At 37.6% G+C, this 1,153,433-nt stretch overlaps 1 protein-coding gene across 2 annotated transcripts; it reads left to right on the top strand.

The window, feature by feature from the left end:
- Nucleotides 1-535,194: 535,194 nt before the first annotated feature.
- LOC150089314 (lachesin-like) lies at nt 535,195-1,098,924 on the top strand. Of its 2 annotated transcripts, XM_090368491.1 has the most exons (10): nt 535,195-535,488; nt 937,194-937,306; nt 951,032-951,239; nt 993,147-993,317; nt 1,002,838-1,002,966; nt 1,023,299-1,023,586; nt 1,025,607-1,025,672; nt 1,042,007-1,042,096; nt 1,084,005-1,084,097; nt 1,098,070-1,098,924. In XM_090368491.1, the coding sequence occupies exons 1-10, from the start codon at nt 535,407-535,409 to the stop codon at nt 1,098,168-1,098,170; spliced, it is 1,341 nt and encodes a 446-aa protein (XP_090224617.1). In that variant the 5' UTR covers nt 535,195-535,406; the 3' UTR covers nt 1,098,171-1,098,924. The 2 variants fall into 2 exon arrangements, with proteins under 2 accessions (XP_090224617.1, XP_090224618.1); XM_090368492.1 differs by lacking the exon at nt 1,042,007-1,042,096.
- Nucleotides 1,098,925-1,153,433: the final 54,509 nt, after the last annotated feature.

Below are 1,153,433 nucleotides of genomic sequence, written 5' to 3'. Positions count from 1 at the left end.
TCCAGACCCATCGATGAAGGAAAGCAGTTTAATTAAATAATAGATGAAAGACTATAGATCATTTTACGTACTTTCAATTTAATGATTATAAAATAGTATAATGCGAAAGCATTTTTCCATTAGCAAACATTGAGGTGTACAATGGAAACGGTTCCCTCCTGAGCCCTTAATACTGTAATCATAATTTCAGGATTATAGCAGTAGACAGTCAAGAAACACGATTCATATCTTTGAAACGTCTGAAATTCCATGGAACCTCTTTTGTTTCTTGTGACTGTCTATATTCCTGCAATAAGATTACTTGGGAGATTGGCTAATGCAGTAGCATACACTCCAAAAACTATTATATTTCTATATTTTTCGTCTATTTAATGTTTATGTGTATTATGTTTATTTTATTTATACAAAATTTTCTAAATGTATACCTGTATTGCGATATAATTATTTGCAAGTTTTACATTATATTAAAGAATTTTATTATGGAAACATGCCTGAGTGTCGCTTGTCCTTCAAGGAACCGTTCATCACGCTACCCTTACCTCACTGTGAAATTAGGCTTGGTAGCTGCTAGACTTCTATCACGTTGTCTGGACTAGACTCGTTTATGGATGTGCACAGATCCATGAATTTCGACACCTGCTGTGTCAATTCGAATAGTCTATCCTACTTGCTTTGTGACAAAGCCTGTATCATACAGTTGTACTAATAACTAATGTGTTATGAAGCAGTCAACAGTTTTTGGATTAATTTGGAAAACTCCTCGACTCAGCCCAGATTCTCAATATTAATTCGTTTTAATATTTCGGGGCTGTTTTGGAAGAGATCTGAAAGTCATTGCACCCCAGCTATGTTAAGTAACTAGCCCAATGCCTTCGGACATATGAATGAAGAACGTTACGTCTTTAAAGCCCCCAGGGGAGGACAAATATGTTAAATTCTAGTTTATTAAGCTATTTGCTATTTATCAAGATATTATTTTCCCAGGTATCTCTAAGACTTAACAATCCTCGAGAAAAATGTGGTAATCAACAACCGGTAGCACAGGATGCAGTCACCTCCTTGCTTTATTCTATCTTAAAAATTTTAAATGGAATTCATGGTCAGAAAATTCAATTTTGAAACACCTTGTTGATATCCAAAAATCTGTCTTTTAGAACAACTTAAAGGAACAGGGGAACCAAAAAATAAATTAATTAATAAACACTTTACTGAATAAAAATGGAAAAGAAAAAGGTGTATTGGGAAGTATTCTGGTCACCTCTAGGTAAGGGAGCGCCCTTGATTAGCAACCCCTGCAGTAACGGAATTAGCTGAGTCTGGCGCCCGAAATGATGTAATTATTATTTTGAACACTATTCTATAAATTACACGATTGTATTCACTTTTCCCCAAGAAAAATCGGTACCTGTGCTAAATGTTTATTAAGCGCTTACAGCATTTCACTTGACAATGAATGATGAGTGTTTACAAAATGAATCAGCAACTTTGAAATACAGTATAAGCCAATGCCAATGTTAGTTTGTCATAGTTATAGTAATTTTGAGCTTTTCTCCCTCCCCTACCTAAATAATACAGTCCACCACAACGTCCACTTGTCCAATTTGTTTAAATCCACTGCTCTGATAGTAACTAAAATATAAATTGGCATTCATTAAAACATGGAAAGGGTTGCTTAGAAATTTAACGAGTTTAATCTTACGAATACGTTCTCATTTACTGATGTCAGAACGTATTCCCACATCGCTAAGTATGAACTGTCAAATTAATCCTCGAATAAGGTTTAACTTAAACAGGATGGTGTAGAAATGATTTTGCTAAAAGATTTAGAGAACACAAAACGATCTGCATACAAGTTGTAATCAGGTCACATTCAAATACTGTATTACGAAGCTGAACTGTTGAACTTTGTACTCAAATCTTTTTAATTTCATTTTGTCTGTGAATAACCTCACAAAATATCCATACAATAGTAAAGCACATCGTTTGTTAATGCTATTAGATTTATTTTTTGGAATGTTGATATTATCTAATAGGGAAATGTAAAGCATAATAAAGAAAGAGTACTGCTACAGTTGTGTGATCTTAAGAACCTAATGACCGTTGCTTTAATCTCTGGGTACAATAATAGCGGTAAGTGAGCAAATTTTCTAAATGACACTTCGAACTAACGATAATGACTTGGGAATGGACGTTTTCCCAGAGGCGAAACTAACTCAGTAAATAGCTTAAGTGTTTAGTCTACATCTGTGTCTGGTATAAGTTTAGGAACTTCATTTACCGCGAAAGTATCGTCTGGGCTATAGAATTCATCTGCAAATTGAGCGTGTTGTAGACTTTTATGAACGTAAAATAAATTTTATAAAATATTTGTATCTTTATTCAGGTCGGGTGTCAGGATTACTTTGACATATAGAGAAGATAAATTTTTCACATAATGACCAATAGATCATTATTGATCATTGAAATACTGAAAACAGATTGAATCGTGGAACTCTTCTTCAATTGCTCTTTATTATGAAATGGTAGGTTAAAGAAGAGCACATGTGCTAGTTTGGGTTATTTTTAGACAAAATTCCGAGAACATCTAAGGCGATGATACATCAAAATTTTGCCTGTAAATCCTGTATATCATATAGCTGGTTTGCCAGTTTACTGCATGAAATACAAGTTCTCAGGAAAAATGCGCCTCTGGCACGAGAATGACTAACTCAGCCACGATGGAGGAAAAGCCCGTAAGTTCTATTCATGGTGACGGAATTCAAACCCAAGCCTTGTCTCTGAAGTGTGGAAGAGCGATGATAGCAATCACTGTGCTACTCAGAGTGATCACTCAAAATTAACTCGGGAGGCCTTCAGAAAAGCCTAGTGCTTCCAACTAATCTTGGAAGCACTAGGCCTTTCATACCTAAATCTTGAACAATATTTCTTTGAAATATTGTTCAAGATTTAGGCCTAAATGGATGTCAGATGAACTAATGAGGCTCGTTGTAGAAAAGAAAAAAAATTATCGGATGCATATAAAGTATCAGGTGACACAGAAGCCTATTACAGATATAAGCTAGTAGTCTGTAATCAAGTCACAAAGGAGGTTAGACAAGCGAAGGCTGATTATGAGAAATTCTTAGCAAAGGATGCAAAGAAAAACAACAAAGACTTCTTTATTTATGTAAACTCTAGAAGGAAGAGGATGAATCGATTGGTCCACTTGATGATGATGGTTCGAATGTTGATGATTCTGCTCAGATAGCTGACAAACTGAATGAGTATTTTGCATCAACATTCACTCATGAGGAATACTGTAAGGAAGCGGAGGACAGACGTTTACTAAACTCTTAACAGGGAGCTAAATGATTTTGTAATAACGGAAAGCAAAGTGGAGGAGAAATTGTTGAAGTTAAACATAAAAAAAGGCACCTGGGGCAGATGGAATCTATTCAGTTATATTGAAGGAAGGAGCAAGGAAAATAAGCAAACCCTTAGCCATAATTATGAGAGCATCCTTAGATTCAGGGGAGGTCCCTATGAACTGGAGATGTGCAAATGTATCCGCAATTCATAAAGAGGGTTCAAAGGGTGACGCAAATAATTATAAACCTGTTACTTTAACTTCTGTTCCTGGGGAAATAATGGGGTCATTGGCGTATAAAGGCGACTCCGTAGCCAGGTGGGAAGGAGCAGCAGTGCATAGCACACGCTTCTTGATTAGACCGGGGTTCGAGCCCGTCACCACCAAATACGGAGGATGCGGAAAGGTCAGGGAATGACCATCGCATATCCCGGAGCAATATGGCCTTAGTTGCTAATGCTCCTAATAACAAACAAACAAACAACAACTTGCGTATAAGTTAGTGAAATTGCATCATTTCTGTACGTAGCCAACTACTTAAGTAGTTATAAATTGGCTTTATGAGGCTTTAGCCCTAAACTAATCTGGAGTCACTTTAAAGAAGTGATGCATGATCACCTAGACAACACTGCAGTAATAGTTCAGACACAGCATGGGTTTGTAAAGGGGAAGTCTTGTCTGACCAATTTGATTGGATACTATGATGTGGTCACAAAGGAACTGGATGCAAAAAATAATTTTGATATCATATACTTGGATTTCAGGAAAACTTTTGATACTGTTGCATATGGAAGACTGCTGTACAAATTGGAGCGGTATGGCATTAAGGGCAAGTTACTGCACTGGATAAAGGGATGGTTGAGTGGCAGACGGCAGAGAGTAGTAATAAACGGACACTGCTCTACGTGACCATTGCTCCACTAATAAATGCTATTAGTGGAGTCCCCCGGGGTTCGGTGCTGGGCCCATTGTTGTTTTGTGTATTTATTAATGATATCGATGAAGGTATACCAGGCTTAATGTCCAAGTTTCCAGATGATACAAAGGTTGGTAGCGTTATTAATGACAATAAAGACAGTATGCTACTGCAGCAGGATCTAGAAAAGTTAAGTAGATGGGCTTAGAAGTGGCAACTGAAGTTTAATATTGACAAATGCAAAGTACTGCATATAAGTAGCAGTAACCCAAGAGAAACGTGCCAACTATGTGGTACTTCACTCAGGGAGGTGGAGAATGAAAAAGACCTGGGGGTAATTGTACAGTCGGATATGAAGTTCTCTGAGCAGTGCAGACGAGCTGCTAGAGCACGTCATGGCGTTTTGTCAATGATATATAGGAATTTTGCTAGCAGAGACAAGGTGATTATCCCTTTATATAAGGCAATGGTTAGGCCACACCTTGAGTACTGTGTACAGGTCGGGAAGCCTCATTTTAGGAAGGATGTAGAGTTGCTAGAACGAGTACAGAGAAGGGCAACAAGATTGGTGAGAGGAACAAAGGGGTTCTCTTACGAGGAGAGGCGTAACTTCTGTAAGTTGCAGCATCTGGACACTAGGCACCTGCGAGGTGATCTGATTGAGGTGTACAAGGGCTTGAGTGGTTTGAGCAGGCTCAATACTGATGGGATACTTCCACTTTCTGAGATTAAGAACCTGAGGGGGCATAGATTTAAATTGAGGAAAGACAGTTGTGGAATGGATGTGCTAAAGTTTGCCTTTAGCCAGCGTGTAGTTGATTGCTGGAACATACTTCTATCTGTTTGGATGGAAGTTGATAGCTTAAATAAATTTAATGCTGAACTGAACAAACCTTTGGAGTTTTTTTTTTTTTTTTTTGATTTGGTAGTTGTTGGCGCATCGGCTTCTGTGGCCATATTGCACCTCCCAAGGTTTTTGCAGTACTTTGATCCAAGCCCGAGGCGAGAATCGAACCCGCGACCTTTGGGTTGCCGGGCAGGTACGTTACCCACTCGGCTAGCCCGGTCGGCTACCTTTGGAGTAATCGGATGGGTGAAATGGGAATGTTTTTTTTTTTGGCTGATGCTCTATAAGATTGCTAGCTTGAATCATATGCCTCAACTAATGCTAACATCGTACCGGGCAATTCATCCAGAGCTTCTTTTCTCGCATGTTATGTTTTGGCGTACGTTTGAAAGAAATGTTGCTTTCTTAGATCAGCTAACGTATCTGGTAACCTTATACCAGATACTATATGCAACTTATAAGAAGAAAATTTAGCCAGATATTTATTAAACCTGAAGCAACACTGAACACATTAACACCCGTTCAATATTATCATTTCTTAATACAATAACATAAACGAATAATGCCAGGTCCGTGGCACACATGCATGTGACGCTAATTCGATCTATGTCCAAAACTAGGGAAAACTTTAGACTTAATTATTTCATTGTAACTTATTGACTGGCAGTGTTGTTAAAGATTTGGGTGGTACTGCTTAATACAATAAATAATATAAAAATAAAGAAATGATACTCATCAGCCAAGATTTCCAGAATACGTGGAAGTTAATCTTTTCGCATTGTATATTTATAACTTACCTTTATGAGGTTTTTTTTTTTTTTTTTGATTTAGAAATATTAAGTACTATCCTTTTTTTTTCTCTGAGTTGAATTAAGTAATTTAATTCAGGAAAAAAATTATTAATTATAATCGATGTAATATAAGTTACAGTTCATCATAACTGGAGCAAAAATAATCGAATTATAACTTCACCTAGATTTACAGTGACCAGTATTTCACTCCATAATCTACTTTGTTTTAGGTGATTTGATTTTTGCATGCCAAATTTGAATAATAATGCATTAATTTTGTTATCATGACTAATCACTTGTGAAGACTTTTCACACATATGTAACCTTAAAATGAAAATTACTAATATTTAACACTCAGTACAAAATTGTTGATACTAATATTATAATGAACAGTTAATCCACGAACAGGTTAGAAGATCAGATTGAGATCAAATAGTGGTATCGTAACTGCCGAGTTGTACAGATGAGCAATATTGCAATAGCATAGTTTTTATTATTAATTGATAAAAATTTTGCTCAAATAAAATTTAAATAGCAAAAATTAGCAATTTAATCAAATTAGTTTTCAGTTATTGTAGGATCCATGAAACCTTTGACGAAATTGAAGTATTTTTGGCTTGCATTTCATATAAAGGACTTGTGTTACTTCTGTTCTCTATCCGTGAAATCCCAAAAGAGTACGAATTGTGGGTCAGGTGCGTTCACCAGTGTCCCCATATAAAGAAAATCATGTTATATCTGGTCTATAAACTTCTAAACAAAACCAAGAAGAAATTACTCCATCAACTTTTATCAATTTTTTGGGTCGCCTTCCGACAATGAAGATTTACAGGAATATTTGCTTCTTGAAAGAGTGACTTCACAAACCAATCAAAAGTAAGATGATTTATTAATGTAATTTCATTTGCGGATCCTACACTCATGGAATTCAAAACATTTTACATATGAGTAGATTTTTAATATTGAAATTAATGGATTGAAGAATAATAATGACAAATTAATTACAGCAATAAGGATATTTCAATAAAATTCAAGCACTGATATCCAGTTTGCATGTAATGTAAGAAGAAATTGTGCAAAGTAAAAAAAGGAACAGGTAACACTAACACTTCCGGAACGCGAATGCAGTTTTATGCCGGTGTTATCGCACGGGAGATTAGCATTAGTTGAGGCATACGATGCAAGAAAGCAAGCTTATGCAGCATCAGCCAAAAAAAAAAAAACCCTCCCATTTCACCTCTCCATTTGTTCCAAATGCCTCTCCAGCTCAGCCTTAAATTTATTTAGGCTATCAACTTCCCCAACAAAAGACTGAAGTCTGTTTTATCTTTGGTTTAAATAGAGAAAACCAGAGTACAACGTCAAAAACTTGTAGATCGTCACCAAAAATACGGTATGAGGAACTTTAAAATGCTCAAACTGATTTGAGTGAATAAAATGCTACTAAAGTTAACAATACAGCTGTATCGAATATTGTGGTAAAATTCGATAGGAAATCAGCTGCAACCCAGTTTTCGGTAGGTGTGCAATTGGAGGATACCCCCAAAACCATTAAGAGCCCTCCACTCTCTGCAGTCTGTGGCGTGGATACTCAGGATAGGTGACAGATTCCTGATGGATGTGGACTACAAAAAGTTCATAGAGGACAAATCCTACAGAAGAAGCATCATGAAGGAACAGCTTTCGTCTTCAGCTGAGTGACTGCCATCGTTTTTTCATTGCACTGTGTGTAGCAGGAGGAAAAATGAATGTTTTTTCATTTCCCATGTTAATATATAATTTTATATGTAATTATACCTTTTATGTTTAATGTATGTTTTATGTAATTTTTTCCTGTATTGGTTAATTAGGTCCTTGAGGTTGTCACAGACATTCTCTCAGATATGCCAGACAAGCTGTACTTGCTACCTGGGAGTCTAAAACGCTGATGGAACTGATATTCGGGTGACACTCAAGTCAAGTGGACCCAATTTCGGCGAAGTCCGGACGGTCTGTGACAACCAAATCCTCTGCTTGCACCTTCACGATGGTGGGACTGTTAGTAATCCTGGGTATAACCTCCATGCACAAGCACATGGTGGGTGACCACCCAGGTGTGAACCAACGTAAGCAGGGGTCGAAGTGTGGCGCCCACACCACATGGAGGAATGCCGCCCCTCTATGTTACCAGGCAGTACTAGGTGGTAGATGACTCTCATCAACCGGTGAAATACCACCACTTTGCTTATTGGAGGCTTGAAGTGGTGGAACCCATGTTTAGTCTCTAGAGCTAAGTTCCGGTCAACCCTTCCCTATCTCTTCCATCATGCAGTATGATTGATGACTTTTGAGGTTATGATGAACGTTGTGGCGAGATCCAATATTCCTTACATTTCGAGGGTACAGCTCTAAAACGGTTTTCGCAGGCCGGCCGCTAGTTAGTACACCGGACCGAACCTATTGGTAACTCTCTAGGAGGCTTCCGGATCAGCTAGTGTATAATCTTGCTACCTCTACTCTGCCAGATAGTGACTGGAGGGAGTCCGAGTAGTGTGTATGCGGGGAGCATTGTCGAGGCCACGTTATGTCAAGGATCTGGGTATATTCTTCCCACATGTACGCCATATCCAAAAATTTCATTACTTCATACAGCATGTCCCACCCACTTTTTCTTACTATTGAATACACCATGAATTGTCAAACTAATAGAACAAGCTTATCTGCGAAAAGATCTAAACCTCCCAAGGATTTCCTAATTCATTTCACAAATATACGTGGTCTCAATTCTAATCTCAACGATGTCCATTTCCACTTGCAGTCTGCCAAACCCCATGTACTTTTTCTGACAGAATCTCAGTTATCGGCTGATTCAACTACTGTTCATCTCAGATGCCCAAATTATTCGCTGTATGATTCCTTTCGCCTCAAAGGTGGTACTTGTGCATATGTCCGTTCTGATATTCCCTGTCAGAGACTTGGTAATTTGGAATCTCCTCTCTTTGATCTTCTCTGGCTTAAAATCTCTCTACCTCATTGTGTCAAATTCATCTGTTGTCTCTACCGTTCTCCCAACTCCACTAATCACTTGGAGCTCTTTGACTTCCTCTCGTTGCAACTTGACTTTCTCCAGTCCAACTTTCCTAACAGTGAGGTAATTTTCCTTGGTGATTTTAATGTTCACAACTCCAGCTGGCTTCCGTTTTCTAGTCACACCGACCCAGCAGGTCGAGATGCTGAGGCTTTTGCAATTACTAATGACCTGGCACAGATTGTTCATTTACCTACAAGAATACCAGACAATCCTAATCATACAGCCAATACGCTTGATCTTTTTCTCACAAACAACCCTTCTAAGTACACGGTCGAAGTGAGAGGTCCTTTAGGCACTTCAGATCACAACTTGGTGATTGTCTCTTCTCCAATGGAACCTTTATCTCATGGCTATTCCCAACCTCGTGTTGTTTGGCATTACAAGAATGCAAAATGGGATGACCTGCGAGACTTCTTTTCTTCTTTTCCTTGGTCGGATTACTGTTTCAAAACTCCTGATGTCAACGTTTGCTCAGATCGTGTCAGTGAAATTATTCTTGCAGGAATGGAATCCTTTATCCCACACTCCACTTTAAAATCTCGTCCTTTATCTAAACCTTGGTTTTCCAATAAATGTGCTAAGGCTGTTCAAGAGAAGAATGTTGCATATCGTAATAGGCTTGTTTCTAATTGTTCAGTTTCATTTTCTGCCTACACCAAAGCTCGCAACAATTGTAAAGCAGTTATTAATCAGTCCAAACTAGAGTTTGAACAGGCTAAGAGTAGAAAACTTGCTTCTTGCCCTAATGGTAGCCGAGCATTCTGGTCTCTTGCCAAAGCTATTGGCCGCAACTTTTGCCCATCTCTGCTTCCACCTCTGACCAAACCAGATGGTTCTGTTGTCACTTCAGCCAAGGATAAAGCTGACCTGCTAGCATCCCATTTTTCTTCCAGCTCATGTATTAATGAACTTGGTAAAACACCTCCCACCATTCCCAACACGGTCCATTCAATGCCTCCTGTGGTCTTCCGTCAAAAGGATATCAGAAGGATTTTGATGAATCTTGATGCTAAGAAAGCTCCAGGTCCTGATGGTATTTCTCCACTTGTTCTCAAAATCTGTGCTCCTGAACTTACTCCTATTCTTTGCCGCCTTTTTTCATTTTCTTATTCCAAAGGTGTTTTTCCTTCTGCTTGGAAATTTGCTCATATCCAGCCAGTTCCTAAAAAGGGTGACAAATCCCTCCCATCCAATTATCGTCCCATTGCAATTACTTCTACTCTTTCTAAAGTAATGGAGAAATCAATTAACCGCCAACTCTTAAACTACCTAGAAACCTTCCGTCTGATCAACGATCGCCAGTATGGATTCCGTCGGTGTCGATCCACTGGTGATATTCTGGCTTATGTTACCCATTTATGGACTACTTCAATGGAAAGGTTCGGTGAAACACAAGCAGTTGCTCTTGACATCTCAAAGGCTTTCGATCGTGTTTGGCATAAAGGTCTTCTAAACAAGCTTCCATCTTATGGTTTGCCAACTGTTTTTGGTAATTGGTTATCCAGTTTTCTCTCTGATCGCTCACTGAGGGTGATGGTAGATGGCTCTCTGTCTTCTAACTTCTCCACTAATGCCGGTGTCCCCCAAGGTTCAGTTCTTTCCCCCACTCTTTTCCTCTTGTATATCAATGACCTTCTTCCATTGACTGGAAATCCTATCCATAGTTTTGCCGATGATAGCACATTGCATTCAACTTTCCATTTTGAGAAACCTTGCCCTGCTCAATCAGCTTCAACTTCTCGAAAATCTGCTACCAATTCCTTAAATGCCGATCTTCAGGTAATTCTCCAGTGGGGCAAAGACAACTTAGTTGATTTCAACCCTTCTAAAACTCAGTCTTGTCTTATATCTCGCAAAAAGGATTCTTCTGCTCCTATGCTTATCTTTAGTGACACTCCAATTTCTAGGCAAAAGGATATATCTCTTTTGGGGATTACCTTGACTTCTAATCTCTCTTGGCACAAGCACATTACAAATATTGCTTCCTCTGCATCTAAAAAACTTGGTTTTCTCTTTCGCTCTCGGCGTTACTTTTCTTCCAAACAGCTGCTCACTCTGTATAAATCGCAAATCCGCCCTGCCATGGAATATTGTTCCCACATTTGGGGTGGTGCCCCCAAAACCTCTCTCAGGCTTCTTGATTCCATTCAGAAGAGGGCAGTTAGGTTAATTAATGATTCATCTCTAACAGAGTCTCTCCACTCGCTTTCTCATAGACGTACTGTTTCTGCTGCATGCCTCTTCTACAGATATTTCCATGGGCACTGTTCTTCTGAATTGGCTTCTATAATTCCCGCTCTCTCTTTCAAAACAGTCCGAACACGTGCCGCCACCAGCCAACATCCATTTACTGTCCAACTTCAAACCCACAGAACCAACTTTTCATCTTCCTCATTTATTCATTCAACTGCCGTTTTCTGGAACAACCTTCCTTCATACGTATTTCCTGAAAATTACAATCTACAGAAGTTCAAGTCCAATGTCAACAAATATCTTCTTTCGTCTTCTCAACCTCCAACCCAAGCACGGTACTAAGTACTATAGGTTCTAATACCTCTCGTGTTTGGGGTTCACATAAAAAAAAAAAAAAAAAAAAAAAAAAAAAATTTTATGTTAAACCCATAGAATTGTCGTTGTTATGGCAATTATTCCATCAGGCATCGATGTAACTATTCACTGCTTGCAATAAAGATATTATATTAACCCCCCCTTTTATACTCGGATAATCCTTTGAACATCGGTGGAGCTTTGTATCACAAATTGATATAATCGATGGAAAAGGTAACAAAACAGTTAATGAACACCCGGCGGATGATATCAAATAAACAATTAAGGAACGAAAACGAAATAATACAAACTTGAAAGGGAAGGGAAGGAAATAAATTCTTTATTGACAATAAACGTTTACAAATATACACACAGAAGATAAACACAGAAGATAAACATTCTGACAAGATAATAAATCAGGATTTTAAAGCATTTTCTGATTTGGACAGGCATAGGCCCCAACAGTTATCCTAAGAGGTACATAAAATGCGCCCTCTGCTGAATTTATTCAGAAAGTTGTTTCGAAAATAGTGGAATGAACACTATTTGCAAAAACTAAGTATGTGGTTAATCAGAGTATCACCCGACTATTATTGAAATTATTATTAATTAATTCGGAAGCCGGACAATTAGTTCATAAATTTAAAACTATATATTTCTTTTTCTTGCCGATAACATAAAAATTGTAGCTAGAATGGTGTCTTAAGTAATAAAGGAAAATAGTATAAAATATTGAACTGATAAGTTATAAATTAGTTTTTCAATTATCAGTTCAGTATTTTATTTCCGGACTTCCAATTAAAAAAAGAATAGTCATAATATCATTTAGGATGTAGTTTCCCCACACAGACATTCTTACAGGCATTGCATCGACTTCTGTTTGAAGGGGTGAGTCTCATGAAAAACTTTCATTGTGGTATCAGCTAAGAGACGAAGTTTGGATACCTTGAATTCCCTGAACAGATACTTTGCGAATTCAGTCCAGTTCCTAGCGCTGATAGCGCACACTGAATTGCAGTCAGATGAAGGAGCCAGAGTGAAGGAATATCGGCTTGGGGGAGGGGGAAGTTTTGTCTTTCTGTAGATCCAACTATTGGCAAATTTTGAGATCGGCATGTAATGCTGCCACATTTTGGTTAGCGTGATGTAGACAGTTCTGAAAGGAATAGAAATACAGGCTTAGGGACGGCTCTGAGAGCAATAGATGGGATTCCCGGGTGTAGAAATAAGGCCTTGTTCATGTAAACTGAATAAGTTCACGCAGTCTTTTTATGAACAGACCGTGAGTAGAAATTGTCCTGAACTGAAATGGGAACATTTTTTATAGACTACTTATTTTAGGAGCCATAATTCTAACCATAAGTTAATTAATTAAATAATTCTAACCGTAATAACCCTGTTGCAGCATACTGCACATTTGCCAAATATTTTTATAGAACTTTTCGGAACACGGTTCTGCAAAATTAAAAAAAAAATGCAAATTTCCAATGAACACTAAGCATCTAGTAGGCTCTAGAAACCTTCAATGAACGTAAAAAAGCTGTACTTTAATAAATACCTGTATGTATTGAAGCACATTTGAAAGTTGATTACTTTCGATAATATCAGTTCCGAATCTGTTCATGTCATACTAGCTAAGAATTAGCTGCCGTTCGAACTTTTTTTCTTGTATCAAACTCGAATTAATGATGTTCTGTTCAAAATGATCTTGCGAAGGCGGGGTTCATTTTTGATTACAAACTACTGTTTCACACCCAGATTAATTCGGCTGAAAATTCATTCTTCAAAGAGATGTGGTATCTTAGAACGTGATCCACTTCTCAAATTCTGCTATTCAAATAAAGCATATCGTTTGCATCTCCTTTCCGTGATGACGTACGGTGGTCTCTTATTTCACCTTTCAATTCAAGGATCTGCTATCGGTTGAATATTTGATTCTTGGAAACCTGCAATGCGTATATCATTTCACCATATATGGATATCAGATGTATGGGAATGTTACTTGGTTCCTTTATTATAATTACAGGTAAAATCATTGCTGTCTTTCCTAGAACATTAAACAGAAATACATGATGTTACTGTAGTTCAGGATTTACAAACTTCCATAAAGAGATAAAGCAGTAACTCTAACAAATACTGTGGCTACGTGAATTAAATCAAGCGGTACTTGATTATTCAGTATACTAAATCAAAGACTTCGTCATTATTATCGACAAATTTGAATGCAACATAAATAATAATAAACTTCTTTTAATGTTCGAGAGACGTACCGCAGCCGCGAAGCGCGTGCCCTCAGTGATCTGGAATTCTGAAGACGATAAAATCCCAAATATTCAAGTAGCCACTTCACGCTCATCAATGCATCGAACTCAGTTAGTTCTGAAAAAGCCCTCAAAATTTTTCGTATTATTGGCGGGATTCGAATCCCGGTATTTTCCACCAGTTATGAGGAGGATGGTGATTATCCTCCATGGTACTATCCGCGAAGGCTGATTAATAGCGTTAACATCAGCATTGTTAGTCCAAGTTTATATATATTAAAGACTATAACCGTTTCTGTTGATTATGCGTTATTTTAAGATAGCGTTTTCTGATTTGATATTTGACAAAAGGCATACCTTCTGCATACATGCCAACAGTGTACTTGCATAATTCCATTTGAAATATCATTGATCTGTATTAATTACTTGCATTTTGAAACCAGGTACAGTTTTATCATTCTGCTATAACTTTCATCCATCAGTGTATGGAGGCGGGAGAAGGCTTGTGCTGACTTCAAAATATTTCATGTAGTAGGCTAAAAAAAAAACCTTTAATACCAATATAATATAAAATACGACGGAGGTTTATTGATAAATTTTATAACTAATGGCGTGAAACAATTATTTATAATAAATAGTACTAAACGTTATATAACTCGTTATGTTGATTGCACATAAAAATCAGTGGGTCATTTATTTGCACAGCACAAAAAAAAATGAATATACATCTTACCGTACACAGGATTCATTAGACACATAATTTATATCTGTGTGCTAAATATTTAGGCTCTAAAATTAAAATAACAGTTTAATAGTTAGCGCGTTCGAAGAATACAGAAGATTAGATTATGCAGCGGCTAATGCTATGTGAAAGGAGTGTAAATTTGAAATACAAGAAAAGAACGGATATTTTAAAACGTAAGAAATGTATTCATTGGGGGTTTAAGAATGTGCGAATCAGCATGAAAATATGTTTATGGTTAGGAAACGTTGCATGCTTTACGGTTTGGGAGAAAATTATTTTAAAATATATTCGACATAATTAATTGGAAATACTGTATTGGACATTAATTAGACATCGAAGAAGGAAGAAGAGGAATAATAGCGTCACCTTATGAATAAATTCATTGACTGAAGGTATAATAACTACTTGTGCGAATCTAATGAATAATATATATCCGTTTATATACATAGAGGACCTCTGGAAACCAGGCGAAAACCAGTTGTAATGAGTCTTCTGCAATAACGGGGCTCTGCTATAGTCACCTTTACTCTTCAAAAGCATCTCGCGGGATGCATGATGACTCTTCCTACTAATCCGGCCCCTTTCAAAAACCGGCGTGTGGTAGGCAATGGCATACCACCACATTATCTGATGCCACAGAGACCATAACAAAACTAACTCCAAAAACTTCTGTTGAAGGAAGACCTGCAACTAGGTCGAAGGATGGGATCCGTGAACATATACACATTTTGGCGCTCGTATAGCACATGGTCGATGCAGTTGGAGGAATTTGTTAGTGGCCACAATAGCTCCTCAGGATTTTATGTGACTGGAAGAAGAAGACATAAAAATAATTTTAAGTCAATAACCTGTGTGGATACACGTATGTATAACGTTCCTAAATTATTACTTTCATCGAATGGAAGTTTTGCAGCCAAACTATAACTAAAAGAACATATCAAGCTTTAAGTTTACTCAAGAAATCCATGTAGCTAAGACAGTCTCTCTCTCTCCCTCTCAATGACCATTATATATGGCTGGCGATTTCCATCTTCAAATAAGCTACAGTTAATAGTTTTCGACGCGACGTCCGAAACATCAATTAAGAAATTTGAAAAGACCTAAACTGAAATAATTGTTGATCTTAGATAAAGATATAAGGATTATTAATATATGTAATATCTGGTTACATATAAAATTGAAACGCTGGGCAAAATAAAATAAAATAGCTGCATCTTTCTATCACAAAGTGTTAACAAATGGAATTATTTCACCCGTGCAAGGGAACGCAAACGAAATAAGCCTTTCTTTTATACATTTAAAGCAAATGCGGTTATGTAATACTTATTAAAAACAATTAATTTGATTAGTGAATTGGATATGGTCCCTCTTTAGAGTTACATGATTTTATTATGAATTTTAGAAGTCAAGACAATGAATGATGACAATGACATGTGATGACAATGAATTATTACATTGATATCATGAATTTTGTTCTCATTTTTTGTGATGTTCAGCTTTGGTAATATATTAAAGTAATAAGCAGATGGCGTAATTGAAGTATATCTGCTTTACAGATTTGCTTATTCGCGTGATTATATTATCTTCATGTATGAAACAGGTTGCATGTTTTTTTGTTATGCGATACTAAATAGTCCGATTATTAATGCTTGTGACATATGACTAGACTATATTATATATATTTTTTTCACTATATTGCACCCGATCTACATAAATAAATAATCTGCAATAAAACTGAACATGCGTTTTTCTAGTTTAGAGCGAATAAAACCAAGACACCCTTCGTCTTTTTTATTTTCTCTTTTCTCTCTCGTTCTTCGGAGGTGTCTGCATAATATATTGCCGCCTTTGGTTTGCCACTCTGTCGTCAATTCCGAAAAGTCTCAAAAGTTAGTTTAAGCTCGCGGCTTTACTCCTAGCCTACGTTTCCGTATTACTTTTATCTTAGGTGACAGGTAGCACTTGTAGTTCATTTTATTGTTATTATGATTCTTCCCTGGTCGAAATACTTGGCCAATTTTCTGGAAGGATAAGAAGGTTTAAACAGCGTTCTCCCTTCTAAAGTTTGCCGACCATGTTGCTTTTACATGCAAAGTTCTCATTTACATTTGAATTCTGATGCGGAATAATAAACGATCTTCTGTATCTTGCAGCAGTGGTTTGCCGGTTGAGCTCCTTAAGAAATAGAGAGGCTCTTCTTTTTATAAACATTCGACTGCTGCTCAGAATTTCTTCAGGCACTGACTTATCTTACTAAAGATGCTCACTGGGCGTTCAGAATGTTTGATGAAGATTAATGAATCTGGTTGCTGTTTCGTTGGCAGCGTTGCTTCGATTCTTGCGGTGGGAGCAAAGATGTCTCTGCAAATTTTTCAAAAGGAATTGTGACTGGGACTTTCAAAGAAATCTACGAGAAGACAGGTTTCCTTCAGGTTTGGTCTGTATAATTCTCCAGAAATTTCGCACAACCTGAGATTTTTTCCGATCTTTTATTTTGGTGTTTTATGTTATTTGAGACTGTTTTGTTCAAGCAGTTGAATGATGGAAAACGATTCGTCTCGTTTAGCAGTCCCACCATCTCGCGTGCAGCTGGGAGCATAAAATGAACGCGAAGTGAGCGTTGCCTATCCCCTGCGGACTTCAGCGCCTTTGTCAACATTCAGTGAGCTTGCCACTGAATTGAAGACGTCATCGAAAGAATGCGGGAATGCGGAAAGAGACGGCCTGAAGTAAAATCTTTCCTTACACCTAGCTATGCTATTTGGAACTTTTTTATTTGCCAATGGAAAAATACGAAAATAAAAATGTAGTTATGCAAACCTTCAAACGACATTTTTTTGTTAGACTAGTGAAAAAAATTTAATTTGAGCAAAGTAGTTATACAAATCTTGGAGAAAGGTTAACTGTGGTTATATTGGGAATATGCCATGCTAAATGAAACGCTCTGTTCTTGCAATTGCAGTGAACATGTTTCTGAATATCGAGTAAACAAAAATTTCGAAAGAACTTTGGAAATGTTAGTACAGAATACATGAATGACATTATTAAACATATGCACAGAACAGTGAAATATAAAAACCAAACATTATTCGAGTTTTCCAGGAAAATATTATATTTATATTTCGAAAAATTTATCATTAAAATTGAATTCAAGATTTCTTAATTGTCGAAAAAAGAACATTTTCTTCATAAAAGAACTAGATAGGAACTTCTTTCAATTCAGGAATGTTAAAAGTATTGAAATATGTACAAAAATATTGAGATACACGAGTATTACACCAAAACCGATGACTAAGTTTTTATAAGAATTTATTTATATATATTTTTTCAAATTTGAATTATGGGTAATCATAAGTGCAAATTAGAGATTGGTTGCAATGCTACCGCTGAACAATATGAGGAAGTAAAAAGCGTCAGCAGAAATAATATGGCGTTCCAAGCTAGTGTTTCTAAAATGTTTCTAAAATGGTGAAAAGCAGTGTTTTTCATTTTCTTATGGTGGATGACGTTTCTTCAGCATTAAAAAGGTGAACTTTACAACTGTATGTTACTCCCATGAGTGTACGAATTTGCAAATCATTGCCATACAGAAATTAAAATATAGAGAATGACTCTATCCTAGGAAATTTATTTATTTATCTGTTTCGGTCTAGCAGGGAAAACCCAGAGCTTAATACATACAGATATCATAATACGGAAGTCGTTTTCTTTCGACAGTCACTGTGAATAAGGCTTAACCGATCGGGCTGGAATTGGTCTCAAATTGAAGATATTTCTTTCTAGGTGTGCACAAATTTGTTAAAATTTAAAAATTCCAAATAGTTTTGTTTTACGGAACAGGCCAGATTTTTAGTACAAACGAGAATACTTCTCGTTTGTTGTCTAAACAAACAGTTGTCTAATTTGATAAAGCATTTTTTTTCTGATTAACAATTTGCACGTTCGCATAATCGTATCCGTTGTTCGCGAAATTTTCGCCATGGGTACGCTGTAGCCGTTGCGCATGATAGGCCTAACTGTTTGATTACAAACTGAAGACATTTCTTCCTACGTGTGCAGAAAAATGTGAAAATATAAAATTACTGAATAGTTTTATTTTACAGAACGGGCCAAATTTCTCTACTAGCACTGCCTACTTTAAAAGAAAGAATAGTTTTATTTTACAGAAATGAGAAAGGATTCGACGCATACTGGCTTAAACACGGGCTACATTTCTTTAAGACAACTAGAGAAAAACTCTGCTACCAATTGCGAAATTTTCGCAAGGGGTACTGTAGTATAGGCAGATATTACTAAGCACATTGTTATTGATGAGTAATTGGCACATTGTTATTGATGAGTAATTGGCACATTGTTATTGATGAGTAATTGGCACATTGAGCCTATACAACAGCAGCACAACGAAAATAAACTGTATCCCGACTATACCTGCCTCCTGGAGATGGCCAATTTGCGCAACTTTGTTCTGACAAGTTATGTACTGTGCAATAAAATTAATCCCACCGTGTGATACCGTGGCACACGGTCAGTTATTAGAAGGAATATAAGAAAATAGAGGAACATATAAAAAACATCAATAGCTATTAAGATCCATGGTTCAGTTCTGCAGTTAAGAAGGTCGATAAAGGGAGTTGCTATTTTTTTTTTTTTTTTTTTTTGTTAATCGGTTTTTAGGAGCATTAGCAACTAAGGCCATATTGCAAGGGAGTTGCAAACTATAAGCAAGAACAGTCGCATCCATCTGGGAAAGTCAGCAGACTCCCCTGAAAAGCCAAAAGAGTCTGGCCAGGACAAGCTCACACAGTTGTCATATTAAAAAATTTTGTCTTGTCGTAAGGGTGGGTCAGTGTCCTTACAGCTGATGTGGCCAACGAGCTGTACATGAAAAATGTTGTCTACATAATTGCCTATGGCACACTGCCATACAGAAAAGTCTATGCGAAATGGGTTTTCCAAGTATCTCAACGACGAACAGAGACTTTCGCAAATTGGTTTTGTCTGCAATAACAGGCGATATGAAGAGGAAGGAAAAAATTACCCTTCTGACCAAGCAATGACCCTAGATGAGACACGATGCAATAGTACTTTGAACCAGACAACAAGCGACGTAGTGTATAGTGCAAACAGCTATCTCCACTACAAAAGATTTTAAAACCTTTTCGAAACCATGGGGAAGGTTACAATATTGCCGTTATTCCACTTACAGGGATGTTGCTGTGCCACTTCAATATACAGAAAGGAAACAGTCAACTTATAAAAAACTATGCCGAAATTCGGACTTAGAAGTTTTTTACCGAAAATCTCATTTTGTCAAACGATAGTAATGCGTGGGAACACCACATGGCTCAGCATGCTATAAACATTCGACTCTGCAGTGGAAAGCAGTTGAGCATTCTACGTACAGCCCGAACTTGCCTTGCTTTTTTCATGTTTTCGAAACACCGAAAATGATATGGTAGGATGTTTATTCCACACGGACGGTGAAATGAAGGAATCTGTCAAACAGTGGGATCAACAGTAATAAAGGCTTTTATCAGAAAATTTCAATTGAATTTTCACAGTTACTCACGTATATGAGTAAAGTGAGTTATAAAAATATCTGTACGCTTATCTTAAATAATAAATAAACAACTTCTTACTTTCCATTACATTCCACACGTGAGCATTGCATTCATGTTTTTTTTTACCAACTTATTAAACCGAACTTAAAATACCCCGCTGTAAGCTATGATATAATTTTTAGGGATCGAAAGCTCTAAAAATATGAATTTATATGAAAACTAGGAGACAAAATTGCTTGAATGCACGAATATCAGGAACTTTTCATGATTTTCTTAATTAAAATAGATCGTAATCTCTACAAAAGCAATCTCTACAAGAAAATGATTATAAAATGTATTTTTAAATCAGATAGCGTAGCTTATGTAATTGGCACATCAAAATTAAGCGCTTTTTTTCGCAACGGATTTTTTGTACTATGCATTCAGCTCGCTCTCTCTCTTAGCCCGTGTGTCGTCGGTTAATTCCCCTTGTCTCCGGAAATAAAAGCTTTTCTTCTATGTCTGTGGTTGTTTTTCTTTCAACTTACAAGTAAGAGGAGGAAATGAAAACACAACTAGGAAAGTGACTTTGGGGTCTTTCCCTGTTCTCTGGAGGCGTATCATTTCTCAAAGAGTTTCTGCTCCACTTACATGTCGGAGATACTGACAACTTAATAGGCATTAATAGGTTTTCGCTGAACGCGACGACTTAATTAAACTGTTTGGAGGGAGCTTCCAGGAGGCCCGAATATATCCTGTAAAATGGCAGTACATTGGGGAAACGTTTTCTTCATGAATATTACTTTATTCCTTGGAATTGTCAACCGGGACAGAGTGGAAAAAATGTCGATTTTCGTGACTTTTTTTTTACTTCGAATTTTCTTTTTAAAAAAAAATGGATTAATGAAGCGCGTTACGTTGTCAAGCTTCTCCACGAATTTATTAAAACCACGTTACTATTAGGTGATATCGTTAAGTAATAGTTTACCTTATTTTTTAAAATAAAACTGTTATTCTTTCCTGTAGCATTTCATTAAGGTTTGCATTAGAACAGCATAGATTCGCTGTTGAAATACGAAGTGGTTTTATTGTTCTTTTTTATCAACAGAACTTCCATGACCAATTATTTTGCCATATTTTATCTATCAGTGGGCCGTACTCTAGCTATCTCCCTATCTGTTTTAAACCGTACCATATAGAAAATGTTTTACGGTAGCTTTCATTTGATCGGAAACATTTTGACTCCCAAAATTTTATCATGGAATGTTTACGAAAGATCTGCTTGTTAGAGATACAGAGACACTCGACTATTTGGAATAACGTGCTTTCTTTTAGTGTTTTGCCTCTCATAAAATCCCGGCAAACACTGATCTACAGGGAGAGATAAAAAAGAATCCATCATTCCTGCAGCCGCTGTAGAATTGAGAAGTATTTTCGTCCAACAATGCCATTGTTGTCTTTTTCCTAGTTTCTTTTGTGTTTTGACCGGGATTTATAGCGGTTTTCTTCACATCACCAAGTACCGTAGTCCGTGCATGCCAAACAGTGGATCGATTGTCTGCAAACGATGTTTCTCTGGAGTCAGGAACTTGTCGGTTTGTTTTTGTACCTCGGCTTCTTTTTGTGTTTACTGGCTGTTAGGGACGATGCCAAGCGTATGAATGGGGCAGAAAGAGAATTTTAATGGTCTGCTGTACTTCGAAGTAATACACGTCAAAATGTATTATACTGGCATTTGAGACGGTTGTAATATAAAACTGTATGTATTCGTTATGTCCTTTAATAAAAATGTATCAGAAATACATTTTTAAAACAAAAATGTATTAGAAATAATGCGTAATTTAGAGAATGCTACTATAAAGGTATGCACTACAGCAGTCACGTGCACACTCTGATATCAGATCGAACTACAATCGGATATTTTTATATTCATATAAAATCTTATGATTCTCCCTATAACTCTTACTCTTTGCTATTGTTTTATTGCTCTTACGACCACTGGCAAGCCCATGTGGGTAGCATAGTTTGAACGATCGCCGCCCTCTCCCACAACGTGTAGAAAAGACCCGAGTTAGTTCGAATCCCTTCGATGACGAAGAATTTTTATGGGTCTTTTTCACGACGTGGCTAGGTTAGCATGGCTTTTTCTCCCGGAAAATCGGGTTTTTCGTCCAGCAAATAGAACAATGTGGTCTTAGTCGCCGATGCTACTAAAACCCAATAACAAAAACCACCACTATCAGTGCAGTGTACCTTTATTAGTATCATTCGCACGGTTTCCCTCATACGACTCTTTTAGTTCGTTAGGCCCGTAGGTCCCAGAGTAAAAATTATTACTTCTGTAACAGGTTTTGCTCGTTGCTATTGGTGCGAACGATTTCAAGGTATTGATATTTTGGAATGCTATACCTTTGGTGGATAAAGATAATTAAAAATTTATTTCTTTATCCGTTTTCTTGCTAACACCGATTTCCTACCTGTAAACATCCTTTGCATAATACAGAATTTCATTTGATTATTATTGATACTAATCAGCCTGTCAGAGGCGGTGAGGTGATATCTATTCAGAAGTGCAAATATTGATATAACTAACTGTCTTCAAACTGCTCCACCATTTCTGCAAAATAAAATTAAAAGATACGTCGGATGCTCGACAACATCAGTGATAACAAAGGCTCTGAGTTAGAGAAATTACGAAGTTAATTATAGAGCAATTATTGCGTGTCTGTGCATTGCCTTAGTCAAATTCCAGTCGGCTTTTCAGGGTTATTCATTGCCTGTTGAATTAATAATGCTAATAGCATTATTGTTTAAGGTTTATATAATTAAATGAAGAGAGAAAAAGAGTGAAGAGAGACAAAATTTCTTTCAGAAAAGTATTGTATATCTTATTACCATTTATCAATTCGATAGATCGAATTTAAACTGAGTGAATAAATCATCTTTCCAGTCTACCTAAGCAAGGTCTGACAATAACCAGACTAATTCTGTTATTCTGTAAAAAGTGTTTAACATCCACCTTATTAGCCTGATCTTTCCTCATGTGATTTTTTTATATTTAAAACCAGAAAAATTCCTCGAAATTATATTCTGAAAGAATGTCATTTTTCAGAGCAGGGGAATCTCATTTTAAGTTCCGTCGAAGATTGGGCAGAAGTAGTAGGGTTTCTCCAATGAGTTATTCCGTATTTCTTCGTTCTTACAGCGAACACACAATCCGCATGGATTGCAGTAACATATCTAAATAAGCAGTAAGAAAGGCCATAACTAACTGCGTATAGTTATGGCCTAAGTAGTCAATGGTTCTAAAAATTCCCAAGAACAAGTCCCCCCACGCACACAATAAAACCAGCTCCAATAAATGTGAAATTGTTTTATTATATCATTAGCATACTTCAAAATCTTAAGTTAAAATAATTATAAGGTCCGTGACGTAATCTGTTACATTGGTGGCTGCAATCCGCTCGTCCAAAATTTATTTGGAATCTTTTGATTTGTGACATAGCGAGCTCTTTTGGATTTAACAGATGTGCTCGTTACATCGGAGGACGAGCTTTTGAAACAATGTCACGAAGGACTTTTGTAGGCCCTCAGTGTATTTTTCCCACTTCACCACTGTACTAGATAGTGTCAGGACTTTTGTAACCTTGCAACTCTGGTATTGAACGGTTGGCTGCAAGCTGGCATGATAAATAAATCTTTAATTTAATCCCAGTATGCGCTGGTATGCAATGTCCACCGCTACCGGAGACCAAGGGTTAACAATAAAAAAAAATAAAAAAAAGATAAGGCACATACTCTAGAAATAAATAAACAAATGCAACATATGTCCATGTTGCAGTTTTCTGTTCTCACTGTTGAAGACTGATGAAGAAGGAACGTTATCAGGATTCCACGTCGATATTCCATGTTTCCATGTTGTGTTCCTAACTTTCTCCCGATACTCCTGTTGTGAGAAAATGGCTGCTAATAATAAATGGCATAGTTAATAAAATATGTGGTTGGTAATGCCTACTACTCCTCCAGTGGAGTCAATTAAGGGTGATGTGAGCTGTTCTTTTTTTTTTCCTCATTTTTAGAAGTTATTGAATGATTTTTGGTGACTTATGCAAATAACTTTCCATTTATTTTATTTCAAAGTATATTCATTGTTTCCAATCACACCTTATTTCACCGAATTTTAAATGAACCACGACACTGCAATTTTTAGAAATGTTCATTGATAACCCCGATTACATGAACATGAGAATGCTTATAACTCTCGGTCAACGAACACGAAAAAAAATATTATTAATTTATTAGTATTTTATGCATTCTTATTTATGTAGATTCTTGAAAATATAGTATGTCCACGTAACTTCATAATTTAATTATTTGATTATAAATTGGTTCGGATCTGATCTGAAACAATTCGATCAATTTTAAGGTTAAATTACTGGCTACCAGATCAAATATTCAGCATATCCAAGACAAAAGAAAATGAAAAGTAATCAGAAGGAAATATCTGGAGAATAAGTTCTGGGGTTGAAGATATGCTTGCTATGTGGCAGATGGTAGCCTGGATAACTCATGTTACAGGATTATTTTTATTATGCATTTAGTAATAACACAATAAGTAAATACTTGTATAAGGGAGGGACTGACTCGGCTTTGTGAGGACAACCATTCTTATCAAATGTCAGATTTATACGATATCATAGGTTGTGTCTAAGTTATGAAAATCTTAATTTCGGATATTACTGACATTCGTAAGAAATTGTTTTTTTTTCACCGAAACTGACCAAGTCAGAAAAAAGTTTATTATTTTTATCAACTTGTACGCAAAGACTTGAGGAAAAATAAAAATTATATTTTCGGTTCGAAGTCTGAGTTCATTTACTTTCGAAATACATCAGAGGCGGACATTTTTCGGATAGCAGAGACGTGGTGTCACACAGATATAAGGAATGCAGAATTGGAATTTGTGGAGTACAATATGTACAGAAAGGATAGACATGGTAGGAAGGGCGGAGGGGTTAATGTGTTAAAGGGCGGAGGAATTAATATGTTAATTAAGAAAAACAAAATCAAAAGAAGTGCAACCAGTTGAGATAATGAACAGTGCACTGTTGAGTCAGTTTGGTGTGACATAAGCACCAAAATAAGAGGAAAGCAAAAATAAGAGGAGTGTGTTATAGGCCTTAATGACTCGAATGAGTACAATGAACAATTGTGGGCTAGTAAATCAGAATGTCTTATAATGGGGGATTTTAACTTCCCAGATATTGACAGGAATTTGTGGTTTGGTCACTCGCACTCTAGCAAGACTTTTGTGGATTTATTGGATGATTGTTTTCTGCTTCAGCACGTTCGAGAGGCAACCAGAGAGAGTAATACTCTTGATCTGGTTATCGGCAGTGATCATTCGTGTATTAAGAATTTGCAGATAAAGGAACCACTAGGTGACAGTGATCACAGTGTACTGATGTGGGATTTACTTAAAGATATAATTACCATCAGGGGTAAAGGAAAGGGTTTTTGCTTTCGCAAAGGTGAGTACAGTGGTCTCAGAAAGTTTTTAAATTCTGTACAGTGGGATCAACTGACGATGTTACCAACAGTGAATTCTAAGTGGGAAGCATTCAAGGAATTAATCGTGGAAGCTACTAAAAGTTTCATACCTATTAAGAAATATTGTTCAAGGTTTAGGCCTAAATGGTTATCATGAGACCTAATGAGAGCCTAATAAGACTCCTGACAGAGAAGAAAAATGCATGGGATGCATATAAATTATCAAGCGACTCAGAAGCCTATGGCAGATATAAGCTAATCTGTAATCAGATCACAAAGGAGGTTAGGCAGGCGAAGGCAGATTACGAGAAATCTTTGGCAAAGGATGCTAAGAAAAACAGCAAGGATTTCTTTACTTATATAAACTCTAAAATGAAGGGAATAAATCTGATTGGTCCACTTGATATCGATGGTTCGACTGTTGATTATCTTGCTCAGATAGCAAACAAACTGAATGAGTATTTTGCATCTACATCCACACATGAGGAGTTAAGGTTTGAAAATGAGATGTACAAATGTATCCCCAATTCACAAAGGGGGATCGAAGGGTGACACGAGTAATTACAGACCAGTTAGTTTAACTTCTGGTCTGCGTAAAATAATGGAGCCACTGGTTAAAGACGCATTGCAGGATCATCTAGACAAGACTGCAGCAATAATTCAGACAACATGGGTTTGTTAAGGAAAAGTCTTGTCTGACAAATTTTATTGGTTATTATGACGTGGTTACAAAGGAACTGGATGCAAAAAATAATTTTGATATCATATATTTGGATTTGAGGAAAGCTTTTGACACTGTTGCGAAAGGAAGACTACTGTACAAATTGGAGCAGAATGGTATTAAGGGTAAGTTGCTACAATGCATAAAAGGATGGTTAAGTGGGAGAAGACAGAGGGTGGTAATCAATGGGTGCTGATCTTCGTGGACTAATGTTATTAGTGGAGTCCCACAGGGTTCGGTGTTGGGTCCACTGTTGTGTTGCATATTTATCAATGATATTGATGAAGGTATATCAGGCTTAGTGTCGAAGTTTGCAGACGATACAAAGGTTGGCAGGGTTGTTAATGACACTGTGCTACTGCAACAGGATCTAGAAAATTTGGGAAGATGGGCTGAGAAGTGGCAACTGAAGTTTAACCTTGACAAATGCAAAGTGCTGCATATGGGTAGAAGTAACCCCAGAGGAACGTGCCAACTGTGTGGTACTACACTTAAGGTGGTAGAAAATGAAAAAAAAAAGACCTTTTTCTGAGCAATGCGGACAGGCTGCCAGGTCAGGTCATGGGGTTTTTGTCAATGATATATAGGTGCCTCCGTAGCCAGGTGGGAAGGAGCAGCAGTGCGTAGCACACGCTTTTTGATTAAACCGGGGTTCGAGCACGTCACCACCAACGGAGGATGCGGAAAGGTCAGGGAATGACCACCGCATATCCCGAAGCAATATGGCCTTAGTTGCTAATGCTCCTAAAACCAAATAACAAACAAACAACAAACAATGATATATAGGAATTTTGCTAGCAAGGAAAAGTAGGTGATTGTCCCTCTATATAAGGCAATTGTCAGGCCACGCCTTGAGTTCTGCGTACAAGGTCTGGAGGCCTCATTTTAGGAAGGATGTAAAGTTGCTAGAGCGAGTACAGAGAAGAGCAACAAGATTGGTGAGGGGAATGAAGGGATTCTCTTACCAAGAGAGGCTTAAGTTCTGCAAATTGCAATGGCTGGAGACTAGGCACCTGCGCGGTGACCTCATTGAGATGTATAAGGTCTTGAATGGGTTGAGCACGCTGAATTCTGATGAGATTCTTCCACTTGTTCAGATTGCGAACCTAAGCGGGCATAAATTCAAATTAAGGAAAGACAGATGTAGAATAGATGTGCGGAAATTTGCCTTTAGCCAGCTGGTGGTTAATTGCTGGAACAAACTTCCATCTGTCGTTGTGGAAGTTGATAGGTTAAATAAATTTAAGGAGGAACTGGACAAACATTTAGAGGGAATAGTTGTGTAATTTTTTTTTTTTTTTTTTTTTTGGCTGATGCAGCATAAGCTCATACACTTGCTTTCTTGCATCACGTGCTATTTCTACTACTACTACAACAATATTAATATTTGCATATCGCTTCCAGTAGAGCCAACAGTGCAAAACAAGATTTAAAATTTAAAAGTGTCGGGGAATTGTCAAGAAACTTGATTGTTTGATGTCATATCAACTATTTGTCATTCATGTGAGAGCTGAGTTAGTAGTAACTGTTATAGTGAAGTTATAGAAAACCAAGGGGAGATAAGTATGCAAAAACGGTAAGGTAGGCAAAAAAAAAAAAAAAAAAAAAAACTGACTTGACATCAATCGCCAATCAAAAAAAAAAAAAAAAAAAAAAATTTGGTAAAACAGAACAAAACAAAACAAAATATTTCGTAAATGTTGCGTTTGAGCTCAGCATGCTCACTCACTGGATTGTCCTCAGGGAGCTGGACAACGAGGGCTTCGATGGAAAAACATATAAAATACTGCACATCACACTACCGTTCGTTGGTATGTTGTGGCAATGCTTATTAGCAGCTTTTCGTAGTGATACCAAACCTACCGTTCTGGCTGGTCAACTGGCCGGCGTTTTTTGGAATATAAAAGGGTAATTTGGAAGGACGAATCGCGTTATGTAGACTTTGGATCAGATGATCGACTGTAGTAGTGGAAAATACCTTGTGAGATAACAATTTAGCCCATCGAATTCAGAGTAAAATTCGTTGGAATGATCCTCAGCTGGAACTTGGGCGTATTCAGTACCATCACCCGAAACTCCTAGAGTTTCGGGTGATGGTACCGAATTTTACCTCTTAAGAACTCGAACCCAAGCTGACACCTATTCATTCGTAATGATTAGGTGTCAGCTTGGGTTTCAGTTCTTAGGTATGAACTGAGTTCCGTTGCATCTTAATTCATATAGGAATTATGGAGTCTTAAATTCTAGGCTCTAACTGTGGAGAGATAACCGGTCTTACTTCTCACATACCACTCCCAAGCAGCTTGTGTACAAACGTACGCTAACCTAGCTTCCAGCATAAGTCGCTTCCAAAAATTAACGCCATTTCTCAACATCTAGGCATATGGTATACTGTTAGCTGGAAAATACCATAATGAAACCGTTAAAATACATTTGATAAATGCTCTGACCTTCAGTAATTCATTAGTCTCAAAAGAGATTTCCCAATGTCAGTCTGAATACTGTAAACTACTTTCAACCTTTTACCATTCCAAAGTAACAGAACGCTCGCAATGGTAAAATATTGGCGGAATATCAAATCTATATAATTTTTATTTTCATTCACTTTTAACATAAAAAACAGCCTTCATAAGCATTAGGAAAAGAATTCAAATTAATTACGCAACAATTTTGTTGCCTATTGATAGATCTAGAAAAAATTGAAATCTAGATAAATGCGATTGTTGTGTGAATGATTTTGCGGAACACTTAGGACAATGCTCAAAAACACCGGTTGAAAAACGCTACACCAACTATTTAAAAGTTTAGAGTAGCATTTCTGAAAGGTGAACTTAATATGCAAACTATTAACCCAACTACCAGAATTCAATCCTGAGAACCCGAAATAAATGCAGTTAGAGTACTTGTTATGCCTAGCGTTAACGCTGCTTCGGTTAATATGTCATAAGAATTGACCTAACTCGGTTTAACGCGGAGATAAAGTACTGCCTTGTATATTGGTTTACAGTAGGTGCACTGAAAGCAGATTATCCGAAGTTTATTGTGGTCGTAAGAGAAGTTCTTATTAAATATGATGACAAGAAGTTGTTTAAATTATTTCAAATTGTTTTCATATTGCGAATTTGAATATATTTTATATAATTAGGCAGCTAAATTAATATACCAAAATCTGTTCATCATAGAATATCCTAGAATGAACAATCTGCATAATTGAATTTTTTGAAAATATTTCCCATTCTGTCATCCTCTGGCACCGTCGGACAATAATATTGTTAGAAGATGACGTTTTCAAATCATAATTAAAAATATGCAAAGAACCTGAACGAATTGTTTCATGCTATTTTAAGGAATTCAGTCATTGATTTTATTCGCTGAAAAACAAGAAATATTTACTCACCATTATCGAGAAAGTGACTCAATAAAAATGGATCTTACCGAAAACCAAATTCTTCTGTAAAACAAAGTAATAACTGTAAGTGCTTCTTCAGTAAATGGAAGCATTTCTTTTCACTGGAAAAACATTTATTAAATTTTAGATGGCCTTTCTTATGTTAGCGTATAATCTAATTAACTCGCTGCCGCTTTTTTTAAAGATTTTACCTGACACTAAGAAAAAGGCAAATTTTAAATTAAGAACAACGCAAATTTGCACTTTTCCCTTAGGTCTTTATGAAGGATCGAAAAAGAAACGTTGCAATCCCAAGACTTCTTGACGTCCGCATTAGCTTGTGTGATAAATGAAATCAACTTTTCGAACCGTATCATTTTGAAGGCCCAAATTATGGCTCACACTGGGAGAGGGTTCATTGTCTGCCACCTACGATTTATAGATCTATTAGTAGGCACGGAAATGAGCAAATCTTATTGTCGGAGCTCACACAAAAGTTTTGTCCTGGATTCTCATGGACAATTATCAGAAATACAATTAAAGCTAATACTAGTCGAAATTATCCTGAAATATGGACCTGACTTCTCGTTGAATAATTTATGCCCTCTTGGAAAGGGTTTTCGCAGCCTCCTTTACTGCTATCCCTGAAGTGACAAAGCTCTGGATTGTATTCTTTATTATCATTTAACCAATTAGTACATTAATGTAGCTTTGTTCTATAAGTTACAGTTAATCTATAATAAGCAGAGAAGCGCGCAGGTATTAAAATGAATTATGCTATATGCATATGTCTGCAGTGAACACCGAATGCGGTATAATATGTTAATCACTTCGCTTTATTCATTATTCTGTGCTTCCTTGCTTCTTCTGCACTCAGGTAGCAAAGTAACTGTTGCTTTTGTTCACATTTCTATGGTTAATAAAACAGAATATTCTTCTTTAGATATGAAGAATGATTGATAATTGATTATTTAGAATTAACAACAAAGCAGCTAAGACCGTCGGTTCTCACATGTTGGAGGTAAAACCATGAGAAAAAGATGGAAAGAAGTTGAAGACTTTATCCATTCAACTTCTTTCCATCTTTTTCTCATAACATGACACTCGTTTTCTATCTCATTTACTCGTTTTTTTTTTTTTTTTATCTCAAATTCATTTCAGAATATTGATTTTTAAAATAGTTTAACTCGGTATGTAATCCTTTCTTGACGATTTCGAGCCAAAAATGCAGAAAACAACCAACTCTGCAATTCTTCTGCTAGAATAGTAATCAGAAGTCTAAAAATTAAGTAATACTTAAATTACCACCTCTCCTACCTTAGATTCCTGCTCTGATGCACACAAATATCGATGGCATGAAAACAAGGAGGATTACTTAAACAATTTCATATCAGGCCTGAAATATCGGTTTGCACTCAAATTCCTTATTATATTTACTCAATATATCGTGGTTCATTCTAAGTTCTTGCCACATCAGCAACTATTTAACTAACTTCACGTTCTAGAATATGGAATGAGCCTATAATTTACCGCGATACAGATGACACAGCGAAGTCTGGTTCCCCAGTGACTGACATTTTGCACTTCATTAGCTCTTGGCTCATCCATTGTTCGGAATTAAATATTGGATAATACGAGGGCTGTTGGGGGAAGTGTGCTTTTTTCGCTGAGCGTGCTATAACTACTGAGCTCATCAATTTCGCTTACAATCTTGCTTATGATGGAGGAACGGAAATTAAGGTTGCTATGCGTGTTCTTTTGTATATCCGTTCAAACGATCTTCATTTTTAAACTGTTTAATTGAATGGGCAGTCCTGAAGCTTCAGTATCCTGAATGTGTATCACATTGTTATTTTATTTATTTTTATTTTTGTTCTGACGATGAGAGTGGACTTGCGTGTTCTCATTGAAAATTTTCGCTGTAAATTTACTTTCAACAAATAAATTTACAGCGAAAATTTGCACTGTCAAAGAAGAGTGACCCAGGACCCGTCGTTCTCTGCCTTGACAGCGTAATTTTCTTGTCGAGGATTAAAAACTGATATTTATTTGTTTCCTGGAAATTTTATGCCATATTATGTTAGTGCAGTTTATTGAGTTTTTATTATGATGGGCTCTTTATTTTATATTTACTCTTGCTTTCTCATATATAAATAATCCATAAATAATTCTAAAATATTAAAGCAAGGAGTAGTTAAATGAATACCTCTTCTTTGTGTATTTTGCCGAAACAATTAAATAAGTTATTTAATCGTAAATAATTAATGCCTTAACAAAGGTTTACTCTATATATTTGTTTACTCTATAAAGGTTTACTCTATATATAAATGCGATTGTTGTGTGAATGATTTTGCGGAACACTTAGGACAATGCTCAAAAAACACCAAAATATCAAATGGTTATTATTTAACCATTTGATATTTTCATATTTTGAGATGATAAATGTCTGTACAGCGCTGGACTAATTTATGCTTAGATAACACTGTTAAACCATAATTATGAAGGACTGGTCACGATTTTCGACGAGTTTATAAACATTTTGGTTAAAAATTTAGCATACACGAGGGAATAGCAAATTACTGAAGAACAAACGTGAGTTACAACTTGTTGTCTATTTTGCCGAACTCCAGTGTTTGGCAAATTAGACAAGAAGAGGGAAAACTAGAAAAAGTACGAATGGGATACGCTAATGTAAGAAAGAACACGTACGCAGCTCTGAATTTCTAGACAAATGCCCACCACCCCTCAAAAACCCTCACCTACTGACCCAGTACATTGTTAAACGCATTACTCCAATTCCGTTGTTCGCATCTATTATCTGGTCATCAGTCCATAAGAGTAGAATATCAAGGCTTTGATATTCTACTCTTATGGGCTTTTCCTAAACGACGAATACTGACACTTGAAGTGGCAAAATAAAAATAAGATTTTCGGGAAACCGTTTATCATATCAAGTACAGTACTAACTAGGAGATCTCACCTTGGATGCAATTCATAATAACAAAAAAACATTTTAAATCTGGTTCTGTTAATAATCTGGTTCGATTATTAACATACAGACTGTATGCGCCTAAAGTGGGAAGTTGAATAACTCTCCCTCGGGTTACGTGACCGAGAATAAATGATGAAGAACTAAAACTCAAAGTGCATCATGACACAGATGGAAACTCTGGAGAGGTTTCCCCCAGCAAATACTGTTATGTGCTTTTTTTTTCTTTTTTTTTAAATAAGGAGTATTATAATTAAATTTGTAAATTTTGAAATAATATACCACATCCTCTAGCCAAAACACTGCGTATGGTGTCTCGAAAGGGAATAATAATCGATATAGCGGTGCCCAATACTGGCAATCTCCAGAAAATCCACGAGGAAAAGATCACAAAGTACACAAACCTAAGAGTGGCGTTCAAAAAGATATGGAACAAGAAATGTCCATCCCAATCATCGTGTCAACCACCAGCACAGTACCAAAGAGCCTACCAGCAATATATCTCCCAGAGAACACATACAAGGAACTCCAAAAAGTCGCAATCCTGAACATCTGTAAGACAGTCAGAGGTTCATTGACCAGCAATAATAACAGCCGGATATACCAACCACCCTATGCATTGGTACTAGTACCTGTTAAGGGGTGAAAACCTTCCCCCATTATGGAGAAATAATGGGCGTAATTAGCGCAGTGGTTACGATGCCGGACAACTATTGCAATGGATCAGAGTTCGAATTCCATCCCGAAAGTCGCTTCATCGGACCTATCAAGCCAAAGGCCGAAGAGAAACTTGAGACAGGGATTGGTGCTATCTGGAGTCGCACCCTGTAACTACCACCTACCACTGGATGCACAAAAGCCAAAGTAAACAGGTCCATCTCCATAGTTGGATGAAGATGAGAAGTAGAAATACTGAATATACTGCATCGAGTGTGACGTCGGATAAAGTTACTAGCGTTCGTGCCTAAGGCAGAGGGGTAAGCGCAAAACGTTGGAGACTGTCCTGAGTAAGACACTGGAGCAAGTCGGGCTCTCCGCCGTATGACTACAACAAGAGACTGGCAAGACCCTCCAGCCCAACAAACTGGAAGAACTTTTTGCGAAACTGCGCTAGTGACCATCCAGGAAAGAAGAAAGTACCAACACATCAAGTGGAGTAGGGAAATGAATACGTTTATCATAAGAGTATAGTACAAAGTAACACAGCTAAAGACCGATACGATAATATACTAAACATCAAGTGGTTAGAACGATTCCTAGCCGTTTTGGTCACCAAACAGCCAATAGCAGACCAGAGACGGACCATCATCATGAAAAACCTAATAGTTCCTGCAGTCGTGAAAAAATTATACAGGATGTGAGCGACCCAACTACAAAGAATAAAGAATTTATTTAAGTTGGATCACAAAGATGGTACGCTTTATTTAATTCTTACTATTAGCATACATCCAGTTTTTTTAACCTTCATATCAGATTTATTTTACGGTTTATTTAAAAAGCATTCCTGTGTTTTAAATTCTGTTTCTTAATTTCTTTACAATTCTTAATAACGTTTTTAACCTAAAAATATTGCTTTGTTGTGTAAGAAGCTATTTTTCAGTACTGTCTTAATCACTGTAAACTCTGAACATTCATGTATACTGGCAGCTAATCTTTTAGAAGTAGCTGAAAGAACATAAATAAGTAATAACAATACATATACCTATGAAACTATTAATTGCATAAAAAAATAATTAATATTACGCCTTTTGGGTAAATATACAATGAAATAAGTACTTTTCTCCAAAATAATAGCCGATTACTTAGAATAGCAGGTTTCATAGAACAAAAATTCTATGAATTGTATGAAATTCGTTTTTGATTACTTTGCGCATACTGGAACGACAGGCAGCTAAATTCGCTGAATTTTTCAAGTGATACAATATTTTGAGCACGTGTGTGAATAGTGTGCCCAAAAATGTATACAGACTTCGATTGTTAATAACTTCTACGTGTATTTTCATAAATTCAATTTTATAATTTTATAATGAAAAAAAAATGTGAGAAAAAATATGCATTAACGCAAGTGTTCAGATTGTTCTCCATTCTCATCTAGCCATTGTTGACATCGTCGAGAAACTGAATTGCATACATCACCTAATACATCTCTTGATATTGCTGCACATTCTGCTTCAATAGCTTGTCGTAATTCAGAAATTGTTGTTTGGTTTGTGGAATAAACTTTATCTTTGAGGTATCCCCATAAATAAAAATCCAATGACGTTAGATCTGGTGAAAGCGGTGCGAATTCAACACTGCCTCTTCGTCCCATCTGTTTGAGAAAATTTCATCCAGATAAGCCCTAACATCGCGATGAAAATGGTGAGGTGGCCCATCGTGTTGAAAAAAATTCCTCATCCTCAAATAGCTCACGAATGTGTGGGACAATTGATTCCTGAAGCAAGTTGAGGTAAACAGCATCAGTAACAGTTGCATCAAAAAAGAATGGTCCAATCAAACCCAAGGATCCACACCACATTTTAATGCCCGGTGAATTCAAATGTTGTATCTGAGCAACGTGTGGATTCTCGGTTGCCCAGTACGAAAAATTGTGGCGATTAATTGAGCCATTCAACTTGAATGTTGCCTCATCACTCCAAAAGATCTTATTGGCAAACAGAGCGTCCTCTGCAGATTTTCTTAAAAACCACTCGGGAAAATTCAACCATACGATAAGGATCATCTTTGTTCAGGGCCTGCACTAATCTTGGAATACACCTTTTCCATTTTGCACGCTTTAAAATGTTATGCACACTGGATTTGGGGTTTCCTTTTCAAGAGCAGCTTGTCGGACAGATTTCTTTGGTGTTTGTCGGAAAAGTTCCAGCACCTCTTGTGATCTCGTGGATGTGCGAGGTCTTCCTGATCGTTGCCTGTGTACATTTTGCACAGTGCCATGCACTTCAAACTTTTCACGAGTACGTACGCGAAATTATGAGACGCGTTGGTGGTTTAGTACTGTATTCACTCCTAAATTGTCTCTGGACTTCGTTAATATTTTCCGATTTCCAATACCACTTCAACACAAATTTCCGCTGTTCAAATGTAAGTCTGGTCTTCTCCATTATTATGGTCTTCTCCATATATTCTTTTTAACAATTTTTATAATGATTCCACACCCTGTAAATTGCGCTTACCTTCGTTTGATCTCTCATATTAGTTTCTTATAGCACATTAGACCAGCATTTTCTTTGCTGAATGTGTTGGTCATCCATGTTTTCCAATGATATAGTGGAAACCAGTTAGGCCCATTCCTTATAAACATTAATTATATAATCCATATTTATAAACAAATTAAAGAAGTGCTGGATATTTCTCGAAAGTACGGAAGTAAAGTTCAATTATTCCTGCCAAGGAGTCATCATTAAGTACATTCGTTCATCATCTCTGTCTCCAGCTAGATAGCTCCTTCCCAGATGCCTGATGAAAAATTATATCAAAAGGCAATCTTCTTTACAAGAAAAATTACTATTGTTCAAGAAGAAGAATAGCGATGGAGAGTAATTCCAGCAGCTGAGAGCAAATTATCTGATAATTTATCTCTGAGTTATCTGATAACGAGTAAAAGAACATCGGGATAAATACGTCAAAAGACTTATCGTTATATACGAAAAATCGACCTCTGAAATATTGGTCTATCACTTATTTTATAATGTATAAGAAGCTGTTTATTATTTCAAGAATTTCAAATTTTTTTATTTAAAGTTTCATGCTAATAAACGGTTTTTATTCTCGTAAATATACACGGAAACTCCACATATAAAAATATAACTTTAGTCACCAGAATTACAATGAAATATGTATTAACAGTTCAGATTCAGGCTAGCGGTTGGAGTTGAGAATGTTAGTATTCGTTTTTAAATATTTTAAGACCTTATTTTGTCTTTGCTTCAATGGATACAAGCATGTGAATTATCCTCCTTCCTCACTATTCCAGTTTTTGTGGATATTTCATACCTTGTTTTAGGGAGCTCTCTGTGACGTCTTCTATTATATTATAAACAAAATGTAATTAAATTAATACTCGGATAACAATTACTTACAGCACAGCCTTCAGGATATGAGTTCTCTATTTAAATCAGGGCCCACATAACGGTCCGCCGTTATGACTGGTGCAACCCGTTAGAAGCACGTAATATCCCTGATAATTCCCTTTTCTGAAGAAAAGGGAATTATCTGAAGAAACAAAATTTGTTTTAAATCGACAGTTTATCACACATCTGCCCCAATATGTATTAAATAGCCCCTGTTCTGAGCAATGCAGATAGCTTGTCAGAGCAAGCACGTGGTATTGTCAATGATATACAGCAGGGGTGGCCATTTCGATCGCGATCTACCAGTCGATCGCGGCTTTAATTTGGGTCGATCACGACGAATTTTAAATATATATAAAAATATCTCCAGGGGCTCACATCTTACTGGACAGTAAGCTAAATAACAATTCGACACATACACTATGCTCTCCACAATGTAACTGCGTGAATTTTCACTAATTTGATTTAAAATGAATACTAAGAAAAAGAATAAAACGTATCATTTTCATCAAGAGTGGGAACTAGAATACTTTTTGTAATGATAAAAGAAACATGTTTAATTTACAACGCTTTCGTGGCTATACCCAAAAACGGAAATTTATAAAGGCACTTCAAACGCACTCCATGGTAAATATCAATCGGATTTTCCACAACATTTCTTAATGACACCTAATTTACAATCTAAAGCAGTAACTGTAGCATCATTTAAAGTGAGTCATTTTCTTGCAAAAAAAATGCAAACTATTTTCTGATGGTCAATTCATCAAAGACGCATTTTTAGAAATAACAGATTATCTTTTTGGAAATTTTAAGAACAAAAATGAAATTAAAAGTGCTCTTCAAGATCAGCAATTAACTCAAAATACTGTGATGCGACGCATCGAAAAAAAAAGAGTAAAAATGTGAGCGAAAAATTGCGTGTTCATATTGCTAATTGTGTGTGGTTTTCTTTACAACTGGATGAATCTACAGACGTCAGTGATACAGCTCAATTGCTCGTTTTTATTCGTATGGTTTTTCAATGATTCTGCCTTAGAGAAGAACTGTTGGGTATAGTTTCGTTAAAAGAAATAACTAGGGGTCTTGATATGTTTAATGCATTCAAACATTTTGTTGAAAAAATTAAATTACCACTCTTTAAGCTCGTATCAATAACAACAGATGGAGCTAAAGCAATGACAGGGCATCTTAACGGATTCCTCGCATTGTGCCAAAAGGATGATGAATTCCCAGATATTTTGAGTTACCACTGTATCATCCACCAACAAGCGTTAGCCAGCAAAAGGTTAAATACTAAAAGTGTTATGGACATAGCTTTTAAAATCGTGAATTCCAGTCCATCAGAGGACAATCTCTTCAAAGGGGACTTTTCAAAATACAACTCGATGAAAATGAACCAGATGTGAGATGGCTACAGATATTTCGAAATTTGCTGAATGAAATTAAACAAAATTGTTGATCAAACTTTTTGGGGAGATGATTATCAGCAGCTACGAGATACGGAGTGGTTGTGAGCTGGCTTTTTTGGCAGATTTTACCAGTAAATTAAGAGATCTAAATTTGGAATTATAAGGAAAAAATGAAAATGTGGGTGACATGATTCGTAGTATTTCTGCATATAAATATCAATTTTTGGCAATGGCTAAAGATCTAAAAGAAAAAAATTCGATCATTTTGCAAATATGCAAGATCATTTGCAAAAATATCCTGTTTTTAAATTTAATAGTGAGAAATATGTTTCTGAAATTGAGAAAGCTGTGGATGATTTTGAAACCAGAGTCAGTGATATTAAAACAGTTGATGGCATTGTTCAATATAATTCTTATCAATTTAATGTCGACTTAGATACAAAACAAATTGCAGAAAAATTCGCTGAGATTTTCACATGGAGAAAATATTACTTGAAAATGAAATTATTACATTGTGAAATGATATCTTCCTAAAAGTCAGATAATCAGAATAAGATTTTTGGAAATACGTTTGCCGAGAAAAGTACCCAAATGTAAAAAAATGCAGTGAACTTTTAAATTCCTGTTTTGGTTCCACATATCTATATGAATAGTATTTGCATTGGAAACAAACAAAGACGAAGAATCGCTGTTCTCTTACGGACTTACATGCAGAAGATTCTTTACTGTTGCCTTTATCAAATATATCCCCGATTTTGAAAGCTTGGCAGATTAAATGAAGACACAAACTTCACATAAATTAAAAATTTAAATACGTATGAATTTAAAATAAGAATTCTGAATTTCTGAATTGTATTTAATTTTAAAATTTATAAACAACATTTATCAATATGTGTTGATTAACTTTTTTAACCATGTGCAATGAAATTCTTGAGATGGTAGATCGCGGCACATTTTGAAGAAAAAATGCAGATCGCATCACAAATTAAGTTGTCCATCCCTGATATACAGGAATTTTGCTAGCAGGGAAAAGAGGTGATTATTCCTTTGTATAAAGCAATGGTCAGGTCAGGTCACGCCTTGAGTACTGCGTACAGGTCTGGAGGCCTCATTTTAAGAAGGATATAGAGTTGCCAAGCAACTCTACACCCTTCTTAAAGTACAGAGAAGTGCAACAAGATTGGTGAGGGGAACGAAAGGGTCCTCTTACCAAGAGAGGCTTAAGTTCTGCAAATTGCAGCGGCTGGAGACTAGGCACCTGCGAGGTATTCTGAATGAGGTGTATAAGGCCTTGAATGGATTGGGCACGTTGAATTCTGATGGGATTCTTCCGCTTGTTCATATTACGAACCTTACGGGTCATAAATTTAAATTTAGGGAAGGCAGCTGTAGAATAGATATGCGGTAATTTGCCTTTAGCCAGCGGGTGGTTAATTGCTGGAACAAACTTCCATCTGTCGTTGAAAATCAAGGAGGAACTGAACAAACTTTAAGAGGAAATGGTTGTGTGAAATCGTTTTTTTTTTTTTGGCTGATGCTTCATAAGCTCCATACGTTTGCTTTCTTGCATCACATGCCTCTCTTACTATATATGACTTCGCTGATAACATATACCCCTCACCCACTTCAAGTTAACTTGTACTTCTATCTGACTTCATTGTTTACTTCTATCTGACTTCATTGTTTACTTCTATCCATCCACGTACATATACTTCTCTCTCCTAAATCGTGTACCGATTCTCTCCCTGACTGTATTTTCCAACCCCTGTTCCGTAATATAAAAAAATTGTTTAAGAAAAATAAATTTTCCATTAACTAAACTAATGACGAATCAAGCATGTAAGAAAACAAAAAGGAAAGGTCATTAGGTCTGGGTTCAAATCCCGTCAGAAGCAGGGAAAGAATTCTTCCGTGAATTCTGACACTTGTTTACTATTAAGTTGTGCACTTTTTCTCTGAAGGAACAAATATCTTCATTTTCAATATTTACCTTTGCATCTGCGAATCCCCGTACTGCCATAAAATACTGGTTGATTGTTATCGAGTTCAATGAGTGGTTGCTGTAACAACAACCATAAATGTAACATCTTCTTCCTCGTTATGTTTTCTGACTATAACAAAAAAATTAGCAAGAAATATCACAGGTTCGTATATCCATTAAAACTGAAAGACTCATTAGAGGCAAGGAAGGATCTTTTTAGGGCATGTGCTCTGTCAGTAAAAATGTGTTTTAAAATAGCAGCATAAACTAATTGGAGCACTCACTCATGTTTATCAACGAGCGCCTTCTCTCATCTTAGCTTATACAGAGTGCTGGAATACTGGAGGGTGTAAATAATTGTTTGTGTTTGGGCTTACGATGAAAACAATTGAGACTTCATACTGTAGTTAAAAACATCTTTATTAAACTTTAGTATTAAAAATGCGAAAAACGATGCATGGAAAGGAAGGCACCGCCGTAGCTAAGTGGTCAGGCACGCGGGTGCCTAAGTACACTTGCCTTGAGTGACCGTGGTTCAAGCCCGTGACTGCTAAATACGGTGCTGTATGTTGTGTTCTGTCTATTTTGCGAACTTCTCTGACCGGTTGGTCGTCCCAGAGTATAAACAGAAAATTTATTATTATTAACTTCAGTGATCCGTAAGATAATTTTTGTCTGGCCCCGGGTGCAGCATTTATTAGTGCGACCAATTGATTCAAAGCGATCCCTATAGTGTGTGCAAAGCTAAAAGATTCATTTTGGTTTTAAATACAGTTTTTTTTTTTTTTTTTTTTTTTTTGTTTAGTTGTATATAGCGTAGCTCTTTTTCACTGCAGTAAGTAAGCAGATTTCCAGAAGGGAAATTCAACCAACTTTCAGTTTCTTGCTAATAGTATTAACCAAAATAACTCAACCGCTTGGTTACGTTTGTGGGGCTCTTCCTGTCTTCTTGTGGAGGGGTCGGAACCTGGGAAGAAAAGTCAAAAGAAAATGATCAAAAAGGATGATCACTCATGAAATAGAAGACTTATACAGTGCTAAACACCAAAAAAATTGACACTATTAAAAAATGAGCTCCAATGCATCTAGTATTGCACGCTACCCAAGAATGAGTGGGATCTCAGAAGAAGAGTTGAAAATTGAGTTACAAAACCAGTGAATTGTGCATGTAAGATACTTAAACGAGACAATGCTGCTTTAGGCGCCTCCGTAGCCAGGTGGGAAGGAGCAGCAGTGCGTAGCACACGCTTCTTGATTAGACCGGGGTTCGAGCCCGTCACCACCAAATACGGAGGATGCGGAAAGGTCAGGGAATGACGACCGCATATCCCGGAGCAATATGGCCTTAGTTGCTAATGCTCCTAAAAACCAAATAACAAACAAACTACTAAGTTGGTCTGGGACAAAATCCGGAAAATGAAGGGAAAATATACATCCCACAGTTCTTCAATAATAGATTATAATGGATGCACCATTGCAGATCCAACTGCAATAGCCCATTCTTTTGGGGAAACATTCTCAAACATATCTGCGACATCTTCGTATTCCCCAGAGTTCCTGGTCCTGAAACATAAAATCGAAAAACAGGCACTTAATTTTAAGTCTTGAGCCTTTATCCCTACAACGGGCCATTCACTATACAGGAACTGAAAAGAGCTGTCACTCTTTTCAAGGCAAGTGCTGTTGGAACAGATGGCATCCATTATGAAATGATTAAGCATCTTTCACCAAAATCTATGGACCATCTGCTCTTTCTATATAACAGAATCTTTATTGGAGGTCAGTTTCCGGATTCCTGGCGCAAGGCAATCGTTCTTGCCTTTGCTAAGCCAGGAAAGGATCCTGAAGTCAGTACTAATTATCGTCCTATTGCACTGACTAGCTGTCTGTGAAAAATCCTAAAGAGAATGGTTAATTTTCATTTAATGGGGTATTTATAATTAAATGACCTTACATCCAGTGCGGCTTCCGAAGGAACCAGTCCACTCTGGACCATCTTATTAGATTGGAAACATCCATCCGGGATTCTTTCCTAAAATGTGAACATTTGGTGTCTGTATTCTTTGATATGAAGAAAGCGTATGACACAACTTGGAGATTTGGCATCTTAAAAGATTTGCATAGCCTTGGTCTTAGAGGGCGTCTCCCCATTTTTATTAAAAACTTTTTAGCCAATCGATCTTTCCAAGTTCGTGTGGGATTCTCACTCTCTCGTCCTTTCTGTCAAGAGGAGGGAGTACCACAAGGATCAGTATTAAGTGTCACACTTTTCGCCATCAAAGTAAATTCCATCATAGAACAACTTCCTCCAACTCTAAAGAGTGCCCTCTATGTTGATGACTTTAGCATATTTTGTCAGTCATGCAACATGAGGGTTATAGAAACACAACTGCGAAAAGAGCCATTGATCGCCTAAATTCCTGGGCTCTGTCTAATGGATTCAGGTTCTCGCCGCAGAAGACCGTTTGCGTACACTTTTGTCGTAAGCATAATCTTCATCCTGAACCTGAATTAAGGCTTGGACAAAATGCAATTCCAGTAGTGACTGACTCAAAATTTTTGGGAATCGTATTTGATAAAAAGCTGACCTATCTGGATCACATCCATCAACTCCTCACAAAGTGCACAAGAGGCCTGAATATTATGCGCTCTCTCTCCTCTACATCTTGGGGTGTGGACCAATGCACCCTACTACGCATTTACCGTGCGCTTGTACGATGCAGATTAGATTACGGGTCCCTAGTATAAAATTCGGCCAGAGACAGTCTACTTCGATGGCTGGATCCTGTCCATCATCAGGCTCTCCGTGTCGCTATTGGAGCATATCGAACATCTTCTGTCCAGTGCTTATACGTCGAAGCAAACGAACCACCGTTATCGCTTCAACGTAAGCAGTTGTCTTTAAAGTACGCTTTAAAACTGAAATCCTTGCCAGATCATCCTACGTGGCCATTCGTTTTTGAGCCACGATGGGATGATTTGTACAACACCCGTAAGACTTCTAATCGTCCTTTTGGTATTGGTCTCCAAGAGCTACTCAAAGAACTTAAAATCAAGGTAGACAAGGTTGCCCAAACACCAAAGCAACCCCTTCCACCCTGTAATGCTCACGTTCCATCATGTGACTTCCTTAAAAATTGGGGAAAGTCGGACACTCCATCATCTGTCTACCTTCAGCTTTATTCAGCACACCGAGCTGAACATTTTGACTTTGCGCCAGTTTACACAGACGGCTCGAAGTCGGAATCATATGTAGGATCTGCTGCTGTCTTTGTGGACACCACCATATCACAGCAGATTCTTTCCGAATGCAGCATATTTATTGCAGAGCTGCATGTTATAGAGTTAGCCTTGGATCACATTAGTAAATGCCAATACCAACGGTTAATTTTATATCCTGTCTCTCTCAGCGTGTTATAGGCTTTAATAACTGTGCGATATAATCATCATCCAGTTCTGTCTTGTATTCAGCAGAAGATTCACTTTTTCCATGAACGTGAATATGATATCCGCTTCTGCTGGATTTCCAGCCACATTGGGATTAGGGGAAATGATTTGGTTGACACCGCAGCCAAATCAGCAATTCCCAATAATAATCAGACTACAGGCAAATAATACACCAAAAGATATACTCCCAATGGCAGGATTCAAGGAATAGACAGCCTACGAACAAATTATACCATATAAAGCCTGTAATTGAACCGTGGCAGTCTAGTCTGCGCAGGAATCGTAAGGAGGAAGTTGTTCTTGCCCGGACCCGCATAGGACATAGTAATTTAACACATTCGTATTTGCTGAGGGCTGATAATCCTCCTATGTGTGCGTCCTGTACACAATTTTATCAATCAGACACATTTTAATTGACTGTCCAGATTTTAGCAATATGTTTTACCGCTTTTAATCATCTGACCGAGCTGTATACACTCAGTCAGATTTTATCTGATAATGACCATGTGTCTGCTGTTTTCAGCTATTTTAAATCAATAAATGTTTTTACTTGTATTTAAAATTGACATGTTATTGTTCTTGATTGATTTATCTTTTCTACATTTTATATCTTGACATGGCGACCTAACTAATTAGGTCACTGAAAACTTAAATTTTACATATCACCTGGTCTTGGCGCATTATAGCCTTAGTTGCTAATGCGCCAATAAAATCTAAACCAAACCAAACTTCTCTGACAATTGTCGGGTACCCAGAGGCAGCACACCTTTCGAAAGCCAAAGACATCGTGAACAGTCGACTTACTCACGTTGCCTTCTATCTTGCTCGATGAAGGCCTACCCACCCGATGTCGATCTTCAATGTCAACACGGCCCGCTTTAAATTAATTGCACCAAAAACATACCTGCTTCTTTGTCATCACCTTTTCATCATATATACAGCAACCAATTCACGGTGAATGTCACTTGGTGAAGACCTTTTGCTTGCAAAAAGCGAATAACTTCACGAACATCTGTTTTGGACCACACTCGCACAGTAGCCGCCATTTTGCAATTGGAATCGGCTGTGAGGCGACAGTACCGCAACACCGCACTGGCGATCTTTTGAACGTTATTAACGGGTCTATCTGTTCACCGCGTTTCATCTCATTGCCTTTCACCATTATTAAAAATAAAAAATGTGTTACCTTACTTTTCGGAAACCCCTTGTATTAAGAGGTCCTCTAAAACACAAGCTATCTGGAAAAATATTGGTAAAATGTATAATAAATATTCTCCTTCGCATCTATCAATACTGAATATGAATGGGAATGACGTTTCGCTATCTCAAGACACAGTCGACATTCTCGGCGAGTCTTTTGCTCAAAGCACTACCCAGAAATTAAAGTCTCGATCTGGAAAAGAGACTCAAATTTTGACAATGCTACCCATCAATCATACAACTGTCCCTTCACAGTAGTTGTCAATTCATGACTTAATTCTGCTTGACTTGAAGAAATTCACTATTCCATGCTAAAAGAGCTGAGAGAAGACTCATTTCATATTTTAATCCTTCCATATATCCCGATTTTTACAGAAAACGCCTTCCTCATACCTAGTGCCATGCTCACGTCATAGCATTATTAAAACGTGGAAAATACTTAATGAATAAAAAAAATGGTAAACTCTCGCCTCACCTGGTCGCTGATCAAATACAATTTTATTAGCTCATCATAATGTGGATTTCGTACTAGTAGATCAACCTCCTCTGGATTCAAAAAGAAACCCAGATTCTTTACGATAAAGCTTACGAAAAGAACATTTAACTGCAGTTTATTTAGGCTTCGAAAAAGCTTTTGACACAGCTTGACTTAAGGGAGTTCTGAGAGTTATATACACATTAGGCCTAAGGTAACCTTCCAATATTTATACAAAAATTTCTGAAGCAGCAGTCTTTCCACGTTCGCGTTCAGTCAATCCCCTCTCGTAACTTCATCGAAGGGGTAAGTTTTAAGGGATACCTACTTCATTATTAAAATCTACTCAGTAACTTAGACCGTTCCAACCACTGTTTTTACTGCTTTAAGCGTAGATGACTTTAACATATCCTGCCACTCTCAATAGCTGAGAATGAATGAGACACAACTTGGGGATAATAATTTTCACATAACAACTAAAAACATGGTTACAATTCATTTCTGAAGAAGGCATAATCTCCATCCTGTCCCAGTTCTAAAGCTGGGTGACCACCTGTTGTGCATACCTGTTGTGCCTACAGTCTATTTCTTATCTTAACATTAGATAAAAATTGAGCTTTCTTGGCCATATCCAACTTTGACCCGCCTCTTTCACGAAATTAATCATGTTCAGTGTATTATCAGCTACATAATGGGGTGATGACTGCGATACTCTTCTTCACTTCATGCTGTAGTAATATCTCGATTCGATTATGAATCTCCATTTCACAACTCAGCGAAACCCGGCACCTTGAGATAATTAGGTCCTATTCATCACAATGGCCAGCGCATTGCTTGTGGCACTTACCACATATCTCCAATCCAGTCTTTACGATAAAGCTTACGACGCACTGCTCTCTCCCCCCCCCCCCGACAACAAATATTACTATTAAAATTATGCCATCAAAATCAAAGGTCAACCCATGCATCCAGCTTGGAAGTATCTGTTTACTCCGGATCGGGAAAACATGTATGCCATTTATCCATCAATGAATCAGCTGTTTTCGACTGTTGTTTTCACTCATTACTTGATAATCGGCAGCTAGATTTAAATATAGCTATTACAATTTCCACAGTTCTGCTATGAGCTTTCCATCCTCACTACGTGACCTGGCTCTTAAATAATGGGGGGGGGGGAACTGCGCTGCCCCCTTCTTTAAGAATCTTCAACAAGAACCATTATGTCAGAGCTACCATTGTTCTTCCATCCCCCATAATCTCCAGCTAGCTACGTTTAGATTTCAGCTTCTTTATTGCTGAACTGCATGCAATAGAAACGGCCTTGGAATCTATAAAATTGCACCATTTACTGATAATATCATGTACATATCTCTCTCAGAGCTGCTCATTACAACACTTTACAGCAAATACTTACTTGATTATATTCAGAACTTGTTGACGGATCTAGCTAGGGGATGAAAGCAGAAATATTTTGTGTTGTGCAGACCATGTTGGCATATCTTTCAATGAGAGAACTTATCATGCAGCACAATTCACTGTGGAACTAGTTGGCGTCTCCTTTAAAATTCCTTTCAAGACTACAGAAATCTTGTAATTTGTCTGACAAGCTATATAGAAAAATCAAGGAGGCAACAAACTCCTTCAGATTAAACTGAATTTTCAGTCTTGGCCATCCAGCTTCCGCTCTAATCGAAAAGAAGTCACGCTTGCAAGATTAAGATAGGACATTCACATTTTTCTCTTTTCTGGCCGAACTGTCGTACTCAAGTCACAATACAACTTATCATAATTGACTGTCCTCTGTATAACAGAGTGCAGCAAGTGACGTTCTTATCAAGGTATGCAGCTCAACTCACTCCTAATTTGAAACAAATGTTAGATGGCAGTTCTCATATCAATGCAGTTTAAACTTTCTTTAAAAGGATACAATGATATGACAGAATTGGATGCTAAATACCATTAATGTTAATGCACCTGTTAAGTTTCTACCATTGTTTGACAAGTAATGGCCTTTAGTTGCCTTTGACCCATGAAACCTCCAACAACATAAGCTCTGTCTAGAGATCCAATTTTTATATAAAGCTGGAAATAACAATGTGAGAATACATTAAAGCTTTTTCGCAATACTAGACGCATTAGCATAACACACACATTTAATATGCAGTATGCAAAGTCTAAGAAAAGAACCAAGCGAAGCACGTAATATGATGATGACAGACTTATTTCATTATTAGTACCTATATACAGTGTATTCATTTCCTAACTTTTCAAAAGTTGCCGCTCCTTAAAGGTTTCAGTTTCTACCTGAATTGGATACGTAAGAGGGGAAATTAAAATTATGAGAAAAAACTGATATTCCTCGACCGTTCATTAATGGGATTTCCCTTTGGACTACTTTCCTTATTTATTTATTTTCCTTTTTAGTGTGAATATTGTTTTATTTTATGCTGTTATTATTATTTTTTTAAACTTTTTCTCCTTTTATGGTATTTTTTTTTCTGCTATGTGATGGGTACTGGTACCAGATGAATGGGAGAGTTGTTGTGCCGTTACTATTACTTTTAGTGCTGACGGGGAAACACTCTGACTATCGTACAGGTGTTTAGGATCGCGGCTTTTTTGGAATTCCATGTAAGTGTTCTCTGGGAGGCCTTTTGCTGCTAGAGTCTTATGGAGGCTGTATCGCACCATACAGATCGTTGACAAGGTATTTTGGATTGCCGTTACTTGTTCCATATGCCACATATCTTTGCCTTCCTGTCTTAGGTCTGAGTACTTCCTGATCTTTTCCTCGTTTATTTTCTGGAGTTTGCCAATGTTGGACACCGCTGTGTCAATCAGATAGGTAGCCTTTTCCTTCTTGCCGACGTGCTATGTCCAGTCTATTATGCGGGATTGTCTTAAAGCGCAGTCCCAGTACAGTTTATTGGTTAGCGTCTCTATTACAGCCTGCGGTTCATACTTGTAATATGTTATACTTTTTTTGATCAACTGGTATTTCCTCGCTAGCTTCTGATGTATTTATACTGGCGACCTGGTCGTGTCTACTAGTGTACTCCGTCTGGGTGATTACCTTGCATCCTGCGGTGATCTATTAGATCGTTTCTGAAGCCAAGTGCCATTGTCGACATGTGTCATCTGACACTCCGGGCTCCTTGGCGATGTATTTTCTATAGTTCCCGGTGTTAATTACCTGATCTTGGATGGGGAGCAATGGATACTTCGTCTCTGGGAAGAGCGTCCCGCTGGTGAGTCAGGCATTGGAAACCATTTTATCTATGTAGTCTTGATGGAGGTCATTGTAGTGTCTACCATGGAGTGTCTTTTTTTTGCCCGCCTTTCTAGCTTAGTTTGTTCCATTTGGGCGGGAGGGGACTCCTCGTTTAGGTTGAGTAGGGCATGGGGCTTTCTATCTTCCTTGTGGTATGGTAGAGTGCTGCTGTGTTCTTCTGGAAGTAATCTTTCAGGTTAGCTATCGCTATCTTCTGTTGCTCTATGAGATCTATCAGCCCCTTCCTTCATTCCGAACTGTTATGTCTCCCCACGGTTGACTTCTGGTGGCTGTTCTTGGTCGTCATAGTCCTTGTCTTTCTTTTGATATCCGCCAGCTCGGTGTTAATCCAATCTCTGATTCCAAAGGAGTATATTAACACTGGGACTGCATAGGTGTTTATGACTTTAACCAAACTTCCTCCGTTCATCGTTGCTTTCAGCAGGCTTCTGAGTCTCTGATGACATTTTCGATCAGGCAGGAGGCGCCTCCGTAGCCAGGTGGGAAGGAGCAGCAGTGCGTAGCACACGCTTCTTGATTAGACCGGGGTTCGAGCCCGTCACCACCAAATACGGAGGATGCGGAAAGGTCAGGGAATTACCACCGCATATCCCGGAGCAATATGGCCTTAGTTGCTAATGCTCCTAAAAAAAAAATACAAACATAACAAGCATCATCCCCAAGTATTTGTAGGTGCCTCCTTCTGTTAGGGCTTCAGTCTCTTTACCAGTTTGCAGCTGGTAGTTTCGTCCGATTAATTTACCGTGATGCAGTCCACGGGTCTTGCATTTGTCTACACCAAATTCCATTCAGATATCATTGCTGAATCCTTCGGTGATCCGGAGTAGTTTCTGGAGTTGCTTCTCGGTTGCCGCATAGAGCTTGAAGTCATCCATGTACATCAGGTGGGTTAGGGTGTACAGATTTTTCCTTCATTCTTTGAGGTTATATCCATAATTGCTGTTGTGGAGTATGGTGGATACCGGGTTGAGTGCTAGACGAAACCACAGTGGGCTCAGGGGATCTCCCTGAAAGATTTCTCTCCGGATGGGATCGGTCTGAATGCGGTGTTCTTGACCATGATTGTAGTACTCCATTTCGCCACGATTTCTTCTAGGAAGTTTGCCACTGTCAGCTTGACTTTGTAGATCTTCAGCGTCTCTCTCTCTTTGCCAGCTATGAAAAACGGATACGAAGATCTTATGGCAATCAGTGTAGGCCATGTTCAGATTGTGGAGCTTCTTGTAGGTTTGCTCTATAACTGTGGCATCCATGATTAATTGCTCCTTGCATACTTTGCTCATCCGCTTTAATCCTTTCTGCTGTTCAGCCATTATGTTCTTCTTCAAATGGTCAAATATCTTCTTGGTTATGTAGCTAGTCAGGATCTTGTACATCATTGGAAGACAGGTGATTGGCCTTTATTTCGCGGGTTTCTTGTATCTTGGTCTTTAGATATGCGATTCATTGAGTAAGAAACTCTGGGATTGTCGTTGGTGCCTTTTCATTCGGGTGAACTGCTGTGCTAGGAGCATATGTGCGCAAGTGAGAATTTTGTACCAGTAATTTTGGTTGTTATCTATTCCTGTATCTTTATCTATCTATTTATCCATTATTATTATTTATCGATTATTTTTTCACTGACGTGCAGAAAAATCCACTTCATTGCATCATTTGGTCTACTAAATACTAAACTCAGTGGTAATGTTGAACACGTGGTATGCCGTACTTTTTATGACGTTAGTATTGCAAATAATAAATGAATAAAATAAATACCGGATAATAAAACGAAGAAATAAAATGAAATCATTTTTCAGTTCCAAATATTGGCACTAGAATGGCCTTTTCCACCTCCTAATATATTCATATTAGACCGATAAACCCTTCGATAAAAAACTTAGACGAAGTAACATCTTTCGTATAATATATATGTTACTGGAACGACAAAGAGGAGGTTCCACCTTTTAATCATATTCATTTCTGTTATATTAATCGCATATAAATTACGCAGCTGCACAAGCGAACTTGATATCTCACAACAGAGTAATCATGACAAAGGAAATTCTTAATCTGTTCACAAGAAGTTAGATTATTGCTACATCAGTTGTGTAAAACAATTCAGCGTTCTGCCAACTGAGAAGTACTCTAGGCAGGTACTGCTTGCATCGAAACGAAACCTCAGGTTTAACCACTAACTTTGCAAGATAAATGCTCAGACAGCGCAGATCATCAGATGTAAATGTTTTGTGTCTGTAATCGTAAAACCCATGATATGAGTTCTCTGTATCTCGTTTATGTGTGCGGGTGCGCGCGTATTTTAAAAATGTTTTTAGCTGTCATCCGTGAAATTCCGGAAATCCCTGACCCTAAACCCCTCATATCCTACACGAAACGGAATGCCGAGTGAAAACTCTTGGAAAACATTACTCCCGGATGAGAATTCAGTTGTTAAACCGCTATATCCACCAAGGGTTTTTTTTTTTTCTTTTTTGGTGGGGACGTTTGCTGTTTTCGTGAAGCACTTTTTTAACTAAAAAATTTGGACAAACCATCCCACTAATACAGGTATGAGGTGTTTTTTATTTATTTCTATTGTAGTGGCATTTTACATTCCTTGTGATTAAATATAGTGAAGTACATATATTAATTTATAAACGTATGTATATTTATTGCTAAATGTAAGGTCATACCTCTTTATTTGGAATTTTTCTGAAACTTGGTGGGGGAGAAATTTATGAAAAAAATGTAAGGATTCTCAAAATATAAAAGTATGAGAACCTCTGCGTCACAGTGACCTCTCTTTATTTTTTTTTTTAATTAGGACTCCTGTGTGGATTTATGACTTGACTTAAAGCTTTCTCGGACATGTAAAGCAAAAGTACAGGGCCTTCAGTGATTGAGGGCATGTATTTGAGTTATGTACATCCCATTTGTTTGCTTGAAAGTAGGTCTCTGGTCCGGTTTCACGTGTTAGGGATGGTGACCAACTAGTAAAATGTAAAGTGTGGTAGCTGTCCAATGTGTCAGTGGCTGTATAGTAAAGTGTGTTAGCTGTCTAATACACCAGGAGTTTCCTCCCTCTTCGCGTTGTATACTTTGTTCGTGTGACACAGAACTCTGTGGAGGCCAGAGATTTAAAAGTGTATATGGAGAATGGAATGTCGTGTAGTATTGTGTACCGTTCCATCTCTGACCATTTAGCCGTTGGGGCCGTAGTGGGACCGACTATTGCCCACACTTAGCCACGGAGAGGCAGCTCAGGCACCCATTAGATTTTATCTAAGTACTCTGGCAGGCCCTGCCACCTAGTTTCCAAGATTTCAGTGGCAAGGGCCTAAAAATAAACAAACAATATATATATATATATATATATATATATATATATAGCGTTGGCGTTGATTTAATATTATTTGTACATTAATGTAAATAGTGGTGGGGTTGCTGTAAAAGCTGGCTGGAACCGCCTAGTTTAACAAATAGAAAAAAAAAAGGAAAGGGTAACTTTTCAAAAATATTTCGCCGCATTTGTCAAACGATGGTGTTCGCACCAAAGGAGCATAGACTGTAATTGTAAAACCCATGATATGAGTCCTGTATATCATTACAGTGGAAGATAATAACACTGTCCGATGAGCCTGCACATCGTTGTCCACGTCAACGCATTTTAAGGTTTCCTATGCTTCTGAATTCGGTCTCTCTCTGTCGCTCTTGTCCCTAGCAGAAACAGTTCCTGATTAGCTGCGCTATCATAAATAAAAGGCAGCTGTAAGCTAGAAATTGCCATGTTTCTTAGCTATTACAAAATACATCGGTTATGTAGGATTTCGTATTGTCTACTAAAAATGAGCTGGTATAATATTGTTATTCCATTACGCATTTTCCGATTTCTTCTATCTTTAGAATGGATACGATCGAAATACAGTTTACCGGTACCAGCCTGTTGTTCATTGTTCTCGATTATCTTAGCGTTAAATAATTTGATAACTTCCCATTAATCAAACAGCACGTGTCGCTGCCAACTGTTTATGGCACAGTTCATTATATGTCTCAGTACCATACATTCACTAGTGTCAGTGAAGTGGTCGGAGTTATCTAAATGTAGTACAGGCTTCAGTAAAGGTGGTTCGGAATGTTAGCCCTCTCATAATTACAAGTGTAGGCCTATTTAACGCTAAAGTACTTCTATTACTGGTAACCGAATCATTCGTATCTTTTACGTTCATCGTTGTGTTGTAGAATTGCCTATGGTAAATTTTGTCTCATTTCACGAGGATATTCGCTTTATTGTTTGCATTGCTCTCACGTTTCCCAAAATAAAAAAATGACGTCCATTTTCATAAATCATTTTTTTTTTGAAATTTGTTATTTTAAAATGATATTTGCTTTTAAATTATCGCTTTTGTTGTAAAGTTGCCACTCGTGACTACATTCAATTGCGCATTGCCACTTCGAATAAATTCGGTAATAATCAGTCGTCTGCTCCCAGATAGAGAACCAGGGAATTTTTAGCTATGCCATTCTAGCAGCGCATTCATATTTGCCCTATCTGAACACGTTGCAGTCCGTACCCTGATGAACACTTTCTGTTCGATTTTTGTATATACCTATTTAAAGTAATGCCGAAGCCCGTGACTGCTGAATACGGTGCTGTTTCTTGTATTCTGTCTATCTTGTGAACTACTCTGACCGTTTGGTCGTCCAGGAGTATAAACAGAAAATTTATTTATTTATAATTTCAAGTATCTACATACTTGAAATTATGTTATCAAACTAACTTAATATTACAAACTACAACGACAAATTAACTTGATATTATAAAGTTTGCTATTTAATTTGTGATTGGGTAAATTCACGTTTTGTGGTATATAAGCAGACGAATTTAGTTAACTATTATTATTTTTATTACATTCAGTACAATTTTCCCTGACTTCTCGTTTGCTGTGTTTTTTCTCTTTATTCATTAGAGTGTTTCCTACCATGCTAAATGTGTTCCAACTTTTACCGCGTCATTTCCGTTGAAATTAAAGTAGTTAAAAAGTGCCGGAATATGAAATAAAGAGAAAAAAGTACGGTTAAAATTAAAGCAAAAAAGTGTAGGTTATTTATGACTACATTCTGCGAAATAGGCTGCCCATCAAATTCCAGTACAATTCGGTATTCCACACGTCCGTCTAACTTCATTTTGGATTTTGTGTCACAGTTAAACAAGGTTCCAGTACTTCTTTTAGTGACTGCATTTACTGTGTAAGGTTTGAGTAAACCGTTGAAAATTATCAATTTAAAATAACGTGTCTTTTAAATTTCACATTGTTTAGTGTGTTTTGTTTTTTTTTTTTTTTTTTTTTTTTATAAAATAGTAAATTTGATTATGCTGTGTTATGTTACAGAACACGAGTAACAAATGTAATGTCTGTTATTCCTACAAAACGCATGGTTGAGGCTATAATAGTGGCTGTAATAAATTATTTAAAACACCAATAAACGATTTCAAATGAAGTTTTCCATGCTCTTATAAATCCTTTCGTGGACTGACTGAAAATAATTCACTAACAGTCGGAACACGTTATAACTCAATGCAAATTCATTAATCAATAATCATCTTAATAATTCCCGGCTTGTTTAATCGCAACGAATATATTCGAAGTAACTCGAAGTCGAATTTTGAAATTTATTTTATATACCGGTAATATATGTTATTTATAATATACAAAATGAAATACCCCACTTCTAAAATTTGATTCGTACTTCGTTTTAGTAAACACTTGTCTAATAATTTAATACCATAAACTTATAAGATATATTGGAGATGAGCATCCTTTGACCTCTTCCTAAAAATTGAAAACCTAATAAACGTCCTCTTTACACAATATAAAAATCTGCCAGTTATATTTTCTGTTCGCTTTTCTTTTACTCTCAGTGTATTAAGGTTTTAAGATACAAATTTCATATCCAGTAATGTTTCCATATGTAATAAATCAGTTTAATTATCCGTTTCGCACATGTCAAACACCTTGAGCTCTCAAAACTATATGCTTCTACGAGTATCTTAGAATAATGATAAGAATAGGGACACTTCTTTTTCTAGAACACTTCTCGTTCTAGAACTGGCATCACTGTTTATCCGTAATGAAGTTTAATCTCCCTTTTCAGGCGCTTTTTTGCAGTATCCTCAAAAATGGGAAAATAACCAGTTTGAGCCAAACTGTATACCCGAGGATGATTTGAAATCACATTAGAAGAGATGTTAAATGATAGTAATACTGTATTTATATTATAGCCAAAAGAGTCAACTAATTACTGCTAAGAATTTAATTCAATGCAACCTGCAATCAAGGAACTTCCCCTTTCTGACAGAAGATTGTTCATTCTAAACACAGTCTCACTCTTCAAACAGTTGGAATTAATCTCTTTAGTGCACTGTTCAAATAAATGTTTATACACTGTTCTGTTAAAATAAGTTGCTCAACTGCTCGAAGATACCGCGATAAATTACTTTGAATTGGTATTGGGACACTTTGCATGAATTAATCAATCTGTCCAATTTCCCTTCTCCGTTAGCAGTACCATTGTGGTATTGTAAATCCATTCATTAAATATAATCCAACTATAAAATCTTCTCTTTAATTGGAGTGGATATAAATGTAATGTAATTAATTCTGACCTAAGTAATCGGAACATAAATACATCGTGCGGTTATTTTTAATGCGTCTTGATTAGGTAATGAAACAATTCTTGCAATAATTGAAGTCAGGCAGCTGTAACTGTTGAATATTTCATGCTTTATTAGTTTTAGGACATTTGAATTATGTTATTCGCAAGAACTAAAACGAAACTGTAGAAACTCAAATTACTGTTAATTAAATGATTAAATAGTCAAGTAAGATGAAAGCAACGAACCTGTGTCTAATAGAAATGGATATTCATTTTAAATACTGTTTAATTGATAGCATGACGCCTAATGCATCTTGTAAGCAAGGTTTATCTTAAAAAAAAAAAAAAAATCATGCTTTACCATATTCTCATAAATATCTGTATCTTACTTGCGTTCAACTTTTGCTTCGATGATTTACTTCGAACTAAAATGATGCTTTATACTAACTTATTCATCTGTTCTCAAAACTTTAAGAGAGGTAATAAAATATCAGAGAATATAATAAAACGGTGGTTCCTACGGGGACCATGCACAAAACAGAAATGGAATCCATGCTGTCCACATAAAACCATCCGCTCTGTAGGCTAGAGATTATTCTCCCAGTGACTATTTCATTTTCAGAGATCTGAAGAAAAGAAACACCTGCGTTGCCGCAGAGCCGGATAAAGGGTGAAATAGGCCCCCGTCCATATTTAAATTTCAGGCCTATTTAATATACATATGTATATTACACACATACATATAAATGCAAATAATGCATGGGTTTTTATATTTATGTTGTGAATAATGATTCCTTGATAAAAATGTAAACTACGAGGTCAAAAATATTTTGTTTGACTTGAAAAATGAACTGATAATAAAAACAATTTTAATAGAAACTTTTAACTTATTCATTGTACAATAAAAAAGGTATAACAATAAAATTTAAACACTAAAGTTAAGTTTAAAAATTCTTTTATATTACACATTTTCTTGATTTATTATTATTATTATCAGAAATTTTTATCACTACCTTATCAAATATTTACACTGAAAATGAGGCCCCTCTTCGTGTGAGGCCCCGCAGCCATGGTCGATTTGGCCGTAGCGTTAACGCGACCCTGTGTGTAGGCATCAATGTTCAAGTGGTGGCTATTTCCTCTTTCCCTACAAAGTAAAATACATGTATTGATGGTATTTTAACATTAATCCGGAATCTTCAGTGCACATTCCGAACTTTTCAATAGTCCTGTTTTTTTTTTTTTTTAATTTTATTCATTCGATATTTTTATTAGATAATCCAGTAGTACTGATCTTTATAAACTACAGAGAACGACAGTCCCCAAAATTAAGCCAAAATATTAACTCTTACTGCTGGAGCTGTTGAGATGGTAATGCACTTTGCCTAAGAAATAAATATTGCGGTTTCGAATGCTGCCTCCAGTATGGCCGTCGTGATGATACAGCTTTAATATGAGGTATAAATATTGTAATATGATTCAGCTATCGATTCTCCTTAAAAACTAAATACAGTACCTACTATTTTATTTAGTGTATAGTTCACCATTAAGTACTATGCTTGAACCAATATTGGATATCTAGCAGAATGTACTGGATGTCTTGCAAATATAGTAACCGTATATATAATCTATGAAATATGTAAAACAGAAAGAAATTATTTGTAAATTATTAAGGAAGCAATAAGGTAAAAACGAACAACATATGTGCAATAAAATTTGCACATATGTTGTTCGTTTTATGTCCAGTCAACTTATTTTCCCTCTGCCCTCGGAGAAATCATCAGAAAATTTCGTATTTTTGATGTTCTGTAGTATATTGAAAAAAAAACATAATAATAAAATTAAACTGAAATATAGTCCGTGTTGTTTCTTTATTAATTTCTTTAATTTTAAATAGAGCAACAGCCTTATCTGCAGTGTAATTTTCTCGCATTCAAACCTCACTATTGCTGACGTCATTAAAATCAACATGCAGCAGCCATTTTGAACAGAGTTAACGCTGTGCATTCGTAATCACGTCTGCGTATTGTTTTGTTTAGGTGATCGTTAGTGACATGACATTTCGTTAGAACATGACAGGAAACACATACTAACGACTCCCCGCCCATTAACGATATGAGAAATACCTGAAAACACTGACAAAGAAGTGTAGTTGGATTGGTGTATATTTGAAATAACCCAGGCCATGGAGGGATCGTGTTATCGCGTATATGCATTGCCTAAAGAAGAGAATATGTGAAATTAAGCGGGTTATAGAAATTAATGCGCTCGAAATGGGAAACAGGGGACTGCTACATTATTCAGTAGCAAATTCTTTTTCTAAACACTGCATTGGTACTGAAGCATTAAATACGTGGTTGAGCCATAAGTTTTAACTTAATGATAAATAAGGAAAAGTAGGTTTCTTTGTTGTTAGCTGTACGCATCGTATTCCGATCGTAATGTGATCTTTAATTTTAGGAATTCATCACGTAAATTTAGTACAACAATTTTAATTTCATATATCTTTTATTTAATAAGTGACCTTTTATTGTGTTTAGTTTCCTGTATATTAGCAAATCTCCATGGAATCAGTCAAAATCGAACTTAGGCACTACGCAGAATGCTGCGGTGGGTATTGAAATTTATAAATTTCTACCATGTAGTGCGCTATTTTTAAATCAGGTTTAATACACCCTCCGCCAACGACGCAGACAAATTGTGCAATAAAAGTCTTCTAGGGCTGTCGTAGAGTAGATCCAATACCCTAAGAATGTAATTCTGACCGGTATTTTACCCCAAGCAAGCGTGAGAACCATTTTGAACAAACACATTCAACGGACAGCTGCTTGCCACGATCAATACCCGGATGTTAGTTTCCCAGACACTTATAAAACTCCAGTGGAAAGCGAGCGACTGATTCGTCGATCTTGTGACAGGATGACTTCAGCACCCTTGATCGCTTCAGGTATAATCTAGGTAAATGGCAAACCACGTCGTTGATGCAGCAGGCTTCTGCATTAATTCTTTACAATCTTTATGTCACTCCGAAATGCGTTCAACACCTCGTTTCCTCTCCCTTCCCTCGGGGGGGAAATATTCCGAGCCTCTTTTGCGGATTTAGAATGCATTGATAGTCTTATTATTCCGCCACTCCCTGAAAATGGATTTCAACTCGCTCTCCTCTTCCACTAAATCCATCTGGAAAATATTTCGAACATTCGCCGAAACTGCTAAAATGTCCAATGCATTTTTTATTTTGTGCCCTGTCAATTCGGCTTTTGCTTGGCTAAAATTATTGTATAAACATCCGTACATTAGTGTAGGAATGAACAAGGTAACAAGGGGTAGTCAAAAAGTTCTATGAACGGAATATAAAAGACATAGGTAAAAATTCTGTTTTTTTTTTTTTTTTTTTTTTTTTGTGTGTGTTTTTTTTTGTATTTTCCCCGGATTAAACTCTTTTAAAATTAAAAATAATAAGTATATTGAATTTGAAAAGAGTCAATCTTTCAAAACATTCTTCGGGTTTTGAACATCAATCTAGGCTTCCATAAAGATGATGAAGAGCTGCTTTTAGTTCTTCATCATCTTTAAAATGAGTTCCACGAAGATGGGAATTGAGGTTTCTAAACAAATAAGTCACTTAGGGTCAGATCTGAACTGTAGGGGAAATTCAATAGTTTAAATACACATCAATGAATTTTATCCTGTGCTAGCCGGCTTCTGTTGGCTTGCACAGGATAAGTTTCTTTGTGCATGGGTGGATTGTCATGAAGAAGCAAAACTCGATTACCCAAATTTTCTCGTTTTTTTTTTTGCAGAAATGCAGCTTTTAACTTCGACATAATATTGGCCTTATCATTCCACTGCTATTTTTGCCGACACTTTTGGGGTTGAAGATCCCTTGTGCTTCCACTACATACTTTTTAATTGGAATTCAGTACGGGGGAGTATCAAAAGGTTCGTACCCTGACCTAGATAAAACATCAGTAGGAAGATGCCGTTTTTAAAATAAGTTGTCTACATATTCAATAACTAACATGTGAAATTTCATTCCTGTAGGTGATCGAACACCAGAGGTGAAACCGGGAATCTGAGGAAGGACGCTATGGTTGACAAAGTGGAGTATCGAGCAGTGATAAAGTTCCTGCATTTGCAGGGCAAGAGAGCTCAGGAAATTGACGAAGGAGTGAAAGCTGTGTGTGAGCAGAATTATCCATCCTATGACACTGTAAAAAAGTGAAAACAGGAGTTCCAGTTTGGTCGCGCAAGTGTCTTTGACGAGCCAAGACAGGAAGGCCATCAAAATCCATAGATAGTGAGACGGTCGCAGAGGTTGAGCGGCTGGTGCTGAGTGACAGACGTGTGATCATTCACTTTCATTTCATCGCAAATGCAGTGGGAATTAGTTATGGGTCTCCCCACAGCATTTCACATGACCATCTGCACATGTCTAATCTCCGCACGACGGGTTCCAAGATTGCTGACGCCTTTGCAGAAGCAATGTCGAATGCAAACTTCTCACCGACGGTTGGATTTGCGTAATACGGATATTGAGAACTTTTTTTTTGATCGGTTGGTGACAAACGACGAATGCTGGATATACCAGTATGATCCGGAGACTAAAGACATATCAAAGAATGGCTTTGATTCCTCTCAGGGAGTGGAATCGTGAAGTGGAATCAATGAAGTGGAATCGTGGTTTCAGGCAAAAGGTGTGGATTCTATGGTCAAAGCATTAAAGAACTGATCCATAGTGGGTCAAATGTGTTACTACACATGGAGAGTACATAGAAAAGGATTAAAAGTTCCTGTGACGTTTCACCTTTCTAAGGCTATTATTTCTTGGTAAGGGTACGAACATACGGTGCTGTTTCTTGTAATCTGTCTATCTTGTGAACTCCTCTGACCGTTTGGTCGTCCCGGAGTATAAACAGAAAATTTATTATTTTTATTATTTATTTTGATACACCCTCGTATTATAAAATTTCAGTCAAATTTCATAGTATGAATGGAAAGGTTTCTGAGAACTCGTCTTTCACAAACCTTAGACATTCCCAAATGCTAATGTATTATTGTTAAAATGCTTCCATGGAAAATTTTATGTAATTTTTAAGTACTTTTTCTAGTTCAGACACTTTTTTTTTCTTCAACGTTTGCAATTGTTTCAGAATTGATCTTCAGATGGTCGACTCGTGTCCTCTTTTGAACTCTGCCAACATTTTTCAAACGGTGTCATAACTTCATAAGTGGGTGATACTTCCCCAAACACTGTGATCATTTTTAATGATTTGGTTTTAGCATCTATGTGCTATTTTGGCTAAAATTTTTGATTACTGAACGATTGGCGGCATATTCAATATTCTTCTAACTGTCAACATAAATAATTAACTTTAGAAATCTCATAAGACACTGGCATACAATTGTTTTCATATTATTTTATATCACAATGCCACTATTTTATATCACTTTATAATCTATCGAAATTACCTATTCTATAATTTATTAATAAATTATATATATCTTGTTCTCAGAACTCTTAGACCACCCCTTACGTTTTAAAAAACCCTTCAAAAGAACCTGATTTCCAGTATCTCGAGAACATGAAACTATTATGAAAATCACAGCGCTTTCTCTTAAATAAGAAAAGACTTTTTACCTGTGTCCCACTTTTCTTATAATGCAATCTGTACTCCATTTCCATCTTTATGATCTTCCATTCCCTTCCTTCTTGGGCATCCACATGATCAATGGATACTAGGCAAATATGTTTCGATATTGCTTATAATCGCTTTTCATATTGCCAGCTGTTCATTATTTACAGTTGTTGTAACAAGAGCCATCGCCCAGCTAAAAGCAATAATTCTCCTCATTAGTTGAAAATTATTATTAAATCCAAATGCTACATCTTTGGGCTACAACACATAAGATGACACCATCTGCTGCAGGTGCTATCTTCTAGAATCCAGGAAAATGCTTACCATTTACATCGCAGTTTAATTATTTTTATTGTTATCGAGACTTCATATGAACTGGTTAAGTTTACAGTTACTCAGATAAATAAACAAAAGGAAATGCATCTTTACCGACAATAATGGTAGGACATTATGATATTATTATCGATAGTGGCTATGCATTGCGTAACCAATTATTCGTCTTCAGCGAAATTAAATTAAATCAACAAATATCAGTAGATTGCCTTATAATGATATTGAACTTTCTGGACGAATAAATCCAAATAAACGACAAAAGGAATGTACATCTTTAGATTCAGTCATCCAGCAAGCATTCCCTGAAAAATAAACAATATAATGGTTGTGAAACAAGCAAGCTTTTTTACGTCATCTTATGAATTCAGATAAAAGTGCTGGACTTGTTTTGTAAACATGCAGAACATTTCGCATTAATGAAAATTTGTAGAGCAAGCATTTCCTGAAAACGTTTTGTGAAGCATGAAATCTCATGTTCAGTCTATAGTATTCTTAAAGAACTTTTCTTTTTATCAGTCTTCAGTTTATATAGTTCTCCAAGTTTTAATAACTAATGAGGAGGAGAAATCTTTGTTTCATAAAAACGATTCTAACTCTGAGTTAGAGAACCAGACTTAGACTGTTCTATACATGTAGTGTTGAAAGTAAAAGACGCTCGTGTATGTCTCGAATGTTTAGATTTAGTCCGTTTGTTATCCGGATCACGCATCGAAACATTAGCCACGCCGATAGTATGATATTTATTAGAATTGCTAATTTCTACGTTCATACACCTGTCTATGACACGCGTGAAGATTTTTACAGTGAACAGAAAAAATCCGACGATTAATAACTTAAAGTTAAGTTATTTAAAGTAAAGTGGTTCCACGTAAAATCTACCTCCAGAAACTATCCAAAGTTCACAAAGAAATAAAAAACATTTAAGTCAAGATTATAATCAAATCTCATGATTCCCCTCGAAGAATTCCTAATAAAGATGGTTTCTACATGGCCTGTAGAATTTGACGGGATTGCAGCTACCGAATGGTCTTCCTGAAAAGCAGATCGAATTTAGAATTTTATAGAAAATTTTACCATCCAGGAACAAGTTTGGTGGACAGTAAAAATCTTTTATGAATCTTTTATGCCTTCTTCTTCTCTAAAAGAGTTTTACAGAAGAAGAAAATTTTCTTCTCTAAAGGAGTGAAACAGCTTTCAGTTTGAATTCAGTGATTCCATTGAAAACTAGAATATTCTCCAATTCAGGATAAACCTCTTTGAAACCTTATGGTTGATTCTCCCTCATGGAAATGGTGAAAGAGAGAAATAACTAGTACAGCGGTTGTAATCACTGTTCTTCCGTATCGTTAGAAATGGCCCGGATTCAAATTCCCTTAAAAAGAGAGGAATTTCACATTATGCCTAAGTTAGTTGGTCTTGGACAAAGATTTTACGGTATATACCCCAAGAAACTGGAATTTTTCATTTAGTAAAGCAGGCAAAGTGACCATAGAATTAACTCAACGCAATTTACAGACTTACACTGACGCCTCGTGGCCTTAGTTCCTTTTGCGCAAAGAAAAATACAAAACAATTAAGCAACATCAAGAGCAAATGTGCAGGGAAATATAATGAAAGAGAAAACGACAGAGGCAAAATACTGAAGATTTAAATGAAAAGAGAAGAGATTGATTGAAAGTGATGAGTAGTAACATGTACTTAACGAATTAAAAGAGAAGCGTATTTGTGTGTGTGTGTGTGTGTGTGTGCACGCGCTTTATAGAGAGAGGGGGTAGTTAAAGATTGCGAAGAAAAGACAAGAATACGTTTAAATGTATATTCTTTAGAAAGCACTCAAGCGTGAAAAGAATAACTAAGAATACTTAAAAATCTTATTTAGTACCTCATCTAAAAAACTACACATCGTCGAAGTTATCTGGGAAGGTAACGTATGCATCCATTTCCATTTACTGCCACGATCCACCTCCACATGAGTATGCCATCGCTGTGCGTGCATTCAAGACATTCGTAATTACACGTTCACAACAATGCGCTGCAGAATACTCAGAGTCAGTAATTATTGCAAAGTCGCTGACAAGCGCATTGCATGCTATGAAGATTAGGTGTGGAGTGTTCTTTTGCTTTTCTTGGGCAGCGGTAGGCTCTTAATTACAGCAATTATACGAGAGTCCTCCATGATCCTGTAAAATACCGTCGTACCTGCCCTCTCTTCACTCATTGCTCTCTGTCCTGCGGTATGACGTATAAAAATCACCCCATTAATAAGCGCCAGGTCGTTTGATAATGGGCACGAGTCACGAGAATCAAGTGCATTCCTAACAGTAGGTTAGCACCGATTGCCATGTGTTTACCCGTTTAATTTTCCCATCACTGTTGCTAAGTTCTGCTTGGTGGCACCGATACAAGGTTAACTGTGATCTTGCACGAAGATTCTCGTTGTATCTGTATAAGCGGGTTGAATTTAGCGTAGGATTACAATTAAACTGAGGGTAATTATTCAGGAAAACTGCCCCTTGTGGAAATTTATATGTTAGTCCTCGATCTTTACCACTGATGATTCACTTCACAGAAAGCGCATTTTAACTTATAAATCGAGAAAATTAACATTATTTGAAACTACATTATTGATAGCTCTTGCCGATCTTGATCTACAGCCAGAGTGAAACTGTACAAGATTCGTTACTCAGTGCTGCTTTGGAAATCTGTCATTTCAGAGAGAGAGCTCATCACTGTTGAAATCAGAATTATTTTGGCTCGTGGAGAAACCATAAGATGATGCGGAAAGATGGTGTACTTGGGGGACACGTGTCGAAGGAATAGAAATCACCCTCCTGAGTCACCCTCCTAAAACCAGGTTTGTTGTTAAGGTCGAGTTCTGTGGTGAAACGTTCAGAATCCTATTTCATTACCTGAGTTCTTCGAGCACATTTATTATCTCAGCATGGAACCAGAACTCGTCAGAAAGTTGTCCAGTACTAAGTTCACGTGATTCTTAGACTGCTGTCTTTCTTTTACATGCGGATCGTAACGGTGTGTGTGGTACAGTCTTCTATCCATCGTAGCGGTGTGTTGTGCAGTCTTCTGTTCCGCTCAGCATCGTGATTCAAAATAATTGTTATAGTAGAACACGGTTGTACTAATATATTGTTTAGAGCAGAATTCTGATTGTACCGCTCTACGGTCACCCTTATATTCGAAACCAACCGCTCGGTGTCGATTACTCATTTCCGATCACACAATTTCTCCTGATTGCTGTTTCTGGTGTGTGTCCATTTGTCGTACACCCTTGATACTTGTTTTGGGTGAGCGTGCCACCATACCTGTTTTTACCGTGTTACTGGACAATTCACTCTGGACGATCCTAATTTTTTTCGGCGTTCAGATCGATTAGGTCACGGAACTTTGCCCATTTTCTCATCATAAATGTATCTTAAACGATTGCACGAAGTGTGCGCTGCTAGTGGACATGTATGTACATCAACCTAAGAGTGGTATACCTATACCACTCTTAAGTTCGCTTATTAAATGTTGATGGGAGGAGGTTTCTTATAATATTTTTTCTCTACGGAATTGTGAGGTGGAGTTTAAAACTGAGTCCATAGGTTAATAGAAAAAAAAATCAAATCAAACAATATCCAGTTAATCTTAAGCCGTTTAAATTTTCACAATTTATTGTAATGAAGAACTCTTCTGGGGGCGCCTCCGTAGCCAGGTGGGCAGGAGCAGCAGTGCGTAGCACACACTTCTTGATTAGACCGGGTTTCGAGCCCGTGAGCCACCAAATATGCAGGATGCGGAAAGGTCAGGGAATGACCACCGCATATCCCCGGAGCAATATGGCCTTAGTTGCTAATGCTCCTAAAAATAACATAACTCTTCTGGATTGCCGTAATGTACTGCTCCAAAATATACTGAAAGGAGAGAATTCATGGAATACCTGATTAATGGGCAACGCGACGCTATCATCCCTTTCGCTAGTGAACGAATCCATCGTTTGGCAGGTATATAGGCACACTGCATCACTGCTTTCACGTAGACAGTAATTATATATCAGTACGGATAAACGTCGTGAGTTAATTGACTTTGAAAGAGGGATGATAGTGGGTGCCCCACGCATGGGTCACTCTATCGCAGAGGTGGTACAGAAATTAAACTATCCTCGTTTGACAGTATCAAGAGTATAGCGGGAATACGCCATTTGGATAGCGCTGTAGGCGAAAAAATTTGGTGGATGAACGTGGCCGTCGACCTCCGTCTCGCATTGTTTCAGCCAACCGGAGAGCGACAGTGGCACAAATCACTGCCGACTTCAACCAGAGAGATGCCACAAACGTCTCCACCAAGAACATCAGGCGATCATTAGCAGAAATAGGTTATGGGAGCCGCCGACCCACCAGAGTCCCATTGCTAACACCATGACACAGAACTCTACGCCTCAACTGGGCGAAAGATCATCGGCACTGGACCTTGGATGATTGGAGACGGGTCTGCTGGTCCGATGAATCCTGTTTCCAGTTATTTCGAGCAGACGGGAGGGTGCACATCTGACGGAAACCGCACGAAGCTATGCATCCGTCATGTCAACAAGGAAATTTTCAAGCAGGTGGGCGGTCGGTAATAGTCTGAGGCTTGTTCAACTGGCACACGTTGGGACCTCTGGTACGTCTAGACGCGCCTCTGGACGGTCCGAGTTACGTGTCCATTCTTGCAAACCACCTACATCCCTTCATGGTCATCGTGCACCCACAAAGTAATAGACTCTTCTAGTAGGACAATTTGCCTCCACCGCAGAGCCATGGTTGACTAGAACATGGTTCGAAGAGCGTTCTGCAGATTTTATCACCATGGAATGGCCTCCCCGTTCACTGGACATGAATCCTGTGGAGCATCTTTGGGATTCTGTGGAAAAGTCCGTTCGAGCTTTGACTCCTCTGCCAAGAAATGCGACGGAATTCTGACCAGCGGGGCAGCAAGCATGGATGGAAATACCTGTGGAACGCTTTCGTGAACTGTTGGACTCAATGCTTCGCCGTGTGACTGCCCTTATCTGGGAGAAATGTAGGCCTACCGTTCCTAAGCTGGTATCCCATGATTTCTGTCCACTGTGTAATTTAGGAGCCTACGTCACTGTCAGATTGTACTCTTTACAACATCCACTGTTGAAATAAATAAATTATTTCTGGAAAATAACTCGATCTTTAAAATTAATCAAATAAGATTACCAGAATAACCTTTTGATATGTTTTTTTTTTTTTATTTTCATACTTGACATGAATACCAACACGATATTAGGGTTGAGTGACTTAATGCTCTGTTTAAAATGTTTTGCTCGGTGTCCCGAAATTGTTTTTTGAGACGTATAAATTTTTTGGTTTCCTGAAATTATAAAGATAATTTATTAGCAGTTTCATCATCACTGTTTGCACAAATTGTTTTTCAACCACAAACTAGAGCTACCAAATACGTATTTATAAAAAAAAAAGCATTCGCATTTCTTTGAACATTCGATGAGCAAATACACAAAAAAAAAAAAAAAAAAAAAAAAAAAATTGCAAAGAAATTGAAAAAAATGCCATAAGTCACGTGTATCAGACGATTGATATACTGAAATTATGTATTGCAGAAAAATTCTACGCTTGTGAACAGCAAGTGAGAAGAAATTTGTTTCATAATTGTAACTAATCACAATATGGGTTGGTGAAGAAGCGAAATCATTTAAAGACGAAATACTTGAAAAGAATAAAGGAACTTCGTGAATATCTAGAAACATAGCCCGAACCGTTCAATAAAATCAAGTTTATGAAACAGATGATTTTAAAATGTTTATCAGTGTGAGAGGAAGTAAAGAATATGTGAGCAATATTTCTGATATGAAATTTATAACTCACTAAATAAATCCATTATTTAATCAGTTTCTTTGCTTAAAATTTTCATTTAAAAAGAGCTGAAAGAGAAATGATGACTGGCTTAAAATCTCTTATCCTAGTCGCTGGTCACTGTTTTTTTTAAAAAGTGTTTAATCCAAGAATAGACGCCAGAAGCTGAAAAATTGCCGGTTTTTTGTTTGCTTTTTCGCAAATAATGAAAATGTCGAAAGAATATTTTCTCAAATGAGTATTTAATTGTCAGATGAAGCCATGTGGATGTTAAATCCATTAATTTAATTATTATGTAAATTTAACAAAAATTTGAGTGTAAAGATTTTTATGAGATGATCAAAATGCGATTAAGGCGAAAGTTTAGTAAAATATGATTGAGGAAAAACCTTTACTTAATTTTTTTTCAATGTATTAATGTAATTATTTCACGATATTTTATTCATGCTTTCTCTTCCGTAGACATTTGTTTTACATTTTCAGACTATTTCGCAAAGTTTACTATTATCCCTTTTCTTTGTTTCAATTGTTTAGAATTTCATTCTCTAAACTTTTTTTCCCAGACTTTTTTTCTAAACCTTTTTCATGCTATACTAGAGGCAAGGGTTACATTTTAATGAGCCTAAATATTTCAGTTATATTTAACAGAACGCTGCAGTGATGTGACAATTTGACAGGATGCAGCAACTATGACGATACACGACATAATTGCATTCATAGTTAACATTTCGGATAAATTCGTTGTTATCAAAAGTGGATTCCCACTATTTATTGTTAAATTATACAGCCCATACACCACAGATGTCTCTCTGCATACCTTCACCAGGTACAGCCTCGTTTCCTCCCCTAAGATGTGCAAACGGCACAATTCAAAACCAATCGAAAACCTGGAAGAATTATAGATCCATCTCTGTCACGTTGGGATCTTAATGTTGATGTATAAGGGCTAAATGATGCACTGAAGCTCGTCAAAATGGCAGTGGTCATACACCAATGACGCATTTCCTCACAAAAAAATAAAGTTGGCTTGCTGGGTCTTAGTTGGCTTGCTGGGTCTTTTGATTCATATTTAACAATTGCGATTGCATCACAAGATTTTTCCTGCAAATTCTATTTGAAATCATCAATAAATCCTTTTCAACTGAAAATAACTATTTCAAATCAGCTTACATTACCTCATACACAAGAAATAATGTTGGTTTTATGCTTGACGTTATCGTTCTATCACCATTTAAATCAGTATTTCGAAAAATATTCGATACACTTATTCATGAATAAATGGATTCCACCCAGGTGGACATGTAACAACCTGTAGACCTTCTGACAGTTTATTTCAAAGACTGAGAGAGAGAGAGAGAGAGAGAGAGAGAGAGAGAGAGAGAGAGAGTTGCTGGGTGGACGTGGTAAATGCCCATTTATAGAAGTCTTTCGATTTCATAGATCCCAGACTGCTGAAATTCAGTCTTATGGTTTGATGGTTCAACTACTAAACTGATTAATGGACTAAATGTGTGACAGAATTTATCAGATATTTACTCACGGCTACTTTCCAAAAGAGTTTTCTAATCTGTAATTCAGCAGGATTCTTCTTGGGACCTACGCTAATTTAATGTTTATATCAACGATTTAATTCTGCCTTTCACTGAAGAAATTTATTAGCAGTTTATTAAGCTACTGCTGGAAGCAGATGATATAAAATTGTTTTTTAGTCTTTTGATAACCTTATCCATTATAAAAATTTACAAATTACTGCTGCTCTTTTAGTTGTTGCACCGATAACAGTAACATTACCGTAAATTTAAATAATTGTACTTTTGCTACTTACTATGATCCTAAGATATATCATACAATTTCCATATTCCATAAATAATTAATTAATCTGAAGAATCCCGTCAATTCTAGATCTGAGAATCACCTTCACAGATAATAGATTATTTATTACCCAAAGTAAATAATATTGTTTTTACAAGCCTACAGAAACTAGATTGTAAAGCGAGTTTCATCCTCTTTACATACTCCAAGATTATCAAAAGAATTCTCCACTTCGCGGCGCCTCCGTAGCCAGGTGGACAGGAGCAGCAGTGCGTAGCACATGCTTTTTGATTAGTCCGGGGTTCGAGCCCGTGACCACCAAATACGGAGGATGCGGAAAGGTTAGAGAATGACCACCACATATCCCCGAAGCAATGCTCCTGAAAACCAAACATTATATCCACTTATCATTGGACAAGAAATCTTAGAATTTCTTGTCCAATATGTTTGGTATATAGAACTGAGAGGGAAGTTCAGCCCTCTGAATTCTCATCTTTACCTTTCACACTATTATAAGTTAAAATATTTTTACAGATCATCTAAATTTTGTAACATAACTGAATGGCTTACAATTGTGGTAGTTTTGAAATTATTTTTTTTTGTTAATTTGTTTTGAAACTTCTGATTAGTTTTCTAGAGCTAAATACAGTATCATAGTATATTATAAACATTTTATTTCGAATAAATAGTAATTATTTAACTTATACATTTAAATAAATGTCATTTCACTCACTTAGCACACATTATTCATTAATATCATAACACTAAATTCTGTAAAATCTCATTCACTGAAGATGCATTTACAGAATGTACAACTTTTGACTATTGAAACACATTTGATTTTGAGGTTTTGAAATATGCATTATATGGCGATTACTTTTTGATCTGGTTTATTTTTAATTATTTATTTTTGGCACACTACAACTGTGAATTTTTACTTGTAATCTGCTTCCAAGAAATAAATAAGTAGTTAATAATATCAAGTGAGAGTGCCCCTGAGCTGACAAGTTATCGCCCAAATATAAACTGTTTTTTTTTTTCAATTTTATATTTCATATTAGATTTCATTCTGCTCCATTTTGTCACTTCATCGTGTACCTCAATTCTAATATAAAATTCTTTAATAGTGACTTCGTTAATGTTTAAACTCCTTCTGGCTCCAGTGCTCTTCCTGGTGTGTATCCGTGTGTGGGTTAAGCGCCAAAGCAACTGCCATGATATGACAGTATACTGCTTCTGTAAATTGCGTGTATTCTGTGGTCGATTTGCATGCTTGTTGGAGGAAAAACCTGAGTTTTTTGGGAGGGAAAACTATACAACCCTCGCCTAAGATCGACTAAATCCACAATTTAAAAAAGGCGCCGAAATGCTTCGCGTCATTGCTGGAATTTAATGTACACTGCGCTACCCTCTTTGGTTGTTGCCTTATAATTTAATTGCAAGTAAATTAAAAAGTTGCTTTTAGGCAGTTATATATTGCAGTTCTATCAGAAACCTCCTAAGAAGGTCCAAGCAATATGATGCTTCATATGGCACTTAGTACTATCAGATGAAAAAGTTGGTGAGAGTGTTTCACCCTGCTTTTGCTTCAAAAATATTTTAGTTCCTCTCAGATAAAGTGAGTATTTTCCATGGAAACCTTACCAATAATGATATATCTTCTCCAAAAAAAATCGCGACACCTTTTTGGTTTTCTAGTTACTAACCCTGCACTAGAGGCCTAGTTACTAGGCCTCCGTAGCCGAGTGGTCAGAGCGGGAGTGCTGTAGCTCACGCCCTTTGAGTAGACCGGGGTTCAAGCCATGACTGCCAAATATGGTTGATCTGCCAACCCGCACTGGACCAGCTTGGCAGATTATGGTTCATTCCCTCAACAGGAATTGTTGAGGAGGCTTCCATCCTGCAGTGGGTTGATAATGGCTTCGGTTTACCTTTTACCCTGCACTTCCGACTATGAGCATCGCATAGCGTTAATGCCGAGAATATATCCTGTCTGTATTGTATGAAGTCATGCTTCTGCAGAAGTTACTTATTCTGTAGTGTTTCAAACTGGGAATAGGTCGTTATCAGATAAAATTCCTTCAATCAGTGTCAGCAAACGCATTTTCCGATTAAACTAATTATTACCTTTGCACGCCTGTAAGCCCCTTTTGTTCAAAAACTCTTAACTTTGTGGTTCACCGAAAACTTCTAGTTTTCGAATGATGGTTTCAGAAGGCAAGCTTCACTGTAAATAACGCAATAATGAATAGCTCACTTCCTCAGAACTGCATAGAGAGGAAGACACAGCCAGTCCTTGTAACTAACATTTATTCTGTTTCCCTTCAGCATAAAGTTAATAAGTATTTACTTTAATGACTTTGTGGAGAGAATATCAACACTTGTTATCATTTGAAAGAGAATAACGAAACCTTCAGATTCGCTGTTCTTTATGGTTATATTACTCAACACAAAAGCCATCAAACAGTTCATTCCGTCCTCATTTCTAGATAACCACATAGAGCCTAATGAATATCCTCAGGTTAGAATCGGAAATAATTTTCCACAGAATTCTTTTGTGTTTCTTCCCTCCTACCTTATTCACACAAGGCAGAGAAAGATAGTCTAACGGTCAATCTACAGGTTGATAGTAAGTTATACAATGTGCAGTTCTACAGACACAGTTTCGAGTAATGAAAACCAATGACTGAATTTTTATACTTCGCAATTCTAGCAGCAGTAATAAATATCTGAAACATCATTTGAACCAGAGGGCATTGTTATTGTACTTGATTTGACTGCACTAATGTAATTTATACAAGTGTGACAATTCTGGTGTGAATTCCAAACAGTTGGAATGAATACTCAAGCAGATTTCGGTACCACTAAAATTTACACATGAGCAAATGTAGAGAACTTTGTTTGTGAGCATATTTTCTAATCTAAACAAAAGGCCCATAACCACAGCTTAACCACTGTTGGAATAACTATTTCGGATGGCAATGAACAGTAGATTTTACAAATGCAAACATGTATTCAACACTTCCTATAGATTACGCTTTGAGGAATTTCGAAATCATTTACAAATAACTCAAAAGAATCTCTGTTATTTGATTAATTAAAATTGCAGAATATTTACAGAGTTATTTACACACTTGAAATTCCAATTTGTTGGATACCGAAGTATCCTAAATTCAGAAAGATATTAATTTTATAAAAAAATATACTGTACATTTATAAAATATATGTACAATATTATAAATGACTTCTTTGCTTGAGGCAGTTCATCACAGGTTTTTGTCCGTGGTATCTCTTCTTTGCTGTTTATTTCAGCATACACTTCCAGGAGTCTTTTAATATCATAGATACCAAGGGAGGCGATCAGTAATCATTTCATTTTATTTATATTTATCCCGTCATGGGAAGTGTTCCGATTATCTTAAAAGTCACAACGATAGACTTGTATACTTCCATTAGTTTCTGGCGTCTGCATGTATTCGGCTGGCAGAATTTATTAAGGTCGATGGCCAAATTGTTAATCGAATCTATCATGCTTCCTGGAAACATGCGACTCAGGAATTTGAGGTTGTCAGAACTGTTTCTGAGCGGTAGCCTAAGGTATATTTGGCTTCTTCCAGCTTCGAGAGTTTAATCAGATCCGTGATATCAGCTGTGCCCTGTGATTAGTCTGGCTAGTGCAAGAAGGTTAGCTGACACAATCTGTTGTTTCCATGGGGTGACTTCGAGATTGATGTCGAGTTTGACCCTGGAAATAGGGTACTGGTTGCCAGTCCGCTGGTTGAGCCATTTCAGGAACCAATATTCCAGGCTAGGGAACTTGTTGAAATGTGTTGTAGGGGCAGAGAACCTTATAGATGCTGCAAAAAGACATATGGGATCGAGGCATCCGTGGACGTATTTCCTGATCAATTCTGCATCATGAATCCGCTTTAGTTGCTGGAGGATTACCGCATAGGAGAATATATTTTTATTTTTATGTTCAGGAGGTGAGACTGAAATGTCAGCCCCTCATCCCATACTAACTCCAGATCCTTGTGCGTTTTAACCCTTTGAATGGGCGATCTATTGATGGTAACATTGATATCACTGCGTAACTTCTTCCAGGTGAAAGACATTTGAGTTTTCTTAGCCTTGCTAATCTGTAGTCCGATTGAGGACAGTTATTGTTCGACTGGCTGATTTTTTTAAAATTTTCCTGCAGAGTTGTTGTGCTAAGGACCTGATTTTGGTCAGATGGTGGGTTCTAAAGTTTGAGGTCATCAGCGAATGACTGAAAGTCAGTTTGGTATACCAGGAAGGGCTCTAGTGCTGTGACGATGAGGTTTAGGATAGGACTCTCTCCCCTTTGTGGAACACTCCTATTAGAAATTCATATTCTTCGAAACCTGTAATTGTGAAACAATGAGATGTTTTAGCTCCGGGATTGATTTGATTATACTAAGAAGACTGCATGTGACGTTGAAGTAATGATTGAGAATGGAGAATAGAGCTATTATGTTTATAGGCTGCTTTTTTATCAGAGAAAATACATCAAGCTGTGCCTTGTTGTTAAAGGCTCTTTGGATTCTTATAAGGGAGTCCATGAGGTTACTATTAGCAGATCTATCCTTAATCACTATGTAGAGATATGTCCTGTAGTTGAAATAGCGGTCTGTGATGGTTTTTAAATATCTTAAAGGATCCACAGCTGATGGGATCAGGTCTAAAATCTTCCGGCTGCTTGGGGTCTCTGTACTTAGGAACCGGATATACAAAGTAAGCGTTCCAGATCTTTCCATTTTCCTGGATTTTGTTGAAAATATGGACCAGGAAGTCTATAATATATGTACTACAGATTTTTATTGCAAACAGAGGGAAACTGGCTAATTCCACTACGGTTTTCAGTTTATTGACAATCTCTAGATTGCTTCGGTTAATGCTTAGGAGTGCTATTAGAGATTTACCAGGAAGGCCGAAAACTGTAACAGGGAGTCGTGTATGAGGTTGGTCTGCCTGTTGAAAAGTGAGCTCAGCCCATTCTTTAAATGTTCCTTCCTTCCTCCATAGTGATTTGCCCGTGAGCAACCCAAAGGTCGCGGGTTCGAATCCCGCCTCGGGCTTGGATCAAAGTACTACAAAAACCTTGGGAGGTGCATTATGGCCACAGAAGCCGATGCGCCAACAACTGCCAAAAAAAAAAAAAAAAAATTGTTTGTGGCCCTGGTTTTGGAATCTTTTGGACCGTTTCAGCTTATCCAGGGCAAATTGGTTGCAGGGTATTCTTTTCTGTTTTAAAAAGCGAGACATTTCCTTTTTGTAGTAAGTCTTCGGCGTCAGCAGTTTTCTTTCACCGTCGGTAGGTTTTCTGCTTCTTGAAGAGGTTTGTTTGATGGTTCCATTACACCAACCGTTTTCAAGTTAATGCGTATTTATTTTGAAGCTCCCTCTTTGGCCACTCTAAAACCTCTTCGGCTATATAGCTTAGCGCTCCGTCAGGTGAAAAGGCCTCCGTAGCTGAGTGGTCAGGAGCGAGAGTGCAGTAGCACACGCTCTTTGAGTAGACCAGGGTTCAAGCCCCTGACTGCTGAATACGGTCGATCTGCCAACCCGCACTGGACCAGCGTGGCAGATTATGGTCCATTTCCCTCAGCATGAATTGTTGAGGAGGCTTCCATCCTGCAGTGGGTTGATAATGGCTGCACTTTACTTTTTTTTTTTACAGGTGAAAAGGTGTGCCCAGTTCAATTTTCGGAGTCGTCTGAGCATTATGTCTTGGTATTATGAATTTTGTGGAGATGACTAATTTTCTTTCTGGTTGATTTTCATGTCTGGGAAGATCAAGATTATGATTTTCCCGTAAGGAAATTTCACCTGTGATTGGGTTGTGGTGAGAGTATAAAGAGGTGATCACATAGATGCCGTCAAGATTATAGACCTTGTCTGCTGCGGAGAGTATTTAAGTGGTTGCTCTTGGGTAACCAGGAGAATTGTACCTTAATAAATGCCTTGCCCCAGCAACTTTATATTGCTTATTAAAACGTGCTTAAGAGAAAGATGAGATGAGATGATATGTATGACAAGTAGCCACTGTGAGCAGAGAATCCAGACAAATCTGTGGAGAGAACTGTGCTTATTGGTCAGAACGAATTTGTTTAATGCTCACCTAATCTTAATTTCCTTAGGCATTTAAAGAACTCTATATCTTAATTCATAATTTAGATATGTAATTCTTACATAATTTTCGATATCTTCAACAGTTTAATATAAAACATTTAAATCAGACAAGTCTCAAAATGCACATTCTCAGAAACTCTTCATTGTAATGAAAAACGAGAGCTCATGTCGTATAGTAAGGAGAAATTCCTAACTAATCTGCTTTACATATTACTTGCAAAGTCATAAAATCATACAGTGACCGATTTCATACTATATTTATACAGTAGCAAAATATATTTTTTACTAGAAGATTGTAGAATGCCATAAAATAAAAGTTTAGCCATCACAGGATACAGCAATGCCTTTTTTCCAGCTTAACATATAACAAACATTGTTCATAGCAAAGAAATTTCATTCTCCCCTTTTCTTTTCTATTTATATTCATATTCCAATGTACATTTTCCAAATCGGTCAGTTTTTCATTTCTTTTCTTACAATTGTTTTTGAACTTTAATGGATACACTTTATTTTATCATGCCATAGCTCACCTTGGTGGGAGAATAAAAATATTGATTCACCAGATCAGCAAAGAGCTTCTAAGCCGATATTTATTGTTGTTGTTATACAATGTAGAAAGAAGGGGCCCAACTTCTGGAGTTCATATTCTTTGCATATATTTAGAAATTGTGGGTAGGTAAAACTGGAGCAAATATTGATAGTGCCATTTCTGTCGAGTTAAAATTAGAAAAAAAAGCCAATACGACTTATAAAGGAAAAATAAAATCGTTGTTTATTCAAAATGTAAAATTCTAAAATATTTGTAAGAAAGCACCCTACCTAAGTACAGGTGGTTGTGAACGTTTTCTGATTGTGAGCGATGCTCATTTCATGGCAATTTAAGCGTATTAAATTGCCTATTTTCGGATTCTTCCTTGAACAGTTGGAAACTTCTTTTGACTGCGATTCTGTATTGTTGAGGGTTTGCTTAAAGTTTTTTTTTTTTCTCTGTTTTATAATGTATATATGGATCATTGAGAAGGACACAATCGTTATGAATGCTTTTTTTTTTTTGACGAATTGTGCTGTAAATAAAGAATTTCGTGTCATTCAACGCGCAAGACATGGGAGTTTTTATTTTAACAAAAATACTATATTTTCAGTATAGTGACCCTTCAGTCGATGTCTACAAAAAAATAATTCGAAATTAGTGTCTTTTTTAATGACCCTGTATTATTATTAGTAGGGCAAAATGATGCAGGGAAACGGACGTTTTCTGCATCAGCCAAAAATGAATAAAATAATAGTATAATAAAACAGAATATTCTTGCTTTTTTGAATACCACAAGTAACCATCCAATTCCTCTTAGAACTCAGACTGACTACCACTGTAACGTTCGGAAAAAACCAGCTGCCCGTCGGCAAACTTCTTGGAATCCATTCTTCTGTTATTTCCGGTTATTTTACATTTTGCCCATGACTCTTGTCTCTCCTGCAAAGGAGTACAGCCTTCCTCATCCGATTTACTCAACCCTTTCAGTGCCTTTTATACCCCGATCACATCTTACCTTTAGATTTCTGGTTTACACCTTCAAGCCTTTCTTCTTATGCACATTACTTTGCTCTCATCTATTTACCCTTCTCTGAAAATTCTCCAGGATGTTTAGCTGCTCTTTGTTTGGTGCCGTCTGCTGACCCGAATACTATACTGTAAACGTGACCTAACCATTGTCTTGTATAGAGGGAAAATGAGTGGGTCTGCCTACTAGCAAAGGCCCTAAAAATCATAGACAGGAAATGATGCGCCTTCCTAGCCGACAGTTTAAACTGAATAAAATATTTCTTCTCAGATTGAATTGTGACAGCTTTGTCGTTTTTTTTTTGTTTGTTTTGAACCACCAATTGGTACCTTTTCTCTTAGCTTTATCAGTGACCAGAATTTTTATTCTCCAGTTGCATAACCTTATTTTTAGAAGTTTACATTCTGTTTTTATAATTTGTGTATATGTTGTGGAAATCAATAACGATCTCTGCCTCCAGTCCTCATATAACCTTGGCTAAATTAGGTGATTAACAATAATTTAAATAAATGCCACTGACTAAGTGCGGCGACTTTCTCCAGCAGTGTATTTATTAATGCACTACCTTGCACTGTTAATTCGCTTCTCAATAATCACTTCTTCATTTCCTATCTAGTTGCACGGCATACATCATCACATCGCAATTATCGATTTAGTGGTTGGAAGCAGCCCTTGCTAATACATTTGTCGCCTAGATTAAACCTTCAGCTTTCTCTCTCGCATTAATTCCCTCGCATACCATCATATATTAAATTAAGCACTCGTGTATGGCAACTACAATTCATCAACATTAGTTATTACGGAATACTTTTATTATTTTTTGTATACTTGTTAATATATGTATTTCTTATTAAATAAAGTGAACTATTACAATCCATATTATACTATGAAAAGTAAAGTAACCTGTTTTTGTGAAAAGATATTTAATTATAGAACAATGAAACTACAAAATGAAGACACATTAATCTACTGCACTTAGGGTAGAAATAGTCCACATAATTACATTTAGACACTTGGCCAATCATGCCACGAGTGCAGTCATTCTTTTGTCATAAAATTCGAGACTTTTCCACTGAGTCACTTTTCATTTCACCGTTCCTCTCTTCTTATCACTGAATCGGTTTCTTGCTAGATGCGTTTTTTGAAAAACCCGAACAGATGTACAAGCGCCTTTCATCCGGAACGTTGTTTGAACGGTTTGCACCAAAAGTTCGATGACTATTTCTCCCTACATAGCTGGCAGCTTCCAAGGAATTTCTGTGGACTTATTCTTGTTGGCATTCAAAAATCGGATAACTGCGCGCAATTCTTCTATCTACGTTTCAAATAAAACAGTCATTTCTGTTTAGTTTCCTGTCTTGGGGGGGGGGGGGGCACGGTTTTCCCTAATAAATATCTGCTGCCTTACTTTTAAAACAGCACTCGTATTAGATGGATTTAAAATTAATATAATCCAGTTCCATACGAACATGAAACAAGAAAAGATAATGTCATTACCCTCACGGCAATTTTTCTGATAACTAGATGCAGTTCCTTTCGGGAATTTGATTAGCTGGAAAGTATCTCGTTGCAACTCTAGAGTTCATCCGAAATTAGTCCATCGTTCCGCAATATTTTCAAAATGTGACAGTAATTCTTTACTGGAACCAAAAATACTTCTTTGTCCGACGATTATTGATTCATATATGCAGATCGCAGTTTCTAATGAATTTCTGAGGATTTACTCTTTATCTTGATTTCCTCACCCCTCCTTCCCTTTTTTTTTATTATGTAATGGTTTATTTTTGGGTATACTAGTTTGCCATGCTACTGGCACTTGTTTCATTTACTTATATATATATATATATATATATATATATGAAATTACACAAATGTGCAAGTATTCTAAAGTTATTTTGCTGACTTGTGCTATCACATGGATCAAATACTTTACAGGCAATAATAAAAAATGATTATAACTTTTGTTTTTTATATAAATACAGATAGTTCTCGATTTACGAGTTAATTCGTTCCTACCGCGCGCTCGTAAAGCGAAAACAACGTAAAGCGGAAATTATATCCCATAGACATAATGTTAAAAATAGGGGATACGTTCTCAACAATGAAATTAGTTAGCTAATTAATTTATGTTTAAACAATGATTGATTTATCCAAAGAAATTAAAACGTAGTCTGTAAAATCGAGCAAATTATAATAATAACGAAATTATTTATGACTTACAAATTTTAAGGAATGTTTATTCTTCATCGACTAAATGCACGCTCGTTGATCACTTATTATTGGCTCGACACTCGTTGGTTTGTTGCACAAGGAGTCGTCTTCTTCAGAAATGCTTCAAGAGGCGTTTGTTTCCAAGATAATCTTCTATTTTCTTTATAAATTTCTGGCAGCTAGAATTAATTTAGCTAAATCTAGGCTTTCACTACTATAAGTTAATTTTGGATGAGTGGCAAATTAGATATTACCCGATCATTTTGATATTAACGGACAAATTCGAAAATGTCAATGTAATTATAAAGTCATTTTAGATAAGATAAAGATTAAAGGTAGATACAGAAGGGAATAAGAAAGAAACAAGATGTTATCTAGTTAATAACATAAAAGATGTAATATTAATACTAAATTATAATGTCATCCACTGTGCAAGGACTGGTGTAACCTTTCTACAGCTTAACAGTCAACGTATGCCCAGTTGGATAACTATATACCTATATATACATCCTCCCAACAAGATGGTTTTTTCCCCTAACCCTCGCGGGTAGCAGGTGTATGAGGTCATGAGTAGTGTTATATGTTGTGCCCATTGTTTATCCGGCTTATTGGCCGCCAGGCCCCTAATGGGACCCGACGTTGCCCATACCTCGTCACGTGGAGGCTAGCCGGGTGTTACCATTGAGTCAATTGTACTCTGGCAGGTCCTGCCACTTACTTTCCTGGGATTTTAGTGGCTAGGACCTAAAATAAAATTGGAACGACCGCGGTTGATTTTAATTCACTTACATTAAAGCGCTAATATGGGGTTTGACCCCAAAAGGCCTGTTTCTGAAGTGCCTAAAAGGTTGGGCGAAATTTTTTTTTTGGTGTATTTTAAATTTGGACGTGTAGGGCTATACACTATGCAAGAGAAAGTGCTGGGAGGGGAGAGTGAAGGCTGGGGGGGGGTGAAATAGGAAGAAGAGGGTCGATAGGGTAGGTGACCCCCAATTATTCAGTGAGACATGCCCATGCCCCACCAGAGGGAAGGAATGGTGTGGCAGGGAAGAGAGGCGACAGCAAGCCGTCACCTCCCTCCCCTGCCGGGTGTGGGAGTAAAAGAATTGCACTGCACAAGAAAGTGCAGAGCCTTGAGCCAATATGGCTCCGTTGAGGCAGCAACTTGGAATTTCTCTATCTTCGTCGGTCTTCTCTGTCATTGGTAGCGTTTGGTATCCAGATTTGTCCTCAGCTATGAACACTGGTCAAGTCCGTTGTTAGTCTGTTAGCAATGGCTGTGGTTCTCTTCATCATGAGAAGATCCGCATCTCCATGGGGTTATTCTTGCGATCGCTGGTTTTAGATGATTAGTAGTGAGCAGGTTCCTGAGGGAAGTTCTCCTTGAGTCCTCTCCACGCGTGTTCTGTGTCTCTTTTTATTTATTTATTTATTTTATTTTATTATTTTTTTATTTTTATCTTCTTCTGTAGATGGCTATCAGTGTTTTACGCCTACCAAATAGTTTTTGGGCATATTCCTTTAGCTCCCTACCCATACACCCTCACTGGCTAGCCGGGTGGGTAAAGTGCCTGGCATCCCAAAGGTCGCGGGTTCGAATCCCGCCTCGGGCTTGCATCAGAGTAGAAAATGCAAAAACCTTGGGAGGTGCAATATGGCCACAGAAGTCGTTGCGCCAACAACTAACAAAAAAAACCTTACTTTCTTGAAATAACCAACTGAAGACGTTTTAAGTAAGTCTTTAAGACTTACTTAAAACTTAGTTACTTAAAACTTACTTAGTCCTTAAGACTCTTAGTTACTCAGTTCAGTTTTAATTATGTATAACGAACGACCTAAGTAAAGAGAAGTGCGCTCCTTTTTTCTTGAGGCATTTTTAACTTAACTTTCACTTAAATTCCATGTCTTCGAACCATGAGGATTAAGAGGCAAGTACCGTAAAAAAATATAAGCACTTGCTGTAATTTAATGGTATTATGTTAGTCTGTTATTATATACACTCTTCCAGCCATTCTTCCCTGCGTGTAAGGAGTGAACCCTGGTGGTTAATAAAATCGATTTAATAATTTCTCCAATTCTCCACACAACCCTCAACTGGTCGTAAACATTGAGTGAGCTCAACCACCTGCGACGAGCAACAGTCTTTCCTTCTCTGCCTAAACGACAGTGAATGCTTCTTACAGGGGTGGACAGCAACTGTCTCGTAATACTTAACCCTCATAACTCTTCATTATCATCTTAACGTGCGCAATAACGTTTAACGTTTGCGGATAGCAAAATTTCGAGCAAATTTTAAATAATCCGAGTTTCCCAGAAAACAGTCCACTAGAATCTTTTAAAATACGTTATAAAAACTGCACGTGCAGATATTCAAATGCGTAAAGTTTAATTTTCCCCTCTGGCAGAACTTCCCCTTCCCTGCATGTTCCGGAATCGATAGTGGTCTTCAGAAAAGAAATCCTCTCGCTGGAGCGACAGCTTCCGTGACAACCAAGATGGATTATTCGAAACATATACACACTCGCTTCATATTTAGTTTCACATCATTGGCAGATAAAATAGTTTCTCTGCACAGTAAATTACTTCCGCTGAGCTCTTCATTATTCATTGTGGCTATAACTCCCATCGTGACCAAACTTCCATATAAGCTCTCAAAGAAAGTTCATTAAAAATTAGAATTATTGCAATCATTTGTTTTTCCGTTTTTACTTCATTTGTTTAATAATCGGTTGATGAAATAACGATTTACTTTCAACAAGGAGAAATTTATTGTTTTGGAAAGGCAGAAATGCACTTTAAAAGCAGGCCACATACGTATTTCGTAGTTTATTTAAATTAGAGTAAGGAATTAAACCAAAGTTGGACACAAAACCCCGAGGAAAATTTCTAATAAGTAATATAAGAGAACAATGCGCAAAATGAAAATTTACATCATTAAAATACGATTTGTCCTTAGGGTATTTTATTATGAAATTTTATCACTAGTTGTATTTTAATTACAATCCCTTTAAAGAATGCGACTTTCAATATATTCAGGTAATTATTTCGAAGTGAAGAACACTTTCAGAAAAGAAACGGATTATTGCATTTCACTTAAATGCATGTTATGATAAGACGAAACGAATGAGAGTGAGACGCATATTTTTCCCTAAAGTGGCTGAGTTAGGTGGTCTATAGGGAGGGTAGCGGGGTTCTATTATATTTTATTTTATTTTTAAATAAAAAAAAAGAATCAGCCACAGATCGCAGGTAACTTACCGACACGCTACATCGGTTCCTTAATTGCCTTGGAAAAATTTAAAGCACTCAGTCCAACTTGCTTGAGGACAACAACTGCGTAGAACGATTTAGATAAGTGTCTCGTCAGAAAAAAAAAAAAAAAAAACATGAAATTTTAGACATAAGACGAATGATCGATGAATGATTTTATTCTATTCGAATTAAAAGTAAACAGCCTACGGATAGTCTATGGATTTCTACTACATGTATTATCCAATCTCCTTCAACATCACCCGGAATTATTCGAAAGTCATAAATGTATTTGTGCACATAACTAGAGGCATATGTTTTTTTTCCATTGGCATGTGAACAGCATCGCTAGCAACGGTCGTTGAAAAGCAATCTGAATATTCTTTGTCAAAATTCCAGCAAAGCTCTATAGTTGTCCCGAACATATCCCATTTCATACCTACTGACGTAGGTCCCTGTACATATGATTATACGATTATTCCCCTCCATATGATTTTGTTATTTATTTTTTAGTTTAAAAAATAAATAACAAACATTTTCACCCATGAGATGACACACGGGCCATCCCATGTTTGATGTTAGTGTCTGTACGCATTTTAATGGTGAGTATTTCAACCTCTCCATTCTTCTTGATGGCATGAGAGAGGCCGAAGTATATGACATGGAGATCTAGGGGTAAGCATCCAATAAGAACTTGTAGTGCAGCGGTTGACGTGGTCCGACATGCACGAGTCATTTGCATCATCATAAGCCGCTGTACCTGAAGGATCAGGCGTTGCATTCTTACTATCATCATCCTGTTATAACAAACTGCGGCGCCATATGTGACAATGGGAATAAATACAGATGTGTAAAGAAGATGGAAAACCCGTTTGTGGCCCCAGTCTTTGCGGGTGAAGCGTGCCAGCATGGCAATATAGGCTTTAATTTTCTCTTTGATGGAACTTAGGTGGGGAATGAAAGTTCCTTGGTCATCCAGTGTAATACCCAGGTATTTGACAGTGCGTTGGGTTTTGAGTGATTGCCCTTTATAACAGGTGGTCGGAGGCCTCCTCACATCCAACTTTCCTTTCAGTAGAAGGGTTTTGCTCTTTTCAGTAGAGACTGAAAGTTTGTTGTTCTCAGCCCACTCGGAAAGAGCAGACAGTACTGCACTGGCCCTAGTTTCCATTGTAGCTCTCGTCGGTCCTTCAACGATGATGACAAGGTCGTCGGCATGAGGAAGTTTGTGTGACGTTGGGATATATCCTCAGAAGCCAGTCATCCAGGATCATATTCCACACTGCTGGACCAAGGATGGAGCCTTGGGGACAGCCTCTGGTAAGTTGCCGGGTGATGGAATGGAACTGTGTTTTGATGGTGAGACGTCGGTTAGAGAAGTAGCTCTTGATGCAGTTGAACAGATTCTGAGAGCAATCAGTGACCTTGCTCCTCTGTAGGATGGCCGGCCACCAAACGGTGTCAAAGGCGCCCTTAAAATCTATAAAAATTGCAAAGACATAGGTGGCCTCAGAATCTTTTGCAAGTTTCAGAATCGTGGTCAGAGCATCAATTGTAGAACAACTCTTTCCTCCTCATCTCAATTCACTTTGCTGGAGCCTTTGACTCCCTCTGGTGGCCCAGTGTTCTGGCCAGGCTCCGACGGGCTCAAATCCCATCAAGTCTATTTCGCTGCATGAAATCTTACCTGGAAAACCGAAGAACCACTGTCAGCACTCCCTTTACCTCTGTATTCAGACCGGTTTACAAGGGCTGCCCCCAGGGATCCGTCCTGGGGCCGCTCCTGTGGAACCTGGTGCTTGATGAGTTTTTAAATCTGGATATTCCAAATGTCATCACACAGGCATACGCTGATCTGATTATGATGCTTCCAGCAGACAGCAGGGCTCAACTGGAGGCCATAGGCAATCATGCCACACACATGCTACAGGATTGGGCTAAGAGAAATCTTCTAACGATCTCAACCGAAAAAACAAACTCAGTACTCCTCAGGGGTGCTCTTGGCCCAGGTAGACCTCCATTAATCAAAATAAACGGAGCGACCATCAAACTCAAACAGGAACTAAAATACTTAGGAATAATTAATAACTTTATTGCAGGCAGTGAATAATATCTTTATTGCAGGCAGTGATTGGTTACATGATTGCCTGATGCAATAATAACCACAACAGCGACAATGCTAGGGGTTTAACATTAAATAACTTATACAAGAAAAATTACTTAAAACATATATTAAGACATAAAACGTATATTTACATATTTCACATATAAAATTAATATTAACATGTGAAATGAAGACATATGAAAAGCGATGAAAGGACGATGACAGTCACTCGGTTGAAGACGAAAGCTGGTCCCTGATGATGCGTCTTCTGTACGATTTGTCCTCTATGAACTTTTTGTAGTCCACATCTATCTTCTGGATGTTGTGGAGGATCTCCATGGGCAGGAATCTATTCCCTATTCTGAGCCACCACGCCACAGACTGCAGAGAGGGGAGGGCTCTTAAGGGTTTTGGGGGGGGGATCCTCCAATTGCACATCTGCCAAAAAATTGGCGTATTGACTTCACCCGCTATCATTTTAATTGACACAAGCAAGCGGAAGGAAAATATCCGTTTGGAGACTTTTCTCTAATTTAGAAGTTGGGTGATATCTGAAGTATGTTTGAGTGGTGGCAGTTTACGGTTGATAAAGACCCACCGAACAAGCCAGTACTCTTCAGATGCAATGGTTTTTAGCGTGGTTTTCGTTGCCGACGCCCAAATTTCTGACCCATATGTGATGACTGGCTGCAGAAACCGGTATATGTATTGGAGCGTGTACATACTCAGGCTCTGTGACATGAAGGAGGTGTTGTTTGGCAAGCCATCTTGTTCTGCAGACCTTGTTGTGAATGTCTGCAACATGGTGTTTGAAACTGAGTTTAGCGTCGAATTTAACGCCGAGATCTTTGTGCTTGATGACTGGGGTGATGTGGTTTCCGTGGATTTCCAGGTTTAGTTGCGCTGGATTTGATTTGAGGCAAAATACCATTTGTGCAGATTTTTTTGGATTTATCTTAGGAGAGAACTGTGCCAAGTATGTAATCAGATTCTTGAGGCTGTTGATAATGTTTTCAGAAACAGAATCAGATCGGGCGGTCCCGTTGATCCGATAGAGGAGCTTCAAGTCGTCTGCATAACTGATAAATTCTGTTTGCTGACACAGGAATGGGTGGATGGCAGCCTTAAAGAGGAAACCCTGAGAGAACTCCGCCCTGGGGTACACCTACACAAACTTTCCTTGTGAAAGATTTTTTATTCACAGTCAAGTGAAGGACCCTGGTCGTAAGTAGCGACTTCAAGAATTCCAGTATATTGCCTTTTATCTGGTATCCATCCTCACAAAGTTGCAGGAGGGGCTGGATGTCTATGGTGTCGAATGCAGACTGCATATCCAGTGAAACAATTGCCATCTCAGCCCTATCTTGTAGAGCCCCCAGAATGGTGTTGGTGGTTTGCAATAGGTTGGTAATGGTGGACCTGCGTTTCAAGGCATAGTGAATGTATGGTGAATCACATGGCAGAACCTGGTTGGTTAGGATGGGAAGAAAGCACTTCTTCATGACTTTGAGGAGACATGAGGCTTTCATTATTGGCTTGAATTGTGAAATTGATGTCGCTCCTTGTGTTTTGGGTATTGGTTGGACAATATATTGATTCCAGGCTGTTGGGAAACTTTGCGTTGTGAGGATTCCATTGAAGATACCTAGGAGTGCATCAATGATGAAAACACTAACGCTCTTAAGAATGAATTGTGGGATCTCATCATATCCAGTGCAAGACGTTGGTAGGATACCATTGATGGCCTGGATAAGCTCTCTTTTTGTGATGATGATGGAAGCGAGGACATCTCGCTGACAAGTGTTGTGAATGCTCTTAAGGTCTGACGCTGACTTTGGCTTAAATCTTGTGATATAGTCTAGCCATTCAATTGGATTAAGTTGTTGAGGGAATTCATCATGCCTTGCCTTAAACGGTGCCTTCCCGATCTTGATTGTTTTGGCGATGTAGGCTTTAATGGCTTCAGATTTGCTTCTATTGAACTGGGCAGGGGCTCTTGAGTATGCAATTCTGTCTAGTGGGTCTGATTTTGCTTTCAATTTTGCATGTGGTCTTTGTTTATTCTAAATTTAAGGCTGAGATCTTGGGTCCACCATGCTTTGCTTCGACAGGAGATTGAAACTATTTTTGACGCTGAAGTTCCAGAAATAGACTGCAGCTAGCAGGTAAGAAAGTGCAGCTCGAGCTGGGGATCACATTGGTGTAGGGCTTCCCAAGGAAAAATGGATGCTGCGAAGCAGCATTTCCCTGGATTGAGGAGAGAAGGGCTAATCACTGTCTTCTTAACTGGTGCCTGATGTTGCCAGGATGTCCTGGAAGTGATTGGAAGAATGAGGGCTACTGGTAGATGGTCTGACATGAAGGCTGTTTCCGGTTGGCTGTCAACGGTGAGAGTGTATGTTGCAAATATTAGGTCCAACAGGTTAGCGCCTCTGGTAGGGGAAAAATTCTGGAGGGTCAGACTTACTGATGCCAGATTAGAAGATAACAATTTGCGAAGACTATGCTTGAGCTAATATTAAAGCCTGAGCTAATATTAAAGTCTCCACACACTAGTAATGTTGCTATAGGGTTGCATTGATTTATGATCCAGTTAGAGATCTCTTGTAAAGTGTTCTTTACTGTGGGTGGGTAGGGGGATGTAGTCTGTGCACACGTCAAGTTTGTGGCCTTGAATGCTGAGTGAGGCTCTTGCAGCTTCAAACAGTTCTGTTTTTAGAGTGGCTGAGCAAGTCAGTGAGAATTTTTTGTGTTGAAGAGAATGCCTACACCACCACCAGTTGTCCGTTCCCTGGAGGCAAAAATGCCCGAGAAGCAAGTGGCTTGAGAAAATGCGAGGTCTTCATTGGGGGAAAGCCATGTCTCTCTGATACAAATGATGTCATACAACCTTGACAAGAGAAGAATTTCCATTGTCTGAAGTTTATTTCTCAGACTTCTAGTATTTTAATAGAAAATTGTGCACATTAAAGAAGTTTGGATGTATGCCCTTGTTAGGAGCTCTGATGGCCTTCATCAATCGTCTATGGTTCGTTCTGGAGGTAGTTCTCACCTCAATCTTCATATGTCTTCCCTCAGACGTTTGTGGTGGGCGATCATGTCGCTGGAAAGCTTCTGTGAGAGTGTTTGAACCTTTAAGAAGGTCCTGTTCAGTATAACCGGAATGTTCATGCCCAAACTTAGACTTAATGGCGGCTCTGAGTCAGGTTTTCCTTTCATTATTTGTGGTTTCAATACGTTGGGGATACCGCATCCAGGTAGAGGTACGCTTTGTAGTGTAGAAGTGTTTCACTAGTGCCCCTGCAGGCCAAGAAGATGCTACTAGACCAAGAAGATAATACTAGATCGAAACTTGAACTTCACATCTCATCTCTGTTATCTCAGAACGAAAACAAGGACGCTCTCGGCCCTGATAACCAAAATCATCAGGAGTGACTTGGGACTAAAGAAGAGGGCCCTCTCTCTTCTATACAAAGCTCTCTTTATCCCTATCCTTGCCTATGGTGCAGGTGCCTGGTATCAGAAAGCAAACACAGCAGTCAACAAGAAAAAGCTGGAGTCGATCCACCGATCCATACTATTGACAACAATTAGAGCCTGCTGCACAGTGAACACCCATGCGCTCCAGGTCCTGGCGGGCTTCCTTCCCCTGGACCTGTAGATTGTGCGCTGTGGGATGCTACACCGACATTCAAAAGGAAGAACCACAACTTATCTAGACTACAGAAAAGCAAATCCTCAGAAAATAAGAGGTTAACGGAACATCTGCAGTCTATCTGGAAAAATAGATGGAATCTTACCACAAAAGGGCAAGTCACCAAAAAATTTATACTCGATGTCAGTAGGGTATATCCTATCTTCTCGTCCTGGTTTTCCCCTGGCTTGCACACCATCTTCCTTCTTACGGGACACGGCTCCTTCAGAGGGAAACTCCACGAGCTGGGAATCTCCGACAACCCCAGAAGTAACTGCGGTCAGGAGGAAACCTGGGAACATCTTATCCATGACTGTGACAACTACGAGGACCTCAGATGTCTGTTTTCATAGGTTAGTGATGATGTGGCAAGGATCTTTGTCTTTCAAAGAGTTCGCGGGCAACTCCTTGTTAAGAAACCGAGAAGAAATAATATTGCAAGGGCTTTCACCTTCTTTGCCCGCGAACTCTTTGAAAGACAAAGATCCTTGCCACATCATCACTAACCTATGAAAACAGACGTAACTACATGAGATGACTGCGAAACTCTGAACTAGTGACCACCTGAAGTAGATACAACACATGAACGTAACGAACTGGACCCGACTTCTGGACTTGGACCTGCACCGGACTAATGCAAAAACGAAGAATGTAACTTGGACCCGAACACAAAGGTGAAGATTGCATCTTATGATGCCATACAGCCATATGGCGCCCTGACTCTGTCTAGCCTGCTTTTTACTCCTCTTTCCCTAGCATCGGGGACAGCCTGCTGTCTCCTCCCTCTCCTGCACCCCTCTTTTTCCTCTGGCGGCATACCCCACTATTTCAACAGGGGTCATCTTTCCTATTACTTTTAAACTTCCAATTTCCAACCCCCTTACTTCCAATTTCCAACCCCCCAGTCTTCCACCTCCCCTCCCATCTTTCCCCTTACACAGCGCCTGCCCCACACGTACAAATTTAAAACACCAAAATTCATGCCCGACCTATTAGAAAATCTTATCACCTCCAGCACTTATCCCTTATAGCCCTTCTAAGCAGCGTATAATATACCATCTGTGCCTAAAAGAAAAAAAACAATTTATTTTTTTTTATTTTATTTATTTATTTTATTTTTATTTTTTTTTTAGGTCCTAGCTACTGAAATCTCAGGAAAATAGGTGGTAGGACCTGCCAGAGCAAACTTTAAGGGAACACCTGTCTGGCCTCCACGTGGCGGAGTACGTAAACGACAGGTCCCATCTGGGGTTTAGCGGCTAACAAGCCAGAGGAACAAGGGGCACAACATATTACCGAACATATGACCCACACACTTTTAAACCTCTGGCCTTGACAGCGTACTGTCCTCGATACAAAGAACATACGCGGAGATGGGGTAAATCCCTGGTGCCATTAGACCCAAAAATACTCTGTAGAACAACTCGGCCTGAACCCGAACTGGAGGGGAGCTGCATGACCTTTAGCTTCGGCAAAAGTGCTATAGCAAAAGTATTGGCAAAAGTGCTATAGGACGATAAGCCGATGTCCGGCCAGTGGGATCCTTTGGTAGAAGTCTCAGGTTTGCAGGCTTCCAGCGTGATGGAAATATGCCATTTTTCAGGCAGGTGTAGAAAAGCTGGATGATTATAGTAGGAACGACAGTCCAAAGACGTTTGACAGATTCCCCCTCGATGAGGTCCAGACTTGGAGCCTTGCCATTCTTGATCTTGTTGATGGCCATGGCTACTTCCTCTTCAGTAAAAGGATCTTCAATAGCGGTAGGTTAAGTTTTGGTTGTCGATAGTGAATTGATTATGGAAGTCTGTGTTTAGGGCAGCATCATCTTAGTAAATCAAGTCATCCAGAATTTTGTTAATTATGTCCAGCCAATTTGTTGTCTCAGGAGAGCCATTACTGCGTATGGAATTGATTATGTCTGTAGCCCTGATTTTGTTCCTGACAAGTTTATGCACCAGACCCCAAGGGTTTCTCTTCCCTTCTGTCTCTACCAGTGTGCGCCATAAGTTTTGTTTGGCATGGTAAATCCTATTGCAGTATTCTCTGCGAAGGGCTCTGAATCTTTCTTTGTATTGATCAGCAATGTGGGGAGGCTCAGTTCTGCGTTTATGCTGGTATGCTCTACGTGCATGCTTGATCATTCCGTAGGTTAGTAAGATCCTGCGACCACCAGGGGACGGACCTTGGACTTTTAGAAAATTTCTTCATCGATGCTTGTGAGGCTTTCAGGAGCAATGATTGAACAAAATCTGTTATTTGGGTACTATTCATGGAGTGAAACCTATTGAGGGCAGAGGAGCTGCAGGTGGCTTCCTGAATGATCTCATCAAAAATGTCCCAGTTAGCCGATTTTATAGAGAACCTGGAAGTATCATGCATGTAGATTTGGCGAGGAGTAACTTGATCAGTAATACAGTATGTGATAAGGCGGTGATCACTGGTGGTCGCATATTCATGCACCTGCCATTGTTGGAGAGAATTGCTAAAAGTAGGAATTATAAGGGTAACATCCAAGATGGATTCCCCGGTTCCTGAGGACAGCAGAGTTTATAATCGGACCATTTTTCTTTGAATAGTCTACACCTCATTCCCCCCCCTTGTAAGGTGTACGGAAACTAGTGCATGGTATTGCGCTAAGAGATCACATTAATCTCGCTCTGCAAGAAAGGCAATGCTTGGAGAGCTTAGTGTTCATGCAAGTTGGTGCCCATTCCCACATTGGTCGACAAGTGAAGGAACTGCTCCGTTCAACATTCGGAAATGAACGCATCATTTATAGAGACATTATTTCCACAGTTCTGGCCAGCCCTATCAACAGATCTCAATCCCTATGATTTTTGGCTATGGGGACAGCTGAAAGACAGAGTTTACCATGGCGGCATACAGACGCTTGTCGATTTGAAAGCAAGCATTAAACAGCATGTAGCCAACATCCCTAATGAGATGCTACGCAAACTGTGTCGCACGCAGTCCTCCGTTTACAGAATGTCATCCGAAGTGAAAGAACGCACATGGAACAATATCTGTTGATTTCTAAGTTCTGATATTAAAATCTAATCCTAAGTTAAGTATTCCATCTCATGCTTAGAGTGCCAATTTCTCCCCTGGTGGAGGAAATTTTAACTTTTTTTTCTTCTAGAAATCGCTTACCCATACCCTAAATGACATACCTACCGATTTTCACAGCGCTATCTCTAACTGTTTTGATAGTTTGCGCGGTAGCACAGTGGTATCGTCGATTTCCTCCTCCCCACACCGGTTGAAAAAGGCTTGGGTTCGAATCACGTCGATGACGCGAGGAATTCCAGTTTTTTCACTCCGTGGCTGAGTTAGTCGGTCACAGGCGTAGATAGCAAGGTTTTCCCCCCAGAAACTGGGGTTTTTTTCGTCCAGCAAAACAGGCAAATCGACCAGAGAACACACGCAATTTACAGACACAAATATGGATTTATGTAATCAATTAATAATAACCGTTTTGAGACTAGGGTCTCCTGAATAGAGAAACTTATTTTATAACCACTCGGTATGTGCATCTGTCATACCTGACTTATTATCTTTCATTTACTGAAACCATTTCAACTGAATACCTCTTTATCCTATGTAACTTTTTAAACCTTTCTTTTAAGGAGTTACATTTAATATTCATATATATATATATACTGGAGATATTCAAAACCCTGGATAGAGTTGCTGGAAAGTTATGTGAAGATAAGTCATATAAAACACAAATACTAGAGGAAACTTTTCTGTGGAGCTCCACCACTGGACTCTTAGAAGACGACCTTCCCTCCCTGGGTTCTTGGACATATCAATGGGCCTATCAGGATTTTCTTTATGATAATGATTATTTGACGTAATTATGCTTTATCTTAAAATTAAAGTATACTTCCCCAGCCATTTTGCCGCATAGCCGAATGGCTGTAGAGTCGAATAATAACTATGCATATTACCAAAGTAATCTCTTTCATTTCATATTAAATTATTATCAACATTAAGTATTATTATTAATACAGTATTATTATTGTCAGAAGGGAAAAGTCTATTATTATAAAAGGACTAGTATCATAATGTTTCTTTCTTATGTTGCTGACGAGCTAGCTCTCTGGTATCCTGGTGTTTCAGGATGAAGTGTGTATATATATACAATATATCGACGTTTTAGTTCATCTCCATTAAATAATATTTATATGAAACAGGAGTTGGTGTCTGTGTCGCCCGCATCTTAAGAATAACACATTTAGACAGCAATAGAGATTCCCTTTGGAATTATAAGCCAAAAATTATCATATGCAATATGAATGGGAAACCTGTAATCCAGACTTGCATGTCCGACACGCGCTGTATATTGCATATGCAACATTCCCCAGGGTGTTGTTGCTCAACAACGTTATACGTTGTCCATGGAAAGTTTCGTTTACCAGCTAACACAAATTGGCTTATTTTGCTCCTCTCGCTCATGTTTTTTCTCTTTTTTTTTTTGTGTAAGGTGCAAGATGCAACAAAAATAAGAAGATAAGAAGAGTATGCCATTATATATTTAAATATAGCAGTCGCATAGCTGCAGAAAAAAAAAATACTAATTGTAAAATCTTTAGCGCATGCCAACATTAAACATCCGTTTAAAAAGGCGATACTGTTGAAATCCCTAGCAAATATTAGTTTACAGAATACAGTGTATGCCGATCGGGGGCTTCTGGCACAGAAAATCTACACCTGAAGGGCTGGGAAGAATTAAGGAAGTCCCAAAAGACGCATTCGCTTGGTTGCAATACTCCGGCTGATTACACCCAAGAGGTCTAGAAGCGATCGCTCGTAAAATGCTCTATCTTCGATAATGTACAGCATAAGTGTTAAACGAACAGCCAAAGTCAGCAGAACCGAAGGAAACGGGGTAAGCAAAGAGAAATGACGCTGAGTATGGAATTCAATTAATGCAAGCACGTGAACACGAGAAATTAAGAACCACCGAGAACGAAAATCGGTCCATAGTGAAACAGGATGGTCAAAGTAGCGTAAGTTTTCGTATCGAAAATAGGATGCGGTTAATAAGTTCATAAGATGCTTAACAGATTATCCGTGTGATATATGGTAATGAGAAAATAAAAATGTGGATGGGGGTAAACGTCGAGTTGATGAATTTCTCGAACCAGTATCTGCAAGCCCAACCAATATAATAGTTTTCACATTCTGATGAGTAAAGTGAAGCAATACCACGGACCTTTATTGATTTCTGAACTCCCTGTGTGGAATTTTCAGCAAAAAAGTTTGTTAATTAAAGGATAATTCCTTGTGTAGAAGTGTATTAGTTCCAGAAATATGAAATATGAAAGAAAAAAGTATTTAACAACATACAGTATATGCAAGAAATAGGTGAAACTTCGTCTTCAGTAGATGCTTAAAATTAATTGACCTCTCTCCCCCCTTCGGTTCTCACAGCTAGTACAGTGGATACAATTTTTAAATTATACCAATGCACTTGAAAAAATGCAATAGAACGTTCTAGATTTGTGAAATATTTGATACTGTCCATTATTAACATTTAAAAGCTTGTCAATTGGTTTAATTGTCTTTGGTAAAACAAGAACATTGTACAGCAATACCATGATAGCCTATTAGCCGAAAAAGTGACGTTTAGCACTTGAGGTGCATTTGGGTTTTGCAGTTGGTAAAAGGCAAGCAGACAACAGGTCATTTGGAATACCAACCATCCTGCGTGCGCTATAAAAAACTGACACGCAGTGCAGCGAAAGCCCAAAAAGGTCCCAAGGAATTCGACAGTGATATAAGTGCCATCTCTGCCAGAGGGAGATCCATAGTCATCCTTGCCCAAGTCTTCTTAGCTCAGTTTCCGTCTTGTGAAAGAGTTTCTTTGTTTATCGTACTGTGATCGGGCGTTCTTGCTAATATCCCCTAATTTTGGGGGATATTAACAAGTCTCTGACAGTCCTACAATCGATTCCTTTATATGTATATAGATTGTAAGAAATGAGTAGCTTTCATTGATTTGTCTGGTTATTCAAATTATGAGATGTATTTTTCAGTTAGTGTCGCCTCCATTTTGTATGCTGTATCGATGAATCTTAGGATTCGGGAGTGTTTCTTTATTACATATTGCGCCTTTTGCTTTGCATCTTTTTCATTTTTGTTTCCACCAGTTACCGTCGTCCATTAATTTCAGAAATAACTGTATTTGCGGTGTGCAATAAAAAGTGCAACAATAATCTTGAATTTGTCGAAAGTTTTCTTATCTTTCTCCTTATGAAATGCGAACAAGAGAATTCGTTTTGTTTTGTATCAAAGAGACAAAAAAAACGGTTATAACATATCAAAGATATTTAAAGAAATCCTTACTCATTTCATATGCATTGACGCATTTCCGGACTTTCTTTAAAGAATAGTTATGCCATTCGATGGTTCTCAGAAAATTTCATCATAAGTAGGATACAAAAATAAGCGCATATGGGCCACACAGGGTAATATATCAAAATCCATCCGATGACTGGTTTTGTACAGTTGATACTCGCATACATTTGTTATCGGTATGAACATACGAAGAGTGTTTGCGCAGGTACTCAAAAGGGGTTAACCATTTCAAGAAAAAACGGGTTTAGTTAGGCTCAAAGTGACTTCGCTGTTGTTCGTGATAAGTGCAGACTTTCGGCTGTCATCAATATGCACCCTTGACATAATCTGGGATTTTCCACTGCGCCTCCTGCATCGTATTTTGAAAAGTCCGCACTTACAGTAACATTCGCTGTTTCTTTTTGCGAAGGCAAGATTCCTTTTATGTATATTTTTAATGCTAAAGTACTCTAACTCAGAGTTACTGCAAAAGGGAAAGTATTTGTCTTTGTAGTAAATATCACAGAGTTTTAAAGGCATTCTTTTATTAGATAATTAAAATTGTGTTGCAATAGTAAGAATCAAATAATAAGAGAGGCAAATAATAAGATTCCTTGAATCGCTGAAAAGATTAATTTCGATGTTTGGTGTGAAGTAACAGTGTAGAACTAATCCTGGGGAAATATTACCCTTAACACTTTATTTCTTGTGAAACTCAAGTTACACCAAATAATATTCAGATGACAACACTGCTAGATGTGCTGTATATGTTGCGTGCAAATCGAATCTTAATTGCTGAATAAATGATCATCAGTTATCTCACCGCAGAATTTCTAATTTGTACAAAAAACTAAATTTTAAAAGTTAATCCTTTATTTAAATTTGGGCTAAGTTATATAATAATCCGTCCATATAGTATTAACGCTTAAACCACCCATTGCATGGGATATAATCTATATAGGCTTAATCCGCATGTAATGTGATGCAACTGAATAATTCATCTAATGGCCACATATTTATTTTTAAATGACTTCAAACAAAAAACTGTGCAACATACGCTACCAGGAATTTTCTTCACTTACAAAGGAATCATACGTGTTGTACAAAACGTTAATAACGTAAGTTCCCCAAATTTATGTCTGGTTTGGTCTTAGTACCTTTTGTGAAGTGCTTGAAATTTAGTACAGTATGCTACCTTAAATTCCAGTTAAGTTTGATTTAGATAATTCAAAAATAATATATATATATATACATATATATATATATATATATATATAAAAATTAGTATATACACACACACACTGAAAAGACAGAATTCATGGGATACCTGGTTCCTGGGCAACGCGACGATGTCACCTCTGGCTAGTGGACTAACCCACCACTTAACAGGTATATAGGTACACTTCATTACTGCATTCACGTAGACGGTAATTCGATGTAAGTATGGATTAACGTCGTGAGTTAACCGACTTGAAAGAGGGATGACAAAGTGCTAAGTGTGTTAGTTGTCTGATGGCACCAAGGGTTTCATCCATCTCCGCGTTGTGTACTCTGTTTTGTGTAGCACAGAACTCTGTGAAGGCCAGAGATTTTAAAAGTATGTGGGGAGTGGACGGATGTGTACCGTTGTTCTTCTGACCATTTAGCCACTGGGCCCCTGTAGGGACCCACTGTTACCGCACTTGGCCCTGGGGAGGCAGGTCAGGTGCCCAGTAGATTTTATTTTGTACTCTGGCAGACCCTGCCACCTAGTTTCCACAGATTTCAGTGGCAAGGGGCTATGTGAAAAAAAAATAATAATAATAAATAAATAAAAATAGGGGGTTAACGCTAGAATATAAAAGGCCGAGAAAGTTTATGTAAGCGCGGTTTAAATTTGGACGTTATTAATTGATAAATTGTGTAGGGTATACACTGCAAGTTAGGCAGAGTGGGGGGGAGACTGAAGGTTGGGGAGAAAGACAGAGGTATAGGGACGATAGAGAAGGCGATCCCAGAAAATCAGTGAGGCAGGTCCATGCCTCACCAGGAGGAAGAATGGGGCAGCAGGGGGAAGGTGACAGGTACCCGTATCCTCCCGCCAGCCGGGGAGGAGAGTAAAAGAAAACCAGGCTAGAGTGAATAGTTTGATTGTCAATGTGGCTTGTGGCAGAGAAGCTGCTGGTGTCCTCAATTTGAGACGCCAATTAGGTTTGGAGTCAGGTCCCGGTTGATCTTGCCTGCAGATTCACTTGCAGATATCAGCCCGATGGAACTTGGATGAAGGAAGTGAATTTCAGTTCAATTTAGCTTCGATGAGGTTGGCGGTTGATGCTACTGGACAGGGGTGCCCAGAAGCTGTCTCAAGTTATTGGTCTTGGTGGATTAATAGGCTCCTTAATGTTCTTCGTCTATTGAAGACAACCTGTGCAAAAGTGGTGAAGTATTTATAATTGTCATGGGTATGAATTAGTATATGTTCTTGGTCCTTTGGAAAATTAGTAATCTTTGTGATCAGAATAGATCTCAAGTCTTCATAGCCACGACAGTCATACATTATATGGTGCCAAGATTCGTCAGTGCCACAGTGGCAACGTGGGTCGTCTGTGATGCCCAGAGACGATCATTTTTCTTGTATCGACCCATGGCCTGTAAGGTGGTACATTATGTACAGCCCAGGGGAAAACCTGCTTGGGGCTTTGGGAAAGCAAATTTCTTTGTAATTGCTTCCTTAGTGGATGTCGTCCATCTGTTCTCTTAGGCCTGCTGAAGGTTAGCAAGAAGGGGTCTTTCCTCTGTCTTGCGATTGGTTGCTGGATTGGTGGTGAATCCAATGGTCGTAGTGGAGATTCCTTTGGACAGATGACACAACATGCCACATCATTGAAATAATTAAATTATCCCAATTTATTATTATTATTATTATTATTATTATTATTATTATTATTATCATCAGTTTATTTCTCTTAGGAGAACACCCGGTTACAACTACTGGCTAGAGGGTGAAAATACATATACAACTATGTTACAAAAATACATCTATGTTACAATTATAAAATACATGAAATACATAATATCTGATTTATAACTACATTTTATCTGGAAAATACACTATTTGAGTTATTAATTATTCGCAAATACTTTTACTACTTAACTACTGTAAACTGGTAAGAACATACCGTGACAATTGAAGCATACCTTCTGCTTAAACACACACAAGTGGGAGTTTTACCATATTTACATAAACACAAATATTTACAGCAGCCAAAACAACGTACAGCATATGAAACAACACGAATTACCGTGATACGGCAAAATAAAAATTTTAAAGTTCAATTTTCCAGCAGTCGTCTTCTTCTGTGGGGATTAGAGTTGTGTAGGTAGGCCAATCCTTACACATTTAATTATTAATTAATTTAATTTAATTTAATTAATTTAATCATTTAATTAATTTAATTATTTCAAGGTCTAGAGGGAGGACTGGAGGGTGGTTGGCCAACAGTTGGATCACTCTGTCTCTGATGTGGTACAGAAATGGCACTATCCCCGTTCGACAGAATCGAGAGTGTGTCGGGAATAAAGCATTTCCGGAATTACATCTCATCGTGGGCAGCGCTGTGGACGTTAGTTCAGAATACAGTTGAGGAAACAGTACAAAACATGTGTGTGTTCTGGTATCAAGAGTGGCCCCCAGGCATAGCCCATCTCCACCTAGTGGATCTGTATTGAATGTGGGACCTCTGCAAAGGAGCAGCCAACATCTGGGCAGCTGCTGCCTAGTGCCTGTCCCCAGCACGAGTAGACGTGCCTGTTTTTTTTTTTTTTTTAATCCTCTTACATGCCAAAGTACACAAAATCCCGCATCCACTGGATGTAGTGCAATACCAGTGGGGTGTCAGCTATCCCGCTCCCAGGTTGCCCAGGCCTGGGAGCCCGCAAAAAAAAAAAAAAAAAAAACAAGGCTGGAGCTCCAAAAACCCATTGAAGTCACACAGCCAAGACAAATATTTTTAAAGAACTCTGTAGTTTTCAATAGCATTATATGTCAGTTACCCTATTAACTTTAGCATTAACAAGGAAATAAACTGTTAATATTGATTACACTATTATTTATATTCCAGTGAGGTTTACCACTCTCTCTGATCAGTTCTAGCAACAGAATTTGAAAATTATTTACAGTCGTTTTTACATCAATATTAGTTGTTACTTACCAATAGTTACATGCATTTCTGTTTTATACAATTGTAAAGACTGTCCAGTAGTCTAACTGTTCAGGAAATATATAGTCTGATTTAATTTCTTCCCCGGTAGAATCTGAGCTTGTAGAGTAGGGCTATAGAAGTTCCTCAAGGCGATTTCCATGTAGAAAGTTCAGACAGTATTCCTGAGCTTTAAGCTATAGGAAATGAAACCTTAAAGGTTACCGATAAAGCGATTTATGCCATTCTACAAAATTTATACATCGGTGGACTTAGCAGAAGAGGAAGTTCCCAGCATGCACTAAAGCACTCGCAGTAGCACTGAGGGTTCTTGCAGAAGGTTTTCCTATAAGCGTAGCTATAACTATTCAGTCAGAAAGCAGAAATTGGAGTTTTTTGTGTTCTGTTTGGCTTGATGGCATTTCAGATTATTACAGGATTCATCTTATGTAGTGAAGATCTTATTTTATTTTATTTTATATTTTTATTTATTTTTTTTTAAATAAGATTTCATAAGAGAGAAGAGTTTTGGGGTGCACAGAAATACGGATGTTCTCAACTGTATGGTTAAGCAATTATTTACAATTCTCAAGGTTAGATTCCTAATAATTTAGGCACGTTTATACACAAAGCTTCTTTGTGAGCCGTCCAGCATCACTCAGAGGAGAAAGGGACCTACCTTTCATTTCCTGTTGCATTGATGGCTATCTTCCGATATGTTCTTCCCAAAAGTGCGTTAATCTGGATCATTATGACTCCGCAGTAGAGTTTCTAGCCGCAAGTCTTTTCTTGAAAACTGCTGCAGAGAACTGTTGAAATGTAGTGAAGACAGAATTTTCAATGAGCAAATGTACATTATTTTCTGAGAGATTATTTATTTTACTCAGCAGTACCTGTCTTTCATTCAGATATTCATTGCATTCAAAGAGAACGTGCTGCCATGTCTCAGATGCACCTCAATGACAGAAAGGGTCAGGCTCAAGGCCCCATTCAAAAAGTTTAGCCCTGAGCTACCCGTGGCCAGTCATTAAATATGATGTGGTCATGCTGGGCACAAACCATTTTCAGCTGTGGGTAATGATGCGAATTCAACATTTGAAATGTATCTTCGTGTAACTTCACCATGTTCACTTTGAGCCCATCTTTGCTGCCAAACAGCGGTGAGTTCCTTCCAGAGTCTTCGTTTTTCCTCTTTTATTCTGTTCGCAGGGTCTGTTACAACGTTAAAAATATTTACAGAAATTCTTTTTTTGAGATTGTAGCTCATACCCCTGTAGGTGATATAAAGATCCAGAGGCAGGGTTCCTGCTAGAACGTGTAGAGCATTATTCTACACCGTCCTAGGAGCTTGAATAAGAGTAAGCAACACCGAACACTCTAATGAAAGAAGTTTAGTCCTAATCTTAGTTTTTGAGACCCTCCAAAACCAAACACCTGCTGCATACGCAGCAATCGGTAGGAAGATTGTCTTTTAGTATAAAGACAATGTCTTTCTGCTGAGGCCCCATTCTTTTCGGGAAATCCTTGCAATTCCAGCCGTGAAGATTTTAATTTTCTCAGAAATTTTGGATACGTGAGTATGAAAGTTTAGTTTGTCATCGATTGTAAGTCCCAAGTACTTGGTGCCGGATACGTAGGGGATTTGTGAACCATTTAGGATAACTCTGGGAGGTCTGCCATAATTGAATTGCTTTCGAAAAACCATGAAATTAGTTTTTGTAGGGGAAATTTTGAGCTTATTTAGATTGGCCCAGTTGGATAAATCATCCAATATTGTTTGGATCTTTTGTTCCAAAATTGATCTCTACCTTCCAGTAACGCTGACCGCCAAGTCGTCTGCATATGCAATTTTTGACCATTCCCATTTTCCTTTGTCAGCCATTGGTCTAAGACTGCATTTCAGAGGAGAGGCCCAGGATTAAACCCTGCGGGCACCCTCTGGAAGCAGTCATGCTGTAAGTCAGATGTTTGACACAACCTTGATCTGTCTGTCTTGAAAGTATTATCTCATAGTTTGGTAGATATGATTATCACACATGGCTGAACGTAGCGAACCGAGGGCACTCTCCCACCAGAGGGAGTCGAAAGGGCCACCATACATTGTTCATTTGACATTTCTGTTGTTAGTTCTCTCGGCTTTTCGCCCCATCTTCCGGAATTACCTTTCTTCAATGGATGGGATCGCTCAGGATCAAGTCGGCCCTAATTTGATTTTGCAGCCTCTACAAAAGTATTTTTCATCAACGATTGATTTCCTCCACGGGAACCTTCTGGGGAGAATATATGTTGATCAAAACTATCTACCCGACTTTCCGTGCTGGCCGTCTTGGCCTTCAGCCTTTCATTATCTAATATTAGAGACGTTGTTAGTGCCTCCATATCAGCCCAGAGGCTGTGAATGATGTTTGATGCAGTTTTCGTAAGCATACTGGTATCTGCTGACATAAAATCACACCCTTTTGGCACAGAGCCGTCCCGGGGTGACCCAAGATTCCTTGGGAAATAAACTGATTTTAATAATAATAATAATAGATTAAATGTAGATTAAATTAAATTAAATTAGATTAAATGTAGACTAAACATTAACATTACATGAACACAAAAACATTACATGAACACAAAATAAACATTAACATGACAATATGAACATAACTTAACATAACGTAGATTCGTCCTTGGCCTTTGCCCAACTCACCCCACTGTTCTTTACACTAAGGTTGGTGTATTGGTGTCGCACTGTACCGAACCCGTAACTTGTCACCCTACCCTCCTGAACCCACAAATTCTAAAATTTGTTTAACTACTACAACAACTAAAACAGTAATTTCTATATATATCATCATCATCTTCAGCCATTGTCGATCCATTGCATAATAAAAGCCTCCTCAAGACGTTTTCAGAAACTGCGTCCTTGTGCTGTCCGTTTTAATTGTACACCAGCAAATTTCGCAATTTCATTGATCCACTTCATCTATGGTCCTTTTTTTTTTTTTTTTTTTTTTGGTGTTTAGAGTCAAATGGTATCCATTCCAAAATTCATTTGGTCCGTCTATCACCAGTTCTTCTTGATATGTGGCCTGTCCATTTCCATTTTAAGTGCTTTGTTCTTTCAGTGATGTCACAGACTTCGGTTTGTTGGCAAATCCATGCACATGTTTTTCGCTCTCTTTTCGTTATGTTCAAAATTCGGCGCTCCATATTTTTTTGCCACCATCAGTCTTTGTAAAGCTTTGGAATTCAATGCCCATGTTTCACAACCATATGTTAGGACAAGCAGGATATATCGTTCAAAACTTTTCGTTTGAGACAGGGTGGCAACTTTGTCCAAATGCTTGCCATCCCAATTTTATGCGCCGTTCGATTTCCATCATGAAGTTTCCATCTGTTGAAATTTCTTGTAAAGGGTAAACATACCTTTCCACTTCTTCTAGTTCTTGTCCATCGGCCATGATTTTCTTTGAACACAACCTGTTTTCCTGATATTCATTTTCAAACCGACCTTTTTGGTTTCATGATGCAGCTCTTCAATGTTTTACAGCAGCTCTTCCAGATTATTGGCAAAGAGCATGATATCATCTGCAAATCGTAAGTTGCTCAGGTAATCTCCATTTATCTTGAGTTCTTTATTAGCCCAATTTAGTTTGCAAAAAATTTCTTCTGAACGGCAGAAAATAATGCGGAGAGAATGTGTTTCCTTGTTGTTTTCTATGTTGATATGAACTTTATCGTTGTTGACAAGTATTGATGCAGTTGTCTTTTCATAAATTGATTCTAGAATATTGATTTAAACTCTGTCTACACCTTGGTTGATTAGAGCAATGATTATTGCTTGTTTTGTGACTGAGTCGAATGCTTTTTCACAGTCGACAGTGGTTATACATAATGAAATAATATATATTCGTTGTACCATTATATAACTTACTGCATTGTTTTTATGGGATCCATTGTACTAAATCCGTTTCTGAAATCTGCTTGTTCTTTGGGTTGTGTTGCATCATGTATTGTGAACAACAAAGTAAACAACTGGCAACAGGCTCGTTGTCGGAAGTTTTTTAAATCTGCCTTGTCACCTTTTTTTGCGCAGTTGTATAGCCTCTGCATTATTCCATGCTACAGGTGCTTTGTTAAGTAGAAAGCATTTTGAAACAACCTGGATAGAGTTTTACATACCGGCTGCCTTCTGCTTTCAGCATTTCAACAGTGGCTTTATCGGGCCCTGCCGTTTTGCCATTTTTCATTGATTTTAAAGCATCTTCTGCTTATTCTACCAAAATTTCCGGCACAGCGTCAAACCAGATGCAAATTAATTCAAATTAATCTGCATCTGGTGTTTGATCCAACTGTCCTTTATCCTTATAAAGATTTAAATAAAATTCTTCCACTCGTTTTAGTATTTGTTGTTATGCCATCCTCAAGCTTCAAAGCAAAAATTTGTCTCCTATGTGTAATCATTTTCCGTTTTGCTATCTTTAGCCCTTGAGTTTCTTCTAGTGTTCTTCTGATCATATCAACATTCAGCTTGAGCATTTTTTCTTTTACACTCTTTTTTATGGTCTTGCACATTTCTACATATTCTACGAAGATATAATATACAGAAATGTAAGAAAAAAAAAGAAGTTTCTTACGTTACCACTTTGCTTCATTTCTCTCACTCTTTTTAATATTGGGGATTATTTATTTGATTACTGGTTGATTTTTCTTGTTTTACGGTAGGTGCAAGTGCAGTGTCCACAATAGTCTCAGTGACTTTGTTATTATCAGTTGAAATATCTGTGTCAGGAAGATCTTGCAGGACACAAAAACGATTGTACATTTTTAGTTCAAAGTTTTGACGGTTTTTCAATAGTTGGTCAGTGTCGATCTTCACTTGAGTTGATTTGATCAATTTATTTCGTTCTTTCTTGCAATTAATTTTGATTTTTACCTTTAGTAACCGATGGTCGCTTCCAACATTAAACTGATTCGAGACTGAGCAGTCAGGAATATCGGTTTCTTGTTTGTCAGTATGAGGTAAATTTCACTAGTATTTCTATTAGGGCACTTCCACGTCCGTTTTCGTTGGGCCTTTTTTCTTGAAGATGAGTTCATGATGAACAAGTTTTGTTCTCCTGCAAATTCAGTAAGTAGACTGCTTCTATAATCTCTTTTTTCCAGTTCTATATGGGCCGACATATATCTCCCCACTTTAGATTTTGCCAATTCTTGCACTGAAATCTTCCATTACAATTCGAATTAATTGTCATTTTTGTTGTAAATTTGTTATTTTGATTAATTTGTATTTTTCTATATTATTTTCGGAGCATATTCCTTCTGCAGCACTCTTTATCTCGATTTATCCCCTCCCCCTTATTTCTTTTGTTGCTGTAGTTGCGTACTGGTTTACTTTCTATTCCCCGCTTACTTGGCTTGTCGTACGACTGTCGTATTCTTAATTTATATTTAAATTTTATATACGAGTATATGGATGCTTAGTTTAGAAGTTCTTTCATGACTTGCATAAGCTTATTTTGTGTTACTATTCTGCTTATTTTGTTTTATTCATTTAATCTATGAGAATTTAAAGTGGATGATTGCTTCCGCCAGTTGTGACTATATTATCACAGCATTTAGTTATTTTCATTTTCAGATAATATCTTATAGTATTGTGCTTATATTAGGCTACAGGTGTGCGACACAGTACGCGAGCATTGTTCATCATCACCCCTCCAAAAATTTCATTCTCTGAATTGGTAACTGTCGTAATGAATTTCTATTGGTAACGTTGAATTTCCCACTGTATTAAATGCAACGCTGTAATGATGAGTGAATAGAAACGTCATAAATGCGTCTTTGGATAGCTTATACCTCAAGAAAAATTTGATTTATTTGCATATGTGTAATAATTTCTTTGACTTGTATAGTTTTGAACTCTACACATGTTGAAGCTCACATAGCACCAAATTCACGACATAAGTAAAAAATATAAATAAATAAATTAAAAAAAAGTCATCAAATGAAATAAAATAAAATATAAATGGTTGTGTTAACATCGTTTAACGACTAATTAGAACAAAATAAAAGTAATATACACACAAGCTTCCAGACGGATGTTGTCCTTCTTAAGTTGTGATAGATAACCGTTATTGTAAAATACAGAACATCATTTGGGTGCCATGGTGGTCATGCGTATTAAGCATCGCATGCTACAGGTGCGGATATCCAACCAGTGTCTTGGATAGGTGCGACTTGCAGGCCCGTGACCGTATTGCCTGATCCACAGCAATCCGCAGCGCTCCACCACGCATTTATCCCGTACTACTCGAACCTATAGCTACAAATTTCTAGGATCCTACAGGTTCATGGGATAAAGTGTTTACAACTTCAAGGGAGAAAGTTGCAATCCCTTGTCTCGAGGGTTAAAACACCAGTCCCCCTCTTCTAAAACAGAGTGGATTGGTGTACCGTATTTCATGCCGTAGTTGCACTTGCTGCTACGTTGAGGAAACCGGCAGAAGATTCAGCGATCGAGTCCCTGAGTACGAGAAAGCCATCCATTCGGCGAACAGGGATCACTCAGCGATTGCTGAGCTCTTCTGGTTAACCCAGTACTGTACAACATCGATCCACGCAGCGACGTCGAGATCATGGACCGATCCCGCAACTACCGTCGCCGTGTCTTATTGGAATCGCTCCACATTTCATGCTGTAGCGGATCCTTCAACAGGAACAGAGGTTGTCACATCAACCTCGTAACTGAGGGAACCATCCTCTTAGCTAACAAACGTTGGCGGTTGAAGCATTCCCGAGTATTACAACTACAACCACAAGCCTCCACTTCAACCAACTAATTGTTGCAAGCACCTGTAGCACGCGATTCTCACCACGCATGACCACCATGGCACGCACATGTTCTGCATTTTACAGTAACGGTTAATTATCACAACTGAAGCAGGACAACATCCGTCTGAAAGCTTTTGTATGTATATTACTTTTATTTTTATTCTAATTAGTCATTAAACGATTTTAACCCAACTATTAATATTTTATTTAATTTCCTGGTTTCAGCTGTATTATCGTTCTAGCATGAATCCTCGGTACGCGATTCTCACCTTTTTTTCAAACATTCAATGAAAACTGATAAAACTGTACTGCTACCAATTTTTTTTTTTTTTTTTTTTGAGAGAGAATTCAGCAGCAGTAGACTCAAATGACTGCTTTAGGTATATTGATAGCCAGAACCAGAAATTGCCAATAGGTGATACCTGCCAGTGTTCTTCGTTTCCAAACTTTTCTGTTATATTTATATACCTTACTCTTACTTCATTAATATTTTGGTAATCTTTCCTATATTCTAATGATAAAAGGGGCTCTTCTATGGCCTTGGTTCAAAAATAGTTGTATATATGTTGTCATCGGTGACAGCACACTGGTTTCGCACTACTCGTTTGGAGCGAGGAATTCTTAAAGGTCTCTTAAGTCGGTACGTAGATAGTTGATCTCAAGGGTTTCCTTCCCAACCCCCTTCATCTTTTTACTTATAGCTGTTTGCTACATTGATATTATCAACAGGTTCTGCAATGTGCGCTGTATTCGTTAACTATCAACATTTGTTGATAGTTGTCAGTACGGTTCTTCTTTTCATATATAAGATGTTTATGTAAGGGAGGCAAATTGAATGATGAGAATAACTTTGGTATAACAGCCATTTAACTGTATTGTTGCTTCTGATCTCTCTCTCTCTCTCTCTCTCCTGATAACTTTCGAGAGAGAGAGAGATGTTCGTAATGTAGCTCTAATATTTTCATTTGTTGATTGATGCCTTTTGGCTTGTGGTTTAGTCCTTCCTTTAGTCTGGCGATAGTTTGGTGCAGTCCATTTCTTTGCAAATCAGTACATACGGTCTATCTCTTTTCGAACTGTTTTGAAATTGGAAATTATATTAATATCGCATTGTCTTATTACAAACGAATATTGCATCTTCCCGATAAAATAGCATCTATTATCTATTTGTAAGCCTCCCTGAAGTTCAAATTGCCCATTTCTCACGAGTTTCCAAAATTACCTTTCATGATCATCATAATGCACTTATAAAAATCTTTCAGAACCAGACATTACTACTCCCTCTATCGCACAGCTCCCTTTCTTTCTTCATATAAGATCAAAGTCATCAAAAAGAAAGAGCAAAGCGTGCATCTCTAGCCATTTCAGTAAGTACGGTACTTTTAAGACCAATACGTAAAAGAATCAAACATATCGTTTCAAACCTTATCGTTCATTCAGTTTTGATGTTAAAAACGAAAGAAAATACATGCCAAATATGTGTACAAGAGATACATTTAAAAATCAAATTCACTGTTTGAATTATTCACATTATCTCTTTCTCTAATATTTACTGGACATCCATAAAAAGTGAATATTGTGTAGCAAAATTAACTTTGGATTCCTTACTACTAAGAAGACAAATATCGTTATGGCCCCAAGACTATTGCAGAAATAAGAATATCAGTGAATTTATTTGTACAATAGTTTCGGATTCTCTTTGAAAAGATAATAGTTGTAGATAACCTGATAAAGTAAATCAGCCTGCTATTTGAATTGCCAAAAGAAAAGAGACACGAATGCTGTTTTATAATTGCAATTACAGGTTCTACTGAGACACCATATAACAGGGACTCCTTTAACAGAGACTCTCAAAGAAGTACATCGGTGGCACTCACCTTTGTACGAGGTGGGGGAGGGTTTGAAAAGTTTTTAGCCCAATATAGATCGCAAAGATTTTCGTGAAAGACAATATTTCTGATCTGTGCTGTGACTCTTATTTCGTGTTCACATAAAATTTCAGGTTTGTAACTATATTCTTCTCCTTTACAGAGAGTCTTGAAGTGTGGAAGATGAATTAATATGACAACTGCTGAGAGCATTAAGCACAGTGCAATCATTGAGAACCTCATTTAAAAGAACATCGCCGAAATAAATTCATGAAGACTGGCAGTAAACATTAGGGAAATCTTGCCTTTCATACTCATGAAAGACAAGAGTGGATAAGATTGTGGATAAGACAGTTTTGAAGATGCATCCCGCAGTGGAAGGCTTGTTACCGCGACATCTTGAAAAGTGGATACCATTCATTACCTGATCATGAAAGACCACGGCCTAACAGTGAAGCACATTGAGACAATATTCAACATCTCCCATGAGCGAGCTCACGACATTGGGGGGAATGTTTTTGAAATGAAGGTTTCTTTGAGGTGGATCCCTAAAGCACGAATGCAGTTTAGAAGTGAGAGAGAGAGTGAGGTGTTGTTATGAGACTGTGAAGCGCGTTGAAGCTAATGAAGCTTAGTATTAGCGGCGGTATGCCACTATGGACGAAAGGTGAGTGCACCATTTCAACCCAAACAAAAGAACAATCAAACAGTGGAAGCAACCCTCTTCTCCCTGTTCTAAAAGTTTCGAGTGCAGAAGTCAGCTGGGAAATCCATCTGAGAAATCCATCCATCTTCTGCTGGGAAAATCAGCTGGGAAATCCATCAGCTGGGAAATCCATCAGCTGGGAAATCCATCCATCTTCTGCGATGCAGAAGAAGTGATCATGGTTGATTTTTTTTGGAACGAGGTGCCACTATCAATGTCGAGTATTATTATTATTGAGCTTCAATTACTAGCGTTTCCGCCAGTAATTGAAACTCGAGATGCGCGGAAAATTGGCCAAAGGAGTAATTTCGATCAAGGTAATACGCCGGTGCACACAACGTTTGTGACACTGCGTGACTGTGGTTGCGAGCTATTACAGCATCTGCCCTACTCAGCGGATTTGGCTCCATCAGATTATTTTCTATTTCCAAATCTCAAAAAGAACTTGAAAAAGACAGAAATCCGACGGTAACAATGATATGATGGATGCTGTCAACAACTGCTTTGAGTCAAAATCTGAATTTGAGCGGGTTAGGAAAAGTAGTGTATCGTGCCAGAAAGTGTGTTGAAGTCAGGGAGTATATGTTGAGAAATAAATGAGTTTTCACACGAGACTAGAAAGGTTTCATCCTGCCCAAATATTTCGACGAGCTCATCAAGGTCTCTCTGCTCAAGAATATGCTGAGGCATTCTCATGATTGAGGCGATTTTACCCAATTTCACGCCTTTTTAATATAACACTGGACATATACACAGATGGTTGGTTTGTAAGTCTCTCTCTCTCTCTCTCTCTCTCTCTCTCTCTCTCTCACATCCTGATATTTATAAAGTTTATCATTGGAATTATTAAGATAACGGAGTTGAAAGACTATTTCCCAAAATTTCAATTCTTAAAAGATTCAGAACAATGAGTAATATTTTCTTAAAAACAAAAGAAAAAACAAAAAAAAAAAGTCGGGGTGAATCGATCGTGTGAGCTCATTTACTTACCAACTGAAGCGACATCTATAAGCATGAGATTCGGGAGCTAAATTATCTTTACGCGACCTCACATCGTGACGGTTTAGCCTGACGAAATAGTCGTTACGGTCTTGAGAATTACATCACCTGATGGCTTCTTAGAGAAGCAATCTGAATAAATCAAGATAAATGTTGACCGTCTTTGCCTTAATGATGCCTGTTGACGCTCCGTACAGGGCTGTGGTAGTCCGGAGAAGAGTCTAGCACTTTAAAAACTTAGTCGTTCTTACTTGATGCCTCCAGAGTGGCTATAAGTGCCGTCACGGCGGGTATTTAGTCACATTTTGGTAAATATCCAATACAGATTTGGAGGATATGAGCAACTGCACTATTGGAGATATTATGATTTGGGCATTAAGGAATGGAATTGCCTCGAAGTGGCTGAAAAATTGCCCGGCTGAATTTGTTAATGTTACCTCATTACGGAGTGTGATAAACTCTCGGAATACTGATTACAAAGCTTTCTTAGCGGTCATTTATTTTATTGCTTATACAGGATGAAATTCGTCTTTTTCTTTCTTTCTCTTTTCCCGGAAACAATTTTCCTTATAACGCCACTTGCTGGAAGTAATATCACTTTACTTTGGTATTTGTGTTATTGGCTATTATCATATTTAAACAAATTATTTGCGCGTTTGGGTTACTTTCAGTGGCATCGGAATAATGTTGTTTTATATATAAAGCAATTAAATAATATAAGATAATCGAAATATTTCCCCTTCCCCAAAAGCAAATCGATAGAAGATGAGGTACCTAAAACCAGATGCTGCTCCAACTTCGCTAATGTTCAGTTCGTTTCACTGATGATGAATTTGGCATTTCAATGACAAAAATATATAATATGAATAAATAAATAATAAAATAAAATATCTTGTACTTTTAATTGCGAAAATTAGCTGAAAGGAAAATTGCTAATGTCTCGTTTAAATAGTACTGTATTTAAATTAAAAAAAAAAAAAAAAAAAAACTTCAATATCTGGTATCGTTCATCTGAAAAATGATGTTCCGGATTTAAGCTGTTTTTGGCTTATTCCAGAAAAATAGGAATTCCGAAAAACAATTTTCAGTCTATTCTCTTCTGACTTCCATATTTTGATTACCAATGCTGACAAGTGAAGATACCAACAGAATCATCGCAGCCTTTGAGAATAGAGAAGAACTAGCAGCCACCAAGTAGACATCGAATCTCTATTCGATGCCGTGCACATCGCAACTCTCCTAAACCTACAAGAGAACCACTATCAGATAGGTGGTGACATCTTAGCTTTCCTGACATCTCTGCTGCATAACCGCATAGTGAAACTGTCTGTATATAACTCCCAATAGTGCAATGTAATCTCGGTTGGATTCCGGCAAGGGGTAGTACGGTCCGGCCTCCTCTTCACCGCCCTCATTACTCCACTGATAACCTGAGAGCTGAACCCTAAATATATGCCGACGACTAAAGATACTCAGCCAATTAAGGCAAACCAAGACCCTCACCAAATCTCGGAAGAGCTAATATCCAATCTCGCAGCAATATCTACCTACCTCAAGCAATTTGGTCTACGCATCAATCCAGAGAAATCCGAAACCATGGTTTTCTCGCTAAAACAAAACCCAACAAAAATCCATCCAGCACTCAATGGAGCCTCCATTCTGCTTGTTCAGAATCACACTGACCTAAGGATCAGATTCGACCCAAAGCTGTTCAGCCAACAGTTTTTGTGATATGCTTGTCACAGAACCGCTAGACTAAGATGGCTATGCAAGCAGCATCTCCAACATGTGAGAGACAAATCCATCTTTGTCAGATACATTTCAACAATTGTTTATCCCCAACTTCTCAATGCTACAGAGATCTGGGCATCCACATCTCTCTCTACCACCAAACCAGTGTTCTCCTCCGAGTACTGGCTCCTGAAATGGACTTGCCCCAAGCTCAGCCTACCTCCCCAGCTCCGAACCACCGCTATGGCCAACACACTCGACATCCCAAGGCTCACGTGGCTCATTGATGAAAGAAGAATCGTCATTACAGTCAAACTCATGATTGGTCTTATCTCCTCTCCCTCCTTCTGGGATAACTGTGCATGGAAGATCCCAGTGGCGCATCTGCGAGGAAATCCACAGCTATTCTCTCTCTTCAACTCAGGTTTTTTGATCAGGAAACAGAAAATCGACCCCAGAACACTTTGAAAAATTTACAGTCAGGAGACACGGAAAAATATAGCCGTAGTCCCTGATTCTCCTAAACCCTTATTACAAAAACTACGGATACTGGTCGCCCCACCTTCCCTATAAAAGACCGGAAGAAATGCTCCGCTATATAAATAAAATACTCTTAAAATAGGATTAAGAATCTTTATTAATAAACTTCAGTGCGAAGTTGTTTAATAAAGGTTCTTAATCCTATTTTCTCGTGTTTAATTAATTTTAATTTTTAAATGGTAAATCGCTTGTCGCCCTTGTCCCAACTTATTGAATAGTCGTACCCCTAATTTTAAATTCTTTTAACCTCTTTAAAGATGATAGCAGAATATTTTTTTTTTCGAAATTAATTTGCAAAAATACTGCTCTGATAATACATTCACAATTACATTATTCCGTTAATATAGATAATTGCACCTTTTCTATAGTTGAAGTTTTATTCTTTCACAATCTTTCTCTGTTTGTTTTATTTTTGATTTGGATGTTTTCTATATATAACACGTTTTATCTTTATTTTTCAGTGCGATGTATTTCTTCATCACGAAGCACTTCGGTAACATTATGTGAACGTTCTGTACTCCGCCTCTCGATTTGTCCGTTTGGAAGAACTCTGATGAGAAAATGTGTTCTACCTGTCATTTCGGAAGCTCAGCCGGAGCAGACTGCCATCATTCTGTAAGTTTTGAAATTCAGCTAAGAAGGTTTTCGTCGCATTTTTCAGAAAAATGTGTATAACTGTAGTACATAAAAGTAGAAGATATAAAATGTAAATAAGGTCCATATTCTGGCGAACTTGGTTTATTTAGGTAAGTGTGTGATGAAGTACATTTTGAAAAGTAAACACATTTAATCCATATCACTGAAAATATATCCTCACGAAATGTAATTTATTCACATGCGCTTAAACTTCTTATCAGATGCGTGCCAGACTAAAGAAGAAAATCCAGGGTCTTCAGATATTCCATATTGAAAGTTTCCTGAATACGTTAGCAACATATTGGTGCTGTCAAATATATTATTTCTGTACATCAAGATCTTTTAGAAAAATGGAAAGATGGAGTTATTAACAGCGTTTTCGATGATATCCTGTTCTGATTATTTACGGAACCTGTATGCTATTTTAATATATTCCTTGAAGATTCGTCGTGTAGATGAATCCGAAGTACTTTTTCAGCAACATTGAAGATCAACTTGAAAATAAAATATTTCTACATTTTATTCTAGAGAAGGAAGTACAGGGGAACAGAAAATTCTACTTTAAATGTTGTCAGCATACCTCATGGATTCCGCCATCGCCTCCAGTGACCCTGAAAATTTTCTTGGAGGCAGCAACGGAATCGTGCATGCGGCTCTCTGCCTTCAGAAGGAGTGTATTACGACATTACTGCAAGACCTATATAATGTCGTATAAGGATAAAAATCTCGCTTAAAGCGCAAACAGTTCGTGTTGGATAAAAGTAGACTCTCTCTCTCTAAATGTAAAATACACTTATAAAATTACTTCACCAAAGGAAGCGTGAGATCGATAAATCTATTCATGAAAGGGCTTTGTCCACTGAGAAAGTACAATGTACAACTCTGCTACTGCACTGAGATATTGAACCACCATTATCTTATGATACTGACTTTAAATTCAAGGTGGAAAAGTGCCACGGTGTGAATTCATATAAAAATTTCAATGAATATTTTTCTGTTCTCCTTCAGGTTCTTCACAAAGAATAAGTCAACGCTAAATTGCCTTCTGGTATTGCTTTGATCCCTTCCAATACGGGTTCATTCAGGCGAATACCGCTTCATCTTTAGAACAGAGAATGACACAAAGAAAGGGTAGAAATTCTATGCTTTTTCTGTGACCTGCTTCACCATATCTGTAGTAAATAACTGATCCGGTTTTGATAAACTCCGAAGAATACGAACTGCATTTTTATTTTGTATCAGGATCACCAATAAATCTGATATTTATTTGTAAAGGAAAATTGTGTTTATTTTCTCCTTCGGTAATCATATTTCTCTGAAGTAGTCGCATGAAGAGCTACAAAGTTTAATGGGGGTTTCGAAGTATAGCTGTCGAAACTGAAATTTCTAAAGCATTGTAAATAGAAAATCCCTTTAAGGCTGAATAGATATTCATCTAAGGTAAAGCATATCAAGACTATATATAAATAATCCAGGGACATGTATCAGTGACAATTATCATGTTAAAATCAATATAACAATAAGTTCGAAGTATCAAGCCAAATCTTGAGCGATGGCTTTCAAGCTTCAGCTCAATTCGACAACAGGAGGTAATATTGGCACGCCTACGAATAGGTCACACAAATATCACTCATAGTTATCTATTAAGAAGGGAGAACCCCCCACCCCCTAAGTGTCGTCACTGCAACACAGTGCATTCGGTAAAACATATCCTTGTTGGATGCCCAAAATATGCAAGAGTACGCCAGCCATAACAGAAGAGCCTCTTTCACTTACTTCACTTTTAGGCAATAAAACAAATGTCTCAAGCATTTTTACCTTTCTCAAAATGATTAATGTATACAACCTCCTTTAACTAGTTAAAAACTGACTCGCTGGTACTATTTTTTGCAATTATCTCTGTCTGACAGGAAATAGTAAATTCTTTCCATATGTATGGCGCACTATGGCCACAGTTGCCGATGCACCTAATAAATCTCTCAACCAACCAACGAACATTATCTTTCCAGTTAGGAAAGATAAGTGGCCGGTAAGAAAGTGCTGTAGATATCGGAGTCATACAGAAAAGGATTAAATTGGCTTCGACCCTGCAGTAAAGGCAGGAAAGAAATGACTGAAGACACAAGGAGAACAGGAACTGGTTACCAGAATAATTCTTGATTACACCAACCAGGTTTTAGAATAAATTTATTTATTATCAGTAGTATTAGTAGAAGGATATGATGCAAGGAAGCAAGCTTATACAGCATCTCCCAGAAAAAAACAAAAAAACTTCCTATTTCATCCATCCATTCGCTCCAAAAGTTGTCCAGTTCTTCCCTGAATTTATCTACGCTATCAACTTCCTCAACGACAGATGGGAGTTTGTTCCAGCAATCAACCACCACCCGCTGGCTAAAGGCAAATTTCCGCACATCTATTCTACAACTGTCTTTCCTCAATTTGAATTTATGCCTCCTCAAGTGCGTAATCTGAGCAAAAGGAAAAATCCCATCAGCATCGAGCTTGTTCAAACCATAAAAAGTCTTATACACCTCAATCAGTTCCCCTCGCAGGTGCCTAGTCACCCGAAGCTGTAATTTGCAGAACTGAGGCCTTTCTTTATAACAGCACCAATTTGTTCCCCTCAGCAGTCTCGTTCCCTTTCTCTGTACGTTCCAGCAGTTCTACATTCTTCCTAAAATGAGTCCTCCAGACCTGTATACAATACTCAAAGTGTGGCTTGACCGTTGCCTTATATAAAGGGATAATCACCTCCTTATCCCTGCTTATTATTAAAACATACAAATAAAATCTAAATAACTTCGATTAAAATTCTACTGTAAAATGTTTAAAATATACTAAATTAAAAAGATTTAAAACTATAATGAAATAAATTCATAAAATCTAAAAACACAGGAGCTTTCGGCTTTATGTTGTCTTCGAGTAACATTTGTGGGGACCTCGAGTTTAAATACATAAAGACGTAGAAAAGTCACAGAACGAAACTGGAAAGATGAAGGAATGGAATAAAGTAATTGCTGACTATTAGGATCTTAACGTATCCTCCGGGCAATTACCTAAAGGAGAGTGGGATATGGCAGCGAGAAATGAGGAAGGGAGGACATCCATCCAATTCACGCAGCACCACAGATCCAAAATGGGATGTATTCTCTACCTTCATTTCAGTTCATCTGTGTCTAATGCTGCGTATGCGGGCTGTTTCCCGTGAACGCGATCTTGAAATCTCAAGCGCTATCAATAATTGTAAGATCATTTGGTAGGAGGTCATGTCCCTTTGTCAACGGTGCACAGCTATCACTGATTTGCAAAATCAGCATTCTAAGTGAATGTAATGTGATCTTTCAGGTGGTCCTACAGGCATAGAAGCTTCACCGATATAGCTGTTATTGCATTTCGTACATGGTATGCTCTAACCCACTTTTTTGCCTAACTGATTAGAGGATTTTAAAGGGAAATTCTCGGTTTGTAGGGTTTTTATTATACCAGGAACCTGCAGAATTTAATATTATTATTATCAAGTTTATTTCTGGAGAAATTCTCCGTTACAGTTATGCAGCTCTAGAGAGGGAGGCAGGTTATATCATAATGAAAGGAACGTAACACAGCGATAGATACAGAATTAAAATAATATATACACACCGTAAAAGAAGATGGTTGTTAAAACATTTCTACGTGTACTGTAAGAGGTAAATCTACACGCATAATTATAATCTTATCCATTGTGGGATAAGTGGCTTCTGGGCCCAAGAGATTTCGTCTGATGTGAATCGCTCCGAGAACAATAACTTTTAGCCATGGAATGTTTATTAGGTTGATCTGAAGTAAGGCTGTTGTTGGTGGACATCTGATGAATATTTCTTATGACTTGATAAGAAATATTCATCAGATGTCCTTTCTTATGGCTTCAGCATCCATTTCACGGCCTAGATTTTTTTTTTTTATTGCTTAGCTTTTGAGGGACTGTCAATCGATAATTTATTAAATACCTGAATAAAATTAAACGAAAACATGTGACCCAGTGTGGCCATGATTCACTATTACGATATGTTGGGGAGTGGTTTGGTACGGTTTCTTTGCGTTATGAAGATTTGGAAATGAAATTCCCGGAAACAAAATGATATGGTCGTGCCATGGTAACATATTTATATTAGTAAGCAGGAGAAATTTTGAGATTATATTTGGTCAATTGGCAATCCAGGTCAGCCATTTTAGAAGCCAATATTCAAGGGATAAGAATCTGGATTAGTTAGTAGCAGGCACAGAAGACCATATTACTGGGGCATATATATATATATATATATATATATATATATATATATGCCCCAGTATATATATATATATATATATATGCCCCAGTAATATGGTCTTCTGTGCCTGCTACTAACTAATCCAGATTCTTATCCCTTTGACGTCCATGTGATGTAATACAAAAATGTATAAATATATTTAATATTATATCATATTGTTTTAAAATAGTATTGCTACAATTTTTCATCAATAATTGAAATGATTTTTTTAGCAATACGTAACAAGTTGAAAAATCCTGAATGTATAGGCCATGGAAAATTAAGATAACCGAGATTAGGCTAGCTTAAAGACCAGTAATGTATTAACTATAATACCTATGTGTAGAAAATACATGTAATTAAGAAAATACTTGTAATTAAGAAAATGAACAAAAACGGAATAAACCACAATAGAACGATAATACAAAAAGAATAAAATATGTACTCTGTTCGTACCCGTGCATTGCTAAAACAGCTACTGGGACAACAGAAAAAGCTAGAGATAGAAATAAATTAAGTAAAACTACTACAAAAGCATATTAAAAATAAAATACAACATGAATTATCATATTACAAAAGAATAATATATATATATATAATGTAAGGTAAAAGTTAGGCAAAAGTAATAAAAATAAATAAATATGGCTATGTAGCTATCATTAGTCCTCTGTCGATATGGGGCATGATGGTCAGTCTATCATTTTGATATTTTAGTTTTTGGTAGTTTCTTTAACCCTTTTTTGGGTGATATTTCACGTCTTTTGGAACTGGTACCTTCGAGGGGGGTACCGCTAAATTATTTATAATTGGCATTATTTTAAATTTACATCATTGTATTAATTGGGTTTAATGACTTAATTGACTAAATTATACAGGGATTATCGACTACCTTTGTGTTCTATTATCTTTACTTTCCCTTCCCTGTTTGTTTATTTTATATTTTTTTGCGTTTCGTTTCGCTCTGCATTATTGCCGTACTACTGGCTGATGTTTTTATTTTAAATATCATATTTATTTTAATTATCAGATATATATATATATATATAGTATGGGGAAAATATAGAAAGGAAAGCGAGCGTAAAATGTAGAAGGGAATGCTATATACTCAGTTCGTATCCGACGTAAGGTGCATGATGGCAAAAAATCAGAACTCACGTGTTCCTGTATTAAAAGCAACTCCCAGTAATTTAACTTTTGTTCAGGAAAGTCACATCACTTGAGGGCCGTTCTGACTGTCTTTATTTCTTTGTGTCTCTCTGTTTCCGATTGACAATGTGACCATGAGCCCCGTACATGAGTGAGCGAATAGTACTGTTGCGGTAAGGGAGCATGACGTGAACTTTATATATGTAGCATATTGGGCTTCGCATATCGGTTTAAGATATACTGAAGTTGTTAAGCACTAGCCATTACGTCAACGAAAGTAAAGGGCATGGTTGTTCTCAATCTGTATTGTAAAATAAAAAAGTAAGAAAATGGAATATTCATTGTGGTACACTAAAAATTGTTTCAACCTCAGGAAGAGATTTGTGAAAATAACATTTCCATATCTCTTCCATAGGGAAAGGACTTCAAGTTCAGAAGATTATAACCAAATCAGATATTTGTGGACTGATTGACGAATTCATGGCTGAGCCACAGATTTGCTTATAAATGGCATCTTCAAAAATAAATATAGAATTATAGAAATATGTCATCGCTTTTTAAACTTTAAGTGGATCGCACTGAATTTGTCAGCAAATCCGCCCAGGACTTCATAAATTGAAGCCCTATCATTGTGTTTATTCAGAACTAAAGTGTAAATTTTAGAAAATTACAATTTATTTATCAGTAGTAGATTATTTTTTAAGATATAATTTATAAGCCAATCTGTGGCTTAGTCATGGATCGATATAAAATGATTTGTGGCTTATTCTAGTATTTAGGGTATTATATTTTAAAATATAACTTGTTGTGTTCCGCAATTTTTTTTCGTATCCCACTTTATAGCTGTAAATTGATATAAATGAAAAAAATCCCAGTTATACATATTGTAAGATATCTTGATGAAACAAATCGATTTGTACACTTGTGTTTAATCTATGTGATTTTTATTTTTATAATGCTTTCTGCTTTGATCGTGGCACAAATGTATTCTCTGAAGATTGTGGGAACTTTTCGGAACTTTTATAATTTTCCCTAAGCTAAACCCATAATTGTTATCTTTCGAACGCATTTCCAGTTGAACAGTTCGCAAAAAGAGTGTATCCGCTGTCATTAGGCATACCGAGTCTGAATTTGTCAAGCAATCATTACCATCTCGTTCTTTAACAGCAGTTCCAGTTAAACAAACAGCGATGATTCGTCATCGTAGAGGTCGTAATTCCCTACAGTGTCGTTTAGATGTCTAGTCAGCCTCTAATGTTCCTCAATAAGTACTTTCTAAGTCTTTAAACGGTTCAGGCTGGATAAGCATTGTTCTCCTGTTTAGTTGGAAAAGAATTCATTTTTTATTTGTTTGCTTTGTTTTATTTAGCGAAGGATGTCTCAATTCCATATAAACCTACAGACACTAATTTCTTATTAGGAAAAGGGTTGGGTTTGCTAAATACCCTCCTTGATCAGAGCTTTTGAAATAACCAATTACTGTTCTCAGTGGTATAGCCATTCAGAACTTATTTCATTATGAATAATCTGTTTGGTCATTTAAGTTCACTGTAAATTATTCATGGAACTCAATTTACAGAAGGCTTTTCATGTTCTATTAAGAAACATTGCTATCCTTGGTATATTTTTGCACCCTCTCTCTTCTCTCCAACAAATGATAATTCATTATTATTTTTTAAAATAATAATTCATTATTATTTTAAAAGGTTTTAATTGACACGCTTTTCTCAGTTCTCAATTAATATATAACGATGATCCTACATTTTTTCCATATTTTTTTAGACAAACTTGTAAAATACGTAAAGTAAAGCAAGGAAAAAGTAAATATGGCAAGGAAAGTAAGTAAAGACAAAATAAATAAAGTAAAGCAAGTGAGTAAAAAAACAAAGCAAAGCTCGACTAGTAAATGAAAACCATTCCTCTTTAGAATATTTATAACACTAAGAACACTTATGCTGTTTTGTTATTATTATTTTATTTAGGAGTTTATATTATCTAGGCTTTATATATATATGGAAATAAATATATATGTTCCGATATTTTATAGATTTTTGTTATAGTCCTAAAACTTACTCCGTGAATACGATATACATCTGTTGTGCGATTTCAGTGGACTAATTATTGAAGGAGCTTATACCATATATTTAAAATGATCGCACTTTAGACCAACACTGGAGTATAATGGTTCATTCGTTACTCAAAATGAATTTATTATACTTTTTAGTATCTAGTATACATTTAATTTTGAATATTCACGATTGACCATTATCAAAATTAAATTATCTTAAATTCCTTGCTCTGGCGTTTCCCCACTACACACGCGTTTTCAGTTAGCCCCAAAGTCATGTGAGGTGGGGAGGACTCCATGATTCTTTTCCAAAAATGTTCTCTTCGGTAGGCTTCACTGCTTTCGTGATATGCGGTTGTCCACCTTTTTGCATAAAGGTTTCGTTATGCACAGTCTTTATAATTTTTTAGCCACTTTGTATGAGCTTCCAATTGTCCAAAGGGTTCCTACGGCTGAAATAATTTTTCACTGGTCCATAACATGGACATTCGGTAGAGGAATCATCTTTGGATAGAAGCGTAACGCTTTCTGTAGTCTGCATTAGAAAAACCAAGTGCCTACTGACAACTTCCTCAATTATAATTCTTATATAGCATGATATAGAATCTCTGGAAATATAGCATGAGATCTCGTCAATGCTTTTGGTGTAACATACGCATTTTTTTATTTATTTAATTAAAGATTTTATTTATTTAAATTAATTTATTTTGTGCAAAAGCAAATAGTAATATATTATACTCGTATATATACTCTTGATTTATTTATACTCCAGTCCTGCGACTAACCATCATCGAGATATTTGAAGACTTACAACGTGCAAATTTATTTATAAACAACACGCATATTCTTTATAAAGTGTCAGTGCTTGAAAACGAAAACACAGGTATCACAGGTTTCCTCAATGTTACAAAAAAGAGAATCATTAAGTCCACACTTCATTCCCAAACTGAAGCTCATACATCTGGAGAGTGTACCTTGTCTGCAGTAAAGTGCATTCTTTCAATAGCCCATGAAAGTTCCTCCTATCTTTGGTGGGATTCAAATCCACCCATTTACCAGGCGGTGTGGTAGGTCCGTATTCGTAATCACTGTGCTACTCGATAGAGCCCTCAAGGTTACAAGGCTCCTCCGTAGCCAGGTGGAAAGGAGCAGCAGTGCGTAGCACACGCTTCTTGATTAGACCGGGGTTCGAGCCCGTCACCACCAAATACGGAGGATGCGGAAAGGTCAGGGAATAACCACCGCATATCCCGGAGCAATATGGCCTTAGTTGCTAATGCTCCTAAAAACCAAACAACAAACAAACAAACATCAAGGTTACAATAAGAATAAGTTAATTTTATTTAGAGAAAAAGAAGTCCATAAAGATTAAGTGAGGCGTATAATAAAAGACACATTTATTATGAGAAAATAATCACTGGCCTATACAGCAAAATAAAGAGGAGGGCCATCATATTGAAAATAGAAATTAGAAAATCAGAGCTTTCTGTTTACTATTAGATATGATTTTTTTTATGACTGCCTTTTTTTAAAGGACGCGTAGCACCAAACACGTATCCTTGTGCTGTGATTTCCAACAGTGTGGTTGATTTTCAATCATCATAAGATTATCCACAATTATTCATCTTAATATATTCTATAAATTAGAAGCATACCTGAAATCCGACCATACGGTTTTATCCGAAAGGATTGCAATTTCCTGACAACAACTTCCTGCAAAACTGCATTCTTTTTCTGGATCATCTTCTAATAATCGAATTAATTTTGGAAGTTGCTATTTTGAAGATAGGAGATTTGATAATTTCGTTTGAAGATCTGTGTGAAGTTCTTGATGCTTTTCGAATAGACTTTTTAGGCATTAAATAATGGTCTTCGCCACCGTTTTATTTTCTTTGGTTAAAACTGTTACTGACTAGACGTGCTCGTGAACTTTCTCAATTGAAGCCATTCTTCTCAAATTTATTACTAGATAGGATAACTTGTTAATCGACTTCGTCCAGTTATACTAAACTTGGCGTTTAGTATATTCTCCTCCATTTTCTTCTCAGCATGTCCACATTTTCATTTTTCCGGTACTTCTTTAAGAACAATTTTCTTTTCTCAAAATTCTGGCTCCCTTGCTATCATCTGCTGCCAGTAAATACAAAAATAAAATAAAATTACTATTCCATGCCACTTTTGCCTACTTTATACCTACTTTTTGTCACACCATGTACATTCAGCTTTATAAACAAAGAGTTTATGCTGTTGTAAAAGAGAGATAAATAAAATCAATCCCTCTTGCGATCTGTGAAGCGCTGTAACACCCGCAAGCTCACGCACGCACGAACAGTCTCGTTTATTTTTCTCCTTGTCTAGTCATCGTTCCATGACATCAATCACAGACAGCACGAACACTTTTCATTGTCAAATCCCTGACGGTCAGGAATTTATGTTTTTGTTTAAGCGAACATTTCATGGAGTCCAGTGTGGGCAATCGCTCCCATCTCCGGACATTTCTACAGCGAGTTTAGACTGGGCGGACACGATCGAATTCTCTAGAAAATAAATCTCCTCTTAAAATTTAGTAGTTGTAGGCGACATCTCAAGAAAGATACGTAGGAGGAGGGTATACGCATATTTACGAACTGCGTTCAAGAGAGGTTAGATAAATGCACTGCGGTGTGAAGTTCTAATAATGGCCTCAGGATTTATCGAGTTTCTTTCCCTCGTTAAATATTTCATATTTTTCATTTTAGTACGTCTTGTAATGCAGTACGCTACCCTTAAGAGGATCATTACAAAGAGTAATGCCAGAATAACGCTTTCATCATGTACACTACAGTTTGTACAAAACTGAAAGGTCATTTAAACGGTTTCTCAACAACAGACGCCGGTTTCACTGGATTCCGTTAATGAAATAGCAAAAGGAAACTGTTTCGCCATCATTAATAGCGGACCAGACTACGCATTGTGGTACCTTACTTGACGGAACGCTTCTAAGGAACTAAGTATATCCTTCTTCATCAATGTCACAGCAATGATGAAGAGCGATGCGCACTGCTGACGCAACATATCTTCCGGAATCAGTGTTATTAGGCGCTGCTTTCATACTTTTGCGGCGCCAGCGATGACTTATTGAGACATATATGTTTTTCAAGTTGACCAATAAATAAAGTGCTTTCATTGAGTCCGGAGACTGCAATTAGATTCAACTGAATTCCTGCATTGTTTACAACGAATGATTATTCGGAATCTTGAATTACCGTTTTGAATTCGCCAATGAAACTCACTGCATTCGAAACGGTTTGCACTTTTTTTTTTTTTATTTATCAGTGAAACTATACAATTTCAAGAAAGAGCAAGGCGTCAATAAAAGAGTAGGAAAACCATCTTTGATTTATGTCGACGCACTATTGAAACTTAAGATAATTACGAGCGCATTAACGTAAAAAAATATTATCCTTAAGATAAATTAAGTCGTAATAACAGCGTAGCCATCTCTCAGTAACACCCTACAACACGGGAAAAAAGTATTAAATTGCAAAAATATGCAATTTAATATTGGTCCTTTAAGATATTTTCTTGGGTGGGGATGGAAATTAATTTTGTTCGTTTTGCATTAGCTGGATAGTTTACAAAGGTCGTATCATTAACCTTAGTGGACATAGTGTTTTTGTCAAGCGGTTCCTGTGGTTCCCCACAAATCCGCGTTGAGTACTGTTATGTATACAACGTTGCAAGGCCAGTCAGTGTGGGTTATGTGTGAGTAGTGTGTTGTTTGACTGGGCTCTTAGTTACTGGGAGGCACGATCACCATGGAAGGATCCTTTCAGCATCCGTCCACCGGCACGAGGAGCCGGGCCAGGAAGGTAGAAGTAACGCCTGACGGGCTCACTCCCCACTTGCAAAGCTAGAGAGGAGAGAGGCCAAGTTAGAGGAACGGAGTGAGCTGGACAGGAAAGGTAAGAAAACAGAAAGGAAGCGAGGGTAGGCAGAGCGGAAAGCTACCCCAGCAGACGGCCAATCGGCCAGATGATCCCACGCCTGTCAGTTGACCAGCGTCAGCAGAACCCCCTTCGATGAGGATTCCTCAAGGGTGGTTAAACTCCCGCCTGGGGAGTGTCCCAGGCCAGCAAAAGAGCCCGAAAACATCTAATCCCACGCCGATGGAGAGGTGGCGTCAGCAAAGGAGCTTCACGGAGCAGTGGTGAAGGCAGGAATCCCATTGGTTTATTCCCTGCAGAGAGAGAAGTGTCGGCATCGGCAAGAATCTCTGGTGGAAGCTGTGTCAAGGGAAGTTGAAAATCACCCGGTTAAGTCTTCTAGGAGTAGCTGAGAACATGTTGGAGTATTGCAGAGGAAGATGAAGTTACTGTGGATGGACAGGAAAAAATAAATGACGCAGCTCTCGAATGGCCACATAATAGAAACTTGGTGACGTGACTGCAATGGTGCATCCTGTGTAGTAGAGAATCATTACTGGATTTGGTATATCCTTGTGGCTGACAAGTTATTAATTTCTGGTGTGATTGGCAGTGGTAAAGCTAGTCGACAGAATGAGCTGCGGTAGTCATAGGTGTGCCATTTGGTTGTTGTGAGTGATAGCGGCATCTGTTGAAGACCGCGGTGGCATAGGTCGAGAATGCTTTGTAGGCTTCTTCTGATTCCAATATCCTAGCATCTGGATGGATTGTCGGTGCATTGAGGGCCATAAGAAGCTGGTTGCGGTGGTCAAGATAGATCGGACAGGAGTGCATCACGTGGTTCCAGTCCTCTGACCCTCCACGGATGCAAAAAGCATCCTCAGCCAGACCAAAGTCGAGAAGACTCCTTTTAAATGATCCATGACCAGTCAAAATAAAGGACGTGTAGACGTTAGTATCATTAACCTTAGGTGTAAGGTGTATTTAGTGTCAGACGGCACCAGGGGTTTCCCCCATCTCCGTGTTGCTTTCATTGTGGGTGTACCAGCTCACTGGGAAATGCCAGAGATTTAAAAGTGTGTGGGCTTTGTATCTGTATGATGTCGTGTACCGTTGTTCATCTGGTCGTTTAGCCGCTGGACCCCTGCTGAAGCCCAACGTTGCCCCACCTTCGCCCCGTGGAGGCCGACCAGGAACATAGTAGTTTTAGTTTCACTCTGGCAGGTCCTGCCACCTAATTTCCTGAGATTTCAGAGGCTAGAACCTAAAAAAAAAAAAAAAAACGCGCGCGCTCTTTTATATGCACGTACGTACAGACAGATACATATATCCATCATCGTCGGTTTGATGATCGTTAGGTGAGGGGGATAATGCTTGCATAATAAAGGCCGAAAGAATGGGCGAACGGGAATTTTGACATAATTAAGTTTTTGTGTGTGGGACATTCGCTAGCATATAGATAGAGTGGGTGGGAGACTGAAGGCTGGGGGGGGTTAAGGCAGAAATATGGGGATGATAGAGTAGGCAACCCCAGAAGTCAGTGAGGCATGCCCATGCCTCACCAGGAGAAAGTAGGGGGCGCCCGGGGGGAACGTCCCACCACCGGCGCAGGGGAAGGGGTGGAATGGCACCAGGCAAGGGAGCCCGGTGAGCTGAAGAACAGATGTTCTTTGGTTATAATGGTAGTGGGTTGTGGGCTGCGGCCATTTGGTTTCTCCTCGTCCTCCTCCTCGTGAACAATGCCTGTGCGTAATCCGAGAAGGCTTGATACTCCTCCTTCGTGTCTAGGAGGTGATGTTCTTGTCCCTGTGGTAAGTAGTGGATTCTGGTGAGTAAAACACCACGTAGGTCTTCATACAGCCTGCAGTCATACATTAGGTGCTGCCAGCTCTCCAGCCCCCCCCCCCCCCCGCAAGTGCAAGTTTGATCAACCTGAATCCCAAGTAGAGACAGTTTGGCATTAATCGCTCCGTGTCCAGTTAAGAGGTACGTTGCTTGTAGACCTGGGGAGAACCAGTTGGGTGAGGTTGGGTAGTTTTGTTCAATATTGGGTAGAAATTTCTTTGTGATCTCTCCCTTTTGAGAGTTGCACCACCTTTCCTGCCATGCCTGCTGCAAGTGAGTTTGTATCCTCTTCTTTTGCACATTTCTGTTGCTGGTTAGGTCAATAGTGAACCCCAGAAAAGTCTGTGGGGTGCTTTTGTCTAGGTAGTATAGTAGGCTGCGTTGTATGATTTCTAAGTCCAGCGGCAGAGTGCCTTCGAGCACTTGCAGGGCGTGGGTGCTCACCGTGCGGCAAGCGCGAGTGATGGTTAGGAGGTTAGATCTGTGAATTTGGTCCGTGATACGTCTGTTTACTGAAATCATTAACTCTGAATTAACTTTATTAACTAAATCATTAACTCTGAATTAACTTTATTAACTAAATCATTAACTCTGAATTAACTTTATTAACTAAATCATTAACTCTGAAATCTGTTTTTTGAAATCATTAACCTTAGCTTAATCGCTGACCATAAATACTTCGAATGCTATAAACTACGATGGTGGTTCATAACATCCTTTTGTATTTCTTTTACCACGCCGAAGCTAGATGATTCAGTTTCTGGTTAGGATTGCACAAGAAGCTCCATTGTTTTTCTCCAATAAACAGACAAATCAACCCTGGAATACAAGCAATTTACAGACTTATCTTAGTTACCTAGTTATAATCAAGGCAGCTAAGGCCACGAGGCGTCAGTAACAGTGTTGCCGATTGCCGGACGGAAAACCAGTATTTCTGGTAGATAGAAATGCAATATTCTTCCTAAACAGACTTACTCGGCCACAGTAGTCTTGGCATTTAGTTGAACACTTCACATTGAGTACCGAAGTCACTTGGGGTGACTTGCTTCTCAGTATGAGAGATGTATAAGGGTTGACAATTAAGTTACTAGACTGAGAAAATAAAAACATTTAAAAAATGTGCTACCCACAGCCCTCACAGCGGTTATAATAACCATCCCTCCTCCTCACTGGGTGGAAAACACCTGAGTTCCAATCTCGTCAATGAGACGAGGAATTTATGGGACGTTTTTCGCAACTTGACTGAATAACACGGTCTTAGGCGAGGGAAGCGTAATTTCTTCTCCTGAAAAAAACTTCGGTTTTTCGTCCAAAAAAACAGGCACACCGATCAGATAACAAAAGCAATTTATGGAAATAATACACATGGGCGGATGAAGCGGTTCTCCGGTAATCGTACTGTGACAATCTTTTACATGGGAAAAATGCCCCTATAAATTCCAGGAAGTTCAATGTAATTAGAAAAAATATTTTTGTAAAGTTGATCGGAAATTAATCCCGAATTCATTTCATGATCGTAGACTTGAATAATCAGCAGATGGCAAAATAAGCTTTCAGAAGGGAATGATAGTTAAATGCCACATGGGGAAAATGTCTGTGTGCGCAGTAAACGTTCTCAAGCAGGCAATTATCAATATACTCAAAAAAGGAGAGGTTCAGACACGGAGCCTAAAAAAACGACTGGTTAGGCCTGACGTAAGGATCGACAGGAGCCCATTAGAGAGCTATTTACTCCACCTGATAACCAGATTCTAGAGAACCAAAGTTTGGAGATGCGAGCAGCTGCAGTCAAACGGAATGTGTTTCCAAAGAGATGCAAGCCAAGAATTTTCACAGAAGCACTGCAATTTTCAATAACAAAATCTTTTGATAATACCTAAATTTTAATAACAAAAAAAAAAAAAAAAAATGCACACACGCCATTAATTAGCAGAGTGCAAAATACATCGAACTGTATTTCAATGAAAAATCAGTTCTGTGGAGCGATATGTGCGTGTGCTGTTCTGTTTTAAGTGAGTCACCTTATAACAAATTACGCCATTGTATATTATAACTGGCCAAGCGTGTGGCTAAGGGACAATTTGCATGTTGTGTTTGCTGAAAAACCCGGAATAATTCACGGACAAACCCTGCTGTCTCCGTCTTGGATCTGCGAACTACAGTCCCGATTGAAGAGGACTTTAGACATTCCAGTTGTCGACGGGAATCGGACCCAGACATCTAGGTGCAGAGGATGAGTCACGCCACATGTTCTTTCAGTTTGATGGATTATGGAGAATTCCTGGATAACTGTTCCTACCTGAGTGTGGTAGATAACATGACGTTCTTCTTCGCTTGGTTAACTTTCTTCAGGGTTTTACGATGCAACGCTTTAACTTTTAGGCCTCTCTAACTATATGTTTGTGCAAACCTATTTCATCCTTTCACGTTTTCGGCGTTAACTTTGTGATGTTCAACTTGAGAGAAGAAATTATTGATGTTTTATACGGCGAATAAGCCTTTTTGTAATGGCACAAGCTCCTTTACCAGACACTTGGTTGTGTTAGTCTCCTATTGGACCTGTGTTTGCACTTTGCTATTTGGAAGGATGTCTGATTTTTTATTTTTATTTATTTATTTATTTATTTATTTTTTTTTTTTTGTAAGCTATTCTAACCAGTAAAATTACCTAACTTCGCACTGGTTGCATATATCAAAATTACAAAATATAATTTGTGTATAAGTTTTGCAATTATCCTATTTTACTTGGGTATTACAGAACTAAACTTTGAGCTGTTGATATCGCAAACAGATTATGATGTTTTTTCTTAATAATGGTGCCATCATCCGAAAGTTACTAACCTTAATTAAAACTTATAATTTTTAATTATTATTAAAAATAATCAGTAGGTAGCGTTTCCTTATTATACCTAAAGGTTTCAGATTTGTGCGTTTCCACTGTTTTGCAGATGTGGCGCTAACAGCAGGCAGACATGCTCCGTTATTATCATAGATGAAGTAGAAAAGATTGCACGAAGCCAAAAGTATGCAATGATTGTAGTCTAGCTAATTGAATAGAACCCTGAGATTTTAAGTGGCAAGTCCTTTTCGAAAAGATCGCTCTACAAATTCCTCTTCTCATTCTTCAGGAATCGCGTCATACCGGTAATCTATATAAAATACCTTCTCGGCATTGAGACATGAAAATTTAGAAGAACGTAGCTATTTGTGTTAGTGGATGCGTAGATGCCAAGATGTAGATTGTCCCTATGGGACAATCTACATCTTCTCTCTCACCTCCAACCGGAATAAAGGACCATCTAAATGGATAGTTTAGGCTGAACAAATAATGGAAAGTTTGTTCCTGGAATGCAAAGACTTGGACATATAAAGGGTAAAGTATAAACAAAGTTTGGCCGGAGTCTTCAGAACATCTCGCCAATCAAAGTAAACGTCCATCTGTCAAATGCCGGTTGTAATAAAGTGAGTGAGGAAGGAGTACACGCAGCATGCCACTCTTCAAATCGATATCCTGCTTTAATGCTGTATCTTACGGCTCCAAAACTCCTGGAGAACGTGCTTTTACACAATATGACGTTACCACTGGAATTGACGAGGATGAATTTACTGAGCATGCGTTGTCCATAAGCGTGTTGTCAAACCACGCTGGAAATAGCGGGAGAAACCGCAAAGAGCAAACATTTATTATTTCTCAAAATGAGTTTAAAAGACGCATTACACAAAATGAAAGATTGTTCTGTAAAGGAAGTCTTCAAAGTTGAGTTCCATCATTAATATTTCGAAAGTATAAAATAAATAAAATTTCATATCCAGCCTTCTATAAAGAAAAAGGTTCAACAAGTCTATTTGAATAAACTAATCTTAGGATAAAGATGTTTCAGTTACGAATATAATTAAATGATTTGAAAATATTTTTGGTGTATGGCAGTTTATTAATATTTTTAGAAGAAATGCATGGCTTGGAGACTAAAACGTAATGTTTTTTTTAAAAAAAAAGCAATATTAGAAGCAAAGAAGTATAAGTTACAATACCTTTGTTAATACCTCCAGTTATATTTCAAAACTATTTCTGACTAAATTCAAAATATTTCGGATGAATATCATCATATTAAATATGACGCTGTTTTATATCATAATGTAACCTACGTAAAACATTGAAATATATTCTGTTCGTTTAGTTAGATATGCATACGCTACTATTGATGGGTACTTTATATCAGTGAGATATTATTGCTCTGAAATGGTCATAATATCTTTATCTGGTTTATACGTTATTTTGAAGAAAAAGCTATAGATCAAAAGCGCGATTTCGGGTAATCTAAACCACACTAGTACCATTGAATACTAATTTACACAGACAGCTAGTTTGCTTTGATGAAATTTTAGCGATTACTTGGATTTTCAAGGAAAAATTTGGATTTTCAAAGTATGGCAGCCTCATTATGGTCAGAATGAATTTGAATTTTTTTTTTTTTTTTTTGCAAGAGCAATTTGAATAAAAATTTATAACAAATTGTGGAGTAAACTTCAATTAAAAATTCATTAAACCGGGTGATTCAAATAAAGATTCACACGTACTGTGACTGTTCTGATCCACTTGACTCCGTAGTCAGTATTCACACATCTTTCGTGTACAAAGCCATCAAGGTCGGAAAGCGTCTTTATGCCAGACTTTAAGAATTCTATAGGTTGTTATCATAGCCAGTAATGCGTCTCTTCCTTCATGCAATGTTTGGAGAGAAAGCTGACCTCTCTGGTATTCTTTCAAAAGACCTAAAATGATTGTACTCGCATGCAAACAAGTTTATACTGTAGGAAGCTTGCTGCAATACGTTCCATTTGATCTATCTAAATTTATGATAGTAATCCATAACAGCTTCCGAGATAGGAAATATATTATGTTGGAAAAAATGCATGTCTCCTCCCTCTAGATGCTGTTTCCTCCATAATCCTTTGAATAATTTCCAGAACACCACAGGAGTGAGTATCGTTTACTGAGGCACTTGTCTCTTTTCTCCTCAAAAGCTACCTGAATAATGTTCTTACATCTCAAAATAAATTGTATTATACCATAACTTTATGAAAAGGTAATGAACATTATCTAATAATAGACGATAATAATTTTATTTCATCTTTATTAGTCTAAGTAGGGAAGTCCTGCCAAAGTGGTCGGACCGCCTGCCGTTGAGGTATCCTTTCTTAAGATACAGTACTAGCATAAAAAAAAAATATATTGCATAAACAGGGATGAATGATGGCGAAAAGGTAGTTTCAAATTATGTTCTTTTTATAAATGTTAATTATTATGAATGAATAATTTTTTTTGAGGACCAGAAAGCCATAAACTAGGTAAAATTCAAACTATGACATTGTTTGGTGTATTTGCATTATCACTACATAATTGAATTTTAAGACAAACTGAAGTTTGAAATTTAAACATCATTATTACAGTATCACATATTGTGAAGTTCACCACAATGAGATTCCTTCCTCTTCTAATTTGAATAAGTAACACTTTTCCATTAGAGAAATCGGTTATTACTTATTTTCGGTTGAGTACCACTGCCCGGAGGACACTGTTTCAAAGCTATTTGGCTTGTCATCAGTTGTCGGTAGGTAATAACCAGAGCCGACCGGGCTAGCGAGGTGGCTAAAGTGCCTGTCTGGCAACCCAAGGGTCGCGAGATCCCGCCTCGGGCTTGGATCAGAGTAAAATGCAAAAAACTTTGGGAGGTGCATTATGGCCACAGAAGCCCATGCGCTAACAAAAAAAAAAAAAAAAAAAAAAAAGGTTACCAGAGATATAATAATTCCTAACCAGATCGACGCTTATTCCTCTAGTTATCTACATGCCCCCCCCTCAACCTCGTACAACTCTAGCACCTTCAAATTTGAAGGAATTTCTTTACTGATCCAAGTTAAAGATTCTCTGCTTTAAATTTATAGTATTTATATTCCGCCTGAACCTACTGATGACATCATTAATGAAGTAATAACCTGGATCACTATTGTTCATAAGCCTCAAACTAACATCATTATAATGGGCGACTTTAACCTTCCCCTGCCCAAATAAAATTTACAAATTGACGTTGCTGCCGAGCTCATTTTCAGTTATAGCAGCTGAAAAATCAATGTCCCTGTTACAAGAGGTGATCAAGCGCTTAATCTTGTATACTCTAATTTTCCACTTCAAGCAGCAACGATGTATTTAAATCTGACCACAAAAGTATAGAAATGCAACCAACAATTTGCAGCGGGAATCTCGTCCCCCCTGACATCACCAAAAGAATATCATCAATTAAATTCTTTCAGAAAGAAAAGTTTCTGCAGCTCTTAAAACGGGATTCTCTCAAAAATATTCCTATATAGGACGCCACCTTTCTTCTTATAAAATGGCTGAACCAATTGAAAACAGAGTCGGCATCCAAACTTATGAGAATATCTTTACACTCACCAAACCAAACCTTGTTTTAAATCCCACCATACTTTAAAAGTAAGCAAAGATACCACAGACAATGGAATAAATACAGTGGAATAAATAAGCACACACAAAGTATAAAAAGAGCTTTGTTTCAACTCAAAAAACTTCAGTCGTACAAAAATCGTTATGTCCACTCTAAAGCAGAATAAAAGAGCACTCTCTAAAAAAAACAACAGCTACCTTACAGCACGATCTAGTTTTCGAATGGATAAAATGCAATGTGGACACAAGCAATTCTGACATCTGCACTGAAAGTATGCAAAACAGATTTAAAGAATTCAATTCTTATGAACAAGCAGATAGCGTGCCACATGATATGTCTCCCGGTCAAACCCTGCCAATTAACTAATTTGAGAACAAGAATACAGTTCAGCATGCATTTAACCAATTACGCCTTGATTGTAGTTGAAGGCCCTGACGCCATCCCTTGTTTTATTATTAGATCGTCCAGAGCATAGTATATTATTTCCAGGTGCGTTTTCCAGCCATTCCTTCCAAGATAAGGAAAACTTTCAAGATTACGCTGATTCCTAAAAAAAGCTTGCAATAATAACCATACCGGCTATCGACCAATTGCTGTTTCTTCAATAATTACTAAAATTATTGAAAAAAATCATGCTCCCATATCTTCAACATGCAATCTTCGCTAATGCACATGTCAACATGCATTTTGGTCCTACATGGCGCTTCACAACGCTGACACCATTGTGCGCATCCAGACTGCGTTCCAAGATAAGGCACAATGCGATGTATTTTACGTAGAACATCAAAGGTGCTTTCGACAACATACATCTCAAAAAAGCTTTCGAAATACTAACAAAAAAAACATTTTCTTGTTGACACTTTGATAATTCCTATCTTCAGTACAGCCTAAATCCCCGATTTCTCCTCTTTCCCATTAGTACTGACAATATTCTCGTTACAACCTCAACAGGCATTCCGCAAAGAGGTGTTCTCTCCAGTACCATATTTTCAGCATCTCTGCAACCACTTCTTCAAGAAAATAAAAATCTATTGGCATATGCCGATGATTTAAAGTTATTTATAATCTCCAAAGCCAGTGATGATATTCGCAAAATTATCAATGATGCGAATTTACAGATTTTGAAATCATCAAGTGCCTGAAAGATCTCAATCTGACTATAAATGCAAGCAAATCTGCTCAAATTGCTTATTCCGTTCAGAAACAACCCAACCACATAAAAAAAAAAAAAATTGCAGATGTCCCAATCCCAAATGTTTATGCTCACAAAGACTTTGGAGTTGTTTTTGATAAAAATCTTTCCTTTAATGCCCACTATTTATATGTTGATCAAAAAATTCAAAAAGCAAAATGGTTAATCAAACAAGAAACAGCGGCGATTAAAAAAAAAGAAAACAGTCATTAAGCTTGTTCAAAGATTTTTCTTTCCCATTCTGTCCCATGCTTCCGAAATCCGGTCTGGTGCTCCTGAAGTAACCGTCAAGAAATTCCTGGCCCTAGAATATTGATGGCTAGAATATTCTTAGATGGTTCAATAGTAAGCTTCGTTTTCCCCATACAATATCCAGGCAACAGCTTTATGAAAACTTAAAAACAAAGCCTCTGCAACAGATGATCAACGAGTCTGGAGTCATGCTTCTTGCAAAGTTAATCACTTCTGCATGCGATTCACCAAACTTAGCCAATATAATAGCTGCTCCCAAAAGAGAAAATTCAAGAAACGAACAATTCAAATTCAACCTCTCCAGGCTCAAACAAATGGACAGAATGTTCGCCAATTCATTCCTTTACCTCCTAAATCCTAATGTTCGCCAATTCATTCCTTTACCTCCTAAATCATCACAACATTGATTGCGAAAGGTTACTCAACTCTGAAGCCTACAGGAGTCAGATATTCGATAAAAACAACTGCCTGCCTTCAACCCAGTAACTGCAACTGAAAGCCAAATGTGTTGTTCTGCAAAAATATTTATTAATTCATATTCATTGTTAATATTTATATGAAATCTGCTATGCATTCGATTATTTTTTTATTTCCTTTTACCATATTACTGCCCCTAGCCATGTGCTGCGATGGGCTTGCTGTATTTGCAATAAATGAATTTTTATTTATTTATTTATTTAATTATAAAGTGAGAGGCCAAATAGTTTCCAAACAGTGCCATAATGGGGAAGTGTTACTTCTCCAAGCATAAGAGGATGGAAATGTGTTGTGATGGATTTCGGAGTTGAGTTGTTATAATAATGATGCCGCACAGACTTCAGTTTATCTTAAAATTCAACTATGTAGTAATGCATAGCAAAATGCAATTGCATTTTGCTATGCATTTTTATGCCATTGTCATTCTTTACGAATGTTAATGCCATACGAAAGGCTTCAGCGGGAAAGGAGAAACAAGCAAATGACTAAAATATGCCACACTAGCAAACAATCGGTAGAATCGAGTCAGGTTTAAATCAAGTCAGTTTAATTCGGTTCAGTTGGCAAAGAGGTTTTGGTGAGGATGCCCAGTTTGAACCTCAGGTTGGAAGAAAGGTGCAGAGTGAGGAGTGTGGTTTTCTGTGGTCATTATTGTTCGTCTTTGGGTGAAAAGCTTCAGAGTGAAGTTGGTAAAAGCTTCGTAGTACTTGGTTTGTTATGAAAAGGTGCTCTCTGTATCTTGTGGAGAGTTGTGTATATCCGTGATTAGTTGGCTACAAAGGTTGTCGTAGCAAGGGTAGATGTATAATAGGTGATGCCAGTTTTCTATCTAGCCGCAGCGACAGTAAAGATCTGCAGTAATGCCCAGAGATGTTAGCTTTTGGTTGATGTGACTATGTCCTGTTAATAGGAAGGTGGTGTATAGACCCGGAGAGAACAGTATTGGAGGCTTTTTTACAGACAGTTGCTATTTCTGGTATAAACTTCTTTGTGATGGGTCCGTTGGTAGCGTCGGTCCATCGTGCTTGCCAGATTTGGTTCAGTTTGCTAGAGAGATTCTGTTTTTCTTGCTTGATAGTATTTGAAGTGTTAATTGTGTGGCCATAGATGGTTGTGGGGATACCGCGGGAGAGACGGAAGTGATCCCAGCACTACGGATAATCTTCAGATCTAGTAGAACTCCAGTGAGGATCTGAAGGGCTGGAATACTTACTGTCCAGCAGGCCTTTGGGTGATTTATAGTTTTTTTACAGTTTCTGAAAATGATAGTCTTGGGGAACCAAACTGCACTCCATACATTGACTGCAAAAAAAAAAAAAAAAAAAAAAAAAAAATTGCTTTGTAGAGGAGCGATAGGAACGACGATTTAGTCCCCAATCTCTCCTGCTAATGCGAGTGTAACTTCTACCACAGATATGCAATTCTTACTTTAGTAAGCAGATAGGCTAGATGGGAATGGAAATTCAGTTTTGAGTCCACCACAATGCCAAGATGCTTCATTGCTGTAACAAGTTTGATAGTTTTCCCCGACAATTTTGATTTGTAGGGGTCTTGTGGTTTGCAGGATGCCTTCTAAAAGTACCGATTCTGATATTATTATGGAAACTGAGAGCATATGTAGATCAGCCCAGTCCCGAAAGTGTTATAAGACACTCTTTGCTGAGGCTTCGAGTGAAGCCTTGGAGTCAGCAGCGTGGGTCAGGATAAGGTCATCGGCATAAGCTTGTCCTGTGACCAGGCCCAGATCCATGTTGAACAGCTCATCATGTGGACATGTGTATATGTAATGGGCGGCACCTAGAACGTCAGTTCAACTCCGCCTCGTTTCTCTGTGAAGAACAGTATCACTGCAAATGGGCCAGATATGTGAGTGACGTAGGTTTGGGTGTATGAATGGCTGATCAAACACAATGCAAGTGAACTAAGAATGGAAATTTTAGTCTTCTGTTATCGCAATCAGATTTTCACCTCTCCTATTCAATTTTCTTCTCCGACAAAACGGTATCAACATAAAAGCGCAAAAAAATGTATCATATTTCTCTTCTGAAATACGAATAATTAACCTTAGAATGCATATATCGACCCCGCACCAGCTTATTTCTGCCCAAGGGGCGGCTCGTGAATAGAGCAATAAATAGACCTACTACTACTACTACTAATAATAATTAATTAATCAGTCAGTCTCAGATGAGCATTGCATCGTTTTCTCTCCAGGAAACTGGCGTTCTGCGTACAGAAAACCAGGCAAACCGGTGTTGTAGAGGTGGGTAGTTTGAATAAATTCAAGGAAATACAGGACAAACTATTAGAAGTGATGGACAGGTAATATGGGAATTGTTGGCTTTTTTTTTTTTTTTTTTTTTGCTAATGCTGTATAAGCTTGCTTATTGTTTAGCTGCCTGGACAGTTAGCATAGATGGTTACTGTTATAATCTCCCTTTTCCGATATGGAAGCACTTGACGCACAAGCTCCCACAATCATGCCATTTTGAAACTCTTATTTTTACTGCTGATATTTTTACTACGCCCCATAACTGCAACTTTATCACATTGACTTGCACGACCAGATGCAAATTACCACTGCTCTAGCGTACGAAGGTGTTCTGCTTTTTATACTGCGAGTTATGCTGCATAGTCCATTAATCAATGAGTGTAGATAACTCCTAGATTTCTGTTCTACCGCAAGTTTAAATACTATTTGTTATACAACTTGAGAAGAAATTAACAGTGCTGTTGTATAAGCCCTTCACGGTCGAGAAGGCCAAGGGTTCACCATGGTTTCATGAGGAGTCCAAAATGTATCTAGTAAAATTAACATTCTAGTTATCATTAAAATAAAATTTAGACGCATTACAACTTCAAACTGTCATTTTTCAAAGGATTTTGCAAAGGGGCTAAGTCAGTCTGTCGAAAAATACCTGGTTCTGGTCGTTAACCATTCCTCCTGTCTTGAAACTAGGATGGATGATTAACCAAAAGTGGTCTCTGGGGAGATATCCTCCCCCTAGTTGTAGTTGTTCATTACTTCTTTTTCGCGTCCCTGTGGATTGGATCAATGCTTCTACATTAGATTTAGAACGTTCCAGGACGATCACCCTCGGATTGTAATGATGACGAACTCATTAGCATCTGCAACGGGATGATGTGCTCAAATGTAGCGATTTTAGTATAACGGTAAAATTTATATTTTACTTTCTCAGTAGTGTTTCCATTATCCTCTTCTCCAATATTGATATATTTTACGCTGTTTAATTAAAAAAATTCTTTGAATTTGTTTCTTTTCTTAAAATAGGCAAACTTTACTAATTTTGGGTCGAGAAAAACGACTACGATTTGAGAAAAATTTTATTAGCTCTAGTTTTTGAGATACAGTACTTTTACTATTGTCTAAGAATATAGTAATTTGAGTAGTAGTCGGAGTAAAAAGTAATATGAAAATATTTTCTTGATACACCATAAATCACAGTTGTTTTTAATTAAAACTTAAAAAAACAAGAACACAAGAAAACTGCACAGCAACCGAAAGTACTTTCTCAAAATGTGGCCTTTTCACGACCGCGCCTTCTTTTTGCTTGTATTCCGCTTCCGGGGCATCTCTTGTTACTGTGCAACAGTAAAAGCAAGCATAGAAGCATTCCACCTACCCTGATATCTTCTTTCCATTGCTGAAAATCTTGGTGGAATCGCTCACCGTGTTCGTCACTCACTGCATCACAGTTGTCAGGGAAGGGGTTCAGATGAGAGTCGAGAAAGTGGATTTTCAGTGATATGTTTGCAGCCTAATTGGTGATACTTTTCGAGAAGGTTGCTCACAGTCTCAATGGTGCAACAGGAAACGTGATTAATCGAATCAGACGACCTTCTTCCAATCACTCAAAGTCCAGTTTCGATGCTCGCATGTCCATTGTAGGCGCTGTCGCCGGTGAACCATGGTTAGCATGGGCACTCGGAGCGGTCTGCGGCTATGCAGCCCCGTTTTCAGCAGGGTTCGATGTACTGTGTTGTGACACATTACTCCCGTCACTAGCATTCCAATTACCAGCGAGTTCGCCACAGTCGCTCCTCTGTTGCCACGTGCCATCCGGGAGAGCCTTCGCTCACCTCGAGCATCGATGAGCCGTGGTCGTCCAACACCTCACCGGCGGTTCGTGGGTTTTCCCTCCTCGGACCACTTTCGGTAGGTACTAACTATGGCTGACCGTGAGCATCCCACCAGCCATGCCGTTTCGGATATGCTCTGACCCAATCATCTGGCCATTACAATTTGGCCTTTGTCAAACTCGCTTCAGTCTGATGCCTTTCCCATCCGAAGAACAAGAGTAACACTGATTAACGAAGCTCAGTTTCAGGTGTTTTTTATACCGTGTTCCGACCCGCGCACGCGCCATAGTTCACCTGCAGTTGCTTCGATTTGCATAACGACTCGCTGGTCATAATATTTTGGCTCATCGATGTATGGTAGGCAGTTTAAATCTTGCTGGCCGCCGAAACACATGAAATGTAAGAATACAATCCTCTCGACTTCATAAAATATTATAAAGGACAGATAAAATCAGTTATTTTGTAAGTTTGAAGCACTCGCTTTGTATGGTTAATTTAAAAAATAGTGAAGATAAAATATTTGAAGCTTTATACATTTTTATTTTATTTCGTAAAATATCTAAATGAAATACAAATTAAATAGTACACATAATGGAAAATGTTAAAATTTTCTGTGTACTTAAAATCTTTCCAGAGGAAAATCAACACACCATTACGGTGTTGATCGCTCGTCTAGTTTCGGAATGCGTCGTTTGTGAGGCAGAACGTTACATGCCGCTGCATGTAACGTTCTACCTTCGCATGCCGAAACGAAAATGCCTTACGACGCGACATTTCCAACGCACGTCTAGATTGCCGCATGAAAATACGGTGGTTACCTTTCGACATATAAGACACCGCCTATTAAATAAGCGTCGATTTTCACTCTTGTGTAGTATCAAGCTTAATGTTAGTCACGTGATGTTTGTCAGTCTGGCAAAATTTAAGTTGTTATTCTCTTTTTTATTTAAAGCTGCATCTTCGTGAAATAGTCACCAAAATTAGTATTTTGTAACTTTTTAGTGGTGATTTTTTCTGATATTATCCAGAATTTACGAATTAATATTAATTGCGTCTGAAATCTTTGATAAACTGACCATGTTTTCTGCCAATTTAGATTAATTCATATCACCAGTTTAGTCCATTTTAAGTTAATTAGCTGTGATATAAAGCCAAAATCCAAAAAAAAAAAAAAAATAACCCTTTTTAATTCATGTATAACTTTCACAATTACTAAACAGACGGCCCATGTTGCAATATCTCTAAAATACACTTTCGTTGGTTTCAACTGTCCAAAGCGCAAATATTTTCTGTTATTTTACCACTTTTTAATAACTTAATTTTTTTTTTCAATAAGAAAAAAGAAATACCTGAAGATAAATAGCACTTCTCAAAGGTGTCATCAATCACCAAGATCATTAACTCTTTCTTACTTTTATCCTTTTTTGTCTTCCCGTTAATAATGGACTGAATGAAAACTAAGTGATTAGTGTCCAATTGATTAAACTGAGCACTGTTAGTCCAATGAAATTATTCATCAAACAGCTGAAAGACGATTTCATCACGTGTCTATCGATTTAAGTCACAAATACACCCCGCTGTTCCTTTAGATGTTACCCCATCTCGCATCTTCACACCCTATCATCAGTCTTCCCCAACCCTTTTCTGCTGACTCTACAATTGACTACGGAATCCTAAGCAATTCCTGTGAACAAATGAAAGAAGTGGCAAAAAACACTTCTTCAGCCATTCACTCCTCCTCTTCTTCTTCTCCTCGGTCCATGTACTAACCATGGTGAAGTGTAAAACCACGTGCTTGCTACTGTATTGAGTGTAGCGTCATTTTTGCAATCAAATGGAGAAGAAAAAGAGGAAAGAAGAATTAAAGTCATTGTTCCTTCTGTGGTGGAATGATAATTAGGCAATATATATTCAGGATCTGTAAAGACGCTGAATAGCTAGCTCTTGACGGGCGAGCAAAGGACTACAGTTTTCCGTACACTCTTTTATGTGTTCGTTACCGCTTTTCTTCCTTCGATGAAAACGACAGATTTGTGATTAATTACGCATCCTTTAGTTCAACAACAACGAGGCTGGCTGGCTCTCTCTCTCTCTGATGTCATCACGAAGAAAATTTCTTAAGAGATTTTCTTCTCGGTTGTTATTTTAGCGCTTTCCTTATACACATTTTGTGTATCACTGTACTACCCACTACTTGATCTCACTTTTAAAGTGATTTCATGCATGCAGTAGAATGTGGCGAAAACGAAGAGCGGCTTATTTCATTGATTGGTCCTTCAAAAAATAGCGCCGACGTTAGATTTATGATCTTCTTCCACTTCTTCTTTCGGCCGAAAAACAAAAGAACGCCACATTTTGCGGATATAAATGGAAGTCTACAATGAGCGCACATCTGAAACCTTTCAATATCAAAATAATTCCCACTTTGGAGACAATATTCATAGAATAGAGGGAGCGAAAGTGTCATCCTTGATATTTAGAGGGAAAATAAACAATTTTGTTTGTAATTATTTCAAAATAGAAAGCAGAGTTTTAATTAACTGCTGAAAAATTTAGGATCTTATTGGTCTGTCAGTATAAAAATAGTGGTAGCACCTTGAAAAAAAATAACGTCACCAATAATGTAACAAAAGTGGACTAAATTCTATATAAGGCTTTTCTTCACAAATATATTTCTTCTCGTTAATGTTTTATATCCATTTGAAGTTTGAATCGAACTTTAATTTAATTATATTTAAAGTATTTTTTTTAAATTAAATTGTAGTGACATACAAAATAAAATCGTTTAATATTTTATGGAACCCAGCAATCAATTCCGTAATAAAAATACAATAAAATAAACCATTTAATTTTATTACTGATTCTTAATGCACGTTCTGAAGGTGTGTGAATGGTCGCATACTGTGGCAGAATAATAATTATATTCTCAGTAATAATCGTTAAAAGTTGATTAATGCAAAAGAGTTAGAATCCATGATTTAAAAAACAAGGTGAAAAGCATAGCAGCTATGTACTGCAACATTACTAAATTCATGTGATGACATGTGCAGGAGAGGGCTACTCAGCAGCTGCTAAACAGATCATACGAGGATTATAAGACCTATCTTGTGACTGGTAGGTTTTATTATTGTTTTTTCTTTCTTTCGTCATATTTCATTGAGGGTGGGTTGTGTGTGTGTATGTGAAACCAAAATACAAATTTCTTTTTTAAGGTTCAGCCAATGGCAATTTTTCTTTTAATTTATTTGTATTCCTTTTAAGATACTTTGTTCTTAAAAATAAATCAGCGGTGTTATTGAGTGAGGACGCTGATACTCATCTCGACGGCGCCACTATAAAACACACTGAGGTCGATATGTTCTAAATCGCACTGATGAAAGATCAAAAGCGTGCCATGCATCACATAATGCTGATGTATCGTGTAGATCTATGACGTATACAGATGAGCTGTCTACTGCAGAAAACATCATTTTATCGCTTACAAAAAGCCGTCGTTTAAAAAAGAAATCCGAATCATGCAGTCAAAATGGTCAGGAATAGTGCTCGTTTGGAGAATTGTGTGCTAGTGATAAATGGTTATGGTTTGAAAATGGTCGCCTGTTGATGCGGAGCAAGGAAGCCTTTAAGTCGCCTCTCTTTGCCATCGCCATGATAAATACTTCTCCATTTTATAGGGCATCTTGATGTGACACGATAAGGCAAAAGGAAACATACTAAAATTTTAAGGAGTGTGCCATTACAGGCTTTTGAATCTATAGCCAGTTAAGCTGTGCCAATCTTAAACACCCATCACGATATGTATTCTTGCATAAAAATATTTAAGTAAACCACTTTGTAAATAATCGTTTGTTCGGAAGTTTCTTCTCGACATAAAAATATAAAAGGAACTGCTGCCGAACCCTTATGTGAAGTTAGCGAAATGCGGAAAACAAATGTTTTTGGAATTCCCTTCGAAATGCCTCATGTTTTATACAACTACACGATTTTATATTGCCATGCATAATGGAAGCTAAGGTAATTTTCATTTTCTTCACCCATCTGTTGAAAGCATGTGAACTTGTTAGAAAATGGAAAGCAGATACCAAGAATGCATGTGAAATAACACTAGTATGTCATAAAAAATCTCTTTTCGAGTTGCTTTCCTGTATAATATTTAAAACATTGAATACTTGAATTATGAGCGCGTGAGACAGTTGCGGAAGAAAGATTCTTTTAAGTTAACTTCATGTTTTTATACATTCTACACTTTTTGTATATGTATGTGAATATAAATATATTATCTCTGAAATTCCAAAATATTCTCAATAAACAAGATCTGAAGTGATTATTACCATCCTTAAAATTCTCTTCCTCTGAACAATCGAATATTAATAAAAAAAAAAGTTTGTCTTTACTTGAGTGAATAAAACTGGATTAAAGTCAAATAAATCAAATTTCACCCACAATGCTGACCCACAAATTTCTCACTAACGAAGCTTACCGAAAGCAAATAGTCAAACTGATCCAAAACACCTGAAGGCCCATCATTCCAAGCCCTGCCAGATAAATATTAATCACCTCAATCGTAATTTCCAGCGCCAGTCAAGAACATTTCAAGCCTATACCTTTGCCTAAAAGTTCGCTACTTCATATCATCAATTCGCGATCTTTCATTTGTTAATAAAAATTTGCAAAATCAGTGAACTATTCTTGAGAAATACCTAGCTTCAATTGGTCAGAAACTCAACCCGCCTAAACTTGCTCAACTGACTCTAACTAAAAAGAATCGATGAAACAGAATAATGTAAATAAAAACTTATCTTTGTCAAAAAAAAGTCGTATCCTACACCTACATTGGTTTGACGGGGTTGTTACCTTAGAGACCACTTCACTTCCATTTAAACCAACTCATTAGAGATCATGTGGGCAATTGCACAGGAACTGGTTGACATCCATGACTTAAACCTTATAATACAATATATAGAGAGATATACAGAGATGCTTCCTATCTGTTCCTTTAAGTGAATCTGTCATTGGTCCGCTGCAACCCCTGAATTTAAGAAGTTTTGTGGACTCGAGTACTGAAACCTATATTAGGCCAACAGAATGGTTGGAAGACCCTTCACGATTTCAAAAGTAGTTATGTATACCAACCTTCATATGACCTCATGGCTAAAACATACTGATTATAGCGAAGTGCATTGAAAGACTGTCGGTTGATTTCATCATTAAACCAACCCTGAAGAAAGTGAAGAAACCAACTGAACTAGTCTCCTACGTGAAAAAAAGTGAAGAAACCAACTGAACTAGTCTCCTACGTGAAAAAAAGTGAAGAAACCAACTGAACTATTTTACTCAGCGAAAATATATTTCCGCTGAGTAAAATATTTTAATACACATGATATTGATCAACAGTACCGGAACTAAAACAGTTATGAGAACGAAATCTTCGGGAAAGCCACCTAGAATCTGATAAAATACCCGGCGTGTATTTTCTCCACGCCAATTTTTGGAATTTTTGACCCTTGCTTCTCTTCGTATATCCTTCATTTTCTCGTATCACTCACATGAAATTATTTCATTCCCAGTTCCAAACACAATTTTTGAAAAGTCATTGAAAAGCATTACTAACTGACACATTTCCCACAAGGAAAACTAAACTCTACCTTGACATTACCCGAAATAATTTCAATTGGAACAACCTAGAAACGGTAACTACTTCGGACCTAATTCATTGTTTTTCTAATATTAAAATCGCTTCCTGAGTGGTTGGTACAGTATGATTAATGTTCGTTTCGTTAAATTTTACCCACGCATCAGTAACTATGACTATAGTGTGCCATGCTTATGTTATTATTCTCTTAATTGTACTCTGATCTGATGCTATCCTATTCCAAATGTATTACGAGAGCCACCTTTTCCCCGTAATACAGCCTGAATACACCTTGGCATGGACTGTGGTAGGGTGTGGATGCGCTGCACAATGTTTCCAGTAATGACTGCACATTGTCAGGTGGGTGGTCGTATGATCTAATGCCACTTTCCAGTAGGTCCCAAACATGCTTAGTTAGGTCAAGATCAGATGAGCTGGGCGACCGTGGGAGGGCAGAGAATTCATTGTCATGTTCCTGAAACCAGTTATCAACCTACTGGCCCGTGTGCCATGCCATGTTGTCTTGTTGATTGATTGATATTTGATTTTTTTTATTGATATTTATTACTTAAAACGGTCCCAGCCAACCAGTGGCAATCCCGCTGTCAGTTACACATAATCTAGCAGAACTCTTATATACTCCCTCTCCTGTTTGCCCAAGTACAGGGAGGGAAAAAAACCTGCCATGACCAAAAAATATTGATATGAACAAATTGAAAAATAATCAAATTACATAAAAAATAAAATATACATATAATTAAATTTCAGACAAAGTCCAAACTTCATTGGAAAGATCTGCATCTGTTCACAGTCTGTTGGAAAGCCAGAAGCGCTAGGAGCTGCCGAGAAGAGAACTGCCAGCACAAGGAGATGGAGTTGCAGTGGATATAAAGCAGACTCAAGCCTCCACGATTTCACAGAATTCTAGGTAATTCGGCATACAGCATTACAAATCCAAGGCTTCCAGATGCAGAAGAGTCTTCCGCCTAAGAAATATTGCAGTTGAGAACGAAATCTTCGGGAAAGCCACCTAGAACCATTCGAGTTGATAAACAGAATTCGAGTTGATAAACAGGAGAACTTCTTGGCTTGGAAAGCCAAGAAGTTCTCCTGTTTATCAACTCGAATTGTCTCGCAGCCTTCTGCAATAAGATTGAGATTACTAACCCAAGATACCAATTCAATTCGTAGATCGCAGTACTCCTCACAGTTGCACATAATATGTTCTCATTATTCTCTTTCACCGCAATGGAAACTAGATCTTTCATTAATTCCTAAATCATGCAACTTTGCATTAATCGAATCATGACCAGTTAGTAAAAACATAGCTTGTAAGTTTGGGGCAAACCATTTGAATTTTATCGAGGCTGCATTTCTTAAATCGGGGAAACATTTTTGTTTAATCTGCCCTTTATCACAAACACTCCAACGCTCTTGCCAGACTTTTACCAAAGCATCCCAGATTCTTGTCCTTTCCTTCCTGGGATCCGCCAAAATGTCCACCTGTATATTCAGAAAAGAACAGGGAATGCCACGGCGGATGAAGTAAGCCAATGCACAATGTACAATAAATGCAGATCAATAGACAATTTTCCAGTCAAAATCTGCAAAGCTGGGGTCGACACAGATCTGCATGCCATGCACATCCTAAGGAGCATTACTCTTTGAATGGAACTGAGCATTCTAGTAAATACTTTTCCACTTACACGTTCAAACCAAATTGGTGCACCATACTTTACCATGGGGATAAATACACACTCATATAGCAAGTTCAGCGCCTTACCTTTTATTCCCCAGCGAACTCTAGTGATTCGAGTAATCATCTCAATAAATTTCCTCAGCCTTTCTGATAGATAAGTAACATGTGAGTTGAAAGTCAAAGATCCGTCAAACATAATGCCTAGATATTTTAATTGCCTTGCCGATTTTAGGCTCGACCCATTCATTCTAACAACCGGGGGTCTTCTACTCGAAAATTGATCCTTAAAGACCATTGTCCTTGTTTTGGTTCCTGATACAGTCAGTTTATGTAACCTACACCAGTTATTAAGTTCAAACAAAACCTCCTGTAACCTAGTTTCTAGTTGCATCCGTGTATTTCCTTCAATAGGACAACACAAGATCATCGGTATATGTCACCATCTCTGTATGCTCGAAGTCCCTACACAACCAGTCCTCCAAAACTAGGTTCCACATTAGCGGTCCAAAAACCGATCCTTGTGGGCATCCCCTGGTCACCTCTCGTACAATAGAATCAACCGATGACTTAACAGTCACTGTACGGTGCGTGAAGTAGTCCTTTACCACCCTAAAGATCTTAGTTGAACAGCCCACAAGGCTCAACATCATAAGAACGCTGCTCCATTAAATGGAGTCAAAAGCTCCCTAAAAGTCAATAAAGATTCCAAGGACATACTTACTGTTCGAGCCTAATATACAGTTTCGCAATGCCCGAAGCGCATCTTCTGTTCCACGACCTGGAGTAAAACCATATTGTCTGCCAGACCAGCCTAAGTTTTTTTCAGTATAGTTGTCTTGTTGATAGACGCCTCAGTTGTGTGGGTGCGCTATCATCGTGAAGGAGTGTACTTGGTCGGCGACGAGCCATCGATTCACGGTGATTATAGGACTGAAATGCTACAAAAAAACAGTCCCTAAATCATGGAATTGCCGCCTCCAGCCGCAAGAACAGCAACAGTGCATCAAGGTGCCATGGCCTCCATTTGCTTTATCCAAATGTGCGTATCTCTATCGGCATGATATAGTTGGAAAGGGGGGGGGGTCATCAGACCAGGTGACAGATTTCCACATGTCGGTGGTCCGTTGGTGCTAATGTGCCCATGCAAGGTGCAGTTCCGTTCACTGCCATAGTTTACAGTAACTGATGTCCAGCGCATAGTCCATGTGGACATTGGTCTTGCTATTCTGACATTGCTCTTGGGGGTTAGGTGGGCCACTGTGCTGCGTCGCCGCTGCTTTACGAGACAAGATACAGGCGCGTCAATCAATTGAGGCTGTCCCGCGTGTGACATTGGCTCGTTTTTTGACAGCCGTTGAGCCCAGAGTCGGACCAAGGTATTTCAGCGCCCCGGGCAGAATGGCTTTTCGGCGTCCTCTTAATAAGGATGTATATATTTCTTGCCTAATTCTTCTTCTGTGTTTGGCACCCCTTAAAGAATTGAGCCCGGGAAAGGGCTCTGCCAGCCCATGCCTTAATTCGGCAATGGAACATGAGCCAGTCACAATGGTCTCATGACACCACAGCACGGAGCACTTTGTCACAAGCACGGAGCACTTAACCATGTCGGTTCTCTTTCACCCATAATCATTTCACGTTAGAAAGTGCCTGCCTGGCAACCCAAAGGTCGTGTGTTCGAATCCCGCCTCGGGCTTGGATCAAAGTACTGCAAAAACCTTGGGAGGTGCATTATGGCCACAGAAGCCGATGCGCCAACAACTATCACAAAAAAAAAAAAAAAAAAAAAATTCGCGTTAGAAATCTGAAAGATCTAGACATAGACCCGTTATTACTCGCATATAATCATAAAGTGATTGCTATGTCTACGAAATATAATCTGGTATCAGCCGTTCTCTACTTTGAGCCTTCAAATTTACGCACCGGTCCATTCTTATACAAGGAGATGTTGCTAATGCAAAGCGAACTCAGGGTGTGTGCATCACGGGCAATACGCCCCTTACAACGGCTGCCATATAACAGTACATAGTCTTGGTACTGTTTAAACGAAGTTTATATTTTATTATAATTATCATTTTTTTACCAAGTCATTTTATTCAAAGTCGCCATTTTCTCTTTACAAAGGAAAACGGCGATTTGGAAATTGACAATCCTTTGTAGCAACAGGATGGATCGTAGAATAGTAAGTTGACGCCACAGAAAGGTACGTTGAAAGTATATTTCTTGTAGGCAGAGAAGTGAAGTAAGTGAAATTGTTTTAAGTTAAACTGAATTGTTTCCCACAATAAATTGTTAAATGAAACTGTAGTTCTGACAAAAGAGATGGTAAATAAATGTGAGCATGAACGAACGAAACGGAGGCCAAGTTTATTTCCTTTGGATTTGTTGTAAAAGGTTATATTTATTCCATATCTTGCATAGTCCCTACAGTGATATATAATGCGATCGTGAAACCACAGAAAATTGATAAATTTAACCTGAATGAGCTCCATTCCGTTGATGAAGTACTTTTTTTGGAATGGTAACTAGACTACACTGCTGTAATCAAGAATGGACAGTAATAATTGCATGCAGAATTGTATTACAACCTATCGGATGCTCGAGCGAAAGTTGTACTAATCCAAGAGACAGAATCACTCATAGAACGGTATAATTAATGTGGTGGGGTAAATTGAGGTCACTGGAGAAATGTATACCAAGATCTTTGTGGTTGCCCACGTAGAATAAACAGACAGCGCCGACACAGTAAGCGAGTTAAATCCAATGTCTGGAACGCCTATAATACAAGCTGCCGGAAGCACGTCTGTTAACGTTAATGGATATAAGGTTGAAAGTAGGTCATCTCACGTTAGAATATAGACATTATTATAAGCAAATACAATTTCATAAAAATACACAGTCTTTAAGATTTTATGTCGTCTTCAAATAGCATCATTATATTGTCTAAAGATTGTATAATAGTTTTTATAACAGTGTGCGTACACAGAGAGCTTCACATTCAAACATGTGAATTTCCGAAGAGAATTTGAACAGCATTAAACTAAGGGAGCCTGAAATGCTTCTGGCGTAGCATAAAAAGAACTATGCAGTTTAAAAATGAAGTTTTGTCTCTAATGGAAATAACTTAGAATAATTTAAATTAATGTCACACATATCGTAGCATATTATGTTACGAAATGTGTGATATTCCAGGAAACGGAATGCAATTTTAATGTCGTTGCAGAGCCACAAGAGAAGCACTGAATTTCCTTTATTAATATATACGCATATATGCACATTCCACTGAGTTTATTAATATAGAATGCTCGGTTAGCTTTCATAAGTTTTAAAATCAGGATAATCATTTCTGATTATCAAGTGTAGGATCCGCACGCAGTAATTCTATATTTCCTAGTCTGTTAAGTGTCCGACATACTTAGTATGGTATTCCTTGGTTCAATATCCATTATTTAAATTATTGCTTAGGTAAATAACGTACAGCGTTATGGGAACAACGCCTTTAGATAAGGAAATCGCTTAGAGATCAATAGATCCTGAGGCGAAGGCCTACTAAAAATTACAAAACAACACACGCGAGAAAATCTTTCTTATATCAGGATTTTGTTGTCAGTTTTTCAGCCAAACGTTTTTCTCTGTGTGTGTGTGTGATGAGAGAGAGAGAGAGAAAGAGGTGATAAAACATATCTAGAGTAAAAGAAAATCTTAAGGAGAAAACTCTGATTTTTGTAAATAAATGAGACACAAATATACATTTTGGTAAACACAAAAAAGATGCTGGAATGCAATACGTCTCTTAATATTTCTCATCGAAATTATAATTCTTTTATTACAAAAGACAAATCTCGAAGTCAAAATATATTAAGAGACCATTGAAAACACCTGCCAAAGCGCATGCATAAAATATTTTATTATAATAATCTGTAGGCACATCCACTTTCGATTTCAACCAGCTGATAAGAATGGAGGATTGTAGTTAAGAATATTTAAAACTTTTGATATTTTATTTGCGTTCATTATTCATAAACGCCCATTCATTATTCATCAATGCACATTCCACGGACTTGTTTTTTTTTCTCCATCCCTCAGACACACTCTGATTAATTGCCGCGCTGCACACTTTAATTCTGCCAATTGAATGAATCTGCAAGGAAACCAGAGACGTGACAGAGCGACAAATAGGTGAGAAGCTCCGACAAAACCTTTCACGGCACCCATAAATGGGTTCGTTAGAAGTTGCATAAACAAATGAAACAAGTTGTTCCTGAAATACCTTCCGCTTTCTCACACGTGCTACGAGAAATGCTTAGTCATTCACGATGGCTCTTTGAGTCAGCTGAGTTCCTCGCTTCCCTGGAGGACACATAAAAGCTGCCAACAAGATAAAACATTACGGCCATGTCTACAGTAGGGAATATATGCATGAAACTAAAATGGTTATCATAAATTCTGGGAAATGCATGAATATTCTTAGGGGAGCAGTAAGTGTACGTGTGTGGTCTTGAATACGGTGAACTTCGATACATCAGCAGTACACTTGGTAACGCGTTTGTCATTCGGCACGTCGGTAGATTGTGGGGATTTTTGAAACACAGAACGAAGCAGCGACTATCATTTTATGGAGGTGTTGGATTAATCAAGTCACCCGTGTTAGGTCGGCCTGTTATTGTCGACCACGCCCTTCAGCTAATGATAGTCTACAGGTGAAGGCTACATTTGCCAAGGCAAAAGAAGGGAAATATTAATTATTTACTGTTTTTGCCCACAGATAGCTCGTCGTTAAGGCACTTCTAGAATGTGTTCTTGTTGTTCTCGTGACATAATTTTCAGAAAAACACATGCGTATGCATGCACTTTAATTAGGGAAAATCTTCATGTTTGCAGCGGTCTATTATGACAGCGTAATTCTTCATCTGTTTCTGTTATAATAAAAGTCCTTACTATTAATATTGGGACGGCCAAATGGTGAAGGGGCCTGACGTATTTAATACAGTAGTTCACACATTTCAGTTGATTGTGTTTCGAATCCATATGACTCGCCCCTAGCATACAGGAAGAAGTTTGTAGCTTCGAATGAACAAATAAATAAAATGTGGTAATGGCAATATTCTTGCCAAATGCCCAATTCTAAAAAGTCTGGTTTTACGTGGTCTTATCGGAGTATAAACGAAAAGTTCAATTTGGCCATTGATGTTCGTATTTCCTTTTCTATTCAGAAGTTCTTTATTTACTTTCACGCAGTAGTTGCTGGTAACTTTTAAATGGCAAATTGAAAATGTCAAGGTTGAAGTGCTTTTTCAGATATTCTTCACATGAGACGCTGTTCTCACTGTTGTTTCGTTTTAACTTCCTACATGAAGAGGCAAAATGTGCGAGTTTTTTATACTCGCATTTGATTTTCTTTATCGCCATTTTTTCTTTAATATATTCAAATTAGGGAACTCTATATATGTTTCTCTTTTTTTTCTTTATTTCTAATTACGGAGTTTGTTTCTAGCATCACGCAGGATTTTATTATTATTATTGTATTTAGGCGATTCCTGCCAAACTGTAGCAAATCCACTGTATTTAAAATATTTTCAAATAAAAGCTAGTTAAAAGTATCATATAGGATATGACTTTTATTTAGAAGAAGAACTCTTTATTACATACAGAAGGCACAGTGCTTTATACAACTCCCTTCACGGCTATAGGCCAGGGGTTTACATAAAATAAATTATACAACATAATAAACAAAGATGAAAACAAAATCCAGCATTATGACTGCACAAACACTGGAATGATGGATCCATAGCAGTAATGGACAGGTCCTCGGAAGCAGGTTTTAATGTCCTGTGACGTAGTCCTGAGAAGAAAGCCGACCGAGTACTTTCCGCCTATATTTCTTATCGCCTGCGAACTGTAGAAGTCGCCGTCCAAGGAGGGTATGTCCTGCAGCATTTACACGGGTAGGAACCGATCAGATAACTTTAACCGGTTTGGAATTGCCTGAAGGATTGGATTAGCCTAAGGCTTGGGACCGAGATCCTCCATCCGCAGTTAGCCCAGAAATCTGGTACTGAAATAATGCCGACCATTATTTTGGCGGCAAATACGAGTCTTCTCTTGTGAAAGATGGCAGGAAGACGTCTGATGTTGAGAGCTGCCGCCATCTGGGTGGTCCTTGGTGCAGGGGGAAGCCGAAATTTCCATATGGCCAGGCCCACTTCAGTAGGCAGATTGCCCCTCGAAAATCCGTCTAAGATGGGTCGTAGCAGTTGAAGCCCAGACTTCGGCGCCATAGAGTATTACCGGATATACACATTATACTTAATGTATCTGCACTCAATAGCCTGGTCATGGGCGTGCATAAGTTGTTTAATCATCCATCGAAGTCGACAGAACTTTATTTGCAGGTGGTCTATGTGAGGTAGAAAGGAGAGCTTTTTATCAAAAATAACGCTCAGATCTGTATGTTGTTGAACAGCAGAAATCGCGGATTCTCTTAAAATGGGTTGCACAATTGTTGAGAAAGTCAACTGTTTTGACTTCTCAGGATTGATTTGAAGTCCGAAACCGGAGAGAAAGGCCTCAAGGTTCCGGATTTTCTGAAGGATTAAGGCATTGATGTATTCAGCAGTCTTCAGGGCTGATGGGAGGAAACAGTTTTACGTTATCAGCAAAGCAAAAGTGATGATATCAGTTCGACCCGTCACGAACGGCACGAGAACAGCTGAGAAAAAGATTCCGGACAGGACTCCGCCTTGTGGGATTCCAGCTGCAATAGTCCTAGTGTAACACAGAATGCCATCGCGAACAATAATAGTCCTGTTCTCAAGCACTGTCTGAATAAACCAGGGCATGTCTCCACCAATGAGATAATGCTCACGTTGTAGCCTTGCCAACGTGAGCATTACCTCATAGCGGTGGATCTTGACTGGGTAGCATAGTGGATAGCTGTTGTAGCATAATTTTGATGGTTAACATTCTCAGAAGAGATTTCTCAAAGAGCTTTAATAGGCTTGATGCAGAATAAATTGGACGGAAGTGACTTGGCTGAGAAGCAGAGCGTATTTTCGGCAGCGGTCTTACTGCCATTTAAATTGTTTATAACATTGTTTATTATAATTTATAATAAACAATGTTTATAATCTTGTATATTGCATAGGATTGTGAATTTCATATCTTTATAACCATTACTTTTTATTATTATTCATTTTTTTTTTTTTTAAATTGCCGACCTTGCAGCTTACAGAGCGACTACGATCGCTTTTGATCTCGTGTGACAGTATTGAGTTGTCACCACTCGTTTGGGGAGGATTCCTGCCACTGACTGGAGGAATTTCTAAAGACCTCTTAATTTGAGACTATAGATTGCTGATCTGACTGGTGGCGAATGATTTTTCCCTGTCAGGTATTTCGGGTGTTTCAGTCCATCGAATATGCAAATCAGCCTGGAACACACAATGGTACAGATATAATACACAACGTCCCCCAAAACGTTTTGGAGACTTATTTCTTGATATTAATGTAAAGCTATTTTCTGAATTAAATATACGATGCAAACTAATACATAATTTCGCATGGAGATTAATATTATTGCAATAGAAGAAACGTTCGTATATTTTACTTCTAACAGTCGAACTAGAAAAACCTTGTAATGAACCATAATTCCGAACTGGTATTTAATTTGTATGCACCGTAGTTACATGGCCCTGAGTCAGATCCTTAATTAAAAAGCATTAAAAAGCTTACGAATTTTTTTATACGCCACGTGTATTATACGCCACAGCGACTAAGACTGTGAAGTGCCAGTATTGCATCTGCAATAGCGGGTGTTGTTCAGTTGGTTCGCTGTTTGCTGGTGGAAAAAACCTGGATGATAAATACAGATTTTGAGCAGGTAAAGTCATGCAGGGACGACAGTTGACCAACTCACTTCACAAGGTTGTGAAAGAAGTTGATAAAAGCTTCTTCTGTCAAGACGAAATTAGAATACAGACTTTTTCTGTAATGGCTTCAAGTTCTGCCAATATATGTTTTTTTTTTTTTTTTTTTCTTAACAGCATGCTAATGTGGAAACAATATTTTCATTGAACATACACTGCTATACTGAAGGGCGACAATCATCCTCACGTGTAGTACAGTGAATAGAATTGCCGTCTATCACTCCGGTAGAAAATACCTGTGTTCGAACCCCGTCAGTGAAGCAAAGATGGTTTTTTTTTTTTTTTTTTTTTTTCTATGACGTGGCTGAGTCAGGCAGGGAGGACTGCATGCTTTTTTTTTTTGTTTCATCCCAGAAACAAATGGCTCCTAAATAGGCTCTTGTGCAAATATGATAAGGATCACTTTGTACACCGAAAGGACAGAATTCATGGGGTTCCTGGGCAACGCGACGCTGTCATCCCCATCGCTAGTTTCAACCCACGGCTTGGCAGGTATATAGGTATACTGCATTCACGTAGATGGTAATTCGATGTCAGTATGGATAAACATCGTGAGTTAACTGGCTTTGAAAGAGGGATGATAGTGAGTACCCGACGCATGGATCACTCTATCTCGGAGGTGGTACAGAAATCGCACTATTCCTGTTCGACAGTATCAAGAGTATATCGGGATTACGCCATTTCCGGAATAACATCTCATCGTGGACAACGCTGTGGACGGAGAGAGGTGGTGGATGAACGTGGCTGTCGACGTCTGTCTCGCATCGTTTCAGCCAACCGGAGAGCGACAGTGACACACATCACCCCCGACTTCAACGAGAAAGGTGCCAGAAAAGTCTCCACCAAGACCATCAGGCGATCATTAGCCGCAATAGTTATGGGACGGCCGATCCACCAGAGTCCCATTGCTAACACCACGACACAGGACCCTATGCCTCAACTAGGTGAAAGAACATAGGCACTGGGCCTTGAATGATTGAAGACCGGTCTGCTGGTCCAATGAATCCCGTCTCCAGTTATTTCGAGCGGACGAAAGGGTGCTTATCTGGCGAAAACCGCACGAAACTATGCATTCGTCACGTTAACAGGGAACTGTTCAAGCAGGTAGACGGTCGGTAATGGCCTGGGGCCAGTTCAAATGGCACACGTGGTGTTGACCTCTGGTACATCTAGACGCATCTCTGAAGGGTCCAGGTTACGTTGTCCATCCTTGCAGACCATCTGCATCCCTTTGTTGTCATCGTGCACCTACAGGACAACGGACCTTTCCAGCAGGCAATGCGTCTCCCCACAGAGCTGTAGTGACTAGAACATGGTTCTAAGAGCATTCCGCAGATTTTGCCACCATGTAATGGCCTCCCTGTTAACCGGACATGAACCCTGTGGAACATCTTTAGGATGCTGTGCAAAGTCTGTTCGGGCTTTGAATCCTCCACCAAGGAATGCAACGGAATTATGAACAGTGGTGCAGAAAGCATGGATTGAAATACCTATGGAACGCTTTCGTGAACTAATGGACTCAGTGCCTCGCCGTGGGACTGCCCTTATCCGGCGAAAGGTGGGCCTACCTGTTACTAAATAGGCATCCCATGATTTCTGTCCACTCAGTGTAAAACCTTATGTATTCAGTTATTAGGGGATAGCCCAGGCTCTGGAACTCCGTAAAGCAAAGTAGCAATCCTGGATTGATTCAGCTCGATACAGCTAGCATTTTAAAAATACTAGGGAATATAAGAAGTAATGTGCTATTACTTGCATCCACATCCTTTTAAAACTTAAATTTTAATCTTTAAACTCTTCAGTTGAATTTTTACAATTAAATTACTTTAGTTGGTAGAATAACAGACAGCGTAGCTCATTTAGTACCCAGAAAAGCAGTTTTAATCCTACTCTAGTGTAGTTAGTAAAACGCTCGTAGGTTGTTTGTCTGCTACGTTTAATGTTTGCTCACTATCTACTAGAACTATGCAAACTCTTGACCTGTTACGACACTGCCGTAAATAGTTTTAATTTAATAGGTGCTCTCATTTAATTAACTCCATTTCTGTAAATATTATTCGTCCAGAGCAGCCGTATGAAATTACGCCATTTTCTTTAACTTCTCTCTCTCCGCGGCATTTTTATTTCAACTGTACGTTCCTCATTTTACGCTCAACCCACAGAGAACTTGAGTGTCTCTGCATAATTAACGTCTTACAATGCTATTCAAAGACACCTCATTACCTCTCTACACAAGAGTTGCGCGGATCACTGTCTTTAATTAGACAGACCAGAGCTGGTTAATTAATATTTAATTAAGGGATAGAGACTAAGTATTTGTATAATAAACATTGCATTATGACCTTTAGGTACTATTTTTTCCCCCGCAAGAAGACACAAGAGCATACATAAATTTGCTTACGTACACTCATATTCATTTAGAAATTAAAATTTGAACATGTCAGTACTCCGCAGTTGTTGATGAATGGTATACACAAGGAGAAATCGAAATAATAAGCCCGAGGTAAATATTAATTAATAAATTCTTGATTAGGTATATACGTGGTGTGCTACGCAACAGATTGCATTGTGTTTGGAAGCTGAAATTTTAAACGAGCAATTTAATGGAAGATTAACTTTCAATTCATTATTAAAATGGTAATGTAAGAAATATCAAATGTATATTAATTTAAATAACTGAGATAAAACTATTGTTTTGCTGCATGAAGAATAAGCGTAATTCAAGAATATAATTTCCTTAAATTTCTCTTACTGAGATTCATATTTTTCAGACTGAGTAATGCTATGTAAAATTCGACAGCTTCCGAAAATAAATAATAAATTTATGAATAAGTTTTGATGGCAGCATGGATGATATGCATTTTTTCCTCCAGAAAGTGCTGTAGATAAAAGATCATTAGGTGAATAAGGTCCAGAGTGTTTAATGTATGAAAAAGAATGAAATCTGACGCAAATAGAATTTTCAAAACACCACTGACGCTTCTATAATGCTCACAAATACTCCATTTTGTTTTGTTGCATTAGTTGTTCTTAATCCTTTTTTTTTTTTTTTGTATTCAGAGCATGCAATGATGTATGTGGATTTCATTCATACTCAGTATTTAAAGAAGAGATTGACTTTTATGTTGCCTTCCGTTATTTCTCCTGTTTTCAAATAATAAAAATATTAAACGTGAAAACGAAACTTCTCAACATGACGTCAGTGAACAACTCTTTGTGGAAGCTTTAACAGTATTACTTCATATCCAAGCTGGTACAACACAGACCACGCAAAGTAAAAACACACATATATATCAAATATCGTCGGGAATAAAAAAAAATACAGCGTGTCCGAAAACATGTTGAAAGATTTTATTATATTATTCCTAATAATTGGTATCGGGTTTGTTAACCTTTTCTGCTAAAAATATACATTAAGTTTTTTCCAAGCCATATAATTATGATATGCAAAAATTAAGTTATGTTCATGATTCACTTTATTCGTTTTATTATAATTGCCTCTTTTTTGAATGAAACTTTATTCCCTGAAGTAATTTCAGCAGATAAATCTAAATATGATCTCAAACTCCAAAATATACAATTCAAGCGGTATGAAAGCCCGTCCTACAACAGTGCCACTCTTTTCTACTCCGACTTGGGTTTGATTTTCTCTTTGTATAGAGTTTCTCAATCATTCACTTGAATGATTCGGAGCGGCTAATGAATTTTTATGTAATTTCCCACAGGATGGCCCTTCTAACTTACAGCAAGTCCCTTGATTCGTGTCATAACCACGAGGGAGAACAGATTTTCCTCATTCATTTTACTTAATCCCTTCAGTGCCGGTATATCTCAGTTAGATTCCCCTTAATTGTCTAATTGTTAAACTTTACAGCTCACACCTAAGCCGTTCTTCATATGTGCATCGCTGTGCACTCATCATTAATCGTGCCCTGCTCTGAAATATCTTCAGAAGTTCGCAAGTGCGGTCTAATGATCACCTTGTAAAGAGAAATAATGGCGTCCGTCTCCATGCTGGCATATATCATAACACCTAAGCCTTTTTTCGTCTTGAATCACTTTTAGCTCTCCTTTGCACTAGCTTTTACATAACCACAACATTTCTTTGTCCCAAATTCATAACCTTACATTTAGAAGTATTAAATATTAGTTGTCATTTTTCGGACCGTATATAAGATCCGAAAAAGGACAACTGATCCCAATTCTTTTTGAAGCAGCAAGGTCTGTCTCGGTTCTTAACCACCTTCAAATCATCAGAAACCCTGAAAGCTTACGTTGTCTACTCTCATCAATATCATTTATGAAAATTAGAAATAGGGGTATGCAACACGATCCATGCATTTGTTACATTGGGCTCCCCTGAAAATGACCATTTACGATAACTCACTGATCTCCCCTCTTTTAGCCACCTGCAATCCAACGTAAGATATTACCTGTAACTCCAACTTCTTGAAGTTTATATAAACTTTTGTTTCTTTCCGAAAAGTTTCTAAAATCTAGATTTACAATGTGAAAATAATTGTACTTGCATCGATCTGTTTAATGACTACATCATAGTAATTTACAAGATTGGTCAGGCATGAACTACCCTTAATAAATCCATACTGGTGTCTTTTCACGATACCATTCTTGTACAGATGGTCCTGAATCGCAACCATAGATCTGTAATCTTTCCTACCACTAAGTGAAACTCACTGGCCTATAGTTATTTATCCCTTCTTTCAGCACCGTCTTTGTTTAATTGGAGATATTAACACTTCTCCAGTCCAAAGGAATCTTCCCGGAGTCCAGTAACGTTCATATTACGGGAAATGTTTGAAAAGTCGCGTTATGTAGGAGTATAGAATCCCTAATTATATGAATTCACAGATTTATAAAATTATTTTTGGCCGTCGCTTTATGACGGCTTTATACGTTATTTGGGTTACCACAAAAGATTGATAGTACTCCGCTAAGTTTTTATATTTCTTGATAGTTCATACTTCATAGTTGTAATGTAATTTTTTGACATCGGTACATTAAAATGTTTAATTTTAAAATGGATTCTTGTGCCATCGACGCATCCAGATTATAAAGAAATAAAAGTAAAAAGCAACTACTAGCTCGACAAAGTTCTAAGTTAAATAGCTCCGAAATAAAAAACAAATACACATACCTCAGGAATGAATTCATTCCTAACAATTTTATCCCACGGTGCATGTACACTTTTCCATTTTGAAAGCGTTTAGCTCTACTTTTTCTCTCCTGTAACCAGGTTTTGACAAAATCTGGTGATAGACGCCTTCACTTAACACGGAATTCATAACTTTTACGTTTTGTGTATTCACGTGACGTTCGAAATTTCTATAAAATGCTTTAGAATATATTGGTAACGTTAATTTGTGTGCACATTCAACACAGCAACCTTTACTATATCGATGATTTTTTAGAGAAAAAAAGTCTAATGGTGAGAAACCACGTTGAGAAATGAATGCTGTTTGTTAACTCCAAACAAAAAGAGATACCACACCTTATTCTCTGGAAGTTATATTTTTGTTTCTTTCCGATAATTTGATTACACTGGATACAGATAATAGTCACAATAAACAGTGCTATTAATTCTGTAGATTGATTATTAATATGTGTATATACAGGGCCGAATCGATGTACCGAAAAGGTGGGAAAGCTCAGGGCTCCAAAATGTTACGGTACCTTCCGGATTATTTCTTTTTTTTACGCAAACGCAAGTTGTTTGCAGCCACCGATATTGCAAGAAAGATTAAATTCATCAGCGCGATTTTTTCTACTGAAAATGATACTGCTCTGGAGATGGATTTTATTTATCTAGGATACAGTCGAAATAGAGCATTACTGTCCGTATTTTATTTTCGACAGCGAAATATGTCTTAACTAAATATGTTTTCCTAATTTTACCTTTCTGATAATCTAATATCCACATCGATAACAAGGCGGTTTTTTGTGCTGTTTTGTTTTTCTATTTTAATTCATAAATTTATTTTATTATTTTTTTCAACTTGTTAAATTTAATTGAGTTTTATTCCACTAAACTCAACCAATAAATGCATGTATTTATTTGTTGAGTTCAGAATGAACAAAAGATACAAATGCATGCTTTAAGTATTCCGATAAAATTTTCTGATGTGAAGGGAGCCTTAGGAAATACCACAGTAATTATTGGGTGTATTCGTGTGCTGCTGGTGCATTACTACTTCATGAACTACCGGGTGTAGTAGAGTCTGCGATCTCTCTCCTTCCACTCTTATGTAGACGAGGCTTGAGAGGATCTTCAAGCCCGCCTGAGAGGATCTTTTATGATTACTTTTACACCGTGGCTGAGTTAGTTTATTTCTGGCGAGGATTACATGGCTTTTTCCCCTGAAAAAGTCGGAACTTTCATCCAGTAGAGAGCAACTCGATCATAAAATACATGAAAACTATTTAAAAATATTTGATATTTTGACACAGATTTGTCCTCAAATCTGTTACCTTGTCACTTCAAATTTGGCAATCCATATTTATAGGCATTAGCAGAAACCAGTGATTTTACGTGCTTGATATACGAAAGTCCTTTATTTGCATGCACAACTTGTAATGGGGCTAAAAAAGATAAATGACCTCACTAGAACCGCGATATTTCAATGGAAATGTATTTTTATGTGTATTCGTTTCATTTTCAGCCGAGATTGTAATGGAAATGTTTAGTTAAGGACGTTGTTTCATCAGGAACTTCTTTATGTTACAATCCAAAAGTCCTAAATAAATCCATTATGAAACACCATTGAATAGCACCACCTAACAAGTGGCGGATGAATGTGCAGTCCAAAATATTTGACCGACAACATTATATACAGTAAAAATCAACGGCGGCCCAAATCTACGATTGGATATTTATGAAGTTTAATTAAATTTTGCAAAACGCAATTGGGAAATTTTTAATTTACCATTACGTTTTTCGCTGAGAAAGAATGGAGACTCAAATTGAGTTCGACAAGATTGCTTAAACAAAGCATCGTCATTGTTGACAAGATACAGTTAAGTGGAATTAATTACTGTGATCATCTGTATATCGGTTTGTTATGAAGTTCTACAGTATATTGTAGAACTTCATCACACACATATACTGTTACATTAAAGGAAATTAATTGGCCAGCACAACAGCAAAAGCAGTAAGTTTTCTATTTTAACAGAACAAACCATATCAAATTAAACTTCCATCAACCAATAGCATTCAAGTTACAAAAAAATCAAGGAGAGAGAGAGAGGTAACTGTACTAGTCAGACTTAGAATAGATCATAGTTAGATAACACAGTCCCTCCCCTGAGGTAAAATCTCCCTACCTCGATGTAATCCTTGTTACATTGATGTGACGATCTGTCATATGCTAGTGGAACGTTGAATTTTTAGCACTACACGTTGCAACATCCCTGCCAGACGTGCAGTTCTGTATATCGGGGAATGTATGCCGGAACAATCAGCGAATTAATCCGATCTCTATGAGGACATTAATCCGTAATTGAAATTTGGCCAGAACATGAGGTGGATAATCACATTTTTGGATAACTCCGACCGGACTCTTCCATAGAATGTGTTTAGTGTCAAACGGCCCCAGGGGTTTCTCCAACTCTGTCAAACTCAGCTTCCCAATCAGTAATAGAACCACAATGCAAGCGTTCACGTTTTATACTATGCAGATACCCCGGGTCATGTGCAGAATTATAATTTGTAAATTAGCACATTGGTTTTCTATAAACCGAAGTTACTAAACGACAGCCAGCGCATCAAACTAAAACATCTAAAAACGGCAGAGCATTGTCCACCTCCGTCTCCATAGTAAAATCAATATACAGAAATAAAGATTTGAGATACTGGAGGAGCAGTGACTCTGACTCCCGGGAACAACAACAAAGACACATCAAAATACCTATGCCAGAATGAGACGGTAACGGGTAAGCCCGCAAATACGTGCTCTTCAAGATAGTTGCTATGGTGGCACTAATTGGGGTGCCCATAGCAGTGCTCTGAATTTTATTTGGAAAATTAAATGCACTAGGCATAATCCTTATGGGTTTTGATAATTAACTATATAATATCGGTGTAAATACACCATAGTTAACCCATATATTTCAGCTACGATTGTAGCGTAGAAGGCATCGTTTTAAATGTATCTCATAATGTGGTTGCCTTCACAACAAGATAGCTATTGAATTACTTCAAATAAATAACGCTTCTCTAGTAGAGAAGACTACTGTTATTTATTTTCAGCGGTACCACCATCCAGACGATCGTTTCGAAGCTTTTTGGCTTCGTCATCAGTGGGCGGGCAGGTACCCAGGTAATACAACAAGCCATCTCAGTTGCCAAAAAGCTTCGAAACGATCGTCTGGGTGGTGGTACCGCTGAAAATAAATAACAGTAGTCTTCTCTACTAGAGAAGCGTTATTTATTTGAAGTAATTCAATAGCTATCTTGTTGTGAAGGCAACCACATTATGAGATACATTTAAAACGATGCCTTCTACGCTACCATCGTAGCTGAAATATATGGGTTAACTATGGTGTATTTACACCGATATTATATAGTTATCTGAATTTTATATATAAAGAACCGCTAAATTCGAAAGCACAGTTGGACAAACAAATATTCAAGGCCCGACATATATCATCAGTCGAGAGCGAGGCCTGCTCCTCAATGTGAATCCCTGTCCAGCAACTGCTTAACAGAGGTGCCGGCCGGCTGAATATGAATATATGTGAACAGGCAGACCACGTCAAAGGAAACCATGACCTCACGCTTCATAATATTAAATTTCCTAATGACCTCCAAAAAAAAAAAAAAAAAGTGTGCTGAGCTGAGCATGCATAGCGGAAGTTAAGTGAAACTTTTTTAGAATCTTTTGAAACGTTTATTATTTGAATGTTACAGTGGTTTAATATTTTACTATTGTTTTACAAGTTTATTACAAAGTTTTTACCGATCTCCCCTTTGTATTCAATTATAAATTTTTCCGACGAAATTTTTTATGAACTACGGTAGAGAATGACAAAAGAAATACTTTAGTTTTTTAAATTTTAAAATTGGACTGCTAGAAGCTGAGATATGGCCATTTAAAACGTAAACGGGATTTACATCGTGGTCGCGCTATAGGGGTACTGATTGCATCATGCGTCGTTGTTACGAACGGCACCTCATCGCTCGTGCCTGGTACGGAGTGGTACAATGGTCGAGGTGATGAATCATTTCGCTTCACATTTTCGTGGCGAATTTTGTCAATCCACAGACGCAAATTACTCCCATTTGAAAACTGCCTGGGGCGCGTCCGCAAGTTTCACTTCAAAACGAGTACTGCTTTTAACAGTATAGTCTGTGGTACCGAAATATTTGAAGAGTTCATACGTCAGGGTGCCGCAAGAAGAAACAGTGGGTGCAACGGAACGCTTGGTTTATGAATTCTAGGTAATCCATAAAACTAGGTAATCCAAGTGAAAAAGCATCATAAAGTTCCTCTGCCCAGAGGACATGAAACATATCTATTTTATTGGGTAGAAAGCTGAGGGGGAGAACATAGCCACGAATGTTAACCCTCTTCTAAATCGCAATTTAAATATCACTTTCCAGAAATTACCACGTTACAGAGTCCCAGAAAACAGATTATTGGACTAAACTCAGTCCACCTGGAATAAGAGAAATGTATTATGTACAGCTGTATCCACTTAGAAGTAACTATTATTTTTATGGTATTATTTTATGCAATGGCGGTAGTATTTACCAGAGAACTGAAAATACCCCTGTGCTTCCTTATCACGGAAGTGCCTGTCAATGTTAGCAGTTAGCAATCCCTGTAGTGAGCTTGAACCCTTTCAGATGAAGACAAAATCTATTTGACGCTATCCATGCAATTCAGAGTATTAACGTGTCGGTGACTATAACGACGCTTTATGGCCGGGAAACATATTAGGATTGCTCATAACATGACAGGGCATCGCCAGTTCATATTTTTCGTGTGAAGAATAAGTATGCGTGATGCCATGAAGAAAAACAGTTTCGCTACAAGTCATCATGTAATTCAGTCTTTTTTTTTTTTTTTTTAATCTCTCCAGAATTAAATTGTTATAAACTACGACATTGCAGTTAAAAAAAAGAGTTGTTGTTGCTTTTATAGATCTTTGGATCTATGACGCTTTCTTCTAAGATCGTATTAACTAATATTGCATATTAAATTAAACTGGGTTCATTATTTAAAGGAGTATTAACCCTTTATTTGTACGATTTAATGCTTCAACTATAAAAAATAGATTTCTCTCTACTAGTAATTTCATCTTAAGGAAATAAGCTTTAAGAGTATTCTGATAATTCGATTTAAGGCCACTTATTTGAATATCCAAATATTGTCAATAACGGATCCATTTAACAGTTTTTACTTTTTTTGCAAATCGTATTTCTCTGATATTTTGGACTGTTGCCTACTAGTTAGCGTGAGCCCCGCGCGCAATCTGTATAATTGCGCGCGGAGTATAATTCAGAATCCTTATAAAAGCACTTCTGTGACTTCGTTTTAAATTCATTCGAATTCAGAGACCACAGATACTGTCCATTGAGTTTACAACTCACAGACAAGTCATTCAACAGCCTATCTTGCTGTTGTAAATAAACCGCTTTAACCCTGCATGAGTTTCAGATAAAAACGGAAGATTTGTTATTTTACCTAAGTAAATATATTCAAATATTTTATCCAATTTAAAAATTTTACAGCTCACAGTTTGAGAACCAGTGTTTGAACCTGGATCTTTTGAATGCTGTTTGAGTTCGAATTTCATAGCTGGCATATGCTTATATATAATCTGCTTCTGTAATATTACGTTATGTCATATTACCTTTTTTCTTTTTCTTTTTCTTTTTTTTTTTTGTAAACGAAAAAATTCCTCATTTCCTTAGGTTTCTTTATTGCTTTTTCGGTAATTTTACTTACATTAAAGAGTAAAGAGCCTTTTTGCGCATTTTTTTTCGAAAATAAATTTAACTATTCTTTCACTTAAATATAAGTAATTTTCTGGAGTACTTGCAATTTTATAAATGCTGTACTTAACTAGATTTAATCGATTTCTTTGATCTCTCTCGATTCCCAAAGACATAAAATACTGTATTGTTCCATGAATATTAAATACTTCCACTTAAGGGAAAATAGACACGTTTTTAGGGATTGTTATTGTATTTACTTCGTCTGAATACACCTAAACGTTAATTAAAACCAGAGGGATCTCATAAAATACCGATATATGAGGATATTTGTTATAACGATATGTACCGGTAATGCATAAAACAAAAGTTAAAATGATACAAAAGAAGGGGAAAAAAATAGATCTTTTTTTTTTTTTTTTTACAACGATCTTTAAATATACACAACACACTTCTGCTATGAATTGTGAAGTTTTTATTGTTTGTAGTTTGCAATTATATTTTGCTTACAGAAAACAAAAAAAAAATTCCGCTCTTTAGAGCTGCTCTGTACGAGGCAGTCGTAAATACACAAAACTAATAACGGTGGGGAGTTCTTTCTTCCTAAGAAAGAAGGAAGAACACTAAGAAAGAACACTAGCTAACTCATTGAACATTCAACATTCAAGTTTCCACTCAAGGATTGTTTACGTTAACGAAAGCCATTCAAAGCTGATGTGCTCTTGATAAATGATGTTAAATAATTTCTCCTCTCATACTTCTTCCGTTTTCTATTGCTGTTTTGTAAACAGAATCAATCGGGTACAGATTAAATGCAGTTTTATTCTTGTACAAATGTATGCACTTCAGTCTCTTAAAGCACAACTCCTGTTTTTATTTCTTCCTTTTCGATAATGTTGACATTTAAATAACTACTTAAAATGCATTCTGATGGAGAGTAAATACTGATTAACATAGAAAAGTTTGCTAAACGCGAACAGCCAATAGTAATATGTACATATGGTGGGTTAACTAGATGCAAAAAGCAATTGAATTCATGAAAGAAAACTGAGAAATAGCTTTGAACAAATTATATTCTAATAATAAAAGCAAATGTGAGACTGAAAAACAAGTGTTCTGTAAATATAAAGTGCTTGTAAATGCTGCTGTTAAATTCCTGATAAATTACATTTTAACAAAAAAACAAAAGTAGGAAGAAGATTGAAAAATATGTGCTCATCCACAAATGATGTGAACATTAAGGCAACACATTTTTCATTCGGAAATTAGCTGAGTTCATCAAGACAGTCAGTTCTGCACGAATACAAATGCAGGAATTTTTAATATTATTAACAGAAATGCCCCAGAATTATGGTGATTTTCGAAGATACTATAGACACTGTACGCCAAATAGAAAAGGCCTCGTTCGAATCCCGTCTGGAACAGAGTATAATTCATAGACTATAAAATATTGACAGAGTTGCTCCAGCGTGAGAAAGAAAGAGATCAGCATGGATTTTTTTCCCTGAGGCTCTATTGAAATTCTTGCATCTAAGAACTTCAAGAGAACAGCTAAGTTTCATGCGGACGGGTTTCTTCCGTTTGAAAGAAACTTAAGCCAGCTCTACTGACTTACAGATGCAGCTGTCGGAATAAGGTGTTTGAGTTTGCAGTTAAGTAGTGTATGCTACCTATGAATTGCATGTATTCCATGGCCGTCTTGTCTGTTTACCGGACGAAAAACTCGAATTTAAAGGAGATAAAAACATACAGCTGTCGGGAAGAAATAGCTTATCCACTCTCCTCAGGATTTTTTTTTTTTTTTTATATATATACCTCTCAGTCGTTCTTGGCTTTCAGTATCGTTTCTGAACTGATGAATCATTGCCCTTACATTTATTTGAAATGTTGATAATGTTGCTTGCAATTCGTTTTCTAACGGATTGCGATTCCAATCCCTTTGAAACGGAACGGGTCGAATAAATGAGGCGGCATTCGACAGCTGTTTCTTTGAAGCTCCTTAAAACTAAGCACTCACTTATTATACATATTGATTTATTAATACCTAGCGTACACTCACTGGAATACTTCACTATTGGAGCGGTGCCGGAATACTTTTGAAAGTGTAGTGGACAATAATTGCTGCAAGCTACTAAAAGCTACGAAAAAAGTCAGCTGCCGAAGAAATAAACTTACGTAGTGAATTTCCTTTTTATAAAACCCCCCAAAAAGTGCATGATTATTGTAAATCGACAAGAGGACCACTTCATTCCTCTTACTGCCTCCATTCCGACACCCCTATCTTAAATTTAACCATTCATTTAAACAGAAGATGACGAATGAATCCCATTTATATTTCTGTTTTTTTTTTTTTTTTTTTAATCTATGAAAACTTAGCTTTCGAACGAAATGACTTCCAAAAGCCAGTGACCAAGTTATTCAAGATAATAGTTATAATAGTTCATGGCAAACGACTATCGTGCAAACTAATATGCTAATTATGTACTCGTATTTTGCCTTTAATTCTCGAAAACAATACATCACAAAATAAAAATCAAAGCCAGCCAGTGCAGTACACAGTATTTCCATTGAACGTGACATACGATGGAGTAATCTTTTATTTGAATTCTTCCGTTTATTTTATTTTTAAGTCTTACCAGCTTGTGGTTTTAGAAAATAAGAGATTACAGATTTTGTTTAAACTTTTATGTTAAACGAAATCCTCCAAATACCCGTAGTACCACTAATGCCATTGTGAGAAAGTCTTTCACCTCTCCTTCTCAAGAAAACATTCTTGTGCTGCGAGCTACTCGACACCGGAAACGAAAGGGGACAGTGAGAATACGAACTACACCAAGGGGATGATATTATTCATTCACTCTGCTGGCAGTTCGTAAATGCGGTATGTTCTTGTGGCGGAGGAATAACATTCTGACTCTTGAGAAAAATCCTAAAGGAGTTGAAAAGAGCTAATTCTTTAATAATGTTAGTCGGCAAACTTTAAATTGAATGTTTTGGGAAACTTTTATTTTTTATTTCAAAAGATCACAATCCCGCTTTCAAGAAATGCAGTGCAGAAGATGCACCTGAAACCAATACGAAGGTATCGCAAATTAAAACGCAATTAATTAAGAATTTTCATAAAATAACTGTGTTTGAGATTACAAAAGAATTGTCTCATTTGGAACTTTATGCTTCAACCGATACATCGAAACTATGAAAGAAGACTCGATTCATTAATTACAGGAGTGAGTGTATATAATTGAAGCGAATTATTTATGATTTTGAATAGCTTATTTGAGAAACACGAGATAACCGTTTGTCAATGCAATTACCTCCCGTCTATTCACATTTATTGCATTAACTGATTAGCTTTTTGATTCCATTTGACAAAATAATGTTTAGCAAAATATAAAGCTAACCAAACACCCCATTTTAAACTCCTACATCATCCTTTATGTTGCGAACGTATTGCAAACATATATTTAGTAAACTAGAATAAATAAAGACGTACAGAAATAAGAGCATTTTTTTTTTCAAATCTAAACTGGCAGTATTAACCTTATTTATTAACTTCCCTCTTATTAAAACTATTCGTATTGAAGATATTGGCCTTGTAGAAGGTTTTTTTTTACAAGAAAACTGTGCAAAATTAATAAAATAATTCCTAAAACATTTCACCTGCAATTTATTACACCTTGGTAAATCAGTGTTTGGAACGTGGAAGATTCTTCAACGAAGAATAGCCCTTTCTGAAATGAATAACGCTTTCCAGAGGAGTTCACATAGAGAAATGTTTAATCTTGCTAACCACGGTGGATCATCCCCCGCGGTTAGATGGAAAAACAAAAATTTGCCCAATTAAAAAAATAATAATAATAAAAATAAAAATAAATGAAAAAAACTATATATATAAAGGAATAATAAATTTCATTTTCCATAATAATGCTAATTAATATTATTGTATACTAGAAATCTTAAAAGTTGACGAAAAAAGTCCAAAATACGTATCATACCGTATATTGGATGAATTGGCGGGTTATCAACGATTCTGAGTGGATTGAAATTAATATGAACCTAAGTGAATGCACTTTTTTTTTCGAATATATATAATGTATAGTCTGCTATTTATTGTTTTTATTTATTTTATTTCATAGAGATTGTTTTAGTTTTGTATGTTTGTAAGTTACTTTAATGTGACATTAAAAACATTAGTCCGCGCACTATAAAAATCCAGTGTCGAACAGTACAAGGTTCTCTTCAAATCCCATCAATGATATCAGTAATTTTTATTGTTCCTGACTTAGCCATGCTGTAAATTTTATTTTCACAACATAGCTTAGTCAGTCTATCTCAGGTGAGGACTGTTTTTTCCTCTCACCGAAATTGAGGTTTTTTGTACAGTAAACAGCAAGCCGACTAAAAAATACTCGTAATTACAGACACGATACATGACGCCTCATAGTCTTAGTTCCTTTGGTGCTTAACATGTACCTTGTTGCACACTATACCCGCCCAATGCCACGTACGGGATTTGGAAGCAATAATTGTCGTGTTCTTTCGTTTAAGGAGAATGGAGTGAACCCTCTGTGTGTAAAAACAAAACAAAAAAAAAAAAAAAAAAAAAAAAATCGTGAATTCTGTACGTAAACGAAAAAAATCGTAAAATTTTGATATAAAAGTATAAAATCACATTATCTTCGCGGTTGGCGAGGGATTGTCGTATATGTTTTTAACCAATGATTAAATGTTAACTTTCAATTGGTCACTTTTTTTTTTTGTCGAATGGATTTTATAATAGAATTTAAAAAAATTGTTTTCTTAGGATTTAACTCGATTTCAAATAATAACGAACGTGCAGGGTTCTCGTTTTTGTCACACGTGAATTGCACGAGTCAGTCGTTTTACAGCGCTTTTTATAATTCATTCTTCTAATTTCAGTTACAGTATTTTCGAATATTTTAATTAAGAAATGATTTATTAGTGTACGCTTTATAATGACGTAGTATCGATTGCTGAAGAAATCAAGAACAAAAAATAAGAAGAGACTGTATTTGAAAGTAGTATTAATGTAATTATGCAGTAATTTTTCGTCTTTTATATAGTAACAAAATCGATATAATTTTTCTGCAGTCTTAATATTGCATTAATTTGTGAGTTTAATTTTAACTTGGAATGATATACAATCACCGGAATTGTGTTGTTTTCTTGTTCTGTTCTTAACAGCGGCAGAACATACTTAAGAGCGAAGCCTCTTATTGCATAATACAATTGAGGTGTAATAAGACTAATTCATCCGAACTTCATTTTAATACAGTTCTTTACCTTAAAGAGCTTTTAAAGGTGAGCAATTGTTAGGGATAAAAGAGATCTTCGCTCACCTTTAGATTGAGTACTTTAATCCGACTGTAAGTTCTACTTTTATCAGCATCATAATCAGCGTTTCCTTATTAAGAATGGGTGAATTTAAACAAACATCTTCCAAGGAAACTTATGAGATCTGAAATCCATCTTAATCTCTTTGAGATGAGATCGGTTAATTTAATCTCGTAATGGGCAGTACAAATAATTGCGCCACACTTGCAAAGCGATTCCACAGTTAATGAAATGAGACAGCCCAACTTTATCAGACGGTTGTGGTAGCATTTAAAGCAGTATTGATTCTAAAGCCAATTCACACACATAAAAGTCTGTTAATGCGCATTGGGAAAAAGTTATTCCTTTTAATCAGAGATGATATTAAATTGCTTTTTACTGTCGATCGTTTAAAGGTAAATATTATTGCTCCATAATTCAAAGTTTATGGATTGCTTATACTGTACGGTACAGAGAAATCGTTGTTATCCAGGTACAATTCATATGTGAGGCTATTGCGATTATGACAATGATGGAAAACTGCTGGGCACCATAATATCAGCTCACTTCTGCCGATAATGGCCGGGTATTGTGTACTGAACCTCTGCCCAAGTGTGCTATGAAATTAATTACAAAAGTTTATTGCTGCTGTAATTATTCTACTGTTATTAGTCGTTAAGTTTATCTATCGTATCACAGGCTTCACATGATGAATAGTTAGGTACAACTTGAATAGCACTATTTAATGGCAAAGAAACTTGGCTGTTGGGATGATTTAGGGTTACACTCAGGGTATAAACATGTCTAAAATTGTTATTCATTTTGACTAGAAATTAATATCGATTTACAGCTTCTCAAAATTAGTGCCGTTTGGACAAGACAAGATATGTTTATAGTAAAACATTCTTGAGAAATTACATTAAGAAATGTCTGGTTACAGCGGTAAATTATATTCATGGAAAATTTCCTTACTTATTTAATTTTTCCGTGTAAACAATTTTCCTCAATTAAAACATTATTTGGAAGGGCAGTACTAATACAAGAATCATACAAGTTTATTGTTCAAATTGGGGCCCTTGCGCTTCAGTTCATAAAAGAATTGTTTAATGCACTCGTTGATATACTTTTTTTTTCAGCTCATGATTAATTTTAGAAATATTCTAAGCAAAAATGCTTTTAGAATGTAATAAAGATCTAGGTTTATGGCCATACATCTTTTCTTTCAGACAATCTCACAGGGAAAAAAAGCTGCAGGGAGTTACGTTAAGGGACCTTGGAGTATACATAGAGGTTCTGCAACGCCCTATTCATTTGTTGGTAAATTCTTTGTTAGAAAATTATTTTTCACTTAGAGAATACTGTTCTGTGGCACTATCAAATAGAGCCTTTCCCTGCATTTTGACTTTGCTAGGTTCCTAATAACATTGCAAGATAGGTCTGGGAAGTGAGTTTAAAAAATACGATGTCCAAACAGGATATCCTTCCGTTAACCGATCCCACCCTCCCTCCACCCTGTGGTTATCGCAGCTATTCCACGAACATTTCATTGACTTTCAGTTTGTATATATGTGTTGCTATGTGTCCCAATGTGGCTTTAATAGCCTTTGTGTCGTTAAATCCAATACCAACAGCAACAACAACATTGCTGTGTCCAATGAGCACAATTATGATGATTCATATCGCCGTTGAGTTTATCCCTATTCAACATTCAGCTCCTAGAATAGCTCTAAGTGTTCAGAACATCTCCAATGCAAAGTCTGTATGTTGAAGCTTGTGAATCTGTTATAAATATTAGAGAAAGATGTTATTACTGAACTTCGCAACCAAGATCCGAAGCCAGTCGACCCATCTTAATTGGTTAATACTTTATGATCCACAGTTTACGACCTTTTATAGAAACAAACCACAGGCAATTCGGCCTGCTGGTATAAGGTCAAAGGAACTAGAGAAATTTGGAATACACACTTCAATAACGTCCTCCAAGATCTCATAGATCACGACCCTCCATGGTCTGTCATCATGCCGTCTTGTGACGATTATTTCCACCAATGGGGAAAACGCTTTTCAACAGATATTAACATCCAACAGCTACACGTTATTAATACACAATGTTATCCTTACTTCTCTAAAATATATATTGATGAATCGAAGTCCGAGGGGGGATCGGGTGCAGCAGTGGTATTGCATGACACTACCATTTCGGTATCACTTCCCACTGAATAAAGTAGTTACAGAACCGAATTATATGCCATAAAGCTTTCTCTGGAAAATATTTTCCATTTCACCATCCAAATGAGCATCATATACACAGACTTGCAAAGTGCCCTATTAGCCATGCAAAACATTTCCCTACTTACTCATCCGTTACTAAAGCTCATCAGAACAGAGTTTATTCGTCTCAGAGAGCATCCGAAAAAGGTTGACTTCTGCTGAATCCCAGGCCATACTGGAATACCAGGATTTGAAATTGCGGATGATGCTGCCAAGAATTCATCCAGCGCAGCCCCAATGAGTTTTCTTGTACCGTTCAGTGATTACAAAATGCATACGAAATATGTGTAAAGTGTGTAACGGACGATGGGCACTTCAGGAGCAAACACATATACAAAATAAACTCCTTGAAATTAAACCTGTAATGTAGCTATCGGCTTCTAGATTCCGTACAAAGAGACAAGAAGAGGTAGTCCTGGCCAGAGCCCGAATTGGTCACACTCATTTGACCCATTTATTCCTATTCTCTGGTAATGACCCACCACAGTGTACGCAGTGCCACAGGCCACTTACAGTAAATCATATACAGTACTCTTGAAATGCACCTTGTATAACAACGTTTGTCTAATTTCATGTACATCTCGCTTAAACTTACAGCAATTGTCACCTGGCCATATCAGAGGCGAAAAATCAATTCGTTCAGAACTTTTCTCTCTCCTGAAACGAATGGGTTTATATGACCGTTTATAATTGCTTCCATAAAAGCAAACACAAGTAGCATTAATTACAATAATAGGTGCAATATGGCCTAAGTCATTGCACCTTAAAAATCCAAGAACGTTGAAAAATCCAACGTTGAGTTTGTCTCAATATTTCAATTTTATTGTTGCTTTTAGGGTTTAAGCGCATCAGTAACTTGGATCATATTGCGCCGTATATAATATGTCTCTCTAATCTGCGTGCGTTTTGTGGCCGATTTGATGGACAAAAAACCTTGCTACCCTTGCCTGAGAGACTATCTCAGACACATTGTGAAAAAAAAGCCTGTTTCCAGCAGGTGTGGGGAGGACGGTAATTATACCAATTGTGCTACCCACGAGGGCAGATGGAGGTGTAAACTCGATTTTGATTTTTGGCATTGCCTTTCAAGTTAATAGAGGTCAGCATATGTTTGACACATCCTCTGATCTTCTAGTTCTTCTTTTGTTCTATAATCTCGCTGTGGCAACGAACACATCTTACTGAGAAAATAAATATTTCTGAAAAATCTTCATTGAGCTTCGGCACCATGGTAAATTGCAATATATAGACTTTCTCTGAAATAACATAGACCAATGAGTTGATGAATGATTTGCTAAATACAGGCATACCTCGGTTAACGTTACCTCTGATAACGAAGCTTCGATATAACGAAGTCCGCAATTTCAAGCCCCATTTAACATAAAAAAAATATTCCAGTTTAATCACCTGAAATCTAAACAAATTGAAGAAATTACGGAAACCTTTGGGGCTTCTCGTGGTTGGTTCGAGAAATTTAAAAAACGGGCCAGGATTCATAGTGTAAAATTAACAGGAAAAGCTGCAAATAAGTTTCCAGAAAAACTAAAGGAAATAATTGAACGTGAAAATTTTCCACCAAATTTGGTGTTCAGTGTTGACGAAAGCGGTTTGTTCTGGAAACGGCTACCAACAAAAAGCTTCATTTCTATTGAAGAAAAATCAGCTGCTGGGTTCAAAGCAGCTAAAGACCGTTTAACGTTACTCTTTGGATCAAATGCCTCTGGCGATTATAAATTAAAATTGTTATTAGTTTACCATTCAGAAAATCCGAGGGCGTTACAAGGTAACATAAAAATGAATTTACCTGTAATATGGAAAGCAAATAGAAAAGCGTGGGTTACCAAGGAGTTATTTACTGATTGGTTTGTTAACCACTTTTGTCCTGAAGTAAAACGGTAATGTCAAAAAAACAACTTTGAAGAAAAAGCTCTTTTTGTTGTTAGACAATGCTCCGGGACATCCTACTGATCTTAACACGTTGGACACGCATTCCTGTCAAAGTTGTGTTTCTTCCAGCAAACACAACTTCCCTGATTCAACCACTGGATCAGGAAGTAATAGCATCTTTTAAAGCTTATTATCTGCGTCGAACATTAAGCAATTTAACTGAACTAGAGGATAAAGAGGAAATGACAGTTAAAACTTTTTGGAAAAACTACACCATTAAAAACGCAATTGAAAACATTGATAGCTCTTGGAAAGAAGTCACTAAGAAATGCTTAAATGGAATTTGGCGCAAAATATGGCCAGAAGTTGTACTAGAAGAAGAAAATAACATCCAAGAAATTAGAAATGAAGTTATCCAGATGGCTCAATCAATAGGTTTCGAAAATGTCGATGAAGAGGATGTTAGAAATTTATTGAATGCAGAAGATGATGGTTTTTTCAGTGGAAGATTTAGAAAACCTTGTTAGCAACAAAGACAAAGATAATGAAGACGAAGTTAAAGAAGTTCTTGCCGAAAAAGTGTTAACAACCATTTAAAAAGGTGCTTAAATGACACTGAAAAAGTTTTAAATTTTTTTAGTGAAAATGATCCTGATTTAGGAAGAAGTTTTATTGTTAAGCGATCAGTGTTAAATGCAATAACTCCGTATAGGCAATTGTTAAATGAAAGAGAAAAAAAGCATAAGCAATCAACTTTAGACTCCTATTTTAAAATGTGATTTCACTTTGTATGTAAGTTGACTGTTTATTTAATAAAACTTTTCTTTGTTCGAAAAAAAAAGCTTTTCATTTTCTTTAGGTAGGAACGTATCCCTATTCTGGCCATAGTATTTTTACCTCTGAAAACGAAGTTTCGCTTAACGAAGTAATTTCGTGGAACGCATCCTATTCGTTATTCGAGGTATGCCTATACTGGGAGGTGTTTCATTGCCCAAGGGCCTAAAATTGTGAATTTCCTGACATGTTAAAAGTGGCATAATCACAACTAAACAATTCACAGAATTTTCTTTTCAAGCAAACGAGTTTAGGAAATCCCAACAAAAGGTGTACTTGATCTCCTTATCACTAGATGAAAGCATGTTCAACGGTCGAAACCACTCTGGGTTTCGTATGCCTAACTGGACCGGCGAATATGCCGTTTAAGCTCTTCATATAAGGTATAAAAATGGGAGAGAGAGAGAGAGAGAGAGAGAGAGAGTGAGTCTTTTATTGCACCACCTTCAGCTGTGGCAGTTTTTTTATGGCTTCTGTCAGGAAGCTCAGGCAACCCTGGCAGAGGCAGCTAGAGTATAATGGGAAGCCTGGCTCACCTCCCAGTGGTTGTGGCGGGCAACGTGGAGTCCCAGTAGGGGCCCCGCCGCCAAGCAGCCAGACACAACAACAGAACAAAGCACAATATTACATTAACCAGACATTACACTTTTTTTTCTGGCTGTGCAGTAGTCCTGCATTTCATCACAGAGTACATATGGTGCAGATGTGGGAAACCACCGGTGGCGCCTGAACCTAAATACTATGCCACTATGTGACAGTTACATGATTGGATTTCTGCAATGTCCCTTCACGGCCAAAATGCCAGCGGGTAACATTTATAGAGATGATAACAAGCAGATATATTACAGAAATAAATAAATTGCCATTAAGTGATATAGGACATAAAACAAATTGAATGAAATAACATGAAGTGATATAAGACATTAATAAGACGATACAATGACTTCCATAATAGTTTAGGTTACATAAAAATATTAAGATGACATAAAAATTACATTAAATAAATACTGGTGTAACGTAACATTTAGATTAAATTAACAAAATGACACTTGAAAGTCCTAATTTTTGTCTTCGCAGCTCGAACAGACTTCACAGCATGAACAGACGCAGTTGATGCACACACCACTGGCTCCTTTCCCGGTATGCTCAGCAATTAATCGAAGCATTAAAGTGGCGAGTGCCGGGCATGTTGGCTTGGATGCGATGAAGAGAAGGCTTTTCATTTTGCAGACTGTCCGGACAGTCGTTGACTATTCCTTACTGGAGGGAACCTGGGGTGAATTTGCATGTCACTAGATTGCTTCGAGGACGCCCTCTGTCTATGCTGAGTTATTGGAGGGCATGGGATGTGTAGGATCCAGAACTCTTCCTATAGTGTCGGTTAACAGCAAATTTCTCTAAGTCAGCATCGATGCCCTGGATTTTTCCGAGTATCTGGTAGGGTAGAAAGCGATCTGATAAGTGGAAGCGTGAGTGAAGAGGGAAAATTGATGGGGTCGCTCAGAGCTGGGCAGGTGGAATCCTCCACCCACACTATTTAATTAATATGACAAGAAATATGCATTTAGTCAAAGCTTAATAAAGAGACCACAGTCACCTCAATACTCAATAATCCTTTGTGGTTATATGATTCATAAAACAGTATAATCATATAACCACAACGGATTATTGAGGTGAGTGCCGTCTCTTTATTAAGCTTTGACTAAATGCATATTTCTTGTCATGAACTTCGGCATCTTAAGCTTTTGCTAACTCTTATGGTTTTTAATTAATGTTAACTAGTATTCAGTGCATTTACAATTGTATGCCTTAATTTGTGTAGGGTTTCGAATGTTAAATTTTTCTTACCACCTTCAGAAATTTCGTGGCCACGGTCAATATCCAACTGCCCGCCACATTATAGGTTGCTTGCTTTGGGAGATCCTTGCTGCATTGACTACTGTGGTCAATGCAATGAATTCATAGTTGCACTGGTTCCAATTTTCATCAGTTTGAGTTATGTTTGGGCAGGTGAATGTACTGACTTGCATATGTACGGGCTGAAAGACCCGGTATAACTGATGGAGGAAATCCCACTCTCTGCCTCTCCTCCGCCTGTGATCGATTAATTGCGATTACAGCTGGAGAGAACTTTAAGAGTTCCTTCAGACATCGATGGGGTATCCATGCTCCAATATCCTCGCCTAGTGGTAGCTTCACCACCCACTCGCATCATACAGAAAAGAATGTGCTCGAATCCCGTTTAGAACTTTTTTTTTACACAGAGGTCAAGACTATTGTCTTTTTGTGTGTGTGTGTGTGTGTGTGTGTGTGTGTGTGTGTGTGTGTGTGTGTGTGTGTGTGTGTGTGTGTGTGTCATCTCAGGGCCTTGGTTGCCCTTGGCGTTTATTCTGAACAAATCAACCAAACTTTCCCTTCCAATCTACGGTTTGTTATCGACCTATTCATCCCCTTTTTAATATTCTTTTTTCTTTACTCAAACCGTTCACCTTAACAAGAATTTCCAAGATTTTAATATTCCTTTTAAGTGCAACATTAATGTTGATGAAGGAGAATTGTGTATATCAGCTGTACTAAGGGCTAATGCACACCATAACAGATATATGAAAGTAAGCTGTTACACCCTGCCCATCTTCTCAATTTGTACTTTGTAACCCTCATATATTGCTATTATCATCCATCTTTTCCTCATCATATGGAAAGAATACATGCAGTTAGGTGCGTAGTCCAATCTGATCGTTATTTAATTCTGCAACTGTCTTTGCTTTCGTTATCTCTAACAAATTGCATCTGTAAGGCACACTATCAGCATCAACAGAACACAAAGCATTTTGTAGAATTTCAAAAAAGTTTGGGTTTCTGTCCTTAAAATAAACAGTCCCTATTCAAATAATCGATGTTTATAAATCATTAACGCGCATGTTCTATAGAGCTTATGAATAGCTAAGATTTTCTCTGGGTTAATATAGCTTTCTTTTCACCATGCGAAATATTACTAAATGCGGGCTAAATCCCATGAAAAAAATATATGAGAAACGTTTCCTTTTTTGAAGCATCATGTATTCAGTGACCTAGCTAGACAGTAGTCTTGACTCTAAAAGTTCACTTATTCAGTCTGTTAGCGCACCGTTGCCTTTCAGAAATACGGTAACAAGAATCCTATTGCAATTCTGAAGAGTTTAAGAAGTTGGATTGATGGATTACACACCTTTCCTATCGTAGCTAGTACCACTTTTACAGGGACATCTGGACAGCTTTACTCCGCCGGAAGAATGACCGACGTCTGCTATTCCAAATGTTCCTGAGGCTTCTAAGCTGAAGGATATTTTTATTTGACCACTAGAAAAAAGACCATATACTAGTTTAAGCTCTCTCCAAACTTTTATCTTTCTTTCTTCCAGTAAAGGAATTTAGTCGTTTCTTTGAATGCCCTCAGGCTTCCTGAACACCCCCACTTTAGGTGTGCTGCTAACATTTCCACATACGTACGTACAATAATTTTAATAATCTCTGCAGCGGCAAATAACGCGCGAACATTATTCTGCCTCTTTTTTATTAGCCGAATTCGTATATTTGACAGAATTAACAGAGCTTTGTATTATCTCTTAATTACCCTAACTTCAAAGCAGATTTTGTAATGTAAATTACGCTTAATGAAGTTTCTGATGCGTATAACGCAGCCAGAACATTAAGAAGAAAGAATTTAGCCTGCCTGATATTTCTTCATCAGATCTTAATTTCGTGTAGTCAGCCTAAATCAGCAGAGTTAAAAATCAACTGTCTTTTGTTTCACAACTTAGGACAGAACAAACACTTTTCTTTTAGCGTAGTGAACAAACTCCGCGAAAATTTTTTATTAATTATTACAATTAGCTATTATTAAATATTCGCATAAAGGCTCTTTGCATCCTAAGTGGCATTGTTCTATGGTTTACTAATGTTAATATTTTAGATTAAAAGGCAGAGAGCAGACATACAACAAATAATGGATATATTATTATGCCACTTATTTATTTGGTTTTAACCCTGTTTTTTTAATTTAGAGATAATCGTTAAATACTAGTTAACATATTCCTGAGATTTTATTATACCTCACAACAAATCATCCAAGCTTCTAACGTATAAACAGAGAGCAAGAGAGATTAGCCCTTTCGTCCTTCTGTATAAACTATTTTCAGGGGTTTATATGACAGAGAAGGTAATTTGTTCTAATATATACTCAGTGATCACTGAATTATGGCCTCCTCATCCGTAATGGACTGTGCCAAAGAGCTCGCAGTATAAAAAGCCAAACAGCTTCGTACGCTAGAGCAGTTTGCATACAATCTGGTCGGGCAAGTCAAAGTGATAAAGTAGCAGCTATGGGAAGTAGTAAAGTTATCACGGAGTTACAAAAGGGCATGATTGTAGGAGCTCGTGCGACGGGTGCTTCCATATCGGAAACGGCATGTCTTGTTGCTCACGACCAACTCTGGCAAAGGTGTAAAAAGAATGGTGTCTAATGGGTCAAACGCCCTCCCACAGACAGAAATGTAAAGGATTAGGAAAGGTGGATGTTCATGGCCAGCGAAGGCGCGTTGTTCAGGTTGAACGGCAGTTTGCTGTGCGGCAGCTGACGTGGCAATAGAATATCCCAAATGACGATGCGCCGCACACACATATAGAGCCGCACGTATAGAGCTTTCCACACCAAAAACCCAAGAGACACTCTCCTCACCGCTGGTCATCGTCGACGGCGAATGCTGTAGTATCAACAGCAAGCTAGTTGGACACTGGAGGACTGTAAATGAACGTGCTGGTCCGATGAATCCCAATACCAGGTGCAACTCGCCGATGGACATCGTCATGTGTGGTTCAAGTAACACGAGTACATGAACCTTTCGTGCTCGTGCCAACTAAACAGGCATGTGGCGATGGCTACTTAATATGGGGCATGTTTTGTTTTCAAGAACAATGATCCCTGGTGCGTAATGACAGCGCTTCACTGGCGAGGTCCAACGGCAGCTCTTAGGAGATCATGTGCACCCCATCATGTTGCAGTTTTTCCCGAACAGAAATGGGAACTTCCGAGACGATAATGAGCCTTGTCATTGGGCCTACACTGTGCGCGAGTGGTTCGAGAAACACAGTGATGATATCACCCATCTTGATTGCCTCCAAACTGAACACCTATGGTATATTTTGGAATGGTAAGTGAAGCGTATGAACACAACTATCATCTGTTCTAACACTGTGGAAAATCTTTCAGGTGCATGGCTGCAAGACTTTCCACTTCCCTACGGATGTCTTCAGACATCTAGTGGATTTCAAAATACTGTTCCAAGAGGGTGTTGGAATGTGGACAGTATTGAAAGCTGCTTGAAGGTCAAGGTAGGTGATGGCCATCTCAGCGTTATCCTGGAAGACTGGCAGATGTAGCGGAAGCTAGGTTGGTGAAGGTAGATCTGCCAGAAGCTGCTTAATGTATCTGTGAAGGCAAGTGTGGAAGAATTTGGCTTCTTAGGATGGGAAGCAAGACTTTCCTCACAGCATTAAGAGACTTGAAGAGAAAGCTATAGGTCGATATGGCTTTCTATTCAAGACCTAAAACTCAGTCGTGTCTTTTATCTCGCTAAAAAGAAGTTTGCTGCTCCTGTGTTTATATTCGATGACGTTCCGATCTCTAGACTTGATCTCATATCTCTATTAAGGATTAATCTCAGTTAGCATAAGCACATCACCAATATTGCTTCCTCTGCATCTAAAAACTAAATTTTCTCTCTTGTTGTCGGCGTTGCTTTTCTTCTAAATTTCTTACTCTGTACAAATCTCAAATCCTCCTACCATGGAATGTTGTTCCTACATCTGTGATGGTGCACCCAAAACCTCTCCCAGGCTTCCAAACTCCATTCAAAAGAGTGCAGTCAGGTTCATTAGTGACCCATTTCTTAAAAAGTCTCTGCACTGTCTGTCCCATAGACCCTCTGTTTCTGTTGCACACCTTTTGTATAGATACTTTCATGGGAATCGTTCAAACTTCAAAATCAGAACCAGTTTTTTGTCGTCGTCCTCATTTATCTATCCAACTTGTGTTTTCTGGAAAAACTTTCCTTCACACGTATCTCATGAAAATTACAATCTACAGAAATTCCAGTATAATATCAAAAAATATATTCTTTCTTCTCAGCCAACGTACGGTATTAAGTACTATAGGTTTAAATACTGTTTACGTGTGGGATTTTTATAAAAAAAATATATTTGCTTATGCACTTTGTTTATTATAGGGTTTTATTTTCTTCAGCCATATTGCGTGGTATATATTATGTCTAAATGTTAGTGTTCTGTGGTCTATTTGCTAAACGAAAACCCGTGTTTCCGGGAGAAAAAACTATGCAATTCTCTCCTGGATCAACTAACTCAATCACATTGAAAAGACCCATAAAAATTTCCTACGTCATTGACAGGTTTTGAACCCAGATCTTTCCACCCGATGCGAGAAAGACGGCGGTTTTACCAACTGTGCTACTACATGCGAATGATAAAATTATGCTTTTCACTGTTTTGAACATACATATATTCTGTTCTGTTAACAAGTGTTTTTACATCAAATATTTATGAAACGGTCTGCATTGCATTACATTTCAAGCGTGTGTTCAATTATATGATGATATAACTAACGGGTAAAAAAAAAACTGCTATTCTCTAGGGACGAAGCGTTTACCGGAAGATATTCTTGGGATTTATTTTTTATTTTGGGTGTTTTTTAGGAGCATTAGCAACTAAGGCCATATTGCTCCGGGGGTATGCGGTGGTCATTCCCTGACCTTTCCGCATCCTCCGTATTTGGTAGTCACGGTCTCGAACCTCGGTCTAATCAAGAAGCGTGTGCTAATTCTTGGGATGGGTAGCCATAACCTGGTATTTGTGTCACTGTCTTTTTAAAGGTTTCTGGAGAACGAGAATTTTTAGTAGTATTACTCATGTTAATCAAGATAAATTTTGATACAACAATTTGATACCATTCCTGAAATTGACAAGGACGGAGTTGTTATTGTCAGTTTATATTAATATTTCTGTGGGCACGGAAATCGCCGATATGGAGTTGGAATGGGACCTATGACCTTACCACAGATGGACCAACAAAGTATGCGCTGAGAAGTTGACGTTAATCGAGCTTTTCTCTCTCACGTAAGGTTGGAAAACATTTTCATTTATATTCATAAAATTCTGTGCGCGTAGGAGAGTCTAGAATTGGGCTTTAAAATCTGTTTCAAGTTTAAAAATAAATTAATAGAAATTCTTTGTTAACGGTATTTGCACTTGGGGATGTAGTTAGCTGGTTTAAGCGTAAGAAGACTCCAGTTTAATTCACCTACATAGATGCAAACCAGCCTATAATACATAGTTTACAAACGTAATATACCTACGTCTCACAGCTTTAGTTGCCTTTGTGTTTACCATAAGAAGCCCAACCCTTAACAGAGAACACTTGATGCTGCATAGATTACCAGCTATACGTGCTGATATAATTTACTCTCTGGAGTATAACGAAAACAATTAATCTAATCCAGATTATTTTAGTGTCCTTCAATCAGATTAAATTTGCACATCTCGCTTCTACTTTTACGATCTCAAGAGTTCTCTTAAAATTTACGAGGTAGTTTAATTATACCAAGTAATAGAATAACTAAGAAGAGTACTTTAAGGTGATTTCGTTCTACCCTGGGGACTGAACGATATATAGTTATTTTTCTTTTATAACAAGAAATTTTTTGCTCATTAATGTATAAAAACTATTTTTCATGATCCATTATGAAATATTTCTTTCTCATCGAATTCAAAAGATCCCTCTTTTACTAAGTTCCAAGTAATAACTACATTCTCATGATCTCAGTAATAGGCCACCTTCATTTATGAACTTAACTAAAACGCAAAGAACTGGTTGATCACTTAAGTGAGGGGTTAGTCAATCTGCTGCATGTTATATTAATATTTACAGATCCTGTCAAGTAGTGCTTTAACCGAAATATACGTGAAACATTTTTTATTAAATTCATACAAACTTGTTTTTACGTACTCTGTTAAATAGAATAGGGCAGGAGGATGGAGGTGAATAAGTAACTGAAACAGAAAAGGAACAATGAGACACTGTTTTTTGCGACGCAGAAGGACTGTAGGACTTCCGCTATTGAACTGTGAATGCTCCAAGGCATTCCTCTTAAGTGAACATTACATTATGGCCTTTTCCAATACTACCAAAAAGTTGGAGTTGAAAGCAGAGACCGTTCAAACCCAAGTTAACAATAAAGTTAAGGTTAGATACGTGATAGTTTTACAATCACAGGCAGCCTTTAGTGTGCTGAAATCTGTAAGAGAATTTAGGGAAAAAAAACGTACAAAAAGCCCCACTGTATACAAAGAGTGCCGTATGGCTTTCAATGAACAATTCATTTTGTCTTATGTACTAGGTTTCCTTCCTAAGGCTGTTCTCCTGTCTATTTCTCTCTCTTATATTTAAAGTTACAATGGCAAGTTATGTACTCTATAGCAGTTTCCAATATATTTTCTCAGAGAATCGTCAAATCCCTTACTCGCATTCTAAAGGGGAAAAGTAAAATATTTTTCGGCTGGTCTCTCATGCGCATCTTCTGGACGGAGTATTTTTTCATTTTCTTTTATTTTGTTCGTAAGGGCTTTGATTAATATTTCAGAGCCCCGATTGGACTCTGAAATACCAATGGAGGTCCTTATCCTGGCAGAATCTTGGTAAATGTGATAAGGAATTGGAACAGCGAAATTCAGCCGTGTGATAAAAAGACTTTTGTTTATTTATTTATCTCTCGAGAAACGTACTGCAATAGTTTTTCTCTCTTCTGCGAAGGTATCCTAAAAATCCGAAAAGAAATATTCGATTTAAGTGAACACCTGATTACGATTGCATGCCATCATACTTTTCTTGTCCATTTTATAATAGTTTTGGGTGGACTGCGAAATTATTTTCTGAAAAAGGAGAATCATAATTTAAATTACCTTGATTTTATTCTTTATTTTGCATAAAAATATTGTAACATGTATTGTAAAACATATTGGGTACACTTATTTTAATCAACTTTAGCTCTCTACCTGGTTGATTTAATGTTTTTAGCAAATGCATTGGTACACAAAATTAACAGAACAAAATATTCTTCATGAATATTTTTTGTCAACAGTGTCGCCGAAGGAAAATATTTGATATAATAGGCATACTGGCATGGAAATTCCGAGTATCTACTAGAAATCGATCTACCGCCTTACAGAGCCGCTCGTGTGGCTCTGTAAGGTGGTAGATTGATCATTCATGCCTATAAAAACACAGGCTGTGACAATATCACTTCATTCCCGTTTTTTGGCTTGCTCAGTGGGACAGCCACATATCCAGTACTCAGGATGGTAAGTCATCGTCTTTTAGATGATTCTTTGAGATAGCGGCCGTTGTAACTAGAAACCTAACAGTTGCAGGCGAAGGTGGCACGTTGGCTTAATGTGACATGCAGTGTCGTCTTGGCACTATGGAAGCAGTTTCAAGGGACAGGAACCATTAAAAAAGAGATGGCCACGGTCGCCCGTGGTCTGCTCAACCAGAACAGACCTTATCTGGCTCTAACAGTAAGACGGAACCCTACGATTTCCTGCCATCAACTGTCTCTTGAGGTTGCTGCGGCCAGAGGTGAAAACATTTCAACCGGGCTGCGTTAAGAAGGCTCAATTCAAGTGGAGTCTACGCAAGGAAGAACCCAAACCACGGCAGAGCTCGTCGAAACTGGTACCTTGAATATGTAACAGAGAACAGGGGCGCAGTTCTAGACGAAATAACGTCTAGAATCTGCTTCCAAGCAGATTCTAGACGTTATTTCGTCTGGAAACAACGAGGAATGCGGTACCATCCTTCCAACATAAGGCGGTAGATCGATTTCTATTAGATACTCCAACAAGCAGAGTAATGATCAGCGGCCTCACCTCTCATCATTTTATAGGGGTACTGTAACTTCGCAAAGGTACCGAAAACAGATCCTCGAGCCGTTCGACTTTTTAGGGATGCAGTTGGTCCAGATTTTTTTATTATCATTTTTTTTTTCCTGCACGAAAACGCCACTGCACATAAAGCTCAAGTGGTGGAGGAATATCTTGTAATTGAAGATATCCAACGACTGCCATGGCCAGCACGATCACTTGACTTAAATCCAATCAAAGGTGTGTGGGACGCCCTTCAGCGTCGCAGTGCTGCTTCTGCTGTTGTCGTAATGGTGTTTTAGGACCATCATTGACTAAGGTCATACTGCTCCGTGTACATTGACTGTAAATTGCAGGTTTCCTGGAGAAAAAAAACATGATGCTGAAAATAGTAAAATATAAATAAGTACTCAACTTGTTTGAGTGCTGTGAAGCGTCAATGTGATTTGTATGTAAATTGTTTATGCCACTGTCAGTTTGGTGGAGGAAAAACCTTAGCTTCTGTGTGATAAAAATCATGAAACCCTCACACACCTATCTCTACACACACACACACGCACACACACACACACACACACACACACACACACACACACACACACACACACACACACTAGGCACAATATGGCCTTAACAACAGCCCTTGTGCCATTAAATAACTTATCAACCCACTTCTTACTTTGAAACTGAATTTCAACCAATTCTTTTCGTACAGGTATAGAAGAATAGTTACCGAAGTTATTCTGCTGTTTGCGCGGACTGTGGATCAGAGTTGTCCCTTGACTGCAGAAATATTTGGAACGTAGTATGGCGAAAGCAAGTAAACGGTAGTTGGCCGAAGAAGTCCACTACAGATGAAACCATCTTGCATTAAAATTAGAACATCGCAATGATTTCGTGGAATGTAGATAGATTCAGGTTACCAAAGTCAGGTGACGGAGAAGTGCTGGTGCTTAGTGGAACTTTAAGAACTTAAGAGCATCAAGCCAGTAAAGGCACCTTGCACGAATCAGTTTTCCACATAGAAAGTGGAAAACTGATTCGTGCAAGGATCGCCTTTCAAAATCATTCTCGCATGTCCCGCAGTTCTCATTCTGTGTGAAAAAGGTGTTGATTCAATTCCCTTCGGAAGTGGAGAAGGTCTCTTTCCGTGTGTGTGTGTGTGTGTGTGTGTGTGTGTGTGTGTGTGTGTGTGTGTGTGTGTGTGTGTGACCATGCACTTCTTAATTACGGGAAAACATCCCCATATTCTGCATTTTAATTAGCTTTACACATGTAAAGTTAATTAAGATAATACACCTCTTAATTAACACATATATACGTATACCACTACCTCTCTTTCAAATACTCCTGGGATAGAAGAAGTATTTGAAGGAGGACTCGTGGTATATGAAAAAATTGTAGAGAAATGTGTTAGAAGCGGATGCTGTTGTGGTCTCATATGATTCCCCGCAAGGAAGCCTCAAAATATCATTGACTCGATTAACAATCCCTGCTCAGCTCTAGGAAGCTGTTAGAGATGCGCCGCACTAAATCCGAGTTTGGGAAGGACGAATAATTTCATTTTAAAAATTTATGTGTGAGTGTATAACACAAGAGAGAGTTGTCCGCGAAGTATTTGCGTGTTGTCTCTGCGTAATATTTTCTGCTTTCTTGAATAACACGTTACGACACATTTACTATAATAATTATTTTTCATTTTGTTTTTAAAATCGATTGTTTAACTGTATAATTACAGCTGATATTTTTGATGCCAAATATTCACATTATTTTGATTGTATTTAATTAAAAATTACAAAAAACCGAAGATTAAACATTGTAAAATATACTTCCTAATCCTTCCATCATCCACGCAGAGTTATGTTAGACTTTTCTGAGCAAAATATACAGCTGGACCTTATGGCACCCAATGTGATCCCTAGGGCTCCCTCCCTTCACGAGGACTTCAAGTTATAGTTTATCCCTTTTATATGTCTCTTATTTGGACATACATACATTGGGTAGTTTATATTGAATCGTCGTGGCGCCTCTCAGTGTAGCTTCAGCAGATGATTGCGAGTCTCGAATTGTGCCCATTCAGATTTTCTTAAATTTTAAATAATATTTAAAAGGTCCTTTAAAAAAAAAAAAAAAAAAAAAGTCGATTTCTGTATGTTTAGGTATCGTTGAAGATAATCGCAATTAAATGAGTTCAATATAACTATTTTCAAACTTTATAGCCGCCCGTATTTCTCAGAAAAAAATTTCTAAATGTTGTAGAAAGGGATGTTGTATCAATAACATAAAACACGTTTTAAAATGAATGGGTGAACTTTAATTAAAGTTGTCTATATTTATTTCAAAACACTGCTGTAATATTTAAGGTGCAGATTATAGAAAGTGTGGTGTAGAATACAAATAGTTCAAAATAATCGGGTGGCTATTTTTTGCATCTTCTGAATAGTTGGTGTGTGTGTGTGTGTGTGTGTGTGTGTGTGTGTGTGTGTGTGTGTGTGTGTGTGTGTGTGTGTGTTCTTTCAGTGCAGGTTATATTATGTGCAGAATTTAGAGAGATTATACATAAATAAATGAGAAGCGCCGAAAGGAAGGGGAAAAGCAGGCACCTGCTATGTAGGTCGAATCAAGAAAATTTATTGCTATCAGCAACCTTTTGTTTATCTTTCGAGTTTATGCACAATTATTTACTAAAAAAACTACGTCTTCCGCAAAGGCCCACTTATCAGTTTTAATTTTGAAGTCTGAAACAGAGAACAATGTTATTAAACTTTGTTAAAAGAAGAGAAAAGGAAGGTCAATGACTCTCCTTCATTTATTACTGGCGACATGCAATCTAGTCATGTTTTCCATCAAAGGTTTCCTTCTCAATGAGCCCTTTCATTTTCTAATTTAAAAATCTCCACCACCTTAAAATACGGCGATCACACTGTGACATGTCTGTAACCTTAATCTGAGTCTATGCGGTTAATATTAAAACGTGCGGGTAAAAAAATCGGTGGCGTCATTATATTCTAATTGAACAAAGGCGCCTTACCTAATTCCGTGGCTGCAAACAGATTTATTATCCCAAGTCCACTACATTGTGCTAAATATGATCACAGCGGTAATCCCAATTTACAGTTTATTAACAGGCATAAATGAATAGGGAGGCAGCGAGATGCTTAACTTACTCAGCGTCCAGGCTCACGTGCTCTTAGTCATTACCCGTCTAGAGAGAAGACTGTTTCATTATCCATTACCACCCGCTGGTTATTCTTGCATCCCGAGTGAGTGTGTTTTAGATTTTTTTTCTTCATCTTGTTAATTGTACAACCCTTATAAGGAATAAGCTGCGACGCCATTTTTTAAAGAAAAGGGCTGTTTCAATACACGAACAGTACGTCAAGTTATTTCACCAATTGAGAAATCAAATTACGGTACTCAATTCGCTATGCAGTGAACCGATAGTATATTTATATTAAGACAAATTGTTCGGGATTTAAGGGGCTTTTATATAGGACACTCTCTTTATACGTATTATACTGACTTAGCCAAAAGATTTCATTCTTCTTTTTTATTCTTCTCGGCTTTCTTTTTTGCTTAATCTTTTCATTTTTAAGTTGATTTAACGTGTGGAACGTAGTTTTAACAACAAGATATTTTCAAAATTGAAATTCTTGATCACCATTTACTTCATTTACAATTTTTGGAACTGGAATAAGGGAGGGGATGTGGCAGAGAAATATTAGAAGGGAGATGACTGTACAAACACGTTAAGAGCCCCTGATTTAACGAATCGTAAAACCTTATACCAGTAGCATTATAACTGACTATAATGGATCGAATCTTTGTTGGCGTATGGAGAAAAGCTGGATGTCAAGAAATAATCTCAATTTTTTGAATAAAGTGCGAGTATAAAAGCTCTTTATGGTGCCAAAACGTTTTCTTTAATACTATAAACTTGTTAAAAAGTACTAATACTCAATGTCATACACTCTTTCTTTCTTTCCTTCGGAAATTAAAGAAAACCCATAGTTTGTAGAAAAATATCAGAAGACCAGCTTTCAAGTAATCATACCATGATCAAAGTGATAATCTCTGTTCACCGTAACTTTACCAAACGGTGAAGAAGATTAAAGTTGCTTTTTTTCTTTCACGCGACAATCGATTTTTATCTTACAAAAGTTTATCCTGTGCACAAGGATTAGAAGATTTTTGATGTCTTCTTTTTCTAGTGTGCCTGATACGTTTAAAGCTTTAGAATTGATGGATAATCTTTGGTTCCCGTTCTTAGAAAAATGAACCAAACAGAGCAGTGGAAGGGATTAGCAAATCTGTCCAAATAAATGATAAATACATCCTAAGTAATCTTCTGTAAACGAGGTCAAAGCATTAAGTGCGATTTAAGACGGTTATGTCTACATTAGACTGAGATTATATGCGGATATATTAAACCTCTTAAGGCGTTTTAAATCGGTTGCGCAACTATTCAGAAATTTCTGGTTTGCTTGATAGGGGAAAAAGTATGAAAACAGTTTACACAATATCCTTTTTTTTTTTTTTTTAAGTTTGATACATTAGCTTATTTTTATTTGCATTATTTAATTATCCATTCCTGTACTAGCAGAATATTAATCTTGGTTATCATATTGGTGAAAAATTTGTGTACCGTTTTAAACAATCTATTGTAAACTGGAACAGACCGGGTTTTGTAATGAGAGGTTTTTGTATAATTGCTTGTACAAAACGGATTGAACCTTCAGTTATTTGACCTTTAATGTAAATTTTAGTCCTTTTAATATGCTATCCACCTTATTACCCCTCACCCTCAATGTACTTAACTCTGAATGCATCTCTTTTTCAATTTTTCATTTGTTTCGTGGGGTTTCCGACGAAATTTTTCATCCCTGTTTCTCTGCAAAATTCCCACTCATGGAAATGTGAGTGTTGATTCTTGCCTGTTCTCCTTTCTCTAAACTTATTTATTTCTTCCTTATAGAACCCTCCCTTCTATTACACGTTATTAATGGTTGTACCGCTATGATTCAGTACTAAGAGTTGCGAATTACTTTAAGTATTAAATAATTTCTTCGAAGGTATATAGATGTGAATTATGCGGTTCCATTTTAAATACTTTTATTTGCAAAACTTTACAACAAACCACTCGGTTTCAAATGGAAATATCTGTTACTCCTCAGCCACACGCATTTCTCTTATTTGGCGAACGTACACACACGGATACACAAACATACGTACAGATCAGTCCTTGATCACAGTTTATCACATAACTTCAACATCCTGTACTCAACGAATGTATCTAGTGTTTAACCGTAGAGCGAGCCCATGAGACTGTTACTTCTCCTAGAACGCGATATAGGAAATGATCATTACATCCGCCCTCTCATCAGCGATCGAAGGGAGAAGGTAACAGCGGAACAATTTTTACACTTACTGCTTCCAGCACATGTCATAATCCTGTTTATTACATCATTGCTACCCTCGTTAAAACTGATGACATCTTATCTCGCCTTTCATGCGTGCTATCCGTGGCTCAGGCACCGAAAAGGCACCACTTATAGAGAGATAATTACCAGCATCAAGTAGGACATCTGCATTTTACACAACACTAAATTAGGAACATTCGCATCATCGAGTTATTTTATTTGTGGCTCGTTGCCAAACAATGTGCTTCAGAATATCTTTGGTGCTCATAAAAATATGCCATTTTCTCCCCTGTGGACTCTTTCTCCCTTGACTGCTATACTCAACGGATTTTCTACTTTTGGATTTTAATATGCTAGTGTGTGACGACTCTAAAGAAAGTGCTTTAACTGGCTTTCCTGTTCAACAAACGCTTGTCAAGAAAGTCGAAAAAACCTGTCACTTTCATACGAATCATCATACTTATAATAAGAGAAAAATATGACCGAATAAAGAATATTATTTCTTGTATTAGGTAACAACATCGATAACATAAATCGCTATATTAAAATACGTTGGTATCTAAACCGTTTTTTACCTTAGTTTGTCCAAAACTTTATGCATTCCGACAGAATGAATTACACCAGCTGGAAAGACAATTCTTGTTGAAAAATTTATAAAATTCTGCCTACATTCGTACATTATTTTCCAAACAGTGAGTGGATTTGAGCCTTGAGAGAACCATAAATTCTTCAGGTATAAATAAAGCCACTTCGTAAATAAGCTTATTTATGTTACTTTTTCCAGTACGTATGAAAACACTGCACTGCAATTTGAAAATATAAGCCAATTTTAAAGTGTTAAAGGTAGGCTTTCATTACTACTACGATACTAAACAGATGAATTCACCAAGGATACGTGACAAATGAGTACTCTGCGGAATCGAAAGCAAAAATTTATTTATTAACGCTAAGTTTTACACCACTTACATAAAAATACTCCTATTTCCTGAGGAAATTTCGTATTTCGTGAAAACGCACTAAATCAAGACCACACTGTCTTGGTGCAGTGCGTTTTTCTCCAAAATGAAATGAGCTAACTAACAAAAATTAAGTGTTTAAATAGCCAAAAATCACAAAGTACAAGAAGCACAAGAATATTCCAAATAGAATTTTTGCAATGGTGTCAGTAGTTTTACGAGACTTACGTGGCCTGACATTGCTATTCTGCAATAAAACACCTTTACTAAACAAGCACGTCTTTCAGTTCTGATAGCCTAAGCTTTTAACATTTTTCTTTCTTGCGCGCTTCGCCGCACTGTTGCTTCATTCTTCAATAAATGACGAAGATTTTTTTTTTAAATTCTAAAGGTATTTAAAGTATATAAAAAGTCCTTAAGCATCTAAAAAATGAATAACTGGGCGCTGTTCGATCTTGGAGCAATCTCGTAAGGAGGCCTCCATTTTTTAAATAAGTCGCACGGCATAAAAAAAATTAAAACTGTCTATAAAACAGTATTACCAGATGTTTAATTACTGAATTGAAATAAATGCAGTACTTTTTAATCACCATACGCTTCCCTCTTGTAACAACGCTGAGATCTAGCGTTAGTGAAAGCTGAAGCATGGACTCACTCTGGTTGGCTCGCACACAGCTACTTTCATGCGATTTGCCTGCACTGTACTTTTTACATTTTCTCATGAGAAGTGGCAGCACTTCTTGTTGCTTAGTGTAAATACCCCCTGAGAGTGAGTACCAGTTCATGAGGAAGAGAATAAGCCGCACTCCTGAACAAAATCGGTCTTCAGTTCACAGAGATCTCATGTTTGAGGAGAAGGAATATCGCATTAATGTTCTGGAATTAGGACATTGAGACTGCTAGGTTAATCCTTATTATTGAATGCAAGTTTAATAACTCTCCATGGTCTGAGTTCCAAAGGAAGTTCATTATGGGTTGTCATAATATTGTCCAGTTTAATGAGCTTGTCCTACGTGGCAACTTATTCGGGACGACACATCGCCTTTTGCCACTCCTCTTGAGAGATTTGGGTTCGAATTACACCGTTGACTGGAGGAATTCCTGAAGCCCATATTAATCCTGACTGTAATTAACAGTTCTCGGGGAAGGAGAAGGAGGAAATGTGGTTTTTCAGCCGCACAGTATGTAAACCGACCCGTGAATATATATACACACGTCCACAGACAAACAGATAAGGATATGAATGAGAAGCTCATCCATCACTGGAAAAATAATAATTTGAAGACTAATTTAAGTTAAATGAGTTGCATATCCACAACACTTACAAAATAACGAATATACAGTTCGAAGGCCTCAAACCTATTTCTGCATTCTATTCGCTCTTCCGTTCACGAGGATCGTCAGACAGGCCTGTACAACCATTGGTGATAATATCTCTCCCACACCATCATGAATTATGGATTTCACCGATGCGTTCAGATGAACATCCACAGACAACCATTTTGTGTAGTGAATGCATTTGTTGTACTCCATCTGTTGTTCCATTTAAGATGTTATTCGATTCAGTTGGAGCGCCTCTTATTTAGAAGAAAAGAATGTTGAATGGGTAACTTTGCATAAGTTTTTTGAATATTCGTGTGTATATTTTACTTCTAGGCGATCCATGCTATACTAGTTGTAAATTTCAAACCGCTAATTTCCCTGTGGCGGAGTGAATTTAAAATGTCCCTTGGCAGGTCTTCCAGCTATATTTTTCTTTTCCTGCTATTATCTCGAAAGCCTACTTACAATACCGCGATCTTCATTTAGTCAGTTTGGCAACACTGCTGTGGTGTGACTTTCTTATATTCACTCTGTTATCCACTATCTCAGAGAATCCGTAAACAGTGATGCCCAAACATAATCCAATATACTTATTTGATTGGCAGGTTGAACCAGCGAATAAAATATAAGGTCGATTTGAAATCATTTAACTAATCGGTTATGTTGTATAAATTTAAAGTGCATTTATATGTTTCCACAATCTTTATAATAGAATATTTATTATAGAATAGAATATATATATATAGAGATAATAATATAATATATAATAGAATATTTTATTTATAGAAAATTTATTTTAGATATGTTTAAAATGAGTTCTATAACTCGCATTAATCGGTCAGGTAAAAAAGAAATGAAGTGGTCAGGACCGTGAGTGCAGTAACACATGCTCTTCGAGTGGACTGTGGTTCAAGCTCACGTGACTGATAAATACTGTTGCAAACGTGACGTATTGTAAACTTCTGTGACTCGGAGGTCGTTCCGAAGTATGAACAGCGACAAATGGCTCTGTTTGTACACTTTAACAGTTTTAACCCCGAAAAGTGAAAACATAATCGCACAGTAGACATATACTACCTTCAAAAATTGCGTAATCTTTTAAAGACTTAACATCCATGTTAATGACGCAACAGATAAAAATCGCAGGCTTCGGAAGAAAAAAAAAAAAAGAAAAGAAAAAAGAAACATAGCGCACGACGTACGGGAAAATTCTGTTTACGTTGGTAGTATATTCCAATCACAAAAGACTGATTACGTCTCAAATTTTATTTCCTTTTGATAAATAGCAATGAAGAGCAAAGGCATAAAAGTTCAGAAAGCCTGTTCACATAATATTAATTAAATTAACTCAGCGAATGCTGTTATATACTGATTTAATGGGGGTACTTATCGTCTTTTCATATGAATCGATTGCTGTTGTTATTATAATAAGTTTAATAAACCTTTCGGTTTCTTTACAAGCAGCCATCAAGACAAGGAGGGCTTTTCAGCTGATTAAATTACAACGTTTCATTTTTTTCTATACTTAATGATAATTATTTAAGTACTATCTTGTAAATTACGAAAAATTTTGTTGTAGTAATCAACTCAAATTACTTAAATATCTCCCATAGGGTATAATGTACATAATAACATAACAGGTCTCTATTTACGACCTAAGTGTGTATACCCTACCCGCCACGTTATTAGGACAGAACCAGTAGCTAACAGATATTGGACCGTTTGGAAAATTCGTATAAAAAAATATCTTCAATTCCTGGAGTGACCTGCAGAGAATTGAACAGGCCTTTCTGGATTATTAAAAGATTGATATTCGAAGAATGGACTAGCTAGGGCAGTTCTTTGAATCCTCCGTATTCATTCAATTGCGCTTTCACACATTTGGCGCGCGCTGGATGGTTTCACGATAATCTGGAAGTACCCTTACTCGCCATTCGGGATGCCCTCTATCGGCACCACAAGACCAGGAGTATGCCAGAAAAAACATACCAGAAACCATTACACCTCCCGTAATAGCCTTTAATGATGGTACATAACAGGATGGATCCAGTGGTTTCTTCTTCGCGCTATTCCACTGGTGCTGAGCATAGTAAATCGGGATTCATCGGAACATAAGGCTTCTCTCATGTCCTCTCAGGAGGACAGGATAGAGCCTTTGAGATTGTGGCGCCAACAGAGTCGTATTTTCTGCCTGGTGTCAGAGATCAGTAGCTTCCTTAAATGTTTTCTACTCCTATAATACATCCTTTATGGGGACCTTCGCCGATGCCTTATAAAGATTACACTTGATAATCCGTTCCAGCTGTCATTTTGCATATAGTCGAATCCTCCATGCCTCTAATAAAGTGGCCAGGCAGTGTATGTATGTTATACGTATAAATTTATTAATAACAGTTATTTACATTTCCAATAACAGGTTCGTCGTGTCCTCTTATCTGTTAATATCTAGTTCCTTGCAAGCAAGATTCCTTGCGCATACACTGGGTGCTTAATGAAGGACGGTTTCATTAAACAGCTTCTTGTCACTCGCCAGTATCGTAGGAAAATATAATAAATTCATTGCAGTGAGTATACAATAATTACTCCTTGACTGAGAGAAATTAATCAAAATTAACTGCGTGCGGTGGCTCCAGTTGCTAAATTATGGCGCAGTACTGCTATCGAAATCACCGAACAATTGTCACAGATGTTGCAAATATAATTCACGTCGAGTTTCTATTTCATGAATATTTTGGGCCCTCGATAAACAAAATATCTTAAAAGGATCATCGTAATTGAAAAAAATAATATTTATTATGGTAATTCGTATACGAAGTTTCATCCCAATCAATAATGGAAGTTCAAAAATGCCCTATTTTTACATCGAAATACTGTTTCAGCCCATTTCATTCAGCACAATTTACTCCTTCCTTTATTCTTCGCGATATATGTTAAGATTAATATTCTTTCTTATAAAGTTATTTATTCTTTACAGCGTGCAATATTATAACGAGTTAAGAAAAGTTTTTGAGGATTAATTTTCGTGATTGCATTTCATTCAAAGAAAAAGGATGAGTGGCTTAATAGTGATGGTAATAAAGTACAGTAGGGATTGACTTGAAAGAAATTTAATTTTAAATGAATTTATATCAATGAATTAAGCAGAATTAGATTGCTCATTTGATTCTAAATATCGAAGACTACCAGGTAATTATAAGTAATTGTAGTACGTTAAAATAATATTTTCGTTCAAAGAATCCTTGCGCAGTTTGCAAAGTTACAACCACGTCCTCGTTAACAGGAAGTTGGACAGTTGCTATTCTTACAGTCGATGGTCATTCAGTAACTATTATTCGATTTAAATGCGAGGTATTTTGAAACGGGAAAGCTCTTGTGGAGAGCTGTAATGTGTCTTGAATGTATTCATAAATAAATTTTAATTTTCTGTTCTCATAGTTATTAAAGCACGCGCTTTAATAACCAGATAAATAAATGTCATAAGTAGGACTGGAAGTAGGAATCATGAAAGAATAGTACAGTTGGATCCTCAGTGATTTTTGAATAACGGAGATACATAAAGTTGATAATGGACTCGAATGGATTCATATTCCCAGCAGCTGAGGGTGAACATCATCAGTAAGAATCCATTCGCCATACAAAACAACATGCGAACTGCAGAGAAAATACCGAATTTATTTATTTTATTTTACCGGAGAACGAAGAGTGGTTCAAACCCATGGACTGATGACCAATCTCAGACTCATCCCCGAGTGACGGTGTTATCAAACTCTCATGGTAACAGCATACTAAAAAAGCACTCAAGAAACAATCCGACCACATATCATTCGAAATGTGTTCGTTACAAACAGGTATAGCAAGAAATTCTACTCATAATTGATAGTGTAATTTTCGTGCAGGGAAGGATGTGCAGTAATAACTAGCAGAGCATTTCTTTTGGATGTGCATGTGATGAAATGCAAAAACAGAAAGTTAAAAGAAGCAATCAATCAATGCTGCTTGTTATTTTCATTACTGATAAAAAATATAAAAAAACCTGTCATGTTAATATTATCGTAGAACAACTTCAATCACCATTCATGTGTATTCTGTCCATAATTTGCATGTGTTCTCTGATTTTCGAACTTTCCTCGAGAAAAAAAATCTTGCTCCCCACGCATGAGACTAACTTAACCTAACTTAACAACGTAGTTTAAAAAAAAAAAAAAAACAAACAATAAAAGTTTTTTGCATCATTGATGGGATTCAAATCCGGACGTGTTCTACCCAGTGTTGGGAGGATGGGAGATTATAACCACTGTCCTACCTGCGAGGGCATCACAATGGATAAATCAAGGGATATCGTTCATTTCAAGGGAATGGACTTACTGTGATAATGTGTAACCTCGTTCAATATCAGTCAGGTCGAACATCGCCATGCAGACCAAATAAATAAATAATTCTTTATTGTGAAGTACAGAATTACATACAACACAACATCCCATCACGGCAACCAGCACCAGGGGTTCATATGTAGGAGCTTGAGGAAACAATTACAAAATAGAACATACAAAAACAAAATACAGAAAGCAATGAACACATTGAGGATTAAGGAGTCAGAGTAACAGAAGAGTGATGAACATCAGTTTGTTTATGTTCACGGAGCCTGGGGATAGGAAACAGGAGCATCATAATCCTCTTTTAGAAAGTCAGGGATCACGGGCGACGAAGGCCTTGATAAAGTTGAATCTGTCTTTATTGTTTTTCGTGTCAGCGTCTACACAGTTTAAGCGGCGACATCTGCTTGCGGAGGAACATATCAGTGAGTGCAAACCTATTGTGGTGAGCCACTAGTGCAAGTGACGATCTTAGGCTTGGCGGTGGGGTCGTCCGTCTGCGGGGGTAGCACAGTGGTATCGTCAACGTCCTCCCCCAAACCGGGTGGAAAAGGCCCATGTTCGAATCCCGTCGATGACGCAAGGAACGATAGTAAGTTTTTTTTTTTTTTTTCAGACATAATACATAAACGGGTATATGTAAGAAACGGGTGGCCCTAATACAATAATTTGAATTTGTGGGATCGTCCATGAGCAGGCGTTCCAAATGTTAGGAGATGATATCTGGCCAGTGAACAGTTTGGCCACGAAGACTAACCTCTTTTCCATGATCAGAGACTTCAGTCTCTGGATTTTCCAGTGCTTGTAACATCTTCGTAGTTGGAGGCAGACGAAGCTTGATTTTTCAGTAGCCCGTATATAAGCGGTGTACACTCGCTTAAGGTTTGGGGATGCGGCTGAGGCCCATATTTCTGTGCATAGAGAATGGCGGGGTAAATCGTGGAGATGATAAATCTTTTAACAATAAGGGGATGTGGAACGTATAGCAGCTGCTGCTTTGAGATCCAGCGAAGACGAGAAAATTTGGTATTGATTTTGTCGATCTCTTTGAAAAAGGACGTCTTTTGGTCAAATAGAACTCCAAGGTCTGTGTGCGAGAGTACGTTTGATATTATTACCCCTCCTTGTGAAACTTTGAGTAGCGTTGGCACGGATTTCAGAGAAAATATAACCTGAGCTAAACGTCTGTGGGTTGATTTGAAGATTGAAGCTTGCAAGGTACAATTCAAGATCCTTAAGTTGCGAATTGATCCTGTTGCTGAGCTGAGCAAGGTTGTTGCCAGGGTTAACTTGAGTCAACAGTTTCAGGTCATCAGTATAGCATAATAGGCCATTCATGGAAACAATAATGAACACGATAATAGCCATACTCCCGCAGCAATGTCAGAGGATAGGATGTGTTGTTCCCGATAGAGAATAAGTGTTTTGTGACAGAGCAGAGATTCGAGAAAGCATAGCATATCACCTCGAATGTGAAATTTTTCTTTAAGTAGAAGGAGCAAGGCACAGCATCAAAGTTTGCACTTACGTCGAGATATGTAGTTGCAAGCTCGGCTCTTTGTTCGAATGCTGAGAGGATACGTTCGGCGGTAGTTTCCAAATTAGTAATTGATGACTTTCCTCGGATGGCGTAGCCGATGTCAGGTGGTTTCGTCTGGACGATTTGACGAGCAATTGTGGGTAGCAAGGTCTTTTCGAGAGTTTTTAACAGACTGGAGGCAACGGAGATGGAACTAAACTGGCTGCCGTGCTTGGTAAAATTGGTTTTTAGGGATTGGATACACTATTGTACATATTACTTTGGGGTGGGAAATAACTATCAGCGAGGCATGTTGTAAATAGAGATAAGAGGGTCTATAATGAAATTGCTCAAACATTTGATCATAAATTGTGGAATTCCATCCTCCACAGTGGTGGCTGTTGTGGGAAGGGAATTGATGGTCTGTATGAGTTGCTGCTTCGTGATCTGAATAGTTGCTAGAAGATCTGAAGGGTGTTCGTAGTCATGCAAGAGAGCTGTAGACAGGACTGTTGTTGCATTTAAGAATCTGTTGTTTGGGCCTTTTTGAAGGTCAAGCATTTGACTGGCTTCGCATTGTGGAGCAGCATAGAATGCCTTTCCTTTTCTCAGAGTGCGGTCTAAGTTTTCTTGGATTGCTGCAGATTTTTTTCGATTAAAGTGTGCCCTGGTACGAGAAAGGCAATTTTGTCTTTTGACTGTCATTTGAAAGCTTCCATTTCTTATGTAGCAATTGTTTTTCTTTTGAAGCTGTTATTGAGATCGGGGTCCACTACGATCTGGAATGGGGAGTCACTAGTTGCATGGTAGTGTTCGACATGACTGATGATGTTCAACTATATCCATCTCATACCATTTACATGCCCCTCCCCAAACTTCCTTGCGATCAGTTCGATCCCTGAAACTACAGTTATCACTATGAAATTAATTATTATATGAAATTAAATTTGCAATGAGGATGTCGTTCGGGCAGTTTTATTTTATTTTATTTTATTTTTAACATATAATATACACAACAGGCATTCGCCCAGTTAAAGTGTATAACAGAGCAAAGGTTGTACAAAACATAAAAATAAATGGTAGACTAATATACTTTGTACAATGAAAGTTAATTCAAACGGGAAAAGTCCAATTCACAAAAATAAAAAAGATATTCATGACGTCAAGTTCAGCGCTATGTAAACTCGCAGAAAGCAGTTTGCTGCAGGAGACATCATCACACACACACACACGAATAATGAGGACATCTTTAGCCCAGAACTCATCCGTCAATCGGTCAACTTACTCCAAATAGTTCTGTGAAATTGTTTCTTGTTCACAGTCATATCCAAGTCAAACTTGTTCATGAGTGCCAATGTTCTTTTGAAGAAGGAGTTCCTGGATATCTCTAATCTGGAGTTACCGATGTGGAATGTAGTCTTCTGTTTAGTAGCCACCACTGGAGCGTGAAGGTCAATATGGCACAGAAGATCCGGCAGGTAGGTTGAACCAGCGAAGATGTGGTATAACAGTTTTAAATCAAGAACAGTTCGCCGAGTTTCCAGAGATTGAAGCTTGAAGTAGGAACAGAGATTCCGGTAGAAGATTCTGCGGTAAAACATGGGGTTACGTCTGGAAAGATAGTGGATAAATTTCATCTGGAGCGATTCTATTTGCTGTATCAAGTATGCATAATGTGGGTTCCATATAGGAGAAGCAAACTCCACTATAGGAAGTATAGTTGTCTTAAATAGGTGCACAGAGAACTGAGGATCTTGAAATCTGTACGTCTGCCGTTTAATGAAGCCAGTTTGTTTTTTTTTTGTTACAGTCTTATGGCCCCAGTTTCTTCTTAGAAAGTGTCTATTTGCCGATGAGGCATATCATTGTATTATTATTCTAATTATAATTAACATCACTACACTACCATTTTCATGATAATTAATGTAAATCCGTTATCATTCTATAGGCATTAATATCAATGTATGTTTTACACGTACTGTACGCGTCATTCTCGTATTTTTTTTTGCCAAAAAGGAATCAACATAGTAGCTTTGCCTACCCTACAGTGTGGATGCAGATTTTCCTACTGTTTGTTGCCTTTTTCTCTTGTTTTATTATTTCATTCTTCTGCTCTAAACATTAATTCACACTTTACTCAGTGTACACCGCTCTCCTAATTTCACACTATCTTTGAACACCAGTTTTTCTTCCCTGTTCGTGTCTTGTTTCTTATTAGTTCCAAAGAAATTATTAATTGGGCTTTGTAAAGTTATTTATACTATGTCTTTATGTTTTTTGTAGTTGTATTTCCAATACTTTCCAGTCTGCGTCCTTCCCTATGAGAAAGAAACTCGTTATTTTCTATAGTGTCAATAATTTCTCTGTGGATGCAATACATAAATGCTGTTTCTTGTATTCTGTCTATTTGTGAACTCCTCTGACCGTTTGGTCGTCCCGGAGTATAAACAGAAAATTTATTATTTTATTATTATTATTATAAATCTTACTTATAACTCCATTTCACAACTATTTCTTTTCGGTAATATTACAATGATCAGAAATTTTAATAAGTAGAAATTATTGTTTTATTTAATTAAAAGAGTATTCGTAATCATATAATTATATTAGCGATGGCTTATGAACTCCCTGCATTAGATCTGTTTATAAAAATAATGTACCGCATGCGTTTCCCTAATACCTAAAAACGTCAACTTTGTAACAGGAAAAATAAAAATGCGATAAATTCTGCGAAGCAGAACCCCTTCGTAAGTCTCAACTGTCAAATTTTCTGTTGCAGATATCACAAGTAGTGAAACAGAGGTGTTTAATCTCGCTAAGAAATATTAATTGTGAGTACAACGAAACTTATCAGGAGTTACAATCTCTTGTTAGGCTAAATCCTGATTTATTAATATATGTGTTGGTAATAGCACCTGAGGCGAAAGTTTCTGATTACCAGTAGTAATCTGGGAGAGAAATTAGGTACATGAAAGTTGAGAGCTTACCTGATACGCTTGTTTAAGCTTCAAGGAAAGAGAGATTATTTTACTTAATAATCTGTGCACAGTTATTCACTCATGCTAATTACACATTGTGTCATAGAACAAACTAATTATCGTTGATTATAAGGCAACAGATTGTAAAATGAACTGCTTCTCTGTCCTTAAATTATCTATTCTTCCGAAGCCTAATCTCTTGGTTCGATAATGTTGTATTTAATATTTACAGCAGCGTGTTGGAAATACAAGTGGAGGGCAACGCAATGGTATTTGGAAATGACCCGTCAGAATCAAAGATCTGCTCTTAATAAGTTATCTCAATGTCAACGATATTTTGGATTTCTGTTTGTGTGCAGAGAACTGACGCATAAATAACTGCCTGAATAATCTACAAAGCCAGCCGCATTTTCTTTGTTTGGGAATATTTTATAAATCATGAAAAATGTCTAAGGAAAATCGCCTTCTGTGATTGCTATTGTTGATGTGTTTTACAATGTAGCCGTTCTGTTTGACATAGTTTTTCTCAAATATCAAGAATTTCCTTCAGTCACAATACTTATAATTCATTTTCACACTATTCAGATCAACGAATAAGATGGAACTTTTTCTTAGGCACAGATACGCGCTGTAATTAAGATTCTGGTGAATTAATTATAATGAGTTGGCGACCAATTTTTAGAATACCAAACATCATCCGCTAGCCTCGTGGACAGACTAAATTCTTAGTGCTGTAGGCAAACTATCTTTACCTTACTGGTTACTGGTATAGTTTGTATAACTGGGTGGAGCATCTGACTTGGCGAAGGCGTTCCAGAAATCAGTAATGTATACATACTGTCTAAAATACCATACTTCAGGACTGGCTTGCTTGCACCTTCGACAGCACCAAGATTATATAACCTTACCATCGCAGATGACCTTACCATCGTGGTCGTGGTCTCCGGTAAAACAAGATTGTTTTACATGCCTTGATTAAAAATGCCGGGTTGGCATTGAGAACAATGCCAACTAGGTCCTGGCGGACCTCCAATCCTGTACAATTCTGAACAAACTCAAAATAATTCAAAATAAAACGAAGATGATTTGAAAAAAACAAATTGGACCTCAGGAGGCCTCCTGAAGTCAAGATCTCTGGATTTCGACTTCCCATTGCAACACAGGAAAAGTTCTGGGTGTAGTCATTGACCAAAAACTCAGTTTCTTTCCTCCCCTACTGAATTTTAATACCAAGATAAAAAGATTTTCCATCCATCTTAAAGAATGAATGAATGGGGTTGTCTGTAACGAGTCTTCATTAATGAGTGGAGGTTGTCTAAGCGAACACTCTAGCTTTATTATCAGGCAGTTTTTCCCCGATCATCTATTATGCGGCAGGGGTCTGGTTTCACCGTGTTCGACTAGTCAAATTGCGGGACAAGCTCAACTCTATACAGCTGACCATGCTTCCAGCAACTCACAGAATTTGCCGTACTGTCTCTACAGCAGCTATTCAAGTGATTGCTGGTACCCTCCTTCTGGATCTGTACATTGTTTATAGAGGCTTCACCTTTCGCATCAAAAAGAAAATACCGACCACTATCTTCAAACTAGAACTAAACCTAAACAAAGACCCAAAAAACGAAGAAGGCCACTTGTTACAACGAGCTGACAAATATCTAGCAGAGTCGATGAGACATCTCCCCTAAAGGAGCCGTTACAATATAGTTGCTTCCAGATGTAACCTTACCAGAGTTAAAATCAGTCAAATCATCGCTCTCACTAAGTCTAGATGCTTCTTTCCTGGTTACACGACACAGGTCTCTGAACGAGAAGCTATACTACGTTGGTCTCCACCCAACCGAGTTGTGCTCCTGCGGACAAATTAATGAGAATTGGAAACACCTACTCTTTGATTGCATCCTGTACGAGGATTTTTGGCATACACATAGGAACGGCATCCCCATCATTGCAGAGAATCATGTGGACCAGCTCCTCCAGTCACCTGGTAACCTTAGCACACTACAGACCCTTGCAGCCAAAGTCTTTGAGCAAATTAGAAACAGCAACAGAGAAGATAAGAACGCTGAGAACCGTGGCACTAGAGAAACTTAAACATCTATTGTCTGTCTTTATTTATTTTCTCTCTTTTTTATTTGTCTGTTCTTTCCTTTTTTTATATATATACTGATAGATGTCCTCATTCGCTGCAAAACAGCAACTAAAGTTTTTTTTTTTGTTCTTTTTTTTAGTTTTTTTTGTTCTTTTTTTTTAGGTTTTTTTACTAGCACCATTAGATTTTTTTTTTTCGTTTTTCTCTTTTTTTCCTGTAACCTGCACCACTGGTTCCTTTTCTCTCTTTTTTATCTCTCTGGAATAGGCTCCCCCAGAGGATCCCGACCCACCTTCTGGTAACACCAGGCATGTCAGGGCCTCTTTTGAGACTGTACATGCTTTTCTGGACTAGTACTAGCCCACTGTGGTGTGGACAAGTACCCAGAATCATCTGTCCAGGTGACTGATGCTTCTATAACACACTGATTGATTAAGCAATGTTTGAGCACCATAATCAGTGCCATCATAAAGACGAGTAGCTGGAAATACTGTACTGCATGACGTAGACCATCATGCACTCACGATTCACCAAAAGAAAATATTTGTATTTTATTCAAATATTTTCTTTCGGTGCCTTGTGAGTGCTCCGTGTACTGCCATTCTTAAACGTAAAGAAAGTATTGGAAGATCAACAGAACAACGAAAACACACACTTCGGTTAAAGACAAGAGCTAATGTTGTTCAACATTTCCATATGAACATTGCCGAAGTATGTCTGGGGATGTTGGCCCCTGTCAACTTCATGTAAATTGTATGCAACAGCTTAACATTTCATCATATGAAAAATAAATGGCATCTGTTCCGGACTATCCTAAATCGCTTGTCATGTAGAGCAGCAATTTTTCAGCGGGTGCTATTTTCTGCAACCGCTATTGTATAAATATCAGAACGAAATCAAGATATACATTTAAAAAAAAAATTGCTTAGAATTTAATGATTATGTCAAAATAAAATTTAGAAAGGATTTAACAAAATACAATTTTTTGGGGGGGGAGGAGTTGATGACTGTCAAAGATATACTGATGAAGACAATTCTCCAAAATGAGTTGAGATGCTTCCTTATATATCCCTGTAAAGCAAGTTTATTTTCCCAAGTAATATAAGTACCGCTTATTTGTTAGCAAAGCGAGAAGGGAATCTTTCTTAAGATTTTTCCAGAAACAATTTGAAGAAGAAACGCGCACCTTCGTAAGAAATCTATCACTGTGATAGTTTATTATAGTGTCTTGAAGGATTTTGCACTGAAGGATTTTATTGTAACTTTAATCTTATGGCTGTGCGATTATCTTTTTTTTTTTCCTTCCAAATGGTAGATTTTTTCCAGTCAGTATTTAGCCTTTTCGCAAACAGTTGCTGTGACCCTACACTGGCTCTTAAAAGATGAGCAAAAAATCAATCAGATCGGAAGTCCAATTATCAAATTAAAGACGTCGCTGTTTTCATCATTAGAGAACTGAATTCAAGGAAGAAGAACTTTTTTTTTGTTCAATTTATTTCTTCTAATACAGGAACAAAGAGGTTGATGTGACTTCCTTTTTATCGGGGCATGACCAGAAGAACTAATAAGATGAGTCCACTAACTCCTCTATGGAATAAAATTCACATGGCGCAAAATCTAATATGGGGTCTTTCCATTAGCACAGATACTAGTGAGCATGGAAATGCACTCCGAATGTACTGTGTCAACAAAAGATTTGCTGCTATTACATTTGCATTGATCTGAGAACTCTAGTCTTTCGACTCCAAATTACGAAAATTTACATAATTCCAAACAAAAATAAGATAACTGTTGAAGGAGGAGGAGGATACATGAAATGGTGAAATTATAAATGAGAGTCTTGAAGACGAGGCCAAGGAAAAATAAAATAATGCAGAAACTTCAGTCTAGGTTATAAGAAAATACCATAGCTGAAAGGTATACGAAAGTTAAATTATAATCCGAAACGTCTTTGATCACTGCTACCTGGGACAAAAACAAATAAATGAAAATACTGAAATAAGAAAGAAAACTGCCATGCTTTATTGTTTAATTTAATGCAGTAAACTTTCTGAAGATAAAACATTGTTTTTTATCAATAAGATGTTTTATCAATAACAACAAGATGATAAAATTTTATCATCTTATTGTTTTTTTTATAAATTGAGCAGTGCTAGAGAATTAAACATACTTACTCCATTTCTTTCAAATGATATTTTGTTCACATAATAATTTTCTTCACATTTCGTACCTTAATAAAAAAAATATCGCAAAGAAAAGGAAATAAACAGAATTTGGAAAATCTCTTCGTTTGTTCAAAGAACCTAACAAGTAAAAAGCCAAAGACTGTTTTCTCTCTTAGGTCACTTCTCTTTAAATAGATTAATTGCAAAAGAAGAAACTTTAGACTTCTTGAAAAAATGTAATTTTTTGTTATTTAATCATTACTTCCATTTCTGAAAAAAAAAGAAGCTTACTCTTAATAATTCATTTAAAAAAAAAAATCAGCACCTGCCCCAAATAGTGAAGTTGTAAAGAGCAGAAATATCTCCCTAAATAGAAATATTAATGTCTGTTCACTAGGCATCTATCCAAGATCTCCCTTTTAAGTATTACAGTTTTGGTGTTCTTCTAATAATGTATCAGGCCATCTATTGAAATATTAAAACTGATTCTCAGTAAAGAGTCCAAATTATAGGGCCGGGTCCAAACACCTGGTCCAATCACCTATCTTTACACATCAGCGGCCATAAAAATCAGGCTTAAATTACACTACCCTACAAATAACTCAAAGTGTTTGGCAGACAGAAAACATTCAGCTGTCGCCTTTGATATTTTCTATCGCATTTTCATTACCACCAAGCGACGTCGGCTGAGTTGTCATAGATTTATTCAGAACTCTGAAGAGAATGAAAAGAAATATGGGCTATCTGTTTAAAATTCTGTATTAAAATTCTTTTTATCATAATGCTTTGTTGGATATTCTGAAATACGCTATCATTCCAATATTGGGAGAGTGAATGATAAATATAGGGCAGTTATAATGTCCTTTACCACTTTTAAAAATTAAAAGTATACGTGCACGGTTTTTCTCTAACAAGAAGGCTTCGAGACGTTTTTCTCTCTGAGGGCGCGACTTCCTTGCAAAAGTTTATGGAAATCTGTACAGTCATCGTGCAGTTACCAAGTCCAGTACAGATTTCCATATACTTTTGCAAGGAAGTCGCGTGGCTGTAAAGTGCGAGTGAATGTAAGATTCTTGATCGATATATTCCTTAACTTTTGCAAAAGAAATTCGTCCGGACTGCCTTTTAATGCATGTCCTTGTAGAACCTTCGTAGTTAACCTGACCCTTGCGAGTAGTATAGTGGTTATAGTCACCATCTTTCTCCACTGGACAAAAAACACATGAGTTCAAACACGTCAGTGACGCGAGAAATTTGTCGACTTTTTTAACAGCATGTCTGAGTTGGTCGGTCTCATATAAGCAAACAAGAAACTGGCCGAAGAAAACACGCATTTACAGACACAATATACTAACGACTCGTAATCTTAGTTGCTTTGGAGCTTAGCACACATAACCTAAGCTAACCTAACTTAAAAAGTATATATACTGTGGCCGTATGTAATAGCTTTATTCCCAGGGATCACATCCAAAAGAGCATGTTTAGGATGATCTAGAGAACTTGGTGTTTATTATTTTACTTAATTTAAAGTTATCCAATTCCGAAGTGTCTCGAATTATAGGATATTATTTTCTCAAAAGTGCTATAAATTACAAAACCTAGAAATGTACAAAATGTAGAGACATGAGGCAGTCCTTCACCGGTTGTTGCACGTGGTATCTCTTCAATCTTGACTGTCCTAGTGCTCACAGGCAGGCGTCTTTATAGTAGTATATTCTAAGAGAGAGGACCAGTGATGGCTTCACTTTATTTTCCTTTTCACCTATCTTTAACGGGATTCATTGTGGTGGTACTTTCCTTCGTGGTGTCTCATAAGTGTACATTTGCATAAGTGTCCTTTAGCTTCTGTATGTATGTATGCTTGCTCGCAGAATCTATCCAGGCTAGATTAAATTTCTGTTTTATACTCCGGCACGACAACCAAGCCAGTAGAGTTTACAATAAATTGTAAATATAAATATTTGTAGTATTTAGTAATCACGGGCTTGAATCCCAGTTCAAGGAACGCGTGCTATGCACTCTCGCTCCTGACCACTGGGCTACGTCAGACCCAGTGGTCATTTGCTTGTTCATCAAATCTATCGTGTTTCCTGAGAATATGCGTCTCAATCAGGTTGCATCAATCAGGTTCCCTGGGAATATGCGTCTCAGTGCATCTCGTTTCAGGTTGTTCAAACTGATTGTGAGTGGGAGTTTTTATTAGATCAGTAATGGGCGTCGAGGCAAGTGTAAGAAGGTTTGCTGCCACAATCTGTTGTTTCCATGGGGATTGATCCTTAGCATGCCAGTTTAGTATGCGCGTGCGCATGTCCGTTTAAGTATGCGCGTGAGTAAACGGACATGCGTAATACGTAAACGGACATTCACGGCATCCATTTACGGCATGTCCATTTACGGATATTCACGAAGTCCACTTCGTGAATGTCCGTTTAACAAATACCAATGCGCAGATGTCCACAAAACACTGCCATTTTAGTGACCTATGTGCGCTACAAGAATGGGCTATAACATCTCACCTGTTTACATTTATATAACACGTATGCGCGTGCATACGTGTCATATAACAACTAAACAGACATGCGTGCGCATGTCTGTTTAGTATGCGTTTAGTTCAGTGGGTTCCTACTCGCGAGACAAGTAATGGTCATTTTTTAAAATGTATTAACATTGAACTGGTTTGAAGCATTGGGTTCTTTATAACAATTTGCACATGATTGTAAGAAAAAATTGGCATATCACTGTGTCCATAGTGGAACATTGTGGATGTCATATTTTATGCTCTCTTTCATTGCTTCAAGTCGTTATCAGAATAATATTTGTTATCACCTGGACTTATCCCTGACTGCAAAGAACTGAACTGCGAGATATTAAATGAAGGTAGACAAGCGGTAAAAGACAAATTACCCTATATGCATTCCGGCCATCAAGGACATCCCGGACGTGCATACCAGGCATTTTCCATTAAGATCGATCATATAAGAGATTGCAGTTGGCTTTGAGTGCACAGAACCGTAACGGTGACGTCACAACTAGTAATTATGATGACATCAGGAACTTTCATTGTGTGATGCGTTAGCTTAATGACACGGTTCAACTTTAGATTCTCTTCCTTTTTTTTCCTTTTTGTTTATTTTGCTATTCCGCTTATTTTCTTAATTTACTGAAAGCTTTGACAATTTGAAGACAATACCGCGTTGATCAATTCATCAACGATTCATTCATCCTATAGGCGTTCTTCGTAAAACAATATCGAGACGTTTTGGAATGTGTGGGTTCAAACGTTGTATACCATACAGTTTTAGCACTTTTTTCAATATCTCTCTTAGTTTATAAGAAGATGAAAACAGTCGGCTTTTTTTAGTATTTGGGTAAAGCTTTTTTTGGTAACATACGAAAAATTCATATTATTATCGTTCGAAAAATTTATCGTTCGGTAATACTAAGTAACTTTCATTTTGTTGTTGATGATTTGTATTCACAACAATTTAATAATAATAATAAGATTCTTTATTAACATAAATTTTATACACTAGTGATTCCTTACACAGAAAGCCAGAGGAATCTTACAATTAGTTGTTTATACAAGTGATTTTTCACCATTCTACTATCTGTGTCTGCTTATTTTCGACATTTACTTATTATAATATTAATGCAAATTTTCAATTTATCTCGTATAGTACAGTAGGCGGGGCTGACCGTCGATTAAATTGCATCAGAAAGTAGACAAGCGGTAGTTTCACCATCATTCAGTTAAGTGTTTTCGAAATTAATTTCTGCAGTATTAAAAACTCGGACCAAATATCATATTGCGCAAGCGCTATGAGCATTATTTTCATCTGTAGGAGGACTACACATTAGCTTTTCATTTTTTAAGCTTAAGTCAAGAAAGCATGGCTAATATTAGAGAAAGAGTAAATAAAATGAAGTGAATTACCTTTAAATTATACCAGGATTATCAATCATCTAATATCTCTTTTTGTGGATATCTTTTGTCTCTAGTCACGAGTGAAACTCGCTATAGAGGGGGAAGAAGAAGAAGAATTTCATTTTTCTCCCTAAAGAAAATATTACCTTTAATATTTTACTTGTGATGTCCCTGTCCATTTCTCTACTCCATAAAGTAATTAAGTGAAGGTAAGGAAGCCTTCCATGCTCCAGACATCATGAAATCCATATGAAATAATTAGCCTTTTTTTTCTTCCTTTTTCTATTTTACTTTGGTTAGCTAGTGTCCATTGAGCATTTCCTAAAACTGCACAGAAATCAAAATAATTTCTTCAGTTACATCATATACATCCGAATGCAATCGAAGGTGGCTTGGAACTCAACAGTTTCACCATCTTATACCTTTGCTTATCATCGTTTTTCTTACAAATAAGCATTGCTTTTGTAGAATTCTCAAATCTTACAATTTCGAGGTTAAATTACAAAACTTAAAAAGTTTCCTCCTGTCTGTAATTTCATTATACCAGAAATATTCGAAGAAAAGTCACTCCTTGAAGAATTTTTTTTTCTTCTTTACGAGAATGTTCCCACGGCCTTTTCTTTAAACAACACCAATGCGTGCGCTTTCTGAGCAGTAACATCTCTTATTTTCTGTGCATTAAAAATTCCATCATATTTTGATTTTGAACATCATCCTTCTACAATGCCTATATAATATGTTAACAAAACCGATACCTCTCATCTCTTCGTAATAATAGGGATACCGTTAGTAATCCCTATTACTTCAGACAACACACAATGTACAGATTTAATATGATTACAATTTCTTCGCGATTAGAACGATCTCAATTTTTTCACACCGTGTATGAATGAATTCCTCTCATATTGCGAGATGTTTCTGTGCGGTTAAAACAATTATTTGAATTTGGTCCTACACCCGAGCAGAGAAAGGGAAACAAGGCTTTGGGGCCGCGATCCAGTTGACTTAAAAGAGAGAGAGGGAGAGAGAGAGAGAGATATATGTAACTGCATTAGACGGATATTAGACCGCAAAATTCTCCCAAAAATAAAATGGTCGCTACTATAACTTACCGTATGCTCAGCGATGCAATATTCTTTGTAAAAGAAATACATTGTCAGCGTACTGTGATCCATTATTAATATTTGCATTGCTTTCAGAATTCTTTTGGGTTTTTTTCTTCCTCTGGCATTTGGGGAAAGAAGTTTCTGAATATTAAACTATTTATCTGGCTTCAATTCGTTAATTTGAGAATAATTCTCTTTGCGCTGTTCAGACTAATTTTGTAGTTCGAACTGTATTAGCGTGCTATAATATTGAAGTTATTCAAGTAAATGATAATTATAATTTTAATTACTGTTAAAGTAATAAAATTAATGCATGCTACGCGCATATGCCTACTTCTTTTGACCTTGGATTAGGATTATTGCCGTAATGCAAGTTTGTTATGTTTTAATTGAATAACCCATTACTTTATGAAGCTCGATTAAAATGTTATTGTAATAGGTGTTTGATGCAGTTATCAAAGAAAACCGAGTTTTTTCCCAAGCGGTACGCAGCGTTAAAACGGCTACAGTGCAGGAAGAACAGTGTGTGTGTGTGTGTTGTGGCGCTGTAGGTCCAAATCTCCAGTGACTGTAATGACGCAACGGTTTAAACGGTTTCAAGAAACCAGCAATGTTCTGTACCAGAAAGGTGCAGAGGTAGGCCCGGTGTATCTGCAGATAAAAGTTTCGGAAATCCAGGAAGTGTTTATCCGAAGTCAGACCAAATCTATCTTCTGGGCAAGCCTTCAGCTGCGAATACCGCGAGCAACATTGCGCAGGGTGGTTCGCAAGAGATTGAAACTTTATGCTGACAAAGTGCGAATTTAAGCCTCACGACAAACTACAACGAGGGGAATTCGCTGTTCACTTTCTCAACCGTAATGTTTATTTAAGATCGGATATTTCCATTTCCGATCTTAAATAAACATTTGTAATGAATAATGGCAATAAATTTTGTAATTAAGTTTGTAAAGCGCTTAATTTTGTATTGAATGGCGTATCTAAATCACAGTAAACATTCTTCTATCCCATATTCAATGTTTTTCAATTCCTTAATACGTACTTACACTTTCGTAATTACTTGATTTTATAGATGGCGCTGAAAACACTTTTATTGCTTCAGTATAACAACTGCGATGTTTTAATTCCTGTGCAGGCTATTACCCTGACAGTTTTTGTTGCCCGTTCAGTCAGAAACGTAAGCCCACTTGCAGTGTTAATACACAGAACAATGCTTTTCTCCATTCTCCAAACCATTCACACATGCGCTGTTGTTGCTGCTGCCATTTTTGTTACTCCTCTAATATTTCCTTCTTTCTTCCTTCACGGATGGTGCACACAACCGCTGACTCGGGAGGCACGATACTATCACAGGTCCATCCGTCCCCTCCCCCCCCCCTCGGTACGTGATAACGTGCCGAAAGGTAATTAGGCACGACAAGGTCATTAGTCCGTCTTGTTTCTTTGTATCATTTCTTTCCACATGTCTGCCTATATTCTTCAGCAGATGTCTGTTCCTCTAGAATTCTTCTTTCGGATGCTCGACAAGAGAAACTATAATTTTGTTTCTCTTCTTTTTTTTTTAACTCTTTCTTCTTGGTACTTACTCATGTAGCTTTCGGTGCTCGTTAGCCGAAGAGAATGAGAAAAGAAATAGGAAAATTTCTCAACTGGAACTTAACAATTTAAATATCCGGCCAAAGGGATTTCCACAGTGTAAAAATGATGAATAGTTTGCAATGATATTGTTTGAGGTTTTTGTAGAAAGGGCTTTTTTTCTGTTTACTATTTCATAGCGTTTTTCCCTTCCGTGCATTTCTTTTGTTATTATTTATTAAACATCGCAAAGAAAATAAATCAACTCTGATAAAAGAGTAAAAACATATTCGGTAAATCACAGAACACAATATTAAAGTTTGAGAGAGAAGCAACTGACAAAAGTAGGTTAGAATAAACTCTGGCATTCTTAGCTAGTCATGTAAACCGAATCTGCAGGCTACACCTTTAAACTTACAACTGGGGGGGGGGGGGGACGGAAGCAATGACTGTCACCACACAAAATTAAAAAAAAAAAAAAAACATTTTTAAAATTATGCGTAATGAAATAATATAACAGGTTGATTTATTTCGGTATATTTTGGGTAATGTACTGTACTATTTTGTACCTAAAAATACATCATATATCAAAATTAAAGCGTTTTGAATTATTTTTGATTGTGATACAGAAGCACGGGAGTTGCAGAAACAAAGTACGCTGACGCTGCAGGGGACGAAGATCTATGTGACAAACATTTTTGAGTATTACTACTTTGTATAATTTCATTGAACGCAATCCACGAAACTTAACTAAGCCATAAAAATATTTAGGATATTCAAGATATAATCGTTTGCAATACTTGGGATGACTTAGTAAACTGGCTTTTAATAAAGCAGCAGTCAAAATACTATGCATTATAAGTTAATCATTGAAATGAAATCCTTTGACATTCATTCGTCCATCCATTTAGCTTTCAAATTCCCCACATGCATATATGTACACTGAGTGGACAGAAATTATGGGATACCTACCTAGGATAGACCCACCTTTCGCCCGGATTATGGCAGTCACACTGCGAGGCATTGAGTCCACTAGTTCACGAAAGCTTACCACAGGCATTTCCATCCATGCTTGCTGTACCGCTGTCCATAATTCCGTCGCATTCCTAGGTGGGGGATCCAAAGCTCGAACGGACCTTTCCACAGCATTCCAAAGATGCTACACAAGGTTCATGTCCGGTGAACGGGGAGGCCATTCCATGGTGGTAAAATCTGCGTGGTGGCTAGAACATGGTTCTTCGAACCATGTTCTAGTCACCATGGCTCTGTGGGAAGGCGCATTGTCCTGCTGAGAGAGTCCATTGCCCTGTGGGTGCACAATGACCATGAAGGGATGCAGATGGTCTGCAAGGATGGACACGTAACCTAGACCGTTCAGAGATGCGTCTAGACATATCAGAGGTCCCAAAGTGTGCCAGTTGAACACGCCCGAGACCATTATCGACCGTCGCTGCCTGAACAGTTCCCCGCTGACATGACGGATGCATAGCTTCGTGGGGTTTCCGCCAGATACGCATCCTCCCTTCCGCTAGAAATAACTGGAAACTGGACTCATCGGACCAGGAAACCTGTCTCCAATCATCCAAGGTCCAGCGCCAATGTTCTTTCGTCCAATTGAGGCGTAAAGTCCTGTGTCGTGTGTTAGCAATGGGACTCTGGTAGGTCGGCGGCTCCCATAACCTACTGCGGCTAATGATCGAGTGATGGTCTTGATGCAGACGTTTCTGGCACTTCCCTCGTTGAAGTTGCAGTCATTTGTGTCATTGGCCCTTTCCAGTTGGCGGAAACAATGCGAGACTGACGTCTACGGCCACGTTCATCCACCACCTTTCTCCGCCCACAGCGCTGTCCACGATGTGATGTTACTCCGGAAATGGCGTATTCCTATACACTCTTGATACTGTCGAACGGAGACAGAGCAATTTCTGTACCACCTCAGCGTTTGAGTGACCCATGCTTCAGCCACCCACTATCATCTCTCTTTCAAAGTCTGCTAACTCACGACGTTAATCCAGAATGACCGAATTACCGTCTACGTGAATGCAGTGTACCTATATACCTACCAAGTCAACCCTCTCGCTAGTTCGTTCATTAGTGAGAGGGTTGACTGCGTCGCGTTGCCCAGAAACCAGGTATCCCATGAATTCTGTCCTTTCAATGCATGCATATCTTACACAAATATTACAGTTATCCAAGTGCCTTGCATCTTTGGGCGTGAGCAGTTTATTTTTTAGACCATCTCATTATATTTGTCGCGAAATCGCTCCAAGTTTATGAACTACGACGAACTACTTTTCAAGAACTCAAGGTGTTCTTAAATTGGGCCGCCGTTACTATAATATAATATGTAATACTATATTATATTGCAGATATTATACTACCCTGGGTAGGTATCCCATTATTATGCATATGTATATACATAATATAGCATTCATTCATTGTTTACTCAGTAACAAATTGCCTTATTACATAAATAATGTAATGCATGATGGAAATGATGAAACTGTTCTGATTAATTGGAAAGTTGTGTATCGCTCAATGAGTGTAATATAAATGTGCAAAGGAAAATCTTTCATGTAAACTATTCCAAAAATTTAAAATGAGAGCAATGAAAAAGTGAGGCATCCATTTCCTATTCCATTCTGGGCTAGAAACGAATAATTTTAAAGCTTTTATTTTTGATTGGAATGCTCAATAATAAATTATCTTGTTTATTATAATTAATATAATTTAAAAACATTTTTTTTACAATATGAGACATGAATTTAGTATAGAAAAAATAGTATCTATATATTTAGCATTGGTGTTGACTCAGTTTTAAATTATGTTGTAAATATTTGGGCAAGAGTCAATACTTCTAAATTACTTATGATGAATAAAATTATACAAAGGATACTAAAACTAGTTATTGGAAGTGATATATGGAATGACATTAACAGAAGGAAAGGCGTTTTATTACAATTTAACATATATTTATTTTCTATTCAGAAATTATTATTTAATTCGATCTTAAAGAAAACTTTAATGCCATAAAGAGCGCTAGAAATTCTCTAGGAAAAACAAATTATAGTTTACGCCACACAAGGGCTTATATATTCCAACATCCTAAATTATTAAATAAATATGGACCAAGACATCCTTATTACATTATAAATAACAGTTTGTCAAAGTTGGATTTAAGATTAGGGAATCACCCACTCAGATGAAATTATGTTTACGAAGGATTTTAATATTTAATGAGTTACCAGAAGAATTATAATAGCTGCTTGTTCTCTTTCTTGGTTTGGTGGAATCGCCTAAATTTTGATTTTCTCCCCTCTTTCCCCTTCCTTTCTTTCTTTTCTTTATATAATTTCCTGTGTAACTCTTCCTTTTCCCAGTCTTTAATGTAATATAATAATAATAAAACTCATGGCCATGTCGCCGTGATGAGTATTATGGTTCCTAATACTTACCATACTTAGCAGCAATAAAGATACTTTATTTATGCACCGGTTCACAACAATTCTAAATACGGTAGGCGTTGAAAAAGAGGTCGTGACGCCTATGGACGTCTAGTAAAAGGTATCAAATGCTTGGCACAATCTCGAAGGACGAAAAGAAACCAACTGATTTCGTACCTGGGCATAAACTTTTCTGACTGTAACGCAAATAATGAATCCTTTAGCTGGATGTAGAATTTACACGTGGTTGACCAAAAGAGGATTTGAACTGGACTTGTTGGTTTTCGTTTTTATTTGTCATATGACCAATCTTGCTTGAGACCTTCTGGCAATAGATCTCTGAATTACATTTACTACTCTGGTAACTTCGATATCCATATAAAGATCCACAGAAAGTTGTGATAAACTAGACTTATTAAAACACTCTTTCGTGAGTTCACCAAGATTAAATTTACGAATAAATCTGAGTATTCGTGGTCTCCACTGCCCAATTTGCTTGCTCTGTATGGTCTCCATGTACACCAAAGAATATTAAAACCGCTGATTCTGTTGACAGATTGTCACCTTGTAATATTTCATAAACTCTTAACAAGGTCATCATACCCACAACAAATATTTTAGTCAGCACAAAGTGCTGCGGGGACCGCTAGCGAGATGACTAATGGGCACGCGCTTTTATCTGCTGTAAGCAATTGCACTCAAACCGCCAACAGTTTTTCATCTACTGAAATTGATCCAATATAATGTCTCCCAGACCCCATTTTACCACAGAATAGCCACTGCTCTCAAATTTATTAGCTAAGTCCACTATTCATCCCATAAGATCTACTCCAAACGAAAGTCGTACTGTTCTTGACTGTCGGTTGAACATAAGAATTGAAAAGAAGAAGAAGCGCCCTCAAACACCTTGACTTATTCGATTAGTATTAATGAAGAATTAATGCATGTATTGTCAAAGCATTCATTTGATGTATCCCAAAACATATTGCAGTATCAAATAATTTTAGTCATTTGCAGAAACAAATTAAAAATAAATTATTTGGTATATTACAAAAAAAAAAAAAAAAAAAAAAACAATAAACAAATGGAAAATAATTGGAAAATAATCAAAACATCAGAAAGAGAACTGTGGCTGTGATTTAAAAGCAAAAGTTAGTATTAGAAAATTTCATAAATACACAAATTTCCTTGTACACTGAATAGAACCAACACGGTAAGAAGTTTACATCATCTGATATATTTTATTGTAACTGACATCGGTTGTCATTAGTCCGTGAATTTTCTGCAGTATTACAAGTGTGATTTCGCAATGTGCGTACTTCTGTTGATGAGTCTTACCCAAGGACCATAGCCGATCCGATTGAATCAATTCCTTAAAAAAAATTACATATTCAGCAATCTGACTTTCAAATACTTTTATCCATAATTGTCACGAATGGTCCCTGAAGCTGAAAATTACAAATTGAGAATGCTTTTCTTGACGTCTAACCAAATTGCTTCCCCCTTCTTGGTTAGAAAGTAACATTGGCTTAGAACAGTTCGCGGGACAACATTATTTGGAACTATACGTGTTAAAGTTTACAGATTCTGAATATTTATGAGGTCTTAAATAGCATTTATATACAATTTAAGTTGTTTAATTATGAAATTGTTTTAATTTTGCCATACCGCCCTCTTCAGTTATTACCAAGAATAATTTATAATATATTTATTTATTGAAAGAGGTTGTTTATGCACGGGTATGGCACTTCCATCATTCTACTACCCAGGTAGTATGAATGAATCGTTTATTCATATCTCATATTGTGCACACCTTCACAATGAGTTGCCTAGGTATTGCACTACTTCGAATAAGTAACACTTCTCTGGTAGAGAAGTCTACTGTTACTTATTCTCAGATGGGCACCACCACCACCCAGACGGCACCGTTTCGAAGCTAGTTGGCTTCATCATCGGTGGGTGGACAGGTAACCTGTTGCAATAGTGACAACCCAGTTATGAAGTATAACTTCACAATATGAGAGTTGGTGTGCGTGGTTTAATCGAAAATTATTTCTTGACTGATTGTCTAAGAGTATGAAAGAGGTTGTTTATGCATGGGTATGGCACTTCCATCATTTCTACTACCCAGGTAGTTTGAATGCAAGTATTGCTATTCGAAGTAGTGTAATACCTAGGAAACTCGTTGTTAAGGTGTGTTCACAATATGGGATATGAATGAACGATGCATTCATACTACCTGGGGTAGTAGAAACGATGGAAGTGCCATACCCATGCATAAACAACCTCTTTCCTACTCTTAGACATTCAGTCAAGAAATATTTTTCGATATTTATTTATTCTTAGTAAGTCAGCTCTATGTCCCTAGTTCAAAAACACAGGAACGAAGCTTTCTAAAACAAGTTAACCTTACCCTGGCGTTGGATACGGTTTCAAGTATTGCCTGAATTTGGTAATAAATGCTCTTGAAAAGCATTTATTTTCTGTCTTAAGTATACAGTATTTCCTTTTTGTATCTTATTTGTTTCAATTATTTTGTACTTGTTTATATTGTTTTATGATTGAATTTTTTCTTGTCTGCATGTAGTGTTAAGGGCGACACAGAGGTGTTGCCCTGTTTTATATGTAGTAATAATTTTAGAAAGATGTTAAAAATAGTAAATACTATGATTTTGCATTCAGTTTCGCGAGATGGCAAAATATAACTATTATTATAATTTATTTTATATGACTATTGTCTATTTGTTTTGTTTCATTTTTGGCTGATGCAGAAAGTCCATTTCCATCTATCTCTTGGCCTTCCTAATGCTGTACTTCGAACATGTATGCAAAGTAGCCATTTAACTTCGTCTGGAAATATGTCAGGTTCTGTGATGGACTTGTGTGTGGATCTCAGAATATACTGATTTTCAAAGTTTGGTTATTCAATTACATCAATCAGTATTCGTATTTAGTAAGGCTAATTTTTTTTTTGGCAAGAAAACGACCTTTTCTGCATCATCTAAATTAATAAATAAAATCAAACAGAATAATCATATTATTTCCATTTCCACAAGGTAACCAATTCTGCTGTGAATCGAACTAAATTCTCAGCAGAAACAGACAGCGAATTTGTTAATGAATTCATCGCTCACTGTTACGTTGGGAGGAAACTTATTCCAGTATTGACAACCCGTCGCAGCCCATAGGTGAGATTCTTGAGATTCAATCTTCGGGTATATCCTCTGATTTTATATCTGTCTCCTGGTTCTTGTCTCTTCTACAGGAGCGGGGGGGGGGGGTTACAAACCGACTAAATTCATTTTAATTAGCCCATTCTAACTTTGACATCTTTACCTGTCTTTGCATCGATTTGAAATAATCGCTAATTCGGTTGCGCACCTTTGAATCCTCGCCAGTAGTTCTAGATATTATTTTTAAGTGCGTTTTTACAGATCTCAATAAAATATTCCAAATGCAGTCTAATCTTTTAATGAAGTTCTCCTCCATAATAGCAAAAGTACTATAAATCATGGACAGGACATCATGTTCCTTCATAGAAATCTGTTTACAGTGCATGGAAAATTTCATGCCAGGTTGAATTTAAGCACTTGAGCGTCATTCGTCTTGGACCACTTTTAGCTCTTTCCCCTCTCTAGCTCATAAGTGACACCACGATTTCTGTGCTCAATAACCTTAAATTTAGAAGTTAAAACTTTATTTGTCATTTTTACGACCACAAATACCAACCGATCCATGTCTTTTTGAAGTATCATGCCCCGGCTCGAATTGGTAACCCCTTCTCATCTTTAAATCATTAGCAAACTTTGACATCTTCGTTTGGAAATTCTTGTCAATATCATTTATGAAAATCAGAAATAGGAGGAATTCCAAGGGGGAGGAAACCTGATATCCCGCTTGTTGTACTGGTATACCTGAATAATACTAACCATTTATGACAGTCCTCCACATTGAAGGCAGTGGAAGATGATTACAAGTTCTAGTGCGTGCTGACAGTGGCGCCGCTTACTCTGAATAGTCTGAAAGGGTCCATTGTCTCTCAGACACTTGAAGTAGCGTGAATGAAAGCCGCCGTGTGAAAGCTTTGTTACTCTTTAGGTGGTGTGGACAGAAGTTGACTGAGTGAAAGTGTTTATTTTTTAGAGAACTAAAACGGAACCGTGCTGACGTGCTTGAAATAATGGCAATAGACTTTCACACTTTCTTTAGTTTTATATTTATTTATTACCACCATTGTACTATGTACGTTCATGTTATACAGTGCATAATGTGTGTTATGAAAAAGATGTGAGGGTGTGAAGGCCAGGAAAGGTAGATGTATCTTAGCATATCATATATAATTTGAACAATTAGCAAACATCGGGTTTTGTGCAGGTCTGGGAAAATCCCTTTGTCATCAACTTTTTAAATGTTTGACGTTTGTTCATTGGCCATACTGCGATATCTGAATATCCCAGGACATTCGGATTATAGTTTCCTTCTCGTCTCTTGGTGGGGGGAGGGAGCGAGCGAGAGTAGAGAAAACGCTTTATTTGAACGCCTGTCGTAAGAGTTATCAGAAAGGAGTTTACGGTATTCTGTGGTACCAGCATGGAGTTACGTGTTAGAGCCAAGCAAAGGTTGCAGGAGGAAGAGGGGTGGGGGAGAAGTGTAGTTTGAAAGAGATTTTTTTTCCCTCCTTTATTTTCTGAAAGTCAGCTGTGATGCAGAATACAGGTGTGCCGTACTCCTGCATTTTTAAATTCTTGCATTTGCAGAAAGCAGGCGTCGAACTAAACTTTACTCCAAGTTTAATGATTTAGAGGTGTATTTGGGTTAACTTCCAGTAAAGGAAGCGAGATAATACTGATGACGTTACACCGCACTCGTGTTGGTATTATCTCACTTCCTTGTGACTTTCAGGTTAGCTCAAAACGCTTCTAAAGGTGTTAGGGTAAAACGATGACTTTTTCGTGGTTAGTGAGTGCATAGCATTATGTGATTGGTTAATTAAAGCGTTATCTTGACAAGATAAAAGTGTTCGTCACAAGAACCAAACTTCTGCTGTCCAGTTATGTGTATTTTCGAGGCGTAAATTTAAGAGGAACACGAAATAGAAAACCACAGCGTTGATTAGAAAAGGAGTGAGGTAAGTCGTTTCGGTGTATTATGATCGTAAGAGGAAGTAATAATAATAAGAAATGTAATGGCTTAATAATAAGTAATTATATGACAGCAAAAATAAATTGTACAAAAAGCAAAAATGGTATGATTAAAAGGTTGGATAATGAAGAAACAACTAGTTTTCGTCTTTCTTTTTGAGTATACTTGATGAGAAGGTGGCCAATAAAGAGAAAGGGTTCACTGCTCCTGAGTTTTAATCTATGAACTGTAAAATTTGGCAGTTTGTTTTGCGCATATCATACACATAATCTTAGGTTGGATACTTGTGCATTAAATCATTGATTTGACAAAAAGATCGGATTTCTAACGGAAATTACAGGATACACGTGCAAGACAGGATTGAATAATAAAGGACATCAATCAGGAAAAAGTATTATTATTTTTTGTTATTCTTATTTAAGTTTGGTGTGGTTCTGGAGTAACGTAACGTTGGTATGGCACACAGCGAAATCGAGTCCTTATGTTGCTTCGAAGAACGCAACCCATTAACTACTGCATTTGTTTATCTGCATCAGTAAAATGATGAAGTCGTAAACTGCCTAGGCCGTAGTGAGTTTAAAAGAAAGTTATGTATTATTTTGCCCTCTGGGGCTAACTTAAATACCGGTACGATCGTAGCGGGTGGTCACTATACAAGTATGAATATTCTTTAGGTTGGTGTAACATTAGAAATGGGGTCTCCCAAGGATCGGTTCTTGTACAACTGACTGTTGTTTTTAATTTTTATAAACGATATCATAATTTTCGGGCAACGTAAAGATAGGGTTGTGGTTGTTGTAGTAGGGTTTTAGGTGCATCAGCGACTAAAGCCATATCGCTCAACTAAAAAAAAAAAAAAAAAAAAAAAAAGTGGCGGGGTTCATAAGCAATAACACCATTCCGCCTTAATATTGGACTAAATCGGGAATTATGAATAATGAAATCATCGTGCCGTTAGCTCAGGGCGTCAATTTCGTAAGACGGTCCTGGCGATACCGATCTTCAGCTTATCTGCTTAGGCTTGTTTGTATAAAGCACTGACTGAACTTCAAGAAGGTATATTTTAGGTCATAATTGAATTAAGGTTGCCGCTGTATTTCTTTTCGATGGGGGACTCTCCGGTCATTTTGGTGCGATTCGCCAGTCAATTAATCGCTTCGATGCGTGATTTTATTCGTTGAAGTCACTCTAAAGACTTTTTTTGGGAATATCGTGGCTCTAACTTGATATCTTAGCTGCGATAGCTTTTAAGCTACGTTTAGGAAATTTTATAAATAAATTCACAGCGAACACACAAACCAATAGTTTAGCGAAAACATATTTCTCTGTGAACTTATTCCGCAAATTTTTCAAATCTAACCTAAGAATGAATGAAGGAAAACATTCCGAAAGGGTTATTGAACTTCCAAATGAACACTTCTTTCCTGTGAATTAATGTGACATATATTATTAACCAATCGTAAAACTGACAAATGAAATAGTTAGACAGGTTCGGAAGATAGTCCGAGATATGACTATATGGGAAGAGTTATTCACAATTATTTTTAACGCTACGGACACTATCCCGTATTTTAGATGTGACAGGAGCAGGAGAACTACAAGGCCTTCACCCACTTTACCCAGCTGCTGTTTACAAGACGAAGAACCCTTTTACCTCCCTAAAGAAAATGACACATCATAATAGGAGTGGAGAGGCTCATCTTTTGGACCCAAATGCTGGACATGACACTATCAAGTTAACATCTTGCGACGTATAGACGGCCATTTGGCGCGCTCTGCCCCGCACTAGCGAGGTATCTTTTAATCCCTCCCCCGGCGAGGGTAGAGGAACTTGTTACCCATCCCCTGCCTCTCCCATTTTCCTTCTGGTGGGGCACGGGCATGCTCCTGCTAGCAGGGACCATCTATTCTATCGGCCCCTTACTTCCTTTCCTCCCTCCCCAGCCTTCAGTCTCCCTACTCTTCTTTCACTTCACACCGCGTCTGCCCCACACGTCCAAATTTAATTAACACCAAAATTCTTGCCCGACCTATTAGGCCTCAAAGATTGATATTTCCAGCGCATAACCTCATCTAGAGAAATTTCTAAAGGTACTGGCAAAATAGATCGCGTTCCCCTTTTTCTTCTTAGGTTCCTAGCCACTGAAATCTCAGGAAAGTAGGTGGCAGGGCCTGCCAGAGTAGATTTGTCTTAATGGCATAGCCACGGCCTCCCCGTGGCTGGGTATGATAACGTCGGGTTCCACCAGGGGCCCAGCGGCTAACAAACCGGATGAACAATGGGCACAACACACTACATATCACATGATTCAGAGATTTTTAAAATCTCTGGCTTTGACAGGGTGCATAGAATATACGCGGAGATGGAAGAAATCCCAGAAGCCGTTAGACCCTCAACGTATCTATATATATAGTTCTCCTTTTTGTTTCTGAACATCCAGGAGTCTGCTTTTTTGCATCTTTCCTTTTGTAATACTGATACTAAAATATTTTGTTAGTTTCAAAAAATGCCAAATATCCATATTTCAGTTTAATGCTTCTTATTATTGTCAGTTCAGAATCGATAAAGTTTATGATTTTTATTGTTTATTAAATTAAACTTATTTTGTTTTTATTTCCTATTTACTTTTTTTTTTTTTTTTTTTTTGTAACTTTCACCAATATCGACGGCCTGGCATTTAAATACCCTCCATTTTTTTTTATTTATTTTTATTTTTTTTTTATTGATATCTGTCGGAATTGGGTTGTGAAACGTATCTCCCTCGTCATTTATGTATTTCGCGATATTCGTGACCTCATTGCTTAATGGATGCGGTCAATCCATTTCGCTTGAAGGCATGCAAGTAGCCCTAACAATAATCATTGCATGATGTATTGAACGGGCCAGCAATGTCATGTTCGGCAACGTGCATCTGAATGTAAAGAGTTAAATCGTGTCAGGTCACACGGGAGAAATAGATCACATCACAACGGAAATCACTCCGGAAATTCATGTTGCCTAGATGATTACACTGGGCCATTATTCCTCGACAATTATCGATCACATTGTAACCGCACTTGGATTTAAATATTCTATTATTCGAAAAGACACTTTCCATGGTTTAATAAATAGGCAAATTGTCTTTTATATGGCGCTTGGTAAGAAGCTACATTCTTTTTGGGTGATGATCTTTTTCTCTTAAAAAAAAGGATGATATTTTTATTTTAAAATATCATCCTTCTTAAGTCTCTCTAATATTTTGTCCCATCATTTCTTGAAGTTCTAGTAGGTTTCAGTACTAATCTTGGCAACTATGTTTGGAAGGAAACCTTGTAAAGAAACGTCTATGATGTGCAGCCTTAATCTAAGGCTGCAGATCATGGATTCTGCTGTTGAAGTACCTCTGACCTACCTTTCTCTAAGTGTGAATTGCCTTATGAGCAAACAGATTTCTTGAAAAAAAAAGTTAAACCAAAGTATATCCTAGAAGTGAGAGGAATGGAACCTTGTCGATCGCAGAACTTAAGCTCCTGACGATGTCTGAATTCAGCAAATTTAAGTCTTCCGAGACAGTATAGTGGTTTCCTCACTTGTGTGAAGAGGTTTGAGTTCAAGTCTTGTAATAGACTGGATTAATTTCTTAAGACCACTTCAATCGGGGCTGTAGTTAGCTGACTTGAGGCGGAGAGAGAGCAGGGGTTTCCCCTGAGGTATTCTGGGTTTTTCGGTCCGCAAAATATGGAAATCAGCAGGTGAACCCACACTTGTTTGTCTTTATAATAGATTATTAGACCAAGGTTGTTACTCACCTAATCAGATTAGGTTAAGTGCAGTCAACCAGGGAATAACTTACGAATGAAGAAGTGATTAATTAATCAGTCTTTCTGAGGAGTGAATTAATCACTCCTCAGAAGTGATTAATTCATGTGAAAGTAACCAGTGAGCTACATCAGAAAAAGTTTGCTTAAAGTGCTGGAGGATAGTTATATAATACAATTGTTTGAATAGTTAAGTTGGGTTTTCTAGTAATAATGAAATAAAAACTTACTAAAGATTATCAATTACAATTAACACTCATCATTTTTTCAAAGAAATATACAGTACATTTATTTATTATTAGTGGTAGTTGTGGCAAATATGCAAGAAAGCTTATACAGCATCAGCAAAAATAAAATAAACAAGTAGTATCCACCTTATCTGTCAATCCTCATTATATATATTCCTTAAATTTATTCAAATTACTGACTCTCACAACACTAGCTGATAGTTTGTCCAACCAACTGAAAGAAAATTTGAGCACATCTATCCTTCATTTTTTTTAATTTATGTCTCTTTAAGTGTGTTGGCTGAGCAAGAATAAAGATGCCATCAACATTTAGCTTACTCAATCCGTTAAAAACCTTAAACATTTCAATCAGATCTCCTCGCAAGTGTATGGTTTTTAGGCGCTGCAATTTTCAGAACCAATATTTTGTAGTAAGAGTATCCCTTTATGTTCTTGACAAATCTGAGTACTCTTTTTCTGCACCCGTTCCAAGAAATCCACATCTTTCTAAAAATAAGGCTCCCAGACCTGTATGAAGTACTCAAGATGTAGGCTGGCCATTGCCTTATACAATGGGATAATCATCTTCTTTGACCCTCTTGGCGCAATACCTGCATATCATTGACAGAAACACATGAACTATTCTAGCAGCCTGTCTGCTTTACTCAGAGAACTTCATATCGGATTGTGAAACTATCCCTAAGACTCTTTCGTTCTCTGCCACCTTGTAGTAGAGAATGAAAGTTATGCCCATATGCAGAACATTTCTTTTTATTTTTTTAAAGTTAAACTCAATTGCACTTCAGAGACCATCTGCCTAGTATTCCAGGTCTTGCTCAGTACTATGCCATGATTCCTGGCACTAACCAACCTTTCGCCCTCGTGGGATAGTAGAGTTGGTAGAATCGGCGTCCTCTCCGCGCTCTGGTGGAAAAGACCTGAGTTCGAGACCCGTCGATGAGGTGAGGAATTATGGGTCTTTTTCACAACGTGGATGAGTTAGTCGGTCTCGGGCGAGGATAGCAGGCTTTTTCTTCAGCAAACAGAAAATCGACCACAGAACAAGCAATTTACAAACAGTATGCACGGAACAAAATGATCTTAGTGGCTGATACTCTTCAGGTTTATACTAAAGCCCAACAACAACCACCATTCCAACCTTTGTATCATCGGAAAACTTAGACAACGAGCTTGATATGCATTCATGACAGAACTATTATGAACATTAAAGATCATTTGCTGTATATCAATCTATATATTCCCTACGGAGGGTTTTTGTTAATTTGGTTTATTACCATTTTATGTTTTAAATGGGAAAGGGATCGGTATTTCTAATTCATTGCAGGGAAACGTGAATGTAAAGGAGAGAAAGAGTAAAAAAAAAACTCACACACACAATTGTAATGCGCACAAACAAAATAAGAGCAGAACTCCATTTCCAGCCGTTCTCAGAAAGTACCGCGAGTGGACATACTGGGTTATGGCGGCACCGAGATAAACATTTATTGCTGGTGTTACGCTGTCTTTGTAAAGGAGTGGTTTTATTGCTTAAAGGATGGATGCCCCTTTCGTACTGAAGTATTATGAAGCCTTCAGTTTTAAAGTTTCGAGGTTACTCCAACAGGCTTACTTTACGAGAAGGTATCTACAGCAGAATGGATTTTCAAATTTTACAAACTTTTCCCATTTTAGGTCGCTGACTCACAAAAAGGCAGATTAAGCGAGTGACTGATTGGGTTCGAATTCAGGTTTATAAATAAAACATGCCGAAGCGTTTATATTCCATTTTTCAAATCTCATTGTGTTGTTTTGCTCATGAAGTTTTTTTCCACTCTTATTTTTGATCTGTTTACTCAACGCATCAATATTTAATGACGAAACATTTTAATTTGTGGAATCTAAGTTGTAATTTTTTTCGCAAATGCATACGAAGAAAAGTGTTCGACAGACCAGAAGCGCTTAAAATAAAAGACGAATCAAGGTCAGGCCAGTTTGGATTATTGGCTGGCACTATTCTGACAAGTTTCATTTTCTTTTGATAAATATGAGCTATTGTTCTCGTATTGATCAATATGAACACACAATAAAGGCACATGCACAGAGTTCAGAAGAAACACTCCCTCGTGTACTAATGTCCAATATCTGTATGAGGGAGTATTTCAGGACGGAATAAATTTAAAAATATAATTTTTTAAATAATAAATCTGAAATAAAACTAGTTTGTCTACGCAGTTAGAGCCACTAAAAAGAAGTGTAATACCGGTAGTGAAAGAGAAACAACTTTTTCTGAATCTAGAGGATGCGATATTTGCTCCACCAGCGATTAGAACTTGGCCTACTCAAAGGAACGTTCTTGTGAACAAACCTCAGTATTGCTAAAAGTTAAGTACAGTAATGAGTTTGATATTTGAAGTGAACTAATTTATTCAGGCTTAACTGTGTAGTGGAAAAAGTTAAATTTGAAACTAATGGGGGGCAGTTCGAGTAGCTAAAATAAAAAAATTTCTCCTTTATACTTTGAACGCCACCTAGGGTTACAGGATATCACACATTGAGAAATTAGAAGAACATCATCTTATTTATTAGTCACCTGGGCTTGAACTAAACCCGACTACGAGCAGTTGCTTACTCCATATATGGACTGTGCTGAATAATACTTTTATGCAACGAATCTTTCCAACTATCAATGGCATTCTAGTAGTATCAATTGAGTTCTTTCCAACTCTTCCTGTGAATGTCATATTTCAGCAAACGCCTCGAAACCTTTAAGCTGCTTTCGAGATGGTGGTAACACTGCGCAGAAATAACAGCAGAACTTCAAATAAAACAGAATACTCATACTCCTCTCATTCCCACAAGTAACCATTCAATTCTTCTTTAAACTTAGACTCACTTTTTCGACCATGTTGGGAGGCAACGGATTTCAAATGTTCGACATTCCGCTGCTTATAGGCGAACTTCATTAGATCCACTCTCCGTTGTTGCCTGAGATTTTATTTTTGTGCCCCCATGGAGTATGGCTCCCCCACGACAGGGAACCGCCTTTCTCACTTATTTTTATAATCTCTTCGTTGCATTATACACCTCAATCACATCTTCTCTTAAATGTATGGTTGTAAAACTTTTCAAACAATTGCAGAATTTTACAACCATATAAAGTCCTCCGGGTAGCACAGTTAGCAAAGTGGTCGTCCTCCAAACACCGGGTTAAAAAGATCTGAGTCCGAATCCCGTTGATGATGGCAGAAATTTTTATAGGGCTTTTTTCACAACATGGATGAATTCATAGTCTCAAGCGAAGGTAGCATGGATTTTTCTCCCGGAAATTCGAGTTTTTCGTTCAGCAAACAGCAAATCGAACAAGGAACATACCCAATTCGCAGACATAAAATTTACGGCGTAATATGTACTAAGTAGCCCTCCGTAGCCAAATGGTCAGGAGCGGGAGTGCAGTAGCACACGGTCGTTGAATAGACCGGGGTTCAAGCCCCTGACTACAAAATACGTCGATCTGCCAACCCGCACTGGACCGGCCTGACAGATTATTGTCCATTTCCCTCAACATGATTCTTGAGGAGGCTTCCATCCTGCAATGGGTTGATAATGGCTGCAGTTTACCTTTTATGGCCTAAGTGGTTTGTTGCAGAGTTTTTAGGCGCTGATGCGCCTAAAAACACTACAGCAAACTAACAAACAACACCTTGTATATTTCTGCATATTTCATTACTTTGTACTCACTTCAACTTCGTCGTCCTTCTCTGAACCGTTCCCAGGAGCGCTCTCTCTCTCTCTCTCTCTCTTAAGTGCAGTCTCCAGACCTAGACTTGAAATATTCGACAGTAACGCATTAATTGCATTACATTAAACACCTTAAATCCCACCGTTAATGTATTTTATCCGATAATTAATAAATAATTGAACAATAGGACGATAATCGAATGCCAGATGTTTGCCTTCCTGCTTTGGAATTTGGCACTTGTGGGCAGTTCCTATGTTACTAGATAGTGTAAGATTCGACAGTTAATTGAGGATGGGGTTTTGAATTAAGTGGCCAGTTATCTAAAGCCTGAAAATGGCTTTAGTTGACTCATCGCAAAGCCGTCTGAGGCTATGAAAACAGTTAATATTTTAGCCATCGGTGTTTTCCGTCTGTTTACGTCGTATGCAGAATAATTCGATACAATATGCAGCATAACCACCCAACACTGGGCTGTTATGCTGCATGTTAAATCATATCTTTTTCCTTCTGAAAAGGTTGTGATTTTTGATGAGTTTCTTGGTTCATCAACCTAATTTAAATCAGACCTTCCAGTCATGAGTTAGGAACTTAGACGTGGACACGACCAATTTTTTTCTCAATGTAATTTCACCATATATTCACTGAAGGAGACTGTAATCAGATAATTTTCTTACCTTCCACTGTTTATGTAATATTTATTAATTTCTAGGATATAGAATGTTTTATTTTTATTTAAAGAAGAATACTGCAAACTTAAAGATTGTAAGTTCGCAGTATTCATATCGCGTGCATCGAAGTTGCTAATATAGTTGTATGATCGTCTCGATTACATAGAAAAAGCTAACATGTTAATGTTAAAATGTTTCCTCTTTTTTATGTAAAAATTCATGTCCGCCTTTCCCAGACAAAAGGCAATGAAAACTAAGAAGTTTGTTATACGCATTACTTGTTTGACCTTCGAGGTACGTAATCAGTGCAGACTCTCAGGTTTCCTTTTATCAGCCTCCAGAGTCCATTAAGAAATTTGCAACAACGTGATGGAAAAGTTTGCCCTTACAACACTCAGTGCATATTTATCATGTACCTGACAGCAACCTATATTACAGAGGTTAAAACTAATCTTGAGGAGCTAAACATCCTTAAAGTTCTCGATAAGATCGTATATAATTTCTTCCTTACTAAACAGAGAGAGAGAGAGAGGGGACTACACTCGTAGCAAAAGTCAGGAAAAACTATCAAAACTCCGGGTATTAGATGGAATATGATATACTCGCTTGACGGGAATTGGCGGAAGGTCTAAAGCCTATCCCTACTGCATTTATGGCATCCCAGAATCCTTTGCCGTATGATTGATGACGCGTGAGGAAAAGAAATCGCGAATAATCTGAGTTGCAGATTCGAGCTGAAACCTACCTTCACTTCCAAGTTTTATTTTTAACATCTTACAGAGGACGAAACAGCAGTGTTCTGCTACTACGAAGCGCTCAAACGGAGGGAGGAGATCGTTCGTTCTACACGGAACGCGAGCGGCGGAAACATGCTAAAAAAGTTTCGCGAATCTTACTGAATATTTTAGATTCCTCGATACACAAATCCCATACTGTTTAAAGTGGAGTTAGGGAAATGCATCTTCGGCGTCGAGGTTGCGTAATTTTTACTTGGTAATCAATCAATCATAACTTGGGCTAGTTATTAAGTTCTGCTGGCAATGTTCAATTGCACGTCAGACACTTATTTAACAAACGCTTTTGGTATTAAAGGTACAGGGCCATCACTTTATGGACATAATCATCAATCCGCTTCGTGCCTGCCAACGATGCGTCACGGAAGAAAGAAACTGCCGCGTGCTAAAATTTATTACGCATTTGTCGTCATATCTAACGCATGCTAACGTATTTTGTGCAGCGTAGCCTTTGTAGTATCGCGAGTGCTCTAAAAGGTAAATATGACAGAGCAGTTTAAAATAGCTATTCACCGCGTACACTGCTGTCTTGCGCTAATCTGATTTAAATGTTAGAAGAAAATTGGATGAAACATGCTTCGCCATTAGCTAACTTATCTAGGCAAGGAGGTGCATTGCTTCGATTTCCAATTATTGTTTGGGGAGGGAATTTCTGCGCAAAACTGTTGAAACAAAATAATGTCAGTTTAATTTTTTAATTGAAAACATACTTCGCTATTTTTCAGGTACAAGTTTTAAAGCCATGACTCCTGGTCTCTTCAGTGGAACCTATTGTTAGGCGATCTCCAGCGGATTCAGTAGGCACTTTGAGTTTTTCAGGTTTTTTGCACCTCCACAACTGCAATTGATCCGCGAATACGCTTCTACAGACACAACCCGCAATGGCTCGATATGGTCCAAGTCTAACTCGCCCGAAATTAACAATTCTAAAACTCCCATTACTGCTTAGTGAGCAAGCGAGTGTCTACTGTCAGTATTCTGTAATCAGTATCACTCAAAAACTTTGAGAAAATGGTTATTTTACTTATTTCTTTATTGCGAGTCCAGGCTCCTTCGTGGAATAAACATTTTCCTGAATTAAGAAAACTTGTCTAAGGCGTGTAGGATTTATTTCTCCTTGACGGTATAGTGGGTTCATCATTTCTTATTCATTTGGAAAGATCCTTGTAAAAACCTGTCAGTCAGAAAGAATTCCTAACGCCATTTTCAATCGGAGCTATAGTTAGGGGATCCGATGAAGAGGAGTGAATAATGTACCCCAATAGTTATTCTATTTTCAGCCCTTATTAAATCATTGGCAGTTCCTACTAAAAGAGCACATTAATACGGAATGTGTTATTTTTAGCCTCCTTTTTTATTGTGCAGTTTCTCTTTAGGGAAAAAAAAAACACATCGCACTAAACAGGAGGGTTATAGGTGAGCATAGATGAGATACGCCTTCCGTCTGAGTAATCCGACACAATGAGGAATTAAAGTAGTAACACAAATTTCATGTATTGAATCCATTCAAATAAATAATGGATTAATTCAGCACACAAATTAATGAGTACTTTGGTGGCACTCGAATATAACGATTTTGATTAATGACCTTGGATCCTTGTAAATTTCGGATTGCATTAGTTTTGAAGTTTCCCTCTCTAAGTCAAATGGTTTACAAGTTTTTCTTCTGTGTCAGAGAAAGAAAAACTTGTAAATCGGTTTCCTTTCTTTCTTCCTTCTCTCTGTCCAACAACTTCAGTGTTTACTGGCCAATCTAAACCAAGTGAGCCGTCAAGGGAATGGAAGAATCACTAACATGAATATTTTTTTTTATTTCGAACCGCCATTTGAAAACGAGATTGAAACAACGCCCTTATTCACGAAGTTGAAATGGGAGATGCACTCCTTTAGCTATACTCATACGCTCGTGTTTGTTTAATAATGCAGTTCTGCATTCGGAATGCACAGTGTGAAAAGCATTCGTACGGCAGCTGTTAATTTAAACTCGGTAGATTCGAAAGAAAGAATTAATGCACTTTACAGCATTCAGTAATTTTGCGCACTTACGATGAGTTATTATTACCTTAGTAAATTTAACTGAAGTAAAGAGCACATTAATACCGAATGTGTCATTTTTAGCCTCTTTTTTTTTTATTCAGAACGTGTAGAAAGTTAGATTTTAATCGTCATAGAGATAAAAAAGAAATGAAAAATATTTCTGAAATCATTTATTATTTTAAATACAATTTCAAAGTTTATCCCCTCAACGTACTTTCCAGCAGCGGAAGTCTGCTGTTTTATATTCTGGAAATCTAAAAAAAATATAAAGTCCGCCTTTAATTGCTGCGTTGTGTTCTTCTGAATGTCTGCGAGGTTCCGAGAGGCTGGGGTATCAGCTCCAATCTACAAGCTTATGGACAGTTACTTTCAAGACCGGCGCGCAGTAGTCTCCTCAGGCTGTTGCTCAGTTATGCGAAAGATAACAAGAGGATGCCCGCAGGGTTCAGTCCTGGGACCCCTGTGCTGGAATATGGTGCTGGACGGGTGGCTAAATCTACCACATGGAGAGATTATACCCATCGCATACGCGGACGATCTCGCCCTGGTAATCCCAGGAAACTCACGCAAGGAACTCGAGGATAAAACAAACACAATCCTGCAGGAACTTTACACATGGAGCAATACTCATAAGTTGATAATATCAATACCAAAGACCAAGCAAATCCTTCTCAAAGGCCACCTCGACCTCAATAGACCACCAAATATTAAATTAGAAGGTCAAAGAATTGAACTAGTGCGTCAGCATAAATACCTGGGCATCTGGATAGATGACAAGCTATCCTTTCTGCCACACATCAGGCATATCGTCAAATCAATCAGGAAAATAGCAGGATGGCTCATTAACATCACAAAAGCCATATGGGGAATTAAATCCTCCACACTAAGCCTATACTACTCCTGCTTGTACATTCCCATTGTCTGCTATGGAGCCGGGGCCTGGGGTTACAGAGCACTGAACTCGGCTTGCAAAAAATACTTATTGCAGTCACAAAGAGTCTTTCTCCTGGCAACCTGCAGAGCATGCAGGACAATTTCTACTGAGGCCCTCCAGGTACTGTGCGGGAGACCACCCGTATACTTTGATGTAATCTACCACTACCTGGCACACAACCAACGGCTAGGCATACAGGCTACGCTGGGAGGAATTGCCAACGACACCAACCAAAGTATAAAAGAAAACAAAGCAAGAATTTATAGGGACATAGGCACAAAATGGCAGGATATCTGGCAAACAACAACTAAGGGAAGAGACACCTTCACCTTCTTCCCACAAATATATCTGCGAGACAAATCCAGGAACTGGTGGACACCAAGCATGCATACTACTTTTCTAATCACAGGACATGGTAGTCTCAACTCCAAACTCCACAAATTAGGCCTAACTCTCTCCCCCCTTTGTCAATGCGGCGAAGAAGAAACAGTGAAACACCTCATACTTGACTGTTACCTCTACACAGATCTGAGACATCCCCTGCTATTGGGGACTAACGTAACTAACGCTGGAGAATTCCCACAATTGATAGCTGGGGCAGAATCGCTCAAACTTCTTTCAGCTTTTGCAGGAAAATTATTCAGGCGAAGGGCGGCCCTCCAGCAGGAAGCACAGAGAGACAGTAGGTAAATGGGAAAATGAAAAGAAGGAATGAAGTGAAAGGGACTCAACAGAACAAGAAAATAGGAAGTAACGCAGAACGGAAGCACAATTATACTGAACTGAATAAGAAGCAAAAGTAAGGACTCAAGAACAAGACATCCCACAGCTTAGGAGCAGCGGAGCACACATAACTGTGATGTAGCTTCCTTGAAATTAGTGACTAACACTGAACATGCCCTAAAGAACTGGGTCGATGTCATAGGCCACATAGTGTCTTCAGTATGTGCGTTTTTTTTTTTTTTTTTTTATTTATTAGTGAGGACCCTACCTTCATAGGACAGGACCGAGATCTACGAGAAGCTGAGCAATCGAGAATTTCACTTGGTTATAGCCCTACAGGACTGGGTCGAAGCCACTGGCAATAATCATGTTTCCCGTTAACTACCCTGCCACACTGGCTTGTCCGTCCTTCTACTCGCAAAACACACAATGAACTCATCTCCACACACTCTAGGACAGGATTGAGCCCTGCAAGAATGTGTGTCTTGAATGCGGTGCTTCCCCTCAAGATGAAATTAAACCCTGTAGGACGAGCAAAGATAACTGTGAACTGTATAGCTATGATAATTATAAGATATTCTTAACTACCTTAGAACTGTTAAGTTGCTGTTGCGGTAGCGCTGTGGTTAGGGACACTGGTTGTGTCTTCGGCCGTAGTGTTGTTGTGACAGTGGCTGTTTTGCCAAGTATTTATATTGTCAACTGTAAAATTGTAGTAATTACTAACTTAGAAGTGTTCACTTTTGTTCAGGTTTGCTGTGGCTCCGGGGGTGCCGCGGTTGTGGTGCACTGGTTTGTGTCTGTCGCCGCGGCTCCGTCGTGGCTGCCGCAGGTGCATGGAATTGATTGTTACGCCGTGCCCTCTTCTGGCAGGATGGGCCCCTACAAGGGCCAATATTTGGTATAGATCATTGGACAACCTAAACATTGAACATGCTAAACTCACTAGAAACACCCACTACTTTACTGCTCCCCTTAACTAAATCTAAATTCATCCACACGCTATGCTTTAATCTCCTGACGAAACTTAACTTATTTTAAATTATTACCATATTGTATGTAAAACACACTAGAAACATTCACTCCATTAATTGATCCCCACTCAACTAAACCAACTCTATCCACACTTGATGATTTACTCTTTTATTGCTATATTTATCTCTATTTTAATATTATTGTATAAACATATAGAGGTTCAAGAACCTCCTTTTGTGATAACCAGACTCCCTGGAGCGCCTCCACGTAGCTAGGGACGGGAGTCAGGACGCAAGATATATCTGTTCTTGCCTCCTGGCTGCAAAGTCCCCAGGTGCCGGCATACAACACTCAACAAAACAAACACTCAAACAAAAACCTCCCCATACACACACTCGCCGGCTTAAAAAACCTACAAGAATCATTGCGGCAATAGGGGAAACCCTGGAGGCTGCAGTAAACAAAAATACTTTGAATACTTTGTTAAGTCCTCAAATCGTTTTCCTTTGAGGTGGATTTTAATTTCCGGGATCAGATAAGTGTCACGGAGAGCCAGATCATGTGAATAAGGCGGGTGCTCCAATGTTGTTCTTGTTTTTCGTTAAAAACTTTCTCACTGCGAACTATTCGCGGCTCACCTTTCTCATACCCAACCACTCTGTCAATATTGTTCTTACTGTTTCTTTGTCAATGTGCAACTGTTTTAGGATTAGTCGAGTGCTAGTCGGTCTTGGCACACGATCTCTTGACTTTTTTCAACGTTCTCGGCTGTCCTTTAAGTTGGCGGTCTTGTTGTCCTGGACATCTTCCCGTGTCTTTCGTACACATGTGGCTGACTCATAATTTCATCACCGTACACTTTCCGTAATATTGCCAACGTATCTCCACCATTTTTACCGAGTTGCACTAAAAATGCAATAACAATTCTCTGCTCTAAATTACGGCCGCTCATTAATCCGCCGAAGATGTAAAACTTAAATTCACTTAAAGAGGCACAGTTCAATCAAAGCTTAACCAATTACAACGAAACAAAAACTGACCTGTACAAGAAAAAACAAGTTACAACACGATATGAATGTTTTTGACATGCGCAGTAGTAAGGCGTTGCTAAGCAACTGTTCTCGTTTCATTTTAGCCGCACCTTTTACAAATAAAATAAAATGAATGAATAAATAAATAAAAATAATTGACAGATTGTTAGTTCTTGAGCCAAAGGAAAAGCAGAAACGGATATTTCGGGAAAAAAAAAAAAAAAAAAAAACCCATCCAAATTAATCATTCTGCTCTGAACCAAAAACAACACACCAAACATTTATATTATTGGGTTAAAAAACCCAATAATATAAATTGGGTTTTATATCGTAATTAGTAATTATAAGCTACGTAAAAGCCGTTTACTACACGTTAACTACGTATTAACCATCTGAACAGATTCATCAGTGATTGGCTGCAAATTTCATTCAGGACGAGCATGTATTTAAAAAAAAATACAAAATTTATGGCCGACAAATCAATAAGAGAACCAAAGCTTTAATTTTTTTTCTGTTTGTTTATACCTTTTTGTTTAACTTCCACGTGGAGATGAAGACTGTTTCGTGTTTGATTTCGGGAAAATTTAGCCCTAAGTGGTAGCCAATACGAAACTGGTCGATTATGTAGATGAAAATATTATGGAAAATGCCGCTTTTCTTCATACTATATTTGAAGCAGTAAATGCTGGGGCAGGACATACAATAAAGGCTACTAGAAGTTTTCATTAGCGATTTAAAGTTAACTTTTATAAGGTGCATCTAACTTCATTTGTTTTAAGAAGTTTATAAAAATTTCCCAACTAAACTTCGCTGTTATCTTAACGTTTTATACGAACAACCCTTTGATTCTACGAAAGGGACAGTCAGTACGTTTTAAATTTGTTCAAAAAAGTATCGCGTTCATGCGCAGTGGATTTAAATAACTGCACAAGAATATTATATTTGACTTTTTGTATTTTATGGATTGTAATTTTGCATTTTGAATTCTTAATTTTGAGTTGTAAATCTGTACGCAGTCTCTATAATATTTATCCACATACAAACTCTTTTGTTGTTCTTATGAATTTGTGTGTAGGGAACTATAATAAATGCCTTTTAAAAATTTAATTAAAAAAAAATGTTTATTTTGAACTATTTATAAATTTCAAAATAGGCTACTAAAAGCATCGGAAATTTCTTTTTATGATAAAAATTAATCTTTGAAATAGCATCATATTCCATTAATACCAAAATTCTTTATTCTTTGCCTAATTTTTTATTTGGTTATCGCATTCCAGGCCCATTAAATATTGATCCGCAGTTATCGTCAATCATGAAATGTTGATCCTCATTACACCATATCTGGTGCACTGTCACTCTGAGGTAGTCTCGAAGATACAAGTCTTGAATATACAAGTCTTTTCAAGAAATTGGTCTTGAATTTGCATCTACGAAAATAAATATCATTTAAAGTCTTAACCGGGGATCGAGTTTGAGATTAATTAGAATTTAATGAGTTAATTTTTAAATACAAAATTAAGTAATTGATGCGGTTGCGCAAATGCCTAATTGACATTTTAGATAAAGATATTTTAAGTACTCTGCTCACAATTGAATCAGTGATGTCATGGATAAAATTGTTTCATGCCTGTTTTGGTATACGTGATCAGGCGTAGACTTTTTTTTTTTTTTTTTTTGACAGAAAATTGAATGAAGTGAAAGAGATATAAACAGATGAGAAAGAACTTTATTGGGAAGGGAATTTAATGTGTAAATAAACTGAACGTTAAGCTGGAACCTTATTTTTGAACTGTATATTACTCATCTTTAGTTTGGTAATAAAATATTTTTGAAAATTTGACTTCATCGAAAGATGTTTGAAAATGTGTACTGCTATATGTTATTAATTAATACTGTAGTTGTAAGTTATGCATTCCTTATTAAAAAAAAAAAAAATCCATATGCAAGGTGGTACTTTAAATCTTACCCAGTTGTACGTCGGCTTAAGTCAGCGTGTCCGGTGTACATTATCAAAACAGTACTTGAATATATATTGCTTATCTATATCTCACCTTAGGTTCTGCATCTACAAAGACAGCGTTTATCGCTTTTCACGAGGAATCTAGTTTGATATTAATCAAAATCATTTTTAATGTTTCAAAACCGAGGTGGACCGAAGCAGGCTTAAACCGAATTGTTGTAGCTTCGAACCATTCAAATGAACACACATCATGCTCGGGTGCATTATAAATCATTTGAGTCGCTAACAACCTGTCATATTATTCGTTAAATCGAACCCTCTTATCCACTCAGTGGTTGTACGGTTTCATATTTGCACTTATACTGCTTTCTAGAGCCCTTAAGTCTCTTATTTTTGTAAGCTATTTCATGAGCTTGGAAACTCCCATAATTCTTTGGTAACAGTTGCTTTCCCATGCACATCTGGTATACTGGAAAGTTGCTTTCCCATGCACATAGCTTAGCCTGATCCGATTCTAAAATGTCTCTGAGAAGTATGGCCTGTATGGCCATTTTATGAAAGATTGACCTTACCATTCTTCCAGCTGCACAAAAAGAAATAATACAACCTATATTTTGTTATCAATTCATCGTCACTTACTCCAAGGATCCCTCGCTGTTTTATAGCTTTTCTTCCCGGTCGGTTATCCATCTAATTGATTTGACATCTTGAATTCCCAACAAATCCGATTGAACACAGAATTCTTTCCTGGCTTTTATGGGATATTATTTATTCATCTGTCCACCGCAACACAACTGTAATTTATCGGTTAACCTTTCACTGTTTTCTTGCTAGTCACTAAATGAGTCATTCAGTCAATTTTCTGCTCTTTCCGACTCCCCTCCTGCACCCCGTGATAAACAAGTAACGTGCAATTGCTGACAAAGCATGCAACATAATGGAAAATAACTGTTTTTAATGAAACTGAACCTGAAGAATACAGGACAATATTAATACCCGTTGAAAATAAAATGGAAGGTAGAAGATTTCAGTTTTCATATATGACGCTTGCACCAAGTATAAAATGGGAGATCCTCTTTTCTATTTATATATACTGTATATATATATATATTTAATGCACGTTGAAGCAGGAAATAAACTACTTGTGGCTGTCAGTTTCTGAATCCATGAAAATTCCAAATGCAGTTACAAATTCCATAGCTGTATTCAACCTCTTGGGATTACTTGTCTACCGCCATATGCTTCTTCGAGATTAATTTTAGGTTAAAGAAATAACTTCTGTGAGAGGATGCTTCCCTGTGCGAATTCTTATTTTTTACCTCTGATCGTGCCGGTCCTATCTATAAGTCAGTTTCTAGCCTCTGATGCGCCCATTTTTAATGCTCATGATTCCTCTTGGAGTCTAGAGTTTTAAATTACTGGAAATGATTTTTAAATTACTGGAATTTTAATTTTTCGATCTCACATTGAAAGAAAATCAAGAAGAAGCTTCTCGAATGCAATTATTGTTTATTTATAAGGGGGGGGGGGACAAGTGACTGCAAATCATACTCCAGACATATAATCATCTCATATTTAAGGAATTTGCTGGAAATCTTTTACTACACGGCAATTGGCTTCATTCGCTTTCTTATGGACTCCAGTCCCTATTATGCTAAGAATAAAGTTTTCCGGAGCTCTTTCAGCCTGCATTCAGAAAAACCCACGGTTTTTTAGGCCATGCAATTTAGAAACATGATCTACTAGCGTCATGGTCTGTGTTGCCTTAGGGCTAATCTAAACAACTCAACCGCTTTCGAACATTCTCTCAGGATTGTAGGAACTCATTCTTTATTTTCCTTTCTTCGATGTCACTGGTTTACCGGTCACCCAGTGAACAATCCTTTCTGTCCCGATGTTCTCTAAATTTTCTGGACTAGAGGAGCTGATAATTCTTCTGTTAGACGAATATCTTAAGGCGAATGTCTTAAATGCTTTAGATTTTATTTCAGTCTGTTTTCAGCTTCCCTCATAAATAAGGCAATGCTGTTCTTTACGTAAGAAGAATTTTTCTTTACGTAAGAATAGATGTTTTTGAATCACTATCATAAGAATTTTTATTAATTCCTAATGTATAATTTCTTTACCAGAAATCATATTTGATTAGAGCTGATACGTATTATCGAAGTACTGTAATTGTTTCTGTTTCTCCTGATTTAAATATTTCTCTTCTTCCGATCTATTATGATATGGTATCTGCCTAATATGCAGATTTTAATATTGTCAACTGTATAGCTTAAACGTATATTTTTCAAATAATCGCGAAATACTACTACATGAGAAACACTTCTTATTCTTTGACTGTGTAAAGTTTTAATTTTAACATGTGCCACAATCCAATTTTTGCCAACTTAACTTCAGAAACAAATGTTACAATTTTCAGGAATAATTGACATTAACTCGTGAACTTCCAACAAGCAGCTGTTAGTATAACATACTTTAATATACTATTGATAATAATAATTTTATTTGTCAATTTTTATTGCACTTATTGAGGGATAACAGCAAAGAGGGAGGGACAATACATAAACCAACGGCTTTATTTTTTTAAGGATTATTTTTAATATCCAAAGTCACGTGCTTTGGATATTATCCGAATGATAATATCCAAAGCACGTGACTTCCCTTTTCAAGGGGGGAAAACACCAATCCTGTGCCTTTTTAGAACTTTTTTCCTTCAAAAATTATTCGTTAAAATGATTGTATTTATTCTTCTTATCCCTTTTGTCCCGAATATTTTTGGTTAATTTGGAAATAACAATAAAATTTTCCATTGTTTCTACTGAATGAAATTCGTTTAACAGATTTATTATTAAAAGTTTCCGCTAACTTTTAATACCGATAATAAATACCATGACCGGCGTACAGATTCCATAAATAAAGATGGATTAAGGGTTTTAAATCCAGAGAGTGTCGTGAAGAACTCCTTAATCAGAGATTTTACGCTTCCTTGTCACGTCAACCCATTTTAAACGACTGCTCTGTTCACCGCCCAGAGAGGATAGAAAAACCTCCTGGTGCACACAGACGTTTTATGATGTTTAATCTATTTGCAGGTGTCTACTTCCCTTAAATAAACAGTGGCTGCAGCATTATTCGATTGCCCTGACAGTGTCAACAGGGCAGAAAAGACAAGAAAAGAAAACAGCCATTTAAGTTAAAATACTTTTATTGAAGTCTCTGCTTTTCCTACTCTTATGTGATTAGTCTTTTGGTATATTAAACACGTCCTCTTAATTAAGAAGTTCTGGTATAAATTGTGCGTTTCTTCTACTATTTTTTTCCTCTCCTCCCCTTACCCCTTACATTCCACTACCCTTCATTTTCTTGTTTCCGTTTCCATCATTCCGCTCTGTTGGAAAAACATTTGGCAAATGTCCTTCTTCCACTAGATACTCTAGTGACATCTGTTGGCAGATAGTTGAACTAAATTGAATTTATTTCGATATTAAAATTTAACGCTTGGTTCGTTCTTTTTTTTTTTTTTTTTTTTGTTCAAACTTTTCACCACTAAGGACGCCCATCCGGGAATACACTTGCACCGCCTTGCATTCCATACGAGCGCGAAAAATCTAATGCGTATCAAGAAAAAAATATCAAATTTAGAAGCTGAGATGTCTAAGAAAGTTTCGAGGTTAATTTAAAGTTTCTGATACGAAAATTTGAGAAATAAAAGACCTGTTAGAGTGAAAAATACGCAAAAAAATTGAATAATTTACACTGAATTTCAATGATAATTTTTTTTAATATAGATTTACAAACTTCCTTCTTAATCAGACTTCCTTTGATTAAGGAAAAAAAAGTGTCGTATAAATTTGGCACTATTTTTTTTAAAGTCCAGACTTTCCCTCTACTATCGTACAGACGGCTATCGTGAGACAATTATTTAAAATGTTCTGATTTTTGAGGTTTTAATTAATTTAATCTTTGTATGATCGCCATACGATGTACTTCCTGAGTTGATTGTTGAGTTGATCTGTGTTGATTGTTGAGAGTTGATTTGTGTTGATTGTTGAGTTGATCTGTGTTGATTGTTGAGTTCAGTTGATTGTTTTGGCACATCGGCTGCTTTGGTCATGGTGAGTCACCTTACATGCTTTTTATTGGGTATGATGTCAGTACAAATTAGGTTTCATCGGCCTTATTTACTTGTCAAGCGAGCTGAATAAACCCAGATTAACGCACAGAGAATTGCTTTTTTCCACATGTTATTATCTTAAATCTTCTGTAAAGCGATGCCACGTATATATTCATTCTATGTGTGAATACTAAACTGACCACACTCCTATTCTAACTTATACTGCGACCAGTGTCCGAATCTTCCAGTAGAAAATGCGACCCTCATTGATGAAAAATATCGCAGCTCCCTTCATAACCGGGCACGCCTCGTTTCAGTTGCTCTTTGTTACTGTTGTGGGTAATTTTTTTTGTAATTAATTTCATACAGATAATGCAACGGAAGCGGTACAGCGTGTAGTGATTGAATTGGGAACCACTAGAGCTTCTTAACAGAACGTTTTCTGCTTATGGTGAAAGTTTTTACAAAAGAAAAAAAAAACCGCTGTTGTAGAGTGGCCAAGAAAGTTTCCGGTATGCAGTTGAAGCATTCTTAGTCCCCAGGGACGAAAAAATATCCTTCCGAGATTTCTGCAGAAAATTCTGGTAACCGTGGTTGTTTGCCGTTAGACTTTTCTTCAGTCTTTTCTGTTAAAAGTATGGCTGCCATAATGTGGTTGCCGCACCCTAAAGTTCACTCAGGAAGTTCTGAATTCTGAAAGTCAACAGAATATTTTTAAGAAAACTCTCAACGCGAAAGGTATTAGAATCTATAATACTTAGTAATTCTAGTACTAGTGCATGGGTTGGAGTTTGAGAAGAGAAAAAATACTTGACATTTGACTTGAAATTCTGTAGATTGTAATTTTAGCGAAATGCATGTAAAGGAAGGTTGTTAAAGAGAGCAGAATGGATAAATGAAGAAAAGTTAGTTCTGTGAGTTTCAAGTTGGACATTATGTTGACTGGTTGCGGCATTCGTTTGAATTGGTTCATTATTATTATATTAGGATCACCCGTAATCCATTATAAACCTGTCTTTTGTGTCTCTAAATTGTGTGTGTTCTCTGGTCAATTTGCCTGTCTGTTTTGCTGGACGAAAAAAACCTCAGTTTCTGTGAGAAAACCTTGCTATCTACGCCGGAGTCCCACTAACTCAGCCACGGAGTGAAAAACGCCCATTAAAGTTCCTCACGTCATCGACGGCATTCGAACCCGGGCATTTTCCACCCGGTGTGGGGAGGACGGTTATGATACCACTGTACTACCCACGCAGACTTTGAACTGGTTTAGAAGAGGGTGGGGGATTTCTTCTTCCTGTCCCCCTAACGTTGGCTATTACTAAGGAGAGAGAGAGAGAGAGAGAGCATTGCTGTTTACATCTAATCCAAACAGTTCTTCTACATTTCGTATGTCAGTCCATTGTTGGATGTTATCTAGCCAAGACGTTCGCCTCCTACCAATCTCCAGTTTGCCATCAATCTTGCCTTTCATTATTAATTGAGGTAGATGATATTTCCTCTCCTCGTAGAATGTGTCCAAGGTAAGAGATTTTCATACAACTGTAGGTTGATGCTAGTTATATTAATGTTCTGCTCTGCGGAGGACTTCGTTGTTGTTTATTAAGTCCCCCCATGGTATTTGCAACATTCTGCGATGCATCTTCATTTCGAATGCCGTGAAGGAATTACATATGTCAATTCAGAAGAACAGTGCCCATGGAAGTATCTGTAGAAAAGTCATGCAACAGAAACAGAACGCCTATGAGACAGGGAGTGGAGCTACTTTGTGAGGGATGGACCATTAATTAACCTGACGGCCCTCTTTTAAATGGAATTTAGAAGCCTGGAGAGAGGTTTTGGGGGCACCGCCCCAGATGTGGGAACAATATTCCACGGTAGGACGGATTTGCGATTTGTACAGAGTGAGCAGCTGTTTGGAAGAAAAGTAATGGCGAGAGCAAAAAAGAAACCCGAAAAGGCAGTTTTAGTTTTTATGCAGAGATTTAATGGCATGAACACAGTTTTTAATGTGCTCATGCCAAGAGAGATTAGAAGTGAGAGTAATCCCTAATAGAGATATGTGATCTTGTCTAGAAATCTGAATCATCGATGGTGAACATAGGAACAGTAGACATTTTTCTGTGAGAAATAAAACGGGACTGAATTTTAGAAGGGTTGAAGTTAAATAAGTTTTCCTACAGACAGTAATATTTGCCACGCACTATACTAAGACAGCATTAAGCCCAACCCTGCTTTACGCTCTCATAGTCGATACTAAATCATAGCAGATTTAGTATCCCTAAATCTGCGCACAGTTAAGCACGATCCTCCTTAGAAGCCTTTAGAAATGGGCCTAGTCTGCGATTATACATTTGGGCCTCTCGAACTCTGATCTCTCCAAAGGAGCGGCACCATCCAGATATCACAAGTTAGCTTACAAACCTGAGAAGTCAAGGGCGTCAGTCCTGACAGTCAGAAATAGTAAACCGAAAATTGAGCAGAATTTTAGAATAAATACGACAGGGGAGTCAAATCACAACTTTACGTGATTTGACTTCCCTGGCTATTCTTAATATCACGAAGGAAAATCTGATGAAAGTTATCAACGAACTACCAAACAAAGCTACCGCCGGGTCTGTTGTATTTCTCTTGTTTATCATTAAAATAACATGTCTTCAATGTGGGCGCTCTTTTTACATATCTTCAATGAAATTTTGCGAACATCTGCTGTGCCTGAAATTTGGACATACTACTGCGTCAAACCCATTGCAAAGAATTCGAGGCCTGAAACTGTGAATGATTTTCGCCCAATCTTAGTGGGCTCTTCTCTCCTTAATTTTTGAAAAGACAATCCTAGCGCAACTTATTGAACACTGTTTACATCACAGACTTTCAAAACGTTATCCCTGAGAGATCTACTACCACCAATTTCCTTCAAACGTTGTTTCACATACAGGAAGCTTTGAATTCTCGAACGCAGCTCGACGTAATTTATCTTGACATTAAATTTGCACATGATAGGATTTCCATCATATCTTTACTTAACATCATGAAGAATTAATTCAAGATCTCCGATAACCTCCTCTCTGTACTCGAAAAAAAAAAAAAAAAACTTGCAGGAAAAACGACTCCTTGTTGAGTCGTCTTTCCTGAGATCGTGAGAGACCATTGTGGTCTCTCACGATTTACTTTCTTCAGAGGGTGTATAGTATAGTGTGTTTAGGGTCTAACGGCACCAGGGGTTTGCCCCATCTCCGCGTAATATACATTGTGGTGTTATACAGAACACTGTAGAGGCCAGAGGTTTAAAAGTGTGTGGATATTGTGGCGTGTAATATTTTGTACCGTTGTTCATCTGGTCTTTTAGCCGTTGGGTCTCAAATGAGGCCCACCGTTGCCCACACTATACCTCGTGCAGGCAGACCAGGTACACCAGTATTTTAGAAATTTACTATTTACTCTGGCAGGTAGGTCCTGCCACCTAATTTCCTGAAATTTCAGAGGGTTTCCACAGGGTGACTTTTGTCAGCAGCGCTGTTCGCTGCAGCTTTGGAACCTCTACTAGCAAATTTCCAAAACATGACAACATACGCCGACGTTCGGAAGCTTTTCGTTCATTAGGATCAGCCGGAGCAGTGGGCTCTCTATCCTGAGAGCTGCAACAAAACAAATCTCTGAGAGAAGCACCTTTCTTCAATACATTGGTCTTGAACTAAATGCCGAAAAATCTACCCGGATGACGTTTACAAAAAGAGAAGAATAAAATCAATGCATATCTCTATTAATGGATGCCAAATTAAACTTGTCAACTCTCACAAAGACCTTGGCTTCTTCTTGGACAGGTGCTGAATGTGTATTGAGCATTTATGTCGAACATATTCTGTCTTCGCCTTTATATCTTTTATATTACCTAATATAGATATTGTATTGTTATGGTATGGTTGTGTTTGCCCTCCTAGCATTTGATTGCTGTCTAGGGATGAAGGTAACTTTTACTTTAGCTGAATAAAATAAAAATAAAATTAATATTCACCATAAAAACGTGTTCCTTTAAAATACCGAACTTACCAGATCTTATTATTCAATATTAGTTATTTATTATTTTTTAAAAATATTTATTTGTTAGCACTTAACTGAAATTGTTACGTTGTTCTAAAGCTTCGAGTCTGTAAGTTTCGTGTAATACGTGTAAAACGATTTGATGTTGTAACCAAATGTTGATAAAGAACATTTATTTTTAAATGAACTGCAATTATTTATGAATAGTATCTATTTCTGCGTGTAGATGTCGCCAGTGATCCATGAAACTGCAGAGCGGATTTCTCTCAGAATGTCAGGTTTTTGTTCGTCTACTTAAAAGTACTTTCTTGCTGGTGATTTGCGAACTCGCTACGTTAAGGGTAAATTATGGGAAGGAAAAGAGTGCATTCAGAATAGATATTTTAGACATTACAAGGCATTAGCATCCCTAAACACTCACGGCATTATTGGGGTGTTTGATCTCGGTAACCTTGTCAATTTATTTCAGACTCACCGAATATATTATCGTAGTTTCATGGCTAGATTTTAATGACACAGTGAAAACGTTTCTTTCAAATGGACTTAAAGGCCATACATTAGAATTGAAAATCTTTATTTACAGAGTGGCTCTCAACCACATAATTATATAAATTCCAGTCAGGTGAAGACGTTATAAACGTTTCACTAGAGTGCAGTAAAGGGATTATCGTTTCGCGCAGTAATGACGGATTAATTTCCACTCCCCTTCACTTATTTTCCAGCATAAATCTGAATCCAACAGGAAATTTTGGATCCTCCACCCCATCACAACACAATCGATGCTTCAAAACGTCAGACATACAAAATATTAGTGCACATGAGTAATATTAACATAATAAATGTCAAATAACGGTTGATGGATTTCTTGCGCTAGAAGCTTTGGCTCTGAATTTAGTATTAGTAAGGCCAAAAAATCAAGAAAGCAAACTTTTTCTGAATCAGCCAAATGTAACTAAAAAAAAAGTAATAATAAAATAATAAAAATTCAAATAATTCCAATACTGTTACCATTCCCACAAGGTGATCATCAAATTCTGCTTTCAACTTAGCCGGACTCACTGCCTACACCACTTTGGGAGGGGAGCCCGTCACCACCAAATACGGAGGATGCGGAAAGGTCGGGGAATGGCCACCGCATATCACGGAGCAATATGGCCTTAGTTGCTAATGCTCCTAAAAACCAAATAACAAACAAACTTTGGGAGGGAGTTTATTCCAGTGAGCAGCAGATTTTGATAACCTCCTACCCATTGGTGAACTTCATGAGATCGGAATTTCTGTTATTTCGTGAGGTTTTATACTGATGCCCCCTCATTCGTGTTTTACCAACGGGGGATAACAGACCTTCATCATTTCCTCATTCAGTTTACTCAAACCCTTCGGTGTATTATTTAGATGTCTAGTTGTCAAACTCTGCAGTTCACACCTTTAAAGCAGTCTTTATATGTGCATCGCTTGTGCGCTCATCACCAATCTGTTAGCCCGTCTTGGAAGTTCTATGTCTTTGTTTAGGTGCGGTCTCCAGACCTGAATAATATGCGGTCCCAAATCCGGTCTAACCAACGTCTCATTTACGATAACAACGTCCTTCTCCCTACTAGCAAAGTTCCTATGAATCATAAATAGAACACCATGTCAGATTGAATCGCAACAACATAATCTTTTTTTCTCTTTAATCACTTTTAGCTACTCTCGCGTTAGTTTATATGCGACTCCAGAATATGTGGTCCCCAAATGTAACCTTTAAATCATCAAGGGTTTCCTTGAATAATCTTGTTAATATCATTTATGAAACTTAAAAATACGACTAGACCCAACAGCAATCCCTGAAGGACTCCACCTGTTACTCTGGTCTACTCTGGAGACTGAACATTTACAACAACTCGCTGTTTCTCATCTTTTAGCCAACCTATGATCCATCGTAGTATCGTATTAGTAAGTCCAGCTGACCAATTTTCAGTTCCGCATCCCATTCCAAAAGTATTTCATAAGGAAAAGTATATTTCAAAGAAATAAAATATTCGAGTTTTGTCCATTGGTTAGTTGATAGAAAATATCGAAAACCGTTCCATATGGATCTGACATTTAGTGGTTATTCTACAATGACCATTGTAGCGCTTTCCTCATCGTCCCATCTATTTAGTTCAAAAAAATTCAGAAGGCTGCGAGGAATTTATTTCATTAACGGACACAACCGATAAATTTGTATAGCTCAAGATGGAGTTCTTAATTGCCGAATTTTTTTTTTTTCAAAACATTATTGCTTTCAAGAATCACTGCACCAATCAGCTTTCTAGAGAACATGTTATCAAATACCTTGAATTAAGTTTGCCTTCACCCCTGTGTTCTGCGAACGAGTGAAGAAAATTGGCATGAAAACTTAGAGAAACAGAACTTAAATATTTTCTAACGATGAAGTATTTTCTTAATCAAATACTGTTGGCTGTTTCAGAGAAGGCCGATAATTCCTGAAGTGAAGCCTCTGGGTTGCGATAATGCGTAATAACAGAGAAAATAAATGCAGTCGTTATTGTATCGACAAAAGACTGTCGGACAACTGTGTGATGTGTTGAAAATATCGACTTTAACTTAAAGCCAGACCTCATGGTGCGAACAGTATTTCTGTGTTCCTTGTTTCTTGCAAAATCGCGTGTGTTCCTTATTGAGAACAGTGTTCAACAGTGCCATTACCTCATATGACTTCTTCCAGCTACAAACAGTAAAGAAGAGAACTGAGTAAGTACTACTTCCAGATCCAACGGACAGCCATCAAAGTCACTGAGGCGATCTTAAAAGGGGCTATGAAGAAAACAAGAGATGTTTGGATATGTACATTGATTTAAGAGAAAATCCGTTATTATTATTCACTAGAGTAATAAGCACCCGTTCCTACAGTGAATGAAATGCTTCTAGTAATGCACCAAGTTTAAATTTGAGATCGGTACACTTCTTACATTACTTTACAGTTTGAATATGATTTTAGAAATACTTGCTGCGAATACATTATTTTGTTAAAACATTCATTCTTTCTTGAAAAGTCCTCTTACTTTATTAGCATGCATTAACTGCCTGGAGCAGATGAGATATTATTTAATTCTAAATCTGTTTAAATCACTTTCAAAATAAATCACCTAATAGATCTGCACCATAGTTTAAAATGCATCGATGGGTTTAATGTTAATAAACAAGCTCAACATCATTTTTTAAAGGCCATCATTCCTGACTGAAAGTTGACTTCATTAAATTGTGCATTAGGAATGATTTCATATTGAGGATTCTCTGTAGGGCTCAGCCTCACATGGAAAAGAATGATGTTTCTTGTATCATCCATGGGATTCGAATTGTCACTTGCCAAGCTAGCGACTGCTACTGCGACAATCCTTGACCTGAAATATCATAAACTTTGATGTTATTTCATATTACATCGACATACAAGGAGAAATTTGAGTTACATTAAAATTAATTCTGTGGCACGTAAGAGACATGTAACACTGTTTGGTAATGATAACATATTTTTAATTTGTTCAACGAGCAGATGAGATATTAGTAACGAGTAAATCAACACGGAGGAGGGGTTCAGGTGACAGCCATGTTTTTATTTTCGAATTAGTCTCCATTTAATTAGTGAAGGCATTTGAGAAAACGTTTTTCTGTGTCAAGGTGCTTCACGCCATTCTTGAATGCTGTAATACTTTTCTTACATCGGTGTTATACACTGGGGATTATTAGGAACATGAAGATCTGAAAAGTAACTTCAAGTCAGTCAGCAAACAGTGATTGTTGAGTGAATGGCAGCTCATTGCTCTCGTTGGTAGCACAATTGATATAATCATTGTCCTCCCCACACCGGGTGAAAAAAGACCCGAGTTCGAATCCCGTCAATGACGCGAAGAATGTTTTATGGATCTTTTCTCACAACGTGGCTGAATTAGTCGGTCTCGGGCTAGGGTAGCATGGTTTTGCCTTCCAGTAGCTCGGCAATTTTGTTCATCAAACAGTAAATCAACCACAGAACACACACATAGTTTACAGACATATTACATACGGCTCAATATGGCCTAAGTTGCTGATTCGCCTGAAACCCAACAACAACATGAGATTCTCAAGGCAGTTTTCCCTAGCTCTGTAAGATAATTCATAATCAGTGGACGTTTGCCTAATTCGAAAAGTGAGCTTATACCACGTGTAATAGAATCTTATTCAGGATTTTCAGGAAGCGGAGCAGAAATAGACCGAAAATCCACCATTTCTGACAGTTGAAACATATTGGAAATAGAAAGACTCTGTACATTTTCCAATATTCCTCTATGAAAACTAGAAACGAAGGAATGATCGTACAGGGGTAACCACGTTGCCTATAATACGAATAGTAGCCCTTTTACCGCAAAGCTTCGGGAGAGAAAGTCATCTCAGATGCTGTCATAACTGTTAGAGTACCAAATGAGAGCTGCTCTTCAGTTTAAATAGTGGGAGGTTGTGTCATTTTAATTATTTAGGGAAATTTTGTTTCGAATCTTTTTCAGTTTAATAAAATTAAAATCTTTTTGGATTTCGATTGCAATGTTCAGTGTGTGAGAGAGAGATTTGATTGGGATGCATTACCCATGGGAGGGGGTGAGCCGGGCAATTCTTCGTTACAAACAGGAATTATGAAAAGTACATAGTTGTTAATAGTACATATAAAAAAATGTTATTTTTAAAAATGGTTTTTGACTTTTTTCCTTATAATTAATCCAGACGGACCGACATCTATTTTAAGTCACCCTCATTTATTGCAAAATAGGCTCATTTCGTTTTTATTATAGGGAAAGCATCTTCAGCACCATCACGCCTCACCACGAGAATTTATCCAATTATCAACTCCTCATAAAATCTTTCTACTTTCTCTCATTTTCTCTTCGTCAGTAAGTGCTAATAAACGTTCTCGATAAAAACACAGGGGAACTAGAGTTTTTAACCCGAGTGCTATCTGTTCTGTTTAAAAGAAAGTGAACAGTTCTATTTACCCCTTATCTGAATCTTTCCTTGGGGCTATATTGGACAAAACTCATTTAAGAGAAAGACACTTAGAGCCAAGTCATTGGTCTCTTGAGTCGCCATATTGATTGCTCATTTGGAGAAGAGCAATTTGAGTTGGCTTTAGAACTTGAAGTAAAGAGTGACAAAGTTGACGTTAAGGAAACTTTAGGAGGGTCAGCTCGTGTCTGGATCCTCACACACGACGAACTGCAGAGCGGTAACAATATATTATTTTCTTTGCTTTATTGGTTGAGTTTTTGTACAGTGCACGGCTCATTGGTGATACTGAATGGACGAGTGTGGTTTCTGGAATGCCTGAAGTTAGTTCTTTTAGACGTAGTTCAATTTCCATCCAGTGCTGCAACTCGAAAATAAAGTCGGAGGAAAATAAAAGACATCGTGTTTCCGCATTAGATGAATCAGGTGAAATTTCTTACTGTGTAGACATGTGATTTTTTTTTTTTTTTTTTTTTTTTTTTTGAGAACGACAAAATACTTCAGGGGAATTGAGCAGAATGAGAGTATTCAGTAAATAAGACAATCTAAAAGGATAATTCCTAGCGAAAACATATTTCGATTCAATTAAATACTTCCAGCATATGATTTTTTTTTAAATGGCAGAGTAATGGTACAGATGGTAAAATGACTTAATCTCTCATAGTTCATAAGTTAATATCTCTATAAGCGTAATTCATCAGGGGAAAATTTCTAAATATATACTCTAAAGTAGCTAAGCGGTCAGCGCATGGGAAGGTTGGGTTCAGTAATAGATGCCCTTTAAGTTTTTCATTATTAAGCAGTAGTTGAAAGCAATTACATGGTTATTAGTATCAAACTGGCCAAATTATGCAAGGAAGTGGACTTCTTGCATCTGTTAAAAAAATAAAGAAAGAAAGAAAAGAATATTTTCTGTTGCTCATACTTTCCCTTCACTAAAAAGTGACTCCGATTCCTCTTTAAATTTCATCAAACGTTCCGCCTCGTACACTGTGGCAGGCAGTTCATTCCCATCTCCCATGGTCTACAACGTGCTGCCAGAAAGTAAATGTCATGGGCTGCAGCCTTCTGTTTGTTCCCTTGGTTCTTCTTTTCTTTACCAATGCTTCATTCATTTTACTGATTCTAGTCAGGGCTTTGTACAACCCTAACACTCATCCACCTTAAGATGTGCAGTTTTCAAGCTTTGCGGTCAGCTCCTTCACCCGTTCTTCATATGGATATCCATTAGTACCCCTTCACCAGTCTGGTTGCTCTTCTTTGAATCTTTTATAGAAGCTCTATATTCATATCTTTCTTCAAGTGCAGTTTCCAGACCTGAACACAGTTCTTAATATGCACAATATAAAAAAAAAACAAAAAAGACGAAGTATTATTTTCCTGCATATCTTAAACTGGTACAAAAATAGAATGACGTATTACCGTGTATATAAATTCAGAATCTTATACTCAATATTCTAAGAATGGATCTTTTTATTGTTGTTATAGTATTTTACCTGATGAGGTTCCACTCCGTGACAGGTACTGGTACCAAGTGCACAGTATGGTTGTTATGTCTTGTGTTGCTGTTGGTCGAGGTACTCTCTGACTGTCGGCGCCTCCGTAGCCAGGTGGGAAGGAGCAGCAGTGCGTAGCACACGCTTCCTGATTAGACCGGGGTTCGAGCCCGTCACCACCAAATACGGAGGATGCGGAAAGGTCAGGGAATGACCACCGCATATCTCCGGAGCAATATGGCCTTAGTTGCTAATGCTCCTAAAAACCAAATAACAAACAACAACTCTGACTGTCCTACAGGTGTTTAGGATTGCAAGTTTCTGGAGTTCCTTGTAGGTATTTTCTGGAAGACCTATTGTTGCTAGGCTGTTATATAGGGTTTTTGACAGTATACCGGTGGTATGACACGATGATCGTGATGGCCCTGACTTGTTGCGTACTGTATGTCGTATCTCTTTGATCTCCTGTCTGAGGAACGTGTATTTCATGATCTTTTTCTCGTGAGTTTTCTGGTTCTAGCTTGGTTATTTCGTAGTATGTTCGCATGATGAACGTATTCATTTCGATGCTCAACTTCAAACGTTTACGTTTTCTTCCTTCCTGAGTGGTCACTAGCGCGTTTGAGCTGGATAGTCTTGCCCTTCCCTAGTGGTAGCCATACAGGAGACAAAGCCGCTTACCCCACTGTCATCCTCAGGAAACTGTCTCCGACTTTTTGAACTGACTCCTCTGCCTAAGGCTTGAACGCGAGTAGCTTTATCCCGCTCCATACTCGATCCATTACGATTACTACTTATCTTCGGCATCATCATCCATCTCTGGAGGTGGACCTGTTTAGCTTCGTCTAATGATAATGTTATTTCATGTGGGAGAGATTAGATGGCGCCACTATCTACCTCAGTCGTCAATTCGCTCTTGGGGAGATAGATCCGCTGAAGCGACTTTTGCGACATTTATGATTGACTATAACAATTACTTCTTTTCTCGAAAGGGAAATTAATAATCTGAGATAACTTAGTTGGCACCATATCTTGCATATAATATCCACTAGTTTGGAGAGATCTGGGTTCAGTTCCCATCGACTAACAGTAATTTTTAGCGTCCTCTTCGATCGGGATGTAGCTAGCAATCTCAAGAGGGGGTAGGTAGTTTAAATATGAGTTATTCCGTGTTTCGCACAACTCGTATACCAGCCTGCAGACGTACTGATGCCATAAAATTACGAGCGTAGGTTTTTTTTTTCAGGGGTTTCATAAAATATTTTTTATCCCCTTGTACGCTCTGCAATAGTCGAGAAATATTCTTTGTAGAAAACACTATAAAGATGCTTAGTTACCTCAGGACAGAGTCTGATATACTCTACACAAGCAAATCATAAAGAAAAGAAGTCCAAGAACCTACTGATCCAGATGTAAACTGAATAAAGTAAGATCATCGCTATATCTGAAATATCCGGAATGAAGGCATCGTCCCATATTACGTATAGACAGTTACAGAAACGACACTGTTTACTGCATATTATAATCTTCCTTTAAACGTGCATAATATAAACCTAGTGTTACTTATTAATTCATTATTAAATTAAAACCACTCACGGAAAATTTAATCATGAAAATGGTTGTAATTTTGCAGGCAAAATTCATGTAATCATAGAAAAGCATCATGCGTTGTCCTAGCAGTCTGTCTGCACTGTTAAGAGCTTCATGCACGATTGTATAATTATTTCTAAAATGTTTCATTATAAACTACTTTACGTTTGTTGCTTCCCAAGTAATATGACTATTCAGGATTACCTACTGTTAACAAAATTTCCCGCAGTTATCTTCTCGTGGAGAATTTCTCCACTCATCTCTCAGAGCCAAACAAACTCATTTTAAGATATTCATGTATTTGCCAAAAGTATTTGAACACCCGTTGGATTTTGTAAAAATGAATTGTACTCACCATCTACTTGCCAGGTATAGGTGAAAAAGTTCCTGTGTTCATCGTAAAATTAGAGTAGTTTTTACAGGCCTGTGATTTGAGGGTATTGACCAGCAAGGCAGATATGGCAAAATTGGTAGTTAGGTTAAATGAAAAGAGGTTGGTTTCTAATTCAGTTATTTTAATATCGCTGTAGGAAGGGCAGTTCTCAAACAGGGGTAAGGTCTGCTGACACTAAAGAAGACCTTGGTATCAGCAGATATCCACATGGCAAGAATCCCTTGTCGGGGAAAGGTGGGAATCTTTCCAACCTGACAGAGCTGTGCAGAGTCAGTTGGAATGACCCTTGTAATCAGTTTGATGTCGTTGGCATAACTTAAGATATTATTTTTATTACTTGAGAATGGAATATTAATCGGAGTAATACTACTCTTCCTCATCGGGGGAAGCGGTATTACACCGATATCCTCACTGTGACGTTTCATACAGTTTGCAACTTATTTAGTAAGACACCCAAGTCGTGAACTTTGTACTCATTTGATTTAATCTTATTAAGCATATTCTTTTTTTTTTATTAATTTACGTAATCTACTACTTAATCTCTGTTTGCGCTTACCTCGTTATGTATTTCTTTTTTATATGTTAACTGACAGGTTCAGATTGGTTACATTGCCCGCTGCTATTTATACATTCCTAGCCAGAACACAGTTTTTTTTTTTTTAATTTGCTATACATAAATTCGGTTTTCTAGACAGATCAGATTATTAGATTTTCTAGGCGCAAAAATGTTATTTTTTCATGGCATCTCAGTTAGTAACGAGTTAAGGTTGATGACACAATTTTAAAATATTCGCGTTTCCGAAGTTGGGATTTAGGACAGCTCTGCATTTTTAATTTGTAGTTATTTTTATATTCTTTGTGCCATGCGGCTATTGAAGTATCTCTTTAAAATATTCATCAGGGTTCCTAATTTAATTTCTGTATTGGGCGATAACGAAAATCATACTTTATAATATAAATTTTTGAAGACTAAATGCTCAAGGCATAATACGCTATGGGTTGAAATTAACTATATAATATCGGTGTAAATACACCATAGTTTACCTATAACTACTTATGTAGTGTAACGGCATCGTTTAGATTTTATCTCATATTGTGGCTACCTTCACAATGAAATACCAGGTATTGTACTACAAATAAATAACGCTTCTCTAGTAAATGAAACTACTGTTATTTATTCTCAGCGGGCACCACCCAGACGCGGTTCTGAGCTTGTTGGCTCACCCATCGGTGGGCGGGCAGGAGAACCCTGATAATGTAGACATGCCATCACGATTGCGAAGTTAATTCCACAATATGAGAGATGCCAAATAGTCGTCTCCTCTACTAGAGAAGCGTTACTTATTTGAAGTAGTGCAATACCTGTTTCTCGCTGTGAACGAAGTCACAATATGAGATAAAATCTAAACGATGCCGTTACACTACGTATGTAGTTAAACTTATGGGTAAACTATGGAGTATCTACACCGATATTATATAGTTAATTTCAACCCATAACGTATTATGCCTTGAGCATTTTAGTCTTCAAAATATTATCATTATCTTCACCATTTGGCATCTACCATATTGTGGGTATAAATTCGCAACCGTGATGGGATGTCTGCATTATCAGTGTACCTGCCCGCCAATTGATGAGTGAGCCAACAAGCTCCGAAACGCGTCTGGGTGATTGTGCTCACTGAGAATAAATAACAGTAGTCTCCTTTACTAGAGAAGCGTTATTTATTCGAAGTAGTGCAATACCAGCTACCTCGTTGTGAAGGTAGCCACAATATGAGATAAAATCTAAACGATGCCGTTACACTAAGTATGTATTTAAATTTATGGGTAAACTATGGTGTATTACACCGATATCATACAGTTTATAATATAAATTGCATATAAACTCTTAATAAGTATGCAGGTAATAAATAAGTAAATAAATAAGATCTTTATTGTACAGTTCACCGGTACACGCAGGTACCACGACCATACAATACCCTTCACGGCACCATGCCAGGGATACTGATAGCCTACTTTCTACGTAAATATATTTCTTGGCCCCGAATGCCAAGCGATATATAGTACTCTTTCTCAGCCGATTAGTTATATTTATTTTCCAGCGTCTCTATTCTTCCTGTGTTTCATAAGTGAATCTTTATTTAAAAGCTTTGAAGTAAGAATACAGAAAGGAAATTCACCTTTCTTTCCTTGTATATATATCTTTATAATCCGTAGTAACTTAACTAACTTTCTGAACCGCTTGGTAACTGGTGGCACCTCTCCTGCCTCCACGTGGTGGGGCCGGTACCCTGGGAGAAGAAATCACTCTCCCAGGGCTAAAAGGGCAAATATGAACATAAATAGAGACATGTCACTTATGGATCTCACGATCCAGAACTCTCAAACAGAGAGATCTGGATCGTGATCCTAAATGCATATAATGCAAAACGGCAGAAAAAAAGAAGGAAAACCCTGATCCTCTTTTTTTCATATTGCATTTATTGACTAATCATCCTTTGAGTAAGCTCTCCCCATTCTTAATACAGAAATGTCTTGAAAATGTGGCGGGTCCTCCGAAAATGGTTCGGAGATTAAGATCTGGAGACATTCTAGTGGAGATGAGTGAGAATAAGCACTCGGAAAGACTAATAAAAACATCGACTTTTGGTGGAATTCCCACAAAGATTACCCCGACATCCAAAACGCCTCTAAAGGAGTAATAGCATAGTGGGATCTCCTTAATGCATCAGAGGAAGAGATCGCTCAGGAACTAAGCGATCAAAATGCAGTAAATGCCAAAATGATAGTCATTAAGAAGGATGGTGTATTTACTGCTACCCAAATAGTCATTCTTATATTTAAAACACAAATTCTACCAACAACTGTTAAAGCTAGATATTTAAGGTGCAAAATTCGACCTTACATTCCAAACCCAGTCCGGTGTTTTAAATGCCAAAAATTTGGACACTTGCAAGCAGTCTGCAGGGGTGTAAACACCTGTGCCTACTGTGGTTCAAAAGATCATGTTCACACAGACTGAACCACTGAAACGCAATATTGCCCAAACTGTAAGGGATACCATTCAGCATTTACAAAGGAGTGCATCCAGTGGCGGAAAGAAAAGGATATACAAAAGTACAAAGAGTACAAGCTATACCAAGAAGCAAAAAGACAATTTTTCAAATTCTAATAAATTGTCGTCTTATTCTTCAGTTGTAAAAGAGCAACGATACAAAACAGTACAAACAGATTGTTCAGTTCCACCAAGCGTCTCAATTTCTGATTGTACAAGGCCAGTGATTTCTACACTAAAAGAACAGCCTACCCAACAGCAATCAACTCATACGGTGTTGTTGTTGTTATTTGGTGTTTTAGGAGCATTAGCAACTAAGGCCATATTGCTCCTGGGATATGCGGTGGTCATTCCTTGACCTTTCCACATCCTCCGTATTTGGTGGTCACGGGCTCAAATCCCGGTCTAATCAAGAAGCGTGTGCTACGCACTGCTGCTCCTGCCCACCTGAACTCATACGGTAAATACACCATTAACAATACCGCCAGATAAAAAAAACGCTGTACAGCGGCCATTTAAGCAAACAAACTCTGAAAGAGATAATCAAAAATCCAGTACTGATAACATGGACATAGACAGAAATTCACACCAAGATGAACCACTTCTTGAAATTCATGCGGAAGAGGAGGACGTGAACATCAGCAGACCGATTTTCCCAAAACGGGAAAAGACAAGACAGGGGCAAACAAACCACATCCCATTAGCAAGCAGACACACTTTAAAATCCTCAATAATGCATAGAATCATTCAACGGAATTGTCGCGGACTCTGAGCTAACTTAGACGATGTTTATGATTTAATTACCAATAAGCCTGCTGTTCTTTGTCAACAGGAAACAATCATGACACCTAAAATATCTATGAGCATAAAACGTCATATAATATTTAGAAAGGATAGGAACGACTCTAATACAGCACATGGAGGTGTAGTATTGCTAGTCAACTCCAGAACTCCTTTCAGACCTATCTCACTGCAAATAACTTTAGAAGCAATCGTTGCTAGAGTTTGGGACAGCGGTAACAGTTGTTTCCTTATACGTTTGGCCCAATCATTCATACACTTTAGCAGATTTGGATGATTTATTTACTCAGCTGCCACTACCTTTTTGTATCCAGCAAGCAGTCAAAAAACGGAAAGAGCCCGACTACAGACCTACCTCCTTCAGGAGTGGCAGCAAAGATGGACAGAGACGACAAAGGGCGAGATCACTCGTAAATTCTTTCCAGAACTGAACAAAATATACCCAAGGCAACCGGGTTGGTTCTTCCCGGGCTTGCACCTGACCTCGTTACTCACAGGACATGGACCCTTCAACCAGAAACTGTTCAGCTTCTGCCTCGTCGATGACCCAAATTGCACGTGCGGGGAGGTCGAAAGCTGGGACCACCTGCTTTACGACTGCCCACAATACGAAGACCTCAGATGCACCCTCATCACGAAAATCCATTACCTCCCCAAAGGACTTGAACATCACTTCATTGACACGGAAGAGGAGTACCGAGCGTTCTCCCAGTATGCACAGGACCTCTTCACAAGGAGAAGGGTGTTAATTGCCATACATCGAGACTGATAGTACAGTAACATAAATCGCATAAGACAGAGACAATTCCTGGAAAAGAAAACTGTGGAAGAAAAGAAAATGAATGGAAAAGAAAGGAATAAAGAAAAGAAGGAAAAAAGAAGAAGAAAAGAGAATCAACGGAGAAAAAAAAAAAAAAAAAAAGGGGGACAGGGATTGCCTCATGAGTGTCCCAATCTGAATCAAGTGGACAAGAATAGAGACAACAAACAACAAACTGCAGCTTAGCTCCCAAAGCCTCACGGCAGCCTGAAGAGGGCACCCTAGCCCCCTTCACCTTTAAACCCTACTCCCCCGGGGAGACGATTCTCTCGTCGCCCCCCTCCCCTCATTTCCACTCTGGTGGGGCATGGGCATGCCACACTAAACTTGGGGCTGTCTTCCCTATTGGCTCCATATTTCTGTCTTTCTCCCCCCAGTCTTCAGCCTTCCCCCCTCTCTATCTTCACGCTAGCGAAGTCCCACACACCTAAATTTAAATACATCCAAAATATCTTCACCCACGTTCTGGCCCAATTCAAGCGACGTCAACCCCACGATTGACGTTGGTATGTGTATGCACGTTGTGTGTACATATGCGTCCATATATGTGCATATATGTGCATGTGTGTATATATGTACTTGTATGCACGCATATATGCACCCAACTCAAGTGACGTCAACCCCACGATTAACGTTGGCACATGTATGCACGTTGTGTGTGCATATATGTGCTTGTATACATGCATATATGCATGCAATATAAATACATTCTTTTTTTTTTTTTTTCTTATTATCATTTTATTTATTTATCCTTTTATTATTATTTTATTTCTTTATTTATTTTATTTTTTATTTTTATTTTATTTTATTTATTTATTTTTTTTTTATTTATTTATTTTTTTTTTTATTATTATTATTATTATTATTTTTTTTTTTTTTTTTTTTAGGTCCTAGCCACTGAAATCTCAGGAAATTAGGTGGCAGGACCTGCCAGAGTAACTTAAGTCTACTGGGTTCCTGGTCTGCCTCCACGGGGCTAAGGTGGGGCAACGTTGGGCCTCAGCAGGGGTCCAGCGGCTAAACGACCAGATGAACAACGGTACACGGCACTACACATATACAATATCCATACACTTTTAAATCTCTGGCATTTCCAGTGAACTGGTACACCCACAATGAAAACTACGCGGAGATGGGGGAAACCCCTGGTGCCGTCTGACACTAAATACACCTTACACCACCTTACACCTTTTTGTATCTTGGCTGACTGGAATGGGCATCACCACTTTTGCGGTTCCTCGCACCTTGATAAGAGCGGTCAGTTAATTGAAATTTTTCTTGAAAGGCACAAATTAACATTATAAAACAATATGACTCACACATACGTGCATCATTCGTCAAGGTTAACTGCTGAAATTGATCTCTAAATATGCTCGCCAAACTTTTTTCCGCTTATTGATTGGACGATCACTGACAACCTTCATAATAGTGAACACTTTCCAGTAATATGCACACTGTCGACTAACTCTCCTACTGAAACTGAAATAAAAACTGTTTGGAAATTTGGCTAGGCTAACTAGAAGAAATATCAAAAACTGGCACACCTAGATATTCAGACCATTGAGACTCCCACCGTTGACTCTGCGGTAACTTACATAACTGAGCAAATAATAGCAGCTGCAGAAACCGCCATACCCAAATCATCCATGAAAATTTGCTTTCACCCAAAAATATGGTGGAATAAGCCTGTAGCAATGCTAAAACAAGAGAAGAATAGATACTATAACTTATTTCATAAATATCCAACCACAGCTAACCTCATAGGACGCTAGAGCTAAAGCTCGTCGTATTCAACGATTAAGCAAAAAAGAGACATGGTCCCGATATGCCTCCACTATAAACAGAACCATAAACATCACAACGGTTTGGACTAAAGTTTGAAGGATTAATGGAAATTATACTGCTATAATCGCCCCGATATAATACTACTTAAGGGAAAGAAATCCGCAATCCTCTTGAAATCGCTAATTCGTTAGGTAAAACGTTTGAAACTCTCAACTGTAACCGCATATCAGCCAAACTTTCAGTAACAAAGTGCAGGCAGAAAAATATAACCTCAATTTCAATGCTTCACGACAGCTTCCATATAACACCCCTTACCACAACAGAGTTACGCAGTACACTTGCATTATCCAACAATAGTGCTGCTGGCCCTGATGGAGTTTATCATGCCATGATATATCATTTGAGTGATGAATCCCATTCTGCTCTTCTAAAACTATAATAGAACCTTTGATGAAGATTACTACCCTACCAGCTGGTGTCATTCTATTGTATTAGCTTTCCCAAAACCAGGAAAGGACCATTCTGATCCAGTAAATTACCGGCCGATAGCTTTATCAGGACGCACCCTGGTGCGTCCTGATACCCGTCTACGCCGCGAGGAGGCGGGCCACAACTGAGCGCGAATCGCAGCAAACCTCGAGTGTCACATATTGAATGTCGAAATCATTCATATTAAAATTAAATTTAACAATAAATTTTTAAAAAATCAGAAAAATTAAAGATAAAAATAAGTAAAAATAAATAAATAAAATAAAAATAAAATTCAGTAAAAATAAAAATAAGTTATTAAATGGAAAAAAAAGAAAGTAAAAAAAAAAAAATCATCCTGCACCAGTGTAAGGTGGTGCCAGCAGATAAGGACCTCGCCTCAGGACCAGCCTGAGGTTAGCAGGAAATTGAAGTCAAGAAGACAGTGATGTCACTCGGCGTCATACACGTTTGTTAACCAATTGTCCAAGTCGAAGTTGGTGGTGAAGATGGTACTTGAGCTAAAAAAAAAAAAAAAAATAGTGGTAGTGACGATGGTGGTGGTACCACCAGATTGCGATGATAAAGATGCTGGTCTACACTGGAGGTAGGGCTGGAATAGGAGTAGTTCCTGGAATTGGGGCACTACTGATGATTTGTCCACGTCTGGCAAAGGCTTTATGTGCAAAATCTTGCAGAAGATGAAATTTTTCTTTTGAGTCCAAGAGAGAAGACTCATTGCCTGGGGAGAATGGTTGACACAAAGTAAACAGAGGCTGATGAAGATCTAAGTAATATGGACAGGTGAAAAGAACATGCTGCCAGTCTTCTGGGCTGCCTCAGTTACAGAGGGGTGAATCAGACAGGATAAACATAGCAAGTGTAGCACGAAGGGAACCATAACCAGTTAGAATAAAAAGAATGCTGAGACTCGGACTGAACTATTTTAGAATAGACTTTTGTAAGGGAAAGGACACAGATGGAATAAACTTTCTTGTGACCACATCTTTTGAAGAAGAAGACCACCGATCTTGCCAAAGTTGAACCAAGTAGTTCCAGCAACGACATTTTTCGGTTTTAGAATCGCAGTGGATATTAACAGTGAAGTCTAAAAAGTCAACTGCAATGGTATGTCTAAGGTAATAGCAAAAACCTGGATAAGCGATTTGGAGATCCAGAGGTAGATAACCGTTTAAAACCTGGAGCGCAGCTATCAAGACAGAGCGACAGGTACGACTTATCATTAAGAGTATACGGCTTTGGATAGAGGAGAGTTTCTTTTGAATGGTAATCTTCTTAGTATACCAAAACCAGGCGCCAGCGCCATAAATACAAATCGGAACAAACACCACTTTGGACAAAAGACGAAGGGTATGATGGTTATTTCCCAAGGATTGATGCGAAAGAAGGACAAGCATAGATGTATACTTGGCTATTTTATCATGAAGGTGCAAGATATGTTTCTGGAAGTTTAACTTACGATCTAGAATAATATCCAAAAATTTATGCGAGTCAACCAGGTAGAGAGAGAGAGAGAGAGAGAGAGAGAAAACGACCAAAAAGTTTAACAATCGGAGGCCTGAAAATGTTAAGTTTGCCCTTAAGATAAAGAAGCTTAGTCTTGTTAGGAGAAATGATAAGTTTATTAATAGCGGACCAAGAGCACAGATCATTCATAATGCTACTAGCAGTACTTTCCAAAGAAGCACTAGAATTACCAAGGACAAGAAGGTTTAGATAATCGGCATATGCTATTTTAGAAGCATTGGAAGTTGAACGGAGAAGTCACTCATCTAGAACCAAATCCCAGACGAGTGGACCAAGCACCGAACCTTGTGGGCATCCTCGAGAGACAGAACGACTGAGTTGCCGAGTTCCAGAAATGGCTTGTACAGAACGGTGGAGAAATTAGTTGCAGGATAAGTTGCGAGGAGCATCGAGCAGCTCTGAGGCGAGCAAAGAAGCTGTCCCATCAAAGGGAGTCAAAGGCTCCAGAGAAATCTATAAAAATAGCCATAGCATATTGAAAAGTGCAATTGTTTCCTCTGGAGATAAGTTCAACCAAGGCCTCCTCAGATCCACGTCCTGGACGAAAGCCAAACTGGTCAGAGGACTTTAATGAGCGTTCAGTAAATAGACAATCTAGACGGACAGCAATAAGCCGCTCAAGAGTTTTACACAAGTTGGACAATAACGCAATAGGATGATAGGCCTTAGCGGAGATAGGAGTACCAGGTTTGGGAATTAATTTTAACAGTGCCGTCTTCAAAAGGACAGGAAAAGTTGCCTCGTTCAAGTATTTATTATACATTTTGACTTAAATAGATGGATAGAGTTTGTGTAGTCGCTTAATAAAAATGCCCTCGAGGTTATCAATTCCAGGACAGCTATTATTATTGATTTTGAAGATTGCCAAATCAATCTCTGCCTGGCTGAAGCAGGGAGTGGATTCAAAAGTAAGATAGGCACTGTTGAGAGATCTAATTTGTTGGTGAATAGGAAGATCACAGCATGGGTTATCTGTGTGAAGAAGTGCATCAAGTATGGCATTGACAGTGCTAGTCCAAGTCGGAGTTTCATCATTGTGGTAATCAACAGACTGGTTAATTTCTGGAGGGTGAACCTTGTTTCTAGAGTGAGTATATTCAGGGATATTCATTCGTTTTTGAGGCGGATCCCAGGGTTTTCCCCATCAGCCGCTGTTGTCCATCTTGTGTAGAAGCTTACGCCCAAACCAGCCATTTTTATGTAGTGTGTTGGATGTGTAAATGTAGTATTATGGTGTGTTGTTATGTTTTCGGCCGGTGCCTGGCTCTTAGCAGATGGGAAGTAGCAGCACCTGGTCACCACGTCCCACCCCCCATCCCCGCCACGTGGAGACGGCCAGGATCTACTATTATCTGCTGGACTAACCCTGGGCAAAAGACCCGAGAGAGCCGAAATTAGGATGAAATGAAAAGGCTATAGAAGGAGAATTTTGGGAGCTGGAGAGGTAGGAAAGAATAGAAGAGAGGAGGATCAGACAGATGAACCCTCCAATAGTTAGAAGTTAGAAAAAATGAAGCAACACTAAAGGAGATAGAGGTGGAGAAGTGGACCGACTTCTCATGCTATGGGAAATAATCCCATGAAGGATCCCATTTCAGAAGTTAGGATCAGCAAGATTTTTTGAAATATCATTATGTCTAATCTCTTGTAGACATTGCTCCAAGCACTTATATATATATATATATATATATATATATTTTTTTTTTTTTTTTTTTTTTTTACCCCAATCACGCTATAAACAGGTTCCACGTCTTCAGAAGAACACCAAGAATTTACACACACTAGATACAGGAACACGTTCAATGTCTAGCAGGGTATATTTCATTACAATGAGTATCCAATCATCATCAACTTCTGATAAAATTATTCCAAATTAGCGAGTCTAAGCTTCTTTTAAAAGCACGTGAGGCAAAGGTGTCCAGTGCTATAAATGCCGCTTAGATTGGAGAAGCGCAGGTTTATTTCCCATTGTGAAGGTATCCGAAACAAGCTGCAATTCACGTCTGTAGTCTTGATAATATTGACAATCGAAAATAATGTGGTCAACATTCTCTTCCTGTCCACAGAGACAAAGCGGGATAGGAGACAGTCCTAATTTGGACAATTTGCAGGGTACATTTTTAATCACCGGCCACTCCCGTGGCCGGTGATTAAAAATGTACCCTGCAAACCACAAAGATTCTTTCTTCCTGAACTCCTTCACCGATGGTAAAAACTCTCTGGTCATAGCGCCAATTTCCGAAGCTGACCAGTCTCTTTGCCATTTATCTACATAAATAGAACGAAGCCTTCTTTTCTCAGATGTTAAAGAAGCATCTAGATCAAGTTGCTCATCATCCAAAGTGAAAGGTATTGATTTCTTCAGGTGATACGTCATATATCTGTATTGTATTTCATAGTGTAGGGATAATTTTCCCAAAAACACCTGCAAAGACATAGTAGAAGTGGTTCTACAGGCCCGTGACATCATCAGAAGGGCAGCACGCTTGGCCTTTAGAAGCTGTTTCATAATTGCGGACTTGTTGGCCCTATGTCCTCACGCTCCAGCCGCATAACCAATGATAGATAAAAAAAAAACACAATTATAGTATAACCTGAATGAATGGTCTCTCAGGCCCCATTCCTGCCTGATTACCTGTCTCAATCGGGATAAGAAAGACTTACACTTCTCTTTCACATATCTTGCATGGGGTAGAAAACTTAAGGCGTTATCAAGTTGAATACCTAAATATTTTGTTATGGCGGTATATTTAATTGTCTCTCCTCTATACTTTACAAGTGACGGTCGTTCTCTATCTAATTTTCCTTTTTAAAAGCATCTGCGATGTTTTAGTTGTTGAAACTTGCAGTTTGTGAATTTCAGACCAAGTTGAAAAAAGTTCTTGTAAGACGGGTTAGCTATGTCTTCCAGGTTCTTCCTTGAATTTCGGCTGACAAGAATGGTAAGATCGTCTGCATAGGCAATCATCTTTGTCCCTTCAAATTTCTTGGTGAGCAATGAATCAAACACAACATTCCAACACAAGGGGCCAAGAATTGATCCCTGTGGGCAACCCCTTGTAACATGTCTAGAGACCTGTTTAGTACCACTCTTAACTATGATAGAGCGCTGCTAAAATATAGCTAGTAAGTAATTTGAAGATTGGTCTAGGAACCCCAGCCTTCCGGAAACTCTCCAGAGCACTCTGCCACCAAAGGGTGTCAAAGGCCCCTTTGAAGTCCACAAAGAGGCCTAGTAGGTATTTTGTATCAGTTTCCTTTTGCAAAGTAAGGAGCTAGCAATTGCATCCTCAGTCCCCTTGCCACGAGTAAAACCAAATCGATCCTGAGATGATAATGCTTTATTGGTGTGAATAACTAATAGCTGATTAGCGATCACTTTTTCCAGTGATTGAGTATAGAGAGAGAGTGTGTAGACAGAAAATTTATTTTAAATTAGGTGACGCAAGAAAATGGTGGATCATACAAATTATATAAATATATAATAATATCCTTCATCGCCTCAAAACTCAACCCATCATATGGTTAGAAATCAAAGTTGTATTAGAGATTTGGGAGTATTTACATGTTTTTTAAAGTTTTGAAATTTCACGTAATAAAAGGACTTTGAAGAAGATCTTTGCTTCTTTGAAAGCAGTGCATTCCAAAGAGCAGCTATTGTAGCGACGTTCCCATGCTCCATTTCTTTAAAATGATCAAAAGCTTATTCATTTCGTGTCGTCTTCTCCTCGAGGCTTTCCTTACTGACCGTGTAATTAAGAGCTAGAATGAAGTAGCACTTTTTTGGAGTAACATGTGTTTTAATTATCACCTATAATTACTCTTTAATGACAGTGTCATGAGCCAAAAGCAACACCATTAAGCAAGGAAGTGTTCAGAAAGAAAGATAAACTAATTGACGCTGAAATTCTTACTGAATTTCACCAGTAAATAATTCATTTTTATGAATGCCCTACAACGAAATTGTCCCAGGACCTAATAAATAAACTGGAAAATCCATCAGATATCGCGCAAATCTGAGAATAGTTCACCGAGTTTTCAGGTGAATACAGTGAGGTACTGGACAGTGACAATCTGAGTTGGTTATTGAGAGATATCCTCCACTGACCTCGAAGTTCGGGGGAGAGAAGAAGTTTATAGATTTATTTATTGATTGATTATAATTATTCGAATGATTAGCAAAAACATTTTTCAATCTAGTCTCAAAGCTAAGCCTAAATCTAAGCTGCCTTTAATGTATGCTCCTCTTGATTATGTTTGATCTGTGTAACCGCATGGAAATTAACTACAGAAAATCTGGACAGATAAGAATACAATTCTGAGGTCGAACAGCTCAGATTTGTATCGGTTCTATTCTTTCTAGTAACCAACTTCAGCTTAGTTACTAGAAAGACCTCACTGTAGATCTTTCTAGTAACCAACATGTCACGTCTAGAGCACAAAAACTGAAATTTTTAGGTAACAAAAGCTTGATCATGTTGTTTCCATCACTGAAGGTGCTGATCATAGTTTTCTTAAATGTCAATTCCGGAATCTTACTCAAGTCCATACAGGGTTAGACTGATTGTCAGCCTCTTGATATAAAATAATACCTATCTTTCAAACGCACGGATCTGAATATGCAAGTCACATACCAGTGGTCACGTACGCCATAATAGCCAACCTTTATTTGATGTAATATTTCATGGGTCTGATAGCACTGCAACTATTCAGTCGTAAAGGGGATCCTGATAATTTGGTCAAAACTATCCACATCAGTTACAACCTTGTTAGTGCTGACTTAAGGGAACGGTAGAGAAAGCTAATTAGTTCTGTAAGAATCAAGAGGATAAAGATCATATTTAGAAGGCAATTATTCCTGGTAACAGAAGTTTTTAAGAAATCTCTGCGAAGACATCATTAATGTCTTCTGCAATTCTGTTGAACACAAAGAGAACCGAAATTAGAATCGCCATCTATAATTACACCTTCAAAAACAGTATTACTTTAAACTAGGTCTAAGGTAGTGGCATGTTTCGCCTGCCTTCTCAGTAGGCAGTCCAGCTTGTAATCCCATTTCATTGCAATCAAGAAGATAAGGGCGGAAGAATAAATCAAATTACTTCAAAGTGCCTTTTATCTCCCAGAAATTAATTACGCGTCGTTTGTTTCATTAATCTTTTGCAGTAAAGAAAGATGGCGAGCGCGATGGATTGCACTAGCGCCTGGCGGCAGCGTGACAAATTGCATTTACTCTAATGGTGTCGTGCCAGAGAAATACACAAAGGGACAGCAACCGCGAGCAAGCTCACGTGCAGTGCCAGTGTGTCATTCACGTGGTAATTTATATTAGCCGGTTAAACTGTCGCTGCGCTCTACATTAGAAGCACTATTTAGATGTCATCGTTACTGGCCCTATCTTACTTCTTTCGTATCGCCTTAGCAGCGCGTGGCCCATTTCTCCGCGCACACGCTTTCTCTCGAGGAGTACGTCCATCCCAACAACGAAGCGGTGGAGGATACAAACAATTACCGAGGGTTGACAAATAAGAAAATCTGAGATAACAAGTGGAGAAAATTGTGAATAAATTAGACAGTCGACACAATTCGTTTAAATCTCAGTTACAAACAGCCTCGGTTGTTCTAACTGATTGCCTTCATTTAAATGGCTGAAAAATGAAGCCGCAGATAAGGACTTGTTGATTAGTCGTCAGCCAGAAAAAGAAGAGCTCGCTGCACGCGAAGGCTTCATGCCCTTTGAATGGAAGATGTGTGAAAATTTGTCGTAGTAATTCGTTTCCGCTGTAATGTGCCCTTCTCTGATAATGGAGGAGGAGGAGGAGGAGGATAGACAGGAGAAAGAGTAAAGAGTTGTTTCTCTTTTACAGTTGCATATGTTTATGATGTAAAGGGCGTCGCAGAAAAATGTTTTCATACTTTGACGAGCTTCAGTGAAGGTGGACTCCAAACATCCGGCAGTGATCGTACAGTACACTTCCAACTATTCAGTTCATTACTTTAATCGTGCTTTTAATTTCTGTTTTGGATAAATTATTTTTCTATACGCAGAAGCTTTTCAGAAAGTAGGCCGCTCCTAGCTTCCTTTGGCGAGGTCAAAAACTTCGATGGTGAAGTTAACCACCTCTCCCAGGCCTAAAAAGAACTTATTTTCATTCTGAGTTCAACATTCAATGCAGGGATCACATTGAGTCTTTGAGTTCAGCATTGAATGGCGGTATGCAACAAATTTTTGCACCACAATTCGGTGTACCACATAGACTAGAATTTATGAAACCGATGAAGTTAACAGGTTTGGGAAACCCAAGAAACTTTGATCGTATTAGAATAATTCTAATAGCCATGCAAATGCACATGAGCATATTAACTTCAGCATGGCTGTCCGCCCTTATTGTGTAACAACCTAACTTTTTGATAAGGTAATATAGCAGCTTTGTTTTTTGCCCCCAAATTAAGCTGCACCAAATACACACTCGTACAGACATAATACACGATAAATCATGCATTCCAGTACACTATGACTAAAAAAAAAACAATTGACGCTCCAAAAATGACTTTTTTGAACTTTTTTTTTTTTCTTGAATGCAAGACTCATGTAAGGTATGAAACTTAAAATTTCTGTAACGAAAAAAAAAATTATCATGGGGGAGACTATAAATCCCTTTAGTCCCTTATAACGAACCGCCACAATCCGAGCGGCCCAGTTTGCTCCTACTCAGTTTTCTTTATGACCATTTTGCACAGTACCATCATCAGATTTGTCTCGACAATATCATTGTTGGTAAAAACGGTGAATGAGATCTAAACCCATGTGCCTATTCTGTTACACGTCCAACCCTTAACGGACGTGCGTTGTTTCCATTGTTCGACAATGGAAACAAAAACTGTGATGCTGCTCATGATGGTTATTCATGAAAAAAAAAACTTATTCAAAAACTGATGCTGCTCATGATGGTTGGGTAGCCACAGATAGCTAATCTGTGGGCTTTCAGGGGCAGTCTCTTAGAGATGTCAATGTGGTGATATCTTAAAATTGCCCAATGAATAATATCATTATTATAGGACAAAATGTAATTGTTCCCTGTATAATCTAAATTATTGATATTGTGTAATAGTAAGCCCTGTATTGTATGTGAAGAGGAGCATTTATCGTATTAAACGTTTCCTAATGTTTGATGTTCACTCTTAGTTTTAACTCTGCTTCAACTCTATGAAAATTCATGGTATGCAGCTCTATACATATCATAGAAACAGTATTTCTTGTGATTTTCAGTATGTTCAGATCTCTAATCCCAGATTCTGTGGGATCTTGTGGATAGATATCGCTCATCATTTTTATAAATCAAAATATTTTTGTATATTTCTTAATTTACGCACAGAATTCTTCATTCAGATTGGTATTCGTTCACTTTTAGTAGATTATTGTATAAAAGATCCATTTAATACGGATTCTGTATGGAAATAGCAAGCGTACACCAAAAAATGTCGTTTCAAAAGTAGGCTTCAATTGCACAAGAGGAAGAGTGTTGAATATATTAAACGGAAGGAGAAACTCTCCCTTCTCCAATGAAGTTTAGAATTCAACACTTGTGGAAAGGACGCACTTCCATATTTATTTGCAAGCGCCCAGTACGAAATTAAACTTTTGAAATCTTCTATCTTTGTGCTATTTATAGTCCTGTACATTGAACCTTAGTATTTTTCTTACCACAGAACATTTTTCTTCGAAATCATTAGATCCGCCACATTCAAATCTTAACAACAAAAAGCGAATCATATAGACGCAGTCACTGGTTCCTTAATATCGCAGATCAGAGATGTATACTATACATGTGATTGTTTGCTGCATTGTCAACTGAAAGAAACATGAAATGAAAGCCTACAGAGTCAGTTGGGCATATTTGCTTTTAACTGTCGACGTCTTTTCTTTGGTGTCTGCAGAAATCTAATACCAATGTAAGCCTCATCATCTTTCTGCTTTCACATCGTCTTTCTGCTGTTACATTCAGCTAACAAAACGAGTGTTGAATCCAATTCCAAAGTGAATATTATAAAATCCTTTTTTACAATATTCATGTTATTTTTTTTTTTTCTTAGGTTTGTTGATTTATTATGGCTGAGTTACATTTTATTATGATGCTATTGTAATGATAACTTTACAAAATTATTCCCCTGTCAACAAAAGTTTTAAATAACCACCAAAGTTTTGACTTCAGTTATGAACCTACAGTCAGTTATGCGTTATGAAATTTGCATTCATATTTCTTTAACGGCTTATTTCTCTCCTCCAGTCAGCTACGTTTGTTGTAGCTGACTGGATTAATTTTTAGTTGTTTTTATTCAGTTTAGCTAATCGGTCTCAGGAATAGGATTTTTCCAGTGTTAATTTTTTTTCCGTTACAACAAACCAATTTACAGATCATCAATCCGTTTTCCGGATTTTTCTGAACACACAGATGTCAGTAAAGAATATTCATTACAGAAAATACAGTTTTAATTTGGCTGTCAAACAGCCAAGATTCTTAAATCACCTTATCCACTTATTCCAATAAAGTGAGAATTCCAACCTCTGTGGTGTTTACATCCCATCCAGATATTTCAATAATCCCATCGTGATCCGTCATAGAAGAATCTCAACCCTGAAATATTTAAATTGGACCGTCTAACAGACTTTGCAGTCCTTTTCAGTCTCCAAGAAGATCAATATCACCAATCAGTCTCAAAACTGGTAGAACCTCTACCTCATCGAGCGTTCTGGAAGAAATACGCTTTCCATAATCTCGGACGCTATCTGCAGAACCAGCAGCTAAATCGAAGTCTCGCACATTGGCTAAAATATTACAGGTCGCCTTGAAGCTATACTCTTATGTCGGGGATTTTTTGTGATCAGCAAGAGTTTAATCCGTTAATCATTTAGGCTTTGACTCAGGCGATACTACATTACCAATTCTCCTTTAACAACTAGGACACAATCACTGGATTTTTTAATCAAGCTTCAACATATTACAATCCATATATATCATTCGATCTAGGCAGGGACCAATTGCAACCATAACCATTCTCTCCCAGTTAAGTGGACACTAAATGGATACCCTCACATCATCCTGAAACACATTAGAGTATTCATGTTAGACTCATTTTGGAAAAACTAAAATCTCATGATGAAAAAGTACCATTTCCTTGTATCTTGTAACAGCAATATGCTTAGCCCACTTCCAGAAAGCCAATCGATCTCTCAAATAAATGAATGCGGACGAATCTCCTTATTGGCCTATTTTGGTATTCCTAATCCCTTGGAGAATATCATTCTTCCACTCATGGTGGAACAAAGCATGCCCCATTCTTCAAAATGCACTTCGATTCGCTATCGCTTGAAGAGCTGCTCTAACCTTAGCACCCGCGACAAACACCATCTTCCATGCATTCGAGGAGAAAGAGAAAATAGTCGTCATATAGGTAGATGTACAGCTACTTTTGATGCCACTAATATAACATCCCTAATCTACCTTATGAAAATATACTTCTCCATCCTTAGGGATGGCTTTCTTTGCTGAATTTTACCTTGAGAAAATACTAAAGCATAGATTTTTCGAATATATAACAATAGCATTTGACACCTTCCAAGAGTCTGTTCCCTTCATCTTGAATTTAGACTGTTCCCTTCATCTTGAATCTGTCAGATTGCAAACCAGATGAGCTGCTGTTGATAAATCGCCTCGTGGAGTCGTGATTAATTTTTAGTCCAGGTGCTATTGAAGAATTGATGATTACGAATATCTGATCCCACCGAGTTGTTATTGTTGCAGCATTAGGAAGTTTTAGGAGCCTCAGCGACTATGACCATATTGCTCTGTGTATATTGTCTGTAAACTGCATGTGTTCTGAGTTCAATCTTCTGTTTGATGGACAAAAAATTCTGATGACTATCTCAGCCATGTTGTGAAAAAGGCCCTGAAAAATTCCTCCCATCGTCGACTGGACTCGAACTCAAGTCTTTTCCACCCAATTTGAGGAGGACGGCTCATACCACCGAGAAATAGGAGTGCTTTTGAATACTTAGCACCTCTTCCATCAGCATAGTATTGGCCAAAATATTAGTACATCTTATATAGAAGGCAGAAAAAAAATAAATAAAACTTTTGAATGTCCACTGTCCTGCTGTGATGGAAAACGTTTCATTCTCACAGTCTTTCGGTAATTTTAATTGGGTTATCTCGAACTGTTCCCGGAATTGATCACCTGTCCGTGCAGTGCCTCTAATTTTTAGAAACTTTCCCTGGACTGTTACCTCACAAAAACTTCAAAATAGTGTCGTAATTTGAGTCTATTCTTTCTTCAGGTCAGTATTCTGTCATAACAAACTCCCTCCATATAGTCAACGATGATGTACTGGTAGTCGTTTTACGGCAGTTATGTTTAAAATGGCTTTGTGAATAATGAGATGATCTTAATGTCCACATCCCAACAATCTTTGCTTTCACAACGTCTTGCTAAGTTCTACTTAAGACATATTTGTTTCAAAGTAGGACAATTGACTGATTTGGTGATTACAGATTTGGAGAGATTAACCTTTTGCATGTTACATGCAAAAGATTAATCTTCTATTAAGTTATGTCTCAATTTTTAAAAAATGGCAAATTTTACCTTTTGCAGATAGCATTTGTTTTCAAGTCGCGTAGTAGTGGCGCAACTCGTTGGGAAGCAAAGTATCCTCTATTGTGGAATTAGGATTATTCAATTAACTAAGCAGTATAAATCCTTTTGGTTGCAAATAAAGAATGGAAAGACAGAAAATGAGTTTAAAACAGTGCTGTCTCCATATACTGTAATTTAACAATTATCTTATAATTTAATTATTATTATTGCGCTTATATTATTTCTCCTTGATTGGTGCTTCCATCCCGTGACGGGTGGAAGTACCAAGCACACAGGGTGGTTTTTATGTCATGACTTACGGTTGGTCGAAGAACTCTCTGACTGTCCTACAGGTGTTCAGGATGGCGACTTTCTGGAATTACTTGTAGGTGTTATCTGGGATACCTAATGTTGCTATGCTGTTAGTAGGGTCTCCGGCTCCATACCGGTGGCTGACACGATGATCGGGATGGTCGTTATTTGTTGCATAAGCCACATCTTTTTGAAGTCCAGTCTTAGGTTCATGTACTTCCTGATTTTCTCCTCATGGGTTTTCTGGAGATTGACAGTGCTGGGCACCACTATATCAATCAGATAGGTAGACCTTTTCGTCTTGTCGACAAGAATTATGTCCGGTCTGTTGTGCAGGATTGTTTTGTCCGTTATTATTGCGCACTACCAGTATATCTTGTGGGTTGGGGTCTCAACTACTGCCTGGGGTTCGTACTTATAGTACGGTACACTTTCTTCAATCAACTGGTACTTCCTTGCTAGCTTCTGATGTATTATCCTGGCTACTTGGTCGTGTCTATGAGTGTACTCAGTCTGGGTGATCACCTTGCATCCCGCGGTGATGTGTTGGATCGTTTCTGAGGTCAGGTGGCGTCGTCGATATATGTCATTTGACACACGGCTCCTTGGCGATGCATTTTCTGCCTAAGGTACTATACTAAAAAGCGGGGAAGAACGTCCCGCTTTTGAGCCATGCATTGGAAGTGAATTTATCTATGTGATCTTTATGGAGGTTTTTGTAGTGTGTGTGTGTGTGTGTGTGCGCGCGCCATGCCCATCTCTTTTGTCCATCTTTCTAGATTCGTTTGTGCCATCGGTACGGGAGTGGATCCCTCGCTTAGGTTGAGTAGGGGTATACCGCTTGTCTATCTTCCTTATGGCCTGGTAGAGTGCTGCTGTGTGTTTCTGGAAGTAATCATTCAGGTTAGCCATCGCTGTTTTCTGTTGTTCTATCAGGCTCCTTCTTTCCGAGCTTTTGTCAGTCTCTCCACGGCTGACTTCGGGTAGTGTTGGCGGCTCTTGGTCATCATTGTCCTTGTATTTTTCATGATATCCTCTAGCCTGTTGTTAGTCCAATCTATGATCCCGAAGGAGTATGTAGCACCGGGACCGCATAAGTATTTATGGCTTTAACTGTGTTCCATCCGTTCAGCTTTGCTTTCTAACTGCTGAGCCTGCATCATATCATCCCGAGGTACTTGTAGGTCTTTCCTTCTGTCATGGCTTCGATGTCTTTACCAGTCTTCAGCTGGTAGTTTTGGCCGACTAATTTCCCCTGATGCAATCCATGGGTCTTGCATTTATCTAAACCAAATTGTATCCTGATATCATTGCTGAATTCTTCAGTGAGCTGGAGTACTTGCTGGAGTTGCTTCTCGGTTGCCGCGTACAGCTCGATGTCATCTACGTACGAATACATCAGGTGGGTGAGGGTGTATGAATTTTTTCTTTCTTCTTTGATGTTATATCCATGCTTGCTGCTGTTTAACATGCTGGATAGCAGGTTAAGTGCTAGACAGAACCACAATGGGCTCAGGGCATCTCCCTGAAAGATTTCGCTCTTGATGGAGATTGGGCTGGTTCTGATTTTCTCGACCTTTAATGGTGGTACACCATTTCGTCATCATTGCTTGTAGGAAGTCTGTCACTGTCGGATTGACTTTGTAGATCTTCAGCGTGTCTATTAGCCAGCTATGAGGCACAGAGTCGACGGTCTTGCGACAATCGATGTATGCCTCGTACAGGTGACGGAGCTTCTTGTGGGCTTGGACTATAATCGCGGAATCTATGGTTAATTGCTCCTTGCATCCTTTGCTCTTCCACTTGCATCCTTTCTGCTATTTGGCTATTATGTTCTGGCTCTCCCAGTGGTCTGATATCTTCTTAGTTACACGGCTGGTCAGAATCTTGTACATCTTTGGGAGACCGATGACTGACCTGTAATTTTGCTGGTTTTCTTGTATCTTCGTCTTTAGGCTTTAGATATGTGAGTCCTGTTGGCCTATCATCGGTGGGTGGGCAGGCCTTGATAATGCAAACATGCCATCACAGTATCAGGGTACCTGCCCACCCACCGATGGTAGGCCAACAGCTTTGAAACGGTGCCGTGTGGGTGGTGGTGGTATCCACTGAGAATAAATAACAGTAGTCTTCTCTACTAGAGAATCTTTACTTAGTCGAAGTAGTGCAATACCTGGTATCTCGTTGTGAAGGTAGCCATAATATGAGATACAGTTAAAAACAATGCCTTCACAGGTACGTAGTTTAATTTATGGGTAAACTATGGTGTATTTACACCGATGTTATATAGTTGTAGTTCTCTCCAGGAGGCTTGGCTGTTATGCCTTATTTCCCTGCTCCAAATGTTTCCCCAGAACTCCTCAATCGTCTTCTGCTCGTGGTCCATTCCCTCCTTTTCCGTCTTCTCGGAGACTCCTATAGAAGGCTCTTTGGTCCTTATCGAAGACTCGGTTGTTTATTTTCCTCTGGGAGCTCTTTTTATCTGTGTAGTCTCTTGCTGAGTGCGAGGAGGTTCTACTTCAGTGTGTCCAAGTATTCTCCTATTCTGATTTTTAGTCTCGTGTTTTCTGTGGACGCCGACTCTCTTGAGGATGTTCTATACTTTTCCAATCAATTTCTTACTTCTATTCCCCATTGGTACTGGCTAAATTTACCTCTCTTCACTCTTAATTATTTTATCTTCTGTTGAAGCATTCTTTCCCAAGATGGCGGTTACTTCTGTTTTCAGTTCTACTACTGCTGGTCTCTTGTTTCTCTTCCATTAATCCTAGTGGCTGCTATGGCAGCGCAGTATACGGGTGTGTGGATGACCTCCCTCAAGTGTTGCACCATTATTGTCGAGGTAATGTGGTTATTTGCCGATTGAGGTTGCTGAGACTCTCCACATAGTTCTATTGCCCCCCCCCCCCCCTTCGGTATCATGACCTTGTCTCCTTCCACATCAACTGCTGTGTGTTGTATTTCTTCTTGCTCTTCCTCCTCTGGTTCCGTATTGACCATGTTCTTTGTAGTTGATCTCTCACGTCCTGCTTGAATTTTTTTAAAAATTTGCAGGAGCTATCTGATTCTTTGTGTTGATCGTCCTTCTTTGGTCCGGTGTTTGGTGACCTGGATATCCGGGAATAGTTCCAAACACTTGGTATGTAGTTTTGACCTGAACTTTGTCATATCGGTCTCTAGCTTCGTTATTTCGTAGTATGCTCGCATGATGTACGTATTCATTTCGATGCTCCACTCCATGCGTTGGCGTTTTCTTCCTTCCTGGGTGGTCACTAGCGCAGTTGCGCAGGAAGCGCTTCCAGTTGATAGGGCTGGATGGTCTTACCCTTCTCTTGTGGTAGTCATATGGGGGACAGCGCCACTTACTCCACTGTCTTTTTCGAACCGACCCCACTGCCTAAGGTCTGAACGCGAGTGACTTTATTCTGCACCACACTCGATGCAGCATAATTATTTCTCTGACATCATCCATCTATTGAGGTAGACCTGTTTAGCTTCGGCTCGAGTCCAGTGGTAGTTGCAGTTCTTCAGAAAGACATCAGATGGAGCCACTATCTACATCAGCCGCCACTCCGAATTATTATTTATGTATAATAATTAATTTGTATTGTAATATGATTTTAATTTAAGTCGTTTAATTTTTCATTAAATAATTCGAATTTTCATTTATTCCATTGTTATTATTGGCTTAATTCTGTCCCCGGAAATGCTATATAACATCGTCCGGATGTTATATACCGATGTATATAACATCGGGACGATGTTATATACAAATGGAATCATTTTAACCTTGCCCTCGTAGGTATAACGGTTGGTAGGATCGCCGTCCTCCCTACACCGGCGGAAAAGATCTCAGTTAAATTCCTGTCGATGACGGGAGGAATTTTGATGGGTCTTTTTCACAATGTGGCTGAGTCGGTCTCAGGGGAGGGTAGCATGATTTTTTCTCCCCGAAACTCGTGTTTTTCGTCCAGAAAACAGAAAATCGACCTCAAAACACAGGCAATATGCACAGAGCAACGTGGTCTTAGTCGCCGATGCTCCTAAAACCCAATATTAACAACAACAACATGGTAAGCTTATATGGCGCAAATTCTAGGCTCCGCAACACCTGATTCAGTCAAATGAGTATTCATTTCTGAATAACAGCTCCGTTATTAGGTAATTTAGAAATCTCCCATAGGAACAAATCGCAGTTCGAATGGATTCAATATTTGTAGCCTTCATAGATTTCCTCTGGAATTATTAAAAGAGTAAAGGACAATCTTTAAAAGGAATATATTTACCGGAAAATTTTCCAGTAAAACATATTCGTCCAATCCATACACTGCAGCTACCACAAACTTTTTACAAAGGACATCATCAATGAGATCTTGGGGTCGCTCCCCAGTCGATCTAATAGACCCAAAAGCATGCATCGGCAGAAGCAACTGAGTTGATCGACTGACTGATATCCAATTAGGAACGTATATTCTACCAGGCATCTCAGTTGTTCACTGGAATGAGGATGTCTTTCTATCTAGGGATATATTCCACTATGGATAACCTGTTACTGTAAATTCATTTCATTGTTAACTTTGCAGGGTTTCCACAAACCTTTAAATAACTAAAACGTTATTTTGTGAATAGGATGCATGATACCAACCTGAAACCACATCTAAGTGACAGAGGATATCTCAAAGATTTCATTAAAAGTGTTCAAAGCGTGCACCTTCAGTTACTCTTCAGATGTCCCACATGTAATCCAGTTCCTCTCATTTCAGAACAAAATTCCAACCACCACTTGGTTTTTTCGTCGATTTATAGCTTCTCTACGAACTGTAACTTGTATGATTTCATCTTCCGACGGCGAGGTGACGTTGATATGTTAATCTCAAGGCTGGCATGTTGTATGGGTTTCCCTGGGGTTCGCGTAAAACTTTCCATCATCTCCACTGCCTTGGCTAGGATGATTGCTCAAATAGGTTGTTACGTTTTGCCATTTAAAGCAAAGCCAATGTTTTTATACCATGCAAAAGCTAGCTCCTTTCACATGCTGTCATGACGGGTGTCATTAGAAGTGTGATTGATCATTGAATGATTTTATAGTGCCATTGTTCTATATATACTTCTAAAATATACAATAAAGGCCTGAAAATGCATACTTGTCTGATATTATGTTAATCTCACCTACTTCGATAATATCAACCAGCGACAGAAATGCAACACATACTTTCAACCATATTCTTCCTGGTCCAAAACAAGACCAATAAATGGGATTAATCCATCAGAGCATCTCGTTGTCAGAGGCGGACAGAAACGGGCCACTACTTAAAGAAAAGGTTAAATGATCTAGGGAAGACGTAAAAGTGTGCTGATGATTTTAAAGGTAGAAAGGGTGGTTAACTAATAGAACTAGGCGTCTGGTCTTTAACACAAATGATCTGAAAAATGGCAACTGAAGTTTAATGCTTCTAAATGTAAGATTTTTCACCTAGGAAACAGAAGTTACTTACAAGCTCGGGGAAGAGGAGTTAGAAGTAGTCCAGGACAAAAAAGACATACGAGATACGATTCAGTGAGATTTGAAATTTTCTACGCAGTGTAAACAGGAATGCACATGGCGTCTTGTTTATGATGTACAGGACGTTCTCAAGTAAAGAAAAGGATATCGTTGTCCCTTTGTATAAGAACACGGTGAGACCGCAAAATGTTTTGTTCAGGTCAAGAAAGAAAAAATTTCTGAAAGGGATCAGAGAAGGACAACTAGTTATAAAGAACGGCATAGAATGTTTGGCCTACAAAGCTTAGCAACTAGACATTTTGGGGGGGTGGTGCGAACTGATAGAAAATTCCCCGAAGGGAATCAATAAAATGAACGGTGTGCATTTTGGGGATTAAGAAGAGACTGGTCGCATGAAGTTTAACTTTGAGGTGTCGTTGATTTGGAATGAATTGTAATCAGTAGTCGAGGTGGATAGTCCGATGAAGTTCAAAGCAGAACTGGTTAGGCATTTTTGCCAACGGGAAAGGTATGGATGACTGATTTTTTAAAATTTTTATTTATTTATTTTGCCAGATGCAGAAAACGTTTCTTTGAATCATTTAGGCATTATATTCCTAACGGTTTCATCCTCCATAACGGAATCTTGATTCCTCCATTTGTTATTCTTCTGGAGTGGTCTAGATTCAAGGCCAGTTTTGGATCGAAAGAATATCTAAAGACCTGTTCTATCGGAGTTATTGTTAGTTGAGCTGAGACTGACGATATAGTTTTCACTCCTAAGTCATTTCCTGGTTGTCAGCCCATAAAACACATGCACACATACACTTTTAAGGATGCACTGCACATTGGATCAATATTAATGATGCCCATTAAAAATTAAGAACAACAACAATTCAGTTCCATGGATTGCCACGGACATACAAAAACCCTTTTAGGAGTAGCTAAATAAATACGGTTGAAGACTCAACATGTCGAGTCTCAGAATATGTCAAAATACGCTTATCGTCTGTCAAAGTTAAACAAATTAGAACTTTTCGCAGAAAATTCCAACAAAAATTAAGGTTCATAATACAGTACGTTGAAAAAAAAGTCTGTTCAGTACAGTCATTTATAAAACAATAAAAAACAATAAAACGCACAGTGCCTGAAATCGTGAAGTTTTCAAACTGAGGAAAACATTGCCTAGGATTATTCATTTTTAAACTTAGCGAAAGACAATTTATTTCCAGATGATTTGCAACCACGTTGGGGAAAATGACCATCAAGAACCGCACTGCAGTTGGACACACGGAAGTAGATAAATTCTTCCTTAGAGAAAACGTTCATCCTTCTTTTAGACAAAGGAAATTGTGAAAAATTCATATTTCTTCCCAAATAATAACCGTCTCCGTGGAAGCTTCATATTAAGCTCGACTCCCCAACAATTCACCAAACGATGAAATCGTACGTACTTGAATTTCAAATACCACCGACACAACTCACCATGGCGACGAATTTCCTCGCTCGTCGATATTGTTGGGCAAACACTTGATGACAGTAAAATATGAGGTAATCACTCGTTGCTGACGCACCGTGAAAACCTTTGTCGCCCACTCATAAATTAAGTACATTCACTCTCCCATATTACCAGAGGAAAAAACAAGAGATAATTAGAAAAGCCATGAACCGTTAGGTGCAATAAGAACATTCCAGTGGCAAGAATTCCAAGTATGTTTGCGGTGTAAAACTTTTCGTGAAAATTAGTTTAGTACATACTCCAAAGATCTCAGTTATTATAAAATTCTGCACTTTGCACTTTGCGGAAAATAAGAAACAAAATCTTGAGCAAATATGGCGTTTTAATTTGACGAGTTTGGAATATGAGAATAACATTCCTGAACATCACTTGTTGGGGCGCTAGATTCATATGTGGCACAGACACTCAGAAAACCTATTTATGGAATGAATATAATGCTATTAGCTTTGCAGTTTTAAAATTGTAAAGTTGTGATTTCGTTACTTAACATTATTGTATTTTAGAAGTCTTTAAACATTTCTACCAAAATTCGTATGCTTTGTTTTCCTTTTTTTGAATCTTGTATTGTGTTTTATACGGTAACTGTTGCTTAGAGCTGTAGGTTGTGATTAATTTTTAATACTGAAAAGCTGCATTATTTGGAAAAGACTTAAGACGCCATTTTTTAAAGTTCTGGAAATATTATGCTTTTTTGGAAGGTAATATTTGCATCTTCGATTCCTTCTCTATCTACATCCTTGATTGAAGAAGTAGTTGAATTCTTCCACCGTCTTTCAGGATTCGAACCCAAAGTTCTCTAAACGACAATTATGAAGTCGTTATATTGTCACGAAGAATGTTGTGGTGGAACAACTTTTTCTCATTCGCGATCCGATATTTTATATCATGTTTTTTTGAGCTCCAGCTCTTTTGATAGTTTACACATGGTATGTTTATTTTTTAATGATGCTGCAATATTTATACTGGTCCAAGGAGATGGGGGAGATAAAGGTTCGATATACAGACTATCATGATGTTGTAGTTCAACGGGTTGTGTGAAGTAGCTTTATCTGTTTAATTTTTATGACTGGGCTGTAGTATATTCATACGGATATAAATAGTTAATGTTAGTCTACAAAGGCATTGTGCATTAATATTAAATATTAACTGTTCAACTACTTTGACAATATATATCAACTTTTAAGTTCGGCTGATGGAATGTACTTGGCATTTCTGTGAACGTGATGAATAATGAAACTCTTTCTAGTCCTACTTTCAGCGGATGTTTAAAAATATCTTAGTCAGGATTCCTTTACTGAAAAGTTTTTTTTTTTTTTTTTTTTTTTATCCTTGTATCGTAAATTTGTTTGCGACCATAGATGCATGCATATACCAAAATAGAAACAGGTTTAAACGTGTGCGGAATATTTCTACCCTGCGCTGCACACGTTTAAATCTGTCCCGGTTTGTATTTTGTTTTGTTAGATAATGTCAGAATTTGCAATTTACCCTTTGCAGGAGGCAGCCACTCATTTGAACCTTGCAAAGATAAGTTAGATAGCAACTAGCCCATCGTTCTTGGATGGCAGACCAATTGAAAATCCGCCTTATTAAGGAAACAGTTGAATTACACAGTCGTGAAATCACTCACGTGGAAAATGCTTTGGGAGCCCCATCTACCGCGGTGTATTGCGCATACAAAGAAGTTTAGGGAAAATGGGAACACAGTGTGGTGCAGCTTCTCTTGGTTCTGGCTCAGACCGCTTCTCTTGGTTCTGGTTTTGGCTATAAAAATAATTCCTCCAAAAAATAATCGATCTCTGGTTGTACGAGTACACTGATGTGTTGATAAATCCGATAATTTCTCAGGATTCTACTAAAATGAGGCTTTTCCAAACAAGTGATAAGTAGCGAAACAACAGAAATTACCGTTTTGCTGTTTGATTCATGTTAAGGGAGATCTAGGTTCGAATCCTTTCAGAGACTGACGAAATTCCTTAAAAGTCCCTTCAACAGGAGTGTATTTAGTCGATTTCAGAGGAGAACGTAAGGTTTTTTTTATTTCCGTGAATTATTCCCTATTTGTCAGCCCGCACATATATCTTTATTGCATTCAGTGAATAGTTACATAGATGCCTGATGCAATATCTATAACAGCAACAACAAGGTAGGCATATACCTACAAACCAAATCAAGACATGCATAGACATAATACACCAACGCAACATGCGTCGTAAAAACAATAAAAATATAAATATTTTTAAGTCCACAAACTACCGAAAGGAGTCCCCAAACTGGGGACTCCTTTTGGTTGTTTGGTCGGCGAAACAATCAGCCAGCGGATATTTCAATTAGATCGTAAAAACTGTTTATATTAAATCACAATAAAATTTTTGAAAAACACGTTTTACATATTATTTTAACATTCGTCGGTTGATTAATATTGTTGACGCTTAAGTGTCGTCAGCTTAGTCTTGTTATATATTCATTCTGTTATTTCCACTCAAAGCTATTCTTTGAAACATCATTAAAATAATACGTTAACCTTGACCCTGTCATTAAATAGCAATAGGCGTTAGAGACAGTAATTAGGGTTTTCCTACTCCCTTGCTAGCCTGCAAACCAACCCTGATGTACAGAGTATGGGAGCAAAGGTCGCCCTAGGCTTCTATTACACAAGAATCCGGGATAAAACCTGACACCAGCAGCACGGTCTGATGTTTGGTGTCGGAAAGATCCTGAACTAGCATGCACTTGAACCCTGATGGGCAGAGTCTGGGAGCAAGGTAATCCCTGGCTTCTACTATACAAGAACCCCGGATCCAGGATAAAAACATAATGTCCAAACATGAGGCTACTGAGAAGCGCATCCAGTAGGAAGCGATCCGAACTATCCCTCCCCTCTAGAGTCTCAGTAAAAAAAAAAGTAAAGTGCAGCCATTATCAACCACTGCAGGGTGGAAGCCTTCTCAACAATTCATGCTGAGGGAAATGGACCATAATCTGCCACGCTGGTCGGCAAGTCGACTGTATTCAACAGTCAGGGGCTTGAACCCCGGTCTACTCAAAGAGCGTGTGCTACTGCACTCCTGCTCCTGCCCACTCGGCTACGGAGTCTCAGTAGGTTGGAACAAATACTGGGTGTGTTGGCTAAATATTCGAGATAAATTCAAGTTTGAATTTTAATTACTGTCAATCATCACATATATCGCTTCTTCCCTGGATAGGACACACACACTAAATACATATACCTAATCGTAAGTTCTGAATAGCGGATTAACGCGTAGTCTTTTTAGCTCTCAGAGAAGTTTTCAAAGTGGAATCAGACTGATCTACGATAGGAAAAGATCTAATGATGTTAAAATTTATTACAATAAATAACTATGTAATGTTCGCTCGCCAAATTCCCAGTGTTTTCAGTAAAAAAATATTAAACATTCTGATGTCCCAAATAGCAGAAGCGCTTAATGCTGGTTTTATTGCGGAGCATATTTATTCAGGGAAGCAGAAATTTTGATTTACAATTGCTCAGAATTGGCCCCCCCATAGCTAATTAGTATATATTGCAAGATTCTTCCTATTTGTTGTGTTTCCTGCTGAAAAAAGGTGAAGTGGGGAGAGAATTCAATTTTCCAAGCTCCTGTTTAAAGACTAAGCTATTGTTTCTTCTATTTGAACACTTAATCCCTATATTTCTTGTCCTTCTTTATTGAAGAGGCATTTGAGAAATCCTCCAGTCTCTTTCGGGATTCGAACCGATAGCTTTCTAAACGCGTGACAAATACGACACTGTTTTAACATACTGAACTGTCTTTAATGTGTTATTACTTCAATAACTGTTCTGCTCGCAACGAGTCCCACGAGAAGTTTCTTGTGTTCCCATTTTCTGTTTAATTAAACTTAACAGTAATCAAATCTAATTAAGATACTTAAATGTTTAATTAAAACATAATGGCGAGTGCACGAAGATATGATTATAAAAAGCATTATGCACACTACACCGTGTGATTTACAGATATTCCGCAATATTTAAATAAATCTAGAATTCAGGGATTCTTATTAGAAGTGGAATCCCATGGTGATACTGACAACTACTTTGCAAACCTCGCCTTCACTGGAAGTGTTCATGTTTGGTGTAAATAAAGGCGCAAATTGTAGTGAATGCTTAATCTAAATCAATATGGATTATTCGAGGGTTCCCTCGTTGAGCAGCTGCTTTTATACATCAATGGAATAACTGATTTTTCGAATATTTTCCCGCAATATTCAGTAGTTAATGATAAATATGGGGAAAATAAATTCTGTACTCTAGAGAGAGAGAGAGAGATGGGGCGGGTTATTCAAAATGTGGAGCATTATCTTTGGGCTTTGTACTGCAGACTTGGTTGAAATTGGGGAGGCTGTTTATAGTATTCGTGGAAGTGGAGAGGGTCTCATATGTTGTTCCAGCTATATTTAAGTTTGTGTAAGGCTAGTTCAAACTAAGCACCCATGACAGAATTCCTTAAGTGCAATATAAAAACAACAAATGGAAATTAATTTTCATTTTTTCTAAACCAGATTTTTTTAAACCAAAAACAGCAACCAGCTGGCATCTTTTCACTTTTCAGCTCTAAAATCTGGCTGAACTGAATTATATTTTGCTTTATTTGGTCCATCCGTCAATCATTTTGAAAGATGAACCCAACTTCATATGCATTCGTGAACATCTTCACCAGAAAGACAAACTACAACGTTCAGATTTTTTTTTTCTGCACGTACATATTTGTAGACGAATAATAGGAATTTACCTAAATATAATACGTTGAACCTTCTGTTCATAACGAAAGGTTCTACTTGTCATATTATGATAAATTCTTCCTATTCTTCTACAAATATTGAATTACAACGTAGAACTTGTTGAGCATCGTAGCTCTGTTTTATACTAATCATACTCGTGTATATATATATATTTTTGCAAATTACGTGGTTAGTGATTTATAGAAATTGTATCATTACCTTACGGTAAGAGGGGATAACGCACGTTAGTTTTGAACTTGTTTAAAGAGAAGATAGCTATTTCCAAATGAAGAATCGCATTTATAAAGTCCACCACTTTACTTTGGCATGATTAACATCATGCCACACTAACTTGGACTGACATCAAACCCACGCTGGGTGGAAAAAAATCCTAGAAACGACTACACTACTCGAAAAAATTAATAGAACAAAATGTTTTTGATGAATATATTTTTTTATTGTGAACAGGTGTGGTCGAAAGCGAATATTCAATGTAATAGACATACAGGCATGCAAAATCCGAGTATCCATCATAAACCGATCTACCATCTTACAGAGCCGCACATTATGCAAATTATTCATACCTTAAAAAACGTAGATTGAGACTACAACATCACTTCATTCCCGGTTTTTTTTTTTTTTTTTTTTTTTTGCTTGCTCAGTGGGATAGCCACGTCTCCGGTACTCAGGATGGCAGGCCATAGTCGTTTAGATGATTCCTTCAGAAGGCGGCCAGTCGCAGGCGGAGGTAGCACGTTGGTTTAATATGTCACGTACTGTCGTCTCGGCACTGTGGAAGCAGTTTCAGGACACAGGAACCATTACAAGAAGAGAGGGCCAAGGTCGCCCGAGGGCAACGTCAACCAGAACAGACCGCTATCTGGCTCTAAAAACAAGATGGAACCGTACAATGTCCTGTCATCAACTGTCTCTTGAGGTCCTGCGACCACAGGTGAAAACATTTTCAACCGAAGGCTCGATTCAAGTGGAGTCTAAGCAAGGAAAAACCCAAACCACCGCACAGTTCGTCGAAACTGATGCCATGAACATTTTACTTTGAGCCCTGAAAACTGGGTACAGATCTGTTCTCTGATAAGCCCCGTTTTATCCTACAAACAGATTCTAGACGTTATGCCACCTGGAGACAACGAGAAATGCAGAAACATCCCTCCAACATCAGAGAAATGGATACTTACGGTGGAAGCGATGTTCTCGTGTGGGGCTGAATAATGATCAACGGCCGCACCCCTCTTCGTGTCTTTGAATAGGGGTACTGTACCCTAACTGTGCAGGGGTACCGAGAAAAGATCCTCGAACCGTAGGTGCGACTTTTTAGGGGTGCGTTTGGCCAAGATTTTCTTTTCATACACGGCAACGCCGCTGCGCTTAGAACTCAAATAGTGCAGGAATATCTTGAAACTGAAGATATCCAACGATTTCCGTGGCCAGCACCATCACAGACCTAAACCCAATCGAACATGTATAGGACACCCTTGAGTATCGCATTGCCAGCCGACAGCCAACTCCTCGGTCACTTGGTGAGCTAAGATATGCGCTGGTAGAAGAATGGCATTTTGTTTGCCATAGAATCTTATAGATGCGCCTATATTCAGCATGGTTCACGGCTGTCAGGCCTGTTTAGTAATGGCGACATTTTTGTTATTCTTATGACTTCAATAAATGTTCCTTTTACCTCTCAGAAGTTTCTCGCCGTCTCCTCACTTCACTGTTATCCTGTGGTACACCACCGAACCAAATTTTGTCCCGCTTCCTCGCAAGAAGCACGAATTAACCTACGTTTTCTACTTGTTCTTAATTTTGAAGAGCAGTTAATTTCAGTCGCCTGTTGATAATGAAAATTGAAAAGTTGTAAAATGCGTCTTGTTGGAATTGGAAGGACTTTAACTATATATATAATTTTTGCTTTGCTTTCTATAAAACTATAAGAGTTTCGCTACTTTCAGGAAGCTGTAATCAGTCAATACTGGTTTTGTTTGTTATTTGAAATAGTGGTTTATTCATCGAACATGTGTAAAAAGAATGCACAAACATTCTTCTTTATGGACTGAAATCCAACTTGCTGCCAAGGAATTGTCCTTCCCTTTAATATCCCTTCTGCAGCTTTTCCTGCGATAAATCGACGCTCTAAAAACGTTGCGTTTGTCACCGATTTATATCAGAAATTAATATCATACTGATATCAGTATAACCGACTCAGAAATTTTGATTTCGCCGTTAGAAAAATCTGAAGTTCTATCTCAAGTTTTCCATTTATATCTCATTCTGAAAAAAAAGGATTAGTACATATTTACATAATAATAGCTAACTTAATTATTTAATTAGTGGTTGCAGCACCTTATTTCCCTCTGGAATTCAAAATGAACATTACGTTACTGCCGAATAATGAAATAACTATATCTATATTTTTTTTCGCGCTTTACATTCATCTGTTTCTTGACTAATGCCAAGAAATGCGAAGTGTTATGTCGCTGTTTAAATCTTGTGAAATTCTGAGTCCACTAATACCTGATATTAATAACTAAAAGAGCACTTGAGCAAGAAATATTTTGAGCAAACTTAGTTCTTTCGTTAAGTACAAAAAGAGGCTTTTTCATCGCACCTATACATTATTGACAATCCAAAGAATTATACTCAAAACTATAAGTTTTTCCTCTCATTTCTTTCCTAAATACGCTAAAAAATTTTAATTATAAACAAAATTCTTACTTACTTTATCAGCATAGAATCTGTTCCACAAGAATAGGTGGAACAAAGTCACAATTTGACAAAAGCTTGACTGAACGGTCATGTGCAAGGAGACCTGACTGAAGTGTTTAAGGCTTTAAGTGGATTGAGTAAACTAAGTGTTGGTTGCACGCTTACCCTTTCTCGGATGATAGACACAAAGTAATATAAATTTACACTGGAATAAAATGGTTGCAGGATAGACGTTCAAAAATTTGCTTCAGCTAAAGGTGGAGTAGATTAAGAAAAAAAAAAAATAGTTTAAATAAATTTAAGGAACACTTCGACAAATTATTAGAGGACAAATCATGTGGGTGTTTTTTTTTTTTTATTTTTAGCCGATACTGTATAAGCTTGCGTCATTGCATAATTTGACACTACTAACACTGTACTAAATACTAAAAGGAAACCTTTCGGACACCTATGCTGCAATTATAGTCCTTTCAATTTAAATTTATGCGCTTTGTGTATACCACATGATTAAATGCAAAGATGTTGTCGGTATTAAGTGTACTCAACCCTTTTAAATCTTTATACGCGCTGAAGGTCACTCCGTAAAAGGTTTGTAACCATTCGCTTACAGAACACAAGTTCTCTGAGTGTGTGGTTACAAACCTTAGCGAATCTTGTTAATCTTCTCTTAGCCCTTTACAACAGGCCGACGTCTTTCTAAATGGATTTTGTAACCACTGTGTAATTTTTAAAATAAGTTAACCATTGCTTTATAATGGGTTAATTTCTTTGCCTCTACTGGAAAATTCCTCTTTGTGTTGACAGAATTCAATGAGCTGTTCTAGTGGCCGCACCACCCTGTTCAATGAATTTGATATCAAATCTGTAGTTGTTCCAAAGTTCTTTTTATAATCAACTATCCTTTGTTTGGTGCTGCCAAAGTGATATGTTACCCTAGGAGGATTACTCTAATTAGCGCAAGAACTTGAATATAGTAGTGACTGCCCTTGTACAGTTCAGTTGTATATGGAAGAACAAACATCTAAAATTCCTTTTTTTTTTTTTTTTTTAATAAAATCACTTTATTTACTCCTGAAAACACCGGTGACTATTTTAGACCAAACCGACGACAGCAAATAGCTTTCCCATTAACAGGACGTCAAATGATTTATCAAAATTTAAATTTAGATATCTTAAAATCAAAATGGCAACATTTAGTCCAATTTTAGCATTGAATTAAAAAAATTTCAGCGCAATATTACACAAATCTACAAAAAGATTTGTGTAATATTGCGTGGTAGCCTTTCTCCGTGAAAATCACTTGCATCCAGCGTGGCATCGACTCCACAAAGCTAAGAAGTAATGCCTGATTAAGGTACGGGCTAACAGGACAGTCGCCCGGGGCGCCATTGTTACAGGGACAAAAGAAGCTGAAGAGCAAGGGAAGGATATTTTAAACCTTACGCATATTTCTAGGTTATGTAAAGAAGCGTTGAAATAATCTTCCTGCGCGGAGGTCGATTTTCCTTAGTCCGGTCCTTCAGGGAAGGTGTCCTCAGGTAATCTGGAAAGAAGGAAGCGCCGAACTGGCGATGGGATTGCGAATGGAAAGTAAACGTATATAACTTTTACAAACGAAGAAAGAGAAGCGGGAAGAAATAAATCGAGATAAAAGTTGTCGCAGGAGTAATGCGCCCCTAGAATAATTAATAAATAATGGCAATTAATAATATACCAATTAATAATTCCAAATAATATAAATTTACAATTCCAACTGATTCATATTTAGCGACACTCCCTTGATGGCACCAAGTCCAAACTGCGTGAAAGAGACGAAGACCAACCGTAACAACAATTAACCAACAGGATGAAACAAAAATAAAATAGACAAACCATTGTGCCCTATCTCGTCGAAAGGCCGCAAGGCCAAGAGTGGCCGGGAAGTCACCGCATTTCGAACATTTCGAATCTCGATTTATTTCTTCCCATCCCTCTTTCTTCGTTTGCTTCATATTGATTAACTTTCTTTTCTCATTCTCCAATTATTTGGCTTTTCATAAAGACTGCATATTCTTATTTTATATGTTAATTATAATTAAATTAATTATAAACGAAATAAAAATCAAGTGGATTGTGATACCCATTCATAACCCATTACACGTACTATATTTTTAAGATCCCAAGGTTTATGGAAATTTGCCAGAATTTCCATATTTCACGTTGTTAGCTGAATTGCAATTTTGTTAGTCAATTCAATAATCAACTTGGGATCGATTTCGTTTTTATGTTTTGTCAAGATATTTAATGTTTTCTACGCAGTTGACTGTATGGAGGTTGGGTTAGGAACACATTTCTTCTAGGACACTCGATCCTCAATTTGATTCCCTCCCCTTCCTACCTCTTTTGCCCTCTTGGGAAGCACAGTTGATAGAATCGCCGTCTTCCTCACACCGGGTGGAAAAGACCTGTGTTCGAGTCTCGTCGATGTCGGGAGGAATTGTTTATGGGTCTCTATCATAACATGGCCGAGTTAATCGGTCTCAGGCAAGAGTAGAATGGTTATTTTCTCCTGGAAACTCGAGTTTTTCGTCCAGCAAACAGCAAATCGCCCACAGAACACAAGTGATTTACAGACATATTATATATGGGATAATATGGAGTAAATTGCTGATGCGCTTGAAAACCTATAACAACTGTTCTTCTTTTATTCGATACTTAATTACTGGTTTTCTTTCTCTTTTCTTATATCGGCTTACTATTCTGCTAACATATTCTTATTTGCAAATTCTACTTGTGCCAGTCTCGTCTTATCGTGTGAAATGTGAATATTTGTTCATAGTTACATAATAATTTAAAGGAAGAATAATTTTAAAATATAAAAAACTTGAAGGGCGGAAGTACGAATTTCACTTAATAATACGACGGCTGTGTTGCACGAGTCTGAATGCCACGCTACCAATACTTTCAAATATGTCTATTGACTTTAATAACCAGTTCAGGGGAATGTGTAATTTAGGGTAATTAGGCAGCATACAAAAAAGCTTAAAAATGCTTTTTTTTTTTTTTGACAGAAAACGGCGAGCGTAGTCCGTAGTATGAGGATTTCGTAATCGAGGTCGTTAATTTTTTTTTTATTTTTGTTTCTTTAAAATATCAAAATAAATTTTCTCTAAGAAAACGACACTAGAAGCGAATCACTTCCCTATAGGGTCCTTAAAGTACCTTTTGAATTGAATAAATGGCGTTAAAGGGCAGAAAAAGTCACTCTGAAAACCACCGAAGATAGGTCGCTTGGAAAGCGAAAAGATTAATGGTTCCTAGTTTCCAAACCCATCTCAGCCTGCTATTCTTCATCTCCAGTGCCAAGTAAACTTATCCTCTTAGAGTCCCCATTGTACCTTACATTCTATGTAGGCTTATTCTGAGACCCTAGAAAGCTTTGAAAGGACTATCAAGGAAGTCATATCTACACCGTTGCGGCCAGCCGACTTAAAACACCCAGCTTTATCAGATAGACAGTGGAATAAAACCGTTCGGACATGTTCACCTCCCTCTTCCTTGTTTCCTTTTTATTCCAGACTGTGCTTTTTGCTCTTATGGCAAGATGAAAAATGGGCACCGCCGTAAAGACCTCCGGAGTGTGTGTGCGCGCGAGTCGGGGTGTGCGTTCTTTGAGGCTATCTATAGAAGCGTCTGTTAGGTTTGTGTAACAGAGAAGAGCACGAATTAGAGAGTGGTGAAAGGAATGAAAGATGAAGAAGAAAGAAAGGAAAGACAAAGTGTTGCTGAGTGATAAGGAAACGAGAAATGAGTGAAATAAAGATAGGTGGAAATGACAGAGGGGTACGGTGATGGAAAGAATAATGTGGGATATGAAGAAGAGGTCAGAGCGTTGCTACCTAAACAATGGCCAGATGTACAAAGGGCAAACAAAGCCCACGAAAAATTAAGCGATCCAGAAGTAACTTCACAGACCGAATGCTTCTGCATGAAATATCACTTTTTATTAAAGAAAAAATGTCTTTAATACAAATTTATTTAATTTACTGTCATATAACGTTTTTCTTTATTTCGCTGGCAAAAATAAAATAATAATTCCATTAAATATTTGAGTAACAATTTAGCAAAGTTTAATTCGTTTAAATTTATGTTTGATTACTGAATGCTTTGATTTTCTGTAATTCGTTTAAATATTGAAAGACTCATCTGAGGTTAGATATAATAAAAATGGCACAAATTCTGTCAAATACTAGATGAACCGGAGATCTCATGGATGATTAGTATTTATGTTGCTTACTGAAGCTTTGCTTAACATTACCTATACCAGTATGTTTGGCATCCAGAAAGGTTTCGGTCTATAAAGAAAGAATGCACTTGTAAAAAGATGCCAGTAATAATCCGAGTTTTTGTATATTATTTATGTCTGTGTACGAAGTGCGGCAAGGAAGTTCCGGAATGACTTCATAATGACTTCGTTTAGTGCTCAAAGATCCAAACTTTCCAACGAATATTTGGCACTTGGAAAAAAAAAATAAATAAGAATTCGGATAGAACCAAAACCGTGTGAGCGTGGAAGATATTCCATCTGAAGAACCCTATTTTCTCTCAGATATTCTACACCAATAATGCAATATGAGCTGGAGAATTTTTGGTGAAACAATATCTTCCTTAAAAGAAAATCATCCTTCAGTTCGAAAGTCCTCCCTGCTACCAGTTTTAGTTGTAAGGCGGATTTTCAACTCCTAAGTATTAAATCTTTCTACTGCCAAATAACCAATCCCTGCTGAAAGGAAAATATTTTATGTCTTTGCAGGAAGTTCAGCAGCGAACATTGAGGATAGTAAAGTCGATATTACTAAGGAAATTCAAGAAATATTTGTCGTGAACTTATGATCCAGCGTGTTATTCCTAACCTTCGAGCGAGAGGCTGTTTAGTTGAAACTACTTTAATAAAGGATAGGCATCACCCTATATCGTTTGCCCAACGACACTTTTTCAGCAACATTTTCAAGGATCCGTTAATTTATTTCCCTGTTGTTTGTTCAGCGCTGCTGTGACCGTAATCCATGCGACTACTAGCTTTGAGATTATCTCAAACATAGATTTTATTAGGTAAACATTAATATTGCGAAAATTCTTCTTACCTCAGTTTATATATAAATAATAAACATTTTATAACCCTTCATCGTAACGAAGGGTTATAGCATGGTCGATCTGATGGTTCAGGAAGCCTAGGCACGAGATTAATGTTGGCAGAAAATGACAGCAAAGAGGAGTTCTCCTTGCTTGGATTGAGGAAGTCTTTTGTTGGGGGTTTGAAGCAATTTTCAGTCCGGAACCATGGATGTAATGTACCCACTTCACCTCCCTAAGGTCCAGGCCTCGGTTAGAGCAATATGAGATTTTCTGTATCTTATTGCGTTATGCATGGACTTGTTATATAGCAATTGATTTGAATGAACTCACTGAAGAGTAGAAATAGCGCCAATTTCATCCTGGTGTTCCTTTAGTGGTTATTTTTCACTAATTTCATTTCTCTTTGGTCTGGATATTGTTCATTCTAAACTTCAACTGTGAGAATTCCCATCTAGAGGTCTCCATAGTGAAATACGAATTCTTTCCAGTCTGTACCTATTCTCTTACCAGCATGGTATTACCTCAGTAAAAGCTAATGCACTGCGATGTATTTTGGTAGGAACTGCGGTCTAATGCACATTTCTTACTTAACACAAGCTGACGGTTGGAATAACAGCAGAATTCTCTTGTTTACTTGTTCATAGCTACGCGAAGCTGTGATTTAAAACCGTCTGAGCATGTATTTTCTTCTTACTTTACAAATCTATTCTTGCAAGAGACGAATAGAATCTCCATTATATTACATCTAATATTCCGAACTTGTTTCTTTATCATATGATTAAAGTCGTAAACTTGAAATCCTCCATTCTGCAGACAAAATCGACATTCGTTGAGGTATCTATAAAATGTTGAGATGCGTTTACCTTTGATTTGCTTGATTAGTCCTTGTATCGTTCATGGGTAAATGCTCTTCCTTAGCAAATACAATAGTATCAAAAAAGGTAGGCCTTCAACTATAATTTAGATCCGGCTACAAAATAATAAATTGAAGAAGAAAGAAATGCATACTTGGCAGTATTGTTAAGTTCATTAAATCTGCGACTCTTGATGCGATAATTATCATTTTATGATAATTATATTAACATTAAAGTTAACAACATTCACATTAGTGAAAGTTGTGTTAACAGTAGTCATGATCATATGGCTGAAAGTATTTGTGCCGGTGTATCAGCTATGGCAGTCATTTACTTTGCTCACCCCAACAATAATCAAAGGAACAAACAGCTAGTGCTTACGTTTTCTTATTCTTACATGACATGATTGTAGTTTGCGTCACAATAATGATATTTCCCCCGAAATAAACTATAATTAGGTATGTGAAGGCCAGTTTATAACAGCCGATAAGCAGAATTGGGTACCAATAGCAGAATTACCGATGCAGATAAGTTTTAAAGATTTCTACGTGTAGATCAACAATGCTGCATCTTGATATGCTCATAATTGATTTGTTTGTGTTTTTGGAATTACAAAATAGTAAGTTTTACATTCCTCAGTGATAGGAAGATGCCGAATGTAGGTTGAACTGTATGCGCATATCCCATATTCATCTGAATTAACAAACTACAAATTTAAAATTAAGATCGACAGGCACCTTATGAAATCCAACGCATACTTTCAATTGCATTTTACCAAAACAAAATATTACTTAAGAATTTCACTCCTTTGTGCTGCGAAAACAAATTATATATAGGCAAAGCTTTCCCACGTTGTTTCTAGCAAATAGGAATTAAATGATATCTAAAACTTTCCGAGAAGAGAGAGTTAAAAACAATAATAAAAAAAAGCAGTATCCAAAAAAAAAGAAGAAAAGAAACGATAAATCGAACTTAAAAAGTTATAGCGGCATTCATTTTTCACTTTCTGCTACAGAACCCTCAAAGTGACGTCATAAGCATCGATAATGATTACTTTTGCGGAGAAGAAAACCATTAAGAGGCTTCAATTGAAAGGATGCGGGACAAACAAAAAACTTCGTTTTGTGATGACAAATGAGACAAATAATCGCATTCGATCGTACGTTCAAAAGATTCCGCTTATATACCGCTTGTGATGCGCGCGTATATAATTTATACCGCACTTCATTCTTTCAGAACGGTTTCTCTAAATTGTTTTGTGGCATTTGAACTAAATCTTAATTTAAGACGATATTAGGTTATCGCGACAAATGAACTTATAAACTGGCGTGTATCGACAAATAAAAGAAATTGGAGTATTTTCATTATAAATGGTGAAATTGAAAGTGTGTTTATTTCATTCATAAGTTGAGTTTGCGCAAACTTTTTCCTAAACTTTTGATAATGTGTACTTTGCATCACATTAATTTTTCAGCGTTCAGTAAAAATCATGAAACTTATATTCATCATCTCTGCGCTCTCTAGAAAACTTGGACACCCCAAAAAAAGCAACTCATACTCTTTAAAATTGCCCATTTTTTTTTTTTTTTTTTTGAAATTATTATTTAGCGTTTTAAAATAAGATATAAAACCTGCCATTGGGCGGATGGAAACCGATAATAGGTTTTGCCTAGTACCCGTTTATGGCAAACAGCACGCAATATGGATTTACAGGACTCAACTGTGCAGATTAGAAAATTACTGATTCAGAGAACTAGAACAACTAGCAAGAGTTTGTATAAATTAGGTTCAGTTATTGTTAAACACCATTAATAATAAGCTATAGAATTAATTGACTCAAAAAGAGCATCGCAGAACTGTCCTTAGTAAAAGTATGGTCGTCCTAAACTGCTGCGGTATTTTGAGTAAATAATCACGATTCGATTTGAAAATAAGGCTTTCTGCGTGTATAAATGTTTTACCGTTGTGGCCAACACCATTGGATCTTGTGCTTTTCATGTATGCTTGAAGTTAGAGGAGAGCTTTTGAGATCTTTATCAGGACACAAGACTTCTTCGCTCAATAATGCTCGTCGCCACTAGTTTTTCTAAACAATCGGTTTAAAGCTTTCTTGAACATTTTTCCTTTTTCTGATATAATCCACACTGGCTGGAACATATCTACTGATTCCTTTCAGTAACCAAAGCATGGCTGCTTTCAAACAGATATAGCGTTTTAGTGTGCTTGATGCCTCTTTCTCATTGATCAATGAATTTGTAAACCTCGTCTCCATAGCTCTGAACATGGTTTTTTCTCCCTGAAACTCGGGTTCATTGTCCAGCCAATACAAAATCAACTACAGAACACACGCAATGTACAGAAAAAAATATGCGCAATAAGACATTAGTCGCTGACGCATCTAAAACCTTACAACAAAAAACAAACATAGCTCTGAAATGTTCCATAATCAGATTAGTGGATTGTCCGAAGAAGAACTGGCCGATCTTTCCTGTTAGTGGGATTGAATTAATTTCTGAAAATTCAAGTACCATCGGTGATACTTTTATAATGCCATGATTTAGCAAATCATTTGTCAATGATTTTCTAATTGTAATGTTTTATTCCATATTCGTAAATCATATTAATATCCTACACAAATAGGTGCTGCTGCAGTTATTACCTGGCCATCTTGATATAAGATGACTTGAGTGATAGGAGAAGTCCCTTCCAAACAATTATTTTCCTGCATCTTGCATTAGCCGTGACTGCTAGTGAACTGGGTATATAACCTAATGGTATACAGTATATGATTTCAAGTTTTTTGGTGTAAATCCAGCAAGACGTTCTGACAGTAATACTGAAATGATATCAAAACTGAAATGCCAGTTTAGCCTTAGATAACCAACGAGTATGGTATCTAAGGCTAAACTGGCAAAATTGACTACCCTTCAATTGAAAGTGTCCCATAGCCCATAATTGTCTTCTGTTTTAAAAAAAGAAGAAAAAGATTTATTTTTTTTAATAAAAAATTAAAATTAGGCAGTCGTTTGCAATTGTGTGCTTTTAAATAGTTTCTGCTCTTGAGAATATTTAGCTTTCTCGAAAATTTCCTATTCGGTACACTGGATTGGAATCAAGTATTTTTCTTCACTCTTCAAGCACAAATGCTTCATAATTATCAGCTACTGATTATTAATGGTCCCTGTCTTGAGAGCAAGAACTCAATGTGCTATTTATAACAATGTATTTCTAAGTCGTACGGATCAATAAATTAGTGATGTGCAATATGCCCTCCGAGCCGTCTTCTTTTAAAATATTTAAACTGGTTAAGTGAAAGGAGTAATACAGAGCATGCGGTTGTAAAATGACGTGTCTGTAAGTTGAAACAGAGTACAGCACGTTTTAATTCTTTTTCTACTATACTTTGCCACGCTGAGATAGAAAAATTAATCAGGGCGCGCTTTCCTGTTGGTGGTTCACATAGGAATGTCGTAATTAACTATTGATAATGACCTAAACGGTCCACACGAAATTGTAATTAAAATGTGTGTGTTTGAGCTCTCAAACACGCTCCTTGTCTGATAGAGTTGGTACAGTTTGTTCTCATACGGATTAATTGGACAAACAGTTACGTTTTTTAGCAGCGGTATGTCCAAGGAATGTTTGCTTAAGAGGAGCCTGCTGGTAGCGATGATATTGTTCGGTAATTACTTTGCACCTTTAAGTGGCCTCAAACATTTTACTTTTGCAACCAAATGTGGGTATTGATTACTAATCATAATCACCTTTAGATGAATCAAGATTACCTGAATAGGTTATTTTATTGGGTGTTCAGTGAAAACAAAGTAGGAGGGTCAAGCAAAAACAAATGTTGGATTTTAATAGTTTATTTATGGGGTATAGGTTTGATGTTAGAAAAATGAGTTCCATTGCAGGAGTCCACGTGGGTAGCACAGTTGGTAGAATCGCCGCGGTCCTCTCCACATCGGGTGGAAAACACCTGAGTTCGAGTTCCGTCAATGACAGGAGGAATTTTCATGGGCATTTTTAACAACATGGCTGTCTTAGTTGTGCTCAGGCGAGAGTAGCATGTTTTTTCTTCCGGAAACTCCGGTTTTTCGTCCACCAAAACAGAAAACCCTCCTGAGATATACTAACTCGGCCACGTTGTGAAAAAGCTCCATACAAAATTCCTCCTGTCATTGAGGGGATTAGAATCTTTTTCACCCATTGTGTGGGATGACGGTGATTATACTAACTTTGCTACTTAAGAGGACGATGTACAACTGATGTCGCAGTTATCGAATTACCGAGTGGCTCGTGGAGGATGTGGATGGCTGATTTCTTTATCAGGTAACAGTTTCAGTTTCATCAGGCACAGTTTATATCTCAAAATTAGCACCAATTATTGCAGCTGTGCTAATGTCGTCCACTGTGAGAAAATATGACGGTATTTCTTATTGGTAACTATCTTATGCAGATCAATTCAAGTCGCTGAATACCTGTAATTTTTGAAAGATAAAAAACTATCACATAGCTTCAGATGATTGTGTTTCAGGATAAGCGTGGGGTTCGATCTCAAGGATTGCGAAGGGTTGTGCTACTGATAGATTATTATTAGTGGGGGGGGGTTGCGGATTCTAGAGTTCTCCCCCCCATTCTCCGCTTTGTCATCTTGTGGTGAGGTAAGCGCCATCGCCGGCCGTTTGTGTGTAATGTTGGAATATGTGAAGGTGTGATGTTTTTTTTTTTTTTTTTTTTTTTTTTTTGTGTTGAGTGGCCGGTGTCAGGCGATTTAGCAACCAACACGAGTTTGATTGCCCCCTGTCTCATATCTCTAGCTGCGCAAAGGCAGGCCAGATTCATCTTTTAGTTCCTGCTGGGTGTCCCCAGAACAGTCTGTGGACGCCCGCCTATGACAAAATAGATATGGTAGCTATAATCACCATTCTCCAGCATTACTTCGACATCACTGGAAGAACTCTCAGCATCATTAAATCAATTCTGGAGCAGAGATATCTCATCATCTCACATCGCAGCTTCCGGACAACATGCATTACTAATAGGGGTGTCCCACAAGGGGAGTCCTATCATCAACTCTGTTTGCCGAAGCGCTGGAGCCCTTCCTGTCATCTTAAACTGACTTCCAATCATACGCTGATGACCTGAAACTTTACATCACATCTTCTGACCAAACTCTGTTTCTTAGCACTACCTGGGCAGGCAAGTAGAAATATTGATAACCTTCAACAATATCTGGCCTCAATCGGATTACAGATTAATCAAGCAAAGATGGCTCAAATGTCTTTCACCTGGAAGAAGTCACGCAGTGATATCAATCTTATCCTCAATGAATCACCCATTCAGAAAGTTAAAGCACACAAGAATCTCGGATTAGTATGGGATGAGGGGCTGACGTTCCAGGTTCACCTCCTGAACAAAAAAATCCAAAATGTACTCTACTATGTGAGCAATCCGCCAGGAACTAACGGGAATTCATGATGCCGAATTGGTAAAGAAATATTGTCCGATGTCTCTATCCCATACCTCTCTATGCAGCAACCATTTGGTCCTCTGCTCCCACAACACACTTCAACAAGTTCCTCAGCCCGGAATACTGGTTCCTGAAATGGCTCACCTGGCGGACTGGTAACCAGTACACCATTTCTAGGGCCCAACTCTACATAAATCTCGAAGTCACCCCATGTAAACAACAGATTGTGGCACCAAACCTTTTAAACTTGCCAGCCTAACCACAGGAGGATTCGACGCCCCTGACATCACTGATCTGATAAAAACTCCCCGCATTGCCGGAGGAAATCAAGTGGACCCAAGGTTCCCATTCAGAATCAGTTTCAACAGCCTGAAAGGCTTGAGACGCACGTTCCCAGGAAACACGGTATATTTGATTAACAATCTAGCCAACGACCTGGATAAGTTCTGCCAGCAGCATATACACAAACGCCAGAAGCATTGTCCCACGACAATGCTTTCCATGACACGATGAATTTAAAATAAAGTGAAGCCATCACCGGGCCTCTTCTCTTGGCATCTATTGCTCCAAAGACGCCTGGCTGTGAGCACTAGGATAATCAAGATTGAAGAAATACCACGGGCAACAACCGGTGATGGACTGTCTCAATCCTTTATATTTTTGTACATATTTCTCATGTTCTGTAATTTACAGCACTTCTGGTAAAACAATATCCTTTAATTTGGGACACTTCGGTATTGCACAAATTTCAAGTATGTAAAATAATAAACACTAAGTTCTGTACCTTTTCAGGTTAAGCTTACATGTGCTCCATGTAACCCCTGAATTTTTTTTCTTCTTATACGCACAGAGGAAATTAAACTCACAGGGCCTAGGTATTATTTCAGTAAACTGCGCGTATTCCACTAGCAATCTGTGTCTTTGTAAAATGAAATCCCGAATTTCACAGCAGGATGATCCCTACGATTATTTCCTCCAGTGGATATCTCCGTTTGATCAAAAAAGAAAATAGAGAGCAAAAATCGAGAAACACTCAAGTGTTTCGGAAACTACCTATACATCATGAAACGAAATATCCAGTTCTTGAAATTTTATAATTATTCATTGCGAGTACTTAATTTTCATAATCCATTTATATGAAATAAAACAGTATAATACCAATATAGTAGTTGGCCGAGAAACTGCTACATTTGATATTTCCAAAATCAGTTCTGTGGAAACCTACGGTCCACTAAGAGTTTGTTGGCATTCATTGAGATTGAAAGAGGTGATTTCCCGTTGTTTGTTATTTTATTTTTTCGTGAAAGAAAGGGAAATAATGTCTGGGATGACGATACAGAACTTTGTTAAAAAAGGGTTTTTAAAAGTTATCCTCCCGTAATTCAGATTTATTATGGGAGAATAACTTACTTAAGATAGTACAGAATTAGACCTATATAATTTGAAAAAGAAGCTATTATACCTCTAAGTAAACTTAACAAAATATACACTTGCAACCAACAGAACGATTTTGAATTCTATTAATTTTATCCCTTTAAATAAGCCGCTTAACCTGAATTTTATATGTCTTCAGTACTCAAAAACTGCCCTCTGAAGGTTGATAGTAAAGGTAGTGAAAGCCTTGACACCTGCAAGCAAATCCCATCTGAAAACCAGCACTTCTCCATTAGCTCATTTACCGTAGGTGGGACGGGCAGTCTACAATTCTGCCGACATCGTAGAGTTGTCTGAGCTCCTGTCAGGTCAACAGTTGCCTCCTTGAATGATCGATTGCGTTTCTTCACTTCCAAGAACATGCTCCCTCACTTCCCTAGAACTCATGGTTGCGTGCACGCCCTCAAGAGTACACCGGCAGACATGCACGAACCTTCGTGTAGAAGGAGTAGCAGAGAGTTGGAGTTGTACGTCACTTAGAGATGACAGGTATCAATGGTCTCTCGGAGATGATCAAATACAAGAGTTTACAGACTTTTGGAGTTAGCTTTCTCGGCAAAATTAAGACTTCTGCAAGAAAGAAGATAAATGACGGAATAAATCCTCAAGTCTGGTCATCCGATTGGAAAATAAAATACTCCACACCTGAAAATGTTCCATCGTTGTATTACATATAATATATTTTCGAGCTACCGTAAAAAGGAATATCTTGTCTTCAGACTAAACCAAAAAGTTTAGTTTGAGAAATATAAAAGTAGCATCCAGTTAGATAGAAATCCATAACATTGTACTGCATGTGTTGAGGTATCGTGAAACTTAATTTTATCCTCATCTGTTTCAAAACAATTGCAAATTAAATCGAATGATTGTTTTTAAACTTAATCGGAAATGCAATATACAGTTCATTTAAGCACTAGAAGTAGAAATTTAATCAATTTGCATTTATTTGTAAGTACTTATTGTGTCTTATTCATATTGTCATTCAGATTCTTCCTGGGTTTGAAATAAACACTGTCTGCCAACGAAGAGTATGATCCATAACAAGTTCACTATAACGAAGTGCTTTGATACACAGACAATTTAATAACGTTAAAATCTGGAGAAATTGTAGTTAATAAAGTGTGAACAGTGTAAATTTGAAGGTTCTCGATATAACGAGTGATTTAAATCACGGTGATCCAATTTATATATGGAAAATGATTCGTTTTATAACAACAATCCGTATTCTCAAAACCTTTCTCAACCTTTTAGTTTCAATTTAAAAGAGAAGAGTCAAGTTAATTGATGACTGGTCTCTTAAGAACTCTATCCACTTTCTGTCTCATAGATGTTCAGTTTCTGCTGCATACCTTTCTATAGATATTTCCATTCCAAAAACTATTCCAAACCAAACAGCTGGCTCAACTAGTCATCTACATTTCACTGTCCATCTCTTTGCTGGAACGTTCAGAACAGTGTATATATTAGCGATTATTTGAGAGCTACTTAGAGCTGAGTGGTTGCAAGTTAACAAGTGACTCTTGCTAGGGAACAAAAGACCCGCTTGAAGCTTTCTTAGTTTTCGAAAGGAAGGGGGTATCATCTTTTGAAAACGACCAATCATGTTTTGAAAACATTTTTAAAGTGTGCCTTGCAGAATAGCCGTTTGAGTTGATTTCGTTGGTCATGGTATATGGCAATTTTTGATGGTAGCTGTGATACAGGTTACTTTTTTCAGTACGTATTATACGATATATTCATGACTGTAATATCACTGTTTTTTCAATACGTATTATACGATATATTCATGACTGTAATATCACTGTTCATTCATAATAACGCTTGCTTTCTCAGAGAGTTGGAGTTGTACGTCACTTTGATGACATAGCAGCCTTTTATCTATGTAATGGATATATATTTTTTTATTAATCACAACTGCAGCATAAAACTTTTGTGATTTACAATTTGCTTTACAATTATCGCATATACTTATTTTATTTACTTTAGATAATATATGCTTTGCATGATAATATTTGCAAAGCATATATTATCTCCAGTAAATAAAATATTTATAAGGAATTTAAACACAGATATAATAAATAGTACGGTAGTATTAATTAATTGAAAATAATGATATAATACAACGATTAAAAAGAAAAACATTAAAAAATAAAGATAATATTACATCATTATCAATAAGATAAATTTATTTTTTATTTGCTTAAATGATAAATAAAATCTAATAAAAGAAGTGAATTATTATAAACTATAAAAAAATTATAAAATTCATTTTTAATACTGATTTTTCTAAAAATATCTATATTGTTTTCATTTAGAATTGCTGCGGTTCTATTAAAATATTTTAAGATTATTTGTTGTAAATCTGGTGATATGAAATAAATTATATTCCCTCAAAGGCCTAAGTGGACATTTAGAATTAATATAAGGTAAGAACATTGGAGCATCAATTTTACCTCGAACTATAGAGTGTAGAATATTTTTTCTATCTTTCAAGGTACGGAGGTTGAAAATTTTACACCAATCTTTATAATTGTACAAATAAAAGTCTAGATTTGATTTATAAGCTAAAATACTTGATGAGAGGTTTTTGAGTCCTTTCTAACATTTTAATATTATTTTTTTTTCCAAAGGGGATCCACTCCTGTGTTGAATACTCCAGAATTTTAGGAATAAGCCAATTTTGGTATATCACGGCCATAAAATCAAAACACTCTTTTTATTAATCCAAGCATTCTGGATGCTCTGGCTGTTATTTCAGTAATATGAGAGGTATAAGAACCATTCTGGTTCTTAATACCCCTAAATCCAAATTTTATGTATTCTTTTAATGTGTACAGATTCCAAAGGATAATTAGAACAGATAACTAATTGTTTGTGAGAATCATTTATGGTAATGCCACGGCATTTATCAATATTCACAGATAGGTCATGACTTTTAATCCAATTATAAATCAACTGAATGCCCTTTTGTAACTCCTCACAGTCCATAGATTGGTTAATTTCTCTGTACAACTTCATGTCATCAGCTTAGGTAAGGATACTGAACTTGGCTTTCTGTAAACATAAATATATGTCATTCAAGAATATAATAAATAGTAAAGGACCAAGAGGTGAAACTGTGGAACACCCTTCTGTATATTAATGTGGTTCGAATAAAAATCATTAAAACAGATTATGCTTTTACTATGTTTAAAATAGTCTTGAAACCAAGTTTCGAATTGGACCTTTCAAACTTGAGGAGAGAGAAAAATGCAGTTAACCACTGCACTAAAATCAAAATTCAAAGTACTTAACCCCAGTTAGATAATCTGTAACATATATTCATAGATATAAGCTTTCTGATTAATGCTGTTGAGCCTATATCTATGGTGAGTATATGGATAGGAAAGTAGAAAGCTGGTTTATTGGTATAAGAATATAAATAAAACCTAATATATTTTATAGTAATTAAAAGCAAGATATCTGATCCACAAGATCGAGTGTCTTTCTGATATTAAATGGCCCTCATACATAGCTATGCAACACAAGGGAAATCTTCATTACTTGGTGCAGAAAGAAATAAAACTAACAGATTAGGTTCTCTCAGTGTAATTATAAACTACAATAAACACTGTTAAACCAGAGTAAAGTTGGTGACTACAGATCACTTAGTCTGATTTCAGTGGTAGGAAAAATCTTAGAGGTAATGTCGAAAACTGCAATCCAGGGATATTTAGATAGATATGGCATTCTGAAGGACACACATGTTTTTTTTTAATGAAAAACCATGTTTAACGAACTTAGTAGGCGTATTTCTATACGCTTACTCATGAGCTGGATGTAGGAACAATTTCGACATAGTTTATTTGGATTTTAGCAAAGCATTTGACTCGGTCCCTAATGAGAAGTTACAGTATAAGCTTGAACAGGCTGGGATTAGTAAGATTCTAAATTGGTTGCTGGGTGGCTGCAGGCTGTGATTAATGGATATTCTTCAGATTAGTGTAAGGTCAGGAGTGGGGTCCCTCAAGGATCAGTTCTTTGAACACAGTCGTTTCTCATTTTCATAAATGATATCGGCGAAGATCTCGAAATTTGCAGGCGACGACAAGATCTTGCTCAGACTTATGACACGCGGGGAATAGAATCCCCCTGCAAATAAATCATACGCATGGTGGAGTTGAATTAAAAACAGTGGAGGAGGAAAAGGATCTTGGAGTTACGATCCGGACAGATGTGAAGTTTTCTAAAGGGCGTAAACAGGCAGCCAGGAAACCGCGTGTTGTCTTGTCGATGATTTATCGAACGTTACCCTGTAGAGATAGGGAGATCATAATCCCAATCTATACGGCAATTGTAAGACCAGATTTTGAATACTGTGTTAAAGTATGGAGACTTCATCTGAAAAAAAGACATTGAGCTTCTTGAATGGGTCCAAAAACAGGCATCTCGAATGGTGAAATGGTTTTGGTTGACCGTACGAAGAAAAACTCCGATTATGTGGGCTACAGAGCTTTGCAACCATGCACCTCAGAGGTGACCTGATCGAAGTTCATAAGGCTGAGAGGATTAGTAAAATAAATGAAGATGGAATTCTCACTTTTATGATGATTTCCACAACTAGGGGGCCATAAATTCAAATTATAGGGGCTAAGGTTGTAGGAAAATTAGATTGTAGTAAGTTTTCTTTTAGCCAGCGAGTCGTTGATTGCTGGAAAAAATTTTCCCTCGCAGGTAGTTGAGGCTGACAGTTTGAGTAAATTCGAAGGTCAGCCGGATAGTTAGTTGTATGAGGAGGGAAGCATATAATTTTTATTTCCTTATCTATTTGGTGTTTTTTTTTTTTTAAGCCTGTGGTTTTCTTGCACAATATGACGAATATTATTACTATTATGGGGGTCGTTAGTATTCTTGAGTGTTGCATATTAGAGAAAATTTTATTTTTACGTGATGCTGTGCTTACTGGTTTGTACTTTTGGGTATGTGAATTGGCTATTATTGGTAGAGGTACGAGGTATGTCATGTTGGGTGTTCCGGTCAAGTGGGTGAGGGAAGCAGCGAGGGGAGTTGCAAGCAAGAGGAAGGGTTACTGGGAGGATTATTTCCATTACTCAATACGTTCACCGAAAAAGATCTTTCACTCGCGCATTCATTCTTTATTTTATTTTTATTTATTGTTATTATTATTATTATTATTATTTTTTGATAAATATGTGTGCAACATGTAAGTTCAGTTTTTATTCTATATGGCGATACAACCTTGGGGATTCCAACCAAAGACCTCTTAAGCGAGCGGGCGCTGGTATGCACAATTACTGGCTGCGTCATATATTAAAGATTTAGAATTACATTAACCAACTATTAGTAAAGAAAATTAAAACACATGTAAACTAAAGAATAACAAAATTGAATAGTTTTCTTACACAGCAATGCTAATTAGCCTAATTTTATGAAATGGAATTTTTTACTGGTGATTTTTAAATGATTCGATTGATTAGATGTTGGAATCTCTGTAGAATATAAATGTGGGCATGCATATTTCCAGCTTTAACAGCTGAAAGGAAATCTTATTTTTTAAAGATCCTTAATTTCTTAAATACAAATTTGAATAAAGGATAAACATATTAATTACTTTGTTCAAAGAAATATATTCCCTAATCAAAAACTACAATATACAAACTGAGATATGCGATGCTGACAACATCGGATGCCATTAGATATGCTATTAACATCCTTTAGAGACTCCCTCTGTACATACAAAACTTTTAAGTATACAAGACTTTTTTAGTCAACAGTGACAAAAGCAAATTTAAAATGATGGATGAACAAATAATTACAAAAGTCTTGAGGTTATAAAGTTTCTTCTTAGGTAGGCCATCAATCTTCAGGTACTGGGTAAAAAGAAAATCTCTCCAACTTCTTCGAAAGGGAAATCGAAGGTAGGAAACTCGTGCAGGTATTGCATAATAGGAAGACACTAGAAAAGGATGTATCGTGTGAATAATACAGACAAAATACATGCATACAGAATAACTACCTTCTTCTTTTTCCTTATTAGAGCATTCCATTGAACTGACCCTTCCCTCCTTTAACATTCTGTTTGACAAATATTACAGAATGACTTTAACAATAAGGATAAAGGGTGGATGGTACTTAACTCCAAAAGCTTCTTGTCTTTTTTAAAGGAATATAGCAACGGTGAAGGGATCTCTTTGTAAATGTTCACAAGTAAAGTTCCGTAATAAGAGACTTTATCAAAAAAAAAGTGCATTAACTGTTGATGGAATAAGTATACTTAGCACATCATTTCTTATCCACTCTTTAGAGAATTAAAGTCATTGAGGTATTCATAAGGGAGTGATAGAAAGAAAGCATATCCAATGACCCTGGTAACAGATACGCACTATTAATTCATTAGAGGTCATGTTTCTTCTCAAATCCAGCGATGTGGAAATTATCTTTCCTTTGACCTCTGTGAATGTTCTTTTTTTGTTTTTATTTTTATCAAAAATAATAATAATAACAACAACAAGGGGTTCACATTACAATTACTAACCACAGGCAGTACTAGAGACCCCAAAACAAAGTAAGCAAGCACCATATGGATGTGAAAATGCATTAAACTTGGTACCACGTAATTAAAAATGGAAGTGATCCTATTAAATGACGAAAATTGGTCCAACCTCAACGAATATGATGGTTGGAAATGCTATCTGCATGACACTGTTAAGAGCGAAGTGGCAATCTGAACGCAAGAAAAGAAGGTGGCAATATGCATCTCGTGCCATCTGTTGACTCTTCAGAAAGGGGAAAAAAAACCTACCAATATCAACAAAACAGTGCTCCGTTCATAATTCTGCTTTCTCTTTTGAAATATTCTTATCTAATGATATTCCTACCAGCTGTGTTGGACTTAGCCACATTTCTTGTCGAACTTTGAAGTCTCGAAAACACATTATCTACAATTACAGATAATCAACTCCAAAAACTCATTGAATGTTCGCAATTTATGAATATTTAAAATTATTGCGAAGCAAAGTGTTTTATGAATATTAGAAAAAATATATATAATTTACCGTTTTGCTTGTTTTCTTTGTGGAAAAATCTGAAACCATAAACAATGCTGTTTTCACAAGAAATTCTTATATGTTTATTTTTCGGTTCAGTTTCATAATTTATTTTGTTCACAGTAATCCTCTCCAAATTGGGCACCTGTTTCCTGTGACAGTACCTACCAGTAATGCTGCTAGTCTTCCAGATTAGTTCTGTTGCATTCGCAAGGCTAACAGGCCTAGCGAATCTGGCTTGTTTGGAATGTGCTGCAACGCTTGGAAATTCGGAAAGGAGAAATCCAGGTGGTTGAGGAACCCAGCTTTAACGCAATTCTTTGCCCTCTGTTTTGACAAGATGGTGTGCCTGTGATAGTTTCCTCTAGGATTAATCAGCTACTGGTTTGTCTGCAAAGGGCTCATCCGTGTCGATGCTATGCCCCTGCCCTCATGGTCCAAGGAATAAGATTCAGGCTGGCGGAGGTGCATTTGTGGTACTTCGGCAGTACTTGTCTTGACTGAGAGTATTTTTATTATACATGCCTGGGTTCCCCATCTACAACGTCCTTTTGGGCTTCGTGGTAGGTGAGAAATCCACTAGAAAAAGAAATACTGTGACTCATGATAATTTAAATCTTTCTTCTGGACCCCAACATGATCCCTGTTGGAAAATGTTTCTGGACCAGACCGAACCCATATGCTCAGTCAGACCCATACTGGCCAAAAAATACTAGCCTTTCTTAAAATACAATTACAGACAGAAGAAATTCAAATAGATGCAAAGAAAACTGTCACGTGGGGCGATGATGTGTTGCCTCATTGAGTATAAAGGCTGCGCAGGCTGTTCGACTACAGTAATCTGAAGCTAGAATGGGGAAGACGCGTGTTCTGTTAGACTTTGAAAAATGTCCTATCATGGGTGCACTTTTAGCAGGAGCTACAATTCAAGAAACGAAAGACATAATTGGCATCTCAAAAGCATCCATCTCAAATGTTTTTAATGACTGAAAAGCAAGCGGTTCTTCTACATCTCAAAGGCGTAAATATGGCAAAAAACAATACTTCACATCCAGTGAGCAGCAAATAATATCTAAATTCATCCAAACCCAAGAACTGGCCCGTTTAAACCCGTACAATCCACAGGGAATTGAAGAAATTGGGAATTTCAAAGAAAAACAGAAAATATCAAATTCTAGTAGTGCCGAGAACGTCGTGATTGTATAGTAGAACAATAAAAGAACAGTGTGGTCAGACGAGTCTCGATATACTTTGCTTTGCACTGATAGTAGGCAGAGAATGAGGCGAGAACCTTAAGAAGCAGTGTACCCTGCTTGCCTTGTTAAGACACCTAAGCATCTGGAGGTGATAACATAGTATGGAGAATGTTTTTGGCAAGGACTGGGTCCGTTGATACCGGTGGAAGGTCGAATATCATCTAATGAGCGTTTGATGAGTGCACGATTCTGGCACAACGCATTGTGCCAGAATCACGCAAGAATGTTCTGAGAACATGACACGGATTTTCTCCATCTTCTCTGCCCCCTCTCATTCACCCAATCTCTTTCCTATAGAGAATGTGTGGGTTATGCTAGAGAGAGCTATTCAACAAACGAAGTTCTCTTCCTTTCACTTTATTGCAGCTACTGGATATTTTTCTGCAAGAATGGGTACAATTAGACAAAACCACTAAACCACACTAAATAGAATCCATGCCGCAGTACAATTACACCAAAACGCACTAAAACACCTTATAGAATGCATGCCACGCCTCAGACTTGCTGTTATTTAAAAAAAAAGCGGCCCAATTCGATACCGAATAAATGTTCGTGTTTTTATTTAGCCAATGTGATTTTGAAAATGACCATACTTCAGCTGTTTCTAGTTACTTAAAATCATTAAACTCGTTTATATTTATTTAAATATGCTCTTTATGCATATATTCAGGGTTTTTATAAATTATTCACTTGGATTTATTTATTATTGTAATAGGTATTGTAAAACGGTTTGCTGCACTTAATAAAACAACTCAAAGAAATGTTTATGACCACTTCAGTAAACCTCCACATGGGCACCTTTCGTAGCACGCAGAATGTCAAGACGGCAGCTAATTTCATTCCATTTGTTTTGAGGCATCTCTTGAGAAATTGAATGTACTACATGTTTAATCCGGTCCTTTAACTCCGTGACGTTGTTAACTCTTTCGCGTACACCTTGTCCTTTACGTAATCCCAAACAAAGGTATCCATAGGTGATACCCAGGGAATGAGGAGGCCGTGGAATGGACTATCCCGGTTTGGAAAATTTTTATTAATAAAATCCCACATTTGCAAGCTCTACTGTGTGGTACGCCATTCGATGATAGAACACATGTGGCTGCATATCTTACAACTCAGGTGCAGCATACAATTCGATATACCTAGGTATTTACGGAGTTCACAGCGTTTTCGGGAAAGAAAAATAGCCGATTCACCTGGCTGAAGGATAGTGCGCACCACATGTTTACCTTGGGATTGTCACGCTCGTGTTGACTAATTGAGTCGGGATTTTCAGATTCCCATATGCGACAATTGTCTCTCTTAACTTTACCAGACAGGTTGAATGTCGTTTCATCACTGAAAAAGATATTTTCCAACGAATGATCATCTTCGTATATACGGCCGAGAATTCGAACATCGAATTCCTCTCGTCGTGGTTTTTCGTAAGGTTTAATTTCCTGGACGATTTCCACTTTGTGAGCACAAAGGATCAATCTCTTACGAACCACTCTGTGCAATGTTGCTCGCTGTATTTGCAGCTGCTGGCTTGTCCGGCGGATAGATCTTGTAAAAATTCTGTTAAACACATCCTGAATTTCTGAAACTTTATCTGTAGATGCATTAAGCCTACCTTCTCCTTCCTTGTGCAGCACACTGCAGGTTTCTTGAAACTGTTTCTGCAATAATGTCATTGATTGTTCCGTTTTGATAGAAAACACTATAACTTACTAGTTACTGTGCTTGTTAATTTGAAACACACATAACAAACTGTTACGTGTGTTAAATTGTATTAACATGTCATGTCTACTGCGAAACAAATGCGGTTGCTTATGTTTTGTAGGACCTACCGTGACATTTTAATAAAGTATTATTATTATCATCTGTTTATTAACCTTAGATTCACCCCCTGAACAGCCAGTGGGCTAGGAGGGTGTACAAATATATATATTTTAAATACGGCGTACAATTTTATACACATTTTTGATATTTAAAATAATGATATTGTTTAGAAAATTATATTCACTTAATAGCAGTAACTTTAAAATAAAATTTATATTAAATTAATATTGTAATTACAAATACAAGTTGTCCTACATAATTTTTCTGTCGTTACAATTTGCTTTGCTTTATATTTTTCCATTAAATTATTTACATTTTTCATATAAATAAAGCTCGCATTTTATAATAATTCTGGTGATTTGGTCAAGATTTCATCGATAATTTGGCTTCCATATCTTCTATTTTCTCCAAACTCCCATAGATCCAAACTTATTTGGATCTGTGGAGAAGGTATTGAAGTGTTGAATCATATTAACGGGAAAATTCCTTTCAGGGAGTCCAGGATAGTGAGCTTCATCCTAAGTGGACGTTGCCCGCTCTTGTGGTTTCTATTGCTTGCTTTGGGAAATGAGATAATATCCTCTATTGATGGGGCATCAATCTGACGGGTTAGCAGCTTAGAGAATGTGCACAATTTTTTTTTTAAGAACAGAGAGCTTCTAGGGGGTCATTCCTAGATTGACTAGAAGAATAGATTTGAAGATGGTGAGCGGGTTCCCTCCCAAACCGTTCAGCCACCGCAGAATCCAGTATTCCGTCGCCAAGAATCTGTTACGCAGAGAGGCAGGTGCTGAGGACCAGATTTCAGATGCATATAGTGGTATAGGAGTGAGACACCTATCAATGTATTGACAAATCAGATTGATGTTGTGGCAGCCTACGAGCTCCTGGCGGATAGCCCAGAATGCAGCATAGGTCTTCTTCTTTGTCTTCAGGAAGTAATCTTTGAAATTTAAATCTTCATCCCACGTTAACCCTAGGTCAGTATGCGATGATACTTTTGGAATCGTCTCGCCATTAACTGCAACTCGGATGTCATTTCTGAACTTCCTCTTCGTAATTGTCATGTGGGCCGACTTCGCATTGTTTAGTTGGAGTCCAGCTAGCTGCAAATAATCTTAATTGTTGAATTTGATTGGAGGTTTGATTATTAATTTCTTGAATTTGTTTGGGGTCTTTTGAAATAATAAAAAAAAATTAAATCATCGGCGAAGGAGCAGATATTTGTATGTGCAGCAAGGAATGGTTCAAGAAGAATTACAAAGAGGGTGGTCGACATCACTCCACCCTGAGGCATCCCCCTCGTTGCATAAATAGTTTTTTGGTGTGATCCATTTTCTATAATTAACTCTCTTCGGTGTAGTAAAGACTCCAGAATGCTGACTATTTGATTTAATGCTTTGAAATAATCTTTTAGGATGAATAAAAGGGTAGGGATTGACACAGTATCATAAGCAGATTTAATATAAAAAAAAATAATGTCCAGTTGAGTTCTGTCATTCAGGGCCATTTGTGCTCTGAAGAGAGTATCGAGGAGAGTTGAGGTCGTTGTTTGTTTGTTTTTTAGGAGCATTAGCATCTAAGGCCATATTGCTCCGGGAAATCCGGTAGTCATTCCCTGACCTTTCCGCATCCTCCGTATTTGGTGGTGACGGGCTCGAACCCCGGTGTAATGAAGAAGCGTGTGCTACGCACTGCTGCTCCTTCCCACTTGGCTACGGAGGCGCCCCAGTTGAGGTCGTGGACCTGTGGTGTAGGACTGTGTGGAGATAAGGTGGTCGGTGAGAAAAGCAGTGTTGGATGATTACTGGATGTATTAGTTTTTCAAAAACTTTTAATAAAGTACATCCTATGGCAATTGGACGGAAGTCTTTAGCAGTCTTGGGGTTTCCAATTTTAGGGACTGGTTTGACATAATAAGATTTCCAGAGTTCAGGTATGGCGCCTGTCTTTAGAATCTTCCGAAAGATGTTAAGGAGGATTTCCACAGTGTACACCTTGACCATAAACAGTGGAAAGCCGTCAGATCCAGTTGTAGCCTTGTTGGGCAGGCCATTTATCACGTCAATGAGCTGTTGCTTAGTAACTATTATATCATCCATAGCATTTAGGGTTTTTCCAGTTAGACTAGTCAGGATTGCAGTTTTGCATCTGGATGAGACATATACCGAGTGTAGCATATTACACTGGTGTGCAAAATTTAAGGACCAGTCAGGTTTTCACCTGTAGTTTCTCATAGGAGTGACCTGGATATTGTGAAAAGCATACCAAAGGAACCTCATGAGATATAGAAATGATGAAGGAAACAACAACGGAAACAAAACGGTACAGAGGGACTTCATTCAAAAATGCAACATAGCGCTGGCTGCCATGATACAGATGCATCACTGCTAAAGATGGAACAAAGGGAAGAGGTGGTCCTCAGTAGGAGATATGGCCACACCTAATGTCAATGCAGGCTTGGCACCGCCTGTCCATACAACATTGTTTATTAACAATGTTGTTAATAAATTCTTGCGGTAACATCCTCCATTCCTCTGTCAGCGCTGTCATCAGCTGGTGAACATTTTCTGGTAGGTGTGGACGTGCCGATAGGCGTCTCCCCCCACATCGTCCCGTATATGTTCAATGGGATTTAGATCAACGAAACGGGCAGGCCAATCCATACGAACAATGCCTTCACTTTCCAAAAGCATATCAACAGCTGCAGGGGGATGGGGTGTGGTGTTACCATTCATTAACACATCGAGGCCAATGGCACCTCGGAACAGACACACATGGGGAAGGATTACCTCAGTACAGTAGCGTGCACCGGTTACAATACCGCTTTCCAGTATCTGGAGTTGTGTACGTCCATCCAAGATAACGCCTCCCCAGACGAGAACATCTCGACCGCCATATGAAGAATCTTTATTGCAACGCTTAGAATGATAATTTATGATATCAATCCTTTTCAATGATGTTTGCGGGGTGATACCGTGTGCCAACCACTCGCCAGATTAGCTGACGTCCAGAATCGGTGCTGAGACTGAATCTGTTCTCGTCAGTAAAGAATACCGTAAGTAAAGGTTTTGTGGTTGTAACCTTTAGAAGAAATTGTTGGTCCTTAACTTTTACACACGAGTATACTTTCTAGAGGCTCAAGTTGCGAAAAAATCCCCGACCCTTGCTTTCAGATAATGGGATCGTGGGAATAGCAGCTCATCGACTCCTTAATGTGGGCTGCAACTTAGCTTAGCACTGAAGCTACCTTGAGGATTGTGAAATATAAACCTTTAGGATTTGATCTAGAAATGTGTAGGGTGAGTTAACTCGCTTTCTTGCTGAAATTATCTCAAACGGGCGAGGACCAAATTTGTGAAACATGGAGACAAAAGAAAAGTTGAATGAAAGAATCACTTAATAAGCACGTTTTCAAATTTTTAAGAAATTGCTTTTAAAAATCCTATTTCATCTAGTACTCTATAAAATATCATGAATAAATCGTGGTTGACGATTTCATGATTATCTGGTAATGTTCCCACAATAACCCATGTTTGTTTCCGAGTGCCAAGCAGATGTTGTGGCCAAGTGGTCCAGTGCTTTTGATACAATTTTTTTGGCAAAAGCGAATTGCTGTTTGTTTGATTATATATATACTTTCCGAACTTCATTTCTGAAGTTCACTTTTCAAGATACATAAGGCAGCCAATATACTTTTCTTTCTCCTCATAATTCTTTCATTTTTTTGTTTTATTTTATTTTATGTCATGCTATTGTTTCCTCTGTGCATTGGTTTCTACATTCATTAGCTGGAAAAAAGTACGATTCTTTTGTTCCAGCCATAGATTGTAAGACATTTATTGGGTCTCTGTTGTGTGAGATTCGGGTTGAAATACATGCATTGTTCTTCTGATAATGTCGATTTTCTTACTGCTGTACATGAAAACTGGTCTTGATATTCAGACTTTGTAGATGCGATATACTGACAGCTCGTGCGATTGCCTTACAACAGAACCCTTTACTGCCTTGGCGCAAATCAGTGAACAGTTCATCTTGGCAGTATTCGTTTAATTCCTCTGAACGATGCAAATAATCAGTTTCGCTCAAAATAAAACTGACATATTTCTGGTTTATATGTGAAAAAAAATCGAATAATGCTTGCATTTTAGGAATCTTTATTCTGCATAAATCATTCCTTATGACCGAGAGAAAGTCATGTTTTCTTTAAGATTTTCTTCTTTCCCCTGAGAAAAAATTTTCTTTTTCTCCTTCTCTGGGAATAGCCGAAATCAGATGCTTCCGAGCATCACTTCTAGATGATGATAATTGTGTTCCATTACTAAGCTCTAGTCCTCATCCATATTCTATAGTGCGCTGTCTTCCGTATTGCATCTGCTATTTGCAAATTACCATAGTCTGAAAATAATGGAAAAGTGAGCACAAATTCTTGACGTTCAATTTATTCGCTTATTGAATTATTCATAAAAGCTTTATTTGCCAACAACGGAAAACCACTTGGTGCAGAAAGTATGTTTTCACATCTGGCAGAAGTAATTACAATTTTGTTTTTCATTTCTTGAATTATTAACGTCAAGATGCTTAAGGAGATTTCAAGGCAGAAAGAAAAGAATCTAAGAAAATATGCGTAAGAACGAAACAAAAAAAATCTAGGCGACCGAGCAAAATGGCGACTCGTCAACTCCACCTCAATTTCCTTTTGAATTATTTAACACATGCAGCAAAGAAGGTGCCATTTCCATCAAACATGGTTTGATAGTGGGAATTGTGTGGAACCGTACTGAACTTGCAATATGCAAGTATCCTGTTCGGTAGCGTACAGTTATATACTGTATAAATATGTAATTTCTTGATATACAGAAGAAAATGAAATATGGGTTGTTACGAAGCCTCACTCACGCACTGCGTTAAGAAACTGACTTGCACACCGTTCAAATCGGGAACTCTCCTTCGATTACTCAAAACACTGGCGTGTGCAAAGAGCAGGGATGAGATTTACAATCTTTCCATCAGCATATCGGTAATATTATTGAAATTAATGAAAGTAATCACAGGTTGTTAAACTTGGCATGACCATGAACAACACTGATTGACGTGTGACAATTTTCGTGCTGTATGTTTTGTGAAAAATGCAAAATATTAAGTACATATTCTATATATACTTTATTCCATAGTTATTATATATATAATTGACATACAATTATACATTAAAGGTAGCAAGAAATACGTAGAAACAGCAATTCGGGGATAATGGATCGTTCTGTCTTGATTTGCAATGAACAGATTGTATGTCAGCTAAGATAATCTGAAAGAAAAGTTGCACGCCCTCGCTAGTGACGAAGTGGATAACTGCGCTTTCTCTCCCAACTTCAGAAATACTTCCCATTCGGAGTTAAGAAATTTTAGTGGGTGTTTCCTCACACTCGTCGAATTGATTGGTAGGAAAAAGGTGGAATAATTTCTCTCTTACAAAAATTCCAAATTTTTAAACCCTAAAAATTTTTACCTGAGACTGGAAAAATTGTGATAGCAGTTCTTGAAATGTTTACTTCAGACCGGTATCACGAAATACAAAAACAGTTAAGAGGTTAAAAATTGCAGAAAATATCAATCCACTATAGAATGGAAGCCTCCTCAACGATTCACGTTGAGGAAAATGGGCCATAATCTGCCACGGTGGTCCAGTGCGGGTTGGCAGATTGACCGTATTTAGCAGTCAGGGGCTTGAACCGCGGCCTACTCAAAGAGCAAGTGCTACCGCACTCCCGCTTTTGACCACTCGGCTACAGAAGCCTATTAAGAGGATATATAGACGGAAATCATTTGAATTTGTCAAGAAATTCACCATTTCTGAAGAAATGGTGATTTTTCTGATAATGTCCATTTTAATTGTGTTATTCAGATTCTAATGAGGAAGGTGCACTATATTTACTTTGTATTATTTATCATTCCAGTATTAGTTAAGAATAGTTTGGTTTCCTTGGTGGGAAGGAGAATTAATATCACAAACAAATATCAGAGTAGTTTTTGTCATTGTCTGCAATGAATTCTGAATGGAGGTCTATAGTTTGTCGCGTGTGCTTGATTTTTTACTCTATGAACTGGAAGTTCATAGAGTATCATCCGTATCCTTCTCATTCTGCATTTTGAAACCATTAGTGGTACTGTGGGAGAACTTGAAATTATTAGGTCCTTAAAAGTAAGCAGCCAAACTGAAATATTGTTTCCTCTTGTGACCTGTTGAATACCCACGCTTTCAACGCCTATTATAAGAGACGATTCTCTAAACAATATGCTGTGGCATCTGTTAATGGAGAAAATGCTGTGGCTTTCAGATGCCAGTCCTCTCAGTGATATCTAATTTAGAAGAAATAATATCATTAAATAACATCATCATCGTATAGTGTACTCCAACCTTGCGACATGTACAAGATAATTGTTAAATTAATCCTAAGGCGAACTGTTGAGGATTTGGTGTACAAGAGAAGTTTTTTTAAAACTTTCTTTATAGTAAGTTTGGATAGGTAATTTGCGTCGAGTCCAAAAAATATGTTCATTGAGTCATTTGGTGTTCGGGACAAAATTATACAACATATCATCTGTGACTTCTCTTGTTCTGCTATCTTTTATCTTATTAATAATTTTATTTGTTATAGAGGGTATCCATTTTTCTTAATGTTTAAGGTGATGAAGTTTTAATACTGGGCATTGCATAATTTGAGTGACCGTGCAATCCGGTGGACCCCTCTGGTCCAGTGGATTGCATCAAGAACATCAAGTCGGACGAAACTACAAGCTGAAGACCGGTGAAAAGATTGAAGCCATGACAACATCACACTCGAAACTTTCATTTGAAGTATTTTTTTCTTTCATTACACTAACGAATTGGAAAAGATTCTTGTACCTTTTAATCTGATGTAAAAGTTTGCTATTACTTTATAGATACGTGAAGGATAAATAACTATATAAGCATTAGAAACAAGAATTGTGAAGAAATCATTTTAGCCTGTGTTTTAGCAGATTAATTATTTATTGTTGTAGAGAATGGTCATGGGAAAGGTAAGCAGCAGCCATATCCTCAACAGTTCATGTTGAGGGTAATCAAAATATAAAATGCCACGCTGGTCCAGTGTGAATTAGCAAATAGGCCATATTTAGCATACAGAGGCTTGAACCCCAGCCCACTCAAAGAGCTTGTGCTACTGCGTCCCCCCTCTGACTACTCGGCTATAGATATAGTTCTCCGCCAATTACTATATAAGAAAAGTTAATTATTATAGATGTACAGAAATGTTCTGTTTAGTAAGGGTTTTACAATAAGTTTATGTTCATACTCCGACGCGACCACCAGGTCAGTGGAGTTTACAATAAATCAATCAATACAAATCGTATTTAGCAGTCACGGGCTCCAACCCCAGTCCACTCAAAGAGCGTATGCTACTGCACTCGCGCTCCTGATCACTCAGCTACGTCGGGCCACTTTGTATGTTTGTGTGTGTACTGTACGTACATACACAATTGTTGTATTTGTAATTTATGTCAGGGAATCCATCCTACCTCTTTATTAATTCAGCCACAACTGGCGATAACGAACTTAGTTAATCGCCGCAAGGCCTATCGTTCATAGTGTTATGCAAAACGATTGCTATTGCGATAGATAAATTTCTAAATGCTGTGTTAGTCGTAAGACAGTTTATTTCGAATACATTTCTAGTCGGGATCCTTAGATTTGACTTGCTAATAGCACCCAGCCCTAAGGCTGACTAACTCAAGATACTGAGGAGGAAATCGACGACTACTGACAGCAAGTCTCGAACCCTACACACTCCACCCAGTACAGCCTAGCGCTCTTGTTAACATGGCTACCGGGGCCCAGTTATAAGACAATGAAACCGCAGAGGAAAGATCGCGTTCTCACTGACACCATTTGTGTCTCGAATTAGTCAACGGAAGACTGAGAGGAAGAGACTATTACGAGGTTATCTTTAAAAGAAACAATAAAAAAAAATAATAATAATAATACTTCCGGTATAACAATGTTGTTCATCACACTACAATAATTTCTGATTTTTAAACACATAAAAAGCCCATAAAACAATTTTGTTGTTCTATGAAACAAAGAAAATCACGTTTCGTTTCAAATGCATGCTAAAAGTATAACTGTGATGCATCTATTGTGGCGCCATCTTCCGAGAAAGCGACAAACAAATTAAAGTCATTATTATATTTGTACATCAACCTGCTTTCAATTAACCATTTAAATGCTGACAAGATGTTTTGTTTGTTTATAGCATTTGTATTAGCAATTAAAATGAACACATTTGTATTATTAAGCAATATTTTCGTAAGCCTTCATCGATTGTTGTTTATATTGTGCAATACTAAAAATAGAAATTTCCACAATAAAAGGCTTTCGTGCAAATTTAGGCTGTAGTCAGTATTAATACATTATTTAAGGAATTTCCGCATTTAGAAGCGGATGCAGTGCATGCGACAGCTCGTGATTATTTTTATATACATTTTTTTAATCATAAGTGATGTTTTAAAAGTAATTTACTCATCCAGTTACAGAACGTGTTAGGACATATGTACATGTGTATATAATTTATGGAAAAGAAAAGTTAGATTTGTTCCTAACGTGGAATACATATAGTGATCAAATCATGACTCCAAGAATCCTGCTTTTTGTCTTTGGTGTACAAAAGGTTTAAAAAAAATGAAGCAGAAATGCATATGCGTATGCCTTCATTATCGATATATGTATCAATTTCTAGTTTAAACGTCAATTTTATTGCGCAATCATACAGAATTTCTTGGGGCGCCTCCGTAGCCAGGTGGGCAGGAGCAGCAGTGCGTAGCACACGCGTCTTGATTAGACTGGGGTTCGAGTCCGTGACCACCAAATACGGAGGATGCGGAAAGGTCAAGAAATGACCACCGCATATCCCCGGAGCAATATGGCCTTAGTTGCTAATGCTCCTCAAAACCAAATAACAACAACAGAATTTCTTAAATTACATTAGATTGGAATTCTGTAGGCGGTTCAGGATCATTAGTCAACTGTCCACTTCTCTCTCACTTCATATAACTTTCACCCACGTAATTCGTGACTAAGACCCGACTATAGATATTCTCTCGATTATAACGCGCGCGCGAAGGTCACCTATAGTGTGACTTCACCAAATAGGTTCAAACATTATGGACACAGTTTTCTCTTACAAAGTTCTTAGTAACGCTACCTTTAGGCTTAAATTTCGTTTCTGCGCATCCGCCATATTGTCCATTCATTCTTCCAGTCATGGCAACGAACATAAAATTTGAGAACTTAAGTCATTTAATATAAAATTTCGTGAAAATCTATGCACTGAGCGGATGGACGGACAAAAAATAATAATTACGGAATATCTATTAATCCTATTTTAATTCTAATGTCATTAAAATTAGTCCTATTTTAATGAAATTCTGGATGGCTTAACATTTTTTTTCGAAAAGAGCGAAAAATAAAATTTCGTGAAAAGCCATCCAGTAGGAGTCGAGTTATTACATGCTGACGGACGAACAAACCGAAGACAATAGGAACTTCACGCATATATGCTATCTCGCCTAAAAATAATCTGTTATAAGAAAGTTTTATAGATGCTGTACAGTATGTAAAACACTGAGTTAACTTATACATATTCATTCAAGAGGTTATATTTATTCCCAGTTGTAAAGGCTTCATGTATATCGCAAAAGAAATATAGTATGGTGCGTTTGTCCAGTGAAACTCGTACCTATAGTAGGAAGCTAAACAAAGAAGAACTGCAGTCAAACCAAGATTTCAAACGACAGTAGAGAGTATTAATCAATAAACGCAATAGTTAATTGACATTTATCTATATACATATATTATGAGTGAAAAACGGGCGTACACTTCTGCTTTCTGACAATTGATCCTCATAACTGCGTATCATTAAGCGTTTAACGCTATTATACACATAATATAGATTATATCGCCGTTAAAATATGCAAATCATTACGGCAATAAATTATAAATTAACACGCGCTCACCGAGGTGCAGTATGTGTTACTCGTATAAGCTTTTTTTTACCCTTTCTGAGTGGAACGAATATAATTTTAATTAAGCTACATATAAGCTTGTTAATATGTAACTCATTTATAATAAATGCCACTTCTGATTATGCCCCAGAAAATGAAATATATTCGTGACAAGAACAGGTCGACATAAAGAATATTTTAGTGTCTAATATTCTTAACTGACAACCGCAGAATTAATGCTGTCAGTGAGTAAGGGATAGATTGTTCCTTACGTGCCCTGTCGACCTGCTACTCAAGGGAGCGCATGCAATCGTTTCGAGACCTGTTTATTTTTCTACATGTCTGGCTTCATTGCTTTTTTGCCCTCCACCTGTACTATTTGCTGAACAGTGGGAATTCGTGGGTAGTACACACGCAATCCGAGAGCTTCGGTACGTGGGCGGCTCTGCGAATATGCTGTTTTTAACGGTAAGTGGGTTTTTAATAGGAATGAATGGTGCGTCGCCTTCCTATTTTGAATTTATGTAGACGTAACAGCATCACGTGGTGTACCATTCTGGTTTTGGTCATCCACGCAAATGTTTTTCTCCGAATTCGCCATTATTGTACGGGCATTAATGTGATTAATCATATTAATGTGAATTTTTAATCGCAGTTTACTTTCTGAAAATGGGAGGTTGAACCTAGTATGTAAACCTTCGATACCTACAGATTAGTATTATCTCTAAGTTAATGAAAATGTTCTTCGATTAACACGCTAAATTGAATTATTTTTTTATTTTGCTAATTAGAGGAAATAAATAAATCCTTTTGGAAGCTGTTCGAAATATCTTAAGTACACGATGGACTTGACTTCTTTTAATCGGGAATCACCTATTATTTCGTAAGCTGTTTTAATTTCTCTCTGGGGAATGAGAAAGAAAGAAATAAACATAATTACAACGAATTAAAAATGATTACTTTTGTATTTTGAAGGGTTTCATCTTTCTTTCCTTCTTCATATATAACGTACCGAAATAAAACAGACATCTAGTAATACATTTCTGAGTCTGAAAAAAGTAGAGTGCGGTATGAAAAATGTACTTAGATTGTCATAGGGGAATTTTCGGGAAATGCTTTCGAATTTTGCGTTCAGTCGATATTGGGAAGATTTCTGTAGGAAGCCAGAACAACTTTTGCTTTGTTTCGAAAGAGATGCTGCTGCTGTGCGAGGAAGAATAAAACAAATGTGTACGTTTCAAATGCAATAAATAAACAAAAAAAAAAGTTACGATGGAAAAATATCTAAAATTTGATTCCATTAAGATAACTTCTACATTCGCATGTATCCTGGGAAACGTATGACATTTCTTAGTTATTTTAAAGTTGAAGAAACTTTGCTTTATCATTAGAATGAGTTTTCCTCTCATTTTAAGCGGAGAAAATAAATCGTTTTGTGGAGTTCCCCTTAGAATCTGCAAGGCATTCGTTCGAAATCCTCCAGATAAACAGCAACTTGATAACTTAACAGAAATGTTATTTAATTCCGTTGTGTGCTGCCTGAAAGACGAATCAATTCACGAAATTACACTTATTTAGCTCTTGGATATTTTATTCAATCGACGCATACGATGCAGAAGCAAGTCCCTAATGTAAATCGTTATCGTCAATTAACTGTGATGGTACAAAGTAAATTATATTCCGCATGCTAGTGGAAATAAAAAGTATAATACAATGGTAGGAAACAAATAAACAAAAAAAACGAAAATATAAAATTACACACTTGCGAATTTACACTTTTTAAAAGCTTTGGTTTTGACAATGAATTTTCTCATTTCAGCTTTGTTTATTTCGAAATTTTTTTTAGGAATTGAGGAGAAAGGAAGCAAATAGTAAAATAAATGAAATTGTAATAATTTAAGATTATAATTTGATTTATTTAACCCGTGTTCCATAATAGAAAATAATAACAATACAAAGTAACATTCTTATATAAGAGCAAAGTTCATTTTCTGAATGAGTAAGTATCATTTGTATGGTTCATAATACAGTATTTTCTACTGTGTCTATTCGTGGACATTTATTTATTACTGTTTTCTTAAGAACGATCGTTAATCCTTCTAATGTGAATAAATCAGATTGATTCTGGGTAGTATAATGCTCTAACGTCTCGATGGCATTTCGATTCATTTAATGTATCGTTTGAAGGAAATAGTTTGTTAAATATAACTTCTTACTGGTATGTACGTTTTCATGGCTTCTGTGATTTTTGCTTTAAGGTATTCCATAATTCAAGTGTATTCACACTTACTCTGCAATCCGCTCAATTAATAGATGGCACATAGCGCCTTAAATTGTTATAGTCCGCTTTTTTGAAATTAAAACACGTGCCTTTACCTTTAACTACTGCAATATCATTCTTCATCTTCCAACTGACGACTGCGTGATCACTTTCTGCCAATGCTTACTGTACTTTAAGCCCTACGATGTCATCTTATTCGTGAGTAATGATAAGGACAAGAATATTCTCACCTTTTGTATATTTTCTCCAACATTCTGGTTCAAATAATAATCAACTGGTTTATTTGAAAACAAAAATTCCCCACGGTGAGTTTCCCTCCCACTTATTCCAATCGGTCTAGGTGAAATCGAAGTCACCCATAATAAAACGTCCATGTTCCTTGCCCATTCCATCTGCATGTGGAGACTCCCGTCATACACTTCACAATCTTATGGTCTTTATGTTACTTCCGCTCTCATATCTTTGTTTCCAACTAACTCACACCACACGGATTCTATACTGGCAGACGTCACTTCTGACTCAGCAAAAGCTCTTTTCTTACTGGGGCTGCTTTTTCATAAAAAGCCACCACTGCTTCTGTCTTCTCTATCTTTCATAAATACATTATTTAGGAGTTTATTCTCGGTTGCAGCATAGCGTTTGATGTCATCCATGTACATCAGGTTTGTTTCGGATGAGGTAAGGCAACAAACAGCCTTACTGGATGTTAGGTTTCAACACTGCAAGAGGGCGGTGTACATGTAATGTAGAGTGTAGAATGTGTTTAGTGTCAAACGGCACCAGGGATTCCCCCATCTCAGCGTACTATACATTGTGGGTGTGAACCAGAACACTGTCAATGCCAGAGGTTTAAAGGTGTATGAATTTTGTACACGTGTATTGTCGTGTATCGTTGTTCCTCTGGTCATTTAGCCGCTGGGCCCCTAATGGGACCCAACGTTGTCCACACTCCGCTCCATGGAGGCAGACCAGGTACACCACTATTATAGTTATTTACTCTGGCAGGTCCTGTCACCTAATTTCCTGAGATTTCTGTGGCTAGGACCTAAACAAAAAAATCGTTATAGATAGGGGTCAGCCAAAAGGGGTACTATTTATGCGAATTAATGTTAAGTTTTTGGGTGTAGAGCTCAAGCAATTTAACAATGATTCAGATGACCCCCAAATCAGTGGAACAGGTCCATGCCCCACCAGAGGGAAAAGAATGGCGGCGAGGGGGAGACCAGGAGTCACCTCCCCCTCCCGCCTGGGGAGTGGAGGCAAAAGACCACGCAAGGGAGCGTGGCTAGGAAGGCCTAATGGCAGCATCTGAGCTGTGCTGGTGGTTGTGTCACTCCTGGGATGAATCAAGGAGTTGTATGGCACTATTCCCGCGGAGATTTACGGTTGAGGTAAAGTTCGTCGCCTGGCAAAAAGGTCTTGGGCAAACTTGGAAAAGTCGCTGTAGTGTTGCACGTGTTCCAGAAGATGGTTTTCTTGATCCTGCGGAAGGTAATGAATCTATGTAATGAGAATGCGTCGGAGATCTTCGTAAAGCGGGCAGTGGTACATAAGGTGGTCCCAGGTTTACTGGTACATGTGATGTGTAGGAAATGTTTTCTTAGGACACATTCGGTCTGTTGATAACAGTGGATCAACGTATGAATGCCACAGCGAACTTCATCGTTGTTGCCAATCAGGTACAACCCGTGATGGTCGGTTTATCAATCTGGTAGCAGTTACTTCCATGAGGGTAATGTGCCATGCCACAAGGCACGGATAGTTGGAAGTGATAACAGAAAAGTGAGGGCAGCTTGGCCATACTTTATTAGACTTTCACCGGAAGTCAACTTTAATCGGAGAACATCTCAGAGATGAAGTGGAACCAGCTGTTCGCAACATGGATTCGCCGTACTCCAATTTGAGACAAATTTGGAATGCGATCGAATACGTATAGAGAAGCGAGGTACCGTAAAAATTTCTTGTTAAACGCTTTTGGCACCTTATGGAGTCCATGCACAGCACTTTATGTTGTTCTTACTAATGAGTACTTGAAGGTACCTCAGTGTAGAATAAACAGTCAAGTACCCATTACATATTGTTAAAGGAAAGGAAAAACGTCTTTTCCAACATCCATATGATGAAGAAACCGTGGTATCCACATAAATTTTGAAAATAATTTATTTTTATAGAAATTAAATTTATAAAATATATATAATTAAATAACGTAATTTTTTGGCGTTATAGTAAAGGGTAATGTATTCATCGCCAAACCGTAATTGAAAGTTACGTATTGTTAGCACCCAAAGATGGATGCGAACAAACATAACTTTCCTCTTTCGTCACTAGTTCGTAATACTTGTTCTTTCATTTTATTGGGTGCTAAAACAGCGGCGTTCTCATATGCTCTTCTATCCTTGCTGCCTTCTTTTCACCGTCTTATTCGTCAGACTGTGAACCTTGTCGTGATTAGCGCTTCCAGTTTACTAGTTAAACTCTGCGGTCAGTACAACAATTCTTCCTGACTCTTCTCAGCTATATCTTTCTCTAACTTAGCTTGGATCTGGAGAAGTGGCTGTTGACACATCTGCCAGTGAAATATTGCATTCACTTTTCTAAGAAATGCGTACATCTAACTGTGGGAAGAAATAGAAGTACATTCCAGTTTAAATGAAGCTCTAAATTGTTCCTTCAGTTTGGCTCCTTTTTTGGAACCATAAAAGATGATATCACGATCAAAAATTAAGGTGTGACGGCACCCTTTTTTTCCCCTTTTTTCCTCAGGAAGAAAAGTAGAAGTCGAGAGACGGGACGGAACTTGTACCGACATTTAATGCGCATCGTTGTTTTCCAAAGGAGTGAAGTATAAGGCCTATGGAGGTTGTAGAAAAACAATATGCATGCAACCAATTCAACTGCTAATTTTTTTTAAGTGACTTCTAACTGATTTCAATAAATGTTGGTGAAAATATATATAGACCATTATTTATTATTATTTTACTTTATTTTTTTAAACAGTCGTCGTCTATTTTTCCTTACAATTCCTTTTGCATTCTGAATTCCAGCATCTAGATTAGGATATTCATTGATTGTAATAATGTTTTCATTGGAGCTGTTGTTGGCAGCCCTCCAGTTAAACCAGAATATTTCATTATGCGCTTGCAATGGCCAGGCATGTTTCCAAGTAATACAGCTTAACAATTGAGCCGTGTCAACCATAAATACGCTTTGTCTGAATGGGGCTTTAGCCGGTTAAAGAACCTAATGTTCTGTATGTGTTCGTATAACATTTCTTATATCCTTATAAACAGTGCTGTCTTTAACTGATAGCCCTCCGGTGCTTAGAATTTTGGAGTTTCCTAACGTTGCCAGGTAGAAAAAAAATAAAGTCGCCTCTTTGAGGCTCATATACCATCCATGGCCTTGGGCACATGCGAAAAGACAGCCCAACTTTACACGCATGTACAGGTACATTTGAGCACACTTTTCATTTTTGTAATTTAATACATTTCGATTTATAGTCAGCAAGAAGTAAAGAATATTTTTGCATCGCAATCGCTCTGCTGCGCTATTCGTCTTCAGTGGACGATACTGCTAAATTACTGCAGCATGTCAAACAAATTCCAATAATTTAATGTGCTTATGCTTTTCTTTTTTTCTTTCAAGATCCGTCTTGAGCTAAGGAGACCTTTGGCGCAACTTCCGTCACAAATATTGAACGCTTCCACCGACATCTGACACCCAGCTAGTGCAGTACTGGTTAATGACATTTTTACTAGCTACACGCTACGGCTCTGCAAATGACGAGTATGGCCAACCGAGCACTTAAATAGCAATATAAGCTGAAACTTTAGGCACGCGGAATAGGCTCAGGGAAAGAATGAAAGGAAAAACTTTCAATCATGGCATGCTAGAAGTGCTTTCATTTGTGTGAAAAAACGTGCCTCTCAAATGCTGATGTTTTGTACCCATTCGTGGAAAGAAAAGGGAAGAAAATAAAAGACGTCGTTTGTGTCAAAATATAGATATGACCGAGGCGTACGCTAACATTAAAGACGTGACCCACCCCCATTTTCCTGAAGTGTAGTGAATTCGGACAGAGTCTTTAAATATCAAGAGGTTGGGTTAAAGAATATTGCAAAATCTTATTTGTGCTTATACGATCATTGCCTTTTTTGATTTCCATCGTTAATTAGAATGCAGAAATAGTATATGCAGTCACCTGGAGAACTCTTAAGGAGAATCTTAACAATGGGACTCAAGGTGAATACGTTTACTTTCGTGTGAAAATTCACTTCAGCAACTTTGAGCGTGGAGAAATTTTTCATTATTAAATTAATGTATGCATTCCTCAAGATATGATAAATATCAGCTACTTAAAATGATTCCAGAAAAAAAGCGTTTGTTTTTTGCATAGTATGAAGTGCCTTTCAGAGATTATTTAAAATTTGGTGTTCTATTCAGCTCTTGAAATTCAACTCAACATCTTGTTCAGCCCAAAGGCACATCATGTTCTAAATCTTTATGAATAACATTTAAATTATTTTGGAATTATAAACTTTTCGTAAAATGTTTTTTTTTAGTTTTCAACCAAGTATATTCGATGAAAACTTCAACATCATCAAGGAACACTACAGTGTTCCTGGGTATCAACGTAATTCTTGTTGGAGAAGATAGATGAAAATTCAATCAAAATAATTGTTTCCTCATACTTATGAAAGTGATTGCTGGATCAGTTACTAAATATAATGCCCAGTGAGAATCAACTTTAGACACGTATATAGTCATTCACCTTTTAATGCTTGAAAGAGAAAGCAACATGAATTTTTCGTCTCCCTAGAGAAGGCGTGTAAGATGAGGCGTTAGTATGTTTTGTGCACAAAACATACTAACGCCTCATCTTAGTTGTTTCTGCGAAAGTTAAAAAAAAAAAAAACCTAATAAACTGGAAATGAATAGACCTATTTATTGGCACACAATTCATATATACTGCATTGTCAAACCCATCCATATACCCATGAGATTTGTAAGAAATTAACTATACCTGCCACTACGTGCAAGAATAGGAAAATAAGCGGCTACTTTTACGCTATAGGTAAGCATCTCAACAAAATATTATAAATGAGTCCAAATATTGAGCTTAGCCACTCTTCACGAGGAGTCCTCATAGGGTGTCATATGAATGAAATAAGCAAATGGGAGCGCCATGGTGCTAGTGCAGCCGGAAAAGGTTTGGTAGACTATGAAAATTGAAGAAAATAGACCGGAGGACGCTCAGAGAAGTGGTACGCAAACCCCGTCAGTCCTCATCGAATAACTTGTGGCTAGTTTAGAGGTTCGATTGCTCTCAACGACTAGAGAAATTTCTAAAGTCCTATTCAGTCGAGGCTGTATTTAGCTTATCTCAGGAGACGGGAGCAGGTTATATCGTCTGATTTATTCCGAGCTTTTCGGCCCACACAATACGGAAATCGGCTGTGACACCTGTCTTACAGCCAGAAGACAGGATTAGGATGGCGCAATATGATTTAAGACGCTGATGCGCCTAGAATCCCAACGACAACAACGACCTTCCTTGTCCAATGTTATTAACCAGGGGTTAAGGCCAAACGACTTGATATTATTAAAAGGATGACACGTGGGGAGCTGCAAAGCATCAGTTTTTGTTAATAGATGCAGTGCACACAATACAACACATCGCATCGCAGCACGAAATACAAAGCTCCAACTTACATGATGCACAACCCATCGTAATTAGCCCCTTGATTACCGTGCGCAGTTTTTCAGTTGACGGCTGTGTTAGAGCCTGATAGGTGTCAGGAGAATGCCTTTTACCACAAAGCGTGGTTCCATCTCTGAAATTAGCTGGAGTTGCTATTTACCAGATAAAGTTGTTTCTCCTCGTACCGGCTTGGATCATTGTAGTTGTTCCTGGAACAATATGAATGCTATGTGGCATACTGCAATTCTTGGACAACTTCACTCCTCCTGTACTGTGGAAGCATCACGTGGAGCATCCTTTTCTGATTCAGCATGACAACGCATTACATTATACTGCATAGTCTTGTAGTGACTTGGGTTTGAAGTTATGGGCATCCAAATGATTCATTGGTCTGCCCAGAGTCCAGTCGTAACCCCATTTTGGATTGAGTAAATTGGGACGTCGAATTCCGGCCAGGGCAACACGACTGAAATGAGTGCGTAATTGCCGCGGTTTAAGGAAAAATTAACTAAATTGCTGCCTTCCTGTTATCGAACAGTGTCATCCAAAGTTGTTTGAAGTTTTCGAACGAGGATGGAATGTATAATTAAGTAGAAAGACAAACCAACAGATTATTAAGTATTGTATTGGCATCTGCATATTTCAATGTATAGATACCCGTTAACTTTTAGTAATACAGTATATAAATGGTATATTGATCAGAATATTAGAAACCTTGCCGAATTTCAAGATTGGGGAAACCCTATGTTTGCCCTAGTGAGGGCCTAAAACTCTACGATGGCGTTTATAGCTTCTAATTCCGATCCGATCAGAGGTAAAATATTTAATGAGCGCATAGAATAAATTCTGTTTAAGTTCGAGATCTGGTGACTTTGAGAATCAAACGGCACTTCGTTGTCATGTACTTTGAACCGTCTAGCACGATGGAGAGTAATATTGTCTTGAAACTGTTGATGAGTTAAAAAAGGCGCATTCTACAAAGATCTTATTTAGTTACTATATCTGTTGCCTTAAGAACTGTACACTGCCTCTCCGCTCTTTTAAGGCCACAAATTTCCATGGAGTCTGACCATTGACCGAAATTACTACTCCGACATGACAGAGCAGGAAATGAACAAGGTTTTGGAAAGTGAAATGAGAAATGTTGGTCCATCAATGTAGCAAACTATCTTCAGTTCATAAACAGGCCTTTACAGTTCGTCCCATTGTTGGGACTGAGATTCGAAGAATAGGATGACGAGGAGGTATGCCAGAAGTCTTCTTCTTATTCCTGAAACCACTTTTTTGCACGTCCTATGCAGTAGAAGGCTGTATTGTCATTTTGAAAGTAAAACTAAGATACAGACAGTATATCGAGGCAAAACTCCTCGATATACTGTCTGTAAATTACTTTTACTCTTTAGTTTATCTGAATGAAAAACCGGAATATCCTGATTATTTTAATTCGTTTCAAGTTTTATAGAGATGTAAGGCCTATTACCAAATATTTACTAATATGGACAATTGTATTACTCAGTTTCATTGACCAGTATATTTCTATAGTTGAAAATATTTTTTGTCTCGTTCTCGTGCCTTTATTTTTGCTAAGGAACGAAAGTACGAAGTCCTAATTACTGTCGAAGTATAGAACTCTGTGTAGAAGCTTACACAAAGGGAAAGGTTTTGCCATGTCAACTGGCTGACACAGTTATTTTAGAGCAATTCTAAAGGGACAAATATAATGATTGGGAAACTCTTTAAACGTAATTGTCAGAACCTCCACACATCCATAAATGCTGAAACTCTCTTTCTGTGTGCAGTTGGTAAAGGGAAGAACGGTTGTTTTCTACTGCGATGGGACTCATTAGTTACGAAAGAGCCAGTGGTGGTGATGGCAAGAGACTGTAAACGTGAAGTAAACAAAAGTTAACAGCGGCCATCTGGAGCTTCGAACAGTAACTCTTCGAGCGAGAGGGACCTTCCACACCGAGAAGCCACTTAACACGCAAATATACCTTCTGCAATTTAATCCAATAGATAATCCTAGAGTGAAAATGGAATGCACGTTTACTATTATTATTTCATTAATTTATTTATCCAAATTGTTTAGGCAGCAACCCCAATGGTTATGTGATCTTATTAATTGTATGAATTTAATTGGTGTATATCTTTCACGTTCAAGATTGTGTACATTGCATCTTTTGTAACTATTTTATGTCCTGTGTCTAATTGTACGTACCTTTTCCTGTACATCATCCAGTCCCGCTGTTATCGAACGGGTGAATATAATTAAATGAATGGATTGATAATTAATAATAATGCGCATCGAAAATAAAATATTTGCTGGTTGATGAATGTACACAACACCTCTTTGTATTCTAAAACTCATTACAGATTATTAAGGGAAAGTCCCTAAATACAGACTCCTCTTTTATTTCCTGCCAGTAGTGAAAGATGTTGCTGTGATAAAATAAAAGATATTCTAAATTTATAGTGTGCTGTTTTATTTAATGAATCGAACACTGTGTGAAACATTTGTTTTCTTTTATTTTTATTAACATATATACAAACACTTTTCTTATGCAGTCATCCGTTTCTGCAGGGAAACTCCTGATTATAGGCCATCTCATATCAATCCATAAATAACAATAAAACCTTCAAATCGTATTGTTTATAGACTTCTGTAGTTTAGCCAAATGTAAATCACATGTGGTTTGTATGTGCCACCTTAACCGGGCAGCAGCAAAGTGGTACTTATCCTCAGCACAAGGAGGTGGGCCTGTATTAACTTAATTGCCAAAAGGGGGCAGATCCCGCACCCACACTATATGAACCTACAAATCTACACTTACGGGGCATTTTTCTTTCTTTTTTTTTTTTTTTTTTTTTTCTCCTTGTGTGAAGGCGGTCCCGAGCCAGACCATGTCAATGTGGAGATACTGTACTCACCTAACCACTGAAGTGGTGGTGAGCGTTGCTCAGTAGTGCAGTGTTAGAGTTCTGTTGTTTGTGTCAAATGATCAGCCCCCTTAACTCAATGTTGCAAGAATATACAACCCACTGGTTTTCGTTCCTATCTAGGTTGTGGGGCCTTTGGTGGGTTTGACTCTTTGTTGTTTGGATTCCTCAGCGCTTGTGCGTATGCGGGAGTACGCTGTGGAGACTGTGGCGTAGAAGATTCGGTAGAATGCCCAGCACTTTCTCAAGGATGGTAGTTCTGGTCTTAAGTTCCTCGTTAGTGGCTTTTAGTTTCCCGCTGTCGATAAGGAGGGCAGTGGTAATAGATTCAAGGGTGGCCCAGAGTTCCTGAACATAACTTGCCGCTTGTCTGGTGAATCGACTAGTATCTTGATTGAGAAAGGTCACAAGATTCCTATGTAAAGCAGATATTATTTGATGGGTTGGAAAGTCTTCATCTATATATTTGAGTTGTAGGGTATGCGGAAGATGTAGTTGCTGTAACGGCTTGTTTTCTGGACTGGGGGGAGGCCTGATGCCTCAGTCTGATCTACTGCTGTGGGAGGTCCCTCTTGTTGTTTGGCAGAGGAGGTCTTAGGGGGCCCCCTGATGAGGCAAAAAGATTAGCTGATGGTTTGGCTGCAGATACTGTGCTAGGACTCTCGGGTAGTTTGGGGGAGAGTCCTGAAGCTGCCTGGGAAGCAGGAGCACTTAGAGCTGTTCGGGGGGGGGAGAGAGAGAGAGAGAGAGCGAGAGAGAGAGAGAGAGAAGAGAGAGAGAGAGAGAGAGAGAGGTTTGTAATTTCCCAATGGAGGGAGAGCTTGCCTCTGAAGATTGCGGAGTAGGAGAGGCAGGGGCTAGGCGATCTGCTACTGGCGTTGAGGTATTGAATTCAAACTTAGATGAGACCACAGGGTGAGATTCATTAAGAGGCACTTTGTTGAGAAATTCTAGTATGATTTGAGGAGACCGGGGTGTGCTGGGTTTTGCTCTTCTCTTACTTTTCTGTTTCTTTTTCTTGTAGATGTTGATTTTAGGAGGCTGGAGGCAAACCTGGTCTGAATCTTCTGCTACAGAGGATTCAGACTGGCTGAGTTAGTCGGTCTCAGGCGTAGATAGCAAAATTTCCAACATCCCCTCCCAGCAAACAGGCTAATCGACCAGAGAACGCACGCAATTTACAGAAAAAATAAATATGGGTAGATGTAATCATTTACAGAGGACCCTAATATCATAATTTGGTTTTAAATTTTGTTGTATGGTTGGAGTGAAAAACCAATAAAGTTACAGTAAAGCAATTGTAAGAGATTGCTCTTGAGAAAATTTGATTTCTCCTGAAAAGTCTACAGGAGAAAGAATAAAGCTCCTGAATTTTGTAGTTCTGAGGAAATCAGTAAGGGGGGCACTATTTGTCCAGACTTACTAGTATCACGAGTGCCATATGAAAGTGACGTCACAGTGGGCAATATGCACAACACACTTTAAACATATTAATGAAATTATTATAGCGAAAAGTTAAGGATGGAGGAACTATTGCGTCATAATTTCCTAATATTATCACTAATTAATATTCCTCATTTGCATATTATAGATATCGAGACACTTCACTTGAGCAACATCACTGGTAAGCAGGAGTCTTCTCCAGCCAATTAGGCTGATCATGTGACTTGTCACGTGACCACACTCTGGGAACAAACGCCTTTGTTCTCAACACTCAGTAAAGAGGGTATGGTTGCCACCAGGTTACTTAATTATTGTACACAAAAACATAGTAAGCCATAACTCCAAAATAACTAAGCTACACATTTCAAAGATTATATATTTTAAAATCGGTGGTTAAGCTGAAAGTTCAAGGAACAATGTTCATTACCTAAATTTAACTACAAGGAATATATTACCAATAGAAGAAAGAAAAAGAATCCAATAATACACAGCTGCCAAACCTATATGGCATTGCAACGCTAGCGTTCGTGAGAGACAACGACAACAAACAGGAATTTGAAAATAGTCATAATTTCAAAACGCCTTAGAAGTTTGGCAATATAAAGACATCTGGGGCCTCACCATCACCTAGGAAATCCGAAGAATACAATTTAAGTCCCGTTTGAACACTTTGAACTACTTTTTTATTTCGCGAGGGCGTCGCGACCTTTGGTCAGACAGCCGTCTGACCAACGGTCGCAACGCCCTCCCTCGATGATCCTGTTAGTGCTGTCAACATTCACTAAGTTTGGAGAAACAAAATCTGATAGATGAATTTTGGCAGAATATCGAAGCACACTGAAAAAGACCGCCCGCCGAATCTTGAAAAGGATTGTAACCCGAAAACACAAAGCTGATGTCTCAAAAATAACTGCAGAACTTAATGTGAGTCTCAGAAATTCAGTTTCTAGCAAAAAAGTTTGGAGAGAACTTCATAAAATTGAAATTTATGGCAGAGCCGCTATTGCCAAGCCAGTCGTTGCTGATGGTGATGCTAGAAAGAGACGCAATGATGTAAGGAGTATAAAACCTGGACACTTGATGATTGTAAACACGTCATATTTTCAGTAGAATCATCGTTCACACTTTTTCCAGGGAGAATTTAAGCTTGGAGAATGCCAAAGGAAGCGCATCATACCGACTGTCATTTTGCTGAACGTCAAACATGGAGGAGGATCAACAATAGATTGGGTAGCAATATCTTGGTATTCTTTAGGCACCGTCATCACTCTGAAAGAGCGAATTACTGCCACTGATTGATTACCTTGATATTCTGAGTGACGAGGGTCATCCCATGGTGCAAATACTGATTTTCATAAATAATGCCATGTTTCAAGATGATAATGCTCCAATACACATACACAGCCAGACGTGTCCAATCTTGGATTAAGGAGCATTAAACTGAGGCTAAGCATCTTCCATAGCCTGCGGAGTCACTAGACTAAACGTTTTTAAGCCACTGTGGCCATATTTGGAGAGGAGAGTGAGCATGGAAGAGTCACGCTCTTCCATGCACACTTCTTGGCTTTAATGTGGTTTCCACACTCAGCAGTGCAGGTCCTCTTTCTGCTTATTGCACACAACGAAACGTCACTCCAGGAGCCTGTTTTTAATTTTAATTATTTCTAATATGTTTATATGGATTTTCTTGGACTGCGGGTTCGTGGAAGACGATTGAACAAATGGAACCTTTTTTATTCAGCGATGTTGAAGGTCTCCCACATTTCCATTTTTTGATGGAACTGTGGTCATCAACTTCGCACTACAGCTTGTGTGTGTGTGTGGGGTATCGCTGGTCGCTCCTAGGCATTTGCCCATCTCCACCTTGTTCATCTGTGTTGGTGCAGAACCTCTGCAGAGCGGGCCCGGAGAAGTGTTGGCGCTCGTGTGTCAGCCTTATGTGCTGGTTTGGGTCCACTATCACCTGTAGTGCTGAAACGCACAAAATCCCGTACCCACTGGAGTCAGTACAATACCGGTGGGCGCTAGCAATCCCAGGTAGCCCGAACATGGAAGCCAGCAAAAAAAAAAAAAAATAATAAATAAAAATAAATAATAAAGAAATAAAAAAGCTCTGTGTAAATTAACCTATAATTGTTTTACTCAGAAATATTCTGATTTCTACCTTGCTTAAATTTAACTTTAACATATTGCAAGAAAACAAAAACATTTAAAAGGATAGCCGGTGACAAGTAGTCATAATGAGACTACTGCCACAGGAAGCATGTTGATATTCGTCTCTTTTGCTCCAAGATACATAGCAATTAAATACATCTTTACAGTCTTCCACGAAAAGAGGCGTACTAGAAGTAGACGATTCTCTATAAAGCACTGATTCCCATGCAGTCGAATTCTGGAAAATTTGATCAGAATTTAATGGTGATGATGTTTTTTATGAACAGCCATAATGAGACTGTCAAAGGCCATTAATATTAGCTGGACCAAAGAGACGTTGCTCAACTTGAAATATCAACCTTGCAAGAGACCACTGCCACGGAAAAGCATAAATGATCCTTGTCATCCTCCCAGTCAAAGGTACTCAACAATTATAAATCTTGCTTTTAAATCTTCCACTGAAGATACTGGATAAAGATGACAAGAACCTCAAGCGTCAGGAACGAGGTTGTTGTTGTTATTTGGTTTTTAAGAGCATTAGCAACTAAGGCCATATTGCTCTGGGGATATGCGGTGGCCATTCCCTGACCTTTTCCGCATCCTCCGTATTTGGTGGCTCACGGGCTCGAACCCCTGGTCTAATCAGGAAGCATGTGCTACGCACTGCTGCTCCTGCTCACCTGGGTACGGAGGCGCCAGGAATGAGGTAGTAGTAGTAGTACTAGTGGCATGAGATGCAAGAAAGCAAGGTCAACAGCCACAATGAGACTGTGCCTCTACAATACATAGTTTTACAATTCATCACTTCCCATGCAGTGTAGGAAATCTTTTGTTCAGAAAATTACGAATGATGAAAGTTGCTGTGAACAGTCGCAATGAGACTGTCACGGCACGATTTATATTATCTAATCCGAAAGTGGCGTTTTTGAGCATGTAGTTTTAATTTTATATTGAGCTATGTGGTGTTGGATCAGTATGATATCTATTTCCAGGGTCCAGGAAGCAGGAGGTTACAAGATTTTTCCCCCGAAGTATTCCAAGTAGGTCTTCCCTCCTAGTATTGATATCTTTATTATTTACATTGTTTACTTGATATCTGCCTTATTTACAAAAGTGGTATTCCAACGAAACACAGTAGGCTAATTTGTTGATTAAAATGCAACTCATGCAATTTGTACACCAATTTGATATCATTTTAATTAAACAAGCTGATTCCTAAGTTCAGTTCTCTTCTGAAAAACTGACACCGAGAAGCTCTGTAGGGAGGTAAAATTTTGTTCATTTAATGGAAGGATATGAACATTATCCACCGATAGGTTAGGGAGCCTATTTATAAGATGTCTGTTCCGAATACAGTGGACACATTAACAGGATATGTTCCCAATCCTCGTTCTGACCAGAAGTGCAGAACGGATCTGGCTCAAACCCCATCTCATGGAGTTCATCCCTGAGAGAACCGTGACCTGTTAGTAAATATGCTGAAGTCATATAAGGTGCGAACCATGAACAGATTCCCGGAGAAGTCCAAAAGTCACTTGTTGAATGAACTTTTTTGTTGCCAGTCCAGACACAGAATCGTCCCATGTAGACTGCCAAATAGCTGTCTTTTATTTTCTGCTTTAATGTCATTCGCTGGGTCTGATGTTATGCCCAAAAACGTTGTAGATATCCCTTTCTTTAACTTGTAGATTGTGCCTCTGAATAAAATATATAAATCTATGGGCATTTCACCACCAAGAATTTGGAGTGCATTATTTGAAACCGTGCGAGGGATGCAGTGAACAGTGAGAAGAACAGATCTTTGAATTGATGTTAACTTCCTCTTCACAGCAACCTTAATAATATTCTGATGCCAAACGCTTGCAGCGTACGAGATAATAGATAAGAATATCGCCTTGTAATACACTCTCAATGTTTTCTTATTCAGACCCCATTTTTTCTTAAATATTCTTGTTACAGCAGATATAAAATTTCGGATTTTATGTACCAAATTAGTTGCATGTAGCAAAAAGGTCAGTTTGTCATCCAATAATAAGCCGAGATATTTGGTTTGTGAGATATACGGTAGTTGTGAATGGTTCAGATGAATCTTAGGTTGTGAATGGTTCAGATGAATTGAAGTGATTTTTAAAAGTCATGAAGTTGAATTTACTCATAGAGATTTTAAGCTTGTTCAAGATCGTCAAGTAATGGCTGCATTTTCTCTTCTAGTATTTTTTTGAGAACGGCCTTCAATAGCAATCCCAAGATCATCTGCGCAGGCAATCTTTAATACTTCTGGATGTTGGCGTATTAACCACTGGTCCAACACAGCATTCTAGAGGAGCGATCCCAAAAGCCCTGGGACATCCTCTGGAAATCTGGGCCTTGTAAGTAAGATGTTAGGCGCCTCCGTAGCCAGGTGTGCAGGAGCAGCAGTGCGTAGCACATAATTCTTGATTAGACCGGGGTTCTAGCCCGTGACCACCAAATACGGAGGATGCGGAAGGATCAGGGAATGACCACCGCATATCCCCGGAGCAATATGGCCTTAGTTGCTAATGCTCCCAAAAACCAAATAACAAACAATCATAACAAGTAAGACGTTTGGCGCAAACTTTTACAAACCTTTCATCCAAGTAGGATCTAAGAACGCCGTATATGTATTGATCACAGTCAGCAGACCTTAATGACCGGAGGACGCTCTCCCACTGTTAGAACATATTTTGCAGGTGTATTCTGAATGTAATTTATAACACCACACGTTTTTCATGAGTAGTTCGGTTTAGATTTTGATGGAGGCTTGCCACATGTTGTATCTCTTGCGATTTGTTCACACTTCTAAAAGCAACCATTCGGTTAGCCATTTTTTTTACTGAGAAACAACGAAATGACAACTACTGTATTTTGAGTCAGTGGCAGCACTATCATTATTATTCTTCCGTAAATGGCCAGACAACTGGGTCAGAGCATAACCGAAACGGCACGACTGGTGGAATGCTCATGGTCAGCCGTGGTTAGTACCTAGCAAAAGTGGTCCGAGAAGGAGTAATCCATGAACTGCCGGCGAGGTGTTGGACGACCACGGCTCATCGATGCTCTAGGTGAGCGAAGGCTCTCCCGGATGGTACGTGGCAACAGAAGGGCGACTGTGACGCAACTCGCCGATAATTGGAATGCTGGTGACGGGAGTAATGTGTCACAACGCACAGTACATCGAACGCTGCCAAAAATGGGGTTGCGTAGCCGCAGGCCGCCCCAAATATCCATGCGAACCACCATTTACCGGTGACAGCGCCTACAATGGGCACGCGAGCATCGAAACTGGACCTTGAGTGATTGGAAGAAGAAGGTCGCCTGGTCCGATGAATCACATTTCCTGTTACACCATGTGGACGACCGGGTACGTGTGCGTCATTTACCTGGGGTGCTTGGATGCACCATGGGACAAAAACAAGTCGGTGGTGGTGGCGGTGGTATCATGCTTTGGGGGATGTTTTGCTGGGATACTCTAGCCTTGTTCACGAGGGAACTGACAACCAGGAAGACCTATGTCTGAACCAGACAAACTGACACAGGATTTGACATGAACGGGATACAAATTATTCGCACTGGATCACTAGCTGGATGGCTACACCAAATGGCCAACGCACGAACTAAGTGCAGAGGAAAATGATATCACCAGGATCCAAGGCAGCATCCTCGTAACAGGTTACATGACCAACCGTAGGCCGAGACTTGCTTCATGTATAACCTTACGACTGATTTTGACGCCTACGTTGGACATAATCACCAACGAAGATACGGTTCAGATTGCTTGGACTCTTCACGTGCTCGCTAATGGCGGTCTGTACAGGGCTCCCCTTGCCTGGTACCTTTACTCCCTTTTCCCTGGCGGGGAAGAGAGAAAGAGACAGTCTTATCTCCCTCCTCCCATGCAACCCTTATTCTTCTCCTGGTGGGGCACGGTGCCTACCTCACTGAACATCGTGGGGTGACCTTCTCTATCATACTTCTGCTTTTCCTCACAGCCTTCAGTTCCCCCCTACTCTGTGTAATATGCCAGCGTATACCTCACACAACGTGCAAAAACTTAATTTCGTCCAAATTAAACCGCATAAACACTTAACATTTAAGTGTTCAATTCGAACTGAAGAAATTTGAAAAGTATTAATATAATAAATAATACGTTATCCGAAAACCAAGAATCACCCAATCTAAGAATATTATCAGCACAACTTCATTATAATGTCGTTTTGAAAACCAGCAGAAGTTTCTTTGTGCTTTCAGTACGATTCAAAGAAAAGCTCAGTTCTTTGTGTTTAGCTTGGCGAACAATTATACTCGAGATAACCTGCAAAACTAGAAACGACTCTCCTTTTGGGATCTTTTAGCGCCCTGTTCACCTGAACGATTCTCATATTATATTCGGCTGTTCTTTAGGTGCGACAGAACGCGTACTGCATTTGACACACGAGCCTAGCCGAGATTACGAATCAAAAGAATGACAAGGTAATTCAATTTCCTCGTGCACCGCCAGGATCTGTCTAAATTCGTTTATGTTATTATCAATAAATTGCCGTATGTGAGAATGCAATGTTGGGCAGAGATGTTAATTTTTTCATCTTCTGGAGGAGCATGAATTGAGCGGAACACCATAAAAAGAAACTTGGAAATGAAATTGAAGGAATGATTCTTTTACCTTCATTCTTTCTGCTTCTGGCAGACGAGACAAAAAAGCTTCCGTGTAGGCTTTCGCATGTCACATCATTGAGGCAGTGAAACTCACTCCTTATTTTCATAATCTTTTTATGCGTGTGCGACTTTACAGGAGTGAAGGAAAGAATTATTTCATCTCGTGCAATTCTTACGGAAACGCAAAACTTCTAATCAGTGTTCCATATTTTAAAATAATACGTCTCCGTGATTCCAATTTCTCGCAGAATTCAATTCATCCACAAAATGAAGTTCTAAAGCGCATTATCGAATGAAAATGCACTGAGTAACAAAATTAATGGAAACGTTTTTCATGCTTAGTTGAGTATTATTCAGTTGATTCCCAAAATTATTTCAAGAATCGAGTAGCCCGTTATATTTTTGCCATCTGATTTACAGCATCGGTCTGCCTTAAGACAAAACAAAAAAAACTATACGACATTGTGCGCTTGTCTGAATTACGATGCAATAAATAGTTGAAGAAATGATTCAATGGAGGTATGGAAACTTAGATTTCTCCATCGGATTATATGATCACGAATGGCACGACTAATAATGCATCTTCCACGAGACATCGACATATTCCACTGTTAGAGGAAGAAAAGGTGTTCATTTATCTTATTTACTTTTATCCAACATTTATTTTTCGACAGAATTGCAATATCGTTGGAATATAAATGTGCGACTCGTGGGTTGGTAGTTTTCAATGTGAATAATGAGTTTCTCGTTCATGGGAGTTAGCATAAGACTGAGAGAATAATTGAGAGGAATAACAGCGTATAATAAATTAGTATACACGAGATGACGGTATAATTCCCATTTTGTAAAAACAGTTAACTCGATAGCCATTAAATCTCTATCGCGATTTAATGCCCATTGCTTTTACCACACCCTAAATATCAGTATACACTCAGTGATCACTGAATTATGATCACCCCATCCGTAATGCACTGTGCCGCATAGCTCGCAGTTTAAAAATCCGAACAGCTTTGTACTCTAGACCAGTGGTAATTTGTATCTGCTCGTTCAAATCGTAAAGTAGCAGCTATGGGACGTAGTAAAGATATTATGGAGTTTCCAAAGAGCATGATTGTGGGAGCTCGTGCGTCAGATGCTTTCATAACAGAAACGACACGTCTTGTCGGTTGTTCACGGCCCACTGTGGTTAAGGTGTACAAACAATGGTGTCGAACGGGTTGCATAGAGAATTTGTTTTGAATACCAGCTTCCCAAGGTCCCTAGACCTCATTCGTCTAGACTTTGTGCATAAGCATACCTCAAAGATAATTTATATGCGCGTCAGCAACAAATACTGCAGTATTTGTAGATGAGAGTACAACAGGAAGCAGGCGGAGGTACAATCGAGATGTACTGTACGCTGGTATCTGGTAGGAAAGGATACCGTTCCTGAATGCGTAATGGTGGAGTACATTTTGAACATTTCGCACAATTTCAGTTTTTGTAATGAATTTAAAACTCTTCTACATAATTTTGACTCATTTTTCTCATCTTGTATATTTTTTTTGGAGTGATGAAAAGCACTTTTGAAGAAGGATCACAGATTTTTTTTTTTATCCACGTAAGGTGTGATTTCTATGTCTTTTTTTAAGAGCGCAGATTAAGGGATTAATTTATGCTTTTAAAAAGAGCAAAAGGAAATTCTTCGAAGAAACCGAAGGGAGGAAAGGTGTACGTTTCCAAAACATTAAGAAAACTGCAAGTACAATATCTGTTAAGTAATTCTTCAATAATTAGATACTATTATCGAACAGTGATGTCTTGCGCTTTGCAAACTACGGAGACTCAGGCAACATAAGACATCAGAAGAGATAAACTTCTTCGGAATCATAAGTATTCTAAAATCTCTTTGTTTGGCAAAATGAAAGGCCACAGTTCCTTGGTGTAAATTCTCATAAATTGGACCAGATTGACTGGGACCTGTATAAGGCGGCCACATTGTACCCTTTATTGCGTCTTCTCTTTCTTGGCTTTTTTTTTTCTTTTTTTTCTGTTAGCTAGCCCTGTTTTAGGGATTTGATGGTGTCTTCACCTGATGTGAAGAGGAAAGAAGGGCAAAGGGGGTTTGTTTTATTGTTTGTTTATTTCTTTATTTTTGTTATTATTATTTTTATAATTTTCATATCCCTTTTACGAAAGAGGATTTTCTGGCCTCCACTGTTGTGAAATGGGATTTTTTTTCCTGTTGATTTCGCATCATTGATTGGTCCCGAATAATGCGGGATTGCAGGTGCCCAGAGGACTTGAACTGCTACCGATGGGGGCAAGATATATTCCGCTTTTATTATTATTTCATTTATTGTATTAAGCGGTCATTGATAACCGTAGCAATCACACAAAATCGTTCAAATAAAAGCCAATTAAAATAAAAAATCATAGTTTATGATTAGGAATGTATCACCCAGAAGTCCAAGACGCTTCTTGGATATAGTCACTATTGGAGCTCCAGGAGCTACCATTAAGTTTGCACACTGCCACAAAACGAAAGCTTAGAACACTTCCATTACGTTGTAGCATGTAAACAACTTATGAACACAATCTTCGTCTCGACAGCAGCGTCTGTATATATTCATACTGTTAAACACGCGGTTCATTGTGAAGCACGATGAGCTGTTAGCAACTAAAGTCTAAGGAAGTAGTATAGGGCAGCACCATTAAGTGTGGCTCGCCACAACTATTTTCGATTACCAGGACGGCTGCTTTTCAGTAGCCGTGCTGGTGATAGCTTCTTCGTGGTATAAAACAGGCTAGAAACAACTAAACACGCGCACACATTGCACTACACCCGTTTCTGGCCATTTCACAGGATTCTTTGTCATCACAGCGACCACGGTGGAGTTCAGGAAGCGGGTACATTAGACAAAACACATGTCCAATGGACAGGTAAATGACTGTTTACCTCCAGTTGTTGTTTGTTTTAGGGCTTTACGGCGCAAGGACAGCAAAGGCCATAATGCGCCTAACTAGTTTACCTCCAGGTGAATACATTGTACATTTTGCAAGTTTCACCAATTCAGATTACTATCCAGGCAATTCAGTTCGCAAATTACCACTTAACAATACTGATTAATGCACGCCATTGATGACGACAAGGAGATGGGAAAGAACAAGGCACTAAACAATTAAAAATACAAGATGAGTACACGTGCAGAGAGCTTTGATCATTTTGGTTCAGTTTCATACTACCAGGAATGGGATCTTAAGCCATCCCTAAACAGATCGAAATTCCTGTGAATTATTTCAAGCATACGAGTGAAACTTACTTGCACTTTTCACGAAATAGAGCGGAGAGCTGAGTGAATTGACACAATCCACACTCCGTCATAGACAGCCGATATCACACCTAACGAGAGTTAATTGAGCTTATAAAATAACCCTCGCATTAAGTCCTGAAATATTTAACGTTTCAAAAATTTAAATTCACAGAATGTTACCTACTGAATTAACATCCTTCTAAAACGTTTCTTGCATTAACCGGAGGGAGAGGGAGGGTTTCTACTGTAATATAGCAAAAACGTGTTCATACTATCAAACCAGTTTTGAAGTTGACTTCGCAATCTTTGCTAAAAATAAGATGACATCGAAAAATGCCGTTCTGTTTTCAACTCAACAATATTGTCCTTAAAATAAATACTGCATGTACTTTAGAAATATTTGTCTATAACCAATTAACACATTTGGTAAAAATCTAACTCCTATTCACAATTCGCCTAGTAACTACACGCAGTAAGTGGAAACTAACTCGTATCTCATATGTGGAATATTTAAATGAATTTCACGATTCAAAAGTGAATCGAGTTTGGAAATACATTAAAAGAATACAAGAGCGAGATGCGTTATACCGGGAGATGTTTTTTTAGGTCATAAAATCTTTTGTGTAGTGCTATTACGCGTTTTCTTTTAGCGCAATATTATCTTCTCTTAGGGTATTTCACCGAGTCAAACGGACTCGAGTTAAAATATATACCGTGGTGTAATTGCCACCTTCTTGCATTTCCCTCTGGCGTTATCTTTCTCCGAGAGCTTCGGTCGATGTGCGGCCTTTCTCCGACGTTATAACCGATTTCATATTTCTTTCGTTACCATCACTTTGAAACTATCTAAATTACGTCTATCAGACTCGTAGCCCAAGAGGTTGCAGAAAGAATGCGAGACATAAAGGCGGAAATGTTTTTCAAACTTCCTTTCTTTCTCTCCTTCTTCCTCACTCAAAAATTTAAATCGCCAAAGATATTAGTACATTGTTCTTCGATGGGGTGTTATTTTCTATCACCAGTTATAGAACACTTACCATTTTCTCGTGCAGAGAAACTAGGTCGACCTTACAGAGAAGATTTCTGGAGTTCGTATCGTGTATTTGTAAAGGTGAGGTGGAGGAGGAGGTTAGTTTCCAATGAATGTTAATATATATCCTTCTTTCTTTAAAAAGAAGCTTGAGAATTAAAAAACAAAAAATAATAATTAATTAAAATAAAATAATTTTCATGGAAGTTTCATTTTTGAGGGGAAAAAATATATCGAAGAGGGTTATTGCGCAGAGAGAGAGATTCGAAAATGCTTGGCCTAAGTTGATGTGCAATATTTCAAATATATAAATTAATTAAATATTTTATTTACGTTATTCTGTTAAGCAGAATGTTCATTTTCTTTAATGCATATATTATCTTCTGAATTCATAATGAAGTGCTCCTTAAAAATAGAAAATAAATATTCTTGAACAGCACAGCATTTAAATTTAATCGTTCAAGCCACTACGTACCCTTCAGTATGTAAATAAGACCAAATCTATTATTCTGCTCTCCTTCATAAATTATAACTCAGGCTAAAATTAAGCCATGTTGGCGCTAGCCACTTCTTTTTTCTTCGAAGCAAAGGGGGCTCTCACATTTTATTTTTGACTATATATGTGCGTCTAGTTTAAATAGTAGCACTCCGGTAACCTTTAAAAGCAAGAGTACACATCTTGGTATAGCACTATTACTGATCTCAGCACACTGTATCGGATATACTGCAAAATGGATAAGGGAAATATAATGTTTGTTCATTTTTAATGCAGATACAAGGGAAATAACGGAAAAAGGTATCTTCTGGTGATCATCATCAGCCATTTTCAATCCACTGCAGGATGAAGGCCTCTCCAGCAACTTTCCATTTCCTTCTGTTTTGTGCAATGGCCATCCATTTACTACCCACGAACTCGTGATTTTCATCTGTCCATCTCCGTCGTTGTCTTCCAGGTTTTCTTCTAGCTCCTCTTGGGTACCATTCTATTATTTTCTTAATCCATCTGTCATCATGTCTTCGAGCTATGTGTCCTGCCCAAGACCATTAGCATTAGCATTAATAGAGGCATATGATGCAAGAAAGCAAGCTTATTCAGCATCAGCCAAAAAAAAAAAAAAAACAACCACTACTCCCATTTCACCCCTCCGTTCGTTCGAAATACCTGTCCAGCTGAGCCTTAAATTTGTTTAGGCTATCAACTTCAGCAACAAGCGATGGGAGTCTGTTCCACAAACCAACTGCCCGCTGGCTAAAGGCAAATTTCCGCACATCTATCCGACTACCGTCCTTCCTCAATTTGAATTTATGCCCTCTCAGGTGATTATTCTGAGCAAGAGGAAGAATCTCATCGGCATTGAGCATGCTCAAGCCATTCAAAGCCTTATACACCTCTATCAGATCACCTCGCCGATGCCTAGTCTCCAGGCTCTGTAATTTGCAAAACTTAAGCCTTTCTTCGTAAGAGCAACCCTTTGTTCCATTCACTAAAAAAAAACTTGTTACCCTTCTCTGTACTCGTTCCAGCAGCTCTACATCCTTCTTGAAATGAGGCCTCCAGACCTGTATACAGTACTCAAGGTGTGGCCTGACTAATGCCTTATACAAGGGAATAATCATATCCATCCCTGTCCCTGCTAGAAAAATTCCTGTATATCATTGACAAGACACCATGAGCTACTCTTGCAGCTCGTCTGCACTGCTCAGAGAAATTCATATCTGCCTGCACAATTACCCCCAGGTCCTTTTCATTCTCTACCACTGTCAGCGTAGTACCACAGAGTTGATACGTTGATCTGGGGTTACTGTTTCCCATATGTAGTACTTTACATTTGTCAATGTTAAACTTCATTTGCCACCTCTCAGCCCATCTGCTCAACCTTTCCAGATCCTGTTGCAGCAGCAGCATAGTATCAGTAGTGTCCTTAACAACCCTGCCAACCTTTGTATCGTCTGCAAACTTGGACATTAAGCCTGATACACCATCATCAATATCATTTATAAATACAGAAAACAACAATGGACCCAACACTGAACCCTGAGGAACTCCACTAATAACATTAGTCCACGTTGAGCAGTGTCCATTGATTACCACTCTCTGTCTTCTGCCACTCAACCATCCCTTTATCCATAGCAGCAATTTGCCTCCAATGCCACACTTCTCCAATTTGTGCAGCAGTCTTCCATGCGCAACAGTATCAAAAGCCTTTCTAAGATCCAAATATATAATATCAAAGTTATTCCCTGCATCCAGTTCTTTTGTGACTACATCATAGTATCCAATCAAATTGGTCAGACAAGACCTGCCCTTAACAAAACCATGCTGTGTCTGAGCTATAACTGAATTCTTGTCCAGATGATCCTGCAGTGCTTCATTAACCAGTGCCTCCATTAATTTTCCTGGAACCGAAGTTAAACTAACAGGTCTGTAATTACTTGTGTCAGCCTTTGATCCTCCTTTGTGAATTGGGGTTACATTTGCACATCTCCAGTCTATGGGTACCTCCCCTGAGTCCAAAGAAGCTCTCATAATTATGGCTAGGGGTTTGCTTACATCCTTTGCTGCCTCCTTTAATATAACTGGATAGATCCCATCCACCCCGGGTGCCTTTTTTATGTTTATCCTCAACAATTTCTCCTCCACTTTCCTCTCAGTTATTAGAAAATCATCTAGCTCACTGCCAATGTTTACTTCACCTACGACATTCCCCTTCCTGAATAACTCCTCATGTGTGAATGTAGATGCAAAATACTCGTTTAGATTGTTAGCCACCTGAGCTGGATCCTCAACTGTTGAACCATCAACATCCAGTGGACCAATCTGATTCATCCCTTTCCTTCTTGAGTTTAAATAGGTAAAGAACTCTTTTCTGTTTTTCTTTGCATCCTTTGCCAAGGATTTCTCATAATCTTCCTTTGCCTGCCTAATCTCCTTTGTGACTTAGTTACAGACCAACTTATATCTATCATAGGCTTCCATGTCACCCATTAATTTGTATGTATCCCATGCATTTTTCTTCTCTGCCATATGTCTCATTAGTTCATCTGACAACCATTTAGGCCTGAACCTTGAACAATATTTCTTGGTTGGTATGTAAAGCCTGGTAGCTTCCAAGATTAGTTCCTTGAATGCTTCCCATTTTGAATTTGCTGTTGGTAACATCATCAGTTGGTCCCACTGTATAGAATTTAAATACTGTCTCAGACCATCATAGTTGCCTTTACGAAAGCAAAAACCCTTCCCTTTACCTCTGATGGTAGTTACCTCCTTGAGTAAATCCCACTTCAGCACACTGTGATCACTGCCACCCAGTGGTTCCTTTATCTGCAGATTCCTAATGCATGAAGAATCACTACTGATAATCAGATCAAGAGTATTACTCCCTCTAGTTGCCTCCCGAACATGCTGGTGTAGAAAACAATCATCCAATAAATCCACAAAAGCCTTGCTAGTGTGTGAGTGACCAACCCACAAATTCCAGTCAATATCTGGGAAATTAAAATCCCCCATTATAAGACTCTCTTTAGTTTTGATGAGAATGTCCTTTACTTGAGTTTGCTTCCTAATCCATGTGTTTCTCTTCTTATCTAACAGAGTCTGATTCCCAATATAATTCGTTCCATTATTCGCTGTGTAGTTCTCAGCTTCTCTTCCGTTCTTTTGGTGAGTGCCCAAGTTTCACTTCCATAAGTCATGCTGGGGAGTGAATAGGTTAACTGAAATATTAGATTTCATTTAGATATGAATTAATATTTAGATATTAAGCTCTGAATAGAATTTTCTTAGAGTTGTATATCGAGTAAAGTCTGACACCAGAAACACAGAGATTTCCGTTGGTAAAAGAGCTCTAAATATAAACAATAGAAGAAAGTCGTCAGTAAATAAATTCTAAGTAGTTAATAATTAAGATGATTAAAGTAGCAGTGAGGAACAATGCGGATATTAAACATTTTCTTACAGGTTGTTATAGCAGTTGAGGAGTGCAGATGTTTGGTTTTCCCATCGTGGGAGGGATATCGTTTTAAGTTTAGTGTTAATTATTTTGAGAGTTAGTGAGAATCAAATTTGAGTATGTGTTTTATCAGTTTTGAAGCAATTACTACAATTGCATCATTGTGTTTAGGGTCCATATCGAAGATTCATTGCTGATTTCAAGTGGATGCGCCCTAAGCGTTAACCATCGTGACAAAAGTAGAAAGAAGCCGCTACTGTTTATGTTTGTACTGTGAAATAATGAGCTCAATAACCGACAGAATATCCTTTCAGTTGATAAGAATGAAGCAAGTCACTGGACGCATGCACTGCTCCAGACTCAAGTTACGATCTAGCCGATGAAAAGTTCTAAATTAATTTGTGCTGGTCAAAAGTAAATTGCAAGGACAGGTGCCTAAGACAAACTTTTAATAATGCACTGTTTTCCGCATGTCATTCATAAGACTGAGGATTTATTAACAAGTTTCTAGAATATTAAGAAATTAAAAGAAACTGTGTGAGTGGTTGTAGGTCAGTAGTAACACGAAACCTGGGTATCTAGGGTCATATTTAACTCAAAAAAGAAAGAAAGAAAAACTGTGCATAAAATTCGATTATTTGATTCAATGTCAGATAAGAGTGCAATGCCTATATTTTTATTCGTATGTGTGGTCATCTCAGTCCACCCAGTATTGTGATCGGAATTTTTGGTCCCTCAGATTACGCAAGAATCACAATCATGAAATCGTCGTAAAACGCGGCATATTCTCATTAGTGACATATTCCCATTTTGTAAATGCCAAGTTGTTATCGTGTATACTAGATGTTTCCTCAATCTCATTGGAATGGCGCCCATTGCTCTATTCATTACTGGGATAAGAGTTGCGTTCTTCTCCCAGAGATTATGCACTTCACTTTGTAGATCCCGAAATTTTGTGATTTTTCTATTTCTTTTTCTTCAGTTCGCTGTCTCCTAGGATTACCATATCGATCAGTGTAAATTGCTTACTCTCAACCACAGAGATGTCTAGTATATTGTGTCTCAGTTACTTATCAGTTTGTATTGTAAAATACCGCAATATTTTACATCTTTGGGGTCAGCATTTTTTGTCGTAAAATGTGACATTTCATTTCACCATTTTTGTTTTTAGAAATTTATTCCCATTATCATTATTTCTCAGTTAATACATTCTGAGACAGGCTTTGAGTGGGGGTTGGGCTATCATAGACCAAGTAGACACATTAAGAGGCGGTCGTTGTGTGTAGTACGTTGGTGTAATCGCTATCTTCCTTACATCCAGTGGAAAAAGACCTGGGTTTGAATTCCAACGAATTTAAATCCAGGTCTTTTCCTCAAGTTTCAAGTCACCACTTGAGGTTGACTTGAGAAAAAATTCACTTGAGGAATTTTTATGGGCTTTTTTTTTCCTCCATAATGTGGCTGATTTAGTTGGTCTCAGGCGAGGGTAGCATGGTTTACCCCTCCCGGAAACTCAGGTTTTCGTCCAGCAAGCAGGCAAATCGACCGCAGAAAATACGAAATTTACAGTCACGGAATAATATACGGAGCATTATGGCTTAAGTCGCTGATGCGCATAAAAATACAACAAACAAATTAACAGACATGTTAAATGTGTATTTGTATTTGGCTTCACTATTTACATACTTCTGTTCCATAACAGATTATAAACAGATATTTGCAATACTTTTGTCGCAGTGCGAAACAAATAATATATTAGGATGCCATTTACTTTTATAAAATTTACTTATGTGCCTTAGTTAATAAGGTCAAAGCTCTCAAAGCCTTACCGACATTACATCTGCGCGTGTAGGTTAACAATCTGTGGCACCTGCTTTCCGTTAAGCTCATTACTACCAGCTATTTCAGGATAAATAGCTAAATCACAGAAAAAAGTGTCAGTGAGTTTCAGGATTCTTGCCAATTCCTGCTCTCAGCTAATCATTAGAATTCTAGACGTTACATAACACTACAAGATTCACACAGACCCAATCCCTATGAGGATCGTGTTGTGGTGTAATAGTCCTATTATGGGCCTGACGATAGAATTATTCAACAAATCAGACAGGTAGTTAGAATCAGATTTAGTTTTGCATGTGCTTGTTAGATTTACCTGCAGTAAAATTAATTTTTACAAAATTCAGCGGTGTACTTAGCGTTTTCCGTAGATAAACTGAATAAATCTCCACATAACGATGTCCTTTCCAAACTATAAAATCAAAGCGGCTTAGAATAGATTATGTTTTTTTTCTGTTGTGGAATATAAAATGATAATTCATTCGTTGCACATGTAGTAACAAAACGAAATATTTTGAAAATTGCGTTGTTTAGTAATAAGAATTTACAACGCGCGGCAAATCATATATGTTCATAAATGTGACATGCTTTAGCACAACCTATTAATACAACCAAAAAAAAAAATAATAATAATAATAATGATTGATGACCCCAGGAAACTTTGAATATTCATCTAATCCCGATTTTAAGTTGCACAACCAGTTTTATTATTGCTGTAATTTGTTTCCAGTAGTTCCTTTGATCTATTTTAATGCTTGTAATAACAATGATAAGTGTTTGTAGAGCTAAAGCACTGTAGGTATGAAACTTCAAACAAATATCCAAGTAAAATAAAACATTGCAGTCGCATTTAATTTAATGAAACTAGAAAATGTTGAGGAATGTGTATCATCATTAGAGCGAAAATAAGGTAAATTTCGTCTGCGAAAGTTTTAACATAACCGGCAATAATCACGAAATATTCAGTGATTCAGAAGCCGAGCACCGATGATGCATTTTGTTAATATGCTTAAAAATTGCTGCGAGGATTATAACAAATTCCGAAAGTATAATGCTGTGGTAGGGAGCAGAAAATTTATACCGGATGTACAGTTATCGATTGACATCGAAATTCTTTGCGTGTAGCCAGCGCTCAGAGTTCATTAAACGCTTGTAGTTTATTCGTGGGGAAATTATTGCTTGAATTTTTCCAGTTAGGTAAGACTCTGTGGAGGGAAACAATGCCCACTTAAGTTGTCTCGAAATGTTTCAACATTACTTAGGAATGCATAATGTACATTTTAAGAGAGATTTCCAAATGCTGCTATTAAATGTCATTCGATCTGCAAACTTACCACCCAAAGATGCGTCACATGGATTTTTCCCCAGGCCTCTTATCTCAGAATAAGGGAGTGGATGCGTGAATATCTTCATCCCCCCCCCCCTCACTCTTCCCGTCCATCTGAATGTGGCTTTGTGCGTGTGTTTTCACTAAATACCATTTCCGCCAATGAAGCAGAAGACCCTATTAGCTAGGAAAGAGAACTGTCCTTCCTTACTGCCACACGCCATCTATCACTCTATCTATCAATCGACCGCTCTATCTCTCGGCAGTCACTGTTGTTTGCCCACGATATTCGATTTCGGCGGGAGCAGTCCTGTTCATTCAAGCACGTGCAGTCGCTTGGCAATGCGGCAGATCTTGTAGCCGACACAGCTGTTACAGTGATTCAGAGAAAGTTCAGCAAAGCTTTGGCATTAAGCTTACATATTTCAACCGAGACTCGCTATTTAATTAATATGTTTTTCCTGTGTCTTTGCCTTATGCGCATAACTGAAACAACTGCGAGAAGTTTGGTTTTTCTTTAGTTTTCGTGGATTTCCACTGGACAAGAATTCCTGGTCTTTATCCTCTTTCTCAATTTACACTATTTTTCTCTTTCTCTTCCTTTTTTTTATTTTTCATTGTTATATATCATCCCTTACCTGGTAGCTTCTGGTAGCCCTTCCTGCGCATTCTATATCCTCCTTCCCTCCCATTAACTTCGACTATTATCTGTATGTGGATATTTATATCAAGAAATGCATCTATGCCAGAATATATCAGGTTCGCCGCCACTGTCATAGGAACCAACAACACTAGTTGTTTTGCACAAATCCTTACTGTTTCTTCCAATCTAATTCTTGAATTTGTTTCAGATAAAATAAGTAAAACAAAATAAAAACGTGTACCCTACCACAAAAGTTTACTGGCTGAATGCATGTCGTGCATCCCAGATGTGTCTGCACCCGCATGTGGACAGGGAAATTAACTGGCTTCGTTTTTTGTTCAAGGAACAGGCCTGAAAAAATATCTAATTAATGATAGTTAACTTTGCTTATTTTTATATAGGATTTATGAATTTATAACGACCTCAGTTGAAGGTTGAATAGACTGTTCAGAGAACGATGGCTTCATTCAAAAAAAGAAAATAGTCTCTGTAAAACAGCTCTGTGCGTAAAAATGTGGATGTAAACGAAAACCATACAACATGAGATAGAGTTATTACTATAATGAGAGAAGAAAAAGCACTGACGAATGCCAAGGAATCGTAACTGTGTTGTACGTGTTTCTGGCCTGTCTTATAATATGGTCCGAAAAGTGGGAAATTTCTACGCTGTTATCCATGAAGGGTAAGCCATGAAAGCAAATCCTTCCCAGTACTCTGGCTGTTCCATTATCATTGGTAATACATTTTCTTGCACTATTGGAAATTGATATCCGATAGCCAATTAAATGTTTAATGGACCGATGAGGGCACGCATTGAAAATTGGACAGCACAAGTCCCAAAAGCTAGTGATTGCACACGGAATTGCAAAAGTCAAGAAACACAAAATTGTATTTATTCTGAGCAAGTATAGAAGATTTTGTGAAAATTATAAATATAGTATAAAATTGGGTTTAGGAGGTGAAGTGTGTTTAGTTAAGTGATTATCAATAGCAAATAGTAATCTAAGATGATATTGTAGCAGCTTTTCTCTTAGACTTTTCTCAGGAACGGCATATGTAAAAGTTCAACCCAAGGCATTTGCACACAAAGCGCACATCTTGTAAAATTGCGAAATTATTTAGTAAAATAGGAGCCTTATGAGGAAATAGACATGGGAGACCAACTAGCTTCCCTAGATGAAGTATGTAAATTCCCTAGGAATAACTACAGTGATTTCTAGGCACCGTAAGAGCTGGACTATCATAATAATATTACCAAAAGCAGCACATAAATTGAAACTCTCCAGTCCCCTTCAGTACGGTCCCCTTGTTCAAAGAACCAGTTAAAGTTCGCTTATCTCCAGTAGTTTAACCGTCATGTGGCATGAGATTGATATTTTATGCAGATGAAGATTGGTTTCAACTCTGATCATATTAACAACCAAAACGTAAGAGGTATCGCTGCATTCTCTTGACACTGGTGTATATTGTGCGGCATCCCATTGGACTACCTCCTAGTGCACGGAATCTACACCATTAATATCCGGCTATTTGTTTTAAATCCAAGTTTGATGGGCAACTTTGGTCGCCCAGAAGGACGATAACGATATTAGTTAAACTCTTTATATCAGATGAAACTAAATTGCATACAGTCAATGTGACGATGAGAATTTAGAATTTAATAATTGATAATTGAATGTTAATAAAGAGTAATTTATAATTAAAGTCAGTAATGAATAATTTATACTTAAAGTTTATAATTTAATTTAAAACAAGTAAACTAAATGCTATTCGTATACAGTGTAATGCTTTTTATATTAATTCCAAGTTTAGCATTTCACGTTGTTCCTGACTGTTTTAATTAGTCATAAAATTAGCAGAATTAAATTTCACCGAGTAGCTCTGTTCTGCTTTTCTACATCAGTCTTTCCCAGGCTGTGGGTCACAGCACGTTTGTAACGAATTGCGTGAAATTCTATATGAGTAAGTTAAATTAGTGTGGGTTACAAATAATCATAAAAACAGTGAAATATGAAAGTTAAATGAGAGAATCTTGTAGTATATTATTTGGAAGTGTTCTCTGCATTGAATTCATACGGTTTTTTTTTTTTTTTGTTTTTTTTCCCCTTAATTTTGTTAAATAACATGCTTTCCAGCAGTGAATAAAATTAAGGTTTTAGCTTAATTTGCCATTTAAGACTTTAGTCATTAGCTGCATTTCAGTAAATATTATTTACCGATGCAATCTGCGACTCTCCCTTAGTGTTATCTTATTTGTTTTCTTCATAATCTGCATTATCTCTTGCATAGTCAATGCAGGTTACAGTCCAACGTAACTTTCAGGCGTCCCCACAGTTCGCGAATTCGCTAGTAGCAGTATTCTAGTAGCAGAAACTACTTGGCTTTTTCATATAAACTTGGGTAATAAAACCAGGCTCTTTCTTTCACTCATTTTTTTTTTTTCTTCTTCTGTTATTTCTCTGCATTCTAGAAAATTTATTTGCATATTGTTCATACTCCACGCTGTAGGATTTGAAATAGCGAAAATAGTTAAAATCGAATACAAGTACAGACCCTTTTTCAGTAAAATGCATCACCTATTCTACATAAACATGTTCACAAATCATTCCAAATACCACAACTTCATTATAGCGAACCTAAAGCTCGCGTGCTAGAAAATTCTCTTCCAGCGTAGTATGACTTTAAGGGATCAGTTTCTGGCAAAGTTTAGGCAACAGTCACAGCCATTATGTGGCAGACAATACTTTTACCTACAAGCACCGTTGAAACGACTGTAGTAGAACGTTATTCGGTCGCAATGAACGGACTACACAAAAGCTGACTTGGTTTTCCTCTAAATGCAATACACCACACGTGAGAAAGGAGCTATTTGTGAAAGAACACTTCAGTTGAACTCGCTCTGCGGATTGTGCCGAGAAGGGATCATGAAACGAAACAGAGCGCATATAAGTAGAGAGCGATGATGAACAGCTCAGATGCGAACCGGAACTGAAGAACGAGATATGAAGTATAAGAGAAGGAAGTGACACTAAAAGCGAAAAACTGCATATGGAAAGAAATAAAAACAAACAGCCAGAGAGAGAGAATTTTGAACGTAAACAAACAGTAAAACTAGACTCACGGCTTATGTTGCAATATGATAGCAACCCGATCAGTTTGAGGGTTTTTTTTTAAAAGTTGCATCCAGTTAATTACATTCTGTCTTTATTTAAAAATTCATCATGTCTGATGCAATCATGCATCAAGAAATCGTCCATTCCAAGGCTTTTTTAATTGCAAATATCCTACGTATTTTTAACTAAATACGCAAATACATATTTGTAGATAAATACGTAAATGGGGATTTTTAATAGTAACGTAGGACGTTTAAAGATTTCCATATTTAATGAATGTAGTTTATAACTTTCGATTTACATCCAAATCTTTGTCAGTGGGGAACCGGTGCAAAAGGTGACCTCTCATACTGATCTTGGCCTCACCTGGGATGTTGGACTCACTTTTCAGCCTCACTTTGCCAGGATGAGGCAGAAGACGTACGCTGCTCTTTGGGCAGTGCGTCAAGAACTCGTTGGTGTGCATCAGCCAGCGCTGCTTGTTCGGCACATCCTGAGGTGTATTACGCCGATTCCTCTCTATGCTTAAGAAATTTGGTCATCTGCCCCTGCCTCATACCTTCAGAAGTTTCTCAGTTTAGAGTACTGGTTGCTTAGATGGATGAACAGGGTGGTAGGCCACCCCCTAACTATCTCCAGGTCTATCCTACAAGCAAATCTGGGCACCATTCCCTGGAGACATACCATCATGACAAAAAATGTCTTCACGCTCGCACGGCTTCTAACGAGGCGAATTGATGCTCCATCAGTATCCACATTAATCTCTGGCCCGAGGAGGGCAAGGGGGGGAGCACCCCGACTCCTGTCTCCCTCTACGCCTTATGCTGTCAAACATTGATTCCCTGAGGAACATATTTCCAGCCAATTGTCTTCGGATCTTCAATAAATTTAGGATCCACCCTGATAGGTTCTGTGAAGACAAGCCCTACAGGAAGGAAATCCTCAAGAACTGCTACCAGATTATGAAATTATAATACTCACCTGCTCCTGGATGACAGACTGTTTTTTTTTTTATTTTTTTTGTATATTACTGTATATCTTGTATACTATTGTATATTTAATCCTGTAAATGTCTCGGGTCGAGCACGCATGTACTCTTGTTTATTGTGCATGTGTTCCTCGCACCTTAGTCTGTAAACATTCACACCCTTCTGGCACAGAGCCGTCCCAGGGTGACCCAAGGTTTCTTGGGAAATAAACTGATTTAATAATAATAATTGTAATAATAATAATACATTTGCTGAGGCAATTGCTTTTCGCATGTACTTCCTCGACTAACCTGGACTTCCAAAAATTCGCCATCACACATAGACAATAACTTTGCATCTTTTATTAGTGTGCAATTTGGTTGCAAAATATTTCTTTTGCAAAATTCTTTTTTGTATACGAATCAGCACTCATATTTTATATAGTAATCAAGAGAATTTCTGTAGGAGGTTCAAGGTCATTCACTAGCTATTACGAAGAGAACTCGCTTTGCAATTCCACCCCCTTCTCGTCAACAGATAGTTGTCTAAGAAATGCACAGCTTGCGTGAGGCAGTGCGCTTTTTAGACTAGAATTGTGACGTCTATCATTCGCTAAATAAGTAGTGAACGACCTTGAACCGCCTATTGATAATCTCCCGACTGTAATACCTTACGCAACCATTCGATTTAGTTATTATAAAACGCATATTTCCAAAGTTCTGAAAACCTTTACGAATTTTTGACGTGAAACCAGTCATTAAAGTCCTAATCTCCTTTATAATTTCCCATCTAATTCGTAAACACTGCATTGCATTTCTCCAGGATACTATAATCGTTCTGAACATTTCCAGGATAAAATTTATCTTAGAACTCCAAATGTAGGTCAAGGTCCATGCATTCGAGCCCATTCACATTTGAACTGCATTTGTATAAGCCTTTAAAACTACGTTGGAAAAAAAAAATCGATGGTTTATTTTGATCGCACCTTCTTTGGTAACTCGAGTGTCAGCTGCTACTGATATTGATTCCTTTAACTCGAACAAGTGACTCGTTGACGAATTGCATTTCTGTGACTTACCTGTCAAAGTTTTCTTACTTTTTCTTAAATTGAAGTAAATCATATTTGACTGAAATATCTTTAATAGTGAATGATAACTTTTTTTTAAACCTTAAATATATTCGAGAAGTAGATGGAAAACCAAGAGCTGTACAGGATAAAAAGTCAACAAACTAAATCTAGCTTAACGACTTTTAGCTAAATCTTATGTAATTTGTAAATAGACTGAGCACATATCGTCTTCTGATGTAGCATACACTGACGAACAAAAAAAACTGCATCACCTTAAAGTAACATTTGTAGTGAAACGTATAAGATATTGTTTGATTACGTCAGATAACGCTTCTATTGACGCAATAGAAGCGTTATCTGACGCCATATTTATAGAAACGGCTTATGCAATACCTTGCAACGATGCAACGCCGTATTTATAGAAACGGCTGATAATTCACGCTGATGCAATACCTTGCAGTAATTGCAAGGTATTGCATCAGCCGTTTCTATAAATGCGGCGTTGGAAAAGCATACACGCTCATTGGTATCCTGTTTTGTGGAGGTGTAAGCATGGCTCCATATGTTCATAGTGTTAAAACATAGTGTTTTGTGGAAGGCGCCACCGGTGGTTTCCCACATCTGCACCATAGTACTCTGTGAAGGATTTACAGAATCTCTGTAAAAGCCAGAAAAAGTGTGGTGTCTGGTTTGTGACAGAGTTGTGCTGTGGTCTGTTGTTCTGTCTCTGGCTGCTTAGCCGCAAGGCCCCTAAGGGAACCCAAGTTGCCCGCCACCACCTCTGGGAGGTGAGCCAGGCTGCCCATTATACTCTGGCTGGCCTCCGCCAGGGTTGCCTGAGCTTCCTGACGGAGACCAAAAAAAAAAAAAAAAAAAAAATATATATATATATACTGTATAATAATAAAAAAAAAAAAAATATATATATATATATATATATATAAAATAAAAATAAATTAATAAAATAAGTAAAAAAGTAATAGATTAAAAAAAAAAAAAAAAAAAAGGGGAGAGAGAGAGGGGCATAGAAGAATAGAGGATTTGAGGGGGAATGAATTTGGGTGGGTTGACAGTGGAGAATAAATCCACCCTAATTGGGCGAAGTATAGGAAAGAGTGTGGGTTTAAAAAGTCACAGGGGACAGGTGCCCCTGTGTAATTGTCAATGGCATAGTGCCTGTAGATCCCGCACTGAGGTCAGTGCCAGCAATCCCGCACCTAGATCGGTGCCAGCAGTATATCCTACCCATTTCGGGTTTGCGATGACTTAAATCCCGCACTCCAAGGAGTGCCAGCATCCCGCTCCTTGGATGGTGCCTGCAATAGATCCTACCCTATTAGGGTTTGCATGATTATGTCTGCGTTTTCCGGGGGAATAGAGAGTTATCCCACGCCGGTCCGGTTTAGTTCTTGGGCTCTGAGTTCTGCAATCTTAGCTCGCCTAAGAGCAAATGTTTCCTGCGCGTAGGTGGTTAATGCCTTATAGGTATGTTCCTCGAGTAGCAGAGTGGATTCTTGATTACGAGGGTTTCTCTGTATCGTGGTGAGGAATTTAAGCCTAATGTTGTCGTAGCTGGGGCACTCATACATGAGGTGCCCCCAGGACTCCTCTTCGCCGCAGTGGCAACGTGGATCATTCTCGATTCCCATGGCGGTCAGTTTTTGTTGGAAGGATCCATGGCCGGTGATGATAAAGGTCACATGGAGGCCAGGCGAAAACCAGGGTGGAGGTTCTGGGTGAGTTGAGCTTATGGATGGAAGGAATCGTTTTGTGATGGCCCCTTTTGTTGTAGTGTCCCAGTCATGTTGCCATATCTCTTGTAGATGTTGGGTTATCCGTTGTCTTTCCTGCCTGGTGCCGTTTGTGGTGTCAAGTTGAAAATTTAGCAGTTGGGTTGGAACTCCCTTCCTTAAGTGATAAAAAAGTCCTCTTTTAACCACTTCTAAGTATAGTGGCTGACATCCAGTTAATACCTGCAGAGCAGGGGTGCTGACGGTGCGGCACGCCCTGCAAATTGAAAGGAGCATGAATCTCTGGATTGAATCCAGCTTACGTTTATTTCTTGCTAGGATGGCTTTTCGGTACCAGATAGAGGCACCATAACACACAATTGGCACGTATGCCGCTTGGTATATCAGAGTAAGAGCTTTGTGCTTCAGCTCCATATGTTCAGTTGAAACCAAGAAAAAAAGTGTAGCTGTTGCTCTGTCCCAGGAAGGAACAGATCGCTGATAAAATAGGCTGCCACAAGTCAACAGCATCCTGGGTGCTGAAATTAAAGCGTGAAACCGGTGATGTGAAGAGAAGACCTGGATCAGGCCGTAGGAGAGTAACTACGCCTTCCCAACATATTTGAAACGGCTATGCCATCGTAATCACCATGCTAGTGCTCCTGATCTAAAACTGGACTTTGAGATGGCCTCTGGTGTTGAAACAAGTGCACGAACTATCCAAAGTCGGCTTTCGGAATGCATGCCTATCGGCCCAAGAAGAAGCCTTTGTGACTCAACAAATGAGGAAGAAGCGACATGATTGGGCAAAAACGCATGTTTCATAGACAAAAGAGCAATGTGACACCGTCATATTTTCGGACGAATCGAAATTCAACCTGCATGCTCGGATGGGAAGCGATATGTCAGAAGACGAAAATCGAATGTATACCATCCTGACTGCATAACACCGACTGTAAAGTTCTCCGCCGGTCAGATGGTCTGAGGATACATAATAGGCAAAGGGGTGGGACGAATTAAGTTAATTAACGGAACGGTGAATGCAGAAACCTACACTGCTACCTTGGAGGAGTGCCTGAAACCCGTTATTAGGGATCACCATGTGGTCCCTAAAACACAGACATCCAAAACTGCATTTTTCAACAGGACTGAGCACCTTGCCACACAGCAAAATTGGTAAATTTTATGCTATTTGGATTTAATAATGAGTTTGTCTTCTTGTCCCACAAGGCTTAAAACGTACTTACACCAATGTTTTCCCTCGTTTTTCTACCTTAAGATGCGGTCATACCTGAGAAATGTTGACATTACAGTGTTGGACTGGTCGGCAACAGAGCAGATTTGAACATTTACCCCATTGAAAATTTCTGGTACATAATTTCGTCTAAAATTGCTCAGAAGAAGCCAAGAAAGATTCAGCTGCAGGAGAGCGTTGTAATGGTGTGGTACCACGAAATTGGGCAACCGTATATCCAGAAGTTGATTAATAACTCTATGCCAGATCGTTGCAGTGCTGTAATTGCAGGTCGAGGAGGAACAAAAAAATATTGAGGACTTATTTTGCTGATTTACAGTACTATTCCATTAACTTGTCATTTCAGTTTGTACACGTAAATGCAATAAAATGCATGTTGGGTTGTCATGATTGCCATTTGCATGATTTCTCATATTTCCATTAATTACGCATTTTACCCTTTGGGAAGATATTTATGGCAGTTTGATATATCAGGTTGTCTTTTTATTGGCTTTCATTCATAGAGGTATATATCCCATCTAACAAATACATTTCGAACATTTCTGTAACCCATAATGCAAAACACATTATTTGCAAAATTCACAAGTGATGCAGTTTTTTTGTCGGTCACTGTAGCTTCTTGTCTATCGTAGTTAATAATTTAGAGATAATGAAAAATGTTATTAAATTCGGTTTCATTTGGAGCTTAGACTTATTTAGTAACGTTCAGTTGGGTTTAGGGTTATAAATGATCTTTATTATTACGTGCAAAGATACACGTAGGTACCATAACTTTATGAAATCCTTGGCGGCACTTAGCCGGGACTTAAAAAAGGTAGAGGTGCTACCTCTTCGTATTATATAGGTTAACATTTAAAAGTTATAATAAAATAAAATTAAAGAATATAATGTATTCATAAAAATAAAACAGAGTAAATCAACCAAAAAAAAAAAAAGTCCAAGCAATTCCCAACTGCGATATGACAGTTTCCTTGACAAATTCTGCCATACTCTTTGTCATCTACACAGGTCAGCATCCAAAGATTGAGCAAATTAGAGTTTTTGATGAAGCGATCTGTTTAATTTAATCTGAAAGGAAGAGAAAGGAGCTTGGGACTGAGGGGCGAACTGGTTAGGGAATCCTCCAGCACAGGAAGGTGTCCTAAAGGGAAGGTGCACAAGAAGGCGTGCTGAAATTCATATGGCCTTCATTTTAATGTGAAAGTCGGTCTTTTTTCATGCATTAGGTTTGAAAATGTGGTTAAATTCAGTGCTTTGGTCATCGGTGTTGTGTGCTGCTGCTGCAGTGGGAGTGATACTTCTTGGTTGCCCACTTCAAAACCTGTATTCTGTAGTGTAATAGTTTGCTTGTTGTGCTTGCAACGTCGCACACAACTTTGAAAATTATCATTGTCCTGATTGCTGCTACAGGAATGATTGAATTCCATCCATTCCATTGAATTCCATCCATTCCAATTTATTTTAGGTGTTGTTGAGGTCTGGGAGACTTTGCTGTTAGTATATTTTAATCGATATAAATAATCCTAGCTTGAAATAGTATTGTCAACGTTCTTTTGATTAATGCCAAACTTATTCTAGAATCTATACAGGGTGTTTCAGTTAAACGTTTCAGAACTTCTAAGAGGGGTAGGGTACATCCTGACAACTCTATATCATATAGCAATGTGGGGTCGGAAATGCTTTCCTGAAGCGGTGTTGTACACAGAAGCACCATAAAGAAAAGAGACCGTAAGTGAGAAATCGTTTTAATAATACATGAAAAGAAGCAAATGGTACATGGATTAAAGTAAGTGTTCGAAGTTTCTTCCACGGGCTACAATGCACGCCTCACATCTCCGACGCATGGACATCCGAACATTCTGGAATACTCCAGGCGAATTTCGAATTTCTTCGGCAGCTACTGCGATTCTTGCAACCAGCTCCACAGCATTGTCAACAGGGGTGTCATAAACTAGCGATTTCATATGACCCCAGAAATAAAAATCAAGACATGATAGGTCGGGTGACCGAGCAGGCCAACGCACGGGACCACCACGTCCGATCCACTGGTGACCAAATGTGACATCCAGGTAGTTACGAACATCTCCGCTATAATGGGCATGGGCTCCATCGTGTTGGAACCACATTGTCTGTTGCGTCGATGCAGAAATCTGTTCATCTCTCAAAAGTTGTGGCAATACTTGCTGCAGAAAGATCAAGTAGATAGGTCCGGTTAGACGACACGGTAACAGGTAAGGTCCGATGAGGTGATCTCCCATAATACCGGCCCATTCATTGACTGAAAATCGAATCTGTGCTTCACGACGTCGCACGACGACTTCTGTGTACAATACCGCTTCAGGAAAGCATTTCCGACCCCACATTGCTATATGATTTCGAGTTGTCAGGATGTACCCTACCCCTCTTAGAAGTTCTGAAACGTTTAACTGAAACAACCTGTATATAGCAGTAACCATTGATATTGTTTTTTTTATAGGAATAATGGATACTTATATTAATATTAAATATTCTTTAGGATGAACCATTTCTCTTTAAGAACCTCTCTTAATCACGCATCGAGGGCCAATTTTTTGTTGTTGAATTTTTTATTGAAACCAAACGTTGGTGATATTTTAAACGATTGATGTAATGATATTTAAGACGGCAAGTTGACGGGAATTTAAAGAAACGGCCCCTATAATGATACGCTTTCATCTGTTTAGATACTAAAATTCGCCCTTTTATGCGCTGTAAGAACGTTACAGCACGGGGGGAAAGCTACAAGAGTACATTTTGTTGCACGTGATTCGCTTCATATTAAGAAGGGAATATAAATTATGTAATATAATATCACGATTTCCATTTCTGTGTTTCCTCGGACACACGGGGAGATTTAGATCGAACATGAAGCTGTTGCTTGCCATTTGTGGCCGATAAAAGTACTTTAGCTAATCCGTTTTCTGAAATCGAACACACGCCGACATCCAATCATATAAACTGATGTAATGATTATGGAAATAATGCATACGCTTTTCGGAATCAATTGTTTCTACTTCGATTGCTATCAGATATATTGCACCAAATCCGGATGAAAATCTCAAAACTATGCGTACATGTTTCCAAATTTAGATGTTAAATTCATGTCAGCGCCACGCAGCGGTGTTTGTTGTCACTTTAACCGTGTTTGTAAGCGTCTGCAAAATATACCATACATATTTACACGTCATTTAAATCATAGTTTGTGCTTCGCTTGTTTTCCTTTAAAATGCGATTATGCAAATATAACGTCCCTGATGACAAAAGAAGTGACACGACGAACGTTACACAGGAAGATAAAAAAGGGCGGGGGGAAAGAAACAGGAAAAAAACTATTTCCGCATTCTGTCCATTTATTTAAATCTGAATCTGCCTAAAGGTAGAAACAACTGGTGAAGGCGTGTAGTAAGTGTTTTTCTTCCTTAAGTATATCTTACACAACCGCCCCTAGCCTATCCTGGTGTTTATGCTCCTCACGAGCTTTGTCTTTCGCGAGAGCCCGACGGATGTTTTTATTATAATATACTGAATGGACGAAGATATTTCTTGGCAATATGAACGACAGCAAAGTGCAGTAGTTGGTTGATCGCTACGTCATCTATTTGTAGAACACACGCACAATAGAACTTCCTCGCATCATTTAAAGAAATGTGCAGAACAATCCCGATATCATCACTTAACTTCCAGCAACGTGCAGGTATGAAAAAAAAAAAAAAAAAAAAAAAAAAAGTGCCCGCAAACGTCAGCCAGCTGTGGACGTTAAGAAATTCCTTGTCCTATTTTGTATCTTCGTCACTGCATAAACACTAGGAACATTCTTTTTCCTCTTTCCTCACTCGATACTTCCTAACGATGTCTTTGACTTTGTTTCTAAGTGTTGCCCAACACCTTCAAACCTATTGGCAAACGTCGATTATACAGATATGCGCATTTATTTCAATTAAATGAAGTTTTAAATGTTTCTGATACTTTGGCAGATTATCTTACGATGTTTTTTATAGTTTTTCGGAACCAAACCTATTTTTAATGTGCCATAGACAAAAATGAATGCCAATTTTTTCTCATTTTAGTTGCAATAGTATTCTCTACAGAAAATGTTTACGTGAAAAAAAAAACAGGGAAAACATTCCGTTTGATATTTTCGTTCTTTGTTGTCTGTATATATCTTGGTTTCAAGATAGAAATCTTGAAACCAAGCGGTCATCATTTTGAGATAAAAGTGAAGCATAATTATAAGATAGGGGTTATTTCTTTTGCATTTTTCGTCTCCTCCTGAATACAGATTTTTACAGACGGAATTACGCTCCAAATCGCCTGAACTGAAGTACTATAAGAACTAGCACATTGTCTCAGTGATCCATCTGACCAATATTTCTAAAACAAAATCCAGAAATAATAGTTAATAAATAGCATTTTGTGATTTTTTTTTCTTGACTCGAAATGCTTTATTCATTCACGATTTTAAATCAAGATTGAGAGGTATAACTGCCGGGAGGGGGGAACTTTACTTCTTTCCCTTACTACAGCCGGACTTACTACAGCCTCGACTGAAGGCGCCAGACAGTTCCTTCAGTCGCAGACGGGTATCGAATCCAGATCAGGTTTTCACTAGTGGAAGGCAGTGATTAAGCTGTTTACCACTAATGAAAGCTGCCACCCACAGAGGACGGTTGTAAATAATTTCAAATTCCTTTTAGCGCTCGCGCACATCAGCCAAATAAAAATATAATTGCACATTTTTCCATTTAAATCTTGTGGGAGAAATATTTTGCAAATTTTAAATTTGATCGATAAACGACAATGTCATTTTTTAAAAATTATATTGTTGTTTGATTCCTTGATATTTTGTCCATGGAGGTAAAAGTAGTTGAAAAATAAATAATATTAGATTTGTCCAATCGTCACAAATGTGGCTTAGTTGAGCTCAGTTCTTTATCAGTTCTTATCTGTTTCTTGAGAAGACAGATTCTTATTGCAATCAAACTGTTATGGAATTTAATTGAATTATTAAAGCTATAAAGAATAAATGCTCGTGTTATTTCCTATCTTTTTAAAAGTAGATAATTTTCTAAATAATTGAACAGTCTCGGGATTCGTGAATGACTAAAGATGTTGACCGAAGTTTCTACTGATTACTCATAAACTGACCTTAGAAGTATATGAGTATAAAATGAGTTTAAAACTTGTTTTGAGTTTCACTTGTTTAAAAGGGTCTCGGTTCGAATTCTGACTTAAAACAAAGAATTTCTGGCTACTTTTACATTCAGATTTCAGTTAGCTTCTCACAAACGGAACTTCGAAATTTGTCCCGGTGAGTTATTCGGTAATTTTTTTTTTTAAATTTTATTTATTTTCTTTTTCTCCCTGCAAACCGACCTGAACACACCGAACCGCATATAGTCTGTATAATACCCCAGGATTAAGGACCTACCTTCGGGCAAAATATTCACCATCATTACTTTTAATATCTCTCGTTGGTTAGATTATGATTAGATTATGTTATATAATGTTTACTGCTTAGACAAAAACAGTAGCATTCGAATAATGCGTACACCCACAGTGAGGTTCGCACTAATTTGTGCTGTTTTCAAACTACGAAAAGTAGTTTACATATTATTTTGGTTGATATTGGGGTATCTTCTTTGTGTTTTAATGGTAATAAATTAAAGACGAAATTCTTGGCATTTTCCTAGATGGCAAATGCCAAGAAATGTGGTGCCAAAAATGCCAAACCTACTAAATGGCAAAATATGCACATTAATATGAGCAAACAAATCAAACGCGGATAATACAACGCGCTTACATGTATTTCGCATTGCATAACGCCTTTTGTTTTCAACAGTTATATTCTAAATTCTCTAAGAATTTAGAATATAACTGTTGGGGAAGGAGGGAATCTATTTTCAATCTTGTATCTATATGCAAGTTAAGTAGCCTGAAATTGTTTCTAAATATCGGTATTAGTTGTAAAGTTTCTTCACGTAAACAGCCATTGGTGAGTGAATCCGGCGAGATTATTGTCGAGATTCATCTCTTCCTCAAACATACAAAGTTTATAACAGATATATAGAGTAATATGAACATTGAAGTGCATCATTCAGAGAGAATCTTCTTTTGCTAACTTCCATCGAGTGATAGCTGTATCGTTGCGCTCCTGCATTATTTACAGCGTATCTTCGTTTCATTTCGCAAATATTTAAGTAGATTTATTTTATGTAGGTCATGTTTTATTCAAAATGGAGCTTAATTTTCTAAGCATGTGGTTTCAAAGGACGTTACGTAGATCATGTCTTTAATCCGCCATATTTCTTTCTGCTGAAGGCTACAAATATTATTTCCGCGAACGTATTTCCGCGTATGAACAAACTTGCTACACTTCCTATTCGCGATCCGCATATATCTCCTGCCGTCACTGCCATCCTACGAGCATAAATCACCGCACATTCAACAATTATCTTTAGCACCGTATCCATCGTCCAGTTGTTTGAAGCAGGAAACAGTGGAACTAGTGGAGATGAATGCCACAGTTCGTTGTAATTAACCTACCCTTGTCGCAGACCCATTAATAATAATGTTTCCCGGCAGTGGAGAGTTGTGTATACATAAATGTGTGATTACACGTCATTCTGGAATATTATTCGCATTGTGGTTTTAGCATGAACGCTGTTCCTCCAAAATAAAACGACGCGTTATCACAATGAGTCCTTCATTCGGGCCCTGATTGCTGCGTATTGTGTATTATTAGTATTGTACGTTTGTGGAGAACGTTTTACCAAGTGAAAAAAGATATTGCAAACTGGGAGAATTGGGTATAATATTAATGTAGAACGGTTCAGTTGTTATCATCAACGGTTTAATTTCTATCTCTACTATTTTCTTTGTCTCTTTTCTATAAACTACTGCAGTGCATTCAGGTTATTACACTGAAGGCGTTTAAATTTATTTATTTTTAATTAATTGCAGTAAAACGTAATGAAACAAAAATGCATACGATTTGCTTTAATTTCATAAATCCCGAAAGCAAACTCTTCCTGAGAATTATCTAAACGATTCGCTTAGAAATATAAATTCTCAACTGTTGATATCCATCTTCTCAAATACTGAGTCCATCTAGTTTATTAAGTGCTCCATAAAAGCTTTTTTTTTTTTTTAATTTCCAAATGAAGGAATATATGGAAAAGCACTTACACGAAGCGTAACGTAATTGTTAAATATATTTTTAGAGAGACGAATATAAATGTAAAATGGTTTTTACTTGGTGCAGTTTAGAAGTTCATTAATTTTTCAACTGAAGCATTTTAAGAAGCCTGTGTGTTGATACAACGAGAAAATGATTAATATTATCCTTGATGTATTGCTCATGGGACTTGACTATTCATATACGTGTTGGTATCCCAAAAGTAAGGTAAAACGCATGCATAGAAAGCGGAAAATGAAATGGTCGCCAGTGAAATCGTTTAGCGCCCGTTGTTGTTTTAGGGTTAGGGTCACGGTATTTGTTTCAACAACCAGAAGAGCACGCTAAGCTCACGATATAGAGGTGAGAAGTATGATATCATAATACAGAGGTGAGAAGCATGATTCGTTTTCTTTACGCAGAGGGGATCACATTAACTCATATTCATCAGAAGCTTAACATTGTGTATGGAGAATCAGTTATCAATAGTGAAAAGAAAAAGTTTCAGCAGATTTCTACGTGGTGCACTGCATTCCACTTCGGACGACGTGCCGAAACAGTTGAGTGAGCAACGAAATAAAGCCATGCGTACAGACTCTTTTGAACCATTTGAGACAACGAATGGTGAGCAGTCGCTTCACCAATGATGAGACATCATATCCTACTAGAGTCAAAATCTGACTACTGACATTAAAGCACACCACTTGTTCATTAGCAGAAAACAAGTTCAAAACAGGCTCATCTTCGTAAATAATAAGTTCAAAACGTTCAAATCGAACACACTTCCGAAAATAATTTTGATCACAGCCTTCTGGGATGTACAAGGCTCCTGTTGATGGGCATTTTCCTGAGGAACAAGAAAATCCTTGCACTCCGTTACTGTGTTTGAAATAGATCAAGAAAGATGTCAAGTGCCATGACCATGCTCCACAACGTTAATTCACACACAGCCAGGTAGACCCAACAGTGATTCTAGTGGGTCGGAGGTGTACAGAAACTCACGCACAGTTCTAACTTGGTACCCTCGAACAGCACTCATCTGGCCTGCGGTTTTTAAATGATGGAAATAATGTGATTGCGATTCGTTTGTGAAGGGCTACGATGCACTAATTTCGTGTGCGACAAATGACCAAACTGGAGTGGCGATTATGTAGAAAAGCAGTATTATGACATCTGGTTGTGCGTCAGCGGTTGCATCTCTGTGGATAAATGATATGCCGTACTTTTGGAAGATTCGTCATATATAAGCCAGACAAGGTCAGCCGTATATTAGGCTAACATTCTCTGTTTGTTTGCCATGATATATGGTAGAAGACTCTAGAATTAATAAACACACAGACACACATTCTCGTTTTCGTTTATTATGATAATCATGCACTCATTATATTAGTGATTTTAGTAGATAAAATATCAATTATTTCGTTAATCGTTATATTTCATCCTATCGTGTATGGGGGTGTTCATAAATATTCCATCGCCTGTATTTGTTTTCAGAGTCCAAAGATTTGGCATTTACATGAATTTTTCACGTTTTAATTATATTCTGTTAAGAACATATTTAATCCGTGTTAATGGATCACTATTAAGAACAGCAATGTCTTAAGTTCTGAGATATATGCAGCTACAACAGTATGCAGCTGAAAATATTGTCGTTGTTTATTCTCTGTTAATATATGAAGACTGCCGAGTGATCAGAGGCGAGGGTATATTAACTCTGTTTTTTTTAAACATATGACTGCTAAATACGCTGATGTTCTTGTAATTTCTCTATATTTTGAACTTCTCTGCACTTGTGTGGTCGTCCCACAGCATAAGCAGAAAATTTATTTCTATTTTCAGATATATTTATTGGAAATGGAATCCAGCTAAAATGGCATCAACTTGTGTGGGGGGGGGTCTCCACCCCTGATAAATTGCTGTTATAATCCGGGATAAGCTAAATTTAGGGCAGGTGACGAAGCTTCGCAGGTTGGGCAGAGTAAGATCTGATACAAATCCAGATGCACAGTATATATGGGAGGTCTACGATAATTGTAAATTATCGTAGGCGTCATAATAAAAATACTTCCCTTGAGGGGTGTATTTTTATTTCGATCCCACACCTTAAAATAATTTTGAAATTGACACCATTATTCACTGAAAAGAAGCAGACAGTAGGAGTTTAGTGTGTTTTTTTTATTTAACTAAAGGTGTAATGCTTTAAAATTTATTTTATTTTTATGGGTATTAGACCATATTCATTTAAAATAAGAACACGCGACTCATTATATCAAGGATTTCAACAAGACAAAATATCGATTCTTTCGAACTTGTTTTTAGTCCAGGCCTAGTGGGCATTTATGTTGCTGCTCTCTGACCGGACAGAAGGGTGGCCAATAGCAACACGTTCATCAGGTTACCTGCAATAGCACGTCATTCATTTCTACGGCCCATCAATTAAAAGTGTCATTAGTGTTTCAAAACGGAGACCTGAATCTCATCTAATGCCTCGTTTAATATTACATTACCCGAAGCCAAAACATCAATTAACGGCTTTAATTATAACTTAACTAGAAGAAATTTCTGGTGATTAATTAGGTACTTCATTTCCGCATTTTCAAATATAACTGATCATTATCCATACGTTCATAACAATATGAACCCTCATGCCCACTCAAGCACGCGAGCATACATACTTTCCTGGAATCAGTCCGACAGAGTGGGATGAAACAAATTCTAGGAAGGATAAAAATTCTTTCTGTAATGTAACAGTTTTGTTTAAGGTAAAAAGTCCTTCTGAGATTTCGCCCACCAGATAACACCCCGGGCCTAAGTCCAGAAACCTTTTTCTTTTCTTTTTTTTTTTTTTTTTCTGCAATATTTGATCCAGAATCTTTAGAAAACAAACTCGTACAAATTAAGAAGTCCAGGAAAAAAATCGATTTTTTTTTTTCGATTTTACTTTTTTCAGAATTAAAGTTCTATTTTTTTAAACTATTTTCTCTTGTATAAACTTTGTTTCAAAACTAACGATTCTGGTTGAAACATTTTTCATAATAAAATAAAAATGGTCTCATTATCAGTTGGAATCGCTAAATAACTGAAATTGACTCTCAACAAAATTTATTGATGACACTGGACAACAAATTTTAAACATTTGATATTTTTCTCCCGAAAGGTGATACATTCCATGGGTTTTAATGAGCCGAATCGAATCCAATTTTGAACATTGCCTAGCATCTAACGGATTGAGGTTTTCAAGTTACGCTTAACAAAATTTTAATTCCTGTCATAGCGTTTTCGAAATTCTCCATTACATCTAACTTTAGTAAAATATGCTTATTCGATTAAGTAAACCCTGTTCGTTCTAAATTTAATCGTGGCATGAATAAATATACGTCATCAAGTAATAATCCCATTGGTCAATTGTCGAAGTTCCACTGTTTAGCTGAAATTCACTAAGTTAGAGTGAACAGAATATAGTAGCCGATGATTTTTTCTTTCCAGGTAAAAGATCCACGCGGTGTGGACTAAATCTTATTTTCGGAATTAATGGAGTTGACTCGATGGTTCCGCTCGCACAAAAGAGCAACGATATTTTGTATAGCCACTGTTTAGATTTAAAAAGGTCTAGACAACTTTGAAATCTTCGCCATATGCCAATTGTATTTATCGTATACTCTACGTTTTTTAAGAGACGTTCCATGTTCTCATATGATTCTCTCATGTGGACAGCATGCCCAGTTGGTACAGATAGATATGTATATGTTTACATTGTGTAATAACATGACTTTTAGGCTTAATTTTGTAAGAGTCACCTAAAAGCCTCCATTATTCTTGTTTATACATAAGTAAAGAGTTCTTTACTTATGTATAAACTCTAGACGGAAAGGAATGAATCAGATTGGACCACTTAACATAGATGGATTGACTATTGATAATCATGCTCAGGTAGCTGATAAACTGAATGAGTATTTTGCATCTACATTCACACTTGAGGAGTTATTCAATCAGGGGAGTGCCAAAAGTTTATCAAACGCTAACAGGGAGCTAAGTGATTTTGTAATAACTGAGAGCAAAATGGAGGAGAAATTGTTGAAGTTAAACATAAGAAAGGCACCTGGGGTGGACGGGTTCTATCCAGTTATATTAAAGGAAGCAGCAAATGAATTAAGCAAATCCTTAGCCATAATTATGAGAGCTTCCTTGGACTCAGGCAGTTGTGCAAATGTATCACCAATTCACAAAGGGGATTCAAAATGTAACACTTGTGTTCCGGGGAAAATAATGGAATCTCTGGTTAAATAAGCATTGCAGGATCATCTAGACAAGACTGTAGTAATAGTTAAGACACAGCATGGGTTTATTAAAAGGAGGTCTTGTCTAACCAATTTGATTGGATACTATGATGTGGTCACAAAGGAACTGAATGCCAAATATAATTTTGATATCATATACTTGGATTTCAGGAAAGCTTTTGATACTGTTGCACATGAAATACTGCTGAACAAATTGGAGAGGTATGGCATTAAGGGTAAGTTGCTACAATGGATAAAGGGATGGTTGAGTGGGAGACGACAGAGAGCGGTAATCAATGGCCACTGCTCTTCGTGGACAGATATTATTAGTGGAATTCCCCAGGGTTCGGTGTTGGGCCCATTGTTGTTTTTTTATATTTATCAATGATATTGATGAAGGTATATCGGGTTTAATGTCCAAGTTTGCAGATGATGTAAAGTTGGCAGGGTTGTTAACGACATTAAAGACAGTATGCTACTCCAACTGGATCTAGATAAGTTTGGAAAATGGCTGATAAGTGGCAACTGAAGTTTAACATTGGCAAATGCAAAGTACTGCATACGGGTAGCAACAGCCGAAGAGAAACGTACCAACTGCGTGGTACTACACTCAGGGTAGTGGAAAGTGAAAAAGACCTGGGGGTAATTGTGCAGTCAAATATGAAGTAAGCTGAGCAGTGCAGACGGGCTGCCAGGGCAGGTTATGGAGTCTTGTCAATGATATATAGGAATTTTGCTAGCCGAGACAGGGAGGTGATTATCCCGGTATAAAAGGCACCTGGAGTCAGGCCACACCTAGAGTACTGTGTACAGGTCTGGAGGCCTCATTTTAGGAAGGATGTAGAGTTGCTAGAACGAGTACAAAGAAGGGCATCAAGATTGGTGAGGGGAACAAAGGGGTTCTCTTACCAAGAAAGGCTTAAGTTCTGCAAAGTGCGCGTCTCGAGAGTAGGCACCTTCGAGGAGATCTAATTGAGGTGTATAAGGCCTTGAATGGGTTGAGAAAGTTTAATGCTGATGGGATTCTTCCTCTTTCTCAGACTAAGAACCTGAGGGTCACAGTTTCAAATTAAGAAAAGATAGTTGTGGAATAGATGTGCGGAAATTTGCATTTAGCCAGCGAATAGTTAAGTTGATTGGTGGAACAGGCTTCCATCTTCTGTTGTGGAAGTAAATAGGCTAAATAAATTTAAGCTGAGCTGGACAGGCATTTGGAATGAATGGAGGGAATAAATGGGAGGTTTTTTTTTTTTTTTTTTTGGTTGATGCTGCATAAGCTTGCTTTCTTGCATGATATGCCTATCCTAATGCTACTATTCTCTTCAAAGGGCATCAATCCGTTCAACTTCATTAGAGTAGCAAAGTAAATCTTTCTTAGCAAAATATAAAAAAAGCTATTTTTTGTCGAAATATAGATAAAGTAGTATCTCAATAAATTCCATTCCTTCGACCTACACAAAAACAACTCCCTTTGTGCCTTAAATAGGTTTAAATTATGGACAAGATCATTTTGAGTAATAGGAAGAGGCTTCTTTGGTTCAACCTGATTTATGGGCTGGTCGTAGGGAATATTTCCATTGAGTTATCTGAATTTCTCTTTCCTAATGACCAGGTTACATTGGGGACAGGCATAGGTCTTCGGCTGGCTAACTAGTCTATTGGCTGATGGAAATGTTCGGATACTTATTTTTGGTATCTATCTCTCAATTGAATTGACATTACATGATTCTTTAGCTCCCTTCGCGTTTCTCCATAGCACGGAGGAAGCTAAAGAATCATGTCAGTACGTAAAGTATCATTGCCATCAGCGGCTGATGGCAATAATACTTTACGTTTATTATTATTTTTTAATCAGCCTCTGAGATGCCAGGCGCAACTGTTGTTAGCACGTGTGAGGAGCCCACTTCTTGTCCTGATCACCTCATTTGCAGCCAAAATAAAGTTCATATGCTTTCTTTAATAGGAGTGTCTTTGAGATTTAATTGCATGATCACATCATCAAAAGTTACCTGGTACATTAACGCGCCGATGTGACATTTTAAAAGCTTTTTCAGCTGTAATTGATACAAAAAGTTATAAAAATAAATATAATGTAAGTTAAATATAATGTAACTATGTTAATTCACATGGTTATAACTTCAACTTATTAGCCTGTCTGATAGATTTGATTTATATATCCCTCTAGCATGCAGGGAACAAGTGAGAATAGAATAGTCTGAAAGTTTATGGAAACTTCCAGACTATTCTATTCTCACTTATAAAGTTCTGATCTAGTAAAGTCCTGACTCCAGAATTCAAGCAACAGTCTAAGTAACATGAAAAAAATTGAAGAACGTAAAAACTAAAATATGAAATATCTTGCGAAAGTAAGCGTGCTAGAAAAAGACGGGTTGCACATTCGAAATCAGCTTTAAAAATATATTTAATTCACCATATTGCTCTGGAAATTTTTAAATTGTTGTTCATTTTAAGCATAGTACTCTGTGACAGTACAACGGATTCGCTACTTTCCACTTGTTTGGATAGGATTGCGTTCGAATCCCGTTGGAAATTGGAATTCGATGAAACCGGAGTAATCGATGCTGCAATAAACTCCAAATTAGCCAGTCAAGCAAATGAGAAGACTGTCAAGGATTATATAAAATCCCTCTCATTTTGAGACTTAACTGACTTTATTTTTTAGTTGTGATGGGGTTAAAAGTTTGCATGCTAGACCTGTTAAATAAATGAACTCAAGTCAGACTTGGATAATTAGTATCCGAATATATTCCGTTGATTTTTATTTTCAAAATTCTTTGAACGAAGAGGTGTGTGATTTAACTTTTTCCACACTGTTAAAAAAACCTGAACTGGAATTGCAGAGTACGCTTTTAAATTTTAACCACACAAATAACATGAATTATATAATAATTTTGTAATTCTTCCAGTTGAAAAATATAAGCAATAAATAAGGTCGTTTTCTTCATTATTCAGTAGAGCATTTACAATTATAGTAAAGCCTTTACAACTGCATGATTCGTTTTCGAATTATGTGGGAACGAAATTAGACTAGAAATTAGCAGTTATTACGTGCAGTCTAGTTACGCTTGAATTTTTCGAAACGTTTTAATAATTTTTGCTTTGCTTTTTTTTTTTTTTTTTTTTTTGTCTTGAAGATTCACTGCATTTGGTTCTTACTTCTTGTCTGCATTAATTATTTTTTGTCGGTAATCTAATGTTTAGTTTCCTCCATGTTCTACAGTAATGGCCGATACTTATTCTTAGCTTTTAGCTTGGGTTTCTCTAAGTACTAATGTTGTGTCTGTTATTCTCTTTCGAGACTAATCTCATCCAAAGTGCAGTGAAATTGCGGCTGATATATTGTCTGCAATTGGCATTGTACAAATTTGTTTCTGTAATATTCAGAGACCCTGTATATTTTGTAAACAAATAGTGCTAATTTTGCTAATCTTGTTTACCTTCTTATAAATACATCAGAGCTTCTTTTCGCTCTATTCTGTGAGAATTTTATTTAATAATTCAAAATGAGTTATGCCTATTCATTTTTAAATTGAATAGAGTTTTTTGCTCTTAAATTCAGAATTTTTTTTTCTGAATTCAGTAAAGTTGATTAAATATTTTTGAATAAATATTTTATCATAGGACATGTTAAAGGCATGTCCTGTTGAGCTATTAATTGCTTCTATGTCCTGTTTTGTATTGCTGTTAACTCTTCCTCTTGCATTTAAAAATTTCAGAAATCTCTAAATTATGGTGTGACGAAGAACCAATCCGAGTGTTTTCTTTCAGACTTAGAATTTTTTGATTCGTGATTTTAAACTCCCATTCCCTCTGCTTCATTTGGTTGGGATGAAACAATTAAAAATATTAAATGATCTTCTTTTGTGTTAACATTTGTCTGTAACTACATAAATAAATTCTATTTCTTTAATTAATAACAGCTCTCTTAGAGATCTCTAATAGCAGATGTGAGTGAGTCGGCCAGAGTTTTTCAGATTCTTCGCCTAAAATTAAGAATCCCTCTCACCTTAACCACTTCAGATCAGGTTCTCTAACGCACTCTATACTTAAAAAACTATTTCCCCTTCCAAGAAAATATTTCCTAACATTTCTCTCAAATTCACTATAAAAAGAATGGTCATTCCGTAGTGACTAATCCACTACAAATCTCCATGCTTGTATCTGAGATGTTTATTATAAACTGTTTTATTTAGTTTTTTTTTTTTTACCTTGCATTCGCTTTTAAATCTATTACAACTTATTTGCTTTCATTACTATGCGTTTTTTTATCCTTAAAATGAATATAATACGTTTTATTCAGCCCTCTCTTTATAATGGTACAGTGGTCTATCTCCCTCGTGATAAACAGGCTCTATTCAGAACGGTTACCGAGAGATTCCTCAGACTAGTACCCTTTCTTCTCTCTCCTTTGAGTCCTACTATTGTGACACATGACCCCTTTTATTTCTTATGACAATGATTCCAATAGTTTATACATTTCTAAAAACCGGGGGTGGCGCAGTAATCAATAATAATAACAATAATAATAAGCTAAATATATCGCAGAGAAGGGCAAGACCATCCAGCCCCACCAACTGAATGAGCTTCCTGCGCAACTACGCTGGTGACCACCCAAGAATAAGACCCCAACGCATGAAATGGAGCATCGAAATGAATGCACTGGTGTGCAAAATTTAAGGACCAATCTGGTTTTCGCCTGTAGCTTCTCATATGAGTGACGTGGATATGGGAAAAGAATACCAAAGGAACCTGGTGAGGTACAGAAATGATGAAGGAAACAAAACGGTACAGAGGGTCTTTATTCAAAAATGTCAACATAGCACTGGCTGCCATGATACAGATGCATCATAGCCAAAGATGGAACAAAGGGAAGAGGTGATCCTCAGTAGGAGATATGGCCACCCCTAATGTCGATGCGAGCTTTGCGCCGCCTGTCCATACTTAGAACCATGTTGTTGATAAGTTCTTGCGGTAAAATCGTCCATTCCTCTGTCAGAGTCATCTTCAGCTTGTGAAAATTTATGGTGGGTGTGCATGTGCCGCTAGGCGTCTGCCCAGAGCGTCCCATATGTGTTCCATGGGATTTAGATCGGTTGAACGGGCAAGCCAATCCATACGCACAATCTCCTCACTTTCCAAAAGCATATCACAGCTGCAGTGAGATGGGGTGTGACGTTATCATCCATAAACACGAACTTGGGGCCAATGGCACCTCGGAACAAACGCATATGGGGAAGGATTACCTCAGTACAGTAACCTGCACCGGTTACAGTACCGCCTTCCAGTATCTGGAGTTGCATACCTCCATCCAAGATAACGCCTCCCCAGACGAGAACACCTCGACCGCCATATCGATCCCTTTCAGTGACGTTTGCGGAGTGACACCGTGTGCCAACCTCTCGCCATATTAGCTGACGTCCAGAATCGCTGCTGAGACTAAATCTACTCTCATCAGTAAAGAGTGCCTTAAGTAAAGATTTTGGGGTTGTAACCTTTAGAAACAGTGTTGTTCCTTAAGTATTGCACACCAGTGTACGTTCATCGTGCGAGCATACTATGAAATAACCAGTCTAGAGACCGATATGACAATGTACAGGTCGCGAATATATACCATACATACCAAGTGGTTGGTTGGAACGATTCCCAGATATTCAGGTCACCGAACAGCGAATAGCGGACCAAAGAAGGACAATCGTCACGAAGAACCTAATAGCTCCTGCCATCTTGGAAAAAAATCAAGCAGGATGTGAGCGATCAACTAAAAAAAATATGGTCAATATGGAACCGGAGGTTGAACAGCACACTACGGAACCAGAGGAGGAAGAGCAAGAAGAAATACAATCCAGAGTAGCCGAAGTGGAAAGAGACGAAGTCATGATATCCGAAATAGAAGATGAGTGGAAGAAGGCCCTAACAGAATGAATTCGAAGGAATGGACCCCACGTGGTACTTAAGCAGAGGGCAAATAAAATCCTGTCCTGTGGAGAGTAACAGACGACCTCAATCGGCAAATAATACCACATTGCCTTGACAGCAATCGTACAACGCTCGAGGCCATCCACACAGCCGTATACTGTGCTGCCACAGCAGCCACTAGAATTAAGGGAAAAGAAACGAAAGACCAGCAGCAGAAAAACCGAATACAGAAGGAACTGCCAGCTTGGGGAAGAAGAGTTCAGCAGAAGATAGAAGAATTAAGAGTCAAGATAGGTCAGGTGACCTAGTACCAACAGCGTAATAGAAGTAAGACATTTATTGGAAAGGTGATGAGCATCCTCAAGAGTCCACAGCAAACATGAGACCAGAAATCAGAGAATAGGAGAATACCTGGACACACTGAAGCAGAACCTCCTCGCACTCAGCAAGAGACTACGCCGATACAAAGAGAGCTCCCAGAGGAAAATAACCAGCCGAATCTTCGATGTGGACCAAAGAGCCTTCTACAGAAAACTGGGAGAAGATGAGAAAACAGGAAACGGGCCACCCGAGAAGAAGACAATCGAGGAGTTCTGGGGAAATACCTGGAGCAGTGAAGTAAGACATAACAGCCAAACCCCCTGGATAGAAGTAGAATATAAGAAAACCAAGGACGTAGAAGAGATGAGAGAGTGGGAGATTCGAGGAGAAATAAAACAGTCGATCAGAAACACCCACAACTGGCGAACCCCAGGAATTCATAACATCCACAACTACTGGTACGAGAAGCTCACTTTCAAGCATAAGCACATAGCAGAGCGGTTCACTCGAATGATAAGGCACCCGGAGACAATCCCGAAGTTTCTAACTGAAGGAGTCACATATCTGAAGCTCAAAGACGAAGATACAAGAAATCCGGGGAAATACAGATTACATATTCGCTACCAACCGAGATGAATACTAACTACAACAGGTCACCAACAGAAATGAAACAAAAAAGAATAATAAATAATAATAATAAAATAGACTGACCATTGTGTCCCAGGTCGTCGGAGGACCACAAGGACAGCAGTGGTCATGGAATCACTGCATTTTGAACATTAAACAAATAAAAGCATCGCCTAACTGACATATACACACTAATCAACCGAATGCAATAGATTTGAATAATAGTGACTCTTATGCAGTGAATAATTATAACTGATCAGAGCACACTAAGGTGGAAACACCAAACCACTGACACAAATTACAGTTAAATAAGAATTCATCCAAAGAAACTTGAACTACAGGTAGCAGAAAAAGCTGCACTAGTGGTCGAAATGCAATGAGTCCATGACCATCGTTCAACTTGTGGGCCTCCAATTATTTGGGTCACAATGGTTATTTTTATTTCACTGTGTTGTAGCTGGTTTTCGTCTCCGATTACCTTGATGTTTCACACAATTCGGACCCGGTGCCTTCTAGGGGGCTCCGCTAAATTGTAATAATTGGAATTTTTTGTGGTATTTATTATTTTTATTCTAAATTACTTCTGGATTGTTTATCTTTTACAGTATCCCTTAATCTTAATTTATCCCCCCTCTTCTTTTGCTGGTGTAGTTATGTACTGGTTTACACTCTATTCGCTACTTACTTCGCTATGCTACTGTTTTGTGTGGGTGCAGCAAAGGCCTGTGGCTTCCTTGCACTATATGGCCAATACTAATACTTGGCTTGCCATACCACTGGCATATTTTTATTTTATCTTCGAATTATATATACACCATATTCCGACTCACCTCAAATAAGCTTAAATCTTAAATTTAATTTTATTTATAAACATATTGTTTTCGAATATAAAAGCTGTTTTGGTAAACTTTGTAATCAGGCATACCAGTGCCCTTCTCTTTTGTTAAAATTGGACAGGCACATTGTTTCTAAAACCACGAGGAAAAATCGACTTTAGCTGATTTGCGGAAGATACATTTATAGATAGTACGCTTCTTGATATCAATAAAAATATATTAGGTTGATCCTGCTTTGTTTAATGCATCTTTTGAATTGTTCTTGGGAAAGTTACAATAATTGTGATGTGATGCAATGCAACTTCTCTCCACTCATGTACTGTGATAGGTGCCTTTTCGTTGAGTAATGTTGATATGTTATTTTTATTTTATAAGTTCAATGTGAATTTCCATTTTGTTTGAAACAAATGTGTTATTTTTAGGTATGCAAAGTTTGAAGTCTCTAATGTGAGACCCTCTGTTATGTCATCATCCAGGGAATCTACGATTTGAGGTACTTGGCGTATATCTATCTTTATTTGGAATAAATTGATATTTATTTATTTTCTATACTACACGAATTTGAGAAATTAAACAGTTCTTTTCTATCATGTACTTTTTCACGAACATCAGCGAAATATAAACACAGAAGGTTTTATTAATAGAAGGTGTCATACTTCACCATAACTATTTGTGATTCCTGCTACCCTTAGTATAGTGAATGAGGGAGTCGAACTGAGCCTATGATTTGGCAGAGAAACTGTTTTGAACCATATAATTCAAAACTCTTTGTCTATTTAATAAGAATTTTTGTTGAATTTAATACGAAGGCATAGTTCAATTAATGCGTATGGTCTAGTGCAGTAGCCGAACACTATAACAAAAGAAGTGTTACATTATGAAAAAAAAAACACCTTAGTGTCTTAATTATGCATTATCTTTAAGGCATGATAATGCTTTATAAAATGGCAGCTAACAATTCGGTTCCGTGTTTCAGAAGCTTAAGCCCTTTGCGGACTTGTGATAATTTATCTTAAAAGTGTCATGCAGGATATCTTGTTTTGATGCTTTCGCATTTAAGATATTTCTTTAATTATTCGATTATCTGACACCATTCAAGAACTCTAAAATGTACCAACTTTATTTGCTGTTATTAGATTTAATATACATGCCAAAGTGATATCAGATTTTGCACTGTCGAAAGATAACTCGCACAGGACAGCGCATGCGTTCCCTTCTAAGTGAGGCTTTTACACGATCAATAACACCCGCGTTTTGATCACAGCATAGCAGAGCCACTTTAATCCGATTGGTTCAATGACTGATCGTCAGCTACTAATCTCAAACTTAAACCATGCAACGGGCCCTTCTCCCATCCTTAAATCTGCCTGCGTAATTTTCTACGGCCCTTATCTGGAAATAAAAGCACGCGCTACCTTGGCATAGACGCCTGTCGTAACTGTTTGGTTTTCATTAATTGAATTTGATACCTAACCCTAGAATTAACGATATCTTCCCAAGGGCCGAAGCGATAATGCCGCACCCGATTACTGAGGCGAACAAAAGAAGTTTACGTGTGTTTAAAGCATTTTCTGCTTTTATTTTGCTTTTTTTTCCCCTCAAGGGCGGTGAATAAAGCGAGCATCGTATTCTTAGTTGGACGCTGTTGAATGTTATCTAGTCTTTGTACCCTGTTACTATAAGAAGGCTTATTAAGGATTCTAGAACTATTCTTGAAAACAGTACAAAAGCAAAATGAGAATGTCATTGCTCGTTAAGCATTTTAAAAACTGGAAGGTATTTGTGTTTAATCTAAGTGTATAGGGAGGCTTAAAACAAAATAGGTTTGTTACTCAATTCGCCAAAAGCATACCTCAGACCCTTTCGGCAGCTACAGTATATATCATGTTGGATAACGCTTTGGAACGAGATATCCAACATAATAAATCGTTCAAAAGAGTTATCCAACGGGAGGGCTCGTGCTTAGGAATATTTCATTAAGAAAAATCCTTGCTTGACATCTTTAATATTATTGATTTATTTATATTTGATTCATTCATTTTTATTTTATTTTATAATTATTATTTTTTTACCGGTTAAGCAAAAGCCTGTGGCTTCTTTGCACTATATCATCATTATCATTCTACTGTTCAGGTTGGCATGGGTTAAGTCCCTATTAAATATCGTCCTCCATTGTTGTTGATCTCTTGAATCTTGCATCATTTGTTGATAACTCTGAAAGCCTCTGTTTTTCTTCAGGCATTGGAGCCATTCTGTTTTGGGCTATATGGCTAATACTAATGTCTGGTTTCCATCTTATTATTCAATATATATCAGTTTCATTACAAAATTAAATCAGGTAAAATCATAGTTCTTTTTATTATGCCCTTAACTTTACGGATGTCAAACCCGGATAATTTTAATTAATGGTTTCCTCAGCCACCGGTGGAACCACAACCAAAAATTATGATAATACTACAATCAAAGCATCTGGGTTTAAATTATATTAATTGCCTGAAAAACGCAGCCAGTGCTTTTAAGAGTTGAAAGCAATGACAGATCTCGACGACAACTCGAAAATATCGACATTATACTAAAAATGTGAAATTTTATTGACCAGTTAAGATCCAGAATCCAGAATTGACCAATTAAGATCCATAATGATATTTTTTTAATGAAAACCCCAAACACGAGAGGTATTAGAACCTAAAGCATTTAGTACTTACATGGATTGGAGGTTGAGAAGACGAAAGGAGATTTTTGTTGACATTAGACTTGAACTTCTGTAGACTGTGATTTTGAGGATTTTTTCTGTAATTTACAGACAAAATACACGGAACAATATGGTCATAGTCGCTGATGCTCTTAAAACCCTACTGCTACTATTACAACAACCTTAACTCATGCTAATCGAAATATCTTTTGGTTTATTTTAATCGACAGGTATACGTCAAATATCTGCCTTTAGTTCGTTTTTATTCAGCATTTTCTGAGCATGCAGAAATTATAATTATGATGTTTATGAAATACTTCTAACCCAAAACAAAGAATTATTTAAAATTATAAATAAACAATTTCCTCATCGGAAGTTTCTTACCTAACACACACGAGAAGTTCAGACCTCTTTGCCAAGGAAATCATAATACGGACTGGTAACAGTCGGTAATTTCAGATGCTAATGTCATATATAAAAAGCACTTTAAATTTAAGGGTGAAACCTTTTCTTTTGCAATACTCTCTCTCTTGAAATTAAAGATGAGTATTATAAAAAATGAACAGGCTTTACCTTCAAATTTAAATTAACTAAAACAACAGCCTAAAACTTGTCATGTTCTTTGAAAATATGAAAAAAAAATGTATATTTATTGTATTTTAGGCTTCATTTGCTCTATAAATTCATTTTGATGTTATTACTTAGAGAATAATAGAACGTTTTTAAAGTGATTGCCAACTATAAAAATGAGCTAGTGTGTTTAAATTAAATGTATCTTAAAATATAGGACATAAATCAACCCTTGTCTGTTTAATTAAGCTTTCCCTTATGCTTAAATAAAAGTTTCCAAATATTTTATAAAATTACTATTTTTGCGCATTTCAAGAACACCCGACCAAAGTAATCCTCTCAAAGGCAAACCTGAGTTAATTAAGACGATACGCCTTCAAATTGCAGAACGTGGTTGTACTCATTATCTCGATGTTTGATTTAAAATCTTTTGTCATCGTGTTTGCCATTTGTATAATGCAGATTTATTTCAGAGTTTTAATCCTCCAATGTAAGATGCTTGTCTGACCTGACCTGTAGCTAAAATGGCACGGGCTTCGCGGTTGGGCGTAGTTAAGGTTCGTTATAAACATTATGAAATCTTAACATGAAAGAATTCTTGCAGATCGCATCTAGAATTACAATAGCGAGCAATTAAGTTTTACCACGGATTTCAAACATTACCAAATGAAAAGTTCACAGTTATTCTTAGATTAAATTATTCCGTCTTTCTATGATTTAAAGCCATTATGTAATCGTAAAACTTTTGAACGAAGGAAGTGGGTTAAAAGAGGTGCTTAAAGAAATTCCAAGCTTTCATGTGTTCAGTTTATCAAACTACCTTGCTGCACTGTTTTAATAATAGAAGACTTGGACATCTGTGGTAAAAAGAGGTATAGCAAAAACAAACTTTTGATACACCTGAACAGAAAGAATAGGAAAACTGACAGGACCAATTTCTTTTTATTCTGTCTCGCATTGCCATTTGTGAAGAATTTATTCAGTTAATACAAAGTTTCAGAATACTATTTTGAAACATTAAAATCTTTGATAATTATAAATCGATATTTCTTGAAATATACAGTGGTGCAAAAAAACATAACTGAAATGAGGAAACGTATCAGTGACAGAACTCATGAAAATTATTATTAAGCTTGCAATTTAGATGATCGAATTAGCCAGTCTCTGCAGAGAATTAGAACACACAGAATCCAATAGAAGCAATTTACACATTGAGTATATTACACTTGATTGCCACCAAAACCGAAATAATGGATAAGTTTCGAATTTTTAAAAGTAAGTTGCTATTAGATTCTATTAGATTCCATGGCCTTTACACAAATTTTAAAAATAGCGAAACGTCCTTAAACACGCCTTGCAAAAGAAGGATTTTCATAATTGAGAGCATAGAACATTGAGCATGGAAATCAGGCACATTAGACAAGTAATGAAACTAAGAATAAGACAATGATCGCATGTTACGAATTACTACATTTCTCATTTAAGCAGCCTTGCTAAGGGCAACGTTATTGTTATATCCTTTGCCCTCTTAATAAGATCTTCTGTTGGTTTCTAATTTGAAACTAATTTCGCGTAATTTGTTTTCTGAATTTCACTTTCTACATGTATTATAGCCCTCACGTCTAGCACCAGTGTTCTAATATATGCTCTCCTTCCACGCTGTGCCGCCAAGCCTTTTGTAGGCAGTTTGGTGCCAGAATCAAAAATAAAAACATTGCGACTATGCATAGACTAATAGGTAAAAGCGAGTTAGTCTATGAAACAACAGATATTCGGTTATTTCAGGATTCCAGCAACACACTATTTGTTAATGAATTTACGTTATACTTGTACATATCTATTTCATCGATGGATTGATGAATCCGGCAGGGTATAAAATGTTTGGTAAAATATTCTAGACAATTGCACATCGCACTACGGGATTTTGCATTTTCCTTGGAAAAAAAAAAAAAAAAAAAAAAAAAAATGGAATACTCGTGATCATTAGTACGTTGCAGTTGGAATAGGTAGGATCTCAAATTTCTAGTCCTTGGTGCGTTTGAGGGTTAATTTAGCAGTACGAAACCATGTATTTTCTTGTTGCAGGATAAACCTGCTGTTAAGTACCTGTTTGGCTGAAATTTCGGTTCTTCTTCTTCTTCCAGTCACATAGTTCCCTGAGGAGCTGTTGTGGCCACCAACAAATTCCTCCAACTGCATCGATCATGTGCTATACGAGCGGCATCGCAAAATATCATGAACAAACGTTCACTGATTTCTTCCTTCCACCTAGTTGCAGGTCTTCTTTAACAGCAGTTTTTAGAGTTGGTTTTGTTATGGTCTCTGTGGCATAATGTGGTGGTATGCCATTGCCTACCACATGGCCGATTTTTAAAGGGGTGGGCTTTAATCATAGGAAGAGTCATCATTTACCCCGAGATGCTCTTGAAGAGGAAAGGTAACTACAGCAGAGCCCCACTTAGTGCAGAGATTACAACTGGATTCGCCTGGTATCCAGAGGTCGTCTATGTATAAACTGATATATATTATTCATTAGATTCGCACAAGTCAAGTAGTCCCATATCTTCAGTCAATGAATTTATTCATAAGGTGACGCTATTATTGCTCTTCTTCCTTCTTCGATGTCTAATTAATGTCCAATATAGTATTTCCAATTAATTATATCGAATATATTTTAAAATAATTTTCTCCCAGACCATAAAGCGTGCAACGTTTCCTTACCATAAACATATTTTCATACCCCTTTGAATACATTTCTTACGTTTTAAAATATTCGTTCCTGTATTTAAAATTTACACTCCGTTCACATAGCATTAACCGCTGAATAATCTAATCTTCTGTATTCTTCGAACGCGCTAACCGTTAAACTGTTATTTTAATCTTAGAGCCTAAATATTTACCATACAGATATAAATTATGTGTCTAATGAATCCTCTGTACCTCTTCTTCTGTATGGTAAGATGTCTTTTCAGTTTATTATGCTTAAATCCCCAAATTTTAATATAACTGAGAGTACATTTAACACAGCCACTGCACTCAGCGCCACTTGAATATTTCGGTTACTATTCATTTTTTTCACAAATTTCTTATTAGCGGATGCATTTGTCATGCTGATTCGGTTGATCAGCACGTTGAATACATCACAGTATTGTAGATGCGAAAACTCTGAAAGGCAATTCATTTACACCACTTGGAAAACAACCATTTATGAAGAGTTTACGCCATTTGTTTTAGATGATCTTGGTTTTTATCGCTAAAAGTGCGAAATTGATATTGCGAACTGTTAAGTAAAGGATGGTGATAAATAAGGGTAAGCCCGTGTAAAAAGAGATATATAAAATTGACATAAAATGGACACTGAAGTATCAATACTTCAGTGTCCATTTTATGTACATATATTTACATAAATGTCCATTGCAATAAGTAAAATATAATAACGCGTAAAAATGGATGTGTATATCCATTTTCAGATATGTAAAAATAAGATAACATGTCATGAATAGTAGTGATTGGAAAAAATAAATTCATCTTATTTATTGACTCATTCTCTTATAAAATCAAGTATTTGTTTTTTTAGGTTTACTGTTTTTGTACACATTCGCGTAGTATATCTGATTTTCCTATTTTCTTCACTTTGATCGTCCGTCCGCATGTAATAACTTACTCCCAATGACAAATTATGATGTTACGGTTGGCTTTTTTTATATAGCCGAAAGCAGAATGTCAAGTGTCTCAAATTTTGCTAAAAATCGGACGAATAGAAATCGGGCAAGTATTATTTACTTCATATATGTGTGCTTATATATATATATATATATATATATATAGGGTAAGAAGTTGACGTTTTAGCACCTCTTTCATGTTAATTGATGAGCCGAAGTTTCTGTTCAATAGAAAGATCGGTATTCTTCAACGTCCTTTGACTCTATATGATGCTGTTTACTTTTATAAATCACTGTCAGAAAGAAAATAATTTTCCATTTCAACATAATGAACACACAGAAAATCGGAGAATATCAAAATTATCCCTACAGTAGTAAAACTGCAGGACTATGTTGTTGTTATTATTCAAGGAAGTATATAAATCACGAAATATTGCATTTTTATTATGTTAATAGCAGCAGAAACATGAAATACGTGTTATCTTTCATTTTTTATTAAACTCCAAGAGGAAATAAGTAAAGTATATTATAAAAATGTTGACAGCATATTACGATCTGAGATGCATCTTACTATTCATTTATTTTATTAAATGACAGAAGATCCGTGAAATACATGTTAATTCTAATTTTATTCAAAAGCTGGAAGAACTTTACTTTACTTTACTAAGAACTAAACTTTACTTTTATTAAAAATATCAAATGCATTCTAGATTCATTACTGTTATTGTTGGATTTACCAATGACAACTCATTCCAGCTACCTGCTTGCCCGCAAAAGAGACCTTTACATCTAAGTTTTGCTTCACTGTGATAGAAGTAGAAAGGGGAAAAAAATGTTTGCCACTAAAAAATCATGTTTATAATAATGTGTTTTGCAGCTATATCCTCATCTTAGTTTTTTTAGGACATATAAATCAATCACTGGCAGAATTCTATAGAGGATATTCTTTTGTTATCTTTCTAGATGTACAATTTAAACAAATTTAATGCACTTGGGAACAAGTACATAAACTGTACCAGCTCTGCCCATATTTTTTGCATAAGCAGTTATGTTACATCTGTATATTTCATAAACACATACCTCTCATTATAACATTATTGTAATTGACATTTATGGTATAGGCTGGATTTTTCAGTTTATTCTTGGGTATATGAAGTTACATAATTTTGAAATGTTGGAATTCCAACATCAGCAATTTGTTAATGTGTAAAAAATAAGTATTTCATGTTGTCACAAAGGGATTCTGTTTTAATTATCAATAAAACGTTATTTGAAGTTCTTGTTTCAGTGAACACATTCAGCATTGTTCACTTGCATAAGAAATAAATAAAGGATTATATAAAGTTGAGTGAATATTACATTGAGATATCTGCAATGACGTGAAAACAATTACTTTTATATATTATTATTGAATTCATAATAATAGTAATTAACTAAAGAGATAATTAATTATTTACTTTTCAATTTTGTTAATCACAAAAAAAGAAAAAACTCAATTGTTACTTTAAGAAATAAAGATCTAATACGCCTGAGATGCATATTTTTTTTTCTTTATGATATAATATAAGAAGAATATTACTGTAAGAGGAACAGTACTTCCTTACCTTATTCCATAACAAAACCTTTCATATACTAATAAATTTTTTATATATCGGATGTTTTACTTTGGAAGAATGCTAGAGATTCGAGAGCCCTAGAAAATGATATGGACAAGGGTTTGAATACCATTCCATGCCATATTGGTGTACGAGAAATAATTTGTTTACGAGAAATAATTGTCACTGACGAAGTATAAATATTAGGCAGTAAATCACCGGTTATAAAAAGGGTTAAATTATTTAAAATATGTATTTAAGTTCTACTTGGGGACAAAAATATGTATGTTCTTATTTCTGGAAAGCATCCCTTTAGGAGAAAACACATCGATTGATCTCATAGTCGTTATAGAAAGAACGTACATTTAGATACATGTTAATAATTTAGCTCACACGAAGTGTGTGTGAGAGAGAGAGAGAGAGAGAGATCATTTCACGCACTTTCTATAAATGGAATACCTTTCCATTTAGACACCTCAGGAAAAACATACACCCAATAAAGCCTGACTGTAAAGTAGAATATAAATCTTGCTTCATGGGACAAAGTAGGGTAAACGTCGAACGAGCGCTGTTATAAAGACCAAACGGATAGGATGAGGATAAAGAAAATATCCCTTACTGAAATGGGAAACTGTTTTCATGTCTATGTTATTAGTAATTAGGAAAATAAGATGGTCTTTTAAAACTGGCATACAAAATGCCAGAACTAGATGCTTTCGCTGCAGCGTGGTAGCTTTTGCTGTTTCATGTTTTCGACCCCCCATACAATATAATTCGCGGGGCACACTTGAGCGAACCATGTTATAAATATTCAATAACATTGCTTAGAGCAATATCTGGAAGTATTGTTCAAGCATTTCGATAGCAGACGCGGATAGATGACAGTCATACCAGATGCATCCATTGAATTCCATTCTGTATACCGACATATTTATAAATATATTATCAATAATAACAAAGCAAAACCATTTGTTCTTTCTTTCCCGTGATTAAATTTCAAAAGTGTTTTACTATGACTAACGTCCCATCAATGCGTATCTCTGGAATAGTGCTTGCAGACTCGAGTGAGCATGTCATGAATATCAAAATACAATTGGATATACAGGAATTTATTACTGCCGTCCTTGGAGCCATAACAGAATTTCGCTGGTATTTGTATTTAAATTTGGCCATTACATTAGTTAAAAAGGATTAATTTAGTCGTACCACTGTATTAAAATTTAATTCCGAATATTCGAATAAAGTAATCTTTTCTGAACATATCGTTCTCGTAGCAGATTTAGAAATCTATTTCCAATGTTCAATTCCCTTTTCTAAAGTACTGGAGCCTGTTGGCTGGGAAGAATTTAATTTCGTTTCCTGAATTATTCAAATTCCTCTGATCATTTTATCTATTACTGCTATCGAATAGTAGATTATTTATCCGGGAAATCAAAGTCCTTATCGTTTACTTGATGAATAAGATATGCAAATCGTATATTAAAACTATTCGAGAAATGTTTTCAGTTCTAAGAAATTTTTTGTAATGGACCATGTAAATTGCGAATAAGGAAAGGAATTTGTTAAAAATTCTCCTCGATTCTATGTTTACTGCCTCTTCTGTGTCCATTACAGACAGATTTCCATAGTGGTTTTACTATTGACGGAAGACATGAATGTTTAACACGGCATGCCACTGTAGCCTATCGGAAGTTATGGGAAAATATATATATTTACCATAAATTAAACGCAACGTGCAATTATTAATAAATTTGAATACTGGGGTTTTACTACGAAGGCCTTCTTCGACGTGTTCGAATCCAGCGTTCTGTTTCATCTCTATTGAGATTACGTCTTTGTGATGAACACACTTCATCCCAATACTACTGTCCGTAAACCAGTAGTCCATCAAGTAACACATATCCAGCGGAGATGAATTAACGTTCCGGTGCCGTTCGCCATAAGACAAACCAGGAATCTACAAATTGAGCTTGTGACACGGGACACATTTTATTGGAAAGTGTTATGAACGGATCCTATAATATTGCCATTGTGTGAGGTAAACTGTGATATACAAAATATGAAATTCGATCTCTGCATATGCATTTCCATGTACTGAAAATACTAAACTGGGGCCATACTACATGAAATAATATCATATTAACACTGCTAGCTGTGAGCTTCCTAGTTGGGACAGCAAATTCTGATCGAAAACATTCGCCAGGAATTCTCTCAAACCAATCACGCCCATCTAACTGTAACACCTTTCAACATCAGTCGTCACAATTCTGGTTTTCACTAAGGCTCAGTCCAGCTTCGATGCTCCTTGAAGGAAGTCAACCCTAAGTATGCATTGAATTTGTAGATCCAATGCATTAGGGGCTGTAGAAGACTTATAAAATTACATATGGTTCCTTGCATCTCCAAGGTAAACCATATCTAAGTAGCCTGCTGCTTATCAGCTTTTGTAAGCGGCATGGTCCTTCCCCTCACTGTCGATAAAGATTTTGAACATATCCAATAAGAGCACTAGGATCATCTTCACGCAGGATCAAATTACCGTTACAACTGTTACAACCCCTGGGAAGTTCGTTAACGCTTTTCGTAAGGTTCAGCTGTCTGCAGACAAGTGCTAACTAACTGCTACATGGCAGGTACTTGATCACCTTGTAGGTGATCAGCCACATCACCATGTAACTGCTTTGAATATCGGTCGGAAAGCATAGTCTTCTTTTATGTGCCAAAAACTTTAGTGAAGATTGTAGGCATGGTGGAAGGATATGCAAAGCGCAGCGATCCATTTGTTAGTCACTAATGGCCCTTGAGAACCTTTATGCAGTGGAAACTATATCGACTGTGCTTCTGATTAGATTATTGATGACTCGATTCATTCGGCAGAGTCATGGCCACCTAACTGCCATTGCGCTGATATCAACAATCAATATACTATTGCTTCGGTTACAACAACAAAAATGATCAGATCTGAACATCATCATCCAAAGCTTCAAAATTTACGAATATATCCAACTCGTTTCGGCGAAATTTGATCCTGCTGTGGAACGTCTCCTCTAAATGGAAAATCGTCGATCATCAATTATTGTTGAAGTAGAAATGTATTAGACTGCAAAAAAGTATTAGTCTGCGCTGTAGTATCGATAGCACAGTGGTATCGTCACCGTCCTTCCCATACCGGGTGGAAAAGGCCCGGGTTTTAATCCTGTCGAGTCGATGACGTGAGGAACTTTAGTGGGCTTTTTTTCACTCTGTGGCTGAGTTAGTCGGTCTCAGGCATAGATAGTAAGTTTTTTCCCCAGGAAACTGGGGTTTTTTCGTTCAGCAAAACAGGCAAATCGCCAGAGAACACACGCAATTTACAGACAAGAATACGGGTTAATGTAATCATTTACGGGTAACCCTAATATAATAATTTGGTTTTTTTATTTATTATTATTATTTTTTTTTTTTTTTGTATAAAAGTATTGACAATCTCGGCTGAGAAAACCTCCAGCATCCTCCTGAAAGGGCACCTAAGCTAAACCAGACCACCACAGATTAAGATCAATGCTACAACCATCAAGCACCGCACCCAGCTTAAGCACCTTGGTGTAATCCTGGACTCAAAACTGTCCTTCTTCCCACACCTACAGTATATTCAAAAGAAGATAAGAAATTATACAGCATTGGTGGCAAGGGGTCTAAACCGACGTACCCTAGCCATGTTTTACAAAGCAGTCTTTATTCCAGCCATCTCATGTGCTGCAGGGGTCTGGTATAATCGGGCAACTATTGTCACAAATCAGAAGAAATTAGCCACCATTCAAAGAGCAATACTACTTACCATCACCAGAGCCTGCTGCACGGTGAGCACTCCTGCTCTCCAAGTCCTCGCTGAAATAATTAGATGCGGCATGTTGTATCATCTGTCCAAAGGAATTTCCACTACCACCATCGGATTCACCACCAACCCAGCAATCAATCGCAAAACAGAGAAAAGGCGCCTTCTCTCTCACCTGCAGCAAGCCTGGCAGGACAGATGGACGATATCCACTAAGGGAGTAATTACAAAGAAATTCATCCATGAAGTAACGTTCACGTTCCCAAAAGCCCCAAGCTGGTTTTCCCCTGGCTTGTACATAACGTACCTCCTCACAGGCCACGTGTCGATACAAGAAAAATTAACGTCTCTGGGCATCACAGATGATCCACGTGGCACTGCCATTGTGGCACTGACGAATCTTGGCACCGTGTAGTGTATGACTGTCTTCACTATGAAGACTTCAGATCTATTCTGATCACAAAGATTATTAATTTGCCAAAGGACCAAGAACATATACTAATTCATACCCATGACAATTATAAATACTTCACCACTTTTGCACAGGATGTCTTCAACAGATTTTTTTTTAAAACAGATCAGAACATTAAGGAGCCTAAATCACTAAGAGCAATCCCACAACGGATCTCGCAAAGCATCTTCTCGCAAAGATGCTTTGCGAGATCCGTTGTGGGATTTTATATCAGACCATTGTGGGTTTTTAGCGGCTCCTAACCCTGATTTTTCTAAGATGCCCTTTCTAATATGTTTAGGAATTAGGTTAAAGCATTTAATTAATAAACTAATTTTGCATTATACATGTAAAATAGAAGGTGTGACTATTAAACTTGCCAACCAAATGAAATATCTAGGAGTTATCCTAGACAAAAACTTATCCTTTCAACCTCACCTGCAATATATAAGGACGAAGATAAGACGTTACTCGGCACTGGTGGCGAGGGTTACGAGAAAAGACTGGGGATTAAAAAAAACACCACTAATGTTGTATTATAAGGCAACCTTCATCGCTGCGATAACTTATGCTGCTGCAATGTGGTACAGCAAAACAACGCTTGCAGTCAATAGGAGAACTCTGGATATGATACAAAGGACTATTTTATTAACAACCACACGAGCAGCAGAACAGTAAGCACACCAGCGTTGCAGGTGCTTGCTGGAGCGCTTCCCCTCGATTTGGAGACTGTAAAAGCTGGCTTGCTCTTCTTGCATGCCAGGGGGATTGCTGCCACCTTCCAGGATTTCATAATTGACCCAGCGAGTAGTACTAAAACATAAAAAGTCCGATTACAGGCCTACCTACTTCGGGAGTGGCAACAAAGATGGACCGATACAACAAAAGGAGAAATTACAAGAAAATTCCTCCCCGACCTTAGCAAAATATACCCCAAGCAACCGACCTGGTACTTTCAGGGGAAGCACTTGACTTCGCTCCTTACTGGTCATGGCCCCTTTAAGGAGAAGCTCCTCGGGTTCGGCCTTGTTGAGGACCCCAACTGCACGTGTGGGGAGGTCGAGAACTGGAATCACTTGGTCTACGACTGCCCAGAATATGAAGATCTCAGAGGCATCCTGATCACAAAGATACACTATATTCCAAAAGGACTGGAATCCCACTTCATTGACACAGAAGAGGAATACAGAGCACTTTCTCAATATGCCCAGGATCTCTTCGAGAGGAGAAAACTGCTAATTACCATAAATCGTGTCTGACGAAAGACCACCACAAGTTAAACTATATAAGACCATTAAATACCATCCAATGGAGTTACTACAGAGAAAAATCTTGAGGCAAGTTAGTGAAAAACACAAGGACGGGGCTTACCCCATGAGCGACTGGACTGAAATCGACTCGACATTGAGGAAAAGAGACTTAACGCAGCACAGCTGCCAAACGCCATTTGGCGACTTGAAGAGGGCACCCTAGCCTCCTTCATCTTTAATATCCCTATTCCCGGTGGGGGGGAGGAGACGGTCTTACTGTCTCCTCCTCTCCTCGCCATTCCCACTTTTCCTTCTGGTGGGGCATGGGCATGCCCCACTGTGACTTGGGGTTGCCTCTCTCTCGACTCCATACTTCTGTCTTTTCCCCCCAGACTTCAGCCTCCCCACCCACTCTACCTGCACATACGCAAGCGAATGCCCTACACGTCGGAATTGATTTAATCATCTCCAAATTACGTTTTTTACGCCCATACACTCGGCCTTTCAGAAATTTAGCGTTATTCCTCATCGAATTTACCAAAAATATATATTTCTTTTTTTTTAAGGTCCTAGCCGCCGAAATCTCAGGAAATTAAGCGGCAGGACCTGCCAGAGTAAATCTTAGTCCACTGGTGTTTCCTGGTCTGCCTCCACGGGGCGAAAGTGGGGCAACGTTGGGCCTCAGTAGGGGTCCAGCGGCTAAACGACCAGATGAACAACGGTACATGACACTACACATACACAATATCCATACACTTTTAAATCTCTGGCATTTCCCAGCGAACTGGTTCACCACAATGAAAGCAACGCGGAGATGGGGGAAACCCCTGGTGCCGTTTGACCCTAAACACACTTTATACATGTTGCAAAAGAATAGCTCAGTTTAAAATTTAATCTATAAGTAATGACAATATAGTGTCATTTCTAAATTACATTAAATAAAATATAAAAACAGCGATAAGATACAGAAATAAAGTTCATATCACAACGATTTTATATATTTTATACTCAGAGAATATAAAACAAGAAAATAAATGTGAGATGACAAGAGAAATCACTGGCGCCATTCGCAATACGAAGAAAGAATAGAAGTATAATAATACTGGTGACATCCATTTCAACTTTGAAATCTATTCAGGGACAAAAAAGTGCACTATCATCACATTACTGACACCACTTCCCTCGCAATGATGAGAACCTCGGCTTCTTGTTTTTTATTTTTTTTATTTATCTGATATGAACTTTGACATGTTTGGAGACCTGTAGTCGACAGCAATGGCAACAATTTATAAAAGGACAGTCGCATTTCTCGTTCAAGAGGCGTATTCTGACAGTGGAAATGAAAGACAAAATCAGTTTCTTTAACTTGTTTTTCCTCTCTCTCGCAGAACAGCTTCGATTCTATAAACCAGCTCAAATTCAACTGAGATCAGTGATCTCGGTGCAATTTACATTTATTATACGCTACCAAACTCTAATGGCACGGGGAAGGAACTGTCGAAGTATAAATATCTGATACAGTACGAAACTGCAAAAGTAGTTCAAGATCTGTGTATACTTTAGGAAAATAGTGAGTAATGTTAAGGACACCGAAATTTGGTGTGGAAGTAGTAGCAATTGTCACAACGCCGTGTTTCGTTTCTTTTTTTTGACTAAAAGTGCACGAAGAAATTTTAAAATTGAAGATCAGCCAATCTAAATTTATAAAAGATTAGCAACGGCGTTGGAGATTCTGTATGTCACGTGGGGAGTCTAGAAATGGAGAACAGTTTCAGAAATGGCCATGGTTCAGTGACTGATCAGAGCGGACGAAATGTAACCGACTACTGTGATTGAACTTGGTATACGGAACTTTAAATGGTAAATCAAGGCTAATTGGTGCAATGCCATAAGTGACATCCTCTAACAAGGATGCCTCTAAAATTAAGCAAATTAAGAGCAAGTCAGGCGCCGTTTGTGACCATAGGACCCTGTCAAAAGAAGAATAGTAGGTTTTAGTTATTTCCTTTTGTAATTTGAATGATGAATCCCAGAGATAATTAAACATTTCACTTTTCTCCATGAAAAAAATTATAATTTATTAGAAGAGGAAATACTAAAGTATTTTTTTTTTCTTTTTACAATATTTCTAATCATTCACGGTACCTCAACTCCTCCCATCCTGTAATAAAACAACTACATTCTAAATTACTTTCATGTAATGAGTCAAACCAAACTGTGACATTCTGCTGGATCCCTGGGCATTCTGGGATGGCAGGAAATGAAAAAGCAGATCTTGCAGCCAAACAACCAGATACTTCTATTTTACAGACTTGTCAATTTCAATATACCGATTTCAAACCCATCATCCGCAAAGCATGTTACAATAGCTGGTCAATAATCTGTAGAGGTTGTCTAGGAAACAAGCTTTACCGAATAAAACCAGATCCAAAGCTGTGGCTCTCCAGCTTCCGGAAAAGACGAAACTAGTAATTCTAGGAAGGCTGAGAATTGGACATACTCGCCCCACACACCTCTATCTATTAATGAATGACAGCGCTCCTCAATGCACATCATGTCATGTGCAACTGACTATTCGTCGTTTATTGGTGGACTGTCCTCACCTTCTCAATATCCGCTTAAACAGCTTTAAACCATGTGCTAATGCACAGTCTTCACTAACATTAATGCATATTCTTGGAGATGATCCTAATAAAACAGAACTGTTTGCCTTCCTAAATAACATAGTAATATACTATAAAATATAACAGGTATTGCAATAAAGTTAGTATTTCCTATTAACCATTAGAAAGACAATTCGGCCCTAGCAGCCTATGTGTCTTTAAATCCCAACACAACAGAAGCGGCACAATACTAATTTATTTGCGTACACGGTTGGAAAATTTGTGAAAAAATCTTACTTTACTGGCCCAATAAACTATAATTTTTTCCCGCAATAAAGTCGTGTTTAATTATAATATATTTAAAATCCCAAAAGAATTTTATTGTGTATATATTATATTATACATTATATTCTGTCCGAAAAGTCTAGAACCAATGGGATATACACTACATGTGCTTACTCTCATTTACAATATGTGTTCCACGTGTCCACTCTGACTCTCCACACATTTTTCTGTACCATGTTTGGAGTCTTCTCAGCATATTGGGATTTATTCCATCTATATACTTATAGATGGAATAAATGTTTTTGATTTATAGTAGTAGGGTACATCATGAAGAGATGGTACTAGCAAATTGCTTCTTCTGTTATAAGTTATTTGAAATAAACGTGCATGTAAAACCTGGGAGACCCTCGCATTAGTTTTGCTAAAAAATGGTAACAAATTTTTATAGTGTAATTAGAAACATAAACTGATAAAAGAAAATATATGTTACTGAGCATTTTATTGCTGCATGCGTAAGTCTCATTAATAGCAAATAATGAAAGTTAAATATGTTGGCAGTTGTGCTTCAAAAGATAGCAAAAATTTACAACTCTGCAGTATCTTCATCTGTTCTGTGTGAGAGCGAAAGGAAATGGATTGACATTTCTTGAGATGTTGACAACAATTAGAACCGAACTTCTAACAGCTTCAACTCTGAAAAGCCTTTTAGTATGTGAGGAAAGATTGATCACCAGTCTAGTGACAGCCATTTGCTAGAATATGTAAATGAGATCAAGCTCTTTTCTTTGATATGAAAAACGTATTTTGCAAAAATCTACAAGTGGATGTTATTTGTGTAAAAAATTTCTGTTTAAAAAAAAGGGGTAATTTATTTTCACCTTAAGAATCTGCTCAATAAAGTATTTCCTGCCATATCAACACAACATAAAAGAAAATACAGTACACTGTGAGTATAAAATTGGCACCATTGAGAATATTGGGAATTGTCCATACTTGACATATGTCGGATATAATCAACCATAAACTTCGTGTTGCAACAGTTATTTGGTCCACGACTCTACGTGATACGTCCATATTACATAACTAGAGATTATTTATCTAATAGTGACAGAATTGAGGAGTAGATTAGATTCCTTGGGACCTTAGTTTAAGTATCATCCTGAAATACATGTAGCCTTTCTGAGAAAACATCGTTCTAAATCCGCGGAAGACATCGCAAGAACAAGGAGTAAATTATACCACTAGTTTAATGTGAACGATTATCAAAATATAACTCGAAGAAATTGTAAAGAATGGTTCAGTATTTAGGCGAATCTAATTCCCACATATCTCTTTTTTTTCCTTCTTTTTCATAGGGATTTAAAATGTTGCAATATTATACGCTTAGTTGCAGTTTGGTATGTTGGTAAATCACAATAAATGCAGCTCATAGGAAATATTCTACTCACCATATTGTTTTTATTATTAGTCATTTTCGTGCTGCTGAAATACATTATGATGATGTAGAATCACTTCCTCCCTGTGTTTGAGACAGCAGAAGTTTCTCACAGTTTCTTTGCAGTATTTGTGCCGTTTACTACATAACTGTATACCTCGCAGTTATCACAATGGATATAATCACTGTCCTCCCTACACCAGGTGAAAAAGGCCGGAGTTCAATACCAATCAATAATGCGAAGAATTTAGGAATTTTTATGAGCTTTTCATGCAAAGTGGCTGAGATAGCGGGCTAGGATTGCATGGATTTTTCTCCCAACTGGGATTCTTCGTTCAACAACAGGCAAAAGAATACATGCAATTTACAGACACAATATACTGATCCCTCATAGCCCTAGTTTCTTTGGCGTTTAACACAAACAGTAAAATGAACTAAGACTGTGTCATAACCACATGGAAGAGGGGAAAACATTTGATCGTTTTCCTCAATTCCCCAACTCCTCAAAATGATGCCCGAACGTTTCATTCGTATTCGAATGATAATTTCAAACAAAGTATTTTGAAGCTGAGTTACTGTGAAAGGAACAGGAAACGTAAACTGTAATTCCCGTTGGTAGTGATCTTCAGACAGGCAATTCATATGAATATAAAAGAAGGGTAACAGATTGGAAGAATGTTCGAGCTCAGAGCCTGTGTTTAGGATGACGACTTATTGTTTCACCTTTTTAAAGGTTAAGAAGAAAAATTATGAAATCCGATTTGGAAGAACAAGATCCACCGAAAGATTGATTAAAAATCATCCAGAAAAAAACTCTAAACTTCATTTTGACTTTAAGTGCATCTAATCTTGGGTGGTAGTCATTGAATAATGACTGGCTTCAGGATCGAGAGTACTACAGAGAAGTCACGGTGGTATACGCACATCATGGTGAAAAAAATTTACTTCGACTGAAACATATTCCACGTCAAGTACTGTTATGTCAGCTCGCGTGCAGAATTTCATCAATATCTGAGAATTTTGTATTCGTCTTCATAGTGGTCAATTACTTCCTTGATAATTCTCGATATATTTCCCAATCGTAATGTGAAGGATGTCACCTATAATAAGCACCACTGTTTTATCAGTGGAGATTTGACAGAGTTAAATAATATTTGGATTTCAGATTAAAGTGCTAGCGTTGTGTAGTCGGGGAGGGGATGGAGAACTTGTCTCTTACCACAGAAAATATTTGTATTTTTTTATTATTTAAAAGTAATAGAAAGGGTGCACGATGAAATGTGATTAAACATAAATAACAATGAGGATATTTCATTCCGAGAAATAGAACCAAAACGAAAGCGCCTTTGGTTTGAAAATTAATGTGTTTTTGCAACTCATGGTAAAGTATGTTACTTGTAACTAATCTATTTTCAATTAAATATTATGAAACTTCTTTTAAAAGTTCTTTAATGGTATTTCTATTTTAACTTTTCCACTCGTAATGTAAACGCCTTCCGAGGCTGCATAGTTCCGGTATTTCTTTTGCTTCATATATTTTATAATTTATGATGCACGACGTTTTTGGCAATGTGATAGTTTCAATTGAAATTCAACACAACAAATCCAAACGAGATAACGTATTTAAAACGAAACGCCAGATCAGAGTCTTCATGTAGATAGAACCGAACTTGAGAGCTGCATATTACAGGTCATTTGGGTAAGCTACTCAATAATCGCATTGCTATTAGTCTGTTGAAGCGTCCAGGAAAAGAGTCCAAGTAAGTACCGTACAGAAATCGCCATCTTTCTTTAGGGATTAAGGACAGTTTTAAAAGTTCGCTACAACTCCTCTGCAAAAGACGGAGTAGCTAGTTGGCTTCAATCTAAAGGTAGTGGGGGTTTCTGCGTGAATTATTCTGAGTTTGTTTTGTATTGCTGGTTCATGTTGGTATTTGCAGAAACTGTTACATTGACAAAAAGGCTGGCTTGAATAGGCCTGCTCGAATGCAAGAATACGTTAGTCGTGTTTTCAACATCGATGGACCCTTGAGCGAAAACTGCTAATCAACATTTCTGTAAAGTTCTGCAAGTCATGAAAGGTGTGCTTCAAAAATGTCGTGCTGGAGATTATTGCTGACACCTTTCTGAATGTGCGACAATTTTTTCCAAAGAGTAAGATGTTTTTAGAAACCTTTATTTATTGATTTGTTAAAATACAAATAAGTAAATCTGACACTTTACAGCCCGAGCGTAGCGGTTTCACATGGAGTTTGTTTGATGTTATACAACAGATTGCCACTGTCTTCAGTTTACGTCCTTTTATAGATGCAAACCACAGACATCTAGGCCGGCTGGTATTAGATTAAAGGAACTAATAGAAAACTGGAATATACACTTCACTTCAATAAAGTTATCCGAATTACTGCAGATACCCACCCTCCATGGTGATACTGACGATACTTGTAGATACTGACCCTCCAACATGTCGTCTTGTGACAGTTATGTCCAATAATGGGGGAAAGACTCTCTAGCAGATATTAACATCCAACAGCTACACATTACTCATACATAATATTATCCCGACTTTGTTAAAATTTATACTGATAAATCTAAGTCTGAGAGTGGAGCGGGTTGCAGCACTAGTATTATCTGACTACATTTCGGTATCTCTTTCCACAGTATGTAGTGGTTACCAGCATGAAATATATGACATAAAGCTTGCTCTAGAAAATATTTTCCCCCTCTCAATCCAAATGAGCATAATATAAACTTCGAAAAGCGCCTTATTAGCCTTACAAAACACTTCCCCGCCTTCTCATACCTTACTAAAGCTCATCAGAACAGAGCTGATTTCTCACAGAGAAAGTAGACAAAAGGTTGCCTTCTGTTGGATCCCTGGCCATACTGAAATACCAGGAAATGAGATTGCGGATGATGCTGCCAAACATCCATCTCGCACTGCCCACCGAATTTCTTAGTACCTTTCACTGATTAAAAAATGAATATACGAAGTATATGTAAAGGACGATGGACACTTTAATGGCAAGAACAAATTCTTAATAAATTCCTTCAAATTAAACTTGTACCAAAATTATGGACTTCCAGCTTCATTACAAACATACAGGAAGAAGTATTCCTAGCCAGAACCTCATTAAGCCATACTCATTTAACCGCTTGTTTGTTTTGTCAGTAAATGCCACTCCACAGTGTATTCTCTGCCCTACACCACTCACAGTCAAACGTATGCTTCTGTAATGTGCTTTATGTAATAATGCCCGTCTATTGTCATTCAGCTCTCTCGCAAACTTAAAAGGAACCTTTGTCACTTAGCTATATCGTAGGCGAAAACAAATCTTACGGAATATTATTCCTTCCTGAAACTAATAGGATTAAATGACCGGTTCTAACTGTTTCCACTGCAGTTAACACAGATAGTATGAACCAATTTTATAGGTGCAATATAACTAAAGAGCCACTGCACCGTAAACCGCATCAACAACAGCCACTGTTTCTTTTCAACTATCTTATTTTTCAGGAAGACAGAGAAAGCAAGGGAACTAAGTAAAACCAACCACCTTGAAAATCCAGAAGAACTGCCCCAGTATAATGAACCTCCAAGAAACCCCAATTATACTAGTTAAATTTGATCATCTCTAACACATTAAAAAGACTACATTTCTGTAGTCTTTTTAATATTAACGGAATGCTTGTTATTGTTATTTGGTTTTTAGGAGCATTAGCAACTAAGGCCATATTGCTCCGGGGATATGCGGTGGTCATTCTCTGACCTTTCCTCATCCTCCGTATTTGGTGGGCACGGGCTCGAACCCCGGTCTAATCAAGAAGCGTGTGCTACGCGCTGCTGCTCCTGCCCACCCGGCTACGGAGGCGCCTGAACAGAATGCGCAATAGGAATCGATGGATGTGTATTTCCGTTGTGAAGCAACACATCTTTTGTTTGAACCGAATATAAAAAAAAAGAAAGAGACGCTTCTCTTCTGGATTGCTGCCAATATCAATTTCTTCATAATGTCTAATCAGATAAAAACAGTCTCACAGAGATTCTGTAAAAGTGATGCGTAAACGTGCTTAAGGGACATGTATTTTTTTGTATGTGGAAGTCTTGCAGCTGGGATCTAGTGCATTCCCTTCTTTCAAGCGAGGTCTCAAGAACTCTGTCTTGGATTTAGTTAAACCCAAAGCCCTTCACTAAGTCATCCAATTCTTGGTGACTGGAGAAATGTAACGCTTTACTTGAACAGTCTTCTGAGATATTGTCCCAGTTGTCCCATTCATCACATTCATCATCAGATTCGGGACTCTTTCTTATGTGAAGATGAACTTGAAATGGGCAGGTCTTAATTGCATGGCGCCGTAGCAATAAAGGAGGGAATACAGTAAAGCTTTTCGATCAGCTGACTGTTTAAACTTTGGTATATTACCATATATAAGTATCGGTGGTCAAGATGGTTTGTGGGATCTTTGTCTCATTTGAAGAATAGCAAAAGACATAATTACGACTACCATGAAACGATCCACTAATGTTGATCTGCCATTATCCTAGCAGAAATGAGATGCCCATAGCTCACCTTCATCTGCCATAGGCATTCCAAAATTGGCGTCGTGCTCCGCAATACTTAGCGCCACCAACTCATTGCCTACTATATTACTGATAATCCAAAAAACGTTCTCAAAGATTAAGAACTTTTCCATACTAACTTTCCACCACAGCTGAAGTTTTAATTCCAAATTGAATTCATTCCTATACAATAATTTAGGCATAAAGCAAATTAAAACTTCATTGTATTAGAGAATTCTGAGTCTTTGTTTATTACGTCTATAACTATTTTCCAGTCAAGTGGAAAATATGAGACAAAACAAATTTACAATAAAAATAATAGTATTGTTAAAGCCTGTTGCCTAATTAAGCTAAGAATTGAAAAAAATCTGGATATTAAACAACAGAAAACTTAGAATTTAATCTCTTCGGTGTTACATCCACGCGTCGAGAAGACAATGAAGAAAAGTGATAGCACATAAATATGTTTTAATTTCCCTTGAGTACAGGGCATGAATTCATAACATTCTTTGTCAACTTCTCAATAAGCTTTTCTTTAAGCCAAGTTGTCACGAAATTATCCCTATTGCAAAGTTGGTATTAGGAGTAATGAAAGAAATTTGAGTGAGTTGTTTACATAATCATTTTCCACTTTTTTTTACATCCTGCCGAAGGGTGTAACGAAGATATATATAATTCATAAAGAACATCTCACAACACTAGAAAATAAACTTGTTTCACATGGACACAAATACTTAATTAAGTTATTCTAGAAATTCGTATCAAAATGGTTTTTTTTTTTCTATTTTAACTATGTCGTAAAAGTATTTTAATAGAACGTTGTTTTATGATCAATATTGTGAACTTGATTTTAATGGGATTAGTAAACATGCTCGTGGGGCTCATCTTACAGATCAGAGAACCGTTTGGTTTCTTTCGACGTTGGAAACATCGAGAGAAAGAGTAGTATTAAGCTTTATTAAATTCCTTATTTCATAATTTAATATCATAATAAATTGAACATTTTATTAACAGTCAGTAAGAGGAACATTCGAATTGGAAAATTGCTAAAAGTCTGTTAAATACTTGATCAATTTGATGAAGAAATTAAAAAATATATTCTTCAAATATTTCATTACTTCTAGTAAAATATGAAATTTGCGCTGACAAGAATCTCTGGATAAGAAGAATACAATGATTTAGTTTAATGACGAATCCTTTCCACTCGTTTGGAAAGGTCTGGGAAAGCTATTCAGCAATTAGTATATATCAGGCGGAGGTGCATGGTTTCTTCCTGAGGTATTTGAGATTCTTCCTACTGGATATATACACCTTTCCCAAGCATGTAACGTACGTGAGGGCTAATTAAAGAGTATGACTGAATGCATATCTTCGATAAATCTCGTCACTCGAGACACTGCTTTGCTGAGAACCTCGCTTGATATCCAAGTTTTACTGCATCTCCAGGCTCGCTTACAATTCATTTCATTGCTTCAATCGTTCGTACTCAATGTTTTTAGTTGGGGTGTTTTTGTGATGCGTCTCGTTCAGTCGCGTCGGACAGTATAGAGCAATGTGTGTATATTAATTGTTTTCTTTAAAATACGAAAGGTAACCCCCGAAACGTTTTAATTGATGGAACTTACTACAGTTCGGAGATGCAGGATATTTTGAGTGGCTCCTTCGTTTTAAATTGGGATTAGCTTTATCTAAAGCAACGAGCGTTCTGGAACCCCTTCACCTAGTAGAAATGATAAATCGCGCATAATTTATTTCGAACTGATACATGAATTACATGGAAAACATTAAACACTTGAGTCTATTTTAAATGAAAATTTTCGGTTGAGGTGCATCATAGTCGATGTATTGCCCATTCAGTCCAACTGGTGCAGTAGCCTTTAGCTAAAAGGAAGTATTCCACAAGTGATGAAGCTTCCATTCTCTATAGACGTGACACACTGTACTTTTTTTTTCGGATCATAAATGTAAAAAAAAAACTTTGAAAGACAAAATATGTCCAACTATAGAAGTTAACAAAATACAACTGAGAGCAGCTTTTTGTGATTTCAAAAAATGAATTTGAGAGGTGACTTCACCACTCTCAGGAATAGTAGAAAAAGGGTATATGTTATGAAGTTTTCGCAGCAATTTTGACCAGCCCAGATATAATTATATTTGAGTATGCGCGTCTCCTTATGATTAAATAAATATGTACTTCATTTTTTGAGGAAAATGAAGTTCATATTTCTGTTACTAACTGCCGTGGTAAGGGGCAGTTAGCAACAGAAAAGCGAGGGTTAATTACTTTCCAATAGGATGCGCTTTATACAAAGATGATTTACTTGGATAACACACGCATACACTCTTATTCTCGCGTTCAGTTAGACCACGACATTAATTCACATGTTCCGATGATATTTTATTTCCTCGCATTTTCAGTGCAGTGGCCATTTTCAACACAACAAGCCAAATTCCGAACTTTTTAGCGTTTTCGTTCAAGCTACTTTATTTAGGCTATGGTATTCATGAAAGAAAATTCCAAAGTAGATTTCGAATACCCTAAGCTGACGTCAACATAAAAGCTTATACCTTCCTTTTGTCGGTGCAAACCACCGCAAACTGTTCTCCCTTGTAAGTTCAAACGTCAGTCCTTGGGGATCTCTCGTTAGCTTTCTCATCTCCCGTAGAACAAAGAGCTGTGCTGATTCTATAAGGTGACCGATATTCTCGCCCGTGCGGCTTATTCACTTTCCCGCCTCTCTTTCTGCGAGGCGAAATAAATTGAGCAAATCGGAGCGAGGATAACCTAATCATGACAACATTGTTCAAGACATCACTAACAGCATCACGAGCCTCCCCTAGTTGTGTCAGATACTTCACAAACTGCGGCTAGATAATTGGTGAGCGAAGTGAAACAATAGGAAATGATTCTTGTTAATTTTGTCCCTTACGTAAAGGCCGGAGCTTCTCTTATAATAAAAGCATCGGCACCTTGCAACTCTTCTCTTAATCACATACTAAAAATAGAATCTTTCCAATATAAGCACACAGATAACGACATCAGAAGGGAGATGAAGAAATTCTGGCACGAAGATATATCGCAGATATAGAAATTTCGCCATCCTCCGGACGTGAGTAAAGTGACAAACGACTTCTAACTTAATCATAACTAAGAAAATATCGTGGTTGCTTTGTCGATACATCTCAGACAAATTTCCAGCATGATTTGTTGCTTCAAGAAAATTGTAACAGAGGTGAAAAACAAAAGCGCCCTTTGTGTCTTCGTTTTCTCCTTGAGATTTTGTCCATTTTGATTTTGCGAAAAGATAATAAAGAGCACTGTTTTAAGATGATGGATAAATGGATTAAGAATGAAAGAAACACATTTTCAGATTGTCTATGAGAGTTCTTCGCACAGATTACATCTCCGCTTCCTTTCAGAATTTCGGAAAACCGTACTTTGCCTTACGAACTACCTGTCAAATATCGTGAACGTTTTCATTCCAAATAACGCGTTACAAATGGAGAAGAATCCAGGAAGAATGTTTCTTAGTGGTGAGAAATCTGTTTCGAGCAATTTCGATCAGTACCATTAGTCTCTCTTTCGTTTAAGCACCTCCGACGTTTAATACAAATTCAGGGTTATTTATTTTCCATTAACTAATAGCGATGTAGTGCAGTGGTCAAGTTGATTAACAAGTCTGCTAGAGATCAAATGACTATGATTCTTTCTCTAGGTTGTTGAGCGGAGATGGTGTTAATTACGTTGTGACAGACGACATTATCTTAATTTTAATCAACTTGTCAGGTAGTATCAGGAATAGGCTTTCAATAAATGACCCGAGTTTCGATTTTGATTATCTGAACAAAGCCACTAACTCCTTTAGGAAGTACATTTTTAGCTGTCGATTTACATCGAAACGAAACTTTAATATGACTGTGATAAGTGCAGTGTAACTTATCAATACTTTCTCTATTCGAATAATACTCTGACTTGAGTTTTTCTTGAACAAAAAAATTTCATTTTGTTCAGGCATGCTAGAAGTTTTCCGGAGGCTCAATTAGACGGTACTTTTCTTCTGAAAATCGAATCCTCTCCTTTTTTTATACACTAAAATATCCCAAAGCTAATTAATCAGTAATGATTAACTCTAGCACTTTGAGAGACCACGAGACGTGGGAGAACCCGCTAATGAGATGTAGAAAGTATTGTGTTACATTTCATGCATAACTAAAATTCAATATCGTATGAGCGTTAATTTGGTTATGTAGTAAAGTATATTTTATAATAGCCAGCTTTTGTTTTGTGTGGATCTTTTCTAGACCCTCTTTTCCAGTACGAAAAAGAAACCTTAATTTTACTCTGGTCAAGTGAGCTGGGTGCGACATTTAATCTCTTAGTTGACTACATTAATGAAAACTAGCATTTTTTTGGTTCATGGAATCAAACATATACGAATCTATTGCATTCTCCGCGCCCAGTAGTTGTTCAGGCGCATAATGACCTAGGCCATAGTGCCCCCTTATTGTGTAGACTGAAAAACCCAGAATAATTAATCTGGAAAAGCCTACTTCGCCCATCGGGAGCTGCTAACTGCTGTCTCGATTAAACGGAACTTTCAGAAAATCTTCCAGTCACAGACGGGAATCAAACCCTCAATTGCGAAATCACTACACTCATGGAGAACTGCCACCGTAGTGATGTGCGTGGCATTCCTCCAATTAACTTTAAAATGCATTTAAAAACACTTGGCTATACGAGTATTTAATATACAATAGTTATTTGTTTTACTTCATTATAAAAGCCTTTGTGAAGACCCAAAAACAAAACCAATATGCACTTTACAGTTATATATAAAAAAAAAAGGTGCCAGCAGTCCTCTTCAGTGTATTCTGAGATCCGTGAGATCGGGATCGGTACAACGGCCACTTAAAATAAAGGAGGTGTGGGGGTTGGGGTGGGTATTTTTTTTTTTTTTTTGGGGGGTTTGGGTATTATTGTTTTTCTTGGTTGCCCTAATTTTCTTTATATTTTAATTATTATAATTTATCCCCTTTTTTATATGTATATCCCCGTAGTCCAATCCTCCCACTTAGCATCTGACTTGTTTGTTCTCAGAAGATTACCTGACTCGTAGGGGACCTTAATTATTTTAATTATTTCTCCACAGGATTGGCTGAGTTTCGGAATGACAGACTCCAACACATGAATGTAAAATAAAACAATGTTTATTAACACATCATACAGAAATTAGCAATAGTATTTGGTCAAACTATATTTGGCTGGTGACTTGTTAATTCATTAACCTTTATATGTGTAAATATCTTGTTCAAACTCAATTGTTTCACCATCTGATATCCTATTCTAATACACATTATTATTCATTATGACATGGTGTCTCTTCATGTTCTTTACAGGGACTTCAATAAGTCGTGTCATACACTTTACATAGATTCTTCCCACTCTTCTTATGAACAGACTGTATAATAAACCAACAACTACCAGCCAATGAACTGGCTCACAAAAACCTTCAGAGTTCGTGTCTCAATTTGTAAAAAAATTGCATTTATTCAATTAGACACCCTTTCTGCAATCAGGTCAACAGGAAATATTAATCAATTCAATTTAACATTACCCTTCTGAACAGTTAACCCTCTATACCTTTATATATATATCACTTATTAATTAGCCCCTACTCAAAATCAGAAATACTCTCCACAAATCAACTCATAATAAATTGAAAATTCAACCTTCAATTTCATACATATTATAAAAACCTTTCCCAACTTTAAACAATTCTTAGTTATCTATTATACCCTCTCCTTCCAGCAAGTATTAATATGAGGAGCTTCACTTCAGATTATAGGCTACGTCCGTCTTAAATACCTAACACTTTTATTCATATATTCATTACTTAAACCTCCCTCCTTAACCATATATGTCTAGTTATCTTAAAGTCCTCTCCTTAATAAATTAAGTACACCTATGTTGGTAAACTCTCTAGCACTTACGTGTTAGGCCTGGAACTTCCCTCTCTGCTCGGCTTCCTTTCATATCGGTCATTCAGGTACTGGAATGCGGGGGCGCTCATTTGGGGACCTCGGTGATTATGGTGCTTCCCTACCGGGTACTGCACGGCTGGAATCAATCAGTGTCGCATACTCTTTACCGGTCAGCATTTCTTCTTCCGTGGATAGAGGGGTTTTCGAGTAGGTCAATGGTTCGACCACTCATTCGACTGACTTTGCCTATATAATTCTCAGGGTGTGATTCTTCCTTCTTCCTCACTACGGCTTCCATGTTTACAGGTGAACATTCCTACGGGCTGTCGGGATACGCAGAATTTCTATCACTGCTTCCATCTACCTCAGGGCTGCAGCTATCACCCAAATTAGACTACCGCTCTGCTTTGTATCGTTCTCCAACTCATTCAAATCATCCTCCAGACCGCTCCGAAAACTTCTTCCGACTCCTCCGAAGATTTCTTCCGAATCTCACGAAAACTTTTCCAGAATGCCCCGAAAACCTTTTCAGAATCTCCCTCTCAAAATTCCCTCTATTTTCTTCCTGGCCAATAGGAGATCTGCACATCCTTTTTCCTGTGTTCTCATTTGTCTCCTCTCCTCTTCCGTGGGCGGGTCTTCTTTATTCTTTGTGCCCCAACTTCCGTGGACCTCGAACATACCAGAACAATCCAGAAAGAGAAGCGGAAGTTCAGGTCAACTGAGAAGCGTCACAGCTCCTCCCGTGACCTCACGCGCGCACACCTGGTGACGTCGCCTACCTCTAATAGCGTTTCACCGTGAAATCTTTAAGAGGGCCAGCTTAAGCACTCTTGGCCCTTTCTATGGTGCATCTGCCTCTGTCTTAATGGGGGATTTGTCATGGTATATTACTTTCACTCGCTCGTCAAAGAACTTCTATACAAACAAGCTACTACTAAACAGAGAGTGACTGGAAGGTATTTTTGAATTCCAGTGTTTCTTAATCCATGTTGTTTGTACCAGAAAACCACTATTCGTACTACAGTTAAATTCACATAATATTTAACATTTTTATTAATTAATGTAAGGACGGGTCCTTACATAGCATTCCTCTTCCCCTAAAAAAATTTATATTCCTTATATAAATTTTTTTTCTTTTCTGTCCTCAGACGGATATGCCTTTATCCCAGATCCACTTAATCGACAGCCAATCTCCTCTAATTGCCTTTCTATATTTTCTAATTACACTTATATACCAGACATTACTTAAACTTATATTAAGCTTCATTAACTACTCCCATCCCATATTTTCGTCGAATACTGCTCCTAGATACATTTGCTGCATCCTGTTTATTTCCTTCAGTTTGTGTGCCTTCTCCTCACTGGAAGCTTCAGTTCTGTAATTCCCTAATCCTTCGATTCCTTTAATTTCTGTTGCTCCATTTAATTTGCGATCCGTTTCATCACAGCCATTCTCTCCGACTTCATGTGTTTTCTCTCCCGAATGTAAACCGACCCTTTCTCTCGTTTCCAAAATTCCTACGTGTAACACCCTCCCCTTCTCTTGGCACCTTCCCTCATTATTCCTATTTGTTTTGGTGTTCTTATTTAATTCCCATTTGTTTTGTGTAACCAGAACTTTATTATCTGTGCTTGCCTTACACTAATTCTTCTAATTCTTCCCCACTAGCTTCCTTTGGAGTTTCCCCTTTCTCTGGCTCATACTGGGCCCTGCAGCCTGCCTTTCGCCTCCTGTCTACCTTTGGACTCGCCTGGGTATTACTGCCGAAGGTAATGCGGCCATTTCTCACATCTATTTTGGCTCTTAATTTCCTTAGTAGGTCCGTGCCTAGTATTGCGTCGTGTCGACGACTGTTTATTCTGTTTGCCACAAAATATGAATGGGCCACCAAGTTATCACATCCCTGTATTCTTACCTTGTCTCTGACAATATAATCGGTGTGAATTTCTTCAGCACCTACCCCCTCCACAAGAAAATCGCGGCAACATCTTATATCTCCCTTATTCGGCCTTTTGCAGTATCTAATGAGGTAGTCCCACATTAAAATAGACCTCGAGGCTCCTGTGTCCACCAGAAACGTACCTGGTACCCCTCCTAAGCTGCCTCTCACATATAATAGGTCGTTTCTACTGCCATTAGCACTTACCGCACCTAAAGATATGGCCTTTCCTTTGGCGGTGTTTAAGTGTAATGATGGCCTCCCGCAGCGGGCATGTCTAAAAGATCCATGTCTCTTGACTACGGCATTGTTAATGCGCTCTCGTTCATCCCGATACCCCCCTTGTTTTGCGCAATGCCTTTCCTCCCTGTGCTTGTCCATGTTTCTGGGGTTTTTTACGTGTGGGTACCTGTCTCGTTCCCAATACTCTTCCCTTTCCCAGCTTTCTTTAGCACCCTGTTTCACTTTGCAGTAGCGGGTCCAATGGTCTGAGTTCTGGCACTTATAACACCATTTTCGACCGCCGTCCTTGTCTCCCCCCTCGTTTGTTTGTGAAACTGTACCCAATCTTTGTTTCACTTCCGTTTGTTGCTGATTTTCTCTAGCATCATTGCTTAAAGAGAGCCTTTCCATCATCCACTCCATCTTTCTTTCGATGCTATTTAAATGTTTAGCTAACCCTTCGATTTTGCTTCCCCATATGCCCACTTGGTCTTCATGTTCGTCACTGTGGCCCCCAAAATTTTCGCAATCCTCGCCGCGTTTCCTACCCTTTCTTGGCATTTTTATTTTATATCTATTAATCTCTAGCTATCAACTTTAACTAATTAATATGTCTGCCGATTAATCTTTCTACAATTCTTTAACTATATTAGATAATCTAATTCAATTTACCATTAACATTTACCTGCTTGATCAATAATCAATTAGTAAAATTTCAACACCCAATAATTATAAAACTAATTAATTTTTACCTATCTATCCTTGAGATTTCCCTGTCCGGTCTCACTAATTAATTCAATTGTACATAAATAATAATTTCCAGTTCAACGCTAAATCAATACTTGTCTCTAAAATCCACCGTTATTTACCTGTTCCATCTAAATTTCATTCAACAATAATCAACTCAGTAATACATATATAATTCTAACTTACGCTTTCTGGCCCGCCAGCTGAAATTTTTCTATCAGTTTCAGCAACTGGATTGCATGTATATATACATGTAAATATATTTTCCTGTCGTTCTGAACTCAGCCTTCCGTTGTGCAGAATTATCCTGGCTGGCTCGCCAATTGTGGGGGTGGGACTTGTTTATTGTGGGGGTGTGTGGTATTATTGTTTTCTTGGTTGCCCTAATTTTCTTTATATTTTAATTATTATAATTTATCCCCTTTTTTATATGTATATCCCCGTAGTCCAATCCTCCCACTTAGCATCTGACTTGTTTGTTCTCAGAAGATTACCTGACTCGTAGGGGACCTTAATTATTTTAATTATTTCTCCACAGGATTGGCTGAGTTTCGGAATGACAGACTAAACAGAGAGTGACTACTACTAAACAGAGAGTGACTGGAAGGTATTTTTGAATTCCAGTGTTTCTTAATCCATGTTGTTTGTACCAGAAAACCACTATTCGTACTACAGTTAAATTCTCATAATATTTAACATTTTTATTAATTAATGTAAGGACGGGTCCTTACAGAGGCTTATGTTCCTCCGCATTGAGACACCGGTAATTTAGAACTACTCTCACCCAGAACATCGCGGTTATCACACTAGCTTTTGATATCTAAGCCGAGTGATCAACCGGAAGGTGCAACAGTATACGCGTTTGAGTTGATCGTAGTTAGTGCCCACGGGAGTACCGAATACTATAACGTTATTTTATTCTGAACTCTTCTGACTTCGTATGGCCTTCCTAGAACAGAAAACTTGTTTATTTTTATAGTATGGAACATTATCAAAAAAAAAAAAAAAAGACTTAAAATAAAGTGCGTAGCATTTGTGTTGGTGGATAACTTCAATATAGTTTCAAATAAGGCAACTATCTCTGATATAGTCTTTAAGCACTTATTAAGAATAATGTGGCACACAAATTAAGGGCTTGTTTTTATGAGAATGGCATTTAAATAAATATATCTCACTATATGGAAGGAAAGTGGCAGGAGTTAGGATTTCGTATTATTAACTTATATTTCATTTCGTCTGAAAATTGTGTCAATCTGTGCAGATATCCATTTGGGTCAGACGGGAAGAAGGACAACGATCAGTTCTCGTGCAGCACTGTGCTCTTATAAGGCTTGTTGCATTTAACATAACGATAATTCACTTTGAGAGCGAAATGATGTGCGTGTGCGTGGTGTTCCTGTCTGTTTGTGAGAAAACGTCTAAGCTCTCAGGCTACAAAAAAAAATTACTGTTACTGAGACAACTCAAATTACGAATCGGAAACTTCTTTTTGTATTCAAACACTTTTGATTTGCCTTACTGAATAAATAGCAAAAGGATTTTGAGTTCATTTCCATAGTCTATAGATTTCTCTTTAATTTACAGGCCTCGTGGGTAGCACAGTTTGTAGAATCGCCGTCCTCCCACACCGGGTGGAAAAGATCTGAGTTCGATTCCCGTCGGGAGGAACTTTTATGAACCTTTTTCACAACGTGGCCGAATTAGTCGGTCTCAGGCGAGGAGAGCGTGGAAAATATAACGGAGCAATATGGCCTTAGTCGCTAATGCTCCTAAAACTCTATTACAACATCTTTAATTTACAGTAAATTGAAATACAGAGTTTTCTCTTTTTGTGTAATTTTTTTTTCTTCACTCGTCTGATTGGGAAAAGGCGCAGTAGTTGTATGCTGTTTAATTTTTAATGATTGTTGTTTTAAGATATGCGAAAAATTTTAATCCGAAACCTGCTATATTACAATACTGTAGATGGACTGTTGATTTTTTTTTTTTATATTTGGATCCAGGAAGCAGAAATAGAAGGTATAAATTAAAATTAAAATTAGATAAGTGAATCTAAGGTTAAAATATATGTGAATAGAGAATAGTGTTCATACTGATTTGAAAGAAATAAATGAAATTCGAGATGCCAGTTCAGAAGAATAGTGCCTATGAAAATATCTGTAGAAAATGATACCCAGCTGAATTTAAATGTGATAGTAAGTGGAGAATTTGTGAGCAAATAATTAATTTTAACTTGACTTCCCTATTTTGAAAGGGCCCAGGGTTTGCAGTCGCTTCTGTAGATTTTGAAGTGGGGGCGGAACAAATACTATGTGAGGTGCGGATTTTAAACCATTTGTGTAGAATTAACAACTGCTCAAATGAAAAGTAATAGCAACACAAAAAAGAATCTCGTGTTTTGGATACAGAAGAAGACAACCAGACCAAGATGGCTTAAAAATTTAACGATTATTCCAAATAAAGTATCTACTTCGCTTAAGTCCATCTTCAACAAAAGTCTGATACGAAGAAACATCAGTTGTTTCAAATGATCTTGGGAGAAGAGCGTTTCCTTTCTTTTCAATCCTAAAGTTCAATGCAATAAAGATTGGATTGAGATTTATGATTGAAATTATGTACTCGTTTGCAGCCTGGTTTTTCGAAAATATAGTTTACAGTCGTATTTTAATGTCAGCTTTCTGGTTAAATGAAATTACGTCGTACCTGCAAGCGTGTGGCTGACTCATTCGAAAATGTTTCGAAATATTTTATTCCGCTCTGCCTATAGAGATTCAGCGCATTGCGTGATGGAGAACGACTCCGCATGTTCCTCTAAATACAGTTTAACTGATCGTCAACCGCATGACACACACACATCCCTACCTACCTATCTGGAGTAGTTGAGAAGTATCAGAGAGCTCATTTATTATGGCAGAGCTACTAGTAATTTATGTTCTGTCTGGTTATTCTAATTTATAACCCTAATTACATGAGTCATAGTTAATGAAGACGCACAGCGAACATGAAGTCTATCCTGCTGCCTTAAGGACCGTCTGGTCTCAGGTTGTCATGCTAACAAACGTTGAGAATGACTCCTTTCGAGCGAGTGATCTGACTTCCGATACGTACTGAGAAATCGCCAGCAGCGGAGGAATGGTGCGTTGCTCTGAAAAGCAGGACGAGGTTCAGTGAGCATGCTTTGCTTCTTAGTAAGTTAGAGAGAAATTGTTTTCTTCAATTATTCTGGGATTTTAGCTACCTTCAGGTTTCTTTGAAGTCAGTTTTTTTTCTCGTTTTTCAGGTTTTAATTAATCTAAGCTTTTTTAGATATTACAGTTATAAAAGCTAGATTGAATAGAGAACTATTCTGTATTATTGTGCACTTATTTCATGTTAGTAGTTGAGTTATTCATTTTTGCATTTCTGCAGATTTCTTTATTTTAATTCCCTGAAGCAGAAAACCTTAACCCTGTCAATGTTACTGTAAAAATGCCTAATTGTTAACGTTCTTTCTTGGGACCAGTTAAAAATTCATCTTAACTTTGCACATTTGTGATATGCTGTTTAACTGTTTCTTGAAAGCAGCGCTTTTTACATAACTATCCTTTTAGTCTCTTTAAATGAAACTACTGTCAGGTATATCGTTTTCTTTGTTGTTCTCATTACCTTCTTACACGTCGAATTGGCAAAAAATGAGCAGATGACTGAAGCCTTCATTGATTGAGAAAACTCAACTGAATTCAAATCAAGAAAATTAGATTTCAGTGCAACCTAACTACATCCTACATTGGAACAGCCTTTCAAAATGCCTCCAATCTTCGATGAGAACCGAACCCACGGAGTTCATGAAACCACGGAGAACTCCTGTTAGTATATCGTATCTGCATGTGTTGCATGCATTCTTTTTGTCAGGTTTTTGTTTCCGCGTCTAAATTTCTTAGAAATGCTCGCCACCTCCTCTCGGGACTGACTGGCCAGGATGCCATATCAAAATATCTTATTAAAGATAGCTACAGAGGTATCTTTAATAAGATATAAGACTAGTACTTTCCTTATGTGGAGACAGGGTTCGAATCCAGATGGCTCCACTCGCGTGAGAAAGTGATATAATTATTATCGATATGTTGACCAGGTTTGGAAAGCATGGGGTGTAATCGTAAAATATGTTAACATACAGAATCCCATCTTTCTCTTTAAAAAATCTTAACTATACAGCTAGGTGGACCGCCATAAAAAAACAATCGAGGACTACAAAAATTTAGGAATAACATGGGAAATCCATTCACACACATTTCTTTGATGCGATAGAAACATGTTAGTCATTCTGTGGATTATGTATATTTGTGTTCCCTCTCTAGATAATCCAGAGAACTCTTAGCCTTCTGTTTCTCTGCTGGTTGCCAAACTCTGCTTAGCCAGAATTGTGTGTTTTATTACTGACGTGTTTTATGTCGTTGTATTGTATAACTATTTTGAAGAATAAATGCACAAGGCATAATTTATTATTTTTAACTATTGTACAGAATTTTATCAAATAAAGTTTGTTTTAAACTTCAATATTCATAGGTTTAAAAATATGTAAAATTAACAACCGTTTTATCATTTTTGTGAATATCACACATATCTTCCGTATGATCAACTATCGTCAGTATGGTTTCCGTCATTGTAGATTCATTGGTGATATTCTGGCTTATATTACACATTTATAGAAAATTTTAATGGAAAAGTTCGGTGAACCACAAGCAGTTGCTCTTGGCATCTCAAAAGCTTTCGATGGTGTTTGGCATAAACGTCTTCTAAACAAGCTTCCATCTTATAGTTTGCCAACTGCTTTTTGTTATTGGTTATCCAGTTTTCTCTCTAACCGCTCACTGAGGGTGATGGTTGATGGCTCTCTGTCTTCTAACTTCTCCACTAATGCTGGTGTCCCCCAAGGTTCAGTTCTTTCCCCCACACTTTTTCTCTTGTATATTAATGACCTTCTTCCATTGACTGGAAATCCTATCCATAGTTTTGCCAATGATAGGACATTGCATTCCACTTTCCATTTTGAGAAACCTTGTCCTGCTCAATCAGCTTCAACTTCTCGAATATCCGCTACCAATTCCTTAAATGCCGATCTTCAGGTAATTCTCCAGTGGGACAACGACAACTTAGTTGATTTAAATCTTTCTAAAACTCAGTCCTGTTTTATATCTCGAAAAAAGCATTTTTCTGCTCCTATGGTAACACACCTCTTTGGTGACACTCTCCGAGTTCTAGGCAAGATGATATATCTCTTTTGGGGATTACCCTGACTTCTAAACTCTCTTGGCACAAGCACATTACAAATATTGCTTCCTCTGCATCTAAAAAACTTGGTTTTCTCTTTTGCTCTCGGAGTTACTTTTCTTCCAAACAGCTGCTCACTCTGTATAAATTGCAAATCCGCCCTGCCATGGAATATTGTTCCCACATCTGGGGTGGTCCCCCCAAAACTTCTGCCAGGCTTCTCGATTCAATTCAGAAGAGGGCAGTTAGGTTCATTAATGATTCATCTCTAACAGAGTCTCTCCACTCGCTGTCTCAGACATTCTGTTTCTGCTGTATGCCAGTTCTACAGTTACTTCTGTGGGCAGTGTTCTTATGAATTTGTTTCTATAATTCCCGTCCTCTCTTTCAAAACAGTCCGAACACGTGACGCCACCAGCCAACACTTACTGTTCATCTTTAAACTCACTGAACCAACATTTCATCTTCCTCATTTATTCATTCAACTGCTGTTTTCTGGAACAACCTTTCTTCGTTCGTATTTCCTGAAAATTACAGTCTACAGAAGTTCAAGTCCAACGTCAACAAATATTTTCTTTCGTCTTCTCAACCTCCAACCCATGCATCGTATACTAAGTACTGTAGGTTCTAATACTTCTCGTGTTTTAGGTTTTCATAAAAAAAAAAAAAAAAATGTAAATGTAATATAATAGTGATATATAATAGTGATATTATAATAGTGATAAATAATGTTGTCTTATCTGAGAAACATGCATTAGTCTATGACCAATGTGTATATCTATATTTTGTAAACTGCAGTGCTAATTTATGAATTGTCTATAAATGTTTTTTTCGCTGTAAGAAAGTACCCTCTTAAAGTATTTAGCTCTATCCCCGCAATATTTCTTTTTTCAAGAAATTATGGGATCTTGGAGGGCCTTACCTCATAAATTTAGCTTTCATTGGAGTTTAATTATGGATAATTCTCTTATACGCTGTAGGAAAAAATAAAAGTTGCTGGAATTTTTTCATTCCTAATACACTTCCGAGCAGTGTGAACTTTCGTTCCGCAAAGTCCAGTGGACTCGGAGAAGAATTATAACCCATCTGACCTAGTTGTTACTGCTAAGGTTAGAACCATCCAGAATGTACTGCTGGGGATTATAGTAGAAAATATGAATCCCTAGCGACATGCACGACCTCTACCAACAACGCTGGCAAGATATTTACAATTCATCTTCCGCTAGCAATGAACGTTTGGTTGTTTCCATTAAACGACTTTTACACTTAATCCCTCGAATCCCTCGAGAAAAGAGAAAGAGCGTAATGGATGGCTAATGGAAAGATTTGGATATTTATTGGCAGAAAGTGCGGTTCCTGTTTTTAAAGTTTGTACGCTACTTGTAGCACTGCAGAGATTTTATCTCCCTTTTTCCCGCCCATAAGAGAAGAGAATTATTTTATATTTTTTGTAATATATGTTTTTGTTAGATTAATTGTACTGCGCTGTGCATTGTGATTCGGGTTTCTGCGTGTTCAATTTCATTTTAACGGAACCACGTGTGATCAAAATCATTATTTGATGTTTATTTTTGGGATATACTATATGAAAACGATGAAAATTTCCACGCATATATTGCCAGATATTCTGTAATACTCTTTGATATTGATTTTTTAGTTAAATACAGACGTTAATAATTGCTATTTAACTCTAATAGACTCCACTAGTCAGTATGTCATTAAAACTGAATCGAAATCAAATTAAACTTGATCGCAAACAAATACGGTTATTTATTATAATAATATTATAATATATTATAATAATAATAAGTTATTATAAGGCATAGCTAATACGGCAAATATCTTTTTTTTTTTTTTTTTGGATGTTATGGCACTAACTCATGACGCAGATTGGCTGACTGCCTTCCTTCTGGACGAAGGTTTAGAATTAAAAATAAAATCTACCTGAATCACTAGAAACTCAACATTATAATACTTCAATGATATAGTGTTTGGGTTGGGGGCGCATGCGATGGTTTCTACAGCTGCCCGTATACTCTGTGCGGTAAAACAGTACTCTGTGAAAGCCAGAAGTGTGAGTAGTGTTTTGTTTTATGAAGTGTAAGGTATGTTAATGTCTAACGGCTCCTGGGATTTCTCCCATCTCCGTGGGTGTAACAGATCGTAGGATTGTTTGCTGGTAACTTCTGGTATGTGGGGACCCTATCTTTGATTGCACCGCTTATGTTCTCCCATCCAAATGGGGAGGCCGGTGGACTACTCGAATTGTGAGGGGTCAAGTTGGGTTCTGTATTCCGGATGGTTTGTTGGTCAAGCCTTGTGTAAGTTTGGTCCAAGGCGTTAGCACCCAAGGCTCAGCAATGCGCAACAACAGTTGGCAGCCATGGTTGTTTTGACCTATTGATTCGGATACTATGGTGATGATAACGCTTTCTGCCTGGTGAATACACTATGCTGACACTTTATTAGGTACACCTACCTAGTTGCGCGGCGCCTCCGTAGCCAGATGGGAAGGAGCAGCAGTGCGTAGCACACGCTTCTTGATTAGACCGGGGTTCGAGCCCGTCACCACCAAATACGGAGGATGCGGAAAGGTCAGGAATGACCACCGCATATTCACGGAGCAATATGGCCTTAGTTGCTAATGCTCCTAAAAACCAAATAACAAACAAACAAACAAACCTAGTTGCGTGTTGAGTCAAAGTCATTGTCATGTTCCTGGAACCATTCCATAGTGATTCGGGCTTTGTGCACCGGCGCATTATCCTGCTGGAAGTAACCGTCTGACTGAGTATAAACTGTCAACATGAACGGATGCACTTGGTCAGCAACGATGTTTAGATACCATAGGTCATATCTCTCCGAGAGACGCATCATCGTGGAAGCACCTTATGGTAGAGTGAATCGTGATGTCCACAGGGGCTGTCCCCAGGGTTCTTTTTCTGGGGCCATTCCTGGGGAACATGGTTCTGGACGGGTTCTTGGCTTTGCATCTCGGTGATGTGCGCTCCCAGGCCTTTGCTGATGATTTGGTCCTCACCATTGCTGCAGATAGCAGGGCCCAGCTAGAGGAAAGGCCAATCAGGCAATGCTGATATTGCAAAACTGGACTAGAATCCACTGCCTGACGATATCAACAACAAAGACGTCTTCCATCCTGCTAAAAGGCAAGCTTGATATACGTAGACCGCCACAAATAAAGGTGGGACCTACCACAATAAAATTAGTGACCCAGTTAAAATATTTAGGGGTTATACTGGATGGTAATCTTACCTTTAAACACCATCTAACTTATATCAGAGTCAAAATTAAAAGATACTCTGGATTGGTGGCTAGGATCGCCAGGCGGGACTGGGGGTTAAACCAACGCACCCTGTCATTGTTTTATAAAACAACCTTTCAACCGATCATCACTTACGCCTCAGCAATATGGTTTCCCAAAAGAGCAACTGTAGTAAACCGACGCATCCTTGATGCAACGCAAAGAACCATCCTACTGACAGTTACACGTGCTTGTAGAACAACCAGTACCTACGCACTGCAGGTCTTGGCCGGGGCTCTCCCTCTTGACTTAGAGATCACACGCAGGGGAATGAACTACCACATAGAGAAAGGAATACCTTTTACATACCATGGCTGTACTGTGGACGTTAATGTACCACAAAAAATGAAAAGACAAGACTGCAAAAACACCTGATGCAAGTTTGCCAGGAGCGCTGGGCCAACTCAAATAAGGGAAATATCACCAGGAAATTCATTCCGAACATCCACAGGATGTACCCCAGTCTCCCAACTTGGTTTCAACCTGGCTTACACACCACCTATTTACTGACTGGTCACGGGGCCTTTAAAGCCAAGCTGACAGCGCTGGGGATTAAGGTGGATCCGAGCTGTGCCTGTGGGGAGCTTGAGTGCTGGGAGCACATTATGTACGATTGCACCCATTATGCACCCATTGCACCCTCAGGTGCAGACTGATCACTGCAATACACTACCTCCCCAAGAACTTGGACTCACTAGAGGAATATAGGGAGCTAAAGGAATATGCCCAAAAACTATTTGGTAGGCGTAAAACGCTGATAGCTCAAAAGAAGAAGAAGATAAAAATAAAATAATAAAATAAATAAATAAATAAAAAGAGACACAGAACACGCGTGGAGAGGACTCAAGGAAAACCTCCCTCAGGAACCTGTTCACTACTAATCATCTAAAACCAGCGATCGCAAGAATAACCCCATGGAGATGCGGATCTTCCCATGATGAAGAGAACCACAGCCATTGATAACAGACTAACAACGGACCTGACCAGTGTTCATAGCTGAGGACAAACCTGGATACTAAAGGCTACCGATGACAGAGAAGACCGACGAAGATAGAGGAAATCCAAGTTGCTGCCTTGACGGAGCCATATTGGCTCAAGGCTCTGCACTCTCTTGTGCAGTGCAATTCTTTTACTCCCACACCCGGCAGGGGAGGGAGGTGACAGCTTGCTGTCTCCTCTCTTCCCTGCCACACCATTCCTTCCCTCTGGTGGGGCATGGGCATGGGCATGCCTCACTGAATAATAGGGGGTCACCTACCCTATCGACCCTCTTCTTCCTATTTCACCCTCCAGTCTTCACTCTCCCCTCCCAGCACTTTCTCTTGCACAGTGTTAGGCACTTCAGAAACAGACCTTCAGCATCAAACCCCATATTAGCGCTTTAATGTAAGTGAACTAAAATCAACCGCGGTCGTTCCAATTTTATTTTAGGTCCTAGCCACTAAAATCCCAGGAAAGTAAGTGGCACGACCTGCCAGAGTACAATTGACTGAATGGTAACACCCGGCTACCCTCCACGTGGCGAGGTATGGGCAACGTCGGGTCCCATTAGGGGCGTGGCTGCCAATAAACCGGATAAACAATGGGCACAACATATAACACTACTCATGACCCACACACTTCTAAATCTCTGGCTTTGACAGGGTACTGTCACCGATACACAGAACATTTGCGGAGATGGGAGAAATCCCAGGAGCCGCTAGACCCTCAATATACCTCATACCTCGTACCATGTGGCATTCGGACGTCAACCTATGGGTATAAATGGACCCAACGTGTGCCAAGAAAACATTCCGCACACAATAGCACTGCCCTCACCACCTTGCACAGTAGTCATCAGATATGACGGGTCCATGGATTCATGTTACTGAGCCTTCTATTAACATGATGCACCTGGAACTTCGACTCGTCAGACTAAGCAACTGTTTTCCAATCCTCCATAGTGCCATGCTGGCGTTGCTGTGCCCACAGGAGACGTGCTCTCTTGTTCTTCATTGATAACAAAGGTCTGCGATGTGACCGTCGTCTGTTGTAGCCCATTCGCGACAAAGTGTGACTAGTGGTCCGTTGCGATATTTTGTTCTGCGTACCAAGGTTGTATTCTGACGTGACGTGCGACATTGTGGCCCGTCTGTTTGCATGCACAATTCTAGCCATCCTCCTCTGACCTCTCTCATCAACAACTCATCATCAACACTATACATATACAATATCCACACACTTTTAAATCTCTGGCCTTTCCAGTGAACTGGTACACCTACAATGAAAGCAACGCGGAGATGGGGGAAACCCCTGGCGCCGCTTGACACTAAATACACTCTACACTCTCTCATCAACAACGTTGACCTCTCTCTCATCAACAACATCGTTGCACCATTCTCGATACACCCTTGAAACTGTGGTGCGTGAAAAGTTCAGGAGAACTGCCGTTTCAGAGATGCTTTGTCCAGCACGTCTTGCACCTACTACCATGCCACGTTCGAAGTCCGTTAGCTCACTCCTTTCCCCCCTTTCTTCTTACAGTTTGTACGCTTAACTGATACGATAAAGGTTGTTCTGCTGCATTTGTATCAACAACTGTGGTCATGTGACTTGCAACATTGTGGGACAAACCATCTGTGTGCACAGCAGGGGTGTACCTAATAAAGGGGCAGCACAGTGTAGGTCCATTGCAAATTGAGTGAGGGCTCGGTAAGTTTATTCATCCTGTAGGGTGAGGCGTTCTTATTTTTGGTAGTTAAAGTGTCGTTTAGTTATTAGGATCTTCCTTAAGTCCTCATAGATTTCACAGCTGTAGGCAAGGTGCGCCCACGTCTGATGCTTTCCACAGTGGCAGAGGGGTGAGTCTGTAATTTCGAAGTCATGTAGTTTTTTTTTTTTTTGGAAGGAGCCATGTCCAGTGAGGAGGTAGGTAGCATAGAGTCCCAGTGGAAACCAACCAGGTGTGTGGGGGTAAGAGGCCCTGACATCCGGGAGAAATATTTTGGTGACAGCGCCTTTCATTAAGTCTCTTCTTTTCAGTGTTTCTATTATTTGCTGGGTCAGCGGTGAATCCAGCGCAGGTAACTGCTCTTCGTAGTGTTGGCCGCGGTGCCCATGATAGGACTCCACGTTGCCCACCATTAACCTCTGGGAAGTAGCCAGGCAGTCCCAATCTCTGGCTGTTCTCTGCCAGGTTGGCCTGAGAGAGAGAGCGAGTAGAAAGTTTAAGGGAGAAAAGAGGGAGATAGGATGAGCCTTGAGGACCACAGCGAAGCTATCCTGAGGTGAGATGGAGATGTCTCCATCATGCAAAAGAGGAGGGAGGAGAAGGGGAACAAAAGTGATAGTGCAAGGGAGCACTGCGTATGTCGCAATTTGGCAGGTAGAATCAAGTCCAGGTTATTTTCTTTGGGTCATGTCCAAATGATGTTTATATTTTTAGATCCAGTGATCATCCTTTTGTTTTACACTTCTTGAACAAGTCTTAGGTGAAGCGGGTGAAGGCAATATAGTCTTCTTTGTTTTCCAGTACTTAGTGCTCAAGGTTTTTTGGAAGAGACATGTGTATATGTAAGGGCGGCACCTAGAACGTTTGTTCAACTCTGTCTCGTATAACTGTGAAGAACAGTATTACTACAAATGGGCCAGATATGTGTGACGCAGGTTTGTGTGTATTCTGTTGTTATGTTCTGGCCTCTTGGCTACCCAGAAGCATGAGTCACCTGGATAGATGATTCTGGGTACTCGTGCACACCACGAGAAGGGGGGCCAGTCCCAGCAAAAGTAGAGGGGAAAAATAGAGGAAAGGGAAAAACAAAAAAAAAAAAAAAAAAAAAAAACACCCGTGTGCAGTTAGAAAAAAAATAATAATAAAAACAAAAAATAATAATAAATTAAAAAAAAATAAATAATGATAATAAAAATAACAATGAAATAAATAAATTGGCTGCACTAGAGTGGGAACTCCAGGCAGAGCATGTGGGAAAAAAACAAGAAAGAAAGAAGGTGGTGGCATGCGAATATGTAACTCTTAAGTCACTGAAGTATTGTTAGGTACAGGAACAACTATGTAGCTCTGCTTCCTGCGCTCAAAGAATTCGGACTCATAGGATTGGAGTGCCTTCAGATTTGGAGTTTGGAGTTGAGGCTCTGGTCGCTATATCTGGTATATCTGTACCAGATATCTCGGAATAGCAACCTTTAGTCCTTGAGGTTGTCAGAGACATTCTCTCAGATATGCCAGACAAGCTGTACTTGCTACCTGCGAGTCTAAAACGCTGATGGAACTGATATTCGGGTGACACTCAAGTCAAGTGGACACAATTTCGGCGAAGTCCGGACGGACTGTGACAACCAAATCCTCTGCTTGCACCTTCACGATGGTGGGACTGTTAGTAATACTGGGTATAACCTCCATGCACAAGTACTTGGTGAATGACCACCCAGGTGTGAACCAAGGGGTCGAGGTGTGGCGCCCACACTACATGGAAGAATGCCACCCCTCTATGTTAGCAAGCAGTACTAGGTGGTAAATGACTCTCATCAACCGGTGCAATACCACCACTTTGCTTATTGGAGGCTTGAAGTGGTGGAACCCATGTTTAGTCTCCAGAGCCAAGTTCCGGTCAACCCTTCCCTATCTCTTCCATCATGCAGTATGATTGATGACTTTTGAGGTTATGATGAACATCGTAGCGAGATCCAATATTCCTTACATTTCGAGGGTACAGCTCTAAAACGGTGTTCGCAGGCCGGCCGCTAGTTAGTACACCGGACCGAACCTAATGGTAGCTCGCTAGGAGACTGTGAGGTAATTTTCTTTGATGATTTTGATGTTCACAACTCCTGCTGGCTTCCGTTTTCTAGTCACACCGACCCAATTTGTCGAGATGCTGAGGCTTTTGCTATTACTAATGACCTTACGCAGATTGTTCATTTACCTACAAGAATACCAGACAATCCTAATCATACAGCCAACACGCATGATCTTTTTCTCACAAACAACCCTTCTAAGTACACGGTCGAAGTGAGAGGTCCTTTAGGCATTTCAGATCACAACTTGGTGATTGTCTCTTCTCTGATGGAGACTTTATCTCATGGTTATTCTCAACATCGTGTTGTTTGGCATTACAACAATGCAAAATGGGATGACCTGCGAGATTTCTTTTCTTTTTTTCCTTGGTCGGATTACTGTTTCAAAACTTCTGATGTCAACATTTGCTCAGATCGTGTCAGTGGAATCCTTTATCCTACACTCCACTTTAAAATCTCGTCCTTTATCTAAATCTTGGTTTTGCAATAAATGTGCTAAGGCTGTTCAAGAGAAGAATTTTGCATATCGTAATTGGCTTGTTTCTAATTCTTCAGTTTCATTTTCTACCTACACCAAAGCTCGGAACAATTGTAAAGCAGTTATTAATCAGTCCAAACTAGTGTTTGAACAGGCTAAGAGCAGAAACCTTGCTTCTTGTCCTAATGATAGCCGAGCATTCTGGTCTCTTGCCAAAGCTATTGGCTGCAACCTTTACCCATCTCTGCTCCCAACTCTGTCTAAAGGAGATGGTTCTGTTGTCACTTCAGCCAAGGATAAAGCTAACTTGTTAGCATCTCATTTGTCTTCCAACTCATGTATTAATGATCTTGGTAAAACACCTCCCACCATTCCCAACACGCTCCATTCAGTGCCTCCTGTGGTCTTCCGTCAAATGGATGTCAGAACAATTTTGACGAATCTTAATGCTAAGAAAGCTCCACATCCCGATGGTATTTCTCCACTTGTTCTCAAAATCTGTGCTCTTGAACTTACTCCTGTTTTTTGCCGCCTTTTTTCACTTTCTTATTCCAAAGGCGTTTTTCTTTCTGCTTGGAAATTTGCTCATATCCAGCCAGTTCCTAAAAAGGGTGACAAATCTCTACCATCGAATTATCGTCGCATTGCAATTACTTCTACTCTTTCTAAAGAAATGGAGAAATCAATTAACCGCCAACTCTTAAACTATCTACAAACCTTCCGTCTGATCAACGATCGCCAGTATGGATTCCGTCAGTGTCGATCCACTGGTGATATTCTGGCTTATGTTACCCATTTATGGACTAATTCAATGGAAAGGTTCGGTGAAACACAAGTAGTTGCTCTTGACATCTCAAAGGCTTTTGATTGTGTTTGGCATAAAGGTCTTATAAACAAGCTTCCATCTTATGGTTTGCCAAACGTTTTTTGTAATTGGTTATCCAGTTTTTTCTCTATTCGATCGCTCACTGAGGGTGCTGGTAGATGGCTCTCTGTCTTCAAACTTCTCTACTAATGCCGGTGTCCCCCAAGGTTCTTTCCCCCTCTTTTTTTCTCTTGTATATTAAAGACCGTCTTCCATTGACTGGAAATCCTATCCATACTTTTGCCGATGATAGCACATGGCATTCTACTTTCCATTTTGAGAAACCTTACCCTGTTCAATCAGCTTCAACTTCTCGAAAATCTGCTACCAATTCCTTAAATGCCGATCTTCAGGTAATTCTCCAGTGGGGCAAAGACAACTTAGTTGATTTAAACCCTTCTAAAACTCAGCCTTGTCTTATATCTCGCAAAAAGGATTGTTCTGCTCCTGTGCTTATCTTTGGTGACACTCCGATTTCTAGGCAAAATGATATATCTCTTTTGAGGATTACCCTGGCTTCTAATCTCTCTTGGCACAAGCACATTACAAACATTGCTTCCTCTGCATCTAAAAAACCTGGTTTTCTCTTTCGCTCTCGGCGTTACTTTTCTTCCAAACAGCTGCTCATTCTGTATAATTCGCAAATCCGCCCTGCCATGGAATATCGTTCCCACAGCTGAGGAATGCCCCCAAAACCTCTCTTAGGCTTCTTGATTCCATTCAGAAGAGGGCAGTTAGGTTAATTAATAATTCATCTCTAACAGAGTCTCTCCTCTCGCTGTCTCATAGACGTAGTGTTTCTGCTGCATGCCGTTTCTACAGATACTTCCATGGGCAGTGTTCTTCTGAATTGGCCTCTATAATTCCCGCTCTCTCTTTCAAAACAGTCCGAACACGTGCCGCCACCAGCCAACATCCATTTACTGTCCAACTTCAAACCCACAGAACCAACTTTTAATCTTCCGCGTTTATTCATTCAACTGCCGTTTTCTGGAACAACCTTCCTTCATACGTATTTCCTGAAAATTACAATCTACAGAAGTTCAAGTCCAATGTCAACAAATATCTTCTTTCGTCTTCTCAACCTCCAACCCAAAGCACTGTACTAAGTACTATAGGTTCTAATACCTCTCGTGTTTGGGGTTTACATAAAAAGAAAAAAAAAAAAAAAAAAAACCTGCAGCAGGGTCCTTCTTAAGTCGTCGTACAACCTGAATTCGAAAATAAGATGTTTTCAATTTTCTGGCCTGCCGCAGAAACAGCGATCTGTTGGTAGCAAACCCAGCAGATGTAACTTTTCGTTGAGGGACACGTGTCCGGTAACCAAGTAGGAGGATTCCAGGGTGAGGAAAAGGCAGGTATTTACAGTTTTAGAGGTTGTGAAAGTGACATCACGGAGGAATTTTCTGGTAACGGAGCCTGTGTTTGAAGTGTTCCATCTAGACTGCCAAATGTTGACGGGTTCGTTATAACAGCGAGCTCTTTCTGCTTTGGGGGTCAGCATTGAGATTTAGCTCTTGGCCCTGTTTCTTCGTTATTTTCTTTTTGATTATAAAGTTTAGCCCTCTGAAGATTACAAATAGATCAAGCGGAAAAGTTCCAGCTATCACCTGAATTGCAGCTGTAGACACTGTTCGACATAATCTGTGCATGGCCAGGAGGCATAGCACGTTGAATGGAGTTGACCTTGACTTTCATTTTTACTCGTTGAACTCGGTGAAACCACGATCCTGCTGCATAGGTCACAATGGAGATGAAAACGGCTTTGTAATACAAAGAGTGTTTTGTTTGAGAGTGTTTGAGCTGAAAATCGCTGTTGTTGTTAAGCTACTTTGGCTCTAATGCGCCTAAAAATCGTTTCGTTTTGACCCCTAAGTATTGTATATGTGCATGGAAGTTCAGCTTATGGTCAATGACCACTCCTAGGACTTTAGCCTGTGTCACAATAGGAAGCTGTGTCCCAGGGATCTTGATTTGTGGTGGGCGGCGTTCGTCAAACTTTGATTTAAAAAGCATAATTTTTGTTTACAGGTACTGATTTGAAGCGTGTTAAGAACAAGGCTTGTTTTAGCAGATCTCTCCAGGAGTAGAGATCTGCTGGGACAAGATTTGCTCTGTTTTCAAGGTCCGAGCGTTATTTCCCAGAAAAAAACCACTGTCAAGTCGTCTGCAAACGCCACACTTTTCCATCCTTCAGAAGATTTAGAAAGCCAGCTGTGCAGGAAGGGCCCAAGCACAGAACCTTGTGGGCACTTTCGAGAAGTTGGTCTAGTTATCTGCAGAAGATTGGATTTAATCACAACAGTGCGCTCTGTGAAATAGTTCTGGAAGTGCTTGTAGAAATGGGAGGTACAGTTAGCTAGGTGGAAGCCTGCCAATGCACTATCGCACCAGACAGTATCGAGGGTACCTTCAAAATCCACTAAGATGGCCAGTTCAAATTTAGATGTGGATTTTTCTATATGTAGGACGAAGTCAAACAAACCGGGATACTTGTGTGATTCGGAGAGCCATGAGCTTTTCTAGTACTTTGCCTGTATTTACCAAGAGTGCAATTGGTCTAAGGGAGCGCGGATCTCCTGGGGGTTTGCTAGGCTTCCTAATGAGTCGCAGCAGGGCCACTTTCCACGCCTTGGGAAAAACTCCCTCAAGTAGGCATTTGTTGTAGAGCAGTTGGAGATATAGGAGTCTATGCTTGAACAAACGAAGGACAAAGACGTACTCAATGATGTCCATTCCTGGACATTTGTGAGGATTGATCCTGCTGAGGACTGCTATAAACTCTTCCATTGTAAAGGGATTGGAAGATAATGTATCCTTGCGAGAAGGGTGCATTTTATATCCTCGTAGATTTCACAATCGTATATAAAATGGTCCCAGTTTTCAGGGGAGCCGCAATGGCACAGGGGGTCATCAGTGATGGCCAGCACTTCCAATTTCCCTTTAAATGATCCGTGACTAGCAATGAGGAGAACCACGAAGGCCCTGGAAATTTCAGGGATGAATTTTTTAGTGATATTTCCTTTAGTAGAATTAGTCCATCTTGACTGCCAAGTCTTCATTAAGTGTTGTGTCAGCTGCTTTTCTCTTTCCCTTGGTATTGTTGGCAGGATCAGTTGTGAATCCAAGGCATGTGGTGGATCTCTCCATGGAAAGACTGTGCACCCGCCCACGTCTGACAATCTCTAATCCATCGGAAGTGCATCAGCCAGCACCTGCAGAGCATGGGTACTGACGATATAACAGGCCATTTGCAATGGTAAGAAGGATGGCACGTTGCATCTTAGAAACTAGAAACGTGATGGCACGTTTCTAGTTTCCGCCTGTTTACAGCCGTAATAGCTTTGTGAAACCAGACCACGGATCCATAGCTAATAATGGGAACAAAGACAGCGCCGCAGTAAAGAGAGGGGGCACGCTTTTTCAAGCCCCAATTTCGTCGTGAAATTTTATTTACTAGCGCAGCGTAGTTGCGAATTTTCTTTGTAAGGTAAGTCATGTGAGGAGTGAAGGAGAGATTTCTATCCAATGTAATGCCGAGATATTTAAGTTCTGAGGAGAGTCGGATAGTCCTGTTTTGTATCTTTATTTGTGGTGGTCGTGTGGGATGGAGCGTCCCTTTCAGTAGTAGGGAGTTTGTTTTTGCAGATGAGACCTGTAGGTAGTTATGATCAGCCCATTCCTGTATGGTGACAAGAGCCCTGTTTGCTATGTTTTCTAATTGTTTTTGGGAGTCCGCTGCCTGGATAAGAACCAGATCATCTGCATATGCCTGGGAAGCAACATCTTGTAGGTTCATGGTTAGAAAGCCGTCTAGTACTGTATTCCAAAGGACAGGCCCCAGGACGGAACCCGGAGGGCATCCTCTGTGGCCTTGTCGGGAAACAGCTGAATGGTGCTTAAACTGTGATGCTTCTTTGTGAGAGATAGTCCTTGTTGCAACAGTAGAGGTTTTGCGACAAGTTGGCTGTACGGAGTCTGCCGAGGACGGTTGGCCACCGAAGTGAGTCAAACGCACCAGCGAAATCGATTTAAATCATCAAGAAATATTTTTTGGTGGAGTTTCTGGCAGCAGAGATGATGCTTTCCAGTGCATCCACAGTGGAGGAGCCCTCTTTAAACCCATACTGGTTTGGTAATTGTAGGCCTGCATTGTTATAGTGGGCGACTATTCTGTTACGCAGTAAGTGCTCGAAAAGTTGATTAAAACGGAAAGAAGTGCTACAGGCATGTATGAGTTTGGTTGGTCCTATGGCTTGTTCGTGTTTTTCAAGTCTGGCTTCTTTCCAGGCAGATGGAAAGCGACCGGTGTGTAGGCAGTGGTTAAAGAGTTTTAGTATGTGATCTGGAATGTATTCTGTGTGCTACTGAGTTAGAATAGCACATCATCGCTTTGCCTCAATTTAGCCATCGCTAGAATAACCCATCGCTTTGCCTCAATTAGCCATCATTAGAATAACACCCATTTCTTTGCCTCATGCGATATAACCTCGATAATCACTATTCAGAATTTTTTAAATATTTTTAATATTAAGCTTTTTTTTTAAATTTCGAACGACGTAGTCGACCGTACAAGGGCAGAAGGGAAATAAGCTAGCCGGACTTAAATAAATAAATAAAGGTAGCACAGGACTGTATTTGTGCATTGTGTTCGATTAACACCAATTTCTTTGTGTTTTACGTATTTCCTAAACTTTGTTCCTATGCATTTGCAGCATACAAAATCATTCTTTTTGCGAGACATTCCATACTAGCTCACAGTATAGTACTTAATAGTACTGTAGTATGAATTTTCTTTTTAAGGCAATTCGATTGCTGACATCATATCACACTATATCTCATATTAAAACTCGAATCTGGGATATTTTATTTTTCAGCAAGTACGTACCCACCAGACCAAATGTGGCAGTACGAGTTAACATTTTGGCCCAATGCTCACGACTCATTTAAAAATAACAAAAATAAATTATTTATAAATTTGTAAATTAATTTTTATAGAAATAATCAAAAATTATAGAGAGTTGAGGTTTTCGATGTACATTCTAACCACGTGTATAATAACATCATAAAAAAATAAATAATAAATAAACTGAAATCAGATTGATTCAGAGCTGTTAGGGATAAAAGGTGAAGATTGTGATCGTGTTTGTTAAGGTTGGGCACTCGTTCTCAGCGAGTTAAGGAAACGTTTTAACTTACCACATCTCAGAGCACATTTCTTGTTTAAGAAACAAATGATCTAATCATATCATCTATGAATAGCAGTACAGTTCTTAAGGTCTCCGTTTACTGTGTTGCAATGTAATTCTATCAGAAATTCAAAACTTCTGTTTGAATTTAATAGCTCGGTCAGTGATTCAAGCCTTGAAGCTTAGTTTCATCGACAGTAAAAAAATATATAGTTTTTCTTTCGTCAATTGAAGAAATAAAGGATAAGTTATGATGGAAGTTCAGAATAGAAATATCTATTACATTAGTACCCAACATTTGGTGAAACAACACCAGTTATCGCAGGCGAACATCTGTCGCCCAGGAACAAAGGGCTATTTGCCAAAATTCACATGGCAGGAGAGAAACGTCTACAGTTCTTCTAGTCTAGAAATTTAAAATGTTAGCAAGAAAGCCAGCAATGCTCCCAAGTTATAAATATCAACAAAGATTATTTGGGGGAAATTTACGAACTCCTCGCAACTCAGCTGGCATTATACTAAACAATAAATCACGCTCATTTATGTAATAAAATATAACTTTTTCTCTAATGCACCATATAAACTCTAAAAAAAAAAAAAAAAAAAAAAAAACATTTCTTCTCCAACTTGGTAGCAACCGAAGAAGGCATTCAAGGGTTTATTCCCCCTCCCTTGAAAATTGTATACGTTACTATTATCAGTTCAAATTATTACAAGCGTCCTGCTTTTAGATTTATTGCTATCCTCTTTACTATACTATCAAAAAATAAATAAAAGGAAATAGATTTCTTTTCTAAAAGCTGATTTTTTTTGTTTTCGCAATATTTAATTATTTGTAAATTAATATAGCAGATACAGTATATACATTGCGCCCAGAAGTATGAATTTCTGGTGGCGCTTTTACTGCATCATTTAATTTTGCATCGTTAATACATGAAATTAATAAAATAATCAGTCAAATAGTTAATAGCTAATTTACGAAGACAATTTTCGAAATAGTTTATAGAAACGATTATGCATTTCAGGTTTTTTGTTTTTTTTTATGAAAACAAGAGATGTATTAGAACCTGTAGTACTTAGTACTGCGCATGGATTGTAGACTGAGAAGACGAAAGAAGATATTTGTTGACATTAGACTTGAACTTCTGTAGACTGTAATTTTGAGGAAATACGTATGAAAGAAGGTTGTTCCAGAAAACGGCAGTTGAATGAATAAACGAGGAAGATGAAAAGTTGGTTCTGTGAGTTTGAAGTTGGGCAATAAATGGATATTGGCTGGTGGCAGGACGTGTTCGGACTGTTTTGAAAGAGCGAGCGGGAATTTATAGAAGCCAATTCAGAAGAACAGTGCCCATGGAAGTATCTGTAGAAGAGGCATGCAGCAGAAACAGTACGTCTATGAGAAAGCGAGTGGAGAGACTCTGTTAGAGATGAATCATTAATTAACGTAACTGCCCTCTTCTGAATGGAATCAAGAAGCCTGAGAGAGAATTTGGGGGCACCACCCAAGATGTGGGAACAATGTTCTGTGGTTGGGTGGATTTGCGATTTATACAGAGTGAGCAACTGTTCGGAAGAAAAGTAACGCCGAAAGCGTTACTTTTCTTATTTATACATGTGCTTGTGCCAAGAGAGAGAGAGATTAGAAGTCAGGGTAATCCCCAAAAGAGATATATAATTTTGCCTAGAAATTGGAGTGTCACCAAAGATAAAGCATGGGAGCAGAAGAATCATTTTTGCGAGATATAAGACAAAACTAAGTTTTAGAAGGATTGAAATAAACTAAGTTGTCTTTGCCCCACTGGAGATTGGTAGTGGATATTCGAGATGTCGACGCTGATGAGCAGGGCAAGTTTTCTCAAACTGGAAAGTGGAATGCAATGTGCCATCATCGGCAAAACTATGGATAGGAATTCCGGTCATTGGGAGAAGGTCATTAATATACAAGAGGAAAAATGTAGTAGTAGTGGCATGTGATGCAAGAAAGCAAGTGTATGAGCTTATGCAGAATCAGCAAAAAAAAAAAAAAAAAAATCACACCATTCCCTCCAAATGCCTGTCCAGTTCCTCCTTAAATTTATTCAACCTATCAACTTCCACAACGACAGATGGAAGTTTGTTCTAGCAATTAACCACCCGCTGGCTAAAGGCAAATTTCCGCACATCTATTCTACATCTGTCTTTTCTTAATTTGAATTTATGCCCCGTTAGGTTCGTAATCTGAACAAGTGGAGGGATCCCATCAGAATTCAGCGTGCTCAACCCATTCAAGGCCTTATACACCTCAATCAGATCACCGCGCAGGTGCCTAGTCTCCAGCCACTGCAATTTGCAGAACTTAAGCCTCTCTTGGTAAGAGGATCCCTTCATTCCCCTCACCAATCTTGTTGCCCTTCTCTGTACAAGCTCAAGCAAATCTACTTTCTTCCTAAAATGAGGCCTCCAGACATGTACCCAGTACTCAAGGCGGCGCCTGACCATTGCCTTATACAGAGGGACAATCACCTCCTTTTCCCTGCTAGCAAATTTCCTATATATCATTGACAAAACCCCATGACCTGTCCTGGCAACCTGTCTGCATTGCTCAGAAAACTTCATATCTGACTGCACAATTATTCCCAGGTTTTTTCATTTTCTACCACCTTAAGTGTAGTACCACATAGTTGGTACTTTTCTTTGGGGTTACTTCTACCCATATGCAGTACTTTGCATTTTTCAAGGTTAAACTTCAGTTGCCACTTCTTAGCCCATCTGCCCAAATTATCTAGATCCTGTTGCAGTAGCACACTGCCATTACTGTCATTAACAACCCTGCCAACCTTTGTATCATCTGCAAACGTCGACACAAAGCCTGATATAACTTCATCAATATTATTGATAAATATACAAAACAACAGCGGACCCAACACCGAACCCTGTAGGACTCCACTAATAACATTAGTCCACGAAGAGCAGCACCCATTGATTACCACCCTCTGTCTTCTCCCATTTAACCATCCTTTTATCCATTGTAGCAACTTACCCTTAATACCATTCTGCTCCAATTTGTACAATAGTCTTCCATGCGCAGCAGTGTCAAAAACTTTGCTGAAATCCAAATATATGACATCAAAATTGTGGGAAAGAACTGAACTTTGGGGGACACAAGCATTAGTGAAGAAGCTAGAAGACAGAGAGCCATCTACCATCACCCTGCGTGAGCGGTCAGAGAGAAAACTAGATAACCAATTACTAAAAACAGTTGGCAAACCATAAGATGGAAGCTTGTTTAGAAGACCTTTATGCCAAACACGATCGAAAGCGTTTGAGATGTCAAGAGCAACTGCTTGTGTTTCACCGAACCTTTCCATCGAATTTGTTCATAAATGGGTAACATAAGCCAGATGATCATCAGTGGATCGACACTGAAGGAATCAACACTGGCAATCGCTGTTCAGACGAAGGTTTCTAGATAGTTTAAGAGTTCGAGGTTAATTGATTTCCCCATTAATTTAGAAAGAATAGAAGTTATTGCAATGGGACGGTAATTGGATGGGAGGGATTTGTCACCCTTTTTTGTAACTGGATGGACATGAGCAAATTTCCAAGCAGAAGGAAAGACACCTTTGGAGTAATTAAGTGAAAAACGACTGCAAAGAACAGGAGTAAGCTCAGGAGCGTAGGTTTTGAGAACAAGTGGAGGAACACCATCAGGACCTTGAGCTTTCTTAACATCAAGATTGGTCACGATCCTGACGTCCATTTGACGGAAGAACACAGGAGGCATTGAACGGAGTTTGCTGGGAATGGTGGAAGGTGTTTTACCAAGATCTTTAAAACATGAGTTGGAAGAAAAATGGAATGCTAGAAGGTTAGCTTTATCCTTGGCTGAAGTGACAATAGAACCATCTGGTTTTCATAGTGGTGGAAGAAGAGATGGACAAAAGTTGCAGCCATTCGCTTTGGCAAGAGACCAGAATGCTCGGTTACCATTAGGGCAAGAAGGAAGTTTTCTACTCTTAGCCTCTTCGAAATCTAGTTTTGACTGATTAATAATTGCTTTGCAATTGTTGCGAGCTTTGGTGTAGGCAATAAATGAAACTGAAGAATTGGAAACAAGCCAATTACCATGTGCAATATTCTTCTCTTGAACAGTCTTAGTATATTTATTGGAAAACCAAGGTTTAGAAAAATGACGAGATTTTAAAGTGGAGAGTGTGAATAAACAATCCAATCCCTACAAGAATAATTTCACTGACACCATCTGAGCAAATGTTGACATGAAGTTTTGAAACATAATACGACCAAGGAAAAGAAGAAAAGAAGTTTCGCAGGTCATCCCATTTTGCATTCTTGTAATGCCAAACAATACGCGGTTAATAGCCATGAGATAAAGGCTCCATTGGAGAAGAGACAATCGCCAAGTTGTGATCTGAGGTGTCTAAAGGACCACTCACTTCGACTGTGTACTTAGAAGGGTTGTTTGTGAGAAAAAGATCAAGCGTGTTGGCTGTATTGTTGGGATTGTCCGGTATTCTTGTAGGTAAATGAACAATCTGTGCAAGGTCATTAGTAATTGCAAAAGCCTCAGCATCTCGACCAGCTGGGTCTGTGTGTCTAGAAAACGGAAGCTTTCTAGAAATGACTAGAAAACGGAAGGGAAACGTTGTGAACATTAAAATCACCACGGAAAATTACCTCACTGTTAGGCAAGCTGGATTGGAGAAAGTCAAGTTGCAAAGAGAGGAAGTCTTAAGCCAGAGAAGATCGAAAAGAGGAGATTCCAAATTACCAAGTCTCTGACAGGGAATATCAGAACAGACATATTCAGACGTATCACCTTTGAGGCGAAAGGAATCATAGAGCGAATAATTTGGGCAACTGAGATGAGCAGTAGTTGAATCAACCGATAACTGAGAGTTTGTTAGAAAAAGTACATGAAGTTTGGCAGAATGCAAGTGGAAATGGACATCGTTGAGATTAGAATTGAGACCACGTATATTTGTTAAATGAAGTAAGAAGTGTTTGTGGGGTTTAGATATTTTAGCAGATAAGCTTCATCTATTAGTTTGACAATTCATGGAGTAATTAATAGTAAGAAAAAGTGTGGGGGGGGAGCATGCTATATGAAGTTAAATTTTTGGATGTGGCGTACACATGATAAGAATATAGCCAGATCTTTGAAATAACGTGGCCTCGACAATGCCTCCCGCTTACACACTACTCGGACTCCCTCCAATCACTATTTGGCAGAGTAGAGGTAGCAAGATTAAACACTAACTGATTCGGAAGCCTCCTAGAGAGTTACCAATAGGTTCGGTCCGGTGTACTAACTAGCGGCCGGCTGTTATTTGTGAAATTTCGTATATTTGTGGAATGAACTACGAAGTACTTAGGAGGTTAAGAGCAAACTTATCTTTCGCAGATAAGTTTGCTCTATTACTTCGACAATTCGTGGTTTATTCAATAGTCAGGAAAAGTGGGGGACATGTTCTATGAAGTAATGAAAATATTGGATATGGCGTACACATGGTAAGAATAGCATTAATAATTGCCACATGGTGCAAGGAAGACTATGGCTTATGTTGCACCAACCAAAAAAAAAATTAAAGTAATAATAAAATAAAATAACAAAAAATACATAAAATAAAATAAAAAGAATAAAATGAAAGTAATAATAATAAGAAGAAAATTTAAAAATAATAATAATAAAAATTAATAAGAGAACAGGAAATGGACAACCATGCATTTCCTTCCTTCCTTAGGTAATTCAGCTGACCTTTGAATTTCCTCAGACTCTCAGCCTCTACTACCAATGTAGGTAACTTATTCCAGTAATTTATAATTCGCTGGCTAAAATACAACTTCCTGCAATCCAGTCTAAGCATCTCACCCCGTAACTTGAAATTATGGCCCCTAGTCTAGAATCATTTATAACAGTGAAAATTTCGACGTCATTCATTTTGCTTATGTCTCTCAGAGCCTCAAACACCTCAATCAAGTCTCCTCTAAGGTGCCTAGCTTCCAAACTCCGCAACCCACATATTCGAAGTCTTTCCTCATATAGACGTCCCTTTGCCGATCTCACCAGGCGAGTTACCCGTCTTTGGACACTTTCAAGAAGAACAATGTCTTTCTTTAGGTGCGGTCTCCATACTTGAACACAGTTTTCCAAGTGTGGTCTCAAAATAGCCTTATACATATAATGGGATTATGACATCTTTATCTTAGCGATTTTTCGATAAATCATCGATAGGACATCATGGGCCCTCCTTACAACCAGTCCAAAATGCTCGGAGAACTTCATATCTGACCGTATCATTATACCCAAGTCCCCTTTCCTCCAATACCGGATTTAGTTCAACTTTGCTAAGCGTATAAGTTATTTTGGGGTTACTATTCTCCGGGTGCAATACCTTACACTGTGCTGGATAAAAGCATAGCTGCCATTTTTCTGACCATCTCTGAAGTCTATCTAGGTCAATCTGAAGAAGTTCTGCTTGGCGGCAGTCATTAAGTACTTTATCAATCTTTACATCATCTGCAAATTTAGACATCACGCCCTCTATCCCTTCATCGATTTCATTTATGAAAATCAAAAACAACAGTGGTCCTAATACTGCCTTGTGGAACCCCACTTCTTACACCAACCAAATCTGAGGAATAAACATTTATTATAACCCTCTGTCTCCTGCCCTGAAGTCACTCTGCTATCCATCTAAGGATTTTTCCTGTGATTCCAACTTGTTCCAGCTTATAAAGTAACCGCTCATGTGGGGATGAGTCAAATGCTTTGCTGAAATCCAAATAAACTACGTCGGAATTATTCCCTAAGTCCAGCTCTTGAGTGACCCTGACAAAATAGCTAACCCGATTAGTTAAACATGATTTTGCCTTTATAAAACCATACTTAGTATCCTTCAGAATTCCATTTCTATCTAAGTGATCCTGAATTCCACCCTTGATTAAAGTCTCCATGATTTTCCCTACTACTGAAGTTAGACTAACCGGTCGGTAATTTCCCACTTCACTCTTAGAACCGCTCTTATATATTGGAAATACTTTGGTACTTTTCCAATCCAACGGAATCACTCCCGACTCCAGTAATTCTCGCATAATTAGCCTCAGTGGTTCAATGCACTCACTTGCTCCCCTCCTTAAGATTATAGGGTATATGCCATCAATCCCAGGAACCTTACAGGCCTGTAGGCTCGAACATTTTTTTCATTACATAAACATGTGAAATTTCAACATCATTAATTAAATTTTTTTCAGCTTCACTCCCAGAATTTCTCATTGACGTGAAGGGTTTTTCTTCTGTAAATATCGATGCAAAGTAACTTCAGTTCATCTGCAACTCCACGCCCACGTCCATTACATAAGGGTCCGATCTGCTTTGCCCTTCTCTTCTTTGCATTTATATATGTGAAGAATTCCTTATTCCCCCCCCTCTTTGCCAGCGATTTCTCATAATCTGCCTTTGCCAGCCTAACCTTTTCAGTGGCATTATTACGGATCAATTTGTTGCTGCTATTGGCTTCAGTACTTTTTATTGCTCTAACTTTTCCATGTCATCTTTTTCTGCTCAAGTAATCTGGCAACTTCATTATTCATCCAACTTGGAATCCTCCCCGTGGAGTATTTTTTAATGGTATATAAGCATTCAAGACATCTTTGATTAATGTTTACCTTTAAAGGTATACCATGATTCAATTGTATTATGGCCATCTAGAGGCCATGTAGCACCTTAATCCGTCGTAATTTCCTTTCCTGAAATTACAACCCATTCCTTTGCATTTAACTACTTCTACCTCTCTCTCTTCATCGTCCACCGTAAAACTCCGTGATTACTTCCTGCTACTGGTTCCTATACTCTCAGCCCTATTATGTCATCTGGTTCATGGGTGATGATGAGGTCTAGAGTATTTTTTTCCCTAGTAGTTTCCCTGACATGTTGATACAAATAGCAATCATCTAGTTGATTTAAAAATTTAGTCCCCCATGTGGAATTTCCTTCCCATTTGCTCCAATCAAATTGAAGCAAATTGAAGTCACCCATAATAAGACATTCACGCTTACTTGCCCATTTCATTTGCCTGTAAAGGCTCTCATCATAATCTTCACAATCACCTGGCCTGTAGATTACTCCCACTCTCATTATACCTTTGCTTCCAAATATCTCACACCATACAGATTTTATACTAGCATGCGAAACGTCTGAATCCGGGAAAGCTTTCTTCGCGCTCAAGCTACTTTTGATAAGAAGCATGACCCCACCACCCCTTCTATCTTCCCTATCCTTCCTAAATACATTATACATGCCGTATTGATACTCATCATCCCCTGTCTCCGGGTGGCACCACGTTTCTGACGACTCTTCTGACATCACTGTATAAACAATTAAGACTTAGTGTTTTTGTATAGTTAACTACCCTGTCACACTCCTTAAAGTTATTTAAGGTTGCTTCCCTGGCATTTGCTTCATGCTCATTTGAGAAACGCTTTTGTCCCAAGAACATCTCGCTACTATGTTCTGTTGCAATAACAAACAAATACCCTTGAGGTATGTGCAAAAGTTAATTTGACCAATACTATCAGATAAACGCGTATCTATATTACCCTTGTCCCCCTCACAAACTAGCAGTTTCCCTGAACCTTTAAGGTAACCTCAATAATACGGACAAAATACCCAGTATGTTGATATAAATAACAATCACTAGTTGATTGTTAATACTGTAAAAATACCCAGTAACTCAATAAATACTGGCAAAATACCCAGAATTTTGACAGTATTATTGAGACTATACCCAGATCCTTAACAAAACGTGGCCTCGACAATGCCCCCTGCATACACACTCCCTCCAGTCACTCTCTGGCAGAGTAGAGACAGCAAGATTATACACTAGCTGATCCGGAAGCACCTAGAGAGTTACCAATAGGTTCGGTCCGGTGTACTAACTAGCGGCCGATCTGCGAACATTTTAGAGCTGTTCCCTCGAAATGTAATGAAGATTGGATCTCGCCATGATGCTCATCATAACCTCAAAGGACATTAATCATACTGCTTGATGGAAGAGATGAGGGAGGATTGACCGGAATTTTGCTCTGGAGACTAAACATGGGTTCCACCTCTTCAAGCCTCCAATATGCAAAGCGATGGTATTGCACCGGTTGACGAGAGTCATCGTCATCTACCACCTATAAAGTACTGCCTGGTAACATAGAGGGGCGGCATTTCTCCATGTGGTGTGGGCACCACACCTCGACCGCTGCTTACGTTGGTTCACACCTGGGTGGTCATCCACAGTGTGCTTGGGCATGGAGGTTATACCCAGGATTACTAACAGTCCCATAATCGTGAAGGTGCAAGCAAAGGATTTGGCTGTCACAGACCGTCTGGACTGCGCCGAAATTAGGTCCACTTGACTTGAATGTCACCTGAATATCAGTTCCATCAGCGTTTTAGACTCCCGAGTAGCAAGCACAGCTTGTCTGGCATATGTGAGAGAATGTCTGCGACAGCCTCAAGGACCAAAGGTTTACATCTTTTCAAATGAAATACTGATGCAAAAAATAAGATTGGATTGTTTGTGGATTTAAAGGACTGAATTAAGAAAATGTCCTCTTTTTCCTCAATAACATTCTCACTTTTAGTTTACATAATGATTACATGTGTATACAAGGTGATTCACTACCAGTGCGACAAACTTGCAGGAGGTGTAGGGGTCATAAAGACGAATCGGAATCACATAGCATTGCAGGGTCCGAAATGCCTTCGTCATGCGGTAGAGGACGTTGAACGGAAGGTCGCGTGAACAGCGATCCCGCTGGAAGTCAGCATTTGCGAACCGTTTCTGTTGAAGAAACCAAGTAGCAAAAGTCCTCCGGAGTGGATAATCCGTAGGCTCCAATGATTGGACGCATTGTAGATGGTATGAACTCATTTGGTTTGTTGACAGTAGTATCCTCCATACAGTGGATTGGGAAATACCCAATCGTTGGCCTATCGCTCGAGTACTCGTATTCGGATTGCCTTCTGCAAGACGTAGGACATTCTCCTCATTGTCTGGCGTCCTCTTCGTTCGCTCTCGATTCATGGTACCTCTCGTGAATCAACCAGGCTCACGTAACCTTCTGTGCACACGTGCAAAAATCGTGTGATGAGGAACACGCCTGTGCGGGAAACGTTCCTGGTACAAGCGCAGAGCGGCTCGCCCGTTACAGTCCGCAGCTCATACGCGAGGTGCATGTCGGCCAGTTCAACGTTTGAATAATCGTCCATCCTACTGCCTCGGAATGCTGACTTCCAGCGGGATCGATGTTCACGTGACCTCCCGTTCAACGTCCTCTAACGCATGACGAAGGCATTTCGGACCCTGCAATGCTATGTGATTCCGATTCGTCTTTGTGCCCCCTACACCTCCTGCACGCTTATCGCACTGGTAGTGAATCACCCTGTATACATACTACGTGCATGCTAGCTTGACGGTTAGGCGTGAATAATAAAAATAATAATAATTCGCCGTACTAGTGAGGAAATGGTTTGCTTGTATTCTACTGCGAGTGGGTTCTGCAACGATATGCGAATAGCTAAACGAACGTATCCTATAGACTGAGGAAGATGCTGTTCACGGGTGGGCATTTGAAAATTCCACAATATTGGGCAAAAGTAAATCTGCATTGCTACTTGCAACTTCTTGAGCCTGACAGCGGATGGGCCAGTGTCCTTGGAGTCAAAACCATGTGCCGTTTTCACTTCCCGATCAATGGCGGGGGAGACGACATCTCATTTTTGTCTATTGTTCTCTCGGACTTACTAGAAAAAAAAGAAGCCACACACTATAAACAGAATCATTTTCACAATATATATATTTTTTTTTAATTACAGTCATTTCACAAGAATACAGTCATAACATATTTCGCAGTTTTTTGGGTTCCGATCACGGTAAATTCAAACGCGTGCGCTACACTTTCGCGGTTCCATTCGAGCATCAGGGCAATGTGGCCTTGGCCAGGTGTCATATACTGAGGTTCCAATGCGATGGTGTTCCTACCATCGCATTGGTAGGAACACCATCGCATTGGATGGTGTTCCTACGCATTTAGTGCTACTGCCTGCCATCGCCTAATTTCTACGTCCATGTAGCCTCAGTCTTACACCCCAGGCTATCACCTCAATCCTACATTCGCCTTGATCGCGTGATTTAGATTCACTGGATTATATTCCCTGGGGCTATCCGAAGAAACAGAATTATGCCGATTCGGCTTCAAACTTGCAAGGTTTAGCTGCGCAGCCACATCTGGCGATCACCATTGTGCATACCGGTATGTCAGAAAGCGTACATGTACATGACAGTCTACATTGCCACTTGTTTCTTGTTACGACATACACAGAAGACATTTCGTGATTAATAGCATATCCTGTATGCACTGTCAATATACTCCTATGACGGTCGTCGTGAGAAGCTGCAAAATGGATGTAGATAGCGCTGTGCTTTATGTTCAGGTTATCCTGTATATCTTAACGCATTCCTCGCTACCCAAATATGTTTGTTTCAACTTCAATTGGGATCCTGATCTCATCATCAAGATCCCAATTGTTGGCTTAAACTGGCTTAAACCTTCGTTGCCTTCAGGCATAATAAAATCATTCGTATTCTTAAATAAATCCTAATGATTCACATTTCGGCCCGCAGCATTTGGTTAAGCAAATTCGCATATCGGATCGTTTACTTCCTATTAAAATGTCCCTCCCCAGACGCAATCCTTGGCTGCTGATTTAAAGAAATTTACAACTAATATAACGTACAGTCTCCATAACTATAATCCCTTGAAAATTTCCCTTTGTCTAAAGCCATTTTTAAATGTTCTCCCCGTGTTTGGGTTGAAATATTATCGAGATTTTTTTTTCCAGTGAAATAGTTCACAGCGATGATCAGAATTAATTTCTCGGGGATACACCCATTATATAAACACAAGTGAAGAAGTTAAGTTTCTTGAAACAGTTTGTGTTTTCTTGAAACAAATTTGTTTGCAGTACTCAGTTTGTGCGCAATCGCATAGCGATTTTGAAGTTTGTCACATTTTTAAAAAACCTTTTTGTTTCGATCAGAATTTCTTAGTTCTGAAGAGATCATTCACAAAGTTTAATAAAATCGACCACATGACTACGCTAATGAAAGCGGATAGAACGCACACCGTTGCTCAGTCATTTATCACTTGTTTTTCTTTATTGGAGTCTTTTATCGAGATACATTAGTTGCAGCAAGCACCTGAGTAATTGATGTTGTGAAGAGCTCTGGTATGCGAGACCCTCCGAAAACAGTGAACTACTGAACAAATATTATTATGATAAATTACTAAATTAATTAAAATCGGGGACGAAGTAAACTTCAGTTTTTATTTAGGATTATCATTTTTAATACATGCATTTCAAATGAGTAATGAAGATTTCACCCGCAATAAATTGCATATCATATTTATTTTGCATTAACTGTTTCCATCACTGTATTGTAGACTCGTTAAATAAAGAGAGCCAATTAGGAACAAGAGATTATTCAACATTGGTTTTACGATTTGCTAGGCTTACTTAATATGCATGTTGCATTTAGTGCAAAGTAAGTTACCATGTAGAGTGATAGAAATCGCAGAGTTTTATTCACCATATTAATAGCTCTGCATTACTACTGGAAAATAAGTGAGGGTTGATGTCTCAACCGTATTCGAATTTCTTGCCACATCCGCTCTCAAAATGTCCACCGATGTTGGGGTTGGGGAGCTGTGCGACCAACTAATTCACACTTTCAAATTTACAGTCTGTAAATTGTTAATTTCTGAGGACAATTCTGAAGAAATTTTACCTTAATAGAAAATATCCTTGCCTGTAGAATTATCTTCCAGAATTTGTGAGAGCATAAAGCTTTCTATTGTATCACGACACACAAATAAAAATCTAAACGTGGATTCTATTGGAATGATATCTACAGATATGTAGCATTTAGTTGACTAGCAAAATTCATTGAATGGTATCATAGAGGTAGTATTTATTCTCCTTATTTACATAATAATGCTTTACACACAGTATAAAGAATTACTTTACTTGTTAGTCCATTTAAAAATAAAGAATTTACCCCCAGCCTTTAGAGAAGCTTCTCTTGCATTGTAGCCTCTGAACTCAACTCAAAACAAGTAGAAAAATAATATAATATTAACATTAGCATTAGCAGAGGCATATGATGCAAGAAAACAAGCTTATACAGCATCAACCAAAAAAAAAAAAAAAAAAAAAAGACTTCCCATTTCACCCGTCCATTCGCTTCAAATGTGTGTCCACTTCTTCCTTGAATTTATTTAAGCTATCAACGTCCACAACGATAGATGGACGTTTGTTCCAGCAATCAACCACCCGCTGGCTAAAGGCAAATTTCCGCACATTTATTCGACAACTGTCTTTCCTCAATTTCAGTTTATGCCCCCTCGGGTTTGTAATCTGAACATGAGGCAGAATCCCATCAGCACTGAGCCTGCTCAATCCATTCAATGGCTTATACACCTCAATCAGATCACTTCGCAGGTGCCTAGTCTCCAGACGTTGCAATTTGCAGATCTTAAGCCTTTCTTCGTAAGAGCACCCTTTGTTCCCCTCACCAGTCTTGTTGCCCTTCTCTGCACTCGTTCCTAAAATGAGGTTTCCAGACCCGTACGCTGTACTCAAGGTTTGGCCTGACAATTGTCTTATACAAGGGGATAATCACCTCCTTATCCCTGCTAGCAAGATTCCTGGTATACCATTGATAAGACCCCATGGCCTACTCTGGCATCCTGTGTGCACTGCTCAGAAAACTTCATATCTGACTTGCACAAGTCTTACCCCCAGGTCTCTTTCATTCTCCACTGCCCTGGGTTACTGCTACCCATATGCAGTACTTTGCATTTGCCAATGTTAAACTTCAGTTGCCACTCCTCAGCCCATCTGCCCAACTTTTACAGATCCTGTTGCAGCAGCATACTATCATTATTGTTATTAACAACCTTGCCAACCTTTGTATCATCTGCAAACTTGGACATTAAGCTTGATAAACCTTCCTCACAATCATTGATAAATATACAAAACAACAATGGGTCAAACCGAACCCTGGGGGAAACCACTAATAGCATTAGTCCACGAAGAGCAGTGTCTATTGATCCTACTCAACCATCCTTTTATCCATTGTAGCAACTTTTCCTTAATGCCATACTGCTCCAATTTGTACAGTAGTCTTCCACGTGCAACAGTATCCAAAGCTTTCCTTAAATCCAAGTATATGATATCAAAATTTGTTTTTTACATCCAGTTCCTTTGTGACCACGTCATACTATCCAATCAATTTGGTCAGACAAGACTTCCCCTTAACAAACCCATGCTGTGTCTGAATTATTACTGCAATCTTGTCTAGATGATCCTGCACTGCTTCTTTAACCAGTCATTGCATTATTTTCCCTGGAACAGAAGTCAAACTAATAGGTCTGTAATTACTCTTGTCACCCTTTGATCCTTCTTTATGAATTGGAGATATATTTGCACATATCCAGTCCGTTGAGATTTTTCATGTGTTTCTGCCAAAGCAGATTTGCAGAAATGTTTCTTAATTCAAAATTCTTTATTAAATTTATAATTAAATGTTAAATCTATTTTTGACCGTGTATTTTACGGTTGTTGCATACCTATTATCTGGGATATTCCTTAAAATAAAATAACAAACACAAAAGAAATTATAAAAAATAAACCTGATTCTTATTTTAAATTAAGTGCTTGTTTTTAAATTGTTTATCATAATACCTAAACCCGTGTTGGTTATAAAATCTTTTGGTTTCCTTCTTAATATTACTTCATTGCCGTTACTCTTTTGGACTGAAACCTAAATTAAAAATAAAAAAATTTAACTGCAGCCATAATCAATCCACTACAGGATGGAATCCTCCTCAACGATTCATGTTGAGGAAAATGGACCATAATCTGCCACGCTGGTACAGTGCGGGTTGGCAGATCGACCACATTTAGCAGTCAGGGGTTTGAATATAATCTGCAGTACAGTTCAGGTCTACTTAAAGAGCGTGTGCTACTGCTCTCCAGCTCTGAAATACTCGGCTATGTAAGCCGCGAACCTGCCTCCAAAGGGGTCATCACTGAGTGGGATTTGATCAATGTCACAGAAGATGAATTAATCCAAGAATTAAAAGAACAAAACGTCACATATGTTAAGTGGATTCTGATCAGAAAAGATGGCCAGCTTGTTCCAACGCGAAACATCATCCTTACGTTTGGCACACCAAATTTACCATCGAGCGTTAAAGCCGGCTATCTCAGTTGCCGTATAAGACCCTACATTCCTAATCCCATCAGATGTTATAAGTGTCAAAAGTTTGGACACTCTCAGACCGTCTGTCGAGGGGATGCAGTGTGCCCAAACTGTGGTTCAAAATCCCACGCACAAACAGAATGTGATTCTGAAACACCACATTGTCCAAACTGTCAAGGCCAACACCCCGCCTATTCAAAGTCCTGTGAACTGTGGAAAACAGGAAAAAATATCCAAAAATACAAAGTAGAGCGGAAAGTGACTTACCAAGAGGCAAAGAAGCAAATTACGCTTAATACACCTGAACACATCTACGCAGCAGCAACAAAGAAATATCAGTCAGCAACCACTCAAACTGACGTGTCAGTTCCCCCATCCATGTCTATTGCAGACTGGGCTAGAGAAATACTCCCAACCTCACAGCAATTTACTAAGGAACAGTATGTGATAGATAGTGCCAACAACACACCAATTACAGTACCGTCAGCTGCTTTGCAGTTTTCCTCAGAAACCATAAAAACTAAAACAGCAGTCCCAATGCAGAAAAGTCGGCAAAATGTAACAAATATGGATACAAATGAAAACATCAACCCGGATGAGCCAGTCTTAGATCTGTACGCAGAAGACGACATGGACACAGTGCGTCCTATCTTCTCGAAAAAAGAAAGAATAAAATTGGAGAGGCAAAAAAAGACTGGACCTAAAAAGTAGACTGAATCAAACACAACCGCTAAAAATAAATAATTGATCATATAATACAGTGGAACTGTAGAGGTCTACGTAGCAACATCGATGATATCCATGACTTAAACCGTATAGTTCGGTAAGCATATGTTTACAAGAAACTAATCTACCTCCGCAAGTAATTCCAAAAATCAAGAACTATACCGTATATCAGCATAATAGAAATAACAATACCACTGTGCGTGGAGGTGTGGCCATTCTAGTAAACTCAAGAGTCCCTACTAAACACATGCCACTGCAAACTTCCTTAGTAGCAGTACGTGTCTCCTTAGGAATCATGTTAACAGTAGTTTCAATCTACCTATCACCAAACAAAGAATATACTTATAATGACGTAGAAGCATTTCTACTACAGATCCCTCCTCCATTTTGTTTATTTGGAGATTTTAATGCACACCACCCAGTCTGGGGCTCCCCACATACAGACAGACGAAGAAAAGTTCTGGAATCGCTGCTTGACAAACACAATCTAACACTATTGAATACTGGTGCTGATACTTACATTCATTTCTCCACTAGAACAACTACAGCTATAGACTTGACAATCTGCTCTCCAACGTTGTATCCACTCATCCGCTGGACAATCCGCTAAACAGTGACCATTATCCGATAATTTGTGAAATCCAAACAACTAGAATCCCTCAGGCAAATAATTCCCGCTTAAAATGGAAATTTTCCAAGGCCGATTGGAAGTTATTTGCTCTCAGTATCTCATTCAGTGATGAAAATATCAAATTCCAATCCATTGATGATGCCACACAGCACATCACATCTCACATTCTAAACGCTGCAACCAAAGCCATACCAAAAATCCGTATACTGGTTCGTGTAAACATGCCAATCTTTGGTGGAATGAAGCGTGCCAACTTGCCAAAAAAGAGAAAAACAGGGCATGAAACCTGTTTCGTAAACACCCAACTACTGAGAACCTTATAAATTTCAAAAAACTGAAAGCAAAAGCGCGATTCGTAAGAAAAAGGCAAAAAAAAGATTCTTGGATCCAGTTTGCCTCTACTATAACGAAGAACACAAACAGCAGATTAATCTGGAATAAAATAAAAAAACTGTATGGTAGATTTCTCCCAGCATCCTCTCCAATACTGAGATGGAATGGACACGACTTATCATCTCCAGTTGAAATAGCTAATGCTCTGGCAGAAAACGTGGCCAAAATCTCAGATACAGCATATGAACCATCTTTTCAGCAACATAGAAGAAGGACTGAGCAGAGCAAATTAAATTTCAGTACAAGAATAGCACTCCCATATAATCAACCCTTTTCAACGTTGGAGCTACAAGATACTCTAAACAAATCAAGAAATGGGGCATCAGGACCTGATGGTCTTTATTACCTCATGTTTCAACACCTAGACAAAAAGGCACTAAATTCCCTATTGCTTTTTCTGAATCGGGTCTACTCCGAAAGCTATTATCCTCGCTCATGGTGTCATTCAACAGTGCTAGCTTTTCCAAAACCTGGGAAAGATCAGACGAATCCATGCAACTATAGACCGATATCCCTTACCAGCTGCTTGGGCAAGACATTGGAAAAGGTGGTACACAATAGACTTGTATGATACTTTGAATTCCACTCAGTCATCAGTTGTAATCAATACGGCTTCCGCAAAAACCGATCCACATTAGACCTTATGGTGAAAGCTGAGTGTAACATACGGAACGCCTTTATTCGAAAAGAACATCTTGTCATGGTGTGCTTAGATTACCACCTGGCGCTATGGTATGCTGCAAGACCTGTATGCCATAGGACTCAGAGGTCGACTCCCAATGATCATAGAGAGTTACCTTAAAAATAGAACTTTTCAAGTGAGTTATCGTAATGCTGTTTCGCAAGCTCTTATCCAAAGAGAAGGTGTACCACAGGGATCGACACTCAGCGCTACACTCTTTGCTCTTAGGATAAACAATTTAGCGCGGAACATTTTGGGTAACGTAGAAATTTATGCTGATGATCTTGCAATATCTTGCCATTCACAGAATATGCGTTCCATTGAACGACATTTGCAGCTTGCAATAAACAAAATAGTGTCATGGACTTCACGTAATAGTTATCGTCTATCAGCAACCAAAACTGCAGCCATTCACTTTTGTAAAAAACGCCAACTACATCCAGAACCTGAATTATCACTGGGAAATCAACCGATACCAATTACCAGCAATATCCGGTTATTGGGCATAACCCTTGACACTAAACTGACATTCCAGAAACACATACTACAAACACGAACTGTGTGTATAAAAAAAGCTGAATATACTTAAAGTCATCTCATCTATGGGGAGCTGATCGCTATACTCTACGTCACCTATATCGGGCCTTAATCAGATCTCGATTAGATTATGGTGCCCCTGTTTATGACTCTGCCAGAAAGACTCTGTTAACCTGTCTCAACACAATACAACATAATACGCTCAGGATTGCTCTTGGGGCGTTCAGGACTTCGCCGGTCGAGAGCTTATACATATGTATTTGTATAAGTTTTGGATATATGTATAAGCTCTTATGTATATAGAGGCCAATGAACCTCCACTCCACCTTCAGAGAAAGATGCTGTTCCTCAATTAGGCGGTTAAAATATATAGCCTTCCATCTCTCCTATCTGGTGATACCTCTATGATTCACAATGGGCAAACCTTTTCAGAAATAAGCCTCTTGAAAACAAACGTACAGGAATCCGTCTACGAGAACTGATTCAGCAGTGGAATATGCAGTTGACCAATTTACATCAAGACAGAGAAATTGTATAACCTCCATGGAAAGTGTGTATACCTTCATGTGAAGACTACTTCCGACGTTGGGGGAAACACTCCCTGAACAATCCAAGCATTCAGAAACTACATGCAGCTCACTCTTTGGCAAATGCAGACACTTTGCAAATTTATACTGACGGATCCAAAAGTGACACAGCTGTGGGGCTACAACATCAACACTCTCTGTTTCATTACCACAAGAATGCAGCGTTTTCACTGCAGAACTCTATGCCATTAAGATGGGTCTGTATGGAAATCAATACAGACTGTTTGAGTGCAGTGACAGCCCTCCAAGGCAATTCTCGCTCTCCACATCCATTGATAAATCAAATATCCGAATTTCATAACAATAGGCAGACTGTCACATTTTTTTTTTTTTTTTGGATCCTAGGGCACACTGGAATACCAGGAAATGAGAGTGCAGATAAAGCAGCAAGAAATCCCACTGATAATAACCACATCCAGATTCCTTACACAGACTATAAATCAATCATACGCCGAATTTGCAATGAAAAATGGAGAGAAATTTGGCATAATCAGGTAAATAACAAGTTACGAAATATAAAACAGAATCCACAGCTATGGAAATCTAGTTTCCGCTCAAACAGACACGAAGATTTTGTGCTTGCCAGAGCATGTATAGGTCATACCCATCTTACACATCTATATTTATTGCGAGAAAATAATCCACCACTGTGCTTCCACTGTGATTCAACACTAACCGTAAAGCATATTCTTATAGAGTGCACTCGCTATCAGTATGCCAGAACCACATCATTCCGATCCCTATCTAATTTAAACGAACCTCTTCAAATTAGACATATTATTTGGGACAACTCCCATTTACGTGAGTTTTTCCACTATCTAAAACAGATTAATATATTTATGCTCATTTAAATCCTTTTATTAATCCGTACAGTGTCTCTCCACAGGAACAGGCGCAATATGGCCAAAGCAGCTCTTGCGCCAAAAAAAAAAAAAAAAAAAAACCCAACAACAACAGGCCGCGAACCTGAATTAGATGTAATTCAGAACACGTATTGAATTCGCTGTGATGTGCGGTATCGTTATACACAAATGTACATATCATCAGTGTTGAACCCCTCAGCTCAACACCTTCCTAAGTAGCGTACTGGTTACTATAACTGTCCTTGGACACTATTTGGAAAAGGTCTCGGTTCGAAACCTGCTGAAGGAAGGAATGGAATTTTCGTGAGTTTCCGTATCAATAACAGCAAATGATGAAAGAAAACAAGCTTATAAAGCATCGCAAAAAAACTTTCCATATCATATACCCATCTCCTTCAATACTTAGTTTAGTTTTTCCTTGAATTTCTTCAAACTACTCACTTCCACAACAGCAGGTGATATTTATTCCAACAGTCAATCATCCTTTCTCAATCTGAATTTATGCCCCCGTGTGTGTGTGTGTGTGAGAGGTTACTCAATCCTTAATCAGGTCACCTTGCTGATGCCTAGCCTCCAGACGCTGCAGTTTGCAAAACTGAAGCCTTTTCTGGTAGCAGCACTGTTTTGTTCCCCTCACCAATCTCGTTGTTTTTCCCTGCACCTGTTCCAGCAGATATACAGCCTTTCTAAAATGAGGCCTCCAGACCTGTATATATTGTCAAGGTGGAGTTTAACCATTGCCTTGTACAATGGGATAATCACATACTCCCTTGCCCCTGCCGGTAAAATTTCTGTATGTAATTGACCAAACCTGAGGAGCTGTCTTGGCAGCCCGTCTGCATTTTCAGAGAACTTATACTTATTATATGACTGCACAATTACACCAGGGTATTGTTAATTTTCTACTAACCTGAATGTAGTACAACACAGTTGGTACGTTAATTTTATGATTACGATTATCTATATGCAGTACCTTGCATTTGTCAATGTTAAACATCAAATGCCGTTTTTTCAACAGCCTAATTTTTCCAGATATTGGTGCAGTAGCTTACCTTGATAACTGTCATTAACCACCCTACCAACCCTTGTATCATCTGCAAACTTAGACATTAAGCCTGATATAGTTTCATCAATATAATTAATAAATAAATATATATGGGTCTAGCACTGAGCCTTGATAGACTTCACTAATAACATTAATCCATGAAGTGTCCATTAGTAACCACTGTCTTCTTCCACTTCACAATCCTTTCATCCATAGCAGTAGCTTGCACTTAATGCCACGCTGCCCCTATTTCTACAACAGTGTTTTATGTGCAGCAGTATCAAAAACGTTTCTGAAATTCAATTGCATGATATCAAAATAAATTTTTTTTTGCATCGACTTTCTTTGTTATTGCATCATAATATCCAATCAGATTGGTCAGACAAGATCGAACCCCTTAAAACAAATGCATGCTGTGACGACAGTATAACTGCATTCCATTCTAGATGGTCCTACTTTAATTCTTTAAGAAGTGCCTCGATTATTTTCCCTGTAACATAAGCTAAACAAACAGGTCTGTAATTACCTGTGTTACTTTTTGATCTCCCTTTGAATTGGAGGTACATACGCACGTATTCAGTCCATAGGGACCTCTCCTGAATCCAGAGATGTTCTTTTAATTATTACTACAGTAATGGTTTGCTTACCTCCTTTGCTGCCTCCCTTAATATAATTGGATAGATCCCATCCACCCCAGGTGCTTTTATACGTTCACCTTCAGCAATTTCTCTTTCGCTTTCCTCTGAGTTATTTGTGATTTTGTGAATCATTTAGCTTCTATTAGAGTTTGGTAAACTTCTGGCATCTCCTTCTCTAAAGAATTTATGTGTGAATGTAGTAGATCATCATCATCAGCCATTTTCAATCCACTGCAGGATGAAGGCCTCTCCAGCAACTTTCCAGTTCCTTCTGTTTTGAGCACTGGCCATCCATTTACTACCCACAAACTCGTGAATGTAGATACAAATACCTCTTGTATATACAAATTCAGTTTGTATATACAAGAGGGCATAAAAAGGTTCGTACCCTGACCTAGATAAAACATCAGTAGGAAGGTGACTTTTTTAATATAAGTTGTCTACATATTCAATAACTATCATGTGAAATTTCATTCCCGTAGGTGATCGCACACCAGATGTGGAGCGCGGAATCTGAAGAAGGACGCTATGGTTGACAAAGTGGAGTATCGAGCAGTGATCAAGTTTCTACATTTGCAAGAACTTGACACTTTTGCAGGGCACGAAAGCTCAGGAAACTGACGAAGAAATTAAAGCTGTGTATGGACAGAATTGTCCATCCTATGACACTGTAAAAAAGTGGAAACGGTAGTTCCAGTGCGGCCGTAGAAGTCTCTTTGGCAAGCCAAGAGAAGGAAGGCCATCAACATCCACAGACAGTGAGACTGTTGCAAAGGTTACGTAGCTGGTGCTCATTGACAGACGTGTGACAATTCATTTCATCACAAATGCAGTGAGAATTAGTTATAGGTCTGCCCACAGCATTTTACATGACCATCTGCACATGTCTCTGCACGGTGGGTTCCAAGATTGCTGACGCCTTTGCAGAAAAAATGTGGAATGGAATGTTCTCGCCAACTGTTGGATTTGTGCTACTGCAGTACGCACTCACCATATTCTCCTGACTAACACCATCAGGCTTCTTGTTTCGAGAAATGAAGAAACCATTGCGTGGACGCCACTTTGATTCGTAAAACTGGTCATCGATGAAGGAAGGAAGTCATGAATGAAGGAAGGAAGTTATCGGTGAAGTGGAATTGCGGTTTCAGGCAAAATTGCGGACTTCTGTGATCAAGGCATTAAACAACTGATCCATAGATGGGAGAAATGTGTTACTATACACGGAGAGTACACAGAAAAAGTTCCTGTGAAGTTTCACCTTTCTAGGAATATTATTTCTAGATTAGGGTACGAACTTTTTGATACCCCCCTCGTACACACATTAGTGAATTTAGATACATTAAGCGGACTGAATTTCATTAAATGGTCCAATGTGATTCAACCCTTTCCTTCTATTCAAAACATAACTAAAGAAGTCTTTGCATTATTTTCCAGCGACTTTTCATAATGTGTTTTAGCTTGACTGACCTCCTTTTTGAATTGAGTGCAGACTAGTTTATGATGCAATAGGTTTCTGCAGACGCTGGTAATTTATATGCATCCTATGAATTTTTGATCTTTGCCACCAGCTTCATTGGTTCATCTGACATCCATTTAGGTCATGAAGTATTTTTTAGTTGGTATGGCAAGCATAGTAGCTTCTACGATTACTTCCCCTGATTGCTTCTCATTTAGAATTTGTTGTTATCGTCAGTTGGTTCCACTGTATAGAATTTAAAAAAAACTATCTGAGACCACTGTAGTCATCCTTAAGAAAGCAAATGCCTTTTCTTTTACTTTTGAGGGTAGTCATATCTTTAAGTAAATACCATATCAATGTATTGTGAACTCTGCTACCCAGTGGGTAGTCTTTTACTTGCAGGTTCTTAATGCATAAAGAATCGCTGCTGATAATCAGATCAAAAATATTGCTCTCACTCTTGTCGTTCCACTAACGTGCTGCTGTAGAAAAATAGTCATCCAATATATCCAAAACTTTTTTCAAGCATGTGAGTAACAGAATTTTCAGTGTTACTCACACAACAGATTAATCCACTTGATACCGATGGTTCGACTCTTGATGATCCTGCTCAGATAGCTGATAATCTGATTTTGCATCTGCATTCACACTTTAGTTATTAAGGGCACAAAATTGCCAGAAGTTTATCAAACTGTAACAGGGTGGTTAATTATTTTATAAAAACTGAAAGCAAAGTGGACGAGAAATTGCTGAAGTTAAACATATGAAAGGCACCTGGGGTGGATGGGATCTATTACGTTATATTAAAGGAGGCAGAAAAGGAAGTAAGCAAAACCTTAGCCATAATTATGAGAGTATCCTTGGACTCAGGATAAGTCCCTACGGACTGGAGATGTGCAAACGTATCCGGGGATCTGAGGGTGACACGAGTAATTACAGACCAGTTAGTTTAACTTCTGTTCTGGGGAAAATAATGGAGTCAATGGTTAAAGATGCATTGCAGGATCATCTAGACAAGACTGCAATAATAATTCAGACACAGCATGGGTTTGTTAAGGGAAAGTCTTGTCTGACAAATTTGACAGGACACTATGATGTTGTTACAAAGGAACTGGATGCAAAAAATAATTTTGGTATCATATACCGTACTTGGATTTCAGAAAAGCTTTTGCCACTGCGCATGGAAGACTACTGTACAAATTGGAGCAGTATGGCATTAAGGGTAAGTTGCTATAATGAATAAAAGGGTGGTTGAGTGAGAGAAGACAGAGAGTGGTAATCAATGAACGCTGCTCTTCGTGGATTAATGTTATTAGTGGAGTCCCCCAAGGTTCGGTGTTGGGCCCACTGTTATTTTGTATATTTATCAATGATATTGATGAAGGTTTAATGTCCAAGTTTGCAGATGATATAATAGTTGGCAGGGTTGCTAACGACGGTAAAGGCAGTATACTACTGCATCAAGATCTAGATAAGTTGGGCAAATGGGCTGAGAAGTAGCAACTGAAGTTTAACTTTGACAAATACAAAGTATTGCATATGGGTTGAAGGAAGCTCAGAGAATCATGCCAACTGTGTGGATCTATACTTAGGATGGTAGAAAATAAACAAGATCTGGGGGGTGTTTGTGCAGCAGATAATCGTGCAAACTGTGTGGGTCTATACTTAGGGTGGTAGAAAATGAACAAGATCTGGGGGTGATTGTGCAGGAGATATGAAGTTTTCTGAGCAATGCAGACAGGCTGCCAGAGCAGGGCATGGAGTATTGTCAATGATATACAGGAATTTTGCTAGTAAGGAAAAGGAGGCGATTATCCCTTTGTATAAGGCAATAGTCAGGCCACACCTAGAGTACTGTGTACAGGTCTGGAGGCCTCATTTTAGGAAGGATGTAGAGTTGCTTGAGCGTGTACAGAGGAGGGCAATAAGAATTATGACGGGAACGAAGGTTTAAGTTCTGCAAATTGCAGCGGCTGGAGACTAGGCACCTGCGAGGTGATTTGACTGAGGTGTATAAAGCCTTGAATGGGTTGAGCAGGCTCAATTCTGATGGTATTCTTCCGCTTGCTCAGATTACGAACCTGAGGGGCATAAATTTAAATTGAGGAAAGATAGTTGTAGAATAGACGTGCGGAAATTTGCCTTTAGCCAGATGGTGGTTAATTGCTGGAACAAACTTCCATCTGCCGTTGTTGAAATTGATAGCTTAAATAAATTCAAGGAGGACCTGAACAAACGTTTAGAGGGAATTGACGTGTGATATTTGGTTGCTTTTGGTTGATGCTACATAAGCTCATACGCTTGCTTTCTAGCATGACATGCCTTCATTACTACTGCTACCACCACCACAGGTTTCAGTCAATATCTGGAGAGTTAAATCTTCCATTCTGCTTCTTTACTGGCCCTCTTTATTTCTCAGTAGAGTTGTTTGTTATACGCGTCACAGTCATGAAGCCTGTAATCATTGGCTGTGCTGAGTTAGTTAGTCTGTGGCGTGGGTTTCAAAGAATTCGACCCTTGAAAAATCTTTTTCAGCCATAGAATAGAATAGAAGCAATTTAAAAACCCTACACATGGCAGCCTCATAGCTTTAAGCTGCTTCTATGCTTACCCTAAAACGACAGCATCTGTCAACACAGTACAACAATTGCAATGATTCAAAAATCATAATATTCTATATTATTATTAATTTCTTGAATTATGCATAAAATTATAGAAAAATTAAATGACATTTAAACTTCCAGCGATATCTTAAATATGTTAAACAATGCAGTAATGAAAAATGTAACTAGAAGTGGTCAGGCGCGCGGGTGCATAAGTACACGTGCCTTGAGTGACCGGGGTTCAAGCCCGTGACTACTGAATACGGTGCTGTTTCTTGTATTCTATCTATCTTGTGAACTCCTCTGACCGTTTGGTCGTCCCAGAGTATAAACAGAAAATTTATTTATTTAACTGAAGAAGCTAGTTTCAATCAAGTAGAAGTATTTTAAAGTCTGTATTAGCAAATGGTATTACTTTTCTATGTGATGTACATAAAATGTACGGTGCTACTTTTCTGTTTCAAATATTATAGACATTGGAATGGCACATTGTTTTGACACAAATTTTAATAACACAAGTCAACCAGTATTTTTAATCGAAAAATAACCTTTGAACACTGACTCCAAATCAGACAACAATCACATGAACATGATGACACTGATTATACCACTCACATACCTTTTCAGACAACCTACATGAATATAATTATTATTTATTTATCATCCTTGTTTATACATTCATATTCAAGTAATTGAATACGTTTATATACTTGTCATTTTGTTATAAATTGTTTCAGGTAAAGTCGGGTGAATTACTGAAACACATTCATCTTTTTGCTTCGAAAGTGTAAAAATTGTCCCAAAATTCTTCTACGTTATATAAAGAGCCGCACATAACGGCTTTTTCCGAACTAAATCGCAACGGAGAACATTCACGACTGACATACAGAAAATTTTCCAGTTGTACTTTGGCTATCATTTAGATGACTAGGATGAAGCGTGAGCACCACATGTTATTTGTACCGCTTGTTTCAATGGATTACATGACTGGTTTAAAAAATGGGGGGGGGGGAGTCGTTCCGTTTCCCATATCCATGATAGGAAAGAGCCAAAAGAACACGATGGTGATTGTTATTTTTTTTTTAATGTGAATGTAACTGGGCTCTCAGTGAATAGTAAGTAAAGATTGTTTATCCAAATCTAGGTTGGCAAGGAGACCAATCCCTCAAGAGGACTATATCCCAATTCCGGTGCCTCCACAGCATGGACTAGATTTTTTAGATCACGAAATGGAATGCAATGAAGGTGCGATTGGCAGAGACCTGAAAACTTCAACTGTGTCCGCGTCCAGAGTATCCAACGAAAATACATCGTAGCCGGAGCTGTTTATCCAAGATGAGTCTTCAAGGCTAAAGTAGAAACACGTCGTTAATAAGAACGTCAAAATGTCGCACATAAGACACAACGCATCCATGTCTGTTCATCTTAAGGAAATATACTCTAAAATGAAGACACTAGTCGAAGCAATTCATTACAGCATTCATCAGTGGAATATCTGCAGTAACATTAACATTATTAGTAAGTTAATGGGTATGTAAGGTGGGGTCATAAAATACATTTTTGTTTCCTATACTTATGGGATAGCCATTCTACCGCGGACTATTACGTCAGATGTGACCTGCCTCACAGAAGCACATATGAGGCAGGAACGAGTAGTATGCAGTATGTTCCTTTAGTGGATCCAGTGAAGATTTTCCTTCCACCTCTCCATATTAAACTTGGTGTAATTTTGTGAAAGCCATGGATAAGATGAATGCAAGAGGGTTTCACTAGGTAAGTGAGAAATTTACAAAGATCAGCCGCGTAAGTGAAAGAGGATATTTTTGTGAACCGCAATTCAGCGAGCTTCTGCAGGGTTACATCTCCGAAAATTGCCTTAATACATTAGGCTTTCAAATGGCTCTGTTGACAGGCTGTAAAATGGCTTTTTGGAAACATTTTTGTGTGACCACAGTTCTCCCGCATAAAAAGATGGGGTTCAGAAACTGCTCCTTGCATATAAAGAAACGGGAAGTCGCATGTTGCTAAATCTTCATTTCTTGCACTCACATTTAGACTTCTTTACAGAAAACATTGGGGTGGAGGGTGAGGAGCAAGGGTAAAGAGGTCATTAAGTGAATAGAAAATCGCCAAGGTTTCTAGAACGAACGTATGTTGGCAAACTCCTCCTGGATATTGTACCGCTACGTTCCGTACCCACATAACAACAGTTTTAAATTGTACACATTTTTTTTACACTAGTGTACCGTGTTATTTTGATTGTGTGCATAAAGTGTTTTGCGTTTAAACACTAAAACCGATAAAAAAGGGGTAATTGTAACCAGTTTCATGTTTTGTGATGAAAGTCATCTTAACCAATTTGAACTGAAATTACTGAGAACTTGAATTTGAAATCAGCGCTCAAAACTGGCTCGTTTGCATCTTTGATAAAAAAAGGAATCAATTTTTTAAACCAGCGTAATTAATTTCTTTATAATAATTTTAATTACTTTTTTTCGTATAACTTATTCGTGTTTAGTTTTGCAACTTACTTGTCCTTCGCATTTAATACTGCGATGTATTTTATTCAGCGTAAAGTATAAATACAAATTAAGAAGCATTTAAAGAATGTTTGTGTCGCAATTTGCGAAGGTGATGTAATTCTCCTGTCTTGGCCATGCCGAAGTCGCTGTTGAGATAGCTGACTGAGAGCAGTCTCTCCATCAATTAATATATTTACGAATCCTGAAAGCAAGATTTAATTGGTGTCGATGTTCCCCCTCTCTCCAGTCCTCCCAGTACCGTCTATCAGCAGCTACATTCTGAAATTATTACATCAGAACAAGGCTGCAATTGACATAAGGTTAGATTTCCCTATTTATTGGAGAACCTTTTGTTGCGGCAGCAGCTGTTTCACAGTCTGTTTGCAAATTACATTTGCAAACTGCTATTCATGCCATGTTATAGAAACTGCGTCACAGTTCTAATAAGTTTCATTGTGACGTAACAGATGCGTTGCCATGATACGCCTGTCCACGTTCAAATTGATTTCAAATTTTCATCAGATAAACATCGAAGCAATAGATGTAAGCGCCGAGACATGCTTGTATCGAGACTGTAATTTAAATGCATTCGTATGACAATTTTACGAAACTTTCTTCGGGTCTTCCTTGTTCACGGTATTTGGTTTAGAGATATTAAGTCTACTAGTTTGGTTTCCCCTTTCTAACAGGAGTCGTTTGATTCCATTCGCTTCACTGATGGCACAGTTTAATATCTCGTCTGTCCCGTCTACGAACACTTTCTCTATTGAAATATGCACATATTGCGTCTTTGTCCACCGACCTCACCAGTGTATTTATTTACTTCCCTGCTTTTACACACAAATCAGGATAGAACACTTGTCATAAGGCATTTTAGAAAACAAAATATGAAATAAATTCAGATTGACCGCCCCATTCTTGAGAACGAAAGGATCATTAAAAAGAAAAGAAGCAGAGATTGTTGCACCCTACAGCGCACGTTAGAATGGCTAGGAATTGATGAAGTAAAGACATTGCCTCAGTGGTAACTACAGGTCTACACCAATTTCAGCAGAAGATTTTATTTGAGAATTGTACCCATTTCATATGTTTACAAATTTTTCACTTAGCGTAGTTTCACTTAACGTACATCTCTTAATTTCGTCTCTCACTCGCTCTTTCTGGATACTTAGTTGTTTTATTAGCTGTGCAGAAATAATATAACTTTAGGGCGGGTTTTGTCGGTGCAAAAGAAGCTTTATAAAAAGCTACAGACAGATGAAATACGCAGACGAATCTCAACAAAAAAAGGAATTGAAAATAAATTAAATTATATTTAATTATCAACATCTAAAGACATTCTCGTTTCGTTAATATAATTAATGAATTAATAAATAAGCCATTTGTTTATTAGTTACGGAAATTTATTAGCATAAAAAAGCAAAAACTAAAACGAAATGATCGAGTAGTTTAGTTTTCTGGCAGAAATATGTCATGATGTGGGCTTACATAAATAAAAATTTTCGCTTGTTATGATGCGTTAAACAGTCTCCCTCTATAAAAAATTGAAAATGTCCCGGAATACTGAGCTACTTAAATCCCCGCGAATGCAAAAGCTGGAAGCGTTTCTTTTTCAACTTAAAAGAAAAGAGTGACAATGCCGACTAATGCCCTTACTTTAAGGGTATTTCATTAGTGATAATAAATATCTATCGTGCGAGAACTTACCTTTGTGCAGAAACCTTTTCGTTTTGTATATTAATAATAGTTGCTTCCTCTTGTTCTTAACAAAACAAAACACAACCGTTGATGTTTATTTCATTCCATCAAATTATCTATCCAGCGTTTTTATCGTTTGAAAACATTTTAAATTCTTTCTTGCTGTGAAACGTAAAACATTCACGACGAGAATAAGATTATATTAAAGATAATGGGGTTCGGTAACCTGTTTCAAGAATTATATGAACTATCACCGTTGTAGTCCAGTGCTTCCTTCTCACATTCATTTCAACTATTATGAGAGAGTTTAGCACCTAAAACAGCTACAGAAGCGCTACTGATAACGCGTGTCCTGAAAATTATTGTCCACACTCCTACTACGATAACGCTGTTTGATGGTTAAGGGTCCAGTTATTCGCGCAAATAAATATTATTATTATTTATTCAGTTTTAACCCTTGTACAGCATTTCGGCTAGGAGGGTTACAGGTTTCTTAGCTATTTTGACTAACATTGTCGTATGGAATTATTAAATTAAATTGTTTCGATTAAGTACATCATGGCTAGAAAATAGTCAACTCTCTTGATGAGTTAGAAATGGGCACTTTCACACGCAGAACAGAATTGCAACGTCTTCCTGAACATTTTTGGCTGCGGAATTAGATGTTAATCAGGGTATCGCGTTTATCATCACTTACAGGAGCGAGGGAGTTAAATGGACATTTCTTTACCACGTGCGTACTGTATATTTACTCCTCCGTGCTTGTTCTACGTGAATATTTCATCTGGATCTCATTAAGACTCCCATGTAATGCGTTTCGAATGGAAGCCTGTCACAGCCTATAACTTAGATTACTCGGAGATCAGTTTTTTCCAATGTTTTTACATGGAGCTATCCATTAACTTCCGCATTTGGCGTCTTGAGAGATGGGACTGGTGTACTCATCACCAGATGTTCGTGATAGTGTTGCCTGCAACACCTCACTTAAAATCAACATTAATTGTTGAGTCCAAGGTCACCACGTGACAGTGTGGTCCAGCAAAGTAATATTGTACGTTGAAGACGCCAACTACACAGCAGTATAGAGTTGCTTATTTATAAGTAAGTCAAATACAATAAACGAATTTAATGTCATTGCTTCATGCTCAGTGATATTATTGATAAGAAGAAAAACCAATATCAAGAAAATTATTCTTTTACTAAGGATTCTCTAGTACATTATAAATTTCAACATTTAGCTATCCGACCTTACGACATTTTAAATATGGTTTTGTATCATAAACTTCTGAAAACCATCACCACATTATTTTTTTAGTGAAATATTTTAGAAAATTAAAATAGAAACTTAAAGAAAAATGGTGCTCTATCTGTGCGCAGAGCTTGTAAAGACCTCCTTACCCTCCGTTTTGAAGGACGACTGTTACTCAGATAAAGGATCACAAAAAGCATATCTGTGTCAGAGGTCTTGAACTTTAACAAGGCAATAAATAAATCACAATAATGCAGTCATCAAGGACATTAAAATGGGGTCCTTTTCACTTAGCAGCCAGTGCCCTGATCACATACAGTGGGTACCAAAACTTACTGATGCATACATCAAGAAGAGTATTTCGGCTATAAACTACTGAACAGAAACTCTTCTGTGATTAGTGTCTCAAAGCACGATATGTTAATTCAATTGCAGTTAAACTCAATTAATTAATATTAATCAGTGTAATGTTTAATAACTGTCCTCGATCACTGATAATTTTCTCACTTGGTTCCCTTTAATTCTGTAGTAATTTAGTAGTAACAGAAACCTTTAAATCAATATTACACTACGGGTGGCGTAGTGTAACATTGATTTAAACCTTACGTGACTAAATGGCTAGTAATTAGTGCTACCCTACGAGTAGCTTAGATTGGTGTCGGAAACTTTATATTGTAACGAACTTATTGGATAATTCATAATAAAACTGTAAAGTAGAATGGCGTACTGTAAGGCACTGCCGGTGTTTAGCATCGAAGCAACTACGGCTATGAGGCGTCAGTATATTATGCGTGTAAGTTACATGTACTCTGTGATCTGTTTTCCTGTTCTGGACAAAAACCTCTTGTTTTCGGGAGGACAAACCCCGCAACCCTCGCCAGAGACCTACTAACTCTGTTGTGGAAAAAGCCCATAAAAATTCCTCGCATCATTGATGGGATTCGAACTCAGTCCTTTTCCACCTGATGTGGGAAGGACGGTGATTGTATCCGCTATACCACCCGCTAGGTCATTGTAAGGCACTTCCTTAAGAGTAAGTGTGATCACGTTACAAATAGTGTTTGAGTGATAACATTTTGAGTTTTATGATTTCGAACTATATTGTTTTAACTAAAAACAGCAAGAATAACATGCACCATGATAGCATGTCTATGGAGGAACTGCTATTGGTGATTCATCTGCGAGTTAATGTTTCTTTTCTTGCACAAACTATCATTTGTATGTAGAACTGTTGCCAGCTGACGGTGATAGATTCCTGCGCTCAAGGCGTAGGGCATAATGCTTTGTCGAAGGCGCCACCGGTGGTTTCCCACATCTGCACCATGGATGGTACTTTGCGAAGAATTTACAGAATCTCTGTAAAAGCCAGAAAAAAGTGTGGTGTCTGGTTTGTGACAGAGTACTGCTATGTTCTGTTGTTCTGTCTCTGGCTGCTTAGCCGTAGGGGTCCCTAAGGGAACCCACGTTGCCCGCCACTACCACTGGGATGTGAGCCAGGTTGTCCATTTTACTCTGGCTTGCCTTCGCCAGGGTTGCCTGAGCTTCCTGACGGAGACCAAAATAAAAAAAAAAAATTTAAAAAGGGGGAAAAAAAAATATATATATATAAATAAATTTTAAAAAAAATAATAAATAAATAAATAAAAAATAATAAATAAATAAATAAAAAAAATAATAAAAATAAATAAATAAAAAAGTAAATAAAGTAACAGATTAAAAAAAAAAAAGAAGACAGAGAGAGGGGCATAGAAGAAGAGAGGATTAGAGAGAGAATGAATTTGGGTGAGTTGATAGGGGAAAATAAATCCACCCTAGTTTAGGCGAAGTATAGGAAAGGGTGTGGGTTTAAAAGTCACAGGGGACAGGCTCCCCTGTGTAATTGCCAATGGTATAGTGTTCCTGTAGATCCCGCACTGTGGTCAATGCCAGCAATTCCGCACCTAGATCGGTGCCAGCAGTATATCCTACCCATTTCGGGTTTGCGATGACTTTTAAATCCCGCACTCCGAGGAGTGCCAGTATCCCACACCTTGGATGGTGCCTGCAATAGATCCTACCCTATTAGGGTTTACATGATTATGTCTGCGTTGTTAAGGGGGGGGGGGGATGGAGAGTTATCCCACGCCGGTCCGGTTTAGTTCTTGGGCTCTGAGTTCTGCAATCTTAGCTCGCCTAAGTGCAAATGTTTCCTGCGCATAGGTGGTTAATGCCTTACAGGTATCTTCCTCGAGTAGCAGAGTGAATTCTTGATTGCGAGGGTTCTCTGTATTGTGGTGAGGAATTTAAGCCTAATGTTTTCGTAGCTGGGGCACTCATACATGAGGTGTCCCCAGGACTCCTCTTCGCCATAGTGGCAACGTGGATCATTCTCGATTCCCATGGCGGTCAGTTTTTGTTGGAAGGATCCATGGCCGGTGATGATAAAGGTCACATGGAGGCCAGGCGAAAACCAGGGTGGAAGTTCTGGGTGAATTGAACTTATAGATGGAAGGAATCGTTTTGTGATGGCCCCTTTGGTTGTAGTGTCCCAGTCATGTTGTCATATCTCTTGTAGATGTTGGGTTATCCGTTGTCTTTCCTGCCTGGTGCCGTTTGTGGTGTCAAGTTGAAAATTTAGCAGTTGGGTTGGAACTCCCTTCCTTAAGTGATAAAAAAGCCCTCTTTTAACCACTTCTAAGTATAGTGGCTGACATCCAGTTAATATCGGCAGAGCAGGGGTGCTGACGGTGCAGCACGCCCTGCAAATTGAAAGGAGCATGAACCTCTGGATTGAATTCAGCTTACGTTTATTTCTTGATAGGATGGTTTTTCGGTACCAGACGGAGGCACCATAACACGCAATTGGCACGTATACCGCTTGGTATATGAGAGTAAGAGCTTTGTGCTTCAGCCCCCAGTCTGCCCTGCTGACCCGCCTTATCATTGCACTGTACCTTTGAATTTTGTTGGCTAGATACTTCAGTGGTGGTGGAAGGTAAGCCCCGAATCTAAAAAGATACCTAGGAGCTTGACTTCAGTGTGCCGCCGTATGGGCATAAAGTTTAATTTTATTGCAGGTGGTCTTGTGATTTGTAGCCTGCCTTTAAGGAGAATGCATTTTGTTTTCTCTACTGAAATGGTAAGGTTGCACAGGGCTGCCCAGTTCATTTTCTCCAGGTTCATCCTGGTGTTAGCACATACCAAAAGGAAAAGATCATCCGCGAAGGCCAAGGGCTCAACACCTCCCAGGTCCATGCCCAGGAACTCATCCAGGACAATTGACCAGAGGAAAGGGCCAAGCACAGAGCCCTGCGGACAGCCTCGATCGATGTACCTAGTCACTGTATGGAATCTGTTTGTAACTTGGACTTTTCTACCAATTAAATATGGCCTTAAACTGTTATATAGGTTGTTGGAAACATTTGATTGCCGAAGCCTCCGAAGAACACTGGGCCACCATATTCGATCAAAGGCCCAGCGAAGTCTACCATGATTGCAAGGGAGTACTTAAAGGCTGTGTGAGTTGCTCGAGTGATTAATCTGTTAATGGCATCTTCTGTGCTGCTACCTACTTTGAATCCAAATTGCTTGTCACTTGGAAGTTTTTGTTCTTCATATCTAGCGGTTATGCGAAATAGGAGCAGGCGTTCTTGTAACTTGGCCATTACAGAGAGCAAGGCAATCGGGCGGTAGGAGGTTGGAATTTCTGGTGGTTTGTCAGGATTTTTCAATATAAATTCCAGGGTTGCCGTTTTCCGGGATGTTGGAAAGGTGCCTTCTGTCAGGCACCTATTTAGAAGGCTAAGGAGAGTAACAGCAAGGAGTATATTCTGCAAGTTTTTTTAACCACATCCACTTCCAGCAGATCTGCACCAGGTGTTTTTCCTACTTTCATTTTGTTTATTGCGAAGTCCATCTCAATGTTAGTGAAGGGAGGATTCCACTGAGGCAGGATGATAGTTGTGATTTTCATCTACTATTTCTTGTTGTCATTGTGTCATAGCTGGAGCTTCAATGGGATAAATGATGTCTAGAATATTGTTACTGCTATCTTTCCGGGTGTAAGTAGAGGAGCCATCCATCTTTAGTGTCGTATCGAGTACCTCTCCTCGCGGCAGCTTGTTTGTTACGATCTTGAAAACGATGCCCCAGGGGTCCTTATTCCCGGAAGTAGGACATGTGGAAATCTTAAATGAAAACCTCTCTTGCAATTAACCAGACTGAGACAACAAGTGGTTGCATCGGAGAATAACAAATCTAGACGCCCGGCTGTTATTCAAGTATCCAGTACTAAGCTAAACGGATGCCTGGCTCCCTGGAGCATGAATGGATTGTCGTCAGATGGGGAATATTCTGGTTACAAGTGAGGTAATTTTAGTGACGATTCAGTCTTAGAGAAACTGGGAATGTATTCGGTAATCGAGATAGATGGAAAAGATCAATGTTTGTCCATCAGGTGCTAAAACTGATGTTACCAGTCAGTTTTCACTTCTTAAGGGAATTGAAGGGAGTATGGTTATACATGTTGAAACATGAATGAAAACGAAACCGAACTGATGACTTAAGAAATATAAGACCACATTCTAGAAAAATGCACTAGATACATCAAAATATCATTGTGTACAATGGTAATGCAATTCTACCCAGAGATGGTAGGATGGACTGTATGATGGATGGAAGATTTGAGAATTAAATCGAGATTTCAGAGGTTCTGCAAGGCTTATGAGAGTAAGTTTTCTTAGTTTGGCCTGCCGTCTTTAATCGAAGGTATTTATTTTATAAAGATGGAATTCATTTGAACAGAAGAGGGAGTTGTAAGCTTCTTTGCTAATGGTATAGAGGAGGCCATAAGACTTTAGGAAACTGTTGACTAGGAGGAGGAGGAGGAGGGGGGAAAGAAAAGTCTTTGATAAAACAGATTAAGTCGACCAACATTATAATTTCACCTCCTTGTGAGTGGTTGTGGGATACTTCGTAATTCTGTATACCCTGAAAGAATAAATTAAATAAAGTTGACACAACAGTCACCAGCAGTTGCGTGCTGCAGAGAAGGAATACAATAAATAACTATAAGGAATGTATTAAGGTAATAAAAAAAATACGACTTAACCTGATTGTATAGTAATGATAGCAGTTTATCTCTCTAAATAACCACGTTTATACCATGTGAGTTTTTGATGTGAAAACATCTTTGGTGGCACCTACTACATTTTCGGACTGAAGCAAAACCAATTGGTAACAAAAATGTCAGACGGAAATAACTCAATTGACGTCACTTCCTAAATGATGCTAATGCAGTCACTAACGTCGATTCGGTATTAGTTTATTCTGTATATGTGAAGTAAACAGAACTCTGTAAATGTCAGAAGTGGGTGTAGAGTGTTTCTTCGCGTTAGAATACTGTCGGATCTGTTGTCTTTTTTCTGCATTTTGGCAGCAGGGCCCCTAATGAGACTCTACGTTGCCGCCACCATAACTAGGAGGTAAGCCAGGCAGTCCATAGTCCTCTGGCTGGTCTCTGCCAGAATCATCTAAGCTTCCTGACAGTGGCTAACTTAAAAAAAAAGGCGAGTGAGAGAGATAGGAGTAGAGAGGGAATGACAGTAGGGAGATGAAGAAAGAAGCATCCTCCAGTACAGGGAGAAGGGGAAAGGGTGAAGTAACTGGGGAAACCCTGGGTTGGGGAGCTCACCCAACCCAGGGAAAGAGAAAGAATGCATAACGAGGAGCCTGTAAAGTGAAGTGCCGTTTGGCAGTTAGCAGGGGTGCCAAAGCTCAGCCCTACATTAAGTATTCAGGGGGAAACTCTGGAGGGTCGTATTCCAGGAGGGGGTTTGCAGTTTAATCCTACTCTGAAGGGATTTGCAAATTACCTTATCAAGGAGGGGAGATCGGGAAATTCTATCCCAAAGGGGTTTCAGCACATCACATTCCGGAAGAGAGTCACCCGGAAAGTTATTTCACTAATAATAATACACGCATAATACCCATGTGTATTGTGTCTGTAAACTGCGTGTGTTCTCTGGTCGATTGGGCTGCTTTGCTGGAAGAAACCCCCAATTTTTCTGGCGGAAAAAACCTTGTTAGTCAGTCAGTCTACGCCTGAGACTGACTAACTCAGCCACGTAGTGAAAAAAAAGCCCAGAAACGTTCCTAGCGTCATTGACGGAATTCGAACCCGGGCCTTTTCCACCCGGTGTGGGAGGACGGTGACGATACCACTGTGCAACCACGCAGACCCCGGAAAAGGTTAGCAGAAAATCCTACCCCCTAGGACAGGGGGTGGCGAATCTATGACACGCATGCCAAAAGTAGCACGCGGAATTCAGAGCGCCCCAAAAAAATTTGAGTCAACAACAGTTTTCTTCAAGATTTGCAACTGAAGAAACTGCAAGATTGGAAGAAACTGCAAAATTCATTAAGTTTGCAGACAGTGTAAAACTAGTCGAACTGAACCTGAAAATGTTTCAGTGGACGGACCTGGATGATTTTGAGATGCAATTGATTGATTTTCAAAGCAGCCCAATTTGGGGGCAAAAATTTGTCGACCTCAGATCTGATTTAAAAATATTTAAAGAGACCGTTTAGTTGAGAGTCGTTGTTCTCAGTGATGAACTTTGTTAAGTCTTGTCATAGGAGTGGTCTTACGGATGAAACTAGCGCTACATGCATAGCTCTAAAAGTTATAAAGTATAAGCCTCATAAAGTATCTGTCGTCAATGATGCAGCAACAGAATTCTCACTGCTGTTTTATATTTATGGTATAAGAGAGGTTTATCATTTTATATTAAATTTGTGCTGTAAGCTAAAAGTTTCATTTTTGTTATGAAGGATTTTATTTTAATATCTTTTATTAAAGCATCTTTGAAATGATGTCTTTCATTTCAATATTTTATTTTTTTGGTTACGCGTTTGTCAAGTAACACTTGTACGCAAAAAATTAAAATACAGTAGAACATCGATTATCCAAACTAATTAGGACCAAAAGGTTGGTCCAGTTAATCAAATAGTTCGGATAATCAACCATTCACGAGAACACCCAGTTTATACGAAACAAAGTGTAATTAGGCCTACAATTAAATCATTGTATGCGAGGTATTTTGAAATATGAAGTATTATAAAATTTAATTGATTTAGGAAATGGTTTGTAAATAATAACCAAAACAATGCACATTATATTTATTTTGAACTTACCTAATTGTTTTACATGGTTTCAAGTATATACCACGTATTTTTTATATATTTTTTTAACATAAACAGAATAAACAAACACGAGTAATTGCACACAAAGAATACTATAATGAATCTTGGGAAGGTTTATTTTTTAAAATATGTAATCTTGAATTTTTCTTTGAACCATGCGACATTGTCTTTTTTTCTCGGCGACGTTTCCCGTCCTCTTTAATAGCATTATCTCCGTAGGACTGCATTCAGATTGCTACTCACACCATGCTATTGCAGTTTCCAGAGCAGTGAAGACCTCCGCGTGAGTGGGCTTTCAAATGCATTAAGCGGCGGGAGTAATATTTCAGCATAACAACCAGTCCACTAAAAGTAGATACTGTAATTTGGGGAGGGGGGGGGGTTCGGTAAATCGACGTTCTACTATACTTTGCAAAATTCCGAGCGGCACGCGAAGGTAGTTCTTTTTTTTTAAAAAAGATTTAGCCAATTTTGGCACGCACCCTTAAAAAGGTTCGCCATCCCTGCCCTAGGAGATACATCCTATTCAGCAAGCAGAGTGCCCAAGAGAATCCCCTACACAAGAGGACAATTCTGCACTCCAGCGGAGTGCCAGCAGATTTGTCTACAAATCGCTTCCCCATACTTTAATGACATACCGGCCGATTTTCACAGCGATATCACAAGGGTCTCCTGAATAGGGAAACTTATTTTATAACCACCTGGTATTTGTATATATTTATATATATATATATGTAAATTAAAAAAATTTAATTGAAGCCCGTTAACTATTAGTGCGCTAATTATTACCGCGTCGTTAGCTATCAGCCGCGCTCCGTTAACTATTGAGTTAGTAATAGTAGTCGTTAACTAGTAATCTTCCAGCGTTGGACTTCTTGCTCCAAAATTGGAATAAGAAGTAGAAGAACTTCGCTCTGGCCTTGTCATCCATCACCTTTGGGATAAAAAGTAGGGTTATTGACATTCGACCTTCCACCGATGAGTAGCGGCGTGAGCCCGCTACTTACTCTACTCGATCAACTTTAGTGACGTAATTTGCGCCATTTACGTTTCACATTTTCGTCTAAGATGTTTTCACATAAAACATCTTTCGTGCGTACAGGGTACACACACACTTTTTTTTTTCTAAAACGTAGTTTATTCAGCCTATTGATTAAATATACTCTACAATCAATTAATTCTTCGGGAATCTGACCGGAACCCATCATCAGTCCATACTTGGTTGCACTAGAGGACAGAGAAACAAACTGTAAGAATTGATTATTAATGTGTGAATACGAACAATGGTCTGAAATGGGACAGAAACCTAAACCTCACACCGCATTGCGGACATATAAAGAAGGAAACTTATGCAGCACTATGGACCTCCAGACGGGAGCTAGTAGGTATGAAGAACCCCGATATTGTTAAGCAATATATTTTAAGGTGCGCCATCTCTCTCTCTACTCATCTCAGATTTGGTCTTCTGCCCCGGACGCTACCATCAAGGCTTTCCTGGGTTTAGAGTAAGGTGTAAGGTTTGTTAGTGTCTAACGGCTCCTGGGATTTCTCCCATCTCCGCGGGTATACATTGTATCGGGCCAGAGATTTGAAGTATGTGGGGGTCATGTGCTGTATATTGTGTTGTGCCCTTTGTTCCTCCGATCTATTAGCCGCCCAGCCCCTAGTGGGACCCGACCTTACCACACCGTGCCACGGGGAGGCTGACCGGGTGTACCACTGATGCTAGAGTACTCTGGCGGGTCCTGCCACCTACTTTCCTTGGATTCAGTGGCTAGGACCAGATTTGAGAATGAGATGATCGCCTTTTGAGCAACGGTTGTAATTTTAACAGAGCGTAGGGTTGTTCGCTGATATCTTGTTCTAGGGCCAAATAGGTCGGGCAATAATTTTGATGTATTTAGATTTAGACATGTGGGGCATATAAATATATATATAAAACAAACAAAAAAAACAACCGTTGTGTAAGAGAAAAGTAAGGGTGGAAGGCAGAAGACTGGAGGGTAGGAAACAGAAGGGGCTGACAGGGAAGATGGCCCCTGATGACAGTGTGGCATGCCCAGTGCCTCACAAGAGAGAAGAGTGGAGTGGGGGAAGACGAAACCCCCCACAAAAATCATCATTGTGTAAGAGAAAAATAGGGGGGCTAAAAGGACGGATGGACGGACGGAAGAAAAAAAAAAAAAGAGAGAGAGATACCCCGCAAGTGCAGGGTAGGAGCACGGCCACTCAGTTGGAGCCGACAACTTGGTGGAAATCCAGCAGCGTGAGTGCTGCTATGGTGGATGGGTCATGTTCGGGAAGGTCTAGTCCAGGTGTCGTCATTGGGACTCCATTTGGTGAGTCCGTGTCGCATCCAGACTGAAGGACCAGCCTTCAGTCTGGATGCGACACCGGGAGTCGAAGATATGATGGTGAAAACCGAGAGTCCAAGATAAGAGACCAAGAGAAGTTCGTCCAGGAATTAATGAGGATCCTGTCCTTGATTGCACTGCTAGTATTGTCCCAACCAAGTGGGGAGACCAGTTGACTACCTGAGATGTGAGGGATCAAGTTAGGTTCTGTACTACGGATGGTTTGTTGGTAAGTCTTGTGTAAGTTGGTCCAAGGCGTTAGCATCCATGGCTCAGTGATGCGCAGCAACAATTGGCAGTCATGGTTGTTTTGACCTATTGATTCTGATGCTATATTACTGGATGCTGAGATGGTTAAACAGGATCAGCACCAGCCATTTACCATGGCTATTTTATATGCCAACTTGGATGTCACGCCGTGGACTCACATAATTGTTACAAAGAACGTTCTAACGCTTGTGAAACTGCTGACCGGGAGACTCGACTCGCCGAAAAACTGAGTACTTGCTGACTCGGTCCCGCATGACGCAAAGGTGGGTGAATAGGACACCATCGCCTCCACTCATCACGCTCCTGGAAAGTCTGCACCGATTTTTTTCCTTCTAACACCATTATGATGTACAACGATCTCCAAGTAGATCCAGAAAGGCTTTGCACAGAAAAGGCTGTTTGTTATTGTTTGTTATTTGGTTTTTAGGAGCATTAGCAACTAAGGCCACGTTGCTCCGGGAATATGCGGTGGTCATTCCTTGACCCTTCCGCATCCTCCGTATTTGGTGGTGACAGGCTCGAACCCCGGTCTAATCAAGAAGCGTGTGCTATGCACTGCTGCTCCTTCCCACCTGGCTACGGAGGCGCCTCACAGAAAAGGCAATGATAGGTATAATATAATTAGACAGTATATACATATCATTGTATAAATTAGACAGTTTATACAATGATATGTATATTAGTATTATGATACGTATAAATCATAAGTGGATAATTATATATATAACTTATATTTGTACATCTGAATGTGCACTCCCTGGACAATGGCCGCAAGCGGGTGTCTTTATTTTCTCTTAGGAGAAAATAAAGATAATACTAATATTAAAAAAAAATTCAATTATCTACTACAAGCAAGTTTTTATAAAAAAATACAGGGTGTGTAAGACACTGTACAGCTATTTTAAATGAAAGTAAGTTTCTAATCTTATTATTACAAATCGTTATTGTACAATCGTATTTGTTGGTGCACGGTTTTATTTAAATAAGAAGTCCATTATAATTGATGTTGAAATTTACCTCCACGGCCACCCAAACAGGTATGAACACCTTTAATTTTATTTTCAAAAACCTTCTTCAGTTCTTCTTGTGCGATGCCTCTGATGAGCAGTTAGACAATTTGGACTTCCTGAAGTAATCATGGGATTTCTTCGTAAACTTATTTTTTGCTGCTCCCCACGGATAAAAATCAGGTAGATTGAAGTCTGGTGAACGAGAGGGCCACAGTTTATTTGAGATTAGCAAAAATTCCGCTTAGGAGTGTCATCGATTGTATAACAGTATGGGGAGTTGCGGAATATTACTGAAACAACCAGTAATTGATTTCGTCCTCATTCAGTTCGTCGTGAATTGGTAGAGAATAGTGGAAACGTTCAGAGGTTATTGTTTTATTGAAGAAGATAGGCTCAGTGATTCTTATTCAGGAGAGAGTAACCCACTCACCAACCTTCTGCTGATGGAGAGGTGTTTGATGTAGACTGTCTGGATTTTCGGATGTTCATAATCGGGTATTTTGAGCATTCACATACCGTGCAAATGAAATCATGTCTCATCAATGAACAAAGTAAGATCCAGAATACTATCGATATTTTCAGTGATGAAGTGTTGAAACCAGTGGCAGTAATCTACTCGCTTTTGGCGATATGCTGCTTTTATTTCTTGGACAACTGTGGTTTTATATGGGAAGATTACCTTTCTTCCTTACCACTAGATGTACAGTTGCAAGACCAATGTTTTCCTGTTGTGTTGCAACTTCAACATTGATTTTGAAGGACTTTGTTAGTTTCGGTGACCTTCCAGTAGGCTCCGCGCGGTGTACAGTACCTGTCTCACAAAATTTGTCTATTAATGCCCGCAGCACGTATGCCGATTTGATACCCTGCGTTTTTTGGAAATTTCTTAGAAAAGTTTTCTCGGATGCTTTGCATATACTCGCCACACTCATTAAAAACATACTCGACCAAAAACACATGCTCCTCCAATTACAAACCATCTTTAACATACTCCACAATTGACTGTCACAATAACTATCTCACAGCCAACTGACCTTGGCGCACACCACTAGGTGTACATCTAGTGCAGTGCGCCAAGTGTGAGATTACCTACAACGTTTGTTGTAGCAATGCGCAAAGTATTTTCTAAATTTACTTCAGAAATTCCATTAATTCAAAAAATATATATAATAAATGGCAGGCCGTTTATTATATTAATTTTGAAAACGACCGCGTGCCGGATTACTCACCTTCACTATTGCCCACCCCAGAGTGCCGATGCTGTTTAGTTAGCCATTTTAGAGTAAATTCTTGAGTTATCGTTTTAAATTTTAACATTTAAATTTTTTATCTTCTCGTCCCCAATTGGGCAAGTTTCCAAGCGTATTTGAGAACATCGGTGGAATCCAAGCATCTCCAGAAAGCGACACAAAGACATGAACTGTGGTGCATAGATTTTATAAAAACAAATTCAGAATTCGTCTATCTTATTACAGTCACCATTTTTGCCGTTTTGTTTCTTTTGGGAAACCAAAAGAAGTATCAACTGAGTTATGTTTAACATGTTCAAGTGAGATTTATTAAGATCCTCAATGCTGGGATTGAACGAAAAGGAAAATGTTGCGATATCAACATACTTTTAAACAAAGCTGCCATATAACGTTCGGAATGCAAGGAGGTTTAAATATAAATGTTTGTCCAGATATTGGAGTCCCTAGCTTTAGAAAGGAAGTTTGGGCGAATAACTTCGTTTTTCTTTTCTTTCTGCAATTCTTGGTCAGTGCCACTTCACTATCAATTCACAATTCGAGTTACTGCAATGGTCTGTAACATTTTCTCTGTTTTGCAATGCTTCAGAAATGCCATATTGTGTTTTCCAGTAGGTCGCTCTTTCGAAAATGGCACAGCGTACATTTAATCGTGATTTTTAATTTGGAATGGCCCTATGTTAATTATACTCCAATATATTCAAATAATTTTCCGCTTTCACTTGCATATCGGATAGAATTAAATATCCCACTCCATTGTGCAACATGGCTGAGATGGAAAAGGACTTATTCTGATTACGCTCACAAAATACATGCAAATACATCCACTACAGACCTGTCTACCGATGGGGATATCTCATATAGGAAGTTGTAAGAGTTCACTAAGGAAGATTATAGAACAGACTGAATAAACTACATTAAAAAAATCAATTAACTGGCAAGTCGAAATGCGTTGAGAGACTTGTACTGTTTATTGGAATCTTATTGAAATTAAAGCAGAGAGGGAGTTGAGGATACTAATGCTACCAATCTTAATAAGAATCTCGAACAGTTGCATTCTTAACGAAACAAGGGAATTCCTGTTGCATATAAAAATAGTGTTTGTTATAACAACTGTAACCGTTTGAGTTGAAAGAGAACTACATAATTTGTTTCACACAATTCAAAACTTATATATCAGACAGTGATAGATATAACGAGACAGGCTAATACCCTCTTAACTCCTCGTGCATTGTCATTTGTTATTTACACTAATTCCTAAATTTTTAAGTTCCTACCTGCAATATAAGAAGCTGCCACGCCAGATTTTGCAATGTGGAGTGGCGCACATTGGTATTTCTGTATTTTATATATTATTGAATCAAAATTATTATATTCTATTTTACGAGTAATAATATCAATTTCCAAATAAAATCGCCATGATTATTTGTAATTATTTGTACTTGAAGTTCAAAGCGGAATTTCGAAATCAACAGAGAGTGGAAGCAGGTCTTGATTTCCAGATTCAGCAATTTAAGGAACACACTTAGTTTGAATAAATTTTCCACCGCTTAAGTTGTGCATCTCAATTATGAAGGCATACATTAGAACAGGATAAAACACAACACATCGTCAAAAAAGTCGTCCCATCATAAAAGTGCAGAAATATAAGGGGTCCATAGAAAGGTCATGCTGCCATGACAAAGGGGACCATAACCCGGAAATTTCTTCCAGCAGTCCAAACAGTTTATCCCAAATGCCGGAAATGCTTATCCCCGGGCCTACAAACCACCTTCCCTCTCACAGGGTACTGTTTTATTCGTGCAAAACTGATTTCCTTCCATATAACAGACAACCCTCGGTGTAACTGTGGATCCCAGGAAACTTGGAACCACCTTAGGTACCACTGCCCGCTTTACGAAGATCTCCGACGCATTTTCATTACACAGATTCATTACTTTCCGCAGGATCAAGAAAACCATCTTCTGGAACACGAGCAACACTACCGCGCCTTTTCCAAGTTGTCCAAGACCTTTTTGCCAGGCAACGAACTTTACCTCAACCATAAACCTCCGAGGGAATAGCGCCATACAATTCCTTCCTTGGTTCGTCCCAGAAGTGACACGACTACCAGCACAGCTCAGATGCTACCATTAGGCCTTCCTATCCACGCTCCTTTGTGTGATCCTTTGCCTCCACTCCCGGGCGGGAGGAGAAGGTTACTCCTGGTCTCCTCCCCTCTTTTCCCCTTGGTGGGGGCACGGGCCTGCTTCACTGATTTGGGGGTTATCTTTTCTATGGACACCTTATATTTCTATTTTCCCCTCACCTTCAGTCTACCCCCTCTCTCTAACTTACAACTACTAGTGTCCGAATCATCTCTAAATTGTTTGAGCCCAACACCCAAAACTTAATAACATCAATTCGCATAAATTGTACTCCTTTTGGTGGCAGGACCTGCCAGAGTAAATAACTATAATGCTGGTGTACCTGGTCTGCCTCTACGGGGCAGAATGTGGACAACTTTGGGTCCCATTTTACCCAGCGGCTAAATCCATACACTTTTAAACCTCTGGAACTGACAGTGTTCTGTTTCGAGCCCACAATGTATACTACACGGAGATAGGTGCTGCTCGACGCGAAATGGATGGAACCCCTGGTGCTGCTTGACACCAAACACACTCTTCACTCTAAGCATCAGTCATTTTCTAATAAATGTTGTACAAACACTATAAGCAATTACATTTGCCTTCTGAAAGTGATAATTGTACCGAAACATTTATGTCTCTTTACCTATTATGTAAAGAGGCATAAATGTTTGCGAAATGAAACCCCAGGAAATCCTGCATCGCTATCTCAGAAAGGCCTTTTTTTAAAGGAGAAGTCTCACTAAATCCTTTGCTTCTTCCATGGGATTATAATTCGAACATTTCCAAACTGGCCTTGCAGATCCACTCAGCAGTGTGAATTGTCTGCAGATATACCTACTAAAAAATATAAATAAATAAAATAAATTTACTTACCTGTCGGAATACATGTGCTAACTGGGAAGGAGGGGGATTCTATTGCAAATAGTGTGAGTATTTTGGCCAATTGAACATAAGGAATGAACGTTACTCTATATTTAGCGCAACTCTTCATATCGCAGAAGGACTGAAGTTAAAATAAACGGATTACCACACTGTATTTTCTCTTTAGAAACACGACACGACAACTATTAAAACTAAAGCGGGGCCTTCATCCCCTTCCATTCTTGTTTAAGTGAATATTTTAGTGGGCAGTAAATTATTTTAATGTATCTGCGTGACTAAGTTGGCTGTTTATGCTTGGTTTCTCTGAATTCAGGCTTCTCGGCGGAATCTACGAGAATATAGAACCATGGCTGAAGTTAGTAAGAATTCACGTATTTCAATTTTGAAAACTGTGTCTTCGTTACTATTACTCAACCTTGAAAACCTCTTACTTAAAATATAACTCAGCCATTGTATAAAAATAAATCTTATTCGACCGTACCGCTGGCCAAAATTGCTCTTTCTAATTGAGCAGTTTCTCCGAAATTAACGTCTTTCATGCCACTGGTCATTTGTTATTTTTGTAAAGAGTATTTCCTGTCATCAGTTGTTTGGATTTGCCAATGTGAAGAGCTGTACTTGGAACAGACGAACACAGGATGAATGATGGCCTGTTTCTTCCAAGTATGGTTAGCTTCTGCCAAGGATGACAAATTTTTATCAGTGTTCTGAGAAAGTACAAGCACAATTGGAGAACTATTCTTTGTCATTTTGATGAATCCAAAGTCCCTTTTCCGACATCGTAGAAATGGCTTCTTTTTTTTCAGTCACAGCAACAACTGTCTTACTTTTTAAATTTATAATTTTTGTTTTTATTTGGCTATACGACATCAATAACAACAGTAATCATTCATTCAATTACTATATCGGTAGTATTCAACTGACATTATGATCATATTTTCTATTATTATCTTTAATTGCGCTGTTTTCAGAAATTAAATGAAAATACATGCATATAAATTTTCTGCACCTTATTTAATGGTCACGCTGGCTAAAACCATGTCACTAAAAGCAAGTGTACTTAGCGCTTACTCTAAAAAAAAAGCATGGTGGTGAGAGATTTTTGCGTTGTAGGGTACATTTATGGAAGGTGAGTGGGATTGTGCGTTTTGCTGTTGGATATAATTAGTTTGACCACACGTTTCAGAGTTGACAGAAGGCTCGTGTGTAAGAGAAAAGATTAGGGGAGTCATCGGACAACAATCTTTCTTTAGTCAGAAGAGTACTATCTCATAACAGCTTTTCTTCTTCCTCTCTCTCTATCATAATAGTAAAGTTGTGCACAATACAAAAACTAAATGAATGCCCAGTGAAGTTATCAGGAAATAGTGATTATCATCTAACGTACGTATTGTTGAAAGTCTCTCTTTCTCTCTCTCTGCATTGTGGTTTTCATTTTCATTCCTATTCAAAATGTATATTTCAAGAAATTATTATAATTTTACCGCCTGACTTCTTCATCGGGACCATAGAGGACTCAGCTGTATTCAGCAATCTATGTAAAAATATGCAAACCCGCAACAAGTGTTGAAATCAATTCACCGAGGAGAGCCTCAGTGACTTCCAAAGAGTATGTTGGTCCGTGCGCGTTTTAAATGTACCTTTCAGTGTACAGACACAATACACATGGGTAATTGAAAGATACTTTCCAGGCGACCTTAATATAATAGTTTAATAAAAAAAAAGATACCATTGGTCCCCTCTAATCCATTTGGTGAACACTGAGCGCCACAGTATCTAGCTGTACTCGGAAATCTTGCAGTTTACCCTTATGGTCAAGGATTATTTCAAGTCAACAATGCAACCATTCGTCACCTCGAAATTTGTGAAAGAGTAATTTTGTGAAACATGAGGATGGGTTGCCCTTATAGTGTAGCCCAGTTGGTATTATCACTGTTCGCCCCCACATACGGTAGTGAAGACCTGACTTCGAATTCCGTCAATGACGCGAGGAATTTTTATGGGTCTTTTTCACAACGCTTCTGAGTTAGTTAGTCTCAGGTGAGGAGGCATGGTTTTTTCTCTGGAAACTCGGTTTTTTCTTCCAGCAAACAACAAATTAGTCACAGAACACAACAATTTACAGGCATGTTATATACGATGCAATATGGCCTAAGCTGCTAATGCGCCTGAAACTCTACAACAACAACCAGCCATGAGGATGAATTGAAACATTTGTTGTGTTCAACCTAATCCTAGGATCTCATTCCCATTTGAGAATCTGTGGGATGAACTGCAAAGAGTGATCGTCAGAAAAATCCTCTGCCCACGTTACTCTCGAACTCGGGGAATATTTGAGTTAGAGCAGTTCTTGTCAGTTGAGGTGAGAGTTTATATTTGTAAACACCCATTTCAGGAGCCAGAATTCTGCTGATAAGATGAGTTTATGGTGGTGGGGGAGAGCAGCTGATGCCGATATTTCAGCTGCATACATACTGCATACTTGATTTTTTGTCGATTTTCTGTGTATGTGCTTCATATGTCGTTTAGCGATACATCGGTGTTGCGATCGCCTGATACGAAAGAGCTGTAGTTCCAAGTGAATCTGTCTCGTAGCTTGGGGCCTACTTTTAAGTCGGTGCGCATCACGACCATGAGAATGAGACTTCTTACAGGGTAGGTTTGATAATTATAGGATTCTGTTTTAATGCGAATAACAGACATTCAGATATTTTTTGGAGTTGACAATTTTCAGTTCAAATTGTTTGTTATTGCCAGCAACATCAGATAGGGTGTTGACAATATTGTTCTAGAGATGACGTCAGAATTATCATTAATTGACGAGATCGGGGTTAGGACTTTCAAATTGTCGGCATCACTGGTGAGATCAGACCCGTTATTTATTAATGGGAATATGAGGGATGTAAAAAGGAGCCCGATAAGGACACCTCCTTGTGGAGTGCGAGCAAAGATCTGTTTGGTGTTATTGCAACTGTCGACATGGAACTCGTGGTGATAGGTAATAATAATAATTATTATTATTATTAATACCATTTTATTTCCACACCAGTGGGCACACCTGGAACAGCCTGGTTCGGCTAGAAGGGTGTACATCATGCAAATTCCATTTGAATGTATTCATTGGAATTGCAAGAGATCAAAACAGATTGCAAATACATAACAAGGTAAAAATCAATATGTAAAATAATAAACAATAAAATAAATAAATACCAAACAATAAAAAACACAGTGGTGAATCCAGGAAACCCTTTGCAGGGAATTCTTTTCACGAAGCGCTTATTGTTCGTGTTTATAGAGTTCTTTCACTATGTCCTTTCTATAGCGCTTCGAGCTGCAGAAAGATGAGGCATCGATTCAGGTTATGGTGGTAATGTTGTTGAGTGTAATAATAGTAATCTATGGTGGTAATATTTCTCAGTATAATAATAATAATAATAATAATAACCTATTATCTAAAATTTCCCAATACTACAGATTCTTGCTTTTCCTAAGTGGACAACAACCACAACTCACCCCTACCGATATAGGGTTGGTTTTATATTGTCATCTCCACAATGCCAGGCATTCATATTACTTTTGATTCTTATACTACCAGAGTTACTAACAGTCATATCAGAAAGAAGGGGGGGATGCTGGCATAGGATTTGGTAACGCAGAAGAATACCGGCACTTCGAATTACTCCGTACATACAGCACCCATGCATGGGCCTGAGTAAGTAGCCTGATTAGTTATTGCATCATGCCCAGGACTCTTTGGCTATCAATTCGCAATTATTATTAATTTAATATTTCCACAGTACTTTAGATGGCTGAAATAAATGATTTTCTCTTAATTCTTTTCGTCTCATTTCTTACTCTGTCGCCTTCATTAAATATCATTCTAGACCAGTTTCCTGTGTAAATAAATTGGTGGATAACTGCATCCGTTTTATTTGCGTCATTTCTCAAATTGCGTAACTGTAGTAAGCGGATGTGATTACAGAAAATTATTTTAATCTTTCAGAGAACGCTGTGAAAGACTAATGAATTATGTTACGTAGCTGTGCAAAAATAGCAGGCTTTCTTTCTGTATAAACCTTTTCAAAAGTACCTTGCGCGGTAAGTGATGTCATCACCGCTTTTACGTAGACAAGATTGAGAGAAAACAATCCATCATCTTAGGAATATAACTATTTTGGGTTTTATAAACAGCTTCGGTGGTAAGATAGATATTATGAATTCTCAGATTATAATTCAGTAGGTTTATAAAAAGAAAGCGTGTTATTTTACCAAACGAAAGAATTCCACTCATTCATTTCTGGTAAACGTCCATAGAAATGGAAGAAACGTATAAAAAATACGATTTTGCACGAACTTCACTGCAAAATCGTTTTTCTGTTAATTATTTCAAACCTTCTATATTTCAAATCTTCAGGCATTGGCATACCCGTGGCATTTTGCATGAGTTTTGGGCCCTCGCGGCCAATGCATATAAATATCAGCCTCCCCACACCAGGTTCGAATCCCGTCGATGACGCAAGAAATTTTAAGGTTTTTTTTTTTTTTTTTTTTTCCGCAACGTGGCTGTCTCTGGCGAGGGTTGCATGGTTTTTCTCCCGGAAAATCGAATATTTCGTCCAGAAAACGGGCAGCTCAACCACAGAACACTTTCAAATACAGACAATATATACGGTTCAATTTGGTCTAAGTCGCTGATGAGCCTAAACCCTACAACAACACGCGTTTTGCGGTTAAATGGAATAATATTGAAAGTGTCTGCGCCATCCAGCTTTCAAGGGCAACGCTGAGAGGAACTAGAACTTTCATATTCTCCACTTTGATCCATCGAGATTGCGATGATACATTATTTCAGTCTCACAGAAGAATTTGAGTTGCTTGCATACGGGCTGCATCGTGACAGCTCTGAATTATAGTGGTTGTTGAAAGGTGGTGTAAAGATGTTTGTCATGGAATTGCGTTGAATTTTGATTTTTTTTTTTTTTTTACAATGACCTGGTTGTCTTATGTTCACGTTCTAAATAAGGCGTTGCACGTGCTGGCACTAGGAAATATTTACTACTACCGACGGTATGATACTTTTTCGAATTGCTTATTCCTGTATTTGTTTACCAGTCCAAGTGGCGCTGTGAAGATTTTAAAAAAGTTGTATTGAACAAAAATGGCGTTCACAGTGAAAAAGGTTTCCGGCCCCTGTTCTAGACACTGTTGCATTTGCTGAGGGAATCTTACGATGAAAGCTATAAGCATTTAAGAAAGACAGTGCTCCTTGCCATTAAACGCGATTATCTGATTTTAAGATGACAACGACTGGAATGGCTGCTTCAGAATCAGCCAATGATTCTGAGGATTGCGATATTATCGAGGATTGCGTTGCTCCTCCTTCGGTTGCGGAATTCCCATTAATTGAAACGTTCCTGCAATTTGATTGCAAATTCTTATTAGTGGCATTTCTTACGAATGTTTCTCGTTTTTGCCATTTTCACTTTTTCAGAGACGTATTAAGCGAATTATTTCATATTGCTGTGGACAACTTGGAGAGCGATTTTATATTACAATACCTTAAATAGATAGTTTTCGCTACATACACTAAATAAGAATCCCGGCGCTAACTTCATTGAGTGTTTGTGGAACGAATTTGAAGGATCTCTTTGCGAAATCGCCCAATGAGTGACTTCATAAACTATTAAAAAACTTCCTACATGAGGCATCGCGAAATGTTTGTAATGACACTTGTAAAATTCGTTAGATATTTGCCTTGTTTACTACTTGCTGTATGAGATGGCAAATCGATCTTTGCCGTATTAAAACGGTGCATTTTGTCATTTATATTGAAAGATATTAGTTGATTAACTTAGTCACCTTTTCGTTAATTCTTCCACTTCAGTATTGTTTCACTGACTGATTTACGAATTTCGCAACTATTGTTATTTTTAGTTAGAACTTCCTATTCCTTTGTAGTATTCAAAATGTCTGGCTTCTATTCTACAAGTCGCGACCATAAAGCAATAAGACAAAAAGCATAATAAACATACCCCCATTGGAACAGTAAACTTCATCACGTTCGGAGTAGCCTGTTCCTAAATGATTCCAACGATGATTCTACTGCTGGAAATATTTCTGGGAGCTCTTTTCGAATTTCTCAAGAAGTCATTCTGAACAACGAGATATATGATTAAAATGCTAATATGCTCTGCGTGATCTCATATTTTTGTGGAATGTTCTGTTAAGAGAGCCCTTTGTGAGATGCTATAAGCATTGTTGTGGTTCGCTGCTATAAATCCAAGTGTTCCATAAAAATGAGTCCTGCAATTTATAGTAGTTAGTAGTCTATCAGAATAAACCGAATAGCTTACCCTTTGAAAGTTTCCGTTAGTCATTTACTCTTTGCATAATCGTCAAAAATTTAATTACGAACTTTAAGTATCTTAAACTTGTTTTAACAAGTTTAAAACTGTTAAACTTGAACTTATTTTAACATATAACTTTCTCACTTAGAGAATACCATAAGTTTAATATTCTTTATTTTCAAAAACCGCCATTATTTCTACTCTCAAAGTAAAAATACACTCCGATTTTCATTCAAAAAATTAACATTAGGATGAATACATTTCTAACATATCCTCGGAGGTTACATTGTGGTAGCCAAAGCTTTTCTTTCACAAAAAAGGTCCGAGTTCTAATCTCGTCAAGATCGGTGAAACTTGTGAACTTTGTTCACATGGTTGCTACCTAGTTCATCTGTCTCATGCAAGGTTCGCACGGTTTTAATTCGAAAAGTCGTGTTTTTCATCCATATAAAAAGTAGGGCCTCATAGCCATTCTAATTTGACATGTTGCAGAAGCGGTCAAAATATTTCCATGAATATTGCTAATGAAACATGCCAAATCAAATGAAATGAAACATGCCAAAATGTCTTCCCCTCACAAGTCTGAGAATGTTTTTGCGATAAGGCAAATAAGGGGGACTATGATGCCCCTACTTATTACAGAGTTAGTTGTTTGTTTTGCACTCGCACACACGTTTGCCAAAGATACTGTTCGAATTCCACGTGGATGATACGCGGAACTTTTCTTAGAACTTTTAAATAGGCTGAGTTAGCCTAGCTTATGCTGAACCAGTGATTCCCTAGTGAACGAGGTGCTCAAAGAAGAAATAAAAAAAACAAAAAATTGTCATGTGACGGTTACCTCCATGTGTATTATGTCCCTAAATTGCGTATGCTCTGTTGTCAGTTTTGCTGAACGAAAAACCCCAGTTTCTAACAGCCAAAAAACTTGGTGTCCTGGCCTCAGACCGACTTCTCTGTCACGAATGAATAAATGCTACAAAAGTATTTGGCGTCATTGACAGGATTCGAACCCGGGGCCTTTCCACCTGGTGTGGGGAGGATGGTGATTATGACAGCTATGAAGATGAATTCTGTGTAATCCAGAAAAGTTTTAATAATAAATGACATGAAGCTTTCAGGGTTAGATGGGCCCCTTCATCAGCAAATTCTAACGGCATAAAAACGTTAGAGATAAAATATAACAGATACAGAGTTGTGCGCGCAGTGATGTGTGCATGGACACGTGATTAAACATTCAACTCTTAGATTGCTGCTCATTGTTGTCGCACGGACGTGTGTGGATTTGTTGCCAGCGTTTATCCAGTTTCAAGATAGTTGCCTTGGCTACACCCTATCTTGGAGGCAACTATCTTGAAACTGGATAAACGCTGGCACCAAATCCATACACGTCCGTGCGACAACAATGAGCAGCAATCTAGGAGTTGAATGTTTAATCACGTATCCATGCACCCATCACTGCGCGCACAACTCTGTATCTGTTAAATTTTGTCTCTAACGTCTTTATCCCGTTAGAATTTGCTGATGACGAGGCCCATCTAACCCTGAAAGCTTTATGTCATTTATTATTAAAAGTTTTCTGGATTACGCAGAATTCATCTATCCTTAAACTATGGAATCCAGAACGAGAATCCCATTTATTTTCACAGCTATGATACTTCCTAGAGGACGCTCAACAGAGAAAGAGAAAGAATACTTTAGGGCGAATCAAAACAGAAGTTTATTTCTCTCTTCTGATATTTTATCAACTCACAAAAAAAAAAAAGAAAAAAGTAAATCGCCTTGAAACCAACACTACTTACTTTGTTTTTCACGTCGCTGGCAACACAGTTGGTAGAATCGCTGTTTTCTCCACACTGGGTGGGAAACACCTGTTCGAATCCCGTTGATGGCGTGAGCAATTTTAGCGGGCTTTTTATCATCGTTGCAGAGTTAGTTGGTCTTAGGTGAGGGTTGCACGGTTTTTCTAGTAAACAGTAAATCGATTACATGACACGTAATTTACAGACATAATATTCAGTGAGTTATCACTGAATTATGACCACCAACCTAATACTTCATAGGTCCTCCTTTTGCCCTCAGTACAGCAGCTATCCGAAGTGGCAAGCGTTCGAGAGGTACGGCCAACCAAGCTGTGTGTAATGCGACTAGCAATGCAGGTATGCAGGTGATTGGTGTATCCAGACGCCTGATATGCCTTTCCATAGTGTCCCACAAGTGCTCTATAGGATTGATATCGGGGAAGTTTGGATGCCAATCGATATGCTGGAAGTCAGAACTATGTTCCTCAAACCATTCCTGCACAAAAAGTGCCCGATGGCTCGCGCATTGTCATCTTGGAAGACACCATCGCCATTAGGGAAAAAGTGTAACATAGCGAGGTGTACACAGTCAGCAAACAGTTGACGACAGCGGAGACCGCTAATACGTTGTTCTACATGTACCAGGGGTCCAAGTTCCTGCCAATGAAACATGCCCCACACCATACAACCGCCTTCGCCGGCCTGCAGTTTTGATACCATGCGTGATTGGATAAAGACCCTCATGTTGTTGACGCCAAATCCGTACACGACCATCCAAGATGTGGAGTAAATAACGTGACTCATCCGACCAGCACACACCTTTCAGTCTTCTAACGTCCAACGTGCATGCTCTTTGCACCAGGCGAGTCTTTTACGCCGATGAACCTTGGTTAGGAGAGGATGCCGTAGGGGTCGTCTGCTGGTATAGCCCATACGTGCGTCGCATGGTAATGACAGATATTGTTCCGGGTTGGCCCATGTTGTATTTGGTAGTCAAACCTTCAACAGTGCTGCGCCTGTTCGCCTGTAGGAGTCGTCGGATCCGATCCGGCCCTCACCTCTAACATCAGCCTTTGCTAACCTTCGCAGTTTTGCCGTTGGGTGGTTGTTTGACCATTTTGACGCCAGTCCTGGTACACTTTAACAACCGCGGCTCTCGAACACCCCACCAGTTCAGCCGTTTGGGAAATCGAGGCACCAGCTCGTCGAGCTCCCACAATCTGTCCCTTATCAAAGTCCGATAAATCCTTCCTTTTACTCATCACACTCGGATTTTACTACCTACTGAACCACTGACACCTTATCTATGCTACGTAGATAAGGTGTCAAAGGGTCGCATTCAGTTTTCTTGGTCAAAGGGTCGCATTCAGTTTTCATCGGGGTGGTCATAATTCAGTGATCACTCAGTGTATATTTTTCCCAATATGGCCTAAGTTGATGATGCGCCTAAAATAACTTCGTATTTTCAAACTAACTTTGAAAATACGAAGAGAGTTACTTTGATGCTTAATTCAAAAATTATCACAGTTCCCCTTTAGAATCCCCACTTGAGGTTAACGGCTTCGGCCATTAACCTTCTAGTGGAGATTTTAAAGGGATCGAAAAGTGGTAGTGTGAAGTGTCAATGTGTAGTTGATTGGCTTGTGAATGACCTTCAACCTCCTAAAGAAAGTGTCTTAATTATAGTTCTAAAAAAGACACGCTTTCGAACAGTTAAAACTGTACTAATAGTTATACAACTTACAATAACGCCAAAAAGTACCACCTGTACTATTACCATTTGTTTGATTAGCAAAAAATAAACAAAATGAAAACCTTATCATTTCCACCGCAAAAAAAGTTACAGCCTCATTTCGGAACCTCTAGGGATCGAGATATGCTTTAATTCGTAAAGTATTTTTCGGAATTCTTCGCGCGGTCTCTCTGCTAGCTCTCCAATGCCTTCTTACCATTTGTTTTAACGCCTCATCAATTCCATCCGTACAACTTTTTCCTCGCACTGATTCCTTCCAACAGCACACACTTCAAAAATTTTATTGGTTTTTCATGCAAGGAATGCAAAGAAATAAAGGCCTCCGAAGGGATTTTAATTGAGAACGTGTTCGGGAAAATTGGAACACGAATCCTTTATCTGTACGCTGCAAGATGGAACAGCTCAAAGCTAAACACGTCCCGCAGGAATTCGTTTAAGTATCTTTCGTCGAGGTCCGCCATCATCCTTCTACCAAATTAACAAAAAGATGAAATGGCCTCTTAGTAAAAACTATTTCCCCCATTAATCAGGGGTGTTAACCCGGTTTTCATCAATATTCCCCCAGCGACTCTGGGACGTCAAATACGTGTTGGAAACATGGCTAAAGCTGATAAGCTCTAATGTATTAGAGAAAGAAAAACGATAGTGTTCGAACCATGAACACAAAATTTTATACTTACTGGAGAAGGATTTATTACAATAAAGTCACATCTCTATTTGCTTCTCCATTCTGTCAATCATTCTTAGTGGTTTTTGTTCTATATTTATAAGGCTGTTGTATTGTGCAACATTGGAACTATTAAGCAGTATTTAAGTGAAATAAACCAGAAAAAATATCTCATATATATCTGAGTAAGCAACAGCCATGTCTTTAGATAAGAGTATCAATTAACCCATAACTAGTACATGGTTTTTCAATTACACTTTTTTAGTGTATGTATTATGGATGAATCCGTGAATTAAATACTTCGTGATTTGTTTAGACACAGAATTTTCTAACACTGGTAATAAATCTATAAAGAAAATTACTCTACCATTAATATCCGGTCACACGTCCGTTGATAGTCACGTCTTACCCAAGCGCCATGTACACAACAACAAATATGCTCGTAAGCCTTTGACAGTAGTGCGAATTGGGAATGCAAGCTACCGTGATCAACGGAATTATTAGACTTGATCTGCAAATGGAAGCAGACTGGTGCTTGAACCGAAACGAACCGGAAACCTCTGCAACTCAAGGAACGTGATAAAAGAACGATGCAGAGAATCGTACGCTCGAAACGCGTGTCGAAGTTGTCACAGCACACGCAGTGAGATGATTGGGACACATGTCAACATCGGTGCAGTGAGCAGGATGCAGAACGATATGGGTTGTTACTACGGTCCTGCAGCCATCCACAAGCCACAACGCCGAATGATACACGCTGTCTAGCTTGGTGTAAGGCTCACCGTTCTTCGACCATAGGCCAATGGCAAGTTGTGCTTTGGAGTTACTAGTCACTGCAAAGCACAACTTTGGATGGTTGTGCATGAGGCAGATGACCGGAAAAAGCTACCGGCCGGACTGTAGCGTCTCGCTAATGATGTTTGCCGGAGGCAATGTAATAGTCTGTGGATGCTTTTCATGGTTTGGCGTGGGACCGTTGTTTCTTTTTGCCAAAATCATAAATGCTGAGTTCTATCTAGACATCCAAATGGCCTCTTAGGACAATAATGCTTACCTACGTTGTGGCAACTCTCCGGGGTAAGCCCATTCCTTTATCAGCAGAACAACATTCCATGTCATACTACTCGCGTTATGATTTGAGGATATGAGCGGCGAAATGCTGGACTGGCCAGAGCAGAGCCGCAGTCGTATAAAAAATTGGATCGTCGGCTGTGTGCGAGAAGAGAACGCCTAAAAAAAGACATTTCTCAATTAGTCGCCACTCTGAAGGCTGAACGGGATGTTTAGCTTTCAGAATGTTCCTCGTAGACTAGAGGTTATCATGAAGGCTAATGGTTTCAGCACACTTTTTTTAGTTTTTCCTGAAAATAAAGGTTATGTGTAGATATTCAAGTGTCCGGATGTCAGTGATAGATAGTGTATATGTACAGACAAATGGCGATAAGCATCATCCCTAAAATTATGTTAGATATGGCAAAATAGTGAAAGATATCAGGCAAATACTCTATGCCCTGGTACCACAAAAGCTTTCAAGACATTCCTAGATATTGGAACAACTTATATTTGGATATTATAGCCAGTACTGGCTACTGGCATTGATGAATTATAACTAGTATTACTCGTGCACGTCAAAGTATACCTCATCAAGTGAAAAAAAAAAAAAAAAAGTTGTCACACAGTATGCTTTAAACGTTAGTATTTTACATATAATAAGAAAATCGGGATGAATTCTTCCTTCTTAAAGTTAATGCATTGGAGACAAATTATTCAGTTTATGCTCTGTTTCAGTTAAAAATGAAGTAAGGCTTAGCTTACTTGGGATTTATCAACCATTTGATATAGATGAACAGTGCACTGTTGAGTCAGTTTGGTGTGATATAAACACTGCGAAAGCAAAAATAAGAGTAGGAGTGTGTTATAGGCCTAATGACTCGAATGAGTACAATGAGCAATTGTACAGAGAAATAGAGTGGGCTAGTAAATCGGAATGTCTTATAATGGGGGATTTTAACTTCCCAGATATTGACTGGAACTTGTGGGTTGGGCACTCACACACTAGTCAGACTTTTGTGGATTTATTGGATGATTGTTTTCTGCAGCAGCATGTTCGAGAGGCAACCAGGGAAAGTAATACTCTTGATCTGGTTATCAGCAGTGATCATTCGTGTATTAAGAATTTGCAGATAAAGGAACCACTAGGTGGCAGTGATCACAGTGTACTAATGTGGGATTTACTTAAAGATTTAATTACCATCAGGGGTAAAGGAAAGGGTTTTTGCTTCCATAAAGGTGAGTACAGTGGTCTCAGACAGTTTTTAAATTCTGTATAGTGGGATCAACTGACGATGTTACCAACAGTGAATTCTAAGTGGGAAGCATTCAAGGAATTAATCGTGGATGCTACTAAAAGTTTCATATCTATTAAGAAATATTGTTCAAAGTTTAGGCCTAAATGGATATCAAATGAACTAATTAGACTCGTAACAGAGAAGAAAAATGCATGGGATGCATATAAATTATCAAGCGACTCAGAAGCCTATGGCAGATATAAGTTAGTCTTTAATCAGGTCACAAAGGAGGTTAGCCAGGCGAAGGCAGATTACGAGGAATCCTTGACAAAAGATGCTAAGAAAAACAGCAAGGATTTCTTTACTTATATAAACTCTAAAAGGAAGGGAATGAATCTGATTGGTCCACTTGACATCGATGGTTCGACTGTTGATGATCCTGCTCAGATAGCAAACAAACTGAATGAGTATTTTGCATCAACATTCACACATGAGGAATTATTAAGGTTTGAAAATGGCAGAACGTTATCAAATTGTAGCAGGATACTTAATGATTTTGTAATAACTGAAAGCAAAGTGGAAGAGAAATTGTTGAAGTTAAACGTAAGAAAAGCACCTGGGGTGGATGGGATCTATCCAGTTATATTAAAGGAGGCGGAAAAGCAACTAAGCAAACCCTTAGCCATAATTATGAGAGCATCCTTGGACTCAGGGGAGGTTCCCACGGACTGGAGATGTGCAAATGTATCCCTGATTCACAAAGGGGGGATTGAAGGGTGACACGAGTAATTACAGACCAGTTAGTTTAACTTCTGTTCTGGGTAAAATAATGGAGTCACTGATTAAAGATGCATTGCAGGATCATCTAGACAAGACTGCAGCAATAATTCAGACATCATGGGTTTGTTAAGGGAAAGTCTTGTCTGACAAATTTGATAGGATATTATGATGTGGTTACAAAGGAACTGGATGCGAAAAATAATTTTGATATCATATATTTGGATTTCAGGAAAGCTTTTGACACTGTTGCGCATGGAAGACTATTGTACAAATTGGAGCAGAATGGTATTAAGGGTAAGTTGCTACAATGGATAAAAGGATGGTTAAGTGCTAGAAGACAGAGGGTGGTAATCAATGGGTGCTGCTCTTCTTGGACTAATGTTATTAGTGGAGTCCTACAGGTTTCGGTGTTGGGTCCACTGTTGTTTTGTACATTTATCAATGATATTGATGAAGGCATATCAGGCTTAATGTCGAAGTTTGCAGATGATACAAAGGTTGGCAGGGTTGTTAGTGACAGTAATGGCAGTGTGCTACTGCAACAGGATCTAGATAATTTGAGCAGATGGGCTAAGAAGTGGCATGTGAAGTTTAACCTTGAAAAATGCAAAGTACTGCATATGGGTAGAAGTAACCCCAAAAAAAAGTACCAACTGTGTGGTACTACACTTAAGGTGGTAGAAAATGAAAAACCCTGGGAGTAATTGTGCAGTCAGATATGAAGTTTTCTGAGCAATGCAGACAGGTTGCCAGGACAGGTCATGGGGTTTTGTCAATGATATATAGGAAATTTGCTAGCAGGGAAAAGGAGGTGATTGTCCCTCTGTATAGGGCAATGGTCAGGCCCCGCCTTGAGTACTGCGTACATGTCTGGAGGCTTCATTTTAGGAAGGATGTAGATTTGCTTGAGCTTGTACAGAGAAGGGCAACAAGATTGGTGAGGGGAATGAAGGGATCCTCTTACCAAGAGAGGCTTAAATTCTGCAAATTGCAGTGGCTGGAGACTAGGCACCTGCGCGGTGATCTGATTGAGGTGTATAAGGCCTTGAATGGGTTGAGCACGCTGAATTCTGATGGGATCCTTCCACTTGTTCAGATTACGAACCTAACGGGGCATAAATTCAAATTAAGAAAAGACAGATGTAGAATAGATTGTGCGGAAATTTGCCTTCAGCCAGCGGGTGGTTAATTGCTGGAACAAACTTCCATCTGTCGTTGTGGAAGTTGATAGGTTGAATAAATTTAAGGAGAAACTGGACAGGCATTTGGAGGGAATGGTGTGATTTTTTTTTTTTTTTTTTTTTTGCTGATGCTGCATAAGCTCATACACTTGCTTTCTTGCATCACATGCCACTACTACTATTTAATGTCACTTACGTGATGTTCTCACCGTATTAAAAGACTCTCAGATCATCTCAAATGACCTCTAAGATAACTATCTATTTCGAAGGCAGATAAACTTCTCGTTTTTATTATTATTTAAATAGTTTGTATTATCCTTATTGCAGCACTGAAATATTTATCTTGTATGGAATTGGAATGTTTCGTGCACGCTTAAGTAATTACTAATGGTAATTAATGAATTCTTAGTGGTTCCTCGCATGTCTATTAAATATAAAACGACAAACTTTATAAATAGAACTGAATTTTTATTCTGAAAATACGCGCATATCAAAGCCCAAAATATGTTACCTGTTGTTGCGTCTACTGGGAAACTGTAGAAGTCAACAGCATTCTAAACACCCGTAAATGCAGTAATTGGTCACCGGTAGACCACGTATTGGATCACAAAAGAGCGGGTGACGGTTATAAGGCAGCCGGTTACTTATCAAATGCAAATTTATTCAAATCGCCTCGCTATCATCGAAAGTTCTAGGATAAAATTAATAAAAGGAAACGAACGAGAATTGCATAGTCTTAATAAATCCCTCAAGAAGCTCGCGATACCTTTCCTGAAAAATATGCTAGACACGTTTCTCCCCTTTTGTCTTACTTATAATAGCAACACTAACGTTAAAGGCACTTTGCATATTTATTATATATTAAACTCGCTTTATCGATAAACCACCCCACGGAAGAGATAGCGACCAAAGCAACAATTAAGTATTTGCATTCATTCTATACCGGAAAGGATTCTGAAACAAAATTATCCAACTCCACCCTAACTGCAACAAATAGAAATTTCTATAATCGGTGGGAAATTTGTAGATTTTTTTTTTTATTTTTTGTAATTAGATTTTATCAACCCCCTTTTCTTCATAAATGACACGATATTTTATATTTTATTTCTATATTTGTTGTTATAGCAATTGTATCTTGAACTTATTTACAGATATTAACTGTCTTAAAGATACACTATCAGAACCATCGAGGCTTGGGTATTATGCAACAATCTATGCAAAACATTAGAGAGGTCACATGGTGTGTAACGTGTTCAGGAAAGCGCTAATAAAGCCGTGTAACCCAACTGATGCCCAAATCAGTTCGTCAGCAATGGGGAATGGACATGTCTTGTCTGCTTACAAAGCGGAATAATTGTCTGTGCTCGCTTAGTAGATGCTACTAAAAAAAAAAAATTAATTAATTAAATAATTCGCTGCCTAAAATACATTACAAATACTTAACACTGTAATATTACAAAAAGCAATTTAATATAACATGAAAATTCATGAAATTTGCAAAAGAGTATATTACAGTACCAGTCACTTTCCAAAAATTTCGTAAAATTTTTTCTTTCTTTGTTTCTTCAAGCCAGACTTTTATCACCAGATAGTTTTTAAGTTTCTAAAATCTATTGCTGAATTTTTGGAACGGTTTAGCTTATACCTTTTTCAAACCCTGGTTTTCTTCTCGATTGAGAAAGACTTGAAAAATGTCCATTAACTATTAACCTCCGTTCAAGAGATGTTCTGCAACTTTAAGATTCAAAAAATTGTCACATCAGGGACACCGGAAAACAAATTCATCTTCGCATGTGAATATGTCCTAAATAACGTGTATTCTGTGGTTGATATGCTGGACAAAACCCACCCGAGTTTCCGTGGTAAAAATGTGCAATCCACTCCTGAGACCGACTAACTCAGTGACGGAGTTATAAAAGCCCATAAAAGTTCCTTGTGTCATTGACAGGTTTGGAACCCAGTCCTTTTCCACCCCGTTTGGGGGGAGGACTTTGATTACAACCATTATGCAACCGTGCGGACTAACTCCAGGAATTTGTACATACAGCAGCGCCGATTTCACGCTAACACAGGTTATGGAAACTTCATTAATTTGAAGGTGCATGGACGATAAGCACAATTATAAAGGTTGTGTGGTTTATCCTTATTTATTAATTTTACGTCCGTGTGACAGATGGCACGTTGGTGATTAAGGATTAAGCATCTTGTTCACTCAGTGCTGCGCAGTATTAGAGCGGTGATTCGAGTCAACCGCTTTCCAACACGATATTTAGCTCATGCCCCTAATAAAGTGGCCAAGCAGTATATAAAAACTAAAATAAATTAATTCGTTCATACAATATATGAATTCTACTAATATATATAGATGCAAAGAAGCAGAAAATAAATTCGGTAGACCCGTGCATGACCAGAGCGGACGGCACACTCTAGCCGAAATGATGCCCAAGTTTAACAGTTATTTGGCAATTATCTTTGCTATTCAACCACCACATTATTGCTAAGGGGAGGGGAGACAGAGAAGAAGGGTTGAACCATTATAAAATGAATGCTTCTCTGAAACGGTGTTGTGGCTGTGAGAATGTAAAGCTCTAGGGGAAAATAGTGTACATTCATTTTGCAGTGTTAGAATAGGCAAGACAATAAATTTAACTGACTTTGAAACTTAGCATGGTATGAGTGGTAGGGGGTTACTGGAAAACGCACCGGTATGATTAACTGGAAACTGCAGCCCTGCTTAGTTTTTATGTACGACTGTCTAGGGGTATCGAGATTGGCACAATAACCAAATAACATCCAGCCAATGACTCTTCTGTGACCAACGAAAATAACAACCAAGTACAACAGTGATGATCAAAGGAGCATTTCGGAACGAATAAATTGTTGAACCACGTGACGGACAATATATCGAAGCCGACAATCGAACCAGATTTCACTCCTGTTAGAAGGAAAAAAAAAAAAAAAGCTTTACAGCGATGTTTGTAAGCTGCCTGCTTAGAAGAATTCCAGTTCCTGCTCTTTCACACTGATGGAAGGACAGAATATAGCAAAAATAGCATGGATCCCTGGACTCCCGCCACGTCAACAGTGATAACTAGTGATGGAGAGATAATGGCGTGATTCATTTCATAGTTTATGCAGAACTCCTTCATACCAATGAAGCAACGTTTAGTTGCCACAAATTATCCTAAAATTGTTTCCCATCAAGCTTATCCCTTCATGGTTGCATTGTAACAGACAGGGTTGGTTGTTGTAGGGTTTTAGGTGCATCAGGGAATTAGGTTTTATTGTGCTTATACAGGGTGATTCACTACCAGTGCGACAAACTTGCACGAGGTGTAGGGGGCACAAAGAGGAACATAGCATTGCAGGGTCTGAGATGCCTTCGTCATGCGATAGAGGACGTTGAACGGGAGGTCGCGTGAACAGCGAACCCGCTGGAAGTCAGCATTTGCGAACCGTTTCTGTTGAAGAAACCAAGTAGCAAAAGTCCTCCGGAGTGGATAATCCGCAGGCTCCAATGATTGGACGCGTTGCAGATGATATGAACTCATATGGTTTGTTGACAGTATCCTCCATACAGTGGATTGGAAAATACCCAATCGTTGGCCTATCGCTCGAGTACTCCTACTCAGATTGCCTTCTGCAAGACGTAGGACATTCTCCTCATTGTCTGGCGTCCTCATCGTTCGCTCTCGATTCATGGTACCTCTCGTGAAACAACCAGTTTCACGTAACCTTCTGTGCACACGTGCGAAAATCGTATGATGAGGAGCACGCCTGTACGGGAAACGTTCTTGGTACAAGCGCAGGCACTCCGATTTCTAGGCAAGATGATATACCTCTTTTAGGGATTACTCTGACTTCTGATCTCTCTTGGCACAAGCACATTACAAATATTGCTTCCACTTCATCTTAAAAACTAAGTTTTTTTCTCTTTCTTTCTCGGTGTTACTTTTCTTCCAAACAGCAGTTTACTCTGTACAAATCGTTAATCCGCCCTACCATGGAATTTGTTCCCATATCTGGGATGGTGCCACCAAAACCTCTCTCAGGCTTCTAGATTCCATTCAGAAGAGGGTAGTTAGATTGATTAATGACTCCTCTCTAAAAGAGTCTCTCCACTCGCTGCTTCATAGACGTACTGTTTCTGCTGCATGACTTTTCTACAGATACTTCCATGGGTACTGTTCTTCTGAATTGGGGGTCTATAGTCCTGCCTCCTTCCTTTCAAAACAGTTCAAACACGTGCCGCCACCAGCCAACATCCATTTACTGTCAATCTTCAAACTTTTAGAACCAGCTTTTCATCTTCCTCGTTTATTCATTCAACTGCCGTTTTCTGGAACAACCTTCCTTCATACGTATTTCCTGAAAATTTCAGTTCAATTCTAATGTCAACAAACATCTTCTTTCGTCTTTTCAACCTCCAACCCATGCACGGTACTGAGTACTGTAAGTTATAATACCTCTCGTGTTTGGAGTTTTCATAAAAAAAAAAAAAAAAATAGGAATGGTGCAATAATATTTTAAGATGCCAACGAGACAGTGTTATATGGTCGGAAAGTTGCTAGACTGGGGTGGATACACAGCCTAATAGATTAACAGCAGCCGCAGGCAGAGGTAAAAATCAATCTTGTACTACTTATATTGGGACAGCAGCAACCTGAAAAGCGTGTTGTTGGAGATTGCAAAACCTTCTGGAGGTCATCACGGGACAAGCGAATACATTAATTGAGATAGGGTTATTAAAGTAAAAACAGGTGCGTGTATATTTGCTTGTACGCTAGAACTAAGAGAATAGTGAAAAAATTTAATGAATTTAAACTTGTATCGATTAAGTCAAGAAACGCAGACAAGACATAATAGAAACATGGTACCACTTATGTCCAAAGTGCTACTCGGCATAAGTGATGCAGAATTTCAATATGGTAAGTACATGTACTGGCGAAAAAGAAGGCGGAAAATAATGCTTTTTGTTAAGAAATGCATATAATATAAGGCAGTGCACCAAGAGAATGTGGGCGGCCAGTTGGGTTATTGCTGCAATGTTGAGTCATTTTGGCGTGACAGTGAGAAAACTAAAACGAGACTAGGAGTATAGGCTTAATGGCTCAGTTGAGAATAATGAACAACTGTACAGACAGATATAGTTTGCCAGAAAGCGAGATTGTCATATAATGAGGAATTTGAACTTTCCTGACAATGACTGGAACTTTTAAGTCCGTCGCTCATACAGTTGCAAAATTTTTTCTGGGTTTATTGAATGCCTGTCTTCTACAGCAGGGTGTGTTAGAGAGGGAATAAGAAAAAGCAATACTCTCGCTTTGATTATTAGCAGTGATTCATCATGCATTAAGAATATCTAGATAAAGGAACCACAAGGTGGATGAGATCATAATATATTGATATGGAATATACACTGGTGTGCAAAATTAAAGGAAAAGTCAGGTTTTCCCATGCAGCTTCTCATAGGAGTGGCCTGGATATGGGAAAAGCATACCAAAGGAAACTCGTGAGGTACAGAAATGATGAAGGAAACAACACCGACACAACAACGTAAACAAAATGGTACAGAGAGGCTTTTCCTATGTTGTCAGTGCCAGTGCTATGTTGCCATTCAAAAATGGCAACATAGGACTGGCTGCCATGATACAGGTGCATCACTGCCAAAGATGGAACAAAGGGAAGAGGTGGTCCTCAGTAGGAGATATGGACAACCCTAATGTCGATGCAGGATTTGCACTGCTTGTCCATACTTAGAACAACATTGTTGATAAATTCTTGCGGTAACATCGTCCATTCCTCTGTCAGTGCCATCTTTAGCTGGTGAACATTTTTCTCGTGGGTTTGGACGTGCCGCTAGGCGTCTCCCCGGAGCGTCCCATATGTGTTCGATGAGATTTAGATCGATAGAACGGGCAGGCCAATCCATATGAACAATGTCCTCACTTTCCAAAAGCATATCAACAGCTGCAGTGCGATGTAGTGTGGCGTTATCATCAGTAAACACGAACTCGAGGCCAATGGCGCCTCTGAACAGACGCACATTGGGAAGGATTACCTCAGTACAGTAACGTGAACCTGTTACAGCACCGCCTTACAGTATCTGGAGTTGCGTACGTCCATCCAAGATAATGCCTCCCTAGACAAAAACACCTCGACCGACATATCGATCCCTTTCAGTGATGTTTGCTGGGTGATACCGTATGCCAATCTCCAGCCAGATTAGCTGACGTCCAGAATCGCTGCTGAGACTGAATCTACTCTCATCAGTATCTGATGAGACTGAATCTACTCTCACCTTAAGTAAAGATTTTATGGTTGCAACCTTTAGAAATAGCGCTGGTCCTTAAGTTTTGCACACCAGTGTACTTCAAGATACAACTAATGTGAAGGGTAAGGAGAATGAAATATGTTTTCGTAAAGGCAATGAGAGTAGTCTTAAACAGATTCTTTTCAGGTAGGATCAACTGCAGATTCTAAATGGCATTCAAGGAAGTAAACATAGAAGTTAACGCTCTGTATACCAACTAAGAAATATAGTTCAAGGTCTGGCCACCTAAATAGATGTCAGATGAACTGTTAAAAATAATAGCAGAGAAGAAAAAAATGCATGGGATTAATATAATTTAGCAGGGGACATGGAATCTCACAAGTATAAAGTTAGTCTGCAATCAGGTGATAATTGTGTCACTTCTCATATTTGCGTTAGGCAAGCTAAGGCAGAATATGAGAAGACCTCTGCTAAAAAGGAAAAGAAAAGTAGCAAATGAGAGGTTTGGCTATTAAATAATGAAACTGCGCACACAGCCAGTACACACGAAGCACTACCTGTGAAACAAGGACACAGCAGCTGACCGTGAATCTTTTCCTAGTTGTCCACCTATTCCCATTCTAACACCCTCATTTGCTTTGCAGTGAGTCAGGTTTTCATTATCTTGTGTTTTTGGAGTTTTCCGGAAAAATCATAGGCAAAAGAATCGAACAACGAATGAAACTCAAAATTTTAACAACACCCTATAAATTTTCCTTAACACCAACTGAAAGTTATGAGTTGTTACGGCAAATTTATGGAGAAGATGCTATGTCAAGAGGCCGCGTATTTCAATGGCATAAAATATATTTAGAAGGAACAGAAAATGTGGAAGACGATGGATGATCAAGTCATGAAAATTGATGAAAACGTGAACCGGATAAGGACATTGATTATAAGTGATTGTCATTTAAGCATTTGAATGGTTGCATCAGGACTCAATATGGACAAAGAAACAGTTCCGCAAAATTTGACTAAAATATTTTTAATAAAGAACAGAGAATGAAAAGACTGCAAATTTGTGAAGATTAAAAAAAATGAAGAAGATCCAGGCTTTCTGAGTACTGAATTACTTGAGATGAAAGTTAGCTGTTCCAGTACTACTCAGAAACTAAAAGTCAGTCAGTGCATCGAAAGATAAAATAATTCCCAGACTAAAAAAGCAAGAATATCAAAAATGAAAACCATTCTTCTTATTTTCTTCGATATTAAAGGAAATGTTATGGCTGAATACGTCCCACCAAATGAGAAGGTCAATGGAACGTAACATGAAAAAAATTCGAAAGAAGAGACATGAAATGTGGAAGGATGGTTGGATGTCCATCAGGACAATTCTCGAGCACACAACGTGCTCTCCGTTCCAGTTCCAGGCCAAAAAACATATTAACACTATATGCGAACATGCACTCCACTCACTAGACCTAGGCCCTTTTGAAATTTTTCTCTTCCCTAAACTGAAAAGTGTACTTAAGAACTCGTTTTCATTCAGAAATAAAGAAAAAAACGATGGATGTGTTAAAAGAGCTTACAGAAAATGACTTCCAGAAAAGTTTCTTTGCTCGGAATAAACGTGTGGAACAGTGTGTGGAAGCCCAAGATAATTATTTTTAAAGGGATAACTTGTAATGTACGAAAAATTTCATTATACAGTATTTATATTATTGTAACAGTCTCGTTATATACTGAAATTATAAGGAAATCGCAGCATAGGTTTGTTAAGGAGGGGAAATCCTGCCTGGCGAAACGGATTGGCTAGTATGACTCAGTAACAAAGGAACCAAATACAAATAATAATTTTGATATCAAATACTGTATTTATATTTCAGTAAAGCTTTTGGCAATGTTTCATGCGCTGTTTAAATTGAAGCAGTTTGGCACTGTGGGCAAGTTACGGCTATGGATAAAGGGATGGCCGAATGGCAAAAGCTGTTTTTCGACTAGTGCTATTAATGAAGTTCCCCATGGTTCAGCGCTGGGTCCTTTACTGTTTACAATAGTCATTAACATTATTGATGAAGGCATATCAAGCTTATTGTCTAAGTTTGCCGATGATACAAAGGTTGGAAGGATGGTTAGTGACAGGAATCAACTTTCATACTACTGAAGGTAAATTAGGCACACAGGCTTAGAAGTGGCAGTTGAGGTCTAATATTGGTAAATGTAAGATACTGGGTAGTAGTTATCCCAGAATAGCATTCCAATTGGGTAGTATCGCATTTAAGTTGGTGGAGAATAAGAGACCTAGGGATAATTGCATTTTCCAACATGAAATTCTCTAAGCAATGCAGACAGACTGCCTGAACAGCTCAGGGTATTCTGCCAATGATATAGAAGAACTTTGCCAGCAGGGACAAATCGGTAATTATCCCATTAGTATAAGGTTAGGTACATTTTGAGTACGAATGCAGATCTAGATGTGTCATTTTAAGAAAAAATGTGGAACTGTTGAAACGGGTGCAACCAGATTAACCAAGAACACAACAGAGTACTTTGGTTGTGCAAATGGCAGCGCTTGGAAACTAGGCTCTTCAAGAAGATCTTTTTGTTTAAGGCTTTAAATGGATTGATTAAAACTCAATAATGATAACTTGATAAGTCTTCTAACTCTTTCTCAGACAACGCGTGCTCACAAGAGGACATAAATTCAAATTGAGAAAGGACGGCTACAGGATATATGTGCGATAATTTGTTTTCAGCCAGAGAGTAACAGATTGTTGGAACAAATTAAACTTCTATCGGGTGTTGTAAAAATGAGTAGTTTTATAAAGAAGGATTGAGTTTTATAAAGAAGGATTAGATAAATTATTAGAGAGGATTGACTGTTGAGGCGGATAGTGCTGATGTGGTTTTTTATTTATATATATATTTTTTGGCTGATGCTGTATAATCTTGCTACCTTGCATCCTTAGCAGTACTGCTTCTACTAATAAGAATAGTAATATACGATTCGTCATGTCACAAGGCCTGAATCGTACAGAACCAATTATATGACAGTGAAAGTGAATTCAATTACGGTGTCCTCTCCAGTCACCAGATTTCATTCTAGTTAAGAACTGGTAGAATGAGGTGGAACGAGCTCATTGGAGTAAAGATTCGCAACCATCACATTTGCAACAACTGTGGGAAGCGATTGGTTGAAAATGGACCAGCATCAGTAGTGCGCATTGGACGCCTCGTTAAGTACTTACCACAACGAATCCATATACTCGCTACTGGTCGATGTATCTAATACTGATGTATTACTCAGTGTATATATATCTGGATTTTATTAAGGCTATTGACAAAACTCCTCATCAGAAGTTATTGTATAAATTAGAGCAGGTTGCAATAACAGGGAAGATCTATCGGTGTATTAGGGAGTTGTTGAAGAACCAGAGACAGAAAGCGATCATTCAATGGGTATTTTTCAGAGTGGACTGAATGGATTCTGCAAGAATCAGCGTTCGGACCCCTCCTGTTTCTTATTTTCCTAATTAATATTGATGAAGCAATAAAAGAAAAGCGTCCAATGTTTCCGATTATTAATATGCTAGTGGTTAACGAACAGAACCAGGCTATGTTGTTTCAAAGGGATTTTGGCCTATTGCTTGTGTAATTACAATTAAATTGTAATTATCATTTTACAATTACCGAAATTGTAACTGAATTTACAATTTGCATAGCATATACACTTTCGGGTAAAAAGGTAAATTAGTATTAATTGGATTAATCATATTAGGTTAAATGGATTAATATTAATAGACATGAATCGTACAACATTAACAGAGGAGTGTGTGTATATGGTAAAATACTACTATGTTATATATGCATAGTCCTATAACACATGTATTGAAATTATATAATCTTATTAATTCCATGTTATAATTGTGTACCATAAAAATATGTTATGCTGTGATGAGGTTTGTGCGTGCAACCGTCGTACCATAAGTTGGTGCTACGGTAGACTGAGGGAAAAAGAGACGCAAATGTTACCACTAAATTCAACAGTACATTTTTGTATTAACATTTTTACTGGAAAGGTTTTGCGGACTTTCCTCTCGAACATTTAAAGGAGTTGCAGAATATTCTTTTTTTGTGAATAAATATAAGAATATATTAAGCGCGGTTGGGGGATGTCGAAATTCATGAATTTCAAAAGTAAATAAATGCTGACTAATTTTTACAGTGCATGTGGGCTAATCGAGATGCCTTCTCATTTCATTAATGATAAATTTTTTTTACATATACATTTCCTATAAAATTTTACCGTTAATGAAATGAGAGTTTGAGTTTGGAAATACGAGCCGCTAGAGGAAAACCCGGAGCGTTTCCGCTACACGTAATGGAGCTGCATACGATGGATTTAGCGGAATTGCTCCATCCAATAAACCATTGATAACAAAATCAATGCACACGTCGATTGGCATACTGATTTCCATTACTAACTTATTGGCATAGCTATTAATGGAAATCAGTCCAGTGTCCTACCCAAAGTCTGGGAAACTTACGTTTTTATTCCAAAAATGACTCGTGACTTGAAAGGATATAGAATTTCCTATTTTTTTGTCCTCGCTTTTTCCCATTATATATGGGGTCAGCGTTTTTTATTGTTTTGGCATGAAATTTTTGCCGCCGGATGCCCTTCCTGACGCCAACCCTCACCCTTTATCCGGGCTGGGGATATGCAGTGGTCATTCCCTAACCTTGCGCATCTTCCGTATTTGGTGGTCACGGGCTCGAACCCCGTACTAATCAAGAAGCGTGTGCTACGCACTACTGCTCCTGTCCACCTGGCTACGGAAGCGCCATAGTATTTCCTATTATAATCATAAAATGTCACACCTTCGCCCATATAACTGTGTTTATAATCTCTGGCCTTTCATACTGTCTGAAAAATTCCTGAGTGCGAATACCTTCAAGATAAGAAAGTTTTGTTGTGTGTTTTTTTCACACAAAGTGGGCTCTTTAATAGGGCCAGGTGCAAAGCTTACATGGTTTATTTTTAAGATAGTTCAATGGCCACTGTACAATGATCATTGAACTGTCTTAAAAATTTAAAAAAAAAAAATTATTTTTTTCTTTTTTTCATTTATTAAGTAAAGTGGCCCTTAGCTAAAAATATCTGGCAAATCCACTATACATAATAGACATGGTAAAATATACAAATATTAGCAATATTCTTATATACATGAAACATTGTACATATCAATTAATTCAATTAGCACGTGAAGAACCAACTATACTGTACAATGGTCATCCCGAACTCAGCTACAACACAATGAGCTGAATAAGCAGGCTACAACAGAAACCGATGAAGAGACACTGTCCACAGATGAGCATCACATTCTAGAGACTGATCATAGCTGGTAATCTTCAAAAGATAAATAGTTCAAGGGACAGCAATCCACCAGCAGTCAGAGTGCTGAACAGAAATTACTCATATTAACCAACAAAACCAAGCTGGAAGAAGGTGCAAGAACAAATCCAAGAAAAATACCACTAAGGCTTCTTGCCAAATGCGTTGGCAGAAGCAGAAGTGGACACCCACCCATGAAGGAAACAGATTAGTATTAGTAACGGCCGCATGGTGCAAGAAAGCCTATGGCTTATGCTACACCAGCCAAAAAAAAAAAAAAAAAATCCGAACAAAACAATGATAAAAACAAAAAAAATAAATAAAATAAAATAAATAACTAAATAATAATAATTAATAAAAAAAAAGGAAATTAAACCTATCATCCTATGCGCTTCCCTTACCCGAAAGTACTATCCAGATGACCTTTGAATTTCCCCAAACTGTCGGCCTCTTCCACCCATGAAGGCAACTTATTCCAGTAATTTATAACTCGCTGGCTAAAATAAAACTTCCTGCAGTCCAATCTAAACATTTCCCCCCCGTAACTTGAATTTATGTTCCCTAGTTCTAGCATCATTTTTAATCTTGAAAATTTTGTCCTCATTCATTTTGCTGATGACTCTCAGAGCCTTAAACACCTCAATCAAATCTCCTCTAAGGTGTCTAGTTTCCAAACTCTGCAACCCACATATTCGAAGTCTTTCTTCATAAGGACGCCCTTTTGCCGATCTCACCAGGCGAGTTACCCTTCTTTGCACCCTTTCAAGAAGCTCGATGTCTTTCTTTAGGTGCGGTCTCCATACTTGAACACAGTTTTCCAAGTGTGGTCTAACATAAGCCTTATATAATGGGATTATCACGACTCTATCTCTACTTGCAAAAGTTCGATAGGTCATCGATAGGACACCATGGGCCTTCCTTGCAACCTGTTTACAATGCTCAGAGAATTTCATGTCTGACCGTATCGTAACACCCAAGTCCCTTTCCTCCAGTACTGAGTTTAGTTGAACTCCACCAAGTGAATAAGTTTTTTTGGGATTACTGTTTCCCAGGTGTAATACCTTACACTTTGTTGGATTAAAGCACAGCTGCCATTTTTCTGACCATTCCTGAAGTCTATCTAGGTCTCTCTGAAGAAGCTCAGCTTGACAGTGATCATTAACTACTCTACCAATTTTAACATCATCTGCAAATTTAGACATCACGCCCTCTATCCCTTCATCAATGTCGTTTATGAAAATTAAAAACAACAGTGGTCCTAATACTGATCCTTGGGGAACCCCACTTCTTACATCAACCCAATCTGAGGAATAGCCATTTATCACAACCCTCTGCCTCCTGCCCTGAAGCCATCCTTCTATCCATCTAAGGATTTTCCCAGTGATTCCAACCTGTTCCAGCTTATAAAGCAACCGCCCATGTGGGACTGGGTCAAAAACTTTGCTGAAATCTAAATAAACAATGTCGAAATTATTCCCTAAATCCAGCTCGTGAGTGACCCTTTGGAAATAGCCAACCAGATTTGTTAAACATGATTTTCCCTTTACAAAACCATGCTGAGTATCCTTGAGAATTTCAATTCGATCCAAATGATCCTGAATTCCACCCTTGATCATTGCCTCCATGATTTTCCCTACTACTGAAGTCAGACTGACAGGTCGATAATTTCCAAATTCACTTTTAGAGCCACCCTTATGTATGGGAGATACATTTGCACTTTTCCAATCCAAGGGAATCTCCCCAGAGTCTAGTGATGCTCGCATAATTAGCCTCAATGGTTCAATGCACTCTCTTGCCGCCTCTCTGAAGATTATAGGGTATATTCCATCAACTCCAGGAGCCTTACTGGCCTGTAGGCTCGAAAGTTTTTTCATTAAATAATCTTGCGAAATTTCAGTATGATTAATTACATATTTTTCAACTTCGCTCCCACAATTTCCCATTGCCAGAAAAGGCTTTTCATTTGTAAATATCGATGCAAAATAACTGTTGAATTCATCTGCAACGGCAGCTGGTGTATTTAATACTATCCCCTTTCCCTTACGTAAAGGTCCGATCTGGTTTGTCCTGCTCTTCTTGGCATTTATATATGTGAAGAATTCTTTATCCCCCCCTCTTTGCTCTGTTTGCTAGTGATTTCTCATAAACTGCCTTTGCCTGTCGAACCTTTTCTGTGGCTCTATTACACATCACCTTGTAGCTGTTATAGGCTTCAGTACTTTTTATTGCTCTGTAACCTTTCCATGCCACCTTTTTCTGCTCAAGTAATGGGGGCAACTTCACTATTCATCCAACTTGGAACCCTTCTCGTGGAGTATTTTTTTAATGGTATATACGCATTCAAGGCATCTGTGATTAATGTTTTAAAAGCGTACCACAGTTCAATTGTATTTATTCTCTGCGCGATATCTACCCAGTTAATATAGGCCATGTAGTATCTTAAGGCATCGTAATTTCCTTTTCTGAAATTAAAACCCATTCCTTTGCCTTTTACTACTGCTACCTCTCTCGTCATCACCCACCGTAGAACTCCGTGATCACTTCCTGCTATTGGTTCCTCTACTGTCAGCCCTGTTATGTTATCTGATTCATGTGTGATGATGAGGTCTAGGATATTCTTTTCTCTAGTATTTTCCCTGACATGTTGATACAAATAAGAGTCATCTAGTTGATTTAAAAATTTTGTTCCCCATGTCGAGTTTCCTTCCCATTTACTCCAATCAATTAGAGGCAAATTGAAATCACCCATAATAAGGCATTGGCGCTTACTTGCCCATTCCATTTGCATGTAAAAGCTTTTGTCATAATCTTCACAATCACCTGATCTGTAGATTACTCCTACTCGCATTATACCTTTGTTTCCAACTATCTCACACCATACAGACTCTATACTAGCATGTGAAATGTCTGAATCCGGGAAAGCTATCGTCGCACTCAGGCTGCTTCTGATAAGAAGCATTACCCCACCACCCCTTCTATCAAACCTATCCTTCCTAAATACATTATACAAGCCGTACTGAAACTCATCATCCCCAATTTCCGGGTGGCACCACGTCTCTGTAAGCTCTGTTATGTCCGCTTTACTTGTTTTAACCAGCAGTTCGAATTCGCTCATTTTATTGACGACACGTCTAACGTTACTGTATAAACAATTAAGATTTACTGTTCTTGTATATTTAACAACCCTAACACAACCCTTGAAGTTTTTTAGGCTCTCTTCCCTGATATTAGCTACCCGCTCACGTGAAACGTTTCTGCCCCCAGAACATCTAGATAATACGTCCAGTTGGGGTAACAGATAAGAACTCTTAAGGTATGTGCAAGAGTTACTTTGACCAATATTATTATCAGATTACCAGTATTATATTATATTGGTAATATTATCAGATTACCAACCTTCTGTCCACTTCTGCAAAGAAATTTTTCTGTTTCTGTATTAAAAAAATAGCATACTGTTCCATGTAAATAAAAGAGTACCGTCCACCAATTCATCCATTATTATTTAATCTTAACTCGTCCAATTGCAAAAGAATATTCCTTCTCGCGAAAATTGAATTTACAAAATTTTGACGAGTTACATTATCAACGTTATTCAGTAAAGACAAAAGCAAATCAGCATATTCCAAACAATTAAAAACAACATGTTCCCATATTTCTAGATCACCACATGTACAGTTGCGTCTTGCTACGATACCAAGACTATTCAGTTAAGCAAAAAATTATCCGTGATCCGTTAATAAGAATGCACAACGTAGATTAGGCACTAGCGAGATCGGTTTAAAAATTAAACATTTAAACATTGTAAAATTATTTCATGAGTAAGAATGTATATTTCACAAGTAGTGCCCTCAGTTTATCCCTCAGTAAAATTCAGCCAACAGTGTCTCTCTGGTTGCACTGTTTAGTTGGTTCTAAACATGGCATACAGTCTCGACAGGACGCCATGGAAACTGAATCTAAACAAAACTAATATTGTAACTTCGGCTAAACTCCTGACAGCCAGACTAGCTAGCTAGATATATCATCAATCTTCCCACTTCCACACAGCAAAAGAAGAGTTTTAATATTAGCAGCAGGATCTATGAGGTTCAATTTTCAACAGCGAAAACTCCAAAGGATGGTTTCTGCCCATATCGTCGGCTTTTAAGATCCTCTTGGCAACTATCGTTGCCAACAGGATCTGCAGTGACAAAACTTACAGATCAAACTTTCTCAAAGATAGGTACCAACATATTCGACTTCAAATAAACTTTCAAAAGGAATTTCTGTTAAAAGTTACTCAGGACTGAGTACCCCGCTGTTTTGCATCCTGTTCTCAGGAAACCTAATTACTTACATTTATCTGTACGCGCTCCCATTTCATTAAGATTTAACCTTTTTTCTTAGTCAAGAAAATCTGTAAAAGCCTGACCGTATGCCGTGACGGGATATTGCTAGTGATGTTCCGTATTATACTCTAGTTTATTACGGGATTTTGTTGGTGTAGGGTATGGGGCCCATCAGCAACTTAACATATTGCGCACATTATACTATGTTTGTAAATTGCTTGTGTTCTGTGTTCGATTTGCTGTTTTTTAGAAAAAAAAAACACAAGTTTCCGGGAGATTGGTCCTTGAGGTTGTCACAGACATTCTCTCAGATATGCCAGACAAGCTGTACTTGCTACCTGGGAGTCTAAAACGACGATGGAACTGATATTCGGGTGACATTCAAGTCAAGTGGACCCAATTTCGGCGAAGTCCGGACGGTCTGTGACAGCCAGATCGTCTGCTTGCACTATCATGATGGTGGGACTATTAGTAATCCTGGGTATAACCTCCATGCACAAGCACACAGTGGGTGACCACTCAGGTGTGAACTAACGTAAGCAGGGGTGGCGCCCACACCACACGGAGGAATTCCACCTAGTTTTGCAAAACTAGGTGGAAGATGACTCTCATCAACCAGTGTAATACCACCACTTTGGTTATTGAAGACTTGAAATGTTGGAACCCATATTTAGTCTCCAGAACTAAGTTCCGGTCAACCCTTCCCCATCTCTTCCATCATGCAGTATGACTGATGACTTTTTAGGTTATGATAAACATCTTGACGAGATCCAATCTTCCTTACATTTCGAGGGTACAGCTCTAAAACGGTGTTCGTAGGCCGGCCGCTAGTTAGTACACAGGACCGAACTGCGGTTTTCTTGAACAACCTTCCTAACGTCAACAAATATCTTATTTCGTCTCCTCAACCTCCAACCCAAGTACAGTACTAAGTACTGTAGTTTCTAATACTTGTCGTGTTTGGGGTTTTCATAAAAAAAAAAAAAAAAAAGATAAAATCATGCTACCCTCGCCAGAGGCCGACTAACTTGGCCACGCGAAAAAGGTCCATAAAATTTCCTCGCATCACTGACGTGATTTGAACTCAGGTCTTTTCCACTCTGCGTGGGGAGAACGCTGATTATACCAAGCATGCACACTACAAGTGTGTTGTGCATGGTTGCAATGAAGGCGATACAGGAGAAACCAGTTAATAAAAGCCGGACCTAACCTACTGCCAACTAAAAGCTATTTTAGGTAGTAATTTATCCTGAGCCTGGTTTAGAAATTCTTCTAGTCATCGGATGGGCTGTGAATCCTTTGTTTTTCTAATGGGTGACAAGCAGCCAAACCACTCTAATATCATGAAGGATAAAGCATTTAAGAAATTTACGAAGTTATGTTTTAAATCATAAATAACATAAAAATTGTTTGATTCCTAACCAAAAAATAAATAATTATTATTAGTTAAGCTTTTAAAACTCCTTATTGAATGTCATTTGCGTTTTTAACGATAGTATTAAGTACTTCCTATTTGTACTTTAAGTTAGCACTGTTTTACAATAAACGTGCTACAGAGAGTGGCTTGGGATTTTTATCCTCCCCTTACCAAAAGTCTGAACTGTACTATAAGTCAACACAAGTCCAATTTAGTATATTTATTATTTAATATTTAATTTGGGGTGATTTGTTCACAAGTACCAATTTCGTTCCATGACACATTTCGTTCCATGACATTGTACTCGAAATGAATCAGGTTTTAGCAGTACCATCCCTTTAGTGCTCGGAATACGACCATTCAAACTGTAAACTGCGATCGAGCAGGTTACTTTTAAATGTGTCCTGTATAATGCAGTAGATAACAGTTAGACAGTAGTCGAGCAGAAAACAAACTTATTCCTTCCATGAGGTGCTAAAGATAAGAAAGAGGAGTATGATGTCTGTTTAAGGTAAGGTTGCTTTTCATCTCTGTTTCGTTTACAGTTTTATAATTTGTTCCTTTTTAATGTTTTTCTTTTAATGTGCTCTCCTTGTTTCGGTACAGATAATAAGCTGGAGGGAGGGTGGTGTGTATGTGAGCTTGCTAAGAATAATCAAGTTGTTACATTTCATTAATAATACTTATTTTCACACAAAACTGCACCGTCGTAGAATTAGATATTTCAAAATAAAAAGCGAAAAATATGCAGTTATTTGAAATGAATATTTCATGCAATTATATTTTTCGTGATTTAGCATATTGGATTTTTCTCAGTAATCTGTAGCTCGAGTGTTTCAAGGTTACATTCTCTGTTAGAAAAATGTAATTTGTATTCTTTCCTAATTAAAAAAAAAAAAAAAAAGACTGACGGTTCATTCCTGAAATAAAAATATTCTGTTGAGGATATGAAACGTTTTGTGTTACTTTTTTACCCGTCTCCTCTGTTATAACCGACCTGTGTAAGTTATTCAGGATTTTCAGTCCAGAAAATCGGCCCTTCAGAGGTTTTATTCATTTACTTTTAATTTGGAATGTATTAAATTGATAGTTATCTGATTATATTATTACAATTTCATTGACCCGAAAATTGTGGAATAATATTATTTCAGATAATAATAATAATATTGTCCAACCATTAGATTACTGAAGTACAACAAATTGCGGAAGTCATTAATCTACATAAAAAGGGGGGTTCGGTTTCAAGATTGAAAAAGTATACGCAGAATGTCATTTTTGCTGTAATGTTGTTTGCAATCAGGAATAATATTATTTCAGATAATAATAATAATATTGTCCAACCATTAGATTACTGAAGTACAACAAATTGCGGAAGTCATTAATCTACATAAAAAGGGGGGTTCGGTTTCAAGATTGAAAAAGTATACGCAGAATGTCATTTTTGCTGTAATGTTGTTTGCAATCAGGTGCAAATAGATTAAGCATAGCACATGGTACTACAGTGCAGGGACGTGGACTAATATTCCCCTATACGCTGAGGGTTTCGCATACCAGCAGCGACGTATCTGGGATGTGAAGGGATGGCGGCTACTGTTCTGGGAACCCAAGCAAAGGGAACGCTAAAGTGAAGCAAGGCGGCAGACAGTTGTCTTATCAGAGTAAAAAGCTTTGGTATTATAAGGTTCTGGCATACATCACAGTTTGGGGGTCGGGGTTTTTCTCGACCTTATCGCGGATGCCAAATTCATTCCTACATTTTGGGACAAATGTTATTTTAAGTTAAAATATTTGTTTGCCAAACTGGAAATATTTGAAGATGTGATGTGATGAACTTAAGGTGATAGTCCTACCTGATTTTACTACGATATTATTAAATAGTAAAAAAATATATTAAATAAATAATTACTCACTGCAAATTGCCTTATTAGGAGATATATTGGGGATAACAAAATATTAGCGATACAAAAACAAATACTCTTCTACTAGTAATGTTGTCTCAGCTTTCATGCAATGGGACGGTAACATGTTTCTGCTAAAATACTATGCTTTGTGCGATGAATGCATTTCCACGTAAGACAGTAATTAAGAGCGCGTGCAATTGAACTGGCTTCTCAAATTTCTAAATCCTCCATCAGAGGATTTAGTGGTTTCGCCATCTGTTATTCGTTTGGAGAGGTATGGGTTTGATATCTATCTGTGACTGGGGAAATTTTTGAAGCATTGTTCAATCGGGGCTGTCTAGGTAACCGAACTCAGGCGGATAGAGTTGATTTTCCTTCAGTACTATTCCAGATTTTTCAGCACTTACAATATAAACATCGTCCCGTGATTGGTGCACCTGAAACTGAGCAACGATCTTCTAAGTGCGCTGGTAGCTGAGTTATTGGAGGGAGACATACTCAGTAATGCAATTATACGAAGTCAGGGTTGTCAGTAAGACTGACAGCTGAGATTTATCCTCGTGACGAACAGAAGCTTGTGTGAAGAACGTGAACTGAGAAAAATAGTTGTAATTAGAAGGGGGGGAAAACCCTTATAAGAGGGGTTATTGTTTTTAATCGACTTTCATTATAATTTTTGTTTAGTGAAAAAAGGTTATGGGTTTTACGCGACTTCGGGAGGGATTTAAGCAAAAACCGGTCGTTGACCACGACCACCAGGGTTCCCGGATACTAAAATTTTACCAGACTAACATATTCAGAGAGTTCACAAGTTGGCATGGCGTAGTAGAAGGCAGAATTAAAAAAAAAAAAAAAAAAAAACAACAGTATTCTCAGCTGACACAGATGGATTTAGTATATACTAAATTCAAATGGATTTAGTATATGGAATGAAGTGTGAAGTAGCAGAGAGTTCACCGTAGGATACAGTAGTGCATGCGTTGGACCGTGCTTAAGCTTAAACACGGTCAACTTTAAACATAAGCTTACGTAAGCCTAAACATTTAAATTTAAGCGTATGGTTAAACACGTAAGCGTCTGCTGAATAGTTTAATGTTTTTAATATTTTTATCGCGTAAACTCCTCTGACCGCATGTGGTCGCCTATCAGTATGAGCAGAAAAGTGATTTGCATTGAATGTGGTATTTTACTCTCAGGACTGTCTGTTAAAATTTAACCACCAGCGTTCGTAACGAAAGGAAAAACTATAACTCGATAAAAACCCTAATTCTACTTTTCTTAACCATATCCAGCCGCCCTTCAACCCAGCTGAATGGAACCTACATTAAAATACAAATTGAGCAACAGTTTCGGCCCCATTTGGCGGACTTTGCGAGTAGAATGAGTTTTTTTTTTTTTTGGTTGGTGGCATTTTGCCTCTAAATGGCTCCTTTTTTTAATGTAGGTCCTAGATCCAAAACCGAAACTTTTAGATCTAGGACCTGGCATTATTCATTTGAGCTGGCGTGAAATGGATAAAGTCAAAACCCTTTCTAAATCTTTCTTACCGAGGATTAAAATGGTCATTTGCTGAATTCCAGATTATGGGTACACCTTGTCACCACGTTGCTGGCATGGCCAAATTCAGAACGGATTCAAGCAAAAGAAACCACTTCCTCGGAGGTGTACCTAAAATCTGGAATATAACCTATTTATCTTTTGTTGTATTATTTTTATAGAATACGCTTACTTTAATTACTTTATGGAGGTGCAGGGGATAGAAATATAGTTGCGTTTGTTGCACTTTGCAATGCAAATACAGCGTCTTACAGTAATTTTTTTCCTGCCGTACAGTACACGTGAATCACACATCGATTCAGTTTGCCAAAGATTTTATGTAACTATATAATGAAATAGGTGAATAGCGAAATGCATCTTTGCATGATAGAGAAGAGTTCATTAATGGAATTACTTGTAACCTAAAAGATATTCCGGCTTTCTGTGTGAAGGACATTCAAAAAGGCGACTCCTGTTATTTGTATTTGTATAAATCATAACGAATAATGATTTATGGTCGAGTCTGTGACCTCATAAAAAAAAGTACGATAACTCTGTTCACAATATTTAATACCACAAAAATATATAACTAAAGATTATGCACAGCTTTTGGATGCATTGGTTCGTGACAAGTAAATCAGTGTGTAATCAGATCGCCTTCCACGATGAAGTTTAGAGATATGCAGCCCAATGAAGATGTACGCTAAAGTGCTTGTCATACTTAAGAACCCTAGAATGCATTTAGATAAAATTATGGGCGATTTCAACGGTTTGAAGCAGATTTTGCTTGTTTTCTTTGTAATATTTCAAAATACTGTTATCTAAATAGCCTTTAACTAATGAGTTAAGCTAACCGTATCTCATTAACCTTGAGTGAAAAATAAAGAATAAGGTAAGGATCGATTGAAACATGGCTTTTTTTTTTTTCTATTCGGGCACTACTCTCCAGTGTTACCGAAAGATAAGGCGAAGGAAACATTAAATGATAGCGATACTCGATCAAGTAATTAGTGTTTTAATATAATTGACATTTTAAACTGGTTTTTTAGCTGTTAGCCAAGCTCATTAATTTGCCATTTAACGTGTAAAGTAATCTGATTGCGACGAATTATGAAACTCTGGAAAATCAAAGGCTTCCTTAGAGTAATTTTGTGGTTAGGACTAGAATGTCCCAACTTTTTTTTTTTTTTTTCCCTTTTTATCCAGCACTTTTGTCTTGTGGACAGTTTGAAACCAACAAAGTTTTATTTTTCAGTTATTTGTAAATAATTAAGAAATTTAAGAAATTCATTAGATAATAATCATCCCTTCTGAAATTCTACGACGCAGCATTTTAACCAGATTAAGCTTAATATATAAAAAACATTAAATATGGAGACAGATTATTTATTGATCACACATTATAGTTTCATCATTTTACAATGTATTAAACTATCAACACACACACACACACACACACACACACACACACATATATATATATATCATTTAAAAACAAGATTTGTGTTATAGGCTTCTTAACTTTGTATTTTTCAAGTATTCACATTAAAAATTATTTGTATATATATTTATATGTTAGAGCGCCATTAATTTTAAACCAAAATCCAAATAATTAGAAGGCTAATGTTTGGAAACGTAATGGATAAGTGACTGGGGTTCAAACCCGTGACTGCTAAATACGGTGTTGTTTCTCATATTCTCTGTATCTGGTGAACTCCTCTGACAGTGTGGTCGTCTCGGAGTATAAACAGAAAATGTATTTTATTTAAAAGGATTAAATGGATCAAAATCTTCATTCAAAAGATTTAGTTTATTAATTAACGGACAACGTTTAAACATGATCTGTTCTAGGCATTAAAGATGTTTTTCTTTTAATTCTATTGTTGAAAGCAGAAACTGCCATCTACAAAAATCCATGTGCAATGTCAATAAGTATCTTCCGTTTTGCCATTCAATTTTAAGATTAACTGCAGCCATTATGCTATAACTGCAACCCACTGTAGGATGGAAGCCTCCTCAGTGATTCATGTTGAGATAAATGGGCCATAATCTGCCACGATCGTCCAGTGTAGGCTTGCAGATCGACTGAATTTAGCAGTCAGGGGTTTGAGCCCCTGTCTACAAAAAAAAAAGTGCGTGCTACTGCACTCCAGCTTCTGGCGACGGAGGCCTCAACCTATGCACGGTACTAAGTACTATAGGTTCTAATACCTTTCTTATTTGGGTTATTTCTTTAAAAAGATATTATTGATGACTTTGTATATAAAGCTCAGTCCGGGTTGTCTTCATTACAAGCTTTATTAGGTTTTTAATAAATTCTTAAATTGAGAATTTGGACTAAATGGGGATGATAGCATAAAGGCTTTAATAAATTGAGAATTTATTTAAAAAACTACCAAAATCTGTTTACACTGTGTTTTTAAAAAATTCATTTCCTGTGTTTCAATTTAGACTTTTCCCAGATAACCTGGGACATATTAATAATGAATACGATGAATGTTGTCATCAAAATGTTAGTGAAATTCCTATGTTATTCCTCTCAGGGAAATTTTTTTCCAAGGAGAGTGGACTCCCAGTATGCTGGCAGACTATGGTTGGACATCGAACAAAGACTCTTCTAATCATTACAAAAGAAGAAGAAAAAATAACTTCATTTGTACATCGTTTTAATGTAATGCTTGTTAAAATAATATTACACTTTTCAATAAGTGCAACCTGCATACCTCTCGAAATCTGCAAGTATTAGACAATATCTGACTTAAACAGACAGTCATTATTAATGAAGTGTGTCATTTGAACTGTGTTACAAAATCATCGTTTTAAACAAGTGTCCATCCTTGCGATGTTTTTCATATGCCGTTTGTATTTGTTTACCCGCCAACTGGCTTAGCAGATTTTTGTAGAAATATCTGCGAAAGTAATTCCAAATAGATTAATCACTATTTCTAGCTTTGGTACAGATTCCCTTCTTAAGTGACTATGGGCAAAGAAACACTTTAATTTAATATGGACAGGTCATTAATTCTGTAATAACTTGGTCTACATGTTAAGAATATAAGAAATTTGCTATATACTGAAGCCACTATGGCTATGCCAAAGAAACAGCAAAAAAAAAAAAAAAAAAAAGTATTCTGTTGTCATTATGGAAGAAACATTCCTCTCACTGTATGAAGGGCTTCTCGTCTTAGGCTGCTGCTACTGGCGTGATAGTAAAGAGAGTTTGTTGCTTGTTTGAAAGGTCTGGATTCATATCCCATCGGAGATTGAAGGAATTCTTAACGGCTGCTTCAGCAGCGGATGTAGTAGGCAGTGCTTTAGATGTGAGTTCTTTCGGAATTTTCATTTTGCATAGCATGAAAATAAATCTGCCCGTGAACGCACTGGTATAGATATAATACACCATAAAGAGATGGCTAAATTAGCTCACCAAAGTATTTGACGCGCAGAAAATTTCTCCACCACCCAAAAAAGCAAAAAAACTTGATTGCAATCACATTGAATTAACTCTCCATATATTTTGTGAGATTTCCAACGCTATTACATCATTACAAACCCCCTTACCTCTCTTACACAATTTCACCTAAAAGGGATTTGGGTGTTAATTTCTTATAAAATTAATCCTGTAGTTTAATAGTATTTCGCTTAAATCACTCTTATTACATTGTAACGCTCATCCGTTATTCAATTTTTGCACTAGTCAGCTTCACACTTGCGCATGGGATGCTTGCACAGAGATGATACCTGTGAATTGTTCGTTTGTACAATGCAATGATAATTATATTCGTCTTTTGTTATGCATCCCAATAAATAAATGTAAATCGCAAGAAATAAACATAAAATATTAGAGTGATCATCTTTATCCAACATATTTCCTTTATCATTTTCACTTTTATTTAATAAATCAAATACTTGTATAATTTAGTACACAAAGTAAAAAAAAAAACCTTCTTGCTCATTGCCGTCACAACTTTCTCGGTTGAGGGTTGCGCGATATTTTCCCCGGTAATGACAATAAGCATATCAACAGAAGAATACACGCAATATTGCGGAAAAAAGAAAACAACAGCCCTGCATCTTCGCGTTGTTGTGATGGTAAACAACCCATTTATTGCTAGAAACGTAAACTTTAGAATCTCAAAATATTTTGCACACAATCATAACTCTTTCTAAACTGTACACTATCTTAGATCACAAAATCTTCGGAACACTGACGGTTGGATAAGCCTGTCTTTTAAATTGGCATCAGGTGTTGCCGAGATTTGCAATTAAATAATGAACTGCCTTTTTACGAAATGTAACTAACATGAACGAACACTGGCATAAGTTATTCGTGTATGACCACCACGGAATAGGAACCATGCCCAAGGGATGGCAGACAGAAGTTGAAAGATGTGCTGCCCTGTCAATCAAAATGCGATTTCTTCTAATTAGCTTCCCAGGAGACGAAAAATCGGCAATCTCCCAGTAATGAAATCTATCCGCAGTGGTGCAGCAGGGGAATAAATAGGGGAGAGAGAGAGAATGGCCCACCGAACCTTTGTTGGAAAAGTACGGGAGCAGAACGATGTACAACGGTAACGGATAATTCTGTGGTTGTGTAGATGATGATTTGTCATGTAGGTGATAGTATTTAAATGCTGTTTAAATGCCTTAGGGGGTTCTTGTGGTCTTGCTTATCAAATTTTATCCCTCACCAGTAAGAATGATAGCTTTTACCTTACCGATCTTGTTCTAATTACGTCCCAGAACCATCTGTTGGATTTTTAACAAGGTGCTTTTGTGAGGACGTGCCACGATACATCGTGGGTTACTTGTGTGAACGGAGTTTTAGCAATTGGGTGGTAAACTACCGTTGTTCGACGTTGTTCTTATATACAACTTAACTCATTGTTTTTATTTTTCAAGGAAGTAGATTTTGTTTATTTCCCTCCCATGAAAATTTACGAATAAAATTGCGTGGTTAGTTTTCAAATTATACTACGTGAAAGGATGCACAGAATTTTAGACAGAAAAGAGACAAAAAAAGAACGAGAGATTAAAAAAACCGAATCAAAATTACTCTAGCTACTTGTAGAAAAACGATTATTCACATCTAAATCCTGCTCCAGTTTACTTCAAGGTTGTCTTATGGGGTGTCGAAAAACAGTTCCAATAATAAATTCATTATACGAAATGTAAGATGATTTTGATTTCAAAAATCAGATTTTTAGAGGTTATTTATTTATTTTTATTATTTTTATTTTTGTGTTTTTGTATGGGCGGCTCCTAGAACGGAAGTTCATCCCCGCCTCGTTGCTCTGTTCAGTTTTTACAGACTCTGTCGAGGCAAGGCCAGTGTGACGTGTAAAAAAAATAATAATAAATAAATAAAAAATAATAAATATAAAAAATAGATAAATAAATAAAAAATAATTTTTTTTTTTTCCAAACCAAACCCACACAGAAATATCCCAGGTTGGATGAAGATAGAAAAGGAAGGCGAGAGAGAGAGAGAGAGAAAAAAGTTTTTCATCCCGCACAGGAGAAAGTGATGGGAAAGATAAACTGTGTTTGTGAGCTTATGTGTGTGTTCTGTAGCGTGATGTTGTGTTTTGGCCTTTTGGCTACCTGGAAGCAGTGATCACCTGGACGACTTCCTCCAGGTACTCGTCCCTAACGTAAGGAGGACAGGGCCTCCCCTACTATCTGCACGCCCTCCTCCCTGGGGAAAGAGTTCCCAGAGAGGAAAGAAAAACTTGTATAAGATGAAGAGAGGGAAGGAGTAAAGAGGAGAAGGACTATCCCGGCTCAGGGAAGTCCCAATCCACGATGGATTGCTAGAACAACAACGCAAAAAAAAAAATATATATAATAATAATAATAATAAATAAATAAATAAATAAATAATAATAAAAAAATAATAATACATAAATAAATAATAATAAAAATAAAAAATAAATAATTAAAATATATATATATAAATAAATAAATAAAATAAAATAAGCGGATAGTGAGAGAGGAGCTTTCCTGGTCTGGGAAACCCCAGCCCAGATCAGAACGCGAGAAAAAAAAAAAAAAAAAGTGTAAATCCCACAACCTGGTCAAGGAAAGGAATAGAGCGTCGGCCAGGATGTCAGCAAGCAGAATGATGGGAAGAAAAGAAAGAAAGAGGGACGAGGGATTTTTTTTTTAAATATTAATTATCCCACACTGGATGAATAGGAAAAGGCTAGCAGGAGAGTGCTAGGACTACTAGTGCTAGCAGATCATGAGAAGAAGAGAGAGAGAAAGAGAGGGGGGAAAAAAAACTAATTTCTTCCCATGCAAGACGAAAGAAGTGCTGAGTCGGCATTAAGCCAAACGGCCATTAGTTATTGATTTTCAGAAGCTGCTAGGATGATCCTCCTCCTACGCTTGAATACCTCTGCCGCAAAGTGCTGTAGTGCACCTAAGTTCCTTTTGGAATGGACCAGGAGTTCTGCTTGGTCAGGAGAAAATCCCAAATTGCTGCCTGGAGTTGTTGTCTATGGTCCTCGTATATAGTACATTCAAAGAGTAGATGTTCCCAACTCTCGACAGACCCACAGAAACAGAGATCGGTATTTAGTAGACCTAGTTGGTGGAGTTTCTGGTTGAGAGATCCATGTCCAGTGACCAGAAAGGAGGTTTCCATGCTGATTGAGAACCACTTGTTGACCGCTTTGCTGGTTGCGAATGTGACATCCGGTATAAATGTTCTCGTAACAACATCTTTTGTGGTCGTGTCCCATCTTATCTGCCAGAAATTGATTAGCTCATTATAGCAACGAGATCTTTCCTGTTTGGTATCACTGTCCAGGTTGAGTTCAATATCCAGTATTTCAGTTGGGATTCTTTTCTTCAGGCGGTAGGCAAGTCCTCTATAGATAAGGAATAGATCCAGGGGGATGTTTCCAGATATTACTTGCAATGCTGCAGTTGACACAGTTCTACAAGCGCGATGGGTAGCAAGAATAATGCTTCTCTGGATGGAGTTAAGCTACTGTTTGATTTTGCAATTGGTCGCTCGGTGAAACCACGCTCTTGCAGCATAGGTGGCGATATGTAAGAAAATAGATTTATAGTATAACTGTAAGGTACGCTTAGTGAGACCCCAGTCGCTTCTGGAGATTCTGATAATTGAGGCAGAGAATTTTCTGATGCTGGCATATAAATGTTGCAAGTGTAAAGTGTATATTAAGTGTCTAACGGCACCAGGGGTTTCCCCCATCTCCGCGTTGCTTTCATTGTGAGTGTACCAGTTCACTGGGAAGGCCAGAGATTTAAAAGTGTGTGGATCATGTGAGTGTGTTATGTTATGTACCGTTGTTCTTCTGGCCATTTAGCCGCTGGACCCCAGCTGAGGCCCAACGTTGCCCGCACTTCGCCCCGTGGAAGCAGACCAGGTAACCACCTGTTTAAATTTTCACTCTGGCAGGTCCTGCCACCTAGTTTCCTGGGATTTCAGTGGTTAGGACCTAAAAAAAAAATTGCGTGGGAATATTGCGCTAGAATTGGAAAAGCCAAAATGGCGGGCGAAGCGTAATTTAGACACGGTTATTTCTGGCGTGTGGGGCATTCGCTTGCATACAGATAGAGTTGGGTAGGGAGAATGAAGACTGGGGGGGGATAAAGACAGAAGAATGGGGTAAATAGGGAAGACGACCCCAGGTGGAATCAGTGGGGCATGCCCATACCCCACCAGAGGGAAGAGTGGGGTCGGCAAGGAGGGGAGGAGACAGGAGAGCCGTCGCCTCCCCCCCGCCGGGGTAAGGGGGAAGAAAGGGCCGAACAAGGGAGCCGGCTCAGGTCACTAACATGGCGTGTATGCAGCAAAACTGTGGCTTCGTCAGGTCCGTGACAGTGTACAGTCCATTAGTTGGTCAGTGTTGGAATAGGATCCCATCCACTGCTGTTCCAATAATCAGGCTGCAAGTGTGGTAAGAAGGATAACCGGTGATCAATAACAACTCCAAGGAGTTGTTACCACTAGGAGCCGTATTCCGTCTATCTTGACCTGAGGGGGTCGCCGAAGATCGTTTAGTTTTAAAAATCATCATATTTGTCTTGAGGATTGATGTGCAGTTTGTTAGTCTTAGCCCAGTTGGTAAGGTTAGTTAGTACTAGGTTAGCAGTATCTTCCAGAGCAAGTCTTGAGTGTCCTGAGACAACAATGGTAAAGTCATCAGCAAATGCAATGACCTTGGTGCGTTCAAATGATCTGCTCAGCCAATCTTGTAAAACTACATTCCAGATCAGGGGTCCTAGGACAGACCCTTGAGGGCAGCCCCTAAAGACTGGTCTGGTGACGTGCCGATGTTTTGTTTTCACCATAACTGACCTTTCAGAAAAGTAGTTTCTAGTTAGCCAGTAGAGTTGTGAGGAGCAGTTGGCTGATCGGAGACGCTCCAGTGCACTCTCCTACCAAACTTTGTCAAATGCACTCTCAAAGTCAACACAAACAGCAAGCTCATACTGTGACTTAGATGTTTCTAGATGAAGAACCAGGTCAAAGAGGGCATCTTCGCAGGAGCGGCCAGGCGTAAAACTGTATTTTGCTGGGGAAATAAGACCTTGATATTGGAATAAGTTGACAATCCTCAGGGCCATGAGGCGTTCCCGGATTTTGCCTAGGTTGGCCAAAAGTGCAATTGGCCTAAGGGATCTTGGCTCCATTAGTGGCTTGTTTGGTTTAGGTATAAGGCGGAGGAGCGCTTCCTTCCAGTACTTCGGAAATTTTGACTCCCGGAGACATTTGTTAAACAGGAGTAGCAGTAGGCTGGGTTTTAATTTATAAAATCTTCGTATAAACATATACTCAATCATTTTAGAGGTTATGCTGTCGAACACATTACAAGTATCGTAAAGACTTTGTTTAATTAATTATGCCAACAAAGAAAATGGCATGGATTTCCCTAGTCGAACCAACCACGCTTTCTGTGGTGATAGCGTCTTCTACATCACTGTTAGCTCTGGTGCAGACAATGGCTGTTGTTTCATCTCATCACCCGCTACTTTGTGAAGGGAATCCTCGTCGAACTGAAAATGTAAAACTGTGCTTTGTTGCCTTCCAATAATCTGATGTAACATGTTTTTCTCATGCGTATCTCTTTTGTAAATATGTTTTGTAAACCCTTGGCACCACCATGCTGTGACAGACTAATTGTATATATATCATGCTGCAATTCAATATTCTATTCTATAAGACAAACATCTGAAGGGATTGCTCCGGTTGCTCCAGAAAATTGGAATAATTATATCCGACATCAAGACGAAGCAAAAGAAAAGTATGGCACACTGATGTCATCAACGATGCAAGGATGGAATTCATGTCTTTCATAGTCTGCGATTCTAGCCATTAATAGAAGCATCAGAGATCTGCCTGTATATTTCAGTAAAACGACCAAAATATTGTTCATTTTTTTTGGCTGAGAGTTCGGATTTAGTTATTAATAAAATCAAATTATTAAAAAAATAATTACAAATAAAAATGCAGCGTCTACTTTTCTCTTACGCAATTACTGAACTCCACAGTCCTTTGGTAATATCTTCTAAATCTCCAAGGACTTGTACTTCCATCCAATCATCTCGTTGGTAACTGGAGTACCTTTCCCAAATGTTTTTACGTGATACTAATTGATTGTTAGGTTCTCGCTAGGAAAGTCCAGTTTTCACTCAACAGAATAGGTGATTTGACCTTTAGGACATATATACACATCAGTAAATAACTTTACAAGCACGATACTGGCTCACAATGGCTTGGGTTGTCTTAGTGCTAATCTCAAGCAGCGTAACCAACTCTAATTTTACAATAAAAGTTTGCCGTATTTTTCCTAAAAAAACAAATAATCTCTTGGTTAACGTGTTTATGCGCGCCTTAATACTTAGTCTATAATACTTATAAGCCGTTAAACACATCACCACTGAAAGTGATATTAATCTGATGTCAGCATTAGTAGCTTAACGGGATGTAACTAATCCTCTTATTCTGTGAAAGTAGGATCATTGACTTATAAGTAAAGAAAGATTTTCATACAATATTTTTTCAACCTTGATTAAATTATCATTTCCATATATTTTGTTAAAAGTGTCCCCTGTTTCTTTTATGCGATAGTGAGATAACCAAAATTCTAAATAACTAAAAAAAAAGAGGGGGGGGTTACTTTCATTTATCGCAAGCGGTCAATTTAGCAAATAAAATATTTTTAAACATTTTAAATAAAAAGAATTAAAGGAAGGCAATATGTTTTTAAAGCTTTTAATCTAAATAATCTTGATTCAACCATAGTGTTCTTTTCTTCGTCTCTTAGAAACTGTTAGCCTTAGACAGAATCCTCGAGATGCACGTGGTTGCATCACATTAGACTTCTAGTCACGTCTCACCTTAATACCAGTGAACACTCACCGACTCATGGTGTAAACAGTGCTCACCTATTCTGGAGACAAATAGTCTGGCATTCTTCAAGATACACGGTGATTAGTCAAAGGTGCTGAAACTTCCACAAACATAACGTTTCCTTCCACTTTTTGTCGGTTTGATGATTCCAGATAGTTCAATTTATTTGCGGCACTGAGTTTTCTCTTATGGAAGCTTATCGGCGTGTAAAGTTATTTGATTACTTTCTGTCTGAACGAGAATCGAGTAGAAAAGTAGGATTTAACAAAGGAAACCTAAGTTTTCATCATTGATATAAATAAGAAAGAAAAACGATGCTTTGAGTCACGGAAATACTTCACTAGAGTTGAACTTTAATCGTGACAGAGTACTTGGAACAATTTAATCGTAATTAAATTTGGTATAAGGTTTCGAGTAATTACACCACGCACTTTGCACTCTTCCGGTACTAGAGATAACAAACCAGAACGGAGAGATTAATTCCACTTAAAAATAATAGATTATAAATGAAAGAACACGGTGTTGTTCCCGTGATGGAGCTGTTTTTATTAATTTAAAAGGAGTGAGAGCACTTTCGAAAAGAAGATGAAAAGATTAACATGCACTCGTTTTGTATAACCTTTTGTAATTCAAAGTGTAAATATGTTGAAGTATGTTACTTTATCCAGTGTTAATAAAGTACTTTGCCCTTTAATGGATTTTTTAGAAATTAAACAGAATACTGATGCCTGTAAGTTGTTCATTTTATGTTTGCATAAGTGGTGTTGCATAAACAGAAATGTCTAAACTTTGTCTGCATTCATGTTAGAGGCAGTTCGTTTCCATCCCACCACTGGGGATGTTTTTCATATTAAAATGCCAGAGTTGTTATGCAAAATCGGTTCTTCTCCTGCGGGATTAGCCAGCTTGTAATAGCATTTCAAAAGTGCATTAGATGAAGGAAAACGGAAAAGGTGGTCGGATCGACTTTATTGTAATGTATCGTGTTAATGCATACAACAGGCGTAAGCAAGCAAAGCACACGAGAGGTGTCTCCAGCAACGGTTCTTGCTCTTTCCGGAAGTAGGAACTTGTCAACAGCATTGATTATTATTGCAAGTATTTTTTTTTTTCTCATCTTTTTCTTGTACCGAGTTCGTTTTTCACAAGTTTTGAATAACGAAAATATTAATCTTTTGCTGTCAGATGAGGATCTCGTTTAACATTTTGGAGAATGATGGAAATTGAATAAAGTAATGACGTGTACTCTCCTTGATGACATATCCAGTCAAAAGATAGCGTCAGTATGTGATTCTAAGATTCAATTCGAGGATCTCCATGACGCAAGTTTTGCAGTGCTATGGAGAATTTGAGATAACGATCATTAAACCGTTTCAATGGGTTCACTATGGACAGCAAGTCAAAATACCTAAACTGGTTTATCTCAGAGGTTCTTTTATTCAGTTTCATGTTATGCTTATTGATTATACGCTGTTTACCCTAGTGGTGAATCACATATTTATGTTTGAACTAGACTAACTACTATTATGAACCTATCAAACAACACTTTCTTCTTGTTCTAAGATGAACAGAATTGACACTCAAAATTTATTTATTTTATATTTTTTCTTCCAATAGGTTAGTTGGTTACAGAACTTGATAGTTTCTTAAACCGATAGGCTTAATTTCCCCCAAAGATGGCTCAGCATATGTTATCTAATCCAGGGCCGTATAAATTATTTTTCACTTTGGAGTGCACGCGCCGCTTGATATACATATTAAGACATAGATTTCGTGAGTGGTAGGCAAACAGTAATAATTCACTATGAAGATAATGGAGTAAATTATTTAATTCCGTGCAGCGTGAATTAAGTTTGTCTTATTCGATGGTCGCCCCAGCGCCCTACCGAAAACGACTTCAGAAAGGAATTGATATCAACATTCTATTACTTTGTTTACCGCAGTGCTTTAAAATTGTTTGATGTTTAATTGGTTTTGCTGAAAAGCAGCATTATCACTCTATGAAGCCATTTGTTTTTTTGAATTAAGGGTCAGAGATAGGCAGGCAGAGTTATGTTTAAATTTAAAATTCCAAGGACAACTGTTGCAATAGACACCCTTCCATATCGTGTGGAACTTGTATGGCTTTTATCACACCATCCAGGGTTAATTGGTCTCAAATGAAAATTGCATGGCTGAGCCCCCTTCCTCGGTAATTTTCAACCAGCAAACAGGCACAATATCATAAAATATTCGCAGTTTACATACACAATACAACCGACGACACATGGCTTTAGTTTTCTTTGACAAAAAAAATCAAGTAACAATAACTTAAGTACAATTTATTAAGCCTTACAGTTTATTGCACAATCTAACGTTCCGATAACTGCATGCTTCCAATCGTAGACAAAGGACAGATCGAATTATCTGGTCACCTGACACGATACACCTGCGTATGAGAAGTGCGTATGTGCACGTCGGTAATTATTTAAGGTTTGGAATGAAAAGGCAGCCGACATCAGCAACCTCACAAGATGTATGATCATAAGCGCTTCGGCAGAAAGAACATCGTTACCCACGTGCAGAGGTGGATAGAGAGTCTTATACCATTTGTTGTTTTAGAAAAAAAGTAGCAGCAAGAAGATTGACTTAGGCAGGAAGGAGATAATTCACGACCGGGACGGCAAATATCTCGTCTGCTATTTAGGCACAAATTGTAAGGCAGCCTTGCAGAAATCATAGAAACTTTTAATACTAAAAAAGAAGAGCATCTTTTCAAATAAAAGCATTCGGAGAGCTCAAAGCAGTAGGTCTTCACAAGTAAACCTCTCGTGTGTGAGTCACCCTAAAGGATTTGTCTATTCCACTGACAAATGAGTCCGAGGAATGGTTGGTAGAGAACCAGAGACGTAATGTGATCACACGAATCACTTTCGCATTGCTTACGATGACAGACATATGAAGGTCCCTAATAGTGTAGATTTTTCGCAACATGTCACTAGTTTGGAGAGGTCTAGGAGCGAATCCTGTCGATGACTGTCGGAATTTTTGAAGGTCGCTTGAAGCAGAGTTGGGTTTAACCGATGTCATGCGAAAGGAGTAGAATCACCTCCTTTCCCCGTTGGTTTCCGAGTTTTCCAGCCACACAACATTAACATTGGTTCTTGAATACATGCTTAAACAGAAATTGCATACAATATAGAACATTATGGCTAAGAAACTTGTGCTCCAACAACAGAATGGCTCGTGAAGGCATGGAGTAAGTTACACGCGGTCATAATTCCCAAATGGATCCTACCATCTGTGCAACGTGGTGGTCTCATATGGGAGACTGCTTTTGTGGTAAGGCACGAGTTCTCTCGCTATTCTGGAGGGCGTCCCCTGTAACGTGGTGGGTGCATTTGAACATTATTGGCAACTAGGTTCATTCCATAATGCCGACATTGTATCAGAACCGTGATGGACTGTTTCAATGACACTGGATAAAAATTATGCAGAGCACAACAGCGACGTGAAGCAGTATCATCAATTGGCCGCACAGTCGCAGGGCATGAATCTCAACGAATATCTCTGGAGTCGTCAGGAAGGTCGCGTCCCAGATGGCTCCCACGAACAAAGAATCCAAAGGATTTAAGTCATTTTCGAAAAGAAACGAAACAACATCGCCATGTCGACTTTGCTCTTAGGTAAGTTCGCTTATTTTGAATTCAGGAGAGATTCGATAGGCGGATCAAAGTCAACCGCTATCTTCTCCGCATCACATTCACTTAATAGTGCCACCAATTTCTCACCACCAGTACGTCTCAGAAAAGCGGTGATTACTTTCAGCAGTCGGTACGAGGAATTATGTGGGCAAAAGGAGCGAGAGAGAAGTGGGGAGCGAGTCAATGACTTTCAACGGCCTGTAGAATTTATTCTCATTATAGTAGGGCAGTGTATTAAGCTGGATTCAGTGGAAATCCCTTCGAGGTATTTGCCTCTGATCTGTTAGGCCGATTTCCTGACAGTTATCAGTAAAGTATGAAACACTGCGGGGACGGCTCCATACGCAGCAGTTTTTCCTCTTTACTGAGTAAGTCAAGTACTCGTGTACCTGTATATATCTACGTTCGCAGTAACATCATATAGTGTTTAGTACACCCATCGCCTAACCACACATTCTCTGAGACTCGGACTGAAGTGGTAAGTTAATAGGACAACATAGGTTTTGGCGAAATAAGTAACTCGAATAATTCTCTTAAAATTAAAGGACACAAACTGCACTCTTATAGTCCGATAACGCTTATGCATAATTTTTATCGGGGGTGGCGTGGATTTTCTATTTTTTTTCCAACTGGCTCTTGAAAAGTTACTAACTTTAGAACAATTATAAATTTGCACAGGATCTCATTTCGAGAAAAAGGTTAATTGTAAAAAGGTTTTCTGGGTATTTATCTTTTGAATATTTGACTTTCAGGACTAAAATTAGATCAAAATCTAATCAAAATGAACTATCTATATCAAAATGAACACTGAGTGAAAAGAGAAACTGTAAGTATCTAGCAACACTAGTATCTAGAGCATAATAAATAAATTTTCTGTTAATACACCGGGAGGATCAAACGGTCAAAGGAGTTCACAAGATAGACAGAATACAACAAACAGCACCCTATTCAGCAGTTACAGGCTTGAACCCCGGTCACTCAAGGCACGTGTACTTATGCACCCGCGCGCTTGACCACTCGGCTAGGGCGGCCAATAGAAGCTAATAAACTTCGATGGACTGCTTTAACAGGACTGTTCCAGCAGCATTGTACATTACTTTGTTGAAATCGTAGTTGGGAAACAATAGGAAAAATAATACTGGTGTACCTGATCTTTGACAATATTCAAGTGGCCCACTGATGTTAATACACTTGCAAACGAAATAACGCGAAATTTTATTGCAATTGCTTCATAGGATCTCAAGACTTAAAAAAAAAAAAAAAAAAAAAAAATGTAATTAATCATTTTACAAAACACAACACCGCCGTCATTAGTTTACAGTGTCTGTCCCCTTATAACGGAGACCATTTACTGTTGTTTTTGTCGTCTATTTAGAGCAGAATTGTTCGTCGGGTTTCTTTTGCTCCATGCACTACACTAGCACATCTTTCTCCACTCTTCGATTGTCCATTTGCGGAGTTCCTGGTCAATGAACAGAATTCTACTGGGAAATCTGCCCTTATTGACATATACTAGCCGTTCCACCTTACTCTCAATTCCCGTACCTCCACTTTGTTTCCACACAACTTATGTGGATGGTTTGGTTGTTTTGCCTTCGGTTCTCCATTACAGTGACAGCGTTGGAACAGTTCACTAGAATTCGTTTTTCACTCTTGCGGAATACGGAATTTTCAGGTTAGATACAATTTTCAGTTCGCACCTCCCGCTCACGTTGATAATCTCGCGACTGTTGCCTGCGGCGGTTACCTGATCTTTTATTATGCTGGATTAGTTCGTTCAGCAAAATTTACTGAATGTATTCATGTAAGCGTTATCTTATAAACTAAATAAGACTCTTGTAATCGGGTTTTAATTAAACTTATTTTGCTATTTTCTTTGTTTTGGTGTAAAAGGTCAGGGTTCGATTCCTGTCGCCAGCAGGAATTGGGAAATAGCCCATGAAAGTTTCCCCCTTCAGAACGATTTGAACTTTTATAGGCTTCGCCACCCCCCTTGGCGTTCAGTCGGAGAGAGATGTATAGTTACTCATCCCACGAAATGCTTAATTTAACGCAATATACTCGCACTCAATGGCCTTAGTTGCCGTGCCAAATTCTAAGCAAAGCCAAATGAAATGTGTAATTCATGAGGTGCCGAAGAGAGATATTTATACTTAAAGAAGTATAAACTTTTTAGCCCGTCTTTGCGAGCAGAGTATGAAAATTTGTTCTATTTATGCTTTGAATTTACAGATTGTAGATCAAATTGAGTTTTCTAGATTAATTCAATTTTATTAAAAGTATGAAGGACACATATACGGGTAAATTTCGTAGTATGACTGTACGTTTTAAGATATAAATTAATTCTTGAGTTTAATATTAACAGGAAACTCTTGGTTGGTATTGTATTCACAAGAATCAGATCGAAAAGCAATCGATATCTTAATTTTAGTACACATAGTTTGCTTTTAAAAAATATATCGACAGTTTTTTTTTTTTTTTTTTTTCTTAGTCCATCTTGTCTGGCATCTTGTTGATTCGCACGCGTAGTGTACACGTTTCAAAGAAGAAACTAAGGAGTCGTACTTTGTGTCATGATTATCACGCATAACTAATCTCGCCAAAGACTCTAAACTACACTTCTACTGGATGAATTGTCATTTGGGCTTTGGTCCTCTTAAACATACTTTCGAACAAAAATAAAATAACACTTAATTTCTAGAGAGTGAAGTGGTGCTGAGTCCCCTAATTTTTTTTCTTGAAAGTATACGGCCGTCCCATATTTCTTGTTTGTTTGTTTGTTTGTTATTTGGTTTTTAGGAGCATTAGCAACTAAGGCCATATTGCTCCGGGATATGCGGTGGTCATTCCTTGACCTTTCCGCATACTCCGTATTTGGTGGTGACGGGCTCGAACCCCGGTCTAATCAAGAAGCATGTGCTACGCACTGCTGCTCCTTCCCACCTGGCTACGGAGGCGCCCCCATATTTCTTGAGGAAAAGCCAAACGCAGAAATTTATTATAAATTTAGTGTTTATTGTTAACTGGGAAGAACTGTTTAATGACAACTTGAATTTAATATACATTATAGATGTCTAAATGGATTTTTAGAGAACAGAGCTGTTTTATGAATATGCTCTTGTTTCGGACAATGCACTACGGAAAGTAGCACTCACCAATATTCCCCGACCAACACTAGACTTCTAATGTGATTTTTTTATAGAGCAACTCTTCTCTCTATTGGAACACTTTCCATTATTTCTGAGTTCAAGGACGAACATAAAACTCCCTGCAGACAGAAAATGCACTTAAGGTTACTGATATCGATGCTTGGCCATCCGCAGATACCATGACTTTACAAAACCCTTCACGACATCATGCCAGGGGTTAAACCTTACAACAACAAACAATGTAACCGCCATCTCTAAGAACCATCAGCTATGTATGATTTAGTAGGTCAACGATCTAATAGATCATTTCTTGATTGTCATTTTATTTTCCCATCATTTCACAGCATCGGCTACAAATTACTTTTTTTTCCTTTTTTTTTTTTTTCTTTTTTTTTAAGTTAAAAAGTGTGGCAACATGTGACAAACGGCTATTATGACGTTCATACTCATTCTGGGTTGTTACTAATATTTGAGTATTCCCTTGACATCATATAGCTGTCCCTATCTGGCATACTGCTTAGACTTTCTTACTTTACTTACTTTCAAATGCTGTGGAAAATGCAAAACATTACTTCAAGACTGAGGCTAATCTTTATCCGACAAGCACTGTAATCCATCATTTTATATCCGTCATAGTTGCTTCTCTTCAGGTTATTTATTTATTTTATTTATTTATTATTATTTTTTTTTATTAAAGTGCTTTTGTAACTTTTCGATTTCTGTTCAATTATGTTTTAAATTTCTGATAACTTCACAAATATGCGTTTCAGAATATTAGAAACACTACTTCACTATCGCGTAGGTGTACCTTGGTGCTCTCTCCTGATCATGGTATGTAATTGATGTCTGAAGAGTATTCAGTGTGTGACAATATTCAACTCCCGTGGAGATGCCAACAATTTCTCTTCAGTAACGATGTCATTCCACTCTTAACACTATTTAAAATGTGTGGTTCATTTAGGGTTAGAAGTCCAATAACATCGTTACTGAAGAGAAATTTCTGGCTGGCATCTCAACAGGGGTTGACTATTGCCCCATGCTGAATAGCTGGAGAAATCAGGGCTAGATCAAATGGTTTTGGTCTCCCTCGTAAAAACAATAAGCGATAATAAAAACAATAAACAATTAACCCAATGAAACTCTGAATCTGACTCCTCAATCACACTAGAAATGAAGCAATAAAGGATGTAAGTGACCTGGTATGGTGCTTCAGCATTGAGGAGACGTATGTTCGCCCTTCATACATATATGCTACTTGAACGTTTTACACCTTCGATAGTCCGAACAGGAGAGAGGTTACGTGTATGGGGACTCTGTTGCTTCCGGCGATTGGCTTCATACTCGACTGTTGCTGTCTGCACAGATTAGTTTAAATCTCGATTCATATGACTAATCGATTTCTAGGGGGCTACTATGCAATCAGTATAATTGAAGCAGTCATTTCAAAGGCAACGTAAGTCACATTATTTACGAAAAGCAGATTGTTAGAGTTTTTGAGTCCCTGAAGGCTATAGAAAAGCACTGCAAAACCAGCAGGCCACTGGATTCCTGTAAAATTTGAGAAATGTGACTTATGATGACTTTGAAATAGCAATTCATTTGTTGTAATTAGGGGAGCAGAAATTGCGGCCTCTTGTTTTCAAGAGGTGGAAATTTTAGCTGGTACCCAGGAATTTGGTCTCCTGTGGCTCGAGATTGCGGACACCCACTGGTTTCTGTGCTTCTCTCTGTGGGTGCGGATTTATTTTTATTTATTTATTTTGAATCTATTTTTATTTAATTTTTTGATTTTATTATACTTAGTTTTAATATAATTTAAAAATTCTTTTCCTATTCTATTAGTAGTTTAATTTATTGTACTTTACTTAAACTTTTTTTATTTTTTTTTAAAAAATTAATCCTCCTTTTCACTTTTGTGCATAGGCGAAATCTTTTGATGGTACATTGATTTGTCCTCAATGTCAGGAATGCTGGCACCCGTAGTACTTGCATTACTGCCTGTGGGTGCAGGATTTAGTCTACAGTGGATAGTACGTGTACATCGCTGTGGTACACCTCCTCGTGGCGTGGACGGGTCCTGGGAAAAAGCTACATCCTAGAAGCAAAGTGGCCAGAAACAACACACGCACACAGCACAAACATAACACATTTCTGGCTATTTTACAGGGTTATGTATATCTCACAAAGTAATAAGGCAGAGTTAACTAACGTTTAACTATGCCTTGTTAAACTAACGTTTACCTCTGCCTTGATAGAAAGAAAATTCTCTTCAAGCTATGAACTGGCTCTTTCACAAGCGAAAATTCAAACTAAAGTCAGTCTTGAAATGTTTGAATTTTATTATCATCAACATAAACCGAAGACGTCATACTTAATACCTGTAAAGACGGATTATTTCCTTAACAACAAATCGACAAAGATTGAATCAAAAGCCTTCGCAATAAATAAAGTTAACTGGCTCGAATGATCAAGCAATTCCTTTAAGTTTTTTTTTTTTTATCATCCAAGAAAAATCTAGAAATTATCGACTTTCAACCCCATAAGATTAGTCAGTGTTGACCTGCCGTCACTAATTCCGTGCAGATCGTTATGCATCAGATCCCTTAAGAAACTAAAAGTCCTTAATTATTAAAGATCCAAAGATCTTGGCTATTGAATTAATAAATAGCGCTCCATAAGATAAAAGCAGATTTATATCCTTTTGCAGCGTAGCATAAAATTCTCTAAAAGAGAAACGTTTGCCCATTGCAAAATGAAGTTTGATTGGCGATAATGTGTTTTGTTCTTATAGGAAACAACAGTCCCGTGTATTTCTATGTAAAAACAAATTTATAAACATTATTGGCTCTCACGACAAAAAAATAAAGTGAACCATTACGTTAATGATACAAGATTACCAAGTAGCTTAAAAACTTTAAATATTTATAATTTTTTTATAAATAATAATTGTTCCTCTTTAAATATTTATAAAAATATTTAAATATATTTATAAAAATATTAAAATATATGAAGAGGAACACTTAAAGATTTTATCTGCTGTAGCTACAGATTTTCTCTAGGGACATATTGGACAAATATCTCACCGAAAATCAAGGTCCTCCCATTCTTTACGCAGTGTTTCATGAGTTACTTTTGCTAGGTCAGCGGCCATTCTGACCTTCAGCTCAACCATATGCCTTGGTAATTTTGGTCGATAGACGTCATCTTTCATGAAACTCCAATGATAGAAAACCATCGGCGTTAAGCCTGGGGATTGTGGAAGCCAATGACTGGGACCCGGACGACCAATCTATCTTCCTTGGAAGTGCTGAACCAGGAATGCTGTCACTTCCCGATGATAATGAGATGGGGCTCTATCTTTTTGCAAGAACAATCGTCCATTGGGTTTCTGATATTCGGTATCAGAAAATTCTCAACCATATCGAGATAAACAATCCCAGTGATCGTTTCTCATGAAAAAAGGGCCTGTAAACTTTTTCTAGACTCAGAAGAACACATTGAAGTTCGGGTTGCCACGAAGATGTTCAAGGAAAAGCGGTCATTCGGTTTTTTTGTCCCCCAACAATGAACATTGTGCATGTTTCACATAGCCACTAATACATGAAATGTGGATTCGTCAGTGAACCCAACTCGTGAGTAAGTCATTTTCATCATCACGCCTTGCCTGAATTTCCACAAGAAAATGGGTGTTTTTTTCACTTGTGATTGCTTGCACCATTTCGTAGTGGAAAGGCTTCAGTTTGCAAACATATCTGTAGCACTTTTAAAACGGCTGGTTGTGGCAGATCCAGTTCGTGACTTCCACACGTTAATTTTATCTAGTAACGTATGCCTCACTTCCTCCGCTATTTTCATCGCAGACAATTGGTTTGCCTGTTTTCTTTGAATGAGTTACACAACACTCTATTCACGGAATTTCTGTGCCATAGGTACACGGGAATACTGCTGGGAGGATTATTAATAAAACTTCGTCGAAACGGGCATGTACGTCTCTTCCGTGGTGCTCTGTGATGACAACTCTGGTAATTGGTCAGGAATATATATAATGTGTATTGTTTGGTTATTTCTGGCCTTTTTGTACAGGAAGCAACAACGATCGTCAGAAAGTCTGCTTCCCAGTACCCGTCCATGCCAGGAGGAGGTGGACTACAACTATTTACTTATTGACCTATCAAGTGGTAAGACAATTAAAATCCCGAATCACAGGAAGACTGAATCTGAGAATGAATGGGAAATCATCTCTGAATTGCTGACTTTGTTCCCCCAAACCAAAGGCGCACTGCGTTTTTTCGGAACCAATGAAATCCACTATTTTGTTGACGCTGCTGCTGTAGTTTCTCTAATAGTGGCACACTCAACTACTAACTGTTTCAAAAAAACAAAAAAACTTCCCTGTTGTGACTATCTTTCGTTTTGGCATATACCCATTAATTTTATCTACAACACTAAAATCCTGTACATAAAATTCCATTTAATTTGGAGTAAATGTTGAATATCGTACGAAAAAAATAATAAATAAATAAATGTGGAGTGCATTTGAGCCAGTCATTGAACTCAATTTGAACATCTCAGAAACTGTTCCTATGACTTTTGTAGGCTTAGGACATGGTTTTGACCTTCTTTTCGGATGAGGCGGGATGACATTCCAGGTTACTCTGTTTCTCAGTCAAAATGGTAGAACTAGCTTTTACCACTGGTCGTGACAGTGAGCGAGAAGTTTACTGGAAACTTCTCCCCAACTGTTCCTATATTTTGACCTTCTTTCCCGTTCGGACCATTGAAGGGGTACATCCTATTAGGTGAAGTTTAAATTTAGATATCACCAATCGAATGGATGGTATTTATTCCAATTTTAAAGTTTCAGCACAAATGATAAATCTCTTTAACTTAAAAATGAGTTAGTTGAAAATTTAATGCTCTCTATATCCACGACCATTCACCCACTTATGAATCTTCTAAGTTCTGCATACTTTTTGCGAAGAAAGCTAAAAACTATTAAAAATTAAAGCGATTCCCTTATATAATTAAGAATTAAAATAATAGTTAATAAATTAACAAACATGAAGAGAACAAGTGGAAGTTATTTCGGAGTTCCATATGCCGTAAAATACCACATCTATTAAAGTATAAGAGTAACTTAATAATTCGCATTTGTTAATTGAAGTTTGCAAAACTTTAATCATTAATATGCGCGCGTTTCGAAGTAAGTTTCTCCGCGAAATGGTATGAATGTTATTTTAACTTCATAATACCCTACCCACTAGTAGAGCAATTCAGTTAATTAGAATTCTAATCCAAAATGTATTTAAGAAATCTCTCTTCAGCATTTTCACCTTTTCTTAAAAACAAATAACGATCATATTTTTTTTTCTTCCTTAGGTAATCGCTACTTCTTTACCCTTCCGGCCATTAAGTATTCGTCTGAAGCAGCGGGCGGGTGGATGTCACTGATTTCAGGGTTTTATTTTCTCCACTGGTTCAGCAGAGAAAAGGGAAATGCCCATTATGTTCGTGGCATTCTCTTTCAAGCAAAGAGTTGACTAAATGAGCTTTTCTCATCTTGTCACGAAGAGGGCGCTACTGCGTCGGCGCGCCAATGCAGCACGCAGCAAAGCAGCTAGTATTTCAAGCCACCATTGTAAGTCACGCACCAAGCAGCACAGTTGAAGAATATAAGAGTTGGAGGCAGTGCTATGTAGCCAACAGTATCCGTGACATCGATCTACCATACACCGCGCTGCTTGGGATCGTAGCGCCCTAGTGTGATTATCCTTCACGCGCTTTAAAACTCCGGCAGGTTTCCGAGCGATGGTTGGACATTGCCGACTCTTTCAGCGTTCGGGCTTACTTCTCCTAGTATGTTTTATCTCCACGTGTGTCGCCGAAAATGGTAGGAACATTTTTTTTTTTTTTTTTCTTCAACTATTGGCAAAGTTGTTTTCTTCCTATTGTGTTTCTTAGGTGAAAAGTTTCCGTTATCCTCTTATGGTAACTGGGTAGGATTTCTTCTGGAATAACCATTCTTCTTCTGTAGGGTCAACTGATCGGAAATAAAAACAACAAAAAATAACTTTCAGAAGAGTGCTAAACTTGGGATGTCATTTTAAAAATCCTTTCGGTAATTGTTCTGTCACGTTTAAAAGTGACGCTGAAATTGCAATTAAGATCTCGACAACGATATGATGATGTCATCAGAGGTCGGGGGAAAACAATTGCAAGAATCATCGCCAACCAAAACAGTTATTTTAGTCTGACAACCACAGTGAGCTTGTCCAGATCCTCACTTGTCCCATATAAAAATAAACTGTCCATTTATTTGGGAAATTTAAATAAGATAAAATTTTTTATCATAGGTTTTGAGACACATGCTGTTGTCTACTTTCTGTCGAATAAATTAATCCCACTTAATGTTTAAAATCAACGTTTTTTTTTTTTTCCTTTCAAATTTGGTATTAAAGCCATTATTGTCCTATTGCACAGGAAGTTAAATGAATCTCATTTTGGCTTTCCCTTAAAAAGTATCTGAACTTCAACCAGAATCCTTTATTCATATTATATGATATTACGCAGTATTTTTAAATTATATTTTATTTATCTTGGATTTTTATATGACACTCTGTTATGATTATGTAATTTAATATTATCACAACGTACTGTATCTAATTACAAATATTGCTTGAATTTCTGAATAGTGTTTTATGTGTATTTATCAATATACTACACATAATATAACTGACACCCCCCACTCGCCCACCAATTAAAAAGACCCAAACAGAAAAATACTAATTATCACGTATATTTCCATTCCAATGTGCATTTAATTGTGACACTTTTTTTTTATAATTTAAATTTTTTTGTCCCAAAAAATTATATTTTTTGTTAGGGGAAAATAATATATCTGTATATATATTTATTGGCTCGGAGGGTGATTATTTACGATCTTCTGAATCCACGTGCACAAAATACACAACACGAATCTGCAATTTTTCTTTCACTGGGCACATAGTCCATATTTTCGAAAGAAAAAAAAAATACTTTTGCTTATAACAAATGTTTTCTACCATCATTTTGAATAACAATAAACTACATACTACTGCGGATTATTCACCCGATGTACCCTGCCTTTACGAGGGAAAATATATTTTCAAACGTACACTGATATATTTATATATCCTATAAGTCACTTTTAGACATTAATAAACTACTTACTGATGCATATGCTGCGTTTTAATGGTAGTAGGGCCATTGAAAATGTCTAAAATTTCTATCGTGTAGTCTCTTTTCCAACCGATGTTCAACATAATTTTTTCACAATAAGATATATGAAATAATTGCAGAAATATACTATGAAAACAATCTTGGACTTTATTCTATTAATAAAGCCCAACTGTCACGTTTTGATGAGAAGAGAGTTGTTACCCCTTGCGCCGGACCTCATGTGTAGTCTGTGAGGTACTTCATTTCATATTCACTTTCTTGATTTATATCTCTTGCTCTAATTTACTTTTGTAAATTAAAATGGCATTTTTGCTTTATTTTCTTCTAATAATACTTATTTTTCCGCTTTATATTCTTACGTGTTTCAGTACACATTTATTTCTTTAAATATCTGTTTTCAAAAAGAATATTTTCTTAACTTATTACCCGTTCCGGAGTTCTTGTAAATTGAAAGAGACATTAACCGCCTTTAAGCGGAAATGAAAGCCTTCTCGAGCTTACTATCTCGAAACATAACTTTTAATTTATCCGCTAAAAAAGCAGTTTTAATTTAGCTACATTAATAAAGTCCAACCTGTCACTTTGGGGAGATAGCTGTTGAAAGTCTCTTTCACAAAGAGACAGTAATGAGAGTGGTGTTATTACGAAATTTCTCTTTAATTACTTTTTATTGTTTGACAAACCAACGATTGTTGCCAGCCTGCACGCTCTGCATTTTTAAACTTGAACTCGGCTGACAATTAATTCAATTGTTAAAACCTTAACAATTATATCTTAATATTCGCTATAATGCTCGCGTGATTTCAATGGCACGCGCGTTCACGCTTTAATTGAATGAAATTTTTTCGCTAATAAATTAGTAAACAGTTAGTTAATTATAAGAGCGTAATCAGCTAAATATTTACCCCACTTTAATGTAGCTAAATATTCAGCTTAGATGGTTCGCCGGCTTACTTTGATACATTTTAAATTGAATAAAAGTTGAATTCGATAAAACACGTGCAAGATGAGAAAAAGGACAATCCGCAGCATTTCGAACGCACAGATTCCGACATCTGTAAAAATGACACCTTTTCAATCTTATTTTTTATCTACCATAAAACAATCAACAGTCTGAAACGCCCCCCCACGTTCATGTTCAGCGTTCTCAGCACTCGTGCCATCAACGCTTCCGTCCTGATGCTTCTGGGACATCTCGCTCTGAGCATCCGTCAGTATTCCGTGGCTTCTGACTTCTATGTTTTTGAAATCTCAAGGACGTGATAGACCAGACAGCCTGGAGGGAGGGAGGGAGCGAGAGAGGTATTAAAAAAAAAAGGGAAAAAAGTAGACTGCGCTATACCTCTTGGCTTTGACAGTAGTTGTAGGCGCTTGGTGTTTGAGGCTTCGTGGAATGTACGGACGCTGTACAACGCCGAGGCTTTAACAACGGATAACGATGCCGCACCGTCTAACTTGTCAGGACGTTCTGCTTCTGTAGACTGGGCGTCTTATTCGCGCGCGTGGCAAAACACCTAGGAGGTCGGTGGTCTAAAGCAGTCTTTCGTTCTGTGATCAGCGGGATGTAATTTAAGAAAAAAATATTCACGTGACAGTAGCAGTAGGTAAATTTAACGAGAAATATAATCTATGCCAAAATATCCTTAGAAGAATTCATATGAGTATTATATTTGCACGTTTCACATCTTCATTTATACTTTAGCTGCCATAATCATATTACCTCTCTTATCTATTGGTAGTTTACCCCCGCAACTGTTTTTACATTCACCATCAAATGGGCTCCCACGGTCCGGGGTTTGTCGCTCGCTTATCAGTTTTAAACTGGCTTTTATTTTTCTAAAAAGATAGAGATAAAAACAAAAAGTATTCCTTAGCAGAGAAGCAACTTTTCTCAACTTGTGGGTCCAGAAAAATCTGGATAGAAAAAGAAATTTTATGAAGCAAAAAGGATCGCTTTAAAAATAAACCCAATTTGTAATAATAATATAAAAATATATATTTTTTGTAAATTATATTCATAATTTTGATACGAACATTTAACTATTGAACAAAACGTTTCTTAATAACCGAGTGCTTTTTTTTTTTTTTTTTTGTAACTGTATCTGTACTTTAGATATATATAAACAATTGGGAATCCAGAACAAAAAATTCTGTTTTGTACATACAATTTTTAAAATTATGGCTTTTTTTTTTTGGTTTTAAACTTATAAAAATGATTGAGAAACGCTGCTTTAGAAAAACATTGTTTATTTTCAGTTTTTTAAATTTAATATTTTTTTCGTGTTCCACGACAGGGTTGTTCTTTAAGTGTTACTGACTCGTGACACCCCCTAGTGGGAAGTTATAGAACTCTGAAAAGAGTGAGAGATATGCTTTATACCCATATATTTTATTAACGTGTATTTATCCAAAAAATAGAAGAAAAGAAATATCAGAATGAAGGTATGCTTGTAGGGTTTGCTCTTAATAATTTTCATGTGATATAAAATTTTTTAGGGCGAATTATTATACGCAATATACGTTTGACGTTCTTTGATATAAAAAATCAGGTGGCAACAATTCTTTCGGAGTACAGATGTTTTTGTGGTAATAATACAAATTAAGGTAATCCTACTTGAGTCTCGCAGTACCTCTCTCTATCCATTTTAACGTCTCCACAATAGTTCCTCGCCAGAATAAACAATGCTAAAAGAGCAAGCACCCCAGTTCACATCTCCCTGGATTTCCTTGTACTTATATCGAAGAGTTATTGTTCTCGTCTCCCTAGCAACGGGACAAGTTGTGTGATAACATCCCATATTGTTACCTGATACACGTACCTTCCCAGCACGTTCCAGATCATTGTCTTTCTGAAGTGACGAGATTTGTTCAAGGTGATTTAGATTTCCATTTGTTCCTTTAGAGACGGGGACGCTTTGAAATCCGGGAGGGGGAGGCGAATCATCCTCCGCCTCCTTCCTAAAGTAAGGGCAAGCAGAGAGAAAAAGAGATGCAGTTATCGTGTGTTTCCTCGAGATAGTTTCCTCCTTTCTCGTGCCTGTGCGATGTTTTATGTATGAAGATCAAAATAAGCAGGTAATAGACAGCCCTTCAAAGTACACTTTAGCTTATTTTCTCAGTTCCTTAAACTTCACTTAAATCTTATTCCTCTTAAACTTTGATGATGATGTAGACAAGTCTTCTCGGTAAATTGAGATAAGGGAGGTGTGGGGAATTCATCTGCATTTTTTAAAGATAAAAGTGCGCTCAGAGGACATTGCTTTGTTAAAATATGTGACCCGCATAATAATATCCCGAGGCTTTCGACTATGGGGTGCGCTGTTTAAGGGAAGACCACGATATTCTTCCAGCACATTAACCTTGCAGAAATGTATTATATCCATACTTTTATGTAACGGTTATCGGCACTGATCTTGACACGGTGGAGTTAGCAAGGTAGTAGCCTATTTCAAGTCCAGAATTCATTTTTCTTCGGAAATGATAACCGCTCTGATCAAATCAATTTTCAGTAAGCAAGTATGAATGACATTTAAACCAAAATCTATTGCAACTGACAATTAAAGCGGTATCTGGTCATTAACTTATGGGGAGGAATTAAAGTACGATAAAGTTCTTTGAACTAGGTTTTTGTCTGTAAGTAATTTTCTTCCTCTCAAAGTAACTTGTACGTAGATTCTCATGCGTGTTGTGCGAACGCCTGTTTTCTGGTCGACGAAGCCCGATAATCTAAAGGCTGTTCTTGTATCTTGTCATTTATGCTTCGCTTTGTTTGATAAATGAATCGGTCTTCTGATATCCACTTGGTGAGCTTGTAGTACACCGTTCCTTTGTTTGAGTAATGACGTCACAAGCTAGATATCTCACTTCATCAACTAGAAAATCTGGCAACCGCCCATTAAATGCAACGTGATAGTGCACGATGTCAAAATAGATCTTAAATGAAAATAATCATTAAATATGTTTTCAGGAGGCTGTTACATCGAAGAAGAATAAAAAAAAATAATAAAAATACAGGAAAGAAGCTGTTCCTCATCACTTAATTTACAAAATAAACCGCGGAATTTAATAATCAAAGAATTGTTAATTAGAAAACATTGCTTATTAAATTTACACTAAGGGGACAGCTTAAGCGCATCCTCAAGGAAATCGAATTTACTGCTTCGTGGCACCTTTTTACGGGTATGCATATAGAGAGACGGTGCACTATAGGAAGAACCGGAAATCAACATGTACTCATTGATTTTGAAGGTCCGAACGTTGGTCTATAATGGGACGGAATTGGACGGATATCACTATACAAGAACCACGATGACGCATCCATCTGGCCATTATACAGTGATACAAAAATCATATCAAGGTGCGCCATAAATTATTGAAAACAAGGAAAAACGAAAAGTCCATTGAGAAAATTGTGGTTGACCGGAATTGTATGAGTGCGAATACCGTCGACGTTGGTCTAAACCCCTTATCAGCAGAGTGAAATACAGCGATAAACATTCCAGTGTACGAGTCTTTATTTCTCTGGACCATTAAACATATGGATTAAATTTGAAGCTACTGACCGAGAATTGTGCGATCTGTCCAGTGTGTCTGGAATGTACCCGAAGATGGTTGTTACCATCTTGTCTAAGCGTGCCAAAATGAATCGTTCCTGCTTTAGGAACGAATATGGGCCTTACACAATGCTACTGTGTAGTTATCAGCCTAAGAAATTTTCAGTTAAGTGTGGGTAGGTATCAGTATACATTCTGTTGCAGTGCCTGATTAAGGTCAGCGGTTTCTGCGTTTAAAACAGAAACGCAGGCTTGCTTAATATAAATATGAAGGCTGTTCAGTAAAGAATGACCATATATTTTTTAAACAACATAACTTAATAATCGTCTACATTTGATTATATGAACTTACTACGTTTCTGCTATTACTCAAAAATATGGTGGAAGATTTTTTTGACATCTGTTTGAATGTCGCCTCCGATATCTTTACAACTTCTGGCTACTGGAGACGCGTTCCTCGCAGCTCCTTCTTTAACTTTGGAAATAAAAAAATCGCAGGGTGGCAAGACCAGGGCTGTAGGGAGGATGAGGAACACATTTGACATTAATGCTGACTAAGTAATCGATGACAGTATGAGCGCATTGTCGTCATGCAAAACCCACCCACCTGCCTGCAGTTATAGTCGTTTGAGACGAATGTGATCCGGCAAAGTGTGCAGTACAGTTTTGTAGTAAGGTTCCTTAATAGTCACATGCCGTAGCGCAGCGTGCGAGGGAACAATTCTTTGAATGTCAGAAAAAGATCACATGACCTTTCCTGCAGAAACCTTTTGCTTTTTTTGGCGTTGGCGATGACGCAACAGAGCTCTGTGTCTAAAGGATGAAGCCATGTCTAATTCGTTATCACCTTGTGCAGCTTCTGCCAAACCTCCATGTGAACTTGCTGTTGTTCAATTGTGAATAGTCTTGGAACCTAGCGTGTCATATGCACATGTCATATAGACACGTGTCATATGCAAATGGTCATGGAGAATACCGTGCATGCTTCCTACTGATATTCCCAACATTTTTGTTGTTGTTTTAGGAGCATCAACGACTAAGGCCATATTGCTCTGTGTATACCGTCAGTAATTTTCGTGTATTAGGAGATCGAAAAAACCATACTACTACGCTCACTTGAAACCGACTAAAAATCCCTCCGGTCATCTTCTATCAGGATTACAGAAGCAGTCTTCTCCACCCCGTGTGGGGAGGACGGCGATCCTACCAACTGTGCTACCCACGAGGGCTTAACATCTCTTCCAGTTGCCTTACTGGTCATCTTCTATCACGATTACAGAAGCAGTGTTTAGGGCTTCTGCGGTGACAGCAGTGGTTGAAGCTTCAGGACCGCCGATTTTTGAATCATGTCTGCCAGCATAGATTCACCATAAGCCTCTTTTAACATTTCATGCGCTTCAGTTGATGTTTTGTTGTGAGGGGAAACACAATTTGGGAGCATCATATTGTTTCTCCCGTGTCACGTCGATTGTTATGCGGGAGAAACTGAACAGGCATAAACTTGACCGACGGCCAAAGTCACACCGTGCGCACGAGTGAAATTCGCATTGCTATGTGATGCAGCTTGGCTTGGTGTTAAATTCGCCAGCTAGAAATAGCAAACAGCGCTATTCGCAGTGTTCATGAAAAATTATAAGCGTTATTTATTGAACAGCCTTCGTAAATAAGGTAATGTTTCAGCATCTGCAATTCGTTATCTAATCAGGGCGATTCCGGTTTCTTTTCACCTTCCTACAAAATAATACATGTTTTCGTAGCAGGAAAGTGATATGCCCTTTTTCTTCCGTTTGTGAAGATTGTATTTGAGGTCCCTTTTCCCCAATCTGGCCATTCCTCAAACAGACAGATCGGCCACTGAACAAGTGAAAAATAGTCATACCCCCAACAGAATGACTCTTCTCGACCAGAGGAGATGCCGTGACACTAATCAAAAACAACTCGAATCGCTGTACTCTTTAAATAAGTAATGTTCTTTAGGCAGAGTTGAAGGCGAAGTTCATATATATATATATATATATATATATACGCAAACAAAAATTGTAGCATGAGATATCGTCATATATCACGAGATACGTTACCTATAAGAATAAAATATCACTGCTCTTGGAAAGTATCGGAAATATCGATAAAATGAAAAGTCGATGATTGATCCCAAAAGGCGAGCGACTGGATGTGTGACAGTCTGCTACTGATGGACAGACTTCAACAATTTTGAAATTTACCAGGTCTATTCCATGCGATATGATAGCAGGTCGGCGATACGGTTGGCAATATTTCTATAATCGACCTGACAGTGAGTGAGGGAAACAGTGCATCAAAGATTTATTGAATTAAATCTTTAATACGAATTTAATGAATAAATTAAATTTCAAGAAATTTAATGAATAAAGATTTAATTTCAAGCAAATGAAGAATCGGAATTTATTTTATTCCAATTGTGAATCTCCTTCGAAATGTATTCGTGTTAATAACATCTTCCAATTGCCATGGCCACTCGAAGTCCGGAGCCCGATCTAGCGAACAACTGCAGAATGTTCCAGAGAGCGAATTCTGCGAGTATTGTAGACCTCCGGACGCATTAGTTGAATGGAGCTGGCAGGAAGAATGACACGCTACTCCTGAAGAGACATACGAGGGAATAGCCAGAAGGTGTTGCCAGCCTATAATCAGGGCCACAGTCAGCCCTACCTCGTATTAACGAGAGTGCATAGATGAACTGCTGTCTGCGTGGATGGAAGTTCGTATCTGTCCACTCAGTACACGTGAAACTTCCATATTAATATTTCTTAAGACTCCGCCTCCGTGTGGAAATAGCTTGTGAAAAAGTAATGTTACGTGCACTTGAGATATTTCAGAGATACTTTTTTAGACCGAGGAGCTTTAACCTACTTAATATTTAAAGCTACAAGGTCCCTTGGAAGCAACGGGTGACTTTGGATATTCTAATTATGGGAATTACATATTTCTCTGTATTATTATTATCATTACTTGAGTTCGATCGGTTTGCTGGTGCATTTTAAGAGGGATAAATTATTTAATTACTTGTGGTAGTGCCCGAGTCCAGGGTACAAAAATCAAAAACACAGTACTTTTAAATTGTTTCGGTCAACTTTTAAAATGTTTTTGAATTGCAATCACTATGACACTTACTAACATTCTTTTATTATGATTTGAAACAAAAGCGGTCATTTGTGTGACCGCCCACGTCAAAATACGTGTGCCTCAATTAATCGGAAATAAATAAATGTACCAAATATTTAGAACTTCGTGTGATAAAATTAGACCATCCGTTTGTTTTCAGAATGAAGAATTAGAATTATGTTTCCGCCATTTTAGTTTTTACTGCACTAACTTTTTCTGATTTTTAAATTTGACGTGAATGAGTGGTCAACGCGGTAGTGCAGTAGCACATGGTCATGGTCACACAACCCAGAGTCCATTCGTTTGAATGGACTCTGGGTTGTGTGAGCATACATGAGTAAGTACAGTTAATGGTTGAATTCATTGTTAAAGTGATTATTTGTAATAATCACTTTAAAAAATTTTTCTTTTCTGTTTTCCTTGAATTATTCACCAAGGACAAACGCACGCTTCATTTGTGAGAGAAACAAAGAATGAATACAAAAATTTTGAAAGGCTAGTGAATTGCAAGTTAACCGATTTTCACTCAGTCAATGGATGACTTTTTTTTTTTTATTATTGCGGCTATTTTAGCGTCTTTTTTATCCTTACATTTTGCTGTTACGAGGTCCACTCGGCATGCGTCGACCCCAATTTAATCATATACCTAAGTTTCACCTTTGACGCTTCGCATGTGCCATAAAGGTCTTCAATTGGATTCTTCAGATAAAGGCTATTTGTGTGACACAGTGTGAAACTCAAGTTCCATATTCTTTAGAGAGGGCTGCCTTTTCAAACATTTTCTTGTAGTTTTGTGCACCGAAATTTGTGAGCATATAGACGCAATGACTTAGTGTGACACAGCCAAAATAGATAGTGAGTTCGTCACTCCTCGACTTCTCGTTCTTTTCTGAAGTACAACGTAAACCTTTCCCGAAAGATCAGATCCCAAAGGAGAGAAACTAACAAATCCAACGTTTTTAAGTTGCAGGACATTTTTATTCAAATTTATCAAGTTCTTAAAGCTCCAAAATCCTTCAGTCATAGGTAAAAGAAAAGATTTCAAGGAATCTGAAAACACAAAGCATCAAAAAATGTTATTCTTTACTTGATCGAGTTTCGGATTTTCATCATTCGTTGAGGAGACAGAAAGTAATGTCATGTTTGACCTAGAAAATATCCCATTATTGAGGATAACGGAAAGTAATAACTCAGTTAAAAAAGCCAGAACGTTGTACGCTGTTTAGATGTACATCGTATTAATTTAGCAATTCGTCCATCCGACTAAAACGACAGATCTGCTACTGTTAAACTAACGACATCAATCTTTAATGAAGCGTTGACGTAAAAATGATTGAAACCATTTTTGATGTCAATCATTTCCTTTTTAATATTAGGCGCATCGTTTAGCTTAGAAGCGGTTGCCGGATTACTTCAAGTTTTCTTTTTATCCTGTAATTTACACACGACACTTTGTATTCGACATGCTGCAGTAAAATGTGTTCATGAATGAAGAAAACGTGCCTTTCAATTACAGAAGAGGAATAAAGCATTAATTATTCTTTGTTCTTATCAGTGTTGGTACAGTTTCCTGCGGAAGTTTTGTAAGAAACACTGCATGCACGTTGCATAGTGTTCCTCCGAGCAATTTATGAGCCACAGCCATAAAATGTAGGTTGCAGAACACTATTTTTAAGCAGTGTTCTGTAATAAATCAATCAACGTCGTTTTTGTGAAATATGAATAGATTTTTTTCAACTGCAACTGCAATGTCTAACTGCTGGACACGGACTTTTTTATGTAGTCTGTAGAACCATAAACCACGTTGGATTATTTCTTTGCTGGGACTTTGATAAACGAAAATATTACTGGAAATGTAGATAATGAAGCACAGAAACACAGTTGTGACTATGCACCCTCTTGTTTAGAATTTTACAATAATAATATAGGATAATATTCGTGATGGATTATCTGTCTATCTCAGAAATGGCAGGCTACCGAAATCTTTAAAACCTCTTTCGGTCAAGTGCAGCGGTTGCCGGATTACTAAAAAAAATGACCAAGACTGTGGTCATATAATAATATTATATAATAAATAGTTGGGCTTTTATATTTATGCTTTAATCAGTAGCTACTGCATTATGTCTCTTTTTTTTTTTTTCAAACATGTTATGCACATTGAAACTGCATAAGTGTGACAATCCATCTGAAAATTGGCCTAAATTTGATGTCCATAGGCGAATTGTTTTGACTGGTTAGTAAAGATTATCAGCCGTATATAGGACAAGGAATGTACAGGCTTACGAGTATAACTCAGTATAAGATTAACAATTTTTAATCATGCTGTTGTTGCAAAGGGCCAATTTTAAAGGTTTTGACAGAAGAAGCAATAGGTTTCACTTAAACTTTGTTTTCAGTGCAGTAGGGTGTTCCGTAACTTGCAGCTTAAAGCAGTATTCATGGCATATGATTATTTTCTATAAATGCGTATAGAATTTCAGTGTCACATGGTGTGGACAATTAACAAGAAGTTGCAGACCATTTTAAACGTAGGAATGAGATCATACTCTTCTCCTTTATAGACTAGTGGACAAAGCCATTGGACAGAACTCATATTTTTCTTAAGAGATGCTGCTTTTTCGCTTAGTCAGTGGAGCTGAATAATACCCGGTGTGCCAAGGCAAAGATTCAACGCGGCATTGATGGCTTGGCTTAAATCGCATAAACAGTCGTCGTTCGCCACCACTGTTTATGCACTGCATTTAACTTTGGTACCACTTCAAAAAGAAGTTTCCTTGTGCGAGTGCAGAACAACATGAGGGAGTGCGTGGTTGACTTTAGTTAATTAGACTGATGATTTCTAGATACTGTCTGGCATACTGAGAGAGGTGTACCTGATTTATTACAATGAATCACTAAAATTTTTATATTAAAATTATTGCTTGAGGTTTTGAAAATGACATCAAATTATTTTGCATTTTGATTTTATCAATTGATATTGATTGTCATTATCAATAAATTAATTAAATGAATCAAATTTTTAATAGTTGCTTTTTTTAAGCATACCTGAAGGTGAACCAGTCTGTTAATCCGTATTAATTACTCGGAATACTAGAAATAAAACACTAGGAACTTCCCTGAAGTGCCAATCATAACTCTAAGTTTGAAAGAAAGTGAAATTATTTGATATAAAAATTAAATTACTTGATAGAAAAATAGAATTAAATCAAAGTGTGAAATTACTTGATATAAAAGTAGAATTAAATCTATTTGATATAATTCTGATCCGTCTCTTTTGTTATTATAGGAATGCATTATGGGTGTGCGTTATGCAATTACTGTTATTTTATTTTTTTCTTTCAACTCATCCTAGCTAGAATGATTACGTATTTCTGAATCTAACTTGATTCATCACCAGAGTCCAACATATTTCCAGTTATTTATTTTTACTGTTTTCTGTCGCAATGACGCCGTTTATTTAGTGTTTCAAAAGAAAAAAAAAAGTGAGATATATTCGGGGTACCTTATTCTTCTAGTCACAGTTCCCTGAGGAGCTGTTGTGGCCACCAACAAAATCCTCTAACTGCATCGATCATATGCTATACGAGCGGCATCGCAAAATGTCACGCCCAAAATTTCACTGATCCCATCCTTCCACCTAGTTGCAGGTCTTCCTTTAACAGCAGTTTTTGAAGTTGGTTTTGTTATGGTCTCTGTGGCATCAGATAATGTGGTGGTATGCCATTGCCTGTTCGGGGTATAGAAATGTCAAATAAACATATATCTGATTCTGTAGCTATTATTAATTTTAAAAATGAATGTGTAGTTTTAAATGATAAACATCTAAAATTAAAAATATATAAATAAGAATACGCATGCACGTACCCAGTATTAAACAAAGATTACTCGGTACGTATGTTTGTTCTTATTTATATAAAAATTTAAATATTCATAGTTCTGCAACTATTTAAAATCGTCACATGTTTACACGATTTTTTTCTTCTCATATTGGACTCTAGCATACGTCGTAGAATATTTTGCACATGCTTTTGAGATAACAATTAGGTTGCCCTTTAAATAGGCTTGGAAGTAACATATCAACGCAGTAATTAGTATTAAATGAAATCTAAAAGATAAAGAAGACGCTTATAATTGTGAATGGAAAGGTGATTTAAGATTAAGCGTACCTGTTTAAAAATCTCCATTCCGAGTTTTTTTAAAAATTCAAAGTTCTAATTATCATCGGGGAAAAATTCTCTCTTAATTACGCTCGTTTTCGAGCCGATTACAATGTGCTTCTTATTTTAACGATTTTAGTCTAGTAAAACTAATAAAATATTCCTAACTGAAATGCAGGTTGTCGTTCTTGTAATCCGTCAGAGACTTGAAAAAAAAAAAAAAAAAAAAAAAACCTTCGTAAATCCATAATCCGGTAAACAGAAATATTCTGATTTCTTCATCCATCACTTGTGCTTATAGATGCACTAGCACGTGACGGCTAGTCATTTATCTCAAGAATTATGAGCAAGTTTCCGCCTCTTTCTGTCCAGTGTGCCATTCCGAATCTCCGATATCTGCTCTCGAATGATTAACTATTGCTCTGTATATACAGCGGCGTCTGTCTCCCACTACAAACCAAGCCTACCAATATAACATCGGTAAATCTCGTGAGAAAAGTCTACGGAGAATCAAGATTAATGCGTACGGTGTACTGCACTCCCCGAGGAGCAGCAGACGATGTGATTCTCCTGACAACCCGACTGTCACAATTAGCCCCACAAGCCATATCTACTTAATTTAGCCTTTAGGTGTCTAGGAATCGAGGGACTCCAGAAAGAGAGAGGATTCTCCGGAAATGATTGCAGTCACAGTCGGAAGGATCAATGCTAATTCTAAGCTCATGCATTATATAGAGACCACGCTTTGTTTAGTGATTGACTATGGAAACTTGTCCGCATCAAAAACCTTCTCGCCTAGCTGACAACCCTTCGGAAGATTACAATAGGTTAGTGAGGAATCGCTGTAGTGTGGCGAAATAAATACATTGGCTCTGTCGCATCACTGCGGTTGGTAAGCACACTATTTTAAAAGTAAATTTAAGTGGAAAAATCCGTGCAATATTCTATCATCATTGAATAGCATTAATCAGATCAGAGTTATATTAAAAGACTGGGCGAAATGAATGGAATTAGAACTGTAATCCACGACATCTTGATGGCCCAACAAGTGTATGAAAGCAACCATTTACATAACTCATTACTGATCAATTGCCAGTTGTGTTGCTGTATTCTTCTCACGCTTTATTTCAATTTAATCTCGGGGTCCTAACAGAAATTCAATTAATTCGGTTAACGCTTACAACTTTATATCTACGGATATTTTTAAATTCAAGGCCATTAACGGCATTATATAACAGTGTATGCAGCTTTGTTTGATCAGTTCGTTAGAGAGAGACCAGACATGACAGAAATTGTACTTTTAAATTAATTCCTAGGTTATATTTTCTGATTCATGTCGAAGTTTACCTGAATGTGGAGGGATACTGCTGTCTGTTGTACTGTGCGGATTGCATCGGTTTTCATCCAATGATTGAAGATGAGCAGCTCTAAGCTGAGCCACTCTTTGGGAGAGCGATCACCTAAGAATTTTTTTTTTTTTTTTTTTTAATACTAGCTAGAATGAACAGTAAAAATACGTGCCCAGTTTTTCTATGGACTTGTCAATTCAGCAGACATCAGACTTTTATTATAGAAGTAGGCTTAAGTAATGTGTTGAGATTATTTATTTATTTATTACTGGAAATAGCAATGGTTCAGAGTCGTAAACTGCGCTTCTGTTTGGTTAACATAATTAGCTAGCATGACGAGTCACCAAGAATTAAAAAAAAAAAAAAACAGAAGTAAGTTTGGAAAAAGGAATATTAAAATACGGCCATCACAATTATCAGCTAAACTCGTTTGTCAGAAAAGTTTAGGCTACTCAGTACAATTCATACCTGTTGATTTCCAAATATGAGAGGTTACCGTAATCCAACACGTCAGTTTTTGTTCATGCCTCAGGGTTTTAGCTTCCCTGGAGTAATTACTAAAAGAACTCAGCCAGTTATCTTCATGCAGACTTTAAAAGAAAGTTTCTTTTTCAATGTTTCCTTCTTTCTGTATATAAAGTAATTATACGTTGCACGAAAGAGACAAAAAAAAACATTTCTCTGCAAAGTACTTTCTAAGCTTGCTCCAGAAAAGTGAATTTGTGTCACTAAAGTAATATGATTTAAAGCGAATTTGAAACCTCTACATTTTCGAAGAAAAAAAATAGAAAAGGGAAGTTACCTGTGCCTGAAGAATAGCACATGTACATAGTGTTCTGGAAACTCAAAGTGCTATATTGCATCTGCGGACACGATTTCATGGTTGTCTCCAGGTGCCCCACACTTTCTCAGTAAGGATACCACTTAAATGACATTAACGGAAGGAAGGCTGCTAGTTATAGAGTAGAAAATCATATGAGAGGGGGTGCACGTGGCATGGTCCTGATTCCCAAGGTGAGGAGGAACCCAATCTTACAACAGATGTAATTATGTAATACAATATATCTTGTATTCGATGATTCCGCGCTCATTGTATGAAAGAAAGTTATCATACCGACATATGCTGTCATTGTTTTTGCATACTGAGTAATAATTAAGGTCCCTACTTTTGTAAAGGGCACTATCAGCACTACAGTAGAACATAACCTTATAAAGAAACATAATAAGTCTTGTGTAACAGTTCCTGTTGTTCGAAGATTACCTTCTAACGTCGAACAACGATTTCATGGAGCCATCCGTTTTTGTGTTCCTAGAAGACGACAGACTTTTCGCATAATCTTGGGGGGAACCACCAGATTATTCTCACCTATCAATTTACATATGTCTGAATATGATAATTTTTACAGTAGAAATAATCTTGTTCTGACATCAGTTTTTACTTCTCCATATGATGGATGATTTTCAACAATGTACATCATTCATAGAAGAGATGGATTCGGGCGACAAATGAATTAGTAAAGAGAAAATATAGAATACGACCGATCACAATGTGCTAATGTGGAATTTAATTAAAGACATAACTACTGTCAAGGGTAAAAGGGAAGGCTTTTGCTTTCGTAAGGGTGACTACAGGGATCTCAGGCAGTTTTTAAATAACGTGCAGTGGTACCAACGGATGATGTTACCCACAGCAAATTATAAATGGGAAGTATTTGGTAAAGTAATTAAAGAAGCTATTAGGCTTTTCATACCAACAAAGCAAAACTGTTCATGAATGTCAGATGAATTATCGAGACACGTGGCAGAGAAGAAAACTGCATGGGATACGTATAAATTATCAGGTGATACAGAAACCTATGGTAGATATAAATCAGTCTGTAATCAAGTCACAAAGGAGGTTAGGCAAGCTAATGCAGATTATGAGAAGTCTCTGGCAAAAAATGCAAAGAAAAACAGCAAAAACTTCTATGCTTATATTAAAAGTAGAAGGAAGGGTTTGAATCACATTGGGTCACTCGACATTAGTGGGTTAACTGTTGATGACCCTGCTCAGATTGCGGAAAAATTTAATAGGTATTTTGCATCTACATTCACACGTGAGGAATTCTTTAGGGAACGGATTGCCAGATTCTTATCGAACTCTAACTAGGAGCTCAATGACCGTGTGATAACTGAAAGGAAAGTGGAGGAGAAATTGTTGAAGATTGACATAAAAAAGGTAAATGAGGTGAATGGAATCTATCCAATTATAATAATGGTGGCAGCAAAGGAGGTAAGCAAATCCTTAGTCTTAAAGCCTAAATTATCAAAGCATCGTTGGATTAAGAGGCATTCAATGTGGACTAGAAATGTGCGAATGTGTCCCCGAGTCATAAAGGACGATGAAAAGGCGACATGAATAATTACAGACCTGTAAACTTGACGTTTGTTCAAGGGAAAATAATAGTCACTAGCGAAAAAATAACGCAGGACCATCTGGACAGGCATGCAATCACAGTATGGATTTGTTAAGGGGCTGCCTTGTCTAGCCAATCTGATAGGTTACTATGGTGCAGTGACCAAGGAACTGTACGCAAAAAATAATTTTGACATCATATACTTGGATTTCAGGAAGGCTTTGATACTGTTGCACAAAACAGACTGCTGTGAAAACAGGAGCAACGTGGCATTAAGGGCAATTTACTGCTATGGCTTAAGGCAGGGGTGGGCAACAGCCGGCCCGCGGGCCACATCCGGCCCGCGGCGATGTTGAATCCGGCCCCCTCGGTAAATGCATAAATATAGAAAATCCATACCTGACTACACTCGCCGTAAACGTTCGGCTTAATTCGGTTCAATCGGGAATCGCGGCCAGTACAACAGTAACCAAGTGATTCTACGCAGCGTCAAAGAGTTATTTCCTAATTATTATTGTAGCATCGATCGAACGAAGTTCCTTTGGGTTTGACTTCATATTGAAAAAAACAATATTGGTGCGAGATATTTTGTTTTATACCTTTTCTAATTATTACAATATTTAATGTAATATAATTTATAGCCCATAAAATGAGCCAATTAAAAAAAAAAGAAAAATTGATGCCAAATGCCGCATTTTTCAATGATAATTGGACATTCAGATATTTTTTTAAAAATACATTAATAATTTGGTAATTCAAGTAATATAACATTTTTTTTAGGTTCTGATTTTTTTTATTAAATCGTTCAATCTATTCCGGCCCGCATCATGATGCGAAAATTTCATTCGGCCCGCTGACGAAAAAAGTTGCCCACCCCTGGCTTAAGGGATGGTTAAGTGAAAGAAGACACAGTGTAGTTATCAATGGGCACTACTGTTCGTGAACTAATGTTACTATTGGAGTTACCAGGTTCAGTGCTGGGCCCCTTGCTGATTATAATATTTATCAAGGTACATTAGGCTTAATGTCTAAGTTTGCAGATGATACAAAGGTCGGCAGGGTTGTTAACTACAGTCATCAGGGCGAGCTACTGCAACAAGATCTAGGAAAATTGAATCGATGGGCTGAGAAATGGCAATTGAATTTCATTGACAAATGCGATGTAGTACATATGGGTAACAGTAACCCCGGTAACTTATCAACTGTGTGGTACTACACTCAGGGTAGTGGAAAATGAAAAAGACCTGGGGATAATTGTGCAGTCAGATGTGAAATTCTCTGAGCTATGCAGACATGCTGCCAGGATAGCTCATGGGTTTTTACAATGGTATAAGAACTTTGAAATAACAGAGGAGGAGAAAAAGCAGTATGTACTGGAACTTAAGAACAAGTTTGAGCTTCTGCAGACTGCTCAGGACCAAGATATTGATGAGGAATATTACAACTTTCTGAAAGTGATAAAGCCCAAGAAACCTATAGGGAAACAGAAATCCAAAGAAGAAAAAATTAGTCAAGAAACACTTGTCATGATGAACCAGAGACGACAAATGAAGAGCAAGAAAAACACTGACAGGGAGAAAATTGAGTATACTGAGTTATGCAAAGCCATTAGAAAGAGACTCAGAGAGGACATAAGAAGATTTAACACAAGAAAAGTAGAACAAGCATTAAGGGAAAACAAAGGATTTAAATCAGCAGCCATGAGCAGTAATACAGAAAGACAAATGATACTGAAACTGAAGAATAGCGATGGTGTACTTATAAACAGCAGAGAAGGCATAATTCAAATAGCAGAAGACTACTATAGAGAACTATACAAGGAGCGAGGGAATGATACCAGCAGTGGGGAAGATGGATTGCAAAGTAGCAACACATACGACATACCCGATATTCTTCCTGATGAGGTAGAACATGCATTGAAGAAAATGAAGAATCGGAAAGCCCCGGGGGAAGATGAAGTTACTGTAGAGTTGTTAAAATTGGGAGGAAGAGATATAACACAAAAACTGGCAAGGCTCTTCACAAAGTGCATTAGAAAAGGTGTGATGCCTAAGCAGTGGAATAATGCAATCATAGTTTTGCTGCATAAGAAAGGAGATAAATCAGAAATTGGCAATTATAGACCAATTAGCTTGTTATCCCATATCTACAAGTTGTTCACAAGGGTCATTACTAACAGATTAGAAAGAATACTTGATGAGAATCAACCGAAAGAGCAAGCTGGCTTTAGGACGGGATTCTCAACTATGGATCACCTTCACGTAATATCACAGCTAATGGAGAAAGCAAATGAATATAAAACACCATTATGCCTGGCATTTGTGGATTATGAAAAGGCATTTGACTCCATACAGCATAAGGCAATGTTTCGGGCACTGGAAAGACAAGGCATAAATACTCCATATATTATGATTTTGAAGAAAATATTTGAGAGTGCTACATCCTTTATTAGACTAGACAAAGACAGTAGCAAATTTAAAATCGAGAAAGGAGTTCGACAAGGAGACACAATATCTCCGAAGCTGTTTACTGCTGCCCTTGAGGAAGCTTTCAGAAGATTAGACGGGTCGCAGAAAGGAGTCAATGTGAACGGAGAGTACCTAAACCATTTACGATTTGCAGATGACATTGTGGTCATAAGCCACGATCCCAAAGAATTAGAGGAAAATCTTAATCAGTTATGCACAGTTAGTAAGGATTTTGGACTAAAGATGAATATGGCTAAAACAAAAGTAATGATGAACAAGTATGCCACGGAAAGGGAAATAATGATTGATGGAGCAGTAATTGAAAAGGTGGAGTCATATACTTATCTGGGACAGGTTATTAGCTGTAATAATGATAAATGGCTGGAAGTCAAGAGAAGAATAAATTTTGGATGGATAGCATTCAGGAAATATAGTCACATACTGAAGAGCAATATCCCAGTTTGTCTGAAACGTAAAATAATGAATCAATGTATACTCCCCTCCATGACTTATGGAAGTGAAACTTGGGCACTCACCAAAAGAATGGAAGAGAAGCTAAGAACTACACAGCGAAGAATGGAACGAATTATATTGGGAATCAGACTGTTAGATAAAAAGAGAAACACATGGATTAGGCAGCAAACTCAAGTAAAGGACATTCTTATCAAAACTAAAGAACTAAAATGGTCTTGGGCAGGACACATAGCTCGAAGACATGATGACAGATGGACTAAGAAAATAACAGAATGGTACCCAAGAGGAGCTAGAAGAAAACCTGGAAGACAAAGGCGGAGATGGATAGATGAAATTCATGAGTTTTTGAGTAGTAAATGGATGGCCAGTGCTCAAAACAGAAGGAACTGGAAAGTTGCTGGAGAGGCCTTCATCCTGCAGTGGATTGAAAATGGCTGATGATGAAGAACTTTGTTAGCAGGGATAAGGTGGTGATTATTCTTTTGTATATGACCATGGTTAGTCTGCACCTTGAGTGTTGTTTGGAGGTCTCACTTTAGCAAGGATGTATATCTGCTGGAACGGGTGTAGAGAAGGACAAGCACACTGGTGAAGGGAACGATAGGGTGCTCTTACCTAGAAAGGCTTCAGTACTGCAAACTGCAGCGTCTCAAGGCGAGGCACCTGCGGGTAGATCTGATTGAGGTATTTAAAGCCTCTAATGGATTGAGTAAGTGAAATGTTAATAGTATCCTTTCATTTTCTGAGACTACACACATGAGGGAGCATAAATTCAAGTAGAGGAAAGATGGTTGCAGGATAGATGTGCAGAAGTTTACCTTCAACGAGCGAGCGGGTGGGTGTTGTTGGAACAGGCTTCCATCTGTTGTGGAAGTGGATGGGTTGAATAAATTTAAGGAACAACTAAACGAATTCTTGGAGGTTACGGATGGGTGAACTGTGTAGTTTTTTTTTTTTTTTTTTTTTGTTGATGCTATATAAGCTTGATTTCTTGCATCATTTGCCATTACTACTACTGCTACAAAATCAAGCGCAAACGTTTTTTGTTATACTTGTGGAAACAAATGGTACCATATATTTCGACATCGCACTTTTATTTTCATCGTATTGGTGCTTTGACATGGAAGATGAATTTCCTTAACAGAAACTGGTAGCAACCATGTGTTTTCTTTCTGAACCTCTGTTGATAAATTCGCACGTTTTTTATCGCCTACTTTCGTTGACTATGAAAATAGAAGAGAAAAACTCGTCATATTAGCTCAGTTTTGATAGCCCTGGCTTGACAGATTTTTTTCTTAGTTGTCAACAAGTTATGAAATTTAAAAGAAAAAAAGTTTTTTTTTTTTTTTTTTTTTTTTTGTAACCCACTGAGGAAAAGAATATTTCTTTCTAGATCACTCCATCATCATTAGCGGCTGGTGTACTGCAGTAAACTGTCACTGTTATCAAATTAGTTCCCGGCTGTACAAAAATAAGGCGTGCCTATGTGTATTTGCATGGGGGTCACAAACCGAAACGAAGCTTGTGAAGATTTTTGAGGGGGTAGAAACATTTCCTTGGCATTTTCGTTGTTAGAAGCAAATGTAAAACATAGTTTGCGTTTACTTTTACATAGTAATCTTTAAATGGATAAGTTATGAACAGCTCTTACAACTACAAACAAGGTTTTTTTTTTTTTTTTATATATATATATGTAGATAGCCATCTCCACCATTGTTTAATAGCTATTCTCCTGACAAAAAGTCAAAGAAAATTTAACATTTGAAAATGAAGCGACTCGCATTTTTACAGAGTTTTATGGGATTTATAAATAAGGTAAGGATTAGAGAACAGTTTTCTATCCTTTCTCAGTTTGTCCAGCATATGTGAATGAATTTGTACCTCTCTTCTGGAAAATCTCTAGCGACGGAGTTCTTGAAATTGAAATTTGTCAGATCTCGAATCCAGAATTTTTCGCTGTGCAATATTCCCTGTTGGTTGGTCCTCGTGTGAACGATCCTTCGAATATCGCAGGATGCAGCTGATATGTTATTGGGAATGCGAAATTCCACCAGACGTAGAATTGTCATCTGTGCTGTGTTCACTTATAAAATTCCTTCAGTTTCCTGTTCTCAGCATGTTTTTGGGTGATAGGCTTACTTCATTTAATAGGATACACTACATGTATTTTACCACATCCCACTGCGATAAAAATATGTAGTTTTTGTTATGACAGACCTAATTTGATTTTCGTTAGCAATATTTTAATGTTTTCCCTTGATTTACGAGTTCCTGCGTCGAGTTTAATTTAGAGTTAGTAATAATTCACTTTAGCCAGTAAGTGTTGCAGTGCATTTTGTATTTTTACTTAAGTTTCCAAGAATCAAAGAAATCCTCATCAGAAATCCATGACTGACATAAAAATGACACATCGCATAATAAGTGGAGTGCAGTATTTTTCGGAAAAGAACTATCAAATTCTGGCTCCCATAATGACAAATTAATTTCCGGATTCATTTAACACATTGAACTCTTCTTTAGCGTTATCTTTTAATCCTCCCACCACTCGAATTATCAAATCTTGTCTCCAACATATAGTGCACTCCAAAAATACAAATTAAATAAGTCGAAATAGTCCAAATCATTCTGGTTTGATCGTGATTTTTTAAGAATAGGATTTTCCTCCCTTCTCAGTATTTTACTTCTTCAGTAAATGTGAAATGAGTGATTATTCCAAATGGCTTAATAATGCTGTAATCACATAAAATCAGATGAAATATTGTTCGTTCTTTACTCCATAGTTGCAAATATTTGAAATCAGAGTTAATTTGTATCCTCAGACTAGCTTGCTGTTCTATCTTATAAATTATTGTTGCGCTTTTCAAACTTTGTGACCCTATGTACATATCAAAACTAATTCGGTATTTTTGTAATGGATGACTAATTCGACATCCAAATTTTGTAATTATTCTTCATTCTTTTGGTTCCAATAGCTTTGTGTTCTTGACCTTAAAAATTTTAAATATTCTTTAAATTTTTTTTTTTAATTATAGGGGAAAATAATTTAGTCTGTTCCCCGTGGGCCGTGAAGGCCACATATGTATGGGAAAACAAGTTATTACTCTTATGTAGGAAACGGTTAAGTGAAGTGGCTTTGGAGACTTAGAAACTTGATTTCTATATGGTTGCCTGGACTATCTTGGGGTTTCTAATTCTGACTAGTTGGTCATTTCTTTCTGTCACCGATGTGCGATGCGTTCCATCCGGGGAAATGTTATTAGCAAGCTGAGGATTTGTTGTCAATAAATTTTGCTCTGTAAGTGTTTAAGGCAGTCGTCCTTAAAGTTATTTATGAGTTGAGTGCTGGAATAGTTGGGAATATCTGAGAGATTCTTGTGAGGTTTCTTCTTCAAACTTCTTGACGAGTTTCGCCAGTAGGATGATGTTAGCTTCCTTGATTCTTAGTTTCAGTGGGTTATTTTTGAGTGGTTTATTTTGTAGATTTCTCCTGGAGATTGTGAATGGAAAGCCAGATTTTTCATTGAGTCATTCTCGATTAATCCAGTACTTTATGGCAAGTAATTTCTTGAATGTCGATTGTAGGGCAGCTGGCTAGATTTCACAGATATGTGTTATAATGGGGCAGATGCAGCGCTGGACATAGTTAATGATTGTTTTACTGCTATTTATTCATTTTGTTTCTTGTTTAATGATCTTTGATTTTCTGTGAATTGTTGGTTGAAACCTAAGCTTGAGTCAAGGATGACGTCCAAATCTTTATATAGTGTGATTAGTTTATCACGAATTCTTCTTTATATTAAGGAGCACCGCCACCTGCCTGGATAGTAGGCACGTTGCACGAAGAGTCCATGGACTAGTTGCTTGCGTTGCACACGATAGCGTCCATCGGCGCGTTGCACCAGATATTTGGACTAATCCGACTAGCACATTCGTTTCCATCCAACCAGCGTGTTTTTGACACCACAGGATTCGCCATCAATGATGATCAGCGGTGAGGAGAGTGCGTTTCTTGGGTCATCTGCCGTGGAACCTCATATGTCTGAGTGTGGGCGCATCGTCATTTGGGATATTGCTTTTGCATTCCTCGTATTGTACTGCGATGTCAACTATTAAACAGTGACCTACCGCTTAGCCCGTACAACGCTCTGCACCCTTCGCTCACCGCGAACCGCCTTGCGTAATCCTTTACAGTTCTGTCGGCGGGAGGTCGTTTACCCGTTCGATACGGCCGACCGGGCTAGCCGGGTGGGTAAAGTGCTTGCCTGGCAACCCAAAGGTCGCGGGTTCGATTCTCGCCTCTGGCTTGGATCAAAGTACTGCAAAAACCTTGGGAGGTGCATTATGGCCACAGAAAGCCTATGCGCCAACAACTACCAAAAAAAAAAAAAAAAAAAAAAACCCGTTCGATACCATTCTTTGTGCACGTTAATCACGGTGGGCTGTGTGCAACCCACAAGACATGCCGTTTTCGATATGGAACCATCGATGTATGAACTCTCCAATCAAGCCCTTTTGAAACTCCCTGATATCTTTACTACATCTTATAACTGCTACTTTATCACTTAGATTTGCACGAACAGGTGCAAATTATCAATGCTCAACGCAGGAAGCTTATCGGCTTTCTATACTGCGAACTATGCGACTTAGTCAATTACGGATGGATGATCATAACTCAGTGATCACTGAGTACGTGTGTGTGTGTGTGTATATATATATATATATATATATATATATATGTGTGTGTGTATATATACACACACACACACACACACACGCATGCCAAATTTGTCTACATCCACTTTGGAAAGCTGTGAATTACTGCTTTGTTTTATTTATTTATCCTATATTCTGGTCCCGGATATAAAATCAAATAATCAAGCTATACTTGGGAATACTTTACCATTACAGTGTCAAAGTACAAGCTAATTAACTAATTATCCATCAATGGATTAAAGTTAAATCTCAGTTAATTCAAGCTCGAAGTTCATACATTTCGTCATAAGTGGCCTTCGTCCAAAATCCTCAGAACTTTATTTCTATTTATCATTACTATTTTCAAAAAAAAGTTAACCGCGATACCCGAAGGTTTTGGAAGAGAGGATGTTAATGAACATCATATTCTTGATCTGAGATACCAGAACGAAGCGCATTAGAAACATGGGAATACAGGGCTGAATACGAGAAATGAGATTTAAAGTAGTACAGGAAATATGGGTACTTGGAAGAATCGAGCGCGGTAATGTCAGCAGGAAAAAATGGCAGAGAAGCTGAGTTCTAGAATTGAGTATTTTTGTAAACACAACTTGACTTTCTCAGACATCAAAGTAGTAGTAGGCAGACTCCAGTAAAATTATTCTCCTTGTTTAATCGTATGCTGCGCCTCTGTGATGAGTGTTGCTACGCGATGTCTTTTCCGAGTAAAGAAAATATACGATTAATAATCTCTGGCACATCAAATGATTCAGCACCATTTAGTGGGGTGCGAAAATGCTTTTTATCAGGTACAAGATGTGTCTGAGCACAGAAATGATCGTTACATCAATGTAACTCCCGTGGTGCGATGACCTCCCTATAGATGGGGGTTGAAATCCTTGGAAAATTTGTTTTTTAGGGGTGTACTCCTATTAATGGTGTTTTAGTAGCCATTTCGTGAAGACTGCGAAATTAGGTCATGCTCCTGGAAGTAACTAAAAGATTTAGAAGCCATGAAGCGTTATCTGTCGGTAAAATTATGGTAGTGGAAATATCAGTGAGTTAATACAATACAAAGATTGACCAGGTGTGATGCAGCTGATTGTTACCATGCATCGGGGACAGGACATTGTTTTCAGTGAAATATTGGTCAGCATTATTTCCCTGATATATTAACTATATCAAAAATATCTCTTGTTCTATAGAATTGCAACGAATTGGGAAAAGCAATATGCTTTTAAATTTTAAGTTAAAATTTATAGTTTTTACTTCAATTCTATTATATTTACTCTCTGAACTATCTTTGTGTAACACATCTTGAGAAGAATGTTGTGTAAAAATAGCAGTAAAATATACAACATAGAAGAAAAAGGACTTGTAATAGGAGCTGTACTGGAGAACTTTACTGAAAATAATAAGAGATTAAAACACAGACCGAAAGGAAAACAAATGAAAGAGAGAGGTAAAATAAAGCTTATTCACTGAAATAAATGAAACACAGTACCTTATAACTTTATTTTTTACGATATTAAAAAACAAACAAACAAATATTGTGCAGTGGTGAAGAGAATTCGTTTGTTGCGAATATAAAAAGTTAATATGGTGAAGGATGAATGAGTAAATTGAAGGAAAACTTAAAAAACAGCAAAAGAGCTCGATGATTCATGCCCTAGCATCATGAAGATCACAAAATGCTTTGTTGCCCGAGCTTTATATACCGAATGCAAGGCAGATAATGAGCATGTACATTAGTCGCGAGTAAATTCCATGAGCCACCAGTTATGCTGTCCTATAAATACCCAAGTGCATTCAAATTCGGACTCCTTCTCTAGGGCGCTTAATAACATGTTACATTCAGAGCCAGCAGACTCATTCCTACAGGGGACAAACCCACTATCTCTCTCTCTCTCTCTTCCGTTTGCCATAGTACAGTGAGCCACTTCGCTGGACTCGTAGCTTAGTAGAACGGTCTCAATATTACGATAATGGTCTCTTTAATCTCTTTTCGGCTACCTAAGTTAATGTAGTTTCTACACTGCAAAGTATATTACATATTCACTTCACATACACACATACGCGCTTTAGTAGTCATTGCACTGGTTAAATCCACCTTGAAGGTACGTACAGTGATTCATCAAGGGAAATAGCGACATCGTTTTAACGGTATCGACCTGTTCCAAATAGTTTCCTGGTCATTTGTGATTTGACACCGGCACGAGTTGGTGCGAAACTTCAAACGTTCGCTGTTTCAGTGGTTAGGAGGCCAGTTTTAAAAGTAAAGGAATATTTATGTAAGTAACATTATCCGAAGATGCAACATGTGATTAATCACTAGAATTAAATTATCTGGGTTGACGATGTTTTTCTAAAATGTCTGTGGGTACATATCGTTTAGGACGACTTTTCAAGTTCAGAGTACAGCAGACCACCACGGTTTTAGTTATGGCTGCACCGCATTTTCAGATTCAAGATTCGTGTTAAGAATTCTATCAAAATAAGATTATATAAACTAAACATTCTGTGGTTGGTTAAACTTAAGGAAATCATGGTTCATTTCCATGACTTCATAAAACAATTAATATAAGCACCCTGTAGCATATTTTACATTTCACCGCGTTGAAGCGGAATGAAATTTTGGAAACCTTGAAAATTTCAAGTTCAACGCGAAAAATACGTATAATTGCAATACCTGCTTATATCGCGCTTCTCATACATATTTTAGACAACGCATTTGGAAAAGATGGAATATTAAGAAGGAAAAATTACATCACATACATCTGCACATGAAAATAACAATTTCATAAAATAGACTACTCAGAAGAAACTCAATCGCAGAGCTACATTGAAGAATATCATCAGCTTAAGGTCGACTTATACGCCGCATTTAAACTACCTAAACATGAATTAAATGCACGCGCTTACGGTTAAAAAAAGATATGAATTAATACCGATATATTTATAAATTCTTCTCGACGAAAAAAAAAATTAAATTAAAAGCAGACAGTGGTTCTCGGTGCTGATTTTATCGTAATACACTACTACGCGGGTTAATAAAGATGAGTGTGCTCAGTCACCGTTCATTGATTCCCTTTTTAGGGGGTCGGTTTATACGAGGAATATATCATTAAGTACGAATTTCGAAGGAAAAAAACAGAAATCGACTTATGCGATTGAGTAAATCCATGTGTACACTGTTTTGGGCACGGAATCCTCAGAAATGTACTGTGGGATGCTTCCATTATATGATACATGCATATATGACGTACATATGTATGTTGTGGAATGGTGTAAGTATTTTCAGAAGAGTGGACAATCGCTCTTTTCCCTAACCAAGGACACTATTGGTAGCTACATGTAATGTCCTTAAATAAGGAAATATGCTCCAGCATCTGCCACTTGCATCCTGCAAAAATGCAACACAGCCTAGATCGGATTGACTCTGGAAAGATATTGATACCATTTGGACGCTGAAGTGCGGCATGCTGTGTGCATTTGTTTTCATTAGCAATCGAGTGAATTCTAAGAGGTTGGTGCCTTGGCGAAACAATGTTCGGAGCAATATCTAAAGGTAAAGATGAGTTTTTGTGAGTCGGTCTAACTAATCAAAGGCAGCTACTCATAAACGGCTTCCTTGTTTGAATTCTTTAAAAATTAAAATGGTTTGAGCGGAAGCCCATTCTTCAAAATCCACCCATACGTTGCTGATTGGATGAACTATCGCGTTGCCCTCAACGTTATTTACTCATATTAGAGAAGCAGTTTGCTTGTTGACATATAATCGAATCACACTACTAGATATAATATGATGACGTCACCACAGTCAGTTTTCGGAATTTAATTATACCATGCCGAACACCACGCTAACGTTTCTCCTATAATTGAAGTCATGTTTGTCTGCAATATCTAATTTTGCTACCCCACCAAATGATAACATTGAACATAATCCTTAATTCCTATAACTGTCAAGCAACAGTTTACGTACTCTTATTAGTAAAAGATGGAGCTTTCTTTCGAAATTCAAGAAATATTTCTTTCAGTTCACAACGTTGAATAAATAAGAGGATCTGCTGAATCAGGAGCTGCATAATCATGTCAGGAACAGATTAGTTATAACGTAATTCATTCAGAACCAATGCCTGGGGAAATTATCAACTCCCCTTTATCATCGAAGGGAGGGATAAAGGGATATAAAGCAATTGTCCTTGCGCTATTCGTGAAATTGTTACATCTCCACAAGGCACTGCACCGCAGGTGGGAACAAATTATTCCAGAGCCATATTGAGTTTGCTCCGAATGCCTAATAGGGTGTTCTGATATACAACGTTTACACAGTGGGACGTTGCGTTCCTAATAGAACCACCCACAGAGTGGCGGAATGCTCGTAATAGTGCCGATGCTAAGTAGTCTACTGTATTATTAGCTTTGAGAAGTTCCACACCTAACAGTGCTAAGCAAAGCCTACGCAGTTGCAAGTAAGGAGTTGTTTAGAAGGATTTTTATTCCTCTGGTTTTCAGCACTTAGTTTTTTTTTGGCTTCCTTCTATATACTCATCTTATTTGACATAAATCAATTACTGATTTTAGCATATCAGAAGAGGGAAAACAAATCACCACAAGTATTGTGGAAGACATTCCCACTGCGTATTCCAACTGGCTGTAGCTGTTGAAATTCAACTGCTGTTAAACTTCCAACCTTTGCATTGTCTGTTAACTTACTTAATCACGTATTTGAAATTATGAACATTATTTATCCCTTGGATGACAGTATCAGTGTTTCGATTGTATTTAGTTGATTTAATGGGAGATTTCATCAACTTCAGTTTGAATCGCATATTCCAATTTTGTCACATGAGCCAGGATGAAAATCAGTATTAAATTATTTCCAATCTGTGTAATTCTAGTATTTAATTTTCTCATTAGGAAGGCAAGCCAAGATCAGTGAAATTGAGACTGATCTAATCCCAGTGTTCCATTAATCTTTCGATCTATGTTATTTGTGTTTTTAAAAGGAATTTTCGTTAAAGGAAAAGGAGAAATGAACGAACCCTTAGCGCTTGAAATTTCAAGGAGGGCCCATTACGTCCACGATCACCTATTAATAGAATATCTGGTCGACGTGGAGAGCTGATATTGCGGCCTCTGATCAAGAACTAAAGCCAGACGGTAATGGGCAAATGCCATTAAATCGCTCTAGTAATAACTGCGCGCTCTCCTCATCCCCATTTAATTGGACATCCCAATGGAATGGTACAGAACGAAAACGACCCTGTTTCGTGACTGGCTTGCGGTGACAAGTGACAGAAAGGAACGCATGCAACGTAACAAAATCGGTGCAATTTCTCCCTTTCATTTCAATTATCCATTTTACGTAGACCGACCAGGGAATTGTCATATGGGGAGGGGGAAAGCAAAAACGACTTTGCAGGTGGGGGAGGGAGATCACGCAGTAATAGTAACGAGTCACGAACGAAGGTGCCATGTGGACTGCTTGACACTGTTATCATCCGTAATCGGATATCGTGAAATATGTCATGGTAATTTACGGCCATGACAGATGGATTTCCATATCTCCCATCAGGCTCGGTCATTAGTCATCAGTAACTTCGCTGCAGGACTGCGCTGATATGCAATTACAACACAGAAGAGTACGAAGATGGGCCATAAAGTAAGGTTCTGAGAACGGCAAAAGTTCACAGATGGTCATTTAATCCTCATTATCCGCGCTCAGTGGAGGAATCTCGAGAACACCGACAGAGAGGTTTCCAGTTAGAGAAGAATAAGAAGACGCTTAAATCATAAACTATATTCTTCTGGTCTTTAGATGGTACTCCATATTTTCGGAACTGGATTTAGGTCTAGCATATCCCAGGCTAGTAACGTGGATTCTCTACCTATCCTTTCCACGTTTTGGTTGAATTTTGAAAATAAAAAGGTGGCAAGTAGTCTATTTTAAATAAATATTTTCCAATTTTTTTTTTGAACTTGAAATTTTCAGTTCCATTGGATGATTAATTCCGATTTCATCTACTTTCATGAAGCTCTTTCATCTGTAGTTTTGCTGGATGCGATGGAAGACTAAGGTATATTTATTTATCATGTAAATGTATTTTAAATAGCAAAGTAGGCGCTTCAATTAGTTTAAAATAATTCACTATAAAATATATCACGAAGATGATTTAAATCAATCAGAGGTAAAGAAATTAACTTTATTTTGTGTGTATTACCGGAAACTGCATATGGCAACAGAACTCGACGTTATAGTGATGTACAGCAGCCAGACGTTACACTCATCTGAACAGTCGGTGCCTTTTATGGTTTTTCGTTCCCTTAGTCCTCCGTGACAGTATAGCGGGTTCTCCCCTTTTTTTTTTTTTTTTTTTTGATATTTTATATATATGTATATAAAAGCATGCGCAACTCAAAAAGACCTGTACGCCGATCATTGCCATAGCTAGCCATAAAACCAACTGGTAACTTGACTAGACTTAAAAATCTTTTCTTTTCTTTATTTGTTTTTTTTTCGGCTGAGGTTTGCTGTCTTTTGTGTGTTATTTCTGAAAAAAGGAATATCATCACATTAATGAGAGCATTCATCATCTTGTTTTTTTTAAATGTTTATTGTTTTACATTTTAATAATATTATTACTATTGATAGAACTTGGATAAACGCTGAAACCTTATCAGATTTCGCTCTTGCTAATCAAACCTACGATTGTACAATGCAGTTGAATATGTCCAAATACGAAGTTGTGTTGAATTGGCGGTTTAGATCAGATGATTGAGATGGACTGGCAAATTGGAATAAATTAACTGTTTCTGCACACAATGCGTGACGACCAGCTACGTGCAGATAAATTTAATCACTTCGTGTCGCTAGAGTTGGAAATATCTGAACGTACAATTCGGTCTACAAATTCCTCATTCGCATGACTGATATGATTATTTATTGAGGCTTCTTCTGATTGACGTGGAATCCATTGATTAAATAACTTCAAAGTTTTTATCCTTTCTGTTTTCACAAACGGTTTCTTTTGTATAAATTGTTTCAGGATGTGATATGTCTTCTGGTGATTTCAGAATTTTTAACTTGAGACCGTTACAAGATGTTTCTCAGAATGTAAACTCTGTATTTGGAGGTTTATAATGGACTAACTACAGTCATCTCTACCCTTGAAAAATTCTAGAATGTGATATGAGTAATACTTTCTCTGGGTATTAGCCCTTGACTGCCAAAAAGTTGTCCGGGACTGCTTAATACAGTAAATAAAAAATGATAGCAATAATCCTGAGAACCCCGTACAAAAATATCAAAAATGCTTTCATTTAGGCTTTCTTTTATTTCTCAGGTGGAGCCTATCAAGGATTCCGTGACTATTTCATGTTTTGATTTCTTAGGCCGATGTCAACCTAAAGAAATTTAATTAAAATAAAAATAATACACATTTGAAAGACTGACTTCCACTCATTCAAACATTACAGTTTAGCTTAATATGATTCGTGAGTGCATAAACTACAGATTAAATATATTCTGCTTGGAAGGCAAACACTAATTGTTACTTATAGAAAATTATAAAAATGCTTGTAGACAAGTTCAAGTCTCTTCTAACTTAGAGTAAAAGAATGTGTGGAGGTCCTACAGTCTCGACCACTCAAGTTGTCTGTCCAACTGTCTCTTCTAACTGTGAAAACAGCCCACTTTTTCACAGTTAGCATTTGTGAACTCTCAACATGAAAGTACGTTCGCATCGCTAACAGGCGCCTCCGTAGCCAGGTGGGAAGGAGCAGCACACACTTCTTGAATAGACAGGGGTTCGAGCCCGTCACCACCAAATACGGAGGATGCGGAAAGGTCAGGGAATGACCACCGCATATTCCCGGAGCAATATGGCCTTAGTTGCTAATGCTCCTAAACACCAAAATAACAACAACAACAGCATCGCTAACTGAGGAAGAAGACGTAAAGTAGTTGAATGCAAAACTACATGCTAAAGTTATTTTTTGAAGTAGTTAATTTTCTTCGGCAGATGAAAACGCCTGCCAAATTAGAGTCCAAAATTACAACTGCGTATTGATTTTTAGAACTTCACAAAATAGCCAGTCCTGCACTTGAAAGTGGCCCCTGGCTTATGAACACAGATATCAGCGAAAACTAATGACCATAACATAACAGAGCATCGTTAAGGAGATTGATTCTCATTTCATACTAGACAATGCAGCCTCTGATCGAGAATCAAAGCTGAGCAGTAAAGAGCGAATGCATTAATCTAATTAAACGTTTTATACAGAATATTAAAATGTACGATTTTACGAACTCAAGGAACGGAACAAAATATATGGTTTCAATTTCCATTTTACATGCTAATTCAGTACTCACCATGTTTTAGAGGAATTCCTTAATAAATTTAATTTCTGAAAAGTCTCCGTTTAAAGGTTTTACCCTAGGAATCTTAAATTGCCAAGAAGTGCTTGATCTGTGTAACAGTGCAGGGGTTTTCACTCGTTTGGGGGGGGGGGGGTCGATATGAGTCGCACCATAAACTTGTGGAATTTCTAAGGATCTAATTGAAAAGAGCATTATCTTTTGAATTTAAGCATACAGGTGGATGAAGTAGGGATTTTCCTTGTGAGTTGTTCCGATTTTTTAAGTCCTCATAACGATAAATCACGCTGCATAGTCCAGGCTTCCGGTGGACGCACTTGAATGTGACTTATGTTCAAAGAATGTTTTTTTTTCTAGATTGTGTAACGGTTGTGTTGGTAGTAGTACTCGCTTATTTTACATAGTGTTAATGTGGTCCACTTGTTGTCATCGATGAAACAATGAATTCAGCTGTGCTTTTTTTTTTTTTTTTTTTTTTTTGCGACCTACTGAACAATTTTGTCTTAACTACACTGTAGTACTTCTTTATAGAGGGGCTATATTTTTATAGAAAGGAAAATAGTCCATATCAGACGCATGGCCAGTACAACAGTGGTTTAATGAGAACACCTTGATGAACCTGCCATTTTAGCCCAGAATCGAATCCAAGTGAACATCTCTATGATGTTCAGTTGGATTCAGATTCGGAAAATGTTTCATAACGAAGACACCTGGCATTTTAAGCAATACACCGTATTTAAGAAATACATCCATTTTATTATTTTTCATATAGGAATCGTACTACTGCGTTTTTGGGACTTGAACATTGAAACTTAGACCTCGCCAGCTAACTTCACATTAACTTTTTAATTGCACACTATTTATTCTTTCGTTCGATTTTGCGAAGATTACTTTAGGAAATGGTGCCTTTTTAGAGTGAAAGTTAAAAAAAAAACAAAGTAAATTTGAAAAATCAACTTCAGAAAACTTCTCGGGAAGCATTTATTATTGCCATTTCTCTGTTTTTCAGCTAAGCTCACGATTTCATAAAACACACACACACTAGTGGAAACCGAGTGAGTTGTTTTGTGCTATTCGATGCAACATAAATGACATTACCCTGTTACTTAACAGAATACTAAAGGGAATAACCAGATTGTGCGCGGAATGACCGGATGCAATTTTTCATCTAAAGTTTGTTTCTCCATTACTTTTCCTAATACTGAAAGATCCGAAAGTAATATTGATATAATCTTACATAATAAATAAACTTTTTTTATTGAAATCTCCAAGGAAACTACCATCTAACTTCTAAATTACAAACCTAGGTAGTAAAATTAATTTCCTTACTTCAGTACTGAAACCTATTTCCTTTCATATTCTGAATTTTAATCGAAAAATTATTGAGGAACAAAAATCGTATAACAAGAAATGGAAATGCATATAAATTGGAAATAGAGAAATCGAAGGATTTCGTATTATAAATTTAAAACCGTGCCATTAAAAGCTATCAGGATCATTTTTTTCTGTTGTGTGTAAGAGTTTGTTCTACGGACTCAAAATGGATATATTCCTCAACTTTTTTCGGATGTAATTACGATAGATCATCCTTCATTGTTTTATTTACTGCAATGTATTAATCGCTAGGTCTTTGTTTCAAAAATCAATTATTGAACGTAGTTTACTTAATATATATTTATTTTATTTATTTTTTTTTTTTGGTTTGTTTGTTTCTCTTTTCACTCTATTTCAGCTAACCGAAACGGTAAATTTCGGGAGAGCTGAAATACGAAAATACGTCAATTTTGAAAGAACAGTACCAGCTGTCTTAGCCTTGTAGCCAAGCGCGAGGATATAGTATTTTCTGCTCCTGCCAACGCAGTTGGCAAGAAGCCTTAGTTGTTTTTCCTGGATTTGATCCTGCAATAACACCTTCTTCCAGCTTGGTTTTGCTGTTTAATATGAGTAACTTCTGGTGGATTGCTGTTCCTTGAACTGTTTATCTTTTTGGAGATTACCTGCTATGATCAGCCTCTAGGATGTGATGCTCATCTGTGGACAGTCTCTCTTCATCAGTTTCTGTTGTAGCCTGCTTCTCCAGCTCGTTGTTGCTATAGCTGAGTTCGGGATGATCGTTGTAGAGCGTAGTTGGTTCGTCATGTGCTAATTGAATTAATTCATATGCACAACGTTGCTGATTGAATTAATTCATATGCACAACGTTGCTGATTGAATTAATTCATATGTACAATGTTTCATGTATATAAGATTATTGTTAATATTTGTATATTTTACCATGTCTATATGTATAGCGGATTTGCCAGATATTTTTGTTTAAGGGTCGCTTTACTCAATAAATGGAAAAAAAAAATTAAATGTTGAATGACCATGGTTCTAGACTGCGTGACTACTAATACGAAGACATCTGTGAACTCCTGTGATCTTATGTGGTAGTTCGGAAGTATGAACAGAAAATTTAAGATTTAATTCTTTTATTAACGGTACATAGGTACCTTTTTTAGTTTTTTTTCCCCCCTAATAATCTGACCGGTATATATATATATATATATCGGTTATCACTTCTGGTCTTATCGCAATACTTTTGTTTTTGTTAGCATAGACTCCGTGTGATTTAATATTGCCTGACACAACTAAATCCATTTGGATTGATTAATTACTTTTAATGCCCATAGAAAACTTCCAAATATAATCGTTATCTCCTTTATAGAAGTGTTCTGATACTTCTGCTAATGTAGCGTAGATGATAAAGAGAAAAGAGGTGGAGAAAGTAGTGACACAGGGAATTCGAATCCCACCCTGTTCAAAAGAGGAAGAACGTAACCAGTGGTGGTCATTACTCATCTTCAAATATAAAACGACAAAGTCGAGAGGCGTTAGGCAAAAGCTAAGGCAAGTAATCAATTTTATGTCACCTGTCGGACAATGAACATTTACTTACAACTATATTTAGCATCTGTCACAGTAAAATGTGTCAAGGCAGATACTAATCCTTTCTCTGGGAACAGCTATCCAATTTATATTATGGATATTCACTGGACCACACAAAGGGAAAAAACTTTCTCCTGAAAGCACGATCTGACAGATAGATTAATGTACTTTAAGATCGACTTTAATAACTGCCCGGTGATGTTCATCTGATATTTGCCTAGATAAACCTTTTATTAGATGTCTTACGCAACAGAATACTGTCTACTTCCAGTATATTACGTAAATTTACTGGAATTCATACTGCTATTATTGCTCCTGGTTATATAACTGTACACATTTTTATAAGGTGGCAAGCACAAACTAAAATATCATTGCGCTGCAGTGCATTGATCTTGCCGAGGAGAGAGCTACTTTATGCTTTGATGAGCTGAACAAAGGAATGACTGAATGAATGCAATTTTGAGTTATCAAAATTGCAATTTTTTACCCAAGCTAGTAAAACAGTCGCTGTATTTAATATTATAATTTCAGAACTGCGATATCAGAGCAATGACAGGGAAAAAGAATGGCTGGCTAAATATAACATTTTTGGAGCCGATATCACATAAATAGTTCATTTATCTGAAGACTACAACGTACAATTTTGAAAAAGACCATAGTGATAAAACGAAGTAGTTGCTTAAATAATTTGTAATAAGGATAAGAATGTTATCGAGATTGTTACCATGTTTTTATTTCTCACAGTTCATTTTGAAAACATTAAAAGTGTTCACAAAAAATTTATTTGCCACCAACGTAACTCCTACTCTTCTGAACTTCGTTTTCAGTTTATTTTAGGTTGCGGTTCAATGTCTATATATGCATGATGGTCCCATAATTAAGGAAACTAATTTCAGTCACTACTGATGTAAATGTATATCAGTTATTTTAAAAGTAGTTTATACTCTTTTGTTATTGTTTTTTCAGAATAATTTGTAGATAAGTAAAGTACTATGAGCCGTACAATGAAGGAGAGGATTAAAATTGTAAAGTGGTGCGTAAAATTTTAAAATGCTCCAGAAGTTTGCACGCCACTTAAAGAAGTTTTTTGGATATCAAACACCCGCAATAAAGACTATAAAGCAAATTGTTAAGGTGATGAAGTTGGTACTGTGCGCAACTTGCCAAAACCTGGTAGACCTGTTTCCTTACTTATGATCTGTAGCTTCTTTAGTTATTTTAATTTTTATAATACGGTATGGTAGTTAACATGGAGTAAAATTTTTAAAGATTCTCCTTGTCAGGGGACCAAGCACAACTTGAATGCCAAAGGACTTCATGGGGTTGTATTCTGTAGTGTAGCCCTTTTCGGTATTGCTCTTATTGGTTCCACTATAGGTTCAATAATTGGCAAATCTTCTATATATTGATCTACAGTTTAGTTTCTTGTGTGACTCCCACCAATGACCAGTGGAGAATTTTTCAAGAGGGGTTCTGAATTGTTTCAGGACGTGGTAGTGGAAGGGTGTTCATCTTTTTTTTTTTTTTATTATACGCAGAAGAAAATACAACTACATATAAACTCGGTTCAAATCAGTAACGATAATATGTTACAATAAGGTAATACCCCAAAGATTGATGTCAGAAAGGATATCGGCCATAAAACTTGAGTTTATTGATTTTGGTACACTACATTCACTTTAAAAGCAATGCTTAGGATGAAGAAAAGTACTTTTGTACATAATTTAATTTTAAATGTATATCTGTTTAGAGCCGCGAAAAATTTAATGATAGATTCACTATTTATTAAACGACCACATGGATTTATGTATTAAAAACAATTCCTTCAATAGAATTTTAGTGTGTTAAACAGCTATAAGCTTCAGGATTTATTCACTCGATAATGTCTTCTATTTTCCATGGTTCTTTGGATTCATCTGAGCGGTTCTTTTGCATGCATACGAGGATAAACATCAGGATGTTGTAAAAGCAGCTAATATGTACAGTATAATGAATGAACAGTAACTCGCTAAAACGAGAAACTTCCCATATAGGATTTCATTTCTTATATTTTGACTGCTTACATTTTTTGTCATAATTAAAATAATTCCTCATTATTATTTTTTTTTTTTATTTGATTTATTTTCCGCTCGTCGCTTGGAGAAAGGAATTCATTTTACTATTCGTTTATATCACGGATTAACATTAAGCAAGAATTACCTTATTTGTAATTTAGGAGAAAAAGAACTTTCCTTTATGTGTAAAAGAGAAAATCAAAAAGGCCTCATAGGATAACATGTAAAGGGTGGAAAGAATATAAAAATAAATATCAAAAGCGAAGTCACGCACTTCTGAAATATCTGCCTTTAGGTGCAAGAACCTCATTGGAGCCCATGACTAAGTGAGGAAACTTGACAGTTATATAAATTAATTAGAAATGGATGCAGTACTTAGTGAGAAGGCTTCGGTATACAATTCATTCACATTTATCAGCGGAATAACAGTGTTACATCAACTCCAAGCTTTCCTAATGAAACACCAGGGACATAATTCACTACAACTTTAAGGGTGTGGTTTTCAAGAAGAATCAGGAAAAAAAAAAAAAACGGAACGCAACTTTATACTATGACCGGGCGGAGACTTACTCGTGCAAAACTACAGACGGAAACAGGATATGGTTGCTGGCAATTCCTCATCGCTGGCAGTGACGTAAGGTATATATTTTTGCACGGTAAGAGAAATACAAGATAGAGCGAAGGAAGGGGGGGGAGAGAGAAGAAGGGTAGAGATGTCTATCTCGAACGTGACTGAAAATACTAGGATCACTTATTTTCTTTATGGTTTTTTGCCGCCCCCAAGTCCGCTACGTCCATTAAAGATCAATTGGAAGAAATAGAAACTGGCCTACCGCCTTACGCACGGAATGTTCGTAAAGTCGATTTATATCTATACTTATAACGTCGAGCTGTAATGGCAGAATGTATTTTTGAGGTACTTTTTTGTCAGTACCACGCGGACTAATTAATCATATATCAGAAACTTTTGCTGAACTCTATCGATTAAGGTTGTGCAATTTCCTTAAGTAAAATTTAAGCATTCCAAAAATGGAAACCCCAGACGGTTGCTGATTCCTTATGCCAGTGTGTTATGAGTAGATTTGTACGTAATCTTCAGATTTTCTTGACAGCAATAAGTTATGTTGTCTCCAGCGCAGTCAGTCTAACAAACACGATTTATATCACTCTCCTACATTAAATGCGTGGAGCGAAAAACGATGATCGGTAATTCACTTAGTTATGTACAATGATAGTCAAATAAAACGCTCGATCTGACATACCGCATGATAAACGGAAAAAACTCATTCGTAGAGGAGGGCAGAGTAGTTTGGGAAAGTGCTGTCTTCGGAGAACTAAACTACTGGTGAAAATAGGGGATTGGAGTAAAGAGCACAACTCAAATTGGGTGTCTCGCAATCTTGGATATTTCCGCTTAATAAGAGTAATAATTATAGCGTGATAATTAAACATAAGTAACGTAATTTCTTTTTGAAAATATCTTTTAGAAGGAATGCGTAAAGGTGATGCTAGCCATAATGAATTCTTTCAATATGCCCTCCTGGAAGTGCTGCCGTGACAGCACTTCCAGGAGGGCATAAATAAAAGAATTTTTCAGTATTATTGATTGAAAAATTTACCTATTATAATCAGTAAGGTTTTTTTTTTTTTTTTTTTTAAATCGTGAGATTGAAAATAATTATTTTCAGTATGCCATCGACAAGCAGCTATGCACTAAGAGCATTACTATTCTAAACGGCATCAGCAAGATCACTCCAGTGATGTTACTTTTTAACTAAGAGTACAACTAGTCTGGGAGCGGAACGCAGTGAAAGGAAGGTGAAGGATTGAGTAGCATTAGCTGGTCACTGCATTTCTGATAGGTGCTAACCTTCCAAGAAAAACATCAAAGGTCTGCAAGTGAGATTGACTAATTCCTATGCCCACATGGAACGTCCTCAAATTGTCTACTTAAGTGGCACACAGGTCTCTACACCTGCCTTGCTTTATTATTCATTATTCGTTTCTAAATATAATTTCATACATGTCTCTTTAGAAATTTTACGCACGCTTTTGAAATCACTGTCTCCACCCGGTGTTCATTCTAATGAGAGTGAAAAAGGCAGACGTCACTGGCTCTCTTCTTTTAGTTGAGATGCTGCTTCTTAATGTAAAATTTCTATGATGTGTTGATAATGATTTGAAAGAAGTTTCGGTCACTGCATCAAATTCTGTTTCTCCAGATCCAATTATTTCGTTCGCCACATTGCTTATTTTCTCTCCTCCGCTCTTTAATCTTCATATGGAACACTCTGAGTATCCATTATAAGGAAATTCTCAGAAATTTGGAAAGAATAAAATTGAGTACTGCACTCATCATTTGAATTTTCATTAAGAGTTTTCTCTGTTACTAATGCAAAATTCTTTCCGAGCTGTGGCTTGCATACTTCTCAATTTTCTTTCTGAATACTTCTGACATAATGTTTTTGTTGTGGTATCAAGCTGGCGTGTATGGTTCGCTTTTAACGAGCGATAAAACTCTGCTCCTTTGCTAATGGTGATTTGTATTTAAAAGTGCAGTTAAGGTTATATTTGCTATTAAACAGTGTGCTGCATTGATCTCAATTATTCTAAAAGTGGATAAGGCGTCAGGGGATATTCAGGAATATTCATGAGTTGTTGTGGCGGACCCCAGGGTTTCCCCCATTAGCCGTTATTGTACGTCTTGTGTTGAAGCTCACGCCAAAACCGGCCATTTGTATGTAGTGTGTTGGGTGCGTAAATGTTACGATGTGTTCTGTTTTTATGTAATCGGCCGATACCTGGCTTTTAGCAGGTGGAAAGCGGCAACACCTGGTCACAGCGTCCCATCTCCGTGCTAGTCTATACGGGAACAAAGTTCCAGGATAGACAAGGAAAATGGAAATAGTTGGAAAAGTTGGGGATGATGAGGAAGGTAAGGGAAGAGACCCGCCGTAATAAAATGAAGTTAAGAGAAATTGAGAAAAAAAAATAGGAGGAGGTGGAGGCAATTTTCAGCCTTTGTAGAAGCCACGTGTCGTGGTGTAATCCTATCCTAAATTAGGATTATCAATTCCTATCTTGTGATCAGGATTAGGTGATGTCGAGGCGTGTACTCAATAAATCCTTCAGCTTGAAGGGTAACTCTTCCAACGTTGAAGATTTCTTTAGTACTCCCATTGTTTGATAGGAGAATCCTCTTGGAGCAAAGGCATATCAGAACTCTACAACAGACTAGGAGGAGGTTCCGCAGTTGTAGCAATCCTTAATTTCAATGTTAGGTAATAAGTGTCCAATGGCATGGCACAGCTGAAGCACTAGAGTCAAACTACGTACACTATTTACAATTTCTAACACAGTAGGTTCGTCACTCCAATCAATAAGGATTTAACTTCCATCACGATGTATCACCTAATGTTCGTGAGACAAAATACAGGAAGTAGCAAGCAGTTGAAGCATTTATGCCACTTGTCAGCTTACATAGCAGTAGTAATTCCAGATTGTTCTTATAAGAATACATAGAGAAATAAGTGCTAAATGTAATGATTTATTGAAATGATTTAATGTAATGATTTATTGACTATATTAGTCAATTCTTTCTAGATAGCTGTTCTTGTGTAAGTTTGCAAAGAGAATGTCAGTTCTTGTTCAAGTCTTTCTCTTCATCCAGATTCAGACTATCTCAGGGAAGTAGCTCTCAATACCTGTCATCGTTTAAATGCTCGTGTTGCAAATAAGTTAAAAGCTTCAAATGCATCTTATGATTGGCTCAGCAAAAGTTTATTCACCCTGTCATAGAAACCAGTAATGAGTTGCAGTTCATTCCGTAAGTCGGTATAATAGTGACACTCCAAAAGAATATGATCCGCGGCGTCCTCACCCCCTACAGAGAAAGAGGGGAAAGAGACAGTACAAGTTTATATAGCTTGCTATTGAGACTGCCGGTGACCTCACAAAATGTATGTGCCATATAGTCCAGGAGCAAACTACAATAATTCCCTTTTCCGGAATTCCCTTACATTAGGCAAATATTCTCATGTCACCTTTCCCATCTCCGATACAGACCAGCCAGCCTGCCACTTATTAACATAAATAGGGTGCAATCTTTCCTTTTCGGTTATTATTGGAACACTCAGGTCAAGTTCCACGTTATCAAGAGAAGTAGGATGTGCCATTTTCAGGCGGTGTCTCAAATATCTATACGGCACTCATATTGTATTGGCATCCTTCCTGTCAGGACCTGCAACGCTGCTGTATAAATTGTATTACTAGCTCTCGATAACATAAGAAGGGCAGCACGCTGTGCTTGCAATAGCTGTTTGATAATGGCACACTTGGTTGCCCTATATCCCCAGGGCCAACACCATATATGATAATGGACAGGAATATGCAGTTATAATACAATCTCAGTGAGTGATTGTATTATAACTGTATTATATGATTGTATTATAACTCGTGTTGCTTGTCTCAATCTAGATAGTAATGACTTGCATTTTTCTTTAATGTATTTTGCATAGAGGTATAAATTTAGCTCAGACCATAAATCAAAATAATCCCCAAGTATTTTGTGGTTGAACTGTATTTAATAGCTTGTCCTTTATATTTTATTTGAGGGGGACGTCATCTAGACAGACCTACCTTTAAGCAACATTTGGAACATTTTACTTGTAGATACCTGGAGTTTATGCTCATCAGACCACACAGACAGCTCCTGCAATTCCCGGTTGGAAACATCTTCAAGAGACTTCCTGGAGTTTACTTGGACCAAGGTGGTTAGGAGTCTGCATATGAGATCATGGTTGTTGAATCAAAATGTTTATTTAACCAGGAGTCGAACACTAAATTCCAGCACAGGGGCGCAAGAATATACCGGATAAGGCGTCAGGATTATTTCGCTGCCATGCTGTTTAGAATCATTACAAAAAAAGGTCTCGGTTTTTCTTTTGTGATTTTTGTATTCAGTGAAATCGCTGAAAAACATAAGCACATTATATATTTATTTTGATACTCTAAAGTTATATGCAAGACATTTAAAATTATGCTGTTTTCATATTCTATGAAATGAAATATATTGAAAACTTCCGGAAGTATTGCATTCGAGAAGAATGCAGAGCAACAGAACAAGAAGATTAATTTCAGGGTCAGTCTATAATTTGAACGGGATCTGATAAGTCGCGTATATAGAAAATCTTGGTAGCTGCTGCATTCAAAGAAATCCTCACTTTGAAGGTAATAGTAATTTAGCCCAAAATCACTAGGAAGGTCATTCTTGACACAACTGTGGCTACTACTCAGGCTTGCTAATCTCCTGATATTAGGCGTCCACTATCCTGAACTTTAAAAACGTGTTCGCTGCATTCTACCCAGCGAAAATACTAACAAGAAGTGTTGTGTATCGTCTTACGTTAGAAATGGGTGGTACTGTTCTAGTGCGCAACTTTTTGGCCTATCTGATTTGCTTGTTGGGAGATTAAATGATATTTTGACACCTCATTTGGATTTATCATATTAAATTGCATCGTGACGTCAAATGTTATGTGATTTTAGTAAATCATTCATAAAAAAACACAAAAAAAAGTTAATTAATCTAACTTAATTTGTAGGCACCAGTGTTCAGAACGAGTTGATCCAACCCGTTACTGTTTCGGATAAGGCGTTATTTCTCATGCTCATGAGGCGTAGAGATTGTCCTGTGAAATATGTCCATTTCCAAAGAAAACATCTTAAAAGCCCTTGTTAGGCACTTAAGATGGATTTTTATAATTGGATCAATGTACAGTTTTTTTTTTTTAAGCAAAATGTGACTGGCAACAAATAAAAAAAATTGAATGAAAGTTATTATTATCATCTGTTTATTAACCTTAGGTTCACCCCCTGAACAGCCAGTGGGATAAGAGGGCGTACAAATATATATTTTTTAAATACAGCTTACAATTTTATACAAATTTTTGATATTTAAAATAGTGAAATTGTTTAGAAAATTACATTCACTTAATAACAGTAACTTTAAAATAAAATTGATATTAAATTAATATTGTAATTACAAATACAAGTTGTCTTACATAATTTTTCTGTCGTTACAATTTGCTTTGCTTTATATTTTTCCATTAAATTATTTACATTTCTCATATAAATAAAGCTCGCATTTTATTTTATTTTTTTTATGAGAACCCCAAACACGAGAGGTATTATAACCTATAGTACTTAGTACCGTGCTTGGGTTGGAGGTTGAGAAGACGAAAGAAGATATTTGTTGACATTGGACTTGAACTTCTGTAGATTGTAATTTTCAGGAAATGCGTATGAAGGAAGGTTGTTCCAGAAAACGGCAGTTGATTGAATAAATGAGGAAGATGAAAAGTTGGTTCTGAGGGTTTGAAGTTGGACAGTAAATGGATGTTGGCTGGTGGCAGCACGTGTTCGGACTATTTTGAAAGAGAGAGCGGGAATTATAGAAGCCAATTCAAAAGAACAGTGCCCATGGAAGTATCTGTAGAAGAGGCATGCAGCAGAAACAGTGCGTCTATGAGAAAGCGAGTGGAGAGACTCTGTTAGAGATGAATCATTAATTAACCTAACTGCCCTCTTCTGAATGGAATCAAGAAGTCTGAGAGAGGTTTTGGGGGCACCACCCCAGATATGGGAACAATATTCCATGGCAGGGCGGATTTGCGATTTATACAGAGTGAGCAGCTGTTTGGAAGAAAAGTAACGCCGAGAGCGAAAGAGAAAACCAAGTTTTTTAGATGCAGAGGAAGCGATATTTGTAATGTGCTTGTGCCAAGAGAGATTAGAAGTCAGGGTAATCCCCAAAAGAGATATATCCTTTTGCCTAGAAATTGGAGTGTCACTAAAGATAAGCAAAGGAGCAGAAGAATCCTTTTTGCGAGATATAAGACAAGACTGAGTTTTAGAAGGGTTGAAATCAACTAAGTTGTCTTTGCCCCACTGGAGAATTGCCTGAAGATCGGCATTTAAGGAATTGGTAGCAGATTTTCGAGAAGCAGAAGCTGATTGAGCAGGACAAGGTTTCTCGAAACAGACAGTGGAATGCAATGTGCTATCATCGGCAAAACTATGGATAGGATTTCCAGTCAATGGAAGAAGGTCATTAATATACAAGAGGAAAAGAGTGGGGAAAAGAACTGAACCTTGATGGACACCGGCATTAGTGGAGAAGTTAGAAGACAGAGGCGCATTATAGCCTTAGTTGCTGATGCGCCAATAAAACCAAACCCAAACCAAACCAAAAGTCATCTGCCATCACCCTTATTGAGCGATCAGAGAGAAACCTGGATAACCAATTGCGATGTCAAGAGCAACTACTTGTGTTTCACCGAACCTTTCCATTGAATTAGTCCATAAATGGGTAACATAAGCCAGAATATCACCAGTGGATCGACACTGACGGAATCCATACTGGCGATCGTTGATCAGATGGAAGGTTTCTAGCTAGTTTAAGAGTTAGCGGTTAATTGATTTCTCATTTACTTTAGAAAGAGTAGAAGTAATTGCAATGGGACGATAATTGGATGGGAGGGATTTGTCACCCTTTTTAGGAACTGGCTGGATATGAGCAAATTTCCAAGCAGAAGGAAAACACCTTTGGAATAAGAAAGTGAAAAAAGGCGCAAAGAATAGGAGTAAGTTCAGAAGCACAGGTTTTGAGAACAAGTAGAGAAATACCATCAGGACCAGGAGCTTTCTTAGCATCAAGATTCATCAAAATCCTTCTGATATCCTTTTGACGGAAGACCACAGAAGGCATTGAATGGAGCGTGTTAGGAATGGTGGGAGGTGTTTTACCAAGATCATTAATACATGAGCTAGAAGAAAAATGGGATGCTAGCAGGTCAGCTTTATCCTTGGCTGAAGTGACAACAGAACCATCTGGTTTGGACAGAGGTGGGAGCAGAGATGGGCAAAAGTTGCGGCCAATAGCTTTGGCAAGAGACCAGAATGCTCGGCTACCATTAGGGCAAGAAGCAAGTTTTCTACTCTTAGCCTGTTCAAACTCTAGTTTGGACTGATTAATAACTGCTTTACAATTGTTGCGGGCTTTGGTATAGGCAGAAAATGACACTGAAGAATTAGAAACAAGCCAATTACGATATGCAACATTCTTCTCTTGAACAGGCTTAGCTCATTTATTGGAAAACCAAGGTTTAGATAAAGGACGAGATTTTAAAGTGGAGTGTGGGATAAAGGATTCCATTCCTGCAAGAATAATTTTACTGACACGATCTGAGCAAACGTTGACATCAGAAGTTTTGAAACAGTAATCCGACCAAGGAAAAAAAGAAAAGAAGTCTCGCAGGTCATCCCATTTTGGATTCTTGTAATGCCAAACAATACGAGGTTGGGAATAGCCATGAGATAAAGGTTCCATTGGAGAAGACACAATCACCAAGTTGTGATCTGAAGTGCCTAAAGGAGCTGTCACTTCGACCGTGTACTTAGAAGGGTTGTTTGTGAGAAAAAGATCAAGCGTATTGGCTGTATGATTAGGATTGTCCAGTATTCTTGTAGGTAAATGAACAATCTGTGCTAGGTCATTAGTAATTGCAAAAACAATTGCCTGTTTTTTGTGTCAACCTCAGCATCTCGACCTGCTGGGTCGGTGTGACTAGAAAATGGAAGCCAGCTGGAGTTGTGAACATTAAAATAACCAAAGAAAATTACCTCACTGTTAGGAAAGTTGGACTGGAGAAAGTTAAGTTGCAAAGAGAGGAAGGCAAAGAGCTCCAAGTGATTAGTGGAGTTGGGAGAACGGTAGAGACAAAAGATGAATTTGACACAACGAGGTAGAGAGATTTTAAGCCAGAGAAGATCAAAGAGAGGAGATTCCAAATTGCCAAGTCTCTGACAGGGAATATCAGAACGGACATATGCACAAGTACCACCTTTGAGGCGAAAGGAATCATACAGCGAATAATTTGGGCATCTGAGATGAGCAGTAGTTGAATTAACCGATAACTGAGATTCTGTCAGAAAAAGTACATGGGGTTTGGCAGACTGCAAGTGGAAATGGACATCATTGAGATTAGAATTGAGACCACGGATATTTGCGAAATGAATTAGGAAGTGTTTGGGAGGTTTAGATCTTTTCGCAGATAAGCTTGCTCTATTAGTTTGAAAATTCCTGGTGTATTCAATAGTAAGAAAAAGTAGGTGGGACATGCTGTATGAAGTAATGGAATTTTTGGATATGGCGTACACGTTGTAAGAATATACCCAGATCCTTTACATAATGTGGCGTCGACAATGCTGCCCGCATACACACTACTTGGACTCCCTCCAGTCACTATCTGGCAGAGTAGAGGTAGCAAGATTATACACTAACTGATCCGGAAGCCTCCTAGAGAGTTACCAATAGGTTCGGTCCGGTGTACTAACTAGCGGCCGGCCTGCGAAAACCGTTTTAGAGCGTACCCTCGAAATGTAAGGAATATTGGATCTCGCCATGTGACGTTCATCATAACCTCAAAGTTCTCAATGACACTGGTTGATGGAAGAGATAGGTAAGGGTTGACTGGAACTTAGCTCTAGAGACTAAACATGGGTTCCACCACTTCAAGCCTCCAATAAGCAAAGTGGTGGTATTTCACCGGTTGATGAGAGTCATCTACCATCTAGTACTGCCTGGTAACATAGAGGGTCGGCGGTCCTCCATGTGGTGTGGGCACCACACCTCGACCCCTGCTTACGTTGGTTCACACCTGGGTGGTCACCCACCATGTGCTTGTGCATGGAGGTTATACCCGGGATTACTAATAGTCCCACCATCGTGAAGGTGCAAGCAGAGGATTTGGCTGTCACAGACCTTCCGAACGTCGCCGAAATTGGGTCCACTTGATTTGAGTGTCACCCGAATATCGGTTCCATCAGCGTTTTAGACTCCCAGGTAGCAAGTACAGCTTGTCTGTCATATCTGAGAGAATGTCTGTTTCAACCTCAAGGAATAATTTTATAATAATTCTGGTGATTTGGGCAAGATTTCATCGATAATTTGGCTTCTGTATCTTCTATTTTTTTCCAAACTTATTTGGATCTATGGAGAAGGTGTTGAAGTGTTGAATCATGTTACACGGGAACGTTCCTTTCACTGTCCTGGTTAGGAAATCGTACTTCTTAGCTGTTTTATACTAATGTCAGATAATCACAGTACATTATTATTTTTAAAGCAGAAACATTCCTAATTATTTCATAAGTTTTTATTGTGTCGTAATTCCTTTGTTTACTTGGATTGGCTCCAATCGATATATTCGGCTAATCTAATATTTTGTTGTTTCGATCCGAACAGAAGAATCCCGATTTCCTGTTGGCACCCTCTTTTGTGATGGATTGAATTGCAACTGTAATGAACAAATCCAACAAAATGCACGCCGGAGACCAAATTTTGAGTGAATTGCCCTAGACATGAAGAAAGACTACAAAAATGTTATGGGGAACCTGAAGCAACTTCTTGAATTCATTTCATTCATAAACTGGAATTTCTTAGATTAATTTAATTTCCAGAAAACTCAATTCCAATAAATTAAAAATTGAAGTTCAAGAAAACTTTTAGTAATTTTTTCCGTGTTTAATTATAGATGAAAACATGAGATGGGAGTTGTTTCACACTCTTCAACCCATGAAAGTTTGAAGTAATCGAATTTTTTAAGTGAAATGCAGTATGGAATTTTAAAAATAGTCCACGTTGTTGTTCAGTATTGTATTATGGTACTAATATTAAGAAACAAAAATGAAGCTAATTGTAAACTGTGACCCATTGTTCTATGGATTGCCTGTTACTTTTCAAGATTATGACGATGAGGTAGCGTAAGACTTCATTAACTCTTTTTGCAACTAGTCTCATGATGCACAAAAGGAAGTGATTCGTTCGTGCCAGTGATTAACCAGTCGCAGTTCTACTGACACCGTGCAAATCGTTGATACTTGTAATGTTGTCTACCGTTGAGGTTGTAGTAGGTAACTGTCTCTTATATCTCAACTGGAGAGGGACCGACTCGGTGTTTTCGTTGATGATATTTATTGGCCCAGAACTGCTATGGCCTTATTGTGTCATGCAAATGTTGGTCATCTGTGAGATGATCAAGCAGAAGAAAATGCCGAATGATGAATCAGAAGAAATGGGATTGTGTCCTTAATCCCATTTCATCAAAAATCCATTCTCATGGAGTAAAAGTGTAAAGTGTATTTGCTGTCTAACGGTAGAAAGGGTTCTCTCCATCTCCGCGTTGTATACATTGTATATGTAACACGGTACTTTGTAAAGGCCAGAGATTTTCAAAAGTGTGTGAGCGGTGGAATAGGTGTGGTGTTATGCACTGTTGTTATTTTAGCCGTTGGGCCCCTGTTGTAACCCACCGTTATCCACGCTTTGCCCCGACGAGGCAGGTGAGGTATCCAGTAGATTTTATAAGTACTCTGGCAGGCCCTGCCACCTAATTTCCGGAGATTTCAGTAGCAAGGGCCTATTATGTAAAAAAAAAAAAAAAAAAAAAAAAAATGGTATACCTAGTAGTTAGAATGAGGCCGAAATGGAATTTAAATCTGAAGCTAGGTTAAATTTAGACATCTGAATTTTGTAACTTGTGTTGGGCGTACTGTGTCAGTTTAGTTTGAATAGGGGGGAAAGACTGAAGACTGGGGGGGGAGGTAGAAGCATGGGAACGAAAGAAAAGGCGACGCCAGAAAGTCAGTGGGGATGAGGGACGGCGGGGAGAGGAGGAGACAGAAAACCGTTTCCTTCCCTTGCCTGGAAAGGGAGGGAAAAGGGGGCCAGACATCGCCAACTGGCGGAGCTGAGAAGTCTAGATTTGGTGAATATCCAGTCCGGTAGTGGTCACACATCGGTCACAGGACCATGTGGTTGCTCTTCTTGATGCTAGTGTCTGCCCGGTGATAATATCACACTTAGGTTGCTAGACCCGCCCATTGTGATTGTCACTTCTTGGTAATACCTATCACTCGAAAGGAGGGAGTGGGAATAAAAGTGACTGTGCAAGGGTGCATAGGTGTGATCGCCATTTGGCGCCATCTTCCTCTTGTCAGTCTGGTGACTATTGGTTGAGTTTGTTCATAAAGGTCAGTCTGTTTGTAGTCAGTGCAGTGAAGGTTATCTCGTTCGGTGTCATCATTATCTTTGTTCCTTTGGAGAGGTTCCCAGGCAGAGAGGCCAAAGTAGTTGTGGCAATGTTTTCAGGGGGCACCAGTCCGGGAGCAGCTTGAGGGGGTGTTCTTCTAGTGAAAAGATCCTGAGCAAAACGGGTGAGGGCAAAGTATTCTTTGCTGTCCTAGAAATGAAATTCCTGATCCTTTGGCAGGTAGGTGATGGTGGAGATAAGGGTTCCGCGAAGGTCCTCATAACGTGGACAATCATGGAAGAGGTGAGACCAGGTCTCCTGCTTACCGCAGGCACAAAGGGGGGGGGGTCATTCACTATCTCCGCTGTGGGTTGCTTTATCAACTATCCAAAGGAAAATCAATCACCTGCCTAGACTACACAACTGATCCGGCAAACGATCTTAAACTCGAGAAAAAACGCCTTCTCACCCACCTACAGCAGGCCTGGCAAACCCGCTGGACGACTTCGACAAAAGGGGAAGTCACCCGAAGATTCATACCGGATAATCAACTAATGTTTCCCAAAAGCCCAAACTGGTTTTCACCGGGACTGCTGACATCTTACCTGCTCACGGGACACGGCGCAATAAGAGCAAAACTCTCCAGTTTCGGATTGAGTGACACCCCTCTCTGCCACTGTGGACAGCCAGAGACGTGGGAGCACCTCATGCACCACTGCCAACTATACGAAGACCTCCGCTGCCTTTTAATAACTAGAATACGTTTCTCGCCAATAAACCAAGAACAATATCTCCTGGAGAGCGAGGACAACTATAAAGCCTTAACGCAGTTTGCGCAGGATCTTTTTACTAGAAGAACATACCCACAACCTTAGCTGGAATTTTCCCACAAATTAACCACTCGTCATCCACAATAAAGATCCTTAGGTTTTTGTTTGGTTGACACATCTAACAGCTACAATCTGAAAAACTAATCATTAACTTAACCTGGATCTGACCACTGGCTTAAACTGGAGTCATTATCTGGACTTGACCACTCACACGGACGGGACAACATGTCCCAGGAATGGCATACGAAGACCTGACAAAGACATTGTGCAGTTTGCTGCGGAAACATCATTAGGCGATCTGAACCGGGTACCCTCACTTGGTTCACTTTCTTTCCCTTCCCTTGGCAGGGAATGGTTACTCTGTAGCCCCCCACTGCCATCCCCTATCTTCACCTGGTGAGGCATGGGCCTGCCCCGCCGACTTTTGGGGTTATCTTCACTATTGACCCCATATTTCTGTCTTTCACCCCCCACTCTTCAGTCTACCTTCCCTCTCTAGCTATCTTGCGACTAGCGTTTGACCCTTGCCAAAACTACACAAGCCCCACACTAAAATTAAAAAAAAAAAAAAAAAAGGAACTCTAACCCGTATAACTTATATCTCGGCCTGACCCAATTTCTAGCGTTTCTCCCCCGCTTCCATTTTTTTTTTTTTTTTTTAGGTCCTAGCCACTGAAATCTCAGGAAATTAGGTGGCAGGACCTGCCAGAGTAAACAGTAAATTTCTAAAATACTGGTGTACCTGGTCTGCCTCCACGAGGTATAGTGTGGGAAACGGTGGGCCTCATTTGAGACCCAACGGCTAAAAGACCAGATGAACAACGGTACAAAACATTACACGCCACAATATCCACACACTTTTAAACCTCTGGCCTCTACAGTGTTCTGTATAACACCACAATGTATATTACGCGGAGATGGGGGAAACCCCTGGTGCCGTTAGACCCTAAACACACTATACACTATCTCCGAGGATAAGCTTATACCTTATCTCCAAGGATATAAATTTGCTCTTGATTAAGCCGTTGCGCGTCAGAAGATAAGTAATGAATAGTCCGAGTGAGAACCATGGGGTAGGTCCGGGATAGGTCTTTTCGATACTAGGAAAAATTTGTGGGTAATTTCCCCTTTAATGGATTTTTGGTTGTTCCATCTCGTTTGCATACATGATGCAAGTGGCCATGGATTCGTTTCTTTTCCGCTGTTTTGTTGTTACTTGGATCTGCTATGAAGTCTAGGATGGTTTGGGGTACACCCTTAGAGAGATGGTACGACAGTCCGTATTGGGCCGACCGGGCTAGCCAGGTGGATAAAGTGCCTGCCTGGCAACCCAAAGGTCGCGGGTTCGATTCCCGTCTCGGGCTTGGATCAATGTACTGCAAAAACCTTGGGAGGTGCATTATGGCCACAGAAGCCTATGCGCCAACAACTACCAAAAAAAAAAAAAAAAGGTCCGTATTGGATGACTTCTAAATCAAGTGGCAGGGCCACAGAAAGGATCTGGAGGACGTACGTACTGACGGTACAGCTGGCTTGGGCTGTGGTGAGTAGGATCGACCTCTGGATGATTTCCAGCTTTTTTCTACCTGTCACGGTGGCAGCTTTTCGGTAACAAATTCCAAAGGCATATGTGATGATTGGGATGAACACCGCTTTGTAGAAGAGTGAGCGTACGTCTGTTCAGTCACCAGTCGCGCCTGGGGACCCTGGCAACGAGTATAACATAGTTCCTGATCTTGATTTTAAGGTACTTGAGATTCGGTTGGAAATTCATTTTGTTGTTGAGGATCACTCCTAGGTGTTTTAGCTCTGTTGAAAATTTTTTTATTGTTTTGTTATCGATTTTGATCTGCGGTGGTCGGGAAGCATTCAACTTTCCTTTTAGTAGGATGGAATCTGTCTTGAGTTGATGATGGTTAGCCCAGGCCTGTAGTTTGGCGAATGCGTCATTAGCCATGGTCTCCAGTCGTTTCTAGAGTCAGCGGCCACAGTGAGGATGAGGTCATCCGCGAAGGCATGGGAAGAGACCTCCCACAGGTCAATGTGGGGAAAGGTATCCATAACGAGGTTCGAAAGGAAGGGGCCCAGGACCAAGCCCTGTGGGCAGCCTCTGTATACCTATCTAGTTACCCATTGGTAAGTGGCGCTTACAGTAATGGACCTGTTGGAGAGGTAGCTTTTAATCGTGTTGTAGAGGTCAACTTGTATCTTTTGTTCTAGCCGTCCGCCGAGGATGTTTGGCCACCAAAGTGAGTCGAACGCCCCGGCGAATTCAACTGCTATAACCAGGAAGTATTTCTTTTCATTCTCATGCAGTTGGATTTTTTCAGCTCTCACCAGGTCTCGTATCATACGATCTTTTCATTTTTTATGGGAGTAAACAATTGTTAAAATGTATACGTCGTAGGCGCCTCCGTAGCCAGGTGGGAAGGAGCAGTAGCAACAGTGCGTAGCACACGCCTCTTGATTAGACCGGGGTTCAAGCCCGTCACCACCAAATACGGAGGATGCGGAAAGGTCAGGGAATGACCACCGCATATCCCGGAGCAATATGGCCTTAGTTGCTAATGCTCCTAAAAAAAAAAAGCAAAAGTGTACGCCGCTCTTCTACATTGCGATAGCGATGCTAAAGATGTTAGCACAAAACAGTTTCTTGGATTGTTTCCAACAACATTACAGCGAAACTTGACTGACAAAAATGGGTTGCCACCCAAAGACACTATTCCGAAGAATATGTTGTTGAAAGGTACCAAATTCGCTCACTTTAGGAAAACATTTTGAATGTCCTACGCATATTTTTCATTCGTTCCTCACACAAAGTTTTCATTTACGACTACTGAATATGACAATGCTCAATGATTTTGGAGAATATCGTTAAGACTTTCAACAAAACGCATATTAGATTTATCCTTAAATAAATTACCTGAACTAATTCTTGATAGAAGTAATAAAATGGAGAATAAAACTGATATTCAAAAAGCCTTGTAAGTAAAGAAAGAAATTAAACTACTAGCATATCTGTTGCCCAGTATAGATGAATAAAATAAGCTAAGTTTCAGTTGCTTGCTGTCCCAATGTTTACATACTGGCTCCATCTGTCCATTGTTCATGACGAATCAAGCCATTTGCGAGATTGTTAAACTAATTCTCCTGCATTCCTTTGTAAATTAAATGCGATGCTTCACCCGTTCAGTGACTTAATGAGACCAATGTACATTTTAATAAAGTTTGTTGACACGCGGTTTCTGTTTATGATCATTGTCAAGCTCCTATTTAATGTTTTATTTATTTTAAGTTATGTGAGCGGACCTCCTCTTAGTGCTTCCAGTTATACTTGAAAAGCGAGCCTTTGAAATCTCTGTTTCCGTTTAGGATGACCATTCATATTTTGAATAGTTCGTGAGCTTTAATAATTCTTCACTTTTCAGTTTTAATAGTTTTACATCTCTCACTTACTCCTTTAAACAAATAACACAACAATGGCATGAAATATAACAATTTCAGGAAGCTGCAAATACCTAAATGAAGTAGATGACCAGAGTTAGCCTGTGTTGCAGAGTTTATCTGACCGGTCTTGTATTTTAATAATTTCCTTATCAAAAATCCATTTACAGAAAAAAGATCTTGATTAATCCTAAAAAATAATGATTAAATATTTATAAACAACACATTTTTATACGAACTTGTAATTGCCTGTTTTTTGTGTTTTTTGTGTGTGTAAATTGGAGGGGCTTTAATTTTCCGAAAGTAATTTTCTATCGTTCCTAACATCTTATTATTTTGAAGACTACAACTTGATTCCTACCTTAAAGTTTTCATTCCGTTTTCCGAGTCTGTTTCTTGATACACAGGGTGATTCATAAGTATATGACCAGGCTTACGGGAGTTTCGTTTCATTTCAGAATGTTGTTTTGAGTCGAAAAAAACAAAACAGTAGGTGACAGACTTGCGTTAGGAATCGTCTGAAAGTGGCTGCCTGGAGAAAATATATTCATCTCCACACGAGTTTGCACTCGTGTAATGTTTGAAGCTTGCTTTGGGAATCCACCCCAAGCCGACTTACTATTCGGAGACCTAATGAAAAGTTTGTGTCCGGTGGCAATGTTGTTGGTCGTCCGAAGACAGCCATTACTGCCTAAAAAATTTTAAAGAATTCCAAATGGAATGTAACATCACTTTCAAATCATTGTGACGCCTCTGTCTGGGAACAAGTTTGTCATACAAGACAGCACGGAGAATTTTATCTAAGGAATTACGTTTGGGCAATATCACGTGCAAATTCTTCATCTGCTATATGAAGACAAAGTGAATCGTGTAAGGTGCTGTGAAATGCAAGACAGTTGTTCATAACATTGCCTTCTCAGATGAGGCAACGTTCCGGGTCTCTGGAAAAGTGAACTGACACAACAGTGCCATTTGAACAAACTTAAAATGAGTTTGCTTAAAAACGTCACTGTGCATCTCTATAGTAAGAATAAACTGTAGAGGAAAGGAGGCTTCCATAGTTGGTTAGTGACTGAGTCAATTGACACCCAGTTGCTAGGTTGATTCAAGTTCTGATCCCCAATGATGTTGAACTTTTTTTTTTTTTTTCAGATTACGTTTATTTGGCTGGTCCCAGATCCTCCCCACCTCATGATTTCAATCCATCGAACAGATAAACCGGTCTTCGAACTGCGTTCGAAGATAATTTACCTAATAACCCAGGTTACCTTGGTGCCCATGGAATCCAACTATATTATCTAGCTGTTCAGCAAATGATCCCATCGCGAAGATAACTACACCCAAAACAGAGTTGTGTACGCGCAATTCAAACCTGACGAAACGGAAGCAAAACTTAGGGCACATTTGATGGAGAAGTTATAGCCAGCCGAGATTGTATTACTGCAGTAATAGTGATCCAAGATGAGCAGTGGCCTTTAAGCTATCGGCACAGCTCTGCACAGATACGTGATTATAACCAGTTACACATTTAGCGAGTACATTGTGTTTTGTCTTGCATACATAACGATAGGATTGTCCGGATTTCAGTTGTTTATGAGCGTGATGATTATTCACAGCAGGTTACTTTCGCTAACAAAATATTCGTTTATGTTTGCCGCTTTATGCATTTACCTGAACGGTGATTCCGAACTGTTAAATATTGAAATGGCGTCATTGTAGCGAACTTAAATTTATCTTGCATAAATTATTAGTTAAGGTTATTTTAAGAACCAATTCGCTAGGAATATGTGAATGGAAAATATTTAAGAGTATCCGTTGCTCCTGTTTCTATCGATTAATCGTTTCCAGCGCGACTGGAATATGCTTCAGTTGGTTGAATACGTTGGATCAGAAGGCGACGTTTCTGCGACATTAAGGTGTAAATATGCATCTATATTTACATCGTATGTGGACACGTTTCGAACATATTCCTACCTTGTGTGAAAAGCGATTTCATGTACCGTATGTAAAGCACATTGCGAATAAAAAGCCCCACTTTTTTTTTAACTTGAAAAAGAATTTAACGATTTGAATTCTTGTTAACATGAAAGCCAAAATCTGATTGGCTTTATTCACCTGAAGCAATACAAGTTGGTAGAAAGGAGCAGTGGATGCTAACAGCAGACGTTATTGCTAATAACGATCATTTAAACTCAATACATGTGGTGGTCACAGCTTCTCAGTTTTTAATTTAGAAAGTGAAGATATTGCAGTGTTTATGTAGTGTGATATTAGTGTTTGTGGTAGAAATAAGCATTACTATAATAGCGAATTGGCTAGGCAAAGATGTATAAATTTCACAATTTACTTTTCTTCTGAGGAAGAATAATACGAGATCAACGATAGAAAGACGGGGAATGTAAAAGTAGAAATAAAAGGATGCGAATGACCAAGGTGTGAATAGAAATTGCAACTTATTGGCACAACTATATATTTAAGTTTTAAGCACTTCGAAATGTAACTTTTTATGCACAAAGTGATAGTAGTATAATAACAATAGACCGGGTTCAGATCACGAAATTTTGGAATACGAAAGTCTGAGAGATAAACTGAAATCAATTGTTTACGTGTGTGTGTGTGTGTGTGCGCGCATCGCTTTAGAGTGAAGCGCGAAGTCTAATGAAGTATAGATTCCCAAATGCACGTTATCTTAAACCGTGTATCTTCAGCACTCAACAGCAGACACTTTGGAGACTACCTGTCGAAAAATGCGTCTAACACCGGAAGAGATGGGAGGAATCTATTGTTTTAGTGTTAAAAGCCAACCTCTGTTTACCTGGAAAAATATCCTGTTTATTTCACGCGACCTGATATCTTCCGCAACTTACTTAGAAAGAAAGCGGTCAGATGACTGAAGTGACACGTTAAAGGCGAAAGCAAACAACCATCACTTAAGACAATGACAGGAGTCAACAACGACGCGTGCATTCCTGGTGGCTTCAGAAAGGATGGATGATCCCTCCACGTAGGTAAAGCCAACCCTGAACTTTGTTCCATTGCGTGACCTTACGGAGTCTAGAGGCCGCCACAGGTCTCGTCTACCACTCGTCAAATTTGACACCTGACACGGGAGGAACATCGGCGAAAGCATGTCCCGTCAAAGCAAGCATGGCGCTAAGTAAAGTGTCGCTGAGCTGGTCGATTTCTCACACGACTGCGGTTGTCACAGTGGTCACGTGTTTTGAAAGCTGAAACTAGAAGCCCTTGTTGTTAGAGGGATTTGTTATGGATTTCGTTAATTCGTGAAAGTTTTGCTTTTGAGTAGAAGACTACTTACGTCACATGGCGCCCGGCTTCTATTCCTTTACTGCTGTAAACATTTTGTATAAAATTGTCATAAGAATATAAGTCGAAATTAGCATTAGTAAAGTGCATATACTATATATAAACTCCACTCTCCATATATTGACTCTACTCCTGCTTGGTATTCCAGTAAGTTATTTTCTTTTTCTGTCTCTTTTTTTTTCTGCCTCTGTCGGGTTAGTCATGAAATATACGCATGCTTTTTCCTGTTGCCTACAGCTACTGTTTAGCCTTATTTACGCTTAATTCAAAATCCAATATGGCTTCACCGTTTCCACCACATGCTAAGTATTGCATGTTATAAACAGAGGCCTTATTTCTTGCTGTCTTTCCTGTAGTTTCGACGGTTGACCCTTGATGAAGACGTTGAAATCAGGGGATCTTCAACATTAAGTAATTCTTTTTATTTATGTATTATTATTATTTTTTTATTCTTCATATACTTTCGATTCCCGTTTTGTTAGCTTGTTACCCATTCTCTTTCTCACCTCCTACCAACTTATATTCCATTATGGACATTAGGTTCTTTCTGCTATAAATTGCAGTGTCCCTGGTCCATAATCCATCAATTTTTTTTTTTTTTTTTTTTCGCAGTTAAGGTCACTGTGACAGTATCACGGACATTTACCCTCTAGGGTACCCCTTTGTTTTTAGTCATTTAATGCTGAGCAGGCCAGGGTGGTATCCAATGAGAGAGAGAAAGAGAGAGAGATGCAGGTGTTCAAAAACTATCTTACGTTTTGTAGAAGTCAACAAGTATCTTCGCAACCAGTATCTAATATCAACAAGTGTGTTCTTTCATCTTCTCAAACTTCAACTCATGCACATTACGTACTAAGTATTGTAGGTTCTAATTCCTCTCGTGCTTGGGATTATTACAAGAAATCATTTATTTAATTCAAAAAGATTGGTAATATCGTTCCCTTATTTGGTAGAGGAGATAATTTTCAGAAATTTATATATGAGCAGCGTTGATAATCAGTGCCATTTGTAGAGTATTTAAGGCGCAGTTAGAATTTCTGTAAGGCTGTTTTTCGTGTTTGTAAGGGTTTTCATTTCTCATGTTATGGGATCAGCAGGTGTACAAACACATCACAAGACAACTCATACGAAATGACCGAAGTATTCGAGACACTAGAAATCCGATAAACCGACGGTACTGTTCGTTCTGTGTTTTAAAACACATTTGGAATCACAGGGATTAAGCACAGAAAGACATTCAAGTTCTACATGTAGTGTAAGTAGAAGGAAAGAAGGGCAAATAGTGTTCTATCTCTGATTTATCGGAAGTTTGCAAGAAGGGGTTAGGAAGTCATTAGCCCTCTATATAAGACGATCATACAGTCGTATACTTGGAATATTGTATCGAGGTCTGGAGAAAGATAATTGCCTTCCAGAGAAGGCACAAAGAAAGGCTGCGAGATTCGTGAAGAATGCTAAGCACTATTCCTGTGAGGAGCGGCCAGCTTGAAAGATGTGGTCTGCAGAGTTTAGCGACTGGACAACTTGTGAGGAAGGGATTGCTTGGAATTTATAAGGTCCTGGAGGAGATTTGAGTGAGAGAAGGACATTCTCAATGGTGAGTGAGACCAGAACCAGCGGCACAACCTAACTAGAAACTATAAGAAAAGATGGGTAAACTGGATCTTATCAAGTGTAACTTCGGGGAGCGTTGGTGGGCAGTTAGAATAATTGCTTGCAAGGGTGTGAAGAGGAAGAGAGAGCGACGAAATTCAGTGAAAAAATTGTATATGCACATTTGGACAATACAAATCAATTGAGTTGGTTATTTTATTTTATTATGTTCTGTAGTTAGCTTCCTTCATCGTTATGACGTTTTACTAATAACTCCCGAACTTCACCAAGTTTGAAAAAACAAGCCTGAAGGAAACTAGACTAAACAGAATTTACATATATGTACACGAGGTGCGACCTACTTACGGTGGATATTTGTGAAACGCGATCACTGTAAAAGGCAGATTATGCTCCGATATACCATGGAGAGTTCGAAGTTAGTGACATATAATCGGGGGCATTCAACCTTTTAAGTGGGCTGTTCTTCGTGTACCATTATTCACTTTATGACGGACACACTTTAATGAACAGTAATCACAAAATAAATGTTAATCAAATCTTCTAGACTGAATCACTTTTATAAGGGGTTAATTTTCTGGCATTATCGCTAACATCTTATCCATAATAATGCAATCTCTCAAAGGTTGGGAGATATTTGTACATTTCAGAGTTAAATACAAACAGTTCTCGCAGAGAATTACCAAGGGAGAATTAACCTACCCCCACCCCCGAAAACCCGAGAATTTTATTTCTTTATAAAAATGGAACGTAATAATATCTAGACAGCCACTTCGAAAGTCGCTTTAACCTCACCTTGTTTGAGAAATTCCTTGATCTCGTACTATTTCTTCTTTTTATTTATTGTAGTCTTTATTAATTTCGAGAAATATTTTCTGTTTTTATTAATTAAGAGTGTATTAGAGAGAAGTTTTAAAAAAATAAATAACCATCATTTTCTTTCGTTTTTCGTTATAAACTTAACTGTTTAAAATTATTTTATTTCCCGTGGCTTCTACCGAGTTACCTGGGAAGGCAACAAGAAGACATATTAGTTTGGCATCTGCTTCTTACACCCTAATCATTGTTATATATTATATAACTTAATACGACCAAATACTGCTGTTATGGTGCAAGAGGTGTGAAAGACTAACCGGCAATTTTGAGAGGATTTCGTTAGTCAGACCACACACTATTCTTCTGACAGGTGGACCTTGTGGTCATAAATTCACATGGCAGGGTTAAAAAGGCATGCGATGTTGCGTGTTGCGATACGACTGAAGGAGAAAACTGGTGTACCTAGTCTGAAATGAGTTCATACATGGGAGTTGCACGAGCTTGGCGAAACTGTCTTTTATGGCCCAGATTGTGCACCTTTGTCATAATGGGGAGGCGTTTCTACTACGGCAGCCCAATTACCGTGCATACCTCGATGACGGTACATTTCACAGAGGAAACAAAAAATATTCAATAGGAAAATGTAGTGAAGTTCGGTTAATTCCTTTGTGTAATAGAACAAGTAATGGAAGTATACAGTTTATTCTTAATTTCTTTTGTTTGTTAATCAACTTGCGTTTTACTGTATTAAAACTAACTAATGAATAATAATGCGAATACTAAAAACAAGAATTTTTACTGAAGGCGCCCTAAGTATACGGTTAAAACGGAAGGAAAATATTAGAGATCAGTATAAACATTGAACAAGTAGACAGAAGCATTCGTTTTGCAACAGCCTAAGAAATAAAACATTACCGTATATGTTTCCCTTTTCCCCATAGGTGTCGGACCTTTGAATTTTCCGAAATCCTCTGTCTCCACTACCCAAAGAGGCAATATTCCAATGATTTAACAACTCTTTGCTGAAGAGAAACTTCTACAATCTAGTGTATAATCTTCCCTCTCAGTTTGAATTTATGCTCCTTGCGCCTTGGCATCATTTATTACCTTGACAATTTTCCCTACCTTCGTATTATTGCCTCCCCTGTCAGACACAAGCAGCCAAGCTCTGTAACCTACATATGGCGCCCTTCGCAAAATACCAGCAGTTAGAAACACTTTGGACTGAATGGGAGTTTTAAATTGGCTACCATACTACAAAAAATCATAGTGTTTGGATTTCAACCACTGTCATCTCTAAAAACCGGGTGAAAAAATTCCGTGGTATTAGAAGTTCGTCAGCATAATCACATCGTGTCTGCCAATAAAAGGGATTCCTTAATTCCATTAATATCACCAATTTTAGACGTATCTCGCATAAATACAGAGATTTTGAGTGAGATAGAGGCTACAGCAGTTTTAAGGGACCAAAGTTTATTTCTTCAGGGACAAAAATAAACCTTGGTCTCTTAAAACTGCTATAGCCTCTACCTCACTCATGTCTTACTACAGAGAGAACTTTGGTAAATATAAAATTAATTTTATAGTATTGATCAATTTTACAAGAAATATAGGACTGACTCAGTGTAACAGTTAATTCTCAGAGTTAATGCGAAAATAATTAAAAATTAAAAGAATAATTCTTTCGAATGTCTTGAGAACATAGGTGGAGCACATCTTCCAATAACGAAGAACTCGCGAGAGAATGGAGCTATAAATCCTCTTCTTAGTTTGTGGTATTTCGTGTTTTCCTTCATTGCATCTTTCTTTTTCTTGTAACTTAAAATTTTCGAATTTTCGTGACTCCTGCATCCAGCATCGATTTTTCGGAGTGTCATTTCATTCAGATTTCTAAAGAAAAAAAAAAGATTCATCAAGATAGTTTTCCAATAAATAGGACTCTCTCTTAACCATCTTAATTTCTTGAATTTAATCCTGAATAATAACCTCCTACTCACATACATCGCCTATTTTTATATTCCTTTAGTGCGGTATATTGCTTCAGTATCTCTGGATGGTAACTGATGATTGAAACTTTGGTGTACTATTAAAAATTAGCACGTAGCAAGAGAGTAGTTTAGTTACCTTCCAAAGAAAGCTAACGACCGGAAATATTTGCCCCTGTGGAATAGTTATCACTTGTACGTGTAGAGTAATGGGGATGCCTATCATTTGAGTGGCAGCATTCCTCGCCTCAGTTGCTCAATTCGAGAGGGATGTGTATTCCTTAAGGAGAAATATCTATAGGTTATCAGAGACTTTGCGCATAGCGAATTTTCGTAAGACTTCTACCTTTTCTAAGGTTGTAAAGTGGTCTGTAAAACACAGTAGCTGTGGTGTCTTTCTCGGTTGGATGAAAAGATTAAATTATCGTAGAAGGGGAAAAGGTTTGTATCATGCTTTAAGAATAAATGATGATATCTGGACATTTCCAACGAGCAAATTTAAAGAGTGGTAAGCATCGAGGAACTTCGTTAATTTCTTCCAGCTGTATTCAGTCCAATTTATAGCACGCTCAATTAACCCTTTCTACGGTATTTTCAGTTAGCATTAAAATTTAAATATGCCATTTCCTTGCTGCGTTTGAAAAATCCTTTTAAAATGGGACAGTAATCTTAACAAGCATTTCTCGTCGCTAGAGTAGAAAAGAAAAATATATGTTGCTAAAAAGTAGTATGATTCTTAATATTTAAAAATAGAACGCTTTCAAATGATATTTCGATCTGAAGTGTGGGTGGCTTGCATATGATATTGCACTCATCATTGACTTTTCTTATGCGGATGTTATTGGAAGAAAATGTAAATAACCTTTTTTGATTTTATTTTGTAAGAAGCATAAATTCGTATATCATAGTGCGTGATTTCTTTTCATTAAGGTATTTAGTTCAACTTGTGAAAACGCCTTTAAATTAAATTATAAAATTGGTTAAAATATTTATAATCGAATGGATGTTTATAATAAAAAAACATTATTAGAGTTGAAAATTACACCAGTGCTACCGGAGTTGAATATATACGGTGTTTTAAGTAAATGTCATCAGGGTCCATCTCGTTTATATTCAAATTTACCCTATTTGTTTTTAGGACCTTTTTTTTTCATATTTTTGCTGAAATGTTTAAAATATGGATTCAATGTCAAGTATTAAAATTGAACTAAGTATTACCCTTTTGGTTTTATGGTTTATAAATTTAAATTTTGCCTATATTTTATTATTAGTTATTTTTTAATTCAAATAAAATGAGTGTGCGTTCGTTCTAAGTAGACCGAGGATGGTTTAGTACAAACTAAACAATCAGATTTTACCGTTGAGAAGAATGAAAGCAGTTTTCAGGCCTAATTTAACTTTAGAAAAGTAAACAGTAAAGTTTTAGTCCAATTATAATCCCTAATTTCAAAATTTTAGCACAGATACGACAAATTAAATCCTAAAAATTTTATTTCTACAAATTAAATCCTAAATAGGTAGAGCACAGTACATTTTAATTAAAACCCTCTGCAATTTCCATTATACAGCAACATTGTAGAAGGGGCCGATCTATTTAAATTTATTAACTACTAGTTTAATTTTGGGCCTTGCTTCAAATTTAGCGGATTAGCGTCTCTGAAGAAGTTAACTGTACTTAACATAATTCGGAATTCTTTATTTTAAATCCGAAATTCGTATTATCGTCTATTCCTGCTTTTTTCCGTTTCCGGCCAGCAAGATTTCAATTGTAGTTAATGCAGTGTTCATACTTCTCCTTCACAGAAAACTCTCCTTTGAAAGGAGTTGCCCTGGTATTGCACTAACTTCAGATTAGTGCAAACGGCCAATTAAACTCTCGAAAAGTTTAATTGGCTGTTTGTTTAAAAGTGCAGACCACTATGACAGCCTGTTTCAGGGCTATTATTAGATGGTCCCTTATTAGATATCGGATGCTCTCTAGATACAAGATGCAGAGAAAACAGTTGTAAATAAATATTCATTTATTGTTAATACAGCAGCAAGCCCATCACAGCGCATGGCTAGGGGCAGATAATAGTACAAAGTAAATGACACAAAATAATCGAATATACGTATATAGCAGATTTCATACAGACATTAACAATGACTAGGAATTATAGTTATGAGTTTAAAAAAAAAAGAATTTGCGGAACAGGACATTTGGCTTTCAGTTGCAATTACTAGATTGGATTATTTTTCTTCAATTTATCGAAGATCTGACTCCTGTAGGCTTCAGAGTTGATTAATCTGTTGCAGTCAATGTTGTGATGATTTATCAGATGAAGGGATGCATTGGGGATATTCTGTCCATTTGTTTGAGCCTGGAGAGGTTGGATTTGAATTGCTGGTTTCTTGAATTTTGCCTGTTGGGGGCAGCTATTATATTGGATAAGTTTGGTGAGTCGCATGCAGAAGTGATTAACTTTGCAATGTGCATGATTCCAAACTCGTTGATCATCTGTTGCAGAGGCTTTGTTTTTAGGTTTTCATAAAGCTGTTGCCTGGATATTGTATGGGGAAAACGAAGCTTACTATTGAGCCATCTAAGAACCCAATATTCTAGGGCAAGGAATTTCTTGACAGTTACTTGAGGAGAACTTGACCAGATTTCGGAAGCATAGGACGGAATAGGAAAGATGCATCTTCGAACATGCTTAATGACTGGTTCAAACTTGAATCGCTGCGGTTTCTTGTTTGATTAACCATTTTGCCTTTTGAATTTTTTGAGTAACATATAAATAAATAGTGGGCATTAAAGGAGAGATTTTTATTAAAAACAACTCCAAGGTCTTTTGTGAGCATAAACATTTGGGATTGGGACATCTGCAATTTTTATTTCTATGTGGTTGGGTTGTTTCTGAAAGGAATAAGTAATTTGAGCAGATTTGCTTGCATTTATATTCAGATTGAGCTCTTTCAGATACTTGATGATTTCACAAATCTGTGAATTCACATCATTGATAACTTTGCGAATACCATCACTGGCTTTGGAGATTATAAATAACTTTAAATCATCGGCATATGCCAGTAGATTTGGATTTTCTTGTAGAAGTGGTAGTACTGGAGAGACCGGCTCCTTGCGGAATGCCTGTTGAGGTTGTGACGAGAATATTGTCAGTACTAGTGGGGGAGAGAAGTCTGCGATTTAGACTGTATGGAAGATAGGAAATAATCATTATGTCCACGAGAAAAATATTTTTTAGTATTTCAAAAGCTCTTTTGAGATCTATGTTGTCGAAAGCACCTTTGATGCCAAAATAAAATAAATCGAATTGTGCCTCATCTTGAAACGCAGTTTGGATGCGCACAATGGTGTCAGCTAGGCTTGTTGTTGTGGAGCGCCCTCTAGGACCAAAATGCATATTGACAGGCGTATCAGCGAAGAATGCACGTTGAAGATATGGGAGCATGATTTTTTCAAAAAATTTAGTAATTATCGACGAAACAGCAATTGGCCGGGATGCTTATTTCTGCAAGCTTTTTTTTAGGAATCAGCGTAATCCTGAAAGTTTTCCACTGTCTTGGAAGGAATGATTGGGAGATGCATCTGGAAATGATATGCACTAACGAATCAATGATGTATACGCTGGACAATCTAATAATAAAACCAGGGATGCCGTCAGGACCTTCACTACTATCAAGGCGTATTTGGTTAACTGCACGCTGAACTGTATTCACTCTTGTAAGAATTGTAAGTTGGTTCACAAATTGGTTAATTAGCAGGGCTTGACCCGGAGACACATGTTCCACGTTGTCTGCTTGTTCATAAGAATTAAATGTTATAAATCTGTTTTGTATACCTTCAGTGCAATAGAAGTTGATCGATGTCAGCTGCCGTGCAGTATACGAAATCAGTTTTTCAGATTTGTAATATAGATTTAGCTATCTGTTGAACCAAGACACTTCGTTTCAAACGACAAAACGACGATGGAACCCCAAAATAATCATAAATTCTTGCAGATGTAAATAACTTCAGTTTTTTTGTGCTTAATAATTAATGAAATATAGTCCTATATTAACGTACTTATCTCTGTAAAATCCGAAAATTTAAAAATTCAGCACTCCACTCAATTTCTGAGGGCGCCTGTTATATTATATACTGTATATGTGTGATATTCTTTATAATACAGTATAAGATTATTTTTATTGTTTTTTCTGCTATTTTTGTTTAAACTTAAATAATTGACGTAAGTAGTGATAACTGGCTACTTTAAACAAATAAAGAACCATCTCCACATACACCATGCTTAAATATAATGACAGTAAACTCAACATGGGTGACAACAAATTAGCTAATTAATTCTGAGTTCACAGCACAAAAAAAAAAATAATAAAAATAAATAAAAGGCATCTGAGCATTAGGAGATGATTAATAAATGTATTTTGCTAATATCCGCATATTATGTATTTTATTTATTCATTACATGCGAGACAAGATGCTGTTGAGCAACGTAGTACGGAACTCACCAGATGGCCATCTGTCCAACATTAACTCTCAACTCAATAAATTTTTATCACTTTCCTAGGTGATGAACAATTACTTTCAGTCTGTATTGGCAGCTTGATGATTTCTTACGTACTATCACATTCTCCCCCTCCTCCAGGTGGGTGGTGTCTAGGCTTGTTGAGTGGTGTAAATTGCTGTTCAATTCCCACCGCGACTGCCTTAACGGAAATTGTTCTCGTTAGGGGAGGACCAAGGCTTTTCCATTTTGCATTCAGGTAATATTAGCTGAAAACGAATATTTCCTGTAACATATCTAGAATAACTTTTATTTATTTATTCTCACGTACAGTAAACTAACTCTTCTGTATTAATTCATTATAAAGATACAATTTAAATTGCCATAATACAATAATTCTCAAAATACAGAACGTAACAGAGAAAAAATACTTGAACTACCACAATTTCAGAGTAGTTTACAACATAGGGAAATACAAGAACAGGACAGTATTCAGTAGTCATCCGGTTGAATAACCTGCAACCATGGTCACTAAGCAAGGTGCTTGTACTTTACATACCTTCGCATTTGACCACTCAGCCTCAAGAAACGACGCAATTTAAAATACTGGTGAATATATTATATTAGATATATTATTATATAATATAAAATCAATATTATATTATAAACTAGTATTGAACTATTATTTGTGTGCAGTTTAAATATATTAAATTATACCCCATTTAAACTGTACTCATTATATTGCATTCCAAAATGCAGTACCATATAAAAATGCGAATCAAATGAAACATATTATAAGACTCAAGCCATGAAAACTTATACAGAGTCATTTTACCTGTACTGCATAGCCCTTTTCTCTACATAGCTGGGAGAAACCTGGTTTGCTACTTTGTTGATGTTTTTGGCGCAAGAGCTGCTTAAGCCATATGCTACTTAGTGCATCGATCTCATATTATGTACGTACTTCACCATGAGTTTCCTTGGAATTTCACTACACTAAATAAAAGGTACTGCTTAAACAGAGAAGGATATTGCTTTTTATTTAAAGTGTAAATAAACTTTAAAAAATCAGTATTTCTTGGTGGATCAGTACCTTTTATTTAGAGTAGTGCAATATCAAGGATGTCGTGGTGAAGTACCTGCATAACATGAGATCGATGTACTGAATTGCAATCTCAGTCTTCTCATAGCTATGCATGAAAATGGGCTATGCCCGATGTACAATAAGTGAAACGTAAACTAAGTGGAGGGGGAAAAAGTTTTAATAACAGTAATTCATAACTTTACTCTTGACAATTAATGTATTCCAATATTTTAACTGAAAAGGATTCGCATCCATATTTTTATAGTAAATTAATAAGAGGAGTTTACCTCAATATAGTACGTGGAACACTTCCGTGTTCCACGTACTATATTCACACGGAAGTGTTCCACGTACTATATTGAGGTAAACTCCTCTTATTAATTTACTAATATTATTATCAACGTAGAACATATTGAGTATTACAGCTCTGATTCATACTATCTAATATTTTTATAGATAGCATATGCGAACAAAAAAAAAAAAAACCCTCCATTACGAAGGCTGCTCAAATACAGAAATAAGAGAATTATTTTTGTACGGAAGCCTAAATATCTCTTTCCAATTCGTATTTGTCCCCAACAGTATACCAGCGCACGCATCGAAGCCTTCCACACAGAAATCCCGTTCCAGCGTCTATAACCAAGTCATCACAGTAGCATCATCATTCACAAACCCAGCCAGATAAATGCCGTTCGAGGGGTCCAAAGCGATAAAATTACGAGGGTGCCAAGTCGAGAATGTGTGTGGGACGCTGAGACATCTCTCACCCATACGGCTGAAACGAGCGTGGTTCATCATTCATATCAACACGTCCGGTCTGGAATGCAGTGCACGGCAGAGAAACTTGTTTCCTGCTCATAACGTGCCTATACACTGCCTTCTGCTATATATGAAGAGTTTGTGGCCTTGATGAATTTGCGTTGATGTTTTGTCCTTTGCATGTAGAAAACTAATAATATTTCTCACGTTATACTTGTACCGCTCTCCAGTCCTGCCATTTTGGGTTCGATGTCAAATGCGAAAAACTAGAGCGCACTTCTCCCTATACTAAAAAGTGCTTATCCCTTAAAAAATTCCTGGAAAACGCCTCCGCTTCTGAACAATTACCTCCTGACCACCTGTACCATATTTTTGGAATATCCGTCGTATCATGGAATTGCATTCTCAAATAATAACCATATCTTAAGAGTGAATTTGTATTTCATATCTTAAGAGTGGACTAAATATCCCAAACGACCAGGACTCAAGAGATTCGAACAATGTTGGCAATATGATAAAAGTAAAGTAATGGGAAACCTGCGTTCAAGAGCAGGAGAATAGTTTCAAAGAAGTAGAAGCCATCTCCAAGATATTCTCTTCAAAAAAAATAAAATGTTTTCCCTAAAATGCTTAAAATTTTGTGTCGTTTTTAATGGTCCACTTTACATAAATATGTAAATTATTTTCCATTGTCTTATTCTGTTTTAAAACATGTCAAATAATTATAACCATACAAGGTAGTTTTCATTAACGCTCTCCGGTTTTCAGATCCGGTTTTTCTCTGTTTATATAAAAAAAAAAAAAACTATACTGTAGAAATCTGATCTTTCCTTCGGCTCAAGCATAATTAATCACTCTGAACACTGTTATAAAGATTTTCATCCATATTTAGAGAATAGTACGCCATATTGTGTAGTATTTTTTTAAACAGATCTTCTTGTGATAAAAGATAGTGCCCATCACCTTAAAAAGGATTAAGAAAGTGAATAAAGCTTTCCAATCTGTCCGTAAAGGAACACTTTTCTGGGTTCAAAACTTTCTCTGAATAGAGACACAATAACAGACCGCGTGATTTAAAAATATAAAAAATTTACCCACTGTGACCGAGTTATTCGATTCACCAAAACTCCAAAGGATAATATTGCTAACTTTTATCACTCTAGATTTTCTGTATTTTGAACCAGGAACACCCAATCAGTTTACTTCCCGAGATTGTATGACCTTTGTATAATATTAAACATAAGTCGTTATTCATGATTTATGGATTCGGTGTGATGTCAGCATTCTTTGTCTGTAGATCGATTGATGGCGTATCATTAGCAGTTACTAATTAATTAAATCTCTCTCTCTTTCCAGTTATCGGGACGTCTTTGATACGCTTACATCATGGTTTTTCATGTCGATACCCATCGAGAGATAGAATAAGGAACGCTGTTAGTAATTTGAGTGGTGTGTACTGTGTAAGCACACTGGTGAATCCCTTTCGAGAGCAGAGAACGGGATGAATAACGGGTAGTGAACACGTGGCAGCGGCGCGAGACAAGGCACTAAACTGTATGAAGCCTGATGGGCAAAATCATAAAAAAAAGTAGACGAGGATTAAAAGGGTGGTAGAAAGTGGATGGAATTAAAGGAAATGCAAACACAGTGGGTTAATAAGATAGCAGCAGACGTGAAGAATAGAAGGGGAAATGAAGGTGGGTGAGATTGGGTATTAGGCCCGTAATAGTAGGCAGGGGTAAATAGAACAAAGCCTTAGAATACGATGTTCTCTACATATTTCTTTTACAGTAATTAAATTAAAGTTGTAAAAGTTATTACTTTTCTTATTAGGCAATAAACCGAATGGTTTATTGAACTTCGATGTTTTCGGACCATAAGAATATTTCGAGCACCCGTGGTCTCAGAGCTGGGTACAGATTTCTATTTATCATGTTAAAAATGGTTAGGTCCCTTGGTCTAATCCTCATTTGTTTCATTGATATTGTGCAAAATCTACATGTGTTAAAGAAACTTAGTTTTCGGTGGTTCTGTGATATTATAACTACATATTAAACTTCGCGCTACGTGAATATCATATCCTACGTCGAACAAAGGATATATAGGGTTAGATTAAACTACACTTTAACGCCTCAAGAGTAATAGCATCACCAAAGATATCCACTAGCTGTTGTCTAGCTGATAATATTTGAGATACATTTATCAGCACTTTATTAATTACTAGACAAAATGCAGATAAAGCTGCAATCGATCTGAGTTTGAAGGTTTGGAATTTGGAACACCTAGGTTAATTTGACTTAATATTTATTAGACACTACAATGTTTTTATAGCACATTTTTGGCTGCTACAGACTTGCAAATTTATTTCGCAGAAAATAAATCCTGTGAGTATAAGTATCCATTTCATACATTTCTGAGCAATTTCTAGAGTTTTACTGAACGATAAAACTTAGTTTCTCCATTATTCTTTGCTATTACCAAATTCTATCTTGATTTAAGGAAAACTTATCTTACCAATATGGATATAAAGTGGTGTTCAGCTATGACGTTGTATACTGCAATTATCTCGTTCAATATTTCTGCACGTCTTTTACTTAAATTAGTTTAATCAAAATGCAAGTTTCCGAAGAACACAATCTTTGTGAAGTATTTCGAATTTTCCTTTTTACTGAAGACCATTGAACAGAAAGGCAGCACATTACGAGAATATCTAATACCTTTCAATTATTCCAGATCTAACTGATTTTAGAATACCTTAATTACTTTTCCGCTTTATCTAACGAAGCCAAAACTTTGAAATAGCTGTCAGAAAAATAAAATGTACAGTAAAATTGCATTATCTGCTCAGCACAAATTTGCAGCTGAAAACTAAAGTTTCGATTCGTTTTTAAAAATGATTCTATAAATATTACCTTAAACGAACATGATATCAGAATAAAAAGTAAGGGCGCCTATCATTTCGTTTTGACTTTTAACCGGGTAGTCAAACGCCATCGCGGGTACATTTGTAGACGTGTTTCAATTGACCGTGGTTGAAGCTCGAGTCACTTTTAAATACGGTGATGGTCTTGTATTCTAGTTTCGGACTGGTTTCTTAAATTGCAGAACTGAATTAGGACCAAATTACAATGCTATATCCCGTAGGTTAGTGGCGTATGCACTGTGGGTGTTGGCGAAGTGGATTTTTTTCTCATTTTGTGCACCACGATTGAGTTGCATAGCAGAAAAAGGTTACCCGTAACAATAATTCTACAAAGTAAGTTGTTAGTGACTTTTTCCATCCTCCAGGATTTTTGAAAGCAGATCTATAAGCGATTGTGTATCCAGTAGACTGTGTACAAACCGAACAGTTTTTAAAGATGGGTTAGAAATATTTTTGTTTGTTGAAACAATATGAAGCGCATCTTATTTTGGGGATCCCCCCCGACAAAGCTAGGAACCAAAAGGGGTCCTGGGTTAAATACTATTAATATAGAAATTGATGATTATGTTTCAAAAATCGTACTTTTACGAATATCCAAGACCGTCGTGGACATTACCAAAAATTGTAATCGTGTATTCTTCGTGTATAAGCGCATGCGTTAAAAAGGCAGCTTTGTGCATGAGAAACAGACTAACAATGAATCATACTGTCTGGATTGACTTGCAATCGTTGTCTTGGAAAAGCTGGTTGCTTCCGGAAACAATTTATGCACTGATCACCTGCATTTGACAGAGTTTTGATGCAACTACACAGAAATAATACGATCCGAAACTACTCCAACAAAAGAGGCTACGGGCTAAATCGCAATTCCCTTACCGTTGGATATATAAGGCAGTTTTCCTCGGGCTTTTCTCCTTTGGTAAACAAAACCGTTTGTTTGAAAGAGGTCGGAGGCAAAAGTTTATTATCGAATATCTCTATTAATTCGTTAAGTGAGTGAATTTTATACCGTTACGTTGCGATAAGAGTTACCCAGTCTTGTTAAATAATTTTAGAAACCAGTCTGCTTCAACGAAAATGAATCAAACCTGCTCTGCGTGAGCTTTTGGTTGTCTGTTTAATAAAGTAAATTGATAATGGTCTCACAGATTTGCAATAATAATAAAAAACGACCTACATAATGTGGTTCGGGGTACACAGCTCTACAATAAACCTGGCATTCCTAGATATCATTAAAATAATTAATTTGAAGTTATTTTATTTTCTGGAGTTCGTACGCACAGTATATCTAATGATTTACGAGATCAACCGCCTTTTCCATGTTGAGAATATGCAAACGTTAAATGAAAATGTCGACATTAATAAACCGCGAACAGTCGTTCATTCGCATAATCATAATCGGAATTCTAACCAAAAATGGCTTAATGCTAAATGTCAAAATATTTCTTTTGGGTTGAAGGACGGACACCATTGTATTATTGAAATATTAAAATATTTGTTCCGCGATTAATTTCAACATTGAATAAAGGATTATTTTTAATAAATTCGGGTTCCTTTTTATTTCTAACTCTAATTATGATCAAGAAAAATAATTTCTTTGGCATTTACGAGAAGAAGAGAAATTATTCTAATAACCAGACTTCAATAAACATTACGGGCTCCTTTTCATGCCAATAGAAAAGAAATGTGTTCTTGGCAAACTTTCTCGTGTAGCCAAACTGCGAACCGTAACAAGTGGAAATCCCGAAAGGTTTCTGAACAGTTAAGGCTGAAAGAGATATGATTGGTCTAGAGAGAAGTTTAAAAGCCAATGGCCTGTGTAATTATTTGCAACGGAAAGTGTTCTTAAAAGATGCACAATTAGGGAATTCCAGTGTTTTATATTATTAGCTCCGATATTGGCTGAGGTGTCCTCAAACCAAGATGGAGGATCGAATTAAAGCGTGATGTGATGTTAGAGGTGCCTGTTTTAAGAGTAGAGAAAAAAGAATTACGAGTTGGGTTGAAGATTTTGAATGAAATCGAAAATGGCTATGGAAATTAATACCGCTATTGTATGTAACATTAATTTCCATAGTAATATTGAGATATGTCTTTTATTTCCATTTTAATAGAAATTATAAAGCAGCTGCAATGGTACCCTTATTTATTCGATAAATCCTCCCCTTTACTGTACAAAAATATAATCAAATCTAAGTATTTTACTGTATTTTATATAACAAAATATTTAAGAATTGGTCTGCATAAGTAGGCATTATATTTACCTGTGAAACACAGAAAAACACTGATATTTCTATGCGCAAATAAATGTTTGAATTTATAGCTGTTCATTGTACCCCATGTGAACGGCGTAACTCCATTCTCACTGTAGGGCAATAGTTTTGGTTTGAATCCATCCAGGCCAAAGCTAAAGATGATTCTGGTTGGATCTGGGAGAACCTTATCTGCATTTTCCCACCCACTGGTTGACTTTCTCGAGGGAAGATCGAATGGTTTTCATCCTAAAAAAGCAAAGAATTCCGAAAGATCTACAGTTTGATTTGCAGATCTGAAGAAATAATCTATGGAGAGATTTGTTTTTCACTTGGAGGTATCCTTAACCGCCGGAAAGCACTTTTTCTTCCTCACACTTGCATTCAACAGCTTTAGAAAACATATAATTTACATAAACAAATATCTTATGACCTTATTTGTCTGGTGCTTACATTAAACCACCCAATTTGAGATTCCTATAAGTAGTTCATTATTGAAGTGTGCGACCACCACCACTTAAAGGTAAATTGCAGCCATTATCAATCCACTGCAGGGTAGAAGCCTCCTCAACGATTTATGTTGAGGAAAATGGACCATAATCTGCCATGCTGGTCCAGTGCGGGTTGGCTGATCTACCCTATTTTGCAGTCAGTGGGCTTGAACCCCGGGCTACTCGAAGAGCGTGTGCTACTGCACTCCCGCTCCTGACCACTCGGCTACTGCTACTTAAACACCATTAATTGCTGACGGCGTAGCAAAACAAAGAAATAAAGGAATATGTATTGAATTGAGTACTCTACCATGTCTGAAATGGCAGTTATGCTAATAGTTAGTAAAATTAATAAAATTATCTCAGTAAGATGACACGTCATTGATATTTAAGTTTAGGGAAGAATAGTTTCCAGTGTTTAAAATTCCACATTACTGCTATAATGCATCATAGAAACTTTAGGCAAACAGAGATTCGCTCCAAAAATTTAATTTATTTGTAGCTTTGAAGGTAGTTCATTTATTTGATGAATTTATGGCAGTCGACATTTATATTCCTTACTTGCGCAAGTAAGAATGAACCTCTTAGATTAAGCTAGTTATAGTGACATTTGTTGTGGAAATTTTTAGTTTTCTCAACGCTATTCGCCATAGGCGTCTTGTCAGTGCTGCTATCTTTGCCATTGTGTGAAAGCAGCGCAGCCAGCTGGTTAATTTTATAAAGAAGCGATTTCAATCATTGCTTTGTTAGTAGTATTTTCGGTACACTTCTCCTTTATATTACTTGAATGAATCCAGAAATATTTAGAACGAACCATTTACTACGAATAGATTTTTTTTCTCCAAAAAGAAAGCGTCATACGTTTTTGATTAATCTGAGTAGTTTTACATTAGAATTCTACCCAAGAATTAATTTACGACCCGAGGAAGGTTTCTGAAAGCGTTGCTTCTCACTGAAAACACAAGCCCGACGTTCCACCTTTATTGCGGGTCACCGTAAGAAGCAAAAATTTTAAATGCCGGCCACTTACCGTGAAAGTTTGTGTGCTTCGTATGTGACGTTGATGAATGATAGGTTAGAAACAATCGAGCACGAAACTAGTTCTTTGATCGTAACAGTTACTCCAATAGAAACTTTTTGGAACTGAAAATTGCAATTGGTATTTCTAACCAGTTGCCGACTGTTTCGTGGCCATATCAGACAGGAGCTTCTTTACAGCACTCCAACTGCTGCCATATAAATAAGAATTTGCACACTATGCCTACCTAAAACGAGTTCTGTCAGGCTAGCTGTTAGCAAAGTAACACGAGCGGGCCGAAATAATTCTTGCTTCACCATGTTTATAATTGTCAAAGCTTTCCAGAAATATTAGTGCAATATTTTAATGAAAATACATCGACCGCTCGACAAAATTAAATTGTGAATAGTGTCGCCGACGGCGAATATTTGATATAATAGGCATCCTGGCATGCAAAATCCCCGTGTCCAATAGAAATCGATCATCACCTTACAGAGCCGCATATTATTCATGCCTATTACGACTACATCGCTTCATTCCCGTTTTTTTTTTTTTGCCTTCCTCACTGGGATAGCACATTTCCAGTACTCAGGATAAGTCATCGTAGTTCAGATGATTCTTTGAGATGGCGAGCCATTGACGACTTGAAGCCAGGCAGTCGGAGGTGGCATGTTGGCTTAATGTGTCACGCAGTGTCTCACCACTATGGAAGCAGTTTCAGGAGGCAGGAACCATTACAAGAAGAGCTGACTTGGTCAGCTCTTCTTGTAATGGTTCCTCTCTCCTGATGTCGTCCATCGGCTAAGTCAACCCGAAGAGACCGCTACTTGGCTCTAACAGCAAGACGGAACCCTGTGATGTCCTGTCATCAAATATCTTTTGAGGTTACTGCGGTCACAGATGAAAACATTTTCAACCAGGCTGTGTTAAGAAGTCCCAATTAAAGTGGTCTGTATCCCATTAAGCCCAAACCACAACAGAGCTAGTCGAAACTGGTACCATAAACATGCGACTTGGACCCTGAAAAGTGGGGTACAATTCTGTTTTCTTATGAGCCCCGTTTTAACCTACAAACTGATTCTAGACGTTATTTCATCCGGAGACAACGAGGAATGCGGTACCATCCTTTCACCATCAGAAAAAGACACACTTAAGGTTGCGGCAGTATTCTCGTGTGGGGCGAAGTAATGATTAACGGCCGCACCCCGCTTCGTGTTTTTGATAGGGGTGCCGTAACTGTGAAGAGGTACAGAGAACAGATCCTCGAACCCTATGAGCGACTTTTTAGGGGTATGGTTGGCCCAGATTTTCTTTTCATGTACGAAAACGCCACTGTACATAGAGTTGAAGTGTTTGAGGAATATCTTGAAACTGAAGATATCTAGTGAGTGCCGTGGCCAGCATGATCATCACACTCAAATCCGATCGAACGTGTGTGGGACGCCCTTGGGCGTCGCAACACACGCCGACAACTAACTCCTCAGTCACTTGGTGAACTGAGGTTTGCGCTAGTGGAAGAATGGGATTTGATGACACGGAATCTACGTGTTTGTTAATTTTCTACGTGTTCTGTAAATTTTGTGGAACAGCGTAGTTAACTAATATAGGTGCTTGATGCGTGTTTCTTATGGATGAAGCGGATCATGATGTGAACTTTTTCTTTGTTTACTAGTAAAATTTCCAGCCACATCACTTGTTTTTACACTAAATGTAGCTGACTGAAAGAAGTCTTGAAGAAGATGACAGCACCGTCTCCTCTCTTATGTTTTCTGGAGTTTGCTAGATAGTGATAACGAGTGAACGGTATAAATTGCTTTATATTTTTAAGAGACACAAAAATATATAAGCAAAAAATAACGGCAAGCTGTAAATTTGTTTTAAGGCTTTTAACTTTAAAGTGATGACTTTAAAGTTAATTGTCTACCCGTGCCTTGAATTTCACACAAGATCTATTTCTTTAACACTTTATTTTTCACTGACTTGTCTCATCGTCGTACGAAAATGAGATAAAAATGGAAACAGAACTTTATTTCACAGATTGGAAAAAAAATTAATACATATGCTAAAAAGTACTAGGAATATGAAATTAACTATTTGTGAGAAACCGTGATCGATTAGCATTTTTGGGTAATGGCTAAAGTCACTCGCAGGTATATTTTAATAACGTGAGTTCCTGATTCAAGAATTTCTATCGGTTTTCCGATTCAAATTCATGGCAAGAAGTTCCACAACCTGTAAACTCACCTGTCTTTACCCCTGGCATCTGTGTGTACGTGCATTACGACAAATTAGCTTACCCCTCTTCTCTTCCTAGAGCAGACCGAGGCATTTGACAGAATAAATTGAAACCCTGTAACTCATTGATTAATATCTTTAGAATACTTCTTCCTCTTCTCCACTGGCTTCCTCTTCTCCACTCTCACTTCCTCTGTAGTCATGCTGTCAATCTTTCTGATGGATATCAATCTGTTCCATTCTAAATAGATGGAAAAGAGTTCCCATGCCATTGCCTCTCAATTGTATTCTCGAAATCATCATTGTATTTTTCAATTGTTTTTATATCAAAGTACACAGGCTGATAAATTAATTCGTGTAATGGCAACGCCACCGTACAACCACTCACGTTTCGGAAAACTACCATAGATGGCAAACGTGTATCTTCAAGAATTTCTGACATAGTTGTGAATCCTGGCGTGTTGTGTGTTAGTTGCAAAGTGGCCTTAAGTTAGAAGCTTTCAGTGTGAACCAATTTGTAAGCTACGCAATGGAAGATTTTGAAGACTGAGGAACGTTTGGTTGTACGCTAATGTATTTCACGTGCTAGAGAGACTGTGATAGAAATGTCAAAGGTTTACGAAGACAAGTATTTAAGAAGTCTGCACTTTCCAATGGCACAGGTGCATTAAGAAAAGTCGAGAATCTGTGACAACGACCCCTCTCAAAGACATCAAGAAATGGCTTCCAGGAATGCTACTACGAGCTGGTTCAACGATGGCGCAGGTGTATGCAATTCGAAGATCATTTTGAAAAGGGAAGAACACGACAAATGAGGAACATTAAATTTAAGTTAGGTTCATACCACGAATCAAATCATCATTAATTTTCGTTAAATAGTAACGAATTTACAGCATTACCTGTGTAAGCGTTTTCAGTAAAAAACTAGATCTAGGCAGAGTTCTTTGACTCGTTACTTCTTCATCCATGATGAAGATGTAATCCACTTTTTTTTTTTTTTTTTTACTTAGGTGTCTTTGATTTTATTTTCGTGATTCCTTGGAGATGTCGTCTGAGTCCTTTGAATCTTGTGGCTCCTAGATCTAATCAAACTTTCATGTAGTGAATTTTATTTTCATCGCTACAAACAACTTTTTTTCCATCCCTCCTCCTCCACTATTATGGCATAATCTGGTCTCGCCATCTGAACTGTTTAATGAACAGAAAATGTTCAGCGTAAATTTAATAAATACCTGGGTTTTCCACTTAATCTGCCCTCCTATGGAGTATTTGCATGTAGGCTTAGTAGCTGTCTGCAGATCTTTGTTTACCTTACCCTGTAAAATACTTTATTTTATGCACGATTCCCTTATTTACTTTATCTTAGAGCGACCTGTTCCCCAGAGTTAACACGAGTATACATATTACTCTCAACGTTCCAGAATATAGTTACAATATCTTGCTGCAAGTTTCCATCGGCTGCAGAGCATGACTAATCCATGCTCATGACATTGGCATCTTTATGCTACTTTAGCTTTTAACATGACATCCAAATGCTTCTGAAGTTTTCATTCTCAGTTCCTTTTGGGATATTTGTGTAGGCTTCTGTCTTCTTTTTATTTTTTAAATTATTATTATTATAAAGATATATTTTTATTTCCACATCAGTGGGTACTCCCGGAACGGCCTGGTTCGGCTAGAGGGGTGTACATGATAAATATTCAAATTATATAATAAATATATAAACACACTGAATTTAAAAAAAATATATGAACGCACATTGTATTTACAAGTAAGCTGACATGACATAACATTGAAGTTTCAAAATTGTGAAGGTGGTACAGCCAATAGTTCTACTTTGTACAGTTCTTTCAGGGTGTCTTGTCTGTAGCGCCACGAACTGCAGAAGGCTGAGGCATCGATTCCGAAGGAGTTATACGGTCCGATCGTATTTGCCGGAAACACTGATCCTAGGTATTTCCGGTTTTGTAGTGAAGATAGTGGACAAGGTGTTGCACTGCACCGGGTTCGTTGGATAGTCGGAGAGTTTGTTGTCACTTCCCAGATGTCGGGTGAATCCATTCGGCCACAAAGATTTTTTTTTTTTTTTGATTTGGTAGTTGTTGGCGCATCGGCTTCTGTGGCCATATTGCACCTCCCAAAGTTTTTGCAGTACTTTGATCAAAGCCCGAGGCGAGAATCGAACCCGCGACCTTTGGGTTGCCGGGCAGGTACTTTACCCACTCGGCTAGCCCGGTCGGCGGCCACAAAGAAGTTGAGCCAATGTGAGCAGGTTCCTCTCCTTGATGATGGTTTCCCACGGTTTCAGGCTGAGGTTTGCATAAAGCACGCTCCGAGAGATGGTAAAAGGATGGCCCATCACTCTGTTTAACCATCTCAGGAACCAGTACTCTGTCGCAAGGAATCTCTTGAGTTGAGCAGGAGAGGCCCCCCTCCCTGACAAAAGCACAGATGCATAAAACTGTACGGGGATGAAATTTCTTTGGACGTAATCCAAGATGAACTCTCGAGGCCTAGGATTGCCCAGAGAGCAGCAAGCGTTTTCTGCCTGGTCATTTTGAGGTGGTCTTTGAAGGTTAGTCAACGGGTCAATGACGGCCCCGTTAATGTTTAGTGTAATTTCATTCTTTGTCTTCCTTTTTGTGAAGGTCTTCTGAGTTGCTTTCTGAGGGTTCAACTTTAGTCCTAGACATCATAGATAATCCTGAAGTTCAACTAGGACGTTCTGTGTTTTGGAGGCGACTGCATCTACTTTTGCTGGATCACCTAATGTGACGAGCATCTTGAGATCGTCAGCATATGAGAGGAAGTTTGGGTGCTTCGCAAGGAAAGGCTCCAAAGCAGGGGCAAAGAACCATGAGGAAAGAACTCCCCCTTGTTGGATGCCGACAGAGGTCGTGATTGATGCTCTCCAATATATTGTTATATTTGATAATAATTTCCTGTTGTTAAGAAGTTGGTTTAGAATAACATTCATTTATAAGTTTCCTCACATTTTTATTTCATTATCTTGATGGCATCTTGGTATCCAGTACTTGGTTGTTCTCTGGGTAAAATGACAACTACTTCATTGTTATCCATATTGTATTTTTTGTGCATTTACTAGCGCGTCCATTATCATAAGCAGCCTGCTGTATAAATGAATCCATGTAAATGTTTTATATATATATAATATTGGTGTAAATACACCATAGTTAACTATGATGTATTTACACAGATATAACCCATAAGGAATATTATGCTTTGTGCATTTATTTTTCTAATATATATACACACACACACACACACACACACACACACACACACACACACACACACACACACACACACACACACACACAGGGTGTCTCAAAAATACACAACTTCAGGAATGAGTTCCTCATATCTAGACAATAAAAATATTTTATATCAGCATAGTTCCGGAAATGCTTGATTTCCGAGTTTTGAAGGTCTGTCTATGACACTTAACTGTTCACATCACCTTATAGTAATTGTTCAAAATGTCCACCTTCTGCCTGAATACAGGCTTCACACCGACGTCTCATGGACTCGCGAAGACGATGCCAAATTCCTGGCATGTTTCGTATTGTCTCGCAACCTTCCACAATTCGATTGCGGAGAGTTTCCACATCAGCTACCGGAGTCGAATATACCAATGACTTTAAAGGGCCCCACAAGAAGAAATCTAGTGGGTTTAAATTAGAGAGCGTGGGTGCCAGGCAGTTGGTCCACCCCTCTACTTCAGGAGTCGTAGATCTTGGTCGTCCTCTGTCGGCAGCACGAGGTGTAAAGGTCCCATGTTCACAAAGGCGGCGGCGATGGATATCTTCAAACGTTTTCCTGTCTGGACATCTTCGTTCTGGGAACCTTTCGTGGTACAAACGACGTGCCTCCAGACCATTGCCGTCCGCCAAACCGTACATAAAGTGCATATCCGCTTGCTTTTGATTTCAGTACATGGTCGGAATGGAAAACCACTAGATTCTCTCAGTACCTTGTGATGGTTTGCGCGGGTGTAGCACAGTGGTATCGTCACCGTCCTCCCCACACCTGGTGAAAAGGCCCAGGTTCGAATCCCGTCGATGACGCGAGGAACTTTAATGGGCTTTTTTCACCCCGTCGCTGAGTTAGTCGGTCTCAGGCGTAGATAGCAAGGTTTTTTCTCTCCCAGAAACTGTTTTTTTCGTCCAGAAAAACAGGCAAATCGACCAGAGAACACACGCAATTTACAGACAAAATACATATTTAGGCATATATTAGAAATAATTGGTGGCCCTAATATAATAGTTTGAGTTTTTTTTAGTACCTTGTGATGAAGGAAATCACCTGCGGGAGATAAGACATTCTGGCTAATAACTCGGGATGTTGATATAAAATATTTTTGTGTACATATGAGGAACTCATTCCTGAAGTTACACCGTGTATTTTTGAGACACTCTGTGTATATATATATATGTATATATACATACCAACTCATAAATAATTAATTGAACAACTCGCGGATATTTTGACACTTCACTTAAGGATGTTCCGACGTATGGTATTAACCTGCCTTCCACGGGAAACATGAAGACAGTATCTTTTGAAAGGAAACCTCTAACGTATTGTATAAATAAATAAGCGCATAAATAACTAATTGAACAAGTCGCAGAACTGTAGATTGCAGCTGCACTGCTTATTTGAACAAGTTTTAAAGGAAATCTGAATTTCCAGCATTTTAATAATCAGCTTGGTTGGTTTGTTCGATTAGATTAATCACTATGGTAGCTAAAACCATGTGACATTAATGCAGGGTATGTCAAAATTATGTTAACACTTATATGGAAAAAACATTTATTGTAATCAACATTTTATCAACATTTTATCAACATTAATTGTGTAATATTATGTATTTAAGATCTCAACCTGTTGTCTATTGTTATCAACACGCAATGGGAAACGATTGAAAGTAGCGTTTAACGCCCTGACGCATAATTCTCTGGGAATAGATGTTACCACATTCGTAATTCTTTCATTGATATTCCGAACTTTCGTGCGGTACACTCTCTTTCACCATACCCCACAAGCAGAAGTCGCAGGGCATCAGATCAGGGGAGTGGGGAGACCGTTGCAAAGGCCCACATCTTCCTATTCATCTTCATGGAAATGTGTTATCTAGGAAATCACGAACAATACAACGAAAATACGCAGGTGCACCGTCCTTTGGAAAATACTCCGCTGAGCGTATTATCAGTGGAAGTTCATCGATGGCGTAGGATTGCAACATATGTAAGTAGGATTCGGAATTCACTTTTGGGGTGTCAAAAAAATAAGGTCCGATTACACTAGCAGCGGTAACAGCACACCAGACATTCACCTTTGGGGAGGCACGTTCGTGCTCACGAAGTACTCGTGGATTTTCGGTACCCCAAAAGATTGTGTTGTGTCGGTTCACAAGACCGCTAATGTGAAAAGTAGCTTAATCACTGAGCGCCATTTGATACACAATGTATGGTTGGATGTTTGCCATTTCTGGCAGCATTCCACACGAACACGTTTTTGACCTTCTGTTAATGTTTGGACGAGTTGGATATGGTACGGGCGCATCCGAGGTCCTGCGTTAAAATTCTCCACACAGTTTTCTGTGAAATCCCTGTTTCCAAATTGCATCGTTTGGTAGACTTTCCTGGACTGTTCAGAATTGATATCTGAACAACAGCGATATTCCTTTCACTTCTACCTGTCCCGGGACGTCCGGAATTACTTCTGTGGTTGTCCGCAACCGAGCTAGTTCGAACAAACTTTTCGTATATATGGTAAATCGTTAAACGGCTTAGTGGGTCTCGTTGAAATTGTTCTTGGAACTTGTTGCGGACTGTGGTTGGAGAACGAAACACTTCCATCTAGCTTGCCACCACTCTTCTTTCTTCTAGCATTAACCTATCTGCCATTATATCTGAAAAAAAAAAAAAAAAAACAACATAAAATTCAAATGTTCATTCCATATGTATTAACATAATTTTGACGTACCCTGTATATCTTGCCTGAAAATTGTTCAAACATGTTGTCAATGTCCTGTTATTTTTTGAAAATTAAAGGAGAGTTTGCAGGGGGACCAAGCAATGTTCGCTTGAAACACACCGATACCGACAACTTTTAAAATAACCTGTTTCCCTACCCTTCTACTTGTTCTCGTTGCTAGCAGAGTGATTATAAGTCATTGTCCTTCCATGTTACCGTTGTTTGTTTTTGCGCTCAAGCAACAGAGGCAACGAGGCGTCAGGGTATTGCCTGCGTGTTCTGTCGTAGGAAGAAAAACCCGAGTTTCTGAAATGGTTTGTACCGTATAACTGTCACTCAAGAGACTACTTAATTCAGCCATGGTGTTAACACAAGGTTAAGGAAGCCTAATTTCGAATCCTGTCTCGATGAAATGAACTCGTTACTCTTTTCTTCACACTGTGTCCGAGTTAGTTGGTTCCACGATTTTTGTCCTGGAAAGTTGGACTTTCCATTGTGCAATGCAGGCAAACTTATTGTAGAATTAGGGCTTACAATACCAGTCAAAATCTTAATACTGGTATTTCTGTATTTTCGATTTATAAAACCCGGATACCGGTATTCCAAAAACAAACGTTTTTCTCAATAAATTTTGATGACAATTAGGCGCAATAAAGTAAGAAAACAAGTACTGTAATTACTTGAATTATTCATGTTTTAAATAAACTTTTATTGCAAAAATAATAAATATTCTGAAAAAAAAATCATTAAAATACAGTTATTCTAAAAACAAAAAAAATACATATTGTTACTGCAAAGTTTGGTCATGTTACACTACCTGTCCGAATAAAGCGAGCTCTTAATAAACATAAGAAATCAATAGTATGATCGTTTAAAATGGATCTAATTTTGTTACGTACAGTATTTGATTAGCGGCAGAAAAGCCGTTTCGGATTCTATTCTGGTACTGAGATAATCATAGACGATCTCAGTCCATACTTTCTAGGCTTTGAACTTTTTTAGCAAAAATAGTTAAAAGTATTCCATTAATTTCTGACTCAAGTTCATCTTTTAAAATCTGATTGGAGTTGGACAATTTTTTTTATTTTGGAAAGAATTTATTTGCGGAACACTGATGTTCTGTTCCATGTTGGTCTTCCATGGCTGAATTATGTTCATCACTTTCTGAAGGAGAAAGACGTTTTGTTAAGCGAAGTATAATTTTCACTATAGTATCTTTACTGAGTCTGGGAGAAGCAACGAGTGGGGATAAGGAATAAAGAAGAGAGGAAAGAGTGCAGTTAAGGAATTCTTCACATATATAAATGCAAAGAACAGAAGGACAAATCAGATTGGACCCTTATGTAATGTGGACGTGGGATAGTATAAGATAACATAGCTAAAGTTGCAGTTGAACTCAACAGTTATGTTGCATCGATATTTACATTTAAAAAAAATCCTTTGTATCAATGATATTATGGAAGTGAAGTTGAAAAAAATGTAATTAATGATGTTGAAATTTCAAATGATTATTTAATGAGAACTTTCGCGCTTACAGGCGAGTAAGGCTCCTGTGGTTTATGGCATATACTCTATAATCTTAAAGGATGCGGCAAAGGAGTCATGGAACCATTAAGGCTAGTTATGAGAGCATCACTGGACTCAGGAAAGATTTCGTTGGATTGGTGTAAATTGGAACATAAAGGTGGTTCTAGGAGTGTAACGGGAAATTACCGACCGCCCAGTCTAACTTCAATAGTAGGGAAAATCATGGAGGAACAAGGGTGGAATTCAGGATACTTTAGATGGAAATGGAATTCTGCGGGATACACAGCATGGTTTTTTAAAGGAAAATCATGTTTAACAAATGTAGTTAGCCATTTTAACAGGTCACTCGTCAGCTGGATTTAGGGAATAATTTCGACATTGTTTATTTGGATTTCAGCAAAGCATTTGACTCAGTCCCACATGAGTGGTTACTTTATAAGTTGGAGCAGGCTGGAATCATAGGGAAAATCCTTAGATATCACGATGGCTTGAGGGCACCAGGCAGAGGATTATGATAAAGGTTATTCCTCAGATTAGGTTAATGTAAGAAGTGGGGTTCCTCAAGGATCAGTATTGTGATCACTGTTGTTTTTGATTATCTTAAATGACATCTATGAAGGGATGGAGGACGTGAGGTCTAAACTTCCAGATGATGTTAAGATCAGTAGAGTAGTTAATGAATGCCGCCAAACAGAGCTTCTTTAGAGTGACCTAGATAGTCTTCCGGGATGGTCAAAAAAGTGGCAGCTATGCTTTAATTCAGCAAAATGCATGGTCTTACATCTGGAGAACAGTAACCCCAAAATAACTTATGACTTGGTGGAGTTGAAATAAAGTCAGAAGTGGAGAAACGGGACTTGGAGTTACGATACGGTCAGACATGAAGTTGTCCGAGAATTGTGGACAGGTTGCAATGTTGTATGGTGTCCTATCGATGATTTATCGAACATTTGCTAGTAGAGATAACGACGTCATAATCGCATAAAGGTGATTTTATAACCTTAATGTGATTTAAATTATAAGCAATTATTATTTTTTAAATTAGTACCGAACAACCGATATTTTTTGTATCAGTACCGGTATTACAATACCGGAAAAAAATGACCAGGATCCCGGTATTGTAAGCCCTACGAAGAATACATGAAAATGACAGACACTGGCGTACAGATACGTCGTAGCCCCCGTTGCGTTTACAAAATTCCAAATTGAGATTAGGATCGCGATACTTCGGTAGTATTCAAGACGTTTTTTTGTATTGTGAAGCCACACCTAAACTTCCGTTCTTCATTTTTAGAATTAGAAAAAAAAAAAAATTGGTGTCAAACAATATATGGATCTTCTGTATGAAAGGATACCCCTCCTAGATCATCAGGAGTCGTATTAATTCCCTAAATATATTTATGGAATTAATTCAAGCATTTACAGAGGTGTCAATTTAAAATGAGAATTAATTATTATTGGTTATTATTCTTATTACACTACTAAAGAGAACAGATTCATTTTGATGTATGTAGCGTTTGCGAAACTGGAAGAATTCTTAAAGACGTGTTAAATCGGGAATGTAGTTAGCCGATATCAGGAGGAGGGAAATGAGTATTTTTATCGTGTAAATTATTTCGGGTTTTTCACCCAAAAAACACGCAAATCGGTCCATGAACATAACACATTTTTATGATACAGTGAAACTGGGGAAAGAGGAAGATATCACTAGTCTTCAGATGTGGTGGGTACGGCCTTAGATGCTAAACAGTTCAACATATATAACATTCATCTGTAAGCAATGCAATCATGCACAATAAGTGTGGACATCGTTTAGAAGAAGAAGAGAATCTTTATTGAAACAATAATATGTACCAAATACAATTTATGTTGCCACCTACTCGTCACGTCCACAGGCCAGGGGTTTGCATGTTCATCAACGAATTAAAATTATAAATGAAAAGGTAAAGGGTATTTACAAACATAATACACAAAGCGGCTAATGTTTAAACAAAACAAAGGAGATTGAAAAACAAGCAATGAATGAAAAAGTCTGTCCTTCTCTTCAGGTTAAAATGCACTCATCTGTTTAACAAAGTTTATACATAAGATCTTGTCACATCGTCGGCATCAACGCACAGTGAAAGGAAGCATCTTCATACTCCAAGAGTTGTTAATCCATCGAGGTTTGCGAGTGCGGAAAAAAACTGACAAGACATCACTAGCACGACTGTTGGCGTTACGAGGATAATGCTTGCTTTTCATAGCGCTTGTCGTATGCAAACCTGTGAAGGTGGGGGGCATTGTGTTTGTAGACCTGAGAAAACTTTAGTAACAGATGGATATGTTACATAACATACATTCAGACTACTGGAAGGCAAAAGCAGTCCTAAATTTTCAATTAATTCCCTTCCTGTATTTTTTGTTGTTGACCACTTTTTGGTGGTCACCGTCGATCGCTTGAAGTGAGAGCAGCATTTGCTTTGGCAGGAATCTGTCGGTAAGTACTTAGCCGATTATGTTCTTTTTTTTTTTTTTTTTTTTTGTTAGTTGTTGGCGCATCGGCTTCTGTGGCCATAATGCACCTCCCAAAGTTTTTGCATTTTCTAATATGATCCAAGCCCGAGGCGGGATTCGAACCTGCGACCTTTGGGTTTCCAGGCAGGCACTTTACCCACCCGGCTATACCGGTCGGCTGATTATGATCTGCTAGTAGCTGTCCTGAAGACCGGAGATAAGGGAAGGAATGCGCCAAGACCAGTGATCCCAGAAATTCGGCTCTGTAATTTTCCTTGTTAACAGCAGCCTCCTTTCTCCGATTTAAGATAGGGGAAAGAAAGCTGCGCAGTTGAAGGGCATTTGATAACTGTGTTGCTCTGAGAGCCGGGAGAAGGTGGAGTTTGGTGTTGGCCTAAATTTTAATTTGAAAATGGAAGCAAATGGCCTTTTAAGGGTGGATTCGGCAGCCGGGGCCCATATCTCTGAAGCATATAACACTGTCAGGTATAGATTTGACACAGTATATCTTTTTACCAGGTGCGGATCGTTGGTGTGGAGCAGCTGTTGCTTGGCGCCCCAGTGTAGTGAAGTCAGCCTCGAATGTATGAGGTTAACGTGATCAGTGAATGATAGCTTGAAATCGAAAACGACTCCCAGATCTTTGTGCGTTTGAACACTTGGAATTGAGGAGCCATTGAGCACAGGCTCCAGCATTTTTGGACTGCCCTTTAGTGAGAAAATAATTTGTGCCGATTTCAGAGAATTAATTTGGAGGTTGAATGCGTTGAGGTAAACTGCTGAAACCACTCAGCTATGTCCTGTTGATTTGCTGAGTGGTTTCAGCAGCTTAGTCGGATGGCCGATATCTTAGTAAAGAGCTTGACGTCATCGGCATATATGATCGAATTGTATTTGTTGGCCACAACGCCATGATTGCCGTGAAGAAAACGCCGGACAGGAACCCCCCCACCCTTCAGGCACACCAGCAATTATATGGCGCATTAAGGTCTTCGTTCCGATCTTTAGCGCAAGGGTTCTCTTGGATAGGTTTAACCAAACGCCCGATGGAAAATCTGCGAATCGTTTCAATGTATTTTATTCGTTGGTGAAACAACTAACAAATTTTTTTTTCTATTTTTCTTTCATTTTTATCTCTTTTTTTTTTTTTTTTTTTATCTCATGACTACTCGGATTTTGCCAATCAAAGTGTATGGAAATTTCCCGAATTCATTCAAACGTTCTGTAGATGAAATGGGTAGTTCATTTATTATACATTTCGAAACAGGCCTGGGGGTAACTTTTGAAAACAAAGTAGCGTGTTTTAAAAATGAAAAAAAAAAAATAATAATAAATAAATAAAATAAGTTTAATTAAGTGGCACGGCACGTAAAAGTGACCAGTGGGACTCCATTGAAAAAGGAGTTTTGCGACAGAATTACTTTTAAGCTAAACGCTTGAGGAGTAGGAGGGTTTTCTGGTAAATCTTGATTACAAGTCACCTCTGTAAATGAAACCTCTGCGTTTTCATCCTGCGAAACCGTTGATAATTGTTTTGACTAATTTTTATTTATTTAATGTAGTAATTTGGACATGTGCTAAATTGCGGTAGCGCATTGTAACCAATAGCGAAGGAAAAAAGAAAAGTTAAGAACATGGACCCTAAAGCATCTTTCTACTGAACTAAAGGTTCATCAGGTCTAGTCAAAAGTTTCAGTTTTATTTATATATTAAGATATTTTTTATTTTTTTCCTTTTACATAAATTCGCAAGTGTCGAATGTTCAGCTTTCCGCCTGCAGTCCTCACTTCGACTAACAAGTTATTTCCGTAGATGCAGTCACTGCGGAACGACTCACCCTGCCTGTTAGGAGATATGCTGCTCTACTCAACACCTCGGCCATGTTCTACAGTTGATTTAGATGTCCCAATCTAAATCTAATGGATTTTTATTGGATCTAAATCTAATGGATTTTTATTGGATCTAAATTAATGGATTTTTATTGGATCTAAATTAATGGATTTTTATTGGATCTAAATTAATGGATTTAGATTGGAGAGCGACTTGGCCACGTAACTAGCATATTCCATGGCCAATTCACCGCTAAGGGAAATTTTTTAGTTAAGTGCGTGGCCTTCTTCCATATGCGATGGTGCTCCATCGCGCTTTACCAGTTTGTGCTGTTGTGTAGCAACATAACAAGAAGCTTAAACTGGACAACAGGGTGCTTCCGACTCATGTTCATAAGAAGTATGTGCTGTAATATTGATTTCCAGTATTCTCCATAAGTTCTGAAGAATTTTTTTTTTTTTTTTTTTTTTTTTTGTTTTGAAAAGGAGGGTTTTGAATCATTCTGGATGCAGTATACGCTGCATTTATGGAAGATTAAAAACTTGGCTATTTCTCTTTCAAACTAAGTACTCTGCCCTTTTAATTTCACGCTCTTTAAAATAATGATGTTAATTCTATTTTTTGTTGGGAAGGAACCTAGAATAATTGGACATTCCAATTAATTATTGCCAAGAGCACCATTTAATTCATTAAAACGCGAAGTACATTTGATAAATGTCAACTTATAGGGAGTTGTATAGTAAACGCTAAAGGCCAACTGCAATCATTGGTATTAATAACGCACTTTAATTACGATTGGCCTTCAGAGGTTTACTATAAATGGCAATAATCGTGCTAGAGAGAGAGGGGCATGTAATGTGATAAGAGACAATGTAGGACTTTGGGGGAAGATTTTAAGGTGGAAATAAGCTACACAGTTTGCGTGTGAATGTTCATGTTGTTACAAGTTTTTTTCCTTTATTATTTATTATTTTTTTCATTTTTACAACAGACCATTGGTTCAGTTGTCACCGGGGTATCATTAGCGTGACGAATATTTCTTAACCCCTTTGAAAACAAGTATTTCATATTTTAGAGACTACGTTGGCAGCAAACTTTGTGGTGGTTGCAGCGGTAACATCGATAGAAGAACAACAAACACCACACTAGCTGCGTTTCAAATTCAACCTTTGAAACGTTGGTGTCAGAGGATCGATAGAGGCAGCGGCAGCAGCAGACCGAAGAACCAACCTGTCGCGTGAAGCACGTGCGGAACGCCTTCTCTATAACCTGCTGCTGAAAACAAAAAAATCTTGTTTGCAGGGCGAAGGCCATTCTCCTTATTTCGTCCTTTCCGTGATATTTTTGCGATGTTGTAAGAAGCGAACAGCGTTGGAGAACTGGAAGTAATCCAGACTAAAACATTTACCCGGAATTGTTTCCCGGTGATGAAAGATTTATACCCCCCTTCTCCTTCAACCCCTGGAACAACTCATTGTTTCCTTCTATTTATCGTGAGTGAGCTAGCAGTTTCTTTTAACATACCCGAGTAATCGGAAACTTGTTAGGATGGCAAAGCGGAAATCGATATTTTGAATCCGCAGTGCTTATAAAGTTCAGTTCACTTGATACGGTAGGTTAACTCTTGTAGTTTCATTTAATATTGGTCTCACGCTACTGGTGATAGATGGTAAATTAGTTTGAAAGAAATGTTTGCATTTTTAATAGTATAAATAGCTTAACTTTCTAGGCTACACCATACAGTTAATTTTGTGAAACAATTGTGACAGGTTGCTCTGATACTTTACAACAAATTAAATGAAATACAATACTATTACTTACAACGCTACCTCGCCATCTAGATGTTATTTCATCTATCTGTTATTACATTTAATGGTTTCTACAGAAAAATAACTCCTGTTCGTATTAGCATCTAAATAAAGTTCTTGTTTTAGTACAGAAAAGAAATTAGAAACGCGTTTCTAATTTCTTTTTTGTAATAAACAAATACCTTTACTATAATTTCATTTGAACTTTATTTATGGATTTCTCATTCTAAACCATGAAGGATTATAAGAAGAAGAACTATTTATTGCGTACAAAAGGCACACTCCGTACACAATACCCTTCACGGCTACAAGCCAGTGGTTTACAGTAAAGGCTAATACAATCAAGGAAAAGACAAGAGAAAAAAAAAACAATATCATTACTAATTATAAAAGTGTAGGATTAAACATTGGAGAAAACAAATTGCAAATTTCCATATGAAAATATATACATAACAGCATGTTATCAAGTTAAATTATTCTCCAGGAAGCAGTCCTTATACAGCGCTGGAGTCATCTGAGCAGGCGCGGAATTTTGGAACAATGTAGTGAGGGTTCCATGGCAGTGATGGACAGGTCCTATAGTCTTGTGACGTGATTCTGAGAAGGAAGTCGATGTAGTAAGTTCTGCCTATATTTTTTATCCAATGCGAACTTGTAGAGGTTGCACTCGAAGGAGTGTATGTACTGCAGCATTTGCACGAGTACAAAGTATGTTGAGGGTCAAACGGCACCAGGAATTTCTCCCATCTCCGCGAGTGTTCGCTGTATCGAGGGACAGTATTCTGTCAAGACCAGAGATTTAAAAGTGTGTGGATCATGTGTTGTGTAGTATGTTGTGCCCATTGTTCTTCTGGCCTATTGGCCGTCGAGCCCCTGATGGGACTCGACGTTGTCCGTACTATGCCAAGGAGGAGGCTGGCCAGGTGTACCTTGAAATTTATTATACTCTGGCAGGTCCCGCTGCCTACTTTCCTGGGATTTCAGCGCTGGGTCCTAGAGAAAAAAAAAAAAAAAAAAAAAAAAAATGATAATCGCGGTGGTATAATTGCAAGATCGCTATTAAGAGATAGTATGTGGGGTTTGTTCGCCGAAATTACCACGGGGTTGTACGCTAAAATGACAAGTTCTAGAGACCTAATGGGGCGGGCAATAATTTTGGTGATAATTTAAATTTGGATGCGTGGGGCTTTCGCGGTGTATAGTCAAAGAGAAGGGTAGGGAGAAAAATAAGTAAAGGGCCGATAGGGTAGATGGCCCCTGCAGTCAGTGGGGCATGCCCACGGCCCACCAGAGTGAAAGTGGGATGGTAGGAGGAGGAGAAGACAGCGAGCCATCTCCCCCACCCTACCAAGGAATATGAGTGAAAGCAGGCTGGTCAAGGTTACCAGCCCGGATCGCCATATGGCTAGGTGGCAGTAATGTGCTGCAGTCATTTCTCTGAACCCTTGCATGGTAGTCTTGTTGTCTTGATCAGGTTGTCAAACACCTGTGCTGGATGAGGTTGTCTAATCGGGTTGTCACAGTGTGATTTCTTTTTTATTATTTTTATTTTATTTTATTTTATTTTTTTTAGTTGGTCACTTCCAGGTCAGGTCAGGTCTAATTACCTTATTTATGTTATGTTCATGTATTGAATGAGATTGTCACGTCAGGGGGGGGGATACATCTGTGGGTTGTCATAGAGATTGTGACAGGTAGACTCAGTTGTGAGGTTTAATTCCTTGGTTGTTTCACCCTGGTCTCAGTTCATCATCTGGGAAGGTTTCCGTGGTTGTGTAGATTTTCTGCTGGTCTGCATGGCATGGTTGTTTACTGCAGTGGTTGAGGCTGTGGGAGCGTCCTTCTCCTTGTGAAGAGGTCCTGGGCCAGCTGCGCGAATGCCTTGTATGTGTCAACTTCAGTTATGGCGAGGTCTTCTTGATTACGGAGGTTAAGCTGTTTTCTAGTAATGAACCTGCAATAGAGGTCCTCACATAGTGGGCAACTGTACATTAGGTGCTCCCACGTTTCATGTTCACCACAGAGACAAAACGGCGTATCACTCAGTCCAAATCCTTGTAGTTTGTCTCTTATGGCCCCGTGTCCCGTCAGCAGGTAGGTGGTGTTAGAGTCCTGGTGAGAGCCACGGTGGATAATCCGGGTATACTAGCCGTATGTTGGGTAGAAATTTTCTAGTTATTGCACCTTTGCTGGAGGTCTTCCAGCGAGCCTGCCAAGTTTATAGGAGGTAAGCGGAGAGATGGTTCCTTTCTACTTTGGGATCGTTTGACAGATCTATGGTGTAGTCGACTCATGTTGCTGTTCTGCCTTTGGTCAGTTGATAGAGTAGCCCATGCTTAACAATCTCCAGGTCCAGAGGGAGGGATCCCGTTAGGGCCTGGACTGCGTGGGTATTTACAGTGTTACATGCTCTTCGAGATGGTTATGAGTATGTGTCACTGGGTGGTCTCCAATTTTTTCTGGTTCACTGCAGTGGTCGCCTTGCGATACCATATTCCAGCAGCATATGTTTTGCACGGGTAAGAACAGATCGGATAACTTGAACCGGTTTGAGGTGGCCTGAAGGACTGGATTGGCCCGAAGGCTTGGTACTGGGGTCCTTCAGCCCAGAAGTCTGGTTCCGAAATAATGCCAACCATCATTTTTACAGCAAAGACGAGTCTTTTTTCATGGATAATGGCAGGAAGACGTCTGATGTTTAGAGCTGCCGCCATCTGCGTGGTTCCTGGTGCAGGGGGAAGCCGAAATTTCCATATGGCCCACTTCAATAGCCAAAATTCGCCCGCAAAAATCCGTTTCAGATGCGTTGCGGCAGTTGAGGTCCAGACTTCTGCGACATAAAGTATGACTGGATAGACTCATGCCTTAATATATCTGCACCAAACAGCCTGGTCATGGATATGCATAAGTTGTTGCTTAAGCATCCAGCGGAGTCTACAGAACTTTATTTGCAGGTGGTCTATGTGTGGTAGAAAGGCGAGGAGCGCTTCTGGTGAAAAGTAACGCCCAGATCGGTGTGTTGCTGAACAGCAGAAATCGCGGATCCTCTTAGATTGGGTTGCGCCATTGTTGGGTTCCGTTGAGCGAGAAAGTCAACTCTTTCGACTTCTCAGGATTGATGTGAAGGCCGAAACCGGAGAGGAAGGCTTGGAGGTTCTGGATTTTCTGTACGATTAAGGCATTTGTGTAGTCAGTAGTGTCTCCAGGGTTTGATAGCAGTGAACAGCTTTATCAGTTCAGTATCAGTTCGGCCCGTCACGAAAGGCAGAACAGCTGAGAACAAGATATCAGAGAGGACACCACCTTGTGGGACTCCAGCTGTAATAGTTCTGGTGTAGCGCCGATTGGCATCGCAAACAATAATAGTCCTGTTCTCAAGTCTGAATATACCAGAGCTCGTCTCCGCCAGTGAGGTAATACTCCCTAGTAGCCTTGCCAACGGATACGGAATGAAATGCTGCCTGGTTATGAATATCATAAAGAATATTCCATGCTCTAGGCGGGGAATATTTTTTGAATATATTGGTGGTCAATTATTTAAATGAAATACTATTCTTTCAATTCGAAATGGCGAATACATCGAATTTCATAAATACTAAAATTTTAGGATAAACCATTTTTACCTCAACACCAGTTTTATCGAAATAGTAGCAAAGTGTTCTATCAGTAATTCAAGTTGCTGTTCCTTATCATGAAATATTTAGCATTCGGGTTTATATTTAGATTTTGAAATAAATGGCAGTTAGGTATTAACCGGACGAAATAACAGGGCTGAATAAAAGGGTTCGAACAAGTATGTACAAATTCTGAATTCATAATGTGAGTTTAGTTTTTCTACGTCCCGTATTTGCCCACCCTTCCTTTTCCCACCATGAATATTTAATCTTATGCCTTTTACATTTAAGAAAAAAAAATTCACGCGTATCTCTGATTTATGCCTATCAGCTTCCAAAGACAAAATTGCTTTCACTTCCAATAGAGGAGAGTATTAATGAAAGACAATAGAGCAAACAGTGTGCTATACTTAGAATGAAATATGTCCGCCTTTGGTAATAAACATAAAGGATATCTGATATCTTGTTGAAAATGCCAAATGAAAATAAACTGATGCTTTTTTCTATTTTTGTAAACTTTAAGAGTCATAAATACACATGGCTACTGTCATTGAAACTGTTGCAGTCTATAATTCTCCACCGGAGACACTTTTATAGCGCAGCACTAAACTTCAGTAAACCCGAAAAACTGCCTGAAGGCAAGCTACACTGCATTCTTTGTTGAGTGAACTGCTACTGCCTGAAGGATCCCATTCTTTTTCCTTTGATTTCTAGAATGAACTCGAAGAAACTAAAAGCAAATGCGTCTCGTATCAGTTTAAAGACTACGTACTTGGTAAAGGTTTAGCCTTAATATGTTATAATATTCTTATATTATGTTATAAATTATGTTATAATATGTTATAAATTGAAAACATCATTATTTTTGTTGTACGGATTTAGGTTTGCTGTAGATTGGTTTATTGCAATGTTTTTACCTTTAAGCTTCATCTAATCAATAATTAATTAATATTTTGCTTAAATATTCATAATAAAAATTCTAATTTTATAATAATTGTTGGCGCATCGGCTTCTGTGGCCATAATGCACCTCCCGAAGTTTTCCATTTTACTCTGATCCAAGCCCGAGGCGGGATTGGAATCCACGACCTTTGGGTTGCCAGGCAGGTACTTAACCCACCTGACTGGCCCGGTCGGCGGAACTAGTTATATATAGGATTGTAGTACGATTTTACACCTACGCTAATGAAATTTATTTTGATTATAAAACCAAACAAATTAGTTTTCTGTTTATAGTCCGGAACAGTCGTAAATATCTGAGAATTTGTTGGGATAGAGAGAGAGAATACAATATCATCTGTATATTTAGAAGTCACATGACTTTAACTGTGTCTAATTCAAAACCACTACCCTCGCATTAGATCACTCTGGTGCAGCATCCTTTCAGATATGCCGTTATGCACTGTTTCTGTGTAACTGGGTTGAAAGACCAGGCCACAGAAAAAGAATACATCAAAGCATTACATTTCTTAGTGCAATATACCATATTTTGGCAGCTTGTTCTGAAGTGAATTTTGTTTCCAATTATTCAATACAAAAAAAAACAAACTGAAAAACAAGTTTCAGGAAATAATTAAGCATCAAATGATTAAAAAGAAAACGGGTGGGCCTAATATTTGATATCAAAGAAGTATGTTTCGACAATGAACATAAATTGTTATTTTGGTTTTTGCAAAAGCTGCAATGTGCGTTATAATGAGTTCAAAATTAATCTCACGGAACTAAAAGAGAGAAAAAAAAAAAGGAATTTCGTTCAGGACATTTGGAAAGGATAGACTGCAACTGGCAAATGCCACGCTCATTTGCTAGTCGATTTTCGGTATACATCCACATCGTTGTATTTAATATGACCGCGCAGTGTTGAATTCACGAAATAGGGCTGCACTTTTCTCTCGTGGGATAAATAACGGAGTAAGCATGTGATTCTATAAAGTAATGTATGAGCTCGCTCCAGGATTTTTTATTTTTTCCCATGATTTGGGTTTCTGTTTGTCTACAGTAAACGGAGACATACTCATGAATTGCCAGAGTTCCATGTAGTAATCCTCAGTTAGCTGGTCTTTCCGGAAATTGGTACTACAACAGTGCAAACCAACTTAGTACGTGTAAATATTTATCCGGCGGAGTGGCTAACGGCTTAACGCGATATTCTGATCGCATGAAATGATGTAGAAGGGAAACAATACGATGGAATACTTATTGTTTGGTAATGTGAAGATGTATTGGTTTTTCTTATAATAATGAGTTCCGTCCTTTATAAATGGGTTCCTTCTTTCATTGCTATTAAAGATATTTTAGCGAATAAGACGCCCCTATTTAGAAATTCTACCTGCTGTTGTTTTTTTGTCTTTCTTTTCGCAGAATACATTATTATATTGTTAACAAAATTCCACAGGCCACCTTTTCAGATTTTCAGTAATTTTAGAACGTTTGCCTAGACTTTTTTTTTTTAAACGCACACCGTGAGTGAGTTAATCGGACTCAAACGAGGATTGCATGGATTTTTCATATAAACCCACAAGCAAACCGACCATAAAATGCATGCAGACATAACACACGGACGCATTACGACTTTGACCTTGTGATGCCTTGGCGCAAAACTTACCCAACCAACGACACATACAGAGTCGACGAATTTGTCATTATTTACTCGACAATCGGGACTGAGGAATTATTTTCCGCTTGGCTTGAATTTGATTCAAGCAAAAATCGAAAGTTAGCACTGCTTCAAATCACAGAAGCCTTTGTTGCTAATCAGGGCTGATACTGGTATTCTTCACGTCGACCACCGCTGAGAACTAGTGACAATGTATTTTGCGAGCTACTCGTGTCTGAGAGTAATGCATATTTTGTTGTATTCCCTTGAAATGTGATGATGGTCACTGGGGATAATGGAAACGCGCAGTCTCCACAGGGTTCATCGTGTGCTTTCTAAGATTTTGGTGAAATATTCTGTTATTTTCATGGCATGATACTGAATCCTCTCATCATACTTGAATTCTGAATATGTGCAACATACGTCTTACTTAAACCCGTCCACATATCCCCAGATATGAATCCAGTGCAAACCGGTTGGGAACGAGGGAGAGAGATATGTGATAAATAAAAATAAGTATAAATACTAAATAACTTTTCTGTTTTGTACTTCTGGACGATCGTATAAGGTCAAAGTTTACAAGATAGATAATACAAGACTATTACCTTATTTAGCAAGTGCGTCTGCTCGAACCACGTTCAGTTCAGACGCGTGCACTACTCTGTCCCCCCCCCGCCGATCATTCTGCTTCGTCGGGACTTATGAAACCCAAAGAACACTCACTTCTTCTTCTTGGAATTCTCCGTTGTATCAACAGTTATCCTTGACCTAACTTTTTTTTTATAATTTAATTTTGTTCCTCCACTGTTTTCTGTACTCCCAGTCTCCATTCTTCAATTTCCATTCATGTGTTTCTAGGTCTTCCTCTCCATTTCTTTCCAGGAGGTGTCCATTCCATTGCGTTTTTAGGTAATCTCTCTTCCCCCCTCCAAGGTGGAGATACGAGGTATCCCCACCTTGTCGTTGGTTGGGAGGGGGGGACGTGTACTTCAATGAACTATAGAGCTATATCGGCGGTAACTTGCTACTGGTAGGGCCACCCAAGCCGGGCAAATCTATAGCGAGCAACCAGACTAAGAGAGGTACCCTGGCCCTCCATGTTAGGGGTTGATGCGATGGGCTTGTTCCCCATTCATCGTAAAAACTCAGCAATGCTAAAAGACCAGCAATGCCAAAAGAACACTCACTTACAGCAGTATATTAACTTCACGAGAGATTTTGTGTCCACCTCTTAAATTCAACATAAATGAGGATTGCTGCTGTTATTGCCGATAAAAAGCCTTAACTCGCATGATAATAATAGAAAAAGAATTAACCATATACAAGGAAGCCTCAGCCTTTTGTTGTGCTGGCTAAAGAAAAAAAAAAAAACCGAATAGATAAAGTACAAATTGACCTTTGAATTTATTCGAACTGTCAGCCTCAACTACCTGCGAAAGGAAACTTGTTCCGGCAATCAACGACTCGCTGTCTAAAAGAAAATTTCGTAGTGTTTGTACATTTTGGATAGTTGTCTGTAATTGCTTGTTTCAGGTATCAGTGTTTCTTTACTTATAATTGATTTGTAGAGGCAAATAAACTGGCGGATGTTATTTCACTTCGTGTGAAAAAAAACCTACCCTGACTTTCATACTAATCAGACAGGAAGAATTATTTCAATGAGCTGTTTTCTCATCGTGGCCGAATTCTTTGGTCTTGAGCAAGTTTACCTACTTTTTTACCCAGCAAAACGGGGAAGACATACGCTATTCACACTCGTGAAGCCACGATATACGAAGCCTCATGACTTTAGCTTGCCTTGGTGCTTAGTCTAAAGCAACCGAGCCCAACCTTTATGGTTAGAACATATTTCATGCTCACGACTAAGGGTGGCAGCAATTCTGTTACAGGTTAGTGATTTCGCAGCTTTCATTCGCTTGCGGAAGTCTGAGTTCAAATGCCATCGAAGTCTGGAGGGACTCTTAAAGGATTGTTTAGCTGAGGCTGTAGTCAGCCGATCTCCATCGGAAGGAGTGTAACCCCATCCCTCTCTCATGAATTCTCTTATGTTTCTCAGACCTCATATTATGAAAATAGTCTGGTCACTTGTGCAGATATAATCCATAGGCGCAAACTACCATATTATACGTTGTTAGCATTTATGCAGAGGTAGTGAAGGCTAAAAAGCGACAATGTATTGTATCCGAAATTCGGTAAATAATATAATTGGCTCGCTTGTTTGTTAGATGTAAAACCCCAGAATTTCTAGGAGAAAATAAAGCGATGCACTTCTCTTTCGAGACCACCTAAAGAGGCCATGATGTGAGAGAGGCCATAATTTACTCCCGACTCGACAGAATTCGAGCTCAGGTCTTTTTCACATAGTGCGGAACACCAGTGATCGTAATCAGCGCTAGCTGCGAGGTTAGCATGTCGTATGAACTGGCGCACTATGACCAAAGTATTCGATCCGCCAAAACACGCAACGACGACTGTGAGACACAGTAAAGTTAGAGACAAAATAAAGCGAATAATTTTCGCTATGTACTGAACAAATTTGTTAAACTTTGAAATTTTAACATAGAAATTATTTTAAACTTTAGTAAAATTGTACAAATATTCTTTTTCTTGAATGTTCAAACAGACACACTGCTAACTAAAAGAGGCAGACTAAGAAAGGAAGAAAGATTTATTGAAAATATATACGAATACGTACAATAATTCAACGTGCGAAATCGTTAGAGACATCCAAGAAGCACGTGCAGTTGACATCGTATCATGTGAAGCGTATTAAGAAGATAGAAACCATGGAGAGAAAGAGAATGGAATTCTTCGCTCGGCCAGAGATCAAGAAATTCTTCTTAGGCAGCGGACCCCATGTAGATTCCAAACGTGTGCTAAGAAAAGAACTGAAATTCTGTAAAAAAAAAGAAAAAAAAAAAGCATATTCAATATAAAATGCGGGTTTTTCTTTCATAAAATGTCAGCACAAAAATACCTCAAGTTTCTCTTTGAAACTGTTTTCTTCAATACAAGCTATCTGAAATATTGAGGGATATTTTAGATGGCTGTACCTTTATCAGCAGAATATTACAGTAGGTGGAACTTTTATAAGGTCCTGTATAAAGTTGTAAAATTGCAATGGAACGGACTCTAAATGTTTAGTATTTTTAGATATGAAACTGTAATATAAATACGATAGTGTGCATGATCAGGAATTTTAGAAGTGTTTAAGTAAATTGTATGAAAAAAAGGCATCTACTCGAATCATTTGCGTTCAGCTAATTAGGACTGCATTCTGTTTCGTAAAATTGGCTGTGTTCAATCAGTTGGACATTGCGCATTAAATATTTGACTTTTCTGCTTTGTCTTTTGAATTTTCAGCAGCAGAAGCAGTATTTCTGATTTCTATGTTATCCTTTTGCTGAATTACATATTTCATAGTGACAATTTAGATAATGGTTTCCGTGAGAAAGAGAGAATAATTTCATGATATTTGTTTTAATAAATGCAAACCAGATAACGTAGAAAAAATACCACTCTGTAATTGGGGGTTATGTGCCAATATTCAATGACTACTGCTTTAATATTATAACAAGGCTGTTGTTTTAGAGGATGTACAATATGCTGTTTACATTTATATACATTATGCAACGTGAGCATTACTTGATAGATATTTTCCTACGCGTTTTATTGAGAAATGTGTGTAACTCGCTTTTCGATTAATAAATTTTGTAGATTACGACGCCAAACATAGACCAATTTTACTTATGGAATTTCCAAATGAGGATTTTCCATAATTCCCGAAGCAATCCCCTTTCAGTGAATTTCTATGAACGAACGCTTCATATTAAGATAATAAGTGCTTCGAGTTATTTGATGATCTGTTGGAGTGGTATTATGTTAGTCGAGATGGTGCAATTTTGCCAAGAATTCTGTAAAATACACCTTGCGGTGCACTTTACAGAGTTCGTGGCCCACGTAGACAAAACTGTGGGAAAAGCCAGCAATAACATTAAGCTGGTTGGGTACATGTAGTCGTGTGCCTTTTGTGATTATCGATGACCTGTCAGGTGGATGCTGTGCAGCGGTAAAGTGTGGCAGATAAAACTGCAAGATAATATTGCAGACTAAAGACCGATCACATCCTGCCCCACTTTTGTTAAAAATAGAAACCTTCGAGCAAATGGTCCACCTATTATTGATGAAAAAAGTATCCGTCCAAAGCAGTATACAAAATAAACTCGCTTAAAAATTGTGTGGATTCTCCTTTCACTAATCCACCACCCTTCCTTAGTATACACATAGAAAGTTCTATGCATTTGGTTGGACCTAGAAAGCTAGTACTCATTTAAATAGAAATTAGTTGAAAACGTTTCAGTTTGTTCTGAAATACCATTTCAGAGGTACAGTCATGTGGAAAAGCAGCGATAGCAAGAGGCCATACGAGCATCAAGCTTTATCAAAGAAATGTCAATAATTTCAGCTGGTTTTTCATATTTATTACTTACATTCTTAAAATGCTGTTAAGATGTAAACTATAAGTAAATACACTCAATTTCTTTCTGAATAATTGGCCCATATACGTTACAATAATAGAATCGATTAAAACCAAGTGTTTTCTTTTAAGTTGGTTCTAAAATTAATTCAATTTAGTTTGTTTATATTAATTGGACTTCTTTTGCGCCAAAATTTCCTCCTTGTTTCCTACGTGTATTTTATTACAATAATCAGATCTGCAAATCGAATTAGTAAGTCTGATTCAAAATAAATCAACGCGGTCCTCATGAAATTTAAATGGCTTTATTTTATTTAAGCCACTGAAAACAATTAAAATTCTTAAGGGGGCACATTGTGCTACCGAGTAGGTATTCCATCCGTTCAGCAACTTTATACAGAAAGCCAAACTACCACGAAAGATTCATTAACAAAATTTTCATTCAAGATCACATATAATTTTCATTTAAAGCAATAATAACTTTGAACAGAATTATTCACACTGGTCATATTAAGTAATATAACTTTATTACTTATAGTCACCGTGATGCATGGAATAAGTAATTGGTAATCATGACAAATGACACAGTTCCCCAGGTGTTAATTTTGGCATTCACTATCATATTTAGTTTAATGCAATGGTGACAAAAACTTTCAGAAGTGTACTCGGGTTGCATCAAACCAGCTCACTTTTTTTTGTACTCCTCAATTTGAACGACGTCCGCTTTATTGATAGAGAGATTTTAATGAAAACTGTCTATTCTCATCATGGGAATCCATGAATATTCGTTCCAAGTGGGTATGTGGCCACTGATGAAATTCATTCGCTTTCTATGTTGGAAGTGTAGTCACTTTATACAGAAAGACAAACCTCTTTTAGTTGTATTAATTTTTTCATGTAGGATGACACACAATGCTAGATAAGACGGCGTGATTTTCGATTAATTTATTTTAAAAAATCACAGTTATATTTAACTTTAAACAATATATTGTTTAATAATTATCTTTCAATAGTTTGCTAATATATTTTAACAGGTTAAGTAAATCGCCAAAATTTCACTACGTTGTTTGCAATGGAGGGTAATCGTGAGGTGGAATTTGTGTAGTTCTTCGGCTGGGGTTGCGAAACTTGTCCATAGAAGAAATGAATCAACTTATGCGCATGGAATTTGGCAAGTGTCCTTAAAAAAAAATCTAAGTCCTGAAATTTTACAAAGGATTGCAGTTGCTGTTCAAAGTTTATATCACTGTTTTTCTCTTAGAAATCGAAATTGCACTGAAAGTCTAGGACCGATCCAAACTTTTTAATTCCAAGTAATGTCCGAACATAATAGGCATACTTCATTTTCTATATTGTATGTCAACTCGAGATTTTTTATTTAAAAAATAGAAAATTTATATTGGCCCAATTTCATTAAGATTTGGAAAGACTCGATAAATCTTCATCGATCATAATATTTCATAAAATTGTGGCAAAGCAACCGTATTCTCGTAGTGAATACAAAAGCAGTATTACGCATTTGTGAAAGCGCATAAAAATTGCACATTTTAGAGAAAGGGGTCCATCTCTCTCGAGGTTTCCTTTGCTGTTTCTAAGTTAGATTTTAGCATAATCAGAATGTTACATTATTTTTCCCATTGATGCGAGCAAAGGGAGCTCACATGGACACTTATTTTTTCCTCTTTCGTGTCATAACTCTTTTCTCGCTGCCATCCCAGGAATTCATTATTTATCAGTTGGTGGTTTTGCTTGTATCAAGCCAAACGTAATGGAATAAATGTTTAAAAAAAAGTTGGAAAAAAAGTTGTTTTCAAACTCTGCCTGCATCTGTACTCACTTTGAACCCGTGAAGAAATTACACACGCACTTAGCGATGTCTAATGACCTTGACCCCGTTGTCAAAACCACAACAAGCCTGTCAAAACTGCAACATTAACCCTCCGACTACTGCTTGCCTTTCATTAATTATTTGTTTGACAGGGCGGCCAAATAAATACGCGTGAAAACCTGCTGCTCGTGAGCGAGCTTAGAGAGCAACTCCGGCGGTGTTCCGGCTGCAGATGACATGACGGAAGAAAAGGGAGGGTGGTGATTCATTCTCTTCAGTTTACCTTTCAACCCAGACAAATTGAATTTAATTGGACCACACAAACCTAGAAATAATTTAATACGGTCGTCGGAGTTTGGCATGAATAGCTGTAATGACACTTCGTGTTTGCTATCTCTTCACAAAGAAATCATTCACTTTCCGTTAGTAATTTCTGTTTTTTGAATTTGTTTTGTAAGGTACAACACTTATTTTTAACTCTTCCGTTTCAAACACTGTTGTAATTGGTGTCTGTTTTTTCAATGGTTTTTCTTCGTCTGCTGGTACCAAAAGCTAGGCCCTTGTGGTACCTGCCTTTCTGTATCCCTAGCACCGAAGACATATACATTTCAGAAGACAAAAATATATTAAAGATGCGTTAACCTGTTAAATCCTTTATTATTAGTAATATAGGCAGATCAACTGTTAGGACTTAGTGTATGTTTATGAATCATATAGTTGGCTTGTTACGACCGTAGATAAATACCAGAATTATAGTAACTGTGAATATTAATATAATGATATCGCGTAGTGCGCAAGTTCCGTGAGATTCGAGACTTTGCGATCAGTGATTATGTTGCAAGAACTCAGAAAAGCCGATCTGAAACAGTCGTGTCCTCTTCCTTCTCGAAGTGTGGCTTGCGGCAGAGGAAAGTAAAGACTTCAACGTCGCATGGATGAATTATAATGAGCCGACTTACGACTCTGCAGCATAAAGAATGGTATAGATAAAGTGGCTGTTTTCTTACTCAATCTTTACCAAAATGATATACATTCAAACGACTCTGTACCTCAGACATTCATGAGGCTCACGGAACAGAGGACCTGCATTTACATGCATATCATTCACATTGCATAAACAGCTCATTTAGTTCATACTGTCTCGCATGGAAAACTGCACCTTAGCACATGAATTTGCAATAATACTCAGTGAGTAAAAGTTGGAGATTTCATATCACATATTCTTTATTCTAAGAAATGTGAACCGAGTGCGGCAAATTGTACAAAAAACTTACTGATAAAATAATTGCCTGAATTATCATCATGGGTTGGCGATCAGCATATGTTGTAAACATCATAAAATAATTGTTCCACAGTTTTGCCTGTCCATTCTTTCAAGTTATCCAGCCATGATATTCTTCTTCTTACCATTAATTCTTCCAGTCAGAATGATTTGTGGCACTTGATGCCTCCATAATGTGACCAAAAAAAGTTTTTCGTTTCTTGATTAATGACAGCAATTTCTTTTCTCTGCTGACTGATCTGAACACTTCCTAATTTGTAACTTTAGCTCTCCATGGAACACGTAATATTCTTCTATACATGTACATCTCGAATGCTTCCAATTTCTTAATTGTTGCTTCCTTTATTTCCAAGTCTCGCAACCTTAGAGTAGTGTGGACCAGATGTAGCGCTCCATTACTCTTAGTCGAAGATTTAGATCCACTTGCAGATTACATAAACACCTTTCATTTTGATAAAGGCCGATTTGCTATTTCAACACTTCTTTTAATTTCAGTGGAATCGTCCCCTTTGTCATTAATTTCTCTTCCTAAATTGGCATAACTGTTAACTTTGTCAGTCTCCCATTGACCATAAGTGTGAGATTAGTATAATTATTGGTGCCAACTACCATCCATTTAGTCTTACTGGGATTTATCCGAAGACCCATCTTATTACTTTTTGCATTAACTATTCCAATGAGTGTTTGAAAATCAGAGTCACTTCCTGGAATGATAACTGTATCATCGGCATAGCGAATATTATTGACTACTCCATTTAAAACAATTCCTTCTGCTCTATCTTCCAATGCCTCCTTCATATATTTTTTTCGGAATAAAGTTTGAATAGTAATGGAGATAGAATGCATCCCTGTCGAACCCCTCACTTTGTCATAATTTCTTCTGTCAGCTCATCTTCCACTCTCACTATAGCAATCTGATTATAGTACAGATTCTCAATTATTTGAATGTCTTTTGATATCTAAGTTCCCAAATTAAGGCGCAATTATTCCTACACTGCCCTGCCGAGAATCGGACATTCCAATATTAGAACTTTCTATTGTCTCTTTTCAAAGGAATAGTCCATGGCTTAGACCTTACTGCGTAGCCTTGTGCTTTCATTAATGCCTTACCATGGTAAAGCGAAGCGATATAGGCGAGTTTTCCAGAGACAGCATTTTGGTGGCTATGCATTGGGAGCAGTAGAAGAAAGAGCAGAGTTTTTAGCGTCGGGGGGCAGTGGCTACAGGGGATAACTAGCAATCTAGTTGGTGCTAACCTCAATACCTTCAAACAGCTGTAGCATATTCCGTAAGCCTGTCTTGTATAAATGAAAGAGACATCCGTGGATGGCGTTACTAGTCGTATTATAATCTGGAAACTCCCGTTTTGAAAATCGCTTGATTACCAAATTATAATTCCTGACATACCTATCACAGCTGTGAGCTGTGCCTCTTCTCCATTTGGGGCGTTTTTTTTTTTTTTTAGTCTTCCAGGTATGGGCAGCCTGGTAGTGAGATTGTTGGCACCCACCGGTGTTTCACTACCTCCGGTGGGTGTGGGGTGTTAGTGTAAACAGCACAGACAGCGAAGGAGACCCTTGACCTTCACGTGCGTAGGGATAGGCACCAGGTAACAGATACTTAGGTAGCAATCCTGGTGGCAGAAAGGTCTGTTTTTTTTTTTTTCTTTTCTTATAACATATTACATACACTTTAACGCACACTTTACACTACAGCCCCATTAGTAGAATACTTGAATACAGAATATACTGGTGGAGGTGTACGTTAGTCTGAGTGCCACCACAGACAAGTATAATGAATATATGCCTCTTCTCCATTTCAGCTTAATAATTATTAACCCCAAAATGGAGAACAGGTACAGCTGTAAAAAATTAATATTTAAGGAACTGATTAAAATTGTTTTAGTGCAGAGGTAACCGACAAACGATAGAATCATATTTTTTTTTCTTTTTTTTTTTTTGTTTAACCACACAAATAACATTTCTGTCGTTCTTTGATTTTACGTCAATGCATCTAAGGGCAAAGGATTTCTGCGCATACGTTGGTAAATAAAGTTTGTTCTATCATCCATTTTCCTGCTTATTGGATGAAAAAAAAAAACTAGAATTTACGAAGGAAAAGTTATACAACATCCGCAGAAGACTGACTCATTTGACAGCGATGATGTTAAAAAGTTTCTGTCCTCGATTAGATTGTAAACATTATGCTCTGATAACAGTTAAATTTGTGGCTCCAGTGAAACTGGGGAATTATAAAGTGGAAATACAGTAGATTATCATCCTCCATAAGTGATGATTTGGTGCATGGCTAGGAAGGAGTTCATAGATCTACATTTTTTTTTTCTTTTTTCTGGTCTCTTGGCTAGTATAAAGTTGCGATCACTGTTCTAATCCCTTATAAGCAGAATAAACGTTTATGGGCGTTTTCATAACATGGCTGAGTTAATGCAACAAGGGTCCCATCGATTTTTTTGCTTCCGGAAACTTGGATTTTTTATATCCAAAAAATCGGAAATGTGTACGAAAACTCCGTATACCTCCGTTCGGTATACCTGTCCTCTGAGTGCCTCCATACGTGCATACGGCCCTGTGTGGATCGTTAACAGAAATGGTTGGTCACTAGAGACGACACTATACAATTATTGCCCCCAAGCAGATGTCTATTCCTTAATCAGTGTAGACGCGAATTCAGTTGCAGTTGCTGTTGTTGTAGGATATTAGCGCATCAGCGGCGTTGCATATGTTCCGGGGCCGATTTACATTCTTGAAGAGGACGTTAGAAGTTCATATACGAGAAGAACCAGACCTTTACAGATGCCGCTTATCGTAATCATCTGCTACTCGTACTCGCCGACCAAGACAGTTAACAGAGATTTTGACAGATTTTTGTTCTGTCTCCAGTCAGCTGATACTTCGATCCTCAGATTCTGACCTTCTTCCGATTCCAGCAAAATCCTGGTGACATGTCTGAGTACTCTCCAGTGGCCATTTTTGTCAACAGCATGCAGTCATATACGTTCTTTATAAAATATGAAACGCTTTGCAAATGGATCAGCCAACAGAGCCTACTTAAAGTCCAATTCAGAACTTTGGATGTTATGAACAGCATTAAGAAAAATGTATATCAGAATGATTTGTAGGAAAGTGCGATGAACTTTAAATTAAAATGAGCAATAAAAGTGAATTCTGATAAATGCAATAAATTCTAATAATGCTCTTAAATGCTTCGAAATGTATGAATATAACAAATTGCAAAATAGGTTATCAAATTTATAGAGGCTTTGATAAGTTATGCCAACGGTTCCACTAACTGTGGAAATGGAGGAAAGAAGTTTTTAAATAAACTAAAACTTGTCAGAATATTATGGTCATAGGCACAATTAAATTTATTGACAAAATTATCATTTGAAAAACTTGGATTTTACTTTAGATACTTCAATAACTTCGCTGATTTTAAAGCCAAGGAAAATGGATATATTAGGAAAAATTTTAGGTACTGAATAAAATATTTCCCTACGGAGCACACAAAAAAAACTGTTTTAAACTGTTATGCAGCTTTTATATAATTGCATGACTTAATATAATTGGATTACAACTTATATACATTCTCTAAGAATTTATTTGTGATTATTTTGTAGTAATGTTTTATAAGCTGTCAATAAATAAATTTATTACCATAATAAAGTGGCGTATTCAACTCTTTTTTTTTTTTTTTTTTTTAATTCGCAGTGGGGGGAAAAAATAATTCTCGCCAACTGTGCGCGCGCGCGTATTTAATATATGCAAATGCTTTAAAAGATATTGGGTTAAAGTGCTGCGGTGCGTAATTGCCAGAGAAATGAGTGTGTTATTATATCGATTGACCCCTGCTTAGCTGAAATCTGTTGCTTTCAATCGTAGATGCTTCGACAATATGAATGGACAAGTTTCTGCCACAAAAGTTATTCCACTTCTAAAGCTTCAACTATTTCGACACGATTTGGTAAACTACGATCCTAGATGACCCATTATTTTTTCTAATGTCAGTTACTTGTTCCTTCTCTTTATCCCTCAAGGTAAAACACTATCTCAAGACAAAAACACTATCTCAAGAAAAAGATGAAATCAAATATGCGTGCTTGTTCGAGTGTAAAATAAAAGAAAATTGCTCGCACAATGTAATCATCTCGTGCATGTAGAAGAAAATCTCGTTTAACCGAGGAAGGAACACAACAAAATCACTCTGTTTCTGCCGTAATGGAAACAATCAACAAATGTAAAGTTATAATAAAATATGTATCTTCATGTGGTTAACCGGTAATCCCCTGATGAGCAGAAAGAGTGGGGTTTTGAATTTCACTTGGACTAACGTTTTTAGCTTCACTTCAGCATTCAAAACTAAAGTAGGTGGTCATATCTCGGAGCTAGCTTCCCTTTTCTCGTGAATAAACAAAAGAATACTACATAATCTCATCTTCTCTCTTAGTCAACATAAATTGATACTAAAATGCTCGCGCAAGAGGAACCACTACTAAGCGGCTGCGTTAAGAAGAACGGAAAGATCGTTATTAAAAAAAAAAACCATAACTACCTGGTGTTTTCACGGAGGAATTATTGCTTTGGATTATAATCTTTATATTTGAAACTTTGCTACATTTCCAATATATGTGAAAGAACGAGGGAGGGCCGTCGAACCAATGTCCTCAGTGAAAAACGCGAAGGCGCATTTTACTGTTCTACAACGTCTCCATAAAAAGAGTGCTCAACTGACATTACTCCTCTATAGTTTCTGCCAGCATAGAACTGCCTTAGCATCAAAATTTATTTTTATGACTTAGTTTTCGTACTTATCTAATAAACTAATTTTAATTCTACATGGGATTTTCGTTTAGAAACGATATTAACAGTTTAATTATATTTAACCGTATTGGGGAATTCATACCACATGTTCAAAGGGTCCTCCATGTTTGTCAATGTGTTGTAATCCGAGTGTAAAGTTGCGAAAACATGCTCTAACGTTTCTTTCGATACACAAGAAATTAATATTTAATTACTTTCTTCAGGAATGGTTCTGGGATTCTATAGAAACACTGTTTGAGATAACCCCACAGATAAAAATCGCAGGGGTTTAAATCATCTGACATTGGAGCCCACGCCAGTCCTTTGCCTATTATCAAACATTTCATCCAGCAACTCCAGAACAACGCCTGTGGCATTCAGTGCTGCCACCCAAATCTCCAAACATTTCTCTGCAGAGTAATAATGATGCTGGTGTGAAAAATTTGAATCTGGCAAAACTGAAAATAAAATGAATAGTATAATGAATAAAAAATCTCACCCTGTGTATTGTATTAAATACGTAAATGTAGACGTGGTATTGGCCATTGCTAAACTTCTACCAGCGTTATTCGAGATAATAAGGCGGTTTTAATTAGAGCTATTTTGTTAGTTAGTTCATTCATTACAGTAGTAAATGCCGTTACGTTTAGTACTGACTATAACCGCTTCATACCGACTTATTGACCCAAATGTTATCTCAATATTCTAGAGATGTTCATTTTAATTAATGGCTAGAGAATTTAGTGTGGAGTTCCTTTCGGAGGCTTGAGATAATTTAAACTTTAATAAACTTAAGAATTACGCAGTTTCATAGTGCTTGTCCTTATAATTTGCGAACTGCCATTTCCTTAGAATAATTTAACTTAAAGGCATCTCTGCCCAGCACCTCCTCAATTACTTATTATAATGTGGTGATGCCGAGTGGGATGACTGCTAGCTGTCCCGTTTCCGATAAAGGAAACACGTTAGTCAACAAAAGGTATCGTTATCTGCCGGAAGTTTTCCTTTTCATTATATTGGCTGTAGAGGAATGCTTGTTGTCTGTCTCCAAGGCAGGCACACGTTTTCTGCACGAGACCTGATAAAGGAAGGACTGCTGAATCAACATAACTATCATATCTGTGTAGGTGTAGGACCACTTATTTCCCCACGCGTGTTCTCACACTTCGAGAGAACGAGAGAGAGAGATAGCAAAATTGCAGTTCTCATGGAAATAACTTGTCTTTTGTTTCATGCTTATCACAACTCTTTTTCATTCTTTATGCCTCTTAAATATATAGAACTTCGGCTAATAGAGCAAACGTGATTTCGCAGCTTCCATAACTCATTTAGGTTTTAGGCGCTGTATTAATATTTTTACAGGAAATTTCTTTCATTGAAAGCATTTGAGATTAGCAATTTCATTGAAGTCTTTCTTTATTCTTTCTTTCTTTATTGCCGTGTCAATATTTACAATTTATCCACCAAGGTAATAAACGCTATTCATACCATCAAAAATGAATGGCAATTCATCAATGATATTTTGTTTCAAAAAAAAAATTCCGCTATTCAACAACACCATCCGATTATAAAATACACTCTACCGCATGGGTCCTTGAGAATTACTTGATTAATCTGAGTTGCAACACGATACTTAAAACAAATAGCCATTACAGTGGCTGTGTAAAATGCAGATGTTTCTGTTCCTGCTCCCGAATACTGCCATGAATGATTTGGCCTTAATTAGCGTCAGCGATCAACAGAATGGAGAAAATCATCTCTCCAGCCAATTAGGATAGTGCTTTCAGAGAATTTTTTTGAAACTTCGATGAAGCAAAGTTCCACTTTGTTGTTCTGAATTATAATAATTAAGAAGGCAATGATGGAACATTGGCAGTGGCTGAGGTTTTGATTGACTTCAGTAATAGTTTCCATTTTGTTATCAGAATATTCAGCTCCAATCAGAATAATAAGAATACTTAACTGAAAAACATTAAGCCAACTCTAGGTCAAAGCACAGGAGTTATAATCGCCGTAACACAGGGTTATAATCGCCGTCCTCCCCACGTCGAACGGGTTCTGTTCTCGTCAATGACGTGAGGAACTTTTATAGGCTTTTTCCCCCACTTCGTGGCTGAGTTAGTCGGTTTCAGCAGTGGATAGCAGGGTCCACCCAGGAATTTCGGATTTTTCATCTATGAAAATCGACCATAGAACACTGATTGATTACTGCTGAAGGGGAATTTGTGATACACTAGGACTATTTTTGGGAGAAACAAAGGGTGAATGGTGTTATCTCAAAGATGTCACAATATCTGTTTACTGAATCCCATCTTCGGTATTCTACAGAAATAGTTTTCAATCCTGTACAGGGATTAAGGCATCTGCCCTTCACTATAGAAAATTACTAAATTCGAATCCTATGATGATTGGAAGAATCCTTATGGGTTATTTTTATACTGTGGCCCAGTCAGTCAATCTTGACAAAGGGGTGGTTGGTTCTTCCTTGGTAAGTTTGATATTTTATCCAGATAAACAGATCATAGACATAATACTTAAAGCTCCATTGCATGATTTGCTTTTGTACAAAATCAAAATCAGCAACAGTCTCAACAGACAATTGCTGATCTGATTGTCTGTTACAAAAACAACTGATTATTACGGCGCAGGGACATTCCACTTCATCTTACCACATCCGAGCATTTATCTGAGATAACATGATGCACCATAGTCCCAGCGGCGAGCAGAATTTGCTCTCTAAAATGGTCTACAAGAAATACAGGATGGAGTAATGCTATCTCTGAAACAATATCAGAGCCCCTATAGATAAGCGAACTGTTCATACTAAGAGGATCGCAAGGAAAGGGAACGTCAGAGACATCGAGAAAGCCGATTTTGACATGTTCGCAGTAGTAAAATATTCGGGAGATAACAGATTTATACCCAGAATTCCAAATCAATAACAACTCTGGGAGAGAGAGCATCATCGTTGCTTTTTGTTTCTACCATAAAACGCAAAACTCATTAAACGCAGCAATCTTGTTTACAATTTGATCATGATACGTGCATATATCTATCTTTCTTACGAAATCGTCATTGCCATATGTTATAAAAAGTGGTAACAGCATATTAGGTTCTCTAGCTCCACTTCTTCTTCCAAGGATTACAGCATTTTTTCCAGACCACCACTTCTGAACTCAGAACAGCGAATTTAACACAATATTGGAGTTCTCTTACCAGGAGTGAGTCTAGAAACAGCCCCAAATTTAACACAAACATGAAACAAGGATATATGTGCATTAAAGAAAGGGAAGCATAGTTTCCCGAAAGCCTCCCGGATATAGTTTTGATATCTGATCTTTTATTCTGATTTACGTTCAACTTGACCATAACTTTTTGTAAAGATTACAATCTGAGATTTTAAGGTTTTAAAGCAAACACGTTCAACAGAATTTTATAGCAGTTCATAGAAAGGATATAAATTAAATTCATATTTTATTCGTGCATCGCAAACAGTTAGTAACATACACAGTTTGTAAAGAGTGTTTTCATTTTTTAGCTTGTGAATAGAGTTGTAAAATTGAAATTTTCCGAAATGCATCCTCTGCCCAAATTCTAATTAAATTTCTGATCTATGTGTAAGATGATGAGTGAAATCTCTAGAAGTCGGATACACTGCAAATGGGAAAATTCAGAACCCTCTGGAATGTCTGTTTTTTTTTTTGAAAGGCAAAATTAAATTATCTGAGTTGTGTTTGCCTTTCTCGTGAATGATTTAACATATTTCCTCAGAGGCGGCACGATCTGTTAATATTTGCATAATGCGTGTCTTGGTCTTTTGAGGATATCGTTAATAGATAACGCATCCGTTGAAGAAGTTAGCAACATCTAATCATATCCGATTAGTATACATCATCGTAATAATCTCCTGGTTGCTGTCATCGTCACTTCATAAAAATGTAGCTGAAATTAAGCTCCACTTACTAATGACGTTGTGTGTTGAAAGAAGTAAAAAAAAATGTTCAACTGAGATCGGATTCATTAATTAGGGCAACGGCGTTACTTGGCAGGTAACGATAGATGGATTGATTTATTTTAGTCCATTTGGTGGTTCTGAAGCCACCGCCGTAATAAATGAAGTGCGTCGAGTCTAAGATACGAACCTAGCAGAAGAGTCGTTAGTTTCTGGCCGACTTTCCATTTGGTTCTTTACACGTGTACATAATCTCTTAAAGTATCGGCACAGATTTCCAGTAACACCATAAAAAGTCAATAATTCTCAGATGATTCGAGTTATTTTGCTACCTTATCTCTCGTCCATTACCTGCTTAAGTGTGCCACAAATCTTCAAACAATTATCTAATCTCACACTACAAACAAGTATGAATATTAAAACAGGAAATACGGGGAAATATTTCTGTTATTGTTAGGGATATATCATGGGCTTTATTTAGATCGACAGAATTCAAAGAACTGTGTATTAACATGGAAATACGAAAAGAGTAATCTGTGCATGCTTTCGAATTCTCGAGTCTGTCAAGTTACGAACATCGTGTATTTGACTTTGTGATTGTTTAATGTACAAGATATATTTATTTCCTTATAAAATGGAGGCTCAAATGCAAGTTCTGTTATTATTTTGTTTTCAGTTACCTGATCCCCTTACCAATTTGACTGTTATCTATGAAAACCACATACATAAAGTAGTTATTTATTCATAATTACAAACTTGGGTATCATTGAATTTGTCATAATTAAATTGCCAGTATCTACTTGATTTAAAATACCTGTTATAAACACTGGTATGTACTATATTAGATCATAATACGCTTACATGATCATCACTACTGTATTATAATTTGTAGAGCTTGAGTTTTAGCTTCTTTCAATGTAAATTAACTCATTTCAGACCTGTTGGATGCTACCGGCATTGAGATATGGAGTTCTGATATCAGGTTTTGTGAGGACCTATTCGGGAATGCTATTACCTTATTCAGGGTCGCCTATCTCTTCCTGTTAAACGTTTTGTGAGCTGGATTATAGTTTAACTATTTCAACGCTTTTGGCCTTCAATCTCAGAACTGATTACTTTACAAGACCCAAACACCCTGCAGCCCGCGCCGAAAAATTACGGATATTCGGAAAATTCTTGAATTCGAAACCGTTAAAACTGGAAGAATCTTATGAGCTCTCATGTTGATGCTCTCAGTTTAGGAATGCACGCTCCCTCTGAACCTTGGGCATTCATTTAGTCGAGAATAATAGGCAAAACTGTCCACATGCACTTCATATATACAGTGTACTGTTTTATAGCCTGAGTTTCCTTAGAGTAAAAATAAGAGCTTTGTACCTTGACTCCTACTGACAGCTAGCTTTTCTGTGCACTTTTATACATGTTCCTTATCGACATATCCTTGGTGATATTGTAGTGATTTCACCACTTGCCACTCATTTGGAGAGGTCTAGGTTTGAATCCCGTAGAGTACTGGCGGAACTTCTAAGGTCCCCTTAATTTAAGGCTGTAGTTAGCCGATCTCAGATAGACGGGTTTTTCAGCTCTCACCACATGCAAATCAGCCAGTGAACTCGCACTTCTACAGACACAATACGCACATACGAATCTGGCTAATACCTGGGAACCCTTAAAATAATGTTAATAATAATATCTGCATACGTCCGTTGCTTATCGTTCATTACGTTTGAGAAGTATTTGTTATAGTAACTATCTGTTTACATCATATACTTCTCTTTTATGGATCAATGTGGAAAACCAATCGCACAGCTGTCTAAAATTGACGCTTGTTTCTGGTGTTTGAACTGGATTTATTGTTCGACTGGCATTTCTGTTAATATCATCAAATTTGATAACATTAAGAAATGCTAGTCGAAATAGTCTTATGTTCTCCATGAGGAAAGAGAGGGGTGGTGCCTATACGCTGTACTGAATAGCACTCAGTACAGCGTATAGGCAATGCATCACATATGGATTAATTTGTGGATGAAGTTGGAATTTCTGCTGCAGTTACCATCACCCTGACACCCTTGTCCACAAAGTGATAATCGTCTATTATGTCACATTGGATAGAATACGCGTCTAATCTTAGAAAAGGTGACCTAACATGGAAGTCTAATGTAGCATTCTGAAGTCGGCTTATAGAGTTTCAAAATACTGAGAAGGCGGCATTAATTAATAGCAGTAATTTCTTGCATATCAACCTGTGATTAACTTGTGTTGTGATCTCTAGCACAAGTTGATCATACGTCCCGACAATTCTGCTTGGAAACTTGATTATCAGATTGTTTTTAGGAAATAGATCACGTAAATTGTTTACGTAATCTATTTGCTAAAAATATTCCTGGTGGCATTTTCATTTATATCCATATTATCCTCACTTCGTAATCATACAATTTTTTTTGAATAAAGAATATTAAAAAATAGTAATAATAAAACCTGAACTTCCCCAGTTCGATTTGAACTCATTATCAATTGGTGTTATATACACTGATTCGTATTTTCTTCCCTACAATCTATTATAAGTCTGACTGCTCTTTGAAACGCTCTTTGAAGCCTGATGTAATAATGCCGAATAATTCCAGATTGACTTGACAAATACGTAATGCTCTTTATGATATTGACTTGATAAACAATCTTAATTCAGCAGAAAACGGCTGTCTATCTAATCGATTACGTACTTGTTTAAATAAAAATTACTGTTTAATGGATCGAACTTCATAGACTTCTTCACGTTGTGGTCGAGTTTCGCGATCTCAAGAGATGGTTGCACGGTTCTTCCTTCTCAGGCCCTTTCGTGGAGCCTTCATGCAGGAAACAGAGAAACCACCGATAGATACAAGCAATTTACATATAAGATATATTGAAGCCACATGGCCTTAGCTGCTTCAACTTAAATTTTAAGCAATACAACCAAGGTGGAACTCCATTTCTTCCACGGCTGGCCCATATCGATTGTTATTTATAAATATATAGTTGAGTCATTTTTAATAATTTGCACCCCTTTAAACTTTTTGAAGACAATAATTATTGACTTTCAGTGGTTGTAGTTTCATTTGCAACTAACTTATTGCTTTAATGGTGTAGTTAATTTCACTTCACACATAGATTAGAGAGGTTTAGCACCATTATTGAGCACGCATACTATTAGAGATTTAGCACCATTATCAAGAACACACTATTAGAGAGGTTAGACTATTCATCTCATGCTTATATGCAACTAGGTTTTTCTACTTCATGAGGTTCTTTTTCTTTTCTTTTTTTTAAGCCAATAATCTGCCGGTAATGACCCCAGTCTATACTTGTTGCCATAGATGCCTCACTACTCTGGCTAATAGACGTTAACATTTAATTGCTTTATAAACTATTATGAACAGATAAAAAACACTTATGTAACTTTTCAGCACAATAATAAATCCATACTACTGTGCTAATGTCGTTTTGTAAAAATGGAAAAGTACAGAATTCTGCAGGCATCGTGCTGGGGCCTATATAACTCTCCAAATTACACGCCCCCGCTACCGTTCTCCTGGCTGAATGGTTCCAAATTAAACCGAAACCTAACTTTCAGATAGTTCTTGCTGTTCCCTTTAAGAAACCTTTCATCCAAGATTTTAAAAGCAAAGAGGAAGTTAAATATGTTGCTACTGTTTAAGGATTAATGGGAATGTAAATCTTCGAGTACTAGTGTTTTATATCGAAACTTGAAGGTCATTCAAGTTCTGAAATTTCCTCAGTCTCGATTACAGTCAGGGCTTGCTTCATTAGGTACACAAGGTCGCGTGCGAATAGATATGTCATCTGATTGCGACACGTGACTCGGGATGCATATCCCAGGTGAGGTAGCTTTCCCAGTCACGGAGAAGACATTGCGGGCGATACAATAGGAATATTACGTGACCACTCAATATTTGAATATGAAAGGCTTGTAAGTGCCTGGAGGCAGGTGTCAACATTACCACGGATGAAATGTTAAGTATACAAGGACAATAGCGAGGGAATACAACGATAGTAGGGGCTAAAAACAAACACCTGATCATCGCACAAATTGTGGCTGGAAACCAATAATAAATATCGGGGTAACTGCAAAAAATTTTCAGGCCGACAGACGTTTATTGTGACAGAAATATCAGCTTCGTTCGATAAACGACAGTGGAAAATCTGTGCTTCCGATGAATTATCAGGCTCTGAACTAGGGTAGTAGACGGTACCGCTGCACAAATGATTGGACATGATAGAAAGAAATGTCTACAATGGGGTATGGTACATCAGAATTTGATAATCGGAACGAGTCGTCCTTCCAGAATACTGGAAGAAGGTGTGATGGTGAGAAGAATCCAGCTTGCAGCTGCATTATGCTAATAGAAGGATTAGCGTATGGTAAGACCAGAATACTACACGCTGGATCCTTGTGGGTGGCATATTTGATTGAATCGCCGTTCTTTCTCCCCACACCGAGTGGAAGAGACCTTAGTTTTAGTCTCGTCGTTGACGTGAGGAATTTTTATGGACATTTTTCCCAATGTGGTAGAGTTAGTCGGTCTCATACAAGGGGGATCGCGGTTTTTTTTTTTTTATCCCGGAAACTCTTGTTTTTCGTCCATCAAACAGAAAACCGACCACAGAACACACGGAATTTACAACAAAAACTACACGCTGGCGTGGAAGATGTGATGGCATACACCGTGCTTCACTGAAAGTCGGTAATTTTCTTGATTGCCGAGTATCAATGCCTGAAAAAGCCGGAGCTTATTTAAAATGATTGCAAACTAGTTGTTTCTGATCAAATTGACTGTCTGCTCCTCAGCTTATGGTGACTTCAATCATGTCGAACTGGAAAGAGTAGCGTAGTGGGGTTGATCGTTCCCAAAAGTCATCATATGTGAATTCCATAGAACAGTGCATCTAGCGGAACCAAACTTGACAAATAACCAATATTACTTCATGAATCACAGTATATCAGCTAGATTTAGAAATAACTTCATTGACTTATTCCCTTGTAGAGACAGTAATACCTGAACAAGGAAGTTGTAAAATGTACGGCATTATACAACTATTATTTTAGTCCAACCCTTACATGTGCGCTTATACTTGGAATAGTTCTGTTCAGGAAAGAAAGCATGATAATCAGCTTCCGGAATTGAATGATGAACTCTTGCATGCAATAATTGGTGCCGATTACTTCGTGTAAAACAATTAAAATTTCCCACAAAGTAAACGTTGTCATTTCAGGATGCAGTTTATTAACGTCTACCGATCTGGCTTTGTGTGATGGTTAAACAGACCCCCGCTTTGATTCAGCACTCGAATTAACATCATTAAAAGACAGTGTGAAATTTGTAGCTACCTATTCTCTGAAATGAGTACGTTGCAGGAACATCTGACGACTTCGTTTCAAATAGTTGTACACAGAAAATCGATGTTTTCCATTAGAATGAATATGAAAGACTGTTATTTAGTTATGTGAGCTCACACTAATACGCAAAAACGACAGCCATGAATCTTTGATGTGTTTTAAGTTTAATCACAGTCAGAGAGACGTGCTAATTATTCACACTTTTATTTCTAGGCACTAATTAAGAGGTACTGCATGTTTACAAAACTGCACGTTTTCTTTAATAGATCCTGTTGGGAATAATTACTATATTTGTCTAGTTTTTCTTCTCTTTTAATTGCCCGTAAAATTATAACTTACCTGTATATCAATTCGTTATCCAAACAACTTAATCACTGAGTGCCACACTGGTTAGTGCTTGTTGTTTGGTTAAAAATGAAATTCTTTTCGGTAACTTCTGTTGCTTTTCTAAACTCTTGCCAATTTATTAAAAAAAAAAACCTTCTCGAAGGGTATATTTTTTCGCAATTTCGCAGTTTTTTGGTAGGCTGTTTAATATTTATATTCCTTTTCCAAGATAACGAAAGATGATTTTAATACGTATAACTCGTTTTATATTATTTTTACCCTGTTGTTGCATCGCTATAAATATTAATGATAAAGATGACTTGTAATTAAGAGACAATAGCATGAAAACAAATAAACTGTAACCGCTCTTCTCTCATTCTAAAAAAATTAAGTTTCTTTTGAAACATTTAATGCAATTAGCTTGTTTACAGAAATGATTAAATGTGTTTATTCCCTTTTGACTGAAAATATATCCTTGTTTAACTTCTTTTTGATTATGATAGATCTTATTAATACTTGATAAGTATTTTATTTGTTTTGATTTTAAAAAAACTGTCAGATGAACGTTTTCGTCTATCGCCAGTTGAAAAAGTTCCCCTGAAGCTTAATTATGTTATTTTTGGCTTCGAAAATTAAATCGAAATACATGGCACCAGCATAAAGTCTGGTGAACTTTCCGTAATCATTCAAGGGTCTCTTGAACGACCCCGTTGATCGGCATCCCCTCATAAAACCTATTTGTTAATAATGTCATCTATTTCCTTGCTTCACTAGAGAAAAATAAATAAATAAAGGTAGACTCTAGGAAAAAAACTTTTCTTTATTCAGTTCCCAAACTCGATAAACCAATGACAGAAGTGAACTACCAGATAGCTTTCAAAAGTCAGTTATACACTAGAACTTCTGTTTCGATTCTGTAGTTTATGGTTTAATGCATCTTTTTCACAACTTATAAGTGTCACGATGTTGCCATCCTTCATCAATGTCTTGAAAATACTTCGATGAGTTCTGTCTTTTGTTTTCATGTCCACAAGTTCCTCTCGTTTATCCGTAATGTCAAAAGCTGAACGCTAATGGTCATAAACATGTCCTCACGGCAGCTCTTTCTCGTTCATTGTTTGGCCTGCTTACTGAAAGACTCTGAGAGCAACCGGAAATGGATCTTGTTTTTATGTCTTTTCTTCTCTTAGCCAGTAATAGGACACAATGCATTTTCCACTCAACACAGGTGTTGCCCTTGTCGTCCAATATTTATAGCGCATTCATTTGACCTAAAAATGCTGTTAGGTCATCTTTAAACTGAAGAAAATAAAATATTAAAAATTGATTATTTTTTTATAATTGGGTGCTGTTAATGAGTGTTAATAATAATTTATTTATCCCTATTTTATGTTACACTTTTTTGGTTGATAACAGCAAAAAGGGAGGGAGAACACATAAGCCAATGGCTTTTTAGGGGGTGTTCCCTTAAAAAATGATAAATATACAATTGAAAAATGTACAGTTCTGAAATTGTACAGGAAAGACATAAATGAATTGGAGTTTTTTTGTACATTTCTTTACAGAAGACTTTACAGAAGACTTCGAAAAGTATCACTACTTAATATCATTGTGAACATTTTTACAATTAAATGAGGAGAGAAAAGAAAAATGATGAGATACATGCACAGAAATTTACAAACTATTTGCCAACTGCTTCCTTTAACATGTGTACATTTATTTCCATGTTGGCGTTTTTAAAATCCAGGAGTTGAGTGGAAGGTAATTTGAATTAGACATCCCTGGTGATGTGTTCGATTAGTAGTTTCTTGAATTGATTTAGTGAAGTGACATTTTTGATTTTTGCAGGAAGTTTGTTCCAGGTTTTAGCACCTCTGTATTTTTTACTTTTCTAACCTATGGCTTTTCTGAAAACCGGAATCTTCAGGTTGGCTTCATTTCTTAGATTATATGATATTTCTTCTTCGTCTGTGGTTATGAAAAATGATTTGAAGAGAGGGGGAAAGTCTGCTGTCTTCATAACATAACATTGTAAACAAGGATCGCCTCGGCTTTCTGCTGTAGCTGATAGATGCTTAGGAGTCTCAATTCCTTGTATCTCGAACTAACCGATGCGTTCCAGGGAAGGCCCAAAATTGAACGAACGCATCAATTGAGAATGGATTTGGTTCTCACTAGGTTTTCTTGGCTGGTAGTACCCCATGAGATGATTCTATAGGTGAGGTGCGGCTGAATTAAAGAAAGGAATACTTGTCTGAGAAGGGAAGGAGACACCCAGACACGAGGCCCTAGCGAGTATTCCCGCTAGTAACGAAGTTTTCTTTCGTAGGGTTATCATTTGTTTTGCCCAACTTAGCTTATCATCCAGCCAGATTCCGAGAAAATTGGTTTCATTCACCCTTTCAAGTTGTTTTTCTTTGTATGTTACGTCTAAATCAATATTCAGCGGTGTGTTTTTCGTTCTAAACGCCATATATTTTGATTTTTCTGGATTCAGTATAAGCCGATTCTTTTAAAACCAATTCTGCATCACAGAAAGCAAGGCAGAGATTTTGAGTTGAAACTCATTAGGGTCTTTATCTATGATTAGGATGGAAGTATCATCGGCATACGCTACTAGGTGAGAAGATGGAAGAAGAGAGAGAAATTCATCGATGTAAGGAACAAATAGGATAAGTCCAAGAAATGAGCCTTGAGGTACTCCCCTGGAGAAATAACAGATGTCGAAGTATGATTGATTTTTTCTTACGACAAATGGCCGATAGGTAAGGTAGTCTTCAAGGAGAAAGTTAATTTTCCCTCTCAAGCCAAGGTTATTGAGTTTGTTAAGTAGAATAGTATGGTTTATGCAATCTAAAGCTTTTGATAAGTCAAGAAACAGTGCTATAGCATAGTGACCCTTTTCAAGACTATCAACAGACTTGAGCAGAAGTCAACAATTTCAAGATCAGTGGATCTTTTAGAGCTATAAGCATACTGCGGTTGATGGATGAGCTGATTTTCTTCAAAAAACCCATGAGTCTGCTATGAAGAATTTTTTCGAATAATTTTGCAAAAACTGAGAGTAGAGCTATTGGGCGAAAGTTGTTGATGGAGTTATAACGATTTCCCTTTGGAACAGGGATGATTATTGCTTTTTTTTTTGAACTGAGAAGGGAATTTACCAGATTGAAAGGAGAGATTGAATATATACTTCAGTGGCGTAAGAATTGAGCTAAGTGTTATGAGGCAGATGTACAAAGCTAATTGAGTTTTAGCTACTAACACAAAGATTTGCCGTTTACTGGATCTGGATCCAGCAAAACTGCAAAAGATAGCCCGTTCAGATGGGTTCCAGTGCACAAGTAAAATAAGAAAGGCACACAATGAAACCATATGGCCATTATTTTTGAAGGCTGACCATAGAAGTGATATGATGGGGGAGATATATTGCAAAATATTGAGATCCGTACTCTCCCCATCGATACTTGGAGATGGTAGGTATCTCCTGAATAGTGATGATAACGATGCGTGTTAAACACTAAAGAATTAAGGCTTATCAGGCGACAGCATATTGTGACCAAAAATTGCGTCGACATTTTCGACGCAATTTTACTTTCCCTAGCACGCAAGTTCAAACCGTTATTTTCTAGCCAGTGACAATTTGAGAATTTTTTTATTTTTTAACTACTTTTCATTGTTTACATATTAAATACTGAAATTATCTGGACATTTGTTGAATCGGAAGGTACACTAATGCGCCATCATTTGCTTAATATTTTAGAAAATAATTTAAACCGACAGTGGTTATTGATGGAGTGTTACTGATATGCTTCTGTTAGCGATGAAAAAATGCCTTTTACTAATGCTAGATATTGCATTGGATAAATTTAAATAAACGAAAAACCCCGATAATCCTCTAACATGTGTGACATTTAGTTATAATCGTAAATTGTATTGAGGTAGGAAGTATATCCCCGAGATAGTTTAATCATAAATCGCTTTACAAACTGGAAAGAAACTGTTGTAATATAATGTGATTTTTATTTAAAGGAATTAAATTAGTTAACTTTTATTCCATTAAGGATTATTTTATGGTATAACAGGATTTACCCAAACAGAATATTGCTTTCATCTCCTAGATGTCTTATATTAAACGTTAGAATCTTTCATTTTGTTATAATCAGATGTTTTTCTAAACAATAGTTATGGAAGTATATAAAAGTAAATACTTTTCCTGTTTAAGCTGAGATTTACTTCAATTTCGAATATAAAATTTGTAAATATAGGAAGGAGGTCTTGCCTTGGGACAGCTTACCATTAAATTTGTTAATATTAGTAATTACATATATTAATACTGTACTAAATGATGTCGAAAATTAACATATGTAATCAAAACATTTCGAAACTATTTTGAAAAAATTGCCTAGAAATTCTATAATTGACAGCTTAAGGAAAAAATACGACAGTGGCATGGCTCTTTAGTTGTAAACCGCCAGTTCATTGCTACTTTTGTCTTGGTGAACAAAGAGTACGAAAAGATCCTTCAGAACTGCAGTATAACAATTCTTATTTAGGATTCTGATTGGTTAATAGATTTTTGGTTCTTTTTTGTGGAATGTCTAAGAAAATACCTCCATGTGATGTGTTACTATGATGAACTTTAAGATCTCTTGGGTAAGGGAAGCAATGTCATTGAACCCGTGTGTTTTTCGAGATGATAGAATCATCCTATGTCAGAGTTAATGGTTGGAGGTCATGTTGCAGGACTAAATGTAAAACTAAAGTGTAGGAACATCTATTTTCGGAGTAAGAAGTTCAGCGTGCATTTTTGGTTCTGGAACCACTTTGCAAAAATGAAGATTTCATGAATTTTTGGTGGCTATTCTGGTCCTGAAGGGGGTTGGTCTGAATGTTCCATGGTGTTAGTATTCGGAGAGGTAGAAATTTTCTGCGAGAGACTGTGGTTTAATTGGGATATGTTATTTGTCTTGTCTTTTTTTGTATGGGGGGTGGCTGCAGAAGTTTTTCTTTAAAAAAAAAAAAAAAGCTCTAGGTGGAATGTAAACCCCTTGATTCTATTGCAATTTGCAGAGCTGCTGGACTGAATCACCTAGGTCAGTCTCTCCCTAAAAGGCATTCTTCTGCTTCTGATTACTTTTAACTTCCTTTGAGAATTTAAGGTTTGCCTTTTAATGGCAGCAAGTTTCCCATTTTCGTGGCTATGCAGTTTTTCCCGATTTTAGATTTAATTTCTGGTAGAATTACACTAAGTAGAGTCTCTTTTACTCTCAGCCCACCCTGGAAAATGTATTTCTAACCGTCTCGGAGATGTAGTTCTCAAGATATGCCTTCCCTTTGAAGTGGAGTAGACTTTCCGGTAGTTTTTAACGATTCTAGCAACAATGCTTCGGAACTACAATTGTTAATGTCTAATTAGAGTAGGTCTAATTAGAGGCAGTCCAGTTGTGATAGTTGCCCATGGTTGTAGAAATCCAGATTAAACTCCTCCCAACATAACAGACATCAATCCAGAATGAATATGAGGTTATCCTCCACCACAGCTTTCCACTTACTTCTGCAGCGTGGTCTTCAGCCATCAACTTAGATCCAGAAATCATCCTACACTAGACGCATAGTGGCGCAAACAGCATCGCCTCTTCTACATACGAGACCCCTTCCAGGCTGACAGAATAAGTTCCATGCTATAATGCATGTTTCCTGGAATTTTAACGAAAATGCCCGCGATCCACAAAAAGTACAAGACGATCACAAACAAACCGGAATTCAAAAAGTCACCTCATAGACAGCTCCAGAGTATCTTGAAGCATATTTATTTTTTGTTAAGCTTTAACTAGACCAACAGAAAAACGGATTTTTCACCAGATATACGTATAGGTGTGATTGTTTTTTCTTCTATTACCATCTGTGACCTTTTTCATTCTTTTAAAATAATTCAAAATTTTTGAAGGTTAACGCTAATTTAAACAGTTTTAAGTATGGATAATTTAAAATAAATTATGTGCGTCAGAAAAGGAGACTGCGAAAGCCTTCAAGTCACGTCTTATATTTTCAAATTCTGTATTGTGTTCAAATAAATTTCGTCTTTAGCCAGAGAACTCAGTAAAAGGAAGTATTTCTTTTATGCATGTCTTAGAAGCCACATAGCCCTTACTGTTCCATCTGAAAAATAGTTTTACATTTTTGTATAGCGGCGCGTCACTTTTCAGTAATATTCAGTTCCACTAAGTATATTAAATATATTTTATAACATACAGTGACAACATTTTGTCGAAAGTAAACGAAAGTTCATATTTCTTCATGCATCAAACCTAAGGAAAGTCATTGTAAACCAGTCGTTTTTCGAATATCTCCCCTGTTGAAAAGCAAAAATTGTACCTAGCTTCAGTGCTAATAGTGAGAATAACAAGTTGTATATACCTTCAGTGCTACATGTATTCAGCGATTGTAATACGAATATAACACAAATTTTCTTTTTCCCCTGTACATGTACTTTCACCGCAATATAGATCTGTGTTGCATATAAGCAGTAAAGCTGGGTAAGCATTGCAACTTACGTGCAGCAAAGGTAGGATTTAGGGGGAAATATAAATAAACAGAAATTATTGTACTGAAATATATAGTTGCCAACGAATTTGCAACAAAATACATAACAAGAAAGGAATGCATACACGCTAAAGAAGTAATTATATGAAAATAGAAAAGCATTATCTTTTAATATAGTGCAGCGTTTTTCTGTTTAAACTGAAATAATATAAATTATAATTAAATGGAATAATGCCGTTGTTTCTTCGCCTTCTTTTAATTCAATAACTTGCAATTCCGAATTTCACATTTTAGGTCACAACCGTCTACTGTATCTGAAACTTAAGTATAAACTTTATATCGAGTTCTAAATTTTTTTTTAAGGCTGTTTCTTTCCCAAAAAACTGATTTATGATCGAACGCTGCAGTTTTCTCCTGCGAGTCCCGGAAATGGACATGACAGCCTAAAGGAAACAGACATATTGTGTTACATAAACTCCATGTCGATTGCGTGACTCTATCCTGCACGGAGGAGGTGGTCACGTTTTGACGGCAGTGGGGAGAAACAAGCGCAAATGAACTGACATGGAAGACGTAGAAAAATGACAAAAAAATATAGAAATAAAAAAGATGTCTCGCAGTGGACTAACTGTCTGCACGAGACAGTAGTAATAGTAGCAGAAAAGAAGAGGTTGCTTTCGTACTGAAAAAAGAACCTTTAAAGACTTCCGTTTTGCCATACATGATATTCCGACCGTTAAAAGCGGATCACTGAACTTTCTCTTCTGTCAGATATGACAATAGATGGAGATCAAGGAGAATGTGGTCATTAATCTTGGTTGCAGCACACATATGCTGGTCCTGATGCTGAGACGGATGCTTAGAGATTCCTTGTACTATAACAGTTTCATTTTATCTAAAATGAATTTCGTTGTTAATTTTATATATGTATAACAGATTGATGAAAATATTCCATTATTTCTCCAGGCATAGCGGTATTTTTGCTTGTGCGATTGTTTGTTTCCATTTGTTGCTGTTTCATGGAACTAATAGATAAAAATCCTATTCCTTCAGTTGATTTATGTGTGTGAGAGAGAGAGAGAGAGACCCAGACCCATATTCTCTACAAACGTTCTGATAGCTACTAGTTTACATATCTTTATTTAGTGATGGACATTTGCCCATAATCGGGCGTTTTCTCTGGTTTCTCAATGTTGGGGACTAAGGCACTAGCAGAAATAATTGTCGTTCACAAAAGCAAACTGCTAACAAATTCAGTACCGAATTTCAGTTCAAATTTGTAGAAGGCCTTTCGCCTAGGATCCAATATGAATTCTTCCACTGGGTAAGAAATCATTCTACACTCCTGCCTCCGTCACACCAATGGATGGAATTTATAAACTGTAACAGCGTGTATTAAATATTTACTATATGTATGCAAATGACATTGCATGCATATATTTGTAGGTTTGTATTTCGGATGAATATATTATTATGACACAATGTTACAAATTAGCCTATTTCGCTTTCTTTGCCTTTTGTTGATAGGACCTGTTAAGACGACTAATTACAAAAATATTCGTATAACTAATGCAAATACTTGGCACAGAAAGGGATCATATAATGCAATCAATAGTCTTTAGCGACAAAGATCTAGAGGGATGTTGTTATTGGGACTTTTAAACTTTTCTTGGCAGTTACAAATTCTAGTAATCTCCCAGGATAAACGGGAAAGGGAAAAATAAAATATGCGCAGTTGAAAACATTACTATCCTCTATTGGATAGTGGCTATTTCCCTTCCCATTTCTCTAGAAAGATTCACGTGCAATTTCCGACAAGCATATGAGGGACCTGTTTAATCCTTTTGAAAATGGACTCAGCCAATCGTTAGTCGAGATTCACAGAATTTCTTATAGTTTGAGTGGCAACGGCAATAACTTAAAACAGTTTGATGGGCCATTATGTCGATAATCACATTGAATATCAGTGTGGTTATCGTAGTGTACTTCACGATGTGGAATATATAATGATTAATTTTGAACTTTTGCTACACCAATAAAGAAAATCCTATGTGGAGATCTTCGGAACATTTTCTATTATTTTTATTTTTTATTTTATTCTATTCATTTATTTTATTTTATTTTATTTTTTGTAGTGTGAATCCATCCTTCCTTTCTCTATTGAATAGAGAAGAGGTCTCCACTCCTGTTTACGAGAGTTTGAAATTAGAGTTGGTGTAATTTTGGCCGCCCTGTAAATTGCAAACACTTTAAATGCCTTCCTCACTCCAGACAATACCCTACAACGTTTATACCTTTCGAATGAACAGTAGAAAAACCGGTTCCTTTCTTTGAAGTTCCACACAGACATAACCACTGAACCTTTATATGGGAGAGTCGATTTGATCATAAGGATGTTACATTTCGGGTTATGTTTGTCGAGCACTTCCAAATGTAAACTTGTAACAGCCCAGAAGGTAGCAGAATATGCGGATACCAAGAGAGCTTATTAAATATTGATTGTCTCGTTTCGGTGCTAAAGGAAATTTCTGCTCTATGATTTTCCCGCCTCTCTGTTTCTATCTCTATTTGTTTCAGAGTGTCTTTAATAAGAAATGAGGAAACATTTGTGAGATGTCGTATTCATATGAACGTTCCATTTTTGGAACTTGGTATTTTTACCCCCAGCCTGATAGTTTCTTTCTAAACTTAAACTTTTTCTTAGATAATAATTTCTACCCATACTGAATATATAAATTCCTTACTCGGTTCGCCATTATTCGTTGGATTATACGATATTTTCTTTAAATAGACTGAAATTAATTCTTTGCAGTTCTTCTATTTTTTACTTGTTACTTATAAATGGAATATTATATAAATGGAGATGCGAAAATTGATTCACAATGCAGCAGACCGCGTCCTTTTCCAAGACGCTCATAGAAAAAAACATGCTGCACAAAATCGCTCTATAATTGCAATAAAATCACTCAGAAAATCCAAAAGCGTACAAAGAAGACTGCTAGAGCGATGACACCGAGTGCCAAGTGATTTGTAATCAAGCGACTTAGCCTGCGAATTACTGCTTTCTCTTGGAGTGATAAATCGTTTCTTTGTTTCTAGTTACAGTAAAACCCAATTAACTAAGCCTTAGCAAAAAAATCCACTTTACTAGTTTATAAATTAGGAAGGAAAGTAGCATCTCCGTTTTTTGTTTTCTTTCTTTCTTTCGCTGTACATACTTATTACTGACACTCTACTGTTTGGTCACAGAGTGGCTCTGCTCCCCCTCCATGTGGCGGAGCCTGTAAACTGGTCAGATTAAGTTCTCCCGTCCAGGACAAAATGAAGCGAAGAAACTGACTCCCCTAAAGTCCAGAAAGCGGCTCGGTTGTATAATCAAAACACAACAGACCTTTAACAGGAGGAACCGTCCGTTCGTCCAGTTCGAACGCTACTCAAGATACCCTTATCAAATGTGAATCTCACATTACATTAAAGTTTCCTTCGCCACCTTGGAGCACAGTACCACCAAAATGTGACCTTCAGCTTCAAAACTGGAACAAAAATCTAATATCCGAAGAGAACATCCTACATGATAAACTGGATGAGAAAGTGAAACCAGAGAGGGAATAGCTAGAGTTTGTACCTTATATCACTTTAACACAACTACCAAATGAATGCAGTATATACACTGCTGAACTAGTGGTAATACAAAATGGCTACCAATACAATGAAAAGTATAATATTTACCGAACTCCCCTAATTTCATTTCAAGAAAAGAACCCTCTGAATGCCTCTCATTAAATCCTTCTGGAATCAGAACGAATAGACAAAAGGAAGTTATACAGGCACGTTTGAGAAATGGACATACAAAAGCTACTCATGCCTATCTATTAAGATATGAATCCCCTCATTGTTCTAGTTGTAACGCGCTGCTTGGGATCAAGCACAACCTTGTGGACTATTCTGGTTATGCGCGAGAACGGCAAATTATCCTATCTCTAGCTAAGCATCAATTATTAATACTCGTATCAATATTAGGTGACAGATCAAAAAGCACAAAAGTATTCTCCTTCTTGAAGACGTTCAATATGTACCATGTTCTCTAAGAAAACCATCATTAAAATCCTTGTGTAAAACTCATAAGCATAGCATACTATAGCCATAGTCAAACTCACTCAGAGTACGGGCAAAGTAAAAAACATGTTGATCTGTTTTTTTGATATTCGAAGCGTCGTTCATTACGAATTTGTACCGGAGGGAAAGATGTACAGGCAGTCAGAGAAATTTTACCTGGAAGTGCTGAAGAGAATACACTCAGCAAGTCAAAAGAAAAGACCAGACTTCTGTAGATGGATTTTGTACCATGACAACGCTCTGCCTCAAAAATTAAAAAATAAATAGTTGAAAGGAGGCGTTTTGCAAATATGGAGGAAATCAAAATGAATGTAAAACAAATTTTGAAGGACCTCACAGTTAACGACTTCGGCAACTGTTTAAATCAGTGCCGGGTATGCTGGACAAAGTGCATCGAATTAGGGGGAGAATACGTTTGAACATTTTAACTGTTTCATGTTTGTACGATTAAAAATAAATATTTGGAATTTTGGCCTTGAAACGTATTGTCCGACTTGTATTTTGTTTACAGATTACTAGTTACACCACGAGGTTCATGTACTGCGAAATTACAGGTAAATACATCTGGAAGAGCTCCACGAGAATGCTAATTGCACAAGTGGAATTTAGGCGATATGCGGAATATCAATTTAAATGAGAAAGAAAGTTAGTTATGAGAAGCATAATTGTAGGAGTAAAGATTAAGAATTGTTTTGTGTACATCGGGAACAGCTAGTATTTAGAGAATGAATTGGGGACCAGTAAGGGGCACCCCCATTCTTTTTGAACTGCAGAAGTAGTGGGGGTTTACGAAGCTCGTCCTACTACAGGATAACTCTTGTTATTATGGATCCACTTATTTTCAGTTGAATTGCGGCTAACTTTCATGTTTTATAAATTTGCTACAAAGTGATGGTACTTCTGAAATATTGCTGCTTTTATTTGTCTAAAAGAGAGGTGCTCGACCTCTACAATTTGAATGACTATTTCGAAACAGTTCACTCAAATTGTACGGGTTATTCGATAATAAAAACTATCGTTTTAAATTTCTTCGGATAGTAAAATACTGAAAAATCTGTGACTTAAAAAATTATTCCAAAAAAAAAAAAAGCTGACAGTGTTTTCAGGTAAAAAGAAGAAAAATAAATAATCATCCCACTCAATAAAAAAAAATGCTGAATATACTTCCGCATTATTTTGCCAGGAAACCGCTGAAATATGTATACTTTCATATCTGTGGATTACAATTTAAATTAGCATTGATAACCAAGTATCTCTATAAAAAGAAATACTTATCTTAATTTTTTTCCTGAATCACTTTCTTGAATCAACGCTAAATATACCTGCCTATCATTCTCCAAATAAATGTATGCGCTTTGTTTTCTTCCTTCCATGCTCGTTCTATAAGCTAATGCCGTTGTATCATCTAACAACAACAACAACAACAAAAAATATTCCATCAATCTTTAATGTATAAAAGAAACTATGTTTGTGCGGTGTGACGAAGTGGTTAAGCAGTTTTCTTCTGATCTGCTGATTAAGCTTGAAAAGAACGGGAGAAGGGAGTAGAAAACGAAGAAAAACGTGAAAGAATAGTGTCTCGAAGAAAACGCACTTAGCAAAAACAAAAGGAGGAGGAAAAAGAAAAATTAAGTCTCCTCTCGCCGCTTTGATCGCAGCTGGTGTCACAGACTCTCAGATGAAGAAAGAAAACTTGTTCTCCAACACGCTGGACATTATAGCTTCCAAAGTTAAGACATAACTGACATAAAAATCAATAGCTTTCTATTCGTTCGGGTAGAGGAAACCTCGCTCGAACAAGAGCGAATCATCCTCTAATTCGCCTATGCAATGTGATATATAATAGATACAAAACTAATTGACAAATAACTGACGTATCGCATGGCATTTGGAATCATCTGTAGTTTTCAGAATAGCTCACGTGTCAGAAGGGCACTATACCTTCACGTGGAAATAGTTCTGCCTTTTGAAAAAACATAATGCTGCCTATGAGCAAAGATCTTTCTCTCTCTCTAGTAAGTTTGCATGTGTTTTTTTTTTTTCTCTTTATGAAATTTTGTAAATTCCATGGAGAAATGAAAAAAGAAACATGAAGCACAATGAATATGTACATTGAATCGAATTATGGTAAACAAGAATCTTTCTGGCTCCACAGGTTACAATGGATGTGTTAGAATATGAATTTGAAGCTGGAAGCCCCTTAATCCTGGTAGTACAAGTTAACCATTGCATGTAATACTACGAAACAAAAAAGTTTTAATTTTTTGCGAAATAAATTACAACCTTATCCATGTCGCCATATCAGAGTATATTGTAACCTGGGACTATATATTGCAGCACATTACTTTCACTCCAATGAGAAATGCAAAATTAGTTTATGGTACACTTGGGGCTGAAGTTTCACCACCCAACCACATTAAATCGAACGACCAACGAATATAGAAATGCAGTGATTAAACCATAACATCATTGGCCAGCCATCTTTGAATTTCTAAATAATTAGTTCGCAAAATTTCCCGAAAGAGACAAAAAAGGAATGAGCTCGTCATCTAATAGGCAATCGGCTCTGTTTGGGAGTTTGTCTTCTAAAGTTGCCATGCTGTTTAGACATGGTTGTTAAAAGCCTGGTACTGTTTGCATGTTACAGTTCAGTTAAAGTTGAACTGTGTTACGTCCATCTTATTTAATATGAAATCGTCAGAACGCTGCTCATATCGCAAAGAGTGAAAAAGTTCGATATAGGAACCGGATCATTTAGCTATTGGCTATGAAAGATCCAGAATAAGAAATGTTGTGCGCTGAAATATTTAATTTCGCTGACTTAGAAATATTCAGCTAACAACCATCAATTCGTTATACAGGAGGGTACCGAATATTACACTGAAAGGAACATACTGGTCGTGAAAGAAATATAAAATTTACTGCAAAATTAAGACATTCTATTGATAGCTGATTTCTTGTTTTATTCTAGTTTTATTACGTCTTTTGGAAAGAAAACTTTTCATGGTTTTACAAAAACCTGCAGTATCAATAGAATAAGAAAACATTACGCTTAGAGGGATGTCTTTATTTTCCTTCTTTCTGCTGAATAGATAATTATCGTCATTTCTCCACTAAACAGTAAAGCTCGTGAAGCTTGAGGCAGGAAGTGATCCCCATCTATAAATAACGGTGTCACAATTAGCGTTAATCTTGCCTATAGACCCCAAACGTTTAATGGATAGCCAGCCAGGGTAATTGCTCTGCAATACAAAATCCCCTGTGATCATAAATATACGGAAATTTAGGGATATCAGGAATACAATGTTTCATCTCATATCTCCAGAGACCTCGTGGGTAAAGATTACACATCCGTGAAGGGTGTCATAGCTTAGCCTTTATAAATTTTCTTATTTTTTATTATCTTAGAGATTTACTGGGGCGAATTAATGAGAAGATTTCAAATATAAATGCTAATGATTTATAACAACTGCCGTGAGAGGTCGTGATAGTCATTTATTTTTCCGAGGAGACTGCTTTATGGCTTTAAGTTCCAAATAACAAGACGAGTTAATACCTCGGAACGTTTGAAGAAGCGATAAAATTTCTAAGCACAGAAGTGATTTGTTATATTAAGGAGATAAACGTAATGGCAAATATACCCGTAATAATTGTGAAAAACACAATGAAACTTAAGAGAGAGAGAGCAGCTTTAGTCGCCTGCCTGCCCGGCGTGGTCTTGTCCTTTGACATGGCATATTTAGTAGTCCTCTCTTTCACTGCAGTATTCAAGTTAGATGGATCAGGAAGCTTTGTGGAGAATGCAGTAATCTACTTTAGTTATTAATATTCGTTTATCCTTAATTGAAATTTACTACGCTGGCGAAAAATATCTGAAACATACTCCGGCATTTTCATCTTTCAGGCAATTTCTTGTTAAGGTTTAAGCACTTAACATAACTTTGTTCACCACATGTGCGATGAATGCATGCGAATTAAGAAATTATGGCAACAGTTTAAACGCTGAAATAAGTATCCACTGGATTAGCTTTTTTACCGGATGTTTTCAGAAACACTGAGATTCTAAAGCAATCACCATGAACACATCACTTTAGAACGATATTAAGCAAAACAAAATTGCTGGTTGTGTTTTCACAAGAACGTTATATAATGAGTAGAAAACACTACTTAATTGCTTTCTTTTATTAACTACTCTTCAGAATTACGCAAAATATTTCCTTATTATATATCATAATATGGCGCATTTATAAGTACAAGAAATTAAAGTTGCAAAAAGCTTATAATTTATGCTAGTTGGCTGAGTGGAAGTAGCTTTTCTGCATTTTCTACTCTAATCACCTCCCTTATTTTAATTCTGAGAATCTTCCAGATGGATTTTAATTAACAGATCGTTTTTATATTACGTAGGCTTCCTAGGATTTTATGCTGATTAAAATTACTGCTTTAGAGCAATGCCATTTCTTAAACGCGTTCTTTTCTTCTAATGGACTAGCTAAGATGAAGAGAGCGAATTAATGACTTAAAAAAGCATGCTGCTTAGTAAGTATGCTAAATAACTTTTATTAGTATTAAACTATGGAAAATTATTTTAATTCCGAAATGAATACATTTATTTTGACTGGTCGCAGGAGTTTGCTTGCTTACAAATGAAGCCGTCTCAATATAAGAGCTATTGATTGAGATTGTTTCTTTTCAATAATTGCGCATTTTTGTTTTTGTACTTTTACATGCTAACTATAAAATTCCAATTAGCATCTTCTTAACCTTCAAAATTAAATGTGCAAATTTCATAAGTAGGAAGAAAAACTATAAGAAAACGGTCTGCTAGCAGATCTGCTTATCTTCCCTGCATCAAATCTCTTGGGTGAAAATCTTGTGATTATTTTCCAGCTCTAATGAAATACACATTCCGAACAATCGGGACTCAGAACACTGCACCCGAAAATTGCATTTAAAATACCAGCTATTGCAGACTTTTCATACCAGGATTCTATTGAAGCGGAATTAGTGTACATTCTCTTTTACAATGGGGTCACTTGTAAAGTGACCCAGCTACAGGTTCGCCGCCTAACCGTTTCGCTTAGCTCCATCTCTCCTTTTAATAACGCAAATTGTAAACATAACGTTCTTTGCTTTTTTTTATTTCAGTTCAATTAATCCGTTTATTTACAGTCATAGATATTAACATACTGTTATACGAATAAATGCTGCCCTGCTACACACTGAAGATGGACTGAGTTCCAGGTCCATCTAGACAGGAGGAATTTTTTTTCGCACACTATTGTGAATTTAAACTGTCTCGTGCGAGTGCTACATGATTGCATGATTTTATGCAATCGGAAACTCGAATTTTTCGCCCGTAAAATATTAAGACTGGCCCAGCATAGAATAAACGCAATTTACATGCACGATTCACTGACGCCTCAGGCTTTGATCTTGTACCATGGTGCAAGACCAGCGAATAGCATCAAAACGTATTTATATAGGACGGGGTTATAATGAACTTCCCGCTTTTGGAAGAGATTTTTGCTTTGTAATCGGCATATGCTTCCGTTTTTTTTTAAACTAAAGCATATGCTGATTACAAACCAGAACATATGAAGATTTACAAAGATTTTCCTAGATGCCTAACCATCAGAAACGTTGGCCACCATTATTTCTCTAATAAGCAATGAAGACAGGACATTGTTCTCCACAATAACCTTCACATTTTTCGATGGAATTTTACTCGTTCCCAACGGATTACACCCTTCAATTCTGAAAGAGTTTTTGTTGCTAGACCTCATCAATTCTTTGAAGCACTTCTTGTGATGCTGACGGACTACCACTTTTGGGCTTAGCAGTAAGGAGGCAGTCTTGTTAGAAACACCTTACAATATTATTACAGTCTTATCGAATAAGAAAGCAGTGATACCCTTTTTTATCTTTAACACTCTTTGAGGGCTACAATAACACTATCGTTATTCTTGTAGTGAAGTTTAATTAAAGTGCTTTGTATACGCAAAATTTTAAAACGAACATGACTGGACTAAAGTTGGCGCTACACGTAACTGGACTAGTTACTTAGAGCTCAGTTTCAAGCATGTTCTTATCTTCATGATGAAGAATAAGACCACGACAAGCGAATTGTCTGATCCCAGAGCCATTCCTATTTATAACGAACGCAAAAGCTAATTTGTTTATCGGCGTGAATAAATTTTTTGTTCCCCCGTTAGTCAAATTAAGAACGTTTTTTTATTGTTTAAAAAACATTACCACATATACAAATTACAGTTCAAAGATCAGTTTTTCGATTTGTTAATTTTTAAAAGTGGAAAAACATTTTATAACCGCCTGTATATAATCATCTCGGTTAATACTAAAGAGTCAGGATAGTTTTTATTTAAGTCCCTTTAACTATAAAAATGGCATATTTCAAAGAAATGTCTTCAAACTTTCAGAGCCAATTTTTAAATAGCGCAAATATATGTAATATATATTTGATACTCGCTTTAGTATTGATAATTCTAAATGACTCAAGGAAGAGGAGTTTTCTGCATCAGCGAAAAAAATTAAAATAAAATAATAAGAAAAATATAAAACGAGCTATTCCTATTCCCACAAAAAAAAAATATCCAATTTCGCTTTGAACTTAGCCAGACTAACTGTCTCTGCCACATTAGGAGGCAACTTATTCCAATGTTCGAAAATGTCTGGTTATTCAGAGGGATAATAACGTGCTACTTCACACTAGCAAATGTCTTATAAATCATGCACCGTACACCAGATACCTTCCTCACTTCTGTTATGTTACACAGAAAATTTCATGGCAGATTGAATCAAATTAGTTGCCATTTCCAGACCTATAACATTTTCCGTTCCAATTTTTTTTAAGCAACATGACTTAGCTCAGTTTGGTAACTACCCTCCCCACCTTCAAATCATTAGAAAGCATTGACAGCTTCCTTTTGACACCCTCGTCAATGGCATTTATGAATATGAGAAATTGTAGGAGATCCAACACCTATCAGTGACTCCAGTTATTACGCTCGTCCACCCTGAAAAATACAGACTATTTACGACATCCCTTTTTTCTCCTGTCTTTTCGCCAGCCTGCAATCCAGCGTTGGGATCTTGCAAGTATTTCCAACTTCTTCCATTTTATGTAGCTTTCCATGTGGGACTGTATTAAAAGTCTTATTAAAGCCTAGATGTATAATTCAAAAAATTATCTTTCATGGCTACATCAGAGTTGTTTACAAGATTGTTCAGGTATTATTAACCTTAATGAACTCATGCTGAAATCTAATCACGATACCATTATCGTCAAGATAGTCCTGAATTGCCTCCTTAACTATAAACTTCATGATTTTTCCTAAGGTAAACTCACTCACTCACTGACTGGTAGGTACCCGACCTCTGTTTATCATTGCCTTTGTAGTTTGTGGAGAGCTTAACACCTCTTCAATCCAAGGGAGTCATCCTGGCTTCAGATGACGCTCTCATTAACATTCTCAGCGGTTTGATATACTCACTTGTATCCTTTTTATTATTAATTAATATATGCCACCCTCTCTAATCTCAGTAGTTTTTATTACAGCAGTCTAATTCCTTAACATTTCTCAAATTCCAGCTTGCTTTCGACTACAAATAGCGCTGAGAAGTATCTGTTCAATTCATCTACCATTTTTGCTTGACTTTTTATGGACCCTCCACAGTAGCCAATTAAAAGGTCTCTTGGATTTACTGTCTTCTTTTTTGAATCCACACGTGAGAAATCGTTTATCCTAATCAGTTCTCGCCCTTCTTACGCCATTGGTTTTTGTTACATACTCTTATAATGCTCGCAAAAATGAGAGAAACTTGATCATTGGTACGAATTAGTTTGTGCATTCTACGATACTGCTTGAATATGTATATAGAATATTTGTATTAAGTACCACACAGTAGTCTCTCCAGTTAATCGAGTCCAGAAATTTTTCGTTCCATTGTAGTCCCTGCTCTTCAAATTGCAGATTTCGCCTTTACCTTTGTCCACCTAGATTTCTTTGGTTGCAACTTATTTTATCGTGTATTCGCTGCTTTCTATTGGATTTCCTATTGTCAGGTTTTTAATACAATTATGCTGCTTCGAGAGAAACACCAACTTGCTCTAATAACAATTAATTCCAGGTTTCACTTTGAGTCTCTTAATTCTTGATGAGTTAGTATTTTCATTCTCTTCTATCACAGTGTGGCCCTATCAGATATTTATTGTGCACACTTAGATTACCAATCCGCCAGATGATATTTGCCGTGCTTCGCAGGTTTCAATTTAAGATTGCTTCCTTGACAGGACAGGGATGACGAAATATATATCATTTCATGCCAGTCAGAAAAACTCCAGTTCCAAACTCCCGAGTGTTTTCCTGCTACAAGTTGGTCATCGACACTATCGGTTTTGGATGCACGGCTTTCTAATGGCTTTAATGGAGTTGGTGTTAATGATACATTAGGCAATGAAGTGTATTTAATTTGACACCGGCTAGTTGAGAAGGAAGGCTGTGATTATTGCATTACACTAAAACCATTTTCAAATTATAATTTTGAGATCCGGAAGCGTTTACTAACAAAAGTAATTTAAAACTTACAACACAACTTCAGTTGTATTTGATCACACGCGCTTTTGTAGGCGTGTGTGATCACACCGGGTTCAAAAGACCTGAGTTCGATGATGCGAGGAATTTTTATGGGCCTTTTTCACAGCATGGCTGAGTTAGTCGGTCTCAGCGAGACTAGCATGATGTTTTTCTCTCGGAAACTCTGTTTATCCTCCAGCAAAACAGAAAATCGACCACAGAATGGACGCAATTTAGACACAGTGTATACGCAGTAATACGGCCTTAGTCGCTGATGCATCTAAAACCCTACTACAACCGACGTAATTAATATTTGCATAAGCTGAATACGAAGAATCACTGGGGAAGAGAACAACGACCAGTGAAAATGACTTCAACTGATATTGAAATGCGAAGAACCAGAAAGTAAATTCTTTGGCACCTGTCCAAGTGGTCGCATAATAGGAAATTCGGCTGAAATGGCGGCCGAGCTGAACAGGTACTCGTATTTGAAACTATCTTTGCTATTGAAACCATCAGTTCCGAGGGCGGGGGGGGGGGTAGTAACGCCGAGTTGAACCTCTGTAAAATAAGTGGCATAATGATATGAGAGAAACGCATATCTTAAAAGCTTCTGAGGCTGAGAGAGTGTAAAGCCACCCTTGTAGGTTTTATACTCTCTTAACCTCAGAAGCTTTTAAAATTGGGGAGGATTTGATTGAAATGTATAACGTCCTTCGGGGTTAGTAAATTGAATGGAGGAGGAATATCCTCACAGGTGAGTGAGTTGTTGTTATTTAGTTTTTAGGAGCATTAGCAACTAAGGCCATATTGCTCCGGGGATATGCGGTGGTCATTCCCTGATCTTTCCGCATTTAGTGGTCACGGGCTCGAACCCTAGTCTAATCAAGAAGAGTGTGCTACGCACTGCTGCTCCTGTCCACCTGGCTACGGAGGTACCAGCTGAGTGAGACAAGAACCACAGAGAACAACAAGGGAAGAATAGAGTAGACTGTTTATGAAATTACAGTACCTTTGACCAGCTGTGTTATGGAAAGTTGGAATATCGCTTCCTTGCATAATCATGCCATTTTAACAATAAGATGAAAAGAAAAACGAAGCGGATTATATTAGGTTTATAAACAAAAATACTCAAAACTGGAAATTACTTTATTTAGTATAGTTTGCGTGCTTAATTATCTTGATAGATTTAAGTATCCACCAACCAATTCATTTTGCATGTTTATCCACGTAATATAATCAGTCTGAACTGTGCATCGTTAATACTAATGCAAGCATCTAGTTAATGGCTGAAAGTATTCCCCAGCAACTAGTTGTTGATATTTCCAAGTGTTCTTGAACGTCTGAAACATGAGATATTCTTCTTGAGAAACTATACGTGCTTTGGAAAACAAGTTCAGTGTAGTTCATTATTAATTAAGCTCCTTTCGACTACCACAAACTCTCTTCATTGGTAAACCATCTCTTACAAACGTCATCGCTCTCTAATTCATCCTTAAAGATATGCTCACCTTCAAGTGACCGATCATTCCACCAGAGCCAGCTAATAACATCCCAACCTATTCAAAGACAACAACACAGAGAGCGAGTGAGAGAGAGAGAGAGAGAGAGAGAGAAAGAGAGAGGAAGGAATTCTCCTTCAGAACTGAAGATCTCAATAGTTTCACGTTACTCTTTTCCCCATTAATTAAGGTTTCTTTCGTGCAGGAAGCTGTTACAGGGAAATCCAAAGACGTACCCTGCTGTCACACTAATTAACCACCGTCGCTGGAGCTCCACTCCGTGAGCCGAGTCTCCTGTCAACCAATGCGGACACACCTAATTAGACTGAGGCATTATTAATTCTTGAAAATAATCGCGTGCGGTATGTTAAGGTAGGTGTACCGTCCAACTTGAAGACTAAATAAATAGTTAAATCGTGTTCATTAGTAGAGCAGTGTTAGCGGATATGTCGCGCTATCTTTTGCAGGGCTGTGAAAAAAGCGTAATCTCGTAGAGAACATTTGAAGTGAATTGTACATTTATTAGGTTGCATCTCGCATTACAGTCGTTAGTTTTAACAATTCAGAACTGCTATAACGCCCGTCTGGACAAAAAACATGCGTTATTTCCAGCACAGATATAAATCAAATGGAATTAAAGAAGGAAAGCCAGTGCAAAAGCATTTCTATTGGCTGTCTTTGAAATGTAATGAATTTATATTTTAGTAAATTCGCTTTATTAACCAGGTAACTTGCTTTCATTATTGTGAATGCCACAAAAATTGCATCGTTGACATTTCGATGCATAATTGACGACATTTAGGTTTAACTTATATTAAATTCATAAAAAAATATAATTACTACCTTCTACAGTAAAGAGAAAAACAACGGGCGACTCAAGATTGCCCACTTGGCTTCGTTCTCCATACTAACACCATCAAAGAGAAGACCCAATGACCTTGATCCGCCTGTTATTTTTCTACCTGCTGTATTTTATTAGACATCATGGAAAGAACATAGATTGGATCCTCATGAATGAAAGTCCTAAGTCCTTCCTTTGCCCTGAAGGCGTTTCACATCTGCCTTCTTCATCTCAGTTAGTGGTCGTCAAACATTTTCTTTTAAGAAAATGTTTCACGACCACTAACTGAGTCCTGCTTTGTATTCAGTATGTGATGATAAAATGTAATAGGTGGCACTATATATATATATAGAATATTGGAACATATCACCCAATACCGTGAGTAATTGCGTGATATGTTCTTTTTAAAAATGCTCATGTAGATCAGGTCAGTGTTGGTTCAATTATTCCTTTCGAATGACGTGTCTAAGCTTCTTAGACCAGAATCCGTCTTTAAGCTGCCTTACTGTTAATTTGAGATGAGTTAATGAGTTGCGAGAGCAGTTCGTCCATAAACATGGCGGCGTGTGTTGGTTGATTTGGAGTGTTGCCCACTAAACAACGTGTTGTGCTTCTCAGTGATTGACTGTACATAAAATAACAGGTTGATCCAACCAAACATATGATATAAAAGACAATATACCGAAAGCAGAGATAAGCAGTTAAAGAGTCTAAAGTATCAATCATATAATAATAATTATATTTTCCTCTTTTTTCATAAATGTTAAAGGTATTTTTGTTAGGGTAAACTGGGCTGGGGATAAGGACACATTGTAAATCGCTTTTCAGAACAAAGAAGAGACTAAATGAAGCAGCAGTTCGATTGCATAACGTGGTCAGAATGACTAGAATGCATTAGTGGTGCATTTTTGCATCTTCCAAGGAAAAAAAGTTCTCAATCGCTATTTTCCACATTACCAAAAAGCGGCTGTCCAATTCCGCTTTCAGCGTAATGTGTAGTGAAACTCGCTGCCTCGGCCACTCTGGCATATCCTGATGAAAATTTTGTGAGATGCAAGTTTCTGTTACTTCCGACGATTTTCTATTTGTGCCACCACTTGTCTCTCATACAGTGAGAATGTAACCTCTCGTCAATTATACTGACCCCTTACAGCGCCTTATCAACGCGCAGTCAGGATCTTAAAGGTCTCTCTCCAAAAGCAATGGGAGTAGGGTTTTCTCCGTGAGTAATTCGGGATTTTTTTCAACCCGCACATTATGCAAATCGGCCCGTGCACATGCTTGTACTGATATACACAATGGCAAGAATTGGCATTGCAAGTGTGGCAGTAGAATGATATTAATCCTCTTTTTATAGATACTTCCTTGGGCACTGTTTTTCTGAATTGGCTTCTTTAATTCCCGCTCTCTCTTCCAAACTACTCCGAACACGTGCCGCAACTAGTAAGCATCATTTTACTGTCCAACTTCAAACTCATAGAACAAAGTTTTCTTCTTCCTCATTTATTCTTTCGACTTCCGTTTCCTGCAACAATCTCCCTTCATACGAATTTCCAGAAAATTGCAATCTATAGAACTTCAAGTCTAATGTCAACAAATATCTTCTCAACCTTCATCCCACCTACGGTATTAAGTACTATATGTTTTAATACCTTTCGTGTTTGGGGCTTTCATACAAAAAAAAAAAAAAAAAAAAACCACAATTTTTACTGAACAACCACCCCGCCGAAGTTCTAGTTGCGATATTTGCAATTTTCCTCATCTAAGACTCAGAAAAATGAAAAAAAGGTTTATAAAAGAGGAAGTACGTTTTAATATATCGTAAAGATAATTACATAATGTTTGAAGAATAATTAAACAATGTTACAATAAAATAAATCAAAGACCAAAGTTTCAGCCAATAATTTTATTGAATTTCTGCCTAAATCATAAAATCATTTACATAACAGTGAAATAGTTTTTTTTACACTAGTTCGTCTAACCAGTGAATGTTTATTTCCGAAAATATTCTTCCAAATGAACTGTCACATCGATCGCTTTAAGCTTTTCTAAAGTGAATTTTTTAAGTAAAGAAAACTGCCTAAATAATAAATTTTCCAATTTTAAATTGTATATAAACAATAATTTTACGCACATTTTATGCTTTCTCACAAATTATACCTCCTTAGATCATGGAGACGGATCTAGATAGTTGCGCAGAGGAAGGAATTCGTTATACAGACAAGTATTATGTATTTGTGTATTTCCTGATACAATAAATAGCCTTAATTGTTAAAAATAACGAACAACAGGTCTGTAGTTTTCTGTTACCTCTTTAGGTCCTTCTTAATGGACTGGGGTAAAGGAGTAATGTTGTATTTCCATTTCAAGGATTCATTCCTAATCTAGTGACGATCCGACTACTAATGGTTTGATATATTCACCTGCTTCCTTTTGTTAGTAGGAGCTCTTTAGCCCTCTTTGGCATCCATTTGTACTATATCTTTGCGCATTTTTCCATCGGCAAGACTGCATTAGTACCTTCCAGGTAAAATCCCTTATAAAGCATCCCATAGTTCATTCGTATCCCACAGCATATACACTCACTGCCAAAAAAAATTATTAGCCCTTTGCAATTGGCGTCAACGGATAGATTAAACGGACGGTGTACAAATGTATGTTGTCACATGGCATGATCACAAGTTTCCTGGTATCAGATAAACATTGTGCGATTTCCCAGGCTTCTTAGTTGATCTGGTCGTGGAGAAGACAGGCGACCTTTCCAATTCAGAAGGGTTACTGTTGTAGCAGGAGTCACAATTAAGAAAACAGAATAAATCACTGGTGTGTTGAAAACAACCATCCCAAAAGTATACAATGACTGGAAGATGAAAGGAGAATGGAGCTCTAAAAGGAATAAATGCAGCTGGAAGCCAGAACTCCAAGAAGAATTTGAAGCGTATTGTGCGAATACACGGTCTCTTTTGCAGCAAATGAATGAAAAAAATTAATTTAAACCAGAAAGATCCATTTCCTATTGAACTACACTGGATGGAATTCTGGTGCCAAACTTATTTCAGCGTTTCCACATTTTTTCTCCACATTCTAGATGCTGGGACATGACAACAAGCCGCCTTTTATTTTCCCAGCTCTCAATACATCAGGATAGGTTTATTTAGCGAGGTCGAGAAACTTCCCTGTCTAATGAACTCAAGCTGGATTTGATTGCAAGCTTCAAAGAATTCTTACAGTATGCTCTCGGGCTCTTTCACTACAGAACATCCCCCAGCTGATCTCAAATCAGAAACTCTCGTTAACTTATGTTCTGCAACTTTAGTCGCGGTGATTGTCTCATTATTTTCTTTTGTGTAATACATCCGAGGCCGCCGTAGCCTAGTGGTCAGGCGCGCTGGTGCATAAGTACACGTGCCTTGAGTGACCGGGGTTCAAGCCCGTGACTACTGAATACGGTGCTGTTTCTTGTAATCTGTCTATCTTGTGAACTCCTCTGACCGTTTGGTCGTCCCGGAGTATAAACAGAAAAATTTATTTATTTATTTAAAGTCGCCAGTTTATATTTATTTATTTTATTTTTCTTTAAATAATTGAATTCCACCCTGCTGAAGTCACGGGCTGAATCTAACTGTAATATATAATTTACATTGGTTAACACATCCTTTCGTTCCATCCTCCCTTTATTTTCTTATTGGTAATCTTTTATACTAACTAATAATTTCCAACTATTATTTAACTAGAAGTTCTTCTGTTCATTTACAGATTTTCGTACACACCACTTTACATCAGTAATTAGTACAACGCACACACGGGCAACTTTGTTACGTTCCTTTTCTCGAACAGGATAGGGTTCCCCTTATTCTCTCAAAGTTTCTAAATAAAATATATTTTTTTTTTCATTTACACATTATGTGATTACCTAAAATTTTAAATGTTATAATATTATCTGTTAACACATTATTTAGAAAATTATATATGTTACGGCGTTCTCTTTCTACTACAACTATGATTTATTCTTTATTCATTCCCTTATTTTTTCTTTCTTCTTTACTCTTTTAAGTACCCCGACATTATTTCGTGATCTTTAACTTAATCTGTGTGCCAACTTAATAACATAATTTTACATTACAATAAAATTTCCGTTGCAAGAAAACATCAGCCAATATCTCACAGATTCAGCTTATAAGTCTACAAATTTCCGGGTTCTGTAAATTGGAACACACATTCCCAACCGCACAGCTACTTTCATGTCTTTCACTCTTTCTGTTGGGCTTCTACATCAGTTCTGGCTTTTCCTCCGTGGCAGACAGGCTACTCACATCCGTTTCAAATTTTTCTGGTGATCTATCTCTTCTTCTGGGGCTCTTGCGCTGGACACTCTTTCCACGTAGATTTCTTGACACACACACACACACACACACACACACACACACACACACACACACACACACCTGCGTACCTGGACTAATTCTAGGCGGGACCAGATCTAAACACATGTGCAGCTTCGTACACGAATTAAGCTTTAGAAATACATGCAATTATTTTACTAGATAGGCCGATCAACCGACTGATGGCCAACTCCACTTTCACTTTAAACTTTTAGATGCATGTTCATCTCGTTTGCGCTTCCCAAACAAAAAAAAAATCAATTTCAGTACGCACGTCTTTGCCCCTTTTTTTCCTCTTTTTCTTCATCTTAGATCTCTCACACTTCTCTCTATTACCGAACTCGAATCCCACCTCTCAACCAATTCCACTAGTATACTGAATTTCTCATTCATTCCCATTTGTTAGAAACAGCACAACTGTCTCCCTCGTGCCACAAACCCTCCTTTATATATTTTTTCTTTTTGTTTTCTTGTTTACTTCGCACTCGAGCAATACAACTCTTTCATCTATGCCTAGCACCTCCAAAAATAGCTATTTTGGTGTTTTCACAGTTTGATAAAATGCTGCTCACTTACCTTCTGTAGCGGTTTTTCCGACACAAACGCCAGACTGTCCACTTCACACATTCACAACCTGTTTTCGAGCTGCACAGTTTCCATTAAACGTTTTTCCTAACTCTGTTTCAAGGTTCTATTGTCCTCCGCTCCTTGCAACCCTTTCTCGCCTGTTTCCAAATAACCACACCTTCCCTAATATGGGCTACTGTTTTGTTCACCCTCAGTTCACTTGCTTTGTACTACTTGTTACTTCTTGTTTCCATTTAACTGTTATTTAATTCACACATTTACAACCTTCCTATTTTCAAACCTTAATATTTACCATATTCAAACCTTAATTCCTAATTTTCTCTGCCCTTCAATGCGTTTAATTCAGATAAAAAAAAAATATTTTTTCAGTCTACGTTTCTTACAATATCAATGTAAATATAATATAAACATCCGGTTATTTTACTGTTTTATTATTCTATGACTGTATTACTTTCTTTTTTTACCTCTTTTCTACACTGAATAGGTTAACTTTAATATATAATTTAATTGAAATAAAATGTAGCGAAGGAAAATTTGAAGGTCGTCTCTCTCTCTCACTGATCGTAGGAGGTCGTAAGCAGTATATTGGTGAAGATACAGTATTTATATCCTTGGATGGGTATAAATATCTCCGCAAATCGAGACGTTGAGGGATTTGCTTGAGACGTTGGATGTTGTAAGAGAGTTGTGCCTTGAATGCTGATGGATGCCATCATTAAATGAACTGTGTGGAATGTAGAGTTCTAAAAACTTTCTTAAACATGGAATCGGTGGGGAAACTGGTTAGAAAATCATTCTCTGTAGATTGTTGTCTACATCCTGGCGGTGGAACTGATTCTTTTGACGTCCATCTGGACGATAATTACGAGTCATCGCCTTTTCCTTTTTTTTAATTTCCATTTTATTGCGTTGATTATGGATATAAAATACGAGTCATAGTTGAAAGTTTGCCTTATGGATTCTTTTTACTATTAAAATATTGGCATCTGTGTTGTTGAAAGTGAGTTCGGATACCATATTTTTATTGATTTTCAACGTGACTTTTCTTTTCTCGTGTACTGGCGTGATCTGTTTTGAACTTAAAGATGTTGGAATTTGGAAGAACTTCATTCGCATTCATAATTAATTTTATTTATGATAATGGTGTTTTATTTCTTATGGTGGTAACTAGTTTTTGCTTTAAGGAGAAGATATCGCTAACATTATAATAATTTTTGAATAATATTTTATCTTTTCAGAATTTGTAGGAGTTCAAGGGTGTCCGCTTGGGGTCATTGAATTTACTACTTTCATCGTCTAGACTTCCAGTCTTATTTTGTCATGTCACAATGTAAGACCCGAAGCCTAGAAAATAATTGCTTTGCGATGTCACAAAGTAGACAGATCTGATCATCTCTCTTTCACACACATGTCCACTCTTCCCCAGATATTGAGAATAGGACGAATATTTAACTTCATCAAGCTCCAAATTTTAACTAAGGAGTAACAGGAACATAAATATTAAAGATACAAATTTGTGCGAAGATTTTTTTAAAATTGCAATGGGTGAGAAATTATTGTTTGCAATCAAGACGGCACAGCCACCAGTGATGTCAACCATTATAGACTCGTGTTTAGGTTTTGCACCCAAGCGTTCAGACGCTGGCTTTACTGATTGGAATGCTATCAAAACCGAAGAGAACTCTGATCTTTGTCCGTATACGTCTAGTCACAACAGCAACAGTTATCGCTCATTAGGGTTCTTGCTTTTTTTTTTTTTTTTCACTTAACTATTAACACAGAGGGGGGGAGATACATTCTGTTAATACTGCAACGTTTAAGTTTGGTTCCTGTTCAGAATAAACATTTTTTCCTTATTAAGAATGGTATCAGTATTTAACTTCAACACATGAACATTCTCAGAGTTTTGGAGAAACTGAAATCAAAATTTTGCTCTCCGCTTTATTTAATGAATAATTTCTTCTTAAATCTTTATCAACCTTTACTCAGCTAGTAGGTGTTTAATTTGTGTGTTCTGCCTCAGTTTTCTCAGAAAATGCAATAAATAAAACGGCATCACGAAAAGCGGTTTCGCGCCTACCTAAAGAATAACGAAATTAGACCTCCACGACCTGCCTGAGATCTGTTTACAAATTATCACCTGCCGGGAAAGTATGATGAACAGTAGCAACGGACGTCCCTCCTAATACAGCTATTTTTCTTCATAAAACATTCACTCCAGCCTAAGTGTAAATTTAAATTGTTCCGTTGAGCAGTTGACTTTATTCCAGAGATATCGAGTCACTAACTACAAGTGGGAACCGCAATCTTTCTTGTCTGCTGTTGAATATATTACCTACAGTTACGACATGCTATATTACGCATTGCGTGCCTGGTACACGTGCCACAATGCACATGGAGAGATTTTCCGTGGCTTGTACTAATTATCCTTTTCATAACACGCGGCATAAGTCATCAGTGAGGCCGTAAATATGCGCTACCGATGTCTATTCTTGTTCGTTTTTGTTTGCTTGTCATTTGCTTCTTCTCCAGCGTTCACAGACTTATGCAAATCTCACGATAGTTGTATCGCATGTCATATTATGTGTCTATAAAAACAAGAAAGAAACGTTCATAAATCATATTTACGACTTACTCATGCAAATTAGAGTATCTTTAGGGCAGGATATTACTTTCGTTGCAGTATTTCATTACGCCGATTAATCAATGGAATATTAAACAGCGTGGAAAATTCGGCTGATATGAATTTTTGCCTCTAGGTATAGGGATAAATCTAGACGAGGCTATACTGCAATAACGTGACATATATATCACTTAGCGGGTGCAATTAGCAGAACGTTTCTACTTTGTTTCGTATTAAAAAATAAAAGAATAAAAAAAGGCGCACCTCAGAGAAACGCGTTTTTGAATTGTGCCATCAATTATTCCAATCAAATTCGTCGCCCATTTCCATAGCTCCCAAAATTCCGTGTCAGGCTGCCTGTCGAACCGTTGTTGACAGTAATACAAGCTGGTTTCTACCTCTGGTTGTGAATAATAAGCATGGCTGGAACGGGATGTCATTTAGCCGCAACCAATTGTTAGTCTGGACACAAGAAAGACTGCGCGCCCCACAGCACAACGCTGTGCTGGATTTAAAATAATGTTTTTCAGACACGTACGCGTCTCTTGGCTGCGGTTTCCTTTTTTTGCAGTTCCTTTCCTTACTGTTTCAGTAAATGCCGAACAATGACAACGAAGGCATTTTCAGTTTGTTTGATGTTTTAAAAGGCGAGAGGCGCAGATGTAAATATGTGTGCATTATTCACTCCACTTCATTTTGTTCAAAATAGGGATATTTACAAACTTAATGCTACGGAAACGAATGTCCCGTTGGTATGCAATGAGGTTAACCTTTTTCTTTTTGCATTCTTCGGATATAGATGACTGGATAAAATGCGCCGAAATGATAGTGTAGGCTATTAGAACATTATTTATAGAAAGATCGGTATTTCTTACACCATTTTCTGTATATTTGGTTTTTCCCGAAGTAAACCTTTAAATTTCTGCTGTTTAAGGATCAAACCGATCTATAATAGCTTGGTTTATTTCCTAATAGTGACAACTTTCCAGTAATATGCACACTTTCAATTAACTCTCCTGCTCAAATTGAAATAAAAACCGTCTAGAAGTTTGACAAAGCTAACTGGATAAAATATCAGAAACTGGCACATTTAGATATTCAGACTATTGATATTCAGATTCTCACCATTCACTCTGTGCTAAATTGCGTCTCTCGGCAAATAATGCAGCTGCAGAAACCGGCATACCCAAATCATCTATGAAAACCCTTTCCCACTCGAATATATGTTGAAATGAAGCTTCTAGCAATGCCCATAAAGAGAAGAATAGATACTGGAATTTAATAAAACCACAGATAAAACAGCTTGGGCTAAAGTCAGACGAATTAATGGGAAATACCCTCTTATAACCACTCCAGTATTACTTCTAAAATGGAGCCGACCGGGCTAGCCGAGTGGGTAAAATACCTGCCCGGCAACCCAAGGTCGCGGGTTCGATTCTCGCCTCGGGCTTGGATCAAAGTACTGCAAAAACCTTGGGAGGTGCAATATGGCCATAGAAGCCGATGCGCCAACAACTACCAAATCAAATCAATCTACTTCTAAAATGGAAAGAAATCCTCTTGAAATTAAAAGACATCTTTTGGCTAGAACCTAAGACTACTAAGGAGTTTACTGACATATGGGTTAGTGCAATCTCGTCATTTTTATACTTAGTAAACTACAAAGGTAGATGAATTGGCATCGTTTTAATTATATCCCACATTGTGAATATCTTTACAATGAGTTGCCATGATATACAGCACTACCTCGAATAAATAACGCTTCACCAATGGAGAAGACTTGTTACTTATTCTCAGCGGACACCACCACCTAGATGATACTTTCAAGACTTTTTGGCTTCTCTTCGGTGAGTGGACAGGTACCTTGGCGTTTCAATACTGACAACCTTAATGAAGTATTACTCCACAATATGAGAGCTGTCCAATAAATAAAACAACAAAAACAACTTCTGGCACTATCCGTGGGCTGTTACAGTTCTATTGTTAAGGCATACGGAGAAGAGTATGAGGGAAAGATGACCAACCATTCATCGATGTGTGAGAAAGGAAACTCGTTTAGTACAAATGGATATAGGTCAGTTAGTCTGCATACCTTCACCCGGAAACAGAACGTTGGGTATTGCAAATCCATTTTCTGCAGCAAAGTGCGATGTGCCCTCGATCAGTTGGGTGAGTTAGCCCCCAGATAACCCCTAGAACAAATGGAGTATACGTGATTCCACGAATTTGCTCGGCGACTGAAAGAAAGTGTTGTGTTGGTGTAACAAATTTTCTTTTCTTTTGATGCTTGCAGCAAAATCAGCACTGGACAAGAAACACAGCGAGTGTGATTTAGGAAATGACGATTAATGGAGTTTGATTAGTGGAGTTTGTGCGTGTGGGCAGATTGGTTTTCGTAGAGCTCGTCGGAATGCTTCATTTAACGACCACCCTCCCTACATCTCAACAATATTCAGCATCTCTAGAGTGAGAATCAATTTCGAAGTGCCCTGCAGTCAACTCTGAAATCAACATCGGCCACATCCTGTAGCAGTTTATCTCTTGGGATGCATGTTTGGCTGAACACAACTTGTTCAAGTCGGTATTAAGTAGGTGGGCATATTTCAGCGGCTAAAAAAAGCTTCCTCTTGTGGACGCCACAAGAAACCAAAACTAAAATTAAAAATAATGAAACTAAAATAAAACCCTTGTAATCACTTATTGAAAACATTATTTATTTTGTTTATATTCTTTCCGCTACACTACTTTCAGTTTGATTTCTTTAAGCATTTTTTCATGTCTGATGTAAGACAGTAGTTACGAATTTATTTCAGTGAACCCAACGCATATCCATTATTGTAGATTATCAGTTCGTTGCTGATATTCATCTTTCACTCAAATACATGTTAGCTCTTTTGCATCGGTGCTTAAAAAATCATTTTTGTAACTTATTGTGATAATGGAAAAGTTCCAAAATTTATCTTAGCATGTTCCAGATAAAATCGCAATAGGTTTGCTAAAAGAAATCCGATGTGCTGGAGAGAATGCTTTTTGCTTTAATTAAATTTCTCTAAACAACGAAAAAAGTTAAAAGTTTAAGTGAAAAAACAAACAAAGCAATTCCCTATTTTAGCTCTCTGTTTTATTTATTTATGTTTTTCTGAAAATGCGAATATAATGGGGAACAGTACACATCCTACATTATAAAATGCCATTCACCATTATGTAAATCATTTGCAATTTCTGTAGGAACGTTGCGTTCATTCAATACTATCTCCATGCAAAATTTAAGTTTAGATTTTTTCCTAGACAGGTTATCTACATTAATACCACGTTACAATGATTGTTACTGTGGCGCATCAGTGCGCCACTATAATAATCAGCCAAGTAACCAGTTGAAAGAAAAAGTTTGTTTTTCTGGCAATAATACAGTGGTCATCACGTGTCTGATTTGTTCATCCAGGGTTAATCCACCTTCAATCATGCTTCAACCTCATCCATCTATACAGAAGGAGGTTGCTTCGAAAGCTTTGGGTCAATCGTTCCAGTACTTGCGAATGTTTCTGGAGTCATTCGCAGGCACTCGAAGAATCTGTCTAAATTATTTTTAAATTCAAATACAAATGACGCAACTCCCAAAGTTAATGGTCCTCTATTAACTGGTTGTAGTTGGTTTAATTTTTATGGCGCATTGGCGCTTAGGCCACAATGTGGCAAGGTATTAACTGGGTTTATAATGAACTCCTTATCACTGTTAGTATTAAACATCCAAAAGTTTAACACTGTCGAACAACAATAGCTGTTATTACTCTTCGAAATCGTTTCACCATCATTTTTAAGCAAGTCTAGTGTTCAGTTATTTGGAAACATGTATTTCGGTATTGATGTAAGGATACCATGCTGAACTACTAAAACTAGTAGTTCCACGTGCAGTCAAAAGACTGCACGTTGAAACTAATATTGCTCGAGGGATCCGGGGATAGTGTTTTTTCATGAAATTGAATCATAATGCTTTTTATGAAATAAAATTAAGAGTTAATATATGAACATCAGAAATACCTATTTGCACATGAAGGATAACCTTGGCGTTTGTGGGTGGCACAGTTGATATAATCACTGTCCTCCCCACACCGGATGGAAAAGACCTGAGATGGAATCCCATCAATGACGCGAGGAATTTATGGGTTTTTTCCACAACACTGCTGAGTTAATCGGTGTTAGGCGAGGGTAGCATGGTTTTTCGTCCAGCAAACAGTAAATCGACCACAGAACACTCGAAATTTACTGACACATTGTACATGTGCAACATGACCTGAATTGCTGATGCGCGTAAACCCAAAAAACAACCAACCAATCATTATCCTTGGTATATACGCGAATTCACATCAGCTTTCTGCATTTCTCTAACTTTTTCTTTAAGTATTTCTCCACAACCGTCATCTAGAGATCAGTGCTTGAAGATCCAATTCCTTTAGTCCCGTCATTGTCAGTCAGCTCGTTGACTGCCGATGGACAAGGTCCATGATTGTTAGAGTGCTGATCATGAATCCCTAATCTCTAAAATTGTGAGAAACGCTTATTATATATATATATATATTTGGGACAGCTTGGACAGGATATCTCAATAATTCTGAAACCTTGCGAACGACTTGGCTTCAATGTGTCTAGGCCCCAGTTGAAAAGCCCCTCCCCCCAGTTTGAACGTCTTCTGTAATCTATTCTCATGTATTATCTTAAAAAAAACCTCTTCTCTGGCTGTATTCCACTAAAAATATTAACCTAGTGAGCCTAAACAACAAAAATACAAACAGGCAAAACTAAACGGTGTTGTTGAAAATCTCTCAAGACGTTGTTATTGTCATACCATTGAAATTTTTCTATATTCGGACCCATATAGCTCTGCCACAGCCAAATGGCTTTTTAATATAGAAATGCATTAACTGCAAAAAGATTATATGATGGAATATAGTGTTACGGTGTAAAGTCAAAAACTAAAGAACCCAAGCAGCTTTGGCTAAATATAATTGATTTAATTTCCTCGTTGTTGTTAGAGCTCTTAATAATTAGTTAAGCGTGTAGATGATAGCGAGAATAAAGTTTTGTTCATCCACAAGGTATTAAGGACTAAGCGAACCGTGTCAGTTTAGCGAGCAGCAGTGTCCAACTCCATTACTGGGAGAGGAAACATCTCAAGGACAAGCAATTAACTAATACTTCGGAGTTGTAATGAGAATTCCAATGGCCATCCCGTACCGAGGCCTACCTCAGTAATTAGGTCGGCCTGCTTGTGGTTGCTTTCTAACATTCTTCTATTTCCTTTAACGTCCCTTCTTTAACTTTGCAGGAAGATTCTTATAATGATGTCCGTATGACCACAACTAATGCAGGAGGAAATGACGTTAAATTAGGGTTCACTCGGTTCACTTTTACGGAGAAAAAAAATAGCGACACATTTAGGGGATTTTTTATCCAAAGTTTACGATTTTTGGCAACCTTCTTAGGAAAACTTGCCAGTTTTTCTCCTATTTTTTTTTAAATCCTGGTCTTGGTAAATCGGAAACAGAAGCCATACTGTAATTAAGCAGAACACTGAAGATTTTATAATATCATGATTTATGAGAAGATCGGACCGTAATGTATTTCTGATTCTCCTCTCTGCCCATTTCACAGAAGCTAAAGAATTTGAAAAATAATAACTAAAAATAAAAAAAGAAAGTAAAAGTAAACCTTTAAGTGTTTTGTTTTTAAAACCGGGATTATTTTTTCTACCTGATACAACAGTATCGTCAAAATGTTTCTTGTAACAAGAACCTGAAACTGAACTCCATAAATATTCGATGGACGTGCATCTATTTAAACAGTAGAAAAAAATCATAGCAGAAACTGCAGAAAAATTGAAACTTATTTCTCCACATCTTCCGCTAATCTTGTCCAGGGCGTTTATTCATTCTGTTTGCATTTATACACGGAATTCAAATCCCTTAATGGAAACTCCAAAATAAGGTTTGTTGCAAACACATTGCTTACCAGATTAATGGGACTTAGTATTCTCGCGTTCTACGAGTTTACTTAAAACCAGCAATTCCGAGGTGTAAGTTAACGCTCAAGCAAACATTTTGGTACATAAGTGTTAATTCTACTTAATTGAATTGGATATTCGTCGCTGCCCACTTCTCGTTTTGTAGTTGGGCGAATATATCTCTACATAAAAAGCTCTTGGCGAAATTGTTTATCGTTGTTTTAATATGCATGATGGAAGCATTGTGTGAGGGAAAAGATTTCATGGAAGTTGAGCGTTATAAATCCTTGATAATTCCTAAATTGCTTCCCAAGACTACTTCTAAATCTTTTATAAAAATGGCATGCTACTGGTTTCTTTTAGTATTCTTTGTGGAGTTCCGATTTCTCCATATGCAGACGTGCAATATGATTATAATACTATGTAATACCTTGCATTATCACTTATAAATTGAAATCTTTAACTGGTTATATTTTTCCCTTTATTATTCCATTTGCTTAATGAACTGGTTAGCTTAAACAGTAGCTGTTTAGCTCGTCACAAGAACAGTTTTTCCTTTCCTGGCCAATAGATAAGCTGATATTAAGTTTCACTCTAATTTAGACGACTTAGTTTAAATTTGACCTAATTGATGTGACATCATTTGGCGAATTAAATATTAAGGTTGTCATTTCACCTAAATATGGCCGGCTAAGTTGTGGCTTCCGCTCATTTACAAATGCATTTCAGTTAATTGACACAGTGAACTGCCAGTTGTTGACATACATTATCCTCTCAAAAGTATCTGTATATCTCCCAGAAGGTGGTAAAAAATAAGGGAATAAGAGTAAAAATAAAGGTTAAAGAGAAGTTATCAAGTAAGGAGTTTGAGTTGTGAGACGAAGTTGCAAAGAGACATGATTGTTGGTTAGCATGTTAGTATTTGTAAATACGTTCTGCAGCAGATAGTATCCTTTATTATGAAAATACTAAACCCCTAACAACAACTAACTCCAAAGTGGGCAGTAGTATGATTGTCATAATTCTTGGACCCTTACAAAGCCTGATATCGGAGCTTCCTATATAGTATAAACAGAATTATCCCTGTATGCGTGATCCATTTATCCGTAGGAGTTGCAATTCATTTGCACGAGAAAGTTGGAGCAATCAATCTTCCACATAACACCAACGAACATTAAACATAGTTTCGAATGGTGCGCTGTCTATCGTTCATGGCATTCTGTAACGGAAAATGGTCTTGTGGAGAACAAGTCACTCTGCACATGATTGACTTTCAATTTGGCAAATGCTCAAGAGCGCTTCATGCAATAGTGTTTTTGTCTCAATAATGAAGTTAGGAGGAGAAAGTTCAGCAACGGTTGCTTTCTTTTTTAGTGGTTTGTTAATGGGGTTATTAGTAAGACCAATAGCCATCAGTTCCTGATATATTTGCAGAAATGAGCATGTATGATCCCATAAAGCTACGGTTATTGGAACTTGAGGATTATGAGAAAAGCAACGTTTCACAATTGATCTAGCAGTCACAGAGTTCTGATCGGAATTCAACAGAATGCATTTAGGGAGAACTTGGACCCCAAATCAGGTCAATCGAGTAAAGCCCACCTTTACAGCTGTCATGCATGGTTATCGCACTTAAGGCGATACGGTGATAAATTCTATTTGGTTATGGTCTTTGTTTCACACCATGAGAGATTTAATCGATCTCGGATTGCTTGGCTTTTTTCCTCTCGAAGAGACTCTGATTTTTCATCCGGAAAACAAAGCAATTTTCAGATGCGATATATGGACAGTTCATCGCTTTAGTTACCTTAACACAACCTCTAAATACGCAAACACATGAATTTGTAAACTGGCCGAACTTCTTACATAAGGGATCAGTGCTATTATTCAGGACAAAAATGGACATGTTCTTGTTATTAATTTATTTGATAAAAATCGATTTTATTTTTCAAATTAAGTGTCCGAATGTTTTTTTTAAGAGGAAAGCATAATTTTCGCTAGTTTCCATCCTTTCGAAGAATCAGTGCTAAAGTTAACGAATCACTGATGTACAGAAGGAATGTTCAAAGAGTTAAAATACTTCAGACCGAATCGTATTGCTGCGTTTCACTTAGTAGGAAATATCCAAATGCAGCAAACCCATGCCGAAGACACGATAACACAAAATATTTAGAAGATTGTTAATTAGAAATTAATTTCTTCTGCTTACGAGTAATCCAAATAGAAAGTAACTCGATAGAGGATTTCGGGTTACACACGCTGCTCTTAAGAATTGTTGAATGAGGATTCACGCAGCATCTTTGCGCATTATTACCAAACAATTGTAAAAATAAGTTGAAGGACCTCTTCGACGCTCACACAACCAGTTTCATACCATGATATTTATCGAGGTATAGAAACTGTTATTATAATAAAATCACTGCAGTAAAATTCTTAAGTTCACGTAAACTCGGCCTTCCATCGCAGTGGACAACACCCAGCTAATATTGGCAGACTTCTCTTCTACTAGTTACCATAGTAACGGCAGCAATGCGTTCATTTCCGGTCTAAAGCTGCACGAGCGATTCTACGTGATATCTGTTAGGGGCCAGTCTTCATCGCTTTTTCCCCCCAAGGTGGACTGTGATGTCCTTTACTTTGTACATGGGGAGAGAGAGAGAGCGCGAGCTCCCATAGCGTTATCCAGTGTTGACCGGCAAAATTGCGCAGAAAGAAGGACGCCAACCAAATGTGGGACGCGATCAGGCGGCTTTATTCATTTCTAAGGATGACTCACATCTCTGTAGGGCTTACTTACATAATTATCGGCAGTAACAGCTTGACTTGACTGAGGCCTCGGCGGAATTTCAAAATTAAGTCTGCATTCCAATTTGTGTAATTCCTATGGCAGGAACTACGTGACGAGTATCAGAATAAAGGGAAAGGGTCTTTGGGTCTTCGGAGCAGAATGAAGGGAATTTCGAATGGAATTCTGCGAAAGAGTGAACTTTTCATATTGAAAAGATGAGCCTCATCTCCTCCTGACAGTGACAAAATACCGTTTCAAAACTTGATAGGTTTATAATAAACGTAATATCCTAACGCCTATCCCAGCAATTTTTCGTTTAACTCCTAAATCATCCACGTACGGATGGTATACATGAATGATCTACGAACATAAAACAAAATGTTGAAGCACACTTGGACTTTAGTGACCTACTAGGAAATTACATTTTGTATATGGGTGAGGTGGATGGTTGATACAAACACCCTTACTAACAATGAATCCTGTAGTGAATCTATGAACACTCTCTCGGTGCGTTGTTGGTGTCTTCCTAACAGTAGTGGTATTTTCGTTCTAATATGTTTATGATTTGTGTTCGGATACCACTTGCAAATAAAGACGATTCTAAGTGGTAATGTGTGGCATTATACACCTAGAGAATGTGTCTAAAGATTAAATCGCGCTTTTTTGATCCTCACTAAAATCTTAATTGATAATAAAGCATATTATAGTTTATTTTTAAATAAACATCCTTTTGTGTATAGAGCATTTTAGTTTGACTTTAAAATATTAAGAATCTCTTCGAAAAAATGTAAAAAATGCTAGTCCATTGACATCCGTGTAAATTATTCCGTTATCAATACAATATCGTTCAAACTACTCAATCTGCTGCTATAATTAGGTTATTCACGTTGTGTTGCCAACTGAAACTGGGGAAATGCATTTATTTTGTTTTTCTATTTAACTCTTTATTAGCATTTTTGTTTTATTTTGCCATGTTTCTTATTTAGCAGCACCTCGAAACAAATTAACCGTTTTAATTTCTGCTAATTATCGCGGATATTGGAGTTGAAAGAAAGCACAAAAGAGAATAATGAATGACAGTTAAGTTAGATTGAATGACACAGAACACCGAAATACCTTTGTGAAGGAAAAAGAATTAACACAAAGGCTTGCAGGCAATGCACCAGGTAATCTGTTTACCGAAATGAAGTTTATCATTAGCCCTCCATGGCTGCTTTAGAAATATCACAAAAGCAGCAACAGAAGGCGATTCAAATACCCATCTCAGCACCATTTAATTATTCTTTCGGATCTCTCGAGAGACTTCAAAACTCCGAGGAAATAAATGAGCGAGAAGTTAAATCAGCAGCTGAGTACAAAAAGTGTATCGTGGATTGAAAAGCACCCTCTTTCGTTCCCTTCCCTACTCTTAGTGTGCGTGTCCTGCTCTGTGTACACAGTCGATCAGATAATGAAAGTCTTTTAATGTCATAACTGTCCAAGTAGTTGGCGGCGCTTTGCTAAGGTAGCTTAGTTCGTAATTACTCCGTACCGACGAAAGTTTGCTGTGTTCATCTTCTTAGCACAGAGCGCGTGAATTGAGGCAGCCTGCCATACCGGAAAAAGACAGGATTACAGGAAGGAGTATGACATGTTTCACAAAGAAAACTGACTCGGGTTATTATAACGAAAAATTTAGTTAACAAAAATTAGAAAAATAAAACTTTTGTACTTAGACTTCTCCCTCCCCCTAGTGTGAAGCGGCGTTCTGTCAGACATAAAGGTTGAAAAATGGTGCCAGGATCTGATTCTCAAATTTGTGAGATTCAGAGTTTTCATGATTATCGTATTTTGGAATGAATATAAAAATAAAATGGGAGAAAACTGAAACAAAAAAAAAAAAAAGATTAATTCCATGAATATCAGTGAATATCATCTGGCCACTTAGCCTAGGGACCGTCCTGGGCACGAAGAACTGTACCAGGTAAGTAGGGACTCATAATAGCCCTGGTGTCTCCTGAGTTCATCAAAGAAAAAAGGCATGATAGGGAGACTACTACGAAGAACTGGGAGAATATGGGAGAGAAGGGTCACTCATGTGAAGGGGACCCACCGTCCACAGGGAGGTGGACTGATGAGATTCGCCAGTCCATTGGGATTTGGAGATGGATACAGGTCGAGGGCCAAGGCTGTGGAGCAAAGCATTCAATGCCAAACTGGAAGAAAGGTATTATACGCAGTCGCCCTGTTAGTTTGGGGGTATAAGGTATGTTAGTGTCTAACGGCTCCTGGGATTTCTCCCATCTCCGCGGGTGTACATTGTATCGGGGCCAGAGATTTGAAGTTTGTGGGGGTCATGTGCTGTATATTGTGTTGTGCCCTTTGTTCCTCCGGTCTATTAGCCGCCGAGCCCCTAGTGGAACCCGACGTTACCACACCATGCCACGGGGAGGCTGACCGGGTGTACCACTGTAGCTAGAGTACTCTGGCGGGTCCTCTCACCTACTTTCCTGGAATTTCAGTGGCTAGGACCAGATTTGAGAATGAGATGATCGCTGTTTCTTGAGCAACGGTTGTAATTTTAACAAAGCGTAGGGTTGTTTGCTGATAACTTTTTCTAGGGCCAAATAGGTCGGGCAGTAATTTTGATGTTTTTAGATGTTAGTTTGGGGGTGGCAGAGTGGTTATAATCACCATCCCCTCCACACCGGATAGAAAAGGCCCGGGTTCGAATCCTGTCAATGATGCGAAAAACTGTCGCTGAATTAGTCCCAGGCTTGACTAACAAGGTTTCTCCTTCTCCCGGACACCAAGGTCTTTCATCCAGCAAAAGAAGCGATTCAACCAGAAAACAGATGCAGTTTATGGACATAATACACGTTGACAGACGAGATCGTTCTCTGGTGGCCCTAATATAACAATTTTACTCTGTAAGCACAAAGGTGGTATTGTGAATTACGAATTATAGAGATGGCACACTAAGAGAACCTACTGAGTTTAAGACAAAAAAAAAAAAAAAGGATCCAGAAGGAAACAGACAATGGGCTACGCTTACAATATTCGGTTTGAGTTCATAAATTTTGCTTGTTTTAAAAGAGTCGTGTGAACACGTAGATCTTCAGAGAGTTCATTTTATTTCATTACAATAATTAATACACTCGGCGATGGAATGAAAGCTCTGAGAACTGCTGTTCTTGTAGAGATAGAGACCTTGTCATTATAACCAAGAACTGGTTGCCGACTCCAATTATTTAAGAATTGGAAGAAAGGGCTTGCTTGAATCATCTTTCAGAAACAAAGATAAGGTAGATGGGTACTTTGTAAGGCAGAACTACATTAGAGGATTTATTTCCGTATATGTTTCGGGTGGTGGCCTATGAGAGGTAAGGTGAATCTAAAAATATAACAGCAGGTGATGTGATAAGGAAATGCAACTGAAAGTATAATGGAAAGACGAAACAGTAATCTGAACTTATGTTTAGTGGACCGTTATATGGACATTGAAGCAGAAAGAAGAGAATGACAGAAATTAAAGTATCTATTGTTTTCGTAGGAATGTTTTGAATGGAGTGCTGCAGAAAAGTAAGATGCATTGACTATGGAAAGAGGAATGGTATTCACTAGATTGAGTGTACGCGAGTCTTCAGCCTTCATAAAAGATCACACTAAGAGGCCATCAGAAGCATTGAATAAAGATGATTGAACTTGGAATGATGCTATTTTAACATACTGTCACACTATTGAATTAAGTAAAACAATACGAATTCGGTTTAAATAAATCGAAATCAGCACAAGTCGGTAGTTGCGTCCTTTCAAGGTCGTTTTTGCTGTTTGATGGGCAAAAGCCCCTTGACACTGTCTAATTCAAACGGAGTGGAAAGGTGTTTAGAAGTTCTTCAGGTCTAAGATGGGACCGAACCCAAACGTGCCCAAACGGATGCCAAGCAACTAAGCCCGCGTAGATCAATCTCTATCGTGGTTAATCCCCCGAAAAAAGAGACACGTGAATGACTCCCAATAATTTAAAACTACTGCATATCAAGTAACGTGTTTAACATCACATACTGCACTGAATGAATATGGCATTGACCATTAAACGAATACGTGCAGCAAACACGTTTCGCTAACCAACAATCGAATCTGCTGCTTTGGCGTAATGCTTGCGAAGCATGGCACGTGCGTTGAAATTAAGTCATGCGTGTGATGAAGTAAGGAAAATTACTGCGCTGTGATGTTTCCCCCGGAATTTTATATCGAATAGGCCATTTAAAAGATCCAGAAGTAATATTGACCTCTCGGTATACCTAATGGGTGATTACATGATGACCACGTAGGCCGGCCCTTTGTTGATTTAATCGATCACTAAGATTGCAACTTCGCGAGTGCACTTCGTCGAAACAACGTGTACTTAATTAGTTTAAACGCATGAATGGCGATGGTAGGCAGTTAACAGAAGGGCAGCGGCGTTTAAAAAGGCAGGACGTTAATCACGATTATTTAACATTAATCTAAAATCACAAATTCGCTTCGCACACATCAGGCCATACGCATTCGTGTGTTTTGCGTCGTAATAGTGAATAACAGGTACTCATAATTTGCAATATGGTACATAAGACGGGCTTATTAGTGCGATGTATCTTTTGTTTTAATATTAAGTAGAGGTAGTTTGCAACTGCACACCTGATAAGTAATCTGCATCGCTTTTAAGCTGGAGTAGAAAGTATTCGATTTTTTTTCCCCAAGATTTTTTAAACGCAATTGCAAACAGAATTTTAACAGTTGGTTTATTTGTGATGCTGTTGGGAATAGGAGGGGTGATAATTTAATTCGCTAACTTCTGCAAGATCTTATCTTAAATGTCATCATTGAATATTCTGCGGATGTCGCCTTCTTGAAATACAGTGGCGGACAAAAATCTGCATCACCTTTAAAAAAAGTAACATTTGTAGTGAAACGTATAAGATATTGTTTGAATACAATCATTTTGTTTGTCGCAAAGCAAAGGTATTGCGTCAGATAACGCTTCTATTACATCAGACAGTAATCGCAAGCTATTGCATCAGCCGTTTTTATAAATACAGCGTTGGAAGTCATGGAAAGTTAGAGCGGTTGCACCAGTCCGCGAATTAAATGATCACCCCTCGTGTATCATTCGCTCCATTATTTTCGTTGCTTTGTCCTGTGCATAGTAAATATTGTGGATTTTATTGCGTACTAATAAAATGCTTAAAATTGTATTAACTTAATAAACGGTCTCTTCTGTAGAAGGATACTGTAATCATCTGAATAAGCTCCCTTACTAATGAATTTTCTTGCACCATATCTAGTCACGTGTTTGGTTTTTTTTTTTTGTGTGTGTGTGTGTGTGTGTGTAGGGGGGGTCGTGACACACCACACCTGTATAGTAGTAATACAATAACTTAAAAATAATAATAACTGGCTAATAATAAGTAATAAAATAATAAATAATTATTGATTATACTACTATGTTACATTATAATAATCAGAGAATTTAAGTTGAAGTCAGTTCTAAAATTCTCCAGTCAAATACGGAAACAAGATGCGAACTCTGACATCAGAATAAATAGTCATTTTCTCATATAGTGGTAGAGTAACATCGATGAGCCTTGCGTGTTTGTTAATGTGCTGTATTCCAATATGTCAGTAATCGTGAGTGCAGCCTCTCTTTCCGGATACCCCCTCTGCTTCTGTCGACTCACACAAAAGCATCATGAGTCACGGTTTCAAACAGTCGCTTCAGAAGACTACCACAATCCACTGCACGATCTCTAAAATTAACGTGATAGTCTGCGGAGAGTTTATAAAAATATACAGCGTGTAAATAACTTTTGAAAAAATAAATAAGCGACCAGAAATGATAAACAACGCTGTTTTTTCATCCACAGCATTGATATTGAGATTACTACTGCTTTTCAGAGAAATTAGACTTCGCATCATAGACAGTATTAAAATGCATTTTTCTTGGGATTCTTGCTTAATATTAAAGTAATCTCCAAGTTGAAAGAAAAGCTTAGAAAGGAAAGAGATAAATTTTTAAGCTTGCATCATCTTACAAGTTTTGCTGTTTGCAAAGAAAGAGAACAATAAGAAGTCCAATTAATTAACGCAGTACAGAAGAAACACAAACTATAATAAACAAAGTCAGAGAAAAGAAACCAGCTGACAAAACCAGAGATGAAAATACAAAAGATACAGTGTGCCAACGTAACAAAGGACAGAAAAAGAAAAAAAAAATCTTACTAACAAGTTAATGCAAAGAACCGAAACATAAAACAAAGATAAGTTACAAAAGGGAAAAAAATTAGGTTAAATTAAAATAGGAGGGGGAAATGGAGGGAAGAAATAGGGAAAAAGTGCGCTGGTAAGTCTGCATGGCATAAGAGGATAAAAGAATAACAGAAACGAAGAGAACTCGCAAACATGGAATATTTTAAAAGCCTTTCATCATCCCTCGTCTTTTTTAAAATATTTTTTTCCTGAAAAGCTGGAGCTTGTTTTTATCCCTCCACAACACGGGGTTAGTGTCGCATAGAGCGGAGTCTCGGTAATGTGTTCTGTAACATATGACATTTCCTAAATGTTTCGGTTCTCGGTGAAAGCAAGATAAATGAGAGGATTTATTTCAGGCTTCCTGATTCCAAGAAGAGAAACGTCTAAGCAGTGACATCCTCTTGAGTACATTTCCTTTAACCACGTGAGAGGGGTTTCGGTCGTTGTTTGCTTCGGCTTAACATTTCCGCATCTAATATCACGGAATTTCGAATATTCCAGTTTTAGTGGATCCTTAAATAGCTTTCGTATGATGCCAAATGGACTCTAGACATATCTGGGACTCTTTGAAAGGGAGAGATTGAGTGTGGGAAAATTGAAACTTGGACTTGTTTTTCCTTACTGTTCATTATTAATCTGTTTATTAAATTTATAAAGAAGTATGCGGTTGTCTATTTATTGCGCAACTCATTAGCCACCGACGCATACAATGGAAGCTACGGTTAAAATTTTCATCGTATAGATGGTGAGGTTTTGAGATCTACAGAAGGCGGTGGTGATATTTCAGGTGCAGAATGTCTGCTTCTTTTTTTAGTTATTTTAAAATATCAACCCCAAAAAAAATTCTCATCTGTACATTCCCTCTAACAATTGGTCTAATGCTTCTTAAGGTTTATTCCAACTACCCACTTCCACAACACTAGATGGAAGTTTGATTCAGCAATCTGGCTGAAAGCAAATGTTCAGAAATCTACCCTGCATACCCCCTTTTCCGATTCACTATGTGCGTCCTGCGAAAAAGAGTAAGGACGATATCAGCACTTAGTTCACTCAATCCATTTAAAAAAGCGTAAGCACTTCGGTCAGGTCTCCTTGCAAGTGCTTTTGTCACGATGCTGCAATTTACAAAACAAGTCTTTCTTGGTCAGAGTGTCCTTTTGTGCCTCTTAGTAATCTTGTTTCTCTATCTGCACTTCTTCCAATAGATCCTTCCTAAAACGAGGCGCCCTGTATGACAGGGGTTCTCAAACTGTGGATCGCGGGACCATGCAGGGAAGGGGTGTGAGAGCAATTTGGAGGTCGCAATTTTTATTTTTTTAAATTAGTCCTCCGGTTTATTTATTCACAAATTCTAATCCAAATTAAATCATTAGTTTTATTTAGAGTGGGCGGGGATCGCACAAATTCATTTGTCATTTTACAAGATTGCGAGCCGACCGGGCTAGCCGGGTGGGTAAAGTGCCTGCCCGGCAACCCAAAGGGCGCGGGTTCGATCAAAGTACTGCAAAAACTTTGGGAGGTGCATTATGGCCACAGACGCCGATGCGCAAACAACTACCAAAAAAAAAAAAAACAAGATTGCGGTATTGAAAACTTTGGGAATCGCTGCCCTGTGCAGTACTTAAGATAAGGCCTAATCATTGCCTTGTCCTTTCTGGAAAAATTGCCATATATATCGTAAACAGAACTTAATGATTTGTTTAAACAACCCGTTTCCAAAAACAGCTCAAGCGGTTTTGTAATTTTTGCGATTCCAAGAGACATTCAGTGTAACAAATGTAAAAACATTAAGAACTGTATTTGCTCCATTTATCTGATAAAAATATTATTAACATCTTTTTATTTCCACATCAGTGGGCACCCTTGGAACAGTCTGGTTCGGCTAGAGGGGTGTACATTATAAATATTCAAGGCGATTACTTTGATTGAATTAAAAGAAAGGAAAACACATTATATTTACAAGTAGGCTAGCATAGACACTGCAGGTTCAAAACTGTGAAGGGGGTACAGTCAATAGTTCTAGTTTATACGCTTCTTTCAGGGTGTACTGCCTGTAGCGCTTCGAGCTGCAGAAGGCTGAGGCATCAATTCCCAGGGAGTTATACAGTCCGAACGTATTCACCGGAAAAACTGATCCTGGGTATTGAAGGTTTTGTAGAGACGATCTAAGACAAGGTGTTGTACTGCACCGGAATCGCTCGGTAGTCAAGAGGGTTTGTCGCCACTTCCCAAATGTCGGGTGAATCCATTCGCCCACAAAGTAGTTGTGCCAAAGTGTGCAAATTCCTCTCCTTGATGATGGTTTCCCCTGGTTTCAGGTCGAGGTTTGCGTACAGCACCCTCCGAGAGATGGTAAAAGGTGGCCCATCGCCCTGTTTAACCATCTCAGGAGCCAATAGTATGTTCAAAGAAATCTCTTGAGTTGAGCAAAGGAGGCCCCTGACCAAAGCACAGATGCATAGATCGGTACGCGAATCAAATTTCTTTGGACGTAATTCAAGAGGAACCCTTGAGGCCTAAGACAGACCAGCTCCTGTTGGATTGCCCAGAAAGCCGAGAGCGTTTTCTGCCTGGCCATATTGAGGTGGTCTTTGAAGGTTAGTCTGTCATCGCACTTCAACCCCAAATCGGTGTGAGAGTGAACCTTTTCAATGACTGTCCCGTTGATTTTGAGTGTTATTTCATTCTTTGCCTTCCTTTTTGTAATGGTTATCTGAGCTGCTTTCTGAGTATTCAACTTGAGCTCGAGACACCGTAGATAATCAAGGAGTTCAACCAAGACGTTCTGTATTTTAAAGGCGATTGCACCCACTTTTGCTGGATCATCTGATGTGACGAGCTTGTTGAGATCATCTGCATATGAGAGGAAGTTTGGGTGCTTCGCAAGGAAGGCAAATATCCTTCAAAGATTTGTATAATCAAATTAAAAAGTGAATGTATTTAAAAGAGCAGGATGGACACATTTAGCACATTCTCTAACAGTTTTCATAAAATTCTGTATTCGTTTTTACTAAAATTTTATTCCTTTTAAATTAGGTTAAATTTAAATCAGTAAGCTTAATACAGTCATCCTCCGTAGCACGGAAATTATCTTTCTTGTTTGTTAACATTAAAGTCAAGTCTTGTTTTTCTTCATGAATCTAAATTTAACCTTCTTTCTTTTAAAAGGCGTTATCTTTTTTCACAGATCCATATGATGCAAAATGCATATGCCACTACTGAAGAAAATTCGGTGTCCAGGTTATAAATTGTAAATAAGATTAGATATACATGTTATTCTTTGGTGTACTCTGACCTCAGTTGTAGATCTTTCAATAAACAAACGACAGACAGCTGTTCTTTCAATATTAAAGTTCATACATTTTTTTCTTTCTCAGATTTTTTTAAAAATTTTGTTTGGTGTTTTTAAATTGCTTGTTTTAAGTTTCAGTAAGCTATTTTTGTTAATAATGCTATGTAAAACATTGGAATAACTATGCCTGAACGCAATGAAGAATTGTCACCTTTTGTTTATTGTCTTATTTTTCTATCAGTAACAAAGATGAATGGATCACACGGGGGGAGGGGGTACTCCCAAAGAAATCTATCTCCCATACTATGTCTGTCCTAAATGCGTCGCTTCATTTCATTCTTAAAAGACGTTATCTTATTAATATCACACAGAGATTTTCTCTAAAACATTGGATAATATTACCTGTGAATAAAGAATAGTTCAGAGTGAATTTATTTAGGAGGAAGGTACTTCAATGATTGATATTCAAGTCGACTGAAAGAATAAAAATGAATACTTACAAAATTGGGTTCAATGGAGAAACGTATAGCTTTGCTCAGTTAAGTTTTATATTCCAGCTGAGAAACATTATGGAATCCATAATCTAAGTTGTAATACAGGATCATCTTGACAAGGATGAGTTCTGAGACAATCACAGAATGGCTTCATTAAGAGGGTGTGGAGGGTCATGTCTGACGAATCTGATTAGTTACTATGAGATCATCTCTAAAATAAATGCAAGGAATAATTTTGACATAATTTACTTAGACTTTCACAAAGGTAAAGTTCTACATTAACGACGAATTGTTTTCCACCCAATTGACATGATGGCATCACGTAAATTGGGTGTAAAACAATTCCTGGTACGACAATTCGGTGCCTGTGACAATTTTGTGAAAGGCAATTAGTGGCTACGACAATTCGGTATGTCATATACAGACCAGAAATTAAGAAAATCAATAAAGTAAAATGTTTGAGAAACCAAAAGAAATTTTGGTCACTTAGACAGGAGGAATGCAGAAATTAGAAAATCGAAGCAAAAATAAAAGAATATTTTTTGATCCATTTATTTTGTGTAAAAGTATTCAATCCGATCCTACTCATAGGCAGGTTGGGAAGTGGCTTTACGCTTGTTACCCTCAGGATGACTCTTGTATCGTCCATATTGTAACAACTTTTCAATATGAATGGACAATCGTGTTGAAGATAAGACGCCATAATCAACCAATCCGTGCTGCTTTTCCAAGACTATAATGGTACCTCAGGGCCCAGGTTTTGGAGTTCCTCTTTCTTTGTGGTTCAGGAATTTTTACTGCTGCGATCTTAATGAAATTGGAGGACGTGACAAATGTTTCTAAAAGAGCTAAATATAAAATTCATGAAAATTTAACCACTCGAAGTCGCTTAATGACATTGCGGACGGATGGCGATTGATCATTATAGGCGCTTTGTATATACTAACACGCCTCAAAATGAAGCTGGTTAGTACGCTTTATCAAAAATATGAACCACACCATGATCACTAAATTAAATTAACCATTTATATCGTGTTAAAAGTTTGCGTTTTCAGTTTTCACCGAATCGTCACTCACCAAATTGTCGTAACCACTTTCACCAAATTGTCACGTACAGCCACGAAGATTTGTCACATAAATTTTCTGTTTATAATCCGGCACTACAACCAAGTCAGTAGAGGTTTACAGTAAATCGTCCATACAAATATTTATCATATCTAGTAGTCACGGGCTTGAATCCCGGTCCACTCAAGGAACGCGTGCTATGCATTCTCGCTCCTGACCACTGGGCTACGTCACACATACAGCCATTAATGATCATTATGTGAGTTCGTGCATTATGGTAATACCGAAAGTTGTTGATTTAGGAATTTTTGAGGCATCAGCGAATTTGGTTACAGTACACTACAGTTTATGGTTATGCATTCTAATGGGGTACTCACAGAGGACGAGTAAGAATATAATTCAGCTCGACATAATTTTTTTTGACGTTAAATCTGCATATGATAGGATTTCCATCACATCTTTGCTTAACATCCTGAAGAACTACTTCAGGATAACCTCCTCACCGTACTCAATAAAATTTTTCAGGAAAGACGGTAGAGCACAATAATCTCTCTAGCTCCTTTACTGTCTTCAGAATGGTTCCAAAGGGTGGCATTTTGACAGCAGTACTGTTTGCAGCTGCTTTGGAACCTCTGCTGGCAAATTTCCAAAACATGATCTCGTACGCCGATGATCTGAAGCTATTCATTCATTCGGATCAGTCAGAACAAGCGCTCTCAGTCCAAAGAGCTGCAGCAAAACAAATATCTGAGATAAATATCTTTCTGCGCTACATTGGACTCGAGCTAAATGCCGAAAATCTGTCCGGATGACGTTCACAAAGAGGAAACGAATAAACTCAATGCACATCTCTATAAACTGACATCAAATTAAATTTGTCAACTCCCATAGGGACCTCGGTTTGGACTGGGATTATAAACTGTCTTTTCTGGAGCACTTCAGGGAAACAACAAACAAATTCTTCCCAGCCCTTTGATCTGCTCGACAGGAACTGGTTGGTTACGACTATAACAAGCTGATAACTAGATTTGTCCTCGCATCGGAAATCTCGTCCTCCGCCCCTCCAACCTACCTGCAGCAGTTCTTGGGGCTTGAATATTGGCTTCTGCGAACCCCAAATAGGACTTCAGGACATCCCCTTACTATCTCCAGGGCTATATTATATTCACTGCAAGGAATGATCCCTTGGAAACAAATAATCACTACTCACAATATAACGGCCCTCTCCAAGTTTATTTCCGGTAGATTAGATGCACCCAACACTATTGGACTCCTTAATATTAACATCGAGGCGATTTGCCTGGATGAGATCTACAGATACAAAATCTTTGCTGACACCTATGCAGTGTTGCAATTTTAGATGTTTCAAATCTCCTCCGATCTCCGTAGCCCTCTGTGTTTGAGGATAACCTGCGCTCCCTCTCCTGTTTCGGACAGCATTCTACTTGCCAGCAACTCCGCATCATGCTTAGGGGAATGCTGAATTTATTTTGAACTTTTATCTTGAACGTAATTGTCTTAGCCTGCTGTAATTAATTCGACTATCTTTTATATTACTCAATGTATATACCCATATTGTTAATCTGTAATAATTGTTTACTCTTCCAGTTTGCTATCTAGGGCTGCATGTAACTTTTCCTTTTACTTTACTTGAATAAATAATAATAACGAACACACGATAGTTGTAAAAACAATTAGAGCCATTAGGATTTAGCATATAAAAACGGTGGGTCGACAAAAAGCGTATATGCAAATGTAAGACAGGTGGCTTGCTTCAAAATATGAGAACTATGAACGTTGTTAGCTCATGCACATCGATGCAAAAAGTTCAGGCATTCACGTATGCTTGAACATTTTGCTGTAAATTTATTTCTTTAGAATTAGATATTATGTCATATTGTGAAATTATTTCATCACTGGGCTTATCAGGTTTTACCGTTACTCTACTTCTTTTTTACTTTAATTCCTAAAGAGAGGAGTAGCTTGAAAGCCTTGATAACTGGAATGATTCTAGATAACACAAACATAGGAAATTAAATTCAGGATGGAGTACTGTTCAAGGTTAATTAATGAACTTCAGTGAGTAAAACTGTTGAGGTTCATTGCATAATTTAAAGGGATGAGGCAGTTTCTGATGGGACGTTATAGGCAAATTGATCCTATATCCATTCCTTACCTCCATATTTAATGAAATGCTCAGCAAGTTTGCAAACATGCAATAGATTATAACTGGAAAGTATCTGATAGATTTAATACGAATTGTCTGTGAACGTGGCCGGCTAAAAAAAACTCAGAATGGTACATGGGTGAGCAGCGTAAGAGTGATTTGGTGGATGAATTAATTAATGTCGTGCGATAGGCGAAATTAACTTAATCGCTTTTTATGAAAGATCTAACTCCAGCCAATAAAAGGCCTTTTATATTTGCTTTCTTGACACCAAAACCACTACACGCTGAAGCACAGTTTGTGGAGTTGATCTGCGAGTGATAACTTCACCTTCGTGTTCGCTGCATCTGCTATCTGTATCCAGTTTCTTCTAATCAAGGCATTAGTAATAACATCCCTTTCTGATATTGAAGTTCTCTTACAATTACTGAAGTAAAGAAACCTGTAATAGCCATAGCTTGCATTTTGCATATTATTTCAACGTATGGCGTGGTTTCCTCTGGTTGAGTGGTTTTTAATATTCCCATGAAACTTCCTTATGGGAATATGGAAGTTTTATATTTCTATATTATATATTTCCATTCCATTTTAACACGTGAAATTGAGAAAAGGTTGCGGATTTACCTTTTATTATTGTAAAGACTTTCAATATTCAACAAAATACCTTATTTAAATTCTTCTATAGAAACAAAAAAACGTTTATTCAAACTAGATAAAACTTCTTTAATGGATATCTTAAAGTATTGTGATTTGTAAAAATTCTCATTCTATAAAAAATATCTTTACTGATACCCGGGAAATATTAAAACACTTAAAACCTTAATTTTTGAATTCTAGAAAGACACTATTTTGGGGAATAACGATTGCATAAAGTACTTCGAATTTGGAAGATAGAAAGAAATCGACACACAATAATTAATAATCGCAGTCATATATTGGTTCTTTTCAAAAAGACGCCCTAGTTTTAAATACATACATTTGTAGAAACGCATAACAGACAGCAATATTTTGGTGCCTATCATATTGGCATCCTAAGGTGAGCGGAACTCGTATAAACGCACTCATATGGAAGAAAACTAAAAATATGCACCGTAGGCATGCAAAACGTTTCGTAGTCATCGTTGAAAAATGTTCATTACTCCACCCAAAGACCTTGTTAGAACAGAACTGTGCCATAGAAGTCGATTGTCCTGTTTTTATCTCTGTTGCCAAGAAATTGATGCATCGTTGTTATAAGTGGAGCAGTATCCTCAGTTTTGTACGTAGAAACGAGCAACTGTTTACTGAGAAATGCATCAAACTCATATTATTAAGGCAAGTCACCAGGAGCTGCCCGGGTATTACAGTTGAACTTCGGTTTTCTGTTAAAAAACCTGCTCCCTAGGGAGATGTATGTTGCTGTTGCTTTTAATATTGAATTATTTGTATTTGAAGCGCAGGTGCAATGGTGAGGCACATCGTGGTGACCTCCGCACTGTGTGATTGATTCATTTGATAATAGTAAACTCAGTTTGCTTCTGTCTGCTAATAATGTTTCCCAGCTGTCGTATACCTCAGACCTCTGCCTTAAATTTACTTTTTTTGAAATTTCTGAACTTGAAGTCTACATGGAAAAGGCTCTTGTATATCTTTTCGATTAGTTGGTTTGTTGATGATTTTCTTTGCTCGATTTGTTAAGAAATGCACTTACGGATTTCTCAGGACTTCGGACACTTTCATGAAGAAACAGATTCTCTCAGTACTGCTGAACTCAGAAACACCAAACAGGTTGATGCAATCGGCGCGTTTGGTTGTTTCTAAAAGACGCTAGTGTCTCTTAAGTACAACATTATATTTAGATCATCGAACCATCAAGAACCTTCTAGATCATCGAACCATCAAGAAAGTGAGCTATAACTTAAGATGGAATCGAATATCACACGAGCGAGTACGATGTGGAAGAAAATTGCTTACTGAGTACTTCGTCTTCTGTTCTATTATAAATAGAACGGTTGTGCATTTCGGTTACGGTGACCTTTCGCTAGTTGAAGAATATTGTTTAATCCTTTGCTTAAGGTGCCAAGCCCGAGTGTTATCTTAACTGGACAGTGAATGTGTTGTTAGGGGTGTGTACGAGTACATGTTTGATCAGAAGAATAACTCTTTCATTATCTGCAATGAATTTCTAATGACTCTGGAGTCGGTTGCAAACTGCGCCTTATTTCTTTTGTTTATTTTAATTTTATTTAATGGACAACTTCATCACGTGAAAGTTGTTTAAACATATCGCGTTTACCATACCGAAAATGACAAGGTAGGAAAATCTACCTGCTTTTGACAACAATCAACTTTTTCTGGAAAAGTGCCAGGGTTATCTTTTGGAACCTCAACGAATTTCTTACGATACCAATTACTGGAAGCAAAGTAGCTCACTGGACCGATGCCAAAACGTGTTTCCTTTTTTAGACATTATATTCATATTCAACACACCTGAATAAACAAAAAAAAATGAACAGAGGATAATATTTATAATATTGCTTCTTTTTCAGGAGAACTTCTGACAAGTTATCCTGCTACTTAATTGATGAACAAAATGAGATTACACTGTCAGAAATTAATAATACTGGGTCTTAGTAAACACGTTATCCTGCATGGAGCCAAATAGATAATGATAGTCTTTTCATTGTTTTTTTATTTTGTTTTTTTTTCAGCTTTTATGGGGTGACTCGTTAAATATAGAGCATCACTAATATTCGAAATTATTAATTGAAAGCTCGTGCACTAAATGTATTGGCACACATAGTCTTCCACGGTGGAATATTCTTTGAAGAATTTTCTACCGTAGATGAATGGTTTGGTTTGGTTTGGTTTGGTTTGGTTTTTTTTATGGCGCATTGGCAGCTAAGGCCATAATGCGCCAAGTCAGATTTTAAAATGCTATTAAATATTTTGGTAGCCAAGGCTACCACGTCTAACAATTATTGTGGTTAAAAATGTATAAAAGTAAAAGCATAAAACTTATATCTTTGTATAAAAATTAATAAATTGTAAAAAATTAAAAACGTCAGACATATTGTTTCTGTCACCTATAATCTGACTGAGTGTAAATGGCTCAGTCAAATTATTAAAAGCGGTAAAATACAAGCTACGGGCTTCTATAAAAACAGGACATTCTATTAAAATATGACGGACGGTTAAAATAACATTACACTTCTCGCACATAGGTGGGTCATCCGCCCTCAGCAAGTAGGAATGGGTTAGATGACTATGACCTATGCGGAGCCGAGCAAGTACAACTTCCTCTCTTCGGACCCTGCGTAGACTGGACTGCCATTGCATAATTACAGGCTTGATGTTATGTAATTTATTTGTATCCTGTCCATGCCAAGAATCTTGCCATTGGGAAAGCAGTTTAGAACGTATTATTTGCCTGTAGTCTGTATAGGGGACTGACAGGCAATAATTATCCAGGGAAATGGCTGATTTCGCAGCGGCATCAGCCGATTCATTTCCCCGGATCCCAATGCGGCTTGGGATCCAGCAAAAACGAATATCGAATTCTAATTTCTTGAGAGAAAAAAGAATCTGCCGGATCCTAGACAGGATCGGATGAGGGTTAAAACTCACCGATACCACCGTAGATGAATGGAGAATTTGTTTCTGCATTTTGTAATTTTTAAGAAAATAAATAGGAAGGATAGCTATTACAAAGAGGAAGTAAAGGAACTGAATTAAGAAGATAAAACTCACAAATAACAGAACGATTGAGGAAGCAAATATGTAAAATTCGCCGTCAAAAATCAAAACAGAAAATACATAAAAATGAAAGTAAAATTTCTCCTTAGTTCCTTACTTTGTTTGCCATGTCTGGATATTTTCCTAAGACATATTTTAACTTAGATAAGTTCTCTGGCTCTACAAGTCAGGATGGGTAATTTGTTTTGTCATGTTACAATAGTTAATTAAGCTTTAAATAAAAGCGGTTTTCTCACAATTATCTTTACAATCTGTAACTACTGAGTTGAAAAGACATTTGCAACGCCCCCACCCCGTGTAGGTGAAAGCAAAAAGTCGGGAATTGATTTTATTTCGCGTACACCGGATCAGTTTTGAGTGTCTGCAAGGAAGATTGGGTCGAGCTTCTAGATCTTTCCTACTTCGAACTTTGAATTATTGTGAGGGACATGTGTGCAGGTGCTAGAATCTTGACAACAGCCAACGTAGTTAAGTGCCCCCGTTCTGTGGTATTGTGGGGGGTGGGGATTTATGCTTTTATTATATGTAGAAAATCCTATTCTGAAAGGGGCCTACAATTATATTATATTATGTTATATTTTTTTATATCCCCTTATTTTAACCCCTCCCACTTTAACACCTGACTTGATTGATTTCAGAAAATTCCCAGACTCACGGGGACCCCAAATATTTTAAGGTATTCTTCCACTGGACTGGCTGAGTTTAGAAATGACAGACACACACACAAGAATGTAGAATATACAAATTTTTTTTTTTTTTTATTGTCATATCATATATAAGAAAATTACAATAACCTTTAACAGAATACAGTATTTAGTTTGACACTTGTTATTTTACTAATTTTTAAATGTGTATATATCTTGTAATTTACAGTCAACCTTGTTATCAAAAGAACTACTAAATCCTAATACTTATATATATCTACATATATATATCACTGTGTCTCTTCATGTTGCTCTACAAAGATTTCAGTAGGTCCGGCCATTTATTACCTCTCACAACGCACAATCTGTCTCTTTGCTCCTTAACAGTCCATGTAAGTCCATAAACCACCATCAGCCAATGAACAGACAAAATTATAATTTCACAAATGCTCGTTTCCCAACTTATTAGGAAATACATATATATTCATTCAAGAATCCTTCCTTGCAAACATGTCAACAATCAACAATACCCAACCAATTTACTTAGTTACCTTTCCTTTCAATTAATCCACTATTTCATAATTAGGGCTAGATGCTCATTTAATTGTTTACCTGTTTAATCATTTTCTACCCCAAATAAGTCATACTCACAGCAATTTAACATTCACAATAATTCAAGGACAAAATTTTTACTTCCTACTACAGGTTAACTTACTCTTAAATTGCATTACTCTGATCTCTATACTAAATTGAATTATCACTCCTTAAGTATTACACTCGTTCAAATATATATATATATAGTTAGTACTTTGACATTCTCTCTTAAAATTTTTAGCGTCCTCCTAGAGTCCTTTTCATTATTAACTTAGTTCCTCTTTTTTACAAATTATATTCTCAGTACTTATTCTAGCACTTACGCAATGGTCTGGTATTCCTCCCTGCTCGGTCTCTCTTCCTATCAGCTCGGGGTGAGGACTGGAAAGCGAAAGGTTGCTCATCCGGGGAACACAGTAATCTATCCTGGGTTTCTCTACCGGGTACTGCACGGCTGAAGATAATACCGGATCTTATCTCCTTTCTTCCTCCATCTGCGTTGCGTACGAGGACTGGGATACCTTCCGGGGCGACTAGTCACTCAACTGCTCAATCGAGAAATTTGCCTCTAGGGCGTTTCACCATCCTTCCTCTATAGACTCTGCATTAACTTCTTCAAGGGAACATTCCTTCCGACTCTAGACTTTCACAAATACATTCTTATAACAAATTCTCCCACTACAGCTTCCATCTCCCCAGGACTGCTTCCACCGCCCAACTTAGATCACGACTCCTCTTCTCACTCTCTTCACCACAAGAACTCCTCTCCGAATAATGAACCCAGTATCAATTTTTTCTTTCCTTCTCTCCTTTCTCTCAAAATTCCCACCGCTTTCTACCTGGCCAATCGTTGACTTCCCCATCCTTTCCTTCGTGATCCTATTCGTCTCCCTTCCTTACCGTGGGCGTGTTTTCCTTTTCCTAGTGTGACCGAACTTCCGATAATCTGGAAATTACTGGTAATTTCTAGAAATTAACGTAAGTTCCGGTCAGCTAAGAGAGTTTCAGGCTTTCTTTGTGACCTCACCCCCATTACTACGTCGCCCACACCTGCTAGATGTCGAACCGTGAAATTTATTAATAGGGCCACTTCCGCACTCAGCGCCCTTTCCATAGTGTATATGCTCCTGTCTTAAGTGAGATTTGTTTCGGTTCATTATAATTACTTTTACTGACTCGCTTAAGGAATTCTTTACAACCGAGATTTAACTAACTGGGAGGGTTTGGACTAACCTTCGCATTTCAGTGTTTCTTAACAAATGATACTTGACTGAAACTAACTATATTCGCCACAATTAATTCTTCCAATATTTAACAAACTTTATAATTTATGTAAGGCTGGGTCCTTACAGTATCACGAATCTACCGAGAGTGGCTCAATAGCGGTCGAACAATCAGCAAAAGGTCAAACGTGAGAGAAACGTGTGGTACTAGCATTGTGTGTCTCGTCTCATAACTCAGCAGCGACGTAACACAGTAGCCTAGTAAACCAGTACAGTGTAGGAATAGTAAGACCAATGTCCACGTGTACTATGCGCCGGACAGTAGCCCGTATCGGCTATTACAGTCAACCGCCGTCCGGGGTGCCCATACTCACCGCAAGCCACAAGAAACTGTGCTTTCTTGTGTTGGTCATGTGGTAAAGTGCGCCTGATCTGGCAAATCCCCTTTTTCCTCTCTATCTGGCTGTTTGGCGTATCCACATTTTGGAGAAAGCAAAATATGGATGCACTGTTGATGTTGGACAGACTGGAGAGTGCTGATGTTTATGGTTTTGGGATTGTTTTTGTGGAATGCCCTAGGTACTGTGATCACTTTTAATCAACAGCTGCATACATACCACAATGCTCGTCAGGCTGCTAACTGGTATCCGGAAAACTTAAAAATGAATTCTCCATCTCCCTACGGCCGCCGAACTCATCAATTTCAACCCAAACGAGGATGTTTGGAGCATACTGTAAAAGGAGATTCGATGCTACTCCAGTCCACTCAAAAATTTTCATGAATTATTGGACATACTCTGAAATTCATAGGTAAAACTATCACAGACACGCTGCAACAAAGACACGTAGAGCCAAAGTCAAGACGTGTACGGGCTGTATCATGGGCAACAGGTGGCCTCACGATGTATTATATGGGCGTTGTTAATGCAAAGCCAATTCAATGTATATTTCCTTAATTTAAGCTTGTTCTCTTGTATGTCAGAGAAAGATAAAATATACCCATCCATTACATTTAGTTAATCCTTTTAAGGCCTTAACTCCAGTCATATCTCCACGAGATATGACTGAGTTAAATAATTCGGTCATATTAAAGGAAATGTAACAAGGTTAGAAAACGCCTAGTTTTTAACTTTCATGGCGTACAGAACTGTAGTCTCCTTTCTTTAAGAATATCTCTTTACATCGTTTACTAGATTCGTTTCTCCACTTTGTTCCATTTCAAGCAAGTCGTTGTCTTTCTTGATATGAGCCCATCAGACTATGTGTAATATCGTTTGACCCTTAATTTCTATTGTGGAATAATTTCTGCTTTGTCTACTGTCAGAATTTCTGTATATTGTATATCGTTGTCAGTACTATGCACAGTACCCAACCCAGCCAAAGTACTCTGTTCATTTCACGTCGTACTACTCGTATTACAACACGCAGACCTTTCACGTCTTTAATAGCGTTGAGTGTGTACTAAATGCAATTATAGTTGATAACTTAGCGTGAGATAGCTGAGACCCAGAAGCCAGACCCCTGAATTTACTAGCATTAAAGTTAAATTGCCATTGTAGACACCGGTTGTATAGTTTGCTTTTTGCAGCAACATTCTCTGGGTTTAGCAATTGTTATATTGCTAACATAATTGTTTAGCAATTATGCTCGCCTTATCATCCGGAAATTGACATTAACGACATTAATCGATATTTAATTACGATATTATCAGTTATCAATTCTGACATTATCTAATACAAAATTCCCCCACCCCTCTCGAAGGGTATCAAATGAACATTGCCCATTCACAACCATAAAATACGCCTCCATAATTAAATTTGCTTAACCATTCATTAAGGCCCGGAAACTTACAGGCGTGTAGTTTCCGGGCCTTATAGATATCATCTGGGTCTTCAACTGAATCTAAAGCTACCTCAGTTATTACAGATAGTTAGCTGACTTTTGTAGCCACTTCTTACAGGATGAACATTATCATGGTATGCCATTTTTATATTTAATGAAATATACCCCATTGCGTAAGTGAGCTCCAATTAATCCTTGTCACATAGCTTCTTTCGAACTTGATACAAACGTCTTATATGTCATGGTATAGTTTTCTTTCCATTTTCGCGTGCAATAAGTCGAACTTTCCGTTATCGATAAAATAATATTTAGAGATACTCTAATTCTTAAACGCATAAATCCAAGTAAAAATCTTGTTTCTCAAGTTTCTGATTTCTTCTAGTTGATATAATTGTCATTTAATAATTTATATACTCCCAACTTGGTTAACTCGGTCGGCATTTATCGCTTGAGTAGAAAGAAATAAGAGTTTATGCTTTTGTGTATGCGAGTCTAAATATTAGTGTTAATGGACAAGTTTTTGTGCAGGTACAAAATGGCAGCATTTGAGCCATCTGTTAGCAGCTTGTTTAAGAGCTATTTATAAGACAGGGAACCAAGGGAGGTCGAGAAAGAGCGAGGTGCTCGCAAATCGATTTAAGGGTATTGTGTGGTTTCAGCACACAAGACGATTGTGAGGAGAGTAGGGGGAAGCTATTAGGGTTTAGTGGAAGCAGCATGGAATCTTAGATGAGATTTCTTTTGTCCTCCCTATGATTAACACCCTTTTCTTGTTGGAAGTGAGGAGTTAATTTAAGTTAAGCCTAAAGGAAGGAATTTGGCCTTTGGGGTTCCAATAACCTTTGCAGAACAGAGGCAACCAAGGCATGGGGGGGGGGGGAGGAAGAACTGAATTAGATAAATTAGTGGATGGAGAGTGAAAAGCAGAGAGAGAGAATTAGATAAGAATATCACCTAATTAGTGGTCCTTTCAAGTTTTCCTCATCAAGTAAATGAATTAAACACTTAATGAAACCCACTCTGTCTATCAACGCTTACTAAGTTACATTTAGTTAACCTCTACTGCTATTTCTTGAAAAGTTCCACATTTCTTTGCTCGGTTGTCTCTTTTTCTTTCCCGGAATCCTGTTAATTTTAATGAAATTCCTGTTTAGATCGTCTCTTTTTTTTCCCCCATCTTGGAAGTGCGCATTTCTTTTTGTCGTTAGTGCAGATAATTTACATTATAGATAAGCTAATTTTGATTACAGTTTATTGTAAGTGAAGCGGTTACTAAGTAACAATTGCCCGTCTAATTCGTCCAAATGTTTCTCAATCCAATCGTTAATGCAAATACTTAACCAGCGCTCGATAGGAACTTGACTATTTAATTTATAAATTACCACATAGAGAGCGAGCAATTTTCTTATAATATTTAAAGGTTTTATTTTATCTTATTATTGCGAACTGTCGGTTTAAATATCTCTAAGCATTTGAACACTTACAGAATTCCCTTATCTAACTTGGCAGCTGAATATCCTTCAGGATTTAGGAAGTATTTTTAGATGTGCCGTAAAATTTGGGTTCCGCAAATCCATCAACTGGAGAAAGTCTTTTCAAAATTCTAAGAACTATTTTCACTTGTAGTTTACTTTAATGTACTTACACACGCAGACAGGCATGAACCTTCTAAATTACTCTTTCTGCATTTCGCGTGCGTAATCTCCCAATCGTTATGGTATTCGACGATTATTAAGAACCAAAAAACAGTAATAGTCAGGTAAAAAAAAAAAAAGTTCCTGCCGTAATTTTAGATGGTAAAACAAGACGAAATATTACACTATTTACCAAAACTATTTATATCTTGGCCCTTTAAATTGAGAGCAAAATGATTTGAGCCCTAATCTTCGCGTGAGTGTATAAAGGAGGGGGTAATTCTTCGACAAGCTTAAAGTGACGGGTACCAAAGTGAAGTGCAAAAGTAAGTAGAGAAGCTGTAATCGATTATCCATGTTACCTCAACTTCGGCGCTGACGTGATGGAAGAGAAGGGCCATGTTTACGTTGTCATTGCCAGTGCTTAAATCAAGTTGTTGATACAAGTTTTTTTCTTTCTTTTCTTCCCTTAGAGTTCGATACATAACCGAAATGTAAACGATATGGACGATACATAACTTTCTATACCAATATAAAGGTTTGCTTTGCAGAGCCAGCTAACCAAACCCTCTAAATAAGTATATATTCGAGGTAATAAAGTTCCTGGACTGGTGAAAATAAAAGAACATAAAGTGACGGAGCTCAAAAGTGGTTTTATTTTTATTCGGATACTCACCACCTGACTGAATGCACTTATTACACCGTTCTAAACGTTTCTGAAAAAATGAAAAAAAGAGCCAGCGAAGACATTCAAAGTGATGATAATGTTCAGTTCGACGGTTATATTTTCTTTATGTCCTCAACATTTTGAAATCTCTTTCCTTTGAGGGCAGTTTACCCCTTGGGAAAGAAAAAGAAGTCCACTGGTGCTAGCTCGAGAGAATAGGGTGGTTGTTTGATCTGTACAATGCCATGTTTTGTCAGAAATATTTTCACAGCAGGTATGCAATGGGCAGGGGGCATTGTCGTGAATTAACAATCAGCTGCCTTTCTCTCGAAATTGCAGCCATTTTCCTTCCTCGCCACCCCGGTGCCAGCATCCTCTGGCCAAGCGATCTCAGTACGTTCATTAAAGGGAACTTTCTAAAGATATTTTTGACATGTACAGATTCATTTTTGTACTGAATACCGTTTTCCTCTCTCTTTTTTTTTTTTTTTTTTTTTTTTTTTTTTTTTTTTTTTTTGCAGTAACTCTTCAATCTACAAGAAGTAGGCAAATGCCCAGAAAGGAAAGACCTACTTCGTTTTCTTTTATCCCTAACACAACTAATAGCCTCTTCATCACCTGGTGGCACTTCTCCTACCCCTCCGTGACCGGGTCGGAAACCTGGAAGAAAAGTTATCCTTCCAGAGCTAAAAGCAGCAATCATGGAAAATGAAACTTGCCATTTGTTAAAGACATATTCATACTGATTGCAATGCTGAATCATCACGATGTCTAAACTGTAAAGGTAACCATCCAACCTTTTCTAAATCCTGTGAGTAATGGAAGCTGGAGAAAAAAAAAATCCAGAAATACAAGGTAGAGAACAAAGTCTCATGCTCAGAAGCAAGGGCGCCTCCGTAGCCAGGTGGGAAGGAGCAGCAGTGTGTAGCACACGCTTCTTGATTAGACCGGGATTCGAGCCCGTCACCACCAAATACGGAGGATGCGGAAAGGTCAGGGAATGGCCACCGCATATCCCGGAGCAATATGGCCTTAGTTGCTAATGCTCCTAAAAACCAAATAACAACAGTAACAACATCAGAAGCAAGAAAACATCTGCTACAAAATATGCCTAAAAGTACATATGCTGAATCATCCCTGGGATACCAAACGGTTTCAACTCACACAGATGCATCAATTTCCTCAAATTTCCGAATGGGCTTCGTCACTGTCGTCTGCATCACAATCAACAACACAACAAAGGACAGGCGCCTCCGTAGCCAGGTGGGAAGAAGCAGCAGTGCGTAGCACACGCTTCTTGATTAGACCGGGGTTCGAGCCCGTCACCACCAAATAGGGAGGATGCGGAAAGGTCAAGGGAATGACCACCGCATATTCCCGGAGCAATATGGCCTTAGTTGCTAATGCTCCTAAAAACCAAATAACATAACAATAAAGGAAGAAAAAACTCCAATCTCAATACCACGTACTGCTCAATCAACTCCAATAACGCCAGGCCCAAACTGAAAATTCAGATTATGTTAGAAAAATCATCTGATACTCCAGCTGTGGACATTGCAAAGAATAGTTATGATGAATCCATTCTAGATCTTCATGCGGAAGATGACACGGACATACGTTCATTCTTCCAAAAATAGATAAAATGAAAATTGACCGTTACAAGCAGAGCACATCAAAATAATAGACAAGTTCTAATTCAAAACCTAAACAATGAACAACATAGTGCAATGGAATTACAGAGGCTTTAGCAGCATCAACGACTTAATCAATCGGTATCATCCGGTCGGTGTCTGCCTACAAGAAACAAATCTAACAGCTGATACACCGGCTTCAGTTAAATACTGTACTCTTCTGCGACAAGACAAGTCCCTCACAAATAGTGCTTACGGAGGAGTAGCCATACTCATAGACTTAAAAGTTCTTTGTAAGTGAAATGCTCTCCAAACCTCTTTATAAGCTGTCGCGGCACAGGTATAATGATTGGTATGGATTTAATGCTCATTTCAATATATCTTCCACGCAATCATCCATATACGATTCATGAAGTGGAAAACCTCGTTTTGCAATTACGATCCGCAGCATGCTTATTAGGAGACTTCAATGGGCATCATCCATTATAGGATTCTCCCGTTTAAGACGGATGCAGGGACCTCATTGAAATGCTGCTAGACAGACAGAATCTAACACTACTGAATACTGTCTTACCAACATATATCCATTTTCCTACTGTTTCAACCTCTGCAATAAATCTCTCAATCTGTTCGCCTATCCTCTTCCCAACTATAGCGCGGATGACAATCCTCTCAATAACGATTACTATCTGCTGATATGTAGAATTGAAACAGCCCATTTCAAAACATCCAAAACACAAAGGAAATGGAAAGTTTTACCAAAGCAGACTGGACAAAACATACCACCATACATACATTAACAACTTCATCCCGTATGGGATGAAGTTGTTAATATATTCATACCAACCATGTCTCTTTTGATGATCACATCATTGAGTTTTCTCCCTTTTGATACTGTCACCGAGCATATCAAAATGCAGATAGTATTAGTTGTAGCTGCCATCCTGCAGTCTTAATCAAGAAATCGTAGACATACCAATCACCGGTGGAACGAAGATTGTAACAAGATGAAAAGAGAAAAAAAAAAAAAAAAAAATGCAGCGCATGAAACTTATTCCACAACTACCCCACCACTACTAACCTTATTAATTATAAGACTTAGAGCCAAAGCACGTTCCATCCGGCGAAAATAATTTTGAAAAATAAGGCAGCTAAATGGTAAATTCCTACGTTAAGTTCAGCTATTCTTAGCTGGAATGGGAGGAAGATTTCTACTCCTGCAGAGATTACAAATGCGTTAGGAACCGTGTTCTCTGAATTGTCTACCTAAATCGCATATAAGCCGTTATTCCAAAAACTTAAATCCAAAGTTGAGAAATGCTACCTATCCTGAGTGTAAACTCACAATACCTGAATCGAAGCAATCTATGTATACCACTAGAAACAGCTTTTACAATAGGATCTTTTCCGAACATACTTTCTCCAGTTCCTGGCAACATTCTTATGTAATAGCTATTCCTAAACCAGGAAAAGATCATTCGATTCCTAACAACTATAGACCAATTTCTCTAATCAGCTGTTTAAGTAAGACTTTGAAAAAAAGGTTTACCACCGACTCACCTGGTACATTGAGTCCCGAAATATAATCATCAATAATTAGTTTGGCTTTCGGAAGAATAGATTTTCCTTAAGTCTCGTGGTAAAGGCTGAATCAAATATAATAAATAAATTTATCAGAATTCAACATCTCGCCATTGTGTATCTTGATATCGATAAAGCTCTTTTGATACCACATGGCGCTAGGCATCCTAAGGGATCTCCGTTCCATTGATATTAGAGGTCAAAATTTCTTCGTCCCATGGTTTTCCGAGTTCGATACCAGCAGGCTCTGTCTTAAAAATACATACAGTGGTGGGCAAAAAAACTGAATTACCTTTAAAAAGTAACATTTGTAGTAAAACGTGTAAGATATTGATTTTGATTACAGTCATTTTGTTTGTCGCAAAGCAAAGGTATTGCGTCAGACAGCGCTTTTATTGCATCAGCCAGTAATTGCAAGGTATTGCACCAGCCCTGTTGATGATTTTCAAGTCCACAGGATGCGTTGAAGCTTCATCTCTGGGTCACACGGAAACGCTCAACACTCATCTCCAGTGACAATAGTCGAGGAAATTATTATCTTCACAAGTTTGGATGTGGTCTTTGCCCTTCGTTGCTTTTTTGCTCATCCGTGAGGCTGTGTGACACAAATTTTGCACAAACATAACTTTTCCGTAAATCTTCATGCAGATTGTGACAAATCGTCTCATTCATATCCAACCCATCAGCCATCATTCTGAGGGTCAAGCGATTATATATGCCACGATTTCCCCAACTGTTGTAATTTTGTCCTCATTTCGATAGGTTGTTGTAGTAGTATCAGCAACTTAGGCCATATTGTTCTTTATATATTGTATATAAAATGCGTGTGTTCTGAGGTCGATTTCTGTTTGCTGGACGAAAAACCCTAGTTTCGGGGAGAAAAAAAATCCACCCTTGTCCGAGTTCGATTAACTCAGCCACGTTGTGAGAAAGGCCCATAAAAATTCCATATTTCATCGACGGGACTCGAACTCAGGTCGTTTCCACCCGGTGTTGGGAGGATAACAATCCTACTTCTTGGCTCCTTATGTCCGCCTTTTAACCATCTATTTTGGATTTCAAACAGTTTTTAAGATTTCATACAGATTTTCTGTATGAAAATACAGTTTCTGTTGCAGATTTTCTCAGTTCAAAGCAAAATTTGATATTCATTCATCGCTCCGTTGCAAAATGATGACAGTGAGCGTTAGCACTACTAACGATACAGGTAGTTACTTGCAACCTACTGGACAATCTCTGCACCACCATACGTCGGATTGTGTTTCTACTACAACGTACCACCCGTTTATTTTTAAGCTCATCGAACATGACCGCAACAGCACCAGCCTGAGAACTGCATTTTCATACCTCGTATATATTTTTCGGCCATCAGTTGAATTCCCCATAAATTAAATTTTCTTCGGCATTGTTAAACCGGCAAAAATTTACTCTAAATTAGTTAATTGCTAATAAAGTCATCGGTCGCGTGGATACGCACTTATTTAGAAGGGCATAATGACGTTTTCCGGGTTTGACGACCTTCAGGACGAAATAAGCTCTCCGGGCCTTTGTATTTTTAACAAGAAGCGAAATGAACAGCGCTGGTATTTCTGCACCAACGTGCCCTAGTTTTGTTTTTTTTTTTCTTTCTTTATCAAAAGATACACTGACAATTACACCTTAAGAGTGGAACAGTAAAAATACAAGGAGATAATAAAAAAGAAACAGGATAAAGGCTTATTTTATATTAAAATATAAAATTTTGTATAGAAATGCATCTAAAGACTAAAAGTAGTTCTTGAAAGCCCTGGTTGATCACAAATTGCCATTAAATTCTTTTACAAAATCGCGATCACAATTCTAAGTACTGCTGCGTGTCGAAGTAAGATTATGTATTCGTCTGTGCATTTTCTCCATGAACTGCAATGTTACAAGTCCATTATGTCATTACGATATTGATGGTCTAGTTTTTTTGGGTTTTATATATATATATATATATATATATATATATATAACTGTGGATTTCAGAGCACAGGGAAGAAAGACTACTGAGATTCCATCCCGCGTATATATTTTTAAATTAGAGGATTTAAAATATATGTGTGCAGGGTGGAATATGTTCTCAAGGACTACCGTCTGATACTTTCTTAGCACAAAATTCGATATTCATGGTTTTTCAGAAGCTCATTACCACTATTCATTACTCTAGAGCATGTGGTTTAACAATTGAGATGAATCATATTCGATTGGAATACCGACTGCTTTTTTTTTTTATATCTTTTATTCTTGAATTGGAAATTCGTTTGTACGATTTGGGTGGTCAAGTTTTCTTTTAACAAGTTTCAGATCATTGGTCATTGTTCATCGCGATGGATTGTTCCCACACAACTGTTTCTAATGCTGAGTGGAAGATAAATCTGCATGTAATAAATACCAAGTAAATATTTTTGCTGTAATTTAATTAAATTACAGTTCTATTAATTTAAAAAAATGCTTCATCTGTTCTTGTTTCCTTGTGTGTCGATAGAAACCTTTCCCACTTCTTATCAGTTATAGCCACCTCCGGGTAAGAGAAGATTAAGCCACATACTAAGGAAACGGGTGGGTTAATAACTATGTAATACCAAGTGTTAGGCATAGCCACCAATATGGGAAATAATAAAAAGCAGCAGTGAAGGGAGAAAAATGTAAAACTATCCGGCGAAGGTCCCTGGCTAATGAATGTTGAAATATTAGAGCAATTAAAATTACGGTCTACTTGTAAGAAAAGCTCAACTCTGTTTGACTGCATATCGTGGGGGGTGGAATAAAAGAATGATGATGCTTTATATATAATTTTTTTGTTGCTTATCTTTTTTACTTTTATATCGTTTTGTTCCCTTTTAATGTTTATCCTTTATTCTTAATTCCCCCACTTACGTATCTGACCTTGCTTCACAGAAGAATTCCAAATTCAAGGGAACTTCTCGATTAATTATAATTCCCTTCGGAAGAGCTGGGTGTTCCAGGATGACAAATTACACACACACAAATATATAATATAACATAGTTTATTTACATATATATACAACATAAAAAAATGAACAAATTGAGGCATGTACTATTAATATTCAACTTTGTCTATTTAGCATTAGTTATATATATAACTAAGTACATTGGTTATACTCTATTAATGTTATACTCTATTAATCTTTTCCTTTACAACACAAACGATATTAGTACAGCAAACTGTTATAATTTCCTTCCTTGCACATGATCCTTAAATTTCCTTACATGCTCCATAATTCTTACCTTATACACTGGTTTAGGACTTTACCCTCCCCTTCCAAAATGCTAATCATACCTACATTTTTCAGGAAACAACTTATGACAAATATTCCCTTTCTCTCCTTTGCTTATAAAATAACATATGTTTAATTATTAATCAAAGCCACTACTATCATTAACACCCTTTTCTTCTTTAGTTCCTTTCACTAATTACAAAGTTATACCTGTCAAATTTCTATTATTATTACCTAACTTATCTCTCTCTACATTACGTATATATTTTTATACATGCATATATCTCTCAGTATCTTAAATCTCCACTAATCTGTTATTAGGGTCCTAAAGTCCTTTAAGGTAACGAGAATACTATGTTAGTCACTTACTTAATTTCTTCTTAGGCGGCTTCGCTGTTTTGGATTCTCCCACTCTTAGTAGGAAATGTCATCATCGTATATCAGGGCATTCATTCTGGAACTTCTAGCGAATTTTCTAATGAGGATCACAATTCTGGTATTCTGATGGACTCACTGTACACCTTAACTGGACTGGCACGTTGCATACTATCATACTCCGTCGATATGGGGACTGCTATCTTCATCTTGAGGCCTTTTTCCAACTTACACGGGCTACTTCCATTCGCCACTTTATCGGGCTACTAATTCCGAGTTTTCGCTCCTTTCTCTCGAGCTACTGATTCTGCGGATTTCGCTCCCTTTCTCTCCACCTTATTAAAACCTTTCACAAGGAAAAACTCATAGGGTGCTAACCTCGTTTTCCCGCTCCACCTATTAAAAAACACTTTCAAGAAGAAGACCTCACAGGGCGCTACCCTGCTCTTTGCCCACCACGACCAAACACTCAACTGTTAACTGACACATATTTCCTGCCGCAACAGAACCCTCAACTGCCCATGTTACTAACTCATCTAGCCGACCGGGCTAGCCGAGTGGGTAAAGTACCTGCCCGGCAACCCAAAGGTCGCGGGTTCGATTCTCGCCTCGGGCTTGGATCAAAGTACTGCAAAAACCTTGGGAGGTGCAATATGGCCACAGAAGCCGATGCGCCAACAACTACCAAATCAAAAAAAAAAAAAAAAAACTAACTCATCTTCGCAAAACACTCCCAAATTCTCAAGTGTGTGTTGTGTCCAAACTATCTCACCCAACTATCAAACACCGACAAAAAAAAAAAAAACTCAACTTAGTATAACATTAACCCATTTCCATTAATACCCACATCACTCCATTCTGTCTCTAACTCACATTTTTACAAAACCACCACAAGAAGGCTCACCCCCCACATACTCAACTCGGAGTTCTCTCTGTTTCTAACTCACCTTCATAACCACCCACATAAAGCTCAACTGAGGGATCTGTTTCTTTTCCCCTGTTCACTCCTTTTTGTCATTTCAATCACATACCGCCCTAGTATGTCAGGTCTGCCCCCCCTTTTTTTTTCCTATAACCAATCTTCTCCTTTTTTTCGACTTTCTTCCTGCCCTATTCGTCCTTCGATCTTTCTCAAGCTAATTTTACTATGTACAATTCAACCTCTTATTTTAATAAATTATAATTTTCCCAGATTGTCTGTCTGTTCCTTTGAAGCGCGCCGCTACTTTGTTTGTGCTTTTAACAAATTTGTTTTTCACTATCTTCTAACCTTGCGATCGCCGACAGTCGGACGCCAATTTTAAAATCTCACTAGAGCATTTGACCCCTATTTACCACCTGGCTTGACTCCGGAGGTCCCTGATCAAAAGAATGTCCGACCGATTGTGTCCTTCTCGTATTGTTCTGTCCTAGCCTAAATTGTTCGCACCTCCACGCCAGTAGCCATAGCCACGTTCGGCCCGTAGTCTCCCACGCTAACCTTTGCTCGTTACTTTGTCTGCATTTAATCCCTTTGCCTGTGACCCATTATTTAATTAGTATTTGTGACCAGTACTATTCCGCTGCCCCATATTGCCATTTCCTAATCTTTATTTTACATTAATCTCACTTTTTTCTAAAATATCTAACATGTAAGATTTTACATCTTACAATATGCGAATTTTCAGGGTCATGTCCACTAAGAAACACACTTTGTACTCTAATTCGTTCTTTTTGTTTCTAAATTATCTTCAAAATGTTCTTATTGCATTCATAAGATAATACTTGCCTTCCCACTTAATGCACTTTATTGGCGTCTCTATGACCTACACAATGGAATTTTATTAAGCATTTCTCTCTCTTTAGTGATCGTTCGGTTCAACATCACGAAATTTCGGGTTAACCAAAGATGTGTTTACATGGTAGCAGCAAAACACCGAGAATGAAGGTATAAACTGTTCTCGTTTTTCTCATGAAATTGTAATTTGATGTGATTGCATGTCATTTTACCACGAATCTGGCATTACCACTATTTATTATTAACTTTCATTACCATATGCACCCTATATTCAGTTGTGAAATGTTGGGCATGCTCTTTTTCTTTCAGAAATATCTTTGGACAACAGGTTTTGACTTTAGCATCTTCGAAAATCCCTTTTCAACTGCTTAAGAGGTTGATATTTCACATTTATTTCTATAGGAATGCGAAGTGCATAAAAATCCTCTAAAAGAAATTCTGTTCTGATCTTTTATATATGAGGAAACTTTCAACCATATTCAGATTTAAATTTTCTTTCACTCCGTAAATTCTTTGAAAATATATTGGCTTCTGCACCACTTTTTCACTCCTTAACTGAAGAATGAGGAAAATACCATGAAACCTCTGAGAATAATCTGTAGTTCTTTAAGAAATTAAAGACAGGTTTAAGTGTTCATTATTTCATCAATTTACAGGTCATCGAAACCATGTCTAGGCCTGGGCAGAAGATTAAGAAAAGCGATTGCATATCCCAGAAACAATTTCTACTTAAATATTCGCTATGAAAAACAATACGAAGGATGAAGACTCGCGCATATATATGTAACGGTTACACGGTTTTTTATCCCTCAAAAGAGGAAAACTGACACTATAAAACGCAATATTTGATACCATGTACTGAAGCATTGGGGATCTTAGCTGAGCATCACTTATTCAAAAACAACTCAGTCGAAATCTTCCTCCTCTGAACATCCTTCTGTGTTCCGTTACTATTGCAGCTTGATGTAGCAATGAGTGAAATATTTTCAAATGCATATTCTAGTTTTCAGATAAGCTTAATTTTTAAAACAGTTGTTCATTACTTCTAACTCATTACAGTTGATCTAGATAGAATTAATCACTTATTTTATTTTACTGTTCGAAAAACGTAAGTTGCATTAAATACTGAAAATATAAGATTTTTTTAATGGATTCAGCGAAGGAAAATATCGATCAGATCAAAATGATTTACGATATCCTGTAGCGAATTGAAAATTAGAGGAAAGTTAAATATCGATATCTGTTCATGTTCGCATCTGAAGAGCAATTAAATTCGCTCACTGATAACTGGTGTGTCATCCTAAGTAGATAAATGTTGCTTGATAAGAGTGCATGCAGGAACGGGGAAAAGTAGAATCATTAATAAGAAAAGGACATCCATTCTATATTTTACATCATGCCTGGTTTTCTGCAGCATTATGAGCTAATTAGTTGTATTCTACATCTCAGCACACCTTAAATATATGCTGTTTGATTATTTAGAGAATTGAGGAAAGATCCCGTTATGAATATTGGGCTCATGCCTTGTAGCTACATTGAGGATGGCAAGTTAACTTTTCGCCTTGTTTGTTATAGGTGTTTTTTCCATTTAGGTAGCGTGATGAAATTTCCATGATTAGATTAATCTCTCAAAAATATACAACTAACATTTAAGGGAAAAAAAAAAAAATCCTATTTTGCGTTTCACAGGAAGGGAAATCAAAAACTTTATTTCAGCTCTTACCCAAAATTATAATGAGGGTATATTAGATGAAACTGGCTTTAATTCAGTTTCGTTAAGTAAGATACTTTCCTTCTTAGTAGTTATTAAAGGTGAAAGGTTGTAATTTGGTGTAGCGATAAGTTAACCAGGAAACACTAACAAAGAAACAGCGCCTGCAGCGATGTATCTCCTAATGGAAGCGGCTATCCCTTTAAAAGACCAGTCGTTCACAAAAGATAACACTAGGATCAGGCTAAAACAATACATTTTATGCTGTACTGACTTGTAATTTAGTTTAGTTCGAAAAGGTGCGTTTAACGTCATCTCTCTTCTTCTAGTTTAAAAATTTGTAAATGAAATACAAGATCAGAAAATTCGATTTCGGGAAGCCTTCTTACTTTCCTTGGATCTCTGCCTCGCTTGGTTAGAAGGATAAAATTAAATAAGACAACGTACAGTCTTAGAGCAGGTGTTCTCGGCCCACTTTTCCATTGCAATACACTCTGTGAACTGTTCTCACGTGAGTTACACCGCATAATACAATTCCTTTAGCTTAAAAAAGGTATTTAAGCTAATGAACAGGTCCTGTTGTCACATATCTGGTTGCTAATGCGCATATTGCGCGCGCAGCCACGAAAATGTACGGCCCATTGCCAATTATGGCCCTGGTTTATCTGCTTCCACAATTAGAAGCTACAATGAAGTAAAACAGAGAAGGGCAAAAAGATTGGTGAGGGGAACGAAGTGGTCTTCTTACCAAGAAAGGCTTAAACGACTGGAGACCATGCACCTTTGAGGTGATCTGATTGAGGTGTATAAGGCCTTGAATGGGTTGAGCACGCTGAATTCTAATGGGATTCTTACGCGTGCTCAGATTATGAATCTGACGGGGCATAAATTCAAATTCACAGTTGTAGAATAAATGTGTGAAAATTGGCCTTTAGCCAGCAGGTGGTTAATTGCTGGAACAAACTTCCGTCTGTCGTTGTGGAAGTTGATAGCTTAAATAAATTCAAGGAGGGACTGAACAAACTTTTAGAGGTGAACAAAATGCGCTCATGCGCTTGCTTTCTTGCATCACATGCCTCTATTACTAAAGTTAACTGGCCCTTGGAGAGCTATATCAGAATATACAAGAAGAAATCCTATTTAAGTTTAACTTATAAATTGTCAGCACCAAACATTTCAGCTCTTTGCTGCACAACTGAAAACTGCTCGTCAATAACAGTTGTTGTGAAACAATTTCGTATGCGCACATTCTCTACTAGAAGGGAAACCTTGCTGATGCCCATTTTATTTACAGGCTCTTGTTTTAACAAATATAATAAGAAATAAAATTTTGTCATACAGTTGATAGAATTTTTACAATAGTTGTTACTGTGTTTGGAAATGCGTCGGTTTACTGAATCCACCTATCAAAATGGATGCATGCTAAAACGTTTGACCTAAAATGAAATTAAAGTCGGCAAATTAACATTAAAGTAATTAATGCAACGGCCAGTTTCACAGAAGAGTATTTTATGAGATAAGCTTGAAAGACAGTGGTTTGAAGTCTCTTACTTGTGATATTTTAAGCTGATTCACTCGAGATCATCATTAACATTGTGATATACAACGTTGTTTTGGTAATTGATGTAATTTAACAACTGGAATTCGCAATTTTCCTGTATCCTTTTTTTTTGAAGGCTCGAAGGTATAGAAATCTCGCGGAGGGAACATTCTACCAGAAAGGGTAGGGGTGTCGAAACACATTCCATCTCATTCCAGGTAATACAGTCTTGATTGACTCGCCACATGATGAACAGAATATCCTTAGTTGGTTGATCCATGCGGAACTGTAACAGTTCGCAATGATTGTTTTGGAAACAGCTGAGTTCTGTTTGTCTTGCGATGAAATTTCGCTTGGCTGACTGTTCCCAGCGTTCGCTATCATTTAAGCAAATTCAGCGTGCTCTTACACAGGTTTATGTATAAAAGTGTTCCTTATCTATGGTTTCAGTGCTGTATCTTTAATTGTTTCCATTTCCTTAGCAGACAAGTTTAAAAATGTCTCGCATGCCGCCTTTGAATCTAGATCTTTTAGATTACAAGGAATAATTTATGCCTTTAATGCAATCTGTATAGGAATTTTAAGTTTTGTTAAGTATTTTCACTTTGTATTGACTCAGGCCGCATAGAAAATGGAAATGAAGAAAAGTACGTATGTCGAAGGGTACTTCACGAGAACTTTTAAAATTATTGATAAATAAATAATCTTTATTGCCATCACGGCAGATTGCCAAGCGTTTAGACATTTAAGTGTGTTAGATCTTTTAGAGATAAGCGTTAAGTTATTAATGCCTATCTCTAAAAGATTATTTCTCATCGCTTATGATTTATTACTTAATTCGTAATGATTGACTGATGCTTTCTAGCACTTTCCACTCCTTTGGGCAGGTCTTGACGCAGGAACGTTTTGAAGCTTCAGATGTAGAAGTAAGGATGCTCCATCCTGGTATTTTCCCAAGAGTTTTATCCTCCCATAAGTAGGACCTTTTTGGATGGGAGTCCCATTAAAGTTGTATTGAACCTCATTAAAAACAGTTCAGCCTATTTGAAGCTAAATCAGTGGATTAAACCGTGTCAAACTAAAGAATTAGGATAGCTGTAATAAATAATATGATTATTTGGCTGTTATATTACAAAGAAGCTGAAAAGGAATAAGGCATGTGTACTATCATTGGCCTAGAAGCGTATCTTTCTAGACAGCAAATATGAGAACTTAAAATAAGCTGAACACCGAATTATGACGAGATATTTTAAAAAGTTAAAGTAGTAAGCCAAATATTTTATAAACGTATAAGGTAAGTTTATAGGTGGCAAATTAATTCATTGGAAAACATTGAAGGAAAAAGCAATCCATAATAAACCAGTATTATCGACAGCGGGAACAAATAAAAATTCTAATCAAACCTATAGATAAGTTTCCTGTAAAACACGAATAAGGCAATCAAGAGAAACTAAGCAAACTTACTGCAGCTTCTTTTGATGAACGTCATTTCATAAACTTCAGGATAGAGGTTTACCCACACATGTAATACTTGTAAGACTTTACGATAGAAAACCATGGAAAGAGATAAAGAGACAAAAACCTGATAAAAAAAGGAAACAACTGAAAAGATAAACTTTCAGAATTTCTTTTCGTCTCACACACAAGAATGATAGATGAATAAAGTCAAATAAAGACAGCAATACGGGTTCAGTTATCCACTAACAACCAGGGGTTTAGTGGCTGTACGTGGAACTTTGACAGACAGAGACCATTAAAGTACCAGCACATGGATCTTTCAAGTTTTCCTAAGCCTTCAGAGTTTTTCGTTTATCAAACAGCTTAGATTTCTCTCTGACAATCTGTCGTGTATGAAATAAAAGTTTTCTTTGACCAGAACACCCATTAGTCTGTGGCCATTGTTTTAATAATGTGAAATGCAAATGAAAAATCATAACATCAAACCATATTGCCAAAAATGATTAGAATATGTTCTTATATGATGTCGTACGTTTTCTCTTACACAAAATTAAATATCAGTTTTTCCTTTTATTATATTAATTTGTTAAACTGTTTTTCGAAAATATAAGAATATTCACAATATTAAAGATAAATAGCCCCAATCGAATATGATACTGATACAGATATTAATTTCTTTATGGAGAAACTCGAACTCTCCTGATAAAAACGCTATTATTTGCAAAGCAGCTTAAATTTCCTGTAATCACCAGAATCAACGGATCAAATTACCAAAAACGAAACTCAGAAGCGGCTTTCCAATGAATGCTGCTTCTGGGTAGCCAAGCGGCTAGCACAAACACCACAATTTAATTATAAAATAAATAATAGCGCTTACAAAATTTTAAAATTCTGGTTAAGGATAACTACATTAGTACATTAGTTTTTAATTAAATGTAACTTTTATCGAGTTCAAAAACGTTACAAAATAACTCGGCTATATGGAGTAATAGCTACTTTGTGCGGTTGAGACGTTATAGTAATAGCACAGCGGATATGTGGTTTGTTTCTGAAGTTGTGGGTTATAATATGATTTACAACTTGGCTTCTTTTTTGAAAAAATAAAACTAGTCATTTCTTTTGCTTTATACTTTGGGAAATATTTTAAACGTTTACTCACATCGTCTTTGTGTAAAATGGCTTAGTATTCAGTTAAAATTAAATTACGATTATATAGAAACGAAAATAGAAAATCACAAAAATATATATAAAAAAATAAAATAGTAAAATTGATAGAGAGAAACAATTATTAGATTGATAGCATTTTGCCAGATACTTTTCTCTCAGTTGTAGTAACATAAGAGAGGCGTGTTTGCACTTCATGTTGTTGGGGCGGATTTGATTGCAGGGGCGGCGTTATGTTTCTCTCCGCCCATTTTTTTTCTGATAAAATACTTCGAAATCCACTTAAATACTTTCAGATATCAAGATTATAATATTGAATGAAATATTATTTTTTTGTATCAATGGAAATATGATGGTTGTTGTTTTTAACACTGATTTCGAAAGTGGATCCCTGTTTGTTTGATTTTTTTGTTTTTTTTTAAATATGCAAAATAAAATATGAAATATTGTGCAACTGGACGATATTCCATGTATTTTTAGTCAGATTACTGATTGAGAAGTTTGGGGTTATGAATAACTAGGAAGGGCAGTGGCCAGTTTCCAGAAGCTTCTCGACCATTCTACCCAATCCACCCACGCTTCCTGAATGTGAGAGGAATACAATATTGGCGAAGCCAAATAATACAAAGAAGCAGACGACTTTTTGCGCATCACCAAAAAAATAATTAAATAAAATAAACTAGAATATTCCTACAAAGTAACCATCAAATTCTGCTCGGAACTTGGTAAGACTCTGCCACGTTGGGAAGTGATTTATTGCAGTGTTCAAGTCGCTGCCCAAGGGTGAACTTCATGACATCCAGACCTGTGTTTTTGAGATCTTGTATTTTTGCCCCTCTGATTTTTGATTCATGTAAGAGGGAAACTATATTCTATTCAGTCCCATAAACGCTTTATAGACCTCAGTCACATCTCCCTTTAGATGTATAGTTGTCAATCTTTGCAGCTACACCTTCTAAGCCGTTCTTTATCTGTGCATCGATTGGAATTCATCACTAATCTGGCTGTCCTCTTTAAACACTCTCCAGAAGTACTGTGTCCTTTATAAGTGCCACCTCCGGACTTGAATACAAAATTCCAAACGTGTTCTATCGTCGATTTGTATAGAGGGATAACAACTCTTTTCTCCCTAATAGCAAATATCTTATAAATCATAGAAAAGATACCTGGTGTCTTCTGGCAGCCTTTTTACACTGCATGGAAAATTTACTGTCAGATTGAATCGTAATACCCAACTGTTTTTCGTTCTGAACCACTTCCTTCCTCCTCCCTGCTAATATAAATCCGGGATTTGCGTTTCTCAAACACTTTCATTGAGAAGCATAAATTTGATAAATATTGATTAAATAAATTTAGCCGTCATTTTTCGGACATATATGCAGCCGATATTTCTGAAACAATATGACCTGGCTCGAATTTTTTTCCATCAAAGAAAATCATCAGAAAACTTAGCTAACCTTGAATACCCCCGTCAATATCATTTATAAAAAAAATTAGAAGTAGGAGGGTCTCGATTTGTTTCACTGGTGTATCCTGAATACTGACCATTTATTCATTTATAATAAAGACACGCATTTAGGCAGTCTGTATCCTTGGCGTATTATAGCCTTCGCAGCTGATGCGCCGTTGAACTCCGCCCCTAAAAAAGACAACAAACAAAACAGTCGGCATTCTGTTAGTACACTACATATTTGTATATTTCGGCATCAGGACAGAACTTGATATTACTGCGAAAACAATTTCTAAGGTCAAGAGACTAAACTTATTAAAACTCCTTCAAATCTAAATATACTTCGTGAGTTCGCCAATCAGGTATTCAAAAGGCCAAAAGTTTTGCTGACACGAATGGCTTGGATAGATCTACTGTGTTCTAAAAATTGAGTGGATAGTTAATAATTTATATTAAGAATAATAATATGTATAGTTAAATACTTTACGAAGACAATGTATAAGAATTCAGTGAAGAAAAATGTTAAGAATTTTAAGTTCTACTTTCTTTTTTTTTTTTTTTTTTTTTTTTTTTTGTTGTGTAACAAACTGAGACTCTGAGCGTCCTATCTACTGAAACTGGCCGAACTTCTCGTGGTGTGGACGGGTACTCAGAACCAGCTTCCAATGATTGCTGCTCTTCTGGGTAGCCAAACGGCTAGCACAAAGACCACAACTCGCATTAACTACAAAAACCATTTTTGGGCCCATTTTTACAATCTGTAAAATTACAGTGATACGAGGCGGATTTGAACTAACGCTCTAGGAACCATTCTTAACAATAACACATGTCTAGAATCTTACCTCGTACTAGTGCTTTCTCTTAAACAAGTTTTTGCCGTCGTACTCCATTTGTGAGCCCGAATGGTTATGATTTGCACGCCTGGTGGAAAAGTTCTGAGTTCGAATCCCGTCAGCGATGTGAAGTTTTATAGAATTTTTTCAACGTGATCGAGTTATGCGGTCTCCGGCGAGGGTTGCATGGGTCTTTATTCTCGGAAATTCGCGTTTTTCGTCAACAACTTACACACCGCTCAAAGAATACATGAAGTACAAACAAAATGTACTGACACCTCATAGCCTTAGTTGCTTTTGCATTTATCATACTCCTAACATAACTCAATCTAACCTCATAGTTTGTTTTACCTGGTATCTCCTATAATGCTCCTAAATATCGTGATCAAGTGATTGGCTGTTCCCTGCTTTTTTTTTTAAAGTCCAATTGAACTCCTAACCTTACATCTTTCGTTTCCCAACCTGACCAGTGATACGAATATGTTTGCGTCTTCGAGGATAAACCCCCTGAATATAATCCATAGCATATCGAGCCCAAGAAATATCTCATGCTTTATATACTCCCTTGTCTTGAAATTTAAGCGCTTGCTTTACCTTTAACAATATAGATTCATTAGATAAAAATCTATTTTATAGTAAAGTGGTCGTTGTTTGCTGTTTCCCCACCCCTTTATTTATGCACTTAGGCTCCTTAGCGAGATTCAAATCTAGGATATTGGAGTTCCTTGTATGCTGGAGTAAGTAGAATTATCTAGTTTTTTTTTTTTTTTTTTTTCCTTTCAAAAAACTGGTACTGCATAGTTTTTGAAAGTATACTTTCGTCCATAAGAGGTAAGTCGAAGTAGTTCATGATGAGACAGTACTTATTAGTCGTTTCAATCTGCTTAAAGAGGCTTTTGTCATTACTCTTCGGAGACGGCCTGCAACGTACTCACCCGCCTTTGCAGAAAATAATTTCGTACCACAGTGACTCAACATCCGCGATACCTTGATCTCACTCAGGGAAGATTCTATTCATAATCAGATAGTTGCTGATCAGGAATTCACCCCCCCCCTCCCCCGTGTCCGTCACAGTATTTCCTAAATACACAATGTATTCAGCGAAGTTGAATGTTTCAGTGGTACTATATTTCAGTGAGCCCAACTACGAGGGTGTCACCTTAGTTGTCTTAATCAAAAGCTCAAATTCATTTTATTTGTTTGTAATACTCTAGTCATTACCGTAAGGACAAATTAATTTTGTATCTTATTGGGTTTGACTCCCCCTATAGAATTTTTGTCCATTTGATCTTATATCGCGATTTGATTTCGCTTCCATACAGTTTCCTTTCGCTGTTAAGGGTATTAATGCACGCGTTCTAGACTTGTCAATGAGTCGAAGTTTGATTTAAAGGTGTTGCATATTAGTAAATGTGTGCTCTTTTTATGCTTTTGGTGTAAACTATAGTTTAAGATAGTGTTGAAGCCTCCATACTTGGACGCTGTATTATAAATGTGGTCTTACAATTGCATTATAAAGTGGTATTATCACCTTACTATCACTACAGGATATTGTTCGATAAATCATCGATACGATACCATGAGCTTTACTGGGGGCATTATTTTTTACGCTGCTCAGAAAGCAGTGTAAAGTAATGCGGCGGTAAGTGTGCTTCGCATCTCAGAAAAGAAACGTAAGGTATCAACTGCCATTCGCTGTTCCTTTGTAGGCAAACTGTTCTTGGATATGGATCGTAGAGGCTCCTGCGCATTACTAAATAAAATGCAAACGAAAAAATATACATGCAATTTTACGCTGCAGTAGTTGTTCTAACTTCAAGCGTGAATTCACCCACGATGACACGCTTCTGATAACAAAACTAAGACATATGCTGCGATGTGGGAGATCAAGCAAGAGTTTACAGCAGCCATAAATCTAGATTTCTGCATTCAGTGCCTCCAATCCTAGTCCTGATTCCGAGGTATGTATCAATATTTGGACATTTTCTCCAACTATAATGCCTTATTAAAGAAAAACTTTATTTTGTCTTCAAAATGCATGTTTTGTGCAACATTAAATGAGTTTGGAATATTGGCTAAAGGAGTGAATGATCAGGGCACAAAAGAAACCATTTACAGTAAAAAAAAAAAAGAAAAAAAAAAAGTAAAGTGCAGCCATTATCAACCCACTGCAGGATGGAAGCCTCCTCAACAATTCATGTTGAGCGAAATGGACCATAATCTGCCACGCTGGTCCAGTGCGGGTTGGCAGATCGACCGTATTCAGCAGTTAGGGGCTTGAACACCGGTCTACTCAAAGAGCGTGTGCTACTGCACTCCCTCTCCTGCCCACTCGGCTACGGAACCAGTATCTAGGTCCATCCTGTTCTACAACCTCAACCTTATCCCATGGAGAGCGAGAAATACTTAGCAGAATATTAGGGTATTATTAGGCGAAGTTATCATAAAGAGACATCTGGACAACGTCATTCAAGATCCACGGAGGGATATAAGGCAACAAGTTGACCCGTCTCTGTCCTTGCGGGATTCATCGACTGAGACGGAATGAACAGAATAGGAAGTGAACCGAATGTTTCTGATATAAAAAAAAAAAAAAAAAAAAAAAAATACGTTTAATAAGTTAAACATCCTTCGAGAGAAATTCTATAAGGAAATAACCTATAGTAGGTAAATTATTGCACAGATATACCAGCGCATCTCACTGGGATACTAACCGGGTAATAATTTTTTCTTATATCTGGAGTGAAAAATTCAGAGCAACCACGTACTTAAAAGTGAAAACTAATGGTCATGCAAAATCCAGGACAGTAAACATTATTAAAGAGACATGTAGCTAGTTTCTTTATTTAGATATCTAATACCTTAAATGATGTCACCTAATCACAGTAATATGTAAGCAATATTAATATTAGGTACTAAGTTTGTATATTTTGCTCCAATTAAGTGCTTATTTTCTCTTTGCTCTTATAAGAGCAAAGAGAGAGATATTTGGAGAATGTAGCAGAAGAGAATATTGAAAGTGAAGCTTTTGAAGATGAAACGGAACTAGCATTAGCAAAGGCGCATGATGCCAGAAAGCAAGCTTATATAGCATCAGCCAAAAAAAAAAAAAAAAAAAAAAAAATCATATTTCACCCAAATGTTTGTCAAGTTCTGCCTTGAATCTGTATAAGCTATCAACTTCTACAACGACAGATGGAAGTTTGTGTTCCGGCAATCAACCACCCGCTGGCTAAAGGAAAACTTCCGAACATCTATCCTACAACCGTCTTTTCTCAATTTGAATTTATGCCCTCTGAGGCGATTATTCTGGGCAAGAGGAAGAATCCCATCAACACTGAGCATGCTCAAACCATTCAAGGCTTTATACACCTCAATCAAATCACCTCGCAGGTGTCTAGTCTCTAGACACTGTAATTTGCAAAACTTGATCCTTTCTTCGTAAGAGCAACACTGTTCCATTCACTAATCTTGTTGCCCTTCTCTGTACCCGTTTCAACAGCTCTACATCCTTCTTAAAATGAGGCCTCTAGACCTGTATACAGTACTCAAGGTGTGGCCTGACCATTGCCTTATACTTGGGGATAATCACCTCCTCATCCCTGCTAGAAAAATTCCTGTATGCTGACAAGACACTATGAGCTACTCTGGCAGACCGTCTGCACTGCTCAGAAAACTTCATATCTACTTGCACAATTACCCCCAGGTCCTTTTCATTCTCAACCACTGTCAGTGTGGTACCGCAGAGTTGATACGTTACTCTGGGATTACTGCTTCCCATATGTAGTACTTTACATTTGTCAATGTTAAACTTTATTTGCCACCACTCAGCCCATCTGCTCAACTTTTCTAGATCCTGTTGCAGCAGTGTACTGTCATTAGTGTCATTAACAACCCTGCCAACCTTCGTGTCGTCTGCAAACTTGGACATTAAGCCTGGTATACCATCACCAATATCATTTATAAATAGAGAAAACAACAATGGACCCAACACTAAACCTTGAGGGACTCCAATAATAACATTAGTCCACGAAGAGCAGTGTCCATTGATTACCACACTGTCTTCTCCCACTCAATTTGCCTCCAATGCCACACTGCTCCAATTTGTGCAGCAGTCTTCCATGTGCAACAGTATCAAAGGCTTTTCTAAGATCCAAATATATGATATCAAAGTTATTCTTTGCATCCAGTTCCTTTGTGACGACATCATTGTATCCAATCAAATTAGTCAGACAAGACTTCCCCTTAACAAACCCATGCTGTGTCCGAGCTATAACTGAAGTCTTGTCTATATGATCCTGCAGTGCTTCTTTAACCAGTGTCTCCATTAATTTTCCTGGAACAGAAGTTAAACTAACAGGTCTGTAATTATCTGTGTCTCCCTTTGATCCTCCTTTGTGGATTGGGGTTACATTTGCACATCTCCACTCCATGGGTACCTCCCCTGAATCCAGGGAAGCTCTCATAATTATGGATAAGGGTCTGCTTACTTCCTTTGTCGCCTCCTTTAATATAACTGGATAGATTCCATCCACCCCAGGTGCCTTTTTTGTGTTTATCTTCAACAATTTCTCCTCCACTTTACTCTTAGTTATTACAAGATTATCTAGCTTACTGCCAGATTTGAATACACATCTGGCATTTCCCCCCCTGAATATTCCTCATGTGTGAATGTCATTGCAAAATATTCATTTAGTTTGTTAGCTACCTGAGCAGGATCATCAACAACTGAACCACGATATCAAGTGGACCAATCTGACCAATCCCTTCCTTCTAGAGTTTTTAAATAAGTAAAGAACTCTTTGCTGTTTTTCTTTGCATCCTTTGCCAAAATTTTTCTCGTAATCTGCCTCCCCTGCCTAACCTCCTTTGTAATTTGGTTACACACCAGCTTATATCTATCGTAAGCTTCTGTGTCACGTGTTAATTTATATGTATCCCATGCATTTTTCTTTGTAACATGTCTAATTAGCTCATCTGACATCCGTTTAGGCATAAATCTTGAACAAAATTTCTTTGTTGGTATGAAAAGCATAGTAGCGTCCAAGATTAATTCTTTGAATGCTTCCCATTTTGAATTTGCTGTTGATAACATCATCAGTTGGTTCCACCGTATAGAATTTAAATACTGTCTCAGACCACCGTAGTCACCTTTACGAAAACAAAAACCCTTCCCTTTTACCCTTGATGGTAGTTACCTCTTTGAGTAAATCCCACTTCAACACAGTGTGATCAGTGCCACCTAGTGGTTCCTTTATCTGCAAATTCTTAATACACGAATGATCACTGCTGATAACCAGATCAAGAGTATTCCTCCCTCTAGTTGCCTCCCGAACATGCTGATGTAGAAAACAATCATCCAATAAATCCACAAAAGCCTTGCTAGCGTGTGAGTGACCAACCCACAAATTCCAGTCAATATCCGGGAATGCACAATTGCTCATTATTCTCATCAGATTCATTAGGCCTATAACAAACTCCTACTCTCATTTTTTCCTTTCCCAGTGCTTATGTCAAACCAAACAGACTCAACATTGCATTGCCCACCAACATCAATTGGATATACCTCCTTAGATTTTGTTTCTTAACTAACAGCATAACCTTTCTCCCTTTCTGTACACATTGTACTCCCCAAATTCCAGTTCTGCACCGCTTATGTCTCTGTGACACCATGTCTTTGATATCCCAACAATATCTGCCTTTGATGTCTCGACTAGCACTTCAAGATCATCGAATTTATTAACTATACTCCTAGTATTGGTGTACATGCAAGTATACATGCACCTGTAATAAAATGTAGGAAGTGTTAGTAAAGAACAGGATGGAGATTTCACCAGGACATTAAAGACATGGAGATGAGGCGGGGGGGGGGATAACAACATAATGGCTGAATATTGCTGGATCCTGAAGGACTGTAAAGTAGAAGGATCTGCAAGAAAAATCAAAGAAACGAAAATTTCATCCATCGTAGAGCAGTTTTTAAAATGAGAGGTGTGTTTAGTGACCATTTTACCACATTGCCCTTTTTAATAGTGTTTTCAACATTTATTTAAATATAAAAGTTTAGTAAAAGTAGTATTTTGTTATAAATTCAGTGCAAAATTCATTCAAAATTAATAAAAATGTTTAAAAATCAAATGTTCCTTCGTAAGTTTTAAAGAAACCTGACGTTGTGGAAACAAACGTAAGTCATTTTTGAAATCACCATTAGAAAGTGATTCAAAAACACCCCTTTTCCAGGAAAACATCAGTGAATTTTTTTTTCCAAAATGCAAAGTAGCGTAATTATTTATAATAATAAATAATTATTATCTGAAACTAAATTATAATCCTTGCTCCAAAAATGCGAATGTGTAATACATGATATGCGGATGTAATATCCTTCGATTGCAGCAAATTCAGGACAGCTCCAAACTTATTTACTTTTGAATCGAATAAAAGATTTGCCTCACATATATACTTCTTGTTTGAGCAAGTCTGAAAGTACCCGTTGTCTGTAGAGTATCGTCCTAGTATCCCTGAGAGAAGTACTCGCCTCCTAGCATGCTGAGTTCAGGTGCGAATCACAATGGAATGGCATTTAGAGAATGGACAGTAAATAAATATCTGAAGTGCAAGAACTTGTTCAATGATTAGGAGAAATTCGCATGCTACAAAATAGAAAAAAGCGGAAAAGACAAAAATTTGAATATAATCTGTCCAATTCTGTTGTATTGTCAGCTGCACCAATAACACTGTTCGTTTTAATTGGATTAAAACCCCAAAGCTGAGTATCTGTCTGAGCACTGTCAGACAAATACTTGGTATTTAAACCATTATTATTTTTTATTATTTTTTTAGAAGACCGTATTCCTAGTGGCGTTAAATGGCTCTTCTTAAAACGAAGCTGTCAACGCACATTACTTTATAAAATGTAATGGCTAGCGTAATCGCTGGGAGGAAACTCGGCATCAAATATCTAGATGATGGTAAGAATGGAAAATTACCTCTCTTACCTTCGCAAAGCACCCTTCAAATCCAGACAGCAGTCTGTCCGTTCGATAAATCCGAAACCGTTGGAAAGATAATGAAAATCCCATCTTATTTTCCATCCTAATCTGTCGGCCGCTAATGGTCTATAGGGATCCTTTACTGCTGTCCTTAGACATTGAGAACAGTCATGATAATACCCGCATGTAGCTAGAAACTACCGGCAACGGACATTAGTCCGGTAATCCCAGGGAGATTCTCGATGAATGGGACTCGCTCGACCAGCTTATAAGCAACGACGACCAATCTATAGTAACAACCTGGGGCTGAACATTTCTTCTGTCGCGAAATCGGCAAAACGGATAAAAGATCTATTAGAGAGCAAGAGAGAAGAACAAATAGCTACTGAGGCTTCGACGTTTCAAATGTCCTTTTCAGCTTCCAACAACGGAGCGAGTGACATTTTTTAGTAAATAAATGATAGAAATATTTGGCTTTCGAATGACTGACTGACCTGGTTTCCGAGTTTGTGCAACTGTTATGATGGAAGGTTAGAAAGATTATGCGCACTCGCTAAATATTAAAAAAAAAATAACTTAGCTTAAATATACGTTGTTTGAACTTTAATAAATTTCCTCTTAAAAGATGCTTAAGTTTAATGTTAACATTGAAATGAAGCCAAATGTAAATAGATACCAATGCAAACTCAGATTATAAATTATTATTAGTTTATCAAAATAATAGCTATTTTCGAATTGGTATAAATTCACGGTAGTTACTCAATATTTTGATAATAGTCTCACCAGATGATTTAAAAAGAAATAATTTAAAGTAATTGCTTCATTTCAGAGTCCGCTTAATTACAATTTTTGTTAAAATGTTTTTTTATAAGTACATAAGTGTCCTAATACTCTTCCTACCACGATGGTCAGGTTGGACCTCACAGTTTCAAGACCAACTGGTGCGTCTCATACCATTTCTCTTTTTCTCCCCACGTCTCGAAGGGATTTGTATTATAGAACTGTGGTCAGGGAACCCGTTTGCATGTATTTCAGGGAGGGTGCATCCTATACCTTTATCAGAAACCCGCCTAACAGAGTTCTGAGTAAAAAAGCTTTAAGAAAAATTTCAGGTTGTTTATGTGACTTGATCTTTACTAACAGGTGATGAGAAGCAAGACCACTACGTATAAATGCCATGGTATTGGCTTAATAAATAATGCGAATTCTTTTTTTAAAGAATTCAGTATCTCCAAATTAAATAATTGAATACGAATTTCATTAGTTTTTAAAAATCAGTTTTATATTATAGTGCTTGAAGTTTGTTTATTTATTTATTCATAACGTCAACGTTATGAATAAATAAACTTCTTATTCCGCTTTTTTATTAAAATCCCATGTAAAAATATATATTTTGGCAAAGCATAATATCATTACGCTGATGGAATATTATCCTAATTTCTTTGTGTACACGATTAAGTTGAAATGGAATTAGGCATATTGGGATTTTTTTGAATCATATACTTAAGATAATGGAAAATTTTGATGAATGTTATTGGAAGTTGCGGTGTTATCAATTACTAAAGCATTTTCATTATTCTTAAATTATATTCGTTAATAATGTTTATGCGTAGTCAAATTTTTTCCGCTTTGCTCATAGGCAAAAATCATAAATCAATAAAAATCATAAATTGTTTTGCGAATTGTTTTAGTGTGCATAATGAGGTCTGGCCTTTTGGTCTTAAATTTCTCTATTTTTGTTACTGATTAGTCTTGGATCTGCGTGTTGCATTACTCAATTTATGTTACTTTATTCCGTAATAAGGTAGTGAAGTTATTAATATAAAAAAAATAGAGCACTGCTCATTCCCCATGAAATTATTATACCTTTGCGAAAATATAAAATAATTTGATATCCTCATCGTATTGAGTATCATATTTCAATCAGGCCTATCAAAACAAATTGAGAATATCATTTCTAATGTTTTACGTAATATTAGTTTTCTTTCAAAATAACTAAAAACGATTATGTATATAATGTTTAATTGTTAAGGAAAAATGTAAATTAATTTTCTCATCATTCACGGTTTTATTCTGAAATATATAATGCAATGTTTTTCTCTCCCGAGTTATTTCGCTATTTTATATGATTCTTCGATAAACTTGAGAAACGTCTTGATAAAATGCGGAAAGATACCTGAGGCGTCCCATTACAAAATTCGTCGTATCCAGTCCCAGATGAAAATTGATTTTTGATCTGGTGTTTATGCTAGTCTTATTCAATTTTAGCATTAGGATATATATGCATAATGCGCCTATTCTCTTCGGCATGTCCATCCTTCTGCATGTATCAAATGAACTCCCATTGGAGACAATTTTTATGAAATTTGGGCCTTTTAGAGAGATTTGTAAAGTCATCTCAAATTTCATTAAAATCGGACGAACAGTTATTATTTGTCCTTTTGATTGCAAGTCGTAAATCTAATATTGTGGATGGATTTCATGAAATTATGTATGCGAGCCTTTTAGATAGATTTTCCATCCCAATATTCATTAAATTCATTGTGTCGTATCATTGTGTAGCTGTAATGTTTGCATGAACTTTCATATAGGATCATGCGTCTCCAGCCGGTATGGAGCCAGCTTCCCGTGTGTTGAATGGGATACGGAAATAACAGATGGCATTTTTTTTATGAGGTTCATGAAGAAGCTGAAAATTATGGATTGAGGATATAGAGTGAAAATGTTTTTTTTTTCTTTTTTTTTATTGTTTGGATGTAAAACTTTATTTGTATATTGTATTCATGGCGACTGTATTGAATCTTTGTGTTTGTTATTTACAATCACTGAAAATAATGTTTGCAACTTTTTTTAATAAGAATAAAATCACTTTTATATCACCTACTTAATTATATTTTATTTTGGTAAGTTAGTTATTTTTTATTGCATACAGTTTATGATAATTTCAGTTGTTTTTGTAAAATAAATCAGTCATGAAAATGCATTTTCTGTTCTGAGACAAAAGTAAAATTTGCAGTATATTTAATTTAAACATTTTTTTTCTTGAGAAAACGGATACGATAAGTTTTGAAATGGATGTCTCAATTAGAATGTATTATTCTCGATATTTGGGTTAAAATAACACAGGATTCTTCGGCCCTTAATCGCTAAAACATTCAAAAGTGCTTCAAAATATTTCAAACGTATTACAACCAGAATCTCTCCTTTATTAATGTATTTCTTTCAGAATTGTCTCAACGGCATGAATTTATTTTATTCTGTATTTCTTGTACATTTATTTATTTATTTTCCTCAATGTGGTGACTTTATAACACTTGCATTTAGTATTTCAAATATGAGGAAAATCGACTAACCGGGACTGAAGAATAATATATTTAATTATTTGAATAATTGAGCAATGGGAATCTATTATTTGGATTGTGATGAATCCAAATTCAACTCCCATGGATCGGATGTTAATTACAACATTTGATGTATATCTAACGAGCTTATCGTCCTGACTGTATTCAGTCAACGCCAAAGTTTCTATTGCGCCAGAGGATTTGCAAAACGAGCAGAATACACTTTGTAAACCGTACTGTTAATGGTCAATGATACATAGTGGACATACGCGTATCTGTCCGCGCTACAGGTGGTCCTCTACAAAACCGCGTAAAATTGTCACTGTGAAATAGCAAAATCTGCCAAGGCCAGATTAGGGTGTGAGTAGAGTGGGTATCGTCAATGTTGTGTTCTTCATTTGGCCACTTATTTACTAGAAGGCCTCCTAACCAGGAAGGGACATTCCAGCATCCGTCCACTACACGAGGTGCCGGGTCAGATCAGTAGAGAAATGCCTGACAGAGTCTATCCCTGCTGCCAAGGACGGAGGGAGACGACCAAAGAAATGAAGGATAGAGGTAAGGAGGATAAAAAGGCATTGAAAAATGTGAGAACCGCGCGGAGAGGGTTCTCCCCCTTGCGAGCAGGGGATCAGAAGCCGCTAGTGGGAGCACACCTTTTGAGAAGGATGAGTAAGGACAGTAAGAGTGAAAGTTGATGTCGGAGACAGAAACAGGAGTGAGTGCCGAGATATCGGAGACAGAAACAGGAGTGAGTGCCGAGATATCGACAGAGAAAGCACCTCTTCCCAAAAGAGGGAGAGTGGAGGCACGGAAAGGGGCTTCAGAGAGAAATCCCACACCAACAGAGTGGCGTCAGCGATGAAATCTTACCCCGAACTGTTCGCAATGAGCTACAGATTTCATGCCTGATTGTGGAAATAACTGGGTTCAAGCGTAACCAAAATGAGTGAGCCAGTGGGATGGCAGGTACGGATGTAGTGGTCAGGTGTCTTCTTCGCTTGAAGATCTGTATAAAATGTAGGAATGCGAAAGATTCCTTGTTTACAATCAGGGAATGGAGCGAATCTGGAAGGTTGGTCCAAAGGAGGAACTTTTGCCAGAGGTCAAGGTAAGCTGTGCAGGAAATGAACCCGCTCTTCCTTCTCTCCCTAGATATAGGTATCATCCTTAGCTGTCTCAAACTGTTTTAGGCAAGCCTTGCTGGAGCCATGGCCTGTCAGCAAGAATGTGGTTTCCTGGTTCGGAGTAAACCAGGCCAGGGTGTGTTTTGGTTACTAAGGTGATGTCAGGTATGGATTTTCTGGTGGAGCGCCTTTGCTTGTAGTGTTTAATAAAGTTTAATGAAAAAGGCCGAGTTTAATAAATAAAAAAAATACTAGTGCGGTAGGAGATATTTGAACAGCATGAAGTATTTGCCCTTAAACATTATCAGTTCGTCAATCTCCCTCTACCATCGTTCAGAGTAGTCGTGGAACTGGTAACAGCCAAATTATTAGTGCTGCTAGGTAACTTAGCACGCTGGTTTCTTAGTATGACTGGTTAATTAGTATGATTTGTGTCTGTGTTGGTGGTAATTTAAAACGCAGAGTTTTTCGTTCTAGATATTGATAAAAACCAGAATGGAAGAGAGAAAAATATATAAAAGAATATCGTCAAAGTAAGAAACATAAAACTCCAAATGAACTATTACTACTTTACCTTACAGCTGCAACTTTATCTAATTATGAAATACCACTGAATATTCAGGGTGTTTGATAAATATAAGAACACGTACCGTTTTAATCACGCTGACGAATTACAAAATGTTGGAACTGTATGAATTATTTCTCATGCAAATAAAGGAATTGTTAATATTTCTCAAGTGCCAAAAGCAAGCCATGTTCTTATCTTCCGTTAGCCTTCTAATTATTGGTTTTTAGGGAGTTAATTGTTTTTCTAATATGACAATATTCCGCAGCTGCTACATGGAACTACTGTACCATCTTGTATATACATCACTCATTTTCAATATAAACGGATTTCATTGTCAATACTTGCCTTGTTTTCTGTGAATTTCTGTACATAACTAAGACAGATACAAAATGCGTAATTGAAGCAAAATCGATTAATCTGTAAAACTTTACCGTTATGTCAAAAACGACTTCCAGAAAACTCAGAAGTTCTCCCTCAAAAAGCCTTTTGAAGTGAAGTATAATTAATTTCGATTTGTGCATGTTTAAGTTTAATTTGCGTGTTAGGAAGAGTTGAGCTGGGGAATCGCCTCGTGTCCCAAAAAAAATAATAATAAATAAATAAATAAAATTTTCAATTCTCCACCCTAAACATGGAAATGGATGGATTTATTTCATTTTAAAGGTGGTGAGTAGCTTATGGAAGAACCTTAATTTTTTTTTTTTATTTTATAATAAATTTTTATTAATATATACATACACTGAGTAATCACTGAATTATGACTGCCAGCCTAATGCCATGTTGAGCCGCTATTCGTTAGATGACTCCACTAGATCTCTGAAGACGTTCGTAAGGATCTGAAGTCAAGCTGTCTGCAATGCTTTCCGCACTCGAAAAAACACACTCTTACATTCCCCCTATTGTACTGCCACGTCAACTATCGCACAGTTACCTACCGTTTGGCCCGCGAAACGCTCTACATCCTTCGCTTATTGCGTAATCCTTTACAGTTCTGTCGGCGCGAGGAGGTTTGACCTGTTCGGCACCATTCTTTGTACACCTTAATGACAGTGGATGTCAGTAACCGACAAGACAAGACATGCCGTTTCCGATCTGGATGCTCCTGATGCACGAGCTCCCACAGTCATGTCCTTTTGAAACTCCATTATATCTTTACTACGTTTCATAACTGCTACTTTAACACTTCGACTTTGATCAGTGTGTGTGTGTGTGTGTGTGTGTAATAAATAGATTAAGAAATAAAAACATAATAAAAAGTAATGCAAGCAGCAAAGAATGGTGTCGAACAGGTAAAACCAATTTCGATTATAGCTACTCTATGTTTAGTGCGAATCTGCAACTGATATTTCAGTTAGTGCATTCTGGGACTTGCTCGAAAGATGAGGGCGTTGAATATATGGTTTCGAGAATAATATTCTTGAAATTTTTTAAATCTGTATATTGCTTTCTAAATCAATAGGTTTCTGCCAACTGAAGATGTAAAGTAAATGCCATACGATGCGGGATTTACTTAAAGATATAATTACCATCAGGGGTAAAGGGAAGGGTGTTTTGAATACTGCGTACAGGTCTCATTTTAGGAAGGACGTTGAGTCAGATTGGTGAGGAGAACGAAGCGGGAGGGTCCTCTTACCAAGAAAGGCCGAAGTTCTGCAAATTGCAGCGGCTGGAGACCAGGCACCTGCGAGATGATCTGATTGAGGTGTATACGGCCTTGAATGGTTGATCACGCTGAATGGGATTCTTCCACTTCTCAGATTACGAACCTGAGGGAGCATAGGTTCAAATTGAAGAAAGACAGTTGTAGAATAGATGTGCGAAAATTTGCCTTTAGCCTGCTGGTGGTTAAATGCTGGAACGAACTTCCATCTGTTGCTGTGGAAGTTGATAGATTAAATAAATTCAAGGAGGAACTGGAAAAACTTTTAGAGGGAATGGATGTATGATTTTTTTTTTTTAGCTGATGCTACATAAGTTCATACGCTTGCTTTCTTGCATCACGTCTCCATTACTACTACGATGGATCCGGTGTAGTCAAAATAACGAAATCCAATCCGAGTTTAAACCTTCAGTAAAGTGAGGGGAATGAACAGTGTTGACCATATCTCTCAAAATTACCAATGATTTGTATGTGGAAGGACTGTGACTATATGCTTCTTTTAAACACAGTTGTCATATAGTCCATTTCACTAAACGTTTTATTTGAATTAAGATCTGAATTTTTTTTTTCTTTTCTTACATACATTCTTCAGTATCGATTCTTTATTAGTGTTACCATTTAAAACTAGAATGCATGTCTCATGGAAAGGTTGGAATAGTAGAAAAAAAAATATGCACCGAAATTACGGTTAAACAAATGCTACTGATCTTAAGAAATCATAAGTGAGCTAAGGTTGTCTTAAGTGATGTAGATATACAAATAGAATCATTCTGTGCGAAGAATTCGTATTAGACGTTATTTTTTCCGTTATTCATTTAAAAAGAGAAATATACGTAGTGTTAATTATCTCACGTTACAGAGATGATAATGCTCTACCACTTTTCATTTGTCTTGTTTATCTGATTAAATTCTTGCAGTCGGACAGCGTATCGTTTACCTTTCTGCCTTCTTAGCATTGTGTACATCCACGAATAATCTACATAACTTCAGATTGAACCCAAATAAATATGATGAAATTTTACTTTAATAGCCATTTATTTAGGCAGAAACTTTGCATATCCTAAAGGGCATTTCAAAACGCATCTTTCTGTTTGTGATTATTTCAATATTGTGCAGGGTACGAGAGACACTGATTATGAAAGAGACTAACTGTGTCTAGATGGCAGTAATGCTATAGTTTGAAACAATCGCTGTTAGTAATATTACAAAGTAAACGTTTCGTTAAATGTTTCTTATTATTTATTGTGACAAAAGTCTTCTGTGCATGCGTGTGTGAAAAATGTACTCAAATCAATGCCTTAAAGTACAAACCAGGACGATAAACGAGCCAATGAGTTTAGTATAATTACAGCAGTCATCGAAACGTTCACCGCCCTTATTGATTCCTACAAATGTATATATTTCTTGTCACTCCGCCTTTTATAATTCTGTGTGTTTCTTGCAACATAGCCGTATTTTACCTCTTCGTTCTCCCTGTGCAAAGCACAGAGTAGCAAAGTCATGAAAATGTAATAAATGGGAATCGTACTATACTAATGCGTAAATGTCCGTGCTGTTTCTGCTATTGCTACTAAATCACACAAGAAGTCGTAATCTTTCTTCATTCTTTTCCCCCCACAACCCAAGTACTTACGGATTTATTGATCCTGTCAGATGCCGAGAGGATTACACCTTCACTGGGAAGTCAAGATGTTCAGACGCAGTTAAAGCTTTTACTAGTAATAAAAAAACGTTCTCCATCTCTTTCAGCATTTCATTATTCATTTATACGAAGAGTTGGGATGTGAGGTTATCTTGGCACACGGCTAGTAACCGATAGCTTGTATGGATATCCGGAATGGTCCCTTATATAAGCTTATGGGACGAACTAAAGAGCCCGAAATAGAAACAAACTGTCCAAGACAAAATATTCGTGAAGTATGTAAAATTTTTAAACGGCCATTTGACAGGATGTTTGGATATCTAGAGCTTTGGACATCAATATCTAGCAGTTTTCTGGCGCATAAGTTTGTGGCTACCCGTCTTGGTGTTCTTTATTGTCCTATCTGTCTGCCATTAAGTTAGTTGGTGCGGGAATACTGTAATGAGATTGGCATCTACGTTTCACCTTCCCTTACATACAAGTAGCCATTAGACTATCTACCTACATATCTTCCTTCTCAAAATACGAAGGAACTGTCTCAGCTTCTTTTTTTTTGCACGAAAGAAAATATCAGGAAGAATCGTAGAAAGAGTCGCTTTAAATCAATGAGACCTCTCTTATGTACATAAGATATATTATTGCATTGTATATAAAGAATGGCATTGAATAAGCATATTCATTACTTCAGAGAACAGTTAATCGAAGTAGCTGGATTCTATATAACGAAGTAACGCGTTGCTCTCGTTTGCTTAGAACATTGAGTCAATGTTCTAATGACAATGAATAAAGTCAATGTTCTTGTTTCAGTGAGTAGTCTGCAGCTGTTATAAAAAATTTTTTAGACTTTTCGAACGAAGAACTGATGTTTAAGTTCTGCAGATGCAAAAATATATGGATTATACGGATTTAAGAGTCAGAGTGCTTTGAATTACGTGCCATTCCTTATAGGAAAATTACTTGATGAAAACCAACTAAATAGCAGCATTCTACAGGGTGTCCGAAAAGTCTAGAACCAATGATAAAAATGTTTTTCTTGTTTTTTTTCTCGCTCGATGACACGTTTCCTCATCGATCGATTGGGAGGAGAGGACCAGTGGAGTGGGCATCAACATTTCAGCATTCTGGAGATTCCTAAAGGCACAGGTGTATGCTGTAAAAATCCAAGATCTTCATCATCTTAGGGGGAAAAATTACCAAAAATGTACTGCTGTCGATTCCAATATGCTGAGAAGAATCCACACAAACGTGGTACACCGGCTGAGAAAATGTGTGCAGAGTCAGTGGACACATTGAACTCATATGGTAAATGAGAGTAAGCATACGTAGTGTAATTCACATTGGTTCCAGACTTTTCAGACACCCTGTAGTTAATCGCAAAAGATATATAATTTTTAACCATTACACTTATCTTCTGAATAAGTATGGTTTATTCATAATATATTTTCAATAGCTTCAGAATTAAACGCACTTAAACTCATCATACTTGTTAAACTTTTTTTTCGTGTATCTCGTTTCGGATTCTGCGTTATTCTCTCTGGATTAAAAGCTATGATCTGGTTCCATCCCCCCCCCCCCCCATCAAATATGACTCTAACAAAATATGGTGCTGATCCGTTTCTTTTGCTGTCATCGACTTAGAGCTAAAATAATTTACCACAAATATAACTAGTATCTGTTCACTCACGAAATTTAATGACATTTTATATGATCTCAAATTAGAGCATTTTCTCCGCTACAGGATTAATTAATTAATATGGTTTATTCTCCATATCTTGTCTTCCATTAATGTATATTGAGTTTCGTGGTTGATAGTCTAGTAAAGTAAATCAATTAGTTAAACATTGTATAAGAATACGGCCCCTGGAATATAGATTTCTATAATGACCACCCTTTTATACAACATGATTATTAAGATAGTTTATTTATCTATTAACTACATCACCATAGATTAAGGTAAAGTTTCCGGAATCTTGCCGAAATGGATCCTTAGACCATACATAGGCTGCATTTTAAGGAGAGAAAGAAAGAGAATAATCCAAATTACTATTATGTTAAAAAAATTATTATATTACATATACAAAACTTTGAGTGGATGATTACTACATACAATTTATGCATAATACATTACATTATGCATATTAGTTTTTACCTGTTCTACCATTTGAATAATTTGAAATTAGAGTTAATCAGAGTTTCTTATCTGTTGCCAGCCTTTTTCTTGCCGAATGTCTCAGTTCCCACAGGAAATAGTTGCCGTCTAAAGTTCATTTATTCATGCGGTTTTCTAATTAATTATCCAATAAAAAGATGCCAAGTAGGATATGTTGGATCCAGTGATTATTATTATTATTTTTTTTTTTTTTTGGCGAATTTTAGCCTCGAGACGAATGAACCCAAACCTCTTTCTCATATCCTCTGTGGGTTGTTGTGCTTCTTATTTCCAGAAATGGTGGGGGTTGAGATTAGGTGTTCTTCCGGTATTTGGAGTTTTCTGTCTTGTTTCTTCAAGGGTTTCTTCTATACAAAAATCCATAAATCCATGGAAAATCACTACGTACAACTATATTAAATACGGCCCTTGTATTATTACCTCCCAAGAACTACTATACATGAATTGAGTAGAGATGAACGCTTATTCCTGATCATAATTATATCTTACTTACAAATCTTAAGTACAACGTACAAATGTTACATATGCTGGCGTGCGCACTTCTACTTAATATTGTATACCTGTCGAGATTTGTATACTGTAATGCATATAAAGTTAAGTTCACTTAAAGACAGTTGATTTAAGGTTAAGAGAATGAGTGCTGGATCATATCCATGATCTTTTAGCCTGGTTAAGCTCTCTTATCCCACAGGGCAGTTGAATTTTTTTTCTTTTAACGAATTGCAAGTGCTTCTTATATTTTAACGAACTCGCCTCTTAAATTCAGACTAGAAAACTAATTATTTAAATATTGCATAAAAATACGGGCCTTGTATTCTTACTTTCCAATAATACCCTTACATAATTCGTTTTTAATTAAGCTAACACGATGTACAATTATCATAGCTACAAACGATAGCAACACCAGTTCCTGATGTTTACTTTTATTGGGGCATGTCCATCTATCCATCCGACTGTCTGTCTTCCTGTCAGTTCCGTGTATTGTTATATAAGATTCGTGAACGTGGTGTCACTTATGAAGAGATACATATATACAGAGAAAAAGAGGTTTTAAAAAAGTAATACACAAGGAGAGTAATAAATATTATACATCTGTAATAATATTGAACAGCTAAGTTTAGCGAACGTAAAACTATAATTTTATTCTATTATAAAGTAACAATCTTAGTTAATTTATAAAGAAATAGCTATACTTTTCCCTTCAAATAACCACTGAAAAAGAAAAAATCATGTAATTTAAGGGAGTGAAAAAAGAACGTGCCTAAATGTAACGCACTGCGCTAATGTGTTATTATTTATTATAAAATAATAACACATTATTGTTTGGACATTGAAATTTACTACATTCTTTTATTACCGCATTTTAATTTGTGTTGCATGCAAGTTCTGATGAAGATTATCAACAACAATAATCTTCATCAGAGCTTGAATAAATCATATTTGCTGTTACTGTTCTTTGGTATTTCATTTTGAAACCGCCCAAATAAAATTTAATGCGAAAATGAAGAGGTATTGAAAACAGGTATGCATATAACGTCGTAAATATCCAGGTAATGGCATTGGTCTCCATTCCATTTTTCCCTTACTTGAACGGCACAGTTTGGTCTATGGCCTTGCTCCGGAGAATGGCTAGTAATCGAAATCATTCCTCCTTGCGGCCGCATTGCTGTTCCCCAATGTACCGTTTGCGAAACACTGGTTTGGTATATCAGTTCGAGTATGCCCGGTTAATGGATTTTGCTGCAGCAGTTCTGCTCCCTGCTCTACACATCAGTCTGGTAGCTATCTTTTGATATTTGTGGGAGGAGTTCAATCTCAGCATGAAAATCCGTAGGGTATTATATGCGAATATGTGAATTTACACATTTTATGCACGCTAGAACGATCTGCAGGAGTTGGAAATTTCTCTAATTTACTAGAATGCCGATGAAAACATCCTTAGTTTTTGGAATATGAGATGCAACTGGTCCACCGCGTGTTTGTGTGCGCTGGAGTGAGGGTATTAACTGTTGCTATTTTTTTGCGACCGTACTTTCCCTCGATTTTTGGTTTTTAGATGTTTATTCGTATAATACGTTATGCGAATCAGTGGAGCAACTTTGCTCATTTATCATTTGCTTCTGATTTAGCTGAGAAAAAGTTATTTTGGATCCACTTAAAAATCCTCCTCCTCTCCGATGTACGTCTTCAACCCAGAGACACGGGTGTCTTGCATTTGCAGATGTAAGCACAAAACAATTTTTGCATTTACTCTATTTACATGACAGAACAGCGTTGCTTCTCTGTAATCTTGTAGTTTTTGTAACAAAAGAATGGTTCCGGTTACTTTGTTAGCGTTCCTGTTTGCATCTCTCTCTCTCTCTCTCTCTCTCTCTCTTTCTCTCTCTCTCTCTCTCTCTCTCTCTCTCTCTCTCTCTCTCTCTCTCTCTCTCTCTCTCTCTCTTCCGGAATTACTCTTCCTGTTTCGTGAGACTAAGGGCAACGTCCTTTTATCAATCGTCATCCGTTCCCTCAGCGTCTATATCTTAATCTGTACTTTGAGTAATGGATTTTTGAAGCAGGTCTCAACAGCGTACTCTACAGTTATCGGTGCTCTAGCATTTATTTTCTACGCTGAGTGGCGCTTAATTGTGTACACCTACCATTTTCATTAAAATGGAACATCCCTGCAGTAACAGAGATGTTCCCATGATGTTTCGATAACCAAGTTCTTCGAAACAAACGACCCTGCAGTAACATCATGGGAACATCACTGTTACTGCAGGATCGTTTGTTTCGAAAAATTTGGTTATCGAAAGGGAAATTATACAGTGATTTCATTACATTTTGAAACAACCATTGTTGAAGAACCCTGGATATAAAAAGAAAGCGATAAACAATTTTTACTTGACCATAATTTAATCCAACTTTCATCCATGGATGGCCGTCTGTTTCTTCCAGATGGATTCTATTCTTTTCATTAACGGAAGTTGAACTATCCTTACTGTAAGAAGGAGTTTTTAGCTGTATTTATATATTTAGTCCCTTGCGAGTTTCGTGGACGAAAGGTGCACAAAACGTTTTGTACCGCATGCTTATATTTTTTTCATCACAAAAACTGACAAAAATTAATTTCTCTCATTTCTCAATGGGTTCATTTACGGCTTAAGTTTACAATTTCTTATGGGGCCCCCTTAACACACAATCTTACAAAAGCCTGGAAAGTTAGTTATCGAAGTATGGATTTTTTAAAGACATCATTTAACGTATTGGATATAAGTTAATATATTAATATTGATTTCCGACGATCTTTTTTATAACCCAGCATTAATAATTTTAATTTATTCCACCTTGTAATATATCTAAATACTGGTTACAATTTTCTTAACATGCATCCGCCATGTTATCGCTTTAGCTCCTTCTAAGATAACTTGTCTACTAAGTTGTCATGTTAAAAACATCATCTTTTATGTTCGACGGATATCCGCATCTTACGAAGTTTCTTGAAGCGTTTTCTTGGTTCTAGGACCAACAGAGCGACACACACAAAGCAAATATAATTTTCTCTTGTGCGGTCGCCTTATTTAAAGAGGGTTGAAGCCACAAAGCTCCCTCTGCATAGCGAGTATACTTTATGAAACCTCCCTACGTACAATATCACATTGTGTAAACGATGAAGAATCCCGCACTTTATCACTCCCTTGGGGTTAAGTTTTTCTTTACCTTTTTTTATATTCTTATTGTTTACGCTTTCTGCAGAAGGAAAGATCAACTTATTTTCCACCCAGCCTTACTGCTGAAAGGTACTGATGTTAGGATCAATACTATTATTGTTTTATTATTGATTTATTTTTTGTTTACTTCTGAAAGTTTTCATCTAGTTAAACTACTCGTAGATGGCAGTTCTGATAATAAAATTTTTTGTATTTAATTATAAGAATAGAAGTAAAATATTATGAGGAAGAAAACTACAAATTTGTTTATTAAAATTGCTTTTTGATGGACTGTTCTGAGTTAATCTCGCATTCCACTAAATCTCAATAACTTCCTTGGTGAAACACACCTTTTATACAAAATAAATAAAGGTTTACGTCTCACCTCGATATGTTAAGGATTGTGAAACTTTTCTAAATCCAAACGAATTGAGGAATTAATTTCGGCTTGGGAAAACACGTTCCCAGACACAACGTGGAATGTTTTTGACAGCCACTTTAATTGACTCTAGAATAAGGAAGATGGCCAATTATTTCGGCTAGACCGATGCACCAAAACATTATTCAGTAGTGTGTGTATGCTCGCGCGAAAGAGAGAGAAAGTGTGTTTAAGATTTATGAACGAACAATAATTGCACCAACAACGAAAAGATTGTTTCCTAATTAACGCAGTTTAGAGGTACATACAATCCGAAAACAAATGCAGGTGTTCAATTGAACGTCTTAAATTTTATAAAAATTAACCGCCAGTCATCATGAGCTGCACCAGTCCATCAATCTGTGTTGTGTAACTTGTTTTACTATTTTATTATTTATTCTGTAATATAATGTTTCTCTGCCTTAGCAAAACAGAATCGGGTGTCTGGTTACGCAAACGCTTCCGCTGAACTTAATAGTTTATAAAAATGACACTACCTCTAATTATAACAGGAGTTATGGCTCGATATCATCATTAATATTTGCAATGTGAAACGTAGCAGCTAATAATAAGGAATTCACCAGAGACATAATTTTGGGTGTTTGTGTAGTCTGCTCAGACGACAACAGCGGAGGTAACAAATGTAACGGCGCATTCTGTGTCGCTACGAAAAACAGACGCAATGGAGGGAAAGTATTTCCGCGATCGGGATGAACTTCTTTTTCGGTATAAACAGAAATCGAAGGAATCACGGCCTGATATCAACGAACATTAATTGATGAAGTGGAGTACCTCTTGCTTTTTGATATCGCATCTAAAATGTGGAAATTTTTCAAACTATTCTTTCGTGCGTCTTACCTGCCCAAAGCAAGGATTGCTCAATGATTGAATACTTTGGAAAATATGCCGCGATTTCCTTGGTCTCTACAGTTTCAGAATTTAATTCCATCAAGAATCTTGGAATTACTTGGAAAGACATCTCAGAATGATAGTACTTGAAGATGAATATAGTAAGGCTGAAGAGGAATGAGTTACAATAATGCTGTCATCAGGGATACCTCTGTGTATCTGAAAATCAGCGCTAAGGAATATAAATAAATAAAATTTCTGTTTACACTTCGAGACGGCAGTGTAATGGACAGAGGATCTTTCTTCTGTTCATTTTCAAAAGTAGTACGAACTCTTTTAACTGTATTCATAATATGTGGTAGGGAAGTGTGTATATATTCCATATACATTTCATGAATTTCTCTTAAATGTTTTTAGTTACATTTGCCCGTTTTTTTGCGATATATGTTAAAGCACTGATGGAATCTGTTCCTGTGGTTATTTCCGACAGGTAAGAAATCCACGAGAACAAAAGACCTCGTTCTAATGGTGGCGTCATCAATGTGAGAACAAATCGAGATTTTCAAGGACTGAACCTAATTAACCTGGTAGTGATCACGCGGCACCTGACAAGTGCCACACTATCCCTATTTTTTATACATGTTATTTAAAAAAAAATAAAATAAATACTTCCGGGAAAAATTATAAAAGGAGTCTTATTCATAAAATATAAACATGAAACAAATAGGCGCTTCCATTTTTAAGTTCAGAAAACCGCTCAGCGTGAAATTTTAAAGCGACATTTCTGAGCGTATATTAGGTATGTAATTTTTACGTAATGCAGTAATTTAAAAATTAGTTATGTTATTTTTATGTAATGCATAAAATTGCAGCCGAGTTTATTGATTTTGCTGAATAATAATAATAATAAAAAACGTTAAATCATTAAATATAAACATAATCTAATATTGGTTTCATTAATCAGAGCAGAGAAACGTTAAAAGCGCGAAATTTCAAAATTATTTCTGTCAACGTTTTGTGACAATTTTATTTGGTATACTGCTCGAATGAGTCTAAGGAAATTGACTCCAATATGTATTCAGTAATAGAATTTAAAAATGTTTGGATCTGACTGCAAAAAGACTGTTTTTTATAAAATAGTTTATTAATTCTGATAGACATAAAACAGCAATGTAAATATTAAAGATATACAACCGAAGTTATTTTCCACCATCAGGTTGTTGAAACAGTTTAATGCACGACATTTTTACTGGTTCAAGCATAAAAATTTGAAGCAACGCTCACCAGTAGAATCTTTTTTTTTTGTCTTTTTTCCTATATATAGAGGTGGCACCTTTTTCTTAAGCCTGGTATAGGTTTTTCATGATCCCTGTGGCTGTTCCGGCTACTTCCTGCAGTAGCTGAAGCAGATCATTAGGAATTACAGGAAATCAAGTTAATCTACTCTCCAAATCCTAATCAGCGGGATTGAGATTTGGAGACTAGATTAACTTGAGGATTATTAACAATGAATTAAAATCATGGATAATGCTCGAAGGATAAAAGATTTAGAGGAAATAATGACTACGAAGTTGCAGACTTCATGGAATGATTGTGGATAAAGGGATTAGGAGAAAAAAGTTCACAAGGGAAGCCATAAAATATTCCTCCCAAGGCCGAGATGATGTTTTATTTCGAAAATGCGAGTGTGGAACTGGTGCGTAACGTTGAACTTGAACGACATTCATTCGACATAATCAAAATATCCGAGAAGTACTTCAGCGGTACCGCGCCTCAGGCCAAAAAAGTTGCATAAAGGTTCGCGCGGTAACTCGCAGGTGCTTTCACAATATTACTCTGTGAAAATCATGAAACATTGCCTTCAAAAACAACTCGAGTAAAACTATATTCAAAAAAGTAGAAAAATTTGTCATTAAGCTTGAATCAAAATGGGGGGAAAAAATCGTTTTTTCAGAGCACCTGACAGGTCTCGCGCAAACTACGCCGGGTTAATTGCTCATGCTCTCATACACTTCAGCCTGACTGGGCCTCGAGTAGTATGTCTATTTTCCTATATGATCATGTGGTGATGTATATAAATAACTTTTATAAGAATCGTGGACTCAAAGATGAGATTTGGCAATACCTTACTTCTGGTGAAGGTTTTGTCCCCTCACCCTTTGAAGAGCCTTCACCTTCTACATTCGCAGAAGATGAGTGCAGGTTATAGTCTCCAAACAAGTAAACTTCACCTTCACTGAAGATCTTCGAAATCAGTGAGAAATTGTAATAGTTTCTCAGCACCATTAAATCAACAAGTATATTATATGAGTGGCTGGTTCGTTGGCAATCAAACTCGGTGATGCACTTTTCTCATCGGTTGCTTCCACTCAGGACTGACAGCTAATTTCAGTCAAAGTGCATATCAAAAACCAAATATCTTTTTAAAAAAAATTATAATGTGATTCAATTCTGCGACCCTAGTTTAACAAAAAACTAACACTCTTTCAAACTTCAAGTAACTTCATCTTCTTGTACGAACTAATACTATTAAATGCCAAAGTATACTTCTTAAGTTTGTAAAAGGAGGATAGATTACCTAAAATGTTAAAGGTTTGTTTAAAACTAGGTGATCCGCTAATACCGAAGTATTAAAGTTTTATATGTTTCCCTAATGTTACCTATATTATTGATTATAAATAATATACGTTACAATGCTTTCTGCCACAATCTTTTTGCCATAATAGTTCATATCACTAATTAAATAAGTAACTTCCATTGAATGGTATTCAACAGTTTCATTAGGGCATGCTAGCTTAGGGAAATTCGCTATGGCGTCTAATATGACTTGCAGTTTGATTACCAGCAGCTGTCTGTCATAATTATCGGCAAGTAGAGGTTTTGATTATAAACGAATATTCCAGTAATATCTCAGCATGATTTTGAGCGACATTTCTGTCGCTCAAAATCATGCGCGACATGATTTTGAGTTTTAAAGGCTGGTGCCTTTAAAACTTTATTCGGAAAATTTAGATCATTTTGACATTTATTTAGACCCAGATATTTCCTGAAGTTCGAGACCCACTAACAAACCTGGGTAGCAACACCAAAATCCAGACATAAAAGAAAGATTATTGATCCAATACAGAAAAATTATTTCCACTCTTAATACAGCTGTTTTCGACTTATTGTATCACCTTCAGCGCGCAGCAAACAGGAAAATCAAATGACCGAGTGAACTCACTCTTATTTATGCGAACTGTACACAACCAATATTTTTATACCAGGGAAATCGTAAACGATATCAGTAATTTAACTTTTTTTTTAGGTCACTAATTTAGCACCTTAATATATCACTGTTCCGATATTTGTTTATTTTCGTGAGTATTTAATTTTTTTCTAATTGCTTGAAGTAAGTCTGGTCTATTAAGTTATTTCAAAGTTTGTTTTTTCTAATTTGATTAATCGTGTGTTTCGATTTTCTTTAATATTAAGATTTTATGTTCATTAAGTATGTGTTTTGCGCCTTGTCCCCCTCCTTTTTCTTTGGTTTATCTTTGAGCTTCACAATATCATGTTTTATTTACCTTGTATTTAAAAAATTGACTGTACCCAGTTCATATAAATAGGAAGACGCACGAGTTCAAATTAGTCATTGGGTTTTTCTGTCAGTCTCACTAAAGAGGACCCTGGATCATTTGGTGTTCCTACTTGTGGTTTTGTTTAGCGAAGGTAGAACTTTAGTAAATGTCCCAATGCATATTAATGGATCATCAAAGCATATTAATGGAATGAAATCTTAGGATCGATGTTACATATGGCGCGTCGCATATATGATATTCTTGACGAACTTTTTCAGATCCGCATTCAAGTACTGCGTGATCCCCTCTGTATTATTAACAGCCCTATGTAGTATTATCAGAAACCGGTTCGGATCTACGAGATATTTTAAAATTTCTTCCAGATTTTTTTTCTCAGCTACACATAAATGATTACAGCTCAACCTCCTCTGTCTAAATATCAAATTTAGGATGAAAAGTGAGCTTCCAGGTTTATCAGTCTTATTTATTATTCTCTACTAAATCACTGGCCACAAAAAAACTGATAAAGTGCTGCAATAACTGCAGTCCGTGGAATACGAGTTCATAATCTTACTGTAGACTTTAATTAGTCCACTAATTAATTATGGTAGTCTATATACAGATTACAAAAAAAAATTTACTTTCATCCATTGCGTTGAAAGTTACCAGAGAGAGAGAGAGAGAGAGGATTAAGCAGAATGTTTAGTTCTTAATGTCCGAACATCAATAAAGAAAATAAAGAGATCAGCTTATTTTCCTTAAATCCCATGAGCTGCGATTTAATAAGAATGCTTGCTAACACAGCCTTACACAGGGTATTAGCCGAAGCATGAGTTGTAGTGTTTTCGTAATTCTTCTTTCGGTTTAAAATACATATTTTAATGATTTGGAGAACTGAATACTATCTTTTTAATTATTTATGCTATTGACGTTATCACAAAATCTGGTTGTCTTTTCAAATCAAGGAGTTCATCAAGTTCATTCGTCACATCATCCGTTTAATTTTTTGTTTTTATTTGAAGAGACGAGCTCATTTGAGGGTTCTTCTATAAGAGGTTCTTAAACTTTTATACCTTGCGTTCCCCTTAAAATATTTAATAAATTACACGTACATCCTTCCAGAAGAAGTGCAAATAAACAAATTTGGCAAAATAATTTAATGTATACCTCAATACATTTAACCTCACAACGTTTGAAAAATGATGGTATGAATGGAATAAAATGATTAAATAAAATTTAAATTAATGGAACCCTCCAAAAAATAAGTGAAACCCAGGGGTGCATCCCACAGTTTGGGACTTCCTTCTCTATACAGTAACTGTCAAATGAGTGATGCAGTGATATTTGGATTGTTTGAAGTTGTAGTCTGTGCTACAATCTCGCCAGCCACGTTCGTTATGTCTTTCAAGGTCCAAATCCAAAACTTGTATTTCAGACTGAGGAACCCACACATAAGTCATGTTTAGAAATATATTTCTTTAAAATTTCTTCCCGAGTTCTTTTAAATTCATAAAAAACAGACTAAATGTGCATGGTAGGACGTACACTCTTGCAAACAGTCCGCTTGATTTTTGCATATAACCCAGAAAAACCATTCACCTCATACTGTGAAATTTACAAAATGACTTAATAATATCTTATTAAAAATTGTTGCTTCATTGCATCGTCTCTAAAGCAACAATTAAACCATGTAACTTGTCAGTCTGAGTAAAATAAAAAAATAACGACCCAAGAGTAGAGCACTTAAAAATTCAAATTTTAAAGGAGCAGATAAATCAAGCTGCTGCATGCTGGCAAAAATCTTAAGGATTAGATTAGCAGCCAATTATACTTTAATACCTCATGTTCTAAAGCCATATGTATATTTCGGTACTTGTCTGAATTATGCTACGTTGCGAGTTCGCCAGTGAGGAGTTCCCACTGGCGAAGAAAGATCTATCTCTTGCCACTATTAAGGACACAACACCTACAGCACTTATTCCAAAAAAGTGAGCAAAATGTGAAACTTCCATCTTGTTGGAATCCCATGGTCATGGTTACATTCGGTGGTACATCTCACAACAACAACTGCGAAAGAATATTCGTTTTTAAATCGTGAAGTAAATTTCACCATTCAGCTTTCCGTCAGAAAATGTAGAACAATTTTTTTTTGTGTGGTCATAGTAATACAACAGATAATATTTGTTGGCCAGGGATATTGTGTACTTCATCCATCTTCGATTTATTATTTTTATATACTGTATTTCCATATTATTTTTTTCAGCCCAACACTGCATAGTATGTTTCACATTTCTGTTGTTGGTAGAAGTATACCTTCTTCTGTGAAAACGCTATAGGCAGGAATATGTCATCATCTTCAGTTTTCTGCGTGCATATAAAATTATAATCAGAATTATGAGTACTCTAAGCCTGTTAGTTTTTTAGAGAGAGAGATAAAATCTGCGTTACTCTTTCTTAATAAATGATGACTAAAATATGGCCATAAATTTAGGAGTCAAGTTTTCAAATTTGCGCAATTCTTATATTAGCAACTTCAGAGATGTTGTTCGATGAATAGCTCAGATGAAAGAGTGCTGGACATAATTTGGAATATTATAAATCGGCAACGCTAGGAGATTTGAAAAAAAAAAACTAACGACCGAAACTTACCGAGTTCTCAAAGCTCTCAGAATACGACGAATTTTAATCTCTGTTTCATATATAAAATTTCTGCGTAGCATCGATTAGTAAATTTCTTTATGCAGCATAATGGGTTTATCAAGCATTACTCCTTTGGAAAGATCTTAATTCAAATCCTGGAGGAATTCTTAAAAATGCCTCTTCGTTCTAAATTGTAGTTAGCCGTTCTTGGGGAAGGGGGATTGATTTACTCCAAGAGTTATTCAGGATTTTTCAGCCTGCACAATGTTTAGATGGCTCCGAACCCACACTTTGTACAGACACAATAAAAAAAAAAAAGGAAAGATCTCTGAGATCTTCGCACAATTACTAAATTAATCAATGCGCCAAGAAAACTCACCACCCATAAAAAGAAAAGAGGTCCCTCGAAAGCATCTTTTACTTGTTCATGCAAAATTAAAGTTAACTTGACGAGTTAGAACGTACAAAAAAAAAAAAAAAAAAAAAAACAAGCAAGCCTAGCTCTATTAAGTTTAGAAAAAAATCTGCCTGTCTTGTACTTTGCATAATCCTTGTGTAACATACTCAAAGTCAAGAAACGCAATAATTCAAACCAGAATAAAAAAAAAAAATCCAAGAAGGCATCTGATTTATTACATCACTTTCATTACAGTGAGGGGAGGGTGTTTGCAGTAAGGGATTAATACTTAAAATATTAATGGGGCTTGATTTACATCAGCATAAAAAAAGATAAATAAAAACAGTCCTATGCACTTCCGGAAGAACCTTGACATTTGCTTTCAGCAGTTATGGGAGCGTTTTGGTAGCATAAAACACGAGTTTTAATTTGTTTCTCCTAACTTTCTCGAAGTTGTCTTTAGTACAATAAATATCCCCCAACTGAGGATACTACCTCATGTACGCTGCAAAAATGGAACCGAAAGAATGGCTATAACGGCTATTAAGAAGATCAAACTTTCTTAGCATAAACACGTAAATTGAATCCCGAACTTCCAACCGATGTCACTGTAATCAGGTGCTGATTCCATAAAGAAAACACTTAATCTTCTAATAAGCCTCTTTGACAGTAACTCTTTACGCCTCTATTTCTCCAAACACCTGACTACGTGTGAGATGAATAGTTGGATCTCTATCCGGGTGGGCATTCATTAATTAAAGATATAGCTCCTCGCCGACTTTTATGCGGAACTTAATCCTTGCTAGTAATTCACAGATATGAATGTTTCTCAAGTAGCGATGGATCTATAAGCCATCCCGTTCCTTTCGAGTAATTTAAAAAGAATCCGTAAGAAATGGCCAAAGTCATAAACTATTAGAAATGAGGAAGAGCAGGACACCGTTGTACAAAAGGGGAAATCTTGTCATTATCATTTAACCAAGGACACAAAAGTCAGTGAAAAAAAAAAAAAATATATATATATATATTAATCCCCTGAAGAAGAAACTGGGAAGAACATATGTGACTACCAAGGCTGGTGAAATGCTTGTCGGTAATTTAAGAACGCATAAAAAATGTGAAGCGAATGCGCAGAGACAGAAAGAAATAATAATAGCAAAACTGGGTAACAGAAACACTGATATTTTACGCCATCCGGTTTTGTTACATGCCTATACGCAAGTTTCCTTTAAGTTGCGTGTGTTAATTAACATATTAATTTAATTAATCTTTATTAATATATATTTTTTAATTTTTGAAATTATTGCGATGAATTACTTGCATTCAAAATCTAAAATTGCAACCCGATCAAATGTACAATTCCAGTCCATCAATATAAATTTCTTTATAGTGGAAAAGCATACTTTAAACTGTTGTAATAATAATTTTATCAGATCGCAGTACACTACAATTACTTCTCATATACTTCCGAATTCGATTTTAAACGCAATTCATAAAGAAGTATAAGCATAGTTCCTTTTGGACTCATTATAATTTCAATAGTCAGCAGACAGAAACAAGCGATTACTCTTTGTTCCGAGGATACCTTTGGTCCTTTGTTCTTTGCTTTAGATATATATATATATATATATTTTTTTTTTTTTTTTTGTTTTTTTGGCATATCAGCTGCTGAAGCGCCAAAAAACGAAGTAAGTTTCTGAACCTGCGTTGGATACTGGTCTGTGTCCAGGAAGTCAGTCTTTCCGAACATTATAGATTAACCAGATCACAACAAAACAACTGATCCAAATTCGCTCTTTCTTTCCTTGCGACGGTGTGGAGAAAGGCAAGAGAACTATGGCTGTTACCTTGGGAATATGCTTTCGAGAGGATTTTAACTGGGTAAAGGGATTTCCTTTTCTATCCGTCATTTTAGAGTAAGACTTGTCCGTACGTTCCACTCACTTAAACTCTTAACGTTGTAAGCTTTCTTTGCAGCATGTTGCCGATGCTAAATTCTGTGAAAATAAATGAACTATGCAGAGTTGAGTGACACCGTTCGCTGAAACGAGGGCGGTGATGGGGTATTTTTTTGTTTGTATTTTATTATTATTATGATTCTGGAAAATATAAACTCCTTTATTTCTAAAAATAAAGGAGCTAAGTGAACTAAAGATCAGTGAGAATCCTTCACTGTTTCGGCTTTCATACTACGTGAAGGACTCGAGTAGAGTTGTTTCAATTTCGTCTTGCTAATGGTATGCTCGCATATCTTAAAATGGTGATGCATGCATTCTTCCATTTGATTTTTATTTTAAACGCACCAGAGTTTTTCGCTCATATCCGTGTTTGTATTATGTGTGTGTGTGTGTGTGTGTGTGTGTGTGTGTGTGTGTGTGTGTGTGTGTGTGTGTGTGTGTGTGTGTCCACGAGCCGATTTCAATGTTGTGCGGGCTGAAAAACCAAAACTCCCAGAGAAAATGCCACCTCCATCTGCCTGAGAGACGCTAAGTACAGCCTCAACCGAAGAGGACTTGAGGAATTCCTCCTGTATTCGGCGGGACCGGGACTAGTCTCCAGATTTCTCAAAACTAGTGACAAGGGGCGTTGTATCGACTGTGAGAACTAGGCTTGCCACAGAGAAGAAATCCTGGAATTGCGAAACTTTTTTTATAATACCAGGATGTTTTTTTAATTACCTGCAGAGTTGATTTGTATAGGGTGGAATAAGTGTCTTTGTTCTCTTCTAAATCTGCACCTTTACTGACCTCTCCGTTGTGGATTGATATCATGTTAATTGTTATACAACACATTACAGGAATGATCTGAATTACAATGCATACAAACCACTATGCATAGCCAGTAAGCACACTAGGAATAAATTAGTACAATACCGCATATCTCTGTAATGTATACACGTGCGTAACATTGAACATAGCCAGCAACTTGTCTGATGAGAAGGGGGGGGGGGTGCATCTTAAGTTGACTGATGAGTCCGTGTCGGGATACAATAGAATTGTATTAAGAGAAATTTGCGCTGCAGTAAGAAACACAGCAAGTACTATTACCGAAGGAGAAAATGCGGTATAAGAAAATTACACATTTGTTCCTTGTACTACTGCCAGTTGAAGATGCTCAGTACTCACACTACTGCAATCACTAAAATATTAATGCTCTTACTGATTATTGTATGTACAAAATTGCGATACAAAATCCGACCTAGAAATGAAACTGGATCTTTCCCACTTCCTGTTTATCTTCACTTTCCATATTTAAAGTCAACGTAACTCCTGTCAACAGACATTTCAAGTAGTTAAATAAAGTTTGTCTGTTAGATGTTTCCACTGCTTTCTGGTTATTACCTGTTGTAATAAAATCTGCAAGTACGATTTCGGAATGAATTCACCAGAATTCCATAACAGGAAGCTGATTTCCTTTCCTTTACTCCATGGCAGCATCAACACCGTGCTTTTGATGAACTATATCTCGAATATCATAATTACTTTCCTCTTCAAGCAGAATCATTTGTTTACAAGCGAAAGGTTCTTCATCTCCGGTAACGAAGGCCAATTCCAAAATTTACAATGATGCTGTACTAATCCTTCGAGCCTCCTTAGAGAGTTTTCAAAATGCCATAAAAGGCGGTCGCATCCCGGTATTGTTTGATCCTGCTAATAATGCTCTCAACTACAGAATTTAAAGAGAGGTATTTCGGTGTCACAGAAACATCCGAAAGATACACAAACAGCTGAATGCATCACTGCGTTTTCCAGTGGAGATGCAGGAAACTCTTGGTTATAATTTTTTTGCAACGTACTTTACAATTAATGATAAGTGTCATCTTAAAAAAAAAAGAAAATGTGTAAGAATAAATGTGATTTTAGTATCTTTATTTGCAATTTGTTTAAAGAATAAAAAGCATGTTTTAAATAAAGTAATCAAATTTGGAAAGTGGCAGCATTTCTATTAACGACGATTGCGAGAGTTTTCAGTCTGAGTTGTAGAAAAGCTGTCATTCTCCATTATTTGGCACGATTGGTAGTGCGTTTAGTTTGGAATTGCCACGCCTTTTTCATTTTATAATAAAGGGAACTATATAGAATTCTAAAGACTGGTAACTAAGAGATTCAAGAAGCGTAGTTAATTACAACAGAAACGCTGCAAAATTAAGAAAAAGCTGACAATGACAGAGGACAATTTTTTTTTGTCAAAAATAAAAGAAAAACCTTTTTAGATATAAGCCAATATAAGTGTGAAAAATAAAGAATAGACATGGTAAGAAGAAAGGGTGAAGTGAGGTGTGCAAGATGGATGAAACAGCAAGAAATGAAAGCATATTGTTATATTAAATATTTACCACTTGTAAACAAATGCAGGATGTAAACCGGAAGAGAATAAAGTAACTTTGGCTGTGTAAGCTGAAACAACGACAGTGAAAACAAACATTGAAAGACAAAAAGCAGAAGATAAAGAGGAGGAAGAAACGGAGCCAGAAAAAGAAAATGGCAATCTGTTAGCGCAGTACGAGAAAATGAAAGATGAACCCGGGAGAACCAACAGGGCTCGGGGAAAATTAGTGGCATTAAATATATTTAAATGAGCGGATGAAAGTAGAAGTCACTGCGCTGCCGCTGTTTCCCCTGTCCACGAGGGGTAGAAAGAGAAAATAAAAAGAAGTGCCAACGAGCCATTTCTAAGAAAGTGCCGCAGTTCGACAGCGATATTCACATTTCCCCGCCCAATGAAATATAGAAAGCACACGGGACAAGTAGCGAAGGCCATCTACGGACTGGGAAACGGAATCGCCAGCGCCGCTACGTGAAGAACTACATAAATAATAACCGACGCTCACTTGTCATTAAGGTCTACAACGGCATGCAGTCGAAATATAAGCCCTTTACCGTGTCGCTAGGTTCTTGAGCAAATGGGTTCCTCGTGCGGTCGGGCGAGGACATTCTTTCGGCACGTAATTGCAGATAAGAACATTAAATTTTAAACAAGCCATGCACACCGCCTTAAACAGGAACGATAAGGAGGAATGCTCTGTGTATGTATGTCTACCTTCGACGCTAACATGACAGAGCTATAAATATTACGTTAAATTATTAACCCCCCTTGCATACGATCGTATGTTTTTCCCCGTCATAAGTACCTGCAATAAGGAAATGACATATTACCAGCCGCCGATGTGTGATCGAAACGGCAGATGGTAATGGGGATGCTTTCCCAAACCCGAAAACTTTTTTAAGGTAGGGATCGATTCTATAATTCCACCTATACGGTAGCTTTCGCAATCCCCTCCCTCCCAACCTTCCATGTGTACTGTATATAATACTTATGCATCAATAAGTAGCCCTGGTTTTCTTGAATATGTAAGGCATAAGGAAGGTCTTTAACTTCTGCATTCTGGAATCACTGCTGTAAACCTGGATTGTAACTGGTTTTATCTGCTTTAAGATAAAGCGTACCAAAATTTTCCATCTTATTTTTGCGATCGAACATACAGTTTCAAGGAAGTGTATGGTTCCAAAGTAGAAGTGAATTCTTTAGGATACATATTCTTTTGACTTTTTAAGAATATATCTTTTTCCCTTGGCTGTTATTTTGTAAGGGGATCAATCGATGCGTTAGTTAAAAGCTACCTTTGCCATTGTGTAAAGACAATTTAGATTTACTCTTAAAATACAAGAAGAGTAAAAAAATCTTAGATTTTAGAAATGTGAATTTCATAATTGCACTCTAGTGTTTTGTTCCTTAACAGCGTCATGTGTTCTTAGCGCGCGATATAATGCAGGTGGGCAGATACGCTGGGATTCTGTATGTGTGCAATTCAGTGCGAGAATAGGTAAAACGAAAGACTTAAATGACTTGAAATGTAGCATAGTATATGGGAAAGATCCTTCTATGAATATCTGTAAAACGCCAACAATATTCGTATATGAAAACGAAAACGTTTTCACATACGAATGTGTCTAGGGTGTATCGAGATTGGTGCACTGACCAAATGACATCCGGCCAATGGAGATTCTGTGGCCAACTGAGACTGAAAATACATGTGCATAGTTAACAGAAAGGGTACACTTATTGGATAACAACCTAGTACAAAAATTGGTAACTAAAGAGTTATTTCAGAATGCCCATATTGGGCATTCTGGATAGTGCAATTTTGAAAATGTATTGCCTGATCTGACGAATCCGTTCACGTGGTTGGAGAATCGGAATATGATGAAAGCAGCACGAGTTCATGGAACCTTCCTGCCAGGTTTAAGCAGTGCAGGTTGGTGATCGCGATGTTAATGGTGTAGGAAATGCTTTTTGATGTACATTGGATCCTCGGTGCCAATGGAGCCATGTCACAACGACAGAATCATAGAGAACGTGTTTCAGAAACATAAGGGTCTACTACAGTGGCCTTTGCCATTCAACAGATCGCAATCAAGTAATCTACATTAAACAGTTCTGTGGAATTTATATTTAAATATCAGTCAGTATATTATAAATATCTGTGTAATTAATTAGTTAAGGTATGATTCGGGAATATCTCGACATGAATGTTATCCTATGTAAATCCCAGCATGAGTTCGTTAAGCTGGAAGATTGGAGTTAGGGGTAAGATCTCACGCTATGGATCGCAGGCTGGCTGAAATATATGAATTCGATGGTTATCATAAATGGTCAGGCTTTCGTCATAAATGGTCAGTTCTTCATCGCTCTGTGTGGGGGCGCTGCCTATTTCTAATTTTCGTAAATGATATTGAGGGTATTCGTGAATACACTCGTCAATATTATTTATGAAAATTATTTTATTTATATAAATTCTTCTGCGGGAAGAGAACTAAAAATGGTTCAGTGTAAACAGGCAGCTAGGAAGGCACTTGGAATTCTGTCCATAATTTGTAGGACCGCTTCTAGTAAGGAGAAGTACAACATCATTTCTCTTTCCAAGACGATGGTTAGACTGCATTTGGAGTATTGTATTCAGGTCTGGAGATTGCATCTAAAAAAAAAAAAGACAGAACAGCTGGAGATGGTTCAAAGAAGGGCGATAAGATTAGTAAAATTTCCAAATAGACGAACATATGAAGAATAGCTTAAGAGGGGGAGGATTCAAAATTTAACACCTAAATAACTAACGAAGAGGTCTAACTGAGGTTTATAAAGAGCAAAACGGTTGAGAAAATTGAAAGAGAAGATCTGTTTTCCCCTCACAGGCACAAATCACACCATTACCCTAGCAGATCTCTTGAATGATAGAGATGACTTTAAAGACGTTTTCACCTTCCTTTAAGATATTAATTTATACCACCTCCTCTAAGGAAGTAAACTCAAGGAACAGACTAACCCAGTGAAGTATGAATCAGGATAAAAGGAACAACTCCCATTTAAAGTAAACCTGTGAAGCACATCATACCATATGAACTTGCGCATTATGATCAAAGTAGTCCATGCGCCATTAAATCCTAACACAACCAACCCTCATAGGCCGGACCAGAACCAGGGGGATACAATTATAAAACATATAGCAGAAGATTGGGTCTCAAGAAGTTCACCATGGGCAGCAGGCGGGTTGTCGAACACTGAAATAAATTCCCTTCCAAATGGCAAAAGCAGAGATTGTGGCAAATTGCAAAATGAATTTGGTTGTTATAATGTGGGAATAGTGTGAATATTCTGGTTAATCATTATTATTTATTTATTATTTTCTTTTTTTCGCTGAAGCCAAATATACTCTTCTTTAGATTGTTTAGACTTCCCAATGCTAATAATATCGCATTACATTTAAATAAAATTGCTAAAAAATACTAATATTATATATCGTTTATTTAATTAATATAATTTAGTATATGTAACTCAAAGATAAGTAAACTAAGAAATGATGAATGAACTGACTGACTGATGCCTTAAATATTACAAAACCTCAGGAGATATCCAAAGCCAAAATGCCCCTTGCAAATTAGAAGATTGAGAATTCACAGCCATAATTTCTCTTTGTGGTTTTATTTTTCACCCTCCATTCTCGCTTCGTGTTTAAGTTTTCAGTAAGTGGTAGAATGAATTGATCGAATGTGTAAATTATTAACTCATTGTAGTATTTGATGTAGCGGTCTCCCACCTTATTAATTTCTCAATATTTTGAAATATCATGGCCCTCTTATTCATCAAATCTACTACCTTCTACTGCTATCTACTACTTCTAGAGAATCCTTGGACACTACTAGCACACCTGGAGTTTTTCTTTTGTAGAATGCTCGACATGAGTTTTGCTGCTTTTACCTAAGAATAATTACTCGTATTTTTGTTTATTTTGATCTGGTGTCTTGATATGTATGTGGGGGGCAGGGGGAGCTGAAGCCGGCCGCTACAATGTGAGTCCCTGCTTGGGCCTATTGCAATAATTCGATGTTGCTCGTGCTTAAACGTCAATAAAAAAACTGAATGTGGAATATTATTTTTCAGATGATTCTCAATAAATTAGTCAAAATTCGTACATTTTACTCGTGCAACTAACATTTTACAAACCTACTTTTTTTCCCGCCCAAAAGAACTATGATGGCTACCGTTGTCTCAATTTTCATTCGACCAAATCATTGATACTAATAGACAGCGATCATACTATTGAGTTAAGCTGGCCGAAAATTATTCTTGCACGTGTTTCGCCCTCAGTAGCTGCCCTTAATACTTCCATTATTTTTCTGCTTGCTTGTTTTTTTTTTATAGTGTTTCTTTCTTTTTCTAACCTCCCCCCTAACTCATATGACTTGAATTTACCAGCTACCGTAACTATCGTCTTGTGTAATAAACCCTGTCGTGCTCGGGGTTCTGCACGACACCCTGGCATTATCTGTACGAACACGTTTTCGCGTCATTAAGCAACGTGCCTTTCTGAAGGGTTATTGATGACACTCTAGGGTAAAAACTACGCTTCTCATCCTGCGCCCCTTTTCTTCTACTAATTATTATTTCTTTTATACACCATAGGAATCGTATCAACTCGACGAGGCTAATCAACGTAGCATCCCACCACTCGCCGTTAGATTTGCAAAGTTAATGAAATGTCATTGTGACACGCTTCCTCGTGACCAAACTCGACACCAAGAGATATTAAAAGTTTTATTTGCTTTGGATGTCACCCAAAATGTCGTCTACGTGGCAATGTTCTGTGCGCGTGCTTTATGCACTCTGAAAGAAAGAGCCGATTCTTAATATTATGCTCCTTTAATATCGGAATATTAACCGTCGAAGATTACGATAAAAAAAAAAATAGTTTGTCTTTAGGGCCAAATATTTATGGACTTCTACCTTACTGTAGTTTATCGTGCACTAAAAAATCTCGTAAATTTTGACTATTGAAATTAAATTTTTCGAGATACATAAATCGACATAAAAATCCACTTCAGTTTTTTAATGAAAGAATTCTGACATTTAATGACCTTTAAATTTATAACTCGAGAAACATAAAGATTTCTTTGTCACTTACTATGATATTTTGGTGCACTTATTTTCTTCTAAATATTCTCTTTTCTTCGATATAATCTTCGGCAGACCGCTTCTAATGATATGCAGCATCGGGGGAAAGGTTTTCTTCACTTTTGCAGCATTTATTTTTTAACCCGAAGTCCAGTGGTCATAGGTGGTACACTAAAACGAATGAAAAAAAAAAAGCACTGTTTCAAAATTATAAAACGTGTTGTATGCCTACTTAATTACTTCTCTTATTTTGATTATACTCTTTGGAGAAACGTTATCTGTTTTTCACTAAATAAGTTTTTAATTTTGAAATATTGATATATGCGAGTTTTACCAGCCCTTTCCTAAGAAGCCTTGGATATGCTAATGCCTGACATTGCTTATAAATGTTTCAGGTATCACTCTTAGGGCCTCGCCTTCATTTATTAATATAAATATTGAAACAACATGTCTCTGCCACTTTTTCTTTGAATTTTCCAAGCTTGTCCACATCCTCCACTGACAAGTCCGGCAACAGCTGGTAAAACGTTCTATCAGGAAGATGCCAGCTTACTCATGATGATATGTAAGTTTCATTTAAGGAATTAATATTTCAAACGCAGTTCAGCAACAGTCTGTTGCTGTGATGTCTTACATGGCCATGAGAATGTTTTGATTTTTTTTCCCTTTCTATTATGTTTATTTAATGACAGACTTATCTTCTATTTTCTCTCTTCCATTCTCCTTTTTATTTGGTTAGTAGCATTCCTACTGCAGACAAGCTCCCTAACTTCGTCATCTATGAAAGCATGGGTAGCTTTTTAAACCGTGTTGATATTCCACAAATAAGCAATACTGTTGCCAGATACGCTATTCAGTTAGAGCGCGAGATAACTACATTTCCCCATACAATATGTGGCATTAATCCAGCAACCCTTTCATTTAAGGGTTCCAACTTTGCAGTTTCTGTGCACTACCTTTCGAGGATATATAATAATAATAAAAACAACTTCAGTAGCAGATGTAAACTTCCGCATAAATTTGATTCTTTTACAATTAGAAGATATTTATTGGGTTTAAAATCGCAGAGTTTAATTTTCATATTGAGAATCGATTCTTTTTGTTTTTGAAAGTAAACTTTCGGCGCTATTTATTACTAACAGAATAGATTCTCATGAAAAGAAGATAAACTCTCAAGCAGCTAAATGAGAAACATGATTGCAAATAGTTTGCATCGCATTTCTAGCTGATCTATTGGAGAAACGGGCATTATGCTAATATGAATGAGTTAAAGGACACACAGCACCACTACTTACTAGTGTCATTTCCTCTAGAGGAGAAGCTCTAACAGGGGGAGGGTGTTCAAGTGTCAGCTTAAACGATAAAACTGGAGACTGATTTCAGAAATCGAAAATTTCTGAACTCAATACATTGAATATGGCCTCTTTTCTAAGGAATCTGAGGTTCCTAACTTTAGGTAAACGTTCACGTGACATAACCCATCGCCGAATTCCATTAAAATGTTAATCCAGCTCCACGTCCATGCACCAGGGAGTTAAGGTACGCTGCAGCCAGCTCGAAACATGGCACGCTCCGGACATAAATTTTACATTACAAACCAGGGGAAAAAAGTTCTTGACTGTCGTGAGCTATCTGAGCCCACTACCTGCCTCTAAATAGGAAACGTCAATTATACGAGGAACTTTAAGATGCGTTCCTCTGTGAATATATATAGATATATATATTTAGGGTCACCCCATGGTCGTGGATATTCACTGGAGTTCTCTCTCTCTCTCTCCTAGTTCACAAAACGGAGCGAGAGGTCACATGTCATGTAATTCTCAGTAATCTTACGATCGATGATGAAACTGTCCGACGATGCCCTTCTTGCTGATCGGAAAGCGTCAACAGGGCGAGGAAAGAGTGAAAACTTTGATTGGTAGTAAAGAGGTTTCGAAAACGCTGAAATGCTTTCTAGAAAAATAAAGTTCAGTGGTATTGTATTTCCTCTTTCCCACATAGTTCCAGTGCTAAAGTCTTTCTTTGTGGTTGGTTCGTTCTGTCTGTGCATACATTTTGACGCCATCTATTTGTGTTAAAAAATTGAATAAAGGATTTCTAAATTTAGAGTAAAAACCCGGCAAGAGTGTAGTTTATCTGTAATAGAGATCTAATTCAGATTGAAATAATTCAGAAATTATTCCACAACCTTGTATACCTCTGACTTCGTGTATTTTTAACTTAGTATAACAGTTGTCACGCGGTGTAACTACAACCAGTCCGGCGTTAAACATCCCAAAGAAAATTACTGTCTTTCACTAATTCTGATATGGCATACGTTACATGATCAGTAGGTCAATCAAATATTATTACTAATTCTGCGCAGCCTTTAATTGTTTTTTAATTGTTCGTTGTTTTTTAAGGTTTTATTCAATTCTGCCTAGAAAATAACTGACTTCCAATGCTCGGGGGTTTATTTGACATGCTCCTTACACCAAATTAATCGGACTTTTTACCACTCCTGTATGTTCTTCCCATTCTCTTTTCAGCTCAGACGAAGAAGCTTTACGGTTTTTAAGGCATAAGCGTTTCAAAACGCGGTAATGCCCGAGTATTAAGTTAAAGATAGTAAATATTAAGATAGAATATTTAGGTTGAATATTCTATCTTAATATTTCTTCCAACTGTAAAAAAAAGGTTAGTTTGAAGAACACTGTAATTAGTAATGGACAGTTTTAGGCGTGGGAATTAAAATAGTGGCTAAATGGAGACAAGAAATTTCGAGTAATATAAGAGAGCAAACAAGGACAGCAGAACTAGGTAGAGGGTGCCATTTGAGAACCGGCGAGAAAGGGTTGTGAGGGCAAGAACAATAGGACCGTAAAATAGGATTACAAAGCGCAGTAGTAATGTAAGAGAATGATTGAGTAATCATCGAGGATTCATATTAAGTAAGATACAACTGATACAAACTGATGGTAATAATTTGTAAATTGAGAATAGTTGTTGAGAGAGAGGAAGATAGTGTAGTGTTACTGTAGTATGGTTCAAATAGATGGAAATTCGTATCCTTGTGTGTAATTATTTGTTTCTTTTATGTAAATGCTGTACATAATGTTCATTAAAGGTTTGTAAATTTATTGAAAAAATTTGTCTTTAATGTTCTGCTTTAATGATCCGCTTTACACATTCTACAAGAATTTTCTGTGAATTTGAGCCAGATTTGCGTAATGTGGCGTGTGATTTCTGTAGGGTGGAGGTCTAAGAAAAAGGAAACTAAAACCAACCTCCCACATTTTCTATGAATTGCAGTTAAAAACATTTTAAATATTTATAACCCCCCCACAACTGCAAGTCTTGCGTGTGTATATAGCTGAAAGTAACAGCTGATGCAATATTACGCCATCACCCACGTGTCAGTCTTATCTGATGCAATCTGTAAGAAATATTGCCATATACTTACGTTATTCGGACGACAATTACAATTTTAAGGAGGGTGATGCACTTTCTTTGAACCCCAGTGTATAATCTTTGCATACTGATCTACGTATGTCTGTGGGGGTGGGGGGCATCATCAGTACTGTTTGAGTGCAACATTACTTAAAATACAAGACATGAGAATCGATATACTACATGGGTTTGTACTAAAACGTAATACACAATAAGCCATATGAACTGGCTTACAATGATCAAGGTGAGGCAAAAAAAATTTACCTGATAACCAACAATCTACATTGTTCTTCGTCTTCATATATCCTCGATGCCTGTAGTCATATCATAATTAACGTAGTAGTTCTTCGACCATTAATTTTTTTTTTTTGTTTCTTCAGTGTCCATTTCTTCTCGTAAATCAAACCCTTAGATTACCTCCTCAATATAAGCATTGTCTAATCAGGTACTTTCTGCACAGTAACCTTTCCCGTATAATATTGTATCCCGTACAATAACTTTGCCACAACAGTGTGCGTACATAGAAATAGTGGCGAAATTCGAAAAAAAAAAAAAAAAACATTCAAAATAGCCCAAAAAATCTTGCATTTTTGGGGACTTTCTTCGGGATGTTTAGGATGACCAGGGTTCTTCCGTTGTATATGGCGGAACACCCCCACCGATTTCTGTTATTATAACTGATTTTAAAAAAATAGGGATTTTGTCCGTTTTCTGTGGTAGAAAAAAAGATATTAGGTTTATTCATCTGAAATCTGAATCGGGCAGATGGCATTTTTCAAGAAATGATCGAATATCGGATTTTCTAGGGTCCTTACCCCCTGATGGTGTCGATGTGCTCCCAAACTGATTCTCAAGTCTCCTGTGTGTACCCTCTCACAGCTGCTTCTACAAGAATAATACAAATGATGTTGATAAATCAGGGATCCAATTTTTCCCCCAAACACACAGAGCAATTGGAATCAGAAAATCAGTGAAAATTCATTTTATATGAATTCTGTAGAACCTGTTGATGTGGCTGATGTATTACGCTAATAAAAAAAATGGCCTAGGTATTTGAAGCTCCTCTACCCGTGGAATCCAAGGTCCTGCTCCGTAAGATGAATGGCAAGATTTGTGATACAAAGTAAAATTGCATTTGGTTGAGTCCTGTCCAGCTGATTTTTTTTTTTTTTTTTCTCCACACGTGTATGGAGCGCGAAAGCGTTCTGTTTATCGCAGACCTGGCTATGGATAGTCGCTGCTCTATAAGGTGAGGCGAATGCCCAGTTCGAACACATTCATTTTATTTTTCCTGAAGAATCATAGGAGTACCGAAAACGGTTACCTTTTTTATGTATACATCCAAAAAGGGAGTTCTCTATTGTTTTTGTTTTCATTTAATATTGCATACAAAAGAAGGTGAGACACATCATTAACATTGTATGAGTAACAGCGATAAAACCAAGAATACAATTAAATTAAGTAAAATTCAAAAACAATAAAATACAGTTAATTAGCAAAATACAAATAAGCAATAATTAAGGAGTCCCAAGAAATCCTCAATGCAGCCGTTCGATATAAATATTGAGCTCACTGGTTTAAGCCGTGGATGGCTAATTCTCTGTGTGTCGTTATAACGACACAAAGTGTACCACCAGGTTATTTTTGCTCCTCAGTGATCAAATCGTAGCTATGATATGATCACTCAGGAGTAACAATAAACCGAGTTTATATATTGTGTACCATAAGAACTTGTTTTCTGACTTTAAAAAAAGGGACAATTAAATTAATAAAGTGTGAAGAGTTCGTGTGAATTTTTTTTTTTCTTTTTTCTGCGCGAGCACTTCGATGACTCCCGCGAAAGTCTCTCCACACGTGTGCTTGTTCCAGCTGTACTTGAGATGTCTTTGGGAAGATTAAAACGTCGCCCTTCACAATTTTGTAAAACACAATCCGTGTAGTGCCTCTTCACTCATAAACTTTCAGCCAACCTGTGTTTTTTTTTTCCTCTGGTGTATGTTTGTGTGTCGGTCTCAGGTTCCCAAATGCAAGCTCCAACTTTCCAAATTAGCCCCCAACTAATTAATTAAGCTAATTTCCTTCAGCTAACTTCTGACGTTCTTTCATACAGAGAAAGGAAGAAAAGAATCAAGATTTAAATAATGGGGGAGAGAGAGAGAGAGAGCGAGAGAGGCTGCTGCTATCGCCTCTGCGACGTTGACGTCACCTTTCTCTTGAACGGCCGCGTGCTCTGTTGGTCCCAATCTACAGCTCCTCCTGATTATGCGCGTCGATTATTTCTTAGTGGGTAAACAAAGTCCTGTTGGCGAGTGTTATTCTTTCGCGCTACGTTAAGTGAATTGTCAGGCTCTTGCTAAACAAAAGATCCTTTTTTCAGACCCAATTAAATGAGATGCTACAGAATGCTTTCCCTGTTTTTATACCCACTTCAATAGGAGAAATTTGAAATAATTTTCGTATTTTCTACGTCACAATTTAATGTAAAATGGGAGAAAATTAAATGAATGTGTAGTCCAGCTTGTTCTTCTGCCCTTTGACGTTTCTTCATTCTGCTGGCAATTATTGTTATTGAATTTATTGTAAGGTTTTATAGAGAGCATTGATTAGGCTGGTGATATAATGACTCTTAATTACAAAGATGTTAGTTACTGGCCCAAGGATAAGCATAAAAAAAAAAACATATTTAAAGGTTATTTGAGATAAACATTGTTATTTAGGACTATTTTACTGAGGAATGAGTAAATGTATCCGGTAAAATGATTTATGCTAGTAAGCAGTTAGTTCTCATTGCTAATAATATATTGATGTCTGGATTATGAATAATGTTAGTAAACTAATTTTGCACGAACAATGTTTTAGGGAGTTTTGTAAATTTGTAGAGTTTTCAAAAGAAGTAATGTAACAGGGTATAGGAGGAATTTTATATAATCAGATTAATTAGTGTATAATGCAAATAAAGTGTTGTGTATTATGTTAATAGTGCCTTAGTGATCTGTACGATGGGCGGTGTGAATGACAAAGTTTGGCTGGGACCACCTAAACCCAATAAATGTACCGTAAGGATGAATTCTTGCGCTTCGACGAACGTCAAAAATAAATAAATCGGGTCACAATAAAATAAAATAAACAAACGAAGCTGAATTGAAGTTACTACAGTGCAGCTTCGTTTGAATATTAACGCATCCATACGAAACTTATTTAGGACCTTAACTTTACTCAAAAACCGAAAGGCAGAATCGGTTTGCGATTGAATGAAATGTGCTACAAAAAAATGACAAAAAATAGAAGTTGCCGCCGGCGTTCAGAAAGCTGTCGTGGTAAAATATTACGGCCGGTTTTTAAAAGAAACAGTTTTTCAACTACCTCAATTGGTCGATATGACATGATTTCATCCGATTTCTTTAAAAAAATAAAATAAAAAAACCTCAGGCGTTGAATAACGACGTCATTGGTTGCGAAAACTAAAATGGAGCTGCCTTGGTAGTATCCCGAGACATGGCGAGGAAGCATTTCCACAACCTTGAAACCAACTGTGACAGGTGCTAAGGAGAAATATCCGACGTTTACTCTGGTCTTTTTTCACCCCCAAGCTTCTTCCAAAATTGTAGGAAAAATAAATAAATAGCATTTAAAAGATTTATCTTAGAGTTAGAGATACATATCAGAATTATTCGACATATAGCACCTCTTAGCATGCGAAAATACAGTTTTGTAAATGATAATGATTTTAATACCCTGTGCCTTTCATCAAATGAATGTTTCGATGTACAGTATATTTGATAAATTTTGAATTTTTGCACTAATTTAAAAAAAAAAAATGAAACTTTTAATTGGTAGATTTGTGATTGATTTGTCTAGAAGGCAAGGGAACCAGCAGCTTGGATAGGTAAGAAGAAACGGTATTGTGTGCAGTGTTAGGGTCGAGCGCCATCTGTGGTTTTCCACATCTGCGCCATATGTACGTTGTAAAGAAATACAGGACTACTGTAAATAACAGGAAACTATTGTGCGTTGAATGTGTATTATTATCTCTCTATACATTATAAACGTTTTCTTCCTAGTGATATTTTTTGCGAGTCAATGAGAGAAGAGGGCCAGGCAATCACTACAAATGCAACTAATTATTGACAACTGCCTCCATAACGTTCACCAACCTCGTGCACCTGCTTCACTGTCCAGCATTTGATGTTCCATTGTAACGTTTTTTTTTTGTATATTAATAAATATTGTATATTTGTAAATAGTTTAGTAATTTGTAAATATTTTAGTTAGATATTTTAGTCCTTCTCTTTCGGATGCAACAATATTCCTCATGCATTATGGAACCCGAAGCCAAAAGCCTTTGGCTAAAATCTATCATTTGGTTACTACTTGTCTCCACTCAGTGGGCGTTTAAAATCTGAAAACGAGTTCCCGATTTTAAAACAGCGGCAAGTACGGGGATGAACACCCTAGGCATGTCAACCTAGGAGGAGAGGGGGCTAAATAGTGAGTGACACCTGCCAATCACTGCCTTCTTCCTGACTTTTAGTCCACGTATGCAGTGGTACCCAAGATCTGAATTTTTACCAGGCCTTGTCCTAAGTGACCTGTGTAAACGCAGGTAAATAATTAATAGCCATATTTATCGACCTTGAGGATGCCGTGCACTATAAATACACAGGTAAATAATTACATAGGTCATTTCCTGATTATATATCAATCAGTGCGTTTCGACAGGGGTCTTTTACGTAAAATATATTAGGCATAACGCCATAGTATTATTAGCCAAATGGTGTAAGGAAGCCTGAGGCTTTTGCTGCACCAGCCAAAAACAAATTTCTGAGTTACTGTGTGTGTGTGTGTGTGTGAGAGAGAGAGAGAGAGAACACAAGAAGTCAGAAGTAGAAGGGAATCACCAAGAATGGGAAGAATGATGATATCCAGCTCAGGACCGTGGGTGTGCCAAACCCATACTCAACAGATGCGAGCCCCTGATTATATTGGGTTCTGTTATGTCCTGGCATTTGGCCGCAGTGCTCCTGGTGGGACTCCACGTTGCCCGCATGCATCGCTAGGAGATAGTCAGGCTGCTCATTGTTCTCTGGTTGGTCTCCGTCAGGGTCTCCTCAGCTTCCTGAGTGGAGACGAAGTTAATTTTTTTTATTAAATAATAATTAAAATTATAGCAGAGCAATAGTGCAAGAATGCAATAAAACTAAGAGAAAATGTAACCGCTGTAGGGAAGGGAGCCACCCAAGTTCTGTGGAATTAAGGTCCCCCAGGCAAAAGAAATGGGAAGGGAAAATTTCCGGGAAAGGGAAGAAAGTCACATAGCAAGGCAGCCGGGTGGTATTGTTAAAACCGCTGTAGTAGTGATCAAAGATCATTACAATCCTACTTTGACCTAAGGCAGAGTTAGCAACTCCTATCCCGATAAAATCGGGGTTATCAGATATATTCGGCAGACTTCGAAACATTTGCATTCGTAGAGGCATATGATGCAAAATTATACAGCATAACCAAAAAAAACCCTTCTCATTTCACTCATCCGTTCACTCCAAATTTTTGTCTAGTTCTGCTCTGCCTTTGCTTGCCTAACGTTCTTTGTGACTTGATTACAGCCTATCTTATACCTACCATAGGCATCTGTGTCTTCTAATAATTTATATGCATCCCATGCATTTTTGTACTCTGCTGAGTCTCATTATTTTATCTGACATCCATTTAGGCTTAAACCTTGGACAATATTTCTTAGTTGGTTTGAAAAGCCTAATAGCTTCCAAGACTAATTCCTTGAATTTTTCCCATTTAGAATTTGCTGTTGGTGACATAGGAGCATTCATCTGGCTAAAGTCTAGGCATTGTCATGGTTCCCAGTTGGCGGTAGGGTCTTCCTTCGTCAGAACAGATCTTGGGCAAATTTGGTGAATTTGCCCAAGATCTGTTCCCAAATTTCATGTCCTTGTGGTAAGTCTTGGATCTTAGTGCAAAAGATGGTACAAATGTGCTCATAGAGTGGGCAGAGGTATAGTACATGGTTACCGTTCTCGATTTCTCCGCAAGAGCAATAGGGACTATCTATTATACCCATGGAAGTTAATTTTTGATTGATCGAACCATGCACAGTTATCAGATAAGACCTGGGGAGAGTCACGCTGGAGCTTTGGGGAAAACAAGTGAAACGTCGGGTAGAAATTTTTTTGTAATGAGACCCTTATCAGTGTCTTTCCATCTGGCTGCCAGGTCTCTAGAAGCTTGGCTGCAATTAGTCTATCCTCAGTCTTGCTCTTATTGAGGATGTTGATGGTATTCCCAAGAATGGACGTTGGTAAACCCCTGGACAGGCAGTAATAGGGTTCTCGACTGATGACCTCTAGATCGAGTGTAGGGACTCTGGCCCGGACCTGGAGGGCCATAGAACTGACCAAGCAGCTGGTGATGGATTGGATACATCACTGGATAGTTTTAGCTTGCGCTGTTTGCAGATCAATATAGCTCGGTGAAACCAGATCCCAGAACCGTATGTAATAATTGGTAGAAAGATGGATTTGAAGAACAACTTAAGCGTGAGGCGGTTTAACTCCCACGCTGACCAGCTGATCCGATCAGTGACGGCTGCATAATTCCTGACCTTTGTATGGAGATGAGAAAGATGCAGAAAGAAGGTGAGCTTGGAGTCCAAGACGAGGCCCAGGTGTTTACGTTCTGTGGCCAGTTTGATGGTAGTTCCTTGGATTTTAATCTATGGCCGTCTTGTCATATGGGAAGAGAGTAGGTTCTTGCGTTCGGCCCAATCCTGCAAGATCCATATAGAATGATTTCGGATGGCTTCAAGAGATGCTCTTCAGTCTGCAGCAATCGATATGGTGAGGTCTTTGGTGAATGCAGGTGACTGATAACAGGGCCCAGGTGAATAGCAGGGAGGTCATCTAGAATAATGTTCCAGAAAAAAGGATCCAGAACCGACCCCTAAGAGCTTCCCCTGTGGAGAGAGCGTGGGAGGCTTTTGTATGGAGCGGAAATTGTGTTCTTCCGCTTATCCAGGTATGTTTGAATACACTTATACAAGTTGAGTGGAATATGTGCTTTCCGCAATCTTCGCAGGACGCTCGGTCACCAGAGTATATCAAATTCTCCAGCGAAATCTATTGCGATTACCAGGTAATATTTATGTTGTGGCTGCAGTGACTAATTGGCAGAGATCGTTCTCTGTGCAGCAAGCTGGGCGAAAACCGGATTTGAAGACCAGCGTTGATATAATGTGCTTGGAGTCGCGGTTGAAGGAGAATTTCGAAGAGCTTGCTGATCATGGATAAAAGAGCAATGGGCCGGTAAAAATTGTGTTGCTCGGGTAGTTTGGATGGCTTCTTAAGTATGAGTCAAACATTTGCAGTTCTCCATTCTTCCGGGAAGTAACCGAAATGTACGCATTTGTCGAAAATATTTAAGAGAAACTGGCGGTTGGTTTGTGCTTCTTTCTTAAGGATTTCAGGTTCTGTTAGGCCTGGTCCAGGGCATTTTTGTCCTTCATATAAGCGAGGGCCTGCTGCAATTTCTCAATAGTTAATAGAGCTTCAGCTGCCTCGTTGTAATAACTGCTGTTGGAGTGGCAGATTTTCTGTTGTTGATCTGTTTAGGGTTCTACATCGCTGATAAATAAGGTGTTGAGGATGTTATCCATTGATTCTTCTTAGGACATAGTCATAACACCTTTGGGCGTGATATGTTATCTAGCTCTTGGGGAGCCTGTTAGTGGTTATGCGATATACCACTCCCCAGCGATCGGATTTTCTAGTGGTGAATACAAGTCTCTCCTAAGAGGCTCTTTTCTGCTGTTTTATTAGTGACTTAGTCTTTCCTAGCACGACGGTATTCTTCACGGAGAGCATTGACTTCACTGAGAGGCCGTGACAAGCGAGCGCGTTGAAATGCTTTTCTCTTGGTGTGGACAGAGCAACGGAGGCGCTCAAACTCAGGGGTTAACCATGGGACGGCATTTGGCTTCGGATTCTTCCTCCTGATAGTCTGGTAGCAGGCCCAAGTACTTATTCTTGTTATTAACTTCAGATGTTCGTCGGCGCTCATATCTGAGAGAACAGCTGGGTTTAGCTCCTGGGAAGATGACTGGAGTGAACTAGCAAATAAATCCCAATTGGCCTTGGAAAGTGCATATCGGTTGATGATATGATGGGGTTGGTAGGGTTTGGTCGATAGATATGTGGAGATTATAAGTGATTACCCTGTGGTCCGACCTGGTCCATACTTCATTTATTTTCCACTCTGAGATCTTGCTAGAAATAAATCTTGTTGCAATTGTTATGCCGCTGATGGATTCCCACTGGGTACTGGAGTAGGTAGGAAATTTATTAGATCTATTCAGTATAACAAATGGTGTTGTGGCCAGGAAATCTTCCAATATTCTCCCATTTTGGCTACCGCTACGATCAGCAGTGTTATTATACGATTCTGGGGAATGACAGTTAACGTCTGCACCCAATATAATTTTACTGTTTGGGAGTGCTTCTAGAACTGCTTGGATATAGGAAATTGTTGTAGTAGTGTCCTGGCCATGTCTACTGTATCAGGAAATTACGTAAGTAGAAATCACAGAGAGGGTCGATGGCATGAGCAAACACCGTCCACACTGCGCAAAGAGAAGATATCTTTTTTACCGTAATATTTGGGTAGCGCACGACTATGGCAGCCAAGAGGGTATCTTCGTCAGTTTGAACAATTTTATAAGTTAAGGGATAACCCTTGACTTTTTATGCATGGGTGTAAGGTTCCTGTAGTAAAAGATATCTATATTTTCCTCATCGGCTTTGAGTCGGAATTGATCGGCGACTACGCGTGCTCGTTGGGCGTTTAACTGCAACAATTCGAGGACATTTTATTTATATTTCTTAAGCCGTGCTGCCATAGTCAGTTTTTTTTTTTTTTTTTGTTGTTGTTTGTTTGTTTATTTATTGGCGCATCGGCTTCTGTGGCCATAAAGCACCTCCCAAGGTTTTTTTCAGTACTCTGATCCAAGCCCGAGGCGGGATTCGAACCCCGCGACCTTTAGGTTGCCAGGTAGGCACTTTACCCACCCGGCTAGCCCGGTCGGCGCTATAGTCAGTGTTCTGCTGTTGGTTACGCTTAGCTTTAATGTAAACGTGACATTTGTTATCTCTAATTGAGTGAGCTGCATCAATTTTAGCCACCGGCTTCTGTTATGACATCGTTTTATCTCGAATAGCTTAGGCATATGTTTATAAACACAGAGTAGCTAATTATTCCACCACTGCGTCAAAAAGCACAAAGTTTCTTCCAGCTAAACAGATAAATTTCGAACAGAATTCGCGAAATTTACAGAAAATTATACTGACGCCTCGTGTCAATAGTTTCCTCGGTGAAATTTTAAATGAGCCTCAACCCTTTTGTTTTGCCCATTACTATTTTTCTTCAGTTAGTCAATGATCTTCAAATGATTCCAAGCTCTGTCCAGCTGATAACATTACGCTGCGTTATTCATTTTTGATGAATTAGTTTGCGAAAGTTAGCAACTTTCTTTAGTTGCTTACATCGTACTGCGTAATCAAATTAAGAAAATTAAAATAAAATCGTGAGATAAGGTGAAAATTCTTCCGAGGGAAAAAACTTTAAATGGGGGGGGGGGAAGATTGATTAATTTGTAATCTGATTAACCTATAACCATTCTTATCATGCGAAGTCCCCATGTACCAGGTTGTAGTTCTCCAGGCTATCAAGGCCTCGTGGGTCGCCCGCAGACAACTGCAGTCATTGTAAGTGTTTTGGTTTTTAATTTTTATGTGCAGCAGAACCTCAGACTACCCAAATCCTGGTGAATATAAGCACAGTACTTGAGAACTGTATGATGACTTGCCGTCCAAAACTTTGACTAGTGCTCTCCTTTGAGAACTATTAACTTTATAAAAATCTTGATCCGCCCCTGCCAATAGATCATTGCTTCCACATCACAACCGTAAACCAGTCTTTCAAAAAAAGAGATTATTTGCTTAGTGACTACGGATTTGGTTTATTCCGCAGCTTTTCAGTATATATTTCCACTGTTAATTAACAAGCCTAAATCTTCCACCCTTCTCGAAGTCTTAAAGTGAATGAGGCAACCAGTTGCACCATTTAAGATTCGTTTCGGCTCACAGGACTCGCCTTCATTTCTTTCTTCTAATTCATATCCCTGTACTACAATCCTTAGAAAGTCTTCTTTCATGATTATTTTAATGAGAAGCATAACCTACACATTAATATTGCTGGTAATAAGTTTTAGACATCTTCTCAACGCTCAGTTTAAAAGCGGTACATGGCTACTGAGGCCGAAGTTTAGCTGTCGGAGCACTCGTTAAAATATAGCTGGTATATCGAAAACGGAAAATATTGGAAATCATAGTATTAACATTAATAATGGAAAATTATGCAAGAAAGCAAACTTATACCGCATCTAGCAAGAAAGAAAAAAAAGAGGACTTTCCTACAACACTTGTCAATCCCCTCCAATATCTTGAATGTATTCAAACTATCTACTTCCACAAGAGCAAATGGAAGTTTGTTCCAACAATCAACACCCGCTGACTAAAGGCAAACTTCCTCACTTCTACCCTGCAACCATCCTTTCTCAAGTTGAATTTATGTCCCCGCGTCTGTGTAGTCTAAGCAAAAGGAAGAATGTCATCTGCATTGAGCTTGCTCAATCCATTCAAAGCCTTAAACATCCCAGTCAGATTATCTCGCAGTTGCTTGGTCCCCAGACGCTGCACTTTGCAGAATTGAAGACTTTCTTGGATAGAGCACCATTTGTTCCCCCCCCCCCCACCAGTTTGGTGCTGTTCTCTACACCCTTTCCAGCAGTTCTACGTCTTTCCTAAAATGAGGCCTCTCCAGACTTGTGTGAAGCACTCAAGATGCAGCTTAACAGCTTTGCATAATGGGATAATCACCTCCTTATTCCAACCCAAAATTCCTGTATATCATTGACAAAACGTCATGAGCTGTCCTAGTCTGCTCTGCTTAGAGAACTTCGTATCTGACTGCACAGTTATCCCCAGGTCATTTTACACAACCCTGAGCGAAGTACTACAGTGTTGATACCTTAATCTGGGATTATTGTTACCCATATGCAGCACTTTACATTTGTTAATATGTTAAGTTTCAACTGCCTTTTCTGAGTCCATCCGACTTTTTTTTCTTTTTTTTTTATAATTCGTTGCAGTAGCATACCTTCATTACTGTTATTAACCACCCGGCCAATCTCTGTAACATCTGGAAACTTTTACATTAAGCCTGCTATACTTTCATTAATAAATTTGAAAAACAAGAATTACCCAGCGCTGAACCCTGAGGATCCCATTAATAACATTAGTCAATAAAGAGCAGTGTCAATTAATAACCACTCTGTCCTCTCCCGCTCAATCATCCCTTTATCCATAACAGTAATTTGCCCTTAATGCCACACAATTTGTACAGCAGTCTTTTATGTGTTTTCTATAATTGCATATCCAGCTTTCTCTCTAATCGCTCACTGCGGATGTTGGTAGATGGCTCTGTCTCCTAATTTTTCTCTTCTTCTTGTATATTAATGGCATTAGTATTAGTAATGGCCGCATGGTGCAAGAAAGCCTATGGCTTATGCTGCACCAGCCAAAAAAATATATATATATCCGAACAAAACAATGATAAAAACAAAATAAATAAATAATAATTAATAAAAAAAAGGAAATTAAACCTATCATCCCACGCGCCTCCCCTACCCAAAGGCACCATCCAGATGACCCTTGAATTTCCCCAAACTGTCTGCCTCTACCACCCATGAAGGCAACTTATTCCTGTAATTTATAACTCGCTGGCTAAAATAAAACTTCTTGCAGTCCAATCTAAACATTTCCCCCCGTAACTTGAATTTGTGTCCCCTAGTTCTAGCATCATTTATAATCTTGAAAATTTCGTTCTCATTCATTTTACTGATGCCTTTCAGAGCCTTAAACACCTCAATCAAATCTCCTCTAAGGTGTCTAGTTTCCAAACTCTGCAACCCACATATTCGAAGTCTTTCTTCATAAGGACGCCCTTTTGCCGATCTCACCAGGCGAGTTACCCGTCTTTGCACCCTTTCAAGAAGCTCGATATCTTTCTTTAGGTGCGGTCTCCATACTTGAACACAGTATTCAGTATTCCAAGTGTGGTCTGACATAAGCTTTATATAATGGGATTATCACGTCCCTATCTCTACTTGCAAAAGTTCGATAGATCATCGATAGGACACCATGGGCCTTCCTTGCAACCTGTTTACAATGCTCAGAGAATTTCATGTCTGACCGTATCGTAACACCCAAGTCCCTTTCCTCCAGTACTGGGTTTAGTTGAACTCCACCAAGTGAATAAGTTATTTTGGGATTACTGTTTCCCAGGTTTAATACCTTACATTCTTCCATTGACCGCAAATCCTATTCACAGTTTTCCTGATGATAGTGCATTGCATCCCACCTTCCAGTTTGAGAAACCTTTCCCTGTACAAACAACTTCAACTTCTCGAATATCCACTACCAATTCCCTAAATGCTGATCTTCAGGTAATTCTCCAGTGGGGCAAAGATAACGTAGTTGATTTCAATCCTTCTAAAACTCATTCCTGTCTTATATCTAAAAAAAAAGCATTCTTTTGGTTCTTTGCCTATCTTTGATGACATATATTTCTGTTAGGAATTACTCTGACTTCTAATCTTTCTCTCTCTCTTTCTCTCTCTCTCTCTCAAATCACTCTGAACACTCAGCATCCTTTTGCCGTCCAACTTCCAACTCATGGAACCAACTTTTCTTCTTCCTCATTTATTCTTTCAACTTCCGTTTTCTGGAAAAACCTCTCTTCATACGTATTTTCTGAAAATTAAAATACACAGAAATTCCAGTGTGATCAAAGTATCTTCTTTCATCCTTCAATTACGCACAGTACTTCTACTATAAGTTCTAACGCCTCTGGTGCTTAATCTTCATATAAAAAAACAAGATCGAAAACTTTATTGGAGTCTCCATAATATATATATATATATATATATATATATATATATATTTTTTTTTTTTTTATTTAGCATCACCGCTTTTCTTTTCAAACTCATCCATTGCCGTTTCACTTTGTTGACAGAACAAAAAAAAAAAAAAAAAAACAGAATCAATAATTTGGAATAGATCTGTGGATGTAGTTGTTTTTTTTCTGTTTTTTTTTCTATTGAAATGGTTTTATTTTAAATATAAATGGTTATATTTTTGGGAAAGAGTCACTTTCGCCTCTTTAAAAACGCGATATTAATGTTCTTTCGTTTTCTCAGAAAAACTTAAATTTGTCCTAAGATAGAAATACAAAATTTTTTAAGGTTACAAATTAATTGGTAATTGGCAAATGAAACAAATCGTAGGCTGCTGTAAATGAAATAGCCAATCAGCAGCAAATCCTTTTCCTGGAAAAACAAAAACGGAAGGTAATGTGGTTAAAGATCTCGGGGCAGCTGAACCCTTAAAAATCTAGACTCGTACAACGACAACTAATTAGGGATCCATTTGTTCGTGCTGCAGGCGTTCGGCAATTTGTTGCCACTCGCAGATTAATGAGAGAAACAATGCCTCGGTCATTTTACATTGTAACCTATTCTTCAGAGTAATACTTGTCAGTAATCTGACCCTCCTCATAAACGCTAACAAGAAAGAGGCTTGTCTATCTTGACAGACGACACCATTATGACATCCAATATCTTGTCGCACGAAGCTGTCATTATCCCATTCGTGACGACATCTACCACCGTAGCGTTGTACGGGTAACAATGGATACCACCCAGATATCGGATGTTGTCCGTAATGTATGCAGACCTTCCTTCATGGGGCTTTTGTATTGATAAACCAGACACAAAATCGATAGTAATTACTATATTAACTGCTTCCCACCCGCCACTCGCTGTTCTTTTGCATATTTCTGTCTGTCGCTCTATGGATTCGGAGTGGTGTTATTTACTTGCCGTATAATAAAGTATAAATGTTCGGTGAAGGCGAAAGGGGGTCAAAGTGCTCGTAGCTGCTTTTCTTAGCTGAATTGCTTCTGACAGTAGACCCTATTGACTCCCAGAAAAGCCTTTTTCTCGGCATAATTGATAGCCGTGATTTGCAGTATTTTTTCTTGAAATAAGAAATACGCGTCCAGTTGCAGATTCGTATTGTTGCTCCTTTCGTCAAAGTCGCCATCTTGGATTGGTAATTATTGTTTAACTTCGTAGCATTCGTCTTTATATTTTTGCCATCGGGAAATTGATCCTGTATGAAAAGTAAAAATAGTTCAGCAAAGCACCTACAGTGGAGTTAAATTTATTCTTATTTTTTAAAGGTGTGAATTCTAATAAATTTACCAACGCTAATATTATGAAGATTGCGTCTTTTATTTGCCTTCTGTTACAATCCAATAGAAACTGATTTACAGTATGCGTGGCGCTATCTTAAAACAAAAGTTTAAACAGTCTTTTACTAACCATTTTTAAAGAGTCACAAAAGTTTCCATCCTAATAATAGTTATATTTCTTTCATTTTTTGGTTTAATTTTTCTGCTTACAGTTAAATATTAATAATTTTGGAATTTCCTGTTCTCTCTGATGGAATTCTTGCAACCTCCTCCATTCTACAACTCGAAAACTTCTGCAATCAACTAATTTTAGAATCTTCAGTAGATGCTATCTTCTGACAGAGCAGTGGAGTTAACGTAGCTCCCGATCCCCATGAGAAGGTAAAACTCAAAGATATAATGAAGGTAAAACAAAGTAAATTCTAAAATGATTTATATATTACTTGGACAGCCATTTAGTGTAAAGTAGGTGAGTGCTTCACACACGGATAGAAAGCTAACGGATTAATAAAAAGCTTGCAGGAAATGTAAGTAGGACTTACGCACTGTTAAAATCACTCGTGTAAATGGGCGTCCTCGTAAAATTTCTCACGGAATAATTCTTAATTCTCGTTGGGGATTCGGATTCATACAAGCACTTGGATCTAGGAAATAATGGTGGAATATACAGAAGAAATATTAGTATACGGTTAGTACTATACATTGAAAGCATTAAAAATTCTAGGAGTAAAAGCACTTACTGCAAAAGAAATGTTTGGAAGAATATAAGGTAATGGGATGGGACATGTTACCAAAAATGTCAACTGTACTTAGCATTACCGTTTATATCTTTCTCCAGAAAGTTGTGTAGCTGTCAGAGCTGAACGTATTTTTCACTAAGGTATTTTTACAATGTATAAATATCACCAAGAAAGGGGAGGGTATCTCGGCGATCTTAGCTTTTTGAAGAATATTTAATGTATTTTTAAGAAAAGGAAACTTTTTAATTCCTGGAAAATGCTAATTACTGCAACTGTGTTGAATCACTTGAAATCGGTGTCAATAAAAACTACTACTAAAGAAGATAACTTTAAAAATCGCCGAGTTGTGTATAAACACAAAAGAAATACGGTATTGCCTTCTGCAATCTTTGTCGTTCGCAAACAAGGTCCCAGTTCTTACAAATTAAGGGAACTTCCGCGATGTGCTGGAACAAATTAATAAAGGACTCTTTCGCAACAAATTACTCCGCGAGTCTTAAGTGGGAGCGAAATTAGTCTTCACCCATCTTGACAGCTTCCGGAATCTCTTCTCAATTTATATGTTTTGTCTTTAAACTCATTCTTTGCTTCTTGTATCATGCGTGGAACAAACAGAAGACTCCCGGAGTAGTCCCTTAACGGAATCAAACTGTCGGCAATCACTTCTCGTTACATCTAAAACTAAAGTGCGTGCTGAAGTAACAGCAAATCCTTATCGGACAAAAACCAACACGCCTTACCTACCTAAGGTTATTCGCACGAACCTGGCTTCTTTTAACTCAAGGCATAATCACCATTGACGAAAGGCTCGTAATGTACTCATCGTGTCACTCTATTTAACGCTGCGAAGGTGACCTAAAACATGGCAAGCATTGATCACATAACAATAAACGTTAAATACAAAAAAAGAGAGAGAGAGAGAGGAATGACCTGGAATTAGTAATGAGCATCAGGGTAATACAAAACATGTTCAACTGGCATTTAGTCTCGTGTTTACAGGTTTATTTCGGAACATACATTTAAAAATAGAGCTAAAGAGCCTCATTATCATAGTTGATATTAATTACAAAGACATAATGGATTATCCAAACGGTGGTTTACATTTTTTTTTTTTTCTTTTTCTAAACAAAAAACATTTATCTGTTAGATGCAAAGTTCGGATTCCCATTAAAAAAACAATGAAACATTCGTATTATTTTAACTAGTATTTAAGAAAGTATAGAAATTAATGTGGTTCCAATCAGAAAATGCATAATACTTAAGTTTAAGCATAATAGTTAAGTTTATGATGGACATTGATTACACCAGTACATCCACTCCAAATTATTCGTACAACTCCGATTATCCAATGGCAATCTATCTACCACCTTACAGAGCCGCACACGTTGTGCAAATCATTCATGCCTGTAAAAACACGGGTTGCGACCACATCGCTTTATCCCCATTATTTGGCTTTCTTGGTGGGATAGCCACATCTCCAGTACTCAGTCATCATCGTTTAGATGATTCTTTGAGATGGCGGAACGTTCGCGTTTTAAAGCTGGGCACGCACAAGCGGGGGGTGGAACCTTGGCTTATTAATGTGTCACGCAGTGCTGTCTCGGCACTATGGAAGCAGTTTCATGAGACAGGAACCATTACAAAAAGAGTTGGCCAAGATCGCCTAAGGGCTACGTCAACCAGAACAGACTGCTGTCTGGCTCTAACAGCCAGACGAAACCCTACGATGTCATCAACTATCTCTTGAGGTTGCTGCGGCCACAGGTGAAAACTGGACTGTGTTAAGAAGGCTCAATTCAAGTGGACTCTATGCAAAGAAACCAGTAGTTTGTATCTCATTAAAGTTGAAAGTTTATATACTGTATAAAACTGTATTAAAAGCCATGAATCGATGATTCAATTGAGATACAGATTTCTTTGATTATTATAGGATTTCTTTAGGTAAAAATGCAATTACCCTATCCTTTTTGCCTTTTTTCATTGGTCCAAACCTATTTCAAAAGTAGTGAAAGGCTATCATTTCATAGGACTATCTAATTCCATTCCATTGTTTGTGTCATGGGCATATAAACCGCCAGTACAATATCTGCATATCATTTTATTAGTTCATAAGGACAATTTTAAGAACTTCTGTAACTTTAAAGTTGAGTTCGAGGTTGCAAGTGAAGTTATAGATCAGTATTATTAGAATTTTTATGATTTTTAGCTTGCGGATGCGTCTTACACTTCCTTAATTCATTCATATATGTGTAATGTTTGATCAGATTGGATAATTTTATACATAATGCCCCTCCCTTTTTTAGAACCTGGACCCTTTTTCTATAATATAGTCTAAAACTATGATCTCCTCATGAATAAGTCATAGATGCAACCAGTTTCATTTACAAGGTGTATATGCCAAAATTTCTTTGAAAGCTGTTAAGACTTTTTACTGTGCTGCTGTAGTTCTGTATGTTTTAGTGATTGCTCTATTTTCTTGCTGTTAAGGACTAGTGAAGTGAGTGGATTATTTGGGCACGATGTTGCTGTTTTTCTGATCCTAATGAATATTTCTTTATACTAAATATGAATTTGAGTATCGAAAGAAGTAAAAAAAAAGTGTGATAAAGTTCATTGTACAAGGATGAAGGAATAAAAAAAGGAAAATGAATAAAGAATGCATACAGCAGTGCATGTGCTCTCGCGCTCACACAGGAAGAGAAAGAAAATAAGCAAAATCCAGTGGAAGAAAGCCGATAAGGCGTTGGCGCACGCTCACACCACACACAGACAGGTAATAACCTCTCTCTCTCTCTTTCTCTCTCTCTCTTATAATCACCCCAGTGCCATCGATGAGTTGTTATTCTTCTACCTCAGCATCCAGCGTCTCTCTGTCTGTGTACGTTTGTTCGGTAACATTTAGTATAATGACGTATGTCTATTTTTACACGTTGAAACGACGTTCCCTAGGGCGCCACCTATCTGTCATTACCGGCCCACATGAATGGTGCTGTTTAACGGCTGTGATTGATTTACCATTATAGCGGACGGAAAGTGCCAGCTCTTGTACTTGCTACGGCCGGTTACAGTGCGAATGTCAACAACCAAGAACCTGGTGTACGAAAGCCATTAACAGGTACAATACAACGGGGAGTAATATATTACAGGTGATACGTGCATGGAAAACTGAACAGGAGGAATGCGAGATGAGGAACTTATGACGGTAGAAGGTTAAAAAGCAGAATGAAATGAATGGCAGAAAGACTAGAAACCGAATTTTGAAGAAAAACAAAACAGACGGGGGAATATATATGATACATATAAAGGGACGTATCTTCTTACTGCGTGGATTTAGTGTGTCTATAAGTAATCCTTTTTGGTGACTTCCTGCATTAAGTCCTTGTTGTTCCTTCTTTGTAGAAACATTAAATTCAGATTACCATGAATATCTCTCATGTGCGCACCCAGTACGATAATGGAAGGACAGAAAGATGAGAGATATACGTCGATCAATAATACGTACATTATCTCGTCTAGAACTTAGCGACTACTTACGTTGTTAGTCAAACTGATCACCATGGAGTAATAGCAAAGTACATACAATAAAGAATTACTTAGATATTTGGGCCCATGCTTTTCGGTCTCCTTTGAAATATGAAAACGGTGAAAATAAAAATATATCGGAAACATTGTGACAGATGAAGTGAGCGCCTTTCTATTGTCTCAAATATGGCAAATCTACTCTACTCTCGCTGCTATATAATTTGGAAACAAGACTCGATGGAAGTAACTCGGTTTCATCTTAAATGTTCGCCTAGAGGAAGATTTACTGAAATCTAAAGGACGCATCAGAGATTTACATTAAAAGTAATCGAAATTGCAGTTTCCATCATAGAAATAGTGGAGTGATATGTTTATTGGGAGGTGTCAAATATCAACACTGGTTAATAAATTTACGCCTTTCTTTCTTCTTCTTCCCGACAACGAAAACATGCTTCTGTTGCATTCAACAATAGCATGCTCTTATTAGTTTTCTTTAATAACATTTCCAATGAGTTGAAACGTATTCTTGACCTCATTTTGGTGTTCGATAAATTACTCTCATTTGATGACGCTATTTCATTATCAGAAATTGTTCCTCAGTAACAGAAGATGTTAAAGTATCTACTCTATCTTTTTCGGATCAACATCACTTTACACTTCCATCCCTTTTAAGCATTCGCTACACAAATTGAATTATCACTTACCAAATTAATTAAAAGCGCGACTAACTTAGCATACTTTTTGCTTCCATTCCGTACTCTCTCTCTCAGCCTTTCTTTTCCTAATTAGGATCAACATTTGGTGCGAAAGTTCGCACGCCGTCCTTTTACTCTTTGTACTGCTTCCCACCAGCTACCTGAGTTCAGTATAATCACATTATTATGACCAACATTAGAGTAATTATGTACGCATCAACTAATGACTTTAGTGGTACGCATTGATCGCCTTTATTAACATCGTTAACACAATCGATTCTTATCATGCCTTACATTTTTCTCTGTGATTTTCGCCTTTTTTTTCTGTAGATGACTTCAGAGAGTGTTGTAGCGCAGTTCCATATTGCGAATCTTTTCAAGCGCAAAGATTTAAAATAAAAAAATGAAAATTTAGTTGTGAAATTCTGTATTTCTTTATTCCTCTTAATTAACGTATTTTTAGGATCGAAAATAATGAGCCTCTGATACGCATTTCTTATGCTAATTATGAGTTCTGAAAAATTCAAAATGACCAAATTCAAACATCGTCTACGTTTATTTCATTTAAAGGAATATAATTGTATTATACTAACCACACTTTAAAAAAAATTCTTTCATTGTATATTATAAATTTTACTAAATGTCCATTAATATTATCAATAAAATTCTTTTGTTCAGGAAATCTCGTATTTTTCATCGAGCAAAGTGGCAGACCGACCATAGAAGATACGAAATTTACAAAATTCACATATTATATATTGAATCTTTGTCTTTAATTGCCCTGGAAAAAAACTCCTAGTTGCTTGAAGTTCTGTTTGTTATTTTGATCGAAAAATGAACTTGGTTGCTATAAGTTAACACTTACGTTTATAAAATGATTGATTATTGTATCAAAATGCTTCACTGAAATTTTCGTGAACAGCGAAATCAGATGGTAGAAAACCATGGTAATGCAAAAATGTCAATTCCAGGACAGATTCGTTTAATTCTGAGTAGTACTTTGAATATTTCTATGTAGTTATGCTAATTTGCTATTCGATCATGGAAAACAACTTCGTAATGAATGAAAACAACTTCCTGATGAACAGACTCCCACATCTTCGGAAGACAGTTTTTCAGGATAAAAATCATATTAAATAGTAAATTAATTTAAGAACACCTCGATCGTTTTCCGAACAACAATTCTGATTAAAATTTCTGGATCGTGCTGAAGTCTGATCAAAACGTGATCTTTATTTGTCTTTGTAGAAAACTTTACGTTTTATGGTAGAGAACAAATGTCCTTAACGGCAAATAGTACCAGGGATTAATCGCAACCCATATTTACCTTTTCAGTGTTTATATAGAGTTTTTCCTAAGTTAAAACAAAATGTTTTTCCTCGTCGGCATTGCTTACTAGACTTAAGATCTGATTGTGTAATAGGTTTGCTTCTCTAGGCGCAGGAGAGGACAAAAATATGACTAGAAGTTATATATAAATTAAACTTCGGTGAACGCCTTTAATCATTCAGATAATTCTAAAGGGCTATTCAATAAAGTACAACCCAATTTGCAAGACGAAATTTTATTAAAAATGAATAAAGAATTTAATTAATGGGGTGTGAACCTTGATGTCTCTATAGACGTGTATTCAACCTTTTTACCGTGTTTTTTCAACTATCCGAAGAATACAGCCCCATTGCATTTCATCAGCTTACCCAGAGTATGTGGGTTTTGTAAGACTTATTCTCGCGTGCACTACGCTGATACAAATCCGAAAGTGTCAGATCCAGCAACCGAAGCTATGAACACCGCAAAATAAGGCAGTTATCAATGAACTCCGTCAGTAGACGCATTGATGTGTGAGCGGTGTGTGTGTTTATGTGTAGTCTCCCCTTCCTGCTTCAGCGAAAGTTTGTCTACTCCAAGCATTCAGATGAACTTCCTTGATACACTCCAGTAGTTAGTCTCATTAAAGAAAATCGGCCGTGGAGCCCTCTTACGTAAGTTAAGACCCCGTACGTCAACCTTGGAAAGTTTTCTAATATCGCACGAGAATTTTCTGTGCACCATAGCGCATTTTAGACGCAGTAGCTCTTGCGCCAAGAATTCTTAAATCAATCAATCTGTACACCGTATTCGATTATCTTGGTTGCTTATGTAATCGTACAAATCAAACTAGGCTTCATCTGAGAAAAATAAGTTATGCAAAATATTTGTTCCTGAGCCAAAGAAACAGCTAAACCAGTTGTATAGCCACCAAAGGTGCTTTTTTTTTATCTGTTTGAATTTGTGCACAATTTAAAATCGATATTCATTCATCATTAACTTTTGGGAGGTTGAATATTCGCTCATCTACAACAACCCATATAGTTATAGCTTTAGTAAAAAAAAATTCCAGATTTCAAAAGCACCTCTTCAACTACGTGCTGTGTAAAATCTGTTAAATCCGTTCTCTTGAGGTTAGGTTTATTCATTCGTACTCCTTTTTTTCGAGAGCATAAACAATGCAATGATTGATCGTCTTATTTGGAACAGGACTGTACGGACATTTATTATGAGTTTAATTTGTCTTGGCATTTAAAAAAAAATTGTATTCAAGGTGTAAATCACGTTCTCACTCAAATTACGAGCCTGAGGAGCACTAATAAATGATCTACTGCGTCTCAAATACAACTGCGGTCACAATGAAGCTGCCATTTTAATTTCCCACTCAATATTAATGGATATGGACTAATGGATTCATTGATATACTCTGTTACCATAAGTTAACTAGGTACAAACTGCTGACCATTGTGCCTTGCTGATTCCAGAGGTGAAGGCGAATATAAAAACTCACGAAAAATATTATTTCAGTTTTGGTTTATGAACATTCATGTTTTGATGGATTTGGATGAAGGCTCATCGATGTTACATTACACCTTACTAAAATATCAAGATGATTTTAAATGCCTTATTCTAGGTTTAAATCATCTTAGTATTTTGGTAAGATTTAATAAAAGTTTTATAATTAAATTGATTTGATTTATGTTACATTAAAACTTAATCTCGAAATCTTTAGTTGCCATGTTCCTGACATTCTCATAATGAGCATTACTACATGTTGCTTCGTAGCCTTTTGCGCATTTTTAAATGTCGTTTGACTGAATTTAATGTGATAATTATAGATTAGTTTTAAAATATGTTAAGCTATCTTTCACTGTTAGTCTCTGGTATTATCTTACCATGACGAATATTACGTACAAAATTCTTGTATTCTTTCCTTAGTAAATAAGGATCGTTAATTTCATTATATATGGTGGCAATATACACTGAGTTGGCTTTGAATTAGCAACACCTAGATAATACCACATGGAACCACCTTCTGTCGTAATACAATCTATACACCTCTTGGCATGGTGGTTGTTGTTGTCGTAGGGTATCATGCGAATCAGCAACTTAGGCCATATTATGCTGTATATAATATGTCTCTAATTTGCATGTGTTCTGTGGTGGATTTACTTGACTCGAGTAAAATCCGAGTTTCCAGCAGGAAAAAAACCATACTACCTTTGCCTGAGACCGACTAACTCAGCCACGTTTAGGAAAAAATCATAAATAAAAGTATTTAGTAAAAATAATAATAAAAGTATGGATTTTTATTTCGACCTGAGTTGGAATCCCGTCATTGACAGGATTCCAACCGAAGATTCGAACTGCGATTCGAACTTAGGCCTTTTTCACCCAGTGTGGTGTGTAGCACAGTTAATTATACCAACTGTACTACACACACGGGCCCTTGTCATGGACTCCGCAAGACGTTGCAAGGTGTCTTGTGATTAGTGCTACCCATGAGTTTCACCATACGCCCGGTAATACCCGTACATTGTCAGGTGGATAGTAATTGAATGTCCTTTTCAGGTAGGTCCCAAACATGCCTCAATTGGTTTGAGGTTGGGCGAGTTTGGTTGCCATGGAGGATAGATGGTCCACTGTCATATTCCTGAAGCCATTTAGCAACCTGCCGGGCGGCCTTGTAGTATGGCTGTTTGCCTTATTGATAAACATCGAAGTTGTCTGGATACACTGTTCATCATGAAGGGGTGTAGTTGGTCTGCAACGTTGGAAGGGTGAGCGTTCCCATCGAATAGTTGAGTAAGGATGATATGATGAACCAGAGCATGCTACGAAAACAGTCCCCAAACCGTAACCCCAGCCTTCCGAACACTAGTAATGCATCCAGGTGCTATGGCCTCATGTTGCCTTCTCAAAATGCGGATTGGCCGATCGGAACAACAGAGCTGGAAACAGGATTCATCAGACCAGACAACAGATTTCCACTTGCCATTGGTCCAGTATTGGTGCTGACGTGTCCATGTATGACACAGTTTCTTGTGTCTCGCAGTGAGCATGAGTACCAGTGACGGCCGTCGACTGCTGCAGCCTATACAAGGTAACGTCTGGTATACAGGGTGTTTTAGAACTTCTAAGAGGGGTAGGGTACATCCTGACAACTCGAAATCATATAGCAATGTGGGGTCGGAAATGCTTTCCTGAAGCGGTGTTGTACACAGAAGCACCATAAAGAAAAGAGACCGTAAGTGAGAAATCGTTTTAATAATACATGAAAAGAAGCAAAAGGTACATGGATTAAAGTAAGTGTTCGAAGTTTCTTCCACGGGCTACAATGCACGCCTCACATCTCCGACGCATGGACATCCGAACATTCTGGAATACTCCAGGCGAATTTCGAATTTCTTCGGCAGCTACTGCGATTCTTGCAACCAGCTCCTCAGCATTGTCAACAGGGGTGTCATAAACTAGCGATTTCATATGACCCCAGAAATAAAAATCAAGACATGATAGGTCGGGTGACCGAGCAGGCCAACGCACGAGACCACCACGTCCGATCCACTGTTGACCAAATGACATCCAGGTAGTTACGAACATCTCCGCTATAATGGGCAGGGGCTCCATCGTGTTGGAACCACATTGTCTGTTGCGTCGATGCAGAAATCTGTTCATCTCTCAAAAGTTGTGGCAATACTTGCTGCAGAAAGATCAAGTAGATAGGTCCGGTTAGACGACACGGTAACAGGTAAGGTCCGATGAGGTGATCTCCCATAATACCGGCCCATACATTGACCGAAAATCGAATCTGTGCTGCACGACGTCGTATTGCATGTGGGTTCTCGACCGCCCAGATATGGTCGTTATGCGTGTTGAAAATTCCTTCCCTTGTGAAGGATGCCTCATCGGAAAACAACACTTCAGCAGGAAAAAGGGGATTTGTAGCACATTTGCGAAAGCAATACGAGGTGCATAATCCTCCGGTTGCTGTGTCTGGACACGCTGCACGTGAAACGGATGCATGTCTTGTTCTCGGAGAATCCTCCAGACGCTGCAATGGGAAACCCCGACTGCGTTTGCTAGACTTCGTGTACTCGTTCTTGGATTCCCCTGTACATGCTGCAGCACATTCTGTTCGACGGCTGGAGTCCGTGCTGTTCTTACCCTGTCCCTGTCAGCTCTTTCAAATGAACCTCTCTCAGCTAACCTCTGGTGCAGTCTTGCAAAGAAATTATGACTGGGAATACGCCTCGTCGGATATCGTTCCGCGTACAAACGCTGTGCGGCTGGCCCACTACAATTTGCAGCCCCGTACGCCAAATGCATATCGGCTAACTCTGCGTTCGTGTAATCATCCATCCTACCAACTTGGCGTTCTTGTTCAAGAAATTCGAAATTCGCCTGGAGTATTCCAGAATGTTCGGATGTCCATGCGTCGGAGATGTGAGGCGTGCATTGTAGCCCGTGGAAGAAACTTCGAACACTTACTTTAATCCATGTACCTTTTGCTTCTTTTCATGTATTATTAAAACGATTTCTCACTTACGGTCTCTTTTCTTTATGGTGCTTCTGTGTACAACACCGCTTCAGGAAAGCATTTCCGACCCCACATTGCTATATGATTTCGAGTTGTCAGGATGTACCCTACCTCTCTTAGAAGTTCTGAAACGTTTAACTGAAACACCCTGTATAGTCTTATGTGAATATTGGGTTTGATATTCCTAGTTAGCTGGGTTAATGTGCTGTGTCGCTGCTGTGTTACGAGATTAAATACACGACGCTAACCACGGGCATAGACCACACTTGGCTGTCCCACTTGTGACCTTTGGGATGGTTATTCGACGGCTGTTGAGCCAGTCAGTTAAATGCTCCTGTTCGTCACAGCAAAAAACAGGAGCACTTAACCACGATGGCTGTTGTCGAGATACTGGCGCCTGCACGTCTTGGTCCCGTGATCATTTCACGTTTTAAGTCTGAGCGATTTTGTCGCCGACCCATTCTTCTCGCATACACTCACAAACTGATCTCCACGTATGGAAACTAAAATCTGATATCACGCGGTCCCTGCCTTTAACCGCGTTACGGACTCGTCCATTCCCACACAAGGAACTATTAATAATGCAAAACTACTCAGTGCATATAAATACATTGGATTGGTTTTGGCCTCAAAAGCTTACCGCAGTGATAAACTTCGTGACTTCCACAAAACACTTCTTTATTAAATTAATAAAATTATGGCATTAAAATTATTAAGTTTTGTAGGTTGAACAAACCAAGTAAGAAAGTGAAGCGTCCAAGTATTGAAGTAGTTACGTATATCACATCCAGGCAACAATTTATTTTTGTCAGGTAAAAAATAAAACTCTTCTGCATCAGCAATAACACTTATCATTCCATTGACACTGCGTGGCACAAAGCTATATACATATATTGCACGTGATTGCGTGACTGGAACCGAATTTATTTGGTGAACACTAATAGGACCAGAAAGTCGTTTTAAGCTCTAATGCATATATAAATACTAATTCATGACCTGCTCACTTGTTGATTTTAAGTCTTTTTATTGCAGCTCTTTCTGATTCTACATCAGAAGGCTTTTGAACCATTTTATGATAATCGGGGACAAAGGAAAGAACTGTGCAATGAATTATAAATGCTATATATTCGTAAATATATGTTTATAATTAAGGAGGCTTTTTACCATGGTAAATGGGAAATAAAATAAATTTTATTGCAACTTTTTTTCCATTTCATTTTCTCGAAAAAAAAATGTTTCACTAAAACCGATTTTGTTTCCCATTTAAGGTGGTAAAAAGTGTCCTTTATTATATGTATATTAAGTTAAATGGAAAAAAAACATGTTTTATTGAAATATCAACTACAAGCTACTAAGAAAGCAGAAAACGTTGTAATAGGAATCAATTTATTTTAAGTGATAAAAAAATGAGTGTCGCGTGTAAAAACACTAGATTGTTATCAAGCTATAAATATAATTTTATTTAAGATAATGGAAACTTTTTGATTCCCCCTTTTCGCTCTCAGATTCTGTTTTTCTGAGATTACGATTGGTAAGGATCCTTAAATGGCCCCTGATAACAATCTAGTTTATATTTAATATTCTAGTTAATATTACTTAATATTCTAGTTCAGAATCGGCTACACGTTTATATGAATTTTATTCTTAACACAGAACTTACGTTTTCTAATTTATATCTGTAATACGGATTTATTACTTCAACGTTTGTTTTTGTGAAAAAATAATTAAAAGAGATTAATAGAACATTAATTTTCTCAGTTAGATTTGATCCAATAAATAAGCAGCTGATGTGCACAGACTGAATTAATTAATCCACTCCACGATTTTTTTTCTTAATGGAGTGGTTAAAATACTTTCTGCGATCTACGTATTGCCACTCCATAATTCAGGCAGTCAACTTAAGAAAGTTGTAAATTGGCTGAAAGAGGTCATACATCGCGTTCAGTTACTTAATTAAACATTAATATGTTTAATCCTGATTAATATGATGAAATCGATTCCTAATCCAGATGTTTTGAACGATATGTCATTATTGGTGGAAAACTCGACAGCAAGATCTTAGCCAATCATTTATTCAAGACGTTTTTGATAATGTGTAACAATTTCAAACTTTATAAACATTTATATGGCACTCCAAGATCACTAACTAACAAATAACTCTAATCTCTGTTTTTTGAAATTTATTTCAGTGATAATTTCTCGTCAGATTCTCCGCTTTGATTCTCTTGATTTTTTTCAGTAATTATCAAACGAAAACGTTTAGGAACTTTTATTCGAATATAAGATAGAGATTTTAATGGTGCTTGATTAATTACAAAAATACTCTTGTAACTTCGTATTCAAATATTAAACAAAGCCGACAAAGTATTGTATTTCTGTATTTAATCATAAAAATAAATAATTCTGTTCACAAAACCGATAAAGAAATCTATGCCAATACGTTTCTTATCAATAAGAAAACGTATACTCAGTGAGAGACATCGCAAGCTATAAAATCAACTCGCAGTTTGCTTCTTTCCATATACTTCCCAACTGCATTTTTTTCGAATGGCTCTGGCGAGAATAGCTAGGACGAGGTACCCGTGTTTAGCACACTGATAAGAGTAGACATCATTTTAGAAATCCAAAAAGTACTGCGGTTTCCATCGCCTAACGTTTTTTTCGCCGTAAGCTCTAGGGTGGAACTGTAAGGTAGTTATGTTCCTATTGCTTTACTGAAATGAACTTGTTGGTGCTGGCACGAACGGGGTTATCGTTTCGTCTGGAGAGGAGCCAAGTATTGCATCTTGTTGACTGAGATATAGCTGCTCTTGACAGGACGGACATCGCGGCGAAGATCAAGGTAATAGACTGTCAGCGACACCGAATAGCGAGTCATCTACGTTAGCCGATCGAGGGCATTGCGAACGACGAGAGCAACTGGTGAAGAGAATAGCTACTCTGCACAGCTCACTAGCTGTACAGTGAAGCTATCGATAATCTATTGGGCGAGATGGGAAGATAAGTGATCTCGCGATACAAAAAGATGCTGGACACAAAGAAGGCCTGTTTTTCTCTTTAGTCAATAGGTTAGGTGCACTTATTTTCTTTGGACTTGTGTGCCTCTGCGTTTTGTTTTCTTTATTGATATTATCTGCAGCATTCTTTTCTATATACTTGCATTCAGTTTTAGTATTATGAAGGCTAACTGATAAAATGAAACGCGCGTTTTCAGCATATGTGAAAAATAAGTAAAAATGGAAAATAATTCTATCACTTATACTTTTACTTATAGCCAAAAAAGTGGTTATCCAACTTCAAAATTTCCAAACTCTTTTTTAAAACACACTGGAATGTGAATTTCATGAGGCTTAGCGGTTTAGCTTACTGTTTCTTCCCAAACTTTTATATTTATGACCTCTAATTCTTCTTTCCCCATTCATTTTACTGATTCCTTTCAAAGCATTATGTATCTCTATCAGACCCTCCCCCAAGATGTTTGGTTGCCAAGCTTTGCAGTCCGCAACATCCGAGCCGTCTCTCTCAATTTCTAGAAGCTTTTTGTTTTGTTTTTATATATGGCCTCCAAACCTGAATATTGCTATTCGGAGACAGCAGCGGCATTTCCATCGAAAAAAACATAAACGTATCGGCACATTCAATACTTGTAAATGTAAAAGGCATCTTAAAAGTAACTGCACTACGCACGGTACTGTTCTGCACGATAATGTTTTGCATATAAAGATTGTGTGGGTACATGATCTGAGTGTGATTATTCCCAGTGGCGAGTTGCTGAGAATCTAATCACATTACATAACTCCGTAATTATTCAGGATCGGATCCACTTTAATATGAACTTTTTAACTCCAAATTGGCTCAGAAATCAGCTCTTGAACTTTGTGAATCACCTTGTATAACATTTTTGGCATCTTTTAAAAAGAAAACATCGTGTTAGATCAATCGTCTTAAACACCTTAGTTACTGTATAATAGCATTCGTGAAAAAAATAAGTGAAGCCAGAGCGTTTTATGCCCTGACTTATTCGACTTTCCCAAGTGGATGTTTAAATCATATATTTAAACAAATCTAATATGTTTGTGTATGCTTGGATTTTTCTTATTCCCAGCATAAATAAAGAAAGAAACATTGGAAATGGCTTGCAAATAAAAAAAAAAACGAGAATAAGCAGTTTTTGTTCTGTTAATATTCATTAACCAAAAGTACAAATTACTCACATTCCCAGAGTTCTCTGAATATTAAATCGTCAGCAAAATATTATAGCCAACTCTAGACTTTTTAAATTGAGTGTTAATGTCAATGAAACTTAACAATAATAAATCAGTCATATAAGTATCATGATCAGCGAGAAACAGTTTATAGTATTTTGGCATGTCGTCTACCGCGCCAAGAATGTTTTCCAGTGGATAAATGATTTACAATCGAAACGTTGTCGAGAGAAAAATTCGGAATATGAGAGGAATTTGCAGACTAAATGTTATATTTATATATAACATTTTAAAACAGATTCATTAGAGTTAAGTAAACATAATCCTTCAACATTATTTCGATATAGGGTTTACACTTCCTCTGAAAATAAACCGCACTCAGCCAGTACACATAAAGTTTCTCTGTCAGTACAAGAACATTTCTAGAAAAAGAATTTGCATAGTTGCACTTGAGTTTCTTGGGTGTGCCTAAGTTCATTTTTCTTTCACAATTTTTGTGTCTTTCGAAGGTAAAATCAAATATCGGCTTCACCAACACAACACGACCGGTAAGCCCACCGCACCCTCAAAGTCACAACTCTACACCTTCACAGAGGATGCTTGGAATTATTCCACTACCAGATGCAATATTGCCAGACAAAGTTGTGCTTCAACTTTATGCGCTCGATTTATTGATAAAACTTTTGTAACGAATGCGGTTCGCGCTATCTGTCAGTTTGGAAACCCTGTTGTAGTGAAAATGTTTGAAGTTCGGAGCGCATTGAGAAACGCTGTTCTCTTTAATGTGCAAAAATCAACTATAGCTATGAAAGACTTGGTAAATAAATTTTATTCAGCTACTGCTATCAATTTAATTAATTAACATTTTAATTTTAATTATTGCTTGAATAGGCAGCTTTGCCAAATTCATACATACTTTTTCTAAATATATTTCTTGACTAAATGCCAAAGAGTATGAAAAATCTGTTTAAGCATGGGTAATGCATCTCCATCATTTCTACTACCCAGGTAGTATGCATGCATCAGTCACAATATAAAATTTTACGAAAATTCATCCACTGCAAGTCGAGTTATTATATGTGGACGGACAGACAAACAGACTTCCATCAACATGTAATTACTGGACTGATGGACGGACAATAGGTGAAGACAAAAGGAGATTTTACACATATATGCTAATGTGCCTAATAATTTCATGGAATTGTTAACTTGTTAAACCTACCATCCTGCATATTGGTATTTTATGAATTCACTGCGTGTTAATGATTCCGCTGTTAGAACAACGAAAAAATGGAAAGAAAAAAAAAGCGATTTTTTGCTGTGACCTTGAATTTCAGTCTTAATCCTTTAAATGTTATTATATAGGCTTAGAATATCGACATAATATTGGTTGAATATAAGAATTTAGTGGTCCAGCTTATGTTAAACACGTTTGAAGGAAGCATAATTCCTTAATGAATATTGTGAATTCCCTCTTTTTAAGATTGTACGAACACGCCTCATAATTTACTAGAAATCGAAATTTGTTATAATGGATAAAGCAGACTTCAAAGAATTAAAGACGTAAAAAACAGCATTAAGTTGCATTTTTCTCGAAAACTATCCGAATATTTTTACAAAAACGGCGAAATAAAATTCCCACTGAAAATGACCGAACTTTTTGCGAGTGGCTTTATTAAACTAAGTATTATCGGTTTATGGAATGGAGCGAGAAGGATATTCGTTATCCCGAACACAGCAGTTCATCCTACATTTCTTTCACCTACCACCAAATCTCTTACCATTTTATACACCTTCCCCGAAAGGTGTACTCAAATGTATTAGGTTTCTTTTTCCTGTAGTGTATAAATAGATCTAGAACCTCTGTTTTCAACCATCTATATGTTAGGGAAACACCCTAAAATTACCAACCCTAGAGGGATCCTTCACGCTCTTATTCATTTGGTTTCGATAAGTAATCCGTCGTAAACAGATTTGCAAAGAGACACGCTCACATTTTGTTTACGTAATAGGACAGAAGTCAAGTAAATCCTAAAAAACCTGAAATGTTATACTCTAGGAAACAGCATGAACCTTTAGTACAATAAAATATAGCGCAGAAAAGGAAATACATTTGCAACTTTAATTAAAACCCCAATTTCTAACCGCAAACATCACCCCCCTTTTGCCGCTTGCATTCACAAACTCGTTTCAACAGTAATATTCCTCTCATCTCTTATCGCCAGGTTTCTTCCTTAAGATATATCGTCACGATTCAAGTAAAAGGAAAATGAATAAATTTCTCGTCGCTTCTCGGCGATTTCTCAAAGACGACTGACGTCGCCGTTGCAACCCTTTTAACAAGCCGGTCTTTGTTTGGATGGATGGAATATTTCAACAACTCCGCGGCGCCTGTCAACCTCAGATACGTAATGCTAATGAAGGTGCCTTCTAAAACAAAGTATCCTCGAAGACACGTTGCGCGCATGCTGGCATTTTGAAAATGACCTGTCAAAGGCATTTCCAGCCGCTGACCCGCAGGTGTCGTCCGCACCTAATGTCTGGTCGATACGCATGATCTTCGTCCAACAAGAATGTGGGCCCTATTGAAAAGCTCGCGCCAAATATGGCAGAGATTTCCGCAGAAGATTTCGAAGAAAATGGAAGGACTCTGTGACCCCCGCGTCTGACACTTTTCGTCCATCGAAGCGAAAGAACTTTTTACGTCGTTCCAGGCGGAAATCAAAAGTTGCGTCTCTTCCTTTCAGACTTTTCTGAAGAGGCAACGACATGGCGCGCAGCCCCTGGGGAAAACATTTTATAGAGAGCCAATGCCTTTACTTCAGGGACCAAAAGTCTTCAGTATCCCGAGGCTTGAAGAACAGAGAAAATATTCCTACTCGCACGTGAATTTTCGCACCGCTTTCTTTTTTCTTTTCTTATTTTATTTAAGATGTGAATGACCACCTGTGAGGAAGTGATTGCAGATGAAAATGGACCTTCTATTCAGTCAAGGTGCAGATTCATTTGGTCACCTGAAACCTCTCGAGATATGTTTTGGCCTGATTGTGGGAGCCTTTTGTCGGCTACCTCTATCCATCAAGACCGATATGACACACTTCGATTTATTAGAAAGGGCCAGATGCTCTACAGATAGGGTGGGCAACTAACTTTATCTCTCTCTCTCTCTCTCTCTCGGGTGGTTCTATACAACAACGGGGGGAAAAGTTTACAATAACAGCTCGTATACACTTCTTAACTTTGTTGGGATGATTTTCCTTCTTAAATGATTTTCCTAAAATTCTCTGACTTCTTAAACACCACCTGGGAATGAAATCGGCTGTTTTACTTACTTCATCTTTCTAATCATCATAGATAAATACTCTACTAATGCTACCTCCCTTTTTTCATCCAGAAAAACAGCAAATCAACCAGAGAATATGAAATAAAGTTTGAATCTACAGATTAAATATACCTTTAGGAAAACCATGGCTCTGACCGAATGATAAAGCATAAATAATACCAACCAAACTGTCACTAAAAATGTACTGATTATTTTGGAGCAGCTGTGCATAGTGTACAACTGTCAACGCTGCAGTGGTTTCGATGTTGATTCTCATTGTTTTGATTAATACAAGTGAACTGGTCCATAAAACAGTGTGCTAGCTGTAGAATTACCTAGTACTAGAATTTCTGGAGCTGGGAAAGCGACAGAGCATTCAAGAAGCTTTCTCTCAATTCGAAATTTCTTTGACAATTACGAAGTCAAGAAATGTCGCTCCGCTTTTCAACGTCTTTGTTAACAAAATGAAAAAGTTAGGAATACCACCGATTGATGATGATAAAGATTAAACAATAAGAAGCAATTTTACCTTTACAGCAGCTTACGATGTATGTTGTGTGTCAAAATACATCCTGGCATTTGGATAATGAAATTTAGCAGTATTCTTGTCAAAGTAATGTCCTTATCAAAATTGCTATCAATTTATTATTTCCCTCTTACTCTTATTGAAAACAATGGGATATATCAGCACCTATAAGCGTTTATAAATAATTATGGGCATTAATTCTAGCTGGCACCAAAGAAGTGCCTGACATTTGGTTATTTTCTTTAATCTGATAAATTGCAATATCTCTCACTTCCGCATAAAAAGAAAGGGAATAAGATATACAGAAATATGGTGGAATGCCCTTTGTAACTCTGCTAGGTGTACTCGTATTAAATATTTGTAAATATAAAATGGGAATCATTCTGTTTTATAATTTACTAGTGAACAAATAAATTACACTCAACATTAATAGAAATGACGTGGGGGGGAGAGAAAAGAAAGAAAAAAGATTGGAAATACTACTTAGCGGAAAACGTGAACTTGCATTTCACTTGACGAGGAATATCCTCTTACTCCATCAACGGTTCCTTAAGTCTTTTCCATATTTCTTCGCTTTCCATTTCATCCAGACTGAGAATATAAAAATCGATAATGGTGGCAAGAAACAAATGCATTTGGGATAAAAACAACGTTTCCCGTTTTCGAAGAGTTGTTTATAAGAACGTTCTCTCATTTGTAATTCTCTGGTTTTATTTCGGTTTGCTTTAAAAATATTCTGTTAGATTCATGTTGATTTCAAGTACGTTCTGCCAAAGAACACAATAGAAATATTTCTCACTGCAGTAATGGCAGTTCCTGGTAAGGGCATGCCCATTAGATTTATTTTTTCTACCGTTAATATTTATCAATAACACTTACATAAATAAATCTTTCGTTGCATCCATTGCTAGTATGCACCCTTGTTTGGTCTTATTTTTAAATTCTCGGAGGCATTACGTCTGAAATAAACGTAAAGAAGATATAATTTCGTGAAAAATTTCCTCTAAACATATTGAAGTTACTCCCTTGTACTCAGCGTTCGTGTGAATTGATTTATAGGCTTATATATTGATTTATTGCCTTCATAAATCATCAGTGTACCTGCTCATATTATGCCTTCGTTCACGTACATTCGGCGCCACTTGGCATACCAACCTAATATCGTGCACGACGGTCTTTTGTCCTCAAAACAGCAGCCATTCCTTTCTTTATGTATTTCTCTAACTTCCGCTAAATAACATTCTGGTGGTACACTGGTTCATTCACAATCAATGTCTCAGAACATCGCCCTTCCCTCATTAACTTGCAACGCTAGGACATTGCTTATGATGCCGTTCTTCCACACTATACGGAAAAGACTTGGGTAAGAATCGTGTACAGAGGGAAATAATTTCTGTGACCTTTTCACGCCTGGTTGAGATATTCGGCTGGAGGAATTGCATCGTTTTATCCGTCAAAAACTGTTTTTTGATCCAGTGAGCAGGCTGACCGAAGAATATGCGCAAATATCAGCACAGTATACTGACACCTTTTCTACGTTGATGCTTACCACACGCACACGTCACCAGCGATAGTTTACCCTCGTCATCCAGAGTAAGGTATGGCTAGGGTAATCCAGGCTATCAGCATAATGCAGTTGGAAGCTGGATTTGTGCGTCCTCTAGGCACTTTTACAATCTACTAGTGTGTCCTTTCAATGCATTTCTTCCTCGATTCATGTCTGCCAATGATCTTTGTTACTATATACGCCTGCCACGTTTAGAAACTGTCCTCGGGGCAGCTATAAAGGTGTATTTTATTATTTATTTTTGCACCAAAGTCATGAATCATCGCTATTTTGTGGATTAAATGTGTTTTTCGGTTTGTTTGCCTGTTTTGCTGGATGAAAAGTCCAAGTTCTCGCAAAAACGGCTATGGAGAACAGGCAAAAGTTGTGAATAAGGTCCATAAAAATTCCCTCGTTTTGAGAGGATTTTAATACAGGCCAATTTTAATCAGTGTTGAACACCGTACTTCTCGTCGATATTCTTAGATTCTTCAAACATTCCACTTTGAAGTGATACGAGACCCCTCTTGTCCATTGTGTTGTTTGTGATGTCTCCATCACTAGTGCTAATGACACCGCCCTCTTCCTTGGGATATATGCTGCCGTGTAACTAGTCAGCATCACATGATGTATTAGCCAATTTGCATCAGACCTTATGGTGTACCTGATGAATTGGGCACCAAGTGTATAGACAATGTAAAAAGAATCGCTACAGGCGCCGTTATACAGCAATTTTTGTAAAGATTGAACAAATAATACTTCAATGCAAATTTATTCGCCTTTTCTCTTCGGACGTAATGAAGCGAAACTTTAATTTCTTCATTTTAATAATTAACGCACTGAAATTGTAAAATAATCGTTAATTTAAAAGTATAATCCAGTAACTAATCTGTGCTACTTTTCTGAACTATAATTTCAGAAAACAAGGCAACCCTAATCACCATAAGGAAACATTGCGTAGCAGAAAAGATGTGAATGTTTTTTAAATAAAAGTATATTTAAAATTATAAAAAAGGTTACAAAATAACATAGTTTATGTATTTTGAAACTGTTCTTTTTTATCTTTAGCAGTCTTGCGCGTTAATTTTATTATCCCTACTTTTTAATTTATATTCATGAATTAACTACGAATCTGTATTATTCTGTAGTTGTAGAGTGGCTATACCACTTGCCCTTTGTTTGTGGAAATATTTGGATTCAATTCCCATCGTTAAACCAGAGTGATTTATTTTTGCCAGTCACTGCAGGAAATATGTAGCTGTCAATACTGGTGTTTTTCATCCTGTAAAACATAGAAACGACCATAGAGATCAGGCCATTGATAGACGCAGTATCCTGACGCCTCCTGACTTTACTACTTTCTTCTCAGTTCGGTTTTGCAGTGGTATTTACCCGTCACTTTGCTATTTCATTTTAAAAAGGAGGTAAACCCGAGAATGAAATAAAATCAGCAGTAAAAATATGACAAGTAATTTCATTGTCATTTTGCGCAGCAAAAATTGACAGATGTCAGTAAGAGTTGACCACTTTCCACTGGTATGTCTAGTGAACTCGATATTGCTTAACGCTGCAGCAACTCGTCTGTCAGAGTTGACTACCAAAGACTTTTCTGTAGACTTTAAATGTCCGTTTCTATTCACTCAGGCCAACTACTGACGATTGTTAGAAGTTGTTTGATACAATTGGTTAATAGAATATCGATAAATTGAAAAAGAAATCAAATTGCAAACATTCCACACACACGAAAAAATGTTAACCTGAAATCCCTCCTTGGTAATATTCCGTTTTTGTATCGTGTTGCTATCGCCAAATGTATATTGCATCTAGTCGAACGATTAAATCGATTAGGATTTTCAGTCTTAGGGCTTCCTTCAGTAGGATTATAGGATCATTGGATTGCAACGAGACTTTTTGTCCTTTTCCTCCTCGATGAAGTTCCTGCTTTTGTATTAGTAATCAATGAAACAGCAGTGAAGACCAACAGTTTGGATCAAAATGGAAAGCAACGTTGGCTGGCTATGATCAGATTTTCCGTGAGTGGTGGGTTGGAATTCTAAAAGGTAGTGTTCTGTGAATGCCGTTGTTTCCACTCAAGTTGATAGTTTCAGATTTAATGACCTCAGTAATGTTTTTTAGATGCGTTCGCATATGCGTAAAGCGCCTGTTGTCTTCACCATGTCCATCCATCCGCATATAACGCCTGTAATCATTTCATTTACACGAGATTTCAAGTTTGGCTCTTTTAGAAAGATTTGTCACGCCATCCCAAATTTCATTAAAATCGGACAAAATAATTAGTTACTTACTTTCCGCTTCTGTTAATCACAGAAATCGAAAGTTAAATCAATTTAAAAAAATCGTTACATGAGCGAAATGTAAGTAATGTGCGCATTACCTAACTTTTTTAATTTGCTATAAGTTTGCATTAAATATGAAGCTGGGCAGTTTTAATATCAGTGCATAGTGAATTAAAGGAATTCCTTTTTGTGTGCATAAAGAAATTATAAACCATCTTAGATTCTTGGCAACATAGGTCAAGATAGATTGTTCAAGGCAAGGTAAATTCTTGGAGGGCAAGATGGGTCTGGCGTTTTTCTGCAGGATTGTTTCTCTTTAATTTTCTGAAATGTAATTTTTTTTTTCTCGTTTGAACTGAAATATTTTGTTTTAATTATGTAAGATTCTGTCTTTCTGTTGGTTTTAATTTAAATGAAGATGTAATTATTTCAGCGGCTACAGCTTGCAATATTTGGAGTTACTCCAATCAGCTTTTGGCAGAGGGGAGCATTCCTTAACGCTTCTACATACTTCGTTGTGCTAATTGTTGGTGGATCACTACCAGTCTGATGAGAACAGAAGATATCCTTATTAGGCTCAGGAGGTGAACTTGGAAGATGCTCCACACATGCTTGTTCCTTCCTCCTTAATCCTAATAAAATATGTTGATGTCATGTGCCCTATACTTAGAAAAAAAATAGATATAAATTTTCTCATTATATATAACAGTTAATTCACTACTACGGTGTCCTGTATAGAGAGACTTCGTGCATTTAATTAATTTTCGTTTACCATGCTACTTTCTTCACCTGGATTTTATTTTTCAACAAAGCAAATTAGGCTGCCTTCTCGATTAAAATTCCCAATTGAAAAAAAAAAGCCATAGCTTTACATTTGAGAGATTAAAGAACGGCGTTGTCCCATCTTGCCCATGTTCCATGCTACCCCGCTTTTGTTTCGTTATTATTAGTATTATTATTAGTTCATAAACCTACCAACTAAATTTGCAACCTTGTTGTCCAGAGCATCCTTCACTGAGCATAGCATTAAAATAAACCAGATACGTTCAAGTTCCACCGATATATTCTCCCATCCATCCAATATCCCTGTGCTGATTTCGCTTCGCAGGTGTTCCTTAGTGTACAGGATGAAACCCAGTAGGCTTCCACCTGTTAGAATCAGAATATTAACCACTGGCACCAAAATGTTAATCCTTACGAACATGCACGACACTGCTGAGGAAATTCTTCTTTCGTATTATTTAGATGTAAATTGTAATTTACATCTAAATGATGTCCAGCAGTAACCTAGTTAGGTCCACACCAAAACTTCGATCTGTAACATCCCTGCGGGATTCTGAATGCACTCAACTGCAGTGATGGCTGCAGAGATAGGAGTTACGATAATATTCGACATTGCATTATTCTATTTTGTCCGTTCCTTACATTCATAGTGTAATTAAAATAATAATCTTTTCTGATTAATATTGTAGTCGTTTTCTTTCCTCGACTATCATCCATTGAATCTACCAATTGTTTAATCAACAATCGTTCATTATAATGCTGTACATATTGTAGGTGACGATTTTAGCTCTTGCCTCTCCTGTCCCTGCACCATTTAACCGGAAGCCTCCTTGCGATCCTTTAATTTTAAGCAATAGGTGAGGGCGTTTCTTTAATAGACGCTTTCACTGAAATTATCATGTCATTTTTGCTAAGAATCAAGATATTTTCAGCTATGCTTTCGATTTCAGATGTTAAAGAGGCTAACCCAGCAAGCATCACCAGACAGATTAACACTAAACTAAATCACTTGCGGCATACCCTTCAACCTTAAAATCAACTCAGAAAATTCACCCCAAATAACTTTTTGACTGAGATTAAATCCACGGTGATTTAATCTCAGTGAAAATAATACCACTGGTATTATCAGTGTATCAGTAACAAAATAATGCCACTGGTTCACTCCCACACGGACATCGAAGTTCGTCGAATTAAAAAAAATAAATAAATAACAACAAATTATTTCCTTATACGCGTTTCTGATGTTCGCCACTGGGACCAGAGACCCCACACAAGATATCTGAATAAAGTGTTCGCCTGAAACTAGTTCACTGTGTGTTCTCTACTCATCATAATCGCCATCACAATTCAAGCATTTGTTTCACCCAATCAGCATGGATACCTGCTGTGGAGAGATTTTGGTTATGCAACAGCAGCCATGGTCATCTGTAGGACTTCGTAAAGTTAGTTTCAAATGCCATCAGATGTCATTTCGGTGATCTGGTTGGTGTAGGTCCTAGAGCATTTTACCGCTTCAGCTATTGCTAGGTCTGTAAGTGGGCCTAACGTGGTGGTGTTTTGATTGCAGTGCATCGCACGGACGATTGTTTTCTGCTCATTTATCGTGCGCAGCAACGTGCTGAAGGCAAATTAAATTACAGCGAATATGCTACTGGCATGCAAAAATTCGGACTTCAATATTTATCCACGTTCTAATCTTCGCGCCATATCTGTACTGAGTTATAGGCACAAGAATACATGTTGAGAGCCCTGCCTTTTGTTACTACGTAATTACTAATATAAGGAAATCACCCTCCCAAATTTTAATCGGTCTAATGCCACTTAACATTCAGCCTATATGAGGAAGTGACGCCTTCTATTGTGCGCGTTTTTCATGTTACCCTGGCTTATGTCTTAATTTTCGAATATTGCTCACATTTTAGACTTCCAGAGGGGAGAACTCATCAGTTCAATCTATTTTAAAACTACTACCAGCAAATGTTGCGGCTTCGAATATTGTTCAAATAAATCTGGATACCACATAATGTTTTTACTACTTTGTACGCGTTTACTTTTGCTGGTTGTGCCCGTTGCTTATTCTCGGGAAGACCGATCGTACCGCGACTTTCATTGCTTTCAACATGCTAGAAAATGAGTTGCTTTTCGCCATTTATCCGTGATCCAGCGTGCTTGTATCCGTAATTATTCAACTCCTTTTCGGAACTCCATCTCCTTCGATGAGTGGAGAACAAAAATTACCCTCCGACAGCCCTCCCTGTTTCAACTTCGGCCGTGAAGAATTGGTTTCAATTACTCTCGGCCATGATTTAGACGCAGCGAAGGTGATCGAGCGACCATCGAGAATAATTATATATGTTCCCAGCAGTCAACTATATCCACCACAGTTATGACGGCGCGTGACATTCGGCAATCTTTCCGCCGCTGTCAGGTGCACTGTATGCGAATACGACCCCTCACTTTATGGCGGATATTAATACGATTCCGAGAGATTTATCCTTCCGTGCTTTAACCATAACAGCATGAAACCGTGGTTGGCTCCGTAACTCTCCTCTCTAGTTTGAACGCCAGAAACCGTCGACAGCTGGAAGAAAACGTACGTCGTTACGGCCATCGACAACACACCGTCTTTCAGTGGAACTTCCGGCTAAAGTTCTAAATAAACGGTAAACTTTTATCATCTCTTTGAACTGCAGTTTTACTGTTATGATGGGGGTTTATAGTATCACGAGAAATCAAAAAGGAACAACAATGAACTGAAAAATAAAATTCGCGTCCCGGCTACTCGAAAGCGCAACTGGCTTTGTGCAGCAAAATGATGTCAATCTCTCTCTCTCTCTCTCTCTCTCTCTCTCTCTCTCTCTCTCTCTCTCTCTCTCTCTCTCTCTCTCTCTGAGGAACTGCGCAATAGTTGGATATTTCTGAAAAATGTACCACCTTCAGAATGTCGCGGGTTGAGAAAAACTGCGGGAATGTCACTTGCTCGAAGAAAAAATATCGCAAATTACTCGTTGATAGATTTACGTATTTGCTAGGGGCATCTCAACAACAGCTGCTTGGTCGAACTGCTGTTCTGAAAGTAAAAAGTCCTTGATTAAACTGACCATGAACAAACAAAAAAAAACAGTAAAAGCTGATACAGCTTTTATTGGGTTTATACTTTTGTCCCAATCGCTGGTACAGCTGGATCTGAAAGCCCAATATTTTGTAAATATTTTCAGTCTGAAATAAATAATGTTTCTTCAGTGGGAACTGAACGACCATACAGTGGAAAGAGTATGGATAAAATTACGAATTTACCCAGATTTAACATTAAAAGTTTAAACTATAATAAGGATGGCTAATAGTTAAGGGCAGACCTCGCGAATTCTTCTAAGGTAGACTTATATTTGCCATCCACTTCTTGCGTGGAACATTTGTTCAGGCAAGAAGTTTTCTGCGAAATGAGTCCAGGTTCAGTCTAAGGGATGGTGGGACCTTGAGTACATGAAAGTCAGAAGACTATATTATACAAAATCTTAATTGTAATGTATGTATAATTAATATTCCTAGCCACTGAAGTAGTGAATTAGAGAGCCAAAGAACTTCTCATCCTACAGCATTTAATCTCCTCTGCTGACTTACTCTTTTGGTGTTTGCTTTTATGATTATTCTTCAGTGTAGCAGAACACGTGTCAGCTTTTTCGTTGATATCTTTAACGACATGAACCCCCTCCCCTCCACTGTGTGAGTGCGCGCGTGTGATGTCGCGGCCGCCAAATGTTCATACAGCTAGGATCCATTTCCAAATATACTAGTTATCATAATTTTCAGAAACACTCACTTAAATAGCAATATTTGAAAAATCTTAAGAGGGCATAGAAAAATCGTTTTGCGTTCATCAGATCATAAATTATGAGAAGATTCAAGAAAAGCATGGAATATGCTTTCCTTTTCTTGAATGGTGTAGTAAAATGGTAACGAAGGTTTTGAATAGTAAAATGGAACAAATCTTTTGAATGGTAAAAAAAGCATTCCTCTTCTCACTCTTCTTCTTCTTCTATATATGGATCTGCAAGCGCAAGAAAGTCTTAGAAATCATGGTGAATACTATCTTCATTTTCCTCCAAAATTATACCAACACTAGTGTCCCAAAGCTTTCGAGAAGAATCTGGCACTAACCTTCTTTCGCATTTATCAGTTTCACCAATCTACAGATGGATCCTTGACTAATATAGCGATAAGTGGGATTTTATCATCATCCGTAACTGCACCAGTCAGTTAATTATATATGGACGAAATATATTAAAATTGCTTTCTTTGTTATTTCAAAAATAATGTATTGTGACATAATTTTACATTTGAAAAGTCAAAACAAATTTAAATATAACTGTTGCGTAGCATGCTGAAAAGGCATTGGGGAAGATATTGCTGTTGAAATAACTAATGTCTTATTCCTCACTAAAATAAAAATATAAAGGGGAAAAAACACCCGTTTAAATAATTTATAAGTGAAGGCTTTATTCTTTGAAGATCATGTAAATGCATCGAAGTGCATATTTACGCTAATCAATACTAGCCGAATGATTTTTAGTTAGGAAAAATTACGTCCCTTTCCTATATTACTATATACTTCTGTAATTTAGTTCTATGGTCCACAACCACAGCTCAACTGATACTATGGGGATCGAATACTTAATCCTAAACCGGCTAACTGCAAAACCGACCGCAATCTCAATGTCGATTCTCCATTCTAACCTTGGATTAATCCCAAAAAATTATAGATCCCAACTACAAATATTCACTTGCTGGCAAAACTCTTCACAGGGATGGTAGAGGCACTGTCGATTTCAGATACCATTGGGTGTCCAAGCTTGGTGGGCGGTGAACAAAGTCGCGCGAGATTTCCACTCCGGACTACTGTCAGAAACATGTTTTTTAAAAACATGTTCCTACCAACATGGTTGTCTTTTGTATTGCTCCTGCCATAGATACAAGAGCCATGCCCTCAAGAATACTTACTAATTCATTCACACGTACAGAACAGCAACCAACTCTGATGCTGGACAAGAATGCTAGGCTAAGTAACTGGGATGATACGTTTTTCATGAAAACCACTGCATACTCCTGGAAAACTTCCCTTGTCGAAGGAATGCAACGCTCATTGCGTTTAGAAGAAATGTTAGTGAATATGATGTATAGACATTCTATAAAAAATGCATATGATCATGGCCTGAATTATAGCTGCAAATATAAGTATAGATGCTATCCTGGTGATTGTCATAAATGCAGATTAATTTGTAAAGTTTTCATGTGATCTGTAACCATTTACTTGTACATATAAACACACCATATGTAAGAAAATATAATTAGTATACTTTTGTCAGTTAAAACCTCCTATCTTAATTAAATGAATGCGTATGTGAATCTCGCCCTCGATGCCTGTGTAGGGCAGAACCTTGTGTTTAAATAAACGGATAATAAAATTATTATACCCAAAACTGGAAGAATATAAAGACGCATGAATACAGAAAGCATTTCAAGTATTGGAACCTGTATGCCATAATTATATTTAGCAACAAGAAGCGTTAATGAAATATACTTGGCGCCCTCATGGTATGTGTAACCGAATCAGCTGAACTGAAGATTTCTTTTTAATAGACATTTTCATCACTCTACAACTCATTTATTCAGCAAAGAAAGCCAGTTGGGTCCTTGTATCTCCGACTACAATAAATCATGCATCTCTATATTCCTCAACGTCGCGGCACGCTAGCATCAGAATAATCGGGGTGCTGCCCGTTTCCCACACATTGCGGGGACTAACGCTCGCTCGCGAAACAGTAGCTAACAATGAAAAGAGTCGAGTTACAAAGTTTTTTCTGAAGGACACGGATTTGCTTTCGATTCTTTCTTTCTTTCTCACACATAGAATAAATGTTTTCTCTGTGAGGTTTCCGATTGCACGAGAACCTCCATGGTTAGTACAATCGACTCGAGACATACAAAGGCAAAACATAAAACCCCTTTGTTGCATTAATGTCTGTAGCTTTAATATGTTATCGAAGTTGTTCTTCGGGTTTTGGACTTGCAGCGAAATTCTCCCGTTCTTCGAGTGGCCGCAGATATTTCAGATATTTTCTTTGCTGATACGACGAGCCTACCTTAATGGGGGAGATTGGAGAACTCCGGATATCGGAAGGAGTTATGACTTTCATGGGAATCTGGGGCCATGTTTTGATCCAGTCTATGCTAATTTAAATGTGGGCAATAATTGCACAAAGAAGAGAGAAATTATTCCTGAGGATATTCCTTCTCCGGCACATCTTTTTGCTTAGAATAAACTCCCGCTTAGAATAAACTTACAATTTCTTTACCTTTTTACACAGCAGCGGATTTGAAAAATGAGCTTCTGTCTACAAGGGTCCGTGTTCTGTAAGCAATATCAAACCGTACTTTATATTAGAATAGAATATAATGGTGGATGAAATTTTAAAAATTTTATTTCAAAAAACATTGCAACGTGTCTCACTCGGGCTCGGTCGACATTTGCCGAATTCATCAGCCATTAGATCCACCATTGCTTTTACAGCAGGTGTGCTATTAATGGCATTTCCAACAGCTCTTGATAAGCTTTTGTGCTGTGTGTATAAATTTTGTTAGATTTTCATTAATATTTATTCGTTAATGTTATCTTGTATTTTCACACTTCGATTCCTTTTATATATACATTCAGAATGGAGTTTCTACTCAGCATTTTTGTTTAGTTTTTTATACTGGCCAGATTGTAAGCAAAGAACTAGATACAGGATAGGGTCCTTTATAATAAACTCCCAACATAATATAGTTTAGGGAGAATAACGTGACACTAATTGCTTGGCTCAAAACCCAAAAGTAGTTCCGCTGAATCACTATGTGGAGAATCAGATGGCATGTAAGGACTCGTTTATGGGCACCAATGTCACTTGCTCAATTATAAACTGTTCTGCTGGAGGAATCGAGAAAACATATCCTTCCGTGTTTCATAAAATTTCCCTCGAAGAATACATGTCATAATATTCGCTGAAGTGTTATTTACGTTGTCGTTTTTTTTTCTTATTGTCCCAGTATTTTTTGTCACATAAAGAATAACTCAGTCCTTTGAGATATCAATCCCTACATTCCTACAAGAGTTCAGTTTATTCCTGAATTTTTTTAATATTTTACCCCCTGAATTGCCAACTACATGTGTATCAGACATTAGGCAGGACAGAATTATGACCGTGAATCGGCTATATTTGGAACACCAGTTATTTCTTTTCCGGAGTTAGGAAAGTAATCAGGTCTTGCGTGACAGAATACTGTCACTCACCTTTTCTAACCACGCAGAGACGCACTTGTAAAATTTCATGGAAGAACTCGTGTTCATTCTACTTCTCTTCCTCCTGTGTGTGTGTATACGTACATTGTGCACACGCACGTACAAGTGACCTAAACAGAAAAGTGAATTAACGTAATCTCATCATTTGCATACATTTTATTTCAGCAACGTTTTTAAAGCTTGTTGTTACTCGCATTTGTTTAGAAATCATTTTGATAAAATTTGATTTTCTATTAAAGATTATTTTTAATAACCTTTTGTTTTTAAACGTATCCGAGATATTCCTTCAATTTCAGAGCCAAGGCAAAGCGTAACTAAAGTATACATAGAATACGTAATATGCTGACATTGTATTGCTTTACGTGCTGGACTACGCTGAAGAAAACTACCACTGTTAGTAATTCTCTCTCTTTCTACTTGTGACGAACAGTTCGTATCTCCAAGTTGAAAGATACCAAAAAACGATACATTTTTACTTGATCGGCACCAGCTGTCTTTTAACACGTCGTCAGATCCTCATATCCCTGCAGGGATTCAAGTTCTAATTAAGTGTGAGAATTATTTTAATGCCGGATTGACTTCAAAAGAAAACTAACAGGTCAAATTTCTTAATGGCCACTGCCTCTCAATATTTCTTGAAGCAATTTTTGATTTCTCATTCCTTCTTAGCAGTCTGCGTGGTAGCACAGTGGTTATAATTACTTTCCTCCCTACACCTAGCGAAAAATATCCCAGTTGGAATTCCATCAATGACGCGAGGAACTGTTAGGTGCTTTGTTTTTTCTCTCCGTGTCTGAGTTACTTAGTTTCAGGCGTGGACAGCAAGATTCTTCCTTGGAAACCTCGGGATTTTTTGTCCAGCAGAACAGGCAAATTTACTACGCAATTTGGACAGTTATATAATTATTCAGCTAGAACTTGAAGTACTGTTAACTTTCTCATTAATTCGTTCAGCCAATGGCTTATTATAGCAGCACTCACCTGGGAGGTGAATGCTGCTATAACAAGCCATTTCTGAACGAATTAATGAGCAATTTATGGACATAATACACATGGGCCAGATGTCTTATGCCTCCGAAATCTGATCTGGTGCTCCTCAAGTAACCGTCAAGAAATTCTTGCTCTAGAGTATTGGGTTCTTAGATGTCTGAAAAGAAAACTTCATTTCCCGATACAATTTCCAGGCAACAGTTTTATGAAAACTTGAACACAAAGCCTCTGCAACAGATGATCAACGAGTCTTCAGTCATGCTTCTTACGAAGTTAATTACTTCTGCAAACAATTCACTAAATTTAGCGAATATAATAGCTGCCCCTAACAGAAAATTCAAAAAACGAACGACAATTCAAATCCAATCTCTCCAGAGTCAAACAAATGGACAGTATGTTCCTCCAATGCATTCCTTCACCCCATAAATCATCATTACATTTATTTCAAAAGGTTACTCAACTCTGAAGCCTACAAGAATCAGATGATGAGAAATTAAAACAGTTGCATGTCTTCAACCCAGTAATTGCAACTGAGGGCTAAATGTGTTATTCTGCAAAAAATAAATATTTTTTAATTCATAGGTATAATTTCTATTCATTGTTAATGTATATACGAATTCTGGTATATATTTGTTTTTTTATATTTTTCCTATGTACTAAATATTTTCTCCCCATAGCGCTGTGATGGTCTTGCTGTATTTGCAGTAAATAAATATTTATTATTATTATAAGATAGTTCTTTTGTGACCCTAAAGTTCTCAGCGTCATTAACACCCTCCTTCGCTGTTTTACTATTCTCAGATTGATTTGCAAACTTATCAGAAGAAAATACTTTATTTTGTCATCTGTTCTAAATAAATAAATAATTAAAAAGGACGTTGGTGGCTTATTCGAATTGCTACCAATTCTTCGATCGGCTGGTTGCTTACTCATGCCGCCCCACAGAACTTCGCCAATCAAATGCAAGCGACCATTACTCGAAGAGGAACAGATGTGTTTGTCATCATCATCCTGATAATGCCGGGCCTTTTAACAATGCTGGTGTTGACAAGGGTGAGAAAATCTACCCCTGTCTCTTAACCTTGACATTTGTTTCGTATTTCTAGTCTAATCTGCGATAGTACTGCTAATTAGCAAACAATCATTGAGATGGAAGTATTTAAAGTATTTTTTTAAACCCGCATCTTTATTGGAAAAAATAATTTACTTTTTCTAAACAGGTTTGTATGCTGCTTTTCTGATCGTCAAGATATCACCGTTTCACAAAAGTACAGTACATCATTCACGTTTCTATATCTATTCCTGTTTAGTGAATGTACACTGTATTGTCAAATGTATCCGGAATCCTCCTTGTGATTTTTTAAAAATGTACTATTCATGTGTCAGTATTAGGAAATAAAAGCAGCTGTGTGGACAAAATATAGTAGAGGAGTCGAGACTTCAAGTGTGGTAATTTCTAGAGGACAAGCATCACAGGTGCCACAAAAGATAAAATGCGACATCCTAGATCAGTAAGCGCCTCTTCACCAAATAAAAACGTCATAGTGCACCTCCTCCTGGAAACAGTCTGGTAGAATGTAGAAATTGATGGAAATAATCTGTGGGCGTTCAGACGAGTGGGAAGTGGATCAGTGAATGATATCGAAGAGGTGGGCTGGAAAACCACAGGAAGAGCTACAACACTTAATGCACAACTTCTATTTTCCCAGTGCAGAATCCGTCGTAATTGGCCACCTAAACTTTTAGAAAGCTGTGTTATGGAGTGCTGAGTCACGATATATGGTTTTCCGAACTGATGGCAATACGTCGGTCTGGCGAATGCCCGAAGAACGTTGTTTACAAGAGTGTGTCGTTCCAAGTTTTACGTTTTGCTACAGGTAATGTCACAGTCAGTTTTTCGTGGCTTTGTACTATCGGAAATTTAATAGAACATTAGTGTAATACAATACATTGACATTCTGGACAATTCTGTTCTTCACTGTTTCAAACACACAGCCTTGGTTTTGAAGAGAGGAGGGTGCAGAAGCTTCATTGGTCTGCTCAGAATTCCCACCTTAACGACCGACGCCTTATTAAATATTGTGTCAATTAAAGGTTCTTTGAAGCATGAAAGGATTCGGTTACTTTTGGAAATAGAGTGCATCTGTAATGCATAGCATATTGGTTTTATCCGATATATTTGAAGGGCAATAAAACATATATTTAATTTAAAATTTGAAATTGTTATTTGAAAATAACTGAAAAAAAATACGTTTATTATAATTACGCAGCCTCTTTAATTTAGTTTTTCTCAGTAAATTATTTTTGTTGAATAGAATTTTTGTATCTTACTTTACTAAATCTCTTAAATAATTTAACGAAGTGCTTTACGTGAAAGAAAAAATATTACGATAATATTATTGTCCCTTAGTTTAGTGGGATCTCACTGATTTTTTTTTTTTTATATTAGTAATAATTTTATTTTAGAAATGAAATTTCGTGGCCCACTTAACAATTTCCATGGTCCTTCTCCTTATTTACATCTCTCATCATTTTGACATATTATAATCATAATACGGTTTCTGTCTATACCGATGTTACGCATTCATCGCAGGCCTCGGGAGGGCCAACTCATCACTGTGCCCCCTTTTTTGTTTTGTGTATGTGTTCTCTTTTTGGTTGATTAGGAAACGTTTTAGAAATGAGAAAAGACTTAAAAGAGGAAATATCAAACAACCTTTAAGAATAAATCATTGACATTTCAGATCTCCAACTACACACGATCAAATTCACCTGTTTTCCATATCAAAAATTCAGGAAATGTGAAATTCGTAGTATTAATTGATAATAGTATTATTTCGTCTTTCCACTAAACACTTAATTTCTAATTGGCTAGTTTTACTAAAATGGGTGCACAGACGTCAAAGTGGTTTTGTGAATTTACACAAGTCAAGCTTTGGTCGGCGAGCAATCTCCAGATGTATGTTATTTGTAATAAGTGTTGCTATTGCATTTAAGTAGAAAGCCGATTTACTCTATCACTTGGCTGTTTGTGACCATCGCTGGTGGTTTATCAGAGAAACATTTCTGTGAGGAAAAGTCTAATACTTTTGTAAAAATTTATGAATATGGTCCAAAACAGGAAAAATAACATCAATTTATTAAAATTGCCTAATAAAGCCTTCACTTTCTCGAAAATTAATAAACTGAAAGAACATTTTAAATTATTACAGCACACTATTACCAGCTAACGAAGTTTAAATAAGCCTCATACTGCAACCTTTCGACTTAGAATAAATTCGTGGCTTTTAAGGATTCGAAGGCATTCTTAAATAAAAATAACCGTCAAGAACACGTTGCCACCGGACTGAATTAAAGTAATCTCCTTTCTTGCAAACATTAAAACACTTCTGCTTAAGTATAAAGCAGTACCCGCAAAGTCGGGTTAATTTCCCTTCAACTAAATATTATCCAAAGATATTTGTCATTCTTTGCGAAACACGTATCTGCAAGTCTTAATTACACCGCGCCTGCCCTTTTATTTCCCGCTAGAAATGAGACTAATTATGTTCAGCCTACATTAGCAACGCAAGTCCGAATGGACATTCCTTGTGCACCATGGACGGAGACAACTGAACCCACCACATACCTTCCTCGGATGCAGCGTAATAATTTCTAATCCGCAAGACAGTCTGCTCCGTACATTAGTTAACCTACGGAAAGATTTGCTCATCTTGAGAATGTAATCTCAAGCCTGATAATTTGACCTAAAGGGAAATCTACGAAAGATAATTTCGTTAGCTGATGTAGTTCCGGCTTGCCTGAACAGTTTCTAATGCAGAGACCCTGAAATTGGGAAATATTACAATAGGTAGAGATGTGAAGAAAATTCGAGATGATGTTCGGGCCTCTCATGAAAGCTATTCCAAGGTACCGAACAAGCAATTCTGTGAAGGAATGATATTAATGAGAAACAAGGATCAACAAAGCTGTCTCGGTTAATCTGCAACATCGGTCTCGATGTTGGAGACGTGAAACATAGCGGAAAATATAAAAAGACAATTCTTGGCGTCTTTTAGCTTTATTATCGGCGTCACTATGCAGCGCATAGTGAATATGTAATGAGCATCTCTTCTTATCTGGTGTGTTTGGATTAGTTGGAAATGCTCACTTGAAGTTCTGTAAACTGAATCTAACAGCATCCCACGAGATAGAAAGAAAGACAGGGCTGTGCTGCTGAAATAAGCAAGGCAAATTTCAGTGATTCTATTTGCATATACTACAGAAATAGGAACGAATACATTAACTTTACCATAACAGAAATGTCTAACACATCTGAAGATTAGAAATTATCGCCATTGAAAATTTTGCACCATATCTCTTTACTTATAATAAATCTCCAAAGTTCGACCACCAATTTGAAGGGTGTAATTTCCAACCTTGCTATAGACACGTGAATTAACAGAATAATTAAGTTCGACATTATTGCACTATGCTGAAAAATAATATATTGAGGTGGGTGAAAGTCTGACAGAGCCAAACTTGTTTGAAGAAAATTGGAAAACCGCTTCAGTTCGCTAAGAGAATCGGCTAATTGCTTGGTGCACTAACATGTGGAAAGAGTGGCCAAGGTGAATCCTCGAACCAGGCTTTTCAGACTGTCAAGTAGCAATAAGATGGTACCATGTAGAATAAATTTTTGCTACAAAGTTGACGTTCCAGGAAACAGTAAGCGATGTTTTTTTCTTAGCGGATGCAGCAGCATTTTGACTTGCCCACTTTTTCCAGTACTTACATCCTTATCCCAGACGAAAAGTAATAATTCTACGCAGATATCACCATACACAGCTTTCATTCGCTGGTGAATGTCCAGAGGTAAAATGTTGTCAGCAATGAAAAACTCGATAACTTCAAGCTGCTTTAACGACACTTTATCTCAGATAAAGTATTGCTCTGTTTACAAAGCCTCCTGCTGAAAAATCATAGCTTCACACGCAGTTGTAGGAGGAACGATGTTGCTGACTGCACCTTGATTGATAAGCTGTGTTGAACTGTGTTGGATGAAAAACAATAAAAACTGTGGCATTACTCTTCAACATGCTGCCATATTCTTCGGACACTCGTATCTAAATCGTATTGATTGAGCGTTTTAATGCTTCTTTGTGGTATTTTTACTGAAATATATGTTTGCCTTAGTTTATTGAATGTTATGTCATATTAAAATCCAAATTGTTCTCAATTCTACGAACGTTCATAAGTTTGTTTAAGCCTACAGATTTATTGCGAACTCCTCCGCAATTGAGATAGTAATTCTTCACCATTCTAAAAATAGCAGTTCTTGTTTTTCCTCTAGTGAGGCAACACGTTGTTGAATCCACTAAGGCTGCATCAAGAAGAAAGGAGAAGAACAAATAAAGAAAAAAAATGAAAAGATAAAGGTCACCTTTGTGTTGCCATAAATAAGCTTTTGAAACTGATATCCAGAGATTAAAAAGTGTCCTTGACAACAAGTCATTTGTTGCGGCGTCCGCCAACCTGCTGCACGAGGCAACAGTCGACAAATGGCCGCTATCTGTCAGACTCGTAGTCTCCTTAAAGGAACAGAATCTCTGGAAAATGATGGCTTCGTCTGGCAAGCGGAAGAGACAAAAATGAAATCTTTGGTTTGATCTCTTGCGTTCTATTTCCTTCTCGTGTTTTTGCGCGCTCTTATATCTGTGCGAGCGAATGGATGTTTGTATGGAGAAACACAAAAAGAATCAAGGAGAACGTCTTCTCTAGACGCAATTCCGCGGCGATTGATAAAGGAATTTCCTCTCTTGTTCATAAACAATTGTCTAAACCGGAAGCAATAATTTCTGTATAGTTTCAGGAAGGAATGTTATTTTGTTCAACTTCCTTTGTCAACTACTTTCGCTGCTAATCGAAAAATGCCTTTCGAATGGTACTGGCAGTTGACTTTATTTTTATTTTTCATTATAAACCACTGTGTTTGTTGTTCTTTGATTATGAACAAATTCATATGTGAATAGAATTCCCATAATCGATACAACTCTGCTGAATTTAATAGATTTCTTTCATTGCGGTAAAAGAATCATTTACTTATGTGATGTTGTAAAACTACTCGGTTACAATGAAACCAATGGCGAAACTACTTTGTCGCCAGGTCCACCATCGCCGTTCAGGTTGATGGACTTGGTGGCGATTTTCACTACAACCTGGTGAAAATTGAATTGATTTACCGACAGAGATGACAACTGAAGTGGTGTTTATAACAAATCATTGCTTCCAAGAGTTTCCGTGGAAGTCATTAATAGAATAAATAAGATCCTTCAATATGCGGTTAGATATTAGAAGGAATGCCAAACAAATTACTTTAATTATACTCTCCAAAAGCTTAAGTTATTTAAAACTAGGCATCTTGTGTGCCAGAAGTGTTTTAACAGAACATTTAAAAGACCGGATCGTTATGATTATTGAAAAATGTGGAGAGGAAACAGAATTTACAGTTTTAACTTTAATCTACTGTGAGTAGAGATTTTGCTGAATGCTCTGGATTCAGTTATGTATTTTACTAGCTTAGTCTTTTTACCCTCGTTGGTCCAAAGTCTTAAGTGTTAACAATAGCAAGATGAACTAGCATAACATAAACAGCAATCCTTTCAAGCATCGGCCATTCTCCATGCATAAAATATTATTCTATTAATGGCTCCCGTCGATAAGAGCTTCTGGAAGTTGACTGGAATCGACTTAAATTTACTGACATAGACGACAACTGTGTAGGTGCTTAGACCAATTATGTCTTCCGAGAGTCGTACTGGAAGGCATTAATGAAATAAATCAGATGTTTCAGCATGCGATTTTAATAAATTTTCTATTTATATTCCTGGACGACCACAAAGTCAGAGTTCACAAGATAGAGAAAATAGAAGAAACAACACCGTACTTAGCAATGACGGCCTTGATTCCCGTCATCCAAAGCAATATATTTGTACTTCCTTGTGCTTGACCACTCGGCTACAGCGGCAACCCAGTGGTCTGGCGCGAGGGTTCTTATGGACTACTATTTCAGTGGTCCTTAAATACATGTGCCTTGAGCCCCCGTGATTAATAAATATGGTGCTGTTTCTTGTATTTTCTCTGTCTTGTGAACTCCTGACCGAGTTAGGAGAAACTCTTCGCGATAGTTTAACGGACTTCTGATTATTTCTTTGTCAGAAATCAGTCCGAATTCTTTAATAATTTTCATAAACATAGAAAATAATTAACACATTATTTTTTAAACAGATTAATTATTCATTAACAAATGAATTAATCATTCATTCCGTTGAAAAAATTTGTGTTTCAAAAAAATTAAATTCAATTTTTTCCTTGATCTTGGAAACTTTACTTTTCAAGACTGTTAACTGAAATGCCCCTTTGTATCTATTTACTTACCAAGCACTATAAAGCATGACACAGTGGCTCCTCAGAGTGATTTGTCCACCGACACGTTGCACCTTCAAATAGCTGTTTCAATAGTCAGCTGTTGGAAAAATATTTCTCGGGCCAGCATGGGCAATCTATTTCTGTTATGCATTGACAATTTTTTTTTCGGCCACGTAGTTTCGACTTGCGAGCATTTTCTGGCATCTATTTTCCAAACATTGAGCGCTTCAGAATCAGTCACGTGACGAAACTTTCACTTGGATATTGAAATGTTCCAAAAGGATTTATAAGCGACTAAAATTGCTGTTGGTATTCATGCACAATCACCGACAGGATTTCTTTTTTGGAAAGCCGTGTTCCTAATCACGGTGCTCATCCAATGTATATTCAGTGTTTGGACCAAAAAGAAAACATGTAGCGCAAGAGCTTCATTGGGTTATTCACGAAATATTGTTAAAGGGGTTTCTGTAATATATGTTGAGCTTCAGGTTATTTTACAATATTTCAAGCTTTATTCGATATTATATACGTGTCTGTTTTCATCAGTGCGCGATTCGAATTGCAAAACAATACATGTAGTTTTGTTTTTATTTTGTTACTGGTTGTTCAAAACAGACTCCACGCATTTAGAATGCGAAAATATTATTAGTGACTATGAAATTCGAGAGAAAAAGATCCCGCAATAGAGAGAGAAGGAGAGAGAGAGAATTCCGGGCAATGATTCCATGCAATGTAAAACCATCTTTCTATTTCTTGATTACACATTTTTTTTTTTTTAAATTCAGATAAAGTAAAAGTTACATTCATCCCTAGACAGCAATCAAATGTTAGGAGGGTAAACAAAACCATAACATAGCAATACAAAATCTATAAAATATACAAATACATAGATAAAAATACAAGGCGAAGAGAGATTATGTTCGATATAAATACTCAATATACAGTCAGCGTCTGTCCAAGCAGAGCTCGGGGATGCCGGTAGGATGCTGTAAGCTGACTGGAACAGGAGGAGCACAGATGATCCTCTATTACAGAAGCCACGTAGGACGATGGTGAAATGAAGGTCTAAAATTGCGAGATTGCGTAGGTATCTGCAAAAACGTTTGTTCTGTAGGCCTTGTCAACACAAATTGCCTCAGAGTTGATGTTTAAGTCGTTGAGAAGTCCAGTCGTCTTTGCTGGGAACATATGATTTGCTTCCAAGGGGTCATTCCATGCAGCGAATGCAGTATACCCCCTAAAGATAGTAAGGGGATGTCCTGAAGTCCTACTGAGGGATCGAAGAAGCCAATACTCAATCCCCAAGAACTTACGCAGGTAGGCTGGTGGGGCAGAGGACCAGATTTCCGATGCGAAGAGACATACTTTTTTTAATATTCAACAATTAATCAAGATATGTATATTATTACAGTGGAGTGTTTCCTTCTGTCTGAATGTTTCTCTTTCTGATAGAGAATAGTCTAGATGTCTTTTATTCATCGAGCGATATGCGGTTTTTTTTATCCTAAATAATAATGAAATGCTGTTTAAAAATGCAACTTGAGATGAAGTCTCAAGACAATCGAAAGTATCCTCTTCTACAGAAAGTTATATTTTACAATTGCTACAAGATATTTCCAAGAAAAAGAAAAATCCATTGACACGGGAAAGTGATGTGAACCTACATTGCTTCATTCAGTAAGACGTTTATATACCAATTCAGCACAGAGTACTAGACTGGCCCTATTTTCTCAGAAGTGAGAATACTGAACATCGTAAAATTGGCAATATGCTTATGCAGCACTAGTCGGAAAAAAATTAATTTACCCATTCCTTCACATAATTAGTCAAATCCTTCCTTAAACTTAGTAAAATTACCTATATCCAGAAAACTAGGTAGAATTTTATCCAAGCAATTGATTACTCTTTTTCTGAATGCAAATTTCCGCATATCTATTCTGCAGCCAACATTTCCCAATTTACGTTTTGCCCACTTATATGTTTCATCTCAGAAAGGGTATCAGCATTCAGTTTACTTAGCCCCTTTAAGGCCCGTTACACTTCAATTAGGTAGCCCCACAAGTGTGTAGTTTCCAGAGAGTGAAATTTACAGATGCCTCCCGTTTCCAGCAGACCAACATCTTTCCTAAAATGAGGTTTCAAAACCTGTATGCAGGAAATGGCCTGAGCCGTAGCTTATTTTAAGCATGATACCATCCAAACTGGTGGTTATGTTCTTCTAGGACAGCACCCTGCATTCATCATGTATTCATTTTTCTATGAAATTTGAATTGTCAGTATGCAGCCCATCTTTTTAATTTATCTAGATCCTCTTGAAGTACTCTGATTTCTATCATTAACCTAACCAAACCAAACGTCACATTTGAAATACTTAAATAAGTATCGTAAAGAAAAAATTAAAAACAGTAAGGGGAGCCGAACATAGATCCTTGCAAAACTTAACTCATCACATTAGTCCATGAAGAGTAGTGGCCATTTATTACTTCCCTTATCTCATACAGCATCCTTTTGTGCCTTCGTGGGTAGCAGAGTTGATATAATCCCCGTCCTCCCTCACCGGGTGGATAAGACCTGAGTTCAAATTTCATCAATGGCAGAAGGAATTTTTTGGGTCTTTTTCATAGCATAGCCGAGTTAGTGGATCCCAGGGATAGCATTGTTTTTTCTCTTCCGCTTCTTGAACTTTTCCGCTCCTTTCAGCCTTGCTCCCAAGAAAGATTCCCCAGTTGCTAACCATTTCCACCAGCTGCCTGTTAAATAAATGCAAATACCCGTACAATGATGACAGGAATGAAATGAATTTATGTTCTTCAAAAAATATCAGAAACTGAAGTTGAATTGTGAACGTTCAGGATATCATAATTGCATGACATCAAAATGCAGATGATAGTTTAAATACTCTTGAATTCTTATGGTGAAATTGAACCAGAAATGCATCATTTCGATTAGAATGAAACTGATGATGTAGTTGGGAAGTTTTCTGTGATATATAAGTCCATCTGAAGAACTAAAATGACTATAGGAGAAGATTCTAGAGAGAGTTATTGAAAAGTAACGATACCAGCGCAGATCACAAGACACTTTGAGCAACAGGATGTTATTATATCATTCATTCTATGTAAATGTGCTCGATTATGTATTCTTAGTAAGTATCTTTAATGGTGACGGCATTGTATTCCGTATATCGCGGAATACAGAAGTAATTTGAAAAATGTGAAGGGACCGCATAGCCAAAGAAAATGCGATATTGCTAATTATTCTTGATTATGTTTCACTGTTTATTCTAAAGTTGTTCCAAATAACTTTAAAATGTCATTTAGGTGTGAGCCATTCGCTGTTAGGGTGTGTTGTGTTCTCCCACTTTTCACTTCATAGCCTTTATTAACTGCTCTTCTGTATCAGCTGCAGTAAAAATAGAAGTTTTAAGCTCAATTTCTACCAGATGGTGTTAAGAGAAAAAAATTATAATTTTTTAAACTCTTTTAAATTAAATTGTGGCCAGCGAATCGTCATTTGCTGTTGAATTTCCTTCAGTTTTATAATTCGGCCCCTTCTCTATTGCATATTTGAACCGTCGTTTGGGATAAAAGATTTTATACCATCATTTGGTTTAAGTCATCTGAAACGGATGGAACACTAAATATGTTCTTTCCACGAATTGTAATAATAAAAACAGTAATTTGTTTCTTATACTTCAGTTTGTTTTGTCTCTCATTTCGTATGAGTACGCTTTCATGCTTAAAAAACAGCCTGTATATTTTTTTATACTTTTCTGGAGCAAACAGTTTACAACCATGGATATGGGATTGTGGGGGGTGGTAAATGTGGTGTTATTTTTTTTGTATTAATTTATTTATATTTTTTTATTATATTTATTTTATTTATATATCCCCTTATAAACCCCTCCCACTTTAACACCTGACTTGATTGATCTCAGAAAATCCCAGACTCACGGGGACCCCAAATATATTAGGTATTCTTCCACTGGACTGGCTGAGTTTCGGAATGACAGACACACACACATGAATGTAGAATGATACAATGTTTATTAACATGTCATACATAAAACTTGCAATAATATCTAACTGATTATAATATTTGGTTGGAAACTTGTTATCTTTCTAACTTTTAAATGTGTATATATCTTGATCTCAAACCAATTATTTCACTAACAATTATCCAATTCTAATACATATTCTTATACATTATATCATGGTGTCTCTTCATGTTTTTACATGGGCTTCGATAGGGCGTAGTATTCACCTCAAACAATCCGTCTCGCTCTACTCCTAAACAGTCTGTATAATGGAACAACAAACTACCAGTCAATGAACTGGCTAACAAAATCTTTAATAAGAGTTCGTTTCTCAAACTTGTAAGGAAAGTACATTTATTCAATCAAACATTTTCTTGTAGCCAGGTTAACAGTAAACATTAATCAACTCAATTAAATAGTACCCTTCTGATCAATTAGTCCACAACTCCTTAATAGTTCACCTGTTAATCAACTCCTACTCCAATCAGATATACTCACAATAATTCAACTTGCATAATAAATTAAAGTTCAACCTTTAACTTCACACTAGTTAGAAAACCTTTACTCAATCGTAACAATTCTTAGTTAATTATTACCTCTTTTCTTTCTATCAAACTTTAATATATAGGACTTCACTTCCAATTACAGATTACTTACGCCTTAATTATATTACACTTATATACATATATTCATCACTTAGACATCCCTCCTTAACTATATAGCATTCTCCTATAGTCCTTCCCTTATTAATATAGGTACATTTATTCTCAGTAAACTTCCTAACACTTACGTGATTGTCTGGACTTTTCTCCCTGCTCGGATTCATTTCCTATCTGCCCTTCGTGTACTGGAATGCGGAAAGCGCCCATCCGGGATCACGGTAATCTTTCTGATGTTTTCCTACAGGGTACTGCGCGGCTGGATTTAAATCTGGATCCTATATTCCTTTCTAGTCGGCATTTTTTCCGTGGACTGAGGTGCTTTCCTAGTAGGCCAGTCGTTCGACTGCTCATTTGATTATTCTTTGCCTAAAGAATTCTCAGAGTGTGTTTCTCTTTTCTCCTTCCATACTGCTTCAATGTCTACAGGTGAACATTCCTTCCTATTGTAGTCGTACGCAGAGTTCTTATCACAACTTCCATCTACCCCAGGACTTAGACCACGACTCCAACTTAGACCACGACTTTCCTTCCTCAGAAAAACTCCTCGAATCTCCCCAGTATAAATTTCTCAGACCCTTCTCTCCGTTCTCTCAAAAATCCCTCCGCTTTCTTCCTGGCCAATCGTTGACTTCCACATCCTTTCCTTCGTGATTCTTATTCGTCTCCTTTCATTTCCGTGGGCGTGTTTTTCCATCCTTTTGTGTCCGAACTTCCGTTTGTCTGGAAATTTCTGGCACATTCTAGAAAAATAAACGTAAGTTCCGGTCAGCTAAGAAAGTTTCAGGCTTTCTTTGTGACCTCACACCCATTACTACGTCGCCCACACCTGCTAGAGGTAAAACCGTGAAATTTATAATAGGGCCACTTCCGCACTCAGTGCCCTTTCTATAGAGTATATGCTCTTGTCTTAAGTGGGATTTGTTTCGGTCTATTATGATTACTTTTACTGACTCGCTTAAGGAATTCTTTACAACCGAGATATAACTAGAGCTAGGTGTGGCTGGAATAAACTTCCAAATTCCAGTGGTTCCTAACCCATGATTTTTGCTGAAAACTAACTATTTACACTACAATTAATTCTCCCAATATTTAACAAAACTTTATTAAATTATTGTAAGGATGGGTCCTTACAGGATATCAGAGTGAATGAATATAACCCTCATTATTCGAGTCCAATTATTCACAAAGTGTTTTCGAATTCATTATGCCACAAATTAGGATAAAATTCGCGTAATTTTATCGTAATATGGAGACGCATCTGACCCGATGTGGACTGTTCCCAAATTTAAACAGTGGGTTTAATTAGAACAAGCCAATTGGACTTCAGTTAGCCACATTTTGCTTTAGAAAGCTGGCAGGTCGCGTCAGTTTGGTTTACAAGTCCGCTTATATGAGCATATCGTATAAACCGAAGGAGATTTATTCTTGAGTAGTGGGTTTCGAGTTCCAAAACAAAAGCAGAGCTTCGAAATAAATAAATGTTAGTATTTTTTTAAAATCTTTTTGTGGAATGGTTGTAGTAGTAATAGAGGCATGTGATGCAAGGAAGCAAGCGTATGGGTTATGCAGCATCAGCCAAAAAAAAAAAAAAAAAAAAATTCACAAAATCATTTCCCTCTAAAGGTTTTGTCCAGTTCCTCCTTGAATTTATTTAAGCTATCAGCTTCCACAACGACAAATGGCAGTTTGTTCCAGCAATTAACCACCCGTTAGCTAAAGGCAAATTTTCGCACATCTATTCTACAACAGTCTTTCCTCGGTTTGAATTTATGCCCGCTTAGGTTCGTAATCTGAGCAAGCCGAACAATCCCATCAGAATTCAGGGTGCTCAACCCATTCAAGACCTTATAAATCTCAATCAGATCACCTCGCAGGTGCCTAATCTCCAGCTGCTGAAATTTACAGAACTTAAGTCTTTCTTTGTAAGAGGACCTTTTGTTCCCCTCACTAATCTTGTCCTTCTCTGTACCCCCTCAAGCAGCTCTACATCCTTCCTAAAATGAGGCCTCCCGACCTGTACCTGACCATTGCCTTATACAAATGAATAACCACCTCCTTTTCCCTGCTAGCAATATTTCTGAATATCATAGACAATACTCCATGACTTTCTCTGGCAGCTTGTCTGCATTGCTCATAAAACTTCATATCTGACTGCACAATCACTCCCAGGTCTTTTTCATTTTCTACCATCCTAAGTGTAGTACTACAGTCGGCACGTTTCTCCGGAGTTACTTCTACCCGTATTCAGTACTTTGCATTTGTCAATGTGAAACTTCAGTTGCCATTTCTCATCCCATATTGTTGACGAGCCTATATTTCTCTAGCAGTATATAATGGTCCAAGGTTGCGAAACTTGAAAAAATAGGCACAGATCAGAAGTAAAATAAATAAATAAAAATGGTTGAGCCTTTTACTGATGAAACATATATTACCCTGGTTGGCCCAAATTTAGATTTAAAGGCTAAGAGGCTATATTTGGGTATATTCAATTTTTCCCCAAAATTACTAAATTACTAGGAGTCAATAGTCTGTAGACTTCACTTTTTCTAAGTTCTATTCAGCGGGATGAAAAAGCCGAATTTCTAAGAAAAGAAAGCTCGCCCGCTGGAGAGTAATTAATTCGACCACACTGTGGAAAAAAAGCTTATAAAAGTTCTTCTACTTTAACGGGGTTCGAGGAATCTTTTCCCCCAACCAGGTGCATTGAGAAGCGATCATAACTCTTCTGGTAAGGTTGTCCATGGTCTTATGGGCAAATTTTTCTTCAGATTTTCCCTTATGAAATGCAAATATTTTAAGTAAGTTCTCTCAATATGTTGGTGAGCTGTTTTTTTTTTAATTGAGGAAGGTTTTCCCCAGTTACTCTTGCTGAAATACACTTCTATACGGCTAGATCATATTAGGATTCTTCTGAGGTAGCAGTAAATCTAGTAGCATTGCTAATTCATCAATCCGGGTCCAGTTGTCCAGGAAATTCAAGTTGTGGATTCTTGGATATTGGAAAGTACTGTTAACTTACTTTTCGAGGCTTTTGGTGGCGAATTTGTGTAGACCCTATTGATAATACGTCTACACAGATTCAAAAATGATCGGCATTAACAATTTATTCACTTTCTGATTTTTGAAAAGGGCGTAGCGGGGGGGGGGAGATTTATCCCCAACTCCAAAGGTATAATAATATTTTAAAATCTTAATGTAATTCTTTTTTTTTTTTTATTTCCGCATCACTAAACAATAAAATGAAGTATATTTTAATGTGTAGAGTCCCCACCACCTAAATTTATAACGGTTGAAAATTTTGTAAATAAGAATTGAAACGTTGCTAACCTAAATGTATTTTCAGAAATTCGCTTCGCTTAAAAATTACTAAGAAACTTCTCAAACTGGGCGGTTTATAATGGGCTGCGTGTCTTAAACGAATCATTAAATTGGGAAGTTGATATAATAAAGCTTTTTCTAAATATGTAATTATGATCGGCATGCAATCTCCGTGTTCGGGAGATCTATTAGAAATAATTTCATGCTTACCCTCGTTTTGTTCCCGATAAAGATATGAGTGATGTTGTTGCGCGTAATTGTGTAGAAACTGAATAAAGTAAAATCCTGAAAATTTTGTAAAAGCGATTTGAATTCGTCTCTGGGAAGATTGTTAACGGATGAAAGTAATCAATCAAATGCAGTAATGAAAGTATTGCACGCCTTTCTATTTGAACCGTGTTGATGATTTTGTAAAAGTAACGGAAGAATTTAGATGCTCGCTATTAATTCTGTCCCACTGTACGAATGGCAAATTAACAGATGCGGTGTCATTGGTGGTGTGTATCAGATTCATTATTGCGTTTTATTGATATACTATATTAGTAGTAAATGAATAACTTAATTTCACTTAATTTTGGGATGTCTTTTTTTTCATCTGTCCTCATAATCATTTGAAATTGTGCAAAAAGCAAAAAACACAGTTGGTGATCACGTGGAACGCATATCAACCGGTAAAATAAATACTTTCACTCCCACACATCCTTCGTTAATTTCAAATACGGCATTCAATTTTCCTTTTATGATTTGGACAGAGGCACCATGTCCATTGAATAAATCCGCCCACTTAGTGACGTGCTGAATATATTGTGGTGGGAATAGCTTCTTAGAAGCACCAGTGTAATGGAAATCACGAGATTCCAAGATACATCCGGAAACATGAATAGCCACTCTGCAAAACGTTCTACGGTTATAACACTGCAATATTCAATTGGTAGAATCCACTCTTCGCATCATATCCAGTTTCGACTTCCTGACAGGCGCACAATGAGACTGCAATCTGAGAAACGTGATGGGCCAAAGAAGGCGTTCCTCTGAGTTCGCTTCAGTCTTGTTTAGACAGCACACAGTTGTAGGCCGGCCGTTTTTGCTCATGTATTAGAAGACCCACTAACGGAGGAAGCCTTGCTCCAAATGGAAATTCAAAGTCAGAAAAAATACTCGAGTTATATATCATTTGCAATTATCACCAGTAAAAAAAATCATAAATAAAGCTTTTAAAGGCAAAATCCTGGCTGAAGGGTGTAAAAATAAGTCTATTGATGCGGGAGATACGGAGTTTTTAACAAAATGCTGATTAGACAACATAATAATCAAAAGAAAGAAAAATGAGGGAAAAACGAATCAATATCTTTGTGCAAAATGTTAGAAGTGTACCAAATAAACGCACATGCTGCAAACAATATTAGTAAGTGACTCATAACTTTATTTGCTTTAGTGAGACCTTTCTCTTCAGTTATAAGGATTTGGATGAATTTTTGTATCATTTAGTGCCACAGCTAACTATAGAATTTCTGTGAAAGGAAGAGGAGTACTTATTATATTTAATGAGAAATATGAGGTCTTGAGCTGTGATAAAAGTAATTCGAATAATTCTAAGGCTGCGAATGCCATCGTTCCAGAAAGTTTCAGATAATTCTTGTCCACCAAAACACACTCCTGTGGGTAGCACAGTTGGTATAATTGTCATCTTCCGGTGAAAAAAAAATCTTGAGTTCGAATCTCGTCAATGAAGGAATTTTTTTGGGGGTCCTTTTTCACAACGTCGCTGAGTCAGTCAGTCTGAGGTGAGAGTAGCGTGGTTTTTCTCCAGAAAACTTGGGTATTTTGTCTAGCAAACAGCAAATCGACCACAGAATGCACGAAATTTACAGACGTATTATATAGGGCACAATACTCTTAAGGAATTTATTGTAGCTTAAACACAGAGCGTACAGATAAAGCAGAAATATATGAGCTTTCGGCTATATGGTAGCCTTCGTCAGAATTAAAATACATGAATGGCAGTTGGAATGAAGATGTGCACTGCCAGGTGCGTGAGACGCGAGGTTTAATTGTTTGTTGACGTCTGTGGCTGTGACGCATGATGACGTGGCCAGCGCTTGTCCAATGACAGAACTACTGACTCTGTGATCGGGTTGAGTTGGTAACCACTGTTCCTGTTTAAGGATTTATCCGAAGATTTTATATTTAAAGATTCCAACCAGGTACGCTTTAGGTAATGGTGGGATCTGTCTACCACCACGACATCGCGGTGTGGGTCGATGTCGTGGTGGGTTGTCCAGACATGTTCGGCGATAGCTGAGTGTTCTATATCCGCTAAACGGATCGCTCTTTTGTGCTCCGAGAGACGTTTCTCGAGTCGACGTCCAGTCTCTCCGAAGTAGCAGCTAGTGCAGTCACGGCAAGAGATGCGGTAGACTAAACCGCTCTGTAGAAGGGTGGGGACAGGTGTTTTCACGTTGGAAATGAAAGAACGCAGTTTCCTGCCTGGGAGCTGGATGCACTTTATTCCGTGCGTTCTCAGGATTCTGCCGATCTGTTGTGACAGGTTGGGGTAGTATGGGATGAATGCCCTTGTGGATGGCTCGTCACTGTTGGTGTTGTAGCTGGTCGTCACGATGTCACGTGTCTGTAGATCACACCTGTCGAGGACGTCAATGGGGTAGCCACACCTCGTAAGGTCTACTTTGACCCTAGTGACCTCTTTGCGTCTTTCATCAGCGGAGCTGGAGTGTGTCCAGGCGCGAGTAAGCAAGGTTCGGGCCGTGGAGAGGAGGTGGCCTCGCGCGTGTTTTTAATTCTGACGAAGGCTACCATATAGCCGAAAGCTCATATATTTCTGCTTTATCTGTACGCTCTGTGTTTAAGCTACAATAAATTCCTCAATGAATCCAGAGCGCGTAGGCCTGTTTCGTTATGTTAATACTCTTAAATTGCTGATGCGCCTAAAACCAAATAGCAACCACAAAAAATATGAAAGCACCAAATTTCATCTGCAAACCTTGATTGTTAATAGTATAGGATGCATGGTGTATCGTTACTGGCGGCTTTGATGTGACTATTTCTGGTACAAATGCTGAGAGAACCCAACTCGAAAGGAACTTATGAACCCTATACCTTAGACAAGAAGTCAGAACTCCAGCGAGCGGCTGTTATATTCTCGATTTGCTCTTTCGTAATTTTCAAACGTAGAAGTTAGGGTACTAACTTCTACGTTTGAAGGGTACTAACCACACTAGAAATTCGGGTCTGATCACAGGCCATTAAGCTTTTTACGCAGCGTGACAATAAAAGAAAATGACAAAGAAAAGAACTTGAAAAAGGTATATTCAACCAAGTTTGTCAAAAAAGACGTTATCATATCTACTTTAAGAAACAATGTTTGAGAAGACATCCTAGATATGGAACTTCATGAGGTAATCGAATTACTAACGTTTAAATTTTGCAGAAATTGCAAGAAATAGAGCATTGAAGCTGATTAATATTGAACAATTCTCGAAGCCTTGTTCTCCAAAGCGCTTAAACCACAATTTAGAGCAAAACAAAGGATATATTGACAGTGGGCCAGAACAAAAAATGTTCAGAAACGGGCTTCTGTCCACCAGAGTGGACGGAATACACAGTCGCACTCACGCCAAAAATAAAACACTTAAAAGTAAGAAAAATATATCAGACCAAAATCAATTAATAATTCCCTGCCAATAATCTTGTAAAAAGTAACAAAGCCGGCGCTCACGACCCATTGCTTTGGACATCGGGCGTACCACAACTTCGAATATTCTCCAACATTTAAAATGATCGAGACGGCACTCATTAACAGGGCGCAGTTTGATGTGATGTTTCTGGATGTGTCAACAACTTATCACAATGTCAATATTGTCTTCATTGGGAAATTCTTAGGGAATATTTTCATATTAAAGGAAATCTGCTTGAAAGGCCACTGAAGAATCAGTGGCCTTTCACTGAAGAATCAAAGAGTATCCTGAAGATGAATTATAATGGAACGAAAGCTGAAATTAGACTAAATTCTGGCATACCGCAAGGAAGTGTTCTTTCCGGTCTCGTTTTTATGGCTGCATTAGAGCCTCTGTTAAGTAAATATGGTTATATTGTCGAATATGCAGACGAGCTCAGGTTTTTATATATTCAGATAAATGTACAGATCAGAAGACACATTCAAAAACCTAGAAAACTACTTGAGAAAATTAAATCTAAATATCAACACACAGAAGTAGGCACTAATCTAATAACATTTACAAAAATTAAGAATCCGGCTAAACTCCAATTAACAATCAATGGAGAACTTGTTAAATAGTTCCCCACCATAAGGATCTATACCTTATTTAGTACTCGAAACTTTCTTTCAACAAGCATATACAGAGGAATTAAACAGAACCTAATACAAAACCTGGTGGGGCTATCAAACAAGAAGTGTTTGATAGCCCACCAGGGGTATCAAACACTTCTTGTTTCCACACATGGAGAGATGTCTTTATCCGGATGCTATGTATGAAGCAGTTATAAGTAATAGTTTTTTTTTTATAAGTAATAGTTTGTATTGCGTTTTATGGTTTACAGTTTTAAGCCTGGGAAAGAGTAAATTGATTCAATTTAAATTAAAGGAATTGCGAATAACAGCAGTACTGTAAAGTATAAGTAACTTTAATATAGAAGTAACAGAATAGACCGATAAGTATATTTTGTAACAAGTACTGAAAGGAAGAATTGTTAACATTTAATTTATTCTAAAGTATAAAAATTGTATAAATAAGAATTTATAAGCATTTATGATTCACTCTCCTAGCTTTATAGCTGTGCCGTAGTGATTTTTAATAAAGAGATAAAATAAACAAATAAAATACTTCCATCAAAATATCCTCCAGCCTATTTTTTGAATCGCCACTATGAAATCGCGAGGTGCCGCAGCTCTCATGGATAGCACAATGGTTGGAACTCCTTAAGGTTTGAAGAACTTTTATGTACTTTTCCTACAGATTTATATAGATAATTGATTTCGATAACTGGAAACTCTAGTTTTTCGTCAAATAAAAACAAACGAACCCACCTTACAATTTGAGCATATTGCACAATTTACAATGGCTCATGACTGTCAGAAGCGTCGTATGCTATGCCTGACCTTTTTATCTAAAACAAGTAACAAACCAGCCAACAAGATCCTCCTTGACAGTTTATTACAGGAGTGGTCGATCGGTCAATCACGGGGCAAGATTACATCCATCATTTTATATATCCATTTACAAAATATTTCTTTAAAAACTAATGCGTAGGAAATACAATAAAATTAATAAAATATAAACACAATTAAATTCGAATCTGATATTTCGAAATTCGAAAAATTCAAATTTAAAATATTGTAAAACTCGAATATTCTTAAAATACCAATTTCATGCAAAAATGCATGCAGCCTTGAGTGAACATTGTATGGTTTTATCTCCCATTTATCGTCCTGCGAAATTGACAAGTAGCAGCTCAAGCCTCATAGCCTTCATAGCTTTGTTCCCTAGGCGAGAAAAGTGTTTAACTCCCCACCATTCCTCTGTGAACAAGTCCAGAATTTTGTATTTTCGCTTAGCTCGTGTTTCATTATACTGTACGGTATATTCTACAATGGTGGGAATAATTACATTGTGGTATCATGATGAAAATTGGGACTATTGATAACGATTTATTAATCTAACTTTTTTGCTTTACAAACATATATATATATATATATATATATATATATATTTTATTTTTTCCCAGCACAATTCAGCCAGTTACCCCCTGGCCAGTGTTGTGAAGTGATATTGTGTAGTCAAGCTTGACGTAGCCAGCAGCGAGAGTGGAGTTTTAAAGAGACAATGTCTTTTTAAAAGCTGGCGCTGGTTGATGATTCTCTCTAAATAAGCTACAATCCACGTCAAAATCGATGAATATAGATTATTAATGTTATGTCTAAATGACGAGTGAAACCGTTAATTTGTGGCAAATGAAAGGAATAATGTTTCGAGGTTGGACCAATTAACACACTAGAGACAGATGTTTCTGATGTTTTGTCCACCTCTTGCGTATTGCCACTGGATATCTGAATAGATTTCTGAATCCCTTAAAGAGTAATTGTCCGATTTGCATGATTCCACAACAAACTGAGTTTAGTTACATGATGATCTTACAAACTACGGCTTTCATCCATTCTTGTAGCTGTTCTGATCCAATAGATTCTCTAACGATTCTAACAGGCTAGGGCATCCTTCTTGAAAGCTCACATTTGTAACAGCTGTGTCTCAAGCAAGACAGGAATGAAAAATATATGAAGTATTTTCGATTGCTTTAGCACTGGGCTTTCAGAAAGAAAGAAAAGCGGAGAAAGTGTTTAGGTATTCCACCTGCAACAGCTTATTCTATTAATTTCCTCAAAGGCCGAAAGCACCTGACTCTTACGAAAATTTGAGGTCATAAAAAGAATTACCCTCCCCACTTCTCTCAGTTGCTAAGAAACGTCACGAAGCTTCTTTCGCGTCGCGTCCTTTAGGATACCGCTAATGTATTTGTGCGGATTCAGACGGAGTTTCCTCATTTCGCATTCGATTTGTATTCGTTTTTCGAATTTTCACTCTGGGAACATCCAGCAAACATTACCGAAAATTCTGTCCCATTGCTTTTTCGCTCACTGCACAAATAAACTTATTTGAAGGACTCTTTGATGTTTTAAGCGGTGAATTTCCTTGAATTGTTTCCCGAAATTTTGTTAAATTACCACAAAAGTGTCTATTATTAGCAGAAATGCGTTTGAATACATTGTCTACCTTTAGCACTATTGCAAGCGGCATCATCTGAAAGCTAGCTGATAAATTCTTACTTTGAATTTCAGCGATAACAACTGCTTGTGATATTCATAATTTCTCCTAAGAAACCATGAACGCATTACTGTCAAGTAACTAATTAAAATATTTTATTGGAAGAAAGAAATTGGGACTCGTTATGGTAGCCGCGTGTAGATAAAGCGATTAGTCACTTTATGCATGAAAGGAAAGCTTAACGGCGTGATGTCGTGTTTTGGATCAGATTTCTATTCAGATGTTTGCTGTTTTCTACTCAGCAGCACAAACTCCCTTTGGAATTTTGTGCTATTGATAAATCTTGTTAATAAAGTTAAGTATTCTTTCAAATGCTTAGGTATAAAAATATGATTAACGCACTACCCAGTCATTTAATAAATTATATAATAAATTTATTGGGGTGATTGTTTGTCCTACGTGTGCAGAATGCGATCAAGATCAGAACTGCAGGTATACTGATATCAAACATTTCAAACTGATATCATCATTTGAGGAACGAACCGCGATTGAAAGATACGTTGCTTTGGTCAGTCGAAGTGCTCGATCTGCTTGTTTTGTCGAAAGTAATGTTGCCAATTTTGCATTTCAAGATAACAGGATATTTTTCGGAGTCAGAGCCCTCCACTTTTCCCCATCCCAAGTTTTTTCTGGCTTTCATCATCGAATATCATTTAGACAAAGAACAATTTTTCTTCTCTTATAATTTTAGGAAAAATGTGTAAACCAAAATCAAAAATGAACGATTCAAAATCGTACCCCTCCCCAGTTGTTTGGATACACCACTGTTATTGAGTTACGAAAAGATAATTTTAAGAAAAAAAAACTTTATTAAAGAACGAACTTTTAAAAAATTAATTTTTATACTAAGATTTTATCAAAAAAATAATTAATTAATAAATCAGGGTCTACCCTGACTTCTTATTCCTCTTAACATAAGCACATCACAAACAATGCTTCCTCGGCATCAAAAAATTGGGTTTTCTCTTTTGTTTTTGGCGTTACTTTTCTTCTAAACCGCTAATCACTCTGTACAAATGGAATATTGTTTTTTCATCACGGGCGGTATACCCATAACCTCTCTCAGGATTTTAGACTTCATTCAAAAGAGCAGTTCAGGTTAATTAATGACCCATCTCGTACGAAGTCTCTCCACTCGCTGACTCATAGGCGTTCTGTCCCTCCTGCATGCCTTTTCTATAGATACTTCCACGGACACTGTTCTTCTGAATTGGCTTCTATAATTCCCCCTGTCTCTTGTAAGCCAGTCCCAATACGTGCTGCAAACAATCAGCATCCTTTTGCTATCCAATTGCAAACTCACAGAACGAACTTTCTTCTTCCTCATTTATTCCTTTATTTAAATTCTGTTTTCTGGAAAAGCCTCCATTCATATATATTTCCTGAAAATTACAATTTACATAAATTCAAGTCAAATATCAACAAGTAGCTTCTTTCATCTACTCAACAGATTTCATCTTCTCAACAACGCTCAGAATTTTTTTTCTATATTCTAACACCTGTCGTATTTGGAGTTTTCATTAAATAAAAAATCGGTGTTACTCAGTTGTTTACATTTATCTTGTTTTCAGCGAGAACACGGAAACTCTAAAGCGTTGGCTTTGCGAAAACTGATATCCCATCGACTGAAAAAAGTTCTAGACTAATAACTTCTCGCTAACCATACAAAGTTTATCCCCTTTCTCCATTCGAAGAGTCTTAATCGTTGTTTCGAGAGCAAATCAGTGTCCTAATTTAATTAATTTTAATAATGTTATTCGTAATCTACACGTGTAAAAAGACAATGTCCTGCGCTAAAGATATCCAGCTCTCCTTTGTTTATTTTAAATTCAGTGATTTCATTCCGTTTATTTCTGTTTATAAAAATGATTATGTAGGGATAAATGGGCTTTCGCCCTGAAAAAGTAATACCAGCTGGTCATGTATCAACGATTACAGTTTTCTGTTATTTCTGATGTACTTACTTCTGACTATAACCTTAATTGATAAAGAGGAAATTACACTGAAACAGTCAGGCGTAATACTCGTAAACTGGAAGGACATACACAGATTTTCCCAAAAATATTCCTTATATTTCAGTTGAAAATGAAACTGAACATTTTGCTTCATTAGATATTATTTCGGGTTTGCAATGAGTTAATCTTCTTTGGCATAATCCCCTTTTATAAAATCCAAATTGATAACTGCGGAGCATTAGAGTAGCGCTTTGGGTTTGTCAGTGATGTCCAAGGTTGGTTTGTGTTTGCTATGAAAATATCCAGAATCATATCTGGGGGAGGGGGATCTCAAACCACAGTGTTTAAGAGGCGTTAAGAGATTATATTTAAAGATTGGTTAGATGACCCGAGTAAAAAAATGAAAACTCTTTGAAGTCATCGAAATGATTTGAGTTTTGAGTTATTTATTTTTTTAATGTGATGGTTATGACAACGCCATCTCACCCTCGTGGAGGTTCTAAAAGCTTTATACGTGAAATGTCAAACTAGGTTACCTCGTTGTGGGTGCGCGTGCTCAGCGCATTAAATCAGAACTGGCTTAATTTAAAATTACTATATTTATGTCCCCAAGGAACGTCGCTGTTAGAAAATTAATATTTAGCGAACTGGTCTTTCTTTAGAATTTTTATTTTTTGTCCGATTGATTATATTTTCAGGGAATAAGATTTATAGTATTGCTCTTTCCAAAAAAAAAAAAAAAAAAAAAAAATCAAAATAAGCATGCATTGCGAAATTATAAAGCGATGATTGCGGTTGCATTAGCTTTCATCAGTAGTAGCCTTAATTCATTCCATTTTATTTTTATTCCACTTATTTTAGTAGATAAGATGAAGATAAGATGAACTTTGCTTGCTGCTTAAAATTTATTTCGGAAATTCTTCATCATTTATTTGCAATGTTCGAAAGATATCCTGCAGGCAGGTCTGCACTATTTATTGAAGCATCGGTGATATTTTGACATTTTCCTTTTTCGTACGACGTTTACCTACCGTGACCGTCATCGCGCTGATAAGTTTTAATTTCGGATTTCCTCTAGAGAGTTCCCGACAATTATTCTGTATTCTGAACGAAATCATTCTTCGTCTAAATTATGTGAAATGTTTGACTTCAGAAAGATGAAAAAGATCCTAACAACTCTTAGCAAAAATAACCCTAATTGCTGGATAAATTGTATATACATGTGGAGTTAGAAAACTTGAGATTTATGTTACGAAGACTGAATTATAGGTTGCAGATGCTGTTGCAAATAGTACAGTTTAAATGTAAACACCCTTCGAAATCGGATTTTCATCCAATTACGTATCCATATATGGCTGCATCGCAGTGTGAAAATGTTCATTATGAAAATGAGTTCACAGAAGAAACATCAGAGTTGCTCGCTGCCAGCACCGACTGGATCCTCAACTGGATCCTTCAGTGGGAGAGGATGTTGCTCAGTTCGTGCCACTGCAATAAATCCTAAATGCTACTGCAGAACACTGCATTTGGGGACGGTGATAAAAGGCCAGCATGTACTTCAGAAGATTACACCGTGCCTTCCCCTACCTAGAAAAAAAAAAAAAAAAAAAGGTGAGGCCACGAATACCATAGCGAGAAGATTTCATTGTGATGTGTTGAAGTGCAGTCCCTATAAAGCGGTGCTTCTCCGTGCAATTGGGTATCTTTGATCCCTGAAGAAACAAAAGCAGCTGAAAAAAAAAAGGTTTTACAACTTGACAGTGATTTGTAGAATGCAGTAAGAGGCGAGGAGCTTAGAAATTCTACGCCAGGAAAGCAGACTTTTTTGAGCAACGTTAAGGCAACTGTCTAAATACCTGCAAGTTTTTCTATTAAGATGAATTAGAAAAGAATTTAAAGAATTATTTAGCAATTGGCGCTTACTACCACAAACCAAGAAATAGGGCATGAAGGGCCATTTAGAAAAAGAAGTCATTTGTGCTAAGGGTTTTTCCTATCAATTTTTCGATTTTTTACTAGGATTACAAGTAATTTTCGAAGATAAATAATAAAACGAATTCAAATTCTGTCCTAACGCTTTCTTTGGTTTTAATAAGAATCACTCCAGATTGTAATTCCAATAATAAGACGGAATTGAAAGTTCCATATCCATTAAATGTATCCTTTTCGGCAATTAAGAAGATGATAAACGCACAAAACAACCTAAATAATTAAACAGACAAAACTATACATAGTAGAAGAAACAATATAACGCTAAACAGCATAGAATGATTGAAAAGTAATTGAATACTCTTAAAACTAACTATTTTTTTAGAATTTTCTGTTCAAATACAAAATTAAATAGTGTTTTAAATGAATACTTCAAGTTTTCTCGCAGCTTATTCCTTCTTTTTATGGGCACTGCAGAGGAGAAAATTAAAATGGCACCATCTACAAGTGCCGGAAGGGTGTCTCTTTTGGTTTGAAGACTCCTGATGTGCGATACACATAGGCGAACTTTATGTTCCTAGTGCCAAGCGCTGTATTTTGTTTTATTATTGTATAGGGATTTTAGGGGCAGCAGCAACTTATTGCACGATGTGTGCAGTATTATGTCTGTCAGATTTATCTTTGTTGGCTGTTTACTTGGACGAAAACCCCGAGTTTCCAGAAACAAAAACCGCGCAAGAGACCGGCTAACTCAGCCACGTTGTGGAAAAAAGCCCATAAAAATTCCTCGCGCCATTGACAGGATTCGAACTCTGGTCTTTTCCACCAGTGTGGGAAGGACGGTGATTATATCCACTGTGCGACCACAGTGGATATAATCACAGTGCTCATTTGTAAATAAGCACAATTAGAGAAAAAAAAAAAAGTTCCGTGGAAATTATTAAACTGACTCTTGTAAAACGGCATTCGCTAAATGGAAATAATTTATACGTATAAATTAAAAAAATATATACAAATCAAAGTTTCGAATTCAATATACATTGGCTAATATTCATAGGACTCGTGTTTCCCTTTTTGTGTTCACGCGTGTGCGTGCATTGTGAAAACAGCCCGCTGTTAACTTAATTTATTTTAGTCTGATTGTTCGTAAAACAGTCGGCCAATATAGACGTGCTCTACTAATTTGCCACTGCACACAGTCATAGCCTCAAGTTTCACGTGGTTTGCAATGATATCTAGCTTCTGGTTTATAATTGCAATCCTAATAAGTTAATTACAAATTTTAATTGCGATTTTCTAATTACAACTTTTAATTACAAGCTCTTCGCCCGGTCGATGTGTTTGATTAATTATTTAATGCACAACAAACCACTTCAACTCCCAGTCCTCCGACTAACAATTTTATTTCTGCCTTAATTCGATTATTAAGAGGAGGAAATGAGTTCTTATCTTAAGCAGACTACAATTCGTAAATGGCGATAGCGATCGCACTTATTCTTCTTTGCTTTTATAACACGGAGGAAGCCCAAACTTGTTTGAAATATCGAAATTTTTAGAATTTTCTTGGCCCTGAATTCGGTTGCATCATCGGCGATAATGGCAAATACTTTTATTTGAGTTGAAAGAACTGGTATGGGTTTTTTCCAGCTTGTTCTGTTTGTACTGTGGTGGTGCTGTCTTGATTGGAGGAGTTAACAACTCGTACTTCACGGATATTATCATTAACCCCATTTAGAGGTCAGGTGAAATTGAAACACTGAACTCAAATGCATGTACAGTACTACTGTACTTTTTCAGAGACCACTCGGCTACATTATTCCTGAAGCCAACTTAGTCGATCTGTAATGAAGGTCACTTGGTTATTCTCCCGGGGAACGGGTGTTTTCCATTCCTGAAAACAAATCGACAACGGAATACATACAATTTACCACCAAATCAACTTTAAAATCCACAGTTTTACTTTGGTCCTCGGTATTCACTCTGATATTATATTTTATATCTACATGTGACAAACACGAGAACCTATTTACATTATCAACTTCTTGAGTACAAGTATTGTGTAAGAAACCTTCTGCTATTTTATGAATTTCTATCTCCTTCCATAACTTTGAGAATAAACAATAGATTTTACCTCTGCCTTTTATCCCTTTGCGTAATAGAAAAACAATCTGTATTCGTATTTCTTCCATATTTGCCAATTAAATCATTCGCAACTACTTATTTTGCTCACCTACAAAGCCCTCGTGGTAGCGCAGTCGGTAGAATCTCATCCTCCCAAGTGAGTCAAAAACCTGAGTTAGAATTCCATAAACGCCGCTAGGAATTTTTATGGTTATTTTTTCAAAATATGGGTACGTTAGTCGGTCTCAGGCGAGAGTAGAATGGTTTTCAGTCCAACAAACAACAAATTGACCACAGAAAAAAAACAATCAATTTACAAACATGATATATACGGCTCAATATGGCCTAAGTTGCTGATGCGCCTAAAACTCTACAACAACCAACCACAACCTACAAAAGAATTCCACATTTAAATGAACAGCAAAAGCCTGATAACGGAGAGTATTCATGAATTGTAATTGATTTTACAGAACGATTCACCATTGGTGAATTCCGTTGGAGAACTAGTCGAATAGCCCATTTGTCTAGTTCTCCTTGATGAGCTCTACACTTTGAAGAGGTCTGGGTACACCACCTGTCGGAAATTGGGGTAATTCTTATAGGCTTCTTCAGTCGGGGCTGTATTAGCCGATCTGAGGTGAAGAGAGGGTGGCTTTTTTTTTTCCGCGAGTTATTCCAGGTTTTTCAGACAGGGAACGAACTCGATTCCCCCAAACCCCGGAATAGTATCTCATTAGACTGATTTAATTGTATTAGGTTCGTGGAAATTCAATGTACAAGGAAGGAGGATTAAGTTTGCCGTGTGTTTCATGAAACATACGGCATATTTGTATGCGGCGGAATGTTCAGTCATTTCATTCATTTATTCAACCATATATGTCGTTCATACGCACTTACATCATTGTTATATTAGCATAACATTGCACTTTATATACTCTTAAAATCAAGGACATCTCAATACAACAATCCACTTCAACTCCCAGTCCTCCGACTAACAATTTTGTTTCTTAGAAGGAGAACCGAAACGTATTATTGATATACATTTATTGATCAAACACACCTGCACAAAAATGCATCTAGGATATAAAGTGAGCTGTAATGTGTTCTAAATATAGTTTCAGCATTATTCAAGAAATCTCACAGATATGTTTAATAGAAAAGTTGAAGAGGTACAGAAAACGTATTGTGTATGCCAATCACAATTCATGGCTATATTCATTTACATAATCTTATCTATACAATATACGTACACTTTATACTATTTACGCAATACTTTATTTACATTATGCGCTAATTAATCTGATTATATAATATTCCTTCAATTTTACAGGGCTCTACTGTTCCTCTTAGTACGCTGTGCAAACCTTTCTTTTGAAAACTGTCTACAGATTTACAAAATTCCCTGAAATACTGTTTAATTAGTTTACTAACGTAATTCTCAGATACCCTCAACCATCTTATTCAGATTAAATATTAGATCACAGTAATTTTTGTGTATTCCAACATTACATGCGGACTAGACCCAACCTGTTCACAATGGCATAAATCAATTTCCCCCAAATTAAAGTATTTCAACTTTTCCTTGAGTCGATGGCCAGTTATTCAAATCAACACATTGGCCGCCAAAACACACTACGGCTTCTTCTTAAGATCGACACTGTCGACCTTCTGGATGAATCGAAATGTTTCTTCCCTGATCTGCTTTGTCCCAGCGGTTTTACCACAGTCTAATGATACTTTGTGAAATTTTATTCCTTGCTATCCTGATGGGTAGTTATGCTCCAACTCCTTGATTGAAAACTCTTTCACCATTTGGGGTGTAACGGAGCAGCTTGATTTGCAACAGGAAGTCAGCAGCCTTCAGACTCCATTACCCACCTATCATAAATAATACATGTGCAACTTCGTATGAAGGCTATTCAAGACGATGATAGTTGTTTACTATGTTTTTATCCGCCGCCTTGTACAGAGAATCCAGTGACTTGGTTTGCTTCTGTTACAGACATACCCTGCTGAAGTAAGTCCTACACACGCACTCCACATGAAATTCTCCACAGACAGTTGGGTAGTTGCTCCTTGGTCAAGCAACTTTTTTAACTATCGTTGACGCACGATATTCCTTGTAGATTCTTTGTTGTAGTTTATAGTGATATTATGTCCGAAACGTCTTTTGTTTTACACACCAAGTGATAGAGGATCCAACTGACCAATTCTGAGAATGGACAACGTCAGCATCCCTTGCTGAAATCCTTCATAGTTCCTCCACTGTTACATTTCTGTTGGCCCAAACCATATGCTCTGCCATTTATCTATTGCTTCGGACTCTAATCCATTTAGATCGCATCACACCATTCTGTGTACGAACAGTTCATTATGTTCCCCATGCTGGTGTCAGTGGCACCGGCTCAACTTACACTTGCGATTGGGTCAAAGTTGCTAGTAATAACTTTATCAAAGATTCAGAAAGAGAACCGAAACGTATTATTGATATACATTTATTGATCAAACACACCTGCACAAAAATGCATCTAGAATATAAAGTGAGCTGTAATGTGTTCTATAAGAATGAAACATATAACAGGAGGTTTACATCAAACCCACACTTCCTTTTTTTTTACCTGTACTGAAAGGTAAACAGTAAACATGTTCTTAATTTTAATGAGGGCTAGTTACAGTGTGTTGTGATCTTATCTGAAACAGGCCTGATGCCTTTGGTGGAAAATTAAATGTATATGAATTTGAAGCAGAATGTGAGACAATAGTTTTAATTCCTCTGTTAATAGTTTCAGTGATAACCTTTAATTAAGTAAATGTTAGTCCATGGCTAGAAGGGATTTATATCTTCAGTTACCCAGAAACGTTTATCTTGTTACGATCACCAAAGAGATCTTTACCGTATTGCTTAAATGCACTCTAATAATACTTCGGGTTTCATTCCTTCAATAGCATGTGTGTAAAGGATGTGGAAAATGGCCATTCTATCCTAACAATAATCACGACGTGTGAGAGCACTTAATGCACAGAAACTGAGGATGCTTATCTTCTAATGGTTGAACGCCATCCGCTTTGAACAAGCAAGAGTAAACTATTGAATGTAGATTCTGCGTGACTGTTTCCCTGGCCAGCATACTTTGGATGACCTCTTTCACCGCCGATTTCCATCTCTGCAACTCCAACACAGCTTACGATTCCACCGATATGTCGTATATGTACTCAAATTTGAATCCCCACTTTCACGACACACAAATGCTTAACCAATGCAGCCTTTCCGAAGAACAATTTCTAATAAAGTATAGTCCCAGTTTTAACATGCTGATTTACTCAGTACGTATACATTGCAAGTATTTGTAGCGGATGCGGACATTGAGCAGAATAAACACGTCACAAACCAATTTCCGATTATGACATTGTGTGCTGTTTTAATAAAACTGCCATCAAATAAGCAGTTTAATTTTTGAACTCTGTGCAATTTAAAAATCGTACAGTACAATTAATTTCAGTAATTTAATTAACTGTCTATGGGGTCCTTTGTTTACTGCGTATAAATGAATAAAGGCATTATATCAGAAATTTTAAATTTAACCTGTTAACGACTTTGTAAATAGATGTTTGTTGATACATTTATGATATAAAAATCTGTATAATAGGGATGCAGATATTTCGTGTCATCTTGTAATTAGTTTCATCTATACCTTAAAAAAAATCCCCATAATGCTGAAATTATAGCTTTGTGTACATTTCGAATTTCACTTCTAACAGTTGATTTATATTCAACCCTCGTGCATCAATAGCTCACAGTAGATGTTGCCATACTGTGCCCAAGTCAAACGCTAACCAGTGTAAAAGCATTTTTAACCCACGTTTCCAAAAATGAAAAGTAAGCTTGTCATATCCCTCCATACTGATAACGATTGTATTTCCAGTCCGTTCCAAACAAAATTTTCTGTATGCGCGTGAATATTTCCTGATGGAGATATTTTTATTTCAATCAGCCATCTTAAAACTAAGATGGTGGATACTCACAATATCAGCACCACCCATTAAGAACGAATTTAAGGTTTATGGCAGGGAGATTGCATCTAGAGTACCCTATTAGGCAAAGCCGGAACCAAGTATTTTAGCGCCCGGAGCCGACAACATAAACGTGCCCCTGAATAAGTTCAGTATAATTTAAAATATAAAAGCATTATAAAAACATGCTGATACTATTAATATTTATTTAAAACATTAAATTGGATCTAACAGTAACTGCTATTCTGATATTTATTGCGACTTGTAGAAAATTGTTGCAATGGAAGTTGAATTTAAAATTTTTGAGAAATTACAACTAGACACAAATGATTAAATAAAAACCAACTCCATCTCCCAAGCAGAATGGAAGCAACACTATTCCAAACTATGGTATAGCCCAGGCACTAGGGAATTGGAAGATGAATCTGTGATAACCAAACATGAAGAAAATATAATAATGAAGAACTAGAGTTAATATTACAAAAATCAAAAAACCGAATATTTGACAAGAGCTCTCACAAAGGCATAGACAATTTGAATGTAGAACTATTTAAATATGGGGGCACCTTACTAAAAACGCACCGCTAAAATTATTTAACATCATATGGCATAACCAACAGATACCCAAAAATTGGGAAACAGGAATAGTAATCAAATTACACAAAAAAGGCTCCAGAAATAACCCTAACAACTACAGAGGGATAACACTGCTGTCAACTGCTGCAAAGCTATACTCTAATATACTAAAGAATAAACTTAATAAATACAGTGAAGAATTCTTAGAAGAAGAACAATGTGGGTTCAGAAAAGGGAGAAGCACAATAGATACCATTTTCTCACTACAACAAATTATGGAGAAAGGAAGAGAATTCAATCTACCAACATTTCTGCTCTTTATTGATTATGAAAAAGCATATGACAATGTAAACCGGAAAAAACTTTGGCAGATTCTACGTGAAGAAAATATCCCAACCCAACTCCGGAAAGCGATCCAAAGCCTATATAAAAACTCAAAAGTCTGTATAAAATATCCTAATGGCCAACTATCAGACCCAATTAACACCAATAAAGGAGTGAAACAAGGACGTGGACTATCACCAAATTTATTTAATATCTAGATCAATAAAACTTTTAAAGAATGGAAACAAACAATTAACAACGGAATACAGTTGAACAACAGAAATAAAATCCAAACTATATTATATGCTGATGATCAAGTTATAGTTATAAAACTAAACTACAGATAGCAGCAAATGAACTTAATAAAATAGGTAAAAAGTACGAGATGAAAATCTCCACCTCAAAAACAAAATCAATGGGATTATGTGGAAAAAACATACAAAGAGTCAAAATTGTTATAAATAATAGAACAAATATCCGACTTCACCTATTTGGGAAATTTAATAACAAATGAAGGGAACGACATCCACACTAAATTACAAAAATATAATAAAATGAATGGAATGATTAAACACCACTTCGGAAAACAAATGACAACTGAAACAAAATTATGACTGCACGACATCACTTCAAAACCAGCCCTCTTCTACAGCTGTGAGACTTGGGTCATAAATAAGAAATATGCACACAAACTAGAAGCAGCACAAATGAGATTTTTAAGACTATTATTGGGCTTTACAATACTAGATCACCAAAGAAATTTAGATATCCGCGAAAAATTAAATGTAGATGACATAAAACGGTATCAGGAAAAATGGATCAGCCACACAGAAAGAATGAACCCAGACCAGATCCCAAAAATTAGCCTTTAACTTCAAACCTACAGGCAAGAGAGAGATGTTGGTCGACTAAGACAACGATGGCGAGATCAAGACCACCTCCAAGAGCTACAACGGAACAGGTCTTAAAAGACCTAAGCCGGACCAAGTTCATGATGATGAAGTTGAATTTACGGTTCAGTTCTTCGCCGCTCTCCCACGTCTTGCCTCAGAATTCGATATTGCCTACGAGTACAAAGAAGCTACTAAATAAATTAAAAAAAAAAAAAAAAAAGATTTTTTTTCTTTAATAAATATTTCCAGATTTTGTTGATTTTTAGTAATTATTTTATTTTGTGGATAGTATATTGTTACATTATCCAGACATTACACTTGCCAGAAATTTCGGCGCCAGTTTTAATTTTTTTTTTGGCTGCTGACCTTAAAAAGAGTAATAAAACTACAAATTCCTTCGTAAATTCTACTCGAAATATTCATAAACCACGCCATAAATTTAACACGAAGTTTTCAGTGATTCTTGAGGGGTCGCAGGGAAATTTAGAACGAATTCAATGCCAGTCGTAATAGCTGAACGTGCACTTATAATGAAGCAGTAAAAAGAAGCGGCCATGGAACGTATTTAGAAGTGGGCACTGGTTCCTTGATTACAGTCACAGCAAATAGGATAATCATGTTGAGGTTCCATCGAACCTCTCTGCCGAGATACTCACCTCGTTATAATGAGACGACGTAACAAGAGATCTTGACCTGAAGGAAAAGTTTGACTTCCTTTCATAATAAACATTATGAATGCATACTTAATCTGTTTTCATCGGCTATAAGATGTCTCAGATTAATTGAGCAAACAGGGGGTAAAGGTTCACTTGCCTTGTGTATGCGTTGGGCCTCTGAAAACCAGTGCATGTAATTGTCCGATAATTATGTTATAATTTTTCAAATAACCATATCATACTTCAGTGAGTTAATTGCATCATTAGCCGATAATTGTAAACGGCGTTGATGGTTCTCACATTAGAAAGAAGAAAAAGAAAATTGTCTCCTCCTCCTTAGAATTCTGAAAGGTATCAACGTGTGCGTGTGTATTTTAAACTGTTGGTTTATCTGTTTGTGAGTGGAAACAAGAGTACCCAGAAAAGACCAAGTGAACAAATTTGTGACTTCGAAAACGCTTCCTGTCGAATACACATCGAGCTTGTGCTCCACTTAATAAGACGACCGCGCTCTACTCATTCAATAATGTCAGACTTGGCAAGTCAAAAGAACATGTATTGAGTTTCACTCATTAGATTAAGTTGTAAAACAAAACGACGTAACTTGATGCCAAGTTACAAATGGATAATTATTGTCATTAGAGCACAGGAGTGATTTAAAAAATATATTTTTAAAGCTAGCTGTTGAATTGAACCCCCGTCCCAACTAAGGATCTCTTAATTAGATGAATTTTCATTTTTTCAAGGATAGAATACCTGATTATACTTTGATTCATGCTGTAATGACATGTAGTTTCCGAAATTTCATTCAGTTTCAGATGTCTTAAGAAGTTGAACAAACTGAAAGTCGCAGTGCAGGTTTGTATAATACGAGGACAGTTCGTGTAACATTCTAAGATCCCGACTGAACGGAGGATCTAAAAAAAACTTTTCGAAAATTTAAGGAGATAAATAAAGACCGCCTTTGTACAAAGTGAATGAAGGGATTAAAGAAAGAAGGATAACCACAAAATGTTAGTGACACGGTAGGTTCCTTTCAGGGAAAATTTATCCCCAAAGAGATTACGGGACTGAGAGTAGATAACATTCAGAAGTGAAAAACTCTGTGAAACCAGCGAGACGATATGTCTCCTTTACTGGACAAGAGCTCTCACAAACTGAAAAGCAATGGCTTAATGGAGTGGGAACGGAGGTTGTACGACCTACATAAAGTATGGCAAAATATATATCTGAGAAGACGTAGAAGGAAATTCTGCCGTTGGTGTTCTCATCGCTTCAGAAAAATATACAAGAACGAAGGAAGAGTATAATGTTTCTACCGATCAACCCATAGTCACCTGAAATGAGCGGCTGTAACATAACAAAAGAAATTATCCGAAACAGATTAGTTCATTTTTCTAGACCATGAATACAGAAACCCTACCGCATCAAAATGTTTTTGTAGTCAAAACGTTGCTCGAAACTGGAATTATTTTGTAGAGGTAAGAGGAAATTAGAGCGAAAAATGGCGTATTTCCGTATTTATTCTTTAAATCTTTTAAAAGATAAACTGAAGAGGCATCATATATTTACTTACTCGCTGTCATCTAAGAACGAAAGATCAGTTACCGGAAATAGAGATTCAACTGAAAACATCAAAGTGTTTTCCGCCTCAGGGATATTATAATCACTTTGTAGTCGGATAACAAAATTTACTATCAAATCGTATATAAATATGAGCTAAAAGAAATTTTCAGTTTAGTGAGTATTAAGACATCGAGAAATTAGAAGCCATCTCGTGTTTTCAGGTATTAAACTCGCAAGGAGAAAATGTCCACCAGCGCTATAATATGCGTTTACTCCCTTCTATCCTTAAAGAGCAGCTAATCAGAACCAAACTAATAATTGGCGCAGAGAGACTCAAGATTAGGTAAAAGTTCCCTTTTCATAGAAAACTGCCAACATTATTCGTTCTAATTGTGTGAGGGCTCTACCGTATAATTCTTTAGTTGATGCTAATTTCACCCAGTTGCTAAGTGAAAACTATTTTTGATCTCGTTGATTTATGCGAATAAAAGATAAAGCGCATTTATGTATTTTTACTTGAGATAGTGGGCTCTGTAACAATATTCTAAAGAGGGGAAGATTTGAATATGCAGACGGAATCGCCGTTGTGTGGCCCATTGCTACGCTGTCATTAACAACACAACTGGAGTAGCAACTGCAGCTTTAATTGCAAACTGCTACTAGAAATCATGAAACTTTAGTTACGAATGTGTCTGCACCATCTGTGAATGTGTCTGCAAATTAAAAATAATGTGTTTTCACATTAGAACGGTTGAAGAATTCGGATAATTATTCCATTCCGTAACTTATCTATTAAATCACTTCCCCTTCCTCGCCAATTACGTCAGGCATTAGGACGAAATGCATGGCCGATTAGCCAGTCTCAATAGCACAGGTCAACAGTTCGTGAAAGTCTCCTGACACTGATAAGCCGGCATCGATTCAATGGACAGTGAAGGCCGTTATCACGATTTCACCTGAGGTGTCCACTAGAAACGTGCCGCTCCCGCTTTCTCTACACTTGAGGTTGGCGTCAGTCTGTCACTTCGTCTGCGGTGGCCTGACAAGAGTTTCTGTCACAAGACTGTTGGGTAAGTGAAGGGAGATAATTGACATGCGGTGGAAGAGGGAGGTGAGGAGTTATTGTGTTTCTGGGTGGAATAAAATCAGACACGTGTCTTGCTAAAAGATAGCGAAATGTCGCTCATTTTACTCTAAATTATAAACCGACAGGGCACGATGTCAACGTCAGCGTCATAAAATGACATTAAAACTCTTAAAAGTCATTTTTGGCACCTTTTCATTTTTGTTACTTTTCTATTTCATCTTTAATTATTCTCAGCTGGATTGCAAAACAAGAGGAAAAAACATTCATTGACCCAGCAAGTGGTTAATGGAATTGAAGTTTCCAACTTGGCCTGTCGTATAATGCAAATATTTTTGTACTTCGAAGCATCGACATTTTGTATGTCGAGAAATCAAGATTAAGTGAGGTCTAAACCTTTCCTTCTCGGAATTATCACGAACTATGGTTTTGAATTTCAGTAGAATCGGAATGAATGTAATAACATTTTTAAAGAATGTATGTGTGTATTAAACGTTTGTTTAAACTTAATTGAATATAGTGAGTGCACGTTCTCCAATTAATGAAAACAGTCTAGATATCTATATATTTCCGAGTTTCATATATTTAATTTTAAAAAAAATCTTTTCACCATGATTTTTGGATGACCACGGGTTGTTCTCTTTTTTTACCATGCGGATCCAGGGTGTTGAAGCGCATGGGAAATGCCAGTTACTTAAGCCAAGTAATGCAATGAGAAACAAAGACAGAGAGGAATGCGTGCAGATAATGTAAACTGATTTTATGGTTAGGCCGATAAAATTCATTTTACTGAAATAAGGCTTAAGGCTAGAATGTAATTAAAAGCATCGAGCTACTTAAAAGCAACGAACAGTAAAATCTGAAAACCAATCAGATAAATAAAATATGTACACGCATGAAATCTAACAACTTCTTGTTGAAATCAACAACAAAAAAAAACAATACTGTAAGGAGTACTTCTTCCAACTTGAAATTGTCTAAAGACCATGGTTTTTAGACAATTTAGACCATGGCACCAGATCATGGCAGATAACCCATAATGCGCGTCTCTGAACTTTGTTCTTTTCCACAACATTCTAATTTTCATGTTAAATATATTCGTTATTAGCAAGGAGTACCTTCTCGGTAGGAAATGTCCCTTAATTCCTTGAACTTAGTATACCCAAATACTAAGTTCAAGGAATGTGCAAATTGCAAGAATTGTACGAATATCTGTAACTGTGGTTGATTTTATATACACTAATAATTTTCGCTAGTAAATTCACATTAACACAGTGTTATTTCATTGGTTTTGTAACTTCTAAGTATTTCCAAGTTAGAAGATTTGATGCATGATAAGAGTCGATCGATACTTCAAATTCGTGTATTGATGTACTTCGATGACTGATCAATCTTTGGGAAGAAAATTTCAAAGCTTCAGTTTATGCTTCCAGCATTCACTTACAGCAGAATTATTTATTCCCAAACTTGAATACGAGCTATTGAAAAAATAAACTTTTCAATTTCTGCCTTTTTTTTTTTTTTTGATGGCAGTATTTCTGATTATTATTTTATTTTAACTTGGATATCGCAAATTGGAAACTGCTTATCTCTACTGTTCACATTTTAAACTTGGCATCATTAAATGTAATTATTAAAGAACTAAACGATTGTTTCGATTTTAACTTAAGTACTTTTCTCAAAATTCCCATTAGTTCGTGTTAATTGATTCATTACATATTCTATGTAATTTATTCTATATCCCTTACTGAATAACAGGCCTTCAAAGAAATTCGAGGACGATTGAAGTACTTTTTCTATCCTATTTTCGTCACTTCACTTTGCCTAATTTAACCTCTGCTTCCCTTTTACCCTATTCGAACCCCATTTCTCTCAGTACACGTATATAATTTGTGCATAATTGCCTGGTTTACTGTCTCCTTTTTTTTTTTTTTTTTTTTTTTTTTGTTATGAAAATCTCAAACAAGAAAGGTATTTAGTTTAACGCGTGGGTTGAAGGTTGAGAAAATAAATGAAGATACTTGTTGATATAAGACTTCAGTATCTGTAGACTCCAATTTCCAGAAAAAAAAGTGTGAAGGAATTCAAGGATGAAGAAAAGTTAGTAATGCAAGTTAGAAGTTTGAAGGTAAAAAGGATTCTGTGAATAGCTGAGGCACGTGTTCGGACATGGTTTGAAGGGAGAGGAGAAATTATAGAAACCAGCTCGGAAGAACAGTGCTCGTGGAAAAATATTTATAGAAAAGGCATTCACCAAAAACAAAAGGAAAGACTTTTTCAGAGATGGGTCATTAATTAACATAATTGCCTCCTTTTGAATGGAGTCTAGAAGCCTCGAGAGAGAGAGGTTATGGGAGCACTGCCCCAGATGCTGGAACTATATTCCATGATAGGGAGGATTTCAGATTTGCACAGAGTTATTAGTTATTTAGAATAAAAGTAACTCAATAAAACAGAACGAAATAGAAAACCCAGTTTTTAGATGTAGAAGAAGCAGCATTTGCGAAAATTAATGTTAGTCTGGTCTTACCTAACGGAGATATATGAACTTGTCTGCAAATCTGATTATCATCGAAGAAAAGAATAGGACCACAAGAATCCTTTTTTACGAGATATAAGAAAGGAGTGTGTTTTAGAATGAATGAAATTAAGTCATATTTCCTCAATGAAGGATTACATGAAGATCAGCATTTAGTAATTGGTAGTGGAGAAATTTAAGTTGTTTGTACAAGGCATTGTTTCATTTCATTCCACCTTCTAGTTTCTCAAACTGGAAGGCGAAATGCAATGTGCTTGTCATCAGCAAAAATTATAGATAGATTTTTTTTTTTTTTGTCGATGGAAAAAGGTTATTTTTATATAGGAGATAAATATTGAGGAACATCAGCATTCGTGTAGAAGGCACAGAACTGTGCACTATCCATGATAGCTCACCCACAGTGAGCGATCAAAGAGAAAACTGGATACCCAATTACAGAACAGAGTCGGCAGTCGATAAAAATGGAAGCTTTTTAGAAGACCTTTACATTAAAAACGATCAAAAGCGTTTGAAATGTCAGGAGCAAGTCCTTCAGTTGCAACATACTTTCCATTAAATTTATCTATAGATGGGTAACCTAATCCAGTATATCACCAGTGGATGGACACTGACGGTATCCATGCTGGAGACGGTCATTGATCAGATGGAATGTTTCTAGAGAGTTTAGGAGTTGGCGGTTAATGGATTTCTTCATTACTTTAGAAAGAGTAGAGGTAAATGCAATAATTGGATGCGAGGCATTTATCGGCTGTTCATCTGCAGATAAACAGCTGCAACTAGACTGCACGGTTGGAAGACAGCAGGCCGCCGCCGGCGGTATCATGGTTGGGGGGTGGGAAATGTTTCGATTATGTTTTCGAAGAACTGACTACTTCGACATTTTTTTCGACCAAGTTTTGCCCTACTTGGTGACCGCGTTACCAAACCTTTCGCGTGGTCCCCTGGCCGCCAGATTACTTCGACTTCAGTCCCATCGAACACGTGTGATGCATTGGAATGCAGCATTTGTCGGTCCACGTCAGTGCTTCGCTCTGTTGTCGAACTCGAGGAGGACTTCTCTCCAGCTGGTCGAAAACACCCGACGACACCTTCAGCCGTGTCATTGAATAGATGCCACGCCGGGTGAGAGCAATTATCACGGCGAAAGGCGTACACGCGATTAGGTTGCTGGTCATAACGTTTTGGCTGATGAGTCTCTGTTTGTGTTATTTTTATTACATCAACATTTCGCCAGAGTATAATGCGTATAAGATACCTGAACGCATTGTGGGAGTGGGGATTTTTTTATTATTTATTTAATTTATATTTGTATATCCTTTTACTTATTATCTTTATCTATCCCCTTCTGATTAGTTTCCCTTTAAATTAACTCCCCACTTGCGCATCTGACTATTAACTTGACAGAAAATTTTAGGTTCGAGGGGAAAAGCTCTTAGATGTATTTAATTCCCTTCGGATAGGCTGGTACTTAGAACAACAAAAAAAAAAAAAAAAAAAAAAACACACAAAGGTTATATATAAAATTCAGTTTATTGTACATATTTACATGAATACATCAAAACCAAAATGATTAAACCCAAACATATGACAACATGATCTAGTCTCATCTTCTTATATATATATATATCTTAATCACGCATCAGTTAAAACCATTAATAACAAATACCAATCCCGTTCAATTCCCTTCTGCATATATTCAATCCCGCATCATTTAAAACCATTAATAACAAATATCAATCCCTTTCTATTATTTCCTACATATATTTGATCATGCGTCAATTAAAACCATTAATAACAAATATCAATTCCGTTCTATTCCTTTCTATATATATTTAATCCTGCATCACTTAAAACCATTAATAACAAAATATCAATCCCTTTCTATTCCTTTCTACATATATTCAATACTTATTCATTTACTTATTACAATGATTATTAACAGGTATCACTCACTTCTAATTCCCATCCAAAACATATTTAATTGTAGACTATCAAGCAATTATAAACAAGACATCAATTACTTCGAATAAACTAAAAGACTTCTATACACTAATAACATGCTCTGGTTATTGTCCTTCAGCACATATCCTACAATAACCTATCCTTACAACTGAGTAATTCTTATACATATCTCATAGTGTTCTGTTAAAAGTTCTACCAATTCGGCTATCGGGATATCTACAGTCTTTTGTGTGATGATGATGAGAATATTTAAGAGAACTAATCACTTACTTAGTTATCTTGAAGGGCTCTGCGGCATGTCCTTCATCTTTCTCGAGGTGAACAGCAGGTCTATTCCATCTGGAACGCATCTCACAAACCCTTGGAGAGTTCGAGAGGAGTTATCGGGTTTGATTCTTGGTTTTCGGGTACCTTTTCTCCTTAAGAGCGATTCATTTCATCTGGTCAGCATGTTTGTTCTCCCTTCGGTCCGGATTTTATCGGCTTCAGCACCATTATGTCCTGGGCATCAGACATCTTGTTTATTAACACAGGAGTTGATTCCTTCTCAACTATTGTGTAAGATCCTACAATGAGCTAACTCCTACCGTATTCTGCCTTCTCAACTATTTTAGTTGCATTCTGCTCTTTACTGACAATACGTCGGGCTTCCTTTATTGTCCGACAATTTTAATTTTTCTGCACGGCAGCTTTCTCCATCCCTTTCACTCCTTCACTCAAAAAAAACTGTCTGCTACTGACTTGCTGACGGACTGACTAACTGACTGACTGCTACATCTTAACTTGATCCCCTTTCTTCTCTCCAACACTAACTTATACTACAACTACTCAACTTACTGACACTGACTGACTATACCATCCTAAACTTTGTCAAAAACTTGCTCAACTCTGACAGAATGAATTTTTTTCTTGGGCTTCCTTTTTTGTTCTACTCCTTCCACATCTTACTTCGAAGTTTGCCACGCCTGTTACCAGTGACTCCCTCCAATCCTATATTCATCCTCGGATTCCTTCTCCATTCATTTGTTGGAAAACCCTTTACTCAGCCTGCCCAGGAGCACGTGTTACAATATACCCACTTTACCATTTTACCGGATCTGCTGCCATACGGTGTGCCCTTTGATGTTTGCCAATTATCCAAAACACAACACTCCCTTCTCGTCCAACACCTTGTCCCCGTAGCATTCTAAAACCACGAAACTCCCATTTAGTGACCACAGCATTTATTTTTCGAAACTTGTGTGCTGGTCAAGAATCCACTTCCTGTTTGCGACCCTGCATAAACCTTAATTTGTCTGTTTGCGCCAGACCCCATGCTGCTTTGCCGTAGTTTTCTCTTTGTATATCCCCGAGTATAACGAAAGTTGAAGGCTAATGGCGCTTGCCTTTATTTCTTACTACCCATTAAATTTATATTTCATACTGAATAATTCTTATTATTGAAATCAGACGATATTACTATCTTATTCAACTAGCAACAAGAATTCTTTAATTAATAAAACCAACTTCTCAGAATTACTTTTATTCTGTAAGATTTTGTATCTTACAGCATAAACTTTAAAATTTTTACATACAAAGAGGTGGTTTAAGTGCAAATACTAATTGGTTGTTTTGTGAAAAACGAACTTTTCCCAAGTTACACAGTTCAAAACCAAGCAGCAGCAATGTTTAGGACGACCGGTGGGGTAAAAGACAGTTATCTGCTCAAAAAATAATAAATAAATAAAGATACTGGTAATATTCCTTGAAAGAATACCCTGAAATGTCATGGTAAACCCATATCCAGTTTATTGCATTGAATTGTCACATAAAATTATGATAATATGCGCGCATGATAACAGCACTAGTGGAAGCGCTGCTCAAGTTTCAGTCGCATCGCAACTCAGCGTGTTGTTCGGTTTCTGTATACCCAAATATTAAACCTGCTGAAAGATGTTTATGCTGAGTAAATTATAGTTTATAAAAATATTAGCACATTCTGGTTGTTTAATGATCCTTCATCCAACAAGAGAGGAATGAGTTCTGGATGATCTAAACTTCACTTTGGTTATTCTTTATTCCTTAAAACACTTAAGTAAACCTTGTCAATTGGATTTACGTTTGTAGTCCCACATCTTGATTGATCGAACCTCTTCCCGTACTGTATTGATATATTCCCAATAAAAGGATTGAATTTTATTGTTTGAAAATATAATGTTTATAATTTTAGCTCCTATTCATTAGATATAATTATGATAACAATTATTTTCATCTGTTAATATAAAAAATCCTTCCAACCAATTGTCAAGCCCATGTTTTTTAGCTGAGTCCGTAATCTCAAACGTCATTAAATTAAATACATAAATTGCCTCACTACCCATTTAAAAAAAGCTGGGAGTGCATTCCATTCGCAGATGGCAGGAATTCGAGATAAAGACACTTTTTATATTGAGATATTTCTTATTCGCCGGTGGGGATGATAAGATATATTTGTTAAAATTAGACGTGCAAATCTGGCCTATTTCGATAATGTTACGTATGAAAATGGCGCCCATTTTAATTATAACAATTTCGTACCTTAATACAATGGGAATGAAAACACATCAGATGTAAAGGATTAGAACCATGTGTAGAAGACCGCTTTCCGTGATTCATAAAATATTGTCTTTAAGCAGACATGACCATGAAGAATTTAAGGTCAGTATTTATAGCACGAACTGTAATCTCCCTTCCTCCATTAGCCCTATACGTGCATAAATCAAAGTTCACGTCAATATAGAATAGGCAGTATTTTGAACAGTTGGGGAGAAACGTAAAAATTTTAAAACCCCTTTTCCGGAAGAGACACGAGCTAGAAGGTAATCGAAATAGGCTCGGATTGGCGCTTATTGTATAAAACGTTCTTTATAATGTGTAAAGGAGAAGCTTTTACACACCCAGGAGTACTCCACCATGAATTCCTATTTCGTGTAAAGTTTTCCTGATACCCTCGGAGAGAGGACAAATCACTTCTCAAATTCTTTGAAGACGATGGAATTTTAAAGGTGATTTGTTCCCTCTTTTCGTGGGAATATTCTGTCTGTTTTGAGGCAAGGAATATCAGAGATCTCTTGACGAAAAAAAAGGCACGTATTTCTGCTTTGCTAACCATAGGTGTTCTATTGTCACCTTATATGATGAGAGCACGGGAATACCCAGAGAAAAATCACGCTACGGCCATCACTGAAGACGGGAAAAGCTGTTTAGATTCCTCCTTAATCGGCTTTGGAAGGCAAAATACGTTATTCTTAACATGAATAATGCAAATGCATCATTAGAACACCGCCTGATGTTTCCCATAGCACTTAGCGTACGCTAGATTTGTAAAGTTAAGTTTCCACCGTTGAGGCAAGAAGCTTCGTTTCCTTTAAGCAGCTTTATTTTCAATTTGTTTTCCTGTTCCCTGTCTCCCCGCACAAAGCAGCATCACGATCATAAACTGTAGCTTTTATGTGACCACAAACAAACAAACCGAGGTGTTATTTTCGAAGAGCGTGACATTCACCTCGCAGCCTTATCGCGTGCTAACGTGCACTCCATCGCCGACTCCTTCGTGGACTCGGTGGCGGTAAATTAATAAGTGTCCATGTGGGGGAGCACAATGCACTTGAATCCCTCCCAAGAACCCGGGTTAGAGCAATAGATCATTTAATTACCGCTAACAGTTTGCCATTTATTTGGGCGATTTCCGACTGCTGACTTGCACGAACGGCCAATGGAACTCGGCGATATAATTCTCCATCAGTGGCTACGCGGCACTTCTTTCCACCGCGCGCGCACAGTTATATACACAAACTGCCACGTGCACGCATATCATCAACCTCGTTCTACTTTACCGGTTCGGCACATCTATTTCAGGAATAGTTGTAATGCGTTGGTTGAAATATGCAGTTAACGATTTTTCTGTATGATTCTCAGGACTGTATTAGGAAGTTAACAGCGGCCACGAACATATAATTACACTCTTATCAGAATGGAGCGGAGATTGATATCTACCCTTATCAGAGAGCAGAGGGCTATGATTAGCTGCAAGAAAAGAGAGAGATGAAGTATAATTCTCGGAATAAGATTAAATGAATTAATCACCGCTACTTGCGCGATTCATTTGTTGTAGAAAAGCGCTGGAGAATGAGTGCCAACCTCTCCTTCTAATACCAAACTAGCTTCTTTTTCTCCGTGATGCGAATTGGTTTCGAATATGCCAATAATATCTGATTTAGCATTATATTCGAATAGGTTGAATGTATAAACATTCACAGCAGTCAGTCAACAGACAGAATTCATTCCATGCAGTTTACGTGTATTGTATGCAGGTCTGGAGGCCCCACTTTAGGAAGGATGCGGGTCTTCTAGAACGGGTGCAGAGAAAGGCAACCAGGTGAAGGGAACAAAAAGGATGCTCTTACGTAGAAAGTCTTGATTTCTGTAAATTGCTGCTTTTGGAGATTAGGCACCTGCCGGGTGATCTGAATGAGGTGTTTAAGGCCTTGAATGGATCGAATAAACTGAATATGAATGGCATTATTCCTCTTGCTGAGATTACGTATATGAGGGGGCATAAATATAAGCTGAGGAAGGATGGTTGCAGGATAAATGTGAAGAACTTTGCATTCAGGATATGGTTGGGATAGTGTTTTTTTTTTTTTTTTTTTTTTTTTTAATACATCTCATCTCAAAAGAACGATTGGCACCTCCATGAAATTGGACATGAGCCGTGGTAATAAAAGAAATTAGTGCGATCTTCTTTTACTGCAACCAACTCCAGATGCATCGGCGATGATACCAGAAACAAGCAAACAGAACTGCACCTCCAGAACCTGATGCATTTATGTAACCGCTGAAAATTTTCCTTAGATTACATCGTGTCCGATCATGAGACATCGGTGCTACTATTCACCAACAGCATTGGCCATTGTTGTACTATTTCATTTGTCAAAGCGAAACTTCATTAAAGAAGTAATTCAACATTTTTCTATATTCGAATACCTGCACCTTGGTCATATGTTTGGTTGCCAACATACGCTAAATAGCTCTCCAATATTTCTGGGAGTGCTCGACCATCTTCGTATAGATATGATACCTTTGGCTTATCGTTGTTGTTATTTGATTTTTAGGAACATTAGCAACTAAGGCCATATTGCTATTGAGATATGTGGTGGTCATTTCCTAACCTTTCCGCATCATCCATATTTGGTGGTCACGGGCTCGAACTCCGGTCTAATCAAGAAGCGTGTGCTACGCACTGCTGCTCCTACCCACGGAGGCGCCACCTTTGGCTCGTAGCCGAGTGGTCAAGAGCGGGAGTGCAGTAGCACACGCTCTTTGAGTAGACCAAGATTCAAGCCACTGATTGCTAGGTGTGATCGATCTGTCAACCCCACACTGGACCTGCGTGGCAGATTAGGTCCATTTTCCTCAACACGAATCGTTGACCCTTCCTGCAGTGGATTGATAATGGTTGCAGTTTATCTTTTTTTTTTTTTTTTTTTTCGTTTTCTCTGTGACTTCCATGTTTTTGGGGAACTGAAAGGTCATCAGGCAAGAAGCTGATTGCAAAAGGCAAACACGTCGGGGGAAGGGGATGAAGGATGTCCCACAGTGGTCGTAGCAACAAATAAAGGATTTCTGCAAATAAGTTACGAGAATTTGATATACAGATAAATAAACAGGGTAGTTCTCAAAGTAACTTCACCTCAATTAGCAAATATCGTTTCCATTTAACTATCACCTGTACTCATTTAATATAAATTCCGGAATTCTGAAGCCTTGTTTAAAACTGTGGAACCATACTTGTATCATAAAATTTCTTCCCCCTCTTTTTTCCCACATGATTCGAGTGCAGAAAACAGTCTCCTTGGTATAGCAAAATATGCTGTGGAATTCCTGATGTCGAATATCTTTTCATAACTCCGAACCATTCTTTGTTTCGACCTATGTTGCAGTCTTATCATCTTCATGAAAGACTGTCATAGTATATCAATATATAGATGTTTTGTGCCGAATTGAACTAGAAAATACTTGGTGAGCAACGAATCTAAGTTCAATCAAAGAAAAAGTTTGCAGTTCACTTCAAGAATGAGAGCGAGATTTAGGTGAAATGATGCGCCAACGCCCTGTTTTTATTTTCAGCGATAGTCCAACAAAAGGATTTCCGACTAGTTTATTTATTTCGTATCCCATAACCCTAAAAAGCATAGAAACTATCATTTTCTCCGAGAAAATTTCTGTAAATTGCGCATGGTCTATGTACAGCTTTTCTATTTGTTGGATTTTATTGATGTGTTCGCCATTGTTTTTATAATCACGATATCCTCATCTGAAAAAATATTTATGTTTGCTACAGTTCTAATAAAAATTAATTTAGATAGGAATGATAGTCCTGATGGATTAAAAAAAATCGAAAATTACTCTCTCTAGTGACAAAAATATGAATGATTTAGATATTAAGATGCTTCACGAATAAAAATCACCAATCCATTCTAGTCTTCTTATTGCAAAATGATGGCCTAAATATATACTTTAGTGCTATTATTTGTGGAATATAAAATAGTCTTCATTCTTTATCAGCATGGTGTAAATTTATGCCATCATTCTGTAAGCAATTATAATTTTGCTGCAAATTTCTTAGAAATAAGCCGTTGGTTGGAGGAACTAAATGTTCAAGTATTGCATTAATCGATTCCAATTCGGAGAGGATTAAATAAACATCTTACGAACTAAAATAACTCCTCACCTGTGTGAAGAGTTACATTCTATCGATCAGTTACCTTTAAAAAATTCAACTAAGAATGGAATAGGGAAGGTCAAATATTGGCCTTCATTCCTTTACCAAAACCTATGACAGCTTTTTGTTAAAATAGACAAAACCAACAACCAGGCTGTTTCGTTGTTCATAAAAGCCAATGACATACGTTTCTTGCTATTTTATCTTTATCATCTGGTGCAAATGCACCTACAGTTGTCACAACTAAAGTAGTTTCTTATCATAAAACATTAAAAAGGAAAAGATCGAAACAGGCGGAAAAAAAAAAAAAAACCCTCTCCACTTCCTTCTAAGAAACACTGCAGTAGAATCCAAAATAATCACCAACCAGCAACTTTAATAGGTGTGTGTTTCTTACGGTTGGCCATTTCTTTCATACAGCTGTAGATATGACTTGGAGGGAGGGGGAAACGACACGTATGACTATAGTCTGTAGAGTCTAGTTAACGAGAAAGAACAAACACAGACCCAGAATCTAACGGAAAAGGTGATGGTGGAAAGAAAAAGGGGGAGGGGGCTCAGACACTCCTGCTCTCTTCTTAATGTCAGACATTCCAGAGAACATCAAACCTCCTTGACGCCACAGAGTCCGTCATTTCCAACACCTTCAGCTGTAAGAGTAGCCATCTTGCACGTGTCAATCACCACCGATAGTTGTGGTAGTAGTAATAGAAGTAGCCGGGCAGGTTGCAACCAGGTGGATATCGATCAGAGAAGAGACGGTAGGTAGTTTTATTAGAGACCAATTTACCTGTTCGTAGTACCGTAAGAGACGTCGTCCAAATCGTTCTAGAGATTCTCGGAAATAATTGTCGAGTAAAGTTTGTTTAAGGACATTTCGTTGACTGAATGACAGTCAACCCAATTTCCGTTGCCGCTTCGAGAACTTGGCTAATAATACGGAACACGGTTTTTTTTTATATCCCTGGTTGCTTGCTCTCCTGTTACCACGTCTTATGGGAAGATAAGGAATCACTATTTGTTAAGAAAAAGATAACATGTATTCGTCCCATCAGTCAGACAAGTGCGTTTGCGCAAGTCTGTAAATATTTACGTTGTTAAGGATAGATTATTCATGCAAAGTGGAGGAATGAGCTGAGTCCATCCATATTGGATGGTTAGGTTTAAAAAGTAAATGCGCGCCAGTGCTGTAGTACTAAGTAATAAAGAAAAACAAAACTTAGATTAGATTTCTTTACTGTTGATTTAACTGGAATACACTATTTCGATTTTTAATCGCACGCACTCTCTCGTTGTTCCTTTTGATGCTTTTTTTTATATACTTGCTTTGTAATATTCCCTAAATTTCTTACTTTTGTTATGAGTAAGGAAATGGCTGGCTTTTACAAAATCTGTTTGTGACGCGAGAACTAAAATATCCAAAAATACATTGAGGAACATCTGCACATTAATCTGAGACAGCTAGCTCACCCGCACTTCCAAAGGATTCAATAAATTATCCAAATCTTTGACAGGATTCGAAGATGGACCTCCTCAAATTAGCGACATTGATAAAGTACTGCGCTGCAATCGAGGCCTAATTTGTTTTTATAAAATTTAATAAACGAATCGTTGATAATGAGTAAATGTAAGTATTTTAACTTCCTTGAAATGGGTATTTCAGCAGATAAGATCATTAATCTTCTACGAAACCGACTTGAATTCAGTATTTGACTTTTGTTTTCTTTTATGATTTCTGCTCTTGACAGCAACTGGAAATCACTTAAAACTGTTTTACTGATAGTTATAACCCATAGAAGTATTTTTTGCACGCTTCCTGATTATTTAAGGAATTCTCAAAGCACTTCGAAATATAACTGAAAGCAATATACTAACCGAATAATTGTATTCATTGTCACCACAGATATTTGAGAATTTTTATCACTTGTAGAATTTATGGGGCGCAAACAAGAAGTACCAGATGGAGAGCAGAGCAATACACTTCAGCACATCTTATGGCAAAACATTGTGAAGTCATCAACAGCATGTTCCCCTCCGTGACAAGAGTCGCTGGTCTGCAAATCGCATTAAATTCAAGCTACGGCCAGGAAGTGGAATTGTAAAGTACTGAATCACTGTACGGCCTCGATCTGGCCCCTGTGTCCCTTTCATATTCATAAATTTGATTAAATAATTGTTGTGGGTGGAGGTATTCAACAAGAGCGAGCTGGAAGTCAATGTGCGGATGTTTTTGAGGGATGTGGTGAGCCCCGCTGTCACCAAATTGGATTACTTTTGTTTGATGAAAGCAGATTATACGAAGGTTGACGGCAACTGTTTCCATTCAACTCAGTGAGGGACCCTCCTATAAATTCAGTAATTTACGATTACTTTAATATTAATGAACATGCTTAGTGAAAGCATTGTGACAATATCAACTTCAAATAATCTTGCTAAAGGACATGCACTAAACCGAAGTTAATGAAACAAACGGAGTTGACCAAACTGGAATCTCAATTTTTTGCAATTTTATAATTCTGGTCAATCGGTTTCGAAAGGTTTTAACTCTGGATTACAGAGGAATAAGAATGAGGATTAAAAGCTTTGTAACAGTAAAATTATTATACTGTTATAATGAATCTTATGCACTGAGTAACCACTTTATTAGTAAATCTAATAAAGTGGTAATAAAATCAAGGTTCTGCATAGGAATAGCCAGGATTCGCAGTAGCATGGATCCTAAGAGATGTAGAAAGTGTATAGGGATGTCGATTTATGTTGAGTCAATGGTCTATTCTTAACCACATTCTCTAATAATTTTGTAAGGTAGTGTACTGTCTTAGTGCGATGTAGACGCACATTGCTTGAATTGTCCCCTATTAATAACTTGCTTTCAGATATCAGATTTTATCCACATTTCGATAATACGCCTTGTTTTAAAGAGAGTTATTTATTTTTCTGCTTTGAAAAAATAAGTTCTATTCCAAGAACAATTCTTAGAGATGCTTTGCTTAATTTTACTTTGTACTTCGTTAGCCACTTTATTAGATAATAATAGTGAGTGAGTCCCCCTTCTTGAGCCCTGGGAACATCCTAGATATGTCTTTATTGCTGGCTCATGATGATTCAACTATTTTCCGCAGTTCTAAACTGGATGGTTGCGGATCTCAACCACTTTCTCCAAGTACTCAGTTGGATGGAGAACTGGTTCATTCTCATTTGAGTGGTCGCTTTACCAAGTAAATGACACCAAGTAAATATCTTGGTGTCATTTACATTAACCGTTACTAATAAGTGAAAACTTAAATGTTTTTTTTTTTGCTGTTAAATTCAATTCTGCTCATATCAGAATTTTACACTTTCATGCACGCAGTTCCAGCATATGCTTGAATGTCAGCTCCATCATTGTGTTAGACCTTCTGGTTTAGCCATAGTTTGTAATTAGTACATCCTCTAATTACAACAGAAAGAACATCGACAGCCATCCTCAGAGACAAAATATACACGTACTTGGAACCGAAATAAATTCCCCTTTTTCGGATCTTACCTTTGATGGGTGCCGGTATTCAACTTCAGGAGGTTCATAAATAATGTGAACTTTAATTGTTCGGTACAGTCAGACCTTCATTACCATATACGTCTTAACCTTCTACTTTTTCTCGTTCAGCAGATGAAATCTATTTTGTATCAAATATCGGCTATTTCAAATGGCTCTTACTTTTTGAAACTAACTGCAACCAGTATTAAAGATAGGGACACACTGTCAACTTTTTGTAACATGGTGCTTTCCCTCATGATGTTTAGAGTGCATTAATCCCGGGTGACGTGGCTACACCCTCCCTTCAAGCCTATTTCTTTCTCCAGCGTCTTTATGGCTCGCAGTGGTGTTTCAAGCATCCCTAATTGTCACAGGCGTATACCGAGCTAGAACACACACCATCTGGCACTGAACCTCACAAAATGATGACCTCCCTTAAGACATTTAAATTAGAAAGCAAAATGCTTATTACATAAAGGACCTCCCGAGAAAAACACTTTACGTATAAAATAAAATGAATACATCCAGACCCTATTATCTTCATCTGCACGTTGCAAATTACGCCACTTTCACTAGACATCCATGCCTTCTCGTGCCACAATTGTTTCTCTCAGTGTGAGAGAGCGCGGTGAAACAGACCATATTCGTGCCAAACTCACGTTAAGGAGGCCTTTTAATATTTCATTTCACCATCATGGAATGCGGCATTTGTAAGGATTTCACGCCTAAATCACCGACTGAGGCGTCGCTAGCGGCATTACCTTTGCATCCCCTCCCTGAGAAATTGAACTTATCTTCGCAAGAAAGAAATTTGGGCGGAATGTGCGCTATGAAAAACATTTCAAACTTTAGTGTTTCGTAGTGTCAGTTAGATGGGAGAGTTGCAGACACTCTGCCGTATGAAAGTCTCTAATGCACATGCGCTTAAGGCAATCATTTTATTTTATTGAAACGAGGCTTTCCAATATACGATTTTGATTGTGTACTGAATGTTTCTAAATAAATAGCTGGGAAAGCAAAAGAAACCAACCGGCTTGTGTTTCCAAGTTAAGTGTTTTGTGTGCTTTATATAAACCTGTTTATATTGGTGGAAGCAAAATCATTTTGTTTCCGTTTCATACTGGAATTAAATTGTCGTCCCACCCAGTGGTTGGTTGCTTTTTCGTTCAAATATAAAACAACACTGTTTTTTTTTTTTTTTTATATACCATAAGTGTTCGATCACCATCACAACGATTTCCAAGGTTACTGTCAGCTAATCATAGGATGCATGTCCCCTCACCATTGTTCCTCACCAAATGCACAGAATGTCTCAACAGCCAAGCCCTCGTGTGTAGCACAGTTGGGAGAATCGCCGTCCTCCCGACAGAAGGTGGAAAAGACCCAGTTCGAGTCCTGTCGATAACGGCAGAATTTTTTATGGGCCTTATTGACAATGTGGCTGAGTCAGTCGGTCTCAGGTGAGAGTAGCATGGTTTTACCTCCCAGAAACTCGGGTTTTTCGTCCATAAAACCGACCTCAGAACACGAGCAATTTAATTTACAGAAAATAGACACACAGCAATATGGCCTTAGTCTTAGGTCCAACAACTCAACAGCAGGTGAAGAACGCAGATATGAGAATCTAAACTATTTTTACGGATGGTAATTAATAGTATATATGGCATAGTATTGTACTGTAATTCTTGGCAGAAGACATTTTAGACAGAAGCTGTGACACTTGCTTTCCGTTTGGAAAGACATGTTCAGTTCGCATCCTTGAGCTTTTTATTTTTAATTCCTTAAATATGACATATCAGAATTTTCTTAAGGCATCCAGCGTTTTTTTTTTTTTTTGTTTAATAAGTCTTGAGTGGCTTGGTTGGTGGGTTGTTTTAGTCTTTCACCGAGACAACTAAGCTCAGAAGGCGCCTGTGCGTATAATGCTGTAAAATTGTGTGTTCCACTGTCACTTTTCTGAATAAATAATCTTCATTCTTCGTCGAAGATTCTGACTGATTTGGCCAAGGGACCGATAAATGTTCACCCCAGGCTCAACTCGAACTTAGGCAATTTGCACACGATGTGGAAGGTCATCACTATACTACTAGACCCTCAGGAAAGGCATGCAGTTTACAAACAGTGTACTGATGTCTCGTGACCTTAGATACTTCGGCGCAAATCAGAAAGATCCATCCTTACGCTAAAATTTTGTGCAGCTTCCTCTGGAGGTGCTCTGAAAACCCACTTAGCTACACAAACTGGTTCAAAAATATGATATGCATTTCACATCACAGCAAAAGTTCAACCAACTGACAGTGGACAGTTTTCCAAGGTGGTGATCCTTTTTTTTTTTTCTCATTCTCCTTCCTAGTTTACATTTCCCATGGTATCTCTTATTTACCTCTTTCCTTCTCTCCCTTCACACTTCCATTTCTCTTACATCAAGTTATATAAACCTGAGAAACAATTGCAGAATAAACTTCAACCTATTCAGATTCCTTTTCCGAGCCAATTCTTTACGATATTCACTGGAACTTTAAGTTAACTATATAATCACTCTTCCCACTAGACATAAGAACAAGCTTATGCGTATGTAGGGGTGACATGCTGTATTACATGTAGCGATTACCTCAAAACTGCAGATATAAAGAACCGGAAGAGCAGACATCCTTCTTTAAGAAACAACACTCCTATGGCCATAGATGATAAGCTGCCGTAAGCCCACAGGGAGGAGCTCTCTCTCTCTCTCTCTCTCTCTCTCCTTTTCTTTTAGTGAATTTTACGGCATGTTTTAAAGTTTCCCGGAGGGCCTAGCAGCACGTGCATTAGTTGATAAATGATAGCACATCCCACGTTGTACGTGTGTATGTTCAAAAGTTGCAGTGGCTGTCCTCATCAAAATTTCAGATCTGAGATTTAGAATTCAGCAAGCTAGAAGCAGTCATTATAACGTGCCGTAGGATCTACGCCAGTTCTAAAAGTCTTCCTTTACGAGAGAAGCTTACATACAAAGTTTGGAAGGGATTTTTATTCTTATAACTTGCCTCTGCGGTAAGGTTGGTAATACATGAATGAAGCAAAGTTGAAACCGAGCGCACGTGTAAAGGGAAAAGAGAGAGACGATCACCCAGTCGTGTTTAGCTGTGTTGTCGTGTGCATTTATATTACAGTGTATTCGTACGCGTTTTAATTAGAATCAGGCATTGCTTTAATGAAGGCAGAATTGAAAATATTTGGTTATTTTTCAGCTGCTTCTGCGATAAACTCATATCGATGTGCATAGGCCAAATAAAGTATAACGTACTTCTCTCATTATCTTTCAATTTTTCATAATCTCCCCCTTTCAATTTTTCATTAAAAATATATCACACTGCGTATCCAAGCAAACGAATTGCCACTTCTTTCGTGTTGAATTAATGAGTAACGTTTGGCAGCAAGAGACACCACCACCGCCATTTGAATTTTCTTTTTATAATAGCATTGCGCCAATGTCTCTACAGCATAATAAAATCAACCTATCTGTCACGCGTGTCATATAAACTGTATTAATTGTTACAAGCAGTGACAAATAAACGTGACATTATTGTCACGAGATGTGATATAACGCATTAATTGTTGCCGGCAGTGACTGATAACACGTATTGCAACACAGCCAGTGTTAATTGTTAGAAGAAGAAAGCGACATTCGTGTCACGCGCTGCTATAATGACATGATGCATTATTAATAATAATAAAAAAACTTGCCTATTCGGAACACTTTCCATTTAATAGATTATTGCCACGGAACGTAACTCTAAGAAATACGTTTCTTTGCATTTCCTTAATGTTAGGTTTTCAAGTTAATTAAAATTTATTAAACGTGATTAAAGATCCAGAGAAAAAAATGTGAAAAACAGTTCAGTTCTCAGAGATGTTGTATAATGTACCACAGCCCAATATTTTTAAGTATAACTAACCATTATTTCGAAGAGCGAATTTCATATAACGCAACGAGTATTGAATCAAATGAAAACAAATGCTTTTGATCGTTGATACGTTCTTGAATAAATTAATCTGCATCAACACTGTCTGTTTCATTGCGTTTTTTTTTTCCTTTTTGGTTTCTTTGCCAATGCAACTAATGCTATGAGGCATCAGTGTGTATAGCGTCTTTAAAGAGTAAAGGTGTGGCTATAATAATACATCGCGTATTGGAAGCAGGAAGGTTTTCCGAAAAGGATTTTAGAAGTAGAAAACATGCATTAACATATAATATACAAACAGGCGTACACCCAGTTAAAATGTATAACAGAACAGAAGATACAAAGATATGCAAAGGCATCCAGCAGAAACAGAAAGCTATGTGATAAGGATGGAGTGAAATAGCGCGCGGAAAACAATCAAAGAATCTCTTTCGCGCTATTTTTCTTTTTGGCTAAAACGTAACTGTTTTCTTTTGAGCATAACCGTAAATTATGGAGGGTTGTGGAGAAAGTATCACGGATGTGGTAGCATTCGCTTTATGTTCGAGCGCGAATTCTATTTTTCCAATCCTTTGTTTTGGTCTAAAATTGTTTTAAAGAATATAAGTTTGGCATATTTAGTAGATGAGAATCGTCAATGAAGAAGTTCGGAAAATTAGGGTAGGAGGAATTTAGCTAATGATTATCAAAACGATACGCCCACATGAGGTGGACATCAAGATGGAGAGAAGTGCTAACAAGGGTTTTCAGCAAAAAACTTGAAATAATTTGGCATAAGAAAGTTTTATACTTTTAAACTTTTATGAATTAATTTATATATTAATAGCACGTTAAGTATTAATTAGCTTTATATATTAATACCATTAATAGAAACAGAAAGGAAACTAAAGATTATCATTTACGTCAGTTTTGATCATATTTCTTTAACTTGAAAAAGCAAATGTTAATGAAGAGCTGGATTTAAAGTGAAATGAGCTTTTCATTCCTAATTTAGGTGATGCAATCGAAAAAAGCATTAAGATTTGTAGAGTTTAAACCGTAGTCCAAATAGGAACAGAAATTATATAGACTGTTATTTTTATAATGCAGTTTTGCCGGAGAATAACATACGTATAAAAGGGTTATGGGAACAACTCCGTGGCACACCACATCAAAGCCAAGGTTATGATCTGTGTTTCCTAGAAGAGAGAGAGCTAAGATCTGTAGTACCTAGTTTTCAAATAGCTAAGAAATAATTCTCGATGGATTATTGCCATCTTAATCAATTGTCGAATAAATCAATAGATTTAGAAAAATTAAGTTAATTACAGTTTCAGCTAGGAAAATGACTGCGATCTTAATGAAGCTCTGTTGGGAGAAGTAATTTTCGTAAGCGAAACAAAAAATTAGGAGTGATTTCTTCATCTGGAAAGGACAGACCAAGAAGTCAAAAGAATATTGAGTGATGGCTTAGAGATTTTAAGTAAAAGACTTGTTTAGAGGAAGTGGGGCGTCGAAGATTAAATGGACCCATTGAGGTTAGAATTGTTTACTAAATTTACTCCCACTTCCTGCAGGTAAAATCCTCAACAGTAGTGGGGCTAGATTAGTCTCGGTTTTGGTTGTCGTCCAAAAGTATTAGGTAGTGGCCAAGCTTCTGATTCATTTGAAGTTTTACCCACGAATTAGAAGGAACGTCGGATGATACCGTAATATTATCAAAATTCATGTGCTACAATGTTGGTAGCGGGGAAAGTCGGAACTTTGAAATTGCTGTGAAGGCCAAACATTGTTTTTTCATTTCGAGCCTTCAAAAGAAAGACATTTTTCAAAGGAAATCATTTGTCGCATCTGAAATTTCCTTAGTACACGAATAAGAGCTCATCTAGGGATCTTTTTTCTTCTTAACAAGAATTTTTACCGTACCAAAAAGGTGGAAAAGGGAATCTTTCGATTTTGAGCAATTCATATTAATAAAAATTAAGTTTTGTAATCTCCATGTATTTCTTTTACGTATTTCACTTGACTAATTGATAATCCTTTTACCGTGACAATTAAGTAGCCGAAGACGAAACAGCTTACGATGCTTCATTAAAATCACGGCTGAGTCGCAAATAAGTTACATCGCAGATGAATACCCAAGTTTCCGTTGTACCTGCGGTGCAACGAATTTTGTGCACTTTTGAAAAACGAATATGGCAAAAACTTTAAATCTCCAATGACAAGATGGATCTTTCACGAGATGCCCCTGAAGAAGAAATGCAATTATAGCTTACAGAGAAATTGCGATCCTCATTTTCGTAATGGATTAAAACTTCTCTAGAATTAAACAGAAACCATGAAGCGGTGTGAATGAAAACACACAAAAAATGTTTTTTTATCCCTTTTTATACAAAGAAAGCTGTAATTGGCGCCTTTTTAACGAGAACTAAAAAAAGTAGCCGGAGTCATACACTGTCACTTAAAGCGATCCTTAATCAAAGACTTCTTGAGACACTTGTATCTAATTTTCCGCAGTAACAAGCTCTCTTAGCGCTCTCCCTCGGAAAGTGTTGCTTTTTATAGAAGTCGACAGCTCGCAGGCCTGCCTTTCCTAATGACAAATAGTTCGATACAAAGTTGTCTCTTCGCTGTCACATCGAACATCGTCGCTTGTTGACAGGGGTGGTTGAGCTCAGGAGAGGCTTCGGAACAAATCGTTTTAACGAAATGAAATGGATGAAGCCATTGAAGTTGACTGAGCAATGATCGGATGGACTGCTATGTATTATATTGGTTTCTTCTCTCTTCTACTAACTAAGAGTACTGAGAAAGACGGTAAGAGAAGGTGGGGGGAGGGTAATCTTATGATTTCAGTCGTCTCCACTCACTACAAAGCTCATTTCTTCGATAAGGATATTCTGCTCTGACTGAAGTTGTGCCTACCCTCTATCCTAAGAACAGCAACTTGATCTCTATGTGCACGCGTGCTTTTCGGCTCGCGCCTTCGGGCAAATCATCTGCAAATCAGTATATTCATCCCACGGTCACCAATGCGATCTATCGGATTATTTTAATCCTATTTTACCTGCCATTTCCAATAATCTATCCAAACTATTCTGGGAAATACAATGCATTCATATCGAATCCTTAGCACTGAATAGATATGCAAAGATAATGGAGAAAGAAACTGCATATCCAGGTGCACATTGCTCAGTATCTCCAACTGTACCTGTCTCTCTTTTGACGTTATTCATCTTTCCTCTTCTATATTTCTTCCCTTTATTTCTGCTCAGGCTATACTGGAGTTTGGCCACACTGTGGCTCATGAGCTACATCAGGCTTTTGAAGAAATATCGGTTGGATCAGAAATAACACATTTTATTAACACAACAAAAAATTCTGAGTAGGAACTGTGATTAATACCTATCTGACATCTTTCCAAGAAATTCATGCGCAGTCTCTGATACATTTTGATTGAGGCAGCCTATGTGGATTTATTTTTAGAAAATAATAGAATTTCTCGATTACTGTGTGAGAAGTGCATACCTTTGTGTTCGATCGGTCCACTTTTACAACAATAAATGGATCATGAATAATTTTTTCATCTTCCAGAAAGTCTCTTACCGTCCATAAAATTTTATCTTCTCAATTGCAAATTGTTTAGGAATTTTGAGGTGAATAAAACTGATTAAGCCGTTTTTTAAACAGATAATCAATTATTAAGCTGGACAATAAATAGTCATTTAGTACCAAAAATTGAAAATGTGTAAATCGGATCATATTTTACAGCTATAAGCTCAGTTTTTACATAAAATCACCATTCAATGAGATACTAGTGAACCCTAACTGTCAGCTAATTCTAATGGCGCATTGGGAATTAACTCCTACCGGAAATGTTAACTCTTGTTAATTTGCTGTTCCACAATCCGATTACTTCATTTATTTAAAACACAATTCGAGAATTCGTTACAGGTTTCTGTAGTGTGCCGTTAATTTCTTATTTGAAATCAAACATATTTAAGTGAACGTCATTTTACTACCCTAACTGACCAAAGAATCAGAAACATTTTGCGTCAACAGATAACTAAAAGCACGGTATGCAAATGTAAGTTGTCACATCACAAGCCCCCTTGGTAAAAGACAAATACTGTAAGCTTTCTAGGGTTCTTAGTTGACTTGGTCATTGGGAAGACAGGTGATCATTTCGATTTCAGAAAGTTGCTATTGCTAGAGCACGTTTAGCAAGAGTCACAATTGTGAAAACAAAGGAAATATCCGATGTGTCGAAAGTAACTTTCTCAAAAATGCGCAATGAGTGGAAGACGACGGGAGAATGGAAAATTCTGAAAGGAAGAAATGTCAGTACTCAAAGGAGGAGACTGCAAGAATTTAATGCGAATTGTTCGTCACAATAGGCCTAGCGTGCAGCAAAGGAATGAAAATTTCATTTTAGGCGAAGAAAGGCCCATTCCAACCGAACTATGCGGTGTGAATTGAAAAATCTGGAATTTGGTAGTTGTGTCTAGATAAAAGCTACTTCTTTCTGTAAAAATTGGAAATATTCAACTGGAGTGGTTGCGGCCAGCGCCAAGACTGAACTGCGCAACAGTAGAGAAGATCATATGGTCTGACGAGTCTCCATTTACACGATTTGGATCATGGTATGGGGTATGTTCGGTTGATACGGACACTGGGTCCGCTTATGCCGTTATAAGGATATATTTTTCTCTTATCAGGCCATCTTCACTGTGCGATGCTTCATTATTACTCAGATTGCGATAGATTATTTCAAGACGAAAAATTGTATCTGGATGGTTCGAAGATCAGACCCAAGATTTCCAAAATCTACCCTGCCTGCAAAATTCTCCTGAACTGAATCCATTTGAAAATCTGGAATATACTGGAAAGATCAGTTTGGCTTCACAGTTCTCTGCCGACCACATTACAGAAAATGACAAATATTTTAATGGAAGAATGATCAAATCTGCAGCTAGGCTCTCTCAGAAACCTAGTGGAATCCATGCCCCAATATATTGTGAGCTATACTTTGGGGAAAAGGTGGCCCTAGGATATGTTGAATAAATGTTTCTGATTTTTGGTCAGTGAGTGTATAATGCTGTTTTAAGCGACTTTATTATATGCATTACAAGTGTGGTACTTATTCTTTCAGTGGCCTAATCTTTTATTAGTTTCTAAATTAATTGCCGCGTTTATGCGTTTATTTAATTACGTATTAATTTTGCATATTACCCCTATTGATATTATTAATTACTAAATCTGTCTCATGAAGCATATGCAATAAATTGAGTTAATAATCATGAATTTTCACCGTCCTAGCCACAGGTGGAAAAGGCCTGGGTTCGAATCCCGTCAATGATGCGAGGAATTTTCATGGGTTTTTGCTTTTTTCGCTCCTCGGCTGAATTAGCCGGTCATAGGCGTAGATAGCAAGGTTCCCCCCCCCCGGAGTATGCCTGTCAACACAGAACACTGCTTCGGTGACGTTATGCACTTCGAATTTGTCAACCCACACAAAAATATGGCGACCTCATAAGTTGGCCTTTCAATTTTAGAAAAGTCAGAAGACACGAAAAAGTCAGAATTAAACTACTTGGCAGATGGCTCTCATCACCGATGCAATACCACTACATTGATTATTAGAGAGAGAGAGAGAGAGAGAGATGAAATGCTCGCCCATGTTTAGTATCCAAAGAAATGCTCCACCATCCTTCTGTCACTCAGTACAAGCCTTTTCGTTTGAGGCTATAATGGACATCGTGGCAAGATCCAGTTCCTAATATTTCGCCGGTACAGCTTTAAAGCGAATTTTCGCAGGCTGGCTGCTGGATAGCTCACCGGATCGAACCTATTTTGATAAAACGCTCTAGGAGCAATCCACGTCAGCTAGTGTATAATCTCGCTGCCTCTATTCTCCCAACTATAAGAGGCACTATCTAGGCCACATTACGTCAAGGAGCTGTGTGTGTACTTACGACATGTCCAAAAAGTTCATTAATCACATATCTTAATCGGGTATCCTTGACTTCTAATCTCTCTTGGCATAAGCACATCACAAATATTGCTGCTTCTGATCAGCCAGCGAAACTGTACTTTTTTTTTCCCACTCAGTAGCTTATAAACAGCTACTGACCGTCTGTAAATCTCAAATACACTCCACCATGGAATATTATTCCAACATCTTTTTTGAGGGTGTGCCCCCCCCCAAAAAAAAAACCTACAAGCTCCTAGACTATTCAAAAGCGGTCTAAGGTAATTTATGAGCCATCTCTTATAAAGTCTCATCGACATTCAATTTCTCCTGATGCCTTTTCTATAGATATTTCCATGGGTCCTGTTATTCTGAATTGTCTTCTGCAATTCCCCACTTTCTTTCAAGCCACCCCACTCACGTGCTACAACCAGTCAGCATCCATTCACTGTTCCGCACTCATAGAACCATCTTTTCCCTTTTCTCGACTGTCCCTTCTACTTCTATCCCCTGCACCAGTCTTCCTTCACATGTATTTTCCAAAAATTACAATCTGGAGAAATTGAATTCTAATGTCCAAAAAGCATCTTCTTATTGTCTTCTCAATTTTCAATCCACGCATATTTGGCGTTTTCGTTAAAGTTAAAAAGTAGTAATTGAATCGATCGATCGATTAGCATAACCTCAAAATGCTTTAACTCTGCAAGAACACCACACTACTTAGTAAAAAAAATTCTAGTTGAGGACTTCTGAATATTATAAACCGCCAACAACTATAAATCCGGTGGCATTTATAAAACAGGGAAATGTCAAAGCATCCCAGAAATTATGATTTCGGTGTACTTGATGGATCTTATAAACCCACGTTAACTTTCTAAATCGATAATTTTATTTAATAAGCAAGCATTCCTCTTGAGAATACCCTTCAAGAGAAAGGAATTATTCATCTTCAATTGGTAACCTTGCCAACGTTGCACCAAATAATTACTACCGCGCTTCCCAGATGGGAAACGTAATGATCAAACAGGATCTAGATAAGCTCGTGAAAGGATTCATTAACTCTCAACTTCTAATTTATAGGACACTTTCCAGTCATGCTCAGAAATCCTTCACCAAACAGCGTCTCTAACTAGTGTAAAAAAAAAGCTAAACTATTCTAACTCTGTTTCATTGTAGGGTTAAGCCTAATTCCTTAATGTGCACATATGGCTTTGTGAGTGAAAATTACTTAGAGATCACAAAGCTACGATGCAAATTTCTTTGATACGATGACAGAGTTGTAGTTTAAGTACACACGCTCTAACTAGTTTCAAAATATTTTGCTTTCTTTGGCGAGGATATTCATTCTATCTTCGTTAAAATTAACTGTGATACGGTAACCTCTGAAGACCAATTCTGATTTGATTGTAAGACTAATTACATAGGACTCAGCTCAGTCAACAGACAGAATCAACAAGTCTGCAAATGGTATCGCTGTTTGCAATGTATTATCAGCGCATCGAGGAAAATAACTACCAAGGTTGGCAGAATCTTGTGAAATGTTTTCTATCTGGAGACATCTCAATAAAATCTACATGTCCAAAATATTCAGATCAACTACTACGAGCTGTAAAGTTTGGACTTTACCGATTACAGTCCCTTTTAATACCACCTGAAATGCCCTTGGAAGAAATATCGCAGAAAAACCAGAGTAGGGCCTGCTCAGTATTGTTCTTTCGATAAATTGAACATTTATTTATTTCTGAGAAAGAGAACTGCAAGCCAAAATGTCAAAAGGATGTAACAAGTGCGAAATAAAATGGAGCGGATTTTCATCCTCTATACTTCTCAGTATAAAGACGGGATATTTAAATTGTTCAGTGCGAGTACGTATTATAAACCCAAAGAGATGATTTTAATATTAAAAATAGGTCCGCTCCCGGGATCTTCTAGAATTGTATCCATTTGTGCCCAATTGTGAGTTGAAGGAGCACGATAATAAATAAAAACAAACTCGAAACCAACATCCTCTAACTGTGAAGAAGAAACTATTCTCGGAGACAAGCATCCTAGTTTTGGATAGGTTGGGCGGCTGTTGGAGGACAGATAATTCATTGTCATGTTCGGGAAACCAGTTAGCAACCTGCCGGGTCTTGTGGCATGGCTCATGGAGCGTTGTCTTGATGATAAAATCCAGAGTCGTCTGGATAACTGTCATCATGAAGGGGGTGAGCTTGATCGACGACGATAGCAAGGTAGGTTTTCCAATCTAGCCTTTAATAGACGGTGATCAGAAAACTCAGGGCATGCTACGAAAGTCCCATAAACATAACACCACCATCTTTAACCTACCGAACACTAACAATGCATTCGTCCAAGGAAACATGAGGCTTTGGCCTTATGTTGCCTTGGACGAATTTTCACATCTGGTTGGCCCGGTGTTGGTGCCCATGTGCGAGACACAAACTGTTTCGTGTGTCTCGCAGTGATCATGGGTACCCGTGACAGCCGTCGACTGCCTATACGATATAATGTCCAGGACATAGTCCATGTGGATATTGGTCCTGCTGTCCCTAAGTTGAACTGAATAGTTAGCTGGGCCACTGTGCTGCTTTGTTGCTGTATTGAGAGAAGAGACACACGAAGCTCACCACGGGCGTCGACCACACGTGGCTGTTCGACGTGTGACCTTTGGTTGGTTCTTCATAACAGAATGGGAGCTCTTAACCATGTTGGCTATCATCAAAACACTGGCGCTTGCACGTCTTGCTTCCATAATCGTTCCCAATTTGAGCTGGAAAGATCTTGACGCCGACTCGTTCTTCCTCGGAGACACCCAAAACCTGATTGCCACGTGTGAAAACTAATCTTATATCAGCCTTCCCCGACTTTGAACCTTTACTAGCGCCACAGATCAGTCCATTTCTACATAAATGGGTGTTGCATTAGCAACAGCCAATTATGTAGCAACAAAAAACCTCAGTCTACCCAGTATATATTTCGTAAATACAGAGGGCCTTATGGCATGGGCCTTGTTACATCTCTACGGTTCACAGCACATAGCGATATAGCAATATTAATGGATAATTCTGTGCTGACCAACAAAATGCAATTAGAATACAAACAACTCTGTTCAAGATCTTCCATTAAGGAATTAAATAAATGACAATAAAAGTCATGAACTCAAAAAAAAAAAAAAAAATAAATAAATAAAAGCCATAAAAAATAAAAACATAGCTCCCGTCAGACACGTAATAATTCTGGTCGAAAAACTTACCTTTCTAGAGCATATTAACCAAATAGCAATCAAACGTGCAAAAAGCACAAGCCCCGAATTTTTTTCAAAATGTTATGGGTCAGCTCACTAGGGTGCCGAAGATACTGTGTGGATTACTGGATTTTGAGTGAGATGGCTAAACCGTTACCTGTGAAAGCCGTTTACTACCTGTAGAAGTATCCTTCAGGGAAACCTGGAGTGGGTCCCCTGGAAAATCATATTAATAAAAACGAACATCTCCACCATCTCAAACCTCATCACCAAAAAAATAGAAATCCCAAATATTGCTTCTAGCAGATCCCACCAACTTCCAGCAGATCCCGTCGCAATAGCCAAAGTGCAATCCAGCCACCCAGGAAGACGATAAAATCTTTAGACCGGATGTTCTTCCCACTATTAGAATGCTCCTCACCTGCTCCTCATCTGTGACCGATTTTGTGAAGAAAAGGCCTACCGGACCGAGATCATCAATCGTATATACACCCCTCCTGCGAGACAACTACCAAGTTGACATTGGGCAAAAGAAAGGTTCTTCCTAAATAAATGTGTGGATGTTTGACTGGTATGTGTTCCTAATATTCATATATGTACTATTGTTAACTTCTTTGTCTGTCGAAATTAAATAAATAAATAAATAAATTTTCTGTTTATACTCCAGCACAACAACCAAGTCAGTAAAGTTTACAATAAATCATCAATACAAATATTTATCGTATTTAGTAGTCACGGGCGTGAACCGGTCACTCAAGGAACGCGTGCTATGAATTCTCGCTCCTGACCACTGGGCTACGTCAGGCCTTAGATGATTTCGTGAATGTGAATTAAAAAGAAACCTCTGCCTTGTAGGCGGTACACCCAAATCCGATTTAAATAAAAAAATAAATAAATAAAAACTCCCCTAAAAGTATACAAAGCACTTATTCGATCCTGAAAAATTATAGATTCCCCCCCCCCAATAGTATTATGGAAAAAGGAAAAGAACTCTTTGATTGCTAGGTGCAGTTCACCATATTACTATTCGAACTGCTACAGGAGTTCTCTGTGCATCTACAACCCCTAATTTATATGAAGAAACTTCACCGAGAGAGAGGAAAAAAGCCACCTCTGTCTTTCGGATGGAAACAGCTAGTATTACAATATGCCTGCAAAATACAAACTATGTCGAATCATTCTGCACAGCAAATCATTTTCAAGACAAGTCATCATCTGTCGTTCCGATGTTCCAGGGAGTCAACGTAAGAAGCCTCGTCACCATGCCCCGTCCGTTTACTTCTCTCCATCGTTGATTTCATTCCAGTTTCCTCTTCTCTTAATGACATCGGTCTTTATCATGTCCTGCCATCTCATTTTTTGTCTCCCCCTTGGTCTTTTGACCTTTAATTGTAAATCAAACATTCTTCTTGGCAAACGCCTTTCTCTCGTTCATCCTCTTTTTCCTGTCCTGGAGTTTTTCAACCTGAATTCTCTCCCTAATCACATCATTCCTGATTTTGTCGCGCCTTATCTTTCCGGCTATGCTCCTCACAAATCTCATTTCTGCCCCCTGTGTTCTGCTTTCATCCTTTTTCCTCATAGTCCAAGTTCCAGATGTCTATGTCACAATTTGTATGTAATAGGTCTGGTATATGGCCTTATTACTACATTTCACTGATATGTTCCTGTTCCAGATCAAATCTCTTATTTGCCTTTAGAAATTCCCGCCCGCCTGTATCCTGTTACTTAAATCTTCTTCTATCACTCCAGTCTTTGTGATTGTGCTTGCTAGATACTTGAAGTTGTTATCCATTTTAAAGCTCTTTCCCTTCCATTGTAATTTATTCGTCAGGCTCGGGACTCCTCGTTAGAACCATTACTTCACTTTTCTCCTGACTGAAAACCAGCCCAAATGCATTGGCCATATTAGCCCACATCATATCAATTTGCCGTTGCACTTGTTCCCTGCTCTCTCTTCATATACAGAGGAAAACTGCGAAGAGCATGACTTTCATCTGGTCTTGTACAAATTGTTTCACCATTCTACATTGCACAGCATTCGTGACAGCTATGAATAGTAGTGGTGACAGGACACCTCCTTGTCTCAAACCTCATGTTATATCGAGCGTCTCTGTCAACCCCACCACTGTTCTTATGGTCATGCCAGTTATTGTTTCAGGTTGTCCCATGTTGCATTGGGTAGTCGACTCTTCAAAAGTGCTGCTCCTGTTCGCCTGTAGGAGTCGTTGAACCTGGCGCTCACCTATAACATCAACCTTTCGCTGACCTTTGCAGTTTTACTGTCGGGTCGTGGTTTGACCATTTTGTCGCCAGTCCTGGTACACTTTAACTACGGCAGCTCTCACATCCCTCCAGTTCAGCTGTTTGGGAAATTGAGGTACCAGCTCTTCGAGCACCCCACAATCTGTCCTTTATCAAAGTCCGATAAATCCTTCATTTTACCCATCACGCTCGGAATTTTACTACCCACTAAACCACAGACACCTTATCTGTGCTACGTAGGTCGACTAACTCCGTACTCTTGTATCTCATGTGGTCAACGGTTAGCATTCAGTTTTCATAGGGGTGGTCATAATTCAGTGATCACTCAGTATATTTGAATGCCTGCACGACATCATTAAACGTAAAGTCTGTCTGGTCTTTCTCCGTATCTTCTCTTTTGTCCTCTCTTTTATAATCAACCTGCCTATATCCTCTGTGCTACTGTTATACACGTTCAATAGATTTTAGAAATACTTCTTCCATATTTCTGTTATCTCTTCATACTTGGTTACTAGGTTCTCATTCTCATCCATCAGGTATTTGCTCGGCTCACCATCTCTTCTCCTATTCCTCACCATACTATACAGCTTCTTTTTTCCTTTCTTTTATTACCTTCGTTATCTTGTCGTAGTGTTTCACTCCATTCTTCCAACCACAGAAGACTGTGGTTGGAAGAATGGAGTGAAATACTATCTTCTTGGACCCGGTTTCATATCTCCCTTTATTCTCTTCATTTCTGTTGTGGAAGTAGGTCCTGAATACATTGCTTTTCCCCTCTCATTCCACAATGGGATTTCTTTCCATCTCCTTCTACTGCTTGCCCGGTGCCTCCGTAGCCAGGTGGGAAGGAGCAGCAGTGAGTAGCACACGCTTCTTGATTAGACCGGGGTTCGAGCCCGTCACCACCAAATACGGAGGATGCGGAAAAGTCAGGGAATGACCACCGCATATCCCGGAGCAATATGGCCTTAGTTACTAATGCTCCTAAAAACCAAATAACAAACAAACAAACAAACAACATACTGCTTGCCCTTCCGCATACCTGCTCTGTCAGTTATCCCGTTTTGTCTTTCATGACAAAATGGGATAAGTTATCGATTATTTGGCACAGTACAATAAATGTTATTTCTTTTATATATGCATTATTCGCTGCACAGAAAATAAAGCTCTAGGCATCCGAATAAAAGAATTAATAAACAATCTGACTGTCGACCACACTGTTCCTCCTTTCCTTCTTAAATTAGGAAAAAAAATACTCTATTTCGCCTAATTTTCAAACAGCCCTTTGCAGTTCATCTCCCTTAGTTTTCTGATTACTATTTTATCTCTACTATCATTCGAAATCCCGTTGTTTGTTTGTGAATCTTCAGTAGTCTTCCCTGAAGCATCCTTATCGCATTTAATTCCTACATATTGCAGTATACAGAGTAGAATTATTACAATACAACTCGCTTTACAACATTTACAAAAAAATTCCAGAAATGTGAGGTATATACCTGATAGGTGGCCAATCTTGGTAATCTTGAGAGCCGCACAAGGTAATATCCATAGGCTTTACAGCTTTAGCTTAAGAAAACCTTTAAAGCTGATCGAGTGACCGCTTTCTAAATTAAATCTCACGGAACTCAATGCCGCTTTCACGCATAGGCGCACTACCGAGCACCCAAAAACAGTTGAAACATACATACATACAAATACTACTTAATTTGTAGTAGTAAGGGCCCAAAATTCCAAAGCACCATAGGACCCCAGCTGCTCTAAATGCTATTGTTGGAATCCGGTTTTAAAACTACGAACTAAAGGGAAAATCAGCAATATGTTCCAGTATTGAACACTTAGCCCTATACGCCGATCACAAAATTAACAACAAGAGATCAACTCATTAAATAATTAAAGTTATCGTGACACAACCAAGAGTCAAATTCTCCCATGTCAAGTTATTCACGTTGCTTTTTTGTCTTGAACAGAACCGAGAAGCAGTTTTAACCAGGCTTTGGATCGACCATAATCACTTTATTCACTCTGGCCTACAGAGAACCCACACAGTATGTAAATAGTTTATTAACATTCAGCAAATATTAATGGAATATCCAGTTTTTGATAGTTAACAATATCCTTTATTTGCCTTTAGCCAGCGGGTGGTTAATTGCTGGAACAAACTTCCATCTGTCGTTGTGGAAGTTGATAGGTTGAATAAATTTAAGGAGGAACTGGACAGGCATTTGGAGGGAATGGTGTGATTTTTTTTTTTTTTTTTTTTTTTTTTGGCTGATGTTGCATAAGCTCATACACTTGCTTTCTTGCATTACTACTACTACTAAAATATTAAAATAAAATTATATGCATACGATTTCGTTTTTTGCTTTTGTTTGTTTGTCTTGGGGGGCACTTAACGGATGGACGCATTAAATTTTGCTGTAAATTGCATGTGTACTTGTTTCCAATTGTGACTACAAATCCGATTAATAAAAAATAAATTAAATGAATTTTAAGTTCGGGAGTTCATAAGGAGCGGAATTAACTCCTGAATTTCGAATTACAGGTTTCATTGACTGCACTTGATTAAAATAAACATCAGTTGATTATTACTTTGGTACAACAAAGAGAATTAAATGGAGTATCAGCAGTTATGAATAGAAACAATATGGATGTAATACGTAGTAACGACTGGCTTTGCCTGGCTATTCAATTCCTCACCATCGTTTTACCCCTGGGTGATGGTATTAGGAATGCTCTTATTTTTTCCAAGTTCATTACACTGTTCTCCCGATACCTGTAAACTATTTTAGCAGAACATTGTGTTGTAAACCACTAAATTCCACACTATTTAGAATTTTGCAGCACTACTGTTTTGGGGCTTTTCTTTCTTTATGTAATCCTAGTGTTCAGCTCACACTGAGCAGATAACGCCCTTCCCCAATCCCATCCGTCTGCAGCACATTGATGAACAAAGTTTTCCACGAGTTCTCGAAGGAAGGTGTCAAAGTCTAGACAACCTCTGTCGCGCCATCAACAGACGGATCTCAGTCCTGTCTCTGCAACTCTGACAAGTTCTTTATTCCCTGGCTGTGTTTTCTGCCATCAAAGAAGCGAAATCAGAATGACGTTTATAAGTTGAACTCAATGCATAAATTATCGGACAGCCACTCATGATAAGTAGCGATATCTCATGCTGATGGATGAGGAGAGCCGTGAGATACGCTGTTTGCTCCTTTGAGTTACTGCCCACTTGGTGACAATGCCCTGATTAATCAGTATTTTTTACTTATTGATTTGTGGTTTGCAACTCAGAAGTATTTCTTCGCAATGTATTTTAGCAATTGAATTGCAAAACTGACTCCATTTGCAATTATAGTGGATTGGGATTGTCAAGTGAACCTTTGGTTTTACAGACTGCAAATCTCTCCAGATAATGGAAACAACAAACCAAACTTTTTGTTGGTCTAATGAACTCTGTTATGAAACTTCGAGTTACTCCGAAGAGAAATTTCGGCACATCTTACCTCCAAAGCAATCGTAAATATAGCTGGAAAAACATGGCAGCTGTACAACGTATTCCGCTGGGTGGCGGAACAGATATTAACTTGAAATTGAACACAAAAGTGCTACGACATAGCTGAACGAGTTGAGATGTGCTAAAATTTTGCTTCTGAGCCTCATAACTACACATACAAAACTGTCGATTCCGCTATGAAGAGGAGTTTACATTATATAGAATAAATTAAAGAACTTTTTTTCCTTATTTGGATGTTATTTAGTAGAATAAACTTGTATCTAGTACTAATTCTAACAGCCTTAATTTCAGTATCTGTTTATCCTCTTTTGAATCTCTCTCAAAAAAATACAGCATTTGGTGTGTTTCTTGCTTAAAGCGGCTTTTTATTTCTTTCTATCGGCAGGTTGATTTATTGCTTTAATGCTATCGTACTTATATTTTACACTGAAAACTGAGATGCAGATTTTACATAAATTTGGATTGTTATTACTCTCAGTTTTGTCAGATTTCAAAAGTGCATTGATAAAAAACCTGCAGAACAATCAACTTATTCAAAAAAGCTAAGGGAGCTTATGATAAGTCTTTGAATAAGAATGAAAAGTAGCAAAAACGCTCCCTGCTTTTCTTTCATTCTTGATTATATAGGTATGAATTTCTTTCGTAATCACAACAATCAAATATTATGGAATGGAGTTGGAGCTTAATTGAGATCTGAGCGTTTAGTCTTCCTATATAGCATGCCATCGCCATGAGGCCTCTGGGCCAGTATTCAGCATTGAGATATTGTTCGTAACTGGGTCCATCAATGTGAATCCTGAAGAAGGCATAAAAGGTATGCTTGGCATTGGTTTTAAAAGGCTTACTTAGCAGGTATGCTTAGTTCCGTCAAAAGTGTCTCTGTTTGTTGAACTTTTGTCAATGAATCCAGTCTGCTGATGAATATATAGTTAATGCTAGAAGGAAAGTAAGAACCACATTGGAACACTAGACATGAACGGCATGATTACTATGATCCTGTTCAGGTTGCTGGCAAGCTAAATATTTTACATCTCTATTCACTGCGAAGTGGTCTTTTGGAATTACCAAAAAAATACATAAAGTTATAATTATCAAAACTAAAATTACTGTAACACAGAGCGAAAACTGATACAAAAATAATAGGAAATGTACATATATTAGATTAGATACATACAAAAAAAAAAAGCTTTCGGTTGTTCTGTCAAAGTTAAACTGACAGTTAAGAATGGAGCATGAGGGCGTGTACTGCCAATCTTGTACGTGAAGTGCATGATTGGATGTTGAACCCCGTGGATGTGATGCATGCGGACGTTGCTAGCGTTTGTCAGTAGTCAGGATTGCTGTTTCGATGATAGGGTGGACTTGACATCCACTGTTCCTGTTGACTGAGGTATTGGAGCATTTGATGTTCAACGACTGCAACCAGGCGCGTCGTCGATAGTGGCGGGACTTATCCACAATCACGACATCGCAGTGTGGGTCAATGTCATGGTAGGTCGGCCATAGCTGAGTGCTCCACATCCGCTAAGCAGATTGCTCTTTTGTGTTCGGAAAGGCGTTTTTCGAGCCGTCTCCCAATTTTCCCGATGTAGCAGCTAGTGCAGTCACGGCAAGAGATGCGGTAGACCAATCCGCTTTGTAGTAAGGCTGGGACCAGTGTTTTTACTTTAGTGATGAGGGATCGTAATTTTCTGCCTGGGAGTTGTACGCATTTTATCCCACGTGATTTTAAGACTCTACAAACCTGTTGTGATAGGTTTGGGTAGTATGGGATAAAGACGCTCGCGGCTGAGTCATTACCTCGGATGTTTCTGTTGGTATCAGAAATTGTGTATCAGTTTTCGCTCTGTGTTACAGTAATTTTAGTTTTGATAATAATTAATCCAGAGCGCACAGGCCTCTTTAATCACATAAACTTATAACTGAGAGCTAAATTATTTTGTGATAACTGAGAATAAACTGTGAGAAAAACTATTGAAGCTAAAAGTAACTGAGGCAGCTTGGGTAATTGGAACTATCCAGTTACATTAAAATGAGCCGTGAAAGAGGCGAGCAAACCTTTAGCCATAAATTATATGCTCATTCTTCGAATTAAGGGAGGTCTCAGTGGATTGGAGATATGCAAATCTCTCCCCAATTCACAAAGAGGATATCCAAACGATGAAGAGAGTAATTACAGATATGTAAGCTTGAATTCTGTTCCAGGAAAAATAATGGAATCACTGTTTAAAAAAAAAAAGTAAGTCGCGCCAATCTAGACAGGAATGTAATTATACGGCAAATAGAATGAGGATTTGTTAAGGGGCGACGGGTCTTGCCAATCTGATAGGATATTGTGATGCCCTAATAAAGGAACTGCAAGAAATTCATTTTTACATCATATATTTAAATTTAAGAAAACCTATTGATACTGTTCCGAATGAAAGACTGCTGTACAAATTAAAGCAGGGTGGCATTAGGGACGAGGTCCATTCAGTGCTGGATCCATTGTTGTTTTCAATATTTATCAATAGAGTTTGCAGATGTTGCACAGGTTCGTAGAGTGGTTATGACAAGCCACTGTTATAACCACTAGATCAAGATCTAGAAAAGTTAGGCCCTCACTGGTAGCACAGTTGGTAGAATCGCCGTCCTCCCCACACCGGGTGGAAAACACCCAAGTTCGAGTCCCGTCGACGACGAGAGGAATTTTTATGGGCATTTTTACAACATGGCTGAGTTAGTAAGTCTCAGGTGAGGTAGCACGGTTTTTCTCCCGGAAACAGGTTTTTCGTCCAGCAAAGAGAAAATCGGCCGCAGAACACACGCATCTTACATACAGTATGTGCGGAGCAATATGGCCTTAGTTGTTATTACGTTGATGTAATAGGGTTTAGTCGCTGATGCTCCTAAAACCCTATTACATCAACATAATAACAACTAGAAAAATTAGACAGTGGGCTGAAAAGTGGCGATTGAAGATTAACATTGACTAATGAATGTATTTCATACGGCTAGCAGTAATCCTAGAATAACATACCAAGTGTGTAGTAGCACACGTAAGTGGTGGATTGTTATCTACCTTGGGAGGCAACTGTGTGCAATCAGACATGTTCTCAGAGCAGCATAGAAGGGCTACTATGACTGTGCATGGTGGTTTCGTCATTGATATACATGTATATAAGAAGTTTGCCAGTAGGGATAAGGAAGTAATTATTCCACTGTATAAGGCAAATTATTAGACAACATCTTGAGTGTGGGGGGTGGAATAAAAAGATGATGATGGAAGGAACTATTTTTTTATTAGTAATTTCTTGTTTCTTATTCTTATTTCGTTTTGTTCCCTATTATGCGTTTGTCCACTTTATTCTTATTTCCCCCACTTACGCATCTGACTTTACTCCCTAGGAGAATTCCAGATTCGTGGGAACTTCTCAATTGTGTATAATTCCCTTCGGAAAGGCTGAGTGTTCAGGAATAACAAACAACACACACACATTAATATATAACATAACATAGTTTATTTACACTTATATATACAACATAATATACAATTGAATAAAAAAACATATAATATGCATACAAGGTTAAGTCAAGGATTCCTTGCATATATTATTCTTATATTAACAATCAATGTGCTATTTTCATCATTATAATCTGTGTTCTCGCCATTCTGTTACAATACACTGAAGACCAATCTTAACTTTCCTGAAGTCTCTACTTGTTATTAGTCTTTCAGTTGGACCAACAATTCTTCATTGATACAAACACTATATTCAATTACCTATCCTTAAAACATAATCACAACTTCTCATAGGATTCAATTATCTGTCCTTAAAACATTCAAAGTTTTTCGCTATATTCAATTATCCTTCTAACATATTATAATCATCTGAACAACAATTTAATCTATTACTTATCTTTTGTTTCTCTTGCATTTTACAATAACCTTTTTGAATTAATTAAACTCTGTTAGTATATATATAATTTACTTAAGAGATAATTTATCTATCAATTTACTTCTAGTGCTATCTCTGTTTTTCATTAATTAATCACTATACTGTTTCACTAACAGTCCTTGTTAACTTACAGTACTTACTATTATCTTTTTTCTTTCCTTTGCTTTCCGGGGAGGTTTCAAACTTCCATTTTTGGCTCACTGAGGGTCTTCTTCATCTGCTTTCACCTGAATTTGCTACAGATAATTTTTTAAGGAACTCTTGGCTGCATGGGACTGGCGTTCTTTCTCCACCTTATTCGGGCTACCATCCATTCGCTGCTTCCTTCCTTCTCATCGAGCTACTAATTTCGCATTTTCGCTCTCTCTCTCTCTCTCTCTCTCTCTCTCTCTCTCTCTCTCTCTCTCTCTCTCTAGCTACTGATTCTGCGGATTTCGCTCCCTTTCTCTCCACCTTATTAAAACCTATCACAAGGAAAACTCGCAGGGCATCTCAATCTAACTCCTTCTCCACTCCACTTCATTAAAACTTATCACAAGGAAAAACTCATAGGGTGCTACCCTCGTTTTTCAGTTCCACCTATTAAGAACTTTTTCAAGAAGAAAACTTCTCAGGGCGCTACCCTGCTCTATTCCCACCACGACCAAACACTCAACTATTAACTGACACACATTTCCTACCACAACAGAACCTTCAACTGTCCATGTTACTAACTCATTTTACTTATCTCGACGAAAATCTCGACTGCTGTCCTATCTGAAATAGTCAGCGGACTATTTCAGAAAATGAAATAGTCCGCTGACTATTTCATTTTCCCTAGCACTAACAAAAACTCAACTTAGAATCCCACTAACTCATTTCCATAAACACCCACATAACTCAACTCGGGGATCTGTGTCTCTCTCCCCCTGTTCATTAACTTTTGTTCATCTCAATTTCTGTACCGCCTACATATGTCAAATCCGCCCTAGTTTTCTGTTTAACCAATCTTACTCATTTTATCAACTTTCTCTCTCTTCTTATTTGCCCATTTTATTTTCTCAAGCTGATGCCTTGTTGCTCGATCTGACTTCTTATTTTAAGAAATTAGTAAACTTTCTCAGGCTGTCAGTACCTTTGAAGTCAGCCGCTTATAGTTATACTTTAGCAGACTAATTTCCCACGATCTAAAAACTTGCCATCACTGCCAGCCAGACAGACTTAAATCTAATTCCCAGCATTTGTTCCGTTTTTACCACTTTGTCTCCTCTTCAGATGTCACAGATTAAAGAAATGTCTCGACAACACATGGTCCACCGACCTGTTGTTTACCAGAGTTGACACCTTCTACTAATAGCCGTTGCTACTGGTTTCTATTGTTCTGGTTTGCCTGTGTGAGCTGGGAGTCGAGTTTACCCAGGTTGTTAATAGCCTTTCAGTTACCGCTCCCCTTGTATAGACGTTGTCTAATTTAATCCCTTGGCTTGTAAGGTTCGCTCCCCCATATTGCCATATTATAAGTTTTACTTTAAATAAATCTCACTTTTCTATGAAATAATATATTTGTAAGATTTTACATCGTACATGAGTACTGCGTTACCTGTCCAGAAGCCTCATTTTAGAATGGATGTGGATTTGCACTCTACTGGTGCATAGAGGAGCTGCGAAATTAGTGGAGGGAGCGAAAGGGTACCCTTACCAAGGAAGACTTCAATTCTGCAGTTTGCATCGACTGGAAACTAGCCATCTGTGAGGAGATCTGACTGAGGTATTTAAGGCTAAATACTAATGGCGTCATTTCTCAGACAACAAATATAAGGTGACATAAGTTTAATTTGAGGAAGGATGGTTGCAGGATAGATGCGCGCAAATTTGCTTTCAGCCAACAAGTAATTGATCGTTTGAGTAAACTTACACTGGTGTTATGGAAATGGTAGTTTGATTAAATTAAAGGAGTAATTATACATATTATTAGAGGAGGATTTAACAGGTGAAGTGGGAATTTTTTTTTTGTTTATATTATTATTAATTTTTAGCCAGTATTGTATAATCTTTCTCTCTTCTTTCCATCATTTGCTAATACTGATACCAAAATTTTACCAGGAATAAAAAATTCAGTTTTACAAAATTATATTAAATTGGCACCATAAAAAGAATATAGCCTTATTCTGGATTTCAACTAGTTGGATTAGCCAAGTACCATTGTTTTAATTGAAAGAAAGACAAAAATTTTATATCATCGATATTTAAGTGTATTCCTTTTTTTTTCTTTAACCACAATAAGAAGCGTATTTCAGCCAGTTGTTAAAAACAATGCCAAGGCCCATGGTATTCGGTAGCGTTTTTCATGGCACTACAATGACCTGCAGTTTATTGGCAGTGCTGCGGTGTATTTGTTTTTCCATATATCGTTTCTCGTTATAGAAGAAATTTGACATACAACTTTTAATATGTAATACGCGTATAAACGACACAAACCATATACCGTTTTTATGTTGAATTTTTATTTTAAATCTTAATAGTTTAAAACTGTAATAAAAAATAGGGCATCAGTCAAAAACCGGCCAGTTGGCAACTTGTACTTACGATGTTCCAATATTTCTCATCAGAGTTCACAAAAGTTTGAATCCATAATTAGGCTTGTTAATCTTCAGTCTAAGATAATATAAACAAAGAATTCATGGGGTGACGAGAGAATCAGATTAAATACAGATTACGTCGCGACGTTAAGTAATGGATTTTACTACCACAGTTTCGGAGCCATGTCACATTTCCTACATTTACCGCCAGTACCTGACAGCTCCGTGACGATTAAAATCCAAAGACGAGAGATGACAAATGGTGTGTAAACTACTCGGTGAAAAAAAAATGAGCTCTTAATAGCTTCGACCCACTTAAGCTCTGACGACAATTGACAGGGCATAAGCCCAGAAGAGTCATAAGCCCATTTGCAATTATGGCGGGTCTGCCAAGTGAATAGAGTACGGAAGTTGGTAGGAGATATTTAATCTCTTTTTTTTTTTACTACTGCTGTATAATGTTACGAGTCCTTTACATTAATTCAGTTTTAATTTATTTATTAATATCTTATTTATTTTACTAAAATGAAATCTTTGAATATCAGGTTTTCAACTGTAAGAGAAGTCAATCCTAATTCGGTAATAAGTTCTTACGCTGTCATAAAGAAAGTTTTCTTTACTAATAATACTGAATACTGTAAGATTTTATTTACGTTACTCTTTTCAGCTGAGGTCATTTTTTGCCAGAGTCTTTCTTTAGCACGCGCATACATAATAACAATAAACTTTTAGAATTTCCCGAAGAGTCATTTGGCAAATCAATATCCTATCCTAGGTGTGTAAACCAGCCTTTAATTAGATTCAAATGACGTTAATTTTTGGCAAATAACTTCCTTACAAAGGCGGATTTAGTGTTTGAGAACATCTCACTTATTTGGTCCCGTAGTGTACATCTCACGGAAATGGCTGCTCTTTTATCTTTATTTTCATGCTAGACGATCTTTTTTTTTTGTCTTATGGGCATAGTTGAAGTCTTTTTCGCCCCTTAAGGATGGAATTGCCTGCCAGACTTAAGTATAAATCAACATTTAGCCCATTTTCCACCATATTTCACCGTCGAGAACCTTTGTCTCAGAGCACCCCTGTTCCTATATGTGTGAATGCGTTCGGCCAATCGATTTCGCGAAACTGAGTCACATGATACGCCAGCGTAATTATCGGAGCGGGAAACGTGACGCCAAAAATTACACGCGGTCGTCATTGAGGGGGGTTGACAAAGAAAGAGAAGGAAAAAATATATAAAAGTGAGAAATGCAATGAACTGTTTTCTTCTTCAGCCCAGAGCTGCTGCTAGTATTAGTGAATTTTATAAAAAATGACTTAATTCGTACTCGTTATCATTAATTGGCACTGCAAATGACGACGATCTGACGGTGTTAAGATATTTGAGTGCACCAAGCGAATCAAAAAGGAAAAAAAACAGCGTTGCTGAAAGTTTAAAATCGATATTGATGAGCAGCTTTCGCTGTAGGTCCTGTGCAAAAAGATATTTATTCAATTACGTACGTAATTATCGATGAGAATAATATTGAGGGGAGGGAGGAGTAAAGCATTAATACTATACCAATTTCACCATTTGAAAACCTTAAACAAAGTAACCACTGTTTGCAATACCACATCGATAGATTTTGATTTATATTTGTTCAGCGAGGCTTTGTAGAATCCCCTTCTGTTAAAGTTTGCAATAGATTATAAAATCTACAGTTTAATTAAATTGAAGAATAAATTGAATCCTTCTAATCTCTGGTTGAATGTACTATCTCGAAGCAGAGCCTTGTAGTTGGGAGAATAGCAGTACCGATAGAAAACAGGAGTGCCCTGTGTTATATTGATACTAATTCGGTTTGGTTATTATTTCGCTGTAACACTAAATTCATAAACATCAATTTTAGAATTAGAATTTTAAAAGCTTGTGTCAAAAAGCCGGTCCTTTCGATAGCTCTTTAAAATTAACGAGTGGCATAGAGTAGACTTGGGTTATATCTGCTACGTGGGTGGAGTATTGACTGAAACTTAAGTTTTAACCAGGGATGATTCTGAGGCCCTGGATCTTTTTCTAGGTCCTTAAACATAACTAGGATTTAGTGAAAGATTTATTTCATTGTTACTCCTATGGGGTAGTGTGGAAGGGAACATCCCACGTATATAGTGGCATAGTTCCGTCTATAGGGTGGCAGATATCTTGAGGATCACTTGTGATCAGTGAGTCAGACAACAGCAACTCTGAGCCTGAAGCGCGATTTTAGAAGACTGTTTGGTTTGCTTCGTTGAGTTGGAATTGGAAAAAAATACTTCCTGAACAACTTCTGATATGATCCCTCTTAGCAATCAGGTTTGGAAGCTGCTCAGTAGTAAAGAGAAAAGAAAACATCTGTAGAGGGAAGACCATAGTCGGGCTGAAAAAAAAAAGTTCATTATTTTAATTAATTTTATTCAATAAATTGTTTGAGATATCTTTTGTCACATAGGTGGTGTCCGACAATTACACTTTCTTTATTGCACCATAAATTTTACTTTTTGTTAATTTCTTCGGCAATATTTTGCAAACTCTTATCAAATTCTTTCTAACGATTTCCGCACGCCTTCACTTTGAGGGGCAATATATCAGAAAGCTGATACGATGCTTTTGTAATTTTTTTTTTTCGAATTCCTTAAACACGGTAATCTATTTTCTCCTGTGTATGAAGATTATTTTGATGACAGCACCTTTTCCTGGTTACTTTTTTAATGTAAAATTAAGCTCGAAGTTGCTAAGAAAGATATTGGATGGTCTTTTCGAATTATATGCAGAAAAATCTCTGCCAACCCACCCATGCGAAAATTTCCCGAAATGTTAATCTATAAACACGCATACACCAAGCATGTTGGGTATATGGAATGTAAAACTGAACGTGACGTTGGGGTGGGGAAGAAAGGGGGTACTTTAGCACATAAGTTTCATGCTCAGCAGTCGGTGAGGGAATCTTGGTTAGTTACTACGTGAGTTATAAATTGCATGACGTCGGTGCCAGTAATTATATTCTATTCGTTAATAGTTCAATTAAAATTGAAGCGGCTTGAATCCCTTCACAAAGATCTTTACCTGAGGTTCTTTAATGACGATATTTTCATACAGTAATGCTATCGTGAGCCTAAAATGAATCGTTATAAAACAATACAGTTAGTTCTATTGGTGCTGCTAGAGGAAGAACGAACCATTAATTGAGATATGGATCAAATTGGTCCCAGGTAAGTAGAAATCTTAGTAGTATCATTATTTTTATTGAATGACGAATCCTCATTGTTCAGTTTTGCTGAACAGAGCACATTTATAAACCGGAAAAGGCCGCATGATAATCGTTTTTCTCCAGTACGAAGTGTTTGATAGCGTAAACGATTTTTTTTTGTATAAATATATAATGTAATATATTTAAAAATTCATGAAGTGCAAAATAACACCTATACATGCTTCCATAGTTACTTCAACTGGATTTCCTCAACTGCTGCCGATGAGACTTGAATCTGATGCCTGTTAAATCCCGAAAAACAATGGCCACACCTCTTCTCTTGAATTTTTCATGCTGTAAACAGGGAAAAAGTGAGGGATGTGAGGTGTAATTCGCAAACACAAAACACGTTCAGAGAGACCTATATACGATTCCACTCCAACACCTGTAACCCTCACAGTTACAAAATTAATAGGGCCAACGCTTTAACTGGTAACGGTGGTCGCTGGATAACTAGCACAAATACTGTATGCAGCGCATGACACGAACTCATGCAACAAGTTACTAGCTCAAATATTATTTAATTACAAAATGAAGTTCCATAAAAATAAAATCCAAACGTTTAAAATATGAATACTCAGTTAAAGCGTTGGCCATCTTTCCCCATGACACAAACCCCATTTCTTCTGGCGGTCACATTTAAAATAAATTTTAAATTTGACTGCCAGAAGAAATTGCTTCAACAGACTTGTAGTAAATAATACATTGCTTGTACTTACAAACTGCAGATCGGATTTTCCCAATTCTTTTATGAAAGGTATATAATTATGTAGTATTGCATGCAACGGATCATCCACAGCACGACAGTCCCGAATAACTCTAAATGCTGTTAACAACTGCGCAGCTGGAATAAAAAATGAAAACAGTCACGAAAGCTTATAGACGACAGTTTCATTTTTGAGTTGTGCTAATTCAAATCTACACAAATTATCTATGTTACAAGCATTAGGCAATATTTATTGCTTGATTCCTATTTTAATAAAATTTAAATACTCCTTTTGTTACCCTACACCTCGCACATTTATCATTCTTCCTTTCTTTTCCTTTCCTTTCTGGTTTGCGTGGCAGAGCAGCGCATACCCTTTTGGATAAGTACTAAGGTACAATTTCCGTTGCAGACTTGAAGAATTCTGAATAAAAGTTTTTCTTCATTCATATTTGTAATTATCGTTTTTTTTTTTTTTTTTTTTTTTTTTCCACCCATGATCTTATTTCACATTTCCAGCGAGATCAGTTAAGGCCATGAGAAGTTAGTGCATTCTGCTGTAAGTTGACTATATTCTGAGGCGATCTTTCTATTTTGAGCAAAAAAATCTGAATTCTAAAATAAAAAGCGTTACAACCCCGCACGAGATCGACTAACTCAACTCCGGAATGAAAAGTCCCTCCCGTCGAGACGGGACACATACCCTGGTCTTTTCTACACTGTGGAAAGATAGCTGTTGGGTAGATTTAAAGCGAAGCTAATTCAGCGAGCAGACATGAACGAGATTGCTGTTTAGCCGTTGAAGACTGCGCTATTTTAACCTGCTGATGCTTTTGGTATGCTAATGCCTTGGATGCGATGAAGGTAAACTTTGTTAACCCAAAGACAGACGAAAATAAATTAACGTTGTTCTTTTTACGCTGCTATGGAGTCCCACACTTCTATAGTATAACTAATGAAGGTTCGGTCGCGAAAAACAGAAGAACTCTTTATTGCATACAAGAGGACACTCCGTACACAATACCCTTCACGGCTACAAGCCAGGGGTTTACAGTAGAGGCTAATACAATGTAATAAACAAGAATGAGATAGAACAAAACAATATATATATATATATATATATATAACTAATTATACAAGTGTAGGATTTGGAGAAAAATACAAATTGGAGAAAAAAATTACAAACTTACATATGAAATTATATACACAACATCATGTTATTAAGTTAAATTATTCTCCAGGGACCAGACTTTTACAGTGCTGGAGTCATCGGAGCAGGCGCAGAAAGTGGGAAAAATGTAGTGATGGATCCATGGCAGTGATGGACAGGTCCTCGGGAGCAGGTTATAATGTCCTGAGAAGGAAGTCAATGGAATAAGTTCTGCCTATATTTTTTTATCCAATGCGAACTTGTAAAGATCGCCGTCCAAGGAGTATATGAACTGCAGCATTTGCACGAGTAAGAACTGATCGGATAACTTTAACCGATTTGGGATGGCCTGAAGGACTGGGTTGGCCCGAAGTCTTGGTACTGAGATTCACCATCCGCAGTTAGCCCAGAAGTCTGGTTCCGAAATACTGCCAATCATCATTTTTACAGCAAAGACGAGTCTTTTCTCATGGATAATGGCAGTAGGACGTCTGATGTTTAGAGTTGCCGCCATCTGGGTGGTCCTTGGTGCAGGAGGAAGCCGAAATTTCCATATGACCCACTTCAGTAGCCAAAATTCGCCCGCGAAAATCCGTCTCAAATGCGTTGTGGCAATTGGGGTCCAGACTTCTGCGCCATACAGTATGATCGAATAGACACATGTCTTAATATATCTGCACCCAACAACCTTGTCATGGATATGCATAAGTTGTTGCTTAAGCATCCATCGGAGTCGACAGAACTTTATTTGCAGGTGGTCTATGTGCGGTACAAAGGAGAGCTTCTGTTCAAAATTAACGCCCAGATCGGTGTGCTGCTGAACAGCAGAAATTGCGGATCTTCTTAGATTGGGTTGCGCCATTGTTGGGTTCCGTTTTAGCGAGAAAGTCAACTGTTTCGACTTCTCAGGATTGATGTGAAGGCCGAAACCAGAGAGTCTGGATTTTCTGTAGTATTAAGGCATTTGTGTAGTCAGTAGTGTCTTCAGGGTTTGATAGCAGTGAACAGCTTTATATCATCAGCGAAGGTGATAATATCAGTTCAGCCCGTCACGAAAGGCAGAATAACAACTGAGAACCAGATACCAGAGAGGACCCCGACTTGTGGGACTCCAGCTGTAATAGTTCTGGTGTAGCGCCGATTGGCATCGCGAACAGTGATAGTTCTGTTCTCAAGCATTGTCTGAATAAACCAGAGCACGTCTCCGCCAGTGAGTTAATACTCACAAAGTAGCCTTGCCAACGCGTGAACGGATATGGAATAAAATACTGCTTGAACGTCGATATACGTCAACGTTGATTTCCGAACCGCGCTCAAACGCCTCGCGGATCTTGGTAGTGGTGGTGACTAGATTTGTAGCGGTGGATCTTGACTGGGTGGCATAGTGGATCAGCGGTGGCTGATGTGGCATTATTTGGGTGGTTAACGTTTTCAGAAGAGATTTCTCAAATAGCTTTAATAGGCTTGATGCAGAAGAAATCGGACATTAAACTAATTCATAAACACCTGAGAAAAGCAGTTGTATTCAATATCGGTTCAACTCGTATTTTTCTTCATTTTTTCTACTTGAAATAATCGCCTTCCATATATCTTTTTCGAAAATTAAGTTACAGAAATTTAAGTAAAACGTGAGAAAACCATTTTTTTCAAAAAAAAAAAAAAAGAAAAACATTAAAACTATATTTTTAGGGATGCTCCGCAAATTGTCATCTGAACCTGGCTATCCGATGCATAAAAAAGTATCAAAAAAAAAAAAAAGAAATGATCACCATAAAAGGGGTTATGCTGAAAGTTGTATTTCTCGTTGGCACCTCCAAACTTTTAGTAATTGTCGCACGCCTCATGTCCTTAGTTTACTCGACGTTTTCCGTTTCTTATCTATCTAAATCGACATTTACGCATAAGTGCTCTGAGATCAGTTAATTTTTTAAATGAAAAATGCTCTTCAAAATGAACTTTAAAAACGAGCGAGAAGCTTTTGTTCTTTGTTCCCTAAGCCAGCCCAGACATCGCCAGGATTATTCTTCCAGTCTAGACCACTAATAGAAGTCTGAATATTTCCCATTACTTCCTGCGCAATAAAAGGTCTAGTTTATTTCTCCATAATGGTCTCTTACAATCGCCATCAATTCACCGCAGATGTTTGGCGACATGTCGATTACCTTCTGCCGAAAAGTCACAGTCATTACCTGCACTAATGAATGGTTCTGGTTTACCATTTCAGAGAAGCGAAAAAAAAAAACCCTTTGGAATGTAAATGCTACTGCTATTTATAGAGCAGAATATTTATATTTCTGCACTTGACTGCTTTCTAAATGTTGTGCTCTTTAAGTGTATATGACTACCATTGTTTGGAAATGATATTCGAATTTAGCTCCTTTTTTTACCCTTTAATCCCAATATTTAATGGCTTATTGTAAATACGTGTTTTGGAACGCTAATGGTTCAGATATTGAAATGGAAATAGTCGCGTTCCTTTTTATCACACATTCCACTCATATATTAATTGAAATTTGCATCGCATCCTCCTGTAAAAGATTCTTTCTAATTGCACATAAGAGGGAAGCGCTCTTAAATGTTCCCCTTTCGTGTATAGGATAAAATGGCACGTTAAAATATCTTGGAACGTTTAAAGCATTTCATCGAATCGGTATTTTATTATAACATTATGAAACGCCTATTTAAATATTGATGGATGTAGTATAATTCAACATAAATAGTACATTATTTATAATAGAGCGTTTTTAATTAAATATTCAGTACAACGCGGTTGACGTACTCGGTCAACCAAGTTGTGCTGAATATGAAACGTCCTATTGTGATGACTTCGGTTTTTAAATCCCAACGATGATTTTGAATTATCGGGAACAAGTTCACAGTAATTCAGAATGATCTGTTGGATTATGTTTATTAAACAAAAATTAAAAAATATCTTGAATGGCTCTAGTTTACCAACGATATATATATACATATTCATTCATCATTACTATAAGTAATTCTCGGCTGCAGTGTGGCCAAGGTGGAGAGTTCTGTAAATTTCGAGGAAAATTGGATGGGCACTCTTGACTTGGGAGTAATACCATTTTCCCCCCTCAATAGATGTAGAATAAGTTTCCTTTCTTGATCATTATGCGATTTTAATGCCAATTTCAGGAATTATCTCTGTTTCTTTTGTCTTATTTCTACAACGAGTTGTAATAACGAAGAAATATGCACGTCGTAGTAAACCATCTTAGATAAACTAGAACCATTCAAGTTTCACGTTAGTTTTATTGTTCAATAAATTATTTTTTTTTTATTAATCCGAACGATCGCTTTGAATTACCGTGGATTTGTTTTACACACGTCTTCACAATAGGACAGATTCCCATGCGGATATAGAGAAGAACAACAGATACAGAGTGATGAGAGAAGACCGGAAGTGAGTCTCAAAAGAATTAATGTGTCTCGTTCATTAAGGATGAGTCATCTGTTATTCGAACATTTTTCCAATCACTGGGCTAAGTTTTAATCACCACCCCTGCGTCATCCAGTTAAAAATGAATCACGAACGGAATTTTATAGCAGCGATGAGTAACGCACCACTCCATGAAAATCTACCCGTTGTAATGCACCAGGGATGAAAGCACATAAACCCTTTGTTAAACCTAGATTCAGAAATTCAGCTCGTTTCCTATGTACAAGCAGTTGGAAATAAATTATGTTGGTAATGAAGAGCCAGGCAGAAAACGCTAAATTTATAATAATCCTGGAAGCGAGTGTTTTACATCAGGTTTACCAACTGCGGTTGGATGCAGCGACAGTCATTTTAAAAATAAATGAATGTAATTCAAGTATGCTTGGTTATAACTTTGATCTGAGTCTATGAAAGTTTCTTCTAAAGAATGCAGAGCATCAGAATTGAAACAACTGTGCAAATAACAATAACTACGATAACAGTTGCTGATATGAAACATTAAATTTAATATAATCTGTAATCAAAGTCTCAATTTAATACGCTTTTAAAATGCTTCTTTAGTGGTTGCTATCAATTTAATTAAATAAAGACATTATTTGCTTTTAACCTCGGTCGCGTATCATCACGTGATTTTTGCATTTTATACATCGTAAATTTTAATGTACATAACACTTAATTTATAGTATACACGATTTTATTAATAAACAATTTAGTTTTAATGAACAGTTTCCTGACTATCGGCCTTATAGTTCCTCTGCTGTGAAAAAATTCTAATGTAGGAAATTCTTTCTACTCCATCAATTTGTTTGCATCTTAACCAAATACCTCACATTAAGTTATTGCCTGCGGCTTTCACTTTGAATCGTTAAAGCATTACTATTATTCATAATATTCATTTCAGTGATTAAATATTATCAATTTATAAACTATTAGCTTAAAGAATTCCCTAAAATTCTTAAACTCCAAATATTTTTCTTTATCAGAAACAAAATGCAAGCCATCAAGCATTTATCGATTTTCCTCCTCCGCGCATTTTGATATCACGAAATTATTTATCGATCTTTATATTATTTTGGAGTTCTTAACTCAGAAAGAGAAAAGAAGAAATTGCCTCACCGAAATGTCGCTTAGGACAAAAGCCATTCCTGAAACCAAGGAAAAGAAGGGGGGAAAGCAAAATATCAGAAAAATGAGAACCACGAAACCCCAAACAATAGAAATAAAACTGACAGAAATATCGAAAATTATAAAAAAAAAAAAAAAAAGAAGTACGATAAACTGAACGGCAGTTTTCTTTTTTTATTTTATTAATAAGTTATATGTAGGTACGGTTAAATAATCAGTTCTAGTTTTAACTATTATTAAGTGTCAATGTTTATTTTTAAAGAAAAACACATCCATTACTAAATAATCTTGTGTATGCATTTATATGGTAAATACTTAATTAAATTTAATTGAATATTTAGCCTCCAAAATCGGATGATAAAAGGTTGATAAGCGGAAAGCTTGTCCAGAACGAAAGAATGTTTTTTATTAAGCAATTTTCACTTATTCAAGATCGAGAAAAACCTTTGGTCTGAATTCAGTGCACTTCATCGCAACTACATCTCTTCCAATCCTGTGCAGATTTTAAAATCTCCACTCTAGACTCAGTCCGATGTCCACTATGTTACATTCATTATTAGGATACAAGAAGTTGCGTAACGCAGCTATTCGCTCCATGGTGGGTGGAGAATACGTATGAGTTTATTGGGGCATCACAACTTCAGTTCTGGCGTTGTCTTCATGAAGTATTTGTTCACTTAGCTCACAGTTGCATACTAATGTGCCTATAAGAATTAAATAAGAAACATAGCAATCTGTGGTAAGAGCGATATTGATGAGCTTCAACGCACTGTTAAACGGTGAAACTAACTGAATGAGAATTCCTCAAAGCTGAAGTCTTATGCAAAACTTAAAGTTCAACTTTTTTTTTTTGAGTGCTGTCTTTCACAACAAATTTGGCAGCCAGTATAAAAGGTTTGCCCACAGTCACGTCTGCACGTGCTAGGGCAGCACGAGGAAAGTTCAACATTCCGGAGATTCGTGGCCAAATAATTTTGAACTAAGAACTTTAAAAATAGTTTTCTAGTCTAATAATCTTTCTATTTTATGAGAATTAGAACGAGACATCACCAAAATGGATTTTTTGTAGTGGCTTTGAAACAATAATTCGTCAAAAAAACCCGCCTCATAGTAGTGAGTAACATCTTTTTCAGTAAATCTGTCAAACTGTCCATAGACACCATCCTGAATGTGAAAGTAGCGACAGGTCACAAGCAACGCTATTTCCAGCAAGGCTACTGCAGCCTGTGAATTTTCTCTGGAGAATAGTAGACCAGCTATTGCATCGAAGTAACATGTACAGGTGTCTCACGTCGCTGGTTCAAACCAGTGTTATGTCACAAAAATACGCAGTCGATACTTTTCGACCAGTGGTAGGTCGTAAGAGTATGAAGATTTTAAAGTAGTGCCATTACTGAGGAGGGGGGGGATGTTAAACACGTCTCTGTTTATTGTATCTCACCAAAAAATACCCGTGTAAAGAGATATAAATACTAATGGATTGAAATGCCCCTTTATGCGGGGAAATATTACACCGGGGAACAATGCATACAGTATTTATACGAATCTTTTACTTCGATAATAATAAAAAAGAGATTTAATATGGAAAGCTCTATATCCGGAAGGTTTGATTAAAGTTTTAGATTATGCGGAATGCTGAAGATGAATCAAAACTACATTATTTATCGTAGTTAAGACTTCTAACTCAATAGAAATTACCGAATTCTTACAGTAATTTCTACTATTGCTTGGAATATTGTAGAAACTGAAACATTACTGTGTGTTGTGTGTATTACCTGAAGACAGTGAACGGCCAGGAATTAAGACTGCAGGTGAATTTACAATTAAAAAGAGATGAGCCAATAATTACCAAACAACAGATGGACAGATTGGATTTACAATTTTTAGCCTAAACGGCGTTGGAATCGCATATTACTATTATTATTTTTGGAGCACTCATTAAGGATGGCTTCCTTCCGCTCTACTAGCTCGTAAAAATCAATAAGACACAAAGTTAATTAGGTGCAATTAAACTTTGCTAAAGACATCATTCGAGTGCTCAGATCTCGAGTCGCTTGAAATAAATTTATGGACGAGAGCATAAAACACATGAATAGTTGCAGAACGGATGTTAAGGAGGCTAATGCGAAGATCTGATTTACAGCAAGAAAGTAGAACAAAGCCTATCTAAACTTTGAATACACCCAGTAAGTAAATCCGAATAATAGAGATAATGAATCTTCTTTTATGGAATAAATATATATTAATTGGAAAATATGGATAAATCGCTCTGTTGATTTATCTTTATCACAAGGAACTTACTAACTTCACTTTAAACTTACAAAAGAACGAAAGTACTTCTTAAAACTAAGGTACAGGAAGTTCTTCCCTCTTATACCTTAATTTCAGTCCTAGCATGATCTCTCTTTGTACAGAGATTATTTCCTCTAAGTATTGCCATTCATTTAAACGAGCTTGAAAGAGAGAAGCGATATTCGTTTCTTTCCAAGTCCAACTAATTTCATTTTTGAGATTTAATTAAATTCAGCATTTTTTAAAGCCCTATAAACTGCCCACTGAGTAAAGCATCTCATAATTAGCTACCGAAATATCACTCATTTTTTTTTCGTTTAGTTTCTTTAATGTAGGAAGAAAGACGGAATCCTTCTTAAACCTATATACGAATCTTTCTTATACCTAGTAGATAATATTCCTTGATCACTCCTACAATTAGTGTTATTGTTACAAAATAAATAGTCACCAATAACTTCGTGCCTTTTGCGTGTAGTTGATATAATTACCGTTCTCCAAGCAGTTGGAGGAAATGACCTGAGTTCGAATCCCGTCAATGACGCGAGGAATATTTATGGGCTTTCTTAACATTGTGGTTGAATTAAAAGTCTCAAAGTCAGGGTATCATGTTTTTTTTTTTTTTTTTTATCCCGAAACTCTGGATTTTGGTTCAGCTACCAGGCAAATTAATCACAGAACGCCCATACAATTTACATACATAGTATGTATGGAACAGTATGATCTAAGTCGATAATGTGCTTAAAACCCTACAATCTTTTTCGTTTCAGCGACTCATCTCTTAAAATTAAAAAAAAAAAAAAAAAAAGTTTCTGATATTGCATTTTCATAGCGTTTTTATTTTTCATTTTTTCATCTTTAATAGTCAGTAAAAATAAATTTATAGCGTTTTTTTTTTTTTTTTTGTTATTTTTAATTTGCACATTCCTTACCGACAGATTCAAAATACACTCCCTTTATAGGCATAACATCTGAAATTCCAGCATTTATTCTATGCAACCAAATTGCCAAAGCATAAACCAGACATTGACATATGCGGGCCGAGAAATATTCAATATTTTATAAACCTCAAATTGATATTTGTTGACATTATGTACTGTCACAGTTTTAAAACTATTCGCCTTGACGTATACTTCTCAGCGAAAGTTTTTTTTTTCATAAATATTATTGAACAAATCAAAATGTGGATCTCAACTAGCAGTATTCATTTTAACTCGTACTTAAAATCGTGATACAATTTTAACCTAACTTTAAAAAAAAAAGTTACTTAATATAAGCAGTGCGTTATGTTTCAGGTGCGTTAGCAAATAGTAATATTTCATGGTTTATAACAAAATAAGCCAACTCATCCTGAATAAGCCAACCTGAAAATTTGTTAAAAGGATTCCAGAATTATTCTAAAGTAAGCACTGAAACGGATCGAACTCCTGTTCCAAAATTATAGTAATATTTCTGTAGGAAACTGGGGAGGCAATGCTATGAAATCGGAACTGAACTCAGACCATCCCAGAGGCCAGCAGAATATATATCCAAAATTTGGTAGCAACCGCATTTTTCTTTTTGATTAATGCGAACACATACTTTCATTTATGCCAATTTTTGTAAGTGGGAGGGAACGAGGGCTGTAAAATCGTAACTGGACCCGAAATTTTCCCAAGGGCAAGCAGAATATAGGTTGCACATTTGGCCTCAGCCGACTTTTCATTCTTCAATAATACGCGAAATATACTTTCATTTATATGAAAAGACTTCTGCAGTTGTGGGCGGAGGGGGATGGCGAAGAATGTTGGCTGATTTAAAAGCTTTCAGGGATCAGCGAAACATACACTGAAAATGTTCGATTGAACTTTTTCTTATTAAGTAATATCTAAACATCCAATAACATATCCATTACAACTTAGGTAATGTACGCAGTGCGTTACATTTCAGGTGCATGCTGCATTCTTAATATTGTTTTTTTTTTTTTTTTTCTATGATTAACTGAAATGAAAAGTAAGTATAATTATCTTCTTATCAATTAATAACTAAGATTATAACTTTATAGAGCACTTAATAAAATTCTAGTTTTACATTCTCGAAACTTGGCTGTTCATTTTAATTACAACTGTATAACATTTATTGCTCTTTCCCTCGTATACTTTTAAGCATTTCCTCTCTATATGTGTATCTGTTCACGAGCCTTACATAGCAATACACGCGAAGCGTGCTCTGACTGTCTAAAGCTAACAAAACTGCATTAAAACTACTTAATGAGTGAATTTCTTTTTTTTCCACACAAATTAAATGGAAAACTGAAATAATTGCCGGATTTCTATTTGTCTCATTTTAATTAAATTTTAGATAGGTCATTAAATCTTTCTGTATGAACCAAATATAAAATTTCATGAAAATTCGTCCACTGGGATCCCTCTATTGTAGAAAATGTGGAAGGACGGACATGATAAAGACAATAGGTGCGCATGCATATATGCTAACGCACTTAAAAAGTTGTTTTAAGACAATGCGAATTGTGAGTTGTATGACTTAAAAGGAAAATCAACATTTCACATGTCTGTACAACTTTGATTTCTGATATGAGCACATTACTGTGTTGCTGCAAAAACTAAACCGACCGTCCTAACATTGGGTTTAAAATATTACACTGGTTTTCAAACTTTTTATTTATAGGAATACGGTACAGGAATCGGGTAAATTAAAAGTTACATTCACCCCTAGACAGCAATAAAATGCTAGGAGGGTAAACTCAACCATACCATACCATACCATAACAATATCTATATTAGGTAATATAAAAGATACAATGGCGAAGACAGAATATGTTCGACCTAAATGCTCATATACATTGAATATACCCTGTCCAAGAAGAGTGCGAAGATGCTGGCAGAATGCTGTAGGCTGACTGGAACAAGAGAAGGAGTATAGATCTCTCATCCTTTAGTACAGAAGCCACGTAGTACTATGGTGTGAAATGGTCTAAGATTGCGTAGGTATCTGCAAAAACATTTTTTCTGTAGGACTTGTCAACACAATTGCCGCAGGATGATGTTTAATTCGTTGAAAAGTCCAATCGTGTTTGCTGAGCTGCTGATTTGGTTGAGGGCAGGTCGGAGCACAGCTGTTTGCCGATTACTTATTCTTCTATTATTCTTGGGTAGAATGATGTGGCTATCGATGCTGGGAGCGTCTTCGGAAATAAGCTTAGTGAGGGTAATTAAGTTGCGAGTGGCGATGATCTGAATCCAAGGGGTCATACCATGCAGCGAGTATAAGGTATGTTAGTGTCTAACGGCTCCTGGGATTTCTCCCATCTCCGCGGGTGTACATTGTATCGGGGCCAGAGATTTGAAGTGTGTGGGGGTCATGTGCTGTATATTGTGTTGTGCCCTTTGTTCCTCCGGTCTATTAGCCGCCGAGCCCCTAGTGGGACCCGACGTTACCACACCATGCCACGGGGAGGCTGACCGGGTGTACCACTGTAGCTAGAGTACGAGTTACTCTAGCGGGTCCTCTCACCTACTTTCCTGGGATTTCAGTGGCTAGGACCAGATTTGAGAATGAGACGATCGCTGTTTCTTGAGCAACGGTTGTAATTTTAACAGAGCGTAGGGTTGTTCGCTGATAACTTGTTCTAGGGCCAAATAGGTAGGGCAGTAATTTTGATGTTTTTAGATTTAGACCTGTGGGGCATGTGTGTGTGTGTGTATATATATATATATATATATATATATATATATATATATATATATATATAGAAAAAAAAAACGTTGTGCAAGAGAAAAGTAAGGGAGGTAGGCAGACGACTGGAGGGTAGGAAACAGAAGAAAGGGGCCAACAGGAAAGATGGCCCCTGATGACAGTGTGGCATGCCCAGTGCCTCACTAAAGAGAAGAGTGGGGTGGCGGGTGGACGAAAACCACCTCCCCACAAAAAAAAAAAAAAATCATTCTGTAAGAGAAAAATAGGGGGGGGGGAGTAAAAGAACGGATGGTAGGAAACAGAAGAAAGAAGCCGGAAAAAAAAAAATGAGAGAAAGATATACCCCGCAAGTTCAGGGTAGGTACAGCTAGCACGGCGAGTCAGTTGGACCCGACAACTTGCTGAAAATCCAGCAGTGTGAGTGCTTCTATGGTGGATGGGTCATATTCAGTAAGGTCTAGTTCAGGTGTCGTCATTGGGACTCCATTTGGTGAGTCTGTCGCATCCAGACTGAAGGCAGGTCCAGTAGTCCATGATAACGAATAGTGGCGGGTGGTCAAAACCGGGAGTCCAAGATTGATGGTCAAGTCCAGGGATCGATGGTAGGCCTCTTCTTGATGAGATGTGTCACGTCTGGTCCAGGAATCAATGATGAGGAATTTGTCAAGGTATGTGTGGACCCTGTCTTTGATTGCATTACTGATCAAGTCTTGTACAAGTTGGTCCAAGGCGTTAGCATCCATTGGCTCAATGATGCGTAGCAACAATTGGCAGTCATGGTTGTTATGACCAATGATTCGGATACTAAGGTGGTGGTAGCCCTTTCTGCCTGGTAAATAGGTCCATTGCAAATTGAGTCAGAGCTCGGTAAGTTTCTTCATTCTGTAGGGTGAGGTGTTCTTGATTTTGGTAGTTGAAGCGTAGTTTCGTTATTAGGATCCTCCTGAAGTCCTCGTAGATTTCACAGCTGTGGGCAAGGTGCTCCCACGTCTGATCCTCTCCACAGTGGCAGCGGGGTGAGTCTGAAATTCTGAAGTCATGTAGTTTTTTCTGGAAGGAGCCATGTCCAGTGCGGAGGTAGGTAGCATAGAGTCCTGGTGACAACCACACAGGTGTGAGGGGGTAGGAGGCCCTGACATCAGGGAGGAATCTTTTGGTGACAGCGCCTTTAGTTGATGTCTGCCATCTTTCTTGGCAGGTGTCTGTTAGATGTTCATTAAGTCTCTTCTTTTCAGCGTTTCTATTATTTGCTGGGTCAGTGGTGAAACCTGCACAGGTAACTGCTCTTCCTTTGGCTATTTGGTAGAGCAACCCATGACGAACAATCTCCAGGTCCAGTGGAAGAGATCCAGTGAGGACCTGGAGCGCATGGGTGCTGACAGTGCGACAGGCACGCGAGGACAGAATGAGAAGAGAGCGCTGGATAGTTCCTAGGCGCGATCTGTTTACTACTGTATTGGCCTTCTTGTACCAGACTCCAGAAGCATAGGTGATAACCGGGATGAAAACTGCCTTATAGAAGAGGGACAGCGTTCTCTTCTTTAAGCTCCAGTCCTTCCGGGAAACTCTTGAGACTTGGGCAGCATACTTCCTGATCTTATTCCTGAGTTGGTCTAGATGAGAAGTGAAGGAAAGGTTTTTGTCTAAGATCAAACCTAGATATTTAAGCTCTGTTTTTAGTTTTACTGTAACACCATTGACCTTGATTTGGGGTGGTCGTCTCAAATCAAGGGTGCCTTTCAGTAGGATCGAATTGGTTTTCTCTGGGGAGATCTTTAGGTTGTTATGCTCTGCCCAAGCTTTAAGGGTGGAGATGGCCTGGCTGGCAGTTGCTTCTAGTTGGGTTCTGTTATTGGCAGAAAAGAGCATGACCAGATGATCTGCATAGGCCTGGGTTTGTAGCGAATATAGTATACCCCTAGAGATAGTGAGGAGATGTCCTGAAGTCCTATTGAGGGATCTAAGAAGTCAATACTCAATCCCCAAAGAACTGCCGCAGGCAGGTTGGAAGGGCAGAGGACCAGATTTCCGGTGCGTAAAGAACCACTAGTACTACACGAGATCGGATATACTTTAGTTGTCAGCTTGCTATTTGCCGTAACCCACCAGTTCCTGTCGAGCTGACCAAACAGCTAAGAAGAATTTGTTTCTAGCGCCTTGAAGCGCTCCTGGAAAGACAGGTTCAAATTCCAGACCAATAGTTGACAAGTTTAATTTGACATCCATTAATAGAGAAGTGCACTGGGTTTATTCTTCTCCTTTTTGTAAACGTCATCCGGTAGATTTTTCGGCATTTAGTTCGAGACCAATGTATTGAAGAAAGGTGCTTATCTGATAAATTTGTTTTGTTTCAGCTCTTTGGATAAAGAGCGCTTGCTCCGGCTGATCCAAATGAATGAAAAGCTTCAGATCGTCGGCGTACGAAGTCATGTTTTGGAAATTTGCGAGCAGAGGTTCCAAAGCTGCTGTGAAGAGTGATGCTGACAAAACGCTACCCTGTGGAACCACTCTGAGGACAATAGAAGATCGTGAGAGACCATTTTGCTCAATAAGGAGTCGTCTTTCCTGCAATTTTTTTTTATACAGAGAGGAGGTTATCGGAGATCTTGAAGTGGTTCTTTAAGATATTGAGTAAAGATGTGATGGAAATCCTATCATATGCAGATTTAACGGCAAGATAAATTATGTCTAGCGTTCGAGAATTCAAAGCTTCTTGTATGTGCAACAATGTTTGAAGGAGATTGGTGGTAGTAGATCTCCCAGGAATAACGTTGTGAAGATGGAGAGGTATATGATGAAAACGGTGCTCAGTAAGTTGCGCTAGGATTGTCTTTTCAAAAACTTTAAGGAGCGAAGAGCCCACTGAGATCGGACGAAAATCCTTCGCTGTTTTAGGCCTCGAATTCTTTGGAATGGGTTTGACGCAGTTTTAATTGATTCACATGATTTCTTTAAGACACGTTACAGATATTTATCATGTACGAGACTCTTATAATCCTGTTGCTATGACGGTATAGTGACTTCGCCAATCCTCGCACGTTATTAAATGAGCGAGGTTCGATTCCCGTAAACGATGTGGAGTTCGATTTAAAAAAATAAACTAATATTTATTTATACTTGTTATATTAAGGTTACACATTTAGCTTACCGCAACACTTGTAATTTAAACCCTACAAGTATGAACCCTATTCGAGTAAGCAGAATGATGAGCCATAGACCGACTTAAAAATCTATGTGTTCAACTAGCACTTGTATTATAACCAGTTCTGCGGTTCGGTCCAGAAACTACATTCTGTTTTCCCTTCTACTCCGTCTAACAGTTGAGGATGCGACTAACCTTAATTTCCTGTTGAAGGCAAGTGATCCATTTAACTGTCCGGTTGAAATTGCGAAAAATCCTATTTTAATAATCAGATTTAGTTAATACTACTTATATATATATATATATATATATATATATATATATATATATATATATATATATATATATAAATGAAATATTTTAGACCAGTTGACCAGTTATTTAAAGTAGTAATTAGAGGATTTATTGTGGTGGAAAACGAATCCGGATGATTCTGAACCTATTCTTGTAGGCCCGTTATATTTAAGTTGATAAATCTCACACTGGTTCCAATTTTTTGAAGCTTATTGAAGTATTAAGTATATACAATCGATAAAACTTCAGGAAGAGATACAAAGCTATTTTAAGTTTCTTTTAGATAAAAAAATTTTAAGTCAAAGTTTAATGAGTTCAAATTTTAATGTTTTTTTTTTTTGTTTTAATAAAATCTTAAAGCATAAATAGATTATAGCATCAGATTTAAGAAGTTCTCCTCCTCCTGCGAGTTAGCATAATGGGAGTTGTAGATTTTATCTGAGTTGGTCGTTTTCCCTCCATGTCGGCGTAGTAAGACCCTAATTCCAAATACTTAAGTTTAAAATCTAGTCCATAACCTTTGTCTTAGTTTTGCTGAATACTTTGTTCACTGCAGGAAATTAAACAAGGTTGGCATCTGTATTTGACCGCAACTCTAATATCCTTACCCACAGGAACCCACCCACTTTCTCATTAGCACTTTTCCTCAGAATTCAAAAGCATTAAGAAGCCGCTGCGATTTTGAAGCCATATTTATGATACGCCAATGCAAATTCCCCAAATACTCGATATTTGAATTTCAAAACAGGTTGTGGATCGATAATAAACACCGAGGAATGGGCGATATTAATAGCGAATAAATGCCAGCTCGTGGAAAATGCCTATATATTATATTTTCGTTAGCGTTATTTATCGATGATTGCGGGGATAGAACACAAGGGAAGGAAACTACTTTGGGGAGCTCGAAGAAAATATGGAACCACAACTGCAGAGGCCCATCCGTTCCGCACAGCTAAATTGTTATATTCTTCTAACAAGGATGAAACTTCTTAAAATGACCGAAAGAAAATTACTTCTCCATACATTCTTGTAAGCACTAATAGCAAGAGTCGGCGGAAATTGCTGCCTTGGAAGCACTCGGGGGCAAATTACAGCGGATACACGTATGATGCGGGTCAAAAAAAAAAAAACAAAAAAAAATTAAAATCGTTATTTATAAATACGTTAATCTCAGTTTTCTTTCTATTTCTCCAGGTGAAATATAAAATGGAAGGATTCTAAATATTAGCATATTATATTGACCATACTTTGGGAAAAATGTTCTTGTTTTAGTTTCGATTGTAAATTCAGTTTATTCTCAGTTTATTTATATAACTAATGTGCAGGATACTATAATTGGAACAAAGCGAAAAGTCTCCTTAATGAATCCTTTCATTCTAATTAAATCACTCGTTTTTGTTAGGCCACATACAGAAAGTGATGGTTCTTTAGAAATATTTTCTGCTTTTATTAAGGTCAAAGGAATTTAGATGGTAGAGACTATCACGTGGATTCGAATAAGCATTTTAAATAATGTAATGAACAGCGCTCGATTATAATAAATATTTGTTATATCATATGGGTTCTTTTAGTCCACCTTTTAAAAGGCCGTTGTCACTTGAAGAATAATGCACAATTCTTCTTGATTTTTAATATGTATCTTATAAAAATGCATAGAGCATATTGAAAAACGTGAAGCGTTGATATGCAGAGGCTAAAAATGCCATCTGTGGCTACTGAATTTTGTCCCTATGGAGAACTTAAAAAATCTAGCCCTTAAGAAATAAGGAGTACAAAAATTAGCATAAACTACATAATCTCAAACTTGAAGATGCTTAGAAACATTTGTTTTTCGTTTAGTTTTATTTCTTTCAGCTAAACAACCAATATAACACAAAAGAAAGTTCAACTCTATGAGGGACGTCGGAAAATAAGACAGAAATGGGTGTTGCACTAAGGAATGTGTACAACAAAAATACGCTTGGTGTTGGAATTCAGGTGCATGTGACGGCAATATCAATGCAACAGCGATGATAGAAAATTAAATACATATTGAGTGGGAAGTTCAGTGTAGCATTTGAAATCCCGTTACTGCCCGCGCTGGTTAAATTAAAGGACGATGCTCGTCGAAAGAGACGAAAGCTGCGCAGACCCAGCAGTGGTTTTAGCACATCTGCGGATAGTCTCCATCACCATTTCTTTGAGCCATTAAGACGCATGAGTAGTGACTGAAATTTGTAACTGATGTCTGCAGTTCACTCGACCATGATTTCTTCGTAGCTGGAAGAAGAAGATTATATAGAAATATAGCAGTGTTATGCCTCTACTAAAGGGGACTGACGTGTCCTTCAATGATAAATGAAGCCACAAACAGTCGTGTCTACATCGCGTTCCGGGAACCCGCGTGAGAAATTTAAGATGTCTTGTAAAATTTACTTTGCTCTTAATTTTCAAGGAACTGGCTAAAGTCTGAATAATAAAATGCAATGTTTATACGCTTTAGCCGGGAGGGCATTTATGATTTAACCTGTTTCTAAACGCATCTCAGTGCTAATGACATATGCCCAGTTTAATTATGGACACTGTAATTAAAAATGGAAGTCGATTAAGTCGTGGGACCATTTTAAAGTATTAACCTGCCATTCTAAATATTTCAACTAATTTAAACAAATCGAAAAAAACTGCACGAGCGAGCAGTATAATCTCTATCTTCTTTATATACACTGCATATATGCAAGAAAGATTACCACCAGCACGCAGCTAGGCGGAGGTGTAAAGCTAGATATTACTACAGACACCCTGCCGCCTCAAAGAGGAAATTCTTCTCTCCTTCCCATTTTCTGCCTGTGTAGCACTAATTTAGGCTTGAAGAACCATTCTCGTATTTTGCAACATCTACTTCCCATTCAATGGTCTCCGTCACGCCAGCTTCTTTTCTCACGCACTTCTGGGTTAACTAAAACCCATACATGAAATACTTAATCTGCCAGAAAACACGCTCGAGCTAGTCTAGCGGAACGTGCAGCGAACGTAATGGTTAGCTTAGGAAAGGAGTAAGGTGTCTCTCCCGCAACTTCCAAGCATTCTAGTTTTATCTATACAGCATAGAAAACTTTATCAAAGTCACTTTGAAAGTAAGAATCGATAAGGAGTTAGAGATGGATTGTCGCTTCGTCATCCATAAGAGAATTTAATACTTTCCATGGCTCCATTTCTACAAAAATGGATAAGAAAAAAGAAGTAATGCTGCCTGGATTTTAACACATCAGTAACGTCATAGATCATAGTTTCCTTAATAATGACTCCTTTTCTTTTTTTTTTTTTCATTTCCGTATCAATTTTCCCCCAGAAAAATATACGTAGATATTTAGAACTTTATCTTATACTTTGCTTCCTTTTGAAAATATCATAAGATGATAATGGATCGTGTTAGTATTAGTAGTAACGGCCGCATGGTGCAAGAAAGCCTATGGCTTATGCTGTGTTGGTTGGTGAATCCAGATGATTTCTATTGGTGAAATAAATTGTCCATCCCATGCATGTAGGTTCAAACAGTGACCATGGATTTTACATTAGATCTGTGAAGAATATAAGATTCTTGAATATTATATATATCAAACGATGTATTTCATCTTGTATTTGAACTCTATCGTATATAAGTAATTATATCTCTAGGTAAAAAAAGTAAACTGCAGCCATTATCAATCCACTGCAGAATGGAAGCCTCCTCAACAACTTATGATGAGCTAAATGAACCATAATCTGCTACGCTGGTCCAGTGCTGGTTGGCAGATCGACTATATTTAGCAGTCAGGAGTTTGAATCCTGGTCTACTCAAAGAGCGAGTGCTGTTTCACTCCTGCTAATGACCACTCGGCTATGGAGGTCGATTACAATTTTTTTTTTTAAATCTCTAGACTGGAGTCCAATTTATGAGTCTATTTCATTACGTGCGAAGAGTAATTTCATTTTCGACTGTGGGAAAATGTTTCTCGATGTTTCGTATTTTAAAATTTCGGCCAAATTTTCTTTGACAATCTGTATAAAACAAAATAACTGAGTTCATTGTAGGGCGACATTTGTTACCCTTAAATGCCCTTAGAAAGGTCGCTTTACTTATTCATCTTAAGTTTAATTTAGTGGTTAAAGCCTGATGACAAAAACCACGTTGAAAGCTTGTAAAAACTACAAATGTCTTGACATACAGATAAGTCACTCGTGTTTATATTTGTATCTGTGCTTGACTGTACATGATTGAAGTTATAAATGTTCGCATTAAAATCTACTTAGGATTGAAGGAAAGAAGCCATTTGGGTCACCAGTTCCACACACCTGTTATGGGCTGTAAGATTTCAACCATAAAGTAATATAGTGGAAACAGCTGCATGCAATGATACCTTACCGGAAATCTGCGCTGATGTTTATGCACATCTAGCTGAATTTGTGTCATTTTACTTTCAACAGAAGCTTTTTACCCAACAGTTTTCGCTTTCTTTATGTACAGTGTACCTATAGTATACATGTATTGATCCTCCACTCTCATATTAACTGTATTCCGTAATGTCAGATTTGATCATTATAGAAATCACTGTAAAATGTATTACTCATAAAATCACTGCAACCATTGATTAACTCATAAAAAAAAACAAAACTCGTGTATGTTATCGTTGCGCTCACTAAAGGTTACCACGAAACTATAGCTTAAATTAGGATACATGGCGCAAATAAAAATAAATAAATTTATTTTTACCCAGGTACATAAACATACACGCGTCTCAAACCTTTTAACACACAATTTCTCCTGTAGAGTGATGAATTCGTTTAATTTTTACTTCACTGTAATGAATTGAAAGAGGATTAGTAAAATTAAACGTCAGTACAATGTAGTACTTATTTAATACTTTATTAATGTATAGACAGAATATTAGTGAAATGTGATATTCGCTTCCCCTCCATAAATACCCGACACCAGAACGACATTAAAAGTAAGATACGGGAAATCTTTGGACACAACATTGAAATTAATTATGAGTGTTGTTTTTAGGAGCATCAGCGGCTTAGGCCGTGTTGTATCTGTTGAAGAGTGTATCTGTGTTTTCACACAGAGGAAACCCTATTCTGTCGCCTGAAACTGGCCAACTACAGCTGCAAGTGAAGAGACCAAGAAAGACTTCCTCCATCCTTCGACGGTGTTCAATATCTTGTCGATGACTGGAGGAATTCCTAACTTCGATATTCCGTACCTCCTTATGACAACACCAAGGAAGGAAAAGAAAAATCCAGAAATATTAAGACGTGCTCCACTAAATAGCATCGTTCCCAGCTGATTAAAAATTAATTATTACTTCACAGTAATAATTAATGTTTCCAGCCAAACCGAAACATCATTTAGATATCTTCACATATTACATTTATTGATTTCTCTTCAATAATCCTCTTAGATGATCACAATGCTCATAATAGGACGATATAATATGGGGGAAGTTAAGCCATCAAATTACTGGAGCTCGGAGAAAACTACATTAAACGGGGGGCTCACATCTGGTGAGTATGGGCTTGGCAAACCCAGGGTTCTGAGCTGGATATCGTCATTATTCTCTTTCTTGGTGATTTCTTTGTACTTCTCTCTCTCTCTCTCTCTCAGGGGGTAACTCGGGATTTTTTTTTTTCTTTTTGCCTGGTGCAGCATAAGCCTCAGACTTCCTTGTACCATATGGCTAATAATAATAATAGTCCGAGTGTCCTCAAATTTACCCTTGTCAGGGAGAAACAAATATACAAAGGAACAGGGGAGCTTGTAAAAAAATAAAGCTGATATGGTCCAATTTCTCGAATCACATAGTGGATATTTGTATTAAAATGTATTATTGCTACTTACTGAATTATCCATACTTGTAATATTATTTAACTAAGTATTTAGGGCTAAGTTCTTCCTTGTTATGATAATCTTTAAGCTCAGTGATATTATCGCACATTTTCATCATTTTTCTTGTTAAAATTCATTTATAAACGGATTGTTTCAATCCATACAATGTAGCAATCTCAGCATTCTAAATTTTTATTTTCACGGTACATTTAGCCCCATGGGTAGGGATTTCTTCTGATATATGTGACGTTTCCTGTGGATGACATCACAGATGATCATGTGCTTTTAAAGCTACACTTTAAAACACGTCTGTTCAAAGTGTCAGAATTTATTTTTCTCAGACTTCCTCTACTTTTGGGACAGACTTTTTTTCCTGCTAGATGTTTTCAATATTTTTATTCGCCCGCCTGTTTGCGAACCTCTCGGCCTCGCCTTCTACGAGAAGCAATACAAGGAAGAGCTCAAGACGAATGGTGTGTGAAAGAGAGATCATTGTACAGGCGCAAGCAATACAAACTCGCGTTTTACTGGCTCCCTTCCCTAGCGCTTTTGCACTTCTCGCCCGCTGTTCGTCCCTGTATCACGATGGCCAGCAGAAAAATATAATAGCTCTCACGTTATTCAAGAGAAAATTTGTCGCAGACCCATCGGGACGTTTCATGCATAAAGTCGCGGGCAAATGGTGAAGTGATGAGGAAAAGAGAGGGAGAAAAAAATTGGCAGTTTGAAGGCAACGAATGAACTCCAGGAGGTCAACTTCGACGTTTTCCGCTAGAAGTCTTGGGAAGTTAAAATGTCACTAGCTCCTAGAGTTGTTAAAGTTAGGAAAAGGTCTCTAAAAAGTTGCCTCTTTCTTGGTTGCATAAATTTTCGAAATGGGAATTCTGCGGTGGCACTTCTAATATGAAATTACTTACCTTAAATGAGCTAAGAATTCAAATGTTGACGTGCGCGTGTCATATGATAAGGATTCTGAGCATGTTGTGTGCTTTCATTTTTCTTTCCCTTAAGCAATTGAATTTTCACTTCCCTCTGAGAATAATACTCTTTAACAACTAGAAATTGTTGCTAATTCTAATATTTCCTGTAAACTGTCAATCTACTCTTTCTCTTTCACTTCTCCCCCCCCCCACAGAATACAATTAACCGGATAATGTAGAAATAGTTTGGCCACAGAAATCGATATGTTTGTAATTGTGCGAAAGGCATCTTCAAATCCATCTGTACAGTCTCTTACACCTTTAGAATTGCCTCTATGAATAGGACGTTTAGTTGAGTTAGTTTGAAAGCGGTCCGACATTGAGACTTCAGCAATCTAAATCATTCCGTCAGGAGATGAAAGACCGACTATTAATTTGCCACCATTCATTAGTCTAGCAATGAAGCCTGACCAAATAGCTCCATTCAGTGGTTCCAGTCCGAAATTAGGCCAGTGAATTCAACAAAGTAATTATTGATCAGGCCAACCGTTGTCTAATTTCTATTTAACCTCCATCATACAGATTAAATGCAACAAGTGGCAATTGTATTTCTGATTCCCTTCCACAAGTCAGCGCTCTTTAATGAAGTTAAATTTCAGAGCAGAAGGGAATGATTCAGATGAAAAAACCTCCAATCAAATTTCAAAAGTGAAACTGCGCTATTTATTTCTTTATCGACATATTTGATGATGTTTCTTTAAATGATCAACAATATGCAACAAAATTATTTACCAATAAAAAATAAATCAACAACGTGATTAGTATTTACTTTCACTTTTCTTGTTTTTTGGCTCTCACAGACTTTCGGGACTTTGCTGAACTAAAGAAATCTTAAATAGGAAACCCCTGAAATTTTATAACATAATATTCATATGATAAAATACAACCTGTGTTTCCTGAAATTTACATAGGTGTTTTGGTTTTATAGCAGTAGTAATGGAGGCATGTGATGCAAGAAAGCAGGCGCATGAGCTTATGTTGCATCAGCCAAAAAAAAAAAAAAAAAAATCCATACATCCAATTCCTCTAAAAGTTTGTCCAGTCCCTCCTTGAATTTATTTAGGCTATCAACTTCCACAACGATAGATGAAAGTTTGTTCCAGCAATTAACCACCACCCGCTGGCTAAATGATCACATTTTGAATAGTATGTTTAAGTCTGAACGCTGTACTAAAAAAGAGAAAGGCAAATCTTTTCCGTATTATGTAATCCCCTCAATGGCTCGAAAATGAAACATTTTATCAGAATGCATTTTTGTAGATTATGGTGGGTAAATATATAAGGGAAAAACAGTTTTTTTTTTATTCCTATCTTTGAATTATCACACATTTCCGTTCTCAGTGAATCTGTTAAATGAATTCTGGAAATTCTCATAATAGTTTGAACATTTACACGCCAGTTCAATCTAAATGGAGATATAGTTGTTTTCTAAGAAAATTTCATAATTTAATTGTAATCAGAATGTGTATAGGTACGAGTTTCATGATTAATCCAGATAAAGCGATGGTAGGCGTCAGAAGGTGCATTCTCCATTGAGCATTTAACATCAGCCCCAGTGAATTTTAGTTTCTAGGACAAGATCCATTGCATGATGACTCTTCCCAGCATTTACATCACAATGAAGGCTTCATTTATCCCCTCCTAAATTATCTTGAGGCAACAGCTGTGTGACGAGAAGTGGGAGAGAATAAACCATGACTTCAAAGCAAGGACGTTAACCCCGAAGCGTGGTCGTTGCTACGTAGAATAATGCCACGGTTATCATACCTTAAAGTCAGTACTGTGGAGAGATAGAGATCGAACAGCAACTGGGCACCGCTATAATAATCTAGCAATATATTGTGATATACTGCGCTTTACTTTACTGTATCCTCTTTACTTATATCCACAAATTAAGGCATTGCAAGCTCAATCGTAATTTAAATCTCTTTCGACAGTATTTAGTACACACAATGGCAATGACATCTTTGTAGACTGCTTCACTGAAATAGTCTATCTCATTTGGAAGCAGTAGAGATCTTACATCTGAAAACTTTGGCCATATAACTCCAAGACAGATAAAATAGACCGAAACTTCCAAGGCTCTCTTTTTACACATGTGACTTAATAAACAATTTTAACAACCTGAGGACCTTTGTTCTTATAATGAAACGTAGATTTCTCAGGTTTAATTTCTCTTAGATTTACACGGTCCCTGTCCGTACAGGGACCGTGTAAACCAAACATAGTAACCTGACTTTCACGGCTGATAGTCAGGGATTGACGGAGAATTGGAAAACTTAATAAAGTTTGTTGTTCAATGAAAGTTATCAGTGATCACGCTTCAAACAGAAGCATTATATTTTTCTTAAATTTGGATCGATTACAATTTAATCGGTGTTTGAAGATTAGATTTAAATGCTGCAAGTCTCAACACTTCAGCCTCTGTTAATTAACCCACAGAAAATAGGTAAGAGAAACATATTGGGACTACTTCATTAAAGTCCAAACAGATCCAGTCCTCTGTCCGGTAAATATTATTTTTTACTTGAGTCAATGGTGTCCTGTTAAGAGGATTAATATCTTCTTAACAGGAGATATTAATTTCCCCGTTAATCTTCTGGGATCAGACTTTTGCATTAGGAATTCTTATAACGTGTCCTTCAAATTACAGAGTGAATCTGGATCGTACTATTTGTTGTACTCTTAAAGTAGTTCGTAGTTAATTTATGGTTGTAGTTGATGTATTAAAATTTCATGAGTATTTCAGTTTATAAATATACAAGACAAGTTCAAAAAAAAAAAATCCTTCATTTGCAGACGTGGACTATCAATTTCTATCTTATTCATAGCGATACAAATAGCGATCAGATGTATTTCAGTATGGATATCTATAACAGCAGATATCTATCACTCATGTGGAAATGAGGAAATCTTCTAAGGGATTTGTAAATGACGTCAAATTAACAGACATGTTAACCTGACGATTACTGTGTATACATAAGTGGCATATGTGAATTAACAAAATTCATTGGCTGCCTTTAGATTGACCTCATTTACAAATCCCTTAGAAGATTATATTCTGCTTATATGCTTTTCTGTTTTCTGAGCGAAAATTAAATTTTCTTGAGATAAAACCATGCAACCTTCCCCGGAAACAGACACTCTGCAAGCTGTTAAAACACTCTATAAAATCACATCCCATTGGCTAGATTCGAACTCAGGTCAGGCGAAATAGTGTTTACGAGAACAGTTCAATTTTTGGAGACCCTGAACAGGAAAGTAAATATAAAGGGAAATGAAAAAAAAAAAAAATAAATAAATAGCCAATCACTGAGATACTCTTACTTCCCGCTAGAAGTTTTGATTTATTTTTTATCCCGAGAATTTAGGTGGAGAAACTCGGAGAAAAACAGAATCACCTAACGTTCATTCGCCTTACGTTTCTAGTAGGACCACCAAATCGTTTCATGGCACGAGCTTAAAGTTCAAACTGTAATCTCTGTCTTGTCGTCAGTTTTATGATTCCATGGAGGGTGGTGTTCCTTTTCGCTATAACTTTCCGTTACCGACAATCAATTTTATTCCAGTCTGCATCAGATCAGATAAAATAAAGAAAGAACGAAAATGAGGGAGGGGAAGAGGCGCTAAAAGATTTGCGTTTCATCTTTAGTTTCATCGATCAAAAATTAGACTTATTTCTTTCTTTTAATCCTCTAGTAATGCTCTACCTCTCATAGTTACCCTGTCGTGTTTTCCAGTATGGAGTATTCCCAGATCATATTTGAAAATGCGCAGTAAAATCCACACTACAGAACTCTACCCATTCACCTTTCAAACACACTGACGACCATTTTATGGCTATATTTATGGGCCGTAGACTTATGTCATCGTAATGTGTTCTCTCCGTAAGCTGCGGTTCCCATCCGAAAGGGATAGGATGATGCGCAGCGATTAATATAATGGGCACTAAGTAACGCGAGGGTGGATAGTTTTGCGTGGCATTTTATTCCCACCCATCGTTTCATGAAGACTGAGGTGGAAAGGTGATTTAACGCTCTGAAATGAGAAGTCGACGGTGTATAAAACGCACCTTGGTGCATCAAAGTGTGGCAGAAAGGATTGTTATGAGTTCGTTATGAGCGGAGGTTAGAAAGGCAGAGATATCGGTGCCGGATAGAAGCTTTATTTTGATAAGCAGAACCTTTACTAGCTAATAAATTGCGACACGTTTAAAAGTATAATTCGCGTGGTGCAGTTAAAGCAGTTCTATTTGTCCTTTGTATATCGTAAAGGTGACCTAACAAAATTATTAGAGGTCATTATAATTAGCTTCTGCATAGAAGAAATTTTATTGACAAGGTGTTACGTACTAGAGAGCCTGCATATTTGTGTATCAGTATGCCCTAAAGCTTTTTACGCTTTACTCCTTAACTAATATTGTGAGCAAAACAATAATATTATGGCGGTAACAGCAAAACCTAATTATAATGAGTGTTGAATCTTGCCTAAGTTCGCATGCCACATACATAACTATTCATACTAATTAATGCTCCAGTGACGCCAACGTGATCTTCGTAATGATATTACTGTTAGAAAGGGTTATATCAATGTTATCAATGTCAGACGGAAGGTTTCTAGATAGTTTAGGAGTTGGCGGTTAATTGATTTCTCCACTACTTTAAAAAGAGTAGAAGTAATCGCAATGGGACGATATTTGGATGGAGGGATTTGTCACCCTTTTTAGAAACTGGTTGGATATTGGGTTTTCGGGTTATTTAAAAGAAAAAAATGGGTTTTTTATGAAAACCCCAAGCACGAGAGGTATTAGAACCTATAGTACTTAGTAACGTGCATGGGTGGGAGACTGGGAAGATGAAAGAAGACGTTTACTGACATTAGACTTGAACTTCTGTAGACTGTAATTTTCAGGAAATACGTATGAAGGAAGGTTGTTCCAGAAAATGGCAGTTGAATGAATAAACGAGGAAGATGAAAAGTTGCTTCTGTGAGTTTGAAGTTGGACAGTAAATGGATGTTGGCTGGTGGCGGCATGTGTTCCGACTGTTTTGAAAGAGAGAGCAGGAATTATAGAAGTCAATTCAGAAGAACAGTGTCCATGGAAATATCTGTAGAAAAGGCATGCAGCAGAAACAGAACGTCTGAGTCAGAGAGTGGAGAGACTCTGTTAGATAGGAGTCATTAATTAACCTAACTTCCCTCTTCTGAATGGAATCTAGAAGCCTGAGAGAGGTTTTGGGGGCACGACCCCAGATGTGGGAACAATGTTCCATGGTTGGGCGGATTTGCGATTTATACAGAGTGAGCAGCTGTTTGGAAGAAAAGTAACGCCAAAGCAAAAGAGAGAGTTTTTTAGATGCAGAGAAAGCAATATTTGTAATGTGCTTGTGCCAAGAGAGATTAGAAGTCAAGGTTGTTCATTTGTTGTTTGTTTACTTGGTGTTTAGGAGCATTAGCAACTAAGGCCATATTGCTCCTGGTATATGCGGTGGTCATTACCTGACCTTTCCGCATCCTCCGCATTTGGTGGTCACGGGCCCGGACCCCGGTCTAATCAAGAAGCGTGTGCTGAGCACTACTGCTCCTGCCTCCCTGGCTACGGAGGCGACCTCAGAGAAGTCAAGATAATCCCCGAAAGAGATATATAATTTTTCCCAGAAATCGGAGTGTCACCAAAGATGAACATAGGAGCAGAAGAATCCTTTTTGCGAGATATAAGACAGGACTGAGTTTTAGAAGGATTTAAATCAACTAAGTTGTCTTTGCCCCACTGGAGAATTAACTGGAGATCGGAATTTAATGAATAGGTAGCGGATATTCGAGAAGTTAAAGCTGATTGAGCAGAGCAAGGTTTCTCAAACTGGAAAGTGGAATGAAATGTGCTATCATCGGCAAAACTATGGATATAATTTCCAGTCAATGGAAGGTCATTAATATACAAGAGGAAAAGAATTGGGGGAAAAAAACTGAACCATGGGGAACACCAGCATTAGTTGAGAAGTTAGAAGACAGAGCCAACTGTCATCACACTGCAAACTATCAACTACCAATAAAGTGATCAGAGAGAAAAAAACTGGATACCCAATTACAAAAAGCAGTTGGCAAACCGTAAGATGGAAGCTTGTTTAGAAGAGCTTTATGCCAAACACGATCGAAAGCCTTTGAAATGTCAAGAACAACTGCTTGTGTTTCACTGAACTTTTCCATTGAATTTGTCCATATATGGGTAACATAAGCCTGAATATCACCAGTGGATCGACACTGACGGAATCCATACTGGCGATCGTTGATCAGACGGAAGGTTTCTATGTAGTTTGTTTAGGAGTTGGCGGTTAATTGATTTCTCCATTAATTTAGAAAGAGTAGAAGTAATTGCAATGGGAGGATAATTGTATGGGAGGGATTTGTTACCCTTTTTAGGAACTGGCTGGATATGAGAAAATTTCCAAGAAGAAGGAAAAACACCCTTGGAATAAGAAACTGGCGGAAAAGAAGAGGAGTAAGTTCAGGAGCGTACATTTTGAGAACAAGTGGAGAAATACCAACAGGACCAGAGGCTTTCTTAGCATCAAGGTTCTTCAAAATTCTTCTGACATCCTTTTGGCGGAAGACCACAGGTTGTATTGAATGGAACGTGCTGGGAATTGTGGGAGGCGTTTTACCAAGATCATTAATATGGTCTTGGTAAAACACCTCTATCCGTGGCTGAAGTGACAATACAACCATCTGCTTTTGACAGAGGTGGGAGCAGAGATAGGCAAAAGTTTCAGCCAATAGCTTTGGCAAGAAACCAGAATGCTCGGCTACCATTAGGGCAAGAAGCAAGTTTTCTACTCTTAGCATGTTCAACTTTTAGTTTGGACTGATTAATAACTGCTTTTCAATTGTTGCGAGCTCTGGTGTAGGCAGAAAATGAAACTGCAGAATTAGAAACAAGCCAATTACGATATGCAACAATCTTCTCTTGGAACAGCCTTAGCAAATTTATTGGAAAACCAAGGTTTAGATAATGGACGAGATTTTAAAGTGGAGTGTAGAATAAAGGTTTCCATTCCTACAAGAATAATTTCACTGACACGTTGACATCAGAAGTTTTGAAACAGTAATCAAACCAAGGAAAAGAAGAAAAGAAATCTCGCAGGTCATCCCATTTTGCATTCTTGTAATGCCAAACAACACGAGTTTGGGAATAGCCATGAGATAAAGGCTCCGTTGGAGAAGAGACAATCACCAAGATATAATATGGGTTCCTAAACGACCACTCACTTCGACCGTGTACTTAAACGTTATTTATTAGAAAAAGATCATGCGTTTTGGCTGTATGGTTAGGATTGCCCGGCATTCCTGTATGTAAATGAACAATCTGTGCAAGGTCATTAATAATTGCAAAAGCCTCAGCATTTCGACCAGCTATGTCTGTGTGAATAGAAAACGGAAGCCAGCTGGAGTTGTGAACATTAATATCACCGTGGAAAATTACCTCGCTATTAGGAACGTTGGACTGGAGAAAATCAAGTTGCAAAGAGAGGAAGTCAAAGAGTTCCTAGTGATTAGTGGAGTTGGGAGAACGGTAGAGACAACAGATGAATTTGACACAATGAGGTAGAGAGATTTTAAGCCAGAGAAGATCGAAAAGAGGAGATTTCAAATTACTAAGTCTCTGACAAGGAATATCGGAACGGAAATATGCACAAGTTCCACCTTTGAGACGAAAGGAATCATACATCGAATAATTTGGGCAACTGAGATGAGCAGTGGTTGAACCAACTGATAACCGAGTTTCTGTCAGAAAAGTACATGGGGTTTGGAAGACTGTAAAGTGAAAATGTACATCATTGAGATTAGAACTGAGACCACGTATATTTCTGAAATGAAGTAGGAAGTGTTTGGGAGGTTTAGATCTTTTCGCAGATAGGTTTGCTCTATTAGTTTGACAATTCATGGTGTATTCAATAGTAAGAAAAGGTGGGGGCACATGCTTATGAAGTAATGAAATTTTTGGATATGGAGTACACATGCTAAGGATATACCTAGATCCTTGACATAACGTAGCCTCGACAATGCCCCCGCATTCACACTACTTGGACTCCCTCTAGTCACTATCTGGCAGAGTAGAGACAGCAAGATTACACACTAGCTGATCTGGAAGCCTCCTAAAGAGTTACCAATAGGTCCGGTCTGGTCCGGTGTACTGACTTGCGGCCGGCCTGCGAACACCGTGCTAGAGCTGTACCCTCGAAATGTAAGAAATTTTGGATCTCGCCATGTTGTTCGTCATAACCTCAAAAGATATCAATCGTACTGCGTGATGGAAGAGATGGGGGAGGGGCGACCAGAACTTTGCTCTGTAGACTAAACTTGGGTTAAAGGTACTTGAATATTTCTTATTATAAACTGATTGTGTGCCTTTTTAATTAACTCGTTATTCATATAGAAATTGGGACCGACAGTTCTTTTTTTATAGCAGAACTTGTATAGTTTACTAATTAAACGAAGCTAATGTACGTTTAGGAATAGGTTGCCATAAAACGGTTACCATGTTACTTTATTTTGCAAACAACATTGTATGAATCATCCATATACATGGGAACTAAAGACCTTTTCAATAGCTGAGGTTTTTTTTTTTTTTTTTTTTTTTGAAATATTAAAAACGAAATATTAAAAATAAAGACGAAGAAAAAGAATTCTGCAGTTCGGATCTAAGCTCCTCACACTGTGGATCATATTATTGTGATGATGTTCCTTATACAGTATATACAGGCGCTTCCGTAGCCAGGTGGGCAGGAGCAGCAGTGGGTAGCACATGCTTCTTGATTAGACCGGGGTTCGACCACCAAATACGGAGGATGCGGAAAGGTAAAGGAATGACCGCGGCATATATCCGGAGCAATATGGCCTTAGTTGCTAATGCTCCTAAAAACCAAATAACAAACAAACAAACAGTATATACATTATGCAACCTTAAAATTACGTCAGGTATATATACGGAGCATCGGCTCTTAAAGACAGGGGTATATGATCAGCAGCGTATGAGGATCATATCGGAAGTGATGAGCATATTTAATGTACAGGAAAACAACGGAAAGATCTATTATCAGTGGAATCGAAAAAATATCCAGTAGTAACTTGCATGTCCCATCACATTTATCCATAATCACATTCCTTCAGGTCTTCATGAGCTAAAATATTCCTCTTCGGTATGGGGTCATTCTAACACCCCACAACAAACTCTGCACGCTTTCTACACTGTCTCATCAGCCGCGCGGTACCCAGTAAGAGAATCATAATTGTGGCTTTACGTTCAGACTTCAAGAAAGTGCAACATACACCTCATTAGAGGCTTTCATCCTTCAGCACGACCTCCCACTGTATGCCTGACATCGGCGAATCACGCAATACGGCTAAGAAGTGCTTTCTATTCTAACGGTTGGACTTTTTTTTCACCCTCTCAAGCAAGAAACCTTTTGAGCGTTTAACGATCATATGAAAGACTAACATTACAAGAACGACGAAAGTCCAGGAAGCCGTTCGTAGTGTACGAACTTCTATCGAGACAGAATTTTTAAACTCATGCAACGCTTGCAGAAATGCGGGGATCATCATGGTGAGTGTATAAAAAAGTGATGAACATGCCTTCTTGTTTGTGATAAGTTTTCTGCATGCTTTACTGTAAAATAAACGTGCGTATGACCTTGGAACGACCTCCACGTACGTATAGCAACTCAGTTATTAAATGGGGTATTATTCATTAAAACATTCTGCTAGAGCGAAGAAAAATAATTAAGTGGCATGTTATGGGATATAGAACAGTAGCTCACCGAATTTGGCAACTGAGAGGTAACCTCTCAATATATACCGTGCTTAATGTATGTTCTCCTTTTTACCTCCCAGATTTGGTCATCGCTCTAGTAAGCTATGTCAGCAAGCATCAGGTCTGCAATACTGGATCTGAGATCTCTGAGGGAATAGTGGACAATCCTTCACCGCCATATCCAGAGTGATTCTTCACTCTGGATACGGATACACAGGGAGACACAATTATATGATGTATCCTTTTCGCCTGGCCAAGCTTCTAACACGTAAAATGGATTCTTTCGTGGTATAACCTCCAGCCCGAAAACTTTCAGCAAGAATCAAGTGAGGAAATATTTTCCAGCTTAAACGAAATTTTACCTACCTCTCCTTTCTAATAAACATATTCCCTGCCAACACCATACTAAACTTTAATAACACTGGCACTGACTCAAGAAAAAAGTAAATGGAAAGAGACACAAGGAAGCCGATCCTGAACGACAACTACTGTCAGGACAAGACGGAAACATATCATTTGGCTCCACTTAAATAAATGGTAAGTCAAGGGTGACATTTAAGTTGAGGATAATGAGAAAGAGATTAGTGTGAACCCAATGTGAATCTAAGTTCAAAGCATTCTTACGCATTACATCAAGCTCTTTATCATCCTAGGACACCTCCCAAATTTTTACTATTTAAATATGTGCCGTTCCTTAGTTTCTACTACCATTTAATGTTATAATAAGAGATTAATTAAGATTATAATATTATAAGAGAATAAAGATGCGTGATGATTCTAAGTGAAATTAAATTCACTATATAATTGCTTGCACGTAGAGAGATGTATATGTGTTACTTGTACTACATTAGAAATATATCCGTTATATTCTTTTTTATTTGTATACTACTATTTTATTTATTTATTTATTTATCGTAATCTGTTTCAAGTGCTGTGGATATTTTATTTAGACCTTTCTAGCCTGGTGACCACATGGTAGAGTGAAACTATAAGCGAAACGATAATTATCATTTTCTTCGCCTATAAAATGTTTTCTTCGCCTATAAAAAAAGATGTTTTAAAATGATAATTATAATTTAAAAACGATAGTCGCCCCAGTTTGTTAAACAGTAAAGAGATGTGTGCTTCTCTGCATGACTCGGAAACCAGGAGGTAAAGCATGATAAAGGGTTTTCACTAAAATATTAAAATAAATTCGCATTAATTAGTATAAAACATTTTTAAACTGTACAACACACTGCAAGCATAACTGACTCTTATAGAACAGATTCTGCTGTTCTGCTGTGTAGTGGTCACTTATGTGCATTAGCAAATGCACGCTGATTTGGTTTCATATTTCTATACCTAATAGTGGAATTTTAGTAGTTTAACGTATTTTACTTGCCAGAACACGAGGAATAGTTTTATTTTACCGGCAATGTTTGAACTTAACAGTTGCTGACGACATTATGATACGGATATTCTGCTCGTGGTGAAGAATGGTCGGCGAAAATAAAAAAATGTTTCAGTTCCCTGCAAAATTTCTTTTTTATTTTGAGGGTAAAGGTCCACAAGTTCCATAATGAGACACGTGCTCATGTAGCTGGGATCTGTTATCATATACATGTTTAAATGGTAAGGAACTCATTCAAAACTCATTGAAGGTGACACATCTGCCGCCAACTTTTCATTTTTCGATGCGTTCTAAATAACGGAATCTGAATCATAAACGTCAAAGCCAGTTTAGAGAAAAAATAATTCCTAGTATACAATGGGATTCCCTGTGCTTTCTGAATAAGTAATTTCGTTGTTCGTTGGAGTTCTTATAACAACGGAATTAATATTCAAAGAAACCTAGATAAAACATGAATGTCAGAAATCAATTCAATTTATACATAATGTGCATGATGAGATATCGTTCAATTTGTGCAAAATGAGAAACCGCTCAAGTTTAGCTGTCCCCCTCCCTCATTAATTTTCTCTGATTTTACAATATATTATTAAATGCGGAGAACGTTCTGAAGTTTTTCATAATATTTTCTGAAAAATAAGACTAGTATCCGAAAAAGTAAGGTACGCAGAACTGTTATATCGATTAATTTATTGATATAAAGGTATAGTTGTGACATCATGACATTCTGTATAATATAACAGTCAAAAGGCCATCACACCAGTTTCAGTTTTAAATCCCCGACAGATTCCGAGAGTGGTCTTGGATCATACAATTATTGCATCGACACTTTCAGACCTCGAACAATTAAGCCCAGTGGAATGGCTTTAAACGCCATCCACACTTGTTTTCTGTTCATCAGCTCATGACATATTCATTATGCACGATAATAACTTCTCCGAAATTTTTTTAGGAGTATTTTGCCCTTTATATGAAATAGCTACCTGTACACATTTCTGATATCGCCACATATATTAATATGGAACATATGTTCCACCAATACCATCAGAGAAATGACGCTTTCCAATATATGCACCTGTTTTCTACTACATTTGTGTGTACATTATTTTCGGATACCTAGTCTTATGAAGTTTAATTAGTATGGTTAATAGTACAAATATCAGTTATTGATATTTGTGCTATTAAAATAGTACAAATATTAATAATACTAAAAATATCAATTCTTTCCTAATTGTTAGCTTTTCTTTTCTAGGTTTGCCGTTTGAAATTGAGCCAACATTCCCCGAACCAATTCCCAATGTGACGATACCTCTTGGAAGGGATGCCCAATTACCGTGCGTCGTAGACAATTTAGGTTCCTATAGGGTATGTCAATTATTGCTCGTGCCTCTTGATTTTTTATAATTTAAAATCTGAAGTATTCAATAAAGAAACATTACAAATAAATAGATGGCAGGTTATTTATGGAATATATCATAAGGACAAGAGAGAGAGAGAGAGAGAGAGAGAGAGAGAGAGAGAGAGAGAGAGAGAGAGATTTTTTTTAAAGATGACAGAAAAGTTGTAATGAAAGCGATAACGAAATCAACTCTAGTTGTATTTCGAACAATTCCACATCTTCCCTCACAAATTGCCATTTAGTTCCAGGAGAGAAAGCGTCTCTTCCGATCCTAATGCAGAATATCCGACCTATCTGAAATTTTCAAGAGCAGTTATTATAAATTTAGTCCCTTATATTTCTTGCAAACATTCTTCCAAGTATGACAGAGAGGGTTCCTACCTTCGAGTCTAAAACGCAGAATTCTACTTTGTGAATCAAATGGACTGAATTACGAAAATGTTCGGGCGTTCTGCTACGATTTAATCCTTTGTTTGTACCCTCAAGATGGTAGAGCTGTTAGTCACCCTATGTGCAATGTCAGAAACACCGTACCAGATATATACTGGAGATTCCAACCAAGGTGTGAAACAAGAAAGCAGTGGTCAAGGTGTAGCGGTCATTCACGTCACATCGAAGAATGGCAAACTTGAAGTGGCTCAAACCCATGTGCAATCTCTAAAACAAAACTACAGCAACATTCATCTTTTCTGTCATACAGTATTAGTGAGATTACGGTAGCCATCATGGCGTGATCCAGTGTAAGAAAAACTCTACATTTCGAGGGTAAAGATCTAAAATGGTGTTTGCAAGCTGCTCGCTAGAGAGTGATCCTGTCGATAACTCTCTAAGAGGCATTCAGATCGGCTAGTATACTTACTCTGCTATCTAATGAATGGAGGGAGTTCCTGTAGTGTGAGAGGCGCTGTCGAGATCACTGTATGCTAAGGAACTGGAAATATTCTTTTGCAGCGTATACGCCAATTTTTTATTAATTCAGACATCATACTCCTCCTCCACATTACTTTATGTACTGAATGCATCATGGATAATCGCACTAATAGAAAAATTCTATCTGCGTAAAGATCTAAGCCTTCCAAAAACTCCATTCATTTCACAAATATACTTTGTTTCATTTCCCATCTCAGTGATATCTATTTCCACCTATAGTCTGCCGAGCTCCTTTTTTTCCTGATGGAGTCCCAATTATCCGTTGCATTAACTTATCTCATTTGCGCTAACTTTTCGTTTGTGTGATTTCTTTCGCTTCAGGGATGGAACGTGTGTCTGTGTTCGCTCTGATATACTTGGTCAGAGACTTCTTAATTTGGAATCTCCTCTTTTGACTTCCTCCGTCTTAAATATCCCCATTATGTCAAAATTCATCTGTTGTCTTTATCGCTCCCCCAATTCCACTAATCAATCGGACCTATAACTTCCTTTCTTCGAAACTTAACTTTCTTCAGTCCAACTTCCGAACAGTGAGGTAATTGTCCTTGGTGATTTTAGCGTTCACAATTCCAGATGGCGTCAGTGTTCTTGCTGTCTGGACCCCGGTCGAGATGCTGGACCATTTGAGATTACTGATGATTTTGCACATCATGTTAATTTACTTACCAGAATACCAGGCAATCCTAACCACACAAACTACACCTGCATCCTTGTTCTTTATTTTACTAACATCCCTTCAACGTACTCAGTTAATGGTAGTGGTCATTTATGTACCTCAGATCACTATGTGATTCTTTTCTCCAGCGGCGCATCTCTCTCCCTGTGTATATATATATATATATATATATTTGAAATTTGTCTAGTTTAGTTTTAAAAGTAAAACAAATTACGAACCGTACAGAAATCTTACTTTTAGAAAGTAGAGGAGTTAACTTATAGTTGTGGTATGTTTACACTATTTAAAGAAATCCTCAGACTTAAATATTGAGCATTGTTGATAATAAAATTAGGTGAAGCGGTTATTTTGTTTTGAAGTAAGTCTTTTGAGCACTTCAGGACGTAGTCTGAATTGCAGCTAACAGTGAATTCAAACCAAATTTTAATGAATGTATTTACTCTTTCTAACCCAGAGTAAAAGAGTTTCAAGAAATCCTTCATAACTGGTACTAGCACAAAATTGCTACAGCCACCAATCCGTTACATCGGCTATCTTAGAAACTGCAGTTAAACAAGATCTGTGGGGCTTGAAAAAAAAAGCAGCCGTGGAGAATCACTTTGTTTAGGCGTAGAGGGAAGGAAGCAAAAAGCTGAAGTGAAAATGTTAGTTATCACGCAGATGATATTCTGTCAACTTCCTATATTATTTCCTTACAATACCTGTCTTGACGCTCTACCTAGTTTTAAAAACCTAAAACGAATCGGTGAGCATTTAGATTCTATCAAAGCGAACTGCTCTGGCATTCTCTTTGGCACCTCGCAATGCTCTTCACCAAAGATTTTCTTTAGCACCTTTCTTTCTTGTTGCCTTTACAACTTGATCTGACATCTCGCAAATGCACAGCAAAAGTAAACCCTCATGCAGTGAGAACGGTAACAATTACCTTTCCCCGATAAATTCCGTGTGCGGTTTTTTACGGTCTCTTTCCCACGCTTTCTAAGATATGTGGTGTAATACCCTTGATGTCCCAGGGTTTTAGAATCTGCATAAAAGCATTTGTCTGTGAGAGTGAGAACGGGAACCGAACATTCGTTAATGTCACAATCGATAAACTGATGTAAGACGAAAAGTGTACCAACTACTGTGCTTGACCCACAAGAACTCCGGATCAGAATAAGAAATGGGGTAGAATATGTGTAGCGTGCTCTCACAACCCGTCCTATCACGAGAGAAAGAGAGAGAGAGAATGCAATCTGCCGTACGTAAAGCGACACGGCGTCAAGTTTAGGACGCAAAGTGGTTCCACCGTGCTTTCGGCAGGTCTCAAAGAAACTTACGCTCGCCCGTGCAGAAAGCGTTATTAAAGAAAGGAAATGCCCACGAGATATCACGCCCAATAAGCACACCAAACCTAATCCTATTCCCTCGCAAGCGGCTTGCCAACTAATCAGTTTGGGGCTGTTTGATGTAAACGAAACGCTCCTGTACCTCGAGACCGGCACAGACACCATCATTAGCTGTGCCTTACTTTCTTCGACGATTGTCGATCGCGGTGGCGGGGGGGGGGGGGTGGCCTTAGCTGCTGGATGGAAAGGAGAGCAAAATAACTACAACAGCGGCAAAAAAGCATAGCAACAGAGCACCTTAATTGAAAAATCCACTACAAATGAAGCAGTACGGATGAAAATAACCGGGAGGATGCGATCAAATCTTATGTGTGAACTGGCGCACTTCGGCGTACGCTGCAAAATGATGTGTGCTCGTCCTCGTTTAATGAGAAGCGGGGATTTTAATGCAGGATTGCCTATAAGTGCCATAAAAATTTTACGGTTAATTAGTCCTTATTCTTCTCGCTTCGGCTTACAACACCTACGCTGACTTGTTAGAATTGTAAATTAATCCACGGGTATTTTTTACCTCTTTTATTTGCTTAGCATGACTTTTTGCAAGGTTAAAATTCGCTAGAATAAATACATACTAATTGTCAAATTACTGTCACTGCAGTTTTTTTTCCATCTTTGTTTTGCTTACTTTAAGCCGATTAACGATGAAAATATATAGTTTTTTTTTCTCCTCTGAAAGAATGGCTTTCCATTTAAACAATGCCGTGTGTGTTCGTTAGATTTGTTTTCTTTTATGCAGATGTATATAAACAGTATCCAACTTCCTTTGATTACTTTTCTCCCACAATGTTAAATAAAAGTAATAAATACTTCGAAATTAACAGCGACAGATTTTTTTGTTCCTAAAAAAAGTCGAAATGAATGCTCAAATGAGTAACATAGATCGAAACATTACTTTTTCTTTAATTACTGTATCTCACCCCCTCGTGTTTGCCCTCTGAGTGCATACACTACTCGTTCATATCCGTTTTATGGACAGATCAGAGTACGACAGATCCTGAATAGCACAGATCCAGTGGCATCCACCCCGCCATATAAAATTCCATTTAGATTGCGGGAACACCACCCCTTAGATATCGTTCTTATGCTAAAACAGCTGCCTGGCAACCATCGCCATTCACTCCCAATGAATTGTAGGACTTCATCGTGAAATTTCGCAGAAGTACATGCTTTACTTTGTTCTTATTATAATAAACATGGATTTTTCTGTTTTACAGTTGCTGTTCAGCACGGTATTGCCCGTCCTTGTCAACTACCACTATTCCGAGATGTGGATATCTGTAATTTTTCCTCACATGACACCTTTAAATAAATAAATGTACCATAGATAAATGTAGTACATCGATAAGATACAATTTTCCTTCATCCCAAAAGATGCAAGGGATTGACATTTTCAAAAACAGATAATGAATAATGTAGAACAAAAACATATTACTTTATAAAAGTTCAGTAGTGAAAAAAGTAGCTGCTAGGGTCCTAATGGTTATTATAGGAACTACTCGGCTAAATAACACAACCAGCAAGACAGTGCTTGCAATATTACATTAGAACTAATGAAACTTACTATTAAACTAGAATTTGCAAACAGTTGAATTGTTAACGCACAAATTGTTCACATAAACAACATGAGAGAGACTTTGCTGTAGTATTCTCGCTGTACTGCGTTGCGCAGCCCAGTTCCAGTACAGTCTGAGAGTTTGCTCTTTCTTTAGTAATTAAAGAAACTCCCAAGACATATGAGTAATATGGATACACGATGTGTAATCTGTGCTTAGAAATATATAATATCTAAAACGTAATGTATATCCAACGTTACGTGGGAATGCACTTGTTTCCTCGATTTTTCTTTCATCTCCAAAGATCAACTTGAGTTATGATCTAAATTCTTCGCATTATTCACGAGAAAGTTACATCGTTCATTATGTTTTGTATACAGTAAGAATTATTAAGGAAAGTGGATACACCTAAGCTATAAATGCAAATAAAACTCAACGTTGCGAAACATTAAAAAAAATTAAATAACTATAACGTTCTATATGTAATAATGTAATTTATTCATTTTCGCATTAACGGGCATTTCCTGGCGTATTATAACCTCAATCGGTATTTTGCGCCATTAATACCTCAGTCCAATCCATTAACTCATAACGTATTTTCTTCTGTAAAAAAACTATGGGACAGAACATCCTAGCAATGGTAGGGATGGAGGAGCGATTGCAATCGTATCCAGAGATTGATTATCTAAACATTATCAAAAAAACCAGTTCCTCCTTCGATACGGGATTCGAATCTCAGGCTCTTCTATGCTGTGTTGGAAGAACAAAGCGCGCAGCCACCGCTAATCGATGCAATATTGCCACGGCCAGGAGTTAGAGCATACAGCATTTTAAATGTTTACATATATTATTTATTTTCAATAGCTATTGAATTATGTGTAAGAACGTCACTGTTTAGTATTAATATCTTTAAGATCAAATGATGCCAGTCTTTTCCCGCATCAACCAAATAACAATAAAACAACACATAATATTCATAATCTCTCTTCCCATCAAATCCAGTTTAAACTTAGCAATACTCGCAGCCCTCATTACTTTTGGAGGCAACTTATTCCATATTCGACATTCCGTTGCCCATAAGTGAACTTCATGAGATCCGGCCTTGTATTATTCCCTGAGATTTTATTTGTACCACGTGGCTCTTGCCTCACTTTCGGGGAGTACACACTTCCTTATCCATTTTACTGAAGCCCTTAAGCGTTTCATTTATCCCAATCAGATCTTCTCGTAGATGAATAAAAAATTAAGGTTTTCTGGCGTTGACTCTCTCAGTTATATCGTAAAAATTTTCTTTAAATTTGAAAGGAAATTCTATGAACGGATTTATAGTTAGTTTAATTATGGTCGAGAAAAAGAGTAATAATAAATTGCAATACAATTTTGTCATCAAAACTTTATTTACATTGAAAACTCGTTAGATAAAATTAAAATTTCTTGTCAACAAGCCTGAAATCATCAAATAAAAAAAAAAATTGAAATACACATTGGACTTGGACAAATCATTTCATCTAAAGATGAGATGTCATCTCATCATTTCAACTAAAGATGAAGAACAGATATGTATACCACATACTTTATACAATCTTAATACACTTTAATCTATTACAAGCCAAATGAGTTCTTAGTTTGTAATAAGAGCAGTGTGGGTAAAAAGGATACGTCACCTGGCGTGTTGCTAAGTGGGGTCGAAATTTTTTGAAGGATCTGAGGTGGCAATAAAGAATTCTTACCTTCGAAATTCCTTAATAATTAAGAATTCTGGAGGTATTACGCTACAATGTTGAAATTTTATGAAAGAAGGGATTTAACATTTATACTCGGGGTTCCCTCAGTAAGTCAATCCGAACTAAGTAATATTTAACCAAAAAAAGAATTAGCTTTAATTTCTGTAATGTTATGAGAATTATTCGGATAGCTCTCTGCAGCATATCGCACTCATTCTCAATAGGATTGAGATAGGTGAATGTGGGAGGCACGAGAAGATGGTTCTCCGTGTCATCTTCTAAGGACCATTCTTGCAATCGTATTACTGTTGCATTTTCATCCGTAAAGTAGCTATCACCTTTGGGATGAAAGTTTAACATTGCAGGGTGCAGTAGATCTGATACAAAATTCAGGAACTCCTTGCATGACATTCGACTTTCCGCCGGTATCACCGGACCCAGTCCGTGCCAGCAAAACATTTCACATACTGTGATACCATCTCCAGATGCTTAGGTTGTCTTAACAAGGCAAGTAGGGTCGATCGCTTCTCAGATTCAAAACAAAGTTTTCAACCTACCATCAGTGCGAAACGAAGTGTATCGTGATTCGTCTGACCACATGATTATTCCATTGTTCCACTGTCCAATTAAGATATTTTCGGCACCACTGAAAGCAGATTTTTCTTTTCTTCTCTGAAATAAGTGGCTTCGACATAGGCAAGTGACTGCCAGTACCCATCTGTGAATTCAATGCCCTGTTCATTATACATGTCGAAATAGGACTGTGTTGGGATTGGTTGAATTCAGATGTTATTTTCTGCTCATTGGATGTTCTATTTTTCCGTATATTCCTCCTTAGAGTACGACCGCTTCGCTCTTAAAGTACTGTTTTCCTGCCACATTTGCCCCTTTGAGAGGTGGAAGAACCGCTTATTTTCTAATTACTAAATACATTTTAGATGGGTGGTTTTGAAAAACCATTTAAGTATTTCGTTTCTGGAATCGTCGCTCCTGCTAAACGTGTATCCACGATAAGACCTTTTTCAAAGGCTGATAGATCACGAATTTCCCCCCATTCTGGCTTCAGAATACTGCAGTTGAACAGTTTGTGCAGTCTTTATACTCAACGAGGCAACACGTCATCACCCCATATCACAGTTTTCATTGCGTTTATTTGCATTTATTCGAATTTATTTTCATTTCTTCTCTCTGTGACTGTCTAAATACAAATGTTCGTATTTGTTTTCGGCTAGTGCGTGTATTTTTATTTAATGGTAATTAGTTTCATTTTAAGTTATTCGTGAGAGAACTTCATAAAGAAGAAAACAATGAGGTCTATAGGACAAGAAGAAAGAACTAATGCCTTGAAATATTCTACAACACGAGAACAGAGAAATCTTTTTTAATCACAAAACAGAAAGGTGCGCAGGCACACACGCACTCCTTGCCAAAGGCCATAGAATACTCCTCTGATTACAGTTAATTCTGTAACTAAAACATTTCATATTTTGATGATCAGCGGTTAAGTAGGAATCCATTCCAAATTCCTTCCCACGTGGAAAACTGGCAAATCCAGAAGTAACACTGCGCAGAAGAAACGACCAGCTAAGGTGGCTACCTCATTCGCCAACACACTGTAGAATCTGACTTTTTTTTTAATTCGCGCGACCATTGGCAAACATGAACTGTTTTTAAGACCCAAAATTACGTTAAAATCAGTCAAAAAGCAAAAATTCCGAATATATGTTTTGAAGAAAATCGCATGGAACATTGCAGTATAGAGCGCCAACCTCAACTGGGTTTGGGCATCTACGTAATGAACGCAGAATTAGGGAAGACAAATTATGTTCGTTAGTGAGGCTCACGAGTGCTTTAAAGATGGAGTTAACATAATATCACCAGCGTTCTAAGAGAAATTAGTGGAAAGTCTTCTGCAACGCATTGATTCAGTCATTACAGATTAAGAAGGGGCAGGGCCCTAGAAATTTCTTTGAATAAATGCTCGTACGTATTTTGTTCATAACCACACGTGTCTCTTAACGTTTATTAAGATAGTTATCTCTCCATGACTACTAGCAATTACCTACTGATCAGTGCAGTTCCATTAAAGTATATTTTGGTATTACTGATAACCTTGGCTGTTTCATATTTCGCGTTCTAATTAATATTTCTATCCATTTTATTACCTAACTCTCGTGATTTACAGATCCCAATTTATTTTCTGCGTTGTATTGCCGCTGTTTAAAGTAGAGGAAGTAAGGACTCTATGAATAAAACAGATGGGTCGAAATTTTTTCATGTAGACTGTCTTTTTTATATATTTTTGAAACATACTCCTCATGAGTATAGTATCGCTGTTCTTATGACATAAAACAAGTATATTAAAAAGAACTCAGACTTTTTCATACGTTCATTATCTCTTCTTAAGGTATGTTGGACGTGGTTATAATGATACAGCAGTGTTATCTATTCCCTCTGCTCTAAAAGAAACTCTTAGCTTCTTAGGCATATCATAATTTATGGAGATTAAACCAGGGAAATATCTTTATTTAATCTCCATTCATTATCTTAAACAGAATTTAATTTGGCATAAGTCGGTTGTGTGTAAACCGAGAATGAAGGGTAACATTATGAATCCTATTTTAATAAATCATTAGCATTTACTGAAGGGTAGTGAAGCATCCTTCACTTTGCATTATGCCTAATAAAAAGTAGAGTGAATGACAAGAAAAAAAGTATAATATTCGAGGAAGAGGATTCTTTTTCCTGTTTTAATTCATTAAAATTTAATTTATTATCATGTACGTCGCACTTTGCATATTCATGTTCACATCTGACAAGAATTTTTGATTATTTAAAACCTCATTCCATTTTTCGTAATCCACTTTCTTTTGCAGAAACTGGAAAAAGAGAATTAATGTGTCTCATATGCATTTTTTTCGAAATTAAACAAGTACTACAATTTAAGTTGAATTTCTGCACTTGCAATTTTTTTTGTAAATCGTTAGCGAGAGTACATTCTTACCCACAGCATTCAAGTCTCTTTTAAATGTATAGTTACGTAATCAGATGAATTAATAGTTTAAATATTTGTATAACACGCGCAACTTATTCTATATTTGTGGTTAAAATTTGATATAAAATTCGCCTTTAAAATTAATTAATTAAATTAAAAATTAATTTAATCTGTTTAATACCATACGTTTCAGTTCTCGACAAGGCCTTTCGAATGATCTGCGATATTTATAGTTTCAAAATTCGAATAATATGGTGGAGAACTTATATTCAAGAACGGCTTTAATGGAACCCTCCGTTGATAGCGGTCACGTCGTGTTAGACGACCATAAATATGCTCATACGAATAGGCCTTCGAGAAGACAGCAGAAGTACGATTATGAATACAAGATGCCGTAATAGACGGAGTTAGCAGACTTCCACCGCGGAATGTTGCCACTTAAGCAATCGGTCTGCACGTGACATTTCAACAGCGCTGAAGATCTCTAGGTCGATTATCTGCAGTGTTCTGCAAAAGGAAGCGGGCGTTTTTCAAAACTGTCACGAAACGAACCTAGGAACCTCTGGAGCTGACGGAACATGACAAGAGAGCAGCCCTGCAAGGCACTTCCGCTTGGAACGAAGGTCGACGTTGTCGCAGTATATGCACAGGCCCTCGATGAGATGATTGGGGCACATCAGCATGGGTAGAGTGCTCGGGATGCTGCATGACATGGTTTAACCAGGGTCTGCAGCCACTAATCACCTCGATTAATGTCCAGCTTGGTGTAAGGCTCGTCGTTCTTGGACAGTGGACCAATGGAACGCTGTGGTTTGGAGTGACGAGTTATAGTACATGGTCAACCAGCCTGATTGTGGTGCCTTGGTGTTGCGGGTTCCCGAAGAAATCTACCAGCTGGTCTGTATCGTCTCGACAATAAAATTTAGCACAGTCAGCGTGATGATCAAGGTCTGTTTTATTTTTTTTTTTGTTTGACCTGGCTGTTTTGGACAAAGCTATGAATGCTGAGGATGACGTCCTCAGTCATGTAGATATTCTGGACAATAAGACATTACCTACCTAGGTAATGCCTTATCGTCCTAGGTTTGTGGCAGCACTTCGGAGAAGGTCTATACCCGTATCAGCAGGACAACGCTCCATGTCATACTGCTCGTGCTATGAAGGACTGGTTTGAGGACATGAGCGTCGAGAAGTTGGCCTGGCCATCCTCAATCCTGTAGAAAGCTCTGGGATGAATTCAATCGTCGGTGTGTGTAAGGAGAAACTGCCCAAAACCCAGTTTTACTGGTCGTCTCTCTGAAGGCCGAATGGTGAAAATATCAGAGGACAGTTTTCCAAAAACTGTGGGGTAGAGGAGGAGAGTTCTAAAGAGAAGAGGCTGTCATAAAAGCCAAAGGTTTTAGCAAACGTTATTAGTTTTCCTGTAAATAAATACTATTTGTAGATATGTGGGATGTTAATGGTAGAGCAGTGCATCTATTACTCGGACTTCAGATATTGTTCGCGTTGTCAGGATTTTTACTCACTTAATGCCTTCAAGTGCTCGCCCTAAATTATCCACATGCAGCAGAGATTTAAGGACTCCCATATTGAAGAGGAAGTCCCTTCGATCAGTACACTTCGAAATCGATGAAAATTAAAGCATGCATGCCAGACCATGAGTCTCTTTTTCAGAAATCTGTGGATTTTCTTCCAAATTCTGTTCATCAAACTGTAATGAATTTAATTCATTTTGATTGTACGATGTCTGAAAAATAACTATCAACGTTTATTTCCTCAGTTTAACCTTTTTCAGATAACTTCTTCGTGATTTATTTTCTTAACTAATTGAAGTCCCCAACGAAAGAATCTGCATTATGCGCTTGAATCTCATTAACTGAGATATCCGATAAAACAATAACTTCGAGTTTCGGAATTATCATAAATTACAGAAAAACGATAACACCGTCATATTATTTACGTATGAGTTTCCTATCGAAATTCCCCTTTCATAAATATTTACGACCATCTGCAGCACGAAAATCGCACTTAATCACAATGACTTCATTAATTTGACAAATATATTTCCATTCTTTTATTTATGCAGTACGTTCTGTTTTTTGTGTGGTCGGCTCCAGTGAACAACCTTTGTCTCGCATCGCCATTGCTTATCTTAATTTCGTTTGTCTTTATTTTCTTGGTTTGCAACCATTTCACTTCATTATATTAATTTGTTGTTTTTTTTTTCTTTAATCTTAATAGCATCCTGTTATTCCTTAATTATTTGCACTCCCCCCAAACATACATTCCGTAAATTTTCACCTACAATCGTATCGTGATCAACCTTGCAAACTGCAATGATGTTTGTTCTGTTTACTCTTTAAAGCAGATCAACTTTGCTAATTCGTTTTTTTTTTAATAAATTTTTATTAGCTCAAATTTTGTATTCTTTGCATACATTCATTTATATTCTACAAATTAACAGTTTAACAGTAAAAAGACGGAAATAGAAATCTAATTTGTTGTTAATTCCGTCAAATATTGTAGACTGAAAATATTACGTTATATATAAATATGTATGAACAAAAATAAGCCATCATAGTTAACGGGACGTGTTCTCATGGATACCAGAGAGTTCTCTGTAGTAATGGGATAGTCACTCTCAAAAATTAAATTTATTTTGTCATAAGTAAATATTATGGATAATTATATTTACTGTAGCACGTACAGTTTTATCGTTATCGTATTTGTCGGCTTACAAGACGCTGCGGCGTAAAACACGCATCCTAATTTTGGAACGGTAAATTTAAGAAAAAAAAAAAATCTTTTGAAAAAAATTTAATGCTAATACAATGGAAATTTAAAGTTCAATAAAAATAAAACCCAAAAGCCAGTAAAGAAAGGTATAGGATTATTACTGTTATTATTTTAGTTATTCAACTTAAAATCATTACTGACTTGATCATCATCCTCAACGTATCATCATCATTATCATCCTCCTCGTCTTCACTAGTATCACTGTCACTCTCATACTAAATGATCTTCAGTACCATCCATTCCATTACTTATATCACATTTTTATAGGACAATTTCAGTCTTAACATTATGCCGTGACTTGAGCACCCATTCACACACATGGACGTTCCATTCTTCCCGTAGTTGTCCTATCATGGATCACCTCTATCAGCCATTTATTCCATTGCTCCCGCATGTTAATCTTGAATGGCTTGTTGATTGGTGACATCTAACGGCTGTAACTGGGAAGTTAAGCCACCCGGAATTACCGCCAATTTTGTCTTCATCATTTCGGCCAATTGTTTGATAGTTTTAATCCTATGTGCTCTAAACCGATCCCATACTAGTAGTGCATTTTTCCGCAGTAGTCCGCCAGGACGCTTGGACCAAAAGTTTACAAACCAATCCTTCATAGATTCTTCATCCATCCTGTTGTACAAGTACGTGAATTCCATTTGGCAGTTTATCTTTCGGTAACGTTTTGGTCGGAAGTTTGGTCCGATCAGCACAACAAGTTAAAACTGCGGTGTAGCGTATCTTTTCATGTCCAGTGGTTTTAATAGTTATAGATTTTTGCCCTCAGATTTACGGTTTTATTGGATGGCATATCAAAAGTCAACAAAATTTCATCCATATCCTCGATTTGTCTAAGTTCGTAGTTGATTCGTTTTCTAGCATTAAGGTCAAATTTATGGAAATCTAATATTTTCTGTTCGCGCTCAACATGCATTCTCTGGACTATTCTAGGTCTCGTGCATAAACTTAACCCGCTTCTTTTCAAGAAGCGATAACACCAAGATTCAGTTCCTTTAAAGTCGTGTATCCCAATATCAGTTGCTTCTGTTATTATCATTTTAATACTCACTGCAAATACTCATGTCTCTAAGTTCCATTATCGAACTACACAAGTTTTCTTCCATATTTGGCCATTTAGGTGGAATTTTAAGAAGGTTGTGCTTTGTTTTATTAGCTTTTTGTAATAGAACTTCCTGCCTCCTCCATTTGACGAATCATCTTCCAAGTAGGTGGTGGTCCGAAATTTCGTTCTGCTGCTCTGCTCTGTTCCCGTCTTCTTTGGCATATTGTACCACTTTTAGCTTAGATCCAATAGTATAATTTTGCTCAATGAGCCTGCCATTGATTAGAGCTAAACTGTATAACCGGAATTCACTTGTTACTCCAACTACAGCCTGGTAATTACTGAAAAGTGTAATAACGTATAGTAATTAACTGTATTGCATGTGCTGTATTGCCACTTTCGGTTTCTATGACGCAAGGCGATTTTTTAAGATATTTATAATGTAAAATAGCGCATCTGATAAGCATAAAAATACAGTAATTCTTTCTGAAAATTGAAATTCTACCTCTCATCTTATAAGCGTGTAGTAATGGATCTTTGATGTGTAATTTTTGTTTTCTTCTTGTACTCAGGCGGCCTGGATAAAAGTGGAAACCAAAGCCATCCTTACAATACATCACCACATAATCACGAGGAATTACAGGATAAGTCTAAGTCATAGTGATAATCGGAACTTTGTTCTGCAAATAAGGAATGTCCAGAAGGCCGACAGAGGAGGTTACATGTGCCAAATCAACACTGTGCCTATGAAAAGTCAGATCGGATACATTGATGTTTTAGGTAAGTGCACAGAAATCATTTATTATTTTCGATATTTCTAGGTGATTGAGTTAATTAGGTCTCTCTCAAACACACATCAAAAGAGAATTTATTAGAATAACACTTTTTAGAGACGTCTCAGTTGAAAATAAATACACTGTGATCCTTTATGAAGATTTAATTTTTGGCTTCAGTTGAACTGCATGATTGAGCTATATTGAACTTCCTATATGCCCTCACTACCTGTTCATACTTTTATTTTATTGGTATTTACGAAATGAATTAGCCAATCCGGTTGCAGTAAGCAAAATATTTTATAGATGCACGTCCTTGAGCTAGTTTACTTCTCTCAGTGTCTGAATGGCCAAGTTATCTTCGTGAACTGGTTCTCCAGCCCTAAGAGACAGCATAAAATGGAGTCATTAAGCAATTAACCAGCTTTACTATTATTTTGTTCAGTATAAGCAGCTATTTGGGAATGTTGATCGGTATGATCGATATGATACCCATATTCGTATTTATAATGAAAGCAGCCTTCTAGATTCTTTAATAGCACTAGTTCAATGTCTCGTCGAAAGGTGGTTTACTCATATCCGTATTTATAACGAAAACCATCCTCAAATCTGAATTGTTTAATAGCACTGGCCAATGTCTCGTCGAGAAGTAGTGTGAACGTTCCTCATATCCTTGCACCTTACAGAATATATTTAATATATTCTGTAAGGTGCAAGGATATGAGGTAAAGGCGACTACGATGGACTAACAGTATTTAAATTGGATACAGTGGGACCAACTGATGATGTTACCAACAGCAAATTCAAAATGGGAAGCATTCAAAGAACTTATCTTGGAAGTTACTAGGCTTTACATACCAACTAAGAAATATTGTTCAAGGTTTAGGCCAAAATGGATGTCAGATGAACTAATGAGACATATGGCAGAGAAGAAAAATTCATGGGATACATACAAATTAACACGTGACACAGAAGCCTATGATAGATACAAGTTGATCTGTAACCAAGTTACAAAGGAGGTTAGGCAGGCGAAGGCAGATTACGAGATATCTTTGGCAAGGGATGCAAAGAAAAACAGCAAAGAGTTCTTTACTTATGTAAACTCTAGAAGGAAGGGGATGAATCAGATTGGTCCACTTGATATCGATGGGTCAACTGTTGATGATCCTGCCCAGGTAGCTAACAAACTAAATGAATATTTTGCATCGACATTCACACATGAGGAGTTATTCAGCGAGGGGAATGCCAGAGGTGTATTCAAATCTGGCAGTAAGCTAGAGAATCTGTAATAACTGAGAGTAAAGTGGAGGAGAAATTGTTGAAGATAAACACAAGAAAGGCACCTGGGGTGGATGGGATCTATCCAGTTATATTAAAGGAGGCAGCAAAGGAAGTAAGCAAGCCCTTAGCCATAATTATGAGAGTTTCCTTAGAGACAGGGGAGGTACCCATGGACTGGAGATGTGCAAATGTGACCCCAATTCACAAAGGAGGATCAAAGGCTGACAAAAGTAATTATAGTGAATTTAACTTCTGTTCCCGGAAAATTAATGGAGGCACTGGTTAAAGAAGCACTGCAGGATCATTTAGACAAGACTTCAGTTATAGCTCGGACACAGCATGGTTTTGTTAAGGGGAGGTCTTGCCTGACCAACTTGATTGGATACTATGATGCAGTCACAAAAGAACTGGATGCAGGGAATAACTTTGATATTATATACTTGGATCTTAGAAAGGCTTTTGATACTGTTGCACATGGAAGACTGCTGCACAAATTGGAGCAGTGTGGCATTGGACGCAAATTGCTGCTATGGATAAAGGGGTGGTTGAGGGGGAGAAGACAGAGAGTGGTAACCAATGGACACTGCTCATCGTGGACTAATGTTATTAGTGGAGTCCCTCAGGGTTCAGTATTGGTTACATTATTGTTTTCTGTATTTATAAATGATATTGATGATGGTATATTAAGCTTAATGTCCAAGTTGGCAGGGTTGTCAAGGACACTACTGACACTATTCCGCTTGCAACAGGATCTGGAAAGGTTGAGCAGATGGGCTGAGACGTGCAAATGAAGTTTAACATTGACAAATGTAAAGTACTACATATGGGAAACAGCAACCCCAGAGCAACGTATCAACTCTGTTGTACTACAATGATAGTGGTAGAGAATGAAAGGGACCTGGGGGTGGTTGTGCAGGCAGATATGAAGTTCTCTGAGCAGTGCAGACGGGCTGCAAGAGTAGCTCATGGTGTATTGTCAATGATATATAGGAATTTTTCTAGCAGGGATAAGGAGGTGATTATTCGCTTGTATAAGGCAATGGTCAGACCACATCTAGAGTACTGTATACAGGCCTGGAGGCCTCATTTTAAGAAGGATGTAGAGCTGCTGTAACGAGTACAGAGAAGGGCAACAAGATTAGTGAATGGAACGAAGGGGTTCTCTTACGAATAAAGGCTTAAGTTTTGCAAATTACAGTGTCTGGAGACTAGGCACCAACGAGGCGATCTGATAGAGGTGTATAAAGCCTTGAATGGTTTGAGCATGCTCAATGCTGATGGGATTCTTCCTCTTGCTCAGAATAATCACATGAGAGGGCATAAATTCAAATTGAGGAAAGACAGATGTAGGATAGATGTGAGGAAATTTGCCTTTAGCCAGCGGGTGGTTGGTGGTGGAACAGACTTCCATCCCTTGTCGTGGAAGTTGATAGCCTAAATAAGTTTAAGGCTCAGCTGGACAGGTATTTCGAACGAACAGAGGGGTGAAGTGATTATTTTTTATTTATTTATTTATTTATTTTTGGCTGATGCTGCATAAGCTTGCTTTCTTGGATCAAATGCCTCTACTAATTCTAATGCTAATATATGTATACTCTCTCTCTAAGCTTTGGTGGAATTAGCGTTCTCATTTAGCGAGAGAGATAAACTAAATCTTTCATTCCCATTCTAATTATCATGAAATTCTTTGCATTTTGATGTTATCCTGGAAAAGTTAAGGCACATTTTCAAATCTTTTACCAAGCAGGGTACTAATATATGTGTTATTAATATATGTGTTAATATATGTGTTACACACACACAGAAATTAAACTTAATCTTATCCCATTAGGAATTTAATGTACTTTAGCCTAATAACCATAGGTTTATGGCGAATTTAAGATGATTGCTTGCTAATCGAAATGAAGGAATTAGCTTCGATTCATATTTGAACTGCATAATTATCCGCAAATAAATCAACAGCGTCTTTTAAAATATATACATATTCTTGCTTGTTCGAATCGTGTGTTATAACCATGGACTGGACCGTTAATGTTATATAAAAATAGTGCTTTAAAGTTTTTCTTATTTATTACAATGTCACCTTTTACCTCTATTTTCTGTTCCAGACTCTCAAACCCCTTCTATTCCCTTTTTCCCAGAAAGCTGTGATACTGATCTTCTGCTTTTCTGACCAACCAACATGAAATATGCCAGATGTCAGAACTGAAATAAGAAAATCGAATCGTTCTCCGATAGAATTTGGAAGAATAAAAGAGAATAGGACATATATTTTAGACTAGATATACACTGGAATTAGAATGAATTTTCAGTGAATACACATACTTCATTATAGTGACGGTATCAGAAATACGAATGAAAAGCAGAACGAATTTACAATGGATAAAGCAAAATTCTGCCGGAGTCATTATACATAAAAAAAAAAAATTATATGTTGCTGCACATATAGGCGAGCAGAGACCGATGACCTTTATAAATACTTATTTGACAAGAGCATTATCATTAATCGGTGATTCTCGGAACCTGTGCTATTGACCACTGAACGCCTGTACTTGAACACTCAGCTGCGTCAGCCCTTGTTATGTTTAGATATGAGCTTAATCAAGTAATCTGCGTTTCATTACAGAATTATTATCAAGAAAATTTCACGGCGAAATCAGGAGACTTTTTTTTTACCAAACGTGGTTCGTTTATCTGTCATATGAAAGAAAATCATCCTCGCGACTAGCAGCACTTCTTTCCACGGGTTATGATCTCTATTCTTCTGCATGTTTAGGATGAATGAAGATTTCGTGCCTTGTTTACTCTAAAGGCTCTTTTACCGTTTTTGTTTCCACTCTGGCCCAAACTTACATGGATATTTTCATCATTTGTATGCATTCTGCAGTTGGGATACAAACCATAGAATACAAGCAATTTATTGATATCCCATGTCCTTAGTTACATTGCGAAATCACACAAATATGCATGGAATTGGTTATCCAAGAGATGTCAATGGCTGTACTTTCAATATTAACAAGAAGTTAATATTCTACTAAAGTCTGCACTTCAATGTAGTTATTTTCTATCATGGAGTCCATAATTCAAGTGTATACTGACAAATCTATTGGAGTTCCTCACGGATCAAAGTTGGGGTCATTACCGTTGATAATATTATTACGAAAGAGAAGCATGACGGTACCATCACCTTCCAGCAACATACAGGTTAAATCACGGGACCGAAGATTACTCGAAATCGTCAAACGAGATTGTCTAAACGCATCGCTACTACACGTGGAAGGTGCTAATGGACAAAGAAACTTTCAAACAGTGGGCACATTCAACTTTCCATCCTGATTTGAAACAGCATCCTCCCCTCCCTATGTAGCGGCCATCACAGATACAGCCAGGTCCTCACTTTCGCATGTTAAGATCTCAAGAGATATGATAATGAATGCGATTAACAGCCTACCCAACATGTTGATGATCTCAAGATGCTTATCACATCAGATGGTCCAGCAAAAGTATATGCAGTCGCCTTTGAAACACAGAACGTCCTAATTGAACTCCAGGATTATTTCCGATGTCTCGGGCTGAAGTTGAATCCTCAGAAAGAAGCTCAGATGACCTTCACAAAAAGGGAAACAAAGAATGAAATAACACTCAAAATTGACGGGTCTCACATCGATTTGGGATTGAAGTGGGATGACAGACTGACCTTCAAAGACCACATCAATATGGCCAGGCAGAAAACGCTCGCAGCCCTGTGGGCGATCCGACAGGAACTGGTCGGTCTTAAACCTCGAGGGTTTCGCTTGGATTACGTCAATAGAAATTTTATCTCAGTACCGCTGTATGCATCTGTGCTTTGGTCAGGGGCCTCTTCTGCTCAACTCACGAGATTTCTCCTGAGATGGTTGAACAGGGCGGTGGGCCACACTTTTACCATCTCTCGGAGCGTGCTGTACACAAACCTCGGCATGAAACCATGGGAAGCCATCACCAAGGAAAGGAATTTGCACACTTTGGCACAACCGCTTTGTGGCCGAATGGATTCACCCGATATTTGGGAACTAACGACAAACCTTCGAGCTGCCGAACGATCCTGGTGCAGTGCGACACCTGGTCTTAGATCTTCACTACAAAACTTGCAATACCTAGGATCAGTGTTTCCGGCGAATACGTTCGGACCATATAACGCCCTGGGAATTGATGCCTCAGCTTTCTGTAGCTCGAAGCGCTACAGACAGGACATCCTGAAAGAAGTGTATAAAGTAGAACTATTGACTGTACCACTTTTACAGTTTTGAAATTTCAGCGTCTGTGTGAGCTTACTTGTAAATACAATATGTTTTCCTTTCTTTTAATTCAATGGATGTAATCGCCTTGAATATTTATAATATACACCCCTCTAGTTAAATCCGGCTGTTCCGAGGGTGCTCACTGATGTGGAAATAAAAAGATGTTAATAATAAAAATAATAACTGTCGTTACTCAACAATTTCATTAGACGTTCAAATAAATCTATAACAGGGGTTGTGTTCTGTAAGAATACACTGCGTGCAGAGCTGCACATCCTATGTTTCCACGTGACGCTATACAAGTCAAACATTACCATCAGCAATCTCGATTTGCATGGTGGGTCGAATCCCGTAATTGATATATGAGCAGTGGAAATCGGTTCTTTTGGGTGATGAATCACGCTTCAACCTATTCCGATGAGATGCTGCTGCCGGAGTGCACTGTACGAACAGTGAAGTCCGGATGAGATGATGGTTAAGGTATGCAGCTGTTTCTTATGGTAAGGCCCAGGACCTTCGGTAATTATGAGGGGAAACATGAACGTCAACGCCTACCTTTGATATCTTGTACAATTCCATGTGCTATATGTCACTGCTTTGGTATTTCAAAGGGCAATACCCCATGCACTGTTGCTGTTTGATAATCATTCATGGACATGAATGTATATGAACGGAGATTCATGTACATCAGGAACGATAGACTCGTTGGAGTTCATCGTTCGTTGGCGAAAAGTGTCTAAAAGGGTCGAATTTATCAGGGCAAAGCGTGGTGGATGGAACCAACACGCTAGTGCAGTGAACGGAATACTTTATGGCAAATAATGTATACTTACTTTATAATATATATTTTATATACTTATAACTGGAGTGTTAGTTCCAAAAATAGCTGTTATATATCTTAGTAATATAACTGTCATGATTATTCCTAATCAGCATGTTACTTAGACTTCTGTTTCTCAATAGTCGTTGATTTGTAATGTATCAGTAAATCTAAAATTGTCGAATGTTAAAAATGATTTCGGCGGATTTGAATAAAGCATTTTTGAAACTCCTAAATAAATATTTAGAAAAAGTTTTCAAGTTATTCAACTTTCAGAATGTGGAGATTCCCAGCATTTTATTATATCTGTAACGTACAACCTTCTTTCTGAGTAAAAAAACCGGTAGAATTCTCAGATGAAGTTATAATAAAATTTATATTTCCGTCAAGAGCTATTCGTCGGCTTGTGTACGCTTCTTCTCAAGGGTATTAAAGCGATCCGATGTTTCGTAGAGCCGACTACTTCAGAATACGTTATGTTACCGAGTAACACTTATCCGAATTATGTTGTATCCACTACTAAAATAAATATCCCATCTGGACTCAGTGTGGGATCAGTGAATGGAAAGGACCGCAAGATTTAAAAGCTAGGTAACCATGGAAACGTATGCTTCGATCTACTCACTCACAAGTTGCTCTCGGGGATGACGGATGGAGTTATAAATTCTAAACATGGTTGTTGTCAAAGCGTTAAATAAAGTCATCTTCCATGCTGGCTGCCTACTGGAAGTGATTTATCACCCCTGTACAAAGGGGGCTTCTGTCATTCTCCTACTTCGGTGGGCCACAAACTGAAAACTTGTCAGCAGATCTGACTGATGATCTGAGACCGGAAGTTGTTGAATGCCTAAATAAACAATCATCTTAACAGTGGAGAGTTTGAAACTTTGCAAAACGTACTGTTAGAAAAGCTTAGCACGTTCTTTATGCCAACATTATAAAATGACTTCCGATATGACGCCATTATGCTGTCATTGCGCAATATATTTTATGTGGATAAGAACCGTTTTATTTTTGTAAAAGCAAATTACGGAGTCAATTACTTAAGGAATATTCATTGTTGTGATTATTAATAACTCCTGATCCTGAAAGGTGAAAAATTATTCGCTGCAAATTATTATATGGAGTATAAACAGACCGAAAATAGCTTTAAATAACTTAGCTAAATGCAGGTGCGGCAAGAGAATTATGCTTTAAGATGGTAACTTTTTCTTTCCCGTGAGATACTTCCGACTGCGTTATTGCAGAATATAAGGCTCCAGAGGCTTTGCTGGAAGAGGTTTAACCATAATGCCAAGCTACTTTATTTAGTTACAAAATGGAGCTAGCTCGCATCCCTTCGCAATATGTATTATGAAGTCATCGGGGGTTACAGCAAACTTCCACTATCGAAAGCCTAGAGCTTTGTTTTGAGATTAAACTAAAAACTTTTGTTTTGAGTTGAAAAGACTGTTTAGTCTTAAAGCCGCTTCTATATATATAGGATTATCACTTGAATGGCACAATTTATAGCTCTTCTATGGAGATCTGGTTCATTTTTAACATTACTTTTTTATTTTTTTTTATTTTCGAGAGTTATTACAAAACAAAGCTTTCTGGAGCTAATGGAAAATTCTATTTTTATTTTCATTAAATCGTTTCAATAGAAGTTTTAAGTCAATGACTTGTGAAATCCAGTGATTTCCCCTTTAAAAAAAAAGACTAATATTCAGCACATTTTCCACCTTCACATTAATTCAACCACCCTTATTTGTAACGCTGATTTTCCCCCACAAAAATAAACGTACCAACCCATATACTGCATAATTGTTACGTAATATCATTCAAGTTTCTACATACGAGCAGCAAAGCATATGACACGATCTACCGTTATCACATTCAAATGTCAGCCATGGCATTAATACACATTTAGGTAAGCGTAAAGTCATTAATGCGATTCCTCTATGATATTTTAATGGGTCGCCATTGGCTTCCTAAAATTCATCTGATACTATGTATTGTAGCCGAAGGCAAGCCTGCTCATGCGAAGCTAAGTGCATTCACTGAGATTAAAACTAGAATGATGTAATTAATTTCGTTCCCGTATTAGCATCTTCTAGGAAATTTGAATCTGTGCATCAACAAGTAAGATCCGGTAAGCTTTTAAGATGGTTCGTTAAGAGTAACTGCAGCTTCCTCTATATACCAATACGAGAAATATACAGGACCTTACAGAAAGATAAGTTTTTTTGCAATTGTAGACCTGCGGTTCTTTTTGACAGTTGAATCCAATGCCCATTCATCAATAATTTTTTAGCAGATGGATTTCTTTTAGGATTTGCTATTCAAGATAATAAATAGAACTGTTATTATTTTAAGAACAATTGAATAGGCGAATGAATAATTTGTGACTACTAAAATGCTCTTCAACAACATTCGTAGTACGAGACCATTGCTTCGTCATGAGACGAAATAGTTCCTTAATACTTCTTAATTCGAAAAAAACAAGATGAAGTCATCAAGTGGTCCTGTCAGACTGCCCCTACAAATCACGCCCCATAACTGGACCACTCTAGAAGAGGAGTTTCTTACATTTCACTTTTTCTTTTTTTTTCTAGGGTGCTGTATCTACATATTAAATTTAATGACTAACCATTGAGGCGCCTCCGTGGGCAGGAGCAGCAGTGCGTAGCACACGCTTCTTGATTAGACCGGGGTTCGAGCCCGTGCCCACCAACCCACCAAATACGGAGGATGCGGAAAGGTCAGGGAATGACCACCGCATATCCCCGGAGCAATATGGCCTTAGTTGCTAATGCTCCAAAAGGAAAAATGAAGAGGTGAAAGTTTTAAAACCAAATTCGATTAATAACAACAGAATTTTCGTAAACTTATGAAGTTCAGCCAGAATGGAACAAAAATAGACGAGCCCAGGGACAAGAAAGGTTCGTCTATGCCAAGTGTGCTTAATATTACTTTAATTCTATGGGGAAGAAGCGTTCAGAGTTATTGATTTAACGGATGAGCTTTTGAGACTGAACCTCTTCAGATATGATGTTCAAAGCTAGAATGAAATTTCGGAAAAAAATCATTATTTTTTGAGAAATTCAGGATTATTATTTAGTTTAAGACGTTTCCTGGGAGGTTTGTTGTAATGCTTTTTTAAGGTAAGAAGAAATTGGGGTGAGCACAGGAGCAATAGCAGATAGTAAGTTAATTTTGGGATTTATAACTCGGGCCAGTCCTAGAGTTCAAGGACTGGCCTGCCACAATTATCGTTAGCAAAAAAGATAGCAAGGAGGTTTAAGTATGGGCGTAGGGTACATTGTATCTACGGTACCTTCCGCCCCTTCTCCTAGTCGCCCCTTGTAGACGCCTCCTAATAATTTTTTTTAACATACTTTAGAAATGTGACATACTTGAACATATGTTATGATATTTATTATTACTGTTCAGCTCACTGTGCTAAAATAATAATTAAATGATTCGACACAATGAAAAAAAATTTTTTTTCTGTTTATACTCCGGTACGACAACCAAGTTACAATAAATCATCAATACAAATATTTATCGTATTTAGTAGTCACGGGATTGAACCCCGGTCCACTCAAGGAACGCGTGCTATGCACTCTCGTTCCTCACCACTGGTCTACGTCAGGCATGATGGCTCTTTATATTCCTCATTCCCAGTATTGGTAAGCTTCTGCGGGACGGGGGGGGGACTTTAAAGTACGGATAGCCAGGGTATATCAGTATATTCGAGTCTGTGTATTGCAATATTTTTTTGGATGTTCAATACTCCTGAAATAACAAAAAAAACTGTCATTTTGAAATGTTTTCATCATAATGCCTACTGCTCCACTCTACGCACCATGTTTGTTGCCGGTTTAAAATTGCATGCACTGATACATTTGATATTTGCTGCTCTCCAACTTTTCAACCACTTGTTGCCAGAATGTAACTCAAGGAAATAAAATGTAAGATTGCTATCGTCGTTTTCTTGCCACTCTGTATCACGTACTTTAAAAAGGTGTATAAAATGAATGGTTTACGGAAAAGTGTCCCCCCCGCATTTCGCCTCGCACATTTTGCCCCCAGTAGATAATGAGTAGATCCCTAAATTTAACTCTAAAGTCCAGCTACAGTACCAAAAGAAATAATCGGCCCATATTTATTAAACAGTTTAGACCTTTAAAAATCGAATTTTATGCCAATCCACGTAATGGTTTCCTTGTTGCCAGAGGTATGGTATTTGAAGACAGAAGTCTTGAGCGCTCATTGTTGAGACCGCACGGTCTGAACACTACGGTTCTGACAGTGGGGAAGATGTCCCACCTGTTTTGCAAAATTGATATCGCCATCCTCAAGAATTATTAGCAAGATGGACTAGGAGAGTTGGAAAAGAAGCTTCCTATATCTAAAATAAAGGTAATCCCTGTTGATTCATAATATAATAAAATTCACGCCTGGAAACGAAAACAATGGACAGAGGACCCAAATCTGAAAAGCATATAATGGTATGGGGACGATGCATTTCATGATATATTTGGTTGAGAGCTCTGAGTTTCAGATTTTTACTAGCTCCTGCCTGGCGGCCCACAGAGCGGAATATGCTTTGGGTGAAATGGAGTAAAAAGTTAGACTCTCCTCCCACATTAGCCTGAGATCCATATGTGAAGTCATCTTCGAAACTGAAGAACCCCTACTGCAATTTTCTTGTTATAGATCTGATTTTTTGGGTTTAGACGTAAACCGATGCAGTTTAGATAGTTTTCTAGGCTCCGTAATATCCTATTAGTTTGTTGACATATTTTTCTGCCGTTTGATGTCTGTATATGCCGTAAAATTTGCTTATTAGATAAAAAAAAAAAAATCATTTTCTGACTCCTTGAGAGTTACAATTGACCAATCTCATTAATAGTCCAATCCTCGGAGTAGATAATTCCCTTTCTATCTTTAATTACAGTATCTATCAGATACTCATTTACTTGGGATCTCTGAAACATTAGAAAGTGTTGATAATTAGCGCCATACCCTTTCCAATTGGCTTTGATAACTGTTGCTTTCGTCGCCTTTGGTTTTGGTTAACACCGAAGTTTCATACTTTCGCTGTTCAGAAATAAAAGTTAATACAGTATATAATTTCGATCTTGTTACTATAGAAAATAACAATATCGCAATTTCTTTGTTACAAACAAATCGCGATATTGTTATTTTTAACAAAGATTTCTTTGTTACAAAAATCAAATCTACTACTTAAACATTAGATATGAAAAGGTTACAAAATTTCAAGTTAATCCTTTTACTAAAAGAAACAGTATGGCATAATTAAGACATAATAAAAGGTACGTATTAATATAAATAGAGTAAGCTTTAATTTTTCGTCGGGCAGTATTATAGATTATGGCCACCTAGACCATTTGTAAATCATCCCATCCCATAGAATTTTCAGGACATAAGGCTTATTATCATTGGCTTATTACTGCATTAAGAACCAGCCATTTGAACTGAGACATGAAAGCGAAAATGGGTCAGGAAGTTTTACTATTAACTCGCTCACGCACTAGGTAAAAAATGTCACAGGGTTTCTTAAGCACTTGAGCGACCTTCAATTACTGTCGCCCTATTCAGTGATAGCTATCCGCCAGAAAAAGGATTTTTCTCCAGTATTTGCCCAAAGAAAACTTCATCACACTAGTTACGAACTAAGAGAATGCTGCATCACCTGTATTTTCTTTTACTCTTTATTTTTACCGGAATGAGGCATCTCATTGTGCCAGGCCAAATAACCTTAGGCTATTCTAGATACCGCGGTAGTTCTTTGGTTCCTCACTAGGTGATTAATGATCGGAGTAGGCAACGGATCCTAACAACGAGAGGCTTAATCAAAAACTCCGTGTTCTAACTTAATGTTGTCCGCAATAAATCAGTAAGGGGTAGGGAATTATAGGTAGAGCAGGGTACAGTTTCGGGATAATGGGAGTGCTGAGGAGCTCGTGTTTATCTTCCACATGGAGTTAACAACGTGTTGTACACAGCTGCTAGTGTGGAACATTACAGAAAAACGCTGCTGGGGAAATCGGATTAGAGACCCTATCCACTCCATTGGCATTTTTTTTTCCGTGATTAATATAATTGGTAAATTATTCTCGGTTCTTCTCACCCAATCTTATGTATATACATAAGATTTTGTGCGAAGAATATATGTGTAATACTGGCTGCTTTATTATCTATTAAGAAAGAAATAACGTGCAATAGATGACTAGTCTAGTTAATGATCAGAAATAATTTTTAAAATGATAAAAAATGACTATAAATTCTATAATAGATATTATTGGAGTAATATAAACTATTTTGTCCATAATTATCTTGAAGGGTAACTTTTGTAGATCTCCCGATTTGTCAATAATATTTAAAATTACAGTACGTGTTCTAAGATGTGTGAAAGAGATGGTTTCACCTTGCAAGTCGTCGGCCCAGATTAATTCCATAATTCATTTCTTAAGAGAGTTTGTACACATCCACAGAGACTTTCTTTATTTTAATTCTGGAACTAAAAACTTTATTTTAATTCTGGAACTAAAAATACCACACAAACATTTTCTGTGCATTCCCTATATAGCGAAATCAATATAAAGTGTTTTTTTTTAAATCCTTTGAATTTAATATATCATTTAATTGATAAAATTAATTTAGTCAAAATTTCATTATGTTATGAACAGTAAGTATATTGTGCACATTTGCACAAATAACGATCAGTCCCCATTACCAAGTCATGAGCAACCATATCAAAGCAGTATTCATCTAGTCCGTGTGCTCCTCTTATCCTTAGATGTTGTTGTCCAAGTTAACAACCAAGCAGAACAAGCCTCGATGATTGCAATTGTTATAATAAAAAATATTAACACTAATAAACTTCATCCTTCGTTTCACTGTATTATAATATCCAAACAAAGTAACACACGTTAAAATTGCCCCTACTTAGATCCAGCATCATTTAGTTCTAGTCTGAGCAGTTATGCGAGACTTCGTAATTCCATGTAATTAGACAATCTCTCATTCGGTATCATCAGGTTTAAAGAATTAGTGATATTATCTAATATTTCAGATATAAAAAACTGAGGTTCCCAAAATGTACCAAGTGTTGTTTTTATTTTTAAGACCAAATTTCATTTTCTTATTAGCACTCTTAGAAATTAACTTGGTTCGATCTTAAGTTTTAATGTCCATTAATATACAGTATTTGTTTTGTTAACATGAAGGTTGTCAGTTAAGGTCATGTCAGGTCATATTATTAAGGTGTCATGAAGCTCGAATAACAAATTGGTGGTGTATATAATACATTCTAAATGCAGTTTTAATGAGATGATAGTTTACTGTTATTGAGCGCCCCGGATAGTAAAAGGCTGGCCTTCTCGATATATCTGGCATGTCTATTGTTTCTGTGTGCTGTTCAATAACCTAAGGTTTTTCATTTCCTTCTTTTCGTTCCAAATAAATAAGCCCTAGACTTCATATGATTTCAAGTAATAATTTAATTGGTCCTATAACATACATATCTATTTTTTTTTTTTATTTTGAATATTACTTTATAATTAATAGTAAGGTACTTCATGGATATTTATATACTGGTGTGAAAAACTTAAGGACCAATATTATTTCTAAAGGTTACAACCACAAAATATTTACTTAAGATACTGTACTCTTTACTGATGACAGTAGATTCAGTCTCAGCAGCGATTCTGGACGTCAGTTAATCTGGCGAGAGGTTGGCAAACGGTATCACTCCGCAAACATCACTGAAAGGGATCGATATGGCAGTCGGGGTGTTCTTGGATGGACATACACAACTCCAGATACTGGAAGGCGGTACTGTACTGAGGTAATCCTTCCCCATGTGCGTCTGTTCCAAGGTACCATTGGCCCCGAGTTCGTTTTTATGGATGATTACGCCACACCCCATTGCACTGCAGCTGTTGATATGCTTTTGGAAAGTGAGGACATTGTTCGTATGGATTGGCCTGCCCGTTTCCGTCGATCTAAATCCCATCGAGCACACATGGAACATTCTGGGGAGACGCCTAGCAGCACATCCACACCCACCAGAAAATGTTCACCAGCTGAAGATTGCGCTGACAGAGGAATGGATGATGTTATCGCAAGAATTTATCAACAACATTGTTCTAAGTATGGGCAGGCTGTGCAAAGCCAGCATCGTCATTAGGGGGTGGCCATATCTCCTACTGGGGACCACCTCTTCCCTTTGTTCCATCTTTGGCAGTGATGCATCTGTATCATGGCAGCCAGTGCTTCGTTGCCATTTTTGAATAAAGTCCCTCTGTACCGTTTTGTTTCCGTTGTTGTGTCGGTGTTGTTTCCTTCATTTCTGTACCTCACGAGATTCCTTTGGTATGCTTTTCCCATATCCAGGCCACTCCTATGAGAAGCTACAGGTGAAAACCTGACTAGTTCTTAAATTTTGCACACCAGTGTGTGTGTATATATATATATATATATATATATATATATATAATAGAATGTTTTATAAGGCCATTACTAAGCATTTTCAGATTGAGTTTAAGTTATATTTCCCCGTCCATTCCTTTTGTTTAACTATAGCGATTTGAAGTCTGCAGTCTTGCATATTAGTGATTTGATTTTTTTATAGTTTTATATCATATGTGATATAAAATCTTCCTGCCAAAAAGGCCCATAATCGTCATCGGTTATAATTGCGTTAATTAATAAGCTATTCTAGTCATTACCATTCTTAGAGAAGGGCACGTTCTAGTCCCTCTGAATTTATAGAAAAGCGTTGAAAAGAAGTAATAAAATGCATAGAAGGAAAAAATAATGGGCGATGTGAAAATTGGTTATGAGGATCTCTCCCCTGTCTTTACTAGCAGGACCTTGATTTTCTCCCTCGTTATCTATCGCTGGTCACTTATTCTGAATGTCTTTTGCTTCCTTTTTTTTTTTTTTTTCTTTCTTCTGGAAGCACATTCATTCTAAAATTCTTCGTTTCAGCTAAATGGACGGGACGGAAATAAAGATTAATGTTTGGCTCCCTGTTCTTAAATACATAACTGCCGTTCCTATGACAACAGGCCGAAACGATCATAATCTTATTACCTCTCCGGTTAGGAGATTAATATATTTATCTTGCCGTTGATCGCTGGACTACATTTCAAAGTTCCCCCTTCGACGGATGATTGACCGCTGTCGCTGCTTCCATCCCAACTCTTATTATGTGTTCCTGCTCTGCAATATCAGCTTTTGGAGGGAACAAATTGGGGTGTTTTCTTCAACTTTTCTCAAGGATGACTAATGGATTTGTTTAGCCTCTTTCACAAAATGTTCGATGCTGATGACGTTTTTGTTTGACGACTTTGCTGCTGACGTACTAAGAGTGATATTATAATTTATGGCCCTACGGGGTTTAGGCTAACATTACGGGTCTACTTAGAGCAGTAATTATCAGTAAGATAACTCATCCTGTCAACCCAGAATCTTTAGCCTTTTCAGTTTACAAAGTGAAAATATCAGGAGCTAAATGTGGGGTCACCTGCGTGGTGTGCCAGTTGCTGACATAAATCTGACAACGCGTTAATTACCTGTAAGCGTCTTGAGTTGCTCATGGTATTAGAAGGAAATTTCGAAGGGAAAAGTCGGCTTTCAAGTAGTTGGAATCGCGTTTGGCATCACTAGCGCTGCGAGATAGTGAAATTAAAAAGGGGCTCCTTGCCATTTTATGTTGATTCAACAATGTTCTTTATTGGCGATTATAGTATATGGAAATAATGCAGTATCAGGGGCTCTTATAGAGGGTGCTTGTAATTTAAATGGTCTAAAGTTTAAATAACGTTGACAAGCTGATACTTTAAAAGTTGACAACAAGAATGAATTCGGTTTCTTGGGACAAAGATCACTACTTAAAATAATTGCTACTTCTGGTAATATATGCCAGTATATTCATTTTTATTTCGGTGGCAGAAACGCGTGGGAAATGGAATAAGAACTGCAAAAAGGCTATGAAGGACAAGGTTAAGATTATAAGTGTCTGCGACTAGACAATAAAACATCCCTAGAAGAACATTGAGAAATCGAATAAAAATAAATGACAAAATTGGAATTGAAGGTTTGTCGCAATACTACCACCTTGAAAATGGCACTAAAAAGAAGAATAATTCGTTTTCAGTAGAATTTGGATTGCCAAAGAAGCAAGTTCGCTTGTTCATTTGCATCTATGGAACAGGAAATATGCATCAGTGTCATCTTAAACGAAGCTATGACGGATTCCTGTTGTTTTATGAAACGCAGCATACTTGACTGATTGGATTTAATGAACAAATAGCGACTTTGAAATTGTTAGGGCCAACCGTTTACGAAATGAATCTTTCCAACCAGCTCCAGTTACAATTATTTAACGACGAAACTGGCTTGTAATTAACCTTCTGTGCCTTGAATACGTTTCAGTGCAGAATGGATATGAGCATAAATCTAGTTTCCGAAAAGTGGGGGTTATGCAACCCTTGCTTGATATCAACTATCTTTGCCTCTATATGGAAGAAACTCTTAAATTCAATCTGATTTCGATACCGACTGCGAAATAGAACTCAGGCAAGTTATATAACGCATGACGGTTTCCTGAGTTAGCAGTTAACCTAGCACTTAAATAATACAACTTGCAAATTTTGCTATCATAACTTTTCTGTTAACAAGCATAAATCTGGCGTAGTGTTATTTCCCACGCTATCCACTAATAACGCCATTTGCAGATGTGATTAAAAATTATATAAATTCTAACACGAAATTATTTTGGAAACAACATTATTGGAATTTACTAGGAATAGTTTCGCTGTACAAATCCAAATTCGAATACCCTGATGTTAAAATTTTAAAAAGTATAACTGAAAAAAAAAGAAGGTAGTTGAAGGAGTTAATATCCACAGTTACCCTATACATATTTAAACAAACAACACAAATGTGGAACCGGTATAGGATAAAAGAAAAAAAAAAAAAACTTATGGAAATTTGCTAGCGATGTAACTTGTCCATCGGGGATACTTCTGAATGCTAAAAAACATAGTACAGTTCAGTATACGAAGCCAGATCTGTGTACTTGGCAATGCCAGAGAAGCCATCTCGTTTTCACACAAGCAAAAACTAAAATATTTGACAAGTTCTGCATATTTATCAGTATTAATATTAAATTAAACAAGGTCCCAGTAACTAGAAGGGTGAGGAAGGCGCCGCCGTAGCCAGGTGGGTAGGAGCAGCAGTGCGTAGCACACGCTTCTTGATTAGACCGGGGTTCGAGCCCGTGACCATCAAATACGGAGGATGCGGAAAGGTCAGGGAATGACCACCGCATATCCACGGAGCAATATGGCCTTAGTTGCTAATGCACCTAAAAACCAAATGACAAACAAGGGTGAGGAAAGAAGTGTAGTAGATTAGTGAAAGAATGTTAATATCCTGGAGGTTATGATGAATTAAGAAAATTATGGGCTGAATTGCCAAGCCAATATAAAATGGGGGAACAACTGTAAAATAAAATTAGTACATCAAAAATTTCAAATAAAAATAAAATGAAAATGGTAATAAAAATAAAATGTAAATGGTGTAGCTATCATCAGAAATGGGGGGAAACAATTTTAGGTAATGCAAAAATGCTTGATCTGATGTCAGCAGAAATAAATATTGATACATGATCAGCTATTTCATCAGGGGCTACACCTGACCATATATCGGTAACTGCGTTTCTATACTTGTCCATAGTAGCAGAAGAAAATGAATGGCCAAAAAGGAATGAAATGAAATGAGCACTTTTTACTACAGTATGGACAAGGTAGTCCCAACGCAGTGTGATTTATTTAGGTGAAAATTAATTTAGGTAAAAATAAGTATTGAGTTAGGATAAAAAGGGTTAATATAAATTGTGGAATTTAGTGTAGGATTTAATTATGTATAGATAATAAATCAGTGTATTTTAAAAATAAAATAAATTTCGAACAAGGAAATGGTATAAGGGTGAGGTATTATTGAGGATGGGAAAGGAAAAGGAGTATTTTAAATAAATAAAGATGAAAAATAGCAATAGAAATAGGATAGTAGGAACGTTCGTTTACTACGAACGTAGGAAAGAGAGGGACGCCATGAGCTGAACAAAATTCGAGCTAAAGACTCTTGCCAAACGTTAAAAAAAGAGAGAAAGAGCGAGAAGAGAATTTAACAACTATACAAAAATTATAAACACTGTACACAAGATTAACTTCTATAAAAAAAAAAAAGTAAAGTGCAGCCATTATCAACCCACTGCAGGATGGAAGCCTCCTCAACAATTCATGTTGAGGGAAATGGACCATAATCTGCCACGCTGGTCCAGTGCGGGTTGGCAGATCGACCGTATTCAGCAGTCAGGGGCTTGAACCCCGGTCTACTCAAAGAGCGTGTGCTACTGCACTCCCGCTCCTGCCCACTCGGCTACGAAGGCCGTTTAACTTCTATACCATGAGGTAATCGAACAATACTTTGAGGTTTTCGAAGTAAACAAAGCAAGTAATCTCATTAGATTTGAAATATTGACATAAATAAAATATTAAAAATTATATACAAAAGCAAAGAAAATAAATCAAATATCACAGTCCCTAACCTAAAAGAAAAATAAACCTAAGCCAGTACAATTTAACCGACACGCACAACTTTACAATAAGCATTTTAGCCCAGAAGCAGGTACAAACCTTATAAAAAAAAATTAGGTTAAATGTGAAACGAAATGACATCTAGTAACTTCTACAATCACATCAGTAACAAAGTCAGTCAGTCAGTCAATCACCAATAACAAGATCGCAATCAGTTAACAACCAACCGAGCAATTTGAGGAGCACTGGAATTTGCATCGTAAAATTGAGTTGTAGGTCGAAAACTTGTAGAGTTAAAAAAAAAAGGAGATCGAAGAACATTATATAAATCAGAGCATAAGTCCTAAAATTGCAGATCTCGTTGAGATTTAATTTAATCAAATGTTGACTGGAGGAAAGGACGTCACGGCACAGAAGGTGATAAGTCTTGGGCAGAATCAAGTACATTCTGCAGTGTGAAATATGTCGAACAGCTTGTTTGATACAATGCAAACCACTATGAGGTCAATTTATTAAGTTAGTTAGAAGATAAGCAAATTATAAAAGATGGACGTCATTGGAGTGAAGGTGAAGAGTATTGAGATGAATTTGAAACATTCGAAGATGCAGCAATTACAAAAAGAATTGCAAGTGAAGGCCGCCTTAGCAAAATCCTGAAGGATGTGATAACTGGTGGCATTTGATACAGAATTAGGTTCCAATCTTAATGAAAATTTGGGAATTGAATTCTCTTGCATAGAATTCATTGTATGAGGGGCACTGATACAAAACGTAACGCAACGCTAGACTTCCATGGGAGACAAGCGAAATTTAAACAGTTTCTGATTTAATGATCCATGTCCTGATAACAAATAAGAGGCAAACAAGTCAAGACTAGCTTAACCAGACTAGCTTTTTTTTATCCATAAGGGTGTCAACTTCGGGAAAAAATTTACGTATTACGCAACCCACCAACATGGTATCCCACCTACTTTGCCACAAATTGATCAACTCTTGCCAAATTATTCGTCGTTCAGTTTTAACATCGACTTGAATAGAAATTCCAAGGATCTCACGTTTCAGGCGAAAACAAAATAAAATATAAATAAAATTTTCTTTTTATACTCCGGGATGACCATACGGTCATAGGGATTCACAAGATAGAGAAAATACAAAAAAAAACAACACGGTATTTAGCAACAACGGGCTTGAACCCCAATCGCCGAAAGCACCTGAATTTGTGCACCCTCGCGTCTGACCACTCGCTTACGGCGCCTTGAGGTGGGGCAAATATGTCTTCTACCGTAAGTGATGTGAAATGTTCAATTTCCTTGTAATATTAAACAATATTGACAGTAAGTGGGCCGTAGTTTGTTGTAGACAGTTTCAACTCGTATTTCCAGCTTATGCTGCAAACTGTCCTTTCAAAACTAGTTTAATATTGCACTACCTTTCTCTGTCCCATGTGTAGCGATATTGGATTATAGATTACAAATGGACTGAATATTTAATAAAATATGCAGTCATCGCTCGTTTACAATAACTATGTCGTAATAAGGAATAATATTAGAATGCATACCTTGCTGTTAAAGTTCAAAATTCTCGTAGTTGTTATTGATCAATGTATATTTAAGCCGTTTAAATTCAAATGAGTGCATTGCAGTTTTATTATTATTATTTTTATTTCTATTACCACTAAGGCGCATTTAGGGCTAGAGCCTCAAGCTGCGAACAAATTTAGACTATGTATATAAAGTGCTTAGCATCATAATACACAGCCATTTCTGAATAAACAGAAAATTTTTAAGGTGGCATCGTTTTAGGTTATATCTCATATTGTGAATACCTTCACAACGAGTTGCCATGATATTGCACTACTTCGAATAAGTAACGCTTCACCTAAGGAGAAGACTAGTGTTACTTATTCTCAGATAGGTACCACCACCCAGACAGCACTGTTTCAGGGCTATTTGGCCCTTCGTCAGTGAGTGGGTAGGTACCCAAGTGATGCAATGATGGCAAAAACAGTTATGAAATACATCATACACCATCAGGCATCTCTCATATTGTGGAGTTATACTTCATAACTGTTTTTGCCATCATTGCATCACTTGGGTACCTACCCACTCACTGGCGAAGGGCCAAATAGCCCTGAAACAGTGCTGTCTGGGTGGTGGTACCTATCTGAGAATAAGTAACACTAGTCTTCTCCTTAGGTGAAGCGTTACTTATTCGAAGTAGTGCAATATCATGGCAACTCGTTGTGAAGGCATTCACAATATGAGATATAACCTAAAACGATGCCACCTTAAAAATTTTCTGTTTATTCAGAAATGGCTGTGTATTATGATGCTAAGCACTTTATATACATAGTCTAAATTTGTTCGCAGCTTGAGGCTCTAGCCCTAAATGCGCCTTAGTCTAAATACATCATACACCATCAGGCATCTCTCATATTGTGGAGTTATACTTCATAACTGTTTTTGCCATCATTGCATCACTTGGGTACCTACCCACTCACTGACGAAGGGCCAAATAGCCCTGAAACAGTGCTGTTAGGGGGAGCTTGATGATGTCCGGAGTTTCCAAGAATAGGTAACAACAGCCTTCTCCACTGGGGAAGCGTTGCCTATTCGAGGAGTTTATGAGTTTTTGAGTGGTGTGAGTTGAAGGAGTTACTGTCCCTTTCATTCTTCTACACTGTTTCTTTTCCTCTTCCACTCCTACTATAACTTTCCCTCTACTTTTTTGCTTTTCTAAGTCTAATAGGGACAAGTGAATGTTCGAGTAGATATTCACATTACATACACAAATAGCCCTGAAACAGTGCTGTCTGGGTGGTGGTACCTATCTGAGAATAAGTAACACTAGTCTTCTCCTTAGGTGAAGCGTTACTTATTCGAAGTAGTGCAATATCATGGCAACTCGTTGTGAAGGCATTCACAATATGAGATATAACCTAAAACGATGCCACCTTAAAAATTTTCTGTTTATTCAGAAATGGCTGTGTATTATTATGCTAAGCACTTTATATACATAGTTCTATTACCACTTAATTATTAAGTGCTATTATTAATTACAATTGAATAATTGCAAAAATCTTTGCGTTCGAATTTTATTTAAAATTTATAACGTTAAATTTTTAAAAATTAAGGTTTAATCTTTTAAATTTAATAAAATTCTTTAAGAATTAAATAAAGACGTAAAAACATTAAAAGCCTGATTTTAACCGTTGTTAATCGTGAGATTAACAAAACATTTATATAATAAATATTCACGCGCAAATATTTTGTCCATAATTTTGTTACCCATTCTTCATTCATATCAACACGCATCTACAGTGGTAGGCAATACCTATTCTTGAAAAAACACTTTGGCGCAAAGTTCTTCATTGTCATCCGACAGTTATCCAAAGGTAAAATTCCCGTCCTTCTTAAATTTTTACCATATGTATGACGCACTATGGCCATAGTTGCCGATGCCCCAAACAAACAACTTAAATTTTCCATTTCAACCAAATCCAGTTTCGAAAAACCGAAAACATTCGATGTTTAACTGTAATATTTCTTGGACAGTATGTCTAGGAAAGTTGTCAGTAGGCTCTCGCGACTTGCACAGTAGCCACAACCACTTTTTTCCTCTGTCATACTGTGTAGAGAAACTGAGTTCCATTCTTGACTGGATTAAAGAAACTTTTAATTTTTTCACAAAGCGGCGAAGTTAGTCCTTCTCAAGGAAAGATCGCGCCTTCTTGCATTCCAGGTAAGTTTGATTTTTCATCCCTGAAAAACAGACAAGCAATTTCATTTTTGCACGATTGAACTCTTTTACTGCGTCTCGAAACAAAAGTGGGAACTGTTTTGTTTGCTCTTGATTCTCTACTTTTGACCCTTTGATCCGAACACAAGTGGAGCGCTCTTCGGGCTGTTGTTACTCAGTATTATTCGTGTACTATGTGTGGCAATTTATGCTTTTCATGGCGTGCCCATCTGTTTTAACCTTCCTTTCCGGATACGCTAAGTAAGCCGATGCAAAATGAAAGACTGCGATTGGTGTTATAATAAGCTGCCTTAAACTCTTTAAAGTGGGGGTTACCTTCAACTTACTTCCCGACATTTTCATTCGAAGACTAAGCGTTTTCCAGGGTGTAGGACCACGGTTTTATTAACTCTCTGCAATAAGTTCCTGATAAAGAGCACAAAATCCTATTTGACAAGCTGGAGAGTCTCGATTTTATTTTTGACAAGAAAACGCGATCTCTTCTGGATTCTTAAAACTCTCTGAAAGCTCTAGACTACTTTCAGGAAATGTGAATACGTGTTTTTTGTTTTTTTTCCCCCATCCTTTTGTAACTGAGATATGTTTGATATTAGCGTCACGCATGCTGGTGCTTACTTAGTGTGAAAAATGGTTTGTTTGGAAATTGCAATTATCTGAATGACGATCTAGTGGAAAGCAAAAGCGAAGGGATAAAATAATGGCCTAGTCTCCGTCATAATAAGTCTTACAGCGATGTCCTTTCTCGGTTTGTATGGTGCCATCAAGCAAGCTATCAATGGTGCTCTGTAGACCTGCTATTCTTTGAACTGTGTGCGTGTCTTTATACTGCCATCATCTATTAATGAAATGATTGCGGCTAGACCAGTATGGCGCTTTAACACTGTCGAATTTGTTCGTTTGACATATTGGTCTGTTGAGATGGGATGGAAAGATTGGAGAAAGGGGGGAGGCGAGGTTATGTGCGCACCTACGGATAATTAGCAAGCTAACGGGTCTCATTACACGAGTTCCTGAGATTACCCCATTAGCAGAAGTTAATTTGGGAGCAGCGTGTCTTTGTACTAAAGAGCAGTAGATGGAGAAATCACAGAAATAAGCAATTCTTTAGAGTATTTATGCTAAAAACAAATTTGTTCTATTGGCAACACAAGACCATTATAGGAACTCTGGATGGAATAAAACTGTAAGAAATATCCGTCATTTTAAAGGGTTTTGCATGCTGGCATTCACGCTGCGCAATGGAATCCGCATACCGAACAATGCAGATGAAACAAATTTTATCACGCTAATCACGCGAGGCATGTGCGATATTCATAAACATCAATCAGCTCTCAACAATGGTTATGAATCCTGACGTGCCTATAATTCTACAGAAACCTAATTAGATCACTCTAATCACATCATCACGCAGGCGGGTTATGCACATTTCAACATGCTTCATACTCAACTCGCTTTGTAATCTCTCTATGAAGAATTAAACAACCGCTCATTGCCCACAACGAAGATAATGACCATTTTTTTATTACATTCATTACTCAGATAACATATTTGGGTTATTTCTGGAAAGACGCACTTCCATATTTCGATTCCGCTCTCTATGGAATAATACTTAAAAAATAGATGAACTAATATCGCCTTTTGTTTAAGCAGAAGAGTATCGTGGATGGAAACTGTGATTTCGTAATTCTATCTCACAAAATAAGGCAGTGAGAATGAGGTAGTGCCATTGGATACAATTCTTACATCACCGCTTATAATCGTTTGAGGGAGTAATTCGAGAATTGGATGTCGGAAATGTCAGAAACAAATGAATAGGACTGTTAGCAGTCGCCACCGTTGCTGATAAAAACGTCCAATGAACCGATACTTAAACTATGACGGTAGGCTGTTTTCGCTGGGCTGTTTTTCTGCTTCACCTATTTCTTGAAGAAAAGCTGCGTTGAAGTTCCACTGAAGTTTTCCAAAAAGTATTTTCGTTTTTTAAACTTCACAAAAGAATTCTCTGGAGTTTTAACGACTTCATAGTCCCTGAAGGATCGGTTGCGCAAAAGAGCAGCGAAACAGAAATCAAACTGGTTTGGAGTTCATCTTAAGTAATTACCAGCGACTGCTTGGAACATTGTAAATTATTTACTATTCTATAGAACATCTCTAATTCTGAGCATCTCTTCAACGCGTACCACTTATACTGGCGATCCTAGGTTTGGAAGTTCCTCCTTATCCTCCACTCTTTCTTGTAACCCCCAAATGTATAATACAGAGTCACGTGTAATCGTATAATTAAGTTTTACAAATTCTGACACAATAATTTAAGCTGTTACTTTTGTATAAAGCAAAGAGTGCACGTGACCGAGTTTCCATATTCCGAGTTACTGTTACGAATGGTGTTTTTTTTTTCTTCCAGACGCTTTTCGGTTGCCATTTTTACTTACTTTTGTGCATTGTGAAGAGAGTGTACTCTTCTTGAAGTATATTTTAATTATTGGTACGGAAGCGAGGAATTTTGAAGCATCATTTCTGTTTCGAAAGCTATTTTAAGGTTTCTCAAATTAGAACATTCTAGAGTCAATCTGTGAAACTTCATTTTAATGAGATTAAGAGTATAAAGTAAATTAACTATCAAATTGCATTTGGTTAATTAAAAGATAAATTTTAAATATCTTTAAAAGACACAAACAATGGCGTTTTATCGAGTTATATTCTTTCGGCATAGTTAAGATAGATTTATTACATTCCTATGGATTTCTAAAGGAAACTGCGCATCTTTTGTAATCGTTTTTGCGCACTTGTATAATTATTTTAGTAATTAAGAAATAACTTCACAGAAATATCGTGGTAATATAGAACGCTACGGAATGATTGAATTGAAATCACGTGTAGAAAAAAGGTCTTGCATAAATTTTATTTTAAAAAAAAATTAATTCCAATCCAGTCTTCAGCTGCCAACGTGATAAAACTGGGGGGGGGGGGGTCTGAATTTTTATTTTTTATTTTTTTTTATGAAATAGCATTTCAGAGAAATTAGCGCTACCTTTAGTAAAAGTGAATTCGTGACTTTCAATTTCGCTCTTTCTTTTCACGCTTCACTGATGCCCACGTGAAATGAAGAGGAAAGCGAATAAGATCCACTTCATTTCATACAAATTTGCAAGAAATGAAGCGTTTCTTTGTAAAGTTGTTCGTCAACGTGGCCTTCAACAGTCCGAAATAAACAAGCGTGAATATTTATGTAGTGTAATGTGAAATATAATTTCTTTTGTCGTTGAAGAAAGTGTCCCATTTAAACAAAACGTAAGAAGATATCCAGTACTCCAACAAGAACTAGTTCTGCAGAACTGGTCTTTCTCGACTCAAAGAATGTTCTATCTAATGGAAATCACTTGTTTGTGTCGTTAAATTTAATTACGGAAGTGAGTATTAGTAGCAGTATTTATTTCTTTAAGAGACAGAGCTACTAGTTGCTGATAGGCAGTATCTTTCTTAATAAGACAGTACATCTATCTTAAAAAATCGGTTCAATGTACGAGAGGATATCAAAAGGTTCGTTTTGATATTTAGAAATGTGAAACTTCACAGGAACGAACTTCAATCCTTTTTCTATGTACTCTTCATGTATAGTAACATGAAATAAATTCACAGAAATATCGTGGTAATATAGAAGGCATCTGTGGATCAGTTGTTTAATGCCTTGATCATAGAAGTCCGCACTTTTTGCCTGAAACCACAATTCAACTTCATTGATGACTTCCTGAGATGAATCAAAGCGATGTACACGCAATGATTTCTTTATTTCTCGAGATAAGAAGTCTGACGGTGCTAGGTCAGGAGAATAAGGTGGGTGCTGCAGTAGTTCGAAGCCTCACTGTGCAACAAAGTTAGCGGTTGTAACGGCCGTGTGAGTCGTTGCATTGTCTTTCAGAAGACGAACACCTTTGATTAACATTCCACGCCTTTTTTCCTTCAAAGCATCGTGTTACTTTTTCAAAAGATTTCTGTAATATTCTCCGGTATGGAACCACGAGGTCGATAATATGTCAGGGTAACCCATTTTCTGTCCCAAAACACGAACAACGTCACCTTCTTTGCAAACGGAGTGGTCTTTGCCTTTTTGGGAGGTGGGAGGAGGTGTGCTTCCACTGCTTTGACATGTCTTTAGTCTTCGGATCATACTGGTACAACCAGCATTCGTCATTTGTCACCAATTGATCAAAAAAGTTCTCAACATCCGAATTACACAAATCCAACAGATGGCTAGAACATTGCATTCGACATTGCTTCTGCAAAGGCGTCAGCAATCTTGGAATCCATCGTGCGGAGACCCTAGACATGTACAGATGGTCATGTAAAATGCTGTGGGCAGACCCATAACAAATTCCCACTGCATTGCATTTGAGATGAAATGAATTGTCACACGTCTGTCACTCTGCACCAGCTGCAGAACCTTTGCAACCGTTTCACTGGCTGCGGAAGTTGAGGGCCTTCTTTCTCTTGGCTCGTCAAAGACGCTTGTACGACCGCACTGGAACTCCCGTTTACATTTTTTACATTGTCATAGGATGGACAGTTCTGCCCATACACAGCTTTAATTCCTTCGCCAATTTCCTGAGCTTTCTTGCCCTGCAAATGCCGGAACTTGATCACTGCTCGATACTCCTCTTTGTCAACCATAGCGTCCTTCCTCAGATTCCGGGCTCCACCTCTGGTATACCTACGGGAATGAAATTTCACATGTTAGTTATTGAATATGTAGACAACTTATATTAAAAACAGCATCTTCCTATGATGTTTTATCTAGGTCAGGGTAGGAACTTTCTGATACCTCTTCCTATGAGCCGGTGAGAATCAGAGTGGTGTGGGTCAAAAAAAAAAAAAAAAAAAAATAATGACTTCCACCTATACATATTCCTTAACATTTCTTCCATTTATTTTTCGAGAAAATCAAGTAATTAGCTCCACAAGTGACCACAGGAAGCAACACGTTATCATACTGAATGGAAATTACATACTGTTGAGAAAGTGGTATTAAGTTAATGAAGGTTACTTTTACATCGGAAAACGGCAATTCTTCTGATTTCGAGAAATTTACTAACGAATTTATTATTTATTAATTGTTTTAATATTTTAAAGAAGTTCATTATTATTAATAATTGGACTTATTTTTCAAAGGAAATTTTAAAAATTGTAAAGTTTAGTCAACTAAGTTACATTCTATTTAAATTGCTACTAAGGAATCCTTTTGGTTAACCTTGAATTCGTAATATGCATTATTTCAAGTATAATTTTACAATTCTGCGCAGCTATGGGCAAAAAAGTATTAAAAGAGAGAAGATGGTATCAGATCATCACGTGAAAAAATTTTGTGAAATGCAGTCTGAAGAACTTTTTTCTTTTCTTTTTTTTCTAAAACTCACTTAGAAAAAAAAAATTAAATTTTCTAGTCATCTAGTTAAAAATAAGTGGTGAAACTAAATTCTGGGCACCCCTGATAGATCGCCGAATGGCCTCCCACGTGATCTTTGATAACCATTACCAAATCAGTCGTCGCTCCGACCCACCACCTGGTGGCTATATGTCAGTTTCTCCACTGTTAAGGGTGTAGTGGATTCAATATTAAAAGTAGTCGTCCTTTTGAAATTCTGTGAAAGGAAACCCATTAAGATTTTGTGGATTTTCCAATTTTGAATAAAAAACTCACAAAGATAAAGAATATGATAGAACTTTGCCATTTGTTAAGCTCATCAAGTTTTTGTTTAGCTTGGTTTAGGAGACTTGGATATTGTTCTCGTGCATTCTGCGTAAAATTAGTACGCGGGGTAAGTGTGGTTTGTTTATGGGAACGTTGGTGCTTCCCACCAAGATAACTTACTTTTATTGGCCCACAAAGTTCAAAGATAATCTTTACAAATATTGTTAGCCAGCGCCAGCACATATACAGAAATCATTTGCACATAATCCTCAAATGTTTTTGGTTGCCAAGGTGAAAAATTCGCACAGGTTCAACGTTATAAGTTTGGTGCATAGTCCTGTCAACATATACTGACTTATCGTGACGTTAGATGCCTCAGAATTTTCTCAGACATCTTTGCACTTAATGGTAATAATTTAGGTTCTGTGAATAAATACGACCGTAATGATTACGCTGTGCTATAAACTGAAACGATTTCGAACCGACAAACAGCCAATCGAATCTGTAATTTCACTGTCGCTTTACCATCCTCAATATCTTAAGCTATTACAAGTTCTCCTCCATGTTCCTGTAGCTCAATTTATTATGTCTGTTACGCTGTGCGCACATCCCCTTAAGTCCTGTCTGTCATTTTAAAAGCGCAACTGGGTTTGAAAAATCCCCCACTCTATGATGGAATACTGTTCGGCTGAATTACTTCTTTGGACGTTGAGAATAGCTTGACTTAGATTAGCCAAAACCATTTCGTTGTATTCTGATACATATCTCCTATTCCACTCAGTGATCTGCAGGATTAGGTAACTGATCGGTCACTCTTGCGTTCTTTTTTGAAATCTTTTTCTTAAAATTTCACCAAAGCGACATATTTTATCAAAATGGTGTATTGCTTTTACTTAGCTTCTCTCAGTATTTTTTTCCAGAAGAGAAAAGCGTGTTGAGTTTTTTTTTTAAAACATAAATTTGCTCATAAATTCGTACTATTATTATATTAAGGTCACACGTAAGGTTCAAAGAAGTTCATCGTAAGTTATTTTTACCATAATTTTTACAAAAATACTAGTAATTAATTTTTTTTGGCTTTTATACATTTGAAATTCATAAACTGCCACTGCTTCTTTTACACATGAAAACTATCCTGTGTAGCTGCATGTCGTAATGAATATCTTCCACCATCTTGGATTCTATAATTATAAGGATAATATAATACATCTTACTTTGTTTCTTGAAAAAAGGTCCCTTGATCTTTTTTTATGAGAGTTCCGAGTGATTTTAGATCACTAATATTAATCTCGTTCTGAAGCTTTGTGATGCTTACTGTGTTCGCTATTAATTTGATATTATATTTAACTTTGCGGATATTTAATTAGTTAGGCACTATAGAGTCTCAGGGGTTCTTTACATCCCCAAAGTCTTATGCATCGCTTTTCAATCACCCATCCAATTATAATTATATACTTTTATTTCGCAGTATTGTCACATTCTTTCCCGAGTTGTTTGTGAGAGATTGTATTGTATGATGTTTTCATTCCATTATCATTTTATGCTTAAAATATGGATAACAATGAACGTATTAAGTTATTAATCCAGGTCTACTGGTGGTTATCACACAAAAGCGATATCCTCATCAAAGCACACATTCAGCTAACAGAACAAAGGTGGCTACTGAATCAGTGTCTTCGAAACTTCTTTAAAAATATATCTATTGGATGTTTACGTTCGTTTTTGTATTTTTTGAAGTTAAGCAACTGATGATAAAACCTTTGGAATTACGCAGCCTGTATTGTAATTTATTAGGAGTATTGGGAGACTGGGTTCAGTTTTAACTTATTTTGCATTACTTCTCTAACGCAATACTAACTTATGTATGCTTGTATGTAGGAAATCGTTTATCTCTATAATGATGTTTATATAGGAAAACTTAAATAATGAAAAATATATATATACCATTTATATATTTTGTTAGTGAAATATTTTTGGTCGTAAAAGGTTTACGCATTTACTACAGAAGAATTATGTCCAAGTAATGCATAATTTTACTCGTATACTACTACAGGGGTTTGCTGTTCTTGTTCCTGATGTCCTTCCTACCTTTTCTTAAAAAGTAGTCTTCCCTATTCCTCTTTTAACCATTCTGATCAGTTTTGTCTTCATAATGGTTTTTCAAGTATTTTATATTTACTTTCAACCTTTATGGATATCACAATATACGCAAATGAACTCTAGGCTTATTTGTACAAACTAATTTTGATAAACGTACAGATTCATTATTCATCCATACATCCCATGTACTCAAACTATATATGGCTGTTCTGGAGCATAAACAATAACGTTAATTTATTTGATTCTCTTCATCCCGAGATTCCGTTTTTAAAATATAGTAGATGATTCGCTTTAGAGAATCTGCCTGGACATCTGATTAGTAATCACCATTTACCTCTTAATGGAGATGAAGCTTCGGTTCTTGTTACTGTTTTACCTAGAGGCCTACAAGATTCTGCTCTGGCCCACATCGCTGTATATTTTCCTTCGGGGATTTGTCGTCAGTGTTTGACAGTGACAACTGATCGAAGACGATCAATTGATAACTTTACAATGTTATCAGTTCGTCATCTGGCAGCACAGAATCTCTCTCTGCGTGAACAAAGACAGCATGTGTATCTAAATCCGAAGTCTCTTTAAATTAAAATATAAATCCCAGCGACACTATTATTGACAAAATACTCAATGCTAAAACTACCAAATATAACCTATTTAAAGTAAGTAAAATGAGTGTTTTAATATAACATTAACTTAATAGATCTGTATCCGAAGTACATCCATAAGCAAGTCCAAGAAAACAGAAATATTTATTTCTAGGAAAACGCGTTATTATCTGCAGCTCGCAAATGAAAGAATAATACTTCCATAACGTAGTTGCCAATATGATTATTTGCTAAGACGGACCCCCGTTATGTTATACTAGTGAAATGAATCAATTATTTTACACCACTCAGAAGTTTATTTAATCCTCATTACTACACGGTATGGTATTAGATCAGTTCTTGTATTTGAAAAAAAATTCTACAGTTGTATTGCTAAGGTCATTAAATACATTTTAACCATTGCTGGCTGCAAGAGACGAAATCTTTCCTTTGCTTTATTTTTCGTCGCTCTCGCTGCCATTTAAAATCGTTATTAAACTTCTCCCACGAAGAAACAAAGGACCCCAATAAATATTTCATAGTTAGCTCGGAGACAATACCGAGTTTCGGACTTTTTTATGGAGTCCTAAATAGGGTTATAAAACGGAAACTTTGCCATAGTTAAGATAAAATCGGTCCCGACACTACCGCTGAAAATATAAAAAAGACAGAGCGATAATGACAGTGTTGCTATTATGCTAAGAAGGGGACGAAGTCGGGGAGGCGCTATTTCACTAAGCCATCGCCTCCGGAAATTTCTAAGAACGAGCGTATAAATAGAGATCCTATGCAAAGCATAGATTTTGTGTCGGGGGATTATTTTAAAGTCTATTTATCCCTTGTAAGGGAGAACAACAGATCGTTTTAAAGAAAGACATAAATATTAGGAAAGGCAGTGCATTTTATTCGTGTAATGAGGTGGCTTTTCATTATACTTTGGGATATCGATAACTGTTTTAATGGCTTTAATAATGTTCTCGAAGTACATTAAGAGAACTGCCATTAAGTGGAACAGTGGATAATATCACTCTGCTCCAGAAAGTCTCTAAAACAATAGCATGACTATGCACTTGAATGCCATATTTTTATTTTTGTCCTTTGTGCGTACATGTCCATTTCAATAGGATTTTTTTTTTTAAATGTCATATGTCGGTTCATCCTCTCTTAAAAGATAATGCCTAGCATCGATTCCATTACATCTGGGGCGGGGAGACAAAATACGGCCCATAAATCGAGGAATGTCTGCGAAGAAATTTGAGGTGATGCTTGGATGCAATAGTGAAACTACCATACCACCAGGTCTGCCTTTGTGGGGCACCCAATATGATTAATTTACCACGATTGTTAAAGAGCGCGGAGGACCCAATCATGAAAATCACGGAGGGCTCAGAATTTGTAGTTTCTCTACTATTCGGGTGTTATTAATATTCAGGCCCTTAATTAGTTTCTAAGCTGGTTCTTATAAGACTGTTAGGGAGTTGTTTATCTTATTGTTCTCACTGGCTTCAGTTTCAACTATTTCTTAAGGACAACTGTTTGTGTGTGACCACTACCCATTTATTTAATCTTTATTAAGTGTAAAAACGCTTAATAAGTACCTAAATATATAATATTTAAAGAGAAGTTGATGCTCCTCCGTAGATAAAGAAATTTTTTGTTTATACTTCTAGATGATAGTATAAAGTCAGAGTTCAAAGGCAGAAAAATACTAGAACACCACTGTTTAGTAGTTACGTGGCCTTGAAGCACGGTCACTCAAACGGACAGACATGCCGTAGCCTAGTGGTCAGGCGCGCGGGTGCATAAGTACACGTGCCTTGAGTGACCGGGGTTCAAGCCCGTGACTGCTGAATACGGTGCTGTTTCTTGTATTCTGTCTATCTTGTTAACTCCTCTGACCGTTTGGTCGTCCCGGAGTATAAACAGAAAATTTATTTATTTATTTTATTACTTCTGTATCCTCGTGCTTGACTACTCAGATACGGCGAAGATGTTGTTAAAAAAAAATCGAGAAGACCGATCCATCAATCATAAAACATTAATTATTGTGCATTATTTGGACAAAATTAACAAGCAAATGAGGATAGCTGGATTCCGGCAGGCCTTGAATCATATTTTGAATGGCATCTTGTTACTGAAAGTAAAGCGTACTTTATGGAAACAGGAACGTTATCAGCCGGTGGAAAAGAGGATCGAATTCGATGGACCCGTCTGTGGCTAGATGTCCAGAAACCTAGTAATCGAACTTGTTTTTTTTTTTTTTTTTTATTTAGTCACTGACAATAAGTTGAAAGACAGTTTTTTTCAACTCTGTCAAATTATCATTCATAACATCTAAGATAAGAGCTTCAGTAATGTTATTATTAAATTTATCATCCAATTCCCTCATGAAAATTCCTGTAGATGCACATGGGTTGAAGGAATTTAAAAAACATCACTGGTATATTTTTTTAACAGGTGATGATACTTACAACTCTCTCATTATAACGAATAATTATAAACTACATTATTGATGTATGGATTGGAGAAGTGGGAACAATTGTTCTTGTCAGATGAGGTTAGACGTGGAGCAGATTGATCAGAATAATCATAGCTGGAAAGAATACTGCTAGCTTCAAAAATATGTATAGCTTACAGTGTCCCACCCTTTAAGCGACACAGTTATTTCAGGACGGATCATTGTCACCATTTGTTGTTTGCTTCGTGTACAGTACTGCCATACGTCTAAATAACGTTTTGTGGGAAGTTAGATTTTTTTTTTCTGGATTTGATATTAATCTGGCCTACACTGTCACACTGATAATTTTGAGTTCTCTTGCATCTGTATAGATTTTTCAGGGAACTTCAGAGATGATATAAGAATCACATGTCATTGTTGTATAAAATAAGCAATAATTAGCCGAACAGTTGTATTTTACAGTGGTGTTCAATCGTAATTAACAGTAAAACTGTTCGCCAGTTTTATCATCGAATGGCATGTATCTCATTATCAGATTATAAATGTTTGTTTATAATTTTAATTTGTGTAGTACACTTTTGCATTCGTGCATAAATTCAGTTTAATTTGAGCAGTTTTTTATTATCTGAAATTTAAAGTAAAAATAGTGAGCTAGAAAAGCAAAATTGCTATTTCTCGAAAGATATTGGTATTATAATGGCTAAATTATTGCAATGAAAGGAGCTTTTTTTTCTGTCTCTGCCAAAAATACCATTCATACCTTCTCCATTGCAAAATTCAATTCCGATTTGTGCTTAACCAAAATATCAACCTCGACCACTATAGCAGACAGTTCATTCCAACGATCTACGCGCTCAGAAAGTAAACTTTATTAGATCGAATCTTCTATTACTCTCCAGAATTTTGTATTGTCCCCTGGTTTAATCTCCCTCGTTCATTTACCGACTCTCTTCAGGGTTTTATATACCTCATCAGGTTTCTCATCCAAGATGTCAATATGATTGCTCTTTTCTGAAATCTTTCTAGCAGTTCTGTTTTTGTTCAGGTCTGGAGGCCACATTTTATTTTACAGCCGGTAGACAAAAAATAAATAAAAATAATAAGTGTACTTAAAATTCTAAGAAAACCAGTCGGATGAAATCATCTTTCCTCATTTCCACCTTGTAGAAAAGGTGCAACCAGGATAGTGTAAGAAAGACAGCCACGATCTGCAAATTTTTAGTATCAGAAGACAAAACTAGTTTTCAAATAAGGAGAAACATTTTCCTCTCGGTGGCTGTCTTTGTTTAAAATTTATTTAAAAGACGGAGTGCAGCCCTGACAGGATCTCAGCTCTTCCAAAATGTGATGCTTTTGGCACGAATTTTCTTGATATTGCGTCACTCGATAAATAGAATGTTTCAAAAGATAGATAAATATATATATTATAATCAAGTGTTGCCTTCTCAGATTGTGGTCTAGCGTCCAAAGGATCGTTTAAATCGGAAAGTAAGAGGTATTCAATTGTTTTTAAAATTCAAAGTAAAATAATTGCATAAACCAAGTGACAACTAAGTTGGGAAGATAAAGAGAGAAACAACTAACTGAAGCACATTAAACCATTTCTACAACCATGCTCATCTAACTTCAGAACGAACAGCAGGAAGAAGTTATACTTTCGCAACTGAGAATTAGACACGAATGTTACTTATACCTATCTAACAAGAGGCGACGAACCCCCTCAGTGTCCTAGATGTAAACGACGTCAAATAGTCGACCTATCTCCAGCTAAGTATCAATCTTAGGTAACAATTCAAACATCATGGAAGTTTCTCCTTCCTGAAGGTCACCAATATGCATCACCTGCTCTAAGAAAACCATCGCTAAACTCCTCGGGTAAAATCCACCATAAGCATGGGCCATAGTCATAGTTGCTTCTGCGGCAGAAAAATTCTAATAATCAAAGCAAAATATTTAAAAAGCTTTACTCTGTCGAGGAGGTCAAATTTCGTGTGAAAATTGTTAGTTTTTTTTTATTATTTTAATTAATTAAATTGAAATAGTTATCAAAATTGCAAGTTGCATTTTTAACATATTACTTTATTTCTTTCTTTCTTTCTTTATTTCTTTATTTCTTCCTTAAATTTGATATGATTAATTTTTGAAAACTGTCAATTGATTATTCACAAGTAATGTTGCAAAAGTCGCTAACCTTAAGAAAATTGCTCTAATGAATTACGTTTTATGGATTGAATCGAAACAAACGCCGAGTAGATAACTACCCCGTTGACAACTTCATTTTAACTGTGGCACCATCTATTAGCGAGGAAGTGAAAGAAATTCAAATTTTATTAATTTCGTTAAATAATAAAAAAGATAATCGAAAAAAATCTTCGACAGATTACTGAGCATTAACACCAACGGTTACCTTCATTTCTACTTAAGATCAAAAGACTGGCAAGGAACATTAACATTAATTCTAAAATACACGCAGGCATGAGATTGGACTTTTTTTTGTAAAGCCAGCACACAAAGTAGTTAATTTGATGCATTATTGCTTAGTTGTAATTCTGTAGACTTTTCTTTGTTACGACAACATCACAATGACACGATCTCTTTCACACTTAAATTTCAGGAAGAATATCCATCTCTTTCATTTGTCAGCTGCGTGTAAAGGACGCTCACAGACATCTCCGATGTGTGCGCATTTGTCTATCGAGCCATCCCTCTCAGACAGACCTTTAATTAATTTTTGACGAACAGTAATATGTAAAGCTAAGCTCTAATCCCAGGAGCAAAAGGATAAGATACTTTCATCACTCAAAGAGAGCAAATAAAAGGCCAAATTGATAACTTCTCCACAGGCAAGCACGCTCTTGACGTTTCTCCCGCCTCCAGTCGCTCAAGAGTTTTACATTGAAGCCGAGAACAATGAGGTAGCATCCTGAATGACCAGCCGAGATCGAAAGTATAAATCCTATTAAGTTCGACAGCAAAATTATGGAAACTTAGAGAGAGACACAATACCATTGTAATGGCTCTTGTTGCTGGTGAAGGTTATTCATATTTATTTAGGGATGCCTTTGCCAAAATTAAACCTATTTCGTTGCTTTGTTGTGCATTATTACTTCAATAATACTTTAATCATAGAACTACCTTTCAGTCTTAAAGTCTAGAATAATGCGATAGTTATTGAGGACTCCCTGCAGTGCTCTATATGGATATCAAAGCCAGTATACAAAACGTTTTCAATGAAATCGCTTGCGTGCATAGATTCTTGTAGAATTTAAAGTTGTAAAAAATCGTCCGTATCATTTTGACATTCAAAGTTGTTAAATCTGATGAAGTTCCACATAGTTCAAAAAGTAGAAGCCGTTTTCATTTTTGGTTATAAAAGGTAAAGATCCATATTTCTACGTTTCACGCAGGAAATAATTAGCTGATGTAAAATATTTTATAAGCAGACACTGTGTAAAGTTCGTTTTTTGATAAGAGATTTCTTTAAGTTGATTATAAATAATAAAAGATATGATTGCTTTGTTAATTTTAATAATTACTAAACATGAATACAATAGGACGCTTTTCTTCTTTTAGCTTTATGTATATGTGGCACGTATATATACCTAATGCAAGACATTCTGGTAGTTGACAGTTTGGTTTTTCTGTTACTGATCGCTCGCAGCATTTCTTGGCTTTAAAAATTTTCTTTTAAAATATTTACTTTTTATAATACCAGCACATATTTACAACAGGACAAAGAAGTGCTTAGCATATGTTCATGGTATTATATGAAACACACCTTAAATTTACTATTTATAAAAGATTTAGGGGTGAGAATGCTATTTATCAAATTCAAATCAAACTGGCCAACTTATCCATCTTTTAAAATGGAAATTGCTAATAAGGGTACACTCGTACAATCTAAATTATCCCAGTAATGCCTTATCATGGTCTTCTTAACCCTGCTATCACAGAAATTACTTTCTCTTGGTAGACTTGGGAGAAAATGATATATATACCAATGCACCTGCATGCAAACAGAAGTTCATTCCCACTGTCTTCAAGAACTCGTCAGATAGTGGATTCTAACATAAGTGTGCAACTACCAGTTTAGCACTCGGTTTGTTCCTACAAGTTTACCTAAATCGTCTTGCTATGCTAATCGATTCTACTCATTTTATTTTGCATCGATATTTACAAATGAAAAGCCTTTTGTGGCAATGGGAAATTGTGGGAGCGAAGTTAAAAAATATGTAATTAATGATATTGAAATTTCGCAAGATTATTTAATGAAAACATTTTCGAGCCTACAGACCAGAAAGGCTCCTGGAGTTGATGGAATATACCCTATAATCTTAAGGGAGGCGGCAAGCGAGTGCATTGAACCATTGGGGCTAATTATGCGAGAATCACTAGACTCTGGGGAGATTCCCTTGGATTTGAAAAGTGCAAATGTATCTCCCATACTTAAGGGTGGCTCTAAAAGTGAAGTTGGAAATTATCGACCTGCCAGTCTGACTTCAGTAGTAGGGAAAATCATGGAGGCAATGATCAAGGGTGGAATTCAGGATCATTTGGATTGAATTGAAATTCTCAAGGATACTCAGCATGGTTTATGTAAAGGGAAAATCATGTTTAACAAATCTGGTTCGCTATTTCGAAAGGGTCACTCACGAGCTGGATTTAGGGAATAATTTCGACATTGTTTATTTAGATTTCAGCAAAGCTTTTGACTCAGTCCCACATGGGCGGTTGCTTTATAAGCTGGAACAGGTTGGAATCACTGGGAAAATCCTTAGATGGATAGAAGGATGGCTTCAGGGCAGGAGGCAGAGGGTTGTGATAAATGGCTATTCCTCAGATTGGGTTGATGTAAGAAGTGGGGTTCCCCAAGGATCAGTATTAGGACCACTGTTGTTTTTAATTTTCATAAACGACATTGGTGAAGGGATAGAGGGCGTGATGTCTAAATTTGCAGATGATGTTAAAATTGGTAGAGTAGTTAATGATCACTGTCAAGCTGAGCTTCTTCAGAGAAACCTAGATAGACTTCAGGAATGGTCAGAAAAATGGCAGCTGTGCTTTAATCCAACAAAGTGTAAGGTATTACACCTGGGAAACAGTAATACCAAAAAAACTTATTCACTTGGTGGAGTTCAACTAAACCCAGTACTGGAGGAAAGGGACTTGGATGTTATGATACGGTCAGACATGAAATTCTCTGAGCATTGTAAACAGGTTGCAAGGAAGGCCCATGGTGTCCTATCGATGATCTATCGAACTTTTGCAAGTAGAGATAGGGACGTGATAATCCCATTATATAAGGCTTATGTTAGACCACACTTGGAATACTGTGTTCAAGTATGGAGACCGCACCTAAAGAAAGACATCGAGCTTCTTGAAAGGGTGCAAAGAATGGTAACTCGCCTGGTGAGATCGGCAAAAAGGCGTCCTTATGAAGAAGGACTTCGAATATGTGGGTTGCAGAGTTTGGAAACTAGACACCTTAGAGGAGATTTGATTGAGGTGTTTAAGGCTCTGAGAGGCATCAGTAAAATGAATGAGGACAAAATTTTCAAGATTATAAATGATGCTAGAACTAGGGGACATAAATTCAAGTTACTGGGGGAAATGTTTAGATTGGACTGCAGGAAGTTTTATTTTAGCCAGCGAGTTATAAATTACTGGAATAAGTTGCCTTCATGGGTGGAAGAGGCCGACAGTTTGGGGAAATTCAAAGGTCATCTGGATAGTACTTTCAGGTAAGGGAAGCGCATAGGATGATAGGTTTAATTTCCTTTTTATTTTTTTTTTATTTATTAATTATTATTATTTAGTTATTTATTTTTTTTTGTTTTTATTATTGTTTTGATCGGATTTTTTTTTTTTTTTTTGGCTGGTGCAGCATAAGCCATAGGCTTTCTTGCACCATGCGGCCGTTACTAATACTAAATACTAATACTAATACTCATTATATCATGTGCCTGGTTGAAACATGGACTGAACCAGAACTCAGTAGTGCGCGTCTTCTTCCCGGTCAGATTAACTACATTACTTCTCGCAAGAGGAGTAAGTCGCAGACATTTTAGAAAACTGCTTAACGTCTGGAAATCTTTTAAATTCGGCCTACTTCGATTGAATTTGAACACATCTGGGATGTTTTGGAAGTGAGGCGTATGGGCACGCAACCGCCATATATTTGGACACTGTGGAAAGCCTTGCAGGCAGCACAGCTGCAGATCCCCACGGACATCTTCAGCCTTCTAGTGGAATCAATGCCTAGGCGAATAGCGGCTGTTATCCGTGCAAAAGCTGGCCCAACGCATTATTAGAGCAGGTCATAATTCAGTGATCATCGAGTTTAAATATTTCTTTTAGCATCTCAATTTATTCTCTCTCTCTCTCTCTCTTTCTCGCGGCTTAACCATTATGGAGTGATGGGCTTGTCTGTATTCTTCTTGGCAATAAATGATTATTTGTTTATATTTAAACAAACTAACGGGATGGGGGGGGGGGGTTACTGCACAGAAAATACTGAACCGAATCCCAACAGTGCTAATAATTACAGTTCTGGGCCGAGGCATAAGAGTGAAAATATTCTATTATTTCCTTATTACTAAGAAAAAATATTAAATTCTGTAGCAGGTACATGATGTGTCCTGCCTCTAGCATATTTAACACGTTTTACATTTAAGAGTCATCGGCAGGCGTTAAAAAACGTTTTAATTTTCAGATATTAATAAAATTCAAGGATAATAATATAACTGTGTTTTTATTTTATCAATAATAATTACATATCGGTTACTGAAAGTATTGGTCTGTGATGACTAAAGTACGATATATAATTTTTACATTGAAGAGATTTTAGAAATACACCATCTATAGTTGTTCCATTACGTATAGTATTTATCGAAAGATTTGATGACATGTCCAAGTTGAAGAATGTTTTCATAAATATGCACAACTCTTTTTCAGCCTCAGATTTTAATTTTCTAAAGAAAATTAAAATCTGAGAAAATTAAATCGTAAAGAAAAAAATTATTCAATCTGAAAACACCAGGCGACTTCAAACCAGATGCGTTTTCTAATTAACGCTTTTTCCACTTTCCGAAAGTTTTTTGTATCTTAAAACCTTCTAAATTCCTTAGCCTTCCAACGATATTACGTGAGAAAACTTCCTTGATCACATTTTCTACTGTCCTGGAAGAACTACTGCAATTTTCAGAGGATTGAAAGTTTTTCCTCTACCATAGAGCTAAGATGAAGCTCCGTGTAAAATTTTATTAAATTTGGTCCAGTAGAAGATAAATTAAACTGGAATAAATTTTCATAACGCTTTTCTCATGACGGTTTTTCGTTACAAAATTTTTGGAATAACGCCAGTAAAAACGTTTTTAACGTAAAAAAAAAAAAGATTTTTCCAGTTAAAGTCGTTTCCATTTTCCAGTTCCATTCCACAATGTGGTTATCACATTACTTTGTGCCTTTTTCTGTGTTTATTAGGGTGAACTCTAGATGCACTTATGATTTGGTAAGGTTCATAATAAATTTATTTTCAGCTTTCAAAATGCAAAATTTATCGTAAATGTGAAGTTCAATACGTCACTACGAAAAAAATGACTATTTTACTGTAATCCAAAATGCAATAAAAGTGAAAGGTTACAAATTCATTTAAATCCTGATTCATTTAAAATCAATACTTAAATGAAATTTAATTAAATAAAATTTTGTCATGAATATGAATACAATTATACGTGTTGGGCTTATCCATGTAAAGTATGAAAAGAGCTAGAGATGGCTGTACTGCCATCTCTTAGCATTTTACAAAGGTTATAAGCGAAATGCATTGCTCTAATGTTTCAGAAATTTGTCTTGGTATAATATAGTGCATTTAAACATTCTTAAGATGCGATTCCTTATTCTCTTATTAAGATAACGACTGTGATCTTAATAAAATAAGCTCTCGATCTTTATCTATCCTTAACTGAGATTAAGGGGGAAATTAAAATTGAGGTACTAGACGATCTTCCACTTTCTGCGTCATTTCACACAACTTCAATACAGTACATCGTTTCTCAATATACAGTACTCAGAGAGCGTGTCCTCTGAGTGTCATTGTTTAACATTAGGCGAAATGAGCATTTTCCCAATATTTCGACTGAACTATCTGTGTTTATTTAAAGATGCTGCGCTCTCAAAGAACGAAACATCGCGACAGAAATTAAAGTGCTTGTTGAATGCTCTTGTATTACAACCCATCCTGCTGCATCTTATCTAAATAAACAGCTGCATGAGAGACTGTTAAGCCTCTTCTCCTCTAACTGTTATTCTCTCTCTCTATTTCCAGTGCCTCCGGATATCCTAGTGGGAGAAAGTAGTTCTGATGTCATCGCACGAGAAGGAACCAACGTGTCGCTTACTTGTAAAGCGAAAGGCTATCCTGCTCCTGCCATTTCGTGGAGAAGGGAAGACAGCGAACCCATACCTTTAGGAACGTGGCAAGGAAAAAAGTTACTAGGTGGGTCAAATTGTTTAATTCGGAACGTATTAACCCTTTTTAACTTTCCGTATTCGTGTATCTGAAATTCGCAGTAATGACGGAGTACTCGAGAAAATATTGAACCATCTGATTCCACCACTTCAAAGGAAATCAAAACTAAGAAATATAATTTTCAGATAGTACAAAAGCCTTGTAAAAAGCAAAAGACCAAAGTTAAAAGAAAATTAGACATATAAATGATAAAAAAATAGAATGGAGATTAGAACAAATGATAATAAATATCCTGTTGTCTGATGGCTTAGTCTAATTTTACTTGAACAGGGAATCGGAAAGGACAGTAAGCTTAAAGTGATATTTCTACATTATTTGAACCAGTATCGGTATCTAACACAAAATAATATTACCGAAACTTACAATTTTTCCTTACTAGTAAAAAAATAAAATTGAAGCTTTCTTGCAATAGCAAAATTCATATAGCAAAATGTTGTTGATCATAGATTAAATTAATAACAGTGTGACAACTAGACCCGTTTTACTTTTTAATTACAATAGTACTTTATATTATGAAATTATTTTACTTAATATGAATAAAATTTTAAATTCTGCCTGGGATATATCCAAATTACGTAGTTTGAATGTTGGCGACGCCACCTTGTGAGTTGTAAAACGTCTTCCTTCGCACACCAATCGATTTACATAAGAGACTCATGCAGGCTAACATTTGGACTTTTCGCTGTACTCCCTTAAGAAACTGGGACACCTATTAGAGTATTTCCGCGTGTATAGTAAGCGTGTTATGTGGGTACTAACTTTCCTCCAATGGTGCTCCTTACCTGGTGCGTTCGAAACTATGCGTTCGTCGCAGAATGTCTTAAATACGATTTACGAAAGAAATGGATTGTAACAGCGCTGAAGAGGGAGAAACCATGTCCAACTTTACGACAGCAAGAGAAACAGTGCGGACACACTGCAGGAAAAGAATTTTTGCGACGTGTTTGGTGTAGTTAAGAAACCTCCTTTACTCCGCTCAAGTAAGAGAATGACACACTGGATTTGTTGATATAAATAGCTTCCTTGATGGAAAACCCACTCTGATGTCTGGTGAATAGTTGTACCAGTCGGTTGTAATGGTCTGTCGACTAGACAGGATTTCTGCGAAGCAGGTAATCACCGAGAGTGTAGGATTGAAGCCAAATGGTTCATTCCTCCAAAAATTGCCTTTGTTTACTGAAGGAAACTATTTTTTCGGAGAAAAGAGAGCTTATAAAACAGAAAAAGTAAGGTACTCTTGAAAGTTCAATGGTTTGTGGTTTTCTGAAACTATCATTTTAGAAATATCTGAAAATTGCGATGAAAATTGAGAAAAAAAGAAATGCCATGGTTAGTAATGCGTGATAATGAAGAAAACATACCATTAGCGAAATAATGATAACAATCTTTTTCATTATTATTAGTAGTAATTATTGAATTCAGTTTGTTGTAAAAAAAAAGCATTCCTCGTTTGAAATAATAAAATAGTATGACTGGATGTGGCTCTAGCAGGGGACAAAAGAACTAACGGCATAATTTGTTCTTTTCTGGTGATTTGGGATCATATTTTGTCATAGCCACAAGGAGCTTATACATTTTCAGAACAAAAAGTATAAAGCAAGTTGCCTACTGCAATACTACTGGAACTTTACAATAATAGTTTATATTTCTATAATTACACCGTAATTTCCTTAAAAATTTCGAATTTTTCAACCAGAAAATTTGAGGCAACCCACGTGCGAAATACTTTGAAATCGGAAATTTTTAAGGTGTGGTACTACTGCATGTTAAATCTCAAATTTAGTTATTAAATATTACTCACGTTTTGAACGAATTCTTTAATATTTGATATAGTCAGTGAAGATCTATATCGATGGTTTAAACTTTGCATAGCCAACATTTGCATAGCCGCAAGGTATACACTGATTTCTCATCATATGCAAATGACCTCAAATTATATGTAACATCAAAAGACCCTGAACAAACCCACCTCATAAATCAACGAGTCGCTGACCTGATCAACAGTCTTGTAGCCTAACTACTGCAAATAGGTTTGGAGCTAAACATATCTAAATCAGCTCAAATCCCCTTTACAAAAAAGATAATCAAAATTGATATCAGAGCCCATCATAACGGAGTGCAGATAAGGAAAGTGAAGTCTCACGCCGACCTCGGCTTGACTTGGGATGAGGGCCTCACTACCATGAAAACGAAGACTCTTGGCTATGTGGACAATTCGACAACAGCTGACGGGGTTTACTCAACGTCGATGTCTTCGTAGGATATATCCAGCGGTGCGTACAACCCATCGCACTATATGCGTCATCAATCTGTTCTTCTGCCCCGACGTCGTACATAAACAGATTCCTGGCAGTCGATCTCCAGGGCTGTTTTTTATACCAACTTAAATAACTCCCTGGAGAGTTCACATAGCATCCAGAAAACTGGTGTGATTGAGGCCTCCAGTCTTCATGGAGTTATCGCTACTGCACATGCTGGACGCAGTAATGACAACTCCTACTAACCGTTGCATTCTACCCTATCCAACCTCTGCTGTCTCAAGAACTTCTTTCCGAACAACGCAGTCACCCTTTTTCATTGGCAATAGACCCTGTGAAATACTTTGAAGGCAAGCAGTACAGAGTGAAGAGCCTCTCTGAAGTACACAGCTTGCTTGAACGGTAGAAGTATAAAGAAGCTTGAACTAGAAAGAAGCTAGGAACTTGAACTTTATAAATAAGATGGAATGACCAATATATAAAATAACTGTTGGACATCTACTTTTATATGATACTGTGAATAATTTCCTCTTCTAATTTTGTCGATAATTACATTCTTTAAATAATACTGTGAATGGTTTCCACTTTTGTAAATATTGTATTGTAATGCCAAAAATTGCTATTCCTGCATTTTTGTACACCCTTTTAGCCAGTCGGCTGAATAAAACGGGTGAAAGCAATCACTTGCTATAATAATAAACGGATTTAATAATAATAATTTACATCTCCTTGATTACGAGCTTTTTGAAGTCCAAATCGTTGGCTTAAATACAGCCTTCACCAGAGACGAGTTACAAGTTGTCTTGGACATCTCGAAAAAGCGTGCTACAGATCCAAATGGAGTACGCTATCAGATGAGTCTACAACTGAATGAGAAAAATTTGCACATCTTCCACTTACTGTATTAGAATCTATAGTGAAAACTGCTATCTTATTGCTTGGCAATATACTGCAGTCTTTGCTTTCTCCAGAGAAGCGAAATTATTGCTCAAGATGTATTGGAAAAAATTGATTACCTTCGTTTCTGTATACCAAACCCTTCGTTTCTGCACACCATATATATAAACATCAATACGGTGTTCCAAAAGCCACCTAAGTCAGGAATGTGAAAATCACCTAGTAATGATATGCATCGATAAATTTGGATAAAACACGGAGGTATGTATTCTACAAGTTCTACGTGGCGCGTGTCTTGTGAGAGGTATAAAATGTTCAAGTTACTATATTTGTGCTAATACGAGCGGTTTAGAAAAAATACCAAAATGCGCACAAGAAAAGGGAGTTTCGTGGCGCTCTGTCTTCATTCTATTTGCGCTGGGAATCAGTTCCGTCACAACGTGAAAATATGGAAACGTATTTATATGCAGATGATCCTATCAGCACATATCAATTTTAGAACTTGAGTATAGATGAGAAACTACTTCCTGGCAAAATATATAGAGGAAACGTGGACCAGGAAGAAGAACTAACAGTGGGTACAGAATCTGTAAGCAAAAGATAGCCGTATTGCTCTTCTGCAGAAGACAAATGCATCCTGAACTGATCCTGAAATTAGGCTTAAAAAGAACCATGTACTTCTTACAAAATATATTTCCCTTTTCGGCCAGATAAATACTAAATATTTTTCGCATAATCTGTTGGAAAAAGCCGAATATACTCAGTTTTATTTTCTTTTACGTGTAACTCTCAAGTAGACTGGATAACGGCTCTCTCTAGATATTCCGGAGAAATTACTTACAATGAACTGGTTGTTCGATCCGATTCATCATAATACACTGCTCGACGAAATTAACAAAACACGTAGAAAACCTGATGTAACTCGTGCAGCTTTCGATGAAGAGGGATAAAATTCGCTAAGGCGGTGTACCATAGAGTAAAGATGAAATTAGAAGACAACGAGAAACTTCGGACAGGTATAAGGGACATTTATAGGAATTGTATAAGAATTACCAAAAAGGTCATATTACAGAAGTCGATATAAGATGCTCAAAAGTATGGTCACATGACATCAGTACGGCGTATGATCCCTTTTAACGGCTAAACAGTCCTGACAGCATCGAACCATGCCCGATATAAGGGCGTATATAAGATTCTGTGGCATCAAATCCCATTAGCGCAGACCTTAGCTCACCAAGTGACTGAGGAGTGGGCTGTCGGCGTGCAATGCGACGCCGAAGGGCGCCCCACACATGTTCGATCGGATTAGAGTCTGCTGATCGTGCTGGCCTTGGCAGTCGTTGGACATCTTCAGTTTGAAGATATTAATCCACCACAAACTCTACGTGCAGTGGCTTTGCTATATGCATACAAAGAAAATCTGGACCAACTGCACCCATAAAAAGTCGGACACGGGGTTCGAGGATCTGTTCTCGGTACTTCTGCGCAGCTACGGTACCCCAATGTCCTCCGTAGCCGAGTGCAGTAGCACACGCTCTTTGAGTAGACCGGGGTTCAAGCCCCTGACTGCTGAATACGGTCGATCTGCCAACCCGCACTGGACCAGCGTGGCAGATTATGGTCCATTTCCCTCAGCATGAATTGTTGAGGAGGCTTCCATCCTGCAGTAGGTTGATAATGGCTGCACTTTACTTTACTTTACTTTTTTTTTATGGTACCCCTATCAAAAACATGAAAAGAGTTTGGTCGTTGATCATTTTTCCGCCCCACACGAGAACATCACGTCCACTGTAATTATCCCATTCTCTGATATTGGAGGGATGGTACTGCATTCCTCTTTGTTTCAGATGAAATGACGTCTAGAATATGTTGGTAGGCTAAAACTGTGCTCATCAGAGAACAGAACTGTACCCCATTTGTCAGGGCTCCAAATCATGACATCAGTTTTGACGAGCTCTGCTGTGGTTTGGACTTAATTAGACACAATCCACTGGCTTATTTGCGTAAGGTTCACTTGAATTGAGCCTTCTTAACACAGTCAGAAAGGTTTTCACCTGCAGCTACCTCAAGAGATAGTTAAAGACAGGTTCCATCTTGCTATTAGAGCCAGATCGCGGTCTGTTCTGGTTGGCGTACCCTCTGGCGGCCTTGGCCAGCTCTTCTTTTAATGGCTCCTGTCTCCTGACACTGCGTGACACATTAAGCCAATGTAGCGTCTGCGATTGCTCGGCTTCCAGTCATCCATCCAACAGCCGCCATCTCAAAGAATAATCTAAACGATGATGACTTGCCATACTGAGTACTGGAGATGTTGTTATCCCATTGAGAAAGACAAAAAAAAAAAAAAAAAAAAAAAAAAAAGAAAAAAAAAAGCATGGAATGAAATGACGTGGTCGTTATCCATATTTTTTTAAGCATGAATAATTTGCATAATGTTCGGCTCCGCAAGGTGGTAGATCGAATTATGTTGGAAATGGGAATTTGCATGTCAGGTTGCCTATTATATCAAATATTCGCGATACTGTTCACAATAAAATATTCATGAAAGACATTTTGTCGAGCAGTATAGCTTACGTATTACTTCGAGAGATGACACGTTAGTTCACAGGATGCATTAGCAGAGGTTTATGAACTGCCGCAGACAATTTATACTTTGAAAATTCAGAGCCACCAAAGGGCAATATCGTTTTCATACATAGTGTCTATATATACTGTCTATATATTAAAGAAACAAACCTAGAGTAAATAAACCAGTCTGGATACGATTACAAGGAATAATGCCATTCTAGGCCCTTTAGGCAAGTTCAGAGAGCTAAACGATTATTCAATGAGTAATCATAACGACACCAGCATAATAAATACGTTAGCGATTCTGTGATGTGATGTACAACCATTCTTTACCATTGTCTTATTATGCACAAATATTCTGTATAGCGCCACTCATTATGGACTGTCTGAATGGGTCCATTGTTTCCCATGAACCTCGGGTGGTGTGATATGGAATTGACCCTTGTGAAAGGCTGCTATTTCTCAGGTGCTTTTTGGTGAATGGAGCAGCCACATGTACCTTCATTCACTAAATGTAATATGCGCTTTGAAACAAATTCAAACCCAACTAATATACCAGCGGTCTTTTGCTAAATTTTTCCCATCATCATGAGCAGTGGTCTAGAACTTGGCAAAATAAATTGTTCTGGTAAAACCCGATCCAAACCATGGAAAGAATTCGACCTAATAGACAGGAGAATGCCCTTGAAAGAATACGCATCGGACATACCCATCTGAATTTACTTACAAAAGATAAACTACTGTAATGGCCTCGCTGAACCCCCACATACAATCAAACACGTATTCATGGATCTCAAACACGAGCTAATCCTGGGACGCTTTTATATGCACAAAAGCAGATAACTGAGTAAAGGTGTTGACAGGTGCTTCAATATCGTCGTATGACGTTTTTGCATTTAATTATTAACTTATAGGGTGATCGGAAAACAACCATAACTAGTAAAAATTAGCCGAAAAAAATTCGTATTATTATTTTATAAAAAATGTCTTTTGTTTTTGACAAAGATATTTGAAACAAAATAAATCCTGGAGGTTTTGCGTTTCGTTACTTTTTCTCTATCCCCTTTTTTATATTAGACTACTTTCAGTTCATTATCCTGCGAATATCCTTCTATTGGAAAAAGTATAAAGCTTCTGCATAAGGTAAAAGAAACGTAAATTAACCCCTCTATTAATATGAAATAGCCTAAATTTTATCTTAAGCTGCGCTTTTTAAATTTCATTTCTTAATGCCGTTTTGCCTATAGATTTCAATTCAATTTTTCACTTAAACAAACGACTATACAATGTGAAAGACATGAATCTCTCTACGCCTTTAAAGAAAGAATCATCCCATGACTTCTAAATCGTGTACAATATAACCAATGCATTATTGGAATAGTTGTCACTTTTTTCCCTCTCTTTCTCTTCTTACGAAGGACTGCGCGAATTCTTATTTTCCAGGTCTTTGATACTCGAAGTACGCCACAGCGTGAATTTAATCTGAGATCAACAGACGAAGTGGCTTTCTCCTCTCTTTATTGCATTTAAAAAAAAAAACCGGTTCGAAGTATTCAGTGATGGCAACAGCTCGTTCCGATTTCTCTAAACCTGGATACTTTAGAAATACCACTCCCTCAAAAGGCACGATATCATTTTTACAATCAAAGTTAGGGTAGCGCGATATTTTTACGTGGGTGATCGAAAATTTCATTAAACTGTGAAAAACAGAACTATTAGGATATTAACATACAGCACGTGATTACCACAATAGAATAAGCAAGTATATTACGTAAAGCTTGTTCAAACATTCAATCAGTACACATTATTGTATCCAAATTCGGATAATTTTAATCAATTTCTCTTCTTTTGAAGACTCTACTTTTGATGCAAACAGAAACTGAGCTGTAATACTACTTAAAATAATGGAGATTGTTGTAGCATTAACTACTCATGTTTTCATCGTGAACTGTGTGTTTAAGATTTGCCCTTAAATCCTACACCAGGATTTAAAGACAATGGGTATGTACAAAGGTATTGCGCTTCACACAAAATACAACTAGCGAAGGCATACGAGTGTGGTGGTTCAGGAAGCAATGAATTCCAAGTACCTGTTTAGCCTAGTGGAGGTAGCCTGGGCAAGGACTCTGGGCAATGTTTTCACCACATGTTGCTGCACATCGTTAGGGATCTGTCAACTCTTGTAAGTAAATATTGTTGCTGTTAAAATTTTTCCTGCATGGGATCCAAACAGATGCGCACAGGACTATGAGGGAATGGCTTTTCACGCTGTCATCCTCTCGGTCCTATGTAAGGCCTCCTTGGCCCCCTGATGGCTTTGAATTCAGTACAGTTGAGAGCCTCTGAGGTCGTTCAGGGAAAATAAATCAGATAGCCACAAAAAACTGTGGACAAATATGGGAATTTAAAAAGTATCTCTAAAAAAAGAAAAGGGATATCACTAACGCGTGCAGCTTTGAGAATCAGCACCATACTTGGATTCGCTTTACTGCCAAACAGACCAAGTTGATATTAGCTGCATTCCCTAATATTTTAGTAAGGCGGTGTAGTAAGAGGCAGTCATTGCTTTGATGGAACATTATAAGTGAAAATTAAAAAAGCGATAAAAGCATCTTATTTAGTTGAGTGTTTTGAGATTACGATATATATTTCTTTTATACGAATATTAGCGTAAAGGTATTTCCGAGAAACGAATATCCTCAAAGTTATTTCGAGTTGGGTTGCTATATAGTCGATATATGGCCTATTTTAAGATTTCATGGTTCCCTTGATGAAAGTGTGCCAATATACGCTTCAGTTTGTCTTTTTGTTTTTCTTTGTGATAATGTAGCTTTAACTGTACGCAATTGTCTGATCCATTTGGAAAATTAGAAATGTCTAACAGCCAGCAATTCGGTTGCCTTTTAAGTGCTCCTATTACTGTACATCAATCATAATAGTACAAGGTTGTATTCTCCGTGCTCCTTTATAGAGAAATGAAAGCTCTCAGGCAGGACAAAATAACAGTTGCTTGTGCTTTTGTCCTTATAACTCCTTTTCGGTTTTTTGTATCGAAAGATGTCGGAAATAAAAGTAAATACTTTGTTGAATAAACTATTTGTGTAGAGGTTTTGGTAATCAACTTAACATCTATCAGTTTGTAGTTGAAGATAGACGGATGCCCGAAGATATATTTCTACTTACTTTTAAACTATTCCTTTTTAAATCCCACAGGAGTGGTAGTAAGACTTTAGACATTTAAGTAGGGATTCATCAGCAATGACAAAAGTAACAGTTAGATAATAATGAGTTCTCTCCCCTCCCCTTTCCCTGAAATTTCCTGAAGAAACAGAGCCGTCAAAGTGGAACGCAGTATTTCCAGCCTAAACAGGTTTTTGCAGCCATACCACTTGTTCATCACATTCAGCTTACCTTCTGTTTTATCTTGCATTTACATTTTCAAGCATCTGTAATCAGTACCAGGAACATATAAATGAAAAGTAATTACAGTTGAAATGTGTTTTTCCTTTAAGAATCGTGGTTTGTCTTTTAATCGAAAAATACACAGTACGTTCATATTTTATGAAAAAAGTCTTATGTAAACTAATGTATTATTAAAAGTTTTATACATCGACTCCAGATTTATTTTGAAAGCATTTTATTAAACATTTTAATTAGATATTCAAAGCTTAATATTACTTTTCTTATGAAAACAATTTGTCATGACTACCGGTATTTTTTCCAGGGAGTTATGACAGTGTTAATATTTTCGTACTATCCCACAGCAACTACGTTTGATGGAAACCAGCTGAACATTACCCGAGTAAGCAGGTTACATATGGGTGCTTACCTCTGTATTGCTTCCAATGGTGTGCCTCCTTCAGTAAGCAGACGGATAATTTTACACGTTCATTGTAAGTATTGAGGCTTTAATTTTTCAATTTTCCACTTAGAATTTTGGAACTAAAAGATCTAATTATTTTAAGAGTGTGATTGTTGCTCAGTTTTATAAAACGTAGGTGAATTTCAGTAGTAGTAGTAGTCTTAAAATTAATTACCGTGTTTTTTATTTTAATTTAATATTCTTTCATATTCCAAATCCCAAAGTTTCTGTATGCATGACTCAGTAATACTTTCCACAGTGGAACGAAACCGTTGTTTGTAATTTACTTCAGTGGTTCATAACCAGAATTATTATCCCCTGATTTTATTTACAATAGTCTTATATACCCTCAATGAAGTAATAATGTCATAACAAGGATTTATATATTACTCTGCATAAGTTTAACCTTTTAAAGCTTTAATAATATTTTAAAAATTTGATACAAAATAGTGATTAGCTTAAATAATTCATAGCCACACCTCTTAGCGGAGAGCGAAATAAATATTGTATCCTGGAAGAACAACACTTTGTTTCATTCCGAGAAAATTTAAATGTTCTCTGAGAATGACATAAGTGTGTAGTTATATTATATCTAAAACAAGTTACTCATTTCCTACAGACGAGTAATGATTGAGAATATGCATTTGAATTCTTCATATTAACGTTTTTCACGAGGTGGGCGCCATTCTCATTAGGTTCAAAATAGTTTGGAAAATGATTGCAAGAATTCTGGGAGAGTATTTTTGTAAATCTGAAAAAAAAACGTTCACTCCAAGATTGAAATTATACATTTTAAGTTAGATATTAATCACTTCAGAACGGTGAAGCATTTATTCTACAGTACTATCCTTCTTTGAAGGTGAGAGATCCACCTATACCAGATGATTCGAAAACTAACATCATCCACCTGCGCTAGAGAGCCTTAAGCGCAAAGTCTTGTCTAGTTACGCCTTCTGAAATAAGAGGATAAAGTTAGATTTATCTCAATCCAAAACGTTCTACCATTTGCCCATAATCCTTGTGCTTCCAATACTGGTCACTCTACGTCCATCAAATCTTAATTCTAAATCGTTTACGTTAAATTTGGAAGGAAAAAACATGTCGTGAAAAACTCAAGTGTCAGAATAGTTGCAGATGGATTTATCCTAACTTCTGTATAGAAATAGTAAGAGTACCAAGAAATATTTGAAACAAAAGACCTTAATTTAATTCGTAAAACTGTCATACATCCTAACAAACTATGACCTGATCTGCCTGCCAGCAATACAGTTATGTTTCGTTGCATTGAGCCAGTTGAATGGCTGGTGTCCTCTTGAGGAATATTTCTCCACAATGGGATTAAACGTTCGCATAAAGTGACTGTGGTTTGTGCTGGTTTAGGCGTGGTTCTAAATTACCGTCGTTTCATGTGCCAGACATCAATAGGTGTCCTGTCAGGCTAGGGAAGCATTTCACTATTTGCAGAGTTTATGTTCAGAAAATTAAACTAAAATCTACACTGATATCCGCCATTGTAATGGACATTCAAACAGTAGCTCTACAGTATTGTTATCTATACGTTACACAAGTATTACTATCTAGGAACATGTCCTATTTTTCGATATAATCACCGTCAGACTCAAACGCCTTTCTATATATCGGAACACGAATCATATCCCTCGGCAGTAAAATCTCCCTAACTTATATATTTGCTTTCTGTTCATGGGGAAGTTTGTAACTTAAACTAAAAAAAAAAAAGCAAGAAATTAAAATTCTTGTCGTTTATTCTCTGCTCCACTCAGTATATCCCATCAATAATTAGCTGAAGCTATCTGTTTCTGTTTGCCCTTTGCCAGTTTTTCTATGTTCAAGTATACTGTAGATATATAATCAAATTGGCTTAATTACGTTAATATACCTTAAATTTAGCAGAAAACTTGGGCTAGCGGTTATTCTGCCAGTTACCTGCTAAATTTAAGGTATATTAAAGTAATTAAACAAATTTGATTATATATCTACAGTAAATTCTCAGTATACTTGAACATAGAAAAACTGGCAAATGGCAAACAGAAATAGATAGCTTCAGCTAATTATTGAATGGATTATCTTTAGTGAAGCTAGCCCGTGTTAACGTTCCATTCAATGTAATCATATATCTATAATTAGCTATATTATCATTTTATTTTTGTTTTATTACATATATTTATTTATAGGGTACAATAAAGAAGTCCAACTTGGGTTAATTAAATTTGGCACTTTGAGCTAATGAGTATAGCTTCCACCCCTAATACTTTTGTCCAATTTATCTAGTTGGTATTATAATTAACTAAAATATTGTTATATACAGACAGATGTAATGAACAGTCATAAATTTGATGGTATTAATCTGTTCTGCAACTCTTTCTTTTTCTATTTCTTCTATTCTTTTACATAACTTTATATATATATATATATTCAGTTGGATCGGCAGACCACAAATGGCCAAATAATTACTGCTCTCATGCAAGACCTGAATATCCATGCTGTACCCTATCAACGTCCAGCTAGAAGCGTGAGCTATGCATCATGCAAACTTAGGGGCCATGATTCAATCATACTACAGGAATCGAAACCATACTGCCCGAACAATACCTCGAAATCATTATGCCCTCATGTCAGTTTGGCGCCTCCGTAGCCAGGTCGGCAGGATCAGCAGTGCGCAGCACACGTTTCTTGATTAGACCGCGGTTCGAGCCCTTAACCACCAAATACGGTGGATGCGGAAAGGTCAGGGAATGATCACGGCATATCGCCGGAACAATATGGCCTTAGTTGCTAATGCTCCTAAAATCCAAATAACAAACAAACAAACAAACATTAAGTCAGTTCCAGCTGACTCAATACTGCCCTTCAGTACACAACTGAGCAATGCTCCGCAGCTCAACTTGCAGCTGCCTCCCCTAAAGTTCACACGTTAGATACCTTGACCTCATGTCGGATGCCATCTTAGAAGATCAGGCGCGTGAGTGCAATAGCCCGCGCCCTTTGAGTGGACCGGGGTTCGAGCCCATGACTGCTGAATACGATTAAGGTTTGTATTGATGTTTTAATGTAAACTCCACTGACCTGGTGGTCGTGCGGGAGTATAAACAAGAACATGACTTTAGGAAGCACATAACATAACAAGAATGATCACTTAGGGAGGCTCTCAGAGAAGGGCCTTCCTAAGTGGATCACTATGAAAGACAGCAGATCTCCTGGCACAGTCAACCCGAGTGATCTTTACCCGGTACAAACAAACCTATAACTCAGCAGCCCCATTCATAATGTACCTACTCATTTATTTGGTACATCAACTTCGATGATGCCTGTCTTGTACGCGGTGTGTGGAACAAGACAGGCATCATCGAACAGATCCTCCTTGCGGACCAAACTGACATTCTGTTGATCACTGAAACGTGGCTTGGGCCAGAACAACAATGCAGCTTTGCTTCACTCTCCTGCTGGATTTACATCTGCGTTTGGCCCCGAGTGCCAAGCGATATTTTGTGCGATACATAGCGTTCTTTCTCAGCGGATTAGTTATATTTATTTTCCAGTGTCTCTATTCTTCTTGTTTTTCATAAATGATTCTTTACTTAAAAGCTTTGAAGTAGAATCCAGAAAGGAAATACATCTTTCTTTCCTTATATATATATATATATATATATATATTTTTTTTTTATATATAATCCGTACTAACCAAACTAACTCTCTAAACCGCTTGGTCACTGGTGGCACCGCTCCTGCCTCCACGTGGCGGGGCTGGTAACCTGGGAGAAGAAAAACATTCTCCCCTGGCAAAAAGGAGCAAAGATGGACATAAATAGATATGCTACTTACGGATCTCATGATCCAGATCTATCAAACAGGGAAGACTTAAATGCAGGTAATGCAAAACGGCAGAAAAAAGAAGTAACAGAAACCCCTGCTCCTCTTTTTCTGATACTGCATTCTTTGACTGATAATCCTTTGAGTAAGCTCTCCCCATTCTTAATACAGAAATGTCTTGAAAATGCGGCGGGCCCACCAAAAATAGTTCGAAGATTAAAATCTGGAGACCTTCTAGTGGAGATGAATGAGAATAAGCATTCGGAAAAACTATTAAAAATATCGACTTTTGATGGAATTCCCACAAAGGTTACCTCGCATGCCACCCTAAACTCCTCTAAAGGGGTAATAGCCGAGTGGAATCTTCTTAATGTATCTGAGGAGGAGATCATTCAGGAAATAGGCGTTGTTGGTAAAACACCTGTAAAACAGTTGTTGGTAAAACACTAATTTTACCAACAACTGTTAAAGTTGGATATTTAAGGTGGAAAATTCGACCTTTTATTCCAAATCCAGTCCGATGTTTTAAATGCCAGAAATTTAGACACTCACAAGCAGTCTGCAGGGGTGCCACCACCTGTGCCTCCTGTGGTTCAAAAGAGCATGTTCACACAGACTGCTCCACTGAAATACAAAGCTGTCCAAACTGTAAGGGAAATCATTCAGCATTTTCAAAGGAGTGCATCCAGTGGCAGACTGAAAACAATATACAAAAGTACAAAGTAGAACACAAGGTGCCATACCAAGAAACAAAAAGATATTTTTCGATTTCAAATAAATTGCGACCTTATTCTTCAGTTGTAAAAAAGCAACGATCCATAACAGCACAAATAGATTGTTCAGTTCCGCCAAGCATCTCAATTTCTGATTGGGCAAGGTCAGTCCTCTCTACACTAAAAGAACAGCCTACCCAACAGCAATCAACTCATTCGGTAAATACACCATTGGCAATACCGCCGGATAAAAATTCTGTACAACAGCCAGTTAATCAAACAAGCTCTGAAAGAAATAATCAAAAATCTAGTACTGATATCATGGACATAAATAGAAATTCACACCGAGATGAACCACCTCTTGAACTTCATGCAGAAGAGGAGGACATGGACGTCACTAGACCAAATTTCCCAAAAAGGGAAAAAAGACTAGACAGACGAAAACAAACCACATCCCGTAAGCAAGCAGACACCCATAAATCCTCAATAATGCATAGAATCATTCAATGGAATTGTCGCGGACTCCGAATTAACTTAGACGATGTTTATGACTTAATTACCGAATATAAGCCTGCTGTTCTTTATCTACAGGGAAAAAACTTGACCCCTAAAATATCTTTGAGCACAAAACGTCATATAATATTTAGAAAGGATAGGAACGACTCTAATACAGCACATGGAAGTGTAGCATTGTTAGTAAACTCCAGAACTCCTTTCAGACCTGTCGCACTGCAAACAACTTTAGAAGCAATCGCTGCTAGAATTATGGTTTAGATAGCGGTAAGAGTTGTTTCCATATACCTTTCGCCAAATTATTCATACACTTTAGCAGATTTGAATGATTTAGTTACCCAGCTGCCATCACATTTCTGTATCTTGGGTGACTGGAATGGGCATCACCCCTTATGGGTTCCTCGCACCTTGATAAGAGAGGTCAGAGAATTTAAAAATTTCTTGAAAGACACAACTGAACATTATTAAACAATGGGACTCACACGTACGTGCACCTTTCCTCAAGATCAATTGATCTTTCAATAGCATAACGAGGGGTTATGCTATTAGTTAAAAAACACATAAAATCCAAGGAAGTGAAGCCAGTCGAAATCGCTGGACAGTGCAGTGTCGAGTCAGTTTGGTGTGACATAAGCATTGGGAGATCAAAATTGAGAGTAGGAGTGTGCTATAGGCCTAATGACTCTGATGAGTATAATAAGAAACTGTTCGGAGAAATAGAGTGGGGCAGTAAATCAGAGAGTCTTATAATGGGGGAATTTAATTTCCCAGATATTGACTGGAATTTGGGGGCTGGTCACTCACACAGTAGCAAGGCTTTTGTGGATTTATTGGATGATTATTTTCTACATCAGCATGTTCGGGAGGCAACTAGAGGGAGTAATACTCTTGATTTGATTATCAGTAGTGATTCTTCATGGATTAAGAATCTGCAGATAAATGAACCACTTGGTGGCAGTGACCACAGTGTGCTGAAGTGGGAGTTACTCAAAGAGGTAACTACCATTAGTGGTAAAGGGAAGGGGTATTGCTTTCGTAATGGCGACTACAATGGACTGAGACAGTATTTAAATTCTATACAGTGGGATCAACTGATGATATTGCCAACAGCAAATTCAAAATGGGAAGCATTCAAAGAACTTATCTTGGAAGCTACTAGGCTTTACATACCAACTAAGAAATATTGTTCAAGGTTTCGGCCTAAATGGATGTCAGATGAACTGATGAGGCATATGGCAGAAAAGAAAAATGCATGGGATACATACAAATTAACACGTGACACAGACGCCTATGATAGATACAAGTTGATCTGTAACCAAGTTACAAAGGAGGTTAGGCAGGCGAAGGCAGATTACGAGAGATCCTTGGCACGGGATGCGAAGAAAAACAGCAAAGAGTTTACTTATGTAAACTCTAGAATGAAGGGGATGAATCACATTGGTCCACTTGAGATCGATGGGTCAACTGTTGATGACCCTGCTCAGGTAGCTAACAAACTAAATGAATATTTTGCATCAACATTCACACATGAGGAGTTATTCAGCGAGGGGAATGCCAGAGGTGCATTCAACTCTAGCAGTAAGCTAGAGAATCTTGTAAAAACTGAGAGCAAAGTGGAGGAGAAATTGTTGAAGATAAACACAAGAAAGGCACCTGGGGTGGATGGGATCTATCCAGTTATATTTAAGGAGGCAGCAAAGGAAGTAAGCAAACCCTTAGCCATAATTATGAGAGCTTCCTTGGACTCAGGGGAGGTACCCATGGACTGGAGATGTGCAAATGTGACCCCAATTCACAAAGGGGGATCAAAGGCTGACACAAGTAATTATAGACCTGTGAGTTTAACTTCTGTTCCTGGAAAATTAATGGAGGCACTGGTTAAAGAAGCACTGCAGGATCATCTAGACAAGACTTCAGTTATAACTAGGACACAGCATGGTTTTGTTAAGGGTAAGTCTTGCCTGACCAATTTGATTGGATATTATGATGCAGTCACAAAAGAACTGGATGCAGGGAATAACTTTGATATTATATACTTGGATCTTAGAAAGGCTTTTGATACTGTTGCACATGGAAGACTGCTGCACAAATTGGAGCAGTGTGGCATTGGAGGCAAATTGCTGCTATGGATAAAGGGGTGATTGAGGGGGAGAAGACAGAGAGTGGTAATCAATGGACACTGCTCATCGTGGACTAATGTTATTAGTGGAGTCCCTCAGGGTTCAGTATTGGGTCCTTTATTGTTTTCTGTATTTATAAATGATATTGATGATGGTATATCGGGCTTAATGTCCAAGTTTGCAGACGATACGAAGGTTGGCAGGGTTGTCAAGGACACTACTGACACTATGCTGCTGCAACAGGATTTGGAAAGGTTGAGCAGATGGGCTTCGAGGTGGCAAATGAAGTTTAACATTGACAAATGTAAAGTACTACATATGGGAAACAGCAACCCCAGAGCAACGTATCAACTCTGTGGTACTACACTGACAGTGGTAGAGAATGAAAGGGACCTGGGGGTGGTTGTGCAGGCAGATATGAAGTTCTCTGAGCAGTGCAGACGGGCTGCAAGAGTAGCTCATGGTGTATTGTCAATGATATATAGGAATTTTTCTAGCAGGGATAAGGAGGTGATTATTCCCTTGTATAAGGCAATGGTCAGGCCACACCTAGAGTACTGTATACAGGCCTGGAGGCCTCATTTCAAGAAGGATGTAGAGCTGCTGAAACGAGTACAGAGAAGGGCAACTAGACTGGTGAATGGGACAAAGGGGTGCTCTTACGAAGAAAGGCTTAAGTTTTGCGAATTACAGTGTCTGGAAACTAGGCACCAGCGAGGTGATCTGATAGAGGTGTACAAAGCCTTGAATGGTTTGAGCATGCTCAATGCTGATGGGATTCTTCCTCTTGCTCAGAATAATCACCTGAGAGGGCATAAATTCAAATTGAGGAAAGACAGATGTAGGATAGATTTGCGGAAATTTGCCTTTAGCCAGCGGGTGGTTGGTAGGTGGAACAGACTTCCATCCCTTGTCGTGGAAGTTGATAGCCTAAATAAGTTTAAGGCTCAGCTGGACAGGTATTTCGAACGAACAGAGGGGTGAAGTGGAAGTGGTTATTTTTATTTATTTATGTTACTGTTTTTTTTTTTTTTGGCTGATGCTGCATAAGCTTGCTTTCTTGCATCAAATGCCTCTACTAATGCTAATGCTAATATGCTCGCCAAACCTCCTTCCGCTTATTGATTGGACGGTCACTGATAACTTGCGAAATAGTGACCACTTTCCAGTAATATGCACACTGTCGACTAACTCTCCTCCTCAAACTGAAATAAAAACTGTTTGGAAATTCGACAAAGCTACCTGTAAGAAATATCAAGAACTGTCTCACCTAGATATTCAGACCATTGAGACTCTCACCATTGACTCTGCCGTAACTTACATAACCCAGTAAATGATAGCAGCTGCAGAAACCAGTATACCCAGATCATCCATGAAAACTCGCTCCCATCCAAAAATATGGTGGAATGAAGCCTGTAGCAATGCTAAAAAAGAGAAGAATAGATACTGGAACTTATTTCGTAAATACTCAACCACAGCTAATCTCCTACAGTTCAAGAAAGCTAGAGCTAAATATCGTCATATACAACGAATAAGCAAAAAAGAGACAAGGTCCAAATATGCCTCCTCTATAAACAGAACCACAAATATCAGAACCGTTTGGACTAAAGTTCGAAGAATTAATGGAAAATATCCTCCTATAACCACTCCGATAATACTTCTAAAAGGGAAAGAAATTTGCAATCCTCTTGATATTTCTAATACATTAGGTGAAACCTTTGAACTATCGCAGCTGTAACCGCATTTGAGCCAAATTTCCAGGCACATAAAGTACAAGCAGAAAAATACAATGTCATTTTCAGTACTTCAGGACAGCATCCATATAATGTACCCCTTACCATGCAGAGTTACATAGCGCACTTGCAAGATCCAAAAATAGTGCTGCTGGCCCTGATGGAGTGTACTATGCCATGATATATCATTTGAGTAAAGGATCCTTTTCTGCTCTGCTAAAACTGTATAATAGAATCTTTGACGAAGGCTGCTACCCTACCAGTTCGCGTCATTCTATTGTATTAGCTTTCCCAAAACCAGGAAAGGACCATTCAGATCCAGCAAATTACCGACCGATAGCTTTAACTAGTTGTATAGGAAAAGCATTAGAAAAAATAATTAATGCCAGATTGACATGGTTCCTAGAGACTGAATGCGTTCTAAGTCAAAATCAATATGGATTTCGAAGAACTAGATCAACACTTGACCTTATGGTCAAAGCTGAAGGAAACATCCGAAATGCATTTCTCAGGAACGAACACCTAGTGATGATATGTCTTGACATTGAAAAAGCTTTCGATACAACCTGGCGATATGGAATTCTTCACGATATCTATGAATCCGATCTTCGTGGTCATCTTCCAAAAGGGTACGATTTCATTCTGCTCTCTCACAAACATTTGTGCAAGAAGAGGGGGTCCCTCAGGGTTCTGTGCTTAATGTCACGCTCTTCTCTCTCAAGATTAATTCGTTTACTAAATGTATTCCAGACAGAGTCGAAACATATCTGTATGCCGATGATCTGGCAATCTCAAGCCACTCACGAAACATGCGTTTCATTGAAAGGAAGCTTCAAGGCACAATTAACAAGCTTGTTCAGTGGGCCAAAAACAATGGATATAGACTTTCAAAACAAAAAACAACAGCAATTCATTTTTGCCGTAAACGGAATTTACATCCACATCCCGATTTGCATCTTGACTCTCATCCAATTACTTTTCAACAGAATATTAGCTTTCTTCGACTAATTCTGGATAAAAAAACTTAGTTTCTTAGAGCATATTAAGCATATTCGTACAACCTGTCTAAAGAAGCTGAATCTTCTCAGGGCAATTTCTGCTATGTCATGGGGTGCAGATCGGTACGTGCTGCTGCATTTATACCGGTCGCTCATAAGATCCAAACTAGGCTATGGGTCTCCTGCATATGCCTCAGTTAGAGAAAGTGTATTAAAATGGCTCGACCCAGTACATCACAATGCTCTCCGAATTGCACTGGGAGCTTATCGTACATCGCCAGTTCAGAGTCCCTATACGGAAGCACACGAACCACCTCCATTTCTTCGTCGGCATGCTCTGTTATTAAGTTATGCAGCTAAAATCAGAAGTTTCCCACATTATCCTATAAAGCAGTATTTATTCACCCCAAAATGGCATAATTTGTACCAAAATAAACCTTTGCAGAATAAACCATGTGGCATTAGATTACAAAGCATAACTATGTGCTGGGAACTAAATATGAATAACATAATTGTAGATATTAGCACGGCTACGCCACCATGGCAAATACCCTTGGCCAATGTTGACCAACATTTCCAACAATGAAGAAAGAATGCACATCCAAATTTCTGTATTCAGCAGATCCATGCAACTCACTCTTTTCAATTCTCTAGTTTTACCCAAATTTACACTGATGGTTCCAGGACAGATAGTAAAGTTTGCGCAGCTGCAGTTCTACTACCAAACATTACAACATCCCAGCAGCGCCCTTTGGAGTACAGTATTTACACCGCAGAACTGTATGCTATCCTGATGGTTCCAGACAATGTAAAACAGTCATTATATCCTCAAACTATTATCTACACCGATTCCTTAAGCGCTGTATCTGCTCTTCAGTGTAAATTTCCTTCCATTCATCCGTTACTACAACAAATTCAAGTCAAGTTAGTACAGCTTCTTGCAAACAGGCAAAACTTTATTTTTTGTTCGATATCTGGGCCCTCTGGAATCATAGGAAACGAGCAAGCGGATCTTGCTGCCAAGAACGCCAGTCACATAACATCAGGCATGCAGATATCTTACACAGATTTAAAACGCATCATACACAGCACTGTTAGAAAAAAATGGCTATCCATTTGGCAGGGAGAAAAAAGCAATAAGCTCTTTCAGATTAAAAACGATCACAAGCAGTGGCTATCAAGCCTAAGAGGCAATAGAAAGGAAGAAGTAGTACTTGCTAGAATGCGAATAGGACATACCCACCTAACTCATAGTTATTTACTCACTCAGGATGACCCTCCACTATGCAGCAACTGTCAAACTCAACTCACAGTAAACCACTTGATCACTGAATGCCCATTGTATCTGAGAGAACGACAAACAGCTTTCTCTTCACATCTATATTCCTCTAATAAACTTACCTTACAGCAGATCCTCGGAAACCGACAAGATATTAATGATGTTTTTACCTTCCTCAAAATGATAAACAAATATCATCTGATATGAATCCTTTTATGAATCCTTATGAATTTATGAATCCTTAAAATGATAAACAAATATCATCTGATATGAATCCTTTTATTTAATATAACAATCATGTACCAAATAAGATTGTAATAGGTGCATTATGGCCTTAGTAGCCCTTGCACCAATAAATCCAACAAACAACAACATCTGCGTTTAACTACAGAACTGACAAGAAAGGGTGTGGGGGAAATCTTCATTTTCCACGATGTCGACTTGTGTAGGGTATGTACTCGTATATTCCACCCAGCCCAACAACATATATTATATCTGATATGAAAAATTGGATTATCAACAACCTCAACCCATCGCCTGCAGCCCTCGTGAGAATCAGAATCACAAGCGCTTCCTAACTGTCCATTTGAGCATGATAAATCTAATCGTGATCAACCATGAACCAACTGGACTGAAGTAAATGCGAGGGAGATTGGAAAATCTCCCCCGCATTTACTTGTTTAAAAATGGAATCACTGGCTTTCCTGGTTTTAAGACAATTGGATTTTGAAGTGATTGATTTTAATGCTCAATCGGGGTCATATTAGATTACACACAGTCGCCATATTCAATAGCAATTAAACGATGTTAACTGCCTAACGTCCCGTTCATTGAAGCTACTTTTTCCTTGTATTTTGTTAATTATGAGGTCATCACCTCCTGCAAAGAAAAATAATGATGAAGTTGACAGCGTATTTTCACTTCATTGTATGTACGTTATGGAGACTACTTTAGTAACTAAATGTTTTCTTATAAGAGGTAACTACCTTATTCAGTGAACAAAGTAATAAGCTTTCAGGAAAGTGAGAAAGGTAACTTCAGAGTGGCTTGAAAGAATATGACTAACTCTCTCATCCCCTCATATAGTAATGCATCTATATGGTAACAGCAATTTTATTACGAGAGAGTACTTTGAATTTCTTTCATTTACCTCGAGTTATTCCACAGCAGTCTTAATAGAAGCCTTGCGTAGACGAAGCACATTCAGCCATGTTCGTTCCACACCCCTAAGAGAGATTTTACGTATGAAAAACATGTTGCATGCCAACGAGCGATAAAGTAAATATTTCTGAATTTTATTCAGAAATCCTCACGGATTCATTTCTATTTCTAAATCTGTTTCATTGTCATCGGGAATGTCTATAAAATTGTCTCTACAAAGAGAAATAATTTTAGCGAATAACAGAAATATCCTTCTCTTATCATTCTGGCTAAAACATCCTCGGGGAGGAAGCAGTAGGGAAAGTATGGAAGAGGGGGAAAGTGTTTGATGTTTCTGATCATAGAGAGTGACTCAGATATTCATCTCAATTTGACTGAAGCAGGGCAGAACGATTCTTGTGACACGCGCTTTCCTTCGCTGTCTACTGAAGTTGATATTCACTACGTATTTCGGCATCAGCTGTCTGCTGCACTGAGAATTGGGTTGTACTCGCGCACACCGTTGGGAATTTTTTCGTTACGATCTTACAGGTACAAAAACGAGCTCGCAAAACAGAAAATGAACAAAAGATTGTGATTTAGCATTCGATGGATTAGTATGAAGGTAGTTTTTGTTTTCTCACTTTACACGAGAGAATTTTTATTGGAAGTCGGCACAGAATATCCATCCTCTGACACTTTTCCTAATTTGGTTATCATTGAGGAAGTACTTTCAGGAGTATTTTCAACATTTCTTTATTTGAAAATATAAGAGCTAGCATCATCCTTATTGCATACAATATAACCCAGCAATACACCGACGCGTATGATTGGTTTTTATCTTTTGTTGGATGAAAAAAATCGCGCAACCCTTGCCAGAGATCGACTCTCACTGTAGAAATTTCAACTACATAAAATATTAAATTATATTCTAAATAAATGTTGTTAACTGCAATACTCGTATGTTGTCATTTATTCCATAAAGATAAATGCACTTTCCTATTTTTTTTTTAAATCCAGTACAGTAGTTTGGATTATTGTTTATATTTGGGTTCATCTCTGGAACAGTCCCTTCTTTATTATGAGTGACGAAAAACAAAAAAACTAGCAAATTGGCTTACATACAAACTTTATTATTTCAAGTATAATTTAAATTGATGGTTTCCCGTGTATGGAGCGTCAGGATTAACAGGAAGGTAAGAAGCATCGCCCCGAACTCTAACTTATGTTATAGAACTCCAATCAAACATTGATAGTCAGAAGAAACTTCCCTATACAATTTAGAAGGTAGGTTGTTTTGCTTATTTGCTTACCCAGTATATCTATAGCGGATTGTGTTTTTCTGAATGAAAAAAAAATAAATAAATAAAAAGCTTATAATCCTCGTCCCAGTCCATCAAATTCTTCTACTGTACAAAAAAAAAAAAAAAAAAAAAAAAAACACAAGAATTCCTCCCTGCTTGACAGGAGTGCAACTCAAGACTTTTCCAAATGATATCAAATGGCAACGATCGTAACTACTGTGCCATTCACCAGGGTTCAGAAGAAAGGGACAGGTATCAGAAGAAAGGGACAGGTATCATTTCAAGAAACTCAAACATACAAGAATTGCAATACCAAAGGACAGCTAGTATCACTAAAACTGTGATTCTTCCTAATGCTCAGCATGTCTCAATAAACAGATGCAAAATTTCATCAGTGGACTAAGCAGAAATACATCAAATTAAGACATCAACGCTACAGAACGTGCTGATAGCAAAATAACAGATGGATTATAGCCAAAGTAGCTTTTTCGCCAAAATCTCCAAACAACAACAAAATCACATATTGTTGTTGTACACAACGGTATGGTGCCATAGAAACTATCACAATATCTTAAGAATTATCACAATTTCTTATTCAAGTTACAATTTCAAATAGTTCAGGTGGTATCCTACCTTAATCTGTCACAATAGAAAAGTGGCTGCGATCCACAGTGTGGGAAAGGCCTGGTTAAAATTCCATGAGATGGAATAAAGTTTTAGGGGTATATTTGTTTTTTCACACCCGTAGACAAGGTAACTTGCCTATACCGTTTTACCTCCCAAAAGCTCGAGAATTTTCGTCCAACAAACTGTTCGAAGAATGCACGCCAATAGAAACATAATATACGCTGAGTGATCACTGAATTATGACCGACCACGTGAGGCACGAGAGTGCGGAGTTAGTCCACCTACGTAGCACAGATAAGGTGTCAGTGATTTAGCAAGTAGTAAAATGGGTAAAAGGAAACATTTATCGGACTTTGATAATGGTCAGATTGTGAGTGCTCGACGAGCTGGTGCCTCGATTTCCCAAACGGCTAAAATAGTGGGATTTTCGAAAGCCGCCGTAATTAGTGTACCAGGACTGGCGTCAAAATGGTCAAACAACGACCCGACGGCAAAACTGCAAAGATCAGCGAAAGCTTGATGTTAGAAGCGAGCGCCGTGTCCGACGACTCGTACAGGCGCAGCACTGTTGAAGAGTGGACTACCCAATGCAACATGGGCCAACTGGAACAATATCTGGCATGAACATGCGTCGTACGCTCGCACGTATGGGCTATACAAGCAGACGACTCCTACGACATCCTCTCCTAACCAAGATTGATTGGCGAAAAAGACTCGCCTGGTGCAAAGAGCATGCAAGTTGGACGTTAGAAGACTGGAAGAAGGTGTGCTGTCGGATGAGTCACGTTATTTACACCACACCGCGGATGGTCGTGTACGGATTTGGCGTCAACAACATGAGGCTTTTGATACGTCATGCATGGTATCAAAAGTGCAGGCTGGTGGAAGCGGTTGTATGGTGTGGGGCATGTTTCACTGGCAGGAACTTGGGCCCTTGGTGCATGTGGAACAAGGTATCAGTGGTCTCCGCTGTCATCAGCTGCTTGCTTGCTGACTGTAATATGACTCCGCTATGTTACACTTTTTCCCAAATGGCGATGGTGTCTTCCAAGATGACAATGCGCCGAGCCATCGGGCACTTGTTGTGCAGGAATGGTTTGAGGAACACAGTTCTGACTTCCAGCATATCGATTGGCCTCCGAACTCCACCGATATTGATCTCATAGAGCACTTGTGGAACACTATGGAAAGGCAAATCTGGCGTCTGGATACACCAATCACCTCCATACCTACATTGCTGACCTCATTACACACAGCTTGGTTGGCCATGCCTCCCGAACGCTCCTGACATCTTGTTGAATCAATGCCATGTCGGATAGCTGCTATACTGAGGGAAAAAGGACGCCTTACGAAGTATTAGGTAGGTAGTCATAGTTCAATGATCACTCAGTGTATGGCTCATGGCCTTCGCTGCGTTGCCTCTAATGTACAATAGCAATAACAATGCGGCGCCTTATATAGTATTATTTTAGTTGCGTTCCTTGAATCATTTCTTCAGGCAAATATATATATATATATATATATTTGCCTTTATTATATAGGTATATTTGCCTTTATTATATAGGTAAATAAAGGCAAATATATATTTGCCTTTATTTACCTGTCCATCAACGTAGAAAAAATTTGTCGAATGATATTTATTTTTCTTTAAAGAGACATCTAAATATTTTTGAATATCTATTTAAATATTATATTAATAATATTAGATTTAAATGCATATAACTGAGTTTTTATAGTAATATCGTAAAATATTATTATTTTTAATTAAAAAGAATTATGGTCATCCTTTTATTATGCTATTTAATTAAATACCTTTGTTTTAAAAGCACTATCTAAGCAGCAGAATTCATAAGAAAAGTATGGAGATGTTACATGATGAGTGTCCATCATTCATTCCACATAGGTACTCTGTTTCTGAATTCAAAAGGCCTGGGAAATTACAGAAATTGTTAATTGGCAATCACAGAGAACTGATCATGAAAAAATGCTGCCCGGGAAGAAGTGGGTTAATGTATAAAGATAATTCTTGAAATTTTCCCAGAAATCAAACGCGTTTGCCAGGCAGTTAGTTGATCACCATGGATGAAACTTGTGTTCATTACTGTTATACAAAGTACTAAACAATCCGCAGAGTGGCACTATATACGAGCTCCTCGACACAGACACAGGAAATTTGGAAAGGTGGCAATTACCAAGGCACCTTAGTTTTATTTGAGGAGGAAAGAACGGGTAATAATATTTATATCCTTCAGAAAGGTAAATAAAGTATGAGTGGATATTATTTTCCTTGCTACTGAAATTTCATGAACAGCTCAGGGCTATACATTATAGAAAACGATCCCGAGAAATCCTTCTCTTTCATCACAACACGTAAAGATAATAGGATGAGTGTGACAAAATCATTGGCATATTCATCATATTCTCCGGATTTACTGTCTGTTTATTGCAGTGGAAAACGTTGAAAAGACTGCAGCTGAAGCAAATAATCAAGCTGGTCATGCGATCGAAGTGTGATTAAAGACCAAAATAGTGGGTTCTACATCAAGGAGTTTTAAAAAGACGATGCTATTGTTTGAGGAGTTTGGGGCTGCTTTGGATATATTTCCTAATAATTTATTCCGCAGAATTTCATTACCTATTTAAAATGATTAAATAACAGCCCCTAACATGATTTAGCGTTAGGGGCTTGTTGCCGATATTTACCAAGGAACTTCAGATGGATATTCATTTCGGTTAGATTCACATTCTGTAAGGAGACAATGATATTATAATAAGCATTGTTGAGGGCCAACCACAGTTAGTAATAAACTATGCCAGGTGAGTATGACCAATGAGTATTTTAGTAAGAATGACTTCTTTCCTGTTTAATTGAACACTCCACAACTTTTAATTTAGTCCGATTTACAGGAGTACTAATAACTTTTATTCTTTCCATATCACCCTTCATTGCTTCTAGAATGATTTACATATTATTATTAACCACATGGTACAAGAAAGCCTGAGGCTTATGCTGTAGCAGACAAAAAAACTTTCTGAGTTACCCTCAGAGAGAGAGAGGAATCACCAAGAAAGAGAAGCATGGTGATGTCCAGCTGTGATCCCCCTTGGGGGAAATATGACCGACTTGTGGTCAAAATATCAGTCTGCTGATGAAAGAATCGAAGATGCTTATTCCTACTATTCCAGAATTTCCTTTTATTCAGTTAAATTTTACAATTTGCTTATTTTCCTCAAGCCGAAAAAGCTGATGCCTTGTTTCTTTCAGGATAAGATGTGGGAGGAATTTGTTCAGTAATGCAGTTATTGCACACAGAGCCTGTGTAAAATGGCTCGGATGATGCAAGATAATTCGCTGATATTTTTAAAGCTAGTTTGATAGCATATAATTGAGCAGAATAACAGGTATATTCAATCCGGAGAGAAATAGCGATAACTGTAGTGGTAGGATCATAGCAGTACCCACCGCTTTATCTGATTTGAACCATTGATGTAAATTTTTTAAAGTATGGCAAAAATTCAATTTTCAGTTATATACAGCTGATGTTAGTACTTGCTGAAAGTTGCTTGCTATTTGTGAAAATAGCCATCACGTGAGGAGATACGTGTGTTTTCCACGAGGGATCAACTTTGTTCGTTTCCTGTATTTTATTATTATTTTTTTTATGGTGAACGGTGATTCTTTGATAAGTCTGTCCTAAAGTTCTGAATCCGGTGGCAAGAATTGTTGTCCTTTGCTTGACTGAGCAGACTGATTTGTTTGTATTTGAAGTCCTTTCAATCTGGAGTCCATGTGCGTGATCCCGGCCGCACTCCCTTTCCACTACCAAATGGATTACTTCCTGTAACCTGTTACCAACGAGTTTTTGTTCTAGGCTTATTTATGTAAATGTTAATTGACGTTTGTTAAATATCTCTAACCAGGTTTAAGTTCACGAGTTGTACAATGAGCTCAAAAATAAACACAACTCAGCAAAACTCAACATAATTTTTTTATAATGGGTACTTTTATGCGCATAACAGATCTTGTGTTTGTTTGTTTGTTTGTATGGTATCAGCTGCATTCTGAATGATGTCTAGAATGTATCTCTCTGTATTGGTGTTTTTTCTGCAGCATTTTTATATGCAATATTATCCCTTCCAGTCACTGAGGCTATTTTAATACATACCAAATCCCAGAGAAAGAAAGCCGGCTGAGGTTTGGACTTATTAATCCTTTTGAAATTAGCTGGCCATGGAACAAACTCCAGGTCCACCAAGGATATGTTGAATAGTCGCATTGAGTTTTAGGCAAGTCTTCTGGAGATATTTCCACGATAACAATATAATTCACCCTGTTGGTCATCCTCATGAAAAAAGTAACGTAGAGACTAATTTAACTTGCCGTATAATTTCAGAACCTTACTACTTTGAAATGTAAATCAAAAAATACTGGAAGCCCATCACCGCCATGGGCAGGATTTAACAAAAATTACAATGCTATAAAAGTAGATGAATAACAAATGGTAAATATAGGCTCTTAAATAAAACCACTCCCAGTACGACGTTACGTTCTTTTTTTTTTTTTAAATTCCAATACTTTTTCGGTTGCTTCATAACTTCAGTTTGTAATGAGATTTTCCGAAATGAATATTCGTTTCATTGACTGTACGCTATTCTTGTACTTAATCATCTGAAATAAAAAGAAAAGTTGATGGATTTTTTGGTATATTTCTAATTAATCTCCGAAATTTCGATAAATGTAAAATAACCATAATCGTAACTTAGATGCGATGGATTCTTGAAAAAGGATCCACTGCATCGAAATTTGCTTTCGCCTCCCTCTTTTCATCCATATTTAGTAGAAAATAAACAGTTCTATGAAATGCCACTCACGTATGATAAACAAAATAGCATTTTCGTTCAGTGCATCTTATTAAATAAAGTACTTGGAAAAATCCATATCAGAAAAGCTTTGTGTAACAACGTTAACCAACACTTTTTACTCTCGAACTGTGTATTTTGAATAATTTTAAATGATAACTAAAGTTCATGGGAGTGTAGACACCGATATTCAGTTGTGAAAATAATTTAAAACAATACAAAGAAATTTTTCTTATTACTTTGAGATGAAAAAACCGGTTTACAGAAGAACCATCACATCTCTAAACAAGCATGCAAACATCGAAAAATCTCATACTGACTTATTGTGTATCCTCTTCCCAGCTGTTAGACAGAACTCGCACGTACAACAGTTTCTAATAAAAAAACTGCTGTACTGATACGGAAAATGCCAATTTGTTTCATTTCCTTTTACTCTCGGATAAGCGAAAAATATGGAACATTTTGTTTATGGAGTCTATATATGTGTTTCTTTCAATATGGGCACAGTATACCGTAATCCAGCCTCTCCTCATTTGCGAAAAATATGGACAGTTCTTTTCTTTTCTTTTTTTTTTTTTTTTTGCTCCTTAAGCATCATTAAAAATTAAGAGGAGGAATTGCCGAGTTTTTAAGAAGCCCAGATTGAATATCGGTTAACATTTCTTAATCTTGCGACGTCATATTTGATACATTGATATTTTTTTCCGAACCCTCCTTTTCGTTTTTTGGGTTCTAGTAGTTTTCTAAATGAGGCCTTTTACGTTTCCCAAAGATATAATTTTATGTATATTTAGTTTAGTTTTTATGTCAGTGAAGCGAGATGATGAAAGAGTTAGTCATGCGCGAATACAAAAACATCGCGGGAAAAACGTGAAATGGTTTCCTGATCTTCACTCGTTCCCTTCCTTACTTCTCCAAGGAAATTATCTGCGACCTACGTGAGCAAGGGAAAAAACCAATAGTTACCCTTCTTTCAACCGCTTCGACTTTGTTTTAAAATATAGTTTTTCAATGACACTGGGAGGCAATAAAAGACTTAAAATGACAAAGAAAGTACGCGGCAATTCTGTTTCTCTTTCTTACTGCCACCCACTCCCATCCGCGAAGGAATAAAAAAAATAAATAAAACAAAAAGGACGTCTTCCCTTCTCCACCAACTGTAAATTAATCTTCTAAAGAAAAATCTCTTTCGCCTAACTTTCACTTTGATACAACTTTTTTTTTTTTTAATTTGGTATTTCTTTACAGTTCCTCCCGTGATGTGGATTCCAAACCAACTAGTTGGAGCGCCGATGGGAAAGGATGTGACGCTGGATTGCCACACGGAAGCCTACCCCGTCTCTATCAATTATTGGGCAAAGGAAGGGGGTGATATGATTGTGTCCGGAGAAAAGTTCGAGACAGGAATAAAAGAAAAAGTATATAAGATTCATATGAAATTAACCATAAGGACATTACAGGAACAGGACTACGGCACGTATAAGTGTGCAGCAGAAAACTCCTTAGGATCAACGGAAGGATGGATTCGGCTTTATGGTAAGAAAAGATAGAATTTCACTGAGATAGTGTACAATAAAGAATGCCCGCAAATTCTTGTGTATCTTTAAATGTTATAAATATTAGTTTTTTCAGATTTAATTAACGTTATTAGATTCACAATGGTATATTTATTCAAGAGGAAAATTGTCATTATAGTGAGTTTCCTTATGATGAACACATTAACGAAATACGAGAAAGAAAGATTTGGGTTTACAAGACAAGAAATTGTGCACCCAGATCAAACATTGATACAAAGTAACTCATTGTCCTGATATGCAAAATTGTTAGATTTAAATAGGGCGTTCTAAACCGGGTGCAATTTAGTTGGATTGTACACATTACCAGAGTACGGTTTCAGCGTCCATTCGCATATAGAACCGTATGAGTGAATCAAATCACAGTGGCGAGCAGACCAATGACAGGCGGAAGTAGCACATGGTCTGAACTTCCACCAAAGTGGGATACCGCTGTTCTGGAAACAGTTCCTGGAATAGTATCCCAAGGATCACAACGCATGAAAATGACCGACATGTAGATCTGACTGTTTGATGATATGGTGGAAGGAGAATAACGAAGCAACTCTCCTCCAAATTTGCAGCAGCCTCAGGAGAAAAAACTTCCCATAAACTGTGGGAGATAGCGATCTGTATACAAGATATTCCATAATTTGTGTCCTAATTTCATCCAGGAGCAATGATCCACTGTAATTTTAGTGTAGACCCCTGTTACCGATTAATGCTTATCTGGAGAAAGTGAGAATTTCGAGATCAAAGTGTAAACATGACTCTTTGATTTAAAAAAAATGGTTGGTAGATAAAAACCGCCTTCGAACCTAGTATTCACTATAAAAATGTATGTCGAATTTCAACGGTCCGAACAGATGACAACCGCTTCACTTCCTGGAATATGGAACGACTTGCATTTAAGAGGGCTTGATCGTTGATACCATCAAATTTTTATCTGCGATAATATAAGTGATGCATCCCTAAACAGCAGCTTTCACTTAGGTTTACTGATAACGGAACTTTCTGATCAGTTTTATCCTGAATGAAACTGTTTTCCCACATCTTTCGATATGCAACCATGAGGACGTATGAAAAAATAATAATAATTAAACGTTGTTATAATACCTTTTGAGATTGTTTTGCTTATCTGTGAAAAACAGCCTGGAAATTAATAACAATCATTTAGAATTATTATGAAAATTATAACATGCTGTTGAGTTGCACGAGTCGCTGTGAGTTGCAATCAAGTTGCCCATAATTCATTTAAGCAATATCTTGAATTTGCAGGAGATATTTAAGATACTTTAACTGTTTAAGATGTTTGCAAAATTTCTTATGATTGTTTAAAATCTGTATTATTAAAGATTAGGCTTTTATAAATGCTTCACACTTATTCGTGGGACCACGAGCTAGGTCGCATCATCAGTGGATATTAAAGAAAATAATTGAGATAAAATTAATTTTATTAAGAAACGAATAAAATTAAGACGACGTTGCATTATTTCGTTGTAAAAGTCACTATGTATTTATAAATGAGTATTTTAATCAATTATAAATGAATATTAAATGTTGCACATTGAATTCAGAATAAAAAGAATCAAAAATTGATAACTGCGTAATTAAATAGATACATGTTTCAGTTTGGGATTTAATTGAAATGATTATGTTTAAAGTTACAAATGATTGCAAAATTGAATTTAGTTGGAGAATTTTATTAAATGAATTATCAAATTACATATAATTTCGTGCCATTAGAAAAGCTATTGGCGAACCCAGGTTTCGTCATAATGAAACGCACTACATAATCATATTATTGCTAATTTCAGGACTTTGATACAAACAGGTTATAACACAATTAATTGGATTTCTGGATATGATAGTCCCGTAGTCTGGAGACTCGAATCTGTTTAGCATTTTAAGGAGACCATGAAATTGTATTTAACTTACATTGAACAAATTTGCCATTTTATCGTATTATTTATATCTTAGTGATGTTGTTTTTCCTTTTTTAGAGATAGCACCCCCAACCAGTGAGCCAACCAAAGATACGTCAGCCATAAGAAGACAAAGTATTGAAGGTAAGGCCATTAAAATATTCTTTTGCAAGGAGTGCAAAAGAATTTATCTATTAATATAGGTTACATTAATAATGAACTGCATGATCTTTATTGTATACTCTTCTTTCTGACCAACTTTCTTTCATTCTAACTGATACAATATGTTGCTTTAATCATGTCTTTAACTGAGGTGTGTTCTTCGCAGGTGATATCCAAGGAATAAACTATTCCAACACTTTGTACGCTAGATAAATATTTTAATAAATGAAGATTCACGGTTCAAACCCTATAGCAGGTTCTAGTTAAGAACAATAACTGGATGTAGGTTTCTAAAGTGATGTTCATTTATTAAAATATTTAATGGGGTGTATAATCATATCCTTCCAGCTAAATCATAACCAATAGAAAGGTTAGAATTGTCACATTGATAATTCCATGAAAGCATAAAATAAAAGGTGATTTAACTTCATTTCACTTTAAAACTCCACACAGTTGTCCTAAAATTGTCAATTGTTCTTCTTTGTGGGATAGAAAAACCTAAGAATAAACCTGGCGATAAAAAATTATTTTAAGGAAAGTTTATTAACTACTACTGATTGTTTTCCCAAAGGCTCCTTCACGGTAAGTAGTAACCATACAAAAAAATCATTTCTTGTAATATTAAAAACTTCTTTCACGAACAGTGTACAAAAGAAAAAAAAATTATACATCGGGAGATGGCAACAAAAAGTAACTTCCAAGTTTACAGCAGAGTCATAAAATGATCTCGAGGTTAAGGGTTGAGTAAAGATAAACTTGTGGGAGCGTGAAATTTCTCAACAAGAAAACACAATATAGTTTTCTTCCGTAACCCGTCGGATATGGAAGATCTTGCGTTCACTTCTCTCCACCGAAGTAATCCATCAAATGTCAGAAATGACGGTAAAACTTCAAGAAATTTGCCTTCCGTTGTGCGTTCAAGTCGCTGCTGGAATTGGAAGATAAGAATGTTAATGTCCAAAATCTCGTAACGCTTTTAGTGGGAAGGTGTGTTAAAGGAAAAGAAAAAATAGATATGACGATAGTTTCCACGATACGGAATTACTAAGATCTGATGATGGTAAGAAATTCGATAACTTTCTTTTAGGGGGAAGAGAAAGATTTCCATCACTTCTAATATTAAAGCAAAATTAAGAAGAGATGATGAGCGCCAGACTTTTTGAAGCGACAGTGATGAAAGGTTGAGAAGAAATATGGAGGCGAAAGAAGTAAAGATCGTTAGAGGTGGGTGAAAAGAAAAAAAAGGCTGTATTCGATTGCTCGAGAAGGCGAAAAGCGGAAGAGATGGAAAGGGAATTATAAATCGGAAACTTTTTTGTTACGTTTTTTTTTTTTTTTTTCGGGTGCATCGAAATTTCAGACAAAATGGTGAGATATATTTAAGATGATAAAGAGACGTTACTTGGAGAAAGAAGTTACTGTTGTAATATAATGCTGAAACGATAACGGAGACATCAATGATTGAAATCTGTTCATGTATGCTTCCCAAGAAGATACAAAAATGTTTTAATTACACCTGTCGTAGTGGAATCCAAAATATGCACCAATGAAAAAGCTAAAGAGAGAGAAACTGCATCTGTATTCAGCGGTTTTATTTATGTAATATTTTGTCTATCTGAATTCATCCAAATAATGAAAAATTGGTATTTTCTCCCTCCTATAATGCAACACCTTAATAATAACAACTTCTTCAAGAAATTTCTGTTTATTAAACGGAGGTTAGAATTAACAAGAATGTATTTGATTATATACATGTAAATTTGCACAATTAACCTGCTTTAGTATAATTTTTCGATCTCTAAATCTCTATGGAATTCACTCGTCAGGTCTTAGTGAACAGATATGACTGCAGATCCCAATGTGATAGGAAGAGACCTTTAGATCAAGGCTTGGGTCATCATGCAGATTGACACATTCCGTTTTCATTGCCTGTTACAAGGAACAGAATTTCAATAGTGTTCTTTGTTTACTTTGGTTTTCGAAAAATAGATGGCATGTTATTCAATTTCCGTACACGTTTCTTTCATTGCTGGCATATTTATACCAACTTTCACATCAATACGAGCAGAGCCGTGTTACTTCCCTATTAATGGAATGGTCGAATAAGAATAGTTCCTTCCAGATTATCAGCGTAATCGGCGTTAATCCAGACTGCCGACACAAACAAGGTTGCCTAGAGAAGGTAATAAGAATGATGCAAGAGGATGTGATCCTACTATAAGCCTCAGCAGTATCCCACCAAACCGTTTAGTGGACCAAGCAACCTACACATAAACAAGTGGTGCATGTTGTAGAAACATTCAAAGTATTTCGCTGAATATAAGAATATAAATGATCGCCCAAGACTTAAATTCTCACTCTCTTGTCTACCTAAATAGAGCCCGTAATTTAAAACTGATTCCAATTGTACGTAAAATAAGCTCCCATATTGCAGCACCTGAAGGTCCAACATAACTAAGGAAAATTCGACCCGAATAGTGGAGTTATTTAAAGTGTAATGTTATGACTTGAGATCAATCATATAAATACCACGGATTGGCATATGTTTTGCTTCCAGTCTAGGTTACTTTGTTATCAAAAAGAGACGCTTCCCTTTACATTAGATCAAAAGCAAATGAGGTCCCCTGAATTAACAAGACCTGAACTTTACCGTCATTCAATTCGATTACATCACATGAAGAGAAGTCAGGAACGGACTCTGAACTCTACAGCTTCTAACACGAACAATCAGACCCAAGGGCGACAAATTATTCAAACTGACCTGTTGCCTGAATGTCAGATAGTAAACAAGCCACGACTACCCGATTGTTGGAACTTTTAGATATAACCCAGTAGTGAAACCAGTAAAGAAAAAGATAGACAACAAAAGAGAACATGGTCATCACAACCTAACCAGTCATAATGCCGCCCTAGTATGTGTCCGGAAGAGGTAACAAATGCTGTCAGCACTAAAACCTCACTTCATAGATGAACCCATGTTCGGCCAATACGACATCATGCAATACTCTTGAAGCAATCCGTTTGGAGACCCAGTGCTCTATAATAACACCTCGTGAAAATGATAAACCTCCGACAGTCAATTTACATCCAATGAGTTTTGTGCAAGTAGTTTCGGTGTCATTAACATTCAGAATTTATCTCCTGGCTTGGACCAAATATGGAGTGTAAAAGAAGTATAAGGAAAATGTTTTTAGTTGAACCTGAAATTTAAGTTTATCTATGGTCAATTAGAATTAGAAGCCCAAAAAAATACATCCTTCATTATTCCTTTTCCTAATGACAAGAAACAGCTAATTCTAAATAAGATGACCTGGCCACCAGGCGCGCTCACCCAACTTTACTTCAACAGAAGAGCAAACCATTATAACCAAACTAATAGGTTACTCTGGAGAACATGGCAATTGGCATCATCTGAAAATGCCATGAAGAGAGATGAAATATGTCGTTACTGTTTCCAAAATGTTAGAAGCATTGAAAACAAAGCCAAATTTGATTTAACGTTTCTAGCATGGTTTATCTACCATAAAGAGTTTAATCTAATCACTCAGAATTTAAATTATGGTTGTGCCGGTAATGGCAAGGAACAGTGAAGGGGAATGGCGTAGCCATAATTTATAAAAACTCTTTTCAAATGTCAACATTTCGCTATAGTTTCGCGTCTGTGCAATGCTCCATAGAAATTACACATCTCTCCAACTACTACGCATATTTTATCTACCTTCTAAATATACGAGACCAGTAAGGGAATACTGGTCTCGTGGCATGTGACGTGGCTTGTAGCCTATCTCAATCCTAAAGGGGCAAATCTTGGTCAGGCTTTAATATGCCTTACACTAAATATGAAGAAGCTAAAGTGGATCTTCAAAATGTGCTTAATAATATAGGTCTTGCACTAAAAAAATTAATCCAACTAGTAAATTTCAAAAATTAGATATTTTATCACAGTATTTTGGATGCCATTATATTTCGGTATGACATTAAATTCAACTCACAGTACTATAACATTTAAATTTCCTTGGTCAAAAAAAATTCTACCGCATACTCCTACACATCGCTACTACTGGAAGTATAAAAAGAGGTCCATATCTTCTGAAATATTAAGCCGAATTTTATACTTAGGTGCCTGCCATCTGTTTATTGGATATATGTTGGTTCTAACCGCCTTATGGTTTCCCCCAATCACCGATGAGTTGAAACTTATATCAAATCAAGGAATCTTAAAATGATTCCACCTCACTTCAAGGACCAAACCGCGGTTCAACAGAAACACGAATTCAGAAAAAAAATAGAGTTTAAACGAAGGAGAATCTTCAAACTACTTATATGAAAAGGAGAGCACACACCAACATAGATGTAAAAGACTGAAATACAATCCATCCTCCCTCCCAAAACTTTGTTCTGTGAATAGGGAAGTATTATTAATATAATAATTACACGCCGTTTATTCGGCGATCTTCTATTTTACTTTTAAATTTTAATTTTTAAAATTTTCAGCAGGTAATTATTATATTACTATCTTAACCAAGGTTCCGAATCTGATATACTAATTTAATTTCATAGGGAATTACTGAAGCGGATCCTATTGAGTCGTGAAGTTCTAGGGAGTTTGATTAGCCCCCTCTTCCAACAAATCCATTACTGGGCCGAGTGGCTTTCCTATGTCTAGCCCCTTTCTTTTGGAGCCCTCATTCTAAATGTATACAACATAATCCTAAAGACTAGGAATCCGACTTTATGGAATATATCCACCCAAAGCAACATGTCCCAAGAGTCTTAAGGGACTTGGATCCATATCAATATATTTCACTACATTAAAGTGTTTGAGACAGATACTTAAACCACCTTTGTCAGTCAGTCGTTTTTTCCATAAACCAAGCTACAAGTACCATACTCCACGACCGTCGACTTTTAATGGTTGGAATACCATTTTCCGATCTTGTAGAAACACTATTACAGATAAAAAAAATATAGTAATAATAAATGAAGCCCAACTGGGCATATTCGTTTTAAATGATTTTGATATCCTATAGATATTTTTGCTCTGCTTCGTACCACGTATAACCATTTCGGAACTCAACAGCGTTATAACACATATTAAAAGTGCGGTGCCTAAAACAGGAAGCTAATAAGGCACAGCAACTTACAATCTCAGCTTATCTTATTAAAAGGTGCCCCACAGGGAGCTGTCTTAGCGACATACCGAGTTAAAAATTGTTGTGCGCATGCTCAAAAGATGTCGCTCTGAGCCCTGCTCACCTTTTAGCTGCCGCTATGCGTTCAAGAGTGATAAGATCATTAAACTGACTAAATATCCACAAGGTTTAATGAAACGGTCAATTGAAATATATTTCTTTAAACTGCAAGTCGTTTTCCAAAATAAACTTATTGCAAAGTTTGTTTTGAGAAATTCACTCAATTTCATTTCATTTCCCTGAAATTATTCCCTTATGACATTTTCCATTTCGGTATTATTGATCAGTATCGCCATATCCAGCGTCAGCGATCTGCAAGAAATTTGCAGTAACGTTGCTCGTTGGTATCTGAATCTGCATATTTCTGTGATCATCCTGACGCGAATATTAGCGAAGTCGAGGTTGGCATTCGAGGTGAGCGGACGCGCTTAGACAGGGCTCCTCAGTTAAGTGGTTTACTTTTGGATAGTGCTTTTAAATATTTGATTTATTTAGATATTGTTGGATTATTTTGTTATAGGTTTTCCTGTAACTGTTTGATTTTAATAATATTATAGATATAATTTTTTAAAGTTACTTTCATTGATATTTATTTAATTTTATAATGGTTGTTACGAGATCTGCCTTAAACACGTCACAGGGTATCGTGACTCACACGGAAATAGCAGATGGCGATTTACGGGTGAGTCATGATTTAATCCGTTGTGGAACCTGTGGAATGTTTTCCAAGGTCGACCTGGTGACTAATCCTACCTCACCTGGGGATTCTTTTCTTTGTGATCGATGTAAGGAGTGCACCGATCTTAAATTACAATTTGGTGCACTGAGGGAACAATTTGAGTCCCTGAAAAAACGAGTGCTTGCCCTCGAAAATAATGCATCTGGGAGCTCGTCAGGGACTCAAAACTCCAGCAATCTACCAAGTGATGCACACCCGATTCGAGCCTCAAAACAGAAAAACCAAGTGCAAACTACTCTGGTTAAAAAGGACATTGTATTATTAGGAGACTCCATTGTCAGGGAAACGGGGAATATTTTTTGTAATAAAGATAGGTGGAGGAGAACCAGGGTATGTCTGCCGGGAGCAACTATTGATGATGTCACCAACAGACTGTCAGATTTTAAAGGGGGTAAAGAAAATATTATTATTCATGTGGGGACAAACGATATTAAACGTACACGATCTGACGATTTGTTGGAAAAATACAGGACCATGCTGAGGAAATGTCGCGAGCTAGGCCATAATGTCTATGTGTCTGCAATTCTGCCCAGACACGATAGGAGGGATTATATGTTAAGAGCCTTGTGGATTAACTCAAGACTTGAAGGAATCTGCAAGGCTTTAGGGGGTAAATTTCTATCAGCATGGCCCACACTTGTAGGTAGAAGGAATTTGTTTTGTAGAGACGGGATACACTTAAACAAAGGTGGTGCAAAAGTTTTTGCCAGTATTATTGAGGATACCTTAAAGGTTCAGGGAAACTGCTAGTTAGGGGGGATGTGGGTAATACTGACACGCGTTTATCTGATAATATTGGTCAAAGTAACTCTTGCACATACCTCAAGAGTTCTTATCTGTTACCCCAACTGGACGTATTATCTAGATGTTCTGGGGGCACAAACGTTTCACGTGGGCGGGTAGCTAATGCCAGGGAAGAGAGCCTAAAAAACTTCAAGGGTTGTGTTAGGGTTGTTAAATATACAAGAACAGTAAATCTTAATTGTTTATACAGTAACGTTAGAAGTGTCGTCAATAAAATGAGCGAATTCGAACTGCTGGTTAAAACAAGTAACGCGGACATAATAGGGCTTACAGAGACGTGGTGCCACCTGGAAATTGGGGATGATGAGTTTCAGTACGGCTTGTATAATGTATTTAGGAAGGATAGAGTAGATAGAAGGGGTGGTGGGGTAATGCTTCTTATCAGAAGCAGCCTGAGTGCGACGATAGCTTTCCCGGATTCAGACGTCTCACATGCTAGTATAGAGTCTGTATGGTGTGAGATAGTTGGAAACAAAGGTATAATGCGAGTAGGAGTAATCTACAGACCAGGTGATTGTGAAGATTATGACAAAAGCCTCTACATGCAAATGGAATGGGCAAGTAAGCGTCAATGCCTTATTATGGGTGATTTCAATCTGCCTCTAATTGATTGGAGTAAATGGGAAGGAAACTCGACATGGGGAACAAAATTTTTAAATCAACTAGATGACTGTTATTTGTATCAACATGTCAGGGAAAATACTAGAGAAAAGAATATCCTAGACCTCATCATCACACATGAATCAGATGACATAACAGGGCTGACAGTAGAGGAACCAGTAGCAGGAAGTGATCACGGAGTTCTACGGTGGATGATGACGAGAGAGGTAGCAGAAGTAAAAGGCAAAGAAATGGGTTTTAATTTCAGAAAAGGAAATTACGATGCCTTAAGGTACTACATGGCCTCTATTAACTGGGTAGATATCGCGCAGAGAATGAATACAATTGAACTGTGGTACGCTTTTAAAACATTAATCACAGATGCCTTGAATGCGTATATACCATTAAAAAAATACTCCACGAGGATGACTAGTGAAGTTGCCGCATTACTTGAGCAGAAAAAGGTGGCATGGAAAGGTTACAGAACAATAAAAAGTACTGAAGCCTATAACAGCTACAAGGTGATGTGTAATAGAGCCACAGAAAAGGTTCGACAGGCAAAGGCAGTTTATGAGAAATCACTAGCAAACAGAGCAAAGAGGGGGGATAAAGAATTCTTCACATATATAAATGCCAAGAAGAGCAGGACAAACCAGATCGGTCCTTTATGTAAGGGAAAGGGGATAGTAATAAATACACCAGCTGCCGTTGCAGATGAACTCAACAGTTATTTTGCATCAATATTTACAAATGAAAAGCCTTTTGTGGCAAAGGGAAATTGTGGGAGCGAAGTTAAAAAATATGTAATTAATGATATTGAAATTTCGCAAGATTATTTAATGAAAAAACTTTCGAGCCTACAGACCAGTAAGGCTCCTGGAGTTGATGGAATATACCCTATAATCTTAAGAGAGGCAGCAAGCGAGTGCATTGAACCATTGAGGCTAATTATGCGAGCATCATTAGACTCTGGGGAGATTCCCTTGGATTGGAAAAGTGCAAATGTATCTCCCATACATAAGGGTGGCTCTAAAAGTGAAGTTGAAAATTATCGACCTGTCAGTCTGACTTCAGTAGTAGGGAAAATCATGGAGGCAATGATCAAGGGTGGAATTCAGGATCATTTGGATCGAATTGAAATTCTCAAGGATACTCAGCATGGTTTCGTAAAGGGAAAATCATGTTTAACAAATCTGGTTCGCTATTTCGAAAGGGTCACTCACGAGCTGGATTTAGGGAATAATTTCGACAATTGTTTATTTAGATTTCAGCAAAGCTTTTGACTCAGTCCCACATGAGCGGTTGCTTTATAAGCTGGAACAGGTTGGAATCACTGGGAAAATCCTTAGATGGATAGAAGGATGGCTTCAGGGCAGGAGGCAGAGGGTTGTGATAAATGGCTATTCCTCAGATTGGGTTGATGTAAGAAGTGGGGTTCCCCAAGGATCAGTATTAGGACCACTGTTGTTTTTAATTTTCATAAACGACATTGATGAAGGGATAGAGGGCGTGATGTCTAAATTTGCAGATGATGTTAAAATTGGGAGAGTAGTTAATGATCACTGTCAAGCTGAGCTTCTTCAGAGAGACCTAGATAGACTTCAGGAATGGTCAGAAAAATGGCAGCTGTGCTTTAATCCAACAAAGTGTAAGGTATTACACCTGGGAAACAGTAATCCCAAAAAAACTTATTCACTTGGTGGAGTTCAACTAAAGCCAGTACTGGAGGAAAGGGACTTGGGTGTTACGATACGGTCAGACATGAAATTCTCTGAGCATTGTAAACAGGTTGCAAGGAAGGCCCATGGTGTCCTATCGATGATCTATCGAACTTTTGCAAGTAGAGATAGGGACGTGATAATCCCATTATATAAGGCTTATGTTAGATCACACTTGGAATACTGTGTTCAAGTATGGAGACCGCACCTGAAGAAAGACATCGAGCTTCTTGAAAGGGTGCAAAGAAGGGTAACTCGCCTGGTGAGATCGGCAAAAGGGCGTCCTTATGAAGAAAGACTTCGAATATGTGGGTTGCAGAGTTTGGAAACTAGACACCTTAGAGGAGATTTGATTGAGGTGTTTAAGGCTCTGAGAGGCATCAGTAAAATGAATGAGGACAAAATTTTCAATATTATAAATGATGCTAGAACTAGGGGACATAAATTCAAGTTACGGGGGGAAATGTTTAGATTGGATTGCAGGAAGTTCTATTTTAGCCAGCGAGTTATAAATTACTGGAATAAGTTGCCTTCATGGGTGGTAGAGGCCGACAGTTTGGGGAAATTCAAAGGTCATCTGGATAGTACTTTCGGGTAAGGGAAGCACATAGGATTATAGGTTTAATTTCCTTTTTATTTTATTTTTTTATTTATTAATTATTATTATTTAGTTATTTATTTATTATTATTTTTTTTTTTTTGTTTTTATCATTGTTTTGTTCGGATTTTTTTTTTTTTTTTTTTTTGGCTAGTGCAGCATAAGCCGTGGGCTTTCTTGCACCATGCGGCCGTTACTAATACTAATACTAAAGTTCAGAGAATTTTATAACTGCTTTCTTGTTCAAATACTCTACGAGTTCAGAGCTTTCAGAGATTGGTGCGCATGCTCATTATAACCATGAACTTCAGTAAGGCCCACAACCTAGTTATCCCGAAAATTGAAAGCGTGGTATCGGCTCTCTAGATATGTGACTAAATTGAATATTCAACAGTTTCCCGCCTGACTCGTCGCAGAACTAGGGCTTTAGAGAAAAGGAACTTCGTCCCCTTTTATTTTAAAATGTGCACACTTTACAGGTTCGTTCCAGTCTATAATGCATCTTGGTGACCTGTCCAACTGTAGTTTAAATTCCAACCGAGACAAAGTCGGGTTCCTCTTTCCCCTCCCCCCCGACACGCAAGCAAGCGATAAAGAAGCGCGAGGCATTGATTCGTGAAGATGCAATACAGATATACCACTGCACATTGTGATCTCATTCTGGCTCCTTTACTCGAACGCTATTGTTAGTCAGCGTACCACCAGTCAAGAAGAATCCCGCTTTATCTCTTGCCCGAAGAAATAAACAATGCGCATAATCTGCTGTGACATGTGCGCGTGGCGTTCCACCATTATCGGCTGTGACATTACGCGCGACAACCACACGCGACGCCACTGTTATTAAGTGACATTTACATTCTTTGCGATTACAACAAAAATTAAAAATGCGTGTTGTGTGAGCAAAAAACCGACTCGAAGGATGAGTAATGATTTTATAAGTGCTGTAGCTTTAAAAAGAATCGAAATATTAAATGTTACCATTCTGTGTAATAAAAATACTGCTACATATTCATAGTTCAGCTGTGCGGAGCAAGAAAAGAAATGTAGCGTAATGTATTCCAAGCAGTTGAACTTCATTTCGAGGCTTATTCAAATATCGCATCCATTATTGCGGTTGTAGAAATCGAACTCATTGGCACCAAATTTATTTTTATTTATTTGTTTTGTTTCTATGGTGTGTGAATCTTTTCTGCTGTCCCATTCAGTACGCAGTTATTATAATCCTAGCTGGGAAACGGTCGAAAACCTTTATAATAACAATTTAAATGTTTAATACGATTAAATATTTGATTAATTAAGAAGGATATAATATTTTTTAAGTTAGCGTCATTTTTAATTCCGACTGTCTGTTCAGTAGGTTAATTATTCTTTATAAAGTAAACAAATACTTTCATTCTGAACGGTATAACGACATTACGTATTCACTTCCCATTTGCAATTATGAAATAGTTCAGAAATAATAAAGGTAAATTAAATATACTTTGGTCAGTCAGCCTAGAGATCAAGACCCACTGAACAGGGACACCATTTGACCATGTTATAAATTGAGTATTGACGTAAGGTACGAAAACAAAATGCCACTCTTCAGGCAGCCATCAATATAGGCGAAACAGAAGGAAGAAATGAACAAAATAGACAATAAGGATGGCTGTTCACTTGATCTTTCCGTTTCGCCATCATTGATGAAAATTTAATAAGGTTCCAAACGGCCGGATGAAGAATAGATTTTTGTTTCTTCATCTTATGTCAGTAGTCGACAATCCATAACCTGGGCAACCAGTATCCCCGATTTAGCGGATCTTTATCTATAAGCCTGGCCAGGTATATTTAGTTGGATAACGTTTTCTAGACAACAGCACGCTAGCGAGTTTACTTTTTAATTACGTTTTTCGGAATAAAGGTATTACAATAAACATTTGGACAGAAGCATCCGTCACCTGGACAGATGATTTTGGGTACTCCTCCACACCTCGGGAAGGTGTCCATGTAAAGCACGTACCGTCTCAAAAGAGACTCGGACCCACCTGGTGTTGCCAGCAGGTAGGCCAGATCCTCTGGGGGCCCATTCCAGAGAAGAAAAAAAAAACACACCATGGTGCTGGATATGGTAAAGAAATGAATAAAAGTGATATAATAAATGAAGTGGAAGAAAATAAAATGTATAATAAAAATAATATAAAAAGAATAAATTAATTAAAATAAATAAAAAGAAAGAAGGTAGTGTTGCTGCTAAAAAATTAAACAAATAAAAGAAAGAAAGCAATGGTTGCTGCTTTTTTTTCTTTTATTTGTTTTAGTTGTTGCTAAAAAAAAAATACTTAATTTTGTCTGCGGGCTTAATCCAGAGGAAAAATTACACTCCTTGAGGATTTTAGTTTACATATTCAACAGTTATTAAAGGAGATCTAACCAGCTATGCATCAACAGGGCCATTGTATACTGTTGAGATCTGTAGACACTTCTTGATCTGACATAGTGGCATAGTATTTAGGGTTAGGCGCCACCTGTGGTTTCCATATCTGCGCCGTATGTACTCTGTGATGGAATGCAGAACTACAGCATAAGCTAGAAAAAAGTGTAGTGTCTGGTTTGTGCAATATTGTGTTATGTTCTGTTGCTGTGTCTCTGGCTACGTGGCCTCAGGGCCTCTAGTAGAACCCTACGTTGCCGCCGCCTCCACTGGGAGGTGAGCCAGGCTGCCTTCATACTCTGGCTGACCTCCGCCAGGGTTGCCTGAGCTTTCTGGTCGGAGACCAAAAAAAAAGAGTGAGGAAGATAGTACAAGTGGTGGATTCAAAGTAGGTAAAAGGAGGAGGATGAGGAAAGAAGAGGTGGGAAGGGAGAAGTAGGAATCACCGAAGGCCAGGGAAAGGAAGACAACCTGCAAAGTTGGGTAGGTGGAAAGTGTCTGAGTTTAATTGCTATCAGTTCAGTGCCGTCATTCCAACGAGGAAGATGTCCAGTTGGGTGGTCATTCAATTCTGATAGTGGCCGATGATGAGGAAAGATTATAGCGGTTTCAGCAACGTCTGGATGTCTATGTTGTGTTATAACACGTTGAGGGATCATATCAACGCCTTTTAAAGACTGCTGAGGCATACCTGCAAAAAGATAAAAACGCTTCTTTTGATTTTAACAGGGTGCTTTCCGGACTAAGTGTGGTTAAATTTATATCCAGTAACAATTTATTGCGTAGGTCCAGGCAGATGTTACACGAGTGCATTACGTGGTGCCAGCCCTCCAGTTCTCCACAAACACAATGGGCATCGTTTACAAGCCCAATGTCCTGAAGTCGCTTTTTGAATGACCCATGTCCTGTCAGAAGAAAGATAGTATGTAAATTAGGCAAGAACCAGCCAAGCCTTTGTTTGTTGAGGTCAGAGACACTAGGTAGAAATAGCTTGGTAGTACTGGCTTTGGTGGAATCATCCCAACGGATTTGCCAGAGGGGAAACAAATTCCTGCCACACACTTCTTGGTGATTGATATTGGCATACTGTCAACCGTGAGGGATTGGTCTCATAGCCGGATCCAGAGGATAAACAAAGTCGTGCTTATTCTTCGCCGAGTATCCAGTTGTAATCACTATCGTGGTACCTTGTCTCCCTTTTTTGACGTGATATGGAATTTTTCAACTGACCCTACCTGAAACAAATTGTAATTAGATTATGAAATGAAAAGGAGACAAAGATATGTGAATGAATAATAGTTATATTCATGACGGTTGACTGAATAGATATGCAACTGGTATATTCATCACGTACACGTAATCGGTTTCATCACAGAAACCAGAAAACTGATTTGGACTCTGTGTCCAAGGATCTTTATTAAAATAGTCATTGAAATGTGTTACTTATCTAAGCCGTGCTTTTTATAAAAGATCTAAGCTGAAGTGAATTTTTAGCCGTAGGCAGCAGAGAAACTGCAACTTTCGGTGATAGGAATTCGTAGGTTAATGCAGGTAAGTTCCAATAATACTTGTATTTACAATACTGTATGCTGTTATGATAGCTGGAAGCTTCTGGGCCTTTCCACTTCAGATGTGGTGTAGGATCTTATTCCTGCCTAGCCCCATGTTGGAAAAGAAGGCTGTGATCATTTGCAGAGTCTACCATCTTATTATAAAATAGGGGCTCCGAGTCTCAAATTACAGCACCACACACTCGACGTAGTTTCTTTTTCTTATATCTTCTTTCTGTAATACACAGCTATACAAAACATTATGTAAGCTTAGACTTACTTTTAAAAATATATATATTTTTTTATAAAAAGGTAAATTAAAATTAAATAATAATAATAAAATATACTGACGAAATTAACATGGGAACATCCAGTATAATTAGAAAATTTCAGTGAACAACAATTATACACGCAACGAACAGTTGTAATGGGATAAGGAATAGTCATTAGGAAAATATCTAAGGGCGAGACCATATTCTCAGAAGTACGGTGAACTTCGACTTACTGAGGGGAGGTCAGGGCAATTTAGGTAAAAGTTCGGATATATAAGGACTGGTTCGGTGGCGAAAAAGCGCGAGAATTTTGTCGGAGTACGGACGAGAGGGTTTGCCGCAGTAAGGGCGCGGGAGTTTTTCGGAGTTAGCAAGTTGGGAAGCAGCGAGTAAGTTAGTAGTCGAAAGAAGTCGTGGTTGGGAGTTGTGGTTAGGTGCAGATATGTAACTAGTAGTTCAAAGAGAGTAGATAAATTTATAGTAAGTGGGCCGTTTAGTATGAATATGTCACATTCAAGTGAGTTTGGTTGAGGAGAATCTTGGATAATAACAAGAAATCTGATGTGGAAGCTATATGAAAAGAAAGTGCCGGAAGATCAAGGAGCTGGCCCAAAAACTTGGAGAAATGAAAGTTATTGTAAGTACTGTTTCGTATTATTATTCCTAGTCAAGGAAATAATCCAAAAAAAGGGAGAAAGGTATTCTGAAATCCTAACTGTGATAAGTTTGACTAGCCTACGAGATAGCTGGATAATCAAATTGGACGTCGTAAAGAACTATATATAATTCAATTTAGAATGAGATATAGAACGGAATTGTTGAAATTGTCTATCCCAGTAGGGGATAAATTTTGTATGTATTTAAGTCAGTTTCTATAATTAAACATGCTAAATTTTTCATGTGTATTGTCGATTGTCTCACTAAATTTTCTAGCTAAATAATTAAATTGCCTGGAATTTTGTTAACGCAGTCAGAGGCCCCAGGATAACTTGTAGTTACCAGATAAAATTGACATACCTATTAAGAAAGAAAGGAATCGTACAATTATCATTCACGAATATAGTACTTCTTTTAAGGAAGTTTGATGTCCTCTTCGGTCCTGTTATCATGTTTCACTCGTCACAAAATTCGAAAACATACGAATTAGATTGATTAAATACTTAATTAAATATGATGGCTTGGTAATGAACAATATTTAACCTCTCCATCTAAGGTGACAGCAACTAGGAGTGAAGTTCATAGACAAATATATTAGCACTGATTGTATCAATCATGCTTTATTACAGTGTGTTTATTTCTGTTTTCAGTTAGAAGTAGTAAACTAACTAAACATAATCCGATTTTCTATTTATTGATTCTTTTCGACTGAAATAATTATGATGCTTCTATCCACTTTATTTATTCATTCTACACCTAACCCTTGGCATATTAATGATTTGGACTTTATTCTGTTATTATTTAATGATAATTAATTATTTAACTGTAAATTTTTATGATAAATTTATGTAAGTGTGTAGTACGACAAAATAATATTAAGTTGGGCTGTATCTCTGAATTATACTGAAGAGTCTGAAAAATTAATCCTAATGGTTTCAGAACCTCTTTTTAAGTGCAGATTTGATATGGTGACTGTTAATATTAAGTGTTGTTTGTTGTGCAGTTCTTTATAAATACCTTTAGCAAGTGAATGTGGGTGACCCTAAAAAAAAAAAAAAAAAAAAAAAGTTCAAACACTGAAACGTTCATATTCCTGTAAACAACGGTGTTTTTTTTTTCGTGTTTTTTGTCATAAATATCAAGCTGCGATTCACTCTATAACATGAAAACTGTTATTTCTGCTCTTTCTGTAATCCCAAATGCATTACAGTTGATCTGGACGATGAAAAACCATCCACCCGGAGGCAGATCCAGGCACGGCTAATAGGGTTGAGCTCTTGGCCCCTCGAGTCCAGGGGCCCCAAATACCTGACTCGTATCTTTTTGTGTAGAGGTATTATTATTAATTTCTTCAGCAGGCAGTATGGAAATGAAACATAAAAATGCACATCTGTTTTCCAGCCTTCGTAATTTTTGAACATTTAGTGCACTAATGTAGTCTACTAATTCATTCAATTTTTCTTGAATATTTATAACGTATTTTATACTGGATGATCGATATTTCCCAGTGGAAACGGGCTTTTGTGTGATGGAAGATTCAAAAATGGATCTTGTATTGTTTTGCATAATCTGATAGAAACAAATTACGCAGTTGGCTGGACGATCCTCACCTGCCCTACGGCACATTTAAAATTTACCTTTTCCACAGCAATAATACGGTGTTTTTTTTTTCTATTTTTTACGATGTTTACTGCTTTCCAATAAATAATAACAGCGAAGCCGAAAAAAATTATATATTTGTTTATCGTTTGCTTTTTTTCCCCTTCTTTCTTTCAGAGTTTGCCGTCTTTCCTCGACATCAAAGCCTCGGATCAGTGAAGGATGCTGAGGACGAAGTGGAGGGTAAAAACAAAGATATTCCCACGGGTAGGTAATATTATTATCGAAATTTCAGCTTTCCTATTCGGCAAAAAGGATCATTTCTTGGACACTGGCAATATGCCATCCTGCTTCTGTTCCTCGCGTGTTGTCCTATTCGCAAACTGGAAAACGGGGAAAAAAATTTACTGCATTTCGAAGCCCGATACTGCCAACAAGAAATAAATTAAAATAAAAGAAAACGGGAAGTATCTCCGGACCGCTGAAGGCATCCGTTTTCATTGGTTTTCTTTTCTTTTCCTGAAATGCAAGAGAAGCTAAAGTTAAATTGAAAATAGTTGTGGCATAAAAGGCCCATTTTGCGATATACCCGCATTCCAAGTGTTTTATAAAATGTGCGCCCAGCAATTTTAAACTTTGGTAACACAATTTTTTCGAGAAACAAATACAATGCGTTATTTAACAGAAATGGAAAAAAACTGAAAGCATGTCACGAATAGAAGTGTACGTATACTCGAATAGTATTTTGCCAAGTAAAATTTCATCAAAATCCGATCAGCTAGAGCCACAAATTTAAAAGAAGGCCAAACTTAGGGTGTAAAATGGTAGTTCAAATTGTACTAGTGGACAAATTAGTGAATTATATCGATACATAGCACACTTTCAGCTAGATTTAGTATGTTATATGTATACGGATACTGAATCTAAAGATTTTGATATTCCATTATAAATATGAATTTTAATTGAATTAGAACCTATCTATCTTGTTCTCAGTACTCGAATTGGACTGAAAACCGTTCCCATCGACAAGGTTAATTTTTAAAATTAAAAATGCCTTCCGGTTGTTAAACTTCCAAAAACGTTTAACAAACTGTTAGAATGAGCATTCCCAATTACAAATAATGTGCCCAGATTTGACATACTAAAACTACTAAGAACTGATGTCTGTTTACATGTGTTGAATAAGCTTCTGGCAAAAAAATTTACAAATATTGTTGTTCCACTTTTAATATTTTCGATTTGATCACTTGTTCACAAAAATTGTGAAAAATTCTTCACAAAATTTTAAACAAATGATAACACAACGAATAGCCAGTCGCCTGTGGATCTAATGAAGTGCAGTAAGCAATGTATGTTGGCGCTACTGGACTTTATTCAGGCGGATGGTTGAATTTAAAGACATTCGTGGGACAGCAGAACGCAAATATAACACCGTGTGATTTTTGACATAGGCCATAATGAAAAATAGCATTTACGAACAGACACTGCGATAACACAAGACTACGCTAAAAGTTCCGAAATTTGATAACAACAAGGTCTTGGGCCATGTTTTGAATTGTTTAGTCGCTTAAAGATGCAACACGTATGCTTAAGATAGAGTAAAATAAATAAATAAATATACTTTATTGCAGAGATATATTATCTCTGCAATATATATATATATGCACCTTAAAGATATATAAATATATTCTATCTATATATATATATATATATATATATAAATATATTCTTAAATACACCTGCAATAAACCTTCACGGCAAAGTTGACCAGTGGTTTCACAAAAGAAAATAGAGAACCTGACAGGTTAGTTCCCAAATCAAAATAAATAGCAATGGGCTGTTCGGTGTAAACTAATAAGTTAAATTGGCACTGATTGTTCAGTAAAATTTCATCAGATTTTGGAAAGACATCACATGATTATTTCAGAATTGTTATGGAGTCACACACATAGAACAAATGAAATTAGTAATAATAAAAATAAAGGTAAAAATCCTTTCAAGGAGCAGAATAGTATAAATGACAGTATCTCGCAAACAGAAGAGGAACTGCCACCCTCAAGGCTGAAAGATAATGTTAAGTAAAAGAAGGGCTGGCCGAGCGAATTTTGTAGTCACAGTCAAGGGCTTGAAGAGTTGTTAACATTTTAGTTGGGTGGAACCTGTGGGCCAGCACAAGCCTGTTGCAACCGACCGATAATGACGGTGTCGCTCCAAGGTTGCCTGTGGAATCCTCCCATGAGTACATTTCCCAAAAGTTCGGAGTGCCATCATTCCGAAGAATATCTTTAGCGTGAAAATGATGTGCGTTCGACGAGCACAGCTGACAATTTCTTAAATACAAGAGATTGTGCCAACTGGTTTGTTCGCTGTTGGGGAGGGATGTGCAGATTATCTGTGATCCACCTCAACAGGCAGTATTTGTTAGCGCGTACACCTTCTAAATAATTCTTCATGAAGTGTTTTTTTTTTTTTTTGTCCCGGTGAAGCAGTATTTCCCTTATCAATTTCAGTATATTAGCATTGCTAAAAATGAAACATATCTAATCATAAAAGCACTTTTGACATAATGAAGTTATCACATGTCTTTATATATAAAACAACTTTATATATGTATATAAAACTTTATATACATATATAAAGTTGTGGCTCGTTATTTGATACTCAGTATATACACCATTATTAAATTGTTTATCTTCCAGCATTGAACTGCATCTTGAGTTAATTATTTTCATTCCTAGAAAGAAAATAAGCCCGATTTCCTCAATATATTTAAACAATCTATGTGAAGAGGAGTAGTGTTGAAGCCAGAAGTTTGGCTGCTTGACTATAATTTCTGTTCTCAGTTCAGTCACTTCTAACAAAGTAGATGGTGAAACAACTAACGTCATAATTTCTGCGAAGGTGTCAATATATCGCGTGTATTTTGTAGTCGGTTTCCAGTTTACGGAATGAAATTCCTTTGAAACAATTTTCAGGATTGAATTACAGGAGGTCTGAGATTTGAAACTTCCCTATTTGTCCGCTCGCGAGAGTTCTTTTCTTAGTTTTAAGATATGAAAATCATTCAAAAGAACACTGACTGAAATAAAACGTGAGCCTTCTCGTTTTAAGAGAAGTCTTAAGAGATTCCTTGAGATAATTCATCCATGATTCATCGTCATTCGTGCTTTTCTTCATAATAATAATTGGTAAATAAATTTGATGAATTTGAGGTATTGCTCAAAGCATCAAAGGCGGATATTTTTGGGATATCAGAGACGTGGTGTCACACAGATATAAGGGATGCAGAACTGGAATTTGGGGAGTACAACGTCTACAGAAAGGATAGGAAGGGAGGAGGGGTTATGCTATTAGTTAAGAAACACATAAAATCCAAGGAAGTGAAGCCAGTCGACATCGCGGGACAGAGCAGTGTGGAGTCAGTTTGGTGTGACTGACATAAGCATTGGGAAATCAAAATTGAGAGTAGGAGTGTCATCATCATCAGCCATTTTCAATCCACTGCAGGATGAAGGCCTCTCCAGCAACTTTCCAGTTCCTTCTGTTTTGAGCACTGGCCATCCATTTACTACTCAAAAACTCATGAATTTCATCTATCCATCTCCGCCTTTGTCTTCCAGGTTTTCTTCTAGCCCCTCTTGGGTACCATTCTGTTATTTTCTTAGTCCATCTGTCATCATGTCTTCGAGCTATGTGTCCTGCCCAAGACCATTTTAGTTCTTTAGTTTTGATAAGAATGTCCTTGACTTGAGTTTGCTGCCTAATCCATGTGTTTCTCTTTTTATCTAACAGTCTGATTCCCAATATAATTCGTTCCATTCTTCGCTGTGTAGATCTTAGCTTCTCTTCCATTCTTTTGGTGAGTGCCCAAGTTTCACTTCCATAAGTCATGGTGGGGAGTATACATTGATTCATTATTTTACGTTTCAGACAAACTGGGATATTGCTCTTCAGTATGTGGCTATATTTCCTGAATGCTATCCATCCAAAATTTATTCTTCTCTTGACTTCCAGCCATTTATCATTATTACAGCTAATAACTTGTCCCAGATAAGTATATGACTCCACCTTTTCAATTACTGCTCCTTCAATCATTATTTCCCTTTCCGTGGCATACTTGTTCATCATTACTTTTGTTTTATCCATATTCATCTTTAGTCCAAAATCCTTACTAACTGTGCATAACTGATTAAGATTTTCCTCTAATTCTTTGGGATCGTGGCTTATGACCACAATGTCATCTGCAAATCGTAAATGGTTTAGGTACTCTCCGTTCACATTGACTCCTTTCTGCGACCAGTCTAATCTTCTGAAAGCTTCCTCAAGGGCAGCAGTAAACAGCTTCGGAGATATTGTGTCTCCTTGTCGAACTCCTTTCTCGATTTTAAATTTGCTACTGTCTTTGTCTAGTCTAATAAAGGATGTAGCACTCTCATATATTTTCTTCAAAATCATAATATATGGAGTATCTATGCCTTGTCTTTCCAGTGCCCGAAACATTGCCTTATGCTGTATGGAGTCAAATGCCTTTTCATAATCCACAAATGCCAGGCATAATGGTGTTTTATATTCATTTGCTTTCTCCATTAGCTGTGATATTACGTGAAGGTGATCCATAGTTGAGAATCCTGTCCTAAAGCCAGCTTGCTCTTTCGGTTGATTCTCATCAAGTATTCTTTCTAATCTGTTAGTAATGACCCTTGTGAACAACTTGTAGATATGGGATAACAAGCTAATTGGTCTATAATTTCCAATTTCTGATTTATCTCCTTTCTTATGCAGCAAAACTATGACTGCATTATTCCACTGCTTAGGCATCACACCTTTTCTAATGCACTTTGTGAAGAGCCTTGCCAGTTTTTGTGTTATGTCTCTTCCTCCCAATTTTAACAACTCTACAGTAACTTCATCTTCCCCCGGGGCTTTCCGATTCTTCATTTTCTTCAATGCATGTTCTACCTCATCAGGAAGAATATCGGGTATGTCGTATGTGTTGCTACGTTGCAATCCATGTTCCCCACTGCTGGTATCATTCCCTCGCTCCTTGTATAATTCTCTATAGTAGTCTTCTGCTATTTGAATTATGCCTTCTCTGCTGTTTATAAGTACACCATCGCTATTCTTCAGTTTCAGTATCATTTGTCTTTCTGTATTACTGCTCATGGCTGCTGATTTAAATCCTTTGTTTTCCCTTAATGCTTGTTCTACTTTTCTTGTGTTAAATCTTCTTATGTCCTCTCTGAGTCTCTTTCTAATGGCTTTGCATAACTCAGTATACTCAATTTTCTCCCTGTCAGTGTTTTTCTTGCTCTTCATTTGTCGTCTTTGGTTCATCATGACAAGTGTTTCTTGACTAATTTTTTCTTCTTTGGATTTCTGTTTCCCTATAGGTTTCTTGGGCTTTATCACTTTCAGAAAGTTGTAATATTCCTCGTCGATATCTTGGTCCTGAGCAGTCTGCAGAAGCTCAAACTTGTTCTTAAGTTCCAGTACATACTGCTTTTTCTCCTCCTCTGTTATTTCAAAGACCTTTGTATTATTTACTCGAGTCAGTTTTTTCCTTTCCTTTCCTACATCTATATCAAGTGTACATCTTACCATTCTGTGATCACTTCCAACATTTACCTTATTCAGGACGGTAACATCATTCACAATATATCTTCTGTTAGTGAGGATGAAGTCGATTTCATTAGTTGTTAATCCATTTGGACTCTTCCATGTCCACTTTCTGTTCACCCTTTTCTTGAAAAAAGTGTTCATTACTGACAGTCCTTGAGATTCTGCAAATTCCACAAGTCTTTCACCTCTTTTATTTCTTTCACCAATTCCAAAATTTCCTATAGTTCCTCTTTCTGCGCTGTTTTGCCTTTTTCCAACCTTAGCATTGAAGTCCCCCATAATAATAGTGTAGTGGGTTTTCTGCTCATCTAGAAGACTCTCAATTTCAGTGTACATTTCTTCAACCTCTTCATCATCATGGCTCGATGTTGGTGCATAAATCATTATAATCTTTAGCTTGTACCTCTTAGAAATCTTGAGTATTAGTCTTGACACCCTTGGTGATGTACTTTTGAATTCCAAAATGTTGTTTTTTAAATCTTTATGGACCAGAAAGCCAACTCCACCTTCACTCCTTTCACTGTTTCCATTGGTGTACAGCAGATTTCCACTTGATAGACTTATAAGTGACTCATTTCTTCTTCTTGTTTCAGCCAAACCGATGATATTCCAATTCACATTTTCTAATTCCTTTTCCAGCTCTAATATCCTGTCTTCACCGATGAGTGATCGTACGTTATAACAGGCCAAGTTCAATTTCCGTGCATGGCAGCCTGGTCGTACCCAGAGATTCTTAGCACCCTCTGCTTCCACTCTGATCCTCTCGCTGTCATAAGAGGGAGAGTGAAAGCTGCTGGGGACTGAGGGCCATTTGTATTGTTGTGCTCTCATTGCTGGAGGGTTTGGTCTTTTCCTCTTCACGCTGACCAGGCGTCTTGAAGAGAACCACTCTACACGTTCGTTGCCACCTAAGTGACGTAACAGGGCTTACCATCGAGAAGGTGTGCATGAGTGGATTTTAGGGAGGCAGGCCAACCGGACTTCTCCTAAATCTTCTGTAATAGAGAGATATTGGATCCATCAGTGTTTTAGGCTGAGTGTCTGATAACACACAGGATACCTGTTCCCCTCTAAGCCCCAGTAGGAGTGTACTATAGGTCTAATGAGTAGGAGTGTACTATAGGTCTAATGAGTATAATTAGAAACTGTACAGGGAAATAGAGTGGGCTAGTAAATCAGAGAGTCTTATAATGGGGGATTTTAATCTCCCAGATATTGACTGGAATTTGTGTGTTGGTCACTCACACACTAGCAAGGCTTTTGTGGATTTATTGGATGATTGTTTTCTACATCAGCATGTTCGGGAAGCAACTAGAGGGAGTAATACTCTTCATCTGATTTTCAGTAGTGATTCTTCATGCATTAAGAATCTGCAGATACAGGAACCACTAGGTGGCAGTGATCACAGTGTGCTGTGATCACTGCCACCTAGTGGTTCGTATAGGAAGGGAGGAGGGATTATGCTATTAGTTAAGAAACACAAAATCCAAGGAAGTGAAACCAGTCGACATCGCTGGATAGTGCAGTGTCGAGTCAGTTTGGTGTGACATACTCTCAATTTTGGAGATAAAAATATTGAGAGTAGGAGTGTGCTATAGGCCTAATGATTCTGATGAGTATAATAAGAAACTGTACAGGGAAATAGAATGGGCCAGTAAATCAGAGAGTCTTATAAAAGGAGATTTTAATTTCCCAGATATTGCCTGGCTTGGTCACTCACACACTAGCAATGCTTTTGTGGATTTATTGGATGATTGTTTTCTAAATCAGCATGTTCGGGAGGCAACAAGAGGAAGCAATACTCTTGATCTGATTATCAGTAGTGATTCTTCATGCATTAAGAATCTGCAGATACAGGAACCACTAGGTGGCAGTGATCACAATGTGCTGGAGTGGGATTTACTCAAGGAGGTAACTACCATCAGGGGTAAAGGGAAGGGTTATTGCTTTCGTAAAGGCGACTACGATGGTCTGAGACAGTATTTAAATTCTGTACAGTGGGACCAACTGATGATGTTACCAACAGCAAACTCAAAATGGGAAGCATTCAAAGAACTTATCTTGGAAGCTACTAGGCTTTACATACCAACTAAGAAATATTGTTTAAGGTTCAGGCCTAAATGGATGTCAGATGAACTAATGAGACATATGGCAGAGAAGAAAATTGCATGGGATACATATAAATTAACATGTGACGCAGAAGCCTATGATAGATATAAGGTGATCTGTAACCAAGTTACAAAGGAGGTTAGGCAGGCGAAGGCAGATTACGAGAAATCGTTGGCAAGGGATGCAAAGAAAAACAGCAAGGAGTTGTTTACTTATGTAAACTCTAGAAGGAAGGGTATGAATCAGATTGGTCCACTTGATATCGATAGTTCAACGGTTGATGATCCTACTCAGATAGCTAACAAACTAAATCAGTATTTATTTTGCATCTACATTCACACATGAGGAGTTATTCAGGAAGGGGAATGCCATAGATGAAGTAAACACTGGCAGTGAGCTAGATGATCTCGTAATAATTGAGAGCAAAGTGGAGCAGAAATTGTTGAAAATAAATACAAGAAAGGAACCTGGGGTGGATGGGATCTATCAAGTTATATTAAAGCAGGCAGAAAAGGAAGTAAGCGATCCGTTAGCCATAATTATGAGAGCTTCCTTGGACTCAGGGGAGGTACCCACAGACTGGAGATGTGCAAATGTAATCCCAATTCACAAAGGAGGATCAAAGGCTGACACAAGTAATTATAGACCTGTGAGTTTAACTTCTGTTCCAGGAAAATTAATGAAAGCACTGGTTAAAGAAGCACTGCAGGATCATCTTGACAAGAATTCAGTTATAGCTCAGACACAGCATGGTTTTGTTAAGGGAAGGTCTTGCCTGACCAATTTGATTGGATACTATGATGTCACAAAAGAATTGGATGCAGGGAATAACTTTGAAATTATATATTTGGATCTTAGAAAGGCTTTTGATACTGTTGCACATGGAAGACTGCTGCACAAATTGGAGCAGTGTGGCATTCGTGGCAAATTGTTGCTATGGATAAAGGGATGGTTGAGTGGCAGAAGACAGAGAGTGGTAATTAATGGACACTGCTCATCGTGGACTAATGTTATTAGTGGAGTCCCTCAGGGTTCAGTGTTAGGTCCATTGTTTTCTTTATTTATAAATAATATTGATGATGGTATATCAAGCTTAATGTCCAAGTTTGCAGACGATACAAAGGTTGGCAGGTTTGTTAAGGACGCTACTGACGCTTTTCTGCTGCAACAGGATCTGGAAAGGTTGAGCAGATGGGCTGAGAGGTGGCAAATGAAGTTTAACATTGACAAATGTAAAGTACTACATATGGAAAACGGCAACCCCAAAGCAAAGTATAAACTCTGTGGTACTACACTGACAGTGGCAAAGAATGAAAAGGACGTGGGGGTAATTGTGTAGGCAGATATGAAGTTCTCTGAGCAGTGCAGACGGGCGGCAAGAGTAGCTCATGGTGTCTTATCAATGATATATAGGAATTTTTTTTCTAGCAGGGATAGAGAGGTGATTATTCCCTTGTATAAGGCAATTGTCACTCCTCACTTTGAGTACTGTATACAGGTCTGGAGGCCTTATTTCAAGAAGAATGTAGAGCTGCTGGAACGAGTACAGAGAAGGGCAACAAGGTTAGTGAACGGAACGAATGCATAAGCTCGCTTTCTTGCATCATATGCCTTTGCTAATGCTAATAACATGAATTTATCCAACGTTCTAATGTGTATATTCTGTTGAGATTCACTATGGGGACAAATGTGCAATGAGTATTTTATCTGGTTGTGGCTCGTTATTTGATACTTAGTATTATTGGAATTTAAAGTAAATGGAGTCATCTTCAGTTTAAAATTGTGTTCGTCGATTTAGATGTCAGTTCTGTCAACAAAACTTACTCTGTACAGAGAGCAGGTTTTGTTGAAGTGCTATTGCAAGAGCAGGTTTTTTTTGAAGTGCTATTGAAAGAGAATCGCTTTCCATATTTTTTTTTTTCTTGGGAAGTTACATTTCCGACTGACATTTTTTTATGCTTTCTACGGATACAAATAAATTTATCGGATTTTCAAATTTTAAATATTCATCATCACTTAACTTCTGTCTGAAAGTATTTTTCCCAAAATTAATGCACTAGATTGTCCTCAGGCACTTATTACAAAAAAATCTGCTCACCTAATCCTGAGAGAAATGTCGTTAAAATAACAGCTGGAGATGAATAAACTCGCTTGTTTATTTTATCTTTTCGTTTAAAAATAATTTTGCAGTTTACTTTTTATACAACCATTAATGTCATTGGACTCTACACTCACAGGGAGAAAGAAAAAAATATTTTACTTTGGAACGATACCTCCTGTTTTTTTTTTTTTTTTTTCCTTCTTTCGATTAAAAGAAAATACGCGAAATCAAAGTGCCGCAAAGAACTTCAAAGCATCTCCAATTGGAATTTATTTTCTTTTATGGCAAATGAAACGAAGCCGCAGGCCTTCTTGTATAGTTTCCTAAAATACCGGAAGGTGGGATGATGAAATTAAGCAACACCGATTACTCTTAATTGTTTAAGTTTAATTGCATTAATGGTTTGCCTTCAGTATTCGAATCAATGCCATTTTTCGTGCAAATTTTCTTAATTTAATTCGTTTGTTGAATTAAAGGTATTATTTCTCTGAAAGGTTAATAAGGCAGATTGATCCGAAACTGTTATAATATCCACTGTCCACTTCTAAAAGAAATTCATGTTCACCTAAGTTATCTCGATTATTTTGGACCTTTAGAAATGCTTGCGTGTTGGCAGCCCTGCTTAGAATATATGAAATGGAATAAAATTTTCGGACTGTAGCGATCGGTTTTGTCATACGAAGCTTCACCGATGCCATTTGATTAACAACCGTTGCAGAAAAGAAATTCTTTGTCCTCTTTAGGCCATTCACTGGCTTTCTCTCAAAGGAACTTGCTGTTTGGAGGCCTGAGAAATCACTTAAGGTAATTCCATTTAAAAAGAATGGTTGCGTTGGGTGCTTCAATCTACCAGAGATGTAATCTAATCAAAACAAGAGTTCCTTACCTGGAGTTATAAAACAAGATTAAAATGCCCCTTCAGTGTAGTTAGTATTAAACTGGCAGAACAATGCAAGGAAGGAACTTATGTGAAATCCTCCATCGAAAAATAAAATATCTTTCAAGTTTTATATTTTCCCTACTTCATCCAAAGATATTTATCTAACTATTCGTTAAATCAACGCGGACTTAAGCTCCTTTACAAGTCTTGGTGGGAACTTGTTTTAATAGTTGATTGCTCTTTCACTAAGCGTATCTTTTTCCCCTCTTACATTCGGTCTACAATTAAAATGTTAAACAAGTTTTTTTTTTTTTATTTTCTGATAGAAAAAAGACATTTTTAATTCAGCGTTCTTCCAATCACAAGCTTACAGGTATGCACGCGCCCGAGTGAGTGACTGTGGTTCAAGCCTGCATGACTGCTAAATACGGTGATGTTCATATATTATGTATATCTTGTGAACTCCGCTGACCTTGTGTCGTCCAGTAGTAGAAATAGAAAATTTACTTATTTATCTTTGAAAGTCAATATTAAGATTGAAATTAATAATTAAATGAACATTCATATACCACTCCTATATTTTGAGAGCACCTCGATAAAATTTCATTATTTTATATTAAAAGCTATTAGATGTAGATGATAATAGGAAATAAATTGCAGATTCATTTTTAAATTATTTTCCTTAAATCTCAAACTTGCTGGCCGTGAATTATAGAATTATTAATGACTAAGTGACAGTCATTACTGCGTGACAAGCAGTTGTGTGCTATCAACTCTTTAAAAAGAGTCTCGCTCAAGAACTTATGTTGGATTTTACATGTTAACGATTTACGATCTGTAATTTGACTGAAAAATAAACGGTACCTTGGGCCCTCGTGCACCTATTGCACTTTGTGATATTTCGAGAATAGTTGAACGCATGCTATTAGCAGTGCCATGACACGGCGGTAATAAAAAGATTTCTTCATCTAAAAGTAAGAATAAGATTTAGAAACCTAATCTGCCTTCTGCAGTGCGGCCAGTAGCTCGGTCTGATGTCATGCCAATTCCTAAGCATCCAGTGCGTATATGCCCTTTGTGCCAACTATCATAGCAACATTTTAGTTGCCAGTGTGCGCCAAGCCTTTGGGTTGACGCGATCACTAAATACGATTAGTTATAGTATTCCTTTCGAATTAATGCGAAGTATGAATAACCTTAATTAAACCTTGTGAGTTGTTATTTAGTGAATTTTATATTATGTAATGTATTACAATAAGTAAACTAAACGCGCACAATAGAATTGATTAATAATCTGGGACATTTCAGGATTCCATGTTGGACCCTGCAATCTTGTCACTCCTGCTGAGCAGATTCAGCATCGAATACAGAATTTTCGATAAAGCCAGTTTAATACGAAAATATTCACAGGTCTTGCAGTGAACATTTCAATCTAAGAAATTTTGTGTAACATACACTTGTTGCTTGTTTTTTATAGACAGTCGTCCAAATCATACGAATAGACTCATCAGGAGAAAGGCAATTTATATACCAGTACCATACAGCGTTCAATAAATTCTGTTAGGTGATAGGAGCTTTTATTCAGAGTTTTGTGATGTTTGTTTGTTTTTTAATATAAGAATTCATTATATTATTTTTTATTTGTTTTGGAAAGTCGCTTGCATTATGTGATTTGATATTCTTGTGTGTGGATGTTAACCCCCGAAGCACATCTCCCCGGCCTTGAGAAGATTCCTTCGCGCATTGATATGATCTTCATACCCCAGCACATCAGCGTAGGACCGAAGCAATGGAGTTTTCTCCTTTCGGGGAAGCCAGAATTATTTAAAGCCCTCAAGGCCTTCATCACACAAGGTTTAATTAGAAAGTACTGTTACAGGATTGGCTGTCGTCTCCGTTATTCAACGAAGCGACGACTTCACTACGCTCTAATTATCTTCTAATTAGATGCTTAATAGTAAGCGTGCTGATGCTGGCTATTTAGCGTCCTCTAGTGGTATATTTTTTTTACCTTCCATGCACCGTAACCGAACTCTTCTAGTGGCTTCTTTTTTTTTTTTTTTGAAGAAAATATGGAAGTCAGGTTGCGTATAAAAGATCTAAGTTCATTGTTCACTTCTTTGCGTTATTTTCTTTTCAGAGGATGAAAAGGCCACTCTCATCACTTATAGTGAACTCAATAACATAGAATTAGCAGCACATACACTGGAATTGAGACAATTCCAGTTCGATATCCTCTTGCAGCTTCAATTACAGACTACGATAGGCAATTCAGAACTCAAAGAGCAACTTAATAACTGGAACGTGCTGTCCATTACGATTTAGGATCTGAACTCATTAGTTTTAGCCGAAATTGTTGAATTGAATACCATATTGGGCCTGTATAAACTCAACGGGTTGCCAATTCTTAAATATGCCATTACTTCCTAAATGGAGTGTTCCGCGCTAATCTCAAATATTATCTTCATGCCATTTCATCATTTTCAACCACAGTTACTCAAAAGCATGCGAAATGGGTTAGAACAGAGTTTGCTGTATTTTAGAAATCGCATTACGGAACGTATTTATTTTATTTTGGTAAACGTTAGGTTCTAAATAATCTTCTCATATAAACTAATTTAAATGCACCAGGTTTCAGTTCAAGAAAAAAAAAAGTTTTCTACTATGATCATATTACTAGGACTGCTCAATAAAGAATGATCATAATTTATTTTCACAACATGCCTTTATTAATAATCCATATTTTGATGGTCCTTTTTAAAGCAGTCCTCATTTGATGAAATGCCCTTATTACAACGTTTCTGCAATTCTTCAAAAATCTGTTGGAAGTCATGATGTTTTTTGACATGCGTTTGAGAATCGCCTCCAATGTCTTTACAACATTTTCTGACGACTGAAAACGTTTTCCTCGCAGCTCCTTTTTTAACTTTGGTTTATAAAAAAATGCAGGGTGCAAAGTCAGGATTTTAGTGCGGATGAGGAATACATTTTACATTAATGCTGACTAAGTACTCGATGACAGTATGAGCAATGTGAGGTCTCGCATTGTCATGATGCGGCATCCACCCACCTGCGTGCAGTTGTAGTCGTTTTCGACGAATATGATCCCGCAAAGTGTGCAGTGCAGTTCTGTAGTAAGGTCCCGTAACAGTCGTCGTGACGTGGCACAACATGCTGATAAACCATTTCTTGAATGTCAGAGAAAGAGATGACAATAACCTTTCCTGCAGAAGCCACAACTTTTTTTTTCGGTGTTGGCAAATGAGGTAGACTTCCAAACAGAGCTGTGTTGCGTACTCTCTAGGTCGAAATGATGAAGCCGTGTCTCATCCGCCATTATCACCTTGTGCAGAACTTCACTATCTCCAGCAACCATCCGTTGCAGCTCATGACAAACCTCCATGTGAACTTGCTGTTGGTCAGGTGTGAGTAGTCTTTGAACCCAGCATGTACAAACACGTGCCATATGCAAATAGTCACGGAGAATACCGTGCTTGCTTCCTTCTGATATTCTCAGAATCTCTGTCAGTTTGCCTTACTATTATACCACGATCTTCTCATGATTACAGAAGCAGTGTTTATGGTTTCTGTGGTGACAGCAGTGGTTGTAGCTCCAGACCGCCGATTTTTGTTACAGAATCGCCATTGCTGTTATCAAGTTGATACGTTACTGTATTGTATTGTAAACTTTTGAACTGTAGTGCTATGCCAAGTGTATGTTGTGCGGCAGAAGCTGTAATTAGGGTTTACGGTTTGGCTTCTAATTAATAAAATTAAAAATTGAGGATTTGATAGATTTTATGTTTTCTGGGGATGTCTTTCCAGGGTTCTCCCCCGCATAAGTTATTCTGGTTTTTTTTTTTTTTATCTTTCACAACATGCAAATCGGCCTTTGAACACACTCCTCTAAACATAATACACTGGTGCAATGTGAAATAATATAGTGATTGCCCTCAAAAAACGAAAACAACAAAATCGTAACTTAAAGAATTAAAGTTTTTTTCTCAGATATGCTTGGTTCACAAGTGAAGGGCTCTTCATTCACGTAGAGATCTTGCAGGATTTCGTCTGACCTAGTCGAAGGAAATAAAGAAGATTGAGCAGGGTTCCACGAGGCCACTTGAATCTTAATTTAAAATGACTCATAAACTAATTGGATTAACTCTCAAATTCATCTTAACCCACTGTAATGAAATCTAAATAATGTCCTTATAGTTCAAGTGATTTTTTAAGTTTTACATAAACAGTAAAAATTAATTGTAGTGTTATTAAAATTCTTCATTATCTGCCGTTACCAAATTATACACATTTCTGATGGTTATTTTATGGCGGTTCAATAAGAAGCCTGCTTATTTAAAGTTTTCGAGAGATTAATGATGGAGTAATGGGAAAAGTGCCCTTTCTCCTTCCCCTTCTGTGTCATCCCCCATCTAATATGCTTGTAGCCATTAACTACCTCACTCTAATGGACGTTCTACACCACTAAATGGAATGTTGATGATTTGCTAAAACTTTCATTCCAAGTGGGTCACATGAGCTTTTTATACAACGCTAACGTTTACGTCTTCTCCACTCTGTGTTCACTAGTTTAGCTGGTACCGTAGGACAATTTTTGAATGTTTTTACTATGTCTAACAAGCTGTTTGGGAAGGCAAAGTCGATATTTCTCTGTTCAAGAAACATCTTACCTTTGTAATGTGAAGTATTTCAGGTTTTTAAAAGTGCCGGGCAATAAGACGTGGGCAAAGCGTACTTTCATCAATGAAGATAAAGGATCCCTCAGAAAAGTGTGAATTATTTGTAAACATTTTTTATTAAAAAAATGAAAGTTAATAGATTTCCTTCCATGCTGAACTATTTAGAACGGGTTCCCGAACAGCTAAAGCCACGAAGTTTAGTATATTGTGCCTGTGATCTATTTACCTGTTTCAGGGATGAAGAATTCATACCTAACTCAGCCACAGTTCAGAAAAGTTCTTCCTGTCTAGATGAAAGTCGAACTGAAGCCTTTTCCACACAGTGTGAAAGTTTAAATCTTAGGATTTCTAAATTTAAATTTTTTCTGATCAGCTTCTTTTCTCTCAGTAAAAGTTTTTTCCTTCCTGGTTTAGTCTAAAAAGTTATTGTGTACCTTTGAAACGAAATGGATTTTATTCGAAGAAATAAATTAAAAAATAACACAGAACTTAACAAAACTTCTCTCCTACAGCTGACTGCTCTACAGAAATCAGGCATAATAAACAGAGAATATCGCTTACAACAATTGTGTGTCCTGTAATCCTTTTAGACGACACTGGAGATTTGACACAACTTTCCGATAACAAAAATGGATGATTGGGCAAATTTTAAATTTAGAACACTTAAAATCTAAACGGTAATATTTAGTACAATTTTAACACGAAATTCAGAACACTTTCAGCCCAGAGATGACAAAAAAAGGTCGACAAGACAAATAGCGTATACCTAAATCTAAGCGTGACAGACTCCCCCCCCCCCATTCCTTCTAATTGAAATACCCTGTACACGTACCATGTCTGTGGCACTGATTAATGTAGTTTTATCAGAGATAATAAAACTTTTCATGAAAGTTTAACTTGGCAGACCTGATCTTGGCCATAATGGCAACATAAAACAATTAAAATGGCAGTTACACTTGATCTATTAGGAAAAAAAAATCTGAGAATTTCCAAGAGTTGCGTTATTAATTACCATGCTTCTTTCAACCCCTTCTGTTCGTTAGTCTTTGCTGTTTCTTGTAGTTAATTACTCACCCTTGAGTGTCTTTAGCTTAAAAATCTCTGAGGGAAATAGAGGCACTTGGCCAGCGTCAGTGCACAAGGGAAATTGGATAAATATGCTGCTAGCATTTTTTCACTAATGTACATTGATTGCGTGGCTTGAATCCAATGGGAAGGAAAACAAAACACACCGACGTGGCGGGAAATAGTCTAAACCAAGTTGGCAATTCTTTGATCGCTGGAACACATGGAAGTGGAGCAAATAGAAATCACGTTAAAGTTGCAAAAACCTATTTAAAAGTGGCAAGTGCTAATTTGCTTTCAGGCTTAACGAGTTTAAAGAATGTATTTTACATGACGTGTGATCTTTCTCTGGTCTTGGTATTTGTTTGCCCCTTTCGGAATTCTTTTATGCCGCAGAAATAATCTGTTTTGAAATAAAAGATACTTGTGTACCAAAACCCCATGGAATTTTATGCCTTTGAATACAAAGATGATATGAAATACTCTCATAAATGGGCTTCATTATCTAATGAATGCTGTTGTTGTTCTGCGTAAGCGCCTCTTTTTATTCATATACAAGGATTTATGGATAAAAAAATATTATTTACGTCGTGTTTCTCTATATCAGAGCTGAACAGAAAGGCAGAAGGCGGATAATACCGCAAGAGCTGTTTTCATTGCCATTCAGAGAGGATAAATAATATGTAAAACAAAATTAAAAACTCCTAAGGAGATAATGTGTCGACACCTGTTATATTATAATTAAAATATTACTCATATTTCCCTGAAATTCATGTGTCACTATGCTTAATTACACGTTTTTATGTTCTGCGAAGGCATTCAGCCCGATGAATATGTGCAGCGTTTTCATAAAACATGAAACTAATGTTGAGCTAAAGAGTAAGTTGAACATATGGTTTTGCTCCCATAACAATGTAAGCAGAATAGGGCAGAGCCTGGCACTACAACATTCAGTAGACCAGTGTTCTCGGGGAAGATTGAGCAAGAGACGTAACACTGAATTCCAACGGAGGGGGGAAGTTAATCGATCGTTGGATCCAGATTAGCAGGGGGGCATGATTATCATGGACATCGACGTCTTCGTCCAGTATTCCCATACATTCGCGTCCCATGTGTATCAACAGTGAAACAGCTTTGGAAGAAACCGCCACCCAGTTGGCGATTTCTTCCACAGGGCAAGCCAGCAACGCGTGTTTGCCGAAAGTGAGTCACCCAGCGAAACACACGTGTCATAAGGAAAAACTGACTTCAAATATGTTCAGTTTTCATTTCGTAAATTATTTTTCTTTTTCTATGATTAATAGAAATGAAGTAAAGTAAATAAATCTAATTATATTCTTACAAATTAATCACTAGTTGCTTGATTTATAAAAATATAATTAGTTTTATTCACTCAATGTTTTATAATATTTTATAAAATTGTAGAAATATTCGAAACAAATGAAGTCTGTTTGAAAGAGAACGCTGGCAGCCAATTTGAACAGTATCAAACACAGTGATATATTTATCTAAAAATTACTTTAATTAAGACTATGCTGTGCGACAAAAATTACGTTCATTTATTGTAAACCATTTAAATCAGAATTGTTTATGAATTCCTGTGACTGCTTTTTCATTTACTCACTTTTCTGCAACAGTCAGTGCATAACTTTAAATGCTTATGGTTCTGGCATTTAAGAAAAGGATTGCTGAAATCTCTCAGTCGTACCTGAAGATGATTCATGGGATTTTAAAGGTTAAAAAATGTTTTTATAACGCAAAATGGGTTTCAGTTTTACATTATGGTTTAGTTTTTAATTATTTTCCATTTCCAGCATAAAATTTAGTGAATAGGCCATGTGTTTAGCTCTCTGAAGTTTTTACTCTTCGAAAGGATCTCTTCCCTGTTAAAAAAAATAAAATAAAATAATCATTTTAATTTAAATATCATTGCAGCCGGAATGTAATAAGAATTTAGAGTCAACTCCGGTAGAAAATACTAAATCGGTAATATCATAGAAATACAAACTTGAAATAAATGAAATATTTTTCGGTGGATCGATTTATTCATGTAGTGCAAGTGCTCTTAAATAACGAAGCCTCTACTAAAGTTATATTAACGGCGTGTTAGGGATTTTAAGCAGAAAACTACAATAGGCTTCGGTTGACCTATGCGAACTCTCAAGTCTGCAGTGTGGTCTCTCGCTACTGGCATGCACACGTAGATTATGACCTGTTCTCAGTCTTCAACGTTAACCAGTCTTCAGTTTAGTTTACGTAGCCTTAAATTTTCCCGAAGAGCCCATTAGGCTGGCCTCCAGTGTGTATTAACAATTCCCACAACCGCAGACACGGTTTGCTGAACCTATGCAACTCGCTTTGCCTTCGTGAGAATGGCAGTGGCTTTTCCGCTGCACAGAAACTATTCACACACAACGCGAATACGCGCGACAAGCGCAGAGCAGATATTGCGTACTTGAGAATCTCTAAGTAATATCGTTCCAAGTTTCCAGGAGCAGGGCGATCCTTAGAACTGCACTAGCAGATACTTTAGCGAGAGGGCCCTCTTGTGGGCGGTGGGCTTAAACAAATGGAACAAGCAAATTGTTGCCCACCAGTGACATTCTCTTTGCAGACTTAGCCCTCGTTGCTGATTGTAGAAGTTTAAATGTGTAGCAAGACAAAGACATGAAACTATAATAACATTTCTCAATAAATGCAAAATAGCCTACTTGTTATTTATTTATTTTTTAACTTTAGAATTTTGCATCCGTAATAAAAAAAAGTTACTGTTCGGCAGGTCATTATTGACTCCCTCCCCCGCCATGATACAATAACTAAGAAAAGAATGTTCGGTAAGGACTTAAATCTCCTGCCTGTACTAACAGGAGTCTATTCTGACATCACACGTATCACTCTGACCAACTTACAAATTGCATCGATTGGTTGTTTTGAGTTTATAGGCCCAAAAGTTACTGAGGCTGTATTGCGACTTTCAGTTGGTTTCGCACGATATCACTTTGAACTTTATTAGTAGAGAACTAAGTTGCGAGCTGTTTTATTTCAGATTCAATCTTTTTTTGGTTTCTTAAGTAACCAAACCATACGTAATAAATAGATAGGTTAGGTTATTTGAAAAAGAAATAGTAAACATTTTTTCTAAATCTTACGAAATAAACTGCAAATTCTTAATTTATACTTTGAGTACAGAGTAATCGACTTGTGTTGCAATAAAAGATTAGATTAGGGCTGGTCAAATACACTGCTAGTCATCGAAACACTCAGAAAGGACGAAAATTTTTTGCATATATAACAGGTTACGTGCAAACAATAAGAGGTCTGTTATCGCCCTAAAATTTTTAGGGGGCGATTTACAGCACCCGTAGGTGCTGTAAAACGTATATGAACAAAATACACTTTTTATAATTATTGAAACAAAACTGTTAGCAGATGACCATATAAAAGTGCGTAAAGCCTTTAAAAAGAACCTGAGTGATTAGTATGGCAAACCGCCGTTCGTTGCACGCTGATGGCAACAATTCGTACAAGTACTCAACACGTCATCAGGACTCTGGTGACATTCAGAAAAACCTAAGAACGGGCGGATCAAGAGGAAACAGATCTGCCACCAAATACCCCAACATCCTAACGACATTCCTGTCTGTGTTTAAAAACACAACTAGAATACGACTGCGGAAAATGGCCTGCATTCTCTCCATCCATTGACTCGTCTGCCTCTGTCGTCATTCCATTGTCACCATCATCTAAAGTCGTGAGGAAGAGAGCTGCTTTGGAACAAGAATGGTATTGTATCGTCTTTGGTGACGAATTCCGTTTCTGTTTCGGATCCAGTGACTGCGTGCACGCGTTTTCCTCTTGAGTGTGTACTCGGAGGGGACAGGAGTAATCCGACCTACGTGAGGAAACAGCATACTAGGCCAGCACTCGGAATCGTGGTATAGGGAATCATTAATTAGAATGGCCGTTCACTCGTGGTCCTTATTAGACATTAATATTATGTTTACAAAATTGTAAACCAGTGCTTCTTCCCCTTCTACCCCCCATGCCAAAAATTTTCCAGGACATTACTGCCCACATATGGCTCTCAAATCCCGACAGTGCTTATATAATGGTAATATACGAACCGTTAGCCTGATTGCTAGGTTAATATAATCCCCGGACCATAGAACACATTTTGGATATGGTGAAATCCTCATTTAACTCCCGCCTCTCAGCTCCATTCCACTCGTGCCTAATTCCAACGCAAAAAAAAAAAAAAAGTGCTTATCATGTAAGACCTTACATCAGCATATACTTTACATCATCTGGGAAGTTATGATTAATTCTAGAGTTCTCATAACAGGTAGGTGGCAGTACCAGTAAGAAGTAGGCTATAAAAATCATGCACAGACCTTTAGTGAGAGATACGATTTTAAATTGTCACATTAGTTAACATGCCCATTTGTCAGAGAGCATAAAGTTTGAAGCACTCAAAATCAACTGTTGGAAATATTGTATCACAGTGGACGATTGTAAGGCATCCTTTCCTACCCTGGTTGACTACCACTAATGCCTCCTACCCTTGAGTATACTGGGTGTTTCAAAAGTGATAGTCAATAATTTAAAGGTGAACTGTCCAGACTACAATATGCAAAAAAAAAAAAAAAACTTGTAAACACGGGTACTTAAGTGAATCGTTTTTGAGATATTGCACATTTCTAGTTGGGATACTCCACTGACAAGGTGAACTGTACAGAGTTGGAATCCACCATTGACTTGTTTGTTTAGGTTAGGTTATGCTCATTCTCTACCTTTCCCCTCTCTCAATGCTCAAAGACGTAGCAGACATACTAGTACTTGTCAAAGGATAGTCAACATTGAAAGAGGTTACAGCTACGAAGAGAATGCGGACATGCACTTCATGTATGGTAAAGCCAAAGGCAGTGCACTCGAGGCTGCACGTTTGTACCAAGAAGCATTTCCCCGCCGAAGGCAGCCCAACAGGCGCACATTCATCAGGGTACATCTACGCCTTAGAAAACATTGACGAATAGTAACAAATGGGCCTGGAGTACTGACCCATTGTCAATGGAGTACTCCATTGACGCTTCGCACATGGAGTATGAGCAGATAGGCCCAGAAGCATAACACTTGATGTTGAGGAAAGGGTGTTAGAAAGAATAGAACAAAATCCAGGAATTTCGACAAGGAGGGGTTACTCTGCAAGAGCATCCCCTCCTTGTCGAAAGGAGCCACGCTCTTACAGAGCAACAAACAAGTCAGTGGTGGATCCCAACTCTGTACAGTTTACTTTGTCAGTGATGAATCCCAACTAGAAATGTGCAATATCTCGAAAACGATTCACTTAAGGACCCATGTTTACTAGTTTTTTTTTTTTTTTTTTTCATATTGTAGTCTGTACAGTTCACCTTTAAATTATTGACCATCACTTTTGAAACACCCTGCATAGTTAGTTGAAATGGATACCGGGAGGAAATCGCAAAGGCACCCTTATCTGACTTGAGAAGCAATTGACATAACTGAGATAAGTGTAGGACCAATAAGCATCAGTAAACTACTTTATAGAATAAGTTTTCCATGGTCACAAGTAGGCTGAAGCAGTGCACGTGCCCGTCTGTCCTTGTGCAGAGAAAGGACGCATTGAATATTGCTGCAGTAGCAAAACTTAAAGTGGATTGATGAAGCACGCCACCAAAGTCCATACACCCGTGTGTGGAGCATGCTCAAAGAACAGTTTCACTCAGGTTGTGCTACTGCACCAACAGTGAATTTCACTGTTAGTAATACGGCCTTTTTTGTGTGTTTTGAACTTGATTCACTATTATTATCAATGGAGGTATGAATACAGTTGTATTCATGGGATACAACTGTATTCCTACTTCGTCATGCGATATTCTGAAAACTTCTACCCTACCTACATTGTGCAAATTATTTTTAGAAAGACCACATTAGTATCAGTATGCCAATGTTCCTTGTCGTAAAGTACGATTAGTACAATAGTGGCTCTTAAGGAAAATAATGTGAAGATCCGGCTGTTTACAGCCGAATTGGATGGTTTCTTTTCGTTATGTGCTGACTCTCAGAACAAGACAGAGAACTAGCTTAATTAGGGGAGGAGTAGATCAAGATTCTAATATTTGCACACAAAGAACTTCGAGAAAATATCCTTCCAGTGGGTTTAATTGATGTTATCAAATTCCGTGGCCTCATTTGATATTAAAAATGTCTTATTTTCTAACCTCGGTTTTTCTTTAGCGTTGTTCTAAGTACATTCTTGAGGATAATGTTTGTGTGTGTAGATAAGCTTGTACTGTATAAATACGCCACGAAATTCAGAAATTTCCTTATTCTCTACTGAATAAGGAAATTTAGTTTTTTTTACAAACCGCGGTTTGCCCTTTTTTCTCGTAAGCAGCCTCTACGAGTTTGATACTAAAGATTAAAGAAATAATAAACTCCCTAACGTGCGCGCATAGTCTTAGCACATCAGCTTCTTTATAAGAGCTTTGCGTTTCCAAGAGATGAAATTTTTTTTTCACCACCTCCATGTTGTTCATCACTTAATTCAAGTGCTAATGAAGTCTTGAGACATTATGCTAAGACAAGCTAATGGCTGATCTTAGGTAAAGTGCGCCCAGCTCTTGATGAAACTTCGTCCAAAGTTCTGCCACTCGCTCAACCGTACTTATCAGCATCTGTTGCATCATAAAAACTGACGCCGATCTCTTCTTTCCCCCGATAGCTGACCTCCCTCAAGAAAAGCTCTCCTGTAGTTAGTGAAATGCAATCATCTGACTACTTAATTATCCATTATGTACGTGTCTAATGTCAACAGTGTTAAGGAGAAAGGAGTAATGGATTAATATCGTCTTACCCGATATTATTTTACTTGAAAATCAAGATTGGATAAGATGTATCTAACAAATTAGCTCGAGATGTATACAACAGTTTTCAATATCTTCCCTCAAACTATTTAAAATTGTCTATTTTTTTTTTTTTTTTTTTTTTTGGAAGAAGCAGTTCCTTTGTTTCTACCAAGAAAAACAATTTGTCATTTTCAGAACTAATCGGGCATGAATTAATTAAAATTTATTTTCAGGGTGTCTGAAGATCCTTTTTTCATATTACAGCGTATGGGAGGTCAACGTATCCTACATTAGAATTCTGCTAACGCTTTGCAACAACTTAAAAACATCTTAATTAAATATTACAGATTTCTAAACGCAGTGTTTAATCACATTAAATGCATATCAAATATTTGATGGTGTATTTAAATCAAGAACATGCGAAGCACCCTACAAGAACAGTAAATGAACTTTTGCACGCGGAAAACATCCAACAGATACTATCAAATTGATTGGGTCAATATCTGAAGGCTTGACGTTAATGTTTTCTGTTTTACGACACTCATTTAAGTAAACCGCTTTCTTTTTATACTCCCCGATTATCATATAAGGTCAGAAGAGTGTGTTCTCAACTCGGAAGTTCAATAAACAGAAGTTAAACTATAATTTTGTATACTATAACTCATATTAAGAAGGCGAATAGCTATAAGTAACCTAAGGTTACTTTAGGTTAAGTTATCGCTATTTAGCTTCTCATTAGTTCATTAACTTAAATGTATGATCTGAGTGAACAAACACTGTTATTTCATAATTAACTTTTTGTTTCTAATTTTGCCTTGCTAACCCCTTTTTTTTTGTTTGTTTGTTCGGATACTTCGATACTAATATACCGTAGCTAAGCCCTGTGTGATGCTTAATGGCTACTTTATGTATTTGTTAAGAATCCTCTGTGTATAAGAGATTTTAAATTATTAAATAAGCCATTTTCTACGCCTGTCACCTAAGCTATCTTAAATGTTCTTCAAAAAGTGACATTTCATACTATATTAGCAATTTTTAACCCGATGATGTTTGTACATTCAAATAAACATGCTTCACCCTTCCGATATTTATCTGTTTTTTCAAACCATGCGAAATTACTCCTGTACGTGTGTAGTCTTTTAGTAATGTACGTTTTTCTAAAAGACAACGGTGCTACCTTACACTGCACTGCAATATCATATGCCTAAAGTCTTAGACGTGAAACAGTGTGTGCTTGTATGTTTATTTGTGACTCCTTGACCTAGTTATTTAGTCTTCTTGGGGGAGGGGGATTTGTACAGACAAAATTGCTCTTTCGGGGATGGTTCGGTCCGATCCCCTTCCATCCGAAAGATCTATTCACCCATGTTTGCCTCCATTATGTTTATGTGACATATCAAACAACTGATTCTGGCATAATGCTGAGATGAACTTCATAGCACCTGAAAGAACTGCTTCTCTAACACCAGTTTAAAAAAGTAGAGCGACAGCTAATTAATGTCAAAATACAGCGTCGGAGTCCATTGCCGTGTGTTAGTTGTTGAAATGTAATTCGGTCTTATTATCAAATGCAATATACTACTTTCAACCGCGTTATATTAGTCGTTCGTTCTGTTCATGCATATTATGAGTGCTTTTTCTTTCTTGTTTTGTCCACTGACTTATTTCAGATTCCTTTTAATACTTTGTAATGTCTTTATTTCTTCAAAGTTGTTACCTTGAATATCAAATACATTTTGACATCAATCGAATCATTTATATCATTATCATAAACATTTTTTCTTGGATATCCGTATCTTCTATAAACTTATCTAAGCCATTACCTCCCTTTTGATCACACTAGACCCATCTATGTATCTTCTTTTTAATAGTGCCGTTTCCTGTCTTATTTGGATAATGTCTGTTTACATTCTTGTGTGAATATTAACCTTCCCTTAACTAATGGGATCCAAATGGTGTAAGACTAAATTAAAAGAGCAGTTCTTTTTCACCAGCATTAAACCGTAAATGTTTCATTTGGCACTGGCTGGGCTGTAATCAGCGGTCATCTCCTCTTTTACAACTTAATTTATGGGAGCATCTCCGAAGGAAGATGTCTTCATTCCAGAAGAAGCACATCATAAAAGAAGAAATTACTAATGCTTAATTTACGTGAATACTCTCTTAAAGACAGCGTAAAAAAAGTTCTTTCCAAAAACTTGACTATTCTCGGGGACTAAGAGACCACAACTGTTTGCAATCACTGACGCCATTTTATCTGATGGTAAAAGAATCCTCACTGCCTTCTGTTTTTAAGCACGGTGAACAATTAAATGTTTTGTTTTTACCAAGCTAAGTTTCAAGGCGAAGAAAATTCGCACTTGTTTGATCTTAAGTTTTCTTTTCGACTTTCTTACAGAAGTCTACAAAAAGCCGTAATTAGCTAATTGCCTGTGAGATTATAATGAGAAAATAACAAGGGAGAGTGTATTAATATAGCCATATTTTCTCCTCTAGTGCGCTCCTTCATTCTTCTCAGAAAAAGACTCCACAACACCTTTCTTTTTGCCAAACTACTACAGGTAATTTGGGTTTTTGTGTTCCGAATACTTAAGTTTTTCGTGAGCTCGTCTTCATTGTAAAGTTTTAGCTGTTAAGAGTTTTTGCTTTTCAGTAAGGTCAGATGATATTTTTTCCTGTTATTATTCTTTTTCCCAGGTGGTTTATTTGCGCTACTTGGTAGTTCTTAACGAACTATCATCATAGGCCTGACTTAATCGACGTTATTTCTGAATCATTCCTAGGTAATCTCCTCTTTCCTCAATTTTAGTGCCAAAAACACATTTTAGCTTTTCGCAGGAGACCACCAAGTAACGCATTAAAAAAATAGCCGATCAAAATCAAATAAATGTTTAGAGAAAAAGATCTTCGAGCTACGAAAGCTATATAAAACACATAATCCATTTTAATCCAAAAGCCTGAGCTGTATGCGTAACTGTGAGCAAATTGGTTGTTTTTTTTTTAAAAACCTAAAAAAAAAACTGCTCTTTTAATTTAGTCTGACACCATTTCGATCCCATCAGTTAGGGGAGGTTTTTCATGTATTGGATTTTGCTCGTTTACAGAGTTATAAATATATGAATTTTAAAAAATGGCTATATAGCTTTCAATGGTAAGAAATAATATACAAGAAGCAGCATATATAACTATTAAAATATTTATTCATACTTAGGGACATGTTTGTTTATTTTAATTATTTTTTATCATTAAACTCCATAGGTATAATTCAGAACAGCTTTTATTCCATAGCCGTTTAGAATCAGAAACATGTTTATGTGAACTTTTCATTACTGTTTTTCGGTCAAACATTCCCAGAATACAGTCGTCCTCTTTTTTTTTTTTTTTTTTTTTTTTTTGAAACCATTAAATGAAAGCAACCAGCTAGCAGCACTCTTCGACTCCCAACTAAATCATTCTACAGCATTTTGTTGAGGAATTCAAAATTCACTCATAAGCGCGGACCACTAATAATTTTGTTCAAAAAAAGTCACATCAGATTTTCTACGATTTTGTAAAGAAAACTTTAGGATCTCTGTCTGTTTATAAAGGTTAAGAATACAAATTCCCAATTTAAGAATTGTTTATAAATTTTGAGGCGTGTTCGATTATTAAAATTAATACTGACAAAAATTATGCAAGAAAGCAGGCTTCTAACATTAGCCAAAAAAAAACTACTCCTTCATTTGTCCCCTTCCTTCTAATAAGTTGTCTGCTCCTTTTTTAAATTTATTCGAATAGCCCAGTTCCTCAAGAGCAGATGAAAATTTGTTCTTACAATCAGTTGCTCTCTATCCTGCAGGCATCTTATAATTTAAATTGTGTTTATTCGTATCTTCCGAGAAAGAAAAAATATGGCATTTCAGATCTTACTGAATACATTTTAAGCCTTAAGCAGTTCAGTCAGATCTCTTTACAGGTGCATCGTTTCCAGATGCTGCAGTTTAACGAACTCTTTTGTGGCTCATACGAACATTGTTGCAATTCTCTGAACCCCTTCCAGCAGATTCGCATCCTTTCTAAATTGAGGCTTCCAGATCTGTATGCAGTCTTCAAGATGTGATCTGACCCACTACACTGCTCAGAGAACTTAACCTCGAACTGTACATTTTCTAGGATTTTTCTTTCTCTACTACCTATAGTGTGCAGTCTTCAAGATGTGACCTGACCCACTACACTGCTCAGAGAACTTAACCTCGAACTGTACATTTTCTAGGACTTTTTCTTTCTCTACTACCTATAGTGTGCTTCCACATAACTGGTTCTGCGATTAATGCAATACTTTCTATGACCTGCCCAAATTGCAAAGGTGACCATTCTGCATATGCTAAGACATATGAAAACTGGAAAACCGAGAAAAAATAGTAAAATGCAAGGTTGAAAACAAAGTCAGTTAACCAGAAGCGAGAAAATTTGTTTCTCCTACTATAACCAAAAATATGACCTATGCCAATGCTGTAAAAAAAGTATCAGAGAGTCTCTACTCAAACTGATTTAACAGTTCCCACTAACAAATCAATTTCTGATTGGGCTAGAAATGTTCTTTCTAAGCAACAATCCAAATTCTCTGACCAGGCAAATAATACTCCTCGGACAATACCAGCGGTATCTCCTACTCCAGTCAATGATACCATATCTCATAGTTCAAACACAAATGTAGTGAAAAATGTCCAGGACATAAATGGCACATCCATACAGGAAGATCCCCTTCTAAAAATCCATGCAGAAGAAGAAATGGACACAGGTCGGACATTTTTCTCCAAAAAAGATAAACCTAAATTGGAACGTCATAAGCCAGTAACCTTCAAAAAGCAGTCAGATACAGCTCCATCAATTAAACACAAATAATGCCATTGCATTTTACAATGGAACTGCAGAGGCTTTCGTTGCAACACATATGATATCCATGATCTAATTTAACCGATATTCTTCAGTTGCCCTTTGTCTTCAGGAAACTTACCTAACCTCGCAAATTTCTCCTTCGATAAAAAAAACTGTTGTCCTTATCGAAGAGATCGTAATACAGCAAATGATGCCCATGGTGGTGCAGCAATCCTGATAAATTCAAAGATCCCAACTAAACATATTCCACTTCAAACTGAAATAGAAGCTGTTGCTGTTCATATAACTCTTTATATTTCAATAACACTTGTCTCAATATACCTACCACCAAACCATACTCACTGTTTAAAAGATCTTGAAGATCTCTTCATACAGATACCTCCACCTCTCTGTATATTAGGGGATTTTAATGGGCACCACCCCTTATGGGGCGATACTAAACTAGACACACGTGGTCGACTCGTTGAAAGCTTTCTAGAGTCACAAAACCTCACTTTACTCAATACTGGTGCGCACGCCCACATACAACTCCCAACTGGACACACCTCAGCAATAGATCTCTCAATTTGTTCTCCAATACTCTTTCCGACGATAGAGTGGTACGTTTTAAATGATCCTATGGGCATTGACCACCTTCCAATCATATGCGATTTTTTAATATCACAGACTCCTTCAAACAAACTCCGCAGGAAATGGAAATTTGTTCGTGCAAACTGGGCAAAATTTCGATCATCAATCTCTCTTGATGCGGAAAAAATCCAGCTCCAGAATATTGATAATGTAACAGATTACATCACTTCACATTTCCTAAAAAGTGGCCAAGGACACAATACTAATATCAAATCCCCCTGGTCGCAAGCATTATAATTACTGGTGGAATGAGGAATGCACAAAAGCAAAGAAAGCAAAAATTAAAGCCTGGAATTTATTTCGGCAATGTCCAACCACAACCAACCTCATTAATTATAACAAGCTAAGGGCAAAAGCACGATTTATACAAAGGCAGGCCAATAAAGAATCCTGGTCCCGTTTTGTATCGATCTTTAACAGAAACACTGATCCCAAAATTATATGGAAAAAAAATTAGACAGTTATCTGGTAAGTTTCCTCCCATACCTTCTCCAATCCTCTCCTGGAAAGGGCAAGACCTATCCAGTTCCTTAGATATTGCTAATGCTTTGAGGCAATACTTTTGCTGAAATCTCAGCAGTATCAGCCTATTCTACATCATTCCAACGAATTAAAAACACTAGAGAAAAGCATGCCATTAACTTTCAAACCGCCCTCCTTCTTCCATATAACAAACCTCTGCAATACTCTGAACTTTTGCATGCCATTTTAAACAGCCCACAATGGTGCTGCCGGGCCAGATGGGATTTATTATGTCATGCTACAACATCTCGATGACAAAGTTTTACGCCTGCTCCTGGTTTTTTACAATCGTATATTTTTAGAAAATGTTTTTCCAGCTTCTTGGCATCACTCTACTGTTTTGCCATTCTTAAAACTTGGGAAAGATCTAACTAAACCCCATAGCTATAGACCGATATCTCTCTCAAGCTGCCTGAGAAAAATCTTTGAAAAAATTGTCCACTGAAGACTCGTGTGGATCATTGAGTCACAACATCTAATGAGCCATAGCATAACAATATCAATTGTTAATATTTATATTGTTATGCCATGCGCCAACAATAACAATATGGCGCCAACAATTTCTCGGTTTTCCAACAATGGTTATTGATGCGCCAAAAACTTTGTGTTTATCAATGTTAAATCTCAATTTCCACTTCTGAGTATATCTGCCTAATTTCTCTATTCTTGTTGCAGTAGCATACCCTGATTCCTGTCAATAACCATTCTTCCAACTTTCTATCATCAGCACATTTGGACATTAAACACGATATGTCTTCATCGGTGACATTAATAAATGCTGATTATAATTAGGAAAAGCAGGAGCTTGCCTTAACGCCGTTCTGCTCCAATTTGTAGGACAGTGTCGAAAGTTTTACTTAAATCGAATTGATGTAAAAGTTATTTTTTACATCCATTTCCTTTGGGACTGCCTTTAAAACCTAACCATTTTAATCAGAAAAGATCTCCCCTTAACAAATCCGTGCTGTGATTACCGTATAACAGAATTTCTGTCGAGATGATCTTGCAATACTACTTTAACCACTGATACCATTATTTTCCCAGGCAGAGGAGTCAAGCTTACAGGTCTGTAATTACTCATTGCTATTGCCCGCATCCTTTTGTGAAAGGAGAGACGTTTGCACATCTCCAGTCGGTAGAGATCTCTGGATCCAAGGATGCTCTCATAATTATGGCTGAGGGTTTGGTTATTTATTTTGCTGCTGCTTGTAATATAATTGGATAGATTCCATCAGCCCATTGTTTACTTTTAGCTTATCAATGTTCTCTTTCGCTTTCCTCGAAATTATAAAATCATTTAATCGTTTAGAATTAAGTATACTTATGGTATCTCTCATCCCTAAAATTTCTTTGCTCTTGAATATAGATACAAAATATTTATTAAATATATCGCCAGTCTATCTGTGATCATCGTAGCTATGCCAATCATATCCAGTGGACCAATCTCATTCGTCCCTTTCCTTCTAGTGTTATGTCAAGGGAATAGCAAAGGATTGTTCGCTACTGTTCTTAGCTTCTAGGCTTCTCTTAATCTACTTTGGCATGCTTAATCCCCTTAGTTACTTAATTGCAAACTAGTTTCTGCGTACTGTGAGCTTCTGTGTCCCCCTGATAAGGGAACAGTGTATTGTTATCATCCCATGCAAATTTCTTCTGCCATTAGTCTCATCTAACATCCATTTAGATCTAATGGACCTTTTACAATTACGTCTTGGAATACTTATTTAGAATTTTTACACGAATAACTTTTCTCTATCATTTTAACAGCCTCGTAAGTTATCCACAGCGGTATGTGAGCAATCCTACAAGAGCTCAAGTAGTGTCTACAACCCGTCTTGCTTTACGCTTCCCCAATCCCGTATTCTGCTCAGCCGTTATATATAAACCAAAATGCTGAAAGGACAATTCATGTGATACCTGGTTCCTGGGCACCGCGATGCTGTCATTCCTCTCGCTAGTGGACGAACCCACCGCTTGGCAGGTATATAGGTTCTCTGCATTCACGTAGACGGTAATTCGATGTCAGTATGGATAAACGTCGTGAGTTAACCGACTTTGAAAGAGGGATGGTAGTGGGTGCCCGATGCATCGATCACTCTTTCGTGGAGGTAGTATAGAAATTAGTGTATCGGGAATACGCAATTTCCGGAATAACATCTCATCTTGGACAATACTGAGAGCGGAGAAAGGTGGCCGTAGACGTATGTCTCGCATTGTTTCAGCCAACCGGAGAGCGACAGTGGCACAAATCACCGCCGGCTTCAACGAGGAAGGTGCCAGTAACGTCTCCACCAAGATCATTATGCGATCATTAGCCGCAATAAGTCATGTGAGCCGCCGACCCACCCGGATCTCATTGCTAACACTACGACACAGGACTTTACGCCTCAACTGGGCGAAAGAACATCGGCACTAGACCTTGGATGATTGGACACGGGTCTCCTGCTCCAATGAGTCCCGTTTCCAGTCATTTCTAGCGAAGGCATGGTGCGTATCTGGCGGAAACCGCACGTAGCTATGCACCCACCCGTCATGTCAACAAGGAACTGTTCAGACAGGTGGACGGTCGGTCTACGTGTGCCTGTCCTGTTCAACTAGCACACACGTTGGGTCTTCTGGTACTCATCTCTGAGCAGTCCAGGTTACGTATCCATCTTTGCAGACCACTTGCATCCTGTCATGGTCATCGAGCACCCACAGAGAAATGGACTCTCCCAGCAGGACAATGCGCATCAACACAGAACCTTTGTGACTAGAACATGGTTCGAAGAACGTTCCGCAGATTTTACTACCATGAAATGGCCTCCCTGTTCACCGGACATGAATCCTGTGGAGCATCTTTGGGATGCTGTGGAAAGGTCAGTTCGAGCTTTGGATCGTCCACCCAGGAATGCGACGAAATTACGGACAGCGGTGCAGCAAGCATGGATGAAAATAGGTGGAACGCTTTCGTGAACTAATGGACTGAATGCCCCACCGTGTGACTGCTCTTATCCGAGTGAAAGGTGGGTCTGTCCTTTAATAGATAAGTATCCATGATTTCTGTCCATTCAGTGTATATACCATCCTAAACATCATCACACCATTGCGATATCTCATCGGCAGTTATACTTGTAAGCGTTCTTTCCACTGCTTTCTGATGTGATTGACGTCCCAGCTTTTCAAGGCCTTTTCTCTATTTCATGTAGTATTGGACGCAATCATTTTTTGTTATTAGTTACTGTCTTCATCGAAGTGAGGTACGTGGTCATTACTTACAGGTCATCAAGGAGTTTGCAGACATTCAGCTTAAATCAAAGCAATTATGCCAATCCCTACTTACCGTTACGGGCGCCTCCGTAGCCAGGTGGGCAGGAGCAGCAGTGCGTAGCACACGCTTCTTGATTAGACCGAGGTTCGAGCCCGTGCCCACCAAATACGGAGGATGCGGAAAGGTCAAGAAATGACCACCGCATATCCCCGGAACAATATGGCCTTAGTTGCTAATGCTCCTAAAAACCAAATAACAAACAAACTTACCGTTACATTTTGTGCTGTTGATTAACCTTCCCTGTGTGAGGAATATTTTTCCTAACAATTCAGTAAACATTATTAATTCAATGGAAAATATTCAGTGAAATACTGTCAATCCAAGCATTATAAAATGAAGATTTACAGAAGCTCACAGCTATAGAATGAGAGCATCAATTTAGTTGAAGGTGCTCCAGTATCCATTCAACTTTGCTCTGCTTCAACTCCCGGGATAAAACAGAAATGCCTTCGTTGCGTCAACGGCATCGCCTTGTTAATTCGTGAGATGTAATAAAATCTAATGCTAAGTAACGAGTTGAGAATACAGTAATGTAATATAACCTGATCAGATCATTGTACAATCTGAAATCATCAGTACTGAACCACTACCAGTCTTATAAATTTTGGAAATAATTGCTATTCTGCCGTTTTGCCTTTTTTAGTACAATCTTCTGATTGTCCGCTCTGCAAAAAATGATGAAATAAATCCATTGCTGAAATAAACAGATATTGTTATTTTAAAAATTTACCTGGTACATAACCCGACAGGCATTGAAAACGTCTGTAGATCGTGACACCATGATTCTTGTAATAAATAAAAAGTACGCTTATTTTGAAACACTCGGTTATTCATTAGACTGTATTGCAGCTACAGAAATTATTGGTGTACGACAACTAAAATAAGACAATTTTTTTGACTCAGTACACCAACAGTAGTGATTTCACTGCGTGTAGTATTTATTGATGTATCTGATAAAACCAAATTAAAGATTTTTTTTTCATAAACTTACAAATTCCTTTCCAATTATCAGAATTCAATTATATATTGAAATCACCAGAAAGGTTAATAAGGGAACGATCCAGTTGTTCAAATGAATCGAACTACTGGATCATTATTTTTTTCTTTTTCTTTTATTTCTAATTTTATTTGTGAAAATTTCATTCTAATGTTGGGAAGTCAAGTCAAAATAAGAATAAATTAATAGAAATTCACTCCACAGCGCGCCCAGTCTTTTGAAAAACTGACTGTAGGAAGCCTGTGTACTTTTGAAAAACTCGCTTCTGAAAGGCTTAAATTCAGTATGTCCATAACTGAAAACAAGTTAGTTCATGCACATAGCGAACAATTTGGTGAAATTTTTCGAAAGTGACGTGATCATCTAATTCCAATGATTCCTGCGTCATTTTATATTTCTTTCTATAGACCAATATTCGAGTGTCTGTTGAAGTCACGGGGATTAAAATTCAAGTTTGTGGCACATGCAAAAATGGTGCTTCAAATCAACGTTTTTGCCCTTCGATTTGTTATTTTTATAACAAGCGAAAGTATGTTTGTCACTGTTAAAAAAATTATAGCAACATAAATGCAAAAGCATTTACCGAATTTTTTTTTCTCGCAGAACATAACGAATCTATCATTCTAATTGTCGTTTTCCATTCCACAATTTTCTTCATCCGGTGGTGATTTAGATGTCGGAAACTGATTTCAAATTCATTTTAAACCATGACCGGTCATGGACATCTCAAGTATATCGAAATGGATTATTATCAGTTTTTCTTTTGGTTTCTTTATAGGCCTTGTTATAATTTATATTGCAACGAAAGTTTGTTTTGGGGTCATCAACCGTTTGTAACTTTTTTTATATATTTCACATACGTCGTGCAGCGACTTTAGACGTAGCGGTTTCAGACGTAGACCGAGAAATCTCGGGATTTTCTTCTAATTTCTATTTCTTACGTTGGTCATATTCTCTCATGAGTTGGGCTGCGGTTTTAGCTGGAAGTCATTTACTATTGTTTTTCATAACGACGGAACTCGCACTATATCTGGCTCTTTTACCTCCGTTATATTCAACTTTACTCTGAAACTCAAACTGTGACCCCCGCGCTCATTTCTAATAAAAATTTTGTCGTCGTTTTTTTTAACCCTGAGGGAAAAAATCTCTAGCCTTTACAGAGTTTGTACTGTGATACAGAGTATATTATGTGGAGTTATGAGGGCCCCAGATGCAGCTTGGCAAGAAACGCTATACACTGTATCTGTCTGTTATATTATAAACTTATAAATTGTTTAAGAAGTTAAGATGTGCATGCGGACTTCCTCCATGTTGACATTCGATTAGTTAGAAATAATCTACAATAAAATATTCTCCAAAGAGACTATAATTTCTTGCTTATTGTGGTTAAGCAATTAGGTGAATTGTTTAACCATAATAATATATGTGTATGTGGACTTCATCTGTTGAAATTGGATTCGTTTGGTATGACGTAATATTATTGTGCTATATTGATGCTTCTAAAATGTACGCAATGCGTTATATTCCAGGAGCATTACCAAACATTTTTTTTTTCATTTTTTTATTAGCAAGCGGCCCTTTGCCAGAAACTGGCAACTCCGCTATATGTATACTGTATATATATTTATTACACATTTTCATATGATATACAGATAAATGTGATATACAGAAATATAAATTGAGGCATAAGGGACTACAGGACAAGCACGTGGCATAATGAGCCACATGAAATAAATAAGAACAAAGTGGCCCAAGGAGACACTGATCTTACGAAGTCAACATGAGATGCCTTCTTAAAGCCTTCTTACTTCCTCAAGTTCAAGCAGCATTAATCTTCTCTGGAACAATTTCTTGGAAAAATTTTGGAAAGCCTGAAAATCTCCCTCAGTCTTAATTAATTGAGCCTCATCGCCCTTAGTGAGGTAAGCAAGATTTGGACTAGCAAATAAAAATTGTGAGATTCAAGTACTCGTGACAATAACATAAAACGTGACTCCATGTCTCCAGAGCCGTGTAGTGACACTGCGACCTTTCTGAAACACCAAGCTGACTTAGCTTTGCTAAAAATGAGCCATGACTGGTTAATAAAAACCTAATTGTAGATTAGGCAGAAACCATTTTTTCTGACGTAACATCAACAACAGAGGGAAAGAACTTACAAATTATTTCACCTTTATTTGAGTTAGCCCATCTATGATTCCAAAGAGTCATTAAGATAGCTAACATTCCCTTGGCCTCATTCTTAGGATTATTAGCCAAATCCAACTCAAGATCACGAATAATAAAAGGTGTTCCACGCAGAATGTTGAAAGTCATTACTCTGTAAATCAGAAATTACAGATTTACTCTGTAAATCAATCGGCGTTTTCTTTGTGACAATCTGTAGAACATCAGTGGAGACAGTTCTACAAACTAGAGATATCTTCAGGAGCATCATCCTCTGAATGGAATACAATTTATATATATATATATTTAAATTAACACAGTCTATCCAAGCTGAGACACTGTATGAAACAATAGGAAGGAAAACACAGTCATAAAGAACAGATAGTGCCCTACCTATAATACCCTAATTCTTCCTAGTAATTCTTGCTATCATGTTACAAATTTTGCAAAATTTTCAGATAGAAAATTGTTATGGGTGTCAAATCTAAGACCTCTGTCAATGAAGATGCTAAGATATTTAATTTTCTTAAAGGGCTTTATACTTTCACAACCAATCAGCACATGAGGTTCTCCACATAGATTCCCCTTTAGCAATAATATTTTGGTTGTGGACCTGGATAGTGTTAAATTATAGAAGTCACACCAAGCTTTCAGGTCTTTTATTATTTCCTTAGATCGTTGTTCAATTTGTAGCCGTGTAGAGCCTTCAACTAATATTATCAGGTCATCCGCAATCCTGTGAACATTACTATATTCCTTTCGTAACCAATCCTCTAATACCATTTTCCACATTAGTGGCCCAAAAAAACAGATCCCTGCGGACAACTAGATCTAGTTCCTGAATTCCAACTAGACTTAACTGTAAAATATCTTTCCTGAAAATAATTTACTATGACGCTATAAAGCTGATGGGAGCATTTTGCGAGACGAAGCATCAATATCAAACTGTTCCAAGAGATATTATCAAAAGCTCCTTCAAAATCAACAAATATGCCAAGAACATATTTTGCATTTGAAACTCTAACCAATTTAATCAAAGATTTTAAAGCATCCTCTGTACCACGACTAGGAGTAAAGTGATATTGCTTATTTAAGAATTCTAAATTTTGCAATATTCACTGTGAAAGAATGCGTTCATAGACCTTGTCCAAACCTGGAAGAAGTGCAATTGGACGATAAGAAGAGGGCTCAGTTTTAAGTTTTTCAGCTGACTTCAAAATGATCTTAAGTAGAGCATTCCTCCAAGGCGAGGGAAAAATTCCTTCAAGCAGGCATTTATTGAAAACAAGAAGATGCTCAGGAAACAGTTTGAAGAAACCTTTAATAACTTTACCTTCAATGAGGTCCATACCATGACACCTGTTATTATGAATTTTGTTTAGAGCTGAATTAAGATCTTCCACTGAAAATGATTCCTCTTGAATCTCACTAACACAACCACAATCTAACCAATCAGTACTGTCAGAATGCTTCACCTCATCCATATGATAAAGAGATACATTGACAAGGTGGTCAAGTATAACATTAATACTGCAGAGCCAATCTACAGTTTCAGAGTCTCCACAACCCATAGAACTTATCTCGTCCCCAGATGGTTTTAATTTGTGTAAACACAACTTATAAACAATACCCCATAGATCCACATTACCAGCTGTTTGAACTAAGTTTTTCCATGCAACAAATTTCCTTTTAGCGATTAAACGGGTATATTTTCTTTTTATCAATTGATACTCAGTTTTCAACCTAGCATTAGATTCTTTATTATCCTACAATTTCTGACGTTGGAGCTTCTTACGTGCCCTGTTGCCCTCCCTCCGGAGATTAGTAAGATCAGAGGACCACCATTGCACCGGTGCACGTTTACTTTGCTTTAATTTCATTGACTCCCTCAAGGCATCAAATAACTTCTATTGTAATAGTTGAACCAAATCAAATGCATTAATCCTATTCAAATCAGCTAACGACATTTCACCAAAAATTGTCCTAACAAATCTGTCAAACTTACCCCAGTCAGCGTGCCTAATCGCAAATCTTCGAAGTTGTAATGAATGAGGCTCAATAAATCTACTTCTAGCACAGCTTAAGTTGAAAGTAATCGCTCTGTGATCGCTGTTAATCTAATCTAGTTTAACTTGCCAATTAGATATGAAATTGAAGTCCATACTATTGGCTAACGTTACATTTATATTAGACTCACCATTAATAGTCCAAAGCGCAGGTTCATTACCAGGCTTATTAATGATCTCAAGTTTAGATGAGGATATCAGCTCTTCCAATAACCTGCCTCTGGATCCGTAAATCTAGAATGCCATAAAAGATTTTTGGCATTTGAATCCAGACAGATAATCACTTTTCTGCCTTTCAATCTGAATAACACCTGTTCCTAATAGCTAAGAGAGCAATGAAATTCCGCATCAGGCTGACAGTACATAGATATAATGAAAAAGTGTCCCCAACTATCTTCAATACCAACGCAGACTGCATGCGATGTACATAAAGAATCAATTCTCGTTACAACCAGATCACAGCTGAAAACTAGTATAGCAGCCCTTAGTTTGTCACACTTCTTTGAGACAATTCTAATAGAGTTGGGATATCCACTTAGCTGACCCCTATAAACATAGGATTCCTGAACAGAAACAATGTTAATACTTTCACTTTCACAAACTAATCTTAGTTCATCTGCTACAGATCTTGCACGCTACGCATTAACTTTTTAACTCTACAGGATATTTCCTATATCCAGTTAATTTCGTTTTTGTTTTCGTTAGAGAAACGTATTTTCACCTCATCACTGACGTCAACTCTGCATAGACCTATATATGTATTAGGTTTCTTTTATATAACTCATTAAAAGTAGATCTTTATTTATGTCCTTTATTACATCATACAATATTATTTTTAAACCAGGTTTCTTAGGCTTAGTGATATTCAATTTCTGTATGAGATCATTTGGTATAATATCCTCAAGTTCTTTGTTAGACTCAGTCTCAATCGCAGTACCCTTGTGAGGTAATCTTCCGATTCTCCTAATTCGTACCTTTTAAGCGAATATTCCATAATTTTAGAGACCTCCTTTTCCACAACCATGCCAGACTTAAGTTTAGAATCTTGCTCATGCCTCATCAGAAGTACATTATTTCTAAGCCCATTATTCCGCTTTGCATAGCTGTGACAATTAGTTATGCTATCCTTCCAATTTTCATTTTAACACCATTTTTAAGAACCTCACTGTATAGCTTGCCAATACACCTCAAACTTGTAATTATTGCAATGTATTCAGTTAGAGACCCCTCAACATCTCTTTCTCTCTTTCAAGTGTTCATTATCTATTCCCAATTTCAAGGCCAAACTTTCCAGATAACCCATCTAGCCAATATTTGAGAGATAGCATCATTATTGATTCCATGTTCATTAGCAAATAAAAATTCCCGTAACTTTCTTCTCATACATGTTAAGGCGACATTGATCGGTTCATTATGGCAATCGTTAACCGCTTGTTTCTGCTTATTTTGGTTATTCAGTCCATCTCTATCAAACAACTGTGAATCTATTAAATCTGATTCATAATCCGGTTTATTTTCCACTAAATCCTGCGACTGATATCCAGAAGCGTGTGAGGCATATTGATGTTTGTCGGCGCCAATGTTGACAGAATTGTTAATATCCTCAACTGGATTCGTATATTTACTGTCATTGTTTAAGTCCATTTCTATATTCCTGTCCACTTGTCTCATTTCTTCATCATTAACCTTAAATACCTCTACTTTATTTAATACATTAGTCAGATTGTTTTATGTTTATTGCTTCTCCTTCTCAAAACAGGAGATTTACTCTTAACCGAAGTAGGAATGCCCACAGAACTCTCTCCTTGTTTCACGATAAACCCGTCTACGACTTCTAGTCATTATTTAATTCTTAGGGGTTCTGTTTCTTGAGGAAGCGGAGCTGTCGACATCCGAATCACATTCCAAAGCCCTGCCAGAAACAGCCATAGCCCAAACAACACTGCATTGTTCAACAGCAAGAGTGCCATGTTGCTTAATACTGTCAAATTTATCTCCTTCAGTCTTCAACTTATTATCTTGCTTTACGATTTTCTTAAATATCTTATGGGAACCCTTACTATCAGAATTTGAATACTCGTCACTGGCTTTTTGTAAATTGTAGTGGCACTGCGTATTATGACTGAATCTTGATTAATAAACATAATTGAATAAAATGTGTGCTAACAAAGATACTGTGTCACGCGTGGATAACAAAACAAACAGGAAAGGAAACCCACTGTTGAAATTCAAGAGCTCCCCAACATTGAGTCTTTTGTAAGTAATGATGAGGTAAATACAGAGAATGGTTTTTTTAACGAGCATTACCAAACAGTAATAATCCATGATTTATAACGCAAAAAGCAACAAGCATTATGCGCGAAATAAGAACATCTGTTTCTGCCCCTCCGTCATATTGCCCATTCATTCCTTTAATCAGTTCACAGCAGCAAACATTATATCCAATGCTTGAGCTGTAATATAAGGTAGGCCACGGTGATGTGTATGAAAAATAATAATTGCGGGATTTTTATTGATCCGATTTCGAAATTTGGAGAAGCACGACAAATCGTTCTTAATTGTTTCATTTCGCAAAAATTCATCCACTGAGAGTCGAGTTATTACGTAGGACGGCCAAAGAAATAGTAACTGCCAGATTTCTGTCAGTCCAATTTTAATGAAATTCGGGATGGCTGGACAAATCTTTCTAAAAGAGTCAAATATAAAATTTTATAAAAATCCATCCACTAGTCGAGTTGCTCCATTTGGACAAACATGGAGAAGACAATAGGCGCCTTACGCATATATATATATATATATATATATATATATGCCAAAGCGCCTAAAAAATGCATTTGTTAACACGAGGAGTTGGTCCTACTAAAAACAATTTTAAAATTATCTGAAACAACTTTAGTGACTTTATCCAAGTCCATTCCTTTTTATCCTTGACAGTAGTTACACCTTTAAATAAATTCCTCATCAGTACACAATCGTTACTGCTACCTACCAAATGTTTATGCTCTGCGAGTGTAAACAAGAACATTTACTAAACATGAATACAATTGCTAATCGTACAGTATTTACCATTCACGCAAGTTTGAATCTCGCTCTAAGCCAGCGTGATACTAAATACGATTAACGAAGAGTATGTGCTACTGCCCTCGCTCCTGACTACTCGGTTACGTCCCTTTACCTGAAGATTTTCTGTGCCTGCTGGTAATTACTGTAACCTCAATAATTATGATTACCAGTCACTGTGATAATCATTCCGAGAGTATTTCTTTCTCTTATCATCTTAACGTTCTGATAAAACAATCATCCAATAAATCCAGAAATGTGTTATCTGATACTACGTGGAAATTACATAACAGCGAATTCTCTTGAGAACGGCATCCGAAACTTGACATCAATTGCCATTTTGCTTAGTTAATTGAATGTGCTATTGTGTAGGAAAACCCTGTTTTCCATCGAGAGGTATAAAAAGGAACTTCCTCATAATTTCTTAATTTAAAATAACTTGAATTGAATTCTTAGAGAAAAATAGGCTGAAAACTATTATAATGTCAGTGCAGCATTAGAAATCTTTAATAGTTTGAGAATTTTGGGCTGGCGTATTTGTTTAGGATATTTTTACGCAGGGATTATTTAGAATTCCAGTATGAACAGAGTTCCAATTAAACTATTTCACTAACTTCGTTGAACCAAAAAAAAAACATTTTCTTCCACTTAACCTGGGAATAAAATGAAAAACAAAACGCATTGTGATTATGTGACATAAAGAAGACAAGTTACTGGTGGTGGTAATGGAGGTCATTCTCAGCGGACACATAAATTACCTTATCATCAAGCGTATCCGGTAAGAATCTTTTAACGTGGGTTTCAACAAAAGCTTCTATTTGGGAATTCGCGATTTTAAAATGTCTCCATAAACTAAACGATATCAAGAGTAACATCAGCGGAATCTTTATAAAAAAACCAGCTACATTAATGATACTATTCATAAATTCTGGCTTTGATACTGCCTTTCGTTTATCTCTCTCTCTCTAGAATTAATTTGAATCTCAACGTCTCTTAAGACACTTGGGCATTTGAAAATAGAGTAGTATTTTAAATTTCCTTTTACAGTCGGACTGCCAGTGTCATTTCTGTATACATACATACATACACACACAAAAAATAATTGCCAGAATCTAAGTGTCTCTTTAACTTTCCTTGAAATTTAATAATCTTAGATGTGTCCATAATTTTAAAATATACATCGCTTTAAGATTATTCTTTTGTTTCTAGATGGGAAGTACAGAACAGCCGAAGATGCATCAGCCCTTGAAGACCACACTGTATCAGTCGGGAAAAAGAGAAATAGGTCTGGTATTGAACGTGGTAAGTATTTTCCAGATTACAAAATCAGTTTCTTTACCTTTCTTAATATTAACTAATCTTATTACAACTGTGAAGAAGATTTTCTTCTATGTCGTATTTTTATTTGATTAACGTTTTTCTAGACGATGTATACGGATATTGAAGTTACATATTTTCATTATGATTAGCGAAACAAATAGTTGTGTTAATTTTTGGGCCATAAAGCTATTTGCTTTTCATACCTCAAACTTTAAAATTGGTTCAATTACCCTTTCTCCAAAACTACGTTAACCCGCTATTCGATCATCTTTTGGTTCTGGTCGACGATTTGCCAGATCCCACTCATTCTCCGAAACTTAAGTTTGCTGAAAAATAGAAAGAATTATATTTTGTTGTTAGTAGAGTAGGCCACGTGATGAGATGTATATGATATCTGTAAACGGCTTCTCTGTTTTGTGGAAAGAGGAAAAAGAATCACAGAGCGACTTTCTCGGTAGTTTACCTTTCCACTTATTAATGAATTTGTCTATTTGCAGTTCGTGCTGTTCCCAAATACACTGCCTTCAAAGCTAGTTGTTCGTGACCTTAGCAGTTGTCAATGAAGCAGTGTGTCGTATTCGTTTCACTGCTTGCAGAATGCAAGATTACCTTAAATTATGAATTGAACAAGATACAATTTTTTTTTTTTTTTTGTAATTGCAAAAGAAATGAAGATACATATTGTACTTATTTGTCAATACGATGAGCCAGGTAATAAGTTATTACAATGCGAGATATTTGCAGATTCTAATTCCCTTTTTTAAATTAGATATAACGCGATCCCCAAACAGGTAGTCATTTTTCGGAGGGAACATCTGAAATTACAATTCCATTTGAAGTTATAGTAGTATTAATTTATCGTTCCAAAATTCGAACTGTGCCAACCGGAACTGCGAGATTTAGAAATCCTTTTGATCCTAGAGATCCCAATTTATATTTGTATTTGATAAACACGAAATAAATCAATTCTTGATTAAACTCATGAATTTAATTTTTGTTTTCATGTGTTAACTGCTGTCTTAGTTTTATTTATTTATTTATTTTTATTAATAACAAGATACACATCAAGTAATCATTAACAGTGTATCTGAGAGTAGAACAATGAACAGAGTTGGTAACAATTATATGAAATCCGACAGGATGATAAACTTTAATATAGATTCATACATTAAAATCATATGTACAAAAGAGGATTGCATTAAGTTAAGTTACCGGTAAAACAAATAATAATTAATTAGTTAGAGAATAGAAAAATAATAAAACTAATAATAATAAACTACAATAATTAGATGAGAGCTAGTCACTTTGCAGTTCAAGAGAAGAGGCATATCTGTGGATGGAGCCGACCGGTCTAGCCAGGTGTGTAAAGTGCCTGCCTGGCAACCCAAAGGTCGCGAGTTCGAATTCCGCCTTGGGCCTTGGATCACAGTAAAAAATGCAAAACCTTTGGGAGGTGCGTTATGGCCACAGAAGCCGAGGCGCCAACAATTAACAACAAAAAAAAAGCTTGTGGATGGAGTTCATAAGTGATTGGGAGTTGTCAAAGAAGTGTCAATGAGACAAGTCATTTGCTGTTTCTGTTTAGTGGACAACTTCATGAAGTCCGTGGTGGTAGAGTCAAGGCAAAACAATGTAAGATTCCTCACTTGTCTACAAGGAGCATTGAAGTTGATTTTCCAAAGGATATCAGATGCTTTATAAATTCCAGTGATTACCTTGGCTAGAAGGGTGATATCAACAAGAACTCTTCTAGTGCATAGAGGTCTCAGATCAAAGTAATCGCAAGGCGATTCGTAGTACACTTGGTGATAAAACAGAGGATTACGGAACGTAAGGTAAGGGACAAAATATTTTGGACTGCTTCAATTTTGTTACTTAAGGTCTTTGTGTGAGAAATGGATGAACTGAATTCCGGGATTGGCAGAACAATAGTTTTATAAAGGATAACCGCATATCTGTAGTTTTAGAACTTGGAGGTGTTCCGTTTGATGAATCCCAATGTTTTGAATGCTTTGCTGGACATGGACATCGAATTTAGCACTGCTGGAGGAGGGAATCCCCAAGTCGTTGACTTGGTCACATCTTTCGATGATCACACAGTTAATAGGCTACTCCATATTTATTAGTTGTGTAGATTTTCAGGATGAGAAAGAGATTACTTTGCACTTCGAGGGGTTAGCAGACAATCCATTCAGAGATAGCCACAGAGAGAATTTATAATTTATTGAGGGTGCATTGAAGCTGTTCAGAATCGGCAAGCTCCTTCACTGCTGAGTAGATCTTAAGATCATCTGCATAGAGAGCAACTTGAACGTTGGAGGTGCAGATGAAAGAAGAAAAATCATTTACGAAAACAATGAAAAGTAGAGGACCTACGGGGAAGCCTTGAGGTACTCCGCTTAGTGGTATAAAACGGTCCGACTTCACTGGATTGATGATAACGCTCAAAGAATGATGCGTGATATAGCTGCGTAGCCATGAGAGCAAAGGGTCACTGATACCATATAGCTTAAGTTTTTCCAGAAGTTGTTCGTGTGGGACTTTATCAAATTATTTCGACATATCTGTGTAGACTGCATCGACTTGAAGGTGGTTATCAAGAACTTCAGAGGTTTATTGCCAGAAAGGAAAAAAATTGTGACTACTGATTTGCCACTGCAGAAACCATGTTGATTCTGATCAATGAAAGGCCTGAAGAATTCGAAAAGATGTTTGTGTACTGCTGTGTCGAAGAGGCTGTTTTGCAATGATATGGGTCTGTAATCAGTTAGATAATTTTTATCACTTTTTTGAAAATTGGAACTATATTGATCTGCTTAAAATGCGTAGGTTACTTCCCCAGCCCGAGAGACAAGTTGAAGATCCGAAGTAGGAGGGGTTTTAAGGTAGTGACAGTCATTTTCAAGAATAAGCCTGAAATGTCATCTGAACCTCTAGTATAGTCATTTCTCATGTTTTTAATGCCGTCTTTAAATCTTCATCTGTGATAAAAAGTTTGATGAGGATATCAACTTTAACAAGTGTGACGTCAGAAAATGAGGCAGGTCTCAATGTATCATTTGTTTGGATTCTGGAAAAATGTTTGGAAAACCCTTGAGTAATACTGAATTCGTCCCATAAGAGAATTCCATCTGCGTTATGGAGTTTTAATTTTCTCTGTGAGTAAGTAGACTAACTTGAACTGACTCTGTACACATATTGTAAGATTTTAATATGAGCATTTTGACTTCTTTGCGGAGTTGGCTGAATATTTCATTGTATTAATTGTCATCTGATTGCTTATACTTGTTTCTATTGAATTCTTTGGGTTTAATTTTATGTATTAATTCGCGGTTATATCAGTACGGATAGGTAGAGTGTGCGATCAGATGGGATTGAGAAACAATGTCAGATATAACTGAGTGGACACAGTTGATCAAGTTACTGGTGAGCACATCGATGTCATCCACAGCATCAAAGAGCTGCTTGTCCATGTTGCTGAGAGCTGGTTGAGCAGAAGTCAGTCAGCCATTCTGAAATTGAATCGTGGAGAACGAGCGCTGCGTTTGAAGTTATGAGAAGTCACAGTGATGTCAAAGGCAATTGGCGAATGATCCGAGTGGGATATAGGGTTGTCCTTGCGAACCTCTATATGAATAGAGGAAAATATTAACTCAAGGTAGGCAGGCAGGCATGTTCTCTGGTTGGAAAATTGCAAACTTGTTCAAGATTATAGCTGTGAAGCATATTAGAAAGAGCCCTAGTCTGCAGTGATGGAGAAGAAGAAGAAGATCCTAAATTGGTCAGTTGACAATTAAAGCCACCCAAAACCATTGCTATGTCGGCAGATTGAATTAGCTGGAAGATAGATTCTAGCGAGCTTTTAAAGTACTGAAGGTCAATATTAGTTAAGGGACGTGGAAAATAAAGTAATACTAATAAAACTTTTTACTTGCCAAGATGGAGAAGGCAGTATAGTGATTCAATATTTGCGAAATTTGATGCAATTTCACAGAGTATATGGTTAGAATGTACAATAGCTACTCCGCCTCCAAGAGATCCTTTGTGTTTTCTATGGATTATATATTGTCCATCTATAATTTCCTGGTCATCAATATCTATAGAGAGTCAGGTTTCAGTGAGCAGATAAATGTTATAAATATGTGAGCCTTGGATTGCTGTAAAGTGGTGTAGGTTACTAACTATACTCCTGCAATTCTGAAGGTAAAACACTGAACAGCTGAGATCTAGGGATTTTATGATTAGAGGAGAACGTAGTATGTGTAGCTAGCAGGGCTACTGATTGTTATGCATTTGGAGAAGAAAATTTGGACTCCCTTGTCGGTCTGTCCGTGAAGCGTTTTACTAGAGTCCCTGATAAAAGGGATTCAGCACTTTTCCAGTTTGCGATGGAAGGCATGTTATTATAAAAGATGGGTCACCGTGTCTTCAGAGAACGGACATCAACACTGAAACCATATTTTTCTTTAATTAAGTTGATAAGATCCTCAGATTTAGTGGCGGGTCCAAGCCTAGAAACAAAAATATTCGGTTTTTAGTGTGTATAATTGTGATATTTTTTTTTTTTTTTTTTGTTTGAGTAACTGAGATTTATCTGCTTTAGTTACATTTTGTGTTTGATGACGTTTGGCTGGAAGCTTGGAGAAAGTAGCTTGAAATGTCGAGGCTTTAGCGTTGTCTGAAAGTTTGTTCTTTTTTGATTTTGGTGTGACATTTGAGACTGGCAATTAGAAGCAGGTTTACGCACTGTAGCAGCAGCCCTGTAGACAGGTTTTCAGACCTCATTAGATGTGGCAGCAGTTATTTTTGCATATGTTGCCTTCACTGATGTTGAAGAGGATTCCACTTGGTGACTCTGAGCTTGTAAAATAGAGGTACAGACAGAAGTATTCCGCAGAGCAGAGCAGGTGGTAGGAGTGGTTCGATTTGCATCGGAAGAATCATCTTACAGGGTCTGTTTGGAAATAAATTGCTCTGTTGACTTGAATCATGAATGTTAACAGGCTTTGGCAAATTAATATTTGCAATGGTAGGAGTATTGAGGCCGGTGGAAGATGAAGATCTGGTCTCAATACTTATGGCATCGTTAGATAATGAAGAATTCTTGTTCACTTGAGAACATTAGTTTCAAGTGTAGGTTCAGAGTTCTTCCTAGCTTCCCTTAATTGGCAAGACATAATTGACGTGAGATTTTTAATTTGGGTGTTGATTTCAGAAATTTCACCTTTTGATTAGTTAATATTGTTTTTATACTACGAATGCCGGTGGATAGCTCATAATTTCTTTCATTGAGTGTATTAGAATCCAGGGGAATATCAGATTTTGCAGTATGAGGTACACTTTTTAGCTGAGTTTGATGGAGGATTTTCCTCATAGTATTAAAGAGTAGTTCCTGGAATTTATTTGATTGTAGAATAGAAAAGGTTGGATTCTGAATTTCAGTAGAGAAGAAGTTAGCGCTGAAATCTTCTCAGAGCAGAGACATATGTGTCAGAGATTGATGCATCTGAAAGTTGATGCGACCCCGGAGACAACAAGGAAAGATTAGACACTCCTTCCCTAAGGTTCAGAGTCATTATTTCTAGTTATTGGTATGATATTTGACTCAAGCGAACTAGAGTAGGACATTTCAACTTTTCTCGCGGAAGAGGGGGGAGGTGCCTCAGGTTCTGTGCTGTTTTGCGTTGCAACAGTTATAGAGCTTTTCTGAGAATTTCTGAGTCGACACCTATCGCAACAGAATGATTTCTGATGATTTTTATTTAATTTTTTCAGGTCAGATTGGGTACAGTCATTGCATATTAATTGCATCGGGGCATCCCTGTTTTCGTAAGCCATTGCGCCTTCTCGTGTAAACGAATGATCAAGATCGGTATCCAAGGAAAACGTATAAACTACATAAGTTTTGTGCATGGCATGTACAGCCGAGCTCGCCGATGTCTATTCAATCAATTGCCGACAGCCCCCACCGCCAAAGTCGACCATTTCAAAATAACGTCACCGTTCGTGACGTTATTTTGAAATGGACGGTACCACAACCACCCACCAACTCACAGGAAGCCCACGGAAACCCCTTCGCGAGACGAGGATCTTCGTAAGTTTAGTACGATATCCTCGACAGACATCCGTACAGAATGTGAACCAGGAAATTTAAGGCATCAACAGGGTTTGAAATACTTACGAACACTACATAAGGACTTAATTGATTTTCCAGTCTTGAGTTTCATGAGAGAGCAGCGCATAAGTAAAGGTCAGAAAGCAAAGACTTTATATGGTGCCACGAACTTCATAATTGGTCTACGTGGAGTTACGAATCTCGTAACTTCCTATTCTAATCAGATAGGCGGGTTTAGAGACCACCTGGAAAAATGCATTGTATCCGTAATGAAGTGCAGAGGAGGTGGAATAATGGTGTGGGGTATTTCTCATAGTATGGCCTAGGGCCTTTGGTGGTTGCTGGGACCATTAATGTCGACGAGAAACATAACATTTTGGACATTTCCATGCCCACCCTAAGAATGTGGTCATTCTTTGGTACAGATCCAAGTTTTCAACAGGATAATGCACCACACCGGTCGGTGCTGTTCGGTAATGGGACTTGAATGCGGAAAAGTTAGAATGGTTAGCGCCGAGTCCTGAATTTTGAACTCTATAGAACACCATTGGGATGAACTGGAACGTCAGTTGTGGGCCAGACTCTTTTGGTCTACTCATGTAGCTTAAACTGGTCATTATTCTGGAGAATTGGAGGACCTTCTAAGCCAGTCGTTGTTTTTTGGTGGACAGCCTACCAAGGAGGGTAGATTATATCAGCGGCCGAAGGATAACTGACACACCACTAGAATGAGCGACAATTGAATATGACGTTAGGCATCGCAATTAACAGTGATATATGTTTGATCGTTGAGTATAAGACTGGTTACCATTGCTTTACTTTCTCATTTTCTCGATGCAGTTAAGCAGTGGTGTTCTTAGAATTATAAGAATGTTTTCTTAATAATATTTATTGAAACCCCTGGATTGAAGCTCTATTAGCAGACTGAAGCTAGTTAAACACAATTACAACAGAGGAGGAAGGTTGCCACCTTTTAATCTAACGTCCAAAAAAAAAAAAAAAGGTAGAGGCCCTTATAGTAACCCAAATAAACCACTGTTATTATTAATGGTTTCCATGAGCTATAAAGCCCAGATATGTTATTTATTTATTATACTATATGTCTCAGCCGGCAACCCCGAAACCTATTTACAATGCACCACTAGAAATGTTGATGTACAGTTATTTCAGAATCCCTCGTAGAGAGTCGTTTCGTTCACAATGCAATACCATGAAGGGATCAGACACTATAAAATCCCAACATAAGGTTGTGATGTCCAAACCAGGAATTATTGTCACACTGAAGAAGTCAACTTTTCTTCAAACCTGAAAATTCTCAACAATACAGGAGAATACCTCAATCAGTCTCCACGTACCGCCCCTGGAACCACAATAGCATCACAGGTCATCCATCGAGGAAGTAACCACAATGCAATCCAACAGGCTCATCTTGGTGGTCTAATCCTCCGTTGGAACCCAATTTCTCCAATACAAACCTGCCCGAAAAGCGAAGCGGTCTCTTCACCAACTGTGAATCACCCGTTAGTGGAACAGGCATCTCTAGGATGTACCGTGAGGTTCTTTATGAAGGCATATTTGTAACCAGACATCGATTGCAAGAGAACGAACAATACAAATAAAATAAGATGAAGTAAGATTATTTACTGAATGAGAATTAACTTTCCTCCTGCCAGAGGAAGACGCATATTAATTTCTTGGAAAATGAAGCTCTATTTGTTGTAATGCTGAGTAGCGAAGATCAGGAAATACATAAACACTTGCCGCAGACTATTCTTACTAAAATTTTGATCTCGACTGACTAAGAATTAACAACAGATTACAAACAAAATTAAATTTTCAAGAATATATTTCCCATCAATCATTCTGACGGGGAAACTTCTATTGCAATTCTTAAAAAGTTAATCATTAAATTCACAGAGAATTTAATGATTCTCCAAGACAATATGGTGATCAAGCATGAAATGTCCATTGCAATGTAAAATGCTCATATGCAGGAAGTAAGAGGACTCTTTGACTTGTCATTTAAGTATTTACAGCGTTATAAGTTTAAGAATCTGAGTAGGATATCTTCCAGTTGTACTAGTACTTTCTTCCGACCTGGAAAGGCTGACTATTTTCATTTAAACTTCTCAAATGCGATATTGCACCCTTTCTATTAAATGTTTCGCAGATTTTCCCGAACTGCTCGTTTTGTGTTCTCGTTTACTACCCTGGTTAATGAGCTGAAATAATTCGAAACAATCCAATCATTATAGTTTTAGCGGCTTCATTTTCAATGTCCTACAAATGGAGTCACTAAAACTACATTTAAAACTTCATTTGTAGCACATTGCATTATTACAGCATTACTGATATCCGGGAACCGTTCAGCTGTAACAGCTTTTCAAAAAAGATTTGCTTATATGCATTTCTTGGTGTTTCCTTGTGAATTTGGGCACCTGATTCCGAATATTTTCTTAGATTTTAGGTAGTCTCAATGGTTTGCCCAGACATTAAAGGAAAGTAAATATGCAATAATACGTACGATATCAGATTTATTAACAATATACAAGTAAACAAAGCTTAAATATCACAAATAAAAAGTAGAAACTCTCCTCCGGTTAATAAAAAAAAAAAAAAAAAAAACCTTTTAATCTACACCTGACAGACTTTTTCTTTGTGATCAGTGTGTTTGGTCATCCCTAACCAAGAACCCATATAGTCTCTCATAATAGCATCATCTCACCTTCCTTTGTACCTTTTCTCCAATGACTGTGTGCCCTGCTAGAATCAATCTCTCCCCCCACTCTCTTCATAAACGTTGACACGGTTTGATTTGGAGAGGGGAGGAATAGATAGACTGCAAGTAACGGTGCTTCATTGGTATTTTTTATTCCTTTTTTCCGTAATTTTCACTCATAATGTTACCAAGCCATAATGTTACTAAGGAAAAATGACTGCCAGGTATTTCGCTCAACGTCAGTCAATCAATTTATCTTCCAGTTCTTGTGAAGCGAACATCTGCTTAACGTGTGGAAACTTTTACATAAAAAAAGGGAAAATATAGGTTTTATAAGTTTGAAGGCATCACCTTGAATATTCCATGCTTTAACAAATTATTTTATCAGTCCTAGCTTGGTATGGAATGGTGGAAGCAAGGATGTATATTTCGGATCCAGTGGACTTTTTAAGAAATTGTGTTCTCCATGCTGGAACTGAATTCTGGCAGATGATTCTCTACTGTAGTTCTGACTTATTACTCTTCTGTCCTAGAGACAAAATGCGACAATAAAATCCGAATCCGAACCGTCCTAGAGAGACAAAGAAAGCAAGATAACTTAGTCAATTAGTGAAACCACCTTAAAATGAGAAGAAAGGCTGGCAATTTGAAATGTCCATAGATAATCCATTCATAGGGATCATACTTGTACTCGATCTTCTCAAAAAAAAAAAAAAAAAAAGAGAGAGAAAGAAAGAAATTCTTTAATGTATTCGAGCGACTTTGTTATGGTCAGTGTGGTAATCCATAACAACTGCATCGCATTTCACAACAGAGTCCTGTAACATTACAGTGCAGTGTAATGTTACAGGAGTTTAAAATTGGCTGGAAATGTGTGTAATTTATGCTTGTGCAGTGTGCATGTCATGTTGTTTAGCTCTTTTTGGCCACTTTGCCAATAGAAAGGCAATCACCTGGAAAGCTTGTCCAATGCCCTTCTACACCATCACGAGGAGGTGGACAGCAACTGAGCCTAAATCGTAGTGAACCTCGATTATCCCGTACGGAATGTCCAAAGTGAGTTTGGAATTCTTCGCAAAAACAAATATAATAAATAAAAAAGAAAAATCCTGCATCTGCGGGTGTGTATGACCACCTAATGCCAGCAATCCCATAACCCTGGTACCAGCCTCTAGCACAATCATAAAGCGTACAACAGGAATCGAGTGGTGTAATTTTCATGTATATTTACATTTTTAAGCAGCACAGATCTCAAACTTTTGCTTGATTTGTGTATTAAAAGGCACTCTTCAGGATCTAATGCCAATTCCTTCACGAAGACCAATGAAATCAAAAGAGCAGTACGGGAATTCTGCAACAGTGTAAAAATGTACATTAGTGGCACTTAACTTTCCGAAAGTGTTTCAGCTGGGATCCAGTAGATTTAACTCTTTTAAATGAGATGTCAAGCGCTCTGAACTGTGTTGGATTAGATTCGAGTCTCTCACTGTGAGCCATTTCTTTTTGAGCAGGAAAATTTTTCGTTTTACTTGAGAAAGCTTCCGAAGTGTAATCCTTATTACCCTTTCCAGCAGAAATGAGGTGCCCGTAGACTCATATTCACCGATAGGCATTCAGATTAGTTTTCCTATGCACTGCGAAAGTTTACGCCACCAGCGATGTTAAGCTTCATCTGCTTCGGACCAATGCAATTCAACAAACAAAGCAGAACGAATTTGAAGATAACTTACCCTTTTCTTTCAGCAAACTGCAAAAAGCAGCAGCTTATAATACGAATACTATAAACTGTTATAAATCAGAGTGCTGACAATACATATAAATGTCGCAAAAACATAAAACTCTTAGTTGCTGCCAAAATATTAAGACTAGATAAAAATTAATAACACATTTGGATTCAGCACACAAAATATATAAGAAAAGGCGAAATATTAACATTTTTGTTAATAGTGATGATATTATGTGAAATCGCTTACCGCAAAGAGGATTTTATACCCAACCAATGGTTCCTAATCCGTTTACCGCAGGAATTGACTCAAAAATATCTTAGCAAGAAGACCGATGTAGCCAAGTTGTCATCATGAACGAGTCTAGGTTGAACTTGTAGCAAGATTCTCCACGATTATTCACATGCAAATACACAAATGGAAGTCGGAACATCACGAAAGAGTAATTGGATTTTGTCCAAATTAGCGAGAGGGATTATATATTAAGAGAGGATTTTAGGATTAAATTATTACAATTTTAATTTGAACTATAATTAAGAGTTTTTACGTTGTTGAAAATAATATTGAGTAATCCTTATGCGCTTGTAGGGATCGTACTCGATATTATACCATCTAAAATTCAGGTATTGTATTTGAGGTCGAGTTCTTTCCAGTCATATCATAGGCATGTTCGATTGATAGCAGATCTGGTGATCTTTGCAGCCTATTGGAGGATATTTATTTATTCATTTTTGTATTGTAGATGTTTTCCACCCTTCAGACAAACTCGCCCTATAAGTGGACAAAGTAAATGGATATTTCATTAAAAAGGAAATATGTAGAAAAATAATACATAAGAGAAAAAAAAAAAAAAAAAAAGAGCATATCCTGTAATGATAGGAAGGTGCAACATAATGGATTCGTGTAGGTGGGGAAGACTTAATAGTTCTATAGAGCATTGTGACAGATGCAGGTAGTCCAGCCAGCTCGAGGTTATGGCGGGTTGTCCATGCACAGCTGGGAGGTGCTGAAGCCAGATACAAAACTGCAAGTGCTGAATGGCTCAGTCCGTATAGTTATGATGACGAGTCAGCTGGAAATTTTCCCGTGTGAAGCACATAGCGCCTATAGACTTCGTTCTTGGCAAACAGACGAATATCCGCATCCAGTTCTTGGATTCTGTCAAGCATCTAATTTGGTAGGAAACGGTCCGATAAGGACGAAGCCTATTGGAATGCACAATGAAAGTTGTATAAACTTAAATCCCATATATTGGGCTCCGGATGTAATGACCATTTTAGTAGTAAACACAATTCTTCTGTCTTCAACCAAGTTTGGTAGCCTCCTTAACCCCCTTCCCGTTTCTGTGCTATTGTCGTTGTAAATGCATAAGGTTTAATTTGTGGTTGGCCCGTTTTACCACTGTGTTCCTTGACATAAATGCGCTTCACGTTAGTAAATTGGGGACCCGATATTCCAGCATAGAGGAAGGTGGTTATATATTTGCGAGCTAGCACGGGCTCACGGACGTAGAGTTGGCACCTAGCTAGTCAATGCATCCGATGAAATTTAGTGTTTTTTTCGATGTGGTTGTCTAATCGTAACTTAGAGTCGAAAACTATGCTTAAGTCTATATGCATGAGCAAATTTAATATTTGGGATTCCCCGGTAGTAACTATGACCTGTATTGGATTATTTAGATACTTTTCATGGTAAATGCCAGTCAATTTAATAATAGTGTTGTGTCGTGGTGCATTGTTATGATTGGCCTCAGCCCAGAAGCCTACAAAACCTCTAGTTTCTCTCCGAGTGGAGCCCAGTCATTTTACTACCAACCAAGGAGACTTCATGCTTTCTTAGCTGTACAAATTGAGTTGGATGCCCACCCTGGCTCAAGATGTGTATAGACTAAAATTATGAAGAGAAGGAAAAACATAAAAATTGATAAAAGGAGCGGTTAAGAACTACTCGCTCCTAAAATAAAAGTAAAAACGGTCTCTAAATCCATATCCTTTATATCTATTATACTTATATCTACGAATCCGTTCACCGATATAGAAACTAGTTCAGTTCACCTACTTTTTATACTTAAAGTCCGTTTATTAAATATCCCTTTTCATGCAATAGTTAAAAAAACATAAAAAAGAAGGGATGTCTTTTATGAAGGGATGTTTCCTTTAATGTAAAATCCTCATCACCCCTTTCCTTATAAGCATTAGCATTTTTACATTATCAGACACGGATCGGTGACGAATCAAAATGATAGGCTATTGTTCTTAGGATCTCATTTCTATCTATCGAATATCATTCGAATATCAGTTTATCGAATAGTTTATCGAATATCACTACAGAAACTATAGAAGGATTCATTTTCATGAATGATAATGCTCTGCCTCATAGGGGCATTAATGTTTGACTAAATGCTGAATATAGCTGATATCGAGGATATGGAATGGTAATTTAACTCTTATAACCTTCAAACGATTTCCAGGTGTCGTAGTCACTGGGCAGATCTTTCCTCTCTAACAGTTGAAGCACGTCCTCAACAAGATGTGATCAGAATCTCCCCCGGACAACAACATGTCTGTTCAATGCCAAATGAGAGCTAAATTTGTCTAATATATGCCATACTAGTGATCTGTCGTAATATGTGAGTTAATACTCCTTGGTTTTCCTCCGCTTTCATATATATATTTTTATTAAAGCCCGTTGGGGCCAATTTTCAATTAAATAATTTCTCATTAAATAAATTTCCGTTAAATAAGCGGATTTTCTGTAAACTGAAAATTAGCCAGATGTTTGAGGAATAACAGCGACCTTCTAGGATGCACTCGAGCTCAAATTTTCTCTGAATTGTATTGAACAGCGTATTTTGTACCCTGGAAACTATATAGTATTGAGATAATAATCCTGGAAACAGTAAGTGCTAAGCATTATATATCAATTTTGCCCATTTAAAAACTCTACAACTGTATGACAGTTGAGATAGTTGTGTGTAAATGGGTATTCTAATTGTATTAATGAGACCAGACCACTAGTCTGGAATATATGTATTTCACTCGGCTGAAATACATTTATTTCTGTTTGAAGCATCCTTTACAAAATCTGTCAGCACTTTATATGAAGTTGTGCAGTGAAACATGCCCGTTATAAGAAGAAATATAACAGACATTCGTTATATTGAAAGTGAATCAACGAAGTGCAATTACTGAAAGTATAAATTTTGCTGTCTCAACTTTCGCGTCGTTTAGCACTTCTATCATTTTTCGTAACACTCTACCAACTTTAAGCACCATTTTTCTCCTTTAAGTTGTTTCTAAAGAAAATGAAACTCTCTAAAGGGTCCATCTCAAAACCCATCTTCCATCAGTTCTCTTTCTTTCTGAATGTTTTTACTTTTTTTTTTTTTTTTTCCAGGCAAAAGTGGAAATCGCCAAACAAATTCTTCTTCCTCTTCTCACAGCCGATGTGTCTACGTTATAGCTGCAGCCCTCGCAATTCTCTCCAAGATCACATAACAGCAGGGAGATAAACAGACTTTACATCACTAGACAAAGCAACGCTCATTAGTGAAATGAGCCTAACCCCTTCAAGACTAGGACTGATGTCGACAACTGAAAGATCTTCGTGCTCAAGTGCGGGAACTCATCACAGAGACGCCTGTCTAGCAAACAGCTACACGCCTCATTATGGAGATCGAGTGGCGAATGTTTTTCGCTATTCTTTCATTTATGCCATTCCGTTTTCTTAACCCCCAGAAAAATCTGTTGTTTTTGACAGCCCTCAATCTTTTGTGAATCATTTCAACAACTGCAGCGCTATGTAAAAGACTAGCCGTGTTTACCACATACAATTGTACATTTGGAACCGTATTGGATATTTGCAATTATCACGCCGCAGAAGCTTCGATTATTGCCGATGTTACTATTCCATTTGAATCCTAAAATCTCTCCACAGCTAACAGTCCCCCCATCCCCGTGACCAAGTGTTCAGAAGACGCAATCGAAAGACACCTGCTGAAGATCCATTTTACCGAATGCTTACAGACAACGCGCCATCATATATTCCAATAAATAACACCAACGTACTGTGGCACGTATGACTAAGAGCAATATGATGAAGGGAAAAAAGAATTCTGTACAACTTCCATACCGAACATTATCCAGCGCTGTTCATGTCCAGCAAAATCTCTTCATGGTGAACGCAGCGATGTTATATAGGTCTGTTCAAAATATTTAGGGAAGAAAATAAAACAATCTGTCACTATGTATTATCATTAGTCTACAGCAGTTCGGATAGGAATGTATATAAATATCATGGTATAGTATTTATATGTATATGTCAATAAAATACTTACAAAATAAAACGTTTGTTGTCCCAGTAGTAAAGAGAAGGATCGGCACCGTTTTTTGTAAAACATTTTGATATTATGGAGAAAATCCTTTACACTTTTCGATCAATGTTGCAGATGTGTTTCTGATATTACCAATTCCATGGGTAATATAAAAAAAGAAGCAGCAAGGTTAGAAGGTGCAGTAAGAGTAAACTCAACTCAAGTCATGATTCGCGTTATGTGAATTCCATGTGTTTTACTGATGACAAAAATCTGAGGATCCCCTCAATGAAGATCCTTGGAAAATTATCTGAATTCAAATTTTACGGGGCATCGGCTCTCAAAGTTCCAGTTTTATATCTTCTAGGTATTTCTGTTTTTTAAAGGCAACCTCCACATTTTAGACTTTTTTATTAGACATCAGATATGCATCTTTATTAGGCATCTTATAACAAACGCCTGATTTGGAAAAAAAAAAAAAAAAGTCTGTCTAAATAGCAGACTTTTTGTTTCAAATTTAGCATTGTAGTTTGTGATGAACTTTAAGGTAATTAAGCAGACTTAGTTTTTCAAGTCTGAAATTTCCTGGTGGTCATTCTTCTATATTTCATACCTAAGTGGACTTTGCTTTTAACTCTTAGAACTTGTAGTTGTAAACTCTGAACTATCTGATAGAGACATCATCTAGGCAGATACTTTTCTTTTTTTTTTTTTCTTTTCTATATTTTCAAGAATTTTCCATTCAAATTGAAGTTACAACTTCCTGCTTTTGGGCATTCCATGGCTGAGGAGAAAAATCTCTTTGACGACTTTTCCGTTTTGTTCATTTACTGTTACATGTCTTATGTCACCCGGAAATAGTGGGATTCTCTCTCTGCATAACATACAACTACTGTATAACTCTATAATACGTGCAATTTACAGAAAATATTCTAAGTAGCATAGCGCTTTATATTAAGCGAACATAATGCTTTAATGCTAAGATTAAGGGACTCCTGTTAATACAGAAACATCAAGGATAACATCCAACTTTCTTTGTTAAGATTTTTTTTTTCATATAAGCATAAAAAAATTGGTCTATAAGAACGCCTACTAAATACTTTTCTTCGTAGCTCAAAAATATATCTGAGTAGTGACTTGCATTGCATTCAAAAATGCTTAAAATTGACATTAATAAAATTTACTTTTATTTAAGGTTTTGAAGTCCATGATAATTACGTCTGAAAGACTGCAAATACCGTCAGTTCTGTCAGACCCATGGTAATGAAGGTGGAGGATTTCATGGCCTTCAGAGGAGGGGAACTTTTTATCTGCTTCTACCATATGAAGGAGATTTTGCAGTGTTCAATTGAAATGAGTCCGTAGTTTTGAAAAGGTTAAGAATCATTTTGGAAGACATATTACTTTCCTTCAACCAGGTACAGAAGTTCAGAAGTGCTCTCGTGTACCAACGGGTACCCGGGCTAAGTAGTCATATCGACATCAGGCGCTATCGCTTTTTTTGTTAATATATATTTTTATACTTCCAGCTTTCAAGCTAATAACGTGTTTGCTTCCTGTAAATTCTATCCTTGGCACAGAAACTGTAAGATAGAATTTGTTCCATATTTTTTTCCAGGAAAGACCAGCAATTTACTGAAATTAAAAGCGTATGACTAATCAACAAAGTGAGCGGAGATTGATTATTGACTTTTCCAAGACAAACCTCTCAGGCTTTCATGAAGAATCAAAAAATATGCCGATAACCAGTATGTTTCTGTTTACTTGAGAAAAGCATAAGAGAATCTTTAACTTCTTGAAAAGTTTCAGTGTAATGAGGGCCCCAGGTGCCAAGCGATTTTGTGATCAAGTGTATTTGCCAGTGAATTGCGCTCTCTTGAATAAGTAAAATCGTCTTCTTTATTTACAGCGTTACACTAACAATCAATTAAATAAGCTTCAGTAAAGAAATCACTTTACTTGAACAGGAGGAAAATTAACCTTCTTTCTTTTTTTTCCCTTTTTTTCTTTGCATATTACTACTAACCCACTACCGCTTGGTCACAAAGGTGGCACTGCTCCTGCCTCCACGTGGCGGGGCCGGTAACCTGGAGGGGAAAAGATCTCCCTTCCAGGGCGAAATGGAGCAAGAAGTCCATAAAACCCAGAAAAACACTGGGTACACAGAAGAAACTCTGACAAGGCAAGAACAAGAGGAGTCTCGTTCTGTCGCAGCAAAACGTCAAAAGACTGACGTAGGCAGAATCCGAACCCCAACCTTTTTAATTATACATTCAACTCAAGAACAACCAGTTGGAAAACTCTCCCCTTTCCTAGTGCAAAAAAGCCTAGAAAGCATAATAGGTACTCCCAAGACAGTTCGTCGGTTAAGATCTGGAGACCTACTGGTTGAAGTTGTCACTGCCAGACAATCTGAACAACTACAAAAATTACAATCCTTTGGTGGAATTTCGGTCAGCGTTTCACCGCACGTTTCCTTGAACACGTCAAGAGGTGTCATCACTGAGTGGGACCTCCTCAATTTGTCAGATGAAGAACTCAAACAGGAATTACGAGAAGAAGGAGTCATCAATGTAAGGCGAATTCTCACGAAGAAGGATAATGTACTAGTTCCTACCCGGAATATAATCCTTACTTTTGATAATCCTAAACCACCAACATTGATCAAAGCCGGTTACCTTAACTGCCGAGTTAAACCATACATACCAAATCCATTACGCTGCTATAAGTGCCAGAAATTTGGGCACTCACAGACGGTCTGCAGAGGAGCAGCTGCCTGTGCCACATGTGGATCCACTGAACATTCTACAAATGACTGCACTAACACAACTCCAAACTGCATTAACTGTAAAGAAGCCCATCCGGCGTATTCGAAGGAGTGTCCCCTTTGGAAACGCGAAAAACAGATACAGCGATACAAAACTGAACATAATGTAACCTACCAAGAAGCTAAAAAATCCTTACCAGTTCCAAATACTAACAAGCCAAGTTATGCCCAAATAACCAAAAATCATGTATCAATTGCTACCCAAACAGAGGTCACCATACCACCAACAAAGTCACTAGCTGAATGGGCAAAGTCAATATTGTCCTCAGTGCCAACACCCCAAACAAAAAGCAAACAAAGCAAAGCAATAAATACGCCGATCACAATACAACCAGATGCCACTCAACAGCAAAATACTACAGTGTCTACCACTCCCGACTCAAATCAAACAGACTACATGGATTCAGAAGATAATTCAAACCAAGATGGACAGATTTTAGAACTTTTTACTGAAGAGGAGATGGATACAGCGAAACCTTATTTCCCAAAGAAGGGAAAAGGTAAACTTGAGCGATCTAAACCTTCTGCACCTCGAAAACAAATCGAGGGCCCCACTAAACCAAAATAATGCTTACTTTCTTACAATGGAACTGCAGAGGCTATCGCAGTAATTTGGCTGACATCCGAGATCTCCTTTCGCAGTATGATCCTATTGCCTTCTGCCTACAAGAAACCAATCTAACACCAAATATAATTGTTTCCCTTCAGAAATACGTAATACATCGGCAAGATCGTGTTGCCCACAATCTGAACAACGTTGCACATGGAGGAGTAGCGCTGATCATCAACTCCCAGATACCCTCAAAAGTAATTCCACTAAAGACAAATCTTGAAGCAGTTGCTGCACGAATCAATGTCAACTTTGATTTAACCATAGTCTCATTATACTTACCACCTAACCAAAACATAAGCTACGCTGAATTAGAAGAACTAGTGATCCAGCTTCCCAAACCCTACTGTATCCTAGGAGACCTGAACAGTCACCATCCGCTGTGGGGAAACCACAACCTGGACAAGCGCGGAAAAACTATCGAAAAATTACTTGATCAACACAATCTAATAACTCTCAATAATGGAGCCCACACTTATACGCATCTTCCCACAGGATCTACATCAGCTATTGATGTCTCTTTATGCTCAGCAACCATATACCCTCTGTTCGGATGGACTATTCACAGCAACCCACTGGGCAGTGATCATTACCCTGTGATATGCCGCATTGATACAAGCGTTCCCCATATTTTTTACCGAATCCCAAAATGGATATTCTCCAAAGCTGATTGGGATATGTACAAGCAGCTAGCTACACTAGAAGAAAAACAAGTTCAACAAACACCTATAAACTTGGCAGTAGAACATATATCTAACAAAATACTGCAAGCAGCGGACAAAGCAATTCCGAAACGATCCACTAAAATATCGGCCCGCTGTAAAGTGTGGTGGAATAATGAATGTAGTGCCGCAAAAAAAGAGAAGAACAGAGCATGGAACATCTTCAGAAAGTTCCCAACAACAGAAAACCTCATCTGCTTTAAAAGGGCAAGGGCAAAAGCAAAACGAGTTAGACAGACCAGCAAAAGGGAAGCATGGAGGCGTTTCGCTTCCACAATTACAAAAATGACAAAAACCCAAACAGTTTGGGCTAAAATACAGCGTATGTATGCAAAACATCCAAGTGTCAACTGTCCCATGCTTAATGTAAATGGCTCTGATATTTCAAAACCAGAGGAGATTGCAAACGCTCTAGGTAGATCTTTCAAGGAAATATCAGCTGTGACATCATACTCGCCACAATTCCAGACACTCAAAGCACAAGCTGAAAAACACTCAATTAATTTTGAATCAACATCCAGTGCTGCATACAATCTCCCTTTCACAATGTCAGAATTACATCATGCTCTAGCCTCCACTAAACTCAGTGCAGCAGGTCCAGATGGAATACATTACATAATGATAGCAAAACTCACTGAATCTGCACTCAAGACACTATTATTGCTCTTCAACAGAATATTCAAAGAAAACACTTTCCCTGACAAATGGCGGCATGCTTATGTTTTGGCTTTTCCAAAACCTGGAAAAGATTCTTCAAATCCGCAGCATTACCGACCTATTGCACTCACCAGCTGTCTATGCAAGGTAATGGAAAAAATGATCAACGCTCGGCTATCCTGGTTTCTAGGTCGAAATAACCTTATGAATCCAGTGCAGTGTGGCTTTCGTGAAGGTAGATCCACTCTTGACCTATTGATTAAGACAGAAATAAACATCCGTGACGCCTTCGTACGCAAAGAACATCTTGCGATGGTCCTATTTGACATTGAAAAAGCGTTTGACACTGCTTGGAGATACGGTATAATGCGAAATCTATACGATCTGGGATTACGCGGACACCTACCACAGTTTATAAGAAACTTCCTACAACACCGCTCATTTCAAGTTCGATTTCACAACCACTTATCTTCAAAGTTCATACAGGAAGAAGGAGTGCCCCAAGGATCAGTGCTAAGTGCTACCCTCTTTAATATAAAAATGAACTCAATAACACAGGACCTGCCACAAACAATATCCACTACCCTGTATGCCGATGACTTTAGTATCGCCTGCCATTCTCCTAATATGCGGATGGTAGAGAGACAGCTGCAATGTGCAATCAACAAAATAGCAAAATGGGCCCAAAACAATGGTTTTCGCCTGTCAAACCAAAAGACTGTCGGTATACACTTTTGCAGGAAGCGTAACCTACACCTACACCCAGAACTTCGACTAGAAAATCAAATCATACCAGTTGTCCCTAGTGTCCGCTTTCTTGGTGTGATACTTGACCAAAAGCTCACCTTCCTGGAACATATAAAAACACTCAGGATCACCTGTCTTAAAAAGCTAAATATCTTAAGAGTTCTATCAGGCACAACATGGGGAGCTGACCGATACACACTATTACAGTTGTACCATGCGCTAATACGTTCACGTCTAGACTATGGTTCTGTAGTTTATAGCTCTGCTAGACAAAGTGCTTTACGCTGGCTTGATCCTGTGCACCACAGTGCTCTACGTCTTTCACTGGGGGCGTACCGAACATCACCTGTCCATAGCCTATATGCTGAAGCACATGAAACCTCCCTGCAGCTACGCAGACAAATGCTTCTATTACAATATGCAGTAAAACTCAAAGGGCATCCAAACCATCCCACTTGGAACGGACTTTTCTCCCCTAAATGGATAAACCTATACCAAGCCTATCCATCAATAAATCCACCAACTGGGATACGTCTTTGCTCATTGCAGGCCGATTGGCAAATCGACTTTAGTAAAATACAGCCCACTGTCTCTCATGAAGTTCCACCTTGGACATACTATATACCACCGTGTGACTTTTCATTGACAGCCTGGGGAAAACACACCTTATCCCAACAGAACGCACTGCAAATGTACACCGTACTGAGAACCCAGCACGGCCAGTACACACCAATTTACACAGACGGGTCTAAAACTAACAATCATGTTGGAGCAGCAGCAGTATTTCCCAACACAACTATATCCAAGAAACTCCCTTTAGAATGTAGCAGCTATACTGCAGAACTTTGTGCTATCCACATAGCCTTAAACTATGCACTCTCAAAAACCATATTGCACAGTGTTGTATATACAGACTCCATTAGTGCTATCCAAGCCATACAACGCAATACAAAAAATGATAACCCCTTACTTAGACAGATCTGGAATACTCTGACAAAGTTAAACCAGAAGAAACAACAAGTTCTGTTATGTTGGATCCCTGGTCATGCTGGAATTTCTGGAAATGAACAGGCCGACCTAGCTGCCAAAACTGCTACCGACCCTATAGCCCAAGCCTTTACTACACCTGCATCTGACTACAAGTACATTATAAAGAAACAATGTATGGAACAATGGCAACGCATCTGGCAGAGTCAGGCCAATAACAAATTACTCGGCATTAAAAAAGATCTCAAACCATGGAAGTCTAGTATTCGTGAGAACCGTCATGAAGAAGTTGTATTAGCCCGATTACGAATAGGTCACACACACCTGACACATCTCTATCTACTTACAGCCGCTGATCCACCACGTTGCACAAACTGCAAAGCCCAACTTACAGTCCAACACATACTCATTGACTGCCCGATTTATAAAAATGAGCGTCAAACTTTATTTGCCTCTTTTTCAGCAACGAATTCTCCGAGCATTGCCCATCTTTTAGCAGATATGCCACATGTAGACAAAGTCTTCACTTTCCTTAAAGAGATAAAACTGTATAACACACTGTAAACGTTAACTGCAATATAAAAAAAAAAAAAAAAAAAAAGCACTAAACTTTACCAGAGTTAGGCGCATTATGGCCATGTTGCTCTTGCGCCGTAAAGCCCACACTCAAACAAACAAACAGTGTAATGAGTATGTGAAGATTTTATTTTCTATAATTCTAGGCACTTGTTTACTCTTGTAAAAGCTACCAGTGTGGAACGTGAGTTTCTCCCCTAAATCTACCATTCGGTAGATTTTCGTTAAACAAAAAATTCCATGTTTTGCGTAGGTATACAGGAGAGCAAACTGACAAGTCGCCATTAGGGAACCAGAAGCAGACAAATACCTGATCCGAATCACGACATTCCTTTGAAAAGTCAATCTACTCGATCACGGTAACATCGGCTTTACATGAAACTGGGCTTGTTGAAGCAGTTTATGAAGTCCTAGAGAAGAATTTTTACTACTTCGTATACATATGAAGCAATTTCGAAGCTTTCATCTACTAGAAACTAATTCGTAGTTCGAAGGAATAATGAGAAAAATTGCGTCTGAAAGACTGCAGATACCGTCATTCAGACCCATGGTAATGAAGATGGAGGATTTCATGAACTGGCTTCAAAAATGTCATTCGAAACTTCGACATTTTTGCAGTCTTCAAGGTACAGTTCGGTAGGAGATATTGTGCCCTCAGACAGTTGTTGTACCTTTATCTCCCCCATATTTTCTAATAATTAGAGTCAGATATCCGCCAATATAATGGTGTTGTTAACCGTAAGTCGAACTTGTATAGTTCTTCACGATACACTTCTCCTGTCTATGCAATCAGGATGTGACATCTGGGCATTCGGAACCCTTGCCCTCAGCCTGTGATTGGTCTGTTTCTGTCCTGCCCACTTTTCTCTGCCGCTATGAATCACTCATCATATGTTGTCTTCCAAGCAAGTCTGAGTAACGTGAAACATTCGTACGTGTTTAGTATCCTATTCTTATAAAATTCAACTGAGCGTTGTAGAGCGAGTTTATCGAATATCAAGATTAAAAACATAAGCGAAAATAATAAATCCGTTACGTATAAGGGAATAAATTTTCCGTTTATACGACGACCACACGGCCAGAGGAGTTCACAAAGTAGAGGGAATACAAGAAAGAGATTGCGTGACTACTGTATTTAGTAGTCACGCAATCTTATAATCACATACATTGCAGGATTGAACTTATATAATCCAGTATAGATTTCGTAACCTGTAATGGATAAAGGTTTCTTTTTAACGGTCCCCCCTTCATAAAAAAGCTTTGTCCATCACAGAATACTTGTAAACTGGTGAAAGACGAGATATTTCCAAGGTATTAATTAAAGAAGCACGACAAGACATTAATTATTCCTCGCAAAACATGTGCAAATACAGAAATAGGAATTATGTACAGATATATTAGAACATAAAATAAAATTTTTAGGAAAACTTTCACCCACGGATAAACTCAAGTGTTTTATGTAATATTGTACCAGCCTGTTGCAGTTTTATAGTGGCTCTTCTCAGGAATATTCTACAGAGAAGCCCACCATGGATAAATTTTCTAAAGCATCAGCTGTGTCTTGTCTATAAATTCCTAGTGCTCTGGGAAAAGAGAATGAAGGTTATTTATTTTCAATTTCATATTTTATTCAATTTAATCGAGCTTTACTCGACTTTAACGTCACTGTTCTGTCGATGTACATCTGTGTATTTTTATTTTCGTGCATCTGGTCATTCAAGAATAGTGTGTATTGACGTTAGGGAGTAACGCGTTTATTAGAAAACTAAATAATATCCTCTAGCTTTGTTATTCCATAAAGTAAATAAATTTCAGCTTCTAGTGTTTTCTGAATATAATTATCTTTTCAAGTCGCCAGAGACGAGTGGTGAAACGTTACGTTAAATTTGTACACGCGTTCGAGTTCACCATGGCTCAAATCCGCATGACTGCTAAATAAGGCGATATTTTTGTGAACTACTCTGATCCTGTGCTGCCGTCCTCAGAGTGTAAACAGAAAACTTATTTTTTTAGAAGAACTTCCGAGGTAACTAATACCACGAGGTGTGTCTGTATACTGCGTTTATACCACAGTCCGTTTGCAGATGAAAAATATGAATTTCCCTGAGGAAACAGGTTTTTCAGTCCCTAAGGAAATTGAGTTCTTGTCTTTTTTGTACCCGATGCGGAAGAGATGCATTCGTAGCAGCGGAGATTGAACGTTCCAGTCCTGGTTTGCGTGATGAAAAACACGAGGAAGAAACTGACATCATTCCATGAAATCAGCGAACTCAGCCACGCTTGAAAAGACCGAGTACCCTTCATAACTCAGGAGGATTCGTACTCTTTCATTTACTGGTAGTGACTTGATTACCAATCTTCTACTGGGACTCAAAGGTGTCAGTAGGAAAAAATGACAGGAACATCCGTAATTTGGATTTTAAATGCTGAATTTTTTTTTTTCAAATTTAACATTTAGTAAATTAATAAAAAATTTAAATTCCAAGTTATTAATAGTACACCTTCCTGAGAAGTAGTAATGAGGCTTTCCTTTTGTCTATAACTGTTAAATCCATCACGTGACAACCTGAAGACCCGTCACATGTTGATTTCGTGATTAACGATTAGCCATAATGGAAATGCATTCTGCCTTTCACGGATTTCAACAAGTATAATCGATGAAGCTTACTTTGAGATTGTTAATTGAAGTGTCTAATGATTTTTATGAAGTTACAGGGAATTTGCAGTTTTTATATATATATATATATATATATATATATTAGATATTAAATTTAAGGGAATTCGAAAGAAAATTTCTTAAACTCGTCACATAAGTACAGGTGACTCGAGAAAACATGGTACCACGTAAAATGCCTTCTACTTTATTTTTTAATTGGATGTTAATTTTTTAATATTTTCATCTATTTTAAACAAACTCGTAGCAAAATATGCGTGTACATTTCTGTATAGATAGTCGAGTGATCAGTCTAAAGGAATCATGTATATATAAGCTATGTTTAAAAATGTTCTTTTCTCTAGATGCTGAAATTTGTCATACATTTTCGCAGCTTGTTTTTTACTGAAGGAACATGCGTTGCTCATGTAAATGCAGAATAGCAGGTTATATACACCGCCCAAACGTTGGGACAAGAAGCAGGTGAAATGTTGGGCATAAACTCGGTTTTGTCCCTTAATATGTTTCCCATGACGGTGGGAGGGGGGGGGGAGACTGGAGTCTGTTGATTTCTATACAAGTTCAGTATCATGAAATTACATTTGCACTCGTGTCTACTGGACGATTCAAGGTTCACTAGGCCTAAACTGCAATTTTCTTCGTAATGCCGGACCCACCGCTGCAGCAGATGTAAGAAGACGACGTATTAAATCTCTCCGTCATGGCAACACCGCTGGATGGAACTGCCGCGTGGTATCAGAATGATTCAGATGACAACGGGGCCCTGGAGCGTCACGTAGTCAGCCAGCGTTAACTCCCAGATGACGTAACCGACAGAGAGCACGACCACGGAGATGAGGCAAGTCAGGGGATAATAACATTATTCACGACATTTTGTTCGCTCTGTTAAAGCTACCAGTGGCGGAAGGATGGAGTGATGAGAACAGAGGGGTGGACCAAGGGGCAGGGGGATAGCATGAGGGGTGAAGTGATGTTCTCTTCCGAGCGTAATCAGCAACGTCGGAAATAGGAGCTTCGTGCATATGTACGATCTTAGGAAGTTGGGGAAAGAGGAGGGACTGGGGAGGAGGGGAAGGAATTCACGGCTGATTGATTAGCGCTGGACTCAGAATCAGCGCCGTCCGACGTGTCGCGACCAGATACACACGGTCGATACAGAGATTTGTCAGGAATGTTACTGGAATCAGAGACATCCTCCTCATCATCCCGTTAACTCCAAACCCATCTCTCTGCCGCACGACATTTTCTGGGTTTAGCAAATTCCTCGTAATGACAGCGCCTTTTCGGACCGCTTCCTCACTTAGCGGAGTCGCTTTTAATAGACTCATAGTTTCCCCAAAGTAGGGGCATTTATTCAGGATAGATGGAAATACTCTGGAGGGATCGGGAGCAGACCTCATCATGATTATTTTATGGCATTACAAATTGTTCAGTGCAGAAAGATTGGGTGGTAAATGCAGGTACGAGATTAGAATACGCCTTTCTAGTGAGTTCTTTACTCATGCAATTTAACGAAATAAAAGATATTTCGAAAGTTTGACTGCTGTGGTCCTCAGCTTTCGCACCATGCTCAGTTTATTCACAATTTGGTAACATGGGCTTTATGAACTAATATTTGGCATTTTCTTTAAGAAAGAATACGTCTTTTTTGCAGATAATTTGTGAAGACTATTGTTCGTTTTATTACTTGGTGATACTAAATTGCTTTATTTATACATAGTGACATTCGGGAAACCCTAATGATCAAACCTGAACTATTTATAGTCCGAAGTGTAACATTTTCATGAGCAACAAGTTAATCTGAACATATACTTAAACATCATATTGATAAACACATAATGCGTTTATAGACATATTATCAAATAGTAAAATACAGATTTTTGACTGCTATGCAGAAAATGAGTAATGTGTAAACGTAGGATAACAAAAAAAAAAATGTTACATAATAGTTTTATGTAACATTTTTATGTTTTATTGTGTTTCGTTTGTGAAAAGAAAAAAACCCGTGGGTTTTTTCTTTTCACAAACGAAACACAATCAGTTTTAAAAAGTTCACATGTTCGATTCTCTGGCATTAGAGCAGCATCCTGCTCTTCGGTTTTCATATTAGACACCATGAGGTTTTGTACTGAGCTGGAGGAGACACGTTGTGCCTATCTTCTTGTGTCCCTGCAAAAATACTTAGTCAGTCAGTTCACGCGTTGTCCGGGTATCTTGGTCAGTCAGTTGATGCTATAGTAACACAAATGCAGCCTCCAGTAGTTTTATAGACGGATGCGGATATATATAGAATTAGTCGCGTGATCCTACAAAAATACAGCTGAAGAGGAGCAGCGTCACCTATTGACAAATCAGAATTAAGAGTGAGTGAGTGAATCATCAAAATGTAGATTTTTAAGATTCATTAATTCAAAATCTTTATTTTGAAGATTTTAAAGAAGAAAAACAACAACGAAATTTTGTATTGTAATCCAGGTGTGCTTTGTAGCAACTGCAAAAGCCTACATTATAATTGGCATCCATCGGGCGAATTCCAGTCACGAACCGTTATTCTCGAGAAACAATCCCCTTCAGAAAGCAATTAAAGTAAAGAGTGTTTCGAAATCACGGAGAAACCTTTACCGTTGGGCGTCGGCTCTTCACGGCTGTCAATCTTTAACAAAATCGAGTTGATGCACGTTGTCAACGGCACTTACAAGGTGTAATTATCATCTGAAAATAAATTTGTGAAAACCATTTTTTATAACGTAACGAAGAAGTTTAAAGTGTTACTTAGGTTGTCAACACGCAGATTTTAAAAGGAATTCAGGACTCTACTAATATTAGAAACATAATGACTGGTTACGGTGTTGGGAATTACATGGTAGAGTTCAATGATTCACTTGGAAGCACCTGAAATTAATTATTGACTGACAGGTTTCATATTTGAAATTTGGTCCGGCTGATGGCACAAAGGCTTGTGTAATTTCCATTTGCTTTAAGTCCTCTTTTAGTGAGAAAGCGCTGGAATTCGATGGATGCTTTCCAGCACGAAATATTTTAACCATCACTTTCTAATTTTATCCGTTCACTGCAAGATCCTGTTAATTTTGCAAATGAGGACAAAGAGGAGGGGAGATTAAGGACAACATCTTGTACGTTCTTAGCAGGAGCATATTTCATCCTCATAAAATCGCTTTTGAATTCGTAATGTGTGCTACGAAATCAATGTGTAATATAAAACATTTTATAAACTGTGTATATAAATTATCTGCTTGATACTTAGAGCCCTTTTGGAACTTATTTAGTTTTACAGTTAATCTAAACTTTAAAATTTTATATTTATACTTGTATTTTCTATATAACGGTTTTTCGAGTTCCCTAGAAGGTTTGATGCCAGATGAGATAAAAATGTAAGTTGTTTGGCTGCACAATATTCAAGAGAATTGCTTCGTATTACTCCGTACTTGTGTCACTTGAGTTTTGGATCCGGACAAGTGCTTTCAATAATCTATGCTTTGTTGTTTTAAACATGCGATGCAACGTGTCTCAAGTTAAAATGAAGACAAATAAATTATGGTCTATAACCTGAAGTTCCAGCTGTAAGAGTAACTTAGGACAAACAAAGAAGTAAAACTTGATCTTTTAGTCTCCAGGCAGGAATTGAATTTTCAATAGGCTCCGAAATCGTGAAAGTTTTAAATTTCACATTCCTGTGAGAAAATGCTTTCAGAATAAAAATACTTTAAACATTTGTCAAAATGGAAACTTGAAACCTTTTTTTTTTCCTTCCTTGATGCATTTCTTCTTGTATTGTTCGAATAATTTAATGGTATATTTTCGAGAGTAGTTCACATACCAATAAGATTTTTTATAAAATTTTGTATACACTAATGAAAACATTTTTAGTTCTCGTAATAATCTTCCTCTTTGTCTAAACAATTCTGCTAATTTCCGAAGTAGTTTTGTGCGTGTTGTCGAAACTAGAGATGACCTACCCAATCAATGTTGATTCCGAAAACGTTTCCATTCCTAGAAAAGGAAGTTTATATACCCAGTGTGCTCAAACTTTGCTAGATTTTTCTATGCTGGAAATAATATTGTCTATCCTAACAGATATACAGAATTATTGACAACTGACGAACCGATATTATCTTCCGAATATTTTGAATCGCTCCAGGATTCATAGGTGCGCGCATTCATTGATTACTGGGTTTTTTTATAATATCAATCGCTAATTTATACGATGTGAATAGGAAACTTTTGTTAAAAATCATATCAAGACGAAAGGATAGCGAAAAGCCTCCATTAAGCTTCGGATAATCTTCTCCTATTATACTTGCAATTATTGACCATGCACGGTTTTAGGGTAAAAGCTTGTTTTTATTCCTTTGTCTTGTTGTAAAGTTTTAACCTTCCTTTAAGCAGGTCTTGGAAACAATTTCCATCTATTCTGATTACATCTTATGTGGATGCAGTTATTCCTGGAAAATATCTCTGATATGATTTTTCCTGACTTAAAATATGATCTTAATGTCCCTTTTATTAATTATATTTAGTATTCTATTTTTATTTTTGATTTGGTCAAATTTCAAAACATTGATTTAAATTTAAAATGAGGATTCAGATTCTCTACAAGAGAAAATAATAATAGTTTAGCATCTATCCGATTTTACGAAGATTAGTAGATCTCGATCGCATAAGTTGTTTGTCCAGCATGTTATTCACCATCTGCCAATGGCGAAGTATAATGTTTCTACTCCGATTGTCTCTCTTTCCTCAAGAAAATTTGCATATCAGCCATGATAACTCCATTTTCTGCCATAGTCATTCCAACATCCTTATAAAACGTCTTGCTTTATGTCTCGTTCACTAAATGTAAATTCCAGTCAGCAGCTTGAACTGAATACAAAATGCAGATGCTATTACACCGAAATGCAAAACTTGGGGATTATAGAAGTCCCACCAATTCGGTCTTTAGCTCCTGAGTTTTGACCCTTCTTTCTAAATACAGTCGCTTTCGCCATTTTGGACTCTGATTTTCAGAATATGGCCGCAGAGTGTACTGAATCGCTTCTCCATATGGCTGCGCCCTGTTAAAATTACGACGATCATATAAAGAATTTTAATACCATCGTCAGCTCTTCATAACGATTATTTTATCATCGGAGCGTACGAAGATCAGCTTTATGCTGTTGCTAACAAATATGAAAATTAACTTTACGTCGTCATGACTACACGAAAAATTTAACATTACGATAGAAGTGGATATAAACATCCTGTAATGAAGGCTGGACCGATGTGCGAGCTCCGTAAAGAGCTCGGTTAATGTTATAAAGGAAATGTTATGTTTCGAAAACTTTATAAATGTTCCAGAGACTTAAAGAATAACGGGGCATTTTGTTTTTTCACAAAAACATAGTTTTCGTGTCCTTTGCCTTTGCTGTTACAAGCCCTTAATCTGATCTTATTCAAGTCTTTAATTTGTACAAACTCTCCTTTTGTTTGCAGTTCAAAGCAAGCCCATTTGATTGCTTATGCGCCTTTAATTCAAACCTAATTAGATTTTTCTGCACAATTTCTTTTCTCAATTCCCAGCGGTTTGTTATCCTTTCCTGCTCCCTCAGTGATTCCTTCTGTTTTCTTTCTTTCGTTGCCGCTCTTTGTTTTCTAAGGATGTCATATAAAGAAAGAAGAACGCCAAATGAAAACTCTTGTGGTGTCTGCTCCTCGAGGCACTTAACTTACACTCATTGTCTCTAGCCATGCTTTGTTGATGACCCAGATTAAAGAACAGCACGTGATAAAGAGAGCTCGGTGCCAGTATGGCAGGTGTGGACAAATGGCTGAACAATAAAAAATCGCAGGAAGCATTGGTGACTTCGGCAATGTTAAAAGAGGTACCTTTTATGTTAATTTCTGTGGCTGGTTAGTATTTCTTACTCTTTAAATTAAGAGATTCCTCGGGTGTTAAAGACTAACCAAATGAGGTGATGTCATTTAGTTTCGAGAAGAAGTTCTTGGAATATGATTGGGTAATATATCACTTTCTTTGAACATTTCTTTTTTCTGGATCCTGAAAGAACAGTTTTGCTTGAATTTCTCATTGAAGCAGCGTTAAGGCTATTAAATTTGTACTTTTTTGCTGACTTCTTTAAAAAGAGATAAGCCAGTCATAGAACACGCAGTTTAAAGACAGCTGCCATTAGTTAAATATTCCACCCATCATCAAGTGTTTATCTTGCTAATGCGGAATAATTACCTGCTCATCGATTCCCATTAGCGATTCAGCTTTCCTTTCCTCATTCTGCGGTGTCTGTTCTTCACGACGTACACTAAGATTACAAAACTCCTGTAAGTCAGAGATTCAGTGGAACAGGATTATAAAATTAATTCTCTGTTAATTCCATCACTGAAAAACATTTATGAGCAGCTGGGAAGAAACAGTAGTATGTACCTACTTGTGCCTTATTTTTTGAAGAAATATATCTGTAGTTTTCTTTGAAATTCATAGGCGGTTAGATAATGCATCTTCCACGACATTATAGCTTATTATTCAGTAGGCTGAATTCATCGAAGTAAGCAGTCTAGATTATGTTTCTAAGCATGAATACCATATAGATTACATCGGTACAAAAAAGAAGAAAAAGATAAATCATTGTTTGTGGTGTTTACAACCACTTTCGTTAAGTGGTTGTAAACACCACTTAACGTGGCTACACATCTTATTCAAGCAAGTAAAAGGGTTTTTTGCAAACCATATCATACAGGGAACACTAATTATTTGCCAGATATGGTTCAAAGAATCCTTAAAGTAACAATAGATAGCATTTGTGGATTGTCTCTTTGATTGGGATAATTCAAAGCTATTACCATACTTTTAGATAATACCCTGGCCGTTCTGTTTCTCTCCGTGTTTTTGGACTAAAAAAATCCAGAATCTAAAGAATGTAACTGGCAACCACATATTTATTCAAGTTGTTTTTCACGGTGTTAGGAAATATCAATCCATGTGATAAAAATGGCAGGAAAGACAGCTTTTTACCATGCTGTCGTTGTAATACACAATATAAATGTGAAATAACCACTATAAATCATACCCAGTAAATTTGAACGGATACATATGTCAGTGTAGTGCAAGAAGGGGGGGGGGGTCTAGAAACTTGAATTCTGCCGTAATATGAGCAAAAGAACTGTAACGCGTGTATACAAAATGATTCAGCTGCGCATGCACACAGTCCACCTGTTTCTGATAAAAATGACAAGGGGAAGTTTTCAGTACAATAGTTGATGGCTAATCGCTTAATTTTCATTCGATAAATAAACGGCCATGGTTAATATTACTCCACCCATCAAGAAGGCATGGTATCCTGTTTTTTCGTTGAGTACATCGGTTTGCTTCTTTCTGTCTAGCTATTGATTGTATATAAGAGTTTAATTCAATCTAATTAGATTTTTCGACCCATTTCTTCTACTCCCCGGATAATTTTATTGCGTGTGCGCTGCTGACTTTTTTTTTAGCCATTTCTTCACTATCCTTGAGTCATTAAGCTAATTCTACTTGCATTTCGTCCGAGAAACTTTTTTTTTTTTTGTTTTCTGTTATTCTGTTTCTTTTCTCCGGCTGTCAGTTTTGTTCTCCCTCAGACATGCACGGGATCAGCCGTTTCCAGGTGAGAGAATGCATCATTCTTGCTTCATGCAATTCCTGATGTAATATTCATAGTCTTCGTAGTTAATCTTTTTTATACCAAGGATTAAATTTAATGTTATTTTTAAGACTTTTAGAAGCTTAATATTGCCATTTGAAGAATTACCTTTGAATGCATTTCAAAGTAAATCTTAAACGGGCTTGCTTTATTTTATTGGGAACAGCAGATGATTCGTACCGCAGTAATCGTATTAGTAAGATCTTTAAGACAATTGAGATAATCTTATGAGACTAATAAATGTAAAAGTAAAAATGAAGCGTGAAATCGAAATCTTTCTAAATGATATAACAAAACAAGCTTCATTAACTACAGAATAAACAAACGTTTTGCTAGGATTGGAGAGAAAGTTTCTTTCCCTCCTCAATGTTGTGTAATACCATTAAAGTTATTGTGCCCATGGGTTTAGGAAATGGCTGCATAATTTCCTCATATAGCAGAGATGTAGCAATCTATATGCAATAAGATAGGCATCATCACTGTAATCATGAAAATCTCCAGAAATATGACTTTCTTCGTGAATCTGATTCATTTGATTCATCAATTATGAATATAATAATTCTTGGTTAAAATAACTAATTTACCTTTACTAATGTAGTTCAAAGAATAATTTATAAGGTTAAGTTTCTGTTTTTTGTGTATTAGTTGAGTTGTTTTATGTGATTGATTTGTTTTGAGCCCAAAAAGTAATATAGTTGATTCTGCTTGGATGAAAAACCAGTTTCGTGGGTAAGGAAGGTGGGGGGGGGGGATTTGCAAAAATTCGCCGAACGAGACCGACTAACCCAGTTTTTTTTTTTTTTTTTTAAATACATAGTCCATAAAAATTCTAGATAAGTTCTCTTTTAGACAATTGAGACTAATAGATGTAAAAGTAAAAATGAAGCGTGAAATCGAAATCTTTCTAAATGATATAACAAAACAAGCTTCATTAATTAGAGAAAAACAACTGCTGGAATTGGAGAGAAAGGGCCCCCCCCCTCATGTTTTCGTGTCACACGGCACCAGGGGTTCTCCCATCTCCGCGTAGTATACATTGTCTTTTGAAACAGAACACTGTTGAGGCCAGAGATTTAAGTGTTTAGCCGCTGGATCCCTGTTGGGGGGGCCCAATGTTGCCCACACTAAGCGCCGTCGGAGCAGACCAGGTAGTCGCTTGTTTTTTTTTTTTTTTATTTTACTCTGGCAGGTCCTGCCACCTAATTTCTCAGGAACTTAAGTGGGCCTATACAAGGTTGTTAAAATTAAAGTATCCCTGTAACATGTAGTCAGGATAGTAAGCCTATTGTAGAGGGCTCTGGAGCGAGTTCTAAGGCTCGTACTGAAGAGAAATTTGGACACCAGGTACAATAAAGAATGCTCTCGCCATTTATTGGAAAAAAAAAAACTAGTTACGAAATTTGTCACTGCATGGTGCCCAATTACCTTGGTTACGATTATGCAAATAACTTACTTATTTGCACAATCGTAACTCGTAAGTTATTGCCACAGCGCCACTATTTAACTCTACTGTACTGTATAAAAGCAAAGCAGTTTCTTCAAAATCATACAGTAGATGTTTGCCTGCACTACAGCAGCAATGCCAACAACATTGTTCCAGCTGTTTCTCGTGAAGTGGACATGCGTATTCTCTGTAAAGCTAGTAATGCGTCAGGTACAAGATGCACATACTACAGCAGCTAAAGCATGGTGATGCAGATATTCGTTTCACATAAGCACTTGAGTTTATGGCGCGAATGCCAGTGGATATTCCTTGGCCATGGAACATCCTTTGGAGTAGTGAATCCCACTCCTGCTTAAATGGATAAGTGAATACGCACAACTGTCGCATTTGGGCAACAGAAAACCCTCGAGTTATCCAAGAGGTCCCGTTGCATTCTCTAAAAGTGACAGTGTGGAGTGGATTTACGCCACATTCATGATTGGGCCATATTTTGAACAGGTAACGCCGACTGGACCCCACACCTGTTCCGTCATAGACAGAAATATTATGAAATGTTGGCAAATTTCGCAATACTAGAGCTGCAACAAGATGGATGCATTCAGGATACCATATTCATGCAAGATGGTGCGCCACCTCACATCTACCGTTGTGTCCAAAGATTGCCAAGGCAACACTTTACAGACGAACGGGTCATCATCCGTTGTTTCCAGACATCCTGGCCACCCCGATCACCGGACTTCATCCCATGCGATTTCTGGTTGTGGGGGTTTTTTTGAAGAACCAGGTGTATCGGGAAGGATGTCAAACTCTGGCTGATCTGAAGGACAGCATTAGACGTCATGTGCTGGCTATTTCAGTTCTGCTGTAGAATGTGTTGTTCTTCGAATTGTCAACTGTTGTTTACAAAAATGGAGGACACATTGAACAATTGTAGCGCTTTTCAAGTGATTTATATTGCTTCTGCGCCATATAGTAACTACTTTTTTATTTTTCAATAAATGGTGAGTGCATTCTTTATTGTACTTGTCCAAATTTCTCTTCAGTACGAGCCTTAGAACTCTCTCCAGAGCCCTCTACATAAGGATATTTTAATTTTAACAACCCTGTGTATATATATATATATCTTCTTCAAGAGGAGTGTTTCCATTTACAATGGGTTTCCTCAGCCTCCAAGTTATTTTTGGTAGGATTTTTTCCTGCCATAAAGTGCGGTTCAAGGTGCCTTGGGCTGTTAAACCTCAAGCTCTCATGCACTCCCGTACTCCATCCATCCATGTCTTCCTAGGTCTTCCTCTTCTTTTTCCAAGAGGTATCCATTCCAGGATAGCCTTTGGATATCTCGTTTCTTGCATCCGTTTTACATGTCCATACCATGTTAAACGCTTTTCTTTGATAGTATCAATAATATTCTTTTTCACTTCCGTTTTCTATCTCTTCTAGAAGTTCTTGCTGAGCGCCTTCAAAAATCCATTTCTGTGGAGAGAAATTTGTTTTCCCCTCGCCTATTCAACGTCCAGGTTTACGCTCCATACAATATAAGACTTTGTACAATCGTTTGAAATATAAGTTTCTTTGTTTTATTAAAATAGTTCTGCTTCATAGAACAGAATTTAACATGCCAATAGCCTTTCTGCCGTCTGCAATTCTCTTATTAGTCTCTGCTTTGGATGATCCATCACTTTGTAAGATAGATCCCCTTCAATATTTAGAATAAGACATGAAGACAGCATTTCAGTCTTGCTAAAATTGATTTTTAGACCCCATCGATTATATTCCTCAAAGAATTGACGACGTGCATAGGCTGCATCTTCCAAGTCTTGTACTATCATCACCTGATCGTTTGCAAAAAGTAAATTGTGAATATAGATGTTCTTATTGATCGGCTATTGCATTTTTTGACCAGGATCTTAGGCAGATCGATATAAATTTTGAAAACTGTTCGTGACATGCAACAGCCTTGTAATAAGCTTTTCGAAGTGTGGAATTCAGGTGACAAAGCTGATCCCACTTTAATTCTGCATCTATTATTCTTGTAGATTGTCATATAATTATGTTAATCAATTGTCTACCAATATTTGCCTCTTTCAGTGCTTCCCATAAGAGTTTTCTTGGAACACTGTCATATGCCTTTTCAATATCAATGAAAATCTAATCGAAAGGAAAACATTTCTTTTAGTTTGTCCTTTTTCTAGGATCTGCCGTACTGTTTTCAGCCGGAAGGTCTATACATGACCTCCCGGCTGAAAAACCACTTTGTTCCTTCTGACACCTCGATTCAGGCTTCTAAATGGTTCCTGATCCATTTTCCCAGAATCTTTAACAGCGAGTTCAGACGCAAATTTCTTTGTAATTTGAACAGTTTTTTCCGATCGCCCTTCTTATAAATTGATGTGATATATCCTGTTGTCATTTCTTTAGGCATTTCTTCTCCTCTCAGTATACCATTCAACAGTTTTTGTATCAAAACAGCCACTCCTCTTCCTCCGTATTTCAGAAGTTCCATATAAGCTCCTCCAGGTCCAGGTGATTTGCCATTCCTTCCATCCTTTAGTAAGAGTTCCACTTCCCTAACAAAAACTTTTAAGCCCGAGTCTTCCACAACGAAATCCTTCACCGTCTTGAACTCTTTCCGGGCTTCTTTTAAAAGTACTTCATCCAGTCTTTCTAAGGTATTAATTGCAAACAAGCGTTGTGTTTATACTGTCTTCTCAAGTCTTTAAGGACCCTCCACGATTCCGTTGATCGCTTGAAGCCCAATTTGATATTAATAGTTGCGCATTCCTTTCCCATTCTTCATTTTTCTCTTCTACTACCAACCGATTGGCTGTTTTCTTCTTTTCAACATAAATGTTCCTCTTTGCATCATTCCTTTCACCGAGCCATTTCTGATATGCAAGTTTCTTTTCCTCTACAGTAACTCTTACTTTTTCTGTTATCCAGGTTTTTTTGGTCCTTGGCACTTCTTTTTGCCTAGGATTTCATGAGCTATTTTTTTACAATATTTTTTAAATATTCGTAGATTTCTTCAGTATTACCCTTTACCTCTATGTTAATTAATGTTAACGTTAATATTGTTTGGTTTTTAGGAGCATTAGCAACTAAGGCCATATTGCTCCGGGAATATGCGATGGTCATTCCCTGACCTTTCCACATCCTCAGTATTTGGTGGTGGTGACGGGCTCGAACCCCGGTCTATTCAAGAAACGTGTGCTACGCCCTGCTGCTCCTTCCCACCTGGCTACGGAGGCGCCCTATGTTAATTGCAGCATCCAATCTCCGGGTGAAGTTGTTTCTAATGCTGTCGTCCTGAAGTAGTTCAACGTTAAATCGATCCACTTGTAGCATGTCTCCTTCCCTGCATTTTTGGGTGTCCACTCTTATTTTCTTAATCAAGTTCCATCTGAGTGTTTTTTTTTTAACTAGAAAATGGTCAGATCCACATTCGGCTCCTCTATAAACTCTGACATCTTTCTATACGTATGTCCCTGAATGTTATGAAATAATGTAATCTATAACTGATCTAATTTGTCTTGTCTCCTGTGACCAAGTATATTTATGGATATCCTTGTGTTGTTTATTCTCAAGTCGAACTGTTCACAAAGATAGACTACTCAATCTCCGTTGTCGTTCCTCTCTTTTTCTCCAAATCTTCCTATAACTTTGCTATTTTGTTCAGTTCCTACTCTAGCATTGAAATCCCCCATTAAAAATATCTCTTTGTTCTTAGGGATTTTTTTCTATTAGTTTTCTCAGATCCTCCCAAAATTCATCTTTCGAGGTATCAGCAGTGTCATTAGTCGGGGCATATATTCCCAAAATACATATTTCTTTCCCATACATTTTCAATTCCAATGAGATCATTCTTTCATTAATAAATTGCCAGTTTTTGATTTCATGTCTCAATTTCTATTTACCAGCAATAGAAACTCCTGCTCTTTCACTCTTATCGACTCCAAGCCAAATATGGTAGTATTCTCCCATTATTTCCTCTTCACGTCCCTTTTTCTTTGTCTCCGATAACACAACGATATCTAAATTGAATTTTTCAGTTCATCCGGAAGAAAGTTTCTTTTAGTTGAAAGACCTTGAATATGCCAGCATCCCAAAATCATTGTCCTTTTCCGTTTGCCGAGTCGTTTCGGAAAGTGCAGTCCGTTTTCATATTCACTTATAGGTCGTTTAGCATTTGTGTGTTTTTTATACTGAACGAGGAGCTAGCCCGTTGAAGCAACCTCGAACCTGAAGGACCAGGGTATCTTTCTTAGTCCGGCCCCTACCCTTTGACCCGTCCGCCTTGGAGGCCCTCCCAGTAGCTAAGCTACCACCAACTTAGTTCTCCAGGTCATCGGGACACGCAAGTTCCCCCACCGCGACAAGGTGGAGAATATCACCGGGAAGATATATATATACGATATATAAAAAATTGGGAACACGTTAGAATTTTGTAAGGCCGAAAGGTACATGAGCGGTTTGAATTTGGACATTAAATTTCATTGTGTGGGGCAAACCCTAGTCACGCAGTTGTTTTCAATATTTTTAATAAAGGTACCTCTAAGTAATTTAATTTATTTTGTGGCACCCCTACTCAATTTTCTACCTGTTAGATCCGATTCTCTCTCTGTATATACACACACGACCTCTTCAACATTCTAGATTATTTAGACATAGACGGGAAAGACATAAGGATGCTCAGGAACTTATACTGGGAACAAACTGCCAGCCTGAGAATTGGAAAAGACAGGGGAAAATGAGAACAGAAGAATTCTGAGGGGTGTAAGACAGGGCTGTGTTTGCCCTCCGGACCTATTCAACCTCCACAGAGAGGAACACATGGTATTGGAGGATTCGCATTTGGCGGACAGAATTTAAACAACATCGGATATGCAGACGACATCGCTCTCATTGCCGAGACAGAAGAAGAACTACAGGAACTTCTAGACAAAGTGTGTGTAGAAGGAAAGGCTTAGCAATAAACATTAAAAGAACAGAGTGCATAGTTTTCAGCAGAAAGAAAATTGTGCCCAAATGCATACTGAAAATAGGTAACAACATCATAAGAAAAGTAGAGAAATACATTTATCTAGGGAGTTGGGTTACATAAGATGGACGATCAGATAATGAAATCAAAAGACGGGTTGGTATGGCCAAGGCAACGTTTCAGAAACTGGGCAACATACTAAAAGATAGGAAATTGTCAATAAAACGAAAAACAGAATTTTAAACTGTTATGTTATACCTGTCCTTACGAACGGTAGTGAATGCTGGACAATCTCCCGAGAAATGGCAAAGCTACAGAAATATGGTTTGGTTTTATAGACGGATGCTCAGAATATCCTGGACTGAACATATTACGAATGTAGAGGCACTACAAAGAGTGGGAACGCAGAGATCATTACTAAGGAACATAGGCGCCTCCGTAGCCAGGTGGGAAGGAGCAGCAGTGCGTAGCACACGCTTCTTGATTAGACCGGGGTTCGAGCCCGTCACCACCAAATACGAAGGATGCGGAAAGGTCAGGAAATGACCACTGCATATCCCGGAGCAATATGGCCTTAGTTGCTAATGCTCCTAAAAACCAAATAACAAATAACTGAGGAACATAAGAGAAAAGCAGCTGAATTTTTTTTGGGCACATGAGGAAGGAAGGTCTGGAGGAGATCATCAGGTCAGGCAAGGTGAATGGAAAGCGAAGCAGAGGAAGACAAAGAATAAACTATATTAGTAGTCTGACCAACTGGATGAATGTATGGAGTCTAGACCTGCTGCGAACAGCAAAAGATCAAGAGTTGTGGAAGGCCATGATCACCAACGTCCTTAATGGACACGGTACATAGAGAGAGAGAGAGAGAGAGAGAGAGAGAGAGAGAGATAATATTTAAACAATATGATAGTTATTACAATAATATAACTATAAACAAAATTACAATTCATAATACAAATTATGTATAGAGAAATTAAATAAACATCAATTATAGATCACCATAAAATTAAAAAGATACCTTACACCTTTTTATAATGAAATAAATGTATAAATTTAAAAAAATAAGTAAGTAACTTAAACCCAAATTACGTGGCACCACGATTGAAAACCACCGCGTTAGTGTATAGGCAGAGTAGGGGAGAAGGAGGCAGAAGGCTGTGGGGGGGGAAGTCAAAAGTATGGAGACGAAAGAGAAGGCGACCTCAAGGAATGTCAGTGGGGCATGCCCATGCCCCACCAGGAGGAGGAATGAGGAGGGCGACGTGGAGGAGACTGCTAAGCCGTCCCGCAACGCCACCAGGATAGGGATAGAAAGCAGCCTAGGCAAGATGCTCAGCCCAGATCGCCAACCAGCGAGGCGGCAATGAAGCTGCAGTCGGAATCATGGATGAAGAATGTTCAGTCAGTGTTTCTCACGCCAAGTGAATCACAAGTATGTATAGTAGTTGTTGCTCATGGGAGTAGATCTTGTCCAGTGGCTGTTGCCATTTCAAATGATCATTTCTTGTTGGTTTCTCTCTCTCTTGGGGTCAAGCCCGTCCGGTGGTGAGTCGAGCGGGGTTAGTGGTTAGTAGTAGCTGCTCTTGGGCGGAAAGTCTCGTCCAGAAGCCATTTCCATATCTCAAAGTTGTTGGGGGAACAGTTTCTTTCAAGGAGTGGTCTTCCATTGGACTTGGTCCCGTCCAGAATCGTTAAGGTGGATTAACAACACATAGTAATAGTCGAAGTTCAGAGTATATCTATCAGCACGGTGTGAATTTTTCAAGCTGTTTTGGGTAATGAAGTCTGGCACACTAGTAGAGTCTGAGGTCATGGTGGTTGGAGTTATATCTGTCGCCTTGTAAAGAGGAACTTGGTTAATACTTGATAGTTATGCACCTCGGTGAGAAGAAAATGTTCCTGGTCTTGCAGTGAGAAGCGAATGTCAGTGATGAACTGGCAGCATAGATCTTCATAAAGACGGCAGCTGTACATAAGATGTTGCCAAGTTTCACGTTCGCCACAGTGACAGAGAGGGGTATCACTAAGTCCAAAGCCGCAGAGTTTTTCTCTGATCGCCCCATCAGTATTAAACATTTTAACAAATTAATAATAGACCAAAATAACACCCAACTGGAATACGTACGTAGATGTTCTTACCAAATAGTCTTGTAACTGCTGAGCAACAAAATAATATAATTAAATCGTTAGTATCACAATCTTCTGTAAAGTAATAAGTTAATTGATGTATGCAGCTTCATAGAAAATAGTAATAATTCATGATTTATAACAAAAAAAGAGCAAAAAGCAATGACTCATGCCAAAACCTAGAGCATTTTATTTTTTTCCCATTCATTTTCCCAATAAGATCACGACAACAAACAATATTTCAGCCACAATATAAGGTATATGGACAGCCTATGTAATATGTATATTAGAAATATATAATAACTGCTGGATTTCTATTGGTTCGATTTTGATGAAATTTGGAACGGCTCAACAAATCTTTCTGAAAGAATCAAATTTAAATTTCGTGATAATCAATCTAATGAGAGTCGAGTTACTACAGACGAACGATGAAATAATAATTGATGGATTTCTATTGGTCCGAATTTATGAAATTTTGGGACGTCTCCACAAATTTGGGCTTTATGAAAGGCCCAAACATAAAATTGCATGAAAATCCATATAAATGGTAAAGATTAGGCGCTTTACGCATATGTGTGTGTGAAGTAGAATTAATGTCTGTTAAAAGTGCGAAGATGGATGCGTCAATTACACAAAATGCCAAAACTAATAGGAGAAGGATAGCAGAAATTGAGATGTTGTAGGCGAGAGAAAGAATGTGAATATCCTATGTGATATAATGAATTGAACAAAATTATAGGCTGAATTGAATGGCCAATTAGAGAGAGAAGGGAACTACTGTAAAACAAAAATTATTAAATTAATATAAGAGGTAATAAAAATTTTATTTTCGGCTTCTTACAACGCATGCATTTGGTATTAGTCTCTTTTTTTCTACTAACTCTCTCTCAGTCAGGGTTCTTACTAAAAGGATGGGCTCTACGACCCCAGATAGCTCCAGTAATTTTTTTCTTAGCTTTTTATCTTTATACTTTCTACTTCTTTTTTCTTGTTCGTAAAACTATTAGTACAATACGAGGGTGATACGAACGTTCCTTCTGCCCTTAATCTCTCGCTATTTCCGCCTGTTTTTTTATTTACACTTTGATCCCTTCCCTCTCCTCGATTCACTCCCTTGCATTATACCATTTGCTTGCACTATCTTTATATACATAGTCTAAATCGCGTTATTTGCTTATAACCACTTATTTTTGCAAATAGATTACACTGCAAACACTTAGTTTAATTTTGTTCTACAACATACACTGCGTTGGGACTACCTTGTTCATATTTTTGTGAAAGTTCTACTGCTTTATCCCCCCCGTCCCATTTGATCTCACTCAGGTTATTCTTAAATTTGCATTTCTTCCACAAGTATGGACGCAGTCTTTGAAATACCCCCCCCCCCCCCCCGATGAAATACCTGATTATGAATCAATATTTATTTTTACCTAACATCAGATTTTAATTTTATAATTTCTCTACCCCTTTCTTGGACTTATATCCAAAATTGCCCACCCATTTCTATTACTCCTTATATTAATTTAATTTTTTTTTGCTTAATTATCTGTAATTGGCTATTCAATTCAGCCTATAATTTTGCTTAATTCATTATATCATATAGGATATTCAAATTCATTCTCACACCTACAACATCTCCAATTTCTGCTATCCTTCTCCTATTGGTTTTGGCATTTTGTGTAATTTATGCATCCATCTTCGCACTTTTTAACAGACTTATTAATTCTACCTCACTTTTGTATCCTTTTCTGCTTCTTTGCGCACTCAGGTACAAATGTCATATATTTATTTATCTCTCTCCGTTACAACTTAACTTTTCAACCAATTATTATTCTTATTTCATATATATATATATATACACATACTAACGTGCTTAACAAAAAATGTTATTTTAATGTGCACTCCTAGCTAGAAGTCCGTATAGGTGTAAGATCATAATTACTACCAGTTAACTGATTTTGAACAGGATAAGTCGAAACTTTAAAGGAAAATTCGGTACCTTCCTCTGTGGAACAAGCCATTGAAATTCGAAGATAGATGTTAGGTATGTCATTACTTAAAAAGAGCTGTCTTCTTTTTGCATGCACTGTAGGTCAGTCAAACAACGAGTAATCCGTATTGCATTAGTTCACCTTCCTCTTATCCATTTTTAAGCAGCTTTACCTGTTATAATGGTACCACCAATCTTCCCTGAGAAGATCGTAACAACTCACTGCCGCCGAATAATTCGGATTTCAGGCCGGTACATCATTCTCTTGTTAAGATTTAAATCGCCAAGGTAGGTTTAGCGATTTGGTGAATAATTAGGGTTTCCTTCCTAATGGTCTTTCACCGTAATTTGAGTGTAATCAGCGTCTTTCAAGCACTAATCACACTCGCATTACGGACAAAAGGTCATTAGAAAACAGACGCTAATTATACGTTAAATCTGAAAACTCGTTGTAGCTCCCATTGTTCGATAACATTCAACAGGAGATGACATTTGAACCCTCTTTTTCAATGCGATATTGCATTTAATCATCAAGAAGTAACAACCGATATGCTTTCAGTCGAGAATTATCAGAAGGTATTTCTAGATAAGCAAGTGCGAAATGAAGTGTGACCACTCTCTTCGGTGTTTATCTCCTATCACAAGTGTGCCCATTTTCTTTTTTGCATAAGAGCTTGACTTTGTACTCTACCATCCATGATTCTTGTTTCCGCGCACTTCTTCTTAAACTTTTCTTCTTATCTCTCTCCTTGGTTGTAAACATTATTTCTTTGTGCGTACCACTCATTATTTCTACATTTTCCATTACATCGTGTAATTTTTCTAAACATACTTCGAGAAATTAAAATTATCTCCACGGCAGTACATTCAATGCTGCCTTTATCTTTATACATTCTCTTTACCAAATTATAGCAGAAAAGAGAAAGACGAACAAAGTTGTCTTCTTCCTATTCTTTCCCGTTTATTCCGCTTTAATTCCGAGCAGCCAGTAAGGTAAATGATTTATATTAAAAATGCGCATTCAGCTTTTCCAGTGCATTCTTCCATGCTAATTCGTGCACTACAACCTTACACAATACTGCGGAATGTAATTTTTAAGAATCCAGTCTCCCCTGGTTAATATTAGAACATATTATTCTCTCAGATATTAGGGTGAATTTAACTCACGTTAGTAACTGCAGTGGCGAATTAAATGAGGAAGCAAAGAATGAAAACCAAGCACTCGAGTTCCTCGTTGGGCGGACAAATTAATCTCTGCTTAAATACTGTGCAAATAATACAGTGTACATCGCATTATGCCTCATTTAGTTTGTAATCTTGAGTTCGTAATTCTCAAGTCTTCTCAGTTTCATTGGTTCTTGTTTAAACAACTCTTACAAGTGTTTGCAATTTCGGTTTTAATCCAATATTAATGAATCGCCGTTCTGGAACAGAAATTCAAATAAACCTGCCTGTGGATAACGCCAAAGTACTACTTCTTATTAGTTGTGTCCTCGTATTTTAAAAAATAAGTATGACTTTCCTCTTCCTCGTGCTGTTAGAAAGATGATCAAGCGGAAGTTGTGTCACGCTGCAGGACTGCAAAAAATCAGAAGTGGTCGATAAAATCAAAATTTAGATATTTGGATTTTCATCGACTAAGCATAGCGAAATCTTTTGATTCAGGAGTTGGGTAGGCAAAATATTTTTTTTTGAAAAGGTTCGAAATCTTATGACCTCATAAAATATTTATAAGAGCAAAATAACATGTGAACTACACTCTTCGACTTTTTCTGTGGGTGCCTGATCGAAATATGAATTTCTTTGAGAAATTCATAGTTTGAGGACACAAAAACTGATTCACTAAACTATAAACTAGACTTCCGACAATGCTAGTAATGTACTCTGGAATAATCTTGTTGGCTAGCAGCCAATGGAGAATTCCCCCGCCTGTTCTGACGGCTTCGTTTCAAAAGGTCCACCTCACTGAGCATTTTCTGCAGCTTTAAATGTTCCAGATGTTGGCTCAGAATGATTTACTTGCGAAAAGCAACACTGAAGAATGGCAATTTCGTGATGCACTAGCAAATATACCTGTCTTGTGTGCGCGAAAACAAACCCCTTCCTTTTGATAGTGATTGCTTAACGATGCCTGAAGAATTCCTCGAATCTCCGAACTTGACTCGGACTTCTTGTTATAAGTGTCAAGTAGCGAATTCGCTCTACTATCACGTTGGACAATTATGCAAGGAAAAACCCTTCAAGTCATCATCGCCAACACGAAAAAAATGTTAAATCAAAGTAGCAAATCATAATTGCCAGTTGCTTTGAATTTGTATCTATAAACCACTTTTGTATCTATAAACCATTAAAATATTGCATATTTTATGGTAGATTAATCTGGTTTCCTGCAGCAAAGGCCATGGAAGACCAACTCAGAGAAAAGCAGGACTCTTATGTTAGCAGTGAGAATCTCCCTTAAGTTTTGTAGAGGAATATAAATAGAAAGTGCTGTTAATATTTGAGTTTAACAGGTTATTTTTTTTAAATACGAAAAAAGTATTAAAAATTAATGTTTCCACTCGCCACAAGTATCACAATATTTAAAAAATAAACAATTGTTAAACCTTTTTTTTTCTGGAAAGAATGAATTATGTTAACAGAATATACTACAAAAGAAATACCTACGAGATACTCTCTTGACTTGAGTACGTCTCGAGGAAGTCATTTGAGCTCTCTCTTTCCTGTTCGTCACAGTGGCGACGGCATCAATCAGAATCCGAACTACTACTTCGATCAATTTTTACTGAAAGATGTCTTCTGAAAACCTTGATAGCAACAAATGGTAAAAGTTTGGTTTAGTTTTAGTTTATAAATACAAACTTCCACAACCCTCGATGTGTAACAGTGGAATTCATTAAATGAAAAGTAATTCTGAACAAGTCCTATGGAAACTGATTGACTTACCCGCCATCAATAATGCTTTGACTAAAGGCAGCGAATTCTAAAGTTTTCATTAGAATTGAAACAAAACTTGCGATCGAAACAAACAAACAAACATTCCTTGAAAGAGTTTACTTCCGAAGAATCTCATGGGGCTACTCTATCCCTGAAGCCCCTGCTAACCCAGCAACGATTTTATTGCATGATGAGAGATGTCAGAAGCTCTACAGATTGAAGTTTTCAAAGAATGAAAGTTTCAAGTCTATTCGTGCCAAAACTCATTCATATAGCAATACTATTGCAACAAGTTAATTTGTATGGCGTTAATCTGATAACTTATCAAAAAAACTAATGTCGTGCTTTGGCCTTAATGATAATCGCACTTTCAAAATATTTACAGTGGTAAGCAGGGAATTTGTTGTTTGACTCTTTCCCGAAGACAGATCACTGTCTGTTCCTTTTAGTTCTCTAAACAGTGATACGCTTACTAACTGCACCTTTGATATATTCTTCATACCCGCACCTTCTTCGTTAGTTTAAATATGACTTGTACCTAAAAAGAATGGTAGCCAATTGTAATCGTTTAAGTGATTATTACAGGAGATTGTGCATCCTTTATTTTTCGGGTTCAGTCTTATTCTGGCCATAAAAGAAGAAACCGATTGTCGTGTAATGTTAATTTTTTTTATTATACATTTTTATCAGTACTGGTCAAAGTTCTTCTCTAAAGAAAATAAAAACAAGTCCTGCATAGAAAACACTTCAGTAGTTTGGAATGAAACTTAACTCTTTATTAGATTGTGCATACTACTTTTTTTTGGGGGGAGACGTTTACGTGTAGTTATTCGAAGACTAATCAGCTCTCAAATTAATTAATACTGTTCCTGTAGCAAAAATATGAATTCCTAAAGGGAAGGAAATCTGTCACTAGGTATTTCAAAGACAGAGCCAGCAACAGTAATATAAAACAAGCAAATCCATTACTAAGACAGTTTAATATTTTCTATTCTTGAAGATTTCCATTCTAAAAGACGCAAGTTCTCCACGCTCGCCAAAAACAAGAGAATAATTTCCATGTTGTTAGGTAGGCTTCTTTGGTTAAAAGTTTAAACTTAGTTTGTGATTAATATTGATCGAAAACTTGCGTGATGGCTACTGTTGTCAGGTTTTGAGTGGCTTGCGTGTTTTTAAGCTTCGGCATCTGTGTGTGTGTGTTTTAAAGAGAAAATAGCCTGTGATCAGCGCCATTACAATGGGCACGTAGTTAAGAGTGGTGACGTATATCGATAACTTGAGTTGCTGGCCTTCACCTGTTGTCACCCATTTTAGCACCATCGCCTCCTTGAGAGACAGGAAGGCTGTTGGCTGTTGATCTGTCTACATCAGAATACAAAATCAATGTGCAGGCTTTTCCTTACGCATTATCGTGGTAACAGGAAGGCTGTTGAGAAGCACTGCTGGTCATTAATAAATACAATTCGCCAAAGCGAATCGGTCTCTTACTTTGAAGTTGCGAGACTTAAAAGTAATAGACAGAAGCTTAGTGATATTAATGTTTCAGACTGAATGACACATACAAAATAGCGTATAATTGTACAGTTGATTTTATTTACTTGCGTTAAATATATTGTTAATATAAAATGTATATAGAAATTTTAAGTTGAAGCCCCCCAATGCATCGAATATTCTGAACTGCATGGGGAGACCAAATCTGCGAAGCATAGGCCTGGCCTAATATAAATAATGCTACCTGGTGAAAATCTCTGCTAAGTCTTTTTAAAAAAGCTCAACTTTTTTCTGGCTGCCTTCACAATGTTGCAGACTTCAAGATCAAGGGAAAGTGATTCTTTGATATTAATCCCCAAATTTATAATTATTTCATTAGAAATTGTTTCAGGTGAGATCCAGTAAATTACTGAAATGCATTCATTTTCATGACAGATATTCATAATTTTTTTCGATTATACTTGGTTGTCTTCTAGGTGACTAGAATAAGGCGTGGCCATTTGTATCACTTATTTCAATCGATTAATTGTCTTGGTTGGACAAAAATTAATAATAATAAAGATAAGGTCGATGGCGTTTGCCATACCATTGATATGGAGGGAGAAAAAGGCCCATAAAGGTGACTGTTTTGTAATGTGATGAATAAGCAGAAGATTGTTCATCCGAACCTGGATTCAACGAAGAAGTCAATTCTAGTACATTCATAGCATACACTCGTTTCTTTAGAAGACGAAATGGAATGCGATGAAAGTACGAAGACATGAGAACTTTAGCTGGTCCTAAGTACACACCCGACGAATTGACATCGAAGCCATATTGTGTATGTTCTTTACCCAAGATGAGTTGAACGACCTCATTAGCAATTTCGTTCTCTCCAAAGATGGTCTAACTCTTTGCCTCAAGACTGAAGCAGAAATATTTGGTTACAAAGTGTCACGCTATCGAAAACGAAGTTTTGGCGATATTCTTAAGTAACAATAGCGATAACAGAAAGTAAACAGTCTATCCTTTATTGCTATTGTATCAATGGAGTTTTAAGGGATTTGTTACATCTGAATAGTGCCTCATTATCGACTTCTCACGGCAAATTTCAAAGCTGCTATCTTGCATAGCGGGAACTTAAAGTCATTCATAAGATTTTCTTGTAAGGTATGTTTGGGTTCTAGCGTCACCTGGGGTTTCTCCCATCTCCGCCTGTGTTCGTTGTATCGGGACTAGCCAAGAATTTGAACTGTGTAATATGTTGTGCCTCTTGTTCTTCTGGCCTATTAGCCAACGGAGAGGCCGGCCGGGTGTTAACAGTATTTTGTTAAGTACTGTGGGTGGTCCCACGACCTAATTTCCTAAGATTTCTGTGGCTAGGACCTGATTTGAAAAAAAAAAAAAAAAAACTAGATCACGGTTCTTGATTTTAACAATGCGTGGGGTTATTCGCTAAAAACTTGTTCTAAAGGCCTAATAGGTCGGGCAATAATTTTGGTGTATTTAAATTTGGGCCTGTGGGTAAAGAAATTTACTCTGTGTAAGGAAAAAGTAGTGGTTGGGGGAGGGGTTCGATGGCCTCCAGAAGGCAGCAGGGCCGTCACCCCCTGCCACGGAGGGTCAAGAAAGCAGGCTGAAACAAGGGTATCCAACCCAGTTCGCCATATATGGCTATTCGTCAGATCTGATGTGTCTCTTTAATGCATTCCTAGTTGATTCGCTGTCTTTGGAGAATCAGCGGTCTTTAATGTCGTGTCCAAGTGGCATGGGTTCATATCTGGGTTTTGCCCTTTAGTGCATTCCTTGATGGATTACTTTCAATGGGGAATCATTAGTCTTGCTAGTCTTATTCGGGTGTCACGTCCTCTCATCTCAGGTTTGTCTGTTTAGCGTATTCCTTGTTGGATTGCTATCATTAGGGGATCACCCGTTTCAACAGTCCTGTCCAGGTGTCGCAACACCACATCTGATGTTAGTGCGTTCCTTGATAAATTGCTATCATTGTTTTTCGTCTACTGAATAATGCCTGTGCAAATCTGCTGAGGACAGCAAATTCCTCATTGGAGTGAAATTGGCGGTATTCTTGGTTTGTAGGAGTGTATCTTATTCTCGTGATGAGTTCTCCTCTTAGGTCTTCATATAATTCGCATTCATGGATAACATGCTTCCAGGTTTCTATCTCGCCACAGGGGCAGTGACGTTCCTCAATAATACCCATACTGTGGGGCTTATTTTTAAAAGGTCCATGCCCTGTGAGGAGGAGGAGAGTGGTGTTCAGTCCTGGGCAAAGCAGTTCTGGAGCCTTTGGATATAGTTTCATGACATTGTATATGAATTTACGGGTGATCTCCCTCCACCTAGTCTGCCACTGTTGCCTCAGATGATCCAATATTCTTGCTTTTTCTTTTTTATACTCCTTAGTCGTATTCATTCGTTATGGGAATTTTCCGTGAAAGGTGGTGCAGCGGGAGAGTCGCAGTGCTTGTTGTGCTGCTTGCCCTGGAGATCGTGAGGAGAATGTTTCTTTAGGTTGTCTCTAGTAGTCGTCTGTTGACTGCGGTTCCTGCCTTCAGGAGCTCCGTGGGTTGTGACTGGTGTAAAAAACGTTTGGCAGTAGAGGGACAGGGTTCTCTTGGTTAGCCCCCAGTTCCTGCGTGTCACTCTTGCAATTAGAGCCGTATATCTTCTAAGTTGGTGATATGGGGGGGGGATGAAAGATAAGTTGTTTGGACAGTTTGATTTTGGTTCCCGCATCTTTGATCTGTGGAGGCCTCCTCGTGTCCAGGGTACCCCGAAGTAAGATGGATATTAGTTTTCTCTGTCGCAATTCTAAGAGTATGAGTGTTTGCCCAATATTGAAGTGTCCGATTAGCTTGGGTCTCCAGGCAGGCTCTCAAGTCCGCTGCAGTCGTCAGGATTAAATCGTCTGCGAAGGCCTGGGCATCGATATCACTCTGATCCTTGGAGAGGAAATCATCGAAAACAATGTTCCGCAGGAGCGGCCCCTGCGGACCGTTCTACAGGTGGTGGCATAATGAGCAACAATCTGGACTTTTCTGTTTTGTAGGTATGATCTTAAACCATTGAAAATGTTTTGAGGGGGTCGCGCCGCTCTGAGCCTTTCCAGGACGCTCGGCCACCACAGTGTGTCTAACGCCCCAGCAAAGTCAATTGTGATGGCCAGAAGTTATTTTTTGGTGCACTGATTTGCCTTGCAGAGCAGATTTCGGATTGCTTCAACTGTCGACATTCCGGAAGTGAAGCCGTACTGTTTGGGTGTGTTGAGCTTGGCATTGCGATAATGTTGATTTATTCTTTTGTGTAACATTCTTTCCATGATCTTACTGAGTGTGGATAGCAGTGCTATAGGTCTGTAAGAGTTTAGTAATTCCGGGGGTTTGGTTGGGCTTTTGATGATTAGTTTGAGTGTTGCAATTTTTCAATTGGACTGAAAATTGGCCCTGTGCCAGGCTGGTAGTGAAGAGGTGGAGCAGAAGATCTGGTACGAATTCAATGGCCTTTTTTGCCATTTCCGGTTCAAGTTGGTCCGAGCCTGGGCATTTCCTGTTTTTGGTTCTTTGTGCTGCCTCCTGCATTTCATCCATTTACAATGGATGAAATGCAGAAGGTAGCGTTCTGTCTGATTACTTTCGTATTGTTCATTGCCTTGGCATATATCTCTTTGTTCCAATGTCGGGTGGTTCCTGGAAATGGTATCGAGTATGTTTCCTACAGATTCCTCCCAGGTCGTGGTAATGGTGCCTTGGGTAGTTTTGGTTGCCACTTGGGGGAAGTAGTAATGGCAACCAAAGAACATGTCTACTCTGCTCAATTAAAGGAGACTGTAATATTAAGACACTAACTGAAGCAATTCAATACAGCACTCGCCAATGTTGTGATCTCAAGGATTCACAAAGTATTGTATCATATCCCTATTCGCCAAATTTTACAGTTATATTTTGTAGGTTTAGAAGTAATGGTCTGACCAATACATCCGTAATGACTGGCTTCAAAAAAAAAAAAAAAAACCCTCGTCGGTAGCACAACTGGTAGGATTTCCGGCCTCCCACATCAGGTTGAAAAGACCCCAGTTCGAACCGTCAATGATATGAGGAATTTTTACTGGCTTTTATCACAACTTGGCTGAGTTAGTTGGTCTCCGGCGAGGGTAGCATTGGCTTTTTCGTCCCAGCAAACAGAAAATCGATCTCAAACAAGCAATTTACAGACAATATTGCTTTAGTCGCTGATGATCCTAAAACCTTACAAGAACTTTAAAAAAGCGCGTACGAGTAATGGATCCAATGAAGAGTTTGTGAAGGCGATGGGTAAAGTGAACTCCAGAGAATTTCATCACCTAAGTGAAAGGGAGAATCATTGCGAGGCATCAATCAGAGAGCTTTTGAGGATGAAAGTTTTGAAACATACCTCAGTATATTATATTTTAGCCATTTGGATTCCTGAAAGCATTTCAGGCATTCAAATGGCATTATGGAAACATTTTGGGTAACCGTAGTTCTGCCGCATACCAAGTCAAGTTTAGAAACTACGCAATGCATATCGCTGAAAGTTCAACTCTTGCATTTAGATTTCTCTCCAGAAAACTGTTGTACGTTTAGTGACGAGGGGAGTGGTGTGTAGATGCTTCTGTCCAGACATCAAGTCAATGGAAAACTGCTATCGAGGTTTCTGAAAGAACATTTCTTGGAAGTTGTTCCGCGACATTCCGAATAAAGTGTACTAAAGGAAATCACCCGCACAACATTTTTAAACTGTAAAAAGTGATAAAAATGTTGAAACCATTCTCCTGAAACTTAAGTAACTTGCACTGTTATTATCAACAGTCTTATTAGATAAAACTCGAGAACATGTCGGAAATCGGGGTGCAAAACTAGTTTGTTTAGAAAAGTGTCTTTGATGAAACAAAAAAAAAATTATTTTGTTAATGAGTCCTCGTGATCATTTTGTCATTATGATATCATAGTTTTCTCTAACCTTTTCTCCTTCTTTGGTATCCAAGGATTTTTTGGAGGGGAAATTCGGGTTTTACGAACTACGAAACAACTTGACGTCCATGGAATTCAATGCAATTTACAGACACGGCATTCAGTTGCATGACTTGGTTTCTGCTCAAATTCTAAACAATACAATACAAATCAGCCCTATGACTGCCTTTCAGAAGTCATCAATACGTTGTATATTACCCTACACAGTCGCAGATTTGTGTAGGGCAAATTTCATAGCTAAGCTCTTAGGCCTTAACGTAGCACCAGCAGTATTGAAATCCCATACAGAATGTATTGATTCTGGTATAGACTTTTAGAAAACTGAACTTTTATTAGTCAGATAATTCCCAATAATGAACTAAATACGTTTTAAAACTCCGATGGCTAATTCTTAAACTTAAAGATTTAGCTGCACGTTTCGTGTTGTAAGTCGCCTGCGGCAGTCGAAATTTAAGAGGGCAAATAGGTTGAAGATTCGTTTATGGCCAAATAATGTCTCGAAGCGACTTTACTTTTCGTGCATATGCATTTACATTACTGCATAGTAAAGCAGCAGCTGGTCTATCAACCCGATGTGAGAAGTTTCAACGTCTCATATCAGTTAGCGAAATTAATACCCATGGCCAGGTAAGAATGCTTGATACATACTGTGGGGGGGGTTATATAATGTTTATTGTATCTCACAGAAGATTGCTACCCTTTCCTTGTATACATCTTATTTAGATTTTTCTTAGGTGCCCTCACACCTACCAAGGCCCCGCCTGACTGCTATACACTGTATCTCTCACAGAAGATTCTCAGGTTCATGAGGGTAATTTCTTTTGTTTCCCCTTAATCAATTTCCAGGATTCTCTTAACTAGGCAAGCAAGGCATGTGTTACTTAGAATAACAGGACTCAAAGTGAAAATAAAGCATTAATTTTATTACATACATATATAGACAATTGAACTAGATAGAATATGGTCATAATATACAAAGTTGACTAAAAGATACCTTGCATATATTATTCTTGTTCCAGTTTTCCTTCACTAGTTAAACCGATTTGATAGTTATATAAAAAACATGATTCATTCTTCTTGTCTTATTTCCTAATTAACTCCTAACACTTGTACATTCACTATATCTATTTACTTTACTCCAGGATACAATACGGTTTCATATAGTAATAATTAAACATGCTACATTCATCTTTCAGCTCTTTGTTCTCACCACACTGTTACAATATGCTTGTAGACCAATCTTCAGTATCCTAAAGTCCCTAGTTGTTACTAATCATTCAGATAAACCAACAAATCTTCATCAATTAAAATACTGTATTCAGAGTTGCTCATATAGCTTAATTATCTATCATTTTAAAACATATTCAGAATCCTTCTAACACATTATAGCTATTTGTATCAATTTCATCTATTACTCATTCCTTCGTTTCCCTTGCATTAACCCTTTTAACATAATAAACTTTGTTAGTATATCTATCTCAGAGATAAATTATCTTTCACTTCACTTTACTTTACTTTCTAGGGCTACCCCCTTTTCATCAATTACCCTACTATTTCACTAACAGTCCTTGTTAACTTAGTGTATCGCTCACCTACTTCTATCTTTTTCTCTTCTTCTCCAGGGAGGTTTCAGGCTTTCTTGATCTCCTGCTTTGAATATACAACTCCTCCTTTACTACGGATCACTGAGATGTGTCGTTACCTTTCCTGGTTTACTTAACCGTCTTTCATAACTTTTTGCTTATCATCCTTAGCCTTCCCGTTACTTGCTACTCTTAACTATTTTTCCGCTTGCTCTCTAGGGCTCCTTTTTTCACTCTTTGAGCCGCCACTTCTCTTCACAGTTTGAAACTCCTCTCATAGGATTCTCCTAACTTTCCCTCTTTTCTATTTGTTAAAAATTTACCATACCCCGTGTGCAAACCAAGGCTTGTCCCCGTAATTTTCATGTCTGCCGTCGTCTTTTCAAATTTGCGAAAATGTTATCAACTTACGAAAAAGCCTGAGTTCGATTCCCGTCAGTGATATGAGGGATTTTTACGGTACGTTTTGACAACATGGCTGAGTTAGTTGGTCTCAGGCAAGGGTAGCATGGCTTTTTGCGTCCATCAAACAGAAAACACATGCAATTTGCAGAACATACACGTCGCTGATGCTCCTAAAACTTAAAAAAAAAAAACGCATATGAGCTAGGAATGAATAGCATTCTTCTACGGTACACGAACTATTTTTTTTTTCCTTTGAATACGTTAATAACTGATTATGTTACTTTTTCTAATTATTGATGCGTGGTTTAAAAAGTGCGTCTGATCACCCTTAGCTTAACTAGTTAGATATGACCTGAGGATCGCAAGACATTTAAATCTATCGCTTTTTTTAATTAATTTTTAGATTCAGTTTGCGGTTACTCAAGATACCGAAATAGACACTTGAATTTGAGTAGTATTCACATCCTCCTTCATAATTATTTACTAACCGTAAATAACTCGACGATGTTTGCAACTGTTTTCTGAATGGAGAAATTTGAGGATTAATTTAGTAGACTGGTGCGGTATAACGAACGCACTGGAATTTCGCTATATTGCACGCAGATCCAGAAGCAAAGTGAATATTTGTTTTTAGGTCAAAAATTAAAACAGATTGCCCTGGAGAAAATCACACATCATGGAAATATTATGTCGATACAATTGGAACGTAATAAATAGTCTCAATTTGTAAAAAGGTACTTCAGAAATATGAAATTAAAGAATCTTTCGATTATGTTATGTTACTATAAAACAACAGCAGTTTTCACATATCCCATTATCATATACCTCGACTCCTTTTAAAGTGTGTTGAACGATTTTTCAATTTCTTGATACAGATAACTGTATTTGATTTCAATCCTTAATAGACATTCATAGCCGTACTGTGTTTTGAGCTTATTTTCGTAATACCTTTATATACATGTTTAGCAATATCTAGACTATCGACCTCGGTAGCGCAGTGCCAAGGCACCGTGCTGGCTGCTTGAGGTAGCAGGGTTCAAATCCCGCTCTGTTGAGTGGAATTTTTTCTCTGCTAGTTTTCGCAGTACCGTGTTAATCGATCACGGGCCGAGGTGTGAGGGGGGTTTTTCCCCCCTCACGCCCAGACAAATCGATCTTTGAATACACACTATTACAGACACCTACACCTCAATTGATTTAAAATATATGCAAATAAGCTCGCTGCAACATCGGCATTCCATGAATAGAACTACTGTTTAATATATTTCTGTTCATAGTAATAACACTTCTCAAAAACACGTACTGCTAAGTTAAAATATCACCAAAGATAATGTGTATAAAGATTATAATGATTTATGCACCAACATCGAGCCATGATGATGAAGAGGTTGAAGAAATGTGCACTGAAATTGAGTCGTCAGTAATGAACACTTTATTCAAGAAAAGGATGGACATGGAAGAGTCCACTTTCTGTTCTCATGAAATCGTACTTCATCCTCACTAACAGAAGATATAGTGTAAATAATGATGTTACCGTCCTGAATAAGGTGGAAGTGATCACAGAATGGTATGATGTACACTTGATATAAATGTAGGAAAGGAAAAAAACTGACTCGAGTAAATAATACAAAGGTCTTTGAGATAACAGAAGAGGAGAAAAAGCAGTATGTACTGGAACTTAAGAACAAGTTTGAGCTTCTGCAGACTGCTCAGGACCAAGATATCGACGAGGAATATTACAACTTTCTGAAAGTGATAGGAAAGAAGAAACACTTGTCATGATGAACCGAAGAGGGAGAAAATTGAGGACACAAGAAAAGTAGAACACAAGCATTAAGGGAAAACAAAGGATTTAAAGCAGCAGTAATACAGAAAGACAAATGATGGTGTACTTATAAACAGCAGAAGACTACTATAGAGAATTATACAAGGAGCAAGGGGAAGATGGATTGCAAAGTAGCAACATCATACGACATACCCGATAAGGTAGAACATGCATTGAAGAATCAGAAAGCCCCGGGGGAAGATGAAGTTACTGTAGAGTTGTTCAAATTGGGAGGAATAGGAAGAGACAACACAAAACCTGGCAAGGCTCTTCACAAAGTGCGACGCCTAAACAGTGGATAATGCAATCATAGTTTTGCTGCATAAGAAAGGAGATAAAGTGGAAATTATAGACCAATTAGCTTGTTATCCCACAACTACAAATTGTTCACAAGGGTCATTACTAACAGATTAGCTGGCTTTAGGACAGGATTCTCAACTATGGATCACCTTCACGTAATATCACAGCTAATGAATATAAAACACCATTATGCCTGGCATTTGACTGCATACAGCATAAGGTAATGTTTTGGGCACTGGAAAGACAAGGCATAGATACCCCACATATTATGATTTTGAAGAAAATATATGACCAATGCTACATCCTTTATTAGACTAGACAAAGACAGTAGGAAATTTAAAATTGAGAAAGGAGTACGACAAGGAAGCACAATATCTCCGAAGCTGTTTACTGCTGCCCTTGAGGAAGCTTTCAGAAGATTAGACTGGTCACAGAAAGGAGTCAATGTGAACGGAGAGTACCTAAACCATTTACGATTTGCAGATGACATTGTGGTCATAAGCCACGATCCCAAAGAATTATAGGAAAATCTTAATCAGTTAGTAAAGATGAATATGGCTAAAACAAAAGTATGCCACAGAAAGGGAAATAATGATTGAAGGAGTAGTAATTGAAAAAGTGGAGTCATGTTATTAGCTGTAATAATGATAAATGGCTAGAAGAATAAATTTTGGATGGATAGCATTCAGGAAATATAGTCACATACTGAAGAGCAATATCCCAGTTTGTCTGAAACGTAAAATAATGAACCAATGTATACTCCCCAAAAGAATGAAAGAGAAGCTGAGAACTACACAGCGAAGACTGGAACGAATTATATTGAGAAACACATGGATTAAGCAGTAAAGGACATTCTTATCAAAACTAAAGAACTAAAAGGGTCTTGGTAGTAAATGGATGGCCAGTGCTCAAAACAGAAGGAACTGGAAAGGCCTTCATCCTGCAGTGGATTGGCTGATGATGATGAAATTAAAGAATCTTTCGATTGTGTTACTATAAAACGCCAGCAGTTTTTATTGTCTACCTCGACTCCTTTTAAAGTGTGTTGAACGATTTTTCAATTTCTGGATACAGATAACTGTATTTGATTTCAAAGCTAAATCCTTAAACATTCATAGCCGTACTGTATTTTGAGATTATTTTCGTAATACCTTTATATACATGTTTAGCAATATCTAGCCTATCGACCTCGGTAGCGCAGTGCCAAGGCACCGTGCTGGCTGCTTGAGGTAGCAGGGTTCAAATCCCGCTCGGTTGAGTGGAATTTTTTCTCTGCTAGTTTTCGCAGTACCGTGTTAATCGATCACGGGCCGAGGTGTGAGGGGGGGTTTTTCCCCCCCTCACGCCCAGACAAATCGATCTTTGAATACACACTATTACAGACACCTACACCTAAATTAATTTAAAATATATGCAAATAAGCTCTCTGCAACATCGGCATGCCCTGAGGTAATTCCATGAATAGAACCAGTCTTGAATATATTTCTGTTCATAATCATAGTAATAACACTTCTCAAAAACATGTACTGCCAAGTTAAAAGATCATTCACCATTGTATGACTACAAAACTAAGGATAACATGTATAATTACGAGAAACGTTAAAAATTAATACATTATAACTAAAATTCACGTACTATACATAAGAATTAGCAATACTGCTGGGTGGAAAAAAATATGCAAACCCTAATCTAGTCTCATAACTTAACTCGACGCGCAGATGTATGTTATTGCTGGACATGGGACTGCTTGATAACAGATTTTCAGATGTGTTTCTTAAGGACATAGTTGCTATTGATTACATTTCAATTTACTAATCCCATGGAAAACTGAACTTCCACTAGTCAAATCAAATCTTTAAAACCGCGTGTGGACCTAAATTGTGGTAGTTAATGTGACATTCTTGAATTACAGGATCCGCTAAAGTATAATGATTAGTTCTGATGAACTAATAATCATTATAAAGTACTTTGAATCTAAATTAAAATGTCATTTTATTACAAGGCAGTCTTTAATTTAGTAAACACTCCTATGCAAGGCCTAACCCGCCAAGAGATGCAGACGAATCAGTTATTAAAAAATTCTTTATTATTCATGGGATACTATACAACAGATATGAGAAAGTTAAGGCGACTATCTAGCGTTGGCCAACAAGATCGTTACTACTTTTACCTCGCTTAGCAGTTCTCTCTTATTTTGAAAGTTGGTAACAAAGGAAACCTCTTTATATGCATGTCTTGTCTAAAAAACACACATTAACATTATGGTTAGCCAGTATCCGATTTAGAACCACTACGATGGATGTTTGATAAGGGCAAATTGGATATCACGTATTTAACATACGTTGCTTGGGGAAGTTTTAGGCACGATTCGAACGCTATGAAAACTAACATGGACTCCCGTATTCTAATATTTTTACTTGATAACTTGAGTGAAATAGTAACTCAAACTACCACCTATGTGTATTTTACTTATATCTAATAGCTTTCTTCAACCACTATCCTGCAACTATTACAGTAAAGTCTACAGGAAGAAATCCGAGCTCTCTTAATTGAAATGCTTGATGACAATAATGATCATCGAAATATTCCAATTGGAAAACTTTCACAAATAATTGTTTTAAAAATTATTTGTGAAAGTTTTCCAATTGGAATATTTCGATGATGCCCCCTCAGAACGCGACACTACAGTATGTACGTTCTCCATCTCTTGATACGCCTAAGTAAGAGGAGTTTACCACTAATCATTTTGAAAATACCATATTTAACAACTCTGTTACGTTGCTGGCGACCTATCTTGTTAATAGAAATTTGGGAAAACGAGTGTACTAGCAATTCGCTGTGTTATTTGAATGTTAGATTTACTGCAATGAATCGTAAAGTGCATTTCAGTTCCTGCGAAACTTTAAGAAACAAGCAAGATTCTGACTTCGGGTTTGAAGTAAATTCATGCAAATAAACAATTACGCGAACGTCCTATCTTCATCTATAATATGCACGGACTTAAGTGATTTGATAAATCAGGTGACTTCGCTTCGGCACTATATGACAGACCGAATAGTTTAATTTTGTCAAAACAAAATCAGTATGACTGAAGTAAAAGCTGGAAAAATGCAGTATATATCGCGACTGCGGAATTCCAGAAGAAACAATCCGCGGTTAAATAAAATTGCGTTCATTTGTAGACACCATAAAGGATGAAATATGCCTCAAAATACAAGACTAGACTTTGATGTGAAGGAATACCGATAAATGCGGTAATTTTAAAAGTATATGCTATTTAGTGCAGATGATGATACATTTCGAACTTTCTGAAGGGTGGCTTTGGAAGGCTCGTCAGTGAATATCTCAGGTGAATTCACAGATGGAAAAACCATCAACAAACAAAACGCTAGGGAGTGACTCATGTAAGAAATTAACAAAGTACTTGAAAAGCATTGATGGTCAAAGCCAAGTTAGAACCGTCAGGGTGATAGTTACCATCTGAAAACTAAATTATATAACTATTTCAAAACGGATGCGTAAAATGCAAATCCATAGTGTGTTAAGGGAATGACACAACCTTTAATATTTTGGCTATAGCGCGGGTATTAAAGTTGTCGCTGACACCCATGTTATATCGAGTAGTAGTGGATATCAGGAAAGCTACACAAAATTTCTTATATGTATCGAAATGTAAAAGCAAACGTTCATCTTTAAAAGTTTATTCTTGGCTACTCAGGGATGGAAATTAATAAAATCGACTTCATGTAATCTTAGCGCTTTATATACATTGGTCACTTAGAAATTATGTAACGTGATACTGTTACACTTACGCATTTGTCCAAGATTTCTACTACAGCAGGAAGGATCTTCCAAGTCTTCCCCTTGACCATCGCAGAGACTTAGTAGGATCAGCTTCGACAGGTTGTCACTAATCGTTCAAAGAGTTCTGTGGAATGAATATGGACAAATGTAGTACTGCATAAATTACTTAAGAACATATTTAGATATAAATAAATTTTCTGTTTATACTCCGGGACGACCAAACGGTGAGAGGAGTTCACCAGATACACAGTATACAAGAAACAGCACCGTATTCAGTAGTCACGGACTTGAACCCCGGTCACTCGAGGCACGTGTACTTATACACCCGCGCCCTGACCACTAGACTACGGGGGCCTTTGTGTATAACGTTTTTTACTCTTTTTTTTTTGGCCGGAGTAAGGAAGTTACCTATATAATGTATTACGTTTTAACCGGACATGACTGATCACAAGTTATTATTTCCTGTATATAGATCGAAAAATCTTGTAATTTCGAATATTTATTTAAAATATGTTCTACAGTGCTCGTATCGGGAGGCTATTGTTCGAGCGTATTATATAATAATATTTGAAAGTAATTACACTTAATTACTTTTATACTTTCAGTAATAAATTTATTCGATGCCCTACCCCTTGGGGGGAGGGGAGTTTACTGAACTAAAGAAGAAACAACAACTTAAATGTGAAATTTGTATCCGGTAAACGATGTCAACAGGACAAATTTAAGAGTTAGTATAAATTGCTAAAGCATCAATTATCGATCGTACTGGATTTAGTAAATACAAGCGTTAAAGGCTTTGTTGAAACGATACCTGGTTGGCGATTATTTCTACGAATTACGCACATCATGTGTCAAATAAACAGCCATTCAGGAACTATTTTATCGTTCGTACGTTTACATAAATGTTTAACGACATTTCAACTACTGGCCTCGGTAGCGCAGTGCCAAGGCACTGTGCTGGCTGTGTGAGCTACCTGAGTTCAAATCCCACTCGATGGAGGGGAATTTTTTCTCTCTTAGTTTTCACAGTACCGTGTTAATCGATCACGGGCCGAGGTGTGAGGGGGGTTTTTTCCCCCCTCACGCCCAGACAAATCGATCTTTGAACACACAGTACTACAGACACCTACACCTCAATTAATTTGAAATATATGCAAATAAGCTCGACGTAATAACAAATGCATTACTCGCAATAGTCTACAAGAAACATATTAAGCTTTCAAATAATCAGATTATGATAAGAAAAGCATGAAGTAAATATATTCGGAGACAATTTGTGAAATGACATTTATACCCTTATTAATTGAAAATTTGGTGCCACTTTCGTTAATTTCAAGCAAAAGTCATGGAAATTTAATCACACGAAGGCTTTTGTGAGACTTTCCTTAAAAGTACAGCTGCTTCATTTTTTTTAAATAAAATTTCGAAACACTATGGAAAGTGCACTTCGTCGATAAAGACATCCTTAAACTGTTTTTTTTTTATAGAAAGTGATGGTATAAGGAAATATAGGATCGATCTTAATCAGATAGAATCTGAGTAAATCTAGACAACAGGGTGTATGAGGATGAATCTGCCAGTGTCCAGTACCCAAGAAGTTCAATGTGATGCTGGTTTGTGTGGACAAATCAGCATTTACACTGAATGCGACCCGTTGACCACGAGAGTGCGGAATTAGTCGACCTCTGTAGCATAGATAAGGTGTCTTTTTTTTTTTTTTGGTAGTTGTTGGCGCATCGGCTTCTGTGACCATAATGCACCTCCCAAGGTTTTTGCAGTACTTTGATTGGAACCCGCGACCTTTGGGTTCAGTAAGTAGTAAAATTCCGAGCGTGATGGATAAAAGGAAGTATTTATCGGACTTTGATAAAGAACTGGTGGAGTGTTCAAGAGCCGCCGTAGTTAAAGGGTACCAGGACTCACTGCGAAATGTCGATGTTAGAAGTGAGCACCGGGTCCGACGACCCCTTCAACATCCTCTCCGTTCATCGACTGGTGGAAAGAGCATGCAAGTTGGACGTTAGAAGACTGGAAGAAGGTATACTGGTCGGATGAGTCACGTTATTTACTCCACACCGTGGATGGTCGTGTATGGATTTGGCGTCAACAACATGAAGCTCTTCATCCATCACGGATTGTATCAAAAGTGGAGGCGGTTGTATGGTGTGGAACAACGTATCAGTGGTCTCCAAATAGTGTATAGTGTGTTCGTGTCTAACGGCACCAGGGGTTTCCCCCATCTCCGCGTTGCTTTCATTGTGGGTGTGACAGTTCACTGTAAAGGCCAGAGATTTAAAAGTGTAGTGTTGTGTATCGTTGTTCCTCTGGCCATTTAGCCGCTAGACCCCTGCTGGGGCCCAACGTTGTCCACACTATGCCTCGTGGAGGCAGACCAGGTACACTAGTATTGAAATATTTACTCTGGCAGGTCCTGCCACCTAATTTCCTGAGATTTCAGTGGCTAGGACCTAAAAAAAAAAATATATATATATATAATAAAATGAAATTTTCGCTCATTGGGGGTTAAGAAAATTGTGTAGAAAGGCCAAATGAGTTCAGTATGAACGCAATTAAATTTTAAGTTATGTGGGGTATACACTTGCATATTAGGTAGAGGTGGGGGAGACAGAAATATGGGGACGATAGAGAAGGCGACCCCAGATAATCGGCGGGGCAGGCCCATGCCCCACCAGGCGAAGAGGGGAGTGGCAAGGAGGTGAGGGGACGGAAGATACCATCCCCTCCCCCTGCCGGGGGAGAGAGGAAAAGATAGGACCATGCAAGGGAGCATGGTTTGAGAGCCAAGATGGCGAGCAGCAAGCTGCAGTTGGTCTTCAGTGGCATTGGTGTTCCCATTTGGGAAATCACTCATGGGACAAGGTCCCGTCCAGTTAAGTCAAGTCAAGTCAGCTCTTGTCCATTATTAAGTAGGTTCAGTTGTTATTCCTGGTTGTCATGTATAGGGTTCAGTTCTGCTCCATTGCAGCGAGCACTCGTCTTCTTGCGAAGAGCTCTTGGGCGTAGCAGGAAAAAGCCAGGTACTCTTGTTTTGTTTCCAGTATGTTGTGTTCCCGTCCTCTAGGACAATATAGGATCTTTGTTATTAAGATGTTGCGGAGGTCGTCATAAAGCTGGCAATCATACATTAGATGTTGCCAGCTCTCTAGACCACCACAAACACAGGTAGGGTCCTCTTCAATTCCCAAAAGGCAAAGTTTGGCATTGATGGCGCCATGTCCGGTGAGAAGGTATGCTGCATGGAGTCCAGGTGAGAACCACGTTGGGAACTTAGGGTAGACCCTGCCGACGTCAGGTATAAACTTTCTGGTTATCTCCCCTGTATGAGAGTTTGTCCATCTCTCTTGCCACACCTGCAGCAGGTGAGCGTAGAGCCTCTTCTTTTCAGCGGTGCGGTTATTTGCTGGGTCAGTTGTATGTCCGAGACAGATCCTTGAGGTGCCCTTTGCAAGATGGTAAAGTAAACCTTTGCCCACAATCTCCAGATCAAGGGGGAGGACTCCGGTCAAGACCTGTAAAGCGTGGGTGCTCACCGTGCTGCAGGCACGAGAAGTAAATAGTAGAATCGACCTTTGGGTTGAGTTGATGATACGTCGGTTGACTGCGGTAGTAGCCTTGTGATACCATATGCCAGAGGCATATGTGATGATAGGTATGAATATGGCTTTGTAGAAGATATGTAGCGTACGCCGGCCAAGGCCCCAGTCCCTTCGAGCCACCCTAGCAACAAGGGCAGCATATTTCCTAATCTTGGTTCGGATGTTTTGTAGGTGGTCTTTGAAGGATATGTTGTGGTCAAGGATGACCCCTAGATACTTGAGTTGTTTGGAGAATTTTATTGTCCTCTGGTTTATCTTAATTTGAGGAGGCCGTCGTAGGTCCAAGTTCCCTTTCAGCAAGGCTGAGTTGGTTTTTTCTGGTGATATTCTCAGGTGATTCTGTTTTGCCCAGTTCTGCAGTAGCTCCAAGGCCAGGTTTGCAGATTCTTCCAGTTTTGCCCTTGAGTTCGCCGAGACGGAGAGAATGAGGTCATCGGCAAATGCTTGAGCATCCACTTCTCCGAGGTCCGAGACGAGGAAGCTGTCCAAGACGATGTTCCATAGGAATGGTCCCAGGACTGAACCCTGCGGGCAGCCCCGGTGGATGCTTCTAGAGAGGGTCTGATAGGGCGCATTCACTACTATGAATCTGTTGGATAGGTAGTTCTGTAAGGTCTGATAGAGGTTACTGGGAAGATTTGCAGCTCTGAGTCTGGCCAGGACGCTTGGCCACCAAAGTGTGTCGAATGCCCCAGCGAAGTCCACAGAGATCACCAAGAAGTATTTTCTGTTGCAGTTCTCCATTTTCCCCAGGAGGTGCTGGTGGGCATCTATGGCAGAATGACCCTGTCGAAAGCCGAACTGGTTGGGCGTTGCTAGTCCTGCAGTATTGTAGTGATGTTGGAGACGAGCATGTAATAGGCGCTCGAAGAGCTTGCTGACCACGGAGAGCAAGGCTATAGGCCTGTAAGAGTCTGGGAGGATAGGCGACTTGGAAGGATTTTTTAGGATAAGTTTAACATTGGCAACCATCCAAGATGTTGGAAAGGCTCCTGTCTGGAGGCATTTGTTGTAAAGATTTAGCATCAGGTCAGGGGGCGTGTTCTACTGTCTTTTTAACAATTTCTGGTTCTAGCAGGTCTGGCCCTGGGCATTTATTTCCTCTGATAGTTGATGCTGCTGCAGTTAGCTCCTCCCTGGTGAAAGGCATTTCCATTGCTTGGTTATTGTAGGTCGCATTATCTTGGCACATTTTCTTCTGATCATCAGTCTGTGATTCAGCCGGTGGTTGAAAGACCACGTCAAGAATGTTATTTATGGTGCTTTCCCAGTTTGTAGTCATGGCACCTTGTGGAGTTCTAGCAGTAGCGACAACCTCCCCCCGAGGGAACTTGTTTGTGGTGATCTTGTAGACCACCCCCCAGGGATCGTTATTGCCAGTAGTTGTGACCAATCGCTGCCAAGTCTCCTGTTTGCAGTGACGTATCTGCGCGGTGTAGGCATTTCTCGCTTCTCTGTAACGCTGCCGTAAGGCCTCCACTTCTGCAGCTGGCCAAGATCTTCGGGCCCTTTGAAAAGCTTTGCGTCGGATATGTGTTTCCTTTCTAAGGTGCTGCAAGTCCCGGTTCCACCATGGCACTGCACCCGGGGCTGGGTGTTTCCTAGGTATTGCAGCTTCACAGGCCTGAGTGATGAGGGCTGTTGTCTTTCGCTGAAGGAGTTCCGGGTTGCTAATGGTCTGGAGTTCGGCATTATGTTCCTGTAAGGCGACTGAGATTTCAGTCTGGAAGATGTCCCAATTTGCTTTCTGAACAGCGTACCTGTGCTGTATTTGTCTTGGTACTGGGTTCCTAGTTAGTGAGCGGTTAAGCTGGAAGGTTATGGCACGGTGGTCAGAGGTGGTCCAGGCATCTTGGACCGACCACCCAGTAATATTGCTGGCTATGTTTGTGGAGGCCATGGTGACATCTATAGTTGACTCCCACAACGTATTGCAGAAGGTCGGCAGGTTGTGTGGGAGGTTGGTCTACAAATATCGTCAACTGCTTGCTGACTGTGTACACCCCGCTATGTTACGCTTTTACCCGAATGGCGATGGTATCTTCCAAGATGACAATGCGCCGAGCCATTGGGCACATGTTGTGCAGGTATGGTTTGAGGAACATAGTTCTGGCTTCCGACATCTTGTTGAATCAATGCCACTTCGGATAGCTGCTGTACTGAGGGCAAAAGGAGGAGCTACGAAGTATTAGGTAGGTCATAGTTCAGTAACCTCGACTTGTTCCAACTAACGTTGTGTTTGCGCACTGGCTATTCTACACATACAGTTGCTACCCACCAACTCATAAGACTAGCGGGCGTGCAGTAGCACACGCTCTTTGAGTAGACCGGGGTTCAAGCCCCTGACTGCTCAATACGGTTGACCAGCCAACCCGCACTGGACCAGCGTGGCAGAATATGGTCGATTTCTCCCAGCATGAATTGTTGAGGAGGCTTCCATCCTGCAGTGGGTTGATAATGGCTGCACTTTAACTTTTTAACTCATAAGACCACATATTAATCAATACTCGAGTAAGAACAAGATATGATTGTTTATCTTTAAGTAACAAAATAACGACTTTTTACTTCCCTCATAAATTTAAGTGTTTCTTATGTTCATTTATAGTAACCAAATCTTCTGGATGTTCTGACACATTATGTCATGTGCTCATAGTTAGGGGTGCAGTCGCAGGTGTTGTTAATTGATCTCTAAATATGGATCGATCTAGTAAGCGATAATAGAAGCCACAGGAAATATTTTAGAAGATACAAACTAACAGCTTCGCCAAATTTCTTGAATTTGCTAGCTCTCTTTTTTCGAGGCTAGTCAGCAGATTAGGAAAGAATTCATTTGAGGTACCAAAAAAAAAAAGTTTGAACTAACTTCAAATATTAATATGTTTACAAAACTTCGTAACTTTTAATATTTAAATATAGTTCATCGCAGTTTCTAACTATCCCAAGCTGACATTCGAAATTAGGTATCATTCAGTGAGTGGACAGCAATCATGGAATACCCACCTACTACGGGTAGGCCCACCTTTCGCCCGGATAAGGGGAGGCATTGAGTCCACTAGTTCATGAAAGCGTTCCACAGGTATTTCCATCCATTCTTGCTGCACCGCTGTCCATAATTCCGTTAAATTCCTTGGGGGAGGATCCAAAGCTGGAATGGACCTTTCCACAGGGTTCATGTACGATGAACGGGGGAGGCCATTCCATGGTGATAAAATCTGCGGAATACTCTCCGAACCATGTTCTAGTCACCACGGCTCTGTGGGGAAGAGTCCATTGCCTCACGATGACCATGAAGAGATGCAGAGATGGACCGTTCAGAGATCCCGACGTGTGACCATTGCCGACGGTCCACCTGCCTGAACAGTTCCTCCTTGATTTGACGGATGCATTACTTCGTGCCAGATATGCGCCATCCTGTCGGCTCGAAATAACTGGAAACGGACTCATCGGACCAGAAGACCCGTCTCCAATGTTCACTACCGATGTTCTTTCACCCAGTTGAGGCGTGGTGTTAGCAATGGGACTCTGGTAGGTCGGCGGCTAATGGTCTTGGTGTAGGCGTTTCTCGCACCACCCTCGTTGAAGTCTGCGGTGATTTATCGCGTTGCCCAGGAACCAAGTATTCTGTCCTTTCAGTATTCCCGATCTTCACGCGCTCTAGTGCAGCCAATTTTTTTTTTATTAATGCGTCTAACTTTCATGATAGTAAAGTTGATCTAAAACACATTATATAATGTGTTTTAGATCAACTTAATATCATGAAAATTAATGCGACAAAATACACGTGGTATATTGTCTCAAAGAGATCTATCCCCACTATCTTAACATCTTAGAGTAGAACAAGTAATATAAAAAAAAAAATTTTATATCAATTCCTACTTAGGTCAACAAAGAAACATTTTATTTTAGTTACTTTTTATTAAATAATTACAATTAATATAAATATGTATATACATATGACAGAATCACAATATTAAGTGGCAAAATAGAAAGCGAATTTCCTTTCTATATATGGTGTCGGACTATTATTTTTATTCACATGTTTCATTTTCCATTTTGTTCCCTCCTTGACTCAGACTAGAACCCAGAATGAAAAAAGAAATTTTTTTCCAGCGATCTACACGCTTCGCCACTGACGGTATTTATTCCTAAATTTATATCCCGCTAAATATCTTGTATAAGAGAAATTTTTTCCTCCCATATAAAACTAAAATTAATTAATGAATTAATATTTGAAAAAACTGTATTAACATCAAGTGTCATCCACTACAAGTTTAAAAAAAATTATTTGAACTTGAGTGGATGAATAAAAAGTATTTTATTAACGATTGAAAATTTGAACAAGATATATAAATATATATAGGGAGAGTGTGAACTAATAGTAGGAATTGAAAAATAGACGTAGCTTTTTAGAAATGTTCTTTTAAAGATAGAGAACTTAAATGAAGAGGGAGAAACAGGGGAATTCAGGAAGTTATGATAATTACCTAATGTCTGAAATACGATGAATGGAGTTATCCAAGTAAAGAGCATTACTCAGCATTTAGCAATTACAGTAATATAACACTTGTCACTGCACTGAAGTACGTTGTTGAGTAATAAACGGCAAATCGAAACTACTTATCGAGTATTTTCGATTTGCGAGAAAATACTTGCTATCAATCAACTCCTCCTAAAGGGTGCATCATAATACGTGAGACCCACATCAGGGATTGATTTTGGACCTAAAATCAATTTAAAAAGTTCATGTAAACATTGGTATGATTTCGCCTTGGTTCCATCAATTCTTTCCACAAACTGAGTTAGCACAGCTGGCTGCATTCAACTATTTACCAGCAATGCTCAATATCTTGCAGAGGACTTTGCTGATAGTTATATAAACAAGATCTCGTAGTATTCTTTGAGTGATATCAATTAGTTCTCCTGACATTTGGAGCTTGTTATTAACATTTTGATACTGTGTATTTGCTGTGATAATGGAGACATTCAAATCAAGAGATGGCAGACATGCATCTCATGCTAGATACAGCAGATACAATCCGTCTGTTTGCAGAGAACTTTCCTAATTGTCACGTTGCCAAATACGAAGACCTTTCATGCAATACACGAATGCCTTGTGGAAACTGGTTAATTTAGTACCAGAATAACAAATCCGACAGACACATGGAACTTTTGAGAGGGTGAGAGGTTCTATGATAAGGCGTTTGCAGGTTCGTATCAGCGCACGGTGGTCATTTTGAAACCGAAAATATGACAGTAGCCATAAGTAAACGCATTACAGGCACACCCTTAACAGTCAATTATTAATAATTGTCTCAGTTAATAATAAATGCCCCGGTTCTCGTGCGTTCACCGAAATTAAGCAGCATTAGCCCATGTTAGTAATTGGAGGATGGCCATCTGGTAACTACCCGGTGTGGCTCTTTTCTATTTTTTAACCTGTGGAAAACATTCTTCTGATTTTCATTATC

The sequence above is a fragment of the Mastigoproctus giganteus genome, chromosome 2 (assembly GCF_048544385.1).
Source record: "Mastigoproctus giganteus isolate SK-2022 chromosome 2, ASM4854438v1, whole genome shotgun sequence".
NCBI classification, from domain to species: domain Eukaryota; kingdom Metazoa; phylum Arthropoda; class Arachnida; order Uropygi; family Thelyphonidae; genus Mastigoproctus; species Mastigoproctus giganteus.
The sequence above is the reverse complement of the archived record's forward strand: the minus strand, read 5'-3'. Positions and strand labels throughout refer to the sequence as shown.

Coding starts and splice junctions, on each gene's coding strand:
- LOC150089314 (XM_090368491.1), top strand. CDS start 535,407: ATGGTTGGACATTGCCGACTCTTTCAGCGTTCGGGCTTACTTCTCCTA. Junction 937,307..951,031: donor ACAATTTAGGTTCCTATAGG/GTATGTCAATTA, acceptor TCTTGTACTCAG/GCGGCCTGGATAAAAGTGGA. Junction 993,318..1,002,837: donor GCAAGGAAAAAAGTTACTAG/GTGGGTCAAATT, acceptor ACTATCCCACAG/CAACTACGTTTGATGGAAAC.